This window comes from Caretta caretta, chromosome 13 (assembly GCF_965140235.1).
Source record: "Caretta caretta isolate rCarCar2 chromosome 13, rCarCar1.hap1, whole genome shotgun sequence".
NCBI lineage: Eukaryota > Metazoa > Chordata > Testudines > Cheloniidae > Caretta > Caretta caretta.
In genome coordinates this window covers 8,946,691-10,100,123 of record NC_134218.1, presented here as the reverse complement: position 1 = coordinate 10,100,123, position 1,153,433 = coordinate 8,946,691, and the positions used below count along the sequence as shown (strand labels likewise).

At 41.5% G+C, this 1,153,433-nt stretch overlaps 1 protein-coding gene across 6 annotated transcripts; it reads left to right on the top strand.

Moving 5' to 3' along the window:
• Positions 1–443,404: 443,404 nt before the first annotated feature.
• On the top strand, positions 443,405–1,115,126 carry CDH4 (cadherin 4). 6 transcript variants are annotated; one of them, XM_075118731.1, is made up of 17 exons: positions 443,405–443,590; positions 447,008–447,119; positions 694,214–694,273; positions 867,328–867,551; positions 882,995–883,171; positions 966,593–966,748; positions 976,789–976,933; positions 993,952–994,124; positions 1,041,721–1,041,858; positions 1,065,716–1,065,901; positions 1,076,609–1,076,862; positions 1,081,135–1,081,277; positions 1,091,139–1,091,372; positions 1,092,885–1,093,118; positions 1,101,632–1,101,771; positions 1,107,406–1,107,570; positions 1,109,206–1,115,126. In XM_075118731.1, the coding sequence occupies exons 1-17, from the start codon at positions 443,531–443,533 to the stop codon at positions 1,109,410–1,109,412; spliced, it is 2,808 nt and encodes a 935-aa protein (XP_074974832.1). In that variant the 5' UTR covers positions 443,405–443,530; the 3' UTR covers positions 1,109,413–1,115,126. The 6 variants fall into 6 exon arrangements, with proteins under 6 accessions (XP_074974832.1, XP_074974833.1, XP_074974834.1 ...); XM_075118733.1 differs by lacking the exon at positions 694,214–694,273 and adding an exon at positions 602,390–602,435 and having other exon boundaries at positions 443,407–443,590; XM_075118730.1 differs by lacking the exons at positions 443,405–443,590; positions 694,214–694,273 and adding exons at positions 444,489–444,673; positions 602,390–602,435.
• The last annotated feature ends 38,307 nt before the right edge of the window (positions 1,115,127–1,153,433 follow it).

The window sequence follows — 1,153,433 nt, the reverse complement described above, 5'->3', positions numbered from 1 at the left end:
CACTCAAAGTCACAGTACATTTAACTAACAGTTTCATTCCAGCCAGAGATCTAAAGGACCTAACATATTTATTAAAGATTTTTGATCCTTTGGAGACAGATTAATAAGAAGCTGGTGACAGTTCTGCATGATAAAATGAGTCAATAAACAGAAATGTGTGCTGACATTAGATATACTGATCCACAAATAATACAATACATATTTGGGTTGTCACAAAGAAAAATCACTTGAAAAAGCCATTGCCATGATTAAATACTTTCTGCTATCTCAGGGGTTTTATAGTATATGTAAGTATTCCTTGCAAATTCCCTTGACTAATAAACAATAAAACAAGGTTCCCTTTTTATATAAGCAATGTGCTGCTTTGTATGATACTTTTATGGTATAATGAGTCATCATAATACACCATAAAAAGGTCTTAAATATTTTATAGATTATCCTTTTGTAAAAACAGAGCATACATTGCCAAAAATGTTCAGTGTTTCCTCAAAGAAACAAATGTGCAGATTAGTCTACCTAGACATGGTTATTTTTATTATTTATTTATTTGTATATGTCAAAGCCTAGGGACTTCAACTGCGATGCACCGCCCATTGTGCTAGACACCATACAAACAGAATAAGAGACGCGGTCCTAAAGATTGTACAATCTAAATTCTTAATTACCTCTCCAGAATCATCCGTGAGAAGACTGGCTAACCTGGTCCTCTCTTGTGTTGAGGTAATTTCTCATGATACAGAACCATTGGGGAGAGGACTTCAAGCAATAAACTTATAACTAGGACTGACTGGAAAACACAAGAAATTCATTTTGCAATAAAAATTGAGGTTTTGGAATTTGTTTTCATTCCAAAGTATAATGAAAATAAGACCTGTGAAAATTCTTCACAGGAAAGTGTGAGAGAGAACCACCATAGAAGAGCCCATCCGGAAGAACAGAGACTTGAACAGGGGTCTCCCACCTTCCAGGGAGTGCCTGAATGACCAGGCTATTGGCTTGTACAGAGTAGGGCTCTCCATCTGTTTCTCTCAACAGAATTTCGATCTTGGACCCAAGAAACCTTATGTTTCCACAGAATATTTCCATTTCCACTTAATGGCGTTTTCGACGGAAAAGAAGGTCTGCTGAAAATTTTTCAAACCGATTTACTTATAACACGAGTTGTCATTTCAGCAACAAATTCATGGCACCATTGATTCAGGGATCTCAACACACTTTATAAACATTAATGAACTCAGCCTCAGTACTACTGGGAAGGAGGTCAGTATTATCCCTATTTTACAGATGGGGAAACTCAAGCACAGGGAAGTTGAGCTAGAAAGACAGTCTTACCCCATGTGACACAGCCAGGGGCAGATTGCAAACTTCTCCTGCTGATGACCAGTGCCCTATGCCTGTGACAGTACCAGGACCAGAAGTCTGATGTCCTGATTCTCTCTGGCCCTGCTCTAGCCAGTCCTTGATTCATATTAGGTAAATGGGGTCCCTATGGTGATACACGGTGGCATATACACAGTTCCAGTAGGAAACAAAGAACAATGGGCCCGATTGTTCTCTCACTTATACATTTACACCATTGTTGCTCCATTGATGTCAGCAGAGTTACACATGATTTATACTGATGTGAGTGGGAGGAAAATTAGGCCCAGAGAGTCCGATCCTCAGCTGGTATAAATGAGCATAGCTCCATTATACTCAATAAATCAGCCCCAATTTACACCCATTGTGGCTCTACCCCCATATATTCATTTTTCTAATGAACCTTTTATCTTCATTAGAACAATGTCAGAACATTGCCTATCAGTGACAGAAAGTTTACAGTAGTGGTCTCGCCATTCCAACTACTGTACATTAAACCTAATGTAGTGTACTACATTAATACACTAATACTTAAAATAACGGCTCCCGAGGTTCTTGTTATAATGACCCTGATCTAAATGAGAAAGTATCTTTCCTTGTTACAGTTTTTCTTCAGTCATTATCTCTCATTTTGTCTTTAAATCTCCCCCCACTACACAAAAAATGCATATAATCTTGGGGTGGGGGGCTTTGGAATGGGGTCATAGCCTAGAAGTTGCTGATCATTTCAGGTGCTCATCATTTCAGACACATAATTTCTTCCTCTGGTCCTGCTGTAGAAGAAGTCATTGCTCCAGCTAGTATAGCTAACTGGCTAAGTAACTAACAGAAAGGATCCTTTGTCAGATCACAAAGCAACCAACAGTAAACACATAACAAATTAAACTGTAAGAAAGGTGTAAGAAAGTTAAACTCCAATAGACACAAATACTTTCAGTTAAACCAAATCAACATTCAGTTATGCTCATTAACCAACAGCCTGTGGGAAAGGAAGGGTAGTTCAGTGATTAGGGTGCTAGTTTGGGACTTAGCAAACCTGGATTTGATTCTTGGCTTCCTGTGTGACTTTGGGCAAGCCGCTTACTCTCTCTGTGCCTCAGTTGCTCATCTGTAAACCGGACTAATAGAATCTCCCTTTCTCACACAAGGGTGTTGGGAGCATGACAGTATTGTTTCCCTGAAATACTGTTACTGAAATGACAGCTCACTGTGTTGCAGTTGTTCTTGAAAGTCTCTTCACTGATGATACTGTATCATAGGACACTACACTAATGGGAGCCAAATAAGTACTTTTGATGGACTTGATGCATCTTTTTCATTTCCAGCTTATTTGATAAGAAACAAAATATGTCAACTAAAACTGAATGTTTACTTGGCTACTAGTCCATTCTACGGTTGGGATCAGAGGCTGGTGCCTAACCATGCCCCTTATATGAGGGTTTTGGGATGATGGATTAAGCTTCAGTGTGGATACAATAGTTCCTCTTTTGGCCCATCCCCTAAAGTCCCTTCCAGCCCCTCTCAGCAGCACCTGGAAGGTGTGCTGGTCTAAACACTAAGGGTTTCAGTAGTGTCAAAGACCATGCACAGGACTGCCATACTCATGTGTGAATATTACCATACAGAAAATATACATATTGAAACTCATACAGACCCAACAGCTTGAAATAAATAAAATGAGCAAGTACTTCTTAGAAATCCCAGGATTGTTTTATCCTAACAATACATGCAGGAAACACTAAGGGAAGGATAAAAGGAAAGCTAAGTAACCATCAGTTTAAATGCTTAGGAACAAATGTTCAATCCAGTTCTAAGATTTCATAGGGAAGTTTGGGGTAAGTGTTCATGCAGGGTGAAATTTCCCCTTTGAAAGGGCCAACAAAAGCTCTAGGTACCATTTAAGCCATACAGGTGCTTGGAATGGAGGCCTAGACACTTCTTAAGTGCCTCTAGGGCTTCAAGTGGGACATAAGTAGTGCCAAGGACTTTGCTGTCACCCTGCACAGATGGGAATTCCACTCTTGCTGGGTCAGATTTCACTTGAGCACTTTACAAACTTCCCCTTTGGACCAGTGCAAAAAATACACAGGAAATACAGAAACACAGGGAATGGAAGCCAGGAGGTGGAACAATGCTGGGTGATCTGTATCTGGGATGTGCTATGGTGACTTTTAATACTAGACAAGGTAATTTTGGTTTAAAAGACAGATAGGAAACTAGATCAAAGAATGGCTTGGCCAAGGGCTTTGGATAATTCCTGAATGCTCACAAACATCATTTGTGCAATGAGCTATACACACCCCTCCTAGCTGATCTCTCACATTTACTGACTAGGACTGTCACACCCAGCGTTCGCTACTTGGTTTCTTAGGCCAACATGGAATGGTGAATTTTATATCAATGTAAAGAACTATTGTTCTTCCTTTCACAAAATGAGAAATTAGTGAACTATAACTTACTGTGATGCCATTTCAAATCATGCTGAGAATGGACTTCTATACTGGGAGCAAATACTCCCTTTTGTAGCAAAAATAGAAGCGGTAAGTTCCATAGCAGTTATGATAAAAAGTAAGACACGTAAGTCAATGCATATTGTGCCACCCACTGCTGAAAAATATTTGTAGTAACCAGCTGGATGTTTGGCTAACAAAACCCTTTGAGAGGACAAAAAAAGCTGTCGATACCATGTTAAGAATGCATAGCACTAATGCACAAGATGGGACAGCATCTAGAGCTGGAATTTCCAAGGCATGCAGTAAGGTTTTCAGAGCCCCTTGCAGTACAACATGATGGCAACACAAACCCGAATTGTTTGCGTATGGCCCCTGTGTGCTCAAACTGCCACTGAAACATTTCTGGCGTGACAATCCACAGCACAGATTTCTGCTGATAGTAGATTGTTGCTGATGGTACCAATGTCATGACTGCCGACCAAGTAGGAAGCTAAGATGTAGAATTCAGAGGCAGGATTGCTGGTAACTTGATAAACATGGGCCCACTTCTGAAAGCTCTTCTCAAAACCATATTGCCAATCACAATCATTCAAACCATGAGTCCCGCCTAAAACCACAATCATGCAATTATTAAAATAATATGCTTTGGGTTCCTTTTCTTTGCCTTTTGGTTTCAGAATCTTTAGAGTACACAGAGGTCCAGTTTTCCAACTTTTCTCTGTGCTATGAAGGCTAGAAATTTACCCTCTTTTAAATTAAAACTGAATTTCTCATATAATCACTTAGCTCCATGAGGTGGGACTGTAAGAAAACCACCATTGTGAGACTTTCAATAAAATCACGAGAGTTGGCAACACTGAAAATCTGCATTGATGATAATGTGAATTTTGCCTGCGGAGTACAGCTGGGCAGGTTTTACCTTCTCTACTGTTTTCCCAGTGCTGTGGGCAGGAAGTGAGGCTCTCCATATCCACATGTGTCCTAAGATCTTCAAGGTGATCCTGTGATCCATGGTATATGGGATGTGGCCATTATCATGGAAGGCCACTGCCTTCCAGACAGCTGCAGTAAAGATGTGCTTGCATAAATTCCCTTCCCATGATTAATCTGCGGAAATTATTCTTCATTTTCTGAGAAAGATTTACATTCTCTCTTAATCCTTTCATTTCAGCTAACTGAAATATTTTGATCCATTTCAAGGCTCACCAATGATGACGCGTAAAATTAGGATTAGAGTTTTGTGAGTGCTTTGGGAAGGGCTTTCATGTTGACTAGGAGGCTGTGAAATTGTTACTCTCAAAGTTAATTAGGCAAACAGGACAAAATAGTGTTAATCCATCTTTCCCTCTCTAGATACTTATATGGTTCTCATAGCTGTAATATCTCAGCGCTACACAGTATTTATGAATTTACTTTCTCAATATCCCGGCACAGTCGGAAGCATGATCTCCATATAGATGAGGAACAGACAGATAAGTGCATTGAATTTACTGGAAAGAATCCCACTGACTTTACTTGGGGTCCCATGGGTTAGATTTCCAAGTGCTCTGTACCCACGAATAGCACCAGACGGGTGCTGAAGATATAGTCTTAAATGACTTGCCAACAATCATACAGTGAGTCTAGGACTGAGCTGAGAATTAAACTCAGATCTCCTGAAATGCAGTCTGGCCCCGTAACTGCAAAACCACCCTCCTGTTATGACTTGGACATGGGCTGTCTGACCTAGTGGTCATAACAGGAGTCAGGAGCCAGGCTGGGTCAGATACCAGGAGACCAAACACTGAGACAGGCTAGAGGGCAAACTGAGAGTCAGGTGTCAGGAGGCAGGCAGGATTAGGTTACCAGAGCAGGGCCAGATTTAGGAGCAGGTGACCCAGGCGACCACTGGGCTTTGGGTGCTGGTTTTATTTCACAACTTTGATGCATGATTTGCATGCATGATTGATTTATCCTTGTCATATAAGATAATAAATTTGCATGCAAATCATGCATCAAAGTTGTGAAATTACTGTAAATGCAATAAAAAATAAGGTATTCAAAAGTTGAACAAATGTGGGAGAGAGTAGGGTGACCAGACAGCAAATGTGAAAAATCAGGACAGGGGGTGGGGGGTAATAGAAGCCTATATAAGAAAAAGACCCAAAAATCGGGACAGTCCCTATAAAATTGGGACATCTGGTCACACGAGGGGAGAGGGAGCTGGGGACGATGCTCCTCACCTGGAGTGCTATTTGATCTAGGGTTGGCCCGACCAGAATATCAGACTCAGACAGTATAAGCCAGTAGTGCAATCGAAGCAGTCCTAAGCAGGGAAAACCCAGTTACATGGAGAACTTCTTGTGCCTGTGCTCAGTTTAAATACAACCAGGGAACCTATTAGGACCCTCAGAGTTCTGCCAATCAGATCCCAGGACTGGAGTCCTCAGTGGGACTCAGATTCTAGTTCTGCCAGCTATTATGAGGACACTGTGGTCCCTGATACCTTCAGAATTTGGAATCAAGGGGCTTTTTGAAAGAAATACTTGCAAGAACGACACCTCAGGAGGAAAAACCCTCATCCATTCCACTGACTTTTTAATTCAATTTCAGGTCAAATACAAAACCAAAGCTCTTTTTTTCTGTTGTGTTAATTAAGGATTTTTATTTATACCTTTAGGCAAAATGCTAACCTCTAAATGATATTCAAACTATAGCACAAACACAACTGAAACTTACAGCAAAATTAAAGTTTGTAAATCCTAGCTACGCTGGAGCTTTCCAACTGTAAGTCCCCCACCTCCTTGTTCTGTAATTAATGACCCAGAATGACAAGACCTTGAGATACAGGCATGTGTACGAAACTCAGAGCTCCTTGGGTAACTGGGAAGCAACACGCTTTACCATACCTATGGAAATAACACATCACTGCACATCTGTCCTTCATATGAGACCACCTACCTAGCACTCCTGATGCTCCTTTTCTGAATAATCTTAAAAGGATCCCGTAGGAATTCAGTTTTTGAAGGGAAAATGCACTGGCCTTCTGTCTTTCAAGTTTCTCATCTAGTCCAATTTCTAATCTAAATTCAAATTATAGCTTTGCTTTGGGTTCCAAACTCAATGGAATAGGTTATAAATGTTCATGTGCAAGTGTAGTACAGACCCAGGGAGCAACAAATTCTTTTGTACCTGGTCCTTTAAAAAAGTTCACTTAACTGTGTTCTATGAACACATGATACAGGAAGGCCCCCTGTCAAGGTTCCTCCCCCACTCTGAACTCTAGGGTACAGATGTGGAGACCTGCATGAAAAACCTCCTAAGCTTATCTTTACCAGCTTAGGTCAAAACTTCCCCAAGGTACAAAATATTCCACCCGTTGTCCTTGGATTGGCCGCTACCACCACCAAACTAATACTGGTTACTGGGGAAGAGCTATTTGGACACGTCTTTCCCCCCAAAATACTTCCCAAAACCTTGCACCCCACTTCCTGGACAAGGTTTGGTAAAAAGCCTCACTAATTTGCCTAGGTGACTACAGACCCAGACCCTTGGATCTTAAGAACAATGAACAATCCTCCCAACACTTGCACCCCCCCTTTCCTGGGAAATGTTGGATAAAAAGCCTCACCAATTTGCATAGGTGACCACAGACCCAAACCCTTGGATCTGAGAACAATGAAAAAGCATTCAGTTTTCTTACAAGAAGACTTTTAATAAAAATAGAAGTAAATAGAAATAAAGAAATCCCCCCTGTAAAATCAGGATGGTAGATACCTCACAGGGTAATTAGATTCAAAAACATAGAGAACCCCTCTAGGCAAAACCTTAAGTTACAAGAAAGATACACAGACAGAAATAATTATTCTATTCAGCACAGTTCTTTTCTCAGCCATTTAAAGAAATCATAATCTAACGCATACCTAGCTAGATTACTTACTAAAAGACTGCATTCCTGGTCTATCCCCGACAAAGACAGACTATAGACAGACACACAGACCCTTTGTTTCTCTCCCTCCTCTCAGCTTTTGAAAGTATCTTGTCTCCTCATTGGTCATTTTGGTCAGGTGCCAGCGAGGTTACCTTTAGCTTCTTAACCCTTTACAGGTGAGAGGAGCTTTCCCCTGGCCAGGAGGGATTTCAAAGGGGTTTACCCTTCCCTTTATATTTATGACACCCCCATACAAGTATTACAGGCCCCACATCACGTGGTGCACAGAAACAGGTATAAAGAGCCTGTAATTATGTGCTTTGGACAGGCACTCTCTGGGGACTGAACCCAGGGCCTTTACATCAAAAAACATGAGCTTCTCTTGCTTGAGCTAAAAGACTAGGTCCACTAGCTTGCAGGAGATTGCAGACCCATAGACCTCCTTATGTGGGCCAGCCACTAGTGGGAAACAAAGACCTACATTCTGGCAGTTTGGGTTACAGACCCCTCCACAAACAAAACACTCAGGAAAGAAAGCAATGGTCTTGTGGGTGAGGAACTGCATTTGGAACGAGAAGACATGTTCAAATCATAGCATCTATAAAGAATTTCTTGGGCAAATCATTTTAAGCTCTCTGAGCCTCAATTTTTTGATTTGTAAAATGGAGATTTTAATAGGGATGCTGTGAAACAGAATACCTTAATATTTCAGACTTACTCAGACGCTATGGTAGCAAAGACCATAGGAAAGCCTATAACAAAGGCACATATCTGGAGCCTCATTCTCACTTTACAACGTTGAAGATCAGGACAACCACACTGAAATCCAGAATAACTGCAAATATGCCAGTGTGTAAATGTGTGCACAGATCCTATGGAAGAGTTGCAGCATGTTCCAACACGCAAGACAAACACAGCTAGAGATGAAGGCAATGGACCAGTTCCACTCCTGTGGGCCAATGGTCAACAGCTTGGTGAACAGCCTTACTGATGCAGCTCTGGATTCACTGACACCAGTTGGCACTACACAAGTGTAACTGAGACGAGAATTTGGTTTAGAGAGAAGAATCATCTGTGTGGAGGCTGTATGCAGACACCATTGCCAGGTCACAGAATATACATGCAAACACAATTGACCATGCCACTGAACTAAAGGCCTTACCCAGGAATGCCACTCTACACGGAATTGTCATGGAAAGGCTAATGGAGTAGCACCTTTGCAGTATTTCAGAGGGACTAGAATAGCTGTGGCTAATCTCATCCTCATGCTCCTATTGCTGGCCATGTTCTTTTCTGACTTGTATGACACATCTGACTGTTCTGTGCTTAAATGTAGCACCCACCAGAATTTCATTCACAGCCTTTAACTCTCATTTATAAAATAAGTGTCTGTGGGCAAAACTTTTTGCTGTTACATCATTACCCAGAGCAGTATAATCAAATCCAAGAATTAAAAAAACCATGAGCCCAGCCACAACAAATCATGAAATTGGCTTAAGAATCATGAATTTTTTTATAAAAATATTTTTCTTTGCCTTCTGGTTAGAGCTTTTAGGGTATCTTCAGGACATGGTTCCAGGATTTTCTCCACAACCTTGAGGGCTAGAAACTACCCTTTTTAAAGGAAACAGAGATTCTCACATAATCACAAGACTCCAGGAGCTGGGGCTTTAAGAAAAATATGGAATATGGTAAGAATTGGCAACAACAAATAGGGCCTACAGTCCAGCAGAGATTTGCAGATAATGGGGGGAAATGAAGAATGCAGAAGTGCAAAATAAAAATCAAACTTTCCTCTTTTATTTTGTTTTTCTCTCTCCATTGCATGGGCCAGCTGTAAAGTCAAACAGAAAGGTTATGGAAGAGCACCCAAAGGGAGAATGGAGGCAAGTGGTTCCTTTGGGGAGCTTTATGCTTACAAGTTAGAAAAGTAAGTGAAACAGCTTATTATCAGATGGAATATGTGAGAGAAGTGGGTCATTCTTATACCCAAAAGATCGCTAGCTTGCTTCCATAATTCAGGCATTTATCCTATTTTTATCATCACGGTGGATATTAATTCATTGTATCTCTATGAAAACAAATTTCCTTAAATGGCCCTCTCTTTGCTATCTCTAATTGTGAATGGATTATAATAGAAAACAGATCAAAGTACATCTTGTTGTTGATGTGACTGCAATATTAACAAAAGAATAGAAAATCCTACCCAGATTCAGGGAAGATACTGTACTAGAAACACATATGCCTTTTTTTTAAGCAAAGATACATTTCCAGAGAGGGTGGCATTATACAAGCTCCTTTTTCAAACCTGTCAATATGCCATTCAGATTTACGGGAACAACGAGAAAAGCTGGCATATTCATTCCCTATGTGCAGGTGAAGCAGAGCTCTATCCGACTACTATATTCTGAGAGGCATCTACAGTTCAGATTTTATCATCTGTCAGGGACTGTGAAATAAGTTCTGAATAAATGAGAAAATTTTAAAAATATTAATACAGCCTTCATTGCACAAGGCTTTGATTTTACAAAACTGGCTCTTGGTAACACTTCTTCCTTAGGAAACCACCCCGGACCCAGACTAGTTATCTCAGCATAACCTGTCATCGGTTTTGTAAAACAAAGTGCTGCTTAGACGACATTTAGAGGAAACAAGCGTGGTGCCCATCTGATACAATTCCTGCATCTCACCCATGTGAGAGTTAATTACAGTGGAACAAATTGTGAGTCACTTCCCCAAGTAAACAAGATTATTTAAAAAGGACAGTGAGATTCCTAATATCACAGATTTTTTTTAAATGGCTACAATAATGGATATGCACTTTCAGATCAAATATTGAGAAGTTGTGTCGTCTAGTGTCCTGATCTAATGCCTATCAAAGCCTATGGAAAGACTTCAGTTGATTTTAGCGGGCATTGTGTCAGGCTGCAGATGAGGGATTTGGAGGTTCTATTCCCAGCTCTTAGACTCATTTGTTGTGGCACCCTGAGAAATTCACTTCAGAGATTCCAAGGTCAGAACGGACCATTTTGGTCATCGAGTCTTTAATCCCACTTGGCCCCAGTTTAACCATCTGTCAAGTGGGAGTATTAATATATGTCTCACAAGACTATTGGTGAGAGATTTAATGAATTGATGTTTGTAAAGTACTTGGAGAACCTCTAATGAAAGATATTGTAAGTGCAGAGTGCATTATTTTTTACCTGTATGACATAATAGTATCACTGTGTAATTAGAACCGATCATTCATGAATTCAACGTTTTAGCTGACCGAAGCACTCTTGTGGGCAGCAAGACTGAACATTTTACTTAAGTCCTGGGTCTTCACTCCTCTTGTATCAGTCTGCGTTGTTGCTACTAATTTTACAGTTTCCAGTATTTAAACAATGACAAGATTCTATATTTATGGAACTTACAATGCATTACAAATGTGAATAGATTTGTAATTCAGTGGAAAAAGGAAAATTACAGAAAGTGAGCCCCATTTATACAACAGTGTGTGGGAGTTGAGACTAGGGCCCATTGAATGAATCTCAGAAACTTGTATGGCCCCCATCAGCATAATATCTGAGTGCCTGTGAGATAGACCAGTGTTATTATCCCCATTTTACAGATAGGAACTGTCAAGGTTCCTTCCCCACTCTGAACGCTAGGGTACAGATGTGGGGACCTGCATGAAAAACCTCCTAAGCTTATCTTTACCAGCTTAGGTCAAAACTTCCCCAAGGTACGAAATATTCCACCCGTTGTCCTTGGACTGGCCGCTACCACCACCAAACTAATACTGGTTACTGGGGAAGAGCTGTTTGGAAACATCTTTCCCCCCAAAATACTTCCCAAAACCTTGCACCCCACTTCCTGGACAAGGTTTGGTAAAAAGCCTCACCAATTTGCCTAGGTGACTACAGACCCAGACCCTTGGATCTTAAGAACAATGAACAATCCTCCCAACACTTGCACGCCCCCTTTCCTGGGAAATGTTGGATAAAAAGCCTCACCAATTTGCATAGGTGACCACAGACCCAAACCCTTGGATCTGAGAACAATGAAAAAGCATTCAGTTTTCTTACAAGAAGACTTTTAATAGAAATAGAAGTAAATAGAAGTAAAGAAATCACCTCTGTAAAATCAGGATGGTAGATACCTTACAGGGTAATTAGATTCAAAACATAGAGAATCCCTCTAGGCAAAAACTTAAGTTACAAAAAAGATACACAGACAGAAATAGTTATTCTATTCAGCACAATTCTTTTCTCAGCCATTTAAAGAAATCATAATCTAACGCATACCTAGCTAGATTACTTACTAGAAGTTCTAAAAAAGAAAAGGAGTACTTGTGGCATCTTAGAGACTAACTAATTTATTTGAGCATGAGCTTTCGTGAGCTACAGCTCACTTCATCAGATGCATACCGTGGAAACTGCAGCAGACTTTATATATACACAGAGAATATGAAACAATACCTCCTCCCACCCCACTGTCCTGCTGGTAATAGCTTATCTAAAGTGATCATCAGGTGGGCCATTTCCAGCACAAATCCAGGTTCTCACCCTCCACCCCCCCACACAAATTCACTCTCCTGCTGGTGCTAGCCCATCCAAAGTGACAACTCTTTACATAATCAAGTCAGGCTATTTCCTGCATAAATCCAGGTTTTCTCACATCCCCCCCACCCCCATACACACAAACTCACTCTCCTGCTGGTAATAGCTCATCTAAACTGACCACTCTCCAAGTTTAAATCCAAGTTAAACCAGAACATCTGGGGGGGGGGCGGTTAGGAAAAAACAAGAGGAAACAGGCTACCTTGCATAATGACTTAGCCACTCCCAGTCTCTATTTAAGCCTAAATTAATAGTATCCAATTTGCAAATGAATTCCAATTCAGCAGTTTCTCGCTGGAGTCTGGATTTGAAGTTTTTTTGTTTTAAGATAGCGACCTTCATGTCTGTGATTGCGTGACCAGAGAGATTGAAGTGTTCTCCGACTGGTTTATGAATGTTATAATTCTTGACATCTGATTTGTGTCCATTTATTCTTTTACGTAGAGACTGTCCAGTTTGACCAATGTACATGGCAGAGGGGCATTGCTGGCACATGATGGCATCTATCACATTGGTGGATGTGCAGGTGAACGAGCCTCTGATAGTGTGGCTGATGTTATTAGGCCCTGTGATGGTGTCCCCTGAATAGATATGTGGGCACAATTGGCAACAGGCTTTGTTGCAAGGATAAGTTCCTGGGTTAGTGGTTCTGTTGTGTGGTATGTGGTTGTTGGTGAGTATTTGCTTCAGGTTGCGGGGCTGTCTGTAGGCAAGGACTGGCCTGTCTCGCAAGACTTGTGAGAGTGTTGGGTCATCCTTTAGGATAGGTTGTAGATCCTTAATAATGCGTTGGAGGGGTTTTAGTTGGGGGCTGAAGGTGACGGCTAGTGGCGTTCTGTTATTTTCTTTGTTAGGCCTGTCCTGTAGTAGGTAACTTCTGGGAACTCTTCTGGCTCTATCAATCTGTTTCTTTACTTCTGCAGGTGGGTATTGTAGTTGTAAGAAAGCTTGACAGAGATCTTGTAGGTGTTTGTCTCTGTCTGAGGGGTTGGAGCAAATGCGGTTGTATCGCAGAGCTTGGCTGTAGACAATGGATGGTGTGGTGTGGGCAGGGTGAAAGCTGGAGGCATGCAGGTAGGAATAGTGGTCAGTAGGTTTCCGGTATAGGGTGGTGTTTATGTGGCCATTGTTTATTAGCACTGTAGTGTCCAGGAAGTGGATCTCTTGTGTGGACTGGACCAGGCTGAGGTTGGTGGTGGGATGGAAATTGTTGAAATCATGGTGGAATTCCTCAAGGGCTTCTTTTCCATGGGTCCAGATGATGAAGATGTCATCAATATAGCGCAAGTAGAGTAGGGGCTTTAGGGGACGAGAGCTGAGGAAGCGTTGTTCTAAATCAGCCATAAAAATGTTGGCATACTGTGGGGCCATGCGGGTACCCATAGCAGTGCTGCTGATCTGAAGGTATACATTGTCCCCAAATGTGAAATAGTTATGGTTAAGGACAAAGTCACAAAGTTCAGCCACCAGGTTAGCCGTGACATTATCGGGGATAGTGTTCTTGACGGCTTGTAGTCCATCTTTGTGTGGAATGTTGGTGTAGAGGGCTTCTACATCCATAGTAGCCAGGATGGTGTTATCAGGAAGATCACCGATGGATTGAAGTTTCCTCAGGAAGTCAGTGGTGTCTCAAAGGTAGCTGGGAGTGCTGGTAGCGTAGGGCCTGAGGAGGGAGTCTACATAGCCAGACAATCCTGCTGTCAGGGTGCCAATGCCTGAGATGATGGGGCGCCCAGGATTTCCAGGTTTATGGATCTTGGGTAGTAGATAGAATATCCCAGGTCGGGGTTCCAGGGGTGTGTCTGTGCGGATTTGATCTTGTGCTTTTTCAGGAAGTTTCTTGAGCAAATGCTGTAGTTGCTTTTGGTAACTCTCAGTGGGATCATAGGGTAATGGCTTGTAGAAACTCGTGTTGGAGAGCTGCCGAGCAGCCTCTTGTTCATATTCCGACCTATTCATGATGACAACAGCACCTCCTTTGTCAGCCTTTTTGATTATGATGTCAGAGTTGTTTCTGAGGCTGTGGATGGCATTGCGTTCCGCATGGCTGAGGTTATGGGGCAAGTGATGCTGCTTTTCCACAATTTCAGCCCGTGCACGTCGGCGGAAGCACTCTATGTAGAAGTCCAGTCTGCTGTTTCGACCTTCAGGAGGAGTCCATCTAGAATCCCTCTTTCTGTAGTGTTGGTAGGGAGACCTCTGTGGATTAGTATGTTGTTCAGAGGTATTTTGGAAATATTCCTTGAGTCGGAGATGTCGAAAATAGGATTCTAGGTCACCACAGAACTGTATCATGTTCGTGGGGGTGGAGGGGCAGAAGGAGAGGCCCCGAGATAGAACAGCTGCTTCTGCTGGGCTGAGAGTATAGTTGGATAGGTTAACAATATTGCTAGGTGGGTTGAGGGAACCATTGCTGTGGCCCCTTGTAGCATGTAGTAGTTTAGAAAGTTTAGTGTCCTTTTTCTTTTGTAGAGAAGCAAAGTGTGCGTTGTAAATGGCTTGTCTAGTTTTAGTAAAATCCAGCCACGAGGAAGTTTGTGTGGAAGGTTGGTTCTTTATGAGAGTATCCATTTTTGAGAGCTCATTCTTAATCTTTCCCTGTTTGCTGTAGAGGATCTTGATCAGGTGATTCCGCAGTTTCTTTGAGAGCGTGTGGCACAAGCTGTCAGCATAGTCTGTGTGGTATGTAGATTGTAATGGATTTTTTACCTTCAGTCCTTTTGGTACGATGTCCATCTGTTTGCATTTGGAAAGGAAGATGATGTCTGTCTGTATCTGTACAAGTTTTTTCATGCAGTTGATAGATTTCCACTCCATACGGCTAAATGCAGTGCCTTGCATAATGACAGGTTTCAGAGTAACAGCCATGTTAGTCTGTATTCGCAAAAAGAAAAGGAGTACTTGTGGCACCTTAGAGACTAACCAATTTATTTGAGCATGAGCTTTCGTGAGCTACAGCTCACTTCATCAGATGCATACCGTGGAAACTGCAGCAGACTTTATATACACACAGAGAATATGAAACAATACCTCCTCCCACCCCACTGTCCTGCTGGTAATAGCTTATCTAAAGTGATCATCAGGTGGGCCATTTCCAGCACAAATCCAGGTTTTCTCACCCTCCACCCCCCCACACAAATTCACTCTCCTGCTGGTGCTAGCCCATCCAAAGTGACAACTCTTTACATAATCAAGTCGGGCTATTTCCTGCATAAATCCAGGTTTTCTCACATCCCCCCCACCCCCATATACACACAAACTCACTCTCCTGCTGGTAATAGCTCATCTAAACTGACCACTCTCCAAGTTTAAATCCAAGTTAAACCAGAACATCTGGGGGGAGGGGTAGGAAAAAACAAGAGGAAACAGGCTACCTTGCATAATGACTTAGCCACTCCCAGTCTCTATTTAAGCCTAAATTAATAGTATCCAATTTGCAAATGAATTCCAGTTCAGCAGTTTCTCGCTGGAGTCTGGATTTGAAGTTTTTTTGTTTTAAGATAGCGACCTTCATGTCTGTGATTGCGTGACCAGAGAGATTGAAGTGTTCTCCGACTGGTTTATCTAAAAACTCCATTCCTGGTCTATCCCCAGCAGAAACCAGCATATAGACAGAGAGAGACCCTTTGTTTCTCTCCCTCCTCCCAGCTTTTGAAAGTATCTTGTCTCCTCATTGGTCATTTTCGTCAGGTGCCAGAGAGGTTACCTTTAGCTTCTTAACCCTTTACAGGTGAGAGGAGCTTTCCCCTGGCCAGGAGGGATTTCAAAGGGGTTTATCCTTCCCTTTATATTTATGACAGGAACTGAAGCAGAGAATTAAGTAACTTGCTTAGGCCCATACAGGAAGTCTATGGAAGATCAGATCATTCAACCCGGGTCTCCCAAGTCCTAGACTAGACCCCTAACCACTGGATCATCTTCCTGTCTAAACCCAATGGAGCTGATTTTCCATGGTCTTACATCTTTACATCTGTGCAGTGTGATTGCTACAGTATAAATGATTGCACAATACAAGGTGCTTCACAATGGGTAATCAAGCCTGGTATATGATCATTTTAGTATAGCATAAACTGTAAGTTTACACAGGCCAGAAAAATACCTTAAAAGAAATGCAGTTTTAAATATGAATCCAAACCCAAAGCCACCAACTTAGTGATCTGATGATGCACTGTGACACTTTCAGATCCCCGGCTAAATGACATTTGTCACACTCAAGTAGAAACAATTATTAATAATTTTCATTTCATTAGGAGCACTACAATGAAATGTCAACAACTTCAAAAGTGCAGCAGAAGTGTCCAAATTAATTTTGATATTCTGAAGTATAATTATTTTTGTAAGTACCAGACTGAGTAATCGCTTTTGACACTATTACTTGTGCAATCAATTATACTTAGATGTACTTATCTGTTTTCAAACATGGATTTCCTTAGGTCACCTGCTGATGTTTTTGATGTTTCCTTGGAAGAAGGCTAGGAATCATTTTCCAAATGTTCAGTAACCCAATGGACTCATTTAAAAACTGTTCTACTTCTGCAACCAGCTATTTTATCTTGCTATTAATGCTATAGTGTCTTATATATGGTATTAGAAAAAGAAGCTAAAGATACATTCTTCTAGTCATTGTTTTCCTTGCAAATCCATGGTCGTGCATCAAGTGGCAACATTATCACCATTTCATGCATGTGCTTACACATCTCCTGGGGCTCATTCTGCTTTTCAAAAGCAAAAGTCAATACCACTGTGGAATTAATTGTAATCCCTTGAGCTAAGCAGTCAAGACAGATTTGGCCACAGCCTAGCCAGATGAACTGTAGATAAATCATCCAGAGAGAGACATAGCTCCCACAGGCTTGTCTAGCTACTGCTAAGCCAGTCCTCATGTGCAAATGTTTGTGATAGCCCATGGGCCTATAATGTTTGAAATCAGAAAAGCCATAGGAAGACACCTCTCCAATGGCTTTCCTTAATAGCCATACATCCAGCTCTTGGCTTAGATCCCATGTATAGTCAGCTAACAGGAAAGCCACATTTGCCTTGTCACATGAGGAGTCTATATCACATGATAATGCCTCTGTTTTTTTCATGGGTGTATGGGCCCAATCCACTAATGTTCATGCTGCTTTTCTGCTTTGGTGTCTCCAATGAAGTGTCATCCATGATCATGTTCAGACTTGAAATCTCCAAAAAGAGATCAACCAGTTTAAGGTACAAAGAAAAGGAGCACTTGTGGCACCTTAGAGACTAACCAATTTATTTGAGCATAAGCTTTCGTGAGCTACAGCTCACTTCATCGGATGCATACTGTGGAAAGTGTAGAAGATCTTTTTATACACACAAAGCATGTGTGTAGAATGTCACGGCTAACCTGGTGGCTGAACTTTGTCCTTACCCATAACTATTTTACATTGGGGACAATGTATACCTTCAAATCAGCGGCACTGCTATGGGTAACCGCATGGCCCCACAGTATGCCAACATTTTTATGGCTGACTTAGAATAACACTTCCTCAGCTCTCGTCCCCTAACGCCCCTACTCTACTTGCGCTATATTGATGACATCTTCATCATCTGGACCCATGGAAAAGAAGCCCTTGAGGAATTCCACCATGATTTCAACAACTTCCATCCCACCATCAACCTCAGCCTGGTCCAGTCCACACAAGAGATCCACTTCCTGGACACTACAGTGCTAATAAATGATGGTCACATAAACACCACCCTATACCGGAAACCTACTGACCGCTGTTCCTACCTACATGCCTCCAGTTTTCACCCTGCCCACACCACACCATCCATTGTCTACAGCCAAGCTCTGCCATACAACCGCATTTGCTCCAACCCCTCAGACAGAGACAAACACCTACAAGATCTCTATCAAGCATTCTTACAACTACAATACCCACCTGCGGAAGTGAAGAAACAGATTGATAGAGCCAGAAGAGTTCCCAGAAGTCACCTACTACATGACAGGCCTAACAAAGAAAATAACAGAACGCCACTAGCGGTCACCTTCAGCCCCCAACTAAAACCCTTCCAACGCATTATTAAGGATCTACAACCTATCCTGAAGGATGACCCAACACTCTCACAAATCTTGGGAGACAGGCCAGTCCTTGCTTACAGACAGCCTCCCAACCTGAAGCGAATACTCCCCAGCAACCACATACCACACAACAGAACCACTAACCCAGGAACCTATCCTTGCAACAAAGCCCGTTGCCAACTGTGCCCACATATCTATTCAGGGGACACCATCACAGGGCCTAATAACATCAGCCACACTATCAGAGGCTCGTTCACCTGCACATCCACCAATGTGATAGATGCCATCATGTGCCAGCAATGCCCCTCTGCCATGTGCATTGGTCAAACTGGACAGTCTCTACGTAAAAGAATAAATGGACACAAATCAGATGTCAAGAATTATAACATTCATAAACCAGTCGGAGAACACTTCAATCTCTCTGGTCATGCGATTACAGACATGAAAGTTGCGATATTATAACAGAAAAACTTCAAATCCAGACTCCAGCGAGAGACTGCTGAATTGGAATTCATCTGCAAATTGGATACAATTAACTTAGGCTTGAATAGAGACTGGGAGTGGCTAAGTCATTATGCAAGGTAATCTATTTCCCCTTTTTTTTTCCTACCTCCCCCTCCTCAGACGTTCTTGTTAAACCCTGGATTTGTGCTGGAAATGGCCCACCTTGATTATCATACACATTGTAAAGAGAGTGGTCACTTTAGATAAGCTATTACCAACAGGAGAGTGGGTTTGTGTGTGTGTGTGTGTGTGTGTGTGTGTGCGGGGGGTGGGGGCAGGGGAGAGAAAACCTGGGTTTGTGCTGGAAATGGCCCAACTTGATTATCATGCACATTGTAAGGAGAGTGATCACTTTAGAGAAGCTATTACCAGCAGGAGAGTGGGGTGGGGGGAGGTATTTTTTCATGCTTTGTGTGTATAAAAAGATCTTCTACACTTTCCACAGTATGCACCCGATGAAGTGAGCTGTAGCTCACGAAAGCTTATGCTCAAATAAATTGGTTAGTCTCTAAGGTGCCACAAGTCCTCCTTTTCTTTTTGCGAATACAGACTAACACGGCTGTTACTTTGAAACCAGTTTAAAGTACATCACATTCTCATCCTCTGGTGTCCTCAGTGACCTCTGCAAATGACTGGTGGAGCATGTTCTAATTATACCCAATGCTTTGGATGGTACTTGGTGTTGAAGACACTGTGGCCCAGATCCTCAGAGATATTTAGACTCCTAACTTCCATTGGTTTCAGTGACTTCCATTGTCCCTGTGGTCGCACCACCTGAAATGATCCCCAGGCCAGTATGCATATCATCAAGCAACTTGGTCTTTGTGCATACATCAGCTGTGATGGTGGATTCAGAACTACAGTGTTTTCCTTTAGTTCTCCTAACCATAGCAGAAGATCACAGTTCACTTTCCTGAGCCTGTCACATTGTCACTATCTATCATCTTCACCTGGCTTAATATCTGTGCAGTAGCTGGATTTGTCAACAACATCTGCACTTGCACATAAGCAGGTATTTAATTTTGTGTAATTTGCGACAGTATGATTCACCAAAGCACACACAATCCTCCTGTCTCTTTGTCCCATGGTATAGCCAAAAGGACTGTTTTGCAGCAAAGCAAGTACATGAAGTCCACAGAGTACTTCATAGTCAAAAAAGATCTTTGCAGTACTGTATGTCAATTATACTGTATCTTTGACCTGAAGTTTCTTTCTTTGGCATGCTTCATCTTACTACCTCATTTCATTTATTGATATTCATCTGTCTGCTTCCTGGAATCTTTGCAGCAAGCCCCACGTACAAATCAGGTTGTTAGAGGTGTACGGTGCATACTCAGAGTTGGACTGTCTTTCAATTCCGCAGGTGCTAAAATGCAGCAGAGATTTTGTGAGCACAGCTTGTATTTGCCCTTCTATAATATACTGCACAGTATGCAAGAAAACCCTTGAAGTGAAAAATTGGCTCAGGTAATGATAAAAAAAGAATTATGAATTTAAATGCTGGAATGGTTAAAACTACTGGACAAAAACAGCCACATACATGCTGTCTTCACACTGTTTACTAGGCTTACTCATTTAGTTTTCAGAAAGGTAGAGGGATGCATAGAGATTGTGGCTCTGAATCTTTCGCCAAAGTCCAAACTGAGGTTTTACTTGAAAGGGGTTTGATTATCTTAAACCATTCATCTATCCTTTGTACCTATAAATGGTCCAGTAGTTCATTCTTGGAAAAGAGACTGAGGGCAGAGGCCCTGGTTCTGCCTCTACTCCAGATGCATTGGGCCACTTCACTGGTGGAAGGTGGCCCTAAACTGATCACCAAAATATCTCCAGTTCAGGCTTGAGCTCTGAGATCAGGGAAGCACAAATGGCACCTTTGCCTCTCTTCTGCACCAAATGGTCCTCTGACAGAGCAGAAGATCCACCCTGTGTTCTCCAGTCAGTGCATATGGATTGCATGGAGGTAACTGTATATATACCCTTAGTCATCTAGCTATACCTTCAACCTTGATTAAGCACAACTGAATTTTATGAATTATTAGTAGCAGAAAACACACACTGCAGTCTATGGGCCACAACCTGCTCATCACCTCATCTAAGAAATCTCACTGACATTGGTTGTGTGAATGAAGCAAGCAGGATTAGATTCCATTGTAGCATGTAATGAATGATAACAAAGGTGGACGGATTCTGCCTCAATGACTGCCACAGAGTCCCACTGATTTATTATCTCTGTGGGATTGCATGGGTATAAATGAGGGCAGAATTTATGACTGGATAGCTGGGAGACCACAGAGACCTGTGCAGATATGTGTCTCATACTGGCCAACTAAAAAAATTCTAAACTATCAGGGATGCACATTATCCTGGTACCATCTCCTAGTTCAGAAACTAGACAACAAACAGTTAACGATATATCAACCAGAGCTGTGTGGGCCTTTAGTCTCAAATCCCAAAAACTATGTGCAACTCATCTGCTTTCAGGCTTCATTTCAAGCTTGAAACTTAGCCCAGCTTCATTGACTAGTTGGCTGAGGTTAATAGACCTAGGCTGAATTCTGAGTGAATCCTCATCTACCTTGGGGTTGCCAGTTGGGATTTACACTTTTGTTTGAAACCATATTAAACTTGGTGGTTTTGGCAGAGTTTCACTTAACATTTTTGGATGCATCCTAATGCAGAGCGTGTGAATGCAGACAAAAAAAAAAATCACACTCCCCCCACACTGTTGAAAATATTCACTGAATCCCCTATACCGCGCACATGACTGTGTTTTAAACACACAAGAGTAGCATTAACTATAACGCTCCTTTCGGTCAGAGCTGGATTAAGGCACAGGCACTATAGGTCCATACCTAGGCCCCAACTCCTGGAGTCATGTAATTAGTTACATAAAGAATGGGGAGTTGTTTAGTACTTCTATTGACCTCACAACTCTGCTAATTACAGGGATGCTCCATTGTTTAGGCTTTTTTGTGGTTTGCCAAGTATGTAATTACTTGGTTAGGGGTTTCTTTTTATTATTATCGTAACCCTTTTCTAAAGGAAATTATGCAAAATTTATTAATTCTAAAATTGAACACATTTATCTGCTGGTATTTACGTTCAAGCTTCAGCTGTCACTTAACAGTCTCCCACCGCCTGTCTCTTGCACCTGTTCATCAGTGATTTTTAAAAATGTGTTTGTACTAATTTGCCATTATCCAGCAGTAAGTCAAACACTAAAACAGTCACAAAAAGGCACATCCCAGATTTAAAAGAAACTCACAAGTGCCAATGACCAGCTCCATAAGGAGGTGAAAGCAAGACCTGGAAAAGCAAGTGGAGCTTTTTTTGCGACTCACAAATATTTGGAAAAATAAGGAAATTCACAAGAGAACCAAGGTAAGTTACGTAGTTATTGCGATACCCACACTGTGACTTGCTTCTGAAACTTGGCGAATGCTAGCAGCCCACATCAGGAACTTAACAGATACCATCAGAAATGTGTGCGGAGAATATGTGGTGTCTGCTGGTGGGATAAAGTAACGAATTCTGACGTGTTACAAAGGACTTTCCAACAGGCTGTAGAGACAAGGGGGATTGAGAAAGAAGATTGAAGTGGTTTGGGCCTGTTGTACAGATGTAACTCCCCCACCCCAATATTCCTAGACAAGCCCTTGACTGGATACCATTTGGTGGAAGATGGAAGAAAGGGGGATAACAGATGACATATAAGGAAACCATTAAGAAAGATGTTGTTGTCATGGAAAGAGACTACAAGGGAGTGACATACTCCAGCCCTTTAAGAAGCTTCCCATGAGAAAGGAAAATGTACCCAGAGTAGAGCCGTTCAATACTAATCATGGAGAAACACATGACTGATTTTTCTATTTGCTAGAAATTTGTAATTATACCATTTAGGCTGACCAACCAGATAAAACATCCTTCTAGGAAGAGACAGAGTTTTGGGAAATGCACATCTCTGAGCATTCCACTTTGCAGCATTCCTTGATTAAACATGGCTCTGAGATATTTTGTTCTGGTTATATCAATTAACACTCCCAGTCAGACTTGCTACTGCAATCCTCACTACTGTAACATTGTCTATGCCAACCCTCATTTGCTAGATTTTCACTCAATGCACAACTGCTTCTTAGACATATTCTTTCTGCTGTTAAGCTAGCATACCATTAACCATGACATACTTGTGTTCTCACTGTAAAACCTTCAACTGTTTTTCATAATGTAGATAATTTTTTCCTCATTATGGGTGGTCATCAAACAAGGAACACTTGGACAAACAGCTTCATTACTTGGATGTTCATGGGAAACTATGCCAATCCATCAGACTTCTACATACATGGCTATACCAATAACTTGCTTGGAGTACTATTCTGTAGCTAACTGGAGTCTAAGAGTTACCACACTATTCTGTACAGGTTCTAATATACACTCATCACTGCAGTACTGAGTGTCTTCCAGCAGTGCATTAAGCAGTGTGACTAATATGTGTTAGCTGTTTGCTCTCTCATCCTCTCTGAATAGAAGTGTGTGCAGTGGAGTATTTTGTTTTGGAATTTGTATACACACACACACACACACACACACAGAGCTATTTTTATGTTGCAGAAGGTTAAATCAAAGGAATGCATCTTGCACTTAGAGTGGAAGGTGGGGAGGTTTGTGATGGTCCTTAGTTCCTCAGGTAGTTCACATCAGAGTCTCAAACTGGCTCCCACGCAAGCTCTGACTCCTTCACAGATAAGCATTACCCTTACAGTAGAAAGTTCCATTGCACCAGATGATGTGCGTCCATTCTACTGCGCATCTTTCTCTCTGACATACTCTAGTTTTCCATAGTTTAACATACAAGTACCAGAAAAACAGTTGGCCTCTGTAAGGTTCCTCCCCCACTCTGAACGCTAGGGTACAGATGTGGGGACCTGCATGAAAACCTCCTAAGCTTACTTTTACCAGCTTAGGTTAAAACTTCCCCAAGGTACAAATTAATTTTATCCTTTGTCCTTGGAATATCCACTGCCACCACCAAACTCTAACTGGGTTTACTGGGAAACGTAGTTTGGACACGTCTTTCCCCCTAAAATCCTCCCAACCCTTGCACCCCACTTCCTGGGAAAGGTTTGGTAAAAATCCTCACCAATTTGCGTAGGTGACCACAGACCCAAACCCTTGGATCTGAGAACAATGAAAAAGCATTCAGTTTTCTTACAAGAAGACTTTTAATAGAAATAGAAGTAAATAGAAGTAAAGAAATCACCTCTGTAAAATCAGGATGGTACATACCTTACAGGGTAATTAGATTCAAAACATAGAGAATCCCTCTAGGCAAAACCTTAAGTTACAAAAAAGATACACAGACAGAAATAGTTATTCTATTCAGCACAATTCTTTTCTCAGCTATTTAAAGAAATCATAATCTAACGCATACCTAGCTAGATTACTTACTAGAAGTTCTAAGACTCCATTCCTGTTCTGTCCCCGGCCAAAGCATCACACAGACAGACAAAGACCCTTTGTTTCTCTCCCTCCTCCCAGCTTTTAAAAGTATCTTGTCTCCTCACTGGTCATTTTGGTCAGGTGCCAGCGAGGTTACCTTTAGCTTCTTAATCCTTTACAGGTGAGAGGATTTTTCCTCTGGCCAGGAGGGATTTTAAAGGGGTTTACCCTTCCCTTTATATTTATGACAGCCTCTCTTTAATTTTACCATTTTCGTTTACTTTTAACACAGCTTGGCAGGGTGATAATCTCTCCTGTGAATGTGTACTCTCCTCAATCCTGTGTAATTCTCTGCTCATCTTCGCCCTATAATTTTGACCATATTGAAAACAAGTATTAAGCTTTCATTTCTTTTCTTTTGGATCAGTTCCGAAACATCATCATAGCAATAAAAGATCTCATGCAATGAACTTGGGGCTCAAAGATTTGGGAATAAGGGATTCAAACAGCCCTCGGTTGAAACATATATTTATGGCCATATAACTTATCAGGTCCTAGATACAAGTCACATAATGCACAGTGTCCTCGTGTGCCTGTTTTCTAATACCAAATTTATGAAACAGAATATTTAGTAGTTATAGAAGCAGGAATAATTGACTGTTGACAATATGCCTGCTGCTCTACTGAACATAAAGTCACTGTACCTACCCTATGGAGTTTCTTATCTGAAAAAGTAAGTGACAGTTTAAAATAAAGTATCCCAAGAGGGTACAATCCTGGTTCCACTTCAAGCCAGTCAGAAATTTAACTTTCAGTCTTTGACCAAACATTACTCTGCATCTTGCATTATTAGATTATCATTCCAATGTCTGATGCTGAGATGCTTCCTTAGTTTCTCCAGAAAGCCTGAACGACACAGAAAACAGTTCCTTCTGTCTCCGGGCTCATGTACTTCAAAGAAATGAACAGTGAACCCAAGCATAAAAGCAATTTTTGAAATACATAACAAAAACATTGATTTGCATTCAGTTGAGAATGGAATGTTTATAGGATTTAAAAAGCTACACTTAAAAATAATGTATGTTAAAGTCATGTTGGGGCCAAATATAAACTGTAAAACAAAAATATTTAGAGATAAGAGTCAAAATGCATTGAAGTGCCTTTCTTCTCCAGTCTAGGCTTTTCAGCTTCTTTATATATTAAAAGCCAAATATCATCATGATGTCCTTTTTCAAACCCCAGTGAGGGGTAGGGCTGACTTCTTGCTGTTTCTTGGCTTAGGGAAGTACTTAGACTGCCAACCACCGCAAGTCTAGAAAGTCTAATATTGGGGGTGGCATATTTGGTATGGATGACCTTGATGCTAAGGCATTAAACGAAGACATCAGAGTTGTGGGTTTGTGTCAAGGTTCCTCCCCCACTCTGAACGCTAGGGTACAGATGTGGGGACCTGCATGAAAACCTCCTAAGCTTATCTTTACCAGCTTAGGTCAAAACTTCCCCAAGGTACAAAATATTCCACCCTTTGCCCTTGGATTGGCCGCTACCACCACCAAACAAATACTGGTTACTGGGGAAGAGCTGTCTGGAAACGTCTTTCCCCCCAAAATACTTCCCAAAACCTTGCACCCCACTTCCTGGACAAGGTTTGGTAAAAAGCCTCACCAATTTGCCTAGGTGACTACAGACCCAGGCCCTTGGATCTTAAGAACAATGAACAATTCTCCCAACACTTGCACCCCCCCTTTCCTGGGAAATGTTGGATAAAAAGCCTCACCAATTTGCATAGGTGACCACAGACCCAAACCCTTGGATCTGAGAACAATGAAAAAGCATTCAGTTTTCTTACAAGAAGACTTTTAATAGAAATAGGAGTAAATAGAAATAAAGAAATCCCCCCTGTAAAATCAGGATGGTAGATACCTCACAGGGTAATTAGATTCAAAAACATAGAGAACCCCTCTAGGCAAAACCTTAAGTTACAAAAAAGATACACAGACAGAAATAATTATTCTATTCAGCACAGTTCTTTTCTCAGCCATTTAAAGAAATCATAATCTAACACGTACCTAGCTAGATTACTTACTAAAAGTTCTAAGACTCCATTCCTGGTCTATCCCCAGGATAGACATATAGACAGACACACAGACCCTTTGTTTCTCTCCCTCCTCCCAGCTTTTGAAAGTATCTTGTCTCCTCATTGGTCATTTTGGTCAGGTGCCAGCGAGGTTACCTTTAGCTTCTTAACCCTTTACAGGTGAAAGGAGCTTTCCCCTGGCCAGGAGGGATTTCAAAGGGGTTTACCCTTCCCTATATATTTATGACAGCATTGTACAAAGATATAGCAAGAGATAATTCCAGATCCAGAGAATTTACAATATAAATGGACAAGAGAGGTAAAGGGTGGGAGAAAGGAAACATTATTAACTGGATTTTAAAGATGAGGTATTGAGACTTAAGCCTGGGAGCAATGCCACTGACTTCAATGGGAAGGTCACTCACAAAATCTGTGACAGAACTGGGAACCAAACTGTCATAAATATAAAGGGAAGGGTAAACCCCTTTAAAATCCCTCCTGACCAGAGGAAAACTCCTCTCACCTGTAAAGGGTTAAGAAGCTAAAGGTAACCTCGCTGGCACCTGACCAAAATGACCAATGAGGAGACAAGATACTTTCAAAAGCTGGGAGGAGGGAGAGAAACTTTTTACCAAACCTTGTCCAGGAAGTGGGGTGCAAGGTTTTGGGAAGTATTTTGGGGGGAAAGACGTGTCCAAACAGCTCTTCCCCAGTAACCAGTATTAGTTTGGTGGTGGTAGCGGCCAATCCAAGGACAAAGGGTGGAATATTTTGTACCTTGGGGAAGTTTTGACCTAAGCTGGTAAAGATAAGTTTAGGAGGTTTTTCATGCAGGTCCCCACATCTATACCCTAGCGTTCAGAGTGGGGGAGGAGCCTTGACAAATGCCTACAATTGGGCCCTCTTCTTGTGATATGCACTAAATACTGACCTATTTCACTGTTGAAGACTAGTACAAGCTATAAATCAAGGAATAAGAACAGAGTTGTGTGCACCGCTGTGGGATTATATTATTTTTTTTGAGTGCAAATAAATACACATCCACACCAAATGGTATGGCTGCACCAGGGTAGAAGCCAATTTGAAGCTGCTTTCGCTAAGTGTCATCAAAACACACACCCCACTGTGCATTAAAGGATTTGAAAACCTGGTGCACAACGTGTTTTATCCCAAGTTTTGAGCCCTGAATTCATTCCCTCAGATTCCAGTGCCAACATGGTTTACTTAAAGGACGGTGGCTACAGACAGGCACACACAGAGTGCTTCACGTAAAGGTGATGCTTGCATATCAATGCCTTTCTGTGTCAGAACCTTGCTACTGAAAGCACTTTAGAGTTGGCACATAAGATTTCGTAACACCTTGTCTATTCCAGACTGGCCAGAAAAAAATTGATCCAGCTCCAGGAAGAGAACTTGCCAAAACATCAGCTTGAGCAAGAGGCGCCAACTGGCTCAAACAGTGTGCCATATGCTTGAGAGACTGCTGGACTAACCTATCTGTGTATGCCTACACTCACCAGCCTAAGATCAGGAAGGCAAGTACTGTCCTCTTTTCTCTATAGTGGACTGCGGTTGCCAGTTTAGTTAACATCCTCTATTCAGCTCAGCTGGTTACTCAGGAATATAGCAGTGATCATTTGAGTCAGAGTTTAAACGGCTGCTCACTGTGTGTGGTATTAACATTTGTTAATGAGAAGAGTAGTGCCAAACATATTTGAAACTAATGCAACTACCGCTATGGTCACACCAAGGTACCATGCGCTTTCTAGAGGACAATAACAGTGTTTTAATGGGAAAGATGTGTGCTTTGAATATGGTTTAGTTCTATCTCAAAGACAGGCTCAATACTATGCCTCCATACCATGGGCTGACAGACCACAGGAAGGATGTACTCACAAGCCAAATACTGCAAGTTCCATGTCATCATTTCTCTTGTATCCTCCCATATCTCTCAGCCCAGATACACCTTAGGAAAATGAGTGAAGACTTTTAAAAACTAGAAATGACTGACTTATACAACTAGAACCAGCAGCCAAGACCATTAGAACCATTAGAACTACCATTTCTAGTGACTGCACATAAAGAGTGGTTTGTGGGGTACAGCAAGGGGCTGGAAGTCAGAACTCATCTGCTGCATTTGTGGCTCTGTCACTATCTTGTGTTGTGACACCCTATGTCCCTCAACCTGTCTACGATTCATAGATACTAAGGTCAGAAGGGACCATTATGATCATCTAGTCCGACTTCCTGCACAATGCAGGCCACAGAATCTCACCCACCCACTCCTGAGAAAACCTCTCACCTATGTCTGAGCTATTGAAGTCCTCAAATCCTTAGGACTTAAAGACTTAAAGACTTCAAGGAGCAGAGAATCCTCCAGCAAGTGGCCCGTGCCCCATGCTACAGAGGAAGGCGAAAAACCTCCAGGGTGTCTTCCAATTTTCCCTTGAGGAAAATTCCTTCCCAATCCCAAATATGGCGATCAGCTAAACCCTGAGCATATGGGCAAGATTCACCAGCCAGATACTCCAGAAAATTCTTTCCTGGGTAACTCAGATCCCACCCCATCTAACATCCCATCACAGGCCATTGGGCCTATTTACCATGAATATTTAAAGATCAATTAATTACCAAAATCATGTTATCCCATCATACCATCTCCTCCATAAACTTATTGAGTTTAATCTTAAAGCCAGATAGATCTTTTGCCCCCACTGCTTCCCTTGGAAGGCTATTCCAAAACTTCACTCCTCTGATGGTTAGAAACCTTCGTCTAATTTCAAGTCTAAACTTCCCAATGACCAGTTTATATCCATTTGTTCTTGTGTCCACATTGGTACTGAGCTTAAATAATTCCTCTCCCTCTCTGGTATTTATCCCTCTGATATATTTATAGAGAGCAATCATATCTCCCCTCAACCTTCTTTTCTAACTGTTGAAGTGAGAACTGATTGGCAGACAGCCCTACAAAGACAGGCATTGAATGACTGCAACAATTATAAAATGATTGTCAATATTTTCATCAAAAGAATTAAACAGAGGTTACAAAACGGCCAGCTCTATGCACAGCTTGGAAAGAGAACTGATATTTTAAGTTCATCAGTAGGTGTGGTTCTGATGATCTCAGCGCTACAGTCACAAGTCTCAGTATATATTCATGTCTCTGTATGTTTATTTAAAGTACCATATTTTTCTTGGGGCAACCATCACACCATGATCAGGTCCCATGTGATGCTTTCCCATATGATGCTTTATTCAAACCCAACAATAGAGCCTCATCCAGCACTAAGAAGACGCATGCGTAGATTATCATTCTGGGGCAAAAGGGTGAAATTCTATGGCCTGTGTTATACAGGAGGTCAGACTAGACGATCTAATGGTCCCTTGTGGCCTTAAAAAAAACTATGATTCTAGAAAATTACTGCTGTAGAAGATATAGTTGGCCCTATCTTCATTCCCCCAGACTAGAGCAGGACTATGGTAGTGAATAGGAAAATTCTACCTACGTCTATGTCATTGTAAGAACATTTTCAAAATTAAAAGGCAGATACGCATTTATACAAAGACCATTTTACATTGGTACCTGGCACTGGCCGCTGTCGTAAAACAGGATACTGGGCTGGTCAGACCAATGGCCGTTCTTATGTTCTTATTGCTTTGGCAGTATAGGCTGTAGTGTAAACAAGAATCTGACCCAAAGAGTTTACAGGTGAAACCCTAGCTCTATTGAAGCCAATGGGAATTTTGTCATTGGCTTCACTGAGGTTAGCATTTCGTCCTACAGAGAAAATAATTAACTATAGTGTGTGTCGGGGGTGAGGGGGTGTGTGTCTTAGAATTATCTGTAGTCAGCTCTAACAAAGATTACTCTTTTCTAGTTGACTTGTACACCAATCAGGAATGGCACAGTAACTTCACTGAGGCTGTTGGCATTCTTGCAAATGGGAAATCACTGAGTTGAATTACTACCAAATACATTATCCTTAGAGGGTTTGATCCCACAGTGTGCTGAGTGCCTTGAAATCAGTGGAAACAAACATGCTCAGCACTTTCAATGGGATACTGAGCTCCTCTGTGGGTTTGGTCTTAAAATTAATCTAGAGAAAATGGTTTGATGGCTCCATAGTAGTAATGGAGATATCTATTTGAAGAACTATAATTAAAGTCCTGGATGCTGCCTCTTGCTTTATAGATAAATGTCTTTATGACAAGAGGGCATCTAATATAATAGGTGTAAACTCCCAGTGAGGAAAGAGTTTGCTTTTGGCATGTAATTCTTTGACCTATGCTGGCTAATCACATTTGGCCAGCTCCCAATAGCCTTACTCATTCTGAGTACTAACTTTATGAGAAGTCCAAAGGAAATCAATGATGCTGTTCATTGAGTAAGATATTTCTCAATGTGAGTAAGGGTATCAGCATCTGGCCCACTTATAGTTTTCTAGGAAGTCTCTTCCATCCCTTCTGCTGCCTTTTACAGCTTTCTTAAATACCCCAAAGATTAATAATACATTGACTTACTGTATCTTCAGCAAACTATTTTATGTTGCATCTAAGAGAAACCACTGAGACATATTTTTGGTTTTGCACCTTCTGCTTCCAAATGAAAACATTGGCTTCAAAGCCAGGCCTATAAACAGCCTCCAGCATAAACAATACAAATGTATTGACATTTCCTCTGATTAGTAAAATAACTATTAATATTTAAGAGGTAAAACAAGGAAAGTGTCTTCTTTAAACCCTGGCACAAAGAATGTCTGAAAACACACCAAAGGAATTTGGTGTCATGCTCAACTCATCAAGCTACAGAATGGGTTGACACTTATTGCTAAATGTTAAAAACAAACAATGCTTTAGCCACTCAAAGCAACATGTGAATTTAGCACAGCAGTAGGCAACGTATTTCTTGCATTGAGATTTATTTATTTATATATTTATGGGCTGAATAAGCCAAAATCCAGGGCAACATTAACCTAGAGAGATAAAAGAAGCAGCATACATAACTTTTCCTTACAGTACTTCTATTTTCCTTATAAATTTGACTCTACTGTGTATCTCATTATGGCCCATATGTATAAACTACTATCTCTTGCAAACTGTGGATAATTAACTAGTTCTGTGTGTGCATGGTTGCCTAATTTGCATGTGTATTCGCGGTAACCACATGAACAATTTAGGCTGAAAATGGCTGTAGGGCCGATGCATTCCCACTACTACTATTTGGAGATGTATAATTCTGCTTTGTAGAGGATTTCAATATTTCAAAAATTGGTTTTGTTCCAATTGAAACAAAAAAACACAAACCCACTTTTAAATTCTCTGTGAAAGAGATAGGAGCCAGAGCTTTGGTAGGCTTCCTTGGAAGTAGTAATTCTGGAAGTCTTAGGGTCCCCACCCTGAGGCAGTCTGGCAGATAGGTTGCTGAGGAGACAGGTGGGTGAGCTGGAAGAAGACAGGCAGGTTTGCCAAATAGATTGGGCAACAAAAAGGGTTATTTTGTCATTGGCTTAGGTATGCTTTCTATTGCAAGGCACATAATGCTCAATGGCCCACCAGGGATATAAGTGTCTCCCACCTCCTGTTGGAAGAAGTTTCTTTCAAGGCAGGCTACCTTTGAGTGACCTGCCTTTAACTACAAGGCCCAGAGAATATAGTTTTCTGCATATATACATAACTCCTTACATGTTTTTCATACGTACATCTCACAATGATTATGATGAACAGTGTGACTCAAGCTTTCAGTAGAGACCTTAATGACCCCTTCTGGTGAACCCAGGGGATCCCTCTGCTCTCGGCCAGAGGTTCTTTTGTCACAGGCAGTACACACTGTGAATAAGATGGATGACATCCATCTATCTTTGGGTTCTATACGCCTGTCCATCACTGCATTCTCTAAGAACTTTCCATGTAAAAATTGCTTTCAATAGCAGCATTCCTACTGGACTTCATGGAGTCTCTGGCTATTATTTCTTTTGGGTTAAATAATGTGATCCTTAACTTTTAATTAGAGAAGACCAAGCCAGTTAGAATAAAATACAAACAATCCCAATACCTTTCCTCTGATTTAACTAGCCGCTTCTTAAAAACAAATACAAAACTTTTTTGTTGTTTGGAAATGTCTAGATAATATTTGCATTCAGTGTTGTGCACCTTTGCACTTTTGGGTTGATGGATGTATCCAGAATCAGATGCACCATGAAATTGCAAAAGCAACTGGTCTCATGTTATTTCCACTTAGGGACTGAAGCAAAAAGTGCCATTCATCTTATCCAGGATACCATTCTCATGACATTTCCAACCTCATTTTTCCACCTCATGGGGTCTGGATAAATCTGACAAGCCTAACTATGAACCTTTTGAGGTTGACTTACCACTCTACAAAAATGAATTTGAATTTTTATTTCACAAGTAAAGCAACTAAAAGATTTTCTGAAAGGAAAATGCCCTCCCAAAGGTTAATAGCTTCAGTCGAACAACAGAATACTTAAACAGTTCAGTTCTATGATCTTCTCTATTAAGCGCTGTCAGAAGATGCAGAACATATGTTTCTCTTATGCTAAATGTAGTATTTGCTCTTTCCTGATGATTAATTGGGGCAAAATATAAAATGAAGAGAGGCACATATAAATTTCTAATTTCAAATCAACCTGGGAGGATATCTTGGGCTTGGCAAATCTCATTTTAATATCCATTTGTTAAAACAGCATACTCTGAGAGCTGTAATCTAGTTCCTTAATTTTTGACATTAGGACTGAAATGTTTATAGTGTAACATATCATGCTGCTTATCAAACTCAAACTGCTCTAATATATTCCTAACTCTGGAGATTTCTGTTCTTTAGTTAGCTGGATTTCCAAAAGTGGATGATAAGGGCTGAATTCTTAAGGCCTAGCACCTTGGGATTTTATGTGTTTAATTCGCCTCTTTTAGGAGGATCTTGAATTTTGGAAAGTTTAACACTTTGAACTTCACTTTAAAAAGAGAGAGCAGGAACAAAAGCATGTTGCAACCCATTATTTAGGGCCTTATTTTTGGCAGGATTTCCACCAGGTATTTTTTACCTACATGTCAACTCACTTTCGCAGCCTGTCACTTACACATGGTTATCACCAGCCAATACTGGTGTTATTGATGAAAAAGTCTTCCTCACAATTGTAGGGCAGGTAGTGATGGCTAATAATCTGTCTGTAAATGTCTCTCACATCAGAGTATTGAGCTGAGTATTGTACCTGAAAGTCATTTGTGTTCTCCTCAGCAGGGAGTGGTACCTGTCCCTTGTGGATAGATGCTGTGAACTTCTCACCAGCTCATCTGATTCATTACCTCAGGATTTGTTCACTCTACAAGGAAAAGGCCTCAGCTAGAGCTACGCAAATAGGGTGACCAGATGTCCTGATTTTATAGGGATAGTCCCGATTTTGGGGGCTTTTTCTTATATAGGTACCTATTACCTCCCACCCCCATCCCGATTTTTCACACTTGCCCTCTGGTCACCCTATATGCAAATAACTGATTCTTTGCATTGCTGACCACACCAGAAAGTAAAACCAAACCACCCCTCCCTTCAACATTTTGCATTGAACAAAATATTTTGTTTGTCCTGGAATAGAAGGTTTTGTTATGACTGATTTTTTTTAGGGCTTAAAAAAGAGAAAGTGATGTAAAAGTAGAAACAAAGTCATTTCAAATCAAAAAGTTCCATTGAAGAAAATCTCACACATTTTTTTAACTGAAACAATGTGGTGAATTTTATCTGAATTTGCTAGATGGTTCGGTTGATCCAAAGCTGCATTTTGATATGAAAAAAAGTTTTGACCAAAAATTTTACTCAGTGGTATCATCATTTGTGATCATAATTTAAAAATAAGTATTGAGGGAGTTTTAATTTTGCTATTGAGAGAAGCTTCTTTCCCCAGAGCTTCCATAAATTACCACCAGAGCAAGTTACCAGCAGTTAACTGGCTCTATCTATTTTATCAGCATACAATTTTTGTAGGGTAGGGTATATAGTAGGTGGATCTATGCTTTCTTTATAAAATACTTATTGCTTGTGCCTACCTTTGTATGTATATTTTCCTTATGCAGTAACCTTAACAGTTGCCTGCAGATGGTTGTGCTACTTATGAGCTTTCACTGAAGTATATCTCAATTTCTGACATCAAAACACAGTCCAATGATGTAGTAATTATCGGTGTGTAAACATTGGAGCAGATAACAGACTATGTGACCTGTCTATCTACAAACAACCAGGCCACACTGAAGGAGCCATCCAAACCTTGAAAGTGGTATTCAATATCTGGGAAAAAACTGTGGTTATGTGGCCACTGTGACATGTCATAAAATGCCCCCCAAAAATATGTTAAATTGCTTGACTCTTTGTTTCCACTCAGAATATGAAATATAAAAGGCATGATGAGCAAGTCAAAAATGGAGAAAAAAAAATGAAGCTGACCTTGTCAGCTGCAATTACATTTTCCAGAACTAGTAGCTGAAAGATAATATAATTCAATGTCTCTGTTAGCATTCAGCATTGTTAATTCATGGGCAGGTCATTTAGATGAATGCTTGATGCGAAATTGAATTTGAGGTGACTCAGCAGGAAAATCTGTGCAATCTCTTTTTGAATGGAAAATAGTTACACGTTATCACAGGCATTGTGTTTGATATAGCAAGCATTTGTATTGTGTGTACTGAGGAAGGACTTGCCAGTTTGACAAATATTACATTTATTTCAGATAATGATGCACAGTAAAATGCGGAGCAATTAAGCAGTGAAAGACATTTCATGACCCAAGCCCAGTGGAAAATCTCCCATTTGGACAGGGGATGGCACAAGTAACATTCTGTGGGCATGGGATCCCGCATTAGTAACCAGCATGGGTTGAAGTGGTGGAAGAAATATTTTGAAACTTTTCCCCCCGTTTCCTTCTCATGAGAAGAGTCTTCATTCACTGAAATAACTCCTGCTGAATGTGCTGGTCTCCATTATGAGACCAGCTACAGCATTTCACCTGTTTCTAATACAGCACAGAGGGTGACCTTTAAAGATGATGCAGGCTGCATCCCCTTAAGTAGCTGGCAAGGTCTTTGTATGGTGGTGGTAGGGGTATGGCCCATGTCCTCACTGACCCCTTTGAGGCAATTTGCATTCTTGGAGGCATACTGAGGCAATAGTCTATGTGCTGCTCTGTAAGGACTATTCCCATGAGTAAAGTTTTGCAAGTTCATACCATATATTTCCCAGCCTACTCAGAGTTTGGGGACAGAACAGACTGGAAACTCTTACAAGAAAACTAATAGAAAGGCTTCTGATGAGGTGATTTATTCAGACATTTTGGTGAGCCAGTGAGGAGCAAGGACCGCTCAGGTCCCCCAGTGGGAGTGGACAGTCTAGACTGAATCATAGACAAAGGGACTAGTTTTAATTTCAGAGAGAAGCAGAACAACTCAGGGGAATCTCTGATCCACTCCCACCCCACAAAGGGAGACTTTGAACTGCTGTGGAAAACCGTGCATGGGTCAGGCAGTTCCAGTCCTGCAGAGGCCAGCACCAAGGAGGCAGAGAACCAACCTGGCACCAGCTTTTATTAGTTGACCCTCATCCTTTTCCTTCCCTAGACCCTTTGTTTCCTGTCCCCAGTAAAGTCCCTCTTTTTTATATTGTTGTTTTGGGGTGTGGCATTTCATTTGTTAGCGTTTTTATTATTGTTTTTCTGGTGTATTGCATTATATTCATCGTTCGGAGGAGTAGCATTGCTCATTTTCCAAAGGGACACCGACCCTTGTGTTGTGGGCTCAGTGAGGAGTCACCTTAGGTGGAGGCGCCACCTTAGGTGGAGGCGCCAGGGGTTGCAACAAAGAACCCAGGACCTAACCCATGCAGCAAGGGGGCTGGGAGAAGCCACTCCAATTAACAAGCACCAGGGAGGAGGCGTGAGCCACACCTCAGGGGAGATGCTACATGTTAATAAGGACACTCTATTCTTGCAGGACAGTGGGATTTTAAAGATTAATACTTGTGACACTCTGGGAATCACGCAGACCAGTCAGGGGTTCTGCCACTGCCTTACTTTATGCTTGTGGGGTAGCACTAGCTACTGGTGCCAGGGCTTTGAGCCAAAGCAGCACAATATGAAAGCCACACCCTGGCTTCCAGCCGCCTAGTTACACCTTGCAGGCTTCCACTTCACAGGACATAGAGCCCAGAGCTCCAGACTGAGCCAAAACTTCTACACCGGAGTTAAACCCCCCCTTTAACCCAAGCCCTCCAAGCCTGGCACAGGCCAGCCATGGCTGTCTAATTGCAGTGTAGAGATACCCTAAATTCAGTTTGCCCACATTGTTACAAAGAAAAATCTCTGAGATTCATTAAGCCCTAATCAAAATCCTGTTCTCACTGCATTTGGACCCCATTATTTTTCTGGTCAAATACATGTAGCACAAAGTGCTACTTTCCCCTGTCCTTCCTCTCCAGTCAAACTGAAATTTGAGAATTAAACTTGGTATACATTTTTTTTGATCATAGTGGAGAGGAAAAAAAGAAAGATAAAACCAGAAATAAAGCGGCCCCTTTTAGAATAGCCGAGCTGGCTACTTTAAGGGTCTTCCCCCTCCCCTAACTTAGAGAGATAAAGTATTCTGCTTTAAGCAACTAAAAATGATGATTTTACTTTCCTGGGCAACATTTTTTAATCCTATTGCCATTGTGCTGACCTGTGCTAAAAAAGGATAGTCATAACTTAAAAGCAAAACTGAATAAGTTTAAACTCTCGTTACATTCCTATAACACAGCCATGACAGTCAGGTGTTTTTTTGTAAAAACAGCTTTTCTCCTCAGGGATATTAAATTGAATAGCCAAAGCAGAAGAGAGGGTCTCTCTGATCCCAGCCTCATGCAGAATTCCCACAGTGCCCCCTACACTTAAGCCCTTTAAATGTCTTACTCCTTCCGAAGGCTTGTGTTGCTGACAGCAGTGCTTCTGTAGTGTCTACAACTTACTGTGTCTTGGTCTAAGGACCTACAATGTTCCTAGAATGCTTTTAAAAGAGAACTTCTGGGAGGTGTTTTCCCTCTATTTTGTCCGTGCCCTGTCCTATGAATATTTTTCTCGGACTGCTTATTTGAACAAAGGCTACCTCTTAAGTTCCTATTTCAGTACAGTGCATTGGTAGAATACCGTCTTGTACACATACAGGGGATATTTGTGGAGGAGGCAACATGCTCTCATCAGAGAAGCCTGCACGCTGTATGCAACAGACTTTCTTACTTTCTTTTTTTGTTTCTTTGTTTAGGAGAGGGCTTGAATCTTTTTGCCATCACAGCCCGTGCAGTTCAGGCAAGGCACAGACACACTTGTCCCAGGTATCTATATGGAGTCGGATCCTAAAAGGTTTGCAGGAGGTTACGTTAAGACAATGTATCTTCCCTCTCGTGGCTTTCCCTGCAGCTTTTAATAAGACAGTTTAGGGTACATAATGCCACTATCAAAAGGAGAATGAGACAGATGGAATGGAATTGGAATGAAACCTTTTTGATGATCACAGGTGGCTCACTACAATCCAGCGAGCCACTTTTTGAACTTCACAGCTGTGTAAACACCTTTGAATTTCCTATTTGGAAATGAAGTCTACATGAGACCGCTAAAGGGGCAGTTTGGTACATAGCTGCTATCGACAGCAACAGAATGCCACCACTACTGTGCACTGCTTAGGGAAGTAGCGGTTTGCTAGCAGTCATTAAGCCTTGAATCCGGAGAGCTGCCATATCTCCTACTACTGCTCTGAACTGCATTGGTAAGCAGCGCTTTGCTTTGCAGCCACTGAAGCCTTCATACATAATGCCTGAGCGACTCTGATCTGCATTGCTTTCCCCAGCTGGAAAGTACATTCTGAATGACAGTGTTTCACTACCAGGCATATGCAGAGCAAAGGCAATGTACTACTTGCACTTTCAATAAGTGGGACACACATCGATTCTCTGAGTGATGGAGGGTATTCATAAGCCAACTGCATATTCAAAAGATGAAACCAAATATGTAAGGATTAAATACTTCACTGAAACAGAAATTACAATTATGACACTTTTGTTTTTAATAGGAGTGAACAGGTGGTGCTTTAAATCTAACCAAGATTAACCCATATTCAATAACTTAAGCACTCAGATTGACTCTAACAAACACTGGTTAATTATGCATTCTTGGGAGGATGTACTTTACGTTGGGTTTTCAAATTAGAATTTGGAGCCAGCTAAAGTTATCTTCCCACTGCAGTTTTAGTATATAATAAAGTAGAGGATCCAGGGTATAAAGAGTATTCAGAATAATTTCACTTTGAATCCAGCTGTAGTTGTCTACACAGTGTAATTGTCGTATTTTCCAAGAGTGGCAATTAAAAATCTATCTACAGTTTCTTTAAAGCGCTTTTCGTGTCAAGACAGAGCATCCTCACTCTGAAGAGATAACAGTACAGCACTTCATTAAATCTGTAGCTTGTCTCAGGAGAACCAGAAATGCTGGAGCTGCTGCATGTTGTTTTAAATGTAAAAAACAGGATACATATACTGGTCAATTACCTTAAAGCCTATCTACTATCTCACTCTGAAGTAAAAAGAAAAAATGGAATTGTCTAAAAGATAGTTAGCTTAGCTGTCTGAGAGGTTGCAGTAACACCTATATTGACTTATGTGTCTATTATTTTTCTGTTTGCACAATGAGGGAATCCACTGCATTTATGTAAATTGTCATCAGATTTCAATGATGACATACTTTTAAAACAAAACACTGAGTTTTCTTTACTGCATATAACACGATTCAATTATTTAATGCTTGTATTTTTTACATGGTAGTGTCAGTTTGCATTTTGGGTGATTTTTGTTACAGTTTAGCTATAAATATTTCCTTTCACATTTTCCTAATGAAATGCTTCTTGATTTAGCTCATACTCTGTTCTTCTTAATAATTCTCGTAGAATTCAGTGCAAGCAGGTTCTGAAGTGAATAGAAACAGAATTTACATTTCCCCTCCAGCTGTGTTTGTTTTGTTTTTAAAACAACCCCTCTGCTAAATCATCTTGTGATAGCAGAAAAAAAATGTATACAGGCTTGTTCCTGAGAATGTGCCACAGTATAATCGGAGACCAGCTACCTTCCTTACTGATTTTTACACTTGGAAAAACTTTCACATGCAACCATTAATCAAAGGTTGTATTTCTAACTAAGGCCAAGATTATCCCCTCCAGCATGTGAGGAGGGTTGAAGGGACGAAATCTGTTCATATATCTCCTAGAATAGATCTCACAGACTTTAAGGCCACAAGGGACCATCTTGATCATCTAGTCCAGGGGTAGGCAACCTATGGCACGTGTGCCAAAGGTGGCAAGCGAGCTGATTTTCAGTGGCACTCACACTGCCTGGGTCCTGGCCACCGGTCCAGGGGGCTCTGCGTTTTAATTTAATTTTAAATGAAGCTTCTTAAACATTTTAAAAACCTTATTTACTTTACATACAACAATACTTTAGTTATAAATTAAAGACTTATAGAAAGAGACCTTCTAAAAAACTTCAAATGTATTACTGGCACGTGAAAAATTACATTAGAGTGAATAAATGAAGACTCAGCACACCAAGGTTGCAGACCCCTGATCTAGTCTGACCTAGGGTTGCCAACTTTCTAATGGTTGAAAACCGAGCACCCTTGCCCTGCCCCCCGCCTCACCTCTTCTGCTGAGGCCCCACCTCTGCCCCACTCACTCCTCTCCCTCCGTCACTCGCTCTCCACCCCCCTCTCCGAGGACTCACCTGCTGCCTACAGAGCCAGTCTGGGAGGAGCTGATGCGGAGCCTGCCCACCTGCCCAGTTGGGGTTCAGTGGGGTCGAGGCGGGGAGGTCGGTTCCCGTAGTGAAGGGCCAGGACTTGAGCAATTGGGCCACAGCACAGCAGAAGGGTGGGGCAGGGTGACCAGGATCCCCCTGGAGCCTGGTCCAGAAGCCAGCCACTGCTCTCTGTCAGGCATCAGCAACTGCGTACAGAGCAGCTCCCCAATGTGGCTCCCCCCCCCCCACACACACACAAGTGGCGGGAGCCAGTTATTGCAGCCAACTGGACTTTTACAGACCTGGTGCTGCCAGGTTCTCTTTTCGACTGGACTCTGACCTCCTGCACATCACAGGCCACAGAACCTCACGCACTCACTCCTGTAATAGACCCATAATCTCTGGCTGAGTTACTGAAGTCAGAGAATCCACCATTTATTCTAGTTTAAACCGGCAAAAGACCCGTGGCCTATGCTTCGGGTTGCCAACTTTCTAATCGCACAAAACCGAACACTCCTTCCCTGCCCCTTCTCCGATGCCCCACCCCCCGCTCACTCCATCCCCCCCTCCCTCAGTCGCTCGCTCGCTCTCCCCCACCCTCACTCACTTTCATCAGGCTGGGGCAGGGGGTTCGGTGCAGGAGGGGGATGAGGGCTCTGCCTGTGGGTTGGGGTGTGGGTGGGTATGGGCTCTGGGCTGTGGATGTGTGCTCCTGATGGAGCCAGAAATGAGGGGTTCAGGATGAGGGAGAGGGCTCTGGGCTGGGGAAAAGGATTGGGGTATGGTGGGGTGAGGGCTCTGGACTGGGGCCAGGGGTTTGAGTGTGGGAGGCGGTGTGAGCTCTGGGGTGGGACTGGGGATGAGAGGTTTGGGGTTCAGGAGTGGGCTTCCAGCTGGGGCAGGAGGTTGGGATGTGGTGGGTGGGAGGGTGAGGGCTCTGGCTGGAGGTGTGGGCTCTGGGATAGGGCTGGAGTTGAGGGGTTTGGGGTGCTGGAGGGGGCTCAGAGCTGGGGCAGGGGGTTGGAGTATATGTGGGGATGCAGGCTCCAGGAGGGAGTTTGGGTGTGGGAGGGGACTCCGGGCTGGGGCAGGGGGTTAAGGTGCGGGAGAGGGTGTTGGGTGCGGGGTCCCAGCGGCGCTTACCGTGGCTCCCAGGAAGCAATCACCAGGTCCCTGAGGCCCCTAGGTGCATGGGTCGCAGTTCTCAGCCAATGGGAGCTGCGGAGCTGGCACTAGGGGCAAGGGCAGCATGTGGCACCTCCCTGGCTGCCCATGTGCCTCGGGGCTGCAGGAACCTCATGGCTGCTTCCAGGAGCTGCACAGAGCCAGGGCAGGCAGGGAGCCTACCTTAGCCCCGAGCCCCCGCTGCACCACTGACTGGACTTTTAATGGTCCAGTTGATGGTGCTGACTGTCCCTTTTGGACTGTGCGTTCCGGTCCAAAACCGGATGCCTGGCAATCCTACATATGCTACAGAGGCAGGTGAAAAACTCCCAGCTTCTCCGCCAATCTGAGGTGGGGGACAATTCCTTTTATATATAAACTTCTGTTCAATGCAAAAATCTTTTGCAGGTATGGACCAGTTATGCAGCATATATTTATTGTAACTCCACTGCCGGGCATTGCTAAAGGTATTAGCAACATTGCAGTTCTTCCACGCTTTTTACTATTAGAGGTTTATGTGTCAAAATTTATCTTCATTATATCCAGGCAATACCACTGTATAGATGTAGGATGAGAGCAAATTTGACCTTCTGAAATTTTAATTCTTAACTTAAAAAGTCTTCCACCTTTGGTGAAGAATTGTGGCCTATCAACATCATGGCAAATCCGAAAGTGAAACGGCCTTCTTACAGATTGACCACCACCCAGATCAATGTTGCCCATGGTGTTTAAGGTGGTCTGACTGTATATTCAATCTACATTCCTCACTGGTAATCTTGTACCACTGAAGCTTTTGGTGCCCATATGATAGCTGGCCATGTAGCAGCATTTCTTCATACACACACTTCAGAATTGGGTGGTCTTCCATTCCATCTAGTTGTGGCCTATGGGTCTCATGTAAAAATGGATTATACAGTCTAAACAAAATGCTTCCACCACCAGCCATGACAACTCTGGTCTATTCTACTTAGAATAACTTAATGGTAACAAAGGTGGGGAGAGTGAGGTACAGTATTTTCCCGATTACATTAACAGAAAGATACTGCTGTAATGCAGTACCACTAGGCCCAATCTTGCAAACTTTAAAACATGCACACACCTTTGTGCACTGGATACTTCAAGGGCACTACTCATGTGAATACATTTGGGCATCTGCTTAAGTGTTTACAGGATTGGGTTAAAATGCACAGATTAAAAGTCCCAGTTCTGCAATTAGATCCACTGGGGTCTACAGAAATATTTGTTAATATGAATTTATACAGAAATTGAATGACCAGCAACGTCACTAAAGCAGCTGCCCAGTGAAGTCACTAAAGCAGAATTAGGTAATACGGATATCATTGATTGTTTTCATACGCATCATGGAATAGGCTTGCTTTCATTGCAGAATAAAGGAAAAATACAGGATGATCCAAACTGAACTGAGACAAAAATACTATGGTAGTTGCTATTGATGTAGTCTTATGTTGCCTGAGACTAATTTTTACTGGCTATATAAGTAAAGCAAAGCTTACGCTTTAATTCTCTTTAGGTTTTTTCATTCAGTATACTACTCTCAGCCAGCACTGTGTGAAATTTACAATTTTTGTTCCAGAAGGGTATTCTGGCATTTTTGTCCCCCCCCCCCCAATTTCACACCTCACTCTAGTGTTATTTTATTAATACTTTTGACTAAATATATTGCTTTAAAAACAGGCAATAAAAATATTTTCACAGTTTCAATGAGGAAATCATTCTCACTTGGAGAATGGCTGATTTCACTGGAAGGTGGCCTTTTCTTACTCTAAATATCCACATACCTTTGCAAAATGTTTTGAGAAAACGGGCGCCTGCTCTTAGTGTTGGAGTTATTTACGTTTCTAAGTATAAGGAAAGCGTCAAGTGCTGAGGCAGGAAAGTTGACCATTGTTAAAATTACTGTACTTTAGGCGGCTAAAATTTAAAACAAAGGGGGTGGGTGGGACAGACCGTGCTTGAAATGAAGCATCCTGAGCCAATGTACAGATCCAATGGAGATGTGAGAAAGTGGGATGCAGACCCAAGCCCATTACACCATCCAGTTGCAAATACTCCTGAACTCTTAAGACATTCAACATTTAGCTCCAGATTCAGATATTGTGACTTAATTAAGGGTTGCTCTTAACCAGAGGGATCCCCAGAACTCATCTGAGTGTTTTATAGATCAAAAAGGACAGATATTGTCAATTCAAAAATTTTTTGCTGAGCCTAATTCGTTTGAAAGAGACAAAATGGTTGCATGGGAAACAGCAGAGGTAAGAGGTTGTGCATTATTTTCATTATGAAGCTCCACAAGGGAGAAAAAATGGAGAAGGAAGCGGGGAAGGGGGAAAATCAGCCGGTATAGTAATGAGAGTTCTAAATGAGAGAGAGAACGCGTGGATGAGCCTGGAATTTGTCCACTTCTCTTCATGTTATCTTTATCACACAAGATAACTATTAAGAAATAGAGACATGTCATAAGGTTCTCTCACAGTGGCAAAGAGGAGTCTAACAATTGATGGAAGTGTAATTATTGCTCACAATGCAGTCCAGCTGGGAAAAGAATTGACAGAACACAAGGATAAGACCAGCAGCTTTAACTATCTTTAAAGCGATGTTCAACCAATTAGTATGATCAATAGAACCTAGCCAGGAGCTAGAATTGCATTTTGGGTCTTGATATAGGTGGTTTTTTTTTTTTTTTTTTTTTTTTAAACGTGGAAGTTGTTTCTAAATATAAAAGTGGGAGAAAGGTCCTTCTGGCAGGGCAAGGCTGAGACAATGAAAATGTAAATGGTACCTTGCAAAACCAGTTCCCAATTGCGAAAGGAAAGAGTAAAGCAGAAATATGACAGGAATTGGAAATAAAAGGGTTTGGCACCTCCTCAGCCCATGGGTTCAGCATCCTTACACTACCGAGCTTTGCCTTAAGTTCTTTTTAAGAGACAGTTTTCTTCTTCTGGGAAACTAAACTAAACCCCATGCATTACAGCTACCTACAAACTGTAGTTCTATTAGTCCCTCTATTAGGGCCTCCTATTGGGCCTGATTCTCTGATGCCTAGTAACTCCATTGTATGTGCCAGGGGCTACTAAGGGATCTCAGGGAAGGCCTGAGGCCTGCCCTCAGACCACTGAATAGCACTAGGCCATCTGATAGTCACAGGGCTGACAGAAGAGGGCAGAGACATTCGCAGAAAGGCAGCAGAGCTATGACTGGACCACAGGACAAAGGGGAGGAAGGAGATGGCCATGGCCACGTGCAGCAGTGTTCTGGGGCCACTGCAGAATGGGCACGAGTTAGGAATGCCCTCAGGAAAGCCTGGAAGGCAGGGCACAAGCCACCTATCATTTGTTCCTGTACTGGACTCTCTCCAGTGGAGGGCAGGATTTGTCCCCATTATTTTTCAACAGAAGAAATCTTACACTGGCCTTCATTTCATTTTAGGGTTGCCAACTTTCTTATTGCACAAAACCGAACACCCTAGCCCCACCCCTTCCCTGAGTTCCGCCCCCCATTCACTACATTCCCCCTCCCTCGGTGGCTCGCTCTCCCCAACCCACACTCACTTTTACTGGGCTGGGGCACGGGGTTGGGGTGTGGGAGGGGGTGAGGGCTTTGGGCTGGTGCAGGCTCTGGGCTGGGGGTGAGGGGTTTGGGGTGCAGGAGGGGACTCCAGGCTGGGGCCAAGGGATTTGGGGCGGGAGCTCTGGCCTGGGGCAGGGGGTTGGAGTGCAGCGGGGGGGGGGGGGGTTAGGGCTCCAGCTGTGGGAGTGGACTCTGGGCTGGGCCTGGGGATGAGGGGTTTGGGGTGAAGAAGGGGGCTCCGTGTTGGGGGGTTCAGGGCTGGGGCAGGGGGTTGGGGCTCAGGCTTACCTTCCTGCCTGTCCTGACTCCGTGCTGTACCCCAGAAGTGGCCAGCAGGTCCATCTCCTAGGCGGGGGGTGCGGGGGGGACCAGGAGGCTCTGCGCGCCGCTCTCACCCACAGGCATTGCCCCCTCAGCTCCTATTGGCCAGGAACCACAGCCAATGGGAGTGCGGAGCTGGTGCTTGGGGTGGGGACAGTGTGCGGAGCCCCATGGCTCCCTGCCTAGGAGCTGGACCTGCTGGCCACTTCCGGGGTGCAGCGCGGTGCCAGGACAGGTAGGGACTAGCCTGCCTTAGACCCGCAGCACCGCCAACAAGATTCTAACGGCCCAGTCAGCGAAAACCGAACACCTGGCAACCCTATTACATTTTCCAGCTGTACTAATATTCCTATATTCTGTGCTAAATCTTGACATTCTTCAGTTGTTTGGTCTCTTGGTTGCTTACATCTAGTACAGTCCTTAAATAACATACATAATAATGGAAAGTTAAGGTTAATTTCCCCTTATTCCTAAATTGTATCATCATGAGGAGTGTGATTAGTATGAGTAATATAGTTGTATGATTGTCCCTGGACAGGATCATCACAGTTGCATTCCAGGAAATTCTGTTTGAAATCCAATAAGGGAAGAAGCCTGTCATGTGGGCTTCGGATTTAGACTAGTTGAAAGCTGACTCAGAGACAAATGGGCGAGAGCTATGAGCGCTTAGAATGAAAACTTCTCGTTTGGTTGAGAATGCATAGACAAATTTGCTGAAAGGTAAGGTTTGAGATAAAGGCAGTTTCTCCTGTGGTTACAAAGATGTCATCACCAGTAACTACAGGACGCTTCCACTACATACAACGTCCGCATTCACCAGCAGCCAGTCAGCACCACCAGCAGCCAGTCAAGAGTCCTTCCTATTCTAACCATAATGAAACACTGCAATATCTCAGACCCCCCTCTTTGGCAGCTGTTAGCAAATGCTGACTTTGTCCCTTAGTGACAACAGACTGCATGCGCTGCACTGTAGATCACATCTCTCAGTATATATCAAAAAGCAATTATAGAACCAATGCACAAACAATGGGCCAAACCCTGAGATTCTTACACATGGAAAATTCCCACTGAGGTCAAAATGAGTTGCAATAAATACAATACACCTGAACAGATCTGTGTGAATAATGGATTTTTTTGATTGTCTGGCAATTCCAAAAAAAAAAAAAAAAAAAAAAAAGGAATTTTGGGTTGAATTAAAATGTTTTGTTCAAGCTGAAGCAAGACATTTTGTTTCAGTATTTAACCTACTTTAAAAAATTAATAATTAGGGGAAATTTCCAAACAAAAAGTCATTTCAAAACAAAAAGTCAAAATATTTCATTTAAAATATTTCAGTGTTTTATCTTTTATTGGACCAACTTCTGTTGGTAAAAAAGACAAGCTTTCAAGCTACACAGAGTTCTTCTTCAGGGCTGGGAGAGTGTCAAAGTGAAATACAACGCAGAAAAAGATTGTTTAGCATAAGTCAGGGATCATAGAATATCAGGGTTGGAAGCGACCTCAGAAGGTCATCTAGTCCAACCCCCTGCTCAAAGCAGGACCAATCCCCAATTAAATCAGGTTCGGTCAATCACAGCTTCCATTGACCGCGGTTCACCGTTCCAGGCCAATGGGGGCTGCAGGAAGTGGCGGCCAGCATATCCCTCGGCCCATGCTGCTTCCCACAGCCCCCATTGGCCTGGAATGGCGAACCGCGGACAGTGGGAGCTGCTATCAGCTGAACCTGCGGACGCTGTAGGTAAATAAACCATCCCGGACCGCCAGCAGATTTCCCTGATGGGCCACGGGCCAAAGGTTGCCGATCCGGTTGCAGGGAGAACTGGAGGTCCTGGTGATGTCAAGGAACTATGACGTGATTGGAATAACAGAGACTTGGTGGGATAACTCACATGACTGGAGTACTGTCATGGATGGTTATAAACTGTTCAGGAAGGACAGGCAGGGCTGAAAAGGTGGGGGAGTAGCACTGTATGTAAGGGAGCAGTATGACTGCTCAGAGCTCCGGTACGAAACTGTAGAAAAACCTGAGTGTCTCTGGATTAAGTTTAGAGGTGTGTGCAACAAGAGTGATGTAGTGGTGGGAGTCTGCTATAGACCACCGGACCAGGGGGATGAGGTAGATGAGGCTTTCTTCCGGCAGCTCACGGAAGCTACTAGATCTCATGCCCTGATTCTCATGGGTGACTTTAATTTTCCTGATATCTGCTGGGAGAGCAATACAGCAGTGCATAGACAATCCAGGAAGTTTTTGGAAAGCGTAGGGGACAATTTCCTGGCGCAAGTGCTAGAGGAGCCAACTAGGGAGGCGCTTTTCTTGACCTGCTGCTCACAAACCGGGTAGAATTAGTGGGGGAAGCAAGTGTGGATGGGAATCTGGGAGGCAGTGACCATGAGTTGGTTGAGTTCAGGATCCTGACACAGGGAAGAAAGGTAAGCAGCAGGATACGGACCCTGGACTTCAGGAAAGCAGACTTCGACTCCCACAGGGAATGGACGGCCAGGATCCCCTGGGGGACTAACATGAAGGGGAAAGGAGTCCAGGAGAGCTGGCTGTATTTCAAGGAATCCCTGTTGAGGTTACAGGGACAAACCATCCCGATGAGTCGAAAGAATAGTAAATATGGCAGGCGACCAGCTTGGCTTAATGGTGAAATCCTAGCGGATCTTAAACATAAAAAAGAAGCTTACAAGAAGTGGAAGGTTGGACATATGACCAGGGAAGAGCATAAAAATATTGCTTGGGCATGTAGGAATGATATCAGGAGGGCCAAATTGCACCTGGAGCTGCAGCTAGCAAGAGATGTCAAGAGTAACAAGAAGGGTTTCTTCAGGTATGTTGGCAACAAGAAGAAAGCCAAGGAAAGTGTGGGCCCCTTACTGAATGAGGGAGGCAACCTAGTGACAGAGGATGTGGAAAAAGCTAATGTACTCAATGCTTTTTTTGCCTCTGTCTTCACTAACAAGGTCAGCTCCCAGACTGCTGCGCTGGGCATCGCAAAATGGAGAAGAGATGGCCAGCCCTCTGTGGAGATAGAGGTGGTTAGGGACTATTTAGAAAAGCTGGACGTGCACAAGTCCAAGGGGCCGGACGAGTTGCATCCGAGAGTGCTGAAGGAATTGGCGGCTGTGATTGCAGAGCCATTGGCCATTATCTTTGAAAACTCGTGGCGAACGGGGGAAGTCCCGGATGACTGGAAAAAGGCTAATGTAGTGCCAATCTTTAAAAAAGGGAAGAAGGAGGATCCTGGGAACTACAGGCCAGTCAGCCTCACCTCAGTCCCTGGAAAAATCATGGAGCAGGTCCTCAAAGAATCAATCCTGAAGCACTTGCATGAGAGGAAAGTGATCAGGAACAGCCAGCATGGATTCACCAAGGGAAGGTCATGCCTGACTAATCTAATCGCCTTTTATGATGAGATTACTGATTCTGTGGATGAAGGGAAAGCAGTGGATGTATTGTTTCTTGACTTTAGCAAAGCTTTTGACACGGTCTCCCACAGTATTCTTGTCAGCAAGTTAAGGAAGTATGGGCTGGATGAATGCACTATAAGGTGGGTAGAAAGCTGGCTAGATTGTCGGGCTCAACAGGTAGTGATCAATGGCTCCATGTCTAGTTGGCAGCCGGTGTCAAGTGGAGTGCCCCAGGGGTCGGTCCTGGGGCCGGTTTTGTTCAATATCTTCATAAATGATCTGGAGGATGGTGTAGATTGCACTCTCAGCAAATTTGCGGATGATACTAAACTGGGAGGAGTGGTAGATATGCTGGAGGGGAGGGATAGGATACAGAAGGACCTAGACAAATTGGAGGATTGGGCCAAAAGAAATCTGATGAGGTTCAATAAGGATAAGTGCAGGGTCCTGCACTTAGGACGGATGAATCCAATGCACCGCTACAGACTAGGGGCCGAATGGCTAGGCAGCAGTTCTGCGGAAAAGGACCTAAGGGTGACAGTGGATGAGAAGCTGGATATGAGTCAGCAGTGTGCCCTTGTTGCCAAGAAGGCCAATGGCATTTTGGGATGTGTAAGTAGGGGCATAGCGAGCAGATCGAGGGACGTGATCATTCCCCTCTATTCGATATTGGTGAGGCCTCATCTGGAGTACTGTGTCCAGTTTTGGGCCCCACGCTACAAGAAGGATGTGGATAAATTGGAGAGAGTCCAGCGAAGGGCAACAAAAATGATTAGGGGTCTAGAACACATGACTTATGAGGAGAGGCTGAGGGAGCTGGGATTGTTCAGTCTGCAGAAGAAAAGAATGAGGGGGGTTTGATAGCTGCTTTCAACTACCTGAAAGGGGGTTCCAAAGAGGATGGCTCTAGACTGTTCTCAATGGTAGCAGATGACAGAACGAGGAGTAATGGTCTCAAGTTGCAGTGGGGGAGGTTTAGATTGGATATTAGGAAAAACTTTTTCACTATGAGGGTGGTGAAACACTAGAATGCGTTACCTAGGGAGGTGGTAGAATCTCCTTCCTTAGAGGTTTTTAAGGTCAGGCTTGACAAAGCCCTGGCTGGGATGATTTAACTGGGAATTGGTCCTGCTTCGAGCAGGGGGTTGGACTAGATGACCTTCTGGGGTCCCTTCCAACCCTGATATGCTATGATTCTATGATCCCTGGCAAGTAGTTAACACATATTATAAGGGACCATTCAAGATGAGCGGTTTCAGAGTAACAGCCGTGTTAGTCTGCATTCGCAAAAAGAAAAGGAGTACTTGTGGCACCTTAGAGACTAACCAATTTATTTGAGCATGAGCTTTCGTGAGCTACAGCTCACTTCATCGGATTGGTTAGTCTCTAAGGTGCCACAAGTACTCCTTTTCTTTTTTCATTCAAGATGAAGTTGCTCATTAACACCTCTGTAGTCTTAGGTCAAAAAAGTAGGGTTAGTGGGTTATAGATTGCTGTAATAAGTCATAAAACCAGTATCTTCACTAAGATCATTATTTTAGTGTCAAGCAAAATTATGAATTTAAGCTCCCAAGTTTGTCTTTTGAAAGTGTTGTACATATGTCCTTTGAACACAAGGACAGAGGTCAAATAAGGTGGATCATTTTGTGAGAAGGGTTCTCCCAGACACGATATGATGTTTTTGTCTTTTATCACTTTTTCCCTATGAGAGTTGATTTGACAGCATAGTGATTGTCTGGTTTCACCCACACAGTTATTGGGGCATTTAGTGCACTGGATAAGGTACACCACGGATTGTGATAGACATTTGTAGGATCCATAAATCTTGAAAGGTATTTTGGGGATACTGATCACCGTTGCAGTGGAAATGTGTCTGCAGGTTTTGCATCTGTTATGGCAGGGTCTGGTGCCACTTTGAGTTGGTGAGTCTTGGTTTGTGAGGAGCTTGCTTCTGATCTTGATGAAATTGCTGGAGGCCAGAAGAGGGGGCTCGGGAAAGATTTCTTTCAGGATGTGGTCCCCATTGAGTATGGGGTATAATTGTTTAATGACACACTTTATAGGTTTCAATGTGGTATGGTAGGTGATAAGAAGGGATGTGTGGTTGAAGGGTTTTTTCCTCCCAGTATTGAATCAGGTTCTCTCAGGGTATTTAGGTGACCTATTCCATGATGCAATCTACTTCTCTGGTGGAGCGTGTACACCCCGGACTTTCTCTTCAGAGCAGATTCAGTGGGTGTCTGCGTACCTGCAGACTACATATTTGTGTGTGTGTTTAGGATGGTTACTAGATCTGTGAAAGCAAATATAGTTGTGAAATGCCCCAGGGTACAACCTGGACTGTGAAACTGCTGTGCCCCTTTTAACTCTCCTGCCCTTTAACTGTCTCCTAGACTAGTGAACAGCAAATGCCTCCAGGCTCTGTCAACTGAGCCATGAGCCTGCAGAGGCACACCCAGCAAAAATTACATGAAGGCTCTCACAGCCACTCGAACTATATCGAGGGAGACATTTGGAAATTCCCACGGCTCCCGCCTTGCACCCCAGAAATATGTATCTTACACTGCTAAAGACGCCCTTGATCAGAGTAAGCTCATTAATTTGTCATACCATCAAAGGGTATGAATATGCACCAGCCTTTGTAACCTGAATAGATTCCCCAAACTCTTCCTTATTTTATTCGCTCCCCAGGTGCTGCAAAGATCCTTGATGTGTCATGGGGGCTAAGTAGCCCCATTGTGTACATGCTCCAGTGACTGTCTTTCACGTGAATTGTGAATATCTTGTTTACAACTCCCCTGCTGGTGAATGGCCAGGGATGGTCACTTGACACCTTACTGGGTGTTGCTCACTCCGTTGTTGCTACTGAAGAGTTAATCTTTGGGCATTTCCTAGAGTCACAGCATGTTTCAATAACAAATATATAGTAAAATCTTATAAATTCATGTACACTGATGATACACATTTAAACAGAATAATGAGGTTCATCAAATTAAGACTTTTCAAATGATACTTCACAAGGCATACTTTGTATAAAACGTATCATAATTATATTACAGTGGTGACTATGTTGAGGAGGTTACAGGAGGTAACATAGTTTATCACAATGATGATCTGTAGGTTTCTTGTATATAGTTGTTTGTATGGTTCCATTGTTGAAGCGGATAATGGTGTCCAGGAAGCTAATGATGATACAGGAATGTTCTAGAAAGAGTCTGATGGATGGGTAATGGTTGTTGAAATGGTGGTGAAAATCTATGCAGGATTACAAATCAATAATTACCTGAGATACGATCAATGATATTGTCATCCTCTGGACAGATGACCTAAACTCCATCATGGTAGGTGACTACATAGTCGTCAGTTAGTCTCCTTAACTTTTCTTTTCTTTTTTTAAACAAAGTAGGCTATTTTTGGTTTCAGACTCTCCTTATATTAATTTAAAATTATGTCTCTGGAAGCACTATAGTAAATCAGCATTTAACTATCACAGGAAAACCTGACAAAGAAAAAAACACTTAAAACCACCACACTAGGTCCATGTTTCAGTTTCTAGTATAAAAGGATACATTGGAGAGATAATCCTTAGTACAGTGAATAGTTCAATAGAAGTACAGTACTGTACTCCATTTAAGCATGCAAAATAAAATTCAAATAATAATAGCTTGCATACAGGACCAATTATATCAAACTAAAAAACTGTTTGAGATTTCGCTGCCAGTTAGCATTTACTAAGTTTTCTTCCTGTAGTAACTGGAGGGAGGGGGAGAGAGCGTGCGCATGCACACCAAGCGGAAAAAAATAAGAGAAACCTTTTGAAACATATTAACAACCAAAGTTTTTCCCTCCCTTTCCTCCACTCTACTCAAAACATCTTGTCTATGGTAAGCACAGTTCATATTAAGTTCATTTTGTAGAGCACTCGGAACTCTCTCAGTGTATGCTGTTAATTATCAGCCAGAATGAATCACTAAAGTCATAACCTGACTCTAATGAGTTTCCCATAAATCTCTTCTATTCATTAGAGGTCAAACTGATAACCACCATGAATTAATCTCAGCGCTGTATATAGCTGTGTACAGAATATCATAACTCAAAAAAAATCTTCCCTCCACAAATATTTTAAGTCAATAATTCTAAAAAAAATAAACCAACAACTCTTAAAAAACAGATTGGGACGTATCATCTCTATGTAATTTGACAGTAGTTTGATTAATATAGAATATTAGTGTAGTTTATCATCAAAGCTATTAGTGATACAAGCAGAGTAAACCAGTATTGTCAGTGAATTCTTAATTCACTGAGCTAGTCTCAAAGTAGTGAACTATAAGTTTGTCTTTCAGTCTATTATTTGGTAAAAAGCCCAGCAAAATATTACAAAAATGAGACTTTCACCATCTACTGTTAATTTCTATGGAGTGGAGATCTAATGCTTAAAGCTAAATTATTAAAAGCTTAAATATTTATGGCCAAGTGTTTCTATAAGTCCATTATTGTAGACAGTAGTACGGAAAAATTCCATGCAGGGTAGACAATAGAATGAATCAATATAAACATCCAGGCATTATATGAAGAACTGTTCAGTCAAATATCCTTTAGAACACAAACAGAAAGAAGTCCAACTTTTTTTCTTCCAATCTTCAACAGTTCAATAATTAGAGATAATAGTTTCTCCCCTTCCCCCCACCCCTTTTTTTGCATGCTGCTGGGTAGTGGGGAAAAATATTGACAAAAAGATTGAGAACAATAAAAGTTTAGAAGTGATCCCACCTAAATGATCTCATCAGTTGGTATAGATTTATTCTCCGCAAAGATAAGACACTATGTGTAGCTGTGAGGCATACCCATGTTTCACTACAGTCATAACAGACTAAAGCTTGGCCTTTCTTCATGTCTTTGTTAGTGTATCCTAAATTAGACAAGCTCTTCTGTACACACAGTTCGGTCACAGCTAAATGAGGGGAGGGAGGGGGGAAGGTGGAAAAAAAAGTCAAGTTTTAAGCTATAAATGCAAATCATACAGTATATAAATAAAATCACAGCATCATTTGGGGAAGTTGAACACTGGAACTTTACAGGTGCAGTTTTAATTTATAACTAATTGTGATACAAAAAAATTAGCAGGTTTCAGAGTAACAGCCGTGTTAGTCTGTATTCGCAAAAAGAAAAGGAGTACTTGTGGCACCTTAGAGACTAACCAATTTATTTGAGCATGAGCTTTCGTGAGCTACAGCTCACTTCACGAAAGCTCATGCTCAAATAAATTGGTTAGTCTCTAAGGTGCCACAAGTACTCCTTTTCTTTTTGAAAAAAATTAGCATGAACATATAAACTATCTTTGGAAGAACACTGAATGAGTCACACAGTTAGAGCTCCATGATTTGCTTCTGCCCCTTCCTTTCAACATTATAGAATCAAAGAATCATAGAACTGGAAGGGACCTCGAGACGTCATCTAGTCCAGTCTGTCAAGGTTCCCTCCCCACCCTGAACTCTAGGGTACAGATGTGGGGACCCATGTGAAAGACCCCCTGAGCTTATTTCTAGCAGCTTAGGTTAAAAACTTCCCCAAGGCACAAATTCTTCCTTGTCCTTGGACGGTATCTCTGCCACCACAAAGTGAGTTAGACAAAGATACAAGGAAAAGAACCACTTGGAGTTCCTGTTCCCCAAAATAACCCCCCAAGTCCCTTCACCCCCTTTCCTGGGGAGTCTTAAGAATAATATACCAACCAAATAGGTTAACAAGGTGAGCACAGACCAGCCCCTTGGGTTTTTAGTGTCCTAAAAACCAATCAGATTCTTAAAAGCAGAACTTTATAATAAAGTAAAAGAAGCACCTCTGTAAAATCAGGATGGAAGGTAATTTTACAAAGTAATCAGATTCAAAACACAGAGGATTCCCCTCTAGGCAAAACTTTAAAGTTACAAAAAAACCAAACAAACCACGAATAAACCTCCCTCTTAGCCTAGGGAAAATTCACAAGCTAAAACAAAAGATAATCTAACGCATTTCCTTCCTATTACTTACAATTTGTAACCTTAGATGCTTAGTTCAGGTATGGCTTTAGGAGATTTATTTTCCCTGCCCTGGTTCCTCGCTGTCCTGGAGAGAACACAAAGAAGCACAAAACAAAAACCTTCCCCCTCAGATTTGAAAGTATCTTCTCCCCTTATTGGTCCTTTTAGTCAGGTGCCAACCAGGTTATCTGAGCTTCTTAACCCTTTCCAGGTAAAGGAGGGATTTTATGCTACCCTTAGCTGTATGTTTATGACAAGTCCCCTGCACTTGTGGCAGGACAAATTATCTAGACCATTCCTGACAGGTGTTTGTCTAACCTGCTCTTAAAAATTTCCAATGATGGAGATTCCACAACCTCCCTAGACAATTAATTCCATTGCTTAACCACCCTGACAGTTAGGAAGTTTTTCCCTAATGTACAAACTAAATCTCCCTTGCTGCAATTTTAGCTCACTTCTTCTTGTCCTAGCCTCAGAGTTTAAGAAAAACAATTTTTCCTCTCTTCTCCTTGTAATAACCTTTTGCATACTTGAAAACTGTTACCATGCCCCATCTCAGTCTTCTCTTTTCCAGACTAAAGAGACCCAATTTTTTTTTTCCAATCTTCCCTCATAGGTCATGTTTTCTAGACATTTTTTGTTGTTGCGCTTCTCTGAACTCTCTCCAATCTGTCCACATCCTTCCTGAAACATGGCATCATCTGCAAACTTTATAAGTGTACTCTGTATGCCATTATCTAAACCATTGATGAAGATATTAAACAGAACCGGACCCGGAACTTATCCCTGCAGGACCCCACTCATTATGCCCTTCCAGCATGACTCTGAACCACCGATAACTACTCTGGGAACAGTTTTCCAACCAGTTTTGCACCAACCTTACAGTAGCTCCATCTAGGTTGCATTTCCCTAGTTTATGAGACGGTCATGCGGGACAGTATAAAAAGCTTTACTAAAATCAAGATATACCACGCCTACTGCTTCCCCCCTATCTACAAGGCGTGTTACCCTGTCAAAGAAAGCTATCAGGTTGGTTTGACACGATTTGTTTTTGACAAATCCATGCTGATGATTATATATCACCTTATTATCTTCTAGATGTTTGCAAATTGATTGCTTAATTATTAGCTTTCTGGGTACAGAAGTTAAGCTGACTGGTCTTTAATTCCATGGGTTGTCCTTACTTCCCTTTATAGATGTAAAGATTCCCTTTTTTATTCCCTTTTCCTGTCTTCTGAAATCTCTTATCTTCCATGACTTCTCAAAGTCAATCGCTAATGGCTCAGATATCTCCTCAGCCAGCTTCTTGAGTATTCTAGAATGCATTTAATCAGGCCCTAGTGACTTGAAGACATCTAATTTGCCTAAGTAATTTTTAACTTGTTCTTTCCCTATTAAGCCTCTTCTGAGCCTGCCTCATTTTCACTGGCATTCACTACATTAGACGTCCAATCACCATCAACCTTCTTGGTGAAAACTGAAACAAAGAAGGTATTAAGCACCTCTGCTATTTCCACATTTTTTGTTATTATTTTTCTCCCTCATTGAGTAATGGGCCTACCCGGTCTTTGGTCTTCCTCTTGCTTCTAAAGTATTTGTAGAATATTTTCTTGTTACCCTTTATGTCTCTAGCTAGTTTGAGCTTGTTTTGTTCCTTGGCCTTTCTAATTTTGTCCCCACATACTTGTGTTATTTGTTTATATTCATCCTTTGTAATTTGACCTAGTTTCCACTTCTTTAGTGCCTGCATATACTTACTAATCCTCATTTGCTGTATCTGGTTTCATGCATCTTTAAGTCTCTAGTACAATACATTCCTTAACAGAATAACACAAAAGTGCTACATGCAATTCCGTAAAATGTCAAGGCTGGTGGTTATGCATACATACATTGTTCTTTGCTTTTATTTATTTTTCTGTCTTTTAAACCTTTACTGAACAGTTTTGCGGAGATATGAACTTTGAAGATGTTACCTTTGTAGGTTCACCAAAAAACAAAATCCAAACCCAAATCTGAGTTGACAATTTCTTTTTATTTTAATGAGAATGTTTTCTAGTACATAATCCTCACATGATGTAAAGCTCTGTAGCTCAACTGCAGTAAAACATTCTGATAAAGACAGGATTAAGTCACTCAAGGGAGCTGTGCCGGTTTACCTTAATTAGGGATCTGGCCTACAATGCTTTCCAAATTGCCAATTGACTTATGAGTAGGCAGAATTTTGTATGGAGAAGTTTAGGGATGGAATCCTATGTTAGAGTTCACTTAGCTCATGCTTAATTTGCCATGTGCTGGGCCTACACTAAGAAAAATGGTCACATTTAATATAAGGATCAGAGGTGCTGGGACAATTTGTATAGTGGGGGTGCTGAGAGCCACTGAACCAAACTGTAAACCAGATATAGAATGGGAATCACTCCAAGCCTGGGGATGCGGCGCACCTGTGTTAAGGATCCAGTTATAAAATAGTTCCATCTCTGAGGCTGTGGGATGAGATTAGAGGCCTTGTCTGAAGCAGCAAGGGAAAGAAAACTCTGGGCCAATTGAAGAATTACCCCTCCCTTTTCCTCCCTTCCTTGTGGGCACTCAGCTTTCTCATGGACTTGAGGGGGGCTCCTTGGTTGATTGGAGGGTGAAGCTCCTTGGCTCTTGCATACTTGGGGGAAGTGCTTATAAACCCTTTCCCCTGCCTAGGCACCATTCTGCACCCAAGAGCTCCAGTTTACACCCCCAGGGGATTAGCTAAGGATTGTAATTTGGAGGCCTGCTGTGAGCATCATGCTAGTGCCTTTTGAGGGTTTGGAAGGAATTCATCCCTCAATGCCAAACTGGCATGGGCAGGGAGGATTTTTTTAAACATCTTCCTCAGCAGCTCAGGGACCCAGTGGGCAGATTATGTCAATGTGTTCATGTTGGGGCAGCTTGGCAGGTGTCCAGTGCAGATACTCATTTAGTGGGGGGTCTGGTGCCCTAATGAACCAGGAGTGGAAGCTGAATTGAGGGGCATATCTCCTAAAGAAGATGGGGAACACACTCATAATTAGGGTTGCCAACTTTCTACTTGCACAAAAATGAACACCCTTGCCCCAGCCCCTGCCCTGCCCCTCCTCTGAGGCCCCACCAATGCCCCACCCCTTCTGAGGTCCCACCCTCGCTGACTCCATCCCCCCTCCCTCTGTTGCTCGCTCTTTCCACTTTCACTCACTTGCTCATTTTCATCGGGCTGGCTCAAGGGGTTGGGGGGGTTGGTGAGGGGTTCAGAGTATGGGAGGGGGTTCTGGGCTGAGACAGGGGGTTGGGGTGTGGGACAGGGTACAGGCTCTGGCCTGGGGGTGCAGGTTACAGGGTGGGGCCAGAAATGAGGGGTTCAGGGTGTGGGAGGGGGCTGTAGAAGGTGGTTGGGGGGAGAGGGAGTGAGGGCTCCGGCTGGAGGTGCAGGCGGGTGTGCCAGGCTCGGATCGAGGTGTTCAGAGGGCAGGAGGAGGCTCCAGGCTTTGGTAGGGGTGCAGGGGGGGTGCGGTCTCTGGCTTGGGGTGCAGGCTCTGGGGTGGGGCCAGGGATGAGGGGTTTCGGATGCACGAGGGAGCTCTGGGTTTGTGGCGAGGCTCAGGGCTGTGGCAGGGGCTTACTTCAGGCAGCTCCTGGTCAGCAGTGTAGCAGGGCTAAGGCAGGCTCCCTGTGTCTCCTGGCTCTGTGCTGCGCCCCAGAAGCGGCCGGCAGGTATGACTTGTAGGCGGGAACGTGGGGGACAGGAGGCTCTGCGTGCTGCTCTCGCCCACAGGCACTGCCCCGCCAGCTCCCATTGGAGGAGCCGGTGCATGTGCCCCCCTCCCCGCCTAGGAGCAGAACCTGCTGGCTGCTTCCGGGGTGCAGTGTGGTGCCAAGACAGGTAGGGACTAGCCTGCCTTAGCCTCGCTGCACCACCGACTGGACTTTTAATGTCCTGGTCAGCAGTGCTGACTGGAGCTGCCAGGGTCCCTTTTCGACTGGGCGTTACGTTCAAAAACTGAACACCTGGCAACCCTACTCATAATGTCCAGCACAATGAGGCCATTCCTTTTTTCCCCACACTCAGTCCTCAAAAGAAGGGGAGAATGGTGGATCACAGAAGCAGCGCTAGGGCCAGATTAAATGTGTGGAGTGGGGTGGCCCTATCATCATGAACACTAATGATGTTGAATCTCCTCTCCCCACCCCCTTGCAAATGGCTTCTGAGTGGCACAAATGTTTCCTTAGTATGCAAAGATTTCAATAGTGGTCATCTTTGATTCCTTGACATTTACACATATAAAAGACTCATTACCTTCAATGAATCCTTTCCCTAGAAAGTTCAAGATCAAGCTTATAGAAGCTCTGGTGAAAGGAAACAGGAAAGGTTATGATGACATGATGTTACTAGCAATAGAAGATTTTGTTAAGATACGTAATTGTGGTTGTCAGTCATAGTAATTACATATGATTGCATTCAATGTCATGAGTTAGAATGCCAGTAGATTAGCATGTTGAGCATCCTGAACTATTGACCACGAGATTGAAGCTAGAGGTTGAGATTCAGATATAAGAGAGAAGAAATGTTTCCATAGCTTTGGTTTACCTAACTGCAGTCCTCCTTTCCCAACTTCACAGGAGCCACACCCTCCATCCCCGAAAATCACAGAAATTATCCTGTTTCAGTGACTGAAAGAAGCAGTGCAGGTTGGTGAAATTGAAGGAAAGGACAATGTATGGAACAGATGTATGGCTGTGAGACTCAGAAAATGAAACACAGGAACAAATCAAGGAAACCGGAGGTAGAAAGGCTACAAACAAAGTTACAAATTATGAGCATGCTTACAACTGATATGTTGGACAAGGGCAGAAATACCAGTGATCTGCTGTTGCCAACAAGAGTTATTCTATCTATTAACTTTTAAACTAAGTGCTGTATCAAATGCTTACTAGTAGAAATTTTTGTAGATGGTTTTCTTCTTTTGATCTGAAAGAAGCATAGATAAGGTTTTGGAGAGGAGACCAGATTGTATTTTTGTCCAAAATCTTCATCTGCTGGACTAATTTGACCCCCCTTTCTAGAATGGAACTAGTTCTGCTGATGGGCCATGTAGGTGAATTGTTGGCAACTCTTTACTGGGTAGTTTTATTGACAACATAAAAAGGGAGACATAGGCTAGCTGTGAATCCCTATCATATGCCCACATGCCGTTATCCAAAACCCATTAAAACCAATGGAAAGACACTGACTTATGGGTTTTTGGATCATGCACATGAATGTCTAAAATTTACTTTTCATCTTCTCAGCCTGAGGACCCATATGAAGTCTTTGGTCTTAAGGGTAACCTTGGGCTGAAGGTGTGTTTGGAGAGTTCTTTGTATCTTTAAAAGTAGACACTTCTATTGAAGCTCAGTGTAGCTTGAAAAGCTTGTTTCTCTCAAAACAGAAGTTGGTCCAGTGAAAGATATTACCTCCCCCACCTTGTCTCTCTAATTTCAATTTGAAAACATTTAGATTACATTTTTACACCTTCCAGTGCCAGAGTTTCAGAAAAGAAGGGCTGTTCTTCAGAAGCGTGCTGCATAAATTACAAGAGCAGGTACTACTCACATTATTTTCTACTGAGTTAGAAATATCATGGGAACAGGTAGGTGTTAACCTGAGTACTTCCATTTCTGTTTCCATTAAAGAACAGCAGCACATAAAAATGTGAAGGAGTTGAGGGAAGACACCCAGGTGAATTTGAAGCTGAATTAGTTAGGTTTGAGTCCTGGGTAAAGGCTCTAATCAAGCTGTATATTTTCCTAATTAGTGTACCCATCCTTAATGATCTTGAGATAACAGGGCTATTCAATAATACAGGACTCTCTTGTATCGAGACTAGTACCTCACATTTTTCCATCAGCCACTAAAATACTTATTGCTATTGTTGTCCTTGACAGTTTATCCCATATATTAAATTATGCCAAGTTTAATAAAATTAGCTCAAGTACATTTATTTAAGTGGCCAGTCCTCCCTTCAGCTCAAGGGCTATGAACTTAAGCTGATGTCAAATGTAAGAACAAATATGTTTTGCATCCCTATCTTGTCACTTCTACCTTCAGACTATTAAGCACAAAACCTTTCAGATTCTCCTCTTTTCCAAAGAGCACATTCCTGAGAGGTTGGCAGCAATGCAGGAGCAGGCATAGCATTTTGAAGGGGCCTGTTGTAGCAGTTAAATCCTGGTCATGCTCTTGGATTTTCCGTCATTGAGAAATAAGCACCCACAGAAGTTTAAGGAATCGGGGAATTCTGTTTGAATGCACGGACTATTCAACTGGAAAACAAGGGTTTTGCGAGACAGTGTAGCTTTGTGGATGGAGCCCTAGACTGGGACTCTGGAGCCCTGGGTTCTAGGTCTGTCTCTACCACTGGCCTGCTGGGTGACCTTGCGCAAATCACTTCACCTCTTTGCATATCAATTTCCCCATCTGCAAAGTGGGGAATAATGACACTGACCACCTTTGTAAAGCACTTCGAGTTCTACTGATGAAAAGTGTGATATATAAATGCTAGGTATTATATCTATCTTTGTATGAAGGAAGTTCTAAGTGGCAACCAGCAGCTGGTATGAGATTTCATACTTCCTACCAACCTTGTAGGAACTGCAGATGTCAAACTTAAAATCCTGGCATGCTTAAAAGCAGCGTACTTTTTTATTGTTTGTTGTAATCAGTGATGCACAAACAAACAGATAAAGACAAAGGACTAGGACCTACAGTTATTGGCTACACACACACATACTTCTTTGCACCATTGTACTGTGTTGGCTTCAGCAGTGAAATGGGTTTGTCCTAGTCCAACAGCTCTGATCCCTAACTCGGGCATCCTATACTCTTTAGCTTGTCAGAGAAACAGTAAGAATCATCTCTGACTTGTCTTGAGGCCCTGCTCAGGGTTATAAAAGCCCAGCTGAAGACTCCTAAACCCCATAATAGCTATAGCCTTTCACCCTCATGTAGAGTGATCACTCTCCTTACAATGTGTATGATAATCAAGGTGAGCCATTTCCAGCACAAATCCAGGTCCCCCTGCCCCCCTCACCTGCACATCTACTAATGTGATATATGCCATCATGTGCCAGCAATGCCCCTCTGCCATGTACATTGGTCAAACTGGACAGTCTCTATGTAAAAGAATAAATGGACACAAATCAGATGTCAAGAATTGTAACATTCATAAACCAGTCGGAGAACACTTCAATCTCTCTGGTCACGTGATTACGGACATGAAAGTTGAGATATTACAACAGAAAAACTTCAAATCCAGACTCCAGCGAGAGACTGCTGAATTAGAATTCATCTGCAAATTGGATACAATTAACTTAGGCTTGAATAGAGACTGGGAGTGGCTAAGTCATTATGCAAGGTAACCTATTTCCCCTTGTTTTTTCCTACCCCCCTCCTCAGACTTTCTTGTTAAACCCTGGATTTGTGCTGGAAATGGCCCACCTTGATCATCATACATATTGTAAGGAGAGTGATCACTTTAGATAAGCTATTACCAGCAGAAGAGTAGGGTGGGGGAAGAGAAAACCTTTTGTAGTGATAATCACCCATTTTTTCATGGTTTGTGTGTATAAAAACATCTTCTGTACTTTCCACAGTATGCATCCGATGAAGTGAGCTGTAGCTCACGAAAGCTTATGCTCAAATAAACTGGTTAGTCGCTAAGGTGCCACAAGTCCTCCTTTTCTTTTCTTTTATGTAAGTTTCTAGCCCTCATGAATTCAGAGAAAAGCATGAAAAAGTGTCTCTCTTTTTTTTTAAAAAAGTTAAAGTTCTCATGATTTTTAGCCACTCAGGATTTTTAGAGCTCAGCCTCAATTTGATAGTATGGGTTGTCAATAATATATGCTTGTACCTGTGCAAAATGCACACAGTGATTTGGAACCTTAGGAAGTGCAGTCATCAGCTAGGAATTTGCTTATTTTCAGAGGATCTTGCCATAAGAGATGGGATATCATGCTGGGTATTCAAAAGAGTTAGTGGGGATTGGAAGCCTAGGAGGAGTAATACTTGCCATCATTTGCTCCAAACCTGGCTAAAACAAACATCTGTTTTGTAGTGGTCACTCATCTGCTTCAGGGCTTGTCTACACCAATTTAGGGTGTGCATGCCTGTGAGTAGATCTACAGCACACCAGCTTACCGCACTCTAAATGCCCATGTGGACCCTGGTACCATACACTGAAAACTGCATAGTATGCTTTGATATATTACCATTTGAAACAGCAGTACGCCAAAGAGCACTATGGAACTTTTGTCCACATAGGGCATTACTGCAGGGCAAGCTGGTGCATTGTAGATTTTCGCATTGGCTTGCCATGTGCTAAGTCTCCATGAAGACAGGCCTTAAGTCAGACAATTTTAAAAACTGTCTACCTCCATCAGTAAATTGCTCTAGCAGGCTTTCAGAGACCTTATTGTCTCCTTCGCTAACATCTTGTTCTTTACGTACTTGAAAAAAATTACTCGTTTTTATCTAAGCCTCAAATGCATTCTTTTCACTTTTTACCTTTGCATTTCTTATCATAGTTATTCTCTGAAGGTCAGTTTAGGATTTATCTGCTCCTCAACAGAGCCAGATTTTTTCCGCATTTCAATTATTTCTATTCTTCTGACACACTTATCATTGCCCCTTCATGTTTGTTCTTACAAACATAACCCAGAGAGCATCCATGACCCTTGGGAATACCTTGTATAGAAGTGTTTTCTTTCTTGGGAAGGACATGATTAAAAAACCCCAGCATGATAAACATCTAAATAGCACTGTTCTCACATAGCATCTTGCAACAAAGAAAGAATAAAAAACAGAAGAGTCCAGAGACAAAACATTAGCTAAACACCTAGATAAAAAGATAGACTACTGAGCTAGTCTTAAACCAGAAATATTCTAGATTGCTGAATTGGGTGCCTATAATTGTTGAATTTAGCAAAGCACTTACACCCAGAAGGTCAATGGGATTTAAGCACATACTTCTGTGCTTTAACTAACTAGCCATAATGAGTAAGCAGCAGCATTTTCAAGACCTCTTTTGGGTGCTTTGCAAAAGATTTGAGTGTCTAGTTTGGGGGACTCCAAAAAGCAATGGAATTCTCAAAGCAGAGAAGAGTGGTACTGTTCTTCGAAAATTTGCTCAGTTCTAGAAGCCCAGGCTGTCAAGGTCTCAGCCAGGTTTATCCCCCTGAAATTTTCAAAACCTCATTACTATATGCCACCATGCTCTCCAGGGACAGCTCTCTGCAGTGCAAGATTACTCAAGACACTTCCGCATTCTCTCATGGTTTCCTGTGGACAACTGGGAGAAAGCAATGCTCTCACAAGCCCCTTACTGAAAGAAGAGTCTAAAAAATTAAATGAGGGTGCAGCTAGTTAATCATTGCATTATATAAGCAAAGTAAAAACAAGGTTTCCCATTCTGTGCTTGAGAGAGTTGCAGATGTGGAATGGGAAGCAGATTAGGGCAGCTAGTTCACACACTACAGATCAAATTTGCAAAAGCTATTGGTAAGCACAACTAACCATTTGGACTCCAATCTAAGGGCTGAAGTGGGAGCTGGGCACACGGGTCATTTTCACTCAAGTCACCGAGTATCTAGTGATCTGTATCATTTTCAGAGGCACCCTTGGGAATTTCTTACACGCTATGGGCTAAATAGATATGCCCACCTGGTACTCTGTATGGTGGAAGTTAGGAGCTGGATTTCATATATATTAAGGCTGCTTTACCTCACTAGCAGTGTGAAAAGTGGCTAAGATGGATTGTAACCCTGCACAGCAGAGATGGGCAACTGGTAGCTTGGGGGCCACAACTGGCCTACCAGATCATTTTATTTGGCCTGCCAACAATTAAGCAGGGCAGACACAGTGGCAGTGGGGTTGGAGCCATGGGGGTGGGGGAACTGATTGACCTGGGTTGCTGAGGGGTGCAGACTTTTAGTACAACTGCTTCTGCCTCATACTGCTCCCTTCTCCCATCAAGACAGGCTCCAACTCCACCCCAAGCCACCTAGCTCCAGTTACTGTTTCTCCATTGGCTGACTGGCTCTCAGCTCCTGAACAGTCCGATTCTGGCCTAGCCTCTTCCAGCAGTGGGTACAGGCAAGGCACACCTTTGCTAATGGGGAGGCAATACCCAAAGCTTATGGAGCCAGAGCCTGTGCTGATGGGAAATGTGGAGCCCAGGACTGGGAGTAGGTGCTTATGTACTGGTTCTGACCTCTCATTGGCACAGCTACCTCTGTCATTCATGCAGGAGAGGGGCTTCACCCGATAACAGCTCTGGTGACTGCCTCCCCACTGGCAAAGGTGCACCCTAGCCTGCCCACAGTGGTGTGTGGGGTTTTTTTTTTTTGGAGGGGGGGAGGGTTGGCCACAATCAGATTCCCATAGCCATTGGGAGTAAATCTGATTGTGGCCAGCACCCCTTCACCCCCCAGGGGTGGGTCAGGGCACATTTCTGCCAGCAGGGAGGCAGTAACAAGAGCTGCATGTCATAATGGCAGAGCACCTTCCCTGCTGGCATAACAGAGGGGTGGCTGGGCCAAATTGGAGTGGGGTTGTCCCCGGTGCATGGGATCCTGCTGCTCTCAGTGTCTGCCTCCACTTGGCTCCCCCATGGACACAGGCTTTGCCATGAGGGGAAGAGCCCGGGAATGGGCACAGAAGCCCATGCACTGGGTTGCAATGCCACTTAAATTTGTCCCAGCCTCCCCTGTCTTGCCGGAAAGAAATGGGCTCTGCCGTTATGCAACCCAGCGTCTCTTTCTTGAGGTATAGTTTCACGAGGAGTTTCAGACATGTTTGATCATGTGGAAGAAAAATTAAAGGAAATTATGCAAGATGGTTCTTACTTTTCTTCAGCACGAGAAAACAGTGCAGATGTAAAACAGTTACTGATATACATATGGATAGTTGACAGAAATTTTAAAATGAAGGAAGAACTTATGAAGTCAGCCTCATAACATGGAAGAAAGAGTCCAGAGATTTTTGGTGGGTTTCGGGAGCCTGTTGCAGGTATTGGAGGTTTTGAAAGTTGTCAGCTGTGATTAACAATGGAGCACCTGCTATGCATGGATCAAAGGTGGGGTTTGCAGATTTATAGAAGCACACTAGGGTGGCCTAACACTGCACTGCATTATTCATCAAGAATTGCGGTGAGGAAAACTGCTGGACTTTGATCATTTCATGAATGTGATCATGAAAGTTCAACATGATCTGAGGAGGCAACAGATCACTGAGTCATCACAGGTATGTGGCTTTTCTCTAAAGCGAATGCAGAGAACAGCGATTCGGAGCAATATACTGAAGTGTGATGGATGAATCATGGTAAATGCCTTGAGAGATTCTTTGCATTTTGAAAGGAGAGGGTTTCCTTACTGAAAGACACTGAGTTCTGACACGAGGGAGTTTCAGAAAAAACTGAAAGATTCGGTGTCTTTACAAGAAGGCATTTTTGACCGATACAATTCAGCATCTAAATTGTTTGACTCTGTAATTGCACGGCAGAGCCCAGACTGCCTCAGACCTCGCTGCTTACCCAGATGGTTCCAAATCAAGCTCACACTTTTTAAGACTCACCTGTTGCTTTTGGATTTTGCCCCTATGGCTGCTGCAGTTCTGACTCAAGTACAAGAATGCAAGTCCGAATTTAGCAGGCGCACTATCGATTTTGAAAATTCTTGAAATAGGTTTATTGAAATTAAGCAGCAGCATTTCAAAATCTGACTGCAACTAATCCTTTTTAATGAGCCAGTTGCAGCTGTTGTCAGTGGCCAGGCTTCTCAACTGCTACCAGAACTGTGCAAACTGCAGACTAATCCTTTCTTTGCTTCAAAGAAGAATGAAAGGGGCATTTTGTTTTAGAAACTGCTTCCTCAGGTCTGTTCCCAAATCCGAGAAGGTGGTCTCTGAAATTGTGTGCTGGGTTTGGAGCACGTACATGTGGGAAAGTAACTTCTCTACAATGAATCATTCAAAAGTCAAAAGGAAGGAATCGACTGACAGATGAAAACTCTTCCATCTTATGCAGCTTGGATGCATTAAAATTAATACAGATGTGCCCATCTCAGTGCACATGCAGGCTCACCGTTGAGTTTCACACTAGCCAGCAAGCAACACTGAAAAAGCATTGAGAGGTTTTATTTTGTTATTTTCATTTATTAATCCCCTGAAAAAGGGTTAGTGAAAGACTGATGTTTAAGCTGTTTTTTTTTTTTTAAAAAAGGTTTTGCTATAAGGGACTTCTATATTTAAGACCACTTTGGATTTACACTGTTACATGATTAATTGTATGTCAATATGCTGTACTGTGGCAAATATTTCAGCATTATGCAATGTGTAGCCTCTTAAAAAAAGTATGACCAAAACACAGGTTTTGAGTGGATTTCAAAAGTTGCTCATCCTTGCTGTAGATCGTAACATTTTAGTTAACCCTCTAGGCATGCTGGACCTGCTAATGCATTGCCTTGTGGTGAGTTTCATATAGCATATGTTAGGTCACATATAGGATGTGTGACCAGCATAGAACAAACAACGTGCATTAGGTTGAAAAGCTAAAAGGAAGAATCTCTTCCAAATGAAAAAATAGTGGATGAAAAAAAAATCTGAAAAGTGACCTAGCTCTCATCTACAAAGCAGATTGAAAGCTTTCTTCTCTACCAAAAGATCCTCAAGGATTTGGGGGGAGGGGCAGGAAGAGAGGGAAATCTGTGTGTGTAAAACTAATAGCTGTTTATTTGCAAAGAGGATATTAAGTTATTTTCTAACAGCAAAAGCAGCATCTAAACACCAGGGGAGTAATTGTTTAATAATTAGGAAATATCTTGAATGTAGATAGCTAAACTCATTTTAATAATGTGTGCATTGAGTCGCGTGTGTGTTTTAACCAGAGACAATTCAAATAAGTACTTTAGTAGTAGAAAAACTGAACTTAATTTATATATTCATTAATTGTACAATTAAACAGAATACCAATTTGACTGTAGAATGATAGCTATATGGAACACTGCACCAGAGTAATTAGTTCTACTTCTGTTTTTCATGATGAACATAATTTTTGGTCGTCTTGCCCTACCCAATTAGGGTTTGTTTGGTTTTATTGATACATAAATCATTCCAGCATGAAGATTTACTCTTGCAAAATATGGCTGTATCATTCTGCTCTTGCTGAAGATGGGTTATCAGTTGAAGGATATCCCATTTCAGGAATTGAATAGCTGAAGATTTTGTAGTCATGCCATTTTCAATAAATGATATTCTACCGACTCAGTAGCTGGTGTCAGTTCAGACACCAGAGTCACCACTTATTCTAGTGTGGTCAGGAACAGCCAGTCATCCCCCTGGGCTGGATCTATCTTATAGACAGAAAAGGCCCAGGGCAGAAAAACATGCAACTGCTGTATGTTTGTGTAGATGACCTTAGACTCATAAGGAAAGGGAAGCGACCATGCTGGTTTGCTTCTGGTAGCACAGTCAGCTGTTTATTCTTATGAAGCTATAAGTTAAAACATAAAGATACACACAAAGGTGTTTTAGCCCTTCAATTCTTGGGTTATAAATCTTATAAATCTGAAGATACCATGTTGTTTTTCAGGTGAATTTGGTGTAAGTGAAAAATGAGTGACCACCGGAGATGGCTAGAATAATTGTCTTATTAGTTACTAAAGATTAACTTAGCAGGTTAGAACATCACTTACAAAACTTGCCTACCATACACCTCAATGAAACTGCAAACCACTACTTTTAATTGTTCACTGCTTGGCAAACTAAATTTTCTTATTTTTGCAAGTCCTTTTGAATATTAAAGTCACATACTGGTATAACAGCCGTAAATGGTATACTGTAATTGTCATACAACTGGGGGTGGGAAATGAAAGCACTTAGTCTTTTGAAAACTGTTTTTCACATTAAAATATATAGAATAGATAAGTCTGGAAGGGATCACTGATCATATGCTCTGATCTCCTGTATAGCACATGCTGTTTATCCACAGGTGATGTGATTCAACATAGATCTATTGAAATCAGTGTAGATACATCATTTCACACCAGCCAAGGACCTGATCCATAGGATTTTCCACAGCAGTTAGGACCCTTAGGCCATCAATCCAAATCTTCTCACTCTGGATGTGAGCTATTTCAGAAGCGTCAAAAAAGGTACCACATTACACCTTAAATTGTACAGTTCTGCAGATCAGGAGGGAGAAAACTGGATACCTACTATGATCAGTTCACATGTTAAAGTATTAGACTTTATTACCCCCTTCTTAGCATTAATATATAATTACAAGTGTTATTGCTAGTTAAAGTTATCCAGAATATTTTCCCAAAGTTAACACGATAGCTGTATAAGAGACAATACAGCCTGTGTTCACACCTAGAGTAATCTGATATGTACAAACGGGGAGAACTGTGTCATACTATAAACATTTCATCTCTCTGAACAGCAGCTCTGGATCGGAGGAGATTTTTAGCCAAGATGGCAGTGTATAAACAAGGAAAATGCTACAGTTGATCTCAATAAAATAGCACCTTTATAATAAACTGTTCCCGTGTTATTAGATGAGTAGGACAAAAAAGTCCCTCCCTCCTTTCAGAAAATGTCCATGAAAACAAGAAGTTTGATAAAATTTTGATGGGGGAAAAAAAAGTAGATTTTTGGAAAAAATTCAAACAACCAAATTCAAAATATTTTGATGTGCAAATGCAGCCGCTATGCCCCATGGAGTTAAAGATTTTCCAGAAAGTTGTCCTCTGTCCTAGATCAAAGCTCAATTTTCAGAGCTAGAGGCACACATTTAATACACAAAGATGACCCAAGGAATGGCTTGAGAAAAGACAGAAAGGAGGATAAGCCTGACACAGAACTGGATGGTGTTCTCTTCTCCCAGTCTTTAGGAAAGTTTCAATCTGGTTCCAGACCTCAATTTGGACCTATGGGCCAAGTTAAGAAGTTAGTGTAACTCTTGCTCCATTGCACTCCATTGGACTCTCCTAGACTTGTATTCCTTTATGCATAGTTACAATGGGTGTGAGTTTGTGTAACTTACACATCAAGGAGCCAGAAGGTATCATCTTGAGTGGAGTAGTGCACATACTTTTACTTCTGAAATTACATTAAGTGTGTAACAGAGTAGGCTTAATCTCTCTAACTCTTCAACAGCCTCTCAACTTCTGCAATGAGAGAAATTTACTCCCTATCTTGTTCCATAATTGCCCAGGTTTAACAATTAGAGCATGCTGCAAAACCCATGAGTTTTGGCAGGTGTTTGGAGAAGGCAGAGATTTGGGGGAGGGGAACAGTTATGGAGTGGGGGGTTTTCTTTGGGCAAATCAGAGTTTTGTGGAAGTTGAGGTGGGGAAGTTCAGGTTTTACAGACTGGTCTGCGTTGAACTGAGAATCGGCATTTCTTTGCTATCGCTTTCTCTTGGATTTTATTTTACATGATATTCCTGTTTGTTCATATATCAGTCTTCGAGTACACACAGTGGTGGAGGGAACAGTTTATCTAGTCATGTATTCTAATCTTTTGTGATGATCACTGACGATAACTACCTGACAGCTCTTGGGAAATGCACATTTCATGTTACCTTGTGGAGTTCCCGCATCACCAACAATATTCAGTGTTCATTTCATCCCCATCTTGTACCAGATATCTTTAGCCATTCAGCACTGAAATTCCTATCACAGCTAACTGATCTTATAACTGGAATGTACAGGGCCAAAAGAGGATTAAAGACTAGTAAGGCTTCTTTGTAAGCACCTTAAAGGTTAAGGCACATTTAGAGGGAAGTTACCCAGAATGTCATCATCCACAAGTAGGCTTATGCTAAAGAGCTCCTGATGTGACTGACAACAACTAGATCATTTTTATAATTACCACTGTATTTATAGCACACTAGGCATGATACTTAATAATATAATTATGGAGCAGACAGTGCATTTTGCTAGAGCTAAACAAATATTATATTAAAGACAGTAGAAAAATTTGGGCAGAAAATAATTTCTCCAGCAGACAAGGAAAAACTGCCTGGCGATTCAAACACAGGAGTTTACCTAGAAGTGGGGTTTCAACAACTGTTTAAGATTTATACGAGTGTTTATTTGTATGCTATGGGACAGATTGTAGGTTTACATGCAACTGCTGCACTAGGGGGTGAGGAAGAGGGTCACTGCGTGCATGAAAGTTCAGAGGAAGAGAGAGGATGAAGGCAGGCACAACACTTGCTGAGCGCACAAAGGAACGGCAACTGCTACACCCTTTAATGTGTGCAGCGTGCACTCCCTCTAGGCCCCAACCCCAGCCACAAGCTAGTGCAGAAAGCTATACTCAAGCCCTGCCTACCCATTCCCCCTTTGGTAGCACCATGACTCACCCATGTCAGAGAGTAAGTCAGATAGTAAGTATCTGTTTGCTCCCTTCACAGAGGTACAGAGCTTTTGGGCGGCTATATGTCTAATTGTGATGATCAATCTGGGGATCTATTCACTTGAATAAGAGACCCTCAGACATATGAACCAGATAGCCTTACTGTATTTTTTAATACTTTGTTCTTTTGGGAAAAAGCATATGACAAGGGCTCAAAATTTACAAGTGGAGACATTTGGAGACCCGTTTAAAGATGCTCAGGGAAATTAAAGGACAAGTACAGGAGTATGATATTGATATCGCTAGATTTTCACATCATTGATTTAAAAAAAATGATTTCACAAGAATAAAGGGAAACATATGCTTCTTAACTATGCTAAGGTAACATACATTGCATTAGAATAATATAAAAATCTACAGTTTGTCACAAAATTGCATGAATTGAAATAAAATATTGTGTGTGCCAAGTTTTCCTTTATTCACAAATTTGATGAAATTCCCCTCAACCCCAATCTCCCCCAATCAAAAGTGTGTTTTCCCTATGTTTCCTAAGCTGTCTTTGCTTGGAAAAATTGGCCAGTTTAGCTCAAATGGTGCACTAATGCCTTAAAACTAGTACATTTTATTTGAAAACATACTCGCTTTTGTCAAAACACATGGACCATTAAAACAAATCCGTGTGAAAATGAATATGTTTTGATTTTATAACCAAATGTGAACATTGTTTTACAGTGCAGTACTGAGAGGCTAGAAAAGCTTCCTTTGCGGGTTTGGACAGAAACCTCTCTCCCAGCTAAGACATTACCAACAAACTAGAATATTTTCTCTTTGTTAAAGGCTGGTTCTGAAAGTGTGGATGGAGAAAGGTCTGTAAAAGGACTCTGGCTACTGCATGTTACACCTCACTGAACAGAGATAAGCTGCCCTAGAATGAGAAAACATCATGGTGAAGGGGAGCAGGCTGTGTCCCCCACACTGATCCCACAGCATCAGGACACATACACAAAATAGGGGGTTCTCCAAACACTCCCTTCCTATTTTTAAGTAAAGAATCTGAGACCTAGAGTAGAACAACTCTTATAAAGTGAAAGAGCCATTCTCCGCCAGACTTTGTGCCTTCCGGCAACTCCCTCTTCGTCACCAAGACGGAGCCAAAGAGAGCCGTCGCTCAGATTGCCAGGTGAGTCAGCAGCCCAATCCAGCAAGGCGATGGGAGCATTCAACTCGCGCTGGCTTCAATGGGAGGCAAAAATCAGAGAGGGCTTTTCGCTCTATACCCAATTTTAACACTCCTAAGAATAGCATATCAGTAATAGTTAAGAAGTCTCCCTTCATTGCTGCTCTACAATAAGGAGTTCTATTTCATACATAATTTACAGTTCACGGTCATGGCTCTACCAAGGCAATGTGAGGCTATCACAAAAAAATTAAAAATAAGTCGAATTATTATTATTATATTTAAAAAAAAAGCAGAGTTCCTTAGTGTCATTGCCTAAAGAGATTTTATTTCACGATAGGGCCACACGCAACTTTAGTTATTGCACTTTCTCCCGACCAAACTAAAGCTATTCCAAACCACAGGTCATCAGCAATACCTCCTCATTCCTTTTTCGTTCGTGTGTGTGTGTTCTAAGCTTGGTACAATCTTATTTCTGCAACCCACTGCCACAGGCTAAGTGTTTCTGACTCAGCTCAGATGGCAGAAGGTCAAGGGTTATAGAAAAAGACAAATGTAAGAGACCAAGCTAGCCATAGCTAATCTATAGGCTCTACTACTCTCACATGATCTTCTATCTAGCTTGTTGTATTTCCAACCCCCCCCCCCACAAAACCCAACAAAAAACCCCCACACACAAACCTCAGACATTATAGATACACTCACATTACAGAGAGACGATAAATAGAATCAAAGTGAATTATGTTTAGCACTCAAAGATGTTACTTCATGATTTATTTTCAAAATAGCATATCTTCAAAAAAAATTAAGAGTCACAAGGATCCAATTAGCTCAATGGAAGACTAATTTATGTGGCATGAAGTAGTCACAGAAAGGAAGCTGAAGGTATGTTTAGGAAAGCTAAATTGGTGAAGTCTTGCTGAGTCACAGCTTGATATCCATCTGAATGACATAGATGTCATTAAACATCATCAACGTAAAACTGCTCAGATGATGAGTAACACCAATATGAACTTCACAGTGCAATAGAAGTTCTTAGCCACCTATTCTAAATAGAGCTCAGAAGGGACATTCTCTACTCCGTATAATGTAGGTTTCCAGCATAATGAGTACTGTGGTAAATAAGGTTTTACATAGCAGAGGAGAGCTTTTACCCAACACCCCTAAACATATCCCTGGTGGAACAGTTGATAAAGTGAAAGCCATTGCATTAGCTCACTATAGCTACACTATACAGTATAGTGAGAATCTTAGCTGCACACTTGCATTGATTTTTTTTTAAAACGAAGAGAGATCAATAACTGTCTGCCACTGAAAACTTCAGATATTTGTTGAAGAATTGGATAGTCATGTTTGTGTTGTCAGAGACATTGCCCAGAGCTCAAAATTACCTGATTAAATAACATCTGCTTTAGTGGTTATTGATAGCTGATGGATCAGCTCAGGAGATTGTGTTTACCATGATTAATCTAAACATGACTAACCCATATGGACCCATCCTTTTGCCACACATTTAAGTGGAGAGAATTTGCCGTTTACAATTTTAAGAGCATTTCTTTAGCTCTAAGGAGCTCTGTAGGCTGGCTGAATTTCTGGACTTTTTAAGCAACGCAGCTCTCCTACAAAAAGGATCAGGTTTATCTTCATTAAGAACATTGCAAGGCAAGAATGGCATTTCTAAATTCTGCTCTGGCGCAAACACTTTCAGAAGGAAAGGCAAATAATACAAAGCCAGGAAACACCAAAAACACCTGCTCTGGCAGAACACCCAATTTTTAAAAAAGTTGGGAATTCAACTCCATGTGTAAACTGGGAAAGCAAAGCTCCTGCAAAATGCAGCAATCCTGCTATGAGCTCAGCACATCAGTGCTTGATCAACGGCAATGGCTGCTCATTGATTTTTGGGTGGAATTTAAGTTTGTGCTTTTGATCTAAAAATCCTACTTGTGGACTTGTCTCTTCCACTGTGATACAGTTGCACTCAAGGGAGCCATTCAACCTGGAGCCCTCTCCTTTTAAACGGAAGATACCTGCTGGCTGGGTATTCTTTATGAAAACCCCTTGACTTTGGAGTTCATTCACTCTACCTTGGCCCAAAATAAGAAAGTGTGTTGACTTTCAGGCCATGCTGCAAAACCCATTGATTTTTGGGCAGAGGGAAGATGCATCACTGTTCATTTTGGGGAAATGGAGTATTTCAGATTTTAAACCTTATTTCTAGCTGGTTACAGTGTGCAGTATCGTCAACCCCAAGCATTCAAAAATTATGAGTCAGGCTCCTGAAAGTAATTCGATTTTCATGAATAATAAATATTGGGTCCCTTTTACTTGCTTTTTGGTTTCTGAGCCTCTGGAGTACTGTACACTGGCTTCACATATTTAAGATTCTTTCCAACCACAAGGGCTAAAAAACATACTTTCTAAATTATGAAATCAGAGATTCTCATGCAATTTAATGAGTACGCTAACTGGAACTTAAATCTCCCCCCTCCCCCCCCCAAAAAAAAAACACAAACCAAAACAAAAACACCTAACAAATACTGTGATCAGACTCCTGAAAAAGATTCATGAATTAGCAACACTGCATGAACCTAAACTGTTGGATCTACTACTTTTGCATGTCTTATGTTTTAAAGTTTGTCAAAAGCACCCACAGCTTGGAGTAGGCACTTTTATTTACATCAGTGTAAATGTAAATACAAGTTAGAGCAATTGTACATTTAAGACATCATATTTAGCCATTTGCATATAAAATTACTGGATTTGTATGCATGTGTTAGCATAGTAACTATGTAAACAGCTGAGATGAACATTTTCATGAACATTTTGCACATGCAGTTGCATGCCAAGTAGTTTTAAACTGCAGGATCCATTTCTCGGAATGCTCTACAGAGAGTCAGTTGCTCACTAGAGAGAAAAGTTTTAAGGCAAGATTTAAAAAATGCATGTGGCTGAGTGACTCAGAGGGAAGCGAGAGGAAAGAGTTCCAATTAGAAGAGGCAGCAGGGATTGTATCAACATTGAAGGAATGATGTGAATAGTAGGAACATGTGACTAGGACATGGAGAGTTTTTCTAAACCAGGAGGACAATTAGAATTGGATTTGGAGATACAAAGTCAGTGAAAAGTCACAGTGGATGGGGCGATATGGGAAAGTAATCTAACATCATATGTCTTTAACGCCCTGATATCTAGAGAGCAGGGATTTAGGAAGACCATAAAGAAGAATGAATTGCAGTTGTTGAAGCATGAATAAAGAATGTAGCAAGCCAGGATCGGAGTCAAGACAATTCTGGCAGTGTTTCCAGAGATGGTGACAGGCAAGTCTACAGATAAGCAAAGTGTGAGAAAAGAGACAGATTGCATGACTAATTGTTCAACACAACATATTTGCCTTATGGAGTAACCGGATATATTTTACATAACCTGCTCTTGCATAAGTCTGCTCTGTTGATTTCATGGAGTTGTATGCTTCCACATATAGAACCAAATCATCAACTGGATTCAACCTACAATCCAATTCATGCTCAAAAGGGGTGTGTGCCTTCATACCATCTGCCATATATGCCTATGCAATGATGGCACTGGGGGGCCTGGATCAGCATTCCCCATCAGTACCGGCCCAAGGCTAATGATCCAACCAGCAGCCCAAATTCGGTTGTGCATCCTCGTCACATGCTGCCTGAGGCATGTTGTTCATATGCTAAGAAGAAGAAGAACGATCGCATTGGTGCATGCAAGCAAATATTTGCTCATACAGACAAAGCAATTGCATGTGCACAATGACACCACCTCTTGTAACTGTGGGTATTAGGCAGCATCTTTTCTACCCCCAGAAGTCGTGACTGAGTTTAATCTTTCCATTTAGACTCTTGGGTTGTTTTAACAGTTGGACTATTTGATTCCAACTAGATATGGGCAAAGCCAGTGGTAGTTTTGTTTTTCCAAAACCTATGGTCATGCTTTTGCTCCGTCAGTTAAAGTAAGGTGTGGTCCAGAGACCAGTATCATTTTTACTAAGTCCCTGAAGTAGAGGAGACAAATGAATATATTATTTGGATCAATTTCCAATTTCAATCCTAATAAAAAAACCTGACTTCTTTATTAATGAGCTATTATCATTTAGCATTTGGCAGACCCAGCAGTGCTTCAGGAATCACATCTTGAAAGAAGGATTTCATACTTTCTTATCCCCGATGTACTCAGTACACTGAAATAAAAACTGGTCAGGGCCTTTGACAAAATTTCATTTAATCAAAGCCAAAAAACACTTCATAGAGATGTATCAGTTTTGACTAAATTTTCAGCAGGAATGTTTTTGGGGGGATCCAGGTCTCCCATGGGAGGTGTGTGCGGGAGGGGTTGGGACTTGGGAGACCTAGTTTCAACCCTCTTCTACATGATTCAAAGCAGAGTCTTCCATCCCAGCTCACTCTGAATCAGACAGAGCAGAGAGAAAGCCAGGTCTTCCATAGCTCAGGCTAGTCCCCTAACCATAAGACTACAGACTGTGATGAGAAGCACTCTTGTGCCATCAAGCCCCAGGTCCCCAAAAACCTTCTTGAATCAAAATTTGTTACAAAGAATAAGTGTACCCATTGGGGTCTATTTTTGATTAGTCTCACGTGCTCTGTATAATAAGAACCTCTCACCAAAGCTGCTCACCCAAAACCACTGTAAGCCGGTGCCCAGATTCAGTAGTCAGGGAAGGAACAACAGGAGTCCAAAATGTTAGGCACTCCATTGAAGGATCTGTACAGAAGAACCAATTTGCAGGATACAAACAACAAATGGTAATGATCCTACATAACCCTGAAATTATGTTCCATATTCTTGAGCATCATCTACTTGCAATTTCTTAGCTATTTACATGTATGCTGATATAATATAGCACTTCAACACCTATAGCCAGTCGCATCACACCCCCTTCCTTATGGGGTTCTTTACTGTCAAAAAACAAGATCCAAACTAGAGCAAGTCAGCTCAAACTACTGGGTAACTACTACCCAACAGCTCTTCAGCTTCAGCAAGCTGGGAGAACTGAGGACACAGCCTTCTCCGAGAGCAATTTTCTTTGCTTCAACTCCCCCCCAGATCATCCATGTGACAAACAGGAATCTGGTAACCCCTTAAATGTCAGACTCATTGTACATGTATCACAAACACTAATAAAAACATCTAAGGAATTGGCTTTATTGATATCAATTAATGAAGGATAGGCCATCTTTTAAATATAAAAGTATATACTTCAAAGTAAAGTTAGAAAACTATGGTACTATCTCAGTGATATTCAGCTATAGAAGGCATCTATGATCCTTTGAAATGAATTAATTTAATAACTAGATATTTATATTAAAACATTTGAAATGGGCTATATCTGTAAAATCTGATTCAACAGTATGTATGTATTTTTAAAACAACCACTTTGCTTTTTTGCCTCTATGCAGCATCTTCTAGGCACAGATTGTAATTCTAGATTGCATATGTTCTGTTGTGGATTCACCTTGTGCCAATATTGAACTAGCTCTGCTGTTTTAGAGCCTAGAGGGACAAAGGCGTTTGCCGATTCTTCAAGCTGTTTTGAATATGTCAGCACATTTCTACAGTTGATCTATTCTGGTACAATTTTGAAAGGTATTAACCACAGAAAGATTAAGGATCTAATGACCTACACTATTGCTGGCCACATTTTTACTTGGATTATTTGTTTCACATGCCACTCCTCATGTCATTGACAAAGGACATGTATCAATAATTTAGGACTCCACCTTTACATCATATGAAAGTCTGCTTGCTCTTGTCTATGCTGGTGCTAAAAACACCAGATGGCCCCAGATCATAGTATTCAGATCACAGCAGAGCTGTACCAAACGCTTCACCTTTCTCACATGTGAGATAAGAGAAAGAGAAATAGGGAACCACAAAACAACCACCCAGGAGACAAGTATGTATAGCATAGAGTGCATGCTGCTTTCCGATTAGAATTGTTTAAGAAGGGTAATGATTTAATTTTAGAGGGCCCATATAAAATTTCACAGGTAAAACATTTTAATTTGCAATTGGCCAAGACACTCCCTAGCTTTTTAGGCAGGAGTCCTGACTGAGATCAGTGGGCAGCTCTGCCCAAACAGAAGCAGCATAATCTGGCCCATGGTAACACTTTTGATCATTGGTCTAGTGCTAGGATGTTTACATAGCAGTTACACCATTACTAAGGGCTCTTACCTAGTGAGCAACTGTTTAAGTGTTGGAGGTGCCAGGCCAGATCCTGAGCTGATACATGGCAGCCAAGCTCCATTGACTTCCAAGAGAACTGCACTGGTTTATACCAGCTGAGGAGCTAGCCCACAGACTCCTTCTCGAATGACTACCACATACAAAATGCCTAAAGAGTCGATCTTCAAGGCTTAAGCCAAACTTTTATCATCATGGTTAGGAGGAAGCTCTCTCAGGGGAAGGTTACATCCTAACTATCCACTGCAGTGAGTTTTGGACCTTCTCCAGAAGCGTCTATGACTAGCTGTCTGACAGGATAGTGGACTGAATCAGACCAGCAGTCAGCCGAGTATGGCAATCCCTATGAAATACAAAGGCATATTCTATTGCTTTGTGACAAGAAAGTTAATCCTTTGCTATGTAAAGGATAAGAAAGGACATTTCACCTCTTCTCATGATGCCAAGCCCTTTACTTCTGCCAAAGTGTTCCACATTACAAAAAAAAAAAAAAAATCCCGCTCATAAAGGTGTTTGCATATTAACTGAGAGCAATAATGAAATAGAGCTCAGATCGCGTAACCATTATCCCATGTCCCTAGTGTTGCGCAAGGGCAAAATTGTACAAGGTGGGATTCACTAAACAAAATTGAGACACACAATGCACAGGTCGCGGTTTCATCAGCCCTCTCTTTGTGCACACATCTATCTGTGCACACTAAGCTCACTTTTGCGCCTGCACATCACGTAAAAGTCCACTGGCCCATGCAATTTGCATTCACAACCTGCCCTCTGCCCTCTTTATGGGGTAAGTTTTCAAAAGGGCGAGAGTCCAGACAGCTTTTGTGCAGGAAAATTTTGCAGCTGGGTTTTTGAGTACACAGAGTTAATTACAAGTTTTATTTACATTCATGTGCTTTTAAATAGTCAATTCACACTTCAAATCAAATGGAGGCAAAATTAGTCAAACTTTTGTGAGCACAATTCAATTGGAAATTTAAAAATTCAGGCACAAAATGGCTTGGGGTAGGGTCTGCCTCTGCAGCATCCCCTTGTGGTCCCTCATAACACTACTCACCTTGCCTCAGTTTTCCTCTGGATCGTCTATGGTCAGCAGCTGCCTCCAACATGGTCTGGTGCTTTGGTAACAACCTTCTAGCTAAGTCACACCAAAGAGCCACCCATTCTGGGGTATCCAAGTTTCAAAAAGTGACTAGAACAAAGTCAGAACTCTCTGAGCTTAGCAAGTCTCCCAGGGATCCTCAGTCATCATTAAATCAGGGTTTCCTGCCAGCACTTCCCTGTGCCTGGTGGCTCCTTACTACTGCTGGCTAGGGTTAAGACCCCAGACAGTTCTAGTCCCAGCAGAGAACAGTCTGCTACAGCCCTTGGCTTGCCACTGCCCTTCTAGTTAGGCCGTGTCTTGTAGAGTTCAGAAACTTAAACAATAGTCTAAAGGAAACAAAATAGAAGTATCTTCTGCCTCTCCTGGGCTAATCCTGCATTCCACACTCTTGCAGACTGCTGACCCACTAGGCTTTTGGGCTGGGGGCCCAGCTCTTAGCCCTGAGCATCAGTGGTGTGGGTTTCTTCCTGGAGTCCTCCGCACAGTCACCTCGGAAGAAAGTCTTAGTCCCAGTCTTTCTTCCAGGCTTGCTACAGGAGCCTCCTTCTCTACCTCTCTAGAGCTACTTTCCTCTTGCAGCTCTCTAACCAAGCTCTCCCCTCCCTTTAGGGAAATCCCCAGGGCTTCTTCCAGTTGGGTCTGGTCATTAGCCTTAGGCCATCAGATGAGCTATTTTAAAAAATCTGAGCCCAACTCCCCTGAAAGGACCAGCCAGCCTAGGACAGAGCCTGGCCTTGTGACAAATTGGGTCATTGTAGTGGGGTAACTGCCCCACTCCAGCAGAACAGGGGTTAAAAGCAGCCCTGGAGAGGGCTGTGGCTGGGATAAAAGGAGTGAGAGCAGCTGAGGGAGTAGCTGACCACAGGTGTGGCCAGCTCAATCAGGGCCCAGCTGGCCCTGATAAGAGGGCTGGGGGGCCAAGAGCTGAAGAAGTCTTACTCTAGCCCTGGAGTGGGAAGGGCTAGCTGCTTGGGAGTAAGGTACCTGAAGTGGAGCCAGTGCTGGGGAAGGGCAAAGGGAGCTGGGGAGCTCCAGCCTGGTAAACCCCTTAGGCTGAAGGCCTATGAAAGGTACTGGGACTGTAGAGGGGCAGCCCGGAGATCAGTAAAGGCAATAGGTCCTACCCCCTTGCCAATGCTGAATGGCTATTATAGACTGCAGTCTGCCCAAGGGAAAGGGGACTAGATGATGACTGGCAGTAGCCACTGAGGCAAGGTGGGCTTAGAGAGTTGGGGTCCCCTGGGAGGGGAGACCCAGAGTGTGGGGGCACTGCAATAGGGCAGCACCCTGAGGTAAAGGGCACCAGGGTTCAGGAGGGACACTGGCCAGCAGGAGGTGCTTTGAAGCTGGAAAAGAGCTAATTTTGTGGACTGACCAGTAAGAGGTGCTGTGGTGGTGAGTCTGAGATCTGATCAGTCAAATATAGATTGTTTGCTCATAAAAAAAACCAACAACAAAGTTTAGGGGCACAGTGAAAATTCAGCCCAATAAATTCAGAGGTGAGAGTAATGATATACTACCATTCTACTACGTCATGAGAAGTAGTGTGATCTAGTGGATAGAGCAGTGGACTGGGACACAGGATATCTGGGTTCTTTTCTTGGCTCTGCCACTGGCCTGCTAGGTAACACTGGGCCAATCACAACTCTGTTCTGTGCCACAGTTTCCCCATCTGTAAAACGAGGATAATAATACTTGCCTCCTTTGTAAAGTGTTTTGAGACCTGCAGGCAAAAAGTGCTATATAAGAACTAGGTTATTATCATTACTATTACATCCTAATTCTGAGTCTGATTCTTGCATAGCATTGAGCATGCTCAACTCCCATTGAAATCAATGGCACTCAACACTCACGAACCGATCAGCACTTACGGTGTTATAACATATGTAAAAGTGGGGCCAAGTGGAAAAACTCAGACTTCAAGGCCAGAAGGGACCATTGTGAGCATCTAGTCTGAGGTTCTGTAGAACACAGGCCATAGAACAACTCTCTCTTCCCTCTGCCCCCCCCCCCCCAAATAATTTTTTTTTCTAGAGAATATCTTTTGGAAAAAAAATCCAATCTTGATTTTAAAATCTCCAGTGATTGGAGAATCCACCACAATCCTTGGCAAATTGTTCCAATAGTAAAGTACTCTCACTGTTAAAAATGTACTCCTTATTTTCAGACTATATTTGCTTAGCTTCAACTTCCAGCCATGTTGATTTAATTACCATTTACAAGATCATTTTGATTGTATTTACCAAGACTTTTTTCCAACTTGTTTAAAACCTACTCCAGTCCACTTCATTTTACATCTGTTTAGTTAGAAACCTTTCTGGGGCTGTTGGGAGAGTTCTGTTACTAAATCAAAGGCAGAGAGTCCATACTTTTTAAAAGACTATTTTGAAAGGCAGTTAGCCCAAATTCTAATCACCCTTTCTTGGCACAAGTGGTCTAAAATTTTACCTTTACAAAAATCCTCGATATAGGAAATGTCTGTCCATTTTTATGACTGATCATGATCACAGAGTTTGCAATGAGACTCCTTCAGCTGATTGATTCAGGCTTGATCTTTCTTTTTAGTTCTGTCTGTACTGCCACTAGCTTTAGAAACATTTGATCATGATGATGTGCTGTTACCTGTCTCAAACAGCTGAGGGTTTGCTGGAATCCTAGTTACCATCCTTGCTATCTCCAGACTACCACTCTAGCAAAATGCCTCTCTGACCTTGTTCCTATTGATTCATTTATTATTCTATGCCTGGAGCACTAGAAAGAACACCTTTACAAAGATGAATAAAAATAACTGTTTAGGGTCCTTGAGATTAATTTTATTTCATCCCGAATCTAGGCATCACTCAATGCGGTAAGAATTGTACTTCCAGGAAGAATCCATGTCGGGACATTTCCACCAGCATCCCAGACTACTAGTGCAGATACACACCCTCTACCAAAAGGTTCCATAAGAGCAAAAGGGCATCATTATGGAGGCTTGCAGCTACTGTAAAGCTTCTTTTACTCTCACCCTTTCAATTAATGAGACAACTTTTGAAGCAGAGTTTTAGTCAGTCTGAGGAAAGGGTGGCAAAATTTTGCCCTTCAAGTTATAATCTCCCAGGTAAAATTTTAACCTAGAGATGTTACTGCTCTCTCATGTATCCTAATACATTATTTATTTTATCGTTTGAGAAATTCGGTCCCCAAGTTGCCAATTTGTTTAAAGAGTGGTGATTTTTTTATTCCTATAAATGACTATGATTCTGTAAATGACTATAGTTCAGGAGTGCTGACTGGATGCTGATGAACTGGCATGGGGGAGTTAGGAACATGTGGGGACTTTCCCCAAATCTTTAATTGTACCTTTTTCTAACTGATTACACATGCAGGAAATGTTTTAAATAAAAACCCACTCCCTGAAATGCTGGATTACAGCAAGGAAAGGAAGTGGAAATACTACAACCTGGGAAAAGAACCCAGGTCTCCTGACTGGTAGACTTCTGCACAACCCTCTAGATCATGTGGGAGAACAAAGGAGCTTCTCTGCATTCTCAACACCAGGGCTAGGAACAACTGGGGATGCTGCACTGAGGGAAGCACAAGAACATTTCACTCCATATACTTCATAGCAAAAACCACCTAAGAAGGGACAGGAAGGAGGTGGGGCCAAAGCCCCTTTTCTGCCCTGGCCTGTGGAGTTGGCAGGCATGAAAGGGGGGCAGGTTTTGCCATCCAAAGGCAAAATGATGAAGTGTGCCCATTCTCCCAGCTTCCCAGGGATTTTCCACAAGCCTTCCCTCTATTTCTCCTGGAGAAATGCAGCTCCAAACTTCCATCTTTGGACGTTATTTTAATAGTACAATCTGCCTGCAAGGCTGCTAATGTAAAATTATAAAAGGAAAAGTGAATCTAACACGAGTCACAATTCTGAACCTCTCCGTCGCTTTAAATTAGGACTCATGTCTCTATTAGATTGACCATGAAAATATTTGGAAATTTAGCTGCCTGATACTGTTAGTGTCTGATCGCTATCTTCCAATGCATCATTGCTCTTTCTTCAGGATTTCATGTTGTACCAAATTTTAACTTTTACTGGAACTTTTACATTCAAAATGTAAGAAGAGACTTCATTTACAGGTTTCTGGGGAATTTTATTTGTAATACTATTTTCCTCAGGGCCAGTCTTACACTTTTTATTGACAAAGGACCAGGAGGTGTTTTTTAGATACAATGCACTCTTGCATTTCAAGAATCATCTATTTTTCATCCCCATAAAGAGAATCCATCTGTTCTTTGCTCAAGTGGACCAATAGGATACTTTGCTATACACTCCAAAGGCATATCCATTGATGGCATAGGGACCAATTTTAAGTTTGTTGTTTTTTATTTCTGCACTGAAGCTGCAATAGACTGCAGCCTGTTTATGAACCTGACAGGCCAAAAGAAATAGTGCAAATCCCAGGACAACATTTTCTGGCACTCCATATGATTAGTTAAAGGAAGATGTTGAGAGAGATGCAGAAGCTTCATCCCAAACGGCATAGGCATCACAAGCTATTTGACAGTTTTCCCCATAGAACATAAGAAGTACTGGATATCTATTTTTAATAAGAAATGCGTCTTAGCGATACAACATATATGCATCACAACTTTCTTAGCGACAGGTACATTTCAGCATCAGCTCCCCAAATCCCTGCATTTTTGGTGTGCCAAGCCAAGTCTGGACCACAACAATACATATGAGTAATCACCCCCACCCCTACTCCCACAAAAGCACCTATTTTTGAAAGTCCCGACACCAGTGCACCAGCCCACTTGGAAGAGGTGATAATGAAAAGCTGTGAAGGAGAAGTAGTAATTTCCAATAAAGTTAATGTGTATATACAAACCCATCTGAAGACTGCAGGACCCATCTTTACTGTAGAATGAATGTAAGGGTTGTCTCAATCCATGTATAAAGAGTGCGGTAGTTTTCATGCCACTCTAAGTTCAATAGGCAAGTACATAGATTTCTTTGGTTAACACGCTGTGACAATTACATTTGGTGGTTTTTTTTTTTGTTCTTGTAATCAAGATAAATTCTCTAAATGGAAGAATTGATCTGGATCTCATTTTCCTTTTTGTGCTGTTTCTGCCTTACTTGGGCCCTGTTTGTTAATGCAGAAGCTTTTGATGAGCCCAGCAGTGTGGCAAATTAAGTCTTCCAGTACAGGTAAATCGGAAATTCTGGAAGAATCAGATTTTCTAACAATTCCCATAATCATTAAGTAAACTTGTTTTCCCATTCAGAAGGCAATGCCAGCTGTAGGGATCACCAGCAACAAAAACTAAAAATAGACTATATCATGTGTTTTTATTCATTCTTTAACTACCACCATTAATCTTCCTTTATTAGAAAGAAATGAATAGAAGGCAAGAGCTACATTTTATTACTATTATGTGGGGATTTTTATTAGTGAATCTGAAAGAGCTTTGCAAAAGACATTAATACTCATCCCTTTTTTTATATATCCTGTTTACAGTTAGGTGATGGATTGCTCTTTCTCCAAGCAGCAGACACTTGGTTCACTCGCAGAAGACCAGTCTTGTCAGACCAAAAAACACAACCCTGAGAAAAGTTTCTTCTAATGTAGCATCTGAGCAAATAAGTAAATACTGTGTTGAAAGATGCTGTGAAGCAACAGAGAAAATATTCATATATCTCTAGGAGTAAACTAAATGGATATGTTTCAGTTAGGGCAATACAATCAAGAAAAAGTCAAGGTGCACCTAGGATATTGTTCCAATGACAGAGCTATTGGTCTAAAGGACAATAACTAGTAGTTCAACCTACACATTTGACCCAAGGAGACTTTATGATGTTATAATCTGTTGAACTCCATGTCCTTGGGAGTCTAAATGACTTTAATAAGTAAGTCTCCACTCAGTAAGCAGTATAGAGAAAATACCATTTAATGTTAAAGTTTCTTATAATTTTGCTTGGAGAAATCATAAGTCATCAGTGAAATCCTTTTACTGCAACTTTGCTGATTTAATTAATGACTTCACTGATGATGCTTTTGATCTTTTACTGATTTATTTGCCTACTAGCTGTGTTCCAAAAGGCACAGAAGAGGGGCCAATGATAGGAGTGTGCTATGGGGAAGGAATGTTTTTACCAAGCTTCTAAGAGGACCAGAATTAGAGAGTCCTTCTGGGTGCCCTCATAGAACTGGAACTGTCACTGCTCTACCTGTGATCTTCCTTAAAAAAGCAAAAAAGGAGCTTAAACCACCAAAGCAAGGCAAGAAATCTTTTTGTGTGTAAAAAGGATCAAAAATGTATAATCCCAGTTCATAGAAAAACACAGAACAAGCCATCAGCTCACTTTCTCTTCCCAGACCATTCTTCTGCACAATTTAGGATCTCACACTCCATACCTATTAGATTTCAATGTTGCATAAAAACAATTTTGGGGGGTTAACTTCCCCTACTGTTGGGGCTGGAGTGTTCATATCTAGTATTAGACCAATCAGGGGGTTCTGCTGATGTAGGACTCTGTCCTTTTCCTTGTAAGGAGAGACTGATATGCCTCAGATTGTTAACTTCAAAGAGAATCCTATTTCCTTTCAGTCTCTGACTTAACTCCCCTCCACCCCGCTTCTAGAGCTTCACATGTTCAAGAACAGTGAAGGTGTTAAAGCCTTTCTAGACATACTATACGCCATTGGAGGGGTACATTCAAAACTTTCAACCTGTCCTTTCTTAACATTCCAAAATCCAAAGCTTGAACTCTACGACAGTGACACACCCTTCTTTTGCAGTGTCTGCCTACCCCCTTCCTGAAGTACTAAAAAGTATTTTAAGTGAATTTAGGGCTGGTGAAAAAGAACCAGTTTTTCTGACAGCTGGGATTTATGGGTAGAGCCTACACAAGGGACAAAAGAGCTCCCCTGATGTTAGGGTGGGGGCCACAGAACCTAGCAATCAACCGGTCATTGGGGCACAAAAAATGAAAATGAGGGATGGGGTGTGGGGTCACAGGGTCAAAATGAGCACTCCAGAAGGGGACTCTTCGTAGAGAACTCCAGACAATGCCCACTGTTTACAGAAGTCTGAACAGTCAGTGGACGCCACCCAGAGGAACTGACATCTCTGTAGAGTAGTATTCTTCTTCTGTTCACTAGGTAGCAGCTGTGAAACATTCCTTGGTGTAGGGAGCCAGGGTGGCTCCCTCTGAACCAGAGGGTAAAGAGCCAACCTCTGAGCCTGAGTGGGTGGGGCCAGGCCAAGCTTCCGCCAATCCCCAGAAGGGGAAGGGTGGGACAGGAAGTACAAAGGGCGGGGCCCTGCCCAGTGAAGAGACCACCAGGGAGGGAGACAGACACAGGCTGCTCCTTCGCGATCTTGCTGCTGACCAAGGAGGAGCCCTGACCAAAGGGAAGGCCTGTGGCAACTAGGGCTGCCGGCCGCTGAATACCCAGAGGACCTGGAGGGGCCTGACTGCAGCCCGGGCCAGCGTGAGCCCGATACCGAGGGGGAGCGGGAGTGGCCCGCCGCGGAATACTCGGACGAGATGGAGGGACCGGAGCTGCCCGCAGCGGAATACCCGGAGGAGATGGAGGGACCGGAGTGACCCGCCTGAGAGACCAGGTAGGAAGTAGCCCAGGGGCCAAACTACACCTTGGGGTGGGTGTGTTTGGGCAGTGGGCGCAGACTGCCCCGCTGACCCAGCGGCGGGACCTTCGCCTCCCGCCACTGTCAGGGCCCTGGGCTGGAACGCAGTGGAGTTGGGTGGGCCTGCGTTCCCCTACCCCGGCGCTCCCCTGCCCGAGGGGCGCGCTACTGACTCTTGCCGGCACACCCTCCCGCTAATTCCCCAACGCCTGGAAGGTGTGGCTGAGGCCTGCCACGGAGACCATAGCTCTCCATCGCCCCTAGGGGCTTGGAGGACCGACCGACACCTGTCACACCTGGTAATACACTCCAACAGGGGGGGACCAAGGTGCTTGCCAAGTTGTGCATATTCTGTATGGCTATTGAGTCCCTCCTCAGAGTGTGAACAAAGATGCCTATTACAGCCTAGAGTAGGGTTATGTTTTTCTTTTTAATGCAAATACTAGTCTTTTAGGACTTGGTCTGTGAGGATGGATGAATAGATAGGTAGCCATACAGGTTCAGAGCTGTGTTCAGGAATTCTAGTATCTGGAAAATAAATGTCTGTTGTTCTGCCTCCCAAATCTGCTTCCCAAATCTGCCTCCCAAATCACAAACATCAACCCATCCTGGGTGCTGTTCTGTCTTCCCCCAGTGCAAGCTGTTCCTCTCACCAGAAGAGGGGAAGGGAAGCCAGTGCCTTGTCTGAGCGCCTCTGCGCCAGTTTGGGATGGACACGTTGCAAGTGTCAAATATTTACTGTAGTTGGCACACCTGAGAATTTCTCAGCTTGGTTTGCACAACCCTCCTGAGTAGACACTGCCACCTCGCCTCACAAAGGCCAAACAGCCATCAGCCACTAACCACATTAACTCTCTCTCTCAGCAAGCTACCATGGAAAGTCTCAATACTCCATTGCCTGTTTCTCCAGCCATCCAAGCTACCATCACACATGCAAATTAACGTGTTGATGATATTTTTCTGTGGGTCTGAGTCCTTCAGGATTAAGTCAAGTTTAAACTTCACTTTACATTCAGGATTGAATATTAAACTAAAGAATAAAGGGAGTCACCTCTAATCATTTCCTTAACCCCCAATTTAGTAAATGTTGCCTCTTCGTGCCCTTTCGTTCTACTTATTTCTATTAAACAAATGTATCTATTCTCACCTAGAATTGCCAGTGAAACTTCCACCTTTGGCTAAGACAATCTTCCCGGAGCTCAGGAGAACAATGTTAATAGGTGGCAGAGTGAAAATGATATTTTAATTCCCTTACTCAATTACATTAAATTATGCATGATCTCACTCTAGTGTGCACTCTCTCTCTATGCATCCTTTAAATTAGAAACTTTAAACAGAGAATGATTCTGTTTTTCATTTCTAATTTCCTGATCATTGGGAATCTCCTCATCTCTCTTCTATAAACCTTGAGAAAGCCCATGCTCGGTTCTGACTGCAGGCCCCATTTCTGTAGCAACACTCAGCAGAACATCCAGCCCTCCATCAGTTGTTGTAGGTATTGTTTTGTGTTGTAAAGTGCCGGTTTAAGTGCTCCCAGCCTTTCTCCTCTATAGGCAGAGCCGGCTCTAGGTTTTTTGCCGCCCGCAAGCTCAGGTGGGGCTGTGGCTCGCAGACGGTGCTGGAAGCAGAGGGAGTGATGTCACCTTCTCCCAGCGCCTGCAGGAGCTTTACCCCCTGTCCCGCCCGGCCGCGTAGAGAAGACCCGATATAAGGGATGGCACAAGGCAGCGCAGCAGCCAGTGCACAGATGAGCTGGCAGGACTCACCCTCTCCTCCCCAGGTAGCGGCTGGGCCCTGGCAGCTCAGCATCCCGGGGCTGGGGCTTCCCCTTCCTGCTGCGGCCGGGGGCGCGGCGCCCTCGCTCTGTCTAAGTGGTGCAGCTCCGAGAGCGCAACTGCCCCGAAAAAAAGGGGTGGCCGAAATGCCGCCCCTGGAAATGTGCCACCCCAAGCAAGTGCCTACTTTGCTGGTGCCTAGAGCCGGTTCTGTCAGTAGGTAGAGCAGCAACAGTACTTGACAGGAGAAGTAGAAGCATCCTACCTGGGAGCCCCTAGCTACTTCCTCTAAGGGGAAATATATCCCCTTGATGGGCCAGCGGCTTGAGCAACCGCCCATGTTTCCATTAAAATAGAAGTTTCAAGGGAAAATCTTTGACCATCCCTATTTAAAACTGAGTCAACTGGTCAAATGCTGTAATGAAAAGTGGATCTGTTTTGAAATTTATTTAAAAAGTAAATAGAAAATTTAAACACTTTTCATAGGGTCAGATTTCTCTCAGCCATGGCTGACCTTCTTTCCCATCGTCATCATCTGCAATGTGGGAGCACCTAGAGGCTGCAACCAGGGGGCAGGACTACCCTTTCTCTATGCGTGGGTACAGTGAAATGAGGCCCCATTCTAAAGAGTTTACAGACAACTGCTGGATAGAAACAAACAGATGAGATGAATATAGGTAACAACGAGAAGAATACAATAAGTATAACAAGCAGTGAGCACAGCTTCTCTGCTATGCATATGGGTTGTAAGTATTTTTGTCATTATAATTATTATTGCCACACTCAAAACTTCTATGGCAAGCTCTCTCCTGCCGGACATTGTCATCCTGCTTCTAGCACATACACTCAGATTTTTCACTTACTGCTTATAGACCGAATTTAGAAATGTGTGATTTGAGGTAGGCTCTGACCTGATTTTCACAGCTCAGTATCCAAGGAAGTGATTTAAATAGAATTCCTACCTTTGGCTTCACCCCAATTGTCTCTGCTCTTCCTGTCTCCTCAGTCCCTAGTGCAAGTACAAGAGGTTAAGAACATCTGAAGGGCTCAGGATCTACTTGTTTTTTAACTGTGCCCCTGGATTTTATTAAACCAAAATTGATCTGATCTCTAAGACACTTTAATGTTCAGAATATTTCATGCAATAGAATAAAAGAATCATATGTCCTTAACACCATTAAATGAGGCAAAAAAGTGACAAACATCCATCCAGGTAGTATAATTAATGTCTAGCACTTCTGCAGTGCCCTGAGCCAGGCATTTTTCTTTTATACTTATTGCTACAACCCTCCATTTGAAAGAATAACATTATCTACACCTACACCCACCCTGGGAACATAATCAAATTACACATGTTCTTTCTACCTCAAATTTAATAGAGGACAACATCTGTCTGCCAGAGATGGGACCGAGGCTGGTCAGGGGTATTGGGTTACCTCTATGCACTGGAGTTTTCTGAGGCTGATGGGAAAAATGATTATTTTTCAACTTCCTGCACATCTTGAATGAGTTACAGAATCACCAACCCCAAAGCCTCCAAGGCAGGAGTGACAAAAGACATGACAATTCTTTCCAGTTCTCCCTCTCAGGTACTTCAATAGCCAGGGACAAGAGGGTCAAACCCTTAAAGCCATCCAGGAAAAAATAAAATAAGGTTTGAATACAGGGTTAGCCAGATGAGGACCATGTAGATGGGCAGTTACATTTAATCCTTAACTCACTGAAGAGATTTAAAGAGGAGAGAGAGAGAAAGTTCTCTGAAGCCTAAGCTACAACTCCTTCCATGGGGAAGAGGGGGAAAGGCAAAGTGTGTTTGCCCAGAAAACAAAGGGAAAGATATAGCAATACTTGTTCATCTCTGTCAAGAATGCAGGCAAATATTACACTTAGACAACATGACTTTCCATCTGTGCTGTCCTAACCAGCTGCCTGAATTTTAAAAACAAAACAAAACATGAGATGAACCGTATGGAACATGTGCTTCTTACTCTGGCTAGTGGTCCTGGAAAATGAGGATACTGTTTTATGCTGATCATCTCATAGACTCACTGAGGGCAAGCAATCATAAAGAGGCTCACACATACAGTATTGGAGTATCCCTAATCCCAAAGAGGCCTTTGTAGAAGAGTGGTTAGCTGTTCTTACTACCACCCAACACATCAAAGCAGAAGTTCAGCATCATGCATAACCAAAAGCTCATGCTCAGTCTTGAGTCTGGGAATAGTATTTTTCATGCTGCAGCAAAACTTGGGAGCAGGATGTCTTGAGGGCATTAGCAAGAACTTAATAAGAACAATACTTTGCACTTATATTATACCTGCCATCTGAGTATCGCAAAGCTCTTTACTAGTTGATTAAGCCCTACTTAGATTTCTTCCTTTGGCTGAGCTCATTTGTCTGTGTATGAATTAGATTAAGCTCCTTGGGGAAGGAAACATCACTGTATTTGTTCGTATGTGCAGGGGTTTGGCTTGTCAAGATGCACCGCTGTGTGTCACTTTACCTCCACTGGATATAGCCTTCCTCCTGCTGGTGGGAGGACTTTGTGCTTTGACTCTCCAGCCAAAACAAACGTGGCAGTCACCTTACCAGCATGTAGAGACATCCCAAACAACAACAAAACAAAAACATCCTTTAACCTCCTGAGGCTACCATACTTCACCCTCAGTACAGGTGTTCAATGGTCCTTTGCTCTCAACCAACTGCAGACTTCCCTTCTCAATGCAGCTTGTGTCCTTGCAAGGCTAACCAATTTTTCACCCTCCTAGGTCCATGGGCTTAGTGATCTCTCACTATTCTGTGCAGGGGCTTCCACACTACCTTCCCCAGGTAGCACTATAGCAGGGCCCATGCCCTCCTTGTGCAAGCAGCTCCTGTCCAGGGGATAGTTGCCCTTATTCTAAAACCACCCTGCTTCATTGTTTCCCAAGCCACATCCTGCAATAGTGGATCTTTTAAGACCTTCTCAGGTTTCCTTAGTACAGTCCTGGCAGTTTCTTTTCATGCATTCTTCTGCATTATCCGCCTGGATGCCTCTATCAGTTCTCTTTCTGTAGAGAACTACCACAGGTCTCCTTTAGACCCCAGTCATTAAGCACTGCCTATACCAGCTACTGTCACCCCCCCCCCCCCATTCCCCTCCCCCAAGCAGAAAGGACCCTTATATAAGCCTCACCCAGAGGCCCTCCTGTAATCACTTGATCTGAAAGAAAAGCCAGGCACAGGTGGGAGCTACAGCCTGAGCTCTGATTAAATCCTGACCCATGTGAGCATGGTACAGATCATGCTAATGACATTTACAATAGTAACATTATATATAGGGATTAAGACATCTATTAAATAATGTACAATGTTTTAGGATATGAAAGATAGAAGACCATTTTGATATAGTGCGTGGAGCTCAGCAGTGAGTTTTTGTTATAGCAAGTCCTCCTGCTGTGTCTGGGCTACAGAGATGATAAGTCTCTTGCAGCCCTGGTTAAACAGTGGTTCTTTAACTCTAGCTGTAACCACTCATGCTTTATGGCTTGGAGAGCCATAGTTCAATTCCCAGTGTGTTGGCTAATAGACCTTTCCCCACAAACACCTCCTTTCCCCTCCCCAGCGTAGACTAGCCTTCTTATAGAAACTTCTTCCCAGCATGCATTTTTGGGCACGAACAAGACGTTGAAATTTGGAAAGACATACCACTGCAGCTTTAAAGAGGCCATTTGCAGCTAGTTGTTCCTTGTGTTAGTTCTCACTATCACAGCTGGTAAGTGCTCTTAATTTCTGTTGTGTTTTCTGTTTTTTATTCCTGGGGCAGTAACATGTTCTTACAAATATCATACCTAAGATAAATTGCAGGGGGGAGTTTCAGTATGAAGAATGTAATTATCCAAGCTATCACGGAGGCATGGCATGCCAGCTGTGTCCTTTCCTTTGCAAAAAAAAAAGCTGCTGTGGGATCTTTGCTGACATGTTGTCAGTGTTTCAAGATTAATTCCAAAAATGGGCCCTCCAGCAGTATAGGCCTGCTAATATCATGGTGGACCATTGGTTCAAAACTGATTTAGAACCTATCAAATTAAAATGTACATTGGAATGACTCACTGAGCAAGACAGCACAAAGGCACAAAAAGTGTTCCTTTCACTGTGCTTCAAAAAGTCACAGAACTGAAAAAAAGCCTTTTGTTTCTTCATAAGTGCACATGGACTATAGGCAAAGGAGTTTATAGTTTAAAGCTCAGATTTTTCACTCACTGCCAGTCTGAACACCCTTTGAATTTTTCTCAGTTTTATTTGCTACCAGAAACACTCCAGAAGCTGAGTGGTTTGGGGCTTCCCCCTTACCCCCTCTTCCCCCACCTTCTTTCGCTAAGTGTTCAGCTTTGAACAGTTTAGCTTCTATTCTTCCACTACACCTCCTGGGTATTGGTAATAAGGGTCAGAACTTTCACAGGTGCACTCTTCCCCTGTCAAAATACCATGAGACAGCACTTTATTTCTTTCTAGTAGAAGCTCTGTAGTCTAGAAGCCAGAAGAGCAAAACACAAGGCGGATCAGGCAGAAGACAGATGAAACCACATGAGGCGATATCAGTGTCAGGATGTGTTTTGAGATGAAGACCAGAATCTTTTTTATTCTTCTTTCAATCAAATAGATATTGATAGTAGAAGGTGTTCAAGCCTCAAACCAAACGTTGAGCCAATGATCTGAAATTAACATATCCCTGATCAAACTTAACCATCCAGTCTGGCCATTTTGTTTACATCTGGCAAACATTCCAGTTCAGAAGTGCAGCATCCCTCTGACAATGTAGACTCCCCAGCCATGGTAAAGGAATGAATTTTCAGCCAAGTTGTCAGAACTTTGTCCTTAATTCTACAAAGACTTACACGTGGTTTCCTAATTGTTAAAGCTGATGCTCCATTAGAGTCATTAGGGTGCCCTTAAAATGAATGGAAATTAGGTGTCCAACTCCCTTGGGTGGCTTTGAAAATCTCAGCCTAATGTTGTTTGCATATGCGTGAGATTGTCATTTGGTTGTGTCAATATAAGTAGTGGTGTGTGTGTATATATACAATTAAATCAATAACTCGACTTCTAACTACTATGATCTCGTGATGCTAATAAAGGCTGAGCAGGTACACTCATTTCTTTGCCAACCATATTGTTGGTTGTATTAGAAACCTGCTATTGATGTATCTATACAGGAGATCTGTTTTGCTTGTCACCCAGTAACATTATGCTGAGGCCTTTATTGTAGGCCTTGACCACATGATGTAATAAAAGTATCCATGAGTCACTTTTGTATATGGGTATGTGCCTGCAGATCTTTGTTTATCGTGTCCCTTCCTTTCACCCCCCCAACCCCACTTCCCACAGTGAACAGGTTAATCCGTCAAAGAGCTCACAAAACCTACAGTGAATCAATACCGTGCTTTGTTCTCAGTCTTTCTGGTCTCTGATGTCCTCAGAAGCAGTGTTCCTATACATCAGGTCACAAATCTCCGTCCACACCTCTATTTCCTTATCCTTTGTCACTGCTGTCTATCTGATCTTTGCTGCACTTCCTGCCTGAAATTCTTTCAATACCTTTTACCAGATCCTTTTGCTCTTCTCAGTTCTTATGATTGATAGATTTTTCTAGTTTTCATGCTGTCTTCACTCTGTAATATCGTGTTCACTTTTAAAACTCAGAGTTAAACCAACCAATCAGAACTTTCCAACATCAGTAAAACTCCAGGACAGAAATAGTATATAAGCATTTTTGTTTTGTTCTGTAGCTGATGGTCATTTAAACACCAGGCATTTATTTTAAAATTACAAAGAAATAAAATGCGTTTTTTTCTTCTAATATCGAATACTAATTATACTAACTGAGGGCAACATCATGCAAACCCTTACTCCTTTGGGTAGTTCTTACTCGCATGAATATTGCCACTGAAGATTTCAAAATATCACTCAGTTTACATAGACTGGGGGCTTGTCAACTTGGGGACATACAGGAAAGTTAATCTGAATTAACTAAAGGCGTGAATTTGAAGTGGATTAATTAAATCACATTAAGCAAAGGAGTACTTGTGGCACCTTGGAGACTAACAAATTTATTTGAAATTAACAAATTTATCACAAAAGCTTATGCTCAGATAAATTTGTTAGTCTCTAAGGTGCCACAAGTACTCCTTTTCTTTTTGCAGATACAGACTAACACGGCTGCTACTCTGAAACTTGTAATTAAATCACATTAAATCCCTGTTTGAATACCCTTGTTCAGAATTAAAGTGGCCTTAATTCAGTTTAATTCACTTCCAAGTACTTTTTCACAAAACACGCAGCTAATCTGTGGAGCTCATTGCCATGGGATATTGTGGTGGCCAAAAATATAACTGAATATAACTATATCCTCTATCTAACAAAAAAGAGTACACTGTATTCCCTATTTTTTCTCTGTGGCTGCTTGAGCCCCTGAGCACCCAGGGAGTCGATGCCTATGAATGCAGTAGATCTCGCGTGTTTGTAAATATGTTCAATAATAAATAAGGTTACTTTTTCCTTCTTTCCCTCCCAACTTTGCTTTTGTGTTTAGCTGGTGGAACCTGATGTTACATTATATTTGTGTACACCAGCTGGTAAGGATCTGGACTCAAAGAATAAGGTCCCATATGAAGGACTGGGTCATACCCAGTAATGATCCTGTATATAGGAGGCAAACGTACAATGTACTCAGATTTATCTTCTGCCTATCTCTGTTTTCCTGCAGTCATGGAATGTACAGTTCTTTGAGCATTATTGAAGAACACCATGGTAATGCCATTGTTCTTGCAAATCAAATCTGACAAACTGTCTATTACCTTGGATGTTAAATGATGGGCAGACCTGGGATTTGCCTAGCACAAATTAATCATAAATCCTCAGCACTGCACCAAGCTGGAGTAAACGAGCATGGTGTAGGGTGTGTCCTATGGCAACTGTGAGAGGGGAGAACTGTCTACCCCTCGGCTGCGTAGCAGCAGCTGATCCATTCTCTGGCTGTGATAGTGATCACAACTAGTATAAATGACCCTTTGGTTGGACACAGTCACAGGTTTAGTAGGTGAATCCATGCCATGATGAGAGGTGTGCAGGAAACACTTTTCCCGTCCTGCAAAACTTCTAGAGGTTACCAAAAAAAAAAATTTCCTGTTCGGCATCTGGATGAATCTGCAATCTTTTGAAGTGTTTCATGGAAAATGGGAGAGCCCATCCTAAAGTAGCCCACACACTAGTGGTTAGGGCACTCACTGGGGAAGTGGGAAACTAAAGTTAAAGACCACATCTCAGGTAAGAGCCACAGCCACTGGGTAATGCAGTGAATTTCTCTCTCTCTCAACCAATACATAGTTAATGCCTTATACAAAGTGGGTAGCTTCACCAGGATAAATTGCGAGAGACCCATCCGCCAATGGCTGAGTGGTTAGGGCACTCATGTGGGGTGTGAGACCCCAACGTTCAAGTCCCTGTTCTAGCTGATTAAAATCAGGCCCTTGAACTGTGACCTCCCACATGAGTCCCATAACCATTGGATTGTTGGCTATTCTGGGGTGATCGCTGTCCCATTTCCCCCCTCCCCGAAAATGTCATCCTGGAGGTAGGGGTGAAAGTGAGCCGGTACCCAGCCGACGTTAAAGTGCTGCCACGGCAGCACTTTAATGTCGCTACCCCTCCATGTCGGCCTCGCCTTTTAAATTGCTGGAGCCCCTGGAGGCATAGGCCAGGCAACTTGGATGGGCTGGCTGGGGGAGGCTGACCCCCAGCCTTGCTCCTTCTGCCCGAGGCCCCGTCCCTTCTGAGGGAACGGAGCTGGCCCCCGTACCGGTAAGAAATTAATATTACTTTCACCCCTGCCTGGAGGTGAGGAAAGCGTTGTCAAAACTGATACATGCCCATGAAAAATTTTGGTTTCAACCAATCAGCATTTTCCAACCAAAACATTTCACTGAAAATTTTCTGAACAACTCCAGTCCTAATGGGCCCGCTAGCCTTGCCTCCTACACTCCACCAGTATTCCTTTCTTGCCTTTAAACTCCTTTCTGCACTTGCTCTGTGTCCTTTCAGGCCCTAAGAACCTATGGAAAATTACATATACACAATGCCCTGTATAGGGAGTGCACTACACTACCTTAAGACTACATTGGCAACCAAAACATATTTGGACTGAGAGCAAGATTCCAACTCCACTTCCATTATCCTGACAAGTCCATTTACTCAGATTTGGTGCAGGATGAAAGACTTGTCTCTAACAGCTGATTCCCAGTTTAAAAGGTAAGCTTTGACTTTTTAGATGCGACAAACTTTCAGACCTTTTAAGTCCGCTAAAGGTCAGAGAGCTATGTTAGCTACCCAGCTGGAAGTATGTTTGGGTCATGGAACTTTTGTGGATGAGGTCTCTGAGTGCCTCCAACAGAGAGTACAGGATAGGCACTTATGCTTTATCAGGGGAACTAAGCCCTCCTTTATCATTTTCCTATTATTTAACAGACATGTTAATTTCTTTTCTAGCAGTCCCCCTAAAGTTGGTCAGTGAAGGGCTGGCTGTTAATCAGCTATCGAGAATCATGTCCTCTTTTATAACAGTGGGGGACTCATGAGGGATTCTCATCAGAGAGTTCTAAAGACATCTTCCTAGTGTCCAGTGGGACATCTTATAAAACATACTGGTAAGAACTGTGGGGAAAGGGTATGTCCAGACATTTCTCATCAAGCAATCAGTGTTGCAGAACCTCAGAGTCTGAGTTCCAAGTCTACAAATTATTTAGCTCTTGAATCTAGTTTAGTCTCTGCCAGGGTTATTTTTGCAGCTGACATTGTGGCATCTAGAAATTCTGTAAAAGTGGTCAGGAAAAGCCAAAGCTTCAACTACTATAATTGTATATTGCACATAACAATGGCAGTTTTAAAATAAACTGATTTTAAAGCACCAATATTTGGGGCGGGGGGATATTTACAGTCAGGCTTACAGAAATTGTAACTGTGCAATTTTTGTGCCTAATTTTGGCCCAGAATTGAAGTCAAAATATAATTATAGGCACAGTGATATAGACTACTCCCTGTATGGCTTTCATCTTGCTAGATCATATCACGACCAAATAAGGCAATTCTAATATAATCCAAACTATCATGAATTGCAAGGTGTACTCTTCAGGTCTGGGTCTTGTCAATATAAAGAGTAATGGTTGGTTGAAAATTTTTCATTAAAACTTTTTTATACAAAATGGCTTTTCAGGAAATAGATATTTTTCAGGAAAAACAAACCCTTCTATTTTCATTTTAAAAAAATGAGATTTTCACTTAAAACCTGAAAAATGAATAAAAAGGGCAACAAACTGGGTTTGTTTGTTTTTTTTTCAGTTTTAGGCTACCTAAAAAGATTAGTTTTCTATTTTTAAATGTTACTCTTGTTTACATTGGAGTAATGCTCTGGAAACACATACAGTGATACCAGTGTAACTGAAACAGTCAGACCATTTATGTGTACACTAGAAGCTTGCAAAATAGAATTATAATGTAGATAGCTGCCATATTCAACATATGAACTTTGAAAAAAGCTAAGTATGTTTCATGATTTTTTTTTTTTAAATGAAGATTTATTGGTTTGTTTGAAATTTTCCATATTTCATTTCGACAGTATTATTTGAAAACTTTCCATTTTGTTTGGGGAAAAAAATCCCATTTTCTATTATTTAAAAAAATGTTTCCCTTTCTTTGACTGGAAAATTTTTTATAAAAAGAAAGACAAAGAGAGACAAAGATTGGGGCTTTTGCCACAATTTTAAAACAAAAATATATAAGGGAAAACTGAAAAACTTTGTTTTTTTAAAAACAAAAATGACTTTTTTCCATGAAGAATGTCATTGTTGTCAAAATCCAGTTTTTTTGGAAATTGTTGTTGAAAAAATTTCATCAGTCAGCTCTAATGTGGACATCATTCCTGGAATTTTTCAAAGAAGTCCTAGACATTTTGGGAGTTAGTTCAATTCCTAAGAAGTACTTTAGGAGCTGAGGGCCAGATTTTTAGAGGTGACAATGTACAGATATATGGTTAGCCCCTTTTGAAAACTCCACTAAGCACCTATCTGCATCTTTAGGTACCTAAACACCTTGCACAATTTTTGGAGTGCCTAATTCACTTAGGATGTGATTTTCAAAAGAGTCTGTTTGGCTGTATTCCCTCCAACAGTCCACTGTGCTTTGGATAATACTAACCATCCTTCTTTAATGTCCTAAGAAGAATTTTTTAAAAGTTGAATAATTTTTCGTGTTATGAAAGATTCAGTTTAAGCCACTGCTTGTTTCGCTCTTGTTAACAAAGGAGAGAAGATGGAGAGAAATGAGGAAAAGTAACTGCATCTATGGAAGTTTGATTTATGTACATGATTACATGGACAGTTAACTTTTTCAGTGCAATTATTTAACTTTCAAAATTATTTACCTCCCAATGTCTTCATGAACTGGTTTTAGCTGAGACTCCTGTTAACCTTGAAAAGGGCATTATAACCCATGCTGGCACATAAAATAAATTATTCAGAATTTACTAGTACAGCATTTTGTCTGACACAAGTGTTCTGGCAAACAGAGAATGACAGTCTTCACAAGGCTTGTTTAGAAAGTATTTTTTTCAAAGGATGATTTACAGAAAAAGACCTGTTTAGTGCCAAATTATTGCAGTAACTAGAAAAATGCAATGTAGATTTGCTGCAGAGTGTCACTGGCAAAAACTTTAAAATAGATATTCTGGAACCATTTTATAATGTTGAGATTAAAGATATGAAAAAAAATAAAATTAATAATGAATGTGAATCAAGAACCTCTCCTTTGGCAGGAAATCCTCTAGGTGGCTCTCTTCACAGATAATTCCAGTGTATATGGTTTATTACTAGTATTGTTGTGATAATTGCATTGAAAGTCCATGAGACTTAGGCTCCAAAGTCACTTAGGTTATTTTGAAAACTTTGCCTTACAACCTTTGTTCTCCTCTGAAGCCCAATGCTCTCCAGGGGTGAAATCCTGGCACTACTGAAATCAATAGTTGTTTTGCTATTGGCTTCAACAGGCCTGTGTATATCTACCATCACCCACAGGAGGATAGCATTAACTTTGAGGACTCCTTTGGAGCTTTGCCAAAAGAGGCTGAAATGGACTATGCTGGATTGTGTGCTTTGGGGGCTGAGTTGGTTCCTCACAGGTGTCTTGTGCCACTGCGGCCCACCCCAGTAGATACCCCCCGGGAGCCTTACACTTTTTCTCTGACAGAAACCCAGCCTACTTTCTCACCAGGGGGGCAGTTTTAACACCGTAGATTAGCAAAAGGTAGTGCGACCCTAGAGAAACAATGACTGGTCTTTCTAGACTGTAGGTCTTGAGTCTGATACCTTTATCATAATTTAACCTACAGCCATGTCACTGAGATGTTTATAATAACAGGATTGTTCGTTTTAATTATTGTGACGGGGTAAGAGAGAGAAGAAGAGAAGTATATTCCAAGCAAAACCTCCTCTAATAGGGAAGGGAGAAGTGCAGAAGACTCCTAGGGTCCAGTAGCAATTTACCTGGTGAGGCCTTTGGTACTGTAATCCATAGCCTGTAAATCCAGAAGAGAACATTATGATGATCTAGTCTGACCTCCTGTGTAACACAGGTCATAAAAATTTACCCACAAATTCCTGCATTAAGGCCACAACTTCTCTTTATCTTTTATAAAGATATTCAGTCTTTATTAAAAAAATAAACAAAAAGTGATGGTGAGTCCATTGCACGTCTAGGTAACCCTGTTGCAATGGTTACTGATAAAAATTTGTGCCTTATATCTCGTTTGATGGAGTAATTGTGTTGGCTGGGCAAGTATGTGTTTCTTTGCATGCTAACCCAAAGAGCTTTCAAAGCCTGTTACTCAACCTGAATTGCGTGGACCTCAGCTCAGGAATCAATAAGAGGAACAAGTTCAGGAGTGTGCCTTCTTAATGTTTCCCTTCTCTCTCTGAGAGTGTGAGCCTGAATGTAACACCAAACACAAGCAGCCAAGGGTGAGCTATCTGTGTCCTTCCAGCAATAAAAGAACTGGCTTCCTGGTTAAATGAACCTGTGCTTGCTGTCATTTTTCTTGGGATTATACCTTTCTGACCTATCCCCCCACAGAGTCAGACCACTATACTAGAGGGGATAGACACTATAGCAAACCCTAAAATAGAATGATAGAAATTATATAGCCTTATTGTAATCCATAACTATTTCTTCCTCAACTGTGCTGTGTTCCCTTATTGTGTATATTTGATAAATTCTCTATTGCTGCTTGTGTAAAGCAACTGCAATCTGTTTTATCTCTTAAGAAGACAATGCATTATTTTGCCATCCATGCCCTGTCTCTGGCTGTGTTTAGATGCCTCAAGTTAAGAAAGCAACCATCCAGCAAAAATGTGTATTGCCGAGATTAAAACTTAGTTTTCCTCCAAATGCAGGAAAAGTCCCAGGAAAATCTAGCCAATCAAAGCAGCCTACGCAGTTGCAGACACCTCCAGCTGTGTGTAGGCAGTCTGCTGTCAGCTCTGTAGTGGGTTAAGCTGGGGGCAGGCATGCTTAACCCATGTTTGCTGTTAGTCAGTCATCTGTAGATGACTTGCCATCAAATGTGTTATTACCTAGAGTTATGCAAGCTATTAAAGCTCCAGGAGACCATATTGATGCTAAGCTAGTGCCATGTATTTACAAACTGGATTGGGAAAATACAAAATTTCTGTTGCAGAAAAGATTTTTCAGGCAGTGAATGGAACATCTCAGGATTAACATGAGAAACTGGGTGCCTAGCAGCTTTCCACTGCCCATAGGAGAGAGAATGATTTTTTGGGAAATTACTTAAAAAGTAATAGCCATAGGCAACCAGGGCCTGATCCAAAGCCTGCTGAAGTCATTGAAAGTCTTTCTCGGGGAGAGTCTGGTCTTTAGGGCCAGAATGTGACTGACCCTTGAGCAGGTGGGCCTACAGGAGAATGGCTCAAGAGTCGCCCAGCTGTTGTCTCTGCTCCCTCTGTGTGCCTCCTGGGATACAAAGTTTGAGGATGAGGTGGTGCTTGGTCCTTCCAGTCTGGGGCAATGTGGCTCTGCACATTCTCTACATTGGCACAACCTTGCCCTTCACTCACTACTGACATAGATCCCCACTTTTTATCCTACCCTCAGCAAATAGCAGTTTATCCCTCAGCCGTTTCAGAGCTCTGATGTGAAGGTTAACAAGCCTTGTAAAGAATATAGAAAGTTCTTTGAGGTTTGTGGTCTTGATCCTCTGCAAATGGAAGATTTATCTGGGCATCATGTTGTATGAAAGCATTTTATTAACTCAGGTAGGACATATCTAGGACAGGAGCAAGTGTGTTAGGGAAGGAAGAGAGCAATGAGGAGGTGGTTGAAGGAGAGAGAGGGAGCTGGCTCTCATTGGCACCAGTCTTGCATACCATAGGCAAAACACCCACTGAGTTCAACCTAGGGACTGGAATGGTGGCTGCTACACCTCTGTGTCCTGGCAATTCCCAGGCCAGGGAAGATCCAGTGCAGCTCTAGTGGCTCCTCCCTAGGCCTGTGCTCACAGACTTCTCTCAACATCCCTCTACATGCTGGCTTATTTGGAACTGACTTCCATAGCATGCAAGGAGTTCAGAGAGAGCCTGGAATATTCAATGCTCACACACAGAGAGCTGCCTTACAGGGTTAGTGGCATGCAAAGACTCACACGAACCCTTGGTGAAAGGAGTAGATCCCTCTGCTAGTTACTATGAGAATGCGATGTTACCTGCCTGCTTATTGCACGTGTGACTGCATGGCTAATTATCTTTCTGATGATATCATGTTCCCCGTCGTGCCCTTGTTAATGTGTTGATTCTATACCTGCTGAAGCATAAGTGATAGCACAGTACTAGGGGAGAATCATTGCTGGTGCTGTGTTGGTAATAGAAGATGTTCTTTAAGTTGGAAAGAGATGGGATTTTACCTTCAAAAGAGTATACTTTTGTGTTCTTGTGAGTAGTAGATATTTAAATATCTCACACATTGCGCTAAAGTGACTGTCACTGCATCTTTTGCCATCTCTTCTCAGGCTATTAAGAAGAGACCAGGCTAAAAATGGGAGTGGTTGTATCTCTATGGGAAGTCTCTTTTATATTATTTTGGGTAACTATTGATTTCCTATAGGATAGGTCTCCAGTCCCTATTTCAGCAAAGCATTTAAACACATGCTTAAGTCCATTCCTGTTCAGCAGAACTCTTAAGCCCATGTTTAGGTCCCACTGAAGTACATCATACTTAAGCATTGTGACAAAGCTCTGTCCTTGCCTCTGTGGGTCCTGCATTTCCTGGTGGATTTCGCTAGCCTCAGAGGCTCACTGTGACCCTCCACGTAATCTTTCTCTCTCTAGAGACCAGGGTCACAGTCTACTGAGCCATTTTCATCATAAGCCAGCAAGGGAGGTCAAGAGAAGCTATCCTTCCTTGCACAGCTCTGTTGTCTCCTAGTCTCAGTGATTAATCGGGGGCAAAGGTGGGGAGGGAGCCTGGGCCCACCCTCTACTCCAGGCTCCAGCCCAGGGACCCTAATAGTATCAGCTATGGTAGCTGACCTTTTAGAAACATAACATGTACAATTCCCTGGGCTACTTCCTCAAGCTCCACTTCACCCTTACCTCAGGGCCTCCTTCCTTGTGCCTGATATGGTGTGTACTACTCAGCCTCTCCAACAGCACAACTTCCTCCCACAGCTCCTGACATGCACACCACCTGACTAACTGGGAGGCTTTTAACTAGTTTCAGCCAGCCCCTGATTGGCTTCAGATGTCCCAATCAACCTAGCCTTCTCCCTGCCTTCTGGAAAGTTCTTAATTGGTCCCAGGTGTCTTAATTGACCTGGAGCAGCTGCCATTTCACTTATCCTGGTACCAGGGATTTGTTTAGTCTGGAGCTAATATATCTATCTCCCATTACTTTTCCGTAGCCATCTGGCCTTGCCCCGTCACAGTGTGTTGAAGGCTTTGCTGAAGAGAGATGGATTGCTCAGTTGGGGCTCCAGGATGGCTCACAATGGTGATATTTTATAAACTCGAACTAATAATTAAAAATAATAAATGAAAAAAAGAGAAGCAAGCGGAGGGCATGGTATAAGAAGGTGTGACATATATTTCTCAGGTGCCTGGGAGTTATATGTCAGCAGAAAAGAAAATCCCTGAAAAAATGCAAATAATTTAGTATATAATTAAACCGAACATTCAGACAACTTATTTCACCTCTTTAGATTTGACGCAAATGAGCTGTTAAAATCTATTTGAATTTGACAACGCCATTAATGGAAAAGTTAACATCTTGTTAGCAGTCGCCTGATAGTAGTGGATATTTTCATTTCTTACTCAACCTTGGTACGAAATTCAAGAAATTATGATTTATGGACTAAGAAAGAAATCACACAGTAAGCTTTTCTGATCAGAGAATTCCCTGAGCTTACCTCTTAACTCTGCTATGCTGCACAACCAAGGATATTGATGAATAGTTTTATGACTCATTTGGTAAGATCTATGAAGGCAATTACTTCATAAGGTGGCATTTTATCACATTTGCTTTCGACCTGCTGCAGTTGACTCATTGATTGGAGTTAGTCAGGGAAAGCAAATGTTATAGACTTAGTGCATGAAACTGCTGATATTTATATCTTGATTTTAGACTCAGTTTCTGACAATGTGCTGGTTATTACTTCATGTGTGCTTAATTATTCTGTCATTAGATAAGGTTTTGTAATTCGGTTTGGACTGGCAGAGTCGGAGCAGACGCTATTTTGCCATGTATTTTACCACGCCTAGTTTGGCAGTGCATTCTGAATTTTTGATAGAAGAAATCGAACTTTGAATCTATGCACATTCATGCACCATTTAGTCAGTTTGGAGAATTCAATTCAATTAAAACCTGGTGGTAAGGGTGAAAAAAAATCTATCCACATTAGCATTTTCCCCACTTTAAAAACAACAGAATCCATTTTTAAATGTAATTTTTAGATGGATTTCAGAGTGATTAGAAAGATGAGCAATTTATACAAAGCAGTATATTCACTTTGAAAATCATGCCTCATTAAAAATGAAATCCAAATAAAATAATACATTGCACATTAAAGGACTTTTTTGATCATGGTAACTTTGCATTCTTTAAAACAGTAATGTGTAATTGATACAATGATGCAATGTACTTAAAATACCAGACTTCCAACTCTGCTCTGCTCCCCAAATACATCAAGGTCTTTGTACGGTGGAAGACTGATCATTACATTTTGAAATAAACTTTCAGTATATTGCTTATTATAATTCAGTGATGTCTGGGGGTTTCCAGGTATCATGTGTCAATCGTGTTTTACCAACATGCCTAATGTACGGTACAATGATAATGTAGACTGGTTCATCAAACTGACATCTATGGTTTCCTTGGGGGCAGTCTTCCATTGGATCATAATTTGAGTTTTTAGTTTACGTGTTTACTACCTGTTTGCATCCTGCTAAATACTACAGTGATGAGTGCAGTATAGAATTCTATATAGCAGTGTTTCCCAAACTTGGGACGCTGTTTGTTCAGAGAAAGCCCCTGGCGAGCACGGCCAGTTTGTTTACCTGCCGCGTCCGCAGGTTCGGCCGATCGCGGCTCCCACTGGCTGTGGTTCGCCGCCACAGGCCAATGGGGGCTGCGGGAAGTGGCAGCCGGTACATCTCTCAGCCCGTGCTGCTTCCCACAGCCCCCATGGCCCTGCAGCAGCAAGCCTGCAGTGGACAGTGGGAGCTGCGATCGGCCGAACCTGTGGACGCGGCAGGTAAACAAACTGGCCGTGCCCGCCAGGGGCTTTCTCTGAACAAGCAGCATCCCAAGTTTGGGAAACACTGCTATATAGAATAGAATTTAACCAGCTCATTCTAAAAATCTAATGGATGTGATTTCCTACTAGACAACAAAATAGGTGGATTATTTCCCTCCCCATGCTCTCCATGTGATGTTCCCTATCCTTGATTGTATCCCATGTCACACATCATGTGAGTTGCTTTAGCTTCCTCTGCTTTCCCTGGGGCCACTTTAAAGTGCTGCCATCATTTGTTATTCTTCATTGACTTTGATTAAAGGGGGTTTTTGTTTTCTGAAGAGAGCAGCTCACCTTTTATCAAGTTCTTCCCTTTTCAGCTCATGACCTGGAGTAGCAGAAGCTTGTTTTTGACTGTAAGTTTAAACCACTTGAAAAAGACTTTGAATCTGACCCTGAATTATTTTCATTCTGGGTCTGATCCAAAACCCACTGATGTCAATGGGAATCTTTCCACTGATGTCAATGGGCTTTGAATCAGAGCCTCTTTCAGGGTAGGCCTACTCTGCATAGTAAATCTGGGTCTACTGTACTTGTGCCTGCAGACCTAGTCATTTCAAACTCACGCTTGAATGTCCATGCTGCATTGCTGCTTGAGCCTCATGCCCACGGGTCCATTGTATGCTACTAGAAGCAGTTAGAAGATTCCTTACTGCAGCCCATCCCCTCATACTGGACACATAATCCTAACATGATTTCACAGATTTGCAAGAAGAGAATGGCTGGTAGGGGCACATTGGAGATGGTATTAGATAATATAGCCTCATAACAAGAGCTAAGTGTGATACCTAAAGTAAAGATATACGGATAGCAAAAAAGTAGGTACTTATTAGTGTGCTACGTTTGGTCTGAGAGCCTCATAAAAGGAACTATTTAGGCTTTTCCTCCTTTTATTTAATAAATGAATGGATTGCCCAGGGGCATCTTATTTTCTGATACTTGATTTAATGTCCTGTCTCGTTTTGCGTAAAAATGATACACATTCCTCTGCACCGAGTTCTTATCACAGAAGAAATCTGTCCCACTGCTCTTAAGGCTTTAATTTATCAGCATATATAGGCTCTGATCCTGTGACGAAATCCATGTGGGCAGACCCTTATGGAGTCCCATTGACTTTGAGAGGGCTCAGGGTGGGCAGAAAGGTCTGTCCATGTGGATAGCATGCTATTTTCAGGATCTTAGACAGGTAATCTTCATTTAGAAATGTAACCGTTCATATTCCCACTGCTTATGCATATTTGATTTGTTCTAATTAAGATGCTGAGTTGTGTATTTCCCCACTTTGTCCTTGTCCTAAACATCATCGTGTAGCTTAAGTGCACATGCACGGACCTACCTGCACACAAAAGCCAGGGACATCCCAGTTCATTGTAAGTTGGTACTGTAAGTATTTGATAAAAGAACCAATTTGTCCTTTTCCCCACTAGGTTTAGATCTGAGTTAACAAAAAGCTACAACAGAAGTGGTTGGTCATACATCAAAGAGTTTAGATCTAATAGGCCTTTGAATAGATAGTGTAAACATGTGGGAATGGAGGTTGAAAGCAGTACTGCTTTTATGAAAAAAGGCTGCCTTTTATTATTCTGGACAGGGTTTAAATTTTAAACTGTTAATAAATGAATACTTTCAACATGCTCTTCTGTATTTGTTTGCCCTTAATTAAGCAGCAGATATGCCTAGTGATCTCATATTGTATTATTATTGGTTATATTATATATACTGTCATAGGGCTGAACAATCTCATGTGGATAAAATAAAACTCCACGCCCACTTCCTACTGACCTTTTGGTCAAAATTTAAGGGTCTAAACCTTTACTTTTCCACTATCAAGAGTAATGATTTAGTTGGTATTGGTCCTGCTTTGAGCAGGGGATTGGACTAGATGACCTCCTGAGGTCTCTTCCAGCCCTAATATTCTATGATTATGATTCTATGTGGTCTAGTAGCTAGAGCAGCAGCCTAGGAGTCAGGATCTGGAGGGAAGTTTCTCTGAGTTTCCCCACTTACTGGGGCCCAGATTCTAATATTCTTACTCAAAATAACCAGTACCTCATCCTGTAGGTAGACCCATTGGTTTCAACGGGACTCTGCAAGGAGTAAGGTTACTACTTACTTGCGCAAGGGTATCGGAATCTGGTTCTATGTGACTTTGGACAAATCACTGAACTTATCTGTGTCTGTCTTCTCTGCATCCTGTCAGCACACAAATAAAATAGGACTGCCAGTCCCATGGAGGCAAGAGACACAACAGGACTGAAACTTTTTCATGGAACAAACTACTCAAAGCAGGAAAGGAAGGACTGGGAATAGGGTACAATCCAGCAACAACCAGGTGTCTCTGCCATTTCCTTCTTGCAATTCTCTGCCCCATCACCAAGTTAATTTGTCTTATCCTGTCTCAACGATGAATGACTCCCTTTTCCCAATCTTCTTCACCGCCTCTTATACTCCCCAGCTGCTGGCAATTAAGCTAATCTGTAATTAATCAAATTAACACAACTCTACATGTAGGGGACCCTATGTTTACAATTCCATAATCACAGAGCATAATATATTCAACCAGGGAGACCAAATGTCTGAAAAACTGCATTTTTAAAAAGGATATACAAAGCAGCCTGTTCCCCTCTTCCTAACAAAAAATATGCAGTAACTCACATTGCAGAAGATGGGAATAAAATTATCCATGAAAATGCAGTGCAAAGCACCATATCAGGATGTGCTGGCCATCTGGCCAGGTATTGTAGCTAGGCTATTCACTCAGTGAATAAAATGGAGTCCTTCATTACAAGGATGCTCTATCAGGATGTGGGAGACCTAGGTTCAGTTTCCTGCTCCATCACGGACTTCTTGTGTGACTTGGCCCTAGATTCCCAAAGGGACTCATGTGCTGCAATGTTGCCTTTTGCAATGCCTAACCTTTAGGCACCCAGAAAATCACTGGAACAACAACGGGATCCACAAAGCCTGAGTTAGGGGCCGAGCGCCCATATACAATAAATAAGGAGAGACAGGCACCTTAGAATGGGATCCACAAAAGCCAGCATGTTAGGCAGGTTGCTGCTTAAGGTAACCAATGGGAAATGCTGACGAGGGGTGTGTCCTGAGCCCCGTCCTCGTACAGAGTTAGCTGCCTAAATCCAGGCTGCAAGGAGGCACCTATCTCTGCTTGTGATCCACAGACAAGAACCCCTGTCCTGGAGTCAAGTGGCTTAGCTGCTTCTTGCAAGAATGAGCTAGGCCTCTGCCTTACTTCACACAAAATGTGAGAAATTCCTCAGTCTCTCCTGATGAAGCTACTCCACTGTGTATAAATACTTGAAAAGTCCCCTGGGCAGAGAAAGAGAGCAAGAGTGACACAGTAGCTTGCTGGTTAGGGCACCTGCCCAGCAGATGGCAGACCAAGTGTCCAGCCCCCTGATCCAATTCCTTTCAAAATTATGTGGATCTGGGCCTTAGTTTCCCATCTGTAAAAGGAGGATGATAACACTCACCATGTTAGACAGGGGAGCAACTACCACTTAATCCAGTCAAACATGACCCTGAGAAGATGTGGTCTATTGGCTTGGGGGCATGACCGAGCCTATCACTTCTCCTCCTCCTCTGCTGAGATTATATTGTGTGCTAAAGGGTAGTGCAATCTAGTCTTCTATGGAGCAACAATCAGGCACTCTTTAGTGTATGCCTTCCAGGCCCCTTGAGCCATTCTGCCTTGTGCTGGCAGCCACCTCTACTCCTTCCCTACTATGTTCCACCAGCACCCCTAAATATACGAAGAGCAGGACTTTGCCCCAGTGTGGTCACACTGGAACATGAAATCCACCTGCAACCAGGCAAATGTAGCTTGTCTGAGGTCTTAATACATTAACCACTGGAGGTATTAATTTGAGGAGGAAAGCTTTAACTGTGGGTAGCCTGAGTTATGATTTCACCTCCTTTTTTACCAGAACCTCAGTCAACGTTGCTGGCTGCTTGTTTTTAAACCAAAGTTGAACTAAGCTAAGAAACAATTATGCCAGACAATTGAGTTTCATAACCAACGTGAAGCAGAGTGGATACGAGCATTTTTAGTAAGGTTATTTTGTTGTTGTTGATTACAGTAGGGAAAGATTTCAGCAGCAGTATCTGGTGGCAGAAGGTTACATTAAAAACAATGTTCTCTTCTACAAGGCCATCAAACTATAGGCTCCAGGGAACGCAAAGCTGAGTTCTCCAAATTACATACTCCCAACCTCAGATCCACTTGACTGAGCCTTGCGTTCACGATTTGATGCATTTGTAAGCCTCGGCCCATGTTGCAGTCAGGAAGTCAGTCAGCCCCCTTCCCTGCATCCACCTCCCTGCAACCTCAGAACCAGCTTTCCCACCATTCTGCTAAAGAAACTGGACTCTGTCTTCCAAAATGCAGGTATAGTGGGATGGAGGCAGGGGGGTTTCCCGGTCTCTATGAGCTAATCTGCAGGGCTCTGTGTGCAAACCCCTTTGTTAACACTGTAGCCCTAGCACTTCACTATGGCAAAAAGGCAATCTGCATTCTTGATTTTAGGCAGATCTCACGAGAGAAGCCTGAGCAATTTGTTACTGAGACTAAATGCAAATGGTTCTAATGAAGGGTTATTGGTCCTGATTGGATTATATATCAAAACTGTTGGTCAAATCAGCTGAAATTGAATAATTTTAAACAGAAAAGAAACCCCTGCTTGGAGGTTGGGAGAAGTGATCACTTAATCATAGTTCCATGTATACAATGTATACTAGAGATAACTCCAGGAATCAATACATTTGTGTTCTTTTCCCCCATAAAATATTGTACCATTGATCCAATGTGACATCTTTAGATTTGTGTATAAATCAGATTCAGCCTTCTCTTTAAAATCTGATGTTTAATAGTTCTACTGTAACCATATGATTTTTCTATGGAAGGATGGTCCAGTGGTTAGGGAACTAGCCTATGACTTGGGAAACCATGGTTTAATTCTCTGCTCTGCCACAGACTTCCTGTCTGACCCTGGACAAGTCACTTGGCCTCTCTGTGCCTCATATCCCTGTGACTAACACTAACACTGAATGAACTTGAAACCACAAGTAAACCCCTTGGTGTAAATGTTATTGTGAAACTGTATACAACTCCTCTCGGAATCGACTAATGCAATCGTGGGTATTAGGAACTTCTGAAGCTTTTTGGACCAATACATGTAAAGTGGATTTCCTAAGAAATACCTGGGTTAACAGTAATAAATGACAGGTTTCAGAGTAGCAGCCGTGTTAGTCTATATCTGCGAAAGGAACAGGAGTACTTGTGGCACCTTAGAGACTAACAAATTTATTAGAGCATAAGCTTTCATGGGCTACAGCCCACTTCACTGGATGCACTGAATGGAACATATAGTAAGAAGAGAGAGAGAGATATACATACATACATACAGATAAGTTGGAAGTGGCCATACAAACTGTGAGAGGCTAATTAGTTAAGATGAGCTATTATTAGCAGGAGAAAATAACTTGTGTAGTGATAAACAAGATGGCCATTTAGACAGTTGACAAGAAGGTGGGAGGATACTTAACTTAGGGAAATAGATTCAATATGTGTAATGACCCAGCCACTCCCAGTCTCTATTCAAACCCAAGTTAATGGTATCTAGTTTGCATATTAATTTAAGCCCAGCAGTTTCTCATTGGAGTCTGTTTTTGAAGCTTTTCTGTTGCAAAATTGCCACCCTTAAATCTTTTACTGAGTGGCCAGAGAGGTTGAAGTGTTCTCCTACCGGTTTTTGAATGTTATGATTCCTGATGTCAGATTTGTGTCCATTTATTCTTTTGTGTAGAGACTGTCCGGTTTGGCCAATGTACGTGGCAGAGGGGCATCGCTGGCACATGATGGCATATATCACATTGGTAGATGTGCAGGTGAACGAGCCCCTGATGGCACGGCTAATGTGATTAGGTCCTATGATGGTGTCACTTGAATACATATGTGGACAGAGTTGGCAACGGGCTTTGTTGCAAGGATAGGTTCCTGGGTTAGTGGTTTTGTTGTGTGGTTGCTGGAGAGTATTTGCTTCAGGTTGGGGGGGCTGTCTGTAAGCGAGGTCTGGTCTGTCTCCCAAGATCTGTGAGAGTGAGGGATCATTTTTCAGGATAGGTTGTAAATCTTTGATGATGCACTGGAGAGGTTTTAGTTGGGGGCTGAAGGTGACAGCTAGTGGCGTTCTGTTATTTTCTTTGTTGGGCCTGTCCTGTAGTAGGTGACTTCTGGGTACTCTTCTGGCTCTGTCAATCTGTTTTTTCACTTCAGCAGGTGGATATGGTAGTTTTAAGAATGCTTGATAAAGATCTTGTTGGTGTTTGTCTCTGTCTGAGGGATTGGAGCAAATGCGGTTGTATCTTAGAGCTTGGCTGTAGACAATGGATCATGTGGTATGTCCTGGATGGAAGCTGGAGGCATGTAGGTAATTATAGTGGTCAGTAGGTTTCCGTTATAGGGTGGTGTTTATGTGACCGTCGCTTATTAGCATCGTAGTGTCCAAGAAATGGACCGCGTGTGTGGATTGGTCTTGGCTGAGGTTGGTGGTGAGATGGAAATCATTGAAATCATGGTGGAATTCCTCAAGGGCTTCTTTTCAAGATGATGAAGAGGTCATCAATGTAGCGCAAGTAGAATAGGGGCATTAGAGGACGAGAGCTAAGGAAGAGTTGTTCTAAGAGTTGTTCTGGATGCTCTGGGGCTCAAGCCCCCACCGAGCCACAGCCATAGGTGGAGAGTGACTCTTGCATTTGGGGAGGCTGGGTGGGAACGCCAGAAGCTCCCTAGAAGTAAGGGGTAGGGGGCACCAGTGCACAGACAGTGGTTGAAAGGCTAATATTTCCAAAGGACCTGAAGACTGTTAGGTGCCCAATTCCGCCTGAAAGTCATTATATGACAGTGGGTAGTAATTGCAGTGTTCTCATGGCAACACTAATTTCCTATTTGTAAAGTTTCTTTTCCCTCAGAGATGACTATTTTGGGACAGTTTGGTAAAACTCCATTTGTATATTTTAAATCTAATATCCTAAATATGTGTCTTAATTACAAATACTTTTGGTAAAGTGCTTCCAACAGAACACTGGAAAAGTCGCTCCTGTATCTATAATAAGCAATACCTGGAACTTTGGCATATTGTAATGTAGAAGATTTGATGCTGATATTATGGAACCTTCAAATTGTCCCTGTCATTTCAGACAATGTATTTAGATTTTTTTGAGCAAAGTGCATAATTAACTTCAAGTACAGAGCCCATTTCCAGTCTATAATTCCAATGACTTAAAATATTATGTTTCACGCCCCTTTCCACCTCGTTTCTCAACTAGTTCACACCTCCGATTCAAACACTCTTTTTTCAGTGACTAATCATTTGTGAACCACAGTATGAAATCTGGAGAGTCATATGGTATGGAAATGAGCCTTGCAGAATGCAATAGACAATAGATGAGTATTAGTAAAAGAGAAAGAAAAACATAAAGGTTGAAGTCTGATGGGATAACACCCAGTTGTTCGTTTTCTTATCCAGATTAATGCAAACTTTAGTTTTCTACAAAATTCACTTGGAAATCGCACCTAAAAAGACTTTCTCATGGCATTTCCATGGTGGTTGGAAACCAGAAGTGGAGAGTTGTACAAGGGGAAAAAAAAGTATAGGGACTGTTTCTTCCTGTATGTTTGTGCAATGCCTAGCACATTTTGAGTGTGACTATAATATTAATAAATAATTAACACAGCCTTACCAACATTAAGAGTTCATTTTTGCTCCCATGGAATTCAATGGGAATTTTACTGTTGCTTTCATTGGGAGCAGGATCAAACATTAAGGGCCAAATTTTCTCTCGGTTGCACAAGTGTAAATCTAGAGTAACTACAGTAAGTCAGTGGAGTTCCAACAGTGAGACCATAAGCAGAGCTTTGATCTAAAGAATTTACCCGTCTATATATTTTCAAGATGGTGAAAATGAGACACAGATAAGTTCAGTGATTTGTCGAAAGTCACATAGAACCAGATTCCGATACCCTTGCTCAAGTAAGTAGTAACCTTACTCCTTGCATAGTCCCATTGAAACCTTTACTTCCTGGGATCCTTTGCTTCCTGGAGAATTTTGTTCACACTACAAAACCAGCTTTTCACTTTCAGGCAAATGCCTGGAGAGAAAGGAGAATTCCTGATCCGGTGTAGAATGTGGAAGCTTGCACTCGCTTGCTTTGGTCAATCTGCCTTGAGCACTCCACACAGCCAAAGTTTTGAAGGCAAAAAACAAAGGTCTTCAAATATTTTCATAAGAGCAAGAAAGGTGAGAGGTTATTTCAGTGTTTGCCGGATAAAGTAACCAAAGATTTCTCCAACAGCTGTTCTTACATTGGAGCTGGTTTTAAAACCAATGTTCAGGTAAAAGATGAAAGAACTAACAAAGTTAGTTTATGCCCTTGTCCCCCACAGTGGTAAAAAAGCATGCTTCATTCTCAGGAATTCTTGCTCTTGGCGCCAGCTAGACTGTTACTATTATTTGTATTGCCATAAAACACACAAAGGCCTCCATTGTGTTAGGTGCTGTACAAACACATGTATAAAGCACAGAGGGAAACACCTCTGACCAAATCCTTGTTCTCTTTTTCTTTCCCCCTGCTCTTTGCCCTTGTGCTGACAAGTGGGAAGATACATTATGCTCTGATTTCGCAACACCTTCTTGTCCTTACTGGTCACTTGATGTGTCAGTGATCATTATTTATTAGAGCTCTTGAAAAGGAAGGAAAGCAATCCAAAACCCTGAGAGAAGAAAGTGAGTCAGTCTCCAGCCAAAAGAAAAGCCATGCAAGCATGCTTGGTTGCTGACAATCCTTGCGACTGTTTCTGCCAAAATGTGCTTCCAGTGCACAATATAAGTTTGTCGGCTAACAGAACCAGCAGCAGATGTAATTTTGCCTTATGTTTGTTTTTTAATAGTGGAAGGCTTGGAATTTTACAAAGCCATCCAGTATACTCTTCCAATGGTATCTTTGATTAATTACTCTCAACCTGAAGAGGAAGAGGTGACATTGTTCGTCTTTTTTTATTTAAACATGAAAGTTTATTTTTATTTATTATTTAAACATGAAACTTGGAAATAATAGACCCTGATCATAGAGTTGTCAAAGAATGAGAGGAAAAGAAACTGCTATGTAACTGGAAGTCCTCTGGTCTGAAACTTCAGTGGGAGGAAGAGCTCTCTGGTCTCTTGATTGGTGAAAAGGAAAAAGTGCTGCCTCAGAGCTGCATTTACATAGACTACCCACCCACAATTCCTCTAGTGACATTTGTGGGGTCACCATAACTGAAAATGAACTTGAATTTTTGGGGGAACAGTTCCCAGAGTAGGGAAAGTTCTCATTTCTAAGCAGTCTGCAGCAGGATCCTAAGCCTATTTTAGGAGGATATTGCAGTGAGAGGTAATGTAGAGGATAACAGCAGAGATGAGTGGATTCAGGTGAGGTTCCACTTACCAACCATCTTAATAAAGCTAAATCACTAAGCTAGGTTAGATAATGGTTTCTCCAGGTGGGACTAAGTAAGTATCTCCCTTGAGACCGGAGACAGACCTGCAAAGAGACACTTGAACAACAGCTACTTAGTGATCCAAACCATGAGTGGGGTTGGTGGATGAGTGAGGTGCTGCATTTAAGGGACTATTATCTATGGGACATTCTCATTCTCATGGGCAAGTGGGAACAGAGTTGGATGGGCTGATGCCCATGTTATCAGTGTGTGTGTGCGGGGGAGGGAAAGATTTGACTCTTTATTTCCAGGTACATTCTGTTGCTGTATTTGTCCAAGTTTGGTGGTGGTCCCTTTGTTCCAGTAAAGATTTCCTTGCTTGTACATAGGCTCAGATTGCTTTTGAGTGGGGAAGTTCTGCCTGTGAAGGGTACACAGGAAGGGTGTGTCTAGTGGTCCCAGGTTTATGGCTCAGGGCTTGAGCCAGTTTAGTTATTTGTCAAAGGGGACCCAAGATATATTGAACCCAGCTCTTACTGCTGGCATTAACCACGTGGTAGAAAGGTTACATAACTAATCCTGATATTAAAACTATGCTGTGGTCAGGTCCATTTCTCTTATCATCAAGGTGTATTTGAAGATATGGCTGGACAGGAATGGGGAATGTCTCTTAAGACTAAACTATCATAGATGGCAGAAAGGTTTAGATTCAGCTACAATGTATGTTTTAGAGGTAATTTAGTTAATGACTCATTACTGATTGCCTCCATGTGCTTGTTATAGGCCTGGGGCCTTAAAATTCCCCCTGCCCAGCAGATTAGTTTCACTGAGTAACATAAAAAGGCACCACTTTACTGCAGTCCAGGAGGAAATTTAAGGCTCGAAGGCTGCAGCTTTACTAACCATTTGTACAAGAAGTCATTCTGCAGGTAAATTAAATGTGGTGCTGAATGCACAGAATCCTGCCATTTGGTTCTCATAACCCCAGCTCAAGTAAAGTAGATACCATCCATGCATATTTACTAGTGTGTATAAATAGGTATATAGTTAATGGACTATACATCTGCCCATGATGACCATTTGGTATCATTTCTAGAGGTAATTATTTGAAGCACTGAAAGGTTTCTTTGTCACAAAGTGCGATTTCTGGGCACAAAATACATATTTGAACGTTTACAAGTGGGAATAAGGCAGTCTAATGGCTTTAAAGACTGGCCGGTTATTCCTGTGTCCAGACATCCACCCCATAGGCAATACTTGCTTCAGAAACACAGAGCCTTCCACACACTCTTGTGATTAATCCAACGTATTTGCCTTATTAACCAAGTAAGTGAGACCAAGCACTATTTAATTTTAGAGATCAAAGCAACAGCATGCAGGAGGATGGACTTCTCAGATGTAGCTTCACCAACTTTCTCCTCTCTGCTCTTTCTCTGCTAACTTTTTTGTCCCATATTTTTCTATTCTGCTTTCCTTTTGCTCTTTTCACATTTACTTTCTTCTCTTTACCCCACTTTTCTTTCCTTCAGTTCCCTTAAGCTATTCCCCCATTATTCATATTCACAGTTCTCTCTTCCACTTTTATTTTTCCTCACCTCTCTCTCACTTTTCCATTGCAACCTCGGATGCTCCTTTGCAGCAAGGCACTTAAACGCAAGTTTATAGTTAAGGATGTTCTCAAGTGCTATCTGGAATTGGGCCAAAGTTTTGTTGTATCACTGAAGCCTGGGTTCTCTTCTCTTGCCTTTCATTACCAACTAGGATCTTTGGATTCATTTTCAATCCCTTACAGATGTCAGATGCTTTCTGGGTTCTGTTTAATTGCCATCTTCTCTGCCACTGTGCCTGTCACAGAAGGGACTGTTTGCGATACAGAAAGTTAGTGCTGGAAGTGTCAGCTGGGACTGGTATTTATTCTCTCCAAACAATGTTTAACAGGAATTTAAATCAGCAGCTGGGAAGGTGCAGAGAGTATGGGAAATTTCTCACCAACCAAAATTCTGGCATGATTTCTGATTTATTTACCAGCTGGCTGAGATTACCCATGACTGCCATTACTGCAGGTGCCAACTTCAGCCCTGCTGGCTGTACATCTATTTATTTACCTATTTTAAGGTTCAGTTGCTTTAATCTGTCTCTTCTTAGGATATGCTAATTATACAGAGCACACAGGACCTGATCTAAAGCCAGTTGAAGTCCACAGAAAGACTTGTACTGATTTCAATAGGCTTTGGGTCAGGCCCATAGAACTATTAGCACCACTGTTTCCTGCTGCACTTCCTAGATTAGCTGACTGAAAGGGTCACAATAATCTAATTCTTTTTTCTTTATTTAAAAATGAGAGAAAATCTCTCTCGCGCACACACACACACGTTTTTTATCAACTCTGTTCATACTTCTAACACTCATGCCGTGTAACTCCAGAATGCCACAAACTGATCATGTTTGAAATGAAAACCTCTGTAATTTGTAAACTGTCAGGTTTAATACCAGATTGCCGTGTTAGTAGGATTTCATTGACTTCTAGCACCAGTGGAAGAAAAGGTGATAGAGTGCCATGAATGAAATGAAGATACAATACTTATTTTACTTTTTCAGAGTCATATAAATTTGATTATTGAATCTCTCATATTCCAACTCATTGGCCGGTGCTTTTTTTTTTTTTGGTGGGGGGAGGGGGCGTGGGGAGGAGGGAGATGGAGGAGAGGGTGGTGGGGGGGAAATCTCTGGAACTGCTAATTCATTTGCAGAGCTATAAAATCAGCAGATCCTGAAGAGCTGTGAAAACAGATTAAAAGTTTGGTGTCCAGTTACTGGGAGAACATTGGAATATACTGTACCTCTCCCCCCACCCCACCCCCCACTGTCCAAACCAGCTCTACTCCTGTTTCTGCTCTTTCTTCACTATTTCCTCCCATTTGCTGCTACATTTGTACAGCTATTTTTGGAATGCTATTAATATATTTAACACAGTAGAATGAGCCAACACAGAGCTCATGAACATTAAGGAAGAGGCAGTATGTGGGCTCCGCTACACTTGCAAATTAGTTCTTCCACCTCCCCTAAAGAAACAAATTCAGATATGCTTAGGGTTTTAAAGTTGTTTGTATAACTGGAATTAAGAACAAGCTCCCACTCTGCTGCAGATTAGGAAGCAAGATCAGCCATCTAAGCTCCACCATGCTACCTGTCAATCGTCTCTTTGATTTTTAAAGGATAGGTTGTGAATTCAAAGACCGTGTCAATCTTTTTCTCTCTTGTAAATGGGGGTGTGTATGTGCGGGGGGTGGGGGAGGATAAAGAAAAATTCCAAGAACACTACCCCTTCCTCCTGAATTAGTTATACATTTTAATGCCTGTAGCAAAGCCATAGCTGCATACTCACAAACATCACATCAGCCAACTAAACAGCGCACACGGGAAACAACAGAGCACAAAACCATCCTGCCAAGGTAATAATTCTAAGACACTGGAAATCTAAGATCTCTCCAGTGGAAAGGGAATGGATAATATTACTTACAGAAGCAGGCTTTATGAGAAGGCAGTTTATAGGCTTCAGGGCAATGAAGACAATTTGACAATGACTGGAATCCAGTTCCAGTTACATTAGCTATTTGGTGTAGTGTTTCCTTTTGCTTCGTCTCTCCTTTTTCCTTGCTTTCTCCATTTTGTCCTTTTGATGTACTCCTATTGGCCTCTATTTGGTAAAACACTTAAATGTAAAGCCAGGTTCAGCTCCCTTTGCACACGTGAGTAGTCCCACTGACGTCAGTGAGACTACTCCTGAGAGTAAACTGAGCAGGATTTGACCTTTCATTGCTTGCTTCTTTAAGACAGGATCAATAATATGACGTTGACTTTTGATACCTTTCCTTCAGATTATTTAATCTAGGGGTACCTGAATCTTTGACAATTGATATAAAAAGGTTATTAAAAACTAAGGTATTTTTCACCAAAAATACAGGCTTCTAACACCTGAGGTAAAGAAAACCATTGTTGACTTAATTAACTATATTAAGGCTTTCTACTCTGTTATCTTGCTGCTAGTAAACAACTTAATAGTTGAGCAGGTCTGAAGTCTAGAAAGACTTACTTTATTATGAAGCCTGATAATAGCCAATCAGAGAAAAGCTTATGATGATTCACTCTAGTCTATACTGGTGAGGATTCAAATAGTCATTTTTTTCATCTACCTGTAGGCACCTCATGTAGTTTTCAGAAGCTAGGGAACACTAAATAACATAACTGCCATTGTTTTTGCCCATAGCCTTTCTCTTTGTAAGAATGATGTCCCACTCAGTTATCAGCTGTCAATGCAGTGACTAAGGATGCTTGAAATATTCCCAATGAAACTTGAAAACTCTGAAATCTTGGAGGCCTTCATGTATTCTTTGGATTTTGTAAAATGTTTCCATTTTCATTAGAAGAACATCAACACTTTACAATATTTCCCCCTCAAAATGAGATCAGTGGAAAAAATACCAACTTTCACTCAGAAATAAGATCCTATTGATATTTGTGAGTAGAGCTGGTAAGAAAATGGCCTTTTTTCCTACAGAATATTTCAGGTTTGCAGCAAAAAATCAGAAACTCAAATATTTTGGTCAAAACTGAAATATTTTGATTTTGAAATGAATCATAGAATATCAGGGTTGGACGGGACCTCGGGAGGTCATCTAGTCCAACCCCCTTCTCAAAGCAGGATTAAATCATCCCAGCCAGGGCTTTGTCAAGCCTGACCTTAAAAACTTCTAAGGAAGGAGATTCCACCCCCTCCCTAGGTAACCCCTTCCAGTGCTTCACCACCTTCCTAGTGAAAAAGTTTTTCCTAATATCCAACCTAAACCTCCCCCACTGCAACTTGAGACCATTACTCCTTGTTCTGTCATCCGCTACCACTGAGAACAGTCTAGATCCATCCTCTTTGGAACCTCCTTTCAGGTTGTTGAAAGCAGCTATCGAATCCCCCCTCATTCTTCTCTTCCGCAGACTAAACAATCCCAGTTCCCTCAGCCTCTCCTCATAAGTCATGTGTTCCAGTCCCCTAATCATTTTTGTTGCCCTCCACTGGACGTTTTCCAATTTTTCCACATCCTTCTTGTAGTGTGGAGCCCAAAACTGGACACAGTACTTCAGATGAGGCCTCACCAATGTCAAATAGAGGGGAACGATCACTTCCCTCGATCTGCTGGTAATGCCCCTACTTATACATCCCAAAATGCCATTGGCCTTCTTGGCAACAAGGGCACACTGTTGACTCATATCCAGCTTCTCGTCCACTGTAAGCCCTAGGTCCTATTTTGCAGAACTGCTGCCGAGCCATTCGGCCCCTAATCTGTAGCGGTGCATGGGGTTCTTCGGTCCTAAGTGCAGGACTCTGCACTTGTCCTTGTTGAACCTCATCAGATTTCTTTTGGCCCAATCCTCTAATTTGTCTAGGTCCCTCTATATCCTATCCCTACCCTCCAGCGTATCTACCTCTCCTCCCAGTTTAGTGTCATCTGCAAACTTGCTGAGGGTGCAATCCACACCATCCTCCAGATCATTAATGAAGATATTGAACAAAACCGGCCCCAGGACTGACCCTTGGGGCACTCCACTTGATACCGACTGCCAACTAGACATGGAACAATTGATCACTACCCGTTGAGCCCGACAATCTAGCCAGCTTTCTATCCACCTTATCATCCATTCATCCAGCCCATACTTCTTTAACTTACTGGCAAGAATACTGTGGGAGACCGTGTCAAAAGCTTTGCTAAAGTCAAGGAACAACACGTCCACTGCTTTCCCCTCATCCACAGAGCCAGTTATCTCATCATAGAAGGCAATTAGATTAGTCAGGCATGACTTGCCCTTGTTGAATCCATGCTGACTGTTCCTGATCACTTTCTCTCCTCTAAGTGCTTCAGAATTGATTCCTTGAGGACCTGCTCCATGATTTTTCCGGGGACTGAGGTGAAGCTGACTGACCTGTGGTTCCCAGGATCCTCCTTCTTCCCTTTTTTAAAGACAGGCACTACATTAGCCTTTTTTCAGTCATCCGGGACCTCCCCCGATCTCCATGAGTTTTCAAAGATAACGGCCCATGGCTCTGCAATCACATCTGCCAACTCCTTTAGCACTCTCGGATGCAGCGCATCCAGCCCCATGGACTTGTGCTCGTCCAGTTTTTCTAAATAGTCCCGAACCACTTCTTTCTTCACAGAGCGCTGGTTACCTCCTCCCCATGCTGTGCTGCCCAGTGCAGCAGTCTGGGAGCTGACCTTGTTCGTGAAGACAGAGGCAAAAAAAGCATTGAGTATATTAGCTTTTTCCACATCCTCTGTCACTAGGTTGCCTCCTTCATTCAGTAAGGGGCCCACACTTTCTTTGACTTCCTTCTTGTTGCTAACATACCTGAAGAAACCCTTCTTGTTACTCTTACCATCTCTTGCTAGCTGCACCTCCCAGGTGTGATTTTTACCTTCCTGATTTCACTCCTGCATGCCCGAGCAATATTTTTATACTCTTTCCTGATCATTTGTCCAATCTTCCACTTCTTGTAAGCTTCTTTTTTGTGTTTAAGATCAGCAAGGATTTCACTGTTAAGCCAAGCTGGTCGCCTGCCATATTTACTATTCTTTCTACACATTCTTGGAACACCATCCTATGGTCAAAGAATCCAAAGCCTTCTCTCCGACACCACCTGTGTAGCCATTCATTGACTTCCACGATTCAACGGTCTCTATCCAGGCTGCTGTGATGCTTCGTGGGAGCTATAGTTTAAGTGCCTCATGGTCCCATTCTGCTCTATAGATTGGGCTTCCTGCTCATACTATGTTTCCCGTGATGCACTACTGTCTTCCCCCGTAGTGAAGGGAGACACTGCATCATGGCAGTTCTTTGGCCTCAGTAAATCATGGGAGATGAAGTCTGGCTGGTGAGCTGAGCTCACAGTGGAGAATGGGAGCATGAGACACCCAATTTACAAATACCATGAGACATTGTGCTGACATTTCAGATTAGAAATATTCTGGTGTTCAGTTAAAATATTTGTTTTCGGGCATTAGCTATGTCAATGAAAAATTGAGATTTTTCCATAGAAAGCAGGCACTTTTTGTGAAAAATCAATACCAAGTTTTGATGGAAAAGTTTCAGCCAGCTGTAGTTCAGTCTACACAAGAAGTAATGTCAGAAGAGGAGGTACTTTTGTGGAGATAATTTGTGAAGTGGTATCCTTGGAACTGGCAGCATATATCCTGAAAATAAATGACCCATTAGCTGATCTCCAGGCACTACTTGGGTGTTGCTAACTCTTGCACTTTCACCATGAGTTTTGCAAGATGTGCTGTGTTTTCTTAAACCCCTAGCTCCTGGAGTCATGTGATCATGAGAAGCTCAGCTTTCTTTGCTTGAAAATGTAAACTCTAAAGGTTCTTAGACCTTGTTTTTGCAAATAAGTGAACGTATTTCCCATGCAGGTACTGGCACCTGCATCCATGAACAGCTTTCAGGATGGGAGCTTTTGACATTTGGCTGTATGCTTTCCTTCCCCACATCTACACACCTCTCAGCTCATCCTACTGTAGAGCTGTCTGATCTGCAAAACTTGCTATCTGATCCTTGAGAATAAATTGATTTGTGAGGGTGGGATGCGCTATTAGAAAGGTGTCTGCGTGTGTATATATAGGTTTGTAGCTCTATTAGAAAAAGTTTAGGATTAATCTGTTAGAAAATACACAACATGATCCAGAGATGTGTAGTGGCTCTTCTTCAATGTCTTATTCTTTATTGACTAAGTTATTTCACCAGCTTTGTGATTGTGAGGAACTTAAAAAAAGAGAGCGCAATCAATTTGTCAAGCGGATTTTTCCCAAGTTCTACTAATAATTTCCCATATTTATGAAATTTCCACAAGTGATCTCCAATCCCAGTGAAAGAAAATGTATGCTCCATAATTCATTAAACCCCAAAGGCTTTTTACATACATTACCATTCAAAAACTATGTTAATGCTCAGGGCAAATGACTTTTAGTATAATTAAGGAAATTAATTGTGACACCATAACTGCAAGACCTGAATAACCAAACCACTTTCTGATGTTCTTTTATCTTATTGTTTAGGGTTTTTTTAAACTTGAAGTTTTGTAGTGAGGTACAAGGCAGTAAAATGAGCATTTCCAGGGTGTTAATCATCTTGCAGTCTGTGTCATGTGTTCTTTAAGTCAAAGTAATTAGAGAACATTCTTATTTTCCACTTGAAATTAAACCACGAAAAGTAAATATAGCAGTTAAGTAACATTGCAGTAAGTAAATACAGATGTAAGATGGGATATATGAAACTCTCAATCCATGTCTCACTAGGCTTTTCTGTTTGTAAAGTAAAAGAAGGTATAAAGACCATCTACTAGGTAACAAACTTTGTTTATGAAAATGCATGTATACTTTTCATTGTGTTAAAATTGCCTAACTCATTGACTAAGAGACAAAATCTGGAAAGACCCTCTGCAGATATTTTGAAACCACAAGTGATAAAACAGCTGTAGTCAATGGTGAAATTCAATTATTCTCAGATTTATAGCCCTATAGCTGAACTGTCCTGTGGGATTGTGATGCTTATGATGCTTAAAGCTGCTGCCATTGGAAGAAGAACTTTAGTTTAAGGTCTCTAGGAATTTTGAAAAATTTTGTGTAGGGATCCAATATATTCTCTTTCCAATGGGCAACTGGGCCTCGAGTACCACATTTCCAAGCATGTACACCTGAGGTATGTCTGCAAAATCTGCACATACAGAATCTGCATTTAAGCATGTAAATATTTCTGTTACAGTTGCACCCAAAATAGGTCAGGTCAAACTGTATTGTAGCCTGCTACTGTAATGGTAGTAAATAGTACCACCAGGAAGTGCCAATGGCTTCAGATGGGTGAGTGCCTGGGGAGGGGAGTGGAACCCTCGATGGAGGACATGCCATTGAAAGGTGGAAAAGAGAAATAACAATGTAACCAATGGCAGCTACAAACTGGAGTGAAGGCAATAGAAAACTGCCCTCTATTGTTTCCCATGAGAACTATTACGGCAGAACAAATGCAATGCAATCTATGACGAGACCTCCAGACCCGATGGGAGAGGAGGTGCTGGCCATTAAGAGAACCAGTTGTGGTTTTGATGGTGCTGTACCAAATCCTTAGGAGGTATCGTTCCTGATGTTTGCATGAAGGAAGAGAATGACCTGAACCTTTGTACACAAATCATCAGACTAGGCACGTAGAATGTAGGAATATGTATGAAGAGAAGTTGTTTTGACCAAAGAATTGGAAAGTGGTAAGATTATATATATAATATGGAATCTCAGAGCCGGGATGCAGTGGTAAGGGTCACTTCATGACAATGGATGAGTGTGTGGTATACTAAGCATCTGAGAAAGTGAGAGAAAATGGGGTTGAATTATCTTATCCAAGGAAACATTAAAGCGTGTGCTTGGATGTAACCCAATCTGCAACAGGATTGTTACAATTTACCTTTGAACGAAGCCAGTTATTGTGTTTATCATACAGACTTATACTCCTATGACAGCAGCTGGTGCCGACAGAAGTGATGAGTTCTACAAATGGTTTGAGGAGACACTCATTAAATCACCAAGCAAAGATATCACCCTTGTAATTGGTGATCTGAATGTGAAAGTTGGAGCTGCAAGCTCTCATAAAGAAATAATGGGGAAAAATAAGTTTACAAAATGAGAAATGAAGGTGTTTAGTCAAATTCTAGTGCTCTAATCATCTAGTCATTATGAACACCGTCTTCACCCTACATTGCAGACATTCGTATACGTGTATACTTGAAAGCATGACAATGAACCTGTTCAACTATGTAATGATGCAAGAACACTGGAGATTGAGCATCCAGTGGACAAAGACTTTCCTGAGTGCAGACTAAGGGTCAGACTATCCACTGTTAGTCTCAATCATAAAATTACAATTTACAAAAATAAGACCTTCAGCATCTGGATTTCTCCAAAAGTCCAACATCTGGACTTCTCACCAAAAATTACATTATTTCTGTCTAGGATGGGTGTAAGGAATGATCACTGGTGAAAGAGGAGGCCAACTCAAATGAACTTTGGAATAAAATGAATATTATCATGCCTGAAGGCAGCCAAAGCTCACATTTCAAATAGTCAGCATTGGACCACACCACAGTTAATGGAGAAGGTGTTTGAGCTAGCAAAAAAACAATGTAGAGTGAAAGAGTGGCTTGGAGACTGAAGAATGTAGGAGAGAAGACAAAGAATTGAGCAGACCGATTCAAAGGCAGACTAGATAAGACAGGAATGAATATATCAGGGCAAAATGCAAGGAACTTGAGAATTATCAAGAGTAATACAAAAGCCAGACTTCTTACTAAAAAGTTTTTTCCCATGACTGAGTACAATAAAAAAACATTGATGGCAGAGTTCTTACTGAAGGTGATGATATCAAAAGCAGGTTGAGAGATTATTGTGACAATCTGTATGCCTCATGAGAACCACTTACAATACTGGACACCAGAAGCATATGTGATCAAATCACTAATAGCCCATAATATCATTGAAAAATGCGGGGATTAAAATTATCCATTGGCTACTCTGGAGCATTTGATCTTGTCTGACATGACTATCTCTGGAAGGTAGAGAGACAAGGTAATATCTTTTATTGGACCAATTTCTGTTGGTCAGAGAGACAAGCTTTCAAACTTACACAGAGCTCTCCTTCCAGAGGATACTGGCAGACATGAGAATTCTAAAGTATCTCACTGAACTCATCCCAAGTCTCTACTGTCAACAGACTGCAGTGCGAACAGTAGCAGGCAACAGTGACTGGTTTTTCCCTGTGCAGGGTGTGATACAAGGGTGGATACTATCCCCAAGTCTTTTCAAAATGAACACAGAATTTGAGACAAATCCTGGAAGGTTTTGACAAAGTGGAAGGAGCAGGGTATTCCTTTGGTGGACACCTCTTAACCGACCTTAGATATGCTGATGATATAACACTCTCTTTGCTGCAACCACTGATGCAATGCAACAAATGTTGAGTCTGTAGAACGTTAGTGCAGACGATGGATTATCCCTTAAATGTGGCAAAAATTAAATGCATGTACACTGACATGATCAGTAATAAGATGCATTTAACTGTGAAGCTGTAGACACGGTAGACTAATGTAATTAACTGGGATCATACATATCTAACCAAGGAGGCGGTTCTAAAAAAATCTGAAAAAGATTAGGAATGGCTCATTCAACCATGGTCTCTTTTACAAAGTGTGGAAAAATCGTGACATCTTTAAATATACGAAGGTTTGACTAGTGAAGAGTTTAATTTTTTCCATTAAAACTTATGGAGGTGAATCCTGGGAAACTAATGCTGTAGACAGGAGGAAAATTTAAGGCTTTGCCATGTGGAAGCTCGTGAAGACTCTTGCTTATCTGCTGGACAGAAAAGAAGACCGACACATATGTTAGAAATATTATTAGAAAGAAGTAAATTCTGCTCTCGGTAATCAACAGGTGCAAATGTATGTACTTTGGACACAGGAGGTGTAGAGATGGCAATAACCGTGAGAAGGTTATCATGGAAGGAATGGGGGCAGGTCACTGTAGCAGGGGGACGACGGGCACAGAGATGGATAGATGGTGTGCACAGGTCATTGGGAGGTCAGCTGCTGAGTGTGAAAAGTTAGCAATTGACCAAGAAGGCGTCTGAAAATTCTGCTATGATGTCACCGGTGTTCAGACCAGAATAAATGGACTTGACTTAGCACCCAAAATCTTCTAGACGTTTTTCTGAACACCAAGGAACATGCACAAATACCCATTTTATATGTACAGGTGCTTATATGGACATTGTACAGAATTATGAAATACCCCACTAGAGAAAATACCCCAATTTATTTTTCTTATTTCGTGATGTTCGGCCAGAAATACTTATGGTTGTTATTACAGCTACTGTTTCTACGTGAGCCTTGAATGACCACGAAGAAGTAGTTGCTATTTTAGCACACTAGAGGGAGTGCAGGAAGTTGTTAACCATGCTCAGTAGCTGTTTTGAAGCTGGTCTGGAAGGCTTTATTAAAGGCAGACATTTGTGCATGTAGACACCTGCCCCCCTTAATTAGAAGCTCCTCATCAATCAACAGTGAGTTCTATCAGGGGTACAAAACTGGCAGCCAGTTTGAGCATCAGTCAGATCCAGTCCAGCCCTGCAGGGAGAAGACAGAGCTGCCAGGGGTAACCCAGACTGACCTGTGGGCTTGATCTCAAGGCAGTTTCCTGTAATTTTACAGAAGTCAGTGAGATTGAGACTGGGGAAACACCATAAAGAAGCAATCACAGACTGGATGCCAAATGTCTTCAGAAGGTGTCCTACATCACTGAACCAGAAACAGTGTCTGAACTTAACAGCTACAGTCCTTGTCAAGGATTTTTTTTCTTATTTGAAGTTCTGTACATGCTCAGCAGTGTGGCTGATGAAACAACAGATTATGTGCTACAACTGAACATTGTATTTCATTGTCAATTCCCAGGGTGAGCCTACGTGAAAGTAGAAGACCCAATCCCTGTATTGATTTCATAAGGTGTATGTGTGTATACAATACACAAACTGGGTGCAGGGATGGGGGGTTAAGGCTCCATGTTATAGCCTTAATTTTAAAGGAAAATAGCAAAATTCTAATTTGTGATGTTAGTCTAGTTAAAGTGCATTGTAACTGCTGTGGTGTAACAGTTTTATTTTTTGAGTGTTATTCATAAAAAGGAATTTGAAATTAAGTGTGTGTGTGTGTAACTGTTTTATGGTAAAGATTGTTCCTGGATTCCTCAGGAAAGAAAGACAGTGAATCTTCTTATAGTTTCTAATTTTAGTATTTAGAGGATTCCTGTTGAAAATCCAGCTGTAGTTTCTTGCAAGGATAGGAATTCATGGTCTGTGCAAATAGTTTTGTGTGAGGAATTCTGTAGCTGTCTGAGGAATACTGTAGCACTGAATCGGTATGTAAATTGACTCCCTTCTACACAGATTACACACATATGAATGGTCACAGGTGACTGGTGGAAAAGGGTCATGTGAGAACAGAAACCTCTACATGCACAATCTTATCTGCTTGTCATTGTGGTTATGCTACAAGACAGATGTGTGCCTAAACTAAATTTTTCCATTTTTTAGCTGCCATGGTTGTTTTGAAAACTGAATATCAGCTCAACTTTCTGAAGAACAAAAGCTGTCTTGTATCTCAACCTGTAGTCCAGCACCCATTGTATAAGTCTATAATGTATTTGTTAGAGAGCTGAACATTAACATGCATAACAAATTTGTTTAACCCACTCACTGGTCAGTGTGTCATGTGGGAAATGGATTTCCCATCCTGTGAGAATTTACAAAATTAAAAAATAATTGTTTCCTGTTCTTCCTTCTCCCCATCCCATTATAGACCTGAGACAATGAAAATATTATCAGAACAGAACCTTTCCTGTGAAAAGTATTTTGTTTTTGACAAATTGGTATTTTCTGACCAGCCCCTCTCCACCCCTCCCAGTTTCATTGAAAATTTTCCTACCAGCTCCAGTTATTTTTCTTCCACAGAGGATGGACCTGTGACAGTTTCCCAGCTTGAGATCCTGCCTCTTTAGCTCAAGTTGCAGAGACTCTTGCTTTAAACTCTGCCAGTCATTCATTCTGTCCCTGCTGTGTCAGCCAAGATGGGAGCCACTACTCTTACAGGTTTCAGAGTAACAGCCGTGTTAGTCTGTATTCTCAAAAAGAAAAGGAGTACTTGTGGCACCTTAGAGACTAACCAATTTATTTGAGCATGAGCTTTCGTGAGCTACAGCTCACTTCATCGGATGCATACCGTGGAAACTACAGCAGACATTATATACACACAGAGATCATGAAACAATACCTCCTCCCACCCCACTGTCCTGCTGGTAATAGCTTATCTAAAGTGATCATCAAGTTGGGCCATTTCCAGCACAAATCCAGGTTCTCTCACCCCCCTCCAAAAACCACACACACAAACTCACTCTCCTGCTGGTAATAGCTTATCCAAAGTGACCACTCTCCCTACAATGTGCATGATAATCAAGGTGGGCCATTTCCAGCACAAATCCAGGTTTTCTCACCGCCCTCCAAAAACCACACACACAAACTATTACCAGCAGGAGAGTGAGTTTGTTGGGGGGGTGGAGGGTGAGAAAACCTGGATTTGTGCTGGAAATGGCCCAACTTGATGATCACTTTAGATAAGCTATTACCAGCAGGACAGTGGGGTGGGAGGAGGTATTGTTTCATGATCTCTGTGTGTATATAATGTCTGCTGCAGTTTCCACGGTATGCATCCGATGAAGTGAGCTGTAGCTCACGAAAGCTCATGCTCAAATAAATTGGTTAGTCTCTAAGGTGCCCATATACTCCTTTTCTTTTCACTCTTACAGGGTTTGAGACAATAGGAAATCCTTATTTAAAAAAAAAAATCAACTTCCCTCCTCTTTATCTAACTGAGCACAGGATTGTGCTGTTATTCTCTGTTTGGCGGCAGAGCTGCACCCTAAACAATAACAATTAATACAATTTTGGTTCACATAGCCTGGAACACCAGCAGAAACATGACCGTGTTTTGTTCTGGTTTTTATTTGACATAGTATTGCCTGCAGGTACTGTCACATCCCTCAAAATAAGTCCGAGGTTGTGAATCATGTTTATAAATATCCAAACACTGTCTTGGGTTTATCTAACAGGGGTGTGCCCCACCATATGAGAATGCCTGACTTGTAGAAGAGCTGGTAAGCTTCAACATGACACGTTTTTGAATTTACAGAATGCTTTGTTACTCAGGTTGAGGCCTTAAAGTCACAACATTGAATGATTTAAATGCAAATTGTACATGAATAGTACATGGATTATAAAAGCCAGTCCATTCACCTCTTCTCTAGACCACGGTAACATTCAAACGGGCAGCAGAGTGTAAATATTGGACTCAAAATATGGACAGAACATTAGCCAGGTCACCCATCTATGGAAAGGTCAGCTGGATTTTTTTGGTCAGGTTCCATTTAAGTCATGAAGTTCATACACAGTAAGTATGTTACTGCTTAGAACTGGGAGAATTATTCATACTGTAACAATCCTGGAGAAGATGGGCTGCATTTAAGCACCCATCTTGTTAGAATTGGTCACTTTTACATAAAAAGGGCATGCAGTACAGATAGATACAGATAAAAGGAATGCTTTGTCACACTTTCCCTATCGCAAATGCTATCATATTAGCAGAGTATACGACATTACTCACTCAGCTTGTAAACGGAGGGCTGGACTAGATGACCTCTTGAGGTCCTTTCCAGCCCTATGTTTCTATGATTGTATGAGCTATAATATATCATTGTGATCTTAATATATATAGTCTACCCGTTTTTTTACATGATTTGATTTTTAACATGCATCCAAAATCGATAAGCAATGTTAAACTGAGGCTGAGAGGCTGCATGGTCATCAAGAAAAGATCAGTGAGGTAGATAAAAACATCCCCTTTCTTGGGATGGTCCTCTCAATTAAAACAATAAAACTAAATAACATCACAACATTTAAAAATAAAAAAAGGGGGGGGGAATTGTAGCCAGACAATGGTGAGTACGTGTACCACATGAGCTGCTGTTGTGAGTCAACCCTTTCTAAAGGGTGGACTGGCCCATTTAATATATCCCCCCGTGACTGGAGCACAGCACAAGGAATCCAAAGAGCTGAATTCCAGTCTTGGCTCTGTCACAAGCCTGGAGGAAATTATACACATTCTGTTTTTAAAAACAGCCCCATCAGAGAACTATTTCCTCCCGAAATGGAGATTACTCCCTCCTCCCAATGTTCTTTTCACTGAATGAATCCCAAGACAGGCTGTGTGCAGCCTTGCATCAGTGGCAGATTTAAAGTCTGATGTCCTGTGACTCCTGAGAGCTAGAAATGGGAGTTTTAAACCAGTAGAAGGGGGAGGTTCCCATCTTTCTAATGAGAGACATAACACTTGTTTGTAGCAACGTAAAATGCCATGCCATCAGGCTTTAAAACTGTGACTCTTTTATGCATTGAAAAGTTGCTGAAATAATTGTACAACTTTCCAAGATTTTTGGTTTATAATTTTCTTCTCCTGCAAGACCTGTACAGCTGGATACATAGGGCTGGAATCTCTGCACAGATCCCCTCAAAGCTATACTTAAGTTGCTCCATTGGTAACCGGAGGTTTGTCTATTCAGAATGAATGGTGGGACACACTCACAAATCATGCAGATCTCAGGGGTGGCCTATGAGAAAGTTCTGATCTCTCAATAACTCATTCCTTGATAGCTCGTCCCTGGCAGAAAGAGGCTTCTTTGGACCCTCTCTATCAAAGAGATCCATATCCAGGGTTGCTCTGGGAAGCCCTCTCTGCTATGGAGGATGGTTCTTGGGAAAGGCAATGTAGCCCCAGGCTGAATTATTGCTTCTGAGTAAATTCTTCAGGGATTAAGGTGGGACATTGTGTATCCTCTTCCCCCAGCACCCATGCTCTCCCCTGCACAGATCCCTGAACCAGCAGAGAGCCCTCTACAGTGTAAAATGGAAGAGAGGAATGATACCTTGGAGGCAACCAGGCACGCATCCTTATGGGAGTGTGAACAAGGATCCCACCTCCTGCACGGTAACTAAGGCAACCTGAAGATGTATAATAGCCCTAATCATTTTTAGCTCCCTAAGACATTTCTAAAATACCTTTCCTGATGTATATGTGGCCACTACAGAGTATATGGTGATGTGCGGTGGTATAAATGTTACCTTGCTACTCATGACCCGAATAAGACATTCGTAGCATCACCACTCATAAGAAAAGCAGCCATTCCAAATTCACAGTGTCAAAACCTTTGTTCCACTCTACACCATCACGGACTGACTATAAACTGCAATATCTTCCAGGGAAAATGTTTTCCTTGCTATTACTCTCAGCGGCTGGCTCAAAAGCTTCAAGTTTTCTCTCTCTCTCTCTCTTTCTAAGGCAACCGAGAGCTGTAGCACAAAAAGAGTTATTCTACCTTTTAAAAAATCTGTAGCTCATTAAAAGTCCTTAATCTACAAAGCCGAGGGCTAAGTACTTTCACTTACCTCAGGTTTTCACCCAATGTGAATGTGATGCCCTGGCTCCCTCCTTCAAACAGAGCAAACTCAGCTCTCTCCTTTATAGCATATTTCTTCCAAATTACCAAAGGGGGGAGGGTCCGAGGAAGTAGGAAAGGGGATGAAAGTGGCACAAAAGAGTAAAGTTATATGCATTCCTATGCCTGAATTTTTTTTTGACATCTCAGGAAATGCAGGTGCATCTGTTAATGCAACCGTCCCTTAGCCGGCATTAAGTTTCCTTGCCAGCGCTTATTCAACAGATCACACTGGGTCTTGCTGACTTTGGCAGCATCACGGGGTCATATTTTCACATGGATGAATTTCTATTCTCAAAACACTTCTCTGTTGTATTAGTCACAAACTGAATGTTTCCAAAGCAAACCTTTGCACCCCTCCCTTTCCACCTATTTCCTCCATCTCCCCCCCCCCCCCCCCCCCGACCCTAGTAAACATGATGTTGCCGTGGCAAGGAAAATCTCATTCTCTGTTTGTCTGGATCCCCCTGTGTAACAATTACAGTACTTCAGGGTATTGCCAGGCTGGATGATCTGTTCCATTCTCCTGTCTATTATATGAGAAGGGTCCTTTTCAAACCCCCAGGGCCATAAAGCAATTGTTAGGGTTTGTGCATTTCTCATTCACCGGCTCCTTCTTCGGAAGAGCTGAAGTTGTTCAGTCTGCTCTTGGCATATGGAAACCCAGAATTTAACGCACGTGCCCTGTCCTTCAAGCATGCACGTGATGTTTATGAGCACAATGAAGTACTTATTAAAGCATGATCCTGAGAGCTGCTGAGCACCCACAGCTCCCATTGACATCAGTGAAAGTCTGCACCTCTTGGAGTCTGGCCCATTCCCCGTGGAATGGGTATTGGTTATTGACTCTGCTGAGTAGCATTGTCAAGGTAAACTTGCTGTCAGTCCTAGGGAAAGCTGTGTAACGCACTGGGAAGACAGAAGCTCTAGTGAGTATTGTTGGCTTAAGTTCTGTTTGAATTGCTTTAGGTCTTCTCGTTAGGTGCATGGAATGGGTCCTTATTGTTCTAATGTTACTTATGCACACTGAGCAGCTCTAATATGATTCATTATCATGCCACATTATTATTATTTATTTATATTGCTGTGGCACCCAGAGGCCCCATCACAGATCAGCGCCTCATTGTGCAAGATGCTGTGCAAACACATAAGAAATAGACGGTCCCTGCTCCCAAAGAATTTGCAGAGTAAGCATAAATTGAAGTAAAATCTTACAGTGTAAGATTTTACAACTACCTAGTAGGAGGGGAAGGCTGGATTGTGAACATCCAGGAAGCAATGACCTATGTCAGTGGGGATTAATCCATATCTTCTTATTTGAGCTGGTTTGGTGAATTTCCCTGCACTAGACATTTGCTTCAACGTAAAGAAGATTCAAGAAACTGTGCTGTGAGGTTTTTGTTTCAGACACTAAGTCTAGAGAGCAAGTGTACCCAATTCTTCAAATACATGCACGTCCAGTAGCTCCTATGTATGTCACTTGTATATGGAGAGGAGAAGAGACAATGTCGTTTAAGGTTAGCTATGTTTTCTTTTGGTGGTCCAACTTTTTGTTACTCTAAGGAAGAAGCAGGACTATTTTAAAGCACAGATGTACTGACCTCTCGTTATGTGATAACACCTGAATTGGAACGATGCATTGCTCCAAAAATTAATAAACCAAATAAGTGAATACTGTTTTAAGGAGCACACAATTTGAATCTGAAATGGACTGTGGATGGCTCTTGTGGTATTGGGAACAGTGCCTTTAAGTGGTTTAGCTTCCAATACACAGGAAATCTGGGGGAGGTGCATGACAGCAGCCAGTGTTTTGTTAAGCAGGGGCAGACAGAACTGTGTCACTGAATAAAGGCCCCAGAGTGATTACTAAACAACAGAGCTGTGGGGTTGTTGGGGTATTTTAATGAATACCTTTTGCTTAGTCTATGCTGCCCTCATCTCAAACTGTGCGTATGTGTGGTCATTGTGCTCACAGGGAAAAGGATTTTGAAAATGCTATTACATGGTCTATGAATATCCCTCCCTCCCTCTTTCATTTGGTCTCTTCTACCAATACGGTGCCCAGCCTCATAGTCTCTCTCAGACAAAAAAAAATGATATTCAGAATAATGCTTATAATTCAGCGATATTCCCAATTAAACATGACTTGCTGCCGTAGCTGAGTCCATTGGAGCAATTTGAAGGTAGTGCTGGCTCAGAAACTTGATTTTTGCATGCTGATTTCTTGTATCTTTTCTTCTCTCCTTCATCAGAAGGGGAGGAGGAGGGAGGTTGGTGGAGAGAAAGCTCACTCTACCTAATGGTGGTGTTCAGAATCTCGTTCAAGAGGGCCTATTCAAGAGCATATAGGCAACCTTGAAAGCACTGACATGCTTCTTCACCAAAAATAGTTGTTCTGTCATGCGGTACTCACTGCTATACAAAGAACACTTTTTATTTGTTATTTTACTGCACTGCTCTTTGGTTGCAAACTTCAAAAGGTTGATAAGTCAAGTCTGAATAAGAATCGAAAGCTTTGAACGCTATGAAAAGCAAATTCACACTTATCTAAATATCTTTGCTGTAGATACGGAGTAGGCAACATTTCAAGATCAGATGAAGGTTTTTTGTGAGATTTCAAGTACTTTCTGTGTTTATTTTTAACTATAATTTGATCATTACAATTCAACCCAAGTCAGTTAATGACCACACTTGCGAATTTTAAAAATAATCTATTAACTCACCTTTTTCAAACCTCAAGGACTTGTGTTCTGTTAAAGGCTAGGCAGAAGTTTGAGGTCAGTGGCGGTTTCATCTGAACAAATATCAGTCCCTACTTTTCACCCATAGATCCATATGGAATTTTGTAGATTTGGTTTGCACCACTAGGTTTTACTTGGACTGTTGAGTTTCAAATCAGACTGAAACACAAGGCAAAACTCAGTGGACACCTCCATGCTTTTCCAAAACTAAGTTTTGAATGGCTTCCTTGTTAGCCAAGATTCAACTATAGATTATGCCAGGTCCAAGGATTTTCACTCACCTCTTCTGTTTTCTTTTTCAGCTGTGAGACAACAGGCCAAAGAGAATTAAAAGCCTTTGCTTTACATTTTTGGGATAGTGTCACACAGTACATTTTTTGTAACATAACATTAATTTTCTGCTCGCACACCTAATTCAGTGTTTGGTGGATAATTAATTCCAAATAATACAAAATTCACATTTCAAATTTTTACTGCTAATTAATGGTGATAGCAACTTTGTGGGTATGTAAGTATAGCATATATTTTATCTACACCTGTGTGCATTATACCTAGAACTGGTTGAATTATTCATCACAAACAATATTCATTGCATATTCAGCCCTTATTCTCCTGTGCAAATCCTTTACCTAATGATCTTGATTTCTGCTGATGGACTTGTTTGTGTTTGCCAAATAATTTGGAAGAAAAATGGTCAGCCTGTGGCTTGCTTAAAAACTCTACACTGTTGGCTTTTTGGGCTTTATGATGTATGCTTAATCGACTCAAGGTATGTCTAAATTTTGAGCTGGAGGTATAATTCCCAGATCAAGTACACATCCCCACACTAGCTCTGATCGAGCTAACAGACCAAAAATAGAGCGCAGCTGCTGTGATGTGAGCATCAGGAGGGGTTAGCCATTTGATATGCTAGGCGTGTACACGGGGCAGCTTGTCACTCGCACTGCCATAGATCCAATCTGTTTTTAGTGTGCTAGCTGGATCAGAGCTAACATGCTTATGCCTCCTCAAACTGGAAATTACAACCCCAGCTTGCAGCGTCAACATACCCTATGTTGTGATTTTTGTCTCTGCTTCCCGAATGGATGATTGGTTATTGTCCAGTTCTAAAGAGTTTCAATGACAAATAATGAATGGCATGCAACAAACAGGCACTTTCCAGCTGTAATTATTAGAAGAATATTCCTTTTGTGCTAAAATTTGTGAAGGTTTGGGGGTTTTCAGTTAATTTCATGGGTATCTCATGCCTGCCCAAATAGTCATGTATAACAAACAACATGATCCAAGAACAATATTGAATCAAACTCAGTACTTTTATTCATGAACATAGTCACAAATGTTTTAATATTTGACCAGCTGTAATTGTCCAGGTCTTTTTTTCAGGTCATGCAGCCTGACAGGTTTGTGTGAAGATACTCTGGATAAGCATAGGCACCGTTTTGTTTTCACTGAGGTGTCTGAGTTCGGTTAGGATTAAAATAAAATGAGGCAATTCAAGAGGATATTCCGTAGGACTCAAGGAACAAGCTTTCTGAGCTTAATGGAACAAATTATGCTGTCTGTTTTGGATATCACTTTCTGCTACATTGGGGCTAGATAAAAGATAAATGGTGCTCATAAATAGAGAAACAACCCTTGAGGCAAAAGAGGGAAGTCAGCTCTGTGATCAACTAATCCATATGTAACTGCTTTCCTAGCACTCCATCTCGGCAACAGCTACTCACCAAAGGTTAGAGTTTACAGCCAACTGGGGCAGCCTTCCCTCTCTCCTTTACACTACTTGATGCATATTTTAGAAATTCATGTCATTAACATGATTGAGGATCGTTTCCTAGCGCTTTTCATCTCTGCCTAACATGGTGCACAGCTCTCGGCATTTTCCTGTCCTTAGTGAACTTCATTACATGCACCAACCCCAACCCATTCTATCCCATCCCATCATTTAACTTTTTTATTGGATTATTTATTGTGACATTGTGGCATTAAGCTGTCTATCAAATAATGACGTGACATGCAAAATAACATACTCTATTTCCCCTGTGTGTCCTCTTCCCCTTTCCGTTTTTTCTCTAGTAGACTCTAGGAAAGAGGGGTCTGACTAAGATGAGTGGAAGAAAAAGAAGTAGTTCTCCAGAGGTGAGAGCAGTAAAGTTAGGGAAGCTGCAGACCTTGACTGCTTGGTAAAGGGCCCTGGACTGGAACCCAAAGAAGAGGGCAGGCCTGGATTTCCCCTGCCAACCACTGCAGAGTAGTATCACTAAGGACAGCGAATAGGAAGATTGCTAGGATCACTGCAGGAGTGAAATAGTCCGGGCAGCAGGTGTGAGGACTGCCTGACGCTGCTTGTGGAAAGAGACTTTGAAAGACTACCCCAGAAGGGGAAACTGCTTATTGACCAGGCTGGAGGACCAAGTCATGAACAGGAAGCTGCTTCTCCTGGAGCGAGAGGGGGACTGCAGACAGAGTGTGACTTAGTCCAACCGCAGGAAAGGGCATCGGCCTGACTGAGCTAATCCCCAGAACAGCCAGGAGAAGGTGCCACTCAGTGGTGACTAGAGCACTCCATCACAGTGCGCTAGGTAACATTTTCAGCTCTGATCTCTGATTTTACAAATGCCACCTTATCCACAAAGAATTTCTCCAGAAGCCAAAGCTGCAGCGTCGGTTTCTTATGTAAATTGCTCCACACCTACATATAAAACTACAAACCCATAGAAAAAGTGATATGATTTTCAATGGTGGCTTAAATTTTACCATCTCTACTTTTTTATTTTCTTCAAAAAAGTGGGAGGAGGGAGAAAGGAAAAAAAGAAACAGAATGACTCATGCATAGCCTCAGTAAAATCCCATATGCTCTTCTCCAAGAGTAAATTAATTTACTACTGATAGGCCTTATTCAACCATATATGGCTCTCGTTAAATAAAATAAATAAAAAAAACCATCCTGTTGACTGTGGAGATCACTATTGTTTATCCTTGAGATATTTAAACACCAAAATTAATATTGTTGATCTGGTTTCTTTTTGGGATGCCTCTCCAGTTTGATTCTTCCCATGTACAAGAAATAGATTAATAGGAACCCAAGACGGTTTAATTTATTTTGACAGCAAATACTTATCTCTAATCTTCTGCAGCATCCTGACAGTCATCTCACCTTGCAGATCTCAGGTGTTTTCCTCTTCCTCCTTAGATTACAGAAGCAAGAAGGCCACTGTTAAGAAGGCAGGCTGCTGATGTGTGTGCAATTCTGAATCAGTATTTTTCCACTAGAAAACACAGCAAAATGTTAGGCCATACATACATTTTGCTGCACTCCAGTTTTTCTGTGTAACAAAGGTAGCTTTCCAGGAATCACAGGCCAACTGCATGAAAAATAAAGGATAAACCTTTATTTTTAAGGGACAGCACCCTCACTACTTTAAATGGGGCAGAAAAATATATACTCACGTAAGAATGTAGGATTGTATAGAACGTTATTTGAAAACATAGGGTGAAATCTTTTCCCACTGAAGTCCATGGGAGTTTTGCCTTTGACTTTAGTGGGATCAGGACTTTTTTTATCTGAGCGGATGCTACTTATTGGATATAGGGTGCAGGACATAAGGGACAAATTAAGGGTGCCCATATGTGGGGCACAACTATGGATAGACCGAACCTGGAATAAATCTATCCATAGCTGTGAGCCTCAAAACATGTATTCCTACCAATTCTCTCCAAAAATCTCTATTTCTGGCTTGAGCTATCTGTCAGAGGCACCAGTCCGGTAACCTGACACTTAGGAACACACATTTGTGACCACCATTCACTTTGTGTGTCTCAAAAGACAGTCACAAATTTTGAGTGTTGAATAGTGCTAAGAAGAAAGGGAGTCTGGGAGTCAGTCCTTTTGAGAGTGTAGCGTTCAATGTTTCTGTCTCTGTTTTCCCATCACAAAATAGAGATGATAATGCTTGTGTAGGCCCCAATCCTGCAAAAACAAAACAAATCAAAAACATCAATGCATATTCTGTACTTTAGTAGCCTCATTTGGGTTCCAATGGAGCTGTTCATGTGAGTAAAGTTTAGGACATATGCAAATGTTTCATAGGACTGGAGCCATACCTACCTAATAGGTATATTGTGAGAATTAAGGATTTGGCCAGGAGTTAGTATACTGTATCAACCCCATCTGACCAAAGACAATGAGTACAATTTTCAAAACCGCCTAATATATGTAGGCTTCTAAGTTCCACTAACTTTCAATGGGCTGTAGGATCCTAAGTTATGTGAGTCCATTTGAAAGTCAGTGAAACTTAGAAGCCTACGTTAATCAGGTGCTTCTGAAAATTCTTCCCAATTATATATTTTTTTCTTTTTGAAATTTTCTCCCAGCTGCCTACAATCACAGCAGTATGGCAGATTTTGAGCCTTGAATGTGTCGGCCATGATTTTTTCCTGTAGTTCAAAATGGCCAACTTTTGAGAAATAAAACAACTTGTATAAACATGGGAATTTAATGAGAAATCAGTTATGCTTGCAGGAAAACTGTGAGCTTTGACATGTCTGTGCATCTTTGATTGCTAGATGATATATTTTTGCAGACATGGGTCTGAAGACTAGAAGTAGTTTGAACATTGAACTATTCATTGAGGCAGATCAAGCTGATTTCTTTTGACTTTTCACTAAGGTGTCACTGAAATATGATTACTAAGCTGTCACTTTTGTTGTTTCTGGCAGACATTTCCAAACATCTTATAAGGGTCTGAATTAATTTTATAATAATGAGGTCACATCAAACTACCTATCTGAACAGTTAGGTAATGCTACCCAAACATTTTTGGTCATGCGGTCAATTTTTCACTGGATATAATCACATATTAGCGAGATCACAATGTCAATACATTTTAATGGAAACAAGATTCACTCTGTAGATCTGCTAGCTTAGAATAATTTTCTTCTCAATGGGATATTGGGGCATGACTTTGATTCCAAAACAAGTAAGAAAATTGAAAGCTATTTTGCTGCTGCTTATTTTTTTTTTCTCTTCCTTGTGGAAAAACTGATTAAATCTCTTCTTTCTAACCATTTCTCTCCAGAGGTCTCATTTACTACTAAAAAAAATTAACATTGGCTTTGAACTGCAGGAAATGGCAACACAAGCAAGATTTTAATGATTACCTGGTTATATTTAACATCCATAAAAAGTCTTGTTTTAGAAGCTCAAAATAATTGAAAATATATTGTTTTTAAATTATGCATGCTGTGTAGAATTGGAGCACAATCAGAATAAATGCTTTCAGTAAAACCAGCTTTCTCTGAAATGGAATTCTTGTATTTCATAGTTATCGAGCACAAATCTTTAAAAATTCATCTCCTTTGCGCACGTGCACACACACACAGATACGCACACACAAGGCTGATTTCTGTACACCTCAAACCCAGCTGCTTCAGAAGCCAGCATGATTCATATGAATCCTCTCTGTGGAAAAAGCATTTATTTGTCTTTGTCTTCTGACAGGATAACAACAAAGAACAACTTAACTCCATTAATACTATTAAATGCCCAATTGCTTGGAGGGTTCTTCCTGTCCCTCCTGTGGGTAAACTGTTTTGTATACACATCTGGTCTGCACTGCATAGCTACTGTGCATCACCTGATCAGGAATGACCTGAAAACAATACATCAGAGCTTCATTTTATTTCTTTTTTGCTTGTCTTGGTTCATCATATTGTAAAAAAGTCAAGTTTTATATATGTAATTGTGCACATATACACTGATGCATGATATTAAACTTTATCACCAGAATATGATACAGTCCATAATCATGATCTATCACTTTAAAGCATGTAGCATGTAAGGCTCAACTTCATGACACAATGTGATGAGAATCAAAGCACTCAGAGATGTTCTGACTCCTGGACCACAGAAATGGTTGGTTAGCAGTCTGTCCTCTCTCTTTGGCCTCATTTATATTAGCCATGTTTCAGTAACTGTCTGCAATGATGAATGATATAAGCAACGAAGTGCTAGTGTAGACAAGACATGGGCAAAAATGTGACCTAGCAAAATCTTGGTCTGATAAGGCAATGTCAGGGCTTTCCCTAAATATAATAGTGTCCAGAGCTTTTGCGTGCCCCTTAGAAGTCCCTCTCTACTTCCTGAAGCCAAATTCCTTTATCAATCCCAATACGCCTTGCTAAAGGGTAAGAATGTTCTATTTAAATATTTTATAAGGGCAAACATAAAAAATTTAAACCAAAATAACAAAATGTGAGTGCTCCTAATGCCATTTCAGCATCAACTGCTGCTTCTCACCATAAAAATCACTCGGCAAATCCACCTCAGAACAGCTTCTTCCTGCTGACTGGAGAATGGGTTTGTCCAGGCCATTGTGCTGGATGATGTCCGAATGAGTGACAGATGTCCCTATTGACTGGGGGCTAAGACTGCTCATGTTTTGTTTATAGGGCGGTCACTGTTAATAGATTCAGTTTGAATTATTTATGTTTGTCTTAAAAAAAAATTAAATATTTATGCATAAGGTTGACTAAGTTTTAAGAAATTCAAGATTTTTAAACCTACTTTAATTGTCTTATCAAACCCTGCAACAAGTCAACATTCCTTTCATAAAGGGCTGGATCCTATGTTTACTTAAGTCAGTGACAACACTCCCATTGACTTCAATGGTGTGAGATCAGGACTATAGTGTATTGACTGCATAGATATGTGTTATATCTAACCCCTAAAAACTATTCATAACAATGCAAAGAAAAACAGTAGGAGTCTTACTCCAGATTTGTTATGCAGGCAAAACTCCAACAAAGTAAATAGGAATTTTACCTCTGATGAGACTAAAAAGACTGGGCCTTTGAGGGATAGCTCAGTGGTTTGAGCATTTGCCTGCTAAACCCAGGGTTGCGAGCTCAATCCTTGAGGGGGCCATTTAGAGAGCTGGGGCAAAAATTGGGGATTAGTCCTGCTTTGAGCAGGGGGTTGGACTAGATGACCTCCTGAGGTCCGTTCCAACCCTGATATTCTATAATGGAATATCAGATCTAAAATTCATTTGTAAATAGTGTGCACACTGTTTTATTTTTCTATAGACCATCTCTTTTAAAGACCTGGTGCATTAACTGTTGAAGTGAATGGGAAGTTTCCTTTTGACATCACTCAGCATTAGATTGGCCCCCACATGCATTATTTCAAATTTTACACATTTACTACTTCAGCTCATTCGAAAATTTGACTCACTCTGCTCTAGTATATTTTTGAATTCCAAATTATCCCTTTTAGCGTTTCACTAAATCAGATGATATAAATGTATCTGCATGCTATGTTCTATTTCTATCACACCCATTTTTAATGAAGATAACTGAATCTTTGATTTCCTCTTGGTGGCTAAAAGCATTGGATGCGTAACTCTTAAGAAATGGCTCAAGTTGGTTTAATATTTCCTTATTAAACCACACAAATCCCACTTGCTTTCACAAAAAGTTAATGGTTTGGCAAATCCACAGAGAATACTGAAAATCGAGATGTAAGGGTTAACCTCAGTTCAGTCCCAATTTGTTATGCCCAAGAATTTGCAAAATTTGGGGCCATACTCATCCCTAGCATGACTACATTGTCCTTGATTCTCTTCTCACTTAGTGCAGTTCAACGGCAGTGAAATTCCAGTGGCTCCTATGCTCCAGCAATGCAGAACCCTAAAGCAGGCAGATCTGGCTCCAGGAGGATCTACACCAGCATACGAGGAACTATGCGTGGCCATGGCAGTTCCTTTGCCACCCCGTACATCTCCACCCACTGGCATAGGGGCCATGGAGCAGGAGCAGGAACAGGGGATACGGCAAGGTTGTTTCTGCAGGGCCACTGGCAAAATTGCCACATGACAGATCTGCCACGACAGACAATAACTGAATAGTTATTCGCAAAAAGAAAAGGAGTACTTGTGGCACCTTAGAGACTAACCAATTTATTTGAGCATGAGCTTTCGTGAGCTACAGCTCACTTCATCACGAAAGCTCATGCTCAAATAAATTGGTTAGTCTCTAAGGTGCCACAAGTACTCCTTTTCTTTTTGCGAATACAGACTAACACGGCTGTTCCTCTGAAACCTGAATAGTTATTGTAGCTTTAAAGGATAATCAAGCCTATTAATGGTGATCTTACATTAGGGATAATCAAAGCTGAATAATATTTTTGCAAGCTTTATCTTTATTTTTACAATCACTTCCATTTTCTTTGCCTACAGAAATAATTCCGGACATCTCAAGTCTACAATTGTTCAATATTTTGAGGAAATCCAGGGGTACTTGTTAAAAAAGTAGATTCAGAATACAGACTAACAAAATATTTTTCTTAGCTTTGATATTTTTTCTTGTTGAGGGAGATGGTTAAGGAGAGAAATACTACCTTGATCTACAAATCTGTATCTTGAACTCTCAATGCTTTGTTGGCAATTTTTCAACTCATCTGCTAAACTAGGGGGAAAGAACACAACAAAATCATCTGAGATACAATATGGGAGACACAGCTGGCTAACTCTGTAGTTTGTTCAAAAACTGAATCTTTTATATAATGTCTTGTGATTGTTTGTTTTGTCTTTCAGATTGCATAGTTGCTTAGTGGTTTAGTGGGATTGGGAATGAATAGAACTGTTCGCTTGGATTGTTCTTAGACTATCCTAAATACTTGGTTTAAGTCATGAATTTCTATGAAAACACCAGTTGCCTGCGTATATACATAACTAAAAGGGGCAACACATTTCTTTTTATTTTAGATTATTTTAGTGATTTTTAGAAAAGAAAAATAATCTTTTCTGGCCATTAGAGAAGTGTGTTTGTACATTCCACAAAGTCACTTTGGAGATCATACAACACAACGTGAAATTCACCTCACTACAATGTACTATTTAAGCCTCATATGGAGGGATTAATAGGTGTGTATGGTCTTGCACAGGTTCTGAACACTGGGGTGAATTTCAACCCGTATGACGGAAACAGGATGGGAATTGTTTCATAGCTAGCTGAGGTTCTGCAAACCTTTGAACTTTGCCATTGATTTGTTCATCTCCATCAGTGATGTGAAGTAGACAAAGATGTCACCTTCCCTATATCTGTTTTGATTACTTGTAACTGTGTGTGGTGGTTACATTGGTGCCTTGTTCACTTTCTTTCTTCTATGTTCTGCATGCCTTTCTTCTTGTATAACTGAAATGAACATCCATTGACTTCTCTAGAATGAATTTATCTGATCTCCGGGTGTTTCTTTGTCACTTTGAGATACTGTAACTCATTTACCTTCCAACTTTTCAGTTCTTCCTTGACTGGATTAGATTTGTGAGCATGGCAAGCTATCCCCCATGCTCTCCTATCTTGTAGCAAATACCCTAGGAACATCACAGTTAGGAATGTTCAGTTTGGCAGCTGAATTGGGCACCATTATTATTATGTTGATTTAAATAGAAGTTTCTCTGTTCTGATGTCAAGGAACCTTCCGGAACTCTTCAGGCACAGCTTAACTCACCATAGATAAAGTCAGGACAAACTGACAGAGACAGCCTATTCCTGAGGAAAGGTAAATATCTGGCTAACTAATTTATGTGATACCTAAGGGGAAGCTGCAGCAAAGAGAGGAGTAGTATGAGATACTGGGTTTGCCTGCTCTATCGCTGATAGAAACGGACAGTGACTTATGTACTGTCTGATACAATATATATTTATTTTTAGCATGGCACTGTTCTGATGCAAATGGGATTTTTTTCTTATATATGTTTTGTTTTTCCTTGTGCTTTGGGACAACAATCACCTGTTAGAACTTTGTATTTGAATGGCATCTTCAAAATATTACGTGTTCCTTTATGAAAAGAATTGGTAGCAGAGCCCATAGGCATGGGTTTAAAGAGATGGACATAATTAGTTCACATTTTGGGGCCATATTCTTCAATCTTTTCTCAATCTAAGTTCCCATTGAGTCAGGTCTCTAGAATTCACCCATTTTATTATGGAAAATCATTATGGTCATAAAATTTCCAAAATGCAATTAACAATAGTGGGATCTTAAAGTGTTGCTCAACTGTAATATATGAATGAATGCATTGTAATTCATTTATATTCTGATGCACTTTACTCTTAAGTTTGGGGAAAGGGCCCATTGACTTCAATGGTATTTGGGTAGGGCCCTTATTGCACTGCTGATTAATAAATACAGTGGGCTAAATATTGGCTCATAGTTATATTACGTAAGTAAAGGATATGCTTAATACCTAACTGAATTACTGAGGTGGTGGTGTTTATTTGTCACAAGTGGACAAAGATGCCACCTCCCTTATATCTGTTTCGATTACTCATAACAGTATGTGGTGGTTATATATCGTCGCAACTTCTGGCCATTTTCCAGTATGGCTAAGAGAATAAAATGAATGGTTCCTAGAGATAAAAGACCTGGGATTTTGGTGATAGGTCTTGGGTTTATGTGATAGAGTGAGACCTTGTGGCCTTCACAGCCCAAGGTTAGCCCTTGTGGTCTTCTTGGGCCAACGTCTCCACCCTGTTGCACACTCTGTCCCACTTAGGGGGTGTGTGAATGCACTAGGACACAGAGAAAGCTCAGTACTGGAGTGGGGGGAGGGTAGGCTGAGGGAGCCACCCTGCATATGGTAAGGACCCTGTAACCCTGGTGCCAGTTAATAGGTTATATGGTAGTGAGCCCTGGACACCTCACAATAGAATCAGTTAAACACCTGGCATAGGAGAGTCTGGGTGATGGGCAGGTAGCACTCCTCCCCGTGTTAAAGTATAATAAAAGTTCTAGCCTGCCATTTAATTCCATGTGTGTGTCTGACCTTGCAACTGTATCCACATCAATCTGCATTCTGTTCTTACCCCCTACTTGTGCATAGCTACATCTCATAGGTATTTAATTCTGCGTGAAAGGAAACCCTTTTTTCCACAGCTTTTTGCCATCAAAAATATTCAAGTCACTCCATTTGCTAGCTCTTTATTCCTTTCACATTTGCTCATACAAATGCTGTCACTAAAGCAAACACATATATCAGACTTGTACCTCCTTTTTCTTTTTTCTTCATGTTCTCTTAAATTAAATGTGAACTAATGACAAGGGGCAAGCATCTCCTACTCTGGGGACTTTGAACTAGGGTCATTTCCATTAGACCTAAATGAGACCCTAAAGGGAAATTGAATTCATATCCCAAAACACTACAGTGTTCTGAGTCCTCGCTGAACCTGGCAGTCTGGTTGAGCAGGAAGCAATAAGAGAAATGGTTTGAAAATAATCTACCTTTTAAAGTTTTTTTTCTCTCCCCTTTGAGATGCAACATGAGTCTTAACCTGTGGGTTTATCGGAAAAAAATATGGTTTGGGGTGTGTGTGGGGTTTGGTTTTATTTTGTTTGTCAGATCCAACCGAGGAGAAAAAGAAACCTATTAATTGTGTAGGTGTTTCAGAAAATCATTTAAATTAAATGTTCTCTTATGAGAGCTGTGAGCTGGCAGACAAGAGAGCACATGGGGCAGGAGCTATTTGGCTCAGAATACTATCTGTCATCTCCATGAATAGTTAACTAAAGGCTGCTATGGAATGTTTTTAATGGAATTCTGTAAGGGGAACTTGACTAAAATGCTGTTTGCTAAACTTATTTTGTTACCAAATGTAGACATTTCCCACTTTGGTGTCTCAGTTGGGGAAAAAAAGAGGGGGGGGGGGGAAGCATATAAAATTGTTTGGAGAACTGTGTAGTAATTTGCATGAATATATCAACATATTTTGTCTGTACAAATACTTTTCCCACAGGGCATATGCTGTTTGTCCATAAATTGTTGTTGAAATGTATAGGAAATGTTGGATACAATGGGAGATATTTTACCCTTTCATTGTTTGGAAAAACAAAAGTCTTCTTTAATTTAAAAAAAAGAGAGAGAGAGAGAGAAAATAGAGCAGGCCAAAAAACAACAACCCAATAACATATTCTTACCCTAAACTGGTAACGGGCAGAATAAGCAATTGGTTGCTTTGGGATATGCAGAGCAATTCAGAATTAGACCTGGCAAAATAGGAAGGTCAAAGCATAAACTGACTTGCAAGCTGTATTCCCAAAGCATACTTTCTATACATTGCCAATGAATTTTTATTTATATTTACTGAGGGCCTAATCTCCAAAAACTGTGTGATTTCTAAATTAGTGATAGAGAAAGGGCCTGGATTGATAGCACTGGAAATAGCACTTTGCTATTTACCCACAAAACAAATGAGGCAAAGGCCATGGCCAGGGTGACGTCCACAAGTTTGATGGGAATCACTATGCAGGATGCAGGGAGATGCAGACTTTAGTTCTGGACACTACACGTCTGCACACCAGGGGCCATTATAGCACCCTATGGGAAGTTAAGCAGTATTTGCAAGTGTTACCAACTCTCCTAATTGTATCATGGATTTGGTGATAGCGGGTGATTTACTTAACACCCCAGCTCCTGCAGTCATATGATTATGGGAGGCATGCAATTTTCATTTTAAAAATACTATGGTTACATCTATACAGCAAAAAAAAAACCCCAAACTCTACAACAGTGAGTCTCTGAGCCCAGGTCAGTTGAATCAGGCTTGGGCTGCAGGGCAAAAATAGCAGTGTAGATGTTTGTGCTGTGGCTGAACCTTGGGCTCGGAGACCTCCACGATGGGGTTTCAGAGCCTGGGCTCCAGCCTGAGTCTGAACGCCCACACGGCTATTTTTAGCCCCAGCACCTGAGCCCGGCAAGTCGGAGTCAGCTGATCCAGGCTCTAAGATTCGCTGCCATGGGTCTTTTTTGCAGTGTCGTCACACCCTCAGTTTCTAGCCTTCCTGGTTACAGAGAAAAGTTTGAAATATGAGCCCCTAAACACTCAATACCCAGAAGACAAATAAAAAGATAAATAAAATGTGTAATTTTTTAAAAAGATGTCATGGTTGTTGGGACCTGGCTAATGGTTTCAGAATGCTCAAGGTTGCTATTTTGCCACTGCTCTCCTCAGGTTTTGTGTCAGAGGATGGCAACTTTACATTGCAGGTGGGCCAGTGGAGGCTGCAGCTAGGATCTGCTGAATCAGAATCATGCTTGTTTAATCCATGTGCCTCGGGTTTCAGTGTCCATGGTGAAATGCTCTATTTTATCCCTGCAGTCTTTAGGGTCAGGTCCTGGAAATACATATGCTTCCTAGCAGGTCAAAAGTGTTACATTTCTTATCACTTCTGTTTTCCTATTTAATGCAAATATCTGTAGCTGTGCACATTACATGAAACAATGGACACATCTGAACATAGCATCCGTCACACCCGGGCCAACCTTTGCAAACCCAACCTAATTCGGAGCGGGGGGAAGGAAGGAGGGCAATCCTTCAAGGGAGAGAGAAATCTCTCCACCCACAGAAGAATTAAAGTTGTTCCTGAGAGATCAATGACCTAGTCCTCTGGTGGCATCAAATACTTGTCAAATCCTCTCAGGTCTGAAAACTAGACTGGAAATCTTATGAAAATTAAGTCTTGACTAATTTTTCAGGATTCAGTTTGTTCTGTTTTCAGGGGCTGGTAATAGACCTGTCCTGACATGTTTGCTTGGCTGCTGGGGAAGATTCTTGCTTCTGTTCAAAGCTTTCAATGCAGTGGGCTTTCTTCACCTCTGAGTGAAATCCTGGCCCCGCTGAATGGGATTTCCGCCATTGACTTCAATGGCGTCTACCGCTTCTGCATTTCAAGTGGACCAGAAATACTTTCAGAAGTGACTGCCTTTGTCGCAGTGTTTCTTCACTTCTGCTTCTACATGAGATCAAAAAAGTGCAGAAACACACAAATAAACGAGAAGTTTGCTGAACTTTTTTGAATCTCCAAAGAGAGAAAATTTGACTCACATCAGGTTTTGACAGGCAGATTCACACATCCCTAAAGAGTGCTAAACAGCAGGATGGCTGGGTTATAGTAAAAATACAGCTGAAAATGGTCTTACCAATGCTACTATAAAGTATAAAATATTCAATTAAAAGAAAAAATAATGAAGACTTTATTAAATAAGAGTACTACCACTGCATATTACTAACCCCCAAGGACGAGAGTGACTCTTGTACCAACAATAATGCAGGTTTTGTGCATATATTATGGATAATATTCTCTTTTCAATGCACATGCATTAGCATTAATAGGCATGGAAAAGAGGATAGATTCATTTACAGTGTCACCCAATATAAGCAACAAAGTTATTTTAAATTCATTCATTCTATGATGCTTTTGATTCCTTCTGGACTAAAACGACATATTCATGATGCAAGGACTTCAGGGGAAAAATTCTTATAGAATGTCCACAAAAGATCAGAATTATTTCATTTGGCATTTGAATTTGCTCAGCAAAGTTGGGGGATTGTTTTATTTTAATCTTGTTGATAAGTGAACAGTTTGCTGCAATACTTGATATTTAGATGTAGGAACACACATACTACAATGATGAGTGTGGTATAAGAACCTATATAGAATAGAATTCAAATGCTGTGTCGTTACGATTGGTCACATAATATTGTTTTCTTTCTCTGATTGGACAAGCAGATTGGTTACAATCAGAAATAAGGCTTATATGGCTTATTGCGCTGCCAGGGTTCTGGCAAGGGGCTTTGGAAACCCTTTCCCTATTCTGCATCCTGTAGTATCTCATCTTGTATAAAATATACCAAATACTATTTAGAGGTTTGTAACTTCCTGTCATCTCCACAGTCATTGACATAAATTAATGTCATGTACTCGGTCCTAGTGTCAGGGGTGTAGTTAAATACTTATCTTAATCGTATAATTGCCTATGTGCTCAAAGATCTGGCAAGGGAGTTCCTGGAGTCCTATCCCCTTGCTGTGCCAAGCAGTGGCGCTTCCCATGTAAAATATGCCACTTCTGCGTGCGTGCAGGCAAGCTTAAAATTCACTTCTAGCAAAGCTTTATGTGAGTAAAAATCAATTACTTGTGTTAAGAGTTGGACTCAGGAAGCAATTTGCTGTGCATAACCACAACGGTGTAGAACCTAACTTATAAACAATGCTTCGTATTCTTAAATCCCAGCACATGTATACGGATATCTCTCTTTTATGCAGCACTCTCATAACAGCCTAAATGCTACAGGAAGTGAATACAAGAGGAGGGAAGAACAGTCATAATTCATTTTAAAATGTGTGCCTTTTCTCATTGAAAATGGTGAGGTTTGGCCTGCTCTGTATGGATGTGAGGAGAGAATTTTGTCCGTAATACTATAATGATATTAAAAATATCAAGAAATATTTGTAGAGATTATAGAGACCCAAAACACCATGGATGGAGTGAACACACAACTGTCTCTATTTCCTGTTTACACCAACTCATGCGCACATGTTCTATGCCCCCTATTGGCCACTCTGAATAGTGGTTCTAAACGTTCACAACTAACACCACAACATCATTTTAAAAATCACCTTTTGTGCTTTACCGCTTTGTCTGGGCATGTAACTGCTGTTCAAGTCAATGGGAATCTTGCTTGTGTAATTGCCGGAAGCTCAAATCCAAATTGTTTTTCCATGATAGAAGATCCCTCAAACTGAAATTCTTCCTAATTATTATTAGAAGATAGAAGTGAGATTATTCATAGTTATCTACTTGAAGCAGTGTTAGAGCAGCTAGAGGTTAAGAGGCAGAACAGAATATTCTAATTAGGAAGTAAAATTTCTACTTGTCTGAAGAGTGAGTAACCAGAGAATTAATTAAAAGTGCTAATAATAATAATTATACACGATAACATTATTTCAAATGTAAAAGATAATGAATTTAAAATATGGAGTGTTGTGAAAATACCAAGCTATCACCATTGCTATTAATTTTGGGTCCCCTGACATCCCTTTCTGTATATACCTCAGCTGCAGTGTTCCAGCCCCTTCCCTCAGTCCTCATTGCTCCCACACACAGAAGAGAGCAGGCAGGGAGTGGGCTGGTAAGAACATGCAAAGGGGAGATGAGGCTGGGCCTGCAGAACTGAGGGTGGAAAAGTAACATGGCTGAAGGCTTCTCTGCTGTCCTTCTTCCTGTGGGGATTCTCCAGTAAGGGGGAGTTTTAGGGGAAGCTGCAGCCAAGGGAGTCCCTGTGAGTTTGGATCTATTGGTGGTTCCTTGCCTAGAGCTGCTATGAAGTTTGGTGGATCCCAGGAGATAGCTGCAGATCTTGCCCATCTATGGCTTTTTTTTCAGCAGGGCCAATGTCCTGCTCTGGGAGAGGGGAAAATCCATCCCCTCAGCAATTGAAGAATTGTATAGGAACCACCCTTCCCTGACAATGGAATGATTAGGGAGAAATATGTCCAAAGAGAATCTGGATGAGATTTCTTCTCCTTTACCCACAGATTTTCCATTGGGTAGGTCTTCACATAGCCTTGAGAAGTGCACCACACTGTATCCTATCCAGTCAGCCATATATTCTAATCACACTCGCTACAGCCATCCCCTGGTACCCAGTACCAGTCCCTGCAACATTAGCTTCAGCAATCGTCCTCTGCTCATCTGACCCATATGTCCTATTAACTCAATTTCTTGATGATATCAGATATCTCTCTGGTTATGCTGTGACTCCTGCTGTTACCCTGGCAAAAAATCTGCCATAAAACCACCAGCATAACCAAGAGCAGTATATGACCCTAAAACTTTGGCATAATTGTGTTTTTTTCTCCCACCCCATTGTTTTTCATATTTCTAACCCTTATGTTCCTGCTTCTATCTGGTCACCATGTATGGTAAAGTTATTGAGAGAAATGGGACAGGGATAAACATCCAGGCCCATTGGCCATACACAGAAGCCATGTAGATGTGATTCAGGATACCTTCTCATCTCTCCATGGGCTAAGTGTAAGGACTTATGGTTTGATTCTACCCTCCCTTTACTCATACCAAGTTGCATTGACTCATATGAGTACTTGCTCACTGAATTCCAAACACAGAATAGTCCTTACATAAATATTCCCATTGAACCCAATGAGAGTGCTTCTGTGAGGACTATTCAATGTGAATAAAAGTAGCAGAACTGAGACCTCCAGGATTTTGTTCAATAATACTAAGCAATATTCTCTGCTATATTGTTACACCTCTTAATCCTTGAGAGTGGAGGTCTGTCACTCTCTCAGCTGTATGTGAAAACAGGCGGCTATATTATGAGGTGCTTTATTAAAGTGGCATTTTCTTTTCACCAGTATAAATCCATCTTTGCAGAATGCCAGTATCTCTGTGCCTGCTCTTTGCAGGAGGCACTATTTATTTTTAACTTTGCAAACAAACAATTACGTTTTTTAAAAGCCCTTAAAAATTTTATCCTAGATATAAATGGGTTGCACTTTGCCTCTTGGCTGATCAGAGTGTCACCTAATTAATCAGCTTTGTGTTACTGCCATAGGCTTGGAAAGAAATGAAATAAACAAATAACCAAACAATCTTATTTCCATAAACTGTTTGACTTTGGTGCATTAATGTTTCAGCGATTTCAAGAAAGAAGTTATCACTCTCTGTATCTCTGTAGAAGCTGAGGAGATGTTGAATTTGTGGAACTCTTAATTCTGCAGCAGTAGCAAAGTGCTTCCGTAGCACCGTGCGAGGGAGTGCTGAGTTTCTGGACAGTGGGTAAGGTGTAAAGCTGACATCCTGACCATTTGCTTATGGCATTTTTCATAACCGACTGACAGGTCACACAGGCATTCAGCTCAAATGTCAGCTCAAGTAATGATGTTTTGCTGAACCTCAGTTCCCATTGCTGCAGATCTGTACTGCTCCTCTCTTTGATAAATATCCGTTATCTACCATACAGATCTGTTCTGAAGCTTAATTAGTTAATGGACCTCCCAGGATAGAAAGTCCATCTGGAGAATGATGATTATGGTTTAATCAACATCCTCTTTGCCAGAGGACCCCACAATCAAGCAGTGGAAGCCCCCAAAATGATGTGCTGGCAAGAGAGAAAAAGTGCATTCAGCACAGCTAAGAGATGCACTGGCTCAGCACCTTCCCTCAACTTGTGGGTATCCCATGAAGTCCTTGGCAGAGATCAAAGTATCCCTCCCAACAGAAACCCACCGGGAGTGTAGGTGGCAGTCTCATGACCCACCCTTGCATGCAGCAAGCGAGGCTGGCAAGAAACCTCCTTACCCCAGCAAGAGTGGATGCGTATAAAGTGCTCTGGGTTACTCAGATGAAAGAATCTAATGAAATTCAAGTTATTATTTTGTTTGTTAATCCTCTGATGTCTGACACTGACAGGGACAGATCTGCAGCTAGTGCAAAGCAACACCATTCCATTGACGTACATCGATTTACACCAACCGACTATCTGGACTACAGATTTTTACACCAGAGTTCATGTAAATGCACATCATCAGCAAAGCACAGCATTCATAACTTGGATCACTAAAACAACAGTGAGTGTCAGACTTTCAGATATGCATATTTTCCTTTTCCCTTCAGGTCTCTGTACGCTATGCATGTGCATCTTAAAGATTCATAAAATCAGTTATGTTCAGTTTATGGAATTTCTTTTTTTAACTTTGTTCTGAAGAAGAGTGAAAATGCAGTAAATGATCAAATTCTATGGCTTTCTTATTCAATAAATCTTCTTCATATGTGTGAAAATCTCTCTCTTTCTCTCTCCTTCTTTCACAATGCCCTGGAGGAACTTGCAAGTTTAAAGGAAGATAAAACATGTACCAAAAGAGACATCTAGGGTATTTTTAAAAAAGGTAAATCCTGTCCTAAAAAAAAGAAACAAACAAACAAATATACAGAGTCTGTTGCATAAATTTTACATAACTAATGACCATAGTTAATCAGTTAAATAACATAACATGGCAAATCTGCATTACAAGGAGGGATGAAATATTTGTAGTGTTGTTTGCATGGGGATAATTTCCATTTTCTTCCTGTGATATGATTGCTTGAAAATGTTCCCTTGTCACATTGCGTATAGTAAATCTAGCCCTAAATTTAGAAATGTTGGTAACTATATTTTGATGTCGATATTGTTTGGCAACTCTGCATTTGAATCGCACTCAAAAGGAGGAGCTGATTGTGCTGGATGATCAGGGAGATAAAATTGTGGTAAAAGAAGATTTTTTAAAAAATATGCAATCTTAGGAATGCAAAAAGTATAAAGGAATTAAGGGAATCCTATCCTCTCCATTTTTCAGCTAGAAGCCATTGTCTTATTTCTAAGGAATTTTAATATTTTTCATTTATTCATGGTCCAACATCAGGTAAGGGATTTCCTCTCCCAAATAATTGCTTGCTTCCAGGAATTGCAAGAAATTCAGTCCACATCATGTGTGCTTTCTTTCAATTATAGTGAACTGCCGGGAAAGTAGGTAAGAGGACATGTAAAATCTTGGATGGAGCTGATACGGTCAATGGAATGCAATGGAATTACACTGGTGTGGGGTCAGAATCAGGCCCAAGTCATCTGTATTTTCACAATTGCATTTGGCACCTTGAAAACCTGTAATGTGTACATTCCCCTTTCCTACTCCTTACAGACGGCTATGTTCTCTATTCCCCTACACCATGTAGCACCAGGGACTGCACAATGTACAGAGCAATAGAGAATGTGGCCCAGAGATTTTGGGAATGGGTGCATTAAGGACCTGTTTGAAAGCCTGCTGAAGTCAATGCAAGTCTTTCTATGGATTTCAGTTGGTTTTGGATCAGGTCCTTAACACATTAAATAAATGCAAGTAAAAGAAACTGTTTAATAATGCCACCTTTACATTTTCCTTTATAATTTCTACCAAGAAAAGGCCTTGTGATTGAAATGCCTTAGCTAGAGATGTGAAAAATATTTGCAAGTGAAATGGAAAATAATCAACACGGCAGGGGTTTGCATTTCAGTCTGGACACCTTGTGGGAAACCTAACACAAGTACTTCACGTGAGCGAAACTGGCTAGGACAGAGAGAATGTGAGGAAAAAATAAGAAGGGTGGGGTTACTCACAGATCTCTTGTATAACTCCCTAGGGCTTGCTTCCTATTTAACCCCCTCACCCCCCCCCCGCCCGCCCCCAGGGGTAGACCTAAGGAAATGTTCTTAAGCATAGATAGCCCATCAAATAAGCATTTCCAAAAGCAATACCTGCAAAAATTTAAATATTTTATAAAATTTAAATGTTTTGTCAGGAGTGTTTTTTCAGGGACGAGTCCATTTTTGAAATAAGAACCTGCTGGCTTAGGCCTGCATTAAGTGCCAACAAATTATGCACAATTCATACATCATACTTATTGAATACTTTCTTCCATTCAATACAAAATTACACTGTTACTATGATAACCTGGAAATCACATGAAACATGTAGAGCTTTTCAGACAGAGGTCAAATTCAGACCTGGACCGGAGCCTCCACTTGGGTGAAGCCACTTTGCCTTACCAGTAGTTCAAGTAGGGCAGTGCCCTCCAGTACGCAGTACCGGCAAGAGATATTTAGTGAGTACAGGGTACTGGAAAGACTTGGGGCTAGCCCTCCACCCCCGCCTGTGGGAGGTGGGGCTACCCTCTAAAGGAGCAGAATGTGGGTAGGGAGGGCATTTATATGGCTTTAACAGCACAATACATATGCTAACACACTTAAACAAAGGGTTTGTTTATGTGTGTTCACATATGTATTGTGCTGTTAAGTTGGTCAGGAGTCCTGGGGCGGGGGGGTGGACGGGGGTGGACGGAAGGTGTTTAAACAGTGTCTTTGATTCTGTTTCTCCCCGTTGGTCTGAATTATTCCATACCGCATCACATCAAGTCTGAATCATTAGAGGAATGCATCTGTTTGCATTGATCAGAGGTTGTTTGGATTCCGGTGTCAGCCCAGTTTTGCAGCCTAACAGAAATGAGGTGGTGTCCCCAGTGTACATAGAATTCTTCTTTGCAGCCAAACTAATCTAACATGCATTTTGTTAACTGGAACTGGAGCAGCAAAACAAAGAAAACAAATGCCTCATTTTTTCGCTTTGTGGGTGAGAGAACTGTAAGTGAAGCCTACAATGCTGGACGCTGATGGCCTTAAACCAGCTGCCTCAGGAATCTGCCAAGAACTTTGTTGAAAATATCTTCCTCATCTTAGCAACGGAGCTAAGACTTATCACATATCTGCCCCCCTTTATTTGAATGAAGCTCCTTCTGATCTGACAGCTCAGGCATTGTCAGTTTCATCCAGAACCATTTACAAACTTGGAACCTAATCCTGTAAACCCTTAATCATTTGATCAATTCCATTGAAAGCAATAGGACTATTTGTATGATTGTGGACCATTTTTGTGGTAAGAGTTTCCGGAGTTTGTTCTGTTCCTATAAAGCAAGTTGAATCTCCCCTTGAAATGCAATGTTTGGGTACAATACCATAATGCAGTTTAGGGTACAGTTCTAATTAAAATGTGTCTGTTAATAAGTCATACATATACTGAAATGGCTCCTCACCCAACTCCCATATTCCATATAAACAAACTGAAATACTACATATTTGGGGGAAAGTGAGTAGTTAAGCATGTTGATGTTTGTATATACATCATTGTTCCAGTACAGTGTTTCATCCCTGTACTGGAAAATATAGTTGAACTTAAACTTTCTTCAAATTCCATAGAAAATTAACAGCCCCAATTGTTTTCTATATTAATCAGTGGGTACCTGGAAAAAGTCCATGCCTTCTAAGAGAAAAGAATTAGTCCACACTTACTGGAAAAAAAATTCCTTCTAACTGGCGTTCAGATGAGTGCTGCAAGACACACACATAACCTCATGAGCAGAGGGTGGAGAGGAGACCCTCCCACATTATGATCAGCAAATAAATAAATAAAATAAATAATAAAATCTCAAAGAGGCAGAGGTTCACAGATTTGCAAACCTGAAAACCTGTGTTATGCTTAAACCACCTCAGCACATACCAGGTTTATGAATGTTAAAAAGTTAGGTGTAAAGGAACACTGAAGCCCATTAACCAGAATGTGTGCCAGCCAGTATGCCCTTACTGACTAAGGGCTCAGTCACACCTGAACAGCTAATAATTAACCTTGCCCTTTTAGGCTAATCAGAGTCATGTCACTGACTCCATCACTTTTGTTACATAACAGCTAACAAAACTCCAGTGCTGACATATAGGGTCTCAGATACATGGTGTGATTTTTTTCAGAATCTCTTTTGGGAATAGTCATGTATGTGAAATAGCTGGTACTTACATGCATAGAAATAGCATAATCATATCATCTTGGTATCTGAAGTTATGAATATTAGCTATGTTTACTACATTTGCTCCTGTGGTATGCCCACAAGGGATTTAGCCAGCACATGAAGGGACAAGTCAAGCTGAATGGCCCATTAAGGAACACTTAGCTCACAATGGACCCTGGAAAATGCTTCTCTACACTTTTCCTGTGAACATTCTAACTAGAATATGGGTGGGGGTGATGGACATGTAGCTTGCCCATGTGACTCCAAACACCATCTTTCACAGTGAGAAGAGATTTCCCTTCACTTGGCAGAAGGAGGGGTCCGGGGCAGGGAGGAGTCACATAGAGCGTCATGTGGGGAGGTCATGTGCCCCCCTCCCTTCCCCCTGTCCATCCCAGGAGTGCAGTACCAGCAAGAAATTATTTCTACTTGCACCACTGTGCCTCACTCTATCATAGTGGGAATGTTTGGATTTGGATCATAGCCAGGGAAAAAGTCACATAGCCTAGCCCAGTGCTTTGGTGCCCACTGCCTATTATATCAGCCAATGGTTCCCTGGGGTAGCTGGCACAAGTTAGAACACTTTAGGCTATAATGTGCTCTGCATCTTCAGAGCGCTGTGCATGTAAAAACAGTCTGTTACTAATCCACACATTTAGCACTGTACATAAGAATTAGCTTTATTTTGTGGATGGGGAAACTAAGACATTGACTTGTCCAAACCCACGTGATGCAGTAGCAGTCCTGGGACGTAGGACTAAGTCTAAAAAGTTTGTGGCATCTAGTCCCATGCTTAACAAAATAATTACACCCTCTTGAGAGAATTACAGGTTTATAGTCACTGTGGCCCCATCTATTATCCTCCTCTCCATCTAAGTAAGTCTGCTAGCTTCTCCCGCATTTGCAATCTGAGAAAAAGAGCATGGAGCAAGGAAGGGTGCTCACCGTGCACCTCCCTATTATTGGAGACATTAAATGATTCACATTCCCAATTTATTGTTCGGAAAGGGAGCACTAAAATCAGTTACTAAGAAATTAAGAAGACTATCCTTCCCTAAAGATGTGTTTTATTAAGCAAACAAAACATAAAACCTTCACACTGTCTGTGATTGATTAATGACCTTTTTCAAAGACCCTAATAACAGGAACAATTGAAGAATATTGGAACAATTAAGGAGTTTCTGCACAGGCAGTTCACTTATCAAAATGACTTGGACAGGCATTCAGCTGGATCATTGCACCTTATACCTTAACTACTGTCAAATCAAGTATAACAGCCCACCCATGAAGACTATTTTAAGCACATCAGCAAAATGCCACCCTGAACTTTTAGCAGCAATTATAGGTATAAAAGATATTGGCCTTGAATGATTTAAGATGAACTCTACAACAGCATCTGTCCAGACACTAATCTCTTACCATTTACTATTTTACCTTGTCTTACAGGTATTAGCAGTTAAGTTATATTAGCATTTTTCCAGATAAAACCCAGACTTTTGAAAGAGTAAAAGCTAAACTAATCAGAGTGCCACAGAGCTTTTCTGTGGAAAGTCTCGCTTTGAAATACCAATTACTAATGTAGGTAATCTGAGGGAGTGTAAAAGCAATTTAGGCCAGATGGCTGCAAAATGAAGAATTCTACTGGCAACTAATCTATGCTGTCCTAAAAATATATTTTTAACATCATAAAGTAATGATGATTTGTTATTATTTGATCAAAATAGCTTTGCCACCTCCCTGTTTTTTCCATCACTTTTGTGCACCGGAGCAAAGTAGCATTTTAAACACATCCTGCTGCTGGTTGACTTCAAGTTCCACTCTTGCTGAATTCACTCACCACTTACAGACTCCTCATGAGAACAGCAGATTTTGCTGCTACTCTTCTTTTTTTTGTCATTGTGAAGAGGTCAGCAGAACCTTTTATGGTCCATTTCTTTTCTCTCCCTTTGGATACAGTTGTGTTTTAAATAGGTTAAAATATGGAAGGGCATATTTCCAGCTAACATCTGATTTCAGTAAGCCCAATTTTGCAGGGAAAGCAGCTGCATGGTATCTTTCATGCCTGGAATTAGTTGTGCATGCAAAGTGGGTTTGCAAAATTAAAGGCTATAATATGGCCAGATCTTCATCTGGTGTAAATCGGCATGGCACCATTGAAGTTAATGGGGTACCTTTTAACACCAGCTGAGTATCTGGCCCTAGGGCTGAAATTCTGGCCTTGAATTTTTTAAATATGCTTATTTTACAACTTTTTCTTAATCAACAGAACAACAAGGAAGTGTGTGTAGCTGCAAAAATCAAAGTCATTCTGAACCCTTGAACAAGACATGTATAAATACAAGCAAGTTAAAGAAGTATGGGCTGTATGAATGGACTATAAGGTGGATAGAAAGCTGGCTAGATTGTCGAGCTCAACGGGTAGTGATCAATGGCTCCATGTCTAGCTGGCAGCCAGTATCAAGTGGAATGCCCCAAGGGTTGGTCCTCTGGCCGGTTTTGTTCAATATCTTCATAAATGATCTGGAGGATGGTGTGGATTGCACCCTCAGCAAGTTTGCAGATGACACTAAACTGGGAGGAGAGGTAGATATGCTGGAGGGTAGGGATAGGATACAGAGGGCCCTAGACAAATTAGAGGATTGGGCCAAAAGAAATCTGATGAGGTTCAACAAGGACAAGTGCAGAGTCCTGCACTTAGGACGGAAGAATCCCATGCACCGCCACAGACTAGGGACCGAATGGCTCGGAAGCAGTTCGGCAGAAAAGGATCTAGGGGTTACAGTGGACGAGAAGCTGGATATGAGTCAACAGTGTGCCCTTTTGCCAAGAAGGCATTTTGGGCTGTATAAGTAGGGGCATTGCCAGCAGATCGAGGGACGTGATCATTCCCCTCTATTTGACATTGGTGAGGCCTCATCTGGAGTACTGTGTCCAGTTTTGGGCCCCACACTACAAGAAGGATGTGGAAAAATTGGAAAGAGTGCAGCGGAGGGAACAAAAATGATTAGGGGACTGGAACACATGACTTATGAGGAGAGGCTGAGGGAACTGGGATTGTTTAGTCTGCGGAAGAGAAGAATGAGGGGGGATTTGACAGCTGCTTTCAACTACCTGAAAGGAGGTTCCAAAGAGGATGGATCTAGACTGTTCTCAGTGGTAGCTGATGACAGAACGAGGAGTAATGGTCTCAAGTTGCAGTGGGGGAGGTTTAGGTTGGATATTAGGAAAAACTTTTTCACTAGGAAGGTGGTGAAGCACTGGAAGGGGTTACCTAGGGAGGGGGTGGAATCTCCTTCCTTAGAAGTTTTTAAGGTCAGGCTTGACAAAGCCCTGGCTGGGATGATTTAGTTGGGGATTGGTCCTGCTTTGAGCAGGGGTTTGGACTAGATGACCTCCTGAGGTCCCTTCCAACCCTGATATTCTATGATTCTATGAAATACAGAATGAAAAGGAGAGTTAATCACATTAGTCTGGCTTTATTAACCAGACCACATTTCCTTAAACTCCTGGTTCCCCTGTTTAACAGATGTAGCTTTTGTAAATCACTCAGAAGCCTGAGTAAGAATCACCAATGTTAATTTTGTTTGCTGATTTCCTATTTTTATTCAATAATTTACATTAGTTTTTAAATTTCTGACGTTGATAGCGAAAATATTGAAGTTTAATGAAAGAGAAAATCAAGATGAGAACATGTCGACAAGCTATGAAGCGTCCAGCTTCAAAGGCATAAGACCTTGCTTGAGAAGGATTCTGTTAATGCTGCTCACAGCATGAGTATACTACAAGACACTGAACATTGCATGTCTGGGGGTATTTTAAAGTTGCCTTTTCTAGAATAGCTCATAAAAAATTGTCACCTTTTTTGGTGAAATATCTATATATCTATATCATCTATCTCTCTCTCTCTCTCTCTCTCTCTCTCTCTCTCTCTCTCTCTCTCTCTATATATATATATATATATATATATATATATATATATGACTAAGTGAATATGTTCATAAAAACATTCTCTTTTCATCTAATTTTGGTCGGATTTGTGTAAAAAATGAAACTCCAAAAATAAAAAAAAAATGTTTTTCGAAAATCAAATACTGAAACACTTGCTTTCAAGTGTAAAGTCTGTTGACAAAAATCTGAAGAAATCTACTTTTTTTTCTCTCTTTCTTTTCCAAAATAAACAGTTTTGATTTCTTTGAAAATGTTACTGGAAAGATAAATATTTTTTTTCAAAATCTCTCATACTTAGCTTTACATTTTAAAGATCTAATTCTATATTCCTCCCATGCTCAAAACTCCTGTTGATTTCAGCAGAATCTGAGTGCACAAGAAAAACAAGAAAGGATGCTGGATTAACAGGACTGGAGAAAAATACAATGGGTGAAACAATAGGTGATGGAACTACAGGTGCTGCGGGTACATCAGCACCCTCTGGCTTGAAGTGGTTTCCATCATTTCCAGTTTGGTTCAATGGCTCTCAGCATCCCGACTCTACAAAGTGTTCCAGCACCTCTCGGTGAGACCCTGGCTCCCCTGAAGTCAATCAGAGTTTTGCCACTGAATTCAATGGGGCTAAATCCCTTAAAATGTGATGATTATTCATCGGACAGGTCAGCAAGATCCATCCCTGTAACCGTGATGTATAGAAGCTGAAATTAAGTGGGATCAGGACTATCACTTAGCATATGTTTGTTACAGCACCTAGCACAATGAGCCCTAATCTGGTAGTGGCCTTTCCATGCTACTGCAATATAAACATTAAGCAATAGCCAGTATAATATCAAACTTTATCTGTGAATATAAGGGTTCAGAATTTCTGAGTGGAGGTTACAAATTATATACGTTACTAAATATAAATAATGACTAAGTCTGAGCTGAACCCTGCAGCGCTCAGCCACTATGGGGATGGATGGCAGTATAAAACCCTCAAATAGTGTGAGGGTTTGCACATCTCTTAAACTTTTTTTTTTTGAGGAGGAGGTTAGCAAAATGTCTTCTAGATTCTAAATCCTCCTTCTGCCCCTATACATAGTCTAAGCCCGTATTCTTTAAACAGGGATTAATTTCAAGGAAACACAGTGTTTCCAACTAATGGGAAGTCTGTGCTATGTATAAGGGAGTTAGGATCCTTCCAGAGGATATGCAATATGGTATATTTTTTCTCTTGCTCCACTCCTCTGTGCTCTCCTTTCTTTTTACATTATAGTAATGTTTTCTCTGATGAACTTAAATAATGATTCACAGTATCTGAGTGATTTTTTCTTTTTAAAGCAGCAAAATGATCAATCCATTTTCCATCCAGAGGCCAGTCATATGATGAATTTCAATCTCTTTGTCAATCCTGAAATCCACTTTCTCAGTGAAAACTCCCACTGGAGTAAATGGAAGAATAGTCTCTGAGCGAGGACTGCAGGACTGAGCCCTAAGTTGATGAGAAACAGGCAAGAAAGTACATAAACTGCTGTCTGGTCAGGTAATGTAAAAAGATCTTAGCTAGCAACTATATTACCAGATTAAGGAGCTAATTATGGCTCACTTTGGCTCTGGAAACAATAGAGAGGATGCAGTTAGACAGAGGATCATCTCTCTGAAAGAATGACCCACTATGGGCTTGATCCATTGCTCAATGAAGTCAATAGAAAGAAGATAGACAAGCAACAAATAGCACTTGCCATTGGCTATGTAGTGACTCTTGAGGGGCTACTGCTATTTCTTCACTTTCTTTAATTTATGGTACCACCAGCTAATGTTAACAGGATTATCGCTACTCCATATGCTGTCAACCAGATGGCATGCACGTTATTGCATGATGCGTATTTTATTTATTGCCAACCTATTCTTTTTGTGATGCTCTGTTCTTTCTGCAAAGGGCTACAGCTACAATTTTAATTTGGTTGATGTTGACCTTGTAGTCAACTCTCTAGCTAGGTTGAAGGTAAACATATCTTGCTCTATCGACTAAATTAGGGGAGCTTTTTGTCCACAAGGGACACTGGGTTGCTTTGCTGTGTGCATGCAATATAAATCAAAGGAGGAGGCATTATTAATAAATAAGGCATTGGTTAGACTTTGTCTGGAAATCTTGTTTAAAGCACTGATAACTATCCAATAGCTTTTATATATATATAATTGCCTTTGGGGATTGCAATGCACCATAACTAGAGCACAGAAAGTGAAAACATGAGTAGAACTGCGGTGAACTTTTTGCAACAAGCAATTTATTCATAGAACATGGGCCCTTTTTTTCTCTTCTTGATTTGTTAGTGAACATTCCATGTTTTCAATTAATTGTTTCATCATACATAATTATTTAGTGCCTGTTTTCTGTGAATGTATTTCAGCCTATGGGTTGTTCATATTGGCTGTCAGGATTGCATTGGCACAAGCCATTTGAAACTCAAGCTGCCACATAGCAGTGTTTCTGTTCCTTCACTGGATGAGCAAAACTCAGATATTCACTGATATGAATAGTTGGGGAAACCAGGAAGATGGTGGGCTAGGTTGTCAGATGGTATAAACTTTATAGCTATGCTGATGGAGCTGTGGGTTGAGCTTCATTGGAACTATGCTAGTTTATGGTATTTGACAACCTGGCCTTGTAGTCTTCCCATGAATATCCTGGAACGTGTTGTTTGGATGAACATTCCTGCCAGTTATCTCACTGGGCCAGATCTTCAGCTGATGCAAAATGATGTGGCTCTCTTGAAGGTGGTGGAGCTGTATGGATTTCCACTTGCTGAGGATTTGGCCCATTCACTAGAATATTCATGGACTTTGAACACAGTGGGGCAGAAATGCAGCTAAATCAAAAATATTTTTAAAAATTGAACAAGTGATCATAAGTAATTGGTTGCATTCTTTCTCCTATTGCAATCCAGATTTTAGACACAGTGAATTATCTATAAAATGTCTTTCAGTGTTTCTACATGGTCTCCTATTTCTAGATCTGCACAACGCAAGGATATGAAAATGTATCCTCTAAATGACCAAAAGTTGGAATTTTAGTGGATCCTGAGCATAGTTATTTCATGTGACAGAACAACAAATTACTTTGGGATAATTTACCAATCTGAACAGTTGTTGAGTCAAGGAGCACCAGTGCATTCAGGAGAGAATTGGATGGGTTTTTGAACAAAGAATGGAGAGGGGACTCTGTAGAGAAAATAGGAAAATGGAAATGTGGGAAATGGAAAATCTGACCATGCTTACCCATTCTAAGTGTGTTTCTGCATTTGCTATTTATAATGAAGGGGAAGCATGGAGAAGAAAAGTGTGTTTTTAAACTCTGTTGCATCAAATCATAATGGCACTTTTGGGTTATGTCATTGCAAAGACAGCAGATACTGGATCCTCATTCAGATGCAGATAAAAAGCAAAGAAATATCCATTCTGCCCATTGACTAGAAAACAATCCTTGGTTACTGCTGTCCTGATCACTGACTGATCAGTATATCCATTAAATAGAACTGTCAAATCTCTTGGAAAGCAATGATTCGGATTTTTTTTAACAGTGATTTGTTTTGCAGTGTTTTCATCATTTTCTTAGTGCACATATTAGTCATTGAGTAGGTTCTTATTCTCAAAGAATGAGGAGTGCAATCACCATTCCTGAAGTGCAAGATCATCCTACCTTCAAGACACTCATTAAAACCGAACATCTAGAATTGATGCTATTAAGCCTGGCATGCAAAATATGGTTATGCTGGCATGGGTGAGGAGTAAAAAAGAGGATTTGACCTGTATGTCTAACATAAGGTCAGATGGTCTGGGTAGTAGCATAGAGGGAAGGGATGGCAGGATCTTGTATGTGGTCAAACCCCCATTTTATGCATGTATCCTTCACCTTCCTGTCGGAGAAGGAAACCAGCCATCTGCAGCCTCCCAAGCACTCCCTTGCTCCATTCCTGGATCCTGCAAAACCCCTGCTTGATTGAGGATCTATAGCTGTCGGGGGCACAGGCTAGTGGCAAGAGCGGGAGGGCCAAGAAGGTGGCTTTTGCATTCTCTCTCCCAAATTTACAGGTACAACATCTGTATACTCCTCTGGGCTGGGAAAATACTCCTCAGTAGGGGCTGTGAGGAAGCCCTGGTGCTACAGCTCCAAGGGAGCCTGGCTGTCTGGGAACCAAAGTGGGGACAAAAGGGTTCCAGAGAAGGCAGGGAAGAAATCTGTAAGTTCCAGAAATCTGCTGCTCATATCTATGCAAGGGGATGGATAATTCAGCCCATACCCCTTATATGGATTAATCTACCACATCATTACAAAGAACACTGGGAATTGTAGTATCCAGCTAGCAATAGGTATTTGTCATTCCTCTATAGTACACTCACCAGCCTGGGTAACAGAGAATAGAGTGGTAAAGAAAAGCAAACCGCTAACTATGGGGTTGGGATGGGGGAGTATTGTGCAGTTTTAGAATGATATTGTACTCTGTTTATATCATTAACCTAAGAATTACCATGAAGTACATTAAGGTCCCTGGTTTTAACAAAAGTCTCTAATTAAGGACCTCATAGGCATCATAATCTATTGGTTTAGTGGCTTATAGACTAACTATTTTAATATGCTGGCCCTCTGGCAAATTCTCCAACTACAAATCTTTCAGCAGGGTGCACTTGTGTTCTGAATCTCATCTTATCTTAGAAGCATGAACGTTGCAATTAGAAATTCAGAACTCTTTACATCTTAGTAACCATGCATAAAAATTAATTCAAGCAAAATGTAATTTAGAATAATAATAACATGGTTTTCCTAATGTTTCCTACATTAATCATGGTTAAGACAGTTACTATAGCAGCACACTGGATTTTATTGAAAATAAAGTAATTCAGTGTGGTACAAGCTCTCTTCAGAGAGCACTGATGTTTATTTAAGAGAGAGGAGAAGCAGTATGGGACGGGAGAGAGAGACAGAACGGTCTGTTTTTCTTTCAATGAATGTAATGCTTAATAACATATTGATACAAAAGCAGTAGAGCACTATTTATTTTCAGGGAAAGGTTCTGATCTTTGCTATTTGTCATTGGATATTTTTAAAATTTACAGACAGAAACAAAAAATAAAAAGAGAGAAAAGCGTGCAGACTAACTTTTCCACCAGAATAAACATTAAACCCATGACAAACACCTCACCCAGGTTATTAACTGTGGGAAAATAAGCCCATAAAATTTTTCAAGCTTTCCGATGTTTACTCAAGTCTTTTCTTTTTGTCCTGAGGTGAATGTGCCTACCAGACTCCCACTTAAGACCTTCTGAGGATCCCGTTAGAGGAGTCAACTTTAATGATAGGCATAGGAGCCAGTGGGCCAGGTTCTTTAGAGAATGGTGTAGAGGGGTCATAACCTGGCCACAAATGCACAGCAATGGGTTCTGGTGTAGGGGGACTCTCTGCTTGGTGCAAATAGGCTGCTTTGTTCTATTGCATCCTGCCCAGCAGAAAGGGCAGGGTGGGGATGGCGTGGAGTTCCTGTATGCCAATCCTCCTCTGGTGGAGGGCCCACAAAGGACCCTTCAGCACCTGCCTGGCAGCTCAGCTGACCTTTGGAGTCAGAGAGCTAGCCTTCAGAACCAGGGAGCCGTGTCTGCCTAATACCTGACATGCTCTTTCTCTGGTGCTCTGGTGCAGGAGGGAATCTTACCTAGTAAATTGCTTGACACTAGGGGAACATTCAAAATGTCTTGATTGTGCCCTAGGTTCCTATAAGTGTTAATACACAAACCGACTAATTCAGTAGTTTTTGATTCTTGCACCCTCTTGGTAGCTTCTCTCTGCCAGCTTTTCCCTGCCTTAAAAGTGTAAATTAAACGCAACTTGGTCCCCCTCTGAATGCCAATTCAGTGCACCTGTTTTTCTACTCCCGGTCATCATTTAATTTATAGCACTATTTCTATTATTGCGTAATTAAGTTCCTTGAGACTTTTGTGGGAACTGACCCTACTTACACCCGGCTTGTATTTGGTCCTAAAACTTTATAGGTAGAGGGCCAGATCCTGAGCTCTGTTTTGCCCCTTTATGCTTGAAAGGTGGTGTTATTGGCCAGCTGGTGAGTCCCCCATGTGGGGGAATCTCTAAATGATGTTGGGCCAATTCCAGGCATACGTGCTTTTTGGTGAAATGTCCTAGTGCTGCTATGCTCCAGCAATCACTAGCTTGTATAATGGCCTTTGGGGGCTCTTAGCAGCCAGTGCAAGTCAGGAGTACTCTAATTTTGCACTGGAGGCCAAATCGTTCTCAGGATCAGGATGGGCATAAATCTGTGCTCTTCCCCCTCACCTTGTTATTTCCCCTCATGTCCTCACTGAGTACAGCCTGGGACCAGAGCATGAGAGAGACACCTTATATTACCATCCCAAGAAAAATCGAGATTTTGGGACAAACTTACCCATCACCACACGGATTCAGGAGTAGAGCAGCTCAAAAAAATGTAATTTATTTTGTGCAAAATTTTTGAAAAAAAATATTTTTTTCGTTTTCTTGGAATCTTTCAGGTTATTGTTAAACTCTTTTTAATTTTTTTTTTTGAAAAATGAACTTTTAATTTTAACCCAAATCATTTTAATGAAAATAGAAAGCTTCAAAAGAAAAATTCTGTTTTGTCAACACAAAAACAATCATTTTTTGTTGTAAAAGAAGCTGTGATGAAATAGTTTTACAAGCTCTACTCAAGAGGAAATCAGTAGTGCTTTGGTGGTGTGGCTAAAGATTCCACAAACATTTTCAGTGCTATGACCAGAGAAATATGGTTGCTCCACTGAGCTATCCTGTTCCATTGATCTTCCAGTAACAGTAGTGCATTATTTTTGAAAACATTGGTGTTTTTTCTTAATAATGGAACAATTCCTTGCAATCTGCTGGCTTTATGATGTTTGTGCTTTTTGAGATATCTGCTATTTTGGGATGAAGTAAGGGATCATTTTTAAAAAAAAAAAAAATCTTAATTCCAGGTTAATAAAATCTTTTGCCTGGGATTGTGATGTAAACTGGTGATATAGTAAAACATCTCAACATTTTATACTCAGGGCTACACAGGCTTTTGTAACAGAATGCATTTTTTCATTGGATTTAGTACTCATTAGAGGAGGTGGGAGAGGTGATATTCCTATTCCGCAAACCTAAGTGGACTTTTAGCACCTAAATTGTTCATGGGATCACTGCTAAACTGTTATCTCAACCATAGGTGTTAATTAATCACTAAAAAAAAAAGTACTTTATTTTCCATTAAATGTGAAGGAAAATAGATTTTTCTCTTTAAATAGCATGTGCATGTTTTCTACAAAAGATATGGAAGTTGGACTTCAGAACCATTTCATTTGTTCCCTTTAATCAGTTTTTTGTGTGTGGCCAATTTCTATTTTAATTTATATGCTGGTCATCCCTACTGAAAATGAGAGCAGAAGTTGGCCTGTAACGTTAACTGAAACCCAACCCAACCCTTTTAAAAAAATGAAAATCCATAAATTAGGACAGGTTGATTCTTTTGCCTCTTCTGATTAAGGAAAAGTTCGATATCAATTTGAGAACTCCTGAAATGAGGGAGAGATGATGCTATATCATAGAATCATAGAATATCAGGGTTGGAAGGGACCTCAGGAGGTCATCTAGTCCAACCCCTGCTCAAAGCAGGACCAATCCCCAATTAAATCGTCCCAGCCAGGGCTTTGTCAAGCCTGACCTTAAAAACTTCTAAGGAAGGAGATTCTACCACCTCCCTAGGTAACGCATTCCAGTGTTTCACCACCCTCCTAGTGAAAAAGTTTTTCCTAATATCCAACCTGAACCTCCCCCACTGCAACTTGAGACCATTACTCCTTGTTCTGTCCTCTTCTACCATTGAGAATAGTCTAGAACCATCCTCTCTGGAACCACCTCTCAGGTAGCTGAAAGCAGCTATCAAATCCCCCCTCATTCTTCTCTTCTGCAGACTAAACAATCCCAGTTCCCTCAGCCTCTCCTCATAAGTCATGTGTTCCAGACCCCTAATCATTTTTGTTGCCCTTCGCTGGACTCTCTCCAATTTATCCACATCCTTCTTGTAGTGTGGGGCCCAAAACTGGACACAGTACTCCAGATGAGGCCTCACCAATGTCGTCACGATCACGTCCCTCGATCTGCTCGCTATGCCCCTACTTATAATGCCATTGGCCTTCTTGGCAACAAGGGCACACTGCTGACTCATATCCAGCTTCTCGTCCACTGTAACCCCTAGGTCCTTTTCTGCAGAACTGCTGCCTAGCCATTCGGTCCCTAGTCTGTAGCTGTGCATTGGGTTCTTCCATCCTAAGTGCAGGACCCTGCACTTATCCTTATTGAACCTCATCAGATTTCTTTTGGCCCAATCCTCCAATTTGTCTAGGGCCCTCTGTATCCTATCCCTGCCCTCCAGCATATCTACCACTCCTCCCAGTTTAGTATCATCCGCAAATTTGCTGAGAGTGCAATCCACACCATCCTGCAGGTCATTTATGAAGATATTGAACAAAACCGGCCCTAGGACCGACCCCTGGGGCACTCCACTTGACACCGGCTGCCAACTAGACATGGAGCCATTGATCACTACCCGTTGAGCCCGACAATCTAGCCAACTTTCTACCCACCTTATAGTGCATTCATCCAGCCCATATTTCTTTAACTTGCTGACAAGAATACTGTGGGAGACCATGTCAAAAGCTTTGCTAAAGTCAAGAAACAATACATCCACTGCTTTCCCTTCATCCACAGAACCAGTAATCTCATATAGTTTACTGCTGCAGAATACTCTTCATAGAAATGTCTCACCATGGCTGTGAACCAGATTTTCAAAATTGCTCAGCATCCCACATTTCTCATTTAGGCACACAAAGTCTGACTGGGAGGGACTGCAAGCTCTTTGAAGGACAGGATTAGAATTCAAAATGACCTTGGCAAACTGGAGAATTGGTCTGAAATCAACAGGATGAAATTCAGTAAAGACAAGTGCTATGTCTCTTCGGAAGGAAAAATCAAATGCACAAACACAAAAAGGGGAATAACTGGAGGTTACAGTGGATCAGAGATTAAATATGAGTCAACAATGTGATGTAGCTGATAAAAAGTCTAATATCATTCAAGGATGAAATAATGGGAGTGTCATATGTAAGATACAGTATGTAACTGTTTCACTCTACTCAGCACTGGTGAGGCCTCAGCTGGAGTACTGTGTCCAGGTCTGGGCACCACACTTTAAGAAGATGTGGACAAATTGAAAAGAGTCCAGAAGAGAGCTACAAACATGCTAAAAGGTTTAGAAAATCTGACCTATGGGGAAAGATTTAAAAAACTAGTCTTGAGAGAAGAAGACTAAGGGGAAACCTGATAGTCTTCAAATGTGTTAAGGACTGTGGGATGAGGTATACAAACCTCACACTGGGGCCGAAGGGGTTAAAAGATTATATTGGCCCCGGGTAGCCCCACCTCTCCAAGCCTGTCAAGGATGCTCCAGCTGGAGAAGCCGGTTAAATGGAGTTGAGAAGCCTAGATAAAGGGTGGTGGACAGACTGCGGGAGAGAGGACTCCTTCTCCAGCAAGACAGGCAGATGATTGACCCTGAGAGGGGACTACAGAGCAGGTAAGACCCACAGGCCGTACCTTCTCCAACCACCAGCCACTTTGAGAAACAGCTGGTCCTGCAGGGCCCTGCTCACTTGGACCTGTTGTTGTTGAAAAACTATTTGGATTATAGGGGCCATGTCCCAAACTGAAGAGACATATTGGTAGGAAATAGCCCAAGGAAGCAGACTTTCAGTCCTCTGTTGTTGCTTCTTACAGAACTCTGGGCTGGGACCCAATGGAGAGTGAAGGCCCAAGTTCCCATTCTGTACCCCATAAGGGCTGAGGCCCAGATATGAGTGGGAAGCCAAAGATTCCCAGTTTACAGTCAGGAACAGATATTTCTACTGCCCTGACAGAGGGAAAAGGAGCCAGAAGTTGGGTGTGTTGACCACCTCTCCAAGCCCCTCTATCAGAGGCTGTTATAAAGTGGTAGGTGATCAATTGTTCTCCATGTCCACTGAAGGTAGGAGAAGTAGTAATGGGAGCAGCAAGGGAGACTGAGATTAAACATTACAAAAAACTTTCTAACTGTAAGGATAGTTAAGCACCAGAATAGGCTTCCAAGGGAAGTTGTGGAATCCCGGTCACTGGAGGTTTTTAAGATGAGGGTTGGACAAATACCTATCAGGGATAGTCGAGGTGCACCTGGTCCTGCTGGATCGCAGGGGGATAGACTAGATGATGTCTTGATGTCCCTTCCATCCCTATATTTCTATAATTCTATGACTCAAAGCCCAGTGAAGTCAATGGAAAGAATCCTGTGAAGTCAATGGGCTGTGGGTTAGGCCCCTAATAATTAAGTTAGGTCTTCTCTACACACAAATGTTGCGCTGCTTTAACTAGCTAGAGCAATACGTTGCTCCCCGTTATACCAGCATAGCTTATTCCTGGATGGGAAGGGAAGGGAAATAAGCTATATCAGTATAAGACACTGATATAGGTGTGTTCACACTAAGGGTTGTACCAGTGTAACTATATCAGTTAATTGAAATAGCTATACTGGTACAAGATCTGTGTATAGATCAGGCCTAAGCATGTGCGCACAAAGCCTTATGGTCTTACAACTACACTGTCAGGGAGCCAGCTGCAGCAGGATCAGTCCCCTAGCAACACACTGGACACAGCTGACCTTGGGAGGCATCGCCTGATTGATTGAGCTTTCTGAGTGGTGGAGGAATGAAGCTAGCTACTACTTGACCCAGCAGTAGCCAGAGCTCACTGGCTGCTCAATGCAGTCCATGCCTGCAACTGTGCTCGGTCCTGCTTCTTCTGTCTGTTCCTGTGCCTTCTTCAGGGCCTGGACTTCTCCATCCTCGACACCCTGGCTCTGCATCCTGGCTACATCTTCAGATCACCCATTGGCTCTAACCATTGGGCCTGACCACCCACATCCCAGTCAAATCCCTCTCTCACTCCCTGCACTCTCCCGACTGCATTTTGCTAGCTATCTAGAGCTCTCAAAAGAGGTTGTGAGTGGACAGCAATAGGGCCATGGCACTGTGCCCATATGTCTACCAACCAGCCAGAATCGCCTTACAGGATCTGACAGTGGGTGGGCTCCATCTGCTTCACTATAACACTGGGCTCCAAAAGGCACTGTGGTCCCCTGTGCTCTTGCTAGTGTAGTCTGGCACCATGCTGACAGTGCCCCTTTAAAAAGACCCATTTTCTTCTCTAAGCATTTCATATTCTTTTGTATTCACAGAGCTTTTATTTTCCTTCCGACCACAATCAAAGGAGAAACTTTTCTTTGAAACAATTTTTGTAACACTGCAATTCACATCTGAATGAAATAGCTCTTAAGGCTCATGTGACACACAAGAGGTAATAGCAGATAAAAGGGAAAATGGATAGACTGTAAAACAGCACCCAGAAGAAAAGTCATTTTCTGCAATTCCTAAATAAATTGCTCTCTAATTCACAAATAATGCAGTACATATTTAGGTTTGTCATAAAGAATGATTACTGAACGCAGAGTCTGGAATTCATAATAAAAGGAGAGCATATAAGGAATTGCTGGGAAAAGCTGAGCTATAAAAATATGGGACTTGTAATCTTTAATGACTTTCTTTCATAAATCATGTGCCGATAAATGCAAAGCAAAGCAATGGAGAGTCAGCAGTAAAATAGATGCTTTAAGGAAAATAAAGATTCAAAATATTTTTTTCACAAATTTTATTGCCTAAAGAATGGCTATAATGTTCCTGTTTTACCTGTGGTTTTTGTTTTTTTTTAAATCCTGTGTGTACCACTTCTCTGTAAAGAACTTTGGTTTCAACTATTGTTAATCCAATGCGGGGTGGGAAGGGTTTATAGGTCCCTCCACATGCTCTGGAGGTTCCTTAGCCAGTGCTGTCTGTTGTTCCTTATTTCACCTATATCAATTAATTTACATGAATGTACATATTTCTTTTTAAAAGAAAAGCAAGGAAGTGTTTTCAGGCCTAATCCTGCTATCGTTTACGTTAATAGCAAAACCCTTATTGAGTGCAACAGAAACAGGATTGAACCCTGAAATGCTACTAGCCATAGCCCCTACTGGGATATGCTGGAGCTGCAGGCTCAGCACTCCTATGCTTGGCTCCTAGAGCATTTCAAGGGCATAGATCACACACCAGTCTTGCCCATCAATACGCTTAAACCTGGCCAAAATGTGTTGTGCTCGTGCTGCCTGGAAAATCCCAATTGCATGAAGAAGCAGTGGTCTGCTGCAGGCAGATCCCATACTACAGCCCTGTTTTAACCCTGTTAAAGCAAAGGCTTGGAAAATTGGCTTGGTCTGAAAATTGCCATGTTTACGCTAAAGACGAAAGGAGACTGATTCTGCAAAGTTTGAAGAGAACTTTTTAAAAGGTAATTAAAGTCAACTTTAGGTGTCTGAGTTTGCTCAATAAAAGCTTTGCTGATGACTTAAATGGGAGCAGAAGCAGGCCCTAAATTTGTACCCCTGCTTTCATACATATAGTGGGTAGAAAGTAAAAGGGTAAGCAAAAAATATACAGTAAAATCTGTGTTATCCCGCACTTTACCAAACAGAAAGCTCTCGAAACCGGCATTTCTGATATCCATTCAAAGTCCGGTTGGCGCAGGGCTGGCAGGCTCCCTACCTGGCTCTGCGTGGCTCCCTGGAAGCAGCAACATGTCCCTGCTGCTCGTAGGTGGAGGAATGGCCATGGAGTCTCCATGTGCTGCCCCTGCCCCGCCCCAAGTGCTGGTTCTGCAACTCCCATTGGCTGGGAACCACGGCCAATGGGAGCTGTGGGGGTGGCGCCTGCAGGCGGAGGCAGTGCGCAGAGCCACCTGGCCTCACCACTGCCTAGGAGCAGCAGTGACATGTCGCCGCTTCCAGGGAGCCGCCTGAGGTGAGCACCGCCCAGATCCGGCACCCTGAAACCCCTCCCATCCCCTAACCCTGAGCCCCTTTCCACACCCAAACTTCCTCCATCGGTACATATAATTCTGAGTTAACTGGAATTTTTGACTTACCGGCACCCCCCATTTCCCCAACAAGCCAGATAACAAAGTTTTTACTGTATATATTTCCAAGCTTTTAGTAAGCAATGGCAAAAATAAATGGGGCAGAGGGGTTGTGAAGAAGAAGAAATTGTCTAATATGTGACGTGATTATATGGTTCCACCTCGTACCATTGTGATGCTTTGAAAGTTACTTGGTTGATTATCATATTTATTAACCCCTTATTTCAGATTATGGTGGGGCACGCTCATTGTTGTTTCATGATCTACTTGAAAATCTGCTTGTACCAGTGATACCGGGTGCCTGGACACAGCTGAGACTGAATTTCTTTGAATTGGCTCAAAGGAAAGGTAGAGAGGCTGGGAGGACCCTGGGAAGTAGGAGTATTCTCCATTCTGTTTTGATAGATCAGTTCATTTAATTGCTGATGATTCTTGACATAATCCTTCAGTCCTTTCTCAAGCTAAATTCCCATTGGTCTCAATGGCAGTGGTACTGAGCTCAGGACTGAAGAATGAAGCCCTCTGTTAGCAATCCCAGGCTGCTGTTGGCTCACTGAGCTTGCTGTGTCCTATTAATCTTTTGTCGTATGGAAGCACATACCCCTAATCATGTTTGTTACCCTTTTCTATACCTTTTCCAATACCAATATATCTTTTTGAGATGGGGTGACCAGATTTGCACGCAGTATTCAAGATGTGGACGAACCATGGATTTATATAGAGGCAACATGATATTTTCTGTCCCTTTCCTAATGATTCCCAACATTCTGTTCGCTTTTTTGACGGCCGCTACACTTTGAGTGGGTGTTTTCAGAGAACTATACACAATGACTCCAAGATCTTTTTCTTGAGTGGTAACAGTTAATTTAGACCCCATCCTTTTACATGCATAGTTGGGATTATGTTTTCCAGTGTGTATTACTTTGCATTTAAATGCCATTTTGTTTCCCAGTCACCCCGTTTCGTGAGATCTCTTTGTAACTCTTAGTTACGTCCAAAGCAGAGTACAATCTTGAGTAGTTTTGTATCCTCTGCAAATTTTGCCACCTCATTGTTTGCCCCTTTTTCCAGGTCATTTATGAATATGTTGAACAGTCCTGGTTCCAGTACAGACTCCTATTTACCTCTCTCCATTCTGAAAACTGACCATTTTTTCCTAACCCTTTGTTTCCTATCTTTTAACCAGTTACTGATCCATGTGAGTTATAGCATTCAAGCCTTTTAGCTGGAAAACATGTAGTTACTCCTAGAGAGTTCTACTAGTTCACAGAGATACGCACACTGGGGGCTGGTCCTGTTATTACTGACTCCCCTGTCCGTTAAAGTCTGGATTTTCAAATCTTTATTTTTTATGTAAGATCCCTTGCGAGTTGTGACATCTTCCCTGCATGAGCTACATTTTTAATCAGTGGCAAAGCTGCACAATGCAAGCTGGCTGCTCCTTGCCTCCTCTAAAACAAAAGGGGATGAGGGGGTGGGAGGAAGCACTACATTAAAAACCCAGCGCCTCCCATTCCAGCTCTCAAAATCGTGGTCAGCATGATCTACAGGAAAAAATAACAGGTTTCAGAGTAGCAGCCGTGTTAGTCTGTAGCCACAAAAAGAAAAGGAGTACTTGTGGCTGCATCTTTCCATCAGTATCAAGTGGATGTCACACCTTTTCTCTCTCCTCTCTGAAAAAATCATTATCATACCATAATGTTCCTAATCAGTTGAGATGCAGTGGTTATTGAAAGCTTCCTGCTAACTTCATTTTGCAAGCGGGTGGCAGTTACAATAGCTTGAGCCCCATGCAGCATTTCATGAGAAATTAGAAAAGGAAACTGGATTAAAGTAAATAAAAAGGGGAGGTTTTATAATTGCGAGTCCCACACAAGCTTGTTGTCTGAATGATCTTTTTTAAGATCAACTGTCAGGTTTAGTCTCCAGAGTTTCTGTTTCTGGCAAACAGCCAGCTGCAGCTGTAATTTTTTAAGCATGGATTATTCTCAAATATGCAGCTTAGTAGAGCCAAATATATAAAATACTGTGGTCAAGTGAATAGTTCATTTATTAGAATGATTTGTAGTAAAGGGGTGCTTAAATCCTAAGTTCAAGGACCCATTATGCCATACACTGTCCAAACACGTAGTACTAGAGAGTTCTTGTGTATGAGAGGATGATCCATGGGTAGGGTATTAACCTAGGACTTGGGAGACCTGCATTCAAGTCCCTGCTCTTGCACAGACTTCCTGTGTGACCTTGGGTAAGTCATTTAGGACTGGGCGAGATGGCAAGTTAGCATGCAGCAAGCTGGGCTGCAAGTCTACAGTTCCTGAGTGTATCATGCACTAACTGTCCATATGGACCTTGGTACTGCACACTAAAAGTTCCATAGTGTGCTTTAATCTACTCTTGATCTGAAACAGCAGTAGGTCAATGCACACTTGGGAACTTTAGTGCATAGTAGCATGGTCCACATGAACAGTTAGTGCATGATACACATGTGTACTTTTAGATTTACATATACAGCTTGTTGCACACTATGGCCTTGTCTACACTACCGGGGTAAGTCAATCTAAATTACACTACTCCAGCTACGTACATAACGTAGCTGGAGTCAACATAGCTAAGGTCGCCTTACTGCGTTGACGGGAGACACTCTCCCTTTGACTTACCTTACTTCTCTCGTTCCAGTGGAGTACCGGAGTCAACCAGAGAGTGCTCTGTGGTCGATTTAGCAGGTCTTCACTTGACCCGCTAAATCAACCCCCGCTGCATCGATCACAGCAGCGTCGATCCCCATAAGTGTAGACATAGCCTAAGTGTCCATCTAGACAAGCCCTTTTAAGTGTCTCTGTCTCAGTTCCCCATCTGTTAACCTGGGATAACAGCACTTCCCTATCTCAAAAGGGTGATGTGAAGATAAATATATTAATGATTGCGAGGTGCTCAGATACTGTGGTACCTTAGATAGAAGAGATTACAGTCTAAACAGACAAGACAAAGAAAAGGTGAGAGAAAGGAAGTATAACCATCCCCATTTTGCAGAAACACAGAGAGATGTACAGCAAAGAGTTCAGCACATTGGTGTCCTGAGCAGACCAGGCTCAGTTGTGGGAGCTCTTGAAGATCTGGCCCTTTTAAATAACTTGCTCAAAGTCACATAGGAAGTCCAAGGCAGAGGGAGGAATTGAACCAAGATTTCCTGACTCCAAGTCCAGTGTTTTAACTGTAAGATCCTATTCCAGCTATATAATAGTGCCTTCTTTAATGTTTTGTAACTAAAGACATTGAAAATATCCATCTTGGATATTCATTGGCACAGTGAAAGAAAATGTTTTGTTTTTGTTGGTGTTTGATCCTCTTTCACCCCAAATACCTGCCTTCTGGATATATGATGAACCACGTGAGATACTATACAACATTAGGATGATATGCAGCTATTTTAAAAATATTATCTACTAAATCCTTTTCTTATTGACACAACTGTCGCCATCCCTCAAAACCGATAAGAAGTGGACATTTTTAGATGATTCAATCAACTGCAAACCTCTCATTCCCTACTATATGTAGGCAAAAAAAAAATGAAAAGACCCTTCTTAGATATGGATGTCTAAATCAGCAAGTGCCTTTCACTTCATACTTTTAGCTCAGGGGGATAATTTTTTTATGTCAGAAGTTTTGAACATAAGCTCTCAACCTTACTTTAAAGTTCACAGTCGTATCCTGTAACCCTGTGTGCACGAGTATTGGCATTAAATGTGCCTGTTTAGAAACCTTTAAGAGAATAGAATGTGCTTTTGACCCAAATTTACTTGAACATGGTAATGAAAGTAATGCTAAGCACATATGAAATCTGTAGAAAATTGTATCTAAGAGAAGCACATGGCAGGAGAGTAGGTGATACTTCCTTTGGATATTAATAACTGTTGGTCCAATCCACCAAGGTACTAGGTGCCTCCCAGAAGATGCTCCTGATAAATCTGATATAGACCCAAGAATTTCTGTTATTACAGGACATGATCCCATGATGTGACGAGTGCTTTCAACTGCTACTCACTTGAGGACAGTCAGCATTGCTCAGGTGTTGTTATGCACCTCACAGGACAAGGACTATATGAGCAAGAGAAAGAAGCTCATAAGTTTTTGTGGTGCCATGACAGCACCAAGATGGTTACAATTTTTAAACATGCTGTAAATTTTGATATTACATAAATGTGACAGCTTGAAATATCCACCACAGGAAGTATTACTAATATCCTTTTGCGAAGAAATGCAATATGATTTTCAAGTTCAGAAGGCACTTAGAAAAAGCTTCCAAAATGGTAGCCATCTTGGCATTCCTTCTCAAAAGAAGAAAGTCTCCACAGATATCTCTGAACATTTTAAAACTTGGATTGAGGATGGGCTTTTTCTCCATTAAAATGTCAAGTTTTCAAAGTTTTGAAAACATCTGTGGTAACTTCTGCTTCTGCCCAAGGAAAGTAACCAGAATGAGCAAAGCAGGTAAAATTTTCTTAAGATGTTAAGGCTTGTTTTCAGTAGGAAAAGCCTATTTGAGCATAAACATTTTACAGTATGTAATGAAATGAATAATGTAATCCCTGTGGAAGATGGACTTTTTAGCTGCATCTTCCACAGAAGGTAAAGAGAATCATTAAAAATACATTTGCCACTGATAGGTTGAATTCATTTTAGCTGGCATAAATAGGACAGATGAGCTATTCAAATGTCTGATGAGTACCATATAATGAAATATTTATCACCTTCTCATGGTCACTGCATGAGAGGCCAATAATTTGTTTTCTCTCAGCATTAGTATTTGTGGCACTTATAATAAATTATACATTGCAAGCTCACAGACTTCACCCCTTTTCTATTTACCTGTCTAGTCTGAGATCTCATTCATCAAAATTTAGCTAATTCTGGGACAAAAGTGAAGCTTTAAATTTATGTATTTTAAAGAATCATGGATTTTATAATGCATGACTATACTAGAGCACCATGGACTACGAGTAGTGCACATGTGCCCTCCAGAGCTGTACTATGGAGAAAGGAAGAATGTGTGTTTGATAGAGATATAAATATGTGTGTGACAGAGATCTGCCTGAGTCATGAAGTCAGTATCAGATACTGATTTAGAATCAAATCTCTGGAGAGTTCCAAGTCTGTTCAGGTTTTGCCTCTGATAGACACAAATGCCATGAAATTTGGGTGTGATTATGACCCTTAAGTGCCCCAAATTTCCATTGTAGGTAGAGTTCAAATTCTGGTTCAGAAATGTAAATCCTATTTATACACAGTACATTACTTTGCAACAGTGCCAAGGGCTATAGCAAGAAACTTTGGGATGAAATAAAGAAAAGTATTCAGGAGAAAACTGAGAAAACATTCAGCTGATGTCGTGTGTGTGTGTGTGCATATATATATATATATATTATAGATAATCCTGCCCTCACCAGGCAGGTGACTTACTAGATGACCTGATAGATCTTTTTTTTATTTCTGAGATTGTACAATCCCTTTTTTTGCTATATATCTTTATGAATGTATAGGAGAGTAACTCACAGGTGAAAAGAAAAGGAGTACTTGTGGCATCTTAGAGTCTAACCAATTTATTTGAGCATGAGCTTTCGTGAGCTACAGCTCACTTCATCCGATGCATACTGTGAAAAGTGTAGAAGATCTTATTATATACACACAAAAAGCATGAAAAAATATCTCCTCCCACCCCACTCTCCTGCTGGTAATAGCTTATCTAAAGTGATCACTCTCCTTACAATGTGTATGATAATCAAGTTGGGCCATTTCCAACACAAATCCAGGTTTTCTCACCCCCCCCCCACCCACAAACTCACTCTCCTGCTGGTAATAGCTTATCCAAAGTGACCACTCTCCTTACAATGTGTATGATAATCAAGGTGGGCCATTTCCAGCACAAATCCAGGTTTTCTCACACACCCCCCGCCCCACCCCCCACCCCCAAACTCACTCTCCTGCTGATAATAGCTTATCCAAAGTGACCACTCTCCTTACAATGTGTATGATAATCAAGGTGGGCCATTTCCAGCACAAATCCAGGGTTTAACAAGAACGTCTGGGGGGGAGGTAGGAAAAAACAAGGGGAAATAGGCTACCTTGCATAATGACTAAGCCACTCCCAGTCTCTATTCAAGCCTAAGTTAATTGTATCCAATTTGCAAATGAATTCCAATTCAGCAGTTTCTCGCTGGAGTCTGGATTTGAAGTTTTTTTGTTGTAAAATAGCGACTTTCATGTCTGTAATCGCGTGACCAGAGAGATTGAAGTGTTTGCCGACTGGTTTATGAATGTTATAATTCTTGACATCTGATTTGTGTCCATTTACTCTTTTACGTAGAGACTGTCCAGTTTGACCAATGTACCTGGCAGAGGGACATTGCTGGCACATAATGGCATATATCACATTGGTGGATGTGCAGGTGAACAAGCCTCTGATAGTGTGGCTGATGTTATTAGGCCTGTGATGATGTCCCCTGAATAGATATGTGGGCACAGTTGGCAATGGGCTTTGTTGCAAGGATAGGTTCCTGGGTTAGTGGTTCTGTTGTGTGGTATGTGGTTGCTGGTGAGTATTTGCTTCAGGTTGGAGGGCTGTCTGTAGGCAAGGACTGGCCTGTCTCCCAAGATTTGTGAGAGTGTTGGGTCATCCTTCAGGATAGGTTGTAGATCCTTAATAATGCGTTGGAGGGGTTTTAGTTGGGGGCTGAAGGTGACGGCTAGTGGCGTTCTGTTATTTTCTTTGTTAGGCCTGTCCTGTAGTAGGTGACTTCTGGGAACTCTTCTGGCTCTATCAATCTGTTTCTTCACTTCCGCAGGTGGGTACTGTAGTTGTAAGAATGCTTGATAGAGATCTTGTAGGTGTCTGTCTCTGTCTGAGGGGTTGGAGCAAATGCGGTTGTATGGCAGAGCTTGGCTGTAGACGATGGATCGTGTGGTTTGGTCAGGGTGAAAGCTGGAGGCATGTAGGTAGGAATAGCGATCAGTAGGTTTCCGGTATAGGGTGGTGTTTATGTGACCATCGTTTATTAGCACTGTAGTGTCCAGGAAGTGGATCTCTTGTGTGGACTGGACCAGGCTGAGGTTGATGGTGGGATGGAAGTTGTTGAAATCATGGTGGAATTCCTCAAGGGCTTCTTTTCCATGGGTCCAGATGATGAAGATGTCATCAATATAGCGCAAGTAGAGTAGGGGCGTTAGGGGACGAGAGCTGAGGAAGTGTTGTTCTAAATCAGCCATAAAAATGTTGGCATACTGTGGGGCCATGCGGGTACCCATAGCAGTGCTGCTGATCTGAAGGTATACATTGTCCCCAAATGTAAAATAGTTATGGGTAAGGACAAAGTCACAAAGTTCAGCCACCAGGTTAGCCGTGACATTATCGGGGATAGTGTTCTTGACGGCTTGTAGTCCATCTTTGTGTGGAATGTTGGTGTAGAGGGCTTCGACATCCATAGTGGCCAGGATGCTGTTATCAGAAAGATCACCAATGGATTGTAGTTTCCTCAGGAAGTCAGTGGTGTCTTGATTGTGTGTATAAAATAAGATCTTCTACACTTTCCACAGTATGCATCCGATGAAGTAAGCTGTAGCTCATGAAAGCTTATGCTCAAATAAATTGGTTAGTCTCTAAGGTGCCACAAGTACTCCTTTTCTATTTGCGAATACAGACTAACACGGCTGTTACTCTGAAACCTGTCACAGGTGAAAGTGAGAGTAGTCAGAATTCACCTGACTTACTTGAAACTAATAGGAGTTGATATTGCTCACCTTTTTGCAGAAAGTTCTGAGTACCTCACAGGTAAGGACTTAGATATTTATCTCCTTTCTATGCAGAGTGGAATATACTAGTCCTTGCAGCAGTTAAATATGCTCAGATGAGGGTCCTTGCAGTACTTAGATATAAACTTAGGCACTGGATTGCAGTTCTAAACAGAAGAGCGTATGTTTCAAAGACTATAGTAAGCTATGTTCTGGGGACGGCTAGAAAATGGAGGAAAACATCATTACTTTAGATCTCCAATGCATTCTTCTTTTTTCATTCTAGGATCTGGGTGAATGAGAGGGAAAATATTTTCTTTCAGTTGCCAAGAGCAGGGTCAACCAATGTTTTCATTAATTCTGAAGACTGTTAGTGAAACTCCCACATGAATATCTATCCCCTTTGAACTAAACCTCAGCATCTCCACATGCGTAAGTAAATGGAAAGTAGCAGTCCTCAAAGTCCTTTACTGTTGTGAATTGGATGTTCCATGATTCAATTCAAAGTTTTTTGTTTTACTTTCTGCAGACGTTATCGGTGCTCAGTGATGAGATAAGACCATCACTTGCCTCAGTTACTCAGGAAACTGTAAATCGTTCAGAGTGTTCAGGAGGCTGACAAAGTTCATTATTCTCTGCCCAAAAAGTCTTTAGGGATCTATCATCTCTGCATAAGCCTGTAAATTAATTTCCCATGACAAAATTATTCAAGATGGACAGCTTGAAGGATTTTAAAATGACTTTCTGCTTGGGAGATACCAAGAAAATAAACCTAATGCCTTTCTCAACCACCCCAGTGTGAAATATCATCTATCTTTCAACCCTATGATCAAACAGAAAGGTTGGATTTGTGGGTTTTCTCTTGCCCCAAAGATGTGTAATTTATGGTTAGCACTATATCTGCCGAGAAACTCCGTTGTCAGGGTTCTATTACATGCGGAACATAGTGTTTCAGTTATTGGTCAGTTTTCTATATCAGTTGAGTTGCATATGTTTTTGGCATGCCATATTTCAGTCTCTCTCATAAAACCCCAAAATAGGGAAATCCATCATTTTTTTGTTTGTTTGATGCCCTCTTGGGGCTATATTCCAAAGAATTTTTATGCATTACTAAAAAGGTAATTTTGAAGGTCATATTTTTCAAAGCATCCTCTAAAGTTGCACCAACAGATGTCTAAAATTATGTTAGTAATGAATCCTTACAAAGAGAGAAGAATATGGCCTCCATGAATAACAGTGGATTGAGTTGGCCAAATATATTCATCAACATATTTATGAATCACTTTTTGTATTATGTAAACAGATCTAGGTTTGAATTTGTACTTCTCGAAGAATATGAATTAACATTTCAATACATATTTTTAAATGTCAATAAACATTTAAAAAGTATCAGTTATACCATAGGAAAACACTTAGCTTTTCTCAAACTGCAATCGTCTACCGCATTCTACAAAGACAATACAATGAAACATATTTTTGATATTATAAATAGGTATTTCTTTTTCTCTTCATTTAGATAACAAAAACATCATTGTTACATAAAAGTGGGTATTCAACCTCCTGCCATAGTCACGACATCAAAAGATTTTATAAACTTTTTGAGACACAAAATGAGAGCTAAAAGCCTCTTAACTGATTTTAAAACTTGGCAGAGGTAACAGAGCATAAAGAATATATTATTAGAATTGAACAAACAGAGTCCACTGTTTATATGTTGAAAGATACCTACGTACAACAAAAGCTGCTTCTTCCCACAGAGATTATTCAAGAACTGAACCCCAAATGAATCTAGATCATTTGCTATATGAATTGTATATTAACCCAGGAGAATGCACAAATAATTTCCATGTTGAAGGCAGCACACTTACATAAATCACCTGTCTTAGCTTCCCACAATAAAGTAGGTTCCTGAATTTAGCTATCCACTCATCTGTGCCACTGTTGCCTTGTATTGTGGTCCTTTTTACAAATATATATATATTTCCTATAAAACTAGCCAGATAAAATATAACACTGATTCTCCCCCTTACATAAATTAATCTTCATAATTATATTCCTCCTAGTTTTAGTAAGAATTCCCTATGACCAATTTATTTGGCAATTGTCCATTGATACCTTTCTCCAACGCATCTGGTAGTGAATATGGCGGAGTCTCTGTCTCTTGAAGTCTTTAAATCAAGACTGAACCCCCTCTGGAAGATGTGCGTTAGTCACACACAAGTTCCTGGGCTCCATACAAGGATGATGGGGTGAAATTCTATGGCCCGTGTTATGCAGGAGGTCAGATTAGATCATTGAATGACTTTAACCTGTGACTCTACTGAGCAGTAACAGAGGCAGAATGCTGAACTAGATGGACCTGTGGTCTGATTCAGGATGGCAATAATGTTTCCATACTCTCACTCCTCTCCAAATGGGTTAAAAACATGTTGCTATTCTGTACGAAAGAATTATTGTATGATCTAAGCACTACATAGTGCTTCTTTGGCCTGTTTTAAATTTGTTAGAAGAGTTGAAGAGAATAGCAAAATGATTCACTTTAAGTCTAGGTTAAGCTATAAAATACAGTGACTGGAAGTAATTGCACAGTAATTGCAATGTAACTCTGGTCACTCGATAATAAAGTGTAACCTCTGCAGTACGGCACTTGAAGTGGATGTAGCATACGGTCTTTTCCATGAGGGGCCAGATTGACCGGGAGGTAATAAGACAATGGCAGCAGCAATAGACTTGCTGAGTCCTTGAGTCTCTTGTGCAGTTGTGCTAGGAGTCTGTGTAGGGGCACAAAGGAGATGGCTACCTGAGCTTCCTTATCCACACTGACCAAAGTCCTCACCCCTCTGAGGATGTGTGTAGGGTCAGACAAAACCAAGCTCTTTGTCTTCTATACATACACATAAACTTTGAGAGGCTGGTCTCCCTATTGTGTGATCTCCTTAATCTCATGCGCACACTGGTTCCTACATTTTGCAGATGCAATCACCTGTGTACAGATTGTAAATACCCGTATATATGCTTTCCAAAATTTAATATCTGCATGTGTAAGAATTTACACCTGCAAAACCTGTTGTCATCTGTGGGTCTTGTGAATGCAGTTTCTAATACTTGTGCATGTGCAAATGTTAGAGTACATGAAGTAAGCATCCTATACATTAGAAATGTTAGAACACATGGTGGTGCTTTCACCATCAAAGCTGAAGTGCAAATATACACATGAGCGTATAGAAGAACATGCTATTGGAAATAGAAAGGAAGTCGGCCTTTCAAAATACAGGCCTCTCTGTCTGTATAGTTTGCATGTATAATTAGAGAGATTACTCTCGTGATTTGACCCTATGTGTTGCTATATGCTCAGCAATTACCCCTACTGGAAAAATTAGTGCCACAGCCAAGCTGAAACAAATGTATTCTTACAAAATAGAATGCAAGAAGCATGTTAAAGAATCCACACTTTGAAAGGGTTCATCTCTTGCACTTTGGTAATGCAGGTGTTTAAATTCCAAGCCCCATTATTTGGAAGCTGTTGCAAAGTACTGGACAGAACCAGGCAAAAGCAAAGTACCATTTACCCTCTCATTATTCATTATTACATTGATTATCTCATTATTACATCTCTGTTTTGGAAATGCAGACAAGAGAATATAGTAAAATGTGAGTCCACAGCTTTGGTTCTGTCTATTCTCTATGCTGAACAAGTAGAGAATGGTTTAAAATAGGAAATGTATGTACATGTGTTAATTTAACATATCTTGTTTCCACACAAAGTATTTTTAATTGAAAACTGTCTTCTTGACTTTCTGAGAAAAGTGAGTATCATTACAATACAGATAGTATTAAAATTATTCTGGTTATAAATGATTACTTCTATTCTGCAGTTTAAAAATTGCCTGAATCCATTTTCTTTTTTATCTATTTTTTTAATGTCCTCTACTAGCAGGTATATGCAGGAGCAATCTGTATATCTACGAATGCTAAAATATTACATTTGAATGAACCCATCTAGTAAGCCATTTTCAGGAGCAGTTATTATCATGTCGTTTGTAGTGAAAACATATTAAAACTTAAATTGTTCAAAAGCATAAACAAGTAAAGAATGTTATGGCACTGTTTACCAACAGATTTATAATTACAAAATAAATTAACCATGAAATGAAACACTTTAGTGTGCTGCAATAATGCTATGAAATATTTGATATTTCTTTACATATTATTCTGGAAAAGCTTTGAAAGGAAAGGTTGTTATGATGCTTCTGCAAAATCAGGCTATATCTCTTTTGTACACAAATGTCAGTGTCCTTATAGTTGCTTAGAACACTGCGAGGAGGAAGGGCAGTGATAGTCCAGTACATGGACCTGTAATCAAGAGATTTAAAATAATGGATTTCATCAGACATGCAGAATGCAAGTCCTCTCTCTCTCTCACACTCACACACACAAATATTTTATTGACTTTCAAGCTATGATAAAAACTATATATGCAAAATCCATAACTGTTCCCAGTTACAAACTCTTCCACTGTGACACAAACCCACTCCTTCAGTTGTGCCAGGAAATTTCATAAATGCTGGAGCCGATGCTCATTCAGTGGACTCTGGCCCAGTGCCAGGAGCACATCGAGCCCTTGAGGGTCCTGTACAGGAAGGCCAAAGACTCAAACAGAGACTCCAGGAGGGCTCATCATACATGCCCCTTCTACAAGGAGCTTGACTAGGCTCTGTCCAGGACTCCCAGTACTGAACCTTAAGTGGCTCATGATTCCCTGTCCCTGTCCCTGGGCTCATTGTCTGATGAGGGCTGGGGAGAAGGCAACATGGACCACAGAGGATGCTGCAGGAGATCCAGAGGACAAGGAGCATGTGAATCTTCACCTTCACCCAAAGAAGCTGGTTGAGGAAGCCCCGTGCAATGAACCCACAGAGAACCCCGAAACACAGCAGGAACCAGAACCCAAGGCTGGTAAGTTACAATGCCCCCCCCACACACACACACACGCTCTCCACTAATCTTCCCTCTTCCCCTGGTGGTACATTCATGATTTTAAGATCAGCTGCATTTGTAGGTATGTGCACTGACTTCTCCTCCCTGGATAACAGGCCATGCATTGCTCTGTGTGCATATGTTTGTTTGAACTATAATGGTGAAGCCACGGCATTGTCATACCCTATCCCCTTATCAAAATCCTCAAACTTTCCTTTCTCCATCTGGCCCCAGCTCTGCTATGCTCCAGAAGGGTCCCCAACCAAGACATGATTCTAAATTAGTGATTTTACTAGTTTTTGATGAACCACCATTATGCATTTGGCTAAAGCTATTTCTTAAAAGAGATCATTATGGACAAATCATTGTGCCCCTGTGTCTGTGCATTTCTTGGCCAGTAGTCAGTCAGCAATGATCCCGGGGCCATGCAGACTGGGGGAGAAGAGAGAGAGTTGGTAAGATCCCAGCTGTGAAAGGGAAAGTTGTAGAAAACATATAGTTTGTTGTCTAAAGTTATTGTTGCTGTCCAAGGTTTCATTTGATCAATGAGAGTTCTGCCTGTGTAAGCATCTTTGGGTTTTGCCTCTACAATGGATGGAAATGAGCAAACCAGTAATTTGCCTTCTACAATTGGCCAGGGATAACAGCCTCTATTGCCCTCCTGTTCAACTTTCCAATCTGCATCACTGCCCCTCATGATTAGAACGATCTCTCCAAAAACATCCACAAAGATCCTTCAAGTTCTCCTTAAAACCCTTACATAAAACACTCCTTTGCTATGATGTCTACAAGAAAAATTGACAATGGCTAGGTTGCTCTGTCCTGAGACCAGTGCCTATCTTGTTGACCAATATTGTCTCGTTGCTTCCTTTTACTACACCGTCTATCTGTCTGTATACATCTGTTGTCTCTTGTCTTATACTTAGACTATAAGCTTTTGGGGCAGAAACTATCTTTTTGTTCTGTGTTTGTACAGCGCACCAGCACAGTGGGGTCCTGTCCCATAACTGGGGTTCTTAGGTGGTATGCTAATACAAATAATAAATATTAATAAAACAAGGTGTGTTAAATGCCCATCATATGAGTTCTGGCTCTATTTTCTCACTTGGAAGTTGTGGGATTCCCGGTACTTTGTTGTCATAGTTACTTAAGTTGTCTTGGTCAGTCTTTTTGAGCTTTGTAACTTTTCATGTGTTAAAAAAGTAGATTTACCATGAGGATTCATTCCCATATACTGTCTCCCCTGGTGATAGGGGAGAACAGAAGGCTGTAAATCAAGCAGATTTTAAGGTAAATTATTCAGAGTTTCTCCTCTTCAGTTGTGTAAGATTTCCTGCAGAGTATAACCATCCATTGAGCATCTCCTGAATTTTTCTTGAGTTCCAAAACTTTATGCAGGTTTATATATAATATCCCTTTAACAATGATCAGAATGTGAGAATGGCATTCTGGGTCAGACTGGTGGTCCATCTAATCCAGTATCCTCTCTTCCGACAGTGGCCAGTGCCAGATGCTTCAAAGGGAATGAACAGAACAGGGCAGTTATCAAGTGATCCATTGGCTGACATTCAGTCCCAGTATCTGGCAGTCAGCGGCTTTGGGACACCCAGAGCCTGGGGCTCCATCCCAGACACAATCCTTTCTCTACAATTGTGTCATTTGCCCTAGACTGTGTCTCTTCTCAATAAAAGAATGAAAGGTACAGGTATAAATGCAATGAATTCTGAGCTTGCGTTACTCAAACGATCATCAGAAAAGCATTCCCAAACTCAACCAAACAGAGCTGGTGTTAAGAAGACAATGTTTTTTACAACGTAAGCTTGTAATACATACAACTGAATGGTTCTGAGTCACTGAGAAGTTTTGCATGTGTGTAAAATCAAACTAAAACTTTTTATCTAAGATTTATTTGGGTGGAAAATGCTCTTTTAACCTGAGACTTATGAGCACAGTAGGTGAAGTATTGATTATATTCAGGCTACTTGTGTAAGGAAAAGCTGCTTCTGTGAGTAAGGGTTTGCAGGATCAGGGTCTGACAATAAAACAGTGAAGATAATGTACTTTATGCTAATACCCTGCTTTCCAGAGCAGAATGACAAGGCCTACAATCAGGAGGCAGCCACAAATGGGTCAGTATTGCAGCCATTGTTTTCTAGCTAGAAGAAAACACAATGTAAGGAAAAATCTGATTGCCTTTCTGCCTAATGCACTTTAAAAGGCAACTGAGTGCACTAAAAATGATCCAAATACAAGCTTTTGAGAGGATTACAAGCGTGAATATATAATATAATTATAAAGCTTGCACTGTACTATAATGGATGTGACTAAAATTTTCTGAATTCAAAGCTATGGAGTTTCAAATGATATTTAAAACTATCTCATCTCCTTTTTTAAATCAGGAGAAAAATTACATCCAGCCCTTTAATAATAATAATTCAGGCAGAAAAGATTATTGAGATATACAGCCTCCTATAGCTACTTCAGTTTGTAGTTATGACCATGAGATTTGAAGCTGGATAATCAGCAATGCAGCTTTGAATGAAAACAGTGACATTTACTCTAAGAGCTATCTCAAAGAATTATCTGTGTGGGATTTTTGACTACTGAGTCAAATATCAGTATGCCAGGCTGCGAGGTGTGATCTGAGAGGTGGCAATTATGCATTCCGTAGCAGATTTAAAAAGTAAGATCTGAACAATATAAGAGCTGACAGTTACAGATTTTGACAATTACTGTTACATACAGTACTATGTTCCCCATTTTTAATAACATTGGGCAATTTTTCAACTTCTACTCGATTTATCTAAAAATGAAACTCTAGGCCACAGTGATTGTGGGGGGAGGTGGCTTATATACTCCAGGAGTCAGTTACACAAAATCTCTGCCTCATGCTCCACTCAAGCCTTGACTTAAAGTCAGCTGCCTGGGTTTGCACTGGAGTCCAGTTATGGAGTGTTTTCTGGGGAGGAGGATTATGTTGCATCTGGCCCTTTTGATTTCTAAAGCACCAGTGACTGTTTGAGCATCCTTTACTTACATTGTGCTGAGTACCTGCACACGAGTAGCTCCATTGACCGTGATGAGACTCCTTGTCTGAGTAAGTGCTGGTCAATCTGAGTAAAGGTTGCAGTAACAGACCCAGTATATGGTTATCTATCCTGTCCAGGCAAATGAAGAGCTGCAGAATCCACAGTCTGAACCACAAATATTCAAACAGCATATGTAAAGGAGAAGCACCTGAACAGCGGTCAACCCTGGGAGTTAGGGAGTTCCCTAGCAACAAACAGCCTGGATGCAGGGAGAGGCCCAGCTGGGCCATTCATCTCTTCCCACCTTCCCCATGGGCCCAGACAAGAACATGAACTCCTTCTTTGGGGATAAGCAAGTCCTAAGCATCTCTCCTCTTGTTCCACACCTTCCCTTTCCTCACACCGAGCCCCATGGATAGGAACAGAGAGATCCCAGAATGGACTCTGTCCCCAGGAGCTGCAGAGATGTCCCCAGTAACCGAGTGAGCACCAGCTGTGGGTCATAGGAAGAGGCCTAGCTGGAAGTAGCAGTGACAGGAGGTGAGGTTCAGCCAGAAGCAGTAGTGGGGCAGAGTTGAAGCATATGAAGAACCCATTGCCATCAATGATGTCAGCAGATCGCTGTGTACAAAGTAATTTCCGGACATTCTTTTTGCTTGCTCCAAGTTCCATCTCCCTGCATATCCTTCCTTCATTGTCCCTCTGCTGCCAGCCTCAGTCTTTCTACCCTCCATGCTGCACTCCACCATTTGCTCCCTCAGTCCTTCTCCTTCTCTCCCCGTCTTCATCTTACTATGTGTTTGCCCGTTGCCTAGCAAAACGGGGCCTGCTCTTGACACAATACCCCAGACAAAATAAAAACTGACACTATCGTAACAGCAATAACTAACTGATCATTGTATTGAGTAGTTGGGCTTCTCTGGCCCATTGCAGACTGACAATATTCTGGCTGTGGTTGTGTATGATAGATTGCGGGGGGGGAAGTGCCACAGGAAAGAAAAAAGTAAATTTTTTAAAACTTGCAACCCATTAAAAATAGACGCTGAGGATGTCGTATCATGAATGATCTATTTCTGTGGTTTGGTGCATGTAACCGTTTCACCCGAGGTGCTGCCTGTTACCCTGCAGGAAAAACAGAAGATTGAGTTGACAGCCTAAATATTGAATCCACTAAGGAAATCTAAGCTGAACGTTCCATCTGTCACTTGAAATGGTTAGGAAAAGGTCATAATAGAAATCATGTTTAGATATGCAAGCCCCTGACTTACTGGGGGCAGCTTTTAGTAGGCTCTGGACCTAATTCCTGAGTAGGAAGCTTGTTGCCTGCCAATTGGCTGTCCCCTCTCTTCCCCTGCCCACTTTTGAAAGGGAATATAGAGGCTGGCATGAGCAGGGGCAGGATACTTGTCACTGAAGAAAAAATCTGGCATTCCCTCACAGCACCTGCCCTCATGGCCATGGCTTTGGTTCAGCTCTGTTGGCATTAAGGTTTTTGGCAAGATCTGAGCTACTCCTTGCCACTACCTCTTGTGGTCAGGAAGGTATTTTTCCTTCACAGCTGATCAGGTCTGTCAGAGAAGAATTTCACCTTTCCTTAAGCATCTGGTAGATGCAATTAGGGGGTAGATCAGAGTTGTCTAGCGTGGATGCTTCTGTTGATGTTGCAATTTTCAGGGTCTATAGGCAGCACTTAAGTATTTGTCAGAATGAGAGGAGTCCTCTGTAGTGATGGGGCATGGTGCCGCCATAGTTTATCTCAAATCTGTGTACAGAGCTGGCCATGGGTAAGTCACAGGATGCAGGGAATGGTAGGATAGGGGGAGGACCTTTCAACCTGAGCACAGATTAGAGGTGCCCTTTGGTTTTGAGGAAAGGACTGGCTGGATGATTTTGGTCTTGAGCCATATCTCATTGGTTGGGGCCCAACTTGGGCCCTGATTCTGCTTAGCTTACAACAGGACCATAACAGGCCTAACAGCACTGGGCTAGTGACTGTTGGAGTTTCTTGTCCTCCTACTGGATAATGGAAACTGTGGCCAGTTAGTGTCTGGTATGCTGGTGTGTTACGGAGTCACACCCTGACTTGCCAGACACAAACTCGTCATGTAGACAAGCCCAGAGACCATTTAGAAATCCGGTGTCTCTTTTCTTTTCTCCATCCTATCACTTACTAATTTTAATCCAAAAAATCATTTCTTCCAATCACCACTGAGACTAAAATCTGATGGCTGGGCCTTGTACTGGGCGGTCATGCAGGAGGCAAGTAATCATAGAATATCAGGGTTGGAAGGGACCTCAGGAGGTCATCTAGTCCAACCCCCTGCTCAAAGCAGGACCAATCCCCAACTAAATCATCCCAGCCAGGGCTTTGTCAAGCCTGACCTTAAAAATTTCTAAGGAAGGAGATTCCACCACCTCCCTAGGTAACGCATTCCAGTGTTTCACCACCCTCCTAGTGAAAAAGTTTGTCCTAATATCCAACCTAAACCTCCCCCACTGCAACTTGAGACCATTACTGCATACTCCATCATATGCCCTAGTATAGAAACTGCCTCCGCAGCTTTCTGCAGAGGCTACTCCAGGCCAATGGTCCAAGCATCTTACTTTGGATGTTTATACAGTGGGGGGCTGGGTGGGAGGATTCATCCCATGGCTAGTCCACTTACGTCCCATCCCCTCCCGTAGGTGGCACAGTGTGCTGCACAGGAGATGTGGATTTCCATTATGCCCCACTACTCCTTTGAACCACATAGGTTTTGCTGCCTGGGTCATTTATACAGGGTGCAGTTTGGGGGAGGCGATGGGAGGGTTTTTTACCTAAATTTAGAAATCTGACTCAAATTAAGGAAGAGAAATTACTAAATGAGAATTTTAGGCATTCTAATATTTAAACCTGCAGGAGAAAACTGTATCATAAGCACCAACCACATAGCAAATAAAATATATATTTTTTGTATTTCCTTCTCCTGGAGCACTCATGGCTTTATCAGAAATGGGAAGCACACATGATATGTTACTGCTTGGCAGTTCATTCTCCAGGTTGGTTCGTTGTAACTATTAAGATAAATGGTGTGTTTACAAGTTACATTATACCTTCAATTCATGTTTCCAGTGGGGCACTCCAAGTCATTTTCTAACAACTACTTTCGAACTACCTGCCAGAAGGTGGGGAAAAGAGAAAGGTGCTTTGTTTGAAAAATGAAACTTTACTTCTCATTTTAAAAATAAAAAAGCAGAAGGAAAACAGTCATTGAAAAGTATACAAGTAAGCACTTGATTGAGTTAGATCCAAATGTTTTCAATAAACATTTATTCTTTTAAATTATTTATTTCTGATTTTAGCACAGATGTATGCTTTTGGGGATAGAGTGTTGAGCTAAATCATTTTAAACCTGATTGCAAAGAAAGTAACTGAATGTTTCCTTAATGAATGCATGTATGGTGTTATTGCTATGATTGTAGGAATGGCATGACTGGAATTTAAATTACTACTACTCCCAAGACCTGCATCCTCAGCTTACTCCCTGTTATATTCAAGCCACCTGTTCTTCCTTTTAAGGATGCAAAATATTAGCTGAAGTCATTGAAATCATAAATGGAACTGCATGGATGTCTGAAAAACAGCCACCTAGGATGGCTTTCAGCAATTCTGCAGCACTTACTAAATTCTCCTTCACATCATTTCAGAGTATTGATGGCATAATCTAAAGTAACAGAAAGGAAGGGACATGCCCTTTAATGTCATGACATGAATTGTCACAGAAAAGGAGAGGTGAGTGTCTGAGTTTAATTCAGCCAAGCAAGTTTCCAGCAAGTCTCAATACATAATAAACCTGGTCATTTTCAGGTTTATGCACCATTCACTGAGACATCACAGATCAAGCTCTGTTTTTTCTTTTACACAAGACAATCTTGTATTAGCTAACTATTGCTCTGACTTTGATCTCCAAATTACATTATAACAAATAAATATGGCATCAGTTATATTTCCCTAAATGCTAATGTTATAAATCAACCATGGATCAACTGGCTAGAGACAATGTTTTCCTCCTCTCTTGTTTCAAATCCCATTTGATTCATGTATTTTATGTAACAAAACTGCAGATCAAAAGTTAACTTCAGGATTTCTTTAAATTGTAGCAGAGAAAAGGATCAAATTGTTTTGTTTTGATTATTTTAACATTGCACTTAGGGCCAAAATCTATTCTTAGCTTCACAGACCTTGGCCCCTAACATGTTCTTAGCTTCACAGATCAGAACTTGGCCCCCTAACATGGTATGTGATTAGCGTGAGAAGATTTGAGCAAGAAATGACATTGACTTATATATCATATGCAATCATAATATATTTGTTTTTCTATTGAGCACTTACCTAGCACCTTTCATCGACAGATCTCATCATGAGTTGCAAACTGGGTTATGCTATTTTATAGATGAGGAAGAAGTTGAGGCACGGAAAGGGTAAGGCCAAAAATTTCAAAATTTTTCGAGTCGATGGATGTCGACTTTCCATCGTTGCTAATACCTAAGGCCAGCAGAAAGTCAGTGGCAGAACTGGGAATAAACCCAGGTTTCTTCGTCCTCCAATTCATCAGATCATGCTGTATCATGAAGGTCTGCTGGTCATGATAAAAATGTATTCGTTCAACTTTAAAATATATGATTCCATTTGACCCTATTTGTACCACAAAGTGCATGTGTATTATGTTAATTTCAATTAGATTAGTTTATTTCAAGCTAGTAGGACACCAGGCCTACTAATGGCCTCTCCACCCTTTATCTCTTCCATGGTGTAAGGCAAGTAAGTCAGTAAGGCAAGACTTGTGTCCTACTTTGTGCCAGAAGAATGGCTCTAAGCATTCCTAGATTGTCTACTGGGTACAACTCCCCCAAGAAGTAATGGGGTATGTGCATTGCTTACATTTCCATAAACAAGAAGATATATTGGTTCAACAGGAGTTTTTCCTTCTTTGATCAAATAGTTGAGTTTTGTTGATATTGCCAATTTTGAAGCTGGAAAAGCATCAAAATTTCTGGAGCTATTTGTCATGTGGTTTGCTGTCACCAATCTAGGGTATCAGTTGTGTTGTTAACCCACCTTTGAGTCCAATGGACTGAGGGATGCAGAAGAAGTACTCAGAGAGGCCAGAAATGTGGTATGGTGTCAGAGGGGTCCTTGAACCTGCCTGAGTCAGCCAAGTACGTTTGGTGGCCAGAAATCTCTGTGTTAAATTATTAATTAGTGGCCATATTCCAACCTTATTTGGTAATAAATTGAGTCTTGTTGCTGTTTAACATAACCAGAGCAGAACCTAGGATTGCATCAAATCAAAATGGGAATGTGACAATTTCTGTGGATGCAATGCCAGCGCAGTGCATTTAGTGGTGGAAAATACAGACATGGGGAAGCATCCCTTATCTGAGCTGAAGGAATGGGGATACAGACTGCAATTTAATTTTACATGGACCCTCGTTTACTAAAATAGTAATAGCTACTTTTCTGAACAGTGTTCCCACAGGAGCAATAACGTGAGGACACGGAAGCAACCTGCCAAATGTAATTTTTCACCAGTTTTCTGTTCCATAGAAATATTTGTTAATAATAAATTTCCAAGTATCCCTGCATACACGTGCAGTTATGAGAGAGAGCGTGAATGATTTAAGACAAAGGAAACAGAAAGAGAATTTTTTTTTAAAAGGACATTGCTTGCTTATGGTATTGGGAAAAATTAGTTTCTTTTTTTTTAAAGTGTATATATAAATCTGCTGTTAGCAACTATAATGACCAATGGATAGATGAGTGAATTATAGAACAGAGAATAAAAATTGGACAATAAATCCTGTCAAAAATCATAGTGTCAAAAGACAAAACCATAGTTTTAAACACAGAGAAGCTTTTCCCAAATGATTACTTAAGGACGAGGATAAAATTCTGGATCTTGGTCAAAGAGGCTGAACTCAGCTCTAAAGCATTTTGCTTCAAGGGTGACCAAAAGATGCTGTTGATTGAAAATAAGAAGAACTAGAATAGCTGGCACATGGAGTTTCAGTTCTGCAATGATTTCAAAGGACGCTTTAGTGATAAGACAGTTTTGTAGGTTTGGAGCTTGGTTCCCAGCAGGGACTCTTGCAGAAGGTGGCTGAACCTCTTGCTCTTGTGGATAGGCTACTAGTTCTACTAGTTGGGCTCCTAAATAATGTGCTGCACTGGAGTTAACTCTAACTTCTAAAGCACAGTACAAGACCATAAAGCGGATTCATGGTTTTGTTTTCCTTCAGTCACAAAGCAAGATCTATTTTGTTTCCATTGTATATGGCCATTATAGCAAAAGATATGCCACTGGAATAACATGTGGTTCTATCCAGTTGACCTTGAGTAAGGTAGCAGGGAAGGAGCCGATTGTGATTGTGATTCTGAGAGTAATAACTGTGCTCCATTGGGAAAGTCAGCTGTGCCACCAATTGTCCTGGAGCAGCTTAGGTCCCCTCCCACTCCAGCTGAGCTTGAGTTGGGTGGGGCTTTGCCTTTGTTTTCCAACTGCATGAGGTGGGAAGAATACTAGCATGACCGAAACTGCTTTCCCCACAGTGCAGGGTCTGGGAATTCAAGTACTCCCCCCACCCCAGGAAGTAAGATTTTGCAGAGTCATAACCATAACCTCAATCATCCCTCACTTAGCCCTACCCACAGAGTATTAAAGATATGTTTCAATTTCTTGCATCTAACTTGCCACATAAAATCCAGACGTCATATAGCAAATATGGCAGACGACCGACTAGCTTGTCTTAACAGAGAAATCTTAGGTGAGCTTAGACACAAAAAGGAAGCTTACAAGAAGTGGAAACTTGGACAGATGACTAGGGAGGAGTATAAAAATATTGCTTGAGCATGCAGAGGTGTAATCAGGAAGGCCAAAGCACACCTGGAGTTGCAGGTAGCAAGGGATGTGAAGGGTAACAAGAAGGGTTTCTACAGATATGTTAGCACAAGAAGAAGGGTAGGGAAAGTGTGGCACCCTTACTGAATGAGGGAGGCAAGCTAGTGACAGATGATGTGGAAAAAGCTGAAGTACTCAATCTTTTTTTGCCTCAGTCTTCATAGACCAGATCAGCTCCCAGACTGCTTCACTGGGCAGCACTTTACCTGAAGGGGGATTCCAAAGAGGTTGGAGGGTTCCAAAGAGGATGGAGGCTGTTCTCAGTGGTGGCAGATGACAGAACAAGGAACAATTGTCTGAAATTGCAGTGCAGGAGATCTAGGTTGGATATTAGGAAAAACTATTTCACTAGGAGGGTGGTGAAGCACTGGAATGGGTTACCTAGGGAGGTGGTGGAATCTCCATCCTTAGAGGTTTTTAAGGCCCAGCTTGACAAAGCCCTGGGCTGGGATGATTTAGTTGGGGGTGGCCCTGCTTTGAGCAGGGAGTTGGACTAGCTGACCTCCTGAGTTATCTTCTAACTCTAATCTTCTATCCATCCTGCCCTTTACTAACTGTAGCCTTGTCAATTGTCACAATTCAAAGAAAGCAACCTGCTCAGCATCCCAATGAAGTTACAATTTTAACCCTCCGTTCAAAGGAGAAATATTCCCTATTTTGTAGTATACAGACCCCACATTGGGAAACACAAGGTTAAGGTTGATGAGCTAATGTAGGTTCAGGAGGCTTCACCCCATCAGACCTTTGAGAAATATTAGATTTTGGGGGAGGAGTTTAACAGGGAGAAACCCAGCTCAATTGATGGCAGACCAGGGAGGAAAGCAGATCTTCAATCCTCAGCTTCTGGAGGGAGGGCTGAGTGAAGGCAAAAGCTGTCCAGATGGCTGCTCCCTGATGGCCAAAGAGGACCAACTGCCGACTAACCTTGAGCAGGAACCATTCCCCTCTATAACTTGTAAACTCAGATTGGGCCCAGAGCCTGATGATCACCCTGTGAAGGAAGACAGTCTTAATCCAGCTTTGTGATTCATTTGTGTTAATTCCCCTTGTTTCTGTTCATTGACTACCCTGGAAAGGGAGAGACTTTAAAGTTAGAGGTCCAAGTCACAGGAAGAGACAGGCGACCAAAATGCCAGCAGGAGGTACCTGATGGGGAGACGCCACACTACGCTCAGCCACAAGGAGGCTCTAGTTGTGAGTCAACTGTTCATACCCCTTAAACATTTTGCACACTCCATATACATGATTCATTCCTAGGTTTGGTGTTACAAACTCCCCACTCTCTCTGCCGAATTAAAAAAAAAAAAGGAGAGAGAAAAACAGGCAAAGTTTTTCAAACCCATGCTTCCTGCAATAGAAAAAGCATTCACTGCATAAAAAACCTGAGATTTCCTTATCCTATTCAATGGGCCAATTTAGCCATCAATGGAGTGCCATCATAGTCTCTTATTTTAATATGCTCCACCATTTTCTTAAAATGACTGTGGCTTGTGGCGGATAGTATCTTATCAGATTGCTTTTTTTCTAATTACACAAGCACATTCAAGAGAGGAGTAAATTACTAACTTAAATATGGGCTAGTTTGTGTGACACTTGACTAAGGCTGGATGCTGTTAGGATTTCTATATCATCTATTTAAGAACAGTGCCAAGAGCTAATGACTGTGATTTGATCCCACATTTGCAGGGCTCTTGTTATTGAAAGGATTCATCATGCATAGAAATTATTTGTGCTCTAGCTGGAGGCCATGTTCTATGCTCTCAGTATTTGACATGGAACATGCTGTCTTCATTTCGACTCACTTACCCATGAAACAAATGACAGAGGAGCTGGGATAAATGCAGCCTACTTGTCAGTTTTCCTCTGTTTTTTTTTCCAAATCAATAGAAGAATGAATGTAATAAAGAACAATTCCATCAAATACACAAGGAAAGGGAAAAAAACAGCTGTAAACTGAAGCGACATTACGGGCTTGGTTTGGTTTCGTGTTTCAAAAAAGAAAAAAAAAGTTCAACATCAGACAATTTTCCAAAACCGTTGTGCACCTGCTCGCAATTAATGTTAGACATGGAATCATAGCCCTGCTTTCTGATGGCTGGAAAGGCCTGTATAAAAGTGTCAATGGCCCAGATCCTCAACAGTATTTAAGCTCCTAAATACCTTTTGAGGATCTGGACCAATAAACTCACATTGATTACTCCTTGTGGCATTACTATCTGAAGTGGACTAAATCCTCCACTGAGCACTTCTTGAGGGGTACTGAATTCCTTCAACTCCTACTGATGTGCCCTACCCTGACCCTACTGAAGTTAAAAGCAAATCTCCCATTGATGTCTATGGGAGCAGAAACTCCCAGCAGTGGGAGTTGTGTGTAAACTGGGCTCTTCAGAAAGCACACCGCATCTAACAGGGCTCAAGCCCTTAGAAGCAGAAAGATACAATAGATGAGGGAAATGTAGGCATGGGTTGAGTCTCTAGTTACGTATAAAACTGTATTTCCCGTGGACCTGAGAAAGAAAATTCTGTCATCCACTCCCAGAAAGGGAGATATAGGAATGCTTTAATATGTATTTAAGTTCAAACACCTAGGGAAACAATGTATTGTGTATAGTATCTACATTGGTGGGTATTAATTCTAAGCTTACTTTTTATAATATGCCTTACAGAAGGAGATGTGCACCTAACTAAACACTAGAAATCATTGAAAATTTAACAAAAATTGATTTAATTGAGTTAGATTAAGTTACTATGCCCATTTCAATGGGTGGCTGAGGCTAGACCAATACATCGAATGAAAGGGGAGCTTAAGCAAAGAATCTCACTTATTACTTGTACATTGTCCATGGATGGTATGTCCCATTGCCTTATTAAGTCACCCCATAATTGATGATTCTCCTGAGTCTCTCCATTGTGCTGCTATTGTAATATGTGCTACTAGAAGCAAAAATCCTAAGAGGTCTGAAAGGACTATCATTTTTCTCTTTCTCTAAATTAACCCCCAATAGGGCAATAGTCATAGCAAATTTTGTATTAATCCTAGTAATAAAATATATATGCTAACATACGGAGGCCAGCTGAGCATTAAAGCGGTCTCATTTAATATACTTAAAATTACATGTGCTAAGCAATACTGAAAAGGCTTGAGATGTTGGGGCCTGGAGTGGGAAATGAGGAGGAGTCCTTATCAAAAACACTCCTGAAGGTCAAAACAACTTACTTTTGAGTTATATCAGTTTGTTAAAGTTTGTGGTCTGGTTTATTTTAATTGAACTCAATCATTTATCCATAAACATTAACAGCTTTGCTATAATCCCTGCAACATTTATTAGAAAGGAAGAGGTTTAATCCACTGTGTGTGTCATGGGTTAAATAGACTCTAGATACATTTTTTTATATTGTTTCTCGAACAACTTATTGCCATAAATTTTCTTCTGGCTCAAATTCTCCCTTAGTCCAATTACTTCCATACATTGAATTTTGAAAATCTTTCCCCTAAGCAAGCACATATTTGGGCTTATTACTTTTCCTTGCTTTCAGTAACTGCATTTATTGCTGAAGTAAGCCCTTGCTCACATCCCCTAACATGAATAATTGGTTCTATCCAACTTAGTCCCTTTACCACTTTGTCACCATTAATTCTTTTTTTCTAAAAGCATTTAGGTTAATGTTTTCCCCTTGCTCAAGAGCCACACCTCTCTAGAGAGCTCTATGAGATCTCTATTAGAGAGCCACATGTTAGATTGTCTCTGGATGCCGCAGCATCCTACAGGAGTCTCTGAATGCTGGGCACTGAGGGAGAGGTAGGAGTAGATCTTTAATATAATGAAAATGTTTAAATGGGTGTTTGACACTATAAGGATGGACTATGTTCTAAACAAATGAATTAGGGGAAGTATGGAGGTGGTATGAATTGTAGAAAATTGAGGGATTCCAGGCTTAGATGTTTTGGGCATGTGAAAAGAATAGAAGACTATGTAAGAATGGAAGACTATATAGGAAACAGGGAGTTAAACTTAGAAATGGAAGGTAAGAGAAGGATGGGGAGACCCAAAACTAAATGGTTGGAAGTCATCACGAACAAGGTCAGCTCCCAGACTACTGCACTGGGCAGCACAGCATGGGAGGAGGTGACTAGCCCTCTGTGGAGAAAGAAGTGGTTCGGGACTATTTAGAAAAGATGAATGAGAACAAGTCCATGGGGCCAGATGCGCTGCATCCGAGAGTACTAAAGGAGTTGGCGGATGTGATTGCAGAGCCATTGGCCATTATCTTTGAAAACTCACGGCGATCGGGAGAGGTCCTGGACGACTGGAAAAAGGCTAATGTAGTGTCCATCTTTTAAAAAGGGAAGGAGGAGGATCCGGGGAACTACAGGCCAGTCAGCCTTACCTCAGTCCCTGGAAAAATCATTGAGCAGGTCCTCAGGGAATCAGTTCTGAAGCACTTAGAGGAGAGAAAGTGATCAGGAACAGTCAGCATGGATTCACCAAGGGCAAGTCATGCCTGACTAATCCAATTGCCTTCTATGACGAGATAACTGGCTCTGTGGATGAGGGGAAAGCAGTGGACATGTTATTCCTTGACTTTAGCAAAGCTTTTGATACGGTCTCCCACAGTATTCTTGCCAGCAAGTTAAAGAAGTATGGGCTGGATGAATGGACTATAAGGTGGATAGAAAGCTGGGTAGTTCATCAAGCTCAAAGGGTAGTGATCAATGGCTCCATGTCTAGTTGGCAGCCGGTATCAGAAGGAGTGCCCCAAGGGTCGGTCCTGGGGCCAGTTTTGTTCAATATTTTCATTGATGATCTGGAGGATGGCATGGACTGCACCCTCAGCAAGTTTGCAGATGACACTAAACTGGGAGGAGTGGTAGATATGCCAGAGGGTAGGGATAGGATACAGAAGGACCTAGAGAAATTAGAGGATTGGGCCAAAAGAAATCTGATGAGGTTCAACAAGGACAAGTGCAGAGTCCTGCACTTAGGATGGAAGAATCCCATGCACCACTACAGACTAGGGACTGAATGGCTAGGCAGCAGTTCTGCAGAAAAGGACCTAGGAGTGGACTAGAAGCTGGATATGTGTCAACAGTGTGCCCTTGTTGCCGAGAAGGCTAACGGCATTTTGGGCTGTATAAGTAGGGGCATTGCCAGCAGATCGAGGGACGTGATCGTTCCCCTCTATTTGACATTGGTGAGGCCCCATCTGAAGTACTGTGTCCAGTTTTGGGCCCCACACTACAAGAAGGATGTGGAAAAATTGGAAAACGTCCAGTGGAGGGCAACAAAAATGATTAGGGGACTGGAACACATGACTTATGAGGAGAGGCTGAGGGAACTGGGATTGTTTAGTCTGCGGAAGAGAAGAATGAGGGGGGATTTGATAGCTGCTTTCAACTGCCTGAAAGGGGGTTCCAAAGAGGATGGATCGAGACTGTTCTCAGTGGTAGTGGATGACAGAACGAGGAGGAATGGTCTCAAGTTGCAGTGGGGGAGGTTTAGGTTGGATATTAGGACAAACTTTTTCACTAGGAGGGTGGTGAAACACTGGAATGCGTTACCTAGAGAGGTGGTGGAATCTCCTTCCTTAGAAGTTTTTAAGGTCACGCTTGACAAAGCCCTGGCTGGGATGATTTAGTTGGGGATTGGTCCTGCTTTGAGCAGGGGGTTGGACTAAATGACCTCCTGAGGTCCCTTCCAACCCTGATATTCTATGATTAGCTGTGGTGTTTCTGAGGAACTGCTTCAAGACAGACTGGAATGGAGAAGAAGGACTTGAAGAGTATGCCTACACTGCAGTTAAACACCTATGGCTGGCCCAGGTCAGCTGACTTGGGCTTATGGAGCTTGGGCGAGGGGGCTGTTTAATTGCAGTGTAGACATTGGGGCTTGCAGGGTCCCAGAGCCTGGGCTCCAGCCCGAATGTCTACACTGCAATAAATAAGCCCATAGTCTGAGCCTTGCAAACCCCAGTCAGTTCACCTGGGCCAGCCATGGGTGTTTAATTGCAGCGTGGACATACCTGAAGAGTCAACCCCGTAATAGCTATCCTGTATGAGTGAGAAAAAAAGGAAATAACTATGGCATAATAGATATAACAGTGTGATAAAATCTGGTGAAGGCTGAGTTTTTAATGTTGACATTTGGTATCTATTTTAATCAAATGAAAGACATTTTACTCTTATAAGATGTAAGTCACTTCATACAGCTCAAATACTCCGTGAAATATGCCCACAAAATAGGGTCCAAGTCTGAGGGGAAAAAAACTTTCTCGCACTCCCTCTGTACATATGCACACAACTGCTGTTCTAGCCTATGGGCTAGCATGGGCCTCCCACAGTATTTACATATAATGTTAGGGCTACTGGATCCATGTAGTCACAGACCTCATCATGGCCCCTCCTCTGGCTGCACCAGACCCTCCAGCCAATGCTACCCTCTCCATTGGCGTACATAGGACTGGCACTGAGACCCTCAGAACCTTGTAGGAGGTACAAAGTTCCCTCAGCATATCTGTTCTGTTGGCAACTTAGACATGGTCAAATTTTTTTCACTCTGAATGATTTTTTTTTTAAAGAAGAAACTTGTGCTTCCAATTTTCAGATATTTTTAAAAATAAAACTGGAATGTTCAAATTTCCAATATTTTGAAATTTAGGGTTTTTTCCTTCTTTCCCACCCCATCCTCCCTTCCCTTGACTCCTATTTGCTACTGAATGTGAGAGACTACATGATATCCAGGTTTTGGACATTCCTCCCGTCAACCTTTTCACTTTTCTTTCTGTTTCTTCATTATTCCTTTTGCCATGCTGGAACTTTTCCAAAGTTGAGAAAGTTTTGAAAAGAAACATATGGGGGGAGAATGAAAAACAAAGAAGTTAGAAAAGAAATCTGAACATAATATGTTTTATGGCATTTGGTCCCAAAAAAGAGTAGAAGAGGGGGGGGAAGCTAATTTTTTAAAAAATGAAAAATTTATTGCAAAAAATGAAAAAAAATCCCACTTCAGAATGAAAGTTATTTTAAAATAGGAAGCTTTAAAAATCTGCATTTATTTTTTTCAGCCAACTCTTTACTCCATACATACTCTACCCACTCTAGAAGTGACTCAGTTCATAGACTGGATGCCACCAGAAGGAAGATTTCAAGGTTATGATCCTTGATTTACGCAAAGCAGAAATACTTGTCTGCCCCTGAAAGCACAGCCCCAAGAATTTACATTTATTCTGTTGGATGTTAAGCTGGGAGATATTTTGCTGAAGTGGTTTTAAGACATTGATTCTTTTCAGAAGCAGCAGAAGGACATTATAATCAGTATGTTTGTTGTACCTCGTGAAAATGAAACATGCAGCACAGCAGGGAGGGGAGGGGGACTGATGTTCAAAGCATAAATTCTATTTAGTGTGACATTTTCACAAGCTAAATCTGCAGGTATTATCACTCAGACTCAGCCTGGGGTCGTGTGGAGATGGAGGCAGCTTGACCAGTGCTAGAAGAAAACAATGTCAGGAGAAGTGCTTGATAATTGGTAAAATGTCCCTGTTTCTGATGCAGCTGTTCCTCTTCTTACCTTTGATGAGAAAATAGAAGGAAAATGAACCCATATTTCAGTGTTATCCTTCTTATTTTCCACAAAGGGTGAATCAGAGGCTGTGACTGTCAGTGAGTCTGATAATACAATGGAGGAAAAATGTAAGGGAGGAAGAGGGATGAAAGAAGAGGGAAAAATCTAGGCATTTCACTAGCATGTCACAATCTCGCTAACTGGCTATGAAACACAGATTAAAAATATCTAGGTTATTTACTCATAAACTCTTCAAGACAGAGATTGTCTCACTGCATATTTGTACAGCACCTGACACGATGGGGACTCGGGTTCTTTTGGGGCCTCTATCTCACTACAAATAGTAAAGAATAACAATGCTATTTGAACATACGTTATGTGTTCACTTCTGTTACAAGATTTCAAAATGATTGAAGGTTATGGGAGAGGTCTCTTTGTATTTTTGCTCACCGCAAAAAAAATAATACCATTGAACAGAACCAGCATCTATATCAAAATGTTTGACTGTCCAATGATGGGCAATGATCAGTGCTAACCAGAGTAGCAAAACTGATGTAATTACTCCAATGTCCTCTTCTAAAGCAATTGCAGACAGGGGTGGCTCCAGAGTCGGTTACCAATCATGATGTTCCTGGTGCTAGGCCAGGTATCTAATAAAGCTACAGAAGTGACGAGGGTCAGGAATTAAGAGGCTCTTCCTCCCCGTGAGAAACATCCACCGGTTGTAAGGCATTAACATGTTTAAAATTGATAATGAATTTATAGGAACTTTTATTGGGTCTCAGGAAGAATGATAGTGGTGGTGCTTGGAGCAGATTGAGTAGCACAGAACCACAAAGCTCACTGTTCTGCAAGCTGTTGCTCATCGTATAATTATTTAGGAGACCGCAGAAAACTTTTGCCATTCTCTAGCATGTCACTTCACAACTATGGCAATGATAGGAACACTGAGCTACATTATGACCCAGTCCATGTTACTTTATGCCATCATGAAAATAATGTCCCTATGGAGATTTATCAACAATAATATGCTATGAAATGCTAGAGTTTTACATCAATTGCTGTACTGAACAATGTTTATTTATTATTTATATTGCAATAGCATCATACAGGCTCCAATCAGGGGCTAGGCCTTCATTGTGCTTGGCACTTTACACACCATATTGCAAAAAGTGATCCTTTCCCCCAAGAAACTTACAAACTAAGGAGAATAGAAGCTTACAATATGCAGATAACATTCTCAAATCTACTAGGATATTATTATTCAGGATATCTACTACAGATATTCAAGGAAATGCATCTCCCCAAATGTGCTAGTCAGCCAACTCTTTCTTCAGGTTGAGGGCTAGTCTACACTAGAAGCGCTACACTGGTGCAGTTGCACCCTCTTGCACATCTGGTGAAGATGCTCTATGCTGGCGGGAGCAAGCTCTCCCATCAGCATAATAAAACCACCTCTGTGAGCGGCGGTGTCGGCAGGAGAAGCTTTCCCACTGACATAGCACTGTCCACATCAGCACTTAGGTCGGTGTAACTTACGTCGTTCAGGGGGTGACTTATTCACACCCAGGAGTGACATAAGTTATACTGATAGAAGTGGTAGTGTGCACAAGCCCTCAGAGTCCTTGTATGTCCATCTCAGGTTTAAAATTCAGAACTGACCATATTAATGTCATCTTCTCTTCCTGGCAAATACTGCAAGTTCTCAAAAGATACATCTACAGTTCTGAACATGCCAGAGTTCTGGTGTTTCAAAGTGAGTAATTGATAAGCAAACAATCAATATGCACCAAAACGTTATTAGACCATAGAACCATAAGGTGACTGGGAATTTAACCTGAGTATGGACCAAGTTGCTGATGCTGCAAACACTATGTGGCATCGTGTATCATCAGCTCCTTAGTGAATGAGCAAATTGCACAGTAAATGGAACTACCGACCGTAGTAAGCTGTGTGTTCAATAGTGTTTGAGGGATCAGAGCACAAGTTTGGATCCACACAACAAGTAAAATTATCAGGCCAGATGCTTAGCTGGTATAAATCAACATAGCTCCACTGAAGTCAGCTGAGGAGCTACATCAATTATAGACTAGTTGAAGATCTGAATTTCTATCAGTTCTACATACAAAGCAGTGGGCACAAACTTAGAGGCTAATTTGAAAATCTGGTCTTTTTAGGTCTCCAACACGTATTACAAAACCAGCAGCACCCTCTCCTTGCAAATCCTGGTGAAATTCTGGTTCAGATTTGGGAGCTAGAGATACTGAAATTTGGGAGTGCCAGTGACAAAATTATTACAACAAAGCAAAGAGAATGTGGATGAAAATATGAAGCCTCCTTAATAGGTAAAACAGGTAGAATAGAGTTGTGCCAAGTCACTGTCTGGAAATGTACAAATACCTGCTGATGGGTCATTGACAGATAGTATCAGCCTCCTCCGCATGCTCCTGTCTCAACAGAGCTACCCTGCAGTAGGCACATGGTTATCACAGGAGTCGTCATGAGACTTATCATGAAATCTCATGATATTTCACATTCGCTTCATTTTTACACAGTGAAAAAGATGTCACTCCCGGCAGATTGCACAGGGCAAGCGAACACATGCTCAACAATCCTGTACTGGTAGGGCGATAGAAAAGTGGTTTCGATAGCATTTTACACTCGCTTTGAACGGATGTAAACTACTTTGCAAGGTGCAGAGCAATGGAGAATCAGGTCCTTAATTTCCATGCATTCACTGAACTGTTTGGAACACTCTGAATGGCAACCTCAATTCCTCAGAAGGTTAGTAGATCTTACAGCCCTCTGCACCATGCAGGAGGTATTCAGCAATTTCACTGATAGGAACACCCTGTGTCATCAATGAATTTTCACCTCTTTACACACCAAGCAGTTTAAAGATGTGTCAGATATAATAGGTATCATGCTTATATATAAAGTTGATGTGTTTAAACGACTGCCTTTTTTCAAATTCTTATTTTATTGACTTGGAAAAATGATACAGTATGTCATAACAATAAGATAGCCACATGTCACTCAATCATTTGATTATACTATAAAAGTGGCATCAGGGTGTGTTTTTTTAACTGTCATTTTGAAATGTCTAAGCTCTCAGCTAGATCATTTGTGTAACACAGAGAAGTTACCAAGCCTGGAGTATTACAGCAATGACACTAAAAAATGGAGAATTTTTTTAGAAATACTGATTTTTTTTTAAAAAGGCAAAATAGGCTTTATAAAAATCCCCTTTCCTCCTTACATTAAACTGCTAAAAACATTGTGAATTTTGTTTTTTGCATGTTTCTTACATATACCAGCATTACATTGTCTGTACACTATCTGAGTAATGAGTCATGTTGTCCACTCTTACACGGCGTGCTGTGCCATTGAACTGGGCTGAATCTGACCCTGTATTTTCCAAATTCATACTTTGATTTTACTGGGGCTAATATTACTGTTTACTGGAAGACTGATAAGGATTTTCGCATGGAGCTCCAAAGTAAGACATTGTTTCTATAAAAGCTCTGTGTCTCAGTTTCCCAGCCTTTTACATGGTGCATTGCTCACCATTGTATAATGCTTTGAATCCTACAGTTGAAAAACCTTATATAAATGCTATGGATTATGTCTAACTATTTAGTGGGTATTATTTAGGGTTATCAATCTACTCAATTTGTCTGATTGTATAACAGTTTAGGGAGAGAGACTCAGAGGCACAAATATAAGTTAGATGCCCACAATCTCATTACCTTTCAATGGGAGCTGGGGAGCCTAACTTAAATGTGTGCCTTTGACTTTGTCTTTCGGTGGGAGTTGGACCTGGAAGCACCTGGTAGGCAAGTGAAAATCTCCCCTTCTTTTGTCTGAGCAGAATGTTTATGAAATGGTCCAATGTCCCTTTCAGCTAAATGGCTGAATCCATTTTTAAACAGAACTCTCACCCATACAGAAGAGAATGGATGGTCCAGTGGTGATGTGACCTTGAGCAAGTCATTTAGCTCCTTGGGGCCCCAGTACTCCAGGTGTAAAATGGGGGTAAACCAGACCTCACAGGGATGTTGTAAGGAGAAATAAATTAAAGTGTAAGGTGCACAGACACTATGGTAGTGGGGGGCATATAAATACCACAGATAAATATATGCCTCATAATGATATTTTTCCCTCACAGATAAGGTAGCTCGCTCATCCTTTACATAATCACCATGGTAAAAATCACCCTAGTGAATTGTTTGTTTGCTGTGCCGAGAACTGTATGTCATGTAAGAAATCTCTACCTAAATAAAAATGCTCTGGAGACACTAAGATACAAATAAAAAAATGGTTATATCAATGTCTGTGTATCTTTTAAGCAAGAGAAATGTTACTTTTTACATTGCCTCAGTCTTTCTTTTAGTTGATTTAGCTGCCAGAATGCCCTCTGATCAGAACACTGCTGTTGTATGGTTTGATCTGCTGTGTTGATTGTAAGTGGTGCAATATATTTTAAGGTGGAATGAGCTGTGAACATTTTAAATGAGGTTATGTTCTTTAAGGTACCAGTTGCTGCTCTGAGGCACATTAGAGTAATGAAATGAAAAGTGACTTAATGGTTACAATAAAAAGAAATAAAATAGTGAGGTTTGGCCAGACAATTCCAGTTTGTTTTCAAGTTTCTTTTTTTTTTTAATGGAACATGATCACAGAAAGTAACACTAGGCTAGGACCATAATGCTTTTTTACATCATGAAAATGTTGGTATTTGCTTTAAGTAACAAAAAAAATTCTTGAAGGGAATTATTTTTAGAGACATTTATATTCAGCATTGGAAATAATTTTCATAACGTGCTCTTCAGTAAGGAAGCTGGGCCACATTTGCACGTGAGATAGTTTTGTCAATAATAATATTAAAATAATATAGACATTGGTGTAGACATGGAAATATTTCGGTGAATTATAGAATGTCTGGAATCTGCAGGTTGTATCCAGAGGGGTTTACAGAAACTGGTCTGGGGAACAAGCTAACCCAGAATTCTCTTCTACAGCTGGTCAGAAAACAGTTTCCCCAATGGTTAGGGCACTCACGTGGGAAGTGGGATAAAGAGGTTCAAGTCTGATTCAGAGTAGGAAGCTGCATCATCCAGATGAGTGCCATGATTACCAGCCTGTAGAATTAGTCTTTTGCTCTGTGCCCCAATGAATATTACAAAGTGGGACAGCTCCAACAGGAGCCATTGAGAGGGACCCACGCCAGAATAGCCAATGGCCTGGTAGTTAGGGTGCTAATTGTCAGACTCCCATAGACTTGCAATGGGAGTTGCGTGCCTAACCTCACTTTTTACCTTGGAGAATCTCCCTTATAAATAATGACAACACTATACTCAGTTAAAGACTATTCCTGCTCTCACTAAAGTCACTGGCAAAACTCCCACTGGCTTCTATGGGAGAAGGCTTGGCCCCATCTCTTGCACTATATGTTTGGCTTTTATGATGTAATATTTTTGTATGAATTTCTCAGTCATGACAAATAATAATATATTCAATTCATACATTAAATCTTGGAATTAATTTCAGACTTGGATTAGGGTTATAACTAGCTCTGGACAGACCTTAGATTATCTCTACAGTCATGGAATAAACGTCAATAGCTATGGTGATTCAAAAAGGCAGCTGTCTTGTGTGATAGAAACACCTTTCATTGGAAGAGGACCATGTGGATATGGACTTGAAAGAGAACTCGAGCCATGTTGCTTAGCACAGCAGTCTGAAAGCTCTCACTGAGCAAGAGACCTTTTCACAATTCACAATGTGCAAAACAATATATTTTAAAATAAAGTTTCTAATTAAAATTGGCATTTCTGAGCCTTTTGCTAGCAGCAACAGCCCTGGAAAGAACCATTATTTGTAATGTCAGTTCACTGTGGGTCAAATTTATCATCCTTGCGCCTGTTTTAGATCAATCAAAATGACAGGTAGGCATTTTGAGCCACTTCATGACCTGTTAGACATTTGCATAGGATTGCCACTGGAGAACAGCTAAAAATAAAATGTATGGGCAGCATTAAAGATGAGTCAAAATGAGGCCAGGTGACTGGAGCCCTGGACTCCCATTAAAGAGACCTGCATTCTATTCCCAGCTCTGCTGGGTGACCTTGGGCAAGTCAAGTCACTTCTCTGTGCCTCAGTTTCTCCATCTGTAACATGGGAATAATGCAACTGACCCTATTCTGTAAAGTGTTTTGAAATATATTGATAAAAAGTGCTATATAAGAACTAAGTTTTATTATGTATATTATTGTAGCACCTAGCAATCAGGGATAATCAGGGATGTGGACCCCATTGTGCTAGGTACTGTACAAACAAAATATATATATAAATATAAGACAAGACACAGCAGATGGATACAGACAGATTGACAGGTGGAGTACAAGGAAGCAATGAGATGATACTGGGTAGCATGACAGTCATTGGTCTCAGCACAATATGGTAGTGTCTATTCCATACATGGCTATTATATACATTTTAGTGTGGTATCCAAAGAGAAATGTAGACAATGAGTGGAGCACCGTGGCTATGAACTTTGCCCACAGTTCAAAAAAATCACTTAAGCATCTGTCTTGCACAACTAAGGCTAAAAAACTGGCTTAATTTGGATCCATCTAACTGTATTGCTAGTAGCTTTGATAGAGAGTTATTCTGTATGTAGATGTGTTTAGGCATCTGACAGTGTTTTCAACAGGCTCTTATATTACAGTGGAAACATATAAATATGATGATGTACCTGGGGCTATGTCTAGGGCTACACTAAGATAATCAAATCAGAAACTTTGAAATGCAGATTCCTTATGGGAGTCTTAAAGTAAAAAGCCATAAATTGGTCTCCACTTAGTAAAATTCCTTGCCATATGCAAAGAGTTACGCATATAGCACCTTCTACATTTAGAAAAGGAGATGGGCCAACACTCCATATTGAAACACCCCTACAGTTGGGGGGCAGTTTGAGTCCAGATCAAAATTTGCAGCTGGTCCTCAATTCTGAACTTGGCCACTGAAGTAAGTGAGAGGTCTGCCATTGATTCCACTGGGAACAAGATCAGCCCCCTAAATCACAAATAAATCAATTCAAAATGTAAATATTTTGTTCTTCTGAACAATAGCTTGTTTATTTCAAGTAACAATATAATTCTCCCTGGGCTTAAGCCTAAACGTGTTGAAGTCAATGGGAGTCTTTCCATTGACTTCAGTGGAAAGGCCCAGTCTAAAGAGCCATGGTGATTTTGTTTGTTTTCTTCAATTAAGAACAAAACTGAGCTAGAATTGTCCGTAGGCAAGGTTGAGGAACTAGACCTCCTGTTGAATCTACTTGTCTTTTTCTGAAGTCTGAACAACCATAAATGAAAATGTGAGTCATGATGGCATATTAAATATTAAAATCAGTTTAAGATTTAATCCCAATTTATAGTGCAGCTTTGTCTAATTTACTGCATATTACACAATTTCCTTTACAGATAACTTTTAGTATGCTATATAAATAATAAATCAGCTCTCATGATTCTCAATTGTTCTGCTATGGTTTTATATTAAACTTACATTTGTGATCATTTAAATATTGCTTCACCAATTTTTTTCTCTTCATCATCTTGCACATTTAATTATCTTAATGTTATAGGGTTCTGTCTGTGAAACTGTAGATATCATAAAATATTAAAGGGTTTGGGGTTTTTTTTAGCAAGACAGGTATGACCTTATACTTTCAGGAATGAGAAATAATAAACACAGGTACAGTAGGTTATGGAAGTTCATTCCTAATGAGTGAAAACATTTCCTATGTCCTGAGTTCTCTCTACACAATGTAGTGAAGATTTAGAATATTAGACTCCAATTCTGCAAACAAATATGCAGGTGTTTCACTTTAAATCCTTGTGAAAGCATTTGCAGAATTGGGGCCTTGCTTTGCCTTACTTTCAGTGCTCCAGAGATTATGGGTAGGGTTTTCAAAAGCACCTAAATCCCACTGAAAGATGATGGGACTTAGGCTCCTAAATCACTCAGGTTTTTTTGAAAATTTTACTCTTTCTGGTAATGTACCTCTATGCCTTGTGGGGCACTAGAAGCAACTTGAAATCTGTCACCATTTTAAAGCTCATGACCCCCCTCTGACCTGTTTTCCCCCATCTGTTGAAACTGCTGTGGTTCTGATTTGTCTAGGGACTTCTGCCGTGCAATAGGGAGACAGGATCACTACAGTGTTGTACTGATAGCATGGAATGGTAGCAAAAGGGGACGACAGATTAGCAGAGAAGTCAGAAAAAGATGCTGGGGGGACACACATTAAAAACATTAGCAAATATCATAGAAATATAGGGCTGGAAGGGACCTCAGAAGGTCATATGGTCCATTCCCCAGTGCTGAGTCAGGGCCAAGTAAACCCTGACAAGTGTTTGTCCAACCCGTTCTTAAAAACCTCCAGTGATGGATATTCCACAACCTTCCTTGGAAGCCTATTTCAGATTTTATCTATCCCCATAGTTAGAAAGTTTTTCCTAATCTCTAACCTAAATCTCCTTTGCTGCAGATTAAGCCCATTATTTCTTGTCCTACCTTGAGTGGACATGGAGAACAATTGATCACCATCCTCTTTATAACAGCCCTTAACATAGTTGAAGATTATCCTCTCCCCTTCAGTCTTCTTTTCTCAAGACTAAACATTCCCAATTTTTTAAAATCTTTCATCTTGGTTTAGAAAACATAACCTCGTTATCATTTTTTTCTGGACACACTAGAGTAGAGAATACTACACAGAGAATGCATATTGTCATTCTCCATCTCCCAAATCTCATCGATTTAAGCACCAGATTCTGATTTCAGTTATGATGGGAAAAATCTGGAGTAACTCAGGGGTCCACTCATGCAGATGCAATTGCAGGACTGGGGCCTAAATCAAAATTGTTTTATTTGTTGGACTTTCTCACACCTCATTAACCTCATTTTACTTTTCCTGTTCACCAGAATGAATCAAGTCAGCTGTGAGAAATGCATGATGGGTAAGACTGAGTCCTCTGACAGGCCCCTACTTCAATATTTTTCAATATAAAATACAGATATGCATCCCTTAGTGTACATATGTGAAAATACTAGATGTGAAGGAAATATTTTTTTCTGGAGGACATTTGACAATCAGCAGTAAGTTTTCTTTGGTCAGTGTTGTCAGATGTTGGCTTTGTGTGTGTGTGTGTGTTATCTCTGTGTGCCATCCCAGCTCTGCATAGGTAGCTGGCACAGCAGATCTTGAGCGAACCACCCAATGACCACAAGATCTGTTAAGGTACAAAGGCACTTGATTAGATTTATTGTCGATGATATTGGTGCCTTTTGCTTGCCACAAGTAAACTCAGTGCATGTATGCTTGTGACAATGGACACAGCTCAATTAGTGGCAGGACTTTCCATTATCCCCGCAACTGTCCAAAGACACTCCCTCTGAGATACCTCTTTATACACTGATACAAGTTACATATTACCCCTCTGAGGTATCTAGGTGCCAGCCTCTAATGTATCTGGGTGCCTTGTACATTACCTTCTACCTGTTGGTTCGATCAAAACATCTCTATCCATCATGCTGTCATCCTGACCTTATCTTTAGGATGGATCAGGGTATTCCTGTTGTCTTTGGGGAATGTGTTGGTATCGAGGTGTTCTGGTACCACCCTTCTGGAATGTGTTTGGTGTGTATTCTTGTGCCTAGAACTACTTGGGAATGTGTGTTTCTGCAATATCAGCCCTGTTCTTGCCAGATTCTGGGATCAGGCCCTGCCTCGAATTGACAGCCTGTGTTTGGTTTATATTAGCAAAGCTTTGACCACTACTTTAGCTCAGGCCTCATACCAGGCCTCTGACACAAGGCCTTATGTCTCAGGCTCTCTTTCTACAGTCTGGTCTACACTGGTGGGGGGGGGGATCGATCTAAGATACGCAACTTCAGCTATGAGAATAGCGTAGCTGAAGTCGATGTATCTTAGATCGACTTAGAATCACTTACTTCGTGTCCTCGCAGCACGGGATCGATGGATGCCGCTCCCCCATCGATTCCACTTCCGCCTCTCACCCTGGTGGAGTTCTGGAGTCGACAGCAGAGCGATCGGGGATCGATTTATTGTTTCTACACTAGACGTGATAAATCGATCCCTGATAGATCGATCACTACCCGCCAATCCGGCGGGTAGTGTAGACGTGGCCTACTATAGTCAGGTGCTACCTTCAAACAGTTTTTCCAATCATGAAAATAACCTCACCTCTGAAGCTTATTTTACAGAGGACAAGAATCCAAATTCTACCATTTAATTCTTCATTTTTCTGAGTCTTATGGATTAATGGATGAGGAAGAGACCAGGGAAGATTCAACTAATCTCAATCCCAGCATGAAATGGACTAGGGAAAAGAAATGAGGAGAAAAGGCACATACAAGAGAGAGGTTGCAACTTGAAAACAGTTAATTGAATATAGAAAGAAAAATGATTGTCTTTAGGGCAGAGAAAAAAAATCCTTAAAAACTTGCTTTTCTCCCAAATCAACTGAAGAACCTGAAAGCAAGCAGAAAAAAAGTAGGATATTTAACAAAAAGGCTACAGCCTCTGGGTGTCCTATAGAACATAAACTTGAGACATAAAAGAAGCCAACAAAGGATGATGATGTGTTTAAGGCTCAACAGCTTGATATTTTCATTTTCTACTATTCTCCACTGAGCATATTCCTCTGACACTATGCACATTAATATTTTATTTGAAGTACTGGTGCAACATAAATGTAAATTTGGGGGAGATGCTAAATATGAAATACTGTCTGTCCTGGTAAATTTCCCTTGTTCTAAGAAACTGAGCTTCCATTAACCTGTGTAAAATGCATAGCCCTTGTGCTGTGATCCTGCAAGCTGGAGCCCCGGCCAAAATCCTGATCGACATACAGGATCAGGACCTTAGGTGCTGATCTTTTTTACTGAGCTCTGTGCAGTCACAGCCATAGAGTCACATAGAATTTAGCACGGTAGGCAGAATGGGCTGGTGGGGTGCTTAACTCATCTGAAAATCCAGCCCTTATTTAAGATGCCAACATAGGAGTCGAACTTTTTGAATATTTGGCCCTTAAGCACAGCTCACTGGTTCTTTGCAGAACCAACATTCTGTGTCTGTTTCATGTAGGGGCTTGGTGGAGCATAGCTGTGTGTGCACATGTGGTGGCAGGTTCAAATCCTGCTTAATTTGTCACAGAAGTGGTGAAAATTCTTTTTCACTTATGGGCTTGATGCAGAGACTACTTGATGAGGTTCTTTGGCCGGTGTTATACAGGAGTAGGCAATGGAGTTGGTCCCAGGATATTAGAGAGACAAGGTGTGTGTGTTTGCTCTCTGTGCTGTCCCAGCTCTGCGCTGACAGTTGGCACAGCAGACCTTGATCAAACTGCCCAATAACCACAGACTCGGTTCGTAACAAAGGCACTTGCTCAGGTTTATTGTCAACAAAGCACAGTCCTAATGTCCTTGCTCAGGTACACTAACACATGTATGCCCTTTGTAATGGACTAGCTCAGTTAATGGCAGGACTTTCCACTATCCCGTAGGCCAGCGAAAAATACTCCCTCTGAGATACCTCTTTATACACCGATATAAACAAGTTACATATTGCCCTTGATGTGGCTAGATGTCACCCTCTGACATAGCTAACCACCACCCATTACCTTGTATCTGTTGGTTTGATCAAAGCATCTCTATCCATCATGCTGTCTTTCTGACCTTATCTTTTAGGATGGGTCAGAGGGGTTCTGTCATCTTTGGGGAATGTGTTGTTATCAAGTTGCTCTGGTACCACCCTTCTGGAATGTGTTTCTTTGTGTATTTTTGTGTGCCTAGAACTACTTTGAAATGTGTGTTTCTGCAATATCATCCATGTTCTTGCCAGATTCTGTGAGCGGGCCCGGCCTCTAATTCACAGCCTGTATTTGCTTTATATTAGCAAAGCTTTGACCACTACTTTAGCCCAGGCCTCAGACCTCATACTATCCCTCTGATTCAAGGGCTTATGTCTCAGGATCTCTTCCTACTACAGAGGTAATATATTTTATTGGACCAGCTTCTGTTGGTGAGCGAGACAAGCTTTTGAGCTTAACCAGAGCTCTCCTCCTATATGGGAGGACAGAGTAGATGATAATAATGATCCCATCTGACATTACAAAGTATGAATCTTATCTACAGCTCTGCTTCTCTATTCTATAAAATGTGAGTAGTTTATAGCCTTAAAAGAATGTGCTGAGTTCCCCAAACTCATTACATCTAGGATGCAATACTACTTCCATTGACAATTAATTTTCTTATCTATCAGCTGGAATTTAACCAAGATATAAACAATACCAACACCACCGCTGTGAGTTAGTAACCCAATGAACCATCTACCTCTTTCAAAGGAATTACATGTTGGGAAATATTCTTGGATGAAAACACTAAAAGAAAAAGTGTTACAATTGAAAGGGAATTACATTCTCTCTTGATATTTGGTTTGTAGCAAAATTGCTTACCCCTCAAAGGCCCAAGCAAAGAAGAAAATTAATCCTTCAGCAGTGATGAAGCACAGCAGCAGTCTGGGGTGGTAGATGGAAGGAAATTAAACTTAAACAGGAATTTCCTACAGTGCACCACAAAACCAATGAGATGCCTGAGACACATTGATTGTCCCTGGGATACACAACTTGACACACTTAAAATCACCTTCACCAAACAAGGACAGTCCACCAGAGTAATTGATCATGGAGCGGGCCACCCAAATACCCCAAGAGAACCTGCTTCAATATGGGGAAAAAAATCTTCCCAGTGCATAAACCTAGTTGTCACCAACCACTCCATACTGAAACTCATATGAGGTGTCGTTAAACAATTATAACGCAGACTTGATGGGGACCCCCATCCTGAAAGAAATCTTTCCTGAACCTGCTCTTCTGGCCTTCCAACAACCCCCCAACCTCTTCAAACTCATCATCAGAAGCAAGCTTCCCACAGACCAGGACCCACAAGCTTAAAGTGGCACCAGACTCTGCCATAACAACAGAGGCAAAACCTACACACATATTTCCACTGCTACGATGATCAATATCCTCCAAAACACAGCTTTCAAGATCCTTAGGTCCTACACATGCCAATCACAACATGTGGTTTACCTCATCCAGTGCACTAAATGCCCCAATAACAAATTACGTGGGTGAAACAAGACAATCCCTGTGCTTGTTAATAAACTCACCCCCCCCGCTAAGATTTAGTTAGGGCTATTTATAGTACAAGTCACAGACATGTTACAGGCCCTGAATTTTTGTTTATTGCCCGTGACCTGTCCATGACTTTTACTAAAAATACCCATGACTAATCATAGCCTTAACAATGTGTCATGGAAACACTGAATGCAACCACAAACCTCAGGGATTATCGATGAGCTATTGTTTCTGTTGCAAACTTTGCTTTTGAATAGTTATCTTATTTCTTGCACATTTTACATTACATTAGAATGGAAATTGTGAATGTTTCCTGTTATTTTGTGCTACCTCACCTGCAGGGAGAGAGAGGAAGTCTTTCACCCATCTTGACTGTTCTGCCCCTCTGCACAAAGGGCAAGTGGAATTGCAGACTCTGGGCTGTTGAGGAATGCATAGTCTCCTCATCTTTCTGGCACTCCTGTAGGTGCAAGATAACACTGGGGTGGGGAGAAGTCAGGGGCCTGTCACATCATACAGGGAAGAGAGAGTATGTTAGTCGTCTTACAAGATGGTGCACTAGTTGTAATCCATTCATTGTGGAACTCAGCCATGACTGTACTACATATGGAGGTTGTTGAGCCTGTTAAAACCATCATTTCTAGAGCTGGGTCTCTCAGCTAAAGGCATAGCAATGTATGCTTTTAAAGTGAGAGGTCCTAGGTTCAATCCTCTTTGCTGACAGTGTACACTTTTAGACAGGTGAGTATCCGTGCGGCAGTTTAGGTGTGGCTAAATCATAAAATCTGATTTCTAGAGTCTTCTTATGTTTAATGCAAGGGTCCCAAAGGAATTACTATACTGGATCACAGCAGCAGCCCACCAATCACATAGCAGCCAGGACCTGCTGTGTCAGAGGAAGGTGTAAGAAGCCCAGGATTCTGAACCGTACATCAAAAAATTTTAAAGGCACTAGGTTTGTTACGCAGGCAAGCAGAGGTTGGTACATAATAATGCTGCATCCAGATTTCTTTAACCTTACATGTGTGTAGAATTTTATTGGAAATTATTGCTGTTGAGCAAATGATAATTACATTTAACATTAACATATGTGCTCCTATGGGTTCTACATCCAATTGCTTTAACCACTCTGAGAGAAGTACAAATAACCAGGGTGAACCCAAATCCTCCTTTTTGCAGAAACCTAGTTTTGCCAAAGGGCCAAAGCTCAGTGTAAAGGACTTTGGTTTTGCTCCCTAATTAGCATAACCCCTACTGTGGGTGGAGACTAATCTGTAAATACACTGGCCTCCATTTTGAATTCTCTCCTACAAACAAACACTGTTCATGCTGTAGAAGAAGCCAGAAGGAGGTTAGTGTATCCAAAGAAAAGACAAAGGGAACAGACAAAGAAAGAACAAATAGAGGGCAAGTAAGACATGGTGAGTGGTAATAGACAGTGTGCATTCTTTATCCAATCATTCTCAAAGTGGAAAGGAATAAAAGGGAAAACAAACAAAAATTCTATACCTTAGAGCTCTCTGGTGAATTAGGGATTGCAGGAGCCTCTGTCATAATCTTATTCATGTGCATTTCTATGATATGGCAGTATGTCTTAGAATATCTGTAAAGACTTTTGTCAACAGTGATATAATATTAGATATTTCAGCGACTCATCACAGGACTCCAATGACTGCCCTGTAAGAACTGAATAGAAAGTTGGCCTTTTGATCTATGAAATGTATATAATTTCTAAGGGATTCTCATAGGGATTCTCTTTCTAAGGGATTTCCCTTTACAGGGATTTTGTTACTCACATGCATTGTGGTAATTACATTTAAGGGCATATTTTCAGCCAGACTGAGAGACAGCCTCCTTTTTTGTGGGCACAAATCTTAGTACTTTTGTTCCATGTAAACTGATTTGTACCCATAATTAGATAGTACTGGACTCAGTTCAGCGGCATCTATGCCACTCTCTGAAGTGCTGCTAAATTTGCATGTTTGTAGTGATAAATTGGTTAGTCTCTAAGGTGCCACAAGTACTCCTTTTCTTTTTACTGGATCCTACTACACCAGAACTAGGAAGTAGGCTAGGCTGGAGGAACTGGGTTGTCTAGCCATACTCTAATGAATGAGACAGGACATTGGAAGAAAGCTGCTGGGATTGACCCCAACAAAACAATAGGATAAAAGTATGGCTCTAGGACAGGGAATGTAATGATTCAGATAATTCAAATACATTTCCAGAGTTCTGGGTGGTTATCCAAAGCAGGTGAGGTCAATCATCTCTGGTCTCCAGATTAATTTTCAAAGCATACCAGCATGGGACTAATGATAAAATGATTAGAATGATTGGGGGTGTTGTCTAGGGTCATTTGGGAGACTAAGAAGTCCATTCCCCATTTCATAAGGGTCATGCTTCAGCAAGTGCAAAAGTCTTCAAAATAATCAAAAGCTGACTATGCCTCTTCTGCAGAGAGCTGGGTATGTAAGTGAAATGGAGATCTTGATTACAAAGGAAAACAGAGGAGAGATGGAAAAGGCAGACATATATAACCCTGACTGGAAGCAAGAATTTCAGTTTCTAATCCTAACTTATTGATTGTTCAACCAATAAATAGTTCTTTAAATTAGATACATATAAGTGTTTGGAATCCCTGTGGTACAATATCTAAAGCAAGATGATTTAACTAAGTATTGATTATTTGGTGGTTATTACTGCACAATTGGAATATAATTGTGACCTATATCGAGGTTTACAGTATGGAATGCATGTTAGTATTTCCATTTGTCAGTATAGTTATTTTGTTACTAATCTGGATCTACACAAAAGTGAGTGTTTTATTCGTGTGATTTATTGGAATGAACTGGCTCAGCCTTATTGGAAACCTTGATTCATGGGTAATTGAGGCAGACTTGTACATAAATATACTAGGTAATCTACACATTCAGAAATAGCAAGGCCACCTCAGTCACTTTCTATACTACCCAGGCTGTGGTCTTCACAGGCCTGACAAGCTGCCATGATTATGATTCCTCCTGGTTAGTATTTTGATATGAGGTAGCTAAGACCAGCTCAGATACTTCAGGAATAAGTGCTGTCGTATGAGTCATTTCTGAACAAATACCACCATATGGTGTCGGGGGGTATAAAAGTAGCCCCCGAGTTTGTGGATCTATGTAAAAAGGGCATAAGCTTTTGTAGCCATGACCCATGGTATGTCACTAGGATCAGGTAATAAAGTTCAATCTCTTCTCACGACTTCTCTGTGACACAGCTTTATTATGGGGGCACAATGAGGCTGGAAGTGCCAGCTTTAGGATGTGAATTATAAAACCAAAGGCTTGACCACCTGTGTCCATTAACATCCCCATTGAACTTTTTTTGTAACAGAAGTGGTTGCCTTTGCTCTACTGTAGAGGTGACTGCCATTTCTATGACAGGTGAGTGAGTCCTTAGGAAAAATGGAACTAAATAAACATAAAGTGTGCTCCTTGTCATTCTTTCTTCTATCCATCTGTCACAGGGTTCCATATGCCCCCCATCACCATAGTATCTGAGCACCTTCCATGTAAAATTGATACCAAAAGCAAAGTCTACAGTGGACTTCATGGAGTCTGTGGCATATCTACATAATTGAAGTCAAAACTTGGCTTGGGGCAGGGTTTTGGGGGGGTTGTTTGTTTGGGGTTTTTTGCTTTAAAGGTATTAATTTCCTTGTTGTTGTTTTTTGTTGTTGGGGTTTAGTAAACAGAATGGGGTTTCAGTGTTAGTGAGCCATTGTCATGGTGGAAAGGGATTTGGTTGCTTAAACCAATGCCAGTTTGGGGTATAACCCTCCCTACCACCCCATGAACAACTTAAATCAACTCATACACATATATGATGTTTTAAAGATTATTTCCTTGTCACAAAAATGGAATTATTTCTTTACATAATCAATCAGTGCTACAACTAATCACTATTTTTCTTTGTGAAAAGCTTTCCCACTTGGGAAAGCAGTATCTATAGCAACATAACATTAAACATAACAATATTTAAACACATACAGAGCCCAAATAAAACATGTACTGACACTTATTATGTAGACGTGGTCTTTCCATAGCTTCTGAACAGAATACAGACGTATTCTATAGTCTGTGAGTTGAACAAATATTTTAACTATTTGAATAAATTTTCATACAAGGCCCTTGAAGTTTGTATAACGACATTTCCATTCAGAATTAATCTGCGTGAAACACTTTGAGCTCACCAAATGGAAGATGGTATTTAAGTATTAAATGTTGCCTGTCTTTCTATGCATTTCTAATGTGCTCATGGGAATATTTTTATTTCCAATATGTATTTCCCCCTGAATCTTCCTGTGTGTCTGGGAAAGAACTCTCAAAATTGGTCAATGGTTTTTAAAGGCAGTGTAATAGGAGTGAAATGGGAAATTGCAGCAATCTCACAGAACTAAATTCTGCCCTCAAATAAGAATGCCCAATTCCCACTGAAGTCAGTAAGAGATGAGTACACTTATGAGCACTTCAGTCAAAATGTGACCGCTCGTAGTATCTTTGGAGCGGTGGCAGAGGAACGTACTGCTGCATGACCAACGAGGTTTGAGAGTGAATGCAAGTGCACGCAGTCTACTCAGTCCTTCGGAGGACTCATTTCACTCCCAAAGGAGTCCATCCAGCCAAACCATGAAATGCACAGAGAGTCTCCAGAGAGGGTTGTATCCAAGCCCAGATCTGCAGAAGCAATAGCCAGCACAATGAAGGGTCTTTGGATGGAAAAAAGCGATACATTAAAAGTGGATAAATTATTCAGTTATAAGAGAAGTGGGTAAGTCTGCTTTTGTCTGCTTCATAGTGTTCATATAAATTATGGCACCATACGTCTTACGGAGTTCTATAAGCCAACCTCTGCTGATTTGATAGCATTTATACCTATTTTGTACATGTGCAAATGACTAAGCAAGGTGTGATGCAGTGGAAAATGAGGCCTAGTTATCTCTCATAATAAAACAAGCAAACCTGTCTGAAAATTCAGTATAAGTTTTCTTATTAGTATCGGTCAAAATTTGGGCTGTCAAGCGATTAAAAAAATAATTGCAATTAACCACACTGTTAAACAATAGAATACCATTTTTTTAAATATTTTTGGATGTTTTCTACATTTTTAAATATATTGATTTCAATTACAACACAGAAAACAAAGTGTGCAGTGCTCACTTTATATTTTTATTACAAATATTTGCACTGTAAAAAACAAAAGAACTTGTATATTTCAATTCACCTAATACAAGTACAGTAGTGCAATCTCTTTATAATGAAAAAAGAAAAGGAGTACTTGTGGCACCTTAGAGACTAACCAATTTATTTGAGCATGAGCTTTCGTGAGCTACAGCTCACTTCATCGGATGCATACCGTGGAAACTGCAGCAGACTTTATATACACACAGAGAATATGAAACAATACCTCCTCCCACCCCACTGTCCTGCTGGTAATAGCTTATCTAAAGTGATCATCAGGTTGGGCCATTTCCAGCACAAATCCAGGTTTTCTCACCCTCCACCCCCCCACACAAATTCACTCTCCTGCTGGTGATAGCCCATCCAAAGTGACAACTCTTTACACAATGTGCATGATAATCAAGTTGGGCCATTTCCTGCACAAATCCAGGTTCTCTCACCCCCTCACCCCCCTCCCAAAAACCACACACACAAACTCTCTATCCTGCTGGTAATAGCTCATCCAAAGTGACCACTCTCCCTACAATGTGCATGATAATCAAGGTGGGCCATTTCCAGCACAAATCCAGGTTTTCTCACACCCCCCCCACCCCCATACACACACAAACTCAGAGTGAGTTTGTGTGTGTATGGGGGTGGGGGGGGTGTGAGAAAATCAAGGTGGGCCATTTCCAGCACAAATCCAGGTTTTCTCACACACACCCCCACCCCCATACACACACAAACTCACTCTGAGTTTGTGTGTGTATGGGGGTGGGGGGGGTGTGAGAAAACCTGGATTTGTGCTGGAAATGGCCCACCTTGATTATCATGCACATTGTAGGGAGAGTGGTCACTTTGGATGAGCTATTACCAGCAGGATAGAGAGTTTGTGTGTGTGGTTTTTGGGAGGGGGGTGAGGGGGTGAGAGAACCTGGATTTGTGCAGGAAATGGCCCAACTTGATTATCATGCACATTGTGTAAAGAGTTGTCACTTTGGATGGGCTATCACCAGCAGGAGAGTGAATTTGTGTGGGGGGGTGGAGGGTGAGAAAACCTGGATTTGTGCTGGAAATGGCCCAACCTGATGATCACTTTAGATAAGCTATTACCAGCAGGACAGTGGGGTGGGAGGAGGTATTGTTTCATATTCTCTGTGTGTATATAAAGTCTGCTGCAGTTTCCACGGTATGCATCCGATGAAGTGAGCTGTAGCTCACGAAAGCTCATGCTCAAATAAATTGATTAGTCTCTAAGGTGCCACAAGTACTCCTTTTCTTTTTGCGAATACAGACTAACACGGCTGTTACTCTGAAACCTTTATAATGAAAGTTGAACTTACAAATGTAGAATTATGTACAAAAAATAACTGCATTCAAAAATAAAACAATGTAAAACTTTAGAACCTACAAGTCCACTCAGTCCTACTTCAGCCAATCGCTAAGACAAACAAGTTTGGTTACAATTTGCAAGAGATAATGCTGCCCACGTCTTGTTTACAATGTCACCCAAAAGTGAGAACAGGCGTTTGCATGGCACTGTTGTAGCCGGCATCACAAGATATTTATGTGCCAGATGCACTAAAGATTCATATGTCCCTACATGCTTCAACCACCATTCCAGAAGACATGCATCCATGCTAATGACTGGTTCTGCTCAATAAGAATCCAAAGCAGAGCGGACTGACACATATTCATTTTCATCATCTGAGTCAGATGCCAGCAGAAGGCTGATTTGCTTTTTTGGTGGTTTGGGTTCTGTAGTTTCTGCATCGGAGTGTTGCTCTTTTAAGACATCTGAAAGCATGCTCCATACCTTATCTCTCTCAGATTTTGGAAGGCACTTCAGATTCTTAAACCTTGGGTCAAGTGCTGTAGCTATCCTTAGAAATCTCACATTGGTACCTTTTTGCGTTTTGTCAAATCTGCTGTGAAAGAGTTCTTAAGACCAACATGTGCTTGGTCATCATCCGAGACTGCTATAACATGAAATATATGAGAAAATGTGGGTAAAACAGAACAGGAGACATACAATTCTCCCCCAAAGAGTTCAGTCACAAATTTAATTAATGCGTTATTTTTTTGTAAAAAGCATCATTAGCATGGAAACGTGTTCTCTGGAATGGTGGCCGAAGCATAAAGGGGCATATGAACGTTTAGCATATCTGGCATATAAATACAAAAGTGCCATGCAAATGCCTGTCCTCGCTTTCAGGTGACGTAAATAAGAAGCAGTCAGCAGTATCCTCCTGTAAATATAAACAAATTTGTTTATCTTAGTGATTGGCTGAACAAGAAGTAGGACTGAGTAGACTTGTAGACTCTAAAGTTTTACATTGTTTTGTTTTTGAGTGCAGTTATGTAACAAAAAAAATCTACAGCTGTAAATTACACTTTCACGATAAAGAGATTACACTACAGAACTTCTTTGAGGTGAATAGAAAAATACTGCTTCTTTTGTTTATCATTTTACAGTGGAAATATTTGTAATAAAAATAATATAAAGTGAGCACTGTACAAGTATTCTGCGTTGTAACTGAAATCAATATATTTTAAAATGTAGAGAAACATCCAAAAATATTTAATAAATTTCAATTGGTATTCTATTGTGTAACGGTGTGATTAATCGCAATACATTTTTTTAATCGCCGTTAATTTTTTGGGGGTTAGTCACATGAGTTAACTGCAATTAATCAACAGCCCTAGTCAAAATGTGTATATATAATACATACACATGAAGAATAATATATATCTATATATATGTACATGGCCATAAACACTCACATGTACATATAACATAATCCAGGAGCGGCCAAACTTACTGACCCTCTGAGTCACATACGACAATCTTCAGACGTTTGAGAGTCGGGGTGTGCCTGCCAGAGCTTGGGTCTTCAGCTCTGCTCCTGGTGAAACCCCAAGCCCTGGCAGGCCGCCCCATGGGGCTGAAGCCCCTACACCACCACCCCACTGCAAGGCAGAAGTCCTAAGCTCCCCACCCAGTCTGGTAGGTGGAGAGTAGGGGGGACATGAGAAGCTCCACAAGCCCCACTTTAACTGTAAAAGAGCCACATGCGGCTCGCAAGCCACAGTTTGGCCACCGCTGACATACTTTATAGATTTTAACGTACGGTCACCTAATGCATACTGTGAATTTCTAATGACTTCATATACAGATGGACCAGGTGTAAACACATACAAACTCTGGGAGCTCAAAATCAGGACTGGATCTGCAGTCATGCAATGGGCACACACTAGAGATGTTAATTTCTCTCTTTCAGTTGTATACTCTGTGTACTATATTTTAATTCCCACAAATAAAACCTCTGGCAAATGATATTCCAGCGTCAATGAGGAAGTTAACCTGCTCTTCCTGGATGAATCATGGCAAAGATTTCAAACAGCTTTATCCACAGCCAGCAAACCTCTCTAAATTACCAGGTTTTCATGTGTTGATCATATTATCTTTGTTTCATAGTTACACAATTGGACTAATTTTTAAAAGAAACTCTCTGCTGAAAGGGAATTTAAAAAAACCCAAAATAATATTCAAGCCATGAAAAACTTAGTATGAACTCACTTGTGAAAACTTTCAAGCTGCAACCCACCATGTGATTGCTTCTCATGATTCTGAAAGAAACTTTCTCCAAGATTTTTTTAAAGACCAATATTGATTGAATGTAATATTTATAATGCAGAACAAGTGTGTTTGCAACTCAATGCCCCAAGAAAATTAGATCATTTTTAAATGTATTTAGTGAATTATTTTTGGCTCTAAAAAATACACACAGGTTTAAGGATTGTAATGTGGACAAACCCCCGATTGTTGAAAATTCTTGGGCTCCTGTGGACATTTTGTTCATGCCACTCCGTGGATAAACTGAAAATTAAAAACAAAACGTCATCGGGGGACAACATTCCTCGACAAGTCCAGCCACACAGAAAATTACCAGAGCTCAAATACTGTGTAGTGTCTTCATTACGGCTTCCCTTCTCTTTTATTCAAATTGTTTCTGTAGTATATATGGTACACCATGTATGCACTGACCACATCCACTTATTTAGTTTCTTATCCTGAGTCTTTCAGAAATATCTCAACAATAATGATTAAAGTATCACATTGTAAGGGTATAAACAGTGTAAAGCAATAATAAACAATGAATTTATGATGGTGTTCCCGAGGATCTTCTATTGACTCCTTGGATCAACATTTTTCATATGCTTCCCATCCACCCCCAGAGTTTGGGGATATTTGTATGCAGGGTTTGGTTTCAAACCAAGATCAACACAATGTAATTTTTTTTTTATGTGAGGACTGTGAATTGTTTGTTTTCTGCACTCAATAGTGCAAATTAGGTAAGTTAAATTATCTGTGATTTGCCCATTTAAGAAATACAGGGCTAAAAATAGGCAAACTCGGTAGGGAAATAATTTCTGATAGTAGACAGCTTTCTAATTTAGCAGACAAAACCTTGTCACTGTCCAGTGACTGGAAGCTTAAAATAGACAAACTCTGACTGGAAATAAGGTTTTTAACAGTGAGGGTAATTAACATTTGGAACAATTTACCTAGAGACGTTGTGCATTCTCTATTGCATGGAATCCTTAAATCAAGACTACGTGTCTTTCTAAAAGATATAGCGGTAGGTCAACCAGAAAACATGGGCTTGATGCAGGAATCACTTGATGAAATTATATTGCCTGTGTTATCCAGAAGATAAGATTAGATTATTAAAATGGTTCCTTTTGGTCTTAAATCTATTAATCTAAGTTGCCATTTTACATTTGTAGATTTTGTTTAACTTGATCTGTATGACGTTAGGTTTGCAGATAGTTTAGATGTACAGTTGTGTTTACCTATTCACTTGCACCTGTTTTGTGCACTCATTGAATATTTGCCCATAATGTCTTCAAACCACAGGGTTTCACATGATTTCTGCTTTGGTCAGGTTTGTGCCAAATTAGTTTAGTGATAGTTCACCTAGTTTTAACTATTGTTATGAAAGTTCTGTTGAGCTTGACCGATCATACAATTTTCTGAAACATGCCGAAAGTGATATGAGGGAAATTACTGGAAACCATCAAGCTAGGATGATTGGCTAAAGAAAACAGTGCACTGTTGTTATTAGATGTAAGAAAAAGCTCATACAGTCAGAGATTCATTTTGATGTCTGCTACTCATTCCTAGCATATCTGAAGCAAAAGAACTTAATCTAAAAACAGAAAAAAATGGCTGTCAATCCTACTTAGAAAACAGATCTGAAAAAGTGAGGTGTTTATCATGTTCCTTATTAATGCAGACATGAACACAATGAGAAACACAACTCAGAGTATAGGTAAATGCAGAGACGGACACTTTATTAGACTATCACCCACTAGGGAACCCCTCCCCGAACTACTTGGCAGAGCTGTTCTAATGCAGAATTCACCTGGGCACCAATGGCCCTGGGTTCTACAAACCTGAACATGGATACAAGGACAGTGCCTCTTCTACACACCAGGCCTGTCTGGGGACCTTGGCTGGAAGCTGTCCCAAGCCATTCCCTTCCTCCACACCAGAAGTAGGAGAGATGAGCTGTGGGGGAGTCCAGTGCAGCCTACAACATGGAGGAATGACCCCTTCACAGTGCAATGTCATATTTGGAGCCCACTGGGTTACCAGGACCTCACATTGGACTCTTTTTAACTTATCAATCACACTAGACCCCACCAAAGTTGTGGTAAATGTAATATAACCCTCCCCCTCCTCCCTCCCCCCCCCGCATCCGGACCTCCAGCATGCTGGATGGAAGGTGAAATAACCCACATAGACGTTTGCCAATTTTGCCATATGTGAAAAATCTTTCACAACCCCAAATAAAATTTAGCAAAGGAAGCCAAAATGGTTACAAGCCAGCAGCAAGTGAACCCAACTCTTCCTAGCTCCCCTCAGCAGGCAAGAGCCAGGTAGCTTGTTTGTCATGACCCTAGCTATCCAATTGCAGCTGGAGTGGACAGGACAGACCCAGTGCTCTGTGTTGTGGGAGATAGGCTGCCCTCCGCTCTCAGCAGGGGAAAAGTGAGAGGAGAGATGGGAATGAGATGAGATGAAAGCAGCGCCTCTCCGTCTTCTCCCACACCACCAAGATTGCAGGCCATTAGGAGAAAAGGGGAAGAGACGACCAGAGGGAGCTCAGTTCCCCTCCTCTTCTATTCTCACACCCAAACCAAGGGGAAGAAGTGGTGGAACATGTATCCCCACCGCTTTTGGACTCCCCAGTTACATTCCCCATTTAGCAAGGTGAGCCTGATGATGACAAACGATCACTTATTGGCATGTAAGTGTATATGATTGTTGTGACAAGTGTGGAATGTTACAAGTGAACACCTCTGGGAAAAACACAGGTAAAAGCACACAGGTTCTGCCCTAAAAATCACACCGTCCTTTAAAACTACTGCCTACGTTTTCGGCAAAAGCAGTTAGTGCAAATGAAGTAATTCTGCATGCAAATTGCCATAATTAGTCAGTTGTTTAATAGTCTGTTTTTGGCACTGTCTCAGTGAGTCCTTGGGCAAGACACTTAATTGTTCTGAACTTCAGTTTCACTATCTATAAATGGAGATAGTGACATTTGCTTACTTGTAACTAAATAATGGGCTGTTGCAGAGGTGGGGTGGGAAAAGGCGACTCTAGACTGCCTTTGTGACTCACCAATGCAACTTCAGCCCCCGGTGCAATTTAGAACAACTTTAGGGATGCTTTAAATGGTGCCAGGAGCCACGACCAAAGGGCCGTTCTAGTAGTTAGGGATAGTCAGAGTGCATCAACACACCAACCACATCCCTGAAAACGCCCCTTGCCCTAGAGGCCATGAGAGGAGTTGTCACGGAACCAGCATAGCTGGTTCTCCACCACCCAGAAACATCCTCCATGATAAGAGAATCCTAAGTCTGGTGGCGCAAAGGGGTGTGCCCAATATTTGTGGAACTGGTATCAGTGTGAAATAATATTAATGCCTATCACCTGGAAAAGGGGGAACAGAGTTTGGGATTTTCTGACTCCCAGACACATTCTAAATCCACTGGCATGGCTGAATGCATTTGAACATAATTATTAAAATAAAAATCACTTCACTCCAAAGAAAGTTCTGCTCCTGTTGCAATGCTTGCAGCGTCCTAGAGATGTCCCTCCAGATTCCTGACCAGGATTTGGAACAATCCAACAAGAGGATCCTGTAGGATTTCCACTGAGCCCAGCACATGTTGGGACTGGATTTCTGGAAGCATACTTGGAGTGTGTGTGAATGCATATGTAGTGAATTCATAAAGCTCGTAATTTAGATATCTCACTGTACAGTCTCAACCGCATGATTTAAGGAGTTCCATGTAACAATGGACATAATAGTCTCAACACATGATCATGAGTCCTACCCATGGAGGCAATAATGGGCCACATCCCCTGCCAACCACTGTCTGATACGAGATATAAAGCAGACGGGGGCCAGAAAGGCATAAGGCAGAAAATCAGTTGAATATTTTTCCAACTTACTGCCTCCGAGACCACTCTAGAGACTTGAAACTTTTCTTCTTTGTTATAGAGCTAATAATTTCTAGAGCATTGCTTCACTGTGAACAGGAGGACAAAAAGAGAGGCAGAATTGCTTTATATTAATCAACCTCACACATTTTTCTTATCAAGTATTCACACTTTCCCTTGAGTGAAGAATTGTATGATAAATTCATTTTTGTTTTCTTTTCCTTATAACATATCACTTGCCCTGCAGTGAGAATCCGCATCCCTGGATCACTGTTAGCTGCAAGTGCTTTCATCTGAATTTTACCATCGATCCATTCTGTCCTCTGACTCTCTTTGGTAGTGTTTAATTTCTAGCATGCTACTATACACCCCGTGTGCTTCTCTTTCATCCCTTTCTAATGAGTGAGTGCAGCATAAAACACTGCCTGGGTAGATCAATATTCTAAGTAGCAATTTTGTAAGCAAACAAAATGGCATGTTTCTGAAGGATGAACCGATTAAATGCTAGTTAGAAGAGATACACAGAATGAAATTCCATTTGCTGTGAACTAAAGGATATGGCCCAATATACTGTACTACTTTAATGAAATATAGATCGGTACGAATAGATAAAGGCCTGAAGCATTTGACATACAGCCATTCCTTATTGTACAGATAAAGGCATGGAACTGAGGCCCAGAACTCTACTCAAAAGTTGAAATTGCAAGAATAATTTTAACACTTTTCCTCCCTAAAACATTTGACCTATATTGTGAACAGCCCTGCATAGGAGGCAGTGTGGAGATGTACTTCCCAGGAACGGGGTGTGGAGAACAATCAATGTATGGTCTGCCCTTGTGTGGGTGCATAGTTGTGTGTGTATATGTGTGACTGAATGCACCATACATTCACACCCTACATACCACTGTAATCATCTTTGTACAAAATATGCTTTGTGAGATATCATCTGAAAACGAATAAACCAAGCAGACTCACAGGGCAGTGGCTGGCTGGGCTAGGTTTGTTGGGAGTTTGCCTGAAGGGATGTCCGAATGACAAGGCGGGTGAGGTAACATCTTTTATTGGACACACTTCTGTGGGTGACAGCGACAAGGTCCACATTCAGCAATTTGCTTTTTAACTGGAGTCACCCAAACAGTTCAGTTTAAATGCAACACTATATTAGTTTAGGTTTAAAAATAAAACAAGCTCTTCCTCAGGTCTGGGAAAGGTGCTCAGAGTGTCACAGATAAATACAGGCCAAACAGATAGTTCCACATAAGTAGTTAGCACATATTCTGAGGGACCATTCAAGGTAAAGTGATCCATTAACACCCCTGTTGCCACAGGACAAAAAGAGGGATGAGTGTGTTGTCCAAATGGTTGTTAGAGCCCAGCTGTAAAGAGCCCGCTAGGTACCATGGAGCTGCAGTCCCTCCTTAGGCTGATCTGGGGGAGGAGCAAAGGGCCATTCAGGCTCTCTTCCAGCTGTAGCAAAGTTTTCCCTCCAACCCACCCAGGCATAGGTGCCCGCTCCATGGATGCTCCAGGGCTGGAGCACCCATTGGAAAAAAATAGAGGGTGCTCAGCACCCACCGGCAGCCCCACTGAACAGCTCCTCCCTCTTCCCCCCGCAGCATCTCCCGCGTGCTGGGGGCCCTGGAGATCAGTGCCTCTCCTTTCCTCCCAGCACCTCCTGCCTGCTGCGATCAGCAGTTCAGCAGCATGCAGGAGGCGCTGGGGAGAGGGGGAGGAGCAAGAGTAGGGTGCGGTCTGGGTAGGGGCTGAATGGGGGTCGGAAGAGAGGGCAGGGTGGGACCTTGGGGAAAGGGGTGGAGTGGGGGCAGGGCCTGGGGGCGGAGTGCGGATTGAGCACCACCCGGGGAAGAGGAATGTGGGCTGCAGGGGCAGAGTTTAGGGCAAGGGGTGGTTCTAATCCTTGGCAGGCTGCATTAGTCTATAACTGCTAGATGTATGCTGCGAGGACGACTAAACACTGAAGGTTTTTTGGCTGATCAGGCCAAGCTATAATTGCATGTTGGTTTCCACATGTTCCACTACGTTATGTTGCAACTTTGGCCACATTTTGCACTTTGAGGGTGTGACTCTCAGCTTGTGTAGACATACACAAGCTAGTTTTCGTTCAACTAGAGTGCTAAAAATAGCAGCATAGCCATGGTAGAATGGGCAGTAATGACACGCGCTAGACATCCCAAGTACAAACGCACCTGGGCCTGGTGGGTGTGTATTTAGGGCAATTAACCCATGCCATCGTTTGCCACTGACTGCTACCACAACTACACTACTATTTTTAGCATAATAGCTTGTTGAGAGCTAGAATGAAAATGTCTGTCACACCCCTAGCTCTAAGCGTATGCGTAGCCTTTGAGGCAGATGTCGTTTTCACAGGAGTGTCAATGTGTTCTGTTCATTGGGCTGAAATGGTAAGGAGGGAGGGGTGTATATCTCCTAGAGCTGTGTGATTCATGTGAAGCTGAGCCTGAAAAACTCACCGGTGGCAAGTGTCTGGCATCTATCCCAGTGATTGGTCTAAGCCCCTTTTGGGGGGTGAAGCACTGGTTAGTTCACATGTAGGTCTGCATGAGCTGAATGATATCTCTGGCAGACCCTTAAGTCAAGTGGCTATTCAAACGATGGCTCATGCTTGATGTAAGTGCCTTGTTGCAGAGACTACCTTCTTTTCTCTGCGGCATTTGTTTACATTCTTGTTGGTTGTGTGTTGTAATACAGTTGCGGTGTTGGTGACATAAACTGTCACAAGCTTGTGAGGTGTCTTTGTGGGGATCCCCTAGTCAATCAAGCCCAATTGCTAGTTACAGTATTTCCTTTTTTTCGCTTATCTGATTTAGCTTTCAGAAAATCACCACAACTAGAGCTGGGTCAGGAATGCTTGACAACGATTTTCATTGGAAAATGTCAATTAATCAAACCATAACTTTTCACAGAAATGATTTGATGTCAGCTAATCTTTCATCAGGAAGGTTTATCAAGTTTATGATGTACATATGAGACACAGAGAGATTCCACGCTAGCCCAGATGTTAAGGCACTCCCCTGGGATATAGAAGATCCACGCTCAAGTCCTTGCTCTTCCTGATTCAGGTCTTCCACATCCCCTCTGAGTGCTGTAACTACTAGGATACTGGCTGTTCTGAGGTGGGTGTTTCTGTTGTTTTTTTCACACACATTTGGAAAGGTTTCATTTTTGTTCTGATGTGGAATGAAAACAAATTTTGAAATCTCAGTTTTTCTTGAAACTAAATTCTTATTTTTCAGCCAACACCACCCACAATTCTCTTTTGCTGTAGCAAAAGAATTAGAAAACATGCCCAGCAATCATATAGTATTCACTAAAGAATTTGGCCTGACCCCTCATTAGTGTGTTTTCTAAAAGAACATTATGTTCTTTTGCAGGGCACAGGTGTTGTTTTTCTTCATGTATCCTGCTTGGAGGCTAAACTCAGAAAGATGATTTTTGTTAAGGATTTTTTTTAGCTGGTTTTGTAACTGACTCATAAATGCAACTGAATAATAGAGACTTAGTTAATCTTACTGAGAAACAAATATAAATACTGTACAAAGAGAGATGTGTTGCATTAGAAGAGGATGTGTAAGACTATAAGCACGTCATGTAGTTGTTTCATTTATTCCAACTCCTTTTCAGCCTGTGAACAGCTGTCCTTTTATTTCTAAAGCTATTTTAATGTGGCAGGGGTGTTTTTAGTTTAATCTGCTACAATACTCTCTTTGTCTCCTTGTCATATTTTCTGCTTTAAAATATTAATCCAAGTTAACAAAGGGAATTTTTGATGTAGTCTAAAATCCTGAATGCAATGTATAATTTAAAGATAAAAACACTTCATTAGGGTATGCTCATATTCAGATCCAGCTATGTTCAACCTCAGTTAGGCTTCTAATTTGAAACATTTTGTGGGAATAAATATTTATTGTGCATTGACAGCCTGCCTGATGCTATGCAAATATAACCCATTGGTCAGTGTGCTTTGTGTCCACTTTCTGTGCCCAGTTTATAAAGCATATGAGTCTGTTACAGTCTTTGCTTCTAATTTTATCTGTTACCTCAAACTATAGAGTCTTGTGCTTTAACTCTGGAGGTCCCTGTTTCAATCCCTGGTCAGGACCAAAATGCAGTTGTCATGCAAGCATGCAGGAAAGTACAAATCCAGCCCAAGAAGCTTGTGTTCCGTCCTAAAAACAGATACAAGCCAAATGTTGCACTGTATACAGCTAGTCAAATAGTAAAAACACTGATCCATAAATATTTTTGTGCTGAGTTGGGTGCACACTGGTTACTATTCACCAGTATTTGGATAATCACTGGGTAGGTGTGGAAACATTGGTGAATCCCAAAAGTTTCACAATTTCTGATCAGGTTATTTGTCCTAAAATGTGTAGCCATAAGTGCATTATTCATCCATGTGTGTTGGTTTCACCAATCACACACCAGGACTAACACATAGTGAACAAATATTTTAAACAAATAGCCTCTAAAGAACCCATAGGCTGAAAATTACTAATCGAAACCAGCTGGTGAACACACAACACACTTTTAGAGCTAGGTGGTAAATGACTGGCTAGGAAAAAAGAAAAGTTGCTAAAATTTGCAATGAGCATTATTCATAATAAATAGTTTGCAATATTTCCAATGCCAAAAATTAAGATGGGTTTAAAAATTGAGATCTTAAAGATCAATAAATTTTGGGTTCCTTTTGCTTGCCTTCTTGTTTTGAGCCTTTTAGGTACAGTTAGGTTACATTTTTGAGCTATTCTCCATAATGAGGGCTAAAAACATTGTTTTTAAAATGAAAAGCTGAGATTCTCACAATCACCTGACTCCAGGATTAGGGCTTTAAGCAAGACACCAAGTATTGTAAGATATGTGATCAAATTGTGAGAGTTGGCATCACTGAGTTTGGATAGCTGTAGTGTTGTATACGACACACAAAAAAGGCTCAGTCATCTTTCAGTATCCTGTCCTTGTGGTATAATCTGAGAGTTGGCTCATATGATATGTTTGTAACTTGGTTGGCTGTCAGGGTTTCCTATGCTTCTTAAAAAAAAAAAAAAACAAAGGCTGAATTGGACATAACTGTTCAATTGCCCTGCATATGTAATGTGTATTCTTCAGAAAAAACCCTTGTCTAATTTCTCTCCAGACTCTTAATTAGTATTGTTTCAATGGTGAATTGTCAGTCACAATTTGTATTGCCATTGTCTTATATGTGCAGCTTGGCCACAGTCAACACACTATGAGGAAAGAAGTGCTGTGGTATTTTGTTCTATTAAAAGTATTGATCTCGCTGGTCTGTGTCATTTTGTGGAGGAATGGGTAAAGAGAGGGGCTGAGATTACATGTTGGTGTCATTTATCACCATTTCTGCAAATGGCTAGTCTGAGTGGAAGTGGAAAGGTGCACAAGTCTAAAATAGTCTAAGAAGGAAGGAAATGGAATGTGACCAAAAAAGAATGTAGGTTGGAAATCAGATCTACCATGCATGGTAACGGTAGAGTTTCAGAAACTAGCAACCTCATGGTGTCAGCACTTTGCTAAAACAGAACTATTCATTATGGTAGCCATTGTATGTAGCACAACATTGTTTTATAACCATGAAACACATTTTTCTATTTTCAACTGTTTTTTTTAAAATTAAAACAGAGTTTCTGTGGCCATCACAAAGAGCTCCAATTCTGCCATGGTCACAAGGGTCCGAGTTAGACTGAAGGGGCTAATACTGAAATATAAACTGTTTTCAGTGTTTAAACCAGAGAGAAGTGCAGAAGGTCTCTGTTTCGAAGGCTCAGCTGTGTCCCTTACTCCCTGGGCCAGATCCTGCCCCAGTGTAAATTGGCATAGCTTCATTGACTTCCACAGAGGTGGGATTTGGCATCTTTTGTTTTACATTGCCTTTAGTTTCAGAGCGGTAGCCGTGTTAGTCTGTATCAGCATAAACAACGAGGAGTCCTTGTGGCACCTTAGAGACTAACGAATTTATTTGGGCATAAGCTTTCATGGGCCAAAACCCACTTAATCAGATGCATGGAGTTGGGGGGCTGTAGATCAACCTATCCTGAAGGACGATCCCTTACTCTCACAGACCTTGGGAGACAGGCCAGTCCTCGCTTGCAGACAGCTCCCCAACCTGAAACAAATACGCACCAGCAACTACAGATCACACAACAAAAACACTAACCCAGGAACCAAGCCCTGCAACAAACCCTGGTACCAGCTCTGTCCGCATATCTATTCAAGGGACACCATCATAGGACCTAACCACATCAGCCACACCATCAGGGGATCGTTCACCTACACATCTACCAATGTGATATATGCCATCATGTGCCAGCAATGCCCCTCTGCCACGTACATTGGCCAAACCAGACAGTTTGCAAAAGAATAAATGGACACAAATCTGACATCAGGAATTACAACATTCAAAAAACAGTAGGAGAACATTTCAACCTCCCTGGTCACTCAATAACAGACTTAAAAGTGGCCATTCTTCAAAAAAAAAAAAAACCCTTCAGAAACAGACTCCAACATGAAACTGCAGAACTGGAATTAATTTGCAAACTGGACACCATCAAATTAGGCCTGAATAAAGACTGGGAGTGGATGAGTCATTACAAAACCTAATTTTCCCCTACTGTTACTCACACCTTCTTGTCAACTGTCTGAAATGGGCCACTCTCATTACCACTACAAAAGTGATTTTTCCTCCCTTGGTATTCTACTGATGATTAAATTGTCTCACTAGACTGACCCCCCACCTGGTAAGGCAATTCCCATCTTTTCATGTACTATGTGTAAATATACCTGCTACTGTATTTTCCACTCCACGCATCTGATGAAGTGGATTTTAGCCCACGAAAGCTTATGCCCAAATAAATTTGTTAGTCTCTAAGGTGCCAAAAAGGACTCCTCATAGTTATTGCCTTAAGTGTCACAATGAAAGCACAAGTACCAGTTTTACCCCTATGTTTCTGTGGGACTCCTGCCAATGAATGAGCTCCCCCTGACTATAAAACCTCTTTGAAACGCTTTTTTGTTTACAACTGTATTTTACTATATTTTATCATTTGTAACCATCATCATGTCATTTTGTAGTTACAGAGCTTTTCATCCAAAATTAGCAAAGCTCTTTACAGGGTGGGTGAATGCTGGTATCCCCAGAGATGGAGAAACTCAGGAAGACAGACAGAATGATTTGCCCAAGATCATGTGCCGAGGCAGACACAGAATCATGAACAGTACACAAGTATCTGCCGCCTAGCCCCATGCCCAGTCCATTATTCCACAGCTGCCCTTTCAGTTCTGCAATAGATCAGTTTGAGGGGAATTGAGATTGCATTTCATCTTCTTGGCATATGAATGATGCCCCTTGAGTATTTCCTTGAGGGTGTGTAAATGCTCTGAAGAGCAAGAGACACTGTAAATCTATCTATGCTGTATGTTCTGCCATTACTTTGCTACCGAGGTTGGGCCAATGGTGTGGCTAGGGTCTGATTTTGCTTATAAAGTTATTAAAGACATTTTTAAAGTTTTAATAATGTGACACCCAACTCATGCTGCAGACACAAATTTAACATGAATCCTTTTTCCAAAAGGTTCTTAAGGCACCAAAAAAAAAAATATGTAAGCCAGAGGAGGCCTAAATGTGCAATTGCATGAAAATTAGAATGCACTCAGGCTGCTCTCACACATCCTCTGATCCTAGTTATGATGTAGTGACAGAGGACAGCTTGAGGAACTGAAGCTACAGACAGACTTAATGCCTTTCTGGTTGCTGTAAACATGTTGTGATAGAGGCCAGCGAACTAGTGTTGTTGTTGAGATTTTTCTGGCCCAATGGCTATGGTTTAGAGGCGTATGGTCAGATTCACACTTACACAGTCAAAAGCATTTTTCTGTATCCGTACATGGTTCCCAGGCTTAAGTAAACAACTAACCGAACACCTTCCAGATGTTTGTGTTTCTGCCTGTCATGGATGTAAACACTGGCCAGTGCAGAAAAGGTTACACCTCGAGGATCTCCAAAAATGATGCATCCATATAAATCAAACGATGAGAGAAAAAGCCTTGCATTACATGTTACCTACAAAGGTAACATTAGCCAGTTATAACAAATCACAAAATCTTTGTAGGGGAAGGTATGAGGATATTCTAAAAGGATATTTGCCTGGTAGGGGGATGGACTGACGAGGAAGTAGTCACCACAGGAGATGCTGAATGAGAAGTTTGTACAGGAGCAGAATGAGATGGGTATCCATTTTGGCAAAGTTTTTGCTGTTATAGATCTGACACACCTTTCCTTGGATTCATGATTACAGTGAGAACAAGAGCTCCCCTTCGTTTGGTGGCGTTTGACCTCTGGCTTCCTGCCTCGTGCACCTGATATATGTAAGGGGACTGTTGCCCCCTTACTAACATTCAGTGGGGGTGTTTTAGTTGCTAGCTCCCAGTACTAAAAAGGGGGAAGGGTCAATGGGGAATCATGACCCTGAGACTGACAGCCCCCAGGAACAATGGGGAGAGGCCAATGCTCCAGGTCAGCCTGAATGACAGGGTGGGCAGGCTAATCAGGGAGTCAGGAGGCCAGGGAAGTCCTGTCCTCCATGTGAGCTGGACTTGCCTGGGTCAGACAGAGTGGGGCTGAGCTAAGGAGAAAGCAGAGGCCCAAGCTGAGCTGGGGAGCAGAGCTGTGCCAGATCCAGAGAGAGCAGACCCTGTCCTGGGAGCAGAGCTGCAGCCCCAAAGCCAGAGGCACAGCCCAGAGAGAGCAGATTTGCCCTGGGAGCAGAGCTGCAGCAACCAGAGCCAGAGGGGCCAGAAAAGCAGCCCACGAAGCAGGTCAGTGCTGGGAGCAGAGTCACAGAAGCAGCCTGCAGAGCAGACCTGTCCTGGGAGCAGAGCTGCAGCAACCAGAGCCAGAGGGGCAAGAAGCAGCCCAGGGAGCTGGAGGCAGAGCAGCAGCAGTAGTGCTGAGACCGAGTGGTGGAGCTGGGGCTGGAGCAGTCCGGAGCTGAGTGCGGTGAGCAGCTGGGGAGAGCGAGGGGGACCCTGGGCAGCGAGCCCAGCACAGGGAGACGCCTCAGCCAAGAGAAGGGTCCTACCACTTAGAGCCTGAGAGCGTGTGGCCACCACCAGAGCAAGTGTCCAACCCACAGCATCCCTGCAGCACAGCCAGGGCCTGAGAAGAAGGCCTGGGATTTACAAGGAACAGACTGTGAACTGCCCCGACATTCCAGAGACACCGTTTGTGATGTTCCCTGCCACAGAGCGGGTTGATGTGTTTCCTTTCACCTTTCCCATTTTTCCTTATTCTTTTTAAAATTAATTGATTAAATAACTTGCATGTAATGGTCAGTGGGTCAGAGAAGTGCCCAGTGCAGAGAGAGTACCCCGGAGTGGGGACACCCTAGCCCCTGTCCTAGGTTCCCACAGCAGGGTTGGGGGTCGAGCCCCCCAGGAATCCTGGTCCCAGTCTTGTTGGGGTTACGAGGACTCTGCCAGACAGGAGAGTGGAAGGGGAGTCCTCAAGGGCAGGGAGATCACTGGGTAAAGGAAGTGGGAGCGAGGACTCAGATCCTTTCGCTAGCCCACTTCACCGGGGTAGTGCAGAAGCCAGGAAAGTTCCCCACAATAGCGGGACTATTTCCCCGCTTACATAATCATGGTTTTTGGTTTTGCAACAACTACTTAATCTGTTATGTGATGATTCTTACTGAGAGCATCCACTAACAGCTTAGTTCTCTGTAAGCTAGAGGTGTTTCTGACATCCCTTTCTGGTTTTATGACACTATCCAGCAGTGTCAGTGTGATACGTATCATAAACAGAGGTAATTGTTGTTGTGCACTTTGACTATTTCACGCTTTCTGTGTGATTTGAGCAGCTACATATTTCATAATGAGTCTCCTGCATGTGAACCTAAAGCCCTTAAATAGGCTGAAGGCAGCAGAGAAATCAAGCCGCTTCCTCCTAATTTAAAGTTAAGTGTGCAATTGTAGTGGACACACATACACATAGCAAAATGAGGAGAAGGAGGAGAAGAATAGGGACAGTTTACTAAAACATCATCTGAAGCAGGACTTTCCAGCTCATTGAAACTCTATTTGCTGCAAGCTCAGGAGAGTCCTGGAACAACACAAAGTGCTGCATGAGTGTATAAGAAAGAAAAACACAGCTGTTGTACTGACTTAAACTAAATGAGACCTGATTGCTAGCTTGGTTGCCCTTCTCCTGATATTTAGAATGACCATCTGGGAAGTCAGTAACAAGTAGATATTGTTTAGCCAGACAGTGCCAGACTTGCAAATAAGCTGAGGCTTAGTGTAAAACAAGGGAAATTTTGTTCTAGCACAGAATGTATGTTTCCCCAAACATGGGAGAATATTTCTGGTCGGAGAGAACCTACAGCATTTCATTTATGAATTAAGGAAACCAGCTTTGGCTCTTCCCTTTACACTTCCTCCCCCCTCTATATCTGCCTAGTGGAACTGGTGCACTTCTGCTGCGTGGGGGAAGCGGGTGGCCGAATTTGTAAAACAGGAACACTGGGTATGCCCTGCAGGAATGTTTCATGGAGATTCCCTGCTTATATGCACGTATTGGTGCTTGGAGTGGGTGGCAAGTGTGGGTTGGAGCAATGGATCTACTGTTATCTGGATCCACTGGCCTTTTCCCTCCCTTGGTCAGAAAGATCCACAGTAGCCCCCACAATGTAGCTACTGCCACCGTGGAATTTTATGGCCTAAAGGCTCCCAATGAGCCTCTCTCTGCAAAGCTAGGCTGCTTGGATTTGGGCCTGTCTTTATCTCCTTCAGAAGAAGGCATATTAACTATGTCACTAAAGCACTGTCTCTTCTGGCTAGCCTTAAATCTATGTAGTGGACACTAAATCCCACAGCTTTGCTCCTCTCTCACAATGCCAAAGCTTTTTGCATCCAGCCCTAATAAAATTGTTTGCTTTTGTAATGAAAAAAATTAACAGATCTGCAAAGAAATTGCTCAGAAATGTTACCATGCAGACATCTGAAGCATTGGGACCCACCTTCCTCAGCTCTAGACGTTAAATTAAATCAACCAATAACCCATTGGACCCACTATTTGCATGTCTTTCTTGTTTTGAGTTCTTTGGAGTACTCATTGGTTTTGTTTCGTTCTTCTCCATTTAGATTTGTGGTTTTAAATGACTTTTATTTTGCTTGTCATCCGGTTTCAGTTGCCTCTGTGTTTATTTTGATTTTCATGTCATTTTGATTGGTTACGCTCCACTTTTTTGTGAGTATGAAGTGCACAGCTTGGGTTCATTTTCACATCTTTTCCCTTTCTTCTCCCAGTTCTATTTCTGTTGCTATCATTCTATTTATTATCATATCCTATTCATGTTATTTTCAAATCCCTATCTCTCACCTATGTCCTGTTCTACATTATGGACCTTTTGCTTCAGCTTGTTCTCTGCCTTTTGACTCCTAGTTGCTGGTTCTTTTCCTGATGTTCTTGTGCTTGTTCTTTTCCTTTAATTAATCTCATTTTTAGAATATTTGTCAGTTCAGTTTCTTTCTCCTTCACAGAATTAGAAATTCAGAAATATACATGCAATTAAGGATGAGACTTTCAAAAATGCTAAGCATCAACAGCCTAATTGGTGATCTGCATGCACAGTTGTGTCTGATTAGCCACTTGAACGAATAGTTTTCAGAGTGATACATGCAATTGTAACAATTGCACACACTGACATTAATTTCAATACTGCAAGATTAAACCCTAATATTCCAATTTGTCCTATGCCCGGTGGAAAGTGTTAACTTTATTAGCATCAAATCATTCATTTTGAAATATATTTTACTATTAACTCTTCCATAGTCTTCATAGCAACATTTAGCAGAGAGAATAGTGTATTGAACAGACACACTCTTATTGCCAGTCGGTCTACACTGCAGTTATTTAGAAGATACCCTTTATATAGAGCAAATTAATTTTAGTATTAAAGTGGAGTTGATCTACATTAGAATTAGGGGTTAACTGGTGTGAATTGTAAACTTTCCTTAGAGAGAATCTTAAAATTGATCACCTACATAACTGTGTGAAACATTTCACAATGTCTAGATTTAGGGGAGTTTTCTACCTTTCTGATGGAGCTCTGAGAACCTTATTATTTGTATTCCAGACTTCTGCTTTTCAGTTTTAAGCAAGAAACACCAATAACTCTCACTCCCCCCCCACAATAGTACAACAATAAAAATGAAATCAGTGTTTCTCCAAGAAACACGAGGAAAGCACCAGAAATGGTTACTTTTATCTGAGCATTTGGCTACATGAAGCACTAATGTAGACTTCAGGAGTGTGATTTCTAAAGTGCATTGACATGTTGGGGCTTTAATTGGTCCTCGTAGACTCTGGTAGTGTGCACTAAAAGTTCTCTAGTGCACTTTAACATAGTGTCATCTGAAACAGTACTGAGTTAAAGCACAAAGAGATGACTCATTACAGTGCATACTGCTTGTCTATAGCATACATTGTCTATAACATACATTACTCTTTAGAGTATATACCAGCAGTCGGCAATCTTTGGCACGCAGCTCATCAGGGTAATCCGCTGGCGGGCCATGAGAGATTTTGTTTATGTTGACCATCCACAGGCACGGCCCCCCGCAATTCCCAGTGGCTGCGGTTTACCGTTCCTGGCCAGTGGAAGCTGCGGGAAGCGGAGGCCAGCAGATTACCCTGATGGGCTGCGTGCTGAAGGTTGCTGATCCCTGGTATATACAAAGAGAGTCTTGGAAACCACCCTGCCCCCCAGTTTTAGAGCATCTACATAAACTCAAACTGCTAAAAATAAATCCTGTAAAATGAAATTAATATTCCCTGGGAAACAGAAGCCCTGTTTACATTACAGTAGCACCTGGAGGCTGTGACCTACGTTAAGACTTTGTAGGTATGTCTACACAGCCTGTGGTAGTCAGCCTCCTAGCTCGGGTCACCAGACTCAGGATAGTAGGGTTCCCTCTATAGACAGCCCTTTGAAGTTGCAATGTGGGCTGGAGCTTGGGCACTAAAGCCCATCTCAGTCCGTACTCTTCAGAGTTCAAGCTGCATTTTGAGCCATAACTTTAAAGCGCTCTCTGACAGCTATTTTTAAAGCATTAGTGCAAGTCCCACTAGCCGGAGTCGGTCAACCTGTGCTGGGAGGATTGCTGCCACAGGCAGGGCTAGGTTGGGCTAGGTGTTTTACGGACATAGAGTAAGAGACAGGCCCTGTAGAATAGTTTATGCTCTGAACAAGCTAGATAAAAGTATGCAACATTCAAGCAGCAAACTCAGAGCTGAGGTATGGAGAATCTTGCCCAAGGTCACACAGGAAATATATGGCTATGTTGAGAACTGAACACGGGACTCCTGCAGCTAAGTCTGGTACCTTAACCACACAACTATCCTCTCTCAGAAATTGTGCGACTTTTCCCTTGCTTTCCACTAAGTCCTAGCTTTGCACAGCACCTCCTTCTGGTTGAATATTCATTAAGAAATCCATCATTCTAGAATAACGGCTTATATCTCTTCCAAGCTTTTGTTGTTGTTTTTTAATAATGTGATGTCTTTGTTTTAAATTATATCTGTATGAAATATGACTGCATGGGAGTGAGGTAGGGGAAAATCCCACGATCTCTGCTTTGAGCAATGTTCACCATCATGCTTTATGGACAAAGTAAATTTGCCTTTACTATTGTCTTGACCTGGGCATTGGGGCAATAAGTGTTTTTAGATTCATATGATGATTTATCTTAAAAAAATTGTTCCACGTGCTTGAATAGATTCACCTGAATCAATGGCAAGAGTTAAAAAAAAAAAAAGAAAGAAATACAATTCAGGTTTGAAGAACATAAGGAAAATGAAGTGACTAAAGTGTTCATGGGGAAAAACACATTTTTAATGTATAAAGCAAGTTTCAAGGTTAGTCAAGTATGCCAGTTCATTTATTCTAAAGCTCTTATTGCTCAGATTTTAATAATCATCATGCATTGTGATAGATTATTGTTAATAAGAAATGTATTGGATAAAATGAATAGTTAATGGTGTCACTTCAAGTGATGTTGAATGCAGTCTTAGAAACAGAATTAAATCATCAAAACCTTGTGTAATGCCGACAAACCCCGGTCGTCATCTGCCAGGATTAAACCTGGGACCTCTGGAGCTTAAGGCATGAGCTAAAATGCATGTGTCCTTTAGCTAAGATTGTAGCAAACTCATAAATCTCTAGCTGGTCTAGATGCTACTAGGTGGGGACAGAGTGCCACACGAAGCAGGCATGGGTTACACTTGCACCAAACTTTTCTCTTCATGAGAGGGCCAAGTGGTTACGAGCAAAAGAAAGGATGAGATATATTGAAATGTTTCTTGCCTCCCCCTAAAACTGAGCATTTCACGACATGGAACCTTATTGATCAAGGTCAAGGGTTCAGCCATACCTTCATCAGTAAAAACAAGAGAGATCTGGATGAAATACAAAGGCTTTAGTACAAAGCATTTATGGATTTCAGTCTAACTTAAGTAGGTGACCAGATGTCCTGATTTTATAGGGACAGTCTCGATATTTGGGGCTTTTTTTTTATATGAGCTCCTATTACCCCCCAACCCCTGTCCCAATTTTTCACACTTGCTATCTGGTCACACTAAACTTAATTAAGTCTATTCATTACTCAAACCTTTACTGTTTCTTCTTACAAAAAATGGAAAATACATCCTATCACAACTCAGCAATATCACAGGCTATTATACAAAATTGCCTCTCTCCTATATTGTAACCTGCTCTTCTCCTAAACAATTTTTTCCCGAAAATTGGTGTAAAAGTAATTTATTTTATTACTTGTAATGGGTTATTTTTATAAATTCCAACATGAATATATATCTCACAGAGGAGCCGTAGGCATAATTCATGGGCCAAATCCCGATTCAATTGAGGTCAATTGGATTTTTGACTCAACATTTATAAATAGGTTTAGAAGGATTTGATTTTTATTGGTAAATGTTGGTTAATGTTGATTTCACTCTATATAGACAAACTGATGAAAAATATCTCTATCAATAATTAAAATGTACAGTTAAGCAAAGTTGGAAATGCTGCTTGAGATCTTATTGGAAATGGATTTAAGCATATTTACTTAGTATATATTGACATATGATGTTGACAGTTTGTGTTCTTGGTGATTATAAAGTTTTAACTTTTTACATCTGTCTGCTATCACTGAGTAATTATTGTCTGACTCCCTCTATTGTCTGATGCCCCACACAATTTCCAGAAATTTTTAACATTTAAATGGAAAAAAATCTAAAGAAATGATTTAAACCCATAATTTTGTACAACTTGAAAACTGAAATTGATAATAATCAAAGAAAGTTCTTAAAAATAAACATCAGTATTTGTTCAAATTATAAAAAAAATTCAAATTGAATTCTGCCAAGCCTATTTATAAAGTACTTTGGGCCAGATTTTTAAGGTATTTGGGTACTTAAAGTTACAGGTATGCACCCCATGGGATTTTCAAAAGTCCAGAGGGAATTAGATGGATAGGTCGTTTTGAAAATCCCACCAGGTGCCTATTTGTGTCTTTTGGTGCCTAAATATATTGCAAATTTTGGCCATTTGCCTTTCACGTGAAACTGTCTGTACAGAGAATGCAAACCACGGGTGGGCTTTGAGAGAAACCTGGACTCTTCTCTACATACATAAAACAAATTCAAGGTCATAAACCTCTAGTTTCCTGTAATTTGGATTCATTTTTTAATGTGAAACTTGTTTCTCTCTTAACTGAATATTTATTGTGCTAAAAAGAAATCTGTGACAACACGTTGCTGGAAGGATAGAAGAACCCCCCAGAATTAAGTTGGCATGAGAGAGTAGCTTGTTTACGATACATAGGGCCAGATCCTCAGCTGGGGTACACTGGTGCCACTCCGTTGACTTTAATGGAGTCACATTGATTTACACCAGCTGCAAATCTGTCCCATAGTCAGTACTGTTTTTCTCCCTCCTTCTCATACTTCTTTTCTCAGTCTCTCCTGCACTGAGCAATAATAATCTAATTGACTTCTGAGTCATAGCTGAACTCAAATATACGTGATTTTCCATTGGGTTCAAAATTAGACAAAATGAGTTCCATGATGGCTGTTTTCCATATTGCAAAGTATTTATTAGTATTTATACTGTGTACTAGCACCGTAGTTTTAAAGGACACCATTCTCTTTCCTGTGTGCAAACCTCGTTGACATTATTTGTTTTCACTATTCAATATTTTTGCCAGATCCTTTCTGAAGGGTTCTCAGCATCTCAACAACTGTCCCACTATGCAGATAAAGGCTGTAGAGAAGATGAGTCTGATATCACTTGCCCTGATCTATCAAAGCACTTAAGCTTGTATCTCATATGAAACCATGGGAGCCTTTCCCATGAGTTCATTGGGATTACTCCCATGCTTAAAATTAAGCATGTGCCTACGGTCTTTAATGGATTAGGGCCATTGGGAAAGAGATCATATAGGAGATACACAGCCATATGACTTCAATGCAACCACTTACGTAACTAAAACTAAGCATGTGCTTAAGGGCTTTGCTGGATCAGGGCCATATAATGAGAACTGCATATCAGATCAGAGAGCAGCATTTGTCTGAGAGCTAGTACTATACTTTCCATTGTATACTCCAAAAAAAGTGTAAAACATTTAAAATAAGGGAAAAGATTGTCTCCTGGTTTAGTTAAGAGAATACCTGAGCTGTGACTGCCATTGCAGATGTGGCATTAAAGTAATTTATCTGTGTTGTCTTTTACATTTTCAATTTCCTTGAAGAATAAATGATTTAGGCATACAAAGTAGTATTTTGTTAAAGAAGTTGAATGGTGATTTCCCATATGTTCTCCTGTCCTGGAACGCATTCTGTTTGCTGTCTATTACTAATTGTTTTCTGTTTTCCTTGAGATACTCCCTCTTTAAGGGAGAGTGAAACTTTGAGCAGAAAGTGTTTCTGTGGGAGTTATGCTCTCGCTGGCGGTATAACGTGCGACAAGGTGTTTCACTTCTATAAGCAGCAGAGGACAATGCAGTTCATCAAGTTTTATATCAAGTTATTGTTCCAGTAGTTCACGTATTGACGGATTTGATACGACATATTATCCTGCTGTCCCAATACAGTATCTAATTTTTCACTGCAAAATTAAACATTTAATTTATGGAGGGAGAGGGACTCCCTGATAAATCTGTTTTGTCTCCAATGTGTGTTACAAAGCTATTTTTAATGGCAATTAAAGCTACATGAGAGCTTTACCTCTAAATCAAAATGATTGCCAAGTAACTTTAAAGAGAGAGAATACCCCAGAGTTAGCTGTCATGTGGACCTTCCACAAACATACATGTCCTGCCACTGCAAGCATCTTCACGCTTCTCCAAGGTGGGTAGAAAGCTGGCTAGATTGTCGGGCTCAACGGGTAGTGATCAATGGCTCCATGTCTAGTTGGCAGCCGGTATCAAGTGGAGTGCCCCAAGGGTCGGTCCTGGGGCCGGTTTTGTTCAATATCTTCATAAATGATCTGGAGGATGGTGTGGATTGCACTCTCAGCAAATTTGCGGATGATACTAAACTGGGAGGAGTGGTAGATACACTGGAGGGGAGGGATAGGATACAGAAGGACCTAGACAAATTGGAGGATTGGGCCAAAAGAAATCTGATGAGGTTCAATAAGGATAAGTGCAGGGTCCTGCACTTAGGACGGAAGAACCCAATGCACAGCTACAGACTAGGGACCGAATGGCTAGGCAGCAGTTCTGCGGAAAAGGACCTAGGGGTGACAGTAGACGAGAAGCTGGATATGAGTCAGCAGTGTGCCCTTGTTGCCAAGAAGGCCAATGGCATTTTGGGATGTATAAGTAGGGGCATAGCGAGCAGATCGAGGGACGTGATCGTTCCCCTCTATTCGACATTGGTGAGGCCTCATCTGGAGTACTGTGTCCAGTTTTGGGCCCCACACTTCAAGAAGGATGTGGATAAATTGGAGAGAGTCCAGCGAAGGGCAACAAAAATGATTAGGGGTCTGGAACATATGAGTTATGAGGAGAGGCTGAGGGAGCTGGGATTGTTTAGCCTGCAGAAGAGAAGAATGAGGGGGGATTTGATAGCTGTTTTCAACTACCTGAAAGGGGGTTCCAAAGAGGATGGCTCTAGACTGTTCTCAATGGTATCAGATGACAGAACGAGGCGTAATGGTCTCAAGTTACAGTGGGGGAGGTTTAGATTGGATATTAGGAAAAACTTTTTCACTATGAGGGTGGTGAAACACTGGAATGCGTTACCTAGGGAGGTGGTAGAATCTCCTTCCTTAGAGGTTTTTAAGGTCAGGCTTGACAAAGCCCTGGCTGGGATGATTTAACTGGGAATTGGTCCTGCTTTGAGCAGGGGGTTGGACTAGATGACCTTCTGGGGTCCCTTCCAACCCTTATATTCTATGATTCTATGATTCTATGATTCATTAACTTTCCCTGTGTCCAGAAATCCCTTTTGGTCAGAGAATCATGGAAATCCAATCATCTACATGGGAGAATCATATGTTTTGTTCGTTTTCTCTGAATTCATTCCATTTGTGAATCCCATTGTGGTACTGATATAAGTAGGAGTCCACCTCCGAAAGGATAAACGTCCTCATGGATAGGCTGGCTATCAAATCTGATTCTGAATCTGAATCCTTCCCAAACTGTTGCTTAGGGAACGAACAAGGCTCTGTCTATCATGTGTTTGTCAGAATTGGTACCTAGTAGTTTCTATAATTTTTTTCCAGGTTGTTGGCCTTTCACTCAACCTCCAGTCTGGAGGACCTGGAAATTCAGCTGATCCCTATCCTTTGACCTGTCTGGCTTGGGTGGCCCTACCAGGAGTTAAAACTCCTGCTAACCTAGCTTTCAGATTCATTGGAATATAGAAGCCTTCCCCCATCAAGGTGCAGTCTCCAAAGGGGGGATCAAATCTGGTTGTCCAACCACTAAACAGCTTTCCCCATTTTTCTTTTTCCTAGCTGCACATTAAGCATGTGCTGTCTTTCAGGAGTGATGCCTGGGGCACAGAAAGAATTTAATGACATGGGCTAATCGGAAAAAATTGATTGTTTATTCTGCCATTTGTGGTGTTTCAAGGTAGGAGGCCATATTTCATGTTTAGTCTCTGGTCTTACTAGTCTGTTAATGTGTACACAGAAGGACAGGTTTTCAAAATTGCTCAGCACCCACAGTTAGGGCAGATTTCGAAAAAAACTTCCTACGATTTAGTTACATACATGAAATGGCCAGATTTTCAAGAGCTCATCATCCAATTGCTGCCATTGATTTAAATGGGAACTAGTGGGTGTTTAGCTCTTTTTGAAAATCTCTTTAACTGGTTAAAAAACAGGAGCATTTTTCAACCAGCTCTACTGGCCACTTATTCAGCTGCCTAAATAGGAGCTGTTGGGTATAGAGCAATTTTTAAAATCTGGCCCAGAATCTTTAAGTGCAGGTCAATAGTATGTTTAGCTCAGAATCTGGGTTGTCCTCAGTTGGCAGACAATAGGATTTCTTCTAGACAACCTCAATGTATCTGTACATGAAAGTTCATCGGTGTCATATAGTGAGAGATCATCAGCTCACTGCTCCCTAATGTGAGGTCTCTGTATATGCCACCCAAAGTAGAGTTAGGAGTTGTTCAGCAAATAGAATGAAAAGCTAGTATCTCTTTTGCTGTTCACTATTATCCCAGGTTCCCATTTGGCCATGCTGCATTCTTAGTATTTCCGCTGTTACTTTTTTTCTCTTCCAAACGATGTTCAGTATTACCACTTAATGGAAAGGAAGGGAATGCATGCAACACACACACACTGGAAATGGAAAGCACACCTAGCCTCATGCATGTACAGATATGGTTTTTCCCTTTTAAATTTAATGCAAGAGACCCACAGTAACTGCATTTGTAACAGGAGAGGCTATCTGAACTGTTCCTTGGAGCCAAGATGGCATATCAGACTGCAGTTCCAGCTGCCTTCTCTTCTCCTTAAATGCTACTTTTTGCAATCTACTCGCATAGAACCAGGGATTAAAATCTGGCTTCACTGAAGTCAATGGCAAAGCTCCCATTGATTTAAATGTGGCTAATATTGCAGCCCAGGAGAGGGGACTCATCCCAGGAGTATGTCATCCTTCAGGGCCAGACTGGTCCAGTTACAGAGATTAGGTAAGAGAGGGGTAGCCCCTTGAAACATGGAAAAAGGGGCCATTCCACACCAGCCTCTATTGGAAATGTCCTTGCAGTGTTTTTTAATTTTATCGAAGAATTGTACTGTGCCTGCTATAAGGTTCAATTCTTTCATATCTGTTAAATTGCTTTGCATGAAAGTATAGTTCTCAGATGCCATGGCAACCATGTTTTCTAATATGATTTTAAATTTTTACTGTGTGCAACATAAAATATTGCTACATTTTCTAGTTTCTTGATTTATAGGTGGAAGAGAAGTTGGGGATAGTAATTTAAAAGGTATACAATTTTTTATAAGAATTAACAGTCTGTACAATGCTTTCTTTGCTGGAAGGTATGTAACTAGTAGTTTCTAATCCTTAACAAAAAACAGTATGAGTGTAGATGTGTAGATTCTGACTAGGGCTTCTTGCATGTTGATAATTAGTATCCAGAAATACTATACTCTGTCAGGGCATTTACTACTCCTGAATCCAATTAGCTTACAGAAAATACCACAGCGTCCTATGTATCCAACTACCATAAATGGCTAAGTATATTGAGGCAAATTCCAACTTTCACAGAAAGTCTTATAGGGTCTTCAGTATTCACACAGCACAGAGAGACGTTGTTGTTTTAAGAACTTTGCTGAAAGACCTACATGCTAAAATACCTTGAATTTAATTTGTCTTGGGAGAATGGTGAACAGTATAAATGACAGGCCATGAACCTCTGACTTTCAAGGTAGTACAAGTTCTTCAACTTCTATTGTGCTTAGACCATTTTCTTGGTATATTATATGAATTGTTGTGTTTCCAAAAAGCTGAGTTTACAGTGGCATAAAGCTATATGAAGAAAACCCCACTATTGCTTAAATGATTGTACATGTGGAATCTGCAGTGGTTCACATTAAGCATCCATTAGCAATTGAATTAGCTTTGCCAAGAGCACATTCTGCAATTCAGATGTGCAAGAAAGTCTCTGGGAAGTGTCAAACACAGTTCAGCTCATTACATCTACTTGCAACAGAATGACAACCCATGCTGATGAACAAACTTTGAATTTTGCATCAGTTGATACTTCTCACTGCAGAACTTGTGTGAGTGGGTGGTGGTGGGGAGCGCGAAGGGAAGTTTGACACTGACTCTTCTTAATTTAGTGAGAGAGTAAAGAACAGAATTTTTTAAGCTATAATATAATGAAATTCTTAAACTAGTTGTCAGTGCATTAAATGATAATGAGTTGCAGTAGCCCTCTTGTGAAACGTGCTCCTGTAGCTGCGTGATGATCACTGAACTTGTAGCAGTATGACTCAGTAGCAGAAAACGATAAAAATATGAATGCAAACTTACTGTTTTAAAAATTGGAGTCAGAGAGTATCCTGGTGCTCCAACAGGGCCTAGAAAAAGCTACGTCTGTGTTTGGGATATGGAATGCTTGGGATTTCCAGGTAGCCCTCAGTAGAGATTGGTGCATGTTGAACCTCCATTGACAGGAGGTATCTGAGGTGACCCTTGATCTGAATCTGCCCACTGAGAGAAATGATCTTTAATCAAATTCAAATCCAACAGGATCTAATTTCTTGTGTGAGGGGGATTCTGAGATGGAGTAGATGTGAAGTAACTGCTAGGTTTGATCTTTCTCCCATTGAAATGACTTGGATAATGAAGTGGAGAGTATACCTATAAAATTTGAAGATGACACTAAAGCTGGGAGGGTTGCAAGCCCTTTATAGGATTAGAATTCAAAACAACCTTGACAAATTGGAGAATTTATCTGACAACCACAAAATGAAATTCAGTAACAATAGGTACAAAATACTTTACGTAGGAAGGAAAAATCAAATGAACAGCTACAAAATAGGGAACTAGGTTGTAGTACTGTTGAAAAGAATTGGGGGGGTTACAGTGGATCACAAATTGAATATGAGTCAACAGTGTGAAGCAGTTGTGAAAAAGGCAAATATAATTCTGGGGTGTATTAACAGGCCTGTCATATGTAAGACACGGAAGATAATTGTCCTGCTCTACTCATCACTGGTGAAGCCTCAGCTAGAGTGCTGTGCCCAGTTCTGTGTGCCACACTTTAGGAAAGATGGGGACAAATTGAAGACAGTCCAGAGGAGAGCAACAAAAAAGGTCATGTTTTCTAAACCTTTTATCAATGAGGAAAGGTTTAAAAAAAAAACTGGGCATGTTTAATCTTGAGAAAAGAAAACTAAAGGGGATCTGATAATAGTCATCAAGTATGTTAAGGGCAGTTACAAAGAGGACAGCGATCAATTGTTCTCCTGAAGGTGCTTAATCTGCAGCAAGAGAGATTTAGGTTAGATATTTGGGAAAAAACTTTCTACCTATAGGGTAGAGAAGCTCTGGAATAGGCTTCCAGGGGAAGTTGTGAAATCCCCATCATTGGAGGGGTTTAAGAACAGGTTGGACAAACACCTGTCAGGCATGGACTTGGTTTACTCAGTCCTGCCTAACCCCAGGGGGCTGGATTTGATGACTTCTTGAAGTCACTTCCAGCCCAACATTTCTGTGAAATAAACTGTCGTCGCCTTCAGTGTGTGCAAGGGCAGGTGGTGCGTTGGTAGAGTACAGATATGTTTACTCTGCCTAAGTTTTGTACCACAATACTATGCATTTCGTTACCCTACACAGTGCAAAAATGAAATTCCCAGCAGTCTCTGCTGTATCTGCAAAGTGTATGATTTGCAAACACTTTACCTGTACACCTTTTTTTTTTTTTTACAGGTAGTGAATTATTGTTCTTTAAAGTACGTTTGTTTAAACTACAGTGGTGTCAAAGCAATTTGTTTTTAATGTTTTTAGCAGATATGTGTTGTGCAAAGTTACTTCCAATAGTAAAGGAGTACTTGTGGCACCTTAGAGACTAACCAGTTTATTTGAGCATAAGCTTTCGTGAGCTACAACATCTACAAAAAGTCCTTGAGCGCATAAGGGAGGCAGGACTAACTGTTAAGGCTAAGAAGTGTCAAATAGGCCTAAACAGAGTGACTTACCTTGGACACCAGGTGGGTCAAGGAACTATCAGCCCCCTACAGGCCAAAGTGGATGCTATCCAAAAGTGGCCTGTCCCAAAGTCAAAGAAACAGGTTCAATCCTTCTTAGGCTTGGCCGGTTATTACAGACGATTTGTACCGCAATACAGCCAAATCACCGCCCCACTGACAGACCTAACCAAAAAGAAACAGCCAAATGCTGTTCAGTGGACCGAAAAGTGTCAGAAGGCCTGTAACAAGCTTAAAGCGACACTCATGTCTGACCCTGTACTAAGGGCCCCAGACTTTGACAAACCGTTCTTAGTAACCACAGATGCGTCCGAGCGTGGTGTGGGAGCAGTTTTAATGCAGAAAGGACCTGATCAAGAATTCCACCCTGTAGTGTTTCTCAGCAAAAAACTGTCTGAGAGGGAAAGCAACTGGTCAGTCACTGAAAAAGAATGTTACGCCATTGTCTACGCTCTGGAAAAGCTACACCCATATGTTTGGGGACGGCGTTTCCACCTGCAAACCGACCATGCTGCACTGAAGTGGCTTCACACCGTCAAAGAAACTAACACAAAACTTCTTCGGTGGAGTTTAGCTCTCCAAGATTTTGATTTCGACATCCAACACATCTCAGGAGCTTCTAAGGAAGTGGCTGATGCACTCTCCCGTGAAAGTTTCCCAGAATCAACTGGTTAAAATCGTCCTTGAGATATGGAAAATATTGTTAGTCTTTATGTACTTGGTAGTATATTTAGAGATGCATGTGTCTTATTAACTCTATTTTTCTAGACCTCCAGGAAGAAATCCCAGCCAGTATTTCACCCTAGCTGAGATTTGGGGGGGCGTGTCATAAATATAAAAGGAAGGGTAAACCCCTTTGAAATCCCTCCTGGCCAGGGGAAAACTCCTCTCACCTGTAAAGGGTTAAGAAGCTAAAGGTAACCTCGCTGGCACCTGACCAAAATGACCAATGAGGAGACAAGATACTTTCAAAAGCTGGGAGGAGGGAGAGAAACAAAGGGTCTCTCTGTCTGTTGGTATGCTGTTTCTGCCGGGGATAGACCAGGAATGGAGTCTTAGAACTTTTAGTAAGTAATCTAGCTAGGTACGTGTTAGATTATGATTTCTTTAAATGGCTGAGAAAAGAATTGTGCTGAATAGAATAACTATTTCTGTCTGTGTATCTTTTTTGTAACTTAAGGTTTTGCCTGGAGGGATTCTCTATGTTTTGAATCTAATTACCCTGTAAGGTATCTACTATCCTGATTTTACAGAGGGGATTTCTTTACTTCTATTTACTCCTATTTCTATTAAAAGTCTTCTTGTAAGAAAACTGAATGCTTTTTCATTGTTCTCAGATCCAAGGGTTTGGGTCTGTAGTCACCTAGGCAAATTGGTGAAGCTTTTTACCAAACCTTGTCCAGGAAGTGGGGTGCAAGGTTTTGGGAAGTATTTGGGGGGAAAGACGTTTCCAAACAGCTCTTCCCCAGTAACCAGTATTTGTTTGGTGGTGGTAGCGGCCAATCCAAGGACAAAGGGTGGAATATTTTGTACCTTGGGGAACTTTTTGACCTAAGCTGGTAAAGATAAGCTTAGGAGGTTTTCATGCAGGTCCCCACATCTGTACCCTAGCGTTCAGAGTGGGGGAGGAACCTTGACGAAAGCTTATGCTCAAATAAATTGGTTAGTCTCTAAGGTGCCACAAGTACTCCTTTTCTTTTTGCGAATACAGACTAACATGGCTGTTACTCTGAAACTTCCAATAGTGTCACTCCTGGTGAATTGTTATATAATGAAACATGACTTATGCAACCTGACATCACATGCCAAAATGTGAGTCTTCATCTTAAATTTTGAGCTAATTTGTTGTTCTCTAAAGAAAACTCAAGTTGTAAGAAACTACTACTCAAAGAGGAAAGCTGCTTTCAATTAGTTATATGAAAAACTCACATTGCTGAGAGAGAAAATAAGCCATTATTCACTGCATGTCCCTGGTCTTCGGGGGGAATTGATTCTGATCTCTCAGTTGCAAACCAAGAGTAACTCTATTGAAATGAATGGATTTACACCAGTTAAAACAGTTTCTTGGTAGAAAAGATTAAAATCCATGTCTTTCAATTTCAGAGCAACCTTAACTCGATTTTGCAGAAATCTTAAAGCATTTCCTTAAAGTATATGAAGCTGAAATTGTTCGCTGAGTAGTGGTATAATAGGCACGCTGTAATAGTCTTTGTACTTCAAAATAGGTTTTAACATGAACATCAGAGAAAGTAGACAGCTTGATAAAATGTCTAGCCACTATGACACTATTAAAGTGGGTATGATGGAGCAAAACAGAATTTCACATCAAATCAAATTACCCTGCATCACAAACTTCATCATGAATGTTACTGAACATCTTAGCTCTGGAAGTGACAAACCTCCTTGTGCATTTATAATAGATATATACTCTATTTCATCAACTACATATCCACCACTGAACAATGTGACTCGGGCATCCACCAAAAGTGGTGACTGTCGTGAAGTTGAGCATAGTGGGATTTGTGTATTCAGATATGTTTTGTCTTTCTCTGAAGAAAGACAAGTCTTATGTCAGAGGAGAAAGAGCACTCTGCAAAAGTTGTTTTTGCCAACCTAAGGACCACATTTCAAAGGTTAGAGGAGGGTAATATGTTTGCACTCAGAAGTCCCTACGTATGTGCATGCAAAAGCACTGTGCAGGTCTAATGTCTCGGTGCATTTATGGTCTGATGCAAAGCCCACTGAAGTCAATGGGAATCTTTCCATTAACATAATCGGGCTTTGGATGAGGGCCATAGTTGTCTGAGTTTGAAAAGGACAAAATTTCATGGGTAGGCACAATCATAAATGCTGTATCATTGTCTTGATGGAATGTTTGTCATTTGTTCATAGAAAATTTTGCAACCCCTAAGCTTGTGCCAGTGAAACAGGCTTTTCTTCCAGTCATGTAAAAGTTTGGTAATTGGAGACAATTCAACCACAACACACATTTTTCTTTTTCTGCTTTTGTAGTTGAGAACATGTATATGCTGTTGCAAAATGCATAGATGTACTGGCTTATTAGTCAATAGAAAATGAAGAGGAAACATTTCACCATTTGGGAAAACACAGTAGATACAGCTGTTGGGCAGAGAGTTCATTTGTTTTTAACAGGCTGCCCAAATGGTGGATTTTTGTAGGAAAACATCGCTTCTGCTAAAGTCGCAACAAACAATGTTGATGAAAGCTCTGCATGAGCTTGCTTTAGGTTATATTCTTGGTTAGCCTTTGAATAGGGAGAATGCCACTGGGTTTTGAATCCTATTTCTTTCATATTGATACAACTTGGACACAATGACATCTGAAACCACGACAAATCAGATGCCTGAATGAATTAATTTAAGAAAAAGTATATTCTACAAATCCCATGGATCTTTCATGATGCAAAATATAAAAGGAAAAGTCAGATTGCTTGAACTTGGTAGAAAAAAGGAAACTGAGTTGCTGGTTGTGTGGGAAGCATGGTATAACAGGAAGGACTTATTTAGTTTATCCATTTCTTCAGCTCTTGTTGTCCTCATACTGCAAATGATTCGAATGGATTAGCCACCATCTGTTAAAATTGTTTGGTTGTGTCCTTATGGAATGTGTCAGGATTAAAAGTTTTTAATGTACATTTCTCAGGCTCCACTGAGATGTGGGAACTGGAGATTCACAGGGTAAACATAAACCTGTTAAAGGTATTTTCTCGACACAGGTCTCCCATATTTCTGGTGTCATCGAATTTGATCCTCTTTCATATGTACCACAGATCCAGCATTTCTAAATTTGTGCCCTGATCCTTCAAACAGTAGTACATGTGAACCGCCCCCATTTAAAGGGCACTCATGTTCATAAGTGCATGGAGAGTTGGCGCTGTAGGATAACTCCCCTTGATTTTAATGAGCTTTGGAGCAGGCCGTTTCAGTGTTAAGCCTGGATTGTCAGTAGGCTTGGGAAGAATTGGCCTTTTATTAGTAAATGTTGAGTTCACTGTACACACACAAACTGACAAAATAATATTTTTATTGATGATGATGATGATGATAGAAATTTACAGAAAAGCAAAGAAAGGAAAATGCTGCTTGAGAATTTATTGGAGTTTGATTTGAGGCTATTTACTTCGTATATTTAATGTTCATAATTTGTGTTTTAATGGCAATAAAACTTTAACTTTTTGAAGCTCAACATCTGCTGTTATTAAATAATTACTGTCTGCCCCCCCCATCTACTTCATTTGTGAAAACGTAAATTGATAGCAATTGAAAAGAAGTTTAAAGCCCATTATTTTGCACAACTGTGAAAATTTAAATTGATAAAAATAGAAAAAGCGTGCTTAAAAATAGCTATCCATTAAATTGTATAAAAAATAAAAAGTATACCAAGCCTAATTATCAGCCAAGAGAAGCAACCCATTTTAAGGACTGCACAGTTGTTCATTCACATAAAAAGAATAGAAATAGCCTTACTACAGAGCTAAGAGGACAGAATTTCTGACTTACAAAAAGCAAAAATAATGAAAGCTCTGCAGGGGAGGTGTATGTTTAGAAAAAAAAAAAAAAAGCAAACTTCATTGCAGTATGAATCCGATGCCTGCTCTGACAGTATTCTCTTGCCCAGCCACATTTTCAGCCATAACCATTTGCTTGCCCTGAAAATGAGGTTTCAGGGAATTTATTTACATTCCATTAATGTTCACAACCAGATCACAAGACCAAGAGCTCGGCCCTTTAATCCTCACAGACATGCCTATCCCACAGACTTATCGTTTTCTGTCATCCCATACATGCTGCCAAATTTTCATGCTCCACAAAACCCAGAAGTTTTACCCCACTCTAATATGGAAATACCTGAAACTACTAAGTGAACATGTAACCCACTGGTGAGTGTGTTACAGGTCCCCCAGTGTGCTCGATCCACACAGGATATGAGTCTGTTACAGCCACTCCTACTGAGCTTTAGCTCCAGCTGTAAGAGCTCACACTTTTAGCTTTCAGAGTAGCAGCCGTGTTAGTCTGTATTCGCAAAAAGTAAAGGAGTACTTGTGGCACCTTAGAGACTAACCAATTTATTTGAGCATGAGCTTTCGTGAGCTACAGCTCACTTCATCAGATGCATCCGATGAAGTGAGCTGTAGCTCACGAAAGCTTATGCTCAAATAAATTGGTTAGTCTCTAAGGTGCCACAAGTCCTCCTTTTCTTTTAGCTTTGGCGGTCCCCGATGCAATCCGCAGGGTGTCAGGCAAGATGATGGTTGTTACAAATACACTGAGTATAGGATCAAATACCAGTTATCATGTCTGATAATAGTCGTGTGTCAGAGGTTTGAAGAAGTTCAGATAGTCAGTAAAGCAGAAAATGTAACTGAACATATTTCCAATTTTTTTCCTATACTGCAGATTTTATGCTAGGGTTGATTTTCCTTCCCACCCCTTTGCCTCAGTCAGTTGAAAAAGAAACCGAAGTTCAGCTGATTACTGACAGTGAATCTTCCAGTGCTATTAGATTGTGCCCACTTGAGTCCCCCTTCATGGGCAAAGCTTTTTCTTTGCCCTGCATTTCCACTCTGAAGACCTATCACTAAAATTGCTGCTTCAACTATATCCTCAGGGAAATCAATAACAAATCAAGCCGCTATTCACTCAGATTTACTGGTGTAACCAGGTGAGACTGCCAAAATCTCCAAGAGTAGGTTGTTGATTATCAGGGAGTCCGTGGACAGCAAGTCGTGGCTGGATTTCAAGCTGATCTGATAAATTCACCTGTGCCATCTGATAGTCCAAGTGCTAATTCAAATGGATAGTTCCTCAAAATGCAGTGGCATCTTTCATTCCGCTTACTGCATGGATATAGCTAATCGTACTTAATGTAATGCAGGCCAAGAATATGGAACACTATATGGAGATATGTATTCCTCTTGAGTTTCCTATAGTCAAAAAATGTTTACTGAGTTCTTTGAAAGTGGGCGTGGGTGAACTGGATCAAATTAAATAAAATCCTTTTTCTTCCTGTTGGTCCACCACAAAAATGCTTGGTAGCCTGTAGTGGATTGGATTGCTGGTCTCAATTCAGTTCATAGTAGACACGTGTCTGCATCACAAAATGCAACAACATGAATGATGCCAGTCTCAGCAGAGAGGCCAAGGACTAAATAGAGAGAAATAATAAACGACACTCATATAGAGGGTCTCTTAGGTCAGCATCGAAGCATGTTGGCAGGGAGGTGGAAGGAAATTTACACTGTCCATGCCAGATATGTTCCCATTCTGTACAAATGGAAGACTGAAGTCTCAAAAGATTCTCTTTGGTACCTTTCACTAGGCAGTAACATTCACTTTAAGGTTGCTTTTTCTTTTTCCAGTTTATAGGGCCAGATCATCAGATAGTGTATTTTGGCATAGCCCCAATGATGCCAAAGGAACTAGTCCAATTTTTACACCACCCGAGAATTCAGCCTATATTATCCAAATAAAGATTCTTAGGTAGAAACATGCAGATGATTTAGTTCCTAGTTTGCTTTGTGTTACTAGAGATTTTCTCAAACCCAAACAGATCGAAAGAACTGGAATCTGAATCCAAATCTGTACCCAAACTTCATGGCCAGCTCCAATCTCACTAACTGGCTGAAATGAAAAGCCAATGCCAACAATTCCAAACACTGGGGAAATTCAGATCCAGTTCTAGTCTTTGTGACTCAGCTCATTTCTAGTTGCTACAATATAATGAGAGCAATTTATTTTTGGTTCTGATTGTGTCACTCTTACCTTGATAAATACCGTGACTCATCTGAAAGTTTACCAGGATGAGTAAGGGATGCACAATATAGCCCATTAGGGATGTTTTCCCCTCCTACAGGTTACAGCAAACACAAATCATTGGTATTTACTTAAAATCACCATATGATAGTTGAAAATCCATCCTGCCTCCTTCTCCCAATGAAAATGGATGAATTTCACTGTCCTTTATTTATAACTTCCTTCATTTGTTTTAAAACGGGGGAAATTACCAATGCATGTCAGGCTTAATGCATAGAGTTTGGGAAGTGATGAAAAATGTTCACTGGGTCTTATCTGTAGAAGGAGTGAATCAGAATGTACAGTCACATTTCACGAGTTAATTGCCAAATTGTTTCAGAGCAGAAAGAAAGGTACATTGTTCTTGATTCTGAGTAGCGCAATAGGAAATAACTTCTGAAACTTGCTTCTGGCAGTGCTGGTACATATATTAGACACACGGAGGAATTTAATACTTGGAGAATTGAATCTGATTTTTTTTTACCAGTTGGCAATGCTGCACATACAATTCAGCTTAGGAATAATTGGGTGTGATTTCCCATTGATGTCCATAGGATTTGTTGTTAACTACAGCTAGGCTCAATTTGAACTGGTACCTTTAAAAAGAGACCACACCAATATTTGCTTAAATGAGGGCTATGCATTTCTATAACTGATGAATATCTAGAGATAAGAAATATGATTCTTTGATTATTAGGATGTGCAGCAAGTAGCTATAAAATGAACTTTGAATTAGAAAATATCCCAAATAAAATACATTCAATGATGCTTAATAATGAATTTTAATAACATATTTCTAAGAAAATAACCAAAAGTCATTGTGAAGACTTTTTTATGGCAAAATCTTCTATCCAGAAGAATGTATTAATTTAAGCCAAAGCTGATTGTATAACTGTATAGTATTTATCCACATAGATATCGTCCTTACTTGCAATATATTGATCATAGCTGTATACCTGAGTTGAACAAAGTGAAACATACAAAAGAAGTGAGGGTTGAGCACAAGGAACTTGTTTGTTCTCATCTCTGGTCTGGACTCCCTTTGGCTTTGGGAGATTCACTCAGTCTCTTTGCCTTATCTTATGGGAATTATAGTAATCGGGAGCATTGTGAGGATTAATTGGTTAATGTCTGAAAATGCTTTGGAGATTAAAAGTGCTATAAATTTTGATTATAATAAATTGTCCACATCTTCAGATACCTAGGAGAACATCAGATGAGGACAGTTCAACACAACAATTGAACTTCAACTTTGAAAATTGAAGTTCAACACAGTAGGATTCAATTCAATTCATAAATGCTACTATAATACAAAGAGTTTTCTAAAAAGATCACCTTTGAGTTGCTCATTTCCCAGTGAAGCAACATGATCTCTTATGTAGATCTTTCATTGTGCATTTATGACACATCAGGATCAGTAGGAATGAGTTTTGGGGGATTAAATGCAATTCTGCAACTGAGAACATCTGAAAGGTGATATAGACTTATGAAGTGTGTTGGGTAACACAGCAAAAGAGAAAATTCCTGAGATCCTCAGATTTCAACACACTCCCCTTTCTTTCCATCCATCACTGTGGTAAGTGAGCAACACTAATGATATCATGAAGGACTCAAATGATCTCAATTACTATTAAGGCATGGCTGCCCATGCCTCTGGATGCTAAAACAAAAATGAAATAATCACACAAAGGGAAGAGTCAGGATTCCTTAGTAAGTTCATATGGGGTTCTTTCTGTTCCTATACTAATATTTATGCCTCCCTTACTCTTGCAATCTAGTATAGGACTGCCATTCTTAATCAACTTGTTAAAACCAAAAAGGAAGCCACAAATTATATGTGAAACCCCTAAACGATACAAGAGATAGAAAGCAATGACAATGGGATACACCTATGTCCAGCTGAAGAGGTTGCCAGTTCAATAATTGGCTTTATTGCATTGTTAGAGTGTTAAACATCTGTGAAAGCTATTTACCGTAATGGTGCCTTTTTGGTTTTAGTTGTTTGTTTTATTGGCAGGCTTCTAATTTCTTAATTGAAAAACTGTCACCAGATTGTTAATCTAATAATTAAAAAAAATAACTTCATATGTTGTTGGCATAAATGCGCTTAATAATTCTATCTTTCAGCAGTATAATTGGAAAAGGATTTCTAGAAGCTGGGAATGGGTGACAGAATGGATCCCTTGATGATTACCTGTTTTGTTCATTCCCTCTGAAGCACCTGGCACTGGTCACCGTCTTAAAACAGGATACTTGGCTAGATGGACCTTTGGTCTGACCCAGTATGGCCGTTCTTATGTGTTTTCTTATGTTCTTATTGTCCCAATGTCCAATGCTGTCGTTTCACAGGAAAGGCCAGTGCTGTGATAGGCGCTGATGAATGCATTCTGTGCTTCAGGTTAGCAGTAAGGAGTCTGACTATCCAAACTAGATGGTCTTGCTGACCAACTTCTTTGGGATATTAAGCCATGCCTTGTCCTCGTGCCGTTCCTGGATAACCTCATGTGGAAGATTTGAAGAGCATGACTTTGGCAACAGTCTAAGTAAAATGCTGTGAAAACATGCAAATCCTGCTGCAAGAACATTTTCTATTTACAAAAAAATCAAACCCCCAAATCTCCCTAAATTTGCACTCTTCTCTCTACCTTTTCTGTGTGCACACAACTCTCAGCCACTTGTTGACTTTCTGCTACTAGAGTGAACTGCCCTGTATTCCTCTCTTCAATGACACAGGTACTGAGACACCATGTACTTCTTCCCTCACTTCCTGTTGTTTCTGTCCAACCGGCTTGACTTTTGCATATGTTTAACTGTATGTTCCATCCTCTCCATTGCCTCAGGACATGCTGATGGCCCCATGTTCAACTCTCTCTTCTGTGAGAGGCTGAAAGTTGTCTTTCTGTCAAGCATAGTTGTTAGTCTCATAGGTTCATGCAGTTCTGGGCTTGGATTTTATTGCTTAAAAGTATTTGGTCTTCAAAGGCGGGTGAGAGCTTGAATTCCAGTTGTGCAGTAATAGCAACTTTCCCCTAACAATAGTCAAGCATTCTGCAAAACCAAGACTTTGTGATCCCTAATATTGGAAGAGACTGAGAATTGGAATACCTGGGTTCTGTTCTCTGCTTCACTGCCTCTCTTTGGGCAATTCACTTAGCCATTCTCTGACCCAGTTTATCTAGCAAGTAAATACAAATAATTTGACTACATCTCACAAAGGGTCTATTTCATTATTGATAAAGTTCTATGAGATCTTGGGATGAAGGATGAATTGGAAGTGCAAAGCACTATTATCATAAGGTGCAAAAGATGAAGCTGTCAACAGATTTTAAAAAATCAACACTACAAATCATTCATAAGAGAATGACATTACAGTCCAGGGCAGTTGGAATGGAAAGTGCTGACGTTTCTGAATCTGTATCCTCTGAATCTAATTTCTCCTCTACTGGAAATCAGTGCCAAAGTATTGCTGATGACATTTACATGTGCCAAACCTTGATGATTTGCACCTGAAAATAAACTGTCCCCTGCCATTGGGCTAGCCTCCTAGAGTCAAAGATTACAGATATTAGTTGTTTCTGTCAGAAGTTATTAAAGGGCAAAGTTTCATCCTGGCTGAGACCCAACCTCACTGGATTTTTGCTGCCCTCAAATGAATTGTGGGAGCAGATCTCAGCACTTGGCTGGTTAGCCACTGGATTTGTGGGCATAAGTCAGGATATTTTCCATTCAAATCAGAGATGTTGCCCATAGGCTTACAGCACACATGTTCAACTTTGACATTCACTCTTTCAGGACAATGTGTTCATATTATAAAAGCAAATATCTAACTATTTTTCAAAGGCTTCATATTAACATGGGGGAAACATAGGCTAGCCATTAACACTGGGGACGGGATGTCAGAACCCTTGGATTCTCTTCCAAACTCTGCAACCGATTTGAACCCTGCTTCCACAACTGAATCTGTGCGGACAGACTTTTGGGCCAATGTGAAGCCCCATTGACTTGGATGGGGCTTAGGGGGTCCAGCCATGCTGACTGGGCTACAGGACCAGAAGCTTATTTGGTAACCGTGGGCAAGTCACTTATTCACTCTGTGCCTCCGTTTACCAAATTGTGGTAATGATTCTGCCTGCCTCACAAAGTGTTGTGAGCTTAATTGGTATGTGTAAATCTCTTTAAGATTTATCAGTAGGTGAATGGTGCTATCAAAGTACAAAATATAATCATATGTCCTGTATTTATACTTATAAATGAAACTGCTTTCATTGATATTTTCTATAATGATGCTGCTATTATTTGCTGAGTACTGACAGCACGCCCAGCATAGTTCAATACATAGGAAACGCTGTCCTTGCTCCAGAGGGCTTTGTCTGTATAAGACAGATAACATGCACAAAGTACTAAAAAATCAGATAAGTACCAGTACAAAACATTGTGGCATTCACACACATATAAATATACAGAAAATATAGACCTTGCTTTGTTTATCTTTTGAAAAGCTTCATGGAAGAAATATGTTTTGCAAAAGGGACCTGAATACAAAGAAGATGGTTGATGGAGTATATTTATCTTCATGCTACTGTGGTTGCAACTAAAGTTTCTTCTGATTTTTTAAAGATTCTGCCAGTTTCTTGTATCTTCCCTACAATTTAGATGGACAGAGAGAGTCAGTAATCTCTCTCAAACTGGTACACTCACTGTATGTAGTGGGCTGATTACAGTAATTTTAAAAATACATGATAGCTATTTGCATATGGCAAATGGGCAACATACATATAATTGTCAAGTAAAACCCAAATAATCGCTTAAATTTTCTTTTCTCTATGGTTTAAGAATTGTAAACCACATTGTTAGTGGATGTTTCTAATCTAAAATATATATACCAACAATTGGAAGGTCAGGTGGGGAATTTGTTTCCACCTGTTCCAATATCAACAAGAATGTGTTTTCATCCTGGGATGCATTAAGACCTTGATTCTGCAATGTACTGAGTGACACTAGTGGGAGTTGAGGGCTTTCTGTACCTCTCAGGAGAAGCTCAGTCCCTTGCTTCCTCTGTATCAGGCTCTAGATTTTTTAGACTTTTCCTAGTCCCCTGTACATCCCTTTTTTTGAAGACTGCTCTTAATAATTTTCAGTATCTGGCCCAAGTTTTTAGCTGCTGAGTAGAAAGCTTTAGAGACCAGGAGAGGATGCTTAAAATCCACCTATTTTACAGGAACCACATCCTTTTAGGTATGAGATAAATGGCAATCTCAGTGCAATCTTCACAAAAGCTGCAACATAATGGAAGTCCATAAGGCAGAGCTGCTTACTATATAAAACCTTTCAAGGAGAAGGTGCATATAGTCTTCATAACTGCCATGATATCAGCCTGACTCTAGAAGATTAAAAAATACCCCAAATCTGTCTACAAGCTTTCGAAGACTCCAAAAGTAAGAAGGCCAACATGCTGACAGGAAAAATATAACGTATAGCTGGTTTTCTTCACAAACCCCATTCTGTTAATATAACTTTGCAAGGAACTCATGAGAAAACCAGCCACACAGCACTTTGTGAAAATTGTTATTGCACTCTGCAAATGCCTTTGGCTTGGGTCTTTGTCTTTTCAGTTAAATAGAGAATCTAAGCTAATGTGACCTAACAGGCTTGACCTACGCAACTTGAAGTTGCTCGCAACATGTGTAGTCTAAAACACAGGTTTGTTTTCTTGGTTGTATGGAGGAGAAATAATAGCCACTTGAGGCGACGTGGTTTAGTAACTACAGCAAAAGGCTCATCAGAGAAGCTGATAGGTATTTTTTCTGCCTTGAGTCATTCTAGTTCTGAAAATGGGCTAAAAAATCAGCACAAGGACTTCCTATATTAAGACTTCTACTATGTATGTTTACAAACAGTAGCAGTCTGAATCATGCAACTCGCCTAGCTACTGAATGATTAGCAAGTGCCATGATACATAATATTGTAAGGCTATAAATAAATGTGTTTGGGTGTTTTTGGAATTATCACTTGCAGCAAAAACTGTTTGGGAGCCATCATCTGGATGGCTTAAAGATGGCTGTAAAAATAGTTGAGACTTGCTTATTTTACCTAGGAAACCTATCAAATATAGATGATGGTTCCAAAGATGACCAAAAAAAAAAAAAAAAGAAAGAAAGCTTACTGAGCTTCCTTCATGGCAAAGAAGTTTCAATGAGATATAAATCGTTGTGTACTCTAAAGTTAGTGATTTGAGCATGGGACTCAAAGAACTTGCTGAAACAGAATATCTACTTTGCAAATTACGACATGGTTTAAAATTTTTCACTTCACCAACTTTCTGGAATCAAATAAATTCATAAGTAAATGTGTTTGTTGCTCTTATTAAGCAACATTACCTCCTTTCCCTTCCTGTTTTCTTGGGCCATGATTCTCAGAAGTGACTAGTGATTTTGGGTGTCTCCATTTTTTTTGGTGCCCCATATGCAACATCTTAAAGGGGACTGATTTTCAGACAAGATTGGGACCCTCTCAAAACGATGTCCTTTTAAAGTGTCCAAATTGGGCACCCAAAATCACTACTGTATGTGGAAACTCTTGGCCCAAGACAACAGGGAGGGAAAGGAAGTAACTGCTTAATAAGAGTAAGAAATATATTCATTTCTATATGACTGTGTGTTTTAATATGTTGAAATATATTTTAAAATAATGGGGGGAAGAGCTATAAAGCAACGCTTTTCATGATGCCTCTGTCTTCTGATGTCCCATCTGATGGTCAAAGCGCATATTCAGAGTGGGTATGTTCTCTTAGACTTAGTTACTGGACAATGAGTTTTCCCCATCCTATTCTTGCTGCTGATATTGCCCTGTTGTTTTAATGATCACTTGTTGGCTCCCTTCTGTCACTTTGTTATACCACTTCCAAATTCAGATACTTTGACTTCACCTCTGAGTTATCAAAGCAAGTAAACAGAAGAGTCCCTCACCAGCTATATCTTTTATGAGTACTTAGTGATTTGTGTCTTCTTCTAGGTACAGGGACCTCATTTGAGAGATGACCTTGAAGCACATCTGCCTTTAAATATTTTACAGCACTGACAGAAGCCCCAGCGTCTCTCTCCAGAGAGGTTTGCAAGGCTGTCAAACCACAGCTCTCAGTCAGGAGAAGTTCTTTAAGAGTTTTTATCCTAAGATATATGTTTAGCCATCTGGGGTTGTTTAATAGTTGCTAGGCAGGGCAGAATGGCACTCCAATAGTCAGACCTAGGAGGCATTGTATTTCACGTTGCAACATTTTAAATGCACATTTGTGATCTCTGGTAGGCAGTCACCTCAGTTTCATAAGGATGTCAACTGTTGGGGTCATCTCTTACAGAAACATTCCAGCTGCTCTTTTAATCCTCCTAGCTACTGTTCTGTTGCTGAAAACTAATACAATACAAAAGGCAGCTGTAGATCTTATTCAATGGATTCCAACAACCTCTCTGAGTTAATCCTGCTTTTGAGTTGAGCTCTAGGAATAAAAACTCAATAATCTCCACTTTAACCTCTTTTCTTGCAGGTTAGCAAGAGGGTAAACTGTCAATTTGTCTCTATGCACTGTTGTGCTGATAACACTTTGCCATGGGGCCCCCACAAAAGTGTTCCCCTTTAGCCTGTAATAAATCCTGTGTCCCCAGGGCGAATGGGCTTTCAGGGAAAGTGAGAGAGGGTCTGGGGAATATTTTCACTCTGCCCACCACCCTCCACACACAAACACAATTAAACAAAAACGTAAAAATGTTTCCCAAGATAAAAACCAAACCGGGAGACAAAAACACATAGATGTACTTGGCTGACATATTTGTACTTTTTTAGAAAAATATACTTATGTTTGGAAGGGTTACTTTTATCAGTAAATGTCAGTTTCACCCTATTCACAGAAACCGGCAAAAAATATTTCTATCGATAGTCAAAATTTACAGATAGTCAAAGTAAGAAAAATGCTGCTTGAGAAATTATTAGAGTTTGATTTAAGGATATTTACTTTGTATATCTTAACATATGTTGACAATTTGTGTTTTACCAGTTAGAAGGGTTTAATTTTCTGAATCTCAATGTCTACTGTTATTAAATTGTCTGACCCCCTCCAGAATTTTCCACAACTCTAAAAATTAGCTTTAAACCCATAATTTCACACAACCATAAAAATTAAATGATACAAATAGGATAAATGCTTAAAAATAAACATCAATATTTGTCAAAATTATGACAAAATAAAAATCAAATTCTGCCTAACTACACAGGGGGAGGGATTTCAAAATTGCTCAGTGCTAGCCTAACTCCCACTAAATCAATTGGAGTTTTATCATTGACTTCAATGAGAGTTAAATCAATCCCTTTTGAAAATCCCACTGATAGCAGATGGATAATGTAGCATCATGTGAGCTGGCAGTTCTGAAGACCTCATAGAATCTGGAGTTAGTCTCCCCCAGGATATTTTTTTTAAAATATCTGCCATTTAGAGCTATCAATTCAATTCCAAAGGTAAAAAAAATACTCTTAAGTATATAAACCAGCTCAGCATTGCCATTTGTGGAAAGGATTAATAAGCAGAAGCTAGAGAGCGGGTAAACTCCATCAAAAGCAGTAAAATCACCCCACATTTCCCTTTAGTTTGGCAACCGGAGCTGCCTCCTGCTTGTCACAAATTTTGAAAACTTTCCATGAAAAAATCTCTAAAAGTTTTAAGGCACAGAAATGCATTAGCCTTGTGTTAGTGGGACATGCATGACAGTAGTTTGCCATGTTGTTAGAGCTGTGTGGGTGCCAGGATATTAGGGAGGAGAGATGGGAACCTCACCACCATGCATGATAATAGTTCAGCTGAGTTCAGGAACCAGTCAGATCTTTGCTTGGGATTTACATTACTGAATGACATAAAAGTTTAGAGGGTGTTTAGGAACAGATTGTTTGTGCTTGTTTTAAGGCGTGTGTTCTGCTTATAAATCAGGTGGATGACTGAAAGCATAGATTTTAGGTCTAGATTCCCACTGTATATATGGTGTTATAACCAGTAGTGCTATGCAAAAGGACGCTAACCTAAGATTAAATTTATGGGTAAAGTTGTATTTTACACATCCAGGAGTATTCCTGGCTGGAAGTGAAATGGTGCCTCCTTTGCATGCAGACCTAAATAAAATATCAACATGAATTTTCAGGTAAAAACAATCAAATAAAGGTAATCTGTTTCAATGAGTCTTTAAACAATACTGCATAGTAAACTAAAATAATCTGCGTAGCAAATAGTATGTATTACTTATTTCAAACATTGCATAGCTATAGCATAATCCTAAATATTATCTATTTATATTACATAATGACATTAAGGCCCCATTGTGCTGGAGCTGTACAAATGCATACCAATGTGTCCCTGCCACAAAGAGATTACAATCTAAATAGACAGGGCAGACAAAAGATGGGATTGGAACACAATGGCATGGACAGGTGAGACAATCTTTACCCAAAATTCACACAGCAGGTCAATGGCAGAGCTGAGAACAGAGCACAGGTCTCCTGAGGCCCAGTCCAGTGCCCTTCTCTTTGAACCATGCTGTGTTTCAGATCCCATTGAAGTCAATGGAACCTGCTTGAAAATCAGGGCACTTACTGAGGAGCGCAATTTAAAAGCCTACCTTAAGGCTCCTATTGTTTGGAAAATCTTCGCCTCACCAACATTTCCTAGTGTCACTTAGCAGGACGCTGGAAGATCCACAAAGAGAACTCAGGTCTCCTGACTGCCAGTCTGCTGGGCCATTCTGCAAAATGTATTTTCCATTTTAGGGTCCAATCCTGCAAGATCCTGAGAGGTTCTGAGTGCACCCTTCACCCGAACTGAAGACAATAGAGGGGAGAGTGCTGAGCACCTTGTACAATCTAACTTCAAGTGGCTGACCAAACTTGTTGGAGCCATCGATGTACATTGAAGGATGGGGAAGTTCACAGTTGATATGATTAAGATTGTCCAGCCAAGAAGTGAAGATGACAGTTGAAAGATGTCTTTGTAGGAATGATGCACATTTTCAATATGTTCACCTCTTTGTTAGGTAAGCGATAAAAGAAAGAGCATCATTCTGCTAACCCTCTGCCTTGTCATATTTCTATTGCCCCCACTGATTTAAGCTGTTTATTTGTAGAGCATCACGCATATGCATGATACTTTAAAGCATAAAAGTAAGATAAAGTCCCTGGCCAATGAAACTTACAACATCAGTTAATCAGCCTTTATAATGGCAAGAGAGGAGGAGACAGCAAATCATAAGGGGGGGATGGTGAGGAGATAGGGCAAGGGGGGAAGAAGGTTAAAGTGGTAGGGAAAGGTAGCTGTTTTGGGAGTGTGCATATTTCACACACAATAGTCACATAATAGCATAAGGGTGAGAGGGCACAGTTTCAGCTTGACTGTTAATATCTGCATCATCCGCAGTGAATTACTCCTTACTATAGACCCTGAAGAACAGCAGGGTTTCCTTTTAGCTGCCGATTACAATGGGACTTATTTTTAAGAGGCCATCACTTTGAAAAAGATGCACACTTCAGCTGAAATATTGAAATAATAGGGAAAAGCTCCTTCGTGGATTCATGCTATGTACCAGTACATCTGAGTTTAACCCAGCAGACTCTGGGATTAGATGCAGACATACAACTTTCTCCTAAAAGGATTTTAAAAGTTCCCAGCAATTCTGGTCTGCTTATCTTTAGATATCTTTATTTACAGGTGAACTTTCAAGCACTTTCTATCTGTTTCATTTTTTCTTTGTTTAGCCTTCCCCTCTTCATTCTGCTATTGCCTCCTGACCAAATCCCATAACAAAAAATTGCATCAATATTTCATCTCTTCATCTGCACTTAAGTGCTTTTGATCTGTTGCCTTATAAGGGTTATTTATTTCCTTCTACTCCAGATGGGGGAGAAAAAATTCAGGAACAGAACAGCTGAGATTTCGTTCTTTCATAGAAAGCTCACACTGTGATACATTTAATTTTTTTCAGTTTCCTTTGTACCTCCAGATGTTACTTAATTTGCTGTAAACCCTAGCAACTTTTAAAATATTATCCTTGTGACAATGAGGATTTGGTAATTTTCATTGCATGAATGTGTGCTGTTTTCTTTGTGAAAACATTCCATAGGTCACTAACGGTACATTGAAAAACATTACATCACAGAAAATGTCTTGATATTGATTTTCCTTACTGAGGCCCCAATCCTGCAGTGTGGCCCTTATGTGCTGATCCCTAAAGAGCCCTGCCTCCCTTCCCACAAGCCATGAAGAAGTAAGCAAAAACTCCAGTGAATTCTAATGAAGTTTATTCAGGATCAGGGCCTTTGCTTCATTTCGACTTCTGGCAAAGTGGAAGGATGCTATCATAGTCTGTGGTGAACAAGGGTTTACTCCAGTGGTGGGCAACCTGCGGCCCATCAGGGTAATCCTCTGGCGAGCTGCGAGACAGTTTGTTTACATCGATCGTCCACAGGCACAGCCACCTGCAGCTTTCAGTGGCCGCGGTTCGCTGTCCCTGGCAATGGGAGCTGCGGGAGCAATGGGTGGCCCACCACTGGTTTACCCCATCTCTGCTTCCCTCTTCCTTTGCACTTACGTAAGGGGAGAGGCTGGAAGAATGGTTTCTTGGGACATAGATAGTGGGTAGTGTTTTTTAGGGAAAGTCAGGTGTTACCCACACAATCTAGGGCACCCCACCTATACCCTACCGAGGGCATGATCAGGTCAATTTAGGCACCCGCATCCTTTTCCTACTGAGGGCTCAGGCTGTAAGTCACCCACCCTTTCCCACGGGGCTCAGGGAGAAAGCTGGTCAATTTAAGTCCCCACCCTTTCCCAGGGGCTCCAGGCTATATGAGTCTGCATCACCTTTTCCCAGTGAAAGAGCCTTACACTGTTGTGCTCTAAACATCTATTTATTAGCAACAAACACAGAATACATATACCAAGCAAATATATCTTATGCTCACCACTCCTAATGTACAGACAAATTTCACCCAATGGCCAGTCCAAGGATCCACTCATCTCAGGGTTTCCGGCGATGCCTCTGCATATCACGGTTGTGCAGAGGGGTAAGAGTTCCAGCAGCTTGATGTTGAACTGCAGTCCGGAAATGGCTCTCAAAGAGCATTGTTTTTCATTTACATTCTACAGGTGAAACTAACTACCTCCTTCAAGTGTATTGAATCTATCTCATTATCCACACTCGTAAATAACAAACATTTTAATCAATTACACACTGGCCCCTATGTGTCCTCTTTCCTGCACAAGTTTTTTTTTTTACATTTTATCTCTCATGCCCAAATTGTAACTTAGTTGTGACCTTCTCTGTTTATGCAAATGGTCAACATAAAAACGCTGGTCAGACCTTATCTTACCATTAATTGAGTCTCTTTCTACAGCCCCACTGCTAATTTTCCAGTGCCTGGGGGGTGTGTGCAATCTTGGTGGCTATAACTCTCGTTAGGGACATTCCTGAGGTAGGGGTGCTTTATCAGCAGCAGAATTTTCTTTTTCTCAGTGTTACTGGTGAACTCCCTGAGTTTCACTGAAGGCTTGTTTAATACTGGGGGTAGGGGGATTGATTAGGTCTCAGGCCTACACGGGCTGCACACGGCGAAGTCATGGGACAGGGATGGAGCCCAGCCTAAAGAAGATTTCTGCTTCCTTTCTTATTACATGAATGGATTCACTCCCCTGTTATAAAGAGTAACCCTAAAGAAAGGATCTTGCTGATGGCAACTGTTTTTCTTCTGAAACATTACTTTGAGGATAATAGCCAGAAGATTATTTATGTGGTTTGAGGGCTGTTTTGCAAAGGTCAAATCATCTCAAGTATTTCCAGAAGTGTATCTTTTCATACAAATTAATCCTTATTTAAGATACTTCACGGAATGAAAGAGCCAATGGATGCAAAAATTATAACCAAAGAGAGACAACCTCACCAAACAGGCTCAGAATTACCTTTGAGCTAAAACAAAGATCCTTGAAACCCAGAAGTCAAGCAGTAGCATCATGTTATATTTAGAAAAGCTGGACATGCACAAGTCTATGGGGCTGGATGCGCTGCATCCGAGGGTGCTGAGGGAGTTGGCTGATGTGATTGCAGAGCCATTAGCCATTATCTTTGAAAACTCGTGGCAATCGGTGGAGATCCCAGATGATTGGAAAAAAGGCAAATATAGTGTCCATCTTTAAAAAGGGAAGAAAGAGAATCTGGGAAACTACAGACCGGTCAGCCTCACCTCTGTCCCCAGAAAAATCATGGAGCAGGGCCTCAGGGAATCCATTTTGAAGCACTTGGAGGAGAGGAAGGTGATCAGGAACAGCCAACATGAATTCACCAAGGGCAGTCATGCCTGACCAACCTGATTGCCTTCTATGATGAGATAACTGGCTCTGTGGATATGGGGAAAGCACTGGATGTGATATACCTTGACTTTAGCAAAGCTTTTGATATGATCTCCCACAGTATACTTGCCAGCAAGTTAAAGTAGTATGGATTGGATGAATGGACAATAAGGTGGATAGAAAGCTGGCTAGATTGTCAGGCTCAACAAGTAGTGATCAACAGCTCGATGTCTAGTTGGCAGCTGGTATCAAGCGGAGTGCCCCAGGGCACTGGGGCCAGTTTTGTTCAACATCTTCATGAATGATCTGGATGATGGGATGGATTGCACCCTCAGCAAGTTTGCGAATGACACAAAGCTGGGGGAAGAGATAGATATGCTGGAGGGTAGGGATAGGGTCCAGAGTGACCTATCCCAGTTTGGAGGATTGGGCCAAAAGAAATTTGATGAGATTCAACAAGGACAGTGCAGAGGCCTTCACTTAGGGTGGAAGAATCACATGCACTGCTACAGGCTGGGGACCGACTGGCTAAGTGGCAATTCTGCAGAAAAGGACTTGGGGATTACAGTGGATGAGAAGCTGGATATGAGTCAGCAGTGTGTCCTTGTTGCCAAGAAGGCTACCAGCATATTCAGCTGCATTTGTAGGAGCATTGCCAGCAGATTGAGGGAAGTGATGATTCCCCTCTATTTGGCACTGGTGAGGTCACATCTGAAGTATTGCATCCAGTTTTGCCCCCCCCCCCACCCCCCCACTACAGAAATGATGTGGAAAAATTGGAGAGAGTCCAGTGGAGGACAACGGGAATGGTTAGGGGGCAGGGTCACATAACTTATGAGGAGAGGCTGAGGGAACTGGGCTTATTTAGTCTGCAGAAGAGAAGAGTGAGGGGGGATTTGATAGCATCCTTCAACTACCTGAAGCGGGGGTTTCAAAGAGGATGGAGCTAGGCTGTTCTCAGTGGTGGCAGATGACAGAACAAGGAGTAATAGTCTCAAGTTGCAGTGCGGGAGATCTAGGTTGTATATTAGGAAAAACTAGTTCATTAGGAGGGTGGTGAAGCACTAGAACGGGTTACCTAGGGAGGTGGTGGAATCTCCATCCTTAGAGGTTTTTGAGGCCCAGCTTGACAAGCCCTGGCTGGGATGATTTAGTTGAGGTTTGTCCTGCTTTGAGCAGGGGGTTGGACTAGATGACCTTCTGAGGTCTCTTCCAACCCTAATCTTCTATGATTCTATGATTAGAAGGCAAAAATATCAAGAATGTAGAACAGTCCACCTACCAAGGTGTAGCCAGAGCTCTTTCTTGAGTCAACGTAGACCCCAAGAGGGAAATGACATCATGGATAAGAAAGGCGTCCACAGCATTTTACTAATTTCAACAACATATGGAAATCAAAGTAATACAGCACCAGAACAAAACTGGGAATTTTCAGTTCTAATATCATGTCAGTGCTAACATACAACTGCGACAGCTGGAGATCCACTAAAACATTAGACAGAAAACTAGACGCCTTTGCAAATAGATGCCTATGAAAGATTATGGATGTTGGTTGGAAAAACTTCACCACCAATGAAGAGATCTGAGAAATCACTCACCAGCAGTTCATTTCCACTAGAATTGGGGCATGTATTCTGGATGTCAACACATAGACTCACCCAGGAAGCTGTCAAGTGGAAAACAACTGGTGTCAGCAAATGAGGGCACCCAACAGAAGAACCATTAACAGGTAGGGGAGAATAGTCTATCTCACTGCTATAGAGCAAATGAAAACAGCAACAGATGACAGAAAAAAATGGAAGAGACTGGTTTTCTCGCTAATCACCAGCATTGGTGCAGGAAGGATGTAATAATAATATGGTACTATTTTCATTTTTACAATAGTACGACAGCATATTATGCTCCTAACAATGATCTTTGCACAAACGTGTGTGCTTTCCCAATAAAATAACTGAGGCACTAGAGTAGATCTTTGTCTTTGGAAAAGCAAGAAGAACATGGCATGTAGCTGAGCATTTAATGAGAGATACACTCAGTGTCCTGAGAGTGGTAGGGTGGAGCATCAGTGATACCATGCACTGAGTATATTTTAGATATTAAAATTAGAGATGGGCCAGAACCAGAACATCTGGTTCAACCTTTCTGAAGTGACGGGGTGGGAAAGTTCAGATCTGGTTGCTGATCCATATTTTGCTGTTCAGGTCCCCTCTAATTAAAATTTTATCTCCCATAACTGAGGCTGACAGAGTTAGTCTAGTTTGACTTCTCAGAGCAGTGGTTCCTTGTCACATTGAACACTCCAAGTAGATTCCACTTAGTTATTCAGAAAACACTCTCTGAGTTACAAATTGTGCACCTTTGTAGCAGCTACATTGTATGAAGGAGAGAAGGGAGCTGCAGAGCCAAACTCCCTACACATTGCAGACCTGCACCCTTGTAGGCAACCACAGATCTGGCAGTTTGGAGAGGGCTAGAATGAGCAGTGGCATGGCAATTGGTATGTACCATTATGTGCAAGGAGGAATATGCAAGGGTTGCAGCCAGCCTCTCTACCAACCTGAAATTTATAACCCAGTATCCTGGTGTAGCTCCCCACACAAAGCTTTCTTACTCCAGCTTTGTGATGGATGGGGTGAGAGTGCAGGAGAGGTGAATTTCACCTTTAAAGAGGCCAACAGGTATTTTCTGATGTGTCTTGACTAAATACACAATAGATGTCTCTGCACTCTACTGCATGTTCATTTTAATTACTCTTGCTGTGGGTTTTAATTATCCACTGGCCTACCTGTAGATAAAAACAACGAGGAGTCCGGTGGCACTTTAAAGACTAACAGATTTGTTTGGGCCTATGTTAGTCTGTAAGGTGCCACCAGACTCCTCATTGTTTTTGTGGATACAGACTAACACGGCTACCCCGATATCTGTAGATCGTGTCTTTACAATGCAGAAAGAAATTGATACTTTATTAATGACCCTGAATGTCTTTAATAAATGCTGCATCAACTGGCATACAATAGAAAGGTTTATAGTAGTGTTATTCCTTCCAAATTATAAAATGAATGATACATATACCTCTCTCTAGACTTGAGTGGACTAGTGATTAAATGAGAATATTTTCTATGAGTGATTTGTTATATTAAAGAGCACCAAAATTACTTATACCAATAAGTATATTATAGTTCAACTCTATATATTATTTAAACGGTTTGGTTACTGCTAGCATGATTTATAAATTCAATATAAAAAAACCTCAGATTTTTCACTAGTTATATTATTAGTCTCTTGATATAAATTCCTTGCTTTTCCTCCATCTCAAGAGAACTTAATTTAAATATCAATAATGAAAACACTTCCAGAAATTTAAACTAATCGTGCCTTTTAAGGTGCAAAAAAACCCAACCTTGGATTGAATTTTCAAGTTATCATAAAAGGAATGAAATGTTAGTAAAATTATGTCTTATAGCTTGGCACGGAATAAAGTGCTGTATATATTTAGCACTGCATCCATGTTATGAATGTTAAATGTTGAGCTCAACAGAAATGTGTTTATAAAGACACTAGTAATTGCTAATTAGTAAAGAAACATATCTTGGCAAACCTCTGCCACCAAAAAAGCAAACTTACATATGGTTTCTTCCAGTAACACTTCATGAAAATGAAGAGAAGGTGCACTTATCATCCAAACAAGAATCAAGATGTTCTGATGAAGGGGATTGGCTCAGGCACAGATCTGTGAGGAAGCGGGGAGAACTGGATATCAAAAGGGGAACTGAAGTGCATTGAAAAGTTATGATAGCTTTAAACAGAGTCAAACACTCAGGTCTAATTTGGCAAAAGGCCCATTGTCTAAAATGGGAATTTTGCCTGAGTAAAAACTTCTGGATTTGACCCCAGAGATGTTATCAGCACCTATTAACACTTGCAGCTTTAGGTTAAAATATAAAACAGGCCACTGCAACTTGCCATTGCTGTACCCAGCCTTGCCAGCTCTCACAACTTTTATTGGAAGTCGTCTGATACTTTGTATTTTTTTCCCCTGCACCTGGAGTTATTTGATTATATGAGAACATGAGCTTTCATTTGAAAAAGAGTTTGCAGCTCTCATGGTTCCAGAGAAAGGCTGGGAGATGTAACGTGAATATATGACCCCAAGCTCAAAAACTGGGACACAAAAGGAAAGGAACCCAAAATGTTTTTACCAATCTCATGGGGGTTTTTTATGCCTGATTCATGGTTTTTGAATGCTTGGTACTGGCAATACTGGGTCTGTGACACTGTTGATTTTGGCCCTTCTGAATGAATGAATCCTTCGGAGTTTTGTTGTGTTGTTCAGTGAAGCCTTGTTGCTGCATTATAGAAAAGATCATACATTTTATTCTCGTTTTTCTTATTAAATGTGTAGCTCTTCCTGTCTTAACTAAACTATAGCTATGGTTACCGTTAAGAGTGGAACCTTAACTTTTGCCTCTCCTGATTTTTTTTTTTTTTTTTTTGCATTTAATAGTGTATTTGTTACGTCTTCTAGCAGTACAACTTTGGATATACAGATTCTTTCTCCTGACAAGGATATATATTAAGACCACATTGATTGTTTTCCTGTTGTTTTATTTATCTGACAAATAATATAGGCAGTTAGAAGCGTAATTTGTGCTTATAAGAGTGGCAGAACTTGGACAACCATAGAATCATAGGACTGGAAGGGACCTTGAGAGGTCATCTAGTCCAGTCCCATGTACTCATGGCAGGACTAAGTATTATCAAGACTGTTCCTGGCAGGTGTTTGTCTAATCTGCTCTTAAAAATCTGCAAGGATGGAGGTTCCACAACCTCCCTAGGCTATTTATTCCAGTGCTTAACCACCCTGACAGGAAGTTTTTCCTAATGTCCAACCTAAACTGCCTTTTCTGCAATTTAAGCCCATTGCTTCTTGTCCTATCCTCAGAGGTTAAGGAGAACATTTTTTCTCCCTCTTCCTTGTAACAACCTTTTATGTACTTGCAAACTGTTATAATGTCCCCTCTCAGTCTCGTCTTCTCCGGCCTAAATAAACCTATTGCTAATAATGTTTTAAAACAGGTAGAAGAAAATACCCAGTGGATTGATTAGCTGAGAGCTCAACAGTAGGATCCAAATTAGGCTTAGCCAGTGGGAAAAAAAAAATGAGGTTTTTATCAAAGGAGAATTTGGACTTCAAATCTCTCTAAGTTTCAACCAGGTTGACAGAGTGCAGACAAACAGGTGCTTTTCGAATAATTAGAAAGGTCACAGACCCTGTCTGTTTTCACTCTAGTATCTCACTGCGTTCAAAGAACCGTAGTCGTTTTCTGGGTTTATGACCAATTAAATTAATCCTCTCCAATATGTGTAGCATATGAACTGTGCCTCCCTGCAGTACCACACAGATATTTCCTCTGAAGCCCTGCTATCTAGGAACAGGGCCTGACCTCACCAATATTACTGGTGGATCCAGTGACAGAGTTTGTCTAGTGAGAATAATGCATGCTTTCCTGAGGATGCATGTGGGTTTGGCACACATCTGTTACACAATTACAGAAGCTGCCTAGATAATGCCAGTTCTGTGCAATATACCCCTTCAGTACGATTTACCTGCATATTTCTAATGACGTAGCTGCTACTACAGCAGTATCAGTCCTAGCTCAGGGTTGAAAGTTTGATATCCTCCCTATCCTTTCTTGTTTTGCTTTCATTTTCCTATTTCAAAAAGACATGGAATTTGTACAGGGGATGCCTGATAAATGAAAATTAGCAATCAGTATTAATGAGCCTACTGTATATGCAAATTCAAAAATTACAGCATATCCTCCAGAACAATTAACTAACACCATTTGTGCTACTATAGATAAGCTGGTGTCAGTGATTCTTATATACAGTAAACTTTTTCTGAGAAGCTTATAACTCAGAAAAAATAAATCAATTCATGCCGAAGCTCTATGTGTATATTCACAGCCAAGGACTGAATACTTTATATAATTTGGTTCAAAACCAGTTCAGCTATTTTTCATTAGAAGAAAGCAAAAGAATGTTATGCTTGCCAATTTCGCATGCTGTTTTAGTTTCTCTAAAAAAAATCTGCATATTTAAAAAATGAATTATTTGGCCATTATTTGATAACAACTATTGGTATATTCCAAAAAACTAAAAAATTACATTGAGACATTACATTTTGACTGTTAGCTATTGTGCATATGCAGAATATTTCATGACCTTTCTCCTATTCATAGCTTCTTAAATGTTTATCTATATTGTACCAGATCCATATATTATGCTGATATAATACATTGACATGGCTTCATCAGAATCAGTGATCATATCATTGATCTACTGCTTATGAGTAATATTATTTAGAAATTAACCAATGGATTATTAAACCCACACTATTTATTAGCATCTCATATTATTTCATCATAGAATCATAGAAGATTAGGGTTGGAAGAGACCTCAGGAGTGTTCAAAACAGGATCAACCCAACTAAATCATCTCAGCCAGGGATTTGTCAAGCCAAGCCTTAAAAACCTCTAAGGATGGAAATTCCAACACCTCCCTAGGTAACCCATTCTAGTGCTTCACCACCCTCCTAGTGAAATAGTGTTTCCTAATATCCTAGACCTCCCCCACTACAACTTGAGACCATTGCCCCTTGTTCTGTCATCTGCTACCACTGAGAATGGTCAGGCTCCATTCTCTTTGGAACCCCCTTCAGGTGGTTGAAGACTGCTATCAAATCCCCCCTCGCACTTCTCTTCTGCAGACTAAATAAGCCCAGTTCCCTCTGCCTCTCCTCATAAGTCATGTGCCCCAGCTCTCTAAACATTTCTATTGTCCTCCGCTGGATTCTCTCCAATTTTTCCACATCTTTTCTGTAATGGGGGGGCCCAAAACTGGATGCAATATTCCAGATGTGGCCTCACCAGTGCCAAATAGAGGGGAATAATCACTTCCCTCCATCTGCTGGCAATGGTCCTACTAATGCAGCCCAATATGCCGTGAGCCTTCTTGTAAACAAGGGCAGACTGTTGACACATATCCAGCTTCTTGTCCACTGTAATCCCCAGGTCCTTTTCTGCAGATCTGCCGCTTAGCCAGTCAGCCCCCAACCCATAGCAGTACATGGGATTCTTCCATCCTAAGTGCAGGACTTTGCACTTGTCCTTGTTGAACCTCATCAGATTTCTTTTGGCCAATCCTCTAATTTGTCTAGGGCCCTCTGTGTCCTATCCCTACCCTCCAGCGTATCTACCTCTCCCTACAGCTTAGTTTCATTCGCAAACTTGCTGAGGGTGCAGTCCATCCCATCATCCAGATCATTAATGAAAATGTTGAACAAAACCAGCCCCAGGACTGACGCCTGGGGCACGCCGCTTGATACCGGCTGTGAATTAGACATCAAGCTATTGATCACTACCCGTTGCGCTTGATGAACTAGCCAGCTTTCTATCCACCTTATGGTCCATTCATCCAGCCCATACTTCTTTAACTTGCTGGCAAGAATACTGTGGGAGACGGTATCAAAAGCTTTGCTAAAGTCAAGGAATAACACGCCCACTGCTTTCCCCTCATCCACAGAGCCAGTTATCTTGTCATAGAAGTCAATTAGATTAGTCAGGCATGACTTGCCCTTGGTAAATCCATGTTGACTGTTCCTGATCATCTTCCTCTCCTCCAAGTGCTTCAGAATGGATTCCTTGAGGCCCTGCTCCATGATTTTTCCAGGGACAGAGGTGAGGCTGTAGTTCCCCGGATTTTCCTTCTTCCCTTTTTTAAAGATGGGTGCTATGTTTGCCTTTTTCCAATTGTCCAGGATCTCCCCCGATTGCCACAAGTTTCCAAAGATAATGGTCAATGGCTCTGCAATCACATCAGCCAACTTCCTCAGCATCCTCAGATGCATTGCATCCGGCCTCATGGACTTGTCCATGTCCAGCTTTTATAAATAGTCCTTAACCTGTTTTTCACCACTGAGGGCTGCTCACCTCCTCCGCATACTGTACTTCCAGTGTAGCAGTCTGGGAGCTGACCCCATCTGTGAAGACCGAGGCAAAAAAAGCATTGAGTACTTCAGATTTATGCACATCATCTGTCACTAGGTTGCCTCCCTCAAAGTCCCATACTTTCCCTGACCACCTTCTTGTTGCTAACATGCCTGTTACAAGGCATGTTAGAAGAAACTCTTCTTGTTTCATGACAATGATGGGTATATTAATGTAATTTACTTTTTCCCATTAGTGGGATTTAGTCATCTTTTGAGTATAATTTAAGCATTCTTCCCCATCCTCATCCACTAACATCGAGATTTGTGTGCACACAAAAAAGTAGAATTTGCCACAATGTATATAATGTCCCAGGTTTCCAGCCGTCTCCAAACAGACACTAGCGTGGACATTCCACGGTAAGGCGCCTACTCTACAATCTTAAATCACACTGTTGAGGCTAAATATTGTACCATATAAAGGGTTGAAATCCTTATTCAAAAGAACTATTGATATCAATGGGAGTTTTGTGCAGTAAACACCAGATAAAGACTTTGTTATTTGGGCTACAGGTTAGTGCTACTTTGATATAGGCAGAACCTAGTTGTCTGTCCCACTAAAACTAAAAAGAAAAGGAGGACTTGTGGCACCTTAGAGACTAGCCAATTTATTTGAGCATAAGCTTTCGTGAGCTACAGCTCACTTCATCGGATGCATTCAGTGGAAAATGCAGTGAGGATGTTTTATACACACAGACCATGAAAAAATGGGTGTTTATCACTTCAAAAGGTTTTCTCTCCCCCCACCCCACTCTCCAGCTGGTAATAGCTTATCTAAAGTGATCACTCTCCTTACAATGTGTATGATAATCAAGGTGGGCCATTTTTTCATGATCTGTGTGTATAAAACATCCTCACTGCATTTTCCACTTTATGCATCCGATGAAGTGAGCTGTAGCTCACGAAAGCTTATGCTCAAATAAATTGGTTAGTCTCTAAGGTGCCACAAGTCCTCCTTTTCTTTTTGCGAATACAAACTAACACAGCTGCTACTCTGAAACCTGTCACTAAGACTAAAATATCCTTGGGGAATACTGGCTTCTTCCAGATGAAAGGAGAGTATATGCTTTGCAAGGGCAGGTTAGCCACAGAGAGCCGGGGCAAAGGAAGGGGATCCTGTTCACTGTTTTATGGCCACTGTCTAGAGTGTGCCAGGGAAGCTGAGAAAAGCAATGGTATATCACAGAGAATGGAATCCTTGGGTGATCACACACTTCTGAAAGAAAATATGAGATGTAACTGGTGATGGAAGAACTTTAATAAATCTAGTGATTCAGTTCACATAAGTGTACAAGAGTTCAGAGATCTGAGATTATCTCAACCTTTTTCTTCTAAAAAAATATTTTCACCCGTTTTTTCCTTCTCCCTACCTTTTTTTGAAAGAATACTTTCCCATGGTTTTCAGCTGAGTCTTCCTTACTTGCATCTCAGATAGCTTTTTAGATGAAGTTACCCAGAGGGTAAATTCTCTGTAAATCAGTGAAACCCCTAAATTGTGTCCCACTCCCAGATTCCTTGAGTCATTAAAGTCTGGCCCTCTCAATAACTGGATATTTCAGTAGAGCCCACCTCCGCTTCCTTTCTCAGTCTGTGAAGTGAGGCTGTCACACCAGAACATGCATGAGGATAGTGACAAACAGTTAGTCACCTTTCAATGAGTTCACCGTGTCTCCTATTGCATTCACCCACACGTGCACACACACACAAATGCTTCTCTCAGCCTTCAAAATACAACCCACATTGTAGCTTTCTCCAAGCAATAGTTACACTTTTTCAGCTGACGTGTCACACTGAAAAGATGCTGTTTCAGACATGGCTAAACAAAGGAGTCAAACATGCTACAGCAGATTAAGCTTGAGTCAATCTTTGGGGATTTGTTGAGTGAAAGCGAAGGAGAGTTTTTCAATCTGTCAGTGATTTTGTGTGTCTGAGCACTGCTTTTCAGCCATTCCCATTAATTGTTTTGTGCATTTGTGGTCCTTCTTCTTTTTAAAACTTGTTACAGTTGCAAAGTAATGTAGCAAATAGGCTGTATTAGTGCTTGAGTAGTGGAACTAAATAACCATATGTTTGTGAGCAGTCCGTTGGCTACTTGCCATATCCAAATTATTGCAAACAACCAATATTTTTCAGGCAACCACATGGCCCCTTCTTATAATATGCCCTAGATTAATTGGCTCATTCCAGGAAGAGAGAATTCCACTGTGTGATTTAACAAACACAGGGAAAAAAGATTTTTAGAATATAATAAAGGTCAATTCCCACTTGCCTTATTTATGGGGAGAAAACTATTGACTTCAAGGCAAGCAAGATTTGGCCCTAAATATTTATGTGGGCTAGAGAAACTCAACAGACAGCAAAAGGTGAAACAAAAGAAAACGAGAGCTGGGGAAAAACAGCCAAATTCTCCTTTCCATAAAATCCATGCTGCCCCATTGACTTCAGAGAAAAGAGCTGGATTTGGTCCGTATTTGGTTCGTTATGTTATATTCTTTCTCTCTAATGGATTCCCCTCCTCCTTGTCCATCTGATATTTTCTGCTAATGGATCAGCAGTGAGATACGTACATGGGAACACAGCTGGCACACAGGAGTTTAATTGTGGCTTAAATTTGGGATCTGGAGTCATCACCTAACAGTGCAATCAGGGGTTGCCCGTAGCTGAAAACAAACAGCATAAGCAAACTTCTAAACCTGGTGCATTTCCCCATAGAATGTGGTTAGACTCTCTGACCCAAGTGCCCTGAGCCAGATAGAGTTCTTTATGAAGGAAAATAGGCCAGGTCACCAACTCTCAGAGCAATATAGATCTGCAAGAAGTCCTCAAGCATATGTGATTGCAGGGCTCCAACAACAGTCTATTTGTTCTGATTTCACAGGGCTCCTGGCTAAATTTTCAAAAAGAAAATTTATTTGGTTCCTTGACCAAAAGAGAGAGAGAGAGAGAGATCACTGCATTAGCATTTATTTTCTCCTTATTGTCTGGCTTAACTTTTCCACTAAAATGAACCCTGAATATGGAAAAGGTGAAAACAATTTACATCATCTGCATCTATTTGGTTTAATCCCTGAATTATATAAGTGTATAACAAGTGCATAACAAGACAACCCCTGATATCTCTGAATTCAGGCATTTCCTGTGAAGCATATCATAGAGTTTCATATGGGAAGGAGGACTTTTCATATTCTAAAAAGAATATGTGTCCTTAGTGAAGCATATACAATCTGCTTCATGCCATCTAACAACCTTTCATTTATGAATATACAAAGATTAGAGATGTTCCAGGGCTGGGAAGGCACTCTAGACCATAAACACTAACAAAACAGTATTTTGTTATCACACTCATTTTTTAACTCACCGAGTCTGGTTTTAGAAAGAAACAGTACTTATGGGTCCACTGCTAATTTGCCGATGCAATATTGCATATGCATTTTGGAGATGTCCCTTATCTAACTATATGTGTGCTCTTGCAACTGCATATACATTGTACAAGAGGTACAAAGGAAGTATCATTTCCATTTTAAAAATGGGCAAACTGAGGCACAGGGTGATTAAGTAATTTATCCAAGACACCCTGACAGAGCTAGGAACTGAGCCCAGATGTCCTAAGCAGAGCTGGTCAGGAATTTTTTGATGGATTTGGGGGGGGGGCGGCAAATGCAGCTAAGTTTTTGTAGGACTATATCAGTTTCAATTAAGCTTCCATTGGGAAAGATTTCTCAGGTCCAGGATATGAGAGAGGCTGCCTTTGAGTACAGACTTGAACCTGGGTTTCCCCTATCTCAATGAGGGCCCCCACAACCAGGCAATTGGCTATTCTAGGGTGGGTTTCTCTTCATCTCTCCTGTTGGGGCTGTTCCATTTTGTATAAATAATTAAAGGTTCACTAGACCAGAATGAGACTGACTCTATAGTCCAAGGGTTAGGGTAGTCCCCTGGAACATGGCTGATACAGGGACTTAAACCTGGGTCTCCCACATCCTAGGAGGCTTCCCTAACCACTGGCCTATTCAGGGGTGGGTGTTGGGCTTGATTTTCATTCAAACTTTTGAAAGGTTTCAGTTTCATCTTAATGTTGAATAAGAAAATGTTTTGATATCTCAGAAATGTCCATTCTATTTCCTATTCAGTCATTGCCCACTCAGCTCTCTTCAAGAGTCCCACTCCAACGCTTTAACCAAACAACCATCCTTCTTTCCCCACTGCAGCTTGAAAATGTGGGCCATTTTGAGCATCCATGCTAGGCAAAAGTTTATGACCTCCACTGGAGGCAGTAATTTCAGACCTGATGATACAGTGTGATATCAGGGTAATAGAGGGTACCTATAATCACTATGTAACCAAGTACTGTTGCTTCTTGTCTGCAGAGTGAAGGGTGTTCTTCAGACTGAATAGAGTAGTAATGTGAAACACGATTTTTTTTTTAGTTACCTCCCCCATCCAGTCACAAAGGATATGGCCTAAAAAGGGTATTTTCTTTATTTGTTCTTGAGATGAATGGAAACAATAAGAGATCTGCAGGTCTCTCTCTTTCAGTCTTAAGTATATATCCTGAGGTGATCAAAAGTATTTAATGTGTACAGCAGGGGTTCCCAAACTGTGAGTCAGGACCCCATTTTAATGGGGTCACCAAGGCTGGTTTTAGACTTGCTGTGGCTTAGGGCTGAGGCCAGAGCCCAAACCTCACTGCCCAGGGCCAAAGCCCCTGGGAAGGGGGGCTAAGGTTACAGGCCTGCAGACCTTGGGCTTCAGCTTTGCCCCCCTCACCCAGCGCAGGGTGGCAGGGCTGAGGTGGGCTCAGGCTTAGGTCCCCCCCTCCTGGGGTCGTATAGTAAATTTTGTTGTCAGAATGGGGGGTCACAGTGCAATGAAATTTGAGAACCACTGGTGTACAGCAAACTTAGAGACACGTTAGGAAAAGAAGGAAAGGTCAAGGATACAAACACAGAATATCTACAAAGAAAAGGAGTTCTTGTGGCACCTTAGAGACTAACCAATTTATTTGAGCATGAGCTTTCGTGAGCTACAGCTCACTTCATCGGATGCAGACCGTGGAGTGAGCTGTAGCTCATGAAAGCTCATGCTCAAATAAATTTGTTAGTCTCTAAGGTGCCACAAGTCCTCCTTTTCTTTTTGCGAATACAGACTAACACGGCTGTTACTCTGAAACCTATCTACAAAGAGCAGCTGGTTAAAAATAAAAAGTGTGGAGAGCTTAAAGAGCCAGTTTCAACAAAACATTTTAAGGGCTTCTTGCCACCTCTATATTTAGCATAATAAAAGGTTATAACTAGGAGTCCTGGGTTTGTATGAAGAGTGAAAAAGTTTGAGGAAAGCTTTCTGTCAGCCAGATGTATTGCCCTGGGGATTGGTGGAATTCACAGGAATCAGTGAAAGCCCAATCATTTTGGACACTAAAGGGAAGACTTAGATTATTAAATATACAATGGAGGTGCAATTCCTCAATAGATCTGTCCCATCTCTAGATTCATGGGCCAAGCTGACCAAAGTGGGAGTTTGAATTACACTGATTGGTCAGTCTGATTTCCTTGTGCCCCAGAGGGATTCACTGCCCCAGAGAGCAGGCAGTTTTGCTTCTGATGCCATTCCTTGGAATTTTGTGTTGAGTGAAGCAGCTCTGATTTACACCTGGAGTGACTCTGGAGCCACACCATTTGAGACTGCTGATGGGATGTGCTGAAGTAGTGCAAACGGTAGCTGCCTTCTCAGTTCCCTTTCAGGCCAACATCGCCCACTTTTTAGGGAGTATGGGACACTTCTGTCCTCCCCTTACTGTGGAGTAAGGTGAGGGGGAGATGCAACACATTTACACAAATTTCTTCCCCCTGCAGGAGTTATGCTAGCCAGAAGTTAGGCTGGTCCTATGATGTAAGAACTTCTAAATCCCAGGGATATCGCACATTATCCTGAATCATATCTTGTTTCACATGATTGTTTCAGTGTTGTGGCTCCTAATGGGGCATATAGTGAGGAAAAAAACGTTAGGGCAGAAGTGCTGTGTAACTTTCAGCAAAGTATTTGCATCAGTCTAGGGAGGACCTGATTCAGATAATTGGCACCTTCTTTCTTTCAAACTGCATTTTGAAACACTTTTGAGGGAAAATAACTTGTGGAGATGCCGATATTTGTTCAGATCCTCATCCTTTTGTAATCCAGTTGAACACAGGTATAGGTTTTTGTCCCTGTCTAGTGGCTGGCCCACCTGAGCAATCTACTGTTCCCACCAAATAGATGCAGCCCTTTAGCTCAAGCTTATCGTGTGGGATCAAGAGGTCTCCAATTTCAGTCTCCCCTCTCAACCTGCCAACGGGGTCATGACACTTTCAGTGCAACTGATAAACTGGCAGCCTCAGTTAAAACGTGTCGGCAGAGAAAATCCTTGGAAGCTGACTTATTTCAGTCTTGAATGTGGCCCAGTCTTGCATCCCTTACGCATGCCTAAATTACATGTATGAAAGTTGGCAAGATCCAAGCTCCCTGAGTATAGATTGTGCTGAGTGACTAGCTGTTTACTGAGTATGAAGAGGGAGATAATCTTAGGTTTCCTAGATCTGTCTGAGTGATGTCTGGCTGCATTCCCCTCTACTAAGAGAAGGCTCATTTTTACTGAATGGCTTGCTCAGTTCCACTCCCCATTAGAGGAGCTCACAGAATAATAGCACATTTGACTATGAGTGACATCTGAAATTGTATAGTAATGTTTGCTTTTTTCAGCAGAGCAACTTTTCCAAAACGGCTCTGATCCTTTTCTTGTACCTAGAGACTTTGAGGAGTTACTGCCTGTGAGGTACTTCAAAGTATAACCTGAGTGATATTAAAGCTTAATAAATATATAGTTTCCATTTTCTCAGCCATTGACATAATATTCTTTTTAGGTTTCCTTTATCTAACTTTTAGTATGCCTATCAGCACTGAAGTGGCCTCTAGTTGCTCCCATAACAAGGGAATTTGTTCTCCTAATTCTAGCCACATGGTGTCTCAGGCATCAATTCATCACTTAAATTTGTCGTAAGCGCATTAAATAGAACATTGAAATTGTTCTTGTCAAATAATCTCCAAGAAGTATAGAGCCAGACTCTGCTACATCCACAGGATTCTGCTCTGACATTTTGCACTGTCAAAATAAAGCAGACATTTTTCCTCCTTTAAAAACTCTTTAAGCTATTAAATCACATTATCATTTATACATATTTTTATCTGCTGTATTTGCATGGCTATAGTTGTGGATCTGTCAGTGTTTTCAGTTTAAACCCCTATTTCCAGGGATTTAGACAGTAACTCAGCCTTAATAATTTGCTCCAGGCTAAAACTTAAAATGCAAAGTCTCAGCCTGCGATAGTACTTCTTTTTTCTCCGTTTTGAAAAGCAAATCATTTTGCTCACTCTGAAGGGTGAGATACATGAGCAAGACCAAAAAATGATCACTTCGTCCTCTTTTGCATTCATTTAGTTCACAAAGAACTGCAGTTAAATGGGGCCTGGGAAGCCACCAGGAGCCCAGGATTTCTCCCACTCTTTGTGCTGCTGTGTCAGGAGTAGGAGAGAGAGTGGACAGGTGTCAAGTGCAAGAAGGGTAGAAAGTCCATCAATCAGTTGGGGAGTTTATGTTCAGATGTCCCTATAGTCCAGGGCTGTGAAGGTGCTGCCAAGTCCTGCCTACCTCACCCATAATTGATTACCCCCCCTTTCCTACCCTTAAGAAACAATCTCCCAACCCCATCAGAACAGCTCATCGAGTCCAGAGCTCCTGACGTTATCAAGGCACCTGAGACTAAAAAGCCCCTGCTGGTTTTGGGCGTGGAGAGCTTGTACTGGATCTGTGCCTCTTATGTCCTGGCACCATGGGAGAAGTGAGAAAGCAGAGGGATTGGCTGGCCCTCAGCCCACAGTGCTGCTAGCAGCTGCTGCTCCTCAGGTTTTCCTTCCTGGAGGACAGATGGCCATTTTCACTGGGAATTTCTATAGAGGGCTTGAGCATTTTTCCGGAATCTTTTATAATCGCGACTCAGAATATTGCTGGCCAACATTGTTGATTGCACACACGCCAAAGTCGTCTGCAACTTGTTCTTGGGAAGAATACTGCGAACAAAACTGAAAGCTGGCTTTGGTCAGTGGAATGACTCGCACAGGAGGTAGACGTGTTGGGTTAGAAAGTGCCACTTTTCCATGTTAGGCCTCACCCACGCATATAGTGAGCTGAAAACCCATCCACTAGGAGTGAAAGTGCATATGCAATTGGTTTTAGCACAGTTGAGCAAGAACCTGCAGTTGTGCCAGGAAGGGCAGGCCTGTGGTGGCAGGTGTTATTTTTAGATAGATGGAGGGGGTGCATATTATACCTTGTCCTAGTCATTGGCTGGAGCCCTGAAACAGAGGACTGTTTTCTGGGTCACTGCTCCTCCTCCTGGAATCCTGGTGCTGGTTCAGAGAAGGCAAGGGAAGCATTTTCCTGTCTCTCATGGGAACTAAGAGCAAGTCAGCAGAGGGCCTCCCAAACTGCAGTCCGCAACCATGGTAACTTAATATTGCCAATTTCAAGCATTCAGAAATGATCAGTCAGGCGCCCAGAATGATGAGACTGGCTTACAGCTCATGAGATTTAAAAAAACTATATATTTTGTGGTCTCTTTATTTGACTTCTTGTGTCTGAGCCTTTAGCCTGTACTCGGGTCACATTTTCCAGTTTTCTCTGCAACCATGAGGGTGAGAAACTTGCTTTTTTATTTTTAAATGAAAGCTGTGATTCTAACCGGATCAGAAGTTTCCAGGAGCTGGGGCTTGAAGAAAAACACCAAAAATGTTATAAAGCACGTGATAACATCCTGAAAGCTTGCAACACTGGTAACTCAAACACAGTTTAATACCTCTCACAGGCTTCCTCTCGTCTCCCCTCACCCCATCCCCCTCCAAAATAGGCTCCATAGAAACAATGATCCAGACTCTGGGGTATCATCAAAGGAATCAGCTGGAGGAGAAATAGGTTGATTATAAAGGAGAAAGCTTCTATTTGCCCAGTAATTTCTGGTAATCAGCAATAATGAAAACAGAAATAGAGAAAGTGCTTGATAATTACACGATTTTTTGTGTGCAACATGTTAATGTCTGCATGAGTGAGGCGGCAGCTATTCAGGGCAAGAAAAGATTGTGGTTCCTTAAACAGTTTGCTGCTGGTGGCTATTGTTTCAAAGGACTCATTGCTCCTGTATCTGTCTCATATTAATTATTTTAAAAGAATTAAATCCTGAAATGCAGAAGTTTCTGGAAACAAAATTGTTTTCTGCTTCAACAAAACCGTTTCTTCTGTGAAATTTAAAAATGGGGAGGAAGGTAATGAAATTTCTGTGAGAAATAAGGAAATAAGATTAGAATGGACCTTGCGGCTATGAGGACTTCTCCCGGCTCTTCAGGGGGCAAAAATCAAACATGTTAACCTTGTTCACTTGCTTCCACTGCCTGCCGAAGGCCTCTTGGCACACACATCACTTCTAATCTATTTCTATTTCTTCTTGTACCTATCATATTAACCTCAGTTTGCATTTGGCTTGTTTTTAATTTAAAAAAAAATGTTCAAGGGGTTGATCCCCTCCGTTTGCCAGTCGATAGTGATTTGGATCTTAATTGTCTCCAAAGAATAATTTGATTGGAGGGTAGTTCAAGTAGCTTCCAGGTTAACTTGAAATTGTTTTGAAAACGTACCGCAGGCATCTATACTTCGACAACACAGCTTGATAGCAATCCACAGCTAAGCGGAAGAGAGTGAGATCATAGATCTCCTCCAAATGCTGGGGCGACATACCTGCAAGCAGTTGATATGAATTTGCTTCCAGGTTATCTTTGTGGTATCTGTGGTATGCCACGCTGTGTGAATGTGCAGCGCAAAAGTAGGGAATCTCATCACAACGTTGAGTCTTCCCAACACATAATCCCTGATCTGAATACCCTGAAGCTTGGAGAATGCACAGCTCTGGATCTGTCCTTTGTGGCTTCAGCGCTAGCTGAAGGAGGATGCAACAGAGCAGCTGTTCAGGAAGTTGATGAGTGTGCTGTTAATTCTGGAGGCATCACTTATTTTTCCGTTCATCTAGTCTCTACAGTTAATGCTGATATTGAATGCCATTATTCTTCAGTAATTTTGCATCATTTACTTTAGAGAAAAAGTAAAAGTATGTGACTGATGTTCTAGAATTTAGTAGCTATTGAAGGCTGTCAGACTGCTTGATGTTATACAACACAAGAGGAGGAAACGCACCTTCCTCAGGAAGACTTACCTTTTGAATGCTGGCAAAGAACATTTTCACACAGCAAGGAATAGTGATCAGACAAGAGAACACAAAGCTGATAGTACCAAGGGCCATAATTTATCCTTATTCATGCCAATAAGTGCAAAAAGGTCTGAGAAGCACAAAAATATTAGAGATGGGCCCAAACCAAAATCCAAACCCAGACATGTATCCTGCTTTTGATTATTAGCCAGAATAAAAACCAGCTCAGAACACCAACTAATGTCATGGTTTGGACTGATCTGTAAGCTCATCAGGGCCCAGACCAGCTTTTTGTTCTGTGTCTGTACAGTGCCTAGCACAATGGTTTCCTGGACCGCAACTGGGACTTCTAGGTGCTACAATAATGCAAATAATAAACACTAATAACAACAACACACATGTGCCATCTGGAGTCTGGAAATTAATCTTGAGCATGTTCTTCACCAACACTATCGCAGGCTGCTAGAAGAAGCAGGAAACATGGCCATTTAAACCTAATGACCGAAGGATAACCATGCAGATGTGCTGCAGGAGTAGCGTACTGGCTATGTCCCCAGCCTTACAAGGGGATTTGTGCAACCCCAGTGTTGTCCATGCTCGTAATTCTGTTGCAAGTCTCATGATATTTGGTGTGTTGTCTTAAAACTCCTGCAGTCATGTGACTATGGGAGACTCTCAGCTTTCATAAAAAAAAAATTAAAAAAAAAAGAAAGTTTCCTATTGCTCATAGTTCCAGAGGAATGCATGAGTGCACCCTAACAGCTCAGAAACTAGAAGACAATTAAAACAAGAACTCAAAAAAAAAGAATTTCAGGCACCGTGATTTTTAAGCCAATCTCATGATTTTGGGGGGCTTGACTCATGGGGTTTGACTGCTTGGATGTCCTTTGCGTTCCTGTGATGCTTTCATCCCTGTGATGCTCTACTGAAGTCAGTTGGTCTCCTTATAGGCATGATGCCACACCCTAGCAAATTGCTCTTGCATTTTGGGCCCAGAGAGGAATATATGACTGGATTACAGATCCAAGCAACTGCATGATCCCGAGAGTAATGTGCATGGGCCACAGACCACACATGGGACTACCAGCAAATGGAGGAATCCTCCTTGAGCTAAAGTGGTAGAGGCATCTGGTTTGGGGGCTGAAGGACCAGAGTTCTGGTCCCAACTGCTTTCTATTTGGACCCAGGTTGAGATATAGAAAGAAATGCCTTGGCTCTTGAAAAAGGCGTAATATTTTTTTAAAAAGATAAAAGCATTCTAAAAACCTAGAATTAAACAGAGGAGCCAACAAAGTACTTATGGTGGGAATTCTTTAGCACACTGAGTCTTAGTCTAGGGTGAAAAATTGGATTGTATTAAACTTGTGATGGAGAAGCCAGATGTCTTTTCTGCTGTATATGTTTATATATATATATAAAAAGCTATGAAAACTGTCATCTTCACTATTTATTTCCTTTTCTGTGTAATCAGTGAGCTATTAAATAAAAAATTTAAAGCTAGAAAAATATCCAAACCAGCCCTACTTCATGAGCTATTTAGAGAGTAATTATACAGTGAGCTTTCCTTACCATAGTATGGATAGAAAGCTGCTAATACTGAGGCTTGGAGCGCTTTAGATGAGGGATGCAAGGTTTTAAGTGCCTAGGTGAGGCCTGATTTTTGCGACTGTTGAGTGCAACAGCTGCCGTTGTGGTCAGGAATTTTACACTCCTTTTACAGATGGGAAAACTGAGAGCCCGAAGGCTCAATTTTCATAGGTGCTGACATGCAGTGTTTTAGAGTACTTCTGTCCACTTTGCATATTGATTAGCTGCTCAATTTTTGACATCAAAGCTTCTTTTCCCCAGATATTTGTTGCAGAGAATCCATGTCTTTCTATTTAGAATGAGAAGCATTAAGCCCACACTTCATGGCTCACATTGCTTCTTAATTATAGGAAAGGCACAACCAAGAGCAAGCTGCTGAGCAATGTTTTTTACACCACTCAACAATTGCTGTTAAGTAAAAAAAATCCAGCTTTTGAGTTACTGATTGCTTCACCCATGTTCCTCCAAAACTGCTCCCCAGGATTCTTCTTAAAGGGCAATTTAAAATGAAATCAAATAATGATTTAATGCATTTTACATTAAAGTTTTTAGTAGAAGACCTCTTTTTTTTCCCCTTTAAATTCTGCTATGTGGCTCTCCATCCCAAGAGATCTTTGGTAATTTAAAGAGGCAATTGCTTCTTGAGCTTGTCCTGCGAAATTAAAGAAATAGAGCTATAGACTCCATTGTTAAAACTCCAGGGAACTGGATGCAGTCCAAGAAAGACTTATTCTGGGTAACATCAATATTTGTCCCATTAAAAAGCACACTATAAAAATCAGTAACATTGTTGAGAATATTGCTTGGGTCCTTGTGGGCTAATTCCTCATTATAAAACTCAGCCACTAGCTGACCGGCAAATCTGTACATGAAACAGCCACATAAGCTGGGTAATGTACGTGGCAAATTCCCTTCCAGTCTTTTGCTCGTATTTCAGAGATGACAACATATAATATTGGAACCATTTTAATTGTACTAAAGGCAGCAGAATATATCCTTTTTCTACTCCAAATTGCCAACTCAGCTTCAAATATAAAACTGAATAATGCCCTTTTTATTTCTTTCCCTTATATCTACTTCTCTTTCAAACCTAAGCTATTTCTTTGAGTTTCTTCCTTCACAAGGCAGAGCCGTCTCTTTGTATAAGAACTCAATGGATTTGAAATCATCTCAAAAGAATGCTATTTACCTATACCTTTAAAGGGATTGGATATTTATATGGAGATCAAGAATATCAAGAGTTATCATAATTAATGACAATAATAATTTTGGAAGAGTTATTAAACCTTGTGCTTTATGGTTTAAGCCAATCTTTATTACAGATCAGGATAAGACATGGGGGGGGGCAGATTATCTCACTTCTGCTTATTGAGCAGTTCTTATATCTTCCGCTGAAGCAGCTCAAGCTGCAGGTAAGATACTAAACTACAAGGACCTGGGCTGATCCAAATGGCAGTTCCTATGTTTCTGTACAACCCTACAATAATCTTTTAAGGGCACTTAACGCATAGCACGTTGGTATTTTCCAGACTGCCATGTAAAAAGGCATGAGACTATATATACTGTGGGACAAATTTTCATTTAGAGAGGCCTAAGTTCCATATTTAACACTGCTACAATATTGCACCTCATATTTATCAAGGTATCTTCACTGTGTATTCATACAGCTATTTAAGCACCCAGCTAGTCATTTCTTCATGCAGTCACCTATTTGCATGCAGTCACAATAATTGTTCAGCAAATGCATGTATGTGATAGCACTTACGTTTCTGCCTTTGACCCTCAGGCCTCACTGAATGAAAGTTTGGCTCCATAGTCTGCAGAATTCAGACTTAAAATGCAACTGGAGCTGATCCTTCCCTCGGGGGCACAGGGAATTCAGATTTGAGCCCTCAACACAGGGTAGTGACTTTTTTTAAAATAATTGCTTTACTTTATAAATGTAACCTACAGATCAATAGCAGCCTATTGTCAACGGCTCTTGCTCTTAATACAATTCAGATGGTCAGCTATAAAATGGAAGAGCCGATTTTCTTTTTCTTTTCCCTTTTTAAATAACTTTCCTGAGAAACTCTCCCAGGAGGAATAGAAATCCTTTCTTCAGACAGAGATGGCTGCATGCATGTGCTACACCTTTTTTTGTAGCCAGCCTTTTCTTTCCACTTGGGGCCAGAAGCCCCATGTCTTTCTTCTCCTTCCTTCAGTGCCTTTGCACAGGTGCAGAATTCCTGAGTTTGGGTAAGATATATTGCAATGTGTGCACGTGTTTCTGAGTACAGGATGGGAATTTTAAGTATTTTTTGTCAGTCAATATATATGATTTGCCTCTCATGGAGGAAACATCACTGGTGATTTACATATTTGCATATGTAGATGTAATTCATGTGTGGACTACTAGTAGTAAATGGTCAAAAGAATACAATGCCCTAATTTGTACTTTGGCAGAATTTCAGTTGTCTTATGAGTGTATAATAACATAAGACTATATTGAATTTAATTGGTAATTAGGAGGTAGCAATTGTATATAGGAACCTCTTCCAGCTACTGAGCAGAAATAAACTGTAACCAGTAGTGCAAGTGATTTCATGGTAGATCGAAAGTAATGGAATAGGAAATATATGGAGGATGAACTTTGAATAATTTGAAACAATCCAGTCTCCCCCCGCTGCCCTTCCAGCACCTTTATTTCATGTAACACCTTTTTTAAAAAGGAAAAACTAAAGATGCACCACTTACTGTTTACTACTAAAAGAAAAGAGTGAGGTTTGATCATAAAATACACTTCTGCATCAAGACACCTGACACAAGAAATCAATAAAAAAGGAATTGCTTGTCTTGGTTTTTTTTCCAAAATGAATACTCAAGGAAAATATGATAACACATCTTGAAGGCAGGTCAGGAAGGGCAAGTTTAACTGAACAGAAGCATAGCATGAACAAAGTGTGTGACTAATCCATATATTCCTTTATTGTCTGGGCACCATCTTTCCTGCTCAATTGGATCAGATTCAAGCAAAACAGATTTTAAGATTACATTTTGTTTACTCAGCTTTTTCAGCAGCAGGTGTTTATCGCCATTATGTTAGCAAGGTTTCATTGGTCTGCAGAAATGCTGCAGGTTAGAAATGCTTATTTCTTCTCTTGTACTCCCATTCACATGCTGGTGTTCATGTATTCTAACTTGCGAAACCTCCTTCATCAAGTGCATACAAATTTGGGGCACTGGTCAGCCATCTCCAACCTCCCATAGCACAAAAGACTGCAGACGGTTGCTGTTCTGCTCTGGACTAAATTATTTTTCCTTCAGATCAGAGCATGCCTTCTATGGAGAGCCAAAAGGGATGGGAGCTTATGATACAGAGCTTCCCCGGTCATCAACGAGGGTGCAAGTGCAGAGCTTGGGGGTGATACAGTGTAGTGAAGATTAGAGTCTATGTGAGCAGAAATTAGGTTGCGTGTGAGGTAAGAGAGGGAGGGAGAGGAGAGGATTTGGAGGGTGTCAGAAGCTGAGCTCAGGAGCTGTAATATCAGTATAAATTCCTGAGGCAGTTTTGTGTTTAGATGACTTTGGGAAGAAAGGGCTCAATAGCTAAGAACAACTCCGGTGATGCAGAGGCAGCAAGATATGAACGGAGGAGGGAGGAGTAGAAAAGAAATAGAAAGCTACAGTATGCGGGACAAATTCGAACAACTGATAATACATCACCCCTGCACTGTAAATAAAACAACAGCATAAAATAAATCAGTTTCAGTTTGTTCTTGTAGGCCCCAGTCCAGTCCAGTCCAGCAAAGCAGTTATGCATGTGCTTAACTTTAAACACGAGTAGCTCCTCTGAAATCAGTATTTCTTCATGGCTGCATTGAAGTCAATGAGATTCTTCATCTCCTTGAAGTTAAGCATGTGCTTAAATGCTTTCCTGAAATGGGCTTTAAACAGTGTGCTGGCCCTGCATAGCTCCTGTGCAGGAAGAATTCGGCCTAAAGATGTTGTACATATATGTTGTATATCCATATACACCACAACCAACTTGCAGACGGCACTAATGTAATCTTCTGGATCATACTAAACATGGTGATAGAAGCAATCTTTTTTTGTGCCAGGTAGGGAATGAGTTTCAGTGTTTCCAGGACATAATAACTCAATAAATAATGGTGATCTTAGGACCTCATTTTCAGAGGTGCAAAGAATCTGAATTTCTTGTTGATTTCAGTAAAAGTTGCAAGAGCTCAGCGGATAATTAGACATTTGGAATGTTGATATAGGTATGACAAGAAATGATCTCTCTAATATCTTGCTCAGATATTTCAAGGCATATCTGAAAACACTACATGTGTCCTATTTCTACCAAGTAAGGCTGAATAGCACTAAGTCAAATGAAATGATAATGCTCCCTTGCTAGTGAATTTCCCATGTGGGGAATGAGTGATATTGGTAGGCTAGACATAGAAGTATTTTATGAATTTGATTCCTATATAAGGAATGTATGTGGAAGCTGAAGTAGGGAGATGTCTCTGTGTGCTAACTGAAGTACTCGGAAGGATTATAAAGGATATCTTTGAAGCTGGAGTTGAGCACTACGTTATATTCTGGCCAGACCCTCCAAACAAGATGTAAACAATAATCAGCAATGACAATATCCAACTATATTGAAGAACATGTTGATGAAATTCAAGAAACCCACTGAGAGCTTGAAAGCTGCTTTCTCACACAGTTCTATGTTGCAAACACTGATTGAAGGAAATAGGAAGGTCAGCAGTCACTTCCAGGCTAACATAACTCCAGCCATTTTGGTAACTGTTAATCTCATCGTAACACAGTCTTTGGTGGTAGTCCAGTGATCCTAACCGTGCTATCTAGGGTCTTGATCCTGCAAACCTTTCCTTATGCAAGTTAATCTTTGCAAGCTCATTTTTGTAGCACTATATTCATGAGTAAGGGAGTGCAGGATCTATTCATTGCAGATTAAATAGTTAAAGGGGCTGCAAATATATGCATTTATGGCTGAGATTAAGGACTACAAGAAGAATATGTGCTCCAAAGGCATGGACAACTTTACCTATGCAACATTCTTTGTTTGGTTCATGTTGAATAGTTTAATACTTAATCATTGTATTCACAAATGTGATCCTAGGTTGTATTAGGTAAGGCATTTCCAGTAGAGAGAGAAAAGTATTGATGCCATTGTACAAGGCATTGGTAAGGCCTCATTTGGAATACTGTGTACATTCTGGTCATGTACAACAAAGATGATTTTAAACTGGAACAAGTCCAGAGACTAGCTACTAGGATGATCAAGGGACCAAGAGTTGCCTCTCTTATGAGAGGAGACTGGAAGAGCTTGGCTTGTTTAGTCTCGCAAAAAGAAGGCTGAGAGGGGTATGATTGCTCTCTATAAATACATTAGGGGGGTAAATATGAGGGACAGTGAAGAGCTATTTAAGATAAAGGACAGTGTTGGCATAAGAACAAATGGATATAAACTGGCTATCAACAAATTCAGTCTGGAAATTAGAAGGTTCTTAACCATCAGATGGGGTGAGGTTCTGGAACAACCTCCCAACAATTTAATTCATTTTGAGAGAGAGCTGGTCAAATTCATTAGTTCCAGTGTATAATGGAGTTGCTTGTGATGGTGAGAGGCAGGGCTCAGCAGCCCGAGACCTCACTTCTGGTCTCTCTCTCATGTTCCTAAAACTCATGCTTCAGGATTTCAGCCAGCCACCTGTAGGAATCAGGAAGGGATTTTTTGTTCCCCCAACATACTCTGGGAGGGATTTTTATTTCCTTTTATCTTCAGCAGGAAGGGCCACTGCTGAAGATGGGACACTGAGTGGGTGGGCCAAGACTCTGACATGTCTCAGGTGTTTGGCTGGCTGGTTCTTGCTCACATGCTCAGGGTCTCATTTACTTTGGTCTCATTTCCATTGTTGGGTTTAGTGTGTGGCTGCTGGTGGTGGCCTGTGGTGTACAGGAGGTCAGACTAGAGGATCTAGTGGCCCCTTCTGGCTTTAACTCAGTGACTCTATTGTCATCTTAAAGAGAGGAGACTGGATTTCCTTTGGAGAACTGTGCATGATCCAGTGCTGTCATCACTGTAATTCTGTTAGTGGAAAGGATGGAACATGAAAAAACCCCAACAATTGTCTTTTGACATGCTTTGCTGGCTCATTGTTTGAATTTGGTGGAGATCTGTAGGTAAAAAGAAGCATCAAGGGATTTTTTCCCCCTTTTGTAGAGTCATTGTGTATTTTCTTTTCAACTTCTGTGGTTCATACGCTGTTCATACCAGAGGAGAAAGAGAAACATCTTGAGGAGCAAGCTGTAAAAATGTAAAAGTGCTCCTGTTCTATGTTGGGCATTCTAATCCACTCCTATTCGCTGCCTTTGTGTCACTACAGTTTCCATTATCCTTTCTCAAGAAACAATTGCTTCCTCCCATGGACACAGATGTAGCTGTGCAAGCCTGGGGCTCTTTGCAGCCTGTGAAGTTTGAAGTTTAACTTAAACTGGGGATATTTGAAAAGTTGTGAAAGAAAACGTATTGGCTTTTTCTACATTAAGTTTATGTAATGACTTTTACTGAGCCCAAAGATTCATCTTAGAGATGGCAGCACAAAAGCAGCTGGGGAAGCAGCACTAGTCAGATGGCAAAGGTGCTTGATGATAAGGATAAAGTTAACATATCAGTAGGCAGGATTCAATTGCCCAAGACAGTGCACAACTGTTCAGTTTCTTCAATGCTCCTTTAATGTAGAGAGCTCCAGCCCAATTGTGCAAGGTGCTGAGTTCCCTATGTAGCTATTTAGCTACATAACAGGTTAAGCTTTTTATTCTGTGTACTGCACCTTCAGATCGCTAAGAACTTTGCTGTCTGTGTATCTCTTGTGTTCAGTTCAGTGCAGACTGTCAGAGGAGACACACATGTGCTGCGCTTTCCCACAGAGACTTCACTTTATTTTGTTGTACCTCTTACTTGGTCAGAATGAATTTCATTTCAGATTGCCTCTTTAACTGGGAAAAAAATACCCTCCTTGAGCCTCAGCAGATTAGAGTTCAGGTCCAAGGTCTGCCACATACTTCCTCTGTGACTTTGAACAGTTCTCTCTGTGCCTCAGGTCCCCATCTATCAAAAGGGGACAATAGCCTGTTGACACCCTGTGGAGGCCCACACCTGGGTTTACTGCGGAGTTCTCACCTAATCTGCTGAGGCCTACCTTGGTGGTTTAACGAGAAGACTATCTTTCTGCTAGCAGAGAGGTGCAAACCCTTCTAATCAGAGTCTCGGGATGGCCTCAAGAACACAGAGCTAATCACAATGTTTCGTAAGGGTGGTAAAGGGTCTCTCAGTCAGGATTAGGCTCCATGCTGAGCTATGGAAACCGGTTGTGCTTTAAATACTCAGAGCTGGCAAAACTTAATTTTTTGCTGAAGGAACCTTTCCATGATTTACTACGTCCATCTCTGAGACTGACACACCAGTCTCAGACAGCAAGTCATTTAGTTAAAAAATAATCTTACTATACAACGTTGCAAAGTTTTAGCAAACCTGCAGTGAGCTTTAATGGAATTCCATGGAAACACAGCACCTGTCCTACAATTAGCTAAAACATTCAGTAATTGACCTGTTAAACCCAAATGAAAGAATTCAGACAGTCTTGGATTTTATGGAGCTACTGGAAAAATAAACAAGGACATACTCAGAGAGATGAAAGAAATACTGGAATGGTTTATTGTCATTGCTGCGAGATGTGAGTGGTTGTGGTGGATTCCTCTGCCTTGCTTAAACTCTCCCAGACTAGGAATGGTCTGTATCCCAGATTCATCTCTTCATTCCCAGGGGGCCACCCCAACCCACTAAGTATTCGGCTCACTGGGACTGCTCTAGGATACTCCCTTGGTATCCTGCTGTTAATTGATTTATCTCGTTAGACTGACCTCACACTTGGTAAAGCAACCCTCCATCCTTTTGTGTATTTATAGCTTTCACTCCATGCATCCGATGAAGTGGGTTCTAGCCCACGAAAGCTTATGCCCAAATAAATTTGTTAGTCTCCAAAGTGCCACAAGGACTCCTCGTTGTTCTTGCAACTATAGGAAGCCATGACCCAACCCTGCACAGAATGGCCCATAGTAGGTGCTCACTGCCTCTTCTGCAGATTAGTCTGCTCTGTACTGGCAAAAGGAATAGAAATCTCATAGGAACACAACACACTGCTTTCCTTTGCAATAAAAAGGACATCCACTTTTGCAGCAACATACAATGTCTGGTTTCAGAGTAGCAGCCATGTTAGTCTGTATCCGCAAAAAGAACAGGAGGACTTGTGGCACCTTAGAGACTAACCCATTTATTTGAGCATAAGCTTTCGTGAGCTACAGCTCACTTCATCGGATGCTTATGCTCAAATAAATGGGTTAGTCTCGAAGGTGCCACAAGTCCTCCTTTTCTTTATACAATGTCTGTGTCATAGACACATGATGATTCTCAAGTTCATAATGTCACAGATGATCGCAATATCATTCTCATTAAGCATGAGTGGAAGCTCAATTGATGGCATAATCAGAAAAGATTCAGGTTCAGGCTTTAAATATTGTATGTTTGCATGTTTGAAAATCTTGGGCCTCAGTTTTCAGAAATCAAACAAAAGCAAAGGAACCCCCTTTTTGAAAGAAAAATATCTGACCTAACTGTTCAGATTATTTTACAAGAAATAATCTTTTATATCGGGATTCTGAAAAGAAAATCTCCATTATAGGACTATGCAGTTTAAACAACAAGAATATACTAGAGAGTACAGGACATATTTCTCATATCTAAAGACTAGAAGACAATTTAAAATTTCCCAAGAGTCCAAATGCCGCATGCCAGTATATTCTAAATCTCTGAAAACTGGGGGTGAATTTGTGGGCATTAAATCATGGACCAAGGATTTGTCAAGATTAAGAGGACTATAAAGTACCCAAATATGACTGCAGAGAATGTTCACTGGTTTAAAAACTCAAACAAAGGCGAGCAAAGTTTCAAAGAAACACCAGCTTCAGGACCAGTGATAAGAAGTGCATAGAAATGACAGCATTTGGGCTACTTGTTCCCATTATCTGTGATAGAGATGCACTGGATTGTGCATTACACCCGCTGCTATCCGAAAGTAAAGAAAAGAAAGTAATGAAAAATAATTCTTCATACTGACTAGTGAGCGAGAGTTCATTTGTAAAACACTTTTTTATGGACTAACAGTGGGTTAATATCCTGTTTTTTAAAAAAATCCATTAGATTAGATGCCCTCTCAGCGCTAGATTATCGCTTGGATTATATATGTAAGAAACTCCCCATAAACTCCTGTTCAGGGCCGGCTACCTAAACCCTGTGTACAGGAGTAAGCAGGTGCTGTGTGCTTGCTAACTCCTCCCCCAAGGATAGTTGGTCTGGGAAGGGTAAAGCCTTAGCTCTGCCCCTCCCTTTCACTGGCGAGTATAGCTAAACCAGCAGCAGTGTGTATCATAATTCCCTGCTGGTATAGGGCAGGAGAAAATTACCCCTTCCCAAAATAAGGAGAAAGTGGGGGAGGAATTGTCACTCAGGGGTGAACCTCTGAGGTACAATGGGTGGTGTAATTTTGCAGCATACCTTCCTGAGGCCGTGTCTCAAGTCACATTCTAACCCCACATTTGCAGTTAGTTCAGGTCCAATTCTTAGCATGTTTTCAATGTATCATTCTCGTTCTTTATATTTATGTTTTCTACGAAGTTCCAGTGGTCATGGCAACATACTAATAGGGCCAAACCCATCTCTCCCTACCTCCTGATTTACAGTTATTAAAATCTGACTGCAGAATGGATTTAAAATCAGTTACAAAGAAATTGCACCAACCCTCACTGGAAAGTCATAGGAAATATATATACTTAGATCATAAACTGTTTCAAATAAATCACTATTTCCAGGGTTCATATAGGAGTATATGCACATGCACACAGACAGAGCATGCTGAGCTCTTCCTTCTGGAACCATCAAAGACACCATCAAGCAAGTGAATAAACAAAACAAAAAGGTCATGTTTAACAAGCTCCAAGAGTAATAAAATCAGTATTTTCCCATTTAAAGTGGGTGAGAAATTTGTATTTTCAAAATTCTAAGTGGACATTAGAAAAGTACAAGGTAAACCAAATATATCTTCGATGCCAGAGCGTGAAGTGTGGCCCTCAAGTCACTGGGAGCTTTTCCATGGACTTCTATGGAACCCATATAGGGTATCATTAAGCAATTACGACCCATTCTTACATCCCAAAAGAAATATTTTCCTGCCCTTCCCTTCTGGCCTTCAAACAACCCCCCAACCCCACCAAACTCATCATTAGAAGCAAGCTCACAGACCAGAATACACCAACTCAAAATGGCACCCACCCTGCCATAACAATAGAGGAAAAACCTGCAGACATGAACAACACCCCCTACAACAAACCTTTCAAGATCTGCAGGTCCTACACACTCCAAAAACAGTATGTGGTGTACCTTATCCAGTGCACTAAATGCCCCAATAACAATTATGTGGGTGAAATGAGACAGTCATTGTGCTCTTGGATGAACACACACAGAAAAAATGATAAAAGACAAAAACACCATATTGCCCAGGGGTGAAGCACTTTTCACAGAATAATCACTCCACACCCGACCTCTCCCTGCTCATTCTCAAAGGAAACCTGCACAACACCTTCAAAAAATGAGCATAGGAATTTAAATTCATAACTTCGCTAGACACCAAAAACAATGGACTTAATAAAGACATTGGCAATATGGCTCAGGACAGCAATCTGTAATTTACACACCCTCCTTTATCCTACAACTGTAGAGGTGTTAACTGCCCCGTTTACCTGAATGGTTTCTTGCAGGATGTGTTAACTCCTTATCTGTTCCATCTTGTATTTAGCTGTGACACTCTGATTACCTTTCCCAGACCTGAAGAAGAGCTCTCTGTAAGCGAGAAAGCTGGTCTCTCTCACCAACAGAAGTTGGTTCAATAAAAGATGTTACTTTACCCACCTTGTCTCTCTAATATCCTGGGGCCAACACAGCTACAACACTGCAAACAACAGTGGAAGATACTGAATTTATTTTACATTAATAACCCAAAATACTTATGGATGTAAAAAGTTGACGATTTTGTTTGCCAGAAAGTGCATCTTCCCAAGGGGGACCTGTCCTGATTCAGGGGACAACTAGGTCTGCTCCTGAAATGCACTCTGCCCTTCTCTCTGAATCGACCCCCACCACTTTTAGCTCTGCTCTCAGGAGCTGCATGGCGGAAGGTCATGCATGATGACATCAGGTGGATTCCATCATGCATGCCTTGATGTTTTACTCAAGGGGGGAATCTCTCCAGTGCTAAATGACAGCAAGCCAGCTGTCATATAGGCTCACCTTAAAAAAGCCTGTGGATTGAGGATATTTATAAGTAGATGTAAACCAAATGCACATTCTCATCAGAGTGCATATGTTCATCAAAGAGCAAATGACAAGTCTCACTGAAGCCTCCTATTGACACCTCGTTTCCTTATTCTCTTTCCCTTAGTTTAGGGGGACCAGATGTCCCGTTTTTAAAGGGACAGTGCCATATTAAAGTCCTGCAGGTGTCCCAACTTTTTCTTAAAAACAGGCAAATTGCCTTGTATTTCCTGTTTCAGAGTAACAGCCGTGTTAGTCTGTATTCGCAAAAAGAAAAGGAGGACTTGTGGCACCTTAGAGACTAACCAATTTATTTGAGCATAAGCTTTCGTGAGCTGTATTTCCTGTCTCCCCCGCCCATCAGTAAGGTGGGTCCTGCTACTGGCTGGATCTCTACTTGCCAGCTGTCCAGTGGTGAGTGGGAGCGGGGGGGCGGGGGACCGGGGGACCAGTGGCCGATGATGGGGGTGGGTGTGAAAGGCTGGGGGCGGGGTGAAGATGCAGCATGCAGGACTAGCCACTCCCACTGCTGGCCCATTAGCACAGCCCCCGCTGCGTGCCAGCTCTCGACCAGCAAGGTCCCACTCCCCCCATCCTGTTTCTGGCTGGTGCTGGTTGCACGCTGTAAGTTGGAGTGGCGGATCGGGGCAGGCAAGCGCCAGGTGGTGGCCAGTTACGTGTCCCCTCTGCTGCCCACCCATCCGTCCTTTGTGTTCCTCCTCTTGCTGTCCTCTCCCTGTTTTTCCCCTTCGTCCCTCCCAGCCCCACTGCTCCTCCATATTTCTCCCGGCAGGGCACGTTCCTCTCCCAGTGCTGTGCAGAGAACCAGCCCCTGGTCAGAGCATTCAGCTTGCCAACAGCCTGGCTGGCAGGCTCCTTCCTTCCCCCACTGCCGCTGGTTGGGCTGGCACTCCAGGAAAGCCCAAGACCCTCCAGCCCGGGGTGCTAGCCAGGAGGAGCCAAGCCCTGCATGTGCTGAAGCCCCACACAGCACTGGTATGGGGAAGCCTCTCCGCCCCTCAGCTAAGCTCTGGAATGGCGTGGGGGTGGGGGCGGGAGAAGCGATTTCCGGCCTGTTCATACCCTGAACCTGCAGGTTCCACAGCAGCCCCCATGGCGGTGACTTAGCGCCTTCTTCACGCCACCCCACACCCGCCCTGGGTCTTGCCTCCAGGGAGCGCTGGGCTGCTCCGTCCCCGAGGCCAGTGGTCTCCAAAGTTTTTGGATTGCGCCAAAAACCACCCTGTGTTTGAGAGGTGTATGGGAGTGTGGAAATTGTGTGTGTGTGTGTCACCACTCCCCGTGTGTGTGTGTTGGTGGGGTAAGGGGGTATGTGTCAACCCTCCCCGTGTGAACCCTAAAGCCAATGATAGGAAGGTAAGTAAAAAGAATCCAGCCATACAGCATTTCTTTTTAACAGGGCCTCAGTCAACTTGATGTTAATTTGAACATTTGTACTACATAGTTCTGACTGACTGCCATTGAACTTGCCTGAATACAAGTAATTTTACCAGGTGTCCCATATTCAGCAAAGGGAAATATGGTCACTCTTCCTTAGTTCCATCTCCTGTTCAAACTCCCATTTGTTCCAGATCCTCTCCACTCTCCACACACCCTCATCTCTCAGTCCCTCTTCGTCCTGTTCTCCATTCTCTTTCCTCCCTATTCTACCCAGTTCCTCCTTCAGTCCTTCGTCTCCCTCTGTGCCCCACCCCTCACCACCACCTTTCCAGACACACACACGCTTGAAGATGAAGAAAGTGACAGGTGCAAAGGACAGCTGAAGTTTCTCTGACATGACAGTTCTGCCCCATGCCAAAGATGTTGCTGCAGTAATGCAGCCAAATCCAAAACACAGTAAAGGTGCTTTCCTGAAAGATGGCCCACATAAATTCCAGTCCTTGGATGAGCAAAAAGATGCCCATATCAAATTTTATTGTTTGCTCCATGAACACACAATCTATACATTGTTCTTTTTTATAAACTGGCCATCCTCAAGTCTCCAGTCTTCTACATAATAATTTTGTAAGTTGCATGAAATTCACAGGTAAACTAGTTTTTAATGATTGGATACTATTCTGCATTGGATAAGATGACTCGTAATATTGGCCATATATGTATCAGGCACAAATTATCGATATTTACTCTAACCAGAAAAAAAGTACATAATTATATCAACTGCATAGGAAGTGTTTCATTTGCCCCACCACCAAATACAAAGTGAGATCTAATATTTAGAGGATGGTACTAGAAGATGAGATGACTGAGGGCTTGACTCTACACTTGCTGTGTTACTTTGGCCATATCATTTCGCCCTTATGTGTCTCATCTATAAAATGCCCATCTATAAAATGTGTATCATAATTTCTGTCTTACCAGGGTATTGTGAAAATTAATGTTTTAGCAAGTGTTTTGAGATCCTTGAATAAAAAATATCCTGTAAGTCCAGCGTGTGTGTATGTGTATAATTCCTGTCACGTATCATTGAGACCAAGAGTTTAATGTGATTTCAGAAAGAATTAGATTATTATATACGTAAAATGAAAACATCCACAGTTACATTAGACAGAATTTTAAAATTACAAGGAATATAAATGTATATGCTTCAGGGCATAAGCCAATTATCTTCCTGGAGTTAGGCAGAAACTTACCCTTTGGGTAACTTATCCCATATTTGTACATTATGGTGTTTATTGCTCCTTTCTCTGAAGCATCTGGTAGTGGACACTGGTGGTGCCTACAAATAGACCTTTGGTCCATTGTGGTATGATAATTCCTATGTTCCTAATACATAAAACAAATTGGGTCAAATTATTTTCCCAATTACAGTCATGTCAATCAGACATAACACTGGTGTTGTCAGTGGAATTACTTTGGATTTTCACCAGTGCAACAAGATTAGAATCTAGTCACACAGCCAAAGATGTGGGGATGTATCCCAAATCCACATACCATGCAGAATTTTCTGCTTGACAGAGAAAATGAATTTAACAATTACTCAGGCCACATTTTGTATTCTTACTTCCTGACGCAACCTGAAATATCCTGGGTCTGTCATGACTGATCTAAATTAACAACTAAAATACTAGAGCTTGATTGCCAGAATAGCATTTCTGTTTCCAGAATGATAAGGACATTATGACATGTATTGATCTACTAAGATGGTAGTAGTCATTGAAAGATGGATCTCCCCATTTTCTTTTTGTCCTTTCTCTATTATAATATTTATCGAGAACATGTCAGAATTGTTGGCACTAAAGTCTGGGATGTTGATAAACTGATAAATAGCGCATATATGTGAAGCAATGATTGATCAATGTATATTAACTAAGGTTATTTAGACAGGGAAATGTAATACTTTCTCCACTTAGAACAAAATTTAATAGTCTATCTCCCTTCCCATGTGTTTCCTAGTAATCGCCTTCAGTTATTTCCCGCCTCCCACCCCTCCCAGTTAATTACAGTCATTTAGATGATGAACATGGTTTCTCTCATGGGTACACCTATTCTGAATACCTCTTGGAAAAAAAATCTTCTTCAAACAATGAAGCCTTACATGCAGATTATTTCTAAGCAGATTTTTTACCTATGTCATACCCATTTTAAATGTACATTTGGAGAATCCAAAATGAATTGCAAGCTGGTTTAACATCTAAATTAAAACCCGATAAGAAAAAAGATTTCATCCAGTTTACCAATGTAAGCTCCTAGCTAAGCAGCAATGATTCCCTTAGTTTCTGTGGGATTTTCTGTTCTTTGCATAAATTCAGAGAGAAGAAAAGTGCTTGCAGTTTTTTGTTTTATTCTTTTCTGAAGCAAGATAAAAACAGGTACATGTGTTCCTCCCCCCCTTGACATTCAGCCACAGAGTGTGTTTGGTTAACACACAATGGTGAAAACATCATCAGCTGCAAAAGGTTTTAATTTTAGTCATCTAACACAATGATAAACCTAAACCCTTCCACATGAATTAAGTTATAGCAGAGGAGATAGCTGAAGAAGAATAATGAAGCAAACTGAAAATATTTGCTGGAGGGGAAACTTGGAGACTGGCCAGGTTGCTAATTTCTGCAGTGCTCACTGTTTCCTCAAGGCATGTACCAGCCATCCCCCAGATACACTCAACAGCTGGGATTAACAACTCCAGAGGTGGTACAAAGCAGGATAACTTTAAAGCATCAGCTCTCTATGCTCCTCATGCTTCAACACCATTGCAGGAAGAATCACCTGGAGGGACAACAAGGCATCCACATCAGGGTAGCTTCCCATGAAAATAGACACACACACACCCCAGTGGGGGGGGAGAGGGCACATGGTCTACAAGTAGCATATGTTGCGTGCAAGTATTCTGATTTGAAATGATGACATACATAGAGATGATCCTTGGAAAAGAAGTGGTGCTGAATGTGGGAAGCTCATCTCCTCAGCAATACAAACTACCATGTGCACGTCACCCCCATGGTGCTGCTCACTCCACTAGCTTCCATGGGGCACATTTCAATCCTTATTTCCAAAAACCCATCAGCTGGACCATGAATGTCTAAATGACTGCCTCAGTCTGTGGTGCCTTGACCACACTCGAGAGTGCTGCACTTCAGCAATAATGGAACTTTGATCATCAGAAGTAAAGCTGACATGGGCAGGGAACAAGGCTCAAGCTTCAGAGAGACTAATCGTATGCTTGACATTTGGCATATGCTTAACTACCTGGGTGAACCAGGACTATGGAATTCATTCCTGGAGGAAATAAGATTGACCACAAACCTCACCAGGTCCAGGTCCAAGTTCAAAACTCCCACCTGCAACTTTACTTTCCCACAAAGAAATTTCTTAACCTGTTAGCATTTGCACGAGGATAAAAACTAACTATATATTTCATAGGCTTCTCATGGTTGGGAGTGGAAAGTTGAATATGCTGAGATACTACAGTAATGGGGTGTTGTGTTAGATCCTGAAGAAAATAGAATAGCCTTTTCAAATGACAATGTGATGTCTTTAGTTCTTTCCTGTTCCTAGGCTTACATACAACAAAGGAGCTTTCCATACTACATTCCTTTACTTCTTCCAAACCTCCTTCTTGGGAATGAGTAATGATGTTTGATTTAGTTTTAGTTTTATAAAATAAGGCTAATCTGCTTTCTCCTTTTAACATAATAATTAAAATATTTTCTTTCTCCCTCTACCTGTTGAGTAATTGAGCATTGCCTTTATTAAAAGCCATGTATATTATTTTCCTGCATTATATTGCACCGATCTTTGTATATGCTGGCGCTTCTGCTTTTTCTGTATTTTGTGGTACTCTGATGCCTCCTTCCTTTTTTCCTCCTTAAAGACAGGTTTCAGAGTAGCAGCCGTGTTAGTCTGTATTCGCAAAAAGAAACGGAGTACTTGTGGCACCTTAGAGACTAACAAATTTATTTGAACATAAGCTTTTGTGAGCTACAGCTCACTTCATCAGATGCGTCTCTTAAAGACGCACTTCCTTGAAGAACAGAAGAAACGCTGACATTTTGAAAAGAAGGATGGTCTAGTGGTTAAGGCATTAGCTTGGGACTCAGGAGAACATGATTCAGTTCCCTGCTCTGCAACAAGCTTTTTGTGTCACCTTGGACAAGTCACTCAGTCTCTCTGGGTACGTCGACACTGCAAGTAAACACCCACGGCTGGCCTGTGTCAGCTAGCCTAGTCGACAGGACTGTTTAATTGAAGTGAAGATATTTGGCCTCAGGATGGAGCCCAGGCTCTCCCGGATCCTGGGCTCCACCCCAAGTCCAAACATCTACACCACAATTAAACAGCCCTGTAGACCGAGCCCCACAAGCCCACACTAGCTGACACAGGCCAACAACAGATGTTTAATTGCAGTGTAGACATAGCCACAATGCCTTAGTACACCATCTGTAAAATGGGGATAATAGCACTGCCCAACCTCACATGGGTGTTGTGAGGATGAATACAGTAAAGATTATGAAGTGCTCAAATACTGTAGTAAGGGAGGGTGCATATAAGGATCTATTTGAAAATCTTGTATTTTCTATGGAGACGGGGTTGTTTCCTTCCATTGTTTGGGTGTGATGGATATTTGGATAGGAGGAGACTTTTGTTTCTCAAGGGTTCTTCTGCTTTTAGTGTTTGTGGTCCAGCTGAGTCATAGGCTTCCTCATACTTGTAGATAAATTTACACATGTCCCACTGATGTCAACATACTTCTTTACCACTCAATCTCCACCGTACTTACTGCAGAATAACAATAGGAAGAATTGTCTCTTAATAAAAATCAATTACCAGATTATATTTTTTAAGAAAGTGACAAAAAGGACCTGATTTTTCAACTCCTCCCCATCATCTGCAAATATCCACCTATTTTGTGCCTGCATGTCCAGTTGTGTGCGTGCAACTCCCCAATCTGTGCCCACATGTGACTAATGCTCACCTAACTAACTGTGTATAAAGAAATAGGAATTTGCACACAGGTATCTTGGTGTGTACATTCATGGGAGCAAATTTGCATCTACCTGGGGCCTGAAAATTAAACTCAGTTGTATGAGCATCATTGGCATGGCTAACCACTACTTGCTCTTTAGAAGAGTAAAGGGATTTTGCCTCATGGTCATGATTTAACATACAATGATTATTCCTTTCCTGTTGCTGACTCATTGTTAATAACTTATAGTCATTCTACATTCAGCATAAGTGTACACGATATCAATATATTCCACTGGGAAATGAACTAAGATTATGTATGTAAGGTGTCCGCTTCAGAGTGGAAGTGAATGAGCAGTAGATGACATGGTCTTTCTTAGTTTCCTTACAAAATCTTCTTTCCGGTGACTTTCTTCTGGTTATTAAGGATACTTGGTTTCATTTTTCCTTTTTGAGTTACATTCAGGCCATTCAGTTTTCCAGTCATTTGAATACTAACAAACTGGCTGATTTTGACAGTCAGAGCATGACACTCTAGTATAAGTCTTTTCACTGAATTGTTGGTCTGTCATGTTATTTCTCCTGGTAATGGTATAAGTTTGATAACAATTCTAATACCTAAAAATAGATGTATAGAATAGGTCTGCAAATTTGTAACTGGAAGCTGGTGTTTTATCATCTTGGCTCATTCTGCCATTACATGCTGTAATGTGATAACTTAAAATAACTAAGTGCCAGTTGTGTGCCAGAAATATAAAGCGTCATTCAACATTACAATATCTTTTTCTCCAGGAAGCTCCTTTCACTTTCTATAGTAGAAATAATTCAAAAGAATGCCACAAATTGAATGCTTGCAGGGACCAAATTCATCCAACTATTATTATTCTCAGTGTGGACAGAAGATATAGGAGATTGGTCCATTTCTGTTTAATATGGGAATTAATCTTTATCTCTGTCCTAGTTTTCACTTGCTATGGAGTTTATGCATGATATGCATTCTGATATTGCCCTGACAACAGTGTCTTCTTTGTTTTCCACCATGAAGTTGATGTTTGCTCCTGTAAAATACCTGATATCTTGAAGTACTGATTTAAGGATGCATCATTGGGGCCAGTTTCCCAAGAGACGATTTTGAAAAGACACTCTCCAGTTGCAGTGAATGGAAGTACAAAATCTGTTTTATATTTGCCTGTATAGTCATGCACTAATTTTTGTTGTTCCAAGAGCTGTTCATGCATATAATGAATATACAGTAGTTTCAATGAGCTGGAACCTTCTGCTTCAGATGGTGCTTCAGCAAGTTATTTCCTTGCTGTAATCCAGACAAAATGTTTCCTTGTTTTGACAAATGTGTGTCGTGACCATGCATTTAACATACTTCTCCTGAAAAATATATCATGTGGTGGGTTTATTTCATTGGAAGCTGATGACAGGCAGCTTTGAACAAGCTGCCATACGTTGGACTATATGTTCACATTGCTACCACTTTATTTTATGTATTTGTACTAGCATCTCGGCAAAACTCAGTCTATGATGACACTTATCTCCCATTTACACAATGATGATTTCAATACAGTATTTTTAATCTATTTATCGAAGACATTGCCAACTTTTATCAGTTGGATAAGGACCAGCTAAGGGAGCTAGAGGTGCAAAAACAAACCAATTTAAAAGCCAAACCAATTTAGCTATTACAACCCTCATTGAAAGTGAAGAAAATAAATATTTTAAAGTGTTTAGATTCTTCTTCTTCTACCTGAAAGGGGATTCCAAAGAGAATGGATCTAGGCTGTTCTCAGATGACAGAAAAAGGAGTAATGGTCTCAAATTGCAGTGGGGGAGGTTTAGGCTGGATATTAGGAAAAACTTTTTCACTAGGAGGGTGGTGAAGCAAGCACTGGAATGGGTTACCTAGGGAGGTGGTGGAATCTCCTTCCTTAGAGGTTTTTGAGGTCAGGCTTGACAAAGCCTTGGTTGGGATGATTTAGCTGGGGATTGGTCCTGCTTTGAGCAGGAGGTTGGACTAGATGACCTCCTGAGGTCCCTACCAACCCTGATATTCTATGATTCTGCAGTCAGCTGCTATCAGAAAGGAATTTGTTACTACTTCTAAGGGGCCAGATGGTGGTGTTGATTGTTCTTTGAGGGGAGAAAGGATATTCTTAAGCTTCTATCTTTCTTGAAACCACATGTTGCAATTTACAGCAGGTTAACACTGCATTAAAGTATGCCATACACTGGTTGGCACTGGTACATGGGATCTTGCCACGCCAGCTAGGGTGGATTAGAGGGTGATATCCAAAACTGACCATTGCCGTTGGGCACTAATTTGTATGGGTGTGACTGGACCACAATAAGACCCTCCATGACACACGATTGAGCAATGTGGCACAGTGCCTAAGCCATCTTGGAATGTGGCACAGTCCATCAATGGCAATTTTTAAAACATTGGGTATTTTCCTAAAAGCTCTGCTCTAGGAATTATTTGGGGAAGTTCTCTGGCCTGTGTCATACAGGAGGTCAAACTAGAAGATCACAGTGAACGCTTCTGACCTTGGAATCTATGAATCTAAGTTTTGTAAAGGATGTTCTGGCAGCGATTGTGCAGTGTCTATCACATGCTGCTGCAGCAGACACTTCGGGAGTGCTAATGCCCATGTGTATTGCTGAAACTGACTTCACGTTACAGCAGGAATATGATTTTGTTGAGCTCCCTTCACACTGATATACGTAGTCCTGTGCCCTGTCATTTCAGGGCTATCCCTGTCACCGAAGGGCTCCTTGTTAGACAATAAGTAAGGATATGATTCCATCTCAGAGGTCCCAGATTCCATGCACTGAAGCAGTGGCTGGGGTTGGGTCAGTACCCCTGGGGCTGGAGCAGTGGTTGGGGTTGGATCAGCTGCAGGGAGTCAACCCCAGGGCTGCCAGAGCAGGAGCAGCAACTCCCAGGCCACCGGAACAGCGGCTGGTGGCCAGCCCCGGGGCTTGCCAGAACAGCTAACCGGCGGTCAGCCCTGGGGCTGATGGAGCAGTGGCCCCGAGGCCACCAGAAGAGCAGCCAGCCCTGGAGCTGCCAGAGTAGCAGCTCCTGGGCCTGACGGAGAAGTGGCCAGGGTTGGGTCAGCACTCCTGAGGCCGGAGCAGCAGTGGTCAGACCCTGCCACAGGAGCAGCGGGGCTGGAGCAGCTGCAAGCCCCCAGCAGCACTCTATTTGTCTTCCTCTCCTCCCACTCCCCCGGCCCCCAGGGTATTTTTAGTATGAGTCAGGGACAGGTCGTGGGCTTCTGTGCACTTCTGTTTATTGCCCGTGACCTGTCCCTGACTTTTATTAAAAATACCCATGACAGAATCTTAACCTTAACAATAAGGCATTTTCCAGCACTATGCTCCTGCTCCTTTTTCTTCCAATAGCTTCCACGAATGGCTTTAAGGTAGTTCTGCTCCCTGACTTCATTCTTACCATGCATGAAACACTGTTACTAGCTACTCCAAATGCAGTCTCTGCAGTGAAGGCGGTGGTAAAAGGAGATGTAATTGTTGCCGCTTTATTGTGGTAAATTTGTTGCACACATCTCTTATCCGTGTGCACATTTTTTGTGTGTTAAAGGGTGTCATCAGGCCCTGGGTATGTTAAGTTTATAGGTAGCCACTAGTAGTAAAGATTTTGTTGTTTGTCTAGACAATGTTTTCTCTTGGGAATATGGTGATGTCTCTTGTATCTCAGAATAATTTTAGTTTTTGAGGATGGTGGGGGCAGGCAGCGGCTAACTGAGAATTGTATCGTATGTATTTTATCATGAGATGCAATTAGTGGGTAAGAATGGCCAGGCTGTCAAAAAAAAAATGTTCTCCTATCTTAAAGTAAAATGAATTGCTGGATGATAGGAAAAAACAGTTTTTACAGGGCTTTTTGGCTTGAGTGTTTCTGTTCCTTTCACGTCAGTTGGTTTTGCAAAGTCAAGGTGTCTTGCTTCATCTTTTTTCCCCTCATTTAAATTGTTTTGGAAGTGCCAAGAGTATCTTGTTTGATTTAATAAACTCTTTGTCAGTCATAGGCAGATTGGTTGAAGAGCTGCAGTTCTCTCAGGTATCTGTTTATGAAGCATATAAGCCTGTTAGTGGTGATTTTCCTTCATATCCTCTTGTGTTTGTTTTTTATGACCAGAATAGAAAGGTTCTGTTGTGATAAAGTCGAAAGGTGGTTGACTTATTTTTCCCCCAGTTGCAATTTTATATTTTTTCCCTCTTGTGCAAATGTTTGTTTGAGATTGTGCTGCCATGCAGTTATTTCCCAGACCCTCTTCAATACTTTGCGATATTGACACAGACATATGGAGCTTGATTTGCGGTGAAGTTGCATTAAACTCTACCCTAGGCTGCAGCTTTGGATGTTAAAAGTGGTTAAAAGGTGTCAGGGTAGTCATTTTAGCCTATAAAAATATGTGAAATTGATGGAAGAAAGTTCAGAACAGAATCAATAAATGATTTGTCAGGGATAGACAAACTGGTGTATAAAACATAAACAAACAAACAAACCAGTTTAGAGACATGATTCTATAAATTGCTGACCATTCTGGCCCAATCCAGCAAAACACTTAACAATGTGCTTAACTTTATGCATGTTAGTAGTCGCCTTGTCTTCACTGGGACTACTTATTTACATAAAGCAAAGCACACACTTTGCAGGATCGAGCTCTAAAACCTCTTCTGTACTCAGATTTATGCCCCAGCCATTTTTCAGAGATAGATTGGGTTATGACTTCTCATTGGATCTGATCCTCTGAGGTATGATTAACCTCTCCAAGGGTATATTTACACTACCTGCTGGATCGGCGGGCAGCGATTGATCCAGTGGGGGTCGATTTATCACGTCTAGTCTAGACACGATAAATCAATCCCGAGCGCTCTCCCATCAACTCCTGTACTCCACCGCCGAGAGGCGCAGGCAGAATCCACGGGGGAGCAGCAGCAGTCGACTCACCACAGTGAAGACACCATGGTAAGTCGATCTAAGTACGTCGACTTCAGCTACATTATTCATATAGCTGAAGTTGCTTAACTTAGATCAATCCTCCCCCCCCCCCCCAGTGTAGACCAGGGCCAAGAAGCTGAGATCCCTCAATTTACATAGACCTCAGTGAATGTGAGGTTTTAGGAGACACATAGCATCTCCAGAATTAAGCGCATGAATTCCAAAATGACAGCAATATTCCCCTTTCTTCTACAGTAAATCAGTGCTCTGTTCTCCCCATGCAACAGGTCTCAGCTTCCCATTGTTAATCAAACAATAGCAGGAGACTGGTCATTCAGGAGAAAGCTGTGGTTGACAGGCACAGACTTTGATAATTCGCTGAGGTCTGATTGGCAAAGACATACATAAAAAGTTCTTCACAATAAGATGGGTTTAAGAGAATTTTTGAAAGACCTTAGGGCCCAATTCTAATTCAAGAATGACACAAAGTGGTCAGAAAATAAGGCTTCTGCTGTAGGAATTCCTACCATAGTCAAAGACTAGCATCAGCAAAGATGCTTAATTATCCACTGCATAGAATAATTCCTTTGTGGAGACTGCTGCATGTACGATAAGTGTAAAGGGCATTGAAGTCAGAATTACTCTGAAAGTCATTAGTCCGAAAAGCAAGGCCAGTAGAAGATGATGCAGTAATGGAAACAGTTCAAAACAGTTATATCTTTTCAGCCACTTCTTCTTTAGGCATTCTGCAAACAGCAAGCAGAAAAAAAAAATAAAAACTGAGGGATGGATTCTCCTATCCCTTATACTATTTTAACTTTATTGATTTCAGCTGTGTTACTTCTGATTTCCACCAAAGGCAGTTAGAGTGAAAATTAGGCAGCATCTCAAGTTGTCCAGCAAAGTCCCCTACAATACTTTGAAAATGGTTGGGGCAAAGCAATCTCTTACTAACATAATACAATGCATGAACTTTGATCTCAATCAAGGCAATCTACTTGGAAATATGGATGTCAAAGCTCTTTTGAAGGCTAGAACATAGGCTTCAAAACGTGGGCTTCAAAAAGTTATCCAACATCATAGCGAAATAATTCTACTGAACTACGGGACTGGCCCTTATGTGGTATATATTTTCTAAGGAACAAACTATTGATATATATCCATCTATAACTTTATGGGTCTGATTTTCAGAGGTGCTGCCAAGTAGCTATGGTTCCAATTGATTTTAGCTGGAGTTGTTAGTGCTCAGCACCTCTGAAAATCAGGCCGTATTTTCATTCATACAAGTGAACAAAGAGATACTGTGTATGAGAGAGAGAGAACTATTGTAGAGCCACGGTTGTGACTCACTTTGTTATAGACATGATTTAAACTCCTTGTAGCTCCTATTTTAAAAACACTCCTTTTAGCGTAAAATGTATCATCATGACTAGTCTTCCACGTCTTTTCACCATTTTCTGCCCATTTATAATGAAAAGTCTGTGCAGTGTAGAGAGTGTTCATAAGTTGCCTCTCAGAAGTAGGTTTATTAGGTAAGTCTCCATGCTCTAGAGCATCAGTGCACCATTGCATCAGTGCACCAGCTGCAAGGCAGAACTGAAAGAAGACATATATTCCTCTTGAGGCCAATCTAGGAGATGATAGTTGAAAGCAGCAGGGGATAATTAGTCTAGTACCAATCATAAGCAATGTGGTAAGATATAAGATATGTTCCTGATGGGGGGTATCCTGTTGGAACTACAGTGAGATAGCTTCCTTGACAAACCAGATATACCGAGGGCTTGTTTGTACTAGGTCACTTGAGATTCACTGATATGAGTAGAAAAAGTATTGTGTGTAACTTACTGTCCTCTAACTCCCTTCATCTTAGCTCAGCCACAGTCCACATTCCCAGTACTGACAAAATAACCTCTTTAACAATAAATGAATGCCTGGCCTTTTATGCGGTCAGATGAGTTAGAAATGTTAAGTACCAATATTCATGTTCAGAGGATTCTTTGAGGCTTTGTAGCCTCTGATCCTTCACTGATATTACACACCACTCCTCACCATCACTATCGGGCCATGTTGTGGTTCCCATTGTGGTAGCAAGAGCCTCATATGCTCTAGTTGAGAAGTCTTCATGTCAATCATTGTTGAATTCTCAGGACTCAGAACTTGCTCGTTGCCTGGTAACAATTTTTCACAGCTGCACTAAAATGTATGTTCTGAAAGGAGGATAGCTTAAATCCTGACAGCAATTATAGGAGAGGCAGACCGCTGCTTTCATTTTAGAAACCAAATATACAAATGGGCCTTCCTGTTCTGTTAGCATTACATTATGATTTAAATAGGCTTCCCACTGTACAAGAGGCTGAGTGTTAAGGTAATAGACCTTTGATGCTGAGTTTTTATGTCAACAGCAGTCCCATACTTCTCTTAGCTGTGAGTCAGTTCAGAAAAGAAGAGATTATGGAAATAGTTGAAAGAATAGAATATGTTTGGATTTGACTGGTCACTCTTATTCTTCTGGGGCCAAATCTTGAGGTCTTCACTCAATTTTTACTCAGACTATCTTCTACTTTGCCTGAGTGAGAACCTCAAATTTTGACCTCTAAATTTCACGTTGTGTTTATTTGTGTCATCAAATAATTAATTATTTAGGGCAAAATATTCAAGAGTGCATAAAATACAGGGATTATATCTGCATTTGTGCGTGAAATGGCCTAGACATCTGCCTGTTAAACATACTTTCTGAAGAACATATTTCTATACTTTTTATAGCTGGCTGAACATTTTCAAAAGTTTTCACTGGAAAACAGGGACACCATTTTTGTTAAAATGTTCATGGAATGTTTTTCTATTTTATAACCAGCTCTAGTTACCACGGGTCTAAGGCACTCTATTGAAGTGGAGGTTTTAGCAACCTGACTGAATCTTGCTTTAGTGAAGTCCCCTTTTTTAATGAAAATATATGTAATATCCAAGCTATAATAATAATTTGATTTATATTTGTGAATTTAAAGAATAATGAGTGTGACATGTATGATATTAGGGAATGCTATTGTCTGTGATGCAAATCTTGTCATTAAGAACTGCACTTGAAAAATATACGATGTGTGGAAACTGAATGTTATAATGATGTGAGAGACAATTTTCCAAAGCACATATTTTCAGTGTTGAAAAGTTGGGTTAAATAACACACAGGATAAACTTCAAGAGAGTTTTCTTTAGTATAATAGAATGAATTTAGTAATATAGAGAAAGTGCGTATGAAAGAGAAGGTAAAATCAAAACACTTTTCTCAAATTATCCCTGATTATTGTGCATGTTAGTTCTTGACAGAAGTCCCCAAATTTCTAACTTCTACAGATCTCTATCTATTAGGGAAAGGAGACATTGAAACTGATGATGTGGTGGTAGAAAATTATAAGCAGAGAGAGAAAGAGAGAAATGTTGTGCATATTTCAGAGGAAAATCACATTTCTTCATTCCAATCTCTTTGATTACTGAATGACTTTTAATTTTATGAGATAAAATTCCCTCCCCTCCTGGAATATACTGTTTGACAATATTACACAATGGCTTTCCTTCGCCTGCCTTCCCTGAAGCCCCCAGAGCTCTCTGACACTGACTTCCCTCCTTTTTTCTCTCTGCACCTGGTCTTTCAGTGACATCCTCTCACATGGCTTTACCTTCTGGTTCCCATTCTATAGGAATGACTGATGGACGTCCCTTTTTACTTATCTCAGGGAAGCATTTACAAGGGACTAGATAACAATGGACAAAATAGGACAACAAGAGATGAGGTAAAGAAGAGGTTGTGCATGGACAGTTCATGGACAGAACATGCTGTACAGGGGTTTGTTCCTACAAAATAACCAAGCCAATCCCAAATGTAATATATAGTAATCCAATGTGTGTGTGTAAATGTGTATAAAGGAAGAGGTTTTTTTGTGTAACTTTGGATTTGTGGTGTACTGGACATCTACCCCTTGCATTTCTGATCAACTCAGCAAAGCTTTTGCCAAATAAAAATACCCGGGTGACAAAATCTGGAGTCAAACTAAGTTCTTGGGACACCAAGTGGAAAGAGGTCTCAGGGGGGAATCGCAACAACACAGTGCATCCACTAACATCCTGATCCATCAATGAGACCATATCTCCCTTTTCTCTGATTCCCTCCATTGCCCGCCACTCCTTCTCTCTACCGCATCACTTTTTGTGAACACCCTCAAGGCTGTACTCAACTCTGCCCTTCTTTACCCATCCATCTTAATCTTACTGTTTTTCCCCCAACTCCCCCACTCCACCAATGATGCCCACCTCAACTTTGTCCACTTCTCCCACAACCATCTCCTATCCATTTTCAACAGTTCCTTCCTAAATAGGTTCACAAGTCCACCCACTTCAAGACTCACCTCAACTTTTTCTACACTGGGAAAATGAGTTATGTTAGAAAACATGTCAGCTATCACTGTTCAGTTAACGTGCTGTTAGACACCTGTTAAACACCACTTAGCACCCAGTGGCAAGACAGTGGTGATTGAAAATGTGCTAGTTAGTCATGGTTAATCCTAAAAGGCAACTAATGTGAAAGTTCATATGTCACAGTTGCAGGGTTAACTGCCCTTCTGTCCCCTTTCTGGTATCTCTAAGTGCACCATCTCAGACCTCAGTCCTATCCCTATCTCAGAGTCGAATCATATGATTTTCTCTGTGTATCAACTGTGCTTACCTGTAGGCCCAACTGGGTTTGTGTCTTTGGGACTCTGTGTTCAGTAGTGTATATAATGACCAGACAGTCTTCTGAAAAGAAAAGTATTGTTTATTCTGCCTCTTCCTGTCTTGGCATTGTCTGTCAACAACCCCCAAGTGTTTTAGCGGAGAAGCAGTTTACCTCGATCCAGTTTGTTTTCTTCCTTCTTGTTTTTCCTTACAGCCTGTAGCCATGGTAGCTTGGGCAGCGGCATGGTTTAGCCATGCCGATTATGCACCCACGGGATTCAGGAGGTTTGTACTCAGGATGGTAAGCCAATGCTCAGATGAGAGCTAGCATGAGTTTATGTATGTGAGCTGGGAATTACACCCCTAGCTCGTAGTTTAGATGTAGCCCTAAGGTAACACCTGTAAGAATTTAGCCAGGTAACAATGGCTTAATAGAGGGACAGTTGGGAAATAATAAAATAAAATAATAATTAATAATACATAGAATTATCAAGGTCCTTCCAACCATCACTTTGATCTCTTTGCTTGTAACCTCTACCACAGTCCTCCTCGCTTTGACAATACTAGTTTGTCTTTTCAGGTTGTAAACTCTTTGCAGCAGTGTGATGGGGTTTATTTACACACTCCCCATCTGTGGCACCACAAAGTCGCGGGATCTCCTGGTTAACCTCCTCCTAGCCCTAGCTAAAACAGCCATCTATAAAACCAGAGAGGGGAGGCTGGCCAATGAAGCGTCCTGCGACTGTAGGGCCGTTTTCCGATCCTCAGTACATTCACGTATCCGGGCGGAGTTCCTCTGGGTGGTGTCCACCGACTCCCTTGACACTTTCGAGGAGCGGTGGGCGTTGTCCGGGGTTCTCTGCTCGGTGACCCCGTCCGGTTCCCTCCGTCTGACCCTTTGATTGAGGGGAAGATTGAGAGACCCCAGCCCCAGCCGTTGCCGCTGTGGATACTATCATTACTGTCACCTAGGAGGGGTCCTATCACACGTGGGTGTACGTCCCCCCCCCTCCCCCAAACCGCCCACCCCGCAGCCGTGCCCATCTTGTCGGGCACTCTCAGGAGAGGAATAATCGGTGACACTGGGCGTGGCACTAGGTAACTCGAGGGGGTGGAAGACCATGAGTGTTGAGGAAGCCCCCCCGCTCTAGGCCACCAGGTAACTCAGGAGGGTGGAAGACCACAAGTGTTGAGGAAGCCCCCCAGCTCTGGGCCCAGGCTAGCCTGAACACTTCTCCCTCCTGAAGGCTGCTGTGTTATACCTTGCGTTTGCTTTTGTTTGTTGCATAGTTTTGCTTTATCCTTTTTGGTGATTCTTTGTAAGTGTTATACAAATAAAACTCTTTTCTGCTTCAAAAAAAAAAAAAAGCAGTGTGATGGGGCGTTCATCCCACACTAGCCCTGAAAGGGTTAATAGAATCACAAGAGGCCAATTAGCCATATGCTGCACCTGGAGGGGAGCTAGGATGCAATGAGGCTTAATTGAGGAGGAAGCTCACCTGGGCAGAAACAAGCAGGGCTTCTGTAAAGCCAGGGAGCTGTTAACAGAGACCCCCAGTCACACTCTCTGATACAAGGGGGAGAGGGGCAGGAGTAGGATAATCAATGAGAAGAGCTGAAGCAAACTGTTCAGACAAGCTGTCATAAATATAAAGGGAAGGGTAAACCCCTTTGAAATCCCTCCTGGCCAGGGGAAAGCTCCTCTCACCTGTAAAGGGTTAAGAAGCTAAAGGTAACCTCGCTGGCACCTGATCAAAATGACCAATGAGGAGACAAGATACTTTCAAAAGCTGGGAGGAGGGAGAGAAACAAAGGGTCTGTGTGTCTGTCTATATGCTGGTTTCTGCCAGGGATAGACCAGGAATGGAGTCTTAGAACTTTTAGTAAGTAATCTAGCTAGGTACGTGTTGGATTATGATTTCTTTAAATGGCTGAGAAAAGAATTGTGCTGAATAGAATAACTATTTCTGTCTGTGTATCTTTTTTGTAACTTAAGGTTTTGCCTAGAGGGGTTCTCTATGTTTTTGAATCTAATTACCCTGTAAGATATCTACCATCCTGATTTTACAGGGGAGATTTCTTTATTTCTATTTACTTCTATTTTTATTAAAAGTCTTCTTGTAAGAAACTGAATGCTTTTTCATTGTTCTCAGATCCAAGGGTTTGGGTCTGTGGTCACCTATGCAAATTGGTGAGGCTTTTTATCCAACATTTCCCAGGAAAGGGGGGGTGCAAGTGTTGGGAGGATTGTTCATTGTTCTTAAGATCCAAGGGTCTGGGTCTGTCGTCACCTAGGCAAATTGGTGAGGCTTTTTACCAAACCTTGTCCAGGAAGTGGGGTGCAAGGTTTTGGGAAGTATTTTGGGGGGAAAGACGCGTCCAAACAGCTCTTCCCCAGTAACCAGTATTAGTTTGGTGGTGGTAGCGGCCAATCCAAGGACGACGGGTGGAATATTTTGTACCTTGGGGAAGTTTTGACCTAAGCTGGTAAAGATCAGCTTAGGAGGTTTTTCATGCAGGTCCCCACATCTGTACCCTAGAGTTCAGAGTGGGGGAGGAACCTTGACACAAGCCATAGACTGAAAACTGGTCCTAAAAATTATCTGGCCAATATTTCAAATAAAAAAATACATTCTTGGAAATCAGGATTGGTTTGCAAATAACTTTCAAATGCAGGGGGGGACCTTAAATTTGCAAAACATATAATTTGCCATGAATAATTTGACTAGCTCCCTCTAATTGCTACATACCCTCTGCAGCAATAACGATCACTTTGGGCACCACTGAAATTGTACCACTCCGTCAGTATCTGCATAGAAGGAGCTTTCCTGGTGTCCTTTTGAAATTGCCACTTAGCAATTGAGAGTTAGTTCTGTTTGGTGGTAAGTTCCCTCTACTTACATTAACTTCAGTGGGAGTTGAAGAAGCTCCAGGCTTTTTAGGAGCAAGCAATATAGGAGAATTACTTCCTGAGTTGTGTGTATGTGTTTTTTCTTCAGATAAATATTCTGCTCAGAAAATAAACCTTAGCTTCCTATATGTGTGTTAACTGCAGCTTGCTAATACTGGGTTTCCATTTCTTATCTAAAACCACAAACAGAGAATAATCTCTTCAGTGAAATAGACCTAATAAGTTGTTTATTCACACTTCATTAAGCAATTGAAGGGAGGAAAAATCCGCTTTCAGTGACCTTTTTGTTTTGCACATAATTAAAGACACTGGGATCTTTTATTAAGATTAGCTCAGAGGTTCTACTGATTGCTCCATCCTTCCATGTCATCTTAAGTGATTATAGTGATTTTGTGCCATTGACAGCTGTCTCATTATCTTTACACGGCACTCTCTGGACTTGTTTACCAATGCACTAAGGTTAAATGTGGATGTCAAGGCTTAACTATAACTTGGTTGCCCTTAATGTTTATCAGTGTTCTTTGCATTTAAAACCAAGTTAGGAAAGATTGCAAGAGACATTAACTGTGCTGATCATGTCTTTTGTCAGCATATTCAATGCAACATAATTAGCAGGGTCAGACTTCACATATTTCATATCATTTTGTCATAAAGCTGTAATGGCTTTTATTGGTCTACAGCAGAGTTGCAGCAAAGTGAGTGCCCTGCCAGCAAGCTTAGGTGAATCCAAACTCATGTGCTCCAAGGCCATTTAACTGAAAAGCTTGTTCTGTGGTGTAAGTTTGGCTGCTTTTGTGCACTGAGGAATCACAAAGTACCCACATGAGCTCTATATGAGAAATTGTAACATCTGGAATGCCAGCTCCTTTCAGCCACCCCAAGTGCTTACATGTTGACTGAATCAAACACCGCTTTGATGTTGATATATGTCACATGAAGTAGTTGGTTAAATTCTCAGTGCAACTCAGCCAGAAGCTGGGAGGTAAGGACAGAATCCATAGTCATCTGCTCACCAGTGAAACCTGATTGCAATGGATGATGATGTCTGTTAAGGAAAGGCTATATCCTACCAAGCAGAACATGAGCAAAGAACCTTGCCAAGGACTGATGATAATGAGATCAACCTGCAGTTCCTACACTAGTTGCAAGATCCTTTGTGCTTGTACAATATGATATTGTCTTTCCATTCTGATGGTACTTTGCTTGATGCCCACACTTTTAAGAACAGTTGATACAGGCCATTGCTCACTGGTTACAAGGCACCTCTGAGTAGCTTGGGTGGAATACCATCAGGTCCAGCAGCATATCAATTCCATAACTTTTGGATGGCCTTTCATACTTCCTTGAGTGATGGAGGATCAGTGTTTGTCTCTGAGTCTGCAGCCACGCAGTTTGCCTGGTCACGTAGCTCTGGACAGTCATCAGCAGGTGTATGGTTCAGCACACTTTCATAATGTATTTTCAATCACACAATGTCAAAGGACAAGTGTTGGTGTCATTTGGAGTACTTCAACTAAAGGAACCTATCACAGTTTTATTTCCAGTTTGATTGCAGCTAGTCACGGCATTGAAATCTCCGAACATGCGCAGTGTGTCATGTAGTGGAGTTGGCTCAATCATTGTTGTTAGTTGATGGTAGAATGTATCCTTTTCTGCATCTTCTATTGCATCTTTTGTTGGCACGTTGGCCACAATGACAGATGTGTCCATGATAATTTTGGCACTGAACATAGTTCCATGTGGTGAAAATCTGTGCTAGAGGTTGTCCAATAATCCAAATGCCACACTTTAAGTTCAGTGTGGATAACTGGGATGGAGAGAGGCTGCTCCTTCACAGGTGGGCCTCTATTATACAAAGGATTACAAACCTGTGACAGGTGAATTCTTAGATAAGAGCTGTCTTGTACCCAGTGTCCCTGAGTGTTAACGCATTTTATGTGATGACATGGAATGCACCTCTATGGTCTGGTTTGGACTTCCAGGAAGTTGCAGTCATTGGGGTTGTGTCTTCCCTAAGTTGGGTTTGGGTCATGCCCACCCACCGAACATGCCTGTCCTCCTGGAGTCAGTAATAGTGGACTTGAACCCTGGTGGTGGTGTTCCAGTGTGTCATGGTTGGTTGCCCCTTCATTTCATTCTGCCTCCTTGGGACTGGGGAGGCACAAAAGGGTTTTATTTTGGGGGACAGCATCCCCCTTCCCAGGAACTTTCCTGCCACATGCCATTGGTTCCTGAGAGCATGAATGATCATTATGAAGATCTAGCTCTTCTTCTGCCCTATGCAGCCTGTGACAGGGTGTATAAACCCTACACTAGAACTGAAAGTTGATAAGGAGCAACTCTGGGCCCAGGCAACCCTGCCCAGCTGCACCTGCAGAGAGTCCTCCAGCTGGACGTGGAGGTTAGGAGGGAGCCAAGACAGCTCAGAAGGGGCCTGACAAGGCAGGGAAAGGGACCTACCCTGAGAGCTCCTGAGAATGGGTGATGCAGATACCTTCTGCTGGAGAGGAAGAGCCTGTCTGTTGACCCTGGAGGGGCTGAAGGTTAAACTAGCACATTTCCTCTTACTACTTTGAGACAGACTGCAAGACTTTGACAAGAAAGTGGTGGTAGGAAGTGGCCCAGGGAGGCAGCATTAAGGATCTGCTGGGATCTGGACATCTGGTTGCCCTTACAGGGCTCTGGGCCAGAGCCCGGTGGAGTTGGGAGGGCCAGGGTTCCTCTAAAAACCTCACCCCCAATAAGAAGGGGATGAAATGCTTCACCTTTTATACTCCCCTGCTGGATGAAGGAGGGAGAGGGTAAATGACTTTTGAACCCCCTGTCAGCCACTGGACATTCATGGGGGGTGAATAGTTGAACCCCATATCTTCCTAAGAACCTGTCACACCGGGTACAGAAAAGACAGAGGGGTAATCTGACTGTAGGGTCGAATCAAACCATTTTAAAAGACAGACCTCCAGTAGGCATGAAGGTGTCCCAAGTTAAAGAGTAGAGATGTGGTGAACAGAGGCCTAACCCCCTAGCCACTAGGTAGCGCCACCAGCAAACGCTGTCCATCAAACAGTCACTGCATCCACAGTCATGGCTTATCAACCTTCACCACTGTTAGGAGAACTTGGCCGTTATCTGCTGGGTCCATTGTTGCCCTTTGCTTAGTACCCTGAAGAGGGGCCCTTATCAGATACTACCAACTGTGGCTAGATGGACCCAAGGCTCATGAGGGCAGGGACAACCACACTCTGACGTAGAGCAGTTTACGCTGCTATTACCTGCTACCTAAAGATGAATGATGTGTTCTTTATATCCCAAAGGAAAGGACCAATTTATACTATTATAGCTATCTCACCTTTACAGTGATAGATGTAGACACACGCACACTAATTTACTGTAGTTAGTCCCCCATTTATGGCAATAATTGGCATTTTTTGCATTTCCAATTTGTGGAGTATATCTCTCCTCTAATGAAATATTCCACTGAGATCTAGCCATCAAAGATCCTGTGCTAATCTGAAAGCCCTACAAAATGGGATACTTTCCTTTATATCAGCACCATGAAATATCACCAGATAAGAGGACTTCAGAGCGCTAAGTAAATCTTGAGTTGTTGAATTGATGGTGAGGCAATAAGAAGAAGAAGAATGAAATCCAATTGTTGTGCCATAGTTTCCTGTTGACACTGCTGTTTTTAGGGTGCAGAATGGGCAGCGGGCTGGAGACCAACTGAGAACCTAAGCGAGAAAGAAAGAATGAATGTACCATCTGTTCTAATCAATCAATGAATTCAGCACTCTGAAGTATTGCCTCTTGGTTCAAGCAGTTTAGCCAATATTTGGGGCCTTGCTGGGTTGTTAGGAGGAGAAATTGATGATAGGAGTCGGGTATTTCTTTGGTTCAACAATGTTTATTTTGATAGTATGCTTACAAAGTCCTGTTTCTCTGAAAACATTAAGAACAAAAAGCAGGAGGCAGTTTCCTACTTCAGAAATCCAAACTTGCTGTCCTGTGTCCCAAGGAGCTCTGTCTCTACACCCTCCCAGGATTACACAGCCAGTGCTTCTCCAGTTTTCTTCTGGCTTACTCATTGCTTTTTGCTTCTGTCACATACAGCTCCACCAATCAATGACCCCGTGCCTTTGTTTTCACTCAGGGAAATCCCTCATTCTCCCTGATGAGTTAGTTCTTCCTCAGTACTTGACATTCAGTACAGTGTCTTGGCTGGTGGCTTCTTAATGTTTCCAACTGTGTTACTCCATAAAGCAGTTTAATTGGCTTTTCCATTTAGCCAGAATGTAGGGTGGCTAGCCTGGCTCTTAGCGGGTCTTTGATTGCTTTTAGATCAAAGACACACTTGCAGCTATAGTTTCATTGGCTGTAGCTTAACTTGATGTAGGGTTGTGAACGTGGTATACAGAGCATTTGGATCACTGTAGTAAAAAAATAAAATAGAAGTCAGTAGGATGATTTGTCCCATTTCTCCCTGCTCTAGCCTACCAATGTCAAAGATTTACTATGCTAGTCATTTATTGTACTGTGGTAGCCTCTAAAAGCCCCAACTGATTTCGGGGGCCCATTGTGCTAGGCATTGTACAGGCACATAGTGAGAGATTGTCCCTGCTTAAAATCACAATAGACAAGAAAGAAAAATTATGGGCAGGGAAACAGAGGCATAGAGAAGCAAAGTGACTTGCCAGGGTCCCACGGCAGGTGCTTGGAATAGAATCCAACTTTCCTGATGCCTAGGCTATTGACCATGTACTGGACTATGCAGCCTCTCTGAAGATTTCTTCAGGAGGCACCCCGAAGGTCGCTGAATTTGTCAGACCCAGAAAAAAGTGCTTCTTCCATCAACTTCACTTTCTCATGGTGCTGGAGGTAGATGCAATATTTAAACTCCACCGCACAAAACTGTCATTCTTTTCTGCTTTGAATTCAAGCACAGTCTAATCTCCTAATGCTTTCCCAGTGCCAAGCAGTACTTAAACCATCTATCTTTTCGTTTGGTAGCACTTTCTCTGTTTGAGAGAATTAATTGTCTGGGATTGCCAGAAATAACTACAATTCACACAGCAGTTACCCCTAGCCATTAGTCTGAAAGTGGCTACAATCACCTTCTCCTGAATTATTCAGCTAAGAGGTCATGAGTAGCAAATGCGATGAAAAGCCATTTGCTTTAGCGCCATTAGCACACTTTGGAGATAATTATATAATTTTTCAAGTATTCCTAGGGATTTACTTCAGCAGTATAATCATGTGTGTGAACTTCAGCAGTGGGAAATTATAGATAATTTCTGTTTGTTTTGCTTCTGTTTCTATAGTAATAAGAGAAATTATTAAAAAACAGAGCACTTTGTTCTGATAAGTCATGTTAACACAGTCCCTGAAATGAACAACACTGCTAAAAGAATGGAGTCACCCCCTAAAAGTAACCCAGTAAAGTTTTCTATATGTCAACAAACACTCTTCACTTGATTAAATCCACCAACAGACAAAGACTTACAAGGCTCCGATTCTCAACTGATGTAAAAGTCAACATAGCTCCATTGCCTTCAGTGGACCTACATCAGTTTATACCATGTGAACATTTGGACCCTAGTGTTCATCACTGGTATATCACCAGTACTCCAGAGATTAATTTGACCCAGTGACTTCTTCTCCCTTTTCTTATAATCCACTGACAGCTAGATACTGAGTTAAATTAATAAAGTTGCAGCCTCATTAAACCACATCCCTCACATCTTGGGTTGCTTCTGGCACAACGACACTTTCATTGCTCAACAGTCCTGCTTCCTGCGTGTATTCAGTCATATTTGCACAGTTTTCTGTGCGAAACAAGTTTGTACTATGTCTTACTCCTGTTAGTACTTTAGAGACTACTATGCGAGGGGAGCTTGCTTTGATTTTGGGTCAGACGTACTTAATAGAAGTGTTAATTTAGTTCTGATTTACAAAATCATTGCTAGTTGCTGTCAGAACCAGCAAGGCCTCTACTTGACTTTCAGTTCACATGTTTTGTTCGCAGAGCTGGTAGATAAGAAGATCTTTGGACTTGGAAGCTAAGTATTTTTATGTGAAATCATTGACATAAACATAAACTCTATGTGCCAGATTGTCAGTTGATGTAAACGATAGTTCCACTGAAATCAGTGGAGCTATGCCAATTTCAACAGCTGAGATTCGGGCCCTCTGAGTCCATTTTTAGATTCAGTAAGTCTAACTGTGATTTGAAACACAAAACAGAGAAGGTGAAACAGGAAGTGTCTCTTTTTTTTTTTTTTTCATGTAAAGGATCCCAGTATAATTGAAGCAGATGGGGGAAAAACATTTCAAGTACTAAAGAAGTTTCCAAAATTACGGTTCTACAGAAATGAGTGAGGTGAATGTTTCAAATGTTAAAAAGATTGATGAATTGGATGAGGTAAAACGGCATACATGGAAGAAAAAAATAAACTGGGCACGATAGCTTTAGATACTCACAAATGTACATGCAATTGAGTCATTTGCGTGCACAAGTAAATCTGACTCCCCATTTGTATGCTCAGCTGCCCAATTGGGAAAAATTGTGATAAACACATGCAAATTACAGGTGCAGTTTTGTGTGTGTTCTGCACATGAAATTGTATGCCTAAACTGTGTGAAAATTGAAAATCTTTCTGGCTAACAGAAAAAAATAAGCTGACTTTGAAAGATATATGGTAATCTTTCTTGGATATATATGATTATGAATATAATGTCTAACAATTTAAGCAGTTGCACTTGTTATGAATAATTCATCAAGATATACATATATATATATATTATTTAATAATACTAATATTAATTATTTCTATAGTGCCGGACAAGATAAGAAGGCAGTGATGCATCGGAGGTCGATATGATCAGCTTCTGGTGAAAAAGACAATTAGCAGCAGGGAATTTGGACAGATTAGAAGGGGCGATGTGAGGTGTGGCGAAGAACAGCGATTTAGAAGTCATGAGGCAACAGAGAGCAAAGACGTGATAAACAAGGGTTTTAACAGCGGTGATAGAGCAAAAAGGACATTTTTTGGTAGGTATCCTTTCCATTGCCACTATGCTAGCATTTCCTTGTTGCTCACTCTGAACCCCAAATGCTCAAAGGCCTATTTTTGAGCACATTTCAGTGTGTACCTGCCTTAGACGCATAAAACCCATGATGTGTGCATAAAACCCAATTTATGCACATACGTCGGAAGAAAGGGCAGTACGTCTGGGTCAGGTTCTCCATTTTGTAGGTTTGAGCCACCCAGAAAGGACAAGGCTTGAAAAGTCATCACTGAATGGTCTTCAGTTCTGCAGCCAGGACATGCTGAGCCTAGCTGAATGAGTCCCATAAGTGTGGCTGCACTGAAGCTTTAAGAAAGCTTTCTTTAATACTCTGAATCTGAGCTATGTACCAGACTTAAAACCCACAGTATCCTGCTTTTGTCACCTCCCTGTGAGAGTTTAGGGTAAAGTATTGAATATTAGAGTTTTGTCACCTCCCTATTACAGTTTATGGTAGAGTATTGTAAAGAAAGTGATGTAAGTTGCTATAAAGAAAGACATTTGAGTGGTGTTTAGTTTTGTTTTAGCTCAGATAAAGTCTCTGCTTTTCCTAGATGCTCTGAATAAAGCTTTAATTACAATTAATCTCCAAAGAAATACTTAAAGTAGATGTTTCTGAGCTTAGAAAAATAAGCTTTCCCCCCCACCCAAGAGATAACTTAGTGCTGATGAAAATGAATGGTAAGTCACTCTCACATCTTTCACCACACCTTTTAATGATAATGCTTGCAACTAGTTGGTTTTTGTTTTTGTTTTATTTTATTTTATTTTTCAAAAATTGGGCAAGAAAAATTGGCAAAATATTTTTTGGACTTTTTTTCTTTTCTTTTTTTTTTCTATTTTTAACCAGCTCTATTAATGTAAGTTCTGTAGTCACAGAATGTCCTTAGGCAAAGTAACGAGAGTAACAAAAATACTGCTAAATTCAGGGAACAGTGTAAACACTGCTTCAACTTTGTCTAGTCAAAAAGACAACACTGCCAAGTGTCTAAAGCACAACCCATAGCATGACCTGCAGCTTGAAAGAGCTTCTGCACAAGGCATCAGCTCTGACCTGAGTGAGACCTCCTGTAGAGTGAGAATGTAGTTCAGTCTCCATGGCTCATTCGTTCCTTGGCTTCTCTTTCAACAGAGGGGCTCCTCATGTTGGCATTTAGTGAGCTGTATGAACACTGTTTGCTAGAAACTGTATTTGAGACCTAGCCAATTCACATATGGCCCAATTCTGCCACTCCTAATCATGCTAAGTAGCTCTTTACCGCATTTACACTTACTCCTCGAGTAGCCCCATTGTGGACCTGCTTGTGGAGTAAGTACTCTGTCTTTAATGATAGAAGGTCAGAGTGATGATTCTCATACTTAAAAACAAAATAGTGGTTCAATCCCTTGTCTGCTCCAATGTTCATAAAGAGATTGCCAGTCTGGCCTTAGTTTCTTTCCTGTTTCTATGACACCTTCTTTAAAAAAACATTCTATTGGGAGTCAAGTCAGTAGCCGAACTACCGTTCTCTGGAAAGTCCTGTTTTGAGTAGCTCAATGCAGCATTCAGAAAAATTAAATTTAAAATTCCAGATTTTGCAACAAATATAACTGTATCTTTGAACTATTATTCTTTAGCTTTGCCCTGTGTGGTAAATGTGTTGTTCAGGCTCAAATGTGAGAAAGTTCCAAGTGTAATATGGCTGAATATTTACAAGTAGCAAGAAACATCAGAATTTGTCAATAGGGCAAATGATAGTCAGGCTTCTCAGTTGTCTAGGTGTTGTAACCATCTCCAGCAAATCATACCTCAGAAACCATTTTCTAGTGGGAGATATAATAAAAGTGAAAAGCATTTTTACAGCATGCAGGAAGCTATAAATTGTTGGAGGCATTTTTTATTATTATTTCTGTGCGGTAAATAACATTCTGGGGTATGTCATAAAAGGTTTGGAAACTTGAGACTCTTTTGTAATTATTCAAATGAGATTGACTCATTTCTACTTAAATTCAGACAACAAAAGAAATGCAGAGTGTGTGTGTGTGTGTGAGAGAGAGAGAGAAAGGAGAGAGAGAGAAATGTGTTTACTAGCTCTGTAGCTCTGTTGTTTCCTACAGACATAGGCGAAGGACTGATAGTTATAAAATTGTAGAAGTATGAAGCATTTTTTGGTGTTTGAGTGTGCACAAACAATTACAGTATTAGGCTCAAAGTGAAGGTTGATGGACTTCCTGGTGAAAATGAATGCATTGTAAGGCATCCACCTTTTGTTCCATTTACAAACACTGCAGATATTTTGATGTTAGCCATTACCCCTGTAGAACATTGACACATCTGATTTTTTTAAAGTATTTTCTCCTTCAAACACAAAGTTTTTAATGTTTTATTTCCATGTCCTTTCTTAATATATTTTGTATCACACAAATATTACACAGTGCCATAGCTCAACTGCAAATATATGTAGCCTCATTCTAGCTCGGGTGTGGGGAGTGGGAAGTAAAATGTACAGAGCTTTTTTTTTAATACAAGCAACAGAATGTGACATCTCTGAAGGAGCCAAAAGAACTGCAGATGAGAAATCTGTCTATGCACTGTATCTGCCAGGGGATGTTGCCTATATCAAAGGTTGCACCCTGCTTAATTGTCAGTTAATGCATGTTTTGCTGTTAGCTGGGAGCGCTATCTGGGGATGCATATTGCTGCTGCTAAGTGCACCAAATGTGTGGAACTCTAGTCTGCCTGTTTGTATCATGCATAGGCTGCATGTTTACTTCCCATCACTGGTTTAGTTAGGGGTTGGCTCGAGAATGTCTACGTTATTCATTGTTGGGTCATTGTACATGTCGTCCAAAAGCGCTTTAGAATTATGTGCATTGCCACTAGAGCTGGTCAAATGATTTATTGCAAATAATTTATCTGTGTGAATTTGGGTATTTTCTTTGAGAAATTTTTCATTTGACCCAGTACTAAGTGCTGCATTAGTGAAGTGTGTGGTTGCAATTATAAAGGCCTGCATGTATTTTAGGAACCATTAGTAGCACTGGTGTGACATAGACCAGTATGACTTAGCAATTTCAGTGAGTGTTTCTTACAGGGAACACTGGCTGATGGTTACCATGGAATGGCATGCAAAGTTTTATTGGGTCCTAATGCAGTTATTGTGTCCTCATGCACGTCACCTCCCCTGTAGCTATGTTGGTCCCAGAAAGGTAGAGCAAGGTGGATGAGGGAATATCTTTTATTGGACCAACTTCTGCTGGTGACCAAGAGAAGCTTTCGAGCTTACACAGAGTTCTTCTTCAGGTCTGGGAAGTGTACCCAGTGTGTCACAGCTAAATACAAGGTGGAACAGATTGTTTAGCATTTCCCCTGTAACACATTGTCTACAAATAGCTGTTGACATCGGATTTCATTCAATCCTCGGGTTTTTGTTTTGTCTCTTGAATTCTGTTGTTTGCAAGCTTCAGCTTCCTGTCCTGAGATATGGGACCTCAGTAACAATGAGGGTTTGATGTCAGCCAGTAGTGACTAGTTGCACTTTGGATGACAATAACGTACTGAATGTGAGGGACATGGATAAGATGGGAAACAAAATGTGGAAGTTGTAATTTTAAAATCATACTAAAATTTAAGAACTTGCACATATTTCTTGGAAATTCTTCCTTATCAACATGTCTTGTGGAAAATAGGTCACAAATCCGATGTTTGTAAAAGGCAGCTTATAAAGTGTTTTCAGAACCCTCATACTTCACCATCTGCATTGTGTCATTTCAAAACTTTCCCTTTTCTTCAACAAACCAGATTCTCAAATCATTGTGATAACACTTCCAAACACTTGAAAGTCTGTCACAGAGATTCTAAGTCCATTTGAAGAAGAGGATAAGAAGCTGCTATGCTTTACACATCAGGATCGCTGTCTTAATACATAATGAGCCGCTCTGTTCCTCAGTAGTAGAGCTTCAGGAGATTAGGAAACTCCTTCTCTTTGAAAATAAGGGCATTAGCCCTGGGGGTGGAGAAAAGTGAACTCATCCTCTAACATTTTGGTTAACGTATATTGATTCAAAAGCAAGCAACCATTGAGAACTTCAATGCTGCTTCCCCTGTAGACCAGGGACAGTGCTGAGCAAAACTTTAAGAAGCTAGGCTTCTTCCTCCTTCAATATTAAAAAAAATAGAAAGAAAGAGAGGAGAATCTTTGTTTACCTTATGTCCTGGCCCCATCATGTCTCAGAGCTGACTAGACAATCCCAAACAGCCAAGCATTCTGATCAGAATGTTAGTATCTTTTAGCTGAATTTACCAACAGGTAAATTATGGTCTGATGGAGTGGGAGAAAATAATAAGAATCATTGTAAAACAAGAGAAAATATTGTGGTAAATAAAATCCCACCACAAAATAAAAGACAGATTATCAGATTATGTAAATTGGCACATCTTTATTATAGTAAATGGTGTGGCATCAATTTACATTAGCTGAAGACTTGGCCCTACATCTTTGAAGATAAATTTTCCTTTGCGGCATGTAAAATTGTGATTGGATTTATAATGGCTTAGGAAAAGGAACCTGGAAAAATATAACTCTTGTTTGGAAAGCCCTTCCAGAATCACTTAAAACCCATTTATAAAAATAATTAGCTAACTCATGCTTATTTAGCCATGCTATGAATAATGTAATGCAGTAGGAGCCAATGTGTTAAGGGAAAGCAGAGAGAATTTCAGGGCCAAACAAGTAGGTGACAAATTCTAAAGTTGAAAAATTCATCCAAGGTGATCAAGAGCATTTAAGTGAATGTTACAAGCCTGCTTGTATATGTGCTGCAGTGTATGTTCATGAAATCATGCTAATCCAATGACTAAACATGAACAGTCTTAACAGGTTTAGTACTCAGGTTTACAAGGTGAAAGCTGCAAGGGTGTTCATTTCATAATCTGGGACCATAAATCATTATTTCCAGTGGAAATTTTTACTGACTGGAGCATTAATTTGTAAACTCAAGCAGCTATTTCCATCACAAAAATCTCTTTTCATATCTCAAATAAATCCTTGAGCAGTTTAATCAACTTTTTTACACTGTAGCATATGGAAAACCACAATGTCCTTAAAATTGTAGGGTGGGTTGTTTGTTTTGTTATTAAACATGCATTGCAAATATTTGAACTATAAATCAAAGAAAGCAAGGATAGAATGATACTTTTCCTAATGGCTATGCCTGGGGTGTTTTGGTTTTTTTGGGGGGGGGGGAAGGGGTCGGGGGGGTTGTTTTTTTTCTGTAACAAGTTATCTGCACACATCTGTATAGCTGAATAGTTATTGTGCAAAAAGCTATCATTATATGTAATTGAACATCAAGCAACTACTTCATTAATGGGCCCATTATCAGACAGTACAGTGACATTAAAATAGCTGCATGGTGTTACCATAGATACCTGAGTTCTCTATCACACTTCACACACACACACTGCATGCTATTCCAAGCATTTTGTATAGCTGCTAATGTACTTTGATAGACATAATTACCCCAGGTATGCTAGACAATCTTTATTTGAATGCTTTGAATCCGATGAAAGTGTTGTAAATGCAAATGCTCAAGAAAATAACTTTGTAATTCATAATTCATCTAATCCGAACAGGAGATGTTTTAACTAAAGAACTTTAAACTTGTCTGGTACGTTGTGTTTTACAAATCTGTGGAAGAAGCACACTTATTTAAAACCTTTTATTAAGACAAAGCTACAATAAAATGCAAACATACTATATTGTGCATTGCATATTACTATTCAGGATCAGGTTAATATTCAAAGAACCTGGCTAAAGATTCTGGCTTGCTGGTGGGGGTGCCCTCGTATGATTTCGCTAAAAAGAGTGATCGATTTTCTAAATACCTATCACTATTTTGTCTGCATGAGAGATGGATGGAGGGCTGACAGCATGTGTTCAAAGGGACTTGATTGTCTTCAATGGACACACACTTGGCTGAGCAGTGCTGGGTTATGAAAAGTAGGAACAGTAATGTTTACTCTTAGTAGGAGTGCTCATATAGTACACGTTCAAAGACCTTTACAATCCTTAATTTGTCCTCACAACCCCATGAGGTAGGTATATGGGTGAGTAGTACTATCCCCATTTTCAATAGGGAAGCTAAATCAGAGCGATTAAATTGACTTGCCCAGAATCACATAGCAAGGCAGTGGTAGATGTAGGACTAGAAGTAGTCTTCTAACTCATAGTCCTGTGCTTTAACAACTAGCCTATGCTGCCTATTGGAACAGGAGGCAAGAAATGAAAATAGTAAAATAGAACATTCCCAGAAAACAGTTGTATCACTCGCCTTGCTGTCACAACCTCCAGAATGAGACCCAGTATAAGACTATCAGCTAAAAGCCTGCACAAATGCATGTACTTGTCTCTGGCAAGAATTCAATTGCTACATTCTACCATTGATTTGTATGCAGAATGCTCCATTGATTTAAGTAGGGAGATTTGCCTGTGGATCAATGGTAGGATAAATACTACAGGATGATCGGTCAAGAAAACAGCTTTTTCTAAAGGGTTTGAATTTTAAGGTACCATGATACCATATGATCTTAATACAATGATAAAATATAAAAGCCAAGGAAGACACAATTCATTCGCAGAGTATTGCACCATTTTTTCCCTGATGATATTATTTCTTGTTTCTAATATGTGGGAACTGAAGGAAGTGAAACAGGGTTTAGAATCCCATTGTACCAGGCATTGTACAAATAAAACAAAGAGGGTCCCTGTCCAAGAGCTCTCAGTACAATATGCAATATATGAAGTCTGCCGAAGAATATAGTTTGCCAATTTGCTCAGCAGAAAATCTATTGGGCAATTTTGCTCTGGGCATTTCCATTGGGGCTCATTCAGAGAAACCAGTGCTCTCTCCATCTATATTTCCTGTGTGTCCTTTTCTCTATCTCCCACTAGACTTTGGGAGCCAGATCTCAGAGGGGCTGAGAACCCACGTTCCCTAAACTTGCTCCCGTTCACTAAACTTGGATTTATGGTTGTCCAGAACTTCTAAAAATCAGGCTCTTGGTTTTCCTTTTTCTCCTGGGTCTTTTGGATTTTTCATGAGTAGGTTTTCTTTTATAGTCCAAGTGTAATACCGACAGACCCCCATCATCAGCAGCCAGGATCAAACCTGGGACCTCTGGAGCTTAGCACATGAGCTAAAAGATACATGTCTCTTAGCCAGGGCTGTAGCAGACTCATCAATCTCTAGTTGGTCTAGCTACCACTAGAGGGGGACAGAGTGCCACACCAGGCAGGCATGGTTACACAAACATAGATGGAAGTCATTTTTAGTTATTTCTGGGATGGAACTGTGTTTGTAAGTAAAAACAAATTGTAATTAGTACAAAATAATGACAGATGTATTGAACCAATTCTACTGTCACGTACATGACTACAAACCCACTGATTTTGATGCAGTTGCATGAGTGTAAGAGACAGCAGAATTTGACCTCTGGCTAATGAATCAAACAACATAATCTAAATTGCTTATGACTGAATATGTGTGTTAAATTCTCAGTTTCATTTCTTTGGACTTTATATTTTATTTATTTGGTAGCTCTGCCTATAATGGCTTTTTTCTGCATTTCTAAAAATGACTATGAAAGTGTTGGGCCAGATTCTCAGCACAACAGGAGAATGGAGTGTGCAAAGGAAGCTTGAAGTTTGGATTGACCTAGTCTGGTTCAGTGATGCTAGGTAGAGCAGCCTTATCATGTGGAATGCTGAGCACAGTTCCCTTCACTTCATTGGAGTCAGCACCTTGCAGGATTAGCCCTTCCGTGAATTTACCTGTGAAAGTCCCTCTCTGTAACTGAAAGCGCAAGTGTAAGGGCCTAAAAGATAGTTGAAAAAGCTGTTGTTCTATATTAATTGTAGGCAGTCCTCAAGGAATTAACTAATTCTTCCCTGCTGAGTCCCTAGAGGGAAAGTACAATGAGAAATTCTGAAATCACGTCAAAGCAAGTCATTTCTCTTGAGTGCAGACTGTCAATTGTGATGAATTATGTGTGGTAGTTTTGTGATGTGGGCAGTGGCCTCCTAGGAATATAGATGATGCTAACAAGTTTACTATGTAGCAACCTCTTGTCAGAAGTAAAGCAAGATCACCAAAATTACAAGCAACAATAAGTCTGATTTCAGGTCTCATTAAAGTGTACTTTAAGCCAAAGCTATACGGCAAAGAGGCTCAACCCTTCATCCCATTCATTTTCATAGAAAATATAAAGAAACAATGTCTGAACAGCTTTACTTTTTTTCTAAAGCATTATGTTTAAAGGTAATTCTAATATTTTCCCTGTGATGAATTCTTCTTCCACATTCTGTGGCATTGCAGAAATACAGAAACCTGGAAAAGAAAAGAGATGTGAAATTACTTCAATGGGACTGTGACTCAAGTTTAAGTCAAGTGGCTTTCTTCCTACTACTCACCTGTGCTCTTTTCAAAGTGCACAGTTTCACACAGAATTGGGTTCTCTTTGGATTAATACATTTGAAAATTAAGTTGATCTATAACCAGTTTTCTCCTCATTTAAACAGTGACCTGCAAGTGTTACTCCAGGGACCAAAACGAAATCAGAGAAATTATGTGGTGTTCAAGTTGCTCGCCGAAGCAAAATCACTCACAAACACGTACATATGGTGCTAGGTGCTTTAGGGATCAAACCAATGTTTACTTTGTTGTACATTCTTCTCATTTTGAAGTTACACTTTCTCCTTACTTGACATTCAACAAAAAACATACTAATTAGATCATTACAACAATATATCCCTTCACATTTTCTATTCCAAGATTTAACATGCCACATCAAAAGCTTGCATACAGCGCTAACGCTGAATGCATCTGTTTGCATGTGCTGGTTAGCTGCTTTATGTGCAATTGCCAGTTCCACACCTCGACATCAGATGAAACTGGGCATCAAAATTATCCTCCCTAAAGCTTTCAAATGACGGAATTAGTTCTTCTCTCTATAGTCAGTGTTGAAATGCAGGATATATTTAGAGTGGCTAGCCAGATGCCATCCATGTATGTATAAAAAAATGCAGCGTGATTCCCTAGAGAAACATTACATCTTTTATCTTGCGGGAACTGTTTATAGCCATCGCTGTGGCTTCGCATAAAAAAATAAATAAAGGCTGTCAGAAACTTCTTATGTTCGCAGTGAGTCAGTTTATGTCTGTGGCTGTGTACATCAATGTCACTCATTTTGGAGTCATTTCTAGAAACCCAGAAGAAGTTTAACAAAAGACATACTTGCACAGTATTATAGCTCTGTCTGCAATGGTTGTTTTTAAGTGTGGCTGTCCTTTGGACACACTTCTGCGGTCCCCCATAATTTATCCTAGGCTACACTGCAAAGGGCTACAGATATTGATATTTTTTTTGAAATGGTTATCTACTTGGTTTTAATGGCCTTCCCATTTCTATTACTAGCTATGTCCACATTCACCGGCTGGTTCAATAAGTCTCTCCAAGTCAACCTGAAAAAGGATTTCTCTCAGTGTTGTTTAACTGGCATAAGTACCACATATAGCATGGATTCCTTGGATGGCTTACTTTGTATAACCACAGCAGGAAATTCACTGCTACTTGCTGCCTGAAGTGATAATGCGTGCCCAAAAGAATGAGCTTAATGAAAATGTTTAGGATATCAAATTCAACATCGGGGATCCTTACAAAAACACTTTACCCATAGAGTATGTTGCCATAGAAAAAAGTCCACATTTAGAAGAATTTTCCCCAAAGAGTATCATGAAACGCAAATGCTTATGAAAAAGCAAAACACAAGCATGGGGAAATTACACTGATTATTGCTGATTCAAAAGCTTTTAGAAGTTTGTCTTTCGTTACTGAATAGCTGGTCTAATAAACCAGATGGAACAGTATCCATAAATTGCCAAGTTGCTGCACTGATTTTTGACAGCAGCACGAGTGATCAAAAATTGTTTATAAAGTAATGTATTTTTTCAGTTTTCTTGGAGGTTTTTATTTAAATATTTATACTGTGATCAGAGGAGGGGAGCTTTAGTGGACTTAAACTTTCCTGAATATGTAGGGCCAGATTTTCAAAAGAGCTCAGCTCCGATTTAGGCACCAAAATGTTAATGGGAGCTGCAGATATGGCACCTCCAAAAAATCAGGCCATTTATTTAGGTGCCTAAATACGGTTTTAGGTGCTTAAATTTAGGTACTCAAGGTTGAACAATTTTCATAAATGCTCAACCTTGGCCTTGAAGTCAATGGATACAGAGTTAAGCCATCACTACACACTCTTGAAACAACTATCCTTTGGCCCCATATTTGAACATTGTGTCCGATATATTTTATGATATGGTAGAGTCTTGACTGTAGCACCCTAGTTAAAATGGGATGTGGGCATCTTAAGAAACCCACGGTTGAAAATTGGTCCTTCTTTTACCCTCAGTCATGTACCATTTAATATGTAGAAAAATGAAGTAATTTCCCAAACAGAGTAACTACCTTTTTGGACTAAAAATCCCTATCCTGTTTATACCTATTAGCTCAAAACAACTAGGTAATACTCCCAGTCCAAATATCCAGAGTGAAAAAGTGAAGGGTCAGTCAACAATATCCACACGAGGAAACGAATGCCTCTCGGCTCTGGAGTAACTGTAGTATTATGAGCAACATCTCTCCTGAAGAGGGTGCATTGTATTTTAATTTACAAGGAAAACAATGACAAAAGGTCAAATCCATGACCTGCGATCCAGATTTAGTAAAAGATTTTTGTTCCAGTGCATACAACATTTTTTGTACATTCTTAGATGTTTTCACATACTCTGTGAGACCTCTGAAACTAACAGACTTCTTATTATCCTGTTATTGATTGTAATGGATAAATAAATGCATTAATAAGGTTCCGGTCTATGAGTGATGGTAGACTTAAGTTCTGTGTTCTCTCCCACGGAGCAATAAAGGGCTCATCCAAAGCCCATTGAAGTCAATAGGAGTCTTTCTACTTTCTTCAGTGGGATATGGATTAGTTCTGTGTAGAATATAGTTGCTCCATCCATTTAATGTTTTCAACAGTTTGAAATTTTCTCCTTTCTTGAATTGGGACAAAAAGTCAAAATCTTAAATTTTTATTAACTGAAAAACCAAAACAATTTTTGGTCCAGTTAAATCAAAGTGTTTTATTTTGATTTTTATATGTGTTCTTAGTTAACCTTCTTTAGTCTTATTAGTTTAAATTTTGAAATAAAAAGTAATTTTGAATTGGAAAAATGATTTTTTTTTCATTTTGAAATGTCAATGTTTTGACAGATTTGAAAAAAAATCTATTTTTTTAAATGGGAGATTCATCAAAACAAACCCTGATTCACAATGATTTTGGTTTTGAAGAATTAGCATTTTTCAATTGAAAGAAAAAGTTTAATTAAAAAATTCCTGACTAGTATCAAACAAACATTAAAGAAGGCATCTTTAAGGTAATGTGTAAAATCTGAGCCAAAAAAACCTAATGTGATGGCCCTTTAACAGGGGAGAGAATAGATGGTTGGAGTCATAGGGCCTGATTTTCCAAAGCCTTGCACCTTGTGGAATCAATTGCACCTGTACAAGCTGTGAATGCAAAATATTACCATTCTGATAAAGTAGCATTTTATTCCCACTTTACAAAGGTGTAAATGACTCTACGAGGTGTAAGACTGTGGAGAATTGGGTCCATAAGGTCCGTGGGCATTGGGAATGACACTAGTGTGTTGTAATTATGCTGGGTTAGAACCATGGAAATGTAGGGCTGGAAGGGACTTTGATAAGTGATCAAATCCAGCCCCCTGCACAGAGGCAGGACCAGTAAACACAAACAATGCCTGACAGGTGTTTGTCCAGCCTGTTCTTAAAAAAACTCCAATGATGGAGATTCTGCAATCTCACTTGGAAGTCTATTCCAGAGTTTAACTATCCTTATAGTTAGAAAGTTTTTCCTAATATCTAACCTAAATCTCTCTTCCTGAAAATTAAGCCCATTACTACTTGTCCTTCCTTTGGTGACATGGAGAACAGCTGATCACCATCCTCTTAACATAGTTGAAGACTGTGATCAGGTCTCCCCTCAATCTTCTTTTCTCAGGAATAACCAATTTTTTAAAAAAATTTCCTTTGAGGTCAGGTTTTCGAAACCCTTTTATCATTTGTGTTACTGTCCTCTGGCCATTCTCCAATTTGCCCACATTTCCAAAAGTGTGGTGTCTGGACTAGGACACAGTACTCCAGCTGAGGCCTCCGTGCCAAGTAGAGATGGACAATTAATTACATACGACAATCCTCTTACTGCACCCCAGAACATCAGCCTTTTCCATAAGTGCATCACATTGGTTTTGCACATTGTGATGAGCTATAACTCTCAAGTCCTTGTCAGCAGTGCTGCCACCTAGCCAGCTATTCCCTATTTCGTAGCTCTGCTTTTGATTTTTCCTTTCAAAGTGAAGACTTTACCCTTGTCTTTATTGAATTTCATCTTGTTGATTTGAGACCCATTATCCAATTTGTCAAGGTTGTTTTTATTCTAATTCTGTCCTCCAAAGTGCTTGTAACCCCTCCCTGCTTGGTGTCAACCACAGATTTTATAAGCATATTCTTCACTCTATTATCCAAGTCATTCATGAAATTATCGAATAGTACCAGACCCAGGACTGATCTCGGCATGACCCCACTAGATATGTCCTTCACTTTGATAATTAATCTTTGAGTACTGTCTTTCAACCAATTATGCACCCACAGTATAGTTATTTCATCTTGACCACATTTCCCTAGTTTGTTTATGAGAATGTTATGTGGGATTGTGTCAAAAGCCTTATTAAAATCATGAGATCTCACATCTCTGCTTCCCCACATCCACTAAGCCAGTAACCCTGTCAAAGAAGCTGAGAGGGAAAAGAAAATATAAATCTATGATATGTAAGAAAACTTTGGAAATAACAAGGGTGAAAAGTGTCTAGGGTTAGGTTTAGAGTTCAAGCTAAACACGTAAGCCTGGATGAGGAAGCTCATTAGGTTTTGAATAGGTCATCTCCTGCTTTTTGAAATGAGAACAATGATGCTCCCTGGTGCATCAGTGGAAGAAAGGAGCTGGAAAGAAAAGAGTAGACCATGAAATGATAGTAAGAAAGCAGGCCTAGCTACCAAGCAGTGTTTCCGAATTTGGGAAACTTCTCTTACTAAGGTCAGGAGCGAAGAAAAGGACTCAAAAGCCAAGAAATGTGAAAGATTTATTTTGGGGCTCAAGCTGTGATCTCACTTTCCCTGGCATTTATATTGGTTTTTAAATGTACAGAATTTTAAACTGCTGGTTTATTAGGTCTGGTGCTTCTTTTCTTCAAATCCCTTCTCACTATACTGATGTGGAGTATTGTATACTCACCCAACACCCATGCATCCAAAGGGAAAAACTGTCTTAGGGCACAATTATGTCTCCTTGGAAGCACTGGGGAAGCAGTAGGGGCAGCCCTGAACAGCCTGGGGAGGTATTTTATCTCTGCTAGCAGTGGGGGGGAGTGCAGTGCGACGTATAACACAAATAATAAATTAATAATAGGCCCCATCTGGAGCCACTAGCAATGGCAGAAATGGTAGCAACCCCAATGTCCTGTGCAGTTTGAGTCCTGGCTGCCAAAGCATAGCTTCCCCCCTCTCCCTTTAAAAGCAAAGAAAATCAGTGCTTATTTATTTGTGTGCACTTGGATTTACTTAGGAAATTGATTACATTTTAATTAATGAAGAGTACATAGGTTTACAGGGAGAACATCCACAGAGACCATAAACAGTTTCTCAGGAAGGACCATATTCTGGACTCCCAGACACTGCCACAATAAACAGGCTGTGTGCACAGGCATTCTTCAGAGATTTTTTAGAGATTGGAGGGGTCAGATCTTCTGCTGTGCAGCTCCATCAGAGCCAGAAGAGCTCGCTGCTTTACATCAGCACAGGACCTGGTCCAGGAAAGTGAAATTAGAAATTCTGGAACTTCTCCAACTGTTGAATGGGGTTTAGAATAAATTCATTTTTATTCCCTGACCCTCGCCCACACCCCCAAAAATGTTAAAATGAATGAACAAATAGATAAATAAACTGAACCATTTCATCTTTCATACACTATCATAGAAACCTATGTTATGTATTTGACTGATACAAATACATCCTACAGGCCATTTTTCTTGTACAGATGTGATTTAATAGATCATAAATCAATCACCACTTTTGGAATGTAAGTTAACAGATGTTGTCTTTAGAGATTTTAGTATAAACACTGTTAACCCACAAATTATTTCTGAAAAAATGCCAGTTGTGTATAAGAATGCCAATTGATATGACTGTTACTTGAACATTTGACTTATTAATAGATCTTTTCCCCAGTGAAAACTGTTTTTTTAATAGAAAAGGCATGCCTGCTTTATTTCTCCATTAGAGTCCCAGCCTGCAATACTGTATCTGCTTGCTTGCAGTGATGTCATTAGCTAGAAAATAGATGCACTCAAGAGCATCAGAAATCAATCATTGGTGTTGGCACTTTAATAAACAGCTGCTTTCTTAAATGGTTTGGAATAAACACATCTCTTGTTGAAGAAAGATCACTAGGTTATAAAACTGTTGATTAGAAATGAAAGCCCCTTGAAATTATAACTCAATCAGAGTTTTAAAACTATTCAGTTTATTTTAAACTTTGTAAAATTACTTACAACAGAAACATGCTGGCTGCCCCATGGAATTGCTATCATGTGGCCACTACAATGATATTTTCAGAAATGATAGATAAACACTCTCTCTCTCTCTCAAAACAAGATTTACGATAAGGCCCAATTGTGCCATTAAGGCCCACACTGGGCACAGCACAGTGTCTCACTGTCCCAGGGGGACTTAAGGAGGGATCTGTTTGAAGGAGGCAAATCCTTCCTCAACTCCTTGATGCACAATATAAGCATATATTTCCTTTCCTCTCCTGCTTCCATGCAGGAGAATTATGCTCCATTCACAGGGCCTTTGTGTGAGCCTTGCTTGGCCATTATTGGGCCTTAATGGAACAGCCGTAACTTACAGTAAGTGCACAGAAAGCTGTAACCAAATATCAAATAGTGGTGCAAAAAAATACCCCATCTCAGTTCTCAGATTAGCTTCAACTCTACCTTGCTAAGTAGCTTATGAACCACAGAGATGTAAGAATAATTCCACAGCAAATGCTTCATATGGCTTAGTGACAAAAAATGTGAAATGTTACAATGTATCCAGCTGGTGTTGGTAATCTGCTTGTTCTCGCTTCTGCTGCTGATGGATATGCTGCTGCTTATCCTGTTCATATGAAGGTGTTGCCTACACATGCTCTGGCTTCTGCTGCTGGTGCCTATGCTATATTGCACAATCTGGTCATAATCTGAGCCTTTTTATGGTGTCACTAGAATGCCTTTGTTTAATTCCAAATGCTTCTACAAAACGTTCAGTATGTTCACATCATTCTTGTCATAGTACAGTGGAAGTGTCTGTAAAACCCTATCCATGTTTATAGAGTTAGGAAAATAATAGCATATATCAGAAACTTTCTTAGTTTGTAAGTTCTTTGATTCAGGGTTAGTTTATTTTGTTTCTGAGTATATAGTATCTAGCACAATGGGGCCCGGGTCCATGACTGGGTCTCCTAGGAGCTACCGCAAGACGTAGTACTTCAGATTAATTTCCAAAAACCATTATTTAGGCAGTGAAATTCAACTGCCTTGATTTTTCAGAAGTGCTACACAGCCCCAGTTACACCTTTGAAAATCAGGTTAGTTCTGTCTAAGTATCTGAAAAATGTTGTTTTTTACAATTAATCCATTCCAAAGCAACATTGTTTACCAAACAAGAAGGTACAATCTCATGAACACTATTCTCCCTGTCGTCCACTAAAAATTACTTCCTCCTTTTCTACTGTTGAAAATATCAAATATTGGTTGGCAACTTGTGTTGATGTCCTGCTGTTCTTCCATAAAATCACCACAACATAGCATCAAACATTGGCAAAACTCTCTGGGCTGATTTCATGTACCATCTATATCTGAAAAGTAGCATTGTGTTGCTGTGATAATAATATGCAGTCATACATGCTGTGCTGTTTATATGCCCCGAAAAACATACTGTAACTAATGCTCATTGATTTCCATTCATCAAAACAAATGCTATATTACAGTAAAAAAGCTCTACATTAAAGCAACATTAAAGTTGCAAAGTCAAGCACTCAAAAGTTAGGAAATTCTGGAATGAAAGTTACCCATATAACCTCAATTTGCCCCCCTTGTGCATATGCAGTATGATAAAGTCTTTAAGTATATGATTGCTAATTTAAAAAAAACTGAAGAAACAATTCCGTCATGGAATCATATTGACCCCCAGCTTGAGTCATTAGAAGGGTTTGGACCTTTAGTTCCACAGCACAGTACTCTATCACATGGGCTAACAGAGTAACAGATAACAGTAGTAGGTTGTTACCCTCGGCAGCAGATGGAGATTAGACTCAAATTTTGCCAGTAGATTTTGTAGCTATTTGCTGTCATCAGAGTAATGTAGAGACTTGGGACTCAGGTTCTGATGGGGGAGTGTGAACTAGTGCTTATAGACCCTGCTACCTCTTTCCTCTCTGCTCCCATTCACATCCCTCCCCACTCCCTCTCTGCACCTATATACCACCACAGTCCCAGATACATACACACCCATGCTGCTACCCTCCTTCCCACACCAGCTCTTGTCCCTCTCCTCTTCTGTTCCTATTGTCACTAGGGTTGTCACCTGTCCAGGTTTTCCTAGGATCATCCCTGTTTTGAGGCAGCTGTCCCAGGAAATCTGTAAGGGTGCTCAGTACCCACTGCCTATTTTATTGGCTCAGGATCTTTCCGGATGTCTTGGATTTTTGTACCTCAAAGGTGGCAGTCCTAATTCTGACCCTGTTCTTCTCACCCCTCTGTATTCCTCTCAGGTTGCTTCCTCCTCTTATTCATGCTGCCGGGCTCCAGAAAATGTTTCCCCATAATGAGACCAGCGATGTGCACATTAGCCCTTTCTAGCTGATCCTGTGAGGTGCTGAGAGCCCACAATTCCCACTGGTGTCATGGACGGATGTGGTCACTCAACACCACACCAAATCATTCCTTCATTAATTACTGTATATTTCACTATGTTAAACCCAGCTTCACCTGTTATGAACACTTTGTCTTTCAAGTTCCATCTCTATCAAGGGAATAATTTTGATGGATTGCTATGATTTCTGTTTTTGCCAATTGGGAGAGGTGTTGTCATTGTGGTTGACTGTCACATGCCTCATTACTCTCCAAGAACTTTTCACTATGCTTCAGAAATCTACTTAAAACTATGATATATAGTTTCTAGGTTTCATTAGCCACAATACAAAAGAAGTCTATGATCCTTTTTTTGTTACTAGTTGGACATTCATACAAACAAAAAGAAGCTCTCCAGGAAATGAACAGTGTAGGGAGCTCACACTGAATTCTGTTATTAACACAGCTGTGCAATGTCATGAAAGGTATAATTCAGTGCTGCCTCAGATGAAAAATAATTTCAAAGGGGAGTTTCTCTTGCTGACTTCTTTGAATCAGCTTGTAAAAATCTGAACTCTGAATTTAAGCCTGTTCTGAAAAACAGCAGATTAATGAACTAGCCTTTTACCTAAAGACTTGGCCCTGAACTCAGGTTACCAGACAAATCAGCATGATGACCTGTTTTAGTTTGTCTTGACTTGGTTTCTTAGGAAATTAAATCCTTTATTGTGATATTGGACGCTATATCCTTGATTAATATGTTCTATGTTGCATTTTTAATATAAACTTAGATATAAATCCCTCCTTGTTTCTCCTGTTCTTCTCTTTTTTTCTGAAATCAAAGACCCCAAATTTAATACCCAACTGCACAGGGTGCATATACACTGCAACTCAGCATCCATACTAACGAGAGTGTGTATTATATTTTGTGGAGTTTGAAAAGAGTTTCTGGGAAGTACGGAATGAGATACTGGTAGTTCAGTCAATTGTGCATTCGGCAATCACTCACACTCCCCTTTGGACATTAACATGTTTTAAAGAGAAAGATCATATTGGCCAGAGAGGGGTTATCAGTTGAATTGTGCATAATACAGTAGTCATTTTTTCTCAGTCCACTTGTCCAGCCACACCATCATTCAGATCGCCTCCCCATTTGCCTTGGAGACTTTCTTTTAAAGAAAGACCTGAAACCAAACTTTCCAAAAAATCTGTATGCCCCTCCAAATGTCTTCATTCTCCTCAGTCTCTTTAATGAGTTGGTCCAACCCTTGTGCCTTTTTGGAAAGTTCAGTTCTGAATCTGATTTTTGTGGCTGAAGCATTAAAGTGGGAAGGTGGCAAGAATGTGACCCCTGGAAAAGCTGTACTAGCTGTTTAACCCAGTGCTGATCTCTGTCACTGCACAGCTTTTCATGAGGTTCTCACAAGCATACAAATCAAGGTAGGGAAAGCGTTCTATCCACTTACCTGGGCCCTGATCCAGAACAAGGGACCAGGGTCTTCAGATTTCTTAGGTTTTTCCTCTAATGCTGAATCCACAGTCAGTGCCTGATGGGTAATATAATTTTAGGAGTTGGAAAAGATTTATTGACAATTAGAGGCTGCAGAAGTTGAAAAGGGGGCAAATCATATTTCTATCTCTCTCCTGATTTCCAGCAACCTGATAGGGTACTCTAGTCGTGCAGGAGGACTTGAAGAAGCATATAAAGATTAATGAGCGAGTTCCCTCTTTACACATTTAAGAGCCTAGGAATCCAAATCATAGTGCACATACTTATGCTGTATTCACAGTGGGTAGCAAATAGGTAGGTGGCTAATGGATATCAAATATGAGTGGTTGGTGGGTACCAAATCTCAGTAACTCTCCAATTGCTGCACTTTTAGGTGACCTCCTTTAGCTATATGATTCATGGTGTGTTTGTTTTTCTTTTGTATAACTTTCCAACATCCACATCCTGAAACTCAGTGCCGCAAATTAAGTAATCACTCCAAGTGGCATATACTCTTTTGTAGGTAAACAGAAAAAAATTATGCAAAGCAGGCATAGAATATTGCATTTTACATTAGATTTTTATTTGTTAGTTTTCTTTTCAGTTAGTCCTAAATTAAAACATTTTCATGCCAGTGCTCCTTAACTTTTATTTAAATGTAAATATACTGTGAATACTGCACAAGTGCATTTATTGGGTTCCATTTTTATTATTTTGCACAGTGAGTTTCATATACAACTGGCAATATGCATAAAAGTAGGTAAGAACCCTGTTTTGCATGTGCAGCTGTTCATATGCTGGGAAGCCAGGCATCCACTGTCTGGTTTGCACATGCAACTTGGATGAAACCAAAATGATATAGATTATAAGGGAACATATTTCATATGAGGCAAGAACAAATAGACATTTGGCTGAGAACTTCACACTTTAAATATAGCAGATGCAGTAGCAAAAGCCAAGGTCATAAAGTGTTCAGTAAGAACATAATTCTAAGCTCCTAACTACAGTGTTGGATATCTGTTGCCATAGCAGGTGTACGTTTTTGCAATGAAAAGAGAATGAGGTTAAAAGGTGGAGCTAGTATGCAAACAAGCAACATAATGCAAATGAGTGTTGCGCAAATAGGCTGCATCTTTATTAAAGTGGTTTGCATAATATGTAACGGCTTACACAAGCAATCTTTGAGACCCTGGCTGTCCTGTAAAGTGGCCTGTTGTGTTTTCTATCCATTTGTTAGAATCATGGGTCATACCATGATAAACAAACATCAGGTTAGTACAATTTAGAGAAATTAACTTAACAGTGTTTACCACTGTAAATTTTCATTTAACATACACATTCTTGAAACATTCTGCAATATCTCTTTGTAAAGCAGTTTCGATTCTTGAATTTTCATGGTACTTTAAGTTATGTGTTGAATTAGACCACATTCTGATCTTGCATATGTACCTTCAGCTCCCAGTAGTTTCACAGAGAATCCATTGAGCATGCATAAGACATAATTGGACCAGAACTCCAGCTCTAAACATCACCAGAGTTTGAGAAAGTTCAGCTCCAGATTTGTATCCAAACTTGTGTTTTGCTTCTTCGTGTACAATGAGGTGAATACAATGCTGGATCAAAATATCCCACAAGAACTAGGTCTGAAGTTTGTGACTCTGGCCTCGCTCCAGTAACCTTCATTTGCATCCACCACCAGGGAGTTAGATGTGTGACTGGTTAGATGTGTACTGCAGGCACAAAAGATGTAGGAGCATGTTTTTTACAGGCACCAATTATGCCTACAAAAGGGAGGTCAGGCAGTGAAAAGTTATTCTAAATCGTCCCTTTCTGAGCTTGTATTGTTTGGGTGCAAGAGGAATAATGATCTGTTAAGAGTTGTCTATTTAGATTGAACTGGCTCTGTGATGGGTGCTGCAGAATCCTCAGGACCTAGATGTGGGCCTTCTTGGTCTTGGTACTGCCTAACAAAATGAGATAACATCTGGCAGAGATGGAGAAGCTTGTACCCAAAGGAATCCTTTCAAGAGCTCAAAGGAAGAGGACAAGGCAGCCCAAGGAACTGAGGGCTTTAAAAAAGGGACTTTACCTCTGTAGTGGCTCATAAAATAAAATACCAAGATTCTGGCCCAAAAGGGGTAAGGTTTTGGTACCAAATAAGTGTCTTCCATGGAATTCAGATCTGCCAGACTCTTCCTATTGAGCCTCCAAAATAGAGACCCCTAAATTAATCAAGCCATTTTTAAAATCAGGTTTTGCTCCTAATATTCTTAAAGGAATTTTTAAAAAATATCCAGTCTATATATTTCCCACACTGTGTTACACTGACTTGTTTGAGTCAAGTCAACCCAACTTACTCCTAGAATTTCTGGGCCTGAATCAGAATCATTCTACCACTCTGTAATTTGCCAGGAGGAACAAAAATAATTATAGAGAGTTTTATCATTAGGCTGCAAAACTCAACCCTTAAAATCAGAATTAAGATCTTCAGAACTTTGACTTTGCTCATTCTTGACATATAAGGAAGTGGCACGTTTGACATCAAAAGCAAGCAGAACACTTTAAACTTAGTAGGGCGCCTTTATTTGATCATTGTTCTTTTCCGTAAGACTGTCCCTTCAAAGTTCTAGTAACACTGTTTCATTTATTTTTCCTTTTGCTTTCCCCTCCACTCCCCCCTTCACTCAAACTTTCTGACTCTTCTAGTACCCAGTACGGTTCATTGTGAATCCAGCCCACCACTTTGGGGATGCACAAACACTAAACTACCAGGTGTCCAGTATCAAAGTGAATAGGTTCTCTCACAACACACTATGATCCTTCTGTTTGCAGTGCCAGGTGATTTGGAAGATACAAGCACACAGTCTTGGGCTCTGGATTACATGTTCAAAGTCACATCAGTTGTTCCCAGTGCCTTTTTCAGAATTTCTCTCAAAATAGCAAATATAATTCTTCATAAATAATTTCCATAGTTGACTGAGTATACTGAATGTGTGAAAATCCTCTTGCAGATGGAAAGCGGGGTTGGGTTTGTTTCCTGCAAACTTAGGGCCTAATCCTGGTCCATGGTGTTTCTGAAATGAACTTTGCTCCCCGGGGCCAGCAGCTGCTGTGTCAAGTTGACATTTTTTGAGGTAAATGAGGAGGAATGTTAGTGTTTATATTCACAAAGGAGAACAATCTGTTAATTGCAGGGTCATATCCTCAGCTGGTGTAAACCAGCATATTTCTAATAAAGTCAATAGAGCTATGTTGATTTACATGAGATAAGGATCTGTCCCACAGTGTGTTTCTCCTTAGGCAGTTTCAGGAATACAGTTATGTATATAGCAATAATATTAGGTTCAGTGACAACCATCCAAATTTAAAAGACTCAGACCTCGCCATAAGAAATGCCACTTTGTGTTAGGGCATGTGCCAAAGAGAAATCTCTCCTTACCAGAGCCTATGAATAGGGCCCTACCAAATTCACAGCCATGAAAAATGCATCCTGGACCGTGAAATCTGATCTCCCCCCCGTGAAATCTATTCTTTTGTGTGCTTTTACCCTATACCATACCGATTTCCTGGGGGAGACCAGAGTTTCTCAAATTGGGGGTCCTGACCCAAAAGGGAGTCGCGGGGGGGGGGTCACAAGGTTATCTTAGGTGGCGTCGCGGTATTGCCACCCTTACTTCTGCACTGCTGCCTTCAGAGCTGGGCAGCCGGAGAGCGGCAGCTGTTGGCCGGGTGCCCGACTCTGAAGGCAGCGCCCGCCAGCAGCAGCGCAGAAGTAAGGGTGGCAAGACCGGACCCTGCCACGCCACCCTTCCGTCTGTGCTGCTGCCTTCGGAGCTGGGTGGCCGGAGAGTGGCGGCTGCTGACTGAGGGCCCAGCTCTGCAGGGAGCAGTGCGGAAGTAAGGGTGGGGATACCGTCCCGTGCCATCCTTATTTCTGCGCTGCTGCTGGTCGTGGCTCTGCCTCCAGAGCTGGGCTCCCGGCCAGCAGCTGCCACCCCCTGCAGCAGCACAGAAATAAGGGTAGCAGTACCATACAATAACCCCCCCTACAATAACCTTGTGACCCCCCCTACACACACACACACAACTCCTTTTGGGGTCAGGACTCCTACAATTACAACACCATGAAATTTCAAATTTTAAATAGCTGAAATCATGACATTTACGATTTATAAAATCCTGTGACCGTGAAATTGACCAAAACGGACCGTGAATTTGGTAGGGCCCTACTTAGGAAACTTTCACCACAAGTCCAGAAAGTAGGAAAAACTCATTGCTAGAAGTGGTTAAAAACTGTTTATTTCCCCACAAAAACAACAAATTTGAGTTTTCACTGGAAATACAAATATTGAACTATTTAGGCTGAAAGTCAAAATACTTAGATTTGGAAATGTTGTTGCAGTGCCTCATGGGACTTGTAGTTCCAGTGCTATGCTTTCTTTCTCTTCTCCAAGCCATGCTCCCTCATTGGACTACACCTCCCATGATGCATCACTGTCTCCCCTCCTGGAGAGTGGAGGCAGTGCATCATGGGAGTCCCTGGGCATGGTGCACCCCATAAGATGGTCGTCCTTGTCTGGGAAGAATGGGAACATAAGGCACATGAACTACAAGTCCCATGAGGCACTGCAGCAGCATTTTCAAATATACACTTTTGGCTGAAATATTTTGAGTTTTGAATCTTTGTTTTCTGATGAAAAATCAATCTTTCCTATGGAAAGCAAACCTCTGGGAAACAGTTTGAAAGGAAGATTTTTGAACAGTCTACTCATTGCAAGTCTGTAACTTAGGCTAGGACTTGGTCAAAGGTTCTTGAGACTCGGCTTAGTTTTGAGAAATCCCGTGTTTGAGACATAGACCACAGAGTCACATGGTGGCTTCATATAAATCTGAGTAGACTCATTCAGTCTGATTTTCCCCCACACCAATCACATTAAGATGAATTTTCAAAGGTGCCTAAGGGAGCTCCCTCTGAAATTCACTTACCTCCCTTAGGCTCCTTTGAAAATTCCTTCCTAAACTCATAAGTCTTCCCACGTGTTCTCTCATCAGGTCAAATCAATGATTAAACTGACCCAGCTGATTATGAACATTATATTACACCTTCACACCTGCAGCTGATTTTCTTTTATGAGCCGCTCATAAAGAATGTAATTACAAGTAACTTTTTCTATTATTTTCCTATGGTTAAGGGATTCCACATACGCAAGAAATTCTATATATCGAGAGAGAGAGAGATGCCTAAGCACAGAGAAGGTTTTAATTATAAATGCTACCTGTAAGTACATCTAAACAGCAGGTAGCAAAGTCATGAACTATTTCTAATAATCATCATTCTGTTTTTTCTTCCTCAGGTAACTTGGCTCATTAATTACTTGAACAGTCAAGTCTGGTGTTCATTCCTCTTGTGCAGTATACATTTTAATTTACTCCGATACTCCAATAAAAGTATTGTGGAATTATTTATATTAATTGCAGTCGCTACATGCAAATATTGATGAGCTAATATCTATAAATAAATTAGATGCCCTGGTCCATATTCATTGATTTGTCAGTTTCAACTGCTTATGCCAAGTTTACATTTGCCCTATCCAGCAAATATTGTCAATTGCTTCCTTTAAATTTGCATATATATATCCATTTGTATGATAAAAACCCTCAACTGAGCATACAAGCCAGTATTTATATTTAGAGATTGAGTAATTGCACACTTCACTACCCAATGTGACAGGTTTCAGAGTAACAGCTGTGTTAGTCTATATTTGCAAAAAGAAAAGGAGTACTTGTGGCACCTTAGAGACTAACTAATTTATTTGAGCATAAGCTTTCGTGAGCTACAGCTCACTTCAGTGCACATATGTGGATTCTGCATGCACAAATCATTCCTTGTGCAAAATCTGTGTCTGTAGATCTATAAACCCACTGAATATTTGGCCCTGTGATCTAGGAAGACTGTTTCAGGAGTAGAAGAAGGACCAAGACCCGAATGGAGTGGCAGAGAGGAATATGACAGGTTTCAGAGTAGCAGCCATGTTAGTCTGTATCCGCAAAAAGAAAAGGAGGACTTGTAGCACAGTCTCTAAGGTGCCACAAGTCCTCCTTTTCTTTTTTAGAGAGGAATATGACACTTGAAGGAGCATAGTGGAAGGGAATGGAGAGTAAGAATTGAACAGGGCAAATCATTGAGTCTATAAGGGAGATTTTGTATTTATTTCTACCATGGACATTCTCAGAGAAGCTTCATGTTCTGAAGATGGATGTTATGTCTTCTAATTTCCCCTTATGGCTTAGTGGGCAAACCACCATCCATGCAAAGATCAAAGAGTTGGGATATATGGAAATCATAACGAAGGGGCAGAAAGAGCAATCAGGAAATCCCTGAATCCCTGTAATCCTCAGTTAGGGAGACAAGTAAGGAGTCCAGTAGTGATTTGATGTTGAAGAAATGAAAATAGTGAATGGGATTCTGTGCTGCAATTTCAGGTGGTGCAGTGCAGAACTCACAGCCCCAGGGGACCTGGAGCAAAGGCAGTTTTAATCCATCTTTGTGTCTTTCCGATTCTGGGCTGCTGTGGGTGCTGAAACAGCCTGAGAGTTTCTCAGAGCTTCAGAAGCCTTAGCTGGCCTACACGTGGGCAGCTCCAGAACCAAGAGCTTCCCTGAATGACCACAGCTCTTTATGCTACCAACAAACCCCTCCTATTCCTAGCCCCACCCTTGGCCTGCTCCCTGTGCTGAGGCTTATGAAGGGGGCTTGCATCTGTGTTCCTACATGGGGCCCCCTACATCCATCCCATGCAGAGTCTGGGGAAAATCTCTGTCAGCTGGCTACGGGACTGTCATGCCTGGGAGAATCCATTCCAGCATGTCTTTCTCAAGAACTAAATCTGTGGATGAAAATGATTATTACCAGTAGACGGTAAGAGCAACTCACTGTATGACCTTGGACAAATCCCTTAACTTGTCTGTGCATCAACAACTTACCCTTTCTGTTGAAATGGGAACCACTATATCTGTTATGCCTGTAATCGTGCCCAGGATTAGGAATAGACCATCTGCTCTGTGTGCAACTAAGATGGTTGATTTTAACATGTCTAACGTTATTGAGTGTATGTAATCAGTTTACTATTTGTATTAAAAAAGGGAATAGTGCCGTGTTCCATCCAGAGCAAATCACCTTCATTTAGGGGAGATTCGTGTGTCAGATTTATGATAAATAATACACTTAGTGTATTGATAACACTAAAATGCTGCTCAAGGCAATAAACACAATACAGCAATATCAGTCCTTTGCTTTCCAATAATTTGTTGGATTCTGATGTCAAAGGTAGTCAAATAGAAGGCGCTCCAGGTCAGGAATAAGATTAGCCCTAGATTTACTTCACGTTTTTTGCGCAGGAGGGAGGATTTGGGCATTTTGGAAATGGTTCACAAAGCTTTACAGTAAGATAATGAATATATAACTGTGTTTTATATTCAGTTTCATAATTAGTGATCAGTGATAGCACAGAATACCACTTATCTTTGTAGTAAATCCATGATGTGCAGGTTGTTACATGATTCTTCAGTTCTTTAAATGATATTTTCAGGCGGGCCGATCTCTGTTGCTGGCACAATTTACATGCTAAAACTTGTACCGGCCTGGACTCAGCTTGGCTGAAAATATACCCTCTAAATGTCTGCTTGCTTTGACTCATTTATTTTACATGGCTTGAACCAAAATCCACTGACGCAAATGGAAAAACTCCTACTGATCACAATGGGCATTATACCAGGCCCTGGACCATAGTGTTTCTGTAAGGGCCTGGTCCAATATTATTTTAATATAGATATAGATAGATATATATTTTCTGAAGTTTTTTGTCAGCCGGGAAATTATTTGGTTCTACAGCAATCATTGGATTAGGTATAACTTTTAATTATTTCTAGTCCCCAAGCATATTTCACTCCCCTCAGCTGCCAGGGCCCATTCTAGGGCTGGGCAAAGGCAGTTGTCCTGGACAACAGCTTGGTATCTTTTTTTGTCTCACTCACTGATTAGCCGACTATTTTTGCTCTGGATTGGCCAGCCTGCCCCCTTTTCCCCCCATTTTTGATGGGGGCTTACAATATGATGGAGGCTAATTTAGCCACAACTGATCAGGAGAAAGATCTTGGAGTCATCATGGATAGTTCTCTGAAGACATCCACACAGTGTGCAGCGGCAGTGTAGAAAGCAAACGGGATGTTAGGAATCATTAAAAAAGGGATAGAGACTAAGACCGGGAATATCTTATTGCCCTTATATAAATCCATGGTACGCCCACATCCTGAATACTCCGTACAGGTGTGGTCCCCTCATCTCAAAAATGATATACTGGCATTAGAAAAGGTTCAGAAAAGAGCAACTAAAATGATTAGGGGTTTGGAATGGGACCCATATGAGGAGAGATTAAAGGGGCTGGGACTTTTCAGCTTGGAAAAGGGGAGACTAAGGGGGGATATGAAGGAGGTATATAAAATCATGAGTGGTGTGGAGAAAGTGAATAAGGAAAAGTTATTTACTTGTTCCCATGATATAAGAACTAGGGGCCACCAAATGAAATTAATGGGTAGCAGGTTTAAAACAAATAAAAGGAAGTTCTTCTTCACTCAGCGCACAGTCAACCTGTGGAACTCCTTGCCTGAGGAGGTTGTGAAAGCTAGGACTATAACAGGGTTTAAAAGAGAACTGGATAAATTCATGGAAGTTAAGTCCACTCATGGCTATTAGCCAGGATGGGTAAGGAGTGGTGTCCCTAGCCTCTGTTTGTCAGAGAGTGGAGATGGATGGCAGGAGAGAGATCACTAGATCATTACCTGTTAGGTTCACTCCCTCTGGGGCACCTGGCATTGGTCACTGTCAGTAGACAGGATACTGGGCTGGATGGACCTTTGGTCTGACCCAGTATGGCCATTCTTATGTTCTTATGTTTTGTTTTTGTTTTTGCTTAGCCGTTCCACCTAAAACATTTTCTGCCCTGGCAAGCAAAAAGCCTTGGGCTGCTCTTTTCAGCTGCTTTAAACTAACTATAGTTACATCCTTAACAAACAAAAACAAAATAATATGACGAAATACACTAATTCCTCCTCCATATTTGACATTTTTGCAGATATTGGCCGTATAAGGCATTGGTGTGTGTTCCATATCTCCAGCATGCTATCTGTGTATTCCCATGTGTTTTGGCTACTTTGCTACCTCATCTATGCAAGAGTTATTTTACAATAGGCAACATCACTTCACCCTGAAACTTCTCTGTCAGCTCATTTGTCTGGTGGAATGAGTTTTGTTAACCAAATTTCTCTGCAGTGGTTATTGGATAATATTAATCTATCTACTTTACAGGCCACACTGCTCCTTCCTGTCTCTCTATAAGAGTCAATGGGCTTATTTGTAGTTGCAGTTTACTGATTCATTACCAGGTGCTAGAAATTCCCTTCTGCACTGGAGCTTTGAGGCTCCTTTCAAATCACTTATTTGGTGGGTTCCCCTGTCTTTTCAGAGAGGGGCTGTGTTTTGGTCTCAGAGGTAAGAACCATTGTTTGTTGTGGTTGGGTGGGGAGGAATCTAGAGATGCAAAGGAACCAAAAATTCCTAGGGTAATGATGTTCTGTCTCATCATTTTACTGGGCTGAGATTTGTGTTATATCTTCAGTTTGGTCTTCATGTAAATGTGCTATCTGCTTGTCTATTCAATGCGCCCATTGTCTATAAAGGAAGCGTCTTTGCTATCTAGTTGCATATGTTCAGGACACTATGCACCTTCTGGCACATTATTTCAAGTTCATTTTGCCCTTAGTTCCAAGAAGAAAACTAAATATGAAAGGTCACTCTAGTTTCAGTGGCTACATCAAAATAATTTTGTGCTACTTTTTCTTGGAGGGGAAAGCCCCACACACACACACACATACTTCATGCATTTTTTTCTACAGCTTTAGAAATGCTAACATGCTAGCTTGTTTAACAATAATGTATTTTTCTCTTTCAAATGACCATCATGTTCTGAACAGAGTTTTCATTAGACAGCATTAACTGTTAGAATTCTATCACTAACGTGGGATTGGGGAAAAGAGTGAGGATTAAAAGAGGTTCTGGGCTGCAAAGTGCCATCATGTTAAATCAAAATGATACAGTGTCTGATTCTATGACAAGTGAAGTCAATGGAAAGACTCCCATTGACTTCAGTGGGCATTGGATCAGGCTCATTATGCATGGCCTCATCTCAGTGGTATGTGAGTTTATTAAGTTATTTCCAAACCTCAATATATTTTTGAATTGTGTACAGATGATGTATGGTGAGCAAATCTGAAAATCTAGATGTCTAAATGAGAACTAAGTTTGTTGGAATTTCTGCCCCCATTTGTGGCTACTAAGCCCTCTTGAAAATCTGTCCTAGTACGTGCAAAACTCAATAGTTGAAATATGGCTGAAAACTAAGTGACTAAAATGCTTAAATGGGAGGCTTTAAAGATGTCTCACTTTTGCGAGCTTTATTCCTTTGCCCTATAGGTTTAAAGCTTAAAACACGTCACTGTACTATCAGAGACCATTCGCTGACCACATGGTTAACCTATTATATTCAATTTTAGCTGGCATTTCTATTTCCAGGAAATCCAAAGTAACTGGAGATGGAATTCAAGCTCTTGAACAAACCAGGAAGAGAATTATGACTGAAGCTGAAATTTAGGGAAAATTCCCATAGCTAGGGTGAGCAAGAAGTTCTGAGCTATTTGCTATTTTCAAGTAATCAAAGCAAGTTTGTATGGTGGATGTGATTATTATTGCAGACTTTTTCTGGTACATCATGTATAATAGATGAGGATCCTCTATCGTAGTGGAGACATCAGAATTTATCTATTTTATTTTGTATTCCTATTCCGCTCGCTGTTTTTTTTCCCAGCATTTCAGTTGCTAAAGATGTCAGAGTCTGTTAACATGTTGTGTAATATGTACAAATTCCTTTCTATGTAAGTCTGAAATAGAAGCTTTTTTATATTTTTATTTTTCATTTTTTTGATTCAACTAAATTATTCTTGAAATGCTGAACAAATGGAGTCTTTGGAATAAGAGGAAGTAGTTTGAGAGGCATGTAAGTGTGCTGTTTATTATTATAGCAAGAGACCAGGTATAACTGTGACAGCTAATCCTTGACATTCTCACTCTGACTCATCTGGAAATTAAATAACTGATGAGTATTTGGATTCACATTTGAAAAGCACCAACATTACTAAGTTCCCTCTCTCCTATGCAAACAACACATTGGACATATTTAAAATATAGCTATTAAAGCACGTCTCTTAACAGTGAAATGGAATTACACTATAAGAAATTGTCCAGTCTCTTTGTGCATCACCACTATTGACTGGAGGAAATCAGAACTGTACAACTGAGTGTCACAGGTCTTATGCTCCTGAAAGCTAAGGGAGATTCTGCTTGAATTGGAGTGCTAGAAGCCTGTGATTTTTAGGGTAGGATATTGTGGATCTGGGTTCTATTTCAGCTGATGCCATAAAGTGTCATAAAGTGAAATCCTTACTCCTCTGAAGTCAATGGGAGTTTTGCCTGTGTGGCCTAAAAGACTAGCGTTTGATGACAATCTTATTTTCTAGTTTTATGCAGACTTGAAATAGTTCATGCCTCACAGTCTTACACTGATAAGGAATGAAGGGTCTAAAAAGATATGTAACAGGTGAGCCCTTAGTAGTAATCAAATTATTCTGCCACTTTAATTTGCATTGGATGTGATTTTTGCGTCTGTAAGGACTGCATTTTAAAATTCAAAAATTAATCTAATTATTAAAATGATTACCTGAATCTAGATGCTGCCATTAAGACAACCAGAATTTTTAGTGAGATTGGGTTGAACATTCAGTCACCATAATGTAATTATATAATTGTGAGCAGAAATATTTATCTTAATATATTCTAACTAAACATTTCTGGCTTTATAGATGAGTAGATAATCCAGACTTGTTTCTTGTCTTTAAAAGAAAAGAAAAAATGTCAACAGACACCATTTTCTAAAAGAATGTGCCAGGTCAGTTAATGTTTATCTGCAGTATGTGCTCCTCTGATGTCTTCATGCAGGGAATGATTTGTTTAAAGTAGAAAGCAAAAAATACCAAGGTACATACTGATGTGAACAGATGAATCATTTTATTGATGTGTCAGACTTTTTTTTTTACAAAAGTTTATATCTAACAGGATACCCTCCAAGGGACACTCGCTCCCAGCCATGAATGCAAGGGTTACATCTGGCTTGTTAGCCATGCATGTGTTACATCTAATGTTCCCTTGAACACACTTAGATGCAATGACTTCCCTGAGTGAATTGTTCTGTTGCCTGATTGACCACAGGGAAATAAGTATAGAATTGTTTTTCTGATAGTGTATCTGACTTTTCCCTTTTCTGATTTAAAATTAAGGGCCAGACTGTGTCTTGCACTTCCTGTCCACCCAGGGGAGTATTACAGTCCTGTGTCTTACGTTTAGGCATGTAAGAGTAAGTAGGTGCTGCACACGCACTCAATCTCTGTGTGGAGCAGGTAGACGGATTGGGGGGGGGGAATGGTGGAAACTTAGCTCCACCTCCCTCCTGCCCCCATATTCATTAACCAGTGCAGCTGAGCCAATGTGACAGGCCCAGGGGGGTGTCATCATTTCCTCCTGGTAAAGGCCAGCAGCAAATTACTGCTCCCCTCCCTCCAAAGTAACAAGGTGGGGAGGAATTGTGATTTGGAGGTAAGGAGGTCTGTGAGTCACTCTACCTCCTGCAACTAGCTTAGGTAGTATCCCTTACTCACAGCTGTGCAAAAGGTTACAGTCTAGCCCTAAGGAATCTATATCTTACCTCCTTTAAATACCCTACTCTCTCCCTTGGGTGTCAGTTACTAACCTTCAGTTATTGATAGTTATCTTATCCCCTCTTTGTCTCTGCTTTTCTATAGTTACATAGATATGTGCATATCCATTTCCTTTCAGCCTGACTTGCTAGGACATGCAAGGTATCCACTTTATCATTTTCATTGCCCTTTTTCGAACGGTCTCTAGTTTCTCGATGCTCCTTCTACAATGAAGAGCCCTAACACAAAGATACTATGTCAACTCTGGCCTAAGTTTGCGTAAGTAAGAATTATCACCTCTAGGGTCTTACAAACACTAGTCCCAAGGCTTTACGATGTTGACCACAACCCCCAGATTAGCATTATGCCACAGGTTCACACTCTGCGTTCATGTTTAATTTGCTGCTGATATTCCCATTCTCTCATTTGAACTTTCTGTTTGGAAGGATTTTCCCTTCATGCGTATTCTCCGTATTAGAAAGGCCTAACTCTTCATTGCATTGGCTTTTGTCCATTGTTTTAAATTCTTGTGGCCCATGTACACTTCAACTCTATTCTCTACACTGTTTACAGTGGCTTCTAGTTTGTATTATATTTACAGCAGGTCAAATTATTCACTGCAGATAAATACTGATTTGGCCAGGACATCACAGTGAATGAGACATCACACAGAGAAATATGTCTGTAACTTTTATCAGGTGTTTAATGGACAGAACTGAGGGAGAAATCCCAAACAGCTCTGGCCCACTAACATCTCAGCACGTTAAGTCCAGTGTGGTTCACCAACACAAAGACCAAGCCTAGTGCTGAAGAAGAAAAGAAACTCTTAGCTCACTCCTGCCAATTTAACCTAGAGCTCAGGATCGAAACAGTCCTGAGCTCTTTCACCCTCTCCTCAAATGAGGGGTAGGGATTGAGATGATCATTTATTTATTTGTATTGTGGTAGGACCTTAGGGTGACCAGACTTCCCGATAAAATTGGGACTATCCTGATATTTAGCTGTTTGTCCTGCGTCCCAACTGATGTACAATCGGGATGTTATTTGTCCCAATATTTGGCACAGAGCTGGACTGGTCACCCTAGCTGGCAGGCTCCCTACCTGGCTCCGCACAGCTCCCGGGAAGCAGCCAGCAGGATCCTGCAGTCCTTAGGCAGAGAGTCAGCCAGGGTGGTGCTGCCACGAGCACCGGCTCCACAGCTCCCATTGGCTGGGAACCGTGGCCAATGGGAGCTGCAGGGGTGGCGCTTGTGGCGGGCACAGCATGCGGAGACCCTCCTGGCTTCCCAGGAGTTGCCCCAGGTAAACGGTGCCTGGACCCTGACCCCGCACCTCCTCCCCCTGCCCCAGCCCTCAGATGAGGAGGTGAGTGGAGGGTGGGGTGGGGGCAGCCAGGGGCAATGGGGCATGCATGGCATGGCCAGATGCACATTGGTCCTCCTGGCCCTGTGCTACCAGCATGCCCCTTCCTGTTGGGGGTGGGCCCATGCCATGCCACACAGCTCCCCCGCCCAGCACCCCCCAGACCCGCTATGTCCAGCACCCCTCAAAAGCCCCCCACCATAAATGCACAGTGCCCTGCACACCACCATCCCTGCCCAGTGCCCCCCCCACACAGCCCCACCGCAACTGCCCAGCACCCCACACAGAAGCCCCCAGTCCCTAGTTCCCCAAAACACACAGATCTCCCCTTCCCCCACTACCCAGTGCCCTTCCCCACAGCCCCACCACTACAACTACACGGCGCCCCACACAGACCCCCCCCCACTGCCCAGTGCCCCAACACACACAGATCTCACCCATTGCCCAGCACCCCCCAATAGTCCCTCCACTGCCTAGCACCCCAAAACACAAAAACCCCCACTGCCCAGCGCTCTCCACCCCCTCAGAGCCCAGAATGCCACACATACACCCACACAGACCTCCCAGACATTCATTCCCCCACGCCCTGCCCCCCCCCGACCGCACTCACTGGCCTTGCTGGGAGGTGAAGTGTCAGCTGGGTTGAGCCAGCAGCGTGGCCAGGGCTGGAACTGGGGCCATGAGCCCCTACCCTGTGGCTTGCGGCGGGAGCTGTAGCAGGGACGTACACCCACTCGCAGCTTCCTAGGGCTGTGCGCTCCCCTCCCCCATGGCTCCGGTCAGGGTTGTGTGGCTGCCCACGCCCATGTGTCTTGATATTTGACTCTTGTGATCTGGTCACCCTATGGGACCTAGAAGTCTCAGTGATGGACCAGGACTCCACTGTGCTAGGCACTTTACATACACAAAACAAAGAGCTCTTACCTTAAGAGTTTGCAATCTAAATATAAAACAAGAGACAATAGGTGGATACAGAGAGAAACCGGGGAGTGTAAGGAAACAGGAAGACAACACTGGCCACATAATAGGCAGTGGCTAACCAAAAAAACGTGACAATGGAGGCCTCAAGGCAAAGGAGGATTTGTAAGATGGGATATGAAGGCAGATAATGAAGTAGCTTTGTGGATTTTTACAAGGAGCTCCTCCCAAGCATGAGGGGCAACATGGGAGAAAGTACAAAAGTGCTTGTTCGAAAAATGTACACGTGGACCATGAAGTCTGGCATCATTGGCCTACTGGAGGTCAACATCTCATTGCTGAATGAGAGATGATAGGCAGCATGGAAGTAGGTCATGAGGGGGCTAGAAGTGATGAGAGGTAGCTAATGCTTGATGTGATGGAGAAAGGGGAACCCATGGAGAGTTCACACAGTCCAGTCAATCTGCGAGGGAAAAAATGCCCTATCCTCAAATCCTAAGATGTTTGGCAGGGTCCCATCGCTAGAAGTCACCTGTCCAGTGCTTGGGACTGCAACAAATTCTGGCCAACCAATTAATGCACACTGGATATAAACATACAGGTTAGGAATCTCGGTAAAGTAATGTTGTCAGAGACCACGCTTCCCCATTAAATACCTCACAAGGCTGAATGGCATATGATGCTGTCTCCTCAGCCATCTCAACAACCTCATCCTTCAGCTGCCTTCTCCCCAGATACACAAGCCAGTTATCATGGAGGCCCATTGTCAAGTTTTTGCAAAGTCTGAAGAAGGGGCACTTTCCTCTCTCTCATATTTTTAATGGGCTGAACCAAAACTCTGAGTTGAAAAGCCCTGAATTTTCAAGTGTTTGACATCTGGATCTCAAATTTGTATCTTGGGCACATCTCTAGTGCATTTGTGACCTATTTTCATAAACTGAGGCTCAAGGTTCTGTCTCACATGTGAAAATACAGCAATAATTATGCATGCAAATTAGATATTTGCACATGCAAATAGTTCTTAATATCCATTTGTGAGCACACATATGCCTCATTTGTGCATCCAGTTGTGGGTTTTGCATATGCAGACAGATGCACAGAAATGTGCATGGACCACTGGCTTCAACTTAATAAAATAAGAGTCTACTGTATAAGTTTTTTAACCCTGTTGTCCGGGATAGGGTATATCTGGAACCCAAAAGCTGATACACAAGTTTTCCTGCTCTTCAATAAATAAATAAATAAAAAGAGTTCCAGCCCAGAAGCCAGAGGAGGACAACACAGGAGGGAGGGAGGGACAAATGGAGTCCCAGAGAGCCTTGAAATAGTGTGGAGCAATGTCTCACGGAGTCGGAATGCTTGTGCTGTAACAGTGCATTAGCAAGATGACATTGAACAATAAAAGTGTGAAGGTGGCATTGTAATGTCAGAAGGACCTCACATAATAGTGACTTTGTGGCTCTTTGCAACTCCCCTTCAAAACTGAGTGGCTTTCTGTTCTGCAAAGCTGAGGACAACTGAATTGGATAAAAGAACAGGAGTACTTGTGTCACCTTAGAGACTAACAAATTTATTTGAGCATAAGCTTTCGTGGGCTTACAAAAGCTTATGCTCTAATAAATTTGTTAGTCTCTAAGGTGCCACAAGTACTCCTGTTCTTTTTGCGGATACAGACTAACACGGCTGCTACACTGAAACCTGAATTGGATAGTTTACCTGTATGAACAAGAGGGTTTGTGTAGTTGCTTTTCTTTTCATATTTCACATCTAGTGTGTGAATAAATAATAGCTTAGGCCTTGAGCCAATGAATGCAAAGACGGGCTGGATTGGGCTCTTACCCAGCTATTCCAACTCATGTCATTAAATGAGATGATTGTAAAAGTAAGTAATACACCATGAAGTTTCTCTAGTTCTTGTACATTGCAGATATACTCCTCTGCACCTAAGTATAGTTCTGAAATGGGAGAGGTGTCAGAATGCTATCAGCAAACGATTCATAATATTAAATGCTAGCCTTGTATTACAAAGCAGCATCTCTTCTAAACTGTTTTTTCCTATTAGTAGGATTAACATGAATTGTAAGCAGAATTCCAGAGTCAGTGTGTCAAGGTTCCTCCCCCACTCTGAACTCTAGGGTACAGATGTGGGGACCTGCATGAAAAAACCTCCTAAGCTTATCCTTACCAGCTTAGGTCAAAACTTCCCCAAGGTACAAAATATTCCCCCCCTGTTGTCCTTGGACTGGCCGCTACCACCACCAAACTAATACTGGTTACTGGGGAAGAGCTGTTTGGACGCGTCTTTCCCCCCAAAATACTTCCCAAAACCTTGCACCCCACTTCCTGGACAAGGTTTGGTAAAAAGCCTCACCAATTTGCCTAGGTGACTACAGACCCAGACCCTTGGATCTTAAGAACAATGAACAATCCTCCCAACACTTGCACCCCCCCTTTCCTGGGAAATGTTGGATAAAAAGCCTCACCAATTTGCATAGGTGACCACAGACCCAAACCCTTGGATCTGAGAACAATGAAAAAGCATTCAGTTTTTTACAAGAAGACTTTTAATAAAAAATAGAAGTAAATAGAAATAAAGAAATCCCCCCTGTAAAATCAGGATGGTAGATATCTTACAGGGTAATTAGATTCAAAAACATAGAGAACCCCTCTAGGCAAAACCTTAAGTTACAAAAAAGATACACAGACAGAAATAGTTATTCTATTCAGCACAATGCTTTTCTCAGCCATTTAAAGAAATCATAATCTAACACATACCTAGCTAGATTACTTACTAAAAGTTCTAAGACTCCATTCCTGGTCTATCCCCGGCCAAAACGACTACAGACAGACACAGACCCTTTGTTTCTCTCCCTCCACCCAGCTTTTGAAAGTATCTTGTCTCCTCATTGGTCATTTTGGTCAGGTGCCAGCGAGGTTACCTTTAGCTTCTTAACCCTTTACAGGTGAGAGGAGCTTTCCCCTGGCCAGGAGGGATTTCAAAGGGGTTTACCCTTCCCTTTATATTTATGACACAGTGCCAGGCATGCAATGGTTTTTATAGAATATTAGGTCCATCTCATAATTAAATGCTCTATCTTTTTTCTTGTAAACAATAAGTACATAAAAAGATAATAGGAAAAAAATGGCCTGAGCATAATTGTTTATACAAATATAGCAAAAGGAGCTCCGCATTATAAGTCAGCAGTGCTAGAAATGTCAGGTCTTTTGCTTTGTCCTTAACCTTATGGTGTAAAGCCACAGTCAGCTATGGGCCTTTGAATGTAGCAGACTATCTCTTCATAGCTTTTGAACATTGTAAGGCTAGGACTCCCCCAGTTAATGAAAGCAAGAATGCATTTCTCTCAATACAAAGGTAGTTCAAAAAGGGAGGGGTATCATAGAATCATAGAACCATAGAATATCAGGGTTGGAAGGGACCTCAGGAAGTCATCTAGTCCAACCCCCTGCTCAAAAGCAGGACCCATCCCCAATTAAATCATCCCAGCCAGGGCTTTGTCAAGCCTGACCTTAAAAACTTCTAAGGAAGGAGATTCCACCACCTCCCTAGGCAATGCATTCTAGTGTTTCACCACCCTCCTAGTGAAAAAGTTTTTCCTAATGTCCAACCTAAACCTCCCCCACTGCAACTTGAGACCATTACTCCTTGTCCTGTCCTCTTCCACCACTGAGAATAGTCTAGAACCATCCTCTCTGGAACCACCTCTCAGGTAGTTGAAAGCAGCTATCAAATCCCCCCTCATTCTTCTCTTCCGCAGACTAAACAATCCCAGTTCCCTCAGCCTCTCCTCATAAGTCATGTGTTCCAGACCCCTAATCATTTTTGTTGCCCTTCTCTGGACTCTCTCCAATTTATCCACATCCTTCTTGTAGTGTGGGGCCCAAAACTGGACACAGTACTCCAGATGAGGCCTCACCAATGTCGAATAGAGGGGGACGATCACGTCCCTCGATCTGCTCGCTATGCCCCTACTTATACATCCCAAAATGTCATTGGCCTTCTTGGCAACAAGGGCACACTGCTGACTCATATCCAGCTTCTCGTCCACTGTCACCCCTAGGTCCTTTTCCGCAGAACTGCTGCCTAGCCATTCGGTCCCTAGTCTGTAGCTGTGCATTGGGTTCTTCCGTCCTAAGTGCAGGACCCTGCACTTATCCTAATTGAACCTCATCAGATTTCTTTTGGCCCAATCCTCCAATTTATCTAGGTCCCTCTGTATCCTATCCCTGCCCTCCAGGTTTTTTGTAATCAATTTTAACGCTACACCTGAATGAGTATTAGATTTTTTCCTTATGCTTAATTAAGTCTAATGAAACAATGTATACTTCTTCCTGTCACCTGTCGTGTGATTATGTTAAATATTTAATTCTTGTGAAGAATTAAGATACACATCTAATCTAGCAATCTGTTCTCTCTCTGGAGTATTTTTTATTTAGTTCTGCTTTTGTATAATGAGTTTCATTTCAAAGGAAATTGTTAAATATGTTGGCAGGAAGGGGAACATGTCACACTGTACTGTTTGGGGAAGAGAATACTGCTAACTAGGCATGCAACGTGTAAGCTTCACTGCATCGGCAAGATGGTGCAGCATAGATGCTTCATTCTGCCTTTCCACAAGGATAAAATGACTCTCACACACAAAAGACACTAAATCCAAACTCTGTGTGTGTTTTAGGATCTTCAGTAGAAGATCTTCCTGCACAGCACAGCCAAATGATTAAGGACTTTGAAAATAAGAACACAGGGTTCACATTGAAAATATCCCTCGCACCATGCACACATTTCAAGGTTGCACATTTCTTAGACTTGTTTTCCCAAGGCGCTGTCAACTGTGTAATAGAAAAATGTATTTGTACACCTCTTCCCCCACCACCCCACGCTGCTCTGAAACAGAACGATGCATTTCTACGTATCCAGTCAACCCTAGGGAAGAAATCACTTTAAAGGAAAGGCCAGGGACATGTTTATGGAAGCAATCCCTTTATAATATGGATGTTTTCAACTGGTCTTAATGATTTCCTCTGATAACAAGTAACAGGGGAAAAAACTATACTTAAAATATTTATTACAAATGGACTAAATATAGTATTAGCTGTCCTATTAAAAACAATGTGAAAATAGTTCACTGGGGCTTTATTTGCATTAGCCATTATTTGCATCTAAGGACAAAAGACAAATTTGCAAAATTATTTTCCAACTGGATGGGTCTGTGTGTGTGTAATCATTTTTTCATAGTATATAAAACCCTTTCTCAATAGACCGTAGCAGTAATAGCTACTTCTTATTTACAACTCAGGAAGAAGACCCAGCAACCAGATCTTATTATGCAGAGTGAACTTTTTAAATTAAATTATGAGGACTAATGTGCTGGCTCATAGTAAATTAATTAGTTCTCAGACTCTTGGAAGAGATGATATCAACTGTTTTAGATTTCATAGCATCTCTCTTCAAAAAATTTCAGGCAAAGGTTTACTGTTGTATGTTAGTTAAGCAAACACCTGCTTTATGAAAATCTGCATTCTCCTAAGGCAACAATGCTAAGGTAACAACATAAGAGGCAGCAGAAAAAGAGGAAAGAACCCTCCAGTTCTAATAGAAAACCCAAGTAAACAGGAACTTTTCATTTGCTACAATTTTAAGTAATTTCAACATTGTGATCTGCATTTAAACCCACATGTTTTGATCTGCAAAAACAGTATAACATTCCGAGAGGGCTTTATTAAATGGAGCTCAGTAGGGTAACTTCAGTCAAACAATAATACTCAAACAAATGAACACACCCACAGGGGAGTCAGGGAGGTTGGGGGGGTTACTGCAAGAATGTCTTCCTGGCATCTGTTAGGCTAGAACATGTATATTAAACAGCCTAACTAGCTTTTCAAAAGTAACTTTGCACTTATGTAAAATTAATAGGGCTTTCATTATAAAATCCATGCAGCATCTTATTAAATGTGCTCTGTCATTGAAAGTAGAAGGTGGAGGCTTTTTAAGCTAGGGTTTTGTTGCCCTCTAGTGAATGAGGTCAGCATTATGCATGTGAAATTATTTTGATCACTGCATAATTAATGTGCAGTGAATCGGTACAAAAATGCAGTCGAATTGCATCCCTTTCCAGCATGAATTAGTTAACACATAGAAACCCTTTTTAATTGTTTTCATACTCTCCCCCACCCCCCACTTCCTCAGTGAAAATGCACAATTGTGTGGCTGTCATGATAAAGAAAGCTCGCCAAAGACAAGGAGTAAATCAACAAATCAACAAAGCAGATCTGCAGTACAGTAACTTTAATACACTGGTATATACTTACCATGTCTCCTCAAAAGAATGCCTAATGACACTGTCATGCTACAAAATGCATTTTCAACTGTGATAAATTATGCCATCATTTACTTTCAGGAAGCACACTGAGATTTATGAAAGATTACTGCAAAATTATCATGCCCGGCTGAAAAAAAAAAAAAGAAAAGCCAAATGTAGTCATTGGCACCAGGGAAAAAATAAACCAGTAGTAAAACAAGGGGAATTTGTAAAATATTACACAGGATGAAAATGTGCAGTCTTGGGGTCACATTCGGTTTCACACGCCCTCCCCTGTGTGCATCTGCTAAATGACATGAATATCAATGGTGTTGCTACAATGCTTGTAAAAGGATGACTGCCCCAGCCCTGATTGCTGAGAAAACCCATTGGGCCTAAAGTTCTCCACTGCCTTGCACCTCGTGTTTTCATTTATTACTGAGTGTGAAATTGGTATACAATGCTTCCAAATCATACAGAGGTAGCATTTTTTAATTGTTCTTCTTAATCTCTGAGGCTAGGACAAGAAGCAATGGGCTTAAATTGCAGCAAGGGTGGTTTAGGTTGGACATTAGGAAAAACTTCCTAACTGTCAGGGTGGTTAAGCACTGGAATAAATTGCCTAGGGAGGTTGTGGAATCTCCATCATTGGAGATTTTAAAGATCAGGTTAGACAAACACCTGCCAGGGATGGTCTAGATAATACTTAGTCCTGCCACTAGTGCAGGGGACTGGACTAGATGACCACTCAAGGTCCCTTCCAGGTCTATGGTTCTATGATTTTAGACTCGCTTTGTACAGGTGTAAATGACTATCCAAGATTCAAGGCAGTTAGAGGTTCAGGCCTGTGAAGAGATCTCTCTGTAGGCACTTCGGGCTGAGAGGCACTGTTGAGGGTCTGCCAAGGAGTCATGGTCCACAACTTTGTAATATTCACATTCTCCTTGACCTGAAAATGGTTGGCCTCCCACAGCCCCTTAGACAGAATATTTCTACTCTGTTCATGGGCTGCCCACATCCAGAATGTGGGCACACATTAATGCTGCTATTATTGCACATCCATGCCTGTTCTTTTATTTGGTTGGCTTTGGCATAAATTGTGAGTCCAGAGGTTTGCCAGTATTTTGACCCATAGTCCTCATTTCTGCCAAGACTTTTCTTTTTAAAAGTAATTTTTCAAGGCTTAACCATGTTTTGTGGTTGTCAATCAAAGCTGCTGTTTGCATAACTCATATGAAATCACCTCATGGTTTATTTGTAATTGTGGAGAATGCGCCACCATTATGAACCCAATCCAGTGCCATTATGGGCCCTATCCTTCAACCATTCCTGCAGCATTTTCGCCTTAGAAATGTGGAACAACTGAACGACTGAGTGTGTACAACTTGATGTTGCCATGGCATAAACAGTCCTGAATGTAATCAAATAAAAATTTTCACTTCCTTCTGCAAACCGTCATAGATATGCTCTAAAGCATATGCCCAAATGGGCAGGAAAATCAACACTTCCCCTTCCCCACCCAGAGGGAGGGAGCTCTTTGTAGGCCTGAGCAAAGCCCACTGAAGTCAATGGGAATTTTCCCATTGACTTCAATGGGCTTTAGATCAAGCCCCATATTCCTGAGCAATTCTCTATCTGGTGAGAGAATACAGTATTGAAGCTGTCACTGTCAAGGACAGGGATAGTCCAGAGTGGTTTGGGGCTAGGACAGCCAGAGGATTATAGCTTGGGTTATGGAGCACAAAATGACAACAGAGCCCTTTACTGAATAGTCTAGAAGATAAAGAGAAATGCAGGACCAAGGAGATAAATGAAAAAGGAGCAGTGTTCACTGTGCACCATGAGAAACACAGAGAAGAAAAGATGAATATTCTCCACATAGAACAGGACCAAGCTAAGGGGTGAAATGTGGTTCTTCAGGCCACTGAGAGGATGTTACAAATAGTAGGCCAAATCCCAAATACTCCACCTAGGCTAGACTCTCCTCTCAGATAATTGGTGCATGTGTGAAGGGTTGCCACTGAACGCAACGGAGTTACTTCAGGTTTACATATATATGCACAAGTAAGGGTAGAATTTTGCTCAGAGGCTTCAATGAGAGTTTTGACTCAGACAGGATTTTGGCAAGATATCCATAAATAAATGTCTAAAATAACTGACCGTGTTCCTCTCATGAATGCATGTGCATGTGTGCGCACGCAAGGAATATAACAATAATGTTGTTTTTTATGTTGGTTTCACTGAAGTTCTATAATACTCTGAGGAGGCTGGCAGTGGGTGTGGTGGGAGGAACCTTTGATCAAAAGTTATTTATTATAGGTCAGATTCTGACTCAGTTCCTCTAAGCAGTACCTTATTCCACAAAGGTTTCACTGATTCCCGGGGAAGCACCCCAGGGGGAAAGGTACTATTCAACATAAGGGTGGTTTAATTCATTCTCTGTAAGTAACAGTCCGTTCACCAAAGAGATTTCTCACTTACATCCTCCCAAAATTAAAGTACATCTGTATTCTGTAAGCATGTGAAGCAGTTGTTACATGTGCCAGGGCTAACCGAGACTTGTTCCATCCACCTTTCAATAAAAAGTTGCCTTCCTTGTCTGCTGCACCATTGGGAAAATTCCAGAAATGTCACAGCAGTCCCATTCTAATTTCCCACCTATTGTTTTTATTTGCTCAGCTATTCATTGTAACAGCATTTCCACTATTGCCACACAATAATAGCCTTTATTATGATATATTGTATACAGTGTAGAGCCAGTAATGTTGGTATATGAATTTCTTTTATAGAACCTATGATCTAAACCAGAAAAGAGAAAGGAAAAATAAAATGTTACATCTAGTATTGACTTAATTAAATGTTAAACCGTAGGGCAAATCCTGATCTTAGTTATACTATTATAAATGTGAACACTTCAGGGCTGTTAAGTGACAATGGCAAAGACTCGGCCTCAATCTCCTGCTGACCCTATAGGTCTGGTTTTGTTCAGAAAGGCCAAGGCCCAGGAACACAGAAGAAACAAAGACTATATCAGTTTTAAAAGGGACAGTCTCTCAAGAGAAGGGTAGTAGTTGTTGGGGAGAACCAGACTGAGACACAGCACCCAAAGGGGGGCGTCTGAAGAAGGTAGGCCTGCCTCACTTACCTTCGGGGTGTTAAGCCATTAGGGAAGATCTGTGCTTAATTTGTAATGAAAGAGGTGCCGGGGCTCAAGCAATTTTTTTTTTAACTTTCATAACTTACACGGCACACCCAGAGGTGCCAGGACTATGAACTGTCAAATCTAGAGGTGCTGGGGCTCAGCCCTGGCAAAGCCTGGCACAAATTAAGCACTGGGGGAAGATAGACATGCATGTAAACTGTTGCTATTTTTAAATCCTTTTTCTCTAAATGCTTTGTTCTTACTGTAAAAATAACCAGTACTTTGCTTACAGAAGGTTGTCTGATCACTGTATACCACTGCTCACAGACTCCTGAAGGAAAGAACTGCAGGTACCTGAAATCAGTTGGTCCTGCTGAGTAAGAACAATCAGTACACAGGGATCTGAAGTGCAGGGCTCAGTCTAAGACTGGGAGAACTGCAAAATTCCACCCCGGGATAGGTCAAAATGTAAGCCTAGACACCAACGGGAGTACATTCTGAGAGGAAGGGGAGATAGGCCCTATAACTGTCACACTACTCATGAGTAAAGCTTTTAAAAGTAGGGCCTGAAATAGCAGGCTAGAGTGAAGTGTAGTGCAATTCTTAGTGCTCTCTAAGCATTTCTTAAAATACAGCTGAATCCTGGCTTGCTATATTTTCTTGGACAGAAGCTGCTGATTTTGTGCAATGTTATCTACATACTGCAGTGTGTCTTGCCTAGGTGTGGCACAGTTTCCTCAAACTGCCCTGGTAACAAATCTGGATCTCCGGATACACAGAGGTGAGACGATTACTCATTTCTCCATGTCCTTTTGCTCCTGAGCCATGCTAGCCAGGGGCTGCTATTTACCATCAATTGACACCCACTAAGCTATTACTGCAAGATTTGAAGAGAGGGCTGGAAAAAGAAGCTTAACACACGTCTACAGTTTTTACACTGCTGCATTTTTAAGGCTCTAAGCTCAAGTCAAAGCCATGCCTTTGCTGCCTTCAGGAGGCACATCCTGATTATCCCATGGGAACTGTTCAGCGTCTCCACCTGGTTTTTGAAGCATCAGCAGAAATTGGGTGCTCAGACCCCAGCCTGCTAGTAATGTTTATCATGCACATTCGTGTTCTTCAGCTGATGGAAGCCATTTCCCACTGCACTGTTTCAAAGAGTGTTTTTAAAATTAGATTGCTAGGCCGCTGATGCGGGCCCACTGCCAAGCGACAGCATTTGAGCATGGGTCAGCTCATCAAAGGAGGCTGGCTGAAGTTTCAATACCAGTCTGGATAATGTATGAAGCCAACATTTTGTGGCGATAGCAGTGTTATTATGATTACAGACAACCAACATAAAAAAAGTAATGAGCTTTACTGACCTTGTTTGAGATGTACAATGTACTATCATAACCTATGATACCTAGCAATAACTTGCCTATCCCATCCTAGCAGCTGCAAGACATTTGCTTGAAATCTAACATGATCTGGAGTATGCTTTCACTATTCTATTTAAGCTAACAGCACAAAAGCCCGATTTTCAAACGGGTTTAACCTTATCTCTATATTTTCCTAGGTATCATTATTATTTATTGTTAAAATACAATCTTCTCAGAATGATTTTTTCCGTTGTTAGTGGTATGTATTCTTAGCCTTAGCATCACCTTAACAAAGTATCAGCGCTCAGTACACTGCAGGAATGGAAATATATTCATTGCTTTTATGCTATGGATTTATCCCATGACATTTTTTTCTCCCCATGGTGAAAATTTTATAAATTTTACTGGCTGAGTTTATACACGCTGTGGAAATTAATCTGAATAAAGTGAGCACCCTTAAACTTTTTTTTACCTTGTTTATGGTATTTGATATATTCCTTTTATTTAGAATGAAGAAGTATTGCAAATATTGCAAAGAAGGATTAAAGGATTTTCTAGGTAAATGGCAACTTTGAATGGCTTTGTTGTCATCATTATTGGCATGCAAATGCAAAGTTAAACAGAGCTACAGTAACTCTTGGCTTTCTCCGGTAGCCGCTCATTAAATACACTGCCAATTTTTGCTTTGTTTTCATTTCATTTTGCATTAGTTCATAAGTCTCTGTGTGTTATTTAGGCATGTGGCGAACTGAGATACTTTCTAATCTTTTACAATTTTCTTGTCTTGAATCTGATCATTAGATGGCCTCCTATTACTTTTATTTCTTCAGAATGGAGACTTGATTTCCTCCCCACCCCAATGTGGAAATAAAGCCACTTAAAAATTGAAAGCCATTGATAAAACTGGCTGACTTCTAATGGCAAGATGTGTTTTCAAATTTGGAAAAAATTTTCCTGTACTCAGCAGTCCACAATGAATGACTGAGCCAAATTTCAGGATTCTAGCTCAACAGGAACATGGAAATTAATTATCTCAAGCAGTCAGCACATCACACCATTAAGAGCATCTGTATGTTCTTAGATAATAGCAAGTTTGTGACTGCGATATTAGAACAGATTGTTACCTTGTGTATTTTTAATATTTCTGGACAATTACTGCCATGAAACATAAAGCAACACTGAATGCTCCCACATCCACTAATCTTCACATTCAAATCATGTATTTGAGTATGAATTTTCCTTTTCTTGCAATCTAATATACACATTATACCAAACAAATTAACCCCCAAATGATTGTTTATTGGTTAATCTCAAAGTCCAGAAGGAGGGAGATATGACAATTGTGGTCATATGAACTGGCCTCATTTACAAAGCACATGAATTATTAATCAGTTAAAAAATGCATGTTTTTGTTGCTGAATGGACTTAGAACAGGATATTACAAACTAAAGAGACATTTTTATGTACTTTCATTTTAATTCCAATAAACCATCAGCATGGGAGCATGTTTTAGCATGGTCCTTGTCAACGCACTGTCAACCTGTGGAACTCCTTGCCAGAGGATGTTGTGAAGGCCAAAACTATAACAGGGTTCAAAAAAGAACTAGATAAGTTCACGAAGGATATTAGCCAGAATGGGCAGGGATGATGTCTCTAGCCTCTGTTTGCCAGAAGCTGGGAATGGGTGACAGGGGATGGATCACTTGATGATTACCTGTTCTGTTCATTCCCTCTGGGGCACCTGGCATTGGCCACTGTCGGAAAGCAGGACACTGGGGCTAGATGGACCTTTGGTCTGACCCAATATGGCTGTTCTTATGTTCCTTCTGACACCTGTATAGCAATGGCTTTCAAAACTGGCCCCACTCTCAGTTCCCTATAAAAACTGTGATATGAGGATTTTTGAAGATGCATCTTGCACAGGGAATACGTGAGCTAAAATAAGTGTTTTCCATTGCTGATTTCTGTGATCTAAGGATAAATGAACAGAATGGTTGGGGGAGCTAGAGTTGCTGAGTCCACTCAAATATCAAGGGCCTGATTAACTACTATGTTATTCCAATTGTATCTCAGTGTAGCAAATTTGAAATTGCACAAGTGTAAAACTGGAATAACACAGTGTTGTATCAGACTGAGACTGATACACCAGAATGAAATTTATCTGACTATGACAGTCCTGAGTCTCCTCTTACACTGGTATATGTAAGTCAGGAGTAACTCCCTTGGAGTTGAGTGGTTAAGAGGGAGGAGATTCAGGCCCAAGATGTGGTTTTGAAAAGAGTGAAGCCGAAATCCTGGATCTAAACCATAGTTGTGAAGTTTCTGAGACAAGTTCTTCTCTCTTGCTCTGGTGTCATGCCACTGTAGTTTAAGGGCAGAATTTGGCCTAATGACTTCCTTTCAGACTACATGGCTGAAAATTCTCAGAGAAGCACTTTACTGAACATTTAGAAAGATTTCTAATAAAACTCCATTCAATCTCATCAGAATTACTGTGAAATTCCATATAGTTACAGAATATTTAAGACAGCTTTTGCATTACATTTCTTGAAAGCTTGAGAAAAAATCTACTTCACTGCCACTTCTTTCTAGAAAGATTTTTTTCTCCATTTTAATCAGAAGCAAGCTTCAGTGGTCAGGGACCAGACTTGAAGGAAGTACACCTGGGTTCTATTCCTGGGTCTCCCGCTTAGCCGCTTTACAACCTTGGTGAAGTCACCTCTCTGTGCCTCTATTTCTCCTCTCACACTTTGTCTACCTAGCCTATTTAGACTGTGTGTAATTCCGGGGAGGACTGTCTTTTACTATGTGTTTCTTATAGCTGGTCAAAAATCTTCTCTTTCAATGAGAAAATGGCTTTTCGATTAAACAGGAATTTTCTCCCCCAGAAATCTCCATTCCATATATGTTTGCACTTTCATTAAGAAAAAATTGAAAATCAAAAAATAATTTATTTTGTAATGCCAAAACGAGAAACATTTTCTTTGCTAAACAGTGAATAATTTGAGCATTTCATTTTTTTACAAAAACCTGAAATTTTTGAAGGGGAAAAAAATCAGTCCCTTACCAGCTCTAGTGTTGGTACAGTTCCGAGCACACTAGGTCTCTGATCTCAGTTGGGATCTTTAGACACTAAAGTAGTACAAATAAATAATAATAAATGATTGTGCCATCTCTTAAAATCACTACTGTTAACTTCATTAAACTCCATGAGAAATTTTCCATGAAGTTTCATATTAAGTTCTTTCTCTTTTTCCAATATTTTTCAGCCCTCTTGTGCCAATTATTTATCTATCTTACCTAGGACTCGGAGGATTGTTTGATCTTGATCTACATTGGTATTTTTTATTATAAATCTAGGGCAAAATATTGCTCCCAGCTACACTGGTGACAATCCAGATTGAGTCTAATGAAGTCACTGAGCTTAATTCAGTTATGCACTTCTGTAACTGAGATTTGAATCTAGTTTTTCATTTACCATTTTAACTAAATTCTAGAGCTGGTCAGAAATCTTCCAATGGAAAAACATTTTTCTGTAAAAAACAAAAACAAAAAAGTGGATTCATCAAAAGTGAAGCATGTCAATTCAGACAAAATTTTCTCATGACAAAAATATCAGAATGGAGCATTATTAAAATGTAAAAAAAATCAAAATCAGGATGAAATATTTCAATTTTATCAAAACAAGACATTTCCATCAATACAAACAGGACTTTTTTCTTCTTCATTTCTTGAAAATAATGCTTTTTTTGTTCTTTTTCAGTATAGAAAAAATTCAGAATTGTGGAAAAAGCCATACAATGGAAAATCCAGTTCCTGCCCATGTATACTGATTTCCAACTCCCCTGTTAATTAGTGTAACAGTCTTTAACTGCTAGAAAAAGATTAGGACTTAAAACAAGACACTGTCTCCATGGTAAGATGCAGCTAAACCTCATATTTTTCAACAATTAATAAGAGAATTGCTTCATTTTTGCATTACTGCTTTCCAGCTTTGACAGTGAGCGCTCTACCTTCTTCATCCCCACCACCCGTCAAAACCACACGGCCTGCATTTTTTAAAAAATTCAGACTTTTGTGTGACTGATTTAATGATTCCCCATGATGGAAATTGTATAAATTCTTGCATACACTAGATGCACAAGTACACCCCCAATTTTCTTTTAAAATCAAAGCCTCGTTTTTATCTGACCCCACCCTAGCACATGCCAACTCCATTTTTTACAATGTAGAGTTGGATATTTACCATGATAACAATTAAACTGTATTCTCTCAAGGAAGTAGCATGTAGGTCTGTGTCTTACCTGACAGGTAATGGTTTCATTGATTAAAACAGGATATTCAAAAACAGCATACTTTGACAGGAAAGATTCCATAAACAATGCATGTCAGCCTTCAGTGTCTGTGGCAGTACAAATGCGTATCCTTCCATGATTTACTCCAACTCACTTCATATGTGCTCAGATACTACGGTGATGAGAGCAATATATATAGAATAGAATTCAATCAAGGAGTGTAAAGTGATGAATACATTCTAGTCACACACACACACACATATATATATAAAATGTTTGTATGTACATAGAATCATAGGAATAGAGGGCTGGAATGGACCTCGAGAGACCATCTAGTCCATCCCCCAGTGCTGAGGTAGGACTGAGTAAACATTGACCATCCCTGACAGGTGTTTATCTAACCTGTTCTTAAAACCCTCCAATGATGGGGATTCTCCTGCCTTCTTTGGTAGCCTTTTCCAGTATTTAACTATCCTTACAGTAAGAAAGGGGTTCCTAACATCTAACCTAAATCTCCCTTGCTAGAGATTAAGTCAATCACTACTTATTTATCAACGTATAATCCTCAAAGAGCTTGCAATTTTTTTATTCTTTGGTTCCAGTATCTTTCCAGGTATCGACATTAGGCTGCACGATCTATAATCCACCAGGTCCTTTTTGTTCCCCTTTTTAAAGACAAGTACTATGTTTGCCCTTCTCCAACCCTGTGGGACCTCACCGGTTCTCCATGAGCATGGGTGGTGGGTATAATAATCCAGGGGAGGCTCAGCCTCCCCAATGAGGCTGCCGGACCCCTGTTTGCGGGTTTGTCAGGGGAAGTTTCTGCTTTATTATGCCCCATGTGAGTTCCTGGGCAGCTGAGGTAGCAGTATTTGGACTGGACTCCAGAGAGATTACTGATGAACCCAGGAAGCTGAGTAGCAAATACCGCCTCCTCAGCTGTCCCAGAACCTGCACGTGCTTCTTCGGGACGAGAGTGAGACTCTTTTCCCTGGGGTGGCTTGGGGTCTGGGGAGGGGAGGTGCAGCGCGGCTGCGGCTGGCCCGGGGCTCCTCCAGCCGAGGCGGGAGCTGCTCAGCGCTCCTCCGAGTGGGGGGAAGCTCATGGCTCTGGCCTCTGAGGGGGGTGGGCAGAAGGGGTGGCGCTGCGGGCTAGCCTCCCTGAAGGGGGGCTCCACCGGCCGCCCATGCCCATCAATTGTTGAAGACAATCACTGACAGCTCTAAGATTGCTTCAGGTAATTCTTTAAGAACTCTAGAGTGAATTTCATCGGGCTTTGCCTATTTGAATATATCTAACTTATCTAAATAACCTTTAACCTGTTCTTTTCCTATTCAGACTTGTGTTCCTTCCCCCTTGTTCATATTGTGTTAAGCATCTGACCACAATTAACTTTTCTAGTGAAGATAGAAGCAAAATAGGCATTAAACCTCTCAGCCTTCTTGGCATCATGTTATTACTCTCCTTTCCCACTAAGTAGAGGACCTACACTACCCTTCATCTTTCTCTTGCTTTTAATGTATTTATAGAACCTCTTCTTTTGGCCTTTGCTAGCTGTAACTCAGTTTGTGCCTTAGCTTTTTCTGATTTTTTTGTCCCTTCATGCTTGTTAGTACATATATTATTATCGCCATTTATCGTGGAGTGCAACTGAGGCTGTAGTTCAGTGTGTGCATGTGTGTGTGTGTGTGTTTGTGTGTGTGAGTGTGTATAAAATAACCCTACCATGTAACCATCAAAACATGATTCAGCCTTCAAAGTTATTGCATTCTTATATTGCCTTCACTCTCATTGTCATTCTCCCCTACTGCATGTTCTCTCCCTTTATTGGGGGGATGCACTCAGCTTTTGTCTTGTAAATCGCCATGCAAATTCATACTGCTATATGAGTGACACTGGTAAATTGCTGTGGCCCATGTATTGTGAGCAACGTGGCAACATTTCATTGTTGAAGCACCAACAACAAAAAAGTAAAGAATGTGCAGTATCATTTGGGAACTTGCACATAGCAATTATATCATTCCACATCAATGGGGAGTGCAAGGCCCGCACCCATATGTCACTTGTGAAAAAGAAACGAGAGCATTCGGGCCCACTCTTCTGGAACTAGTACTCAAGATTTGCCATCAAACAAGAACAAAAGAAAGAAACTAGGAAGGGAGGGCTTCTCAGAGTATAGAGTGGTTAGAGCCAGTCCTGGGCACTTTGTAATTTTGCTACATAAGATACAATAATAGAGGTGTGTGTCCTATAACACAATAAATGCCAGGTTGGAAGCACTCTCAAATCACAATTAATTACTCTTTTTAACCAAGTTTTCTGGAAGTAGCATTTGTAGACCAGTGTTTGGAAAGGAAGACTTGATGAGTGACTTAAGTGCTGTGACCCTGCCTATTGATCCATGGCCCAAGAATGATTGTTATTGACAAAGTTGCAGATAGATGATTAATGAGCTTTTTCTTTCTTCTTCATTCAGAACCAGGGACTTGGCCGCTTGAGAGCTCTTTTATCCACCGTTTCCCGAAAGGAGACCTTCCTTCCTTTAATATGCATCAGATCCTCAGATCTATCCATGATGCACTCAGAATAATTCAGAGAGGCGAGGCAAGTGACTTTAACATTTTCTAGAGGCATCTGCCTCTGTTGTGCCTCTATTTAAAGAAAATCCAGATGGAGCTCTAGACAATTTAAACATGTTTTTTCCTGTCAAATTATACATGATTATATCCAAGAAATGTACACCATATTTTTGTGTTTTGAGGGCAAACCATTTCTTAAAACATGCATTTTAAAACACACTTGACTGGAAGGTACACAAGATATATAGAGATGTAAATATAGATATATTTTGTCAGATCAGATAAATAGGGTCAGCTCCCATTTAGGCAACAAACTAAGTCGCCAAATTTTCAAAAGAGCTGAGCACAGTGAGTCCTGAGATCTTTTTGAAAAGTTGGCTACAGCTGACACAGGTGCCTAAGCTCTTTTGCAACATGGCCCACCTTTCAGTGCCTAAATGGGAACTGAGCTCTTTTGAAAACCTGGTCCCAGTTAGGGTGCTGAATACTTGGATATCTGCTCTGTAGCTCTGGAAAATTCAGCCCTTACTCCAGACTCTTTTTTATGACCATAGTAAGAGAGGAGAAGCAGCTTACCATAGCTGGATTTGACCTCAGACCAGACTATCCAGCAGTCTCTAGTTGGCAAAATGATGCATGAGAGGCCAGGACATTTTTATTTCTTATGCAGATAGAAATGAAGAAACCCATCTTTGCACTGATTCCTAGCCTCATGCTTTTCCTGAAGATAGTTTATGTTGTTACTGATAATTAATATTGCTGCCTGACCTGCTTTAATAATCCATGCCATTAATCAATGCTGCTCACCTTCAGCTATGTGCTTGTATCTCTGTCGGCCATCCATGCTCATAAATATCACCGCTGTGTATCACCATACAAACCCCTGTAAATCAATGCTGCCAGTCCATCAGTTCTGAGAGAGGTTTGCTCTGAAATCCAGCACTCGATGTGGATTCCAAAGGGCAAGTTCAGGTTAAAGCAGAATAAACACACAAATTTACTAACTGGAATAGCTGTGAGTTTCACTGTTACAATAACTACAGCATTCTTTAAGGAAGAAAACCCAAAACTGGATCCAGAGCCCATTGAAGTCAATGAGAGTTTTTCCATTGATTAAATGGTCTTTGGATTAGGTTCCTGGAAAGCTATCCATTGTGGGTGCTGTGATCTTGAAAATTTGGTGCCAAGGTTGCTGTTGGGTGCTGAGCACTTTTGAAGCTCTGGCCTCGGTTTTGGGCGCTGGGTACTTAAAAATCTGACCCTATATACATAGAAAGGGAGACAGAACTAATCTATGCTATCCTAGTTTTGAACCAGTTCCTGTATATTGAAAACTGTGCATCACTTTAAGTTAAAGGGATTCCTGGTCCTTCTTGCAGGCTCTGGGTCTTCAGCAGTCAGTCTGCAAAGAGCCAGCCCAGAGCAAGGTGGATTGAGAGTGCCTTTTTGCCTAAGGGAGCAGCCTGCTTTGCCTCTCTCTGTTTTTTGGTTCTTGTGCATTATGGTTCTGGACAATTAAGTATGGTTACATTGCAACCTTCCAGAAAGATAATATTATGGTTTTATTCAACTTCTCTGTGTGTATGCCATGAACATAACACCAGTATTTCTAATAAATACTTGAAAGATAGTGAGGTGCTCAGAAAGTGTGGTAATAGGGACCATATAATTACTTAAGATAGGTACATTGCACAGGTTTCCTTTCTAATGCAGTGGGTTTTGTTGTTGTTCTTCATCTTCTTTTTAATGGAAACGGGGAGTTAAGTGATTCACCTTTGGGGAAAGAAAAAAAAGATTGATGTTTTGCAAACTTCTGAAATGGTATATTGGGTTTGTCAATGACAACAAACTCCATGAAGTTGAACCATCCGCAGAAAAAAGTAAGAAGCAACTCATGACAGACCATGCATGAGTGACTGTGGTGTTAAATAAAGTCATACTGAAACCTATCACAGATTGCCTAGTAAGCCTTTGGAAGAATACCTGACAAGCCACATTGACAGAGATTACTACATGTTGATTGTTTTTAATTCCATGAATATAAAAGGGCTATTATTTGTAATGTTATTGTTGCAAGAAACTCTGTATTGTGGTCACGACGTCCTGGGTTTGGAAAGATGCTGAGCTCTTTTATTTTCATATTAATTTACAATGTCCCTTTTCTATGGGGAGATGGTTTTATTTCGACAAAGTACAGTAACACTCAAGAACTCCTAATATCTAATGTATAGAGAAGGTCATGAATTCACATCCAAGCAGGTGTGAATATTATAGTGTATATACCAGAGATGGATGGCACTTACTTGTGGTTATGCTACACTGCTAAGGAAGACACTAAATCATAAAATGTTACTTCTCACCTTGCTGAAATTGTAAAATGGATGTAACATTTCTTTCCACTGAAAGATCCAATTAGGGATGTGGAAGGGCAGGCTATACAAAGCTAGGCTTCCCAAAAGCTAGAATAGCTTCTCCAGAGGAAGAAAATGTAGCACTTGAGACTTGGAGAACAAATAATATTTGCAAAGAAATTAATAAAATGTGGAGGCTCTCCGTCACCCTCTCTTTGTGTTGTCACAATGTGCGTTCCCCTGGATGCCAGATTAAAAAATGAGCATTTACACTGAAGCTGCTGCTAATGCATCATATCACATTGCTCCTATTGTAAATCAGGCCCACAGTGTAGATGCTGGCTTTAGGATTCTAGAGAATCACAAGTGTGGTTTTTCTTGGGGGACCCATTGGTTTTTTCCATCTCCCGCTCATTACCTCAGTCTGCTCAAAGGGTGTACACAAGCAGCCTACATTGTTTGTGTTTCTCCCACACTTGCCTCTCATCCAAACCTTTACAAACAACAGGGAATTAAGTCTCCTCAAAATCCTGGGAAGTAGCAGCTGGAAAGGCAGGTGAGTAGGGCTGAAAATGAGAGTGATACGTGATATTCAGTGGGAGGTGGGTCAAGGGGTAGGAAGTCACTGCCACCCCAGCCAAAGGCCAAGATATTTTGTCTTTTATCACTCCCTTGCCGTAAATTGTGGATTAGATAGGCCAATTGAAACATACTAAACAAAGGGGTTTTTTTAAAATAAACATGATTATTTCTCTGTTCTCCCTTTCTCTCCTTCTACTCTTTCTTCCTCATGCAACTTCTTTCTCTTTTTCTTTAAAACCTCTCTCTCTCTGTCCTATATTCATTCCCCACCTCCTTTCCCTCTCTCATCTCTTTCTCACCCTCATTTGTCTTTTCCTCCTACTGTGCTCTCTTGGAACTCTCTTTCCCCAGAATACATCCAGCCTGCCTCCTCTCCTGTAGTGTGTAGGAATTGTGTGAAATCCCTTTAAATCATTAGTGGTGTGTTCAAACTATTTAAAGGCATGCTACCATATTACTATACACTACAGCTCCCCTATATTATTTTCCTCTGTGCAGTGAGGAGGAGGTGAAGCAGCAAGGGAGAGCAAAGGTTTGCTGCTGAGCTCTCTCCCCTTTCAAGTGAGGGGATGTGCTATACCTGACTTACTGAAATGCAAGGTCGGGGGAACTTGAGATAATTAACTTCTGTGGGAGAAAGGCTGTTCCTTAGCTAGCTATCAGTTAAAGGGTTGTCCCGCCCCCTTTGTTTACATACATGGTGGGGAGAAGGGAGGAGTTGTCAGAGAAACAATGTGGCCCACTGCTTAGAGCAGGGGACTGGGAGCCAGGAGTCCTGGGCACTCTTCTCAGCTGTGCTACTGAGATTAAGAGCTTCTCTCTTCGTGCCTCATTTTCCCCACCTGCAAAATGGGGATAGCAAGAGCTGCCCAACATTATAAAGCTCTTTGCACTTATGCCTTTCATCAGAGGATCTCAAAGTGTCAACATTACTATTTCATTTGCTGACCTGATGATGAAGTGAGTTCAGGAAGCAGTTTAGCAATCATTGCTTTTGTGGGATGTCAGACCTTTAACATTATCTTAATATAGTTATGTGGTTTCGGTGAAAGTAAAATATTTCAGATTAACAAAATCACTGTGGCATCCATGCACTATGACTGGTTAGCACATTAATATTATGAATACCTTGGCTAAGGGGGAAAAAGACCTCAAGCATGTTCTATCTAGGTCAGATTGCATTAATTTCCTTTGACTTCTTTCAACATATACACCCTTTGTTTCCTTTTTGCTTAAGGTTGCAGGGTATTCACTTTGTGTTTAGAATGTACGGAGCTTTAATAGAATGATCAATTTTTTCTCCCTTCAATCAGCTCTCTCCGGCATCCAAAATACTGAAGGAGCCTGGAAATAAAATTGCTTGCAATGCACAAATTTTAGGCATCTGATTTTATATTGCAGCCTCTATTTGCTGAAACAAATAGGCACAAAAAGAAGCTACTGCCACAGGCAATTTATGTCACCAGTTTCATTCCATATCTTCATGGATAATTTATAAGGAAATTCTTTAAAATTGTCTGCATAGTGCCTACATTTGGGTATGTACTTTATATAACTTGATGCTATTTGAAAAATAACAGACCCCATACCTGTATAATACTTACCTTTTGGTGAATGAATCAAATGAACTCACTTGTGGGATTAGACTAGAAAAGAAAGGCAAAGAATATTAGTCAGCAGGAAAAGTGAGCAGCTTTCTGGGAAACAGGATAGGTGTTTGTCTTGTGGTTGGTGCAAGTGTACATCATCTGGCAGTGAAATGCAAAGTAGCTGCAATATTCATTGATTGGGCAATTAATATTTGTGACTCAGAGAATTTAACAAAGAAAATAAATGGAATTTATAGTGGAGTTCAAGGCAAACAATTGCATTTTAGACTGATTGATTGAATAAGATGTCAAGTAATATTCACATCAAACCCACAGTGCATGCCAAACAAGGACATGAAAGCATTATACTTTTTAGGGTATGCCTATGCAGCCTGCAGCAGCGAGCCTCGCAGCCTGAGTCAACAGACTTGGGCACGTGGGATTCACGGGAATACTCCAAAAACAGCTGTGCAAACAGCACTCTGAAGTGGCAGCTCAGGCTTGGAGGCCCACCCACCTCCCGAGGCTTCTTGAGCTCCAGCCCAGGCCACAACTTCCAAGTGCTGCCTATACAGATCCCTTTCAAGCACCAGTGCAAGCCCCTCTAACCCAAGTCTGTTGACCCTAGCTGGGAGGCTCACTGATGTGCGCTGTGTAGACGTACCCCTAGAGTCGTAATGTTTGGTCCTGAAATAAACAAGCCTCTGTCAAGTAATGGCGTGTCTACGTGGGGCAAATTTACGGAGATAACTATAGTAGGATAATTATACCTTTCAAAGTGACACTGGAAAAAGGTATTCCTTTTCTGGAATACGAGTGAATCGCGGGGAGTTAGGCCCGTATAATGTTAGTGGTATAATTATGCCCACTAATTTTCCTCTCTAGACAAAGTACTGGTTCTCTGTCTACTACTTGGGCCTGCTCCTGCTCCCATTGGATGGGCTATATCGTTTAGGAACATATCTGTGCTGGGGATAAGGCACAGCTGCATCACTCAAAGGAAGGACTGGCAGCATTCCGCCACTGGACACTCCAGGAGTTTCCTGGTGTGTGGCCAAACATACATACCCTTACACCCTTTAAAGAGATGCAATGTACTTCAGTGAGCTGGCATGTGAGGAGACAGGAACATGGCTCTGCCTACTGTCTCACACCCCCCCCCACCCCGAGGATTGCAGTTCTGTCCGGATCTCACATGTCCTGCAGAAGGTGAAGGTAGGCTCCTTACTTCTTCCGCCATCACTATGCACCTGCATGAGAACCATCCAAAATCTTGTCCTGTGTGATCAGTGGCAAAATTGCCATGGACTTTATTGATGCGGGATTTAAGTCCTAGGAATGAGCAAACCTCAAAAGATTCCCAGTTTGGGTAAGGATTAGAAAGCTTGAATGTTTATCTGAACCATCCAAATCTGCATATGTAAAATATGACAGTTTACGTACATTTGCCTTGCCATGGTACCAGAGGCAAAGTCACTATATTGGAGAAGTCGGTCGCTCCTAGGCAGGGGCGTTGGAACAATTTGTAGAGTGGGGGTGCTGAGAGCAATTGATCCAAACTGCAAACCCTGTATGTGATGGAAACCACATCAAGCCAGGGGGTGCAGCAGCACACCTAGTTCCACCACTTATGCTCGCAGGCATTTTTAGTGTTTGGATTTCTTTGAGGAATGTGCATTTCTTGGACCTGTTGTGAAATGCCATAAAAAAAGCATTTTCATTTCCCACTGCAGACAATGAACAAACACGAAAACCTTATCTATATCTGCTATAACTTCTTCAGTTAGGTGTACGTTTTTTTTTTAAAACTGGAATAGTTTTATTGCCACAACATTAGTGTGGGTGCATGTATATCAGTATATTCTTATATACCACTATAGCTTATTTCCTCTTCTCTTACCGGAAGAAGCTATACCGGTATAGCGGCATCCACCCCATAGGGTTGTCCTGCTTTAATTAAACCAGGACTATTTTTGCGTGTAGACAAAGCCTCAGCAGATGATTCAGAACTTTAAAAAACGTTAGGTTCCAAACCCTAACCTGAGGTTCTTGTTTTATCTGAACCGGTTTTTCCATCCGCACTGCTTCCACGTCTCAGGTTACTTGTAAGATACACCTGAAGCAAACCTAAAAAAGGAATAATTTAAGCAGCATTAGGTAAAGATTCAGTGTCAAATCGTGAAGCAGATTGTTACTTCAGGTGCTTCATCAAAAGCAGCCAACTTCACAACAAGAAGCGCGCTAAATGTTAATAAAAAAGCGCAAATATGTAATATGCAAAATCTAGTGCTACCCTCACCATATTTTTTCCAAAGCAATTAAACTGGCAAGTTGGGGGGTTGGGGGGAGGGGCGGAAAGGCTGTTATATTGTTTCCACTTGGTTAAGCCGATAAACAATAGCTGGTTGTTTTTGGATAAAATGCTTAAGAAACAATATAGCCCGTAACCACAATTTTCAGAAATGACTTTGATTTTGTGTTTGAGTTTTGGGTGCCTCACTTGAGACAGCTTAAAGGGGCCTGATTTTCAGAGGGTGAGCTCTCAGCACTTCCTGAAAATCCGTGTCCTTTAAGATATCTCATGTTGGGCACCCAACATCATTAGCCACTTCTGAAATCTTGACAAACATTGGATGCGAGACAGAGTGCTAGCAGCAACAGCACCCTGATTACTGATGTTGCTGCCCTTCTGAGAAGGCTGCAGGCTGATCTGGAAGCAGTTAACCCCTTTCTGTTGGTGGATTACAAGCACCTGGGTGGTAATTACTAGGCTATTGCTACAACTGGCAGTAATTGGGAAGACAGAAGTGGGAAGAACAGGAAGTATGGGGGAGGAGCTCAGAGGGTGAGCAGTGTGAAGAAGAGACACTGTATCGAAAACTCTTTCTGGAATATGGCTGTATCATGTTCTGTTTGAAAAAGAACTGTGGCATAAAAGGTACATGTGGTGAAGAGAAAACAGCCTGGGGATGTTTATGAGTGGGTGGTGGTGGTAGAAACAGACAGGGTAGAATACCACACTGGGCAGTGGAGGGGGCACCCTTTGAAGAGGGTGCTAAATTTTCAATGAGAATACAAAAATAGTTTATTTGCATACTGGTTGCCCTGTGTTTCTGTGTGTGAGCAGGCACATGTAGGTATACGAAATGTCCTTTATGCATAAACCAGTGCCTGATTTGTACATGCAAATGAGTGTGTTTTGTCTCTGCACACGCAAAAGCAACAGCTGTATTTTAGAGAGGCCTGTGGAAAATTTGGCCCATAGAATTTTTATGGTTTTGACATGTTTATGTACTATGACCTTTTTTATATTATTGTAAATGTATAAAGATCATAGGTGTTTGTGTACACTATCCTTTACAAGGAGAAAATCAATTTTTCATTCCTCTGGAACCACTTGCAATACAACTGGAATATTACCTGAACCAAGTAAACAAAATTATCTTCCAACCTGAATAAGAAAAATGTAGCAGAAAGTCTTTGTCTTCCTATTTTCAACTTTCTTATTATCTAAGTTTGACTGGGATTTAAAAGAAAGAAGGAAAAAAGGAATCCCAACCAAACAGAGCATTGTTAGGAGGAAAGCTAAAACGAGCCCTGTAAAAGACCTAGTTTAAAATTTAGAATGGGAATGTTTTTTTGATTTAAATTACCAGTGCAGGGTTGGAGTGCAGCAGCCGGGAGGCTGTCATGAAAATTGTGCTCCCTCATTTGTACGTTCTTCCTGTGGTTCAGGCTAATAAATGCACCTTTTCTAAAGTACTTAAGTGCCTCTCCCCATATACCTGTCACGGCAGTTTCTGGTCCCCTTGCATATTAATGAGTTTATCTTCACAACCTCCCTGTGAGACCAGGAATTCTTGTTCTCCCATTTTACAGATGGGGAACTGGAACACAGAGAGTGCGTTTACCCAGTCAGTGGCAGTGAGCATCATGCTACCACGCTATCTCCCTCTGTGGAGATAGAGGTGGTTAGGGACTATTTAGAAAAGCTGGACGTGCACAAGTCCATGGGGCCGGACGAATTGCATCCGAGAGTGCTGAAGGAATTGGCGGCTGTGATTGCAGAGCCATTGGCCATTATCTTTGAAAACTCGTGGCGAACCAGGGAAGTCCCGGATGACTGGAAAAAGGCTAATGTAGTGCCAATCTTTAAAAAAGGGAAGAAGGAGGATCCTGGGAACTACAGGCCAGTCAGCCTCACCTCAGTCCCTGGAAAAATCATGGAGCAGGCCCTCAAAGAATCAATCCTGAAGCACTTGCATGAGAGGAAAGTGATCAGGAACAGCCAGCATGGATTCACCAAGGGAAGGTCATGCCTGACTAATCTAATCGCCTTTTATGATGAGATTACTGGTTCTGTGGATGAAGGGAAAGCAGTGGATGTATTGTTTCTTGACTTTAGCAAAGCTTTTGACACGGTCTCCCACAGTATTCTTGTCAGCAAGTTAAGGAAGTATGGGCTGGAAGAATGCACTATAAGGTGGGTAGAAAGCTGGCTAGATTGTCGGGCTCAACGGGTAGTTATCAATGGTTCCATGTCTAGTTGGCAGCCAGTATCAAGTGGAGTGCCCCAAGGGTCGGTCCTGGGGCCGGTTTTGTTCAATATCTTCATAAATGATCTGGAGGATGGTGTGGATTGCACTCTCAGCAAATTTGCGGATGATACTAAACTGGGAGGAGTGGTAGATACGCTGGAGGGGAGGGATAGGATACAGAAGGACCTAGACAAATTGGAGGATTGGGCCAAAAGAAATCTGATGAGGTTCAATAAGGATAAGTGCAGGGTCCTGCACTTAGGACGGAAGAACCCAATGCACAGCTACAGACTAGGGACCGAATGGCTAGGCAGCAGTTCTGCGGAAAAGGACCTAGGGGTGACAGTGGATGAGAAGCTGGATATGAGTCAGCAGTGTGCCCTTGTTGCCAAGAAGGCCAATGGCATTTTGGGATGTACAAGTAGGGGCATAGCGAGCAGATTGAGGGACGTGATCGTTCCCCTCTATTCGACATTGGTGAGGCCTCATCTGGAGTACTGTGTCCAGTTTTGGGCCCCACACTTCAAGAAGGATGTGGATAAATTGGAGAGAGTCCAGCGAAGGGCAACAAAAATGATTAGGGGACTGGAACACATGAATTATGAGGAGAGGCTGAGGGAGCTGGGATTGTTTAGCCTGCAGAAGAGAAGAATGAGGGGGGATTTGATAGCTGCTTTCAACTACCTGAAAGGGGGTTCCAAAGAGGATGGCACTAGACTGTTCTCAATGGTAGCAGATGACAGAACGAGGAGTAATGGTCTCAAGTTGCAGTGGGGGAGGTTTAGATTGGATATTAGGAAAAACTTTTTCACTAAGAGGGTGGTGAAACACTGGAATGCGTTACCTAGGGAGGTGGTAGAATCTCCTTCCTTAGAGGTTTTTAAGGTCAGGCTTGACAAAGCCCTGGCTGGGATGATTTAACTGGGATTTGGTCCTGCTTCGAGCAGGGGGTTAGACTAGATGACCTTCTGGGGTCCCTTCCAACCCTTATATTCTATGATTCTATGAAAGAAGCTATGCTAGTGTCATGGCTTGGGCTGGAGCTCGGGCTCTGTGGCCTAGCAAGGCTGGTGGACTTCAGAGTCCAGGCTCCAGCCCGAGCTGCAATCTCAAAGCACTGTCTACGCAGCTGTTTTTAACACGATAGCGTGAGCCCCTCCACCTGTGCTGGAAGGCGGGCTGCTGCAGGCGATGTCGATGTACCCACAGACTGTGACTTGCCCCAGGGTCATGCAGGGAGTCTGTGGCTGAAGCAGGAATTGAATCTAGCTCTCCTGAGTCCCTATCCAGGACCTTAATCCCAGGCCCATACCTCCTCTATACGTTTTTTTGTAACTTGTTAGCCTAGAAAGGCTCAGCTCAGTGGTAGCACCTAATGTTCAGAGTGTTGTCTTAATCTGACCATTTAAGTGCCTCAGGTCCACACAAGTCCCATGATTAATTCAGAAGTCCACATGATGAATCAATGGTTCCATTAACCAGCCTTCTGCTTAGGGATGTTCTGGGTTCATGTCCAAATAGATCTCAAAAGAGGGGCTTTTCTCTGGCATTTTCCGAATCAAACATAAAAATAATTTGAAATCTGCCCCTAAAGCAGCCTGGAAACTGTTGGCCCTTCTGGGAAGATACACTCTAGGAATGGAAAAAGCCAGAAGCCAAAGACCTCAATGACTGCTCCTCTTTTGTTTCTTAAAGACTCCTTCAAAGAACTCTTTAGCTGAAGTTTCAGAAGCCCTGTGGGTGCTGAAAACACTATAGCAGAAGAAGTCCTCCCTTCTGATGTCTTGGGGTGGTTTCCAGTCCTGGACTCCAAAAGCTATTGTGACCAGGCTTCACAGTGCATGAGGCTGGGTAGAAGCGGTGATGCCCAAAAGCAAAATATATTTGTTTATACAATTTGAATGAAAAATATATAGTAGGAATAATAACAAGGAGTACTTATGGCACCTTAGAGACTAACAAATTTATTTGAGCATAAGCTTTCGTGGGCTAAAACCCACTTCATCAGATGCATGCAGTGGAAAATACAATAGGAAGATATATCTATACACAGAGAACATGAAAAAATGGGTATTGCCATAGCCACTATAACAAGAGCGATCAGTTAAGATAAGCTATTATCAGCAGGAGAAAAAAAAACTTTTGTCGTGATAATCAGGATGGCCCATTTCCAACAGTTGACAAGAAGGTGTGAGTAACAGTAGGGGAAAAATAAGCAGGGGAAATTAGTTTTACTTTGTGTAATGACCCATCCACTCCCAGTCTTTATTCAAGCCTGTATTTTCCACTGCATGCACCCGATGAAGTGGGTTTTAGCCCACGAAAGCTTATGCTCAAATAAATTTGTTCATCTCTAAGGTGCCACAAGTACTCCTTTTCTTTTTGCTGCTACAGACTAACATGGCTACCACTCTGAAACCTGTCACCATAGTAGGAATAGTGTGCAGCAACATCATCTCAGATCTGGATCCTGCTGGTTTGCACAAACTCCTTTTTTGGGGCTTGGGTCTGATCAGTACTTTTTGAGAAGCCTTCAGGAAATACCAGGGTGTTGTGGATTCAGTAGGTGGCAGTCTTCCTTCTTTGACAAAATTGCCCCAGTATAACATGTGCAGGTGTATCCCGCTGGTTAGTGTGTATATGTGTCCTCCTCTCTGTGCCTGATCCACAGAGGAGGATGGATGTGTTACAAATGTCAGACTTGGCTCTTTAGCTCAAGTTGTAGAGACACTCATGTGTTCATCTCTGCAGGTTGACCCAGATGGTGCCATCAGATAGGCACTGTGCTGGTAGAAGTGCCAGCATTCAGATCAGCAGATCAGAAAAAAAAACACACACTTTTTTGCCTTTATAGATCAGCCTGAAGAATTAACTATGGCAAGAGGTTATGGAGTCAAAATTTGATAATGTCACAAACAAGTCATCCTTTCGGTTTCCTTCACCACTGAAATTTAGTTACTACCATTCCAAAACATTTAGGGCAGGAAGCGAAGAGTAGCGAATACCACTGAAAATGAGGCCTTGATGGCTTCTGAACATGCAAAACCCCTACCACGTTTTTCTAGGAGAGGGGTTTTAGCTGTATTTGGTCAGTAGTATATTTGTCTCATTAAATTCCCCTCTATACTTTCAGTGGTATTCGCTACTCTTTGCTTCCTGCCCTAAATGTTTTGGAATGGTAGTAACTAAATTTCAGTGGTGAAGGAAACCAAAAGGATGACTTGTTTGTGACATTATCAAATTTTGATGTTAGGACTATAGGGCCAAATTCTTGGTGTCAGCTGGTACATTTCCATTGACATGAATAGAACTGCACCAGTTTATACCAGGCATATCTGCTCATGGAATTGTATGACAAATACCATGTCAATGCCTCATGCTCCAGAGGAAAATTCCTCCCTTACAATAATGCACCTGTCCATAAGATGCAGAGTTCCTGCTGTGATCAGATACACCTCAAAACATTACATGCGATTACCCCTACCCTGCCATGTGTGACTCCATAACCTCTTGCCATAGTTAATTCTTCAGGCTGATCTATAAAGGCAAAAAAATTTGTGGTTATTTTGTTGTTCTTAAATTATACATGGGAACTGTCATTCTGGTCACTCTGTATGTCAGACAGTTTCTAAGCACGAATTGTGCATAATAAGGTCTATGAGCAAGACTTGTGGTGATAATACATAACGTTCAGCAATTATCCTGGTATTTCTGCACCTCAGTTAACCCTATAGACAAAGAATAAATACTAATTAACATGCATCTTAGCTATCTAAAATTGAATCTCTTAATGCTTTGAAATTACGTGTTTTATCCATCCACATTTGTTTTGACTTAAACGTTTCAGTACAGAATTCGTTTTTCTATCCTGTGTTTCCACATGATGGTTTCACCCCCATGAGCTTTTGTTTAGTGTTTTGTCTTGGAGGTGCTTTTGGATTGATGTGAAGAGGATGATGGTTATAAAAATAATTTAATTGAACTGCAGGCTATTTCCTAGACATATTTTTAAGTAATTATTTTTACACCAGAATAATATATTCCACTAGTGAGCAAAAGTTTGAATTTATTGGTTACCACCGTTCTTTTGTGGAAACTGTACAGCATCTGCCTCCTTGCCCTGTGTTTTGTTTAAAACAAACAAACAAAAAAAACCCACCATCTGCTTCTCGACACTCCAAAGGGGACATCACTGTCCAGTGGGATTTTTATCATATGTTTGCCTTTTTTGTGAACATCTAAATAGTTAGATAATAGCCAAGTGCATCTATTTTTGTCCTTAAACTAATGCCTTCATTTATACATTTTAAAAAAAATCTTTGGGTTACTAAGTGGTGGTTATGAAGTTTTCTGACAATTTTATCCTTTCATATTTAAGGCCGGGTACTCGTATTCTAATCTGAAGTCAAGATTTTCAAAGGAGACTAGTGATTTTAGGTGCCTAACCTGAGATACCTCAAACTAACCCAATTATCAGCATGTGAGCACTCAGCACTCTCTGAAAATCAGTTCCTTTAAGGAAATCAAGTTAGGCACTCAAAAATAGTAACCACTTTTGAAAATATTGGTCTAAAGCATTATTTCCCTTTTTAATCTACTACAGTTTGTTCCTTAGCAAAACTGAATGTCTCTTGTCTTTTTAAAAGTGTTTCCATACTATTTAATATTTCTTTCAGTACCACCAATATCATCCAGATTGTTTTCAAAATGCAGTTGTACTCAACTGCGCATTTTGAGACTGATTCTGCAACCTTTATTCACATAAATATCCATTACTCTCACTGATTTCAAAGGGACTTCTTATGTAAAGAGTATTTGTGCAGGGGAGAGCGGGGCAATATTATTCAGCTGAAATTTTTTCCCATCAATAAATGCAGATTTGGTGATCCACAAATTTGCAAGATAATTTGGGGGGGGATCTGATTAAAAAGCAGAAAAGATCTAACCATTTCATGTATGCATTTTGGAAATATTTTAATATTTCAATTCAAAATGACTCTTTATTTGAATATTTTAAAAAAAGCTTGAAAACCAAATGTTTCATTATGGGTCAATCTGTCGCTAATTTTTTGTTCAATTTTCAGAAATGCCAGGAACCAAACCTAATGATTCTTGAAGCTGTAGCCCGAGGAAGAGTTTGAAGGATCAAGTTCTTATATTGTCATCTTGTTGTTAGTTGGGTCCCAATCCTGCAAACACTTAGGCCCGGGCATAACATTCCTCACATAAGTAATCCCCCTGTAGTCAGGCTTCGTTTCAGCATCTCATTCATATTCAATGGAGAATTTAAGCATGTGCTTAAGATCTTGCTGGATTGGAGCTTTGGAGACTAATTGGACTGAATAAAGTTATATATGTGCTTAAGGTCTGCCAGGATCTGGTCTTTGGAGATAATCAGCACTGCTTTCAGGAAAGAGTAAAAAGTAAAACTGAGGGACCTGATGTAATTCTGTGCTCCAGATACATAAATAAGAAATATGACTTGCTGCTTTTTAAAAATGAAACTTGTATTTGCAGTGGCAGATTAATGCATGTGCCCAGGGGCCCCAGCCAATTTGGGCATCCCTGGCAGGAGCACTGGAATCTTGCCCTCCTCCCCAATGTCTACCACAAGGCCCCACCCCTGTCTGTGGACCCACCCTCCTCTTTCTCCTCCCCCCCCACCCGAGGCCCTGCCCCCGGCCATGCTCAAAGCGGTGAGTGGTGAGAACCACCCAGGCTGCTGTGGGGAGCCCCAGACCCTTCATCTACCCTGGGTGGGTAGGGTGCCTGAGAGGGGCCCCCGGTCCATGTCTCCACAGGGGCCTGGGCTCCCTGGGCAGCTCTTACTACTGCCTGGCTCCAGCTTTCAGCCTGGCCAGGGGGCAGTGCCTCGGCGGGAAGAGGAAGGCAGGGCCACAGAGAAGAAGTGGGCTTCCTGATCAGGGAGATCTAAGGCCCCTCTCAGCTCCTCCACCGCAAAGCACGGACCCTGCCAGCGCTACTCTGGACCTACCTAGGGCTTGCAGTTTGGGGGAGCAATGTGGCCTCCTGCCCCCCAGTGTGTGTGCATGGGTTTTTAATGAGGTGCGGGGGCCCCAAATGTTCTTTGTGCCCAGGACCCCAATAAATCTTAATCCCCCTCGGTATATTTGCATTGTATGCGGTCTGCTACTATAATTACTACTTTAATACCATATTTTATTGCAGAAGTATTGCAGCAATGGGTAAGGTAACTGAGTGCTGGCCAGCTCTTTAATAGAGGTCATAAATCTACCAGAACGCTCGCTTCGTCGGATGGCCCAATACTGCCACTTTGTTTTCCTGCATATTTAACATATGCCAGATAACATCTCTAAATTGTTGTCCTTTTTTAAAAGACACAGCCTAGTTACAGCCAGGTAAATGCCCTTATGGGTGGAATTTTGTTGATTAATAGTGACATCTTGTGCTCAATGAGGTGAATACATGTTCCTCTCGGATCATCAAGGGAAAATACCCACAATCTGCTCTCTTCAAAGAGGTTGTATGAAAAATAGTGAAGCTATTTATTTTGTGAATCTCACTCATACACTCCTACATTGTCAACATACAATGTTTTAGACATGTGACCTGCTTATGTATGTGTATATTGTATGTGTATATATATATATATACATATAAATATTGTATAAACACACACACTCATACCAGCACCAAACCGAAACAGAGAACAAACTGCTTGAAGTCCCATGAAATCTCACTATCATTAAAAAACAAAGTACCAGAGAAACAAGTTACTGTATAGTACTTAATTCTTCCTTGTTATTTAAAATACAATTATGTTTGAGCACCTGACTCAGATCTGACTGTAATACAGTGAATGTTAGGGGATTATTCATATTAAGGTATGACTTCACCACATAATGTCAATAAACCTATGTGGTCCTTATTTTTACTACAGGTGTTAAGCAGGTGATTAAGAAGTTAAGTAGGATATACACCAGTTTAGTGACATTCTGTCAACAAGTGCTATAGAATCCGGATGGCTCAGATGAATACTGTTCCTTTTAACTTTTCAGGTCATGCCATTCCTGTCTGTCAGACAAATACAATAGGAATTACTCAATTTAATGCCGTTTCATTTCTAATTGAATTCCATTTGGTAAATCCTGAATAAATACATTATAACTGCTGCTTCGGTCAAACAGAGAGAAATAGCCATCTTTTAATGACTCCCCTGTGGATTTAATGCCTATTCCATCTGGTAGAATAATGATTCCTACATCACTGGAATATATTTAAAGGATAATAGTTATTTAAACATGCCAAGTCTTTTTAAAGCAGATAAGTATTTTTAATTTGCATTTATGAAATCAAAAAGAGGGCTAGAATAACCAGTTGCACTGATATTGGGGATTTCTTTTCCCTTTGATAGCCATAAGCCCAAACACTTGTGTGGCATCACACAAGTGTAAATCAGAAGTCATTTCACTATAATTAGTGGACTTTCACTGGTGAATGTGGAAGCGGATTCATTTTCACTGTGGTTAGTTCCCCGGACAAAGAGTGTTTCCTATTATCTGTTTTTGGCTGTGCCATTGACTCTGACTTGTGTCCAATCACTTAATCTCTAAGAGTCCAGGAATTGGGGCCTGCTGTAAAGCCCAACTCTGGGCAACCTTATGTGCACAGCTGGCCTGTAGTACACCAGCTGCCTGATTTCCCACCACTCAGGTAGTGTAACCAGAGTCAGCTGATTAGTTCTTAAACTCAGCAGCAGCAGTTCACTGGTTTAGGGTGACCAGATGTCCCGATTTTATAGGGACAGTCCCGATTTTGGGGGCATTTTCTTATATAGGCACCTATTACCCCCCACCCCCGTCCCAATTTTTCACACTTGCTATCTGGTCATCCTACACCGGCTGCTCAAAGCTTTTGTCCATGACTGTTAGATCCTGCCCCTGCTTGTCCCCATCTGTCAAGGTTCCTCCCCCACTCTGAACTCTAGGGTACAGATGTGGGGACCTGCATGAAAAACCTCCTAAGCTTATCTTTACCAATTTAGGTCAAAACTTCCCCAAGGTACAAAATATTACACCCGTTATCCTTGGAATGGCCGCTACCACCACCAAACTAATACTGGTTACTGGGGAAGAGCTGTTTGGAAGCGTCCTTCCCCCCAAAATACTTCCCAAAACCTTGCACCCCACTTCCTGGACAAGGTTTGGTAAAAAGCCTCACCAATTTGCCTAGGTGACTACAGACCCAGACCCTTGGATCTTAAGGGCAATGAACAATCCTCCCAACACTTGCACCCCCCCTTTCCTGGGAAATGTTGGATAAAAAGCCTCACCAATTTGCATAGGTGACCACAGACCCAAACCCTTGGATCTGAGAACAATGAAAAAGCATTCAGTTTTTTACAAGAAGACTTTTAATAAAAAATAGAAGTAAATAGAAATAAAGAAATCCCCCCTGTAAAATCAGGATGGTAGATATCTTACAGGGTAATTAGATTCAAAAACATAGAGAACCCCTCTAGGCAAAACCTTAAGTTACAAAAAAGATACACAGACAGAAATAGTTATTCTATTCAGCACAATGCTTTTCTCAGCCATTTAAAGAAATCATAATCTAACACATACCTAGCTAGATTACTTACTAAAAGTTCTAAGACTCCATTCCTGTTCTGTCCCTGGCAAGAAGCAGCATACAGACAGACACAGACCCTTTGTTTCTCTCCCTCCTCCCAGCTTTTGAAAGTATCTTGTCTCCTCATTGGTCATTTTGCTCAGGTGCCAGCGAGGTTACCTTTAGCTTCTTAATCCTTTACAGGTGAGAGGAGCTTTCCCCTGGCCAGGAGGGATTTCAAAGGGGTTTACCCTTCCCTTTATATTTATGACACCATCCTTGCTCCCGCCTTGGTCCAGCCCTGCTCCTGTCTTCCGTGCCTCACTCCAGGTAACCCGTCTCTGAGCCTTGGCTCCAATTCTTAACTTCTGACTTTGACTCTGACCCTTGGCTTTGGCATCTGACCTCTGACCTTGGGCTCCTATTTCTGGCTATCGACTCCTGCTCCAACCACTAGGCTTGACTCCTGCTTCTACCACTAGGCACATCTGCCCATGTCCTGGTTTCTGACCAGTTTATGCCTCCCCCCTTCTCACAAGGACCTTTTATTTTGCAAGTAGTCCCACTGACTTTAATAGATTTCTCATGAGATAAGGGACTGCTCAGTGCGAGTAAGGATAATAGAATGGGGCCAACTGTCTTGTTTTCACCATCTGTAAAATGGTTATAAATCCACCTGCCTCCCAGTGGTGGTGTAGATCCTCATTAGAGCTAGTTGAAAAAAATTCCTGACAGGACAGTATTTTTTCCATTGGAAAATGCTTGATTTGAGTAAATCAAAACATTTCATGGGAACTTATCAATTTCATCAAAATTTTCAGTGAGAAATTATTGAAGTGCTTTTTGTTTCAACTTTGATATTATGTAATAATTTATATTAGTCATATTAGATGTCAAAATGATAAAGATAAAATGGTTTGATAAAGTTGTTTTGATATTTCTGAAACATTTTTATTATTTATTTCAGAAATTTCTTCTCATGGGCAATTTGGATAGTTTGGTCCAATTTGGTACAGAAGGAAATTTTCAAAATGTTGGACTTGCCCATGGAACAGAAGTTTTGAATTTTGATCAGCTCTAGCCTTCATTAATTAACATTTCCAAGTGTCTGGGTGAAAGATGCTAAGTGCAAGTGTTATTAAGGGATTACAGACCTTGTGTGGGTGTTAATCCATGCCATCAGCATAAGGGAACAGCAATTACAGGCGTCTTACAAATATCTGTGAGCGTGTAAGAAAAGCATGGGATAAAAGTAGATTGCAACCCTTTGCAGTGAAACATTGCCCTATTTAGGAGGAGGGGGTTGGGGAGTAGATTGCTGTCAGATGGTGGTGCAGGCATGAGCAGGGAGCACAGAGAGGCACTGCAGACCACACTTTTACAATGTGGTCCCAATCAACTGCGAGCCTGTGTAGATTGCAAAGACCAGTATGCAATGTATTATGTAGATTGCATATTTTCATTGCTAATTCTAAATAAACTGTAAATAAAATAAATATAATGAAGTGTTAATGTAGGGTTCCAAAGGGTACATCTATGTAGCAAAAAAAAAATCCTGCAGGAGCAAGTCTCAGAACCCAGGTCAACTGACTCAGGCTCCTGCTGCGACGCTAAAAATAGCAGTGTCAAGATTCCACCTTGGGCTGGAGCCTGGGTTCCGAAACGCAGCGAGGAGGGAGGGTCTCAGAGCCTGGGCTCTAGCCAGAAGCCAAATGTCTCCATTGCTGCTATTAGCCCTGTAGCAGGAGCCCGAGTCAGTTGACCTGGGCTCTCAGACTTGCTCTTGCAGGATTTTTTTTTTTTTTTTTTTTTTTTGCTTCATAGATGTACCCTTCGGAATCCTACATTAACACTTCATTATATTTATTTGTTTGTGGGGTTGTGGGGTTGGGGGGCTTTGTTTGCTGCGTAGGCATACCTAAAGTGGTCTCAAGATGTATTGATGCCATATGCTTATTCACCTTGGGTGAAATTCATTTCTGGGCCAGTATGAGGCCTGTGCATCAGTTAAATCTCACTGAAGTCTTTGTTTGAGGAGAGAAAGGAATATAGTTCTTGGCTGTGTGACTTTGGGCAAATAACATAAGTCTCTTCTTGCCTCAGTTTCCATCTGTAAAATGAGACTAATGGTACTTTTCTACCTCCAGAAGGGACTGTGAGGAGAAATTCCCTATGAGGGCCACAGAAACTTATCTACTGTTTTCACAACACTCCCTCACCCAAATTAGCCAATTTGTGGTCTTTGCATTTTGCTTTGTAATGTTCTTCATAATGAGTCTCTTTGCTCATTCTGCTGTAATAAAAAACCGCTCTCAGTAATGGAGAATCAAAGAATGATGGTAGATTTGTTCTCAAAATGTTGCTTCAAAGTTAACTGCCTACAGAGTGAACTGTAAAACTGTGTATGACACTTACCAACCAAAACAAAGACAGTGAAGCTACATCCAAACTCCTTTCACAAAACCTCCAGATATTCCTTTTTCTTTCTTCACCCCGCCTTTTGTTTACTACTTTCTGAACATTTAACAACTCCTTTGAATTTTTTTTTGCCCCCAAGGGTTTTAATTTTTTACTTACATTCTAAGAGCAGCTCACAAGGAGGAAATAATCTCTCTAGGAATTAGCTACACTTATAACTATGGTAAAAAATATTGTGTACCAGAAAATACTACTTATGAAAAAAAAAAGACTTTTGATTGATTGTGATTCATTCCATTTTGGAGTCCCTGCTCAGTCCTTTGGAGATAAAGGTTTAAATGTGTCTAGGTGGCAAAACAGCTCATGCTTTCTCTGCCCATATAAATCTTCACTAGCCAAAGGGAGGGGATAATTGTTTTAAAAATACATCTATAGTAGCCTGACATATTTTCATCATAGCTTTCAGAAAACAGTCATATTTTTAATCTACAAGTTTGAACCATGCTGGTGGTTCTGCTCCATTGCCAGTTGTACACATGGGGACATACTGAGATAATCAGGCATGTGTTGTTGAAATGACAAATTAAGCTAATCAGTCTTAAAAAGTGACGGATTCCAGCAAGTGGTTTTTATATTTGTTTTTACATGTTGAGCTGATGCACTGGGGAGGATACTTCTGACATACAGGATCCTGACCCTACTCCCATTGAAGCCAATTGGTACTTTTCACTGACTCTGGTGAGACCAGATTCAGATCTGGTATGTTGAAAATAAACCAGTTTTCCCCACCTACTGATACCTGGGCCTTCAGGGCACACTTGGTAATTGTTTCCATATCTCCTGTCTTCAGGGGTTGGCCAGGGAGAGTCTTCTGAATCAGAAGCCAGAAAAGTGCCTGACCTACCCATCCCTCAGGGTTCCCTAGCAACCATCGGCTACTAAGGGAAGCCTCATAATTGTAGCACGTAGTTGCTAGGGAACTCCTAAGGGTCCCCTAGCGACCACACTAGATCTTAGTACCTGCCTGCAGTATCAGTGGGAGAGGGAGGGTTTTCTCTGGCTGCTGTGGCCTCCTCATTAACCATATTAGGAGATCTGCCTGATAAACCTCCTCGAAGTAGGAAGCTGTCATAAATATAAAGGCAAGGGTAACCACCTTTCTGTATACAGTGCTATAAAATCCCTCCTGGCCAGAGGCAACATCCTTTTTCCTGTAAAGGGTTAAGAAGCTCAGCTAACCTGGCTGGCACCTGACCCAAAGGATCAATAAGGGGACAAGATACTTTTAAATCGGGGCGGAGCGGGGGGAGAAGGCTTTTGTTTGTGCTCTTTGTTTATGTGATTGTTCTCTCTTGGGGCTGAGAGAGGCCAGACAGAAATCCATCTTCTCCAACCCATCCTAATCCAAGTCTCCAATATTGCAACCAGTATAGGTAAACCAGGCAAGCCTGATTAGTTTTATTTTAGTCTAGTTTAGATTAGTCTTTTGTTTTATGTGAATTTTTCCTGTGTTAAGAGGGAGGTTTATTCCTGTTTTCTGTAACTTTAAGGTTTTGCCCAGAGGGGGATCCTCTCTGTTTTGAATCTGAATACCCTGTAAAGTATTTTCCAACCTGATTTTACAGAGATGTTTTTTACCTTTCTTTTTTTTAAATAAAATCCTTCTTTTAAGAATCTGAATGATTTTTCCATTGTTCCAAGATCCAGGGGTTTGGGTCTTTGATTTTGTAACCAAATGGTTAGGATATTATTCTCAAGCCTCCCCAGGAAAGGGGGTTTGTAGGGCTTGGGGGTATATTTTGGGGAAAGACGTCTCCAAGTGGTCTCTTTCCCTGTTCTTTGTTTAACACGCTTGGTGGTAGCGGCATACTGTTCAAGGACAAGGCAAAGTTTGTACCTTGGGGAAGTTTTTAACCTAAACTGGTAAGAATAAGCTTAGGGGGTCTTTCATGCGGGTCCCCACATCGGTATTCTCGAGTTCAGAGTGGGGAAGGAACCCAGACAGAAGCCATGAGCTGCAGGTCCCCCCCCGCCCCCCGGATTCGGTAGAAGGTGATAGGAAACTACCAGGTCCGGCTGAAGATGACACTGATGCGTGAGTTGGTCACAGAGCCTGGTGAATGGCAAGGAGGGAGGGAGAGGTGGAGAACTTAAACCTCCAGTGGCAAATTCAGAGCTTGGTTCATGACCATCCCCTTGTGAACTGAACGGTTGAGCTCCACCCATGGACACCATAGCATAACAAAGCAAACACTGCCAGATTTGCACCGTGCTGCTTGTCCTGCCAATGCCTGTGGAGCATTCTGAGGGCTTGTCTACACTGGCCTGGAGTTCTGACCACAGGGGCACGGACAGCAATGCACACTAAAGTTCTGTGCTGTAACTCCCCCATGTGGACGCTGCATGTGTGAATTAAAAGGTTCCTATTTCACATTAATAGAATCTCCTTCAAGCATCCTCCGAACTGCGGGACAGTGCAGATCTAGCTCTAAGCAGTGAAGGAAAAATCGTATATCTAAGCTGCTCTCATTGCCCACAGGTGTTTCCAGTGTGGCTTGGAGCTGGAGTGCTGTAAGCAGGGCCGGCTCCAGGCACCAGCGTTCCAAGCAGGTGCTCAGGGCTGCAGTTAGAAAGGGGCGTCAGTGTTTCTGGGGGGGGAGGGAGGGAGGCGGCAACTCGGCAGCAGTTTCTCCCTTTTGCCGTCTGCAGTGGCAGTTTTTTTCACTGCTTGGGGCGGCAAAAACTGTAGCGCCGGCCCTGGCTGTAAGTCATAGTTACCAAAGATTCTTCTCTTATTAAGTGCTGCAGTATTTAGGACCACCTGACTCCCACCTGTCCCTGAAATCCCCTAATAAAATGGTGGCAGCAAGTGTGGGTTTTTTTTGTTTTTTTGTAAGGAAGGCCTTGTGAATAGCAGCCTATTAGTTTACATAGTTTGGATTGTGTGTCTCACTCCCAGAGTTTAAAAACCACTGATACAAAGAGGTATTGATGTGCAATGACTATTGCTTCTGTTAAAAGGTAGTTGATGTTTACTGAGGGCTGTGGGGGAGTATTCTTTTTTTTTTTTTTTCCCAGGGTGACCTTAAACAGTTATGGAGAATTCTAATCTATGTAGATAAAAAAAAATCTTGAAGCTAATGAAACTGTGAGAGAAACCCTCCTAGACTTGTGGCATGGAATACGTTATGTGCTTATGAACTGAAATGCCTTGGCAGCAGCCCAAAAGTGTCTTCGAAGATAGAAGCAATTATTGATCAAGACCTTTTGTACTAGGAGCCAAAGTTAATAACATTTTATATCAAAATCAACTGAATCCGGAGGGCTGGAGATGTATTCTGAAAATGTTCACCACAATATTGTTCATAGCAAAGGGTGAGTAAAGCGGTTCAAATTCACTAGCTTGGGAAGGTACACATCAACAGAAATTGGAAGAGTGTACAGTATACACTAGCAAAAAGTGCTTGACCAGTCATTTGATTTTTCTAACTTATTGTGGCAACATGTAACTAGTTCTCCAACTATATTGTTTGTTTTGAATTTGATACACAGAACAACTTTCACAAGAAAGAACAGAGAAATCTTTCTATGAAGAGGGCCAGTTCCTTCCCTCGCGTGTTGACATCAAGGGTATCACCACGAATTGTAGTGGGATTGCTCCAGATTTGCACCATGGTAAATGAGAAGAGAATCAAGAACTTTGCGTGTATTTGCTCACAGAAATCATCTGAAAATCAGGCCTTGCCCGTACTCACTAACAGAAGATGCATGTGTTTAATGCCCAAATAACTTGTCTGTGCTTCTAGATTTTGTGATTCTCTAGAACATCCAACTTCCTGTCCCCAGTATTATTGCCCATAATGGCTGAAAAACTTGCATGGATTTATTTTCCATTTCAAACCGTTCCTCTTGGCTACTCACTGTCTGAAGACTGTCATCTCAAATTAAACGAGCTTGCACCTTTCTAGAATTTTAAATCCTTCAATGGGATATTGCTCCTATAAAGTCCCAGGTGTAATGCAATGTTTCTGGATGGATAAATGTGACAGGATTTTTCCTTAATTAATTAATTTTTAAAAAGCCTTGCCCTCAGCCAGAAGTGAATTCTTCTTTTTATTTTAAATTGTGTGAAGAATATTCAGAATCTTTTCCTCTGCTTATTTATGTGACCTTTGCTAATTGCACTGCAGGATCAATCTTAGTCTTCTCTATGTTCAGTAGGTTTGTGCCATTTATACTGAATACTTAATGTAGGATTACCTTTAGGAGAAGTTTGTAGCAAAAGGAATTGCTATTCTCCCTACAACCCACAAGGCTAAGGGTTTGTTTTGTTTGAACATTCCTCAAAAGAATTTTTGCCTTCCTATAAAAGAATAGCATTTCTTTGAAAGAAGAATGGCATCTAAGGTCTCTCTGGTAGTTTTTGGAAGTTCTCCCAGATACTTGAAAAATATTGTTTCTTTCAGAAGAATGAACTACAGAAAATTGATCACTTTTTGTGATCTTCATGTTGGAGAACTCTGAGCAGAATGGGCTTTGGGTAAATCAAAAGCACCTGAGACATAGGACTCTAATTCCCATTAAAAATCAATGGGATTTGAGGTCCTAAGTCACTTAGGTGCTTTGGAAAAATGTGCCCTTTATCTCATCTCCTTCCCCCATTTCATCAATCCTTTAATTGTACTGCCCATTTCCTCAAAAGGCTGTTTTTATAATAGACAAATATGGGGAGGAGGGTTTCATATTTTTCACCTATCATTGAGTGTATAACACTCCATGAGTGTCACAAGGCATCTTCCAAGTGCCAAGAGTCCCCCAAAAGAGGAGAATATTCATCCTTCCAAATGAGTCCAAGAGCAGAGAGACAACCGTGTTCCTTTAGCCCTCAGGTATGTTCAGTTTCTTAGAAGTCTCCCACTAAGAGAACCATATGTTTTGCCGCTGAGCTCATTTTGAACCTAATTAACATCTCAGCTTGTTAGAAGATGCTTCTCAAGGCTGTTTCACTAGTTCATTTGCTCAAGTCCGTGCACAGATATGGATCAGTTTGGGATACTGCTTTGCCCCATAAATCTTTCTGCTTCTCTGAGCCCTCATTAAAACTCATAACAATTTCATATTAAAATAGGCATGTTTTTGCCAAGTCAGAAACCAAATTGCAAAGATGTAACTTTCAGTCATTAGAAGTGTTAACAGAAAATCTGTTCACAATAGGCTTTTCTTACCTTGAGACTTAATTTGAAATCTGCCCCAACTTCTTCTGAATATGAAGATCCACACACAACACACTTGATCACTTGGTAAGGTAGAGAAGGGATGAAAGCTGAGATTCTGGAATGTTTCTAGGACTAGTTATTGACTTGGATATTTGGAAAGCTGAATTTTGATCATTGCTTATGATGACTAGGTAGGATTGCCCCCTACCAAACACACAGATAGGAATGCTCCATCCCTCCCACACACACTCCCAGCACACACACTCCCTGCTGGATTCTGTGCAGAAGAGGCTCCATAGATTTGAGGAAGAGGCCAGAAGGGTACACCAAAGAAGCTGACAGCCTTTCTGGGGCACCATCCCCGGCTCAGCTTCAGGAGACAACTAATAGTTGCAGGGCTCCCGCAGGAGCTTTTACTGTCTGGAGGGCGTGGGGCGAAGCTGGATGGCTCCTATGTCCATGGATCTGGGGGTGGAGTTTCTGCGTTCTTCGGCCTGGCTACTTGCCAACTTAATGGACTGTGGAGCCTGTTGAAAGGCTGCGTGTTGGAAAACTCTGAGATGAAATTCAGTCATCTGACTTTCTGCTCCCCTCTCCCAAGTTTTTACACAGGCTTATGGCCCAAATGTTCAGAAAAGTGTGTACACATCTGTGCGCTTCATTTGCACAGGCATTTCTAAACATCTGGGCCAATGTGCGTAAGAGCAACATGCTGCTTCCAGGTCCTGTGCTGCTTTATAGTCTGTAGTGCTGAAAGAAACCCGAAGTTCCTCTTGATTCCACAACATGCCATTGGGCATCACAGAGCAATTGTCTCAAAAGCCAAGCAGAAACACCTTGTGCATGATATTCAAGAAAGAAAACAGAGCGAATGTTAGCTATTACCTCATCATAAATGATTATTTTAAAGCACATTTCAGCAATGGCAACAAATATTTGAGGTGAAGCGGGGGTTATTATTAAAACTATTTCACATGACGTCTGCTGAGTCTTGCCCCCTCAAACTCAAATCACATTTGGCTTTGGGTAATTCACTTTATGTACTTGAAAATCAGTCTGTTTCCCAATGAGACTCAAAAAAAAATGTTTTTTTGTGGCTGTCAGATTTTCTTCTCCCTCCAAAAACATCTCCTTCCTTAGAAGTTTTTAAGGTCAGGCTTGACAAAGCCCTGGCTGGGATGATTTAATTGGGGATTGGTCCTGCTTTTGAGCACGGGGTTGGACTAGATGACCTCCTGAGGTCCCTTCCAACCCTGATATTCTATGATTCTATGATCTGCTTATAAATAAAAAATCACATTGATCTAAAGAGAAACTTGTAAATACTATTTTATGTTTGTATTTTATAGGATTATTTCTGGGAGTGGATAAGAATTTTTGTCTGATGTTCTTAACTGTGCCTATAAGATTTTTTTCAAGTGTGTGCTTTATGTGCACATTTGGTCTTGCCCCCAGTTTCCTGAGTGGAAAAATAGGTTTTGTGCACAGATAATGAAAACGCTCTCAATTCTGCAGGTGCAGTAAGGGTGTGTGCTGAAAATCTGAACCTCTGTATTCATCGGGGTAGCATACAAGAAGCATCACTAATTATTTCATTGTAACTCACATTAAAAGACTTGAAGCAATACTCACACGGTCGATTTCTGGAATATGGAGCTTTTAATATTGACCATTGTAAAAAGAAACTTTAAACACAGCGTATATATCTGGCAAACATACTGAAAACCTTTAGCGGCATAAACATACCATCAAATGAGTGATAAATCCTTATTCTAGCTTTTAAAATGACATTTGACTCAGTCAATAGCATGCAGTGTTGTAGCTGTGTCGGTCCCAGGATATTGGAGACACAAGGTGGGTGAGGTAATATCTTTTATTGGACCAACTTCTGTTGGTGAGAGACAAGCTTTCGCACTATACAGAGCTCATAAAGCTCAAAAACTTGTCTCTCTCACCAACAAAAGCTAGTCCTCACCCACCTTGTGTCTCAATCAATAGTAGGCTTTTAAAAAGATAACTTCTGTAATAGGTTTGTCACATGATACAGTTACGGTGTAAATGAAATGCTGCACAGTAGCATATAGAACAATTACATTTGAGTTGTGAGGGACCGGAGGCTCTGATTCTTCTCCTCATTACAGCCCACTTGGTGCCATTCCAACTAACCCAGAGTCAGGAAAGCTTTAAGTCACCTTCACAGGCACACCTGCTCAGCTGCACTGATAATTCTTAATGTTTCCATGATTGTTTACAAATGGATTTAATACACTCGTTGTGGCAAAATTCTGAAAGCTGCAGATAGTCCTTGATGATGTACTGCAGAGAGACACCGTCAGGCCCAATGCACCTCCCATTAAAGTTAATGAAAGATCTCCCACTGATTTCAATGAGCATTGAATTAGGAGAGCCCCTCCGCCCCATGTTAAAATGGATGCCTCTTGCCACCTTTCAGATTCATTGTTTTGCTTTTTTATGCCTCAGGAAAATAAAAATAAAATATTTAACAGGACACAATGACAGCGCCTTGGTGAAACGATCATGAAAAATTCTAAATAGGTAAATTAGCCTGTGACCTGAACAGACCTGTGTATAATTAATATTGAAATTTGGTATATGCATTATTTAAGAAAAATATGTATTCATTGCAAAAGTTCTCAGGCTGATCTGCAAATGGCTCACCATTTTCTGACTTCAATCAGAAATGTAATTTCTTCACTTAATAAAATACTCAACTCAAAAATCCTTAAACACTTGGTCTTTAGAAATGACACCTCCTGCTGCGTGTGTGTGTGTGTGTGTGTGTGTATGTGTGTGTGAGAGAGAGAGAGAAAGAGAGAGAGAGAGAGAAACAGTGGGGGGAAATCTTAAAGCTTCAACTGGCAAAACAGATCCTTGCACAGCCAGATAGACTGACAAGCTGTTCAGGAGCATGAGGATTTTTAGTGAATAGAATTCAGTTTTTCGGTATCTTTTTGGTAGATTGTGATCCATACATACTCTGCTGGGTGTGAGTAACAGATACATAATGAGCATCCATAAAATAAACTACATCTTAGATGACAGGTGAAGATTAATGGTCAAAGCCACAAGTGAGCTGAGAGTGGCGGTTCATATCACATGGCAGGTCATTATACCAAAGGGAAACAAAAGTAAAAGTTAATTCTTTATATTTCACATTAAATGCTACAGATTCAATTAAATTCAAGTGATTTGTTATGAAATCTGACACCACTGTTCTCATCCTGGTCCTTGTTTTAAATAAAGAACCTGAATAATGACAGTGCAGTTAACAAACAAATTAACATTCTACAACTTGCATTTCTTTGGAGCTGAAGTTTTGGATCCAAGTTATAATTTTCATCATGATGAATAATCATAAAACCAGTTCCTAAGCAGGAGGCATTGAATTTTCACCTCAACTGTAACCATCAAGAGATGGGTTTCCTGTTAACCTACCTAACCTTCTCTATCTGCCGCTTCAATTCTGACCTTTGTAATCTACACATTGCACTACTTGTGGTGTTTTGCCAGAAACTTAAGCGGAGCTGAATGAAGTTATTCGGTGAATACAGTCTCTTCCTATTCAGAAATTATTCATAAGTAGACTTCGTTTCTTTACATATTCCTTTCTTTTTAAAAATCACCACTTGGAGACGCATGTGTGACAAAAATATCAAAATATAAGAGACTGGATTGTACGTTGGTTCTGATGTGCAATCTATTCTGTATTTTCATTCTTCAATATGTTGTGGAAGTGGTTGCATGATAGACTATTGGGTGCCTGGATGTTGAGCAATCATTATTTGGGGCTGTGATCTCATTGGCTAAGCAAAATTTGATTTGAATAATACTTGACTGAAAGATCTTCAGGGGAAAACCCAGATAGCTGTGAGATATGGGGAGGTTGATTTTTTTTTTTGGTCATCCAGTTATGACAAAGTGACACAGCACACACAGCGCCACTTGGGCTAGCTGTGGTGTTGCAGGGTTTTTCCTTTGTAGGCCTGCCAACCAGGTCTGCTAGTGATATCCTTTTGCCTGGTGGACTCAGCTCTCTCGCCAGTTCACCTTTGGTCTCACCCCTTTTGGGGTAAAGCAGGATTTTCACTCAGTAGTTGCAGGGTCTCACATCAGGCCCAATAGTCCTGGCCCCTTGTGTCTGGCATCTTCCCACTAGCCTTCACAGCGATGCTGTAGGGGAACCCAGTCCCTGCCTTTTACCAGCCCAGGGACCCTTGGAACAAGTACCTAACTTCTCTCTGGTCAGTCCTTTTGTGTCTTCATTGGGCTACTTCCTATGTTGGCCCATCTCTTGAGGGTTACAGTTGAGGTGAAAATTCAGTGCTTCCTGCAGACCTTCTGCAGACCAGGGAGCAGACCTCCTTGCTGAAAATACAAATCCACCTTGGTGAAACGATCACTCAGCAGAGTACGTATGGACTTCTAGCTATCACAATCTACCAAAAAGATACTGAAAAACTGAATTCTATTCACTAAAAATCCTCATGCTCCTGAACAGCTTGTCAGTCTATCTGGCTGTGCAAGAATCTGTTTCACCAGTTGAAGCTTTAAGATTTCCCCCCACTGTTTCTCTCCCTCTCTCTCTTTCTCTCTCTCTCACACACACATACACACACACACACACAGAGCAGGAGGTGTCATTTCTAAAGACCAAGTGTTTAAAGATTTTTGAGTTGAGTATTTTATTAAGTGAAGAAATTACATTTCTGATTGAAGTCAGAAAATGGTGAGCCATTTGCAGATCAGCCTGAGAACTTTTGCAATGAATACATATTTTTTCTTAAATAATGCATACACCAAATTTCAATATTAATTATACACAGGTCTGTTCAGGTCACAGACTAATTTACCTATTTAGTATTTTCAGCAGGAGGTCTGCTCCCTGGTGTCAAGCCCCTAGTCCCAGTTCTCAAGTCAACAAAGGAAAGGAAACTAATTCATGAAAATAAAAAGCAGCACCACTTTCTGTCTTACCAAGATCATCCAGCCCTCTATCCTACCAGGCTGTGCTCACAGATAACCGAAGGTAGCATGGCTCTCGTTCTGAGAGGTCTTCCCACCTCCCCACACTGGGGCCTTCTGAACTGAGCTTCTCCCTCCAAGTATGGCATGCCTCTGAGGTTAGGCGGGTCAGGGCTTCCTGAGCCCAAATCTGCTCTTTAACGCCTCCTTGCCTGTTGTAGGGCTTATACACTCCATTGCACCAAAATCTGGTACTCATTGCTTCAGTAGTGAGTATTGACTTGTAGTGATTATTGTGAACATTGTACCTGTGTGGTGGTGCAAGGGCCATTACCAGATGTGTCATCTTGTGGATGAGATGTAAAACTGAGGTGCGTGCACACACACACACACACACCAGTTTTCATTAAAGAGCCCACTTCGGTTTTCATAAAAGTAAGGTTATTGATCCTAGTGTTCCATCTGGCCAAATTCCAAATGATTGATTTAATTTTCTGCAATTTGGAATGCCTCTGGTATTTTTTTCTTTCCTGTCCGAAACTGTTGTGTAATACTGTCGTGCAATTAAAAATGGTGATATTCCTGAACTGGACTTGAAGCAATCATTTCTGGAGGGCTTTCATTCTGCCTCCTTAATATCTGAGGGTGTATTGTGTTTTTTAAACTATCGCAGCCACTGCATACTAGGCATGGTACACATAAGGAGGTATGGTTCTGGTCCCAAAGAGCTTACAACCATAAGTCACCCAAAGGCTATGAGGAAAGGATAGTCACAAGAATTCAGTGGATCTGGTATTTCTTCTTGGGCACATGCTGGCTGCTGTTCTTACATCATGTGCCCCCCTTGGATTCTCTGTGTGAGTCTTCCTATGAAATTCGGAAAGTCATAGCTCTCCCTAACATTTATGTTATATGTTTCATGTGGTTTATGTTATTAACAAAAGTGCGATATGATGAAGACCCATTTTTAGTGATGACTGCAAGAATTTAGCTGTCTAATAAATGGCAGGGCTGAGGAGCCACTGGGGATAGTCTTGTACCCAATTGAATTAATAAAAATGTTTGTCGCTGTTTTGTAACTTACTTTTTTACAAAAATTTGACCCTTCCTTCCATTATTGAAGAATTTTGAACAGCTGTATTACTGGTGATATTTTTTGGGGGGGATGGGGGAGTATCTCTGGAAAAAAAAATCCAAATTTTTGACAAACTGAATCAAAATTGAAACCTGGAAAATTTTGACCAGGTTGAATATATAATAAAAATCACTTTCAAGATAAGTTCAATCATTTTGACCACTTCTCTGGAATATTTAGGCAATGGCATCACAAATAAGGTGCTCAGTACCCTTGTCCAGGACCAAACAGAACTGGTCTATAAATTCTTTCATTTCATACCTCCAACTTCAACACTGCCTGTTTTCACTGCGGTCTTTGGCCCTCTGACCACCACGTCCAGGCTAACTGTTGCTCCTTGCCTCCCTTTCTGTGCTGATCATTGAGATGCTGATTTAGCTTTGAGCTGAAATGATAGTAGGGCCTGGGTCAAAGCCCACTGAAATCAGTGGGAATCTTTACATCAACTATAGTGGACTCTGGATTACGCACATAGTAATAAACTTCCACCTTAAGCAAATTGCCAGGTTTTATTTGTTTATGGGGTTTTTTGTATTCCAAAATGTTGTGGCTACGGCAGTTCATTTTTAAAAAAAAATGCTGCTAGAAACTTGCTGCGAAATTTGCTGTGAAGGTGAAAAGCACAGCGGCATGGTAATTCTGTTCACCTGCCTTTTACAAACCATAAAAATACTCAACTGATTCTTCTATCCAGCTGTATTGTTAAATATTAAGCTCTAAACAAGGATGTCTGTCAAGAAACATTGCTGCAATTTGGTACTTTGGACTTGTCAAAAATTGAACATTATTTTTTTAAGATACTGCAAGCTACTAGTTGTACACACAATAATATTTCCAATGGTAAAATTGCCAGTTACGTGCAGTAATTCATTCACTGCCTGTCAGGCATGTCATGTAGCAGAAAGCTAGGTCAGTTGAATAGGTTATTAATGGATCCGTTCAAAAATAAGCCTTTAGAATCTAGAATTTGCTTCAACAGTAAAGAACTGCATCATTTGCCTATGGGAAACTAGCAATGTTTTTATTCCTTTTAACCAATTTATATTTTATGATCTCTATAACAGTGACTTAATTTAAAGTTCATGCAATTATTTGTAAATTTCTCACTTTTTGAGAGAGTGATTAAAATTGCAGTTGGCCATAGCAGGACAGAGCCATGCATCATTGAAGAAGTTAGTAATTTACGATGCAGTTGCAACTCAACATTAACATTCTAGGCTGTAATGAATTTCACATCAAACAAATTCAGGAGCAATTTTACGATTAAATACTTTGAAAATGCTATAAAAAGTTTGCACTGCTCTCCAGATTTTCAGCATAGTTATTTTATTTCGTGGTGCTTCATTAATCAAACCCACATAAGCATTGTTGGGTCATGTTCTTTCCAGTGCCTATCTATCTCAATGTGTATACACTGAGCACTCTATGCAGAAATTATAAAGTCATGCATGGAAGGTTTTGCTTGCTTAATTTCTAGACGATTGGGTGCAAATTCTGTCCTATTGTACAATGATAAAGTAGTCAATTTTCTGAGTAAATTTAGGCTGACCAAAACCCATGCAGAATTGAAAAATGTAAGAGCTGAGATCTGCTTTTATTCTTCACTGTAATGTACTGCTGTCCAAACCACTGACAATTTGTGTAACACTGTACTTCAAATATCTTGAAAAATACATGTTCAGGAATTAGACTGTAAAGTAACACTAAAGCCTTTTGAGGGATAAAATAGACAGACATTATGGAATCACTCTATTTGCCAAACAAAATTCTCAGCCTTTGAAAATACAATCTTCACAACTCTTGGTGTTTAAACCATGGCAAATGAAACTCACAACACCTTGGGTGTAACTTGAGGAATATGTAATCCAAAGTACAAAGTCTGAATGTCACCACACAATTCTGCTTATTTTGCACAGCAATGAACATGTATACAATAATGTTAGCTACAGAAGAAATTAGAAATGACTCATAGACAACAGCAGCTAGTCTTCTCAATAGTAGTAGAGAAGCTGAATTCAATAAAAACCTAAACTACACCAGAAGGGCATCAGGAAGTAGGAAAAAAGAGGTGAGGAGGGATAAGCAAGATAAACTCTGTTTTATGTGACTAAAGATATTTATCCATACTACCTGGTATCAACTAAAGGAAAAGGGGAAGTGCATGAAAATAACCTACATGCCTCCACCGGATTTATCATGATATTAGCATCATGAAAAAAACATCATTAAGGCCCTATACTTTCCCTTTATCACCTACTTGTCAGTGAATTCAGTGCCTGATTCTGTCATTGATTTCAAGGGGTGCAGGATAAAACCCTGACTGCATGAGAAGGTGAAGGACTAATACCACCACTATCTTGAGTCAAGGAAGGTTGATGGACTAGATGACCTCTGGGGTCTCTTCCAACCCTAATCTTCTATGATTCCCCTCAGAATTTGTCAATACAACTCTGTCATTCGCAGCAGCATGCCTGCTTTTTGATTCATAGTTTAAGGCCATTAGGTCATCTAGTCTGGGATATACAGAATGTCAGATCCTTGAATTTCACCCAGTTACCCTAGTATTAAGTCCAATAACATCTGTTTGGCTAAAGCTTTTCTTCCAGAAAGGCATCCAGTCTTGAAGTGAAGACTCCAAGAGATGGAGAATCCACCACTACTTTGGTAGCTGGTTCCATTGGTTAATCTCCCTCATTGTAGAAGTTAGGCACAATTTTTTAACTTTGAATTTGATCGACTTCAGCAGCAACCCAGTGATTCTTATGTCTTTCTCTGTTTAATTAGTCCTTTCGTCCTTCGTGTTCTCTCAGTGGGGGTACTTATACACTGAAATCAAGTCATTGCTCAGTCTTCTTTTTGATAAGCTAAGCAGATGGAGCTCTTTAAGGGTTCATCTACATTGCAATTAGCCCCCCACAGCTGGCCCATGTCAGCTGACTCAGGCTCTCAGGGCTTGAGCTTAAGGGGCTGTTTAATTGCAGTGTAGACATTCAGGCTCGGGCTGGAGCCTGGGCTGTAGAACCTTGCAAAGCGGGAATGTCCCAGAGCTTGGACTGCAGCCTGAGCCTGAATGTCTCCACCGCAACTAAACAGCCCCTTAGCCTAAGTCTGAGTCAATTGTCATGGGTTAGCCGTGGTGTATAAACGCAATGTAGACAAAACCTCAGTCTCTCACTGTAAGGCATTTTCTCCAGCCCACAAATAATTGTTTGTTTGGCTCTTCTGGACCCATTCTATTTCTCCACATCCTTTTAAAAATGTGGACACCAGAACTGTACACAGTATTCCAGTATCAGTCTCACCAATGCTCTACACAACCTTCTTACTCCTACTCCCTAGTCCCCTGTTTATATATCCAAGGATGCACATTAGCCCTTTTTGCCACAGCCTTGCATCAGGAGTTCATGTTGCGCTTCTATTCTACCATAACCCCTAAATCTTTTTCAGAGTCACTGCTTTCCAGGATACAGTCTCCCATTTGGTAGGTATGGCCTGCCTTTCTTATTGCTAGAGGTATAACTTTGCATTTGGTTATATTCAAAGACATTTTCTTTTAATAGCACCACGCACTCTGTATGCCTCTGTCTTCCATCATTCTGCCAAGCTGTGTCTCCTCTGCCGTGATTTTTGTATTTACTTCCAGACCATGATGAAAATGTTGACTAATGTCAGTCCCAGTGTGGAACCCACTAGAAACAACTCCATTTGATGATGATTCCCCATTGATAATTACTTTTTGAGATCAGTCCATTAACCAGTTCTTAATCCGTTTAATTTGTGACTTCTTTCTTTTTTTTTCTGAGCAGAGCATGCCAATAGCACTTAACTCTAAGAAAAAATGTTGTGTTAAAAAGGGGGTATCTTTTTTAAAGGGTGACTGGCCTCCCTTTTGCAGAACAGTTTAAACCCACAATCTTTGTTCCTGCAAAATGAAAGCAAATTACCCCCCGCTGGAGGAGGAGAGTAGAAGGAGCACACCATACTCTCTCTTGGATAACAAAGTAAGACAGACCATATAAATAGATGGAACTGATTACAGAAGATCTATCTCTTGAAACTAGAAGTCATAGAGGTCACAAACAACTTCAGGAAATCACTGAGCCCATGACTTCAATGACCCCTGTGACAAACTTCCTACCTTAGCTGTGGTTTATCTCTGATATTGTTAGCACTGTGGGTAGTTCCTGTTGCTATGACGATAATGCTAAGATGAAGCATTGCAATTATCTACCTTAAGGATTTAGTTATATGGCCTACAGTGATTATAACTCATTGCTCTAACTAGGAGGAGTGGAAGCGGAAGTGGAACCTTTTTTTTTTTTTTTTTTTTTTGCACAGCAAACAGGGAATTAGGTGTGCAGCAACCATTAACAATAATGAAAGTCTCCTCCTATTTTTCAGTATCATTTTTTTTATTTGGTTTATTAAATAATACTGCACTGTTAAGTAAGTAATGGTAACATAAGCAGGCTGCATCTTCAATAAATAATTTCCTTAATTATAAAGCTAGATAACTAGTATATTTGACAAGTGCTGTTTATCAGCTGTGATGTAATTGTTTCAGACATTTAAGAGCTATATGATTAATAATGAACAAGGTCAAAAATATATACTTTTTATTAATTTAGCATTCCTTAGAATGTTATACCCTTCCCACCCACCCAATTTTTGAAAAGAGGAACCAGGAAATCTAGGAAAGAGAAGAAGGATCCTTAGGAAGATTATGATAATCTCACAACACTAGCCAAACAGAAATGTGTCATGCTGTTTGTGAATTCAGTATGGGATTTGTGGGCACTAGGAAGCAAACCTTTATTACACAGACCAAGTGCTCTACATGTGGCACTCCCAGTGTCCTTCGATGTATGTACAGTGTTTTGAAAAGGTAAAGTGCAAAATTATTCTGCCTAAAGTTTGTGGAGCGGAAGTCATCATGCATGGCGTTTTGGCTCAAGAACTGTTGGCCCTGAGAAGGAGATTATATGTGGCCAGTTCTGGTATCTTGTGGCCAGGTATGTTTTATGTTCAGGCCATCGCACTATAAAATACAAGACATGATTTAAAAAGCAATACCGGGTACCCCCATCTTCTTTATGCATGTATTGTATTCTTCCATGCTCCCTCACCAAATTTTGAAGGCACAGAGCCTAAATATCTCTGAAGTACTTATATAGCCCTCATTACCATAGGGTCTGAATGCCTCACTCTAATTTATTTATCCATGCAACATCCCTGTGAGGTAGAGAAGTGCTATTATCCCCATTTTATAGACGGGGAACGGAGTCAGAGACTAGGTAACTTGAGTAAGATCACAAAGCAAGTCTATGTGGCAGAACAGATAGTTGACCCCAAGTCTCTGAATTACAAGGCTGGCACCCTAACCAATGGTCCATCCTTTCTCCTCATTAAATAAATGATTTGTACAAAGTATGGAATACATATATGAACAAGTAAATGCACCTGTAAATGTTAGATAGGAACACACATGTATTATGTAAATACATTTTTGTGCAATTAGTTACTGGATTTACATATTTAAATATGGGTTTTCAGGTCACAGGTCCTTGGGCAGGATTTGTGCCCACAATTTAGGTATCAGTCTTTGAAAACCTGGCCCATTTAAAAATTAATGCTCAATGTACTTTAAATGCAGTAGAGCTACTGAGATCATTTGGCTCGCTGGCTGCAAACCCCATTAATATCCACATTCCCAGTATGGAGAGGTATGAAACTGAATTCCTCCTTCAAAAATCCTCGTCATCCTGCTATTTATTCCTGATTTCTCAGCTTCTCCTCAGCTATAGCACATATCAATTTGAATTATGCGTACTTCTAAATAATAGAACAGGAGTGAAGTCATCCAGTAAAAAGGTCATGGAGGTTTCACAACATGGATTTTGATTAATTTCAGATGATAATTGTAGTACTAAATGAAGTGTGTGTGTGTATAGGTTCATAAACCATTTCCTTTTGCAGTAACTCTTAAACCTTGATCCTGTGGGATCCAGTAGGAATTTTACCATTGACGTCAGTGATACAGGATTGGGCCATTAGAGAACAGAAGGGAAAAGTGAAATAGCTTGACTATCTGGTACTCTGAATCTGTTTCTTCTATTGCTTGCTTGAAGTCTGCAATCCTCTTCTTTAAAAAATGTCATTGTAGTCAATGGGGAAAGCAAAGGACCAGTCCTGAAATGGTCACTGAAGATATCAGTGAGTGAATAGTATGGCTGAAGTCAATAGCAGTACTTCTGTGAATAAGGACTGGAAGATTGAACCCAAAAATATGATGACACTAACTCCACAGGGAGCCTGTCAGTAAAAAGGATATTCCAAGCTAATGTTTTTGTGCCCCACTTTAACATTCACAGGAGTGATTCCTGCCCACAGCATAGGGAGCATGTCAGAGAAAGAAAGTCTATGGCTAGAGAGTGCAGTAAGACTGGGCCAACAGAATGTCCAGGAGATTCTGAATGGTTTCAGGCACTGCGAATGGAAGTAGCCTTGAGGCTGCTCTAACTTACACCAAGAACCAAATGGGCTGCCTCAGGACCATGAGAAAGTAAAGATGATATAAAGCACCAGACATAGCTCAGCTGGTGGACCTGAGGATATGGTCCTAGAATTACGGATTTTGGCTGCGTTTTTCAAAGTTTTGACCCTTATAGTAAGAAATGCACATTTTACATGGTCTCTTTGGGATGTTATCTGATGGGCCTTCCTGGATATATGATAGTTGATGATGCATTATCCAGCTCGCCACTTTCATAAATCAGTGCAAAATATTTCATCTTCATGATATCACAAACTCACTCCAAACTCAAAATTCTTAATTTGGGTTTATTTCCTAGGTCATCAGTTGTCTGATGACCAGACACACAGCTAAGTTAGCCTATTAGTAGAGACCCTACAGCATGAAGCACCTTTTCAGCTCTAGCCAATAGAGAAAACGTTCCCATTTATATTACTAGGAGCCCTGTATAATTTTGGGCTGGAAGTTTCTCTTGTACATATTGTTTCACTTTCTAAACTACCTGAGTCTTTGGTGTTACAGTAACATTATCTCCATTGTTCATAAAGCCAGATACATGAAAGGGATATTGGATAGCTATTGTTTGATATTTGACATGAGTGACATTGTTTATATAGTATCTTCCAAATGTTAATCAATTTTTCGTGCAATATCTTGCTGTATGGTACAGAGATGAATATGCATATAAAATATATAAATTCTACAAAGGAAAAATATCCCTCCATGTCCTGTTCATAATTCAAACTCTTTATCTCTGTTTTTCTTACTTTAAGCTTCTTGCAATTTTAAACTAAAGCTTTCAAGTTTTTTATCCATTTCAGTCACTGTAGCAGGAATTATGTCGACTGTTTAAATAAGTTTTAGTAAGTGAGACTAGCATTGTTTGATAAGTAATATCCGAGTCTCTTAGTAGTGTAAAATCATGTAGGTCTTTAGCTTCCTGGGATCTTCTCTAGATTCCTCCTTAAATATAGGTAGTTGCATTTGCCTTTCTCTGATTCATTACTAAAGGTTAAACAAACTATGAAAGTTGGTTTCTGGAACATTAGAACAATGGCTGCCAAAACAAAAGCCACACAGGTGATGACAGAAATGGAAGAATCTAATGTCGAAATTTGTGGAGTAAATGTATGTCAATGGTGACAAGCTAATGAAAAGCAATTAAACATTGAAAATAAAGTCATAATATATTCACAGAAGCAAAATGGTTACCACTCGGAGGAAGTAAAATTAATTATTTCCAAAGCAGAAAAATTGCTTGTAGACTGGTAGCCAATTAACAGCTGGTTGCTCCGAGCTAGGTTTCAAACACAATACATGATGATAAGAATTATACGTTTTGCGCCAAAAGATAACTATAATGATGAACAAAAAGGTCAGTTCTACAGTTGCCTGCAAATTCTGACAATGTGTAAGTGTGACATCTGCTTTGCAATGGTGGACTTCAGTGCCTGGTTTGGGGATAACAGCCGAGTGGGGAGAACAAGTGGCAAGCATGGCCCTGGTTCCCAAAATCAAAATGATGGAAAGACTGATAGAACTGGACCTAGTATTATGGCTCGTATTTGGTGAAATACTATTCCACACAAATATATCCATAGAGTACCTTGGAATCCCACAGATGGAGTCACCAGAAACCAGACTGACCATCCATGGATTGTAAGGAAGCTTAGATCAACTCACCAGGATGTCAGAGCAAAAGAGGAGCAAAGTTGGAAGTGACCACAATATGTGTGGCAAGACAGAAGAATCAAACTTAAAAAAGAAAAATTCCAAAAGCACTGTGAAAAATTAATAGCAGGCTAACAGACAAGACGTTACACCAGCGATTTTCAAGTGAACTGAACAGATACCAGGTGCTACAATGCTTTAGTTTCACCACAAGACATCCATGTTGACATGTCATGGCCCTTTCTGCTGACAGTATCATAGATGCTACAATAACTGTAGCTGGTTTCCAGACAAGCAAACTTAAATACTGGATAAGTGAGGAAATATGGAACTGTGTGAAAGAAAGCAAACAAGCCAAAGGAAACCTCAACCGCTCGGACAACTTTTAGAGAAAGAATTAAAAAGATATTTATAAAATAAGGACAAAGTAGTACAAAGCAGCATGAGAAGAGAAACTAGATAGATAACATGGCCAAAAGAAACTGACACTACTGCTCAAAGCGGTGATAGTAAAAACGTTATTAGCTCACCAAGGTTGTAACTGGCAAGCTTACATCAGCCAGAGAACCTGTTAGGGTCTTTCCTTGTGTGCCCTTAACAACACAAAAAACAGAGTGATGGGCAGTGCATTTTCATAAGGTGCTAAGCAGACCAACATCACAAGAAACTACAGTATAATTCCCATTATCTGAATTCCCTTCATCTGAAAATCCTAGCTGTCCAAATTCACAGTGAGTCCCCCTATATTAGTGAAGCCCTATGTTAGTGAACAGCAGTGCTGTGCATCCAAACACTTGTTATCCAAATTGGTGTGTGCTGTATTGACGTTGACAAAGAAACAAAGAACCCAGAACTAAATATCATAACATCCCACATCACAGAGAAGTGAAAGGTGCAACAAAAAATATTTAAAACCTGTGAGGACTACAGATGAAGACCAAGTCACCACAGAAATGTTGAAAGCTTCTGATGATGAGACCAGTAATTTAAAATCACCACATTTTTCAGCTAAGTATGGGACCAAGGAAGCCTCCAGAGAGAAATGACATTAGAGTCAAAACTGTTACTTCCCTTCCAGTTATAGTCAATTCTTCTGCAGTACCACCTCAAGCAGAATAAAGGAAATGCTATGAGGCAAGGCTAAAAGGAGGGCAACCTGGAAGATCATGTGTTGACTAGATTTTCATCCTCAGAATAATCATCAGAGAGAGCACTAAATGGCAAGAGCCACTCCAAACTTCATAGATTTATGAAAGCATTTGTCTACCCCCATGTGACTCACTCTGGAACATCCTGAGTATTACAGTATGCCAACAAAAATAATGATCAAGATGCAGCTTTCACAGTTAAAGTGAATTAGTCTTGAGTGAATGGTTCACCATGGACACTGGTGTCAAACAAGGATGCATTCTCTGATTGGCATTGCAATTGATTCATTATGAGAAAAAAGTAGAGACAAATGAGCCATGCAATCACTGTGTTATAAGAGCACACTAGAAGACCTCGATTTTGCTGACCGTATAGCTCTTCTGAGTGACAGCTCAACCAACATGCAAATAAAAACCAAAAGGTTGTCCAGCATAACCAGTAAGATGGGGTTAATCAGTTACGCCCCCCCCCCAAAAAAAACCCCACAACCCTCTGAGAATCCTAGCAACTCCCAACTCAGACATTACATTAAAGGCAAAGGAGGAGAATAGGTGGGTCAATACACATACCTTGGCCGTAACATGCAAGCCAATGAGCATGTCCAGAAGGAAATAATGTCACTAGCTGGCTTGGTGGCAGCTTCATTCACCAGCATAAACAAGATTTGGTCATCAGAAATCTACTATGTAAAGACCAAACTACTAAACTTGAACTCAAATATTGCCACATAAAAATATGAATGTGAAGGTTGGAAATCCACCAAAGGTACAGATAGACATGCCTTCCCAGCCAAATGCCTTAGGAAAGAATAGTAGGTATTTAATGGAATTCATTTATAACTAATTGAGATTCCCCAGAGTTCAACACCCTATACCTCTAAAGTTATCCAAAAAAGAAGATGAAGATATCTGGGACAAGTGTTATGGGTGAAGCCAGAGCATCTACCATGGCATGCATGCTATTGGGCAGCTGGAGGAACACATAAAAAGGTCCAACAAAGAATCCTTCCATTGACCAGTACTTAAAGAAGGAAAACTTACTGGACGTGACAGCAGAGGATATGCAAAGAGTGGCATAGACAGGGATGGTGGAGCCTTGTTCATGATGTAAGTGACATTTCATGGATTCAGATTCACTTCATTGGCACCTCCCGAGTTATTGTCCAAGAGGGTTTAATTGAACTCTGTAAGGTAATGCTCTCTAGTGGATAGGACACTGAACTGGGGGTCAGAGCTGCATTCTATTCCTAGCTCTGCCACGGACCTGCTTTGTGACCTTGAGCAAGTCACTTCACCTTTGCCTCTGTTTCCCTGACCATGCTTTGCCTATTTTAAACAGCAAGCTTGGAAAAGGTACAGTCTCCTACAAGTGTTTGTGGCCTACTCTGTCCCATCTTCGTGTACAAACACTGAAAGAAATATTAGTTTTGTGGTTTATATATTTTATCATTGTTTGTCTATAAATCATCCCTCTATTCTCAAAAAAGAATCTGAAACCTCTGCCTGTTAATATCATTTCAAGAATGGAATTAACACACAGCACTAAAAATAATCACATGGAATGAAAATGCAAAATAAAGAGGAACTACTGTTGTGGCTTAACACAGCCCTCCTTTCTAGAGAACTACCAAACAATCAACGAAGAGTCAGTTTGTTTCGGTAAAATGTACTGTAGTAATCCACTCTTATACAGCAGGAAAACAAATACCCATTCAGCTTTCAACTCCTGATCTAAATTTATGACAGGGGAAAATTGTGCCTAAATATCAGTGTATTACGCATGCAGTCCATAGAAAAGCCTGCTGCTCTGTCCAGAAGGTCTACCTCTTTCTGAAAGTTATCTGGTTCAGAAGACAGACCAACACTGATGCATATGCAATCAGTGCTGGAACCTGCACCTAGGAAGCACCAAATCAAGCATCACTCCCCCCCATCCCCTTTCCTTGTTGAAGAAATGTTCTACAGGGAGTGAGAAATCTGTGAGCCCCATCAGTTCTTCCCCTTCATCACACCATTGGGCTACATTGTCACAGCCCTTACCCAGGTGTGTATGAGGACTAAGGGGGAGTCAGGCCTTCTTTTCTTGTCTTGCCCTTGCTCAGATTGCAACTGCAGCCATGGTTGGGAGAGTAGGGACTACTCTCCCAATGCTCCTCGGAGCAAGCAATTAGTAGGGGAGGGGGAGGGAAGAGTAGGCACTAGTGGACAGAATGGCTGGTAGGGCACACAGTGCAGAGTAAGATGCTTCACAAAAAAAGGAGTGAAATAACTTCTCTCCTAGAGTAAGAGAGAAATAGGGAGGACTTGTGACATAGTCCATTCACTATTCTGCTTCTGGGGCAGCACAGTTACATGCTGCCCTTACTCAGGGCATACTGCAAAGTGCTGACGACACTGAGCAAGGCTGCAGAGAATCTCTTGACTAAAACCTACTGGTCATCACACAAAGGATCGACATCTCCTTTAGTATCCCTAATGACCCTGAAAACAAACCCTGGATTATTCGAAAATCTTCCTGACACTTCTTAAACCATTACTTTTAAAAACCATTTTGCTAAGGAAAGTATTTTGACTACCTTTCCTTGTTTATTACAGCTAAGCTGTTAGCCCTTGTGAAGGCAATCTATGCTATACAATACACATGGAAAATAGGTTTCAGAGTAACAGCCGTGTTAGTCTGTATTCGCAAAAAGAAAAGGAGTACTTGTGGCACCTTAGAGACTAACCAATTTATTTGCTCATGCTGAAATAAATTGGTTAGTCTCTAAGGTGCCACAAGTACTCCTTTTCTTTTTACATGGAAAATAAACATTGTTCTCCAATAGCAACCAACTCTAGATTGTCAGGTAACAGGAATTTAAACTTCCAGAGGAAGATGTTACAGCACATTAGCAAATGGCATAAGAATTCTATATCCAGCTGCCTTTCCCTTATGGACTTGACATCCTCAACAGAGGGAGAAACAAGGCCAGATTTACATAAGAATGCACTCATGCAAAGAAATTGTCACACTCCTCATCATGGTGCTAAGAACTTACTTCTGGGATCAAATGTGTTGTAGGGTAATCCAAGCAATGTTTAACACACGTAGAAGTTACTAAAGCTCTAGTCCAAAATCCTAAAGGGATGTATCCACTGAAACAAATAACAAGTTCATCAGAGCAAAATTTTCTAATGAGAGTCGGTAGTATCTGCATAAATGTGTAATTATATAAACAGCCTGCAAAAAACTAATACCACTAAAATAGCTTTGGACTGGGGCAATGTTATATGTAGACTAAAATAACTAAATTGCTTTTAACTGACACATTTAGTTGTGTTGGTGCAAGTCTGTGTATACACTCTTCCAAATAAGTGTCCTTTCTTTAACTGGATTTTATTTATTTATTTATTTATTTATTTATTTATTTTTGCCAACTTAAATTACCAATTTCAACTTTTGCTTTTTTAAAAATGAGATTTTTTGACTGACTTAGACATAACAAAGGGGGATTAAAATGTAATTATTTCAGTGCGATTTGGTGTGTGGACGAGGCCTTAAAAACATTTAGACTTGAAACAATGGAAAAAGCAAAATAGGATTAACCAAGACAGGTTTTTCTTTAAAAAAAAAATGCTTTAAAGCAATTTTCTGCAGTTCTCTGCCTCTGATGTTAAATGCTATGCCCCAATCTTTGCATTTCTTTATTCATCTGGATTCTGTTTTTCCTCCTGATTTATCCAGTACCACAGAGAGACTAAATCAGTATAATGGACACTTGTTAAGTGCCTGCATCAGCCTAATCAGCCTGACAATGCTCTGTTTTTCTTCTCAGTTGTGGTATCATAAAGATGCTGTACTGTATACAGCACCACTTAGTGGCAGAAAGCCTATTTCAAATCCTTCTTTCTGGAATCTAGTCTAGCAAAGTTTAAGTTTAAAAAAACAACTAGTTTTTCACACTGAGATTAATGCCGCAAAACGTGTGAAAGGGAGACTCACAGTAGCGGAACCAATATGGGTCTTTGAGCAACATATAGCATATTTTCAGCCCCGATCTCTAATGTTGCATGTCTGCTTTTGTGAACACAATATTGTTCCCTCAAAGCACCATTTTTGCCGCACAAATTTGTGACCCAAACATTTGGTTGTGCCATTCTGTGTCTTGCACACACTACAGGAACACTAGCCTCGTTGCCAGTATGGGCAATTGCACATACAACAAAGAGCAGAAAATTGGAAGCCAGCTTAATGCAGGCCCAACATTCTGTCCCATAGCCACAAAATATAGAAGAAAAGACCTTAAATAAACAAACGTGATAAGATACATTTTAATTGCAGGATATTGACACTGTTCAGGGACAGAACTCAAATGATTTAACGTCCAAACCGTGAAAGAATTTCCTTGTATTACACTGTTGCATTTTTAAATATTTTATGGAATAAGCTTGCGATCTGTTAGGAACAGAGTGAACTAACCATGGTTATCGGCCAGGGAAGAGGCGTGAATTTCAATCGTTGAAATGTTAAAGAAGACACACCCCCATTTTCTCCTGAGCCTTCCAAAGGGGAGATGTTCTTGTTGCTATACAAAGACTGGGAAGTAAAGAGAAAAAAGGTACTTTTTTTTTTAAATGTGGGAAAGATGCTGGATGTAACAGCCCTTGTAAGATAAGTTCCCTCGTTATCTGCCGCACAGACAACAGCAGTTCATGCTTCCCCACAATGCCCTGCCTAATGTGTCTTCAGCCTGAGCCTGGGGAACACCTCCGGGGGAAAGGGTAATTTAATCTCTATCTAGTCAAATCCTTGAGGTGGGCTAGCATGACACTGCTGCCCTGGATAGGCTAGGTCTACACTGCATACTGCTGGTGGCGGCATGTAGGGGGTGGTAACTACAGGCCGCATCCGCACCGCCGTATATAGTTACATGTGTCAGTGAAAGGCTCTGGCAGCGGGAAAGGGCTCAGCAGCAGGGAGCTTGCTGGACCTTTTCCCGACTTCTGTCCCCCACCTTCCTCAGCCGGGGACTATCCTTACTAGTCTACTCTTTCCTTGAGGTGGGGAAAAGCTCTTGCAGTGAGAAGCTAACACAACCTTTCCCCAGTGCCTTCCACAACTACCTGAGTCTTTCCTCACTGCTGCAGTCTTTTCCTGGGGCAGGGAAAAACTCCCAGCAGTGTGGAGGGGGGCACTGCTTGGGATAGTAGGGTACATATCCAGGTCTGTACCCACAGGGTTCAGGCTGTCCTTGCTCTCCTCACCTAAGGAGTGGAGTGCCTCGCCATCTACACTGCTATTTGTACCCATGCTAGCAGGGGGCGTGCATGGTCTGTGCTCTACACACTGCCAAAAGGAGTGGGCCATGTAGACGTAGCTTTAGTCAAGTCCAAGTGCACGTGTACAAGCACTCCATTTCCTTCCAATCTTCATGTTGCCTCTGCTGGAACCAAAAGGGTTCCCAGTGGTGGTGGTGGTGTGATGTGACGTGGACTTTTTGTCCACTAGGAAATGAACAAAGGGCGCCAAATATCCATCAAGTGGTAATTTATTTCAGCAACTACCAAACTGGAACCAGATGCTGCAAACACTTAGGCATGTGGGGCTAGATCCACCAAAGGACTTTGGCACCTAACTGCTACTCTAGGTGCCATTGAGATCCTCAAAACCCCTGCTCAGCTGCTGCCTAACTCTGTAGGCACCTGAAGACCCGAAGTACCTAAACTTCCACCATTACAGTCCCCTAGACACCAAGTTTTCTGTCATTGAGCATGTGCACAGCTGCCTCAGTCTAGGCGCTTGGGTGCCTATCTCACTCCTAAGCTCCCGTGGGATCCTATCTCGCCTACAGCTCTGTGCAGGTTGGTGTTCTCAGGGCATGCCTATCTCCATACACAATGATCAGAGTGTCCCATTCCTTTTCCCTTCCAGGAGAGTGCTCTAACCCACTGAGCTATGCGCTATTCCTTTGGAGGGATGGAACACCCAAGTTCAAATCTCTTCTCTACATCAGGCATACGGAGTATCTCCCACATTCAGGTGAATGCTCTAACCAGTAAGCTAAAAGTTATAAGGGAATATGGGGAGGGGGGTCCTAACTCTCCCCATGTATTGCATAGGGAGCCTAGGCAGATAACTCAGGGCTGTGGATTCCAGTGGGTAGCAAGGTGCCTAAAATTTAGGTGTTGCAATACCTAACTTCCTTTGTAGATCTAGCCCTTAAAATCCTACTGAGTTGAATGGAACTACCGCTTGTGGTGACCTTCTGCATAGGTCTGAATTTTACCCTTTACACAAAAGTCCTATGCACCACTTAAGTCCCATTTGCACCCTATTTTGAAGTTAGGTGGTGCATAGGTGCAGAAAGGTGAATGTCATCCTTTATTCACGTGAACAGTGAGTCCCCTGGGCAGGAAGTGAATCATCCTGGAAGTGAAATGCTGTATAGCCCATTCTCAATGACCTTGGCTATCCGGTCCCCATGAACTACATTTGAAATTAGAATTGGCCCTTTTGAACTTCCTGCTGACAGCAGCCAACTTCTTGACAAACTGCATCATTTATAGCTTTAACAACAAGGGAGCCACGGGGGGGGGGGCCCTTTGGGAAACATGGCAAACATGTCCCAGCATTTTTTACAACTAGTTTTACAATCAGGAGAGAACTTTAATGCCTGAAAATGGAAATATAAGTAAAATTTATTTTTATATAGCACAAAACAAATCTCTTTTTAAAAAATGAGCCCAAGCAATATCAAAATTGTTTTGCAATCTGATGTAAAGCTTCACTTTTCAGGCACATCAATGTCACCAGCTAAAGGATAAGAACCATTGATTTAAATGAAAATCATTGTCAGGTTCAGAGATGTATAGATTTTAAGGCCAGGAGGAATCATTCTGATCATCTCATCTGACCTCAAGTATAATATAGGCCATAGGATTTCGCCACATAAGTTCCAGTTGCTGTAGCACACATCTTTAGAAAAATCTGTGATCTTGATTTAAAGACTTGATGGAAAATATACCACATTCCTTGGCACAATGTTTCACTTGTAAATTACCCACACAGTTAAAATTTTAAAATGTACATTATTTCCAAATTGCTAATTTTCCAATTTCAACTTTCATCCATTGGATCTTTTTATGCCTTGCTCTGCTATTTTTTGTTCAGGTTTTCTAAGGAGGAGAAAACAGTTTTGGAGTCATTTTAAGCCAGTTTTAAAATAGCCTTCTCTGATAAAGTGTCTCTCTGACATTTAAATTCTCATTCATTTAAACTTTGCAGCTCAAAGCCCTGTTTTCCCCCCAGTTTCTGCTTAGTGAAAAATGCTTCTTGCCATGTGAGCTTTCAGTTTGCTGTGCTGAGTAATAAGTAAAATATTTGCTTCTGCACCACTTGAAAAAAAAGGGCTCATTACATCCAGACATTTTTCCCTTTAGTGATGGCACTATCTGTTCATCACTTCAATAGATCACATTATGCTTGTAAATAAATTGGAAAAACAATAGTAGAAGATACTGTAAATCCCAGTCTTGTTGTACAGCTCATAGTCTTTTAATAATTCCTATCAACATACTGCATTTCCAGTCCTGTGCTATGGATCAATTGTTCCTACATAGCAATAAGCTTACAGAGCCAATGTTTTTAATTAGTTAATGAACAAAATGCAAATGCAATTGCACACAGATTTGTGTGTACAATTACTCAGATTCCATGCATGCACTAGGTAAATTCTCACACAAATCAACTAATTAGTCATTTGTACATGAACCTTCCTATCTGCATGCATATTCATGACAATTCTGCATGCAAATTAAATAGCTAATATATATTAAACCCCTCTCTCTTTTAACAAATAAAGACTGTGACACATTTGGAATAAAACAATGTTGTTGTCTAAGAATATACAGTGGCTTGCATATGGATCATTCCCATGTCAGCAACCTGCAATTGTTTTCAGAACAAGATTTAGGCTCTACCTATTGCAAGAGAGTTCAGAATAAATTGCTAAAATGAAATGTCGTCAAAATCCCCAAATGACTAATAGATGGATTCCAGGATCTAGCCTTTGCCTTGAACCAAACAAAATTTCAGATCATTGTTAAGGCAAAGAATATAATTTTCTCATCTAAAATAATATCCATTCTCAAAAGCTAAAGTGCTGTAAAATAGTTTTGTGTCCCTATGGTCTCCTTATTGGTTGGTTAGCACAGCCAAGCAGAGTCCTCAGAATACTGACAGTGGCCTGAGCTCCATGCAACAGAACCACCTGTATTTATTACAGTAAGAGGGTACAGAGGCAGCTCCCCTTATGTTGCTGGTACAAAGAGTTTCCCCCTCTCTCTTTGATCTTGCAAACACACATTTTGAATTTCCTCTCAGAGATACTTCTTGAGACAGGGGTCCTTCCCATCTCTTGGGAGTCCCAACTTTCTAGTGGATCTCTTACAAAGGCATATTATCTACATTTTATTTTCAGTTGTGCCCTTCAAACCCTTAGGCTTGTAAGTTCCTTCCTGTGAAGTACCTCGTCTTCCATATTGTTTTAGGCCAATGATTTTGACAGCTTCAGAAAATTACTTCAGATCAAACCAGATAATGGTAGCTTCCTATGTGCAGCTCTTAACATCAGCTCTTCACAATAAATACATTTAAAAGCCTGCCCAGGTGCTAAATTGATTGATGTTCACAGAGGGGAAGATGTTAAGGCTTAAAAGCCAGTTAGTTACTGGACACCTAACTCCCATGTGTGGCTTTGAAAATCTCCCTGAGAAACCATGTAATTTTCAGAGAAGAAAAAAAAACCCCATATTTGTCATTGATATTCTAGATCTGGTCTACACTTACAATTTGATATCAGTTAGTGTTGTGATTCTTTGCCAATACAGCTGTATTTTTAAAAGCCCTAGTCTAGACAGTTATACTGGTATAAAAGTGCCTTATACAAGTATATCTTATTTCAGTTCCCAAACTGGAATAAATTATACCAATATGAGAACTCTTATGTGGTAAACGATGTCCACACTAGATAGGAGCTTTACCACTTCAACTATACCAGCAGAGTTAAAGAAGCAAAACTTTTAAGTATATACTGGTCCTTATTCTCCTAGCTCAGTGTTTCCCAAATGCCGCTTGTTCAGGATAAGCCCCTGGAGGGCCGGGCTGGTTTGTTTATCGGCTGCGTCCGCAGGTTCGGCCGATCACAGCTCCCACTGGCCACGGTTCGCTGCAGCAGGGCAATGGGGGCTGCAGGAAGCAGCGCGGGCTGCGGGATGTGCTGGCCACCGCTTCCCACAGCCCCCATTGGCCTGGAGCAGTGAACCGTGGCCAGTGGGAGCCGCGATCGGCCGAACCTGTGGATGCGGCAGGTAAACAAACAGGCCCAGCCCACCAGGGGCTTTCCCTGAACAAGCGGTGTCCCAAGTTTGGGAAACACTGTCCTAGCTGAATCTATTATATGTTCAGGACATGAGACATGCATGATTTTTGGAAGAATCTTTGATACAAACTGGGAGCGGTAACAAGGTCCTATAAGAATACCGCTTCTCTGCTAGTACCTGTAAATAGGCTTAGAGCTGGGCATAGCAGAGAAAGCATAACCAATCTAGACTGCTGTGTGGATGGGGAAACTGAGGCACACTGCCTTGGCATTGGTGGCTAAATGCCAAGACACCTACACTTAATGCAGATATCAATGTCTTTTAAGTTCTCAATGCTACACACCAAAATGTTTTCAGGCAACCTGGGAACAAAAACCCAGGACTTTGCAAAAGCACCTATGGATAACATTACAGTGTTTGGTACACTTAAAGGTTGTATAACGCAAGCCAAAAAGGGATTTTAGGCATACTGCCTCCACATTGGTCAGTGACCAATCCTCTGGCAGTATGACGTTCCTCTCCATATTCTTTATGAAAATATACTTAAGATATGAATATGACAGAACTGAGATGTACTTTATGCACTATGGGTCTCATAAGATATCATTGGAAAGGTTATAATTTACTGAATGTGATTATCCAGTTTGTATGCCTGTATCATTTCTGTATCTGAAGTTAGGAATATTGACTATGTATCTGTATTTCAACTATGATACTTTGGGTGACGCCCCCTGCTAGCACTTCAGGAACAACAGTAGAAAAGCCAGACAGGGCTGATGACCCATCAGCGAGGACAATGGACTGTGAAAAGGCTTGGCCTTCCTGGGGACACTCCATATTGACAGGTTTCAGAGTAACAGTCGTGTTAGTCTGTATTCGCAAAAAGAAAAGGAGTACTTGTGGCACCTTAGAGACTAACCAATTTATTTGAGCATAAGCTTTCGTGATGCATCCGATGAAGTGAGCTGTAGCTCACGAAAGCTTGTGCTCAAATAAATTGGTTAGTCTCTAAGGTGCCACAAGTACTCCTTTTCTTTTTCCATATTGACACTGACTCAGGGGCACTGTGATATTACAGAATCAGATGGTCTTGTCACCTAATACTAAACATTACCTGGGACTTCTTGTAACTTTCCACTGGAAGGGAAGGGGGGGGTCACGTTTGGGAAACAAAGGATTCTTGCCTTATTTAAATCCTATTTAAGGGTAGAGAGGAAGGCAAATGGAACTCCTCCTCTCCATGGCCTGTCTACCGAAGAAGAAAGACTGCAAAAGCCACCTAAAGGGAAGGCAGGGTGGGGAGTCCAGACTGAGACGGGGGTCCAGTCTGCAAAGAAATATAACTGGAACTCTGAACTACAGAAACTTTGCAACCTGCCTAAAATAACATTTAGGGTAAAAAATTACATTTTGTAACCTGTTTCTTAAGTATATTGAGCTTAGCTTGCGTACTTTGATTTATTTGCTCAGTAATCTGCTTTGTTCTGTCTTATCTCTTATATTCACTTAAAATTCACCTTTTGTGGTTAATAAACTTATTTCTTGTTTATAATATAACCCAGTTTATATAGTTTCTAACTGGGGGGAGCAAGAAGTTGTGCCTATCTCCCTCCAGATTGAGGGAGGGAGCAAATTTCATAAAACCTTTGGGTTTGTACCCCTTAAAGGGAGTGGGCACCAGAGTGTTGGGGCAAGCCCCTAACGCTGAATCTTTCCAGAGCGGATCTCTGTTTCTCTCTGCAGCTGGGTGTGGCCCTGTCTCTGTGCTTGGCTGGAAGAGGCTAACCCAGCAAGGCCAGGTAAAGGGGACCCAGGAGGGCAGAATAGACTGACTCAGTGGCATCCTAGCACATCAGGTGACACCCCAAAGGGTCCAAACCCATCACAATGTCCTTCTCTTTTCTCAAAAAGAAAAGGAGTACTTGTGGCACCTTAGAGACTAACCAATTTATTTGAGCATGAGCTTTCGTGAGCCACAGCTCACGAAAGCTCATGCTCAAATAAATTGGTTAGTCTCTAAGGTGCCACAAGTACTCCTTTTCTTTTTGCGAATACAGACTAACACGGCTGTTCCTCTGAAAACTTCTCTTTTCTGTTGCTAATTTTCATTGAAACTGTCAGTTTGACCATAACTCAGGGCAGGGGAAGACTGTAATTTCCCATGATGGTGATGGAAGAGGCTGGTTGACAGCCATCTCTGCATACTGGGCTTGATCCCCAAATTCCTTCTCGCTGAGGGGAAAAAAAAAACAATTAAACAATTATATGTTATCTTGGTAAATTCCTCTCCCGACTCAGGCTATTGTTACAACATTAAGGCTACCTTGGATTTCCAGAGTTTTAGGCCTATGTGGTGATTAGCTATTCTTATGCAGCTTTGTCTCTGAGGTGATGGCACAAACAATTCCTTCCTGCAGCCTACTTGAAAACACTTTTTCTATCAAGCACAGTTTATGATGAATCAGTTTTTTGTGATACTGTATTTGAGATAATCAAGACATCTCTTTAAAATAAATTCAGGGAAATTATTCTGTTTTAGTGGCTAAGCATCTTAATTGTTGCCCTGAGTAAAGGGAAGAGAAGAGCATCACTGAGCAGCCCAGGAAGCAGGTTGTAACCTGTTGCGTGGTGTATACCTGTAACAATATATTTCTTCCAGTCTGCTGGTATAGCTATATTAGGCAGCATTTGGGGCCTGGGGAGCGGAGTCAAAGCTCCAACCATTCCCTCCCCCATCCTGCCCATTCACACAAGGAGTGCAGAACATAGCAAACATGGTGGAGTGACTCCAGGTAGCTGGCGTGGAAGGGTGCCTTACTCCCCTTTATTCCCTTGCACAGTGGCACAAGCCCAGCCATAATGTAGCTCTTAGCCAACAAGACCATGTGCACTAACACAAATTAAAATTACTTACGTGGCCATTTTGTTTGTAGTCATTTATATCAACTTCTGGCTGTGGTAAGCATATTCAGGTTTGCCTGGGTGTCTTGCAGAGGAATCTTTTCCAAAACTTTTATTTCATCCCCAGTGCTAGAGGGACATGGTGATAAAAATAGCCTAACAACTTACCTTCGGAGAACAAAACAAATAGAATAGCTGGCTTGTAAAAGTATCACTGCTTTAAACTATAATCTATCATAAAGTTACAGACCTGAAACGAGTACTGTTTTGTCTGCCTTTGGCTTATTACTTTTTTGGGGGGAGGGTGTCAGAGAAGGAGAAGGGGAAGAGTGTAGGGTGACACCTCATTTGCAAAAATAATGTAAGTAGAAAAAACAAGATCAGAAATTTTACACTTTTGTGAGCATCATACTTTAATTCTACATTATGTCCATATTAAGTATGTTGGTGTCTTACTTTGCCTAAGGTGAAAATGAGCTGGAAATAGGGTTTTTTAATTGTCTCTAATATAACCAGTGTTGGAACACGCCAGGCAATGCCTGTACTCAGGGCCGGATTAACACAGGGGCTTTAGGGGCTGCAGCCCAGGGCCTCGGGCTAAGGAGGACCCCTCAAAAATAAATCCATAATTATATACAATTCAGTGGTCACCAAGCCGTCAATCGCGATCAACTGGTCGATCCTGGAGCTTCTGCCAGTCGATCACGATCTCCGGGCCGCTAAAAGTCCAGCGGCGCAGCAGGGCTCAGGCAGGCTGCCTGCCATAGTGCCACACTGTTCCTGGAAGCGGCGAGCTGCTAAGCACGTCTCTGCAGCCCCTGGCGGGGGTACAGCGTGTCTCCGTGTGCTGCCCCCACCTCCAGCACCGTTCCTGCAGCTCCCATTGGCCAGGAACCAGCCAATGGGAGCTGCCGGGATGGCGCTTGCAAGTGCGGGCAGAGCACGGAGACACACCGTCCCCCTCCTGCTAGGGGCACGCAGAGAAGTGCCAGCAGCCAGCCACTTCTGGGAATGGCGTGGGGCTATGGCAGGCAGGCAGGCAGGCAGCCTGCCTGAGCCCTGCTGCACCGCCAGCCAGGAGCAGCCTATGGTAAGTGCCTCCTGTCCAGAGCCTGCACCTTGCACCCCCTCCTACACCCCAACCCCCTGTCTCAGGTCAGAATCCCCTCCTGCAACAACCTCCCTCCCAGAGCCCAAACCCCTTCCTCTATCCTGCACCCCAACACTCTGCCCCAGCCTGGAGCCCCCTGCTGCACCCAAACTTCCTCCCAGAAAGAAACTAATATAACAGCTGTTCTGAGGTAAGAAGTAGGCTATTTTGAATTAACTATATTCTACATGTTTTAAGACTGAAATGTAACCACAGAATGGCTTTATGTTAATTAAAAGGCAAGTTTAGTATAGTGTTAATAGCCTCGATGCCATAATTATGATCATTATGTTTTAAATTAGGAACAAGACTTGTATACGGGGGCCCCACAAAATCTAATAGCCCTGGGCCCACAGGAGAGTTAATCCAGCCCTGCCTGCACTGTTCAGTAAGAAGATCACAGTGCCACTCCGAACGGAAGGCCACCATCAGTCCTTGGCATGGTTGTTTCTCTGGATCTCCAAACTCCTCCTCCCTTTGTTATTGCTTTTGACATGGACCAAGATGAGTACTAATGCCTCTCCAGATCACATCAGGAGTCAGCTACCTGTCTCCTACTTTCAGAACCTGAAAATATCAAGTTTATATGAGATCCAAGGTCATGATTGCACATTGTATTAATTTCATTTCTCTCTGTATGTCACTTTCTTTTTAGTATAGGTTATTTTCCCGCTAGCATCTGGCCGGAACTTCTTATTCAAGGAAACCTCTCAGTGAACTCAACCTTCCATGGAAGTAAACTAATTAATTGAGAGGAAGTCTTTCCTGAGTAAGGAATTCAGAGCTGGGTGCCTGGGTTGGGACAGCATATGCCTCTTGGCTTTGTTTTCCCTCCTCCTGTACATTTAATTTGTTGTTCCCATGCTTTCACATGTTTGATGCCTGCTTGACAATTTTATTGTGCACTGTGCTGTCCCTCCTCAGTGATCTTACCTTCAAGAATCTCATTTTCTGCCCTCAGTAACGCAGCTTACATCTGATACTCATCTCCTTTACTAAAGGTTCTATTGTCCCCTTGATATGCATGTGTGACTCCCATTGCTGTCAATAGGAATTACACGTGGGCATCAAGGGGAGACAGATCCCCTGTGTACTCCATTCTCCTCATTATCTTGGCACAGTCAGTTCTGTAAATGTCTCATCTATGAGCCTTTTATTCTCTTGAGTGTTGTGTAGTGTAGCAAGCTGGCTCTCAGGATCAGCAGTCTTGCTCCTGAGGTGTTTAGCAAGTTAATTTAATGTGCACGTGTACATTCTTGAATACCTTCATCCAGCCAAAACCATGTCTTGTAGTGTTCGCACATCAGATGATAGATTTTTCTATTTCCTTCTTATGCAGGAGTCTTCGTAACTAGTTCCCTGCAAAAGACTGAAAGTGAGCATGGAAGGGAGAAAAAGGAGGATGAAACAAAATATAGTTAGTAAAGCTGAGAACAGCCCCCTGAGATTGCACACTATCAATCTCCTCTCTAACCCATAGATTCAAATAATTGATGGCAGTTCAATAGATATAAACAACTTAACCAGATGATTCCATTTTCCTAAAGATCTGAAGGATCACCTTTTTATGGACACTTTAAAATTAAATAACTCTTAACAGAGAGGAATGGAGATAAAAGCAGTTAATCTGGTTCCAAAACTTACTGAAGAAATCTGAGGTAGGGAAATGGGCTGGGGGAGGGGACCCCGACACTATCTGCTTGCATTGTCTATAATATTCTAGGTCTGTATTCTCCTTCCCTGATCACTTGATCCCTCTGAAAACACTAAATATGGCCCTGAGAGCCAGGGTAAAGAATAGATCACACAAGTCAGAGTTATAGATCTCTAAATGGAAACTATTCCAAACAGATTGTTGGGTGAGTTAATGAAAAATTCCAGTCACAGGAATTCCAGTCACTGTCTCTATTCCCCAAGTATAGAGACAGTGGCCACTGCTTAGAAATGAAGGTTGGCAAACATGAATTAAATGGGATATGAAAAGAGGCCAGGCTTTGCAAGCGGTGTAATAGTGCACAAATTGAAACAGTGGGGCATTGCATTCTTCCAGATCCAAAATGCAAGGAGGTTAGAGAAATATTTTCTCAAGTCATTGGAAAGAGAAAAAGACGCTTTGTTAAAAGCAAAGAAGAAAAACTACCTGTTACTTTAGGGAATAAATACATTTAAAGAACCAGCAGTAGATTTTAAAAAATGTAATATTCCATCAGATTAGAAATCTTCTCCAACCATACTGGGGAAAAAAAATCTGCTCTGCTTTTCTTCATGATGAGTTGTGGTGTTAGACTTATTTTGATAATACTGTGGAACTTGAAATGTTAATAATATCACTGGCAGGAAGGAATATGGACACAGCAGTAGCTGTAGTCCAGTTAGAGACAACAGTATGTAGATGTTCACAAGAGAATACTCACATTTTAGCCATACAAATCCACTTTCTTAAAATCTTAGAAGTAAAAACAACCTTGTTCGCAGGGCTCTTTAAACTTTATGTCGCAGCAACAACAACAGCTGCCCTTAAATCCACGACAACAGCCCATGACAAACTTTGGAGCTCAGGGTGAAATTATGGAAGGGCAAATTTAGACTACATAGGTTAGGTGAGATTTTATTTTTTTTCCTACCATGGGGTCATGTGATTATGGAATATTCTGCCAAAAGTAGTAATAGCAAATATGAATTTAAAGTAGCAGTGGATATTTACTTGATGTTACATAATATATTCAGATTATCTGCTTAAAGCAGGGTAAAGGTTGTAACCTACTAAACTGGGAGGAAGGGACTATTTTTCATTATATATGTATACAGAGGTTAACCCAACCAGGCCCTGGTCTTTGATTGACATGATACTAATAAACCTACCGAATAGCAAAGGATGCAGTAAGTGGACATGTGGGTCTCATTCTTATCTGGATACCTAGTGGAACTATTTAAGGACCAGTCTTTCAGCCCTGCATTTTGCACAAACAGCAATTGGTATGCACCTGTATGTGCAAATCAGGAGGTCGGGTGTCCAGGTATCCAATTTGATCTTGCAAAGACCGGTCATATATTCACAAAATGTGTGTCTGATAAATTTTTTATGTGCAGTTGAACTGCATGCACAAAAAAGAATGACCACAATTGGATACCTGGTTCAAGCTGGCTGAAAATAATAAATTATAGTGCTTATCATTGCTTTACATTTTCAAAATGCTGTACAAAGTTTCCCTCATTTGAGGGAGGCTCCCAGGGCCTGATTAAATTCTAGTTTTACAGCAAGGTAACTCCACTACATTAGCCTTTTTCCCGGATGACTGGAAAAAGGCTAATGTAGTGCCAATCTTTAAAAAAGGGAAGAAGGAGGATCCTGGGAACTACAGGCCAGTCAGCCTCACTTCAGTCCCTGGAAAAATCATGGAGCAGGTCCTCAAAGAATCAATCCTGAAGCACTTGCATGAGAGGAAAGTGATCAGGAACAGCCAGCATGGATTCACCAAGGGAAGGTCATGCCTGACTAATCTAATCGCCTTCTATGATGAGATTACTGGTTCTGTGGATGAAGGGAAAGCAGTGGATGTATTGTTCCTTGACTTTAGCAAAGCTTTTGACACGGTCTCCCACAGTATTCTTGTCAGCAAGTTAAGGAAGTATGGGCTGGATGAATGCACTACAAGGTGGGTAGAAAGCTGGCTAGATTGTCGGGCTCAACGGGTAGTGATCAATGGCTCCATGTCTAGTTGGCAGCCGGTATCAAGTGGAGTGCCCCAAGGGTCGGTCCTGGGGCCGGTTTTGTTCAATATCTTCATAAATGATCTGGAGGATGGTGTGGATTGCACTCTCAGCAAATTTGCGGATGATACTAAACTGGGAGGAGTGGTAGATACGCTGGAGGGGAGGGATAGGATACAGAAGGACCTAGACAAATTGGAGGATTGGGCCAAAAGAAATCTGATGAGGTTCAATAAGGATAAGTGCAGGGTCCTGCACTTAGGACGGAAGAACCCAATGCACAGCTACAGACTAGGGACCGAATGGCTAGGCAGCAGTTCTGCGGAAAAGGACCTAGGGGTGACAGTGGACGAGAAGCTGGATATGAGTCAGCAGTGTGCCCTTGTTGCCAAGAAGGCCAATGGCATTTTGGGATGTATAAGTAGGGGCATAGCGAGCAGATCGAGGGACGTGATCGTTCCCCTCTATTCGACATTGGTGAGGCCTCATCTGGAGTACTGTGTCCAGTTTTGGGCCCCACACTTCAAGAAGGATGTGGATAAATTGGGGTGAGTCCAGCGAAGGGCAACAAAAATGATTAGGGGTCTGGAACATATGAGTTATGAGGAGAGGCTGAGGGAGCTGGGATTGTTTAGCCTGCAGAAGAGAAGAATGAGGGGGGATTTGATAGCTGTTTTCAACTACCTGAAAGGGGGTTCCAAAGAGGATGGCTCTAGACTGTTCTCAATGGTATCAGATGACAGAACGAGGAGTAATGGTCTCAAGCTGCAGTGGGGGAGGTTTAGATTGGATATTAGGAAAAACTTTTTCACTATGAGGGTGGTGAAACACTGGAATGCGTTACCTAGGGAGGTGGTAGAATCTCCTTCCTTAGAGGTTTTTAAGGTCAGGCTTGACAAAGCCCTGGCTGGGATGATTTAACTGGGAATTGGTTTTGCTTTGAGCAGGGGGTTGGACTAGATGACCTTCTGGGGTCCCTTCCAACCCTTATATTCTATGATTCTATGATTCTATGATTCACTGAATTAGTGGAGTAAATGCTAATTTACACTGCTGTGAGATCTGAATTTGACCAAATGTATCCGTTTCCCTTAAAATTAAGTAAATAAATAAGGGACTTGTTTGGAGTTGGGCCCACTCAGACCAGCTGAGGATCTGGCTCAAGGCTTATTTCTTTAAATACCTGTTTTTAGAACTGGCTTTCACACAAATTACTTTGATCAGAGGAATACACATGCCTATTTTATTCAACCCTCCCCTCTCTACCATAAATGCAATTAGAACAAACATAGGACCTATGCTACCTCTAGACCTGGGTCTCCAGCCAAACCAAAGAATGAAACCTCAAAATACCTGAGTCAAGAGCAATGTGTTTATCCCTTTGTTAAAACTGAACACGGACAAACTTCCACTCATTTGTAAACTCAGCCTTTCTTTTTCATGAAGTCTCTTTTCTTTTGGAAAATATGGCCATTACCACATTATCTAAGTGTACCTATATAACAATTTTTCCACTCTCAGAATATCTTTCAGTGTAAGCATCCACTCTCCCAACTTTGCAAGAAGGGAAGCTATTCCAAACTGGTAGTTGTACTGTGATTTTTGGGTCTGTTGGTTTTTCTTCTCGAGAACATTACAGTGTGGTGCATAAACATGAAGGAGGGCAGGTTAACCTAATCCTTTCTCAGATGCAAGCTGGACTTCTGTGAACAGAACTGTGTGGTTTTTTGTTTTCTCTCCTTTACACAGTGCAGATGCTTTTAAAGTGGTCCTAGACTTTTGTAACAGCCCAGACAGGAGTACATTGTACTTCCGTTTAGGATACTGCCTAACTTCAAACTCGACTTGTGTTGAAGGTATTCATCTCTACCAGACCAAAGGCACTTGTGCCCAAGTACACTGAATAAAACTTAGGAACACTAGCTCCATCCTTTAAATGCCAGTGGTTTCATAATGCCAAGTGACTGTGTGATAGCCAGTCAGATAATGAAGTCCTTTGGGGCTCCTGCTTGGAGGCTGGCGCCCCCATGGTGATCACGTCGTCTCTTTATTCCTCCTACCTTCACTTACCTAAAGGATCCTGGTGAGACACAGCAAGCCCTCTATCTAGTGCAATGCACCCGTGGAACAGGGGTACCTCCTGCAGGGGTCAGCCTGGATCTCGGTGCAGGTATCAAGCTGCCGGCGGCTACCCTCGCCTGTGTCAGCAGCAGAAGGGGGCTGTGAAGCGCGCTCCTGCCTCTTCGCTTCTGCCGCACGTCAGAGCGAGGAGCAGACGGAGGCGGCCCCTTTAAGGCTGCCTGTCACTCCGAGCCGGGCGGGCCGGGCTTGGGAGGCGGGGACTCGCCAGAGCCGCACCGCCAGCGCTTCACCTGCAGTTCAGAGCGGGCGAGCGGAAGGGGGGGACCGGGAGCCAGCGAGCGGCTGTCGGGGGCGGGGGAGCGAAGCAGGGGCGCTGGGACTGCCCAGGCAGGCTGGAGGGAGGCAGCCCGGGCGCTGGGCGAGCGGCGAGGAGCGGGGCCAGCCCGGAGTCCGAGCGCAGCCGGGGAAATGACGATTGGCTCAGGAATGCTACTTCTGCTGCTGCTTCCCTGCTGTGGCTCGGCCAGGGTAAGTGGGGTGCCCGGCTCCCGCGCCGCCGAGTGGCCCAGAGGGTGCAGCGGGGAAGCGGGGGCTCGCCGCGGGGTGGGCTCGCCGCCTTCGGCCGTGGGGGGCGTGGGTCGCCTGTTGGAACACGGATCCCCGCGCGCGCACACGGACGGACACACGGACACGGACACGGACACGGACCTATCTGCATACAGCTGGGGAGATGCGCCTTTGGCTACCCAGGCACAGAGCTGCCTGCAGCCAGAGAATCCCACACGTCTCTGTGTGTGTCTGTGTGTGTGAGAGAGTGATTGTGTGTGTGTGTGAGAGAGTGATTGTGTGTGTGAGAGAGAGAGTGATTGTGTGTGTGTGTGTGTGTGTGTGAGAGAGAGAGTGATTGTGTGTGTGAGAGAGAGAGAGTGATTGTGTGTGTGTGTGAGAGAGTGATTGTGTGTGTGTGTGAGAGAGTGATTGTGTGTGTGTGTGTGAGAGAGAGAGTGATTGTGTGTGTGTGTGTTTCATCTCTTGTCTGGAGAAAGTGGCAGCACGCGCGTTATTGCCTGGCTTGTTGCGGGGAGTGTGTGCAACAATGCCAGGTCTGTGTGTATCTCACGCTGGAGCGAACACACACACACACACACACACACACACACACACACACACACACACACACACACACACACACACACACACACACACACGGCTGTCTCCCGAGCCATTCATAGGCACTGGCAGACTAAACCTCCTGTACGGAGAGACGACATGGAAACCGTGGGGGGTGGGGGCTGTCTCGCAAAGGCAGAGCGGTGCGTGTAACACGGCACCCCTCGGCCGGCCGAGACGAAGGTCCCGATCCGTTCCAGCTCGGTGCAGTCCAATTCTTCTCCTGCGGGGTATTGTTTTCTTTTTGCAATAACGTTAAGGCTCTGTTCTAATGCGACCAAATGCAGGAACTTCAGAGCTGAGGCTCAAACTGGGACTTGAACCCCAGCATTTCACCCTCATGGTGTGTGCCTCGGTGTTGCAGCCACTCCCGAGAGAGTCAAAGCCATGCAGTGATCAGCGGCAGAGAGAGGACCAGGCACGGCAGGGTGGGCTAAACGTGTATGGAGCATCCTTTAACTTCTGAGTTCCGTAGCTTTGGTAGATTTATCTCCGCTCCCTTATAGAATTTGCTGTGTGCCGTTTTTATGGCGTACTTCGCTTAGTTTCACATCTAACATTTGATGTCATTAAAGGGATCCTGTCAGTGCAGCGCGCGGGGCGGGGGGGGGGGGGGGGTTGACAGAACTTGTGCATGATTCTCAATATGCATTTCCCACGATAAACTTTAATGGCTTGTGTATGCGTTGCTACGCTGATCTTCGCTGTATTGTGAAACAGTCTTCATTCTGTACTCCGGATCTGCAAGACAGAGCTCATTTATCGGTGTATTTTTAATGCACATTCGCAGGAGACTCTGTAATGGAGTCTTCCGAATTGAATGTTGTGGCTCCATAGTGCTGAATGTGGAGTACAAATCCTCACAAGTAGTTCCTTTGCCTGCACGGTCGCTATTTTTATAACCTCCGTATTTCCGCTACATAATTTACGGTATATTTTAACTGGGCCTGGTGGGTCCAACGGGCTAATGGCTTGAAAAGTTTGTTTTCAGTTTCTCAATGCAATCCCATCAAAGAGTCAGACAAAACAAATGACCCCCCCCCAATTATATAATGTATAAACGATCTATCCGTCACGTAGATGCGTTCTTAGAATGTTGCCTGGACAATGTTGTTGTTGTGTCGGGCTTGTTCTATAAACCAGTGGCATTATTGATTTTTCAGGCTGAGCCCCTGTGTGCCAAGTTTAATCTGTGGGAAAGGTCCATCATGTCCCAGTTATCAGCCCTGGAAGGGGGAGGGGCGGTAAAACAGTGGCATATCCCCCCCCCCCCCTCCCCAGCGGCACTAGCGAGCACAGTTCTAAGAACTGGGCGATTTTAAATTCAAAAGCTATTCTCTTCACTTCAAAAGCTATTCTTCTTTGAAATGTTTCCTAATTGCAACATCTTGCCGGAGACAGTCAAGAGTCCACAGAGCTGCTGCTTTCTTGCACTTCCCATAGAAGAGCTGGCATCTGTCTCCCAAGTGTGATTTTCTAGCAGAGATTACATTGGCTTTTCTTTCTGCTTAGTAAGCTCATCTGAAAGGGCAAGCCGGGTGGGTTTTTCTTTTTGCTTTTGAAATGCAGCTTTCTCTCAGTTCATAATTATTTTAAAATCCACCTGAGTGGAGCTGATCTCATTTCCTGGCTTGAGGGGCTCTGTCTGCGTGGGAGTATGTGTCTGTATCTTTCGCCCTGATCAGTGAGATCCTAGAGCCCCCTGGGTTGTTTCCATGTGAAATCTCTATCCATTAGCGACTGCTCGGGAGAGATCTTCTCTTTGCCCCCAGGGCTTCAGCCCATCCCTTGCCGCCAGCCTTTAGTTGTAGACAAGGAGCTTTATGGGGGAAGGTGTCCCGGCCGGTGCTTGGTACTTTGGCCGGAGCTGAGCAGGGGTCCGAGAGCATCACATCGCCCCCGGCCCCACCCTGGGTTCGGGGTCACGCGGGGAGCATCGCATCCGGAGCCCAGTCCTTGGCGCATCCGTCTCTGCAAAGAGAAAGTTGCTTGCCAGCAGCCAAGTTTTCCGGCGACGCTTTCCCTTTAAGGCCGGCAGGTTTTTGGCTGGGCAATGCTAATAGGCTGCCTTGGCTCGAGGCAGCAGGTGTGGGGTCATCCTTAGGGGGTCTGTTCTCTATTAACCTTCGGGTGCATGTTCTTGTGTTTCAGGCTTGCGTGCACCCTCGCTCCCTGCCAGGTGGTTATTGCTCAGCAATTCTGCCCTGATTTGCTAGGCGAGGTGCCCGGTGCTTAACGTCTCAAATGTAGAGCAGCCCCGCACTGCAGCTTAACTGGGACTTCAAGAGACATTCGGGGGATGGGGTGGAGTTGGTGGTGAGGGTAATTGTCAAATTCAGACACGGGTGCTCCTCTTTCCAGTTCTCTCTGAATTATTTTTAATCACACTCCAGTCCCACAGTGTGGGGCTGGATCTTCCTTAAGGATTGCAAAACTTCCACTGATTTTAAGGTTGCAAGATCAGGGCACAGGATGCCTGTAATATAGGAACATTGTTGTCATTGATGAATTGCTGATCCTCCTCCCCACCCCTTTAATCATACCCAGTAAACCAGGCTTCCTATGAATAACGGTTCCTTATTGTATTTCATGCCACTATTTTCTGTCCAGTTTAATTTTTCTAATATGGCCTGGATCCACTCCTACAGACTCTTTGTCATCTTTTATTGCACACTGCTTTGTTGTTCAGGTTCCCCTGCTCCTCAACATCTGAACAAGAATATCCTTACAAACAAAAGTCAAAGTTGTTTGTTTCCCTTTGGTTGTTCTCTGCAGGCACACAATGGGGATTTTACTGTCAGACCCACTTGCAAGCCTGGCTTTTCAGAAGAAGATTACACAGCTTTGGTTTCGCAAAATATCATGGAAGGGCAGAAGTTACTCAAAGGTAAGTGGAATGAAATGATTCCTAGAAGCTGCAGTGAAAATCTTTCATGCTCATTCTTTTTTTTTTCCTTGTGGGGGAGAGAAGCTTAGAGATCTGAGAGGCAAAAGGCCAGAATTCTCTGGTTTTGCTGGTGAAATTATCCATCAAATAATGTTTGTAGGAGGATGAAGCATGAAGTGATTTACCTGAGAGTAGTAGTTTTGTGAATTAGATGAATCATTCCATGGCCACATATTGTCTGACTCAAGTGAATTATTGGAATATAGTACATGACGTCATCCATTTCACCTCTGATCTCCCACTCCCCACCCTGTCGCAGGAGCTTTAGATTTGATTTTTACAGAGTATTTTTATGTATGAAATTCAAAAGTCCTTAAATTATCCCTGCTTTGAAATGCATGATAAAGCAGACGTTGTTGTTGGAAATGTGGTAAACAAGCCTACAGACATTCTGTTCACAAATGTGGCATTCATTTTCATTACTGCCCCACTGACAACATGAAAACACAAGCAGGAAGGCATTACCGATTAGCTGTATAGTAATTGCAGGATTATAACCACTTTTGTGATTGTAAACTCTAAGACATCTTCATAATCCAAATGGCAATAGATAATCTTATGTATTGATCTGTTTCCCTTTCAAGTTAAAAATAATTAAACTTTTATATTTGCATGATACAGGAAATGTATCCTTGTTTTCCTGCTGGCCAATTTTGTAAGACAAAATATGACACCTCTGTACACTGGTAATCTCCAACAGATGCTATATAGGAGTTTTGAAAAGGGCTAAGCAGGACACCGGTGTTCAATGTTGTATATTGAATGGATTGTAAACTTTCTCACAAGTTTATTTTCTCACTTTTTGTGGTCTTTTCCCAGTATGGTGGGAATTATGCCCTCTTCTATCCCCCCCGCTCAATAGCTGACACTAGTTCTACCTCTTGGATTCCTTAGAGATACAGGATTGCTGTGGTTCTCTTTCTGGCTTCATCATCTGGAACTGAGCATTTTTGCTTCAGTTATATAGCCCTTTTATCTCTCCGTGGTCTGGCAATCAGTTTGTTTTTTCAGCCTAGTTGTCTTAGTTCCAGTGTGCAAGAATTCACCTGGCTGACCCTGGCATCAATTAGCAGATTTTTTAAACTTTATTATTTTTAATTTGAAGGATAACTATACAGAAACGTCACATAGACAAATCCAGGAATACCATAAGGCATAAAGTAATACAGAAATGCTACCAGGTATTTACATAGTTAAAGTTCTCCCCCCGCTACCAAAACTGTAGGATTTTGCTGATCAGTCTGTGAGCCGAGCATTTAGATTCTGACCCTTTGGCTATGGGAACTCATTTTGATTTACAGCGTTTTCCAAATATTTCTCTCTCCTTTTCATCTTACTAAATAATAACGTCATTAGTCTGCCACTTCGGAGGAGTATTTATGACAATTTGCTGTTGATAAATTGTGCTGCATATTGTGTAGGTGGACAACAGGGCTGGAGCAGAGGGTCTGTTTAGAAGAGTTCAAAGTTATTGCCAGCTAAGCCAATGGAGTAGCTGTTATTTCATTTCAATAACAGATGTCCTCTTTAAATAATATGAAATTATATTTATACAGTCAGTCTAGTTGAGTTGAATAAAAACATGTATATAATGAACCCTGATTGAGCTCCCATTGCAGTCATGACAAAACTTTCACTGACATGGAGGAGAAATGGCCCTCAATATGTTGTTTAAATATATAAACATCTATACACATCGTATGTGAAATGTGTGCCATGTAACATTGCCAGGTGTTATGTCAGTTGCAGAGCATTTTGTCAACTGTAGGAGAGAGAAAAAAGTGCAAATGTTGTGTTTGCCAACAATGTTGTGTTTGCCAGTTAAAGTGTCTTCTTTACACCTTTGGAATTGTACTCTCCAATACATGCTGCTGTTTATCATAGAGAAAGAAATATAGCTAATTAATTTGTATAATTGGGGAAAAAAATCTGCCACACAAAATTCCACTTTGTGCTTATGTTGTTCTTTATATATATATATATATATATATATATATATATATATATATATATACACTCAAGCATGCAAAATTGGTAGTTTTCCAGTTTTCGTTTAATTTTACTTCCTAACACACTGTGTCTGCAACATAAAATGTTTACCTCTTTCTTTCCATCTGGGTGAAGTATTCAACAATAGTTCAGCCCCAAAATGGGTTCATGTTGTTTATATTAATGTGTTTGATGGATTGGCATATGTTTCACACTATCTAGCCAAGCAAAGCTTTTCTGCCAGTTACTAACATCTTGTCAACAGTATTCGGCAATTCCTCTTCAGGCTCAGTGGGGCTGTTTGTGTGAGAAAGTCATGTAGGTTTTGGCCTGCCAAGATTTTTGGGGATTCGAGGCGGAGGGGAGAGGGGGGGAGTTTTTTCTTTTCAAGTGACTCTCAAAAGATGAAATGTACCTCTGTGACGACCAACACAAATTCCACTTAGCCCCAGGGGGTAGATTATCAACTGGTGTAGTTTGCAGTTGACTTCCCTGGAGCTCTGACAGTTTACACCAGCTGAGGATTTACCCCAAAGGATCTATGTGGTCCAGTCGGCCTTGTGCTGGACCTCAGGACTGGAATGAATTTCAGCCAACGTTAATAAGATTCAGTGTTAATAAATGAAGCCTATTCCAGGCTGCTTAAAAACAGTGAGATGATAAATACAGCATTTACATGCTAAGCTTTGTAATACGTGGCTCACAAATATATATGTTATGAATACACGTATCGAAATAAAAGTGCTCCTAGCATTCTTGGTTTGAATAAAGTTAAACAGATAATGACTACTTATAATTGAGTTATTCCAATGGAAATAGCTTAGCCTTAATTTGACAATAAAAGCTTTAACGTTGTCCTTGTTTTATTATCAGTATGTCATAAGCTATTAACTGCTACTTTGTGGCTCATCTTATTTGCCTGAGTCAGCTCTCTAACTTCCTCAAAACACATAGATTCCAGAAGGAATTATTTGTTACACAGTAATTAACATGTTTATGATAAATGGATGGAACAAATGTCATGGCATTTTGTTTTATGTCTAAATGAAAAGCATTTGCATTCTAAAAATTTCATGCTAATTAGGCTTTAAATAGCTTTCCCCAATAGGGCTGCATATACTGTATATGGCACCTCATTGCAAATACCGTGGCTTAATATGGAGTATTAGCTGATGTGGTCTGGAGAGCCAGTGGTTCCCTTAGAAATGCTGCCCTTTCCTCTTTTATTACGAGTTGTTTGGATGTAATCATATATATTTTTCTCTGTTTTTGTTTTCAGGATAATAAACTTACAGTCATGATCACTGATGCATAGTAATGTCTAAAATAGGATGGTTAAAGTATTTTTCCTTAGGCTAAAACTGAACCATCTCAAAGCTGCAGTGTAGCAGAGGACAGTTACTGTGCTGGTATCTTTTTCTCTGCTTTGTTAATAATTAATATTAACTTAAACTGGTGAGAACATCTATCCTGAGGGGTTGGTGGCACTGAGATGTACTGCTACCCTGGAGACTGAGTTCAGGAGCAACCATAGGGGTTTGATCACTGGATTAGTGGGGTTCAGGTGTATTGGGGCAATGACTTTTTTGTCTCAGAGGGCAGGAGGAGTAGGTAGCGAGTAGGCTGCTGGTAATAGTGGGCTGTGTCATTTAAAGGTGACTTGCAAAAGTATATAAACAAATTGGTCTGGTGCCCTTTTTTATGATTCTTTATAAAGTCTGAAAGGTTGAATTGTGCTTCTTCTTTTTTAAACATCTGGGTTTTTACATTAAAAATTCAGATATTGTCTGCACTGTGAAGACTCTATGATGCCTGGGGAACTAGTGGAATGATATCACAATTCTAGTCTATATAGGTTCTTACACAGCCTGTAGCATCTGAACACCTCCCAGAAGAGCACTAGGTTTCATGACTATTGTCTGTCATGTGTGGCTTGCACAAAAGTCAAGAGACTGAAAGCGGAGCAATTGAGAAGGAACAGGATTTTTAGTGAAACTGTTTAAAACTCCCTTTTGTTTGTTGCTGTTCACATCTCATTAACTTCACTGACTTATGTCCTGTCCACACACCAAAGTGGCAGTGCTTTACCTATTTTGGTATAGTTAAAGTGGTATAAATCCCCTAGTGTAGACACACTTACATTGGCTTAAAAAAAAAAAGTGCTTAGACTATGTCTACACTACAGCTTATGTCAGCATAATTTATGTTGCTCAGCAGTGTGAATAAACCACCCCTGCGTGAGCTGCATAAGGTACCTCAACATAAGTGCTCGTGTACATAGTGCTAGGTCGGCGGGAGAGCTTCTCTCCCCAGACACAGCTGCTGCCACTGACGGAGGTGCTCTTTTTATGTTCTCTCCCGGTGGCGTAGAGCGTCTTCACCAGACACGCTGCAGCGCTATACATGTAGACATGGCCTTATACTGGTTTTGCTTATATCCATGTGGGAAGAGGGATAAGCTACAGCACTACAAGACGCTTATTCACCAGTCTAACTGGATCCACATTAGGGCTTTGACTGGTATAACTATTTTGATTTTTTTAAAAACCACACTCCTAACTGAAATAATTAAACCAATACAAAATCTGTATGCAGGCCTGGCCTAATTAAAATTTTGGATAAAGTATGTTTTTCTTAAAGGCTCACACTCCTCACATATTCATTTAAGGTGTAAGAGCTCCTAATAAACATCTCTAAGACCCCGCCAAGAGTCTTCTGCAAACCCAGGGAAGATCAGAATCCACATTCCTGATATTTTCAAGGTGTAAAACAAGAGAAAAAACATAACAAACCCTTTATGCAACAGTAAAAAGCAAAAATGAGCAAATTCCCAATTAAAAAAAAATGTCCAGGTCACATTTCAGACCAGCCTCTAATGTGCTTGCTCCAAATGCCTGTGTATATGAAAGCGGAGGAATAGTCCCGCTATTGTGGGGAACTTTCCTGGCTTCTGTACTACCCCGGTGAAGTGGGCTAGCGAAAGGATCTGAGTCCTCGCTCCCACTTCCTTTACCCAGTGGTCTCCCAGCCCTTGAGGACTCCCTTTCCACTCTCCTGTCTGGCAGAGTCCTCGTAACCCCAAAGAGGCTGGGACCAGGATTCCTGGGGGGCTCGACCCCCAACCCTGCTGTGGTCACCTAGGACAGGGGCTAGGGTGTCCTGACTCCGGGGTACTCTCTTTGCACTGGGCACTTCTCTGACCCCCTGACCATTACTTACAATTTAAAGCACATGCAAGTTATTTAATCAACAATTAATTTTTAAAAAAATAAGGAAAAATGGGAAAGGTTAAAGGAAACACATCACCCCACCCTGTGGCAGGGAACATCACAAACAGTGTCTCTGGAATGTCGGGGCAGTTCACAGTCTGTTCCTTGTAAGTCCCAGGCCCCTTCTCAGGCCCTGGCTGTGCTGCAGGGATGCTCTGGGTTGGACACTTGCTCTGGTGGTGGCCTCACGCTCTCAGGCTCTAAGTGGTAGGACCCTTTTTCCCAGTGTCGCCCCCGCCCTGCTGGGATTACGATCTAAGCCTGGCCTGCAGAGCTTCTTGGCTGAGGCGTCTCCCTGTGCTGGGCCCGCTGCCCAGGGTCCCCCTCGCTCTTCCCAGCTGCTCACCGCACCCAGCTCCGGACTGCTCCAGCCCCAGCTCCACCACTCGGTCTCAGCACTACTGCTGCTGCTCTGCCTCCAGCTCCCTGGGCTGCTTCTTGGCCCCTCTGCCTCTGGTTGCTGCAGCTCTGCTCCCAGGACAGGTCTGCTCTGCAGGCTGCTTCTGTGACTCTGCTCCCAGCACTGACCTGCTTCGTGGGCTGCTTTTCTGGCCCCTCTGGCTCTGGTTGCTGCAGCTCTGCTCCCAGGGCAAGTCTGCTCTCTCTGGGCTGTGCCTCTGGCTTTGGGGCTGCAGCTCTGCTCCCAGGACAGGGTCTACTCTCTCTGGGCTGCTTTTCTGGTCCCTCTGGATCTGGCCCAGCTCTGCTCCCCAGCTCAGCTCGGGCCCAGTCTGTCTGACCCAGGCAAATCCAGCTCACACAGAGGACGGGACCTCCCCGGCCTCCTAACTCTCTGATTAGGCTGCCCGCCCTGTCATTCAGGCTGACCTGGAGCATTGGCCTCTCCCCATTGTACCTGGGGGCTGTCAGTCTCAGGGTCCTGATTCCCGATCGACCCTTCCCCCTTTTAGTACTGGGAGCTAGCAACTAAAACACCCCCACTGAATGTTAGTAAGCGGGCAACAGTCCCCTTACATATATAATAGATGTGGGGAAGAGAAGGTGGGTACTCTAGTACTTATACACAAAACAAAATCCTACCAAAACAAAACACTACTAGGACTGGTTGAGAATTTTTTGGCACACAATGCCAGTTTGTCAAAGCCAAAACACTTCTGTGACAATGAAACAAATTTCAGTTAGCCTATTATCAGGGCAAAACATGTGGGTAGTCAGGGAACTCATGTGCGAAGTGAATGATCCAGGTTCAAGACCCGGCTCTGCCTGATTTAGGGCAGGGAACATGCATCGTCCACATCCCAGGGGATTCCCCTAATTATCAGGCTTTTGTCTATTCTGGGATGGTGGTCTCATAATCCATTGGTTAGATCACTCACTTGGCGTGTGAGAGATGCAAGGATTTAAAGCTGAGACTCCAGCTTCCCAGGTGAGCATTCTAACCACCAGCTATTAGCTGTTCTAGGGTTTGTCTGTCTGTCTTTCTGTGTGTGTGTCTCTCTCTCATTTTTCATAAAAAATGTTGACGAAATTTTTCCCATTGTGGAATGGGGAATAATTTTGAACTCTTGAAAATTTTCTCTGGATGGGAAAACCACTTCTCACCCAGCTGCATAGGGCAGAGCACACACATTTCTCCTCTGCGGGGAGAAGGTATGAGGGAGGAAAAAAAACAGCCTCACACAGCAAATGTTAGTCATGTTTCTAAATGCGCCACTGGAAGGAGCTAAGATACTGTGGTGATAGTATAAGAACCTGAATGGAACAGAACAGTATTCTTGGGGTGAAATATATAGCAACGAGTGTATACCTAAGGATTTACTGGGCATAGGGAGAGGGAGTGTGTGTTTAAATGTCTGGTGGGCTTCATTGCATGAAAAACATTGATGAAGACATTCTTGTCAAAACTCAATCATTTCCGCTCCATTGTCTTAGGGTAGGGCTAAACAGGAGCTAGAGATGGAGTTTGGAGCTTGGGTAGACATACCCACATTTGCTCTGACTGATGGTAGCAGGAGGGGCTATCCTGTCTGTGACCCTAGGAAAGTACTCAGGCAGCAAGCCCTTTCTGCCACTTGCATTGCCGTGGCTATGCTTCTACTTTTGCATGTCTGCTTGAGCTTGAAATTACCCTCCAGTCCAATGTACTGTAGACAGACTCTTAGACTTTACAAGGCTTTTATAATTGTATGCTCTGAATGTGAATAGGTGACACACCTATCTTTCCTATTACTCCAAATTTAATTTAGTTCACTGAAGTCCATCCCACTGTCAATCAAATAATGGATTTCAGTCACTTTAGTCGAGTCTGAATTCAATATATATTCATTCCCAGTGCCCATTTGCCTGGTTTAGAAATTAGTGAGCCAGTCAGTCTGGCTGAAATCTAAAGTTGGGTTTAGAATGGATCCCTGCCCCTAAATTTCCAGTTCAACTGGATAAGCCAAGGCCAAAATGGGGGGTTGGGGGAGTACATTCAGATATCACAGGGCTAGCTTGGAGTCCGGGACACGATCCTTCTGTTTACTTAACAGCGCTGGCTTTTCAGTTCTCAAAGGACAGTTGTCACTGGGTCACAACACTCCCTAACTCTGCTTTAGGATTTTCTGGGTTGGCTGGGGTTGCTGTATTTTTGCCTAAGTCCTTTTGATTAGTTCTTTCTTTAAAAAACAAAACCCCGCACCCAACTCTTTCGTTTGCTATCAGTCGCATGTAGCTGCTGCTGGAGAAATAATAGCGATAAGGATTTCAGCTGTAATATTCCATAGCCCCTGAAATGTTTAACATTTAAAGGACTTTGCTTCATAGTGCGTCCCCAGGCCATAACCTCCTGTTCTGAGGGGCTCAGATTAATTACTTTTTATCGCAGGCAATTTTATGAATCTGCCCATTGATGAAAGGAAACTACAAACATGGCATGCTGGAGGCATTTAAACCAGTGGTTTCTTCCGTGTCTCTTTAGGGGGGGAAAAAGAGAGAGAGACTAATTTGACCAATGTTTTTAAAAAATAGAAACATTTGTTTAGCTGAGGCTTTTAGACTTGTCGTGAATGCTTTGTACTCAAAAAAATAAAACCCTGTGAATGCAGCATCTCCAAAACGACGCCTGGGATTTGAAGTTGTTCATGTGCATTATGGCCTCCTTGGTGACTTTTGGCTTCTAAAGCTTAGTGGGGAAGAGGGAGTCCTGGCCCGCTGTCAGTCCCTGGAGACGTTCTGCCCGTGATGCTGAAGGCAGGTAGAATGCCTTTAGTGCCGCTGAGAGTGTGTCATTGGAGGCAACTTCCACACCACCCTCTGGAAGTGCGGCGTGCATGCCTCTTTTCCTCTCCAGGCCATCAGTTCATACAGAAGGGTGCACAGCCATCACCCCATCTTCTGACATGTCGTCGTATTATGTCCCCTTGATGTGTCTGGTGCTAGAATTTCCAGGAAGCAAAGGGAGGGTTACTTGGTCCCCTGTTCAGTACTAGCCACAGTCTGTTCAGTGGGGAATGCCACTACTGCCTTTTCTAACTATTTCTGATACCCCGCTGGTTTACTGTGACCTTACCTTTCTAGTGGACTATGCTGCATGCTCCCCACTTGGAGTGTATTTGAACAGAAAAGAATCCGCGTGTGAGTGGGAATTATTGAAGAAGATCATACGCTGTCCTAATACATTTTACAAGGTTTTATATTAAAACCCTGAAACCAGGTGAATGCTCAGTGGGCCCCAGGACTCTTCCCTACATGTTGATCAGTCTTCTGCCTTTACATTTTGGGAAAGGAACTGTTTGTTCATCCCCTCTTTCTTGGTCTAACTGTTGGGCAGCTTGGCTGGCCTCTTCTCCTCTTGCAATCTTCAAAGCACATCCCAGCAGGTTTGTCCTCTCCTCCTTCCAGCCCAAGGTTTTCCAGGAAAAGTTTCCTCTGCACCTATCCTATCCAGGAAATGCTTTTCTAGCCCCATAGCTGCCTCTTTAAAGGTACTTATCTTCCCCGGGGCTTGTTGTAAGTCAGAATGCACCACGTTTCTTGGGAATTCAAGGGAAGACCCCAGGCTGGGACCAATACATTGACTCTCTGAACATTTCAGGATGGAGGCTGCTATTGCATTTTATCCATATTGCGCATTATCCTTCAGATCACAGTCCTAATATAAAAATTGTATATCAATTGAATGGGACCAGATTATTTAATAAGAGCCTGCAAATTAAGTCTCTTGTATTGTTAAAAGAATGTTACTTTCCAGATCAGAGTCTCAAACCTAAGTAAAATCAATTTTGCTCAAATTCCAGGGAAGACACTGAGCTTTATCTGAATGACTTGGCTTTTTCAACAGCAGACTCTGCTTTTCCTCTTTTTCTGTAATTTGACTATTCAGGAATGGCACTGCTTCAAAGTAGCCACCCCGGGCTAGGTGATATTTAGGAGAAGAATGAAATGAAACCTCAAATTCTAGTGAAGAAAATTCTGTTTGCAGCATATATTTTTTTCCTGGTATGATGAGATGGGGCTTGGTTATATCTGGGACAATATTGTTTTCAATATTGGGACAAAATTGGGATTTGATGTTAACCTTTATAATGTTTTTTTGATGTCCATGCCACTGACATCAACATCTTCTAGTCTCAAGAAGACATGGTTACCATAAAGCCACATCTGTATTAGCAAAGTGACCTGTTGCTGGCCATGGTACTAAGCAGAACTGCTGCTGACAGTGTAGAATCTCTAGAATGCTTTCTGTGTGCAGTTCTGGTCTCCCATGTTTAAGAAGGATGAATTCAAACTGGAACAGGTACAGAGAAGGGCTACTAGGATGATCCGAGGAATGGAAAACCTGTCTTATGAAAGGAGACACAGGGAGCTTGCCTTGTTTAGCCTAACTAAAAGAAGGTTGAGAGGAGATATGATTGCTCTCTATAAATATATCAGAGGGATAAATACTGGAGAGGGAGAGGAATTATTTAAGCTCAGTACCAATGTGGACTCAAGAACAAATGGGTATAAACTGGTCATTGGGAAGTTCAGACTTGAAATTAGAGGAAGGTTTCTAACCGTCAGAGGAGTGAAGTTTTGGAATAGCCTTCCAAGGAAAGCAGTGGGAGCAAAAGACCTATCTGGCTTTAAGATTAAACTAGAGAAGTTTATGGAGGAGATGGTATGATGGGATAACATGATTTTGGTAATTAATTGATCTTTAAATATTCATGGTAAATAGGCCCAAATGGCCTGTGATGGGATGTTAGATGGGGTGGGATCTGAGTTACTACAGAAAATTCTTTCCTGGGTATCTGGCTGGTGAATCTTGCCCATATGCTCAGGGTTTAGCTGATTGCCATATTTGGGGTCGGGAAGGAATTTTCCTCCAGGGCAGATAGGAAGAGGCCCTGGAGGTTTTTCGCCTTCCTCTGTAGCATGGGTCACTTGCTGGAGGATTCTCTGCTCCTTGAAGTCTTTAAACCACGATTTGAGGACTTCAATAGCTCAGACATAGGTGAGACGTTTTTCGCAGGAGTGGGTGGGTGAGATTCTGTGGCCTGCGTTGTGCAGGAGGTTGGACTAGATTATCATAATGGTCCCTTCTGACCTTAGTATCTGTGAAAATAGTGTTTAAAATGTTTAATCTACCCACACTAATGGGTAAATTCTTTCTCCTCCCCCCCCCACCAGTTCACATGGACCCATTGCTGATTCCTGTTGTCTCCTCCACAGACATCCTGTGTGTCTTGGGCAAGTTGCTTAGTCTCTTGGTGCCTCAGTTCCCCATCTGCACACTGGAGTTAATAGCACAGACCTGACTCAGAGAAGTGTTATGAAGATAAATGCATTAAAAATTGTGAGGCACTTGAATGCTGTGACAATGGGGGCCATATAAGTACCTTAGATAGATAGTCACCAGTGGGTCAATTTACTAGTGTAGATGGGGCTTAAAAGTCTGATTCAGAAGGAGTATTGATGATGGGGTTTTCTAAGGAAGCCTCAATCATTTTATTTTTTCCATAGACCCAGAATTTAATAATATAGAGGAAGAGGGGTACATAAATTTAGTTTAGTTTATGGATACTGGTAACACATTGAAGTACTATGCCTAGAACTAAGCGTTTACAGCATTGTGTCCCGTACATGCTGTGGATAGAATTTGTAAAACTCCAATTTTTCAATGGCCCGATGAGTTATCCTTTATAAGGACTCCTTATCAATGACTAGAAATGAAGTTCTTTATGGGCCTGATCCTGAACAGTTGAAGTCCTCACACTGATTCAGAGGCAGAAGCATCTATCTCTGTGTATTTTTTCGACATGAAACCGTATTTTGTAGTTGCAAAAACTCCGTGGTTAACTTTTTGATTGTATCTAGATACTTCCATGGCCCACATCACCCTTGTATCATGCAATGTCAGTTTTTTCCTGATACAATGAGACATTTTAAATTATTTTTTTGAAATTGGCAGACGGGCTTTGTGTCGATCAAATAGCTTTAAATAGAAATATTGGAACAGCCTGCAAAGATGGATGCTAGCAGGCGAATGGTACTTGTCTAGCTTCTAGCAAGGGTAACTTTTAACGAGGTAATAATTTAAACACAAGGGACCAAAATTCTGCTGTGCATCACCACTAAAGTCCAGGCGTAACTGTGGGCATGATTTGTCTCCTAGAATAAAGGAAACATCAGACTTAAGAGCATGCAGCATAAAGATTTTGTTTTGAACTGAATTGAAAGGAAAACATCTGTTTTTCTCAAAATATTTGTCAGTAATACTGGCTGCTTTATTTCCTTCAGCAGAATCATTCCCAAGTGAATTTCTGTGAAATGCATAAAGTTGTTAGTTGAGTAAAATTCCTTTCTGCTGCAGTCTTTAATGTTGTTGTTGCTGATATTTGTCTGAAATAGAACTGCATTCATGGCCTCTTAGTGTTGTTTGTTTATTTATTTATTTTAAATTGCAAGTGCACAGAGGGAGAGAGGAGAAACAAATGTTTTGGCATCTGGACCATACAGTCATTAGAAGCTAAGATTTTCAGCTACTACTGCTGCTGTCCCTTCCCAACACATCACATAACTCCAGGACACTGACTCTTTGCATGCCAGCCCTGTCTCTTACTTATCCGCTGTTCCCATCTGGTGCAAATGCTCAGTTATTTCTGCTTTACCATCACTTGTCTCCTGCTTTACCATCTCCTGTCTGCTCCTATTTGCCACTCTTTGGTAACACCGAGAGCCAATAACAGGGACTAGTTCAATGCTCCATTGGCTATGTTGGGGCTAGCTGCTATGCTGAGGGTCAGGTACACCACAGCCTGTTAAAATTTCTTCTGTTGTAGCAGTCATTTTATGGAAGGCTCAGTTGAAGGGCTGGAAGTACTCACGTAGGGCCTGAGAGTCCATTTGTGTCACCCATGCAGCAGAAAAATAAAAATATAAATCCTTTCCATTTAAATCAAGAGCCAATCTGGGTGTTACATTGGTATTCAGAAGCATTGCTATCATTAAGGCTTTTGCCGTTTCCTTTATAAACCACAATTTTGTAGCTGTTTATAGATTAGGCATAAAAATGAGTTCCAGCCTAAAACTTTGCTATCCTGAGTGTGTCTAGTAGCAATCACCCCTTTTATTTTTCCTTTGAAATAATTACAAACATAGCAATTAGTCAAAGATAAACAGCCAGGACTACAAAAATTGTCATTTACAAAGCTGTTACACCAGTCAAGCAATTCCTGCTATGTGAAGTCCACAGAAAGACACCACAGACAGGGGCGGCTCTACCAATTTTGCAGCCCCAAGCAGTTGCCGCCAAATTGCCGCTGCCGCCGAATTGCCACCGTGCCTGGCCCAAAAGCCGCCGCGGCGGGAAGAGCAGCGGAGCTGCCGCCGAATTGCTGCCGTGGGACACGGACTGCCGCCCCATTCTCCATGCCGCCCCAAGCACCTGCTTGGAAAGCTGGTGCCTGGAGCCGGCTGTGACCACAGAGGCATGTCAAAGAAGCAGATGAAACTGTTTCTTGTCTTAGAGAGCAATGTAATTTGGGATTCTTGGCATGCAGAGCAAAACCACCAAGAAATATAGTAGCAAGTGCTTTAATTAAATACAAAATCAGGGTTTAGCAATTCTGTGTTTGTATAAATGTGAAAACCCAAACACTTGACTAAGTGGTTGCACTTGAATAAGTCCAAATCAGTACTGATTTAAGGCATAAAAAGTAACAAGCTATTTATCCAGGATCAACTTATTCGGAAATTAAATAAATAAAGTAGCTGTGATATAAATCAACCCTAAGTGCTTGCTCCTACATACACTTGCTGGTGTGGCCAGTCCTACTGTGAGAAGTTCCTTTGATTTCAGAGAGACGATTCATGTGCCGAATCAGGCTCTTAGTATGACAGCAAGTTGTCACCATCTGGTGGCTCTTCTTTGCCTTGTGGAATGCTGGGCTGGTTTGGATAATGCTGCCAAACATGCCGCCATATGGTGGCCCATCCCACTGCGGACAGGCTGAAATGTTCAGGTGGTGTTTGTCTTGTGCTCCGGTGCTACGTGATATGGGATGGGAGCTGCTCCTCGTTAACTGAGCTTTGGCTTGTTCAACAGCTTGGATCAAGACCACTTTCCTCTTTATTGTTGCCCTCGCATATTCCTATCCGCCTCCCTCTTTAACAGGAAGCCTCCATCAACTAGTTCTCTAGCTTCCTTCGTAAACACATTTGCCAGTTCCAGACACCCTCCTTATTGCATCACACCCCTGTCCCCAGACACACAAGTAGGACTAATTCCCCACCTGCTTATTTGGCATGACAGAGAAGTTTGGTAATGGGGGAATGGGGAATTTTTCACAATGAATATTGGGCCGTATATGTCATGGTGGGAGGGGAGGTGTCTGATCATAGTGGGCAATTTAACAGATTCTCCCTATCTTCCCCTAGATGCCACTAAATCCAAATTTGTGTGGTCTAAGGCTGCACCCCCTAATGACCAGTGCTTGTCCCAGAGTATGTCAGATTTGAATTGAGCAGAGACTGGCTTTCAGGATTTCTGGGCTCTGCCACAGATTCTTTAGTGGGAAGTTGGAGCCATATGTCTAGTCTGGGAAAGGTATAAAAATGTTTGTTTATCTGACTGGGGGGAGGTGGGGGGGAATGATTTGGTTTGGGGATAGCTGTTTATCAAGTTAATTCAGCTCCCCCATCTCTGAGTAGTTATCTCATTTCTAGTAAATTGTCCTGTTAAGTAGGAAATTAATGAGAATGTGTGTTACCATACATCTATAAATCCCCTGCACAATTATGGGTGAACAGATCACTCTCTGCACTTCCATTTAGGAGCCACCAAACAATTCTGAGCTAACTTAAAGAATGCAAGCAAGAGTGTATGAAGAAGCTGATATTAAAATAAAGAACCCAAATCTGAGCTATTTGTGCAGGGAAAACATCAGCTGACTCCAAGTCAGAGAGCCCACCATCAGGCCAAACATTAGGTGTTAGATCTAAACTGTGAAATCAGGAAATTCAGAGTTCAAGAAAAAAATCCATCCAAAGCATGCCCTTTTTTACCGCCTCTGAGAAGCCACAGTAATTGCTGTATGGCTTTTTTTTTTTTTTTTTAAAGCCTGCATTCTTGGGACCCATCAATATCTTGGCGTTGCTGGGTTGGTAAAGACTGGGGTTTAATCCTCCGAATTTTATGTTTGGTCAATTTCAACTAGACCATGTTGCTTTTAACGTGCGTTAGTATTTATCTGTACCAACTCATAGTACCTTGGTGTACCAACTTATGCCTGGATTTAGGTAGACTTAAGGTAAGCTTTTGAGAGAGAAAAATTGTAGAAAGTGGGAAATGCAACCTCACTTAGATAAGAACAGTGCAGATCCTTAACTAGAACGTGTGCTAGGGCTGTGTATATGGGCTCCACATGAACTGAAAGAAATCCAAATGTCAAGTTGCATTTATCTTTGCTTTTCATGGCTTTCATAGGACCAGAGTGACACAAAATGGGATCTTCTCATTGAAATTTTACCATCTAGAAACACACATCCATGAGAGGGCCCAGATTGTCATTTCAGCTGCATGAATTGCACTCTCAGCCTTTAAAATGCCTGTCGAAAACCTAAAAACAGATACAAATATTTGCAATGTAAGTACACCCTCCTAATGTGCACATTACTTTATTCATGAAGACCTACATAAAACACTTAACTGTGAGGGTAATATTGTGAGCATTTTTCTATTAATAAAGAATCAATGTACTTGCAGTTTCATCATACTGAGATTGTAAATGAATAGAGAAGACACACTAGGATGGTGTTGTACTGCTGGTACAAATGTATACGATCCCTGGGAGCATCTGTTTTATGATACAGTTGGTGTCTTAAGTGGAGCTCAGGTGAGAAGAGTGGAACAAAGCGAAGCTTTTCCTTTCTATCCAAACTGCAAATGAGACATTCGGGTGGCAGTGTATGTGGCATTTTGTATTACAAAGAATGGCATAAAACAATTCCACTGACATGAAGGCGTGCAGACAACATTTGTTCTCACCCGACGATCCCCTTCAGTCAAAGGGGAACAACAGAATTAAGTTGTGCCTTCTAGACATGGCCCCTCAGTGGGGTGCAACGCCACGGCTGGAATTCTGGGAGCCATTGTGCCCCCTAACCCTAGCTGCCAGGTGTGCAGAGGAAGCCATCCCACTGCTATATGGACAATATATTTTCACAGCACATAGCACGAGGGGGCCCCAGCTGGTTAGCCTCTAGGCGCTACTGCAATTGTAACCCCTTGGGGTTTAGAGATCATGGCCCCTTTAAATCTTTTTCCTAAGGGGGGAGGGGGAGCAGTAAAAAAAAAAAAAGAGGAAAACTCCAGGCGGGGCTCGAGAGAGAGGGAGAAGGGCTGCAGCAAGGAGGCCCTCGCAAAGTGAAGCATCAAAAAACATGCCTGAAGCTTGGGAAGGACACGGTGGCCAACCAGGAACACCCCAGGACAGGAGGCAGGGAGAACCGGTCCCAAAAACCCAGGCCAGAGCTAAACCCAGTATCACGGCTGCCCAGAGCTGCATGGGGTTGTGAGTACTGTGGCTTGTGACTCTGCATTGAGAATAAGGAGGGAGGCTGCTAGCTAGTTAAGTGGGGAGGTAGGTGGTTGCTCTGTGTGGCTTTGCAGAGAGCGGCAGAAGAGGGTGCTGGAGGGGTTTGTTGGGGAAAGTTTACTGGCACCGAAGACGACCAGAAGCACCCAAAATTCACAGCTGAATTGAAACTTTGCTCAGGCCTCCTAAACTCTGTGTGCAGACACATTGCTCAGTGTCTGCCCTTTCAAACTGTGCTACCGCTGGGCCTGTGGGGCCTTGGTTTGAACGCAACCCTGTTTTACTGCTCACCCTATATTTCCCCTTGTTGTTTTTTCTCCTCTCATCCCTCTGTAAATAAATATCTCCCTTTTCGTATATCCATTGTACTTTTCCGGTGGGGGTTTGAAACAGGTGCCCCTGGGGTGAAAGGGATTTTTTCCTGCTGCGTTCCTGCGCGCACCTTCTCTTGACCCAGAGCTGCCTGCAGAGCAGACTCCATCTTGACCACGAGGGAGCTAAAGTTACACAATATCTGTTAAATAGTAGTAATATTTCTAAAAGAGGTGCAACTCTCAGCTGATTCCGAGGGCTATGGTAGCTGTGGTCATGCCTGCTCCACACCTTATTTTCCCATGAGCAAGGAGCAGTCCGTGCACTTAGGGGCGATGGGAGACTGGAATTGTGTGCTTGGGGGAGGAAGTGTGCATAAGGAAGGCTGCTTTGAGCCTTTGCTCACCATACTGGGGCATACTGAGGATTAGAGCTGAAATAATCCTGTACAAATATATGGAGATAATTAGCTAATCACAGGGCCCAGCCTGTTCCCTGGGATTGGGCTTTGGCTGAGCCAGCAGGGGAAGAAGCCTCTCTCTGTGTCCTTATTGGGCCTAGGGAAGGGCTGCCCTTTGCTCTCCGTTCTCTTCCCCCTCTGCCTTAGGCTGTATGTTGAGCTTTCTCTCTTTTTGGTGGGAAGGGAAGAGCAGTCCCACTCTGTGTCCTGATTGGTGAGTTTGGATGCTGCAGGGATCCACTGATTGTTTCTCTGGCCCTATGAGAGCATAAGAACAGCTGTTCTGGCATCAGGCACCATTCTGACCAGTTCCAATCGCCTCCTATCAACCTTCGCCTCTGATGGGTGTGGTTTCTGGATGGTTGTCCAGGCTGTCCTACCTCACTGCCTAGTTTCTTTAAGTGCTCTGGTTTAGCGGAGTGCCAGTTTGGCATTGTGAAGGCCTTTTCCCAGTCTGGGTTTTTCACTTTCCCCAAATCAGAATCAAAGCCTAATCAGGGGGAGGATATTTGGATTGAAGGATCCATCATTGATCTCAACATCCACTGACAGCCATGGGGTTAAATCAAAGCCAGGTCCCATTGTAGTGTGCGGGCTGGGAGCGTGCACACCTCTATATACGAACAGTGGAAGGTAGCCTTTGGAGGAATGAAGGGCACAGCAATGAGAAATGGGGGGCTGAGGACTTTGACGTTTGCCAATAATATAGAATATTGAGCCTCAGAGAAACATATATGTAATGTAGTGTCTTGATGCCAAGGTGTTTGCTGTGCACAGGACCAGTTAGCTGCTGCATTGCTTGTTCTCAGCATAACATCATATTCTGTAAGCTGAATAACATTCTAGCCATGTTTCACCATTATTGCTGATTTGTGCCCATGTCTCGTTCACCTGTTGTGAGTGCGTTCTAGAGACTGATTGTTGTTGTTTTTTTTAGCAGAAGCTCACTGCTCTGTTTGTTAGAGGGAAAAACTCCCCCTGCCGATGAGATCTAGAGCCGCTCATTTGAAGAGAAAAGAGTAGGGAGAGTGGTTTTCCAGATGGAAAATTATTTATAGAATTTTCCCTCTCCCATTAAAAGGACTCTCCTAGGGGAATGAGAGAAGGCAACATTTCAGGTCCTGAAAGTATTACTACTTGTCTTTCAAGAGCCTAATTTTTGCTGGCTGGTTGCTTCGCTCCCCTGAAAACAGAAGGTTTATACAATTACATGTAAAAGGCAACTGTTACGCTTGTCTCCAGAAGGCGTAATGTTTTGTTCCTACATTACAGGGGTGAATTATTCTTTTATTTCTCCTACCATGGGACTCTAAACATTTTTCTTTTTTGGTTGACTCCACGTCCCTTTTGGCATGTGACCCTCCCAGAAGGATAGAGGAATGTGGGTAAATGACATAAAAAGAATATCTCATTTTTGTTTGAGTTTGGGTTTTGTTTTGTTTTTTGTTTGAGGCTGAAGGAAGATGTAGTGAAGAGTTGCTAAAATAATGATGAGTGTAAAGATCAGGGTTGGGTTGAATGTAGTGATGAAATCCTTCCTTGAAAGAAGGTTGCCACTGAAAATTGTCAGAATGCACCAAAACATTTCTTGATGGAACAGCCAGACTACAGCAAGAGACTAAACTGGAGAGCTTTTAGTGTTTATCTCAGTAAAGTGAATTGTGGGACTTTCCAAATGACTCATTCAAATGAGTTGTAAAAAAGCTACATAACAGACTGATGCTATATACCATGAAAGATAGCACATTCCCTTCTCAGTAACCGCCTAAATAGTTGAGTGTTTTGGGTAGGGACCTCAGTAGGGGTTCAGAGGTTGTGGACTGCATCCTAACTCTCTTGTGGCTGCTTCTCCACTATTCTACACTGGAATAGAGGTCACTATCTTTGTGAATCCACAAGGGGGGTGGAAATTTCCATATAGATAGATAGATGCAGAGCCCTTTCCTTAGTTCCATCCCAAGCAGATTCCTCCTGACTGGTTTAGGTGTGGTCTGGTACAGAGGGCCCCTGCCAGGCTATCAGCTTGCAAAATACAAACACCAGCCCCTGAATGAGGCCAGCTCAGGCTTGAATCTTCTCCTGTTTTGGAAGCTATGCACTTGACAAACCAAGGAAAACCACGTGAAAGTGATTCAGTAAGTGGTGCTCATGGCTCTGACTCAGTACTGAACCAGCATTCTAATATAGAGGTAGGGGTCAGTGTTCTGTGAGAAATGCTGCCTCTGTGGTGAGACATATAACGGGGTCCTGATCACATATGGTCATTTAAGAGCCCACTACAATTTTACAGCCGCATGGATATTAACGCCAATGTCCCGGCAGAACCCCATGGCAGATAATGGCATTTTATCTCTCTGAATTGTCCCTCCATTTTCAATAGGATGTGGTATTCTTTTCAATTCCTGCCCTAAACCCCTACACAATGCTGCTGTGTGCTGTTAAAAAGCTGCTATATTCCAGCCCAGAGTACAGCACTGGTGGAGGTGCCTGCTTCATCTTTGTGGCGGGGTAGCAAGTTCCATTGCTCCGAGTTCTTCTCCCAGTACGTCTGAATGTTTTATGACTTAGAGTAGTCATTCACTGTTAGGGTTGCCAACTTTCTACTGTCACAAAACCAAACACGCTTGCCCTGCCCTTCCTCTGAGGCCCCGCCCATGTCCCGCCCCTCCTCCGAGGCCCTGCCCCTGCTCACTCTATCCTCCCCCCCATCACTTGCTCTTCTCACCCTCACTCACTTGCTTATTTTCACAGGGCTGGCTCAGGGGGCTGGGGTGCGGGAGGAAGTGAGGGCTCCAGCTGGGGGTGCAGGCTCTCGGGTGGGGTCAGGGATGAGGGGTTTGGGGTGAAGGACTGGGCTTCGGGCTGGGGGATGGAGCTGAGGTTTGGAGTACGGGAGGGGGCTCCAGGCTGAGGCAGGGGGTTGGGGTGTGAGAGGATGTAGAGGCTCTGGGCTGGGGGTGCGGGTTCCAGGGTGGTGCCAGAAATGAGGATTTCATGGTGCGGGAGTGGGCTCTGGGCTGGGGCAGTGGACATGCTGGCTGCTTCCCGGGAGCTGCGTGGAGCGGAGGCTAGCAGGGAGCCTGAGCTAATGTGGTTCAAATATATTTTAAAGAGCTTCCTTTTATGCATCCTTTTCTCATAATCTTCAAAATTATCTCATCCAACAAACTGTCAAAATTACAAATGGCTCATTTCCCTTCCCTTTGCACTCCAAAACTCATCCAAGATCCCTCCCAAACCTTGGTTTCCTGAAACATCCCAATGCTAGATCGCTCTATTAATTTAAAACAAAAATAAAAATATGAAATTATAAGGCCAGATTCTCAGGTGATATAAATCAGTGTAGTTTCTGATGTCAGTGGAATTAAGTCACTTTACACGCACTGAAAATTTGGACCATAATATTGCTGCTGGTTTTTGTCCCAATATTTGCTCTATGTTAAGTTGGCTTTACTAACAGTTCTTCCTCCTAGTATCTGATAGAAGGCAGCATGGTTACCAGCATTGCTGATTCAATACAGCAAAGGCCATTTTTCTGATTTCTGTGTGTGCTGGATTAAATTACTCTGCAGGCTGGATTGGAGCCAAGGGCTATAGTTTTACCGTCTTGTAATATAGTATTCTAGCCCATGGCGTCTAAGCGCATTTCTCTACTTGTTTAAAAGCTTTATTTTATTGCACATAACCTTTAGAATTTGTGTGTCGGTCTCATTATAAACATAAAGCTTAGAAGTATTAAAAATAGTTTGATTGTCCAGTGAATACTTGATAAAATGATCTATTAATTGAACAAGGGACTGTAATAGGTTTGTGGTTAACACGAGAACGCCATTGGGATTTGGTTCTCGTGATAGCCTTGTCTTTAGATTTCCTTTTTGGAAATTATAAGATAATAAAGAATGCAGAGAGTTAATGAAAGCTACTTGGTGTTATGCTGTTTCATATGTGAAGTGCAACATCACTACTGATGAGCTACTCCTCTGGCATATTTGATAGCCATTGTATGTTTGATGTTGGAACCATTGTCTAAAATTAATGGGAAATGGACTTCCAAATCTCCTATGTGGCTTTGAAAATCTCAGTGGTAATTTCTTGTCCACTCAGGCTAGATTCGTCATCAAACCAACATTAATAAAACACTGGGGCAAATTTTGCTATAAATTACAGTGGTTCAGTACAGTATCTAGGGAATAAGGGTTAGTGGGGTTTGCCATTTGGGTAAGGCCACATTCTTTTGTGCACTGGCAGGAGTGCTGGCCCACTTATTTTAGGATGTACCAAGCCCCACTGCCAAGACATGAGATGTCATTCTAAGATTGGCTAGGCTTCTGAAGTCAGCGGGCAAGGCTCCACTGGTGATGGTTCATAATCAGCACTAATTATATAGTATCGTGGGATATCTCACAAATAACAGATGACTTCTGGGACCTCAGAAGCATGCTGAAGAAGAAGTATGTCCAAGTGCTCTTCTCTGAGAGCTAGAAGACAGAAGATTCTGGAAGAGACCTGCTGGCTAAGTAAGTGCTGTAGAGTTTTAGTTTTGTGAAACTTTGGTCCACCTGCCATAGGTAGAGGGGACTGTATAATCTGGGTGGCCTCCTCCTCAGTAGAAGAGGAGCAAATCTCCTCAGGAACAGGCCAGCTAGGGTAGTCAGAAGGATGTTAAACGAATAATAAAAGGGGAGGGTAAAAAGAGAGTAGATATGAGCACTCATTTAGCGCAGAATCAAGATGTTGAGAACAAAGTTAGTCAAGGAACCAAAGGACATGAAGAGAAGAAATGCTTTAATTGCTTATACACCAATGCTAGGAGTTTGGGTAACAAAAGAGGAATTGGAATTGCTCATTTATGAGCATAAATTTGACTTTTTGGGGGGATGAGATTACAAGTTTGGTGGATAAAAGTAATAGTGTTAATGTAATATACTCAGACTTCTGTAAGACATTTGACTTGGTAATACATTACATTTTGATTAAAAACTAGATCAATATAAAATTAACTTGGGACATATTAAATGGATTAAAAACTGGCTAACTGATAGATCTCCAAATGTAACTGTAAACAGGGAATTATCATTGAGCCTCTGTCTTTCTAGTGGAGTGCTGCAGGGATTGTTCTTGGCCCGTACTATTTAACATTTTTATCACTGACGTGGAAGAAAACATAAAACCATTACTGATAAAGTTTACAGAAAACATAGGAATTGAGGGAGTGGTTTATAATAAAGAGTTCTCATCACTGATGCAGAGTGATCTGGATTACTTTGGAAACTGAGCAACAGTACGTGTTTTAATGTGGCTGAATATAAATTATACGTCTAGGAACAAAGAATGTAGGCCACACTTACTGGATGGGGGACTCTAACCTGGGAAGCAGTGACTCTGAAAAAGATTTGAGGATAATGACTGATAATCCTCTGAACATGAGCTCCCAGTGCAATGCTGTGGCCAAAAGGGTGAATGTAGCCTTGGATGAGTAAACAGGAGAATCTCAAGTAGAAGTAGAGAGGTTATTTTACCTCTGTCTTTGGCAGTAGTGCAATCGCTGCTGGAATATTGCATCCAGTTCTGATGTCCACAGTTCAAGAAGAATGTTGATATGTTGGAGAGGGTTCAGAGAAGAGCCACCAGAAAGTTGAAAGGATTAGAAAACCTGCCTTATGGTGATACTCAAGGAGCCCAATCTATTTAGTTTAATAAAGAGAAGGTCAAGGGGTGACTTGATCACAGTTTGTAAGTACTTACATGGGGAACAAATATTTTGTAATGGGTTCTTCAGTGTTTCAGAGAAAGGTATAACATGATTCAGTGGATGGAAGGTGAAGCTAGACAAATTCAGACTAGAAATAAGGCGTACCTTTTTTTACAGTGTGGGTAATTAACCACTGGAACAATTTACCAAGGGTTGTGGTGGATTCTCCATCACTAGCAATTTCTAAATCAAGGTTGGATGTTTTTCTAAAAGATCTGCTCTGGAAATTGTTTTGGGGCAGTTCTATGGTCTGTTGTACAGGAGATCAGACTAGATGATCACAATGGTGCCCTTTAGTCTTGGAATCTATGGACTTATAACAAAATTTGGCGCACTCTCATTAGCTGGGCATGGATGCTGCTGTGACCTACTTGCCTGTTACCTAGGTTCCCCACCGGTCTGAAAAAAACCCCAACCTGGTGAACGAGGAGAGAAACACTGTTAGTGAAAACACACAAACCGTGGCTAGAGGCATTAGTAATGATAGTGAAAACTGGGCTTCTCCAGCCTGAAGGTGAATCTAAGTAGGTGCTGCTTAATCCACATATTCAAAGGAAATGGAAACCAGGTTTAAGGAATTTTCACAGATGGAGTGAAACTGCTAACTGTATCTTTCTCCCCCGGCACAAGTATCTAATCACATTGTTTTCTCACTTTAAAGGACTTGTATTATATCAGAAAGACAGCCCGTACTTGTGGTTATCTTGGAGTTCCCTTATTGCTTTTCAGCTTTATCGGTGTCATGAAAAAAACATTTTTCCTCCCAGCTTAAGTACAAAGCTGACCAAAATTTTACAATTAAAAAGTGTTATCAAGTCAGAATATTTTCATTGTGATAATCCCTCATGCGATATAGAAATGTGCTTCTTTTGATGGTTTCGATTATAAAACAAAAGTGGACAGATGGGGGGGAAAATGCTTTTTAACAATTCCCTCTGTTTTCTGAGCCTTAGTTCTAGTCTCACAATATCAGCTAGTGTTTCAGTGCAAAAGGTTTATCTATTTATTTATGGTGTTATTCTAAAATGCTTTCTCCCAGTGGAATCTCTATTCGGGAAGCTCTAACCTTCCCCCAGCAAGTTATTTGATTTCTGAAGTTTTTTTTTTTTTAAGTGACTGATCTGTTTGTAGTTTGGTAAGTTTGATCTTCTGCTTTCTTCATCCTGGTTTGTTGTGGATGAGTGGTGCAGAACGGTGATATAGGACATGTGATGATCACTGCAGTTTTGCTATTTAAATGTAACTTTAATGTTTTACAATGCTAAAATGAAAACTATTTAGGGGAAAGTTGTAAAACCAATCTCTGTCACATAAAAAGCCAAACATGTTAGAACAGCTTGGATTGTATCATATAAATCTGTTTTGTTTTTTGTTTTTTCAACAGAAAAAAACATCATGCTTATGTTTTAACCATTAAGCTAGAATTTTATGCCAATAATGTAGCTATATGTGTTTCCTTGTGTAAAGCTTTGGCAAATGGGGAAAAAATACCATGCATCAATTCTATAGGCTTTGCGCATTTTAAAAATAATCTTAAAATATTTGTAAACTAAACCTTTAAGAACAGATTTACTAGGAGGTAGAGGGAGAATAAGTAGCTTGATCTTGGTTTTAGTGAAATTTTGTTAGCAACATGATCCTTGATTAATTGGAATTGAGTGTAAGAGTACGAGTTATTGCACTACAGCAAATACTCATAGCAAATGCCTTTTGTCTTTTAATGGCTGTGGGATCAGCTGTTATCATAGCCTCTTGGGAGCAGTGCAGGGTGCTGACTAGCAGAAGAAAATAGATGAGAGATAATTGGATGAAAATGGGGACAAAATGAAAAAGCAGAAATATTTTTAACCTTGCACAGGTGTTGGGGCTCACTTCTCCTCCTCCCATTAAAATCTATTGGAGATTTGCCTTTGACTTCAGTCAGAGCAGGATTGGGTCCTTAATAGGATTATACTCATTTATTAAGCCATTATCAAATTAAATCAAGGAAAGTGGATTTGTATCTAAAATGAGCTTCCTTGTGAACATTACCTGCCTCTAGAGTACTGTAGTTGGTTAGCAATGACAATGATTTCTTCCTGTGTTTGGAGGTATATTTGATGTTTTATTTATCCAGGAAATGCAACTCTTTGGAGATGTGTGATTAACCGTAGGCATTATTATATTACATGCCCAGATGAGAAGCTGGAAATTAAGGGTATGCATGAAGAATTACATGCATATATGATGGAATATTAGATTAACTTTAGAGTTCGTCTATGTCAGTATTATTTTGTTTTTCTTAAATCCTTGTAAGAGGGCCAAGCTCTGTTTGCCTGACTCACTAGCATTTTCCCCTTTTCTTATGATTTGCTTGAGTAAAGTGGGCAGAAACTTACCCTTATTATAAGTCTCATCTTTACATGCAGTGAGAGGTCAAATCCAAACCTTGCTTGCTTTACTCACCTAAATCTCCTGTTGAAGTTGAGGGTGGGGGAAATAAATCATTCAGGATTAGTCCTAGTGAACCTTTTCAGAATAACTTAATTTACCAAAACTGTGTTTCTGAACCAAAATAGAAAAAAAATAGTATTCTGTTTTTTCCCTTCCCCCATGTAGAAATAAGTGCTTTAGACTATCTGAAACATCCACCAGTATCATTTCACTGCTGAGAACTGGGTAACTGTGTAAAATTATATTGACCAGAGGGGATTGAGATATAGAAGTGGCCATGCGCTTAACTGTGCAAGAATCAAACTGTTTTACTGATAACATTTTATTGATTCATCTCCTCTCTCTGTTACAAGTAGCCTGAAGCCTCTCAAAATGAGCTGGCAATGTTTTTGTATTGTGGACATTGCAGCATTGCAGTTCCTCATAGGTACTGAAATTTTATATATGGGCTCGCAAACTCACATAATTATCATGATTTGTAATGACTGAAACTGCAGATGGGGCTTCCCAAGGTTTCAGTTCAAGCTAGATAGCTGGTAATTCCTCTTTTCTGTTTAAGAATCTATTGTCCCTCCTTTACTCTGCAGCTGTTGAGTTTTTTTGCTGTGAAAAGTGGAATCTTATCCCTGACTTTTTTAATGAAGATGGGTAACATGGTTGAAATCAACTTAACAAGGCAGCATTCTATTCACAGTACCAAAGAAAAATGTTTTCACATGGAAATGTTTTGAGATGTTTGCATGGTCTACAAGGGATACTTTGTCTTTTTCTAAAAAGAATTGTGGTGTTTTACTAGCATTTTTTTGAAAAAAATCCTTTTTATGGCACATCTTTAGGAAAATGAACGGCTTTGCAAAATAACAATGGCATATTGTGAGTTTAACCTGCATGTATTGACTAATTAAATTCTTCTGAAGGAGCTAATTTGGTGTATTTTATTTAATGAAGGCTTACTTAAAATTTTAATGATGTGTGGGTCTTTTCTTTTCTCTACAATGCCATATTGACTCATGACATATTTTTACACAGGCTTCATTGTACCATGAACAACAGTAGTTGAAAGTGTGAGCACTTGATGAAGTATCATTAAATTAGCTTATTGTAGCTGCAGATGTTCTGTTATACTAGTTTACTGTGGTATGAATTGATCATGTCATACTCAATAGTTTTTAAATATACACTATTCTTATTGATTATGCTGCTTTATCTCAGGTGTTTTATCAGCCTGCTGGCAAACCTGTGTCTTATGCAGCTCTATGGCGTCACCCACTTTGTTTTTGTTGGTTTTTTAGGTTGTAAACTCCTTGAGAAAGGGACTGTTTGTACAGCGCCTAGTGCAACAGGGCATGGATCCTTTGGGACTACTGCAATAGAAATGATAAATAATAATGCAAACAGATGTAAGGTACTTTTGAACATGATGATGCCCTCCACAAACTGACTCCCACACAAACCTATTACTACTGATAGCTCTAGTACTTCAGCTGAAGTACTACAGGCCGGCACTTGTGGGGCAGAAGGAACAGGGTTCATATTGAGCTTGTTTGATACAATTGTCCATCTCCAGTAGCACACAGAGTTCTGATACCATGAGTGACCATAGGGAGTGACAGAGGGACATGGTGAGCGACTATTCCTCAGGCAGGCAAAACTTTCAGAGCATTCTTCCTGTAGTGAGGCGGTGTGGTTCCCTGCTGCCCCGGAGAAAGACGAGCCCCTCCGGACACCAGAGCGGGCGGAGCCAGGGAGCTCTGACCCCGCTCCACAGTGGGTCAGGCATGGCCCTGGAAGTATAAAGGCCCGACCTTAGGGCTCGCTGGGGAGGCCAGATGCCTCCGGCCTAGCTCGCGATTGGGAAAGCCCAGCGGGCGGCCTGTCGAAAACCCGAGAACTGGCCTGACCTGCCCCGCGCCAGCTACCCGGAGGACGTGCCAAGCCAGCCCCGCGCCAGCTACCCGGAGGACTTGCCGAGTCTACCCCTGGCCAGCTGTCCCGAGGAACCCATAGTGCTGGACTTGACTCACCAGTGCCCCGCCCTGACCTAGGGCCTGGGCTTACCATTCAATACTGTTATTGCTCAGCCCCTGCCTGAGGGCCTGAGCACCTGACTCACCAGTGCCCCACCCTGACCCAGGGCCTGGGCTCATTGTATTTATTTGTACCTTCACTAAGGCCATAGAGGAAGACTCCTGCAGCCAGACTTATTCCCTGCAAGAGCCCAAAGGTAGCAAGGGGTGTGGTTCCCTGCCGCCCCAGAGAGAGACGAGCCCCGGCTAGCCTCTCTACACTTCCCATTAACTCCAGTGGCAGATTTGCTGTGTTAGGGCCAGAGGGTCTAGACTTATGTAAATACTGAATCTGTTATGAAAAGGACACAGGACTAATACATCTAATTAAACCACTGCACTAGTGTTGGAGGTGCCATGTTCCAAATGAGACATAAAATGAATGTTCTTGCCACCAGTGTTTATTGAAAAAACATGGGTCTTTAATGAGCATTAATTTAAAAAGGAATCCCATGGCTATATTTACAAGTATAGAGTGGTTACACTTTCTTACCCTAATTTGATTTACTAGTAGGGGGGCAGAGATTGGGAAATCTGGTCTGGGAGCAAGGGGAGCCCAGAGAGCTCTTGGCATGGGGGGAAGGGGAAAATGGGAGGCACACAGAGCTACTGGCATTGGGGGAAGAACAGGGATCCCTGATATAGGGGGGGAGGGGAGTTGCAAGGAATCCATGAAATAGAGAGGGAGCTTGCAAGAGGGATGGAGGAATGCAAGAGGCCCCGATGCATGCAGCGAGCTTGGCCAACGCAAACTATGAAATGTGCAACCCCCCCAGTTGGCATTTTTCAATAAGCTCTCCCTTTGTTACAACACATACTAGTGAAAAGCAGAGGTCTTAACTTTCTGTTAAAAAAACCAAACAAACAGTGTCTGCCACATCATGGTAAATTGCAGTGGTATGTGAGGAAGAATCCATGAAATCCAGTTAGTACTTGTGTGTAATTATTAATATTAACATTAAATATGTGAGACAAAGATTTAACCTGTGGGGGCTGGCTTTACATGTTCTGACATTTTTTAAAAAATGAAATGTGATCCTAGAATCCGAGTCATGGTGTTTAACTGTCTGTATAATTCTTAGTATTTGAAAAAAATTGTGATGTGCTGTAAATTTATATCGTGCTTTCCAGAATGTGGATAAGACATATTCCCTCTCATGAATAGTGTGTGGCCTAAACAAGAGAAGAAAAACATAACACGCAAAAAGACACACACAAGACAGAAGACATCAGAAGAGGGAGGACCTGGAAGTTCCTTGAAACGCCACACCTTGGGAGCAGGTGTTGCATCTTCTGGGAAAGAGTTATAAAAGTTTTGCTGTTGCACACAGGCCAAGTGCCTTGTAACCTCAGAGAGAGTTGGGAATGGCTCTCTTGAGAGGATTTAAAGTGTGAACTGAGTAGGTTTGAAGGAGGAAACCTAGGAAAACCAGGACCTGGGGAGACGGCTTGATTTGAATTTGATCTTATTGTTAATTTCTTCATTATCATGAAGGGTATGTGTGTGATAGACAAGACACAAAATATCATAATGCCATTATATAAATCCATGGTACGCCCACAACTCGAATACTGCATGCAGTTCTGGTTGCCCCATGTCAAAAAAAGATATATTAGAACTGGAATTTAGTACAAAGGGCAAACAAATGATTAGAGGTATGAAACAGCTTCCATATGAGGGAGAAATTAAAAAGACAGACTGTTCAGCTTAGAAAAGTGATGGTTAAGGGGGGATATACTAGTGGGCTATAAAATCACGACTGGTGTGGAGAAAATGAATAAGGAAGTGTTATTTATGCTTTCACATGACTCACAAACCAGGGGTCACCTGATGACATTAATAGGCAGCAGGTTTAAAACAACCAGAAGGAAGTCTTTCTTCACACCACACACAGCCTGTGGAACTCCTTGCTGGGGGATGTTGTGAAGATCCAAAGTATAACTGGATTCAAAAAAGAATTAGATACGTTTATGAAGGATCGGTCCATCAATGGTTATTAGCCAAGATAATCAGGGACACAACCCAGTGCGCTGGGTGTCTGTAAACCTCTGACTGCCAGGAGCAGGGACTGGACAACAGGGGATGGATCACTTGATTGCCCTGTTCTGTTCATTTCCTCTGATGCATCTAGCACTGGCCATTGTCAGAAAACAGGTTACTGGGCTAGATGGACCATTGTTCTGACCCAGTATGGCCGTTCTTATTTTCTTATGTTTGACATTTTTAGTGTCCATTGGGAAAGGCACCTCTCCACAGGGGAGGCAGGTTTATATAATTTTTGGTGCTGCCCTGAACAGGGCTCTGGGCTGGGGCAGGGGGTTGGGGTGCAGGAGGGGGTGCAGGTGGAGGGCTCTGGGAGGGAGTTGGGGTGCAGGGTGCTGGCTCTGGGCTGGGGCAGGTGTTTGGGGTGTGGGGGACGGGCTCTGGGAGGGAGTTAGGGTGCAGAATGCAGGCTCTGGGCTGGGAAAGGGGGTTGAAGTGCAGGAGCATGTGCGGGGGCGGGTTCTGAGAGGCAGTTTGGGTGTGGGGTCTAGGCTGAGGCAGGGGGTTGGGGTGCAGGTGAAGGGGGCGGGCTCTGGGAGGGGTTTGGGTGTGGGGTGTGGGATCTGGGCTGGGGCAGGGGGTTGGGGTGTGGAAGAAGGTGTGGGGGTGGCCTCTGGGAGGGAGTTGGGGTGCAGGCTCTGGGCTGGGTCAGGCGGGTGGGCTGGGAGGGGATGTGGGCTCTGGGAGGGAGTTTGGGTGTGGCTGACTGGAGCCTCCAGGGTTCCTTTTCAACTGGGTGTTCTGGTTGAAAACCGGACATCTGTCAGTGCTAGGTGGGTGGGCACGGGGAGCACAGAGATATATGCTGGGCTTTTGCGAATAAGGATGAGGAGCTTGAATTAATGTGTTAAGACATAGGAAGCCTGACACAGGTGAAGCAGTAGCAGTGAGAGATGACTTTAGTAGTCACATTTTGGAGACATGAGCACGCCATGGCCAAGGGCAGGGAAGGCAGACCAGAGGAAGTTGCAGTAGTCAAGGCAGGAGATCATTAGCAAACAAAGTTAAACAAAGTAAGAGCTCACATGTTATCGGTCTCTGATGTACATCTTACTCAGTCCTGTTTAATGATTTTGTAACTGAAAATCTTCAGTTAGAAATGAGCTGGTTTTTCTATTCCTTTTCTCTCTGCTCTTTCTAGATAAGGAAATGAAAGGATTACTTCATAGACATGTAATCCAAATGTCAATGTTCTGGCTCATTAGAGAAACCAGCACACAGTTTGTACTTTTTAGTAGACTATCAGAGTGATACCATTCTGATCACCTGCTTAGTCGTAAGCATCCTTAGTCTGAAGGGAAATAGGATTTCCAGAGATTTGAAAGCCTCACCTGAATCTGAGGCCTCTGGACTGTATTCAAAACAAAATCAGCCACAGGCAAGACATTTCTGGGCTGATTACTTTGCATTAGGTTTCAGAGTAACAGCCGTGTTAGTCTGTATTCGCAAAAAGAAAAGGAGTACTTGTGGCACCTTAGAGACTAACCAATTTATTTGAGCATGAGCTTTCGTGAGCTACAGCTCACTTCATCGGATGCATACTTATCATACTGGGGGATGTGGGCTCTGGGGGGGGGTGAGAAGGCCTGGATTTGTGCTGGGAGTGGCCCACCTTGATTATCATGCGCATTGTGGGGAGAGTGGTCACTTTGGATGAGCTATTGCCAGCGGGATAGTGAGTTTGTGTGTGTGGTTTTTGGGAGGGGGGTGGGGGGGTGAGAAAACCTGGATTTGTGCAGGAAATGGCCCAACTTGATTGTCATGCACATTGTGTGGAGAGTTGTCACTTTGGATGGGCTATCACCAGCAGGAGAGTGAATTTGTGTGGGGGGGTGGAGGGCGAGAAAACCTGGATTTGTGCTGGAAATGGCCCAACTGGATGATCACTTTAGATAAGCTATTACCAGCAGGACAGTGGGGTGGGCGGAGGTATTGTTTCATATTCTCTGTGTGTATATAAAGTCTGCTGCAGTTTCCACGGTATGCATCCGATGAAGTGAGCTGTAGCTCACGAAAGCTCATGCTCAAATAAATTGGTTAGTCTCTAAGGTGCCACAAGTACTCCTTTTCTTTTTGCATTAGGTGTTAGTTTATATCTTGCTGACCATTTCCATTAGCATGGCAGTGACTGGTTGTGGGTGTGTGTGCTTCATAGCAAGGTGTTTGCAATCAGTCAGAACAATGGGAAATGGATTAATTGTGGTAAATGTCATTTAGTAAGTGCCTAATCTTAAAGTGTAGGTTGAAAATCTGATCGAAAATTGGGCACTCTAAAGTGTATTGGATTGACCCAAATGTGATTTTTTTGGAACCTTTATTTGGAATTGCTTTTTATTGAAAGCTTTCGCTGGAAGTCATTCAGATTTGTGGGTTGTCTCCTGCCCCCTTGACCCCCCTTTTTGTTTTTGTTTTTGCTCTGTTAGATCAATATGTAGCAGTAAGTGTCTGTTCTTCTCTGCAAAGCCAGACATGACTCTAGAGGCACTTAAAAAAAACGTATCTAGAAGAGCTGAGTTAAATGTGTTTCTTGCATTTGAGAGCTGGTTTAATTGCTGATACAGACTCCTTTTCTGCAAACCCATTGATGTGACCTTAAAGAAAACTTTTAGGGTAGCTGATCTCAGTTTCTCAGAAAATAAACATGTGTTGTGTGTGCCCATTTTACAGTGAGAGGTGGCTTCTGTTGAGTTCAAAGGCTAAGAGCAGTGGCTAATGCCTTTATTTAAGGGCAAGAGTTCTGAGATGGCACTTCTGTTTAGTAAGTTGCTGAAAACAAACATATGACGGTGTAAAAGCTTTTTAACAGCACTGCGCATTGGCTTGGTTCGGAAGACATTAAAACCTGTAACAAAAAAACAATGAAAAAAAGGATTTGTCTGCCAGATTGCATGCAAGTATCCCTAATAGCTGATGGGTTCATTTTTTACTTGTTTATGGGAAAATTACAGAGGTGCATCTGTTCCTCATCCATATAGAGTCAAGCATCTCTAGTTTTTAAGACACTCTTTGACGTTCTTTGAAGATTTAATGCCGAGCAGAAGATTGGTTACAATTACAGATACCCTAAACTTTCAGTGAAATGTTCCTGACTGAAGACTGTTTTACTTTTGCTCCCAATTTTAATGAGGCACAGTATAAACATCATAATAACTGAAACAACACACATATACAAAGCACCTTAACACATCTTTAATATGAAACAATCTTTGTTATTAATGAAGACTCATTTGTACTATATTTATTTTGCTTACATGCTCAAGATTTTGTGTCCTTATGGGAACCATAAAACAGTGGGAGCATTACAGTATACTGATGAGTAGCACATGAAACAGAACAAGGACATTTTGGCTGGCCACAAGGTTATTCTTTTTAAAAGTTAGGCGTACAATGGCATATGCTGTTATCGCACATGCAGGTACAAACTAGGCAATTGCAATCAAAGAAGGACCAGTTGCTACTTGTGTAGTTTTGTGCCTGCAGTTAATAGTGAGCACAAATACTAGCCTTTAGATATCAGACAGCCCAGTTTGCATGTGCAGTCGGGCAGCTAGATATCCTCCAGCTGACAAAAATAGAGGCTGGTCTTAAAAATCACACTCTAAATGTGAATAACTTTAATGCTATCACACTGATTTTTCTAAGTTCAGTCATATAGTCCAGGAAATACATAAACACCTCTGAAACTGCAGCCGGAGGAAGCTGACAGTGGCCATCAGTTAGTGGATTTTGTTTAGTAATTGCTTCATCTATTCAATACTATTGAAAACACCCTAGAGCAGAATATAGCTGCAGGGGAACAACACTCTAAAGCAGCCACCTAATTAATGAATCTCATTGCCACTTAGGGAGCATTATACAATTTGCCTTGCTTGTCAGAAGAGATCTGTTCTTACAGGTTATGTACTTGTTGTCCAGAAAAGTAATATTATTGTTTGAAGAATTAGTGAAGTGGATTTGAGCAACTGGTATGTTAAAGCTCTACAAATGAAGCAACTTGTATCTTCAGCTTGTGTTTACATTGTATCTTTGACTTGTGTTGACATTACAGGTAGCTGAAATAATATACAGCTCTACTACACAACAATTGAAAATATAAGGTATCTCAGCTTTATCTGTATTGCAGTGTCCAAAGTTATTCATTGTATTGAGATGAAGGGAAAACAAAGCCATCTCAACCAGTGACTGCAGGCAGGTAAACTGTTTTCTTATGTAAGAAGGGGAAAGGAAAATAATGCATTTGAGACAGAAGAGCAAAAGGAAAGCTCCTTCGGATTTTAAGATTTCCACCTCAGCTATTTAAAAAAAAAAAGAAAAGAAAAGAAAAAAAGAGCGGTCAGATTAGGGATTGTATCCAGGTGTCGTCATTGCGTACGGCAGAACGAGTGAGGCAGTAGTCTTGCAGTGAATGAGTTGCTTACCTGTCCCTGTCTGAAGAGGGTTTAAAAAAAAAAAGAAGTCTAATGAAAATAGTGAGGTCTATAGCCAACTGTCTGTTAACCTCTAGCATTAAGACAATCAAAGTCATGCTTAAAATATCAGTGCCTGAAATTGCCCTCTCAGCAAAAATTTAAATCTTGCCATAAGGCAGAGCTAATATTTTTAATTGCATTAAAAAGTGATGTAACTTGGAAAAACAGATACAGTCAGATTCATTTCTTGATCAATACATGCAAAGGCATTTTATAGGTATCAGATTTTTTTCCCTCATGTAAATTAATGACTATAATAAAACATCAGACATGTAAAGTTCTTGATCGCACTGGGCACTGTCCCTAGCGCACATCTTCAGGTCCATGAGGGCACATGGTACAGTCTCTGCTGCATATGGGAACCTGTACAAAAGGCCCAATACCCTCTGCAGTTGGAAGGATTGCACATCCCTTCAAGTTTATGATGACTTTGACACTTGTCTCCCTGGTTCTCTGTGGAGCTTCACTGAAGTCATGGGAGCTCTGCACAGGCTGAAGAGACCCACCCATGTAGATCTCATTGCAGGAGAAAAGTTCATGAGCTCTTCTGACAGGGAGTTTGCTCTTTATCCTGGCCTGGACTCTGGCCACTTTATTCTGTTCCAAAAGTGGCCCTAAACTTTGTAGACTTTGCCCCTGGAGTATCTCTCCTGCCTTGGGCAGCTAACATAGTGCTCCTCTGCTACTCCACTGTCTCTCTACCCTAGCAATCCCCAGATGCTGTATGAGCCATTTGGGAATGACCAGGCTGACGTAAATTGGCCCCAGGAACAGGAGGATCAAGAAGGACCCTTTGATTCTTTCCTTCCAGCTGTGCCTAGCACTCCTTGTCTATAGCTGAGAATCGGGCCCCTTATCTTTTTACATCAAGGCACCTAACACACTTTTCATCGTCATTAGAATAAAAAATAATAATAATAAAGGTTTTTAAATGCTGATACGTTAGATTACATGCTGCAGAATCACAGCTATGTTAAGTAAAGCATTTTAATGCACTACTAATTATTACTTTATTCTAGTGTGCATATTTCTGTGATAACTACAACAGTAGTTTATGTTATAATCTTTATTGGGCTTTTCCCAATGTTTTGGTGGGTTTCAAAAGCTAACTAATATGTGCACTTGGCTGAACTTTGCATTTATCTGTAGGGAAAACAGAGTGCATATATTAAAGCAGATGTGATCTGAATAATTAGAAAGTATTAATCTGGGGCTCCAGAGACTCCTCTACTGTCAGTAAATTCCTAGTTCATTTATTTAGCTCTACTCTGGGTTACAGATGAAATACAAGAGGCAATACAATATTATTCTGCTTTGTAGCTTCAGTGTTGGCATATAATGTTGCACATATATGAAATTCTAGTAAGAATTTTAACATCAGAAAGTGGTACTTGTACAAGTAATTCCAATAACTCAATGAAGCATCCTTTGCCTATGATTCAAAGTAATAAAAGAAATATAATTTAACATCTGTGGTAATATATTAGGAAATGATGTTTTCCCCCTGTATTCAGTCACTATATTTCTGTGGACATGAGCACAATAGCTTTTAGCATCGGGCAACCTTTCTCAAGCCAACTAGTGTCTGGGTTGGTTATTAGCTGGCAGAGAGACCAATTTGTGTGTGTTGCAAGGGTCAGATTAAGGTACATAGACTTGAATGATCAGTTGTCTTGTACAATTAACATTCCCCACCCGCTCCCCAGAAGTTCCTCCCCCCCCCCCCCTTGGTTATTTCACGCATATCTTGAGTCTGGCCTGCAGTGATTATAATTTACTGTGTTTCAGAATTCTAAAATTTGATAGGACAACAAGCTAATATCAATAACTAATAAACCATTGCAAAGTACCATTATAGTTATTATGCTGTGCAGTACAAAAGAGCCATTATTTTTATTTGTCTTAAAATGATTATTATGCTTCTAATTATAAGGCTCACTAGTCCATTTAACAGTACTCCAAATAATTAGAATCTCTTTGTAGTTCTTTTCCCCTCTGTGTATTTTCCTACAATAATATAAATATTTTGTTGAATGATTGATTGTGTGTGTGTGTGTGTGTGTGAACTGAATTTCATTGTACTTGAAATGTTTCCATTTTTTTAACTTTGGTTCAAACACTACATTGGTAGTTTTTTTGGGTGACAGTGAAATTGGTTTATGTGTACCAGATAAAATACCTTGCATAAAGACAGATGTGGATGAAATCCTGGCACCACTAAAGTCAATAGCAAAGCTCCTGTTGACTTCAACAGGGTCAGGATTTATTTTGTATGATGCATTTTGCAAGAGTGGTTCATGGTAGTCTCAGCACTAGAACCAATATGGTGGCTTCTGCTAGTATCTTCCTCATACGTGATGGTCAAAATTTTCAGAAGTGGCTTTTGCCTATGGTTGCCTAATTTGAGACCTTCAAGAAGCCTGATTTTGAGATAGATCAGAGCACCTGTCCCCTGAGAATCAAGCCCTTCGAAGGTGTCTCTTATTGGGCACCCAAAAAATGAGGTGCTCACAGTGAGGAGACACTTTTTTGAAAATCTTGGCTGATGTCCGTGAAAGCACAAAAAATGCAGGGGGTGAAAAAGCTGTAATTAAGGCTTTAAGAAATTGAATGAGAACAGTGATTGCCCTTTGTTTTATATAGTAACAAAAGAAAGTAGAGTTGTGAGCATCTGAATCAATAGGTAAGTTTGCTTAAGTTCAGATATTGAAAATGCTTGAAAAGATTGAGCAGAATGTCAGCATCTGAAACTTTGAGATAATTTCTGAAAATAACAGGTCTGTCAGAATGTCAGTACTTTCAGATAGAAAAAAATTGCTTAGACCCACTTATGGCATCTTTCTTTCAAGAATCACACAGCTAGATGAGCCAATCATCATCCCTTGAAGGTAGGTAAAGGTTAATAATCACTTCATTCACCCCAAGTGCAGCCAGCTCTGTGGTGGAGCATAACTGTGCGGCAGCAGACATCATTACAGCACAAAAGCTCAAGACATGAAGTGAAGGAGAATGATGTATTCAGCTGAAACTGTAGGAGAAAGCTTGGGAGGCAGAATGTACTGAAATGCAATTAATTAGGTCTGGATACCGCCACTCTTATGAAAAATTCTATAGGATGGATTCCCCTTCTCCGGACAGCCATGGGTTAATAGTACTTTGGCATTTTTGTTGAAGTCTGAGTTTGATTAGTTGCCCCAAAGAGTGTATCTAAAGCCCTAAAGCCAGGTGGCTGTGTTATCCACTTGTAATTTTCTCCTGTAAACCACATACAATTGCCTTAAAGTTGGCAGTTCCTAAACCAGTCTGGAAAATCACTAGTGTGTTTGACAATGAAGACAAAATTAACTAAAGTGCTTCATGGTTCTGGGTGATGGAATCAGTGGGCCTTGTTCTTTTCTCATCCATTCTTTACACCAGTGTTACATGGAGGAACTACGCATTTACATCAGCATGAGGAAAAAAAGCACAATGCATGCAACTGAGTAAGCACAATATGAATTTATGGTGATATAAAGATTTACATCTATAACGGTACTGCTGTGATGACAAAGTAATGTGATTTTGCAGTGTTGTTGTAGCCGTGGTGGTCCCACCATATAAGACAGACAAGGTGGGTGAGGTAATATCTTTTATTGGACCAACTTCTGTTGATGAAAGAGACAAGCTTTCGAGCTGCACAGATCTGAAGAAGAGCTCTTTGCAGCTCAAAAGCTTGTCTCTTTCACCAACAGAAGTTGGTCCAATAAAAGATATTACCTCACCCACCTTGTGTCTCTAAAGTACTGCGAGACTAGTGTTGACAATTCTGCAAACATAGATCTTTGCCCCACAGGCTTTATGGTCTAAGGCCTGAATCCTGAAAATGGGCCCTTGTGGGGAGGATCTGTTGCAGGATCAGGTTCTAAGTTAGAAAAGAGAGACGAAACACTCGGGAAAGCAGTGCACAAAGATCAGGTAAGGGGACAGGCAGTAAGCAGAGTATTCCCTCTGATTGCTAGAAAATGTTTTCAAGGAAAATATATTATTTGCTCACCCTGATGTACAATATCGTAACATTTAAGTATGGTAACCACATTTATACATCACTCCTTGAACCTCAGGAATGAGGAAGTCTTCTAATGCCCTGTTAGAGAATACGAGCAGATGAACCTCCAAATATTGAATTCAGTACTGTTTTTCCACTTGGTGCCAGACGGCTCTCTATAGATCTCAATGCAGCTCCAACAGTTTATGCTGTTTAATAAATCTAATCTGCAAAACAGGTCACGTAAAACCTAAAAACTTTTCTTCTAATTACAGTAAGATTTTATTGAATGCACATTATACATATAGATCATAATACTTATTAAAAAAGACTATTAAGATTTTACAGTTCAAGATTTTACAGGCAGTGGGAACAGTGGAAGTCTAATGCTTTCTGAGAATCATATCTGCATTAGCAAGATAAAGGACAATTTAGGAAGATTACAAAAGCAATGATTTAGAGTACAACATAAAAATCTGCTGAGAACTAATTCGTAATGCCAGCTGCTGCTAAGCTTCTTAATCTTTATCTAGTTCAATTAAAATCTGAATGTTTGGGATTTCATTAACAACTAGGGACTTGGAAATTACATGCACTTTTACACTGTATTCAACTGCTTATGCACATTATTGGAAGTTTCCCAAAATGTCTTCAGGTAGACTGAGATATAATTAAAACTTAAGTACTTAAAGGATAATGCAGAAGTAAAAGAGGATTATTTTAATTTTCTCTGTCAGATCCAATTGACAAAAAAAATCTTGTGCAAGTAGAAATGAGTTGTGGACCAATAAATATCACCATGTAAGTGATATTTGTCAATGATGTGCAATATCTGTGCAGAAGGAGATAGGATTCCACTGGAAAGCTAGGAAAAGTTTTGGAATATCCTAATTGCTGCCTGTGCTCTGTGCATTTTCTTTTTCTTTGGTGACAGAACTTCACACCGACTGTTTGCTTCAGTAGCCATGTAATCACGTTGCTATTAATTAATTATGCATTTATGCATCAAAGGATCTGCAAGTAGGCCTTTCTAAAATTAAGCAAAGTGATGAACAAGCTTTTAATCACTTAATGCTGTGTATAAAAAAAGTTAATTTCCATTAATTCCTCAAGAATACGTCTTTAAAAAAATTCAGATTTAAAAAGAACCTCCATTTTTATTCTCTTCACTACCCCCTTTTTTTTTTTTTTTTTTCTGTTTTCTGCAACAGAGGTTTTACGCGCTTTGGCACCCACTATTTCACCTCGAAATGTGTTCTCATTGCACGCTGACTTTGGCTCAGGCCCTAAACTGTCCCAGTGTGCAACAGGAGCCTGATCTAAAGCCCAATGAGGTCAGTGTGGGCAGGAATGGAAGTTCTTTCCAAGCACAACTATGAGTTCTATGCTTTCTTCTTCATTCCCTCCCCTTGCACCCATTCTGCAGAGGGCAGGATCTAGCTTTACTGATGCAGTCAGTATGAAGAAATATTCTTCTAGAAGAGCTGTGTAATCTTATCCTACTTCTATAAAATCTATCCATCTCTCTTGGGAGTTTATACTGCTGCCCATCACCATAGCTTCTGATCGCCTTCCATGAAAAAAAGATGTAGCAATGGTGAATTCTCTAGTGGGAAGCTCTCTACCCTTTTTGGGGTAAAAATTCAGTATGGGGTATTTTTCTTTGGCTTGGTTGATTTTGTTTGTTACAAGTTTGGGTTTTAGTTTAAAATATTTTTAGGGAGGAGAAGGGGGGTGTAGATGAGGCTGTTGGATATGAAATAGTATCATATTAAACATGATTTTATTTCCAGTGCTGGTGCTTTGCTATTTTGAAAGCTCTGAAAACAGTTGGTTGTTTTTAACTTGCCTCTATCAGTGGCAGGAGTTTTTTGTTTGGTTCGTTTGGAAATAAGATGCTATGTATTCAAACAGGCATGAGATCTTCTACTAGTCCATTTTGTGACGTTATACAGAGGTTTCCATCCCACTTCCCTTCCTTAATACCGCCAGCAGAACCCCAAGTTTCTCTTCACTGTGTGTGTGTGTGTGTGTGTGTGTGTGTGTGTGTGAGAGAGAGAGAGAGTGTTGCACATCAGCTATTACTTTTTGCATAGAGATTTTTGAGAATTATCAAAATTTCGTACTGAATATTTAAAATGAGACAGTCAACTTGAATTCTAATTTACAAAAAAAAAAAAGTCACAAGCCCCGAGTCCTCCTGCCAACTGTTGTGGTTTCACAGATAAATTTTCTTATGCCTGGACTACACTAGGAATTTACATCAGTATAGCTATCTTCCAGGGGTGTGAAAAATCCATACCCCTCAGAGACGAAGTGATACCAATCTAACCCCCTGGTGTAGACAGTGCTAGGTCAATAGAAGATTTCTTCTGTCGACTGAGTTGCTGCCTCTCAGGGAGATGGATTACCTATACTGATGAGAGAATCCCTCCCGTCAGCACAGGTAGTGTCTAACCTGAAGCGCTACAGGGTTTTAAGTGTGGACAAGTCCTTGGATTTTAAAACACTTTCTCCTCCTCTGTTGCTGGTTGAAAGCCCCAAACAAACAACAGGGGGAAGTGAAAATGACTATGCACAAGTGCTCTCAAATGCATCAAGTATACAAACTGAAAATAGAGAACAATATTTTCTCTCTCAACTCCTCAGTTCCACTGTTCTGTGGTGTTACTTGCAACAAGTGGAGAGAAAATATTTTCAGAAACAAGAGTGATGTTTATGTGGATGATGTTCCTGTCTGAAATATTTAACAAGATCAACAACAGGAGAGAATTTGTGTAAGGCTCAGAGGTGCACTGGACATACATGATATGTTCTGCCCTTGATGAGTTTTAGGACAGTATGTCAAAATGACTGAAAAATAAATTAACTTTTTCTTAATGCATTAGTTGTAGTTATACCAGTTCTTGGATGTTTAAAAGATAACATTCCTAGCACTGGGTAATCAAGATTTTGTTTGCTCTCTCTTTGCTTGAGCTTTTGGCCCACGTTTGTGAGAGCATAGGGGAACATTCAAGAACCAAGGCAATTGTGCGGTTTGACTGCAGAACACAATTCTGTTCAAGTGAATGCAAGTCATTCTCTGTCCCTTCCTCCATCATTTGTCTTAGTGGAAACAAGAGATGACAGGATCACTCAAAAGACACTCAAGAAAGAAACAGTATTTTTATTCAAAACAAAGTGTACGCAGAGTTCTGTTACCTGGGGCACCTAGACTAGAATTTTAGCTATTGACGTGGGACACTGGGCAGAAATGCATGATACTTTGCTATTCAGTAAACATTTGTAGGTAGCACCGGGGTCCTGCATTCCATGAAATATGGACTTCCTCTGAGATAGTCCTTTTCTAAGAAAACAGATACCATTAAGTAATGTGTTCTCGTATGTGCTACGGTGAGGACAAAAGTTTGTAAACTTATTTATTTTTTCATACATGTTGGGGTTTTGCTGTGTGAATAGTGACACCTATAATCTTATTAGGGCACCAGCTAGTTTTCGCTGTGGATCAGAGCCAATGTTTTCAAAATTAAAGTTAGCCACCTACATCCACGGGCACCAGTGTAATAGTGGTTTGATTTTCAGAACTGCTGAAGCCTCACAGCATAGAATCATAGAATTGTAGGACTCGAGAGGTCATCCGATCCAGTCCTCTGCACTCATGGCAGGACTAAGTATTAACTAGACCGGGGATCGGCAACCTTTGGCCCGTGGCCCATTGGGGAAATCTGCTGGCGGGCCAGGCCTGTTTCTTTACCTGCAGTGTTTGCAGGCTCGGCCGATCGCAGCTCCCACTGGCTGCGGTTCACTGTTCCAGGCCAATGGGGGCTGCAGGAAGCGGCGGCCAGCACATCCCTCGGCTTGCGCCACTGCCCGCAGCCCCCATTGACCTGGAACAGCGAACCGCGGCCAGTGGGAGCTGCGATTGGCCGAACCTGCGGACGCTGCAGGTAAAGAAACAGGCCCGGCCCACCAGCGGATTTCCCTGACAGGCTGCAGACATACTTGGCCAAGACATACTCTCCCTCCTTCTGTTTGTATAGTTCCCTACGATCCTGTCCTTATCTGATGACTGCAGTTAACTAGTATTTTACAATTATATAGGGATTTCATACAAGGGATGCTTTAAAAATGACAAGCTCAGTTACAGCTGCTAGACCTACAGCCACAGTAAGGGTAGGGGAAAGACAGTGTGCAAGCAGCAGTGGCTGGAGGCAGTACCCCTGTATATGGGAGATTTGAAACACAATGTTTGTATTTGCACAGAGGAAACACTTGCTGCTGGCTACTCCCTTTGGAAAAGGTACATTGTGCTTCCCCTGTGCCACCTTCCAGAGACAGGCTGGTGTGGGGCAAGCCTTGGACATACCCCAATCAAAGCATGACCACTTGTGGGGCACTGTGAGCTGTCAGCAGTGCTATTGCCCATAGACATTGCACAGCGGGAGTTCAGGTAGCCATATAATGGGTGTTTCCTGCATGGAAGCACCAGTGGGAGAAAGACTTTCCTGTATACCCTCTCTCCCCCAGCAATCCAGCACACCCACATTGGGGACCATTTTGGCTGAGACCCCCCAATGCAAACCCTAACAAAAAGCACCATGGCATCTTCAGTGTTCACACAGAACAGATGCAACATTGGTATAGAATATCTCGCCATAAAGACCTATGTACAATGGACTGCATGGAGTGGAATGTATCTGCATTGCAGTGATGCAGCGAGCAGTCATTTCTGTCTGGATTTGACAGTGTGGTTCAAGGAAGTTGCGATAATACTTCTGGCTCACTCTGTTTGTCATATATAGATGCTTCAGCTGCATGAAGTATTTTTATTTAGCTTTCATCACTGCTTTATACCCCTTATCCTTTACATTCTTGCTTAGATTGCTTCACACTCAAAGCACAGAGGGAAATGGTATCATGTTCCCATACTGCTCAGTTGTCTTTTGAATATAGGCTGTGAAGGGAGAAGGTAGGCCGCAGTTTCCTTTTAATTGGCCGGTGACCAGTGAATAGATCATGTAAGATTTCTGAGCACATCTTTAAATATAAGCTTTTATTCTCCGATTTCACAGAAGGCTTTTGAGTAGCTACTGTGACAGTCTGGATATCCCTTTTGACTATTCGGGTTTGCCCCTTTCAGAAATCTAGGTGCCGTATCAAAGATTTAAATAAGCCGTTGTGAATTTTCCTTTTTGTAAAGAGAAGACAGAAATAAATAAAATGAAGGATCCTGATACATCACAAATGGATACAGTAAATGGGTCACTAGGGAGATGTGTGGGAGTTCAGTGCTGGAGATAACTACAAATATGGTAAGTATCTGTAATTTGATTTCAAATATAAAAATCTGTGCTACAGATTGATCCTATAGGAGTAATAAATACATATTATCAGTAATTATATTCAAACTTCATAAACCTTGCCTTAATAACATTCATTGCACAAATTTTTTCTTAGATATTTTATTTTCATTACACTATCAGGCATTTTAATTTTAATTTAAAGAAAACTGCTCCAGCTGTTAAGAATTTTGTTTTAGCTGTTGTTTCTGTCAGGAATGCATGGTAAGCTGGTCCCACTCCTATTCTCGCTACATTAAGTCTATCATTTTCTTACATTGGCTTTGGAGAGTTTTGGAGGCAGTTTGGAAGGATTTTTATTTCTGAGCCACAGTTGAATGAATTATTTTGGAAGATTGCAAGCTAAGAATTTTCAGCCTCTTTTTTTAAAAGTACAATTTTGGAAGCTCCATCCATTTTTGGGTAAAGCAGACACTTTATACCAAAAGAAGAGCTACGTTTACACTAGCATAAACATTGACTTTTGAGTGCAACGTTACCTCTAGGTCATGGACTTACTTCTGTAACAGAATTTTAGGAGGACTCCCAGGCCTAAAATTAGCATCCTATTCGGCTCCATTCTGATCTCACTTGTACCATGTAAGTTAGACGTAATATCAGTGGAGTTACACCTTTGGGGAAAACGGTTTAAGGAGATAAGAATGGGATGTAGTTTTGTTTGTGAGTTGCAGGGAGGCTGTTTTAGTATGTTACATAGTAAGAAAACTAAATTTAAAATGTTTGTTTACCCATATATGTTACAAAATGTATTTTAATGTAGTCTTTATGCTAGGGTTTTTTAAAAAAAAATACATAAACCTGTGATCATCAAATATCTGTTGTGAAATAAAGTAATCATCATGTTTGGATGTGTTGGACAGTAAGCATCCCTTGTTGATGTGGGACAATAGAGCAGATGCATCAGCTTTCAGCATTTCCATGACGACAGAATGATCAGGTGTCAGCCGGACATTGCAATTGTTACTGGCTTTTTTCTTTGCTGAAGTGAGCTCACGTGTGATGTCCCAAGGTTTTAGGCAGACAAGAATTGATATTAGCAGGGATGACAGTCTTCTGAAGCATGGTACTCAAATGCAGACCCCAAGACGCATCTCTTATATCTGTTCATGTACTGACCGCATGGTTTGCTCTAGGAAGGTACTCGGATCTTGGTACAGTAAATATTAGAGCACATTTTCTGTACTTCCTCAACAGAAACAAAATACTTGCCTGAAAGAGAAGTGCAACGTACGCTGTTGCATTGTCCACTCTTCATACTTCTCTCTTTCCCATAAGTATAATTCATCACCTATTCTTCCCTTACAGAACAAGCTGTGATAAAGGGGCTGGAAGAGGGGAACAGCAACTCAGGTGCAGGGACAGGAGAACCCCAACATATGGTCCATTGAATCACAACACCTGGAAAAGGGGCACTAATACTAAGACAAATATTGTAATTTAGGTAAAGCACTGCAGATTTTAATACTTCACAAACCTTACAGCCAGATTGCATACGAGTGTAATGTGGTAGTTTATCTGACTTCAGTGGAGCTGGGCCAATTTATATGACCACAGAATTGTAGTCCCTATTCTTAAATAGGGCTAAAAAACAACCGTAAACAAAGAAAAGCAAAAATAATTTTGATTCAGGGACAAATCCTGCAGCCCTATGCAACTAAAACTTTCATACTGCACAGAAGGTCAGAATTTCCTCCTCCTCTGCCTCTATTTATAACATTACTTTTAGATGTCCTTGGTTTATTAATTTATCCTAGGATTATTAATATTTATATTTAATTTCATTAAATATGGTTAACTTTAACAAAAATATAGTTTTTATCTTTGTCAGTTTTTAAAAGCCAGCTGATAGGAAGAATGAGAGTTGACAATATCGCCAATAGAAAATTGTGCCAATTAGCCCTGTCGATTAATCACAGTTAACTCACGCGATTAACTCAAAGAAATTAATTGCGATTTAAAAAAATTAATCACGATTAATGACAGTTTTGATCGCACTGTTAAACAATAGAATACCAATTGAAATGCATTAACTATTTTGGGATGTTTTTCTACATTTTCAAATATATTGATTTAAATTACAACACAGAATACAAAGTGTATAGTGCTCACTTTATATTATTATTTTTATTACAAATATTTGCACTGTAAAAATGATAAAAGGAACAGTATTTTTCACTTCGCCTCAGACAAGTACCATAATGCAACCTCTTTATCGCAAAAGTGCAACTTACAAATGTAGATTTTTTTTGTTACATAACTGCACTCAAAAACAAAACAATGTAGAACTTTAGAGCCTACAAGTCTACTCAGTCCTACTTCTTGTTCAACCAATCCCTAAGACAAACAAGTTTGTTTACATTTACAGGAGATAATGCTGCCCTCTTCTTATTTACAATGTTACCTGAAAGTGAGAACAGGGGTTTGCATGCTGCTTTTGTAATTGGCATTGCAAGGTATTTATGTGCCAGATATGCTAAACATTCGTTTACCCCTTCATGCTTTGGCCACCATTCCAGAGGATATGCTTCCATGCTGATGATGTTCGTTTAAAAAAAATAATGCGTTAATTAAATTTTGGCTGAACTCCTTGGGGGAGAATAGTATGTCTGCTGCTCTGTTTTACCAGCATTCTGACATGTATTTCATATTATAGCCATCTCAGATGATGACCCAGCACATGTTGTTCATTTTAAGAAACCTTACACTGCAGATCTACAAAATGCAAAGAAGGTACCAATGTGAGATTTCTAAAGATAGCTACAGCACTCGACCCAAGATTTAAGAATCTGAAGTACCTTCCAAAATCTGAGATGGACGAAGTGTGGAAATCTTTAAATTTCAGAAATCTTTAAAAGAGCAACACTCTGATGCGGAAACTACAGAATCTGAACCCTCAAAAAAGAAAATCAACCTTCTGCTGGTGGCATCTGACTCAGATGATGAAAATGAACATGCGTCAGTCTGCACTGCTTTGGATCATTATTGAGCAGAACCCATCAGCATGGATGCATGTCCTCTGGAATGATGGTTGAAGCATGAAGGGACTTATGAATCGTTAGCGCATCTGGCACATAAATATCTTGCAATGCCAGTTAAAACAGTGCCATGCGAACGTCTTTTCTCACTTTCAGGTGACAAGAAGCAGGCAGCATTATCTCCTGCAAATGTAAATAAACTTGTTTGAGTGACTGGCTGAACAAGAAGTAGGCCTGAGTGGACTTGTAGGCTCTAAAGTTTTGCATTGTTTTATTTTTGAATGCAGTTATTTTTTGTACATAATTCTACATTTGTAAGTTCAACCTTCATGATAAAGAGATTGCACTACAGTACTTGTATGAGGTGAATTGAAAAATGCTATTTTTTTTACAGCACAAATATTTGTAATAAAAAATAAATATAAAGTGAGCACTGTACACTTCGTATTCTGTGTTGTAATTGAAATCAATATATTTGAAAATGTAGAAAAGATCCAAAAATATTTAAATAAATGGTATTCTATTATTGTTTAACAGTGTGATTAATCATGATTATTTTTTTTAATTGCTTGACAGCCCTAGTTCCAATAAATAATAGTGTTGTAAACAGCACCAGTCTACTTGTATTTTTTTCCCTTATGAGTCATGCCAGAAAATATTTAGTTTGAGAAAAGTGGTCTGTATCTCGGGGGTAAAAGCATAAGTAGCGTGTGGTTTGGTACTTGTTATTGTACTATAATTACTCCAGCTTTATAGAATTGTAAAGTAAATAGTCACGTCAAACCTGTGCAACTTGCTGATGCATTAACTAAAGCTGCCCTTGGGCTGCATTAACATACACATGCTATCCTTGTTTATTCCCCTTCTACTATTTTTATTGTAGTTGGGGATTTGCTGCATTTTATATTAGTGCATATCTAATCTACCTTACCCTCAATCTCCGATTTAGCTATTTTGCTTGTATACATAAGAGAAGTTGATTTGCAAACAGACAAAAAGCATATTGTGCATTTAAATCACAATGTGAATTCTGCATCCTTTGTAGGTCAACTTCATGAAGTAAAAAGAAAAGGAGTACTTGTGGCACCTTAGAGATTAACCAATTTATTTGAGCATAAGCTTTCATGAGCTACAGCTCACTTCATCGGATGCATGAAGCTTATGCTCAAATAAATTTGTTAGTCTCTAAGGTGCCACAAGTACTCCTTTTCTTTTTGCAGATACAGACTAATCCGGCTGCTACTCTGAAACCTGCATGAAGTAAGTTAAATATATTTATATAGCTCCTTAGCTGACAGACATTGGCATTGCTCCATTGACGTCAATGGAGCTATGCTGATTTGCACCCACTGACGATTTGGCCCATTGTATTATTATTGTTTTGGTTTGTTTGTTTCGTCCAGGGTGTGTTCTTGGCATATCAAGACAGTTGGTTTTCTACCATTCATTCACATGTGCCTCTGTATTTCCTTACCCCTGCAGTGTACATGTGGATGCATGTGCTTCCGTCTATAAGTAGGAAAATGGAAGATCAGCTATGGCATGAGGCCAGTGTTAATGATGCACCATGAATCTATAACCCGATGCAAAGGTGAGGGCAAAGGGAGAAAGGTAGGAGGGAGAACATGCAATTGTCTCTTTCCAGCAGACTGAGAGCTAAGAGATACAATGACCTCTGCAAGCCTTAGATTAATCTTAATGTTACTCCTAAAGTAAAGTCTATTGTGTGTTCGGTGCATAAGCAGTCTAAGCCAATCCATTAAACCATCTTGCTATTATTTCTTTTCCATCATTAAAGAAAGCATTTGTCTCAGATTTTCACCCATCGTTAGATAAATATTGGCTTTCTCAATTTTTCAATGCACAGAGATCCTCTTGGGAGTCGAGCACTCATTCCTTACCCTGTATAAATTCTTCACTAAATAAACGAGCAAAATAGCGAAAGCTGTTAATATGATGTGTGAATTGACAATAAAACGCAATCATATGATTGGCAAGATTAAAGCTCTGAGTAAATGCCATGGAAGCCAGATTTTATTATGGGTAATTTTATTAGCTTCAATAATTTTTTCTCATTGTGAGCGGTCAGTCCGCTTCCAATTAGAGTACAAACTGCAGTAAATCTCACTGTTGTGGTGGTGGTGGTGAATCGCAGATTGATTGGCTTAAAACATGGAAGACAAGTCCTCGTTCTTAAGGGATGAGCTATTTTTTAGTGTAGCACTTATAGTATTCCAGTTTCCTCTATGGAGTGTAGACGTCTCATTGCTCTTAAGAAGTGCAAGGTGCCCAGGATGGCCTATAATACCTTTCAGCATCATTGGTCTTATTTACTGTAGACTGAAAATTGCCTAATTTACATGAATTAGCAGAGGGCTATGTCTAAAGCATCTAACTTGCAAGGTTGCCCAGAAGTACTGTCAAAATACCCTTGGGGAATTATTTAGGGCTCAGTTGTGCATCTGAAGGGTCAGTGCGTGGAAATGATGCCTCAGCAGCAATGCAGGGAATAAATCCTGTTTTATGCAGCCATGAGTCCTTCTCTGCTTCCCACTCTTGCTCCAAGGGATAGTCCTGACTGACAGCAGTCTTTGTTCTGTGGTGTTGGAGTGCCTAGAACAGTGCAGTCCTGGTTCATAACTGGGGCTCCTAGGTGCTACAATCATACAAATAAATAGTGTATATAATATGAATGTCACGCTGAAGCCTAAAGTGTCTATACGGTAAATGTTTAGTGATGGAAACAGCTACAATCGTGGCTGAGAGTTCTTTTCATTCACTTTATCACAAGGTTTAATCACCACTGGGTTTTGCAGTCTTTTACTATCCAGGTTTTAAGTTCTCAGCCATTTCTGGCTTTTTTACAGCCATGATTTTACTGATTACACCTGTGTGACAGCCTAGGCTTTCAATTACTAGTAATCATAACAGCCTCGGACTTGGGAGATACGGGTTCAGTTCCCTGCTCTGCCACAGATTTCCTAGGTGTCCTTCGGCAAGTCACTTAGTCTTGGACTTGGTCTTTCTGTACACCTGTTTCCCCTCCCCCCCGAAAAATGGGGATAATAGCATTTCCTTTCCTCAGAGGGGTGTTATGAGGATAAATACATTAAAGATTGTGAGGCACTCAGATACTGTGGCCGTACAAGTACCTTGGATAGAGGAAAATTCTTCCATTCTTATGCAGGGTGAGTAGCATATTACTCCATGAGTAAGTCCCAGTGATATCTGCATGAGCTAAGATGTCACAAGGTCTTAAAAAGGCATCATGCAGGTCATTCTTCCTCTGTGATTTCTGTGGATGTTGAGATTAGATAATACAGGCCAAGCTCCAGGCCAAGCCCACTCAAGCATAAACCCACAAGTGAAATATTAAATTAATAATTCCCTCTTTACTTTATGAAAGGATATTTTTTACAGATTATGACTGCTATTATCTGGGTTGCCCCCCAAAATCATCCTCTGAAGGGGGGAAAATGTCTTGTATATTGGAGGAAGGAAAGAGAGAGAGAGTGTGAAATCAAAAGCTGACCTTTATGGCTAAAAATTAACAAAGTTTACAACTCAACACAATTGTGGAGTGTTACAAAGAAAGGCAGTTGGTCCTCCTAAATCAAGTCTGTGGTGACTAAACAAATTTGTTTCAAGTGAGACTGAATACATCTTTGGCTGGGGGAAAAGGAGGAGTACAAACTCATCAGTCTCTGAGCTATTAGGTTTTTGCAAGATTACCCTTTTTCATCTAATATATGCTGCCTCTTGTGAGAAACTGAATTGCTTTTCCTGTTACAGGAAGAGCACGTTGTCTCTGGCTATGGTAATTCAGAAGGCCAGGAATGTTGCCGACTGATGGCACTGGTATTTGGTTGAAACAGACTTGTTCATAAGTAAAATTAAATGCTAAACTACAACATTAGAGTGGGGCAATGCAGCAGCATGTGCTTTTTCCTTGTTGAAGAAATTAGTGAAAACAATGAGACAGGCCTAATCCAAAGCCTATTGAAGTCAACAGAAGTTTCTCAGTTCACTCCAGTGGACTTTGGATCAGGCCCAAAACTCTATGCAGGATTTTGCTTGAGTTTTTCATTAGATCATGGAAATTATGTGGCTGATTATATGGTTGGGTTAACTGAGAGAGAATAATTTCTATAAACATTCTGTAAACATTTGTCAAAGACTGGGGGAGGGAGAGAGTTAAAGGCAAAGCATGAGTTCAAGCACCCTACCTCAGCCAAGCAAAAAAAAAGTACTCTCAAATACCAATGCCATATTTTCTGATCATCCCATCAAATGAATGGAAATGTAGCACCCATGGCAGAGAGATGTGGCTAGGAATCTAGCACAAATCTTGTAGGTTGCCAGCAACTTGTTTCTTGATGTGCTCTCTGGGCATACCTCTTGGTTCTGACATCACCGCTGACTCCCATGCTCTGTTCTCCACCACGGCTGCACATGGCCACCCCCAAGGCTGCTAATGTGGAGGGAGAGTTGTTGCGTGTCCTAGAAGCATGAATGTTCGCAGACTTTCAGACCTTTCCCAAGGGTTCATATTGTATAGAGGAGCTAACCTCAGCTTGGATCCCACTCCACCATCCATTGCCTATGGAACGTCCAGTGCACAGGATTGGAAGAGTGGGCAGGTTTGGGACAGTTTGGTGAACTTACTCAGCGGCTGCATCTCCCCTCCAGATGGGTCTGTCCAGCCCAGTGCTTTGCCCTCCACTGACGTAAGGGGAGCGGAGCACTGGACACTTGAAGACATAGATCATTTTAGAGTTATTGAGGAGTATACGCAAATTATTCCTGTGGTGACTGAACCAAGCTGTAGCAGGGCCACTTCTGAGGCTTGATTTTGAGGGCAGGGAAGAGCACGTAGCACACATCTTAACTAAAAGAGACTATATCCTTGTGAGCTGCAGGAATGACTCAGCAGAAAAACAACACATACAGTTGCAGTCAGCAAGGACTCTCTCTCCTAGGAATGCTTTTAATGAGAAATCCATGCACGTTAACCTAAGGAGCGAGGATGGCTTTGTGGCTAAGGCACTGGTCTGGATTCAGAAGACCTGGGTCTATGTTTCCAGCTCTGCAACAAATTTGCAGTGTGACCTCGGGGAAGTTCTTTCTATGCATCAGTTCTGTCTGTAAAATAGGGAGGAAACATTTCATGCATGCCTGTGAGATGCTCAGATACTACCATAGAAGAACCTAGTTGCTGCTGCTGCTTTTATTGTTATAGTAAACAAACCCTGGCTATTCCCCATGTTGGGGTTCAAGCCAGTCACATGACCCTGGGGTTGCAGTCCTGCCTTCCTAAAGGCATTCTCCCAAGTAGCCTCTCCTGCAGCTCTTCCCTTGAATACTTGAGCTAGGGAGGAGGGAAGCCGAGTTTAAATTAACCTCTTGCTCCCTGGGGCTAGAATCCTTACACCTTGTCACACCACCTAATCCATCCTTCCTCCCTTTTCTGTTAAATTATGAAAGCTGAATAAAATATGGTATGTGTTCTGGCAAGTCTCTAGGCTCCCTTATCCTAAATTCTTTCAAACAATACTTGGACTGCAATGTCTATTAGCAAGCTGAGATCATGGGTTCTGATCTCAAAGTTGAGGGCAACATACCAGAACAATGCATTGTATGGCAGGGTTGACCTCATTAGCTGTAGTTTCTCTCCATTGCTGTCTCAAGGGTTTCACCATGGGGAGTGTATTTCTGTGTGCCAGAATCTGTCAGTGCAGTCAAAGAGATTATATTGCAAACTTCTGAAAGAATGTGTCCAACAACAGTCTTAATTGCTGATAACCTAATGAGCACAAAATGTTTCTGTGCACATTCTGGTTCTGGACAATACAATGCTTCAGAACTATGAAACTGTTTGTTTTTTTCCTGTGTGCATAATACTGGGAAGACTAAGAGATTTAACTATGGATGATCCACTCAACCACAGGCTGTGATGTGTGCGTGTGTGCATGTGGGTGCATGTGACTGAAAAGCCGGGTGTGACTGAAAAGCTAGTAAATGCTAATGAAATGCATTTGGTGGCATTGGTGAAATGGCTAACCATCAAAAGAGCAAATATCAAGACTGATATTTATGGAGACGTAGTACTGAGAAATAGAAAACTCTGTGTCAGAGAACACTTTCCTTTCTGTGTCTGTTAGGACTTATTTTAGGTTGCTGCGTTGCCGAAAGACACACACCTGAATAATGGCACCATAGGTTTTTTCTTTGATAGGAAAAGGCACAGCTTTATAAAGGTGAGATTCACACAAACGAACAACGTGCATATACAACCAGCTTATCCTGTCCCTTAAAAAACTGAGCCTGACACTTACATGCTATTCAGAAAGCCATAGACCATGCTCTACAAGACCCCTGTATCCTGGGTGAGTTCTGCTCTGAACAAGATCCTATCCCCTAGAGTAAATCCTCTCAATTAACTTGCCTTTATCTAAATCTAAATCTATGGCAGGTGAGATTTCCACCTCAGTATATCCACACGCAGGATTCAAGCTGCTGGGTTTGCATTTCTATAGCCATCCCTTACCCCCATCCTGAAGAACATGGGGCCGCTTCCTCACTGCAAATTAAAAAAAGCTTCCTGTCCCTACCAATTAGTTGGCCTGGCTTCTGTACTCCTGCAGAAGATCAGCATTGATGAAAGATGTGATGTGAAGAGTTTCTGACACCCAGGTTTATTGCTTTAAAAATTTGCATGTGGTGCAGCCTTTTCTTAAGTGCAGGAAGATGGTGGCATGGACTGGTGGTAATACTGTGAGGTGGGTATTGCGATTGTGTAAGTGGGGAAGTCGAGGCACAGTGGTGAAATGACTTCCTTTGGTCTCTCTGTGAATCTGCAGCAAAGCGGTGTAGACCAAGCCCAGATCTCATGATTCATAATCCTGTGCTTTTATCACAATAAGCATCAGCTTTGACAGCACTGCTGTAGTTTGGATAAATATCATGACTACTGCATGCTGCAAATCTGTCACTGTTGTCATCAGATATAGGTGCAGACCATCCAAAATGGGTCAGTCTCATTCTGTAACGTGGGCTGACTGCTCACCTGTTTACTTCTAATCCCCTAAATTGGTCTGTTGTCGCATTTTCCTCCAGTTTCCAGAAGCAGGGCACATAGTCTCCTGAGAGGCTGCCGTCGGTTCCACTCCATGTATTAGACTGTAGGGGTTGCTGTAAGAGCAGAACAGTGAGCATATTGCATCCTCTGTGGAAGCCGAAAACATTGCCACTTTGACATGCCAAGTCCCTAAAGTCCCTGGGAATGACTGTTCCTAGGTCACTTGTATACAACAACTTCAGAAGCTCAACTTGCTGCTACCTGCGTCAGGTCAGCAATATAATGGCCCAGGATTTTGAAAATATAGCACAACACAACTCTCTTCAAGGATGGCTCATTAGCTACATAAATGAGGTCAGACAATACTTTTGTGTCACTACCGTTACAAATGAGATGCGTGCATAGTTTAAAAAAAATTAAAAGGCTAAACATGGGTCACAGCTTTGTTCAAAGCATCCAGACTAGGGGGAAAGAAAAAATAATTAAGGTGACACTGTCACAGACAAGAAGGATCATAAAATCTGTTGTCCAACAGGTAAATATGGTTGCTTCCACTTCTTGTAGCCCAAGGAGCTGTATTTTAAGCTGCATTGTACGTAAGTCATCTTCGTCTGTAAAGACCTATATTTTTATTGTTATTTAGCTGATCACTATGCTTGTCCTTTTTCATTTCCTAATACTTAACACTGTAAATCTTAGATTCGTGAACATGTGTTTCATAGTGAAAGGTCTGCTAGCTATCAGAAAGGGTTCATTTCACTACAACAGTGCTATATGTGTCTTTGGTGACTTCCTTCACTTAGGGCTTGTGGAGAAATTTTTCCTCCACCATTTTTTTTATTCCCAGGATCAATGTGTGCTGTGATGGGCTTGGGTCCTTTGGGGTGTCACCTGATGTGTTGGGCATCCCCTGCTCAATCACCCTATTCTGCCAGACTGGGTCCCCTTTACCTGGCCTAATTGAGTTAGGCTCTCCAGCCTCTTACAGCCAAGCACACAGGTAGGGCCACACCCCGCTGCAGACATAGACTGAAGTCAGCTCTGTGTGAGAGGGCTCCCCCAGCACTCACGTGCCCATTCCCTTTAAGGGGTACACACCCAAAGATTTTATGAAATTTGCCCCCTCCCTCAATGTGGAGGGAGATATGCACAATTTCTTGCCCTCTCCCCCGCAGTTAGAAAGTACATAAACTGAGTTATATTATAAACAAACAATAAGTTTATTAACTACAAAAGATGAATTTTAAGTGAATATAAGAGATAATGGATAGAACAAAGCAGATTACTGACCAAGTAAAGCAAAATATGCAACCTAAGCTCAATATACTTAAGAAACAGGTTACAAAACGTAATTTCTTACCCTAAATGTTATTTTAGGCAGGTTGCAAAGTTTCTGTGGTTCAGACTTCCAGTTATATTCCTTTTCAGACTGGATTGAAGTTGTCTATTTATCCACAGAGCAGATGAAACACAGACCAGGGCAGTGTGAGCGTCCCCTCAAATATGTCACAACATTGTCTTGGAGGGACCACCTCTCAGAGTGAGCTGGCTTGTTCAGTTTCCATTGCCCAGTCAGTCTTTGATTCGTCTGCCAAGACTTCTAACAAAAGTGGCATTTAGTGCCAGATGTGGCAGGATCTTTTCTGATGACTGCTTGATGGATGCAGTGTCAAGTGGGACCTGGGTTAAAGGGATTTAGGCTCCTAAGTCACTTAAGGACTTTTGAAAATTTGACACTACAACAATTTTGGGTTCCTTCCAACTTGGTCTGGAATTCAACAAGTATCCTAAGTGTGAAAGGGGGTGTGTGTCAGTACTGATGACCTATGCCATTCATGCTCCATGTATGACATGGCTGTGTGGGGAGGCTTCACCCAGAGAATGAGCAGTATGAGGAGGAGAAGGAGGGGAGGGGGAAGTTAAGACTGAAACTACTGTGAAGGCAAGAGAATGGAGGTCCATGTTAGGATGAGCAAAATCTAAAAACTCCACCTGATGCTTGGGCAGAAGAAAGTTGCTTGTCTAATTTGTTTGTCGCTTATTTCCCTGGAGGGACAGTCTTTTGTTCTGATATTTCCTGGGTGCATTGATTGCCATGTCTGATCTGATACCGAAAGTAACATGTGGCCTCTCACATGAGTTTGTGGCACATATCACAGTAGTAGTTGTGGTACTGAGTTTCCTGAAGAGGACATATATAATTAGCTATGTGCACTGGCTGAGTGGAACCATCGAGGCGTTCAGCAAAGTAGGCCAGGAAGATGACTTACCCATTCCTTCAATCATGTTTGCAAAGAAATGGAGGCAGGAGACCAAATTCCATTTTAAGGTTCTGGTCAGATGCACAAGTCACTTGGTGCACCCAGCATTTTACAGTGCAGGTCAGAAGTTTGGCCAGTAGGAGGTAACAAAATTTCACTTATCTAGACTGGAGTTCTGGATAATCTACAATATTGAACAATAGCTTTATACCAACTCATTCTAGTATTATGCGTAAATAGAACAGTGTCGTGATTTTTCTAACAAGGCTTGCAGACCAAGGACTAGGTTCTGCAGCCTTTTAAATGTGCTTTGCATTATGCTAGTGGTACAAAGCAAACTTAAAACTGGTTTAAAGGAATATAGAAGGGACTATTCTGGTGGCATAGGGTTCGTGTAACAGCTCATATGTCACCCCTAAGGTCCATGCTCAGGAACAGTCCCTGCTGACAGCTGACATAAATAGAGCGGCCTGTAGGTGACTTAATGCCACTTTTGCCCTCTCCCCATCCCAGATATGCCCAGTCACAATTCAGCTAGTCTGAAGGATCCGTTCATGAAACTATATTAGGATAACGTTGTACTCTTGGTAGTTCTGTATGCTTCAGTTACTTTGTATATTTTGAAAAACACACTGAAGATAATGGTAAGTGTCTGCTTACTAAAATGGATCATTTGTAATGTATTCTGTCCATTGTAAATATTTTTTATATTTTCTGCTCTGAATATTTACTTTTAGGGTCTGACTATTCCTTTAATACTGAAGAAGAAATTCAGCAATTGTAATGATAGCTTAAAGCAATGAACTGCTGTACTCAGTCTGTGTGTGGTATCTAAAGAGGGCCATAAGATCACAATCATCACATTGGAAGAAGAAAATAAACTTGTATGCTTTGACTCGCTGACCATGCGTACATTTTCTGACAATTTATACATGCTAGAGACAGGAGAGAATAAAAATAACCAACAAATTAAATAACAAAACGTTGAAAATGTCCAATTAATACATTTTTACAGCCATCTTTCACAGAACGGATGAGTCATTAAAATTCTGATTATATGTTCTCATGAGAATGATTGTAATGAGAACAGGAACCATCACATTATAAATCCATTCTCCTGGTGATAATTGTAACTAGAACAGTAACTGGTACAAATGTAATTCATTAATTCATTCTTATGACAATTTAAAGACTGCAATTTTGGTTGTTATTGCGTGCCCCTTTGATGCAATATCTAGGACATTTCTTGTGTTTATGAAGTTGAAGTATTGAAATTGAAATAGATTGTAACACAAACAGATGTAAACTTCTCAGGGTTCCGTCTTATCACAGTCACCTTTCTTTGTAAGTTTCTTCTTGCAATTAAGATCAGATTGAAATAATGTAAAATATTAGTCTTGATTTGTGGTGCTTAGGACAGATAGCTAGTTTAGCTAGTCTGATCTCAATTTTCTACTGGACTACATCCAGGGATCCTTGTTAGTCTCATGTCTTGATTCAGTATTTCTTGAAAACATCTGATATGAGTAGCACATGTAATTAAAAGACCATTTCAAACTGAAAATATCTAGTAGAAAGGGTGAGATTTTAGTCAGTAAAATTTGCAGAGAGTTAGTTACACTGATGAGTTTTTGTAGAGCTAACAGTAATAACTGATACTATGTACAGTGATATTTTTTCCTGCTGTTTTCAAATGCTTTATAAAAAGTAGATACATGCCTGCTGGTCACAAAATTTATTGCGATTAGTTTAGCAAAATTGCAAAGAGAGGCATTATCAGATTTTAGGAGGTAAAAGTGTCTAATATTTGGGGCTATCATTCTTGATGTTGTCTGCTGTTATCCTTCAAGTGCCTGATCCCCTTCATTAACTGAAGATCCACACTATTTCACATAAGACGAGTGTAATTTTGATAGCCAGCATTGGATATGGCTTCATTGTATTATATTTTTGACTGTAACAACAAAATACCTTATTTCTCTCTTATTGGTGGGTCAAAATGGCAATATAAAACAGATGCAATTACAAGTTTTCCTTGGGATGCTACGCAGTATGACTGGAGCAAAGGGAGTGTACATCAAGTAGTTATGACCTGACCTGTTCCCTTTCAGTATGTAGAGTGGGAAAAACTTGCAAACCTTTGTATGACTCTTCAGTACCAATATAGATGTAAGAGTGAAATCCTAGCTCCGTTGAAATCAATGGCAAAACTCCCATTGCCTTCAATGGGACCAGGAAATGTAAAAAGAAATTTACCAAAAAATGTAAAAAGTGTGTGTAAACAGAAGGTCCATGTTTCTTAACCAGCTCCCTTATTTAGAATCACAAGACTTTTGCCAAATTGCGTACGCTACATGGAATTCTTCCCATACTCTTGATTCACTTCTGCAGCTGATAAATTCCATCTCCTGTATTAGTTGATGCTTTACTGCAACCAGCTTTCTCTGCATTTTCAACATGGGAAATGTATCGTGTACCTTGTCCTCATAAACTCCTCCGTGAGTACAGAAGATGTTGTAGATACAGATTTTGAATTTGACTCTGAGCTGTGGTGCAGTAAATCCTTCCTGCCACCAAATATCTCTCTAAAGATCATTAGTATTTTTCTATAAGTAGCACTGATATTTTTATAATCATCAGACTAATCGGAGGAGGGATTAGAGAAGTTCAAAGTTTAGATAGCACCAAAAAAGACATGAACATGCTACCAGGAAATATTTGAAGAGACCTGGATATTTCCTTAAAGATGTATTTATTGGAACTTTATTGGCACTACTGTTCTGAATTATAGTGTTCAGACATTAATTGGCATTGTTATTAAAAATTAATGCATTACCATGAAATGCCTATTTGTTTTTACCTTCCTAAAATCAAGCATTCTTCATGATGATTAGCAATATATTGAGATGTCAATAACTTGAATAAAAGACTCTATCTGGAATACAGAAGTTTATTGCTCTTAAAACTAAACAAAACCCTCTCAAGCTGGAGAAATTCTCTTCATGGCTTTATAGGTTTTCCATTTTTAAGTATTTTTAATACTGATTTTTTTCAAAGAAAACATTGCAATAGATGAAGCTACAGTTGTGACAATACCTGGATGCTGCTATTAAAATTCCAAGAGTACAAGCAATAAATTGGTACCCATGAGCCATAGTTTAATGGAACACTAATACTAAGCTATTCTACAAAAAAGGTCATTGAGTAATTAGGAAACGCTTAGTGCAATGTCAAAATGCAGTTTAGGTTTTTAAAATGAGGTGATAAATGCTCCTGTTGCAGTGCAATCATTGAAAAATAATTTTATGCACAGACTTGCCCCTGTGGCTAGTTTACTCTGGCAATGTATGCTAGTTGATGCAGAATTGGGAGTTAAAGGTGCTGAATTGTTAAACTAGAAAAATGGAAGCAGCTGCTATGTACCGTGCTTGGATAGCACATCAAAGTGCAGCGGAAACAAAGTGCTACCCATGATTCTGCCCAGGTCGATATTTCAGTGGAAATGTATAATATTATGAAGTTTATAGTTCCTGTATCAAAGTGAGTAAAAATTAAACTCTGGGCTGTTGTGGAAGCCTGGTGTGAAAGTATTACTGCATATGACTAAAATGCCACCATTTATACTGTAACCCATTGGGTGTGTGCTTGTTCAGGTCTCCCCCTGTGCCTATTCTACAGAACATATGACTCTGTTACAACCCTAGCTAGCGAACCGTGGCTCTTTAGCCCATGCTGTAGCAGCTCATGCATTTAGCTTTGCAGGTGTGCACTGCACACAAAATTGATACTGAACTCAATCAATCCTGTAGGATCATCAGAGGGACTTTGAAACTGTCTCCCACACTGCCATTATACTGCCTGGTGCGGACTGCACCATCATCAGTGAGGTGGGAGGCCTTTAGTAAAATGGAGAGACAGAAACAGGTGCATAATCCAGGACATCCACTACATGGACATATTTGCTACCTAAGAGGCTGAAGTTCAAAAACAGCTTTGCCTCTGAAAATCCCTTAACCCCAAAATACCGCTGTAGAAGGCTACAAAGTAAGACCCCACTGCGCCCGGGTTCCCCTGCCACGGGCTCCGGGCTTAACAAAGTGGCAGGAAATCCCATTGACCTCGGACAACCTATTTTCTTCAGAACAACTCCCTCAGACGCAGACCTCACACGAAAACATTGGTATATTCTAAACTGAACGAGAGGTTGGGTGGCAAAGTTGGGAGACAATATGATCAAGTTGAAACTGAGGAATGACCCCTAATGTGAATGTGGAGAGAGTAAGCAAGTGCTTGAACGTTGCCTGATGTAGTACGCTCTTTCAACTTCCTGTACCCCCGAGGAACTATTCAAGATGAAAGACACCACCACGTCTTGACTGTGGTTTTGGAGTGATAAGTTATGAAGATGAGCGCTGTAGGTCTTCAGTTCAGTCGCCAGTGTGTCAGTCAAGATAGAGGCCATCACATTACCTGAGGTGTGCACATGTATTAGGTGAAATTAATTAATATAACAATGACATGGTAGTTGAGGGCATTAAATTAGCTGAGTGAACCCAGTGCATGATTGCCAGTTGCTCAGTGCATACATGCAGCACTTCAGAATATTAGGAAATCTAATCAGTGTTTTTAAGGAATATCTTCCTTGGATGCCTGGAATTAGATACGGTTGCTCTTGCAATACAGAATTGTATTTGTCTTGAGATTTTAAAAAATGCAGTACCCTTTTGTCCAGCATGGTCTATATGCAACTTTCCTAGCGGCACAAGCTGTGGGTAGCTGTAGATTCTGCCTCTGTAGGAAACTGACCTATTCAGAACAAAGGCTGAGTTCTGAAATGCAGAAAAACATATTTACAAGATAGTCCCCATAACAAGGTGCTGTGGAACAACCCAAAAGAAAAGGCTTTCAGTTACTTATTCTCTGTTACACTGTGGGCCATATCCTCAGCTGGTGTTGGGTGACTAGATCGCAAATGTGAAAAACCGGGACAGGGGGTGCGGGGTAATCGGTGCCTATATAAGAAAAAGCCCTAAATATCGGGACTGTCCCTATAAAATTGGGACATCTGGTCATCCTAAGCTGGTGTAAGTCAACATAGCTCCACTGAAGTTTATATTTTCCTGATGGAACCAGAGGGAAATAGCTTAATGGTTGGTTTGGGAATATCTGGATTCTGAGAATCATCAGGTCCAAATTCCTGCAAGCTCTGCTGAGTTCTTTTGAACTGGCAAGGACTCAACCAACAAGTCAGGAGCATAGGAATTGCTAATACCAGAACAATGCAGTGATTCATCTTATCTAATCTATTGTGATTGTTTTTATGAGGCTATAGTAGAACCCTTGTTTTACAAACTAATTGAGGTGTTCATAAAATCAAAAATATCATAAAAGTGAACATCTCAAAATTAAAGTAGGCATGGTGCATGGCATTGCTTTCTTCTTGTCCTTCATGCCACTGCAAAGCAATTTCCAACACACTGAAGGCATCAGAATGAGAAGGGATGTCCATTTGCTCTTCGGCAACGTCACTTGGGTTACATGGGTTTTTTCTGCCCTGGTTTGGAAAAACGGTTCATATAATGGGTCATTCGTAAGATTGGTATTCATAAAATTGAGGTTCCACTGTATTAAAATAGCAGATCTTCACTGCATACTATTTTGATGCCTTTGAATATGAAGGATTGTTACTGCCAGATGCAGAAAAGATGCAGGAAGTGCCTGAGTTTTGATGTAACATTAACCCCAAAGACTTAGCATCTGGGGTGAAAGGTCCAAATGCTGCAAATTTTACCAAGGCAAATCTCTTATGGACTTCAAGGGTACACACAAATGGTCCCTGTGCTAATAAACCCGATGATTGATACTAAAAGCTAATGAGATAAAGAGATTTTGTCGCTTAATGTTATGATGTTGTATTATTCACCATAATAAATATATATTGGAAAGTCAGCAACACTAGACAAATATGACTGTTGAGAAATGTCAGTGTATTTATGTGGTTTGATATTTATATATGTACTATGTAATGTTTTAGACAATTTGTTAATGGGTAACTATCAAGAAAATGGCCAGTACAATAACTACAAGATTAGGTTTTATTATATAATTAATATATTGAATAAAAGGCTACAGTTTACTTAGTTACAGCAAACCAGACTTATATATATTTTTTAATTTAGGTGTGGTTTTAGGATTAACCCACAAATTCAGCATGGCAAGGTTGGCAAAATCTTGTTTTGTTTTGATGATAAATAGCACCTTTTATATGAACACATGAAATGTGATTATTGGTATCCTGAGAAAATCACACCTCTGAGAGATTATCAGGCATGGGGAACACTTCTGATCTTCCACAGGTGTGGTTGTCTGTGAATAACAGTGTGTAATAATACAGTTATTGGTTTTTTTTTATTATACAAAGGAATTAAATAAAACACTGATTGTTCAAAAACCAGCAGTTGAAAAATTGTCCTCAAGAAATTTACCAAAAGTTAACCATGTACAAATGAATACCTGGGACAGAAAACTCAAATTTCTTTGCTTAGGCATCTATAGAAGCTGTTTTAGTGTGGGGTGCTCTGTTTTATTTTCCTCACATTGACAAAGGCTTAGGGTTAATTAAGGACTGGTCTACCCAAGTTAAAAAAATGTTGAGAGTGAGAATGTTGCATCAGTTTCACCTAAAGTGTGAAATTAAACCAGTTTACTTAAATTGATGCAAAACCCTGTATGGACACTTTTATTTTGGTTTAATAGTGGTGTTTTAGGTTTGCTTAAGTCATTTGGGAACAGGTTTAAGCTAAACCAAAATAAGCCACTCCTAAACTGAATTAAGAGTGCACACATGGGGTTTGCATTGGTTTAATTAAATTGGTTTTAAAGCAGGTAAATTAGCTGCTACAACTTTCCTATGCAGACAAGGCCAAACTTCCGCAGCTGCCATTCTTAGTGTAGTGCAAGTGAAAGTCTCTTTACAAATGTTCCCTTCTATTTAGTATTTAGCCAGCATAGGTGTGCGGTTCTTAGCCAAGTCCATCTCACCACTGACTTCACATCTATGATAAGATCCTGCTAGGAGTGTGGTCTATGTGGGCATCATGCAGAAGTTACCTGAGGTAGAGTATAAATCCATATTTTTCTAAACTATAAACCTGGTCCGTACTTGGTAACCATCAAATTTCTCTTTCTTAAAACATCTTGTCAATTATTCCTCTTCGTTGTGGCTTCTTCCTTTGAATTAGTTTCTTCTTGGTAAAGTTAAATGTCCAGAACACTTCCAACACAGTGATTTGAAAATAGATCTTTCTGATATGAGTCTATTAAGAATGCTTGTGCAGACCTCAGTGCCCAAAACTGTATCCTCTGTTCATTTGTAATTACACTGCATTACATTGTTTATGTTGAAGAAAACATTTCTCTGGGTGCCAATTATAGAATATCAAGCTTTTATTGCGTTGACACATGGTACAATGGAGCAAAAATTACTATTTTCAATCAAGCATTCTGCTCCCTGTTGACTGGAAAGCCCTGATGTCACATTGCATACTGCAGACTCCAGAAACGTTGCAGAGGGATATTTTTGTCTGTTCAACTACTTGCTAGAGTTTTTCTGTATTTTGTGTTCTTATCTGTCAGCTGTTTCGATATGTTAGTATATTTTCAACTTCAGCTTGTGCTACTTTATCCTGTAATCCTAATGTATTTCACAGCGTAAGTGGTGTTGGTCCAGGTCTGTACTTTGATGGGACATTTCCAGGGAACACCTAGACCAAAAGAAATTATTGAGACAATAGATAGACCTCTTCCTTCTGTCTGTGCTCCAATATGGGGTTATATCCATGCAGCTAGAGGCACTGATTGAGATGTTCAAAGTGGACTATGGGACTTAGCCAAACCATTCTCAATGAAATTAATGTCTTTTATTACTGAACCCTGAAACCAAACTCTTGACCAATTATGACCATTACAGATCCTATAGCACTTTTTGCAAGAGGGGAATGGTTCAAGAACCAGCCAGCCAAACACCTAGAGAGGGAACCACCATATAGCCCTGTCCCACCCTATCCAATGTCCGATCTCTTTGGCCATCCCTGATGCTTCAGAGGAAGGAGAGTAACAAAAAACTCTCTTAGAATACATTGGGGAGATCCTGATCCTTGCCAGTTGCCAGCTGAAACCCTGACGCATGAGCTTTAGGAACATCTGACATAAACCAGCAGTGAGCCCCAGGCCTGTTGAGCTCTGCCCCCCACCATCACAAGAAACCCTCTCATACAATTGCACTCGTAAATTTGTCTAACTGTCTCTTAAAACTAATTAAGTTGTTTGCCCTCACAATTCCTATTGGGAGGCTGTTCCAGAAGTCACCCTCTGATAGCTAGAAGCCACTTTCTAATTTCCAACCTGAATTTATTCATGCCACTTTATATCCATTTATTCTTGTACCACCTTTGTCCTTTAACTAAAATAGTTCTGGTATTTACCCCCTAGTGTATTTATAGAGAGCTAACTTATCCCCTCTCATCCTTTTTGGTAAACTAAACTCAAGCTCTTCCAGTCTTCTCTCATAAAATAGGCTTGCCATTCCATTGATCATTTTAGTAGCTCTTCTCTGCACCTGTTCTAAATTCGTCTTTTTTTTAACTTGGGTGACCAGAATTGTACACAATATTCCAAATGAGGTCTTACCACTGATTTGTACAATGAGATTAATACTTTTTAATCTCTACTGGAAATGCCTCATCTAATACATCCTAAGATTGCAGTTGTTTGTTTCATAGCTGCATCACATTGGTGGCTCATAGTCATCCTATGGTTGACCTACACACTGAGGTGTCTCTCCTATTCTGTCTCTTCTAACTGAGTCCCCATCTTCTAGCAGAAATTCTTATTAGACCCTAAGTGCGTGATTTTGCACTTTATACTGTTGAATTTCATTCTGTTTCTGTCAATCTAGTCATCAAGGTCATCCAGATTTTTATATATAATGTTCTGATCCTCCTCTGTATTTATGATGCCTCCCAATTTTGGATCATCAACAAATTTTATTTGCAGACTCCTACTTTTTGTGCCAAGGTAATTAATAAAAATAATGAATAAGGTAGGTCCCAAAACTGATCCTTGAGGAACTCCACTAGCAACCACCCTTCAGTCTGATAATTCACTTTTCAGCACAACCCATTGCCTTCCCCCCTTTAACCAATATCTTATCCACCTTACAATGCTTGTACTGATCCCCATCTTCCCAAATATAACTAATAATTTCCTATGTGGCACCGTGTCAAATGCTTTTATGTCATCTTAAAACTTCTCACTGAGAAGATATCTTAGAAGCTGTCTCAGCAATTTTTTTCTCATGTAATTGTCAGGAAATTATGAGGATTTCTGTTGCCATTTTTATTTCATTGTTTTAGTTTCCTAATGTGGAAATACAACAATATAAATCCCTATTATACTAGTTATTTCTAAAAACATCTGATAAAATAATTTCAGATATATTTTACATTTCCTTTACTGAAATGCTGTATATAGTCACTGAATAACTTTTCTTGCATTCAGTACAGTAAGTTTAGGATATTTAAGATAGGTTTCAGAGTAACAGCCGTGTTAGTCTGTATTCGCAAAAAGAAAAGGAGTACTTGTGTCACCTTAGAGACGAACCAATTTATTTGAGCATAAGCTTTCGTGAGCTACAGCTCACTTCATCGGATGCATACTGTGGAACAGTATGCACAGTATTCCACAGTATGCATCCGATGAAGTGAGCTGTAGCTCACGAAAGCTTATGCTCAAATAATTGGTTAGTCTCTAAGGTGCCACAAGTCCTCCTTTTCTTATATTTAAGATGACATTTATTGCTTTCATTTTTGTAAGGAAGTATGGCTGCTATTAATAGAGTAAAAATTATAGTCATTGTTTGAGGACTTCTGAGGAAAAAATTTATTTTAGCAGGTAGATGTGTCAGAATATAGAGAACACAGGAATGTTCAATTGTATTTCCTCCTCTTACCAAGTGTACACACTATCATTAGGGATAACTAGTTGGTAACTGCTTTTTGGGATGTTATATTATCGAATTTAAAGGTCATGACCGTTTATCGTTAAATATTTTGACTTTTTCTTTAAGAGATTTATAATAATCCTGCATTGGCAGAGGGGTGGGCTATTTTATATAATAGCTCTTTCTAATCTTTAATTTCTCTGGTTTTATGATAACTGGGGTATTTAAACTCTTAATGGGCTAGAACTTTACATGCCAGCTGCTAGACTACTCTTAAATTCTGTTCTGGGACCAATAGTTCTCTCTCATCTTACATTTTATTCATATACTATTTTTATTCTATCATGTTCTTATTTTTTTAATGTTTCCCATTTCTTGCTTTCCAAATTAATGTGCTGAATAATGTGTAACTTGGAGTCATTATTGGGCCACCCAGATGAGAGGAGTACAGAAGTTCACCTTCAGTGTTTTAATAATAATAATAATAAATACATAATTTGTCACTTCCTAGTTTTGAAATTATTATTATTATTTATTAATAATAATAATTTATATTGCAGTAGTGCCCAGGAGCCACAGTCATGGACCAGTACCCCATTGTGCTAGGCTCTGTACAAACACAGATAAAAAGATGGTCCCTGCCCCAAAGACCTTTCAATCTAAGTGTAAGACAAGAGACAACAGACAGATGATGGTACGCAAGAGGAGAAAATGAGACAATATTGGAATATATGAGTTTCTGTGCTGTTGGGTTCTATTGTTCAAGTGACAGGGGGATAATTGTTATCCTCTGGGAAGCTGCTCAAAGCCTCAGACTCTTCAGTAGAGGCTTATCCTTAGGAGGATGGGAAGGCACTTAAGAAGCCCAATGATGATTTGTAATTTCAGGTTTCCTAATACATTCATGTTTTCCTTCATTCACACTGAGCCACCTCTGGAAGAGTTGGAAAAAGAACGTGGAGCTGGAGAGAGAGGGCTTTTGTCTAGAGTTGCAGGCAAGCAATAGAAATTGATTATAGTGACTTGTAATCCACTGATACACTGGAAGACTTAATCAATGGTTACATAAAATTGCTTTTTTCAAGACATTTTATTACAATGTAATAAATCACCCTCAGTTGGATTGCGGGGGGAGGGGGAGAGACTTTCATGGATCTCACTTACAGATTCCACACCTGGCTCCCGAAATCTATATACCGTTCGTGCACTTTTTCTAGGTTGCCTGTGTGATTGAAATCCATTGACAATGTCTGCATTCTTTAACAATCTGGGGGGATATTTGTGGATATACAGCTTTCCCTGTGTAGTACTTAAACCAATTTTGATCAGTTGTGGAAGCAGAAAGATCTTTTTTGTCTGTTGGTTTGTGTAAGAAACAATCAATCTCTTTCAAATATCAGCTCTATACACATGCCTGCATTAGTTAGTATTTCTGAGTGTCAATAAATTGTATTGGCTTCCTTAAAGTAATTACCCTAATCACAATGAATGGTTTGCTGTTGTGAAATCTTAAACGGAATCTTAAATGAGTGCAACACGTTGGACGTTCTGTGTCTCATATTTTTTCGGGTGATAAATGGGACTGGAGAAAGAGGGTCAGGTTTCAGGAGGTACCTAGTTTGATGTGATACCAGGAGCTCAAGGATAATAGCTGATAGCCTGGCTGCCACTGAACAAACCCAGGCCTTTTAGCATGGAACACTAGCTTCCCAGCTGTTCAATAAAGATCTTCCCTACAGTTCTGCCTGTTGCAGCAATTATTGTGACAACTAAATGGATATGGCCTTATCTACTCAGGTATTTCTGAGCTTCTCCCACCATTCCTGTGGAACAGCTCAGCCAGGTCTAGTAATTGCAGGAGTATTTGGGTGGACTGACTTCTAGCATTTTTACCTCAGTATAGTGTAAATGTATAGGTATTCTGCACCTGGTCTAGGGTGCTATGCCAGGCAGAGAGGGAGACACACATGATACTGCACAGCCCACATAGTACTCTCAATGAATGCTGTGTGTGGATGCGGTGTACCCAAAATGGGATGAATAGTGTAAACTCTCTATACCATTGCTAATTGCACTGACTCAGTCAGAGTGATATTTTGCTAGTGTAGATACAGACTAGCTGCTTCCTAAAGGCTTCAGATCCAGTTACGGCTCTAACCCAGCCCTGCTTAGTTTTGTGTGTTCATCAGTATGGCTGCAAGCTATGGTTTTTTAATATGGTCGTTTAGTAGCAAGACAGACAAAAAGAATTCAAGCCTCTACATACCATTTTAAACAAAAATTCTATAACTGGGAAAACACCTGATGCTATATTGGTATTCTGTTTTTCAGTAAACTCTTACAGGAAAAAACTTAGCACACAGTTTAAATGGAGAAATCCTTCCAGAACACAGTTCCTTGTGAGATGTTTCTGAAACAGAGGCTGTGGCTAGCTCTGTACTTCCCTCATTCGGGATTATAGCAGTGACTCTCCTTAAAAGCAGTGTTTGGGTTTTTTTGTTTTTTTTTATAGAGTTTTGTGTAGCGGGAATCCTGATTAGGCTGCTGCATGCTTGCCTTTTCTCATAGCTTCTCGGTTTCCTGACTCTGAGATTGCGGGGCTGCCTAAGCAGTCCCATGCCTCCAAAGTCTTTGGAAATAACCAAGGAATTGTGCAGTCTCGCTAAGTGGAACTGCTAAATTATGGCATTTTCTTCATGTGTTTACAGGCAAATAAAAGATGAGCTGTTTTATATTTTTATTAAGCTGTGGAATGGGTTTGGTAAATACTGCAAACTGACAACTGCGGAATTGACACGCTCTGTCTTTCTCCATGACTGTAAATATCTTTTTGCTGCTTAATTCTACAGTGCTGTTAATAGGAGACTAGTAAATAGAAATAACAAACAATATGTGTGCTAGACTCATCAGCTTGTCTCATTTTTTTTTTTGACTGTTGGCAGCAAAAACAAAACAAAACACAAGTTAGTGACAAGGGTAAAGAACAGTTAACAGTAATGGATCTGAAGCTGAGAGCTCTTAGCTTATAACATTCAAAGCCCTTGAATTGGAGAATTTCAGGATAAGAAGACTTGACTTAAGGGCTAAGGGGTTTTTTTTTGGTTTGTTTTTTGTGCCCACAGCATCAGATGGCAGGGTGCTTGCCAAAGTGAAGATATTTAATCCTGGAGTCTTGAGCTCATAAAACATTTAAAAAATGCAAAGGCAGCACTCAGTGGATGCCCTTTGGCACCAACAACATTGTGTCAGGATTATGGATTGCTGCCAGTCGTGCATTTCAGTCTGAAAAATTGTTAGTTGTAACTTTCTGGGAGCACATCGATTGTAAGGTCAGTCTGTATCACTTATACGACTTATATCGGTGTTGTGAAAAAAGGCACCGTAGGCTCCCTAATTCTGATTAACTACACTCTGCAGTTACCGTTTTCAGCATAACTCTCAAATGATTTAATAAAAGAAGGAATAAAAATAAAATCGTAGTCCCCAAATGAATGTATATGCAAAAGAGCATGTCCACAGTTGCTTACATCCAATGGTTTTCATGTTTATTGTTCCCTCAGACTCACAAGTAGGCATTTTACGAGGCCAAGTGAAGATTATCACTTAAGGCAGAAAGAATCCTAATAAGTCAGAAGATGCATTCATAGAATCATAGAATCATAGAATATAAGGGTTGGAAGGGACCCCAGAAGGTCATCTAGTCCAACCCCCTGCTCGAAGCAGGACCAAATCCCAGTTAAATCATCCCAGCCAGGGCTTTGTCAAGCCTGACCTTAAAAACCTCTAAGGAAGGAGATTCTACCACCTCCCTAGGTAACGCATTCCAGTGTTTCACCACCCTCTTAGTGAAAAAGTTTTTCCTAATATCCAATCTAAACCTCCCCCACTGCAACTTGAGACCATTACTCCTCGTTCTGTCATCTGCTACCATTGAGAACAGTCTAGAGCCATCCTCTTTGGAACCCCCTTTCAGGTAGTTGAAAGCAGCTATCAAATCCCCCCTCATTCTTCTCTTCTGCAGGCTAAACAATCCCAGCTCCCTCAGCCTCTCCTCATAACTCATGTGTTCTAGACCCCTAATTCCTTACCCCTTGACTTTGAAACCTATATTTAGCAAGGAAAATAAAAGGTATTAATTGATAGGAAAATGCAGGCAGATTAGGGGGCAGAAGTGACCTTTGAAATAGCGTCTTAGACCTTTAAAATAATCAGTCTTGTAGCCCTGGTAGGAAAGAATAGCAGTTTTACACTCCCAGTTTTACACTTTAAGTCAGTAAAGAAAGCTTTGCCTGAGTTAAGGTGTCAGGATCTCACTGGATAAGGGGGAAGGGAGAAATGAAAATAGGTGGAGCCATGGCTCTGCTTCTCCCTCTGTTGCTGCTCAGCTCTTCATACCAGCCACATGGAGGGAGAAGGAATAGGATGATCCTTTAAAAGGATATCACAAATTATTTCCTCCCCACACATGTTGGGAATGCCAAGAGGCATTGTGCTTTATTCTTGGCTGTGCCTGACAGGCACAATATAGCCCATAATCTTTTTGAAATGGAAGACTACAGCTAACCTATATGTTTGAGGGAAGGTTTAAGAATATGTTGTTTCTTTAAAATGTACCTGACATCTCTTCCAATCCACATGTCTAATAGAGAGGGAAAAATGTAACATAGGATGTGGACTACCACGATTCATCTCTGTGCTGAATAAATATAAATATCTACAGCAACTTGCACAAGGATGCTTTAATGGCAGCTGTCAGAAATGTTTAAAATGGATTAGACCTTTTCAAGTTTCCCTCTAATAATGAATATTTAGAGAGAATTTTAAAGCTGTTAGCTATTAATTATAGTACCTAAAAATATGATCATGTTCAGTCAAGGAGGAATCAGCACACATCTGTATGCAGAAACACGTTCTGTATCCAGCTCTTGTGACATATTTTTTATTTTCGTTTGAAATAAAATAGAAGAATTTATTTTAATAACACCAACAGGTAGTAGAGCAGCATTACCCTTAAATGGCATAGCCATCCTGAGACTATTCACAGCTTGGAGATAAAATAACAGGCCAAGACATTTGTCTATTAAAGTTACATTTAGTAAAACTGAAGGATCACAAATTTAATTCCACTGTAGACGTTCAAATTTCTGCCCACAAACCAATATTCGTGTGGAAATATAAGCTTAGTCTTTAGATCACTAACAGTGTAGTCCATAGTCTTTTTATTATTATTATTTTATTTATTATTCTTTGTGCAGATAAGAAAAATTCTCTCTCTCAGTTCCGTTATACCACTGACGGTTACTTTCACACACTGGAAATAAATAGGGTTATATTTCTACAGTTAAAATAAATGTTGCTCCTGTGGAAATAAATGACTTATTCCAACAAAAGAAAGCTGATTATACTCTTGATAAAGAGGCTGTCAGTCAAGTAATTCTCATTTATATATTCAAAAATCTCAAGTAATAGCAGTGCAATAAAAAAAAGGCAGTAGCTCTATTAAATCTTGCTCTTCGGGATAATTTTTTTTTAACTCTCTGCTGGAAATAATCTTCTCTCTGTATCTTGTAGTTACTCCCCTGAATAAGTAGTTTCCGTAGATGGAGGGTATTTCCCTCTACCACCACCATCATAAATACTTTTGGCACATCTGGCAAAATGACATAAGGCAGGGGTGGCCAACCTGGGGCTCCGGAGCCACACGCGTCTCTTCAGAGGTTAACATGCGGCTCCTTGTACAGGCACCGATTCCGGGGCTGGAGCTACAGGGGCCAACTTTCCAGTGTGCCGGGGGTGCTCGCTGCTCAACCTCTGGCTCTGCCACAGGCCCTGCCCCCACTCCCCCCCTTCCCATGCCCTCCCCTGAGCCTGCCGTGCCCTCGCTCCTCTTCCTCTCCCCCGAGCCTTCTGCACGCCACGAAACAGCTGATCAGGAGATATGGGGAGGGAGGGGGAGGTGCTGATTGGCGGGGCTGCCGGTGGGCGGGAGGCGCTGGGAGCAGGGGGCGGGGAGCTAATGAGGGGCTGCTGACATATTACTGTGGCTCTTTGGCAATGTACATTGGTAAATTCTGGCTCCTTCTCAGGCTCAAGTTGGTCACCCCTGACGCATGGTGTCTGCTCAAATCCAGCTGACCCATTGTTTGTGCAAGGAGTTATGTCCTCCGAAGACATGTCTCATATTGTACCTTTGGTGTATGTCTACACTGCAATTAAAACCCTGCAGCTGGCCTGTGCCAGCTGACTTGGGCTCATGGGACTCAGGCTATGGGGTTGTTCAGTTGCAATGGAGATGTTTGGGCTCAGGCTGGAGCCTGGGCTGTAGAACCTTGGGAGATGGGAGGGTCCCAGAGCTTGCGCTGCAGCCTATGCCAGAACTTCTGCACCTCTATTAAACATCCTCTTGTACTAGGAAGGGAGCCTAAAACAAAAACACACACATGCAGCCAAACATTTTACCACACCTCTGAGCCTGAGCCCTGCGAGCCCGAATCAGCTGGCACGGGCCAGCTATGGATGTCTAATTGCAGTGTAGACATACACCCTGTTGAGGCATAGCCCCATTCAATGCTCTTGCTGCAAAGTGTAGCCATTGACACTGGATCTGCCTCTATCTAAGATACTTAAATGACCCCCATTACTAAAGTATCTGAGCCCCTCACAAACTTTAATGTATATATCCTCATAATATTCCTGGGCGGTAGGGAAGTGTTGCCGAATAGATAGCATGCTGGACTGGGACTATGGAGACCTGGGTTCTCTTCGGGGCTTGGCCAGAGGCCTGCTGGGTGACTTTGCACCACTCACCTCGCTTCTCTGTGCCTCAGTTTCCCCATCTGGGAAATGGGGATAATGATACTGACTTCCTTTATTAAGCACTTTGAGATCTACTGATGAAAAGCGCAGTATAAGAACTAGGTATTATTATTACCCCCATTTTGCAGATGGGGAACTGAGGCACAAAGAGGCTAGTTCAAGGTCGCATGGGGAGTCTGTGACAGAGCAGGAAATTGAGCTCTGGTTTCCCAAGTCATAGGCTAATGCCTTAACCATTGACCAACTTTCCTTTCTTTGACTGAGCACAGTATATGGCTGTTAAACCACCCAGTCTCACAAGAGGAACATGGTCAAACAAGTCATGACTCCGGTTTTCCTGCTGCCTACCCACCGACTTCCGTGTGCCCCACATACACACTGGATAATCCCCAGCCTTTCAGCCTAACAACTGAGACATCTGCTAATCAGGCTGTTTGGGGAAAGGCAAAAAGCTGGGCAGGTAGCAGAAATTCCTTCTCAACTCCAGATATGGCAGTCACGGTTACTGGTGAGAGTAGTAGAGATGGGAACCCTGAAAACAAATGCGGGACTAGGCTGTTATGCTGGTCCTTCAATGAAGCACATCCTAATAGTCTTGTCAGGGCCATACCAGCATCATAAAGGGAGGGAAAGGGGATGGAAGAGACCTCCAGCTTGCCCCCTACGGATCTGAAAATGCTCCCCTTGTCGCCCTGGCTCTAGGAAGTAGGAGAAACTAAGAGCAGAGGCACAGAGGAGTGGTGGAGAGGCAATATTATGTCACAGTCCCACTTACACTTATTTATTATTTTTCCTTTAGATTTGACATTAATAAAAGAATTCCCATCCTATAACTCAGCCTGACCTGATCATTACACTTATAATAGCCATCCGGCAACAGCAATACTAATGCACAATATATTAACTCCACCAGCCCGCAGCCTTAAATAATCAAAGGGATCAACCGTTTACTTCGGCCAGCAGTCAGTAAAAACTCCCCAAAAGCCTCTCTTCTCTGCGTCCTAGTCGGCAACCTGCCTGCAGCTCCCACTGAAGACAGTGAGTGTTGTGTGACTGCAGGGTTGGCTGAGTGGCTGCTCTAGATCCGAATGGGTTGATTTTTGTCCAGAAGGCTTTTTGAGAATCAAACAATTAATGCTTCTTTTCCTTGAACATGTTACCCCTTCATTCAAGGCACTGGGTTTTGTTACTCCTCTGTAATAGTAAGCTATTGTTATTATGCAAGTACCACACAATTAAATTTAAAAACAGCCCACACAAAAGAAATAAGTCACGATGTTTCATGTATAAACTAAATATGCTTCAGGAAGACTAAACCTGGAATTAAGAAAATGTGCATGTTAAAAAGACATTACTGTTGGGAAAAGAGTAAAAACAGTAACATGCTGACTTTGCCAAAAGATCCTACCCGTTTAGCTGGCTGGAGGAAGCTCTGCAGACATATCAGTTGAGGATCTGGCTCATAATTCCAAAATTAAAACAAAGCCCCAAAAGTTTTTAATTTTAATAATTTTGCAGTTTTGTAACTTCCCAAAGGAAACCTTCCACTGCCTACTTTCATAGAGTCATATTCAAGAAATGAAGTCAACATAGCTGCTAAAAAAGAAACCTTGAGGTGCTGAAATGGCAAATAAGAGATTGTGCTCAAATAAAGACCTGTGACCTGTCTGGCTTTGTGGACTCTCTCCTCAGGCCCTACGCTACCATCAGTCCCAACTGTCTTCGAGACACCACTGACTTCCTGAGGAAACTACAATCCATAAGTGATCTTCCAGAAAACACCATCCTGGCCATTATGGATGTAGAAGCTCTCTACACCAACATTCCACACAAAGATGGACTTCAAGCCGTCAGGAACGGTATCCCCGATCGTGTCACGGCAAACCTAGTGGCTGAACTTTGTGACTTTGTCCTCACCCACAACTATTTCACATTTGGGAACAATATATACCTTCAAGTCAGTGGCACTGCTATGGGTATCTGCATGGCCCCACAGTATGCCAACATTTTTATGGCTGACTTAGAACAACGCTTCCTTAGCTCTCGTCCCCTAACGTCCCTACTCTACTTGCGCTACATTGATGACATCTTTATCATCTGGACCCATGGAAAAGAAGCCCTTGAGGAATTCCACCATGATTTCAATAATTTCCATCCCACCATCAACCTCAGCCTAGACCAATCCACATAAGCGGTCCATTTCCTGGACACTACTGTGCTAATAAGCGATGGTCACATAAACACCACCCTATACTGGAAATCTACTGAGCACTATGCTTACCTACATGCTCCCAGCCTCTATCCAGGACATACCACATGATCCATTGTCTACAGCCAAGCTCTAAGATACAACCGCATTTGCTCCAACCCCTCAGACAGAGACAAACACCTACAAGATCTCTATCAAGCATTCTTAAAACTGCAATACCCACCTGCTGAGGTGAAAAAACAGATTGACAGAGCCAGAAGAGTACCCAGAAGTCACCTACTACAGGACAGGCCCAACAAAGAAAATAACAGAATGCCACTAGCTGTCACCTTCAGTCCCCAACTAAAACCTCTCCAGCGCATCATCAAAGATTTACAACCTATCCTGAAAAATGATCCCTCACTCTCACAGATCTTGGGAGACGGACCAGTCCTTGCTTACAGACAGCCCCCCAACCTGAAGCAAATACTCGCCAACAACCACACACCACACAACAAAACCACTAACCCAGGAACCTATCCTTGCAACAAAGCCCGATGCCAACTTTGTCCACATATTTATTCAAATGACACCATCATAGGACCTAATCACATTAGCCGTGCCATCAGGGGCTCGTTCACCTGCACATCTACCACTGTGATATATGCCATCATGTGCCAGCAATGCCCCTCTGCCATGTACACGGCCAAACCGGACAGTCTCTACGCAAAAGAATAAATGGACACAAATCTGACATCAGGAATCATAACATTCGAAAACCAGTAGGAGAACACTTCAACCTCTCTGGCCACTCAGTAAAAGATTTAAGGGTGGCAATTTTGCAACAGAAAAGCTTCAAAAACAGACTCCAACGAGAAACTGCTGAGCTTGAATTAATATGCAAACTAGATACCATTAACTTGGGTTTGAATAGAGACTGGGAGTGGCTGGGTCATTACACATATTGAATCTATTTCCCTATGTTAAGTATCCTCACACCTTCTTGTCAACTGTCTAAAGGGGCCATCTTGATTATCACTACAAACTTTTTTTCTCCTGCTGATTATAGCTCATCTTAATTAATTAGCCTCTTACAGTTTGTATGGCCACTTCCACCTTCTGTGTGTGTGTGTGTATATATATATATATATATATATATCTTCTTACTATATGTTCCATTCTATGCATCTGATGAAGTGGGCTGTAGCCCACGAAAGCTTATGCTCTAATAAATTTGTTAGTCTCTAAGGTGGCACAAGTACTCCTGTTCTTTTTGCGGATACAGACTAACACGGCTGCTACTCTGAAACCTGTAACAGGTGTGAGGGACTGTATATGTGACGTACTTTTACTTCGCATCATAGACTGGGGGGAACCTTGCTGAGCGCTAATTAATTGTTGGGGTTTTTCCTAAAGAATTCCTACCTTCAAATGGCTTTCAACAGAGATTTCCTACATCTTTCAGTGACGGCAAGTTGGTATGCAAATAAAACTAAATAAAACAATGTCTAATTCCATGGTTTGAGCCCTGGAAAACTGCAGGTTTTGGCTTTAAATGATATAGTGGGAAAAGTCTGATTTGATTTTAAATGAATCCTATCTGTTTTGATTTATTAATTGTACTATACAGTGTATTATATTATGTTAATAAATTTCTAAGAAAACATTTTCTGGTGAAGTGAAACTTTATTTAAATATATGTTAGTATGGTTGGAAAATGTGCATCAAAGATTTTTGACAAAAAGATGAGCAAAAATATATTCATGCTGTTCTTCTTAATGGTTAATATCCCAAATCAGCGACAGAGCATGGGCCAGGCTTCCAAAGAGTTGTAACTTGTGCCCAATGCTACTTTGCTGAAGTGCACCATTGGGGAATCGCAGAATGAGCAAATGACCACAACCAGCTGTCTGTGGTTGGAGTTACTCCATTTGTGAATACAGCCATGATACTTGCCCACACAAATCAAATAGCATTGCATGTACACTTTACATATATCTCTACCAGGCTTCTAGGCATAGTCACGGAATCAAAAATATAATCAACAACAATTTTGATTAAAGAATTATTTAGAAATTCACAACACCATCACTGAGAAAGTGAAAATGCAATGTACTCACAGAGTTAACATTTATTGTAGGACTTACACAAAATTGTTTGTTGCGCCTGTGCTCCCTCTGTTGGCCTTAAAATATAGTCATGTAATTACCTATTGTTTTACATGTAGTACTTTATGCAACATCTAAATGTTGCATAAAACCGAAGAGTACAAGAGCCCACAACTAAGAGGTACTTTTCCTATTTCTGCTTTTCTAAGCATGGGAGCCTGTGTGTGTGTGTGAGTGAGTGCCAGGCTCAGTCCAATCCTCCGCAAGCAGCTCCCTATTCTGGGTTGTACCACCAGGAATACTCTGTTCTCAGTTCCTGACAGCCAGACCTTGGCTGCATTGTATCATCTGGAATTGTGGAGGGGCTCTGAGGTATGTTATGTTCTAGACCTTCGTGGTTTAGGATCAGACCTTTGAAACCTGCTCTGAAGCAAATGGAGAGTCAGCAGAGTTTGTAAAACACACATGTGGTGTGTCTACATCGTCTTTTGCCACTAATGAGGTTTGCTATTATGTGGTATGCCAGCTTCAGCTTTTCTAGCTGAGTTGTGGCCTGAGATGTAGAATGACTTACAATCCTTTAACCTGGAAGCAATGTTGGACTGGATCCCTGTGGCTAAGTTCTCAACCCAGAAGGGTGGGTGCAGCCTGCAAGCCAAGTGAAGAAGAAATAAGGTGAATATATTATAAGGCCAAAAGGGACTATTGGGTCATCTAGACCAGTGGTTCTCAAAGCTGGTCCGCTGCTTGTTCAGGGAAAGCCCCCGGCGGGCCGGACCGGTTTGTTTACCTGCCGCGTCCGCAGGTTCAGCTGATTGCGGCTCTCCCTGGCTGCGGTTCGCCGCTGCAGGCCAATGGGGGCTGCGGGAAGTGGCGCGGGCCAAGGGATGTGCTGGCCGCCCTTCCCGCAGCCCCCATTGACCTGGAGCAGCGAACCGCGGCCAGTGGGAGCTGCGATCGGCCGAACCTGAGGACATGGCAGGTAAACAAACCGGTCCGGCCCGCCAGGGGCTTTCCCTGAACAAGCGGTGGACCGGCTTTGAGAACCACTGATCTAGAGTGATCTCCTGCATAACACAAGCCACAGAATTTCACCAGTTACTCCTGTGTTGAGACTAATAACTTGTGTTTGATTAAAGAAAAAAAAAAAGATATTGTGACAATCTTCGTGTCCAAGGTAGAGCTGGTTGAAAAATCCAGTTCTATTTCCACAAAATTTTGAACAGAACAATTTCATTCAACATTTTTGTCAGCAAATGTTGACTTTTTGATGGAAAAAAATTTAAACAAAAAGAAAATTTAACTTCAAAAGGAAAAAAAAATTAAATTCAACACAATGACATTTTCCTTTTTTTTTTTTTTTGTTTAGAACCTCTTTCATCGAGAATTAAAATTTTACCAAAACTGAACAACATTTGCAAAATATTTTTATTTCAAGAACAACAAAATTTTGGTCCAGAAATTTTGACCAACTCTAGCTGAGGGTTATTGAGGAGTCCAGCAAAACCAAGAAGCTCCACACCATCTTGACTCTGTGTGGTCTGTCTGATTCCCTTGATGACCTGTGGACACACATTGGCATGTTTCTTAGAATATTTCCCCCTTCCTCCCCACATCACGGCTGACTCTCCTGGGCTGAACTTCTGTCAGATGCATTTCATCCAACTGCTGGATTTTTTTCCAGGCATTGGTAGATAGATGGACATATTATCAGAAACATAAAAGAGTCCTTACTTTGAGTATTTGTAAACTATACAAGAAGAGATGGCAGGCAAGCCACTTTTAGAGTTTCACCTTTAAATGGATTTATATTGATTTAAATAATGCAGTGTATAATAGAAAACAGACTAGACTGGCACCATAAATATGTTCTGTGTCAATTTAGTTTATGACTAAGATTATCAAAGCCAGCTATGGGATTTGAATGCCCATGTGTCTAATTCTTGAATGGTTGTCTGAAAATCTCAGTCCAGCTTTGGAGTACTCTCCTGTGTTGAAGACCACATGGAAGTTTAGACGATAACCCCTAGGCCCAGGACAGCATTTTATCTTTCAGTAAAACCAACTGCAGAAACAGATTTCCAGAAGTGTGAATGTCTTTTTGCACATGTGCAGTACCTGTTGCTCACACACAAAACTGGGATGTTGAAATTGCCATGTTTTGGTCATCAGTGGCCGACTGTCTTCCGAATTTGAAAACGTTAGCTTTCAGATAGATAAACGCTGTAACAAACACAGCTGATACTGAATGCACCAACTCGCTGCATAATCTTGTCCTTCCGGTCAGAGTTGTTCTCTTTTGGAAGACAAACTGAAAGAGCTGGTGTTCCTCTATATCAATCTTTGAATTTAAAAAGATTTTATGGTTACAAAAAATCCATTGGTTTAGTCTTATTGATGCTTTATTTTGTTTTATTTTTACTGACTGTGCTAGTATTTTGATAAGCGGTATGAGAGAAGAACCCAATATAGCTGCACAATAATTTTGTTACATTGCACAGCACTTGAGATTGTACAAGAACTCAATGCGTTCATTTGTTTGTTGTTTTGCATATGGACTTTAAAAAGATGTGAGCATCTAATTTACTGCATAAAAATTTTCATTTTGCTGAAAATTGTAAAAACTAATCTCAATTTAACAAGTCCTTTATTTAACAACTTTATTTTGTTTTCAAAATCACACCTGCTGGGTCACTTTTTTTTGTTCAAGGAATGATAAAATATGACCGATTTTGTGATAAAATGGGCTAGATGTGCTATATAAATACAAAATACCTGCATATATTTCTAAAGAAGGTTCAAGTAGTGCTATAATTTATTAATAATAATAAAAGGATTTAATTTTGCATAATTTTGATTTTTTTTCCCCTTGCATAATTCACTGGGGTGTAGTTTAGGCACTGACGAATGTAATCTGCAAAAGCCAGCCAGCAAGCTGAGTGGGGAGCTACCTAAACTAGCCAATGGGAAATACCAACAAAAGGGGTGTGTCCTAAACCCTATCACTCAAGAGATTTGGGCATCTGTCTCCACTTGGGATTCACAGCCATGAACCTTTGTTGGAGTTAAGTGCCTGTGACAGGGCAGCCTGCCTTTAAGGGCCAAGAGGCCTTGGGCCAGTCAGCTCTGTTCAGTAGCCCCCCATCGTCCATTGTATGTGTGCAGGGTCTAGGTCTTAAAAGGTGGAAAGTGAAGCAGTTGAGTGCTGGCTTTGGAGGAGAGTGGACAGGCTGCACTGAGGTGAGGCAAGAAGCTGGGATTGAGCTAGGAACTCGCTGAGGCTGTGGCTTGCCAGAGGTTCTGGGTAGGAGAGTAGACCTGACCTGGGTGGCTGGGAGGATTAGAGCCCAGGAGGAACTGGCAGTCAGACAGGCTGTTGCTTTGGAGAGCTCACCTGTAAGGAAGGGGGCTGAATGCTGAGCTCAGTGGGGGGCCTAAGTTTTGTTGTTGTTTTGATGTTGTACTGGACTTGGACTAAGGGAGCCTATTACCCCAGAAGGGGTTGAATGCTTTAAAGTGGCTTGGCTGGAGGGTCAGGTCACCTCTACGGCAGGAGTGGGCTGAAGATGGTTGTGGGGAAATTGAGGTGGAAGTGCCATGAGTCTTGCTGCAAGAGGGTGCTCCTGGATGGTGAGTAACACCCTTTCTTCGGGGGGGAGGAGCCTGCAATGGAGGAGGAGAAGGAAGTCTTATAACCGTTAGCCCAATGATGAGAGCCCTCTCCAACATGTTGGAGATCTGAACCTAGATTTAGACCCTGGCCTCCTGCCCCTTATGTGAGTGCTCTGACTACTGGATATGGGATATTCTTGGGTGGATGGGTCTCTGTCTCTCCTGTTGAAGCCATTCTGCTTTGTATAACTATTTATTTACACAAAGGGCCAAGGAAAGAGAGCAAGGGAGAGAATGACTCTGTCGCCCAGTGGTTAGGGCACTCACCTGAGGTGTCGGAGACTCAAGTTGAGTCCTTGCTCCAATGATTTTTAGGCATCTAGGGAATTTTATCAGTAGAAGCATGGGCACCTGCAGGGTTAGGTGGCAACTGAGCAGGGGTAATGAGGGTCTAAATTTTGGACTTAGGTGCCTGAAGTGGCCGTGATGTGCCTATATCTCTTTGCAGATCTAGTCCTTGTACAATCCTGGCTTAATGCATGCACAACAGGTACGGTGCTCTGAATGTTTGGCTGAATGCATAATGGCTGCGTAGGTACTTCCACCCTATTATCTAACTCATTCCCTTTAAATTATGGAAGGGGTAGGACATAAAAAAAAATGTCCTAGAAATCGTAATTAGATTCTATTACATGGATTTACTATTTATACTTGTTTAAAACATAATTTGCACTGTGTTGTATATTTTAATTCAGGATAATTAATTTGCCTTGAAGAACAAAAACAATTTTAATAGAAAGCTTGTCTTTGTGGGTCTGGAAGCACAATAGTTCATTTCATGAAAGTTTTTTGGTGAAATGGATAAAATGTTTATATGATAAAGTTAGTTTTGAATTTAATTAAAACAAATCTGATTTTGCACATGCTGGTTTTGAAGTAAGAATTTTAATATTTACAAAAGTGAAATGTAATTATTTGTCATTTGTTTCAATTCCATATTTAATTTGATCTCCTTTCTAATGAAATACCATGGTTATAAAGAAAAATGTTTTGCTGCTTAAACAAAGCCATTTTTGTTTCCAGGGCTGAATTCTGGGCCCTATTGAAGTTAATGGGAGAGATGCCATGGAGTTTGATAGCACTAGAATTTCACCCCAAATTCTTGGGTGACCTTATCTGTCTCTGCACGTGCGTTCCTGCTAGATGCCTGAAATAAATACTTACAAATAAACTGACAATGCAAAAGGCTGAAAAGAATTGGAACAATTTGCAGTGAATCAGGCTCACAGAAAGCATAGATAACTTGATCAGGGGAAAAGAGGCAACATAGGGTTTTAATTTTTTTGTTGTAGTAGTTTTTGTTTGATTCCATGGTACTGTCACTACCATGGTATTGTCAGCCCTTCTGCCATGCACGAGGCCTGCATTTAGTTTGCCAGCACCTATAGTTTCAATTCTCCTGAATCTTCTTTGTATCTAGTGGATGTAGCTAACTTACCGGCACCTTGACACAATGACTTTGTTTCAGCAGATCCGCCCAAAGCACAGCAGTCTAAATAAACTCATTGTCAGATGATCACCGTTATAGATCCATTAGACACACGTTCAGCCTAACCTTTATAAGAGTAAAGCAAGCAATGTGTATGCTGGAAGCGGAGGTGGATTCCTTGACTTGGGTTTATAACAAGCACAGGGCAAAAAGACACCAGCTTTAGACAAAGCTTACCCACCCATGCAAAAAAAAAAAAAAAAAAAAAGAGTTCATGAACCAAATCTTGTATAGTCAGCTATCTTGGGAGTGGGAGATAACTCAGATTTGGCCCTGACTAAAAATTTCAGTGTTTTAGAGATGAAAAGTAAATTTAGAATTTGCATTATGGTCTATTTACTTCTCTTAACATCTGGACTACTGCTTTCTCTAGAGAGAAATGCAGTATCTTCAACTCAGAAATAGTGTGATCAAATGATCTTCGAAGAAAATTATTGTGCAACATTGGAATAAAGCCCGCTGAGGTTACTACCTGTGAATTATGGGGAGTGCCATTTAAAATCAAAGTGTGTGTGTCACAGGCTGGCTGGCCCTTTAAGGAGAGCTGGGCCCAGCCTTACCTGTGAGGGATCAGCTACTTGCCAGCTGAGACTGATCAGCTAGGGAGCAAAGGATTATAAAAGCAGCAAGTATCTCAGGTGGGGTAGAGAGCAACTGGGAGGTATATCAGCTCAAGTAGACGTACGCACGCTAGCTCTGTACAAGCTAGCGCCTAGAGTAGCAGAGTGGTTATGGCACCATGGATGATGGCTTAGGCCTGCTGCTCATGTACAATCCTGCCTGATGCCTAGATACATACTCTGGGGGCTAGCCCAAGCCACCACCTGTGCTGCCGTGGTCACGCTGCTATTGTTAAGCACTAGCTCAAGCAGAGCTAGCATGTTTGCCTATTTGAGCTGGAAATCACATTTCCCAGCTACCATGCAGGCATACCCTCATCCAAGGGCTGATAGGGTGGGTACACATGTAGGGAATAGATAGACCCTGACTTAGGGGATCAGGGACAATTGATGTGCTGAATTTGTAGTGTATAGAGGAAATAAAGCTGAATCCCTGAGAAAAAGAGCCTGCAGCAGACTTTTTAGCTGTGATCCCAGTCCTTCCTGGGCTGAGGAGATGGGCCAGCAGTCCACAATGTGACTAAAAGAAGTGACTTTGTTGCATACCTGTGTTTTCCCAATACATCATTATAGGCATGCATTGCTGATCCAAAATTGGACGCTACCAGCCTCCAGAACATAATTCTATTCTGAATACACGCAAAACAGTTAGCTTTTATCAGTTGAGTGCAATAGAAAATTTCTATAGTCATGGCGTTGAAAACTACATGAGTGAAATCCTGGTGGAAGTAAGTCAATGAGAGTTTTGCCATTGTCTGCAGTTGAGCCAGGAATTTAACCCATATATACTTAATGTATGTCTTTGGGCAATGCATGGGCTGAGAGCAAGGGGGGCAGGCCTGAGGGCCTGGCTCAGGACTCCTCCCAAGTTACTACCTGAAATTAGTCTGGCTCCAGTTTGGCCTGGATTTCTTGATTGGCTTAAGTTTGGTGGATTTGGTTCAAATAGTTGTTTTTAATAAAACAGCAGTCAGTTTGACCTCGTGTTACATGTGCCTTCATTTGCAGGCTGGCAGTCTGCAAAGAGCCAATGATCCAATAATTCAAACTCCTCCTAAAGGAAAAAATTTCTGCAACTACCACTTTGCTTTTCTTTTTTAAAGTATGGCATGAGTACTGAAGTGCAGTGTTTTGTTGAGTGTCCTGTCGTGCTACCAAAAATGATCTCAGTGTTAATTAGAATTGGAGAGGAAGGATTGTTCAGTGGTTAGGGTGCTGGCATCAGTCTTGGAGATCCCAGTTCAGCCATCTGCTCTGGCACAGACTTCCTGCATAGCCTTGGACAAGTCATGTAGGCCCAAATCTTCGAAGGTGCCAAACACTGAGAGAATCTCTCTGTGCCTCAGTTCCCCATCTGTAAAATGGGGATAATAGTGCTTCCCTACTTCACATAGTGTTGTAAGGATAAATACCTTAAAGAGTGTGATGGGCTCAGGCACCAGGGTAATGGGAGCTCAGACACTAGGATAATGGAGTCCTTAAGTACCTAAGTATCTCTTGAAAAATATTGAGACCTTGCTGCATTGATGAAGGGATTTCTAAGCTGTTAATATTTATATTTGGAAATCTGATTGTTCATTGTGAGAGCAAGTCCTTTCAGCAGAGAAGGAGAGAGAAAGAGGTGCTGACTTTCAACCCTGAAGAAGATTAGTACAAAGGGTTGAGCATTCTCAACTCCCATTGACATCTCACAGCAGGGTGAACTTACAGGAATGGGCCCAGGATGTACAATAGGTGGATTGGTGTCTGCTTTAGAGATATATCTAGCTTTGAGGAAAGAAAGGAAAAAAGGAAAAGAAATAATAGGTGTACTTGCACAAAAGGCTGTTCTCCCCCCCAAGTTCTCCTAGCTCACCTTGGAATCATGAAACTGATCAGAGAGACAGACAACCATGTGTAGTTTGTTATAGCTTAAATGGAAAAACTTGCCAATATTTCTACCTTTTAAATTTTTAGTGTTGTTTGTAGTCCCTTGCAGAAAATCTCTCTCTCTCTCTTTTGTTTCCCTCAACAACTCTTTTAAGAGCACTCGTTTGATCTGTTGTCTATCTAAGCTTATTATGGCTAATTACTCAATGAGGAACTTTTTTTTCCAAGGTCTTTTTCCTTTTAAGCATAATTTCACAGGGGTGAAATTTCTTCCTCTTTTGATTTCACTCCATCACAGCCTAGCTTTCATCAAGATATGCGTCAGAATCTGATGGGAACAGTTAGTGCAAAACAAAGCCGTATTTTTTCCCCCTTGCTTGATAAAGTTGAAAGATGAAGCATGTGGGAAAGAAAATGATAGCTTTAAATCCCTCACCTCCATAAGGAAAGGCACTAAGGGCCTGGCCAATGCAGGAGAAATTTGAGCTGCATGCTTCATTTACTACTTTGTGTAGATGCAACAAAGAATTTAGTTCAGGCCCCCTTGGTGTCCTCACAACCCATTGTGCTGTAGGCAGAGTGAAAGCAAGGAGCCTAGTGTTTACACTAGAGCAGTGAACTGGGAATTAAGGTGGTTTAAAGACAAATGCTTGTAGAGGAATTGTGCAATATGGGCCCAGATTTGTTCGGTTTCAGGTATCCTATTTCTGGCAAATGGGGCTCTGAATAGAATGTGAATAAATAAATCTCCTTGAGTTAGCTTGGAAAAAGGAAAACAAAAAACAAAACCCCAGAAACACAACAATTGCGTGAACTGTAGTTTTTCTGGATGGATGCTTACAAAAGACACACATTTAGTTATTCAGTATCTTTAAAAAAATGTCCTGTCCATCACGGTGGACGATTTAAGATATTTTTTGTTAATGAGATGAAAAGATTGAGAGTAGAAAGTCACTGACCTGAAGTCTGGTTTCACTTGGAATTAATGAACTAGCACTATTATAAAATGAAAATATTGGCATGTTGCTTAGCTTAAACTAAACTTCTGAATTCAATTTTTTCTTTACATGTATTTATCTGATTCTTGGAGAGAGGAAAAAAATGGAATATGAAAACTGAAAAAATAAGGTAATGAAAGGACCCTGAAGCATTATGTGTAGGTGGGTGAGTAGGAGGGAAGACTGCAATGTCCCAAGCTGCATGGTCTTTGTACCTCAGAATTCTGAAATCCACAATTTGGTTCATCCCAGTCATTTACTTAGCAGGCTGTTGTGTCAAAATAAATACATACATAAACAATGGCAATATAATTAAAGTAATGGGACGGGAGGAAAAGTCTGATTTAAAAGCAAAATCTTCTATTTGTACATATCTGTTTACAGTGACCAGAAGAAAAAATACTGAAGAAGCCCTGGAGTGTTTAACTGAGTTTATGAGAAATGCCCAGTTACACTTATTCGCACCTAATCTGGGTATGCAATTTCAGTAACTGTACTTGCTCATTAGGTGTGTACTTGGGCTTCTGTCCATTTGGAAAAAAAAAATCAGATGTTTGATGTTTCTTATTTGATGTTACACTCTCTTGTTGTTTTGGTTTAGAATATAAGTAAGTGATAGAAACGTGTTCTTCCGTACCCCACTGAGAGGAAATACTGGTATAAGCAGATGTTTAATACCATAAGAGTTAGAGTGGATTCAGGCCCCCCCCCACCACCTTCTGTACTAAAACAAGGTGCCATAGCATGTAGGCTAAATAATCTTAAACAAAGGGATGGGCGGGGAATTCATGGTAAATTAACAGACAGAAGGAGAAGCCCTACGAATGCAATGGAAATGTCAAAAATAAGTTGCTTAAAAACTAATGTTCAAACTATATTCCCTAGTTCATAAACAATCACTGTGCAGCATACCAAAGTTCAGGCTTAATTTTCTTTGGGCTGCATCATAGCTTTTAGCTGGAGCTCTGAGCAAGGTGGTGGTTCAGTGGGAGTTAAGGAGGTAGAGGGAGCGGAGTAAGCCCACTATTATATGTCAGCATGTGTAACAAACGCTCCCCGGGCAGAAGGGTGGAGCCATTCCCCACATCCTTTCTAGTGGCTAGTGTCCCAGAGGCAGCTATAGTGGATTGCAGTTGGAGGAGGGAGGTACTACAGAAAGAGAGGCTTCTTCAGCTCTGCCTGTTCTTTGCACGCATGCACTGCCTCAGTCTAGCACTTGGTCTTCTGCTCCTTCAACAAAAATGAAACAATTTTCCTCACATATTAAAAATAATATTTTGGTATTCGATGTGTAGATGCTGCAAAGAAAAATATGAGAACACTAAACTTTCTACGCTGGATATTGTCAGAGCAATGTTATATATTCCTTACCACTTGAATTCCCATAGGGCTACACTGTCCTCTCATAATGGCCGTGCTCTTTTTCTCATTTATATAAAATTATCCCATAACTCATGTTGCCCAATCTTTACATTATGTATTAATGATATTGATTACTTAGGAATCCCCAGTTATCACTTTGAGGGTTGACAGGTTCTTGCCCCAAGATCAGGCTTGGTCATATTCAAATTAAGATATAGTTGCAAACCCTGATGTACACAGTTGCAACACTCGCACTATAGGAACTTTCTTATATTTACTAATATAGTTTATTGATACATTTAGCGCAGTCACAACCCCCGCAACTCAGTAGGTAGAGATACTACAGAATTTTCAGCCGCACATCCATATACTCACACCATCTCTTGTAGAACAACCTAAAATGTTAGCCATCATCTTCTTCATCACTATCATTTTCCCTGGTTATTTTGGTTCTTTCCAAGTTCCAGTGTACCTGTTAAGTTAAAAAGGTGTGAATTTAGGAAGCCCCCTATGCCAGCCTACTTCAACGCATCCTCTATGTTAAAGGTCACAGCCATATATGGACCTTATCGTTCAGCTCATCATCATCATCTATCTAGGTGAAAGGTCCCAAAAATATGTATGCTAACTTTTATATTAGCTCAACATACAGGATGTGGCCTGTAGGTCCCTTGCATTACAACAAAAATATACTGTAATCAGAAATGCCAAACCCACGGAAAAAACACAGAAATTGGGCTTTTTTTTGGCTTCATTGGCTTGTGAGTTGCTTATTGCCTAGTTTTTGGCTTGTAGCTTTTTGCTGGTTGTATCTTGTTGCTTCTTTTTTTTTTTTGACTAGCTCCTGGCAAGCAGGGGCAAGAGGTGGGAGAGTGTCAGGGGTGCACAGCGGGCCCACCACAGTCCCAGACTGCACGCTGGGGGGATCTAGTCACATAGAGTGTTGGGGTTCTTAGGGATTGGCTTGTTTTGGCCTTGTTTTGAAATGGGATTAGCTTGATTTTTGGCTTATTGTGAAAGTTGGGGTGCTTATTTACTATGTGAAAGTTGGCAACTGTGACTGTAATGTAAACCTATTATAATAAAACAAATAAGCAAACCCATAAGAAAATTAGAAAAGATATATAAGAAAGCAGGCTAGTCTTAGATGTATCTCATGTACCTGTTATGTGTGTCAGTTCATTGCCAGGACACTTCTGTGGTTGATAGTGTCACCAGATGTCCCAATGTTATAGGGACAGTCCTGATTTTTGGGTCTTTTTCTTATAGAGGTTCCTATTACCCTCCCACTGCTGTCCCGATTTTTCACATTTGCTGTCTGGTCACCCTAGTGGTTGACTCATGTACCTGTGGTCAGAAATTCCCCTTAAACTCTATTTTCAGCTCCCCAAATACTTGGGGTTTTCCGTTGGGCCATTTATCTGTGCGGAGTTTATCTGTTTAAAGTTCGTAGGCCTCAAGCCTTATGCTAACTTGCTGAAGCTAATATCTTACAGGATACAGGCCTGTCGGTTTCTTGCATTACTGCTGAATATAATGCAAAGCAGTGAATATAATAAAGGCAGGCTAGCCCACTGGTCTACAGTAGCAGTGAATATAATAAAGGCAAGCTAGCCCACTGGGCTACACTATTTACAACATAGGATCACATGATTCATACTGCACCCTTTAATAAGACCTTCTACATTGTTGTCTGCATCGCCTTAACTGCCATCACTTAACTTGGTCCTCAACAGAATGTTATTGCTAAGATGTCTTGCGAAATATCCTTCCCCGAGCCTTTGCGGTTATGCAGGACTGTTCTGATCCCTTTTTGAGGAAACTGTGTTGTCTCAGGGGCTATGTGTCTACTCGAGTCCATGGTAAAGCTGATTCTGATTAGGCTAATTGCTCATGTAATCTCGTTTATGGTAGTTTTGTGTGTCTGGAAATTAGTTTAATTATGTGTTGCTCATTTTCTTTAGAAATTGTGATGAGTGGAACTGCTGGTGAAAGAGGGTCGGGCTCCAGAAGGGGACTAATATGACGTGACACCAGGGATGCTGGACTACCAGAAAAACACAGGCCTCTCAGCGTGTTGCACAAGCCTCCATGCTTGTAGGATCACTTATTGCTAATGAAACATCTCTAAGTGAATATTGGTTCTTGTGACGGAAAACGAAGTCTAAATTCTGAACTCAACCAATATAGAAAGTGTCAAAATTTCAGACTAGCCTCTGAAAAAGAGTCTCTCTCCAACTACCCCCATTTTTGTGTAAGGGGACTGTTGCCCCCTTACTAACATTCAGTGGGGGTGTTTTAGTTGCTAGCTCCCAGTACTAAAAGGGGGAAGGGTCTATGGGAAACCAGGACCCTGAGACTGACAGTCCCCAAGAACAATGGGGAGAGGCCAATGCTCCAGGTCAGCCTGAATGACAGGGTGGGCAGGCTAATCAGGGAGTCAGGAGGCCAAGGAGGTCCCGTGGTCCGTGTGAGCTGGATTTGCCTGGGTCAGACAGAGTGGGGCTGAGCTAAGGAGAAAGCAGGGGAGCAGAGCTGGGGAGCAGAGCGGGGCCAGAAAAGCAGCCCAGAGAGAGCAGACCCTGTCCTGGGAGCAGAGCTGCAGCCCCAAAGCCAGAGGCACAGCCCAGAGAGAGCAGACTTGCCCTGGGAGCAGAGCTGCAGCAACCAGAGCCAGAGGGGCCAGAAAAGCAGCCCACGAAGCAGGTCAGTGCTGGGAGCAGAGTCACAGAAGCAGCCTGCAGAGCAGACCTGTCCTGGGAGCAGAGCTGCAGCAACCAGAGGCAGAGGGGCAAGAAGCAGCCCAGGGAGCTGGAGGCAGAGCAGCAGCAGCAGCGCTGAGACCGAGTGGTGGAGCTGGGGCTGGAGCAGTCCGGAGCTGGGTGCGGTGAGCAGCTGGGGAGAGCGAGGGGGACCCTGGGCAGCGGGCCCAGCACAGGGAGACGCCTCACCCAAGAGGCTCTGCAGGCCAGGCTTGGATCGTAACCCCGACAGGGCGGGGGTGACACCGGGAAGAAGGGTCCTACCACTGAGTGCCTGAGAGCGTGAGGCCACCACCAGAGCAAGTGTCCAACCCACAGCATCCCTGCAGCACAGCCAGGGCCTGCGAAGGGGCCTGGGACTTACAAGGAACAGACTGTGAACTGCCCCGACATTCCAGAGACACTGTTTGTGATGTTCCCTGCCACAGAGCGGGGTGATGTGTTTCCTTTAACCTTTCCCATTTTTCCTTATTCTTTTTAAAATTAATTGTTGATTAAATAAGTTGCATGTAATGGTCAGTGGATCAGAGAACTGCCCAGTGCAGAGAGAGTACCCCGGAGTGGGGACACCCTAGCCCCTGTCCTAGGTTCCCACAGCAGGGTTGGGGGTCGAGCCCCACAGGAATCCTGGTCCCAGCCTTGTTGGGGTTACGAGGACTCTGCCAGACAGGAGAGTGGAAAGGGAGTCCTCAAGGGCAGGGAGATCACTGGGTAAAGGAAGTGGGAGCGAGGACTCAGATCCTTTCGCTAGTGCACTTCACCGGGGTAGTGCAGAAGCCAGGAAAATTCCCCACAGTGGCGGGACTATTCCCCCTGCTTACATTTGGCAGGTAAAATCTGCTTTTGCATTTGCGTGTTCAAACAAGGCCAAAGAGCAATCCATTACTATCTTGTGAATAAGATCACATGCAAAACATATGCAAATTTTGTTACTGTATTTTTAAAATTAGGCACTCAAATTGGTATGCTTTAAAAGCGTGTGTGTGTATGTGTGTATGAGAGAGAGAGAGAGATTATTTTCTAGCTTTGTGTAACTCTTATGTATCAAAAGGTTCAGAGCACCCATTAAGATATAGTCCCCAAGCATCAAGAAAGCCAAATAGTCAGTGTCATATGTTTAATTTTGTATTTAACTGTGATTCAAGCACCTCTTGATGTCAACTGGCAGAGAACATGAGTACATAGGGGGACTGGGATCGCTTAGGTTCACCAAAAGGGGTCTTGCAAGGTCACTGCTGAAAGCTGGTGTAAACCTAATCGTTGCAAGATGTACATATGGAAAATATGTGAAGAATGTTGTGTATATATACTAAAAATTATGTTTTCTAGATCTGTAGTTAAAAGCAGGTCACTCAGAGGTAGCATGTCTTGAGACAAACTTCTCAACAGTGGATGGGAGACACTTGTCTCCATGGTGGACCATTGTGTATTATATGTCATATAATAAGAGTCTATTAGCATTCTGAGTCAAATGCTAATGAATAGCAGGCAAAAATTTCAGAAGGAAATTAACAGGAAAAGGTAAACATTGGGGGATTCTATTTTGAGGTGAACATCAAAGGTTTGTTCTTGTATATTTGGGGGTGCGGAGAGACTCCTTAGCATCCTTTATCGAGGAAGCTGACAGCAGGTTTGCTTCAAGAAAAAGGGATCTCAGCCAGGCTTGGTTGAAAATGCTTTAGAGAGGAGGATAAACTTGTTAATTACATTTAGGCTCAAGAATACGTGTTATGATTTTGTTTTAATATATAACCATTTGTTCCCATTTCTCACACTGGGTTTTATTTCAGGTTTCAGAGTAACAGCTGTGTTAGTCTGTATTCGCAAAAAGAAAAGGAGTACTTGTGGCACCTTAGAGACTAACCAATTTATTTAAGCATAAGTTTTCGTGAGCTACAGCTCACTTCATCGGATGCATACTGTGGAAAGTGTAGAAGATCTTTTATACACACAAAGCATGAAAAAATACCTTCCCCCACCCCACTCTCCTGCTGGCAATAGCTTATCTAAAGTGATCACTCTCCTTACAATGTGTATGATAATCAAGTTGGGCCATTTCCAGCACAAATCCAGGTTTTCTCACCCCCCTCTCCCCCCACACACAACCCCACTCTCCTGCTGGTAATAGCTTATCTGAAGTGACCACTCTCCTTACAATGTGTATGATAATCAAGGTGGGCCATTTCCAGCACAAATCCAGGGTTTAACAAGAACGTCTGGGGGGGAGGAGGGGGGTTTCCTCAGACGTTCTTGCCAAACCCCGGATCCGTGCTGGAAATGGCCCACCCTGACCACCACACACACTGCAAGGAGAGCAGTCACCCCAGACAAGCCACCACCAGCAGGAGAGTGGGTCCGCGCGTGTGTGTGTGTGGGGGGGGGGGGAGAAAACCCGGACCTGCGTTAAGCTATTGCCAGCAGGAGAGTGGGGTGGGGGGAGGTATTTTTTCATGCTTTGTGTGTATAAAAGATCTACACTTTCCACAGTATGCATCCGATGAAGTGAGCTGTAGCTAACGAAAGCTTATGCTCAAATAAATTGGTTAGTCTCTAAGGTGCCACAAGTACTCCTTTTCTTTTTGGTTTTTATTTGAATCTGTATTATTTCTTAGATGAATTGTCTGTTTTATAATTGAACTCAAGTGCTGTGCGGAATACCGGAGCAAAGGTCTAGGGTAAAACAGGTACGCTCGTCCTTGAAAACAGAGGACCTGGGATTGTTATGTGTATCCAGTGATCAGGGGCTGGATACCACAGGGGGACTCTTTGGAGAGACTTCGGGGGGGACGGACTAGGATGCATCTATTGTTGATCTGCAAGGCAAAGACAAGGCTGGTGTAGCACAGAGAGTGCTTGAGCAGCTGACAGGCTGGTTGTGTTGGTGAGCTGACACCCAGCTTGCACAGGCAACACTCCCTGGTGCGGGAGGCAGGCGGTAATAAGGTGATCACAGCCCTGGGTCACAGTAACTAGAAGGGTTGCGGACCATGGATACTTGTGAGCACTCAAATCTCACTCCATCCACTGTAAACACACACACATTGTCAGATGCCTCTGGCAGTCTTTAGCCTTGGGAATTCATTTCTGACCACCCTAGAGTAGTCTTTTCTACCTCTCTTAATGTTTTCTTAACATTACAGATTGACTATATGAAAGATACACAAGAAACTGAGATACAACCATGGCATCAAGATTGCAGAGCAAATGCGAGAAACCATTGAACCTCCAAAGAAGAACAATAAAAATATTATTTGTTTACTCCTGTTCTTGAGAAAAAGGCTACATTTTGGTTATTTCCTCCCAAAATGAGAACTTGCAACAGAAAAGGTTTATTTTGATTTAATGTCTTAACACGTGTCCAAGGATCTGCCATATACTGTGTGTGTGTGACTAAAGTAACAGCAGATATGGTCTGAGAGCTTCTTAGTAAAGCTGTTATGGAAGGAAAGCCACCATGTCAGCTGTACAAGAATTCTGATTATATCCTGCAGTTTTTGTTTTGACTGTAGTATGCAAGCCAGCATATACACTATTCTGCATGATTGTTAGCTGCAGGAAGCTGGTATTTTCATTTATCTGCATGCTTCCAAGTTTTTCTCACACATTCCACACCTGCTCTAGCTTGTTCAGTAACTGCAGGTTAGTTAAAGCCAGTTTTTGGCCTTATTACACTCGGAACTTTCCCTCTAGGGTTCTTGGGCGAGTGGTTATGAGAGAGTCCAAAAGCCAAAGATCTGCAGGTTACATCCTTACATGGAAATTTGAGGCGTTATCAGGTATTTTCTAAGTGGAAATGATTTGATTTGATGGAGAACACTGTGGGGCCAATATTTAAATAGGGGTGCATTAATAGGATTCTATCCTTGAATGCTTACATCAGCATTTTAAAAAGGACTTTCAAAAGCACTAGACTGAGGTGCACAAGTCCTGCTGACTTTAATGGATCTTGTGCTCCTAGCTCACTTGGACATTAATTCCACTTTTAGTGCACAGATGCCCATTTTGTCCACCTGTGCCTGCTGGAATTCTTTCATACATTTGTACATTCCAAGGCCAGAAGGGACCACTGTGATCATCTAGTTCGACCTCCTGTATATCACAAGCCATAGAACTTCCCCAAAATAATTTTTAGAGCAGATCTTTTATGTGACTTCTTCTCTGAATAGCTCTAAAGGCCCAAGCTGGTTGACTGGACAAACCAATATTTCTCTCCGTAAATTGCCTCTACCCCCTTTTGACAGAAGAAAACAGGGGGATTTTGTTAATGAATGTCATTGATTCATCAGTAATTTATTGTCTGTGCAATAATTAAGTAAATACAAATGACATTTTCTCCCCAAAAGGGGAGTCAGTGAAATTGTTCATACTGTGGGATCCTTTATAATGACTCCTAACTACCTGACTGCTCTCTGGAAGGTGCTACTTTAGACATTGTGGAGTTAAGGTATTGACTCAGCAATATAGTTTTTCCAAAATGACGTTTTTCCCCCCAGCGTTTAAAATGATTTTAGTTTGAAATCACTGAGATTGAATGGTGGGGTCATGATTACAAGTAAGGTGCAAAATACCAATTGCGTCAGTTATTTAGAGCATAATTCAATGCTGCGTTTTAACAATATTGTTTTATCAGGAATATAATGAGAGTATTTTTTTTTACTAGACATTAAACCCCTTAATGAGAGGACAAAATGTAATTACTACATAAAACCTAGTGTAAAACAAGCTGTGCTGGAATTAATACTACATTAAACTAGTAAGTTTTTCATTAAACAGATTAACTGCCTCCTCATCAGAGCTGTGGAAGGAGGTTATTGCAAATTTCTTTGTTTTATATGTATCCCTGGATCTTAGCTTAGTCAGTTTATGACCCTGTTGGCTTTAACCCAACATGTGCCACTGGGGAGAAAAAAGGTCAACAGGCATTCTTACTTTACAATATGCACACCTTTTAATTGCCTTAGTTGTTAAGGAATTAGTTTGTATTGAATTAAAAAAACAAAAAACAGGATGGCGGCTGAAGCATATAATCTGTTTTCTGATGTATTCTTGGAACAAGAGTGCAACGCTGTGTAGTCCAACAGTTATTGGATTGGCCCTGTGTTTCACACGCTTCTTTAAAGAGAATATAAAGGCAGAAGAAAGCAAAGATGTTTGTCAACTTGCTTCACTTGTTGCATTGTACTAAGGTCAGGGTGGTGTTGCTATTACTGTATCATTATTGTTGAGCAGGCTCTTCCATTGTGTGCTCTGCCTTTGAATGCATGTGTGTACCAGTCAGATTGGAAATGGGCATAAATAAGGTAAGAATCAAACTCTGTGTTCTGATCTCCAATGGCTCAGACATTCTTCCAAAACTTACCTTTTGGGCTGAAATTTCTAATGCTAAGCCTCCTTCCAGAAGTGACTTTTTTTTTTTTTAGTTTGAAGAAAACCCATTAAAGCTGCATTTGACTTATGACAAGCATGGAAAATACTTTCTTTCCATGCTTTCATTAAATTGTTCAGATGCTTTTTTGTATTCAGAAATTGCTTGGAAGGAGAACTGGATAGCTCAAGGGATAGAGAAATGTTCTCTTCTAGGTCAGGGTTTCTCAACCAAGGGTTCGGGGGTCCTTGGGGGGGGGGTGGTGCAAGCAGATTTCAGAAGGTCGGCCAAGCAAGGCTGGCATTAGACTCACTGAGGCCCAAGGCAGAAAGCTGAAGCCCAGTGCTCTGCGCTGAAGCCGAAGCCTGAGCAACTTAGCTTCATGGGGAATTGCCCTGCTTGCTACTTCCTAATGCTGGCCCTGGCTTTTATATGCAGAAAAACAGTTGTTGTGGAACAGATGGGCTGTGGAGTTTTTATAGCATGTTGTGGGAGGAGGGGTGCCTCAGAAAGAAAAAGGGTGAGAACCCCTGCTCTAGGTAACTGCTTTAAATCCAGTGCAGGCTAGGAATGACTGTATGTTAGTGCCATTTGATAGCTGGTAGTCTATGTTAAATGAGTTTAGTGGCCTCTGTCTGTTCTCAGTAAACATGTACTCACGTCACAGTTAAAACTAATTGGTAACCTTGTTGGCATTCTCAGCAGTATTTCCTATACTTAACCACGGTATTTGCTGTGCTTCCCTTTCTAAGTGAATGACTGCACGTGGTAAATGTCCATTGTTAATGGTGCTTACTGTAACTGAATTTCATTTGTGGAATATCCAGTGATCAAACTACTGCTACAAGCCTTTCCAACAAATAACTAAGAATGAGTTGTAACTAGGGCTGTCGATTAATCGCAGTTACTTCACGCGATTCACTCAGAAAAATTAATTGTGATTTAAAAAATTAATCATGGTTTTAATTGCACTATTAAACAATAGAATACAAATTGAAATTTATTAAATATGTTGGATGTTTCTCTACACTTTCATATATATTTTATTCTGTGTTGTAACTGAAATCAAAGTGTATGTTATTTTTTATTACAAATATTTGCACTGTAAAAATGATAAACAAAAGAAATAGCATTTTTCAGTTCACCTCACACAAGTATTGTAGTGCAATCTCTTTGTCGTGAAAGTGCAATTTACAAATGTAGATTTTTGTTGTTGTTACATAACTGCACTCAAAAACAAAACATTGTAAAACTTCAGAGCCTACAGGTCCACACCGTCCTACTTCTTGTTCAGACAATCACTAAGACAAACAAGTTTGTTTACATTTACAGGAGATAATGCTGTCCTCTTCTTGTTTACAGTGTCACCTGATAGTGAGATCAGGAATTTGCATGGCACTTTTGACAGGTTTCAGAGTAACAGCTGTGTTAGTCTGTATTCGCAAAAAGAAAAGGAGTACTTGTGGCACCTTAGAGACTCATGCTCAAATAAATTGGTTAGTCTCTAAGGTGCCACAAGTACTCCTTTTCTCATGGCACTTTTGTAGCTGACATTGCAAGGTATTTACTTGCCAGATATGCTAAACATTTGTATGCCCCTTCATGCTTTGTCCACCATTCCGGAGGACATGCTTCCATGCTGATGATGCTCGTTAAAAAAATAATGTGTTAATTAAATTTGTGACTGAACTCGTTGGGGGAGAATTGTATGTCCCCTGCTCTGTTTTACCTGCATTCTGCCATATATTTCATGTTATAGCAGTCTCAGATGATGACCCAGCACATGTTTGTTTTAAGAACACTTTCACTGCAGATATGACAAAACGCAAAGAAGGTACCAATTTAAGATGTCTAAAAATAGTTACAGCACTTGACCCAAGGTTTAAGAATCTTAAGTGCCTTCCAAAATCTGAGCAGGACAAGGAGTGGATCACGGTTTCAGAAGCCTTAAAAGAGCAACACTACAGAACCCGAACCACCAAAAAAGAAAAACAACCTTCTGCTGGTGGCATCTGACTCAGATAAGGAAAATGAACATGCATCGGTCCACACTGCTTTGGATTGTTATCAAGCAGAACCCATCATCAGCATGGACGCATGTCCTCTGGAATGGTGGTTGAAGCAGGAAGGGGCATATGAATCTTTGGCACATTTGGCACGTAAATATCTTGCAATGCCGGCTACAACAGTGCCTTGCAAACAGCTGTTTTGACTTTCAGGTGACATTGTAAACAAGAAGTGACAGCATTATCTCCTGCAAATGTAAACAGACTTTTTGTCTGAGCAACTGGCTGAACAAGAATTGGGACTGAGTGGCCTTGCAGGCTCTAAAATTTTACATTATTTTATTTTTGAATGCGGGGTTGTTTTTTTTAACATAATTCTACATTTTTAACTTCAACTTTCATGATAAAGAGATTGCACTGCAGTACTTGTATTAGGAGAATTGAAAGATACTATTTCTTTTGTTTATTTACAGTGCAAATACTTGTAATCAAAAATAAATATAAAGTGAGCACCACACACTTTGTATTCTGTGTTGTAATTGAAATCAATATTTGAAAATGTAGAAAACATCCAAAAATATTTATATAAATGGTATTCTATTGTTTAACAGTGCGATTAATCGCGATTAATTTTTTTAATCATTTGACAGTCCTAGTTGTAACAGATTAGTGTATATATAAAAAAGGATGCTATGAAATCCAAAAGAAGAGCAAAAATCCAGAAGAGCAAACAGAGGCAGCTGGGAAGGGTTACTGATGCAATTTGCAGGCCATTTTATAGCTGCTGAATAGGTACCTACAATAAAACTTTACACATTGCATTCTAAATTTGTAAAAATACCAGGTTCTGTGGGACACTGTGGGGAATATACACTTGGTTTATCTTTATTTCATTCCTTTTTTGCATTGAATATGTAGTACTTCTGAGAGCCAGTGTTCAAAGCAATCAGCTTACTCCATTTGATTCCGTACAACAACCTGGCTCTGTGGCTGTCTGCGGTTTCTGCCCTCTGCACTTTCATTTTCAGAACTTATGTGTCTCTTGGCTTTCTAGCTGAGTGCTCCTCTGGGTCAGTTTTCCCACCACCTCCAAAATCCATGTGTGTATCCCCCATGCACCTTGGAAGATAGCTCTGTGTGGGGAATCCCACTGCAGGGAGGTTATTGGGTGTAGGGAAGACATAGGGTTGCCAGGTATCTGGTTTTTGACTAGAATGCCCGGTTGAAAAGGGACCCTGGCAGCTCCAGTCAGCACCCCTGACAGGGCCGTTAAAAGTCATGTTGGTGGTGCTGCAGGGCTAAGGCAAGCTAGTCCCTACCTGTCCTGGCTCCGCGCTGCGCCCCGGAAGTGTCCAGTAGGTCCTGCTCCAAGGTGGGGTGGGGGTGACGGGGCTCCGTGTGCTGGCCCTGACCCGAGCACTGGCTCCGCACTCCCATTGGCCGGGAACCGCGGCCAATGGGAGCTGCCGGGGAGGGGTGGTGCCTGCAGGCAAAAGCAGTGCATGGAGCCTCCTGGTCCTCCTGTCCCCTGCCTAGGAGCCGGACCTGCTGGCTGCTTCTGGGGCACAGTGTGGATCCAGGACAGATATGGACTAGCCTGCCTTAGCCCTGCTGCGCCACTGACTGGGAGCCACCCGACGTAAGCCCGCGTCCCAACTCCGAATCCCAACCTTCTGCCCGAGCCCTGAGCCACCCCCAAAACATGAAGCCCCCTTCTGCATCCCAAACCCCTCATCCCCGGCCCCACCACAGAGCCCACACCCCCAGCCGGAGCCCGCACCCCCTTCTGCACCCCAACTTCCTGCCTCAACCCGCAATTTCCTCCCACACTCTGAATCTCTCGGCCCCACCCCCTAGCCTGGAGCCCCCTCCTGCACCTCAAACCCCTCATCCCCAGTACCACCCCAGAGCCCGTGCCCTGAGCCGGAGCCCTCAACCCCTCCTGCACCCCAACTCACTGCCCCAGCCCAGAGCCCCCTCCCGCACCTGAACCCCTCATTTTTGTCCCCACCCCGGAGTCTGCACCCCCAGTTAGAGCCCTCACCCCCTTCCACACTCTAACCCCTGCCCCAGCCTAATTAAAGTGGGTGAGGAAGAGTGAGCCACGGAGGGAGGGGATTCAGTCTGTTTGGGGAGGAAGGATGTCTTGTGGTTATGGTTAAGGTGCTGGATGGTGCCTCGAGACCTGGGTTCAATTCCCAGCTGCACAACTGACTTCATGTGTAACCTTAGGCAAGTCACTTAGGGCTGGGTCATGATATCCTTACTCATGCGGAAAAATACTCCTACTCCACAAATAGTCATACACCGCATCCATGTAACTGATCAACCCTCGAGATAAAGGGTTCACAACCTAGCCCTTAAACATGTTATGCCTCAGTTTCCATCAGTAAAATGGAGTTAGTACTTCCCTCCCACACAGGGGTGTTTTGTGGCTAAATCCATTAATGTTTGAAAGAGAAAAATAAATTATTATTAATAAAATCCTGTCCAAAACAATGTATGATATATCTTTGATATATTTTAAAATAATCGTAAAATCCTCCTTTTAATACCAGGCAATATATATTCACTTGCTCCATTTCAAAAAGTTAAGATCAATTAAGATTTTTAATGTTTTCACTTCACACCCCTTGCATTCTTCTGATTTCTGCTTTTCAAGCACTTATAAAAGTTTGAGAAAAAAAGACTAGAAAAATAACAACAAATGCATTTTCCATCTCTGAAAAATTTCTTGATTGTTTAATTATATATGGTGTGTGTGTGCGCGTTGAATTGGATGAATGTGCATATTGCCACTGCAGATCCCACCTGGAGTTAAATGGCTGCTGTTCTTTGCAGAGCACTAGAAGCTCTCTATTTTCCAATTACAAATTGGAGAATCCACAGGGTGATATTGGATTAATTGACAGCCAGCCATGCATGAGTGATCCTGCACTTCCAAATGTAAATCACAAGTGCTTCGGAACAGTTAGAATAAACATTTTTATATTTATTGAAATTAATCCAAAAATTCAAAACCACGTCTGTGCACAGGGAAGAAACAGACGATTGTTAAACAAAATTCAAGGCTCCATGTATGCTACAGAGAACTTCTGTGCTCTCCTTTTTTAAAATCATTGGTAGAGTAATTGGTAGAGTAACTGCTTTAGCATATATCTGCTTTAACTTCACTGTCTAAAATGGGAAGAAAAATGTGCCTTAAGTGTTTTTACTTAACTAATTACATGGTTAGATGCCTAATTTAAATAAAATGGCTTGATTTGTTAATAAATTATTTAAATGAATAGGAAAAAAAATGCTCCAACAGTTCTTTTAATACCCTTTCAGTTTAACATAGTATATTAAATACCTGCTGTTGAACATACACACACCATGTTTAATTTGAGAGCTGACCTTTTGGAAGTAAAATGCCAACAAAGATTTTAATAATAATAAAAAAAAAAAGCTTGGTTAGAAGCATTTCTCTGCAACACTAGAATAAATCAGTTGAAAAAAATCACACTATAATCTTATATATATTTTAGATAGACTTTTTATTGTGCAGACTAATTTGATATTGTTCTAGAAAGATGTATATTTGAATATTTAACAATAGCAACAATACAAGTGCATAGATTATACAAAATACTTTTAATGTAATTTGTGTTCATTGATGCTGATAGCATGCTTCATTTCATCAACCGCTTATACAGAGACTGCTAGATGTTTCAAATCTCATTAAGTCATTTCTTCATTGTAATGAATGATTTTAATGTACTGCATTAGGGTTATGCCATGCTGCACTGTTCAAAAATCCATCTTACTATACATATTTTAATGTTTGCAGCCAAATTAATACCTTTATTACTGCCTCAATGGTTGAGTGGACACTGTTTGTACATTAATCATAGTTGTCTTAGCTTCACCCACTCATTCTGTGCTAAAGTTTGTATTGCTGCATTTTGTGATAGAGATGTAATAATCTAGCTGTCTTGGCTTTTGCATGTAAGGCAAACTTTCTGAAGCCAGTAATTGTGTGTCATTCAGGTGTCACCAGATCCACAAAAGATATGGCATTTCACTGCACCTTACAAAAAAGTGCAACTGTTTCTTAAGGGAAATCTGCAGTCCTTTTTCCTCCACCCAAATCCTTTAAAATGTTGTCTGCACATAATATCTCATTGTGGAATATTACGCAGTTCAAATAAAATTCTGTCATTCATAAATCCAATCTGATTAGCAAATTTATATGCATTTTTTAAAATAATATAAACTGTTAAATGTCAAAGTCTGGGTGCCTGGCATGGGTATTGTACCATATTAATTGTTAACATGGCAAAAAAGGGCAGATGTCAGCTGGTGTTATTGTACTGGTGCGAAAAAAAGTGTTCAGTTAATACAATTTTAATAACTAATGTCTTTTGATTGTCACTTCCTTCCTTGGAGTTTAAGACTGGTTCTCTTTCACCCACTCAGAACAGCACTGGAAATACTGTAACTATATAAGAGGTGATAAGAAATAGTTCAGATGAAGATTTAAAAATAAAAGAGAGACAGAGAGATAGGTAAAACACTATTTGATTGAAACATCAGAGTGCACAATTTTACTACTATAATGTTCTCAGCCTCATTAATGCTACATTTTTGCATTTAATAATTGTTCACTTAATGACTGTGAATAACTCCTTCTATGTAGCACATAGCGTTTATAAAAATAAGGGCATTTTTCCTTTAAAAATGTATTTTAACTCAGTAAAAGTAACAATGTAGAAATGTAGGCAGGAAATTCCTCATATTTAACAGCAATCTGAGAAACAGGATGCTGCTTTCATTTATAAGAAAATGATTGTGAAAACATTTATTAAATATTCTGCAAAAAGGTGTGGGTTAACCATTTGAGAGGATAGTCAAACTCACTTTCCTTAATCATGAATACACTCATATTTTATGTATGGTCTCATGACTATAGTACCTGAGTGCCACATAATCATGAATGGATTTTGTCCTCACCACATGCTTGTAAGATAGGGAAGTGCTATTCCCATTTTACAGATATGGAAATGGAGGCACGCGGTAGATTATGACTTGCCCGAGGTCACCCAGAAAGTCTGTGGTTGAACCAGAATTAAACCCAGGTCTCTTAACCTCATTCCAACATTTTAACCACTTGGACTGTTCTTCATACCCTAATTGTGTGTTTCAGAATTTCACTCCATTGAATATTGTTAGGGTTTTTCTGTTTAGGAGAGATGGTGAGAAAGGAGCAGAAGACGGGCGAAGGGGGAAAAACAGTTTTAGGTATTTCTAAAATACTTGTTATCTTGGTAAACAAGTGGCAGATTAGCCACTGGGCCAATGGGGCTGGGGCCCAGGGGCCCCAGCCAATTAGAGGGCCCCAAGAAAAATGGGTGCCCTCACCCGCTCCTGTGGAGAGCGGGGGAAGCCCCTGCGACCCAACCCCGTTTCCCCAGCAGAAATACCAGGCACGTGGAGCAGGTCGGGGCAGGATTGAGGCAGAAGCAATGGGGAGGGGCCCTCACTTGCTCTGGCCCAGGGCCCCACAAACCCCTAATCCACCTCGCTTGGTAACACCCCATCAGATCAGTTACTCTGAATTTACACCAATGTCAGTGAGAGCAGAATTAAGCCCACTAGATTGTTTGCTTTGTGTAGGACTCCAGTCTGTATCAACTCAACTTTTTGGAGGCTTTTTCTCTTCCTAATACCTCAGAGGTCCTCCTGTATCTAGAAAAGCTCTTAAAATCAAATCATTTTTTTTTCCAGGGATGGGGAGATGTAACAAACATGGGTTTAAATTACATGCTGACAAAAATCTCTCGAACTCCAGCTATCTTTTGAACTTTGAAGCCCTAACCCTTCCAAAATAGCTTGATACTCATAAAAGCTCAAATTTACCTCCAACCCTAGCCTGTCAACTAGGATGTCAATACGATGTCCTATCAGAGTTTAGACTAAAAAGTCCATGAACCCTCAGCACTTTCCAAATGAAGTGTGAGCCTCTCCTCCCCCTTTGTCCTAGTCTTCTTTCAGTAATGCCACCAAATAGTGTAAGAAAATCCCTCCCATCAGGAAGGGAAGATGAATCTTCTGTTCTCCTTAGTGTATTTGTAAGGTGTACAGATACACTGATGATGGACCCAGTGTAAAAATCTAGAGAGAGGGTGAGGTAAGTTAGAAGCATTGTTATTTATTAAAGGCCAAATACAGCCAAAATTAGCCTCTGCACTCCTGCTAGGCTACTCCTGACATAAAAGGAATTCTGTAAAGTTCCATTAATGGGGTTTTAGGATTCTCAGCACCTTGCAGGATCAGGCTTTCAGAGGGGGAATTTATAGAGGAAAACTGCATGTAGCATTGGCATTCCACTGAGCACGGTCAGGAAATTCCCAGCAATCCTATCACTGGGGCAAGTTCTTCCCTAGGTGACAGAATGTCAGTGAGCCAGGGAAGAAATGTAAAGGGGGTAGCGTCTGAAAATACGGTCCTCTTCCAAACTGACAGCTTTGTTCAGAGGTCAGCTAAGAAGAGCAAGAAAGAGGTTATGTGGCCTGAAGATGGAGTGACAGATAAGATTTCTTTTTGCTTTATTGAATTATAATGTCAATTTTTGTGTCCCATTAATCTTATGAGACTGGAAACCTGCATATGAAATGGGAAGAAAAGTTTTAAATGGGAAGGGCCAAAATTTGTGCTCACATTCATCCTGTGCAGCTCCATTAACTACATTTGGGTTGCACTGATTATAAGTCAGTGCACAATTTGGCCCTAAGTGATTTAAGAAAAAATAGCTCACCACACTGCGTAGAAGCTACACGAATTCAAGAGCTGAGAATACAAGTCATTCGTTTTCCCCAGAGATGAATCTATTCACCAACTAATGCTGCAGTCCACAAACAAAGGAGTTTGTTTAGCTCAGCAGGAGGTACAGAGATTTCTGCTGCAGCAGTTTGCCAACAAAATGCGGGGTGTATTTTCTGCTGAGATTGGGTCCTGTGTTTGAAAGAAAATCAGAAATACAGGCTTTATGCATGCATTTTCAAAAGGGTTGCATGACTGTAATTATTATGGAATGGATTTTTAGGTCTCATGTTTTCTATGTGATTAGTCTCATTTAGGCTCTTTGCTACATTTGCAGCAAAAAGGTTAGCTTGCCTCTTTGTGACCTACAGTAGATGGTACACCGACAATTTGGCTATCTTGTATCACCAGTTACAATCAGAAACCTTACCTATGTAATTAAAGAGAAGAAAGTCCTTTAGAAAACTGCACCAACTGTACACAATTATTGTTGGTGTGCATCGCGTTAAACAGAAATAATTGGCTTTTTTTGAAAACATGTCAGCTATGTGAGAATGTTCGCATTTTAGGTCTGGAGGGGAAAGGCATTTAAAACAGTATCTACATTTTGCTATCTGAGGTGATATTTAGTGGCTTGATAATGGGATCTGAGAGATGGGAACACCTGTGGGCACACCTGAGTTCAAATGATGGCTCTGATACTAATTTCTACTGTGGCCTTGGGCCAGTTATAATTGTTCTTCCTCAATCTGCCCCGTCTGTCAAACTGGGGTGATACTTTCAAAGCTGACTGGGGTAGTGTGAGGGATAATAAGATATTATCTAAGGGCCAAATCCTACCACCTTTGCTCATGCTAAGTAGTACCTTGCTCCACAAATAGTCCCATTGCAAAGGACTGTACATGAAGTAAGGGACTATTCAACGCAAAGATAGCAGGATCTGACCCTAATTGTTTTGAACATGAAAGTCCTATGTATGTTTATTAGCAGTTATTATGATTTGCTCTGGATTAGCTGAGGTAAAGGCAGGCTAATTGTTTACTACCTATATTGGAACAATCTGCCAGAATTAATACTACATAGATGCACAGTATGTTGAACCTCTTGAAAGACCCATTTTCAACATTTGAGCTGGATATCCATTAAAACAGCAATGAAAAGGGGGGCGAGTTTAATTAGCAAAGTGGATATTACAGGTAAATGGTAAGAATAAAAAATTATGAATTGAAAAAAAAATCAAAACCTTAGTTCTTTAAAATCTTGGGGGATTGGGGATGTGTAGTGCTAAACAGATAAATAGGAGCAGGTCTGAGAACCTGTTTTAATTGAGTAATTAAAGCCAACTTTAGATGGGTGGTAATATCTTTCTAAAGGGCTATGTCTACACTGGCAACAGAATGACAAAACTTTTATCTTTCAGAGATGTTAAAAAAAACCACCACCACCTCCGAAAGACCAGTTTTGCCGACGACAAGCGCCAGTCTGAACAGCTCTTTCTCGGCAGGAGCGCTCTCCTGCCGGCAGCGCTAACGCCTCTTGTTGGGGGGTGGAAGTTTTTAGTTGCCAGGAGAGCTGACAAACAGCGGCTACACTGTGAAGCGTTTAGCGACACAGCCCTGTCACTAAAGGATGCGTAGTGTAGACATAGCCTAGTACTAGTTAGCTGATTTCCTTAAAGTTCCACCTGTTGTGTCCCTGGACTTGATCCTGAACTCCTTGACATCAGTGATTTGAATAGGAAATTTGGGGGCACAAGATATGCAGGTTTGGGTTACTTTCCTCTGCAGCATGGGGCATGTCACTTGCTGTTTTAAACTAGAGTAAATGGTGGATTCTCTGTAACTTGACGTCTTTTAATCATGTTTTGAGGACTTCAGTAACTCAGCCAGAGGTTATGGACCTATTACAGGAGCGAGTGGATGAGGTTCTATGGCTTGTGATGTGCTGGACTAGATGATCAAGTCTAGATCGGACTAGATGATCAAGATGGTCCCTTCTGGCCTTACAATCCATGAGTCGATGTGAGATTGTTTAATTTGTTAAATGGTGTACGTCTTCAGACACTTTTTAAAAAAAAAATTATTTGAAAATTTCAAGCCAGATTGTTACCAGGTAACCAGGCTCCCATGCCGGGAAGCAAGAGAACTTTTAGCTCCCATTTGCTGCCCTGTGTTGGCTACCTAGATCAAAAATAGCCTTTTGGAGCTGCTACTGCCCATCTTGTGTAGGTGGGTGGGGAGTAGGAAAAGCCTTGGCTCCATCCTCTTCCCTTTTCCCATCCACCGTGTAGCTCAGCTGCTGTGCTTGGGGAACTAATCTGCACCAGGCAAAGACTGGCATAGATTACCCTATTATAGAACAAGCGGGGAACCAGGAATTGGATTGTGACTCTGAATCACAAATTGGTCCCTGGTCTGCTCCTGGAGCGGTGCAACATGTGCTGCCCTTCCAGGGCTTGTGGCAAATCTACAGGTCAGTCCCTAATGTGGAAGTCAGAAAATTAAATATAAAGGAAAAAATGTACAGGAGAAGTACATATTCTGTTGATAAAAGGTACAAAAACCTGCAGTCAAAGAATCAGAAAATAACCAGCTTCAGCACTAGTCTGGAAAGAACTAAAATTATTTTTGGCAACCTTTTTTCTAATTAAACGTCCTGTGATTTTTTTTTTTTGTTTATTCATTTATTTTATGAAAATTAGTTTATTTCTGCAACCTAAACCAGTAACAGAGAGGTAAAAAATATGCCATCCCACTTTTATTTCTTTCCTCACTTTCAAATGGAGAGCCTTGCATTTTTGCAAATAGTTTTCATGGCTACTTCATGCTGCTCCTGTGCCCCATAGATGTGGATGCTACTCCTGATGCTCAAGTGGGAAATCTTCTGCTCACACAGGGACTGCATCATGGGGAATTTAAGCCATCATCTTCTCCACAGCAAAAAGTCTGGGCCAAATTCAGCTCATTTGCACTAGTGCAAGGCCACTGAAGTCAGTGGAGTCCCTCTTGATTTAGACCAGAATAAATGAAAGCAGAAAGTAGAACACTCATTCAGATCAATGTCTCTTGCGGGTAATGCTGGAACTTGGAGAATCTGTGACAGATGATCATGCAGTGAATTGGTGGGTGCTCGGTTCTTTCAAAAGTTTTTTTTAACATCAATCATCCAGACAATAGCTTTCAAGCAGCCCTAGTTTTAAGTGGCCAATAAGGCCATGAACCATCCTCCCTTTCCAAGGGTGCATTCATAACTATTGGGCACAGGCCGACTGAAGACTGTTCAGAGTCAAACAGTAGGTGTGCTTCAGTGGGGCCCATGCCTATTGCTACATGGGTACTCCCATTTATGACTGCCCCAGCTTTGCTGCCTGGTGAGATAGGGTCTCAAGGCCATAGCCCACTTCCTCCCTGCCCCTGCTTTTGGAGTGGTTCGCTGTCCTCTGTCACTAGCAGGGGATAGGGTTGCCAACTTTCTATTTGCACAAAACCAAATACCTGTGCCCGCCCCTTCCCCGCGGCCCGACCCTTGCCCCACCCCTTCTATGAGGCCCTGCCCCCACTTACCCCAGGCTCCTCCATCTGTCGCTTGCTTTCCCTCACCCTGACTCACTTTCAGTGGGCTGGGGCAGAGGGTTGGGGTGTGGGAGGGGGTGAGGGCTCCAGCTGGGGGTGCAGGCTCTGGGGTGGGGTCAGAAATGAGGAGTTCAGGGTACGGGAGGGGGTGAGAGCTCCAGGCTGGGGTAGGGGTTTGGGGTGCAGGAGGGGGTGAGAGCTCCGGCGTGGGGTACAAGCTCTGGGGTGGGGCTGGGGATGAGGGGTTTGGGGTTCAGAAGGGGGCTCCAGGCTGGGACCAAGGGGTTTGGCGTGTGGGAGGGGGCTCAGGGCTGGGGCAGGGGGTTGGGGTGCGAGAGGGAGTGTGGACTCCAGCTGGGTGTGTGGGCTCTGGGATGAGGCTGGGGATGAGAAGTTTGGGGTGCAGGAGGGGGCTGAGGGCTGGGGCTGCGGCGGGGGTTGACATGCGGGATGTGGTGTGGGTTGCAGGCTCCGTGAGGGGGCTCAGGGCTGGGGCAGGGGTTTGGGGTGCGGGAGGAGGTGTTGGCTCTGGGAGGGAGTTAGGGTGCGGGAGGGGGTTCTGACCAGGGGTAGGAGGTCCAGCGTGCGGGCTCTGGCCGAACAGCACTTATCTCAGGTGACTCCTGGTTGGCAGTGCAGCAGGGCTAAGGCAGGCTCCCTGCCTACCTTGGCACCATGCCGCTGCTGGAAGCGTCCGGCGTGTCCGGCCCCTAGGCTGAGCCGTGGCCAGGCTGCTCTGCACAGTGCACACTGCCAGCACTTGCAGGCTGCTGCCCCCGCAGCTTCTATTGGCTGCGGTTCCCGGCCACTGGGAGCTGCGGAGAGGGTGCTCACGGCGGCGGGAGCGCACGGAGCTTCCCTGGCTGCCCATGCACCTCGGGGTTGCAGGGCCATGCCAGCTGCTTTTGGCAGCTGCACGGAGCCAGGGCAGGTAGGCAGCATGCCTTAGCTTCACTGCGCCGCCGATCAGACTTTTAATGGCCCTGACCGGAGCCGCCGGGGTCCCTTTTCAACTGGGCAGTCCGGTCAAAAACTGGACACCTGGCAACCCTATCAGGGGGCAGTCCTTCCAGTTAGATAAGGACAAAGACTGCAATTGTTCCTGGACCCTGCATGTAGGAGAGGGTATATAAGGAGGGAAGGCTCCTTCCTTGCAGCTTTCTCCTCCTTTCGGAGGCCAGCTACAGTCTGACCCCAAGTCACTGAGCAATGATCCATGTCATTTAAAACTTAAATCAATGACCAAACTCCCACTGACTTCAGCAGGAGTAGGATTATCCCAGCCTGAGTCTACCTGCTGCAGGCAGGATCTGTGACCTTGGGCTCGATTCGTTCTGTTCTCACTTAAGATGGTGAAAATCAAGTATAACTCCACTGAAGTAAATGGAGTTTACTCCTGACTTCCACTAGCATAAAATCAGCCTCTGACTGCTTGGGTAGGAGGGAGAGGGACTGCAGATATTTTCTATTGGAATGAGGTCTTTTGAGCCAGCCTTAAATGCTACTTTCAGTCTGGCAGCAGGGAAAGTATTTACTTTTTTATGGTCACAGAAGAGTCCCAGTTAAATATTTTGCTGGGTTGATGTCAGCACATTGTCGTTTTAAAGCTAACTTGACTATTTCATAGTTTTATATCTAAAGATCGGCAAAAACCCCATGTGATCCAACACAAACCAGAACACCCAAAAGAGGCATCTAGTTACTCTACTAACTTGGCAATTTGCAGCCTAAGTGTATCTGGTAAAACAGTTCATCCAAATAGAACCAACATCATTTAGAGTCCCCGGGGGAAGGTGCAGAGTACGTTTATTAAAGGAAAATGGAAACTATCAGTGCTTTGCTTGAGTACCTGCAGAACTCATTAAATCTGACAACTGCAGCTGATAAAGAAGGCCCAGGTGCAAGCATGTGGCCCCACTGGATTGTTGACTGAACCCTGCTGGGAATAACAACAGTTTTCAGTGGTGACTGATTAGGTACGGCACTTCTGTCACGTCCTGTAATGGACCAGAATGACAGCCTCCTGTGTCCCATAAAAATAGTTAAACGTTTTTATCAGACTGAGAAAAATTTAGGAAGCAATGAAATGAGTTCTCTGAAACCTTGGATGCTGTTCATATAACCTTTCAGGACAAATTACCCGTTTGGCACTGGAGACTCACTAGCAGTCTGTGGCAGAGCTCCTTTTCCTTCTTGAAGACAAAAGAAGTATATATGACGGAGTTTTTAAAATGGTTTATGTGTTTGTGTCTGGTGGGTCTGAGTGGTCAGTGCAACTTAGTGTGTGCTCCAAAGGGAAAATAGGAGAAGTGCCTTCTCTATGTAAAACGTAACAAGATTTGCACAATACTGTATAAGGAATTATTCAGTGTCTCGGCATATCAGACTATAACAAGGAGGATGGTGATTGTCCAACACACATCTGGCTTGCTATTTTAAACTAATAGGTGCGTTTTACTGAGACATGCTCCTAGGAGTGCAAAGAAATGTGGCATGGAAGAGGTAAAATCAATATACAGATTTTTTCAGAAATCTATTTCAAGAAGAATTGCCGCAGTTGGTTTCCTCCCCCTTCCCCCCCCCCCCCCCATTTTCTAGGAAGGTAATGGAAAATAAATGGAAAAACTACTTAACACTTCAGGTATGATAACTCAGAGGACATATGCACACATTTAGGGTAGGTTCTGAAAGCATTTAGGGATAAGCATACCCAAAATCGTGGGGAACATAAGGGACACTATGTAAATTTATATATCAGTACATTCATGGATGTGCCTAATATTTGCTAAAAGCTAAGGCCTCTTTATGTGCATTGTAGTAAACATTTTGGGGGTTAATCTAGTAACCACTGAGAATTCCGTTTCTCATGGGACTCTTCTGTCACTGTCGTAAGACAAAGAATCAATCCTGAAGCACTTGCATGAGAGGAAAGTGATCAGGAACAGCCAGCATGGATTCACCAAGGGAAGGTCATGCCTGACTAATCTAATCACCTTTTATGATGAGATTACTGGTTCTGTGGATGAAGGGAAAGCAGTGGATGTATTGTTTCTTGACTTTAGCAAAGCTTTTGACACGGTCTCCCACAGTATTCTTGTCAGCAAGTTAAGGAAGTATGGGCTGGATGAATGCACTACAAGGTGGGTAGAAAGCTGGCTAGATTGTCGGGCTCAACGGGTAGTGATCAATGGCTCCATATCCAGTTGGCAGCCGGTATCAAGTGGAGTACCCCAAGGGTCGGTCCTGGGGCCGGTTTTGTTCAATATCTTCATAAATGATCTGGAGGATGGTGTGGATTGCACTCTCAGCAAATTTGCGGATGATACTAAACTGGGAGGAGTGGTAGATACACTGGAGGGGAGGGATAGGATACAGAAAGACCTAGACAAATTGGAGGATTGGGCCAAAAGAAATCTGATGAGGTTCAATAAGGATAAGTGCAGGGTCCTGCACTTAGGACGGAAGAACCCAATGCACAGCTACAGACTAGGGACCGAATGGCTAGGCAGCAGTTCTGCGGAAAAGGACCTAGGGGTGAAAGTGGACGAGAAGCTGGATATGAGTCAGCAGTGTGCCCTTGTTGCCAAGAAGGCCAATGGCATTTTGGGATGTATAAGTAGGGGCATAGCGAGCAGATCGAGGGACGTGATCGTTCCCCTCTATTCGACATTGGTGAGGCCTCATCTGGAGTACTGTGTCCAGTTTTGGGCCCCACACTTCAAGAAGGATGTGGATAAATTGGAGAGAGTCCAGCGAAGGGCAACAAAAATGATTAGGGGACTGGAACACATGAGTTATGAGGAGAGGCTGAGGGAGCTGGGCTTGTTTAGCCTGCAGAAGAGAAGAATGAGGGGGGATTTGATAGCTGCTTTCAACTACCTGAAAGGGGGTTCCAAAGAGGATGGCTCTAGACTGTTCTCAATGGTAGCAGATGACAGAACGAGGAGTAATGGTCTCAAGTTGCAGTGGGGGAGGTTTAGATTGGATATTAGGAAAAACTTTTTCACTAAGAGGGTGGTGAAACACTGGAATGCGTTACCTAGGGAGGTGGTAGAATCTCCTTCCTTAGAAGTTTTTAAGGTCAGGCTTGACAAAGCCCTGGCTGGGATGATTTAACTGGGAATTGGTCCTGCTTTGAGCAGGGGGTTGGACTAGATGACCTTCTGGGGTCCCTTCCAACCCTGATATTCTATGATTCTATGATTCTAAGACCTAAGTCCCTGTTGTTTTGTCTCCCTGTCCCATGTCTCCTCCCCATACCAAGAGGAGAAATGCACAGACTACTGTAACTTGTTACTGGCAGACTGGTAAAAGATTCCCCGTTGTGACCCTGATACTATTTTGAAATTAGAAAATTAAATCTGTATGTCTTTAATATTGGTAATTGCCAACATAGACATTTACAACCTTAATTCTGGTGGTATGTCCTAACTTCCAAGTGCTTGATTTTTGCAATCTTATTATTCTTTTCTTGCACAGTCCTTCGAAGCAGTGTCTATCGTTGAGTGATAATCCTATGGCACAGTTAAGCATTCTTTTATCAGCACACAGTGGATGGCCAAGTGTGGGCCTATTCTAATCAGTGGCAAGATGAAAAGGGATATAGGGCAAAATCCTGGCTCCATTAACGTCAATGGCAAAACTGACTTTAGTGTGGGTAGGATTTCACAGAGTGAAACTGTGAAGAGTTTAGTTGATCAATAGCATGCAAATAGCTTGCAATTAATACTCATAAAATCATGTTAGAACAAATTATTACTGTTAGAGCAAATCAGAAAATTTTAGTTAAAAACATACATTATAGGTGGGGCAAGAAGTTCTGCCTATTATTAAGATTGCTTGACATCTCATTAATAAGACCCTGTTTTCAGTTATGACTTTGTCAAACTTTTACTTTTTGGGCTGAAGCTTTCCATGTTTGGGGGTAGGAAAATCTAAACCAATAGTTCTCAAAGCCAGTCCGCCGCTTGTTCAGAGAAAGCCCGTGGTGGGCCGGACCAGTTTGTTTACCTGCTGCGTCCGCAGGTTCGGCCGATCACGGCTCCCACTGGCTGCGGTTTGCCGCTCCAGGCCAATGGGGGCTGCGGAAAGGGCGGCCAGCTCGTTTCTTGGCCCATGCTGCTTCCCGCAGCCCTCATTGGCCTGGAGCAGCGAACTGCAGCCAGTGGGAGCCGCAATCGGCCGAACCTGCCGACGCGGCAGGTAAACAAACCGGTCCGGTCCACCAGGGGCTTTCCCTGAACAAGTGGCGGACTGGCTTTGAGAACCACTGATCTAAACGATTTGTTTAAGTATTTCTGAAATGGAACATTTGGACACTGTGTTTTGTAAAGATGTTTTGTTCTGGAATTTTTATTTATTTATTTATTTTTAATAAAATGGAGGGAAAGTTTTTGTTTTTGTTTTTTTAAAAAAGCTCTCAAACAAAATGTTTCATTTCAGGTTTAAAAAGAAAAAAAAAATGTTGAAAACACCCCCCCCCCCACACACACAATTTTTTCGTTTTTGGACCTGCACCTGAACCAAATATTCAGTTATTCAGGTAGCCCTATTTGCATTTTGCTGTCCCCATGAAAATCCATCCACATTTATCCAAGTTATAAGCCTTTGAAAAATTCCAGTTTGCACGTGCTTACTAGAGACGTCTTAGATTGTGGTAGCTAAGTTCCCTCAAGATTCCATTCCCACTAAGCATGCTCCAGAATATTCTGTTTTAATCACGAGACAGTCCTTTCTCTTCCCACAATCCCCTGCGTCATTCACTACAGGCCTTGTAATTTCTGCAAGAAAGGAGACAGAGATTCTGTAGCCAACAGCTTCTTGTACTACAAAATCCTGATTCCATCTTGTGCACTGAATGAAGCAGGTTTCTGTGGAAAAAATACATGAACATGTGATTGCAGACTGTATCATAATGCATACACATAATGAATTATGATTGCATAGACAATCTAAATTCTGACCTTTCCTAACTTTCCTGTGCTTGACTTTGCAACCTTAAACATGTTCTTTTAACATAGTTTATGTTTGTCTTATATAGTATGGTGGGAAAACAGTGAATTTTTTCCAGTGACACTTTATATAGATAACTTTTTTCCCCCTGATTGCTGACTGGAAAATTCTGAGAAACATTTTTTCCAGTAAAAATTTGGCAGAAAGAAAATATCAGATTTTAAACCAGTATTCAATATTCACATGCCAGAACCACTGCAGTCATGGCAATCCTGTCAGATGAATTGAGTTTTTCTAGTCACAGTTTTGGCTTTGATTCTATATATTTAATTGATGTAGGGTCTTATATTGTACATGTCTCTAGAATCTGATCACTTAGTCTTTTAATTTAATCCTAGTACTCAGATCATCTGTGTACACCTTTTTTTTCCCCACCGAGGAGCGTGAATATACAATTAGTATGGTGTTCTTCATCTGAAGGATCATCACAAATTCTTCTCTTGTGTGAATTTTATTCATTTAGCTACTTCCCAAAATCTTAACCTCCTGTGTGATTAAAGAAAGCCTTCCAGAGAGCTAGAACCATTTTATAGATAGGGCTATTTCTACAAAGCCCCATTAATAGCCTAGAAAGAAGGGATCACAATGTATTTTTATTAAAAATTGCATTGTACTTAATGAAAACCAATCATCGTGATGTGAATTTAGAAAATCTGACACCTTACTTTATAGGAAATGAAGTCCCCATGAATATTAAAATTATAATTTTTCATAACAAAAAGTGATATAGTCCATTGAAGTAGAGCTGAATTTATCTTATGATTGTACTTGTCATGGCCTTGAGTATTTATTGAGTAGTTTTAAAAGTTCATTAAACTCAAGAGATTAAATATTGCTCTGAGCAGTGCTCCATAAAAGAAAAAATATAGGGCTATTACTTGGTAAAATGTTGTGCTATGTTGTTAATTTAACTCCCCTGAGTTCTCATCTTCTGATTCAAAAGACATTTCCTCGTGCTGTTAAATTTGACATTTTCAAAGAATCTCGGACTGTTTCTCACAGCATTCACCAGAAATTCAATATGGCACATTCATTTCAGAACAGGGAAAAATGCCACTTCAGCCAGTGGTTCTTCTGAAATGTCAAGTGCATTAATCTCCTCCATTTATCCAGCTACCATTTTACCATGTCACTTTATTTACTGAAAACTAGTTGTCCAGCAGAAAAGCTTTCCCTATTGTCGGCGTAGGGAGAATTCTGAGAAGTGAATATAAAACTGGTACCAAAAATTGAGCCTTCTTGAACCAAGAACATTTTTCATTCTGTTGAAGGATTAATAAAATAGAATAGACGAATAAAAAAAAACCCAGTTTACGTTTTCCAGCATGATTAGGCTATGATGTTTGCCATTTATTTTACTTATAGTTTCCCACAGAGCACATTTGAATCTCCCTTGGAAAGTCTTCTTTATCAGCTCATTTAATGAGGTGGGGGACATTCATTTCATTCACATTGCTCATTCTTTGTGACAACCACAATGTTAGAATGTTGTTTACCTGCAGGTTTTGGAAATGCATTCAGGCCTTGTATGTTACAGTAAGGGACTGCCTGTATTTCAGTCTGGGGGAAAACAACTTTTTGATCACTGGTCCACAAGTATCTTAGACTTCAGATTTGGTTGTCCAGCACAAAATCTGACCTGTCCAAATCTTCCAGCTGTGCTCTCATTCTCTCAAATTGAGTAATACGAAATATTATTCTACTGTGATTGTCTTAAAGGCATTTCTCTGCATTTCTCTTCTTGTAGACTCTTGTATGCCAGGGTTTCTCCTTTTTATTCTCTTGTTGTCAGTGTGTCTGATCTCTCTTGGTTTTGCATATTTAAAGTTGTTCTCACTTTATTATAAGACTGAGACTGGGAATCAGAACTGAGACTGTGATATGATTTCGAATTCAAGTAAAAATTTGAATCCCCAAAGAATAGTTTGGGTAATGCCCCCATGATTTGTAATCTCAATCTGGTCACAGAGAGTAATTCTAACCTGATCCTCCACTAGTGTTGTCTGATGTTGCTGTTGCGCATTCCCTGAGGATGTGTCCGTAGACATTCCTGGTTCTTCTACAAACTAACAGAGCATGGTCTGATGGGGCTGGGGAACACTCTTATCTTCAGTAAATCTTAGAACATTCTTTTTTCATAGGCTTATTTTAATGAAGTTCATGGTGGATCCACTATCTATCCCAGCAGTGCTACAGGGTCATTGAGAAGATATCCAGAGGTATCTATCCTGAAATATAGGTGGCCTGGTGGTTAAAGGCTTTGTTGGATATGCATGCATGCTGTCACTTATTGTGGTTTTTATTTTTATTTGAGGCAATTTTACAGGCAGCCACTGGAATATGGTTCTTTTCTTTTTGTCCTCACTTAGTAAATACCTGTGTAAAGTGGTCTACCAGATAATCAATAGTTCATTGTCAGGAAGGGCCAATTCCTTTTTTTTTAATCACTTCATCATTGTTTAAAGCTGAAGCTCTGGACCCGTATGAATGCATTACTGAAAACTGGTGAATCTGGCACTGGAGTCTATAGATTTGCACGTATAGATCTAATTTTTCTGCAGCTTTGCCTGTAGACCTGGAAATGTTTCCGACTTCCAATTTGCCATCCCCAGAGGTAAGTTTTCAGACACAGAGACTAGGTTTGTCTTCTATTGGTGTGACTTCTGGCATAGCACTTCTAGCTTTTGCACAGCCTCAAACAAACGATCATCTTCTGAAAAAGTAAGGAAGACTTCAGTCACAGTGAAGCTTCATTCTTTGCGAATACAATGTAATTTCATTAAACTTCTATATCTTGATCTTCTTAAGAATTCCACTAGCTCAGGGTACTTCACCCCCTGCCTCAATATTTTCAGTATGTTACAAATGGGTGGTACTCACAATTCTGAGCATTACCTCTGGCCCGAGAAACAACTCACATACGTGGTGGACACCTAACTCAAAGCTGACTTTGTGGCATCAGAAAGTTGGCATAATCTTTTGGGACTTGGATATTAGACTTTGAAAATATGTTTTAAATTAGATTCAACTTTTAAAAGTAGGGATGATCTTGTGTTTTGGGAGCCTGAATACCAACCTCAAGACTGTATTCACAGTAATATTTTGGCCACTTAAACAACCATTGTTGGTTGCTGCATCATCCAAATACAAGCCAACCAGCTAAGATGAGTTTCTGCCTTTATTCTCATTCCTTAAGTGGCCTTTATTCCTTATGTGGTACCACCAGCTATGCCATATTTTGAGTCTATTGTGTGAATAAAGAGGGTACATTTCCCATCTTGCACAAAACTGATGTACGCAGATCTTGCTCATCTCCAGATCTCTCCGTAGATCTCTCAGCAAGCACAGTAAAAAAAACCTGAGACACTCCCCCAAGACTCTGCAATTGTCTCTATAGTTTGAGCCAATATAAAGGTTATTTCAAAACTTTTAAAACTAAAATTGTGTTCCATGACCATGTAAGTAATTTTAAATTAAGTGACAAATTTTTTGATCTCTTCATCATGTGTTTTACAGAGCACACTTGTAAGCATATTTTCTTATGGACAAAATTACACATTTTCTGCTTTTATGCATTTCACATGAGCATCAGAGCAGTCATGTACATGTAAGGAATCAGTTCCAGTTACAAAAGACTGCCATTAGGGGAAAGCTGCTCATGGTTTCTGGAAATTATACAAAACGTTTCATCTTTTTGACATGAAACCCATGGATATTTAGCTTTCCACAAGTTTTGGAATGTATGTTTACATCTAAATTTTTAATATTCATTAGTATACATTTTCTGTGCCATGTTCTTTACTTTTACTTAGCCCAGACTTTCAATATTACCCTCTCTTTATTCAAGTTGATGGAGGTGGTTTCTTTTTCTTTACCCTAAGATCCAACTGGGTGGTTTGAAGTGCATTCCAGAAACTTTTCAAATATATATTTGTTTATCAACCAAGACTGGGTGTATATAGCTTTTATACCAATGTATGTAAAATTAGTAATGTGTAAATCAAGGATTGATTTGAAAATTAAATTGTGAGGCCCTGGCAGAAACAGCTAAGTGTGCAATTCCAAGACTATAACAAAGAATTAGAGAAAGGCCCTTCCTCTAAAATCAAATGAAATTGTGTTTTGCAGCAAGTAATCAAATTGTAGTTTATTTCACTACAAAATCTACTCTGGCTTGGCTGGCAAATTAAATGATCATTTGTCTTGCAAAAATAACTGCCTTTGAACTATTGACTGAGGCTTTTTAGTTGGCCTTATTTTCCCTCTTCTGTTATCAAACAGTGTTTTGCAGTAGCAGCTGCTGCTGAGTTTGCAGGCTCTCAAATTTGCTACACAGCCTACTCTGGCTTGGCTAGAAAATTTAAACTGTTGCTGGGTTTTCTGCCTTTCCAACTGCCTGACTATAACTGACAAGTCCAGACTCATACCCAGTTGTATAGTAGGAAGAGATCCTATTAGGTTGGTTTGTGATAGCCTCATCAAAATATGGAGTTTGTTCTGGATAGAAAAATAGTGCTTTTTAAAGCAATTAAAATAAAGATGAAAACTGTTGTCAAAGATGTGTAGCTATGCCTTTGCGTTAGATTGTATGCATCCATTCTCCAAAGTTACTGCTTAAGTGAAGGAGGATTTCTCCTTTAAATGAATAGCTGCCCCAAGCTGAAAACTACTATAAAAATATTTAATTGGGAACCCAGGAATAATCTACTCGTTATGAAAACTAGAACAAAATGAATTGCAAATATCATGACATGTTCCCATTTGAGATTCTACTGTGTATTGTTAGCAGTTATGTTTCTTATATGCTTTACTTACTTGCACTTCACTGAACGGAGGGTTCTAGTTTGTAAATATAAATTATTTTGAACGTTTGAATATACATCTCCCTTGGAAATTTCATGTATTAATCAGGTGTTACATTTTTTGTGACAAAAGCACTGTGTGGCCTTTTAAATTGTTTCAATATTGTGACTGTAAACATTCATATCTCCTCCTTAGTTCATTGGGTAAGATGTTGGGCACTATGTAAGACACCAAAGTGATTCTGAAGGTTTTGTTGTGTGACGTTTAGTTGCTATTCTTATTTCTTAAACATTCAAGTGCTGTCACTTCAGAATACCATTGTTACAGTGGCCCAATCCTGTAAGGTGCTGTATTCCTCTGGGCTTGATCCAGTTGTCAATGAGTTCTTTGATTTCAGTGAGTGTGGGATCAGGCTCTCAGCACCTACCAGGATTGGACCGTTAATGCATATGTCTTTATTGCTCTTCCTGATTTTATAAGGGTTCTGTGGGATTCAGTTGGTTGACAACGGGGCTTACAAGAATGGTTTGCCCTTCAATTTGGCATCAGCTAATGGTGTTTACACTTGTAGAAGAGCTGCCATTGGCCAGCGGCACATGCCCCTTGTGAGTGGCTCACATTGGTCAATCTTGTAGCTGGCCACATTGGATAAAAGTGCTTCTCGCTCTGTGACATCCAGTTGCATGTTCCTACGAACTTTCTGCATATAGGGTTAATTGACCTGTATTTTCAAGGCTATTTCTAGTTGTCCATGATGTCATACTGTCATATGCTTGTGAATGTGGATGACGCTGTTTTATTATGTAATTTTTCATTTTTACCAGTGCTCGCTATTGACTGTGAGATGTTGGGGAGAATGGGTACAAACATGTTTTTCCTTTCTGTAATATACGTATCATAATGTTTTGCATTTTGGTAGCATGGGAGCAATTTCCCCATCTTTCTTTGTCACTCCTGTAGCTACTGTGTGTGAAATGTAAAATGACAGGTTGCACTTCTTATGTTTGTGCAATTCCACACACCCCGTCAAATCTTGCTTTATTTGCCATTTTAGTAAGTGATCATTTTTACTTTGGAAAGTAAAGTGCACATATTTTCATGTTTTAAATGCAGAATCACATGGAAATTACTTCAGTGGTGACACACATGGTTTGTGTGGAGGCCGCCATTGCAATTCTGTACACAGGTTTGGGGCCTTAAACAATACAGTAAAAAGAACAGGAGTACTCGTGGCACCTTAGAGACTAACGAATTTATTAGAGCATAAGCTTTCGATTTCCATCCAAGAAGCTGTTTGATTTATTGCTCAAGGGGATTCTGAAGGCTGTTCTTGTTTCAATCAATGGGCATTTTGCCATTATTCAGTCGGAGCAATTAAGCCAACAATGAACACTCCTGAAAATCCCACTCAGTGCTCTACCATGCAGAGAAACTGCTGGGAACTTCCCACTTCAGATAGGGATGGGATCTGGGAGGCATGAGTGAAGATTACAAAAACCCAGGAATAGTTGATGTGGGGGAAAAAAGGCACTTCCTCCTTTCGTAAGTATTAGGACTGTTTAATTCACCGTAATTGCTTCCACTTCTGACATTCCAAATAAACTAATACAGTTATCCATTAGACCTGCCTTCAACTTAAAAAAAAATTGGGGGGAGAGGGGAGATGAGGGTGTTTATATTATTTTACATGTAGTTTTTCAGCATTCCTTTCAGCTAATAGATTTGCTTCAGATGAACTACACATGAGGCTGTGAGGTTTGCCAGAGTGCTGGCTTAGGAACATTATCATTTTAAATTCTATTTGATGAGAATTTAGTGTATCTAATAGAGAGGATTGGTATGTGAACTTAGTCTCGTTTCACTCCAATGTAATGATGCGTTTCATCAAGGAAATCACATCAAATTTGATTTACAGCTATTTCCCCTGCCCCCCAGAAAAAAGATTAAAGCTTGCTTTAGAAATTTGAACTTTGCCCATTGTACAGGAGAGAAAAAATAATTGTCCAGTTCATCAATTGCTATTATATCCATTTAATGCCTTTTGCGAAGAGTAAAATGTATTTAGTAATTAAATTTGATGCTATACATAAATCTTTTATCAACCAATTGCCCTTTCCTTGGTAATAATGCATTTCTGAACCTCTAATATGTTTCTCAGTTGTGGGGAAATGTATCTGTCTGTACAAATAAATATGAGTGTTAGCCTTTAGCAAGATATTTCAAGAGGAGGATGAATATATGTTGAAACTTACTGATCATGCAGAAAATGGCAGAACAAAACTGGACAACGGTGTACTACTGGTTTTGTATGTGTTTGAGAGACATAGTTCTTTAGTAGCTGCTGGTGAGGATGGATGCTGTTTAACTATGGAAGAGCATGTAATGTATTGGCTGTGTGTGTGTGAATGAATGGTGATGCCCTGTAGTCTAGGGCAGTGGTTTTGAAACTTTTTTCCTAGTGACCCAGTTGAAGAAAATTGTTGATGCCCATGACCCAATGCAGCTGGGGATGAGGGGTTTGCACTGTGGGAGGGGTTCAGGGCTCGGGCAGAGGGTTCGGGTGAGGGCTGCAGGGTAGGGCCAGGAATGAGGGGTTCAGAGTGTGGCAGGGGGCTCAGGGCTCTGGGCTGGGGGTGCAGGCTCTAGGGTGGGGCCAGGGATGAGGGGTTTGGGGTGCAGGAAGGGGCTCCGAGTTTGGGGGATCTCAGGGCTCGGGGCAGGGGATTGGGGGTGGACTTACCTCGGGCGGCTCCTGGTCAGCGGCACGGGTGGGGCGCTAAGGCAGGCTTTCCTGCCTGTTCTGGCGCCGCAGACTGTGCTGCGCCCCGGTAGCAGCGAGCAGCAGGTCCTGCCCCTAGGTGGAGGCATGCAAGCAGCACCGCGTGGCTCTCGCCCGCAGGCACCCCCCACAACTCCCATTGGCTCAGAACCGGCCAATGGGAGTGCAGAGCGGACGTTCGGGGTGGGGGCAGCGCGCAGAGCCCCGTGGCCTCCAGACCTAGGAGCCAGACCTGCTGCTGGCGCGCAGCACGGTGTCAGAACAAGTAGGAACTAGCCTGCCTTAGCCCGGCAGCACTGCCAACGGAACTTTTAATGGCCCAGTCAGCGGCGCTGATCGGAGTCGGCGGTGCTGACCAGAGCCGCCGCCACCCAGTGCCTTCCATTCTGCGACCACAGTTTGAAAACCACTGTTCTAGGGGGTGTCTCTTAGAGAGGATATGAGACCTGCAAGTAATTTCAGATTACAGGAGTCATTGTTCAGCTCAAGAGGCGGAGGGCTTATCATTCTGTAGTTGAAGGTCAGAGGTGCTAATTCCAGCTCCTTAGGGGCCAGATTGTGAACCACCTACTCACACTGGTTAATAAGTATGGCCACTAGAAACAGTGGGACTACCTGCGTGAGGTGGGAGCTCACCAGAATGAGCAAGGGCTTCATTATCCTCCCTGATTTTGTGTGTGTGTGGCTCATGTGTACTTGTATGTCTGGAGCACATGGGTTTGTTACAAAACACATTTACCCTTATTCCATAAAAAACTGACTGGCAAACTGTTGCTGCTTTAGGCACCAATCCTGCACAGATTTATGTATGTGCTTAGCATTAAGCTTGTGGGTAGACTGACTAGACGCTTAATGATCAGCACTTGCCTAAATTGTTGTAGGATTGAAGCTTTTGTTGTCTGTTGTGCTGTCTGCCTTTATGGTGCAAAGCAGTTTTAGACAGGGGGTTGTGACATTTTGCAAGCATGGTAACTGTAGCATAGGGTAGACACTAGATATGTTTCCAATCAGCCAGGCCTCAATCCTGCACCTATAACCACATTGGAAGTACTTCAATGATGACCCACATGGGTTGTGTGGAGTTCACCAGAATGATTCCCTATGAAGTTTTGGGGCTTTAGACAATACAGTGTTGTTTTCCCTGAGAAGTTGTTGGATTTATTGTTCAAAGGGATTCTTTGGATTCTTTAATTTTACTGTGTTTTCTACAATTCAAATATTTTTTATTCCTGGTTCTTTGAAATAAAAATAGGACTCACCAGAAAGGTTCACGTTACATGGACATTGAGGTTTTGCCAATAAATTTGGGGTTTTCTTGAATTAGCCATTTGATTTTGCTAGAAGATTGTGGGCGTGAATTAAAGAGACATTTTCAAAAAAGGGCATCGATCCATCCACATGCAGGATGGTTGGATAGATATAGCTGTAATGTAGAGCTGGTTGAAAATGTTCCATCAGAACAGTTTTTTCTATTGGAAAACGCAAATATGATTAAATCCAAAACATTATGTGGAAGCATATGTATTTTGTCAAAATTTTTACAGCAAATTATTGAAATATTTACTTGGACCGTATCAAAATATTTTGATAAGGTTGAACGTAAATGAGGTCAAAATGTTTTATTTCGGTAAGGTCTATATTTTTTGCTTTGGACTTTTATCTTTTTGAGTTTTCTGTTACATTATATTATGAAATGTAATACAACAAAGCCAAAATGGTAAAGTGGAAGCTATATGTTTTGACCCTATAAAAACAAAATGTTTCAATAAGGTTGAAACAAAACATTTTTGGAATATTTCATTTCTTGTAAAATTCCAACACATCAGCTTTTCATCCCAATTTAAGAGGAATCCAAATTTCAAAATATTGTAAATTTCCATTGGATGGAAATTGTATGTTTTTACCAGCTCTAATAGATTGGCCAAGCTATTTACATTGAATTTCTTTAGCCTGTGGCACCCAGTTGCAAACCTTCCAACTCAGGATTCAGAGTATCTTGTCAAAGATCTAGAAATAGCAGTTGTACATACATATAGTGAAAGTTCTAGTTTAAAATTCAGAGCGCGAAACTGTAGAGTCAGATTGCATCATTTCAATTTTCCAGGGTCACGTCTTTGTGCTTCAGGTATAGTACCATACAGAAATGCAGCTTATTCAGATCTAATTTAAATGCATTTATACATTTTCCTACCTCAAAATTAATTTTCATATTAGATGTTTTGCACGCAGTGTGTTTGTACAGGTAAACTGTAAATTAAAACAAACTTTTGTACATCTAAAACATAATGAAAAACTTTTACTATTAGGGAGTTATTAATTTTGTTTATCCAGAAAATGTTTACTGTACAATACCTCTTAATAGTTTTAGTAATAATTAAATATGTTAGGAAGGATTTAAAAAAAAATCAGTGAAATCTGGAAATTACTGTGTGCAGTCTTCAGTTAATGTAAATATCTCCACATGTTATTTTTAATTAATTAAATTTTATTGATGCAATTAGGTGACTGACAACCACGGTTAAACTGAAGTAATAAGGACATGGTGATTTCACTTATTATTGACCAGAGTGCCTGCAAAGTTGTGATGTATACCAGGACCTCATAAATCTACAGGTTCAAAAATCAGAAGCACATTATTTATAAGCTCACTAGATTTATTCTTGTCCCCTGATTTGTCCATTCTTCCATTTTCTACATGGTACTAACAATAAGACACTGTTTTTTCCCTTTCAGAGTCACTTTTTATTTTAATAGCTAAAAAAACAATGCTGACAGCTGACATCCCTTTTGAAGATTGGGTTAATTCATTTAATTTTCACACCCATCACTCTCTGTTACAATGGTGGTTTGCTTTTGCTTCAAAGCATCAGATAAATTTCACACTTCTTAACATTTCAGAAATGACCAGTGGCATTAAAACAGTGCATGCCACCTGGTTTTGAGCTCATTCTTTGAGACTTGATTGTAATTATGAGGGTTGCAAAAAAAAAGAGATTATTCTTGACAGTGGTTACAGAGAGAAATCGCAATGCTGTCAGGTATGGGATGGATTGGTGGAGAATGTTGCTTTGCCTTCATCTGGTTTCTTGGAATCACTAAGATTTCTCCATGCCCTAGGTGTGAGTGCTGTTTCACAGGTCAACAAAGAAGAGGCATTGCTTAGTTGAGTTTATAATCAAAGTTCCCAGTCCTGCAAAAACCACGTAGTGTTTAACATTTCACATATGGAGAGTCCCTCCAAAGGAATAATGCATATAGAACATTTTCACAGGACTGAGGTTTTAGGCCCCAATCTTGCAATGAGGCTCCAAGTACATGGATCCCTGCACCCATGCAGAGACCCATTAAAGTCAACGAGACCCTGCTTGGAAGTCATTTCAGAAAGTTCCTACGGGTGGGAATCGTCTCTCTTGTTCTGTTTGTACAGCACTTAGCACAATGGCCCTGGTCCATGACTCTACCACAGTAAAATAACAAGTAGCAAATCCCCTCATCTTGTTCACTGAGACTTCAGTGGAACCACATTGGTGGGTAAAGCCAGTCGAGTTTGAACCCATGTTAGAGCGGGGCAAAGGAGAGAGACAGCAAGTGGAGAGGACATGGATTATGGTAGTGAAGGACTGTGAAGTTTTCTTCTTGGATCTTCTTGTGTCCCCTGTCTTCTGTCAATATATTATGCTGAAAGGGGCTAATGGCTGCCATCAAGAGGCAGGGGCATAGCCACGTGTGGGCGGCCCACTTAGCATCCAGGCCCAAATCTGAGCAGGGGTGTAGTGCTGCCACAGGAACCCAGCGCGTCACTTGGGCACCTGAAATCCAGGGCGGAGCTCTGCGCCTGCCCTTCAGAAAGCTACATTTTCTCAGCCGCTCCATGCGCGTGCCCAGCTCGGCAGATGAAGCCCTGTGTCTGGAGGTGCCAGGGCTAGGAAGAGAGCATGGTGTCAGGGGAGAAGCTGAACTAACACAGTCTGTCATCGCCCGTCCACCCGAAAGTCGGGGCCCACCCAAATTTCCAATTCTAACTATGCCACTGTCAAGAGACACTTTGATTGGAAGATAATCGCAGATCTTATTTAATGCAATGGGTGCCAAGCATTCTCTTTCAGACTCTGTGGAAGAAGCAATTAAGTCCTTTTTATGTAGTGAAACAGCTGCGAACAATGGGAACCCTTGCCCGAGGCACTGGTTTGCATGGCAGGTCAGGACTGAGGGGTTTCCCTGGTTGGAAATGCAGGGGCTTGGAAGTTGGTTTGCATGCCTGTGTGTTAGAAGCCAAAAGCCAGCAGAAGTAGTTGTGAACATGACCTGAGAGGAAATAGATAGACAAAGCTTCTTGGGCACATAACTCGGTGGAGCGGCAGTCTTTGGGATTTCTGAGTAAGGAAACTTCCTTCTTGTTTGTTTCTTATGCGTTCAGGGGAACAGGACTTTACATTTTCTGTAAACCAACAAGATTACATCCAAGAATATTCCTGACTCACATCATCGATTTCTCATCCCACTGGAAACAAAACTCTGAATATTGGCTGACTGCTCAGGCCAAAAGGGCAGCAATAGACAGAGCAAAATCAGCCAAAAGAGCATATTGCTGGAGAGGTTATCATTGGTAGGCTAATCAAAAGAAAAGGGGTTTGAAGGAGGAGAGTGCGTTTTCTTGGCACCCAGTATCAGTGAGGGTATTTCAGCTGTAGCAGGGAGCATGGAAAAAGAGGCACCAAATCACGTCTGGGGAAAATCTAGGAAACCAAGAGTCTCGAGTTCACAGGGTGGAGGAGACAAGCAGGGAAGTGATAGAAAACAAGAGAAAAGATGTATGCAGGGCGGAGCTGTGGGAAACCTAGAAGGTGAAGTTGGGGGTAGAATTTGTTGCAGCAGATCTGATGTGATCAGAGCAGTGGGCAAGAGTTGACTCTAGGAGCAGCATAGCATGTTAGGTGAATTGGTACAAATTGAGTATCAGGCCTGGTCTACATGGGGTGGGGGGGTGAGCAAAGTCGGTCTAAGTTACACAACTTCAGCTACGAAAATAGCGTAGCTGAAGTCGATGTACTTAGAGCTACTTACCACAGTGTCGACGGGAGAGCGCTTGGCGGTTGATTTATTGCGTCTTCACTAGATCGCTCCGGAGATAAGTGTAGACATGCCCTCAGAGATGCAAGAGTGACTGCAGTAGTTAAGGTGGGAGCAGGCCAGGATATGTGGTGAGGCTCTCATGGAATTACTCAGTGTAGTAACCTGTGTGTAAAGTTAAATACATGTGTAACTCTTTGCAAGATTAGGACCCAACTTTTTAGAAGAAGGGATACATTTCAGCAGTATTATGTAGCAAGAAGCATCAGGATTTGGCAGCACCATTCCCACTGCAAAACTGTTAAGCAAATGTCTGTTATAGAAGTAAACCTATGAAAAATAAAGCCATTTTTTTTGTACTTCACTGAGCCAATTAAAAAAAAACAAAGAGAAAAAGCAGGGAACCCTTCCTACATGTATTAGAAATCTGTTTTAAAATCTGTTAACTTCCTTCAACAAAAAATATATACTTATGTTGCCGTAATGTTTTCTCATTCGTTTCATCTGAAATATGTGAAACCTGCTGTTTCCTAAATAAGTAAAAGCAGATGGGGCAGACTTAAGTGCTAGGTTTTGCTGATCGCTTCAGTTCTGTTAATTCAGTTCTCACCTACTTTAATGCCATTATGTTTGAGATCTGCTTGAAAGTCTCAATTTGGCAGGCCTCACAGCTGCAGCATAGACTGGGAGAGTTGATAAAATAGTTTTTAAAATAAATTTTGAGAAGTAGGAAAAGTTTTATTTCATCTTATTGATCTTTGTTCTATTTTGCTTTATTTTGTTTTTGACCAGAAACTTAATTCTGACATGACAAAAAACACACCCCTATAATGTATATTCCAGGATTGCCAACCTCAAGATTTCAAAAATCATGAGATTAGTTTAAAGATTCTTTTTACAATAATGAATTTGGAGTGATTCTTATTTGTTTCCTGGTTTCTGAGTCTTCAGGGTGTGCTCATTTTGTGTCCTAAAGCTTTTCTTCACAATTCAGAAGGCCTAGAAATGTACTTTAATAAAAAAAAAAAGGAATGAATGAAAGAAAGGTAAGATTCTCATGCAATCTGTCACGTCCATGAGCTGTCATGACACTCACTACAGGAGAGTTGACAATACTGATATTCACTAAGACTAACAGAATTCTCTGGAATTCAGATCTTTAAATGGTTTTCTGAACCAAACCCTTCAGCTGTATTTGCAGGACTTGGAGACAAACTAGTCCTTTCAGCTTTCATTGGATAGCTGAGTGTGTAACAAGGACCTTTTTTTTTTTTTTAAAGAGATGTCTTTGGAGAGGGATTGTCCTGAGATGTGTTGGAAAGGAGTGGACAGTGGTCTGTGGATGGAGAAAGGCTAGCTGCAAGAAGGGAGTGTGACTGGTTTCCCAATTGTAAGAACAATCCCATATCTAATCTTTCACGAACACAGATATATTTAACCTCAGATCCAAGAGTGAAATCCTGGCCATAGGGAAGTCGGTGGCCAAACTCCCATTGACTTCAGTAGGGCCAGGATTTTACCCTAATGCTCCATTAGAATGGATTTGATCTTTGATGCAAATATCTTGTACAGGGTAACATTGATTCAGGGACCTTGTGTGTGTGTGTGCGGGGAGGAGTGTCACATTCCTCTTTAGCATGGAGTATGGATCTCCTGCTAGGATCATTTGGGCATCTCTCACTTAATCAATTTCCCACCAAGGCAGGGGCCTTGGGCATTGGTGGTACTTTGATCTCGTCTGTTCTGCCTATGGCAACACAACAGTTTTATCTCCTGAGTAATGAAATCCTTAACTCAAATTATTGGGTTCAATATAGGAGTTTCTGGGTGAAACTTAATGACCTGTGATATACAGGATGTCAGACCTAGATGATAAAATGGTCCCTTTTGGCCGTAAACTCTGGGAAAATGTGATGGCATTGTGATGGATATGACAATATCCTACAATATCCTGGGACAAACCTTATGGAATTAAAGTAAAGCTCACTGAATTAAGTTTAAGTATTTTAGGAATTGTATTAAAAATGCAGTTGTTTATTTACTGTTGTGGGATTGCATATAACTCCTTTAGGAGGAAGGACGGAATTAGTGCAATCTCTGGAAAGTATTAGGCGCTTCAGTGGACTTCTGGGGACAATATATCTGAAATGGATTTCCTGGGAAATACTTCAGGTGAGGTGAATGCAAATTACCGGTGAGGTGAATGCAAATTCCCCACTTCTGGCAGTGGAGTCCTTTTAGAATCTGTGCTTTGAGCAGACACCCATTGTCTGACTCATTGCCTATTCATGGTCTCATCAAGGACCCAAACTGGATAAGTGAGTGACTTGGAGTCATGAGTGTTCTTGTTCTGAGCAAAGGATGTTATGAAATTGAAACAACAGAAAAACCATGTTGGAGTTTGAAGGACTGCTCACCTGCCAGAGCCCACGTTGGATTTGGGGTGATCCCTGGCAAGTTTATTAGCATGCATGTAGATTTATTTATTGTTTTAGTATGTTTTCTCTCTAGTGCTGTTACCTTAAGAATAAAATGTGCTTGCTTAGAAAGAGCTGTGTGGTAGATTAACTATGGTCTTTACAGTCTCTGATGAGACAGTAAGAGAAGCCTGCTTAGGCAGCCTGTCTGTTGCTGGGGTTATCACAGTATAGATAGGGGACTGTGTGGAATACCCTGGTCAGAAAGGAGAGAGAGAGAGATGTGTGTCTCTGCTCAAGAGACACAATAGCTGGGGAGCCATAAGATGAGAGTGAGTGCCCATGCGGGCATCATAGAGGGGGAACATAGGTCCAGTTGCCATCAACTGTGAATTAAATGAATATCTATACTTTTTATAGAGTAACATTTTTTGCTATATAAGCCTTCCTCTGTCTTTATATACAGTAGATGAAATAAATTTCCAAATTATTTTGTGCTGGGAAAATCACATTAGAGTTAAACTATTACTTTACCATTCTCTATATTCTTTTATCATATGTGTGTATTGAAAATACTTCAGCCTTAAAATTTATCTTCCTTGAGGAATTAGTTTTGCCATCTGGTAGTCATGGGTGAAACTAAGACAAACTTCTCATTCCTGCTGAGTGAACTGTGAGGGTTCTTTCCCCCACGCCCCCTCATGTGTTGTTTCAATCCAACAGTTTTAGTGAGAAAAGCAACAAATAGCCAAGATGGGACTGGGCTTCCATTAGCAGGACCCTGAATTTATCTAAAGATGTGTGATGAGAACAGCAGGGGTGGATAGCTCTGAAGTTCTCCCTTCATTGCACTTGCTGTATCTGTTCAGTTTCATTTATGTGCACAATGCCCATGGAACTAATACATTTTAAATAGTGGAGCAACTTGCGTTTTCTTAATGGGACTCATGATAGTCAACAGTGCAGGTCTTTTGAAAGTGTTAGTGTAATGAAAGCTCTTTATGATTGGCATTACATCTTCTTGGTTGCCTTAAAGGTTCTCTGCCAGATGGACTACATGGAAAACAGTTTTAAAAGGGACATGGGTTCAAAATAACTAGCTATTTGATTGCTCTCTTTCAAAACCGTTGTGAATCCGGAAAGCTCATCACTAGTTAGCATTGCATTTAGAGTTCTAAAGTAGTTCATTATAAAAAATTAGTTGAGAGCCTTCATCTGAAGGGATCAGGCTTGAACATTTTCAGGATATTGTAAGCTGCAAGGCACAACATTTAGTTGGGATTTGATGCAAGGTAGTAACTGCTTTGCAATTAATTTAAATTTATTCCAATTGCAGTTAGTTTTCAACTTGTCACTGTTAGAGAGACTTATCTGGCATGGGACAAAATATTTTAGGATGCAGATATTTTCCACTACAGAATGAGTCAGATTTTCCATTGATGTAAATCAGCTGAGCTCCATTGATTTCAATAGAGCTGTTTACATCACCTCATCCTGTATTCTTTAGCAGCTTCACATGTGGAACTCAGTGGGATTATTACACATAGAGTGGCTGCAAAATCAAGCCCTTAGTTATGGGTACAACAAATTAGTCACATCTCTATCCAAACAGACTGCAGTTTAGAATAATTCTGAACATCAGATTTGTTACTGTGTTTCTTTTCAAAGGAACTAAAATGTGGTCTCTTACTGATAAATATAAATGAGTAGGCCAGTGAATTTGTGTGAAATCATACCTTTTTAAAGATGCAAATTGAAAATTAAGCCTCAAAACAATAGAATTCTCTTGGGTCTTTCAGAAAGCATTGTACATTGCTCATCAGACTCTGGTGCCCGGTTGGAAAAAAATTATTTCTCAATGAGCTCCATGAGAAAGCTTCTGGAGCTAGTTTCTATTCTGGGTACAGGATACTCGTTGAAAATATTGATTCAAAATATTCAAAATCTGGAAAAGCCATTTAGAAAAAAATACCTTTATGGGGAAGCACAGTACTGTAAAGAGTTGAATTGATGCCACTTGGTCTGGGGCTATACATTAAAATCCAAACACTGGCTGTGGATTCATAATAAGAGAGAACCTAATTCTGATCTCTATTTGCCCCCAGTCGTCTCTCAAACCTAATGGCAAATTGGTTTTTGTCTTTCCCCGATGAGAACAACTTCCCTCCTTCCCCCCTCCTTCTATGCTTTGGATGAGGATTTACTGAGCTCCTCTGTGGCATCATCTAACTGCTATCTCTGTGTTTTGAGAGCATCTCCTCAAATAAATTAGAGAAAAGGAGGAATCTGATTTGGAGCTACCCCATTACCCTCCAACTCGCCAAAAAAGAGAGGATTTTAATTAAACTGAAGCAGTTCCCCAAGTGACAAGCCCCAAGTGGAAGAGAGACTGATATAAATATATGAGAAATAGCCTCTTTACGGAATTATGGTAGCATAGGCAAAGGGGGGAAATCCTTTAAGCTGTTTTATTCTCCTGGAAATACAGTTTGTATTCACGAGGCTCCTATGAAGTAGCTTACTGCTGTGGCATCCTGTTTCTTCCATTGACTGCCACTCTTCAAGTGCTCTACAAATGTGGGAGTGCCGATAACAATGGATTTAAAAATGTAAGTCCTACAGGTAAGCCCGAAGTGTCTTACAAGCGTCCAGTTGGCCATTGGATATGTTTGAAATGAATCTCAGTGTTGGATTTTAAAATATTCTCAGTGTTTGATCTTTATAGCACATTGCCATTAAAATAAGATATTTAGAGGCAATGTATTTTGCTTTTGTGCAATATAAAAATTCATGTTTAGTTGCGCATGGCAACTGCTGATCACAGAAAGCAACTTAGCTATGAGAAAAGAAGAGCTGAGTGTAATTTTGATTGTAGGTGAAAGATTCCCATTACCTGCCATGTCATATTCATGGGATTTTTGTGCTTGTGGATAACTGCAGTTTGTCACAGATTAAATTTAAATATGCAGTTTGCCCTGGACAATCTTGGAAAGAAGTCAATAGTTAATGCTGCAAAGACTCACTGCAAAACCATTCAGCACATCTCTAATTCACCTTGTTATAAATTCCATTCATTGACAGTTTGTTAATAAAAATGACCCTCTAATAGATAACTTCAATTCAGACACCAGGTAAAGTAATTTCTCTTTGTGCAGTTGAAATATTAATAACCCTAAAGTGTTATAAATACATCAGTATGTTATTATATAGTGCTAGTAGCAAAGAAGATGACTGGTTTAGTAAATGTGGCCTTCCTGCTTGTTTTTCACTGTAACAGAAACTTACTTTTAACTTGCAAATTCAAAAGTCAGTTCCAGGTCAAATACAGGGTATTCTTACAAAATGGAAGATAAAGGGATGCAGATCTCATTTATATACTGTTGTTTTCTTCAGTAAAATGAGTGCTTCAATCCATCTTTGAAACACACGTGTCTTTTTCTGCAGATCAATGTTTAGCTTAGGAGCCTATCACGACCCATCATCACATCAATAAGATATCTGCATGTGAAAGTGAAACACATCTGTGTGAAACACAATATGCTGCAGCCTTCTCTTCTCTGTAACCTATCCCTGAGCACTAGGTCAAACAACTGATTGACTCCTGGGTGCGTTCAATCAATCACAGCAGATTCCCGTGGTTGAGACAGACAGGGATGGGGCATAATGCAGCTTCCCTTGAATCAATTTCAGAAAGACTGTTTAACTTTTTAAATACTCCAATTTAAAGTGTTTAGTTCTAATGAAGTTAATATATTTTGCTTAGAATTTAATTGATGGAGCATATGAGATGGAGCCTGCTCCCAACTCCTGGCTCGACCCTCAAATGTGGTTTCAAATGATTAGGAATCTATAGTTTTAAGTAAATGAAACATAGTAACTCTCTAATTCCAAATGATATGTATGCCCAAAAATTTTAAAAGTATGGTAATAGTTCACCAGCTTTTGAGAAATATATTAAAGAATTATACATTTTTAAGGCCAGAAGGGTGTGTTTAGATCAGGGGTTCTCAATCTTTTTCTTTCTGAGCCCCCCTGCCAACATGCTATAAAAACTCCATGGCCCACCTGTGCCACAACAACTGGTTTTCTGCATATAAAAGCCAGGGCCGGTGTTGGCAAGCAATGCAATTGCCTGAGGCCGCATGCCACAAGGGCTCCTGCGAAGCTAAATTGAGAACCACTGTGTTAGATTACATAGTCTGACCTCCAGCATAACACAGGTGATAGAAACTCACTGAATAATTTCTGCCTCAAACCCACATATATAAGAAAACAGTTTTGATAAAAAAGTGATCATTATGCATTTTTAAAGCATCATTATCGTTCTAGGCTCGAGTTTAATTTACTCAGGTATTAAACCAAACCCATGGCTTGTTTGATCCATCAATACCCCAATTTTGATGCCAACGTATATAGTCCGTTTGCTCCATCATTAATAGTCATAGCTAGAACAGGAGTTTCCAGATGTGGGGAAGTCGTTGGCTGCTGTTTATTTTCTTGTGTGTGTATTTAGTCTTAAAAGGAAAGATTAGTTGAGCATTTGGAATTACTCAGTATTGTTAAACTTGTACATATCTGAACACCTAAGTGTGTTACTGGTTTATGGCAGTATACAGTATCACAATGTCTGGAGACTGTCTATGAGGAACAAAAGCAAAATTTAATTTTAGGAAATCCACCCATTTACTGCATTAGAAATCATGTTCTTTGAAATAAACAAATTAATCATCAGCTTCTTAATACACCAGGCAAGTGTTCATCCAAAAGTCAACTCCTTTATTACCCTCAATCTGTATTCAGTGTGGTTTCTTAGTCTGACTTGCTCCTGACACCATTTCTCTCTCTCTCTCTCTCTCTCTCTTTTTTGTTTTTTGCCCCGTTCTTCCTAGCACACAAATGCACCCTTAGCAAATTTGGGAATATGATAGTTCTTTTTAAAACTGAAGTTTACAGAAGGATGGTACACATAGTTTTTACACATAGATCATTTGCAGTTAGCTCTTAGTAAGGAAGATATAAATTGCCCAGTATACAAAACACTGAAAATGTGTGTGAATCAATATTTTTATGAGCATTACTGTAAGCGACAGGTGAGCAGAATGAGATGCTATTTAACTTTGTTACAAAACATATGTTTAAACAGGAGATCCTTCTGCATTAATTTTCATTTTCATCTGTCAACACATACCAATCTTCACTGTCTGTCAGAATTCACATCAATATCTAACACAGCAGCAAAGGAGCACCCAATGGGCTTGGGAGCTAGAATAAAAGAGTTAAATGATGGTATTATTATCATTATCATTATTGTTATTTATTAATATTTTATGTTCACTTCTTGAAATGTTAGCTTCTCTGGAATTGTACTAATTACATGTGCTTAGTTAGTGACATCATATGGTGTACAAAAATGCTGGAGATATACTATGTTATGAATACACTCTACAAGGTTAACTTCTATACAGGATAGTAGTGAGAGAGAAAGCATGTCAGATTTTGAATTTCACATGCCCTACTATTACATAAAGTGCTCTTTATGTGCTATCAATGGTATTCTAGTGGCTCAGATAGGTTTGTATGATGATAAAAGCTTTCAGTAGTGCATGGTGTCAGCTGGGTCAGGGTAATAGGATGCAGAAGTAACTTGATTTTCATCTCTACAAGTTGTGGTCTGGAGAAGCAATAACTACAGCTTGGTTGCATGTGATGCACTATATCTAAGCTCTCAAAGAATTCTAATAGATTAGAGACGACACCATTTTCCTTTACAGAACCTGGGCTCCTTTGTCCCTAACCTGTTATATTCATAGAGGAGCCATTAACACATCATTGCACCAAGTCTGGCAATTCTGGACTGTTTCTCTGTCTCAAATTTTATGTTATGTTTGTCGTTGCTGTCCAAAACTGTGGAATATGCCTCACAAAATATGTTGCAGGTAGATTTTTGAAATCTCACATTCAACTACCATGGTGCTACTCGCTGAAAACACTTACTGACATGAATAATAACCACAATTCATAATTTAACTGAAAATATTGATAGTTTCTTAGAGAAAGAAATGACCATGGTTACATTGCACCCAGTATTTCATAGTCTTCAAAAAGGCTTTTCTGAGTTTTTGGCTTTTCATAGGTTCTAAAAGTGAAAGAACAGTTCTGGTTTTCCAGCTGAATGACATTAACTCAACCAGTATCCACAATTAAAACCACTGACAGTGGAAATTCTTATAGTAGAATTTTTGCTGTTGCAATATCTCAACGCAACTCATTATGAACCATCCTGCAGCAGAGGAGGGATGGTTTAGAGGTGATAGATTTTAAATAGAGACATGCCCACTTAAATTCCAACCACATTGCTGCAGCAGTGTTTCATGATACTATTTTAGGACATTTTCAGAGCTCAACACTGTTCCTCTTTAGTCAGCTATCCAGAGGCTTCCCTTAAACGTACCTCTCAGAGCTGATACCTGTGAATTATGATTTAAGTTTCCTCTGCAGTGCTGTGCCATTATGCAGGATCAAACCCAGGAAGGCAGGGTTCTGAATTGGTTTAATTCACTTATAGCGTGTGACCACTGATTAGCAAACTCCACAATACCATGCAAACTTTTGCAAGGGGATTTTATAACAAACATTTCACAAGATGATTTCTGACTCTTTCTGGTTTGGCAGCCATTTGCAAGTGGGCTTCATGTAGGATCAGTGGCTTAGCTGCTATTTCCCTTCTCTCTTGTCAGACAGTCTGCTTTTGCCCACCTACGTTCTTCTTCTTACTTTTTCACTGCTGCTGCTAAAGTCTCTTTGTCACTGCTGAACTTGTTTCTGCTACTGCTAATCTAAATCTGACCAAGATTTGGGTTTCCATTAGGGATATCTGTTTCCTCTTCCTCCCCTACATTTTTATTTTCTTTCTCAACGGTACATGCCCTTTATGTCTGCAGGTTGGTAATACATCTGTGGTTGATGTTCTCTGTATTTGACAGTTTTCTTATGGTATTTAACTTGATGGAAATATTTGTCACAGTATCTGTATTTGTGTGTCAGCTATGTTTGTCATAGGAGTGTTCTTTCTCGGTATGTATCTCACTGCTTGTAATATTTTTATTTCCTCAAATGGTTTTTTTCCCAGAATTAGTCTCATTTTAGTCTTATCCTTAGGTTTATTTTATATCTCTTATTGCTCTTCTTAAATTGGCTAACTGCACACTGCTTATTCCCTTGAGGCTGGATTGTCACACAGCCGTTCCTTGGCTTCTAAGATTTCCTACTTACCTCCTGCTCAGGTTGCATGCAACTCTTGCTGTTTGTGTACATGTTGTGGGGAGAGATGAGGTTGCTTTCCCATTATTTCCCCCTGCAAGCAAGTGGGTAGAAGGAGGCAAAAAATAGGAGGAACCCTGGCTTTGTTCCACTTACTCACCAGCCAGAGTAGCAGGTTGGTTGCACAGGAAGGAATAAACTGCTCCACCAAAAGTGTTGAAGTAATTTATTCTCCCAAGCCAGGAGCAGGGAAGGAATGGGGACTCTCGGGGTATGTCTACATTGCAATAAAACACCGATGGCTGGCCCATGTCACCTCACTTGGGCTTGCAGGGCTCGGGCTGAGGGGCCATAAAACTGCAATGTGCCCAAGGGTTCCAGAACCCGGGCTCCAGCCTGAGCCCAGATGTCTACACTGCAATTTTATAGCCCCATAGCCCAAGTCCCCCAGACCAAAGTCAGCTGACACGAGCCAACTGTGGGTGTTTCATTGCAAAGTAGACAAACCCTCTGTGTCTGAGATTGTTCTGCTATGTGCTGCTCTCCATTCAGGGTAGATTGTAAAATTACAACCTCGTCCAAGAAGCTCTGTCAATAGGCTTGTGGCTTAGGGTCACTTCTTATGGCTTGAGAAATTTGGAATGTTAGTGTTCAGCAGCCCGGTGACAAACTCCGGCTCCTGGTCTGCTAGTTCCCAGGTGTACTGCACTGCTTTGCATTTCATTTACTGCACTTGTGAGAGCCACAGAATAACGCTCTCTTGCTTAATGTGTCTGTATTGCCCTGCTGCAAAAAGTCAGTACATCTTGGCTTGCTCTGTGTCTGCTAGTTTTTATGTTGCCCCCTCTCCCCCTCAGCCTTTTTCTCTTTTCTCCTTTCTCTTTGTTGGTCTACATATCTCTTTGGGGCAGGGGCCACGCCTTCCTCTGTATATGTGTAACCTACTAGTCAGCATGTGCTACCTGTCCTCATCTGTAACGAGTCCGCAGAGAATGCGAGTCTGTTACCGTTCTTAGCTAGAGAGAGCCTGGCTCTTTAGCTCCAGCTGCAGAGACTTCTGCTTTGAGCTCTGGAGGAGCCCTGGTTAATGAAGCTGGTGGCCGTTACATATGTAGAGTATTGAGCACACTTCGGTGCTATTTAAAGAAAATATATTAATTCAGAGGTCCAGCTGATTTGGGCACATTGCGTTCCATGGGATTCTTCCGTTTGATGGTTGCACACCATGTAATGGCATTCATGATGTGCACCTGCTTTCTGGCCTAGTGTGGCGCTCGTTTCCCCCTGTTATGCGCTTTTCGGCTCACGTTGGGAGGACCGGGGCCACACTGCATTGGAAAGAACATGCTCAGTTGTTTTTTCTGGAAGTTGAAGAACTCTTTATCAACGATGGGATTTTATTCTGGAGTAACAGTTGGGAGTTACAGCAAATGTAACAATGCCACCGAGAGAAGGTGCCAAGAAAGAAGGAAATAATCATTTCATTATGAACAGTGTGTGGTTAATTCTGTTCGAATTAGAGCAAGGAGCAATGCTAGATTTAAAACAAAAAATCTGCCAACGAGTTAGGAGTAGATTCAAGAGGTTTTTTTTTTTTTTCAAAAACATCCTCTTGTGGGATGAATGCTGTAGATGTCCAAGTTAGCAGTGGTGGCAGCAAATGTGAGAAGAACACACAAGTAGGTTCAAGAAATCTAGTATTTACCTCCTTCCTGCCTTTGAATATTTACAGATCGCAAAGAGGGGGGGCCCATCTTGCTGATTTTCAAAGGCACCTGATTTAATTTGGTGCTTAATTCCCTTCGGCATATTTGAAAATTCTCACCCAATCAGCCAGGGTTGGCTGGGAGCAGAGAAGTCACAGTCTAGTGTGGGAGGGGAGATCTGTGCATGGAGCGGCTGAAGCCATGTTCTCTGTGCCCCCATTTTCCCTGCCCCAATCACTTCCAGCAAATGGGGTCTGCTACTTCATTCTCCGCCCTTCCTCCTTCGTGCTGCATGGTTGCGGAGGGGAAACAGAAGAGGGAGTCACATGCTGCATGTGGGCTCAGGCTCTGGGCCTTGTATTGCCAGCTGCTGCTGTCAGTGAGAGATGAGGTGCTGGAAGACATTCAGGGCTGGGTGATTGGCTCCCCTCTAGTGGAAGCAGAGGAAGGAGAGGGGGGGGACATGTGTATCACACAGCATGCAGGCCAGGTAGTCATTTCAGGCACCTTCTCTCAGCCCCACCTTTCCTACACTTGAGCTAGTAGCTGGATCTCCTGTGATGCCCGTGGTTTGGCTGATCAACTCTTTGGGGCTCTGGAAGGGATTTTTCCATATGAGACATTTGGCGAACTGCTGTGTGGGGTTTTTCACCTTCCATTTGGTATCTAGGAGGTCTGTGTGTGTGCTTGTGTGTATTAAGTTGCAATTGTCACAGCTTTGGTGGTTTCCAGTATGTTTGGGCTAGAGAGGGTCCAGTTGAGCCCTAAAACCCAGAGGTAGGGCACTGGTCCTGAGCAGTCACATGGCATGGTGTAGGGGGTGGGGAATGCCTTGCCCCCTATCTCTGGCACTGCTTGGGCCTCCTTTTCTCTCATCTCTCTTACCTCCAGCATTGAGGAGGAGAGTGGGTCAGCATTTTGGCCACTAGTTAGGGTCTCTTGCCAGGTCTGATGGTGAAGAGGGGGCATAGACTTCACACTAAGCCTTGGTTTATAGTGCACTGGACCCATTGGTGCCCATAGAGATCCACCCTGGGACAACTTGGCTAAGTAGTTTTGGGGAGCTTACCAGTGAGTTCAGTATTAGTTGTTACATAAAGTTATGGGCCTCTGCATTTGTTCATATTATGGTATCTATGTCTTGTTTTCATGTCCACATCAAAACCAAAGCCTCACAGTCTCTTCAGCTGATTTTCCTGATCAGTCTAGAATTTCAAGAAAACTCATTTTAAAAAAACTGGGATATGTAAAGATGTAATACTGTAAACAGAATTCCAAAGCAAATAGTGGCTCACTCTTACCCCATACATGACTTTTTTCTCCTCTTAGAGGCAACTCCAGTTGAGGTTGATATAAAACTGCCTGTTAATTGGAGTACCTGGAGAAAATGATAGGATTAGTCTCTAAGTAAACTCTTAAAAGCTCTGGAAAAAGGGTGTTTGTATGGGTTGATTTTTTTTTAAAAAAATCTCTCCCCAAAACCTGAGTTTGCACTCTGCTTTGAAGATAGGCTCATCAGTGTGCGAAGCAGACTTCTGCCTTGAGGCCATTCATAGTGCCGAAGCTTGTGAAGCTAAAACAGTTTGATGTGTAATTGCAGGAGGAAATGGAAAACCTGCTGAGCATGGCAGGATGTAGTGCCTTATCACCCTTTATGTGCATCCAGTGCTTGCTGAAATTGCCAGCGGATCCGCAACATCGACAGAACGGTGACATTTTTCATGGGCCGCCGTGTTCTGAATCAACACTGCAACAGTGCGATTAGAGTAGGTAAAGGAGGGGAAACAATCCAAGAGTTGCATGTGACAGATCAGTTTTTAGTCATTCCCCATTCCTTATTGCCTGCTGTCTTGTGTGATATGCAAAACAGCTTCTCCAGACACATTACACCTTCACATTACCTGAAAATTGAATTTTATTTGGTGGCCTGCATATAATTTATAGCACTCTTCCAAAGCACTTCAGTTCTCATTTAGCTAAAAGTGTGTTCTTTATTTGCTTCTTGCAGGGAAACAGAGAAATAAAACTGAACATTCGGCACCACTTACAGTATATAAGAACCAGGCTATTGAAGTTTTAAGCTGCTTGAATACGTTATTGACAAGAACTGTCCATTCTAGAGTAAGCACATGATGTATTTGAGTATCATCTCTCCATAGTAATTAATGCACTGAATCTGAAAACTGAGGCTTAAAGATACAGGCTACTTTTTGTACACAAAGAGAATGAATGGCTATCGAGCATTTCATGTAAAGCAGAGAGAGAGCGCAAACTAAGGAATTTTGGTAACAGATGAAAAACAGTTAGTAACGGATGAGAAACCAGTTAAGCTAGAGTCCACCTTCCACTGAGCATTTCATTTTTATGAAAAAAGACCACTGTAAATAACTTACTGTTTATAATGTTCTGTATCTAGAAATTTAATTGTTGGAACCATGAACCATGTGTTTAAAAAATGAATGTACTTAGAAAATACCTTAGCCGTGGAAATTTCTGTATATCCTAATCTGCTGTTCCCTGTCCAACATTGTTTTGCTTCTGATCAACCAGCATAGTTATCTGAATTATATTTCTCCCTTAAATGCACCAATATGTCCAAAAATGCAAAATTAAAATGCATAATGAACCACACAACCATCTGGTTCCAATAAGGATACTCATGCAACAGGGAGTTGTTGCAAGTATTTTGTAATTTAAACTTCCGTAATTGGAAGTGCAAGTGTTTTTTTAGAATTTAAATTATATGTATCAAAAGTATTCAGGATCAAAATTTTGTCTCTGTTACACCTGTGCAATCCCATGAGATAAAACCTAATCTAGAAAGGAAAGTGTTAATGTAGGTACATACCAGGTATCATAGGAGAGCTAGCCAAGGCACCCAAGAAGTTATCAGAAGTATGGAAAAAAATTATCAGGCAGAACTAGGAAGCACCTGGCTGCCAGAAAGGAGGAACATGGAGAGAAAGTGATGGGAATGTGTCAGCAATGGCCCCAGAAGACCCACGTTGCCACGTCCTTGGGATGGAACATACTTGGCGTTCTGAGAGACATAACAAATTTCCAACTCACATTGGGAATCTACAGATACACTTAAAATTAAGTAGACTGCATGAAGGTCATTGGCTGATCAGGGTTTAGGAGAACTAATTAGATCAACTTCTGAACTCAATTACTGCAGCGTGAATATGGCTTCACTGAAGTTATTTTGGAGTAAATCTGGAATTAGCAGTGATTTTATACTAGAGTATCTGTGATCAGAATTTGGCCCATGGACTCTAAGTGTTAGGTTGTATTTTTCCTGGGCCATTTGGAGACGAATTTTCAAAGAAACCCAAGTTGAACCCACAAAATTTGTCTGCATTTTTACACCTGCAATTCAGTTGTATATATGGTGAGAATGGTCGGGCTGGGAGGGTCACTTTGCAATTCAAAATAATTTTTACCATCACAAAATTTGTGAGAGACCTAGGTGAATAATGAAAATAATAATAAATGCCATGAGTATTCATTTGTATCTTTCAAATAAACTTGATTCAGTTTTGTTGTTCTTCTAAGAATACTTTATTCTAGTGAATAGGTTTTATAATTATGAATACATTCAAAAAGCAAAGGTTAATCTTGAATATTCACCATAAACAATTTTTTCATTGCATAACTCACCCAACAGCCCTGTGAATTTCATCTTTAAATTGAGAATGTTACCATCAATTATGCAATTAATACAATTTGTAACTTAAGTTCCTAACAATGATATCTTTTACCCATGAGAATTACAGAAACATTGAATCCAATAAAAAGAACGAGGAGTACTTATGGCACCTTAGAGACTAACAAATTTATTTGAGCATAAGCTTTCATGGGCTAAAACCCACTTCATCGGATGCATGCAGTGGAAAATACAGTCTTTACCCAGGGAGAAATTTTCAAAAGTGCTTAAGTCCCATTTTCAAAAGTGAGTAAGGCACTTAAGAGTCTGAATCTCATCAAAAGCCAAAGTCACTTTTGAAAATGGGACTTAGGAACTTACGTCACTCAAGCACTTTTTAAAATTTATTGCCAAATCTGATCTCTTCCCTTCTTGTGTGTGTCCTTCCCAGGCTCGGGACCACATGAACCTGTGTTACAGACCTATCTTTTGTTCCTTGTTTATGTCTATCTCCATCCCTACCAAAGAACTGCACAAAACCCTTCACTCTCAATAGTGCTTCACCATTCTGGTGTGGGATATGCACTCAGAATTTTATTTGCAAAGAAGGCATCCTGTATGCATCCGATGAAGTGAGCTGTAGCTCACGAAAGCTTATGCTCAAATAAATTGGTTAGTCTCTAAGGTGCCACAAGTACTCCTTTTCTTCCTGTAAAGAAGGAATCTTCATAGAGCAATCAGGCTTCTAGTGTTGTGTTTAAATTAATTCCTCTGTGCTGTGTGGAGGTTCCAAAAGAGCCAGCTTCTACTTTATCTCAAAGACTCAAAGGTTTCTGCTCTTGGCAGAATTTTCCAAATATTTATTTATTTATTTATTGTTCAGAAAACCTGTTGCTTCAGCCAATACAAGATAATGCGCTTTTGCAGTCTTAGGCTTAGCTCTCAAGCAACGCTGCTGACTGATTTACTCTTTACTTGCAGTTTTTCATTATTAGGCTTGATAAGAAGCGTTCACTTTTACCAGCTGGGAAGCAAAGAAGTCGATCGTTAGCTCTACAGCCTGGAGCGGAGGCAGCACAGGTTCCAAAGGACATCAGCAGGAGTCTCAGTGGTGTCAGGCCTTCCCCAAACATCCACCCCTACAGAGCAGGGTACTTACTGTCTCAGGAAAGGCACAACTGGCAGCAGATTGTCACAATCTGCTAATAGCATGTCTTGAAATTATCAGTTCCCCACTGGGTGTAGGTAGTTTAGGGTTTTGCAGACTTCTTTCCCATCCTGCATTGGCCATAAATTCTTGTATCCAAAAAGACATCAGAGGGCAGGAGATCAGGAAGTACATAGATCTAAATGTCTTGTTAAAATCCATACCCAAGCAGCAAATGTGGGAATGCACACTAAGTTCTACATTGTTAACAGAGCCAAAAGTCATGCATTAGCCAGCTTGAATCTCTGTGGTGACAGCTAAATTCCTCCCACCAAAGTAATAATTGGGCATTTTATATTTAAAGTGGTGCTGCAGCTGGTCTTTATAACTTATCTACATAAAGACTTTGGTCCAGAGGTATGTCCCTGTCATAAATATAAAGGGAAGGGTAAACACCTTTCAATCCCTCCTGGCCAGAGGAAAAACCCTTTCACCTGTAAAGGGTTAAGAAGCTAAGATAACCTCACTGACACCTGACCGAAATGACCAATGAGGAGACAAGATACTTTCAAAGCTGGGGAGGGGGGGGACAAAGGGTTCTCTCTGTCTGTGTGATGCTTTTGCCGGGACCAGAGCAGGAATGTAGGCCAGAACTCCTGTAAAAAGTCAGTAAGCAATCTAGTTAGATATGCGTTAGATTCTGTTTTGTTTAAATGTCTGATAAAATAAGTTGTGCTGATTGGAATGTATATTCCTGTTTTTGTGTCTTTTTGTAACTTAAGGTTTAGCCTAGAGGGATTCTCTATGTTCTAAATCTGATTACCCTGTAAGGTATTTACCATCCTGATTTTACAGAGGTGATTCTTTTATTTTTTCTTCTATTAAAATTCTTCTTTTAAGAACCTGATGGCTTTTTCATTTTTCTTAAGATCCAAGGGTTTGGGTCTGTGTTCACCTATGCAAATTGGTGAGGATTTTTATCAAGCCTTCCCCAGGAAAGGGGGTGTAGGGTTTGGGGGGATTTTTGGCGGGAAAGACGTTTACAAGTGGGCTCTTTCCCTGTTATTTTTGTTAGACGCTTGGTGGTGGCAGCAATAAGGTCCAGGGACAAAAGGTAAAATAATTTGTACCTTGGGGAAGTTTTAACCTAAGCTGGTAAAAATAAGCTTAGGGGGTTTTTCATGCAGGTCCCCACATCTGTACCCTAGAGTTCAGAGTGGGGAAGGAACCGTGACAGTCCCTTTTTCATCACAGTTTTCACTTGAAGATACAATAGTAGCGTATTATCTACTCAGTCTGTCTGCAACAAAGTAAGAATATATAAAAAAGCTCTGGGGTGTTCTATTTTTTTTTTGTACACAAATCCTTTGCAATTTTGCACTGATTTGCTAAACAAGTTTAACAGGTTCTACTTTTCTTATCATAAGGGCAATTGTAATCACATTATAGATCTCAAAAACGCAATGCGGATCAGGTCTTTCCATGCTAGACGGGGTATTTTTTGCAGTTTTCTACCATTATAAACTTGGCTTTGATCAATAACAAGAACATGAAAAGATTTATTTTCTCTTCCCAAATGTTGGTAATTTCTTTGCATTCGTATTTTGACCTAACAGTACCAGTGGATGATAATATACTTAAATAGAAATTAATGTCCAGAAGAACAGCATGGACATTGTTCCATGGATGTTCAAATTTAATTTATATTCCTGGCTAACTATAATTTTGAACAACTTCTATTTTTTGTGGAAAATCAAATTCATGCTATTGAACATAGAAGCTAGTTTCCCCAGACATCTATTTTTAGGTTTTAGATCCTAATCTCTAATACTTTATGAAATGTATTTTAGCAGGTTGCATTTCCTTAATGAATAAAACTTATCTTAAATTATGCCTGGCATTAGAAGTATTGATTCCTTTGAAGATGATGGTTCCATTTTGTCTTTTGTTTCTTTTTATGGTGGTGTGAACACTAGTGGAAAAATATGTCTTCTGCAAAGAAGTCCCATTAGAAATTTTGGAAATCTCATGATATTTGTGTAGTGTTTTCTTTAAAGATGCTAGTCAGACTTTCTGTGAAACTTTAGTTTTATAGGTTAGGTTTTGTTCTTATTGAAAGTACATAATAAACCATTAGGACACACTTTATTGTAAAAGAAAATTATTTTATTTGTGAAGTACTGTCTGGAAGACTTTTATTGGGCACTTGCAAAGTTGCAAAATGGCATGCTTATGGTAATAGCTTGCTATCAATGCTGCCTTGTATTACTGTATATCATTTCTTGTGGAAACTTCATTGTTGAGCCTGGTATTTATATTTAAAATTACACATCCTGAAAATATGCTTTCTGGAGGGAATTGTCCTATGCTGCAAGTTAAGCCTCATACTTGGCTGGGGGTAGGTCAGATAAATTTGGAAAATCAGAGGTATTGACTTGTATTGGGCCTAGGATTTTACTCTGTATTTTATTTATCAGCATTGTGGGGTAGTCAGGCTGCTAATGTAATACCAATATTTAACTCAAATGCCTGTCCCCAGATCTTGTGAGAGAGTAAAGGAGATTTTGTGACAGAAGCCTCAGTATGCAGTGAGTGCTATTGCAAGCCACATGTTGGGAATGCTAGAGTAAACTGGAATTATATCATTACTGATCTTTTGATTTTATTTGCGTTCGTAAGAGAAGAATAGAAAACAGAATTGTGGGGAGGGGTTGAATATGTCTTTCATTACTTAATGTATCTCAATGTGCTTAAAGACCTATTTACATATATCTTTGGCACAGTAGCTTTGCTCTTATACATTTTCTGTGTGTATTCACCCTGTGGACTAAAGAGATCTTAGTTGTTATGAACAGGTTCCCATTGACCTGAGTGGGCGTTTTGAGTGCAGAATTTAGCATTCTATGTGTGTTGCCCACAGTGCCTTACATATCAAAGTATTTTACAGGCATTAACTGATTAACTAATCCTTTATAGGTATATCTCTCTCTAGTCACGTGTGTGCGCGCACATACACACAAATATTACGGTCTAGGACAAACTCATCTCTAGGTGGGATTCAGTGGAATTTCACATTCCTAGAGATACACGTAGGGATGCCAACTTTCTAATCGCACAAAACTGAACACCCTTTCCCCACCCTTTCCCTGCCCCTTCTCTGAGGCCCCCAGCCCCTGCTCACTCCATCCCCACGTCTTTCCGTCGCTCGCTCTCCCCCACCCTCACTCTCTTTCACCAGGCTGAGGCAGGGGGTTGGGGTGTAGAAGGGGGTGAGGGCTCCGTCTGGGGGGGGGGGGTAGGCTCTGGGGTGGGGCCTGGGATGAAGGGTTTGGGGGGCTGGAGGGGACTCTGGGCTGGAGCCAAGGGGTACGGAGTGTGGAGGAGGGATCAGGGCTGGGGCAGGTGATTGGGGTGCAGGCAGGGGTGTGGGCTCCGGCTGGGGGGTGTGGGCTCTGGGGTGGGGCCAGGGAGGAGGGGTTTGGAGTGAAGAAGGGGGCTCCCACCTGGGGCAGGGGGTTGGGTGTGGGAGGGGGTCGGGTGCAGGCTCTGGGTGGTATTTACCTCAGGCAGCTCCCGGAAGTGGCCAGCATAACTGGTTCCAAGGCGGAGGGGTCAGGGGGCTCAGCATGCTGCCCCCACCTGCAAGCGCTGCCTGCACAGCTCCCACTGGCCGCGGTTACAAGCCAATGGGAGCTACAGAGCTGGTGCTCGGGATGGGGGCAGCGCATGGAGCCCCTGTGGCTGCCCCTGTGCCTAGGAGCTGGACGTACAGGCCACTTCTGGGAGCTGTGCGGAGCCACGGCAGGCAGGGAGCCTGCTTTAGCCCAGCTGCGCTGCTGACCAGACTTTTAATGTACCGCCAGGGTCCCTTTTCAGATAGGGATTGCCTTGAGACATCTGGGCTGTATTTAGCTCACTGGCTACAGACTACCATTCAGTCCTACTTGTGCTCTTATTACATTCTGTGGCAGAACTCCTATTGATTTCCATGGAAAAACATTTAGGCTCATACTGTATGTGATTTCAATGACTTTATCGATTATTAACTTCTAAGAATCACATGAAATGAGTCTAAAAGCAGTGTGGTTTAAAGAATTTTTCATGGGGGGTATGGGAGAGGCAGGAGTTCCTAAGCTATAATCTGGCTTTTGCAACAAAACTTTGGGCAAAGCATCCATGGCCATGCTCATACCCAATGTAAAACCATTGACTTAATAATTGTTACACCAGGAATGAGTATGGCACTTAGAGTGACTATTCTGGACCCATTGAAGTTACTGGGATCAGCATTTTACCTTTTATATTTCCCATCTGTAAAATGAAGGACCCAACTTTTGAACCTAGATCGCAGATCCCAAGATCTATCCTTTCTCTGTATTTTTTGTAGAAAGACGGATGACCCCATAAGAAAGAATAGTTAGCTACTTTTGAACATATATGACAGAAAACTGCAGATTTGTTACGTGTCAGATAAATGAGTTATTCAGCTGCGTTTATGTTAGTTGCATTACACACGTTTGTTACATGAAGAAATAATTTCATGGGAACTATAGACTATTTACAGTTTACAAAGCTCAAATTAAAAAATGAATAATAAGCTATTACTGTCTAGGGTTTTTCCAACAGGGCTGTAGAAATACTAGTGCACTTACTAGTTAATTAAAAGTGAATTTGCTGCTTTTTTAATTGACTATTGTGTGTTCTACCATGGAAGACTCTCAGTTTAGTAAGAAAAAAAAGTTTTTTTTTTTTTCGTTCTTTGAAAAATGATGTGTATGCATTGAGGGGAAAAGAAATAAATGATTGAGAGATGCTTCGAAAATTAAAACATCTATTGAAGTCAAAATCAAAGCCCATGAAAAAGATTACAATTCCTTTTTTTCCGCCTTATTTTGCTATGATTTATTTCAGACACCCATAAATCTATTGAATCAGAATGTGTTTGTGTAAAAAACTTACAGGAATGTTAACACAATGTTTGTAAAATCATAAAATCTAAAATGGGGGAACCCCAAAATTGTTTTTAACTAGTGGTTAAAGCCAATTAAATAATGTTGGAACACTTCATTCTGTTTGACAGGAGCGACACATTGCCTTTCTGACATGAAGATCAATCTCATTCTTTGAATACTTGACCTTGTGAATGTGCATTTATAGACGTCAGCTGTATTAAAAATTTCTGTTGTGCTCTTCTGTTGTGAAATGATGCAAGGTGGAAAAAACCCCAAAATGCTTGGAGCTGGAGCCACAACTCTTATGACACACATGGCTGTTGAAATGAAATTAACGTTTCTATCTTCAGCCTTATTGATTCCCATTTTTCTGACTTTTAAGTGGTGGTAGTATATGGAAGGACCAGACCTTACCTGCATTCGGTAAGTCCTTGCCAAGAGCTGTCTACACCTTCAAGAGATGGTGTGTAAGCGATTGCTCTTACTGCCATAGTGCCCCTGGTTTCAAGTTGTGGTGTTAGACGGAACTTCACCTCTTGTGCCACCTTCTGACCACTTCCTCAGCCCTGTGATGGCCTGTGTCTCTTGGTCTTCTGTGATCTGAATGCTTTGCCCTTTCAACCCATCTTTCTATTCCGAGCCTCCCACAGGACAAACAGTCTTTCCATGGCTCCCCCCAGGCAGACACCATTCTTTCTTCCTGAGGTCACTTTTTCACAGCCAAACATAGAACCTCAGTCTCTCCGCTACTCCCCCAGCTCTTTTCCCTGGAGTTTCCCAAGACTCTCTTCCTGGGACTGTAGTCTCTAAACTGTCAGGCTGTTCTTTGAGGGCTTACCACACTACCTGTCTCAGGAGCTCAGCCAACTCTCCAGCTGGTTCTGGCTGTCCCCAGCAGCTCTCCCCTGTGGCGTGAGCTGTAGCTCACGAAAGCTTATGCTCAAATAAAGTGGTTAGTCTCTAAGGTGCCACAAGTCCTCCTGTTCTTTTTGCGAATACAGACTGACACGGCTGCTCCTCTGAAACCATTCTTCCAAGTTCTGACTTTTGTTTATATAGCCCTTCCTGATTCCTCCCCAGAGCTGGGGTTAGTTACTGTAATTAAACCTCCCTAACCTTCAGCTGGGGTCACTAAGGGCACCTCTACATGGGGAGCAGCAGTCTGTGGCACCAAGTCTCAGAGCCTGGGTCGACAGACTTATGCTTGTGGTGCTCAGGCTACTGTGCAAATAATAGTGTGTAGATGATGTACCTCAGGTGCAGAAGCTGCGGGGGTGGGGGCGGCATAGCGCAGCTTGAGAGCCTGAGCTGCAATGTCTGCAGAGCTCTTTTTAGCACCGTAGTCCCAGTCGGCCCAGGAGAGACTCAGTTTGAGACTCACTGCCATTCACTGTGTAGACGTACCTTGATTATCACTGCGGTGCTAGGTCACAGACAAGGCTGGGCCCAACTTGCCTTAAGGGGTTAGCCAGCCTGTGACAGAACAATCAGATAGAAATAACGTCATCTTCCTCTCCTCTGAAACAGGTGCACATCTCTTTGTGGCTTTGGAGCCAGTAGTTTAAATATAAAGATGGTGATTTATACTGGAGTAAGGGAAGAGGCCTTTAGAGGAATGGCTGCTGTGTGTATTGTCGTCCTTATCTGCTCTGTTGTCTTGGGACTGGGGTCTTGTTTCCTCTGTGTTGTCCGGTGGAGCTGTTTGATAAGTTATTTCTGTCTTCCCTTCCCCCCCAAAAATGGAGATTAAAACAACACAAAAATCATTCTTAGAGAAAAGTCTCAGATAGAGAACAGAGGTTATTTTTGGTTTTTAACACTTTCATCAAAAATATTTGTGAAACTAGGTCAAATTTTTCAATGAAGAAACTTTCGGTCACTTTTGGTTTTTTTTTTGCCCAGCTCTAGAGCCAAGTTCTCTGCCACTGCTCACCAGATGATGAATAATAGTTTACATGCCATAAAGTAAGTGGAATGGACTCATTTAATCCCTACATTTCTGCCTGAGAATATATATATATTCTGGCACAAGTTTTCCTGTGAAAACATCACATTGAAGATACATGTTTTCTATTGAAAAATGCTACGTAATTAAGAAGAGAGACAATTCAGTACTTTGCAAGCTCAGACCTCTCCTATGATCTAGTATTATGGTTGCAACCATATGTAGATATTAGATCCAACATTTCAGCAGATGTAAAGTAAGCTCCTGGATGTGTCATTTTGTGTCTTGTGCACACTGAAGGCCCACCCTTGCACATGTGAGTTGGGTAGTTACAGGTATGATTCCTCAGTTGGGCACTCACAGCTAAAAATTTGGTCCTTTGACATCCATTGTAGGTTATAATCACCTGAATAGTCAGGCTGGCTCTGATTTTCAAAAGTGGACTTCAAACTGGTGCCTCAGTTTTTAGAATTAGAGACAATTTTTGCTCATTTGGGCCTATTGATGCCTATGAAACTATTCAGAAGAGGAAGGATTCCGGATTGGGCCCTAAAGTGGAAGGACTCTTTCTGCATTTTGTCCTTCAACCCTCCAATTTTTATTCAAAATCAACTGAATTTTTTTATTGATTTTAAAACTGATTTTATTCCAAAGAGAATAGCCAATAAGCAATATTTTCTAAATGCACTGAGAAAAGGTATGTTGGAATTGCCAGACCCATGATCCCTCTAGTCCAGTCTTCAGCCCCTGACAGTGGCCACCACCGAATGCTTCAGAGGAAGGGCCCAGAACCCGCACACAATCCATTCCCCATGCAGTGTCATTCTAACCCCTAAAAGTCAGACATTGGCTTAAACCCTGAGTACACTGTGATAATCTAACCGTGTGCCTTGCTATCTTCATTTTGCCAGAAATTTATAAATATAGTGTACCAACTGATTCATCAGTGTTCCCTTAAATAACTATACATACTGCTTCTGAGAGAAAGAAGAATTACACTGTGATTGCTGACTGGGAAATTTATTAAATCGCTGAAAATTTACTTTGGTTAATTAGGTCAACTGATGAGGAGGCATTCATCATTGCAGTCCACTGGTTATTTTCAGAGACACACCTAGAGCCTGCTAATTACTCAGAGACACATGAAAGGCCACACTTCAGACAAGAGAATTAAACAAAAAAATATGATACGCACTTGCCACACTTGTCATATTAGTTGCATTTCCAAAGATGCTTTGTCTCTAGAGTCAATATTTCAAAAGGTTCCCTTGAAAACTCCATTCATTTGATACATCAGCTTTGAAACTTCACTGCTATTTTAAAGATCCTCAGACATAATCTACTCTTTAGTGTTGAAACCCGAACTACTGTTATTTAACAGTGATTAATAAATGGCAGGCTGTCAGTACTGGTTGTGAAGTTGCATCAAGCAGCCATTGTTCTTTCAAATTAAAACATTTAAACATTTAAATCCAAGGCTAGGTCTGCAGGCTCATTTTAATTATTCTTTTTGTCTTTTGGAAATACCTTTCTTCTAATGATCACACAGCTGTCATATACATTACCTTTAGTCAGAATACATGACAGTGCTTTCCTATTAGCTGTCATTATTTTACAAGGAAAACTGAAATGACTAGAGCAGATATATTAATTTCAAAAGAAGACACTGCTGGAAAAGTTATTAAAATAAAAATATTTGAAGACTCAAATTCATTTGATTTATAGCAAAGAGTGGCTGTGGTATCTCTTGGCAGTTCAGGTGGCTGATTTTATTTATTTATTTATCATCTCCTGAAAACCTTTCTGATATACCCCAAGTTCTGCCTATCTAATTCCACTGCATCAACTCAGGAGAACAAGGTTCTTTTACAGCCTTCAAAATATTCCATGGTGTATTGAATTGCTCTTTCTTTTTTTAAAAAAGTATTTTTCCCATTGAGAGATATATATCATAGTGCTAAGTGGTAATGAAATAACAAACTTCCCCACCCCCAGTCTTGAATGTGTGCTAACTGCATTGGGTATAAAATCAACATCCTTCCCTTTTTGTTGGGCTTTAGCATTTCCCCATCAATTACTCTCATTCACAGGAGCACCAAGACTGTATGGGTGCCCTGAAATGGCCTTTTGTGCCTATTGTGCCTGATACAAGGGGCTTTAGATGTAAACACATTTGCTTCTCCTTTATTTTCTCCTCTCTGAGACTGAGCATCTCATTTTCATTGGCATCCTGGGACAAGAGAGATAATAGGTTACAACTTATGAGACACGGCGATATGGCTGAAACAATAAAGGAATCCTGAAAATCCTATTCTGATGCACTTTGGTGCAGACAACCAGACAACACATGACCCTTGCAGGGCACTGGGCACCTTCTTCTCCCATTGATTTTCATGGGAACCAAGAACTTTTGGCATATCCCGGGAAGCTGTCAGCACCTTCCAGACCAGGCACATACCGAGGGAGAATGACAGAAATGAAAGATGACAAGCAGACTTCATTAGCTTGCTTCTCAAGGCCCTAATGTGGCAAACCATTCCTATTCAGCAAGAAGCATGTTCTTAAGTCCCATTGACTTTAATGGCACTTAGCCAAATACTTATATGCTTTGCTCAGTGGGGATGGATTTAAGCACATGCTTAAGTATTTTGATGAACTGAGGCCTAGTGATATTTAGTGTCTAAAGACTGGTTATCTGTGGGAGAGATTGTATCATTTCTACAACTGAAAAAGAATGAGGAATGTATCTTATTCCACGATACACACAACTGCTTTCCTAATATTGGCCTTTGCTTCCTTTCTAGGGTTGCCTACTCTGACTGAAGCTATTTTGGGAGATCTTTTTTTCCAACATGATGTAATGCCATTTTCTTTAAATACCCTATTAAAGTCTCTCAGATTTCTTTAAATAGCCACTGGGAGATTGATGCCAGTTCCAGGAGACTCCAGGCCAGTCCTGGAGGGTTGGCAACCCTATTCCTTCCTTCACCCACTTCTTTAAATTTCTGCCTCTCCTCCTCTGAAAAACGATAACTCTGAATTAACTTGATTTTTTTTTCTTTCTTTTTACTTTTTTCTGTGTATTCTTGAACGCTTTCCAGGGAACCATGATTTTGCTGTCAAAGCAGTTTAAGTGGCTTTGGCATCCTTTGTCAATGCCAACATGGCTGATTCCCCTGGGTAAACGAATGAGTTTTGTGGTTTAAGTTAAAGTAATGGTTCTTAAAATGGATTGCTTTGGGGAAATTTTTGTTAGGATTATTTTTGGCTATGTGTGCATTTAACTCATTGCTGTTAAGCCACAGACTAAACAAAAGTTTACTTTTAAATCTTCCAAACCCATAAAGTGCTGTGGCTGACTCCAATCCAATGCATTTTATTTTTCTGTTGCATAATTTAAATAGGGTTTTTTTTATTGTTTCCCTAAGATGTTTCAGTAAGCAATGCTGGGTGCTCTTCCGCAGCAGAAATGTGGTATATATTTCCCGTGACTATGTTTTATGAGCAGAGCACACAAAATAACAACAATTCAAAAGAACTAAACACAAAGACAGCATGGAGTTACTTGTGGTTATTGTCCAGCTAGATCTGGTTCATCATACATGCCTTTTTGTCCTTTCTAATCTCCTCTAGTGTGTATAAATTTATTTTATTTACATTTATACTTGCATAGTTTGTGTGGATACAAACATCCATTATGTTCTCTGGAAAGTCTGTTCGTATTTTAAAAGGGACAAAGCAATTTATTTGATTTAATCAAAGATAAAGTTTTAAAGCTCCCTCCCCCCCACCCCCTGAGCTCACCCCTTTGTTAACAGAATGTACCATATTTCCAATGCCAACAAAATATTTTCATTTCTACATTTTTACATTTATTCTGGGAGAATTTTCCTGTTAGAGAGTGAACTCTAGGATCAAAAAGCTATAAGAAGAAGATTGCAGTATGGGGGTAGCTTGTATAAGAGTATTTCAGTGGCTGAAATTAATTTCTTACTCCATAGTATGAGTGATAAAAATGATCTGAAAATGGAGTGTGGGGAGAAGAGAGAGCGATTTACCAACCCAGAATAGCCGAAAACCTGATGGTTTGGGCTTTGGATTGGGTGATGGGAGACACAGGTTCAAGTCCCTGATTTGTAAAACAGTAATTATTGTTTTCTAGCTAGTCCTACTATGAGGAAAACTGTACAAAGTTAGGGGTCTACGCAGTCTGCTCGACTGCTATGCTGCAGTCTTCTACTGGTTCCACAGAATAATATGCCAAGCTTAAAACAACGTAACAATGAGTTCAGCCTAATGCTAGCCTGGCTAGGATCTGCTGCAAAAGTAGTAAGCTCCTCAGAAGGTTTCAAACTCAGGAGCAGACACAAGGTCTGTGCAGGAGAAAGGACGGATTTAACAGAGGTCACTTTAGATTGCTACAGGTGGTTGCCATCAGGCTGAGAGGAGATGAAACAATTAAAACTCTTAATAATCATGTTCTAGAACGCTCTCATTTTCCAAGTTCTTTGACAAGGACCATTTTCTGCTTCCCTTATTTTTCCCCATTACATTAACAGAACATGCACATGACCAACTCTTTAAATAAAGATCGCACTGTTAATCATAGTTGGTGTACCCTAATTTCCAGCTTTCTCTCTAATACAGTAAACCACTTTTTTTTCCTCTAAAGAACAATTTTTGAAACAATTTATTGTGTTTATTACACTGTGATGTTCTGTTATGGGAGCAAAGCCAAGCCCCATTGTAAGCACAGGGTATATAATTTATTTAGAATCATAGGGTTAGAAGGGACCGCAAGGGTCATCTAGTGTAACCCCCTGCCAAGATGCAGGATTTGTTGTGTCTAAACAATCCAAGACAGATGGCTTTCCAGCCCCTTTTGAAAATCTTCTGTGAAGTTGTTCCCTACCCCACGCTTCCTGCCATGGTGTTCAGGACACTGTACAACGTAATCAAAATGAATAAATGGTGGGATTTTCAAAATTGTTTGGCGTTGGCCTAATTCAGTTCCTATTGAAGTTAATGGTGAAATCCTATTGATTTCAGTGGATGCAAAGTTGCACGGTCACCAAGCAGTTTTGAAAATCCTACTTTCAACAACAATTGGAAATGACCCTCCTTAAAGACATATATTCAAAATGGCTGAAGCATAGGTGCATCCCACTGGTCAGTGTACATTACAGGTACTTCTCTGTCCCCAGTCCATAGAGAATATTAATCTGTTACACAGTACCTAGAGAGATTTAGCTCAAGATGTTTTAGCTCTGCAGGTCCCCAGTTCAGTCCCCATTGTGTTGGCCCACATGGCTGCTGTTCCACAGACTTCCATGCAATGGAGCACATTTACTTTGCATGTTCAAGTATTTCAGTGTGTTTGTGAATCAGATACTTGCATATATTTAGACTCCCTGAACATGCAAAATACCTGAAGGCATAGCAGAGGAAATTAATAAGTATTGGACCAATACTCTTATTGTTGAGCATTCCGTTATGCCAGAGGTGCGAAGTTGTTGACCACAGTCTTCGTCCTGGGGCTTTAATGTTCTTTTAGGTGTTCTGGCCCCAGGCCTTGGTTGTGGAACTCCCTAGGGTTGCCAACTTTGTAATATTTTAGAACCGGACGCTCCAGCAGAAGTGCCAAAACCTCCGCTTCTCCACCCTGGCCCTGTCTCTTCCCCCCAAGGCCTGCCCCTGTTTGCTCCTCTTCCGTCCTCCTCCAATCACTTGCTGCTCTTCCCTCTCTTCCCGCACCCCCACCCCCCGTCGGGAAGGACTCACCATGGATGACCAGACATCCCAATAAAATCGGGACTGTCACGATATTTAACTCTTTACCCCACATACCAACACGCTGCCCCTGCCACGAGCGCCGCTTAGGACCCAGAGAAAGATGCTGCTGCTTCCGGGGAGCCGCCCCAACCCATACCCCTGCCTCAGCCCAGAGCCCCCTCCTGCACCCAAACTTCCTCCCAGAGCCTGCACCCCAAACCCCCTCCTATGCCCCAACCTCCTGCCCCAGCCCTCCTTGCTCCCGGATCCAGCACCCCCTTCCATAACCCAACCCCCAGCCCTGAGCCCCTCCCACACCCAAACTCCCTCCTGGAGCCAGGACCCTGAACCCTCTCCCACGCCCCAACCCCCAGCCCTGAGCCCCCTCCTTGCAGTGGAGTCTGGAGCTGGGGCCGGCCCGGGGTTCCTTTGGCAGCAGGGCCTGGTGCGGCAGGGGCTGGACCACGGGACTAGCCTCCCTGAAAGGGGGGTCCACCCACCGCCCATGCCCCGCCCCCATGTGTCCTGATATTTTATTTCTTGTGATCTGGTCACTCTAGACTCGCCTGTGGAGCTGGGGCTGGGAGCTGCAGATGCCTGACGCAGGTAAGAGGCGGTCCCAACTGAGTAGGGGCTAGGGCGGGTTATGACCCAGCTTCCCCCATCCGCAGTAACCAGACTTTTGAGTCGGGTCAGCAGATCTGACCAGACACTGTTGGGTCCCCTTTTCGACTAGACTTTCCTGTTGAAAACCGGGCACCTGGCCACCCTAAACTCCACAGATGAGAGGCTTACTCCTGGCGGTGCAGTTTCCTATCACTACTCTTTGGGTGCATCACTCCAGGAAGGAATCAGACCATTTTAGTACATTACTGTGGACTTCTGCCATCTCTCCCAGCCGAGACATCAGTGTCTCATGACCAACAGCATCAAACACTGCAGAGAGGTTCAGGAGCATGAGAATGTCCTCTATCCATTGACAGACCGCTCTCCACTGAACACGCATTCTTTCACACACAGATTTCAGGAGCAAAACACGTGCATACACATAGTAAAAATGGCTAATGCTGTGTGAACTTTTAATTGTTTAATACCTGCACAAATGTCATGGTGCGAACAAATTCAACATTGCATAGATGTTAAACTATTTAAAGCTTACTATCCGTTGTTTTGTTTTCCTCACTTGCACAATTGTGCCTGCACTTTGTTGCATTAACACTTGCATTTATTGTGTGCAAGTTCTGTTATCTCCACGTGGGAGCGAATATACATGCATGTGTACATTTATAAAATTGCCTATGCCCGAGTGGAGACTGGACTCTGAAAATAAAGCTCTTGATCTTTCATTTCAAAATTTTTTTGAAATGAAACTTTTCTAATAGGTCACATGAAGACATCTCTGTAAAAAAGATTTTATTAAGAAAGCAAATCAAAATGAGAAAATGAAGTTTTCAGAGAACTAACCACGTCATCTTATAATAAACCACTTAATGCCAAAAGGAAATTGAAAAATATAGTCCTCTCAGCTAAAAATCTAATTGAGGATATTATAATACACTAAGCAATTTATATGTCACTTTAATATCAGAGAAAATTAGTTATTTATCTTTATAAAGCTAGGACCAGATTCTGATCTCCGTTATACCAGTGTAAATCCAGAGTAACTCAACTGGTTTCCTATCTTTCAGTGGAACAGTTTTTTTTTTCATTTTTAGCTCTGGTAATCATCTCTTAACATAAAGAAGGTGGGAATCGTAACTACATGATAGTTTTTCTTGTTAAATATTGGATGCATTTGTTAAGTGTATATGTATAATATTAGACTAATCAGTTTGGCTACAGTTATAATTTTGCCCATGTAGCTTGGGAAAAGCACCTCCCTTGAGAATTATAGTCTTCCTGGTATTCCATTGCTGAAAATTTCTTCTTAGAACTGTGTGGTGGCTTTGTGATGTGCACAAACTCACTCAGAACCAAGGTAGATCTTTGACTCTCTGGTCCTTAGAGAATTCTTTTATATTTAGAATAAATACAGTGGCTTTTCCATTAAATAACCATGCCTACCGATTGGTAGAAAATGGGCTTACCTTGTTAGTACATGCCATTGGGGTGCAATATATTTTAAAAATATCCAACAGTAGTTTATTATCCTTGAGTATTATGGTGGTCTTTAAAAAGTTTTAATATGTAAGTATACATAGACTCTCCCCCTGAGAGAACTCCTTGAGTTACAAGCGTGACAATTGTCCCCTTCCTAGTATAAGACGCTATGCAGTTGTGCGTTCTTCACTCTGTCAGAAGGCAATAACTGTAAGGTACTTTCCCGCTAAAACAATAATATCAATATCACAGACCCCAATCCTGCAAAGATTTATGCACATGCTTAACTTTACTCACTGCACTAGTGCCATGATCTCAGTGGAAGTACTCGCAGTGCATAAAGTTAAGCATGTGCATAACTCAGTTTCTGATCATGTCCTATGGCTGAGGTAGTTTTGTATCTACACATTTTTTGTACCTGAAAAATTTATGCCTGTGTTTTCTGCAACCCCAAAACAACCTTTGAATGCAAATCTGATTACTTTTGATTCTAGCTACCTGATTTGCATTCACAGGCAGGTAGTTAGACCTACATACACTCAGATATGTGCCTGCAATTCAGTTATGACTGCAAATATTGCAGACACAGGTTGGATCCACAAAATAGCTGATTTGTGTGAAAGCTGGGCCCTTTATGTGGCTGGTGGTAAGGGTTGAGAGAAATAATTTTTAAAACGCAGGTGAGAATCTCCTGGGCAGCTTTGAACAGTTACGTGACTGACATTTCACAATGAGAACTCCTGTCTTCTGCAGTAGCAATGAGTGAAAAGTTTAAAACCTAATTAACAGAGTAAAATTAAAAATAAAACTGCTTTAATAATAGTGGTAATGATACTTAGATTTTTTTATATAGCACTTTTCATCTGTAAAGCTGAAAGCATGTTACAAAGGAGGTCACTTTCGTTGTATCTTAATTTTATTGATGGGGAAACTGAGGCACAGAGCATTGAAGTGACTTGCCCTGGGTCACTCAGCAGGCCAGTAGCAGAGCAAGGTCTAAAACCCAGGTCTCTTGAGTCCCAGTCCACTGCTCTAGCCACTCGGACACATTACCTCAGTTCATCAGTAGATTTTTAACTGGCAAGATACAGGTGCAGTGTTTTTGAGATGGGACTCTTCTTAAACATGTGTTTAGGGTCTGTTCTGATCTCAGTTACTCCAGTGTGAACTCTGTTCAAGTCAGAATCTGGCCTTCATCTGAACCTGAGTATCTTGAAGACAATAAAGATGAATATGAATTTCCTGAAATGAGAGTCCATTTTCAAATAACCTCAGGGAATCTTTTTCTAAACAATTAGTCTTCACTGTCATCTGCTTCTCTGTGTGTCCTCAGCTGGGCTTCTCACATCCTTCAGAGGTTAACAATGTCTTCAATTAATTTCTATTGTTCCCACCAGGGTATAAGTCACAGTGAGCAGTCTCTAGGGACAGTAGGGCATCTTTTATTCAAGTAATCAAGCAACGTTACAAAACATGAAAGCCAGGCCTTGTGTGGCTGGGGTTTTTCACTAATGACTGCTACATAATAGAGCCACCTGGTGATTTCCGTGTTGCATTGCTCTGTAGGAAACCCGAGTTCAGGAACTATCTTAGGACTCTCTGATAGGATGCATACTAAACGTGGTTGAGCAGCTCATTTGCTTTATCTCTAAGTAAGACCATGCTGACCAGACATCACTTTAAGTGTCCCCTAGCCCCTGACTGATGGAACAGCAAGGAAGGAGAGTCTCAGAGGAGGAGAGCACAGTGGTGAGATGCAGAATGTTGGGAAGTATGTAATGGAAATAAGCAGCCAGAAGAATGACAGGGAGCGTAATTTTTGTTCCTTAAGCAAAGGGGAAAGGGGAAAAATCCATTTTATATTGTTTGTTAAATTGCTGAACAGTTTATACCATGCCTCCCTCGTATCTTCTCGTACAATGAGAGAGTACGGTAATGAGTGGCAATGCCTTTGAATAAATCCATTTAAATTAACTTCTCTTTTCTTCATTTAGAGAGTGCATTTTGATAACTATTGATCTTTGCACAGCTCATCCCAGAGTTCAGGACACCAAATACGAGTTTTAATTTCTCCACTCACCTCTTGATGACAATTAAATGCTTGTCCTTTTTCTTTCTATAGAGATATATATGAATGCCATACCTTACTGCTGATAGGGTTTTCAACAGAAAGAGAAGCAAAGATACATAGGAGCAATGTGACAATGCCAGTTTACCTCAGATGAGAATATGACCCAATATACGTCTATCTGAGCTGGGAGTTACAGTCCCAGCTGCTGTGTAGACATACCCTTAATCTCTCGGTGCCTCAATTCTCTATTTGTAAAATAGGGATAATAACACTTCCCTACTTTAGAAGGGTGTTGTGAGGATAAATACATTAAATTGGGAGGTGCTCAGATACTGTCATAATGGGGGTCAAGGAAGTACCTAAATTAGATAGAAAGGCACAGGGAGTTCCCCACTGCTTGTAGATCTGGAAGGGCACAGTCCCCATGTGACTAAGTCCTTCAGGATTTAGCTAATTCAGAGTAACATTACAGAAAAATCTCTAAAAATTAGGGTATTTTTTCCAACCTTTTCATTGCAACCAGAGGCCAAAAATAGTAAGAGTATGTAAAATTCACCACAGCTGAACTAACAGGAGAAGAGGGTGTTATATTTAAGCTATTCATTTTTTTGTAATTAAATGGGTTTCAGAGAGAGGATGTTGCTTCTCAACGAGAGAATCTCTTAATTGGCAGTTATGCAGGGTTAATGAACTACATTAGTTAAAAAAATAACATATCGAGTGTCAGAACTTGACAAATCAGTCGTCAGCGAAAGCTTCTTTAGAATATCTTCTACCAGAAATGAAAAGTGACTTTCATTCCTCTGAAAAGAGTAAACCTCAACAAGCTCTGAGATAAGGGGTCTTCTGAAATGAATGCTAGAGAAGAATGGAAATGCTATGTAAGAAAACAGTTTGACTAGAGAATGGAAATGCTACGTAAGAAAACAGTTTGACTAGGGGGTGTATGGCTGTGGGGCAGTTGGTTGTATAAAAGAGTCAATACAATGCCAAAAAGTAAATAAAAAGGAGGGGCAGGTCATAATTGGGAGAGGGCAGGTTTGATTATGCTCTTCTTTAACGCGCTGCTGTGAGGAAATTGGAACAATCACGGTTTGTGTTATTTCAGCATTTGTGAGGTTGTTCACTTAACCTGTGCAATGACCTGTAATACCCAACACCACTGAGACAGAAACAGTAACTGAGAGACTTGTGATTTTGTGGAAGGATTTACTTTACACTTCACTAGTAATTGATAAGGGAGGAATTATTCAGCAGGCTTTCATATCCCAAGCCTTGAGAGGTGGGGTAAATTTTGAGGGCGCAGAGCTCTGTACCCTCAGTCATAAAAGTAGAATCTGTTTTAAAATGAAGATCATAAATGTTCTTTTTAATAGATGCTCTTTCAGCTTCCCCACTGCTCCTGTGAACTTAAAGTTTTTAGACTATGGTAATGTTTTTTGACAAGACAGTTGGACAAGAACAGAATACTAAACTGATTAAGTGAAGAAATTTGAAATTTACTTAGAAATTCAGAGAACAGTGGTTTTGGAAAAATACATAAACACTAGTTAGGATGTGTCAGTCTGATTAGACCCTGTTTTTTTCCCCTCTCTCTCTATGGGCAGATATTGCTTTTTTTCAGTTTACAGGTTTATTAGGGATTTTGGTCTGTCCTTCTGACTCCTTCAGGCTTCACAGCAACCCAAAGAAAAAAGTACATGTCATGTAGGATTCACCTTTTCCCTTAATATTAGCTGTGCCTGTGTGGTCAGCTGGAAACTTGATTTTATTTTCTTTAGGAAGCTGAATGGATTGTTGCATCTTAGAAATTCAACTTTAAAGCTGACTTAAAACAAATGAAAAACCCAGAATGTCGTAAATAAATTATCCTAGCCACTTTTATCATTAGAAGGTATCAGATTTAAAATATGAGCATTGGCCTGAAAAAACGTTAAAGCGAGGAAGGGTCACTGTCTGTCACCTATGTAGTGCATATTTTTTGCACACACAAACATCCCTAGAACTGTATATCTTTGCCTAGTTATAGCTACTATATATGATGTATCTAGATGCATAAAGAGGAGTGATACTCAGACTGAGGCTTGGGAGCTGCAAGTGCCTCTTTAATGTGTCTCCTGTGGTGCTTTGCACCACATGATATTAAAACATTGTGTGATTTAATTATTAACCAATCAGGATGCTTTTACTATGTTATTATCCAACTGTAGAATACTTGATCAGTCATTTTGCTGTGAGATATTAAAAAATAGGAGATGAAACAATGAATTCACCCTGCTATGGATCTGTTGGGTAATGTTGATAGCAAATTTGGCTCCTGAACTACTGAGGTCTGGGTATCACTGGTATAGAGTATTTGGTGGATTTCTATTTATCATCAATATACATGGGCGGTGAGTATCAAAGGCTGAGCCTCCCCAAACAGCCAGGCATTGCCCTGCCCACACTCCGCCCCCAGGCGCCCTCCTGCTTTCCGCTCTGTGGCTCTTCCTCCCCCTTGCCATGCGTGTGGCCCGGGTTGGGGCTGGCAGTGGGGCCATGGCTCACGCCACCTACCTGCCTGGTGCTCCAGGGCTGGGGCCACGCTGCCTGCCTGCTTGGTGCTTCAAGGCTGGGGCCACTGGCTGGGGCCACGCATACGGAGGCCACAGTGCAGGACTCTGGTGGGGAGCAGAAGGGGCAGGGTCTCGGGCAAATGGGGCAGGTCTGGGGGCTAGCCTCCCAGAATGGGTGGTTCGTTCACGTGCTGCCCATGTCTGTATATGTATAATATTACCATTGCACTTAAAATCAGTTTGATTTGATGTTTTCCATATATAACTTAAACATGCATACATTTCTTCGCCACTCAGAAGTAGGGTTGAAAGAACAACTGAAATATCATAGAAAAAGTTAACAAAATAGCTTTAAAGGAATGCAACAAGGCTGGCAAGACCCCAATCTTAGTCTCAGCCCCTTACAAAAATAAAATAGTAATAAAACCCACTATTCTTTAAGAAGGTAGATTTTTAAAAGGGCCAAGACCAAATCCCCCCCTCCTCCCAGGTTTTTTCTTTTTTTGAAGATGCAAATCTGACTTCTGCCTCTGGTTTTCTTTCTCGGTGTGTGCAGACTTATGCAGACTTCACTTTACTGGTTGCACTCTGATGCGCCACTGAAAAGTGGGCTTGGTCAGCAAGCTTTATTGAGATGGCCCACACATATTACATCTACAGTTGTGATAGCTATAAATTCCATTCATCATGCACCTTTTACCTCATCTCTTGCACTTGCAAGGAGTTATTCTAATGTTTGATGCCCTTGAGTATCTTTAAACAAATTAGATTTTTTTTAAACAGCCAAAAATATGTACTCTTTTCCTGCAAAACTGGAAGACAGAGAATATTCATAGTGTGGTATAAAGGTTTCACCCTAACTCATTTGGATATTAGGCATAAATGAGCTTTGCCACTTCTGAGCAGCGTGGTCACCTCATACTGATGCCAATAAAACTTTTCTACCAGACATCATGTGTTCTCCCAACATAGATAAACATATTCAAGCTTTGTGTAGGGCTAATAATTGTTTCTTCTGATGCTGGAGGCCAAAAATGGGGAATATATACAAATATGAATGTCATCCATTCTTGAGCACTGCACACCATCCTCTACATCATGTTGTGCAAGACCAAAGAATATGCAAAGAAATGGCCCGAAATTTTGTTATTCGTTTTTTAAAAGACAAAATATTCCATGGAGTATAGCTACCCGTGGGGTTTTATAAGTGTCCCTCCTTGACACTGACCTAGATGAGTCTCACAAGTTGCCCCTTCCACTTAAAAATATATGGGTCTTATCTGCCGAGGAAGCAGCTGTCATATAAGATGCTGGCTCTAGGGTTTAGTACCGCTTTTCTTTTTTTCTTGTGGGAAATCAAATGTGAACACTAGAAAGCAGTACAGAGAAGCATGGTAACATGCTGGGACTCAAAATATATCGGTTTGTAATTACCTTTGAGGAACTACTCTTATTGTTAGTTAAACTGTACTTTAAAATGTTGTATTATACTTTGTTCTCTGAAGTGAATAATGCTGCCAAGAGCTAATTGGTTTGGGTAAAGCTAGAAACTAAAGTCCTTGATGTATATACTACTACTGAATGCATCCGATGAAGTGAGCTGTAGCTCACAAAAGCTTATGCTCAAATAAATTTGTTAGTCTCTAAGGTGCCACAAGTACTCCTTTTCTTTCTACTAGTTTGAGTTAGCATAGAGAGCTGCACTGTGGGATGTTTGTGTCCAGCCTTGTTAAAGATATAATACCTAATTTAGGTCATTTACCATCCTAAGGGGTCAGGAATATATTTGGTCCTACCTCAGGTTGGGGGGCGGGGGGTGGACTAGATGACCTTCTGAGGTTCCTTCCAGCTCTCCATTTCTATGATTCTGCCTCTATGCAAGCTTAGTCAGGAACCTCTTGAGCTGAACTGGACAGTCTTGCCAACTTGTGTTGGATAGTTTTTTAATGTAGCTTGGCTTCCACTGGGCCTGAGCTGCTACCACACATATTTTGCTCAGGACAAAGATACTGACATCAAAAACTTAGGAATTAATCAGCAAAGAAGAGTGGTTCTTTTATCCCAGTCATGCATTTTACATTTTCCCCTATTTAATAAGCTTAAAGCTTGGAGGTATAGAATTTGAGTCTCCTATTAGGCAAGTTTTCAGAGTTCATGGAGGTCTCCAAAAATGTATTTTTTTATACCTTCAAATCTAAAAAAATGTGCTTCCAAATCCCCATTGAGCCTCAAGAGGAACGTTGATTTTAGGCCTTGAAAGTAAACAAGAACTTTGGTTTAGAGACAACATTAGGGCTTTTCTTCTGGAACACAAAGTTGAATGCCCAGCAAGAATGCTGGGGAAGCAGGTACTTTATTGTTTTGTTTTTAAGTGGGGGAAAAAGCTGCATGCTGTCATCCTGAATTTAAATCCCTTTAGAGAGAAAAATGTATATTTATGAGAGACTACATCAGGGAAATCTCACGTACACTCTTGCAAGGCATGACTGATCTCAAAGTACCGGCAGAGATACTATGGTCTGTCAAAACAGTAAGGATCTATCTATGCTGCAATGTAAGCCCGGAGTTGGTAGAACTTGAGTTAGCAGGCCCTGTGTTTGTTAACCTGGAGCTTACGTGTCTACACTCATTTGTAACCCCAGGTTAAGAATTGTTGAACTCTGGGTCCCCAGCAGGGGTGTGCACAAGGGGGGACAAACAGGGGCATGCTCCCACCCAATAATTATCTCCACCACTGACTCCAGCTTCTGCCCTGGTTCCCCATCCTGGGATTCCCTCCCCCATTTCTGCCAGGGTGGGAGTTGGGCTGAGTGCGGCTGAAGGGACATGCCTGGGAAAGGCACTGCAGCTGGTGATCCCACTGAGCCCCACTAGATGCCCCCCGGAGCAGGGAAGCCAGGCTGGCAGCACAGCTCTGCCAGTGGGGGCACAGGGAAGCCAGCTGAGTCCTGTCCCTTCCTCGCTCGCAGCCTCCAGTAAGTGTTGGAAGCCCGGAACAGGGGAGGACAGGGGGCCATGGCCCCATCACTTTTAAAAATGTGAAGGCTATATCCTCCCACTTTTTACTGACCTTAAGGGTGAGAGATGCGGGGGCATAGAGGAGCAAGTGGGCAGGTCCTTGAGGGAAGGGACAGTGTGGGTGGTGCGGGGCCACAGTTCGGGTACTGGTAGCCCCTCCGCTTTAGGGAGCTTCCACCACGCCTGCCTGGGGTGCGCAGGAGGGAGGTTGGGACAATGGGAGGGGAGGCAGCGAGACCCTGGAAGGATGGAGGAGAGGCGGTGGGGGGTGGGGAGGGTAACTAGTGGGGAGGGGAGGAAGCTGGTGTTTAAAGTGCCCCTTCAAAAGTAGTAACACCAAACCTGACTGTCCAGGTGGGAACTTCCACCCCTGTGGCTTCCTGGGATCTAGGAACAGAGCCCTGGGCTGGCACAGTTTGTGTTTAGATGGGAAGGGAGTTAGCCTTGAGTCTTAATATGAGCCCTGAGCTCTCGTTGTAGTGTAGACATATCCTAAACTATCAAAATAACTGAAAAAACTTGCTTTCACTGTAAGCATTTGGCGTTATAGTTAAAATAAATAATTAAATGAGCACTTCATCCAGAGTGACGCAGCTGACCACAAAAAACTGAAGACATTTCATAATCTAAGAAAACACAGCAGGGGCGGGGAGGGGAAGATAGAGTAATAATTAAGAAGGGGACTCTTAGGATATGTCAGCACTGAGATTTTAAAAAACCCACAGGACTGAGTCTCAGAGCCCAGGTCTGCTAACTGAGGCTCATGGAGCTCAGACAGCGGGGGAGCTAAAAATTGCAGTGTAGATGTTTGGGCTTAGGGACTTTCCTCCTGCCCGGGGTCTTTTATCGCAGTGTAAATATAACCGTAAGAGGTCCCTCTTTACTCCCCACTTTTTAAAAAAAAAATTATCAAGTGTATTCAGCTGTTCATGGCCAGCTACGTTATTCTGGACTGAAGGGGGTTTGGGTTTTTTTTTTTTTGCTTTTTTTTACTATAATGCTTAACACATACAGTGAAAGGCAGGTGTTTTTTAAGCTATTTTGATAGCTGGTTGACTCTTCCTAAATAGAAGGCTTCATGCTTCTAATTGCTAACCTGGATAGTTTCAGATTAGATTTCTGAATGTGGAAAGGAATTGGGGTAATGGATTCTTGAGTGTGGGACCACAAACATCAATACATATGCAATTTTGGGAAAGGCTTCAGGTTTCTTTTATATCTCATAGGCTGTCCAGGATAAACAGGTCTGTACCCAGGATAGCTGGTTTATCTTTCCAAAAAGGAGTTTTGCAAATGCGTTTAGATTACCATGTTCATGCTCCCTGAGATTCGGTCTTCCCAAATACTAGTGCAAACAGGTTTTTGATTGTGTGAGTATGTGGGGACTGGCTGTTGTTTGGAAAGATATTTTTACTCCTGCCAGCAAAGGTATTCATTCATGAATGAGCAAGAGCATTAGGTCAGGAATGCTGAGCATAATCCACAGTGTTCAGTTGGGTTGTGAGACTCATAAGAATAGAGCCCAGGATTTCCTATTTTGGTCAGGCATCAGTGCTGCCATTGAAAATAAGTTATCCAAGTGTGACCATTCTTGGTCCAACCTTAGTCCTGTTTGAATGAAACAGGAAAGATGACGTCTTAGAGTATACTTAGTGAATTCCTCAGTATAATCCCAGAATTACAACCTATGATCACTGCCATGTAACTTTTAGTTTTCTTTTTACTATGAAGAACGATGTCCTTTTAATCAAGGAATGCTATGAACCATGAATCAATCTTTCTTCCCTGGGTGGAATGTCTATTGTCTGTGACTCTCACACAAAAGCTACCTGCTCCAAATGGTGCCATGCATGTTAGTAGTCGTACACTGTCTGCAGAGTCACATGTACAGGCCTGTGCAGGCTGTATATTTAAAGTGAAAAAGATTTTACTGAATGGGGCCAGATGTGCTAACCATGGGAATGACTTTATTAGTTTCCCCATCCTGATGCCATCGTTACAATCTAGTGCTCTTCCTTCATAAATGAGAAGGGTAGCCTTGTCTCTGACCTCCATTAATGTGTATCATAAAGTCTCCCTTTTTAATACACTCCTCAGTAGGACTTCATTCTCCTGTGAACCATTTTTTGGTGACAGTTCAGGTGAAAGTCAAAGATTCCCATGAAACTTGTCAAATGTAGGTGATAACCCCAATGTCTGAGGCTGTGCCAGCTATTGTTAAGAACATACTAGCTACTCCATTCATTGCTATATAAAGCCCTTTAAAATAACACTTGTATGAAAGTAGCTGGATAAAATTAAACATTATTGTATCCTTTTATAACATGCAAAGCACGAGGCTGTCAAAATTAGTTCTATGGGAAGGAAACTCTGTACATGAGGGACATAGGATCAAGCTGTTTGTCCATCTTTTCTTGTATCTTGCATCTGATATTGGTCAATATTTAATGCTTGTGAGAAGAGGGAAAAATATAATGAACAATGCTGTATGCATAGGGAAGAGCATTTCTTCAGGATTGACCTTTACCACTCCAAGATGCAAGAAACGATTGATCAACATTGACTCTATATATGCACTGTATGGAGGATTAGAGCCAGTATTAAATGTAAAAAGAAAAGGAGTACTTGGGGCACCTTAAAGACTAACCAATTTATTTGAGCATAAGCTTTCGTGAGCTACAGCTCACTTCATCGGATCCGATGAAGTGAGCTGTAGCTCACGAAAGCTTATGCTCAAATAAATTGGTTAGTCTCTAAGGTGCCCCAAGTACTCCTTTTCTTTTTGCGAATACAGACTAACACGGCTGTTACTCTGAAATCTGTTATTAAATGTAAGATTGTTCATTGTATTCACAAGTACTTTGTGGTGAATATGTACCCTATGGTGTTGGCAATGATGCAGAACAAAACCCTGAATGTAGAGTGTTCCTTTTGTTTACTACGCGTACCTACAAGTGATATATTAAACAAGCCTGAGAGGAGCACCTGCATCTTTCTTCACATGTCTAGCTGGTGCTAACTCTTTAATTCCTTATTTTTACAAGTAGTTCTAGACTAGTTGTGTTTGATGGTCTGGACTGTCAAAACGAAGTATCAAGACATTTGTACTAGTAACTCTTTCACTAAGCTCTGTATTTCTTGAAGAAGGTTTTCCATTATGACAGAAGCGCTGGGCATGGCAAATCCTCCTTCTGTAAGTGAGAATGAAGTTCCTGTGGAGTAAATCTTATTTAATGCCTCAAAACATAAGAGCACATTCCTAGATTGATAAATAGGGATGAGAAATCAGGTCTCATTTCCAAGGGTAGAAAAGTATAACAAGAAACGATATGAATACCTAGTGCATATAGATTTAAGTGTTTGTCTTCTGAAGAGCCATGCTTTATCTTCCCCTATAATATAATGGCTTTACCCACAATTTTATTTTAGTTCTTATTCCCTGATGCTGCAGAGGAACTAGCAAGATACCTTCTTTACCCCACCACTCATTTGCTTGTTTTCTTACATCCCTTCCCCTATGCTTCATGTGCTTCTTTAATGGTTAGACTGTAAAAACTGTGGGGCAAGGACCTTATCTCCTTATAGCTGTAAATCACCAGATACACCTTTTAGACTTATTTATATAGCAGTGATGGAAGCATCGTCCTCTATTTAGCTGTGCCAAAGTATATGCTGATGGACTTGCTTCTTTATAAGGCTCCCAAAGTAATAAGCTACCCTTCGCAGCAGACTCCTGCAGTCTATCTCAGTACTCTGCTGAAACCCTCTTTGCAACACACACCTCTCTGTGACAAAGAAAAGGTTTCACTCCCCTTCCAAAACAATTAGATTGAAACTTGCTCTCTGCAAGGGATCAGTATAAGGCCTATGGACTACGTTAATTGATCCGTATTGTCTAAATATTTCCTTGTATACCCCCTTTACTGAAGACAAGCTGTGGGTGCCCAATTAACCAGCAACACTTCCTCCAGGCTGTGTTTTTGGTTTGGCTGCTAAAACTTATACCTGCGCATGTTATCTCAGGCAGGGAGAATCAAAGAGGCTTCCTACTGGATGTCAGACAAAAACTGTTACTTTGTACTCATCTGTAGTCGCTTGCCTTGTATGTAGATTGTAAGCTTTGTGGGGCAGGGACCATCTGTTTTTTTTCTGTTTTTGTACAGCACCCAGCACAAAAGAGTCTCCTGGCCCATAATGAGGGTTCCTAGGTGCAATGGTAATACAAATAATAATTTAAGTCTTTATGTTCAGGATATAAATTGTGCTTTTGATGGTCTTCTGCACAGCAATGAATTTCACACTAATGGCCAGGAAGCAAGGTACATATTTAACTGTAACAATATACATAAAGTGGGATTCTCAGAAACGCTGAGCTGTTGGCCTAACTTCTCTTCTGTTGAAGTCAGTGGAAAAACTCCCATTCACTTGAATAGGAACAGAGTTAGGCCAACTCTGAATGCTTTTGAAAATCCCACCCATGGCACATAAAGATACAAAATATTCAACAATGGAACTGGATAATTTAAAATGTCATTCATATATGCCATTATCATGGTCACCAAGTGCATTGTGATACTGTGTCTTCTGGGGGTATGTGTGCAGCCTCATCTGCTATGCTTTGTATAATTAATACACAATATTAACAATAAATTATAAACAGTTAAATCACGTGCTGTGGGAATGGTCCCTCTGTCCCTGTGCCTAATTAATTATTGTAAGAATGTTTGTTAATGTGCACTCCTTATGGAGTGGTTCGTGGGAATGAACACCTGGCAGGTCCAAGGCAGAGACGACACAAAGCATGTGTGCAGGTAATCTCAGTGGGTTGGTCTACACTTCAATTAAACACCCGCAGTTGGCCCATGTCGGCTGACTTGTGCTCACAGGGCTTGGGCTGCAGGGCTGTAAAAGTGCAGTGGAGGCATTTGGACTTAGGCTGAAGCACGGACTATGGGTAGCATGGGCAGCAGCAGCTGAGACATGGCTGAGCTGCTGCCCATTGTTTCCAGGTGGGTTTGTACTTGGCACACTCCAGCCTTATCTTCACTGCAGCTGCCCATCCTACTGTGACTACACTACTATTTATACTTGCACTAGCTCTGATTGAGCTACCATGAGTATGTTTACATGAGCAGAAGAATCACACCCTGGGAAGTCTATGAGGTTATGAGACCAGATGCCCCCTGCTTCCCTTTTCTGTGGGCCACCTAATCCCATTCAGCTTCTCAAAGAATTACTTTTATCCATCACATCACACTGCAAACCTATGTTGGCTTTTGTTCATTAATTTTTTTAAGCCATTCTATTTATTTAGCTTGGGTCAAAATGCTTTTTTAATTTTAGACTGTAAAGCTTTCCACTAATTCGTCAAATAAACTCAGTTACAGGTCTTGCTAATTCGCTTCCAGTCCACATTTTTATCTTATTTTTTATATTCTGTACTATAAACTACTGAGAACATTAGATCATTCTAACTGGTTGAAAAAGAGCATCATGGAATCATAGATACTAGGCTTTAACTTTCTTTACTCTCTTGGTCTTGGAAAATGTTCACTTTTCTGAGATGTTCTTTTATAATGGAATAGTACATTATTGGTGTTCCTTGATACAAAAGAAATTTAATACCTCCAGGGTTATAAATATCATTGATTCACACAGACTAGAGAAAGATACTGCAATATTTTTTAGATTATTAAGACGTTTCCATTTACTGTAAGATGGGAAGAGTTATGAATTTTGCAATCATTATGCCCTAGGTGACTCAGGTTAAGCAATCAAAATCTCTCTTTAAAACATAATTATGATTGCCTCCAACATTTCATTCACTTTTTTCCTCCCTGAAAATATTCTTTTGACTGCCTTGAGTATTTTTTATATCTGCTGTTAACAAAACTTCTATGACCAATGCTGCAAGAGTGCAAAGTCTTGGTAGCTGTATGGCAGATTTTTATTATATTTTTTTCTCTGCAAAGCTTTAATGAAATTATTAAGCACTTCAAGATATCACAGCAGAAATTCAAGCCAGCAGGAAATGTATAGATTTTTCTCCCCGAGTAAATGTGTAGGGCAAAGAACACGAAACTTTTCAGTATTTGTTTCTGGTACCTAGAACATAAGTTAAAAATGTTCATGACCAGCAGCCAAAAAAATTAAAGCATCTTTGCAGCTGTTTAAATGCAGTAGGCTGCCTACTCTAAAATTTGATAGATGTTTTAATAAATGGTGTAAAAGAACTACAGACACAAATCAGATGGGGAACTTATGTGTTTGTATTTATATTTATACCTTTGGGTTTTTAATATCATTTAAAATATTAAGATCCTGAATTTCAAGAGTACCTAATTTTGGCTTCTGACTATGCACCCACAAATACTGGTGGGCACAGGTGTTTGCCCCACAAATCTGCTCCTCTCCCACTGCTGGAGGGGGATCCTTCAAGGCACTTAGTCTGTGGATAAAATCCTGATCCTACTGAAGTCAACTGCAAAATTCCCATTGAAGTCAATGGAACCAGGACACAAAGAGGCCTCCTCTAAGCTCATGGCTCCAAGCATTCTTCCTTCCTCCGCCATTGTCCCAAGAGATGATAAAGTCAGGTGAGTGGATCATGTGCCATTATTACATACCTGCGGAGTAAATTAAGGACTTGTGAAGGGCAGGGAGCTAATAGCTCTTGTTGCAGAAACTGACTTTCCACTGAGGACTAGATTCTTATATCCTTACTCATGACAAATTGCATCTTACTCTGTGCACGCTCCCACTGAGTAGTTGTAATTGACTTCAGTGAGGGCTGCTCCTCTGAGTAAGTGCTTACCAGTGGGAGTAAGGGATTTACAGTCTGGCCTGGGTATTTGGAATGGAAGCTTCCTCATCCCTGTCCTGCAAATGGGCCTCCACCCTGACCAGAGGATGAGAGCAGGAGTTCCATCTCTGTGACTCCTTCAGTCCTTGGTCTGTCTTTTCAGGTTGCCCCCAAGAATGCCGTTCGTGGCAATGGCTTTTATGATCTGTGGAGACGGGAGCCAGGTAGACAAAGGGATACCTGAAGCTGAGGCAACATAGCAGGTAGCATCACAGGAGGGAAAGCTAGTGGCCCTATTGTGAGGGTAAGGAAGGAGCCATTTTGTTGGGCTGGAACCCACTTTTTCTCACCCCCAGTTCATTATTTCATTATTCAACATTATTTCAAATCCAAAATAAAATTCAAGAAATAAAGAAAACCTAAATCTAAACACATGAAGCTAAACTTAATAACAAAGAAACCTAAAGCTGAGATATATGAAAAGATAAAGCAAAGATAGCACCAGGGAAACCCACACAACTAAAACTTTGTTCCTAATGTTTGCATTCCCTTCAAACAGGAGTAGGCCTTTCTTTTATTGTCCCTCATGCTTGTCAGTCATTTAATTAACCTTTCAAATGTCTCTTCAGTCCCACTCTGAAAGGGCAAAGTCCTGTGGCCTGTTTTAATATTTAAAATGAAAAACTGATGTTCATCAATGATGCTTCATTTCCTGTAGAGCCATGTGCCTCAGAGCCCTGTTATCTGCAGGACTTGATATGCATGAGTATGCTTCTGTTATATTAATATCCACTTTTTGACAATCCTGTACGCAGTTTAGGCTGATCAGGTTAAAAGGAGATCATCCAGAGTGTGGTGGTGATTCAACATTTTCACAGCAGGAGAACTGAAAAAAAAACCCAGAGAAATATCCTGCTCTGTTACTAACAGGTTTAGGAATGCTTAGTAGGGCTTGTATGTGCAATTTCCCTAGCATAGACATTTAAAACAGAGTACTCTTCACTTTCCATGCAATTAATTGTCTGCCTGATTTGCTCATATTGTGAAAACGACATATACAGGCACAGAGGATCAGATTTTGAGAAAATGTATTATCATTAAGAAAATAGGCTTAACATTTTTAATTCCTAACGATACACTTTTAAATAATGATTAATGCTCTGAAAAATATTTTTATAGAAACTGATGTTTCTTCCTCAGATTATACCTGAAAATAGTGAATCTGCAGAATTTAACAGTATGAAATGAGATTTTTCAAAGCAATTGGGGGGCTTAGACACACCTTCGATTCAACCCAATAATAGAAATATGTGTCTAAATCCCCCAGGCTCTGTTTCAAATCTCAACAGAATGTTTAAATTTCAAAATGTAAGTTCAGTATAATATCACTTTAACTGTTTGTTCCTGATGTATAATAAAAATGTCCTCTGTGTGGTTCTTAATTAACTCAGCAAAAAATACGATCATTAGATGTATTACATGACGCTTTGTAAAACTCAAGACCCTATTAAAATGGGGCTTCCACATGAAATTTGGAGATGTGACACTAAACTAATTTGGTGTCACATTTAAAAGTAACAGCAGCTTGGAATTCAGAGTTAATAATAACTGACATCTGGAAAAAATAGCTATTTTTCAAAGATCTTTAAGTGTCCGACGATGTGATTTCCAAATAGGATCAAATTCTTCATTCATTTGTGACTCTCCTATTAATGTCAGTAGAATTTCCACTCATGGCTAACAAATACAGGAGTAGGGTCCTATAGGAATAACTTCACTTAGGCTAAAATGCAGTCACCTCAGGGATAGAGGGTTGAAGTCACTGATAACAGCACAGAACATTACATGACAGTTCAGGAAAGAAAATGTAAACTTTATCCAGTTAAAACTGCAGGGATAACTTTATGTACTCTAGGCAGAATGGACTGGATGCATAAAGGGAGTTAGGCATCTAAACTCTGTTTAGGCATTTAAGTCCCAGTTTTGGCTCCACTGCAATGCACAACCTCCCGCCGCTGCCTAACTCTGCTTAAACTCACTAGGCGCTTGAATTTTCACAGTGAAAATTCAGTAGGCACCTACGTTTCTGTTAGTGGGCATGAACACTGCTGCTTCCCTCTTGGCATATGGATGCCTTTCTCCCCCTCCTCAGCTCCAGAGCTGTTGACGCCTGCTGAAGCTCTTCCGCGGTGGGTAATGAGTCATTGGAGCTGGGGGACTCAATCCTGGGTCTCCAACATCCTGAGTGTACTCTCACCACCAGGCTATAGAGTCATTCTCATGCTTGTGTGTGTGTTCTCTCTCTCTCTGCCCCAAATGACCCTTTAATTATGTACCTAGTGGAACAGGTTCAGCAAAGAGATCAAGGGAATATTCTGTAGCCCAATGGTCAGAGTACTCATCTAAGAGGTGGCAGATTCCTCTTCAAATCACTCTTCCCCCTCAGCTGGAGGGGAGTTTGAACCAGGGGTTTCCCATGTCACAGGTCTGTACCTTAAACACAGGGCTAAAAGTTTTATGAGTGAGGTGGTTAGAGCTGCCAGTATGCATCTCATATGAAAGACTATACCGACAGTGGCCTCCATTAAGAACTTCACATTTTTGCTTTTTACTTAATCAACGTACCCTGAGACAGTACAGGTTAAAATGAAACCAAAATTATCATTAGAACTGGAACCATAAGATTGACTGTGAGGAAATAGTATCCAGTATCTCCAGTTAATTTTGTCCTCTTCGTTCCTGCTTCACTCTACCGTATCTCAACATACACACACACTTGGTGAACCATGCTGCATTAAAAGTTATCAGGCATTTTCAGACTCTTCCTTCTCCTCTTCTTCCTCTTGAAGGAGGCGAGATTTTTTTTGGAGCTTCTCTGTGGGAGGGAAATCTCCATAGAGTGCGTTATTTTCAACAGAGGATGGCAGGGCTCTACACTAAAGCTGCTGTATCTGCTGTAAAGCTGCTGTATCTGAGAATGGCCGCAGTAGATCTCTCTAGTTATAGCTCTTTTATTCCAGAGAGCAGCTCAGTTATACAGAATAAACTGGCAATTTGTTCTTCAGCAGTGAAGTGATCACCTGTGGACACATAAGCTATATGTGGAAGTTACATGAGTCAAAAGATTTGGTCTCTTAAAAACGCTTATTTTCAATTTAATTTTAATAATTAGGCCTGCTTGGGAAAATCATCCAGGCTATGGTCTTCCTCTCTGTTTTCTTTCTTGTCTCCACTTATGGATTGTTGTTGACTGCCTCCACGGGTATGTGCTTTTTAGCTAAAGAAATTGTGTACTGCAACATTATTGCAATCTCAGATGTTCACAGATACATTTATAGGTGATGGTTATCAAATATAGATCTTACTTGTCTAAATAGCAGTACAATTTTCAAAATGAATTGGCGTGTCCTTTATAGGACTTTATTGTTGATGTGCGTGACAGTTGCTGATGCTGTGATGCCTGAGATACCAAGTTCTGCTCTGTAATTTTTTCTTGTCTCAGCAAATGGGACAAACGCCAGCTTCCTGTCTACTTCCAGACCTTTTTTATGCCCCACAACTGATTGCTGTAGCAAACACTTAATTGCTCGCTTTCCTAGATGATGTGTTCTTATCCGATACTGTCTGAATTAGGAGGAGTCTTGCATAAGGGTCTCCACAAATGCTCACTAAAAATTATTAGTGTGAGATAAGATCTGTTCTTTTCCCTCACCAATGCGGTCCGATGCAAATAATCAAAATCTTAACCCAAATCGTGAACCAGAGAGTTTCAAAGATTGGGAGAGCCATGGGAGACACACGGCAAGTCAGCTATTCAGTAAAGAAACTTTTTTTTATTTAGAGACCAAAACTAACTTTAGCTGGCCCACTCTCCCTGCCCTGATACCAGTACTTCCGAGTTGGGGACGATGTGTCTCAGCTTTTTAGAAAACCTGTTTTATACAGAAAGTTAATTTTAATAGAAGTGACGGCGTCTGGTCAAGTAGGAAATAAAAAATGGGATTTGATCTGAAAAAGAGGACCAGCAACCTGTGTGTAGCACAATAAAACCAAATTTCTTTAAGATACTGTTTCAGTGGTACCTCACAGCCGTCAGGTTAAAAAATAGATGTAGACTGAATGGAGATAAATGTTAGAGAATTTATGGTGATGATGCAATTTATGGTGATGATGCCCAGTCAGTAGAGAGTATTGGTATGCAATCTGTAACCAACTATCACAAATGTTGGGATGTTTATTACCAAATGATCCTTTCATAATCCTTCTGGGGCTTCCTGGTGGAAGTGGTCACACAAAAGGAAACAAAAAATTAATCTCTCATCTGCTAGTAACTGCTCTGTTATTGGTAGCCTCTCACTGGAAAAGAAAAATATCCCAACCATGCTTCAAAGAATATGGGAGGCTGTGGTTATGGAAAAATTAACACCAATTACGTACCCAGCAAAATGGACAGATAGATAATTAGATATTTGATTTCTTTTTATTCATTACTCAAAGTACATTCACCTCCAAAATTACCAGCATACCAGTCCAACTTTTTAATACTACCATTTGATCGACATACCTGGTCTGTTAAATATGTGGATACAGAGATTTCACTCAATTTAATGAAATCACTGGAAACAACACATTTGTTGTAATGATGATCTCTCTGTCACATGGCAACACTCTGTTAAATAGAAAGATCTATTCATGTATAATGTGTCTTTAAACAAAAGCTAACTGTTGTAATGATTATTTTGTTTCTGATATATACATGGCAAGGATTTGTAATCTTGTTAAAACTTCCTACATAAATAAAAAATATATATTAGTGTATGTACACTTTAGGGACCAGATTTTCAAAGGTCCCCGGAGGTATTTGGAAATGCAGATCAAGTAATTGTGATCTTAAGCAGCCAGTTGAATATGCCTTTACTGATTTGGGTGCAAAGTTGTATTGCTTTTGATTATGCCACTTTTATTAGGGAAGGTTTGTCCCTAATAAAAGTGGACCAGTATTGAAATACCTAAGCCACATAATGCTCCCCAAAGCATAAGTCTGAGACCAAACCTAAAAGCTCATTGACACACCCGACAAGGACCATGCACCAGCTTGGACTAAGTGGTGCGCAGATATTGTGTGAATTCACCCCCTAGCGAAATGTTCCCTTTTCCCTTTAATAAAAGAGATCCACTGATGGGGAAAGATTAAATAGTACATATGTCTATCTTGGCTAAGGAGCAGCTGAGGGGAGACATGATACCATTTAGATATGTTTGAGTGATCCAAACACTGAGAAAGTTGAATGGAACAGTAAAGGGGAAATAAGCAGGATTAATGGGATGAAACTAAAAAATGAAACATTTAAGATAAAGAGCAGAAAAAACTTTCAGAGAGTCAGATCTTTTGAAATAGTCTCTCAAGTAGAGTGGTGAAAACCCTATTTGTTTGGTACATTTAAGATTAGATTGGACAGAAGTACAAGTATACTAGGGAAAAATCATGCTTTGGCAGGGAGATGGACTAATTGACCTATCAGTTCTATAGCACCTGAATTCACTGATACTATGAAAAAAGTCATTAAAACCCCCTGATTATCTGGCTCTGAAAAGGGGCATTTGTGATGCTGGATTTTAAAAGAGAAGTAAATTCCCCACCAATCACTGAACTCCCTTTAGCTGTCTACTGTAGAGATTGTAGTGTACAGAGAATTAAAGGAAAATGATATGAAGACTGCCAAAATAGCCCTTTGGTTTGTTAATTTGTACGGTCCCCACAACTGTCAGCCAAGAGTAAGACACTGACCGCAGGAATAATATGCATTGAAGCTCTAATATATGTACCCTGCAGCTGCCAGAGTTTCCCTTTTAGAACCCATCAATATGCCAGTTTGCTATGTAGTTGGTTTGCTCTTTTAAATGACATTTTATGGTCTCCAAAATATAATTTGTATATTCGTGTAGGGATTCTTGTAGTTATGGTTTTAATGTAATTGAGTGGCTTTAGTGTGCGTGTGTGTTTGATCCTACAAAGTTTGAGAGAAGAAATAATTCTCTATACACTGTGCTGCTCATATTTCCTAAAGATCTCACCAGGTTTTCAATTTTTAGCCTTTATAGACCTAACCTGCGCAAACAGGCAAAGAAAGAGGAAGATGATAGGAGAATGAAGGATAATAATTGGTTTTTGTGTGAACATATATCCACATTTCTTTTGCAAGGAAAAAGTTAAACTTGTTTTTATGCAGAGATTGGTCTTTGTTGGTAGATGCATACTACAGGTTGTTGAATCTTAGTAAAGATTACTTAATTACAAATATCTAAGGGCTTGTCTTCACTGCAGTGCTAAATCGGTGCCGCTACGATCGATGCAGCTGCATCAATTTAGTGGGTCTGGTGAAACTGCGATAAGTTGAGGGGAGAGTGCTCTCCCATTGACTTAATTAATCCACCTCAATAAGAGGCGGAAGCTATGTAGACGGGAGAGTGTCTCCCTTCAACACAGCGCGGTGTAGGCACCATGTTAAGTCGATGTAAGTTACGTGGCTCAGGGAGTGGTTTTTTACACCTGTGTGATGTAACGTACATGACTTAAGCAGTAGACAAGGCCTAAGTCTTCCAGTTTCTTTGGTCCATTCTGGGCAGCTGAGAATTTTTCTCTTGTACACAAATCCCCTGATAGCATAAAGCTGCACTGTTGGCTCTATGCCATCCAGTCTCCCATCCCTCAGCTATATGGGTTAATTCTGAACTTGGCTGACGACATGACAGTGATTGAGTGTATGCGCTGTGGGGCAAGTGGCAAGGACAGTGCTAGATCCATAGGATGGTCTCTAGGGAGCCAATCTATCTAGAATATCTTAAACTAGCCATCAGTTTTTAGTTACTCCAGGAGCCAGTCCAGTTTCTTGTTGGCCCAGTGCAGTAGAATGGTAGCTGCTTTCTGTGTCTTTCACTTACTAATCGTGATGCTATACACTGCACTGCACTTCTCTCCAGTCGTGCGTCTTACAAAGCAGCTTCTGAAGTAGAAGCCAGTGTACAGTGACTGAACTGAGTAGCATGGCTTATGTCCTTTCTTTATTCCTCGCTATGAGTCACCTTCTTGATGCTAACACTTTTTATAACTGCAACAAACATCCTAAATGGCAGGCATGGGGATGTCTTGTGCAAACGTCGAATAACTTACCAAAGAAAGTCCATAATTTTGTCTGCCTTTGTAGGAATGGAGATGTGTCCTACTTAATACTGTCCACTGTCCTTTTAGGAAGGGCTAAGGAAACTAACATGTTATCTTTTCTTTTAAAAAAATTAAATACTTAAATACAAGCTATTATTCTCTTTTCATCTCCCTGTGAAATGCCTCAGGGCAAGGTTACAATAATTGTATGTTATGTTACCCAGCTACACAAAGCTCCATTATAATCTGGCTCATTTTTGTAATGTGCATCTCATAGGGAATCTGAGTAGCTATGGTAGAATGTAAATGTATTAAATGTTTCATTACAAAGGGTTCTGTTATGCTGGCTTTCCGTTTTAAGGAATGCGAGTTCATTTTAAGGATCTTTTCTTAAGTACAGTACTAAAAGCTGCTATGGTTTTGTAATTCTGGTAATTTTAACAGATGGTAAGTGTAAGGTGTTGTGTTTTTTTCTTAATGGAAAGTTAACATTTCTAGGTAACAAAAAGCGTTGTATTTGTGGTATAATATTTTGTTCCAATATCCTCCAATATCATTCAATACTCAGTTCTAAAAGACAGGGCCACTTCTAGGTTTTTTGCCTCCCCAAGCGGAATGCCGCCGAAGCAAAAAAAAAAAAAAAAAAAAAAAAACCGGAATGCCTTGAAAAGTGCCTCCCGAAGAACGGGCTTGGTTTGCTGGTGCCTACAGCCGGCCCTGCTAAAAGAGCACGTGGCTACATTTTACTGATCCCACCTGATGCTACTAAGTTTGTTACTCATCCAGGTTTCTACCACTTCAGTTACTCTTCTCTGCTTCTTCCCAGCTGCTAATCGTGCTCAACCTTTGCCTGTATTTGACCTTAAATCTATATCTAACACAGGTACAGTGGGCACGGCTTTTAAACTTAAAACGTCAGCACAAGGAAAGCAGAGTAATGTAGCAGGACCCATGTATAATGTTCCTTTAGAGAAAGAAAATACATTGCTGTTGGAATAAAGTCTTTTTAGAGACCTTGCCCTTTATAGATAAAAATAAACATGTCACATTGGGAATGAAGATCTTCCAGGGCAGAGACATATCCAAATAAGATTTTTTTTTCTTAGTAGCAAAATCCCCCATCATTAGGAAAAACAAATTTAAAGAATTAGAATAAAGGATTGCTTTAAGTCTCATGGATTTGTTTCTTCAGGCTTTGCAGCTTCAGAGAATGGGTTAGTCCCTGCTTTGTTTCCTGGCTGGAGTTTTTTTTTCCATATAACACACGCACCTCTGTGTGTTTCCATCTTTTAAACTTTGCTCAGCATTGTTTCAGAGCCAGTGGAGGTTAACATAAATCATTCCTCTTCATCCTGGCCAGACTTGGGTTCCCGTCAGTTCATGTTGTGCTAGATGATTCCCTTTTGGCTGATGGTAGGACTACTGAAGGCTTTGCTTTCCCCTGATGCTTTAGTCGCTATCTCAGATGCTAGAACACCTTCAAAGCTGCGAGACACAGTGTTCTCGGATCCATCTCTGATCTGTGTACTTTAACTTGAGAACTGCCTTACAAATATAGCGCCCAAACCTGCAGTCCTCAGCCAGTGCTACCTTTGATTTCCGTGAGAGATAGTCTCCTCACGCTCTGCTCTTCTGCCTGTTTGTAGGCTCTGGGACAAAACATCAGGAGCTCCAAAGCACGCAGTAGCACCAAAGCTCAGTTCATTACCATTCTATTAAAAAGGAGATTATGCGGTTCAATGTAGTTGAAGACCGAGGGAGGCTGGCTTTACAGCAGAAACTGTGTTTTAGCTGGAATAGGAAATTCTATAAACGTGGGATTATTTAGATATTTTAAGTGTAATTAGTATTTTTTTTATGCTGCAGGCTGCATAGCGCTGTAACTTGATTCTTTAAAAGGGTGTTTTATGTACCTTAGATTTGCTATACGTGCTTTGACTCTAAAAGGTTTCCAATCATTGCCTGTTCAGCTTTGCTGTGGTGCTGTAACTATCCATCCAAAACCCTAAGCATTTCTGTGATTTTGAGGATAATCTTGGATGCTGCACACAGATCCTTATGCAAGTTTTCAGTTTGACAAGCTTGAGTGAGGCTGGATATAGCCCAGACAGGAGATGTTCAGCACCATTTGGATTGCCATTGCACTGTAAACAGCTCTGATATTTATCACTTACATTTTTAGGCTGAGTTAGTTGTGTTCCACACAGCTTCTTTTCCCTGTGGGGTTTGTCTCAATAAAACTTCATGCATAGCAGCGTCTCTATGGACAGGATGTGTCTGTGTTTTCACTTCTGAGCCTGTGGTCAAGCTCTTATGAAGAGGAAAAACTTGAATACTACACCTGACTCCACTTTATACAGAAGAAAGAAAAACAAAAAGGTTTGTTCAGGATAGAGCAGTGAAAACTTGCAACAAAATACAACTCAGTGTACTTTTCATTTTGAAGATGTTAGTCTTTAAACATTTCCATGTTATCACTTGTCCAGCCTTGCAAGGTGTTTGATAAGGCACCTACCTTTGTCTTTGGCGGACAGTGCATCCGTGCAGACTTAATGGTGGAATATCCCTCAGTGTTCATAATTCTTCAGGAGGTGATGCAAACTCCATTTATGGCATTGGGCAGCTGAAACATCTCTACCTGTTTGCATTCTTGCATGTGAACATGATCCTCCATTTCCACAGACTGGGTGAAGAGGAGCCCCTTTGAGGTGCCCTCCATTAGATGTTAGCAGTGTGCTCATGGGGGCAAAGCCAAGTGTAGTGACCATGTTGTGGGAGAGGAGTTGCTCCATGGATAGGGCATTAGGAAGACCAGGGTTCAGTTCCCTGCTCCACCTCAGTTCAGTTCCCTGCTTCCTGTGTGACCTTGGGTTGGTTGGTTAGAATCTGTGGGTACAACGAGAGTGATTCTATGACTGTGATTCTCAGCTCAAGGAGATATACTCATAGCTGTCATCGAGCTTGTGTGCTAAAAATTGAGTGTAGCTGTGGCAGAGAGGGGAGGGGCTGGTCACACCGATTACCTGTTAAGGGTCTTGGATTGGTACACACACACACACAAGGGTCTTGGATGGGTACACAGGTCTTACTTTCACTCTACTTTTAGCCTGCTAGCTTGATGGGAGCTACTGCAAGTATGTCTCCTTGAGGTAGGGATCACACCCCCAGCTCAAAGTATAGACATAGCCCATGTGTATCAGTTATCCATCTCTAAAATGGGGATAATAGTACCACAGGGGTACATACATGGAAAAAATTGTGAGGGGCTCGCATACGATGGTAATAGCAGCCATATAAATATCTAATCTAAATGTAGACACTGCATTGCGGAGAAGGGAATTCTTCTGTGGCCCCAAGTAGGCTGGAGAATGCATGGAGTAGCTGCTAGTGTTATGTAAATATGAGATGTGACTAGGGTTGCCAATTTTGGTTGGGCATATTCCTGGAGGTTTCATCACATGACATAGTCTTTAATTAAAGATTAATCTTTAATTCCTGGGGACTCCCAGGAGGGTTGGCAACCCTAGGGATGACTGGAGAAACCACAGGTCCCTCCACACTGGGAGGTGTGATCCAAGGGTCTTTTGATATCCACTGGCAGACGTCATAGGGATCTCCTGAGTTCACCAAAAGGGGCCACGTAAGATCTCTGCTGAAAACATGAATGTCTCTGGTCATCATAATCATTGTGAGATGTATGTGCAGATAATGTGTCAGGAGTTATGTATGTATAGTGAAAATTATGTTCTTAATTCCTTGCAGTTAAAGGCAGGTCACTCAGAGGTCGCATGCCTTGAGACAGACTTCTCCAGACAGGATGTAGGACACAGTTATCTCCCTGGTTGACCATGGTGTATCTTGCAGTGGAAGACTGCCTGCATATTGAGTCAAAAGTTAATGTATAGATTGCAAGTGATGCAGGGAGAAAACAAAAACAGCAGGGCTTATCCTGCCTGTGAGTAAAGACAATGAACTTTTCGTGATGTACCAGGCATGCTTCAGTCTGGGAAGAAAAGCTTTTGTTGGGCTTGATCTCAGGAGGATCTCAGCTCTCCTGGTTGAACACAATGGGAAAAGAACTTGGGGCAAGCTATCCTGTAGAAGACGGGGAATATCTCATTAATTAAGTTTGGCCTCTGGAAAGCATGTTATGATTTTGTTTTACATGTAACAATTTGTTTCCGATATTCTCTCTTTCTGTTGTTCAAATTTCGGTTCTTTGCTAATAAACTAATTCTTGTTTTTTCTATGAATATATCTAAGTGCTGTGTGTTAAGTAGAGTGGGGACCCTGAGCTGAATCTAGCTTGCTGGTGTGTGCTATGCCTTTGGAGGATCTGGGAGTTCTGTGAGTGTTCAGCGGAACAGGTGCTGAGCACTCCACAGGGTTGCTCAGAGGGTTCAGGAGTCGGTGTGGGCTTCTCACAGCCCTATACTGCGAGAGTGAGGCCTGCAGAGGCCTGGAAGGCAGTGCTTGTGTTGCTAGAGGCTGGCAGAGTCAGGTTGCTAATCCACAGCTGGCACAGACAAGATTTCCTCATGCTAAGGCAGGCGGTGCCCTGGGAAGCATCACAGAATGGCGCTGGGCTGCAGGGAGGGTGCAGCCGGCACTGGGCTTTGCTTGGTGGTGTGTTCCAGTGATGTAATGCTTAAATAGAAATAATGTGCAAGGCTCAAGCCCCCTCCCTGGCATGTGCTATTGCTTCTCCTCCCTCCTTGCATGGGCTGGGTCCTGGTTTCTTTTTCTGACACCCGGCGCTTCCACCCGCGGTGACCTCTGAGCTGGGACAGAAGAGGTGCTGTCCCTGGGGATGCTGAACGATGCTGCTAATGGGCAAGGAGTTTAAAACCCAGTACACAAGAAATAACAAAGTACATCAACACAAACCCCTGCAAAAGAATGACACACCCAAATTAACAGTTTAACAAAAGGGCCTTTGTTGGGAGCAGAAACATAGGTACCTGGGGAAGGAAAGAGTTAGGGATAACTATTAGGTTAGGATTAGGGTTAGGGATAACTAGTAGGTACTGAGCATCAACAAATTCCCCACCTCCCAGCATCCGCAACTCTTTCCAGCTCCCAGCTTTCTTCCCGCACCCTCTAGCTTTCTCTTCCACCCCCGTCTGGCACCTTCCCAGGCAGATGGGAGGCTGGAGATGAGTGCTGTAGCACAGCACAGCGAATGGCTTAAGCAAAAAGGGTGCCTCTTACTGTGTGTCCGACTCTGATGGGGCAGGGTTCCCTCCTGGTTTCCTGGCCTGGCGTCCTATGTTGGGTCTCGTCTGGCTCTCTGGGTTGGTTCTCTGCCACTCTGATGCTGGTCTCTCCTGGGCTGGGAGCTGCCTGACCGATATACTGGATCCCACAAAGACCCCCTTTGTGCAAGGGGCCAGGGGGAGTCAACCAGAGACCCCCCTGAGCTGCTCTGCTTCTCAGAGCTCCCAAACTCAGAAAACTTCATAAAACTAGTCTCTTTGTCCCCAAGTGAGACTGTCCCTTCTCCCTGAGCAGGTGAGATGGCCTGGCTCATCACTGGCCCAGCAAACTGCTTGTCCAGAGCACCCCATGCGGAAGCCTCCCAGTTGGCCTCAGCAGGAGTTTCTAGTCCATTCTGCCGTCACCTCTGACCCCAAGCTTGCTGGGAAACTGTGTCAAAAGGCTCTGGTAGCCGTTATTGTTACAGTCCATCGTGTACGAACCCCTAGAGGCTCAGCCTTGGTCTACACTACAGCCTTATGTCAGTATAACTATGTTGCTTGGGGTATGGAAAATCCACACCCCTGAATGACGCAGTCATACTGGTCTAACCCCCTGTGCATACAGCTCTTTGTCGATGGAAGGGCTTTTCCCGTCAACATAGCTACCACCTTTCGGGGAGATGGAGTACCTCCGTCAAAAGGAGAAGCTCTCCTGTCAGTGTAGGTAGTGTCTTCACTAAGCCTACAGCAGGGCAGCTGCAGCACTCTGTGTGTAGACAAGCCCTCGGTCCAGAGTTCCAGGAGCCGGCAAATTCCAAGTGCAGGGTACGGATATGCAAGCTCTCTGTGCCTTAATAAGGAGAATAATACAACATAGAGGGTGCTGCTGTGTGCAAGCCTAGGCATTGATCACTGGATCACTACAAGAGCTGGTCAAAAAATAGCAATTTTTTTGTGTGTGAAAGTTTTTGGGAAAAAAAAGTCCTTTTTCATCAAATAAAATAAAAATGGAATTTGCATGTTCTGACTGGCTCTGACCTTCACTTCAGCTGACTATATGTCTCAAAACTCCTGTATATGATATGAGTAGTAGCTTCAGGTGGCCTAATGAACTGGTCAGGTGAATTTGAGTCCCTGTTTAGTCTCACTTACTCTGGTTTTGTGCAGGGTGGGAGCAGCGGTGAATTTCCCTCACTGTGCATTGGATTCGATAAAATCTGTACCACATTTGGAGTATCAAAGCCTGAGATAAATCTTGCACCCAAATCCTTATGGCTTTTTGACAAATGCATCATTATTCATCTTCACTTTTAAGAGTGTCCCTTTCTGTATGAAATTCAGAATAACCAGCTTCTAAGTGAGTTCCAAATGGAGGCTTTCATTTTCTGCTGAGGACATAATGAGTTGCTGTGGTAACAGATGTGTATACAGGAAGCAAATCTCTTTTTTATGAATGTAGTATTTTAGCAGTAAATTGCAAAATTATACAAAAAATAAGGAAATATTTTGCAAACAAAACCAGTTCAGTAAAATATTTAAACAATTTTTAAAATTTTATATTTAGGATAGATTTTAACATTTTCTATTATTGATTTCAGTATGATACAAGCTAACGCTGGGTCTGATTCAGAGCCTATTAAAATGAATCAAAAGACTCACCTTTATTCAGTGAGCTTTAGATCAGGCCCATCGTGCTGTGACTTGAATGCCAGAAAGCTTTATCCTGGTGTAAGTCAAATAGTTAATAAATATTAATGCTACAGTCCTTTATATTAGTTCTCAGTTATCTACTGCTTTTGTGCTAAACTCTGTCCGTCTTCCACTTGGACAGAAGCAGGGAGAAAATAAACCGCAGATTGTCTGTTGTCTATAGCAGTTTCACTCAGATTTATATAAACTACACATGAGAGTACAAAGGTCTTATGAAAGAGCTGCAGAGGCAAAATTGCTAACGGTGTTGTATAATAATTCCCGCTTTTGCACCACCTTTTGTTCAGGGGTCTCCAAGCTATTAAACCTCACATAACCCCTGTGAGATAAGTAAATATTATTGCTATTACTTACTCTAATTCATTTTATTGAATTATTTTACCTATTTCACAAAAGGTAAGTGGAGAACCAATGGAAGTTAGGGCCAAAATTTCCCAAATCGCTCACTGATTTTGAGTGTCTCAGTTCTGGAACCCAAACTGAGACATCTTGGGCCTCGTTGCCGGAATGGTTTGAGCACCCACAACTCCAGCTGACATCAGTGGAAGCTGAGGGTGCTCAGGATGGACACCCAATAATTGATGCACTCGAAATCAGAGGGTGCTTTTGAAATTTGGGCCTTAAATGGTTTATCTGGATGCACCTTTCTTTGAAAATCCAGGCTATTGTTTAAACTTATGGGTGAAATTCATCTCCACCTCCTTGTAGAAAAGCCCAGAATAACAGCCTTTGTGTAGGAAACTTCTCAGGTGCTTGGGGTGACAAGTCTTCTACGCTCCAGAGCTTTGACAATAATTGGAGAAGTAACTCTGCAGATGGGGGTGCATTGTGAACACTTTATCTCCATAATTAGAAGCCCACTGGCCATACCTTGAAGCCACCCTCACCACCCCATCACTAGTCTATGAAGTCCTAAGCCATCTGTGTCATTCACAGGAGGTGTAGGCTCCCCAATTGTCCCCATTATCAACTTCACACCACGGTGGTTTTCATTGGAGGTCTTTCATATTCCTTGCATCAGTGAATGAATTTCACTGTCCTAGAATAAAGGATGATATGTATCTATTGGAAATTTCTGAACGATCATAAGGAGGCTTGAATGCTAAACCAAAATAATAAACACAAACCCAACAATGCCATTCTGTGTGTGCCCCTCAGTAATTTGTTTACATTACTGTTTTTATTTGCCAAAACAATGAAAATATTACTGGCCTAGTTTGAGAATGGAAATTAAATTTTAATAGGATATGCAGTATTAATAAAGAAAAAGAGTGCACAAACAAGGGTTCTTCTATGATAATTAAAAATTACAGTGTCATTACTCAGGCTTGCTTTCTGAATTGCTGAGTGAATTAAACTGCTTGTTTCAGTCCTTACAGCAAAGTCCTTACAGCATTCTCTCATTAAAATTCTACATTGTCAAAATGCGTAAAAATGCATCTACAATGACTAATTTTGTTTAAACCTTGTCTTTACTGTGGGTTTTATCTCATTCCACAACACAGCTCACCTCGAAGAGACTTAATATATATTTGCTGAGCTGGGAGGGCCGAGGAAAGAAGTGACCACTTTTTGCAATCTGTGTTCTTTTCTATTTAGATATTGAGAAGGGGATACTGGTACTGTGGGATACTAAAGCTCTTGTACCATAAAATGATATTATAATGAAAAGTATTACTTTTTATGGCATCTCTATAGTATTAGGGAGAGGTATTTTTCCATAAATGTTATCTTTAATCTTTATAGATTGCATTTTGTGGGAATAACTGGTCTGTAAAAGACTTGTCTGAAATCTTAGAGGGATAAAAATATAATAGAGTTGGTGCCACAGAGTAGTTTATGGGGAAATATTATGAACTTGTTTAAGAAATATATATATTTAAAATATGCCATGGGAAATAGATATAAAAACTGGGGTTGTCAATTAATTGCAGTTAACTCACGCGATTAACTCAAAAAAATTAATCATGATTAAAAAAATTAATCGCAGTATTAATTGTCCTGTTAAACAATAGAATACCAATTGAAATGTATTAAATATTTTGGATGTTTTTCTACATTTTCAAATATATTAATTTCAGTTACAACACAGAATACAAAGTGAACAGTGCTCACTGCATATTATTTGTATTACAAATATTTGCACTGTAAAATGATAAATAAAAGAAATAGTATTTTTCAATTCAATTTTTCAATTCAATTCAATTCAGACAAGTACTCTTGTGCAATCTCTTTATCGTGAAAGTGCAGCTTACAAATGTAAGTTATTATTACATAATAATTATTATATATATGTATATTATATATATGTAATAGTTATTACATAACTGCACTCAAAAACAAAACAATGTAAAACTTTAGAGCCTACAAGTCCACTCACTCCTACTTCTTATTCAGCCAATCCCTAAGACAAACAAGTTTGTTTACATTTACAGGAGATAATGCTGCCCGCTTCTTATTTACAATGTCACCTGAAAATGAAAACAGGCTTTCACATGGCACTTTTGTAGCTGGCATTGCAAGGTATTTACATGCCAGATATGCTAAACATTCGTTTACCCCTTCATGCTTTGGCCACCATTCCAGAGGACATGCTTCCATGCTGATGATGCTCATTAAAAAAATGTGTTAATTACATTTGTGACTGAACTCCTTGGGGGAGAATTCTATGTCTCCTGCTCTGTGTTTTACCCATTTTCTGCCATATATCTCATGTTATAGCAGTCTCGGATGGTGACCCAGAACATGTTGTTCATTTTAAGAAACCTTACACTACAGATCTGACAAAATACAAAGAAGGTACCAATATGAGATTTCCAAAGATAACTACAGCACTCAACCCAAGGTTTTAGAATCTGAAGTGACAAGGTATGAAGCACGCTTTCAGAAGTCTTAAAAGAGCAATACTCCAATGCAGAAACTACAGAACCCGAACCATCAAAAAAGAAAATCAACCTTCTGCTGGTGGCATCTGACTTAGATGATGAAAATGAACATACGTTGGTCCGCTCTGTTTTGGACCGTTATCGAGCAAAACCCATCATCAGCATGGACACATGTCCTCTGGAATGGTGGTTGAAGCATTAAGGGAATATGAATCTTCAGCGATCTGGCACATAAATATCTTGCAACACCAGCTACAACAGTGCCGTGTAAACTCCTGTTCTCACTTTCAGGTGAGATTGTAAACAAGAAGCGGGCAGCATTATCTCCTGCACATGTAAACAAACTTGTTTGTCTGAACAATTGGCTGAACAAGAAGTAGGACTGAGTGGACTTGCAGGCTCTAAAGTTTGACATTGTTTTGTTTTTGAATGAAGTTATTTTTTAGTGAATAATTAATTCTACATTAGTAAGTTCAACTTTCATTATAAAGAGATTTTATTACAGTACTTGTATTAAGTGAATTGAAAAATACTATTTATTTTATTTTTACAGTACAAATATTTATAATCAAAAATAAATATAAAGTGAGCACTGTACACTTTGTATTCTGTGTTGAAATTGAAATCAATTTATTTGAAAATGTGGAAAACATTCAAAAATATATAAATAAATGGTATTCTATTATTGTTTAACAGCACGATTAATCACATTTTTTAAATCACTTAACAGCCCTAACAGAAACACTTTGCCCCCAATTTTGGGAAGCACTGCTATTTTGGATATCACTGAAGCAGGTACTTAAGTGCTCTGCTGAACAGGGGGCTTTGTGAACGGAAGCCAAAAATGTTGTATTCATTTTTAATGTTCTGCAAGCCATAATCCCAAAATACAAAACTTGGGCCTGATCATGCAACCCATATCCACATGTGCCACTGAGCTTGATGGGAGTATTCATGAAAGTAAGGTCTCTTCGCATGAGCAAACACTTCAGATTTGGGCCCTGAACTCTGTTTTCATTAAAATAAATAATCAGAAGTATAATCCAAATATTGTTTTGTGTCTTGTGTTTTTTGCCTTGGCTTTTCCTCCCCATTAGTCTCTCAACTTTTTATGTGATATGCAAATGCAGGCCTCAGTTCAGGAAAGTCAACAACATGATTAAGTCTGCTATTGCCAAGTCTTGTCCTAAAGGTGGAAGTTTAAGTAAATGCTTAAACTTAAGCACCTTTTAAAGTGTTGCCGTGAATAGGGTTGCTTCCTGAATCTCAGCCTTATCTATTAATGAAGCTCCCCCCTTTTTGTATATTGCTTTAGTGTATATGGCTTCGCACCAGTTAAGAAGGGTCTGGTCACTGACATTAAGGCTCCATTTACAAATGACGCATAAAGATTAATAAAACTTATAAATATTATAAGTATACCACACACAAGTAATGATGGTTATACGCCAGAGTTATAAGCAGCCTACTGATTTTCTGGGCTTCAGAACAATATAAAAATTGATTAAGGACTCATTAGAACAACCACTAAGAATTTATTAACTCTATATAAATCATTTACAAATGCAATATTAATATAATGCGTATAAAGTATTTATAATATATAATTATAAAGTATAATATAAAGTTTGACCAAAGTTTCTTTGTCATTTTAAAAAGCAAAATTGAACAAAAAATGTAGCTCTGCTTAATGTGCGCTCTTCTTTATTTCTAGGTAAGTGTCTCAGGTCTTAAAGAGTATGGAAGTTTCCTTAAGTACGGTAAATCAAAAGATATAAGAACATACTTCACTGTTCCAGTTCTCTAAGCACTGAAAGGTTGGATACCCTTTGGAGAAGTAAGGCCTGTATTATACTCCGTTTTGATTCTTTTATTATGATTTTTCAGTATTTTCTGAGTTTGTGACCACATTTTCATCTCCAATTTTGTGCACAGGCAAAAAGCTTGTATGTTTTGTATGCTCCATACAGACCCTTTTTGAGGGAATAGTTTGTGCAAAGTGGACATGTAAATTCAGAGCCCAGCTTGAGGCTGGCTGAAAATAGAGCTTCTAATTAGAACGGAATAAACTTTGGAATTTGTTTTCATCCCAAAACAGGATGAAAAGTTGAAATTTCAAAAAAATTGAACAAAAATTCTGAAAAATTTTGCTTTGATTGGAAATGTGTTGATGTTTCTGAATCAAAACATTTTGCTATTCTGGATATTGATATTTTTCACTTTGTTGAATTGACCTGAAAGGCTTTCTTTTGAGTCAAGTCAGCATTAAACAGGAACCTGACGTATAAGAGAGAGTGGGGGCATCAGGCTCTCTGACTGGGTCTCCTATGATGCACCACACAGATTGGTGAACTGGGTCCACATTTGCATATTGGGAGATGTTCTTCAGGGAGCCTGGTCTCGAGGAGACGATGTGGGCTTCAACTACAACTCCCATAAGGCAATACATTAGGAAAATGCAACTTAATTCTTTTTGGAACTGATTTGAAACATTTCCGGTCCAATTAATAAAACAAAATTCCAGTATGAGTTGAATATGCCTGAAACAACATATTTCGTTTTGATTTTCCTGACAGAAAAATTGAAGATGTTCAGCAAAAATCAAAATTTTCCTATGAGAATGTTTGCTTTTGTGGAAACTGCATTTTCCATCAGAAAAATCCCGACTGGCTCTACCTCTAATGTTAGAGGGAGGAGGTGGGAGGGATGAGTATACATGTGTTCTGGTGTTTAATCCTACTAGTGGGCAAGGGGTAATGAATGCTACCATATGGATGGAACCCACAGCAGTGCTGAACACACACCGGACCCCCTGATGCAGATCCCCAGTTCCACCATTTGGAAAGCTACGCATTCTGCTGCCATATAGCAGAGGCCCATGTTGTCCCCACTCAGCAAGCTGGAGAAGTGACCCCAGACAGAATCCCCCACCCTGCACTGTTGCAGAGCCATGAGCTCCTCTGTGTTGCATACATCACCTGTCCCCTGTTGCATGGGTGGGCTTTGGTTCATGTGCTGCTCTATCAGACGCTCACCACAGCCTTGCAGGGCTCTGCAAACTCAGTGGTGCTCTGAGATCCATGCAGCAAGAATCAAGCCATGGTGAGTGAAAGATAATGCTTCTGTATTCTCCTTGGTTAAAGCAAAGTGGAGTAGAAAGATGGTCAGTGAACAAGAAAAAGCAATTGATGTTGACTGTCCTATCTTAGAAACAGTCAAAGCAAGCTATTAGCACTATGTTATCAATATCTATAATAATCTCTGGGGGAACTTCTATCTAGTGTTTATTTTTCCCATAACGTATCACATATTTGTTATTGCAAGGTGACTCGCCTGAGTTGGGCAGCTAGCATGAGGGTTTTCTGTTAGACAACTACTGAAATATTATGACATGTTTCGGAGTAGCAGCCGTGTTAGTCTGTATTCGCAAAAAGAAAAGGAGGACTTGGGGCACCTTAGGGACTAACAAATTTGTTTGAGCACAAGCTTTCGTGAGCTACGGCTGTAGCTCACGAAAGCTTGTGCTCAAATAAATTTGAAATATTATGTTCACTATTATCATTTTCACTCATGGCAATTCATTGTGATAGAGGCATACAAAGTTTTTGCATGCGGCCTGTGAGTATTTTTCAGTGCTGAGATGTACTGTTTGTTCCAGGGTAGATTAACTGGAGGAGTTCATCCCCCAAAATTTAATTTCAGGATTTTGTAGGTTGCCATGTGGTGCCATCTCAGATTGTTGGTTTTTGTTTCCAGAGAAAGAGTGCGTTCACATTCTCTTTTGTTCACACTGTGAGGGCTTGCCTCCACGGCACTGTTAGCCCAAAGTATAACTCAGCTGTTGCCTCTGACCCAATTTATGTGCACCAACAAAAGGTTCTATCTTAAATTAAGTGATGCTTTAAATTCGAGCTAGCTGTCCCAGCAGGTGGTGGGAGCTGAAGGTCAAGTGCTGCTGATGCTGGAGCTAGGAATGTAGTGGGGACTCAGCTACTGTGTTCTGCTGATACAAACACCCTCACTCAAGCTAGGCTAACTTGAGTGTAGATAACTCCATCTATCACTGCAATGAAGAATGTCGCTTATGAGATTGAATGTTAGTCCTTCCATCTTCCACCATGCTTGGGCCAAAGACAATGTGTTCACTCAAATACCAGCAGCCCAGCTGCCATACCAAAACAGTGATGATATTTATTGTATTGGTGATGAAAAAGCAGGGGCTGAACTGGTCTGGTAAACAGTGGCTCAATGAGATGGTACTTTTCTGTGGAGGTTGCCACCTGGTGCTACTACACCTGAGCTTTCATGTAGGAGTGTGAGTCTTTAGCCCTTATGGTTGCAAAAATAGCCACCAACTGTGAACTGAGTATAAGTGATACAATGATGTCTATCTTAGTCTGCAGTTGGCCTGAAACAATATCTCTGAGAGGTGTGCATGGTTCTGAATCCTCTGTGTGGGTCATTAACAATGCAGCCTAATTATTACAATTTAAGTGCCAACACTTCCAATTGTTTTACTGCTGACTGAAGCATACAGTAAAACCAGAGGATGAATGTATTATTAATATCTGCACAATCTACTCGTTCTGGTGTCACAAGTGGCAGAGGCTGGTTTGTGAGTAGAGCTGGGCAACAATACCATCCTCTCACATGCGCCTGCTCCCAAAATTCAGCCTCTCCACAAAATATTACTAACCAATAATGTGGGGAGGGGAAGGGGGGAAGCCAGTGCTCTTAAATTCACGGCAGCATGATTGATCTAACAGGGGTTGTTCCAAGGATGGAGCATTTCCTTCCTTCACCCTGAGACTCAGTTCATGGTTGCTGTAGTACTTTGGAAGATTAAAGACCAGACGCTCTCCATTTACTTTTGAAGCCAGATTTCTGAGATGGGTCATCAGGCTGTATAACCGCTCCGGGCGCAGTACTGAACCTTTTTATTTTGCAGCTAAAATCAGGTGGCTGTAATTTAAAATGGGGTTTGGGGGTATTATTTTCTACAAAGAAAGAGTTAAGAGATAAATACGCTAGTTCGGCTCAGATGTAAATTGTAATTGTGGCTTTACAGTGTATGTATTAGAATATTGACCTGAATTGACACTACAAATATAATTACATTGATTCTTTACTGATGGCTATGAACAGTGACATTTCCCTTGATCTCTGAACAGAGTTAGTTATAAAACACATGCTCCACTTTTATATTCACGCATTGCATTCTCATCACTTTTGTCTCTTACTCCCCGAGGGCTTGATTTAAAAGAAGTGTCTGATTTAATGGGGGGGGGGGGAAAGAGATGAGACAACAAAGACAGCAGTTCAGAGCATTCTTAATGTAAAAGAAGGTGTTTCTTTTTTATTATGCTGCTCAGAATTCATTGTTTTATAGTTTAATATTTTGCTTAAGAAATATGACCTTGGGCTATTTTCATTGTTGAAGTTATTTTTAAATGTATATCTGTTTTCATTCTGTCTTGGAGGGACTATTATTGACGCATATTGAACTGATTTGATTTAACATATCACGCTTTAAAGTTCCCATCAGGTTAGCAAACTGAAAAGAGCTTCTCTAAGGAAGGGTAGAAATTGGACATGGGAACTTTGGAAATTGCAATTTTACTACTGGCAAATCTGAGTCATAAAAATCAGAACTAATCATGAGTACAACATAGCTGTTTTCAGAATTACTGCTCTCAACCTACCCTGGTAGCTTGGCCTTTCATGGTAAATTCTGTGGGCAGACTAAAAAGAATGTAAAATTTGTAGGTAGATCTGCACAAAGAGTAGATTGTGCAGATATCAAAGTGCATGCAAATCTCACATTCTCGGTTGCCTTTGTTTTAGTGACACATAAGATCTAGTTAACATAATAGCTGAGGGGGACTGAGAGTCTACTTTCTAACAGTGCAAAAATACTAATATAATTGACTGCTGAAATGTATCTGCTGTAATGGGAAAGGTACTGTTTTATGTGATAGGTTTCAGAGTAACAGCCGTGTTAGTCTGTATTCGCAAAAAGAAAAGGAGGACTTGTGGCACCTTAAAGACTAACCAATTTATTTGAGCATGAGCTTTCATGAGCTACGGCTCACTTCATCGGATGCATACTGTGGAAACTGCAGCAGACTTTATATACACACAGAGAATATGAAACAATACCTCCTCCCACCCCACTGTCCTGCTGGTAATAGCTTATCTAAAGTGATCATCAGGTTGGGCCATTTCCAGCACAAATCCAGGTTTTCTCACCCTCCACCCCCCCACACAAATTCACTCTCCTGCTGGTGCTAGCCCATCCAAAGTGACAACTCTTTACATAATCAATTATGTAGTTAAGAGTTATGATTATGTAAAGAGTTGTCACTTTGGATGGGATAGCACCAGCAGGAGAGTGAATTTGTGTGGGGGGGTGGAGGGTGAGAAAACCTGGATTTGTGCTGGAAATGGCCCACCTGATGATCACTTTAGATAAGCTATTACCAGCAGGACAGTGGGGTGGGAGGAGGTATTGTTTCATATTCTCTGTGTATATATAAAGTCTGCTGCAGTTTCCACGGTATGCATCCGATGAAGTGAGCTGTAGCTCACGAAAGCTCATGCTCAAATAAATTGGTTAGTCTCTAAGGTGCCACAAGTACTCCTTTTCTTTTTGCGAATACAGACTAACACGGCTGTTACTCTGAAACCTAATATTGGACAAATTACTAAATACAGGATACTTCTAATTTCTATACCCTAGGATATGAAATGTGATTGTCACAGTTTATTTTCATCCCCATTCAATAATTAATTGAAAAATAGAAATGACAGCTGTCCACTTTGGAGATATCAACTTTGCAAGCTCTCCTCTCTTCCCCACTCATCTTCACCCCAGAAGTAAAAACCCTAATTACAAAACTCTAGAGATATTCCTGCACCTGTTGCGGTCCTGTTTACTAGTAGAGAGGATTGGGGTGGAGAGATAACTGTCACTAAAACTCTCTCTCCTCAGCCAATCTAGAAGATAGAGCTTGATAAATGGAACTTGAACTTCAAAGTAGATTTTTTTCCCACTAGGAAATTCTGCAGAACACATTCCTGCTATTGGCAATAGTTAAATAACATTCTTCCTGGTAGATAGCAACAACAGAAACCCTTGAAAATATTAGATTAAAAACTGTGGAGGTTGTTGAACATTTTGTTCCTTTTCTCCTTTTTCCAGTCTGTGCTGCTGATTTGCAGTGATGTTTCCAGCAACAATTTCTCCGACTTCTTTATAACATTGTCAGAATCATCCTTCTTGAGTATATGTGCAACAAGACCAAAATAATTTGTAACTCAGCATGCTAAATATACTGTCAGTTCTAAGATTATAAGAGTGATCATTCTAGCAGAATGCTATAATCAAGCCACCATGTTGTTTAGCCTTATTTAAAGATGTTTTTAAATTTGTTTTTTAATCTTATTTTAGCAAACTGCCAAAGGAGTCTTTGTCAAACTAGGTTAGAAGTTTACCAAACACTGATAGTGTCTTTTGTGATGAGACAAATGCCTCAAACTGCTTTAACACAGGTGTACTGTAAATCAGTCAGCCTTTAATCACAATAACAACAGTCGCTGACAATACATTAAAGCATTTGTAAATATCACCCACTTCAGGAGCCAGCCTGCTTATACTTTTAGAAGCACAACTTATAAAGCTCCTGGTTGTGTGAGCTCTTGTGCTGTCTGGTTATATTTATTTTTTTAAAAGAATTGCAGATGTGAAAACAAGTAAAGGTAATTTTTGTACAGAAATTGGAATAGCATTTGCCAGTGCATCTCATTAGAAAGATTGTAGAGCAAAGCAGAGTTGTCTTGATTATAATACCTATCTTTCAGATAATGCAGCACTATATTAGCACTTTAAAATTCTGTTTTGTAAGTAGATTTATTTATATTTTTATTTTATTTTTAGTTCTTCACTGAAGCCAAAAATCGAAATGAAAATGGTCTGTGCTTTTGACCATGACAAAGAAACCTGCTGCTGTTTCTCTCTGTTCGAATGGCTGCCTCTAGTACAAAGTTTGTGATGCTGTTGCGGGGAAGCCATCAGTACTTGACACAGTAGACACTGACATGGAAAATGTAGCCAAGGAGACCTTTTATCTCCAGAAAGATGGGCAAATAAATCTTTCTATAGCAACTATAATGGCAGATGGGGATAGAACATTCCCTGACCTTTCTGTAAATACTTATTAGTGCTGTAGAGTATTCAGCATGTACAGATACCTTTGGCAGCAATTTCCTTCATTGTCATTTAGCTGGGGCTCAGATGGTATGTGCCTGATATCTGAGCAGTTGTAAGTGATCAAAACATGGAGACCTGGGAGAACGGTCGGAATTGGGGGGGAGCATGGGCTGTTATAGCAGGGATAAGGGAAAGACAAGACGAAACTGAGGTGGGGGGAGGGAGCAAATCAGTATCTTAGATGTCTGTGTACTAATGCGAGAAGTATGGGAAATAAGCAGGAAGAACTTGAATGCTACTAAATAAACACAACTATGACATAGTTGGCATCACAGAGACTTGGTGGGATAATACGCATGACTGAAATATTGGCATAGAAGGGTACAGCTTGCTCAGGAAGGACAGGCAGGGAAAAAAGGGAGGAGGTGTTGCCTTATATTACATATTAAAAATGTATAAACTTGGACTGAGGTTGAGATGGAAATAGGAGACAGACTTGTTGAAAGTCTCTAGGTAAGGATAAAAAGGGTAAAAAACAAGGGTGATGTCATGGTAGGGGTCTACTACTACACACCACCTAACCAGGAAGTAGTACTGGATGCGGCTTTTTTTAAACAACTAACAGGATCATACAAAGCACAGGACTTTGTGGTGATGGGGGACTCCAGCTACTCAGACATCTGTTGGGAAAACTACACAGCAGGGCACAGATTATCCAACAAGTTCTTGGAATGCATTGGAGACCATTTTTAATTTTGGGTGGAGAAGGCTACTAGGGGAGAGAGGCTGTTCTAGATTTCATTTTGACAAATAGGGAGGTTGAGAATTTGAAAGTGGAAGGCAGCTTGGGTGAAAGTGATCACGCAATGATAGAGTTCATGATTCTAAGGAATGGTAGGAGGGAGAACAGAAAAATAAAGACAATGATTTCAAGAAGGCAGACTTTTGCAAACTCAGGGAGTTGGTAAGTAAGATCCCATGGGAAGCAAGTCTTAGCGGAAAAACAATTGAAGACAGTTGGCAGTTTTTCAGAGACATTATTAAGGGCACAAGAGCAAACTATCCCTCTGCATGGGAAAGATAGGAAGTATGGCAAGAGACCACCCTGGTTTACCCAGGAGATCTTCAATGATCTAAAACTCAAAAAAGAGTCCGACAAAAAGTGGATACTAGGTCAAACTACAAAGGATGAATATAAACAAATAGCGCAAATACATAGGGACAAATTTAGAAAGGCCAAAGCAAAAAAGGAGATCAAACTAGCTAGAGATATAAAAGGGTAACAAGAATAGAGTCTACAAATACATTAGAAGTAAGAGGAAGACCAAGGACAGGGTAGGCCCATTACTCAATGAAGGGGGAAAAACAGTAACAGAAAATGTGGAAATGACAGAGGTGCTTAATGACTTCTTGGTTTCGGTTTTCACCAAGAAAGTTGGTGGCGACTGGATGTCTAAGATAATGAATGCCAGTGAAAATGAGGTAGGATCAGAGGCTGAAATAGGGAAAGAACAAGTTAAAAATTACTTAGACAAGTTAGATGTTTTCAGGTCACCAGGGCCTGATGAAATACATCCTAGAATACTCAAGGAGCTGACTGAGGAGATATCTGAGCCATTAGCGATTATCTTTGAAAAGTCATGGAAGATGGGAGAGATTCCAGAAGATTGGAAAAGGGCAAATATAGTGCCAATCTATAAAAAGGGAAATAAGGACAACCCGGGGAATTACAGACCAGTCAGCTTTACTTCGGAACCCAGAAAGATAATGGAGCAAATAATTAAGCAATCAGTTTGCAAACATCTAGAAGATAATAAGGTGATAAGTAACAGCATGGATTTTTTTGAACAAACCACATCAAACCAACCTGATAGCTTTCTTTGACAGGGTAACAAGCCTTGTGGATAGTGAAGAAATGGTAGACATGGTATATCTTGACTTTAGTAAAGCTTTTGATACTGTCTCACATGACCTTGTCATAAACAAACTAGGGAAATGCAACCTAGATGGAGCTACTATAAGGTGGGTGCTTAACTGGTTGAAAAACCGTTCCCAGAGAGTAGTTATCAGTGATTCACAGTCATGCTGGAAAGGCATAACTAGTGGGGTCCTGCAGGGATCAGTTCTGGGTCCGGTTCTGTTAAATATCTTCATCAATGATTTAGATAATGGCATAGAGAGTACACTTGTAAAGTTTGTGGTTGATACCAAACTGGAAAGGATTGCAAGTGCTTTGGAGGATAGAATTATAATTCAAAATGATCTGGACAAACTGGAGAAATGGTCTGAAGTAAGTAGGATGAAATTCAATAAAGTCAAATGCAAAATATTCCACTTAGGAAGGAACAATCAGTTGCACCCATACAAAATGGGAAATGACTGCCTACGAAGGAGTACTGCGGAAAGGCATCTGGGGGTCATAGTGGACCACAAGCTAAATAAGAGTCAACAGTATAACACGGTTGCAAAAAAAGCGAACATCATTTTGTGATGTATTAGCAGGAGTGTTGTAAGCAAGACACGAGAAGTAATTATTCTGTTTCACTCTGCGCTGATTAGGCCTCCACTGGAGTACTGTGTCCGGTTCTGGGTGCCATGTTTCAGGAAAGATGTGGACAAATTGGAGAAAGTCCAGAGAAGAGCAACAAAAATGATTAAAGGTCTAGAAAACATAACCTGTCAGGGAAGATTGAAAAAATTTGTTTTGTTTAGTCTGGAAAAGAGAAGACTGAGAGGGGACATGATAACAGTTTTCAAATACATAAAAGATTGTTACAAGGGGGAGAGAGAAAAAATATTGTTCTTAACCTCTAAGGATAGAACAAGAAGCAGTGGTCTTAAATAGCAGCAAGGGAGGTTAGGTTGGACATTAGGAAGAACTTCCTAACTGTCAGAGTGGTTAAGCACTGGAATAAATTGACTAGGGAGGTTGTGGAATCTCCATCATTTGGGATTTTTAAGAGCAGGTTAGACATACACCTGTCAGGGGTGGTCTAGATAATACTTTGTCCTGCCATGAGTGCAGGGGACTGGACTAAATGACCTTTCGAGGTCCCTTCCAGTCCTATGATTCTATGAAAGTTATTCAGTTTCATAAGGCTTTTTTGTGGCCAGTTTCAGAGGAGTTCTAAGCCATGGTCCATTCTTTCTTGGAACTCTGGGAGACGTTTCAAATTTGTGCACATTTTCTCTGCTTGATTTTGGTGTGGGCTCTCCTGGTACTAATATATATAATTTCTGAAGTATTACTGGGACACAGTTCACTATTAGTTAAATATTGCTTTCTTACATTCGATGGTGGAACACAGCCATTCACCACTGCATCATTGGTTTAAATGCAGTGTGGGTCAATGAGTGAAATTTGTCTACTGCTAGTTCTTCAGTGATAACATAACTGGCAGTCTTAGCAGAGACCAGGAATTGAATGGGATGAAATTTAGCTGGCTGTTCACCTCTAAAGGCAGGAAGAGCCTATCTAGGTGGTGGTTTGTGGTGGGCGAGGCTGACACTTGACATGCCCACCATCCATGCTGTGTTTTTTCCTGTGGATAAAAAGAGGATTTCATTCTTTTGGGTTCACTGTACAGTTGATTCGACAAGCACTCGTTCATTTAGGCCTCGATCCTGCCCAGTCACTGAGTGTTCTCATCATGATCTGCTAAACCACGTGCTTAAACTTAAGCACTGGGAAGTCCCATTGAAGACGATAAAACTTTTCATGTGCTAAAAGATAAGCACATGGTTAAGTACTTTGCTGGATTGGGTCCTGAGTGCTTAGCACCTTACAAAATATGCTCTTAAATGCTGGGAGAAAAAAGTACAGGGTGGTTTCCATTTAAGACTTAGCACTGCCTTTCTATATTGCTTGCAGTACAGCAAAATGCTGCAGTTACCTCAAAAACCCCGGAACAGTCAGTCGTCGCTGAATTTTTAATAGTATCCGCTGTATTACTTCACTATGATTAGCCTAGTGACATATTCCATAGCCTTCAGGCAATCTCTTTGAAATAGATTTCCATTTTAAAAATATAATACCATGACCATACTAAGGGGTGAATTACCAAATTCAGAAGTCAGGAATATCTTCACTGGCATGTCTTGTATATATAACTTTGCACAGGCAAGTTTTTGCAAAATCTAATTCAGGCATAAAGCATTTTAGTGTAAAATACTATTTGTATCAAATTGACCCCGTCTGTGGTGTCTACATGTTATCAGAAGTACTGTATATGTATTTGTGTGCATTCAAGGCAGCTTTACATGTCTAGAGGAATTTGATCAGCTGATCAGAAAATCTACTATTGTACAGGAGTATTTGGAGCCTTGCATCAGAATAAATCATGAGCCAAATTCTATTCTCAGTCAGCCCTGTAAACTGGGTACCCAGGATTTACCCCGATGTAACTGTTAGAAGATTCTAGCCCTGTAGGGATACATCATCCAATCTGTGTCTCTCCTTCCCCGCCTCCAGTTGCACCCAGCCATGTTCCCCATTCCCACTGACTCCCAGGCCCAGTGTTGCTCCCCAGGCCCTTTGTCCAGTCTCAATGACCCGTGCCTCCAAGCACTTTATCCCTGTTAGGGTGACCAGATAGCAAGTGTGAAAAATTGGGACAGGGGGTGGGGGGATAATAGGCGCCTGTATAAGACAAAGTCCAGAATATTGGGACTGTCCCTATAAAATCGGGACATCTGGTCACCCTAGTCCCTGTGTCTTTGCTCAGCCATTCCTAGTCACCCCCCACCCCATCAACTCCCAGTCTCAGTTTCCCTCTTGTCCCATCACCTGCCTCCAGTTCAAGTCTTCCCGCTATACTTCTTGTCCCAATCTACTTTGTCCTTTTTTCCCCCCGGTCATTCTCGTGTCCCCTGTGCATTTGAATTAAGCAGCTTCCTTCTGTGCACTGTCTGGGTGCCAGCCTGAGGGTATTTAGAGCACAGGACAGAGATTCTCCCTTTTTACAGTTCCAGTGCTTGGCTCTGGCATGGCCCACAGCAGCCCAGATAGCAATTTCAGGAAAAGTCCCATTTAGCCCCAGGCTGGAGCATGCTCAGTGCAAATAGAATCTTCAGGGTTTGTAGTTTAAACTCTAGGAAGAGCAGGCTGAGATTTTACAAAGGTTCATAACTTGACCAAATTTGAGCAGATATTCACAGGAACAGCAAAAAGCACCCCCAGCTAAATTTCAAGTCCTGTTCCAAACTATTCAGACACTAGAAGGTTTCAAAGAAATATTCGCCAGAATTTTTTTAATGTGGGCAAAACCTATTTCTCGCTAACCTCATTCAAGGAAACAGCTGAACCATTTTGGCTGAAATTTTGCAATTAAAAAAAAATTCATCTGAAGCAGGCAATCAGCATGGAAAATTTCAGCCCAAGCAGTTGAGTGTTGGTAAAGTTATTTGCAATTGAATAGCGTTTTATAATGGTGTTGGGCCACCTCGTTAGGGAGTGCTACAAGCCACATTTACAGTACTTACACGCAGGCCTAAAGTGTATAAGATTCATTATGAAAGGTACAATATGCATGAAATATGGACTAGACTGTTTGCAACTTTTAAATTTTTTTGTTTAAATGAGTTATGTTGCGTAAAAAATCAAACTGATAAAAACCTGACTTCGCTGAACTATGACAGCAGATGTTCAGTGCACATTAGTGTGCAATGAAAGTTAAATTTGGCAAGGTCTTTGCTTTCTTACATCTATGAAAAGAATTGATTGGTGTATTTATTATTCTAATTACACAATTTGTCGGATTGGGTGTAGGCTGTAGCTGATGAAGAGTTATGACTCTATCCTGAAATACAGTCCAGCATAAAGTGCCAGCTTCTATTTCCGTTTCCAATGCAAAACATGCTTTCTTTCCCACACCCAGGTTGGTTTTCTTTAATAATAATGAGGCAGTCACACCTGTAGGAGATTAGAATTGATTGCGTGTGATTCATATTTTGCTGTCCCCTTCTGTGGCATTGTTATGTCATGAATTTCTCTACATTATCCGTCATGCGTTATCCCTGGGTTTTGCAACACCTGTAGCATTAGTTTTTCCTACATGCCTGGCAATATGAGGCTTTTTAGAATTTGCATGGCTAAAATTGACCAAAAAAGTAGATTTAAAAAGTACATCTTCGTATAAACGTATTTGGTTAACCAAAGATAAGAAGGGAAGGCTGCAGTGTGGATGTTGTTCCATGGGAAAAAATATACATTTTTTAAGCTGTTAAACAGATTGGGAGACCATCACAGATTCTATGAGTTTTTAATTCTGTCTCTTTAAAAAAAAATGCTTTTTTGTGAATCTAGAGCACATGAAAGTAGCTATATTAGCCTGTTTGGTGTTTAAAAGGCCCTGACCCGAAGCCCATTGGTGTGAATTACAGAGACTGCCATTAAATTCAGTGGGCTTTGCATCGGTCCCTAAAACTGTGTTGTAATTCAGAGATAAAATAAAATCGGGAGCAGTTCTATTTTTAATGTTGTACCCAGAAATACTGCTCTGTGATATGATCTTGGAGAATGTAGTTTAAGGAATAATGACAAGTTAAGTTGATTGTATTTGCTGGCTCATTGATAAATCTGTGTGGCAAAGTAGCTGTGCGTGAGTTTGGATGTACTTGATGTAAAATTGAATTTGATCACCTGGGGGTAAGTAACAGCTCCTTTGTCTTCTTTATGCAATTGAAACCCCTGATAACCAGTGGAAGTGGTGTGGTTCTTCTGTGTAAGGGAAATATAGTGTGTGGAGAGTCCATAGAGCTGTGCGCCTTGATGTCTCCACTAGAGCGTCCATGGACAGGGATTTGTAGGATGGTTAAGGAAGGAGATCTGGTGGTCTCAGAATAAGGCTAGAAATCAGAAATAACTGGGTGTTAATCCCAGCTTTGACACCAACTTCTCCTGCAGCGTCGTAAAAACCTCATAGGCTCAAATATTCAAATATCCATGTACGTGTCTATTTTGTGCAAACAGGCAGATGCATGCATGTGCTTCAAGATGGGATTGCACATTTCCATGCCTATGTGCTGAGAAAAGTACACTTCCTAAGGCCTGGACTTTAACACCTCTGCCTCAGGTTCCTTCTCTGTTTTTGAAAGAGGATAATTATAGTTAAAATACTGTACCTCCCTAGCATAATGTGAGGCTTTGTTAACTAATGTTTAAAGATGAAAGGCATCCCAGATCCATCATCTATATTGTTGTTGTTATTAAATAATAAAATTACAAATGCATTTTTGGAACAATGAAAGCCAAACCTGTGATGCATGAAAATTTGGAGAGTATATTAAGTTTTAGAGCTAATTAACTTATAAGCATATCCTTTAAATTTAAATAGCATATACCAACTTATTAACTTATGAATGTGTGACTGGTTGGACTTCTTGGGATGCTACCTGATATGCTGAGGTACCACTGAGTCTACCTGTTCTTTCAGCATGGGCCCCCTTTAACCTGTCTTGATGAGCCAGGCTCTTAAAACCTCCTCTAACATACACACAGGCAGGGCCACACCCAGCTGCAGATAAGCTCTGGGAAGACTCAGTTTAAGGCACTTGCTCCAGCACTCAGATGTCCACCTCCCTTAGAGTGCAGACTCAAAGATATATTCTGAAATTCGCCCCCTCCCTCAATGTGGAGAGAGGTGTGCATACTTCTCCTTCCCCCCCCCCCCGTTAGAAATTACAGAAACTGGGTTTAATAATAAACAAAACTAATTTTATTAACTATAAAAGGCACATTTTAAGTGGTAAAAGAGGTAACAAAAAGAACAAAACAGATTACTAAGCAAATGAAATCAAACACGCAAACTAAGCTAGTTTCACTAAAGAAATTGGTTACAAATAGTACTTCTCACCCTAGATATTGTTGCAGGCAGGTTGCAAAGCTTCTGTGGTTCAGCGTTCATTATATTCCTTTTCAGACTGGACCCTGTCTCAGTCTGGACTCCCACCCCCTTGCCTTCAGTTTTTCTTCTTGGGCAGACGGGCCATGAAGAGGAGAAGTCCTGTTTGCCTTCCTCCCCACCCTTAAATAGGATTTATATAAGGCGGGAATCCTTTGTTTCTCAAACTTGACCCCCCCCCCCCCCCGCTCCTTCCCTTACAGAGGAAAGTTACAAAAAGTCCCAAGTAATGTTTAGTATCAGGTGACAAGACCACCTGACTCTGTAGGATCACAGCGTCCATAAGCCAGAGGCAGTATGGAGTGTCCGCAGGAAGGTCAAGCCCTCACTGATGGGCCATCTGCCCTGTCTAGTTTTTCCATTGTTATAGCAGTGGGCGTCACCCAAAGTTGAAGAGTTGGAATACAACTACATAGTCAATATTCCTAACTTCAGATACAGGAATGATACAGACATACAAATTGGATAATCCCATTCAGTAAATGATAACCTTTCCAAACATATCTCACATGAGCCATCTGGCATAAAGTATATCTCAGTTATGTCATATTCATATCATAAGCATATTTTCATAAAGAATATGGAATGACACGTCACAGAATGCTTTCAATAATACTCCATGAATGAAAATTAGTGTAAAGACCCCGTCAAGTGAATTTCACTCCAGTGCAGAATAAGGATGTATGCAAAACTTCAGCCCACTTACAGCATTAATCAGAACCTTAAATGGAGAGAGGGCTCTAATTGTACATATGCCTTGTATTGACCCTCCATATTTGGGGTGAATTTCACCCATAATGAATGAATTTCCATCAGAGAGTAAATTTAAGCAGCTACTGAATAACAGCCAGTATCTTTCTACCTACCCTGTCTGAGTTAATTGGGGGATATATCACTTGGAAAAAAATCTACAGCAGAATCATATGCTGATGCTCTTAATAGTACTCACAAAGACCAAATCTATAATCTCAGGTCATTGATATTACAATACATTGGAAAGAACTATTTTCACTTTTCTTATGCATATCATATATAATGAATATCTGGAATGTTTCTACACTGCTGATAAGCCGCCTGTAGCAAAGTAGATATACTTCATTTTATCTTGATTTCAGAGCTGTAAGACTTGTCTTCTGGGACTTCAAAACTTAACAGTAAACCAAACAACACCTTCGCAGGCACTGAATTTCCTTTACTTCATATTCATACCAAAGTTTGACAAAGCTGCGTTCTCTGCACTGACATAACTTTCCTGGGGAAACTGCCAGTTGTAGTGGTGACTGTCATGAAGATTAATCAGTCCTCAAATTACAAAAAGGCAAAACTTAAAGTTGACCATTTTAGAAGACAATTCCAGTATGGTTGCAGATTATGTTCTGGAATTATTTATTTCTTAATAAATTAATTCTCACCATTCCCAACAGGCAATAACTATTAAGGACCTGGTGAGTGAGTGAGTGAGTGTGTGTGTGTGTGTGTGTGTGTGTGAGAGAGAGAGAGACTTTAAGAAAAAGAACTGTCTGATGATTCCTTAGATGGTTTTGATACAATGAATACAAAAGACTAAGACTTTGTAAAAATGAGATTCAATCAATTCAATTGACCGTATGTTCATCCAAGCAGTGCATGTCCAATTCATGTAATAGGCTTCATTTTGTCTAGGGCACACAAGAATGAGAGGTTAAATAATAGGGTCGACTAAAATGCACATTACTACAGTGTGACTTATGTTATGATCCAGTTCTGCTCTTGTGAGTCTTATGAAAGACAAAAGTAGGCGTTCAGCTGGAGACAGGTTGGGTGAAGTAATAATGAATGTGTTCGTAGTCATTTTAAGATTTCTTATGTTGGCAGAAGATTAATTAAATGGACTTAAGCAGTTTTCAAAAGGACCTTTTTAATAGTAAATCTCAGTTAAAAAGATAAATGAAGAAATACATCATGCAGCTTATTATAGAAGTATGTCTTGAAAGAAATTACTTGTATTTGCTTCTTTGAGCAACATGGTAGTGTAGAGGGTTGAGCTGGGCCCTGCATTCTATTATTGGCTCTGTCAATGACTCGCTCTTTGGCTCCAAGCAGTTACTTCATTGCTTTGTGCCTCATTTTCCCCAACTATGCAATGGTGATAACAAACGTGACTCTTTGGGATGATCTGAGGTTGGTTAATTGGTTAATGTTTGGACAGTGCTTTGAACATGCAAAGCTCTTTATAAGTGCAAAATATTACCACGTGGAAGAGAAATACTGTAGAAAAAGATGAAGAATTTGTTCTTTGTTACTCATCTTCTACAAACTGGCTATTATTTAAAAGTGTATCATATGCACAATTCTCCTAAAATCATTCAGGCATGATCTCTGATGCTCTTAGTCCTGTTGAATAGCACTATACTCCACAAGGGTGGCAGAATCTGGCCCTTACTGTCTTTAATAGAAAATTTTGATTAAGTCTCTAGTCTTACTCAGCTAAGAAGAAATTGCCTAGAAGAGCCAGGAAGCAGAGGGGCTGTGCAGGGGCTCACTGTAACCCCTGCATGCCCTGCTGCCAAATTCCACAGTGACCCAGTGAGCAGGCACATATATCATAGGAAAGACTGTTTGCTTAGGTTGAGGGAGTTGTATTGTTTAGGCCGCTAGATCTGAGATCCGTATTCACCCACTCAGCACACATTCCACAGAAGGAGTGGGCTAGACGGTTTGTGTGGGATGTCGGAATTTCACTTCTAAAGAATATGTTCATATTTAGGCTATTTTATATTATTCAAAATACATTTTTCATTTTCATTTTAAAATAACTCAAAGCCCATGGGATTGTTCATGTCCTGCATGTGATTAAAATTTTTGTAACTCCACATGTGTAATTCCACACACAAAATGCATGCTATTTCATTCCCCTGTATATGCATAATTACTGCACACGCCATACTTACGTGTCATAGTTAGTGTGTGTACAAACAATTGGTTTAATATTCAGTAGGTTTTGTGTGCACAGATCCTGGCTGGGGGCATGCAGTCATCATAACTGTGTGGGCCAACTAGGCTTGAAGCAGTTTATCAAGTCAGAGGCAGATACCTATAATACAAATCCAACTCTGTGAATCTGAATGCAGTAAATCTGGTCGAATGTCACAGCGGCAGAGTTTCTAATGAATTGCTTTAAGCCATTTATCACATCAGTGATGAAACAAGCCAATCAGATCCCCAGAGACGACACAATTCCCATTGCTTTCCGTGGGATCACTAGTGATTCAGTTTGTGAAGTCCGAGGGCCAAATTCTGTCCTCAAATTTATACGTGCAAAATCCTGTTGGTTACAATCGGAGCTGTGTATTCATATTGCAAGGCAGGATTTGACACAGGGGGTGTGTCTGCACTGCAGTCAGGAAGCGCAGGTTAGCCCCCCAAGTTCAATCCCACCCAGGACCTAGTTATGTATCTGGGTAGAGAGCCTGTCCCACCATGGCTGTGCTGCTATTTTTAGTGAGCTAGTTCAGTCAAAGGTAGCTCAAGTATGTCTACACATGCTACCATTGTGTCTCCTGGTTGCAGTGTAGCCGCACCTCTAACGATGGTGTAAAAGATCAGTGGAACAAAATGCCACTGGGCTATTTTTTGTGCTATTGATCTTAGTCGTCCCGCCCCCCCCCAATTTGGATTAAATTTTGCCAAAGAATAATGCTGTACCCACATTTCTTTTTTAAGTCACTGTAAATTTGCTCGTAAATCTTCACTTAAAGTTTTGCCATCAGACTTTACATTGCAGTCACAGAACGAGCCATTGGCAGCAATGGTAACGGTGTAATTCAGGATGATCCTACATCATTCTCTCAATATGCTGTAAATGATGCCTGTGTATTCTAGAACATTCTGAACTACAAAGTGTTTCTTGAAATATAGAATGTGAAATTGAAATCGTAGTCGATTGACTGGGGGGTGGTTTTTTCCCACCAGCAAAACAAATGAGCAAAAATGTAAACAACCTCACAATATATTGAGGAATGGTGATTTGCTGTAAGTTCCACATTTCGTCCCTCCCGCATTTGTCTGCAAATACCAGGCAATTGTAAGTAATATTTTTGTCAGTTCGAGGTATCCTTCATGCAGATATAATTGAGCTTTATGTTTTAGGTAGAGATGTCAGTGGCACTGAAATTTCATGAACACTTCTACATCATTCCATCTGATTCACAAGCAAGTTACAGTGCCCACCTGATACAGGTCATGGAATTCCCCTTTTCCGTCAGCAGTGGGAAAAATAAAAGCGCTACTTGCAAAAATAAATAAATGAATCAAAATGGCATTTGACTTTTTGTTTCCTGGAAAGGAAGGTAATAGTGGCCTATTTTTTTGCAAGCAGTTTTGCCCTAGTATATACCCTTCCAAAAGATATTCCATTCACACCTGGGTAATGTTGTATCCAGTGGGACGGAGGCAGATGGGCAACTGAAGACTGATCCCAATCTGGATCAAGGTCATGGGGGAGGGGGGGGAGATGGGCAGGAGAACATGTGAGAAGCATATATAGGTAGAAAAATTCACTTCCTTGAGGCTGTGAAGTTTGCACCATCCCATACTATTGGGGGTGGTAGAATTTGATCACCCATATAATGGGTATTTTATGTGCCAATGTAGCACATAACATTTGCATACACTGGGAGATATGTAAGTACTTAGTGCCTGGTTTATGCATAAAGATTCCTTTTTCTATTAGTAAATTTGCATTTGTATCTGTAATTACCTATTGAAATAAAGTGATCCTGTATATTCTGGGCAAATTTGGGAAGCAGTTTGTAACGTGCCCCTAAAGTGTGCAAAGGAGCAGACCATCCTCTGCTTATCGTCCTGGGTCTTATTCCATTGACTACCCGTGGTTAAAAGGTAAACCCATGCCTCCAGCATTGGTCCAAAACTGTTGCTTTTTTCCATTTTTCCTCTCATGCTGTAAATGCTAATAAAAATTAAATTGGTGGATTTCTCACCCCGTTCAGTAATCAAACATCCCATTGCACTTCTTGCTGGAGGCAGGGTTGGTGGTAGACCTGGGTGAATAGTGCAAAAAAAAAAAAAAAAGTTCAACAAGTATTCATTTCAATTTTTAAAAGAATTCACTTTGGCCATAATTGCATCCCTTTGGTGTTTGCTTTCTACAAATGTTGGAGCAATCAAGTTTTACTGATGCAGAGCAAAGCCAAGATGCCTTCCTGCTAAACCCAGGATTGTGAGTTCAATCCTTGAGGGGGCCACTTAGAGATCTGAGGCAAAAATTGGAGATTGGTCCTGCTTTGAGCAGGGGGTTGGACTAGATGACCTCCTGAGGTCCCTTCCAACCCTGATACGCTATGATTCTACGCTATGATTCTATGAAAACTGTACAAGCCTTAGAGAAAGAGAGCGAGAATTTTAGGAACCTCTACAAATGATCAGAAATAGCACTTCCACAGAAATCAGTGCCCTGATACTGCAGTGAGCTCTGCATGAAGTCAATGGGGCTCTGAAGAGTTCCGCACTGAGCACATTGCAGAATTGAAGCCTAACATTGTAATTTTAAGACCTGCTACCTCCGGCCCTTCAGCAGAAATGAGCAAAGTGTCATGTATCCTGTTAGAAAGTTTGGAATCTCCAGTTGGGTATAAAGCTGCAGGGGATGGGAGGGAGATCTGCAAAGGGGAGCTAGGCTCCCAGTTACTATTGAAAGTCACTGGGTGTTGAAAGCCTATCTCTTCTTTGTGCTTTTGAAAAATCTCCCTCTCAGTCTGTTTCCAGCCCTATGAGATCTCAAATTGTTTACTGCCTTGAATTGATCCTAGACTCACACTTGTTCACTATGCTCCTCAGAAACTCAGACCACTGTAATGTTAGGGAGAGAAGATTGTAGGTGGTTTGGTGCTGATTTTATTGTATTTCATTTTTTTCAAAAGGTGATCTACATGGATTCCTGGCAACCACATTCCTTGTCCCTAGAATTTGCTTGCTGATTTGTTTTTGCTCAAAAAAAGAATACAGTGCACATATGTATGTATTTATATATATGTAAATAAGCTGAAAGTAACAATAGTTTGCCATCAAATAATAACCAAAAGCTTTCTACCCCATGCAGCTAAATTTACAGCATCCACTGTTGTTAACGTTAAACTGTTTTCCCCAGGTAGTGATCATGCAATAAGGAATCTCACTGTTTTCTACATCTCTATGACTTTTCTACCAATAAAAGTCGTATTGTTCTGGTTAAATGAAAGATGTCAAGATGGCTTCGTAGTGTTTAAGCAACAAGCTTCTTTGATGTTTTTCTGTTTTCATCACATATATATTATTAAGGCCCAACTTCAGGTTTGCAGCATATTATTCTGCGGAAATACAGTATTTCCCTTATTTAGCAACCTGTGCTCTGATTTTGGAATGTCACCTAAAATGCTCCAGAGTGATTGTTAGCTTGTGTGCACCATTTTCAATGTTAAAAAAATGTGGCAGTAATGGTACTTCGTTTTCTCCAAAGAGGCCGATCAACTTTTTAACAAGCTGCAGTTCAGGCAGAATTAAAGTATATGCTTTACAGTATAAAATGTCAAAAGGGAAAGCACAGTTTCTGACACCTACTATAGTATTCATTAAAGTTTAATTTGATCTTTTTTAATATCATGTTAAAGTGTTTCCATCTTGGAATGACGTGATTACAGTTAGCATAAATCTGCCATGTACATCGCTGCTTCATTTTTATTAGCTTTTATTTAACATGGTAAAAGGTAATTTATTTGTATTAATGGAATCATTTCCCCCCCTCAGTCTGTAACGGAGCCTCGCTTGAATATCTCACTTGTGTAAAATTGTTCCGCTGAAAGCCATGAGCTTTCTGCACTTTTCACCTTTTTCCTCGCTACTGTCTGCAGTAGTTGTTTTAATTGACTGTCTTGGTGCCTCTGTGCCCTTATAATCCGCTTCATTGCACCCCTTCCCAGATTCTCTGTATCAGAGAAGATACAGGAGATAAACAGGTAACATCTAACCTGCTGTATGCTGATCCTGTCCAAACACTGACATAGTTTAAAGCCAATATTGAGGCCAGCTCTTGTTGGTGTGGGCTCTGGGGATCCACAGCTGCAAGAATTCACCTGCCATTACATGTCATGGACTGTGGACATGTAATGTTCCTGTAAGCTTCAAGACAGAGTATTTCATGCTTTATTCAGCTGGTTATATATGAATTATGTCCTGATATATGGTACGCATATTGAACAGGAAGTGATACAAGTCTACAAAATAACCTGTGACAAATTTCAGAATACTTTCTAGTACTGGACTGCAACCATTGTTAGCTAATTTTTGGATGGCAACCTTTCAGATTGCCCAGTGCCTGAGCTAGGCTAGTGTGAACTGTTCAGGAGTGACTGTTACAACTGATGGGTTTTTAGGGTAGTCAAAGTTTCTGCAAGAGAATGAGAAGATTTGCATTCTAATTGGTTTACTTTCTTGTTGGGAGAGAAAATGCATCGATACTGATACAGAATGCTTTACCTTATTCTGATTTATTCTCAATGTGGACATGTATGAGCCCAAATATTAGGTAGCAAAAGCAGGCCAAGTATTATACTCTCCATTTTGCAGAAGGAGAAACTGAGGAAATCCAATTCATAAGTGATGTGTAAGGTGATGCAACTAGATTCTCTTTCATCTACTTGCACCTTCTTACCAGTGTGTGACTGGGTGCTGACCCAAGTTAGACTCCCTTACACTCTCACTCAGTGGTCCAAATTATAAGTGAAGGGTAAGGGGAGGGGAAATTACATACTGTAAGTGGGTCTGAGTCTAATTTTCTGCAATGTACAGATTTGTGGCACAAGAAGGAGGTGGACAGTGGCCATCCTTTAGTATTTACCAAGTTTGCATTAGATAAGGTTACCTCTGAAGTGAGTTTTGTATAGGGAATACTTATAATGATACAAATACTGAGGTAATATATCTAGTCAAAGCAACTGAAATGTTTGAAGCATGACCCCTGTGTTAGACTGCCTCTCAACTCATTTAGACTCACCTCTGAATTTGGCCCACAGGGAGAAAGCCTGTGCCAGAGCTGGGAATTGAACAGAGTTCCTCTGACTCCCAAGCCTCTGTTATAGCTACAAGATCATTCTTTTTCTCCTTAATTCTTATCCTCCCCAGAGTCTACTACCCAGGCTGTGATGTTTGCCTTGATTCCTGATGAACAAGGTAATGTTAGCAACTAGTATTGCACACAGTCTCACAGACTTGGAAACTAATACCCTGCAGCTTAGGGGGGGAAATAAAGACAGGGAATTAGTGTAACTTTTCAGTACCATGCTAGTAATTGCTGCTGGATCAATGCCTTGCAATAGCAAGACTCCGCTATGAGGAAAGTTGCAGAAACAGTACAGAATAGGCACTTTTACTGAGAATTGACACAGTCATAGATGTAGGAGAACTTAGCGGTAACATAGAAAAAGGATTACATACCTTTTAATTATAAACCATTGATTATACTTGCAGAAACAGTGTCAAAAATGAATATAATATCTTAACCTCAAAATATTCTCATATTTCTATTAAAACAATGGTACTGTTTGTTGTTGTTATAATTACTAGTATTAGTTGTATTTTTATTATGGTAGCATCTAGAGGCACCAACTGAGATCAGGGTTCCATTGTGTGAGGGATTATGCAAACACATAGGAACAGATTTAAAACCCTAAAGAGCATATACAAATAGACAATTGGTGTAACAGTATATTGTAAAAGATTGCCAGACTTAGCCTAGAATCTGGGATGGGTTCCTTTTGTAATGGCAGCAGTATAAATCAAAATAAATAAATACATATTGCGGTTGGATTTAGAGCTCTGCAGGGAATATTTAAATGAAAAAGAAAATTGGTTTTGTTGATTTTTTTTTCTGCTTTGACAAATTTCAGAGGGGCCTCAACCTGACCTTTAAATTTGGACGGGCAAAGGTAAAACTACGAGATCAAAGTTGGAGGCTGTTTTTAAAAATTTGACACATTAGTATTGAGGAACCAAAAGAACTACATTTAAGGCATAAAGACGTTGGCAGTGTCCTTTCAGAATTTGTGCAAACGGTGTTAAAATGGTTTAGTAGGTTCATATAATAGTTTGTTGTCATTGATTATTTTTCTACATTCAGTTTTATCATTTCATTCATATTTTATATTTTCAATTAGCACCAAAGAGAATGACTTTCTGCATCTCACCCTAGTCCCGATTTGATCCCAGCCCATAGTCACCATATAATAGGTCACAATTGTCAACTTACACAAGACTGAAATAATAAGGGTGCGTTAGTTCAGGATTGACATACTGTAGTAGACATCTGTGGAGCTTTCATTTTCATTAATACTGTTCTTATCTACATATTTTGCAGAATTAAATTATAAAAATTGCGAAGTGCAGGTAGTGTTTTGAAAAAAACATGTTACACCTAATATAGGAAATACTGGAATGCACATGAGGGAAAAACAGAGTAGAATCCACTTTTATTGCATATTAGACATTTTTAAATAGTGTATTGTTTCCAAACTTCCTAAAAATTACTTTTCACCAAACTGCACAACTGTACCAAGATGACTAGTTTTCTGTGAAATTGAAATTACTTTTACATGTCCATTTCACTGACTAACTTCAAAATTATCAAATGATGTGTTTTAATCCAATTACATTCTCAGTAGAGTGAAACTTGCCTTAGACTTAGCATGTATACAGCTAAAGCTTTGGTCCCTGGCATGAATTTTTTATTAAAAACTCAACAGTGTTCAAAGGCCTGTCAAGTTATCAGTTATTACTTTTTTGTGGTCTCAAAGAGAGTCTTCAAAACAGAATTGGGTGGACTTTACAATGTGTTTAGCTATAGGAAATTATGAAATATCAAAATGTATTTTATATAATTGTGCTAATCATCTTAATTTTTGTAGCATATGTACAGAAATACTTGGGAGTTTTGTGTAGCCAGAAAGAAAGTTAATAGTGGAACTAACTAATTTCCTTACATGAAACCATTTTATTGAGAAGCTTTTGCATGGATTGTAAATTTGGCAGGGAGGTTGGCCTGATAACAGGATGTGCCTTTTCCCATCTCCAGGGAAACTGTCCCAAACTGGGGCAAACTGTGAGCCTCTGAAAAAAGTCTGAGTTCACACATGCTCAGTAAAGATTTGTTAGAGTTTGGCTGCTAAATTCTCCAAAGATTCCATCTGTACTAAGAATGCTGCATTCCCTCAGAGCTCCAGCATGTGACCAGATTGTGCATGTGACATCCACACAGCAATTAAGCATGCTCCATCCTGGAGCTGTGTCAGTTGAGTAGGCTTTCACTGAAGTTTCTCCTCCTGTCAGACGGGCCACTGTGGCAACCTTAATTCTGGCATTTCCAAATTTTTGCTTGCTCAATTTTGCAATCTTAACATTCTTTTAATATAATTTCTTTGGATGTAATATAAAAGTATACTTCTTTTTGACTTTTCTATTTTTAGGTTATGTGAAACTGTTTTTGCTAGTGTTATATTTAACCTTTGCCATTTCTGTGTTTTTAAATAGAAAGGATGGTTTTTCACAATTCCACACCCCCCCCCCCGCATTTAGTGAAAAAAGAGCACTTCATTTGCTGGTATTTTTTGTGTAATACTTTCGTAGATCCAAAAATATAAACTTTTGAGATATTCAGACACTTTGGATAATGTACAAAGGTTGTTTTAGCACAGATATATACAGTTTCTAATATTTTTACACTGTGTCACTTACATCATAAGTTTTAAATATCTGAAAGAATAATAATGAACAGGAGCTAATTAAGAAATAGGTATTAAAACGATTATTCAGGTGCTGCTGTTTTATTACCATCTCGTTATGATTAAATAATTCCTGTTAAAGTCTGGATCAAAGAGAAATATCCCACAGGAGAGTTTACAGAGTACTTTAACAGATTCTATTTATTGTATGATCCCAGGGTGAATATTGGCTTTTATCCTGTCATATTAACTTATTGTGTCAATGCTACGCATTGTATCTATAAGAAATCCGGAGGACTTTTTTATGTTGCTGTCCAACAGACTATAGAATAAATAGATAGAATTGTTTCATCCCCCAGCTTATCTATTTTTAAAATAAACAAAATAATATGGCAATATCTTAAGGCTCTGCTAAGAAGTAATTCTGTGTAACCTTTTGCATCATTTAAGCTTATGGTTGCAAGGAGAGAGCTGTGGGTGTTTACCCACCGAGAGGATTGGGAATAATTGACATTTAAAAATAAAAAAAAGTCCGACAGATCTTTCCACTAGTATTTCATATGCTTTTCGAGCCCTCGGCACTCTTATTCCTGTAATTTTGAGGATCTGTCATTATTTTGCCGAGCAGCTTATGAAATCTACCTCTCACAGATTTGTGCATTCAAAAATTCACACTGTGAAGTAGCATGGCAGATCAGGAAGCAATGGCAAACGGATATTGCGCTGACGGGTGCTAGGGAGATGCCTATGAATAAAATTAAAGAGTTAAAATATCGACAGAGACAAACCCACACTCACAAACACACACCCGGTCAGGTACAGATGGAAGCTGTCAAGCACATGTGCACCCTGGTGTGCCTTGAGAATCCCCATCATTTTTCAGCCAGTTCAGTGGGCCACGCTGAGACACAGCAACAAGGAGGAGTTTTCCCACAAAGTGGGAGTAGGCCGAGGCCCAGATGAATGAAGTCTCCTTTGTTTTGAGGCTGCTGTCACTCAACATGGGTGGAGCACTGAGTACTGTGAGTGGGTCTTGAATGACCAGGAAGTTTTGCTACTCATCAAAGGCAGAGGCCTATCCAAGCACTGCACAGCCAATGATGCAGTTGACTGAATATCCATGGAAACTGAGGCACAGGATGTGGGTATTTTCTCTCCTGCATCATCATGAATAGTTTCTCCTCTGGTCCTGTTTGCTCCATCTGCCCTACAGTACCTGGGAATCCAGCAGTCACCCAAAAGGTGGCCGCTGAGGAGTCATGTGACTTTAAATGATAATTTTAGGCAACTGAAGTGAGGGAAGCAGGTCTGAGGCTGTGTGTTGTATGTCTGTTATTGCTGGTGTTGTTCTTATGGTAATTCGTTGGTAGGCCAGTCTGTTTTCCACTGGGGTCTCACAGCATAGCAAATGCTAACTCATTCCGGTGACCTTAGAATAAAATAAAAGCCATGCGAAACACAGCAATCACGTGGCCAAACAGGGCCACTGTAAATAGAAGTGTAGGCAAACAGTAAAGCTAGTGACAGAAGAACTTCAAAAAGGCTATGTGGAGGCTTATCTAAGCCATGTGTAGAAGACCCCACTAGGCTGCACTGCAGTTTGTCCTTAGACAATCCCCCTTGCCCTTCCTTTGTGTTGTCTTTGTAAGGAACAACTGGTGGTCTGCTCCCTTCCTCTGTCATCTTTGGTTGATAAACTGGCCCGTACACCAAGTAGCCACCAGTTAGAACCATTATCGCTCTGAAAACATGGCAGGTTAAGGTGAAAAGTGCCCCCCCATCACCATTCTGCCACTTCCACTGATGTTGACATGAACTAGTTCCACGTCACCCCCTGCTGCCATTTTGTTTCTGAGCCCTCACAAATAGTAAGTCTTCTGCTTACTCTGACAATCAAAGAACCATCAGGTTGCTAACTCTTATGATTTTATCATGAGTCTCACAATATTTGGTGTTTTCTCTTAAAGACCCAGCTTTTGGAGTGATGTGATTAACTCAGTTTTCATTTGTTTTAAATGTAAGTTACTTATCTCTGTGGTTATTGAGAAAAATTGAAACCAGAAGGCAAATAAAAAGACCCCCAGTTTTTTTTAATCTCATTTTTTGGCCTGTCTAATGGTTTCTGGGAGGGAAGGGGAGGAAGCTGACTCGTGATATTTGATTACTTGGGGCTGGCAACACTGCAGTACTGATACCTTGTCCCCAGCTTTAAATACAGACGAGCAAGGCAGAGTCATCCTGATTGCAGGGAAATGTTTGCACAAAGTTTTAATGTAGAATTTCAGATTTCATACACTAGGAAACAGACATATTTTGATGGGGAAAAAACTTTCATTATGAATTAATTTTCCCATCCTACCAATCTGCTTGGTAATATAACTCTCCACATCACTTACAACTCCAGTAATTTACTCTCTCTGTAGATCGAGGACCCATTATTCCCAAAGGAGGAAAGGAATTAACCGTTTCTTTTCTTTTTGTTTTCTAATTGAGTATTACAGTATATAAAATAATTGTATGCTATACTCCCTAGCATCAAGTGTATTTCAAACCCTGCATTACAACTACATGCTGCAGTAATTTCTTTATGGGCCAGACTTAATGGCAAAGTTAGGTGAGAAAGTACGCCCCAAATTTATATGCACAATCATTGTGGCTCCAAGTGCAATTTAGGGTTGTTCTGTGGACAAATACACCCAATTAGCCATGTTTATAGATGCAGTTACCTTGACTGTTACCTGCGATTACTTTGATTTCACAAATTAGGTACACAGTTTTAAAATATAGCTGTACATGTGGTGTAGGAAGTATTATAGTTCCATGCTGGATTTGATGAGAAGTCCTATATTGCTCTTGGATTGGCTTCTTCAGAGCAGAGCCAATTGATGTACGACCTTGTGGCTCACAGTTAACCTCCCAAACAGGACAGAAAATAAAAACTGAAACCAGGCAGTGTTTCCACAATGAAAACATTTTCAAGCTGTGACTGTAGGCCAACTACCATACTTTGAGTGAATGTATTTAGCAGCTACACAGTGAAGGCTGCTGCAGGTCAATACATGTCTCTGCAGTGTAGGTAGGGTTAATATAATCACATTTACAGCTCTCCTGAGATGACGTCAGAGAAGAGGTCATGGGCGACCCAATGCCTGCATGGAGGTGCCTGACTCTCCTCCTTGAAGACCCACTTTCTGCAGTATGCTGCCTAAGAGTGTTTCCATGCATTGCTCTAAAGGTTTAATAGAAAAGTTAGGCGTGGAAGGATATGTCACATCACTGCAAATAAACACTTGTGGCAGTGAGTCTTAAAGCCAGGTTTACAGACTTGGGCTTGCTCTAATATGCTAATAATAGCACTGTAGACATTCCCGCTTGGGCTCTGAAACCCAGCAAGCGGGGCTAGGTCTCAGAACCTGAGTGGTAATGTCTGCACTGCCATTTTTAGTGCCACATGAGCCTGAGTCTGCAGACCCGGGGTCTGAGACTTGATGCCGCAAGTTGGTTGTTTTTGTTTTGCTGCAACATAGACATGCCCCAAGCGTGCCCTAGATTAGCATGCACCATCATTGTGGCTGCATATGCAAATTCAGGTAATTCTGCACACAAAATATACCTAATTAGTCATATTAGCATATGCTACTACCTGGCTTGTGCATGCATTGACTTTCTTAAATTTGATTTAGGGTCCCTTTTGAAAAGCACACTTAGATCCCGTTCCTAGCAGAGGAAAGAGATGGTCCAGTGCTAAGGGTGCTCCCCTAGGACTCAGGAGATGGAGGGTCACATCCCTACTTTGCTTCAGACTTCCTGTGTAACCTTGGGCAAGTTACTTGCTCTCTTTGTCTTGGTTACCCATCTGTATAATGGGGATAACAGCACTTCCCTATCTCCTGAGGATGTTGTGAGGATAAATGCATTAAACATTGTGATGCATTCAGACACTATGGCATAGGGCCATAGAAGTTCCTGAAATAGATAGCATCATCATTGGCCAATGGGAGTTCAGGTTACCCAGCTCTTCTCGGGATGGGGCCTGGAGTGCATTGAAGCTGGAATTCTAAGAGGGATCAAGAGAAGGCTTCATAGCTGCTGAGGTAGAGGAGTCCATTGAGCTTCATGACTTGGCAGCCTACTTGCTGAATAGAGTCTGTAAATTGGTCAGTATCTTTCTTCCACTCGCATGAGACAGGGAAGCACAATTTTTAGGGAAGGATTTAGATAAAATTGCTTATTAGTAAACTAAGGATTTCTGGGATTTTAAAGTTTGTTCTAATCCGTAGTGTTGCTCAAGCATGGAAACTTGAGGATGTTTCAGTCCTTCATCATGGATCTTCACCTGTAAAAAGCCGCAGACGGCTTCATTGGAGTGAAACTTGCTTTCAGCTGAGGGCTTTTACAACTACAGCAGAAGATGCAAGTTTTCAAAACAAAACCCCCCCACCCCCTACAGTGTAGACATACACCACATGGCTATGTGAGTGCTAAAGAGTAGTGGTGGTGGTGTTTCCCATCCGGGCATCAGGAACACTCCCCCATGTAGAAATATGAACAAATGAACATGGACTGAAGTCAGTGGGCCTTCATCCCAGACCTATGTGCGTTTCACAGCTGTTAATTTATCAGGATAACACTTCCAAAGGAAGTGTCCAGGCAAGGCAGCTTTTCGAGTCCTACACACTGTATAGACTGTAAACTCTCCGCTATGAGGCTTCCACACACCTGGAACACTTCCAGATGGGAACCTGCAACTGGATTAATTGAACATTCAAGCAGCAAGAGGGACGCTGTCTGAAGAGCCCTTAACTCATGAGCATAGTATGCCATAGAAGAGTTAATATTCCCCATCATAAAATTCAGCTGAGATCCCCCATTGCTCCCAACATATTCAGATCCATGTCTCCCACCTGGCATGAAACGGTAGGCGTCAGTAGTGCTCTATAAAAAGATACTGTGATGTAGAGAGTGGTATTATTTTAGCCATGGCAGCAAAGCCGGCTGAAAAGTTAGAAAGGGACCTGCTGGGAAGAGGGAGAACACGATTGGGGTGGTCTTAAAGCTGCAGCTTTTACTTCTACAGCTGCTGTAGCAATACAAGACATTTGTTATTGCTACACCCAGACTGTCTTCTGCCTAGAGGGAAGAGCATGTTGTATTACAATCCTGTAACTCATCCTTCTTGCATAAAACCCTTCTTGCTTCCCACCTCCCCCCACTTCTGCTTCTTGTCTCGCTTTCTTTCTTTAAGATGACTATACTTTGGTGGCGAAACTGTTACCATCTCTCCTCTGATGTTCGCTACATTCCATACATGCATAATTTCTGTCTCCTTCTCTTACATTATTGAATAGCATCACATAGGGCTAGAAAAAGATCTCTGTTTTTCAAGGTGGAAAATAGGGTGAATTTCTTTCTTTTACATTGCATACCCTAACAACGTGAATATTATGCGGCTAACATCAAGATTTTTTTTCCCGCTCTCTATATTCAATGTATGCTGTGCTTAAAATTGGAATTTTCGGAAGCATGAATTCAGCTTCTATTGCAAGAGACAGAGGGTTGGGATTTTGTTTTGTAATTTGCCATACATTGGGGTTGAGTTAAATTAAGTTCATTAGCATGTTCAACTTTAGGAATGCATGAAATAATGCAAGTTATTGTTTTTTCTAAAAAATAAAATAAAATGGCTTTAGCTAGTGTTTGAACATAAGTGCTCTGTTTGTACTTCCAGCTGGACACGCTGGATTTTTTGAAGACGTGAGTGTTACACATTAGATGTAAATGTATTTGCACTGTGGCAGTGCAGTGTTACTGTGCGGATTAGAAATATCATTGAGATTGGTGTTCAAGCAAATGGTGAATAAGAAGAACAAATGTGAAACTGTCTATGTGGCTGAATTAGCAGAGATCTAAGAAGAATACTGCAGCAGGAATGAAAAGCAAAAATGCAGATGTTGAGTATGAGATAGTACAGGCAAAGATGGAGGAGAATGCACCTAGAATAAGGCTCTGCTCACTGTGAGCAGGGCTGGAAGAACGTGGCCTTCAATTACTACAAGTAACAATGTATATCAGACTGTTTTGATAGCACAAATAAGTCTGAAGTGAAAGAAATTTTCAAATTTTGCAAAGAGCAGATTCTGACTTGAGAGACAGGCTAGTTGCTAATGGCATGATTTTTATTTTCTTGTAAAATGTGAAACTTTCCCTTTACATTCCTTTTCTGCCCTGGAAGTCCATCACTAAATATAAAGCATTCAGAAACTGTGGTGCCATCTTCAAATGACCTCCTGTATTTTATCATACCGGTGAAGTTGGTATGTTACAAGCATCCACATCTCCTTCACTAGTAAGAGGAACATGCCTAGAAACTGATTATGGTCTTGAAGTACAACATCCTTTTATGCCTAGTATTTTGGTCCTTACAGTAATTGATAGTGGCCTTTCATTGCCCTGCTTCATGTTTACCTTTCACACCCAGATCTGACTGTTCAAGGCCACAATTCTGCAAAGCACTTAAACACATGCTTAATTTTAAGCACAGTCTTAAATCAGTCCTTGTTCAGCGAAACATACTGGCACAAGCTTACATCCAGTTGATGTCTACAGAATGTAGGCACATTCTTGTAAGTCAAACATGCTTAAATCCTCTAGTGAACAGCAGTAGGGCTACAGAATGTCCACACACATTCATCGGGCACAGAATAAAGGAAACACTGGAACAATTTGTTGTTGCCATGGAGCAGCTTCACGGCAGTAGAGTGGGTACTTCAGCTCCTGTGAAGGGGAATAGAGGCTGGGATCTATGCTTGACCGTTGCTCTCCAAACTTGCTGATGATTTTGTCTATTTCCTTTACCCCTCACTTTTTCTGCTTTACCTGGGTTCCATTAGACATGTGTTGGTGGTTCTCATTCTGTTGTAGTGTGTATTGCTTTTTAGCACCAGAGCATAAAAAATGAAATTGTTGGCAAGTAAAAATTGTAACAACTGAAAGAAAATGTGGGAAGCCAACTCGTGGAATTCATGACCACAGGTCTTCATTTGAATGAAAGGCCCAGATTCTTGGCCCCAGTGTGGTGCTCTGTTGGCAAAAATGGGCCATAAAGCTTGCTTAACCAGCCTCTTGAGGTTTCCCTTGGTGGCAGCCTCTGGTGTAGGGGGGATGTTGGTGGTGAAGCTGGGGTGAGGGTTGTGGATCCCACTCTACTCCAGCTATCCCCATTTGTTGAAATGGCCCTTTGATTGTACCTTCCCACAGGTTCTACACAAAGCAAGCTGAATGATTTTAGGCCAAGATAAGAGAAATCAAATCTAATGAGTCAAGACATAAATTTGATTATCAAAAAAGGCCTCAATTTCCTCCTACCCCCTCATTTTTTCAGTTATTTAGGTCCTTATGTGGGGGGTTTGTTTGTTTTGTTTTTGGCTTTCCTGTGAAGCCAGGGACGGGACGCTGATAGAGGCAGTACATCAGACTGGAAGGGTCAATTGTCTGACCACCATGACACAGCCAGTAGGCAATGTCCTGCAGCATAGCTTTTGCTGAACCTTCAAAATACAAAGCAGTAAATAAAAGTATTCCCCTGGGTGAGGGTTGTCCCCTATCTTTCATATTCCTCAGGAGGCAATGGTTGTTATGGCAACACCTCATTTATTTTATTTTTTTTATAATTATATTAAGCACAGTGTAAAGCCTGCTTGCTGGTGCATATTTGTATTGCTGCCCTGGAACTGCAGCACACTCTGCATCCACAGTTTTTAAAATATAATCCATTATTTTTGGCAGCAGACTGGCTTCTTATGCTGCCCGGTCTCCCCACTTCTTTCTTCGAAGGGACCTGCTGGTCATGTAGCCCTGTGCAATATTAAACTATAAAACGAATGTGTGTGTTTAAGATTTTTGTTTGTCATGTGGCCATTCCCCACCACTATTCTCCAGCCCCGACCTGTTACTGTTTTATGCTCAGTCTAAAAATAGAAAGACTTTATTTCTAAATCCTAAGTAATTCCTCATGTTCCCTCATACACCTGCTTATTTGTCCCATGCCTGCTGCCTTGTTAAATCCAAGGCATCTTTCATTATTAAAGATTTGTAGGGCTTACTTAATTATATCTGCACGGGCATCCGTTTAAATGCTTGCCAAAACTTGCATTGGTCTGGGTGTATAGGCAGAATAATTCCAAATATTGAAGCCAGAATGTGTAATGCAGTGCTCTTCCCTATTTGAACATGATGTAACTGTTTTATGTGCTTGCATACCCATTTGTGCAGGTTTTTGCATGCATGCACAAATGGATGTACTTACAAATACCGTGGGCTCATTGGGGGAGACCTCTGAAAGTGTCACAGTATTTTGGGGATCTTCTGTGTGTGATTGTACCCCACTTGATGTTATTGTTCTGGGATGATCTACTAATCTCATATAGTTTCAGATGCTGTGTGTTGCTATCCATCTATCTTAGTTTGTGGACTAAAAGGGCCTGATTCTCATGATGCATAAATTATGTTTGCTCTCCTTTTAAGGCCTCCTTTCGCTGCTGTTGTGGGGTAAAGTGACCTTTGTGTAAATGAGAAGCAGAGCCAGAAAGAGTGAGTGCTAAGAAAAGAACCTTGATACGTTCAAAGAGGAGCCAAAGCAGAGATCAGAAGAATTTTAGCAATATTACAAGAAAGGATTCAGGCTGGGAAATTTGATGGCAGGGTATAACTTTCCATATCCCCATCAGAGCAGAACAGAACAACAGATTGAGACGGTAAGGATGAATAAACCCATAAGCAATTTTAAACCAATGCTATTGAAAGGAATGAAAATTGGTTTGGAATTGTCAGAATTTGGCTGTTTAAACAAACCCATTTTGCCCACCTTTAAATTAAATACTTGCTAGGATCTTATCTGTCTTAGTGCTTTCTACATTTCACAGAGGATTCTGTTCTCCACCCATCCCATCTTCTAGGAAACTGTGTGGGGCATATGGGCAACATTTTTAAAGTATTGTTTGTGTTTGTCTATTCTGTTTTTTTCTTTTGTTTTGTTTTTTAAATATTCTAGCTATGTTGAAAGGGTCTTGAAGCATGTTCTAAATGCTATTTCAGCATCTAAGGCCACATCGACACAACCCGCCAGATCGGTGGGTAGTGATCGATCTATCGGGGATCGATTTATCACGTCTAGTGTAGACGCGATAAATTGATCCCCAATCGCTCTGCCATCGACTCTGGAACTCCACCACGGCGAGAGGCGGAAGCGGAGCCGACGGAGGAGCGGCGGCTGTCGATCCCGTGCCGCGAGGATGCGAAGTAAGTGATTCTAAGTCGATCTAAGATACGTTGACTTCAGCTACGCTATTCTCGTAGCTGAAGTTGCATATCTTAGATCGATTCCCCCCCCCAGTGTATACCAGGCCTTAATCTTCACTGTAGTGCTGAAGTCTCCTTAGAGACTTAGAACATTTTATCTCCAGCTCTCCAGGGCTTTTCCTTAGTTTAGCTGCATTGTCCGAGGACATAGGCTGCGGAGCCAGAGGGTCTTTTTGGCTGGGTTAGACCTAAGTGGTGCTATGACCCTGGGCACCAGGCTACAACACCACTCGTTCAAATTTAGCCCAGCTGCCACTAACTCAGACTTGAGTGAGTGGTGTTGCAATCTGATGTGTGGGGTTGCAGCATTGCTCAGGTTTGGCCCAGCCACACCTCCATCATGACGGAGGGTTGTCTGAGCCGAATCCGAGTGAGACCTGTTGTGACCTCATACGCAGGGTAGCAGAGTGGTGCTGCGATCCTGTGTGCCGGGTTGTAATGCCACACACTGAGACTTGGAGGAGTTGAGTGCAGGGGCTCATGGGACTTGAGGGTCAGTCTGTTGGTGGCGGTGAGGTGCCTAAGAAGGGAAGAGGAAGGTCAGGCAAGTCCCCCTAATTTAAATGGTGCTCCACAGCCCCTGTCCCAGTGGAGTGCAGCTGTCTTGATGGAGATGTCCTTGCTGTTATAACCAGGTCCTGGCCGACTAACAGGTTTTGAAGATTAGGACTCAGGCTTGGGATGAGCAATGGAAGCTATTGAGAGCCAGTGGAATGTGTGATCTGCTATTTTCTGCACAAGCTGAAGCTTCTGTACCAATTCCATCCGCAGCCCCAGATTTAGTGAATTACAGTCTGGAGGTGGTGAACTTCTGAGCCACTGTAGTCTGAGGCTTGCCAGAGAGGAAGAGGCAAAGTCTCCTAACTAGAGGTTGGTCTACACAACAGAGTTAGGTCGGCTTAACTACATTGCTCGAGGGCTATGAAAAATTTCATGTGTAATGTAATTAAACTGACCTAAGCCCCACTGTACATGGGAGAATTCTTCTGTCGACCTAGCAACCGCTTCTTGGAGAAGTGGATTTACTAGAGCAATGGAAGAACCCCTCCCACTGCTGCAGTAAGTGTCTACACTACAGCAGCGCAGCTGTGCCTCTGTAGCATTTCTAGAGAAGAAATATCCTAGATGAATGTGGAAGACGACCTTTCTTGCCACTGATACCACCTAGGTGCCCAGTTAGTGATGAGTCCAGCAGGACCCAAGACTTCACACCATTTTCACAAATGGGTTTGTGACTGCAGTTTTTGTCTTCCAAACAAAAGCTATCTACTCTCAGCAGATGTTCTAGCAGCTAATTTAAAATATGTTGTTTGGATATTATTCCCTCAATTGTGTGAACCCATAAGAACAATGTGACTGGGTGCAGGATTATTTTATATGTTTTCAGTGCCAGCGGCTAAATCAGTAATCTTAATTGGTTTGGCAGCTCCCCATTAGTACTAGAATTAAGTGGCTTCCAAATGATTACATTGACTTTGTTGCACTATTATAGTAATAATCAAACAAACAGGCCATTCCATTAAAAGCTTTTTTCGAGGCTCTTGTAACCCATTACATCTCTGAATTTCTTATGCAATGAGTTACATCAAGGGGCCTGTCAAAAAGCAACTGAGAGTGGGAGGAAGGGAGGGGAATTTGATCGTTTTCTGTTGTATGAAGTTAATTGCTGTATATTCAGGTACTTTCAAAGTTTAAAAGGGTTGTTGTCAAATTGAAAAAGTATCAAGAAAAAGTGGAAAAAATTTAAGTGACATGCTCATCTAGATTTCTTTGATATTTACTGTAATTATAATAATCTGGACACATTCATCTGGGTTAATATAGAATTGCTGAGTAGTTCCATAGGCATTCCAGGGAGATAGAACAATAAATAACTGGAGAATATTTTAAAGTTTGATTTTTTTACATTACCACGTTAACTGAAAAGAGCCAGTTTTCATATTTTAGTGTTGAGCTGAAGATATTCAAATTAAATGACATGCATTTGCAATGATTAGAAAAGTAATTATATTCTGTTTTCAAATAGCAAATGCAGTTATGTGAGTGTCAATAGTTCAATATAATAAATGAAATGTGGAACTTCCTTCTAGTGGTAAAGTTTGTAGCAATAAACTACTTCTAGTGGGTGGGAAAAAATGCTAATTTTCCTCTGTGTCACTTCCCTCTGTTAATTTCAAAGCCCTAATATACAAAAAGAAAAGGAGTACTTTTGGCACCTTAGAGACTAACCAATTTATTTGAGCATAAGCTTTCGTGAGCTACAGCTCACTTCATCGGATGCATACTGTGGAAAATACAGAAGATGTTCTTATACACACAGACCATGAAAAAATGGGTGTTTATCACTACAAAAGGTTTTCTCTCCCCCCACCCCACTCTCCTGCTGGTAATAGCTTATGTAAAGTGATCACTCTCCTTACAATGTGTATGATAATCAAGGTGGGCCATTTCCAGCACAAATCCAGGTTTTCTCCCCCGCCCCGCTCCCCAACCCCACTCTCCTGTTGGTAATAGCTTATCTAAAGTGATCACTCTCCTTACAATGTGTATGATAATCAAGGTGGGCCATTTCCAGCACAAATCCAGGTTTTCTCCCCACCACCTCAACCCCACTCTCCTGTTGGTAATAGCTTATCTAAAGTGATCACTCTCCTTACAATGTGTATGATAATCAAGGTGGGCCAATTCCAGCACAGATCCAGGGTTTAACAAGAACATCTGAGGAACAGTGGGCGGGGGGGGGGGGGAAGGAATAAACAAGGGGAAATAGGTTACTTTTTATAATGAATCAACCATTCCCAGTCTCTATTCAAGCTATTCTCTGTTTAACTTTAGTGATAAAAATAAATCTAAAAGGTAGATCACAGCACATCTGTATTTGTTGGTGTTAAGAAAAACAGCTAAGAAATACATTTTAAATAACTAAGTAAAATGGCATCTTTACAGCTATACGGCAAAATAACACTAACCTCACAAATTATTTCCTTAAAATGCTGCTTTCCTTAACATTGTGTGATTACAAGTAATCTTGGAAGTGTAAATTGGCCTTATGTAATGTTTATTTCAGTTGAACTACAGAAATGGTACTTTCTTTTACCCTAATGCTGTTATATTAAAAAGACAAACAAACCCATTTGTCATGGCTTGCTGTGCTAATTTTTCACAACTACTTGAATTATACTCAGTGTTCCTATGCATCTGGAGAAACTTCAGCACGGGCTTTTGACCTCACTTCCTTTCCGTGATCAGCCAAGTTAAAATTAAAATATCAACCAAATCAATTTCTGTAGCAAAATTGCAAAAGTTAATATAGTTGAATCTGTATTTGCATTCATGTTCCCGATAAGTCAGTTCTATTAACATTATATTTGTGAAGCACAAAAAATAAAATAAGCCACTACTCTTTTGGTATTCTTTGATGTAGCAGATAAAAGAAAATGGCAAAGTTTTAAATTAAATATCCTGTATGCATATTTAATTTGCATTCAGTGCAGTAGATATTGTATGTTAATTAAATGCGAGACTATCATTAAAATAGATTTACTGAGGCTTACCAGCTTCACGTTTGTCAGGGGTGACCTGGCATATTTTGATGTGATCGGAGCCAAATTCTGTGCTGACTCCACTAAGCTAAATTTAGTGGCTATGGGCCTGATTCTGCCCCCTATTTTCATGCTGATTAATATCATACCCGGGAGTAATCCCAATGACCCCCAAAGGACTGCTTGCACACTCAAGGACAGCTCAACATGGGTGAGGGTATCACAATGCCTCCACTACTTACATATATGGACTTGCTGAAATGCATGTTACTCAGTGCTTGGATTTGCCCTATATAGCAACACTCCAACAAAATGTTTATAGATGTGGGGTGATCCATGTACATATTGGGGTAGAGCCATTTGGTTTTGACGGTAGTCCATGTAGTATACTATGTGGCCAGTTGTGAAATTATGGAAAGTAGGTGGCTTTGTATAGTAAAGCAGAATGGGTTTGAGATTGAAAATAATGTCATGAGCTGAGTAAAACTTTGTTATGGGTTGAGTTAGAACCTCATTCAAACTGATGTGTGAACATGCCCATCATACAGACAGTGAAGAGGTCACACTTAAAACAAGGCCTAAAAGAGTCTGTCCATATCGTGACCACGTTTGTGTGTGGTAGGGTTGCCAGGTGTCTGGTTTTCAACCGGAACGCCTGCTCGAAAAGGGACCCTGGCGGCTCCAGTCAGCACTGCTGACCAGGCTGTTAAAAGTCTAGTCGGTGGCGCAGTGGGGCTAAGGCAGGGTCCGTGCCTGCCATGGCTCCACACGGCTCCCGGAAGCAGCAGCATGTCCCCCCTCCGGCTCCTAGGTGTAGGGGCAGCCCAGACCCCCCCTCCCCCCCCCCCCCCACACACTTGAACCTCTCATTTCTGGTCTCACTCCAGAGTCCACACCCCCAACCAGAGCACTCACCCGCTCCTGTACCCCAAGCCCCTGAGCAAGCCCAGTGAAAAAGAACGGGGAGAGTGAGCGACAGAGAGAGGGGGAATGGAGTGAGTGAGGAGTGGGGCCTCAGAGAAGGGGCAGGGCAGGGGGCAGGGCAAGGGTGTTCTGTTTTGTGCTAGTAGAAAGTTGGCAACCCTAGTGTGTGGGTATGAGAATGCACAGAAATGGGAACAGACAAGAAAAGAGAGATTATTGTTGTAGCTGTGTCAGTCGCAGGATGTTAGAGTCACAAGGAGGATGAAGTCATGTCTTTTATATAGAAGTGGGCCAATAAAAATATTACCTCACCCTCTTTGTCTATCTAAGAGCAGAGGGGGGCAGAGAAAAATAAGCAAGAAAGCCAAGCAGTAGCCTGTGAGTACAGTTTGACCCTGGGGAAAGCCAGAGAGCGAGCTTTTGGGTCTGTTGGCTAAAGAGGCTTGGGGCTGTAAACCAAGAAACTGCTCCTTTTATTTTTGGTTTCTCCTGCATTCGGAGAGGCAGGACTTTATACATTCCCTGTAGATAACCAAGATTGCATCAAAGAAAATACCAGACTCCATCAATTTCTACTTCCAACTGGAACATCCCCAGGGCCCTGAAATTTGACTAGCCACTCAGGTCAAAAAGGGGGAACAATAATATTCAATCTCGATTTCTGAGCTGAAATGATTCTAAACTGCCACATATTAAACTGCCACTGATTGTTTCAATAGGAAATCCAAGGGAAAGCAAATTTGAAAAGGGGCTGGTAATCTGATAATAGATATTTTTTTAAAGATATATATACACTGTGGCAAATTATACTTGTCACAATCTGGATCAATACTTGCAGCAAACCATAGAAATGGCACTTATGGCTACTTAGGGAGCATAATTAGTATTCACTAAACCAGTGTTAAAATGAATGCTATGCTTTACACTGTCCTGACTATATTAGTGTTTAAATACCTTATTATGCACTATCCTATTTCTTCTCATATTATAAAACTGTATTCTCCAGAGTTCACAATGATTAATTTATTTTAGAATATGTACAATGCAAGGATTTAATAATTTATTGTGTTTAATAATTACTTAGGAGCCAGGCTTTTTATTTCATATCAGTACTTGGGTACTGGGTTATCCAATATTAGGTCAATCATTCTGTTAGTGCAGTAGAGCTTCCCTCCTCGCCCCCTCTCTCCATTCACAGTTTCTTGCCAAAAAGGACTAGAAGCGTTTCCATCACACAAGTCCTGTACAAATTCATTTCACATGTCATCCTATATTTTTTAGCCATTGGAACAATTGACAACTGGATCAGGTGCGTGACATGCCTTTTGACAAATCTGCACTTGGCATTTGCAGTCAAGAGTACAATTCTGTCCTGCAGACAAAAGCTTTTCTCAGCAAACTGACTTCTGTTTTTCTTTCTCTCCTTTTTTAAGAACAGACACTCCTTTCTGTTCACTTGCAAGACACATCAGACATCACCAGCATAATTTAAACTCAGCCTCTGAATTTAGCCTGCAGAAAATGTTACAGTAGAACCTCAGAGTTATGAACACCTCGGGCATGGAGGTTGTTCGTAATTCTGAACAAAACATTATGGTGATTCTTTCAAAAGTTTACAATTGAACATTAACTTAATACAGCTTTGAAACTTTTCCAATAAGAAGAAAAATGCGGCTTTTAACCATCTTAATTTATATTAAACAAGCACAGAAACAGTTTCCTTGCCTTGTCAAATCTTTTTTTAAACTTTCCTTTTTTAGTAGTTTATCTTTAACACAGTACTGTACTGTATTTGTTTTTTTGTTTTTGTTTTGTCTCTGCTGTTGCCTGAGTGCATACTTCCAATTCCTAATGAGGTGTGTGGTTGACTGGTAAGTTTGTAACTCTGGTGTTCATAACTCTGAGGTCCTACTGTATAAAGACCTCACACAGTTGATCAGAGCATAGGCGCCGACTCTGTGGGTGCTCCAGGGCTAGAGCACCCATGGAAAAAAATTAGCGGGTGCTTAGCACCTGCTGGCAGCCAGCTTCCCCCCCTCCTCCCCAGTGTCTACTGCCCACCAATCAAATCCTCTCCCTCCCTCCCAGTGCCTACCGCCCACTGCAGTTAGCTGTTTCGCGGTGTGCAGGAGCCTCTGGGAGGAAGGGGGATGAACGGGTACAGAGCGCACTCAGGGTAGGGGGTGGAACTAGGTGGGAAGAGGCAGGGCGGGGTGGGACTTGAGAGAAGGGGTGGAGTGGGAGCGGGACCTTGGGCAGGAAGAGGCTGGATGGGGATGAGGGCTTGAGGAAGGGTGGAGGTGGAGCGGGGGGGTTATGTTTATGTAAAGTCCTGTATAACTCTAGGAAATAATGGTAAGTCCCCTTCTCCTCCCCCTTCCCCCCCCGCCAATATAATCTAACTCCCCCCCCCCTACAACTGTGACTAAGTTATTAAATACATGGCAGCTGAGCTGGTAAAATGATTTTATCCTGCTTCCAGGCCCAGCCTTGAATATGATAAATTTGCCTATCTAAAATATTGAGCAAAAAAGGAAAATTCTCCAAAAAGCTATAGGGCAACTTTTCTGTTAGCTGGCTGTTGAGAAAATCTGGTAGTAAAAAATGTATGTTGAGTTTGGCTTCCACGGTGTCTTTGGAAGAAGCAACCTACTTTGCAATCTCAGTCTGTTTTTTCTGAAGTAGAGGCAAAAACAGTTACAGCTTGTACTTCCATCCCAAGCCTTGCGTTTCCATCCGTGTTAGCTTGGTGATTTCCAAATGAGCACCTATCTGAGCATCTCACAATATTTATTGTGCAGGAGGTGTTGGGCAAGGCTGTTGTCCCCATTTTATACATGGAAAACTGAGATACAGAAAGACTAAGCCCCAGATTTTTAAAGATATTTAAGCATTGCTTCACTCAGTGTTGCAATACCTAACTGACTTAGGAGCCTCAGTGTCATTTTCAAAAGCAATTTAGGTTCTTAAGTCAGTTAGGCATTGCAACGTTGAGTAGAAAATCTGGGCCAAGTGACTAGACCAAGGTCACACAGGAAGTATGTGGCAGAGCAGGGAATTTGAACCCAGGTCTCCCAAGTCCCAGGACACCAACCTAACTATTGGATCAGTTCTTCTCCTTTCACAGACTATAGGGTCAGATTGTAGTGTTGCCAACTTTCATGAATTTATTGAGAGTCTCACAAAATATGATGTTTTACCTCAAAGCCACAGCTCCTGGAGTCCTTTGATTATGTGATAATCTCAGCTTTCCTTAAGAAAGGCGAGACACTTGCCCTCATGATTTTGGAGAAAGCTTGAAAATGTGGCTCAAGTGCTCAAAAACTAGAAGGCAAATAAAAAGAGGCACATATTTATTATTTTGTATTCATTATTTTTAAGCCAGCCTCATGAGTTTTAGAAGCTGACTCCCGGGTTTTTAACTCTTGGTGTTGGCAATACTAAGCCACTCAGAGAAGAGGCATTTCTCTTTTCATAGAAGAGGAGACTCTGTTCCTTGTATCTGAGATATCTGCTATTTTTTTTAAAGGAGGACTTGTGGCACCTTAGAGACTAACAAATTTATTTGAGCATGAGCTTTCGTGAGCTACAGCTCACTTCATCGGATGCTATTTTTAAGGTAGTGTTTTAGAAAGGAGCGTGCATTCCTAGCAGTGCTGTGGATAGGAAGTTAGTGTGTAAGGGAACTGGTAATGTTGGTGAGAACAGAAATAAAGGAGACTGTTATCATCTCTTCTCCTGAAGATCTATTTGTTTGTTTTTTTAAAAAACCTTGGCACTACTTGTCATTTCAGTACGTTGTTCCTAGTGCCAAGCAGTGAGGTTCCAGACTTTGGGCATACTGGCATTTATTCCTGTGAGGTAAGGGTAGGAAAATGGTCCATTTGCCTGAAAAGGCAGAAATGTCAGCTGGAGCTACGCAGAGCCTTTTGGCAAGGGAGATGCAGATTATCAGCATTGCCCTTTTCATAAAATACATGAAAGAGAGAGAAGAGTGGAGCAGAAAACTCTTCACTCTTGCAATCTAAGATCAAATGTTTTAATTTTATGCTAGCCAATCTAGCTGTGAGTCTAAAGAAATAATGAAATAAAGTAATCTCTCTTTTTCTTTGTTTTCCACAGTTTAGCCTAGTAAAGGAATTTCAGAGACAGGAATACACTCTCTCATTATTGTAACTATTAGCGGCAGAAAAAAAGAGTTCTGATAGGAAAAGATTTAGCTCAGTTCCTTAACTATACACAGTTAGTAATTCTGACTAATGGTTTCCAGACTCGTGCAATTTACCGTTTATCAGAATGCTAGTTTTCCTTTCTTTGCTGTTTCTCAGAATTTATCTTGCAATCAGATGGGCAAAGGCAAAGTAAGAGATTTACAGTGTGGGATGGTAGTTGTGTTAAAATTAACTTCATGGCCTCTCGGTAACGTTTTGTGCATGGACTAAGAAAATGCATGCTCCCTAGCCTCTGTCACCATACACTGCACAGGGATTGGGAGAGAGCCTGCTGGCTGCTTACGGTGTATTGGCAAGCACTAAAGAAGCCATCTGTACTCTTCCATATTGAGAGGGATTGTGGCTCTAAAATGGGCAGTAACAATGGGGGAGTATTTTATTTAAAGTAGGGTTTTTTTAGTTGTAAGATCCTAAGCCTTATGGAAAAAATATTTATGGTCATTGAAATATTGAGAAAAACACAGGTTCCAATCCTCACAGGTTTTGTAGACCGGGATCTCTGTTCTGTATCTTATGCAGACATATTTGACTTCAACTCTATGTTTAAAAAGAAAAAAAAATCACTTTTTGCCCCCTAGAAAACACACCACTAATCTGAATTTTTTTAATGAGGGTTTCAAATACTGCTACTAACGATGAAGCGCATTTCACAATAGTAGTACGTTAATTGGGGCATTACAGTGGATTTCCTGTGGAAGTGTATATTACGTTCTCAGTAATACCCCATTAGCACACCATAATTAGTATTAGTACAGTGAATTCCAAATGAATTAATGCCATCTTGCAGCTTATTTTAATGTCTCACCCCAAACTCATTTGCACCTCTTGCATGAAACTTGCACAATAGTCCACAATGCTTAAGGATGTATTTTCATTGAGATTATAGCAACTATTAGCTCAGGATCATAGCTCAAATGAAAGCTACCCTGATCCTTTTTAAAAAGAAAAGCTTATTCTGTCCTATCCATGGTCCATTTAGCTGTGATGAGTGTACCAATACGAGTGTTCATTAGAGCCAGTTATGGTGATGAATTTCTTAATGTACTGAGACCACTGTCAGAAAGTAACCTCTTGTGGTCATGACTGGCTTAGCTAGCATCTGAACTACTGACCTAAAGTTGAAAAAGGCTTTGTATCTCATTTTCAATTCCATGAACCATGCAGTGCCAATGTCGGTAAAACCAGATTACCCACTGCCTGCATATCCAAAAGGAATGATGGGAAAAGGGAAAACGACACAGCAGGAAAACACTAAACAATCCAGAAGTGGTTTCCCCTGTTGGGCTGGGTCTTCAGTTCGTGGCACCAATGGATCTATACCGATTTACACCAGCTAAGATATGACCCATTATTTGTGTTTTAAGTAGCATATCTGATCCATCAGAATAGGAGAGGGAAATTCTTGTTTAAAGCATCAGGAACAATCTTGTTTGTTCTTTCCTGGATTAAATATAAAGTGTATATCAATATAAAATTTGGAAGGCGGCAAACAGGATAAGAGAACTTTATATCTCCCTCCCGCTCATGAGATGTTTTTATCGTTCCAGGTGTTCTTTCCCCGTATCTTGCTTTTCAGGACCCAGCAATTTACTTATTGCAACATGCAGTCCCTCTGTCACCTCCCCATTCCCTCTCCACATTTTTATTTAGGAATTCATATTTAAAGTTTAAAGACAGGTGAGTGGACGCTCAGCAAATAGAGTGTATTCTTTTAAAATGACCCGTATTTTAAGTTCCTTGGAAGTGAGAAGTACATAGTCTGCCGACTACATACCTCAACTTAGGAAACTTTTTAAAGACCAAATGTCAGCGAGCCATATGATACCAGATAAATAATTGCTATTTGGGGCATTATCATTTAACAAGTTGATCAGTATGGCTTATTTGTACTAATGAATGAGAATGGTTATAGAATGAGGTATTTCAGAGAACAGAAGAGATTAATCTTCTTCAAATTTACAAATGGATCCAATTTTTCTATGGGAAGAGATGGCATCAGACTGGATCAGTAAAATGGCTGGCTAGACTTAGACCTGCAGAAGTTTCATATGCAAGCACACAGGGTGGATTAAAATCAATGATTTTTAAAAAATAAATTTAAAAAATTGGATTTTTTTTAATTTAAATCGGATTTTTTTGATAAAATGCTTTTTGAGGAAAAAAGCTATCTAAAGATAGTTTTAATTAAGATACATTATAGCTCAAAAATATCTCATCATGGAATAGGGATTATAAATTCTAATTCTATAGTATGAGACAATATAGTCATGTAATGTTTAAGAAAAGTTTTGTAAATGAGTTCCAACAGTCCAATTGATAGGATGACCAGATGTCCCATTTTTAAAGGGACAGTGCCGTTTTGGGGATTTTTCCTTATATAGGCACCTATTACCACCTACCCCCATCCCGTTTTTTCACAGTTGCTATCTGGTCACCCTGTTCATGGATTATGAACCCAATTTTATGGGGTTCCAGGGGCTTCTTTATAGATTATTTAGGTTAATCTTTCTATCTACCCAATGGGACTTAGTGCTCAGTCTAGAAGATGCCATCAGAGATGCTTAGTTTTGCAGTTCTCAAACTGGATTTGTTTCCAGAGATAACATGCTTGTTAACAGCAAAAATGTTTTTAAATAATAAATAATAGATAGAGGTGAGAAATAACAGACCTCAACCCTATTGTGTCTCTGCAAATTTGTGTACAGAGTCAATCCCTCACCTCTCTCTAAAAGTGCAAAGTTTCAAAAAGTTCAATGAATAGAAGATTGGTGGGGGCGGAATAGATGTGGACAAGGAGAAGAAGTCTGGAGGTAAATGTGAGAAGGGAGAGAGAGGCAGTAGAAACAAAAGTGAAACTGTTTGAGCAGTATATTCCAAAATGCACTTTTATGTAGAAATCCATGATTAAATTGAGTCGTCCTGACTAGTGATTTAAATCATGATTTAAATCAATTTGATTTAAATCAAATCCACCCTGCAAGTACATCAAATCAGAAGCAATTTTGAGGAATTGTGGAAAAAGGTATATGTCATTAAAGAGTGGACTATGGGAACCGAATATGTACTCTGTGAGGCAACAAATGGGATCACTTTATATGTTGTTCTCCCATTTTATGATGCGATAAAGTGTTTTAAAATTTTGTTCATTGTTGCTGAAGAAAATGTTGATTAGAAACAATTGAATCCATCTTATTTCTGTTCAGAAAAGAAAGATCATTTAAAACTGTATGGTTGCAAAATTCTGTACTAGAAATTGTTAAGGAAAATTATTTGAAAGCAATCAGTAAAATGTCAAATTGGGGTGTTTAAGCTTTAAGATTAGTTTTGTAATAAGGAATACCAGGTCCATGTTCTCAACAGATGGCAAATGTTTTCCTCTACTTTGTTCCTAAGTAAATGATATCCTGGTTAAAAAAAAATCTCGAAACTAATTCTTGATACTACTTGTACCAAATTGTTTTGGACTCCAAACAGTGATTATTTCATTTGTTTATTTTCATTTTTGTTTTCATTTGATTGCAAACATTGTCTTAAGGAGTGTGTCTCTGTGTCTGTTTGAATATTGGACTGTCATCTTAATAAATACTGCATCTTGAAGTATATTTACAATATATGACAAGATTGGAAAGTGAGGTTTAATGCACGTTATGGTCTTTCTCATACAATGAAACAGCCCCCCACCATATGCAGTTATGTTTGAAACAGTAAGTGTCCTGAGTGGGTAAAAAACTCATACAATTTTCTTTGTCTTCTAAAATGAATCATCAAAAGTCAAATGTAAACTTATGGTACATTAAATACTGAGAGAAAAATGTAAAGGGTACTTTTTGTGATATAAAACTGTTGAAAGGTTTATTGCAATAGAAACTATATTTCCTTTTGCAGAAGCACATTCTGTCTAATAAGTGATGATCAAACAGACTCTGTGATTGGTCACATATAAAGCTACAAGTGCAGAATACTTGATAAAATTCAGCAAACTGCACCATTCTAGCTGATTAGTATACCAAGGAGGAAACTGGTGAATTAATAATTTCTGTATTTTCTCTTTATGAAAATGACTTTTTTACTGTAACTTTTCTCCAGCCTATTGAGAGCACAAATATGTCTGTGTTGTGGATTTTTTCTTCTTTTTTGTAAATTTCAAAAGTTGAGAGAGAACTGCAGAGAGTTTAAATGGTGCACAGATTTTATGTACCCCCAGATTTGCTAAGCAGTGCAAGGGATTTTAAATCCTAAAATTTCTCTGGATTTTAATGGAAGCAATGGCTAAATCCCCTCACCTACTGCTTAGAAAATTTAGGCGTACACTAGGTGACTATTTTTTCAGCTTCCTGTTTGATTCATGACAGCAAAAATCATTCCTGGATGAATGTTTTAAATATTAAATATAAATCCAGCTCACTGCTGAAAGGGCTCCAGATGGTCATCGTGAGAACCTTCTCTTTTCATTCATGTTTCTTCACAGAGAGCCTGGTCCCTTTGAAAGTCAAGGGAGCCTTTCCATTGAATACCATGAGCTTTGTATCAGGCCCAGTGTCCACCTTGAGTTGGGCACTGTTTTTCTTCTCTGGGATTATGATGTACACTGGGTCGTTGTGGCACAGAGTAAAACAGAGGCAACAGATGACTAAAATATAACATTTATTTAAAAAATTGCACATAAGTAATAGATATAATGGTGTTTTTCACAAATTAAGATTGATAAATGAGTTATGGCATTTTTAGTATGGTAGAAAGCATTTTGTCCCATATTAAGTGTATTTATATTGCATGAAATGTATACTTTTAAAAACAGTTTATATAAATCTTAAGGAATAGTCAGCGTTGATTTGGAATGAAGAGTGGCATAATCTTGTTTTTTAAGGGGATTCACATAATTTGCAATTGTATGACACAACTTGATGCTATTATGCCTTCCCTGCAGCGACAGGTCGTAAAGATTGATTATACATTTAGAGTGCTATTAAAAGAAGATAGCACATAGATATTTGTATGTCTTTTCTTGCTCCTTGTAGCTACATTTTTGCTTTCTCCCTTTCAAAAATACAAGCAGTCATCATGAATATTCCATTGGGCTCACATGCAGTAGATACCAGTCATAATAATGCTTAGCACTTATATATAGCTTTCCATCTTTGGAGTGCTGTACAAACACGAATGAATCAACTCTCAGAACAGCTTTGAGAGCATAGTTGTGTAAATATTGCACCTAACAAAAAATATTCAGCAACAATCATATTTGTAACCCTCGTTTATTTACCTTCAGGAACATTTGTTCAAACAAGTTGCTTATAAGATAATTCCTACACAAGAAAGTGTTGCAAATATACTTTTGCCTGAGTATTTGCATCAGAAGTGTTTAGTCACTGTAATATCTCTTTCTGGGGTTAGGGGGTTATCCAATGGGGGAGCAGAAACAATACCACATGACATTAGGTGGCCAGCTACATAGCTCCAAATATAAACAAGACCTACTCAAAAGTAATAGTTCTAGCAAATAGTTTGCTATATTGGTCACACTGGGCCATTCACAGTGATTCAATGAGCTGGTACTTTTTTCTTCACGTACTAAAGCTTGTGCTGTGAGGCGTGGTGGCCACATGGTGCAAGTGCTCAGCAGCAATTCTGGCCGTTGAGTCTTATTTCATCTCACACAGCGAGGCTGCCTCCAGTCAAACCAGCTGCAAATGGGTACTTGATACATCAGATTCGGAGAATCAAAGGAGGCCAGATGTTTGAGCTAGCCACATTGCATCCTTGTGCACAGTTGGCTATAGAAACTGATGTGCCTGATTCACGTGAGCCCAATAAGCCAAATGGAGCTTGGGGTGGACTTTTAAAAATTTTAAAAAGTTACTAGTTATTTTCATTGCAAAGTTAACCTTCAAAATGTGAACCAAATGTCACCAGTGGTGTATTTCATAAATTACAGCCAAATTACAGAAAAGTATTTCTTTTCTTTTCATTTGGGATTTAATTCTGAAGACTAATGATGGGAATTGAAGTGTCAACATTGTTTACTATTTCACTACTGTTCTAATCACACAAGAAACAGGTGGCACAAGAATATTATGAAGATCTGCGGAATATGCTTTGAGTGACTTTTGTATGTACAAAAGCCACTTTTGTGCACGTAAGTCATTCTTATATATATATGCCATCATGTGCCAGCAATGCCCCTCTGCCATGTACATTGGTCAAACTGGACAGTCTCTACGTAAAAGAATAAATGGACACAAATCAGATGTCAAGAATTATAACGTTCATAAACCAGTCGGAGAACACTTCAATCTCTCTGGTCACGCAATCACAGACATGAAGGTCGCTATCTTAAAACAAAAAAACTTCAAATCCAGACTCCAGCGAGAAACTGCTGAATTGGAATTCATTTGCAAATTGGATACTATTAATTTAGGCTTAAATAGAGACTGGGAGTGGCTAAGTCATTATGCAAGGTAGCCTATTTCCTCTTGTTTTTTCCTACCCCCCCCCCCAGATGTTCTGGTTTAACTTGGATTTAAACTTGGAGAGTGGTCAGTTTGGATGAGCTATTACCAGCAGGAGAGTGAGTTTGTGTGTGTATGGGGGTGGGGGGGATGTGAGAAAACCTGGATTTGTGCTGGAAATGGCCCACCTTAATTATGCACATTGTAGGGAGAATGGTCACTTTGGATGAGCTATTACCAGCAGGATAGTGAGTTTGTGTGTGTGGTTTTTGGGAGCGGGGTGAGGGGGTGAGAGAACCTGGATTTATGCAGGAAATGGCCCAACTTTATTATCATGCACATTGTGTAAAGAGTTGTCACTTTGGATGGGCTATCACCAGCAGGAGAGTGAATTTGTGTGGGGGGGTGGAGGGTGAGAAAACCTGGATTTGTGCTGGAAATGGCCCACCTGATGATCACTTTAGATAAGCTATTACCAGCAGGACAGTGGGGTGGGAGGAGGTATTTTTTCATATTCTCTGTGTATAAATAAAGTCTGCTGCAGTTTCCACGGCATGCATCCGATGAAGTGAGCTGTAGCTCACGAAAGCTCATGCTCAAATAAATTGGTTAGTCACACACACACACAGAATCACACAGAATATCAGAGTTGGAAGGGACCTCAGGAGGTCATCTAGTCCAACCCCCTGCTCAAAGCAGGACCAAACCACAATTTTTGCTCCAGATCCCTAAATGGCCCCCTCAAGGATTGAACTCACAACCCTGGGTTTAGCAGGCCAATGCTCAAACCACTGTGGTCTCTAAGGTGCCACAAGTACTCCTTTTCTTTTTGCGAATGCAGACTAACACGGCTGTTACTCTGAAACTTGTAGACTCTGTAACCCACTGTGCACAACGAGGTGCTGATTTAGTGCATGACATTTTCTGTGTGTACATACGGGCACTGTTTAGAGCTAGAGTTTGGAAAATCTTCCCCATATTATCTGGAGAATGGCAATTAGTTTCTTAAGTGCTCTATGAACTTGTAATTGAAGTAGCCCCTGTCTGGTCCAGTGAGCACGCTATGACAACAGAAGCAAATAGTTCATTTATTGGGAGATCATGCATTAGAATTAGTGCAAGTTATTGTGTAATTAGTGTGTTATAACATGTTGCTACCTCCTGCCAAGTAACACAACAGCTGGTGTGGGTCAGCTGGCAGGTAGAAAAAGAATTTACTCGGGACTCATAGTTCAGACGTTAAAGGATGCATGGTTTATTTAAGAACTGACTGCAAAAGGAAAAATCTTCTTGAAGTCAAGCCCCAAAAGTAAATGGGGAAGGATTCACGTAGTTCAAAGGTTGAAGGAAAGAAAGAGATTGTGCAGCCAAAGCCTAATGTGGGAAGGTACCAGGGAGTTCTGCCTGTTCTCCGGACTTCAAAGTACCTGCGTGTTTTCTGTACTACTACTGCATGTTACCTATTAAAGTTCATCAACTTTCTCCCAAAAAGCTCCTGCTGAGCAGTGACCATAGGCTTTGCTATACAGTAGTTTAAAGCCACAGAATTAGCTAACTCAATGCCCCTGGATTCTTAGCAGTGTTTGCAGGGCTATCTTTAGAGGACAGGGTTTTAACACTCTGTTTGCTGGACAGTGTGGAAACCATTCAACCGGTCACATGCGACATTCTGTTTTTCTGGTCCAGTGTTTAGACACAGATGCAGTAAGTTTTACTGTGAATTTGTAAGAATCCAGATCAAGCAGAATTATAGAAATGGAGTAAGGTGCAAAATGTGTATATATTTATTTGTGCTATATGACTCATCGCATTTTTCAGTTTGTCCTGATTAAATGCTGATTGCAGTGTTGTTGTAGCCGTGTTGGTCCCAGGATATTAGAAAAGGTGGGTGAGGTAATATCTTTTACTGGACCAAGCTCTCTATAGCTCAAAAGCTTGTCTCTTTCACCAACAAAAGTAGGTCCAATAAAAGATATTACCCACCCACCTTGTCTGTCTCGTATATGCTTAGGCATTTTTACCAGATTCCTTTAGTGTTAAATTAGTCCTCAGTGGTCATCTTCGTTTATTCTTCTTTCCCCCCCCCCATTTATGCAAAATGTGAAAAAGTGCCTATCTTGACATCTAAACACCTTTAGAACGCAGGATTTGGGATCCATGCACAGTACTGCGTTAACGCGGGGAGCGCGTTAAAATGAATTCCAATTAAAGTAATTAACTTTGGGATCCATGGCCGCAACCGTGTTATATGCGAATTCGCGCTATATAGACACGCGTTCAAGCAAGGGTCCGGTGTACTTGAAATACAAGCCAACCGAAATACAAGCAAAAACACGTTCAGCAGCCTCCCCACCCAAGCCAAGGGGGTTGGGTGAGAACCCTCGAATCTCAACACTTTCCCAAGAATACATTATGCATGTGAGTAATCCCATTGACCTCAGCTTCATGCTCATGAGTAGTTCCTGATGTGCATGTTTTCAGGATCAAGGTTTTACTGTGCAAGTATCTACATTTTAATGATTGTTGTTTCACAATTGTATTGCAGTAGCACCTAACGCTCCAGCTAAGTTGGATCTCCTTGTGCTAGGCTCTGAACAAACATGTGATGTGGAGATTAACTCCAACTACAGCTTCCTGATAGGGATCATTACTGATTTTAATAATGTGATAAGGTAGGATTGAGATTTAGAAATCGGGCCTTAGAGATATAATAGCCATGTAAAACCACTCTTGCTAAATGAATGGCTATATTATCACCGAGGTAATTCAAAACAAATTTCAAGATGTGACCATAAAATTGTTCTTGTAGTAGGTTAGACATGATTTTTTAAATTGGCTGGTTTGAAATGAGGGTGACCAGACATTTCTATTTGAGAAGTCTGGTGCATTAATATTTCATTTTATTAAAATCCTGAAGAATGTTACCTTTTAACATAAAATAATATATTTATTTTGAAATAAATGCATGAATGTCAAAATTCTACAGTGACAGAATATTGAAGAATAATAGAAATGATTCAGGAGGAAAATCTCAGAATAAAATAGAAAAATGAATTAGATGCTGATCAGTTAAGTTTCAACATGTGAGTGGTGCTGCTAAGTTCAGTGAGACTACGCGTGTATAAAGCTAGGCAGACATGTAAGTGTTTGCAGGATCAGGACCTAAATCATTAACATATCATGAGAAATATGCAATTCAATGCACACAGAAATTAAAACACAAGAAAGTGGAATAAAAAACTATACCGTTAACTATCCCAATATGCTCTGTTGTTTAATCCTGAATTTGAAATAGCAGACCTAGTTCTTTGATACAGTAGACATAGTGTCCCTGTGTTAGAGGATTTAATGAGAGTAAACAAGGTATCTCATTTGAAAGCCTCAAAAGAATTATATATATTCTCTCCTATTTCAGTTACCTGCAACTGAGTATGGCAAACCCATTACATAACAAGTTATTGCTAATGCGGCATGGTCTGATTGATAGGATATTGGACTGGGATTCAGGAGACCTGACCTGGGTTGTATTCCTGGCTCTGACACTGACTTGTCATGTGACCTGGGGCAAGTCACTTCCTCTCTCTGTTTCCCCTTCCACCTTTTGTCTCTCTTGTTTAGGTAGAGACAGATACTGCCTCTCACTATCCGTTTGTACAGTTTCTAGAACAATGAGACCCCAATCTCAGTCTGAGTCTGTAGGCCCTTGGGCAATATAAATAATAAGAAGAAATTGCCGCAGTGTTGCAGTGGCAGTGACTTTCAACCTACCTCTTCCACTAGCTGAGTAAACAAGCTCCATTCCTCCCCCCCCCTCGGCATCTTTAGCAACAAAAAATGTTTTCAGGCATGATTTTATCACAGCACAGTGATCAGGGTACAATGCTGGATATCTGAGCCCCCCAGTGTGTTGCTGGAAATAAACAACATTCAGAAAGTAAGGTCCAAACTGGAAGGGTATTTAAAATAGAAAACTAATGTCTATGTGTTGTGGTGGGGAGTGGTTGATTTTTTCCCCCTTTTCTTGCTGAAAGAATAATAAATGAAACCAGTGAAGAGACATGCTGATCGGAAGTTTTGAAAAGCACGAGGAGGCTTTGATGGGATTGTGAGGGATTATGGTCCTACGTAGCTAGAGGATGGTTACACAACTGGTTGAAAGACCATACTCAAAGAATAGTTATCAATGGTTTGCTGACACAGTGGGCCAGGGTATATCTAGAGGTGTCCTGAAGGGGTCTATTCTGGGTCTGGTACTATTCAATATTTTCCTTAATGACTTAGATAATGCAATGTAGTGTATGTTTATAAAATTTGGGGTGTGTCACCAGGCTGGAAGGGGTTGCAATCCCTTTGTTGGAGGACAGGAGTAGAATTCAAAATGACTTTGAAAATTAGAGAATTGGTCCAAAATAAACAAGATGAAATTCAATAACGACAAATGAAAAGTACTATGCATATGAAGGAAAAAAATGCACAACGACTCCAAAATGGAGAATAACTGGGTAGCTGGTAGTACTGCTTGAAAGGATCTGAGGAGTCATAGTGGATTACAAATTGAATATGAGTCAGGAGTGTGATCCAGTTGTGGAAAAGGCTAACATTATTTTGGGGTGCATTAACAGGAGTGTTGCATGTAAGGCACAGGAGGTAATTGTCCCACTCTTTTCGTCACTGGTGAGGCTTCAGCTCGAGTGCTGTGTCCTATTCTGGGCTCCACACTTTAGGAAAGATGTTGACAAATTGGATAGAATATAGAGGAAAGCAACAAAAGTGATAAAAGGTGTAGAAACCTGACTCTGGAGGAAAGGTTTTAAAAAATTGGGCACGTTTAATATTGAGAAAAGAAGACTGAGGGAGGACCTGAAAACAGTCTTCAACTATATTAAGGGCTGATATAAAGTGGATGGTGATCAATTGTTCTCAATGTCCATGGAAATTAGAACAAAAATAATGGGCTTAATTTGCACCAGGTAAGATTTAGGTAAGGATATTAGGAAAAAATTACTAATTATAAGGGTAATTGAGTTCTGGAACAGGCTTCCAAGGGAAGGTGTGGAATCCCCATCACTGGAGGTTTTTTAAGAACAGGTTGGACAAACATCTGTCAGGGACAGTCTAAGTTAACTTGTCCTGCCTCAGCACAGGGGCTGGGCTTGACAACCTCTCAAGGCCCCTTCCAGCCCTATGTTTATGATTCCATGAAGAATGACTAAAAAACATCATACCATTTTCTTTCTCTCCTACCTTTGCCCTCCCTCCCTCCCTTCAAAAGTCTATATTGAGTGACCTGGAGCCAAAAGTGATATTGTAGCACCAGTCACTGAAATCACAGGGCTATAAATTATGTATCAAGTGTGCTTTGGTTGTACATAGAGAGATCTGAACATGAACAATAACATTGCCTAGCGAGTCACCTGTCTATAGCAGTCAGCAAACTGCTGTCCCAGAGGTGACCGAAATAGACAGGCTTCAGATGAGTTTTTTTGGCAGCCAGCTGACCCCGGACTCTGGTACTAATATCTGATCAGTAACCGTCTGTTCAATGCAACTCTAATGACTAAGCACTTTTCTAACTGTCAGGAATGACCTGGAGAAACTCAGCAGGGAAATAAAACCATCAGTCACTGATTGGAATACTGATGGTCATCATTTAGTAAGGTGTAGCAGGAAACCATTATTATGTCTGCATTCCCTGGCTTGCTCCTCAGGGATATTGTCAATTTGATGTTAAAGCTTCTTGATCAATATGGAGTCAATTCTTCCACCCTTTGTTATATGGAGCAGTACTTACTATTAGTAGCTGTCTCATGGAGTTCAGTGGTACATATCACTGAGTATAGGAAAAGGTAGTCAAATCTGTAAATGATGAGGCATTTAAAAATAGCTGATATATTCTCTTACAGTCATTACACTTGTGCAAATCTGGAGTAACTTCCTTGAAATCAATGGTGTCTCCAGATTTGTAGTGGTGGAAATGAGTTTAGAAAATCTGGGCCATTGAAACTAATTGTGTGTAATGGACCGGTTCTGTCTTTGATTTGTCCAGTTCTTCTTTCATTTATATAAAGGCAAAGCACTGCCCTCTGTAGTGGAAAGCCAGTTTACTCATTTCCAGACAAAACACAGACTTTCAGCAGCAGCACATCATAAGCCATAGAAGCTAACATTTTAAAATATGGATCCTTTGTCAGTCACCATCAATTTATGAACACAGTTTCCTAAACATCTGTTCAGCCATTACCATATTAAATCTAAGTTACCACAAATGTCCGCATATTAAATAGATATATACATTTTAAATACTCTAATTGAGTTTAAACGTTACTTCATTACCCAAGTCATGGGATACAAACATAAGGGAAATAATTGTTTGTGCAAATTGTGAGCCAAATCCTGCAGTCTTTCCTCAGTGCTTATTAGGGTCAAACTCCCACTAGAGTTTTACTTGAGTAAGTTCTGAGTAAAAACTTCAATATTTGGTCCCCTGTGACTGAAGTGCAGCAATAGCAACAGGCATGTATTCCATGGTCTTTCTGACACAGGAGCTTTCTGAACCAAAGCAATCTCATTTTTGTAGATCAGTCATGGATATGGATGTATTTCTGGTCATGTTTGATTTTTGGAAAACATAAATGGATTTGTCGTAATGAAAGATCAGAAAGACCAATGGGACTGTAGTTTTTTTAAAAAAAAAACACATTAAAGATAAGTCACTTATACAGCTCTATGTTGGAACCTCATACCTTTTTTATTGTCTAGTTCTAGATCCAGATTTTTTAAACAAAGTTTATTCATGGTTTTAGGGGGTAATTTATAACTGCTCCATTTTGCTGTGTCTTCACTGCCTTCCTTGGTAATGTAGAGATGATAGATGGCATGTAAAATAGCCTTTTCTTTCCGGTAAACAAAGAAGTTGTCCTTGCAACTTATGCAATCACTTGTATGTTTGCTTCATTTATTCCAAGATGCATTTGTATATCTGTTTATATATCTGGGTATCTTTAATTCTAAATAGCTTTATAAATATTTAAAGCCATTAACATCTATTTCAACAGGACCATAACTGGTGAAAAGCTAAAGAAGGATTATATTTTTGTTGAAGATTCAATGACCATTAGAGTATTCGGTTCCATCTGCACTGTACATGCTGATTTGTAGGATATATGTAGCTACAGGCCACAGTGAAAAGCAACCTGTCTCCACATTGTGGTGTGCAGCTACACGCATCAGAGAAAGTCTGCCTCCCCACTGCTAGAATCTTCCCCCATGGCAGGAAAAGGCTCAGCAGCAACCTGTGGCAGGAGAAAGCTCCAGCAGTGGGAGCTGCCAGAGACAGCAGGAATAAAATGTTATCCCAACACCTTGTACTACTCGTGTATTTTCAGGATCAGCTTGTTGGTCACACAGGGTAGTTGGTCATTCATGTGCTACCTGTAAAGCCTGTTGGTATGGTGTGGAATGGAGTGCAGTGTATGCATGCTATTTCAAATCCTTCTCTGCAGCATTCCATTCGTGTCATTTCAGGCCAGCCATGGGGCAGTTCGTTACATGCACGTTCCCCAGTGGTTTGCAAGGGGAGGTCAGGTATGTCTATATGCTCAGTGATGCTGACACAAACATCAACCTTGCCCAAAGAAGTGGATATTTTTCAGAGATGTTCCATGCTAAAGAAGCAACTTCCCGCCGTTAAAAGGTCATGTAGTGCTTTGCCCATTAAATTTCGACTCATTCAAACCTGTATGCCAGCTGGTCCTGCTTGGTTGCACCGGGGACAGTGCGGGGAGCCTTTCCCAACTTCACCACACACACAGGGGAGTCAAGCAGAACTTCTCTGGTATCCCTTCTGACCACCGAGATTAGCACAGTTAGGGCTCCGAGATCCCCAAAAAGGCATGACCGGCCAACCTAGTGCCTAGAAACAGACAGAGGATCAGGAGAAATGTATGCTGCACCTTTCTGATGCAGATGTTAGCAGCACTACCCAGTGTCGTCTTCTGTGCTCTCTGGTTACAGCCTACATGGCAAGCAGCGACCCATGGCAGCAAGTCTTAAAGCCCAGGTCCACAGACTTGGGCTCATGCTACAGTGCTAAAAAAATAGCTGTTTGGGCTTGGGCTCTGAAGCCCACCCTCCCATGCTGCCAGGCTTCAGAGCCCAAGCTCTCATGTGAGCCCGAAAGTCTACACATCCATCCAGTCTCTCTAATATCCTGGGACCGACACAGCTAAAACAACAGGGCATCTAGCTAGATATTTCCTTTCAGAAAATACGTTGTTAGTCAGTTCTCATGCCATCCACAGGTTATGAGCTGTGGAATATAGATCCTGCTTAGCGACAGGTGAAGCGATTGAGGCTATGTCTACACTACCGACCTTACAGTGGCACAGCTGTAAGATCTCTTGTGTAGCTGCTCTATACCAACGAGAGAGAGCTCTCCTGCTGGCATAATTAAACCACCCCCAACGAGTGGCGGTAGCTATGTTGGTGGGAGAGCGTCTCCTACAGACATAGCACATTCCACACTGGCACTTTTGTCAGTGAAACTTTTGTTGGCCAGCGGTGTGTTTTATTCACTCCCCTGGCCGACAGAAGTTTTACCGACAAAAGCGCTAGTGTAGACAGAGCCTCAGATAAATGATAAATCCTGGCTAAAGTTTCCCATCAAACTGCAACTTCAGTGCAGTTTAATTAAAATGTTTGTCTCCTCCATTTTTAATGTTGTGCATCTCTGCGCTTCCAGCTTACCACAACATGAAATGTCAAAAGCAAGAGACTGTTCTTGCAGGATTTCCAGCCCAACTGGAAGCAGGAAGTGCCAGAAATGTTAAGAGAAAGCCTGTTCTCAGCAGACTGCCAGTCTAATTTTGCAGAACCAAGTGGTTCAGGTAGGTTGAATAAGCTTTGGATGAGTATCCAGACTTCTAGGCACTTATCTGAACTGAACAGCCAAACTGTTTAAAGTGTGCCCATCACTGCTCGAGACCAGATGTAAACCCATATTGTGCTTGCTTAGATAGTAGGAGGTTTGGCATGCTTGTATCTTCTTACTTAACAGTTAGCAGCATATTCATTCCAATCACCTAGAAAATAATCTACCATTTGAAAGCAAACTAAATAATGGTATTTTCAGTTAAGAGTAAAACATATCACTTATCTTCAAATATCCCACCTTAAATTAATTTTTTATCAGAGCTGAGTGAATAGTTCATAACAAATATTTTGTTTGATCAATTTCCTGTTTTATTTCCTCATGGAAGAATTGACCTTGAGCAAATAGTAAAATTCCAACGGTTGGTCAGTGTTCAAAATTATTTGCAAATTTCGTTAGTGCATAATTCTGGGTTTTCACATTATTTGTGGATTGTGAATATTGCCAATTTGTGTATTGTTGGTTCATTGTGCAAATCACATACTGTTGTTGTTTTTATGGGATTAGATATTTATATAATTAACCAGTACAGAGCAAACTGTGGAATTTACAATCAAATATATAATTTTAATTTTGTGTAGGCGCAAAATTTGCTTTTTTGGTGAGCATTAGCTATAAATCATGAGCATTTAAATGTTTGTGGAAAGCAAATAACTGTCATGAATATTTGTTTTCAAATTTAAATAACATTTTTTGCTCTCTTTCTCCAGCTATTATTTTGATTGTGTCTTAAGTGTATATGTATAGTATCGGAGTACATTAGTTTCAGCTATATCTGTAAATTTAGTTGCATTTACCTTACTATACTTTTCTGCAGTGAAATTCTTTTAAAGACATGCTTTTTAACAATATACGGCTATGTTGAGCCCTGCTGAGCTGTAGTGTGTGACAACATTTCAGAGCAGAGAGAGAGAGATAGAAGGAGATAAGGGTTATGCTGTCCTTCAGCTGTTTCCTGCTTTCTATCCAAAAGGGCTCTCTTGCCATGTAATCTCAGTTTGTAATAACACAGCCACGTCAGGGGAGCCGATGAAACTTCCTTTCTTAAATAAATAAATAAAATTCTGTAGGTGGAAGGAAATACAATATGAAGTAGAATGAAATTCAAACCTTAGGTATGCTTTTGGCAATTCCAGAGCCTAGAACTCCTCTATACTGGGTGAACTCTAGGGAAACTGTTGTCAGTCGTTTGGCATAATGGAATACTTGGATTGAAGTTTACAGGATCCAAACACATCTTGCACCTGGTACTTTCTAATCAGCGAGCAGTGCCATTTCTTGTTCTGCAAAATACAAAAAACAAAAACAAAAAAACCCCTCTTAAAAGTGTCAATTAAAAAGTGTGAATGGCATTTATATCGCTTTGTTCTCTTACAGGCCAATAAAGAATTTAAAAATAAAAATTCACTCTGTGTACTAAACACACTTTAGTATGCGACGGTTGGCTTTGATTTATAGATTTTAATTAAAGGTTTTTAATGTTGAATTAAAAAGTTAAATGTTACTGTCTTTGTATTTAAAAAAATAGATTTTGTAGTTAGTTCAGTTCTATAACACAAAATACAGTCTAATGCCTATTTTCTGGTCTAAGGTTGTAACAACAGAATATCACAACAGAATATCCTAAATTCCCATAGTGTGGGTAGACTGTCAAAAATAGTAGGTGCTCAACATTGTGCACACATTTGCACGCCTCATTTGCTTGATCAGTCATTGCTGTTACCTGATTTGAATGTTTTATACCATCACTTACTTAGGCAAAGTAGGCATGCATTGTATATTTTTGCACATGCAGTTGCATAGTCACATTTTTAAAAAATCTGGCCATACTGTGCGTTTGTAGTATACAAGAGCATATTCTAACTATCCCATATAATGTAATACAAGGAATTATCTGGGTAGTACTGAAGTTTTAGCTGCTATACTGCCAGGAAGGATTTTCAGCTCCTTAAACTGTGAACGTATCTGATTAAATTACATTATTCTAAAGTGAAAGTTCTCCGTATAACGTATTTTTATACCAAGACTAAAGGCCAGAATTTCAAAGGTTGGGGACCCAACGTCCTGTACCCTCTTTTTTCTCTCCTCCTTAATGTCCAAGGAAGATAAAATAAATAAAAGATGACAGTATATAAATATAAATAAATGAACAGACGTTTGTTTGATTTTTTTACTATTTTTGCAGCATAAGTTGTTGTCTGATACCAGACTCTGGAACATCTAGATGCATAACAGCTATTTGTCTTCTCAAAGAAAAATACATTTTGCAAATCCACCTATACTTAGGTGATGTAATGAATGGAGGCTTACCCTGTTCAAGGTATCTACAAACTATCTCTCAGGTTGTCTCTGCTTGCCTGCCAAAAAATGTTGGAACAGCAAGAAAAATTGCTGATCCTGAACTACCGACTCTGTCCTTGTCACTTTTCTCCTTCATTTCCCTGAACTGGGCACTGTGCCATCTTGCTGATTCTCAGTTTTTCTCTTGGTAAATTGTGCAATTCCATCATCAGTACAAATTTTTGGTATTCATTAGATGATGTCATGATTTCCAGGAGCTGCATATGTTGTATTGCTAGGTGGCGTTTCTTAATGTCTGGATCCCCATCTGCTACCTCCATTTGGAACTTTAAACTCTAAAATGTTATGACATTGTTTCCTTTGCTTCTGGGTGCCAGGTGGATGAAAGCCTTTCCTTGAAGGATGTGCATGTGCCGGGGAAGAGAATAAATAATTTAGAATGGGCACAAGTCCTTATTGCTAAGGATTGGATGTGTCATTGTTTGGTTACTGAACACCATCCATATGCCAGCTACTTGCAAGAGTATTACTAGAGGGTGGTGCTAATTATTTATGGAAAGATGATAACTATTTGGATACTGTTGATTGTTGAATATGATAATCTGTGTTTATTCTGGTAAATTGCACACATTCCTTACGTTGTGTAACTGGTGCTTTTCCATTACTGCCTCTTAGTCCATCACATAGATGCATGTTTGTATTATCTAAGCAAATTTGCCAATATGTATTTTTAATTTTGTCCATGTGAATCGTATTTTCAGTGTACATTGTGTTATGTATATACAGCCAGCATTAGGCACCCACTTTCACTTCTCTTATTTGAATGGGCCCTTTGTCATGTCAGTAGCTTGTTTGGTAAATAAAGTACTAAAGCAGTTTTTCTTTTCTTCCCTCAGATCATCATAATCATCTCCCTCTTCTTAGAGCCCTTTCTTTATCTGACTCTCTCTTTCTCTGTACCTTGTCAAGTATGGTGACCAGATGTCCCGGTTTTATAGGGACAGTCCTGATTTGGGTTTTTTTTTCTTATGTAGGCACCTATTATCCCCATCCCCTCTCCTGATTTTTCACACTTGTCCTCTGGTCACCCTATTGTCAAGCCCTGTATTGTCTCTTCAGCTGGAACCAGCTCTCTTCCCTCTCACACCCCACCCTGCTAGCCTGCTTTCTGCTCTCACAGAGAACATGTCTTCACAACCAACCTTGACCTCATTCATTTGTTCCTGTTTCTTGGCTATGCTCTCGCCCACTCCTGTGGTGGAATCACTTATTTTGGAGATGCGTTTCCCGATGGACTCGTTGTAATGCAGTGATCGTCTGTATCAGCACCAGTGCACGTTAAACACAATGAGCTAGATCCTTGACCCGTCTACACGTGCTTTATTTAATCCATCTTAACCAGTCCTCTTCTGTAAGGGGACTCCCCGGGAAGCACAGAGGCAACTATATTCCAGCTTCCTTTCCCAGTGAAGAGTGCTCATCTGGGACAAAGGAACACCCCTACATCACAGGGATTCCTAGTATAAAACAAAAGTCAAAATGTTTTGACTTTTATATTTTATATAATATAATAATAGAAATGATAAAGTTGAAATAAAGAGTTTTGACCTTATTAAAACTAAACATTTCAATAATAGTGTGTGCGAGTAGAGACTTTGTATGAAACATTTTGATTTAGTCGAATCAGGATTTTCCAATGGAAAACTGTTACGTCGGAAAAGTTTTAAGCCAGGTCTATCCAAAATCATTTCCCCCCCCAGTGGCCCAAATCCTGTTCAGTCACATGGGGTGCAACGCCCCCGGACTTACTGCCCAGTGACAGGGGACAGATTTTAGCCCACATTTTGCTTTTCATGCTCGTGCCAAAAAATAGTTTTCAAAAGGGTGGTGAACTGGAAAAGCTGATGATCTATGGGTTGCAGAAAGCGCGAACATTTCAGCGCTGACCCATTTCCAACACATCATTTTTAGTGTGTGACATTTCACATCACTTTGCTTTGAGATCTAATGTGACACGACTCGTCAATTTAAATAAATGAAAGAGCCCAGCATTTTCCCACGGTGACGACTTCTTATACGCCTTCTGTATGGGAGCATCCTGTAAGGCCTAAGAGCGGGGGTAACATGCGTTACTCTTAGGCCCTGATGTTTCCTATATGATACTCATATAAGTGTATGAACGGTTCCTATAACAAAACATCTCTAAATCATTTTATAATTTAGCAGTCACTGCTGAGAAGCCCAAGGGATTTAAGCACAAAGAACAGTTGAATAAGGTCGATTCCTATTAATGGAAAGAGCAATAGTGCTGGAAAACTGAATGTTGGGGTTTTTTTATGAGTCTTTAGGTTTGTGTTAGTCTCACACACATCTCTTGGACGGCAAGCTGATCACTCTGACCCAGGGGGGCCCAGTATTAATAAACTCAGGACTATTTGTACCAACCAGAAAGAAGTTTAAGAGAGGATTGGATATTTGCAATCAGACAGTACTGGTGAAATGCTTATTAATGAATGCATCTTCACAGTATATCACTATAGGGCCAAATTGTCAGTAAGGACTGAAGACTGCAGGATTTTGCCCACAGGTTGATACTGTGCTAATAAAACACCATATCACACAGCCAACCAAGCAACCAACCAAACATCTCCCTTCCCCGGACTTGCACTTAGTGTGTTGTGAAGATATTTGTATTTTAGGGCTAGATCCTGTAGCTAGATCCATCCATTGACTTCAGTGGGGCTTCATGTGAGCACAGCAGTGCACCTACAAACAGCAAATTGCATGATCTAGGCCATTCAGGGCAGGGATTATCTTTTACCTGCACCCATTATGTTGAAGTCAGTGAGGCTACACACAGTGCATAGAGTTAAGCATTTGCAAGACTGGGATCTAACTTTGTACGGAATCCAGCACAATGGGGCCCCAGTCCCAAATAGAATCTTTGGGAGCCGTCATCCTATAAATGTTTACTAGTATTAATAATAATTTGAGGGTCCTGAAGGCCTCTTAACAGGTGAAAGCAAAAGAAAGCACAGGCTTGTTTTTTCATCTACAAGGTTCTATAGGCCTTGCAGAAGTGAATTTTAACTGAAGCTAATTGAACAAAACAGCTTTCCTCACTGAGCATTTTTAAAGAACTAAAAAAAAAAAAAAAAAAGGCAGAGGATTATCTGTGTGTATGTAATGGGCAAATGGAAAGTGACAATATTTGCCACTTGAAGTTGCCAAGGTGAGAGTGAAATGAAGTGGGGCTGCAAAAGTAAATCAGTGAGTGGTAATACCAAAAGAAAAAAAATACTGATCTTTTTATGGAAACCATTAAAGAGCTGATCCAAACCTTAGTGAAATTAATAGGAGTCTTTGCAAGATATTTCAGTGGGCTTTGGATCAGGCCCTTAATGAAAAGCAGGTGGTCTGTGCCAGTCCCAATGCAGGTCAAACAGCTTAAGCCAGATCCTTGGGCCCATTGGGTTTGCTTTAATCCACCTTAACCCAGTCCCATTCTGTAAGGGGAACCTCCACATGGCATAGAGGCAGCTATATTCCATTAAAAGCAGAACTGGTTTGTAAATGTCTGCGGATCCTCCGTCCTGATCATTTGTTTTGTGGATGCCAACATGAAAAAAAGAAATAAAAAAACAAACACACACCCATCCCCCAATCTTATGTGGTGATGACAATGCTTTGCAATGATATGGTGTCTTTTATCCAGTGATTTCAAGCAATTTACTAAAGTGGGAATTATTAGCCCTCTTTTATAGATGAGAAAACAGAGGCATAAAGAAGAGAGGTGAAATGCTATGGTCACACAGTGAGTCGGTGGCAGAGTTGGGAATAAAACACAAGTGTACTAATGCCCCAGTTCGCTGCTCTAACCATGAGACAGTTCTGCCTTAAGTAATAACCTTCACTTCTTGAACTTTCACGTTTTAAACAAAGTTTTAACTGCTAATAACCGATGACTGACATAAACATAAAAACTGGAAGTCTTCTGAAGCCTCCAAATCTTAAAACTCACTTCTGTAAGCTCTTAAAAAACTGATAAAAGTGAACTGTGCACATATTTTCTTAGCAGAATTGATGAGGTGAGCCAAGGTGCTGCTGTGCCAATAGAATGATCAGTAAACTGTCTACATATTGCATTGAGCTGCTCAAGATGTAAAAGTGTGATGATGTGCTGGAAAGGTTTTAGTTGGGGGCTGAAGGTGACAGCTAGTGGCGTGTTGGGGGCTAGTGGTGATAGCACATCATCAAAGATCTACAACCTATCCTGAAAAATGATCCCTCATTCTCACAGATCTTGGGAGAGGGACCAGTCCTCGCTTACAGACAGCCCCCAACCTGAAGCAAATACTCTCCAGCAACCACACACCACACAACAAAAACACTAACCCAGGAACCTATCCTTGCAACAAAGCCCGATGCCAACTCTGTCTGCATATTTATTCAAGTGACACCATCATAGGAACTAATCACACTAGCCACGCCATCAGGGGCTCGTTCACCTGCAGATCTACCAATGTGATATATGCCATCATGTGCCAGCAATGCCCCTCTGCCATGTACATTGGCCAAACTGGACAATCTCTACGCAAAAGAATAAATGGACACAAATCTGACATCAGGAATCATAGCATTCAAAAACCGGCAGGAGAACACTTCAACCTCTCCAGCCACTCAGTAACAGATTTAAAGGTGGCAATTTTGCAACAGAAAAGCTTCAAAAACAGACTCCAATAAGAAACTGCTGAGCTTGAATTAATATGCAAACTAGATACCATTAACTTGGGTGTGGATAGGGACTGGGAGTAGCTGGGTCATTACACATACTGAATTTGTTTCCCTAAGTTAAGTATCCTCACACCTTCTTGTCAACTGTCTAAATGGGCCATCTTGATGATCACTACTTTTTTTCTCCTGCTGATAATAGTTCATCTTAATTAATTAGCCTTTTACTGCACCTTTTCATGTTCTCTGTAGGTATATATATATATCTTCTTACTATATGTTCCATTCCATGCATCCAGTGAAGTGGGCTATAGCCCATGAAAGCTTATTCTCAAATAAATTTGTTAGTCTCTAAGGTGCCACAAGTCCTCCCGTTCTTTTTGTACAAAGAGAGAGTAAAGGAGGGGGAGGGGAACAACAACTGGAGGTACATACTGTCATACTGAATTTTGTTGAAATGTGGCTCTATGGCAGGGTGTGCATGGTTTGTAAATTTCAAGTTCAGCTACACAAGACGTTATTCAATTATTTTTACGCGTTGGTGGACTTTTCAGTATTTGATCTCGTTTCCTCAGAGCCCGGAACCCAAGGAAAGTCACTCCCTGTCTTTTAACTGGTGGTTGAAATGTAAAACTCAAAAATCAGAATGTGCATTTTCATTAGCCTTGAAATTTGGTTTTGTACTTTTTCCAAAGTTTGTCTTATACCGTTGTTAACTCTGCGAAGGAACTTCAAGGGAGCCCAGAAATCTGACTCTGAAAGAATTCTCCTTTTAATAAGACTGCTTGGTTCATAGTCATTACACCATTAAACCAGAGCGTTCTACTCAGTGGGAGCTGCCACAAAAACAGAGCATGAATGCCTAATTGAATTGGAAAACTTACTACTTTGGGCAAGAGTTGAATTGTTTCCATCTTGTTCTGTTTTAATGCTAATTACTTTCTTCTTGTGGTCGTGTAAGGGGGAAGTTGTGTATACTTTTTAAAGTGCTCCAAAACTTGACATGTACAGGTTAAGAGGTTTGACGTAATTTTACAGGAAAACACCATTCTGAACTCTAGGGTACAGATGTGGGGACCTGCATGAAAACCCCCTAAGCTTATTTTTACCAGCTTAGGTTAAAACTTCCCCAAGGTACAAACTATTTTACCTTTTGCCCTTGAACTTTATTGCTGCCACCACCAAGCGTCTAACAAATATATAACAGGGAAAGAGCCCGCTTGGAAACGTCTTTCCCCCCAAAATCCTCCCCAAACCCTACACCCCCTTTCCTGGGGAAGGCTTGATAAAAATCCTCACCAATTTGCAAAGGTGAACACAGACCCAAACCCTTGGATCTTAAGAACAATGAAAAAACAATCGGGTTCTTAAAAGAAGAAATTTAATTGAAGAAAAAGTAAAAGAATCACCTCTGTAAAAAGCAGGATGGTAATACCTTACAGGGTAATCAGATTCAAAACATAGAGAATCCCTCTAGGCAAAACCTTAAGTTACAAAAAGACACAAAAACAGGAATATACATTCCATTCAGCACAGCTTATTTAATCAGCCATTTAAACAAAACAGAATCTAACACATATCTAGCTAGATTACTTCCGAAGTTCTAAGACTCCATTCCTTTTCTGTTCCCGGCAAAAGCATCACACAGATAGAGAGAACCTTTGTTTCTCTCCCACCCCCCACAGCTTTGAAAGTATCTTGTCTCCTCATTGGTCATTTTGGTCAGGTGCCAGCGAGGTTATCCTAGCTTCTTAACCCTTTACAGGTGAAAGGGTTTTTCCTCTGGCTAGGAGGGATTTTAAAGGTGTTTACCCTTCCCTTTATATTGATGACACGTAATTTTACAGGAAAACATCTTATTCTCTCTAGTTAAAATGCAAAGGCAAAACAGCATTTCATTGTTGGAAAATGTATTGTGTTAGCTTCAGAGGAGGCAAATAAACCCAGCCAAATCCATGTATTTATACAACCTTTGCATTTTAAGCGCAGAATATCAATTGCTGTATCCCTAGATTTTTTTTAATGTTTTATTGCTTGGTTATATAAATAACATAGAAATAATAATAATAGTAATAACATAACATATAAATAACATGCCTTGGCTGTCCAAAGCCATTCCTGTTCTTTCACGTCCTAAATTTATTATTTGATTGTTTGGTTATATTTTTGGTGGGTTGACTGGTAACACATTTGCACAGAGGTGTCTCTTTGCTTTATGTGTAACAGAGAAAACATAAAAATGCACAATCAGGAAGATTTATAGTTGTCCAGAGGAATGACCAGCTTGAAATATGACTTACTGGTTGCTGAGCTCATTGCCCAAGGAAGACACGCTACTATCCTACAAGCGATTAAATCACATAGTTTTTAAAAAGTATCTGAAATTGAGAGATTATATTGGAGCATAACTGAGTTATTGGTTACGGTTTTTTAGTTTGATATCCATTTTAAGTAGTTTGTTACTTTTTAACTAGACCTCTGAAAAATGCACAGCAGTATTTATACCTCTGAGTTTCTCTTTCTCTGCTAATACTTTTCTTCCCTGACTATTTAGCTACTTTAGATTTACCTCTGAACTGTGTTTAAAAGGGCAGCTTTTGTCTGGAGGCAATAACATCCTGACATCATTGAATCAGTCCTATTTGTGTTTTGTATCTACAGTGCATTTAGCAGCCATTGTGCCAAATTCAGTCCTGTTGTAAACTCCAGTGGAGTGTCACCCCACATACACCCGGACTGATGTTGGCCCATTGTTTGTCATTTAGTGAGGTACAATAAGCAAAGTAAGTTCTTGCAAGAAGGATCACAAGGCACTGGGCTTGAATGGGCTCAGCTTGTACCAAGAGGTGGTGCAGAGTCACATCAGCGCCAGTAGAGCGGAGAGCCTTTCAAAGCTCCAAATACATGGAGGTCCATTACCTAGAGGAGATGAAGTTTGCTCTCTTCCTCTTCCTGCATGACTCTATTGGATAGTCCATGAAGGAGGAGGGGAGCAGGGCTTTGGAGCTGTGCTCCGGTTCCACTCCAGCTCCAGGCAAAAACCTGAAGCTCCACTACTCCGGAGCTGCTCCGCAGGCTCTCCTCCAAAGCCCTGGAGGGGAGGATGGCTTCTCTTCCTCCCTGACCCGCCCCTTCCACGTGCCATGGTGCAGGGAGCTGGGAAGGAGCAGCCACTGTGTTTCACAGACACAGTTGAAGTTGCATGTGTCTCTGCAGTTCTCTGCAGGTCACACATAGGGGAGGGAAGTAGCCCCTTATCCGTCCTCCCTCCTTTGCACAGCCAAACAAAATTTGTCCTACCATGAGAAGACTAACTAGACATTGATTTCCCACCAGAGAATGTATATTTCCCCTATGTCTTTTCTGTGCTTTACAATGTCATCTCTTAAATATATCATCATATGCTGTTTATTCCGAGATCTTTCCTTTTGGATTACCTTCCTGTAGCACTTTGATATCCATTTGGCGATTTATTAGTCAATGTCCTGTGGGCACAGGCATTATTTTCAGTTTTAGGTCAAGAAAGTATTGTTCCATTAAACTGGGAATCAGTGAATTCTTTTAAAATGATCGGCCAGGTGCTCAGCTGCTGCAAACCACAGTGGAACTGTATCTGCTTATATCTGTATGAATCGAGTTGTTCTAATGGATAATTGCAATCTAAATGGCTATATTAATTTACCAAAATGTCTTAGGTAAAATGAAACACTAGATAGAAGGAACAGGGTTGTCTGTAGTGATATAACCTCTTATGCACTATGAGAAGCCTGAAGTCACCTCTCCTAGTTCAGATCTTCTTAAATTCATTCACTTCCTACCTTTAAGCAAGCAGGGTTGTTTTTTAATTACAGCTGCCTATGGGTCAGATGTAGCTTGGGCTTGAGATTGATTGTGTCCTCCAGAGGGAGCCAAACTGAACAGAGGAAAGTCAGCAGGAGTAAACTCAGGCCAATTAGTTCCGACTCCTATCGGCAATGCTACAGAATATCCATTTTTTATCAGTCAGACTGCAGCTTGCATGAATAGGTCTCATTGACATATAAGATCATTGACATATAAAATCTTCTGATATATTTGGAATATTTTTCCTCTTAGCCTATTGCATGTGCTAAATTTGAGAGGACTGGTTGTAGCAGTGCCCAGGCTAACATTTTTATTCAGAATATTGTGTTAAGTGTTTCACCTGAAACAGTAAATGCATTTTTATGGCATGTTTCACTGTCATGTGAGTGCATACAAGAATCAGCAAATGCTCCAACTAGCAGTCCTATATATTTTCCTGATTTAACGAAGTAAATGATCAAGTTTTCTAAGGATGAATTGAAAGTTTTGTCATGTATCTAAAAGACCATCTAAACCTTCAGGATGAAGACCCTGGTCAACAACTATGCTCCTCTGGCACAATGGAACTCTCAACGATCAGAATAACGCAGATGTGATGGAGTATCCGCATCACACAAGCTCTGAGCAGCTTAACGTAGGCCAGAAGGAGACAATTAACCTTAATGCTGCACCTGCAGGGAAGCCAGGGATTGATGAGCACTAGTAGCAGATGAAGCCCAGCTGGAGGAGGAGCTGGGACAGGAGTATAAAGCCAGGAAGTGAGAGCAGGAAGAGACTGCTGGGAGGAGGTCTGCAGTCACTCTCAAGGGGGACAAGAAGGAGATCCAGGGGGAGCATAAGCCCTGGGGTCCTGCCCTGGACTAGGAAAATTTACAAGAGGCTGAAGTAGCCACATGATGCAGAAGATGCTCCGGTGGTAAACCCAGGGATGGAGAGGCAGGGTAGGAAGGAGCCCAGGGAAACAGCAACCAGGACTGAGCCTGAGAAGACCTAGGTTGCGAGTCATAGGGTCCCTGAGCTGGAACCCAGAGTTGTAGGTAGGCCCAGGTTCCCCTACCATCCACTGGCAAAGTGGCACAGACCTGGAGCTGGAACAGAAGACTGAGACAGCATACAGACAGCTTGTCCAGTGGGACATAGTCCCTCCCTTCTGGGGTAACAATCTAGTGACCTGGCTGGAAGGCCAGGTCACAAAGAGGGAGCATTCCAAGTCATGGAAAGAGGGGCCACAGCGTGAGCAACCAATGGAAGGGGGCACCAGATGAGGAAAAAGCTAATTCCCAGACCACAGTGGGAGACACAACTTTCTCCGGGGGTGATCTGAGACTGTGGAATGAACTCCCCCAAGGACCATCACAAATCTCACCACTTTTCACTCCAAATACATGGCACATTTCTTTGCCCCTGCCTTCTCTAAAATAAAAACATAACAGGTATATTTATATATTTAAAAATAAACCTATCAAACAAGACACTCCACTGCACACGTTTCTCCTTCTGGGAAGAGAAGGAGAGAACAAACGACATGTGACAGATGTTTAGTCACGTTGCTTAATGCACTACTGAAAGGCGCTCAGATACTACGGTGATGAGTGTGGTTTAAAAACCTTTTACAGAATAGAATGTATTACGCTCCTTTAGAAGGCATTAAAGCTTAGTAAATCAAGACGGTTGATTAAATTCAGTCCGAAATTACTATTCGAATACTGAATACAGCTCATGATGTTTTTGTGGGAGAGAAATGTGTTGTTGGTTTCTTAAATTAAAAGGCACTGTGCTGCATAAGAAGCATGTGCTGGATTCACCCATGACAGAAAGTGCATTTGCCAAATGGTGGGCAGAAATCCAGCCATTGGCAGGAGCCGGTGAGGGCCAAAACTGGCTGCTGAATTTGTGCATATAAACCCATGCAATGCAATTTGTATGCCTAAGGCTGCATCTCTGCAGGGAAACAGGCCATGGTTCTGCATCCATTTCCAACAACTGATCTTGAGAATGGTATCAGGTAACACAGCGCTGCTAGCAGGTGCCAGCCAGGATGTACAGTGCTTTGTATTTGACAGAAGGTTGTTGAAAACTCACCTCAAGACAAGCTGACCAGGCATCCTGACCACGCTGCTTGAAGCTGTTTTCAAGACTGGTTCTGGAAAACTGTTTCAGAACATGGCAAGTTTGTAGTGGGCACAGTGTTTAATGCACATTTGAGCAAACAGTTCAGGCCCCAGTTTTGATCATCTGACCCTTTATGTATTATCTGTGCACCACCTCAACTGAAATTGAAAATCAGGGCCTTCAGCTCTGCCAAATGAGCTAACGGAAATCCTCCATCTGACTTTACCAGCAGGAGCTGCAGAATGCTCTGCTTTTCTCAGCTGGAAGTCACTCTTACACAGCATATATGAGAGCAGATATGGCATCATTAATGCACCTCAGAGAAATGTATTCCTGTTCCTGTGGATTCACAGTACAGAGAATTACTTGTCTGTTTTAAGAACATAAGAATTTCAATAAAAGGGTTATTTGCCCCCCCACACACACACCCCTACGCTCTGAAAGAAAAATGTGTAACAGTTTACAGAACATCCCATCTCAGATGGCCTTGGCATCTTACAATAAAGTACTTTGTTTTCATTGCTGTTTTTGAGAGCTTTGCCCACCAGGCTTTTTGAAAGTGGAGGAAGTAAGTGTGAATTGATGCTTAGCCTCATTAAGCAATGAGAACCCTGTGGCTGGCTTGCGGGTGCTGGAGATTGAGAGCCTCAGTTTATCCAGAAAGCTTGTACCCCTTGGAAAGCACTAGTGCAAGTTTCCTTACCCTGTTCATGTGTCTGATCAGAACGCTGGAGAGAGTACACGTGCACCCACACAGCATAGCTGTTGCTCTGCCAATCACAATCAAGACATTAAAATATATTATGAAATATATTTAATGTCTTAACAGTAATGAAGGGACACTGACCTGAATAAGAAGCTTGAGAAGAAGCTTGTAGTTAAGGTGCTGCCTGGGGATCAGTTCCCGGCTCAGCCACGCATTCTGCATGTGACGTGCAGCAAACCACTTACCAGAGCAGGTCAACAGATGGGAAAGATTTTCACCAAAATTTCTATCATTTTTCTCATTGGGAAATTTTGAAAAATCAGATTTTTTTCCACCAGCTCTACCGATTGCTGCCTTTGCTTCAGTTGGAACTGTTTCTTTCCTTGGCTTGCCTATTTCGTTTGCAAGGACTATATGGCTGTACGGTGCCCTGTTCAGCGAGGACCTGATCTCAGTTGGAGCACTGCTGTAATGCAAATAATAATAGTACTGAGTATCATACTCAGATTTTTTTAAGCAGTATGCTTGTGTGTCATCAAAGTTATGTACATTATAGAGAGAGAAAGATGGTTATTTGAAGTGAAAAAGGTCTTTATCCCCATTATCAACCACTGTCAATTATAGCTAAGCCACATTTTCTGTCTGTCTGCTCACAAGAGCAAACAGACGAGGACTGGACTTTGTTGGGTGTGTAGATCAGGCACTTTTTGCATTAGGATATCCTTTTTTTAAAAAGCGCTTCTTGCTCATTTTCAAGATGCTCTCCAATGTAATGATTTTGCCTCAGGTTACATGAATTAGGTTTTTAATGCAATCATATTATGGCACTGAGTGCTAATAATACTGCATTCCCAATGGAATTCTGCAGCCAGGGGACATGTATCCCAGCATAATTAGTGTTTTTGATCATTATGTGATATAATTATATTTTCTACAGACCACTGGTATATAAATAAACCCATAAAATCTCACCCCCAAATTAATTTTTATCCCTGCTAGATAAATCTAGAATTTCAGCCAATAGGAATGACCCTGTGAATTAAGATCAGATATATTATTTTAACTATGCAGAAGATCTATAGCTAATTTACAATTTAATGCTTTGCTTTTATCAAAAACAGGGATGTGAAAATATTGAATAAAATATGCACCAAAGTCAGTTCATTTGTTTGAATTGAGATGGTTTTCCTTGTTGATGTATGTGTTGTGCTTAGAGGGGGTGATGGCTTGTTTTAATCCATTGGGCATGATATTTCCCCCTCTGCAGAGACCCTGCCCAAAGCTGGTGTGTCTCTTAAATCTTACTTAAACTTTATTTTGAGTTTAAATGGGACTTAAGCATTGTCCAGGCCATGTGCAAGTTCTTTGCACACAGGAGAAAGTTTTTATCTTAGTGATCTATAAAACCAGTTGGCTTGGGTGCACTGGAGACAAAAAGTTTCTGTTTATCCAGACATCTTGGGTGAAATCCAGGCCCCAGTGAAGTCAGTGGGAGTTTTGACATTGAACTGAAGGATTTCACCTCTTCTGGATATTTACCAGAGAACAGCTCTAGCTGCAAGAAGATATATTAGTCTTCATGCCTATTTTATCCCTGCCTCTTTGCTGAGATTGGTAAGTAGCACCATCAAAAAGCACATGGGACTTTTGTTTTGAAGACTCTTCTGGGCCAGGAATGGGATCTGAGACCATTTACTCATTTAACATAGGGCTACTCAAAAGTATCAATTTTTGGTTACTGTTTGTTCTTAGCTAGATTTAAGCCCGTGGCCTGGAAGTTAATGGCTTGATATCCTACCACCAATTGCCATGCATAACTAGATTAGATTTGCTTCGGGCAGTGGCGGATTAGCCACTGGGCACTGGCCAATTGGGGCACCCTGAAAAATGGGTGCCCCCATGCCCCAACCCACTCTGCCCACCCTTGTGCTCCTGCCAGGGAGTGGGGTCAGGGTGTGGGGGCTTGCCCCGCTCCCCACATCTGCCCGGCAGGAGGGCCAGGACGTGGAAGTTTGCCCTGCTCTGCCTGCCCAGTGCTTCCCCATGCCCTGACCCCACTTCCCAGCAGAAGCACCAGATGGGCAGAGCGGGGCAAGCCCTCGCACCCTGACCCAGCTCCCTGGCAGGTAGGGTCGGGGGAGGGGGGGAGGGGCTTCAGATGGAAGGGGTGGGGAGGGGCCCCCACCTGCTCTGGCCCAGGGCCCCACAAACCCATAATCCACCTCTGCCTTCAGTTGAAATGTCTGCGAAAATGAAGTGCAATGCTCATGTTGAACACACTTTATTCCCCACTCATACTAATACCCCTCCTCCCACATTTAGAGGCTTCTGGTGCCAAAAAGTATTTTTATAAATAAAATGGCTAATTAGATCACAAACTTTCAGAATGTAAAAATTAAATTGTAAATTAAACAGCTGTGCACTTGAGGTTCATCCAACCCTTTCTGCACAAGTCGCATCTTGACCAGGACAAGAATTCCAGTTCACTGCTCTTCACCCTTTCCATCCCCGATCCAGTCCAGTTAAAATGCTTCAGAGACTCATGCCTTGCTTAAAAAATAAGCAAAGAATTGGTAGGAAACTGGGGAGGGAGAAGATTTTCCCTTAGACACTTCCAGTAAAAATGTATTTTTGCGCCATGTTTAGTAACATTTTCTTTTAATTAAACCTGTTAAGCTATAATGCAATGTACCCTCTTAAAGGAGGGTCTAAACAATTCCTTTCAACACTGGTGGGGCAAGCTTTGTCCCCCTCTCCCATTCTCTCTTCCTTCCCCTTGTTAAGAGCATCCAGATGAAGCTATTTAGGGTGCACAATAAGGTTTGGGGAGGTTTTTTTGGTCCTACAAAACCGCAACATGTTCTTGAGCACTATCTATTGTAACTAACTATCTTGTAGCTAGCTATTTACATATGTACAAAGAGAGCACTCCTGTAACACCCCTGTCACTTACTATCTCTGTGTGGATCACTCACTCTGGGCCAAGAAGAGTGGGGTCAGTGTCACAGGGGCTGCTGACTCTACATGCGGAATCTACCTGGTGTAGAATCCAAGGGTCCCAGTCTAGTCCTAAAAGTTCAGTTTAGTCCAAACTGATATCACATTTTCAGTACTTGAGGGCCAGATTCCTGAGGAAATAGGTTAGCCAGCAGGGTTGATTATAGCCTAGGCTGAGCGTGTCTCCTGCTTTTTTCTTCTTGAAGTTGCTAAGCAGCTTTAGAGCTATGATAACTCCTGCTTCCTGTGTCACTTAAGCAGAAGGGATAGGGAGAGACCAGGAACAAAGTGTACACATGCCTAAGCCCTCCTATGCAGTCAGTGAAGTCTCCCCTATATGCATGTTGGGTCTTTTGTGTAGCCAGCATAGGTTCCTTCGTGGGGCTTAGGTTCTCCAGAAAGCCATTTAAAATGTCTTGAGCTAGATAGGGTTCAGCTTGAGCTTAACACCATGTCTCTTGTATACTGTACACTCACGTCTTGTCCTGATGCAGAATACTCTTTATCCTTATTATGTATTATCATCATCATAGATATTATTTTATGAAACCAGTTTTTAAAAAAACCCAACCAAACCAAGCAAAAATTGTTCTGGTTAATACTGCACATTACAAGAGAATCTGGAAGACCCAATGATCAGTGTCAAGTTTGGGGGTTGTTTTTTGTTTTAATTGAAGCTGCTAAAATTACAAGTGTATGTGTCAGCAATGATTAGACAAGTCTTAAATTCACACTGCAATCAGCAAGTCACTCACTTGTGGTCTTTCTTCCTAATTTAAAATGTGGGTTTAAAAGGAGGAAGTCACATTTATATATGAATATAGTCCTATGTGCACATGTGTATTTTGTTGTTTTTTCTGTTTAATTCCTGTTGTTTGTAATATAGGATAGGAAACTTAAATAACTTTTTCTTCATTGGTTTTATCCTTTAGCATTGCAGGTAAATGTTGATTGTTCCCCCATTACAGAATATTTCCAACACACTTTACAAGTTTTATTTTCCAATGTATACTTATTTGTTTGTCCATTGATGATGTGCTACTCTGATTATCAACATCATTGATAATGCTAATTGTAGATCTAGGCATGGAGACTTCCCAAAAGCACTCTGTGAATAGAAATTCCATTGAAATCAATGGGAGAATCAAGACAGAATACTTACAGGACTGGGCTTCTGATGCTTATAGGTAAGCTTTCACTGTGGAAAGGATAACGACAGCTCAAACATTTCTGAAGCTCCTACTCAAATGTGTTGTTTTATTTATGAAACTAATACATAAACCCCAACATATTAATTTCAGATAGACAATGAATATTATCATCATTGTTTCACAGTTGGCAAAACAGAGGCAGAATTGTGATTTGCCCAAGACAAGAGGGCATCGCACCAGCTGTGATTAAAACTCAGGTATTTGGGATTCCCAGTCTTGTGCTCAGACCGCTAGTGCATGACCTTTTACTGTACTTAATTTATAAAACTGCAGGAAAACAATATGCACGAGGTTAAGTTCTGTCCCTGTCGTCATGCAATTCCTGGTGATCTCAATGGAAGTTGCAGGTGTAGGCAAGAACACAATTGACCCATTGATATAGGTGCTTTGGAGAAATGCAGGTTTTTTCCAGAAAACTCCTGGGCCTATCTTTGGTTAAAAGCCATGGAGGTGCATTAGAAATATAAGGAAAGGGCTAGCCTGATGACACAAAAAATGGTGGCATGATGTATTGATTTGTCAAGATTCTCACACCCCAGGAAGTGTCACCTCCAGACTTCCTAGGGTAGTAGTGATAGCAGCTCTGCTCCTGCTGATGGATTGCTGGAATTGAATTAACAGCCCCAGTGGAGCAGCAGAATTTGTCCTACATGCTGATAGGGATGTGCTGCGCAGAAATGAATGCAACAGTTGGATATGTTGGTTATGGAAGAAAAGATTGGTGCTGACACCCAAGGGAAGGGCAGTCCTCTTCTGTTCTTGATTCTTTGGTGGCCCTGCTGTCAAACAACAGTTCAGGGAAAAATACCAGACTCTTGTTGGAAAACTAAGAGTGAGAAACAGAAGCTGATTTTCCAAAGATTTTGCACTGACACAGACTCAAATGGTATGTATTTCTCTGTGTGTTAGGCCTAATAAGTGCATTTAGTTATTTATACAGAAGAGCTGAGAGTGGTTCATAAAGAAGAATAAGCATTAAATTACCACAATTCTTCCTTTTTTCTTTACAAGAAAATGTGGAAAGGAGCTCGAGGAGCACATGCGGAAGAACCAAGCAAATGAGAGTGAGGATTCCCCACCCCCCTTTCATTGCCAAAGCCAAGATTTCAGAAAAAATGTGATTTAATATTTCAGTCTTGGAAAGCATTCTGCTGCCACCATGAGTGGTGCTCGGCTTTTAGTATAAAAATGTTGGCCGTAGATTGTGAGATGCTTTTTCTTTCTTTTGGGGGGCATAATTTTAGGGCCAAATTCTGCAGATACTAATGGGAGTTTTGCTTGAGCAACAGGAATAAGAGCTGCAAGATTTAGCTTCACCTGGAGAGCTGATGGCATTATTTCAGAGCTCTCCTATTTAATTTTTCATTTCAATCCCATATTTTACTTCTCTCTCAAAATATAGTATGGTCAATGGGATTTGTAAGTGCATGGCCCCTCTTGAGATCAGGCTGTGTATTTATTTGTTTTGGTGGGTCTGCCTGTGTACAGATATATCTGAATTATCTATTTAAAGAGCTGACCCAATTCCTACTGAACTCAGTGGGAAGTTTCCTTCATCTATCTGTAAAACTTATACAATGCCTTAGAAGAATGTAAGGCGTAAGAATGACTGGGAACAGAGTGGGAACCTACCTTATGAACACTGTTTTAGTAGCTCCCTAGTGAAACAGGACGTAATGGAATCTAAGCCATGTTAACTACTTGTATACAACCTGATGTTGCAGTTCAAGAGGTCATAGAGGTGGATGAACGGACTTGGGTTCGGAATGTAACTGAACAGAAGTTTCCATGTGAATGGACCATGGTTGCCATTCTCCAAGTGAGATTCTGAATAATCTTTTCACTGGTTGGAGGAAGGGGAAAACAAGGGAATAATATATTGTACTTTACTGAACATTGTAAATAAAAAGGAACTCTTTAGTAACTGGTTCAAGCTTATTATGCAGTAAAAAAGCTACTACCGTCTGACTGACTGCCAACCATTCCTGCTAATATTAAATATCATGTGTTCAAAGTGGGAGAAATACATGATATGAAAGCAACTTAAAGAAGAAAACATATACAATAATTCATTCTGCTCTGTGTTTGTACAGCGTCTAGCATAATGGGGTCCCTGCTCCATGAGTGGGGCTCCTTGTTACTACCACACTATAAATACTACTACCAAAAAATGCAAAACAGAAAGAATTAAGATGGAATAATTGAGCCTATTGCAAAAAATTTCATGTTTTCACTATTTTTCTAAATGTATGATAAACTCCAGGTATTTATTTCTGAGCCTTTTAATCACAAGGGATTGTCAAGACAACCAGAGTAGAATGTATCTTTGATGAGTGCCTTTATTTGTGGCAAAAGAAATTTCAAGAAACACTCTTTCCTTTGGGAGGACAAACCATAGTAACAGAAGAGGGGTTAAAATACTTTTTTTCAAAATGATTTTTTTTCAGTGTTTAAAAAGCATTTGATAGGGTCCTTCAGCACTGTGTAGGTTTCGAGAGAGCAAGAGTAATGGGAACTCATTTAAATTCCAAATGCATCCCCATCTGTGTAACCAGCTTGTTGTTATTGTACTCTGCAGAATTGTTGGGCATGGATTAATTTTGCTGACTGAATTCAGAAAGTGCATTGTGGAAAAGATTGAACTTTGGATTTCCCCTGTTCTTTGAAAGGAGGGCAATAAATGCAGAACAGCCCTGAAAATGTTTTCACATAAAAATTCAGTGTCTATTGGCTGAGGGCAGAGAAAGGCGCAATTTGCTGTAAGTGATGTTGCTACACTTAGCTCATGGAGGAGTGAGTGGCTGGGAAACTCCACATGGTGTTCAAGCTCCATCTTTTTATTTAAAAATAAAGACGGAGTCTGTCCATGCACGGTAGCCGAGATGGAACGTTAATGAATGCAACACAGAAATCACTAGGACCAAAAATGAAATGAATCCCTTAAATATGCTATTTTTGTTCTGGGATGCTAGTCTCTGTTCCCACTTGTGTGTGTGTGTTTCTCTGTTTCACATAAAACAACTGGAGTTAATGTACTGTATAAGTATTGGCAGCGTTAAGACTTCCTTTCGCTCCTGAGTCTTGGGGGAAAACAGCAGTGAGCTTGTGAGATTTTCCAAGTGAGCTTGAAAAGAGCCTGTTCACCAGAGTTCATATTCTGGTTAGTAGCTATTTACAGGTAGCCCGAGGAAGCTACGATTGAGCTACATGTACTAGCTAGGAAGGCAGAATGTCAAGTCCAAAAATGACAGGTTTCAGAGTAACAGCCGTGTTAGTCTGTATTCGCAAAAAGAAAAGGAGTACTTGTGGCACCTTAGAGACTAACCAATTTATTTGAGCATAAGCTTTCGTGAGCTAAGTGAGCTGTAGCTCACGAAAGCTTATGCTCAAATAAATTGGTTAGTCTCTAGGGTGCCACAAATACTCCTTTTCTTTTTAAGTCCAAAAATGTGCTTTAAAACTTGGCTGTTCGAACGACTTGGTAATTCGGTGTGGAGCAACAATGCTGTGCAAAGGGGAGGGGAGTCTATGCAACCAAGATGTATGTAGACCTCCAAAAAAATAGCTTCAGTAAATCTTTTAGGTGGAATTTAAGAACACGTTGCCTCGATATTAGCTAATTATTTTAATTCCATGTTTCTAACTACAGCCAGCTCATTTAGGAGGAGGATAATGAATGCTTGACACATATAATGTATTATTTCCCCTGGGTTGTGAATAAGGGGATATTCAGGTAGCCCAAAGGAAATTATTTTCTACAGTGCATAATTAGCCTGTGGAACGCACTGACACAATATGTCACTAGCAAGATTCCAAAAGCTATTGGCCATTTTAAATGGACAATAAGAACATCCAGAGCTAGAACAGAAAGTATCAAAAAATAAAACATCCTTCCCCTCCCCCGCCACTGGAGTTTTTGAAGGGATGTAAATCCTCATACTTCAGTCCATAAGCCAAACTTTAATTAATACGGGTTAGGAAGAAACTTTCCCTGTTGACAGATTATTCCATAAGTGCCTACTACAGGGTTTATGGCATCTTCTGGAATATCTAGTTCTGGCCATTGTGGGAGACAGGTTAGTGGACCCTGGATTTGATCCAGTCCGGCAATTCCTACTGCCTGCTTTTAAAAATATATTTTCAGTCACTGGGAACAGTGGCAAGAAAAACAATGAAAGCCACAGGAAGCTGAAATATTGGTACGTAAGAGAGCAGGTCATCTCCTGAGTGCCCCCTTGTGGCCAGAGGTCACTCTGCAGTACCCTGCCTCTGTTTCCTCCCTTAAGAACTGCATGCAGTCTTCTCTCTGGCCTGGGGCTAGTTTAACAACAGAAACAGTTGAAAATAATCCTCAGGATCCCAAAATAAAGTCCATCACCACAACACAAAGTTCATACTGGGCTCTGGCATTTATCACAACCGGAGCTCTTCCTGTGACCAAGTCTGTTCCCATAGCCAATCCTCCCAGCTCTTCCTAGCTAGAGCTCAGCCTTTAGGCTCTGGCCCCTAGGCCCAAACCCAGTCAGGGCTTCCCACAGGATAGGTTTGCCAGGTGTCTGGTTTTCTACCGGAACACCTGGTCGTGGCAGCTCCAGTCAGCACCACCAACTGGGCCGTTAAAAGTCTGGTCGGCAGCGATGCGGGTCTAAGGCAGGCTAGTCCCTACCAGTCTTGGCACTATGCTGTGCCCCAGAAGTGGCCAGCAGGTCCAGCTCCTAAGTGAGGGGGCCACAGGGCTCCGCGCACTGTCCCCACCCCGAGCACCGGCTCCGCATTCACGTTGGCCGGGAATTGTGGCCAATGGGAGCTGGGCAGGACGGTGCTTGCGGGCGAGAGCAGCACGCAGAGCCTCCTGGCCCCCCCCACCTAGGAGCTGGCTGCTGGCTGCTTCCAGGGCACAGCAAGGAGCCCAGACAGGCAGGGAGCCTGCCTTAGCCCCGCTGCGCTGCTGACCGGGAGCTGCCCGAGATAAGCCCAGGCCCCAGGCCCACACCAGAGCCTGCACCCCCAGCCAGAGCCCGCGCCCCCTCCTGCACCTCAACCCCCCACCCCAGCCCTGATCCCCCTCCCATCCTCCAAACCCCTCGATCCCAGCCCAGAGCACCCTCCTGCACCCCAAACCTCTACCCCAGCCTGGATCCCCCTTCTGCCCTCCGAACCCCTCGATCTCAGTCCAAAGAACTCTCCTGCACCACAAACAACTCATTCCCAGACCCACCCCAGAGTGTGCACCCCAGCTGGAGCCCTCACCCCCCCGCACCCCAGCCCAGAGCCCCCTCCCACACCCTGAACCCTATATCCCCGTCCCCAGCTCAGAACCCATATCCCCTCCTGCACCCCAACCCCCTGCCTCAACCTGCAGTCTCCTCCCGCACTCCGAATGCCCCAGCATGGACCCCCATCCTGCACTCCAGAGCCTGCACCCCCAACGAGAGCCCTCACCCCCTCCCACATCCCAGCTCCCTTCCCCAGACCAGTGAAAGTGAGTGAGAGTGGGGGAGAGCAAGCCACCGAGGGGAGGGAATGTAGTGAGTGGGGGGCGGGGCCTTGGGGAAGGAGCGGGACTAGAGTATTCGGTTTTGTGCTATTAGAAAGTTGGCAACCCTGCCACAGAGCCTCTTGCTCACTGGGCTCTGGCCTCCAAACTCCCCCAATGTAAGGGTCTTTCTTGCAGGAGCCATTCTCACTCCCTCCAGTTTTCTGGCTCTGTCTCAGCCATGTCTGTTCCCTTCCAGTTCTGTCCTCACTGAAACTCCCTCTGACCCCTTATAGCCCAGGTGCAGACCTGGCCCCTTAACTGGCCCAAATGGGAACCTACTTTAGTCATAGAGGCCAGCCAAGCTGTGACATGGGATGTTTGCAGTTTTATCTACTATGAAAAGCCTTCTTTAAGATACACTTATAGCTCTCTTCTTAAAAAGGAAAAAATGTAATTGAGCTTCTTAGTCCTTCAGACTGTTGTTCAAAATGCTAGTTGGTGTTGGCCTGTTGTTTCATTGTTCCTGCTGTGCTCCTTTGAGCGAGTCATTCGGCTCCTTTGTGATCTGTTGGTAGAGAGAATTGTGATTTAATCTGGTAAAATGCAAGGAAAATGAGTCAGTCTGTCGTTTTTATGGTGCTTGGCTGTTGGTGTTGGGACCCTAAGAAATTAATTGTTTTTCTGGTGCAACCCAGGTCAAAGCTGACTCTCTCTTTCGTTCCTCAGCTCCCTCCTCCCATACTTCTTTTCTTCTCCTGCTGTAAATTACGGAGCTTGTTTTGTGGTTACTAACCTCTTTCCACACTCCCAGTGATATTGTCTAGATGTCCGGATATAAGTGAAGGCTTTGGGTACTTGTGATTAAAAGGCAGGTTCACACAGCATGATGTCTTTTGGGTTGTTGGCTACTTCCAAGAGCCACAGCCCCTCCAGCCCTCTGAAATGTGGTGCCCTACGTTGGTGCCTGTCCAGCCATTGCCTCTGCTTTTTCCGGGAAGGGCAGGAGGCAGCAATGGCAACTCTTCCTCCTAAACTCCCTCCCGTCCCCCACGCGTTCTCTGCTCTCTGTCACTGCTGCTCACCCAAGCTTTTCTCCCTCAGTCATGATCCTTGCCAAAATGGAATCCTGTCTTGTCGCCAGGCCATCCGGCAAAGTGGAGAAAACTAGACAACTAACAGTGTCCAGGGTGGAAAGATAAGGAGACCGAGCTACTGGTCACAGAATGCGCTCTTTCAGACAGATTTGATCATGCCTAGAAATAACGTGGCGCACACGGTTTTAATGAATGAAAAATGTGGAACAGGTTTTATAATAATTTTCAATTTGCTTTTGAGTTGTACAAGCTGCATAACTATCCAAAGACATTTCTCTCTGTCAAGAGATGAATGCCCTCGGAATTGTTAAGGGCAACATTTTGCGAGAGGAGAGATGTTAGCCCTGGGCATTTTGGCAAAAGTGCAATTTGAATAATTACATTTTCCCGACCTAAAATCCCCCTATCGTTTCAGCTGGATGCAGTACTCTTCTCTGATTTCTGCCCTAAACTACCGTATAGTCGTACACTCTGAAACAGCTGCTGGCCATAAGTAGATGAAGCACTTGGGGATCCCCTGGGGTGAAAGGCACTGTATCCATGTAAAATGATACCACTGTCATGTTTGCAGCGAAATTTAATATAAACAGATGATTGCTTCAGTAGATGGCACTCAGCAGAGTTGCAGTAGTCAGGGGGCTCTGGGGAAGAAGCATAGTGTCAGCAACCCCTCTTCCCTCATGCACACCCCAACACTTTCACTTTGCAGTATCCATGAGGTTTTAGAGGAGGGAGTACAGATGGAAAGCTCTTTCTCCCTTCCAGATGATAGAAGGACGGTGCTTCAGATGTATCAGAAACAAGCTAGCCAGAAGCAGCTATCATACGCAAAGCCCTCAAATGAGGTTCAGAGAGAGTACCCTGGTACAAATCCCAGCCCTTTCCTTGTCCCCAGCATGGCAGTGGCAGCAGTGACAGGGCATTGCTCCTAGGCCTCAGTGATGGTGTCCATAATTCTCTTCTCTTCTCCCAGTGGTGCATCTGGCTAGCAGGTTCTCTCCTCCAGTGCAGGGGTCTGGTATATATTTCAAGCTCTCATTTAGCCAACAGGAAGGTGTGATTCCTGTGGATCCTATCACAGGTCCGTTCTCAGCGTTGCTGATGAGGTACTGCAGAGCAGCACAGTGAGGGCAGCGGTAATGAGCAGGCAGTTAGCTTTCAGACACTGATCTCTTATTTCTTGCAATGCCTCTCCCCATGAAAGTTGAAAATGTCACTCACTTTACACTAATGAGGAAAATTTGTATTGTAATTTATGGAGAGGGATTTGCTTTTTAGAGACAGTCATTTACAGTGGACAAAAACAGACTCTCCAAACAAAACATGCATTTCAATAAATTCACTGCAACAGGTGTCCTTAAAAAATGTGTCATTTACTGCCATGACTGATTGTTTGTGATGTTTGTTTGTTTGTAATAATTCTCCATTCCAAGCGTAAGGAATACTGCAAATACCACAAATAGTGGTAAATGGTAAAAGGGAAGCCCCCTGTAATTTGTACTGCATCTATAATAGGTACTTTCTGGGCACTACTGGGAAAGGAGCAAATGGCAAGTCTCCAGATAAGACGGTGGAGATGGATACAGGGGGTGGATTACCTGGGCTACAACCAGGTTCTCTCCTCTGCAGCTGTGGAGGGCCCTAAGTGTAGGGGCACAGCTGCAGTTCTGCTCCACAGGGGCAGGATTTTTTTGTAGCCTGTACAGGGGATCTGCAACCTGCTAAAGCCCTGGAGCCCAGCTCTGCAAGCTGCTCATCATGACATAATAAGATGTCGACTTGATGCAGAGGCATGTCAGAGGAGGAGCAGGGTCTGAGCTAGTGAAGCCATGGTGAAACAGGGAGGATCCTACTGAAGTTCCATAGGTCTAACAGCGACCATGTTGCTCTGAAAGGAGTAACATTTCTCTGTATTTGAACTTGGTGTGGGTTCAAACTTCAGGATCTGGCTGCTAAAAGTTTACTAAAAATATTTGATCTAAACAAATTCAGTATTTTTAAAAAAAAAGTTTACATTTTCAGTGGAAGATCTTTGGTTAAAACATCCTCTCTTGTCACTGATAATAGCCAAGAAAGAGTTGCCAGATTTACAATTTTACTCCGTCAGCAGGAAACTTTCTTAACAAATAGTAGTGATAACCATTGCTGTGTAAATGTGGATGCAATAATTGAATTAATGTATAAAGCAAATTAAAAACTGTTGTGAGAAAGGAATCAAATGAAAGTATTTTTAGTGGGGCAATTTTAAATACTAGGTGAGTTTTGTCTAGCTAGTTAATAGTTTGAGTAAAGAGATACAGATCAGATTTATTTTCAAATAGAAACTCAAAGTTATTTTTCTTCACAGTATATTTTTCATACAAGAAAATGGAATCTGGTAGATTTTATGAATTATTATCAAATGCAAAGGTGAAACTGGTGAGGTGTCCTTAAAAAAAAAAAAAAGCAATAAATACTTAAGACTGCTCATTATGCTGGTCTGTCAAAGATTTGCACTTAATATAAATCTTGTTACAATTGGCCACCTTATCCAACAAGCACATTTGATTTCTGTGTAGGGAAGTACAATTTATGTTTAAGCTATGAACAAGTTGGCAGGGTGTTCCTTAATCTTGTTTTGGAAATGCTAGCAATAAATTTAGCAAGTGGCTTGAATCAAATCAAGGTTTTATGGAAGTTACATCTGTCATTTTTAGAAAGAATGGAGAAGTTTGAGAATGAGGCAGAAGTATCAATTAAGTAATAGTTGAAACTAGGAAAAATGTTCTATGGGTTTAGAGTACGCTGCTCTGACTCCTGAAGATAAAATCCAGATGCATCTGATGAAGTGAACTGTAGCTCACGAAAGCTTATGCTCAAATAAATTGGTTAGTCTCTAAGGTGCCACTAGTACTCCTTTTTCTTTTCTTTTTATTGATTTAAGAAAACTTCTAGCCACTATTTTAAAACCTTTTTGGCTATACCTACTTCATTTAAGTAATTTGTTCCTTATGCTCCCCCCCGTCCAACAACTCGAAACATGATGAAATGCATGCAGGACTTCCCCTATTGGTACTTTTGTTCCATCTATTTGAAATGAGGATTTAAATCTGGAGTTGACCAGATGATGACAAATTCCATGTCATGTCAACTTTTAAGGTTTCAGAATTTTTTTTTTGTTCCAAAACCTTTTGAACATTTTTGCAAAAACAGAGTTGTATCTTTTCCAACTGAAGCCTGAATTTTCCAGTTTGGGAAGATGTGTGGATAGGTGTCCTGGTGGTTAGGACTTTGGCCTGGGATGTGCTCTGTGTGTGTGTGTGTGTGTGTGTGTGTGTGTGTGTGTGTGTGTGCGGTCTTTCTCTCCCCCTCCTCCCCCCAGTCTCAAACAGAAACTTTGTCAAAACTGATACATCTCCATGAAAGAGCATAATTTGGTGAAACTTCATTTCACTGAAAATGTTCCGACTGGTTCCATTCAAGTCTTCTGCTGGCAGCAAATCTCAAGTCCAGTGGTTCCCAAACTAGGGGCACTGCTTGTTCAGAGAAAGCACCTGGCGGGCCAAGCCGGTTTGTGTACCTGCCGTATCCGCAGGTTCGGCCGATGGCAGCTCCCAGTGGCCGTGGTTTGCCGTTCTCGGCCAATGGGGGCTGCAGAAAGCGGTGCGGACTGAGGGACATGCTGGCCGCCCTTCCCCCAGCCCCCATTGGCTGAGAATGGCGAACCGCGGCCACTGGGAGCTGCAATCAGCCGAACCTGCGGATGCGGCAGGTAAACAAACTGGCCTGGCCCGCCAGGGGCTTTCCCTGAACAAGCGGCGGCCCTAGTTTGGGAACCACTGCTCTAGTCTATATTTACCTCCTGTATTATGAGAGTGTAAAATTTTTGGTACACTCTTGTGTACCCAATGGTGCAGGAAATACCAGACTCCGGACTTTCACCAAGCCTTCCGTCTGTGGAATGTGAGTAAAGTAGAGAAAGTAATAGGAAAACTCATGAAACAGTCAGACTAAAAGCAGCAGCTGACTCATTGCTTTCGCAGTGTATATATGAGGCCTTCTTGAGAATTTCTATGGACTTTAGGGAACCCAGTCATGCCTCTAATCTAGCTATCTGGTGACAGTTACCCCAATAACCCTTTTACCTCTACTTCGCTGCAAGCAGGGCTTTTTCCCATCTCTCAATAGTGTCCATCTTAGCAACCTGAGAGTTGCTCCAGTAACTATTTCCATTAACTTCTATCGTAATATATTGTTCAGAAAAACCAAGCTATTCATTCCGGGGTTAAGAGGGAATATCTGACCACAAATACTGATATACTGCTGGGTGTATGAACCCAGGTAACAAAAGTAATTGACCTGCTCGGTCAAGAAGCCATCTGTCCATTTTCCCCTGTTTTATGACCAGGTCTTGACAGACAAAGAGATTCTAGCTAACTGCAGTATTAATACCATGTTCGCAGGCCTATCTGAATTCCAGGATGCAGGATCTTTTTTCTGTCAGCAGGACCGGCTCTAGGCACCAGCAAAGCAAGCACGTTCTTGGGACGGCACAATTCCAGGGGCGGCATTCCGGCCCCCCCTTTTTTTTTCACTTGTGGAGTTGCGCTCTCGGAGCTTGGGGTGGCAAATTTTTTGCTTGGGGCGGCAAAAAACCTAGAGCCAGCCCTGTCTGTCAGCCACATGTGTTTGCAATTGGAAAATCATCCTGATCTTAGCACAAAATGAGCTTAAGCTTTCTGCTAGTGAAGCTCTGTACTATTTCTGCACACAGCTGTGTTCTCTCTCCTCCATGGAGCTTTTTGCTGAAACATACCCCTTTAAACAGAGCAAGTCCCTCACTGAGTCCTGAATGTTGATGGGTGGGCGGGGAGATGCCCTCCAGGGCCATTGCTTGATCCTCTAGTTGCTTCCTAATATGACTGCTTTTTCATGCTTGTTACATTAGCTGTCCTGTTTGTCTCTGCTGTTTGAGCAGTTGGGGATCACTGCAGTCCAGCAACACACGTGACACTCCCTCTTTCTCCAGCCATGCCCAGTATGCTAGGAGAAAGGCAACATGGGGCCACCGTGTCTACTCAGCACCATCTGTGGGATTCTATTCAACTGGGCAGAACCACCAGGGAGCTGGTTTAGCCAGCTTGCAGGCTGCCTTTCAATGATGATAGTGAAGGATCTGGAGCAATGTCATTACATTGTCAAGATTCGTCAGTACTAAATTTGCAGAGATAGTGAAAAATGCAAAGGAATGCACAAACATATTGTAAGTGCCATTTTGAATGCTCATTGAAAATATCACATGATTTTATTTTGAGTGTGATTATTTAGACCCCAATCCTGCATCAGGAGAAACCAGTGTGGAGTCAGTGGGACTCTGCATGGACATAGGAGTTCATGCTACAGATCATGAGACAGGCTCAGGGAACAAAAGATCATTGGGGATTTGGCGGGGGGTTAAAAATTAAGTTTATAAACTTGGCCAAGTTTTTAAGAAATGATGAATCCTATGTGAAATCTATAATTCTAGGTTTTGGCAAAATAAGGTGAAAGGTCATTTAATTATATTTAATCCAGACTTTACTAAGGTGAGCAAATGTTTTAAGAAAAGGAGTACTTGTGGCACCTTAGAGACTAACCAATTTATTTGAGCATGATAGCTCACGAAAGCTCATGCTCAAATAAATTGGTTAGTCTCTAAGGTGCCACAAGTACTCCTTTTCTTTTTGCGAATACAGACTAACACGGCTGTTACTCTGAAACCTGTCAAGTGTTTTAAACCAGCTTTCCAAAATGGGTGTCGGTGAAGATTCATGTGAACACTGTCCAAGGGCCTGATGCAGTGACCCATAAAGTATATGGAAGTCTTTCCATTGACTTCATTGGGCATTGGATCATGTCCCAGGAGTCTAAGAAATATTCAGAATTTGTATTTGGCTTAAATAAGGTTTTAGCAGGTTGTTAAATTTTAGTAGTTTAATAGGAATAGAACAGAATTTATTAGGCATAAGGTACCTGACCTCTGTTCCTTGCTCAGGCAAAGTTACTGCTAATTCTACTGGGTGGACAGAAGCATTGTGTGAAACTACCTGGAATTAATTGGTGTGAACAAGTTCATACAAACTTCTGTGAAACAGAAATTGCAAAATTTGCATAATTCTATCCAGAGTTTGATGGCACAAATTGGGAACATGCATAAGTTTGTCACTTATAACCAACTTGCTCCTTACATAAAATTTGATAAGTAAGTATGCTGCTTGTCTTGCTCACGATAATGGTCTACCTAATTACGATGCTACCAGCGGCTATTGGTATGGGCATAACTTCTGGAAGAACAGAAATAAGATGCACATGTCAATTCAGTAAGACCACTGACATAAAAACTTTATTAAATGATTTATATCCAAGCCAAAAGCTGCCTTGATTATATCCCAAGCACTGAAAGATTGCAGCTGACAGAGTACAGTGAAGTAAAATTCAAATTCTGCCCTCAGTTAAACCAGTGCAAGCAGAGTGCAGTTACATATCGGGGCAAAATGTGACTCAATTACTTTGATGTTAACAAAGACCACTGTGCTATGGAGTTGTCTGTGTTATAAGTTAATAAATGGTTGTCCCCAACCTATTTCCTTTAAGTCAATGGAAGTATTGCACATCACACGTAGGAACAGCAGTATGCTCATTATAGGGTTAAATATCAGAAGCTTTGCAGTACTTTTACGTTCTAAGATTCGTTAGTCTTCCAAATGCCTCCTTTAAACGTCAGCGATTATTATAAACTAACCAGACAGTTAATATTTAAAAAAAAAGAAAAGGAGTACTTGTGGCACCTTAGAGACTAACCAATTTATTTGAGCATAAGCTTTCGTGAGCTACAGCTCACTTCGTCGGATGCATACTGTGGAAAATACAGAGGATGTTTTTATACACACAAACCATGAAAAAAATGGGTGTTTATCACTACAAAAGGTTTTCTCTCCCCCCACTCCACTTTCCTGCTGGTAATAGCTTATGTAAAGTGATCACTCTCCTTACAGTATGTATGATAATCAAGGTGGGCCATTTCCAGCACAAATCCAGGTTTTCTCCCCACCCACCCACCCACCCCTAACAAACCCACTCTCCTGTTGGTAATAGCTTATCTAAAGTGATCACTCTCCTTACAATGTGTATGATAATCAAGGTGGGACATTTCCAGCACAAATCTTTAATATTTTAAAGATTTTAAGATTTCTGCAAGGGTTTTAGATCAAGTTATTACAAAGTACATGAGTTAACACCTTGCTTTGGTATTAAAATGTAGCATTTCCAATCCATGTTTGACATGCTTGGGGCTATTCTGAGTCCTGATCATCAGAGGGAACAAACTACAACATTAGGCTTTAATATTTTATTATGAAAGAGTCAAGTTGTTTACAAGCTGTGTAGCAAAAGTGTATGCTATTTTGTCACAGTGCAGTGTTTCCCCCAAGATTAAGTACAAGGCTGTACCTAATGGAATGGAGAATTTAACTCCTCCCTAACAAAGACAAAATAACACAACTGAGGAAAAAATGCATGTTCTGTAACTTGAATAAAAGTGCACTGGAAATATTTCCATTGGACACATCCTATTTTAAAGTGGCAAAGAGTCCTGTGGCACCTTATAGACTAACAGACGTATTGGAGCATAAGCTTTCGTGGGTGAATACCCACTTCATCAGACGTATGTAGTGGAAATTTCCAGAGGAAGGTATAAATATGCAAGCAAGAATCAGGCTAGGGATAACGAGGTTAGTTCAATCAGGGAGAATGAGGCCCCCTTCTAGCAGTTGAGCCGTGAACGCTAAGGAAGGAGAAACTGCTTTTGTAGTTGGCGAGCCATTCACAGTCTTTGTTTAATCCTGAGCTGATGGCATCAAATTTGCAAATGAACTGAAGCTCAGCAGTTTCTCTTTGAAGTCTGGTCCTGAAGTTTTTTTGCTGCAGGATGGCTACCTTTAAATCTGCTATTGTGTGTCCAGGGAGATTGAAGTGTTCTCCTACAGGTTTTTGTATATTGCCATTCCTAATATCTGATTTGTGTCCATTTATCCTTTTATGTAGGGACTGTCCAGTTTGGCTGATGTACATAGCAGAGGGGCATTGCTGGCACATGATGGCGTATATTAAATTGGTGAATGTGCAGGTGAATGAACCGGTGATGGTATGGCTGATCTGGTTAGGTCCTGTGATGGTGTCACTGGTGTAGATATGTGGGCAAAGTTGGCATTGAGGTTTGTTGCATGGATTGGTTCCTGAGTTCGAGTTACTATGGTGCGGTTTGTCGTTGCTGGTGAGAATATGCTTCAGGTTGGCGGGTTGTCTGTGGCGAGGACTGGCCTCCCTCCCAAGGCCTGTGAAAGTGAGGGATCGTTGTCCAGGATAGGTTGTAGATCACTGATGGTGCATTGGAGAGGTTTTAACTGAGGACTGTATGTGATGGCCAGTGGAGTTCTGTTGGTTTCTTTCTTGGGCTTGTCTTGCAGCAGGAGGCTTCTGGGTACATGTCTGGCTCTGTTGATCTGTTTCCTTATTTTCTTGTGCGGGTATCGTAGTTTTGAGAATGCTTAGTGAAGATCTTGTAAGTGTTTGTCTCTGTCTGAGGGGTTGGAGCAAATGCGGTCGTACCTCAGTGCTTGGTTGTAGACAATGGATCGTGTGGTGTGTCCGGGATGGAAGCTGGAGGCATGAAGGTAGGCATAGCGGTCAGTGGGTTTTTGGATGGTGTTAACGTTACCATCACTTATTTGCACCGTGGTGTCTAGGAAGTGGACCTCCCATGTAGATTGGTCCAGGCTGAGGTTGATGGTGGGGTGGAAGCTGTTGAAATCATGGTGGAATTCTTCCAGGGTTTCCTTTCCATAGGTCCAGATGATGAAGATGTCATCAATGTAGCGTAGGCAGAGAAGGGGTGTGAGTGGACAAGAGTTGAGGAAGCGTTGTTCCAGGTCAGCCATAAAAATGTTGGCATATTGTGGGGCCATGCAGGTGTCCATAGCGGTGCCACTGATCTGGAGGTATATATTGTCACCAAATTTGAAATAATTGTGCATAAGGATAAAGTCACAGAGCTCGGCAACCAGTTGTGCTGTGGCATCATCAGGGATACTGTTCCTGACAGCTTGTATTCCATCTGTGTGTGGGATGTTTGTGTAGAGAGCCTCTACATCCATGGTGGCTAGGATGGTGTTTTCTGGAAGATCACCAATGTATTGTAGTTTTCTCAAGAAATCAGTGGTGTCACGGATATAGCTGGGAGTGCTGGTGGCGTAGGGTCTGAGTAGAGAGTCCACATATCAGGACAGTCCTTCAGTGAGAGTGCCAATGCCCGAAATGATGGAGCGTCCAGGATTTCGGGGTTTGTGGATCTTGGGTAGTAGATACCCTTAGAGCCCCAACCGGGGCTATTCTATGTTGATTTGTTCCTGTGTTAGTGTAGGGAGTGTCCTGAGTAGATGGTGCAGTTTCTTAGTGTATTCCACAGGATCTGAGGAAAGTGGCCTGTAGAATTTGATATTGAAGAGTTGTCTGGCAGCCTCCTTTTGGTAGTCAGACCTGTTCATGATGACAACAGCACTTCCTTTATCAGCCTCTTTGATTTATTTCCAAGATAGCACATTTTAAAAAATGTATCCATGTAGAGTGGTGATACGCTAGTTCTCTCTTCCTCCATTTCAGTGCACAGGATTGTTATGCTTTAATTGGGTTTTCTATTTAATAGTTTCTTAGGACTCAGAAAGTGATTACTGCAATTTTAAGGTTGGATTGTTAACATCATCTCCAATAACTTCCTTAGAAATGTCACCACTTGATATTTTTTTCCCATGGAAATAAAGGGTGACCATTAAAAACTGGGCAATGTTAGTGATTGCAGCACTGTGATTATATACGTTATGAATTACAGTAAGTAAATGTATAATGTATTACAATTTCAGATTTAATAAAGGTTTAGCTTGGATCCCTCTGGATTACAAAGGTGTTAAATGATTTTCTTTCTGTGATTTTTCTCATATTTCAAATTTCATAGTAGCATGCTGTCAAGATCTATTTGACATTCTATAACGCTTTCTCACACACAGACTGTCTCTCCTCCTGACAGAGAGCATGCTTTGAATGAAAGTTCATTAGTCTATTGAAACATTTCAGTTAATTGCTAAGCTCGTACCCAGAATTGTGAAGTTCATATTTCCATCTGTGCACAAGCATAGCAGTAAAGAATATTTTGGACAGGTTAATTTGCCTAAAATACCATGTAGTCAATCAGAGTAACAAAGTTGTTGATGAGAGCATCTGTCAAACTGTAGCTTTCATCAGAGCTGTCCCTCTCTGGTAAACTAACATCTCTGGCTTCCACAAGTTGGCAGAAATACAGCAAACAATAACAGCAGCTGCACTAGAATAATGTTATTCTGATGCTAAACACCAAACAGCTGGGTTTTGCATTGGTAAGAATGGTTTTATGGTTCAGCCTCTTATGAAAATAAAATTCACTCATTCAGCTATGGTATTGTTTTAATATTTAATTGAGGTTGTTTATATTATTTACATTTTGTTAATTTTATGGTTCATATAATTTGCTGGAAAATAGCACCCTCTTTGAAATTTGTGTGTGCATATAAAGTTTTCTTTCTTTCTTTCTTTCTTTCTTTCTTTCTTTCTTTCTTTCTTTCTTTCTTTCTTTCTTTCTTTCTTTCTAAACAAATTAAATGTATAAACCAAATTTATTAAAACGAGCTTTGTGTAAAAGCTTGGAACTTTCATCCATTTTTCAAAGACATGAACTACACAGCCCATAGTGTGCCATTAATTTTATGACAATCAAAAACATCATTTAACAATTAGGTTCCAATCTTCTGCTCCATTTCTCTCAGGTAGCAGTGCATATGGTGACTAAAGCCAATATTTGTTATATGTCAGAAATACATCAAGTGATAATAGAGACAAGAGTAGAATAACTTTATTTTGATACACATAGGGCTATGTTATGCCCATGTCACTAGTGTAAAACTGAAGTGAATCCGCTAAGTCAGTGCACTTACCTTAGATTTACTGTACATTGCGGTGAGTCAGAGCAGAATTTGACCTATCATAGTCACAACTGTAGAACTTAAAGTTGAAGGAGAGTGATTGGGCTGGCAGAATCCTTAATTAAGAACCTGTCTGTGTATTTTTCACCTGTGTTAAGAATTACTGAGCTAGATTTTTAACGAAGACTTTGAAATGTTTCCAGCAAAATTTATGTTTGTGTTGTTTTTGCACATGTATCTGTGTTTTTACATGCACATGCACAATATGCAGTTGTGCACACAATTGCTCTTCTATATGCATATATACTAGTATTTTGCATGTACAAATTTGTGGATGCAACCTAGAATGTTCCTTTGAAAAATTGGCCTATGATTTTCAAGTGATTACACTGCCAGAATAAATGCTAATGCTGCTGCTTAATATATATATATATATTATGTCACCATTTAGTATACACAAAAAGAAAAGGAGTACTTGTGGCACCTTAGAGACTAACAGCTGTAGCTCACAAAAGCTTATGCTCAGATAAATTTGTTAGTCTCTAAGGTGCCACAAGTACTCCTTTTCTTTTGCGAATACAGACTAACACGGCTGCTACTCTGAAACCTGTCATTTAGTATACAGTTTGCTACTCCTGGGGGAATTCTGCGCAATGCAGAATTTTGCAGAAATGAACGTGCACTCAGAATTTCCTTTCCCCCACAGAAATGGGCTGCAGTGATGCTGATCACCCTTAGGGGCCACAGGACCCAGCAGAGCCCAGCTCACACATAGAAGACACTGCCACAGGGAGGAGGGAGTCAGAGGGTTCCTGGCAGCTGCAGTTCCCAGAATGTCCTGAGGGAAGAAGAGGGCAGGACACAGGAAACTCCATGCCTGGGATCAAGCATCAGGCTGTTTCTCCCTCTGGATCCCTGGGCTCTGGGGGAAGGAGGGTGGGTATCTGGCCCATGGGGGCCCCGCAGCTGTGCTCTGGGGGGAGAGGGTTTGGGTGTACTGGCTGTGGGGACACACCACTGCTGGGCTATATGCGGGGAGGGGTTGTCAGATGTCTGGTCCCACAGTTGGGCTCTGGAAGGGGGCAAGGGGCAGAGAAACAGGAACTGGGTTGTCATGTCGCTCCCAAGAGAAGGAGGCGGGTGGTGGTGGTAGGGGACTCTCTCCTCAGGGGGACTGAGTCATCTATCTGCCACCCTGACCGGGAAAACCGAGAGGTCTGCTGCTTGCCAGGAGCTAGGATTCACAATGTGATGGAGAGACTGCTGAGACTCATCAAGCCCTTGGATCACTACCCCTTCCTGCTTCTCCACGTGGGCACCAATGATACTGCCAAGAATAACCTTGAGCAGATCACTGCAGACTATGTGGCTCTGTGAAGAAGGATAAAGGAGTTTGAGGTGCAAGGGGTGTTCTCGTCCATCCTCCCCGTGGAAGGAAAAGGCCTGGGTAGAGACCATCGAATCGTGAAAGTCAACGAATGGCTACGCAGGTGGTGTCGGAGAGAAGGCTTTGGATTCTTTGACCATGGGATGGTGTTCCAAGAAGGAGGAGTGCTAGGCAGAGACGGGCTCCACCTAATGAAGAGAGGGAAGAGCATCTTCGGAAGCAGGCTGGCTAACCAAGGGAGGAGGGCTTTAAACTAGATTCACCGGGGGAAGGAGACCAAAGCCCTGAGGTAAGTGGGGAAGTGGGATACTGGGAGGAAGCACGAGCAGGAGTGCGCGAGAGGGCAGGGCTCCTGCCTCATACTGAGAAAGAGGGACGATCAGTGAGTTATCTCAAGTGCCTATACACAAATGCAAGAAGCCTGGGAAACAAGCAGGGAGAACTGAAAGTCCTGGCACAGTCAAGGAATCATGATGTGATTGGAATAACAGAGACTTGGTGGGATAACTCACATGACTGGAGTACTGTCATGGATGGATATAAACTGTTCAGGAAGGACAGGCAGGGCAGAAAAGGTGGGGGAGTTGCATTGTATGTAAGGGAGCAGTATGACTGCTCAGAGCTCAAGTATGAAACTGCAGAAAAACCTGAGAGTCTCTGGATTAAGTTTAGAAGTGTGAGCAACAAGGGTGATGTCGTGGTGGGAGTCTGCTATAGACCACTGGACCAGGGGGATGAGGTGGGCGAGGCTTTCTTCCGGCAACTCACGGAAGTTACTAGATTGCAGGCCCTGGTTCTCATGGGAGACTTCAGTCACCCTGATATCTGCTGGGAGAGCAATACAGCGGTGCACAGACAATCCAAGAAGGTTTTGGAAAGCGTAGGGGAAAGGAGAGCAGCAGAATATGGACCCTGGACTTCAGAAAAGCAGACTTTGACTCCCTCAGGGAACTGATGGGCAGGATCCCCTGGGAGAATAACATGAGGGGGAAAGGAGTCCAGGAGGGCTAGGTGTACTTTAAAGAATCCTTATTGAGGTTACAGGGACAAACCATCCTGACGTCTAGAAAGAATAGTAAATATGGCAGGTGACCAGCTTGGCTTAACAGTGAAATCCTTGCTGATCTTAAACACAAAAAGGAAGCTTACAAGAAGTGGAAGATTGGACAAATGACCAGGGAAGATTATAAAAATATTGCTCGGGCATGCAGGAGTGAAATCAGGAAGGCCAAATCACACCTGGAGTTGCAACTAGCAAGAGACGTTAAGAATAACAAGAAGGGTTTCTTCAGGTATGTTAGCAACAAGAAGAAAGTCAAGGAAAGTGTGGGCCCCTTACTGAATGAGGGAGGCAACCTAGTGACAGAGGATGTGGAAAAAGCTAATGTACTCAATGCTTTTTTTGCCTCTGTCTTCACGAACAAGGTCAGCTTCCAGACTACTGCACTGGGCAGCACAGCATGGGGAGGAGATGACCAGCCCTCTGTGGAGAAAGAAGTGGTTCAGGACTATTTAGAAAAGCTGGACGAGCACAAGTCCATGGAGCCGGATGCGCTGCATCCGAGAGTGCTAAAGGAGTTGGCGGATGTGATTGCAGAGCCGTTGGCCATTACCTTTGAAAACTCATGGCGATCGGGGGAAGTCCCGGACGACTGGAAAAAGGCTAATGTAGTGCTTATCTTTAAAAAAGGGAAGAAGGAGGATCCTGGGAACTACAGGCCAGTCAGCCATACCTCAGTCCCGGGAAAATCATGGAGCAGGTCCTCAAGGAATCAATTCTGAAGCACTTAGAGGAGAGGAAAGTGATCAGGAACAGTCAGCATGGATTCACCAAGGGCAAGTCATGCCTGACTAATCTAATTGCCTTCTATGACGACATAACTGGCTCTGTGGACGAGGGGAAAGCAGTGGACGTGTTGTTCCTTGACTTTATCAAGTGGAGTGCCCCAAGGGTCGGTCCTGGGGCCGGTTTTGTTCAATATCTTCATAAATGATCTGGAGGATGGTATGGGTTGCACCCTCCGCAAGTTTGCAGATGACACTAAACTGGGAGAAGAGGTAGATACACTGGAGGGTAGGGATAGGATACAGAGGGACCTAGACAAATTAGAGGATTGGGCCAAAAGAAATCTGATGAGGTTCAGCAAGGACAAGTGCAGAGTCCTGCACTTAGGACGGAAGAATCCCATGCACCACTAAAGACTAGGGACCGAATGGCTCGGCAGTAGTTCTTCAGAAAAGGACCTAGGGGTTACAGTGGACGAGAAGCTGGATATGAGTCAACAGTGTGCTGTTGTTGCCAAGAAGGCCAATGGCATTTTGGGCTGTATAAGTAGGGGCATTGCCAGCAGATCGAGGGACGTGATCGTTCCCCTCTATTCAACATTGGTGAGGCCTCATCTGGAGTACTGTGTCCAGTTTTGGGCCCCACACTACAAGAAGGATGTGGAAAAATTGGAAAGAGTCCAGTGGAGGGTAACAAAAATGATTAGGGACTGGAACACATGATTTATGAGGAGAGGCTGAGGGACCTGGGATTGTTTAGTCTGCGGAAGAGAAGAATGAGGGGGGATTTGATAGCTGCTTTCAACTGCCTGAAAGGGGTTCCAAAGAGGATGGATCTAGACTGTTCTCAGTAGTAGCAGATGACAGAACAAGGAGTAATGGTCTCAAGTTGCAGTGGGGGAGGTTTAGGTTGGATATTAGGAAAAACTTTTTCACTAGGAGGGTGGTGAAACACTGGAATGCGTTACCTAGGGAGGTGGTGGAATCTCCTTCCTTAGAAGTTTTTAAGGTCAGGCTTGACAAAGCCCTGGCTGGGATGATTTAGTTGGGGATTGGTCCTGCTTTGAGCAGGGGGTTGGACTAGATGACCTCCTGAGGTCCCTTCCAACCCTGATATTCTATGAGTCTATGATAGGGATTTCTTTAACTCTCTACTGCTGGGGGAAATTTTGTGTGTGTCTGTACTGTTACAGACGTACATGCTGACAGGTATTTTGAAATAAATTACCAAAATAATTGAAACTGGAGTGATTATGTAGCGTTATTTTGACAAATAAAATTTGGAGAATTTTGCTGAATTTTTAATTTTTTGGTGCATAATTTTTAATTTTCTGGTGCAGAATGCCCCCATGTACTACTACTTAGACCAGATGTCAAAGTAAAGATAATGAGTCCATATTGAAATAGGTTCATAAATTAATTGAACATTGTAGTTCATGAGAGAGACAAGGTATGTGAGGTAATATCTTCTATTATGCCGACTTCTGGTGGTATAAGCTTTCAAGCTTCAAAGAGCTCTTCTTCAGGTCTGGAGAAGATGGTTAGACTGTCTGAGCTAAATACAAGTTGAGACAGATTGTTCAGAGCGTAAGGAGTTAACACCTGTTGTGGGAGACCACTTTAAGTGGGGGATTGAGGGCTAGATTGTTAAGCATAAGAGTTTACACATGCTGTAGGAGACCACTTAAAATGAAGTGGGCACTTAAGGGTTAGCAGACAGTGCGGTGTGTTAGATTGTCATAATGAGCCATTAAACCAGTTTCTGTAATGAGTGCATGGTTTTTAGCGTCTAGCAGAATTATGAATTTGAGTTTCCAGACTACAGTAACACTGCAAGCAACATTGTAATTCATGGATATATGATGGGCTAAGGTAAAGCTGAGTTCCACTGACTTTTACTTTTTTGTCATTACGAAATAGTTTTATTTTCTTGTAAAGAAATTCTACATTTCTCTTTTTCCATTGCTCGTTCAGGGAGGAGCCCCTGTGATCATTCTCGTACAATATGAATGTATAATTTTATTTTGCACTTAATGCTTTTAATACTGCAATTCTGGGCAGGTAATAAGGAGGCTGATATATTACCAGACATATCTTCATTGTTCACCTTTTCTCAAGGATCTCAAAATATCATTACACTAAAACAAATCTTAATGGATACAAACTGAACTACTAAAAATGTGATTACATTGTTAAAGCATACAAAAAGAGATGAATGCTAAACTAATGGAAAGCGATATTATGTGTGATTGTTTTCAGTTGATACAGTGCATTAAGGTACATTTTAGATATCCTGTGGTAAGGCAGAGTACTGATTTGCACAGGTTTAGTACAGCTACTTGGCCAGCTTTTAGTAATATGAACAAATAACATGGGCAGCTTAGAGAGAACATGACAAGTTGATTAAACCTGGGGCCTCCACTAGAAATCAATCTCTGTGTTTGGGAGAACTTGTGAACATCTAGTTGAGATTCACTAGCTATATGATTGTACAGTACCTAGGACAATGGGACCTTCCAGCTCTACATCATACGAGTAATAATTAATAAGAAGGGCCCGTGCTCTGAGATGAGGCATTAGTTACTGGAAGAAGCAGAGCTAAAAGTACGGGGGGAAGGGAAACCTCTCTTTTGCTAAAAGCAGAGGAAAATTCCCTCTCCACTCCTTGGCTCGGAGTAGCAGCATTTCTCCACAGCTCCCCTCCTCCTTGTATGAAGCAGTGAGCGCTCCCTATCGGTTTCCATCTACTTTAAGCACTAGTCAGCCAGGTAACGAGGTGGCAAGTAGTAAAGGAGAGCTGTTTGAGGGGACAAAAGACCTCTCAGACTCTTGCTGAGTAAAGGTTACGGTGTATTTTTTAAAGGAATATACTCCACAGTCTCCAGGAGACATTAGGGTGTATGGCCTAGTGGATAGAGCACCAGACTGGAACCATACAAAATAGGCACAATACTACTTGGCTAACCGAGATGGGTCTTGTGAGGCTTAATTTGTTTGCAAAGCACTTCAAGAACCTTGGCCAAATGACACTGTATATGTTCCAAGCTTTATTACTGTTATAGTCCCTCTGGACACACATCTTCCCTCCAGCTTTGCCCAGCCACTTTTACGTTATGGCTGGGTTCTCTGGCATTCTCTGCAGTGAAGACAAACTTGTTTGCGTGTCGGAGAGAGGTGTGATACTCTATAACCCCTCCCTCCCCAGGATTCTATATGCCTGGTCACTGCCACGTCCTAATTTATTGAGAGGAGAAAACAATTAAAGGCAGATTCATAGGGCTGCACAATCAATATGCCATGCGTTGTCCTGCTTATCTCCATACTTCATAGGAGAGGGGAGAGAAAACATTTGGCAGGGGAAGATTTCACCACCGCACCATAAGAAAAGGCCACCATTCAGGAGGAATAACGTCCCAACAGCTACTCACTATTCTATAAGGTAGAATGCTGGAGGAGTCACTTAATGTGTGTTTTTTTTAATAATGACAAAACCACTCACTAGTACTAAAAAAAGGCTACAATGACTATAAGAAGATCAGGAAAAATAAGAGGTCAGGACGGGAGAAAAGTGGTCCAACTCTTATGCGTACTTCCCTACAAATGCACTGAGTTTAGGTCTCGTTCTTTCCTATGATGAAGTGTGTGTTCTTAGCAAAGTCCATGGCGGATTGTAGAAGGCTTCTTTGTAGTTTCAGAGTAACAGCCGTGTTAGTCTGTATTCGCAAAAAGAAAAGGAATACTTGTGGCACCTTAGAGACTAACCAATTTATTTGAGCATAAGCTTTTGTGAGCTACAGCTCACTTCATTGGATGCATCCGATGAAGTGAGCTGTAGCTCACGAAAGCTTATGCTCAAATAAATTGGTTAGTCTTTAAGGTGCCACAAGTACTCCTTTTCTTTGTAGTTGTAACTTTCCAGGAAATGTGAATTTCACCCTCAGAATGAGCCTTGAAGTCTCCAATTAGAGAAGAGAGACATAGGCCCCCCCACGCCTTGTCAGTCCCAGCTCTCATATATCTCCCAAAGTGCTGAGTGCACTCAGTGGGAGTGACAAGGTTCCCATAACTCACAGGACTGGGCCTACCAGAAGAGAACCATGTCATTTCACCCATTTTCTCAGGATAATCCGGGAAACAAACATGTGGAAGTGGTGACGTTGCTGTCTTGCAGCAGCCATTTTATGTCTGTATTACAAGCATCTGCTGCTTCATAACATAGGGCCAAAGCTTTACAAAGCTTCTGACAATGTTGCCAACAAAATATATTTTTGCGTTCATTAACACATGCAGTTACCAAGTTTGTGTGCGCAAAGGCAGAGTTTTGCAGACATAGTGAATGACTGTGCATTTTTGCAGGTCTGTTGCACCATGCTTGAAGAAATTAGACAGCAGCATTTTCCCAAGTTAAAAAATGAATAGTATTCAAAGCCAATTTGTGGTCTTACCTTATCTCTATGCTGGGGTGCAATTTTTTCCCTTCACTTACACCTTACACCTGTGTAAGTCCATTTACTTCAGTGCACTGTTTTCTGATTTTCTGGTGTAACAGAGAGTAGATTCAGTATCCTGAGCATAGAGTTGACTTGATCTTTCCTTTTTAAGTGAAAAATGAATTGGAGACAGCTATCAATTTTTAAGGCTTATCTACTGCTTTGATTACTTAAATTGAGTTTCATTTATTCCCTTTAACTTAAAAGTAGAATAATTGACCAGTTGTTGATGACTAACTAGAAAAGACAGGGCTTGATCCCTATTTCTGCTTCTCACTCGGGGGAGGACAGCTTCTTGTAGAACCTAGATAATACGTTGCTATTGCATATTTTGTCTAACCCTCCCTTTGGCCTCCTGGGTACTATTAAGATATAGGGTCATGCACTGCCCTCAGTCCACGTATGCCATTCCTGTTGTTTAACCTCAGGGGCTTCGTGCAGGGATTTTGGCTACTGTGTGACAAAAGCAGTGTCAAGAGTTAGAGGTTTGAATAGGTAAAGCCTTATGGAACTGACCTTACTAAAATCAATACTACAGCTGTCAAAGAGATGCTGAAAAAACACCAGTTCACCCAGGACTGAACTCACAAGGGCTCCAGAAATAAATACTTCACAGCGACTCACTGAGCTAACACAGTCCAGGTATCAAACCCATGGATCTCTGTTCAATACTGGTGCATTAACTTGCTCAGATGTGATCATTTAGCGCCTATTGCAGCGGCCAGAAAGAAGAGAGCTTCAGCCATGCCCATTTCACTGGGAGCAGGAGAGAGGGGATGGCATAGGAGCTGGAAGATATAATGGTTCTACACTAGTGGAGGATTCGTTTACATTTGGGCAATCCTACTGTCGCTAAGCTATGTCGTTGTTAAGATCTTGTGCCAGCAACTGTACTGTAGAATCTGGGCTGGTTTCTTTAAGGCAGTGGTCCTCAAACTTTTTACCGCAGCCCCTCCCCCATAGCCTGGAGCAGAGCTGCGGCTCCAGGAGGGGGGACACAGGCGGGGTAAGGAGGTCAAGGCTGGAGCCACAGCTAGAGGTGAGGGTAGGAGCAGAGCCACGGCTGGAGGCTGAGGCTAGCCGCCAGAGCCCTGGGCGGATGGCCGGTGTTAAGGGGCTTATTCCTTCACCCGCTTACTTCCCTGGTCCTTCTCGCATGAACAGAGAGCAACAATACCCGAAGTCCAAAGGTGCAAACAATTCAGTGTTTATTGGGGTGAACTTCCACCAAGCTTCAGAGTAACAGCCGTGTTAGTCTGTATTCGCAAAAAGAAAAGGAGTACTTGTGGCACCTTAGAGACTAACCAATTTATTTGAGCATAAGCTTTAGTGAGCAACATCCGATGAAGTGAGCTGTAGCTCACAAAAGCTCATGCTCAAATAAATTGGTTAGTCTCTAAGGTGCCACAAGTACTCCTTTTCTTCCAGCAAGCATAATTCCAGTTTTCTTCCTCAGTGTCCCCCTTCCCAGCTCTGACATCACAGAGCCTTGCCTGTGTCCTTGTTCCCATTCCTCCCCTTTAGCAAAACATAATTCCAATTCCCCTGTTCCCATCCCCCCCCCCCCCCCCCACTTCCTGATTGACTGCAGACTATATAGTAAAACTTGAGTTCTGTTTAGCCATACCTTAATCAGGGCCGGCTCTAGGTTTTTTGCCACCCCAAGCTCTGAGAACGCAACTGCCCAAGCAAAGAAAAAAAAAAAGGGGGGGGGGGGGGCGCAAAGCTGCCCCTGGAATTGTGCCACCCCAAGCACGTGCTTGCTTTGCTGTTGCCTAGAGCCGGTCCTGACCTTAACCAATCATTTTACTGAAATGTAACTAACCAATCCTAACATATTGTAACATGATTATTTAGCCAATTATATCCCACCACCTTAATTAGTTTACACCCAGCAAAATTAATTATACAGCAGACAGAAACAATCACAGAACCAGACAGAGATTATACAGACAAACAATAGGGAACTGGGGACTACAGTGATAGAACACAAAGAAATGAGGATTTCACATCCCAGCTATTGATAAGTGAGTTCTTGCCAGACAGGATGCTATCAAACTAAGTTTCCTTTTACATCTTCTAGGCTCTTCCCTTTCTCTGGAGGTGATAGGCATTATCAGGACAGGATTGTATTCCGAACAGCCCAATAGCACCTTATTTCAATGTGACTAGTTTGGAATGTGAGGAGGTGACCGGTCGCTTCCCAGCTTATGGCTGCTCCTGCTGCTTATCCAAAGGCTTAGCCTAAGAACAGGGCCTCAGACTGTCACAGTAAGAAAAGGCCCTATAAACAGGCAGACAGTGATTCTGATTCTTTCTTTTATACCTCTATAACTAGCTAAGTGGTAAGAATACACCTACATTCTTAAAGTATAGGCCTTTGCAGACAGACCTGAATATCTATATCCTAACAGCCTGCAGGGAGTGGGACCCCAGGGATGGGGTCCACAGCGAGGGCCGGAGCTAGGAGCAGAGCTGGGTGGCACTCCCTCCCCACTCCCCGTGGGGGCTGGGCCAGGCCACACCTGCACCTCCCTGAACTTTCCTCTGCTCCCCCTAGGGGAGGATGTCCCACAGTTTGGGGACCTCTGCTCTAAGGAGCCCAGTTGAGCTAATATATTTATAGATTTTAAGGCTGGAAGGGACTATTCAATCATGTAGTCTGACCTCCTGTATAACACAGACCATACAATTTCACCCCGGTACCCCTGTATGGAGCCCCATAACTTGTGTGAGACTAAAGCACAAATTTCAGCAAAGCATCCTGTCTGGATTTGAGACATGAAGAGCTGGAGAATCCACCACTTCCCTTGGTAGTTTGTTCTCATGGTTAATCAAAGGTTCCACAGGCTAGCAAGTGAGGGTGTGGAATCCCCATCATTGGAGATTTTTAAGAACAAGTTAAAAAAACACGTCAGGGATGGTCTGGGTTTACTTGGTCCTGCTTCAGCACAGGGGGATGGTCCCTTCCAACCCTTCATTTCTATGATTCTACACTCATCTTCACTGTTAAAAATGTGTGCCTTATTTCTCATTTGAATGTGTCTGGTTTTCACTTCTTGCTGTGCCTTTGTCTGCTAGGTTAAAGAGCCCATTAGTACCTGGTATATTTTCCCTATGAAGATACATGTACATTAAAGTGAAATTGGTTATGAAAGCTTGAATTGTGTCTCATTCTAAACCAAAATGTTCCTGGTGTACTTATACATTTTGTACTACATTAGCACACACACTTTATAGATACATAGGTTTTTGCTGCCCTGTTTTAGCCATAGCTTGTTTACCTTGAGACAATATAGATTATGTTAGAGAAGAGTGACAGCTTTACTTGCGTTTACTGTCCATTGTGGAAGCATTACAGGTTTGATTCTAAATTAATCTTTATTGTGTTCTTAAATTTCTTCTGATTCCTTGACGTATCCTGCCATCTCAAACTTAGCTTTGTTGGCTACAATCAGTTTATTATTCATAAATTCTCTGTTTTGACAGCAGTAGACTGGATTCATTTACTACCGAAAGGCCCAGTCATACCAGGCTACGTTGATAGAAAATGAATTGTTCAGTGATGTGATCTGTCTTAGTGAACATTAAGTGCTTCTTTGGTAATTATATATACATGTGTACACAACAAAAAAGAATCCCCCATTTTCCCCCCTGAAAGATGGTGAACACAGGTGGAAAAATCAACAGATTACTGTTAACAGTGGTGTCCTATAAAGGCACCTAAAACCTACTGCTATTGCCATGCTGACATACTCCTGCAGCTTGAGCACAAACAGCAGCAGTGGACTGCAATAATACAAATACTTGTAGAAAAAGTTATTCCCTTCCTTCAGATTTATATGTAGCATTTTTCAGATAGTGATCTGTAAGATAAACAGGCTTAAAATACGTCCTCAGCATCACAGAGCGCCATGGAGACCCAGAGACCGCACATTTCCAAATGGTGCAGTCTTACCTTTGTTTTTATTATTTTTATGTTTAAAAAGGAAGGGAGTAGCTTTGAACCAATGTAGGTTACTTTTCAGTCTGACAGACAAGAATCGACTGTGGGAATTTTGAAGGCTGCACAGGGTGTCTGTCAGAGTAATAGCAAGTTCTGCTGACAGCCTCAAATTTTCACACATGCCTGGACTCTCATACATCCTGTCCGCCAAGGAAAAGACTAAATATTAGACTTCTTCATCAAACTAGATTCCATTTCAGGATAAAACCCTTTCTAGTCAGAGCAGAAATAAGGGGGGGGCTATGTGGTACAGACACTAAGCAAGGGCATAAGGTTTGCTGCTCGCTTCTGTAGAATGTATAGGTAAACGTCCTACTTTTCTCTAGTGTCTTTGTTTAATTTTTTGTAATTAATGTTTGTCTTAATATTGTCTTCACTGCTTCTCCCTCTCAGAATTACGCGTTCCCGGTAGCACTGCTTTTGACAAGGCAGCTAATGAAATCTTTACAGTCCTTACAAAGCAAAGTATTTCACTCCGTGGTCTTGCCTTCTACTACTGTGATTTCTGGAGAAGACAAACATTTTACTTTGGAACTCTGTTCTTGTAACATGATCCAGAGGTTATTGTTTTTAAGCATAACTCCTTGCTTAGGTTTCACATAGGAGTTACCGGGCAGAGTAGAGTGGCAGAAAGGGAACTGAAGTTCTAATTAGGCTTGCTGAGGGTGAACAGGAAATGTTATAAAAATCGTTAAAGGAGGCAGAGGATGGCTTTTGAGAAGATAGAGGTCCATGCTCATTTGTCGCACAGCTGGGTTTCTCTCCAAACTAGGGGGTGTTTTTCCTTTTTTAAATATAAAGACATGTTGCTCCATGTTTTCAAAAGTGTTCAACAGCCACAATTGGCAGCGGATTTTCAGAAGAAGCTCAACTCCTGTTTAGGCTCCTAAAAGAAATTACCAAGTTTTCAAAAGTGTTCTCACTGAGAATGATGGGAACTGCTGCAAGCTTGTTTGAAAATCCAACACTTATTAGTTGCCTAAATTGGCAGCTGTTGGGTGTTGAGCTCTTTTGAAATTCTGGCCCAACATTTTTCAAGCAACACTCTCAAGAATAAAACTTTCATGAGAAAAACTGACTTCTACTTCCTATTGCTGAGCCAATTGGTTCATTTCGCCGGTTTACAGTGGATGGTTCAGAGACCAATAATAGTATGGGGCTGTTTTCATAAATAGATCTCAAAACACTTTAGCAAGGATGTCAGTATCATGATCAATGTTTTACAGAAGGGAAAACAGAGGCACAGAGATGCAAGTGTCCTGCCCAAGGTCACCCACGAGCCTTGTGACAAGAGTGGAACCCAGGTCTCCTAAGTCCCAGTCCAGTGCTCAGGAGAGAAGTCTGAAGGGTTCATTATTCATATTCTGTGTTATTTATTAACATGCTAGGAATAGCAGCCATACTATTAAAAATAAATCATTAGGACCAACTTTTTGTAATTCTTTGTGAATTTTTCCTTCGTGTCTGTATCCCAGACCTTTCTAAACCCATCACTGTCGGTTGCATGAGCTTTATTTTTCTGGTGTTTGATCCAGGAGCACTTTACATGAACCAGAAGATTAACAATTCACCTGGCATTCTTAGCTGGATATATTTCTGGAATTTTTCTTCCTCTATTAATATTTTTATTACTAGTAGAGACAAGCCAAATTGGTACCACGTGCTCACTTACTTTCCCTCTGTCATACATGCGTGCGCACGCACACACACACACACAGACACACACACACACACTTTAAACCACACAGCTTAATCTCATCTCTGATTTCAATGGATGTCTGCAAAAGAGCAATATTTGTATTTCCTAAGAGTTCAACTATTCCTGCTGCACTTGCCTCACTAAATCATCATTCTCCTTTTTGTGACGTACTCGTTGGCTGCTGTGACAACAGCTCTTACGATGTCTCAGATAGAGGTATGAGAACATTCTGTGTGGCATATGCTGCAAGACCATATGAACTCTTTGGTCCTTGCTGCTACTGGGATCAGAACCAGGCTAGCTGCCATCATGTGTGAATATACTTCTTGCTAGTAGGTTTTTAGCTTGTCTTTTGTGATCAGCGTGAATAGGGATATATCTGTTTGTGACCTGTGTTTGAGCTATAGCCTTCCAGATTACTAAATAACGGATGACATTTTGAATTCAAAAACATATTTAAGCCCTAAAATATTATTCAGGAAATAAGGAATTCAACTAATATTAGTCAACGAGCTCTAGTTAGAATTGTATGATAAAACCTTGCTACCTAGACTACCTGGAGGCAACCTAAGGGCTGGTGACGATGCAAATGTTTTTCATGATGAAAAGAAAGGATATAAAAAGATGAAAAAGAAATGTAGAGACAATGAATACAGCATGTGTTGCTTTCATTGCCATTCTTTAGACTTCCCTACCCCCAGCTCTCTGTGGTAGCTTGTCTCCAATATAAATAGGGTCTTCCAGCCCTTCATTTTGTGGTAACCTGGTCTAATGGATATTACAAATTCTCTATGCATAGTTTGGCCTCTGCCGCCTTCTCTTTGTTTTAAACTGATTATCCTTTACTTCGCATGATGAGTTTTCTAGCTAATAAAAGGGCTCCTGGAGATGGAAAAATGGAATGTGAGGGGACTCACGTTCTGCCAGCCAAAAATATTTTCTTCCATCAGCCAGGCCAGCACTGATAAAGCTGTAGGAAAGGGGTAACTGCTCAATAGACTGAGGAACAGGACATCCTGACTATTCATCATATACCAAGTTGAGCTAAAGTGAGTCTTTCGGAGTAACAGCCGTGTTAGTCTGTCTTTGCAAAAAGAAAAGGAGTACTTGTGGCACCTTAGAGACTAACCAATTTATTTGAGCATGAGCTTTCGTGAGCACGAAAGCTCATGCTCAAATAAATTGGTTAGTCTCTAAGGTGCCACAAGTACTCCTTTTCTTTTTGTAAACTTAGTCTTATTTGCCACTGAATAATCCAGTTTGATGAACCACTGAGTCACAGGACACAAAGAGATCTTGTTTCCCCAGAAAAAGCCTGAGAAGGATCCTTAAGTCCCATTTTCCACTCTCTAGGGACAAATGCTCCAGCTAAAAGGGGAGAAAAAGGGGGAAATCTTCCCTTAAATTTCCTAAGAAATTCAGAAGGAAGGTGCATATTTCCATTTTCGGTCCCTCTGAGTCCAACCAGGAACCTCAAACACAGTCACACAAACACATAAACACAGATGATTTAAGGAATTCATCCTTTGATTCATCATCCCTGGAGGCCCCAACTAAACACAGCAGGTCACAATTGATAAGGGAAGCAAAGGGACACAAGGAGAATTCTGTGGCCAGCAGAGTTAAGGACAAGAAGCAGTTTTTAAAATATATTAGGAACAAATGGAATCCTGACAATGGTATTGGATGGAAATATTAAAATTATCAATAACAATGTAGAAAAGGCGGAAGTATTCATTCACTATCTGTTCTGTATTTAGGGAAAAGCCAGATGATCCAGTCACTTCATATCATGATGATCACACTCTTTTCTTTCCACTAACATCTCTGGAGGATGTTAAAAAGAAGTTATAATGGGAGACATTTTTAAATCACCAGGCCCAGATAACTTGCATCTCAGAGTTTTAAAAAAGGCTGGCTGAGGAGCATGCCGGACTGCTAATGTTAATATTCAATAAATGTTGAAGCATTGGGGAAGTTCCAGAAGAAAGGTAATCTTGGGCCAGTATTTAACCAGGGTATATCAGATGACTCAAGTAATGATAGGTCTGGGCAAGAGAAGGGAGTGGCTGATACAGGACAATTAATAAAGAATTAAAGGAGGGTAATGAAATTAAGGCAAATTAACTTGGGTTTATAGCAAATAAATCCTGACAAACTAACTAGATTTTTAAATGAGATTACAAATTTGGTTGATAAAGGTAATAGTGTTGACATAACATACTTAGGCTTCTGTAAGGCATTTGAGTTGGTATACATGACTTTTTGTTTAAAAACTAGAATTATACAAAATTCACACGGCACACATTAAATGGATTAAAAACTGGCTAACTGATCCTGGGATGCATAAAAAGGGGAATCTTGAGTAGTAGTACAGAGGTTAATTTTACCTCTGTGTTTGCCACTGGCGTGACCACTGCTAGAATACTTGACAGGTTTCAGAGTAGCAGCCGTGTTAGTCACAAATCAGACGTCAAGAATTATAACATTCAAAAACCATTCGGAGAACACTTCAGTCTCTCTGGTCACTCGATTACAGACCTAAAAGTGGCAATTCTTCAACAAAAAAACTTCAAAAACAGACTCCAACGAGAGACTGCTGAATTGGAATTAATTTGCAAACTGGATACAATTAATTTAGGCTTGAATAAGGACGGGGAGTGGATGGGTCATTACACAAAGTAAAACTATTTCCCCATGTGTATTCCTCCCCCCCCCCCCCCCCACTACTGTTCCTCAGACATTCTTGTCAACTGCTGGAAATGGCCCACCTTGATTATCACTACAAAAGGTTCTCCCCCACCCCCGTCCCCGCTCTCCTGCTGGTAATCCCTCACCTTACCTGATCACTCTTGTTACAGTGTGTATGGTAACACCCATTGTTTCATGTTCTCTGTGTATATAAAATCTCCCCACTGTATTTTCCACTGCGTGCATCCGATGAAGTGAGCTGTAGCTCACGAAAGCTTATGCTCAAATAAATTTGTTAGTCTCTAAGCTGCCACAAGTACTCCTTTTCTTTTTGCTGGAATACTGTGTCCATTTCTGATACCTACAATTCAAGAAGAATGTTGATAAATTGGAGAGGGTTCAGAGAAAATCCACTAGAATGATTAAAGCATTAGGAAGCATGCCTTATAGTGATAGACTCAAAGAGCTTGATCTATTTATCTTAACAAAGAGAAGGTTATGGGGTTTATAAGTACCTACATTGGGAACAAATATTTGATAACCTCTTCAATCTGTAGAGATAGGTATAACACAATCCAATGGCTGGAAGCTGAAACAAGAAAAATTCAGACTGGAAATAAGGTGTACATTTTTAACAGTGAGAGTAATTAACCATTGCAACAATTTACCAAGAGTCATGATGGATTTTCCATCGCTGACCAATTTTATATCAAGATGCTTTTCTAAAAAATCTGCTCTGGGAGTTATTTTGGGGAAGTTCTATGTCCTGTGTTATACAGGAGTTCAAACTAGATGGTTGCAGTGGGCCCTTCTCGCCTGGGAACCTATGCAACTATGAACAACACAGTCCGCTGAGAAGAGGCATAGCTGTAGCAGGGCAACATAGCTGAAGGGAATTTGCATACTCCTGGAAGGAGAGCTAGCTGTCAGGGTCTGAGACCACATACCGAGAGAACAAGCACAGGATGGATTCAGAGAACTATGAGGCTGTGCTCCAGAGAGCCATGGCATCCCATGAACTTGCCAGAATGGGAGAGTTCAGAGGAACAGGACTGTAAAGGGAGTGAAACATCCAGGAAGTAAAAAGAAAAGGAGTACTTGTGGTACCTTAAAGACTAACAAATTTATTTGAGCATAAGCTTTCGTGAGCTACAGCTCACTTCATCGGATGCATTCAGTGGAAAATACAGTGGGGAGATTTATATACATAGAGAACATGAAACAATGGGTGTTACCATACACACTGTAACGAGAGTGATTACTTAAGGTGAGCTATTACCAGCAGGAGAGCGGGGGAAAAAAATCTTTTGTAGTGATAATCAAGGTGGGCCATTTCCAGCAGTTGACAAGAATGTCTGAGGAACAGTGAGGGGTGGAGGGGGAGAATAAACATGGGGAAATAGTTTACTTTGTGTAATGACCCATCCACTCCCAGTCTCTATTCAAGCCTTAGCTAATTGTTTGCAAATTAATTCCAATTCAGCAGTCTCTCGTTGGAGTTTTTTTGAAGTTTTTGAAGTTGAAGTTTGAAGTTTTTTTGTTGAAGAATTGCAACTTTTAGGTCTGTAATCGAGTGACCAAAGAGATTGAAGTATTCTCAAACTGGTTTTTGAATTTTATAATTCTTGACGTCTGATTTGTGTCCATTTATTCTTTTACGTAGAGACTGTCCAGGTTGGCCAATGTACATGGCAGAGGGGCATTGCTGGCACATGATGGCATATATCACATTGGTAGATATGCAGGTGAACGAGCCTCTGATAGTGTGGCTGATGTGATTAGGCCCTATGATGATGTCCCCTGAATAGGTATGTGGACACAGTTGGCAACAGGCTTTGTTGCAAGGATAGGTTCCTGGGTTGTGTGGTTGGTTGCTGGTGAGTATTTGCTTCAGGTTGGGGGACTGTCTGAAAGCAAGGACTGGCCTGTCTCCCAAGATCTGTGAGAGTGATGGGTCGTCCTTCAGGATAGGTTGTAAATCCTTGACGATGCGTTGGAGAGGTTTTAGTTGGGGGCTGAAGGTGATGGCTTGTAGCGTTCTGTTATTTTCTTTGTTGGGCCTGTCCTGTAGTAGGTGACTTCTGGGTACTCTTCTGGCTCTGTCAGTCTGTTTCTTTACTTCAGCATGTGGGTATTGTAGTTGTAAGAATGCTTGATAGAGATCTTATAGGTGTTTGTCTCTGTCTGAGGGGTTGGAGCAAATGCGGTTGTATCATAGAGCTTGGCTGCAGACAATGGATCATGTGGTGTGGTCTGGATGAAAGCTGGAGGCGTGTAGGTAGGAATAGCAGTCAGTAGGTTTCCGGTATAGGGTGGTGTTTGTGTGACCATCGCTTATTAGCACCATAGTGTCCAGGAAGTGGATCTCTTGTGTGGACTGGTCCAGGCTGAGGTTGATGGTGGGATGGAAATTGTTGAAATCATGGTGGAATTCCTCAAAGGCTTCTTTTCCATGGGTCCAGATGATGATGATGTCATCAATGTAGCGCAAGTAGAGTAGGGGCATTAGGGCATGCAAGCTGAGGAAGCGTTGTTCTAAGTCAGCCATAAAAATGTTTGCATACTGTGGGGCCATGCGGGTACCCATTAGCAGTGCCGCTGATTTGAAGGTATACATTGTCCCCAAATGTGAAATAGTTGTGGGTGAGGACAAAGTCACAAAGTTCAGCCACCAGGTTTGCCGTGACATTATCGGGGATACTGTTCCTGACGGCTTGTAGTCCATCTTTGTGTGGAATGATGGTGTAGAGGGCTTCTACATCCATAGTGGCCAGGATGGTGTTTTCAGGAAGATCACCAATGGATTGTAGTTTCCTCAGGAAGTCAGTGGTGTCTCGAAGATAGCTGGGAGTGCTGGTAGCGTAGGGCCTGAGGAGGGAGTCTATATAGCCAGACAATCCTGCTGTCAGGGTGCCAATGCCTGAGATGATGGGGCATCCAGGATTTCCAGGTTTATGGATCTTGGGTGGCAGATAGAATACCCCAGGTCGGGGTTCCAGGGATGTGTCTGTGCGGATTTGTTCTTGTGCTTTTTCAGGACGTTTCTTGAGCAAATGCTGTAGTTTCTTTTGGTAACCCTCAGTGGGATCAGAGGGTAATGGCTTGTAGAAAGTGGTGTTGGAGAGCTGCCTAGCAGCCTCTTGTTCATATTCCGACCTATTCATGATGACGACAGCACCTCCTTTGTCAGCCCTTTTGATTATGATGTCAGAGTTGTTTCTGAGGCTGTGGATGGCATTGTGTTCTGCACGGCTGAGGTTATGGGGCAAGTGATGCTGCTTTTCCACAATTTCAGCCCGTGCACATCGGCGGAAGCACTCTATGTAGAAATTCAGTCTGTTGTTTCGATCTTCCGGAGGAGTCCACCCAGAATCCTTCTTTTTGTAGTCTTGGTAGGAAGGTCTCTGTGGGTTAGTATGTTGTTCAGAGGTGTGTTGGAAATATTCCTTGAGTCGGAGACGTCAAAAATAGGATTCTAAGTCATCACAGAACTGTATCATGTTCCTGGGGGTGGAGGGGCAGAAGGAGAGGCCCCGAGATAGGACAGATTCTTCTGCTGGGCTAAGAGTATAGTTGGATAGATTAACAGTATTGCTGGGTGGGTTAAGGGAACCACTGTTGTGGCCCCTTGTGGCATGTAGTAGTTTAGATAGTTTAGTATCCTTTTTCTTTTGAGGAGAAGCAAAGTATGTGTTGTAAATGGCTTGTCTAGTTTTTGTAAAGTCCAGCCACGAGGAAGTTTGTATGGAAGGTTGGTTTTTACGAGAGTATCCAGTTTCGAGAGCTCATTCTTAATCTTTCCCTGTTTGCTGTAGAGGTTGCCCAGGTGGTTCCGCAGTTTCTTTGAGAGCATGTGGCACAAGCTGTCAGCATAGTTTGTGTGGTATGTAGATTGTAATGGATTTTTTAGCTTCAGTCCTTTTGGTATGATGCCCATCTGTTTGCATTTGGAAGTACTTCCCTTCCAGTTCCAAGCTACTGCCATGTATCCCACTTCATGCTGCACTGGAGGAGGCTTTCAACCACGTTACTGATTAACCCAGAAGGAATGGGAATGGGAAGGGGAAGGGCATGTGTCCATGATATTTTCAGTAGGACTTCTATAAAGATTTTAATTTTTATATTCTGATTTATGGGACCTGTGATCATAGCTATACGCATCAATCACTTGTAGTGGCCACTGTCTCCAAATGGTCTTCAGTCTCATAAGTACAGCTAGGAAAAAACTGTCCCTCTTTTTTGCCTCTTAATTTCCAGTTCTTCAGCTGACTAGGATATACTACTCTCCCTTCCACAGTTGCCACTTTCTTCTGTATACTCTAATGTAATCCAAATGTCACTCTGGGTTTGGTCACCCACTTTACTAGATACTGAAGCAATTCCTTAGATTTTCGGATATGGAAATCAGCATCAGCATAAAGTGGATTGCAGGGCCTGCTTTCCCCTGTAACGTCAATGACACCATCATGTCTGACTCCACTGATAGAAAAGAAGAAAAAAGGCCTGCTTCTTGTCATGTGTTTGAAAGTTAAGCCACCCATTGCTTAAGAATGGATTATGGATATAGAATGTTGTTACTATCAGAACAAATTATAGACTCACAGCACATTTCTAAGTAGATTTACTACCTTCTATAAAGTTTGGCAACTGTTCATGGAGTTCATCAGAAGCAGTGAATTGAATATGCTAGATCAACATTAATTTATAATACAGCTAGCTGACCCCTACCACACTTGGGGTAATCAATACAGTTATGATCCAGACTGTAAAGTGTCTAAAATATGCATTCTGTGCCATCCTAATCTAACTGTAGCATAGGCAGTTACTCAACAGGCTATTGATAATAACCAGTGGCATTATCTACTGGTGTGGTAATTTAACATCATATGTCTCCCTGAATTAATTGATTTCTCGCTATGGCTGTATATAATTTTCTGTGTTTTATTATTTTCTTTATGTCCTGGTGGGATACTTAGAGCCTTGCAGTTTCCACTGTACTGTAGTAAAAGAAAAATCACTGTTAATTGAAATGTGAAAACTCTTGAAAAAAGGAATGAATGGTATTTTATAATATAATAGCCTTTACTACACTAATAATGTGATTCACTTCTGAAGCAACTCTCATTTGAGATCTCAGAGCTCAAATCTGGGTGTCCGGACTCCCAGCCCGCAACTCTGTCTTTAATATGTATTGCAAAATATGGGCCAGACGTCAGCCACATGTCTGAGGATGTACAGTGCTCACAATTCAGCAGAGATGCTGCATAGCACAGGTGTCTTCCGCTCCTGTATCCTGCAGAGGTGCTGTTCCACTGCAGCTTTCTCCATGGGATGATTGAAGGGGAATTGCCAGCTAACGAAATGGCAGGGTGAATATCTGCTACATCTCTGATGCATGGTAATAGTGAACATTGCCTGGCTGAACATGAATGTGCCTGTTCCTGCTCTCCATTTGTTGGGTGAAAATTCTCCACCCTTCACACACACAGGCCATGCCCATGTAATACCTAAGTGCAAAGTTTTTTCAACAGTCTTCAAACAGTACTGTATTAACACATGCCTGTGAACTTCTAGTGTTCTCCAGCAGGTTCTATATGGGCCAGTTAGATCATGACATGCTAGCGCATACTAGAATTTTCACTCCTCTGATGTGGATTAACACATGGTGTAGATGAGTCCTTTGTGTGGAGAAACCAGGGTTTGTTAATTGACTTTTTAGAAAAATTGTGGTTTTGAAAAATTCCAAACCTGTAATATAATGTTTTTCTTCTTCAAAGCACTTTACAAACATTAACCAATAAATAATATGTTACAGTTAATATATCAAAGTGAAACAAAGCTGGTGGGCAGTTCATTTGCATCACATGAAAGGAGCTGTGTTCCTGGCCTGGTCTGCTCTTGCCTATTTATTTTGCCAAGCTAAAGGAAAGAATCTTGCAGTGAATATTCAAAGAGATATAAGTTCTTTTTTTCTCTCTCAGTAACTTGGGGTTGTTTTTAAAATATCAGAATCAGGTTGTGGTTTAGGGTTGCCATCCATTTGGTTTTCACCCGGACACTCTGGGTTTCAGCTTGTATGTCTGGATGCCATTTGACAAGCCCTGATGTCTGGTTTTTTTTTATCAGTGGGGAAGAGGCGAAACAGATGCGGGGCCTTGGGAAGGAGAGCTGGGGTGGGAGGCAAGGCTTTGAAGGAGAGGCAGAGCAGGGGCGGGGCCTCAGGAATCCAGTTTTCAGCCATGAGAAAATGTCATCCCTACTGTGGTTGGAAAGGTCTACACTTATCCAGCATAATTTTTGTACTGTTTCAGCTGTTAGGTCAGTAACTTTACCCAAGCAAACTTAAATCTATTCTGAAGTCGGTATCTTCCTAAAGGAATACAGGATGTGTTATCATGTTGGATGGAAAACTTTGGGAGAGCTGGTGGGAAAAGAGAGCTATGTATCTCAATTTCACATAAAAACCGTTTTGGCCTCCTCGGATATTTACTGGTTGCTGAACATTGTTGAAACCCTTGTACCTTATACACAAAAATTAGGGAATGGTAAGATCTCTAAGTAATCACAGGGAATCAATGGATCTCAGAGGCCAGCATTATTTGTTCTTAACTTTGCAGAACTATTCAGTCCCATTAGACATTTCTCAGGGGTACTTGGTGATGAAAGCCACCTTTTCAAACATAGTCCCTGAAAAAAATAACATACAGCAATTAGCTTGCTAAACTGGCTTGCTTCCCAAAACATATTAATTCATTTCTGACTTACTTAAAGGACTTATATATTTTTCTTTATAAAGCTAGAGATTTATTGGAACACTGACTCTGTGTTCCCAAACTCTGAATTTCCAAACCAAAAATGTAGACTTAAGGTGGTTATAGACAACTACTTACTCACTGCAGTTACGTACAACTTGAACAATCTGAGAATTTTTAGTAGCCTTGCTCTCTTCCGTAGCCCACAAAAATTTACAAAGTACCCCACCTCACACCTCTACTTTAATCTGATTTACATTAGAAGTGTTGGTGGGATTGAAAGTAAAAGCTTTACTAGCTTTTCATCTATAATAATTGTTCTTAAAAATAATCTTCTAAACTGCCACCTTTATAGTCTTTAATAATATTCCAATATTACGGCACATTTAGTCTGAATGAAATTCCTTAACAGTTTCCATAAACCTTCCTGTATCTTCTAGTTAAGAAAATAAAGGATATTACTACACCGAGTTACAACTATAAGCATAAAGCTGACATAAGAGAGAGCTTGAGGACAAATCCCTAGAAAACAAATGAGGTCGATACTAAAAGCTCAGTTCTCAAAAAGTCAGTTTATGATGATATATTAACTTCCTAAGTCTTAACAGAAGATGCTTCTGGGTCCTTTGGGAAACATTAGCACTGATAGCTGAAGGAGATGTCCTTTCTCTCCCAGCATGTACCCTAGTTGTGCTAGCTACTACCACTTTTGTGGTGTTTTGGAAAATACATCCCTGTACTAAAGGATGTTAGAGGAGTTGGGGAGCAAGGTGTCTTATCATGGAGACACCTTTGCTTCTCTTCCTTACATATATCACTCTTAGCACATGATGTTCTTTCCTTTCTCTCTCTGTCAAATAGCTCTGTGGTGGTTTTTATTTTTGTGTTACACTAAAGACTTCATCTTTGAGAAGAGCAGCTAGCAGCTGGGAGCCCAGTTGCTGTTACACTGAGTAGCACTTACTCATGCAAACAAACCTGTTAAAGTCAATGCAGCGACTCACGTGAGTAGGTGGTACTCAACAGAGCTGAACTTAGCCCTCCTGTTGCAGGGAGAGGGAGAAGACCTTAAAATAGCTGATAGACTCCTGAGATTAAACTTTACTTTGCTCAGCCAGAGAAATGTTTATTTCATGGCATATAGACATGGTTTTTTTAAATAAACTCCATGGGTTGGCACTTTAATTGCAAATATTCAATAATTTTAGAACTGAGTACTCTTTTGAGAAGGTAAGATTTGGTTGAGTAAAAATTGTAATTTTTATTAATCAGTGCTGATATGGTTAGAGCACATCCACAAGTGTATCCAAATAAATCAACTATTGCCAGCACAGGCAGGTGGCTTTTCTACAGGAAGAGTTTGTGTTATTTCTTACCAGCTGGAGAAAAGATGCTTTTCCTTTCCCTTTGAAAAAAAAAGCAACTCAAAACACATACTATAAAGAAGAGGCATCCATTATCACGTCTAAGTCAGTGGGAGAGACTCTTTAGAGAAGTCTGGTAGTTGGGTTTTCATGTTCAGATATTTTCCTATTCACAGAAATTCTTTCATCACCAAGTGAACTTGGTGCTAATTAATTAATATGAACCATTAATTAATGTATGAAGAGCAGTGAAAGCTGTGGCTAAAGGATTGGTCTATTTTCAGAGACTCTCAGTTCTATATTTTAAATAATAACTTCTTAATATTTTATAGTTCAGCTCTGAATTAGCAGAAATCAACAACCATTTTAAGGAGGATGAAAAGCAACCTCAGCCAGCTGCAGTAACTGGGCACTTGTGCATGATTGTCGGGGAGCTATACTGCTGTAAAGATAGAAACTGTGGAAATCAGAAATAAAGTAAAGGGAAGGCAAGATAGCACAGTGGAATAATAACTTAGCTTATGACTTAGGTTCCAAGTACAATTAATTACTTTCAGAGCATGGTGAACAATATTAGCTAAATTATTATGGGGCAGTGTGACATTCTGGGGACTGTGTCATCACTTGTCCTGTAACCTGGGGTGCCCTGTAATGACTTGCTGCAGTAGCTCCCAACCTGGATCCCTCAAAAACAGCCTCCACCATGCAGGTGCCCCTGAGTGTCTGTATGTGACTGCAGCCTGCCAGCCACATTTGGCTTATAGCCTTACACACTTGCTTTTACCAGCCTCAGTTACTTCTTCAGGGTGACCCCAACATACTCTCAGTCCCTGATTTGCCCCCAAAATGTATGTTCTGTACTATCCAGCCCTCTCCTGGTCAATCCAGAGATATTAGGTCTGTTGTCCCTTTAAGGGGACAATACACAACAACTTGCTACCCAGACAATTTAATTTAAACACACTGGATTTGTTGCAATTAAAGAATAAAACAAGTTTATTTAACTACAAAGAGAGAGATTTTAAGTGAATACAAGTAATGAGGCATAAAAGTTAGAAATGGTTACCAGAGAAATAATAAAATGCTTCCTACTGCCTAACTTAACCAACTATACTTAATACAAAGTAAAAGTCCTTACCACATCCTTCTGACAGCAGTACCGACCAAACTTTTCAGGTCAGGACCCCTCGCCGAAAATCCCATGGCTGTTTCTTTTGTCATCTTAGGTGCAAAGAGGGAGATGGATGGAGGAGAGACAACTTGGGGTGTTTTTGTCCCTCACTCTTATAATTCAGTCACCCTTTGAAACGCATCTTCCTGAGAGCGGCCCCTAGATAAAGTTCTTTCCAGCTGAGAGCAAGGAGCCATTGAGTCTGGTGGGAGGAGGTTTGTTAAGTTGTTTGCCAAGATGCAGACCTGTTTGTTCCTGACCCTTTTCCTTGCCAAAAAATGGCTACTGGATAGGTGGTGGCCCATCAACTTTGATGACATCTGGTCAAGCGTCAACTTGTCCTTTGTCTTTGAGAAACAGACCTGTAAATACACTTCTGTCATGATTTCAGCTTATGTTCATAACATTACATATAATGTTAATGCATACATTTTGCCATGATATTATTGACCAGTGAGTTGTTAGTTTTCAAATGATACCTCACAAGGCATATCTTGTACAAAGGTTATTACAATAGTGTGTAGAGTGTGAATATAGGGGTGCATTTGGTCCCAGACAGTTGGTATTATCGCACCGTGTTGGAATTCCCATCGGGCTACTGGCACAAAGTAAGAAAGGCCACTCAGAGCCAGATCCCATTCCCACTGAATTCAGAGGAAGTTAATCCTTTTGATGTCAATGAGAACTGGATCGGGCCCATTCAGCCTTCTGTTATGTTCCTCAGTGAGAATGCAGGAAAAATGAGAACTCATAAAGATGATGAGGAAGGGAGTGGGTAAGAGACCCACCACCAAAACAGCCTCTTTTTTATCAGCTGCTGACATCACACAAATCCCGGGTTCGTTCCCCTGATTTCACTTCTGTGTGAAAATATAACCCTGAAAGCAGGTTGATTGAATTGCCTCAACATGCCAGTGGCATTTGAGGTCTTTCATATATACCTGGGAGGAAAGGTGAGAAGTGGGACATGAGGACAGTTTGCTCACAGACCCTAAAAATTGGGATAATGGAGAGCAATCCTCCCTGCTTATCTTTTAAGCAATGGAATTCTTTAAATGGAAAGCTAAACTTGGACAGAGGGGGCATATATTAGCAAGGCCAGCACATGAATGGAAAATGTGAAATCTGCTAGGAGAACCTAAACAACATCAATCATATATTTCATTATCAGATATGGTCTTATTTGCTGATTTATAAAGTGCCATTCAGATACATCAAAGTACTGTACAATCTGAGCAGCAAACATCATTACAAAACCTCTAAAGGTGGGTCAAGCATATATGTTGCAAGGGTAAAATGGATTATTGTGAGCTTGGATGGCCACTTAAGGGCACAAGCACTGGGTTTTTGCATTCAAGTGCAGGCTTGTAGAAGGGGTGTGCCTGTTGCACTGTATTTAGAAAAAGTAGTTTCTAAAAATGAGTAAAATCACTGATATGGAGATCACAAAGAATGGAATTCCGCCAGCAGAGTGTTTTGTCTAAATAAGGACTTCAGAATTTGGCCCAGTGTAAAGAATGAGAGGGACTCTCATTTTCGAACTGACGGAAAGAAATTGTGCACTTAAAAATAATAGTAAAAGAATATATGTCAGTTCAAAACATATCCCAGGAATAATAATGAAGCCGTCTTTTATTTTTTTCACTGAAATGATCCACACATCCATTGGCTCATGAGTTAAAGCTAGACAAATATAGAAAGCAATGCCATGAAGCCTGTATCAAATTCAATCTGCTGCATGACCAGTTACCAACAGGGCTGTCAAAACTTAACATTACATTTCGAGCAAGAAAATTTTGCATTATGGTGTTAGTGCAGTGGGCTAAAGTGAAAGCCAGGAACTACTAGCAAGGAGATCTCTGTTCAAACTCCAGGTGTGTTCTCTCTGTACCTAAGATGATATGATCCAAGAACATTAGAGAGGTGGTGCAATTAGCTTGAAGGGGGAGATTTAGCTTTGTGTTGTTTTATAATGGTACTTCTAGACCACTTCTAGAATCAGGAGATCCACAAGAAAATATAATTAATTACATCTGCACAGAGGGGGACAAGAGGTTACATCTGGCTGTATGGGGTACTTTTATATCCCAATGAAAGATGAGCCTGTGAGTACAGAAGTATAGTTCTTGAACTGAAGCAGTATGTTGAGTTACTGGAAAAAATAAAATAGCATTGCAAGAAAGTGCAGACAGGAGGATTCATAAATTAAGCTCCCAAATGAACTAAGCACATAGGGCCTATGTGCTTAGATAGAGTTTAGACCCAAAACCCATTGAAATCAAAGGGTAGTTAGTGATTTTACTAAACATAGAGAGAGGAAAAAATGAGTCTTAACAAATCAGTCTGAGCAACACGTGACAGTCAGTGGTGATTGAGTATTGGATAATAATGTACTTTGTGTATACTTTAAAAACAACAACAACCCACAATCCTCAATAATATGTGACCTTTTGCAGAATTCTCTTGTTCTAACGTATTAACATATTTTTCAGTTGTTTATAGCTCACTGTTTAGCAAAAGTCTCTTCCTTTTTTAATGGTTTTTTGTAATGTGGTAGACCCAGGCCAGTTGGGTACAGCCGAGTAGCCTTATTGGGATCCAGGAAGTGCTGGGATCCACTGCTAAAGGATCCCCCCCAGGCTAAGGGCGGGGGGGTCCACAGGACCTCGGAAACCAAGTAATTACGGCGGACAACTAATGAACAACAGGGACAGGAGTGCAGTCAAAGGGTCAAACGAAGGGAACCGGACGGGGACACCGAGCAGAGGACCCTGGTCAGCGCCCACCGCTCCTCAAAGGCGTCAAGGGAGTCAGTGGACGCCGCCCAGAGGAACTCTGCCTGGAGACGTGAAAGGACAGAGGATCGGAAATAGGCCCCACAGTCGCAGGAGATTCCATCGGCCAACCTCCCCACCCTGGTTTTATAGAGGGCCACTTTAGCCAGGGCCAGGAGGAGGTTGACTAGAGGTCCCGCGACTTAGTGGGGCCACGGACAGGGAGTGCGTAAATAAGGAGGTGAGGGGAAAAGTGCAACCAAAACCTTAACAAAATATTCGTGAGGAGCCGGAATAGGGGCTGCAACCTGGCGCACTCCAGGTAGACGTGCGCCAGGGTTTCCCTCACGCCGCAAAAGGGGCAGATGTCCGGGATTGGGGTGAACCGCGCCAAGTACACGCCCGTGCTCACGGCCCCGTGAAGGAGCCACCAACTAATATCCCCGGCGGGCCTCGGGACTAAGGTGGAATAGAGGCTGGCCCACCAGGGCTCCTCACCCTCTAGAGGTGGCAGGACGTCCCACCACTTTGTGTCAGGGTGGGACACGAGGGTGAGGACATGAAGGGTGTGGAGCATGAGCATGTAGAGATTTTTTTTGGCGTGGTCTGGAACCGGACCGGCTGCAGCTCGCGTAGCCGGCTCACGGTGAAGGGGCAAGGGGGTCGGTCGGGTCCACGGGGCAGGGGCCCGATGAAAAGGTCCGGAGGGCCTGGAGTGGAGGGTGGACGGGGCGCGCCCTCTCGCAGGACCCGGTTGAGGTAAACCCGAGCAGCGGGCGGCAAAGCGGCCTCACCTCCTGAAGTACGCACAGGGGAGTACGAGGTCTGGAGAGCCCCATGCGCTGAGCGAGCGTCAGGGGATCCAGCCAGTCTCCCCGGTCGTAGTCCAGGAGGTCTCCGACTCTGGTGACTTCCGCCAGGACCAACCTCTGGCGCACCGAGGGGGACTCCGCCTGCACCTGGAGTTGGGGGTTGTGTAGCAGGGGCTCCGCGAGGAGATATTCCCCCACGGAGGCTGCCACGGACCTGGTCGCTGCGAACAGTTTCCAGGTCCGGAGGAGGTCCTGGTAGAAGACCGGCAGCCCGGAGAGGTCTCGCGGAAGACCCCTCGGGTGGAGATAAAGGAGCTGCAGGTCATATTGGAGCCCTCGGAAACAGCGCAGGAAGGCATGCGCCAATACGCTCCATGCCGGACTACCTGCACCATAAAGGAGCCTCTGCAGGGCCTGGAGGCGGAAGACATGGACCTGAGTGCGGAGACACTTCAGGCCCTGCCCTCCCTCCTCCAGGGGTAGATGGAGAACCCCTGCAGATACCCAGTGCAGTCCTGACCAGAAGGACTCCAGAATCAACTTCCGGAGGTTGGCCAGGAAATCCGGGTCCGGAACCAGGGTGTTGAGCCGGTACCAGAGTATGGACAGGACTAGTTGATTGAGCACCAGTGCCCGCCCTCGAAGGGACAGACACCGGAGTAGTCCTGTCCATCTCCGGAGCCGCTCTACCACCCTGCCCTCTAAACCGTGCCAGTTCTCCGGTGAAGACGGATGCGTGGCAGAAAGGTAAACGCCGAGATAAAGCAGCGGACCCGCGCTCCACCGGATGGCTTGAAGCGCAGGTGGGAGGGAGCTCGCCAGCCGCCAGTCCCCTACCACCAAGCCAGAGCTTTTGACCCAGTTGACCCGGGCGGAGGAGGCTGCCGAGTAAATGGCCTGGCAAGCCTCCACCCGCGCCAAGTCGCCTGGGTCCTGGACCACGAGAAGCACATCATCGGCATATGCCAACAGGACCAGCCACATCTCCGGCTCCCGTAGCGCCAACCCTGTCAACCTCCTGCGGAGGAGACAGAGGAAGGGCTTGATCGCCAGAGCGTACAGCTGGCCCGAGAGGGGGCACCCCTGCCGTACTCCTCGCCCAAAGCTGACCGGTTTGGTCAGGGTCCAGGTGAGCCTGACCAGACACTCTGTGGAGGTGTACAGCACCTGAAGAAAACCCACAAACTGGGGTCCGAAGCCAAATGCTCACAGAGTGCTCAGGAGATACCCGTGATCCACCCTGTCGAGCGCCTTCTCCTGATCCAGGGACAGGAGGGCGAATGACAGACCGTCCCTACACCCGAGTTCCAAGAGGTCCCAGACCAGATACAGGTTGTCAAAGATGGTGCGGCCCAGGACGGTGTAGGTCTGGTCTGGGTGGATCACGCAGCAGAGTAGCAGAAGGCAGATATACTGGCCACTGGATTAACAGTTTTCTGTTCCCTGACTGACCAGAGCAGAGGCTGCTCCAGGCTAATGAGAACACCTGACTCCAATTAACCTGCAAAGAGTCAGGTGAGGCCATTAAGCTAATGTGACAGCTGGCTCTAATTAAGGCCCCTCTGATAATATAAAAGGGCTCACTCAAGTCAGGTTGAGAAGAGCCAGGGGAAGTGTGGCTGAAGGGCTGATTAATGAAGATACCCTCAAGTCATTGGTAAGGGAGCCCTAAGGTAAGGGTGAAGAAGGGAGAAGCAGGAGAGCTGTGGGGAAGTGGCCCAGGGAAATGTAGGAACTCCGGCAGTAAAAGGTTGGCTGCTAACAGCTGCTACAATTAGGGTCCCTGGGCCGGAACCCTGAGTAGAGGGCAGGCCTGGGTTCCCTCCAACCCGATGCTACAGAAACACCTCCTGGGAGGGGAAAACAGGCTTCTGTCAGGACAGGAGGCTAAACTGTTTTGGCATGAGGCCGTAAGAGCAACAGAGACTGTGGGAACTCTCTCACCAACCTCCATTGCTGGCTTATGATGAAAAGGGCTCAGTAGACTGTATCCCTGGCCCTAGAGAGAGAAGGGCTACGTGGAGGGTTGCAGTGAGCCTCTGAAGCTAGCATAAACCGCCTGGAAGTGCGGGACCCACGGGGACAAGGTCGGAGCTCTGCCACAGTAATAACATTTATAAGAAAATAAATTAACAGTTAAACAGAAAATGCTGAAAAAAATGTTCATGCCTGCTGGACAGATTCCAATTTGTGTTATTATATTCTGCACTCTGTTATCTAAATTCTTCCTGTAGTTTCAGCTCAGTGGAATCTTCTTCTTTAGTTGCTGGCCTAAACTTATTTTTAAAAAATGTATTTTAGTTTGCACTGCATTGTTATACAGCTGCTACATTTTAATCACAGAGGTGGCTGCATTTCAGTTGTATGAGCAGTGATCCATTTTTTTATTTTGTGTATACATAAAATGTTTTTGAATACCAAGTGCTTTGGGATCCTTCCATTTGAAAGGCTATTTAAATGTAATATAATAAACTTAGTATTGATCCCTATGCTGATGTTGTAGAATATATTAAAAAGTTAGATAAACTTTGGAAAATAGAGACAGCTGGACCCGTGGTCAATGTATGGGACTGGAACTCAGGAAATCAGGGTTAAGTTCCAAGCTCTTTCACAAGCTTCCCATGTGACCTTTGGCAAATCACATAATCTCTCTGTGACTCATTTTCCCATTTGTAAAATAAAATTCCTTTCTCCCACCTTTTGTCTATTTAGATTGTAAAATTTTCAGGTCAGGGACTGTTTCTTAGTATGTTGGAGTATAGTATTTAGCACAGTGGGGCTCTGATCTCAATTTTGGGGCCTTCAGGTGCTACTGTTATAGAAATCATAAATAAGAAAGTGGGCTGGTGGATACATTGTGGCTACGCTTTATATCTGATTCAGGGGTGCTTTTTTGTTCCACCCTTCTGTCACTGCCCTTTGCAAATGAAAGCGAAGGGTTGGCTAAATCAGAAACTATGAAGTATCATTGCAAGTGATCAAACACAAGGGCAGTTTTCTCCACGTTAATTTTCTGCTGTGCAATGTGAGCATCTAAACTCTATCTGCTGCCAATTCCTTATCCTTCTGCACCCCTTATCTATTTTTTTTAACTGAGGACTGCAATATGCAATGCATGTATATAAAATATATACAGCCAGTTCCCGTACAATACAGCTATTCCTCATGACTATCCTTCATAGAATCATAGAATATCAGGGTTGGAAGGGACCTCAGGAGATCATCTAGTCCAACCCCCTGCTCAAAGCAGGACCAATCCCCAATTTTTGGCCCAGATCCTTAAATGGCCCCCTCAAGGATTGAACTCACAACCCTGGGTTTAGCAGGCCAATGCTCAAACCACTGAGCTATCCCTCCCCCTCAATTTTCAGTTTAAGGAATTTTCAGTTTAAGTGATGTCCTTCACGTTATTCCCAAATTAACCTCTATTGTAAGTTAAACCTGATGTGTTCTCTCTTTTACTGGTGTGAATTATTTACATTAGAACTGTTGATTCATCAAACTGAGAAACTCTTATTTATGCTAAGAGATTAATCCCAGATCCTGTAAGTCTTAGTCTTCTGTTCCTCATTTTGGGTCTCTGAATCAAATTTAATCACCCCACTTCTAGCCTTTGCAGATTGCGAGGCATGAATGTAAAATACAGTAATAGGTTTGCATATTATAAGAATTAATTCTTGGGAGAGTGACCTGAGTCAGAGAACTACCACAGAATTCCTGGTTTGTGGATAGTCAGTTGATCTAGAGATGGTCCTAGCCGCAAAATTTTGATTTGCATCAGGATCCAAAGATCATATGTTTGTATCCAGGGGTATATATAGATATACACACAATAGACTGAGCCTTATCCCTGGATACACACATGGTATAAGCCCTGAGGTTCTGTTATGGAACTGTATTTTTCCAAAATGTGGGATTTTTCATACAGAATTGTCAGTCGCTCAGCTGTAAGCAAGACACATGCCCCCTACTAATTTAAATGTGGCAGCTTGAGGCTTTATATGTTGTAAACCAGGGGTCGGCAACCTTTCAGAAGTGGTGTGCGGAGTCTTCATTTGTTCACTCTAATTTAAGGTTTCGCGTGCCAGAAATACATTTTAACGTTTTCAGATGGTCTCTTTCTAAAGTCTGTAATATATAACTAAACTATTGTTATATGTAAAGTAAATAACGTTTTTAAAATGTTTAAGAAGCTTCATTTAAAATTTAAATTAAAATGCAGAGCCCCCCGGACCGGTGGCCAGGACCCGGGCAGCGTGAGTGCTACTGAAAATCCACTTGTGCGCTGCCTTTGGCACGTGTGCCATAGGTTGCCTACCCCTGCTGTAGACCTTTCGTTCAGAAGTTCCTGCCTGATTGTGTTTGCCTGAAGAATCATGGATGCCCTGGTTAAGCCCTTTGTAAAACATGACTGGTAGAGCAAGTCCTCAGCCTTAATAGCACTCACACCATTCACCCCATTACCAGAAATGAAAACGTGGGGGGGAGAGGAATGATATTGCAGGCTACCTATCAATCTTACCAGTGAGCTTCTCTGGCACATTCACTGCAGTGTGGAATTTTCCATCCTAGACTTGCAGAACACTGCTTGCTGACAGACACAGCTTAGTGGGCATGAAATTTGCCTGTCCGAGGGGAGAGAGAATCCCCCTGTGCACACAGTGGTTGTGCCATTCCCGAGGGTGTCTGTCTCTAAACAACTCCTTGTTTCTCTTTCCCTCTCTTGCCTACAGTATAACACTATGGGGGAGTGGGTACAGATGGCAGATTTTTTTTTTCAGTTTTAATTGTTATACATACATTTTATAATTATTTTACATGTAGCTTCTCAGAGCAGGTACTCCCCAGCCTGCCTCATTTTTGCATAATCTACACAAGAAGAACACTCACATGTTGCTGCCCTTTTCAGCTGGAAAGACCATCCCACAAGTACGAGGATGAGTTTTCTATCCACACTGGAGCAAAGGGGTTGGAAAGCTGCCCTAAATAGGCAACTTGAGGATTCACCTGGGGTGGGAGGATCTCTGTCTGGCCTAGACCCAACATAAGTGGCTCTGTGCTACACCTGCCACCAGAAAGGATATACTAGGGGCATGCCAAAGGGAAGAGGTGTGGCCAGAGCACAATGAATCCCAAAGATTTCCAGCTGGCATAATGGCCCTTTGTAGGAGGCTATTCTTACATACAGTAAGTTAGAGCAGCATTGAGGCTGCTATCATAGAATCATAGAATATCAGGGTTAGAAGGGACCTGAGGAGGTCATCTAGTCCAACCCCCGCTCAAAGAGGGATCAATCCCCAACTAAATCATCCCAGCCAGGGCTCTGTCAAGCCTGACGTTAAAAATATCTAAGGAAGGAGATTCCACCACCTCCCTAGGTAACGCATTCCAAGGTTTCACCACCGTCCTAGTGAAAAAGTTTTTCCTAATATCCGACCTAAACCTCCCCCACTGCAACTTGAGACCATTACTCCTTGTTCTGTCATCTGCTACCACTGAGAACAGTCTAGATCCATCCTCTTTGGAACCCCCTTTCAGGTAGTTGAAAGCAGCTATCAAATCCCACCTCATTCTTCTCTTCCGCAGACTAAACAATCCCAGGTCCCTCAGCATCTCCTCATAAGTCATGTATTCCAGTCCCCTAATCATTTTTGTTGCCCTCCGCTGGACTTTTTCCAATTTTTCCACACCTTTCTTGTAGTGTGGGGCCCAAAACTGGACACAGTACTCTAGATGAGGCCTCACCAGTGTCGAATAGAAGGGAACGATCACATCTCTCGATCTGCTGGCAATGCCCCTACGTATACATCCCAAAATGCCATTGGCCTTCTTGGCAACAAGGGCACACTGTTGACTCATATCCAGCTTCTCGTCCACTGTAACCCCTAGGTCCTTTTCTGCAGAACTGCTGCCAAGCCATTCGGTCCCTAGTCTGTAGCGGTGCATGGGATTCTTCCGTCCTAAGTGCAGGACTCTGCACTTGTCCTTGTTGAACCTCATCAGATTTCTTTTGGCCCAATCCTCTAATTTGTTATAATTAAGTTGGGTTCCAAACTGCCTTTCCACCTGGTAGACCTGAGGATTGCGGAAGTCCAAATGTGATATACAGTCATTTTTGCCCCCTTATTGGTTCCCTCACCAAGCAGCATTCAACCAGGACCAGGGATCAGGTCCATAATGTCTCTGTCCCAATTAGGGAAAGAAGAGTAATTAAAAATAAATAAATGAAAATATATTCACAGAAAGAGGTAAAGTTGAAACACACATAGGGAGTTGTTTTCTTAGTAGAGCAGGAAGACCATTATCACACCCTGCTCTGTATCACACATGCTCTGTTTTTCCTCATTGAAGTTCTTGGATTGGGTCCGCTTGAAGGCCAGATCCCGCAAAGCTTCAGTGTACAGAACTAGCCCTGGGGTTCTGTATTCACAGGGCCTGCTTGTTGAAGCACTGAGTTTGGTTTCATGGAATCATTAGCACTGCTTGCAGATTCTTCCCCGGGGCCTTTTACCCTTCGTGACCCTTCCCCCACTGATACTTTAGAGCAGGGATCGGCAACCTTTGGCACACGGCCTATCAAGGAAATCCGCTGGCTGGCTGGGACAGTTTGTTTACCTGCAGTGTCCGCAGGTTCGGCCAATTGCAGCTCCCACTGTCTGCGGTTCACCGTTCCAGGCCGATGGGGGCTGCGGGAAGCGGTGGCCAGCACATCCCTCAGCCTAGGCCATTTCCCGCAGCCATCATTGGCATGGCCTGGTGAACCGCAGCTAGTGGGAGCTGTGATCAGCCGAACCTGTGGACGCTGCAAGTAAACAAACCGTTCTGGCCTGTCAGCGTATTTCCCTGATGGGCTGCATGCCAAAGGTTGCTGATCCCTGCTTTTTGTTCCTCCTGTGTCCTCCTGTAATCAAAACCCACGCATCATTCCCACCCTCAGTCTGGCTCAGCACCTCTCTTTGAACTGTGTGTGCAATGGTGGTGTTGTATCTTGTTTTCCTCTGCACTCATACGCTGAAGACACAGTTGCTGAGAAACAGAAATATTTAATCATTTGAGGAGAGCCTAAGCCAAACCCCAAGATACAGCCACCCCTGAAATTCAAGGATGTCCAAATTTTGCAGCTCTAGTTCCACTCTAGCCTTAGTCTACATTGTGGTAAAATATATGTAAGCATAGAAGAACTCTGCCAAGAACTCTGACTTTGCATTTCATATATATCCAGGGTGGAAAACATATTCTAGCTATTGAAGTACATGCACATCCAAAGTCAGAATGATGCCTTTTGTGATATATACAGACACCCAGTCCCTGGAGCTCTGTTTCTTTTCATTCTTGCCACAGACAAGACAGTGGTGCTAGGCAATTGTTGATATCCTGCAATGGAAAAACAAAACAAGGGCCAGCTGATAAAGTGCACCCTATTTAAAACCATTTTTAACAATTTAAAGAGGGAAGAATGTCACACAGAAAAATTTTCTGCAACACTTTCCTCGGATTGATGTGCTAGAGGCAAGTCCTCAGTCTTTAACTTGTTGTCCTCTATGCAGTGATACATGGCAGAGCTCTGCCTTATTTCCACGTATTTACCAGTGTTTAGTAGTGACGTATGGCACTGTCATTGTGATATTTTCCCTAATGTTAAAGAAAATACTTCTGAGATAATTAAAAATGATTATGCAGATTGTTCAGACATTCAGATATGTTCTTTCAAGTGACTTTTGTCCAACTATCCCTAACATTATGCAGTACTAATAATGGATGGCTCATTTGTTATTGATGAGGTAGGCTGCTTTAATTGAAGTTTAGGTTTGTTTGTTTTTTGGGGTTTTTTTTTAATAGAGATCCAGGATCTAGTTTGTTTGCTCTCCAACATGCAAATGAGAATTATACTTAACATATATAATGCTTTACATATTTAAAACACCATGGAAACATTTACATTAATCCTTGCAACATCCTTGGGGAGTAGGTAAATACTGTAATTATTATTATTTAACCTCATTTTGCAGATGGAGAAAATGAGCTACAGTATTGCCAACTTCCAAGCATTCAGAAGTCATAAGTCTAGTCCCCCGAAATCATGAGGTTGGCTTAGAAGTATTGATTTTAAAAATAATAAATTTGGGGTTCTTTTTATTGGTCTTCCAGCTTTTGAGCCTTTGAGTCACATTTTTAAGCTTTTTCTACACAACCCAAGAGTCAAGGGTGCCGAACCAGGGGGGCCATAGCCCTCCCACTTTTCAAAAGTGGACAGGCCTGGTCCATCCGCTTTTTGCCATCCCCTGCCCCCCCCCCCATGAGGAGCCACCCCCCTGGCTAGGCCAGCATGGAGCCCAGCCAGGGAGGCCAGGCAGTTGTGGGAACTGCATGGACCCTCCACCTGCCCATGGTGCAAAAAGGCTGAGAGCAGCCCCCAGCCTGTGTCCCCGTCTGGCCCAGGAAGGTGGAAGTGGAGGGTCTGTGACTTCATGCTGGCTCCATACAGCTGCCCACGTAGCTCTCCCCGACCTGGCTCCAGCCGGAGGAGGGGGCTCGGAGCCACAGCCCAGCCATGGTAAGAACCACACCATGGGTAGCTGTGGACCCTCCACCTACCCTGGGCTGGGGGCTGCTCTTGGCAGGCTCCCTGCACTGTGGGCAAGTGGAGGATCCCCCACAGCTCCCCATAGCTGCCTGTGTGGCTCTTATCATGTCTGGGAAGCCCCCCTATCCCTTGGACAGAGCCAGCTTCAGGAGAGCTCTGCGGGCAGCTGTGAGGAGCCTGGGTCCCTCCATCTGCTCTGGGTGAGTGGCCCCTGGCAGGGACATAGGCAGGGGGCTGCTTTTGCCCCCCACACACACACCCCGGTTGGGGTTGGGAAGGCCGGGATTCCCAGCTCTGCTCTGGCTTCCAGCTTAGCAGGGAGTGGGGCCTCGGGATAAGAGGAGAGGGTGGGGGTCCCCATCCCCTCACTTTTTGGAAGGTTCCAAGGCCTTTGCCAAGAGTGCTAGAAATCTACTTTTTTTTTTTTTTTTTTTTAAATCCCTTGACTCCTGGAGCTGGGGCCCTAAGAAGAACACCAAATATCATAAATCTTGTGAAAAGAGGCTTCATCTTGCACATATTGAAGTTGGTGGAAAGATTGTTAACCTCAGTGGGCTCTGGATAAGGCTCTGATTTAGCAGTGGCAGAGCTGAGATTAGCCTTCAGGAAACCCTGGATCCCAATGCCATGCACGCAGTTAATTCGCCCTCTAAATCAAATACATTTAAACCCTGGTCATGTATCTCTGAAATCAGAGGGATATTTGCCAGTGTCTTTAATAGGTGCAGGGTCATGACCTGAATGACGGCTATTTATGTAGCATTTCAATATTTTGATGCTTTGGCCACACTTTTAATAAAATGTATCGCGTGCGTGTGTGTGTGTGTGTGTGTATATATATATGTATATATATATATATACACACACACATAACACTCCACATAAACAGAAAACTCAAAAACAAATGATAAACTGTAAGAACTGGTTACACATCAAGCGCTATTGTTTTCATTTTGAATTCTTTACATTATCATTATTATTTGGAAGACCAAAAAAAGTCAGAATCTTTAAATTAAAAAATAAACAGTAATAGTCTATTGTTGATTTCCCCTTCAGATTCCAGCTCTTTGATAAGACCTTATTCAGGCCACTATATGTGTGCTAAAAATGGCAGGCAGGCTAATGAGTAGAAGCCAATGCCTTTTAAAAAATAAACATAAAATCTAGTAAATTTCAGATATTGACAGAGGCTTCTCTGTAAATTGGTTTACAGATAGCACGGATGATGTGGTCCTCTTTATTTAATATCGTTTTATAAATAGATCCCTATGTAAATTATGGGCAGAGTTGACAAATTTCACGGTTGGTCATGGTAAAAATATCCGATTCCATGGTTTGTCAGAGATTAATAGAAAAATTGTATTAATACTGTGCAAATTATTTATATAACTTTATAATTATTGAAGATTATATGAGTTCTGTGAAGGAAAAAATAGAAATGGATATCAACCTGCCCATTACTATGTTAATTTTTTTTCACTACAGGAGTTTGCATCCTTCCCACTGACCTCCCCTATATAAATATGCACGTGGGTGGCATTGGTTGCAATACAATGGCCATTGATGCTTTACACTGGTGCAGCCAGTATAGCTTTACCATATAGATTATGGATTGCATTGGAATTAAAATCCCAGTAGCGTGGGAATGATGTTTTAAAATGTGCAATACATACATGGTCGGGTACTTGTGTGCCTAAGGGAAGGCGACTGTTACTGTTTTGCATTGTGCTGCTTGGGCAAATCTATACCTGTTTTCCCCATTTGTAAACCGGGCACGATAATATCCATCTTTGTAAATTCTTTTGAGATGCTCGGATGAAAAGTTTGTAAATACAAAATATTATTGATAATTACCTGACATTTGGGGCGTTGTTCCAATTTACCTGAGTTCATACCCCTTACAAAACTCTCTGGCAACGTGGAGTAGATTTGGTCATATGCACGCACACACACACACTTGTGAGGATGTGATTTAGAGAAGATGATAGTAAAAGACAGTAAAGCTCCCTAAGTAGTTGTGTTTATTAGACACACACACAAAGCTTGATTTTTCTGTCACTTACACAGGTGTAAATCTGAACTAACTCCACTCAAGTAAATATATATAAAATTGGTGTGAGATCATAAGTCTGAGGATTTTTAAGGGGTTAACTTTCAAAACCGGTTTTAAGGATATAGCCACATGTTCCTCCAGAAGATTAGTGAGAGTCATGCAGCTAAATTCCTACATACACTACATGAAAGAGGTATATCTGGAAAAAAGGTGTCTGAATACTCTGTAATCTCTCTGTCATTCAGGACTGAAGGCAGCTGAAAAGAACAGTAAGTGGAACAACAATTAGAGAAAGTGGAATTGATGGATTCATATAGCATTGTGTGTAAGTGGCTGCAAAAGAAATCAGAGAACAATGATATCTTATCTGTGATGCACTGGAACACTTTATAAAATAAAACATCAACGGGAGAGGCTTCCAGTCATGGAGTTATCACATTGTATCTACATAGATTTGAACTCATTTGTCCAATCGCAGTATTGATATTCATGAGGCTATTCAGAGTCATAAAAAAACTTTTCCAGTCCGCTAGAATCCCGACACTGCTATGAGCAGCTTTTGTTTCAAGCTAGAGATGATTATATGGCCCACATTACTGCAGTATCATGAGGTAGGGAAGTACTGTACTGTCATCCTCATCTGATAGATGGGAAAGTGGGACACAGAGAGAAGAATTGACTTGCTCATGCAGGAAGTCTTTGGGGGAGCAGGGAACTGAATTCAGGTGTTCATACCCTCTTGCAAGTAACCTAACCACTGGACCATCCTTTCTCTCCAGTGATATCTACTTGACACTATTTACAGACAGATGGACAGTCAGTCTCTGACTCACACTCTCACCCAGACACACTTTGAGGTTGTTAGTTATTTTGAGTTTTTGAATTCAAAAATTATTCCTGAATTCTGAATAATCATTTATTTTCCTTCATTAAGCCCATTGTATAATGGGAATTTGGAGAGCCCTACCAAGAAGAAGTAGCTTGTTTAATTTTCCGATGTTTAACGTATTATTTATTTAATAAATATTTAGCTTTAAGTGGAAGGCTCTGGGAGGCTTAGTTCATCCACCATGACAATTAAAAGAAACACTCTCTCTTGTTTTACACCATAAGGTACTTTCTGGACCAGTTCTGTCTTCAGTGCCGAGCATAATTGGGCCCAGATTCTTGACTGGGGTCTCTCAATGCACTTAAAATGTAAATACTGAATATCATCATATAGACCAGTGTTTCCCAAACTTGGGACACCCCTTGTTCAGGGGAAGCCCCTAGCAGGCTGGGCTGGTTTGTTTACCTGCCGTGTCTGCAGGTTTGGCCAATCGCAGCTGCCGCTGGCCACGTTTGCCGCTGCAGGCCAGTGGGGGCTGCGGAAAGCGGCGCGGGCCGAGGGACGTACCGGCTGCCACTTCCCGCAGCCCCCATTGGCCTGGAGCAGTGAATTACAGCCAGTGGGAGCCGCGAAGTGGCAGCCGGTACGTCCCTCGGCCCGCGCCGCTTTCCGCAGCCCCGATTGGCCTGCAGCAGCGAACCGCGGCCAGTGGGAGCTGCGATTGGCCAAACCTGCAGACACGGCAGGTAAACAAACCAGCCCGCCCCACCAGGGGCTTCCCCTGAACAAGGGGCATCCCAAGTTTGGGAAACACTGCTATAGACCGTACCTAAGTTGCCAATAAATAGTAACTGAATAATTTCTGTTCCCTAGATTCCCCTGTGCTCCTAACACATCACATGTACACTTAGTAGGGGCCAAATGTACCCATTTCCTGGGGCTTCTTTTATGGTAACATAAGTAACCACAAACATCCATGTGTGATTGGCTATATTTAGAGTGTTTCACCTTGCAGAAGCCTCCATTCCCTGCTCCTAGTATGTTGCCTTAGACAGACTGCCAACCACTTATATTCTTGGGTTGGGAACTAATCAGACACATCTGGTCTTACTAACAAAGTGAGTCAGGAGAATCGTCATACAAGGTCCTATAACCTGCTATCCTTGCAGACATTTACTCTTGTGCCTAGTCCTGGTTCCTTCATACAATGAACAGTACTCCAACACTGCTCATTCTCCTCTTCACTTTCAAATTTTAAAAAAAGCAATTATCTGTAAGAGCACAAAAAATTTAAAAGCCAACCAATCCACAAATTAATGTGTCCCTATTTCTTAACCTGCAAGTTGTTCTTTATATTCTTACTGAAGAGAGAATTTTATGGAAAGAGTCCTTCAGTGATAAAATAAATTAGAAAGCAAACAAAGAGCATAAAGATGGTATTTTGTCTACTAATATCAACATTCAAAATAACACAGGGAATGTAAGAATTCCAGCTGTCTAGCCAATATGCGAAAGAATATGCAGTCAGTTACTTTAAAAAAAAATAATAAAAAATCATGCAAACCAAAACACTGATGTTGCATGCTGTGTGAAATGTGTGTGTCTGTGAGTATTTGAATTATGTGTTCATCATACATTACAGAGAGAGAATTCAAGGTAAATCAAAACTCCTTATTGATTTCTGGGGGAGGGGAGAAGATGTAAACATGGCAGAAGGTTATTTCAATCATTTTGTTTTATGATCCTCTTAACCAGTGGAAAATTAAAGTGAATAATGTGAAGAGTTCTATTGACTGACACAGACTAGTTGCTTTATTTCAGAATAGACTCGCTCCTAAAAATATGTTGATATTCCCTTGACGCTATTTTATGTTGCTACATTCTTTCACTATTTTTCTCACTTAGCAACTTTGTAGGTTTAAAATGTCCTTTGAGTTCAAGAATGCCATCCTTCAGCTCATCACACATAGACCACTGTCCCATATAGGGGACAAATCTGCTCCCATTTTATTTCACTGGGAGCAGGACCATGCTCATATTGTATACGATAACAGAAACCAAATTTTGCTATTAAGGTAAATTCCAAAACTGCTAATCCAGTGATCATGCTGTATATGAAGAGAAGAGAGGGGTTTTTTTTGTTTTGGGGGTAGGGTTTGGGAAGTGGGATAAACTAAATGAAAGACAGCCTCTAGTGCAAATTTCTGCTAGCATTCCCATGGGGCAGACATCTAATATGGTACAGTCAGTGGTGTGAAGCAGCAGGACATTCTCAGTAGCTGTCAGGGCCCATAGAAGAAGTGGTGGAAAGGATATGACATAGTAGGCACTGTAAGCCCCATCATATACCCGATGTATCAGGAGACTAATATCTTTGCTAGTGGGAAATAAAGACAGAATAGCATGAAGGAAGATGGTGGATTTCAGAGGGGACAAACTCCCAGTTCCCAAGACACAGGCAGATAAAATGTGACAGGGCTGAGGAAGATGGTCAAAGCCTACTACTGGCCTTCCACACTCTCAAAGAATAACCTATCCTGGCCTGGATGAAAAAAGCCTGAAGGGAGTGTAAGGCAGCAATAACAGGAAAATAAAATGAAGGAACACACAAACCTCAAGACTTCTTGCTGCATAGTGAAGCTGTGAGAGCAGAAAGAGAGGAGGAGAGAGCACACTGTGGTAATCAAACGCTGGAAGAAGAAACAGAGTCTCGGTAGCAGCAACAGCTCTTCCCCACTGAGAGAGCTTCTAGGCTTGAAGAAAAAAATGACAGAGACATGTAGCTAAATTCATACTGTAGGAATGAATGAAAAGAGAGTCTTACATGAACCAATAACAGGACTGGCATAAACGCAGTGAGCTGAAGAAAGACCCAGAGCTAGGCAAGTGTTAGCAACTCCTTAAGAGAAATAATTTTGCAATCAGCCATGACACATCCCATTTTTTTTAACTTACTGGGGGAAGACGATACTGGGCCAGTTCGTCACGTCCTTACTTGGGTAAAGCTCCCACTGGGTCAAATCCTGAACCTCCTCACTCAGGTTTTTACTCAGTTTCTTCCAGCTGCTTTCTCAGATAAGCTATTTAAGTCTGTGAAAATTTGCTTTAGTAAGGACACAGTAAAAACTGAATAAACAACTCCATGTTTATCCCAGTGATTTTAATTAGTGTTTTGCTTGAGAGAGAATTCAGTAAAGACTTTTTGGGTTTGAGACTATAAAGAGCCAGTTCCTGAAGTCCTGATTCCATTTTTACTTGATCCTTTTTCAGGAAAAACTCCCATTGACTTCAGCAAGAATTTGCCTGTGTAAGGCCTGAGTCAGGACCTGCACTCTCGGTCCACTGAGGATAATCAGTGTCTTTATCTTTTAATCTGGTCGCTCCAACTGTTTTGAAACTTCAGAGAAGAGGCATAATTGTTAATGATGTTGACAGTTTTTATAGACGCTTTTATTTGCCTTTGAGTTCTGCTTGGAACAAATGCATTTTCTTCCCCTAAAGTGTGTATATTATGTGTGCAGTCAGTATGTACATTGAATCGGGCCAAAGCACACAGAGCAACCTCCCATGAGTCCAAGAGAGAGAACAATAACACAAACACCTAATTTGCATGTAATGGATCGATTTTGCAACATGCTTTCCTTTGATAAGGCTGTTGAGACTAAAGGTCCGCAACAGGCCACAACTTCATGGGCTGTATCTTTGGCTACCCACGTTATATGAGCATGTGCTCTTCATTTACAGGCAGAAATCAAGTGTGTTTTCCTATGGCTCCCAGAGTAATTTTTTTCTTTTCTTCCCCCAATTTATTTTCTTTTGTCATACATATATGCCTATGTATTTGAGAGTGTCCTTAATGTGACTTAGAAACAGCAGATGTCCAACTGAGACTGGAGAGGTAGTGTTTGTGCAATCTTAAGTTGTCACACAGACACACAATTTTGTTGATGATGATGATTGATTTTTTACAACCAAAACTCTTTCCCTTTTTTACTTGTTTTAAGTAGCAAAAAATGAGTGCTTTCCACTAGGGACCAGAAAAATTTTGTTTAAAAACATGAATCTTATTTTTGAGTTATAAAAGCAAAAATGTCCCTTAAACATTTTAAATCAATTTTCTTTTCCCTCTTATAATTCAAAACCCACAAAATGGATTTCTTTCAAGTTTTCTTGTATGCCAAGTTTCAGCCCAGAGGGACTTTTTATGGCTGAAAATGGGATTTTGTAATGGAATGCCTGACAGATCCTTTACTATATTGTCACTAGGCACAATGCTTTAATATATAGTATGAGATTAACTCGTATTTTAAAAAAGCATCTTGAACAGAACAAAGGGAGCATTTTTAAACTATTAGCCGGAAGTTAAGAATATTCATCTTTTCTTTGTTTTGTTTTGTTTTTCGTGTTGAAGCCAACTTTGCAGTAATTGTTTTGAGCTTCTGCTCAACAAAAGAGCGATGCCTTTGTCTGCCTTCCAAAGCATTAAATATTTCAGAACTGGGCCTCCTACAAAAACTTACTACTTGTGGAAGCTGTAGTTCTTCTACAACCTTCTAGGATTCATACAGTTTCATCTATATGTCATTCAGAAGGCTTTGCAAGCAGAAAGGAACTCTATTTTAGATCCTACTTACGTGAGATTTTGGAGGACACCGGAAGAATGGAGTTTGACTTTAAAAGGAAGTGTTTAATGGCTAGTTAAGCTAATACAACAATTTCTAAAGTCACCAAACTTTGTTTTCACGTGGAATGAATATGCAGTTAAAGAATGTCTAAGGGAATGGAATTTTGTATAGACTATCACCTCTTACAGCTGGAGAATCATTCTCTCTTTGAATGGAGTCATAAAGAGCAATGATACAACCACAACATGTTACAATGTCGTGATGATGCAGTGTATTGTGTTGGTGCCTCCTCATGACAAGTTTAGGAGTGAGCAGGGCACTAATTGGAATCCAGACCTGCAGGCAGAGAAAGTGATCTTTAGAACCACTTCTTTAAATGTAATGAGTCAAAAGAGTCAGCTGTTGTGAATGAAAAATCTGTAAATATAGGTCTTCACACCTGGTTTGAACCTTTGGCGGAGTGCAGTATATATTTAAAGGGACATGTAGTTGCTCCTTTTCTGAACATGTGCTGAATTACTATGGCACTTGAAATTGCTCTTTGTGGAACACCTTTGTTTATACACCCGCCTCTGAAGTATGTGGTCCTGGCCCCTGTCAGGAACTGGCCACTGGACTATATCGACATCTGGCCTGGTCCAGTCTGGAAATTCCTATCTTATAAAAAGCTTAGTCAGGTTCAGAAAGGAACTCGATATTTATATGGATAACGAGAACATGCAAAGTTACAATAGTCAAGATTTTTTTAAAAAAGAGTTTTTAAAATAAATCCTCATGTTCAGATCAACCTTTAATTAAAGAGGGGGCTAGGAAACAACATTCCCTAGTAGGCAGATTATTTCGTATCTGACTACTGAAAGCCGCTTTCTTACCCTTTCTCTGAAGCAGCTGGTATGGGCTACTGTTGGAAATAAGATTCTGAGCTAGATGGACCACTGGTCTAATCTGGTATAGCAATTCCTATTTGGTACATCCTGATCTGAGATAAACTAATGTGTAAATCTGGAATAAACTGAGAGTTAATCCAGATTTACAAGTGTATCTGAGACCAAAGTCTGGTCCAATATCAGAAGAACATGAGATTAAAAATCCTGCATACAAAATACCACACCAATACCAAAAGGTGTTACTTTGTGGGATACGTATTTTTTTTGTCCATTACATACTGAAGTGATTCAGCAATTTTTTAAATTAATTCAGCACTATACATATAGTACGTTGTTTGTGACTTGTTTCTGTTGGAGACAGTAGTGGGCAAAATAAGTGTGATACATTTTGCACATCTGCAGTGACCTACACTTAGTGGTTCAAAGTGGAATCCATACTATTATGCAAGCTTGTCCTGAAGGCAAGTATTAGCTAAACTAAATAGATATAATCTACCTCAAAATTTCTATATTTCTCATTTTTGTAGAAGCTGTTCTTTTTAAAGGGTTCCTTAAAATAAGCACTAATTTAAATTTTGCAGTTAGCTCACAGTGAAATGGCTAGTAGTTAACTTGACCTGTGGTTTTTCTTTGCAGTGCACTGTTGATTTACTGAAGTTGTACAAAGTAATTCCCATCAGCAGGTGACTGAGAATGTCCAGGTTTTGCTTTTCAATTAATTATGAAACAATCTGTTGTCAGCATTCCCAGCAGATAGTGAGACTTTGCCATTCAGTATGAATGCGGATGAACAAAGACTCCTGGGAAGAAAGGGCTGTAATGAAATTCAAACTGAACTGAATTGGAGAAAAGGGCAGAGAGGAAAAAAAAGAATGAACATATTCAGATCCTGGACAAATAGAGAGGGGCCGATGAATCGTTTAATTCAAGCAGGCAGCATGGCTACTGAACTCAGAGGGATTTGGTGTGAGAGAGGGAAGAATGTGACATCTCTCAGTGTACAAAGTACATGCAGGCTCCATAAATTAAATGACTTGGAGATGAGGGGTGGGGGGAACAGAGTAGGTCCATAAGGAAGGCCACCACTTTCTAGAAATTGTCCCCAGGAGAAATGTATATCTATGTATGTATAATATGCAGATGTGTGTATATGTATTGAGTGTGTGTGTGCGGTAAATACATACTAGAACTGGTTGAAATTTTTCAAAATTTCAATTTTTTAGTCAAAAAGACCCCATTATTTGACCAAGTCTAATTCATACATATTGATGAACTGTTATAAATAATACATCTTCAAAGTGCTTTTGCAAGCACTTAACTAATAGAGTTTCTACTCTGAAAAGATCAGACACACAAATGTACAGGGTAAAATTTTCAGAACTGTCTAAGGGCCAGATTTTTAGAGGTATTTAGGCATGATGCAGATAGTTGCCTAGTGGGATTTTCAGAAGCACCTAGGCACCTAACTCCCATTGATTTTCTGTTAGATTTAGGATCCCAAGTGCCACAGTCACTTTTGAAAATAAGACTTGCTTTCCTAAGTCACTTAGGCCTTATAATGTTGAGCAAAGCAATGCCTAAATACCTTTAAAAATCTTAGATGGTTTTGCAAAATGAACGCACACTGTGTAAGATAAATAGAGCATTATTTGCTTTTAGCTGAAGTTTTCTTCTCCATAACTTTAGAAGTCATTTTCATCCTTTATTTTCCTATGCCAGAGAGTTTGTGCCTGCTGAGAAATTATCAGAAACCCATGAATTGCATCTATTGCTGTTTTTTAGCACTGTATATTGAAATCCATAATTAAGACTAATCTTTTAAATGTGCGTGTAAAAGAGGGACACAGCAAGCACAGAATGGACTTCTTATTAAAATTAACAAAAGAAATCAAATTTGAACAAAAAAAGTAACTGCTAAACAAAGGCTTGGTAATCAAAATTACTTTTGTAAGCCTGTTCATTTTGGTATTGAATAAATAAAATTGCTAATTGCCCATAGATCAAAACTGCTGTTCACAACAACCATTTATAATTTTGAATAAACAATTCTCCCATAATAAATGTTGAAATGCAATGGAATATTGCTAGGTCGTAAAACAACAACAACAACCATCCACCATTAGTGTTTTTTTGATCCCATGTATCTGTTTGGGTATCTGAGAAGGTAAATCTATTGTCAAATAAATGTTGGTCAAAAATCTTTCAAGATGATAGTCATGGTGGTGATGTTGTTTTTAAGGGCCACAATTCAAGGGAACATGAAGCACAAACTTAAATCCGTCCAGATTTGCAACAGCACTTAAGAAGCAAGCACTTAATTTTAAGCACATGCTTAAAGTGTTGTCCTGAATAGGGATACTGATCTATATCAGGGCCAGTGACAATGGTAATATTTATGGTTATCCTAGGGGTGATGCTATTAATAGTCATCACTTTTCTGAACTTCTCCAATTTAGTAAATTAAAGTCCAGCATTTCATCACCAATAAAACTGCTTTTGGTTCTTATTGATATTGCTTTTTGCCAGATCATATTTTCTGGAACAGATCGAGAATTTATTTTAATCACTGTAATGTGTGTGTGTGTGTGGCTTTAGTTAAAAGTCAACTCTGATTTTAATCTTTATAAAAAGACATGCATGCTCAGAAGTAGAATTGGGCTATTTCTCTTCTAGGTGGTACAGCTGATTGTTCTGCAGATTCTCACTTCCCTCTGTTAAACAGTACCAGTAGCTACCTCAGAGAAGGAATATCCCAGATGTATCCTCTTATCAAATGATGAATGCCTTTTATAAAATGTCCTTTTCAGGGGCTTAGGCAGTCTGGAGAGATTCACAATAATACCTCAAGATTACATTGAGGGTATGTAAGAGCTAGCAGACAAGCTTATGTTTATTCATCTTTTATGAGGCATGTGTGTAGCCAAAGAGAGCAAGGTTGTCTTATGATCCACTGGGGTCACATAACATCAGATGTGTCCATGACTTTTGAGTGTGTAATGTGAAGGCTGCACTATTCCTATGTTCAAAGATTATTCGATTAACTGACATTGGCTGCAATCATTTTTCTCCCCCCCCCCTTTTTTTTTGAATCCTCTAAGATTACATTGGCCGACAATGAGCATTACTTTTGAACAAAAGGAGTAATGATGTGGGGCAGCTACAGAGGGAAGAGATTGATCCAGGCAATCATATTAGGGTAGTGGGCATGACAGAAAAGTGATTTTAACTAGGGCTATCAAGCAATTAAAAAAATTAATCATGATTAAAAATATTAATTGTGATTAATCTCACTGTTAAACAATTATAGAATAGCATTTAATTTTTTTTGTTTTTTTCTACATTTTCAAACATTGATTTCAATTAAAATACAGAATACAAAGTGTACAGTGTTCACTTTATATTTATTTTTGATTACAAGTATTTGCACTGTAAATAAGCAAAAGAAATAGTATTTTTCAATTCACCTACAAGTACTGTAGTGCAATCTCTTTATCATAAAAGTTGAACTTACAAATTATGTCCAAATGAACTGCATTCAAAAATAAAACAATGTAAAATTTTAGAGCCTGCAAGTCCACTCAGTCCTACCTCTTGTTCAGCCAATCACTCAGACAGACAAGTTTGTTTACATTTGTAAGAGACAATGCTGCCCACTTCTTGTTTACAATGTCACCTGAAAGTGAGAACAGGTATTCTCCTGGCACTGCTGTAGCTGGCGTTGCAAGATATTTACGTGCCAGATGCTCTAAAGATACATATGTCCCTTCATGTTTCAGCCACCATTCCAGGGGACATGTGTGCATGCTGATGACTGGTTCTGCTCGATAACCATCCAAAACAGTGCGCACCGATGCATGTTGGGTGGGATCTGAGTTACCCAGGAAAGAATTTTCTGTGGTATCTGGCTGATGAATCTTGCCCATATGCTCAGGGTTTAGCTGATCGCCATATTTGGGGTCTGGAAGGAATTTTCCTCCAGGGCAGATTGGAAGAGGCCCTGGAGGTTTTTTGCCTTCCCTGTAGCATGGGGCACAGGTCACTTGCTGGAGGATTCTCTGCTCCTTGAAGTCTTTAAACCACGATTTGAGGACTTCAATAGCACAGACATAGGTGAGAGGTTTTTTTGCAGGAGTGGTGGGTGAAATTCTGTAGCCTGCGTTTGGCAGAAGGTCAGACTAGATGATCATAATGGTCCCTTCTGACCTAAATCTCTATGAATCTATGTTCATTTTCATGATCCGAGTCAGATGCCACCAGCAGAAGGTTGATTTTCTTTTTTGGTGGTTTGGGCTCTGTAGTTTCCACATTGGAGTGTTGCTCTTTTAAGGTTTCCGAAAGCATGTTCTACACCTCATCCCTCTCAGATTTTGGAAGGCACTTCAGATTCTTAAAGCTTGGGATGAGTGCTGTAGCTGTCTTTAGAAATCTCACACTGGTACCTTCTTTGCGTTATGTGAAATCTGCAGTGAAAGTGTTCTTAAAATGAATGACGTGCTGGGTCATCATCCGAGACTGCTATAACATGAAATACATGACAGAATGCAGGTAAAACAGAGCAGGGGACATACAATTCTCCCCCAAGTAATTCAGTCACAAATTTAATTAACACATCAGCATGGAAGCATATCCTCTGGAATGGTGGCCAAAGCATGAAGGGGCATATGAATGTTTAGCGTATTTGGCACATAAGTACCTTGCAATTCCAGCTACAAAAGTACCATGCAAATGCCTGTTCTCACTTTCTGGTGACATTGTAAATAGAAAGAGGGCAGCATTGTAAATGTAAACAAACTTGTTTATCTTAGCGATTAGGTGAGCAAGAAGTAGGACTGAGTGGACTAGTAGGCTCTGAAGTTTTACATTGTTTTGTTTTTCAGTGCAGTTTTGTAACAAAAAAAATCTACAGTTGTAAGTTGCACTTTCATGACAAAGAGATTGCACTACAGTACTTGTTTTAGGTGAGCTGAAAAATACTATTTCTTTACAAATATTTGTACTGTAAAAATTAAAATAATATACACTTTGGTTTCAATTACAACACAGAACACACACACACACATATATAAATGTAGAAAAAATCCAAAAATATTTCATAAATTTCAATTGATATTCTGTTCTTTAACAGTGTTAAAACTGTGATTAATCGCGATTCATATTTTTGAGTTAATCGCATTTGTTAACTGCGATTAATCGACAGTCCTAATTTTAACCCCAAAATAAGTGTGGTGGAGCTGGAACCTTGGAAATTGCTCTCTTGAGATCTTTCAAATAAGAGAATGTCATCTAATGTTGCATCACTCTCTGTCACTGATTGCACCACTCTGGAAACTGTGCGCGCCCGCAAGGCATTGAGCACTAGTCTTATCCAGCAAAGCATTTCAGCACGTGCATAACTTTCAGCCCATTCAGGAAAGCACTTAAATACATGCTTGACTTTAAGCATGTGTTTAAATCCCATTGAAATCAATAAGAGTTAAGCATGTGCTTAACTTTAAACATACACTTAAGTGTTTGCCATGAATCACCCCGTTGATTTAAAATCTCATTTGATTAAAGTCAACACATGCTTACATGCTTTGCTGGATCAGGTCGCGGTGCTCAGCAACTCCACACAGACCCCCATGGCTAAATGCTACAGTCTGGATATATATTAGAAAGCTGCAAATTGTGGGATATCTCATGTCTTTCTCCAATGACATTTTGAGCAGGGAACCCGTCTTTTAACTGAGATAAAACTACAGGGTTCTGGAAAGTTACAATTATTTCTTCAGAACTTTTGTAACCTCTTGAACAATAAATAAAGGTGCTAGCAATTTCCATGTAGCCATCTCTTTTATTTTCACGGAGTTTGCATCTACCATAGAATTTAGTTGTCCTGCTATGTCGTCTAGAAAGTTGTTGTTTTTTCATGTGCATTCTCAGTATTATTATTTTTTTTTTTTTAAACAATCAGGACTATCAGTCCCCTCCCTAACCCCAGTTATGGAAAGTTTTTAATGAAAAATTTTGGCAGCTGCGTTTGAGTGACCAATATGGAATGGAATGTGACATCTTTGCATAAACAAAATTTATAAATATATGCACGGCCCAATACTACAACTGAAATAAAATATCCAGATGCCTCTTCATTTTGACACATTGCATTGTAAGGTCACAAACTTAGCTGAAGATAGAACTTGAAGTATGAAAATATCTAGGTTGATGTAAACTGTTTTTTAACCCCCTGAGTACCTCAGGACAAATAGCATTGACTTGGAGAAAGCACTTTGTCACTGTCAATGTATTCTGCCTGTAAAGGGACTGCTTTTAATGATGTGGCCCTGGGCTACCCCCAATTTGGCAGATAGAACTCCATCAATGTCACCTTTATCTTGATGACTGTCTTTTTAAAATAACCAGAAATGTGGGTGAATATTGTAACTAGCAGCTTTCTTTTTTAGCTAACTTTCCATTGTATTCATTTCAAACCTCTTCAGTGACATGCAACATGTTGAGATCATGATCACTGGTGTGAAAACAGTAAGTTTTTTATAGTTTTGCTTCTTGTACCTGGCAAGAAAAGACGTCATTAAGAAGACTGGCAATTTTCACCTCAAATGAAATGTCAGATCTAATATTTCACATGAGCATCTACATCTTTGTTAAGGTCTCATTATCTAGAGAGCATGTGGACTGAGTCCAAAAGAATTATATTTTAAATATTTGTCTATCAGTTTTACATCCTCTCTGCTTCTTCTGGGGTTGAGGCAGGGAGGGTTTGTTAGTATGGAGGTTACTTCATTAGTTTGATTCAGCATGTCTTGGATTCATAGTGCTTTCAAGAGACATGGTATAAATTCAGAATGTGTTAGGAGGATGCCCACAGAGCAAATAACATGGGCAAATTATCTGACTGCTAAGGGGAAAATAAAAATTCCATGTCTCCTGCAGACAATATGACAAAATAGGGTAGTGTGGGGGGAGGGGAATATCCTGTAAATATTGCACACTAATGCACAATTCAGATTTTGAATTAAAGCAGCAGAATCCATTAAAATTATGCTTTTTTTAAGTGTAGGTTTAAAGAAAAAAACTAAAGAGCTAAACACTGTGGAAACACATTGACGTCTTTAAAAACGAATGCTTCCTAAGACCGTGAACTTCTAATGTATTTTGCTTGTTCATTTATAATTCTCTTCTGAACTCCAGCAAACTCCATATTGGTGAACTTGTTAATATATTGTACTATTTATGTTTCTAAGTGTTATCCATTTGAGAGCTGGAGGGTTTTAAGTAAGAATGTACCTCTGTGAATGTTGCTATGTCTAATTAATTTGAAAATTATCCCCATGCACCGTAGTTTTGTCTTTGAAGCTTTACCCAGTGTGGTTACTATTTATGTAGATAGGTTTTGATTTAGATGCAGAGGTTCCCATACCCTATTGGTTCATGTATCATCTTATTGAAATAATTGTTGTGAAGTAAATGGATAGAACATCAAGCTCATGTACCTCCAGAGATACATTGATCACAGTTTGGGAGCCCCCTGGTTAAAGAAATGTACAGTAAGCTTCAGGTCTGGAGGTTATATGTTCTGTAGTGGCCAGGATGTACAACGTTTTATGACGGGTCAAGCACTGTCTATTGTAGAGAATGGAGTGAAGAAATATGCGGTCAACCAAATATGGCCTGATTGTACACCTACACCTGGAAGCATGTTTGGGCCCATTGAGGCTTATCTCAAAGTGATCTCTATGGCTATCTCATTTACAGACATGTAGAACATTTACACCCCAAGGCATACTTCTTACTAGATGCTACATATCTCTGATTTGTAGTCAAGTGTTGGGCATTTTGTTGCTCTCATTTGTTTATATTACATCTCATCTATTTTCCGCCATCCAAAAAAATGCTTGTGTCTTGGGCCAAAATAAACGTATGATATGTCAGGATACAGAGGGAGCATCCAACAAAGACAGTGGCGGTTGCCTTGATAGAATTCAGCCTGTCCATTTAAACCAATTATACACATTATCTTCTGCCTCAGCTCAAACATTCGAGGAGTCTGGAATCCAGATTTGTGAGGGCCCTTATTAATTATATATGAGTATACATACAATTCTAGCTGAAACATATGTCCATTCCTATGCTGAGAGTGCACATTGTGATTCAAATAGACTCCAGACCAAAGTAGGACATAATTATCTATATCAGGGTTGTCTCTTCCCATTGTGTACATTAAGCAGCCATATAGTAGAAATATTTCTTTTAACATTCAATTAAGACTAGACATCATTGTACCATGTGTAAGTTTAAAATTGAGATCTTGGAAAATGCTTAACTGCATGTAAAAGGATGATGTTTTGGGAAAAATTTTCATATATGATCTCTGTGGCCTCAATCCTGCTATGAGGCCTGTGCAGATGCAAGCAGATACAAGATTTTAGAAGGTATTTAGGGACCTAAAGGGATTTTCAAAAGCAGCTAGACACCTAAAGCCCATTGAAATACCTTTTAAAAACTGGCCCATAAAGTTTACTGCAGGATTGGGGTCTCATACTAGATATAAATAACTTATTGTGTGCAAAAATCTTGAGGGGGGGGAAATCAGACACCAAAAGACATCTGCCAGTTGAGAGAGCTCTTTGGAGAATTGGTTCTTTCGGATTAGGATGTTGAAACAAAACACTCATTAATGTAGGGATATACATGTACTATAATTACATATTTGATTTATGTTTGATGAAGACAGTGTATGGGACATTTAGGACCAAATTCAAGACAAGTGATGTTCCTATTTGCACCTAAGGCAATTTAGTTGAATTCCACTGTCATAGGAAAGGGTCATCCTGACAAATGTTTCCCTTCTCCTTCACCCTGCCAGTGAATATAGGACCTCTCTGAAGCTCCTGCTAGAGCAGCGGCAGGGGAAGTAGCTGTAATTCCTCACCTGGGAATATTGCAACACAGTAAGGAGACATGGATTCTTTCTCACACCTTCCTCCATTGGACAATGGCAAGTCTCATTGCCTCCTCTGTTTAGTCAAGGGGAGAGGGAGGAGATGGTAATCCCCTTGGAATGTAGCCAGTGACGCCTGTCTGCTACAATAAGAAAAGGAGTACTTGTGGCACCTTAGAGACTAACCAATTTATTTGAGCATGAGCTTTCGTGAGCTACAGCTCACTTCATCAGATGTAGCTCACGAAAGCTCATGCTCAAATAAATTGGTTAGTCTCTAAGGTGCCACAAGTACTCCTTTTCTTTTTGCGAATACAGACTAACACGGCTGTTCCTCTGAAACCTGTCATGTCTGCTACAATAGATCATCCTGATTTAAAGCAGGGGGACTACCACACTGGGCACAAATATAGTGGGATGAAAATGCACTATAAATAGAAGGAAATTTCAGTAGAAGAGAAGTGAAAGCCCACTGAAATGTGCTGAAGCAATTCAGGGCTTTCCTTCCACTATATTAGAAGGGTGAGAAGGTGGGTGAGGTAATATCTTTTATTGGACCAACTTCTGTTGGTCAGGGAGACAAGCTTTTGAGCTACACCGTGTTGCTCTTCCTGGGGTCTGGGAAAGGTACTCAGAGCATCACCACTAAATACAAGGTTGAGCATAAGTAGTTAACACATTTTCTAAGGGATCATTCAAGGTGAAGTGGCCCATTAACACCCTTTAGTCGTAGGTCAAAAAAGGGGGGTTAGTGGGTTACAGATTGTTCTAATAAGCTATCCATCCAGTGTCTTTATTAAGACCACGATTTTTAATGTATGACAAAGTTATGAATTTAAGCTCACAGGAGCAGTTTTTGAAAGTGTTGTGCAGGTTTCCTTTGAAGATGAGGACTGATAGGTCAGATACAGAGTGATCACAGGTGACAGGGTGTTTTTGTCTTTGATCATTTTCCTGTGAGAGTTCACTCAAGACTGTAGTGATTGTCTAATTTCACCCACATAGTTGTTGGAGCATTTAGTGCACTGGATGAGGTACACCAGGCATTGTGATAGGCTTGTGCAGGACCCGTGGATCTTGAAAGGTGTATTGTGGTGAAAGGGTGCTGATCAGTTTGCCACTGCTAATGTGTCTGCAGGTTTTGCATCTGTTGTCCTGTCAGGGTCTGGTGCAGCTTTGAGTTGATGTGTCCTAGCCTGTGGGGAGCTTGCTTCTGATGATGAGCTTGGAGAGGTTGGGGATTGTGTGAAGGCCAGAAGGAGGGAATTCTGGAAATATTTTTCGGGATGTGGTCCCCACTGAGTATGGGTTGTAGTTGTTTGATACCTAGTCTGGGTTCCAGTGTAGGGTGGTAGGTGACCAATAGGGATCTGCAGATGGACAGAGGTTTATCTCTGTACTAAAGCAGGTTCTCTCAGCGTATGGGTGGCCTGTTCCATGATGTGATCTACTTCGCTGGTGGAGTGTCCTTGTTTGGTGAAGGTGGTTTTTAGTATGCTAAGGTGTATATTGCAGACTTTCTCCTCAGAGCATATTCTGTAGTACCTAATGCCTGCCTGTAGATAACCGATATCTTGGTGTGTTAGGGTGGTTACAGGATCTGTGAAGGTATGTGTGATGATCCATGGGTTTCCTGTATATAGTTGTCTGTAGGGTTCCATTGTTTAAGTTGATCATGATGTCCAGGAAGTTGATGCTGGTGTGGCAGTGTTCTAGAGAGAGTTTAATGGATGGGTGGTGGTTGTGGAAGTTGTGGTGGAAATCTGTGAGGGAGTTTTGTCATCTGTCCAGAGGAAGAAAATATCATTGATGTATCTCAGGTATATCACTGGTTTCATGGTGTATTTGTCCAGAACTACTTCATGGTGGCCCATCAAGAGGTTACCATACTCAATGGGGACCCATCCTGAAAGAAATCATTTCTGAACCCCCTCCAAACAAACACCCAGATTCTCCAAGCTCATCAGCAGACACCGGATTTATGGCTTATTACAACTGTGTGTAACCCACTAACCCCCATTTTTGACCTATGACTAAAGGGGTGTTAACGGTCCACTTCACCTTGAATGGTTCATTAGAATATGTACTAACTACCTATGCTAACCTATCTGTTTGACCTTTTATTTAACTGTGACCCTCTGACTACCTTTCCTAGACCTAAGGAAGAACTCTGTGTAGCTCCAAAGCTTGTCTCTCTCTCTCTCTTTCACCAACAAAGTTGGTCCAATAAAAGATACTGTGTCACCCACTTTCTCTCTTTAATAGCCTGAGACCAACATGGCTACAAAAACACTGCATATACTAAAAAAGGACATTCACTGCAACTGAGTTTCTTGTAAGTAGGTTTTACTGTATATATTTTTTTTCTGAACAAAGGGACTCCTTTACATTTCTGCCTATGAAACCCTGCTTGGAGAGAATTAACTTAGGACAGGTTGTTCATGAGGCAGTGTTTCTTTTCTGCATATAAGGGCAAAAAGAATCTTAGCCTGGAACTGAACATTGACCTAAGGGCGAAATGTTCCCCTACCCAGCCTCCATGTGTGTGCTGAAAATTACACATGCACAAACCTGTGCCAGCACTTCGCAGATGCAAACACTTGCTAATATTTAACACTTGGGTGCACCCTTTTAAATAGTTTAACACCTACATGTGGGAAAGTCTTCATGTGGATTAGTAAAACGCATTAATGTTGCAAGTGGTAATGCTGACACCTGGACTCTTTAAAGGGCTTGCACAAATGTTAGTGAACATGTGAAGTGCAGATGCAGGTATGTGCAAACTGAGACTGAAGATCCATCCTTCTTTACGGATAAACCAGATGCTTCCTAAAGACCGCTCTTGAATTTGTTATTAAAATGAGTAGGACTTCAAACCTCTCCTAGCAGCCAGTATGTAATCACTCACTTTGCTGCCTTACTATTGGGAGGGAGATATACCAAACAATATACATAATATTATCCCTTTTTGACCTGAGTGGCTAGTCAAAATTTAGGGCCCTGAGGATGTTCCAGTTGGGAGTAGAAATTGATGATGGAATCTGGTATTTTCTCTGAAGCAATCTTGTTTATTTACAAGAGAAGTACAAAGTCCTGCTTCTCAGAATGCAGGAGGAATGAAAGGCAAAAAGAGTAGTTTCTTAGTTTACTGACCCAAGCTTCTTTTCAGCCAACACCACCAATCTAGAAACCTCTCTTTCGGTTTCTCTCAGGGTCACACCAAGCTTATAGGCTTCCGCTTGGCTTTCTTGCTGCCTTCTTGAGTCTCTCTTGTTCTGTGTTCTCTCTCCACCATCCCCCCTTCAATCACCACGCCACACACACACACACACCAGTAATCAGCACAACTACATTCAAAACTCCTGGGAAGGCTAACATAACTCTTTTTTGTTTTAGGTGGGAGGTTGTGATTATTTTACCCCTACAGTTATATTAACTGAAGGGACCATTCACACGAATCAATCTCAACGAGGTTTTAACTCAACCCATAACAAGGTTTTGGCCAACAGTAACAATAGGTGTGCGGTGAAGAAGGTCCTCTGACACTGACATCCTTACACTCACGTACTAGTAAAAAAGGATCAGAATAGTGCGCTAATTTTACACTGTGGAATGAGAACTTTTTTCAAAATCTTAGGCCAACTATAGACATAATATTAGCATCTGAAGCCAAGTCTCAATCTTATTGTAGTCAGTGGCAAAACACCCTTAAGTGCGACCAAGATTTGACCCTTTATTAGTATGTTCATTTCACCAGAAGTCATATGTGGAAAGAGCGTGCATTATTATTCTCTATGAAAAAGTAATATTGTCATGCTTCCAGGCATACTTTTTGTTCTGTGTACAATTTGATGTGATTCAATGTGATGTGAATTACCTACAAATTGTGTACAGTGCAACTAAGTAGCTCTTTTCAATGCTCAGTTGGAATTTTCTCCTTTTGACAAACCATACAGCATGTTCTCTCTGAATTTTTAAGATTTACTCTGTCGCATAAGAATAAGATTAAGTTACTATGAGGATGACAAAATGTGTTAGACAATTCCTGAATTTTCATAAATGATGTGTGTGTATACATGCACATTATATAAAATAAATGAATCATTTATTTGGAAAACGCTTGTCCTTCGGCAGGGGATGGGGAGGAATAATATCAATGTTGTCTACCAAAATCAAAAATGTCTCTAGTACAGGGAAAAAGTTATACATCACTCTCAGGTCAGTAATGCTATATTAGTGCATTATTTTTAAAGACAAAAGGCCAGATTTTTAAAGGTATTTAGGCACTTAGTGGTATTTTCAAAAGCACCTAAGCACATGAATACCTTCTAAAATTTCTCCCCTAGGAGCCTAAGTCACTTTTGAAAATGGAAGTTAGGATTTATGCTCCTAAGTCACTTTGGTGCTTTGGACAATTTTACCTGAAGTCTTACCCTTTTGATACACTTGTGGATATAATACTCGACCTTGGGAAAGCAGTTATGCTTGCACATGAATATGCAATTGCTGACTTCACAAGATACAACGTGATACATGTTTGCAGGCAGAACTGAATCCATTACAATGGAGACAATAGTTACTTTTTAAAAATGTAGTAGTTCTTTTATTAAATCACATGGTAAATTTGTAAACATTGGGAAGCTAGGGAAAAAATGCATTTTAACGTAATCAGATTTGTCATTTTTGTCCCTATTGCTATATGAAAGAATTATTGGAGTTGAAAGTGTTCTTGCCATAGGTATACAGCAGCTGTGATCCAGCTTTAGTGCAGCTTGTTCTCTCCTGAATACATTCTGTAAATGACTGATGTACTCAGAACTGCAGCTAACCCTTGACTCAGATCTTAAGAGTGTGATGAGTTCTAATGGTCTGATCACAGGACAAGGATTCACTCCTGAGCTGTGATCTCATTTCCACTGTGTAACAGAATACACCCCTGTGTTCACACCCTACATACTACTTTAATAATGTGTGTACAAGGTGTGCCTTGCAAGGTATCATTTAAAAACTCATAACTTCCTGATCAATAATGTCATGGCAAAAGGCATGTAGCAACAATATATATATATAAAGTTATGAACACAAGTTGAGATCTTGACTAAAAGTATATTCCCAGGTAAATCTGCAGAGTGCAAAACCAGTTCCTCAGAGCCAAAGGACAAGCTGATGCCTAAGCCAGGTGTAAATAAGACTGAGGAACCATTACCTGCCAAGTGGCTATTCTTTGGCAGCAATGGGGCTCGGAGCAAAAATCTACATTTTACCAAAGAAACAGCTTGGAGTGTCTTTCCACAAACTCTTTGGCTCCTGGTTCCCAGGTGGAAATGTTTTGAAGAGGGCAACTGAAATTATAAAAAAGAGGGACAAACACCACAAAGTCAGTCAGTCAGTCAGTCTCTCTCTCTCTCTCTCTCTGCCCATCACATCCTCTGCCCTGAAAAGACAAAGGAAGCAGCTGTTAGACACTGGGGAAGGGCTCCTGACCTGAGAGTTTGGTCAGTAACCTGCTAAAACATGTGATGAGAGAACTTTGCTTTGAATCTGTGATAAATGAAGGGGAGATAGCTCCCTTTTATGGACACCCAGACAACCAGTAGCTATAAAATCCATCTTAGTAGTTGTTCTCTAATTGCTCTACCTGTAAAGGGTTAAAAAGTCTCACTGATACGCATAGGTAAAAGGAAGTGAGTGGACACCTGGCCAAAAGAGCCAATGAGAAGGCTAGAACTTTTTAAATAAAAAAAAAGACTCCCCCTTTGTCTATCTGTTCTCCCGGGGAGAGGTGGACAGAGCATCAGCTATGCTGTAAGAAGCTTGGGCCAGGTGTGAAAAAATCATCAGTATCATACCTAGAAATTATTCATTTAAAACCCCAGAAATGTAAGTAGATCAGGAAATGTCTAGGAAGACGCAATTCGGTTTATCCCTTTTATTTCGTTATGGCTTGTGGATTCCTCTGTGCTAACCTCAGGTGCTTTTGTTTTGCTTGTAACCTTTAAGCTGAACTTCAAGAAAGCTATTCTTGGTGGTTATTCCTTGGAGTTGCTTTTTTAAAATCCAGTGATAGCCTGAGTTTCCAGGTGTATTTTATTTTCTTTTTTTTATTAATAAAATTTTCCTTTTTTAAGAACAGAATTGGATTTTTGTGTCTTAAGATGTTTGTGCACATATTGTTTAATTAGCTGTGGCAACTGCTGGTTTCCTTTTTTTTTTTTTTTCTTTCTCAGCTCTTCCCCGGAGGGGGGAGTGAAAGGGTTGAGGGTACCCCACAGGAAGGAATTCCCAAGTGCGCCTTTCTGGGCTCTCAAAGGGGTTCTGCACTTGGGTGGCGGCAGTATCTACCAATCCAAGGTCAGAGAAAAGTGGTAACCTTGGGAGTTTAATACAAACCTGGAGTGGCCAGTATTAATTTTTAGAATCCTTGTGGGCCCCCACCTTCTGCACTCGAAGTGCCAGAGTGGGGAATTAGCCTTGACATGATGGTAGCAATATAGTTTGTTAGGCACCAGTAAGCATCTTTTTGTTTTTTTCTTGTAACCATTTTTGACTTTTATGCCTCATTAATTGTGCTCACTTATTATCTATCTCTTTGTAGTTAGTATACTTGTTTTATTGTTTAACTAATCCAGGGTGTTTAAGTTGAAGTGTCTGGGTAACTCCATTTGGAGGTAACAAGTTGTGTGACTATTATCCCCTTAAAGGAATAATAGACTTACTGTGTTTGTGCTGTCCAGGGCTTACATTTATGGGGGGAAATCTGGGACTGGGAATGTGCTGGGGTCAGCCTGCATTAATCTTTAAGGCTGGTAGGACCCAAGGTGTGGCTGACTGGCTGTAACACACACAGACCTAGCTTGGAATGACTTACATGCTGGAGGCTGGTTTTGAGCAGTCCAGGTTGGAGGCTACAGCAGCAAGGCATTGTGAAGGGCACCCCAGTTTATAGGGCAGGGGCGAAACAGCTACTTATTGGTCTGGATTGTACCCTGATATGTTGCATATTGCATATTGGGGCCGGACGAGTTGCATCCGAGAGTGCTGAAGGAATTTGCGGCTGTGATTGCAGAGCCATTGGCCATTATCTTTGAAAACTCGTGGCGAACCAGGGAAGTCCCGGATGACTGGAAAAAGGCTAATGTAGTGCCAATCTTTAAAAAAGGGAAGGAGGATCCTGGGAACTACAGGCCAGTCAGCCTCACCTCAGTCCCTGGAAAAATCATGGAGCAGGTCCTCAAAGAATCAATCCTGATGCACTTGCATGAGAGGAAAGTGATCAGGAACAGCCAGCATGGATTCACCAAGGGAAGGTCATGCCTGACTAATCTAATCACCTTTTATGAGGAGATTACTGGTTCTGTGGATGAAGGGAAAGCAGTGGATGTATTGTTTCTTGACTTTAGCAAAGCTTTTGACACGGTCTCCCACAGTATTCTTGTCAGCAAGTTAAGGAAGTATGGGCTGGATGAATGCACTATAAGGTGGGTAGAAAGCTGGCTAGATTGTCGGGCTCAACGGGTAGTGATCAATGGCTCCATATCTAGTTGGCAGCCGGTATCAAGTGGAGTACCCAAGGGTCGGTCCTGGGGCCGGTTTTGTTCAATATCTTCATAAATGATCTGGAGGATGGTGTGGATTGCACTCTCAGCAAATTTGCGGATGATACTAAACTGGGAGGAGTGGTAGATACGCTGGAGGGGAGGGATAGGATACAGAAGGACCTAGACAAATTGGAGGATTGGGCCAAAAGAAATCTGATGAGGTTCAATAAGGATAAGTGCAGGGTCCTGCACTTAGGATGGAAGAATCCAATGCACCGCTACAGACTAGGGACGGAATGGCTAGGCAGCAGTTCTGCGGAAAAGGACCTAGGGGTGACAGTGGACGAGAAGCTGGATATGAGTCAGCAGTGTGCCCTTGTTGCCAAGAAGGCCAATGGCATTTTGGGATGTATAAGTAGGGGCACAGCGAGCAGATCGAGGGACGTGATCATTCCCCTCTATTCGACATTGGTGAGGCCTCATCTGGAGTACTGTGTCCAGTTTTGGGCCCCACACTACAAGAAGGATGTGGATAAATTGGAGAGAGTCCAGCAAAGGGCAACAAAAATGATTAGGGGTCTAGAACACATGAGTTATGAGGAGAGGCTGAGGGAGCTGGGATTGTTTAGCCTGCAGAAGAGAAGAATGAGGGGGGATTTGATAGCTGCTTTCAACTACCTGAAAGGGGGTTCCAAAGAGGATGGCTCTAGACTGTTCTCAATGGTAGCAGATGACAGAACGAGGAGTAATGGTCTCAAGTTGCAGTGGGGGAGGTTTAGATTGGATATTAGGAAAAACTTTTTCACTAAGAGGGTGGTGAAACACTGGAATGCGTTACCTAGGGAGGTGGTAGAATCTCCTTCCTTAGAGGTTTTTAAGGTCAGGCTTGACAAAGCCCTGGCTGGGATGATTTAACTGGGAATTGGTCCTGCTTCGAGCAGGGGGTTGGACTAGATGACCTTCAGGGGTCCCTTCCAACCCTGATATTCTATGATTCTATGATCCTGAATCCCATGTAATCAAACAAGTCCTTTGTGTTTTCTTTGCCTCTGTTCCCCCCCATTTGTGCAATGGTAGTGGTAATACTTACCTCACAGGCTCTATGCTGAAATAGGTCAGGTTTGTGGCATTGCCTAGCACGCACGCTTTGTAATGTGAAGCCAGGACTTGGAAGGGGTACAACTGAGGACAGAATTGGCATGAGTCAAAGTCTTGGTGTAGTCACATGACCAGTAAAAAACTCCCCTCTGAAACACTGGGGAGGACAATATTAGCAAACTGGCTCCTAGGAATCACATTGCAAGTCCACTTAGTGCGCTTCCATAATAAATAGAATTGTGAGAACATTCCATTTCAAGATTCAATACCCACTGAAACTCAAGTTTTCTCAGCTTTCATTACAAATATAAAGCCTATCCCAGGATTGCTGAAAGGTTCATGAGCCCACGCTGAGTTTCGAGTGATTACTTGCCTCTCCATAGGTTGTCAGAAGGGATTTATGCCACACTTGGCAGTTTTGGCTGAGTTTTGCTTTTGGGCTTGTCCCAAACTCAGAAGGTGCAAAACTATTTGTAACAATTTCCTCTCCTAGCAAATAAAATTGAACCCTCTGTGAATGAAACAGCTGTACTTTGTAATATCACTGTATGCATACTGAAGTAGGGAGAACCACTGCTATACACTTGGCTACTGGTACTTAAGGCATTTGTTACTGTAGGTTTGTGATATCCTACTTTAATGATGAGCCTGAAATTGTGTTACCACTCCCGACTTCCCATTCAGTTGTACATGCTGCAACCTGCAATGGAGATTCATTCGCTCCAAATCCCACCTCTGGCTTTGGAGCAGACCAGCCTCTAGTATTTGTTAGAGTGCACACAAGTGAAAGGGAGGTAGTAGGAAAGAAGCTAGTGCAGGTGTAAGGTTTTAGTCTGGCCGACTGAGAATGTTGTGTCTCAATAATTTCCTCTCTCATTCGCCTCTACAAGCAACTGTATTCATTGCAGAACTATGTCATCACAGTTCTATGTTAGAATCGTAGAATCATAGAATATCAGGGTTGGAAGGGACCCCAGAAGGTCATCTAGTCCAACCCCCTGCTCAAAGCAGGACCAATTCCCAGTTAAATCATCCCAGCCAGGGCTTTGTCAAGCCTGACCTTAAAAACCTCTAAGGAAGGAGATTCTACCACCTCCCTAGGTAACGCATTCCAGTATTTCACCACCCTCTTAGTGAAAAAGTTTTTCCTAATATCCAATCTAAACCTCCCCCACTGCAACTTGAGACCATTACTCCTCGTTCTGTCATCTGCTACCATTGAGAACAGTCTAGAGCCATCCTCTTTGGAACCCCCTTTCAGGTAGTTGAAAGCAGCTATCAAATCCCCCCTCATTCTTCTCTTCTGCAGGCTAAACAATCCCAGCTCCCTCAGCCTCTCCTCATAACTCATGTGTTCCAGTCCCCTAATCATTTTTGTTGCCCTTCGCTGGACTCACCCCAATTTATCCACATCCTTCTTGAAGTGTGGGGCCCAAAACTGGACACAGTACTCCAGATGAGGCCTCACCAATGTCGAATAGAGGGGAACGATCACGTCCCTCGATCTGCTCGCTATGCCCCTACTTATACATCCCAAAATGCCATTGGCCTTCTTGGCAACAAGGGCACACTGCTGACTCATATCCAGCTTCTCGTCCACTGTCACCCCTAGGTCCTTTTCCGCAGAACTGCTGCCTAGCCATTCCGTCCCTAGTCTGTAGCTGTGCATTGGGTTCTTCCGTCCTAAGTGCAGGACCCTGCACTTATCCTTATTGAACCTCATCAGATTTCTTTTGGCCCAATCCTCCAATTTGTCTAGGTCCTTCTGTATCCTATCCCTCCCCTCCAGCGTATCTACCACTCCTCCCAGTTTAGTATCATCCGCAAATTTGCTGAGAGTGCAATCCACACCATCCTCCAGATCATTTATGAAGATATTGAACAAAACCGGCCCCAGGACCGACCCTTGGGGTACTCCACTTGATACCGGCTGCCAACTAGATATGGAGCCATTGATCACTACCCGTTGAGCCCGACAATCTAGCCAGCTTTCTACCCACCTTGTAGTGCATTCATCCAGCCCATACTTCCTTAACTTGCTGACAAGAATACTGTGGGAGACCGTGTCAAAAGCTTTGCTAAAGTCAAGAAACAATACATCCACTGCTTTCCCTTCATCCACAGAACCAGTAATCTCATCATAAAAGGCAATTAGATTAGTCAGGCATGACCTTCCCTTGGTGAATCCATGCTGGCTGTTCCTGATCACTTTCCTCTCATGCAAGTGCTTCAGGATTGATTCTTTGAGGACCTGCTCCATGATTTTTCCAGGGACTGAAGTGAGGCTGACTGGCCTGTAGTTCCCAGGATCCTCCTTCTTCCCTTTTTTAAAGATTGGCACTACATTAGCCTTTTTCCAGTCATCCGGGACTTCCCCGGTTCGCCACGAGTTTTCAAAGATAATGGCCAATGGCTCTGCAATCACAGCCGCCAATTCCTTCAGCACTCTCGGATGCAACTCGTCCGGCCCCATGGACTTGTGCACGTCCAGCTTTTCTAAATAGTCCCTAACCACCTCTATCTCCACAGAGGGCTGGCCATCTCTTCCCCATTTTGTGATGCCCAGCGTAGCAGTCTGGGAGCTGACCTTGTTAGTGAAAACAGAGGCAAAAAAAGCATTGAGTACATTAGCTTTTTCCACATCCTCTGTCACTAGGTTGCCTCCCTCATTCAGTAAGGGGCCCACACATTCCTTGGCTTTCTTCTTGTTGCCAACATACCTGAAGAAACCCTTCTTGTTACTCTTGACATCTCTGGCTAGCTGCAGCTCCAGGTGCGATTTGGCCCTCCTGATAACATTCCTACATGCCCGAGCAATATTTTTATACTCTTCCCTGGTCATATGTCCAACCTTCCACTTCTTGTAAGCTTCTTTTTTATGTTTAAGATCCGTTATGTTAAGATTGTTTATGTTCATTTATTTGTAACCATTATCTACAAAAAACGATATTAAAAGAAAGTTAGTTAGTTTACAAAGTTTAGCACTCTTTCTCACCACCTCCTAGACATACTCTCTGCTTCGAGGTTTCCCCCTGCATTACGCTTCTACTTTGGGAGTGGCCCAGCACTTTCGAAGGTTCCTGTAAAGTTGTTGTTTTGGCATTTACCAAATTTTTGCTGATAATGTAATAGAAAGGAAATGGCAATTTTTACATGCTCATAGCTCAGCCAAATGAGAAAGAAATGGGGGTAGAGTGGCAATCTTAAGCCTGAGCTTCCTTACCTTTGTCATACTAAGTCCCCTGGTGGTGGTGATAACATTAGTTGTAGTAATCTAATGATGACGACAAATAGTTAACAAATCATACAAAAATAACCTGTACTAATCCTGGAAGGCCTCAGTTCCCAGATCTATGGTGGGTCAACCTATTCAGGAAGTCACCTTACAGCTACTCCACAAACCCCTTCAACTGTGTTAGCAAGTTGTTGAGCCTCCTGGGAGGATGGCACATGTAAATGAGCTCCCTGCCTTTGTGTACTGCTGCTCCTAATTGTAAGGATCTTTCATTTGTGAAGACAGTGGGAGTTAATTCAACCCTACTACAATAATAATTTATAGGCATGGCTCTAATGATGATTATGCTCAAGGCTGCCTTCCAATTGTCTCCCTGCTTTATTGTCTTCACCAATTTAAGCCTTTGCAATGCCTGGAATGTACAGGAGAAGCAAAGAATTCTGCATTTAGGATTTAACTGGAAAAGGACAGAGCTGAGTATCCTGTGTTTTAAATGTACTTGGATTTGGATTTTCAAACCAACCTCAGCAATTGCACCAGTCTCTGTGTGTCTGCTAATTGTGCCTGTACATTGGGTATACAACGGTGCAGTTTAGCTTGACTGATTAATACAAGGAAATGCCCAGTTGGACACTGGTTAACAGGCACATTTACAAAACAATGCCGGATAAATTGGTAGGCTATATCTGAAAATTTGCCCCTTTATAATTTTATACATATAGGGTCAAGTGTTCAGAATGGTTTCAACCCAGCCTTTAAATTTGTAAGTACACATTTCCTGTGTTCATCTGATTTGTGTAAACAAAATGCATAAATGCATGTGAAAAACTGAGCATTTAAAGTCTGCCTGTCCAGTGTTTGGACTAAAATTAGGGTTTTTTCCCCAATGCATTTAATCATAAAGACCATTTTAGATGATGATTTTTAAATTCCTGGTGTCCATAGATTTAAAAAAAAATTAGGATAATTGTTTTTAATAAGAAGAAGCTTTGCTATTTTTCATGGCTAGTTAAAATCAGTTTGCATCATATTTCACATTGTCCAGAGTATTCAATGTATTGCAGAATTCATTTCCCAGTTTCAAACATCAGTTATCCTTCCCAACAGTAGAGAAATTTAAGTCAGAGATTTAAGAACAGCAAGTGAAAATGATCTGATCCAACAGCATTAGGAGTGGGGTTTTGTTTTGTTTTGCGGGTGGAGAAGACGAGGGAGGTTTTCCAGGTGGAAGTAGACTAGTGTGGTCTCAGACTGTAATTTTATGCATTTTCTGCTGAGATGCAGGAGAGCTTGCCAGTTTTTATTAAAAGAATAAGAATTTTCACAAAACTCCTGTAGATCTGCAAACTGTTCATAAATTTATTGACAGTTGGCAACCCTGCTGTGCGTGCTGTAGTGCTATATATCTGCCTTCTTCACATCTGCTTTGCTGAGGTCTGAGACATCAAGTGAAAGTAGCTTAAGGTTTCAAGGAGACTTACAAATGTCTGTAAATAAAATGAAAAAACTGCCTTATTTTCCCCCCTTATAGAGATTTTTCTTCTCACATAAAAGAATTTTAATCAAATCTTTAAGTCCATGGACTGCAGTGTAAAGTAGGGGGTCTATTCCTTCTCACTGAACGTCATTCCCATTGACATTAACATGGACGACATGCATAGACATGGGGGAACATACGCCAAATGCTACAGTATCTATCAGGAGAGCCATTCTCCTACTCTGTTAACTTCTGATTAACCCAGCCATACTAGAAGTAGGATTTCTTTTAAGGAATGAGTCCATCGCATTAACTGCTATTATTTATGCATAAGTAGAGCCTTGAAAACATTATTTTTGATTCTGAATAGAAAGTCTATCGATCATTTGCAATGGCAGGATGCAAACCAGAAAATCGGTGTATCTCCAAATGTTTCCCGTTAAAAGAAAATGGGCAGCTTTACTTTCCCTCTTGTAAAATTTGTCCTATCAGCCAACAAGCTCAATGAGGTTCCTGCATTTGCTATGCTGCGATGCATTGTGCCATGGGTTCTGCTGTCCACAGTAGATAAGTTGCACCCCTCCCTCTTAGTCCAGGGAGGTCACATTTAACTGGTAAAATTGAAATACAGTGTCTGGGATTTAGTGAAGCAAGGCAAATCCTTTCTGTAAGCTGTAGAGGTGACCTTTGAAACCACCTCCCACACCAAACTTCCTGCTTTTATTTCTGACACCTGATATAAGCCAGTGGAAGCGTTGGAGAGAGGGCTCTTACATTTTCGCACTGTACTCAACTCTTTAAATAGAATTTTAAGCCCAACTAGGAATCTTTCCTGTCTGTGATTTGACACACTTAGAGGGGCTTCAGTGCCCGTGAAAAATTACAGTATTAGCGCAACACTCTAACTCAGGTGAACAGAGCCATTGGCAAGATTTCTTCCTACTTCCTTAGCCAGTGGATAAATAGTGAGCTACCAAGTTGCTGATTCAAGAAATAGTTTAATCATCCATTTTATTTTAATTTTGCAAAATGAGCCTAACAAATATTTGTAGGGAAGGTTTAAAGTACAAAGGAGAACTTCATTTAAAAAAGATTTTGACTATGTAAAATAGGTTAGTGCTACCTTTGAGGCAAACAAACAACCCACTTAAGAATTAAAAATTTCCAAGCAAATGATTTGGAAACCCTTCCCTCTTGAAGCATGCTCACAGTAAAATCTTGACAGGTAGCATTTATCACAGGTAGTACCTTCTGCTCAGTAGGTACCCAATGAAGCAAAAGAAAAAAAATTAAAACAGTGGTTCATAGGTACATGACGAACTATTGTATTTAGAGCATAAAAAGGACACTTTAGAGAAAGAACTCAATTTGTATTGAAGCTCCAACTTGCAGTGTTTTGAAATGCTCAAGTTGTTGTTATACAACTGAATTTCAATTACCCAGAATTGTAAAAATTAGAGATGGAAAAGCACCATGAGGTTATGTTGTCCATCCTGTCTTCCAGTGCAGGATTGATTGGTCGCTATGGTTTATTTGCTAGTGCCTTGACCAGTCTAATTTTAAATGTCCCATGTGATTGGGCTTCCATCATTGCTTTTGGGAGACCATTCCACAGTCTAATGCCCTCATCCAGCAAAGCACTTAAGCAAGTGTTTAACTTTAAGCCTGTGAACAGTCCGGTTGAAGTCAATGGGAATTACTTAAAGATTTAGGAGAAAATTTTCAAAGGTGCAAAGGATAGATAGGCATCCAACTCTCTTGGAAAATCAATAGAAGTTGGACACCAAACTCCCATTTGTGCCTTTGTAAATCTCCTGCTAAAGTTAACCACTTGCTTTAGTGCCTTGTTGATTAGGGGCTAATAGAGCTGCATTGCTAGGAAGCTTTTTCCTACATTTCCCTTAATTTATTTCATCCCATGACTCTTAGGTATAGCAGCTTATGGGTGCCCCCCAATATATTCAGTTTTTTGTTTTGTTTTGTTTTTTTTAAATACCCCTGTGGTCTCAGGTGTTGACTCAATGCTCAATATTAGCTCTGCTCTCAGATCAATATTTTTTCACATTGTTATTTTTTGAAAGTATAAGGGCTAGTCTACACAAGAACACACTAATCCGAATGAACCTTTGCAGTGGATAAATTAAACTACATTAAACCCCATGGTGGATGCCCTTATTCGGAATTAAAGAATTAAGGCCATCTCATTTCTGAATAAGAGCATCCCACACATGGGATATAATGCAGTTTAAATGAAAGTTAATTCAGATTTAATTTTCTTGAGCGTCCCTGTGTAGGGAAGCCTTAAAAATTGAGGTAACCTGACTCTTTGATAGCTGGAGCATATAAACTGAAGTAAGATGATGTGGAATTAGAAGAGCCTCTGTTGTTTTTTAAAACATTTATGAATTGATAGCTTGCTTAGAACGCTCACCCTATTTTCCTTAAAAAAAAAAAAAAAAAAAAAAAGTTGTTGTAGAGGCAGATTCTGATTTCAATTACAGTGCAGTAAATCTGGAGTAAATCTGTGTTGAATTCAGTGCAATTACTCTGGATTCATAGCCGCATAACTGGTCTCAGAATTTCACCCCCTGACTTAAGCCTTTTATAGTAGATTAATGGTGTGCCGCTAATCATGACCCTCTGGATCAACAGTATGTGAGTTTGAGAAAAGCACTGTTAAAACTTTGTGGGTATTGTGAATGGTTATAAAGTATAGGTGCAGTATATGGAAGGTGTCCAAAAATCCCTAGTTCAATTTATCAGATCCACCAATCTTGACTAATGGGCATTCCTCTCCACGGATGAAGGACAGGGTCTCAGAACAAAGTATGCTTATTATATTTTCCCTGCCGAGAAGAGATTTTTCTCCACATTTCACTGAACAGCCTAGTCTTAAAATAAATAGGATAAGTTGAACAAAAGGTTTATTGACCATATCTGACACTACAAACCCACCCATAATGCAGTTATAATGCGCACTCTAGGTGGGCACCATGCTAGTGTATCTGACTTGTGAAAATTCTATTTAGAGCAGGAAAATTTCCCTTTCTGCTCCACTGTTCAGAACAGATAGTCTCCAACAGGCAGTTCTCTCTTTCTCTACTTCTCCCCTCACCCTTCACAAATCCTCTCAAATATAGGAAAGAGCTGTCTGCTGTTTGAATTCTATGGGACTCTGCAGTGTGGAAACCATGATGTCCTGCATACATTACTCTGGACACCTATGCCCATGACTGATGTTAAAGATTTAAAATGGTTAGGGAGGTGTGGTTGTAAATTGCATATATGAGCATCATCGTTGCAATGCTTTTAACATTTTTGCTATAGGTTGCAAGACTTCATTCTTTAGAAGAGTGAGTCTAGACTAGTAGCTGCACTCAAGTACTCCAGAATGCATTTGCAATGAAAAATGAAGCTTTTGGGTCAGCTTTTTCTTTTGCAGATGTAGGTACCTAAATAAAAGTCACCTGATCATCCAAGGTGCTGAGCATCCACAGCTCCCATTAATCACTATGAGAGCTGCAGGGATTCAGCATCTTTAGAAATCGTGCCACTAGTATTTAGGTGCCGAACTTTAGGCAATGAAGTTTGATCATTTTGCCGTAATATTCAGTTGAATTGATTTGCTTTTCTGATGAGCCAATCCAACAAATTTGCCATCGACTTGTGAGCTAAGCGATGCATGAGATCTTTGCAGAGTATTTCATGAGATGCTGCACTCTTCAAATGAGGGCACTGCCCTGGTTTATTCTTTTAATATAACTTTGTATTCTTTGCTTCAACTGCTGTCTTCGGCATTTTACTCCACATGTTGTCTGCTCCTCTCTGCGAGTGGTATTCTGCTCCCATTTAAGTCTGTGGTGGTTTTACCACTGCTTTCAATAGAAGTAAAACGGGACTGTGTGTAAAGAGATTCCTTTTAAAACTCTTTGGAAAAGAATAGGATTGTACTGCAGCTGGCCACTTCTACTCCTCTCCATTTCTAAAGAAAGTATTTTATTATCAACTTGCCAGCACAAATATTCACAATGTGACTTTACTTGCGCTTTCTCCAATGTTATAATCACTTCAGTTGAACCGGATTTGATACCTATATTTATATATCCTGTAATTTTCTTCGCTTTAATGTTCTCCAGGTCTGTGCCAGAAGGTTTCAAGTTTCTTATTAAACCTGGATACTTCCCCTTCCCAGTGCTTTTTAGTATATGCCCATTAAAATCCTTTTCTTGGCTTTATTCCTATAGTCTAATAACTTTACATATCTTGAGACTGATAAGGCATTTATCTGTTCAAAATCATTCTTCATCTGTGTAATTCTCGATTTATTGTCCTCTTTCTTTAGGTATTCTCTGTTACCATCAGCAAACTACTGCTCCACACAGCTCATTTCTTCTTTCAGATTTTACCCAGAAGGCCAGATTCTCCTCTTTGACATGCATGTAAATCTGGAGTAATTTCAGTGGGGGCAGGATTGAGCCAATAGACATCAGAGTGGACAAACTGGGGATATACATGAATACATGGCATATGTCCACCTCTCTGGAGCTGGTATATTGTGCTCCAGAATGTAAGACTTTTTTTTGTTTTAAAGAAGTCTCTAGCCCTTATGTTTTTTGAAGGAAACCTTCAGAATACGAATCAAGTGTCACTGTTGCAGTGACGTCTGCATGAGTCTGTAGAAAGCCCAAAACAACAGCTCTCAGAGATGAGAAATGCCCTCATTCATCTTAATGAGTGTCAGTTCAGATGCCCAGCAATGACCATTTTAAATACCAGCATTGCTAACTATTTCCTTGCTAACAAAGCTTGTAGAAAAGGAGAGGAACGAACATGTTAAGAAGATCTTCCCAATTTATTTTAAGTGCTTTCTCCTCTTGATCACATTACTGGGTGGTATTGAGTGCACTTACTTTATTTCCCCTCAGTCAAGGAGCCTGGTAGAGCCCAGCAGTGAATAAAAAGGGAGCCCAAGCTTGGAGCAGGCCCAAGGAGCCCAGCTGGGCTTCTGAATGCAACTGAAGATAGTCAAGCCCGAGTCATCCAGTAGAATTCACCTGTGAACTTCCGCACAGTCTCACATGAGCGGAGGCCTGATATGAACATGTCAAATGGGTGAAGCCTGGTTCATGGGTATATCCTGTAATGAGAGTGATGGTAACACCCATTGTTTCATGTTCTCTATGTATATAAATCTCCCCACTGTATTTTTGCACTGAATGCATCCGATGAAGTGAGCTGTAGCTCACGAAAGCTTATGCTCAAATAAATTTGTTAGTCTCTAAGGTACCACAAGTGCTCCCTTTCTTTATACTGAACTCGGAAACTTCTGAGGCCATGCTTTATAGACTTCAGAGGCCTAGTCCATTCAAGGAGTGGAGAGGAGGGCAAATTTGCAAATTTTCTGTTTAGTATGACAGTAATTGCAATGACTTATAAAGTTGTCTATATTGTACTTAACGGTTAGCTAAAAGGGCCAAGACTCCTGGGTTCTATTCTCAACCTTGTTACTGACCGTTTTTATTTGTTCACACAGTCTATAAAACTCCCAAGTTAACTGCATCTGTGATCCCTCCTGGCTTCTACTGCAAGGATTTTTCTTGTACAGTACCTTCTTTCGTAGCATCTGGTATTGGCCACTGTAGGAGACAGGATCCCGGACTAGACTGAGCACAAGTCTGATCCAGTGTGGTGATTTCTGTGTTCCTACTTACTGTGTCCCTTGGGTCAGTCACCTCTCTATGCCAGCTTCCCAGTTTGTAAAATGGAAACGGTAATGATTACCTGCATCCCACAGATTCTGTAATACTTAATTGATTGAATTTACACAGAAATCACTAGACAAAAATACTCTGAGACCAGAGTAGTATTAGTATTTTTAAAGTACTGTCAAATCTGCTATTTCTCCTTCATTAAACATATTACTCCCTTAGATCCAGACAAACTGGGAAGAAACGTACCTGAAAATGGAGGGAAATGAATAATACTGAGCCCTTATATCGCACTTTTCATCCATATATATCAAAACACATTGCAAAGGAGAGTTACAATATTCCCATTTTACAGATAAGGAAACTGAGACAAAGAAAGGTAAGAGAATTTGCCTAATGTCACAGAGCAGGCTTTTTGGCATAGTTGTCTCAGTGCCCCAGCCACTGGATTAACCTGCCTCTGAATGCTGAAGAAAAACATGGGAAGAATACAAATGCTGAAAATAGACTTTTTTTTCATGCCCACAGACATTGCAATCTATTTCAATATGTGTCCACCAGTCCTACGTCTTAAATTCCCATGGAGCCTGGTGCCTCCAGGATACTATCGCACCCAGTAGAGTTACACCAGAAATGAATTTGCCTTGAGAAGCCTGCTGCTCTCCAACATGTGTGTTCATCTTTCATTAACATGTATTGGCTTGGTACAAATAGCTGTGATACAGATAAATCAGGGAAGAACTGGACCTTGTATTAGAGTTGGTGGAAACTCCAGAATTCGTGTTCCACAGAAAATTCTGATATTTTAAAATTTTCTTTCATCCCAAATCTGAATGAAATGTCAATTTCCTGCAAAACTAAATTTCTGAAATATTTCATTGTGGAATCATCAAAACCTTCATAAAATGGTTCATTTCAATAAGATCAAAGCACTTTCTTTCAACTTTATCTATTATGTGATCTGATCTGATATTAAACTGTGCTGTCAGAAAATTTTTGACCTTCTCTACTTAATATATTAATATGAAAACCTCATCACTGAAATAAACATAACAGAATCTTCTGTATATTAAGGCATTTAGCTGGAGCGCAGCACCTAGGTGTTTTATATTGTTGAAAGTTGGCAGAGAATTGTGCACAGGTCTTGCAGTGAATATTCCAACACTTGTAACTTCATGATTGAAAAATTAACTTTTTTGAATATGTCAAAGGCACCTGAATACATTAAGAACCAAATCAGGGGACAGTGTGAAGTTTAAAAAAAATTAATTGTGAGTTAACCAAGCAAATTAACGTTGGATGAATATGATCAGGTAGCTTTAAACATAACCATATAAGTTATAACACATTTCCAAACCTGCCAATAGCACTCACCTTTGGGCTGAGATTAAACCCAAAGGGTAATGTTTTCATAAAGCTATAACTGCTTTTAACATAGGCTTAGAAATGAAAGTCTCTCCTCACCCTGTAACTGCAACATCACTGGCTATAGCCATAATGTGCTACTGGTGATGAGCAGTATGAACAGTAAACCTCTGACAGTCTCTGCATTTCCAAAGACACATGTAGCATGCCAGGGCTAGGCACACAAAGTCAATCAAATCCCAAATGAAACAAGGTCTCCCTGTGATTGCCAGTCAGAGCTGTTGAGAAATGTCCTTAATTCCCAGCCCCGGTTAGAGTGACTGGAACACAGGTTGAAAATAACATTATAGAGTGTGTATTTCACGGTGCTTTAAAGTGAGAAGTCTGGAGTAGCTGGCCACATAAGCAGCTTTCACATAAACACTTCAGTTCTGCTTCACTGAAAATGGCTTAGGTGCTGATAAGTGAAGCTACACGCTTTGACATGGCAGAGAGTGCTATTCATTTTGTGTCTTACAATTAAATTGTCCCAGGCAAGTTAGGCCCACCAAGTATGCATCTTTCACACTGGGGTTTTTTCCTAATGCCCCAAAATGACCTTCCTCTATACCCTCCCTGAGAAAGCAGGTTAAGGAGAAAACCTATTTTGTAATCTCATAAATCAGACCCTTCTCTGGGTGGGACTAGAGCTAGCTGTGTGCTGTGGGCAGACTATTATCTGCTGTAAAATGTAGGCCCTGATTTTCAAAAGGGGGTGTGTGCATTTGCATGTAAAAATCCATGCAAAAGTGCTTGCACTTACTGTGATTTTGTGCTCAATGTGGTATCTTCTTGCGAGAGGCAATTCCATAAGTACTGTAGAGACCTCCTCTCTCCACACAGCAGCTGAGATACTTGAGCTGAAACTCCTCCTGAATGGGGGGGCAAGGCATTTGCAGTGAAGGACCCTTGAATCTGGAACTTGCTTCCAGCATCCCTTAGGTGCAACAGACTGAATCAGCTGACCTTCAGGGCCTGCTGCAAGCTCTATTTGTCAGTCTTTCCAAATGAGGTGGGTTGAGGAGGGTGTACATGGGGGCAGATGGATAGTAATAGTTAATGCTAAGAGGTTGGGGTGAGAAAAAGTCATTATTGAGATGGATACATTTCCCTCTATATGTTTTTGTATTGTACATGTATATGAAGTTTAGGGCAGGTGCCTTACACAAATTGAAATAAATACATGAAATAAACATACAGAGAATGTTGCAGAGATGGAAATTCTGGCATAAATACAAGTGTAGAGTGAAATGCTGTCTGCGTGCTTCCATTTCACCCCCATGAATGTGTGTCTCAGGAACTTTCGAGGGCAGATTCTCTGGTATGGAACAGCGCAAAGATGCACAAAACAGTTGCATCTCCCCTGCTGGGGATTCTCCCAGTGTAGCAAAGCCCCCTGCAAGCACAGACCTGGCATAGCAGATCCAAAGCCACCTTCCTGCAACCCCCAGATTAGGTAGCATGTTGAGGTGAGAGGGTGCATGGCCAGAAGCATGCTACACTGCAGCTGTTCCTTGGTAGTCGATCGCCCCTTTAGGGGCACAGATAGATGGCATAGACTAGTGCAATCTTTGGGCTGTTCTAATCTATGCCGGGGCTGCTGGCAGCATAGAATTGACTCCAGAAGTAGGAGCCATGACTGGCTACTCCATCAGGCAGAAGCTGGGAACAGCTAAGCATCTGGTCCTATAAGTTGTTCTTATACAAGAATATTCTGCCTGTCTGCTGGAACGAGAGGCTTTCATCTCCTTTACTCTGGTTTGCTTTGCAGGTAGTTATGTTGGTTTTGCCCTGCACATCCTGCTGCTGTGTGAGGTGGGATAAATGATGTGCACTGACTGTGAAGATTAGTAGACACAAAATAGTGGCATCTAAATTATTTTGACATGGATGCTGTTCAGAGTGTAAATTCCTCCTACGGGACAGTGCCTGTTTTTTAAAATAACTTTAGCTTTTTAATCCTAATTGAATGTTATATCCAAAACACAGGTTTGGTTTCACTGCAGAAGGCAGCATTTCGAGTCTTTATGAACTATTTAGTGTGGCCTTCTGTTGTTGTGCCAGGTCCTACAAAAGGAATGCGCTTACAAACAGAAAACGGTAAGATAAGACACAGATATAGGGAATCGCCACCAGAAGGGGTTAGTGGCCTCTTTTCATGAGTAATTTCATATCTCAAAGTTTCATGTTCAAAGATTTTATTCTTAGGGAAATAGGGGGGGGTCTAATTAAATACATTATTCAATTTCATTTTCTTGTTTTCGTGTGACTCTTTAAACATGACTGACTTGATACAAGAAGAATCTGTTGTGCTCAGCTTATCTATAGTGAAGCTGAGGACGGGGATATGAACCACCATCATGGGGCATCGCCGGGACTGAACTCAAGACTAGGTCTGGATGAAAATTTGTCGTCAGAATTGTTTTTTGGAATATTGGTTCTTTGACCAAATAAATGTTTAACAGAAAGTGTCTGCTTTCTGTGGGAAATATGGTGTTTTGTCAGAAGACCAAATGCCCCCAAACTGAAATATTTCAGTATTTGAATTTCAACTGAAAAATCAATTTTCTGTGGAAAATTTAGAGGAAAAGCATTTTTAATTATTAATTCTGTCCAAAATTTCCAGGTTAAAAAATGTTTTTACTAGCTCTTGCACTTAAACCTCTAGCACCTAGACTCCAGGACCTTGAGCACTTAGAAGCATTAGCTTCTACAACTTGAGCCAAAGGATTAATTCCATTATCTGTTAGCTGTAGTAGACTCATAACCCATATGAACCAGCCACATAGAAGTATTTTTACTGCTCTTGTAAACTACTATTCAATCTTTCCAAAGTGATATGTGACATGGAATTTCACTCCTCAGTATTAGACATTTTATCTTATGCAATTCACTATGGCAGTCATTAGCAGGTGTTATTTGCATGGCTAAGTCTATGTGATACCAAGATCAATAGGAGGGGAGGAAAAAAGTGTAGCTACAATAAAAAAAAACTTGTAAATGACTGTTGGTTGCTTTTTGAAGCTACAACATAAAGTTTCACTTCATCACTGGCTAAGAAATACAGTGTGGATGCATCTTGTATATTTATTATATTTTGGAAACATCTCAGATTCACTTAAAGTGTTTAGCCACCCCCCTTCTCAATTCTTTTTAAAAAAAAAAAGAAAAAAAAGATTAACAAGCACTTTATCCAGTGCATATGAACAGCCTGTCGAGAATATTTTCAGCAGTGTACCAGTGATACACTGCAGATAGTGCTGACAGAAGCTAAAGTGAAATGTCATACTTTCAGATCCGAGGCACTGTAGAGTTGGAATAAGGCCTGTACTGCCTTCAGAGACTGACAGCTAAATCCTTCATTCTTTCAGCTTCCAACATATGGCATGAAGTAGGGTGTGAAAGATAAATTTCTTTGGATAGGCGCAGAAAATCTGTGCAACATTTTTACTGCTTGGCTGCATAACAAGATCAAAACAGCCATGTTTTCTGAGACCAGAAATTTAATGCTTTGAAGTCATACATCCAGATTGGTAATGTTAATGATAACACAGCTGATACCTGCTGAGTCCTTAGCAGTTTACTCTGCCAGCCTAGCCATGGCCACATGGGGGAAGAGGGTCAAATCAGCCATTAGACGTCCCCACCCCCTTTCAGTTGTCAGAAGTTTCTCATTTTTCTTGTACCACAATGATTTTCTCATTATATAGGAGAAAAGTTCCAGCTACGATGCAAACATCCTTTCCAGAGTTTGGAACTGTCCGTGGTACCAGTATAATCTTTTCTTGTTAGCAGCCTTGGGCATAGCTATTTCAGGATATTAACATTGACCTGCTTGCTTCAGAATGAAACCAAAGTGATAGAACCCATTACACATTTTAATATATGTTTAATATTGTTTTATTTAAAGACTGCACACAGGTAGGACTGCAGTCCAGGTAGCAGATGAAGGAATTACCTTGATTGGCTCAAGATCAGCTGATGCTCTGTAATGCCAATATTACTAGAAACATTATAGGTCAAGTGTGCATTTGGCTGGCTAGGGTTTATTTTGAAGTGAGCTAGATACTGTGCTTTTGCAGACACAATAGCCATGCAAGCATGGGTGATGTTTCAGTACATGACGGAGAAAGAACATGAACAGCAGATGCAGAAAGCAAAATAAACACAGGAAAAGCAACAGTACAGCTGAAATATTACAATGAAAAAGAAATCAAAACAGCACAAAATATAATTTCACATCTATATTTTATAATGTCCATTTCATAGGACAGGTATAGTGGTATTTATAATGGGCTGAATCACAGTGAGGTTTCCTGCAATAGCCTTCAACATGTTATGTTATCAAAAATAAGCCCTGACTGTTGACCGGACTAGCTCTCACTCTCATTAGGACATGTCTGTGCCAGCATCTTCTGCTGTGTAAATTATATGTTAACCTCACTCTAGGTGCTGTACATCTGTTGATCAGATATAAAATAGATTATTTCTACTTTGCTCCTTTAAAGTGTTTTTATGGGCCATAAATGTCTCTCTCTAAAAATGGGAATTTAACCTGAAAAACATATGTGAGTCTGAATAATGGGCACAACACAGGTAGATATAAGGGCGAGTACTCTGATTTAGGCCCATGATTAATTTTAATGATTAGGCTGCTGGAGTGTGTTGAGACAACTGCTTCAGTGTTTCCATGTGCTCCCATGTCTGACTGTATCTATATATTTTGTCTTGTTTATATTTAAACGTTAAGCTCTTTGGGATGGGGCTGTCTGTTCTGTCTTTTTACAGCACCTTACACAATGGGGGTCCTGATCCTTGACTAGATCTCCTAGGCACTATAATAATAATAATTAATAATTTTTGTAGCATACACAAAATATTGTGACTCAAATTGTGTAAGTGTCTCAGACCTTTAAAACATTTGCACCCCAAAATGTTTACAAGCTTGTGCACGCACACACAGACACACGCACAACCGTTTGTGCATGCAAAACCTTCACTTACACCTGCAAATTCATAGAATCATAGAATATCAGGGTTGGAAGGGACCCCAGAAGGTCATCTAGTCCAACCCCCTGCTTGAAGCAGGACCAATTCCCAGTTAAATCATCCCAGCCAGGGCTTTGTCAAGCCTGACCTTAAAAACCTCTAAGGAAGGAGAGGAAGGAAATTGGTCATACCAAACTTGTATTTGCAAAAGTTGAAATGCAAATAGGTTTATGTTCCAATTCAGTGTGCACAAATCAGATACTTTTGAAAATATGGCGCTGATACTATTTTTTACTATTTACTATTTTATAGTACTCTAGCAGGGCCATGAAATAACAGATTTCACAAAATATTGTGAAGAGGATAAAATTTGTGCCACTCTTTTAGTTATCTTTGCCATGAGAAAGGACATATTTAGTGCTGTTATGTGTTCTCATTACAATTTCTGTCATGAGAATAATTTATTAGAATTTTAGTGTGAAATATGGTAGCATAGGCTGAACTTTGACCTTCTCAGTATTCTGTACTTTAATTGGCTGACCATTCCTTTCTTCCATAAAGGTTACAGAGGTTGTAAACAGAGAAGTGGACTGGCTAACCAAACAAATTACAGAATGTGGATAAGGTCAAAGCAGAGCAGCCCATTTCAATAACTCAGAAAATATATGGACCAGTCAAAGTCTGGTGTCTTAATCTTGTAATACATATTGCAATAAAAACAAATTAATTGTTGTGACATGGAATGTAAAAAGAATGGGAAAAGGTACAAAGTCATTACAGCTTTAATATTGATTCTGCACAATTCCTGTTCAAATCCGATAGGAACTTTGATGCTGAATATTCTAACAAACTGTTTACACAGTAAAATAATTTTCAGATTTGTTAAGATAATTTCAGTAGGATGGCACCTAGGTTACAGACTAGTAATAATAATAGACATGTATATATTGATTGATCTTCAGCTTGAAAGATCCCAAAGCACTTCACCGGTGATTGGTGTTACCATATTACCATATTTCTGGTACAAAAATATAGATTGAGTGTCATCAAACTGGCTGCTCAGAAATACCAGTTTTAGGGGCCAGTCCTTGCTTTCCTCCCCTTCCCTCCCCGGGCTGAGTATCGGCTGCCAAGAGCCCATTCAATGTGTCACGGAGCCCTGTGTGTTATGGAACTGTGTTCTGCAAAGTCTTCTGGTATGTGCCATGTGTTGAGACAAGGCTGATAGCTCTCTGTTTGTAATCCATTCCTCTCTGTAGAGGAGGCGGTATCTGTAGAGGTTGAGGCTACTGCAGACCTGAGTATAATATGCAAACAGGGAGGGCATAATTCTGTTTTCACTTATCTGGTTTAAATCAGGGATAATACCAGTGAAGTCAATGGAAATACACAGGTACAAAACCAGTATAAGTGAGAGTAGAATCACGCTCAAAATATACCAGTGAATATGTACACTGACTAGTCATACTGGTGACAAAAGGGGCATATGCCTTTCACTGTAGGCGTCTTTATTTCTCCTGGTTTTGGTTACAAAGCTGCCGGTACCCCACTCCTTTCATCATTTATTATTATTTCCATTTCTACCACATCCTGTGAAAATGCAAATGTCACTGAAATAAGAGAAAAAAAGAGTTTGTATCCCTTAAGAAGAAGAAGGTAAGGCACAAACACCTTTGGATATTTTAAAGGCAGTAGAAGTGGCATGAATCTTTCTTACAATTATGGGGCGGGAGAGATATGGGTTTCCTAACCTCAGCGTAAAGGGAAAGGAGTTTGTCACATCCAGTTGTGATCTAAACAATCTCTGCCATCAGACTGGTATTTCACTTCTTTCCTCAGTTATTTTTTTTTCTTTTATCACTTTGTGCACTTCTTGCTGGGGAAAGGTGCCAGATTGACAGCTCTGGGGAAAGGAAGTAGGTGTTCTAACCAAAGAATGAGGCCATCACAGGTACCAGTGATTAAAGCGTCCTCATGATGCCATAGCAATGTACTTCCATGTTCTGCAGAGATCACTGTGAGGGTGGTTACAGAGGTGGTAAACAGAGAAGTGGACTGGCTAACCAAACAAATTACAGAATGAGCCTGGGGAAAGGAAGTAGGTGTTCTAACCACAGAATGAGGCCATCACAAGTAGCAGTGATTAAAGCTTCCTCATGATGCCATAGCAATGTACTTCCATGTTCTGCTGAGATCACTGTGAGGGTAGTTACAGAGGTTACAGAGGTTGTAAACAGAGAAGTGGACTGGCTAACCAAACAAATTACAGAATGAGCCTGGGGAAAGGAAGTAGGTGTTCTAACCACAGAATGAGGCCATCACAGGTAGCAGTGATTAAAGCTTCCTCATGATGCCATAGCAATGTACTTCCATGTTCTGCAGAGATCACTGTGAGGGTAGTTCACTCTCCAGGCCCTTTCTACTGAAGCCACCCTGAAGGTTGGTGATTAGTGCCAACTGTAGTATGAAAATCTGTCCACTGGGAAATGGCTGACATCCAACTAATTTCCCATAAATGGTCGTCATGCTGAATAGGGATAAGATGTTACCAGCTTTCTGTCCCAGACTGGATCTGACCTGGAAAATGAGATATGAAGGACTTTTTTTTATCCCATTTCCAGTCCTTTGACTGATACAATCCCCAAAGCCCCAACCCTGCCCTTCATTTTTAATTCAGCAAAGAGAAATTATTGCTTAGAGAATTATCTGCCCCATTTTAAATCTAGCCACAGTGTGTTAACGTTGCGACTTTTAGGAAGGTTGAAAATGGAGCCACAACAGAGCCTGTTGCTAGATGCAATGGCAACGTATGCAAAGAGATAGTGCAGATAATTGATTTCTGCAGCTGGGGTATTTGTCATTGAACGGTAGCAAGGCACCATTGCAGAGCACATATTGTTTAAAACAATCAGTGTTTTCAGTGTAAAAGAAACCACAGTGGCAGCAATAAAACCATAAAGGGGATAATTTAGCATCCCTGAGAAAAAGACAAGGAACGAATGCTGCTATTGGCGCTTTGGTGTGCACCTAATAAAACCAGTCTTAATAATTCAGGTATGGATGCCCGTGTGATGGTTGCCCCCCTTACATAAGCCACCCTGATGGGCTGAGATACAACTGAGCCAGCCTGTTATGCCAATTTGGGCACTCTTTTTACCTGTCTTGCTGAGCCAGGCTATTAAGCCTCCTCCAACACACACACAGGCAGGGCCACACCCAACTGCAGAATGATACAGACGCTGAGATCAGCTCTGGAAAGGCTCAACTTAAGGGACTTGCCCCTGTGCCCAGGTGTCCACTTCCCTTGGAGTGCGGACCCAAAGGTATGTTAGTAAATCCACCTCCTCCCTCAGTGTGGAGGAAGGTATGCACAACTTCTTCCCCTGCCCCAGTTAGAAATTACAGAAACAGGGTTTAATAATAAACAAAACAAATTGTATTAACTATAAAAGGCAGATTTTAAGTGGTTAAAGGGGTAGCAACCCCAACCAAACATGCAAACTAAGCTTGTTTCACTAAAGACATTGGTTACAAGTCGTAATTTCTCACCCTAGATATTGTTGCAGGCAGATTACAGAAAGTCTTGAAAGGCAGATGCACTGGTCTCTATCTTAAGACCTCAGGTATTATTACTCAAAAGCTGGACGCCCTTCCAGCTTGAGCTCAACCCTTCTCCCCTCAGTTCAGTTCTTGCTTCCAGGTGTTTTTCAGTGTCTCTTCAGGTGGGGAGGCAGAGGAGAACCATGATGATGTCACTCCCCTGCCTAAAATAGCTCTTGTGTAAGGTGGGAACCCTTTGTCTTCTAGTGGAAAACCACTGGCATTCCAAAAGGGGAGGAGAAGTGTCCAGTACCAGGTGACTCAGACCCATCTCTCTGTCATTGCTTGTAGGCTGTTTCCAGTGCCCACAGGAAGACTAAGCTTTTTCGCAGTCCATTGTCTCCGCTAATGGCCCATTTTTTCCATTGTTGTACCTGAAGTGCTGGTTGGGGGTGACACCCAAAGTAACGCATTTGAAATACAGATACATAGTTAATATTCTTAACTTCAGATACATAAATGATACAGGCATACTAACTGGATAATCACATTCAGTAAATCAGAACCTTTCCAATGATATCTCACATGAGCCATCTTGCATAAAGTATATCTGTTATGTCATATTCATAGCATAAGCATATTTTCATACAGAATATGGAGTGAAACATCACAGCCCGCTGATTGCATTATGCTAGACATCTCCTTGTCTAGGTGTTGTGTCTTACCCTGCCCGCATAAGGAAGGATTCTGAGGACTGTTATCTCTGTCTTGATAAGTTCTCCAAGTGGTATCCAGCTGGGTTTTTTCAGTCATGGTAGTATGAAGTCCCATAAAGACAAATATACGCCAAGGTTAATCTGTCCTAATATGTGAAAACTCAGAACATCTCCCAGTTATAGTTCCGAAAGAATGAAAGAAAGATGGCCTGGTTATCTGGTCAGGGATGCATTTTGTGTGGATTGGACAAGAAGTAGGCTGACAGCTAACTCTCATTTCCACACACACTGTGCTACAAATATGCTCCAGAGAACTGAAAATGTATTAGAGATGGTACCCAAATATTTAGCGAAATATATCCACATCCTTAGTAGAAGATTCAGTTGACTTATACAGTATAAACAGGCCTCCATGACCATGTGTCTGATCTAGTTAGGCTGTAAAGGTCTAGTCATATAGTAGCTCTGCAGTGGTAGAACTGTCAAGTGTAATAAACGAAGTGGGAAAACATGTGCTGTTATAATTTAGTATGGGTTTAAATAAGGGATTTGTTTTTGTTGGTAGAAACAGTTCACTTACAAAAATGCCTGCATGTCTGAGAGGTTGGATAATACCTCTGTTTGCCAGCTGCTCAAATTTAAATCCGGAGTCTTAGGTTAACTTCACTGCATCAGGCCATTATATTGATTGAATGTAATGACACGACTGGCATGTGGCTTTCCATAAAATGTGTCTTGTCGTAACCTAGGTGTCAAAGGCCAAAGCCAAAAAGCAGCTGTAAGACTGATTCAGCTGGTCTGCTTGCCATATGCAGAGACCATTGTGACCCCATCTTAAATATGGGATACGCAATTTATATTCCATTTTTTCTTACATATAACTTTGAGAAATAATTTAATCTGACAGATAATTAATGCTGGGATTTTGAAAGGGGTTAAGTCATGTAGTCACCCAAATCCCAATGAATTTCAATGGGAATTGGGTGCCTAACTCCCTTATGTTCCTTTGAAAATCTGAGCCTAGAAGATTGAGTCAAGCACATTTTGCAGTATAAAATTTTAAAAGATAGTGGCAGGCAATTTATTTTGGATAGTTGTTCATTTATTTCTCTTTAAGAAGATGCTTCTGAAAATCTCTAGTTGGGGGCAGGGCCTGAAGAAAATGGTAGAGATTTCTTTGCAGCAATATGAATAATACAGGAATAAGTTAGGTTTACTCTCTCTAAAAAAATTCTGGGTGCAATTCTGTTCTCTAAGAGGTGTAGCACAGAACATGCAGCTAAATGATAGGGGAAGGGGTAGGCATTGTGGCTTTAAGCCACCCTTGATCCTTATTGATCCTGGGAAGCTCTGGGGTCTGGAGAGGCCCTCAGTGTAACTTAGGTAAGTCTTGAATTTAGACAAAGGTTTCTAACCCTCAGAGGAGTGACATTCTGGAACAATCTTCCGGGGGGGGAACAGTGGGGGAAAAACTCTAACTGGTTTCAAGACTGAGCTTGATAAATATATGGAAGAGATACTATGATTTCCTACAATGGCATGTGGCCCATCCGTGTCTGCTAGTAGAAAATATCTCCAACTGCCAGAGATGGGACACTAGATGGGGAGGGCTCTGAGTTAGCACAGTGAAGTCTTTACCAAGTGTCTGGCTGATGGGTATTGCCAACATGCTCAGGGTCTAATAGATCCACTGTACATGGGGTCGGGAGGGAATTTTCCCCCCGGTCAGATTGGCAGAGACCTTTAGAGCCTGGGGCACAGGTTACGTACTGGTTGAAAGTAGAGTAAATGGTGGATTCTCTGTAACCTGAAGTCTTTAAATCGTGATTTGAGGACTTCAGTAACTCAGCCAGAAGGTATGGGTCTATTACAGAAGTGGGCGGGGAGGTTCTGTGGCCTGCGATGTGCAGAAGGTCAGAGTAGATGATCATGATGGTCCCTTCTGGCCTTAAAATCTATGAGGTAGTCCTGTCTGTCTAAGTTACAGCAGTCCACCCAGGCTGTCATATGGACCACAATGTTGCCTAGTATCTGCTGGTTGGCATCCCCAGGCCAGAGAGCCAGGGGCAGAGGGCTGAATAGGGCTGAAGGCAAGAGGAGGAGCAGAATAAGATGCCTGCTGGGCCTAAGATGGAGAGCCAGAGTCAAGGACTGGAGAGGGCTGAAGGAAGGGGCGGCAGCAGAGACCAGGACCGTGAGGGAACCTGGGGTAGTGAGGGATGCTCCCAGCACAGAGGCTGTGGGAGTTCCAGCTGTGAAGAGTGGGGTTGCGCCCCAGAAGGAAGGGCTGGGGTGGTTGTCTTGGCAGGGGGATGGAGGTGTGGCAGAAGACAGCTGGGTATGGTAAGAACAAGGCCGGGTTTTGAGGATTCCATGCACTGGGAGTAATATGGACTATGTTTGGGGACTTTTTTTAGGGACTCTCTGCACTATGTTTTGAAAATGAACTAAGTTAATGGGCTAGAGGATAAGCTGGCATGGGGACCCAAGAGGGAAACTGTGGCCGGGGGACACTTGCAGGTTATGAGGGGGTACCTGGCAGGAGGCCACTTGTTCATATTGCCCTTTGTATTTTCCTGTAGCAGGGAGAGCTATGTCTGAAACATAATTTCTCAAAACAGAGTTTTAATTATTATGATTCACACTTTTTTAAAATTAAACATCCAAGTACCGATAATAATACAAAAAGGAAGTGGTCCGGCTAATTCTAAAATAATTCAGCTATTGAACAGATTAGTGTCTTATTTCTGCAAGAGTGGCAAATATTTTCCATAGAACAATAGAAGCTGAACATTGTCACTGCCCGTTGTATGTGTGTGGGTTTTTTTAATGTTGTGACTTCTAGTTTCATGATCATATATAATTAAATACAAAAGCACGAAAGCATATGGATGCAGACATGGGATATATATATATTAAACCATAAGTCTCCTGCTTTAGGTCTGGAACACAGAATCTGGGTATTTTACAGTACCTGATTCCCATCTAAGTGTTCTGATGGGGTAAAATGTCTTTTATCTCTATAATAGAGAAGTACAGTAGTGATTGGGTCTTGGGTCTGATACTACACCCATTGAAGTCAATACCAGCACTCCCATTGACTCCAGGTGAGTGGCACGACTCTCACAAGTAAGGTGAGCAGGGTTCAGTGAATTTCCTTTTTTTAAAAAAAAAAAGCCTTCCAAAAATTCCCCCACAAAAAAGTTCTGCAGAATTTGACATTTCCCAGAAGTTCCCATGATCCTAGGAATTATCTGTTTTAGCTCTGACCCTGCAATCAGATCCATGCAGGTGCACTTGCGCATCTATGTAGACTTCCACTGAAGTCAACCAGGCTCTGTGTAAACACAGGGGGTCTTTTCCCATAGATTGTATTGCAGGACTGGGGCCTTTGTTTACACCTGTTTGTAATTAGAAAACAGATTTTTGAGAATTTGTCTAAGCTGTATGCAAAAATTCAAAGTAGAATCCAGTTGCATCGCTCCTTTTAAATGAGAAGGCATGCCCATCCCTATCCTGAGACTGCGGGCAGAACTACTTAATCCCCTGTTTATGAATATTTTCCCATTTTGTATTTTATTGCTTAACCTTGTAGGCATTCTGATTTTGCAATTAATTATTCCACTGTATGTGAAAGTCTTACATAGCCTTGATTTAGTACTGTTGAAATTAAACAGGGAGGCAAAACAACTGTTGATGATGACACAAATTTCATATATCTGTGTATGCATCTTAAAACAACAAAAACTCTTTGTTTGGACTGGTGCCTCAGATTTGCTAGTGTTCAGTAACTCTAATTATAGGCTATGGAAATTTGGAAAAGTCCCATAATGCTTATTTACAGTTTACCATTTTTTCCCCCAAAAAAAGTACTTTGAAGGATTTTGCAATTAATCTTCAGTTTCATTTCATGGGAATTTAGAATTCTTGATCTACATCTCTCACTTGTTACATAAAGCAAATATACAGTACAGCATTTAGCATAACATGTCCTTTATGTACTCTGCTACATACGTTATTCTTACGAATAAAGGTATTTCTAGTATAAGTTTCAATCAAGAATAGAATCAAAGAAATGCAGCACTCTTAATTCCAGGTAGATCTTTAGTGGTACAGGAATTGTTGATGTGTTTAAGATAACAAGGGAACAAGACTATCCAATTAAATGAACATTTTAAAAAAATCAGTTTTCTATGGCATAAACAATTGTGTTAATGTTGTAAGACATAGCTAGAACCCATTGAATCCTGTGTCACTTCAGACAATTTTGTACAGAAGACATTTTTCATCTAAAGCTCCAGTAAAATCTTACCTATACGTATGCCCAATTAGTCTGTCAGTCCTCGTTGTCAGTCTTTCCACAAGCTGTTGTTGCCAACATTGGCAATAAACGTTGGTTCTAAAGCTACTTGTTGGAAGACAGAAGCTTGCAATAAGGACATCCTTTCCTAAACAAATCAGCTTTTCGTGTCCTGTGTCTTCTACACTACCTGTCCTGCAAGGTGTTGTATGTGTCCTGTGTGGGAGGGGGAATTGAGGGCATGAAGCTGAGGGCTCACTCTGCAGAATTGGGCCCTTACTATCAAGATCTGTGTAGGAGAGCTGTATTCCTTCTTGCGGTCTGCCTAGCATCAGTCATTGACTTATACTTAACAGGGCTTCATTTTCTATGATTAGGCTTGATAAGAACAAATCCCAATAACTTCAAGTTTAATACACTCCTGATCCTGATGCTTACTTTTCTCTTTAACTTTCATGTTTTTATCTTCTCCTTTGACACTGGGATTTTCATGGTTTCCTCTGATACTGGGAGCTTTATCTTGCTCCCATTGAAGACAATTGTCAAATTCCGTGACATTCCTTTCCTGTATTAGAAAAGGGGATGGAGGAAAGCCACCATGTCAGCTCCCAAACACTAGGCGCTGCTGAGAGCTGCTTGCTCTAGGTTACAACAGCTAACTACAGCCCCCAGTGAGCCGCTGCACTGCCAAGAAAAGTTGGAGTGCAGTCTGCCAACTCACCCCTTTCCTTCCCATCCTCGTCCAGCACACTCTGTACCACTGGAATACTCCTCATTCCTGGGAAGAATCCAGCCAGTGCCATTCCAGTGGTATAAGTGCTGCCATAAGCAGAGTCTGGCCTGTTGGCTTCAGTGGAAGGCATATTGTGAGTCCTCCTTCTCTGCCTCGCACTAGATGAGCGCCCAGCTCCTGTGAAATTTGAATGAAGTTAAGGGCCAGTCCATACTGTGATTGCAACTTTCTGTTCCCATAACATCAAGAATACAAAGACAAATCAAAGGATAATACAATAGGAAAGCTTCTTTCTGAATTTGGTTCCAAGGATTACATTTGCTGCTTGCACAGGTAATTCCTGGGCTGACCTTCTCCATTGGAGCACATTGTGAGTAAGGTGCTTGTAAAATGATCCCTACTGTGTCTTTATAAATCTTAGCAATACATGACAGACAGCAGTTTGCTGAAACAGCAGGCAGCGAATGCCTCTGGGACACTTAAAACAGGACACTTTGACATGCTGTCCATCAGAAAAGGGCTGCTTTTGTATCATTGCAGGGGAGAACAAGGAGGTGCGCTAAATAAAGGTTGGATTTAATCATAGTCTGACTTCATATCACTCTCACCTTACCCTCTGGATTGCAACTTCCCAGTGAAGAGCTAGTTAGTTTTAATGATAGAAGCTTAGAAACTTATTGAAATTTAAATTAGGCTAATGACTAGTGATATGGCTAAAGGGTATAATTTACAAAATACAAATCTGTTATGCAGAAGTGTATGTGTTCAGTACCACACATGAAAATGCCATAATTTTGTTTTCATTCATTTGAAGCCCCAAATCAAACACTAAAATCTTGTTAACATTTCCAAGGCTGAAAAACACACCATTAAGCCTATGTCGGCTTTGTCTGGCAGAAACTGTCTTGGAAGAATGAACTCCCATCTTCAAACATACCAGACACTAGCTTTAAAGCTCTTTTTCTTCCTCTTTTGGTTTAGGGTCAGGATTTTCAGAAGGGACTCAACATTCACAACCAGGGCTACATTTACAGAAGGGCTCGGTGCCCACAGTTGGGGGCCAGATTTTCAAAGCACTCCACTCCCATTCAGGCACCTAATTTAGTGGCCAAGTTTTTCACAAGAACTCAGGACACTGGGGACTGAGCTCTTTTGAACAACTGGCCACATACGTCACACCGGAACACTGAACACTTCTGAAAATCTGACCCTCACTTGAGTGCCGGAAATGCCACAACAGGATCTGCTGGAGGCTGGTGTCTTTTGAAAATCTGGCCCCAAGTGTCTGCAACAGGCCTATACTGTACTGGCAAAGACCAGGAGATTTGGAAATCATGTGAGATAAACCCTGTTGTTTTGATAAGGGTATTCAGCTTAAAAGACATTGGGAAGCACTGAAGTTTTAATTCATATACACAAAAAATACCTTGTGACTGAGTGAAGGATGCCACAGATACAACATGCCTGACATTAAGCCACAAAAGGAATAAAAGTTGCGTCACCGGCAATCAACACCATTTACTTCTCTTCCCACAGTCAGACACTTTACCATACCAAAATTACTACACACCCCATGAACTTTTCTTTCTCTTTTTGACATGCATCCCCTCATAGGCGCCGACTCCGTGGGTGCTCCAGGGATGGAGAACCCACGGAAAAAAAACTAGTGGGTGCTCAGCACCCACCGGGCACAGCTGTTCAGTGGCACTGCCGATCAGCAGTTTGGAGGCACCACCAAACAGCTGTTTGACAGCTCGGGGAGGGGCTTGGGGAAGGGCAGTGAGCGGTGGGTGGGCAGGGGCATCAGGGAGGGGTGGAGTGGGGGCAGAAAGAGGCAGAGAGGGCAGGGCCTTGGGGGAGGGGGTGGAGCAAGGGTGGGAAGAGGTGGGCTGAAGGTGGGGGCCTTGAGGGAAGAGGCGGATTGGGGGCGGAGCCTCATGGCAGAGCAGGGCTGGAGCACCCCCGGGTAAAAGTAAAAAAGTGCCTATGTCTCTCCCCACTTCCTTGGTTGGCTTTCCACCTGTTCCTTCATTCAGTAAAAGGCTATACAGACAGTCCTCAGACTGACGACACAATTGGTTCCTGAAAATTGCATCGTAAGTTGAAATGTTGTAACTCAGAACTGCAGTCCACTCCATTGTGGGACAGAGTGTCGTAAATTCGAAACCAATGGTCATAAGTCAAATCAGGGTGTCTGTTCAGGAATGTCGTAAGGGCTCTTTGTCTTAAGTCGAACGTCGTAAAGTCGAGGACTGCTTATATGCTATCCGGGGTGGGGGAGCCTGCGGCATGTCTGGATCAACTGCTCCTGTGACCAGTGGTGTTGGGAGGCCCCACCGCAGAAGCAATGCAGGAAGGTAGGTTACAGGAATCTGCCAAATGCTCTAGCCATGGAAGCCCATTTTCAGAGAGATGTTGGAGGGGATCCAGGCTTCCGCAGCTCTCCCAACCCCTTCTGCCGCTCGTCTCTGCTCCACAGCCTAGATGAGACCAACTCTCTGACCATTACTTGGTAGGAGACGCTAATGGTTAAGCTCCACTAAAGTATCTAAAGCTAGAAGAGGAGGGTGTAACTATGCTGGCAAATGAACTTTTGAGCTTCTACTGCCAAAAAACTGAACTAAAATGAAAATTGCCTACGCCTGCCAGTATTAAGAGGCAGGAAGCCTTTACGTGCTATGTTTTTGAATAACGCATGAATTGCTCCGTCTCTCTGACATTTAAAACAACACAGAAACTAAAATCTCTTTTATGCCCAGTCCTTGTAGTTCAGTGTGTACAGCAATTCAGACTTCCATGAAAACATCACTCAGGTTGGATACTAATGGCCAGTCCAATTCTGAAGTGAACATCATTTTCCCATTAGAATCAAATGTTTCTTGGTATCTCTACGAGCTAAAGTGTGCATGCAATCAAAACCACTGGTGTTTATGAGGTTCTTTAACATATAGCAGCAAGCATCTGACTTTTAGTCTTTTAATTTCATATGGGCATTTAAGTGTATGGTACATTAGGTGACATACTTGAACTGAAAAGTGTTACATTAGAGCACCATATTGAACATCCTGTAATTTGTATTACAGAACTCTTTCCTTTTTCATGACTTCCTATTTTAAGATGATGATGCTGTGAGTCAATTTGCCTTCTTGAGTGCACTTAGAAGATTACAGTATGTATGAGCTTTACCAGGTCATCTTATACTAATGCTAAGCCAGTTAACACCTAACAAGCATATTTTTAAAAAAGATTAAATAGTAATAAATTAAAGATCGGCTCACCCGGGTACTCAAGATGCTGTGCAGTAAAATAAAATACAATACTGTACATTGGCCTGGAGTAGCGAACCGTGGGCAGTGGGAGCTGCGATTGGCCGAACCTGCGGATGCTGCAGGTAAACAAACCGGCCCAGCCCGACAGCGGCTTTCCCTGATGGGCCGCATGCCAAAGGTTGCTGATCCCTGGCCTAGACCATACCTGACAGGTGTTTGTTCAACCTGCTCTTAAAAATCCCCAATGATGGCGATTCCACAACCGCTAGGCAATTTATTCCAGTGCTTAACCATCCTGACAATTAGGAAGTTTTTCGTAATGTCCAACCTAAACCACCCTTTCTGCAATTTAAGACCATTGCTTTTTGTCCTATCCTCGGAGGTTAAGAAAAACAATTTTTCTCCCTCCTCTTTGTAACAGCATTTATCACCAGCTTATCACATTGCCTTGTACTGTATGTAGCCACGCTCCCATATCAAAGAGCAGAGGAGTAAAATATCCCCATGTGCAGGGACAAAATATAAATTAGTACAAAATCCCATGCATGAAAGCATTATTGTGTCCTCGGATAGTATTAGCTGCTGATACATCCCACCACTGTCAGTTACTGATAGATGTGCTAGAGGACTTGGTCACTCATGAACACTGATCACCAGCAAATTGACAATTGGATAAAACTGGTGGTTCAGCCAAGTAAGTTCCAAAGTGCTTTACAATCTGCAAAATTAATCAGTGGCTTGTCAGACAGCTACAGACTTATCACTTTTTAACGGCATTTTTTATTACTTGCTAATTATAAGGTGAAAAGGCGTGAGATGCAGCTAGTATTATAGTTCCTTAAGTAAATTAGAGCAGGTCACTATAAATTGAAAAGTTATTAACTGCGAACTTTGCTGGAGATATAAAACTTATCATTATAAAACAGAAATACAGATACTCTCCTTTTTTTAATGTCCACAGATGGCACAAGCTAATTATTCTCATTTGTATAGCACCTTACACCTCTGTAGATTTTTTTTTTCCAGAATATTGAAAAACAGATGATCACGTCTGTTTTTGTAGCTGTGTGAGAGTTTTTTCATTAACGAGATCAGGCAGGACCATCTGTGTGTTCTAGTAAAAAGTTTACCACCAACAGTGAATTCCAAACTTTCAAACAATGGATGAATGCATAATTTGTCATGTGTAAATACAGTGCATTTGTTCATTGTCCATGTAGCTAACTCACATATTTCCAAAGACACTTCTGTCTTGAAAGGAAAAATACACTCTAAATTATCTTCCTCATATAAGCCCCAATTCAGCAAGGTATTTAGGCATGTGCCTAACTTTTTAGGTGTGTGTGTGTGTGTGAGGGATCCAGGGGTGAAAGTAAGTCTAGGGACTTACTGGTGCAGGGCTGGGCTGGGGCCGGCTCCAGGTGGGACCTCAGGCAGAAGGGGCGGGGTTGGGAGAGGTCAGAGCCAGCCCCGGCCCAACCTGTACCGGCAAGTGCCTCCTTCCCCCTCCCCGGGGTAACAGCAGCAGCCGGGGGCTCTGGCGGCGGTTTCAAGGGGCCTGGGCAGTAGCGGCGGCCAGAGCCCTGGGCCCTTTAAATCGTCCCCGGAGCCCCGCCGCTGCCGCTTCCCCAGGGCTCCGGCAGCAGGGCTCCAGGGACGGGGCTCCGGCCGCCACTACCACCCCAGGCCCTTTAAATCATCCCCAGAGCCTGCCAGAGCCCTAGGGATGCGGTGGCGGGGCTCCGGGGACGATTTAAAGGGCCCAGGGCTTGGCCACTGCTACCGCCCCGGGCCCTTTAAATCGCCGCCCCAGCCCCGCCACCACTACCCCAGGGCTCCGGCAGCGGGGCTCTGGCAGCAATTTAAAGGGCTGGGGGCTCCAGCCACTGCTGGGAGCTGCAGGCCCTTTAAATTGAGCCTGGGGAAGCCGATCCACCCTGGTATGGCACACTGGCTTACTTTCACCTCTGGAGGGATCCCAGTGAACCTACATCTGCTTAAAGTTAGCCATGTGCTTAAGTACCTTGCTGAATTGGGATCATCATGACTTAATTTAGGTTTAGTAAAACAATTATATGTTAACTTTGAATTCACCTGACAATGAAATCAATAATTAGCTCTTTCTCTTTCCTACCAGTAGAGACTACTTCAAGGAAGCAAAGCGATTAAGTGCTTAGTAAGTGTGATTCTTCAAGATTGTTGCCCCTGTACTGCCCTTTCATTTTCACACTACTCAGCCACTTCCCCCACTTCCTCGGATCTTGTCTTTCACTGCTTTGAGGGGAAAAAATGGTTTCTTGTTTTGTTTTTTTTACCTCAGGGTAACTACGCTATTTCCAGGTAAAAACACAGTGAGGACAGGCATTTTGGTTTTACCCTGCAGTAAATTAGGTGAGGTCAACCCCAGATGGGGGTATGGTGCTAACCTTGCCTAGTTTACCTTGCGGTAAAACTGAATTGCCTTGTTTTCACTGTGTTTTACTATGGGATACTTTATGTGCACTAGTTACGCTGAGGTAAAAAATGAACCTTTTTTAGCAGTGAAGACAAGGCTTCAGAGTTCTATTCTCAAAAGACTCTTGGCCCTGGTCTCCCCTACAGTTAGGTTGGCATAAAGCAGTTAACATCGATGTAACTCTGTAAGCATCTGCACGAAAATGTAGCTACCTCCCGTGTAACTTGCTCACTACACCGACTTAATAATTTCACCTCCGTGAGAAGCATAGTGCTTAGGTCGATATAGTTAGGTCGACGCAGTGTCAGTGTAGACACTGTGTGGCTTACATCCACTGTTGCTGCCTTTCAGAAGCTGTCCCTCAATTCCCCACACTGACAGTTAAATCGGTGCATGGGCTCCTGGTGAGGACACACACCGCTGACAGAAGGAACGCAGTGTGGACATGCAAAAGTGATGTAATTACTGTGATGGCTGCATGTTGATGTAACTTAGGTTGACTTAATTTTATAGCATATGGTATGTCTACACTGGCACTTGTCAGCAAAACTTTTGTCCTTCAGGGATGTTAAAAAAACACACACCCCAAATGACAAAAATTTTACTGATGAAAAGTGTTGGTGTGAACAGTGCTTTGTCGGCAGAAGCACTTTCCTGGCAACAAAGCCGCTGCTGCTCGTGGGGGGGTGGAAGTTTTTTGTGTCTCCTGCCAACAAACAGCAGCTACACTGCATGCCTTTTAGCAGCATGGCTGCACAACCGTGTTGCTAAAAGCTGCGTAGTGTAGCCATAGACTTGCACTTACATTTAGTGGAGGGAACTAAAGCACATGGGGCCATCTCAAAAGTGGTTAAATGCACTCTCAAAGACCAGAAGAAGAGCTCTGTGTAAGCCCAAAAGCTTGTCTCTTTCACCACCAGACATTGGTCCAAAGAAAGATATTCCCTCACCCATCTTGTCTCTCAAAGAAGCACAATTGCTGTTATAACTTTCCCTATCATTCACTTGGCCTCAAGCTTTCTCCAAGGAGAAGGGAGAATGAATGGATGCTGGAGTATACTGGGATGGGAAATGTTGTTGGGAATTGTGAAGTCGGTTTGTAATAATCAAACGTGGGACTAGCCTAATGTAGGCTAGCTGGCATGAGTGTCTGTGTATTGTTTGATTATTCATTTGGGCTTTCAGGGTTTTGTTGAAAGCATGGAGCACTGGTTGGGCACTTTTGAAATACATGGTAGACAATAAATTTATAGTTGTCTGGTTACTGACTACATTTTTATTATTTTCTGGGCCTGTGTATCTCACTTGTGATATTGTTGATGTGCAGTCAGAGAAGACTTTATGCATGTCTCCAAACAGAGTGAAAAGAAAAGGAGTACTTGTGGCACCTTAGAGACTAACCAATTTATTTGAGCATGAGCTTTCGTGAGCTACAGCTCACTTCATCAGATGTATACCGTGGAAACTGCAGCAGACTTTATATACACACAGAGAATATGAAACAATACCTCCTCCCACCCCACTGTCCTGCTGGTAATAGCTTATCTAAAGTGATCAACAGGTGGGCCATTTCCAGCACAAATCCAGGTTTTCTCACCCTCCACCCCCCCCCCACAAATTCACTCTCCTGCTGGTGCTAGCCCATCCAAAGTGACAACTCTTTACATAATCAAGTCGGGCTATTTCCTGCATAGATCCTGGTTTTCTCACATCCCCCCCACCCCCATACACACACAAACTCACTCTCCTGCTGGTAATAGCCCATCTAAACTGACCACTCTCCAAGTTTTTTTGGATGTAGAAGCCCTCTACACCAACATTCCACACAAAGATGGACTACAAGCCGTCAAGAACACTATCCCCGATAATGTCACGGCTAACCTGGTGGCTGAACTTTGTGACTTTGTCCTTACCCATAACTATTTCACATTTGGGGACAATGTATACCTTCAGATCAGCGGCACTGCTATGGGTACCCGCATGGCCCCACAGTATGCCAACATTTTTATGGCTGATTTAGAACAACGCTTCCTCAGCTCTCGTCCCCTAAAGCCCCTACTCTACTTGCGCTATATTGATGACATCTTCATCATCTGGACCCATGGAAAAGAAGCCCTTGAGGAATTCCACCATGATTTCAACAATTTCCATCCCACCACCAACCTCAGCCTGGTCCAGTCCACACAAGAGATCCACTTCCTGGACACTACAGTGCTAATAAACGATGGCCACATAAACACCACCCTATACCGGAAACCTACTGACCGCTATTCCTACCTGCATGCCTCCAGCTTTCACCCTGACCACACCACACGATCCATCGTCTACAGCCAAGCTCTGCGATACAACCGCATTTGCTCCAACCCCTCAGACAGAGACAAACACCTACAAGATCTCTGTCAAGCTTTCTTACAACTACAATACTCACCTGCAGAAGTAAAGAAACAGATTGATAGAGCCAGAAGAGTTCCCAGAAGTTACCTACTACAGGACAGGCCTAACAAAGAAAATAACAGAACGCCACTAGCGGTCACCTTCAGCCCCCAACTAAAACCCCTCCAACGCATTATTAAGGATCTACAACCTATCCTAAAGGATGACCCAACACTCTCACAAGTCTTGGGAGACAGGCCAGTCCTTGCCTACAGACAGCCCCGCAACCTGAAGCAAATACTCACCAACAACCACATACCACACAACAGAACCACTAACCCAGGAACTTATCCTTGCAACAAAGCCCGTTGCCAATTGTGCCCACATATCTATTCAGGGGACACCATCACAGGGCCTAATAACATCAGCCACACTATCAGAGGCTCGTTCACCTGCACATCCACCAATGTGATATATGCCATCATGTGCCAGCAATGCCCCTCTGCCATGTACATTGGTCAAACTGGACAGTCTCTACGTAAAAGAATAAATGGACACAAATCAGATGTCAAGAATTATAACATTCATAAACCAGTCGGAGAACACTTCAATCTCTCTGGTCACGCAATCACAGACATGAAGGTCGCTATCTTAAAACAAAAAAACTTCAAATCCAGACTCCAGCGAGAAACTGCTGAATTGGAATTCATTTGCAAATTGGATACTATTAATTTAGGCTTAAATAGAGACTGGGAGTGGCTAAGTCATTATGCAAGGTAGCCTGTTTCCTCTTGTTTTTTCCTACCCCCCCCCCCCCGATGTTCTGGTTTAACTTGGATTTAAACTTGGAGAGTGGTCAGTTTAAATGGGCTATTACCAGCAGGAGAGTGAGTTTGTGTGTGTATGGGGGTGGGGGGGATGTGAGAAAACCTGGATCTATGCAGGAAATAGCCCGACTTGATTATGTAAAGAGTTGTCACTTTGGATGGGCTAGCACCAGCAGGAGAGTGAATTTGTGGGGGGGGGGGTGGAGGGTGAGAAAACCTGGATTTGTGCTGGAAATGGCCCACCTGTTGATCACTTTAGATAAGCTATTACCAGCAGGACAGTGGGGTGGGAGGAGGTATTGTTTCATATTCTCTGTGTGTATATAAAGTCTGCTGCAGTTTCCACGGTATACATCTGATGAAGTGAGCTGTAGCTCACGAAAGCTCATGCTCAAATAAATTGGTTAGTCTCTAAGGTGCCACAAGTACTCCTTTTCTTTTTGCGAATACAGACTAACACGGCTGTTCCTCTGAATCCAAACAGAGTGTACACCTATCTCTTTCTTTTCAAGGCATGCTTCTGCCTTTCTATTCTATAGGCTTTGGGGTTCATTTGAGTGTCTGCTCATATTCTAGTGATGGATCATTGATCTCACACACCATGGTTTAGATACTCTGCTGGTGTCAATTTCAGTAGAGCTATGTCAGTTTACCCTAGCAAGAGATTTGGCCCTATATGTTAGAGCAGCGGTTCTCAAACTTTAGCAACCCGAGGACCCCCATTTTGATTAACAATTTTTTGGGGATCCCCAAGGCGCTCAGCCACAGACTCCACTCCCACTCCACCCCTTCCCCCAAGGCCTCACCTTCACCCCATCTCTTCCTGCCCCCTGCTCACTCCCCCTCCCTCTCCCACCCTCACTCACTTTCACCAGGCTGGGGCACGGGGTGGGGGTGCAGGAGGGGGTGCGGGCTCTGGGAGTGGGTTTGGGTGCAGGAGGGGATGAGGGGTGTGGGCTCTGGGCTGGGGCAGGGTATTGGGGTGCGGGAGAGGGTGAGGGGTGTGGGCTCAGGCCAGGCGGCACTTACCTCGAGTGGCTCCCAAAAGTGACTGGCACATCCCTCTGGCAGTGGCTCCTAGGTGGGGGGGCCAGGGTGTCTCCGCACTCTGCCCCTCCCTGCAGGCACCGCCCCCACAGCTCCCATTGGTCGCAGTTCCTGGCCAATGGGAGCTGCAGAATCCGCACTCGGGGTGGGGTCAGTGTACAGAGACCCCCCTGCTCCCCACCCCTCAGGGGCCGCAAGGATGTGCCGGCGACTTCAGATGTGGTGCAGAGCCTAAAATCTCCCAGTTTGGCTTCAGTAGCTTCCGGGAGATAGAGCCTGATTCTGGGAGGAGGCGCTGTGAGGGGGGGGACAGGAGTTGAGGGAGGAAGGGGCAGGAGTTGATGAGCAGGGCCTGCGGACCCCCTGGAATACCCTTAGGGACCCCCAGGGGTGTGCAGACCCCAGTTTGAGAAACGCTGTTGTACAGTATGGCTCCTCAATCAGAAAATATCCTTGTGGTCTACAGTGTCCATGCATTTTGGAGAGTCATTTAAGGTGGGCTCCCACTGAAGTTAATGAGAGACTTACCACTGACTTAAATAGGAGTAGAGTTAGGCCAACACAGAAAGCTTTTGAGAATCACGCCCTAGTGGTTAGAACAGAAGTCTTGGATTCAGGACTGCTGGGTAGTATTCTCAGCTCTGCCACTGCGTAGTAATTTGACTTTGGGGGAATCACTTAACGTCTCTGTACCTCAGTTTCTCCATTTTGCAGATGGGAATGATCATGCTTACCTATTCCGAGGGGGCTTGTGTGAGGTTTATTTGATAATTGCCAAGTGTTCTGAGAATTTAGGATGAATGTGCAAAAGTAGTACTTTTGTAATCCCTGCATTGTGAAATCCATTGCTTTTACAAAGGAATATGAAGAATTTCTTCACATATACCTGCTGGTCATTTAGATAGTGGTAGTATTCTTCATCTTCCTTGTTCATCTGCCAGGAATTAATTATAAATTGTACCCTTTGGAAACAAAAATTCTGGGGAGAGTCCCTCAGACCTCACAGTATACTTATTCTGTGGAGTTTTGTTGTTACTGTATTTTATTTGTATCCTAGTGGCACCTAGGAACCCTTCTCGTGGCTAGGACCCCTATGTGCTGGATGCTTAAATCATTAGGTACCAGTCTTCTCCTGTGAGGGAGAAGACCATTTTCAGGATCCACCACATTTGCAAAAATTGGGTTCAGCAAGAAATACAGGTGCCTCCGACATTTTTATTGTTTCGGTTCAACACTCAGATGTGCTTTGCAGCACAGACACAGCACTTGCTACATTCCTTTACCTTACCCTTGCGACTGTGGTTTTTAATGATAGGCATGCTTCCAAGTAATGCTCAACTTTTTGCTTTCTCATTAAATGCACAGGCTAGAGAAAGATTGAATGTTTTCGCGCCATAAGCTATCACAGGAAACCCACACACAATGCTTATTCTACCCTTTTATGACTTGAAAGACATCAACAGCCCAAAGATCATTCCTGTCTTTTTCCAAACACATAATTGCAAATCTTTTGCAGAGTAACCTCTCTAAACTAAGAAAACAAAAGTTTTCATCTGTGTACTTGTCCATAACACAAAAATAGGAACCCTGGTTACTTTTCAAGAAAGACTCCCTGCCTAATAGTTGTGTTGTAGGAAGATCAATAGCCCAGTAATGAGCTAGCTTTCTGCCTCTATATAAGCTGCAGAATATTGCTATGAGTTTGATTACTTTAACTCGGTATTGTGAAATGATAAACTACCTTTTAATAGAACATTAACATTCATCTAAACAAGATTAGTGGTGCAAAGCATTGTATGAATAAGTTTGCTCTATTAAAACAGATGGTCTTCCGTGCTGAATTCTGTTATGTTAATACATCCCCATTCTCCCCTGCCCCACGCACTGTAGCTGCAGCACTCATTTTATCATCTTTTATTCTGTGAGCTTTTCAGAATTCCATATTTATCAAATTATTTCTGAATGATTAACAAAAGATTTGTACATTTTCTTCTAATTATACGTGTGTCATTAATCTTCACTATTTCTTTTGCCCCAAGCATTTTAGAGAAGGTGGAGAGTGATATGATTCAGCAATTAGAATTGGCTTTAAGCATCATTAAGGCTGACTAAAACTGGGGGGAGAAGAAAACATCTAAGGCTGCAGCAGCATTAATGTGTAGTGTTAGCGCAAATTAATGATCAAACTTTGCATCCTAGCATCTTAATATTGTCTCAAGCAAAATGGCTTTACATTTGGAAGCAATACGCGGTTGAAATCTAATCACTAGATTTCCCCCTCAGACAAGCTTTTACTGTTCATTAATAGAAGAAACACAGTTTTGTTGCTTCAGATATGAAGATGGTTTGTTTTTTTCCCTGGGCAAAAACACAGCAATGTTCTCAAAGCCTTAAAGCTTTTCGGAATTTTTTAACTTCTTGTTTCTGAAAAAATCGATAGGACAAACTCATCCCAGATATAATTCTCTTGACACTAGTGATCCTAATAAGCCAAATTCAGGCTTGGTGTAAGCAGACACAATTTGACCTCACCCCAACCTTCATGTTGAGACAGGGAATGGAATGTACCGAAATGTGAGGGGAATTGGAAGTGGAAACATGCAACAATTTTAGAAGGATTTCTGCTTCCTTTTCTGGCCATCCTGAAATCTTCTTGTAGCCTTTGGGCCAGCTCTTGACCCCCACCTATGCCTTTGGCCACACCAGCAGTGTTGGAAAGCTGCCTTAATCAGAAGGCTGAGGATTCCCCTGGCATGGGAATATACCCAGGTGCAGCAGAACCAGTGTTGCTGGTTAAGGATTGGTCTGTAGCTGCAAAATACCCTCGTGGGGTTTATTATTAGCTGGTGTAGACTAGCCCTGAGGCTGGTCTAAATTGTACTGGCTGCTGGATTGGCTCCTGTCTGCACCCAGGATGAAGTGGGAAGAGTTTGGAAAAGTGATGTGACAGAACTTGTTTCACTCTCTTCATGCTCTGCACCGAGCAGAACTTGACCAGAGGATGGGGCATTTTTCTTCCCTCTTCCATACCTCCTCCCACTAATATAATTTCAGTTTGAAATCGAGAGAGGTGTGTACAATTATGAATGCAATGGTAACAGAGAGATATTTGAAACCAGACTCATCTTTAAGACTCCCAGGAATACCAAGTGTCTCCAGAATGCAGGGTTTTGCCTGTGCAATAGGCACCTGGTCACTGGTTCATCTATTGCCTGGGATACGAAAAATTTGGTCCCACTATTTTGAATATATGTTAATAATAATGCAGTCAGTCCCCTGCCATCCTTTGGATATTTGGCCCTTTATGTTATGTATATTTTTGTTGCTGTGTAATCTGGATTTGAAGAAAAAAAAAAAGCTTGCTTTTAAGTTTAAAAGATCAAATTACTTGTCTTCTGAGTCCTATGTTCATAAATAAAGAACTGAATCATAATGGCCTGGTTGGTACTGTATTCAACATTAAGAAAACAAGCACAAATTATAATTTTTCATATTTGAAAAGGTTTCCATTGTGCAATTTGTGGTGGAGGTGTGACTCATTTTCTGGGCCAGACATCCTCCGAGATCTGTATGCACAGCTCATGTTAGCATCAATGGGAACTATACATCTGAATCTGTCTGGATCTCAGAAATAGGATTATGTGGTGAGGGACAGCTGTTAATTAATGACTCTCATTGAAGAAGTGGTGATAGAAGCCAGGAGCATCACTCATTCCTCTCTGATTTAAATAATATTAATTTTAAATGAAGTTTTAGTGAACAGTTTCGGATGATGCAGTCCTTCATCTGTGAGCTAAGAATTGCTAATGGGCCAGTGGGAGCGTTGGCTTTTCATTGTTAGTGTTTCCTCAGCTTTATTATAAAGGATTTGAAATTACTTTAGTGCATACAGAACTCAGAAATATTAGCCATCCACCAAAGATAAGCAACCAGGAAATGACTGAAAAATGGAGAAGATGTTTTATGTGGAGAAAACTTGAAACTCAAGAAAACTTCACCTGAAGAATAAGCTTTCTTTCCACAAAGTCCACACTAGGTTTTGTGAACTTGAGGGTAAGCTCGCCGAAAATATCCATTCAGATTTACAGCAATACAGAATCCAGGAGACCCGATGCAAATCCTCAGTTAATGATGTCAAGAACAAATAATCACCTCATGTGAGAACTCCATTTGGGCAACATGAAGCATGTGGGGTAGTAGGGAGAAAGCCTAGTGACCTCTCTTCTAATAACGGAGCACAGATGAAAGAGGATGTTTGGTCACTTCCTGCTTAAGCAATCAGACACAACAGGGAATAGTGACAACATCTAATATCACCACTTCACAGGTGCATTATGCAGCACAAATACGCTGGAAGGAGGACAGCGTAAACACTTGACAGCAGTCATGAGCAAGACAGCCTATGTTTTTCTTTTCAGAAATCAGTAGGTGAGGGGGAATCTTCCCATGTTACTTGTGTTCTTCCCTTTTTATTTATTTTTTTTTATTATTTCAAGTAGCTTTGTTGCTCATGAAAATGAGGAAATAAATGCACCAACCCAGGCACACTCCAAGCCAGTAGGGTGCACTCATCCTGAATGAGTCCCTCACAAAGACGGCATCTCAGCATTGTGGGTCCGTCCGCTGTTCTCAAATGACCAGAGCATCCCTTCTACCTGCAAAGTGTGAAGTTCTCAGCTGGTGTAAATGGGCAAAGCAGAGGATATAATCCACTGTATTTTGGGGTACATCTGTTCTGGGAAGGTCGTGGTAGGTACCAGGATTTGCAACTATCAGCTAGACTCACCACTGAGACTTTGTGATGGATAAGGAGTACTTGTGGCACCTGAGAGACTAACCAATTTATTTGAGCATAAGCTTTCGTGAGCTACAGCTCACTTCATCGGATGCATACTGTGGAAACTGCAGAAGACATTATATACACAGAGACCATGAAACAATACCTCCTCCCACCCCACTCTCCTGCTGGTAATAGCTTATCTAAAGTGATCACTCTCCTTACAATTTGTATGATAATCAAGTTGGGCCATTTCCAGCACAAATCCAGGTTTTCTCACCCTCCGCCCCCTCCCCCCCCCCACAAACTCACTCTCCTGCTGGTAATAGCCCATCCAAAGTGACCACTCTCTTTACAATGTGTATGATAATCAAGGTGGGCCATTGCCAGCACAAATCCAGGTTTTCTCACCCTCCCCACCACCTTTTCCAAAAATCACACACACAAACTCACTCTCCTGCTGGTAATAGCTTATCCAAAGTGACCATTGTAGGGAGAGTGGTCACTTTGGATAAGCTATTACCAGCAGGAGAGTGAGTTTGTGTGCGTGTGGTTTTTTTTGGGGGGAGGGGTGAGAAAACCTGGATTTGTGCTGGAAATGGCCCACCTTGATTTTTATACACATTGTAAGGAGAGTGGTCACTTTGGATAAGCTATTACCAGCAAGAGAGTGAGTTTGTGTGTGTGGTTTTTGGAAAAGGGAGGGGGGGGTGAGAAAACCTGGATTTGTGCTGGAAATGGCCCACCTTGATTATCATACACATTGTAAAGAGAGTGGTCACTTTGGATGGGCTATTACCAGCAGGAGAGTGAGTTTGTGTGTGGGGGGGTGGAGGGTGAGAAAACCTGGATTTGTGCTGGAAATGGCCCAACTTGATTATCATACACATTGTAAGGAGAGTGATCACTTTAGATAAGCTATTACCAGCAGGAGAGTGGGGTGGGAGGAGGTATTGTTTCATGGTCTCTTTGTATATAATGTCTTCTGCAGTTTCCACAGTATGCATCCGATGAAGTGAGCTGTAGCTCACGAAAGCTTATGCTCAAATAAATTGGTTAGTCTTTAAGGTGCCACAAGTACTCCTTTTCTTTTTGCGAATACAGACTAACACGGCTGTTACTCTGAAATTTGTGATGGATGTTAGCAAAAACAGTGTGCACCAGGTGTGAGCTAGAGGGAAGGCAGGATGGGTGAAGACAAGGGCTAGAGGAGGAAATGAGGCAACAGAGGGAACAATGTCAGGCAATAAAACATGGATACAGATCAAGAGTTTATTCTCGGAGGAAAGGAAGGTTCAGTTCATGGGAGCTTCTCAGGGTAGAACAGCATTATTCTTAACCCACTTCTGTAAACCAGCTCTGAATAGCTTTACCTATCAGATTAGTCCACCACTTTCTGACCAGCATCTGCTTGCCAGAGGAGATACGTGAAAGGAAGGATGGGGGTGATAGTTGGAAGGATGTATATGTGACAAGGTGCCGGGATTCAAGATGCCAATTGAACAGCTATTATTTTTAAATGGTTTGCTTTTATAAAGGTTAGCAAAGCCTTTAATTAGCCACACAGATCTGCACCTTCAAAATTCCTTGAGGTTTTGGCCAACATCAGAGCTGGTTATGGCTAATCAGTGTCGATTTGCCGATTCCTTTTTTAAAGGCCTGATATTCAGACAAGTTAGGCATACCAATCGCATTCGAAAATCAGGTGATAGCAACAAATGGCTAACAGATTCATTTGTAGTGTAATTATCTGATTTGTGCATATAATCCTGATGAGAGTGCATGATATTAGGCACATAAATATCAAGCCCTGAATCTTTAAAATGTTGTGATAGGATATATCCATAAATGCACAGTACCAAGGCATGGCATGAAGTCAGGATACAATTGTGATGTCAGTGAGGACTAATCTGAATAGTTGGATGAAGATCTTGGCTGCTTTTGACTATCTGTCAGTAACTCATTACTTCAAGCTACAGACTGTGGGCTATTGCAATCATTTACACGTGCCCAAAAGAAAAAGATTGTTTCAGTACCCCCAGTTAGAGAAATAACATACATGCACTGCAAGCCTTCTTATCTGAAATGTTTCTGTGACAATTGGGTAATCAAAGGACAACTGCATGCGTAATTCACACTGGGGGACATAATCATGAGTCAGACAAGAGGGTGTTTTACTTAAATGAAGATTGAATCAATGGTTTGTGCTGCATTTTTTTTTCAAAGTGGGAATTTTGTTATGTCAGAAACCAGCAAAAGCTGGAGAAGATACCGATGGCTTTTCATTTGTGTCCTTTTCTGGCAATCATCCAAATCCTTCTGCTCTTCTTTTTTACTCTTTTATTTATTCAGTAATCTATTTTAATTCTTTTGACCTTTTGGAGTTTTAATTTACATTCAGGAGTAAAATATCAATAAAATTCTACAACATTTTACGGAGTGGGTGATAGTGTGCCTGCTTCTTTGTGAAATCTTCAGTGAGAGTTTTATGTCAAAAAATTTCGAGAGGATAATTACCTTGAAATAAACATTTCATTTGTGTTTTTAAAGAAATAAAACCATGCATAGCATCTTCCACTAGAAAAGACATTGTTAGCTACGTTACCATTTCCTGCAGCTGGAAGTGTGGAACATGAGGCAAATACTTGGAAGGTTTAAAATTTTTGGTGAAAGTTCCTCATGAGACATGTATTGATTCCATCAGCATAAACTCTGCCAACTGATTAGTTCACTCATAATCCTGTAATTAAAAAAATAAATCCCAGATTGGCTCAGTCCTGCCATCCTTACTCACCCACGCAGTTCTTACACACACAAGCACAGTTCACTGAGTCTACTCACGCAACTAAGGGTTGCAGAATCAAGGTCCTGCTTTTTCTACAAAGGAAACCAAGATGGTTTTTCCCCACCATTCTACTCTAGAAAAACAGTGTGATTAATGAAAAACTTGAATTAATTGGGGAGCACAGTGATGTAAACCCCAGTGGAAAGAAACTCTCCATTCTTCCTTATCTTTGCATAGTAGTGTAAACTGAGAACTGGTCCAAAATGAATAATTTAATATAAAAATCAGAATAAAGTAAATAAGACTACAGCATAAATACATGTGTACATGTCCTGTATAAAAAAAAATATGTTTAGTAGTGAGAGTATGCCGTACAGTCTATATCCATGTTGTTAGAAACACAGTGGTTCCACTGAACAGTCGAGATTTACCAGGATATATACACAGCACTAATATCTGATATATCTCTTTGGTGCCCTGATCCTGCAAACACTAATATGTTGAATGCTAAGCAGGTGAGTCATCTCATTGACTTCAAAGCGTAAAGTTAAGCACCTAAATTAATGCTGAAGTGTTTACAGGATTGTGGCCTTAATTCTCTGTATTTGGAACAGAAAATAGGAGTAAGATTCAGTGCCCATTGAAGTCAGTGCCAAATATTCCATTGCTTTCAGTGAGAGCAAGGTGAGCATTCAGCTGAGGTATCTTAGATATCATGGTGTGGTAACTGGTGGTAAATTGGGACAGTTGTATATTCATATTAGAGATGACTTCATATCTCACATCAGACATGGAACCAAGAGGGAGGTACATAAAGACATTGCTGAAAAATAATTTTCTTTTATATGGCAACATGCACAGCACCATTAAAGGTCGCCATCCAAATTTGTCATCCACTCTGTGGCTTCTGATGAGGTAGAGTGAATCAGGGCTGTCCCTTCAAGGGCAGTGGTTCACTAGATGTTCCATGGTATGAATGTCTTCTCCACATTCACATATCAGGTGAACCTTCATTTTCCTTTTTTGTAATAGGCAGTTCCAATGCCTATGTGAGGTTCTGATGCAGTTTGCTATAATCCATATCTTACTAGCATGGTGAAGCCCAGTGATTGGTCTGTAGAATATGTGATCAGGTCTTGATAGTTGCCCCCGCCATTTTCCCACAGCTACTTCCCACAGCCTCTGCTACTTGTCTTTTGTTGACAGACCCAAGGTTTTAAGAACTTTGGCTGCTAACCAGAAGGTGGTATCTTGGGGTAGAGAGGTTGGAGATCTTCATAGGTGGGCGAGTCCGGGTTTGTTATCACACAGTCATATTCTTGTATTATTGTTGCTTCAGTTTGGAGGGATGGTGGTAAGGCATGTGCTAGGACAGCAAGCCAAACTGTTGGTGTTAATTTAGCTTTCCTCTGACAATTCTCATAGCAGTGTTCAAATGCCTGTTGACAAAATTCGTATGTATTGCCCATTTTGGCACACAATATTCAGCTTCTGAGAAGACAAAGGCCAAGGTTGCTGACTGTAAGGTGGGAGCATCTGCTCACCAACTGGTCCCAGTTAGTTTGTGGATTACATTGCTTGTAGCCATTATCTTGGCAGCAGTCTTTATCAGATGTTGGCGGTATGTGAGGCTACAATCCAGAACCACTCCGAGATATTTCAGGAAATCCTCATGCCTGAGCTTGATATTGCAGAAGGTGACACTAAGGCATTTCTTTGCATGTTTTGTTGCTCAGGTGGAACATGGAGACAGCTGTTTTTTGAGGTTTTGGTTATAGTTACCATAACCAATAAACGGGCTGTCCCGTTAAGACAAGCTGAGCTCAGCCTTGGTTGTGACTTAGCAGCTGTGCCTCAGCCTGGCCCATAATCTAGCAATTTAGGGGTAATTAGTAATCATAAGTGGCTGTGATGGAGCTTAATTAGAATGACTGACCCCAGCTGCGGAGGACTACTTAAATGGAACTGAACTCGGTCAGAGGGAGGAGACCCAGGTGAGAGGAACAAGGACGGTGTCCTTTCTGGAAAAGGCCTGGGGAAGTCAGACTGGAAGAGAGCCACAGGGTGCATATTAGGCTCCTGTGGGAGAAATCCTGAGTCAGGGTTTGTAAGTGACAGGGAGATCCCTGAGGTAAACTGCCAGAGTCCCTGGGTAAGGAAGGAGCAAAGTTGGAAATGCTGCTTGTGAAGAAGCTGCCTAGAAGGAGCTCTGCAGGGCCCAGGAATAGAGGCAAGGCAGAAGATGTTATCACTTGAAAGATATAAGTGGACTTTTCATTACTTAGGAAGAGGTTTGAACTTTTCTGTGACTTGGCCAGGGGTCCAGGCCACAGAGCAACCAGATAGAGACTCAAGAGAAAAGACAGGTGAGAAAAGGCCATGGCAGGGCCAAGGAAGTGGCCAGCAGGGGCATTAGAGACAAGGTCCCCCTGCACTGGAACAACTAGAGACAAGGGTGCTCTTGAGGTGAGGATCCACCATAACCGTAGTCCTCCAGTTTTTTCATATCGTCTCTGAGGATGCATTCCACATCGGTAAAAGTGCTCACTTGATGGCAAGCCTGAGATAATCCACATATCCAAATGTCCATGACTGGGCTATGGCATGCCACTGATATAAATATTCAAGAGTAATGGTGCCAAGACAGAACCCTGTGGGAGCCTGCAGCTCAGTGAACGAGGTTTGCTGATCTGTTCCATTAGATGAAATTTGTGGTTGGCAAGCATGACTGTCAGTAAGGCGCAGTGTTGTTCTGCTTTGTGCTATTTTTGACACTGCTGGAAGCAGGCAGTCCTGACAAACCATGTCATATGTCAAGGACAGTCCACAAAGGCCACTGCATTGATAGCCAGCTTTGATATAGCTTGTTCGTGCAATTACCCATTGCATGTGCTTCATCTCAGTCTAAACCTAGATTGCTTTTTAGGACTGTAGTCTTCAAAGATGAGTGTAATTCTCTGGAGTAGCATCCTTACCAAGAGCTTGTGCATTATGCATTTTAATGATTTTGGCTGGTAGTTTTTCAGATCATCAGCTGCTCTCCATAGTTTCAGGGAGGCAGTGACCTTTGCCTGTTGCCATTTTTTGGGCAAAGTAGTAAGACTTGATAACACTGTCCCCGGTATTGTGCATTGCATGTATTTAACCTTTAAAATAAATCAACAAATCAGAACCAACCAACCAACAGGGAAAAAACCGTACCCCAAGCCAAGATTTTACCCCCAAAAGTGAGAGGAGACAGACTCCATGACGTCTACTAGAGACTTCTCTATTGCAACTGATTTTACATGAAAGATGCTCAGATACTATGGTGACGGGTGACATCACAAAACCCTAAGATAGATTCTGTGTTTTTCTCTGCAAATCTTTCAGGTTTTTAGGAAATAGCTTTAAAATATTGCTGGATGGATAGAAACTTTAGTAAGATGGTAATTACAAACTCTAGAGATAATTGGAATCTAAGGAGGAAAAAAATAAATGTGTAATAAATAAATATGGCCTACGTGTTGTGTATTTAGTGCGTTTGTATGTGAGCCTTACAGATAATGCCAGCCCTTTATGGATGATGTTTTTATGGACGTTTTGCCAACAGCAGTTATTTGACTCTTTGTCCAGTGCCAAAATGTGTACTCCCACCGCTGTGTAATGCGTTGTCTGCTGCTCTCCACCGACAGCCTTTCAGTGCTTCTGTATTTTGTGTAGTTTATGGAACTCAAATGGTGTACAATGTTGTGGTTTCATCAGGTTAGAATGGTGGAGAACAGAATGCACGGTTTTTATAAGAGGCCATGCACTGCAAGGTGGGATATTGCTGAATGATGGCTGAGTGTTACGAAGAACAGACAAGGTGGGGGAGGTAATATCTTTTATTGGACCAACTTCTGTTAGAGAGAGAGAGAGATACGCTTTTGAGCCACACAGAGCTCCTCTTCAGTCATGAAGAACTGCATTCATCCTACCAAGTAGAAATTTATGAATGTGTGTTATGTTTGTTGTTAAAAAGAATCAGTAATTCATTTTTAAAGGAAAAGAGAGAATCTGCCTGGTTTATGGTGACTTATTGCTCTCTCAGGAGTTTCCTGGCCCTGTCTCTCTATTTATATGTCTGACTTTACTCAACCTGAAGTCACCTACCTAAAAATAAGAGTTGAACAGGAGACTACGCACTAAGGTTATCCATAGTGGTCTTTGCCATTAAACCTGTGAATGATATGCTGCAGCTTGTCTCATCTAGTATGCCCGAATGAGCCTACTGCTAATTGTTATATTATTGGCTGAACACACAGCCTGATGGGGAAAATTTGCAAACACCACAGCCTGGAAAACCGGGATTGGAAGTGGTATATGACTACAGCCGCGGCTCAGTAATGGACCCAATCCAGCAGTTTTTTGCACCCAGAACTCCTGCTGAATTCCCGTTTGGAGCATGCAAAGAATGCAGGATGAGGCAGGATATAACCAGGCTGCACAATGCAATATGTGGTAGACACTACCAGTAGGTGTTTACATGCATTATTGAGAGAAAACAATGTTTTCCTTTTGGATTCTGGGTTTGTGTACTTTTGGAAAGCACTTGGCAGCCACAGCAAATATGTTTACAAAAAGAGCAGAACTGGTAAAGTTCAAGTTCCTGTTTGGATTCAACCCCAGCAAACTGAAGTTGAAACTGTGCCAGACGTTTGAAGCTGCCAGACGACAGTTCATCTCAAACAGAAAACTGAAGAGGGAGAAAGAAATTTGTCAAATAAATTCCATGTAGAATTTCAGGCAGTTTAATTTGATTCACTACACTCATAAATGCCTTGGATTTTCCTATTGTTTCTTTACTTAATACCTTCTGTGATCTCACTGCTTTGTGCCACATTTATCACATCCTCTAATTCACTGGCTTTGGCACCCCCTTGGTGTAGCTGACGATGTTATATTCAGTTCTGCAACATCCAACAAGTGAGTTTAAGGCCAGTAGGCTGAATCCTGACTCATGATTTGGTCCCGAAATAGTAAGTTTTGGACTGCTGTCAATATGACAGACCTTTTATAGATAAATGCAGCTTCTTCTGTACAATCTGAAATCTATGAACTAGTCTCTGACAGAGTGGTAAGGCAAAGCTGGCCTTTGTTATGCTCTGGGTTGCTGATTGAGTGCTTGAAATTGAACCCAACTGGGTCAGAAATAAATCTGCAAACTCTTTAGGCCTGGTTGTCTTGAATGTCAAAATAGCTAAATCCAGTGGATGCTGAGCACTGCTTTATTCAGTGCAATATTAATTTCCACTGAAACCTGCAGATTTTGTATGTGCTTTACAGTGAATGTCAAAGAATACTATTACTTGCTGTGCGCATAGTCAAGTTGAACAGCATGGCAAATGTAGGCACTCTATCCTGATTCATTTGATAAAGCAGTTTGCAAAGGCTAGTATTCTTGCTTACACCAAATTAGTCGACATTCCCTTTTCAGTAGGGAACACAAGGCCTGATTCTCTTCTAGCTTTTTCTGATTTAAACAAGTGTAACTCCGTTGCTTTGAATTAAGTTATTCCCGAGTCAGACTAGTGTAGGTAGAAGAGCATCAGGCCCATTGTTCTCAGAGTTTATTTGTGGAACAAGTCTACTGGGAATTCAGTTTCTTTACTTGGATCTCTATTTTTTCTTCCGTGACTTTTTTTCTTCTGCATCCTCTACTTCCGTGTGTGTGTGTGTTTGTTTTGAAGAGGATTCGGAGAGGAAAGTAGGAAGCTAGCTGACTTGGATACCTTTTCAGGACCATATTTTCACTCTCCCTTTCTCTGAACTCCTATACTGGAAATGGGTCTATATCAAACCTCCCTTTCTGAAAAGTTCCTACAGCTCTCTGTTGCTTTGTATTATATACTAACCAGGTGGGAAAGGTGTACATCTGTGGTACCCAAGATAAATCTCCATGATGTTAGCAAATGATGTCTCAGACAAGTCAGGATCTAGAAATAGTGATGTTAGTGCTACAATGACTTTCTTTGTGTAACATCCCCCAGGGTACAAGCTGGATTTCTGAACAGCAATGTCCCCTTAATTCTCCAGAGCAGGGTGTCTTTTACACTGCTCTGCTAGTGAAAAGCAGCCTCTCCAGGCTGCGCTCACTTAGCCATAAGCATGTAAAGGTACACCAGCAAAGTTACATGAATGCTCTGCCAGCCATTCATGAACAGATACAGGGCAAAACCCGCATATCTCCGAGTCCCAGTCTTGCACCCCGGAAATGTGAGTCTTACAATGCTCAAGACCCCCTTGATCAGTATAAGCTCAATGATCAGTCCACCAGGCCATCAAAGGGTAATGGGTATACACCAGCCTTTGTTAACCTGAGTAGAGATTCCCCAAACACATTTCAGTCAAAACACACTGGTTTAGATAAAATACTAAAACAAGTTTATTAACTAGAGAAAGATAGATTTTAAATGATTATAAGTGATGAAGGCATAAAAGTCAGAATTGGTTACAAAAGAAAATAAAAGGATAAAATCACAATCCAGTTCCTAAACTTTACCAAGGCTTATAATTTTAAAAGCAAAACAGTTTGTCTCACCACAGGCTGCAATACATTTCACAGGCTGCCTCTTTTCAGCATGGAACTGCTTCTCCCATGGTTCAATGATGCTTCTCTTTGTCTTCCAAATGATCTTGCTTTTACGTATTGAGATGGGGGAGCAGAGGGAACCAAAGCCCTTTTTATACCCCAACTCCTTGTGCTGGAAAAATCCTTGCTGGGCCCTGGGGTCACTGCCTACATGCTCTGCAAACCATCCTTCGGTGACTTGCAAATTCTCGTTTACACTTTCCGTGTATGTGCAGTTTGTGCTGTCTTGGAGGTGACATGTAAAACCTTTGTTTGCAGTTAGCAGACTGTGGACAGTCCTTTGTGTCTCTGAGGGGCTAGTTTGTGAGCATTCCCCAGACTCTCAGTATGTTTCAGTAACAAACATAGAGCAAAATCTCATAACTCCATATACAATGCTGATGCATACATTTTAGCAGGACTATGATGTTCAGTAGATTGTGAGTTTTCAAATGATACCTTGCAAGGCATGCTTTGCACAAAATATATCATAACCATACAAAAGTGGTGAACATGGGGTACAGATGGGGTACGGGAGTCACACTTTGCATGGGATGTTTGTAGTTAAATACGTTTTGTTTACCCACAGAGTATTGAAATTATTATTTCCCAAGCATGCATCTCCATACTGTCTGAGTTTCTCACCCTGAAACGTCTATTGATGTTTATAACATTCCCCTGCATAGATAGCTTGACAAACCAAGTGTTATGAAAATCAGTAGTGCTAAGAAGTAGAAGCTCAAGTCTTTTCTTACAAATTAAGTGCACTGGGATTTATTTACTCTGTGCTGTAGTAATAATAATTAAAACATATGTCACTGCAGGTAGCTCTCACATCTTGCCCTTTGCTCTGAAGCGGAGAAAATTCATTGATTGATCCATGAGGTCAATCAGTCCATCTTATCTGGAGAGTTAATCATAGAGAGTTCCTGCAACAAGGCCAAAAGCAATGTGGGTTCATTTACTGCTGCTTAATCGAAGAACCCAAACTCTGCTGTACAGCAGACAGAGATTTGTTTCTTCTTAGCAAAATGATCTCATTAGTGCCATAGTAAATTTCAATACTATAGCATGAAGGTGTGGAATTTTAAGAAGAGCCAGGTTCATACAGTGATTGCCCATAAAGTTTCAGTGTGTGCCAATAACTAGCACAGAGTTTCCAAGATCTTTCCTATTCTAAGGATCAAATCAAACCAGGCAAGAGGGGAAAATGTGTTACATGGTACCATTATGTGGTAACTGTTAGGCACATGTTGGTTCTTTGATGGTGCCCACCATATTTGCTGATCCTGATTCACTTTTGTTACTTCAACTTTATGGCAATGGAACTCCCATGGACTATGGTGAACTTACACCTGCATAAAATGAGATCTGTGCAGTGGTAAATCAGGCCCTTGTGTGTCATTTATGGCTCATTGGACCATGACATGAACTGTGACTTGATGCATCTTTCTTTAGAGAAACTGAGCTATTTTTCCCAAACACTTCATCTGCAGGAGTTCATCTGATCAAGCTATAACCAGAAAGAATATTTCTGGGTATATTATTGTTATTGTTTGGTTAGTTACTATTTATTTATTTCTCTTGGTAGCCACATGGCCCATTTGTGCTAGATGCTATTATAATTATTGGATCTAAACATTTACCCTAAGTTCAATTGTAAATAATATGTGAAAGTTCATAAAAAGTTACAATAACTTTTAATAACCTATAACAACAAATGTTAATAAAAATAGGCCAAGTTTTTTCCAATAACGAATGTTATAAACAAGTGCAAAAAAACTAGACAAAAACCCCTATATTAGTCCAAACAAAAGGGCCTATTAATATGGTTCAAGGACTATTAAAATCATGCTTGGTAAAAACAAAGTATAAAGCCGGAAATCAATAAATCAAAATGGGTGCATCAAATATTAGGCCAAATTGGTAGACAAAATAATGAGGGGGATGAACTATGCCGTCCATTCTTTTCCCTTTTGGGGGTTCCTAAAAAGAGACTTTTTAAAAACAAAATCTCCTTGCTCTCTCATCCCTACTCGGGTCAGCTCAACGCATCCAGCTCAGCATTGCATTCCAGCTCACCTCATCTCTTCTTCCCCAACCCCAAGTCACAAGAAGCAAGCAAGCCCAAAGGACTTTGTTCCTGAGGAGAAGGCCAGCAAGCCTCACTCTTGTTTAAGGAACTTTGTTTTTCACCTGTGAGTCCCAAAAGCCATATCATGATGACATCCGGTCTACAGCCCATCAATGGGGATACCTAGCTGCCAGCACTGCAGAGGCAAGTAAAATCCTGCTCTGTCTCCCTTCCCTGCTGTATTACTTTCTGCCCCTTCTTTCCTCTTCTCCTGGACTTCACTCATTTGGCTGTTAAAATCAGTATAACAGTGCTCTGTAAACACAGAACAACAAGACAGACCCTAACCAAACGAGATTACGGTCCAAGGCTATAGCTACACTAGAGAGCTTACACCGGCACACAGAAGCTCCCTAAAAGTGGGGGGGGGGGCACCAGCACCCGAATCATGGCCCCAACGCCCCTTTGCTGCCATTCCCCCCAATGCCCTGCCCCCACCTCACTGCCCCTTTTCCCTGAGGCCCTGTCCTCATGCCACCCATTCCCCCGGTGGCCCGGCCATCACACCCTCCCTCCCCGGAGGCTCCACCCCATGCCAACTGTTGCCCCAAGACCCCGCCCACTGCTCGTTCCTCTCCCCCCCCTCCCCCCATCGCTTGCCCTTACGGATGGTAAAAATGATGAGCCATGGCCCCCTGCCCCTCCTGCCCCGATTCCGGCACATCTGATGGCCAGCAGTGTTCCCTTTAATTTTCCCACCCATGTGAGGAATGAATTTTATTGTGTGCACCAATATGGAAGTGACATGTGACACATGACCTTCATACTAGTGCACGTAACAAAATTAATGAGGTGGATGTGGGGCCTAGGGGTTCAGAGTGTGGGAGGGAGCTCAGGGCTTTGGCAGAGAGTTCGGTGCAGGGGATGAGGGCTCCGGTTGGGATTGCAGGTTCTGGGGTGGGGATGAAGAGCTTGGGGTGCAGGACGATGCTCCGGGGCTACGGCGGGGAGAGAGGCACCTCTCTCCACCGCAGCAGCTCTGGCTGGGGTCACAGGATAGGCACCTTCCCCCCAGCAGGTCCGGGCCGTGGCTGGGTTCGGGTCAGGCTGGGCCAGGCTGCCCTGGCCATGGCTGGGTCGGGGCCAGGGTAGGGGCATCCCAGTCGAGGCAGGTTGGGGGCTGGGCTAAGTTGGGGCCAGGAGAGGGGCACCCCGGCCACAGCAGGTCCCTGGGCAGGTTCCCTGAGTGCCTGCACGGTACTAAGAAGGCTGCTGCATGGCCACGCAGCCTACAGGGAACTTAGGTGACCACCTGCACCAATGGAGCTCCACCGTTATAAGCTGTCCAGTGTAGCCACTCTAAGTTGACAGGAGAGAGGCTCCCGTCAATGTAATTAATCCAACCCTAAAGAGTAGCAGCAGCTACATTGGCAAGATAAGCTCTCCCACCAGCTTAGCTCAGTCCACACCAGCATTTAGGTTGGTGTAACTAATGTCGCTCAGGAGGTGGCTTATTCACGCCCCTGAGCACCATAAGTAGGTCGGGAAGGAATTTTCCTCCAGGGCAGATTGGAAGAGGCCCTGTAGGTTTTTCGCCTTCCTCTGTAGCATGGGGCCTGGGTCACTTGCTGGAGGATTCTCTGCTCCTTGAAGTCTTTAAACCACGATTTGAGGACTTCAATAGCTCAGACATAGGTGAGAGTTTTTTCGCAAGAGTGGGTGGGTGAAATGCTGTGGCCTGGGTTGTGCAGGAGGTCAGACTAGATGATCATAATCATCCCTTCTGACCTTAGTATCTATGAATAAGTAGACATAGTGTAAGACAAGAGACAGCAGGTGGTTGCAAACAGAGATATGGGGCAGTACAAGGAAACACTGAGACAGTATTGGTCAGCATGGTAGGCAATGGCCTCAATAATATAAGAGACACATTCTGAGCTGCTCCACTGAAAATGTCAAGCATGTGTGTGACAATCAGGGTCCCATGTGTGGACAATCAGGGTCCAAAGAGTAAGCAATTGAATCAACTGGTTGTATCTGATGGGACTGAGTTTAAAACCTTGCCAAGTAAGGTCTTTTTGTGAAGCTTGTAATATTTTGAACTTTATAGTCACTAAGAGATAAGTATACAGACAATGGTTGTAAATCTGTGTATTTATGTATATAGAAAAGTATGTTCATGACCAGTACTACAATTTCAAATACACTTGACAGCAGGGAGGGGCTCCTCCCAAGCCCGATGTTTACATGAACCTAACTTCAAGTACCCATCCATTGTCCAGCTAGGAAAAGACCATGGTGAACCATTCAAGTTAATGGGAAAACACTGAAAACTCCAAAGTGAAAACAAAATCCCGGTCCTGAAAAACTAAGAGTTGGAAATTTCCACCACCATAAATCACCATAGTCTGAGGGAAAGAAAAAACCTGCAAACCCTGCAAGACAAGAGGTTTGACATGAAGGACAGCCAGAAACTGAGGGCCACCATCGAGGAGGAGCGCTGTCCACAAAACACTGGATCCCCTCTATGACGGGGTACGCTGGGAAACTGTTCAGGGCAATAGGTAACGCCCGTTAGAAAAGGGAATTTCTCTAATATAGAAGTATAAAGCCTGAGGTTGCGTATTTGTTTATTTTCTGTGTAAGTTGTATATGTTTGCATTTCCTAACTAGTTCATCTTTGAATCTGTGATTTTTCTGTTAAGTAACCTTTTTTTTAAACCCCAAGAAGTACTCTGGTGTACAACCTGTGTGGAGTGTGTATCACAAAGTGAACTGATAACGGAGTAGGTTTCACTCCTGCGTGGGTGATAAGCCAGAGGAGTAAAGTCCGAGTGCTAGTAGTTAAGAACTTGGGGTAGAAGGATTTGGGGAGACTCAGGACTGGAAGGGCTGTTGGGGTCACGCTGCAAGGAATAACTAGGCTGATGGAAGCCAGGGTGGGACCTTCATGCTTGTAGGCTGGCAGCTGGCATCAAGGATCTGAGCACTGCATTAAGGCACCCCAAAGTTACAAGGCAGGGGGTAACAGAATCCCTTACTGGTCTGTCACCAGCACAATGTTACCTATTGCCCCTGAACACTTTCCCAGCACAATGTGTTAGTGACCCTTTGATTTAAAATTCTACTACACGGATGTCCTCTGAGTTAGGCTTTTTATCCCCCTTGGTTTCAATGCTCCACAGGTTGGAACTGAAGCACAGGTCTAGATGAATCCTAACTACCAGTGGGTGAGTGCGGACCTTGGGGAAATATTGTCTTTGCCAGTGCTCAGTTCTAATCCCGTAAAAATAAGTGATACTGTTGAAAGCATCCCCATACCGACTACTAGAACATGTCTATTTTTAAACAGAAATTCTTCTGCTGTTCTTTTCTGAGCTAGCTCCAAAGCCGACAGCATATGTTTTGCACTGCAGTGAGGTAGATTGATTGATCCTAAATAGAAAAGCCTTTGGGGTCTACAGCTGATACTTTAGCTCTGGAAAAAAACTGAATAAAGCATGTTAATGTACAGCAAGGAGCCTGATATAACTGGACCAACTCCTGGCTTACTGAAAATTAGTTAGAGGATGTCTGGGTGCTGCTAGTGTGATTCATCTTTTCCTTTATGTACTATAGTCATTCTCTCCAGGGGGCCTTTATTCCCCTCCAATTCCAAAACCCAAATTGAAATATACATTTCCTTCATTAAAAACATTTATTTCAGTTGAATTGTCTTAGAATAAATGGAAAATGGCACAGGTGAGAATGTGAGGCAGGTGGGCAGCATCTGGGAATTGATTTTTGTTTACTATAAGGCTGGCTTGGTTTTGTTTGAGTGGGAATTAGATCTGAAACTATATCCACTGTTTTTTAAATGCACTCCCAGCTCTTCATCGCTGTTGGCTTACTACAAGAGCAACAGGATGGTTCAGTTTCCTTTCCAAATCCAAATTGCAATGTGATAAAGTGTGTTGTGCCTGTTCTTTGCATCTGGTCACAGTATTCCGGTGGGAACTGAAATCCTGTATAAGCAAGAGCTGTCCAAAGTAGTTATAAAGCTAGAGAAGGTGTTGTAGGGATTTAGGCAACTATGGAAATGTAGAGGCAAATTTTTCAGTGGGGCCTCTATCCAGCTGTCACAACTCCTTTATTTATATTTTAACACCTGTGCATAAGCAGGGGTTACAACTTGTGTCCATAAAACCTATTAGAGGCATTGGTTTTTGTGGGTGCAAAATAAACTTTATCAGATGTAAAATTGCACACAATGTTCTTAGATATTTTATAGGGAGTGCATCCGTGTTTGCACCTGCAATGTGAGTGCACAAATTTGTGTGCTTAAAACAGAGGATGATCTTTGAAATTTTAAATCTAATTTTTTTGTAATTCTCTATAATCAGAAAAAAGTGATTTTTTTTTACCAGCCATGTCAAATGGAATAAGTTTTGCCTTTACTTGTTGCTTGTTTACTGTTTCAGTAGTGTAGCCCACTGGTTCTCAACCTTTCCAGACTACTGTCCCCCTTTCAGCATGAAGCCCCTCAGCTCCCTGTGGCCGCGGTTCACCATACCCAGCCAACAGGCGCTGCGGGGCTCCATGCCTGCAGACGCTCCAGGTAAACAAAATGTCCCAACCCACCAGCGGCTTACCCTGACAGGCCGGGAGCCAAAGTTTGCTGACCCATTTATTGATGTCAATACTGCAGCCTTTTAAAGTTGCAAAGGCTTTGTTTAGTGGACTAGATTGGCTTGAAAGGAATACTAAAAGAGCAGTGCTGCAGATCTGCATGACATTTGACCCATGCATTTCACAAAGTGCTCTGCCTTACCAGCCAATCAGAAAAATACAATGAACGATAGTACTATAGCAATGGTGTCAGTCCGCTACTGTGTAATTTGATCTCTTCATGCATTTCTACCTGTGGACCTCATAAGTCTCGAGCCAATATGCAACTATAACGTGCAGAATCGATGGAATCTCTAATAAAATTGAAATAGCCTGTTATCCCCACAGACATGCCAATCTACAGGGCTGCTTTGAAATAACAAAAAACAATAATAATTTGACAGTGATAAAGCAGGTGACATTCCTAAATAAAGTCCTACAAAATCTATAACTACAGTAATAATCTATTTTCATACTAGTATTTAAAATGAACAACGGTGAAATCAAAAGAAAAAGGTCTGCTTATCATGCAGCGTTCAAACTTAAAGTTGTTGAATATGCAGAAGCAAACAGGAATTGCACCGCTGCTCATGAATTCTCGATCAATGAGAAGCAAGTAAGAGAATGGCAAAAAAATAAAACAACACTAAAAGACATGCCAAGAAGCAAGAAAAAATCTCCAACGAGGTGCGCTTTATTTCCTGAGCTGGAGAAAGATCTCAATAATTGGGTTGCTGAATGTCGACAAAATGGGTACATTGTCACTAGAACTGGAATTCGTCTGCGTGCTCTGCAAATGTCAAAAGATGACAAATACAAGTCAGTAAAGCCATCAATGTTTGTCGCATCAGCGGGTTGGTGTACGCGCTTCATGAACCGTCACAGTCTTTGTCTTCGTCAGCTAACAAAGATAGCGCAAAAGCTGCCGAGAGATCAGGAAGAAAAAAATTGAATCTTTCCAAAGGTTTATTATAAAATATTGAAAGGAATATTCATTTGAACTGTCACAAATAAGAAATATGGACGAAACACCGATGACGTTCGATCTCCCGAGCAACAGAACGGTAACCGGTGTTGGTGAAAAAACAGTTTTAATTAAAACCACTGGCCACAAAAAAATCCATTTTACGGTGGTATTATTGTGTTTGGCAAATGGATCAAAGCTCCCTCCTGTTGTTATTTTTAAAAGAAAAACCTTGCCTAAAAACATGAAATTTCCTGCTGATGTCATCATACATGCACACGAAAAGGGGTGTATGGAAGAAAGTGAGACGATTGAATGGCCTTGGAAAAGTGTGGAATAAGAGACCAGGAGAACTTTTCAAGAAACCTGCTATGATCTTTTGGGACATGTTCTACAGCCGCTTGATGTCTGCCTGAACAAACCCTTTAAAGACAGGCTACGCAAAATGTGATCTGAATGGATGTGCTCAGGCATGGTGGAGTTGACGAAAGGCGGGAATCTTATGAAGCCCGAAATCAATCTGGTCACCCAGTGGATCAAGGACGCGTGGGTGTCCAGTCCCTCAGAAACTATAGAAAAATCATGTAGGAAATGCTCTATCATTAAGAAGAAAAGGAGTACTTGTGGCACCTTAGAGACTAACCAATTTATTTGAGCATAAGCTTTCGTGAGCTACAGCTCACTTCATCAGATGCATACTGTGGAAAACAGTAAGGTGCCACAAGTACTCCTTTTCTTTTTGCAAATACAGACTAACACAGCTGTTACTCTGAAATCTATCAGTAAGGCACTCGATGGGTCAGAAGATGATGCCATATTTGATGATGACACAATAGAGGCTGATGATGAGAAGGAATCTGAGTCTGAAGACGACACTGCCAACATCTACGATGACAATGCAGGTGCAGCTGTGACTGAAGCCGGGTTTAATGAACTGTTTGGTGAATCAGAGACTGATTCAGACTTTGAAAGATTTTAAGACTTTTTAAAGTGTCATATTGTTCTAAGTTACTTGTTTTAAATATCCATTTACTGATTTTAACTATTGACTGTAATTTTGAAGGTGAATACATATTTGTTCAGTTATTATTATAACAACAACAGGTTTTTCATTAGATTACATTAAAATAATTCTCGCAAAACTTTTGAGTGTTTCTTGCGATGACAGCTTTTAAAATATAGCAGGGGTTGGAAAACTTTGGCTCCCGGCCCATCAGGGTAGGCCGCTGGCAGGTCGGGACGTTTTGTTTACTTGGAGCGTTTGCAGGCACGGAGCCCCTCAGCTCCCAGGGCCGCGGTTTGCCATTCCCAGCCAACGGGAGCTGTGGGAAGTGGCGCCACTTCCCGCAGCTCCCATTGGCTGGGAACGGCAAACCACGGCCACTGAGAGCTGAGGGGCTCCGTGCCTGTGAACGCTCCAGGTTAACAAAATGTCTCGACCCGCCAGAGGCTTACCCTGAGGGAGCAGGAGCCAAAGTGTGCCAACCCCTGAAATATAGGGTCGGCTTATGAAAGGGTCATACAGTTTTTACTATTTTTACCTATCCATCTTGGGGGTTGGCTTATAAACAAATGGGCTAATGAACGAGTAGATACGGTACTTGCTTACAAAATCAGACATAAAAATACAAGAGTGGCACAGCACACTATTGCTACTTACTTTGTCCCTTTTCCAATATAATTATAAAATAAATTGATTGGAATATAAATATTGTACTTACATTTCACTGTGATACTTGAGCATATTTTTCACTTGTGAGCCTTGTCTGAAGCCTGATGCCTGGGGCTGAAGCATGTAACTTAGCTTCACTGGTCTCCCTGTGCTGTGGGGCCTCAGGCAATTGCCTCTCTTGCCACGCACTAATGCTGGCCCTGCACTTGCAACCCCCCTAAACCCATCCCACAACCCCCCTGGGGGTTACCACCCACAGGTTGAGAAACACTGATCGAGATAAGTTGAGTAACCCCTAGAAGAGCCCTGTGTGCCCTGAGGGATACACGTATTTCTGGTTGAGAAACATTGGTGGAGCCAATTGAGAAGTGGGTTAAATCACTTTAACCAAGTATACTATATGTTACAAATGTGATTCAATTTGTGCTATTGTACATACTGTATATGTGGATTCATTATAACTGAAGACTACAAGAACATAAATTAGAGAGTGTTTAGTACAAGGTCATACACTGAAGTGTAAAGGAGGTTTAATATGACTCCAGAGCAATGTTCCCTCTAATTTTTGACAGGCCGTGTGCTTAAAAAATTTCTTCTGTGCAAATTTTTGTGCGCGTGGTGTTTTGCCGTGTGCTTTAGGATCTGTGTGCACACGCAAACGTGCACAGCTTAGAGGGAACAGTGCTCCAGACTGGCAAATATTTGTGACCATAAGCACAAAGATTGCATATAATCTACTGGGACGGTATGTGTAATGTCCACAATTAACTGCCAAAATGAAGACACAACAAGGTGCGTATTGCCATGTTTTGCAATTTGCTGTCTGACCATTTATATGTCAGGTAAGCATTATTCATTGTGACAGCTGCTAGTATGCAATATTTCAAGCATATATTGACATATATGAAAGAGATTGTCAAGAGACAGAGAAAGAAAGATTGATCAAGGAGATTAGTTTAAAATTGCCCCAGGTTACAGTATTATTGACTCCCAAGGAGCAAAGAGTAGGCATTTCCTGGCTTATCACACAAATGTTTTCTTCAAATCATACACTGGGGGTTATGCATTTTTTATCACTTTTTTTTTAAATCAGTTGACTATCTGTGGAAAGTTCTAGATTGACAGCTGGAGAGGATGATCCACAGAATAGGAGCAGCGTGTAGACTGCAGCAGTGGAAGGGTCCTCGACCTGCCAGGGAATGTGCCTCAACAATGACTTTCGACTTGTCTAGGTTACAGCTTATGTCAGTATAACTTATGTTGCTCAGGGGTGCGAATAAGCCACCCCCGAGAGACGTAACTTACACCAGCCTACGCGCCGGTGCCAACAGAGCTATGTCGGCAGGAGAGCTTCTCCCACCGACATAGCAACCGCCTCTGGGGTAGGGGTTTTATTGTGCCAAAGGGAGAGCTTTCTCCCATCCGTGGAGAGCGTCTTCATCAGACGTGCTTCAGCAGTACAGTAGACTTGCCCTTAGAGCAACCATCCTTCGGGTCAGAGGATAGATTGAGCTGTATAACTAAGTCCTTCACTTCCCAGCTGGGGTTCCCACCACAGGTTTGTGTGTGTGGAAGCATTTCTCCATTTGGAAAGTGGCGTTTTTCATATAGGCCTCCCGTAGATAGGGACAGCTTTTAGATACTGCTGGACCTACAAGTGGAAAGCATGAGCCCGTATTTTCTTCTAACAGGTAACAAAAATATTTGACTTAAAACCTCTCAGGAAGAAAAATTAGAAGAAAAAAACCCCAGATTCAGCATCTGTTGCAGTTGATCAATTTCAGTGACTGTACTGGGCATTGGATTGGGCCCATGAAGAGCAAATCATTAGGAAGTATCCACGTTCTCCCTGTAAATGATGGAGCCATTTCAGATGGGCCTCTCTGATCAGGATCTGGAATTCTCGCCTGTCACATTAGTTGTTAGAGTGGTGGGTTGTGGAGGTGGTGACTGGGGCTCCGTAAACAGTCACCCAAATTAAGATGCACCGCTTTTTGATTTTGGGTGCAGTGGAGGGTTCATTTGGATGGGAAAATAGTGAGTTTTTCTAATAAGAGTTATACACTTCAAATAGAAATACAATTTCAGAAGGAGACCGATTATAGCTATAGCCTTCCATAAACTACTCTTCTTCCCTACCCACTGATATTTCGTTCATGTTTTTTAAACTCAGGACAGTTAATAATCCAAACTCTTTCTTGCGTGCACACACACACACATTTTATTTGTCATATCAAAATGTTTTCTTAAACTGCATGCTGTCAAACCTGATCACCAGGGATATGACCATTACATACACTTACCATCAATGTTGTTTGAATTGCTGCTTTTCCTTTTACCAGGAGACTTTGTTTTGCCCACAGTGCTATAAATATTATATAAAGACGCTCAGATTTTATTAGTGCAATATTTTAATGGGGACATTCTTGAAAACGTAATGCATAAAATTAGTAACATCAGGTTGATATCTTGCAAAAAAAACCCAACAAAACATTGTTTTTATCAGGTTTTAGTGCTACCATTTTTTTCTATTTATGCATGATTTGTCTTCTACAAAGCAAGGAGGGCTTTGAGTATTTCATTGTCTGTGTGAGAGAGAAATCCAGTTATGATATGAGATTATAGCATTAGACTCATTACAAACAATCCAGGGAGGAAGAGGTTTTTTTATTTTGTTTTTACATTGCAGCTGCTGTAAATGGAATGGCATTGCTGAGTATTTGTATTTGTTTTAAAAACCTAATATTACCAGTCAGATCTCTGAATGCTATAAAGAAGACTGTCCCACCTGTATAGAGTACATTTTAGAAATAATAAAAATTGCATAGAGCTAAATGCATTCTCTCAGGCTAAAGAAAAACAGAATCTCATTCCAAAGTTCTCATTTTCTCTTCAACCTGGCACCATTAGCTTTTGTAATTTACACCAAACAATCCCAGAAGGGGTCCATAAAACTAAACTTCTCGTATTTATCCACAAGATTTCTTAACAATAGGGTGGGTAAAACAACATATATTTGGTGCTTGATCATTTCCCGTTTTTCCTAGGCTAAGTTAGGAATGTGTTTTTCAGGGAGAGGGATCGGTGTGCCAAAATCTGCTCCCCTTGCTTTGTGGCATGCAGGGGGAAGTCACTTAACATGTTTTCAGTCCAAACTTTCATCTCCTATGTTTGGTATAATCATAAAGGGGTTAATGAGGCCATGTGATCTACCAAGTTGAACAGGAAACTGGGAGTCAGAATTTCAGGGTTCTGTTCCTAGCTTTGCCATAGGCTCACAACTGGGCCTTGGGGAATTCACTTGACCTCAGTTTGTTCATATTTAAGATGGGTGTAATACTACTTAGTCATATAGGTATGCCATTGCAGGAACACCATTAAAGGTCTGATCAAACAACCTGGGAAAATTTTGGCCCAAAAATTTATTACACACTCATTGTTTTCAAACAAATAAAACTTTATAGTGAGACATACTCCAAATTTTTTAACATTACTGATCAATGAACATTGCTAGATTGTAAGAACACCACCCATGAATACAACGTACTTACTTACAAGATACTTAAGAATATTTGCTAGCTAGATTGCCTGTTTCACTGAATGGTCTCACACCTTTTTTCAGAAGATTAATGCTGTCTGGGGCAATAAATTGCCCACCAATACCTATAAGGTGAGATTAAAATTGTTATGTATGGTGACCTCTTTTCTGATTACGGAGTCTTAGTGTTCTTAGTTTCGTCTCCTCCAAATGGCTTATGTGATGACATTGTAATATGAAAAACAAAGGCTGTTAATGTATATCCTAAAGACTCAGTTCTGCCATCTTTCCTTGTGCAAAGATTCACTGAAGTCAACAGGAGGTTTGAATGCAGATGCATTGTAGCATAGGGCCGCATTGTAGCAAGAGGGCAAGTGATTTGCTAAAAAGCTCACAAAGAATGACTATGAAAAGAGACATCTTTACACTATAAAGTGTCTGATGCACCTTGTACTGGGTAATAATGTGAGAGCACTCCATGCCTGTAAAACTAAACTGGCTTCTATTAAAAGAACTTCATTACAGAGGTGCTGCAACGTCAGCTAGCATTCAAGCCTTGTGCAAACAGTCTGGTTTGCTGGTCTCCAAATTTTTCCCTCCTTGAAACTGTGCTCCTCCCTACAAGTTCCATGCAGATTGCCATCTATGTAGTGTTAGATAAAGGCACCGTTTGTACAGAGGTGAACTTGCCAATTATATCTTCTGGCTTCTAAGCCCTGTCTTCTGAAAAGAAAAGGCGGCAAATACAATTAAATGGTTAATGGACTGTTCCATTGTCACTGTTAGGGAAAGTGGGGTGTTTGGGGGGCAGTTAATGGATCCAAGTTTGATTCCTAATGCAGAGTGTACTTTTGCATATTAGTGGAGGTAAGAGAATTTGTAAGATGACTCTTTCAAGTCCAGGAGAAAGGAGACTGCTTTACATTATCATTTTTCAGCCTTTTGGCTAAAACCAAGGGAACTGTTTACACTGATAATATGGTTGCCTTTATGGGGTGGTATGGTGGAAAATAGTGCTCCCTGGGGGACAATGCCCTGAACTGCAGGATGCTGTCATGCCATGATCCAACTCTTGGCAAAGGAGCAGAGTTATTCCTGGACATGTGGCACTGTGTGGCTTATCAAAAAGTGGCTGTTGTTAATTAAATAGGATTAAATGAGAAAAAAATGTATCCTGTTCTGAACTCAGAAGGATAAGTCTTAAAGCTAATTTTTTGATGAATAGTGTCCATGGCCAAATTAAATGCAATCAGACCTTTCCCCATAAAACTAATTATGAGGCATTTTGGTGACCAACAAGTTCAATGTGTAGACAGAAAATCTTTCATGTTCAGTATGTGATCATTTGAGCCTGTCCTGTTAGCCTAACAAGCTAAATAATAATAAAAGGACAATTCATAAACTTGTTGCATTTTTACACCATTTCCTGTTTGAAGGAAGATACAGCTTTTTTCTTCCTTAGATGCCAGGAAGTCTGCTGCAGACTGCTGCAACTTCTCTGCCTGGCATTCAGTACCTATTTTGCCATATCAGATTTGTCATACTGCCTCCTTTCATAGAGCAAGCAATTAAAAATGATGAGGGTAAAGGGTTAAACCTAAAAGCCTGCTAATGAGGATGCCTTACTGGTTTTCTTTTCATCCAGCATTTGATGGTGTTTTCAGCATAAGCTTTCGATAAGCATCACTGAACATTTATCCACAGTATATTAAAAAAAATTTCCATCCTGTAAAAATGATAGATGTGGGGCTCTGCTGTTTATCCGAAATCCTAATTACTGATGCCACTGCATCTGAATGTTAGATTCATGCAGTGTTCCTTAGACTTCAAACTGGTCAAAGAAAGATAGATTCAAGTCGACAGAGATCGGAGCTTGGTAAACATAGCCAGTGGTTTTTTGTTTGTTTTTTTTAATACAAGATTTGCATCAACTGCAAATGACATAAATGTAGAGCTATTTACAGAAAAAAGATCAACGTTATTGGGCATCATGTAAATTTTAAAGTTTAATTCTGTATCAATTAAAGCAAAATGGGGAGGGAGGAATTTAAAAAAATGGATTGGCGTCACATTTATTACTATAGAGTAATGTGCTTTTTTCCCCCAAGATAAATGCTGTAGAAATTCTGTAAAAGCATGCTCTTTGTGCAGCGAGGAGTGTGGGTGTGTGTAATGATAATAAGGTTTCAGAGGAGAGTGCTGGCAATTCTGCTATACCACATGGAAGCATATTTGCATTTTAGTGTGACTTGTGCTACAGTGTGACTGGAGCGCCTACGGTGAAGGACACTTAAGCATTTCCATTGTAGTCTCCAGCTTTCAGCCACCGATGACCGTGTGAAACATTTCCCCCTGGCTCCCTGAAACTTCCTACAAACGAGATCTTCTCCTTCTGCTGTAAACTCTGTGAAAATTGGGCATGGGGAGGAAATATCCAAAAGAATCTACTCCCGGAGATTCCCCCACAGCATTTTATTGGTGGCTGAAGGTTGCTGTCCTGCAGAAAAATGATATCCACCCACAAACTATGTAAATCCTAGGGAACTGTGTGGATTCTGTGGAACCCTGCTGCATTCATTTGTGAGTAACGTGAACTTTGAATGGAGCAGTGCATTGTAGCATTCACTGCCTGTCTCCTAAAGTGCACCCTGAATGAGGCAGTGTTCCATAGGAGTATCATGTAAAGTGCATGTGATAAGGTGCATGCTGTATTTTTTATTTGAAATATAATATTATTTCATACAGTATATACAGATGTCCTGATTCAGGAAAGCAATCAAACCAGTGCTTAACTTTAATGGAGTGTAATTTGTAAAATTATAATATATATATATATATATGTATGTATGTATGTATGTATGTATGAAAACAAGGAGTCCTTGTGGCACAAAATATGCAAAATGCATTGTTAAAGTCCCTGAAACTACGCAAAAACTCTGAGACATTCTTATCCATCCCTCATGCAAGTTCATCTCCTCAGCAACCATAAAACATTAATACCTTACTTTCAATCTTAATGAGTCTGTGTGATGGGCTTCTCCATTAAAGACATTTGGATTTAATTGTTGTGAGATAAATTTTCAAAGTGCCTCTACCTGGATTTAGTTGTACAACTCTCATTAAAGTTTGACTTGTCAGGCTGAATCCCTCTACACCCCTTTGAAGAGTACCTGAGAGTCCACAGTGGAGATTAGCCAGCAATTGTGATCTAAATAGCGGATAAAACAATCCAATAGAGGATTTTTTCCCAGCAATGTTGTTTGTGCTTTCCATAATTTACTGAAGCAGTTTTTGTAATGTACAATTGTAACATGCCCCAAGGTACTATCTGGACTGTGGAATTGCTGTGCCCCTTAACTATCTTGCTCAGAGTACCCCTCTCACTGCTCTGCTAGTGGCAAGCAGCCCCCTCAGGTTTTGCTCTCACACAGCCATTCGTATGTGAAGGCACACCCGAAGTTATATACAGGCTCTCTCAGCCACTCTCAAACTGTATACAGGGAGACACCTGCAAATTCCCCCAACCCCAGCCTTGCACCCCAGAAATGTGCTTCTTACACTGCTCAAGACCCCCTTGATTAGAATAAGCTCGTTAATTAGTTCGTCATACCATCAAAGGGTACAAATATGCACTCGCCTTTGTAACCTGAGTAGATTCCCCAAACTTCAATCAAAAGCACACTGGCTTAGATAAAACATTAAAATAAGTTTATTAACTACAGAAATATAGATTTTAAGCAATTATAAGTGGTATAAGCATAGACATTCAGAACTGGTTACAAAAGGAAATAAAAGATAAAAAACTGCAAGCTATTTCCTAAACTTTATCAGGTTAAGTAAAATTTGAAGCAACAAGGCTTCTCTTACCTAAAAGCCTACAGCAGTCTGTGCTAACTGGAAAGCTTTTCCAGTTTGGACCGCTCTCCCCAATTCAAATGTTTTTGTCTTCCAAACAATCTTGTTGCCTTCAGTATAGGTGAGGGGGGAGAGGTGAAGTGGTGATGTCACTGTCACTTATTCATATTCTCCTCCTGGCATTTAGGAATATCCCCTCGCTGGGGTGCAGACACTCAGTCTGTGGCATATGTGAGATTTGTAGCATCTCTCTCAGGTGAATTGCAAATCTTTTGCCAACACCTTTTGTCTATGTGAGGCTTGACATGTGCGATTTTTGTTCACTGTTTGTTACCTCTCAGGGGCTGGTCTATGTGCATTCCTCAGACTCACAAGATGTTTCGGTAACAAACATAGAGCAAAATTTCATAACTTCAAATACAAAGATGATACACACATTTTAGCAGGATAGTGATGCTCAACAGATTATAACTTTTCCAGTGATACCTCACAAGGCATACTTTGCACAAGATTCAGGGTTTAAATTCAGCCAGAGTCCACCAGAGTGGACCTCCAGGAAATATTTTCAAACCTGTGGGAGGCGCCTGCCTTTGGGGCTTCATCCCCTCTGGCCCGCACCGCAGGAGCTGAAGTCCTGAGCCCTGGCACCTCCCCTTCCCCCCATGGGGCTAAAGCCTGGAGCTCCGAATTGAGGGGAGGAAGGGGAGTCTCTGGGAAAAAATCATTGAGAATTTAAGCCTTGACAAGATTTATCATAATTTTGTAAAAGTGGTGACCATAATAGTGTAGATTGTCACAACAATCATCATGTGTCATCAGATTTAGGGCATAAATACATTGGTATGTATCAGAGGTCAGGATTCATAGGTGAGCCATGAAAGGGCTACCAAAAGCGTTCATGTACTGAGTCACTCAGGGCCTGATCCTGAAAGGGGCTGAGCAGCTTACCCCCTCATTGAAGTCAGTGTTCTTGGCATCTCTCAGATCAACCCTAGATCAGCCCTTTAGGGCATATGTAAGTAGTCATAAGAGAGACCCAAATAGGCCAGATGGTGACCCCCTGACATTGGTAAACAGGTACCCCCATAGGCCCAATAGAGTCAGTAACTGCTCACCAGCCTGAGTGAAGGATTCACAATATAGTCCTCACAATAAGCTAACTGCACCCTAGTGTCTCTCCTTTGAAGCTAATAACCTGATACTAAGGATGAACTTGGCCTAATATACTTAGTTATTACTGAGGCTGCCTTGCTGGGCTGAGGTCCACATACTCTCCTTGAAGTCTTCTGTCTTTTTGCCCATCTAAGATCTCAGTAGGGGAGGACTTCCTTGTTTTTAATAAATCTCTGTGTATTTGTCTACCTGTTGTATCTGAGAGGAACAAAGTGGAGCAGAGAGGTTGCTTGTTTAAAAAATTAGTCTTAATTTCTCTCAGGATTCTCTCTGTCTAGTCGAGTTTGTTTTAAACTAATGGAAGCAATTAGTGAATCACAGAGGGACTTTGTCTAAGAGGTAGCCATTTTCAGATAATGGAGCATAAAAGTCGGCACAGTGACATATGACACTAGAGCAGCGTATTGGAACAGTGCGCTGTGTCTTAAACAGATGTTTAAGTATTTTGAATATTGAATCAATATGTACATATAGGAAGGGATTTTTCACATTGTACATTGTGGTTTTTTTTAATTTAAATGAAATCAAACTAAGTGTTGAATTGATTATAAAAGGCAACCACTATAGCTTGCTTAATTCTTTCTTTCTTTCTTTCTTTCTTTCTTTCTTTCTTTCTTTCTTTCTTTCTTTCTTTCTTTCTTATATATCAGTTTTATCACTGTGCCTGTTTGGGTTTTAGAGTTTACAGTTCCATTACATAAATCAGGGGCTAATAATGCTCCCAGATTTTGTTTGTACAATACATAGAGTGCTGGGTGGGAGCAGTATCAAAATAAATAAATGGCAACCAAACAGCTATGGTACACTCAGGGCTTGCCTACACAAACATTTAGGCCATGTCTACACTGCTGCTTATGTCAGCAAAACTTATGTCGCTCAGGGGTGTGAAAAAACACCCCCGTGAGCAACATAAGTTCCGCCGGCATAAACGGAAGTATGCTCAGCGCTGTGTCGGTGGGAGAGCTTCTTCCACCAACATAGCTACTGCCACTCGTTGGGATGGTTTAATAATGTTGATGGGAGAGCTCTCTCCCATCAGCGTAGAGCAGCTACATGAGAGATCTTACAGCAGCGGAGCTGCATCGCTTCAGCTGTGCTGCTGTAAACTCTCTAGTGTGGACATAGCCTTAGTTTGCAGCAAATTGGGGTACAAATCTACCCCATACTAGCCTGCCACTCACTAAATGCCCATGTGGACCCAGCTGTGCACTAGTAGTGCTTTGAAACAGGAGTAGATTAAAGTGCACTAAGGAACTGTTAGTGCATGTCCACAAAGTCTACACAGACACTTAGTGAGGGGTACAATCACACCCCAGTGTGTTGCAAACTAAATATATAGACAACCCTGAGTGTGTTCTTACATATTTACCATGGCTGAGAGTTGCGGGAAGATTGTCAAAAGCTCCTAATGGATTTAGGACCAAGAGTCCCATTGAAAGTCAGTCTCCAAATCCCATAGTGGCATTGAAATCTCCCCCTAAAATGCTAAATACTTAATGGTTTTCTGGTAATAACATAGCTTGGGTTGTGAGCGATGCCATACAAACCTTACATGTTCATACTTATTCAGACTTTAGTGTATTCCTCATTATGGGCCTAGTCTAAAGCCGGTGGACAGACTCTTCTTGATTTCAGTGGGTTTGGCTCAGTCTCTATATGTCTATGCAAAAAAAAAAAAGAAGGACTTGTGGCACCTTATAGACTAACAAATTTATCTGAGCATAAGCTTTCTTGAGCTACAGTTCACTTCATTGGATGCTCCTTTTCTTTTTGCGGATACAGACTAACACGGCTGCTACTCTGAAACCTGTCTATGCCGTAACTCAAAGTGATCCCAGGATTTTAACAAGAAGTAATGGGCCTGAATTAGAACTCTCACTCCAAAGAGCCACAGACGTTGAGAACATTGTGGTTCAGTTCCACATCAGAACTTTGTGGCTGGAGACAACCTCCAAATTTGTTGACATCACGTAAAGCCTAATTCTGTAGTCGTTCCTCATCCCTTACCCCAGCAAAACTCCTGTTTGTCTCAACAGAAGTTTTGCCTTAGTAAGAACTGAGCTTCAAGCTACTGCACATCCTCCATTTTCTATGATATCCGTGGCTGGACCTGAGACGACCAAAAACTTCACAGAGCTGGGGCCGCAGAAAATCCCTGTATTTGGTTCCTGTGTCAGTGTCCTTCAGTGTCCGTTTGATGCAGACTGTGAACTCTTAAAGGCAGGGATTGTGCCTCCCTTTCCAAACCTCTGTAGAGAGCTGTTCGAAGTTACGTACCCATAATAACCAAAATAAAGATGATAATAATGCGATACTCTATTTCTTAGACAAACCAAGTAATTATTTTTGTTTGAACTTCTAGCAATGCAGAAGGTGGCCGTTCCTATTATGTGAAAAAATATTTAGTGTCACGGGGGAGGGAGGCACAGATAACTGGGGAGAGGTTTGAATTGAAATATTCCAGATGAGACCGGCGTAAAAGTTATGTACTGCAAACCAAGCAACAATGAAATGTGAAGTCACAGAATAACACACTTTATAAAACAAAACAGTGAAGAGCTTTTTCCCTCTGGGTTTTGGAATAAACAGTAATTAAATCATGCAAAAGGTGACAGTGAAATTGCTTTAAAAAAATCCTCCCACTATAATTGCTTTGATACCCACATTTTTTTAAATACTAGGTAACTTTTTCCAGTGTTTTTGTCAGCAAAATGTGACACTTGCTCTTGGTGCCTCATAATTTATGGCAGCATTAGCTGACAGTTCCAACAGCATATAGATTTAAAAATATACTAAAATGGTTTAAATAAATATATAATCTGGAAAGCCTTTGTAAGCAGCACAGTTATGAAATGATCTCGATACTAAACTCATTTAGAGATGCACTGTGCATAATGCAGCAGAAGGATGGTCCAGTGGTTGGGGTGCTAGTCTAAGACTCAGGAGACCTGGATTCAGTTCATTGCTCCATCACTTTGTGTGTGACCTTGGGCAAATCACTTAGGGCTTGTCTACACAGGGACACTCAGGAAAATTAATCTGAATTAACAAAAGTCTGAATTTAAAGTGGATTAGTTAAAGCCCATGTTTGAATGCTCTTGTTCAGAATTAAAGAGTCCTCAATTTGGTTTAGTTTAATTCACTTCCAAAATGAATTAAGCTATCGTGAATTAAAGCCAATTTAATTCTGAATGAGAGTATCCACACAGGGGTTTAATGCCGCTGAGCTAATCCACTTAAATTCATACCTTTTAGTTAATTTGGATTAATTTTCCTGAGCGTCCCTGCCTAGACAAAACCCTAAGGGTATGTCTACACAGCAAAGAAAAAGCTGCAGCTGGCCCATGCCAGCTGACTCACCAGGACCCTCCCACAAGGGATCTAGAGCCCAGGCTCCAGCCTGAGCCCGGAAGTCTACGCAACAATGAGTCCCAGGAGCATTGGTTTTTCTTTGCTATGAAGACATATCGTAAGTGTCTCTCTGTCTCTATTCCCTGTGTAAAAAGGGGTTATAATAGCACTGTCCTACCTCTTGGGAGGTATTAAGAGGATAGATACATAAAAGACTGTGAGGTGCTTGCATACAACAGTGATGGGAGCCATATAAGTACCTAAGACAGATAGCTGTATATCCATTCGCAATCACTGGAAATGTTTTCGCTGCTGTAATGTGTTTCTTTTGATAGGGTGTATGTTTTTTTTCTGGTGGCTTGTTGGAGCAGTCAAAAATATTGTGCTTTGCCGGTTCAAATCTTATCTAATCAGTCGATTGTGTTGCTTAATTAATATGGGGTGATTTGTTTTGTTTTTAACCTAACGTTTGTGATATTCAGCTTGGCATGCATAAAAGTGCTTCTCAATCACATCTTTAAATTAATTCTACTTAAAAATACACAAAGATTTATAAGTAAGAGAACTTTGATCTGATTATATATAGAGAGAGAGAGACAGACAGACAGACTGTACATTGCAGTTTGTAGGTTGTTTCAGAGTTCCAACTCTTTCACTTGACTGTAGTATGCCAAACAGTCAGATCAGCGAGAGATTACAGTTCTCTCTGTGTATCCGACTCCAGCAGAGGGATATATTTAAAATTTTTCTTTGTGTAAAAAATATGTTTTTATTATTCTGATAATGGAATTGTTACAGGTGTTTAAATTTTAGTTAAGCATCAATACATATCTGTCTCATAGGTAAATTGTTGAAGGGTTGGGCAGAAAAAATACATTTTGTCTAAAGAATACCCACAGTGGGGTAATAGACTCTAGTTGAATTTAAAAGATAACAGTGACAAGGGAGAAATCCACTTGTAGAAATGGGGAACAGCTGTGTTTTAGATCGAATGAAACTGTATCAAATACTTTAAAAATGGCCCACAGCTTCTTCCCTGGGGATAGAGATAAAGCACAAGAGCATTCCTGAAAGGGCAAAGAAACGGTTAAATCATTTCCTTGATGGTTATTAGAGAGAGAGAGAGAGAGACAGCATGCGTCTGAAAATTAAATGTCTGAAACTTGTGTTCAATGGCTTTTTTTTTATCTGATGTGCATGTTCTTTGTCTCTTGCCTCCTATTCTAGTGAAATTTAGTGCCTGTCCCGGGAAGAACGGAATTCGGTACGAAACCAACAACTTGGACTTCAAAGTGAGGACAGATGGGACCATATATGCTGCCCACCAGGTGCAAATCCCCTTGAAACAGACAATGTTTATGGTAACTGCGTGGGACCACCAGACCCTAGAGAGATGGGAAACAATGGTCAGATTACTGGTTGGGGAGAAATCACAGCACAATGGACACAAGGTAAAGACCTTTAAGGCTGTCTTTCCTTGATTAAAATTGCCTCTTGTGGTGTTTCATAGAATCAAAGAAACGTAGAACTGGAAGGGACCTCAAGAGGTCACCTAGGCCATCTCCATGTATTGAGGCAGGATTAAGTATACCTAGACCTATTTCCCATTACGTTTACTATTTCTTAAAGAAGTTGCACATAATATGAATGTGAACTTCATGTATTGTACAACTGTATTTAAAGGGCGGGTTTTCAAATAGGAAGTGCCACAAGCTATGGCCAACATCTTGTGAACAATTCTTTAGCAGTATATTCTCCTGCTGACACATGTGCTTTCACTTAGTGTTACTAGAGAGGAGAATAAACTCCTCAGTTCATACTTTTATAGTCTTAAGTGATCAGCTGGTTCTGATCTATATCGTGAAGCTTTTTAGTCTATAGAATTTTTCCTACTAGAATTTCTTTGCTGTTTACAGTTAATATTGTCCCTCCACTCGAAATACGGCCTTCGAATGAATGAATAGCAATAAGACCCTGTGCCCGACTGCCTTCCAGAATTTAATTGCAACCTTTTCTCAAAACACCCAGGGTCACAATTTGCTCTGTAGCAGTAATGTAAATCTGGACTAACACCACTGACTCTGTTTCCACTGGTGCAGCTGAGAGGGGAATTTGACCCAGGAAGTTTTCTGCAGTGATTTTATAATAATAAGTTTCTTGCAACGAGCAATCTGTCTGTCTGTCTCCACAGTGAGGATCAAGAGAGGAGATTTTAGCTTGTTTTCTTCCAAGACAACAAGGGCTGGAGCATTGTTTCTGCTCATTAGCAACACTGTCTAGTGCCCTCAGTGGCCAAAAGGGCAACCAGGCACAACATGGCACTGTTGTGACAGGCATTCAGTCTGCTGAGCATCAACATCCCTCCTCCCTGGAGTTAAATAACCCAGGCCAATTCCAAAGCCTTAGAAAAGCCACCAATACATACTTAAGGGAATTTCATGAGACATCGCATCTCAGGTGTATTCATTATTATATATTTAACATCATAGATGTGCATGGTGACTAAAAAAGAAAGAACAGTCCCTGCCCTGCAGCCTGAGGACTACGTCATGCAATTTAGGCTACTTCTACACTATGAGTGAGGGTGATTCCCCTGGCTAGTGTGAGTATAAAGAGCAGGGTAGCCGCAGGCACAGAGGCATGGCTGAGCCGTATTGAAAACTACCAGTTCCATGCATGGCCTCCACTGCCATTACCAGCCCTACCGCAGTGACACTGCTATTTATGCCTGCGCTAACTCAGTGAGAGCTAGTGCGAGTAAGTGTACATGAGCAAGGGACTCACAACCCTAGCTTGTAGCAAAGATGACAATGGTACAGAGCCACCCCACCACAGGGGCAGCTCAGAGAGGCGACAATCCTTCTTCGTGCTTTATGACGGTGCTTCTGACTCCCCAAGTACACCTTGTCCTCTCTGGGCAGTCACGGTCCTGCTTCCTTCCTATCCTTTCCGGGACAGTTTTTTCACCTGCTGGGAAATATGGTGGAAAGCACTTAGATGGAGTTGTTTTCTGTAGCCACCCAATGTTTTCACCCCAGAACTTTCACAAGGTTTTGAGCCATGTACATATACCACCTCCTCAGTCTTCCGTAGCATTGCTCTGTCTTGTACAAGACATAACTACGCCCTGTACGTTATATCAGCTGTATCTGCCACTTAGTAACAAAAGAATCCAGCTGGGCAAACTTTTTCAGAGAAAAATGCAGATACACCTCAATGTTCCGCAAATTTGTGCTGGTTTCACTGAATTGTTTCAGTTGAAAAAAAAATAATCCTAAGAAATCAAACTGTTTCATTTTGACATTTTTCCAAATGACACATTTTAAATGTTTTGGTTCAAAATGACTTTTTCTTTCAAAAATGTCCTCTAATTTTATTTTAGAAAATCCAAACGAAAATACATAAAACTCTTGAAATCAAACCAAAATATTTCATTTTGAGGTTGCACAAATTTTGTTTTACTTTTTGATTTGCTAAAAGTTTTGGAAAATTTCATATTGTGTTTGAGCTTAAAAGCGATTTTAAAAAATGCAGAGTTGCCTAGGAATTGAAGAAAAAAAGTCTATTCATCACAAAGCTGCGCAAAAGAAAGCCCATTTTCTCTAACAGTGATTAAATATTGGGGAACAAAGTAATGCAGCTTCTGTACTCCAGTTTCTTCTCACTCTGGGAAAGCCCAGAGAATGCACATTTCTGCTTTAGTAAAATATCTGACTGGAAATTCCTCTAATGTTAAAATAAACTGAACTGTGGTTCAAGATAGAACGAACAACAGCTTTTTAAAATTCATATCATTCCTTTCTAAAAGCCTTATTAGTGTATAGTTTGATGCTGAAAAATTGTGGAATACAAGACTAATGACAAGGTCACAGACAGTTTTATTGCACCACATCTCAGGCATCTGACTTGTATTTTATTTAAACCCTCATGCTTTCTGCAAGCAAAATAAGACTTGTTTACCAAAGAAAGGAGCAACATCATGGGATTATTTTCAAAGATAACAATGTGGTGCTAAAAACCAACAGTATCCAGTTTCAGGCCATGACCCTAATATACAGCATTTCATGGCTGTTACGGGAAAAGATTTGAAATGTATTGTTACAAGGTCTAATACGACTCAATCAAAAATGCTTTTATAAAAACTGTTTTAGGGTCTTTTCTGATTCACCTGCAAGACTTCAAATAAATATATATAATGTTTCTTGAGAACAACAAACCATTACGTGTGATCTGTGTTGCAGTGCAGACCAGTGTTTCTCAACCTCTTTAATACCAGGGACCGACTTGCTGCCTTGAGAAACACTGGTGTAGACAATCAAAATAATCCATTTTACTTTGTAAATCTATGAGTGATTTTGTGTAGGTGATCTGTAGCTCCTGGATACTTAAAAATTGCTGGTGTTAAGAGGTCAGAGTTTACTCGTGTTTATCCCTCACACAGACCTCCCTTTGGGGCTAATTAGCACTGACCTGTAATTCCTCATGCTCCTTGGGGATTGCAGACCAACTGTGGCTAATTCTTGCAGAGGTATACTGGGCAAAAGAGAAGTGTCATATTCCTCTGCTTCTCCGCCCCTTCCCATTCCCACCCACATCCCACCCACTTGCATATTCATTGAAGGGGGAAACAAAATTTGGTTCAGAATTATCAATGAATTAAAATTCCATAAGGAAATGATTGGCCTACCTGGAGTGGGCACCATTCAAAAGTTAGCTTGTCCTAATGGTTACTACAGTGCAACCTTTACAGAGAGGAAGGTTGATCTAGTAGTTAGTGCACTAGCCTGGAACTGAGGAGACATAGGATCAGATTCCTGCTCTGCCATGCGCTCTCTGGGTGTGGGCTCTTGGGCAAGTCACTTTGTCTCTCAGTACCTCAGCTCCCTATCTTAAAATTGAGATAATCGCATGGCCCTACCTCTATAGTTTTGTCAGGATGCATTCATTAAAGACTCGGGGGCTCTCAGATACTGTGATGGCAGGGGCCATAGATGGAGCTGAGACAGAAACATCATGGTATTTGAGAAGCCTTCACAATGGACAGCATGCAGGTAGACAGCTGCTCTGCAGTGAGGCTGCCATTGAATTCAGAAGGGCTCTGTGCTGCTGCAGCAGTCTACCTGCAAGCTGTTCACTGTATTTTCCACTGCATGCATCCGATGAAGTGAGCCGTAGCTCAGGAAAGCTTGTGCTCAAATACGTTGGTTAGTCTCTAAGGTGCCACAAGTCCTCCTGTTCTTTTTGCAGATACAGATGAACACTGCTGCTCCTCTGAAACCAGAGATTTTGTTCTTATCCGTGTATCTCAGTAACAGCAGCACGGTTACTTTTGGTGAAAACTGATGTTTTGAAAGCTGAGCAACAGTTACACTATGGCTCTGTTTCCTCTCTTTTGTTTTACACCCTTAAAATTTGCTAATTATCTTGGAGATAACATAACCTCATTCTTGAAGGATCAATAAGGAATTCTACATAAATGTGAGGTAGCAGCTATTTATCCTAGGCATCGCTGGCCCAACAAATTTTCCGTGTTCACCTCTGTAATATAAGGATTTTAACTACAGAATCTAAGTTTCATTAGATTGTGATAAAACTGGGGGTAAGTATAAAACCCATTTTATGAGCCATAAAGAATTTTTTTTCTCTTAGCAACTGCTTGAAGGTAAACTTTTTTCTGGTGAGTGCAAGTGGTGTTAGTAACTGTAGGAACTTCTTTTTGTTCAGTCTTGCAGGAAACCTGATAGCAATTCAATTAGAAAATGCAAATGAGGTCACATATTTCCCACTGGAGTGCTGAATTACCCCAGAGAAAACTGAGCGATATTCTAGCATAACAGTAAATACTAAGATAAAGTTTTTCACACTGTTCTCATTTGACTGGCTGTTGTTGCAATTGAAAGTGTCAATGGGACCTGTGGGTATAGTTTGCAAACAAGAAATTGTTGTTTATGGAACTAATATTAGTCCCTTATAGCTCACGTCAGCATTTATGAAAAGATAAACTTGAGTAGGATAATATTCTAGAAGAAAATAAAATCAGCTTGCTGGCTTTGCTTATCTGGAATTAGCTATGCATTGTTGGCTTTGCTAAGAACATGTACTATGTTTTTCTATCAAATGCATATTCAATTAACCAACTGCAAAAGACGAAAACTATATGCTTGTAAACCGTGATAGAGCAGAAGATGTCAGTCTTCAGAATACGCTAAGTTTCATATGTGCACACCCTGAAATCTTCCTAAGAAGTATGGATGATTCTGTATCCATCTACTTCCTAGCCTTCCACACCTCCCCTTCCAGTCTATACAAAGTGCAGTTACTGAGATCCTCATCGCTGTCTATCATGCCAGTCCTCTCCACCCACTTCTTTGAATCCCTTGAAGTCAGTTGACCTATGTTGGATTTTCACCAGCTGAGGATTTGGCCCATAAAGGGCAAGCTGAACTTTTTTTCCCCTTATACATATGTGCTGAAACATATGAACTCAGTTGTGACAGATTGTTTTCTCTTCATTACTGTATTTAATTTTTCTGTAATTATCACTCTATACCTTAATATTGATAACACGGCAACAGAGAAGAGAGTTCACAACAGAAGGGGTTGGGGATACAAGCAGCCCTTGTTGCTGTCAGTAACTTATCCAAGGAGAAATCTGTTTTTACTTCAATTATTCTCTTTGTAAATCCTACTGTCTTCCTGCCCTGTCCTTCCAAATTCTCATAACTGAAGAGGGATTTTGTGAAGTCAATGGAAATTGTGCAACTAAAACCTTGCAAATACATGCATATGCACCAGCACAAGCAAAAAAGTAGAGATGTCTGTCTCTAAAAAACCAATACTCACATAAGCCCTGCCTAGGTTGTGCTACGTCCCATCTCATTTTGGCGTTCTTTCCAGAACCAGATGTAGAATCAGCTGCTACACACCGTGAACATGAAAATCTTGTGGAATCAGTGCCAATTGACTGTTAAGGCTATTTTCCCGAGACACAGCCCTTACGTTATCATCTGTGGAGTTTTATCTTGCTAACAGTCTAAAGCATTTTCCACCCCCTGGATCACATATGTAAAAGATTGAAATACCTCAACAGTTAAAAAGAGACTTGTTCAGAATAGGGCTTGTTTATGCCATCGCCAGCCAGGGTGTGCCTTTGATGAGTCCGGGGGCAGTGAAACACACCTTTCTCTGGATGGGGTGGGGAAGATCCCAAGCAGGAGAAGCTGGGGTAGAGCTGTACACACTGCTGTATTTTCCCCTCCCGCTCCTGCTGGGGCGCAGAATGTGTGGGGGAAATGCAGCTTCATTCTCTTTCCCTCTCTCCCACACCAGTCTCTTCCCCCATGCATGGGGGATGGACTAACTCACATGGGAACAAGGTAATAAAACTTGTCCTGCCCACTGCTGCCGTTGGATGGGGGTAGGTTTGAATCATGGAGACTGGCTGATGGGCATTCTGCCTACCTCAAAATTCTCACTTGTGCTTTCAGATGGATCTGATATTCTTCTTACTTTTCTTTCCTAAACTGGTTTACAGGTGTGAAGAAGCTTTTGTAGTTCTCCACAAAGCTGATTGTGTTTGAGTTATTAGTTAGATGGAACCAAATTTTCAAAAGCCTACCCAACCAGCCAGAGGCATAATATGCACACACGCTTATTGTGACTGCAGAATCCTACATTTGCATGCATACACCATTTTTCAGTACGAATAGCATGTGCATACAGCCGGTAGCACAGTTTGGTCACATAAACGCACCAGTTTCCTCACGCCAGTGTTGGATTTGGCATGCATAATACATGTGTGCACATTTTGCAAAGCACAGTCTCCTTTAGGGGAGATGGCTCTGTTAGAATCTCACTCAAACTTTTTCCTGTCTGTCAGCTGATGTGTTCTACAAGTCTGTGTGGCTTGCCAAATCTGACAATTTTTCTTACTAATTGACTGTAATGTGATCTATTCTATACAGCCACACTGTTACTTGATAAAAAAAAGTAAGTAATGAATTTTTGCATAACTAGCTGATTTAATTAAAAATGTTTTATACTGTAATTGTACGATTTCTATAAATGGAGAGATAATTTTGTTTAATGAGTTTCTAACCAAACATAACATTCTTGACTGTGTGTAGCCAGATTTGATAAAGGTCACAAATACTAAGATTCCACTGTTTGCTTTTGTAAATAGCAATGATCAAACAGCTTGATTTGGCACTTGAAATATCCGGGCGGAATTGGTTCCCCCTATTCCTGTTTGCACCACAAATTATTAATATAGTTTTAGGAGCAGAGGGGGATCTTCGCTGTATCTGAATGCTGTTCATTATCTTTAAAGTGGAAATACACTGCCAAAATCACGTCTTATTGTCAATTAGTGGCTTCTCTGCAAACACATTAATTTAATGCCCCTGCTGAAGTACTGTGCACATTGGAACATCTTGCTGCTAAAATGCCAGTTTTCAGAGCACTTTGACACAAAAATCATTCATGAATAGCAATTTATGCTTTGATGCTAATGGGATGTGACGTGAATCTATCTTTGATTAAATTTGCCACCGAGCTTACAACTATTTGTAAATATGGCTGATAAGTAGCCATAATAGACTTTCCAATAGGAAAACAACCGAGAAAAACAGATTTTGGATTCCTCACCTGCACAGTTCCAACACAACAGCTTAAACTAAACTGACTGTAGTAGAAGGAGGTCTAAAAAAGAAGGGCCATCCGTCTACTACATTTCCCATCCTGCCTTCAACTTTGGCAAATTCAACAATGACCTAAATACAAAAGAATCAATTACCCTAAAATAAATTCTCCTTTTGTTCTGAAAACCGTTCATTAGGCTGCGTGAAAACACAAAATGAAATCACTCTCATCGCTAAAAGATCAAAAGGTAAAAAAAAACGGTATTTTGGAGAAAAGGGCCTGATTCTTCCTCTGCTACCATCATTGATGTCAACAAAAATGTTGTCGTCTCAGAACATAATTCATGCAAATGTTTATTCAGCACCATTCTCATTTTCTCCTTGTTAAAGAACTTAGATATATTTTCATTGTTTTATTTTGTGGTTTGGTAAATAGCATTTTCTGCTGTCATTCCCATAGCTACCATGGAAACCAGCTACAATGCTTCAGAATAAATACTTTTAAATAAATATGCTGCAAGGAAGGAAATGGTGCCACCTTTCAGAATGTGAATTGGTGTGCAGGAAGAAGAGAGATATGTTGGAGGATTGGATTGAAGATTGTTCTACAGAGACTTGTCATTTATTTAAAAAAAAATCTAACCTCAGTAGAATATTGGGTTTGACAATAAAAACAAAACAAAAACCAGATTATTTATCTTCTGAAATGTGTATGACCCAAAGCTATAAAGAGGCAATGAAAATAATAAGACTAACAAATCAGAAAAACACAAGTAAATCATAAATAATATTGATATTTTGGAAAGGAAACACTTTCCCCTCTCCTCCCACCACAGTTATTGTTTATTCACGAAGCAAGAGTAATATATTTCAGCATTGAATGGGAAATGTTTCATTTCCAGGGCTGATCGCTATAAAGTTAATAATCTTTAAAGAATACACCTTAAAGCACAATATTATTTATATGCAGAGAATGGCGGCTTATTTACCCAAATGTTAGTGCGATCCAAAATGTTCAGCTAAGCAGGAACACAAACTATATTATATTATGTAAATGGGATTGTGATACGCTCTGCTGGATAATAACTTCCAGATGTCTCTGTAGCCAGAGGCTGACAGATATCAAAGACAGGTTGGCTGGAAGGGGAGAGGTGCCAGCTGGCTGGACTGGTTACTGCTAAGTGTAGCGGAAGGTGAAAGCTGGTGTTACTTCATGCACACTGATTTTATTTGTGGACTAGTGAAAAGATTGTGGCACAGCTTTCTCTTTGCTATCTGAGATGGTAATTGTGGTTATTGGAATCCCTAGTGCCGTTCATCTTCTGGGAGTTATTTCCTTCTTAGGTCTGTTTTGTAAAGGGGCATTGAGCTTAGCACAACAGGCCACCCATTAAAGTTTGACAAGCCACAGACTAACAACAGCAAGCATTTAAACAGCCATCAGCCCCTCGTGGGTGCTCCTGGCCTTTGCAGCCAATGCAAAATGAAAATGAGGAATCTCTGAGTTCAAGTCAAGAGATAAACAGGCAGAAGCCCAGTAAAGCCAGAGGCTCCAAGGAACCTCTGGTTTTTTAAGAAGCTTCATCTAAACTTGCTTAGGCTTTGTCTACATTAGCACTTTTGTCAGTCAGGGATGTGAAAAAACATACCCCTGACCAACAAAACTTTCACTGGCAAAAGCTGGCCAGCGCTATGTCAGCAGGAGATGCTCTGCTACTGATGTAGCTACCGCCGCTCGTTAGGGGTGGTTTAATTATGCCAGCAGGAGAGCTCTCTCCCACCAGCATAGAGCGGCCACACAGGAGATCTTACAGCGGCGCAGCTGCAGCTGTACAGCTGTGCCACTGGAAGGTCCGTAGTGTAGACAAATTAGTTTTAAACTCCGAAGTCACCTAGAGTCTCATCTACACTAGCATTAAATACCAGTGTTCAGAAGAATACCTGGTGTAGACAAGGCTATACATCTGCACTCATTTAAGTTCAAGGTGAGAATGAACCAGGAAACATGGGACCCAGACTTACTCCCATTGAAGTCAGTAACAAAGCTCCAGTTATGGACTTCAATGAGACCAGGTGCTGACACATGGATTGTCCTGGGAACAAAAGGAGTTTGTCTAATATTAAAGATGGAAGGCAGGGACACTGCCTTCTGTATCCCATTCAGTTCTGAGCACCCTGTTAGCACATAGGGCTTCACCCAGTATCCATTGACATCAATCGAAGGACACACATTGACTTCAATGGGCTTTGGATCAAGCCCTTAACAAGTAATAGTATATTTTAAAAGTGAAAATATTGTGGGATAATTTATAAACCTATTAACAATAAATATGCTGAAAGGAAAAAACAGAATTAGAAAGGGCATTTCCCCTTGTTACAAATGTAGGGCCAGATTCTGCCACCTTTATGCACTATCACAGGCTGGCTGGCCCTTTAAGGGTTTAGCCTGCAATGGATCAACTATCTCCCCCACCCACACATGCACACATCTGCTGGAGATCAGGTGGCTCAACTTAGTTATCAGACCCAGGAGGGGGAGTGCTAGGGGATTTCCATAAAGAGCTGGGTGAGCCCAGTTGGAAGTGGGGAGTTCTTATTCCAGGGGCAGCCTGGAAGAAGGCTGAACTTCAGAAAGGGGAGAAGAGCAGAATGAGCTGGCTACTCCCAGAATGAACTGGGTCTGACTGGAGGCAGGAACCCTGATGAGCGGCACCCGCCTGAACTGCTTAGAAAGGGGAGAAGTATGCTAGCCCCTGGGTAGTGGGGATGTTCCAGGCATAGGAGGCATGGAAAGACCACAGCATTTGAGGTGTGTCTGTGAGGAAGAGGTGGCTTGGCTGAAGGTTTGGTTGTTTTCATAGTTTTGGATGGAGTTTAGTAACAGGCTCTGAGGCCCAAGAAGGGGCTGGACACTGTAAAGTGATCTGGTTGGGGGGCCAGGCCACTCCTACAAGTGAAGTAGTACAAAGCACTGCGGGGGAAACTGAGGCAAAAGTTGCTGCAGCGCTACATGTGGACACAAGGGGGTGGGCTGGGATGGCAACTTTGCTACACACACACACTGATTTTACTAGGACTGCTTGAAAAGTTAGGGGGCTACTCAGCCTAAGGGTGTGGGACTCTGGCCCTCCCTGATCAAGCTGTGGAAGAGAAGGGAACCATTGCTCCATTTTAAAATAACGGGAGCGCACAGTGAATACTGAAAATGTGATTGATTGATTTATTGTATTTGGCTTTACATAGGAAGAAATGTTACTTTATTAACAAAAAATTCACCGGTATGATTATTTGTAGTGCAGTAGCTCCTAGGAGCTCCAGTCATGGGCCAGGACCCCTTTGTACAAACACAGAACAAAAAGATGGTTTCTGCCCAAAAGAACTTACTATCTAAACAATACAGATAACACTGCTAGCTTCACAGTCCTTTCAGGAGCAGTTCTTAATAAATCTGCCCTGATACCTTTGTACTAACTACACGTATGTACAGTTATTCCTGAAACGTGAATATTAAGACACCAAATCACACTAATTCTGAATTCGTAACAAATTTGCTTTCCAGCTTAGTCTGCCCTGCAACAGGTTTCCCTTGGCCCCATACTTTGTCTTCAGTCTCCTTTCTTTGACTCAATGGCTTTGGTCCAACTCCAAGATTTTCTTCCGACCTACTTCTCTGATGCGTCAGTGTCCCAAGGAAAGAGGTGCCGTTACTGAATTACGGAGCCTCCTTTATAGCTTCAGTGTACAGCACTGGACCACAGCACTAAACTTTTTAAATGCCACCTCATAACATCCAGGATGGAAAGAAACCACTGTCAGAAAGTAGAATTAGGTTCCTGGTTTGGCATGTGTTTTCCTTCCTGTTGCAGAATGAGGTGCAGTGTCAATATAGTCCAGAGGACTTTGTTTTCATTCCTCATGTGGTCAAGATACAGGGAATTCCCCTAAATCTGTCTGAAATACACCATGGAGTATCCCACTCATGCCAACCTGTTAGGGGCCCTATAAACAGCTAGCATAGATCCAGTGATTACAGAGTAATGATCTGCAAAGGACAAAATGTCACAGTAAGTTTGTATCCACTAAGTGTGTAGAGAATCAGCAGGAGAAAAGATGATACTATTGCAAATGGAGGCCCCAAAGTAAGTGGCAAATTGTTCCTGTCCCTTATTCAATTGCATGGGGGTAGGGAGAGCACAAGGTGACCATCTGCCTATATGCATCCCAAGCACAAAGGTTAGGGACATGCGTAAGTCGCTGCTTTTGGGGGAATACAGGGATTGCACCACAAAGGCATACATCGCTCCATCAAGGTTAGGGACATGCGTAAGTCGCTGCTTTTGGGGGAATACAGGGATTGCACCACAAAGGCATACATCGCTTCATCATCAAGGATGATAAAGTGGGGTACTGCCCCCTGCACATCCCATCCTCGCTGAACCACAAAGCTGGTTGGTTGTAGGAGAGGACAGCACGCTGAGGAGGCAGCATCTCTCCCTGTGTTTATAGCTGTGCAACATAATTTGGCCCTACATAAATAAAAGACATGAGGGCCCAAATCTGCATTCCATTCTGGCCCTTTATCCGCTCCAGGGAATGTAGCTAGGGGAGGGAGTGTGGGTGAAATGCTGTTGCCTTCCATCGGCTCCTGGTGTAGAGTAGCATAAATTCTGCTGAGGGTTGGCTGATAGTACAAATAGCCACTTTGCAGCCACCGTCAACCTTCCCCTCTTCCTGCAACAAACACAGCTCAGGTAGCACAGAGAGCCAGGCTCAGAAAATGGCCTGAAAGAAAATGAGGTGGTGGAGAGATTAAAATGGAACTCTCAGTATTGAGAGAGTAGAAAGGAAGGGTGGTCCAGTGGCTAGGCCATAAGCTTCAGCCTTTGGAGACCTGTGTTCAAGTCTCGCCTCTGGTGCAGGCTCCCCCCGTGACGTCAGGCATGTCTCTCCATCCCTTCATTCTCCATGTGTGAAACGGGAGTAATAGTATCTCACATGGATGTTGTGAGGATAAATACACTTCAGATTGTGAGGTGCTCCAATACCATGGCAATGAGGCCCGTGTAAGAATCTAGATAGATAGATCTCATATAGCTCTGAGCCCAAGGGTTTAGCTAAGCGAAAAGTGTTTCACAGCAAAAAAAATGAAATTGGGAGCTGTATTACCAATTAGTATAACTAAGCTTCCATATTTACATTCCACATTTGAGTTGGGCATGAGATCCTTGCACGTTCAAAATAACATGGTAGATTACTGGTGTTTATAATTGATTGTTGGTGCTATTCCTGAGACATTCTTAGATATTTCAGTCAGAAGAATGAACAGGTCTGGCATTCATTCTCACCAGACTTTGTTACAATGTTTGTCTCTCAGTTTTTGAAACAGCAGAAAAACATGTTCAACTTATTTAAACAACACAAGAGAAATTAAGGCCGTTAGAACACATCATCAACAAATGAAGATGAAAAAGAGTTGTTGGGTTTTTATAAATAAGATTGTTGCTGTGAGGCCCTTTTTGAAATTCTGCATTCCAAATTCAGAGACATGTCGACAGTTTATTCTAGTGTAGGAAAACATCATCAGGGCAACAAGGAAGCTAGTCACTGTCTAGTCACCTGCCAGCAAAGACTAAAAAGGCTGGTACTGCCTTGCCGAGCTGACACTAATTATTTCAGTATACACAGAGCTTTGGGATTCGTGTTAATTCTCAAGTCTGTCTTTAGCTCAGACGCATTCCACTGTGTGAACTCAGCAGAGCACAATTATTTGTCCATTCCCTCATAATCTGTCCCCACACTCACATGCCAATTATGTAAACTGATCCAAATACCTGCTCCTCAGAGGAACCCCTCTTGGAAACTGCAAACCAATTACAAATTTAAAAAAAAAAATGTATATACTTCCCGATAGCTAGCATCTGCTAGGCCTATTCTAAAGACACATATTTCTGAGTATTTTCTTTATTTAATACTGCGTCCTGTCATTGGTTGAAGGAAAAGCATCTCTGGTGTTAAAGTAGAAGGGACCCTATTGGAAATATTGTCCTTTATGAATGGTTTACTAAGGGTAACTTCAACAGCACCTACTTTATCCTAAAAAGAAAAGGAGTACTTGTGGCACCTTAGAGACTAACCAATTTATTTGAGCATAAGCTTTTGTGAGCTACAGCATCCGATGAAGTGAGCTGTAGCTCACAAAAGTTTATGCTCAGATAAATTGGTGAGTCTCTAAGGTGCCACAAGTACTCCTTTTCTTTTTGCAAATACAGACTAACACGGCTGCTACTCTGAAACCTGTACTTTATCCTAAAACATACTGGAAGTGCATCCAAGAACCACACTATGATGCTGTTTCCCTATTCATCACTTGCTAGAGTTAGTGCTCTTGCAAATGTATCCCAGTAGTGATCGGCAAAGTACTGATGCTACAGTAGTGGTGGTGTTTTTGAGTAAAGGCTTACAAAACCATGACCATGTCAAGTCCTAAAGCTGATCACTGTAGTTACCTGGATCAGTGTTAGCATTGGTTCAAAATTTTCTCACTTTGAATTTTTTTGATCCGAAATGGGCTAAATATTTTGAAAAATTAGCTCATCTCTAAGGTTTGTACTAAACATTTTGTCCAAATTTCTCTCAAATACGTCAAACATCATTGAGGTCAGTGGGCATTTTGGGTGCACAAGGAATACAGCATCACAACCAAGCTCAGTATCCACCCAGCATTAAGACCCAGATTTTAAAAGGGTAAACTATTTTTAGGCACTATTTGCATCATCCAGATTTGCACTCGTATTTTTTGTGCCAGCAGTGACTTTCAGGTGCAAATCCAACTCACTGTGCACCTGTAAATCAAGTAGTGTGATGTCTAAATAATTTAATTTGCCCCCCACAATTAATTATAATCTTTCCCTATATATCTTATTCCATGCAGCATCCCACAGTGGGGAATATTAAGTAAACCGATCAATGTAACTTTTCTGGCATGAGTAAAATTATTGTGCTACTCATCAATAATGTGTAAATATATTCTGTGGCCCCAGTCCAACAAGGCACTTAAGCATTTGCTTAACTTTTTGCATGTAATTAGTCCCACTGAAGTCAGTGAGGCTGCTTATGTGCTTAAAGTTAAGCCTTCTTAAGAAGGCCTGATATACACATTATAGAATATAGCCGGATGCACAAGATAACAAAGCTCTTTGCTTTGTTCTCAGAACTCGCACACTTTCCAGGCTCTGATAATTTTTCTACAACTTGATTTTTTGCAGTGAGGATGGCAAAAAGATTGAGAGTCTGGGGAAACTATCATTTTTGTCTCCACAAACATCCACATATGGCCCCTCTGAGATTTTAATGAGAATTTGTAAAGCTCAGGTATGATTCCACCTACTTCACCAATGGCAATGGCATTTTCTGTTTTTTAAAAACAAAAAAAAGGCCAATGTTTGCCGGGAGGAAAATCAGTAATTTTCCTAAATTGGCCAAATGCAAAATTCTTCAGTCTTTATCTCAGCTACCTTTTGTCTTTACAAAAACCTGCAATAAAACAAAATACCCCCGCACAAAACCTTGAGAACTGCCACACGCACTGAAAAAGAAAATGGTTTACAGGCTGCAAAATATTACATACACATGCACCTTCACTGAAGGCATATGTGTAATTCAAAATCAAGTTCTGTTTAAAAAATGTTATTTTATGTACAGAATGAAGGATCTGTGATAGTGAACCCTTTCAACACCAGAGCAGAAGAATTGTCTAGGTAGTCAGGACAGCCAGCTTACTTCCACAAAACCAGATACTAAAAGTTATTGGTACTCTCTTAAAGCTAATGAGCAGGTTAACATGGTACAGTGGAGTTAAAACACCCCTGAGGAGTTTTGTTATTTTTTTTTGTTTTCCCAGTAGATTATATTTACTCAAAAATTGCAGATTTCTTTATCCAAGATGCTCATAAAGCTTTCTGCAATTGGTATAATGAAGACAATACATTCTGGACAGCAGTTTGATTTGGTAATGACAGTTCCATACATTATTGAAAATGAAGTGGCAGCAAAGATGCCAATAAAGTCTATTATGCTTCTGTGATGCAGAAATGTTTACTTCATTTTAACAACAATAATTTTTACAGCGATGCATGAACGTTCCACGCAAGCAAGAGTCACTGTGGCAATAGTCCCAAGAGGTGATTCATTTTTTTCCTTTTTTTCCCACTTGGAAAAAACTAACTGCATTTTGCTTTCTTTTTCCTCAAAAACAGCAAAAAGGGAAGAAAAATTCATCTACAGATCTTGCACCGCAACCGAGTGACACTTTAATACCATGGCGCCAGCCCCAGAATTCTAATGGGCTGAGAAGGCAAAAGAGAGACTGGGTCATCCCACCAATCAATGTGCCAGAAAACTCAAGAGGGCCCTTCCCTCAGCAGTTGGTTAGGGTAAGTGCAACTATTGAAATAATAATAATAATAAATAATGTGGTTGTTCTGGTGCAATAACAGGGTGCACTCCAAGTCTGTAGCATGGGAGATCGGGCATCAAACACAGCGTCATTTCTCTCTCTTCCTGAGCCAATGTCTGTCCTGGAGGTAAAGCACTTACGATACAAGTCTTCCCTCCCCTCAAATCCAACTCAGATGGAGTTTAATCACCTCCTTCTAGCTAATCCTGGGGGGAGATGTTGGCTTCACTCTCCAAAATGGCAGGTTGCCAACCCTCTCAACTGGATGATGACTGCAGGTGTGAAGCCAGGAATGGTGACTCCTAAGTATGAAAGGGTGTTACATCCTGAGCATCCTTTCTCAACTATCAGTCAGAGTCAGGATCCAGATGTACGTTTGCATGCCTGAGAAGGGTATTGATGTACAAAGCTATATGAAATCCTTCATTAACTAGCTCCTACACTGCATGTTGCTCATTTCTTCCCTTACTATGGTGTTCGTAGAGATCAGCTAGCCCCATGGGACATTATGCTGACATTTGGATGACAAAAATATGGACTACAGGATGCATTTGATTGCTGTTGATAAATGTAGCAAAATTATAAATACATGTGACTGTTTGTTTTATGAGCCATGATTTTGGTTTCCGGAAAGGAAAAATACTAGCTGTCAAAAAAAAATGTAAATAAAATGAAGACTCACTGACTGATATTTTATAATTCTTCCTTTAGAAGAAAATTGTGACATAATTGCAGAATTTAAGAACTAATTTTGAAAAAGCAGTGGTGTGTAATTTACATCCCTTGTCAGGAAATTCATCCCGCTCTTCTTGAAACAATGCTTGCCGAGCCCTTTCCTGGATTAAAATGAATTGCTGTCATTACCTGTTCCACACTGATTAGCTGAGACTTTGCATGATAGTTGGGAAGAAAGAGTAGTTTGCTGAATCTCACAGGAGTATCAGGAAACTTGATAAGTCATACAATGTCGGAAACAAGCGCATTTACAACCCACCAAATACCAGGTGCTGCAATTGTGGTGTTGACACAATATCTCTGCAAGGAGCACAGAGGTGATTTGGGACAGAATATTATCGACAGTCAGATACTTTAATGCCTGATTTTGTTTTCAAAAAAGAGGCTTGAATTTCATTCACTTTGTTGCACACTTATGCAGATACTGTCACACTGCAGTTATTGTGATGTGGGATGAAAAATAATACTCAAGGATTGGATTTATGTAGCCATACGTATGTGCAATTGTATTTATTTCACATGTGACGGTAGGTGCAGACTGCATTTAGAGCATAGGCCTCTCTTTGTGCAAATCAGGTCCATGATGTACAACACAGTATTGTGGACCAAACTGTGCCTGTCAACTGCTGAGGGGCATGAATGGGGGAAGGGTGCAAGAAGCCTTCCCTGGCATTCAGAATCTGGGCACACTCTGGCCTTTTAATATGTTGTCATATTGATTGTAATTTGAGTTGCCCAAATGAATTAAAGGGAGAATAACTCAAAAACCTCACTAAGCAAAATGGATAGTTTGGGTTACTTCTGAATGCCTGTCAGTATTTAAGTGCTACACAGCAAGCAGGCTAATTGCAATAAGAGGTCCCCCCACATTGACTTCTTTATGAGTTTTGGCTGAAGAGTGACAAGAGACTTTGGCTCCAGCTTATTAAACCTTAGCATATGTTAGTGTTATCAGGTTACCTACTGCAGATGTGTAGGTTAATGGCTAATATCTCCCACATACTTTTGTCATGGTCTGGAGATAAGATTGTAGAACTCAGAATGTGAAGTCATGTTTACAAATAGGGAAGGCAATTGTTATCTTTTATATAAGTATGGAGGAGTAAATATTCACACCTTAAAGAAACACTAGCTTTGGGGAAAAACAGCTAGACACAGCAAACATGTTCTTAAATTGTTAAAGAAAGAAACCCCCTCATGGCTTCAAGATCTGCTGTGCAGACAGTAGTACAAAAATAAAAATAAAATAAAATAAATGAAATCAAAATTTGGACATGGAGGGGAGGAAATGATTTAAAATACTGTGATTTTTTTTCTGCCTCGTGAAGTGCAGAAGGAATTATAATGGGGGGGAAAGTCACAGCCTTGCACAAATAACAGCTTGATTGAACATGAGACTGCCTGATGTTTCTGGTTTTTGTGTTTGATATTTGATGGTGTTTGGTCTCATCTGCGGCATCCAGTCCCTCGACCCATTTGATAGCCCCGATAAGTGGGGGTTGAGTGAAGTGAATGGTAGCATGTGTTAAAGGTTCACCAGTTAGACTCTGCCCTTTAACTGGTGAGAATAGGACAACCCCATGTTTTCAAAGACCAGAACTGTGTGCTTATTTCAATCCACATAATCTTCAGATTGCCCTAAGGCATTCTGCTGTCTAATAGAGCTAGGTGAACAGTTCTGGTCTGATTTCAAACACTCCTGCTGATTGGGTGTTGGGTTTTTCTGTTCCCATCTGTTCACACAGTAGAGCAGAAAGAGCACATGAAGAAATACAGCATTGAGCTAACATGTGGAAAAAAAGTGCGTGTCAGAGAATGCGATCAGTTTTGTAAAGCTTTCAAAACTAGCAGTAGTTCCTAGACCCTGCACTTCCCTTTGGTCTAGAGAGTGCTGTCTGAGCTTACATTTTAGATGCAAGTATAGCTAATGAAAAGTTGTCCATCCATTATGATATCTATGAGTAGTCTTGTATATCCAAGATGAGGTGTTGAATAATATGAAAACCTGAACATTAAGACCCAACCTACTAGATGTACGTTTTATCCCACTGCTTGCTGGATTCTGTTTGCATTTTTATAGGTTAGACTAATTTGAAATGCATAGGCAAATCTTTCGTGTTCCCTCCTAATCCTGCTTGCTATTGTGAAGGGGAAAATTCCATTTTATGGAAGTTGATTAGTTACTTGTCACTATTTTTAGCAAGGCTGTGCCTGAATGAAGTTTAAATCATAGCAAGGTGAATACAGCTTGATGGGAGCCATGTAAGGCTGCATTACGAGCTATCTGGTTCAGTTGGTATCAGCTGTAATTCTCTACTCGTTAAAGTATTTCATTCTGGCAAAATGAAAAAATAAAATAAAAAAGAACCGTACCCCCCCAAACTTCTACAATGTTATTCCTGGGGAGGGCTGGAGGAGGGAATAGAATTCTTTCTGGTAACTACAGGGTTTGGTTTTGTTTCTTTCAAAGGAACATCAAGTCTGTTCATATGTGTCAACTGCTAGAAGTTTGATTGTGTTTAGGTCGAGAGGAATACAATAAAAGAGAGAACAAATGTCTGTTTGGGTTTGGCTGCTTAGAAAACATTAGCAGTACAGAAGCAAATTGTAAGCTAGATCTTTAGCTGGTGTAAATCCATATAGTTCATTGATCTGATCCTGTGTGAATAAAATTTGCAGATGTTAAGGCCAGAATAGACCACCAGGACTAATGCATCATAGCCCATAGAATTTCAACTGGTCCTTCCTGCAATGAAGGGAATCATCCTTCCATTCTATGTAAGCGAACACTATTGAACCCAATAACGGGGGCTGGAAGTAGAGCATATCTGTTTGAAAGCATCCAGTCTCAATTTAACAACTCCAGATGATGATGAATTTACCACATCTCTTGGTAATCTGTTCCAGTTGTTAAATACAATCACTGTTTAAGCTGGATCTTATTTCCAATTTGATTGTTTCTAATTTCAGCTTCTAGCCATTGCATCTTACTATCTAGTTTGTCACCCTAAAGAACCCCCATAATATTAACTACTTCTTTTTGTGTAGGTACTTGCAGACCACAATTCATTCAAAATTCTAGCCCATGTCATTCACTGTTTGCGCACTGCAATAACATGCAAGAAAACTGAATACAGTTCCTAGTTACGGTCTTTTGTGCATTGGTCAACAAGGAGTGAGTAAACCCTAGTACTAGGAGAGTACAGTCGTGGAATATGAATATTCCTCCTATTGTACAGGAAGGGACTGTCATTTGACAGAATTTGAACTTATTGGTATCACATGAGATTGATGAAGTACTCTCTAGCCCACATTACTAACCAAAGATTATATTAAATAACTTCTACTAGGGATAAAGATTTTTAAATCAGCAAACCCAGATAACTTGCACCCAAGAGTTCTAAAAGAGCTGGCTAAGGGAGATTTGTGGACCACTGATGTTCATTTTTAATAAACCTTGGAATACCAAGGAAATTACAGAAGAATGGAAGAGTGCTAATGTTGTGCCAAAATTCAAAATGGGCAAGTGGGACGACCCAGGCAGCTATAGACTGGTTAGTCTAACAACAGTATTGGACAGAATAATGGAAAAGCTGATATGAGATTCAATTAATAGAGAATTAATTATATTCCGATCCTTTAATATTGGTCAACATGGTTTTATGAAAAATAGCTCTTGTCAAACAAACGGGATTTGATTCTTTGATTAGATGACAAATTAAAGGTAACTGCATAGATGTAATATGGACATTTAGCTTAGTATTGCACAACATTCTGATTAAAAAATTAGCGCAATACAATATCAATAAAGGAACCTATTAAATGGATTAAGAACTGGCTAGCTGACAGAACTCAATAAAGTAGTTGTCAACAGGGAAACATAATAGAATGGTGGTGTTTCTAGTGGGGTTCTGCAGGGAATGTTAGTAGGCCTGACAATATTCAACATTTTCATCAATGATCTGAAAATCATTGAGCGGGAAAGAATCCCCTAATTATCCTTCATGTGGGAACAAATGATACGGCTAGATTCTCGCTGGAAAGTATTAAGGGAGACTATGCTAGGCTGGGGAGGACGCTTAAGGAAATTGAGGCTCAGGTGATCTTTAGTGGGATTCTGCCTGTTCCTAGAGAAGGGCAACAAAGGTGTGACAAGATTATGACTATCAATAGATGGCTTAGGCAGTGGTGCTATAAGGAGGGCTTTGGGATGTATGGTCATTGGGAGGCATTCATGGATAGAGGACAGTTCTCTCGGGATGGACTTCATCTGAGTAGGGAAGGAAATAGACTTCTAGGATGGAGGCTGGCACAACTGATTAAGAGAGCTTTAAACTAGGAATTTGGGGGAGATGGTTGGGAGATGTCCAGGTAATCTCCACGCCAGAACTTAGCATAGAGTGGAAAGAAAATGAAGTAAGAATGGATACAGTTGTAGGTAGGAGGAAGGGCAGTGTAGATACAAGTCTAATAGGTTATACTGGTAGTAAAATAACCGTGCCTAATAGGGTACAGAATGTGAGTGAGGCCAAACAGCAAAAATTAAGATGTTTGTACACTAATGCAAGGAGCCTAGGTAATAAAATGGAGGAACTAGAGTTACTGGTGCAGGAAGTGAAACCAGATATTATAGGTATAACAGAGACCTGGTGGAATAGTAGTCATGACTGGGCTACAGGTATTGAAGGATATGTGCTGTTTAGGAAAGACCGAAATAAAGGTAAAGGTGGTGGAGTAGCACTGTATATCAATGATGAGATAGAATGTAAAGAAATAAGAAGCGATGAAATGGATATGACTGAGTCTGTCTGGGCAACAATTAAATTGGGGAAGAAAACTATTAGAGCCTCCCCTGGGATAGTGCTTGGGGTGTGCTATAGACCACCGGGATCTAATTTGGATATGGATAGAGCCCTTTTTAATGTTTTTAATAAAGTAAATACTAATGGAAACTGTGTGATCATGGGAGACTTTAACTTCCCAGATATAGACTGGAGGACGAGTGCTAGTAATAATAATAGGGCTCAGATTTTCCTAGATGCGATAGCTGATGGATTCCTTCAGCAAGTAGTTGCTGAACCGACTAGAGGAGATGCCATTTTAGATTTGGTCTTGGTGAGTAATGAGGACCTCATAGAGGAAATGTTTGTAGGGGATAATCTTGGCTCAAGTGATCATGAGCTAATTCAGTTCAAACTGAATGGAAGGATTAACAAAAATAAATCTGCAACTAGGGTTTTTGATTTCAAAAGGGCTGACTTTCAAAAATTAAGGAAATTAGTTAGGGAAGTGGATTGGACTGAAGAATTTATGGATTTAAAGGTAGAGGAGGCCTGGGATTATTTTAAATTAAAGCTGCAGAAGCTATCGGAAGCCTGCATCCCAAGAAAAGGGAAAAAATTCATAGGCAGGAGTTGTAGACCAAGCTGGATGAGCAAGCATCTTAGAGAGGTAATTAAGAAAAAGCAGAAAGCATATAGGGAGTGGAAGAAGGGAGGGATCAGTAAGGAAAGCTACCTTATTGAGGTCAGAATATGTAGGGATAAAGTGAGACAGGCTAAAAGTCAAGTAGAGTTGGACCTTGCAAAGGGAATTAAAACCAATAGTAAAAGGTTCTATAGTCATATAAATAGGAAGAAAACAAAGAAAGAAGAAGTGGGACCGCTAAAAACTGAGGATGGAGTGGAGGTCAAGGATAATCTAGGCATGGCCCAATATCTAAACAAATACTTTGCCTCAGTCTTTAATAAGACTAAAGAGGATCTTAGGGATAATGGTAGCATGACAAATGGGAATGAGGATATGGAGGTAGACATCACCATATCTGAGGTAGAAGCGAAACTCAAACAGCTTAATGGGACTAAATCGGGGGGCCCAGATAATCTTCATCCAAGAATATTAAAAGAATTGGCACAAGAAATTGCAAGCCCCTTAGCAAGAATTTTTAATGAATCTGTAAACTCAGGGGTTGTACCGTATGATTGGAGAATTGCTAACATAGTTCCTATTTTTAAGAAAGGGAAAAAAAGTGATCCAAGTAATTATAGGCCTGTTAGTTTGACATCTGTAGTATGCAAGGTCTTGGAAAAAATTTTGAAGGAGAAGGTAGTTAAGGACATTGAAGTCAATGGTAAATGGGACAAAATACAACATGGTTTTACAAAAGGTAGATCGTGCCAAACCAACCTGATCTCCTTCTTTGAGAGAGTAACAGATTTTTTAGATAAAGGAAATGCAGTGGATCTAATTTACTTAGATTTTAGTAAGGCGTTTGATACTGTGCCACATGGGGAATTATTAGTTAAATTGGATAAGATGAGCATCAATAGGAAAATTGAAAGGTGGATAGGGAATTGGTTAAAGGGGAGACTACAACGGGTCCTACTGAAAGGTGAACTGTCAAGTTGGAGGGAGGTTACCAGTGGAGTTCCTCAAGGATCAGTTTTGGGACCAATCTTATTTAATCTTTTTATTACTGACCTGGGCACAAAAAGTGGGAGTGTGCTAATAAAGTTTGCAGATGATACAAAGCTGGGAGGTATTGCTAATTTAGAGAAGGACAGGGATACCCTACAGGAGGATCTGGATGACCTTGTAAACTGGAGTAATAGGAATAGGATGAAATTTAATAGTGAGAAGTGTAAGGTCATGCATTTAGGGATTAATAACAAGAATTTTAGTTATAAGCTAGGGACACATCAACTAGAAGTAACGGAGGAGGAAAAGGACCTTGGAGTATTGGTTGATCATAGGATGACTATGAGCTGCCAATGTGATATGGCTGTGAAAAAAGCTAATGTCATCTTGGGATGCATCAGGAGAGGTATTTCCAGTAGGGATAAGGAGGTTTTAGTACCGTTATATAAGGCACTGGTGAGACCTCACCTGGAATACTGTGTGCAGTTCTGGTCTCCCATGTTTAAGAAGGATGAATTCAAACTGGAACAGGTACAGAGAAGGGCTACTGGGATGATCCGAGGAATGGAAAACTTGTCTTATGAAAGGAGACTCAGGGAGCTTGGCTTGTTTAGCCTAACTAAAAGAAGGTTGAGGGGAGATATGATTGCTCTCTATAAATATATCAGAGGGATAAATACCAGAGAGGGAGAGGAATTATTTAAACTCAGTACCAATGTGGACACAAGAACAAATGGATATAAACTGGCCACTAGGAAATTTAGATTAGAAATTAGACAAAGGTTTCTAACCATCAGAGGAGTGAAGTTTTGGAATAGCCTTCCGAGGGAAGTAGTGGGGGCAAAAGATCTATCTTGCTTTAAGATTAAACTCGATAAGTTTATGGAGGAGATGGTATGATGGGATAACATGGTTTTGGTAATTAAATGTTCATGGTAAATAGGCCCAATGGCCTGTGATGGGTTTTTAGATGGGGTAAGATCCAAGTTACCCGGGAAAGAATTTTCTGTAGTATCTGGCTGATGAATCTTGCCCATATGCTCAGGGTTTAGCTGATCGCCATATTTGGGGTCGGGAAGGAATTTTCCTCCAGGGCAGATTGGAAGGCCCTGGAGGTTTTTCGCCTTCCTCTGTAGCATGGGGCACGGGTCACTTGCTGGAGGATTCTCTGCTCCTTGAGGTCTTCAAACTACAATTTGAGGACTTCAATAGCACAGATATAGGTGTGAGGTCTTTTTTAGGAGTGGTGGGTGAAATTCTGTGGCCTGCATTGTGCAGGAGGTCAGACTAGATGATCATAATGGTCCCTTCTGGCCTAAATATCTATGAATCTATGAATCTATGAAAATCACTGCCGATGAAATTTGCAGGTGACACAAAGATTAGTGGAATGGTAAATAATTATGAGGACATGGTACAGAGTAGCAGCCGTGTTAGTCTGTATCCGCAAAAAGGAAAGGAGTACTTGTGGCACCTTAGAGACTAACAAATTTATTTGAGCACTTATTTATATGCTCAAATAAATTTGTTAGTCTCTAAGGTGCCACAAGTACTCCTTTTCTTTTTGAGGACAGGGTAGTTATACAGAGCAATCTGGATCAATTGGTAAGCTGAGTCCACTCAAACCAAATGCATTGCAAGTCAGCCAAATGCAAAGTTATACATCTTGGAACAAGGAATGCAGATAGTACGCACAGAATGGGGCGTGGGTGGGGGGCTGTATCCTAGAAACTAATGACTCTGAAAAGGCTCTAAGGGTCATTGTGGACAAGCAGCTCAGCATGCACAATGTGGTGCTGTGGCAAAAAGAGCTAATGTGATCCTTGGCCATATAAACAGGAGAGAAGGGCGTAGGAGTAGGGAGATGGTTTTACCGCTGTATATGGCATGAGTGAAACTGATACTGGAGTACTGCGTGCAGTTCTGGTGTACACATTTTTTTTAAAAAAGTTGAAAATTGTAGTGTGCGCAGAAAAAAGCCAGAAACATTATTTGAGGGCTGGAGAAATGCCTTACAAGGAGAGATGTAAAGAGCTCATTCTGTTTCATTTATCAAAAAGAAGATTGAGAGGTGGCTAGATATGTGTGTATACCTTCATGGGGAGGAAACACTGGGTATTAGAGGGCTCTTTAATGCAGCAGAGAAAGGCATAACAAGAACCAGTGACTGGAAGCTGAAGTTCAAATTAGAAACAAGGTACACATAAGAGTGCATCATAAAGAAAGCAGAACTCCTCCAGAGCCCTCCAAATCCACAATCATTTTTATACAGAGCCCTGTATCTTTCCCTTATTAGAACCCTGCCCACGGTTAACTCTGCATTAAAGAGCCCTTTAATATCCAGTGTTTCAAGATCCAGGCTGTATTCACTGCATATGTTGGATAAAGAATGAGGCAGTGCTGCATAGTGAAGTGGCCTGCAGACCAAGGCGCCCTTTCCTCATATGCTTCAGTTTTTGCATGCTCAAATAAATTTGTTAGTCTCTAAGTGCCGCAAGTACTTCTGTTCTTTTTGCGGATACAGACTAACATGGCTGCTGCTCTGAAACCAGTTTTTGCATGGTGTGTCATGAAACAGGTTGGCCTTTGTAGCACCAAACCTCATTTCCTGTAGAGTGTCTGGTGTATAGTGAGCAAGGCTGGGGGTTTCTAGAAGATGATTGATGTACTGAACGGAGACCCATGAGATTTGGGTTGTACTCCTGCCTCTGACGCACGCTTCCTGCATGACCTACCACAAGTCACCAAAGCTTGTTTAGGGGCCTGAATATGGATTTAGGAGCACATTTAAAAATAAACATGTATCGGTATTAACATTATTAATGTACATCAGCTTTCCATAGACGTATTATTAACTCTTATTCATAAGCTGGACAGTTACCTTTACAAGACCCATTTGTGTCTGGGCAGCCTCTAATCATTGGTGCATTTATTTTGTAGATGCCTATTTATGAAAATCTTGGCTTTCCTCTCCATGCTTTGCTTCCCCCTCTGTCATAGGGATCATTCTTCCCTCTCTCGCAGGGATGCTGTGAGGATAAATTCTTTAGTGTTTGTGAGGGGCTTGGATGCTATGGCAATGGGAGCAGTAGCAAAACCTGTAAAGAAAAGAACTCTCTATTCTGAACAGTCTGTGGATGATGTGCAGTAAATGAGGCATGGGGCCACACGCTGAACAATGAGGAGAAAGTATTAAACAGTTGCCACGTTCCCTGAGTGCTCTCTCTCTCTTGTGCCCTGAATGAGGCCTATGGAAAAAAATAGTTATTGTGTAATAAAAGACTGTCTTATGCTGTATGTGCACAAGGGGGTAGAATTAAGATGCCCGTTTCTGGGGTTCAATTGAACTACATACACTGTAGATATATTAAAGCTCACCTTTGTGCTCCCTTGATCCTGTTGCTCCTGTTTGACAGCCCAGTCCCCTTGTTTCAGGGGAAACATCTGCTGCAAAGAGCCCAACAGACCACAAACGCACCTGGGGACTGGTGTGGCACAGAGGTCTCCTGACGTCACCCTCATTTATCCGCTACACCCGCAGCAGAGCGGGTGGTGTTAGAGCTTGTGTGTCATGTCCATGCCACCTCAGCAACTGCCTGTATTGGGGTGATCCTCCAGAGTGTAAAATCCTGATTTTAGGCTTTAAATTAACTCTAACTCCAGATTCCACCAGTATTTGTGGTGGAAAGTAGTTGTACCACACCCAAGAATCTGCCCTAGTTTGGGCAGACAACATTAACATTGTCATTTCCCCTGCCTTCGCTTCACTTTACACCCTACACCTTCTTGTGAAGAAGTTTCTTTATTGTACAGAATTCCTAATAGAATTCCTAATAGACCCTGTATTAGCTAGGTTTCTTACCACTGTGAAATTGACTATTCGGAATCCATTAACTTCTAGCTGTAAGACGGAGACACAAGACCTAGCATTTGTCTGCAGTCAAGAGAAGGTTTTTTTGAACAGAGGCCTAGGAAGGGCTTCCCAAAGGGAGGGTATTGATGGTCTCAGTCAAGACCCAGTACTTTCTTGCTACTATTTGCCAGCCATGAAGAAACATGGATCCACCTCTCAGGTTGCAGCCAGGAACTACCCCCAGCACTTCTGTAACCTCAGCGAGTGTCACCAGCTGAAACTCATGCCTTTGGCCACTCCAGTCTCTGTTGTGGAGTCTACAGGCAGCCAGCTCAGTCCAGACCTGATAGACCTTCTCATGAAAATTCCTTAGAGTGAGAAGAACTTGACTTCATCACTGACTTATGACAGACTGACTGGGTGAGGAGGAGGCCAGGGCCATTTTCACACCACGCCTACACACAGTCTGGCCGGAGATGGAGGGAAGCATGTGCTGCACCTTCCTAAAGCATAGTGCAATAGAGTTTATTCCTAAGGAGCTCCAGCAGGCATCTTCCTGTGTTGCAATGTCTCTCCTGCTGCTGTAATAGCGGTGGTGCAGAGCCTAACCGTCTGCTGCTCGGGGCTCAGGCTTCCTGGCACCAGCCAGCCCAAAGTATACAGAAAAAGATTAACAGCAGCAGGATTTCAGGTTTGTTAAGCACAGGCAGCCATAGACTCGAGCTGTGGTGTGGGATTGTACCATGCACGTTTTGTTAGCAGCCTAGGACCCTCCATACCCTGACTGAATGAAGAGAGGAACGATTCAACATACTGCTCTTCTTTTGACATGTCCATTCAAAACTCCTGTAACTCCTTGGGGTTTAGCGAGCATGGCCCCTTTAAATCTTTTTCCTATTGGGGAGGGGGAGCAGTGAGAAAAAGGAGGGAAACTTGGGGGTGTGTCTCTGGAGCTGGGGGAGAGAAGGGCTGCAGCAGGGAGGCCCTGGACAAAGTGAAGGAGAGGGAACCTGCCTGAAGCCTGGGATGGCCGATCGGGGATACCCCAGGACAGGAGCCAGAAGGAGCACTGTGCCAGGGAGGAATTGTCCGAGAAGGACAGGCCGGAGCTGGACCCAGTATCGCTGCTGCCCAGAGCTGCATGGGGCTTGTGACTCTGCAATGGGAATAAGGAGGGAGGCTGCTAGCTAGTTAAGTGGGGAGGTGGTCGCTCTATGTGGCTTTACAGAGAACGGCAGAAGAGGGCACCAGAGGGGTTGTTGGGGAAAGTTCACTGGCGCTGAAGACGACCAGGAGCACCCAAGACTCAGCACTGGACTGGAACTTTGCTCAGTACCCCTGAACTCTGTGTGCTGACACATTGCTCAGTGTCTGCCCTTTCAGACTGTGCTACCGCTGGGCCTGTGGGGCCTTGGTTTGAATGCAACCCTGTTCTACTGCTCCCCCTACATTTCCCCTTGTTATTCTTTCTCCTCTCATCCCTCTATAAATAAATATCTCCCTTTGTTATATCCATTGTACTTTTCCTGTGGGTAGGTGTGTTCACTCTGGGGGGGTTTGGAACAGGTGCCCCTGGGGTGGAAGGAATTTTTCCTGCTGCATTCCTGAGCGTGCCATCTCTTGGCCAGAGCTGCCTGCAGAGCAGACTCCATCTTGGCCACGAGGGCACTAAAGTTACACTCCTTATAAAAAACCAAAAAGACCAAAAAAACCCAAAAAGAGAGTAGGTTCCTAAATATGCACCATAATATATATTCATAAAACTACAATATGTTCCTCCATTTGCATTCTCCCCAGAGTACAAAGACTAGATGTCATTTTAAATTTCCCATCATTTCACAGATCAGCTGGTGCAACACAGCATAGCTCCATTTAAATTGATGGAGCTACACCGATTTACACCACATGGGAATTGGAATCTGGGCCGAAGAAAGCAGAAGCCCAGTGTTCGGGTGGGCATTACATGTACATATGTGCAGTGGTAGAGATTGAAAAGTGCAACTACAGCATAAATGCTCCATTTGAAATTTTCTTAGAACAGCATTCAAGCCTATACTGTAATTATATATATTGTATTTCCTTGTATTCAGACCTTTGGGGAATTTATATTGTCCTTGCTAACGCCAGAGGAACTGGAAGAAAGCAGTCATTTAATGATTCAGCTGTCTTGGGCTCTATGATTTAATCAATCATATGAAAGAAATTTTTAGACCCTTTGTGTTTAGAGTTCTCTAGTCTGAGCAGAGAATGTTCCCTTTTTGAATTGCTTTAATAGCTGTATTTATGCAGCTGAAAGTTCCTTAAGAAATGAAAGTAAAATCAAATTGCTGAGAATGCCTAGATAATTTATTGGAGAATATTCAATTAGAATATATTAATATTTTAGATTTCCATCATTAATTTAATATTCAGAGATTTAATTTAGTCGTTGAATTGCTGTGGTGCCATGCGGGGGTGAGTTGTTAGGCTGAGTGCTTAAAACACCTGCCACAAATGGGTGACTCTCAGTTTGATTCCCAAGAGTACAAATGCTTTTCCACTGACACAAGTCTTGCGGCAGAAACCTAGTCACTAAATCTTTCTGGGGCCCTGAATTTTCCATAATTGCAGAATGGAATAATATCTTCAAGGAGAAATACATGCACTATCTTATTTATTTGTGGATCAAAGTTTAGTCTGGGGAAAAGATAAATGAGGTGAGGTTCCAAATTTGACTATGTATGACTGCAGAATTTTATTTTTCCTTTTCTAATTAATATTAAGGTAGCATCTAGGAACCCTGCTCTCAGATCAGGGCTCTGATGTGCTAGGCATTGTACAGACAAATTGGGAAATAAGACAGTCATTACCCAAGAGAGCTTACATTGGTGTCCCAACAAAATTTAACCTACATCATTTTTGTGTCTGCAAATGACTTGTTGGCACATATATATCCATTTGCATGACTAACAACCAGCTTGTTGGTGCAAATCCAGTAATACGCCATGCAAGGACCAATATATGTGCCTGAAACTCATTGCCAAGGCAAACTATGGGCCTAAATGTTGCAAGCGCAAATAATGCCATGCAGGAAAGGGGCAGGGCACTGAAAATGTGGGCTTCATTTACAAAGTGCTTTATAACCCACTAATGATCCTCAGAGAAACTGAGGTTGGGGGGTATAGACTGGTATGCCATCCCCACACCGCGCACTCTTGCTGGCTGAAAATTATCCTAAAGAGTTGGACATTGGAGCCGTACTTTTTGTCTGTTTTATTGGGGGTGGAGATCCACTCCAGGGGCAGATCTTCCCCCCGTCTCCATAAATAACAACTGTTATCCTTGTTTTGTAGATGAGGAAACTGAGGCAGAAAGATTGAATGATTTGTTCAAGGCCACAGACACAGTGATTGTCAAGGCCAGGATGAGAACTCTTGAGTATTGGCTCCCAGTTCTATGCTCAGCTTCCTAGATCACATCCATCTCATGATGGCTTTGTTTATTGTTAAGCACTCTGAGACCTTTGGATAAGAGTAACCCTATATTCTGGGTTTATAATTAGTATATCCAGCTATTTATCTCATTCTGTTTTGAAGTTGACTGCTAGATCTGTCTATCTGCTCCTCTAATGCAGAAGGGTGGCATTCACTGAGAGGTCAAAGCTATCCATTCAGCATGATCAATGACTAAGTGCCCAGTGCTCATTCCTTGATTATTCTGAACTGATTCATACACTCCCACCCTGCCTGCTAGATCCAGTTCCAGATGAGTTCACCCTGAAAAATGGAAAAGTGGGAAGAGCTGAAAGATAAATACTCCTCCCTCAAGAAAATCATATCAGGCTTATTGTAAAGAGTTTATCAATCACTCTGAGAAGCAATTGGATGTAGTAGTCCATAGCACATATTGCAACATATCATTATATTCCCCATCTTTTTAAGAAAGCGAGACAAGTCTAATAATCATTCAGTACAGCTGTCATTATCTGTAGAGACAAAGACAGGAAGGCATAGTCAGTGCTAATGTGCATTGCTCATAAAAGCTATTCAAACTGTATAAAGTCAAAGTGTAGAGAGGGAGGGTAGGTTAATTCGATAAGACAAAGGATTTTGTTTTGCTGATGTGTTGCCAAATAATAAATAAATAAAAAGGCCGAGACACAAGATGAGGCAAAGAACTCTCAATCTGTCCCTTTGTTGGAATAATTCATTTCTTGACACCGCTCACCCACTTTGGTAGCAGGTTGCTGTGGAATTAGATTTCTTTGCTGACTTGAAATGTATTCTTAAAGAAATGGTGGAATCTGAAAGAAGGTGCAGTTATAACCTCGACGGCAAGACTGTTTCTGAAATGTGCTGTTTTGTGTCTGTATAGCTTAGGGAAAGCAGAAGAGACCACCCACCCTTTTTCTATTACATCTTTTTCTTCTTTCTAATCTGTATTGCTGACGAATTTCAGATGTCAGCTTTTAGGATTCAAAGAATTTACTCTTGGGTTAATTTTAAGCCTTTGCTTCTGTAGTTAATTGTTTTATTTTTAGCAGTTGAGATCTTCAGTTGTGAAAGTGTAAATCCTTTTGCAGCCTTTCCTAATACAGGCTGGTTGAGGTTTGTAAGCCATGTGGTTAGATGATGGGCCACTGAAGTGTGGCTGTCTAGCATTTGCCATGGTTTGATTAAAAACTCTGGCTTGGTCTACACTAGCAACTTATGTAAGTAGAACTCTGTCACTCACAGATACGGAAAATCCTAACCCGGTGTAGACAGGGCAATGTCAAGGGGAAGGCTTCTCCCGATGACGTAGCTACCACCTCTCGGTAGGTATTGCCTTCACAAGTGCTACAGTGTCATTGTAGACAAGCCCTCACTCTTTTTGCAATTTGTTCTTGATGAAAGTTCCCGTGGGACAGCTGATCACCTTTTTGATTAAATTTGGTATTTGGTCATGTCATCTACTTGAGACACTTTACACGCACACACTGAATAATCAGGCAACTGATTATATTAAGGGACACATTTGTGGCCAACCTCAAGGCAACTGGGGCATGATCCTGCACAGTGCTAAACATGCTGGTCATGAGTCAGCAACGCATTTAAACACCTGCTTAACTTTCATCCCCTACGAAGTCCCATTGACTCCTCCAGGACAACTCCGGGGCTGAAAGTTAACCATGTTAAATGCTTTGCTTGATCAAGCCAATGTGGTCAGCACTATGGCAGGATTGAGCTCTTCACAAGCACATTCTAATAACTTGCCCATGTATTTTAAGGATTTAGGGACCATGTTGCCAAATTTACACATGCAAAGGGATGTTTGCGTACACAATGTAAACGTGCACTCGCTTTAGGAAGTGCCTTTAGTTTCATTTCCAAAAAATGGACACACAAAATCAGAAGCCAGCAATGAAAATTTGGCCCTAAGGCTGTGACTTTTGCCCCTAAAGTTAGGAAAAGCTAAGTTTAGAATGTTGCCATTAACCTATAGAAGCTTGTGCTTGGTTTGTGTATGTTTATCAGCATGTTGATGGAATCCCCATTTCTGGAGATCCTTGTAATACTGTCACAGGGTGAGCTGGCCCTTTAAGAAGGTTGGGGTTCAGACTCAGCTGTGTCAGGTTTAGCCCACCTCCACAGGTGTAGGGGATGAAAATACAAGGTTCATGTCATCAGGAGCATGCGACTAAGAACCAGACCTGCGGGGGGATAAAAGGGCAGCCTGTGGTCATTCAGGAGAAAGACTCCATGAAAAGCAAACTGGAGAATGTGTCCATGCTTCATTATAGTGTGGAAAGACTAATGAGGAGGCCTATGTTGTGTAACTCTTCATAGCTCCTAGCTAGAAGTCCTGGGGGGAACCTAGCTAGGAATCTAGCTAGAAGGCCTATAGGGAGCAAGAACCAACTAGGAAGGCTGGAAGGGAGTGAGAAGAAATTCCTGTCCCTACTGAGACTAAGAACCCTCCGTGAAGGATGTTGAGCCTGCTCGGAGGTTGGGTGGAAGATTTTGTGATGTTGTGAACTCTCGTAATAAACGAGACTCCTGAACAGAGAAGTTAATAAGGACGCACCCTCCCATTAGAATTTGATTAACTGGGAAAAAAGACAAAACTAAGGCAGCGACCAAAGCCAGAGTGGTTAAGCCCTGCTACAAATACCTAAAATCAGCTCTGTCCAGAGTCACTGCAGACAACAACTGCCACACTCAGCCAAACTCTAATGATATATTTTACATAACATTGCATTTTAGCAAACTTTCACTTAACTATCATGTGGAGCTTATTCCCTCCCCCAACCCCTTTGTTTCCTAAAGCTTTGTGTGTAAGTCTGTGATCTATAGTGATGATGTGATGAGACCTTGTATCCCAAATTTCAGCCTGCAGTAAGTTTTTGTGGATGAGTTATGAACCCCTGAAACTGAAGGGTTATGATGGAAATACTGACAGACTTTAACTACAGTGATGCCAGCAGGCATCACTGTAATAATTCCAATCCCGTAGTTCTTTAGCTGTCTATAAAAGGGAATCTGTTTTTTAGTCTTGATATCCATTTTTTTAAATCAAAACGTTTAATCCCCTTAAGATGCATTTGAATCTGCATTCAGTTCTATAATGCTTTCAGGCTTTTTTGCAATTCACTTATTTGTATGATTTGGGCTTCAAGGCTTCATAAACTGTAACATTTATTTAAACAAAAAAGCTAATTTTATTTTCAGAATGTGTGGGGTGATTAAAAATAATAAAGCAGGAAGAAATGCGTGGTCTCATTGTTTGCCCCTGAGAAATACAGTCAGGCATTGCATCTCTGAAAAGATTTGATTGCAGGGCAAGATTATGCCTTTTGCCCATAGGGAATAGTTTCTTATTCTCTTAGTAGTTCCAATGAGCCACTCACAAAGTAAGGTACTACTTGATTTGAGTAAGGTGGCACAATCTTCTGGCTCATACAAAACCAAATGGATCTTCATTTGGCATTCACAGTCACAGTAGTCTTAGAGCTAAAAATGCAGCTCACCTAGATGTCCATCCTCAGAATGTGACGTATCTGTGAATACTTAGGGTCATACCTGCAAGAATATGGTCCGGTTGCTGTATTTGCAAATCACTCCTGAAAGTTCAGCAGGTAAAAGCCACTACTTCTGGTTACATCACTGCCTATCCCGAATTGACAATCATTCTCATAATTTTATTGGTAAAAGAGCTCATAGGTGAGTGAGTACAAGAATTTAAGAGAAGCTATGATGCTTACCAGACTGGGGTAAAGTAGATGGACAAAGTAATTGCTTCACCCACATGTCCCCATACAATCCTACTTGGAAGTTCCTGTAGTTGGGAAAAAATCTGTTCGGCTATCTTATATTTGAAGCATGGTGATTTATGGTGAAAGGATGATACAATTTACTTATTGGTAATAGCATTCACCAGTGTCTAACAAAAAAAATTATTTCCAGGGTAGAAGACTCAGACAACATCAGAACATAAATCATTTACTGCAGGCTATAATAGTTTTTTACGCATTTGACAGCAAAGAATTGAGAAGTAAGGTGCCTGCTTTCTTTCAGTGATGGAAAATATATTCTAATGTCTCTGTGAAAAAATATTGCAAGAAAACATTCAGATTCAGCTTGATGGCAAAAAGCGCTATTGGGTAGCATCTGTTTTTGCAGAAAAGCTCCCATTAGAGAGGAACTTAAACATCAGAGCAAACGTTACAACAACTGTCTAGGTTTACCAAATATTTTGCACCCACCATTATGTTTGTGGTGCAGTTTTCTGTACATTAAAGAAAAGGGCAATTTGGAATTTATGAAACAGCTGCTGGGCCTTTGGAGCATACAGGGGACAGAATGACACTGTATATATTTCTGAAGTTATTAAAGGGAAATAATTTCTCCATTATTCCCTTTGAATTGCATCTCATACAGTATCTGCAAGCATTAGAGAGAATATTTTCTTTTCACTTTTTGATTAGACATGAATTCAAAATTTAACATTAGGAGATAGCATGCTATTAGGAAATCAGCCACGTCCTTCTCCCTCTCTATCCATCCAGTTGTTAAACGGCACCCCCTTTTTACCTCTTGTTCCTAATGAGACTTCCTCCTTCTCCCCATGATTCTTTATTTAAGCAAACTTGCTCTTGATTAATCAGTAATTAGAGAAGGAGTCACACTGATTTTGAGCCTCTAGTATCCCACTTTTCAAGTGAAATTCAAAACTAAAATCTAAAGGCAAGACAGGTTATCAATATTACACCATCTCTAAGCATATGATTGTGCCATCACGGCCGAGTCAGATCAGGCAATATATAGGCTCAAATCTAACTCATCTAATGTGATATTATACCATATAACACTCATAATTCTCCCACAGCCTCTCTTGTTTTCACTGCTGCCTTGTTCTCTACCAATAAGCATTCAATATTTCTGTTGGTGTCTTAGTGCATCCTTACCCTGGCTGACTAAAAGAACAGGTACTGTTTCACTTCACTGTGTGTATGCTGAGCCATTAGGACCTGATCCAAAGCCAATGAGCTTCCACCAGTTTCAGCTTTGGGTCAGACCCTTGTATTCTAACGTTATTATAATGTCAGATAATTATGGACTTACTGTGCAGTGGTGTGAGGGAAAAAGTCAGTGCAGGTGTTCAGCTTAATGCGGTATTCATGGGATAGTGGGTATTCATAAGTACAGAGCACAGAGTGAGTATGTTGATGAGGGGAAAGAACAAATGTTGAGTGCTATAATAGGAAACTGAAGTCAGGGAAACTTTATTTTCCTGGCACAAATACACTCGAGGATCTCGAGGAGTTAATCAAGATCTGAGTGTGTTTTCTGGGCCAGGTTAATGAGTGTTCTCACTTACAATTCATCATCTTCTCCACTGTGATCCTTCACTGAAGTTCTGCTTGTGCTGGCACCTTCAAATCACTTCTCAGGCAGCGAACTGTTCTCATAAAGGTGGTAATGCTGGAACAGGTTCATCAAAGGGAGCTGCTAATTGCCCACAACAGATTTTTCATTTCACTTTTTTTTCCCCTGAGATAAGAGACTTGACAGATTATTTAAAATATGCACAAATACTATAATGACTGGATTTCTGATGCTGGTAAACTGACCTACTGAAGACTCCCAGGCATGGAGGCTATTCAGGTCAACCATTTAGTTGTATGGACTGCTCGTAATACTAGCTTGAGGTTATGTCATGGGAAAGCCCATACCCAGACACCTCAGAACAGCCAGTGTAAAACACTTACTTCTGCTGTCCTGTTTCTCCTCTCTGTCTAAATAAAAATCATTTCATCTTCTTGAAGCTATTCATTATCTTGAAGATACTATGAATGAGGGATTTTGGGGCAAGATGGGACATGTGAGAAGAAGGATGGACCCATGGTTAGGGCACTAGCCTGAGGCTCGAGAGACATGGGTTTATGTCCCTGCTGCACCGCAGATTTCCTGTGTGCGACCTTGGGCAAGACACTTAGCCTCTCTGTGTCTCACTTCCCCATGTCTAACAATGAGGATAGTAATGCTGTCCTCCCTCACAGGGGTGTTGGGAGGAAAAATACAAAAAAGATGGTGAGAAGCCTAGATACTGTGGTAATGGAGACCACATCCGTACCTTAGCTAGCCAGAACACCAGGGGGAAAGGGACATTGCTTAGTCCTGATCTTTAGCCAGCATAGATTTCCTTATGATCTCTGGGCTAGAGTTTTAAAGGCATTTACCCATCTAAAGGTGCAGATAGATGCCAAGTGGGTGCTGTTCAAAATCCCATTAGGCACTGAAATACTTTGAAAGGTCCAGCCCTATGTGGCTTCGGGTCATCTTTCCCACCTGCTCTCCTTATGTGAGAGGAGAGGAAATTGGCCCTTAGCATTTAAAATGAAATCCAGGACCAGCTTTTCTTGACATTTTTGTTGTCAGATTTTAAAATTTCAGAAGGTCTTTTAAAAAAAAAAAAAAGAAAGAAAGAAAATATATCACATCCAGACACAAAGCAAGAGTGAATCCTGGCCTAAAGACTCCCTCCCCCCTACCCTGGATCATACTTCCTGAGGATACTTCCCCATCATTTGTCATGGAGCTAGTGTCTATTCTCCCAATCCATCCTGAAATATTGAATACGAAAGGAGAAGGATTCAAACACAAACCTCTCAAAAGTAATAATGGTCGCACACAAGAAAACGCCACGCGGCATCCGCACATTGGTTTCCTTTGCTACCCCCCATCCTTCGGTCCTGACACAGAGAACAAAATCAGTATGTAAAACCTGCCAAGTGGCAAGTCCATAGAGCGTGGGAGGAGTAAGGGGAATGCAAGAATGTCAGTACGGTTATGATGGGTTCATGCAGCTAGAGTTGAAAGCAAGACAGTGCTGTCAATGCTCCCAAGCTAAGCATCTAGGGGGTGGGCAGAACTTCATGCCGTTGCAAAACCAATTGCTTTCTACTTTAAACAAAAGGCTTGTGACTCTCTTATTCCACTGACACCAGGTTCTGTCTTTTCTCCAGCAAGGGGTTTTACATTGATTTTCCACCCCACCTCTACCCCTCTGTAACTTAGTATCTACATGACAGTGATGTGTCTAGCTGCAGCTTTCCTTTTGTTCACTGTTAATGGGCATGCATCACTGGGAAAAGATCTATTTTCACTTCAGTTGTTTCATCCAGGGAGTGGGACTGATTTATTTTATTTATTTATTTTAGGCTGTCTCCATATGTTCCAGTTGTTTCAAGAGCTCTCCCTTGCCTCCAGTAAAACTACAGGCATAACAATTTCTCTCTTTCTCCCATGAGTGAGGGCTCTTTTCCACTCATTCCTGAGATAAGTTTCCTGTATTAGTTCCTTTTTATTCATGTTGTTTTTAAAATACAGGAGAAATCATATATATTTGGAGGGTTGCAGGGAGAGTTTGTAGAAGTCAGTCTTTGCGTAAAACTATTTGGGGCCTGATCTAATGCCTGTTGGAGTCAATGGAAAATTGTCCCCTTGTCGAGGACAGAATATGTCCCTTTGGCTCTAGTTACGTTACAAAACGAGCTATGATCTGAATCAGGTTTGAAGAACCGTTCTTGCAATACTGGTCTCCAGTTTATCCAGGCCTTCAAGACGGCTCCTTGAAAATGAATTCAGGATCCTGTCTATTTGGATGCATAAACAAGGCTTGAATGTATGCGCCAGCAAAGATTAGAAAACCTTGCTGGGCTATCTGGCTCAGCGCTGATCTCTCAGCTCTTCAATTGATTCAGCATGCGGCTGCTAAAAATAATAATTCTCTTCAGTCATTTTGACCTGCTCACTTCTGCAGTGTTCTTCCACATCAATCTCTCCCATAACACTGCTTCTGCTTACATCTTTGCCCTCTTCTGTTCTTACCCCTACCCCTGTCCTCCTTCAATTCCCTATGGTCATTCCAGGTTTGGCTCCTGTCTCTTCCCTCATTTAGTATTCTTATCCATTTCCATCTCCAAACTTCCATTCCTGTTACCTATATGTCTAGGACAAGCTCCCCACTAATATATGTCTAATTCTCTCCATCTCCTCCCTGGAATGGAATGGTATGAATATTGCCAACCCCAATCATTCAAAAACATGAATCAGGCCCCTCACCAAAGTCATGAGATTTGCTTAAAAATAATTTCTCTTCTTTTCTCCTCTGCCATGAAGGCTAGAAACTTTACTTATTTTAAAAATAAAGGGCTGAGATTCTCATGTATTCACCTGACTCCAGGAGCTGGGTTTTTTTAGAAATGCACCATTGTGAAACTTGGGGTAAAATATGAGAGCTGGCAACACCTCAGTATAGGCCGTAAAGACTTCCCTTCTCAGTCTTAATGGGCGAGTATACCACATTCAAATGTCTCAGCAGTCCATGACTTTGGGGCAAATGCATTACAAGTGAACATATTGCTTCTAAGGGGTGTTGGAATGTGAGTCTGTGAGACTTGACAATGCCCCTTTAATTCTTTTATTCAGATATATATGAATGTGATTGAGGAAGATATTTATACCATTCAGATTGCTGATGAAGGATCAAGGCGCTCCTACGGGCAAGATGCTTTTAGCAGCCTTTCAGCCCCGTTGCTACTAGCATCCATTTGTACTGATGTCAAGAGCTAGAAAATGGAATGCGAATCAGAGAAAACATGGGGAATAATAGGAGGAAAATGCAGAAACCATTTTCAGTGAGTTATACTAAAGCCAAAGATCTTCCACTTCATGGAGAGATTATTTAAGTTTCATGCAGCTTTCCAGATTATGACAAGCTGAACAACTTGTTCTGGCTTGGTGCTCAAGTGCCATATGGGACTACTTCAGCAGTTTGATGCAATATTATGAATAAGAGTGCATGAGCAGTGAAATTGTTTTGTTTCTTTGAACCATATTGCAGTACTACTTTCTGCAGTAGATACTCTAAATTGAATTCATTTTTAATAAGGGGGGGGGGGAATAGACCAGCAGGTTTCAACAGCATCCTTGCAGCAAATTGAAGGGAGGGTGGAATTCTGAATTGCCAGTCTGGTAGTTGGGAACCCATTTGATAGCAGAGTCCTTAGGACCTGTTCATATCCTAGAGGTCATGTCCTCTTTTTGGGTGCTCATTACTGTGACGCAAGTGTCAACTCGAAAGAGGAACTATTCACAGACTTCTCTTTAAGCCTTCCTAACTAGAGGCTTGCAACTGATAATGTCCATAAGAGTGGATTTTAACAGTCAAGACTGAAAAAGAAGATATTTGGTTCAGTGTGTAATCCCAGCTAAACAAACAGGTATATGAAAATACTGCAATGGGTAGGTGCATAGCTGTAAATGCACAATGTGCAAATCCAGCTAGGTAACATCACTCTTTTTAAGTTATACCTTTCTACTAGAAATGGTAAGTTTTCTCATAAACCGATGTAATTTCCCCAAAACTGCTAATGTGCAGCAGTGAGAATGTTTGCAGTATTTTACAGGATAATATAACAGACAAAAATATCTCTAGGATCACTTGATTTATAAGCCATACTGCATTTACTCCACAGTTAAATTGTGAAATATGGATGTGTGATGCAGTTTATGCATTGATTCCCCATGTGTTTTTGGTAATGCTATAAACTTTGTTTGCAGATATCCAGCAAATGGATAATGGATGAGACTTTAATAATACTTTTTACTCTTATCATGTCTGTCTTTCGTGATCTCAAAGCACTTCTCATACATTAAATAATCCTCACAAACCCTCCTGAGGAATGCTAAAGAGGAGTGAAATTATTCGGTTAATCTTTATATTTTATATTAGTATTTATTATTGTTTACTTGCATTTATACAATAAACGTTTTCATTCATATATCTCAAAGCGCTGTCCAAAGAACTACTATTCCCATTCAATCTCTGGATAAACTGAGGTTCAGATGTGTTACATGGCTTATTTAGGGTCACACAAGTCAGTGGCAGAACCAGGAATAGAATGGTAATTTATAGAAAACACTCCCTTTGTGTATGTTAAATACGAGCTACTTATTCAAAATATTTTCATTGAGGGTTGATTTATAGTAAATTATGTACACAAGTTAAAAAAATTAGTGTCTAAATGTTTGTTATGTGCAGATGTTGAGGCTAAAAACTGTCTGTTATTCATTAGATGCTTTCATTTGTATGAATCATATTTGACACAGGAGGGTATTACTGAGCAATGGGGAAATATCATTACTGTACAATGAAGACTGGAACTGAGGAGGGGATGCGCCTTCCACCAACACTTCAAAGATATACATACTCTCTGCTTTGCCCCCCATCCACCAAAAGACCCCTTTAGTGCCAACAAACTTTGTTCTGATTAGACTTTATGTGCCAAAAAAAGGAATTGTTGATGAAAAAGGCTTTAAAATTTTGTAGCGGTCATAAGAGGAATACTGAAAAGATAACTGCAGTCCTAGGGAGTCCCCCAGTAAATTTGGTCTATAATTGGCTGTTTTATCAAGAAAGGAGACAAAGCTTTATGCATTTGCCCCACAACAAGCTTTTTGTCAAGATGCACAAACCAACCTTCCTGGCTAGTATGGTAATGAGTACATTGATAATGGCAACCGCTGAGCATCCCGAGAGTATAACTGACAGTCCTGCAGAACCAAGGGGAGAGACCAAATGATTTGCTGGCATCAGGGGACTGGAGCTTGGATAGGCTGAAATGTTGACATACAGAATCCTTGAGAGGTGGGCAACTGAAACGTTTGTTTTCTCTCCTGTGGCTAAAAGGGTCTTGGCTTTCTGAGGTGGGTCTGGGTGCAGGCTGAGGCCTTGGGTTTTGTAGGTTTATTTGGACTGCTTGATTTGATCTTCTCTTTGCTTTTGAATATATTTTATTTAAGGAACTTAGATATCTCTGGCCTATCCAAAGCAGACACCTCTGAGGAGAGACTGGTTTCAGAGTAACAGCCGTGTTAGTCTGTATTCGCAGAAAGAAAAGGAGTACTTGTGGCACCTTAGAGACTAACCAATTTATTTGAGCATAAGCTTTCGTGAGCTACAGCTCACTTCATCGGATGCAGTGGATGCATACTGACGGTCAGTCACACTCAAGTGCTGACTAAAAAGGATGAGCCTGGAGTTCTTGGTATTGTTCTCATTGTACTTGGCCTGAAGCATTGGAAAGGTCTAATGAACTCAGACAAGAGATGAGTTTGAGGCAGGGAGGAATGGCAAAGGGGCTCTAACAGATGACTGTCACATATTTATTGAGGTCTCAGCACCAAGCCCAATGGAACGAGAGGGACTTGTTCCCTGGGCACTGGAAGTATCTTTCCCAAGTGTGGACTGTCAGGAGACAGATTCCACAGCTGCTTCTGCAGCCTCAGGCCACAGTGGCTGCTGTGCCCCTCTATCATGGATGGGGAGATTGCCTGGTAGACCTGAATAGTTGTGGATTCATTGACCCCGGCTTTCACCCTCTTAATCTCCATTTCTCCTATGGCAAGAGGGAGCCCCAACTGAGCACCTATCTGTTACACACAGGAGGGTGGACCACCAGCACTCTAAATCCTGCCCTGACCCATTCAGAGGAATTGCATTGGTTCTTTTGCACTGGGGCCTAAGAAGCTCATGGAGGGGACAGAATATTTCCCTTTACAATTTTTGCAGTTACCTGCCATACTATTACTAAATTTCAGTCAGTATATTTAAAATGTACAACTGAGTCCAGTGGAATGAGGGCCAGATTTTCAGTAATTGGTGCATGCAAATGCATGTCAAAATTGTGTCTGCATCTTTGACCGAATTTTGCATGTGCACTCACTGAAAGTGATGATGAAATCATGGTCATTGCACATACAGGTGGGCAGTCAGATGTGCAGCTGGTTACTTGTGTGAGCATTTGGCATGATTGGGTGTATAATCATAATAAATGCACATATAATGGCATGAATTGAAAATCTGGACCTATGTTACTTACCAATTAAAATGCATATCTGGGGAACTTTAATGCAATATCATTTCTTTGACATAGACATTTTATATAGAAAATATCTGATTTTTCGGACAATAGTTGTTGGGTTTGGCATATCCAGATGGTTCGCTGTATTAGATTTCCAATCCCTAAATGACTGGCTTTTGGGCCAGAATGGTGCTTTAATTTACAGCGTGCAAGGTACCTTGATGCCACAGTTCCAATTGATTTTCACTTGCTGTTTTTGCATTGGCTTTTTACTCCGAGGTTTCCTTTTCTGTTGCTGTTTCTCATTCTTAATATATTCCCAGTTGGAATCTAGTTTGTGAAAGATCTCTGTGCTGATTTGGTGTTTTCTTAACAGTCGTCGTATCCTTTTATGCATCATTCACGCACAGTAAGAACATTTTAACCTTTTCTTAATGATTAACATTTCCATTCCCACTGTTCATTAATTTATACTGGGAAAGGACCATGATGTGTCACCTTGGGAGACTGCTCTTTTAGCCATTATGTTCCTGCTCTGTGGAATTCCCTGCCCACAGAGATTTTAGTGGGACATCTACTGTTTCCCTTTTGAAGTCTGAACTTAAAACTGATTTATTTATTTTGTAATAGATAGCTTAGCTTGCCATCCCAGGGAGTTATTTCTTTTTGTTAAGCTCTTTGAAGCACTAGATGTGCTAAAATGTTATATAAATCCAAGTAGCTGTTGCTGTTCTTGAGTTGTAAACGGTACGTAGCACATTCATAATACAAGTACACAAAACCAATTGCAACGGAATTATGTCTGACACCTGGGAAAATATAAAATGAGGAATTAATAGAAATTCAGCTGTAAATTTTCCAACATGTTTGAGGTCCATCCTCCCTTTGTAACTGCAAATTTCACTTGCTGCTTGAGCTGTGGAGTTAAACGTGAATACTTGGGGCTCTGGCAATCTGACTTTTGGCCTTGGCTATCTAAGGTGATAGGTACTGCAGGGCCAAAAATTTCCATGAGCCAGACTAAACCTATATTGTCCAAGATTTCCAAAAGCAACTAGTGATTCTGAATGCCTGCTTTTTGGATGCCCAACTTGAGACCCCTTAAAGCAGGGGTGGGCAAACTTTGTGGCCTGAGGGCCACATCGGGGGATAGAAATTGTATGGTGGGCCGTGAATGCTCACAAAATTGGGGTTGGGGTGTGGGATGGGGGTGCAGGTTCTGGGGTGGGGCTGGTGATGAGGAGTTTGGGGTGTAGGAGGGTGCTCTGAGCTGGGACCGAGGGGTTCAGAGGATGGGAGGGGGATCAGGGCTGAGGCAGTGGTACAGGAAGGGGAGCAGGTTGCAGCTGGAGGTACAGGCTCTGGGGTGGGGCTGGGGATGAGAGGTGTGGGGTGCAGGAGGGTGCTCTGGGCAGGGATTGAGGGGTTTAGAGAGTGGGATGGGGATCAGGGCTGAGGTAGGGGGTTGGAGTGTGGGGAGAGGCTCAGGGGTGCAGGCTCCGAGTGGCACTTACCTCAAGTGGCTCCTGGAAACAGTGGCATGTCCCTTCTCTGGCTCCTACACGGAGGCACAGCCAGGCAGTTTTGCACGCTGCCCCATCTGCAGGCTCCGCCCCTGCAGCTCCCATTGGAGCGCTTAGGAGCCGGAGAGGGGCCATGCTGCGGCTTCCGGGAGCCACGTGGTGCGGCCCCTGACCCAGCGCCACGGCCAGAGTGCCAGAGCGGGGCTGAGCCCTGTGGTGCAGTCCCCGACCCAGTGCCCCAGCTGGAGCGCTGGAGTGGGGCAAGCCCCAGATCCCACTCCCCAGCGGGAGCTTGCGGGCCGGCTTAAAATGGCTCGTGGGCCGGATTCGGCCCACGGGCCATAGTTTGCCCACCCCTGCCTTAAAGGGATCTGATTTTCAGAAAATGCCAAGCACTCATTCTCCAAAAGTCAGACTCCTTTAAGATGCCTCACGTTGGGCACCCAAAAATGGAGGCACACAAAATCACTAGCCGTCCTTGAAAATGTGGGCACCGTTCCCCCACTTAAACGGAGCACAGGAGTGTTCTATTTGGAATGGAGCATGGGACTCGGCCTACTCATGTGTCAGCTCTTCTCCAATATCTGTAGGTTTTATATACACAGCTGCCCTCTGCTGTACTTTGATGTGCTAGTTCACTGGTATGTCTTCTATTGGCTTTCCAGGTGAAGTTGTTTCTTTAGTTTAGCTATTAGAGACATATAGCTTCCAAGTCAGAAGTCCTGAGTTAGAATTCTATCTTATATACTTCTATAGCCCCTCACCATATTATCTGAGCATTTCACAGTCTTCAACATATTTGACCTCACAACCCCGCTGTCAGGTAGGGTGGTGCTATAACCCCATTTTACGGGTGGAACACAGAGGGCCTAAGGGCTTGTCTACAAATAATTGGACTCTGGCCAGTTAGGGTGTGCATGTACCCCATTAACTATCCTTGGGCATCCTGCTGATGTGCATTAACAGTTCATTAGTGTGTTTTGAGCTAGTCCTGTTTCAAAGAGGACTAGATCAGCGTGCTCAAACAAATGCTAATGCATGTCAGCAGGATGCACATGACCAGTTAGACTGAAACAGGCTAGTGCAGGATAGATTCACATCCCCAGCTTGCTGTGGTCTAATTGTTCATGTAGACAAGCCCCGTGTGACTTGCCCAAAGTCACACAGAAGTCTGTGGCAGACGCAGGTTTCCCAAGTTCTAGGCTAGTGCCCGAACCACCGGGTCCAATATTTGATTTTTGGGCATTGAGGCATGGATAAATAATAGGTCTCTTGAGTAGAGCTGCTTGAAAGTTTTCTGTTAAAACTGGTTGAGAGTCCCTTTATTCTAAACATTCTGAATTAAAAAAATAATTTTATCTTTCTCTGATCATAGCAGATCATGGAGTGAAATTGTGAATGGGATTTTCAAAAAAGTTCTGTGTTGGGCTAATTCTGCTCCAGTTGAAGCTGATGGTAAAACTTTCATTGACTTCAGTAGGAGCAGAGTTAGGCCCATGCTGAGCACTTTTAAAAATCCTGCCCAAAAATTGGAGAAGACCACTTCAGAGCCACAGAACATGTCACACAAAAGGCGAGGCAGCCTGGAGTCTTCTTTAAGGGATAGTCACTGTCAGGGGGTGTAAGGATTTTTAAAATTCTCAGCCACTGTCAGTTTGTTCATTTGGGTTCACGTTTTTATTTTCCATGACGATATGAAGATTTCAGTGTGCTCTTATGTCTTTGTCCTGATACTGCATGCACAGCTAATTTCCTTCAGATTTATCTACAGGCAGACCTGTGTTTGAACAGGTTGCTGCATTCATGGCTTCACTATGTTTTGAATATATGTTTGCCGTGTTGGGATGGCAGAAGGTTATGAGGGGATAGCACAACTCAGATACATACTCTCTGCAGTGAGGCATTGTTTGACCTTCAGCTCTTTGATTTCATACCTAATGTACAATCCTATGGTGCATCTATAAAGCTATCAGTTATATACCACTAAAAGAAAGTTATTTTTAGAAGTTTTTTTAATTGGGTAACAGAAGGAAAAAAATCTGACTACTTCAACACCTAGTTTCTTTATTTTAATTAATTAAATATCTATTTATTTAATGAAGTGTGAGAGAGTCTTTATCAACACCTTTGTATAGGGAATGACACAGAGTTTTCTTGTCATTTTCCAGAACAGATTTGAAGCCTTTTTTAGAAATGCTGTCTGACCATAAAGTTTCAGGGTGCATTGTGTGATTCGTTAAAGCTAGCAATTAATAGTGGCTCTATAGGAGGATACAGGCAGTGTGAGATCTCTATGATGTCATTTCCAGATGCTTTGATATTTGAAATTAAAAAAAAAAACTTTTATACGTGCAATACTAAAATTTAACTTGAGCTCCCAAATGAGACACTTTAATTCTGTTGCTCAGCTTTACTTGGAAATATGAAACTCTAATTTGATTACAAGTAAAAGTAGCTTGGAATTATGGGTAATGTATACAAGACTCTGTCCTGGCTGGAGGTACTAATGTGCAAACCTGGTGGGTCTGGTTTGGTGTCAATTTGTATAAAGCTGATACCAACTGAGATGTACTTTCAGCACTGCCAAGATGGTGGATAAAGGGTGCAGGAAATGGTATTTGCTGGCATGAATATCCCTCATCACCTAAAAACCCTTTGAGCACCAAAGAGCAAAAAGATAAGGATTGGGTAGCCAGTGAAAGAGAGAGAAACAAAAAGAATAGAGGGCAAGCACAAAAACCATTCAAGTGAGATCTTCAAAATTTTCTCCCAAGCAACATAGTCAAGAAACTATTGAAGAAAAGAAGGGTGAGTTTAGTATCTTTAAAAAAAGAAAAGGAGTACTTGTGGCACCGTAGAGACTAACCAATTTATTTGAGCATAAGCATAAACTGTAGCTCACGAAAGCTTATGCTCAAATAAATTGGATAGTCTCTAAGGTGCCACAAGTACTCCTTTTCTTTTTGCGAATACAGACTAACACGGCTGCTACTCTGAAACCTTTAGTATCTTTGTTTGCTACCTTATACTCTCTGCAAGTATATGCAAAAACATGCTTATATAACTCTTACCTCAACTTCCTTCTCCCTGGCCTCATCTATGTGTTTATTTCATCCAGCTATTGCATCTTGTCATTGTCCTAAGCCCTTGTCTATCTATATCCAAAGTTGCACTGATGCAAAATCCAGTGTGGATGCTCTTAAATCAATTTAACCTAATTCAGTTCCTAACTAAATTATGATAAATGGATATATGCCAGGTTTAAATCTGTTATAAGTGTCTCCATGCTGGGTTTTGCGCCAGTTTAATTAAATGGATTATAAAGCACATCTTTCGTTAATCCCATGCAATTTCAAATATAAACAAGGACGTAGACTGTAACATTTGAGGTCTTTTTAATCTATATACACACAATGTCTAGCATAATAAAGCCCTGGTCCTTGATTGCAGCATCTAGGTGCTACTGTATTATTTATTCCCAAACCAATAACCTGGAAGCGAATTTTGCTCTTCAGGTTGGTCTCTAATACTAAGCAGTGAGATACTTGCAGTTACCAAATGTACCTGAGCAGCAAAAATGCATCCTCTTCTAGCAGGTCACCCAACATTCTGAGATTATTCTAGACGGCAAGATTTGGTGGTGTTATTGCCTATGAACAGAATATGATTTTGACAAACTTTTCAGACAGGAAATCAGCTGCAATTACCTTATTGGGGGGTGTTCAGTTATTGATTGTGGTGATAAGTTCCATAAGTACGTAAGTATTAGGAATTGCTTCCATGCTTATGATTCCATTTTCTGGAACATACTAGGGATGTGCTGTCAAGCAGTATTTAGGTTTAATTTTTCCTCTGTTTCAGGCTCCATGCTTCTTTGGGGGACTAAAAGCCAGTGGATGATGGTGCTTAAAACGTATTCTTTTCTGGAAGAACTGTTCTGAAGGGCGGGGGGGATACTTAGTATTCAGTCCCGTTCTACTGGAAACTCATTTTATTTACACTATTCTAGATAGACTTTTGAAAGGCATAGGAAAGGGAGTTTGCAGTTCCCCATTGGATTGAATTGGTAGCCTTTGGTTTTAAGGGGTTTATCCATAGTCCATCCCTCAGGATGGTTTAAATGTAGGAACTCCACTTGGTCTCTAAGTGAGGATAAAGGCAAGCTCCTCTTAAAGTGCATTTCAGAGTGGCTCATTAGGGGGGAAAAAGGAGAATTTTGCATTCACAACTAACCAAAATTCATTTTGTAAAGACTTAAATGCAATGAGAAATAGAAGCTTGTGTGTAGTGTGTAAATCAGCTCAACTGCTAACATTCTGCAGAGGGACATCCTTTGGGCAAAGCTAAAAATGTCAGAGGCTAGAAACAAGAGACAAATGTACAGTGAAATGCTGAGACTTTCCCTTAAAAATACAACAAGTGGTTTCTCTATCAAAATCCCTGGTTTTAGAACATTCAGGTTCATGACTAGTTGAACCCTTGATTAAAAAAATGAAAAGGTGGTGTGAAATGGACAGAGTAAACAACTTGAAAATGCATTGTAAATATGAGGATGGAAAACCTACCTTGGGTAGCCAGCTGTGCATGGGAGTGTCATGATAGCCTCTAGCCACACACACACACTCTCTCTCTCCTTTTCTCCACCCCAGCCTATTGAGAAAGCTGCACCATCCTAGATGTGTTCAGAGCTGTCCCATCTCCCCAGTGCATCTGGTATTCTCCTTGCCCCTTGTGGCCCACTTTAGGGCTCACAGATGAAGCAGTACCTGAATCTACTGCGTGCATTTCTCCCTAGCCATCATGCAAGGTCTACAAGAAGGAGAGACTGATTCCCCCACCTCCCCACATAGGCCATTCACAGTCTGGTCCTAAAACCATGTTTCCTGGTAGAAATGGAGCTTTCTTATTTTTCCTGGGAGGATAGATGTGCAGGAAACAAAGAATATCAAGCCAAACACTTCAGCTCTGTGAGGATTTAATATACTATTAAATTAGGGTGACCAGACAGCAAGTGTGAAAAATCGGGACGAGGGTGGGGGGGTAATAGGAGCCTATTTAAGAAAAAATAGTCCCAAAAATCGGGACTGTCCCTATAAAATCAGGGCATCTGGTCACCCTATATTAAAACAACTTCCCATAGAACAAGTCAGACACATTGGTGCGCCCCCGGGAAAATAAAAATCCTGATCCGAACCAGCTAAAGCCCTGAACTTCCTTAAATTTCGGGCATGTTTTGTAAGTGCCTTGCTGAACAGGGACAACGTCTCTCTAGCTGGAATGCACAAGACAACATTCTCCCACCTTTATAAAGGACCTCTGAGTTTGCTGTTTCAGAGAAGCACAGCTGCTTAGTCTGGGAACACCCAGAGCATTTGAAAAAACCATAGGCAGTCGTCATATCCAGCCATTCAAATCTCAAAACTGATTCTTTGCATAATGGCTTTCATAAATGTTATATCCATTTTAATTTCATAGGTATTTCATTTACAAGGCGATTATGTGTTTGCAGAACATCCAGTGCATTTCATTTAGCAGTTACATGCACTAAGGGATGCATTGAATTAAATAGCCTGTGTATAGAATTAAAGTAATCATCTATCTGATTTGATGTATATTGTATCTGATTCAACAGGTGATGTAACTGCTGTAACCCAATTCTCCATGCAGTGTAATTTTTTCCACTGTGTGATCCCATGAATTTTATTAGTGTTATTTGTTAATGTATTCATTTTAGCATGATTTAAATAATATAGAGAATTATTCGGCCACAGGAACTGATCATGCTGTGAAATTAGGTTTTGATGGCAAGGTTTAAAGATGACTGTGGGATACTGTAATGGACCGATTCACTTTGTTAGAGAACGGGTGCTCCTGAGGCATATTTATCAGCATTGCGTCTGCGGTGGCTGCTTGCAGTTCTAGGGAAACCCTCCTGCTCGATGGTACAGTAGTAGTGACAAGTGTAGTAATAGCAGTAATAGTAATACCCACACACATACACACATCTATACCTGCAAAGAAAGAACATGCATTATAGGGCAAACCCTTCCTCCACCCATGGACATGGGTGGGAGTTGGGGAGGACACAACACACAAGGATGCAAACTCTTATTTCACCATGAAGCCCAGCTGTGCAAGAGCTCTTGTGCACGGAGCTGGTGGTTGGGAGGCAGAGCAGGAGCAGGGGGTTCCATTCCTCCCTCCATGCCAGGCACGGGTTTGTGTGGAGGATGTGTGCGTACAGGAGCTGTGAGGGTTAGTGCCACTTGGAGGAGGAGGAGGAGGAATTTTTTTTCATCTCCCACAAAGCCCCTAAGCCAGAGGTGGGCAAACTGTGGCCCGCAGGCCACATCCGGCCAATGGGACCGTCCTGCCCGGCTCTGGAGCTCCCAGCCGGGGAGGCTAGCCCCCGGCCCCTCCCCTTCTGTCCCCCCTCCCCCACAGCCATAAGGGCAGTGTGACTGGCTCCGGCTGGGCGATGAGGCTGCAAGCTCCTGCTGCTCTGAGTGGCATGGTAAGGGGCGGGGGGTTGGATAAGGGGCAGGGGGTACCGGGGGGCAGTCGGGGGACAGAAAGCAGGGGGCGGTTGGATGAGTCGGGGGTTCTGAGGGGGGCAGTGAGGGAGTGGGAGGGGGTGGGGGCCAGGCTGTTTGGGGAGGCACAGCCTTCCCTACCCAGCCCTCCATACAGTTTTGCACCCCGATGTGGCTCTTGGGCCAAAAAGTTTGCCCACCCCTGCCTTAAGCCACAGCCCTGCTCTGGCACTATACATGTTTGCTGTAACTGTAGTATTGATAGTATCTCAGCATTTGGGGTGAACCAGTGAGGGGTCAGCTAGCTGGGTGCTTTCCTTTTTTTATGTGTTATCTTGGTGAGGAGTGTCAAGGAAAGAAAATACCAGTATTCAACTTCCATGCTACATGAGTCACTGTTATGAGTCAAATAAAGACATGAAAAAAGTATCCTGGTGTTCTGATGTCACGCTCAAATATCATGCTGGGGAAAGAGTCCACAAGAACTCTCAAGTACCTCCAGGCACAGTTTCTAAGCAATGAAAGTGTCAGGGCTGCGTTGTTTGATACATCGTCCAACAGAATAAAATATTTCCAGTTCATGTTAAAATCATGTCTTGCTCTAACCAGCTAGTACCAAGAGGCCAGCAGCCAGCGCAGATGAGACAGGCTGCATCCAAAACCGGTTCAATTTTAAATTTACCTTTTGGAGGGACTCCTGGAAATTGCAGTGCCTTTCACTTTCCACCTCCTATGCTAGCTGCAGCAAAGGAGGAGAGGGAAGTTAGGTGGAAAAGAAAGCTCAAATCACCAGTCCTCCTACTGTGTGTGTAAAACAGAAAACACAGTGCTGCCTTGTTGGCATGATATTGGTATTCTATCTAGGACATTGTTCTCTCCTTCCAAAATTCAGATAATAGCATGAAAGAATAGAGATGGGCCAGACTGGGAGTCTCAGGTCTGAGCAACTCTGAGTGTTGGTGTAGGGGGGTGAGATCAGAATCCATAGATCTGAACAGCTGTTCTCCTCCTCCTCCTCCCCTGGTTTTGGTCCAACATTTGGTCCCTGGAGCAACTTCTGGTATTGGTTTGGATGAGCCTGAAGACTTGCTAAGCATGATAGATTTCCACATTTTGGGAGGAATTCTTATGGGGACTGCTAGTGAGATTTCAGTGTCAACAAATTGAAATCCACCCCTCATCCTCAGTTCATTCTTGAATTATTTCTATAGTCAAAAAACTTACCTAGATACAAATACCATCTCCTCATCCCATTTCTAATAAATACTACAATTTCCCCCTCAAAAGCATCTTTCTGCAGCTGTTTTTCAACATTATATTATCAGGTTCCTGGATACAGTAATTTTAAAAAATAAAAAATCCCTCTGCAAAGCAAACTGTAGCTCTGATTTCAAGCCATGCAAATCATTGTTTGAATAGCAGTGGATCAGCTTAAGCAAATGATACTTTTCACATCCTTGTAGCACACTTTCTATTGCTACATGAATGAGTCTGAGAAACTGCAGCAGGTGTTAGGCAAGTTGCCTCCAGATTGTTAGTTGTTTTGTAAGCCAGTTGTGTGTGTGTGTGTGTGTGTGTGTGTGTTTGCGCATGTAAACGTGTTTAGCTCACTCAAAGGAAGGCTGACCCCAGTGAAGTTGTAGGAGCTGTATCTCAGGATAATTATGCTAATTATGTTTGGAAGGATTTCTCATTAACTTCCTTCCATGTATTTAAATGGAGTAAAACTTGGAATTTTTCTCCTTTTGTTCCCTCCCACCACTCCTTTTTTGTACAACATTGCTTATCTAATCAACCCCTAGTGTTTTCTCTTTGACAGGCTCACAGCTGTAATGACACTTCTCATTTCACTTGCATGAAACAAGTAAATGGCTTTCATTCATGCTACCTTTTGTCTGATCAAATAGGTAATTACTATGTGAAATTAAAGACTTCTTTAACAAAAAGGTTCCATATTGTTCATGACTGGCAGAGGTAATACAAAAAAGAAAGTACCGTGATTGGAATGCCATGCTGAAACAAGCCCCATCTCTGAAAGCAATCAAAAGTGTTATTTATACACATTCCACTCATTTGAGTGAAAATACAAACTAGGCTGAGCCAGACTGACAATCTACCTTTAATCTACATTCCCTCCATACTTTTTTTAACAGAACATCAATTTATGCAAATAGAAAATATGACAGCAAAGTACTTATGCGTGATATGCATTAGTAGGACAAGTAAAATTCTGACCATCGGCAGCATCTTTGAATCTGCAAGGTATTCTCTCTGATTGACAAATGCTAACAGGTTAATTCATGCTATAGCTTTTGGTACTATAGGTACTGTATTTCTTGAAGCAGAAAACAAAACAAAACATCTCTTAGAATGTGAAAAATTCTCATTTGCCATTCATGCCTTCTGCTTCCCACTGTAGTGTTCCCACTGCATAGGATTGAGTTTGAAGTTGTATCGGATCCAGGGCTGTTCATGAAAGATCAAACAGTAGCAGCTGTAGCCAAAACCAGGCATTTTTCATCTGTCTCCGGCTAAGAGCAGGCAACCTTTTCTCTCTGATACAGCCTGTGCATTAGGACTACTCAAGCGCTCAAACTAGAATGCAGCTGTCCAGATGATGAGCAATGCCAACAGGTTAATTCATGCTGTAGCTTTTGGTACCATAGGTACTGTATTTCTTGAAGCAGAAAACAAAACAAAGCGTCTCTTAGAATGTGAAAAATTCCAACATTTATCCAGGAGCATCTTCTTAAAGACAACATTTCATCTTCCCCTCTCTGTCCTTCAATCACTTGCTCTGTCTGCAGGTAAGCATCATTCCCACTCTTTGTATTTTATCTCTGGGAGAGGTAAGCTTACAACCAAAGTGTCTTCAGTCCCTCTTTCGGGCAGGTATATCATTCATACCTGATGACAGAAAATGGAATGGACCTTTTTGTTTCTTCTCTCCTCCCTCCCCCATGTGTCTCTTTAATGAATGCCAAAAGGTTACTGCATTCAGGAAAACTAATTGGGGCCTAGTTCCAGCAGCATGAGCCCCTGGAATAGAGGTAAAGAGAAGGGTAAACAACGTAAATATGTATAACTGTTTGTCTTTTCGTTATTAACAGCACATGCCTGCCAAAGATCAAGTCAAGGTCCTATTTGAGCAGTTTTTCATAACCTAGAATTTTGAAACAATATTTTTGCCCCAAGCTTTTTAGCATGGTTGGTCACCTCCCAAATGGGGAAACTTTAAAAATAATCTGTTTTCTTCAGGTTCAACTCTAAATGTGGAAGTTTGGGTTTTATGGGGATCAATTGAGTTCTTAGGAGAGAGGTTGCAGGACAGTAGGATCAATACTAAAATATATAATGGACACAGTTTGTGCATATGCTGGGTATACACTCAACCTACGTATACAGTATGGGCCAGTTTCTGAAACCCTGACTTACACTGTCATATCTTCATCATCAGGTTAGTTCCATTGACTTCAGTTGGACTAAACATGGAGTTATATACTACTCTCCATGAGTAAATGTATCAGAATCTGGTCCTATATGACTATGTAATAGATCGTTTCTAATATTGAGAGTACGGTATAAATTATAAGCAGTATGACTGTGTAGTGGATATAGTGTGTACTTGTGCTGGATACAGTATACTGGACAGTAATCATGCCTCTCACCTCTGGAGTGCCTCCTAGTGTTCAAGTGGAGTGTTGCCAAGGTTTGCTCCATCTAACATCCCCTTTTGGTGTTCTGGTACCACAACAGTCTGTTGTCCTACGTGGCCGAACCGTCTGGCTGGGTCACAGAAGATAGGAAACTCAAAATCTAATGGCCTTCAAGCCCATCTCTTGGCCTTTATGTGGTCTTTGCCATTCTCACCTTCTTTTATTCAATCCTTCCACCATTTTCCCTGGGCTGCTTCTATATTTACCTCGCTCATCAGCATCTTCACAAGATGTGCAGACAATGCTGCCTGCACCTTGATTCTGAGGTTCCTTGCAGCTTCTCCGGGGGCCAGCTATGGAGGGGTTTCCTAAAAGCCAGTCTCAGCTCTTCAGTGCAGCCGCTGGATTGTCCTGATGGTGGCTTTCCCTGCCCCTTGCTTTAAGACAGTCAGTATCTCTCTGGTTGAAACAGGAGTTCCCTCTCTGCCCTTTTTCTGGGGTTCATGTCTCAGGCCTTTTGCCTTAGGTTAGTCAGCTGCAAAGCTTTTGCCAAAACCTTCCAACTGAGCCCCCTTCCCAATTAGCTTGCCAGTCTGGAGGGCTGAGCAGGCCAGCCTTCTCCAGGTAGTGTCTCCCCTGTTGGGAGGAAGGAGGAGGCAGTTTTTATGCTGTTCCACATCCCTCACTACTCTGTAATTGGCTGAGTGAGAGGGAGCCTTGCCCTGCCCATTCCGAAAGGCTCTGGGCCCTTAAAGTACAGTAACAGTATTCCTTCTCCAAGCATTACTCATTCTTGGGCTTGCTTCCTCCCTATCCCTATCTCCTTTAGGTCTCTCTGTATCTTCCTATTGGATCTCTCAAAGAAACATGCCAGGTGGTGGGGTGGGTTGACCACTAGGCAGTACTGCCCTAGATGGCAGACTACCCAATCACACTGATATATACAGTAGGTGCTGTTCACCTGGGGTACAGTTCTGCAAAAGAGCTCACAGCACAAGCAGAGAAGCTTCTCAGTCATATATTCAATGGGGCTAAAAAAGCATCTTCAACCTGCAGAAGCCAGCCAGCTGGTCCAATAGCATATGGGCAGGAAATACTGGCCACGAACCACTGTACATGGGACTGTGGGTCATGAATCCACGTAGTTCATGGACTCATTTGCCATTCTTCTGGCCATGCCTTCTGCTCCCCACTGCGTAGGATTGAGTTTGGAGTTGTATCAGATCCAGGGCTGCTCATGAAAGATCAAACAGTAGCAGCTGTAGCCAAAACCAGGCATTTTTCATCTGTCTCTGGCTGAGAGCAGGCAACCTTTTCTCTCCGTTACAGCCTGTGCATTAGGACTACTCAAGCGCTCAAACTAGAATGCAGCTGTCCAGATGATGAGCAGTGCATTGTGTGGAGAGTAGATAACACCATGGTTCCCACAGCTGTGCTGGATTCCAGTGGAGTTGAAAGGGCTGATTTTAACCTATAAAGCACTAAATGGTTTGGGACCCCAATCACCTGAAGGGCAGTCTCCCTTCCCGTACCATGCTGCCAAGACTGAAATCAACAAAGCCTGGAGCCCAATGTATTTAAATGAGAATGCGCTGCTGGCTGGACATTCTGCGAGCATACATCCTCCTCTTTGGAATATGTTTCCTTCCTTAGTGTGACAGAGCCAAATGTGTTAACCTTCCAGGCCTGCTGAAAACCCATCCTTTCTTGTAGGCTGTTGGTAAGGTTAGGGGTTCATAAGTGGAGGGGCTGGAGAGTACAAAGGGATCTCATGATATGGTTAGGTAGTGTATCTTGAGCTTTTGTGGGAGTCTGTTAATTGCAATAATAGGAATTCATACAAAGTATTATGCTTGTCTCTCCAATTCTTGGGAGGTGCCAGAGAAGTTTATAAAATAAATACATTGTCTGGCTGTATTGGGTGGGGTGTCCCCCAGGCTTGGTGGGCCAATGATTTGATCCACTATGGCAGATCTGATATTCCTATATATAAACTGAAGCTATTGTTACTGCTTGATAAAAACCACTGGGTGGCTTTCAGGTCTATTTGAAAAGTTAGTCATTTTTAACTTATGGTTTTCCCTACAAGCCTTCTGAGTAGGTATTAGAAATAATGTTGAGAAATATACAATATGAAAAACTATAACAAAAAATATTGTGTGATAGTATCCATTTAATGATAGTTTGGGAATGGAATGAATGCATAAAAAGGCAATAGGGAATAAAGAGAGCAATACACTTCACTTAATATAGCAGTAGAGATTCTGTTTGCTATAGCTTCTAGTATTACGGCGTAGCTCCGTTACCAGAAAATCTGCACTTTAGCAGTAGAAAGTTTGATTTCTAACCTTAAAGATACAATCTGTTTTCTTGGATTTGTTTCAGACTTTGCAATGCCAGCTGCATAAAATACCACTAAGCTCTTGCACAAAGAGACATTTGTAATCATTTTACCCTGTAGCAGAAAAAAAATCTTCATTTAGACACTCATTTTGAGTTCATAGGCACATTAAGGACAAACTTTAGATCTTAATGAGGTGTAGGTGTGTGTTTCCCCCCCTCCTGCTTCGTTCTGTTTTCTGCCCTCCTATAGATTGTACTATATTTCAGAGCATTAGGAGAAGAAATGCTGAATCTTTAATGTGACATGAAACAAAAGAAAATCTCTGCACTGCAACAGAGATGAACTTCAGAATTGTGACCTCTCTTTAAGGCCTAATCTAACTCTCATTGAGGTCAGTGGAAAAGCTGAAAAAGGCCATAAAAGAAAAAGTGGGTTATGTTGGATTTTGTCCTCCTTTTTAATATAACAACTTGCACTGCTAAGTATGGGTTTTGATTTATAGATATGAGGGAATGATTTCCCTACAGCACTTTGCATTATATCAGGGCCTGATATAATGGTTGGGACTAGAGGCAGCTGGAGGATAACAATTCCGTTTTGTGACTGTCTCAGTTATAAGGCTAACAGCACTTCTGACCTCTTTGAGTGCACTCCCCTCAGGTCTTGGGCTCCTAGCCACCACCTCTCTTGGGATAGAATCATGCAGTGCTCCCACTCACAGACCAGCCCTTGGGCTGCAGTCTCCAGGTACTGATCATGATTATCTCAGCGGGTCTGACTTCAGCTCCGACTCCACAGTTGTGTTCTCGTCAGGAGCAATGACAGTGGGAACCAGTGACCCGACAGCCTCCTTAAAGCAATGTGTTATTTATTTCGAACCAAAGCATTTTAGAGAAAACATCTTAAAACAACAAACCAATCTCTACACGTCTGCCTTGCCCTGAAGGGGATCTGGGGGAATGTCCAGCTTCTTCTCCCTCCCTCCGTAGAACGCTCTTTGTCAGCCTGTCACCCTGGATAGCCCCTGAAAATTGAACTTCCCCCCTCTTCCTCTCCTGAGAAGGCTTTTTAACTGGCTGTGTAGGCTCCCTGCATGGTAACACTGCTGTGTCTCTTTGGTGCAGGCGTAAACCATTGCCCTATAACTGCTCCTCAGTATTTGTGGGAGGCTTGCTTATCTACAGCAAGTGTTGCTTTCCTGCTTGTTTTTATCCCATAGCTCCCTGTTAAGCTAGATCACTAGATTCATGCAGGAAAGTCTTATAGCCCCTTATTCAGTCACATCTCCTCGCTGAGCAGATCCCATAACGTGTTCATAAAAATGGCTACATGTCCATATTCTCGGCTTATTACACTGCAGCTCCATGTCTGGCACAGCAAAAACTTCTGAGGTTTCAACATTTGTTTTTGTTACAAGTTTGGAATGAAAACAAAGCCCGTCAAACACTTTTATGAAATGGATTTGTGTCCAAACGTACATTTTTGGATCAAAGAAGTCAGGTATTTGATTCCCCCCCTCCACCCCCCTCTCTGATCAGAAGTGACCAGACAGCGCTAGATCTCAGAAACCCTCCCATCAAAAATGTCATTGAAATTGATATGCCTCTGAAAACATTTCAGCTTCAGCAAAACAGCAGATTTTGACAAAAATCCATTTAATCTGCAATGTTCTGACTGGCTCTAGTATGCAAACAAATAGTTACAGCAGTCAAAAGTAGAACATATCTGTTAAATCGGTAATACATTTTCCCAAGTGCAGTTAGCTTAAATACTTGAATTCATGCATCGCAGCACATTTCAGGCAGGGGGTATATTCAGTATAACTGCAAAACTTATCATGTTGTTGCAATCATTTGATCACTTGGGCCAGATTCTGATCCTTGCTATGCTGATTTAACTGAGGGCAGAGCCCATGTGTACAGATACAGAGAATCCTTCCTTATTTTACTATCATAGCAGCAGTAGCTGGGGACTCTTCCATATAATTATTTAGGGCCAGGTTATACCTTTCAGGCACAACCCTGCAATGGAAATTGCACTTCTAGCTGGCTTATTTCCCCTCCTGAACTGTATCTTTGCATAAGGGCCAGTTGTAATCTGGTCCCTGCTAATGAATACAGTTTTAATGCTGAAGAAATGAGTGCTGTAAATGAGTGCTGTAGCCTGCACAAAGATAAAGCCTTACAAGAATATATTTCACTAAACAAACTGCTTCGTATGCTACCTGATAAAATGAACATCAAAACCTCATTGTAGCAGTGGGAATCTGGCCAATGAAAATAGAAATGTTAGGATCACACATATAAAAGTTAACCAAGGGTTCAGTATAAATCAATATTTACCAGTCAGCCTAAGTCCGCTTTGGCAGAGTTTTATAACTAGATACCAAAGGCTCTGCATTTTCCCCCAGAACTGTGATCACAGTCTTTAGAACTGTTAGAAGCTTTCCTTGATTATGTTAAAAAAAAACAGAAACGCACACAACATTACTTGCATCAGAACAATATTGTTTGTTTGGCTGCCCGGCTTTTGATTCACTTCAGATGTTCGCAAAGAGGAGGAGAACGAAGAACATGAATAAAAGGCTTTTAAGCCTATATCCTACTGAAAAGCATCAGGGAGGTCATGGCCCTAAACTTAAAACTAGGCCCACATGTTTAAAGGTATTTAGGCACTGGTGTGCACAGCGATGTGGTGCCTAACCAATTTAGGAACCTAAGTCTCATTTTCAAAAGGAGTTTAGGCACTTTGAGCTAAATCCGATCAACTGTCAGTGGGATTTTGACTCCTAAATTCCTACCATTCTTTTGGAAATGAAATTGAGGCTACGTGCACACTACAGCTTATGTCGGTACAAGTTGTATTGCTCAGGAGTGTGAATACGCCACCCCCCCGGGCGATGTAAGTTACAATGACCTAAGTGGTGGTGTGGACAGTGCTAGTTCAGTGGGAGAGCTTCTACCACTGACATAGCTACCGCCACTTGCAGGGGCTGGAGTAATGAAGTCGACAGGAGAGCTCTCTCCCATCTGCTTAGAGTGTCTGCACTAACACCAGTGTCCTCACTGAAGCCATTGTCACCAGCATAGAAGCAATGATCCTCATACACCAACTCCACTGGGCTGGACATTGTGTGTGGATGCCAGACTCTCACCTCCCAAAACAAGACCTTTATTCTCCGCTCTCCCATGGTCAGAGATCCTGGCGTGGTCAGAGGAAACACTACAAAGACACACTGAAAGCCTATCTTAAGAAAACTGATGTGGACATTGCAAGCTGGGAGGAGCAAGCCATCAACCGACCTCAGTGGTGCCGCATCCTCCATCAGGCAGTGGCCCACTTTGAGGAGAAGCGCCTTGCCCTCAAAGCTGAAAAGAGAGAGGAAGATGGAAAAAAGAAAGAACTTTCTCCCAGCAGGCAGGTGATCCGCCAGGAAATGTCGGTACCTACTGCGGGTGGATCTGTGGTTCCAGGATCGGATTCCTGAGTCATCCAAGGACCCATATGTAAATCCATGGTAGAGATCATCCTTGAATCAAAGAATCGCCGATGATGATAGCGGCGGCCCACTGCTGTAAACTCTGTAGTGTAGCCATACCCTTAGACTCTTACATCAGTTAGGCCTTGAAATGCTGAGTGCAGCAAGACCTAAATACCTTTAAAAATCTGGGACCTGATGGCTTAGCCTTTATGTGCACTACCTTTTATGTCTGCAGATCTTCTCAATAGCCAATGTCAATTGCTCTGGAGTGTCAACAACACTATAGATTGAGGTCACCACATCGGTTGAAATCCCAGTACTGCCTGAGTACACTGGTAGCTGAACAGTGACTCTGAGAAGTGGTGTCACTTTTGTATCTGGTCCTAGTGAAACACTTTTTCTATCAAAAAAAGACGTGTTATCTCCTGGGAAGGAAGGAGGAAATTAGAGCCAGATGGTTTTTTGTTTGTTTGTGGATGTATGTTGGCCACAAAGTTAAAGTGGCTGGCACATGCATTAAAAACTAGGTTTTGGCAGGTTTGAGGCATAGTAATGTTTAAAGCTAAATTAACCCATGTATCCCCAGAAGTGATCTCCTGTCTGACAGCTCATCCAAATGAGAAAGGGCTAAATTAAATAAGGATTTTTCTCATATGAAATTAGATTTTTTTTTCATTTGTTTTTCTTTTGTCTTGAGGTGCAGAAGAAGGAGCTGGGAAGGGATCTGTTTCTGTCCCTGTTTGGCAATCTCAGAATAAAAAATGAGTATTGTGTTTGCAAAGCAGACCAAAGACAAAGCTCCCATATTTCTAGAACATTTGCTATAAGCACTCAAATCATGTTTAGAAATGACATAAAGAATATTTTCCCTAAAATGTTTACAGCATTGAAGCTATTTGTAATTACTATCTTTATGAATTTATGATTCGGTATTATTCCGAAAACTGAATAGCTCCTACTTTTGAGTGATGAGGATTTGATAAAATAGTATTTAAATCGTCCATGATCAGAAATGTTATACTGAATAGAGAAGAAACCTTCAAATATTGCCTTATTTTCACAATCTATGGCATTAGGTGAGTAGGGCTATTTTAATCCCGTATTTTCCATGCTTTGATATTTTTAATAGAAGGCTAATGTTCACTCTTCATTTTACAGTTTTAATGCTTTATTTCTCCCTCTAGTACATAGCAGTGGCTTTTGCTAGCACAACTAGCTGGCACTGCTTTACCTCATCGCTTTGTACAATTCCTTCCTCTGTTCTACAGTAGGAACTGCAGTACATGGCCATTGGGAATAAGGTTAGCTTTGATTCTACTTGAAAAAGGTTTCTTCTTGTAGTATCCCAGCTCACATTTGAATGTCCCTTATATCTTCATCTGCTCCAGATCAAGTAGTCTTGTGTTTGTCATAGACCAGACTCACTTAACACTTAGTACCTCAGGGCTCAGTTCTGCCTGGGGGCAGAAAATGGTGCATTAGCGGGTAGGCTCATTTAATACAATTTAGCATCCAGGGAGGTTATTGAGGGAACAACAGAGCACTGCCTTATCTATGTCTCCTAGCAGACACATCCTTCCATTCTCCAAGGTAATGGCAGTTGAGTACCTATTTGCATTCTGACAGGTTTCAGAGTGGTAGCCGTGTTAGTCTGTATCAGCAAAAATAACGAGGCGTCCTTAAAAAGAACAGGAGTACTTGTGGCACCTTAAAGACCAACAAATTTATTAGAGCTTAAGCTTTCGTGAGCTACAGCTCACTTCATCGGATGCATTATTTGGTAGTCTCCAAGGTGCCACAAGGACTCCTCGTTATATTTGCATACCGTGTGTATGGGCTTAGAACCACTGCAAGAGAAGCATCCAGTGTGTCTGTGTGTCCCCTTACATGCCTCCTTTTGTGTGTTGCAGACCCCTATGAACAGGTAGTGGGTGCAGATGCTGGCACATCCTTCCAAGCACAGTGCAACTTTAACTGCACTGTGCAGCTGTTGCCAGCACATCTGTATGCATCTCCCCTCCACAAGGTTCTGCGCATTGCAGGATTGTATTTGCAGCTCTCTCTACAGCTCTTCTCATGAAAATAACCTGTTTTTTATGCAAAGGCCTGTTCCCAGGGCAGATGGGAGGATGGTAAGACATGCAAAGATTTCCAGAGGAAAATGCAAAAGAGATTTGCCCCAGGATTTAGGACTAGACAGTAGCTGGTCAATAAATCACTCTCTAGCTTAGATGGAAAGAATGTAAGGAAGTACCAGATGTATGCCACTACCAACCTAATGCAAATTCACCCCTGTTTTGTCACTTCACTTCCTCTAATCTTTTTACTGGCTGTAGGGCTCAAACCGGCAAACACTCACTACCAAGCATAGTACCTACTCTGAGTAATCCCATTGATGGTGAGCACTATACTTTTTAGTGCCAGTGTTCACAGAATCTGGTCCATTGATTTGTAAGCGCCTGAGGATAGGGAACTTTTCTTAGTGCATTTGCCTTTAAAGAATCCTGCACATCTGTGGCACAATAGTAAGAAAAATCAGCAACTAACCTAAAATTTCCCAGCCAAAGATTAGCATGATTAATTAGCTTAATTTTTGCTTTATATTGATTACATTAGCAAAATGATATATTAAATGTGTATTTACCAATATCTTAGAGTTACATGTTATTTTATATTGATTCTTAGAGATTTTGTTTCTATATTCTGGTAGTTTCTGAACCAAAGATTGCATACCTGTAAGTCACTGACTGGTGCATTACATGAGTGCTTGTCAATCATATTGCTAAATTCCTGACCAAGAGTTGACCCAATCTCTCATATCCCAGGAGACTGCAGTGATGCGGTATTAAAACGTAATCGTGTTAGTGGATCTGAAGAGGGATGAACTCCTGTAATATTAAACCCCTCCTTGTTGTACAATAGCTTAAGTATCTCTAAGTAAAATATTTTGAAACATGGTGAGGCCACAAATAATTCTAATCCTTTATTTTTTATTTTTCAGCAAGGAAAAAAAATGCAGGGCCTCAAAGATCACTCAGTGATACTCCACTCAGTGATGGTTTCTGCCACAGCTGGCAAATGTTCAAAGGCATTGGACCAGATTCATTCCAGAATTAAATTTAAGCTGAAGCAACTTATTTCTTCTGGGGTTTGATTCTCAAAGCTACTAGTCCCCATCAGAAAACATGCAAAAAATAGACATAAAGAGATCAGGCTGTCCAAGCTTTCAAACGGAAAGTCAAGTCAAACCTGCTGACCGTGCCCCCTTCACTTGCTGTAAATGGAGCTTCACAATTACATTATGATCTATTATAATTTTGTTTGTTTACCCAAACCTTTAATTTCTCTCCATTTACAAAAGAAGTTTTAAAGAAGCTGTTTTCTTTGGCCATTGCACAAAGCAATCTTAAAATAGAAAAAACTGTGCAAGAACACCCCACAAATCAATTCTTTGGGCAAGCTAGAACATTTTTGAATGCTTCCTCACATCTGGTTGTTGTAAGCGGTGTTTAATGTAGCATGCATGCCAAGCGCTGGAGCCATCGCACAAAACTAGAGTTTAAGGCAGGAGTTGAAAGCTAGGAGTTTGTGGTTAGTTAATGAACTCCAGACAATTATAATCGTAAAGAAGCAAGTACAAATAAGAGGAGGAAGGAAGAGACACAAATAGCAACAGGGATTAAAGAGCTAGACTTTTTTTTTTCTCAAACTGGCATTGCAATAATTGGTCTGGCTTGACTTTCATCATCTCCTCACTGATAAATAGAGAAGTATCATTCAGATGCTATACTGTATCCAGGCAAGAAAATCAAATGGACTTTATATAACATGCCTTAACTTGATCACTGAAGAATAGCCATCTTTACAAGCTAGAAAACAAAAACTAAGCTAGTGTGCAACATCATGAGGTATTTTAGAGGTACAAAATATAGAAAATCAAATGTATGTTTTTAAACAACCATAACACAGCCAATGCAGTATTACCATGAAGGCTATTTAAGAGTTGTTTTACTCTGTAGCAGCAGCAGCAGAAAAGGATATTGAATTCTTCCGTGCAATGCATTGGCTTTGCCATGGTACATTCTTTTAAGCTGCCCCAGTGTTGTGTATCATTGCTTGTAATGCAGATCTAAATTCCTTACCATATAACATGGATCCAGTTTGCAAAAACAGACTCCTGAATTGCTAATGCAGGGTGCGTGCATGGGTGCAAACTGACAATGGCATATACAAAATACTAGTTTCCTCTGTCCACATTAGAGCTACTATCTCTAATTATTATTTTATTTGCATTGAGTAGTGCCTAAGAGCTCAGGTCATGGATCTGGATCCCATTGTGCTAGGCACAAACACAGAACAAAAAGATAGCCCCTGTCCCAACAAGTCACAGTCTCAATATTAGTTGTGTCTATCCACAGTAACTTCCAGGCGATCACCATTAAAATATGTACAGTTATTGATGTCTTTGGGCTAGTTAGTATTACCACAGTATTCATGGAATTGTGCAATAATAAATAGCAACAGACATACTGCTGCCAGAAGTGAGATTTTCATGGTTACCATTGTAGGATAGTATACATCTAAAAGTTCAGGCATTTCACTAAATGGTTTTATGTCGTATATGCAACTTTGCTGGTGGTAATAAAGCTTGATGGTAATATAATAGAAGCCACAAATAACATTTTATGGCCATCTTTTCTGTACCCCACTGATCTACAGGGTTCCTCTCACAAGCCCAACAGAAGGTATTTTTTTAATGGTATCTTAAAATCTGATGAGCAGCAGTTGTAAGATGCACCCACCCTGACAGACTTTTGGGGTTCGCTCAAGAATGGCTATGGCACTTGTGCCTGGAAAGATTATCCTACGTTTTCCCTTGAAGTCCCTCATCCTAAGGCACCAGAACTTGCAGTTTCCTAACAAAACATTTGTTATGCTGATTCCCCTGGCAAGTATGGCAGGAGCTCCCAAACCATCAGAGTCAAAAAAAGAATCCCATCCAACTTGTCCTCAGGACTGGTTAGACTGGATTTGACAAAATAGTGCTCTTATCTCATAGAATCATAGGGTTAGAGGGGACCAAAAGGGTCATCTAGTCTAACCCCTTCAAACCAGAAGCCACTGAACTGTGGTGTTTAACCACATGATTTGACACAAAAAAGTCTGTGCACTACTCATTACAATACACCATTCATTTCTTCAAAGGAAAATTTCCAAATATATTCATATTCCACAAACCTCGTTTAACTCAGTGATTTATCATGTCTTCTCAAAATACATCATTAAGTTGATCATATGCATTTACAGAGGCAGCAAAGCTGAAGCTAGAAACTCATTTTATGATATTTTAGTTCCTGTTTTCTAAGGCACTGTTTTGCCATGATTTAGTACTTGTGTACATCAGTTATAAGAAAGTGTCACATTTGATGTCCTCATTTTTTCTCCTTTCATTGCTGATTGGTATAATTTGTATGAATGCCTTAAACCCCCCACTGTGTGTAGACTACTTGGAATGCACATATAATTACAAACCCTTTTCCCCAGCTTTGTATGGAAAAACTTTTTTAAAAGCTATATTTAGTTTTATATATTCATTTTTTGGGTGCTCGGGTATTTAGTCATTATTACACAGTGTGTCTCTCCTGATAAGCATTCTCAAGGAGTTGGGAAAGCCAAAGTAATACAAAGTGAATAAAGAGCATAAAGATTACAATACTGCAAAGCACAATGTATAAAACGGGAAGAGTTTATTGCTATGCTGGCTGCATGACTCACAGGGTTTATGTTGCTGGAGTTGAAACGTGGTTTCCCAAGCCAGGTTCCCATGGTTTAATCATGCTGGAAGAGATCGATATCCATGGTGATGAGCAGGTTGCTGTGCCTAGGAGAGAAGAAAAAAGTGTCGTTTAGTTAACATTAGCTCTGTGTCCCACAGCTTTGCAGCATGTTAGTTCTTAAGGGGGAGCATGGCTGCAGCCGTCTGTAAAAGTGCAGCTCATTGGCATATTAAGGAAACAATTCCATTGTCCACAATGTTCAAAAACAAGGATCGAGAAAATAAATAAAATATTAAGGCCTTAATTTTCAGCAAGGCCTGAACTCAGCCTTTGATTTCTCTCCTGCGAATAATTGTGGGTTCATTTTTCAACATTCATGTAGATGTTCAAGTTACCTTTCCCAATCCTACCAGGTTATGCATGTTTAACTTTTCATTTGCGAGTTCTCCCACTTAAAGCTAGCCATGTGCTTAAGACCTCACTATGTAAAAGGCCTTCGGGCCAGATCCAAAAGTTTATCAAAGTCAATGGAAAGGCTCCCATTGATGTCAATAGGCTTTGGATCAGGTCCATAATTTGTAAGTACAAATCAGGTACTTGGATGTCCATGTGTGACAAACTGCAGGTTCAAAACTCTGAGTGTCTTTTCAAATATCAAATCCTAAAGGATATAATTCCTTCACCCCCCCACAAAAAATGTTGAAATAAAGAATGGATGTCCAAACAAAATCTGCATGCCCATGCTAACTTACAAAGGGATCAGCATACAAACTTAGAATCTGTAGTTATTTGTTTCAAAACTACTGATTTTTCAGCTGGCAGTTCACGAGCGCCTAAACACCACAAATGGCCCATACTGTTGCATCAACTTCCAGCTAGTATGTACTTGAAAAGTAGCAATCACAAGAGTTGAAAACCAAGACCAGGCATAAAGCTCTGTCATCCTGTGAGTTCTGTAGGGCACACCTGAGGCCAATAAAACAGCTCATTTCATTGGCAGCGCAGATTCTGGAGTTTCCAAGAAGCACCCCGTTTCAAAGGACATGTTCTGCCACCTGCACATCTTCATTGGCCGTAGAGAATCTCCAGAAGAGCGAGTAATCTGGTCCAAAAGGGGTGTTCTTAACCAATTGGCCCACAAATGCACATCCTGCTCTTCCTTTTTTTTAAACCACAGCCTTTGCATGCAGAAAACCCTCGTCCCTTGTAGCATAGATAAACTGTTGTTCCACAGCATCTGCGTGCATGGAGGCACAAGGCAAATGAATAGCCACGTCTGTCCTATGGCTGTACCAGTGTTCAAGTTACAAAGCAAAGTTAGCCATCAAGCCCATCATGTTGCCTGAGGACTCTCCCTAGGGAATATGCCCTCTAAGACCCTATGAAATTAGTTTGGCAGCTTGTGAAATAAGTAGTGTAGCTTCCATATGTCTCCCTTCCCAACTACAGGGAAAATTCCACGTTCCTTACACCTTCAAAGGTATATCTGGCCACAGGTGAGAATACCTTCCCACTATCACTGAAATCTTCACCACATAGCAAGGAGTCAGGTGGCTTCAGTGGCATGTGAACTATTGTTGATCGTAATGACAAATATAAATCATAAGTTGCTGCATTCAGGGGTCTGAGGCATATTGCATGTTATTGAATTGTTCTCAGCTAGACACTGTGTACGAGTAAAGGCTTGGTTCTTGTTCAGTGCTCGATTTTATGACAAGGACATAATGTTTAAGAGCTGAATGGCATGTTTTTCTTTTCTGATGTGATCCTTCCTTTTCTTTGAATAATGTAGACTTCTTATATCGGTGTTGTGTGTAGTCTTTTATAACATTAGACTTCAGTCATCTGTGCAATGACCTGGGACTTCTTAGACACATATATTTGAATACACTTTTTTGACCCTATTATTCATTAGCCACATACACAGAGTAACTGTGCCCCAGGTCTTTATATGAGGTATGAAAATCATTGTGAATTCAGCTGGGTTAGGGGAGGGAGGAGAATAAAATACGAGCTCAGTGTTTGCCAGTCAAAGCATATTTGTTTGTATTACATGCTTGTAAACTGCTTTGAAGATGTAAGACACTATATATGTGCTAAATATTATTTGCAAGCAATACTCCCACATAAACCTATCCTCACAGGTCAAGGTTAAGCAATTGGTTGAGCAATGACCATGGATAGCAAGGCACTGCAGAAAAGTGAACACCCCCTCTATAGCCCTCTCACGGATAAATCAGCAACAACTATGTCTGGCTGGCAGAAACTGGAGGATTTGGCAAGCAATGGCATTATTTGTCTCCGTTTTCTTTCTGCCAGGGAAGAAGCCAATATGTCTCTGCTTTGATTCCTTCCTTTCTAGTGTGCAAACATCTCTAATAATGTCGGCACCATTTTGGGCATAGGGTTTGTTAGTCAGTTTGATTCCCCTCCCCCCCACCACCTCTTTTTGCAGCAGTGACACAATCCAGGAGGATGCTGATCACCAACAACTTCCATGTATTTCAGTAAGAAACGATCAGAGCCTATATTACAAGGCATTGCAAAGACTATATGAACAGTACCCGGTACCTTTCTTATGGAGTGTTTATTAACTTAAGAACAACAAAGCGATGAAGTGCAAAGTAGATTCTCTGGACATTAGCAATATTTAGTTACAATAGGTAAGATTTGGGACTTGAATTCTTGAGGACATCATTGTAATAACTTACTTGTTTGCAACAACTGTTTTCCAAAACCACATGATTGTTCCCTAACGTGTTAGTGAATAATGTGTTTATTATTCTTGTCCGCAGTACAGGGCATCTCAGTGCCTGGAAAACCACTCGTGTAATAAAACCATTGCCGGTTTATCATTTTAATAGAATAACAGTTTTGTATAATGTTCAGGATATTACTCTCCAGTATATGACAGTGGCAATAACGTGAGAAGATAGGCATTTTTATGGCTCAAATTATTACCATGTTTGGATTTTCAGATAACAGATTTTACTTTTCCATTATAATGAAAACAAAATGAAGACTGATAAACCAAGTAAGAGCCCAATCCAACCACATGCCCTGGAAAGTTGGCTGCTGGTGCCAGGACAAGCCAGCCTTTCAGAAGGAAGCCGTCGATGGGAAGCTAAGTTAAGAGATCACCAACTGAGTCTACTCCTAGTTCTCAGCCCTTCAAACTTCCTATCTGAGGCTATACAGAAATCCATCTCTAGACAGTGTCTTCTTTGTGCCACCATAGATGGGGAAGCTGATGGGCTCTCAGGACTCTTTGAGGTGGGGTTCTCTGTTTATTTTTTAAAGCACAGTGATGGAAGTAGGGGAGTACAGGGGAAGACTTATACCCCATCCTGTTGGCTCTTCTGGTGGGAGGAGAAAAGGGCCCATGCTTTCTTCTTAACTGTTCTTTTTATTTAATTCAAATTCCAAATGCATTTAGGATCCGATCCAATCCTCGCTGATTTCAATGAACATTGGATCAGCCTGTTAGAAAGCCACTAGCTATAATGCGCCAGGAATCACTTGGGTTGCAGGAGAGCCTATAAGCTGCACTGTCAGCATAGTGTGGAAGCTGCGGTGACTCTTCCAAAGTGGCTGACAGGTTTAGTGGGGCTGTCGCCCAGCTCCCTCATCCTCAGCCAAAACTAAGACATGACAAGTGGGAGCTCTGCCAAGTGAATAAAAGGAAAAGCTGCAGTCTGTTTGGTTGAACTCAAACTTGTGAATGCTCCTTGAGGGTCATATCGTATTAAAGTATTACTTGCAGTCCAAGAGAAGTAAAACACCTCTTATTACCTTATTCTCCTACTGCACTTACTATGAAAATACAGCATTTCCCTGTCTTTGATAACCTTCAACCCTTTCTGTCTGCCTTTGATACTTCCTATTAGATTGATCTGATGTTCACTAATGACTTTTCCACTGGTTAGCAGACTTTCATTTGTATTGCATCCTTCAGAAATAGTGCTGCTCCAAATCATTCCTTTTCCCTCTCTTCCTCTATTTTTTCTTTCCTTATCTCTTATTTTTCCCTGCCACCATATAGCAGGAAGTTTGATGATTTAATAAGGGTTACACTACTCTTCACATTTATTATTATTATGTATACATATTACATTACACTAACCCAATAAGGGTTATATTACGCTTTCCTCAACGGACTTACCCTGTTTTTATACCAAAATTATATATATACAAGGGGTCAGATTGTATGACTCTTACTCAGCCTGCGGAGCACTTACTTAGGGGGAATAGTCCCACTAAGTCACTGAAACTACTCCCCTGAGTAAGTCCCCACTAACTTGAGTAAGAGTGGCCCAATCAGCCCCATATTGTTCCTGTTCAGCCTATTCAGTCTATATTGCTGGGAAATCTCTGCACATTTGAAAATCAATGGAATAATTTTCTCTTTCTCTCTTTTTTTTTTTAAGTAGGGCTCACTCATACTGAGTTCCTGAACCCAATTAAGCGGGGTAATTCAGGACAAGAGCACCTTACGTTCTTTGTGTCTGTTGCATATGGGAGCCAAGTCCCTAGCCACACAGTGGGATCTCGCACACCACCACCAAGAACATCTCTATAGCAGGTTTCAGCAATTCTCAATGGGATCTAGAACATGGGAGCCAGTGGGTCTGTGCTTAGCACAGAACCAGTAGACCACTAAGGTCCAGGAGGGCCTGCTACTTAGCCCCATAAGGTGTGCTGTTAGTTTTGGCCCTAACTGTGAGTATAACCAGTCCATCTATTTGTTATCCCTGGATAAAATCACCAAGCCCTTACCTGATTGCCACAGGCAAAGCCTTTTACTGAGGCATTGCTTGTGGGATCAGTACTTAGGTCCTCTTTGATATGCCAGACATACGTGACATATGTCCTGGAAATATAAAAATAATGCTATTTCCTTAGGACAGGGATGATTCCCTCCGTGTTTAGAGGAGCATCCTCAGCTTACATCTCCCCTTGGCATGTTGAGCATTTGCATTCATCATTCCCATTAGCATAACCAGGGCTGTGTTGGAATAACAAACCTCCTCCTAAATTGGGATTTATTAAGGGTTGTTCCCCCTACTCCAAACAGCAGAATAGGTGAATATATTTTACTGAAGAGCATTAGCAAATTCAGGGTAAACTCTTCCTGAAGTGGAATATGATATTCTGTGATAAGTAAATGTGGCACTTTGCACAGCGTGACTCAATCAGTGCAGACTAAGCTCTTTGCAAGCATGGGAGAGAACTGCACACACACACAATGACTACCCAGGGTCAATGAAACAGAAATTAGCCCAATTCACTTCAGGGTCTACACTGGCAGAAGTTAGTTAATGTGGACGCTGCTGCAGAGTGCCATCATTGCCATGTTACTGAGCGTCATAGTGGCACGACCTGCCCTCTGCTGGGGAACCCACAGGAGGCCAGCATGCAAATTGGTAGCGTGGGCACAGGAGGGGGCATAGCCAAGGCAGTCAGGCAGTGAAACCTAAGAACATTTAAGCTACCATTGCCTAGCATAACTTGTTCTCTTAACAGTAAGTGGTGCAGAGGGCAGGCAGAGTTAAGAGAAAGAGATTGTTATTGAGCACACATTGAGGCCAGTGTTACATGCTGAGAGTCCTGGGCTTGTCTGGTAGCAGCCTGGCCCAGTTCACACTTGTACCTTCAGTGTCTTGCCAAACTAGGTCCCTCCTGAAACCTGACATGCTTTGTCCATTTCCCCTCATCACAGTGCATGTTCCCTGAGGGAAGATGATGAGTCAGCCTTTGCCTGCCCTGCCCCAGGGATTACTCCTTAAGAGTATAGTGTCCCTGCTGGCACAAAGAGATAAAATTTGCAACTCCCTGGACGAGCAAGGATGGCTGGGTCTGGCCCAGCATGTTTGCCTCTCATTTCCACCCTCTCTTTGTTGCTTTTCTCTGTTAATTCTTTAAATGACATATTTTTCACATGAAAGATTTCCTTCTAACTTCCATCCAACTTTGTCATCTTCTTTAGGGCAGAGGGCAAAATTCAGAGCCTGTGTAAGTGAGTTCCACAGAGGTGAGCAGAAATGCACCCACTTACACCAGCCCTGAATTTAGTCCACCATATTCCCATTGTGACATCAGATGCACTAGTGATATGAAAAGCTTTGTATGGGTCTGAACAGAATGACCGTACTATAGAATCAGAGCATCTCCAGGGCCGCTAGCATGTGGGTAATTGGTACATTTTTAAAAGAGAAAATGGTTCATGATCCTTGTAAAGGAAAATAAAATAAAATAATGTCATTCCCTACTGGCATTTGTTCAGTGAATTGATACTGTTTGAAAAGGCAGGTATTAAATCTGGAGCAGCATGATGAGTGTTATAAAGTAGCTAGTGGTTTTATCCTAATATTATAAAATTCCTGTCATTCAGCTCCCACTTATCTAGAAGTCACACATGTTTATTTTAGATGGTAGTCATTAATTTATTTGGAATTACCCAGCATGAGGACGTGGAAGGAAGTCACTTGATGTGAAGTGACAAGATGATGTCAAAGAAAGAGATCTTGATAAATGTAATCCAGTAGCAGGTGAATGTGCAAAGCATGTTCTTTCACTCAACCATAATGTTCATTTGTAACATCACTTCCTACTATTTTCCTGCTATTGGTAGTAGGAAAAGTTCTGAATTAGGTAAACACATAGGAGGCTGATAGAGCAATAGGTTAAAGCATTTCCTGAGGTCTGGGTTCAGATCCTAACTGGATTAATTAGGGGCAGGCTGTGAAGCACTTACCCACCCTGGTAAGAATTTAGCAGTGTTTCCTAGTGGATAGAGCACTGGGCCAGGACTTAAGAGATCTGTGTCCTATTCCTGGCTCTGCCTGCTGAGTGACCTTCACATGTTATTTCACCTCTTGGTGCCTCAGTTTCCTCATCTGTAAGATGGGGATGATGATACTGATCTCCTTTGTAAAGGACTTTGAGACCCACTGATAAAAATGTGAGCTAGGGATTCTTATTATTCATTTGTGAGTAGACCCATTTAAATCCTTGGGACTACTCACACGAGTAAATGCTCACCAACAGGAGGTAGGGTTTCCCTTAATGTCCATTCAGTAGTATGAAGATATACAGAGCTTCCTAAATGCTAAGTAACGTTACTTAGAAACTATTATTAAGAGAGCCCTGGGACTAAAATAGTTTGGGTATTAAAAGCCAGGACCATAGTTCATGAATGTGGAAGCTTGGACAGTTGTCTTCCCACCCTTCTGCCTATGTTAGTGAAAGCTATAATGGTCCTGGCTTTCGTGATCACTAAAAAGTCACCAAATTGATCCATAATTTAAATGAATTCTAAATAAAGAAGCGCAAGTTGCAACCAGGGGGGAAAACATCCACAAAGGTTTGGAGTAATCTGAAAACTCTGCCAATATATTAGGAGATGACCACATGTTCTAGTGAATCTGAGACAATCTGGATTTCCTTTAACTGTCCTGGTGTCCTGACATTATGTCTGAGCACTGAAATGTCCTGGTTTTTGCTGCTTCTGAGCTGTCTCCTTCCACTACTCTGCCAAATGATTTTGGAACCCTGACCCTTTTCACATGTGTGACACCTACATCATCAAACATCCAGGCTGTCAAAACCAGCTGTTGGCCTAAGGAAAGGGCAGCCCAGTGTAAGGAGAAAAACAAAAACAAACTCCTGAAGTGTTCACAGATCTTATGATGATGATGCAAGATGTTCTCAGGGACTTCTGACCCTAAAATCTCCCAGGACTGCAGATTTGGTCAGCTTAATATATCGTTCAATAATTATAAGGCCGTTGGTGTTTCCGTATTCCAAGTCAAAAGAACACAGTAAAGTCATTGCAGACTTGTTACTCTGCATAGTAGGAAGTTGGAAGAGGTTACTGATGTGTTTACCTTCTCTCCCTAGAGAGGTAAGAAAGGGCAATGCTGGGATTCTTTTGGTTGGCTTAATGTTATAGTCTGCATCTGTCGCCGATGAGCAGTGGTAACTCTGAAGTGCTGACCAGCTCTTTTCACAACTCTCTAAATAATCAGAAAGACACACGAAGTAATAAAAAGAGAAAAGGGGAAGAGAATCCATATTAAAGACATTAGTAACGTGAATGGAAGTCTATTTAAATAATGCTTTGGAACATACTGTCAAGTATTCGTTTAACATACAGATTATTTCCATGTTGACTAAATGCTAGCACCTTCTGGGGGATTCATGAGCCAGCCTTTGATCTCTGCAGATTTAGGGACCACAATCTGCTCTGAGTTACACCAGTGCCGCTTCTGTACTTCTTTACCTGAAGTAAAAAATGAACACGACGTTCGTACTTCTAGTTTAGGTTCTAATCCTGTAGGTCTTGTCCATTTGATTCATCCTGTCTGGAAGAAAGCAGCAAAAACGATGTGATGTTCCTAAGAGCAAGATGCCTAGGATTTGGTCTCTAGTATGTAGTGGACATATGGGGGTTTTTTCCCACAAAATTACTATATAATTTTTTTCATATGGGTCTGATCCTGCAAAGTGCCAAATGTCAATGTAAGTTGAGATGCTTTGCATGGGTGGTGTGTATAATAGGCATGGGGAAACAAAAAACGCTGGCCATGCAGGGGGCAAATGCCAGATGGGGCGTGGGTCACCTTCCTCTGGAGGCTCGCCGGTCCACCGGTTCTGCGCCGGCCAGAAGCGTCACAAGCTCCCTAGAAATGCGGGGGAGAGGGACAGGCAGTGACCCCTGGACCATGGCCCTGGCCACACTCTGCCCCAAGGCCCTGCCCCTGCTTGGTCTCTTCCCATAAGGCCTTGCCCCCACTCCGCCTCTTCCCCCCTGCCTGCCCCCAGCATGGCACTCCGGCTTTGCCTGCCCGCAGGCATCTCCAGGTAGTCCATGGTGCTGCACTCGGCCAGGTGGGGAGCCCAGGGCCGGACACCGGCGGGGCAGCGTCAGCACGGCTGCAAGTGCAGCCTAGGGGCCCGCGTCCAGCTTCCCTCGGCGCTTCCCTAGCTCAATGGGAGCCCTTGGGGGTAGGGCAGCAATGAACCCTGGAGAGGGGGCAGTAAGGGCCCCGGGGGCAGGTAGGGCGGGAAGGAGCCTTGGGTGGGTGGGAAGGAACAGTAAGGAGCCCTAGGAGTGGAGGGGGAAGAGAGGAGCCCATTGGGGGGTGGGGAGGAACAATAAGGAGCCCAAGGGGGCAGTGAGGAGCTCTGCAGCAGAGCGTAAGGCCAGGGCTGGGCAGCGGAGCGAGGGGGGAAGAGGTGGAATGGGTGCAAGGCCTCAGAGGACAAATCTGAGTGCGGGCGGGGCCATGGTCCATGCGCCGATACCCCCTTCCCCCCCACTTCTAGGGAGCTTCCGGTGCTCCATAGCCTCCCAAAGGAAAGACTCACATGCCACCTATGATGCTCGGTATTCGTCTAACCACAGAAGCCCTTGTGTATTGGCCACTTTCTACCTTCTACATGCTGATGCTATGAACCTGCAAATTACTTTTTCTTGAAAACTAAAACACACGTGCGCAATGCTACTTCTCAAAGAGAGAAAATGAACATTTCTGTGGGCTCCTGCCACTCCTTATTTTCACACTTTCACATATTGTACCAACAGGGAATGTTGCAGCTCAGAATTACGACAGTTTTCCCCTTTCTTTCCTTCATAGAATAGCACCAGTTCATTTCAAGGCACACCAATAGCATTCCTGCTCACCAAGATTATAGCTCAGCTGGAAAACAAGTCATTCAAGTATCCTGGCATAAACATTTTGGAGCATTTTTACATTACAGGGGAAGGGGAATCTCTGGTCTCAGACGCTATTTTTGTATGCAAATGAAAAGTGGCTGTTTTTCTATTTTTACACCGAACTTTTTTTTTTTTTACTGCTTCAGCAATCACTACTTTTCATCAGAAATTTCATAAGCGTTTTTAGTGTGCAGTTATTCCAGAAGCATCCACAGATTATAAACTCCCTAAGTATCTATTGACACAATAGTCCAGTGGAGCCATTTAGAACCGTTACAATCAACACTGTCAATGATCCATAGATAATAGGTCATTAAGAGATGTTTGAACTGTATTTTTCAATCCCAGTTGTAACAATTCCAAGCTGCGTGATGCTTGTGCACACCCCGTCACTTTCACTGAGATGTAATCTCTCCGGAGAGAGAGGCACAAAGAAAACTAACAGACAGCAAATACATTTGTAAGACATCCAGATTTTAAATGGCAGAATGGCTGGCATCACTGTTGTCCACAATAATAGTACTTCGTAGTTATGTAGCACTTTTCATCTATGCATGTCAAAGTGCTTTACAAAAGAGGATGGGCATCCTGGTCACCATTTGACAGATGAAGACACTGCGGCAGGGAGGAGTCGGTGGACAGGAGCAGAGTGGAGAGAAGGCTGAGGGGTAAATAGCTGTGGGGGGGGGGTAATTGAGGGGTATACAGATACAAAGAGAAGGGGGTTGTGGGGTATATAGCTGCAGATGGGTGCTGAAGAGTGTATAGTCACAGAGAGGGAGAGGAGCAAGAGGCGGGGAATAGACAGGTAAATAAGAGCAGAAAGGGAGGGGCAGAAGCCCTGAAAGTTGCATTAGAAAGAGGCGGGGTGGGGAGGGCAGGAGCCAGAGAGTGGGAAGTGGATTGGAGGATAAGTGACTTGCTCAAAGGTCACGCAGCAAGTCCATGGCAGAGCCAAGAGTAGAAGCCTCACTCCCAATCTTGTGTCCTATCTTATTAACAGTTGAGGGGCGTGGTGAGTTATAGCTCAGTCTTGATCCATTTTTAGAATGTTATTTAAAATTTAGCTTGTCTCTGTTCCCCCTGCTCTAATTCCTGGGTCCCACCCACCCACCCTCATTTTAATTCAAGGTAGAAACTCCAGTCTCCCCTAGAAGTTGTCCCCTCTTTGTCCTCGACAGGGAGGGACCCCATGGGGAAGTTCAAATACCTTGACCAGGAACGTCAGGAAGCTGGGGACCCTGGTTTTACAATACTATACAACATTTCCTTCTAACCCTTATGGCTGATGAGATATGGACCTTAAACTGTGCTGCCAGCCTTTTGGTGCTTTCCTTGCCTATTTCAAAAATCAGCAACTTCTCTTTCTCTTCCACAACCACAAGGTCTGACCCCTGCTGATAACCTAAAAATCAACTGCCACAGAGGAGTGGGAGGTAGAGGTGGTCATGGCTGCTGTCTACCAGTGGGAAGAAGGGGAGAAATTAGGAGACCCAAATCAAATTAACATGTAAACAAACATTTCCAAATAAGAGACACCAAGACAGGTCTAATACTCATATTTATCATTTTAAAATATATTTATACATATGTGCGCATGCACACACATGCACATTCAACTAGCAGAATTGTGTTTGCTTGTACAAATTATCTATGCAGTCACCTATTCCTCATGCTTGTGTAATATCCTGACCTAATACTGGTATATGGTATGCTTGACCTGGTGTGTGGGAGCCACTAAAAGAAAGAGGATAATCCCAGCAACTAAACAACCTACTACAGTGGTGGAAATGTTAGGTCCCCTTCAGTGCATGTGGCAGAGGCTTGTGCTTTGGGTTCTGAAGCCCATGGTTCAGTCCCACTCGCAAACAGGCTATGTGTCTGCATATCGCAGTGCATTACATTAGTGCAATTTTGGACCTAACTAGTTTAATACTTGGGCTCTATGTGTCAGGCTCATTTGTCAGCCTGTGGCATGCAGGCCTTTCAGGGCTATGAGATGACAATTTAAAAGTTTTAGCTTGAAATCTTGAATGAGCACCATTCCGTCCCATTGTGCTCTGAGAGATCTTGTGGTAGATTCTCTGATAACTAGATATGTAATTTATATCTATATCTGCTAATGTCCTTTGAATTAGATGGTATTGCAAGAATTTTTCATCAGTTAGCTTAAAAAATACTAAAGGCCAGATTTTTATAGCCTCCCTCTGATTGGATCACACCTTCCTGTGTAAAAAGTCCCATTGAAATCACTGGTTATATTCAACATGGGTAAAGCTAGCAGAATCTAAACCCAAAATACTTGTTTTCAAGTTGTGCCTTAATTTTCTTCCACACTAGCATGAGGAAGAATGCCAGTGCAGCCTCCACCATCATTCCAGGGTAACACAAGAGACTTCAAGTGGGATTTATCTGTTTACCTGCTAAACCTCTTGAATGAATGAAGGCTCAAGGAGTGTGATTCTGGAGCTGAGAACAATAAGGCCCACCTAGTCCCCACCAGCTATTTAAAGAGCTCACTAAGTTCAGCCTCTGTAATGGGAAATAAACTTTTCTTTCACAGACTCAGTATTTAATTACAAAAAGAAAAGGAGTACTTGTGGCACCTTAGAGACTAACCAATTTATTTGAGCATAAGCTTTCGTGAGCTACAGCTCACTTCATCGGATGCATACTGTGGAAAGTGTAGAAGATCTTTTTATATACACACAAAGCATGAAAAAATACCTCCTCCCACCCCACTCTCCTGCTGCTAATAGCTTATCTAAAGTGATCACTCTCCTTACAATGTGTATGATAATCAAGTTGGGCATCTTGACATCTGATTTCCCAGAAGTCTCCTACTACAGGACAGGCCTAACAAAGAAAATAACAGAACGCCACTAGCCATCACCTTCAACCCCCAACTAAAACCCCTCCAACGCATTATTAAGGATCTACAACCTATCCTGAAGGATGACCCAACACTCTCACAAACCTTGGGAGACAGGCCAGTCCTTGCCTACAGACAGCCCCCCAACCTGAAGCAAAGACTCACCAGCAACCACATACCACACAACAGAACCACTAACCCAGGAACCTATCCTTGCAACAAAGCCCGTTGCCAACTGTGCCCACATATCTATTCAGGGGACAACATCACAGGGCCTAATAACATCAGCCACACTATCAGAGGCTCGTTCACCTGCACATCCACAATGTGATATATGCCATCATGTGCCAGAAATGCCCCTCTGCCATGTACATTGGTCAAACTGGACAGTCTCTATGTAAAAGAATAAATGGACACAAATCAGATGTCAAGAATTATAACATTCATAAAGCAGTCGGAGAACACTTCAATCTCTCTGGTCACGCGATTACAGACATGAAAGTTGTGATATTACAACAAAAAAACTTCAAATCCAGACTCCAGCGAGAAACTGTGGAATTGGAATTCATTTGCAAATTGGATACAATTAACTTAAGCTTGAATAGAGACTGGGAGTGGCTAAGTCATTATGCAAGGTAACCTATTTCCCCTTGTTTTTTCCTCCCCTCCCCCAGATGTTCTTGTTAAACCCTGGATTTGTGCTGGAAATGGCCCACCTTGATTATCATACACATTGTAAGGAGAGTGGTCACTTTAGATAAGCTATTACCAGCAGGAGAGTGGGTTTGTGTGGGGGGAGGCGGGGGTGAGAAAACCTGGATTTGTGCTGGAAATGGCCCAACTTGATTATCATACACATTGTAAGGAGAGTGATCACTTTAGATAAGCTATTAGCAGCAGGAGAGTGGGGTGGGAGGAGGTATTTTTTCATGCTTTGTGTGTATATAAAAAGATCTTCTACACTTTCCACAGTATGCATCTGATGAAGTGAGCTGTAGCTCACGAAAACTTATGCTCAAATAAATTGGTTAGTCTCTAAGGTGCCACAAGTACTCCTTTTCTTTTTGCGAATACAGACTAACATGGCTGTTACTCTGAAACCTACTTAATTACACCAACTCTGTGAAGCCTCTAATAATGTGAAGGGCAGTAAAGACACACCCCAACACTCTTCAGGTTTGAGTTTTCCCACATAAACTTTAAGAGAAGAAATCTTCTTTTTACTAACTCACCAGTCTGTGGGATTTTTTTTAATGGAATATCTGGGCTTCCATATCAATGCATAGCTTTAAATAAAACCAATCATTATAAGATGTGTGAAGCATGTGTTAAAGATCTGCTTTGATTCATTAATTTATATTCATATATCTCAAAAGATTATTAGGTTCTGTTGGGATAGATGATAAATGTTATATTTTAGTATTAAACGGGAGTATTTTGCTAGATAACAAATCTGTAATTCTATTTACATTTTGCTTACATTTCTATTGTTTCTTGGAGAAATGGGAAGTATGGGTGGAAAATGGAAAACAAATAATTGTGTGTAGGTGCATGTCTGTCTATCCACATGAACATAATTAGTGACATATGGCTTCACTGAAAACAACGGGAATTTTGCCATCAACACTCAGTGGAGCTAGGATTTTACCTAATACGTTTATTGTAGGGAGAGCTATTAGTGGCAACTTTACTTAAGTTCTCCCAGCACTTCCTATTATAAGACTCTATTTTCAGCTGCTTATAACTTTGCTAAACTTTAACCATTCAGTCTGAACTTTTCCATGCCTGGTGTCTTTTTTTTTTTTAATGTTTCTGCCAAAAAAGTTCAGTTGTTTCTGCGAAAGAGATTCTGAAACCTACATTGTTTTGCCCGTGTTGATACATGGAGATCTGTATAATAATTTCTATCAAATTATCAAATTTCCTAAACAACAATAAAACCCTATCAAAACCCATCTGGTGATCTTTCATGCAATATGAGATCCTCTCGAAAGACCGGATTTTGATTTTAGTTTCTCGACTGTAAAGGCCTGGTCCAAAGCCCATTGAAATCAATGAAAACCTTTCCATTGATGTCAGTGGATTTTAAACGGGCCCTTAATTGGGTGTAATTCCATTGTATTTAATGAAGTTACTCTGAATTTACAGCATAGAAACTGAAATGGTTGTTGTTTAGGCTGTGGTGGCCCCCACACTTTGCTATGTAATGACTAAACACATAGAACACCACCTACATTTTCTCCTGCACTTATTCCACTGGGCAATTTTTAAACCTGGACCTCTGTCTTGTCAGGGTGTTGCACTTTGCTGTGAGGCCGAATAATATGCCTTCAGAGGAGTTTTTTCTGCAATATACATAAGCTTGAGCTCTTATCTCTTCTATATCCTATAATACAAAGATCCAGGGGTTACTCAGGGTGTCACTACTTATAGCTAAATCCTCCCTCCTAGTGCTATAGGGGGATCCAGGAACACTGCTCCTTGCCTGCTCTGTTCCTCCAGTCCTGGTTACCATGGAGGATTGCAAAGAGTTGGCTGACAGGATGCGCATTTGGAAAAGGAGCGACCTTCAACATTGGCTAATGCTTGCAATAGATGGCATGCCCAACAGTGTCTGGCTTAATATATTCCTTTAAGTCCTGTTGTGCCATCCAGCCCAGTACCCAGCCTCCTCCTTGGTGCTCTTTGGACCATTTGGTAGTAATTCTGCCTATTGCATTGCAGGAGCATAGAGGCTTCCTAGGACCTTTCTTCACTAGCTCACCCATGAAGTACAAAACAAAATTTAGCCATCAGTAGACCAGTTAAAACCACCAGCCAGTAAACTTGACCAACTGGACACAGATTAAAGAGATGTAACCAGCTTCTTTGATTTTATTTTTGCATCAGATGGGAACTGATCGTTTTCATTAGGTGGATGGCTTGCCCATGAGTTGTTTGGTTTGCCATTGTGCTAAATCCTTCGGTTCTGGTTGGTTGTGTATTTGGTCTGCTAGCTTCTTTACTTTCATTTTACTGTATGTTATCTGATGTTTACAGTTATGTACCCATATGCCTTATGAATTATATTTTACTAAATTAATAAGTTAAAAGGCATGTTTTAGCTGAAATGAGTCTGTGAGGTTTGGATCTGAACTTCCCCATGCTCAGGGGTGTTTGGATCTGGGGTTGTAGTCCAGGCTTATCTGATTTTCAGAAACAGGGGGAGAAGTCTGGGCATTGTAGTGTGGGTTCTACACATACACTCTCTCTCTGTCTCTTTTCTTCCTCTTTCTCCACTCCTTCTGAGTGCCCAGAGTACTGAAAAGAAGCAGCAGCAAACTCTCCCCAAAGGGAGCACTTTTTAAACCATATTCTTATTTTGTATTACAGCTCCTCTCCATTAAATCCCTATATACTCCTGAAGCCAAGACAGAGTCTATTACTGTAGCTGCTACCTGCTTCTCGATTCGCACGCTGTGGCATAATGTGCAGAAAAGGCCAGAATACATGGTTCTGAAAACTGTGAAATAGAAAGGCAGCCATGTAGCGGAGCCAGTACACTGCACCACTGTGGGGAAGGCAAATTCAGGAGTTCCTGTGGACTCCGAATTTCTTGGCCAGCAGAAGATCAAATAGGTCACCCAGATGACAAGTTTAGTCTACTGCAGTACACTCCCTGCTAGGAGATATACGGTTCAGTGTGAGCAGCTGTGTATGCCATTCTCTTAATTAGAGGGAAAATAGTATCCCAGAGCCATAGTCTCTAAGCAATAGGGATGATCAAAGGGGGATGGCATCCTCAGTATAAAGAGGTGGCCAAAAGCTCAAAAGACTGGGAATGGGGCCATAAAAAAGAATCAAAGCAACACTTTTTTTTGTCTGATTAAAAAAAAAAACAACAACTGCAACCATTATGCTCAACACAGCATTTTAAAAGTTCCCATGCTTACTAACATCCCGCTATGCATAAACTGTGATTCATTTGGGACGTTGTTAATTAATATTGGCATTGCTTAGCCTCCCGCTGCTGGCCAGCTTCTTGCTCAAGAACTGTTTCATAATAATAATTTTAAAAAAGCAACATTTCATGTTGAAACAGTAAAGCTCTTCTTCAAAAGTTTGACAAGTCTATTAAGGCAGAAAGGTGGGGGGAGCAGGATGTCGAGTTTTTCCCCCCATTGGTTACACTGAGTTCCCTTACAGTTGGCAACGCAAACAACCTAACTCTTTAGCAAGCTGATGTCCACCAGTAGCAGATTCAGGGGTGTCAGCTTTTTGTTACCCTGATTTTTAAGTACAATTCCCAATGGGAAGAAGCTGCCATACGCCATTGCAACTCGGAATGTTGCATCAGCCAACAGAGTTGCAGCTTTTTCATTTTAATTTCCTTGTGTAAACTAATGGACATGGAGTCTTTATTTCAAAAATAAACAAAACTCCTTTTTACTAAAGCTCTGCATATGGCTGTTTAGCAACTATGCACTAAATCCATGGAACAGAGGAAGAGTTCAGCAGTAGTGGATTAATATATAAATGGATTGTTTTCCCCCCCTCTCTAAAGCCTCCTTAAGTGCTGACTGACAAAATAAAACCTGAAAACTTTGTGTGCTAATTGTGTTCCTTGGCTTCCAGCCCATTAGCTGTCTATCTTCCTCTGCATTTTAAAGAGTTTCATGTAAGAGCTTTTTTCTTCTGTTTACAGGCATACCGGGTAGCTTATTCAAAACCACGGATAGGTCTTAAGGTCAGAAAAGTGTTCCCCTCCCCCCATCCCTTATTTAAGAAAAAACAAGAGTGCTTGAAAACATCATCCCCAAATAGCAGCACACCACATACAACAGATCGAAGACACGAGGGCTGTCTTTGTGTTTTTCCTAGAAATAAACATGAAGGGACAGCCAACACTAAGCACCACAAAATTACCGGGCTAGTTCCTCATCTGTTGTCAATTGATGTAGCTCTGCTGAAGTCAGTGAAGCCACGCTGATTTACCACAGCCGAGGATCAGTCCCATTGTGGAGCTTATTAAATGTCCTCATGAGGATTCTAGCATGTGTCAGACCATCATCTCTGAACTTGTATCTCAGGAGAAGTGTGATTAAAAAAAAATCTGTTTCTTGTTAGTATGCTCTGGGGAGTGTATGTGAGAACAAGTGATTGATGCACCTGCATGATTTCAGTCCCACATAATATTCCAGTTCAAATGATATAACTAAACATATAACTAGAGATGTTTCTGGAGACATCTGCAAAAGAAATGCTCGCGCACCCTTTTTATAGCGTGACCTGAATTTAAACACACACACACACACACACACAACCACTACTGCATTCCTGTAAAGAAAGAATCTCTAAGAGGTTTTCCTGTCCCTCACGGATGTTTTTAAGGGTTGTTGGGTTTTTTTGCAGGAGAGAGTAGGTGCGCCCAAGAACAACAACAAAACATTTGGTCAAGCCTCATTTCCCCTCCCCTTCCACTTCAGTTTCAATTTCACAATTGCAGTTACTAGTAAGCAGTCTCTTACAGTGCCTGGAAAAAACCCAGAGCTGTGCATGAGTGATTTCGTCTTGCTAGTACCTGAGACTGGGAAGTGTAAGTGATCATCAACAAATCATGAAATGGGCTTTGCGCTAAGGGCCAGATTTTCAAGAGAACGGAGCACCATTTATTTATTTATTCATTTGTATTTTGGAACATATGGCTAATGTGCAAAAAGCTTACAACATAAGTATAAGATGATAGCCAGCAGGTGGATGTGGCAGACAAACAGACGGGGGGGGGGGGAACACAAGGAAGCAATCAGACAATAAGAGCTCAGCTTCCATTTAAGCACCAAAATAAGTAGCCAGATTATAAAAAGAGCTCAGTATGTTTGGGGGTGGGGATCTCTTGAAAGTCTGGCCATAAATCTCTCAATGGAAATTGCTGAGAAATGAGCACTTCTGAAAATCTGACCTGTGTTCAGACACCTAAGTGGGAACTGAGCTTTTTTGAAAATATGAACCCCTGGGTTGTTTCGGAAATCTGGGCCCGCATGCTATCAAATGCACAAAAAAAGATTCCTATGGTCTCTTTCACTTATAGTAATATAACGTTCAGTTGTAAACAGTAATAGAAAACAATTCTGATGGAAATGTGATTTCCAAGTCAAAGTGTCTACAACATGTAGACATTCTATTGCCATACCTTCCAAGGTTGTTTTCAGCGTTACACCTTTGTTCACAACATTTCCAAAGATACCACTATTACATACTTTCAAAACAATTGGAAGGTTGGACTGGTGGTTGCTACATGAATATACCTGCAGTCTCTCTCTTTATACCTCTTCTAGCTGAGGTTAGAAGATCTAACTGTGGATCAAACATTCCTAAAACAATTAACGATTGTCCCTTAGAATACTAGTTAACATGTGACTATGAGTTGGAAGGGAAGTTTAGCAGCAGAACTTTGAGTTAAAGTTTGTGTAATAGAAAGATCTGTAATGCTTAGTTATGTGCGTAACTGTTATCCAAGAGTAGTCCCATTGAACTCAATAGAACTAGTCCCATACTTAAGTCTTTGTAGGATTGTTGCCTAAGAACTAGAATTAGTCCCTGACAGCTGCATTTACTGTATTTTGCTAATCCATTCTTACAGACATCACAAATAGCACATTTCATTGTGCTCCTTTATTGATCGGGGGAAAGATTCAATTTGACAGCAGTTTCAGAAAAACCTTCATGCTGTCCAAGATGTGGTAGAGTCATTAACTATTCTAAGCTGACATATGGAAATTTAGCATTTAATGTTTGCCCTGACACACTAAAGCAGCATCATGCCAAGTTACCAGCTGATGCCCAAGAATTTAAATAAGTACAAAAATAATATCTGAAATATTTTCTGGTGCCACTTTTTGGATTTTAAAATTCATGCTTTGATTATTTTTGTTACACTTAAACTCCCTTTGGCAGGGAAAAAGGGGGTTGAAATTCCATTGCATTGCCCACTGCAGTTGGAATAAATTAATAGGATTTTGCAGCTTTTTGCAGTTGTATTTGTACAACTTCATCTTGAAATAATTTTAATTTCAGTGACTAGGCTTATAATTTTTTCAAGCATGTTATACAGTTGGCTGTACATAATTATGTTTTACAGCCTTAAGCACTTGCAATCTGCTTACCTAAACTATTCTGCTCTAAACATGGCATTTAAGTGATGGTGAAGGAACTGTCTGTAATTTACCGGTTCTGAAATTAAATGATTGGTTAATATGTCAAAAATACTTCAAAAAAATGAACAAGGATAGTCAACATGTCTGTCAGACAGAGTACAATTATCTGGAATTATAAAGACAATGCGTTAGGATCTTGAATCTTACTGGACTGTATGGTCTCTACATGTACAAAACAATCAAATATCTGATTTGCATGGAAAATCAAGAGCAAGCTTTTTGCTTCTAGCAGTCATAATTTTTGGAATGCCCTTTCCCTGGAAGTGTTCTGAGAAGTAGGTGGTGTAAGTAGATTACTGTATATCCTTTTTCAATATATTATTAATAGTAACACTTCCCACTTTAAAGCATCTTTCTTTCAATGATCTCAAGGCATCTTTGAAACATTAACTAAAGGCTTGTCTACATGGTGAGATAATGTGTTCTATAAGGGGGTGATTTCTAAATCGTACTATCATGTTGCACATTAATTGGTCCATGTAGACCCTTCTGGCGTGCACTAAAGTTTCCCTAGTGAATTTTAACATAGTACTGTTTCAAACAGCACTCCATTAAAGCACACCAGTAGAGTCTACACAGACCAATTAATACATAGCATGTCAGTGCACGTTAGAAATCACACCCTGTAGAACGTATTACCCTGTGGTGTAGACAAGCCCTACACTTCAAAACACCATGCTGTAGGTAAGGGTTATCACTGCCTGTTAGTGAAACACAGCTGCATGTGCGAACACATGCCTAATTTGCAAGTGCATTTCTTGTAACTGCATGTACAATTTGGGTACTTGCATGAAATAATACTTGTTCATGAACAAATACTTGTCTAAATGACCATCTGTTTGTCCAGCTACCTGATTTGCTCCTACAGTAGTGGGAAGTGCATGTACTAATTAGGCACACAGTTAGGCTTTTTTTGCACACGGTCCTTGGCTTCTGATGTTTTCCAAAGCTGTCTCTCTAAGTTTGAAAAGGAAATGTTGAGATTCTCTCAAAAAGGAAGCGATACGCAGGGTTGTATAGACACTCTAAAAGCTGTAGGCTTACGGTGTTTTTAAAAGGAGAGGGCTGTATGCTGCAGTATGGTACAGCAGTCCTGTGTCACATATTAAAGGCAGATGGGTGGGGACCATAACAGTAAGTATTGCTGGAGATGAACTAATCTAACACACAGATAATTCAGGTTAGAGCAAACTGGATCATCAGCTCTGGGGGAAAAAAATACAGAAACTTAGTTAATGAAACAGAAAAACTTGCCAAAGATTCAGTCATATGAATACATTTCAAATCAGTGAAGTTCAGCTAAGTTTGAAATTTACTTTTTGGCAATCTCCCATCCCTAATTAATGAAGCAGTTCTGCAGACAGGAGCAGAGGCTGATGGAGTCTGAGGACATCTGTATAAGGGGGATTGGTTGGGTAAAGATATCTTTGACAAGTAGACCGTGAATGTAAGAATTGCAGCTGGGTGAGTGTGACCCAGGGATCCCTTGGGGACAACTGGCAGAGGGCACAGGGGCTACACGGGGGCTTTCGGGATCCCCTGCGTCAGATATATGCACAATAGCTCACCAAAGAGTGGGATATGAGGTCTCTGCCAAGAGCCCATTGATCATCATAATTACTGTGAAATGTATGTGTGGATAGTATTTAAGAAGTTATGTATCTATGCTAAAAATTATGTTTGTAAGGTCTTGGAGTTAAGGCAGGTCACCAGGAGGTTATATACCTTGGAAATGTTTCTTTCAGACAGGAAATGATACTTATCTGGTCTTTGGTGCATTCTGTGCCTCACAATACCTGCCTATCCACATATTGAACAAGGGGCAGAAGGAAAGATTGTGAAATGTCCCAAAGAGGAAATTTACAGGGTGAAACAAACAGCAGGGGTGCAAGGAATATCTTGGGGTGCAAGGAAACACACGGGATCCTCCACCTAGGAGGTAACTGACACTGTGCTTGTCTCATGAAAGGAGAATCACAGCCAACCTGGCTGAAAAGCTCTGCAAGGATTTTGGGTGAGCAATACTCTACCAGGCACGAGAGTATTTTATTAATAAATCTAGGCTCTAGAATGCATGTTATGGCTTTACTTTCCATATAACCCTTTGTTGCCAATACTTCTACTTACTACCACTGAAATCTCTGTCTGGGCTTTGTTAAACACAGAGCTGGTTTCTCTATAAATATTTCTAAGTGCTGTGGTATTAAACAGAGCAGTGATCTGACGTGGAACAGGTAAGCTGGGATGTCTTGTTTCTTTGGAAGCAGCAGATCTATAAACACTGTGAGTGTCCAGTGGACCAGGGGCTGGACACTCTAAGGAGATACTTAGAGGGTTGCAGTGTGCCAATTGCTAAGCTGTAGGGTGGCAGCAGGACCTACAAAGCCTAAAGGGGAGTGCTTGCGTTGCCATGGCCAGTGGAGTTGGGTAGCTGACCGATGATACGCACAGACTTTCCCATGCTAAGGGCCAGGGGTGGCAAAGTGTCTCACAGCCCTGGGTATCCCCTGGAAGCATTGCAGCGAGTGGAAGGTAGCTGGAGAAATTGTCTTTGACAAAGAGGGATAACTGCAATAGGAATCAAAAGGGTCTCTGAAGATGAAGAAGGAAGAGGGTTTTGCAGAGAATTGTTGTCCTTAGATTGTTGAAGTGGAATAGTACTAGAAAGGATCATAGGGGAGAGAGGAATAAGAGGTAGAGATCAGCAAGGGGAAATTATTTTAGGAAAATGTAAATCACAGATGGGTGGAAGGGATTAGGCTAGATTCAGCAACAGTTGCCTTCAGAGGAGAGCAGGAGTTGATAGCTGGAAGTGAGGGGGATGGAGAGCGGAGATACAAATTCCCTTTGTTTACCCACACCTGTAAATATTTCTGTAATCAGGTCGGGCCCCTTTGCAACACTCAGTTGTTATAAAGGAGCTGTAATCTGGATGCAAACACTTATAAAGTTTGCAGACATGATACCAAGTTAGGAGGGGTTGTAATTGCTTTGGAGAACAGGATTAAAATTCAAAATGATCTGGACAAACTGGAGAAATGATCTGAAATAAATAGGAGGAAATTCAATAAGGAAAAATGCAAAAGTACTTCACTTAGGAAGGAACAGTCAATTGCACAAATGCAAAATGGGAAATGACTCCCTAGGAAGGAGTACTGAGGAAGTGGATCTGGGGGTTATAGTGTATCACAAGCTAAATATGACTCAACAGCACACCACTGCATTGTTGAAAGAAAAAAAAAAGCTAACATTCTAGGACGTATTAGCAGGAATGTTGTAGGCAAGACATGAGAAGTAATTCTTCTGCACTACTCCACACTGATAAGACCTCACCTGGAGTATTGTGTCCACTTCTGGGTGCCACATTACAGGAAAGATGTGGACAAATTGGATAAATCCAGAGAAGAGCAACAAAAATGATTAAAGGTCTAGAAAACATAACCTGTGAGGAAAGATTGAAAAAAATGGGTTAGTTTAGTCTGGAGAAGAGAAGACTGAGTGGGGACATAACAGTTTTCAAGTACATAAAAGGTTTTTACAAGGAGGAGGATGAGAATTTGTTCTTGTTAACCTCTGCGGATAGGACAAGAAGCAATGGGCTTAAGTTGCAGTTAGGGCGGTTTAGTTTGGACATTAGGAAACACTTCCTAACTGTCAGGGTAGTTAAGCACAGGAACAAATTGCGTAGGGAGGTTTTGGAATCTCTGTCAGTGGAGGATTTAAGAACATGTTAGACAGACACCTGTCAGGCATGGTCTCGTTATTATGTGGTCCTCCCTTGAGTGCAGGGGACTAGACTAGATGACCTCTCAAGGTCCCTTCCAGTCCTATACTTCTGTGATTCAGAAACAGCTCTAAATAGCTTTTTAATGCTCCCCACCCCTTCCATGGTTAGAACTCTGGTGCAAGAGAGAGTCTGGCCCAATGTTTGAAGATGTGTGGAGAGTGATATTCCCAAAATGGTTTGCCTGTCCCAGACAGCTAAGAGGCACTCTACCCCTATACAAGAGGTCATACTGAAAATTGGTTTTATTATATACCTCAGAGTATGCCTTATGGTGTACCTGAAATCAGTTTTATTTGCAATGTATTTGGAGAGCTTGTGATGCATACAGCATGTGTTCTTGTGGTATATATGGTGTGCATACATGTGCACACTCATGTGTGTGTGGGGTGCATACGGCATGTGTATATTAGTGAACACTGTGCATACCATGTTTACAAGTGTGGTATGTGTGAGATGCGGACAGTGTGTCTGTATGTTTTTGCACAGGGCATGCAGTATGTGTGTGCATGTGTTTATGCACCATACATACCGTGTGCGTGTATGGTACATATGACCTGTATGGATGTGTGTTTGTAGACTTGTGTCTGACTGTAGTGGGGCGATTGCCCCTCTCCTGGGCGGGGGTGGGGAGGAGAAAGGGTTAAAAGCAGCCCGGGAGAGGGTGGCTACTGCTGGGGAAAAGCTGATTGGCCAAACAGCCTCAGCTAGCACCATGCCCCAATCAGGGCCCAGCTGGCTCTTATAAGAGGGCAGTGGGCCAGGAGCAAACAGTCTCCTCTAGCTGTAGAGAGAGATGGGCCTGGCTGCTGGGGAGTGTAACACAGTATGCCGGGCAGGGGAGCTCTGGCCTGGAAACCCCCCAGGCTGCAGGCCTAGTAGAAGGCCAAATAGGTATTGGGGTTGCAGAGGGTAGCCCAAAGAGTAGGTAGAGGCAGCAGGTCCAAACCTCCCTTGCCTATGATGATTGGTTTATATACTGCAGTCTGTCCCAGTGTGCGGGGGCTCAATGGTGATTAGCAGTAGCCAAAGACTGAAGTGAGGTGGGTGTTCCCCAGGGAGGGGAGACCCAGAGACTGTGGGAGTACTCCCAGGGGGCAGCACCCCACCTAAAGGGGCACCGTGGTTCGGGAGGGACATATGGGGGGGGGGGCAAGCGGGACACCGGCCTACGGAGGGTGCTCCAGAGGCTGGAAGAGCTAATTCCCGAGGATGACCAGCAGGAGGTGCCACAGGGGTGAGGGCCACCATGTTACACTGACTTTTGCTCACTTGTCAATACTCTATACATGTTGCTCTCAGAGTTATTGGAGTCCCAACACTCTTCCAGCAGTATAATCTAAGGAAGAAGTGCTGCTCTTGGATGTCAGTGTTCAGCGGCCTTTGTCCTTAGTACAAAGGAGCACACGTTCATCCAAGGGCAGAATTTGGCCCTAAGAGATATGGTATGAAAAAATTTCATCTGAGAAGTTGTATAGCATCTCCATAAAAGGACACTGGGATCACAGCCATCTCTCAGAAACTACACCAATGAAAAATAAAAGAGGGAGGATTTAAACATGCATTAATGCCTGTAGCAGATTGCTGACTCACCACCGCAGCACCTCCTGCTGGTTGCCTCAGGAATTAGCTTTTTTCCAGCCCCAGAGCACCTCCTGCTGACTGGTGTTGCTCCTGCCTCAGGCCCCCCCCATGTCCCTCCTGGGCCCCTGTGCCCTTTACCTTGGGGTTCTGCCCACTGCAGTCCACCCAACACTTCCATGGGGAACCCCCTGCCCCTATGCCCACCTTCCCTCAGTGGCTACTGCCAATAGTCATCTAGCCCCCTTTCTCTTGGGCAAACTGCAGTCTGTAATGGCCACTCATCATTGGTAAGGAGGTTGGACCAGCTGCCTCTGCCTAACTCTGGGCTGCACCTCCTCAGCCCCACCACCTCTTTAGGCCTTAAACATGGTCTCAGCCAGGGGAGTTGCCAGGCTGGAGCACCTCTTGCCTTTCCCCAGCACAGCTCTGTGTCAGGTATCCTCCATTCCCAGGCAGCTAAGTCCTTCCCGCTCCAAGGCTGGAGTGGGTCTCTTTCTAAAGCTAGAGAGAGACTGTTCACCTTCTTGCCCAGCAGCTCTTTTATCAGCCCAGCCTGGCCCTGATTGGCTGCCTCCCAGCCTTTTCCTATTGGCTCTCAGCCCCAGTCCTCTCCCAAGGCTGGCTTTTAACCCTTTCAGGGCCAGAGCGGAGTGACTGCCTCGCTACAATGCCCTTTAATATTGTCCTTATGATAGATATTTTCTTTTAAGGAGAATTACACTTTCAGCCATTTCAAGTTTAGCTCATCCCTTTGCTGATGAATGAAAGCACTTTTCCATATATTCTACACAATGTAATATATGCTATAGGAGGAAAGTATCTTGTTATATAGCTGGGATCATTAGAGACTTAATACAATGTTCAGTGTAAAAGATCACTTAGGGATGAGGGTACCGATACAGTGACAAAATTCTTAATCCCTGCCCTTCCAACATCCACAAAGTAATATCCCAAAAATTAATCTAGGCAGATTTTGAAGCCCAAAACTTAGAAATTTAGAGTTTTATTATTGTTTCTAGTGTTATACATTGTTAGCTGCTTGTAAACAGGTTTAAAGGTTTCATTTAAGGCTGAGGGTAGTGTCTCTAATCCCACTATGTGTGACCAGTAATATCTGTAGGCATACTACAGCGTGAATTGAAATGCACTGCTATTTAAGGTCAGGAGAGCTAGGCAACGGGGAAAAGATATAGCTTATTATGAAAGTAAAGGTCACACCAAGACAAATTATATCCCATGAGAGTGGAAAAAACTTCCCTTCATGAAGATACAGCAGTGTCGGTTTCTTAATGTTTACCTTTTCGCTGCCCCCACACTGTGATATGAAGAGGAATGCTACTTGAGTTGAAATGCCTGTATGCTGGTTGTACAAAGACTGTTCTTTCCTCGCTGATGTGATATGCCGTTAGATTTTATTTTTTTAAAGTGCTTGGACCAGATCCTCAGCTGGAGTGAATTGATGTAATTCCGTGGAAGCTAACGGAACTATACTGATTTACTTTAGCTGAGGACTGGCCTTGTTAGTTACAGTGATATAGTTAACCTTGTTAAGGTTGATATTTGCTAATTCTTCTAACCTCCTGTAACAAGTGCTCTTATTCTTCACATAGTACCACACCCAGGAGAGTGCTGGTCTCTCTCTTTCCTACATTGGCTTTGTGATGGAAGCTAATGGAAGGCTTGTGGATGGACCCACAAGGGTACACTTTGAAAAGACTTCAGGCAAAATCCCAATATTCTTGCTTGGTTTTTACTTAGTCCTCACTCATGCATAGCTGTCACTGACTAGCTGCTTGAGGAAGGGCTGCAGGACTGAATTATTAAGAAGGATGTCAGATTGCAGTCCTTTATTAATAGATTAAGGAAAATGTCCTCCTGTAGCATGCAGACCAGTGACTTTCCCATCATGACAGTTACTAGCGCTCTTTCTTGAGCTACCAGAGCAATTTCATTTTGTTTGAAATTCCTTCATGCAAGATGGCACTAATTAAAAGGATGGAGTCTCCAGGCCCCCATCATTTAGTAAGGAGCCCTGGGATCTTGCATGAAGGGAACCCAAACTAAATGGAATAGCCCCAGTAGCTTAAGAAAGGGCCAAGTTCTCTGCACCTGGAAATGGCTGTTCCTCCATTGGAGGTGCCCCAATTACATCACCAGGGACTATGTGCCCTAGTAACTCTCACGATGAGAGCTCAGACTAGTAAAGGTGGGATTGGCAGGTTTGGGTATCTAAATTCTTGCTGTGGTAAAAAAATATTGGTAACATGCAACTATATGTTCTAGATCTTTCAGTAATGTTCGTTTTTCTATCCATTTGCCCTCCCTCCAACCCTCTGTATTTTTTAGTTTCCACAATGTGGTACAGGTTTTCAATTTGAAAACTAAATCTATTGCAAAAGAACTGGAGACCATTCATAGTGTTTTAGAAACTACTCCTCTGTATCAATTAAGATTACATGTAGAAGACCCATTAGCTTTGGCCACTTCCTGTTACAGATGCATTAGCTTTTTGACCTTCATAATAACAAGTAATGAAGGTCGCTTAATTAGCTAATCATGAAGACCATGCAGCAAATTACAGTATATTGAATCTTCACCAGTAAAGAAAAAGAGACCTGATGGCAATAGCATCAACTGTCAGCCATTGCAGGTCCCTGTCTCCACTCTAAACTCTGGCACCAGAGTACCAGAGTACCAGAGTAGATAAGAGTACAGCAAGCTTAGATGCTATATGAGTTCAACAGTCACTTAGTCCTGCAGCATCCAGACTGCTAACTCATGCTAAAACACAAGTGCTCTACAGTTGCAAACGGTATTACAGCAAAAGTTAAACTGCAGCTGATAGCCAGTGCAATTAGTATTGCCACTTTGCAAAGTCTCGTGGCCTTGAAATATCTCTCATGATTGTATTGGAAAAGCAGATTTTCAATAACACATTAAGGTCACTTTATTAAGCCTAGTTTAGATGCTCCCTTTTCCCTTCTGCTTGGTGTTGCATCTTCCCCTATATCACACACAGGGCAGAAAGACAAAACCTAAATAAACAATCCAGAAAAACCTGGAGGGAAAGACATAGATAAAAAGAATAATCAGGAGGGGTGGAAATCAAGGGACGTACATCCACACAGGCTCTTGCTCATGATCAGAAACTGGCCTGCTGGGAGGCTGAGTTGACGAAATATTGGCAGAAGCCAAAGAACCTGAAAACATTAGAAGCTCAGATGCAATTCCAAAATTTAGTAAATTTTCTTTGCCACCCTATCCAGAGGGTCAGTGCGGAGGAAACGGACTTCTACTGGTAAGTGTCAGCTTGGAGGCCAAGCAGATTTATGATTAGATTGCTGGCACTTACAGAGAGTACCTGTAGTTGCTTGAAAGCCACCATGAGGTTTACTACTTTGTATTTTAGTGTTTTCACATATACAGATCATATGAGTCAGATGTAAAAGCAGAGGTTTTAATGCAGGCAAAAGAGGTTCTTAACCCCCAAAGGCCTCCAGTATAATATTTTTACTCTCCTTTGCATTGAACTAAATCAATTTAAAAAAATCTTACAGGCAAGAGTTTCCAGAGGATTCAACCTCACATGAGAGGCATCAGGCCACTAGGACTAAGGGAACACCAGGCTAATGGACAAGACCTCCACAGTTAGGTTTTTGTGGGGGGGGGGGTAAGTGTTTTGAGCTCTTCCTTAGAAATGTTGACAGTAGCTACATAGAGAGACAGAAGAAATCAATAACTCAACTCTATTTGGTATTTCCAACCTTTCTCTGTTTGTCAGCCCAATTGAAAGGGGTAAAGGTCCCCTCCCAATCAGCTTGTTTGTAGACTGTCATTACAGGAAGCTGGGAACACACTACATATGATAATAGTTTTATGTTCTAGAGACTGAAGGCCTGAGTGCTACCTCTAAAACTACTTCTGCAGTAGTTAGTGGGAATTCTCCTTTAGCTCAGGTATGGTAGCACTTTTTCTTTCAGATCTGAAGGTCCTTTTTTCAAGTCCCAGCAAAGACAAATTCCTCAGAAGACAACTGCAGTTTTTTTTCTTTCTTTCCAGTGTCTCCCTCCCTGCCTGGGTGGCAGTTTGAGGTCACTGGAAGATGTACGAATAGAGGACAGAAGTTTTATAAATATTATTTTAACCCAATGGTTCTCCACATATCTCTCACATAGTTATTCTCTGTCCATTTTACTTTTGACCATGCTTCCCGAAATCAAATATGATTAAAAGTCAACAGGCAATAATATGATTGGAGAGGCAGTGTTAGAAATCTGCTGTTTTACTGATTTGTAAATAGATATTGAAATTATAGCTGAGAATGTTTACATGAATAATTCTTAAACATACTGCAAATTCAGTTTAATAAAAAAAAACCTTAGTAGGAGTCTCAATGAGCAATAAGATGTAGCCGAATTAAAATATTGCCACTAAATTTAATGAGCCAAACTTAGAATGCTTAAATTTACTCTTAAGTGTGCTAATTTAAAGGATTTGAATATGTTTGCATTTCTTGGCTTCCATGCAACACTTGGAATACAGGAGAGAATATAGCCTTCAATTATTTTCCATTTGGTCCTTTTAATGGGCAAAATAGCCAAGAGCTTAAAAATGAAAGAGATTTGTTTAGCATTGACACTGTTCTACATGGCCATTAATAATTATGGAGTGCAGTGTAAAACAGAAAATCAGATTCAACTATCCGGGAGTTATGCAAATATTATTGTTACAGTTTCATTTTTTACATTGAGTTTTGTGGGATGATCTATCATATTTTTCAGTTTGTTAGTAGAAACTGAAACAGAGGATAACTTGGTCATTTTGCTTTGCCCAAATACATCCCGAGCTGGGTACACCTTCCCTGTGACCTGTAAATGACTCATTTTGTATCCAGTAGCAAATATTATACAATGACAAAATAAGTCCACATTAACTTCATATCATTTCGTGATATCATATATTTCACAGCAGCTCTGCTGAGTGAAATACAGTTGTGTGTCGTTACATGGTATCTTGGATTATACATGATTGGGTAATTCACTAGCTATTGGGGTCCCCTGAATTGCCAACTATACAGTTCTCAACAGCCCCCTGTTCCTTTTCTCTCCTGTCAGAGAGCAGCACTGTGTCACCCTGTAAGGTGAGAAGGTTAGTAACTGCAAGACCCAGGACAGGAATTAGGAATATTAAGACTACAAGGATATGTTCAGTAGAAACAAAACAGATGTATAAAGTCTGTTACCTTGAACAAGCTCTTAAATTGAAATCTCACCCAGTAGTAAAACTTATTGGAACAATATAGCTGGATATTAAATCTTGATGGAGGTTTATGTCCCTTAAGATTTTTGCCTAAAAAATGTGACATGAAGGATACTTAGCATGTGAAAGTCCATTAAAATTCAGCAATGCTAGAAACCATAAAATCAGATCTGATGACAGAACTACGTGAATTTTATATCAAGGTTTACATCATACATGTATTTTGGCCATTATGTCAGAATCTTTAAAGGGGAAAGAGTTATTTCTGTTTTTACTGACATTGGTTTTACATCTGTGTCATTCCTTTGATCTGCAGTTATTCCAGATTTATTATAGTGTAAATGGGAGAGCAGAATCAGACTCAAACTCTTTCCAGTTATGATTTGGGAATTAATTTAAATTATTGGACATTATTTTGGTTGGCTCAGCAGAGCTTGAACCTACAACATGCTGCAGCTTACTGAATGACACGTCTCATTAAGCCAACAGGGAGGTCTGGTTGGGACTCAGGAACTGAACCAGGTCTCCTGACTCTGTCACGGGCTTCCTTTATGGCCTTGATCATGTCACTCAATCTCTCTGGGCCTCAGTTCCTCATCTGTAAAATGTAGATAATATTTCTGTACCTCACTGGGATGGTATGAGGAAAACTCCACTCGTGTTTGTGAGGCGCTCAGGATAAGCTGAGGAGAGCCATGTCAGAACCTAGATATACAGAATTATAATGTTTGTCCTGATTCTGAATCCAATGAACTCCCCATTGAAAGTGCATTTCTTCATGTGGTTAACAATCCCAAAGGCTAAATTCCTTCCCATGTGTTTGTGGAGAGTGAAAACCCTTTTATAAAGAATGAATCCATTACAACAATCACCAAACATCAGAAGTTAATTTAATGCACACGTCACTTTAACCAGGTCTTCATACATACTGATACAGTGCCTAGCACTGTTGAAAGTTGAGGATCCTGGGAACCTCTGGGTGCTACAGTAATAACATTTTAAATATGTTAATAAATTTAACCTTTCACCATCTGTCCTGTAAATAAAAAACAGCATAATTCTCATCATCATTATAAATGTAAGATAAATGAATGGCATGCATGTGTGTAGTCTTCACTCATAGTATTATCATAAGCATGTGTTGCGTTTTTCTCATTTACCAGATATAAATAAGATATAAAGCTGCTCTTTCCTCATCTAGGAAGTTCCCTGAAACGGTGATTCTTTTTTTAATATGGTAAACTGGTTCAGTAACTATTCTGACAAGCAAAGCTTATATTGTATTCACATAAGTCTTAATAGATCAAAAAGATTTACTAGATTACACGCTGGGAATGGTCAGAATATTCCAGATAGGAAGTATTCTCTTTTTTAAAGTATTCTTTTTTTAAAAATCTCATTAAATGTTAAAATTACATGTTCTGATACAAAATTAATGTGCTTTTGTACAAGGAATACCTCAGTAGTGGCAAGCCATACTATGTATGTCTCATTGTCCTCAGTCTTTGTGACCACTTCCCCATAGATAATTTCTCTCGAAAACCAAGTATTTTTTGTTTTCTTACTGGAAAGTAAGTTCAGGTAAGTGATTCACCACAACTTTTGAGTGATTTCCAAATGTTTGCAAGATGTAACAAAGTGTATTTGTTTTGCTCAATGTAGTATAATTATCTCCTAGATTTCCTTAGTGCAGCTGGATAACTCCTATGTATCTCGTGGTGTATTTCATTTCCTGGATCTGCAGTGACTTACTTACAGAAAGTTTAACTCTCTTTAATGCAAAGGAAAGAAATCCATGGGAAGAAGTACATGCATCTATATTGGTCATGTATGGAGGGTTTCAAAATAGTAGCCCCCTCCTCCCAATTTCCTCAATCTGATAAACAAACCCTCATCTCCCCTTCAGAAACTACCTTTGCTCACCTAGAATGGAACTTCTTTTAATTCAGTTATTTGTGCCTCCTGCATGCACCGTAGTATTCCAGAGTGTGCAGACCTTTCAGAAAATGCTCTGCCATATCTGAGATACTAATGTACACTCCTCTATAAAAATGGATTTATATGATGTTCCCATTAATTTATTGCATTCATAAACCTGGCTGGAAAAAAAACCCCTGTTTTTCACGTTGACGCATGTAAGACAGTTTTTCACAGTGTGGGGGGTGGTAGTTTGTTTATTTGTACCTTGCATTTTCCTTCAGAAATAGCCCTGACATTACAAGAACTTCTTTTAAATGGCTGATCTAGAAATTACCTTCAGATTTAAAGCAATACAATCAAGGTTGCTAGGGTAACATCTTAGCCTGCCTTTTTATTTCCTTTTATCTGTTTCCAAAGTTCATGTCATTCTTCATGCCATATTTGATTTTTTTTGTTTGTTTCTCAAGGTGGGAAGGAGGCTGGGAGGAATGGGCTTTAAAAGCAATGCTGTAATGCTTTTTTCCCTAAGAAGACGTTCAAATGTAAAGCTAGCAGTCCATCAGGCATTAGTAACCCCGCATTAACAAGCCAACAAGCTTGTATTAGGAATGAAATAAAGGCTTCTGTTTTTAGAATAACATATGTGTGTTTACATACACATTTAGACTGGTTGAAAATGCAGTCCTGGTGATTGCAGAGAATTGTCAAAAGTGATTAGTGGGTGTCTAGTGATTAACAGATGCCCAGCTCCAAACACCTAAAAGGGGCTGGATTTTTAGAGGGCAAGCATTTGGCACTTTGTGAAAGTCAAGCCCCCTTTGAGGTGTCTCAGTTTAGATGCCCCCAAATTAAGGTACCTATAATCACTAGTTGCTTTTGAAAACTTAGGGTCTGTATGCCCAGTCAGCCTGTTAAAATTCTAGGCTAAGATTTTTCAAGGAAACCTGAGGGAATTAGGTGCCCAACTCCATTAGACTCCTTTAAAAAAAAAATCCCAGCCCTAATTATTTGCATGCATAATTTAATTGCAGTTGCATAAATTGTGCATGCAAATGGATGCACTTCTGAGAATCAGGGCCAGAATGTCAGAGGGTTCTGCTTTCTGAGTTCCAAAGGATCATTGTAAACAAAAGTGAAAAAAAATGAGTTGAAAGTTTATGAAAGATCTTTTTTTCTGCAGCCTAGTTCCAGGCCTTAGCATGCAGATCACCTATCAGAGTTAACAACGTTGCATATAGAAGGCTTGCAAGATTGGGCCTTAATGTCCTCCTAACTATATAGCAGGTAAAGGTATTTGAATATCAATGTCACCAACCCATTGTCCATAGCTTACTGATTGTTATCTTTAATTATTTATACAGATTCGTTCTGATAAGGACAGTGAGATCCATATCAGATACAGCATCACTGGAGTAGGAGCTGACCAGCCACCTATGGAAGTCTTCAGCATTGATCCCGTGTCTGGCAGAATGTATGTGACACGTCCAATGGACAGAGAAGAAAGAGCTTCCTACCATGTAAGTATGAAAATATCTTTTTTCTTCTTCTTTATGCATTGTACATGTATCCCCCTAATCCACAGCTCCTCTGCACTAGAATAGTGCAAAAGGACTTTGTGGCTACAATAGACACACAGATTTGGGTCCTTCCCTGAGTTTGGGGTCTGAACTCACAAAGTCAAAGTAAAACACTCAAAACTGCTAGATTTCAGCAGGTTTCACCTCATCACTGAATGTTTTGTGCAATTTAGATGTAGAACTGTGGACCCAACTTGTCTTCTCAGAAGTAGGGCCAGGTTTGCATTTCCAGTTTATGAGGAAATGAGAAAGCATGCGAGTGTTGCCCAGCTCAGGGTTTATTGATCACATATTTTACACAGATCAACTCTTTTCCCTGTGACTGAGAAAAGGACTAAGGCATTGTTTTCATAACAGATTTGCATGGTTTTCACTAAAGGTGCGATTCTGCATTGATTTAGTTAAATAGGTACATTTTGTATATGTCTACATGGGAGCTAGAAGGTGTAAGTTCAAGGAGCCAGACCTGCACTAGCTGTGATCAAACTAGCATGCTAAAATTAGAAACGTTGCTGTAGTGGCGTGAGGGTTTAACTTCCCCAAGTACATGCCTAGCATCTTGGATAGCATCATTCTTAAAGCAGCGATCTCCTCACACCACTAGCCACCGCTACACTTCAGTTTTTAGCACATGGGTTTGACTGACATGGATATGTCTCCTTGAGCTAGAATTTACACCTTCCAGCTCTAGAGTAGACATATCCTTTATGTGTAGACTCTCCATGTTGTTTTAAATGTGCTTACATTGGTTGGCCCTTGTTAAATAGGCAGCATAGCTATTGCCACAGTAGCATGGTAGTGTAGACACAGACTACAGCAACGGACGGGTTTTTCCCATCACTGTAGGAACTCCACCTCCCCGAGTGATGGTAGCTAGGTCAAAGCATTCTTCCATCAATCTAGCTGTGTCTACACCAGGTGGTAGGTCAGCATAGCTATGGCGTACAGGTGTGGATTTTTCACACCCTGGAGCTACCTAGTTACATTGACCTAAGTTCTAAGTGTACACCAGGGTTAAGTTTAGCCAATGTAAGGGCTGGTCCGGGGCGGCAAGTTGTATGGGCCTGTGGTGCCCGGACTCCAGGAATATTCAGGGCTCAGGGTCCGGCTCCACCAATGTTTGGAGCTGGGTCTCTTCCCTGGCCCCTGACTCACCCCCCCCCCCCGCACACCTCGCCCCGGAGCATCCTCCCCCCAGCCCTGGAGCATCCCTGCCTGAATGAAAGCGGCGCGGCTCTCCCTCGCCTGCCTGCACTGCCGGCACCAGCAGCAACTGCTGCCTAAGGCTACAGCACAGCACAAGAGCAGCGCTGGCAGCAGGCTGAGGCAGCTGGCTGCACCTCAGGAGGAGAGGGAGGAGGCACACGCATGCTTGGCAGCCCTCACCTCCCCCTGCACCCACCAGGAGGAGACGCCAAGGGGGCTTCCGGCAGGTGCCAACTGGTGTGGACCTCGCTCACCTGAGCAGCTGCTGGGGCTTTGGTGAGTGTTTGACCCTGTGATCCGCATCCCCTGCAGCCACCAATCCTGCCCAACGCTGGGCATGGGGCAGCCCCATCCCCAACCCCCAGTGAGGCTATGGTGAGGGGCAGCCCCTCCCCGTATGTGCCGCACCCCACTCCACCCCCTCCCGGAGCCTACACCCCAGCCCTTTCCCACACACCCCCTCCAACCCCCAAACTCCATCCCAAAGCCTGCACCCCTTTCCCCCTCCTGCACACCCACCCCTGCCCCAGCCTGGAGCCTGCACCCAAACTCCGTCCCAGAGCCCAACCTCTTAACCATCCTACACCCCAATCCCCTGCCCCAGCCCAGGGCCTGTAACTCAGACCTCCTCCCCTGATCCAAACTCCCTTGCAGAGCCTTAGGCGGGTAGGGAGTGAAGTTTGGGGGGGGGGGCCTCTGGGCATTCTGGGCACCACCAAAATTTCTACAAACCTGCCACCCCTGGGCTGGTCTACACTAAAAAGTTAAGTCAGCTGAAGTACATCGCCTGGGGCTGTGAAAACTTTCATGCTGTTTGTGATGTGGTAAAACCAACCTAAGCCCCATTGTAAACATCTTCTGTCAATCTAGTTACCTCCGCTCTGAAGAATCCCTTGTATGTCTGCAGCGTACAGCCCTGCCGCCAGGTCACTATAGCGTTTCTAGTGAAGACATAACCTGAGCCTGCTTTAAACTGATGTAGTGTCCACACACAACGTTACACTGATTTAGGGCATATCTTCATGAGAAAACTACTGTGGCACAGCTGTAGGACAGACCCTACAGCAAGAGAAGGTTTTCTATCACTGCAGTAAATCTATCTCTCCAAGAGGCACTAGCTAAGTCAACAGAAGAATTCTTCCCTCGACCTAGTGATATCCACACTGGGGCTTAGGTCAGTTTAACTGCATCACACAGGTGTGAAATTTTTTCACAGTCCTGAGTGATGTAGTTTAGCCAGTTTAACTTGATAGTGTAGCAGTGGTTTAACTGAGAGCTGGTCAAGTTTGTATATAGACCAGGCCTGAAAGAATGTGAGAAACCAATATCAACATTAGGGTGTCAGAGGAAGTTACCGAGTCATCACTCGTTACTGAAGTTGGACATGCAGTAACAATTAGTCATTTTTCATTGTAAATCGTCTGGAGGTGTTCAGACACAGACAGTACAGTGAGGAGATCATAGAAGATCTTAAGTAGGTAGATAGACTAATAGTAAATACAAGGGAATTAATAAATATTAGTAACACCAAGAGATGCTTCCGTAGACTCTACTGGCTCACAAAATGTTCTGTGTGCAGTGTAATTGGTCTCTGTATTATATTCTACAGCACAATTACAGTCACAAAGTAGAAGCAAATAATAAATACAGTCACACAAACTGATAAAAAAATTATATTACTCTTTGCACGCCAGCTGCACAAAACTTCAGTACTTCCTGCATCTGTCCATTCGCTCTTTTCTACAGTGGCTACAAAAGGTTGTTTCATAGATTGCTTTGTATCAACATTGAACACATTCTTTGGTATCATAATAGTCATTGCTGGAGATGCCATACTGACAATGCAATGGTATGGACTACTTCCACCACTATCCTATTCCTAACTGCTCTGTCAGAGACGCACACTTTGTTAGCTTTATCAGGTGTCCAGTTAACCAGAGTGACAATGCTTCTGTGCAAGAGTAGAGGGATAAAGAAAATAGATTACCGCTTAAGTTGGATGGAAAGAGAAATTTTCCCTGGGCAAAAAAGAATCCTAAGCAAAATTATTTTATCCTCTGTGAACAACAATTATTTTGCCTGCTGTGCCCATGAAAATATGAAGAGGATTATTTTGAAAAAGGCTCTATGTCGCTCCAGTGTTCGATATTTTTTCAGAGCTGCTGGGTCATTATAACAGTTCAGCTGTTATAATTCACAAACTAACCCCTTTGATGGAGCCATTATGATGTCAAGTACAAGACGCTCTGAGCCCAAAAAAAAATGACTTAGTTTCCCATAATAATGATTTATGTGACCCAAATGTATCCTATAAGTATATTTAGACCAGAAATTTCAGGAAAGCTTGGAAAAGGCTGCTGTGTGGTGGCTGGTATCACTTCCCAAAAAACAACTTCAATTTCTAACACCTGGAATCAATGAGAACTTTTAATCTCATTCATGGGAGTCTCTTTTCTGGAAGACAAGAGACATAGGCATAAACAAACAGCTACAGCCAAATAAAGGGTTAATAAATGATTAATAGATATAATAAGCCCATTACAGGCGGCAGTAGTATATGACACAACAAATCCTGCATGGGGTAGACTCGATGAAATTTGGTCCCTTCTAATCCCATGGTTCTATGATTCTATGTTTTAAATGGCTGTAAGCACATCAGTAGAAGGTGTTTATAGATAATTACAAGCCATGGTTACAAACAAACTTTTGACTGATTGGACTTTATAAATGTCCCTTTATATAAAGTGGTAACCCAAAACACTGTGGGGAGGCCAATGTTCCAGAGTTATAGGAAGAAAGAAAGGGCACCAGGTGCTTATGTGCAAGACTTCCCTATATGGGACATAACTAGATAGAGGTCCGATCTTTAGCTGGTGTTAATCAGTATAGCTCCATTATTTATTTATTTATTTTTGTAGTTCCTAGGAGCCCCAGTCATGAGCCAGGACTCCACTGTGCTTGGTGCAGTGCGCAGTTCTGGGACCAAGGAGATGCTGGGGGTGGAGTGATGCTGGCTGTGCCCCATTTTTCCTCCTCCCCTACAATACAGCAGTCCCTGCTTTGGTTCCTTTTGCCCCTCCTGGCATCAATGGCTGGCTTCTCGTTGGGTCCAATGAAGTTGATTGAGCTTATGCCAATTTACCATAGCTGAGGGTCCTGCCAATAAGCACCAATATTACTAGAAACAGGCCTGACCTCAGATCCAGACATGTGAACTTTGGGAAAATTTGGATCCAGATTCAGGTTTGGATCTGAATTTTATATCTCCGTTCATCTCTAGGTATTAATACCTAATGAAGATTCTTCTTAGCTCACCTAATAGAGTCCTGGGGCCAGATTTTCAGCTGGTATAAATCCACTTGAGATAAGTGGAACTACACCAGGTAAAGATCTGGCCCCTGCGTTTTTAGCATGTAACCTACTGAGTCATCTTCTGTGTGCTACAGGCTAGCAGTTCAGCTGTGATGCCTAAGTATGATCTACGCAGCTCCATTTCTTTACAGCCCCACACAGACCTAAATCTTTTTGGCATCTCTGTTGGTATCACATGCTGTCCATGTTTATTTTATTTCTAAATAACCTAAAAGCCAATACAAAAAATCTTCCTGAGAATTAGGGAGGACACATGCCAGAGTTCTGTTTCATTAACTCGCACGTTTTCCATGTATACTTTCTTTTGTATAATTCTGATTGCATCAAGATTGCTCTTCCTAAAGCACTCCTCTTTTAATTCTCCACATTAGGAAGCATTTGCCTGATGAAGCCCACCTTTTTTCTGAGAGGAATCATATCAATTTTTAATTATTTTGGTAGTTCTGAAGCAGAACTCGCTTGTCAGCTTTTAATATTTCTCTTGAGCATCAGAGGGATGGATTTTCCAAGGCTCTGACTCATTGTAGCAGTACTTTCTCTGTTACACAGATGTCTCTGTGTCTCAGTTTTTAAACAGTGCCAACTAACTTTCAGCAGATATCAGTGTTTAACATGGATCACTTCCCTCGCCCTTATCAGCCTGAGTTCCCATGAGCTCTCGGTGTTGTAGGTGATGACTCTCTGCTTACACTCATGGACAAATCAGTGCCTCCTGGTGCTTTTCTGATTATTTCAGGTGCCAGAACTTCCTATCAAGCTGCAGTCTGGTTGGTCTCTCATATATCTTCAAGCTTTGTTAACAAAACACCATCACCATAAAATCTAATATTTAGCCGTCAGGCAACGATATTCAATTAACATGCTTCATTTATATGCCTGTTTTTAAATACAGATATAGCTTGGAATAGTCCCAACCAGCACTTTGCTTCCATTAACACTTTTATTAAATATCAGTCAGAGGTGTCTGGACAAGGGGAGATTGGTTACAGGCTGAGATGGGAATCGTTTAGACTGTGGGGGAGACAAAAATTATTTGCGGTGTTGTAGTCCTATTGGTCCCAGGATATTAGAGAGACAAGGATGAGAGAATATCTTTTATTGGACCAACTTCTATTGGTGAAAAAAACAAACTTGCAAACTTACACAGAGCTCTTCTTTGGGTCTGTGTAGCTCCAAAGCTTGTCTCCTTGCACCAACAGAAGTTGGTCTAATAAAAGATATTACCTCACCCACCTGTCTCTGGTAGACAAAGACAATTAGAAACAAGGAATTTGACCCAGAGAAACTAGTACTAATTGCAATAATATTTTGAACCACGTTTACAAAAGCTTATGTGTAATTCTGGTCATTTGTGCCATAATAACTTGATTTACATGTTTAATCATGATAAAGTGTGTGCAAATTAGGCACAGAATTGTATGCCCAATTTTTTAAAAAGATCTGTCACTTACAATTAATATACATATGTATTCTCAGTATTAGTGCAGAAGTAGTATTTATATTTAACACATTTCACTGTTGACTTTGACTAACTACCTTCAGATAGCACCAGCCTCCTGTGTCATCAATAATCATGATGCTGAAGCATTTGTATGCCAACAGCTACATTTGCTCTAGAAATTGTCTGTAGAAAAAACACAGAAACCAGTGGTAGCTGCTGCCTAAGTATGTTAATGAAGACTGTCCTACTTTTAAAAATATTTGTTCAAGGGGCCTGGCCGGCTCTTTGGCTGGTACAAAATGGAACTATAACTACTTCCACCAGCAGAGGATCTGGACCACTAGCTAGACTTTATTTACATTTATGAATCCTATACAATGGTTGTTGGATTCCAACATTTTCCATTGATCCTATTTATTCTTTCTCTAACCTGCAGCCAAGATCATGCTCTCTACTTTGCGACAACTTTAATGTTTTAAAGTCAGCTTTATTAAACAGTTACTAAATACCTCTCCAAGCACCCAATTTAAATTCCATCTGATGGTCTCCCATTTAAATGTGTTTGTGTGTTCTGACTTCTCTTCTACCCAAGGCTGTGGTAACTGGCCTTTCAAACAGTGGTTTCTCCAGTTCCAGAAGACTTTAGTCCTTTCCTCAATATGAGCATGCTCCTTTCCAGTTGTCAGAAGTAAACATGACAGTTGTTTTGTCATCTTCTATGCCCTGCCCCCCGTGAACAGCTCACATACCATGAAAAAGCACTTAAGTGTATCAACTTCTAATCCCATCCGTTGTCTTATCACAACATCCATCGTGTAGCAGATGGAACTTGATTGCTGCCCTGCCTGCTGAGCACTGTGTGAGACTAAATCATGCATACTGAATAAATAAGTCACAGTCATATATACTTGTGGAGCAAGAAAATATAAAATGTGCTGGGCTTCATGATGATGTGGTATATCTGGTTTTTTTCCCAGTTTGAGAGCTCCACACTAGTTCAAGGGTGGAGGGTGGGAGGGATTGCAGGACAGAAGAGAAGGTTGAAGAGGGAAAGGAAAGCTCCTGAATATCTGCTCCACCCTGTCCTTCCTTTAAACATGCCTCAAAGCCGCAGGTGACCCCTTGAAAGCCACCTGCCTTCCCTCCCTGCTCCTGCAAAGAACTCTAATGTAGCCAGCCCCAGGAGTGACTCTTGTTGTGCATTGTTATAGACTCAGACAGCAGCCCATGGAGTTCATGTCAACTGTAGTTGACACTAGCAGATGGTCCTGACCCCCAGGTAAGGAGCATACAGCATACAAAAGAGCGAGAGGATATGGAGGAAGGTCATTGCCAGATGAGAACAACCAAAAGAGCACTGAAAGAATAAATAAAATATACAAGAAAGGACAAGGAAAACAGACAAAAGGGAGGGGGAGAGAGAAGGAAAAATGGTCAGAAAGGAGGCAGTAACACCATAGAAGGGGAGCTGTGAGGGCACCCAGTCACCCATGCAAACCGGAGGGCTGCAGCGGGGGATCAGCATTGAGACTGCAGTGCTCTGTGTTTGGATTGTATGTTAAATCAAAGGGTGCGTCTCACCCAATTCAATCCATGGTGGGGGGTGGGGGGGCAAGCCTTAGCTCAGCTGTCCATACTCTCAAGTACTGTTCTCACCTTCAGAATTCAGGTTTGAGGCTGTAATGCTGATGTTACCATGGAGCAGGGGAGCCTCATGTGTGTGTATCTCTGCAGGTTTAGTGAGATAACTACCGTCTTGCTTATTGAATTTTTTTCTTGAGTGAATCAGTAACGTATGCATATGTTCACGGGCATATGTGTGTGACAAGCAGATAGACGTGCAGTGCTGAGAAATGACTTATTCCTGGAGATTTCAAACAAGAGCTATCAAATGTAATTAAAATTTGGTGGGGATGGGGAGCCAGATCTGAAAGAGAAAGATATCGGCTTTGCACTCTGCTTTATCTCTGAATAGAGCCATTTCCGCTCCTGAAAATGCAGCAAGAAGGAGTCCAGTGAGGCTTCAGTTTGAAGATGATAACTTTAATTTTAGCTCAGAATTACTTTTTTTCAAAGACAATCTGACCTTTGACTTGTAAAAGTTATTGAATTGCTACATCTGACATAATGAAGGATAGCTCTGCTGATACAAGTCAGAGCAGTTTAGACGTAGGCATGAAATGCAAATATTAAGAGCACTAAGAATCAGGAAACACAAATGAGAGAGTCTGTATTAAAAATGAAGTCATCCTTTTTAATATTTAAAAAAATGTGATTTCTTTTAACCTTTTTTTTTCTTTTTTTTTTTTAATGTCCGCCCTCAGTCTGTGTGGCAGTTTGCTCTCTTCCCTGGATTAAATCTCAGTCCAGCCTATCAAATATAGCGTGATTATATTTGTTAAACCTTCTTGGAAAACCTACACAAAGGAGTAAAATCCCATCAATCATAGTCTCGGCAAAAGCAAAAGACTGAAATCAATATTAATACAATTAGCACCCTTACATGCTATGTATCAGAGCCGCATACGTTCTTTGACACAATGGGCCTGAATTTTAGAGCAATTGCCACTTCAATTGAAGTGAATGGGACCTGGAGATACCAGCACATCTGAAAAATCTAGGCCATTATACATTAGGAATCTGGTAGGGAAAAGCATCATAGCAGGTGGTATAATAGGAGGAATTCACTAAGGGCCCATTGGGCAAGCCTACTTGAGTATCGGTCTTAAAGTGACAGTCCTGTTTCTCTAGACAGCAGTTTCACCAAACTCCTTTTATGTGGCGTTTTCATTCTTCATTCATCAATATTTCAGAATCTGCCCCTGAACACTGTCCCTGATTTTTATGTCAGTGCAGGGATTCAACAGTGCTCACTGGTACTGAAATGAGGGAAAGTGACAAAATTAAAGCTGCAATGCTCTCCCAGAGCCAGATGTCTCCCCATTGGCCAACTTAAGTCAGGCACAATACAAGACTTTCATATCCAGTCCTCCTCCCGAGCCAGCTTCGATAAATACCTTCAGCACACGACCCATGTAGTGCAGCCATCTGTTCCATATAATGAAGGAGCTATCCATTTTTTCTCACCTGATTACTGATTGTTCCAGACTATTGTTGATTGCGTTGTTTTATTAATTACTCATTTTGACATGCTGTATCTGTCCCTTTTATTCTGAAAACAGATGGTCTCGATTTCCAGCATTATTATCAATAGTTATTCCTAATAAGATGGAGTCCCAGTGCCATTTTAACTGAGAACTCAGCGGTACAGTGCTGGCTATTATAATGTTGCATCACTGATGCGGTAGCTAATGTTGAGACAGGTTTCCCATTCTTAACTATACATGGGTCTCCCCTTTGGAGAAATTGAATAAACATTGGGCAGGGACCATCTTTTTGTTCTGAGTTTGTATGGCGCCTAGGACAATGGTTGCTCTACATGACTAGTGCTCTTAGGTGCTACAGAATACAAATAATAATAACAATAGTATCAACAATTATGAGATCTCTTCACTTACTAATTACCACATGTCATTGTGACCACAAAGCAATGTGAGATTCCATGGTACATTGCTGAAGTTCTTGTGACTAGTGCAAAATAAACTCGTGGCATTAATAAAAGTAAGCAAACTTAGTCTTTGGAGATTGCCAAGTAACAATTACTACTTTACTTTAATGTAGTGATTTGTTAGCCGTGGAGAAAATGTTTCTTTTAGCTGATAAAATTATTTGTGTTTCTATTTACTATTATTATTTTAAAATGATTTTTAATATTGGGCCCTGTTGTGAAACGTTATGTATCCTGCAGCACCTAGATGAAAACCAGATATCTGGTTTCTACTGGAAAACTGACATTCCTATAGTTTAATTTTTGGAAAGAATATAAATGCTGAAGTCAACTCCATCTTTCATCCAGCGAATTCTGTCACTGACATCATGCTTCCATTGTGTTTATTTCCAGCTGAGGGCTCATGCAGTGGATATGAATGGAAACAAGGTGGAAAACCCTATTGACCTCTACATCTATGTGATTGATATGAATGACAACAGGCCTGAGTTTATAAACCAAGTCTATAATGGATCTGTTGATGAAGGATCTAAACCAGGTAGAGTTGGAAGAGCTCTTATGATAAGCCTAAGGCTTCAAATATAAAGCACAAGTTGGTTTGATCACATGTTCCATGACTCCTCTTGATGCTCAGAGATTGTTATTTTTTGTAAAAGATTGGTGAAAACTTGAAAAGTTTAGCTGAACTACCATAAACGTTGAAGGGGAGTAGGTGTAGACTTGGATAAAATGGGAGCTGCATCCAAATCACACTACTTGGAAGTTTTGTTTGCAAAAGCAACTGCTGAAGCTTTGTAAAATCAAACCAGGTGTTGCCTGTCTCGAATGTTTGTTACATGTATAGAGTTCTACAGCAACATGTAATCAGTACAGTAATAATGACAGACTCCTAATAAGAAAAGCAAACCCTGCAATGATCTTGACTTTTACCTGACTGTATGTTTGAAATACTGTATATCTATCTGACTGAAAAGTAATCCAGTCATTTTTAAGATCAGTATTTTCCATCCACTCAGAGTCCAGTAAAGTCTGTGTCCCAAGTTGTGGAAAAACAACTTACTCATATGGGACCTGATCCAAAAATTATTGTAGTAAATTACAAGGTTCCCACTGACTTCATGGTGTCTGATCTCGTGCTATGGTTTTTCTGCCTATCATGAATTACGCAGAGATCTGAGACCAGGTTTTCAAAAAGTTAAGTGTGCAAATTCTCATGCAAAATCAGTGAGTGCCTAATTTGTGCATACAGTTGAGATAATGGTGCGAGCATAAGCACATTTTAAAAGTCTTTGGAAAGATTTAGCCTTTTTTAACATTTCTCTTCCAAATATACTATTAATTCATTATTGGGGGTAAAGCATAAATTGGCAGTTTAGAATATGGTAAATGGTTTGCTTTAGCTTATTGCTGAATATAACTAATATGAATGCATTCATTATCTAATGAAGAAGTGGAGATTGTGTTGTGAAAACTATTGCCACTAGTTTTAGGTAAACTGCTATAAAATACAAAGCTCCTAAAGCCTTAATGAGATTCCCCCCCCCCGCCCCCTGAATAAATTTATTTTCAGTTGTTTACAGGTAGAAGGGTTAAACATCACATGGCTTTTGGTTTGTGTCAGCAAACATTTATCATTACTTCTCTGCTGCCTGAGGGAGTTGTCATAGAGAAGTCTCCTGAGGCCACTATTTTTAACAAGGTGAATTGTAATCCTGATTGATTGTCTTTCAGCAGTGTGAAGAATGGCTCTTGTGGTGACATGTAGTGGGGACAAAGTGTGACATTATTTCTTGAGGAAAGAACATTACATAGCTTCCCGCTTGGTATGTTTGAGGTAGAGATGCACCAAAGCTTCAAAGTTCTCATCCAGATTCTGATCCTCAGAGTTGGGCTGTAAAGAAACTGAACCGATCATTCTAATGACTCTTTCACAGAGGTTTTTTTCCCCCTTTACACTAAGGCTACATTGGGGCTTCCACGTACAAGTTATCAAGATCTGAAATGCTGATTGAAATAAGCCATGATGCTCATGACATTTCCATAACAGATCAGACTTCCCACATCTTATTCTAAAACAAATCAATATTGAAAGTGTTCCCAAATGTTCAACTTGCTCTGCTCATTAGGATGATGAAAGGAGTAAATTGCAGTCCTTTCTTGTTTGAAATCCAGATAAGCCTATAAGCCATTAAATCAGAATAGGACTACAAAATACTTGTGCCTCTGGTTATACCACTGATTTTTGGTATTCTGCATCCCAGACCAGTGTGCCTGCCTTTAAGGCAGGTAAATGGGAAGCAATCTGTTTTATTCAAAAGCAATTACATTTGCCTTTGATGTATTTGTTTCCCCTCCTTTCTTGTTTAATCAGTATTCTTTTAAAGGTTTATAATCATTGAATTTCTGTTCCTTGCCTCTGTAAACCCGTCTGGGGACTTGGGTGTCTGATGCCCTCTTTCTGCGAAACGTGTCAATAATTGTGAGGTTATGTCTTTGCAATAATAACGGAGAGGTCGTAGAGTTAGGTTGTGCAACCTGTGCACTCCTCACCCATTTCAAACCAGGGCATCACTGGTTTTTTTGGCGACATATATAACTAAGGTTTCAGAGGAACAGCCGTGTTAGTCTGTATTCGCAAAAAGAAAAGGAGTACTTGTGGCACCTTAGAGACTAAGTCTCTAAGGTGCCACAAGTACTCCTTTTCTTTTTATATATAACTAAAATGACATACACAGCATATTTAGCTAAACATGACGCTCCCAGAGACTTGGAAACATCCTTTTTCACTCAAGTTATTTCAGGAAATTATAGTAATAAGAGGGTACTACACTAGGTCTCCGTACAATGGAAAAAAACTTGAAGCCAGGATTCCTAATTATTCATCACAACAATCGACAAATGAAAGATATAACAAATATTCCTACAGAAAACAAAAGGCAAAATATGTTCACTATTGATTCAGCAGTGCATTATATGTATAGACACACACACAGTTCTGCTTCAAGCAAGCTGAAAAAAAGTCCTCTGTGATATAGCAGATCAGCATTCATTGCCATAAAAGGCACATTTCACTCCTATTGAACTCTTTCTTGGGACTTTGACTATTCATCTCTGACTAGCCCCTTGATTACTCTTTCTGACACTTGCTATGTGTCCATGTACAGTGGTCAATATTGAAAAGACTATATTTTTTTCAGTTACCATATTATAGAGGAATGCCACAGGTATGTTCATGTATTTTAACTTAGGAAAGTAACTGTAGTACCCTCGATAAACATTGACTTTAATAGCAACCACTACCAGGGGCCAAAGTCCTGTTGAACTTAGTGGAAATTTTGCCCAAATGAAAATTTGTAAAGAGCTCAAGATCTGACCCATGGAAATCTCCCAGAGATCATCAAATATATGCAGCTGAGCAGAGCACAATGACCTTGAGATACAAGGGAAAGCCCCTGTGAGGCTGATTAACAGGATCACTAGAGCGGATCAGCTCTGAAGTGAAAAACAAGGAACTCAGTTGTGCTGTTACAGCACATCTCTGGGTAAGGGGCAGAGTGGACCTGCCCCAGCTCAGGAGGAGCTGCAGAAGGGATTGTGCCTCAAGAAGATGCTGCAGCATGCTCTCTTCTTAGCAGCCAGCAAAGCTCCAGTGAGCAGAGTGAAGAGGAGCAAGTATTTTGCTTACTCCCTGTCACCTTTGGGGGGGGCTACTGCCCCTGGGGAGACAGCAGAAGGGAAGATTCCTGATGGTCAGGAGAGCCCAGGAACTGCAAACTGTGCCTGGCCTTTGCTGTGAGTGGTGGGGGTCCAGTCAAAAGATGGCCTAAAGAGTTCGGTGCCAAGGATCCAAAAGAAGGTGTTGAGCTTCAAGATGATGGGAATGCAGATGAGTGGGTGAGCTACAAGTGTGCGATGTGGCTAGTTCACTCTGTCTACCTAGCTTCCCAGTGTGTCACCCCAGGTTTAATATGGATTCACTTCCTTCAAACATAGAAATAGCCTTCCTTGGCCATCTAGACCGACCGAGAGGCAGGAGAAGGCTGGTAGAAGGATGGAGAGATTTAGTCAAAGAGGGTCCGAACTCCTTTTTGGTAAATGGGCCTTAATGGAATGCCTGGCATTCAGAATCCAACAGACTGCCCAGGTTTCCAGAGAATGTATTGTCTGAGGGGTGCAAGCCACCACTGAAATCAGACCTGGACAGGAATGCTGACCTGAGCTCATGTATTATTAATCTATTATTATTCTTGAGTAAGATTGTGCTCTCCTTAAATTGAATAGTACCATATGCCAGGAGTAGTCCCTTTGAAATTAATGGGATTACCCCTTGCAGAGTAAGGTACTACTCAGTATGAATAGGGGTGTCACTCTCTGGTCCTTGTACAATCCCCAAATGTGTGCTAAATGCTGTATTGAAATGTATCTCTTTCCCCTCCTTTGATACTCTGAAATAAATTCTTCCTTGCTGTTTCTAGTTTATTTAGTATAAGGGTATGCAGATGAACCCTTTAGTTTTTCAAATGCAGGGCCTTCCAAACCAACACAACATGAATAGTTAGTTGTGTGACATTTTTCCCCACAGAATCAGCTCCCCCCCACCACACACAGACACTCAAGTTGGTTTTGATTTAATGCACCACTGTTTGAAAGTGTATCTTAAAAGTCCATGTTTTACTCACATTGAGTAATGTTCTGCTTCTTTGAACTTTGCCTCTGTATGAAGAACACAGCTAAGTTTAAAAAATGCTGCTGAAAGCTAGCGCTGAAATTCCCCTGGCCCCTCCGGCAGCCTTAATCAGCAAAGTTCTAGTTCCCTCATAACTGTAGAACTTTCCTTTCAAGAGCTGATAAAGCTGTATGGATTGCATAGCTGCTTTTCTGAATGTAGTACGTGCTGCAAGAATTCTCTTGTACCTTGAAAGCTTATTTCTGTGAACCAGGGCAAACTAGCTTATTGGGTAATAGCCAGGGGAAAAAATTCTTTTTCTTCTACTTCTTGCCATGCTTCGCAGAATCCTCTTGCAAATATTTTTACCAGTTACAGCCTGACACAAACTGTAGCTACTAGAGTTTTACAGCAGTGCTTGTACAGGATTGAGGGATCCCAGGAATATTTTGTGAGTAATGTTGGCTGCGAATTGGATTTTCCATTTCATGGGAAATTCTGTGATTTTGAATTTCCCCCCCCCCTCCCCAAAAGAGAATGAAAACAAAACAAAAAATTGAAATTTCCCATGAAATGGAATTGTGGCAAAAGTTTAATTTCAGTGTGATCAGAATGTTGTGTTTTGACAAAATCTAAATGTTACATTCCAATAATGACTTTACATATTATATTATATAATATGTATTTAAAAATTGAAATGAAAAGATGTTTTGAAATGGGAAATCAAAACATTCTGCTCTAGAAAGGTCAAACAAGTATCAGCCTTATCAGAATGCTTCACTCCAGCAGCTTTTTGTTTTTGTTTTTTCAAAATGAAATTTTGTCAAAATTTTGAAAAAAACGTTTCACTTTTGACAAACTGGCATTTTCCTCTGGAAGAACCTTCAGTTGGAAGATTTCCAACCAGCTCTGTGTGGGAGGCATTTTAATATTAACCCATCCACTATCTCCCCCCTACCTATGGCCTACGTGAAATACTGGACCCTTTGAAGCCCATAGCAAAACTCCTGTTGACTTCCATGATGCCAGAATTTCACCTCCCCCTGTTTTTTATTTGATTCTTTAGCGCATAGTTAAACTGAAGGGCAGAGCTGATGCCAGTTTCTTACTCCTGAATGAACTGGAAGAAGCTCTAAGCATCATGGGTAAACCTCCAAAGGAATGGAACATTATAATTGTTACTCCTTAAGTGAAAAATGTTGTAATTAAAATTCACTGCCTCCCCCTAACTCCATGCAATTCTGATAGTGTGATTCTTGATATTGATGTCACCTAAAAAATTAAATAGTTGGGAGCAAAATCTACATGTAGCAAATTGAGTCAAAGAAATCTCATAAAAATAAATATTCTATATAATATCAGGGCTTTTTTTAAAGCAGTTTATGCTATTAGTGTCCCAGTTGTTTGTTTATTTATTTTATTTCTATGCTAGCAGAGATTCCCTTGAGAGATTAACACCATGGACTAATGCACAGATGGGGCCAGATACTTGAAAGTCATCTGAATATTAAGAATTTAAATCTTTAGCCTCAGCGATTTGAATAGAAAAAGCCAATTATGGGGCTGAATTAGTTTTCAAATTAAACTGCAATTTAAGGCTTGTGAAATTAATCCTTTAAGGCACAGAGTTGCATTTATACATACACTTGTATGAAGCACTGAGGTTCTGAATTCCTGGCTCTTTCCTCTCATTCACCTGATAGTACAGTTAGCAGAGAGATGCTCATCATCCTGAAGGTTGTATTTCCACTTAAATTACAAGGGGGGGAAGTGCCGTAGGTGGTAAAATTGTTGTGAGAGAGGAAATGAAAATGGCAAAGGTAAAGTTCCAGAGTCAGTGGCAATAAGAGCCATCATTTTTAACTGCTGGCAACAGACAGTAAGTGAAAAATACTTCCTTCCCATTCAAATTTGAATCAATCCAAAAACACTAAGATGCCGCTAATAATCTCAATTTGAATACAGTCAGTCTTGTTTTACAAGCTTGGAGGCAAATCATTTTCATTATTCTTTATTTAAGGCCTTGATTCAGCAAGGCACTTAAACGAGTGCTTAACTCTCTCTTAAGCCAATCGGACTTCGATACATGCTTAAGCAATTTGCTGAATGAGGATGATCTTAAATATGTGCTTAACTTTAAGCACGTCTACAAGTGCTTTGTCCTGTCAGGGCCTTAGTAAATGAGGACTATTCAGAAAAATCCATAGCCAGACTTTTATACCACTATTAAGTGCCCAGTGGAATGGGCAAGTCAAAGACATCATAACATACTCATGAACTGGAAACAGTGGGTTACCACTTACCACATCCCAACATCAGTGTGTATACATGAATATATAGGGCCAGGTCTTCATCATATGTAAATTGATATAGCTATATTGATTTCAGTGGAACTACAGTGATTGACACAGCTGAGGAACTGATCCACCGGGAAAGAGAGACTTATACTTGAAACTGTGTGTCACAGCATGTGTGTGTGGTGGGTGGGTGTAGACCCAGAAATATGATGAAAGTGTCTCAAGTGTCTTTGACTCTTGAAATTGTGAAATATTATTCACGTTAGTTTTGGACAAAATTAATGATACCCGTACCCTTAAAAATCTAAGGTTCTTTACAAAATGAAAAGAAAGACCTAAAATGTATGCAACTTAAGTGTGACACAGCAAGAGAAGAATCTGCCTCTCTCAACATGACCCAGATTTACTCACTTCGGTCATTATTACCATTCACGATCAAATTCCACATTACTATGTATACAGTGAAATCTTGTGGGGGATCCTACCCTGCATGAGAGTGTGTTTTTCTAATTGCATTTTCTTCCTAATCATCCCTAGAACTAGGAAAGCATAGAAATAGCAAGAGTATCATCGTCCTTAAAGGGATAACACTTAAAAACTCGTCTGATTGCCTTATTAACAGAATATGATTCAGCAGTTTTCTCAGTCTTACCAGATGCATTATCACTATGTTCATCATACAGTCCATTTAAACATCTTAATGCTGCCTCAGTCTGTTTGGATAGAGGCTATTTTCATCCTTGCATTTTGTAAATTATTAAAAATGGCTTCATCCGACCCACCCTCTTCTCTCTCTGACACGTTGGGCATAAATTTAGGAAAGACAATATCCTCTTTCAAGGCTTTTGCTCAGTCAAGCACCATTCTGTGATAAGAAAGTGCTCATACGCAACCACATTTTACTGCTTTCCATTTTGTGTCAAAACTGGGTAGTTATGGAATACTTTGCTTAGTTAGTTTTTTAGTATAGAAACAGCCAGTCCCAACAGCAATGCAGTGAATTATTGGGCTCAAGAAGAAAAAAATCCACATCCAAAAACTCTGATGCTTTTCTCTTCAAAGAAAATGGCCAAGTTGATGTAAAGCAAAATTGGCTGAAATAATCTTCTGAGACGAGTCTGGAAATAAATTATAGCAATACAGTAGCCCAACCACTGCAATGTTTTTACCAAACAACCACAAATAATGTACCATATACCTATGGGAAAACATAATCAAGACACATTATTTAAAAGAATAGAAATGAATAAGTTGATAGCAATGAGGAGTTGTGAAGCATCATGCTAACCAGGCGGTAACTACGCTTCCAGGGGTCCTCCAGCAAGTAGTGAATAGTCAAAAACAATCAAGAAGCTGGTACTCTGTTGAATCTGCCATGGGGGTGTGTGTGTGTAACATATTGTGTAAGAAAACTACGCAGTCCACACAGTTTCCCCTTGTAGACTAAAGGACACATTTTCTGCTGACCTAACTGCATTGAAGTCAGTGAACTTTAGCCCTCCCTGTTCACTTAGCATCACCAAGTCTTATCAGATTACATCAAATGAAAATATCTAAATATGCTTGAAAGGATGGAAAGCAAATCTTACATCTTTTCTGGAGACATCCTGTGCAGCTGCTGTGACAGAGCCAGCAATTTCCTTTAATATCCTTAAAAAAACCTTATTGTCTTAAGTTTGTCTCTTTGGGTCCATTGTACTAAATGCAAAGGTTATATATTATTGTGGCCCAGGATTGTATGTAACTGCTCTAGGGGAGAGATGTGATGACAAGCCTGAATGGACCAAGGACTATATTGAACAATGTGCCAGACAAGAATGGTCTTTTGAGACAATACATGTGTTCCTAGAAAATACCTAAGGAGAGGTTAATACAAATCCCTCACCACTGGTTATGCAAAAACCCAGTCTTTTGAAGCTATGCCCTGAGGAGACTGTTTTTGTCTGCATATCACCTATTACATGAGACCAATGACATATGCCTAAGCTGTATAAAGGAAAGACTATTTGTTCACGGGTGTGCTAGTTCTGAGCTAAAGCTGTGAAAGCTTGTAACCACAGAAAACTCCTTTGTGTGGTTTGAAGGACTGACTCCTACCAGAGCCCTTGTTGGAACTGCGAGGTGATCTCTAGTAAGCTTATTAGCATGTTTGTAGGGTTTTTTTAAATACATTTTCTCTGTAATGCTTTCACTTTAAGAATAAATGTGCTTGCTTATAAAGAGCTGTATGGCGACCTTTGGTTGATGGCAATTACAGCTGTTCATAGCCTTTGGAGAGAAAGTAAAGCATACACACTGGCCTGTTTAGGCAGTCTGGCTTGCTGAGAATATCACAGTGTAGGTATTGAAGAGTGCAGGTTGGGAAAAACTCCATTCAGGAGCAAGAGATACATGGGTCTCTGCTCAAGAGAGTCGACAACTGAGGATCTGGGACCCTAGAGTGGGAGCTCTTGCTGGACCACAGGGGAAAAACATTGTTGCAGTTGCCCTAATACATTCTTCCAGTTCTCAATCTGTTGAATGTTAAGTACCATCCATTGTATATTTTGTTTCTTTAGTTGCATTAATGGCCTCTCTCATAGCTCAACTCTACAAAGAAATGTTGATAGATTTTTCTGCTGTGCACTTTAATTTCCACTCTGTCATGAAAAAAGCCTAACACTTTTTTTATTCTATTTTGGAAATTATGAAACTACATTATAATTGTATAGACTGCTTTCTCAGTGAAAATTCAAGATGCACAATGGTATTGTACAGTGTATGTGGAGGCCCAGATTTTGTAGAAAAATGTCTGCAAAATTTCACTATTTGCATATGCATTTGCCATCGGACATCTGTCTTTCTGTCTGCATGCACAGTTATAGCTGTGCAATGTGTGTGTGTGTGTGTGTGTGCAAATTAGGCACATTCATTCATGCTTTTATGCAAATTGTGTTTGTTGCTCACACTTTTGAATATTTTGTCCTAAATCTCTCTTATTCCACTTTTTGAGTTTACTGCGAGAAGCAAGTGGTTCCATTTACTAAACTGCCTCATGAGCAGAGGAGGTTCATCCATTTGGACAGAAGTCTGTTTGCCTCTCTTGGAGTTTTACTTCACATAACTTCTCTGTGGTGCTTTCAGTCTCACCAGGCTCCAGACTACATTCCCAAATCATACAAGAGTTCACCTCAAATCTGGCTAAACTCTGTGTGATTTGTACTCAGTGCATGCATTAGTTTTCTTTCCCAAGATGTTTATTTTGTTCTTCAGTTCCAGATGACAGCACCCTTTCTGATTTTTTTCAATCATCTCTCTAGACCCATTTGTTCTCTTTATTCACATTAGCTTGTCTCTTCGTGCCTTGTTTGAGGTTGAGAATCTGATGTCTCCAGTAATTAGGGAGTGACATCCTCTGTGAATTAGGTTAATTGCTTGAAAGGTCAAAATATGCCATTGATTACAAAAAAAAAATGGTAAAAGAGCATGCCAGGAGCTCTCAGCTGCTCCCCAGGGAGCGGCATCTGAAAGGAAAATGCTGCTTCTACTTTACTTTTCTGTCTGTGTGATGCAGGGTACAGTTTAGATTAGACATATTTGCAATTTATTAAATCTGCAACAGAATTTCAAGCATCTGTCTCATCTCCATGCCTTATACTTGTTTATTTAATTGGCACTATTTATTTATTTTGATGACACTGCTGCATAAATTTGGAGGGTCTGATTCTCATTTTGCATTTGGGGTGATGAGAGTGGTAAAAATGGCTTTTTACCATCTATTTAATCCATTTTTTGTGCACTGGTGAGCTTTAGTCGTAGATACTACAGCAGTTGTCTCTATGCTGGCCTCAAGTTCATATCTTCTAAATTGCCTCTTCTATCATCTTCACTGCTTCTTTACATTTAGTAGTGACAACTCTCCCTATTATTCATTCATTACATTGATTATCCAGACAATACTTCATTGATTTGAAAATAGTTATTCTGGCATTTCAGTGGCTTCGAACTCTTGCCTCTCCTTATTTGACTGAAATAGTATGTTTATTTTATTTCCTTCTCACTCTCATAGGCTATGGCTTTGCACTTGTGTCTGTCTTCCTTTCCTACATTTAAAACTTTGAACGATCCTGGTTTTAGTTTTTGCCCCCCTTGTCCTTGGCTGACAAAATACAAGGAATGAAATGCTGGCCGCATTGGCGTCCATGATAAGACTCCTGTTCCTTCACCCAAGAAAGTTTAGAACTCCATGATGGTCTCTAGATCAAAATATAGTGCTTAGTTTAGTCAGGGCTAGTCTGATTCCGATTTGATTTTATCATATGTTATTAACTACTGAGGTAGTGTGACCTAGTGGAGAAAGTATTGGACTGGGACTCAGGAGATCTGGGTTCTATTCCCAGCTCTTCTTCTAGATGACTTTGGGTACGTTGCTTCCCCTCTCTGTGCCTCAGTTTCCCCATCTGTAAAATGGAGATATGGTCAGTGGTCTCCCTTGTAAAACACTTTGAGATCTTCTGATTTAAAACTGCTGTATAAGAGGTATTATTATTATTGTTGTTTCATATTCATATCTATGGGGTTGTTCTCAGGTTCTGCAGTGCTTCATGAAGGACCTGCATTTTGGTGTATCAAACACAGCTGGTCACAGCCGTAAGGCACCCCATTTACAGACAAGTGTAACTCTTGCACTTACTTCAGTTGTAAAGGATCATGGTTAAAAGTGGCAAGGCCCAAAATGTCCTACCATCACACAAGCATGTTTTCTACTTTCAACTAGTCCCTTGATAGTTTAAAAGAATATCAGCCCCCCAAAACAAGAGCTTCAGTGGACCTAAAATGCCAATGCCAGATTCTCCAGTGGTGTGAATTGTTGTGGCTCCATTGATGCCTTTTGTTTACATTAAGAATCTGTCTCAGCGTGGCGGCTGGATGAAAATCATGTTCTGGTCCTGCAAACTGGCAAAAGATTGAACTTGAAGTTGCTTCTCAGAACAAGAGTCTTGTCCATTTTGATTTTTGCTGGAATCACAACAATGAAATCATCAAGGAGAGGAGAACAAAGGCAAAGTGCAATTTTCATACACAAGTCCAAGATGGACAATGGACTGATTCAACCGGGAACCTAAGATTTTCAGATGATTGCTGCCTTCAACACTGAACAAATATTTAAAAGTTATTATTGTAAGTGGAGAAGTATTCGTATAACTGTAGCACCCGGAGAACCTACTCAGGTTTGGGATCCCATTTTGTACAAATATAGGGCCAGATTTTGCTATCCTTATTCTCTGAGCCATACCTTATTCTGCAAGAGGTTTCTTTGGAATGAATGGTATTGCTTGAAGAGTAAGGTACTTTTCAACATGAGTAAGGGTCTGAGAATCTGACCCAGGGAGTATAAGACAGCAATTATCAGGATGCTTTTAAATTAGAAATTGACAGTTTTAGGAAAGTATTACAAATTTTGTGCTACTTTTAAACCATGAACTTTCCATCAGTGATCGCTTTATTCTTCTACCAAAATTGGTATGTAGAGCATTCACTACATGAGCTTTGCAATTTGGGGGGGGGGGGGGCAGTGGGAGGGCGGGGGAAAAAAGGAGGAAGGGGAGGATTCCATCAGTTCAAAGCCATTATTAACTTGGGTTAAAGAAGATCTAATGTAATATGGTCATCACTACATGTCTGCACATAATGATTCATTCCTTTTCTATGGGGAGATGATTAAATTAAGTATCTTGTAAAACCAAATTAGACTGAGAAGGTTAACCAACCTTTAATGATTCTGTAACATTTACCAGCCGTTTAAAAACATAAACTGTAAGACACAGCTCAATAAAGAATTAAAGTTATCACTGAAAACTGCATGAAATTTTAGCCTGTCTGTTTCTACACACGAACAGATGAGGGTGGGGGTTATTTTATGTATTTATTTATTGCATTGGTATGAGGCGTAAAGGACAGAGTGGAAGGCTTTTAGTTTTTTGATAAATACCCCATTAGCTCTGCATTAAGTCTAACTAATAAACATCAGTCTTGTTTTTACCCACCTTAGAATAGTGGTAATTATGATGCAATTGTAACACGAAAACATTACAGGCCATCTTTTCAAAGAGGTGTGAGTGCAACTGTTCTCAGATTTTGTTTGCACAATTGTACATCTTAACACTGTGAAAACCCAATCTTTACTGCACAGAAATGAGGTTGCACAGATGTGAGAGAGATCAGAGGTTGAAGACAAAGGGAAAGCGAGGGCAGCAATTAGTCTGCAGTTCTTTATTATTAACATCTGAGCCAGAAAGAACCACTCAGGTCCCAGGATGACTTTGCAGAGCTAAACATTTGAGTGCATGCATCTGTGCATGTATAGAGAGATACAAATATTATCTTTTTTTTACTTATCAAATGGGTATGTATGGTATGATCTTGAATCACTGAGATACAAGGAACCCCACAAAGCCATTTTTACATAGTAACTTTTCCATGCAGAACTGCACTTCAGTAATCATTTCCAAACTGAACAAGAATCAATCTTAGGGCTCGGGGAAGTGAGTGCCAAGTCGCTAGGATGTGAATATGAAGCACAAAAGCCATTCCGCACTAACTCCCTGTGTAGAAACTCTCATTCTGCACTAAGTGGATTAACCATCTTTATCAGCCCCCGCTCCTCCAGCCATAATATATTCTGTAAGGCTCTGTCTTGCACTTAATGGTTTCTTTATCACTTTCTCTAATCATGTGCACATCCCACAGAAAGTCCAATCAATCTGAAGGGGACGTTTTCACACAGTGACACTCATAGGGTATGTCTAGACAGGGGCTGGAGATGTAATTTTTTGCTCAGGAAAATATACCCATGCTTGCTCTGATCAGTCAGTGTAGTCGCCGCAGCACTAGCAATGGGATGGGCTAGCTGCCGTGAGTACATGCCCAGGGTTTCAGATGAGATCATACTTGGGCAGCTAGCTTGCACCTGCTGCTTGCGCTACCATGGCTGCATTGCTATTTTTAGCATGCTAGCTCAAATCAGAGCTAGTGTGGGTATGTCTACCTGAGCTGGAATTACCCCCATCAGGTCTAGCGTACGCATACCCTCTGTCTCAGGCAGGCAGGAGATCAGGGCAACGGATGCCTTGCTATTTCATATATTCAACTGTCATCTTGTTGAAATAAATTTGCATTACTTGACAAAGTAATGTCCAGAAGGCTGCATTCGTTGTAAAACGGAAGACATGCACTGTCAAGTGCAGATTCTTGGTGTCTTCTTTTTAATGATATGATATGCCAAGTCATATGTTAACTTTGACTCAGTTGAGAAATGAACTTGGCACATTAGTTAATGAAGAGCTAATGTACAGTGCTCTTGTCAGCACTCTCTGTGCATGATAATTCAATCAGTTGCTTAGGAGGGTTGTTCAACAGGTGTAACAAACTTGATTTAATATTGACATGATTTACTAGAAGGTGTATTTTATTTAATCTATGTTGTACCTGATGTGATAAGAAATGTTTCTATTTCAACAGGTTCTCTACTGATATTCGTAGATCATGTATCTGTTTTAGTGAAATTATATCAGAGACCTCTTTCAGATGATATGTTTCAGAATGTGATACACGACCTGGGTTTGATCAATGTTCTGTGCTTCATCAGTTCATGTGTTCTCTCTCTTAATGAGGTCTAGGTTGTTCAGTGTGTGAGTGCATGAGCTCTTCAGATCAGAAACGCACTAAATTCATGCTTATACAGTGCTTGCAGAACTAACGGGCTGAGTATTAATTATCAGAAACCCATGACTGCTTCAAATCCTGTCTCGGGTTACGAGGGAAAATAGGTTTGGTCATCTCATTCTAGCCCCCACATCTTAAAAACCACGTTGTAATTCATCACTGTTGGCAGTGGCTGACCCAGAAGTGGAACAGTAAGGCAGTAGACACTTTAGCAAGGCTCTTTGGAACAGCTTTCGCAGTGTCAGTCCATGATATCGGATGGAAAAGACCTGTGGGATGATAATGGCCGTTTCTTTGCATGCACAGTGGCACACAGCCAGCACTGTTAGCCTGTTACTTTAATTTCTGCTAAATTCAAACACACACACTATGTGGGCTAGATTGGGCTGTCCTTACATTGGTGAACCCTTACTCATACGAGTAGCCCAATTAACGTCAGTAGGAATCCTCACTTGAGTAAGGGCTGTACAGTCTAGCCCTATATGTGTGCCTAGATACTACAATGATGAGTACTGTAAAAATAGATATAATTTATTTCAATTAAAAATATAGAAACAAGTATCCCTGTGCAAACTATTTAGATGCGCTAACAGTAGTTAAATTTGCAGTCACAAAGATGCCCAATACCACAGCAGCTTATGCCCATCCCACTCCACCTAGATATATACAGAATATGTGGATGTATGTTTATGGTATTCACTTCAGCAGGCCATATTTTAACAATCTACCTTTTTTTCACTGAACACTACAATACCCTGAGAAAGTGTCCAGCAAGAGCAGTGTCTTGGTTAAGATGGAGTAAATATGTATAATACTGAATACAGAATACACACAATAATGGTAGGATTGTCACCTGCCCTTAAGACAGGTTTCAGAGTAGCAGCCATGTTAGTCTGTATTCGCAAAAAGAAAAGGAGGACTTGTGGCACCTTAGAGACTAACAAATTATTTGAGCATAAGCTTTCGTGAGCTACAGCTCACTTCATCGGATGCTGTAGCTCACGAAAGCTTATGCTCAAATAAATTGGTTAGTCTCTAAGGTGCCACAAGTCCTCCTTTTCTTTTTGCGAATACAGACTAACACGGCTGCTACTCTGAAACCTGTTCAGAGATTATTATCTCTATGGAATGCATTAAGATAACACACATTTCAAATCAAACATCTTGTGCAACATATTTTCTACTGAAATTTCTCCTATAAAGCATTTATCTAAGGATGGATTCTTTGTTTGTATCAGTTTTCACATCATTTACAGGAGAAAAAAGGAAATGCTACAAGAGAAAGGAGAACAAATCATAACTCATGCAATCTTGTTCCAAGTCAATGTTCCTTTTCTCAGCTCAAGTTTATTGATCAGAAAAATGTTAAGGTTGTTGAATACTTTGTTCTCATTTCACAAATGAGGACCAGGGTTATTGTAGAAAAATAGGACTTGCATGTATCACAGGAATTTGCCTTACACGTCTTTTAAAAAGCTAAAACAGCAAAATTCACAGGGATCTGCAGTACCATAGAGAACAAAGACAGTTTGGTTGTGCAAGCTGGAAAGAGTCCAGTGGGACTATGTGCACCTGCACAAGGATGTGATCCTGTTGGGGAGCTTCCTGCTAGCACCCCCAAAGGTGGTAGCTATCTAGAAGTGGGGCAGAGCAGTGATTACTGCGATGGCTATTATAGCTGGCGGAGTTCAGAAGGGCATGTGTGCTGCCACCATTGAAAGAGTGTCCATTTAGGGTGAGCTAGAATCCCTGCTGAGACTCCTTTGCGCCTCCTCCAGTGTGGGCCATGGATTGCCAGCCATAATCTGTCCCTCACTATGCATGACTCTCAAATGAGCAGCGTAATAACGATGCCCTCCATTTTTCTATTGATTCTTGTTTGTTTCTGTAGCCAGTAAACTTGGTCCAGCCCTGCTTTCCCCTTTCTCTTGTTTGGGTACCCTTATCATCAGTTACATATATTATTGCAGATCATTATTTGTAAGCTGTGTGTGCCCATCTTTTAAGTCATTCTTTCCACCCAATAATAACAAATGTTAGGCTGTCGTGCATCAGCTATTGGGGGGGGTGGGGGTCATAAGACCATGCAGCTGCAGGAGTCCATCCAATCAAGCAACATCCTCTACCATCATAATGATAATTTCCCACTTTAACAGAACACCCTGCTGCCAAACTCCAGTGATAATAAGCCTGTCATTGTGCTCCTAGCAATATCTGGAAAATAGGCTTTTTGCAAGGCAAATGAAGAAGCTGATGATTAGCAAGAAACAAACCAACGATTCAATACGTTGCTGGCCACACATACCAAACCATTGATTTCCCTCCCTGCTGGGCAACAGCTGTTTGGTTTGCTCTGCGGATAAGCTTTGTTTCTGCACTGAAAGGGTGCTGGCACCGCGGTGATGGACTTTGTTACTACAGGATTTGGAGGCATGGGGCAAGCTATGCTGCAGTGGTGCATGTTGGTGGGTCCTCCTGAAGTTGCTGAGAACCCCAGGAGACCTTGTACTGCTAAATTCTAGAAATATTCTCATAGCAAGGTAACTGGGCTGATTTTTGGAAGGAGAAATCTATACCTCTGGGAGGAGGCACAGGAAGCTGTAGAGGGCCAATGTTGCCTTAAAACATGCAATCCCTTGAAAAAACTATAAGGCTGGCGTTGATCATGAAACAGAGGAAGCTTGGTTATATATTATCATTATCCTTCCAGAGTATCCAATCCAAACAGGGATAGTATTTTCACAATATGCTTCTTGGATAATTAGGTAGATTTCAAATGCAATGCTCTTGCCTATTACATTTCTGAATGACACGCAGGTTTCCAGCTCACCAACCACGCATTACTGCTAAATGAAAAGATATTGATATTTTCTTTTCTCTTATTTCAAGGGACCTATGTGATGACGGTGACTGCAAATGATGCCGATGATAGCACTACAGCCAATGGGATGGTGAGATACCGGATTGTGACCCAGACCCCACAGAGTCCATCACAAAATATGTTTACCATTAATAGTGAAACAGGAGACATTGTCACAGTGGCTGCTGGACTTGACAGAGAGGTGAGATTCAAGGAAAAAATATAGATGTTTCTGGTTGTCACTGATTTACTGAACTGTAAAATCCAGATTTGGATTTACATCCAAATGTTCTAAAGCTTGGAGCCATTTGTATTCAGGATTCTGTTTCAGAGTGAAGCCATGAGGTTCAGATCTGGATGTGACTTGCACAAAGTTCAGAGGTGGGGATCTTCGGGTTCTGGTTTGGACCTTTCGTCCTCATCTTCCTCAGTCTATGAAACTGTGGGATAGTCTTAAAAGTTTTAAAAGCCTTATCCCTGGATAACTTAAACAAAGCCGTGGAAAATAAACTGTAGAGAACAGTTCTTCACCAGCAGGGCTCTGGACAAAGGTCTTTCCCATCTCTAACTTCTACAGGTCTTTAAATTTTATCTTTGGAAACAATTAGAGCACCATTGTGAACATTTTCTTAATTTCTTAATACATGTAATGATTAAACGTAATGCTAGATCCCAAACACTGCTTCATTATCGGGCATTAAAAAATTCACCCACTAGTGTTAGCGAATCAGCAAGGTCCACACTTAATAGTGATTATGTTGACAACACTAGGAAAACGTCTATTGCTGTTAAGGCATATTAAGGCACATGTGCTTTTGTTTTGAGAAGCACTCTTCTCTAAATAGATCTTCTTGCTGTCATTATAGAATATGCAAATGTTCCAAATGGAAAAAAGACTCTGTTATGTCATAAAAACTACACTCCACCAGCACAGATTAGCTAAAATGAGTCTCACAAGCCCCCTCCTCCCCCACCCTTCTTTGGAAATGCGCTTCTTATTAGATAAAGTCAGGCTAAATCCAGTGGTAGGCTTTCCAACCTCTCGCAGAAAAAATGACCAGATTATCATAAATGCTAGGATTTCCTGTCCCCAGAACCAGTCACAGAACCAGGAACAGAAAAGAAAGTGGAATGTCTTGTCCCTAAATTAAAACCAACTGGGTTAGCCCAGGCAGTGGAGATTCCTGTCCTCAAAATCCATTCTGATTAGCTGATGGTGGAGGAAGAATTTATGCCATGTCTTTTTCTCCATCATCCAACGATTGGTTGGGTTACCATCTTTCAAATGTTGAACATGGCGATCTTATTTTCTGAACTATATAAAAGTGATCGGTAGTGCTAATTGTTTACTGTACTGTGATCTCCCACTGATAATATGATGAACACTCTTTAAAAAAACCTCAACAGGCTCCACACCCTGCTATAGTTAAATTTACCGAGGTGTTTGTGGTTTTCTCCATTTTAAATCTAGGTGGCAATACCACAGAGGTAACTGTTGCAGCACAAGTCCAGTGCCCAGTGTACCATGTTTTTAATGGATGCCTTCCAAAAATTAGTTAAAATGATCATCTTTTTCCTCCCTTAACTATGCAACCCCTTTCTCTCTCTGGATAGAGACTAAATGGGTAAGAGGTCCCATTCAAAGGACTGGCGAACTGATTGGTTCTCTGAGATGCCAAAATTGTAGGAGTGGGAGGATGCTGAAATTTTCTGTCACTGTTTCTCCATTCATTCAGTCACTACAAGTTGCCTTCACTATGCGTCAAGGCATCTAGGTTCCAAAGCACTCTGTTGAGAGTTGGCTGCTGAACACTTTACTGTCAGTGTTTCTATCTGTTTCATTCAAATACCTCAGGCTGCCTTTTGCTTCAAGGCTACACTGAGGTTTCAGGATTCCATGTGGCTTCCATGCATCTCAATTCAGCCTGGGAGCCGAAATCCTAAACACAGCCTCAGAGCAAGGGAAGGTGGTCACTGGTGAACACAGAGAACTGGATAGAAACATTGACAGCAAGTCAGCAGCAGCTGGCAGAAGAGGGCCCCTGTGGCAGTCAGAAAGATTTGGAATAGAAACAAGGGGTGCTGGATGGAGCTGGCACAGAATTGGGGCTCACCCAAGGAGCAATGTTAGCTAGTGCTGACCCGGAGGGAGAAGGCTCAATGAAACTGCTGTCTGTGGAGCTGGTCAGATGAAAGAAGAACTTTCAAGAGATTGGATGTGAAGACAGGAAACAGAGCCGAGGAAAAAATATAACACTCCGGTTTGCCTCTTCCACAGTCTGATCTAGGCGACTTTGCAAACATGACAACAGGCATTTCCACATTCTCTCTCTTTACAAAATCAGAAACTTAACTGAATCGTAAGCAGATGCTGGAGCCTGTTGCAGACTTGTGGTAGAAGAGAGGTTATAGGCAGCACAGGAATCACTAATAGCCCTCCTAGAAATGACAGGACAGCAACCAAGTACCCAAAGCTGGATCCTAAATCCTAAGGGTGGAATCCTGTGGAAATCAATGGCAAAACTTCAGTTGTCCTACTGACTTTTAGGTCTTAGAGAGGTCCTAGTCTTTTTTAGTAATTTCAGTGGCTTAGGGCCAGGGGTGCAAGGCAAACGAAGAGCAAATCAACTTAAAAACTCACTGGCCAAAACAATCACACACAAAAACCAAGGCAGAATCTTTGGTTCCCACCTCCCACCTTTATCAGTTAGCATGTGAAATGTTTTTAAGGCCATATCTATGCTACAGAGCCAGCTGTGCTGGGATAGCCCCCTGTATAGGCACTGCATATGCTGATAGAAGTTCTTTTGCCAGCATAGTAAATCCACCTCCCCTAACAACGTTGGCTATTCCAAGAGAATCGCTCTTCTGTCAGTTTAGTTTTGCATCTATACTGCGGGTTCTGCTGGCATAGCTATGTCCCCTGGAAGTGTCAATTTTTCACACTCCTAGCCAGCATAGGTGTGCTGGCACAACTTTGTCGTGTAGACCAGGTCTAAGGCTCTCAGAAGAAGCTTGCATTTTGGGCCATCTTCCCTGTGACTTTATTCCTAGGAAATTGAGGCATGGTAGCAGTAAGCAGTTGGAATAAGGATATCGCTGGGTCCCATAGCTGGGTACAAGGTTGGACAAAAGACAGTGAATCCAAACCTCCCAGGTCCAGACATAATCCTTGGTGCTCCCTAAAGCAATACGATGTGTTTATTCCCAGTGTTTTTGTTGCTTTTCAGGTGGCACCAAGATAATACTTGGAATTGGAGTGAAGAATTTATATTTTATCAACCTAAAATCTTTTTTTTCTCAAATCTAAATAGAAACCTGTATCTGGGAACTTTACTAACCAGACCAAAAATGTGTGCTGAATTCTTGAAAGAATGGGGACTAAAGTAGATTTTTGTTGTCTGTCCATTGTTAGGAGCAGGAGCCAAATGGGAGCAGGATGTTGAGATCTGGATTATAATGTGAAAAAGTCTGATCCATGTGGTGAAGTTCCTATAAGATAAATTCTATGGGCTGAGGCCAAAATCATAATTTTCTCAGATGTTTATGTACATATCATACTGTCTGTGACATTGGACTGTTAGATGGTATTCATTAATGATCTGGAGGATGACATGGACTGCACCCACAGCAAGTTTGCAGATGATACTAAACTGGGAGGAGTGGTAGATACGCTGGAGGGTAGGGATAGGATACAGAGGGACCTAGACAAATTAGAAGATTGAAAAGAAATCTGATGAGGTTCAATAAGGATAAGTGCAGGGTCCTGCACTTAGGACGGAAGAATCCCATGCACCACTACGGACTAGGGACCAAATGGCTAGGCAGCAGTTCTGCAGAAAAGGACCTAGGGGTTACAGTGGATGAGAAGCTGGATATGAGTCAACAGTGTACCCTTGTTGCCAAGAAGGCTAACGGCATTTTGGCCTTTATAAGTAGGGGCATTGCCAGCAGATTGAGGGACGTGATCGTTCCCCTCTATTCGACATTGGTGAGGCCTCATCTGGAGTACTGTGTCCAGTTTTGGGCCCCACACTAAAAGAAGGATGTGGAAAAATTGGAAAGCATCCAGCAGAGGGCAACAAAACTGATTAGGGGACTGGAACACATGACTTATGAGGGAGAGGCTGAGGGAACTGGGATTGTTTAGTCTGCAAAAGAGAAGAATGAGGGGGGATTTGATAGCTGCTTTCAACTACCTGAAAGGAGGTTCCAAAGAGGATGGATCTAGACTGTTCTCAGTGATAGCAGATGACAGAACAAGGAGTAATGGTCTCAAGTTGCAGTGGGGGAGGTTTAGGTTGGATATTAGGAAAAACTTTTTCACTAGGAGGGTGGTGAAACACTGGAATGTGTTACCTAGGGAGGTGGTTGAATCTCCTTCCTTTGAGGTTTTTAAGGTCATGCTTGACAAAGCCCTGGCTGAGATGATTTAGTTGGGGATTGGTCCTGCTTTGAGCAGGAAGTTGGACTAGATGACCTCCTGAGGTCTCTCCCACCCTGATATTCTATTATTCTATTGATATAGAACCTTATTTTCAGTTTAGAGTAAGACCCTTTTACACAGCTCTATAAATATAACTATCTGAGCCTTAGTGTAAATGAGAATCAGGCTCATATTCGAGGTCTACCAACAACACCTTGCATTGGATAAAATAGTTAAACATGAGTGGTAAAGGTGAGATGGAGAAGACATTTTAGCTCATCTAGTTCAGCATTTCTATTGCCTGAATGTTCCCTACATTATATTTTTAGTGCTCTCTCTCAGAGTCTTCATTTAAATATTAATATTGATAAATACTGGTTTCTTGGAAATATGTAGATAAATAGATTATATTTGTTACAGTCACCAGTAAATGATCAGCTTTGCAACTCAGTTTGTCATGTGCAGTCTTTCAGCTGACTATCAAGATGGAAGACCTGCAAGAAGTCTATTTTGAGGCAAATTTTGGTAATTTAAAGCCACATATAAACTCTGATTTCTGACAAACTGAGGAGGAAATTAAAAACTCAGCCTCCAAATGTGTCTGACATTGAAGATAGCAAAATGAAAAGCAAAGGTATTAAAATATTGATGGCTTTAAAGTTATCTTACCTGGTTCCCATTAATCTGGATGTAAATATGGTTACAAAGCTCTGTGTCCATTCATTCATTATGACTATGCTTAATTGAATGGATCCCCAAGGAAGATAAAGAAAATTGGACTGCACTTCATAAAAATTATTAGAGGACTTTTTAGCAACTGTCTGATTTAAACTCCTGCCTGCAAAAAGGGTAAGAAATGCCAAAGGTGGAACAAAAGAGCATCTATCCCATTGAACTAATAGGAGAAAATGATGGGGTTTTAGAATGTAAAGAGCCATAGATTCAAAGGTACACTGAAACACCGAGGCTAACAGCAGCAGATTAAGATCAAACACTTGCTCTAAAACCGGCCAAAGTGAAGCAGATGTAAATGGCTGTTGGAGAACGTATTAAGACAAGGGAAAATCAGGCAGTGACTAGAGCGTGGAATATTTGGATTTGCAAGACAGGATATAACTAAACTATAGGGGAAAAGCCACGCTCTTTTATTTGGTTTATATCAAGCTGCTGGCCAATTGTTAATCATTTTATCTGCTTAATTTTAGCAGTATGTCCGGACTCCAGTCCTCGTTGTTCTCTCCTTGTCTGCACCACCCAGGTGCATGCTGGAGATAAATGGGCCAAGTGCATCCTTATCACATGGCATGGGAGTGTGCCACAAACTCGCATCTGTTTCCTATTCTAACAAGTAGCATTTCTCCCTGCACCCATGGGATAGTGACCAGGACCACACTGAGTGTTTATTCCACACTCTCACTGAAGCTCAAAATTGTCCCACCAGCCTGGGATCAAACTCAGACTGTCGCTCTGAAGGCCGGTATGCCAGCCACTGAGCTCTTGATGCAGTAATTCAACTCCACCAGCTACACTGATTTATCTTGTGGCAGAATATCTGTCTCAGCAGCTCAATAACCTTCATCAGGTCTACTGCATAGGCAATATCATCCTCTGAAGAGCTCCCGCTACATATTTTATGAATGAGGCCTTTGAGCATGTGAAAAAAAAAATACCAAAAAGAGAAAAGGAATTGGCTGATTCCACACACTGCTGGCAGGCCAATAATTGTCGAGACATCTCAAATGTCACCCGGGCTTATTTGAGATAATAAGTATTTCAGCTCTGCCGTGATTGTAGTGAAATGGTGCTAACTTTTTGAGATCTCCTTTTGAAAGTGGTCTTTTTCCAGTGTATTCTTCTCCTCTTAAAAATAAGTAAAGAAGAGAGTTAAGCTGCTTCTTCAGAATTTTCTGCATGCTTATAATTCTTTTTTAAATGATTGGAGCAGTGCTTCTGAAAATCCTTTTAAAAATATATGACAACCAGTTCTGTGATTACCACCCTTGGCTTTCTGAGAATGTGATGTTGCTAGTTTCTTTCTCAACCCAGTGAAAGATAAAAGGGAGTGCCTGCCAGCAACTGAGCTTGTGGCTTATTTTATTTATGAATGAAACAGCAGGATTTTTGGGGGTGTGAGAGGAAAGGTTCCTCTCGCTGGTTGGAAGATGTGGCTGGCCTCTTCTCCAATATGTCTTTGTTGAAACTAGAACTTTTTGGGAGAACAGAATTTTGAAAGGGTGCATTTAAAAAACAATGTCCTTGCTTTCTTCATGTATTTCAGCTAGGCCAATGTCAGGATTCATTTGTGTCCTGCATGGTAACTATTCTGAGTATGTAGGTGAATGAGAACAGTTGTCTTCTGGTAATTGCAGGAGCCATTTTGTTAGAAACCCATTGGTAACTTTATTGGAGAATTATTGGGCTGGATGCTCATGTGCACCAGAGTTTTGCTCAGTGCCTGGAAGAAGAAGGAGGAGGCAGAAAGGACATTATATCTCCAGTCCTGGGGACAGCTGGGGGCTAGTTCAGCCTCTGTGGCAAGTTAGAGCAGCCACAGAGTTGCTCTAATTTACACCCTCTGGAATGGTGCTCTGGGCACTATTCCACTGATCTAAGCTTGCTGAAATACAGTGCATTCCAGCATGCTCCTTTTCTCTCCTGGCCAGTCCTTTACACTAGGCACAAGATGTAGATAACCTAGACTGGCTTCACTGGCTTTATGACACTAGGGAATCCACTGTGACAGGACAATCTGGAGCAGAGCCTTATTGGCAGCTTTAATCCCCCTTTATGCCACTGGAACAGCACAAAAGGGATTTAGCCTACGGTTAGGATCTGTGTTTTTTATTTCTCGCCCTGCTTATCAGTGTGCTGCTATCCAAGCCTACTCCTTCCTCTCTGAATAAGACTATAATAACATCTGCTGCAACGTGATACTGAAGGATCTTGACATGATACAAGGTATACCTTGGCAAATCTATGCAGATCAGATGGGTAAGGGTGTATGGGGGCGGGGACAATGAATGAGAGGAAAATAGCATCTAACGAGCTTGTCTGTGTTATATGAATTTGTTTCATATTTTCCTCACCAAAATTAGCCATCTCGAAGGAGCAGCAATGGCTGACAGAAAGTTGGTAAGGGCTTGTCACTTTATGGCAAGCACCCTTAAAGATGAGCTGTATTTTCCATGTACTATCTGAGTCTTTTGCCTTAAATAAAGAGATATTGCTGTGTAATAGTTCCTTTTTTTATTTCTCCATTGTTTTCTTTTTCAACAAGACGGAAAACAACTAGGCTCTGTCTGATTTTCATGGGCCTAAAGCATGTTAATCAAAAATGGAGCCCTGAGGTCAGTGCATTAAAAACACATGCAGAAAAATACTCCAGCAGTTGCATGCACAAGTGTGGAAATTTGCAAATATGTTGCTTGGTACACTCTTGCACATGCACACATGTATTTCTGTGTGTTCAGATCTTGAGTCTCTGTATTTGAACATGTGGCCTTAAGGTTTCCAGGACACTTTATCTCAGAGTGCTGTGACTAACCACTGGAACAAACTATCAAGGGAAGAAGTGGATGCTCCATCTCTTGCTGTCTTCAGATCAAGACTGGATGCCTCTCTGGAAGATCAGCTTTACTTAAACGCAGGTTATTGCACTCAAAACAGGGGTAAAGAGGTGAAATTCTATGGCCAGTGTTAGGAAGGAAATGAGACTGAATGACCTAATGATCCCTTCTGGCCGTAAAATCTGTGAACTTATGAAAGAAGAAAAGTTTGTCTACAATATTAAAATATAAGTTCTCCCCAATGTAGTCATGTGGTGAGCTGTGTGTCAATTGTCTGTCATGCTCCATCCCAGGGATTTTTGTGAAGCACAGAGAAGCCCTGTGTGATGAAAGCCACTCTATAAATGTCATTTATCACCAAATACTCCAGATACATTTTAATTCTGCAGGTCCATGTAACAAAAATGTAAATACTGAGGCTTTATATGTTAATATGTCTGAATATCATTACTTAAAAGATAAAATGGGTTAAATTATTCACTTATGAAATTATCCCACTTCCACAGCAGCATTATCTGTCAAAGGAAGAGCTGATTAGCTGTAAACTGAATTTAGCCAGTAAATGTATAGTAGATTCGAGCTTATATTTCTACATTGTATGCAGGGCTGATTTGAACTTGTTCCACAAGTCCAGCACGCATTTCATTTTCTCATTAGGGATCAGAATGACCTTCTGTCAGTAAATTATTGTGAGGAGTGCTACTACTCCTCATGAAGAGGGGTCAGTTTATTAACCCCATTTAGTGCCTTTGGAAACATAGCATACACCCAGTGTAGAGCCGCTCGTAGTAAGCTGTAGATGTCAAGCATTAGGAACCCACTCCAAATACTCTCCATTCAGCATTGCTCCACAGAACCAAACCCACTGAAGTTGGAGTTCCAATATTTGGAAGATGTATAAGGAGGCTCCGGAAGGAATGCAGTTTGCCCCTATTAACGAGGGGGTATGTCACTGAAGTTTGCAGTCCTGGATTCACAGTGCCCAGAAATGTTATTTTCCACCATCTGTGTTTGCCCAAGTGGTTGTGAACTTTTTTTTCTGATGCAGCCCTTTCCAATCATCCTAGTGCCCCCTGAACTAGATTACTGCAAGGCATTCTATATGAGACTATCCTTGAAGATGGTTTAGAAGCTTCAGCAAGGGTAGAAGACTCCTGCCAGCTTACTTAGCAATATTATAAAGATTATATAGCTGTCCTGGCTTCGTGTTTGCCTCTGGTGAAGTTCAAGGTGAGGATTTTGATTGCAGAGTGGTTTTGATTGCAGACTACCTTATGGAGAGACTGCATCTTTCCTATGAACCATCATAGTTGTTGCTGAGACACTTCTGCTAGTCTTCCCTATATTTTAAATCTAGAGGTTAGATTTGGGGCATACCAATCCTCAGATCTGGATTTGTTGGTTGTGTTGGTTGAAATTAAAGAAATCACATAAGAATTATCTATGTATTTAGACTTTTGCGTGATGAGGGAGATGATGTGCTGAGATGGTGTTGGAGCAGAGAGTTTAGTTGACATTAGTCAATATGTTATCTTCTTTGTTATGTTTCTGATGGATGCATTTTACACATTATTAAATAAGACCAATTTAAAATGGCCCCTTAAAGATCAGGTGAGGGAGCAAGATGGAGGATAAGTGACTATCCACTCACCAAGCCAGCCACTGGATGAATCAAGTAAAGAGGAGGAAAGTAAGGGAGGCGGTGACAGAAACATCGTTCTAAAGTATCTGACAAGGTGTGTGTCTGGTCTGGAAATATTAGAATAAGTGGTAGGGGTAGGAGTGCTGGCCATGACTCATAGAGTTAAAGGTAGCCCTAGAAAACCCCGGTCTGTCACTTACCATGGTGAAGTTTCACAGGTACTACAATGATAGCTGTTGTATCAGTGACTTAAAGAGAGACTGGAGGAGCTTTAAGCCATGGAAGTAGTCAGAAAGAGAGAGAGAACTGGAGCATGAGCACAAGTGTCCCTAGGAAAGAGATTTGATGACCATAGGAGAAGCAGATCATTCAGCTGAAGCAGAATGGAAGGATAGAGAAAAGGAGATTTAAAAGCTGTGTCAGCCCTATGAACAGAGAGAGAAAGGTACCACAGAAATTAGTTAGGCTCCTTCTGCACAAAAAAGAAACATTCCAAGGACTTCCCCTGACTTCTCTTCCTGCTTAGAAGGGGGGTCACACTAGCACATTCAATTCTAATATCAATAGTTATCATTTCACAAAATCAAGTGAAGGAAGAAGATGAGCTGGACACAAACCTAATAGGCCAAAGAACAGTTAGTCATATAAGCTACAAAGCCCTGATGGCAGTTTGAATTTCAGGCAGATAGCTCACCACAGCCCTAGTTCCATTCACTAAGTGTACTACCTGTGTTTAAACGCACATGCTGGTAATATCATGACAGGTTTTAGGAAGTAAATAATATTGACAAACACAGATAAACACTAATAAAGACAAAGTAAAACAGAGCAAAGCACACACATTCAATCACTTACTCGGGACACACTGAGAGAGCAAATCACTTAGATGCCAGCCTGTATCTTTGGGAGCAGTTCTAGATCAATAGGTCCATGTGACATTTTAATCCTTGACTTCCTGTAGTCATGCTGATGAAAAGGAGGTGCAGGGCTGCACACTTTGGACATGGTGAATCAGCAGTACATCTGTTTAGCTAGAAGAGCTGCTTTCAGGTTTATGTGACCTGCGCTGGGTGATCCATAATCTGGTGGCTTCCATGGTGGATTATCACATGCATTCTTGCTATTTCAGTCATGCGCTCTGCCTGCAACTTGCTGAAGTGACACAACATTGGTACAACACTCACCAGCCAGACAGCAAATCAAAAGTGTCTATGCAAAATCTCCAGCCCACAGTGCATTTTATGTGTTCATCTGTAACTTTTTTTAAAATTTTGAACTTTTCTTCAATAATTCCTTGCCACATTCAGTCTATCTTGGTAGGTATTTATACAATCAATGTGGTACATGAGCACTTTACACGTGTCAAGGTGAACACACACTGTTCTCAGGGTCTCTCTTTCATTCTGCCGTCAGTGGGAATTCTCCTTGTTATTTAGGCGTGGGAGGAGGGTAGAATTGTCAATTTTATGGAAAGATAGCTAGGTCAAAGAAGTGCATGCCAATCCCTTTGAGAAGTTAGTTGTGGACCAGTTGCCAAGAAAGCTGTGTCTCCTCCAATCAGGCATTTCACTCTTGAGGGTATTCCAGTGACATGCAGCTGCCATGGGAGCTAATGGGTAATCTGCCTCCTGGTCACGCTGCTTTCCCTAAAACAGAGATTGTCCCATGCCACTGTCTGCCTTACCCTTGGTCCTGCTTTTCCCCCTCCTCTCCCTCCATCAATGATGTCTTCATTAAGAGTAAAAAGCAGAGGCAATGCTGTTGCTCACATGGTGATGGTGAGTCTGATTGTCCTATAGAAAAGTTTTCAGCTCAGGTTCTTGAGCCATTGTAAGTCATTTCTGATGATGAGCAGAGGAGGATGGTGACATCTGAAAATGGACAGAAAATCTGGCATTTAAAGGTATCTTGAGAGCCAGTTTACATCCACCCTGAGTAATCTCCACCTTAATCTTCTTAGTACTTGGCTCAAATGGAGGGAATTTTCTTCCCAATCACATAGTGAGTCTAAAGCCAGTTGCTGGCTAACGGAGTTGTTTTCCCCAGTTTTTTTCACTTCTTTCTCTTTGAGTTTGACTCTCTTCCACTGCACCTGGTCTCATTTAGGTATTGCTGGCATGAAGATATTGCATCCTTTGTCTCTGTGCATGCTCTTGCATGTTGAACTGTAATGACATCTTTAGAGTCATTAATTTCTCATGAAAACTCATATTCAGGCACCTTACAGTTTCCTTTGCCAGACATAAAGTACTTTGAGCTACTGAGTCAAAATACACCTTTGAGTCTAATTGGATTCCAATTAGCAAGTTCTGAATGAGAATTCAGATAGCCTATTCAGTTCTCATTCCATTTCTTCTCTGCTGGAAGATTTCAGATAGCTCTAAGTTCTGGTACAAGTCTGGTTGCACTTGTTTCGGGTTGCTCATGAAATCCCACCACCAATTAAAGTGGGTTGGTTCATGCCTTATTCAGTAGTAAGATCCCAGCAGACTATGGGGCGGGGAGGGTTAAGTATCAGAGTAGGAAGCACACCAGGTCCTTAGCATAATCTCTGTGGTTCAGACCTGCATTTCTTTTTCCATTTGAGCTTGTTTTATGTGGAGAATAGTGTATCATTCGAGTTTTAGTCAGAAGAGTCCCTACTCAGATTTAAAGTTTTTCCTCTGGTACATCACATAGTTTCCGACAGCCCCCTTCCCCTCTCGAAAGGGATTATTGTATAAATCTGCAGCAGGTCAAGTGAAATAATTAAACACAAGCTGGCTCTGCTAATTAACTTATCCACAAACCATTGTCTGTTATTAGCATTTTAAAGAGCGGCTAAGTTAACTCTTTACTTTCTAGAGCTATGTACATTCATTTTTAATAGTAAAGCTCTTTAAAATGTGGCCGACGGCTATATTTAAGAATACAGAGGCACAATATTTAAAATGTACCCTTTGGCTACCTTGTTTACAGAGGTCTTATCTTTGCAGCTCTGTCTGTGGCACAGGAATAAATTTACAGTCCATGTCAGCATTCAGCAGACATTTTTCTCAGCCTAATGCAGAGGAAAGGCAGCTTAAGCGCAAAGAAGAGCAATTGCAACTCCACAATGTCTGGGGAGTTTGAGCTTCCAAATGGAATTTTTTTATCCTATTTACAGAAATGAAATATACAGTTGTGGAGGACATGATGGTTGTGAATTGACAAACATAATTCTGTCACTCTTTACTCAGACTGGGTAGTACCTTACTCCTTGAGTAGTGCCACTAATTTTGAAAAATAACATACTATACAACATGGGAAAGAGTGGCAGAATCTGGCCCTTTGAAGGAGGGAAGGGACTATTCACACTGGACAATTTAGGCACTATTAGAGTGTAAGTAATTAACACTAATCTTTAACTTTAGGCACCAGGGATTGAAAATTGTGTCCATAGATAATAGGTTTAAAATGGATAATCTATACTAGGCTTTTGCTGTAAGCATGAAGGCGCTTATACTTCTTTTTCCATAAACACATGTAATCTTTCCTTAGAGATCTAGGAATTGGAGTAATTATAGTAGCAGTTAGACAGTCCGTTCTGTTGTCCATTTGACCTTACAGTCAATTTTCCCCAATATCTGAGATAAATCTGTTCGTTTCCATCATCATCCTATTACTCCTGTTTTTAAAACCAGTGTTCAGTGTGAAGGTAATGCAAGAAATCATGGGTATGTATGCCATAGCACTTGGCACAGTGAGTTGGTATTTCCAAATTGGTCATTTATTCACACTTGATAACATTTTATATTTCCAGTGCCACATCTGTAGTTTTCAGTTTAAATAACTATATTACGCAGGTGCTGACCCTAAATCTGACAGCCAAACTCCAATGGCAGGATGTTTGAAATTCAGTGACAAGTGGTCTCTTCTGGCGTTAAATTCTGTGGATCTATGAAAAATAAATCAAGCAGACTGATCTGTTGCTGGATTGCAATGTCACACGTATATGAATATGGAACGCCTGTCCATTAGCAGGAACAGTAAACAATTTTAAATGTTTAAAAAAGAGGAGAGGAGCCAATTCCTCTACTGTTGTAATTCAGCAGATCTGATTTACGCCAACTGATGATCTGGCACAGGGTCTGTAAATTAATAGTTTGTAAGTCTTGTGTCATAGCTAATAGCTTTTCTGGTAAATTTCTGCCTTTTGAAAAAGAAGATCTAGTATTGCATAAGAAAACATGTACCAAAGACAAACTCTTATTTGAAAAGCATTGTCTTCCTGTCTATCATAAGTGATCTTTATAAGGATGAAGTGAACATTAGGACATGCTTCTCATGTTGCGTTGTGTGCCATCCACATCACCAGGAGAATGATTACTTTGCATTGCAGTGGTATTGATGTCGCTGTAGTGATCTGTTATGTTTGAAGTATCTGAATTTATTTGTTTAACTGCCATGGGAGCTTAATGCCAAGGTGAAGAAGTAGTTAGGAGGACTCTCTACACAATACTCATTCTCCGAGTGGTTTGTTTTGGAGATACGTATTTTTCTAATTCTTTTAGCCCCTAAATCCTAGCCTTAGAAGTGCTTTGATCTTGGCTGATTCCATCTTTTTTTGTGGCCATTGCATTGCTGAGAAGCATGATGGGACTTGGAAATTTTTGTAATTTTCTATAATAAATGAACTTGAAGAAGCTTCAACCTATTCACCCAAGGTCATAAGAAATAATAGGAGTACTTGTGGCACCTTAGAGACTAACCAATTTATTTGAGCATAAGCTTTCGCTCACGAAAGCTTATGCTCAAATAAATTGGTTAGTCTCTAAGGTGCCACAAGTACTCCTTTTCTTTTGCGAATACAGACTAACACGGCAGTTACTCTGAAATAGGAAATAATGTATATACTTCTGTGAATTGATGCAACTGGATTATTTGGGTGAAATCCTGGCCCCATTGAAATCAATGGCACAACTCCCATTGATTTGAATGGGGCCAAGATTTCACACTTTGTGTCTAATCTTCCCCCTTTTTCACGTTTTCAGGCCCCCCCTTACATTTACAGATTAATCAGTTAATGTTTATACAGCCTGTAACCCACTGGATTTCCTACCTTGGCCTGAACCTTAACTATTTCTGGGTTTTCCCTTAGAATGCCCCTCTGCCTCAAAGAGCTGCTCAAATGCTTCCATATCTGGCTGGAACCAATAGGGCCATCTTGATCTGACCTCAGAAAGAATCAGCAAACATGACTGCAGCTCTATGAAGGTTTCATCCATCTTACATCAAAAAGTCCTACATTTCTCTAAAATCTGTCATCCTGTTAGGCAGCCCATTGAAAATGTTCTGGGCTACATGTGAGCCAGATATTATTATTACACGCCTTTGTATTCTGATAGTTTGACAGGAAGACTGAAATCTTGATCCTACAGCCTCGCCATCTTTCATTGTCCCATAAAGGTGTGCTAACAGGGAACTGCCCCAGCCTGAGAGGGATCGAGGTTCCTTGCACTCTCTCTCCCATTTCTGGGCAAGGCACAGTCTGGACATTAATATATAATTTATTGTTTGCATGGTCACATCAGGCCATTTCATGTCTAAGCAGCCATTTGTGTGTTGAATGGCTTGAATCATTGCATAAACACAGATTCCCCCTTTTCCCCCGAATATGTACAGTTTATGTTTATTCTGAATATAGGCTAGGCAAAGGAGATTAAGGGAATTAGGCACCCAACATGCAGTGAATTTCAATTAGAGTTGGACATCCTTGTGCATCTTTGAAAATTCCCATCCTTAATATTTTGTGCTTCCAGATATTATGTTGATGGGTACCTTAAAAGCACATCCAGTAAACAAAACAAACGGTACATTTCAGCTTAAGACATGTGAACGTAAGCAGAAAAGTCAGAGGAGGTGATTACATTTCATTTAACATTCTTCACCCCCTTCCAGTGCAGTGAACTAATGTCTAGAGTATGCTGGCTTTACTGTACATGCATTTTTGCTCACAGACGTTCCAGCAGCAGACTGGCTTGCTGCTTATTTTGAAAGCTAGATTATTTCTGTTCAAGGGGAGTGCTGTGTCATGATCAGCGGTGATAATATTGAAAGCCTACTTTTAGTGCATGATCATCTAACAGGATGCAATTACCTGATAAATTGTGACACTTTCTATAGCTGGGCATTGGTTATATTCCACTGGGAGTCCAGTTCACAAAGTATAATCCACTGTTCAAAAGTTCCTTATGCACCAATGAAATATGCTCTAGTGGTTCCCTGGGTTTTATAAATAAAAAAATAAAGCAAGTGATTCAAGGCACAGGCTGCTTGTCTCTGTGACTTCTCTCTTCTCTGCTCCAAGCCAAAATAAAACATGAAAGAACAATCTGAAGGATCTTGTGGCATTTATTGAAGGAATAATCACAGAGGCACTTATCAAAATCAGAGACTCTGTTTTGTACTTTGTTTCTTTGTAAATAAGAATGAAATTGGTTTTGGGGTGGAAATCTGGTTTTAAGCGCACTTTGCAACACATTGTGAGCGAAGCATAATGGATGAATGAATAAATATTGCATGTCTCTGCCATTAACTGATTTTTGTTCAGCTGCAGCAAGGCCTTCTCATATTCCTCCTCTTCTTACCTGCAATGACTAAATACTAGAGAGACACGGTAAGGTGGGTGAGGTCATATCTTTTATTGGACCAACTTCTGGTGGTGAACAAGACAAGCTTTTGATCTTGCTGAGAGACTAAAGAAGAGCTTTTTGTAAGCTTGCAAGCTTGCCTCTTTCACCAATGGAAGTTAATCCAATATTAAGATATTACCTCATTCACCTTGTCTCTCTAATATCCTGGGAAGAAACAACTACAACACGCTGCAAATGGATAAATATGTCACTTCAAAAGCGTAGTCTGTCCATTTGTTAGATTATTGATAACTGGGTACAACTTCAGAGACAGCTTTTGGGATGTTCAACCATGTGGGGGCTGGATTCCCGGGAGTCTTTAATTTGAAGGCAAGTCAGGAATGTAATGTAAAGGTGTGGAGTTCCCTTCTGCCATTGTATTCTGTTTAGGCAGAGTTCACAGATCAGAATAAGATCATAAGAATGGCCATACTGGGTCAGACCAGTGATCCATCTATCCCAGTATCCTGTCTTGCAACAGTGGCCAGTGACAGATGCTTCAGAGAGAATGGATCAGACGAGGCAATTTATCGACTGATTCATCCCCTCATCCAGTTCCAGCTTCTGGCAGTCAGAGGTGTAGGGACACCTGGAGCATGGGGTTGCATCCCTAACCATCTTGGCTAATAGCCATTGATGGACCTATCCTCCATGAACTTATCTAATTCCTTTTTTAACCCAGTTATACTTAGGCCTTCACAAGGTTCCCCAGGCAACCAGTTCCACAGGTTGACTGTATGTTGTGTAAAGTACCTCCTTATGTTTGTATTAAACCTGCTGCCTATTAATTTCTTTGGGTGACCCCTGGCTCATGTATTATTTGAAGGGGTAAATAAGTCTTCCTTATTCATTTTCTCAATACCTATTCATGATTTTATAGATCTCTACCATATCCTAAGTTCCCTCTAAACTGCACAGCCGCACAACTGTCTATTAAGGGCCGCGCAGGCACTCAGGGCTGTGGTGGGGAGAGATGCCTCTCCCCAAGCCCCTGGCCTGTTGTGGTGCGCCTCCCCGGCCAGAATCCAGCCCAGTCCCGAATCTGCAGTGGCTGGAGGAGAGGCACCCCTCCACCAGCCCTGACCCAGCCCGGCCTGGACCTGGAAATTGAACTTCCCTCTTGTCCCATTCTTCCTACTTTTCTTAAGGTGAGGGACCTTGTCAAAGGCTTTCTGAAAGTCCAAGTACACTATATTCACTGAATCACCCTTGTCCACATACTTTTCGACACTCTCAAAACATTGTATTAGATTTGTGAGGCATTCTTCCCCAGCATAGCATGTTCATCTATGTGTGTGATTATTCTGTTCTTTACTGTAGTTTCAACCAATTTGCCAGATAGTGAAGTTAGGCTCACCAACTTGTAATTGCCAGGATCATGTCTGGACCCTTTTTTAAAAACCGGGGTCACATTAGCTATCCCCCAGTCATCTGGTACAGAGGCTGATTTGAGCAGTAGGTTACATACTGCAATTAGTAGTCTTGCAGTTTCATATTTGAGTTCCTTCAGAACTCTTGGTGAATACCGTCTGGTCCTGGTGCCTTATTAGATTTTAATTTATCAGTTCCTCTATTGACAGAGGCCAATCTGGGACAGGTCTTCAGATTTATCCCCCAAACAGAATGGCTCCTATGTGGGAATCTCCCTCACATCCTCGGCAAAGAATTCATTTAGCTTTTCCACAACAGCCTTGTCTTCTTTGGGTGCTCTATTAATACCTTCATCATCCAGGGGCCCCACCAATTATTTGGCAGGCTTCCTGCTTCTGATGTACTTAAAATACGTGATACGTGAACGGTGCTGACTCAGAATGGTGGTTACAGTATAGGACATCCTGGGTAGAAGGAAGAGTTAAAGCAGTGATAGTTTACAGTATCCTCAGGGTCCCATCCGAAATGTGAAGGGTGCCCTATGTTTGGAAGAAAGGAAGTTGAGTAAAGACTAGTCAAGTTAACACTATACAGTAGCTGAGAACAGAATTTGGTCCACACTTTGTCCTAGATACTACCGAGTTAAAGCTTTTGCCCCTCCTTACATTCCTCGTGAATTATATCAAAGGATGTGACCTCTGTGTTTAAAGGAATATAGAAATTGCTATTCTAGATCAGATGAATGGTCCATATAGTCTGGTATCTGTCTCTGACATTGCCAAGTACCAGAGCTTCAGAGGAAGGTATGAAACCTCCATAATGGACAACTGTGCAGAGATATATTTTGGGGTGGACATTTCTTACCCCAAGGAGTCAGAAGTTGACTTAAGCAAAGTCTCATACTAATTCAAGAGACAAAATGATTTTCATGCTGTCTTGACTGGGTTTATGTGTCTAAGCAACAGATGCTGCAGAAGTTCCTCCCCTGAATCAAGATAAAAGTTCTGATGATGGTAGAGATCTTGTTAGCATGAGCTTCCTGCTAATTTTATGCTGTCTGAAATGGACACCCACAGTTATGAAGAAGAGTTCTGATTAGTTTATCACTGATTATCTAATCTGGAGGTGGTTTGGAAGCCAATGGACGTTCTGTGGTTTCCCAGTGGAGATTTTAATTATTTCCTAAATGCATGTTCCAACTCCATCAGGGTCATCCTGATAATTTTACAGTGTGAAATTTATAGCAAATAAGGCATATTAATGGTAAGCTAGTTTATGTAACAGCAACCCTCTCCCAAATCATTAAATCTATGTGACATTTTTAATGGCTGCTACAGCACAGTGTTTGATATTATGTTCATTTTTTTTTCATCCTTTTAAACCCGTAGAATGTTTCTGAAGTGGTACTGGTAAAGGTTCAATATTGCCTTAAGTGTCACCCCATCACAGACACTCTAATCATGGTTATAATCCCATTGGGTAATGAAATGAAGAGAAGCTGTGTCTGAACAGAGGATTGTGTGTGTGTGTGTGTGCGAATATGCACATAACTAAAATAATCCAATTGAACTATGTAGTTATTCTGAATTATATCTATTTGAAAAGACGGGATATCATAAAGACTGCTAATATGGTGGAAAATTATATTAAGCTGAGACAAGACAAAGTTGATTATGTGCTAGTCTAGTGCTGATGTGCCTGGTGCTAGTCATTTCTACATATTGATTGATCTTAAATATAAAAGAGCCAGATGAAGGAGGTTGCGGGGTGAATAGTTATTGACTTCATCTTCAGCTGTTTGGTGTGCCATCCTGAGATTTTGGATCCAGCTGTCTTGATTTACAAGGCTACAGATTAAAAACTTTGATAAAAAAGTAAATGATAGGTAAATGTTCCATTCAAAGAGAAAGCAACCTACATTCATTGTTAGAAGTTGATTGTTGCATTTTTTGAACTCTAATATTAAAAAAAATATTGGATTTTGATATTAATTCTTCATTTAAAGTCTGATCAAAAGCCTATTGAAAGGCTTCCATTGAGATTCAATGGCTTTTGGATCAGGCCCTTAGTTTGTCAGATATGTACTGGGGTCCAAGCTTTCATTTACACAACATGTGAGAATACCAGTTCATTGGAACAATGTGCTTTTCTGCAGTTTGGTAAGAAGGAATTATTTTATGTTCCATTAATTATCATGGGTTTTTTAATTGACTAATTTTTTACCAGCACAAACCTCAGCCTGAACTTCATTTTGGTTCATCCTCCCTCCCGTGTTCCACAGCTCTTAACCTATGAGCAAGAGGTTTCTGATAACATTCTTCCTTGCATGGCTTTATTAAAGTGGTGTCTGTGCTTTAGGGTCACTTACCTTTGGCACCATAAAGCCTTGCTTTTCAGAGCATTATAATTCAGCTGGTGTCATTCGCATGGGGCCAAACTGTGGCATGCAAGTTGTCAGTTAGGATGTTTTTCTTATAAACAAAGCATTTTGAGGAGGCAAGGATTAGATCTTGAAGTGACAATAAAATGGATTTTTGGTGGTTTGGCAGAGGAATTTTTTACGGCCCAGATCGCGTACGTTCATACATGTGGATGGACATCTTCACAGACCCCTGCCTCTGAAGATGTCCCATTGGACTCCATTGGAGCTCCATACCATTATAAGCAATCTGCTTAGATGCATGAGTTTGCAGGATCAAGGTCTAATCCTGAAAGTTGACATTTGGAATGTGTTTTGTCTTTAGTGAAGATTATATATTTTGGTGTTCTTACAAGATAAGGTAAGAGTGCCTACCTATGCATGGTTCTAGGAACCCTTGATGATATATAGAAATACCCCTGTTGTAATACACACTCCCTTAATTTATCTAACTCCTCTCTCAATACAGCCAACAATTGTCATACAGAAAATGCGCAGTGTTTGCTCCACCGCTCCCCACCTCTCCAAAAGCCAGGGAGAGTAAACAAACTTTGCAGCATCCCTAGCGCATCAACACATTCAGGCTATTTCAGAACAGGGAGAGGAGTAGAAGTAGTAAAGTCAAAGGGCCCTCATGGAGAAAGCCCTACCAGTCTGCTCATGGTGAGCTTTCAGGGTGCTCAGCATATCACAGAAGAGGGCCCAATCGGTTTGATCGTGTGGGATGCTGTGCAATCCTGCAAGGTGCTTCCATTCCAACTGACTTCAATGGGAGCTTAGAGCACACACCATATTGTGGGAACTTTTCTGAGTTACATCAACAGTTCTTTGTGACTCCTTTATCAGGAACCAATGGGGTGCAATCTAAAGACAGTGGGACCGTATTAATTGGCCACTCAGGTCTTCACTGGACACTAATACTCAATTGCACAGAATGGGTGAAAAAATAGCTTTCTGACAGTAGCTTATCTGCTTCAAATGATTTGTAAAATCAGCAGTCAGTGCCACAAAAAGTTTGTTAGGAAACTGAAGCTTCCCTATTGTGTTAGTGTTCCTGTTCATGGTTATAGACCTTCATAGCACTACCAGATCCCAATCCTTCAAGCACTTGTGTACGTGATTAACTTCAGGCATGGGAGGAGTGCCATTGAAGTCAGTGGGACAATTCACACGTGTAAGTCTTGGCAGGTTCAATGCCTAACTTAATGCCTACTCTTGAAGTGCTGATAACCACCAGACATGTTGAGTTGTGCTATCAAAGCTCATTTTAAATTGAGTTCATCCTAGTGGTTGATTCTGAAAATTTGTCAGCGTGGAACTGATTCTGAAATTGGATCGGTGACATCCAGGTCTTGTGTAGGATCTAAACAACTTGGATTTTAAAATGTAAATTGAAAATTGAAAAAAGTTTTTAAAAAATTGTACACGTCATTTTTTTTCTGCTGCAGATTCTTTTCAATTCCCATGCCCTCTTTTGACTGTGTAAGTCATACTTGGGGAGAAAAAAAGCCCACAAACATAACTGCAACCATGTCTAATTAGGCAGAGCTATGTAAATGTAGCATTTCTACATGATTATAAATGTCAGGAGAGTGTTAGATAAGACATGACAGTTTAGAGTATTTCTTGTGTACCTAGTCTACAATGTTCTTATTGCTAATCCTATTCATCTGGAGTTGCTTCCTAATTAGAATATTTATGGACTAATAAGGAGGTGAACAAGACACTCCAGTTCTGCTCCAAAGGTAAGAGAAGGGATTCATTAGACTCAAAGTCTCTGTTTTGATTGCTGTACAATGTAATTAATGTTGTCCTAGACAGTCTTTTTAGATTTACCTTAAATATTTAAGAAAGTGTCTGTGTTTACTCTCTGTCTTTCGAGTGATTTCTGGTTCAACTCAAGTCAAGAGGACTTTTGCCATCAACTTCCACTAGGAACAGGATTTGGATTTTCGAGACAGATTTTCAACATCCAGCTACCCCTTATGGCACTTGGGGAAAACAGGAGACTTTGGCCAAGGTGTGAACTCTAATGGGCACTGAGCGTTCCAGGGGTTAAAACAGATTGAAAGAGGAGAGGGAGTTCTCACCACAGGAACGCTGCTTGTCAAAGCCCAGAGGAACAGAGGGAATGCACCTCAGATTTTTTCAGAGGAAAGTTAGCTGAGCTGATGGTCCCCACTCCACCACGCCATCTCCTCTTACTTTGACCTCTGATTGCATCTGCAAACCACGGAAGGGTTCTGTCTGCAAAGCCATGTCTATAATTTTTTCCTAAACTCTGGGCAAATATTTTTTGTCCCAGCTGTGACAGGCCCCCAAATCAGCTCTTCTTAAACTGTACCTTCTTGCAACAAAATCCGATTGCCTAGAACTCCCCTCCTGCATGGAACCCCTTCCCTCTAGATCTTCAGCAGAGGATGCCTGTGAAAACAACATTCTGTTGCTTTAAGGGTTTTCAGGAAATTTGTTAAAATGGCAAGTTCACATTACTTCAAGTCTTCTCTGTATAAATTATAATTAGGCATGAGGCTCTCATAGATAAAGATAAATATAGCCTCATTCCACTGCTGATGGAAATCATTATCAGCCATTATCAACTTTAATTAATATATTCGCATTATTCAAATACAGGTAGAAAATGTTCTTTGGTGTCAAAACTAGAAAGGTACTGTACCTTGCTTCTGTGTGATATGAAAAGCAGCTGACACCTCTCAGAAAACTTTGCAGAAAACATTCTGTTTAGAAAGTATCAGGGGGTAGCCGTGTTAATCTGTATCCACAAAAACAATAAGTAGTCCGGTGGCACCTTAAAGACTAACACATCTGAAGAAGTGGGTTTTTTACCCACTAAAGCTTATGCCCAAATAAATCTGTTAGTCTTTAAGGTGCCACCGGACTCCTCATTGTTTTTCTGTTTAGAAAGAGTGTCCTGCATAATAGATGCCATGCTTATATTTTCTTCTCTGTTCTCCCATATAAGATTTGTAAAGTGGAGGTGGACCTTTGTTGCTGAAGAACATATCTTCTCCCGACGTACTCCTTCTCCACTTGAAGATGTAAACTGTTGTTTGTGGCATCAGTCATCTCCACAGCAACCAGTTTTGAGGCCACAGAGGGTACAATTCAAGGTGCTGGGAGTGAACAAGGGTAGTAAATGTCCTATGGTAGCTATGAAAAAGGGTAGCTCTGAAAAATGATGGAAAGGAAATGCAAAAAATATGGGCTAAAGAAACCTTCACTGGTTCTAAATGGACATTTTCCATTAGACAGCATCAGCTTTTAAAGAAATACCAAATATATCACAATCCAGCTGAAAGCATCCATTGGTCAATTTTGTTGGATTGTTTCTTTTTATGAAAAAATCAGGGCCCAATTCTGCAGGCTGCTAAGCAGAAATCAGCAGGAACTGGGTGTGCTCTTGGGACAGGGTTGAGTTTTTAGTACTCCACTGTACTTGAAAAGGGAGCTGATGAATGACATCAGGCCAGATCCTCAGCCCCTGCATACCACTGTGAGCAATGCAGAGGGACCTTAAATCTGCCCTAAAAGGAAGGAGGAGAATTCCTCTTGTTTTGGGGGCTGACCACCAATGCAGGGAGCCAAGACAAGGGGTCGTGACACAGCTCAGAGAGGACAGGGCTCTCTGAAACTCTGCCAATGTCCAGCCAGTGGAACAGTACCAAACCTGCACATATTAGAGCTACCATGTGGCTCCTGTCGCTTGAACCAGGAGTTTGTTTGATCTTCAGTGGCCCCCAGGATAGGGAGAGGCATAAAAATTGTTTAGAACCAGGTGTGCTGGAACAATTTTTGTAGTGGGGTTGCTGATGATGGAAACCATGTATTTGTTATTACTACTTCAAGCTAGGGGTGCAGCAGCACCCGCAGCTTCCCTAGGTCCCGCACCACTGCTTAGAACCACCTTTGCCCATATCTATCAGCTGTGCTAAACATGATCCTAACACAGTGGAGGATCGTGCCCAGCATTTAGAAGTATTTCAATAAAACATTTTAAAAAACCAAAACACTATCTCAATTAATTTAGATGGAATAGAGGGACCCGAAGATATTAACAGAACCCAGTCACTGTCCAACATTCAACAATGTTCAGAAAGGTTGGGGTTTGGTGTTTGGAGACATCCGCCTGCTTAGCACAGTGGTAAACACACAATTAAAAATCCTTTTAGATGTCTATTAAAATGCAGAAAGAAAGAAAGAAAACACCATCAAAGCATTTGAAATGCAAAGTATTAAATAAGGCGTTCGTTTTAACAACATCCCTTGTTCCCTTTCCCAAATGCCAGAGAGAGTTTTTAGAAGAAAACAAAAAGCTTGTTTGATGGTCTTTTAGATGTATCATAGATGATAATAACTGTCCTTTTTGGGGAAATAAGAGAAGAAGTTAGTTATGATGGGCTGGAGCTGACGTTCTATTATTGTTAGTCTGATCCTGTTTCCTAGAAGACAAAACAAGACAAACACGCAAGGGAAGAGAAAAGAAAAGCAAAGTTAGAAAATGCAGCTTCTGTCTCTGGTGTTGACTTTCATTTGCAGCCTCACGATGGAGGAAAACAGGCACAGCACACAGTCATATCAGCCACTCTGGGATTTGGCAACCTTGTACCAGCATCAAGTTGTTTAGGGCATTGCTTTTAGTTGTGTCTTTCTGGTCACAGGCTTACAGCAGTGTTGCAAAATACAGAGTCTTTGCCGGCTAAGTCAGATTTGTATTAAGCAGAAGGAAAAAGGAGAGGGATAGGAAAGGGAAGAAATAAGGTGGGGAAGGAAAAGGACACAGGGTGGGGAAGGGAAGACAAAGTCTCACATCTCAGGTGGTGTTCAGGATTCAGCTGGAGCTAGTGGACCTGGTGGTGTCATCTGGCTCCTTTTCTCTGGACCAATATGGTCAGGACATCTCTTAGGATTCAGGAAGCAGAAGGTCTGGGGTCACAGGCGATGGTAGGGATGGCAGCAATGATTGTGACACTCGCTTCAGTAGCCAATTTTTCTCCCCAAAGTCTCTTTCTTAAGAAGCCCAAAAGGGAGTGATGGGTGAATGGTGCGTCTCCTCATTATTTTGTCCACTAATTAGTTCTAACATCCAACATACCAATTTTGGTGTATTAACTTTCAGACCTCAGTTCCTCTTGTTTACCAGGCATAATCTTAACGCTTATATCAGGGTGCCTTTTTGTTTGGACTAATTCTGTCTCTGTCTCCCTTTCGTACCTTTTCCCATCAGCATTTGTTATTAGAGGTTATTGTGATATTTTATGAACTTTCACTTATTTTTTACAGTGGATCTCTCAATCAGGGTAAATTTGTAGGCACCATGATTAGAGCAACACCCTCAACTGCCAAAGACTCCAACCTCATAGGAGGGTCTTCGCGCCTCACAGGAGCAGGCTGAGTTTTGTAATTTCCAAAGCAAACTAAAATAATTCTTGAGTGGTAGTACTGCCATCTGTTCCTTGTTTTGTGTTTTCCTCCATTGATAGGCATCGGTAAAACTTTAGTTGTATGATAGACTCCCCTGCTGAATGTTGAAAATAGGATCATATTTACATGTATTGCATTTTCCCTTGTCCTTCCTGAAAGTGACAGAACTTTATGTGGTATGAGTTTTATCATCTAAATCAATGACTCCTTGGGCCAATAGTTTAGTTAGAGACCCCAAGGACTCAAACTAGGGACCTGTTACGGCTGATTTAAGTTAGCACTTTGTTTCTTCTGTCACATAATAAATTTCAAAACCTGGATTGTACTGACATTTGCTACTAGAAAGGAGAAATAAAAAATATCTATATAGCTTCCATAAACTCTGAACTGAAGCAACCAGTACGATTGGTGGGACCGAGTGGCTGCAAAGATAAAACCTTTTCACCTCTGAGATACAAAAGTGACTGCAACTCATGATAAAATTAAATACATTTCATGGTTGCACCTTATTCCCTGCAGGGAGCTAATCTGCCTCGCAAAAACCTTGAACCATAGTTTATCACAGCCTGCAGCTTCTACTTAGGAGAGACCCATGCCCAAGATCCAAATCCCCTCACATCCTACCCAAAGAGTGTGGTCCTACCAGGTCAGAATAGCGCATAGTTGCTTTTGGCCTGCTGTAAAGCTTCTGTTCTCTGTACTTTCACAAAATAGTTTTGTACAAGAAATGGAGGAAATATAGCATGCACCTAACTCGCATGGGTGTTATAAAGTATAATTACTATATTGTTTGTAAAACTCTTTGAGAACCTCAGATGAAAAGCTCTATAGAAGATTAAAGTATTATGATTATTATTATTTATTTTCCTCTCAAAAAGTGTCAATGGCATATCAGTATAAATTGCTTGCAGGCATTTGTATGGTTACAATGGTGACCTAATACTCCTCTTACACCTGTGCATCTCAGGAGTAACCTCATTAAAGTGAATGGAGTTACATTATTGTAAAATGAGTGTGAGAAGAGAATTAATCCTAATTAGTTCAGGTAACTCCCTCCAAAATTGCTGATGGGATAGGAAACAAAAAGAGATCCTAAAGAAAATAACAATGTGGTTTTTGAGACTTCTGATTTCAAGGTTATGATTATTTAACCCCTTGGCATGCTGGGAGTTGAGATTTCAGAACATGAGATATATTTGGAGGGTGACCATGCCACACTGGCATTCTCCAGGGTGAAGATCATTTCTTTCACAGTTTCACCTCCAGACCAATGGGAAAATATTCAGGACTTAAAGGATATGTCTATACTGCAATTAGACACCCACAGCTGGCCCATGCCAGCTAATTCAGGCTCGCAGGGTTCAGGCTACAGGGCTGTTTAAGTGCAGTCTAGACCTCCGAGCTCATATGGAGCCTGGGCGCTCGGACCCTGAGAGGTGGGAGGGTCTCAGAGCTCAGGCTGCTGCGCGAGCCAGAATGTCGACACTGTAATTAAACATTCTTTAAGACATCTAGTCTCCATATCACCATTTACATTTGCCTCAAACTTTCCAGGAAAATTCAACCATCGAATAAGACTGTTTCCAGCACCTCTGAAAATCGGGCCTGGGTGTCTCAAACTGGGCTCCCCAAATGAGTGGATACTTTCAAAAATATGGTCCTGAATCTCTCTGTGTCTCAGGTCTCCATCTGAAAAATGAGCATGATATCACTTCCCTACCTCACAGAAGTATCATGATGATGAAATTGTTAATGCTTGTATCTATAAATAAATAAAATAAAATACACCACCATTATGTATGTCATTTTAATAAGCATTCAGTGAAGCATTGAATATGATCAGGTCCCGAGTTAACCTCAATTAATTATTTTGTCAAAATTATATTTTGCAATTTTTTTTTCAGTTTAGGCTTGTTACGTCTGACTATCTCAGACTATATGCTGCTAAATTCAACTTTGAAATTCAGGGTCATTTTGCTTCCATATGAAATTCAGATCTTCCATAGCCTAATTTTTTTTTTTTAATAAAGGTAGCTAAAACTGCAGAAAGCTTAGCTACAGAAACTCCCCCTTGCAGCTACTGAACAGGACACGTCAGTGTTTCTCCAGTCTTATATCCACATGAATTACATTTCATCATGTAAATATGATTGGCAAGTTCCTCTCTGGTACCTTGTGGCAATGTGAAATTAATTCCATATTACGAGACTCTGGGATCATGTCAATGGATGTCCACAGTTGTGATTCTTTTATGAAATTTGCCCTGCTAAAATGGAACCTGCTTACTGGTCACTTAAAAGCCTTTGACACTTGCAAAGATCCTATGCATCCTTGGATGACAAAAATTAAATACTGCCTGATTAAGGGTCTGATCTGAGAAAATTAAATCCTGCTTTCAATTATTGAAATGGCTTGTGGCTACTGCTTGATTCTTTATACCTATAAAAAGGGCCCAATTTATGCTGCCAAAAGTCTCCCTTTACGTTTGGAACATTTTAGAATTAAAGGAAACCGATCTAAATCTACTTCTTCCTTTTAAATTAATAAATATACCCTTGCCTCCAATACTTTATACCTCAAAACACGGAGTGAGTACTTTTTAAAAAATTATTCACACTAAGTTCTTTTCTTGCAGTTGACGTGGTCAGTTTGTTTCATGTATGGTAATAATTGCTCTCATTGAATTGCTCTTACCTGTCTGTAGGGGTGATTCTAGAGAGGAGGACATCATTAAAGTTGATGGGCCAATATTGGAGAAAAAAGAAGTCCCGTTCATCATGAAGAAATCTCTCAGTTGCAACATGACTCTGATGAGCAGAATGAACCCCACGTCACCCCAAAAAGGGTTAAAATGAGCCTGAAACTTCTATTGACCTTACCTGTTACACCTGGGAAAGGCATGGTTAAGTTGAAGGAGAACTTAAAAGTAAGAGTGCAGCACAGTCAGTGAGAGAGGAAGTGTTCTCCTTGGAGGACAGACTGGATGCGGACCTGATCAATGGGGAAAGAAAAGGGGAATGGCTACAGAACGAGGACTAGCTCCTGTAGTGAGCCCTGCAAAAGTGCAGGACTCAAGGGAAGCATCCCTGTGAGTCAGTGTTCTGAGAAAAGGATGGAGTATCAGTGTGAAGTAAAGGAAAGGCTGAAACCTCAAACTCAGTAGCGGGGAGAGAGGCCCAGCAGTTGAGACTCTCAATTTTGCTGGAGAGCCTGGGACTGAAGAGAAATCCCAGAAGCGCTGAGAACTTTTTGGGGTTTCCTCCTCATCATCATCATCATCACTCCCATAACTGCATTGGTCGTTGGGGCACCATCACTGATGAGCAATCAACCAATTTTTTCCACCCCTGACGATTGTGCGTCAGTGCTTGAGTTTCTGCGAAGTCCATTCCTGTCCACTGTTTTATGTTGTCAATCCATCTCTTCTGTCTACCTCTTCTTCTCTTCCCCTGTTCTGTTCCTGGGACGATGATCTTGGGTAGGCCAGATGATCTTGTTACATGGCCGTACCACTTCAGATTGCACTTCTTCACAGTCATCAGGAGATCTTCAGATGACCCAGCGCGTTGGGTGGTGATGTTACAGACCTCTTCATTAGTAATGTGGTCGAAGTAGGAGATGCCCAGGATTTTACAGAAGTATCTCATCTCTACTACCTGTATTTTCCATTCAAGTTCTGCCGTAAGGGTCCATGTCGCACATGCATACACAAAAATGGAGATGACCAATGCCTGCAGCAGTTTCGGTTTGGATTCCAGGGAGATGTGCTCGTTCCTCCAAACTGGCTTTAGCTTTGCCACTGTTGCTGTTGTTTGTGCAATTCTTGCCAGAATTTCTGCCTTTGATCCTTCATCAGTGATGATTGCCCCCAAATACTTGAACTGTTTCACTGTCTCCAGCTCTTGTCCACTGATCAGCTCACAGTTATGTGAGCTGATCCTGTCACATTTCTTTGTCATCAGCTTGGTTTTCTCTGAACTGATTTCCATGCCGTATTGTGCGGAGGTTTCATCCAATCATTTCCCAAGGTTGGTATGTTCATCTTCGCTACCTGCCAGGTCATCAATGTCATCAGCAAACCAAAGATTTGAGATTGTTCACTCCCCAGTGCTGACTGTGAATATGTGATCTTCTAAGGCATCAGTCATTATGCGCTTCAAGTAAATGTTGAACAGTTGAAAGAAAGCAGCCTTGCTGGACTCCAACAGTGGTGTGAAACCACTCTCCTATTGTTCCATTGAACGAGAATTGCACTGCTGGCCTTGGCATACAGTTGTTTAATGGTAAGAATAAGCTTATGACCAACATTGTACTTCTTTATGGTTGCCCAGAGAGCTTCATGCTATACTCGGTCAAACGCCTTCTTGAAGTCAACAAAGACATGGTAGATGTCCTGCTGGTGTTGTAAGTACTTCTCAAACAGAACATGAAGATTGAAAATCTGTTCTGTGGTACTTCTTCCAGCATGAAAGCCAGCCTGTTCTTCAGTGATGGTATTCTCCACTTGTAGCTTCAATCTGTTCAATATGACTTTCAACATCACTTTGCTGGGATGGCTAATTAAGCTTATGATCCAGTAATTCTGACACAATTACAGGTTGCCTTTCTTTGGCAGAGTGATGATTAGTGACTGTGTCCACATGGTCACCGGTCTGCCAGATCATATTGCAGATCTTGGTGAGTACATCTATTACTATTTCTCCTCCGAATTTCATCATTTCGGCTGGGATATTGTCAATATCTGTAGCATTTCCATTCTTGAGTGATTTACAGCTGTCTCCACTTCTTCACACAGTATTGAAAAGTCATCCTGACTCTGTTGAATCTGGGCTGTCTAGGACACTAGGATCTCCATTTGTCCGGTGGTTGTATAGATCAGAGCAGTAATTTGTCTACCTATTGATGATGTCCTTTTCTTCTGTAAGACTGTTCCCTTCTTTGTCTTGAATTGCATTAGCTTTAGTATATCTTTCCTTCTTCAGATCTTTTATAATCCGGAAGGCTCATTTGCTATTTTTATTATTGATACACTCTTCAATTTTGAAGCATTGTTTTTCAATCCATATCTCCTTGGCCACTTTCATTTCTTTCTTGATCTTTCTACCAATAGCTCTGTATTTATCAGCTCCCTCAGTGCTGTTCTTGTCTCTCTTGAGTTCTCTTCTAATGTCACACATTTGTAGTATTTCATTTGTGACCCAGGGTTTTGTCTTCTTATGGTGTTTCCCAAGAATTCCATTGCTGCCTCATTCATTACAGTGTTACGTCTTCCTCTAGAGCAAGCAGTGGAGCAAATTTTCCGCCGATCATTGCTTGAAATGACTCTGCAATGCTTCAGTCTCTAAGTCTTTCTAACTCAAACTTGATCCTACTCAACTTTGGCCTGACGATTTTCTTTAGCCACAACCAAAAGTTTAGCATCGCAAGGTCTGATCACTTCCAGTATCACCGGGAAGCTCCTTGTTTTAGCTCTGCTGATCCCAGAACAAAATCGGTTTTGCACCATGATGTGTTTTCTACATTTGCTTTAATGCTGCTGGAGGATATGATTTGGAATTTGATGGACATTTATTGCCCCAGGAGCTGTGGGATTTTAGAAGAATCTGGCTGGAGGGCTAGATCCCAAGTGCAGGAGGCTGTTGGAAAAAGCCACAAGGGCAGTAAGGTTGCTATAGAGACAAACATCTCAGCTTTTCAGTTGACTTGGTCTACCAGCATCATAAAGTGACTCATGCAAGTTTTGCCATTCTTTCGCTGCCATCTTCATCCTTCTGAGTAGGCAATGTATTAAAATGTACAAGCCCCCTCTCTGAGAGCACATGCACACATCCTGGAGCTGTGAGAAAACAGCCATGAAACTCACAGGTTTCATGACAAACTCAGATTTCACCCCAGATTTCTCAAAAAATGATAGGTGCTTTCAAGCAAACCAGGAGTTAGTTTATGGTTTCATCACAAAAGCCAATGGTGGGTTCCCCTGATTTGTGTTGCTGTGAGCTTTTGGGCTTAATTGAACCTCAAACTCAAGAGCTACAACCAGTTCAAATTAAAACCAGAAAGGAAGTTCACACTAGTTCTGTAAACTGACACCAGTGAGCGTACCACCTCACCATTTTATACAGGTGTCGTAAACCTAAGCAAAGCTGCAAGGTGTGATGATCTGACTGCCAGCTAGGATACAGGATCTTCTGGATTACACAGATGGATGTTCAGATGTTATCATTAGCATGAGTTATAATATGATTTCCATTGTTTCCAATGGAGCTCTTGTGCAGTTACCATATACTTACCTGCCATTAGCATTCATTATTTCATGCTAACTATATAATGATTTCACACCACTCATACTCTCCATACTTTCTCTTAGCTAAAGTTTCTTCTCCTTGTTTCCCTGTCCAGTACTCTTCCGAAGAGCCAAATGTTACCTACTGGTATCAACTTTTTCCCTTTTGGAACGTTGTACTCAAGCAAAGTGAGCTCCCATTTTAAGATCCCTTTTCCAAAGTGTACTGAGCACATCAGCAAATTCCTTTTGAGTCTCTAGGACATTCATACTGCCCTCTGCAGAAATGTTTTCATTTTGGTAACCTCCTTTTAATAAGAGTATGAGTAATATTCCACATGTGACCCCACACAATTCCCTTAATGCAATACTTACCAAAAAATATCATCTCATTTATATCCAGTACATCTATTTATAAACCTTAGGCGCTTCGTTAGCTTCTAGAAAACTCCTGAGAAACCTTGTACCAAAAATTGCAGAATTGTATTGTCCATTCGTTGTAGAACATGTTCCTGCTGAGAGAGTGATCTGTAGCATTTGTCCCTCACTTTGTTACCTTACTTTTCCCTGCCCAGAAATGAATGCTCTGCGCCCATACTCCTAGTCTACCAAAGTCATTCAGAATTATATTGCTTCCTTCTTTTATGTGTTTACTCCCCACCAAGTTTTGTATCATCAGCATTTTTCTCAGTGTCCTGCATGTTACTTCTTTCAGGTTATTTATACATATAGTGAACATACGTTCCCGCCTCAGACTGATCTTTGCTGCATGTCACTAGTCACCTCCATCCCTCTGAAAGTGGTTCTACTCACAATAAATTTATCCTTATTTTCAGAAACGTTTTGAGGGTGTGGCAGAATGGATGGCATAAATGGTTAAATGTATGGTAGTTTCCTGTAGGTTTCCCTTTGCGCTCATTTTCACATAGAAATCTACTCTTTCAGAATAGCATGGACTTGCAGGCCAGCTCAAATATCATCCAGGTAACATCTAGTCCAAGGGCCATGTTTCTGACATCCTTATGCTCTCTCATGTTTTTAGTGTAGTGCAAGTTATATCCATCACAGTCATCAAATAAACCCAGGAAATGAGATACAGTGATGGGGAAGAAACGCATGAAAAGCAGCAGCTTTAACTCAGAAAGCAGATCACAAGAGAATTACTTACCATTTAGACAAACAAATACACTTTCTGGAACATCCCTAACCCTTTAATTAACAGAAACACAGTTCTCTTCAGGGCCTCTGTGCAGGGTATTTTTTGTTCATTTAAAGAATTCTTACATTTTTGTATGTCACCGTGGCTCAGGTCCCAAGTGGAATAGCTTCACTGGGTGCTGGAGACATGTGCCGTAAGTGTGGAGGTATCATTTCCCAGACCATGGAGTTGCTCTATGGCCACTACTTCAGCCTAATGGAGTGGAGTGTATTCCACTGGCTTGGTATCCCCACTCCATAGGGGAAGAGGACCAGAGGAGGCACACGGAGGAGGATGCTCCTGCATAACCAGACACAGAGATCCCCTTTGGAGCTGTACTCTACACAACACAGGTGGTGCACACAGCTTCCCAGAGTCTCCCCCACCCTGTAAAACAAAGCTGCAGTGAGCTGGGGTCAGGATTTGTCCCTGAATGGCTCACTCAGTCCATGGCACCAATCCAGTCAGGGCCAACAGGTTCCGCTAACCACACTGGACCAAATTTGTCACTGGTGTAATTCCGATGCTCTCAGGGGGGTGCTGACACACCCACCACCGCCGCCCCTTTTCAATGGAAGCCTTTCCACTAAATCAAATTGGATCTGGACCTTACTCCGGTGACTCCCTACTGACGTCAATGGTGTTTCCCTAGAAGAATTTGGAAGAGAATTTGGCTCATGAAGGCTACGCTCCCCTCAACGGGCAGAGAAATGGTCACTTGTCTTCAGAGCTCTCCTTTCACAGAAGCTCCTCTTAGTCCTTTCTGACTTTTAGTCTCTTTTCCAATAATAACGTCAATCACAGTCTCTCTCAGCAAATCGACCCAGGGAGCCAACGTGGGCCTGCCAATACTGTATAAAACAAATCATAGGGGAAATAGAGTAGGGAGAACCTCACATTAAGGTCTGTTCAGTTATTTTACTACTTCCCACTAACATTTCGTTTTGCTGAATTGAATTCAGTCAGTTGCTTTCTCCAATGTAATTTGTTCCTTCTTTCTTTGGATGCCCCCCTGCATTCGTTAAAAGGTATAAGCAAATGTGATATGCCATTAGCAAAAAGCAAGCAAAGCTATTTAATCAAAGTGAAATAATTTATTAAATATTGGATGACATCAGATTTGCAGCAGAATAGTTTGTTCATTCCATACAGAGTCAATGCTCCTTAGCTTCCCAAGGCTTGTGGTTCGCTCCAAAGTGCCATAATCTTTCGGATCCAAAATCCTAGACCCTTCCGGTGCTTTGTTAGGAACAAGATAGATAGACTATCTATATATAAACATATAGCAAATACCTTTAATGAAATGGATTGGAAATATTTTAGTGGTTTTTTTTAGGATGGGTGCATTAACGCGAGACTGTACGGATTTAAAACTTATGATTCTGCTGCATTTTTTCAGCTACCCATGAAAAGTGGCACCTTGATCATGGCAGCTCTGGTCTCCCTACAAAAATGAGGGGGACGATATTATCAACATGCATGGACCTAGATTTATCTTATTCTTCTTGACTATCTTTTTCAAGCAGCCCTGTCAACACCGTTGGAGAAAGGAGGCAATTTTCCCAAAAATTGAACCGTGTGGGGTTTTGTTTTGTTTTTCTCCTTTTTAATCAAACCAGATACACCCGAAAACAAATCAGGCTGATAAAAACAGAAGTCAGATTTGCGAAGAAAACAGCTGTAGCAGCTAAATGGCTTAAAGCAGAGAAAATAGGGAAACAGCATGTGGGACTAATGATGGGTGGTTTTCAGGTTTCAGAATCCATTAAGGCATTCTCCCTGTTTATTAAATTGCTCTGGCAGCATTTGACAGCAAAGGTTTTGCAGATTATGAAAGTGCAAGGGACATAACTAGGATTTTTTAAAATTAAAGCATGGCCTTCGGGTAATCACCAAGAAGTTACATACTGCAGAGAAGGATTTGTTTTCCAGAACTCCAGAGTAGGGCTTTTTTTTTTTTAATATCGTCATTCCCTTTACCTTCTTCATGGCACCTGATTAGGTTTTCTCTAACACTCACTGCCATTGTCATAACAAGGCAAACGCAAACTATCGACAGCATGAATGCAACTCTGACATATTTACTGAAGGGCATCTGCTGACAATGACAGTTACTGGGTGGCCACCTAGATATTAAACTTTTGTTGAGTATTTTTCTGCCCTGGAAAAGCTGGAAATAATACAGTAATTTCGCAAAAATTGCCACAGCCAGAATCTTGTTCCTCAGTCCTATTTTCAAGTGATTTCTAAAATGAAAATGGAATCTTCTGAGCATAAAGCGTACAAAATATTGACATCAGTCGAAAGTGGCATCTCTTAGATTTAAGTTGCTCTTTGCTTTCTGCTGAGGTAAGAAGGTCACAAAATATAGTTGACCATCATTTAAGCCTCTTGCACTATTACTGTTCATGTCCCTTATTTTGAGTCTCCAGCCCATTTGTAGACCACAGCAGGTTGGGATGCACAGTGCACTTTTCTAAAGCACAATATTTTCTAATACGCTAATTTGGGAATTTTGGAAAGTCGTGAACCAGATGGCTGGGCTCTCCGGTCGGAAACAGTTCCAGGGAAGAAATTCCAGCACTTGCAAAGTCTGACAACTTTGACATTTTCTAAACTAGTCGGGTGCCTGGACTAGTTTAGGTCCAGATCTTGCAATCTATTGTGCCTGGACAAATTGATTTGACTGTACAGAGACTCCGATTGACTTCGAGAGGGCTCTGTGCAGGTGTGGCGAACCATCTTTAGGGTTGGGGCCTTAATTTTTAAAAGGATACAAAAACGCACCTGAAAACACTGGTTTCTTCTCTCTCTGTCCCGCCTCTCCTCCCCGAACACACACACAGACACACACAGACACACACCTGATCATTTGAAAACAGCGCAACCTTTTATTTTCCGTTTGCTCCATGCTTGCTGTGCCTTTTGCCAAGGTTTAGTCAATGAACAAAGTGTATGGCCTTGTTATAAAACCCCTGAAAATAGAAAACGCTGACACAAACTTGACTATAGAGGCACAGTTTAGAAAATAGGTGCTTGTGTCAACTTTGAAGAATGAGGTGAATTTAAAGGTGCTATTTAGCGATGAAAAAATTCTTTGGGTTTACCAGCTTCTGTTTTTCAACACAGTATACTGTTTTGCAGGCAGCCATGTGCAAGTAATGGTATTCTCCTAAACCAAACAAATAGAATAAAAAATGATGTGGCCTCTAACCTCACCCATTGCAACTCATAATCTAGAGCTAGTATCAGGTAAAAACAGAACATGCTTCGCTATTAACCTTAGATACAGAGCATTTTTGAAACATGTTTTCACCATCTATGGTTCCTGCCCAAGGTCAGAGCGTGATAGATATCTTGGAGGGTGTGTGGGAACTGACTGATTACTCTGACTGTGGTATTTTTCAACAGGCCCCTTTCCTCGCACAGAAGTGCCTTTTTTATATATATTACTTGCATGTTCCACAGGAACAGGATGTGTCTGCTGACTTTGGGGTTTGCTTTCCAAAACCTTGATCACACTAGTCTATTGTCTGGTATCCCAGGGGAAAAATTCAACCCACTTGTAAGAAGCATACCGATTGGGAATAGCTGGAGTACATCACCCTCCAGCCACTTCCCTTCCCCAGGGGATGGACCCTCAGGATTGTCAACCCCAAGAGTAGAAATCATGAGCCAGGCCCCCCCCCCCCAAAATCATGTGATGGGGTTAAAAACCGTGCCATTTTATAATAAATAAATACATAAATACATGAAATAAATGTGGGATTCTTTTTATTTGCCTTCTTGTTTTCCAGCCTTTAGTGAGCATGTTTCTGAGCTTTCTCCACACCCACAGGGGCTAGAAACTTACTTTTTTGAGGTGAGATTTTTCACATGCTCACATGATTCCCGGAACCAGGTCTTCAAGAAAAATACCAAATCCAATAAATCTCCTGATAAAATGATGAGATTTGGCAACGTTGTGCCTCTGATATGCCAGGTGTACTAGGGACTTCAGGAGGGGAGGCATAGCAGCCCTCAAAGCTGTCTCCAAGCCTGCCCGGGACTCTCCTCTACCAGCTGGGTACTAAAAAGAGGTTGCCATTCCCACACCAGCTGAGCAGCACAAAGGGAACAAACAGGGGCAGAGAATCTGCGCCATTGTGTCCAAACCTGCTGAGAAGCCAGAGAACAGAACCCAATGAGGGTTTTGCTCTGTTATTAACTTTAAGATCTCTGTAGTGAAAAAGATTAATATTATTTCCACTTTCCTTCAGATAACTCTTAAAACACTTCCTCATGCAAAAGCACTGGAGTTAACATAACATTATCGAGATGATATAAACTCCAGCAGAATGAAGAACTGTGCTTTCAGGAGTAACCACACAAGAAATCCTTAATGTTAAATCACATGGATTAAGCTGGATTCACATTTATATTTAAGCTTTTGACACCTATTCCCAGAAAACCTGAAGCAGGAAAGAAATGATCAAGTATTTGTCAATTTAGAAGGTGTTTTCTAAAACAAGAAAATATTTGCATATCACAGCATTTTAAAAGACAAAGGGTAATAGCTTAGGAAACAAACAGAGATGTAAAATATAAGATGTGAGAGTGTTTTACATGTTTAAAGCACTGAGGGAGAGTGAGTTGTCTTTTTAAAAAAGCAGAATTTGTGATTATTAGTCACACTGCTAGATTAAACCTATTTACTGAAGATCAGCTCTCAAAAACTTTGCAGTGTTAAAATGAAAATTCTGGACTAGGTTGTGACCTCTGGAATTCTACCTGCTTCAAAAAACCCTGACATACAATGTTTTCAATGGTTTCAGAGTAGCAGCCATGTTAGTCTGTATTCGCAAAAAGAAAAGGAGTACTTGTGGCACCTTAGAGACTAACAAATTTATTTGAGCATAAGCTTTCGTGAGCTACAGCTCACTTCCCAAGATTTATGGAGCATTTTTTCTGACTGACATGATTTTGTGGGCAAAACCCTCCTGCGCTTTGGCCCGTGAATCACAGTGAACATTAGGATTGCTCATGTGAATTATTTCTCAGTAAATATTTTGTGTCTCTAATCTCTTTTGAGTCACAGTAAAAATCAGCATTTAAATGTGGAAATTCACCACTGTGCAGAGGGCTAGCACAGGGAGGCATTTTCCCCCCTAAGTCCCATTTACGTCCTCAAAGAAAAGTTTAGGTGGGCGTTCAGTGGCGATTAGGCTCTGGGCTGGTCCTGTGAGCAGGAGTGAATTCAGCCTGTGCGTGAATAGCAGAGAAAGTTTCCCATTTAAAGTTAATCTGTTTATGCCAGCTTTTCGCATGTACTTCCTGTAAGTGAAACATTACCTGTTTGAACAACACTGTAATTGAATTGAATTGAGTAACAAAGCAAAGTAAATCAGCCTGATTTGGTTTTCACTTACAAAAGTGGCGCATGGGAGGCAAGAGAATACGTGGCAGTGTATGTGGAAATTGGATTTAGGCAGTCCATAGGTATTATACTGGCCCCTTTCATAGGGGTGAATTTTATCCTGTGGGAGTAGAAATTTTAGGGAATAAAAAATAACATTATTACCGTAAGTCACTGATACCTAGTGTGACACTCTGTAGCCCTCTTGTAGTGTGGAACTTGAAGGGAGGAGCACAGGTTGCAGGAGGGAAGAGTTTGAAGGGGGCACCAGGAAGTCAGTCTGTTTGCACATGGCTTTAAGGGTAGCTGCAGTGGCAGCATCTCTGTAAATAGTTTCCTTAATAAAGACCCAATTTAGTTTTAGAAACATGGAGTCTCTCATGTTATTACCCTGCACATGGTAAATGAAACACACCTCTAGAGGGGCTGGGCCACATACAGAGGCTGATGAGCCTGCTCGTGACTTGGCGAACCTGGCTGTATCTTTTAGCTCAGGCACTAAAGACTCGTGCTTTAAGAGCAAGTAGTCCCAGGTTTGATCCCCGCTGCCAACAACCCACCCAAAGACACAACCTGTCACTGTAGTGAAAAAGAAAAAGGCCAGATTTTCAAAAGGGCTCAGCACCCACAACCAGGGGCAGATTTCAAAAAGAACTAACTTCCCATTTAGGCACCTAAACGAAGGGATCAGAGTTTGAAACACACAACACCTACCCATTCATTGACAGAACAGTGAGAGCTGCTGGATGCTGTGAGCATTTTTGGAAATCTGCCTGCTTCCTTTAGCTTAATGGGAGTTAAGCAATTTGGAAATCTGGCCATATATTGAGGTGTATCTAAGTGGGAGCTGTTGTGTGCTAAACTCTTTTAATCTGTCCTCCTGAGCTTTATTTAAGTGATTGATAATTAGCTCTCTCTGCAAAAACTATTTTCTGTACAGACAAACAATTTTTTAAAAAATCTGACTTTCCTGATTAGGTACAATATTTATTACTTTACAAGGCCATTGGATAACATGAGAGATCTTATACCTGAAAAGCAAATACCAAGTTATTATTGGCCCAAAAATAAATTAGCCAAGGAGGATTACACTAAGTTTACTTTCATTGGCATTCAGCATTACTACAGTAGCATGAAGCAGATGAAAAAACACATAAATATCAGAAGGGAAGATGTAAGGGTAGATGTGAGAAGAAATAGGACATTTCAACACCTATAGATTTTCTCAAAAAGAAAAGGAGGACTTGTGGCACCTTAGAGACTAACAAATTTATTTGAGCATAAGCTTTCGTGAGCTACAGCTCACTTCATCGGATGCATAGATTTTCTCTTTCTCTCTCCAATAATTCTCCACTCAGAAGCAACATCCCTGAAACCTTATATTGCTTTAACAAACAAGATGGTAAATTTAACCAGACACCCACTCCTAGGAAAATGGTAATTAATTGGAAAATATTTGAACTGTGCTTTGAAAATGTAGATCTGAATTTTGCAAACTCTGTGTCCACTAATATGGATTAATTTAATCACATAATTACTGTATTTCTGGACTTTGACATACAGTTGCCAATTTGCACGCATTACAGGTGTATATTGGGAACACAGTTGTGTGCAAAAAAAACCCAACTGTGCATGCACTTTTGAAAATTTGGACCACAAATCACATATAGGTTTTATTTATTGTTGCTATTTGCCTCAAAAATACCCAATTCCTTTAGATCCTCTTTGTAAATATATTCTACTCTTGTTTATAAACTCTCACAACAATAACTTGTGCTGCTAGGTTCTTGGAAAAGGTATCTGTCATGCCAGTCTGGGTCTTGATGGAGATAGCCACATGTAATAACTGTAATTTTGTTCAGGTCATAGATTCCTTTGTTTTTGGCCAAGTAACTTGCCAGCTCAGTGATATTGATTTGTGTTAAGAAAAGGGGTCATAAAATAGAAAACCTCACTACTTAAATCCTTGTTGCAAAAACATGTAGTGATTTTTGGACAGAAATTTTTTTTTTTTTCAGAATTGTTTGTACATAGAGCATGCCAGGAGATCTAATTTCTGCTATCCCCTTACTTTACAAGTAACTTCTATATGATCCAAAAAGACTCTGTTTTTTTATATTTGTAATCTTTTTCATCATTTATAAAAATAATACATAAGATCTGTGATATTTTTCCCAGGATGGAAATATAAAGTTTGCTTGCAGTTTGTTGTAGCCATGTTGGTCCCAAGTTATGAGAGAGACACAGTAGATGAAGTAATATCTTTTACTGGACCAACTTCTTTTGGTGGAAGGTACATGCTTTTGAGCTCCACGGGGCCCTTCTTCAGATCTGCAGAAGGTAACCAGAGTGTCTGAGGTAAACACAAGTTGGGACAGATTGTTAAGTTTAAGGAGTAATGCAGATTGTAGGTGGCCACTTGAAGTGAAGTGGGAAATTGAGGGTTAGATTGTTATTGAGGGTTTGAAGTAGGCAATTAAAAGTACCAGGCAGTGTGTTGTGTTACAAATTATTGTAATGATCCATAAAGCCATGTCCCTGTTGTGTCACTGAAACCCCTATGGGGTATCATCAAACAGATCCCATATTTGATGGGGGCCACATACTGAAAGAAATCTTTTCCATACCCCCTATTCTAGCCTTCACACAACACCTCAGTCTTGCCAAGCTCATCATCAGAAGCCAGCTCCCCATAGACCAGGACACACCAACTCAAAGTTGTACCAGACCCTGCCAGAACATCAGATGCAAAACCTACAGACATATCTCCACTGCTACGATGATCAATATCCCCCACAAGATACCTTTCAAGATTCATGGGTCCTACACATGCCTATCACAACATGTGGAGTATGTTATCCCATGCACCAAATGCCCCATAACAACTGTGTGGATTAAACCAGGCAATCAATACTCTTTCAAATGAGCTCGCACAGAAAAATAATAATCAACAAAAACACTCTGTCACCCATGGATGAAAGCTTTTCACAAAGTGATCACTCCATATCTGATCTTTCAATACTCATGCTTAGAGGAAATCTGCTCAACACCTCAAAAGGTGAGCCTGTGAATTTAAATTCATAACTCTGCTAGACACCAAAACCCTGAACCATAGATTTCCTTCCCCAGACCTGAAGAAGAGCTCTGTGTAGCTTGAAAGCTTGTACCTTTCACCAACAGAATATAAAGTGAGTCATATTAAGCCTAAGAAAGCATCCAGAATCAGTATAATAAGCAGTATGAAACATTTCACATTTTCAGAATGAAGCTGATGCGTAGTAATAGTTTATCCTATTACTGATGCAAATGGTCTCAGACGACCAAGCTATGCACCACCTAAATCCTACCCAAACCCTCAAAATAGGGTTTACAATGGGAATTCAATGATATAATAGGCCTTGCGCTGGCCCTCTGCACACCAGAGAAATTCAGATATAGCCAAATCACTTAGGCGTGTGCTTAACTTTAAGCATGTTAGTAGTCCCATTGAAGCCAGTGGAAATGGATCCAAACCTAATGCCTCAGGTTTTACAAACCACAGACTCCTGTATTTTGTCTGTCTGTAGATTTAATACAACTCAAAGTCCAACCATAGTGCTGGAGCATTTTCCATTTGTCAGAAACTTTCTTTAGTAGTTCAGACAAACGTGTTTCCTTATCAACTCTAGACGCAGTGGGCTAGATCCTCAGCTGGTGGAAATCAGTGTCTCCCGATTGTTTTTCAGCAGAGCTTTATACAAGCAGTTTGCTTCTCACCCTGCGTCCCTGACTGACAGCTACATCCAAGATAGGCCTTTTTTAATTCCCTAGGTCCCTCACTATCTGCCATTAGGACATGCTTCAAACATCATTTACTTTAGCTGCTGTATTGTGTTTTTGTATCCCCTTATTTTTGTATCCATTGCACTTTTGTTTTCTCTATTCCTCTTCCTAGCTTGAGAATAATCTCTCCGTGGGCAGGGTTGTTTGACTACGCACTGTTGAGTTTGTTTTGCTTGTGCTACGGTTTTTTCATTGCCCGGCTTTGTATTGTATTTCATTGGCTTGTTCCCTGTTTTTATTTTTCCTTCCTTTAATATTCTGTGTTTGGGCTTTGTTTGTGTGTTTGTTTTATACTATGGGAAGATGTTTCACAAGAGGCACCTTATTAAATAAATAAACTGTCCTATCAGTCCGATGTTATCAAGAGAGGGTCTTTTGGTATCTCAAATGAATGGCAGGTTCTGAGATCTATATTACAAAAAGAAAAGCAAGATAATGAAGTAACAACATTTTTGAAAATGAGACTTTCTGGTCCCTTATCTAGTATTCTGTCAGATGGTTTTTCTCAAGAAATGTTCTTCAAAGCAACTTTTGCTTTAATAAATAAATAAGCAAACCAAGAATTAAAGGTAATGGGAGTTTTTCAGGTTTAGGCCCAATGTGAATTACTACCATCTAGATTTTCAGCCTAGCATGGAGCCTAGTGTGACCTTATCCAAGGTCTGCAGTTCATTCTTGGAGTTCAGAGTAAAGTTTGCATTAACAGTGTCATGAGTTTCTGAATTGCTTTTGACACAGAAACCAAACTGCCTTTGTAGTGCCCTAGCTGGAGGCAAGACAGAAAGACAAGAGCAGTGAGCGGCTCTGACAGTCCCAGGTTGTTCCAATGGATAAACCTGTAAGTGGTAGCCTCTAAGCCCAACAGCTATTGAAAGGGTCAGGTTGCAAACAAGGTAAAATAGAAAACTGCAACTTAAAAAAAGAAAGAGACAGAGAACCCACGGATGAGGAATGTTTTATCGCCCTGTTCTTTCATGGAAAGTAAGGAACATTTTTCTTCTGCTATGTTACGGAGGCACTGAAGCCTTTATAATAATGTGCAACAGCTATGCCATCAAATAAAAAATGCTTTAAATTGCTTGCTTCACATCTCGCTGCAGTGATGAACATTGGAAGGGGTGTCACCATTTTATATGCAGACATTGTTGAACTGTTGTCTTTAATATAGACTGATTTTTCTAAGTTTTGTGAAATCTGATGATTTTTAAATCTCCCTCCCCCAAATCCTCCTCCTCTCCCCACTCCCTCCATTGCTTAAACCTCATTAAAAAGATAATTCAGCACAGGGCCATAGCCACGGGTGAGTCTGGGTGGGCTGCGGCCCACTCACTTAGCATCCAGGCCCACCCAAATCTGAGAGGGGTGTCGTGCTGCCCCAGCAGCCTGGAGTATCACTCGGGCACCTGAAATCCAGGATGGAGCTCTGCACCCGCCCTTCAGAAAGCTACGCTCTGGCAGCTTTCCCCCGCCGTTTTCTCAGCCGCCCCATGCCTGTGCCCAGCTCGGCAGGTGAAGCCCTGTGTCTGGAGGCACCAGGGCTAGGAAGAGAGCATGGCGTTAGGGGAGAAGGTGAACTAACACAGTCTGTCATTGCCCATCCACCCGAAAGTCGGGGCCCACCCAAATTTCCACTCCGAGCTATGCCACTGAGTCAGCACATGAGCACTGGGTTGTATATAAACACTAATATCGGTCATGTAAATTCTCTCTCTTGAGAGAGAGAGAGAGAGAGCACATTCATTAATAATGACACTGTACTTCTATTCTACAGCACCTGAGGATCTCAAAGCGTTTTACAAACATTAATGGACTATGCCTGGGAGGACGGCACTATTATCCCTGTAGATGGGAAACCTTAGGGTTAACCACAGTTTCCTGGCACACAGTCCTGTGCCTTGACCAATTCCTCCCCGGTATTTTATTATACAAAAACAGGAGGCCTCATCCCAGGCAGTGTGAATTAACATGGCCCCACTTCTGCCTGCAACATGGGTTTCAACTACAGTGAGCCAGTGAAAGCTGGTATGTGATGTCAGGTGTTGTTACACCAGTCAAAGAGTTAACACCTGTCACTGAAAGCCCACAGAGTGAGGGTAGGGCTGAAATTTGGGCCTCCATTTTACACCAGCAAGGAAGAAACGGACAGGGAAGTTCCATTATTGCAACAATATCTGAACAATGAAAAGGAAACCAAATTGACCAAAACCAAATCCTCACTAGAAACTCTTTCAGTTTTCTTAGGTTGAAATAACTACACAGAACATCAGCGGATGGAAACAAAACAGGGTTTCAGCTCATTTTCACCAGAAAAACATCATACCTACATGCACTTTAACATGCCAGCTGCTCTAGCAATGGCCGTCTCCCCATTCAGTTCTCTTTATTGGCTTCCCTCACCTTCCTTGTCCTGGCCATCTAAGCCTTTGCACATACTAGTTCCTGTGTAACACTCTGCCTCTATCTCCTTTCACTCACCTCAGTCTCCACTTTACTTCCCCCAAGTTACTCAGTTAGTTGCCTTGTGTCTTGGTTTTCTTCCATGTAGCTTCATATGCCTTGAGCCCACTGATTACAGTTCAGCATGCCTCCACCTTTTCCTTCTTGTCATCCCTCCTCAAAAGCACCTTTCCCAAATTACATACAAATTCCAGTATCTTTCCCACCGCAGTACAGACGTGTGAACCAAAGAATGGCAGCGTGACACGCTTAGCGATTGTGACTTAATGCTTAGCTTCACCTTTCAGTCACACTAATTTTGATTGGATCACTTCCTCATTTTTTTCACATCATTTAGACTGCCCATGCTTCAGGCCAGGGAACTGGTTTTCATACATATTTCTAACCTGCTTTGCATACTGTTATTACTGTGTTGATCAATAATAACAGTACATCGTGCAGTCCCAAATGGAGAGTTATCACTGGATGCAACTCTAAAGGTTAGGAGTTTTGTCTTGGTTCAACTGAGTATTCAGAAGTGTAGATGATTCCTGTGGCGTTTTGTACACATACAAGGTGAGGGCCAATTTCTGTGCTAGTCAATATAGATTCTTATACCAACCTCATCACCACAGAGTATGCGTGCCTTCCAGTAGTTCGTTAAGCGATTAACATCTGATATGTACAGTTTGTTCTTTAAAGGTGGTTTTTCAAATTAACCAATCTGTTTGGTAAACACCCAAAAAGTTTAGGTTTGGTTTAACTGGAGTTTGCGGCGAACACTGAATTGGTTCTTTTTTATTTATTAATGTTAATTTACTCCTCCCTGATCACCCATGGCTGTTGTGAGTATTAATAAAGGAAACAGATCAGCGCTTGGTGGCAATTCAGTTCTAAATGATTCCCAGTAAGGATGGGACTGAAAGCACATTGCTAATGAAAAATAGCACAGGTAAAACAATAACCAATAAGTGATTTGTTGCATTACACTTTCTGTCCTTGTTAAAATCCCCCTTACCAGGAATGTTAGCTTTTCTCTAATTGCTTTTTCATATGTAGCATGCTTTTCCCACTGACCTTGCTGAGTTGGCTAAGCACAAATTTGTCATTTGTCTGGCAAAATTTTTGCATCCTATATCTTTTTTTTCCCTAGTGCTTTAATACTGCCCTTCTCTTGATTAAGAAGAAATAGGCATCTTAGGTTGACATTAATTCTACCATCAAAAGGGTAAATAAAAAAGCTCCTTTTTCTAGGCTGCTTTATATAAATGTCACTATACATTTTTAAATACGCTCTGGGTTCCCATGCTCCAGTCTTTTGAAATGAAAACCAAGTCAAACATCCTTATGCTGCAGTTCAATGATAATGGGTCACTTACAGAGACTGAACTGGAGAAAACAGATATACACAGAACAAAAAGAAAAGGAGTACTTGTGGCACCTTAGAGACTAACCAATTCATTTGAGCATGAGCTTTCGTGAGCTACAGCTCACTTCATCGGATGCATACCGTGGAAACTGCAGCAGACTTTACTCAGCAGACTCAGTTTCCATGGTATGCATCCGATGAAGTGAGCTGTAGCTCACGAAAGCTCATGCTCAAATAAATTGGTTAGTCTCTAAGGTGCCACAAGTACTCCTTTTCTTTTTGCGAATACAGACTAACACGGCTGTTACTCTGATACACAGAACAGTTGTGTGTGGAAAACCCTCTGCTACTCACGTAGATTGTGAAATGCTTTTGCTTTATTGTAGGGAAAACGTTGGATTAAGAATAACACATTTTAACTTCTTTCCTCATGTCACTATCAGTTCAGTAGGGGTCCAATTCTGAAATCCTTACTTAGTTTGGCCTGAATAGAGGATAAGTGAGAACTTAGTAAGAATGCCAAGGTTTGACTAGAGGAGGAAAATGATTCACCCATGAGCCACACATAGAGGTGACCCTCTCTGACTGTATCTTCCCCTTTGCATGTGGGTCTGAGGACTGCATATACAGAGCGGGTAGGAAGATGAAGGTCTGGGCCACAGCTGGGGGACATGCATCATCTCTTTTCCAACTGCATGAAGACTGCATTAAAAGTTAATGCAGCCTGCATCTGTACAACTCTTCCCCTCTCCTCCATTTTGTGAAAACCCAATCTAAAGGGGAAGTCCCAGGAGCGGTGACAAGCAGGGAAAGCTGCATTGTCCAGGAACCAAAGGGCCAGCAAAGACACTAGAACTAGCTCAGAAGGGCTCCACTGAATCTCCAAGATCTGTGCAGATTTCATGGGATCTCTAAGGCTGAAATCCTTTGCTGTTTCTACATGGCAAGTCCTATTCTCCAATGGGACTGAGGACAATTCCATGAGGGAAAGTTGTCATTTCTCTTTCAGCTTATCCCATGGTTGTCCATGAGAGAGGTCAGTTCCCCCTTCCAGGTTATCAAAACTGAAGTGATTATAAAAATATTATTTACTCTTCCATGTTTATGCTATGTGTTTCCTTTTTATTTTTTATTTTTCATTTGTGTTGGACAATGAAAACAGAGTAGTTGTTTGCAGTTTTATTTATAGTCATTTCATTTTCTGCTTCTCATGAAATAGCATGTGGTGGCAACATTTAGTTTTCAAACCCTGCAGAAGAATGATTGACTCCCAAAAACCGATTGTGATGAGTTTTATTTCTGTTCAAGTGTGTAATGAAAATATTTCTTCTAATCCTAGGTTTTATACAACCAGTTTATCAGAGCGAGTTGGAAGAGGTTCCCTGTAGAAAATGTCAACAAACATTAAAAATGTTTCATTTTCAGCAAAACTTGCAGTGGAAACATTTCACCTTTCTGTCAAAAACTGAAAAAATGTCAGTTTTCAGTCACCAAAAACTGCTAAAAACTGAAGAAAATATTCTGTTTTCAGCCAAAAAAGGCACTTTCTGACAAAATGAAAATGTTAAAAAGCAGACACTTGCAAAACATTTTTGTTTAGTCAACTACCAAATTTTTCATCAAAAAAAATTTTTGAAGGTAAATTTTGCCCAACCCTGTTACTGACATTTTGAGTCCAAATAACTCTTGGTATTCCTTTAAGCTACAGATGTGTGGGGTGGAATAGCTCAAGACATATTAAATGGTATTTTTTGTCTCTTTTTTTGTCTCTTCCAGAAAGTTCAGCAGTACACAGTCATCGTTCAGGCTACAGATATGGAAGGAAATCTTAACTATGGTCTCTCAAACACAGCAACTGCAATCATTACGGTGACAGATGTGAATGACAACCCACCAGAATTCACTGCCAGCACTGTGAGTATCAATACATCAGCACAATGATGCATGCACACACAATGTGTTAGTAACTCATGGACATTTGATGTCACTCGTCTCTGTTTGCTGGCTTGGCAGACAGAAAAAAACTTGATAAATAACTGTGTAACAAAGACTTTCAGAGGGGAAGAGAGAGAGAGAGGGAGAGAGAGAGAGAGAGAGAGAGATTCCTGAACTAGCAACACTGTTTGGCTACCAGTTTCACTGAGATACTGAAGAAACTAAAAGAATGTGGCAAAGATAGTGTCTACTTTCATTAAGGAGGATGCAGTGGGGTCACAGCAAGTGGGTGTAGACACATCAGAGTCATTACTTATGAGCTAAACACTGAACTATATTTTGTAGGTTGGATTAAAGTTCAAAAGAAGAAATAAATAGTCTGAATGGTAGCAGTTAGTCACCCATACGTATTTCACTGATAACTGTAACAGATGTCTTTGTTGTGCAGGCAGTAAATGCATTAAACCACAGTGCATCTGTTTTTAATTAGCTCAAAATCTTTCATATACTAGTGCAATATGTGTTTATTCTGCTCCAAGACCGTTGGTCTGACTTCTTCGACTGGGAAAAATAAAGAGATTGCAATGGACAGGGTAATGTAAGGAACGGGGGGGGGGGGGACGGGTTGGAGGGGAGGGAGATAAAAAGGTAATAAAAGAATTTAATTGATCTCTTTACCAAAAATAAATGCAGGAATTAATGATATATCAGGAACTCTGAGAAGTGCAGTATTCTGAATGTGTGTAATGATGTCATGCTGAAATAATAATGAGAGATAATACATTTATTCGCTTTGAGATATTTACATTTCTAATAAGGTCAGCTATTAAGAAAAGCAAAGTTTCAGACGTAAAGGGAACATACTTCTCAAAATGCAACCAAAGCTCAAAGTAGCATCTTTGAGCATCCTACTTGAATATCACTGTAGTTATGGGAATACAGAGTCCAGAGAGATGGAACTGTGCCTTTTCTTCAGCACCACTTAAAGCCAAAAGTGTACTGCGTATCATGTCACTGAGTGCTCTTGTAGGTATATGGAGTGGGTTCATACTACTTGTGTATGATACTGAATGATAGTATTCTAAAGGTTTCAGAGTAGCAGCCGTGTTAGTCTGTATTCGCAAAAAGAAAAGGAGGACTTGTGGCACCTTAGAGACTAACCAATTTATTTGAGCATAAGCTTTCGTGAGCTACAGCTCACTTCATCAGATGCATAAAGTGGAAAATGCAGTGAGGATGTTTTATACATACAGACCATGAAAAAATGGGTGTTTATCACTTCAAAAGGTTTTCTCTCCCCCAACCCCCCTCTCCTGCTGGTAATAGCTTATCTAAAGTGATCAATCTCCTTACAGTGTGTATGATAATCAAGGTGGGCCACTTCCAGCAGAAATCCAGGGTTTAACAAGAACGTCTGAGGAACAGTGGGGGGGGGGGGGTATTCTAAAGGGTACTATCAATATTTGTTAGCATAAAGCCAAACTCTGGCCTGTTACATCCATGAAACTCTGCTGAACTCACTGGGCTTCTACAGATGTAACTGAAAGTTCAGTTTGGCTCATGATTCCAGACCTGCAAGATGCTGAGTGTCTCAGAGAAGGTGCTGAGTTCCTTCATCTTTCACTGATGTTAGGGAAGAGAGCGTACCACAGGCACCCAGCGAAACTCAGCATTTGCCATGGAAGTAACTCAGCTTTCAGTATCTGAGGTTGTTAGCCCAGAGCATACAGAGTATGGCTCACCATAGGGTATGTGTGATGATGTCTGTCATAGTAATACATTTAATGGGGTATTTTCCATTTAGTATATTAAAGAATATATTTCAGCATATGACACATGCAGTTCTAGTACAACCGTATAACGCAGAGATGGATCTTGGGTTATCTAGTCCTTTCCTCTGCCAGTGTAGGATTGCTTCCTCCTGTACAATTTGTAGAGTCTTATCCAGTCTGGTTTTCAATATCCCAAGCAATGAGTCTTTCTACCATAAAAATATATGTGCCCCAGCATGCTAATACTTTGGGGGAACCTTATGCTGCCATGTAAATACTTCTTCCACCTTAATTTGAGTGAAAAAGTGCTGACATCTAGTGGCCAAGTTGTTTAAGCACAGATGTGAATTTCTTAAAGATATCCCAGGAAAACCGGTACTTGTCTCCAAATAAAGTTAATAGAGGAAATTTAAAGTGACTGGTAACTCCTTGGCACTAACATTAATCATGTTATGGGTGGCCATCTGGCTCTGTTACCATTTTCTGGAGGAAACCGTGTATTTATATTGTGGGACTTGTGAGATAAAAGAGCATATGTTAAAAATCTTACCAGGACTTTATTTATCCAGAACTGAATTTGACAGAGGGGAGTTCACGGAAAATTGCATTCAGGTAAATTCTGAGTATTTCAAGTCTCAGCATGCATCAGATCCAGAAGGGATAAAAGCTACTAAGACAATTATCCATAGAATCAGGTTAAATGGATCAGAAAATTCCACTCTTCCCCGAAGCAGAAATGATTTGGTCCATTCCTGGTCTATCCCCGGATGATTTGTACCATCATTTCAATCATTGGAGACAGAGTTTTGCAAGAGCAAAAAAGGGCCCTTTATACAGCACCAAGTGGGACTGTGCATAATTCAACCCTGAGGATATTTTACAGTGATATTACCTGATGATTCTCTAGTAAACATGATCTTTAATACTGTATCCTCCTGGGTATAGTAAAGATCCCATTTACCTGAGGATGCCACAGGTAAAATCATCAGTCTGATAATTCTCATTAAAACTGAAGTGAATTGCTTTGCTCCCCCCACCAACTCTGAAATGTATTCTTATGCCTCCCTGGTGCTTTAAACCAAAAAAAAGATTCCACTAAATCCACAGCTTCTTTAAGGGTAAAAAAGCGTTTACCATGCCTCTTAAAAGATATTTCTGCATTGAAATACAATCAAAAACAAAATAGGCTGAACAATTGAAATGGTGGTTTGCTCTTGGAAAGTTGCCAGATGAGAGGAAATCAAGGAGGATATTCAGCGCAGAAACATACAAAAGCACACCCTATAGTGTTCCTAAATTACCTGTCATTCAAATTGGGTGGTTTTAGACTTAATAGTTTCTGGCTGTAAATGTAGCCTAGCAGGATGGTGCAACATGCTGGTGTTACAGCTCATGTGTTCAGCAGCAGGAATTAAAGTTACTACGTAAAATTTAACAACTGGAAAGGAGGAGAAAACCAACCACAGTGGTGGTCAAAAATCAGGCAGATTGTCTGCTTGTAAGACTGATTTAACAATAAATATATATCAGATGAAGTTTTAGGCCCAAGTGACAGATTTATGCGTGTCAGCATTATACACCAAGGAACAAAAAAGCTTATATTATGATAAAAAAAGGTTTTGGTTAAAGAGCACCAAAAAAAAGGTCACAGCTGCACGGTGATAAAAGCTTTGTGCTAGATGTGGAATGAAAGAGAAGTAGTAAAGTCAGGCAAGAGCTGTTTAAAACTATAAAGCGAAAATGGTATGATAAAATCCAGAAACGGCTGGTTTCTAAGTTGATACTGGACCAAAGTATTGATTGTATCCCTTAATATATCACCTGGAAGAGAAAGGAGAGAGGGCCTGTAGAATGATGAGAAAAAAGAACCTTACCTTCTCTTGTAAAGGGTTCTGAAGCCATATGGGAGAGGGATTTGCCATCTACTGTTAGGGAGCGCCTACCCTACCTGCTTCTCTTGTATCTTATCTCGCATTGTGGCAGCAGAAAGCAGCTGGCAGTGGGGGAGCATCCTGTTGGATGTTTCTGAGTTTGGAACAGCCAGATCTACACTGAAACAATATGACACCTCATGAAACTTTTGAGATCTTCTTAGATAGTTACCCAGTAATTCCTGGGGTCAGTTCTAAGTGTTTAGTGCACTGAAGCTGTGCAGTGCCGTAAACTGCTGAAAACTCTTCTGACCAACCGATGGGTATTTGCAACCCATTCTTTTTTCGAAAATGTTTTTCATGTGAATTCTAGTGCTTGTGAAAGGTTAACAGAATTAGCCCGAGGGATTAAAGTTTTCTGTCTGCAAAAGATGTAAGGGAACAGCACTGGCGGTGGTAACTTTCTCCATGTTGCCTGAACAATGTGCATCGCCCAGTCCTGGATGGTTCTCCGCTAGGGATCAGAGCATTTTTTTAATCTTCTTGCTCAGTCAGTCTTTGCCCCTTCTGCTTGTAGTGCCAACAAAGGTAGCAATTAGACCCAATTCTAGTAAAGGTTTTTCTGATATGGATAGCTGTCTATTGGGAGCCATTGGTCAGATCCTCAGCTGGAATAAATTGTCTTAGCTTCACTGAAATCAACTGAACTAGACTGAAAAGGTCCAGTAGGGAGTTTTACCAGGACAATTGACACAAAGACAGTTGCAGTGAACTGAGATATTGCAATCAATGTACAGTCTGCTGCAGTTTCCACGCTATACATCTGATGAAGTGAGCTGTAGCTCACGAAAGCTCATGCTCAAATAAATTGGTTAGTCTCTAAGGTGCCATAAGTACTCCTTTTCTTTTTGAGAATACAGACTAACACGGCTGTTCCTCTGAAACCTGTCAGTATAAGCTCAGTTATCCAAACTTCTTGTTATCGAAAACAAGGTCATATTCCCTGAGATATTTTAATTATATGGAAAAATCCCTATATTATCCCAGACCTTTATTATCTGCACTTATCCAGTATCCTTCATGATCAGAAAAGTTACAGTTGTAGCGCATTTCCACAGAACCTTAACTATGCCTCTGGCCAGACTCTCATCTCAGATACGGGAGGCGCATCGAATCATGTCACACAAATTAGCATTGATTCTGGGAATGATACATTGATGAGTGCTGTGTTTCTGAACTGGGATTTGGGAGCACAATGTTGGCTAGTCCCAGACGATCCTTATGTATGCAAGTCACTGAAATGGTTGGATTTTCTAAGACAACATTATTTGCCCACTGAAAAACTGGATTTAATTACAATGCAAACTATAACTACATACGGGACAGGATGCCTTTCTACAGTTTTACCCATGATACAGTTAATAGCCATCCAAGGGTTTCCACTTTAAGTAAGTAAATGCTTAATCAGAGAGGAGGAGAAATAAAGGGAGTTCCATGCCCACACTTGACTCACATGAAGTCTATTTTTATCATATTCAATCAGGAACAATCAGGCACAAAGTGGAGATGCAGATGAATTTGCATGATCAGACTTCTGTGACTTAAACGTTAATTAAAAGTTATTTTAAATTTGCCTACTGTGCAGAACTTGTTTTTATAGTAGCCAATGGAAGGGAAATATTATTTAGCAAGGCTGAAGTGCTTGTGATTAGCAGAGCTGTGGATTCTTGGGAAAACTTGCCTTGCAATCAAGATGTCCTTTAGGAGGAAAAAAATAGAGAAAGACAGAAACTGGGCTACTCAAGTTCTCTAAGCTCCTGAGTCTTAGGAGGTATTATTTAAAGCTACTTTAAAATTTTCCCTTTGGCACTGCTTTAAGAATCTGCTATTCCAGTGCTAAAGTCAAAGCAGAAAGGAGCATATTTGAAGGGGATGCCTCTGGAACCATTTTCCTTTCAGTGCTCTCTCTAATCACAGTCCTGATTACAATTTGGGGGGGCTGTACTCACACCAGATCGGCCTGGCTCCTGCACAAGTGTGCAGAAAAGAAAAGGGAATGGACACAAAGAACTTCTCCCACTTTGCATGCCCAGCTTAGATACCATTCACAGTGGGAATCCTTATACTCAGGGAACACAAGGACTGTTATAAGGGCTTGTCTACACAAGCAAGTTATTCTGGAATAAGGTAGGATGTGAATTCAAAGCAGAAAGAGCTATTCTGGAATAACACCAACAAGCCCTCAGGTAAGTACGATGAACACTGCTATGCTCTACAAAGGGGGCAGGACAGAGAGGAGGGCATGACCCAGTCCCACTCTGCTTTGAGCAGAAGAGTTGGCTAGCTGTAGAAGGGAATGCATACACATTCATTACCAGTACACTGAAATATCTCATTGGAAAAAAGTAGTCTCTAGCAGTTCTGCCAAATTGACTGGATGATTTTTCACATGGATATTTAATTAATAGCTTCAGATTGGAATCATATCAGGCTGCTAAGTAACATTATGTTAGTAACCTGTTTTTCATACTTGGCTGAAGCAATCAGATCAAGCAAATGTCAAGTATGACTGATGGCAAAAAGAGACATCTGAATCGAAAAGGCAGCTATGTGGTCTGTTAGGGCAGAGAACGGTGAACCAGCAAACCCACCTTTTGTTTTTGGCTTTGCCACTGACTCACTGTGTGACCTTGGTCAAGTCGGTTATTGTGTGTGCCTGAGTTCCGCATTTGTAAAATAGGGATAATGACACTTACCTAACTCTGAAGTGATGGTTCAGGACACTGACCAGTGCGTCTCATCCTAAAGAGTAGTCTGCCCCAGATTGGGATGGTAGAAAACAGTTGTGTCCATACTTGGAAAAGATTTAGGGCCTAGATATTCAGAACAACTTGCCTAATTTGCCAATGCATATACAATGACTGCATGTGCAATGGTGGTGCAGCCCCTTTACGTGGCCATTTGCATATGCATTCACCATGATTGCATGTCAACTGTTCAGAAAATGTGGGACTAAATGTGGGGTTCGATTTAAAATAACAATAAATAATAATAATTTATATCACCAAAGTGGCACCAGCACAACTTGGAAACAGTGATCACAAGAGACAAAAATGAAGATAGAGGTGAACAGCACAGATCAAAGCTGACAAGGAAAAAGACCTCCTGTCATCATGAAGAAATCTACATTATTGCACTGATTGATAGATAAAAGCTAACCAGTGAGTTCTATAAGGTTCTGCAAATGAGATTTATTATTAAAAATCAATTGTGTTTTCATGGAAAATCCCAGCTGATTGTAGTCTTCTACTCATTTTTCACTCAAAATGAAGTTGGAACAAAGTACACTGTAAAGTATATGCAGTCACGGAGCTGTCATCTTATAACCTAAGTAAATCACTGTATTCAAGTGAACCCGTATGCCCAGGTGCTTAGGCTACTACCGGAACATATTCTTAATCTCCTGTGCATTTCAATTAAATATACAAACCATGAAGTCTAGAAACTGCAAATCAGGTTAGTTCTTCTGAATAATAATTCAGTGCTTTTAAATTGAACTGGTCTTTTTGCCCTTAATTATATTCCAGGTGCTCCTGAAAAACTTTGTCATAAATAATTAAGTAGAGCAAGGCTGTTGGTCCAGAAGTAACAGCAGCAAAAGGAGAGAGTGGACTTGCTGGTCAAACATGTGCTTTCTCTCTCCTCTTATATGACGTACAGCCTTGCCTGTGCAACTTTGGACTGATGCCGATCGGATATCTTTATTGTTGATTAAAAAGAAGTTTTAAGAAGTTATTTAAATCCAGGTCTGCACCACAGCTTTCATATTGGCCCACTGGCTTTTTTTGGACACTTAGAGATGGACCCAAACCCAAACCCAAAACCCCAGGTCTGAGTCTGACCAGCAAAGCTTTGGAAATCTGAAGCGTATACTGATCTGACCTGCACAGATATTCCCACCTTTTTACAGAATGAACAAAACTCCATAAATCAGTACAAACTTTGGAACTTGGGTCCACTTCCTCTGACACCCTTCGGAAAGCATTTAGTTTGTCCGAGCAATGCCTCACCCACCTCAGACTGTGGATGCTGAGCATAGGGTTCATGGGTAGGAACCCGGAGTAATGGGGGGGCCTGGGTTCCCCTACTGGCCATTGGAAAAATGGCACAGACTTGGAAATGGACCTGAAGAAGTGGTTTTTTACCCACAAAAGCTTATGCCCAAATAAATCTGTTAGTCTTTAAGGTGCCACCGGACTCCTTGTTGTTTTTGTGGATACAGAGTAACACGGCTACCCTCTGATACCAGACTGCAGATAGACAGTTTGTGCAGGGGGACTTTGAAATCCCGGAAAGGGAGGAATATAGTGACCTGGCCAGAGGGCTGAGTCACAAAGAGGAATCAGCCCAAGTTCAGAGAGAGAGACCATGGGGATGAGCAACTGAAGAAGGGGGTGTCAGACTGGGGCACAGCTAATCCCCAGATGTAGCCACAAGGTGGGGCCACAGCTGTGAGTGCCTCCAAACTAATTAAAGGGATATAAGTTAATGATCCCATTATACACACATCCACAAACATCTGGTCTCCCTGATATATTTTCCTTACAAATAAAATCCTTTAATTTAAATCTAAATTTAGTGCCTTTTGGCTTGGTTATTTGTTTTTAGTATTTTTACTGCCTAATTATTCCTAGATTAGATATCCAAGGTATTAAAAACTGGCTGCCATTTTGCTCCAATAGCACTGATTCCTCACCACTCTAGTGAGCTTGGGTTACTAAGAGACAGGTCAAGGCTCTATTTAGCCTGATTCTGCCCTGTATCTAATTAGAATCAGATAGACTGTTCCCTGTAAATGGGTCAGTCACACAGCAAAACCATCAAATGTAATTTTGAGATTGCGTGTGGGGTGGGGGGGCAAGATAATTTTATTTCTTTTCATTTATACCTGCTCTGTGGTTAAAAGAAGAATTAAAATGAGGTCATTAAACTTTCCTTGGAGACAAACCCCAGACCTCAGTGGTAATATGATTAATCAAATGTAAAAGTGAAGCTACCCTCAATGAATATAACTCATTTTTATAAAATATCTAATTACTGTAACGTAATCTGCTGCAGAAAAGAAAAGGGGAAAGAAATTAATTGCAATAACAATTCAGGAAGATAAAGTTTTTCTGAATTAGGTCTACGCAAGAAGCTAAATTGAGTTGATTAAGTAATTTTGGTTTCAGGAACACCCTTGATGGAAGTTAATAATGAATTTTTCAGACCTTAGAGTTGTAAATTGCCAAAAACCAGTGCATTTAAAATATGGAAATGACAAATTCATTACAGATTTCAATTCCCTGTTGCACCTCTCCCCTCCCTCCCTCCCCCCCGCAAAAAAAAGGCAGTAAAAAATGCTTGATTGATCTCTCTTAAATTGGACCCATGTATTTCTTGGTTTAAAATCAAGAATAATGCAACCATCTCTTTCTACACTAGAAAGCACAGTTTTGGCCAATTAGAGTTACAATGCCAGACAGGAGGTAGAGCCCATGGCACTATTCATTCCCTGCTTCACAACACATAAGTGGTTGAAATCCAAAAATTACAACATAACCCCAGTGAATGGATACATCATAAATACATGCTCAGCCTTAGTTTACAACACTAAGACCTCTTCTGTCCTCTCTGTGCCTGTATGTAATTCCCATTAATGGGAATGAACTGCGTGCACATACCCTTAGTAACACCCAATAATCTGTCGGGGATGTTGGATATTCTAGCATGATGTTTTTTGTTGGCTCATGCAGCATATTTAATATTATCAACCTGCTCACTAAAGCTGTATATTGAAGTGAGCGTACACATTCTATATCACCACATCCGCTCTCTCATTATCTTGTCATAGCCCATTTGTCATGAGCCATTTCATTTGCAACATCTGGCTGTGTTACATCTCCTACTGTGATAGCTCATTTAATAGTGTCTCATCACAATTTTCCTTCTCCATTTAATATATATATATGGGGTCTGGAGTAAGACACCATAAAACCATACCCTTGTAATATGCATTATGTAAAAATGTGGATGAAATGTCCAGAGTGTAAAAAAGATGCCAGTGCCAAAGTGCAATGAGATGTAACATTACCATTTGTTGCCGATAAAATGTCCACAATTAAATTAAATGATCTCCACTCTACCTACATTGAGTGGTAAGTCCTGAGGCAAAACACCAGTGCTCTCCATCCAACTGATGTGTATCTACTAGACACCACTACCACAACCCGTGGTGTCTTCTTAGTTCTTTCTATCAAAAAATAGCTTTTGAGAAAGTTTCATTGAAGATAGAAAGCCAATATTTCCTGCTGGGTCTCAGAACTCCAAATCATGGGGATTTTCAAAAATAGGTATTTAGACCCCTGTTCAGCAAAGCATTTATTCACATGCTTAACTTTAGGTATGTGCTTAAATCACATTAACTTCATTGGAATGTAAGCATGTTTTAAAGTACTTTGCTGAGTGGGAAGGAGTTATATGCTTAAAGTTAAGCATGTGCTTTAATGTTTTGGGTGTAAATTGGCATAGCTCCTCTAAAGCATTAGAAAGAAGTCAGTTTACACCAGCTGAGGATTTGGGCCTGAATCTGGACATGCAAAATACGTAGCTACATTCTGCTGTACATTCAATTATCCATTTTGCATATGTACACTTATATTTTGTGTTTGTGTAACTTAGACACCTGTTTTTAGAACTTTGACCCAAAGTGATGGTGTGGCCTGGAAATTTGGGTGACAAATTAGGATTCTTAAAAATCTTAATTTCTTGAATGCCATATTATATTATTCTTCAGTAAATTTTGGACGACATTTTCAGCTGGTCTCTGATTTTGTGCATTCAGTGTTGTATGTGCAAATGATGACTGCACAACTGGACACATTTTGAGAACACAAATAGTTGGGCCCTTAAATGCTCAAGTTGCTTATGCAAAACCTTTGTTTGCACACCAAAGAGATGCACAGGTTTTGTGCATATGTTCAACTGCATGTGTTAAGTTAGGCTCACCAAATCAAAAGACAGTTGTGAAACTTGCTCAATATATGCTACAACATTGATAGTTCATTAGACCGTCAGTGCAAGGGTGAGTAAGCTATTGACCTAAATACAAATGCCTCTGAATGTTAGCAGGCTTTGTCAGAGTTAGAGAATGATTTTCAAATGGGGTCAACAACGCAGCACTTAATTCAATACTCCTTGTACTTCCAACTGTCATCGTTTTTTAAATCTGGCTTTGCAGTTTAGAGCAGAGCAGCTGAGATTTCAGATGTTTTCTTTCTAAACTGTCTCATTTGATCAGTTTCAGGAGGACAGTATCAGCCTAATTTTCCTATTCAAAAATGCCATGCAGCCCTCACCTGGACCATTTTTTTAATCTACCTTCAGCATCAATCCATAATTAGGAATTTTGAAAAAGACTGTATCTCTTGTGGCTTTATGATGCATTGTTTTATATCCTTTATATTCCACCATGCCTGGCTCCTTTGTTTTGTAAACCAGGGCACCACACTAAAATGTGCTGTAGCATTATAGGGCTAGATTTGACACAACTGACAGAACAAATTCAGGGCAAATACCCATTTGTAATGGATTATTTTAGTAATTCTGATTTGAGTTTGAGAAATTTGGATGCATATAGTAAATCCATAGTCTTAAAGGGCTAAAAATGAATCTTTTCTTTCTGAAATATGCTAACTTCTTTGGCTGGGCTTTTTTAAAAAAAAAAAATCTTCAACATCCTGTTGACTTAGTATTAAAATCTAACTGGCCTAAAAACAGTTGCTTCCAAGGGTTGCCATTATAAGAGGCTATATAGTCAGAATTCTGTTAAGCACATTTCAGTTATAAACTCTTCAGTGACATACTTAAATAAAATAACTTAGCAGAGGATTTAGTAGTGCTGTGACTTTTCTCTTATCAAATATTTCTTACTGTCCAGGATGCCTTAACATTCCCCAGTTGCAGTGGAAAGGGTCAGAACAGGTTAGGGTTAGGAAGGATTAAAAATAGAAAGACTTTTTTAAGTATGCTAGAACTTTTCAAACTGTTCGGCTTTACGCAATAATAAAGTAATCTAACTGCAAAAGAAAAAGTACCATTCTCCTGGCACCAAGCATCAGATACATGTACGCATACATGCACCCCTGACACCGCAAACACAGCCTTCCTCTCTTCTCTTTCTTCCCCGTCTCTTCCCGTGTATCTGTGTGTGTGTCTCTCTCTCTTTCTCAGAAAAGACCCAGTCCTCCTCCTCCTTTTCTTTCTAGTCCTCTCTGTCTCTCTCATTCTCATTCCCCAAGGTCCATTCATTATTTGCCATTTATTTTATCTATTTAGTTATTCTTCACTATTCCACATTTCTCTAAGCAGCCAGGCCTTCATGTTTACTATTGTTTTTCCCACTCCATCATATTTGCCACTCCATCAAAACATTGACTTCATTTCCTTACGTTCACTTTATGTTTGCACTTTGCAGCTGGGCCTACATTTTTTTTCTGCTGCATGTTTTGTACTAAATTTTTTGTAGCAACAAGCAAATAGTGATAATCATCTTGGCACTGATTCAGGAAAAGGATGTGTTTAAGTCCCTTTAACATCAATGGGACCTAAGGACGTGCTTTACTTTTAGCTTGTGTTTAAGTGCCTTTCTTGAACAGTGATACTTTACTGAATTGGGGGCTCTATCTATAAACAGCAGATTTTATGGATTTTCCAGCCTAGTATTGCTGTACAGTTCCAATCATAAAAAAAAAATCCCGTATGTGAATTCTGAAACTAATCTGGAAACAGCAGAGTTTTCCATTGCAGTGCAGAATATGGTTGAGAAGAAATCACCATCCAGACTGATTGAGCCTTGCTACAGAGGAAACTTGTTATAAATCTCAATACTAGGATTATGGTGCAGATGAAAAATTCAGTTCTGGTACTCTTAAATGTCTTCCTTTCCCAAATAGCTGCCTTCAGATCCCAAAGGTACATGAATAGTTTTTATATGCCTTAAAATCTGAAAAAAAAATAAATTAAAAACTCATTATGAGAAGTGGGCAGTTAATAAGAAAATCCTAAACTAGATTTATCATCTTAAGGCCCTTCTTTATGAACCTTTATTAAACTTGCATGAATTAAAACAGCTTGTTCTATACAAATTTCACCAAGAAGTACTGAGTCAGATCTATGGGGTGCATTTCAGTGGCTTGTGGTTTGCACTGTATCACTGAATCTTTGTCTGTCACAGTGGGTTTATATTCTAAATGGGGAGGAAGGTTTTGTAAAATCTGAGTGAATGGAGCGTATTGATTTGCCACTTTAAGGTATAGGGAAGAAGAATAAGGTTTTGGGCCTGTTAATTATGCATTCCAACAAATTAGTAAAAAGAAAAGGAGTACTTGTGGCACCTTAGAGACTAACCAATTTATTTGAGCATGAGCTTTCGTGAGCTACAGCTCACTTCATCAGGCTGTAGCTCACGAAAGCTCATGCTCAAATAAATTGGTTAGTCTCTAAGGTGCCACAAGTATTCCTTTTCTTTTTGCAAATACAGACTAACACGGCTGTTCCTCTGAAACAAATTAGTAGGTTTCATCAGGTTTAAAATTGATTTAATGTAGTTAAAGGAGGATTTTCATGTTAGACTTGTGTAAAAAGAAAGTTTGCCTACAAATGACCAAAGCCCCAGTTCAGGAAAGTATTTTACCATGTGCTTACCTTTAAGGACAAGAATAGTTCTATCGACTTCAGTGGGATGGCTTATATGCCTAAAGTTAAGTGCCTTCCTGAATTTGGGGGCCAGGGTCTGATCTCAGTTACACCAAAGCAAAAGTTATTCAACTGAGTAACTAGAATGGGAATCTGGCCCCAAAACATTCCTCTTCAATAATTTCTTTCACCATGGTCCTAAGCACATGGGAAGCCAAGTCTCAGGAAGGTAAGTGCTTTATATAAATAATAATGGCAGAATATGGATCTAATGCTGTATTTTGAAGAGCTTTGCTTATACCATCTGTTGCAAGGTGAAAGTCACATTAGCACTGCTCCTGAGTCCAGGAGAGTAAGATCCTGCCACCACTACAGATGGAACTTTACAACCAGCTGTTACAGGGCTGGGTTATAACCCAGGCTGTTCTTAATTCTGTTGATTTTTTTTTCTAGGGATGTAAAACCATTTTGGTTTCTCTTCTTTGAAATCAATGCGTTGTGAAACTCTGAGGAGGAAATTGCTGACTGAAGTGTTGCTGAGCCAGCTGATCCTTAGCATTGGTTTACAGTGTTTAATGCAATTCATTTCCAGGCTTCATATCTTGTCTTTTGCTTCTCAACAGCTTGATGGCTATCAGAGAGCTATAAGGCAATGCATTGTGGTGACAGAGAGACTAACCTGGACTGACCTGAATGTGTTTGTAAAATATGTGCTTTAATTCCTGATGTTCTCAGGAGGCAGCTCTGGTCTAGGCAGCTGAGCAGAGGACCTGACTTCCAGTGCTGACATGACCATTATGTTCCTGTGTGACCTTGGGCAAGTCACAGCCTCTCTGTGCTTCAGTTCAATGCAGGCTGTAGTGTTTGCTACATTGCAAAGAAGTGTTATATCAGTGCAAAGAGTTATTGCTATTTTACTTTACTAGCAGAATTAAGCTTTGTAGGTTTCTGTAGCCAATTCTAGTATTTTTAGCATCTGTGCCCTTATTTAACAGAGAGCATTATTAATGAAACCTGACAAATATTAATCAGAAATGCACCCGTTTCTTTTTCATGCCATTTGTTCCTCAGGCAAGAAACAAAGGTGGGTTAGACAAGAAGCAAATGGACTGTTCAAGAGCTTCTCATCTAAACTTGAAAATAGAAGTCTCTGCTATCAGATCAGAATTTTAACATACACTGTTTCCATTGGATCTTGAGATAAGATCTTTTATTGTTGAGTACAACCGTTGTTAAAGGTCATTGCTGCAAAGGCTACGTCATTTAGACTGGATGAGATCCCATTTTGGATAAATTCACAATTTTTCTTCCTAACAAGGTGATTGTATCAGGATTTGAATGTACAAGAGTGCCAGGTTACAGATTAAAGGCTTTTGTGTTCAAGAAGCCATACTCTGCCAGACTTCATGAGTTTCAGTGAGACATGAAAGTCCCCAAAGTCAAATAGGTTGATTAAAGTAGTACTTTATAGCCTTTTAAATACCGATAACACACAACTTTCCTCCATGGGGTTAATGTAGAATTTTCTTTCCTTGGCAAGACTGTGCGCCCTTCCAAGGACATAATTTTAATCTCTTTTTAAACCTTTCATAGGAACATTGTTAAAAGCTCCTTTGTGTTGTAAAGCATTTTTATGAAATGTATAAATTTATATGTGGGCTTCATTTCATATGATATATTTATCCAGAAATGGTTATCTTGCAGCAAAGCAGTGTCTCAGTGTCATCATTTTCGAAGCATCTTTTCATACTGTAAAAAGAATGTAACATCTTAAGGATGAAAAAAATAACTTTTGTTATGAGAAATGCAAAGCTTCTTTTAAAAAAAAAGCCTTCCACCATTCTGTCCTCTTGTCTGTGAATCCTTGAGGAGTACTCTGGGAGTCATTGATGCAAGATTAAAACTAGACACAACTTGGCCCTCTTGAATGTAAGAGTCTGAGATTACATAGGTTCCATTTCTAGTGCTCAGAGCAAGGAGGATAGGATGTGCCATTCCTAAACGCACATTTCCTTCTTTCCAGGTTCTTAGTTTGAACTTGTTTCCTTATCCAAAGAGCAAACCATGTTGTTTCAGTTAAATCTAGTTGTTACTTGAGATTAAGGAAAACGACACTGGTAAAGAACAACAGTGAAGTCAACAGCTCTCAGCAAGTCTGAGATCAAAATGGTTGCTGTCTCTGCCCACAGTAAGGGGTGGGGTTTAGAAACAGAGAGGTGCTATACTCAGACAACAAAGTCATCCCCACAGTCCAAGCTGCAAACACAAGGCAGCGTCAAACAGAGAATGCACCTGAACAATTGGAAGAAATGCTTAGCCCATTGGTGCTAGGCATATCGACATTCTAGGATCCTGCCAGCAAGCCCACTGTCTGAGTGAAAGAGAAATAGAAAAGATACCCTAAACATCTGTAAGTAAACAAATAAACCAACCTCTAACCAGTTTGCTTCTTTCCTAGGCTTTTTTTTCTCTTTAAATTCTGTTATTCACTGTTCTCTTTATTAGCCTTAAATCAAGACACATTTGTAAATAAACAAGATGGTAGCATGCAAACATAATGCGTTTAATAGACCCTAGAACCTCACTCACAGGTTTCAGAGCTTTTCAGTCCGACAGGCATTTTAATAGCACCAAATGGTTAAGATACAGCTAGCACTTCCAGATCAGCCTTTAATAGTTGGTGAGCTACCAAATCCACATTCCTGAACATCATTAAAACAAGGCTGACTCCTGCAGATCATTAAAAAACAAGTGGAGAGTAAATGTATCCAACCCAAGCAATTCATTTCATAATGGGATATGTGACAGCTGGGCCTAGTGACAATGGAGCAAAACTGCAAGTTGGCAAGAATGGTATTGGACTTTTGCAGATTATGTATTGGAAGGCATTTGCCACATGGCATATAACTAGTCTGATGTGACATATGTACCCATGAAATGAATACTGAATTGATCCAAGTGAATACGCACAGAAGTGTAGTGCAATGTTGTTTGCGTGAGAGAGACTGTAAGAATGAACACAAAAAGGAAAGGGAGTTTGCTTATTGGTCACTTGATGATAGGATAGGCAGTAGGTATTCAGTGGGCTACTCTTCAGGAGAAGGGCTGTGGAGATAGGTAGCTAGAACACGATCAATGTTAAAAAAGAACATATGCCACTAAGAAGGCCTTTAAGAAAATCTGATTAACATTTTAAAATTGCAATATCCGCCAGATTTACACACACAAAAAATACGATTTACATTACTTACCAGACTTGATCATCTTGTTCAAAATTTGGAGATTTAGGGCCAGATTCTGATTATGGCTACACCAGTGTAAATTTAGAGTAAATTTTGAAGCCATTTTGAGAGTTGCTCCAGATTTACACGGGCACAGAAATTGAGATCCAAATCTGCATAGAGACCAGATTAGATAGGATAACTTGTGAACCTAGTGCAGTCATCCATACAGCAAATGATATTGAAAATTAAAGGTCAGAGAACTGATGGCGAGGCTTAAGAAAACAGCAATTAGGCTGCTAGGAAGAGAAGCAAAATTACTGGTAGTAGAAATAGAAAGAAAAAAATAGAGGATTATTGATCTAAATATCCCACTGTCAGATAAAGAATACAATTTGGAGTTGTTTTACTTCTCTGGGCTTTTCTGAGATGTAGAAGACTTATTTAATCCTGAAAGTAAAAATGTAGGCGTATAAACATGGTATAGGAGCAGTCAATTAGCATGGCATTTGCTTGTTTCAGTGCTGAAACTGGGCAAAGAACTGTCAATTAATGATTTATAGGATAATCTAACCCTTTTTCCTTTATACAAATTGTCAACAAACTGCCGTTTCTATCAATTTATTTAATATTCAAAATTCTTTGCTAAATAGTTTTGTGCAAACAAAGTTCCACTTCTGGACTGATCATAAACTGTTCCCTGCGAGCGTTCCTATGAGTATTAGGTACGTGTGATTAAATATTCAGGCTGTGTGGTTGGTCACCTACATCATAGGGCATTGTTTCTGTGTGGATAGCCTAACCCTTCTAAACTGCTTCTACCCACAACTAATTCTGTGTTGTAATTATGGTTAAAGATCAGAAATTCACTTTTTTACAAATATCTGTATGAACAAGTCTTTGCTATAGCAAATCTTCATGAAGGGCAAAGACAAAGAGGGGCTAACATGGAAGAAATGAAATTCCCTGTAGCAGTCTCCAAAATGAACCTGAATAATTTCTCTTCCTATTCCTCCATCTCACATCAGCACACACTAGGAGTGGCTGCAAGGAGCTGCTTGGTTTTACTCCACTATGGTTGGCTCTACAGTTCAGACTAGATTTAGGAGATGCTGCAAAGTCATAAAGTCATCCTGTGAACTTTTCATTTCCCGGCTTCTTTCCCTTTCCTCCTTTGAGTGATGCTTGTACATACATGCTGTCAAATACTGAGCAAGACAAAAATAAACTCTAGGGTTAAATGACTTCAGTATAATTTGATGCAGCCTGGAAATCAAAATGAATTATTACCTTTCCAACACCATATGACTTCAGACAGGCCAACTCTAGAGGCCAGTGAGAGGATCTTTCACAATCATACCAGTATGAAAAAAAAATGGAACCTACATAACTTCAGATGAATAGGGCAGGTTTAAGAAATAATGGTAAATTGGCAGAGCACATATTTATCTCATAAAGTATGTTCAGACTGAATAACAATCAATTCCAAAATAACTAGCAAGAGAGAGATTAAAAAAAGGACTAAGAAAATGAAAAGCTTCATAATGCAGCAACAGAAAATGAAGCAAAATAAATTACAGATGAATACAAGTAAATGTTACAATATTAGTGTAAGGTTACTGTTGCCCCCTTACTAACATTCAGTGGGGGTGTTTTAGTTGCTAGCTCCCAGTACAAAAAGGTGGAAGGGTCAATGGGGAATTAGGAACCCTGAGACTGCCAGTCCCCAGGAACAATGGGGAGAGGCCAATGCTCCAGGTCAGCCTGAATGACAGTGCGGGCAGGCTAATCAGGGAGTCAGGAGGTCAGTGAGGTCCCGTCCTCTGTGTGAGCTGGATTTGCCTGGGTCAGACAGAGTGGGGCTGAGCTAAGGAGAAAGCAGGGGCCCAAGCTGAGCTGGGGAGCAGAGCTGGGCCAGATCCAGAGGGGCCAGAAAAGCAGCCCAGAGAGAGCAGACCCTGTCCTGGGAGCAGAGCTGCAGCCCCAAAGCCAGAGGCACAGCCCAGAGAGAGCAGACTTGCCCTGGGAGCAGAGCTGCAGCAACCAGAGCCAGAGGGGCCAGAAAAGCAGCCCACGAAGCAGGTCAGTGCTGGGAGCAGAGTCACAGAAGCAGCCTGCAGAGCAGACCTGTCCTGGGAGCAGAGCTGCAGCAACCAGAGGCAGAGGGGCCAAGAAGCAGCCCAGGGAGCTGGAGGCAGAGCAGCAGCAGCGCTGAGACCGAGTGGTGGAGCTGGGGCTGGAGCAGTCCGGAGCTGGGTGTGGTGAGCAGCTGAGGAGAGCGAGGGGGACCCTGGGCAGCGGGCCCAGCACAGGGAGACGCCTCAGCCAAGAGGCTCTGCAGGCCAGGCTTGGATCGTAACCCCGACAGGGCGGGGGTGACACTGGGAAGAAGGGTCCTACCACTGAGAGCCTGAGAGCGTGAGGCCACCACCAGAGCAAGTGTCCAACCCACAGCATCCCTGCAGCACAGCCAGGGCCTGAGAAGGGGCCTGGGACTTACAAGGAACAGACTGTGAACTGCCCCGACATTCCAGAGACACTGTTTGTGATGTTCCCTGCCACAGAGCGGGGTGATGTGTTTCCTTTAACCTTTCCCATTTTTCCTTATTCTTTTCAAAATTAATTGTTGATTAAATAACTTGCATTTGCTTTAAATTGTATGTAATGGTCAGTGAGTCAGAGAAGTGCCCAGTGCAGAGAGAATACCCCGGAGTGGGGACACCCTAGCCCCTGTCCTAGGTGACCACAGCAGGGTTGGGGGTCGAGCCCCCCAGGAATCCTGGGCCCAGCCTTGTTGGAGTTACGAGGACTCTGCCAGACAAGAGAGTGAAAGGGGAGTCCTCAAGGGCAGGGATGCCACTGGGTAAAGGAAGTGGGAGCGAGGACTCAGATCCTTTCGCTAGCGCACTTCACCGGGGTAGTACAGAAGCCAGGAAAGTTCCCCACAATAGCGGGACTATTCCCCTGCTTACATTAGGATTAAGTGAAGATATAGATGATGGTAAAATATCTTTAGCAATTAATATTTTATATGATATATGATTCCTGTGTGATGCCTCCTCATAACTGACACGAGATTTATCTCAGACATGATGCTTCTGCAGAGCTGGGTGAAACTCTGCCGTTTTGCTTTGTAGGAGGCCATGTGCATCCTTTTCTTTGATTTCAGTGCATGTGGGTTTGCACCTCTTGAATTTCAGGCATAAACAATCTCAAAGTCAACCTCAGTCAAAATAGATGCGTGTCAATCTAGTTTCATGTTAAAACCGTAAATGAGTCCAGGGCCAATTCAAACTGTACCTAGGTTCATTTGAAAGGCTCCCAAACCTTAGCTTTCAACACACCTAAGCTGGGCATCAAGTTGGTCCTTACATCTAACATGTAGGTGTGTTTCATATGGTTTCAGGTTCTATAATGAAAGTTTTGAAGAGCTGTTTCATAACAATCAGCTCAAAAATAGTCTTACCTCATCCTCATACCTGCAAACAGAGATAATACAAACCCCAGAACAAGAAGCAGCAGGCACTGGGAATGAGGGCCTGTTTTGATTCCCACAAGCATCCTTCTGGCTGAAACCTTGCTTCCTTATCGAGAAATCTCCTTTTCTTTTTTGTTTGTAGTATGGTTCTTTCTGGTGGTGTTCTTCTGAAAGATGTATCTGTTAGTACACCAGGAAGGGAGTGGGGGAGGTCTGCAATTACATGGATCCAATGTGAATACATTGGTGTTGCAGAGACTGTTCTCATGCACACTGTTGATTCACATTACATTATAATGTCCTGCCTCTATTCTCTTTTGGGTTGCAGTCCTTAGAAGGAGGTAACTGCTTGTAGAAACTAGCCTGGAAGAGGAGACCAAAGTTTTGTTGCTAAGAAAAACCAATTCCCTTCATAGGTTAAATAACAGGATCTCTGTAACTTTCCCATCGTGGATAAGTCTGAGTTGACTCATTTTGCCTGTAGTCATAAAATGGCATTGGTGAGTGTATTTAGGGCCTGATCTTGCAAGTGCTGAGCTCTGTTGACTCCAATGTGTGCCAAACCATGCAGAGCACACCCCCGGATTATGAAGCTCATGAGACAAGGGTGTCTGTTTTCCGAAAACATTTGTCTGCTAATTTCTGTACTCCTTTTACCTGACATTATAAAAACCACACTCACGATAAAGCAGCAAGTATAGGGTAGGCACTACTTTTTTGTAGTTCTTGTTTATTCCAGCACTTCTCTCTGGACCCCTCATTATTTTACAATGTTTGAATAGAGATACTCCTCTCTCTATTTGAAAATCCCTTGGACTCTTCGTTAAAGAAAACTTACTGCCTGGGGAAAGCCCAGTAAAATATCGAACTGCTCATCATTCTCAGTTACTTCAGGATAGGGAGGAAATGACGTTAAATATGTTTGAGCCTCTCCAAACTCCCATCGGCCCGTTACCAGATGTAATTTAATTTCATTACTTAATTTTATTAAAGGCAAACAGAATTGTGCATACGTTACAGCACATGCTTACTTAAACAATGGAAGGCTGTCAGATAGACCGGAGGGCTGAGGCCATGGGTTACAATAAGTCCTGAGCCACAGCTGATAAAAAATTGATGTAAACTTCAAAGTGTTAAGTATCTTTCAGGATTCATTCCTCAGCTGGTGTAAGTTGGTATAGCTCTGTTGACTTCAGTGCAGCTACTCTGATCGACACGAGCTGGTCTGGCCCTGTATGCGTAATGACCAGTTTCCACTGAAACCCCTGGATCTTGTGAAGAGTTGATTGCTTCCTCAGATGCCGTCCACTCCCAATGGCCTGAATGGACCAAATTCTGAAAGATGCTTAATACTTGCTAAGCATTGTGACTCCCACCCTTATGAAAACAGTCTTAAAGAAAATAAAAACCTTCCTGGGGGCTTCTTTAAAAAAAAGAAAACCCTAAACACATCCTAGAGAATGGATCAAAATAACCCTGAGAGAGAATATTGTTCTCTCTTAAAGTCTAAGGACTTTTAGAGCTATTTCTATAAAATTATATTGGTTTCATCCCTATTAAATTCCATAGGATTTTTCCTTAAAGGACTGACTTTAGTGGAAGTCACAAAGGCTCAGCCCCTCTCAGGATGTAGCCCACTGGAAGTAAAGGATGTGCAGTATCTTGCAGGATTTGGTCCACTGTTATAGCAAAAAATTCTATCAATGATTTGTTCTGAATGAGTTCATCCTACTTGGTCCCACAAAGAGTTAAATGAATAGTAGACCGAATTCTGAAGTCCGCAGTTATTTCTTGTACAGTCTTTACGCAAGCAAAACTCTTTCTAAAGGCAATGGGATTTTAGCCTGAGTAAATAAAATTTGGGTGAGGGCTTTAAGTTTTGAGCGATAGGATAGTTTAAATCTTTAAATTTCTCTTAATTCATGTGACTCACATGGGCTCAAGACAGGAACTGGCAGTGACCTGGGATAGGTACATTACTTAATTTAACATGCTTAGTTCCCTTGGAAATACAGCAAATATGATGCCTTGATTTTAACACAGTGCAGACAACTGCCCAAGCAAACCAAAGGGCCATCAACTTGTCATTTCTGACTTGCAGTACAACATTAATCTAATCCAATGGGATATAACCATCACGGATTTAGCAAGAGATGATCCTGCCTAACTAATCTCCTTGAGTTCTTTTGAGCAGGTTTCAGACAAGAATGATAACAGAAGTGTGCACATGACATGATCTAATGGATTTTTCAAAAGGCTTTTGATAAATTTCGGTGTGATATTCCCCTGCTTAAACTGAATGCTGCAGAGATTCCAAATTGGGCATGAGAATACATAATGACCTGGCTACATAGTGGGAAACAAAGAGAAGTAGAGAAGCTATGATATATTTCGGAACTAGAATTAATAAGTGGCATCCCACTGTTTTCCTCCACTACCTAAAGGACGTAGGCAAAAATACCATCTGTATTTGCTAATGAAAACTTATTTAGGACAGGGGCATAAGTGAAAAGAAAGCAAAATGCCATTAAAGATATCACTAAAGGGCAAAACTACATTTAGATTGGCATATGGCAAATTAAAACTTTTTGCTGTCAGATGTGAAATGTTATATACTGGTGGTATGTATATATAAACAAAAATGTTGAATGGTGTCAAACTAGAACAATGTTACTTTAAAGGGAATCTTCAGCTAAATAACAAAATAATTATTTGTTGTAATTAGCACACTTCTGCATAAATACATATCAAGAGCCAGATTTTCGAAAGTGTTCTGAGCCCACAATTGGGGCCTGAGTTTCAACTTCAGAACTGGGGCCAGCAGCTCCATTGTTTGCCTGGTGTTTAATTTGCCGTATGCCCATCTAAGTGTTGATTCGCAATTGTTGTCAATAGAAGCTTCTGTCTGCTGGGCACGTTTGAAGATGTGGGCATTATTTAGGTGTCTAAGTGGAAGCTTTTGGGCCCTAAAGACAGGAAATATGAACTGTCAAGGATCCTTGACCAGATATATGTTAAATCAAGGGTTTGAAAGCAGAAAATTGAGAGGAAGGCAGATAATGCATCATAATATGCATAAACTGGCTGTGGTTCATGAAAACAAATAATAGAATTAACCTATAGGAAAGGCTGATGCAAAAAATCACTAGAAAAATAGCAAGCAAAATCAAATCAAAAGCAGAAAAAAGAAAAATTAGGTAAAATCAAGCTATAAGATTGCATCATTTGAAAACTGTGTATCTGAAAATGTTTTACATTAAAGGGACACAGTAAAAGAATTTTAAAATCGCTTTGGTCTGATGTTTCATCTCCTATTGTCACAATTAACAGCTCCGATTACTATAACTGAACATGATTACTAAGGTGGGAAAGTCTCTTTTTTTCCCCAATTTGCTTACTTTGCACATCTGACAACGCTTTGGCTGTTTCTTTTGGATAGTTAGTCAGTTTCACGCATTTGTTTGTGTAGGTCTTTCAGACAGCAATAGGGTGGAGAAAAACATTTAAAGAAAAGAAAATGGAATTTGTAAAATCACAAGTGCCAAAGGGACTCAGGGGCGCGTATAGTAACTGAGAATACTTTTAACTCTTATTTTACTACTAGTACCGTCTCTGAACACTGAGGTCCAGTTTCTCGGTTGATGTAAATGAACATAGCTCCAGTGACTTCAAGGATGCTATGCCAATTTAAACCAGCTGGGGATTTAGCCCTGCAGTCCTTAAGAACTCTTCATAACAGTTCCTGTTTTTTGACTGCAGTATTCCGGGGAGGTTCCTGAGAACAGAGTGGAAGTTGTGGTTGCAAATTTGACTGTGATGGACCGGGACCAGCCTCATTCCCCCAACTGGAACGCCGTGTACCGTATTATCAGTGGAGATCCTTCGGGTCATTTCACCATTCGGACGGATCCAGTTACCAATGAAGGCATGGTAACTGTGGTGAAGGTAGGTGACTTCAATGGGAGCCAAACTGAGTCAGTCTTTATGACCCTCTAAGCTAATTACTCCGAGGAGGATTCGCAGAAGTCTGCCATTATTTCATGTCTTCTGTGCCTGGGAATGTCAGTGCTTGAATCTCCCTCTCTCTCTGTAGCACGTGACATGCATACTGTACTACAATCCACTAATTCTTGGTTCACCACCCTCTCATTCTTTGGCTGCGCCACCACATGCCCTCACAAACTTTTACATGATGAACGTAGGTCACAGTCTCTGAGCTGCACTTCAAGATACTATTCCTCTTTGTCTTCCCATTTTCTGGCTCCTAGCTATAGTGGAGATTGGACTCTGTAGCCTTGCCCAGTCTGACGTATTCTAGAATTTGGAGTGCACCACGCTCCATCGATGGCTGGAGCACACCCATCTGCATGTGAGATGGGCAGCAGCACAAAACCTGGACACCTGATACCTTATGAAAGCAGTGGGGGAAGGAGGATTGTCATCACAAGGAGGGATGTGGTTGCTGGTGGCAAAGAGGAAAGGGGAAGAAGTCGTCAGTAGCTGGTGCAGAGAAGGTTTTAGTCTAGTGGAGTTGCCTGAAAAGTTTGGGAGCTATTGCTTTACCGATACCAAACCATCAACACACTTGATGGGCCAGATATGCAGCTGGTGTCAATGCAGCTGCTCTGAGTTACATTAATGGCTTTATACATATTTATACCAGCTGAGGATCTGACCCAAAGACTCCTTGAGAAACAGGTCCCCAGATATTCTTAACCTACAGTTCGTTGCTTTCAATATTGCGACAGAAGTAGGAAGTGAGCAATGTGAAGTTCAGAGCTCTGCCTGATCCACTGTCATCCAGTTTCTATAATGTCCTAAATGCTACAGCTTAGAACCTGGAACCCTAAGAGTATTTGGAATGGGTATCAAATTCCATTTCCCTTCATTCCCTACCCCTCCCAAGGGCATGAGTTCAGTCTTCATTTGAGGGTTTGCTTCACATTGACTTGCGTAAAACCAGCAACCCCAGACAGTGAATGCCTCTGCAGATATTAAATGCAGTCAGAACACAGCTACATTCATTCAACATTCAGTGAACCAGTTAGTAGATAAGATTCCTACGGATGTTCCCACTGACTCTCAAGAAAGCCAAAGAAGCATGAATAGACTGCTGTGATCTGAAGGAACTTGCCCTACATGTACCATGTGCGGCACCTGAAAAGATTTATTTATGCTGTCAAGAACAAAGCCTCTACCTTTTGAAAAGTGTGACCTTCTCTTAACAAAAAGTTTTAATAAATACACAGCAGCAGCAGCACTAAAGTGTAAAGAGCTGCACAATTAAAGAATGACTGTGGGTGAAAAAACACTCCCTCGTAGCTAACAAATTGCAGTCATTCTTAATACACACACTTCGACTATTAGGAAAAATGACATCAGTGAAATGCCATTCAGATTACCGTGGTAGGAATGTGCGAGCTTGTCCTGTTCTTTGCCCCTTAAGCTGTGTGTTTGTGTGTGTGTCTGCAAATGCCACTTTGCTGAAACTTTAAAGGAAGCATCATCTTACCTGCTAGATGGTATTTCAGCAGGGCTTTTTATTTACCTCTCTTATTACTCTCTAACGATGACTGACAGCCTTCTGTGCTGCAACATCAAAATACCTTTTCAGATTTGGTTGGGTTGGGGGTGGGGGGCTTTATTCTGCTTAAAAAACAAAAACTCAACATGGCAAAATGAAACAATTTAACTTTTTTCCACCTCAGCAGCTGATCTGAAGTAGAAATGCCAACATTCATCAAATTTTCACTAAAAGAAAAAAAGCCCTTTATTCCTAATCTAGCAAAGCACAAAGTGTCATGACTGTAGTTTTCGAGCTGTATCAAAGTGAAAACCAGGGGATTTACATGATCATCCTTGCGACACCAGGACTTTTGCATAATGAGCCATCCCTTATTCAGAAATTGCAGGCAAAAAGCAGGACAGATTTGTCAAGATGCCACTGATGCCAATGTTGATTTTCCATTGCTATATAACCAATAGTGATCACAATGCAACGAATCACACCGAAAATCCTGTCGTGTCACACTGAGCTCAAAGCCTGAAGTTCCATAGAATGTCTTTAGTAAATAACCTCACCTGCTCCTTCTGTATATCCTAAGCTTCTCAGTCTTCCAGTTTGATAAGAAAAGGAGGACTTGTGGCACCTTAGAGACTAACAAATTTATTTGAGCATAAGCTTTTGTGAGCTCACGAAAGCTTATGCTCAGATAAATTTGTTAATTTCTAAGGTGCCACAAGTCCTCCTTTTCTTTTTGCGGATACAGACTAACACGGTTGCTACTCTGAAACCTGTCAGTTTGATAAGAGTTTCTCAGTGCTCTTCAACAAGAGAGTGTGAGAGAAAACTGCCTCTGACTAAATGTTCCAGGTGGGAAAGGAAAGACTCTGGATTTCACCTTCTGCTTTGAAAACTGTTGAGCATTTTCAGTTAAGACAAAATATTTTACTGTTGGGGGATGGAGTGCAACCTGACCTCACACCCCTCAGTGATCACTGCTTGTGGCATCTGTTGAGCAGGGTCTTTCCCACCACCCAGAACACATAGGCCCACAGACAGACTCTTGAGCTGCAGAAGTATGTCTTTGATACGCTGCTTCACTGAGTGATCAGTCCACCAAAACAGGGCACAGCAAAGGATTAAATGCAAGCGCGCCCCCACATTGAGGTGCTTGCCTTACCTACACTGTTACGAAGCTATTCATTATAGATTGTATAAACACTTTTTTTCTGCCAAGCACTAAGATTAGTTCGTTAATGCAGTTGTTTACCTGATTGGATTGCTGGCTCATCTTTTTGTCTGGCTGTTCTCTTTCCTTGATAGACAAGCAGGCATCTTTTCACATGTCCCAAGACCTAAAATATACATTCTACATATTATATCCTATAGCATCCGAGTGGTCACCTAAGTCACATTACATTGTTTCTACTCCCTGGTTGGACCAGTGAAACTTTTTAAACAAGAGAATAACAAATAGAGCCAGGTAGTGAACCTTTTACTCACAATGGTGAATAGTTAACCACATGCCTGTCCCATTGAACCGAACAGGACTAATCACAGGTGCCAACTTTCTGATTTCCATAGGTGCTTGACCCCCGCTCCGCCCCAGTTCCTGCCCCCAATCCACCCCTTCCCCCCAATGCCCCACCCTGCTCTGCCTCTTCCCGCCCCCACTCTGCCCTTGTCCTGCCTCTTCCTGCTCCATTCCACCCCCTCCCCTGAATACACCCGGCTCTCGCTCCGCCTCTTCCTAACCCTGCGCCTCTCCCTTCCCTCCAGCGCCTCGTGCACTCTGCTAAACACCTGATCAGCAACGAGCAGGAGGCGCTGGGTGGGAAGGGAAGGAGCTGATCAGCGGGGCCTGCCGATCGGTGCTCCAGCCCCGGAACACCCATGGAGTCAGCGTCTATGGGACTAATTGTGTGAGTAAAAGAGTTCACATCCTGGCCTACAGGAAGTAGCAAATACAATGCAATAGGTGTATTCTTGCAAAGAACACTCGTCCTCCCCAAACATGTCTTTGTGCATGTTCACAAACCAAAAGGGGCATAAAGATGTTCGAACCAAACAGCCTGTCAGAACTCAAATGAATGTCCATGAAGGCTGTTTCTGCAGCATTTAACCAGCTCTCAGCAAAACCACCTGTGCCCTACCAGTCTGATCACCAAAGGATACAGTTTCATTTTTGCTTTTCATATCATTACTCTGAGGGTGCAAGGCCTTTCTCCCCACTGCAAGCCTTGTAAATGGGGAGAGAATAACTTCCCACTCAGTCGAGACACAGCAGAGTCTGAACACGATCTCCAAGAGCAGCCGTGGATGCCCCGTGGCAGCCAGCTCACTAATGCAGTATTAAGTACTCTGCATGGAGATGCTTCCATTAATGATCTCACTCTTGGCATAACAACAGCATAAAGCAAATTTGTTCCCTTCAGTTAAAAGTATGTTGAGAAGAGAAGGACACATTGTAAGCCCTGTTTTAACCAGCTGTGCCTAGGTAACTTGAGCCACTTAGTAACTTGAGATCAGGAGGCTGATCTGTGCATCCCAAGACAAGATATCAGAGCCATATTTTTGAACAGCCTCAAATTTTGTGCACACAGCGGATAGTGCCTGCAAAAGTGGGCGCACCTCTCATACATTGATCCCAACTGCCTGATTGGCACATTTAAATACTGGTGCAGACCCACTTTTGCGGTGGCAAGCAGTTGTCATGAAAATTAGAGGCTAAAACTGAAAATGATTTCTTGATTTAATACAACCAAAGTGGTGTGGCAAAATGAAGGAGAAGCATCCCAGGTAGCAGGTAACAGGGTAGCCCCATAAGTACCCCAGTCTGGCACACATAATAGTGTGTGTATGATCTCTCATTGGCATGTATGCTGATCTTCATTTGTGTTTTTCTGTGGGGTCAAAATGTAAGCATGCTTGCAAAAGTGCTCAGGCTGAACGCCCAAATCACAGGCAAGTCAGGTTTGTCTGTGCACATACATTTGTGCATGTTCAAATTCCTGATGTGACGCACTGCTCGTGGTGCATGTGCAGCTAACGTGCACACAAATTGCTTGTGCTTGGAGACATTTGGGCCTGGGTATCATAAATGTCATAGAGAGTTAAAAAATACTGCTTTCCTTTGCCCGTGGTTACATGGGTGCAACCGCAAACCGGGGCTGTTATATGTTCCACTGGAATAGAGAAGAACTGAATGCTGTTTAACCAAATGGGTGAGGGGTTGTAGGAGTCACTCTCACAAATTTGAGGTAAGTGTGGAAGTTCATAATCTAACTAATGAATGTCTGGGGACATAACCCAGTTTTGGATAAGAGAACTTCAGGGATAAAGGAGGTTCTAATGTGAATATCATTTATTATATTCATATGCTGTTAATTCTAGCTCACAAAGAGAAATGTAAATATATTATAGGCGGGACTGGTAGCAGTATCTATTATTAAGGATGCCCAATAGCTCCCATTAGAAGACCCTGTTTTCAGTTGCTTATAACTTTCCCAAGTCTGAGAGGCTGAAATTTTCCATGCTGGATGTCTGCCTCAGGCTAAATTTGTTTGGAAATTTTCAGCCAAAACAGTTCAGCCATTTCTGAGAATAAGGCTTGGGAAAAATACATTGTTTTGCCAATGTTAAAAATTTGGGGCGGGTGGGTTTTTTTGTGTTTTTTTTAAATAGTTGTAGCACCCCCATGCTTTGGAGAAGGGACTTGAAATTTGGCAGAGGACTGGCCTTTATGACAAGGATGTGCCTTTTGTCATCCCCCTGAAAATCTGTCCAAATTTGGCCACATTATAAACCTCTGAAAAATCACAGTTTGCACGTGCATAGAGACTTCTTGGCTATTAGAAGCTAAATTCCTTTCAGATTCCATCTGCACAGGGCATACGCCAGCCTGGGACTGAGCAGGACTTTCCCTGCAATGGCAGCTCTGGGCTGCTACGGTCTGTGCCCTGACAAGGTCCAGATACCTGAACTGAGAGTAGGAAGCCTGTCTCTCCTGTGCTCTCAGTAACCTGCAGCTGAGCCCAGGCAATGTGGAGGAGGATGCTATTTGCCTGAAATGCAGAGGGAACAAGAGCTGGACCTGGGAGGGGAAGCAGATTGGGACAGGGAGCCCAAAGGGCAGGAGGGCAGAAACTGGAAATGGGAGTTGGGGTGGGGTGGAAGATTGGGACTGGCTGGGCAAGGAGACTTGGTCTGAGAGCTGGAGGGAAGAGACAGATCAGATGAGAAGCTGGGAGGAAAGGAATTGGCACTAGCTGGGTGAGGTGAGGACATTCTGTGCGAGGAGATTGGGATGAAAAATTTGAGGAGTGGAGACTGAGACTGGCTAGGTGAGGAGATTGGGACTAGGATGAGAAACCAAGGGTGGAAAAGAGATGGGACAAGGACAGGTTGGAGAGGATGAGGTAGAAGGGGTTATGCTCAGGGGCGGAATTGGCAGAAGAGACTATGCCTGCTATAGCACACTCCCTTCCAGAACTCGGAATGGAACCGTGTATCCCAGACTCTCACTTTCCTCTGCTGTCAGCAAATATCCATGAAACTCATTGGCAAAGTGATGGAATTCTGAGATTTTTCAGTTTGCTTTTTTAAAAACCTAGGAAATTACACACAAAAACCTACATTAAAAATTATTAATGCGGCAAAGTCAAGCACTCAGAAGACGGGAAATGCCTGAATTAAAGTTGCCTGCACAACCTTACATCACACCCCTCCCCTGTGTGTATGTGTTGTGGTTGTTTTTTAATTACGTGATCACATACTATTTTCCCACAGGACCCTTGCCTCATTCACTGCACAAGATGGACCTGTTTGCTCTGTAAATTCATTAGGATTTTGTAAAGAAAATTGTCTCATGGTTAAGACAGTCGAATTCTACCCTGGAGAACTGGATTTTATCCCTATCTCAGCCACAGTGTTCCTATGTAATGCTGGGCAAGTCATCTAAACAAAACATTGCACCGGTGGTCGCTAATTGTGTATTATTCATTTTCTGGGCACTCAACTTGAGACCCTGATTTTTTTTTTGCAGAAGTATTGAGCACTCTCAGTGGCCGCTGAAGTCAATGGGACGTGTGCTTTAAACTTGTGAAATGCTATATAGTGCTCAGTACTCTTAAAAAACAGATTCTAGGCAGCTGAAATTGGGCACTCAAAATTGGTGAATACTTTTGACTTTACTCCCTCTTTGATTTAGTTCCCCATGTGCAAAATGTGGATAATAATAACCCCTCCTTTCACAAAGGGTGTTGTGAAAATAATTTCATTAATATTTGTGAAGTACTCAAGATATAGTGACAACTGCAAGAGAAAAGCCTCTGATGAAATTAATAATTCTGTCTTCAGAGTAAGGTTTGAACAAGGAGGGGGGAAAAATATTGAATAGCTGCTCATTAATTGAGCACTATCTGTCTTGTTCACTGACTGAGACGAGGTCTTGTGGTAAAATACTATGTGATCATGTAATTAAAGACTGTGATAATGCAGACACACAAGGGGACTGAATTAAGATTGCTCGGGCAACCTTAATTCTGGAATTTCCTGTCTTTTGAGTGTTTGATTTTGCAATCTTAAATAATGTTCTTTTATTGTGTTTGTGTGTGTGTGTAATATATTATATGACTACACATACATCTCTTTCTCACGCACACATATATATAATAAAAGAAATACATGAGGAATCAGATTCTGCCTGAGACATATTCTCATCCAAGATGTTACATATTTCCAGGCTATTGCTCCTGCTGTTGGGCTAATCGATATGTAGCATTTTCAGTGACATGAAGATGGAAAGTGTTAGCCCAGTGTGAAGAATTGAGAACTGGAGGAACAAACCACTACGAGGTTTGTCCCGTCACATCTGATTAATGCTCACCCATTGCATACCCATTTGCCATCCATACGCTCAGATAAACCATATGGTACCCCAGAGACATACAGAAATGAAATAAAGTTTGAGGTTAATATCAATAGTAGCGGATTATTCCGTTTGCACGCAGCTATTATACTGAAAACTGGATTGACCTCCGTTCAGGCAGGGACGTGCAGTTTGCATAGCTTGCCATCCTGGTGGGTGTGCAGTATGGATGCTGTCCAGGGAATGTGCTGTATTAAGTCTGTGTATGGCTGAATTGGCCTTGACTGCTACGGAATTCTTTAGCAATGGGAAGATTAGCACAAGCACTTCAGCAGATACAGAGCCCATAGTTCACCTTTTTTTTTTCCCTTTGGAATTTTCTCCACTTGCCTCAGTGTTGCTGTGGTTTGAATTTGGGCCTAGCATTCCCTTTGCTTACCTAAAACAAGCAAAGCCAGATTCTCTGCTAAGCCAGGAGACTGAGAGGGCTGTCAGGGAGCCGGTTGCAGCCCTCTGATTCTCTGACCAACCTCAGGTGCAGATTGGAGGCTGTTCTAACCTGATCCTCAAGGGACCATCTACCAGCTGGGGATTGCCAGAGTGCATCGCAGTCCAGCCACTCCCTGCTGCCCACCTCTCTCTGCCTCTGAACAACTCCCTCCCGCCCCAGTGCACCCCTCTGCTGGCATAAGAACCAGCTACACCAGTCTGCACCTGCTGAGGACTCCCTCGTTCCAGGGGAGGGTTAGGATTTGGCAGTCGGTCTCCACTCTCTTTGTGCAAAGGGTGCGGAACACAGCACAGAATCAGTAAATTCTCAGCACAGTGGAAGAAATATTAGCGAGAACTGAGAGTGGCCTCTAGTGTCAGCACTGATAGCGGATCAAGTTTGATCACTGTTACATTCTGAAGGCATCCTCTCCAGCCCAGGCCAAGGAAGTTTTGGCTACAATACTGGGCCTTGTAGGGAAGAAGGTTCTAAACGGGATGCTCAGGAATCCTTGGCAAGGGCCTGAAGGATGAGAGAGAACAGACAGATTTGAACTAGTTCCCCTGGAACCAAGAGCCAGGCCACAACTCTGAAGTCATTAACAAATCTCTGCTTCTCAAAGCATATCAATGTAGTGTCTTCTGCTTTATGGGCCCTGTCCCTCAACATATCGTCATCTGATGAACTACAGTCCACGGAACGGTGGGTTGAATGTGTATAAATAAATTTTTTTTTAGTTTGATATATGTAGCAAAAGGCAAGTGCAGAGGAAAATGAAGTATTAATGAATATGAATTAAGGAGACTAGATGGAGAGTTTGGAGCTGGAAACACATTAGCTGAACAATTCAAATAGCATTGAAGCAAGAAGTTTTAACGTGCCTCCTTTCTTGAAAGCAGCGTAAGTCCCTGCACCAGTGCTGGTGGGTGTTCTGGGTATCAGGCTGTGTGAGTTCCTTTTATTTATTAAGTAAGTGCTGGACCTGCCTGTCAAGAAATCATTTAATAATGGGAACATTGCACAAGCACTTCAGCCAAACACAGATTCCAATATTTGACCTTTTGCCATTTTTCCTCCATGGAATTTGTTTTTCCCTTGTGACCATTAGCCTCAGACCAGCCACTCCGTGGTTTGAATTAAGCCCTGGCATTCCTGTTTCTTACATGGAACATAGGGGACGGTGTCTCAGCTGGTGCAAATCAGTGTGTCTCTACTGAAGTCGTTAGAGTTTCGCCAGTTTTCACCCGCTGAGACCCTGGCACTCAGCCTCTAGAGCCAGTCAATAGTCATCACATTAGAAGACATATTAGAGGGAATTCATATACTTCTAAATTAATAAATTATGGCACAGCACGGTTTAACGGGCAGAGGTGTGATCCTGCATAACTCAAGCCTCCCTGGCATATGATTAGAAGCTACCCTCATAATAATTACAGGGATGGTATAGAGATTATTATTACACTGCAGTTCAATCAGTTATGCCAGGTAAAGCTTTTTTATTCCCTCTCACTTCTCCTTTTGTGTATGTTGAAATGAGAGCTACAGCCACCCACTGGCAAAACATACCTTTGGAAATACGTGAGTAACCGTAAAACATCATGTGAGACCAGCTTTCAAAGGCACCAGTGGGAGTCAGGATGATTTACCGAACCAGCTTTAGTACCTTGTGACTCAACCTTCACATGTAATCTTACTTGAGAGGAAACTAGGAGCACTACAGACTCAGGAGTCCACTGAATCTGACCCAGTTACTTAGCCAGCAGCTTTAAATGCTAATAACTCTGTTAAGTACCTGTCTAATTCCTTTTAACATGGCTACACTTATTGCTTTTATAGCTGCCCTTGGCGGGAGCAGTTGCTGAAATCTGAATGCTACAGTAGGCCAGGTCTATGCTACGAAAACCTAGTAGCATAGTTCTGTGGGACAGGGGTGGGATGAGGTGTGATCCCTGACCGACAGAGCTGTGCCCACAGAAGCCCCTAGTGTGGACACAGTTATACCAGCAAAACTGCACTTTTGCCTGAATAGATTATTTTGCTCGGGGGGACTAGAGTAAGCTATACTGACAAAAGCTGCATCCACGCTAGGAGCACCTTGCCAGTATAATATACTGGGCAGGAGCAGTGGAAGCACCTTAAAAGTGGGGGGGGGCAGAGGTGCCCAAACCATGCCCCACCCCTTCTTCCTCTCCCTGCCCTCATGCCACCCATTCCCCAGAGGCCCCGCCCCCACACCACTCCTCCCCAGGGCCCCACTTCCATGCTGCTTCTTCCCCCTAAGACTCTGCCCCCCACTCACTCCTTTCCGCCCTCTCCTCCCCGTCGCTTGCCCTTATCGCTGGTAAAAAAGGGGGGGGGATTGGCCCCATGGCCCCGTCTGTTCTGGAGCCCCTGATACTGGGACAGTTAAATACTGGCAAAGCACTCCTAATGTAGACGTGGCCCTAAAATCAGTCTCCTTCCCTTCTGGAAAATACTTAGCAACTGAACAAAACTTAGAGAAAATCCTTCCGGGTCTTTTTTATCCTGTTTTCTTATTTCCCAGAAATCTAAGGGTCAAATTCTGACCTCATTTATACAAGTGTGAATCTGGAGTAACTTTGTTTGCTGAAGTGATTATTACTTTGGATTTACACCTTTGCAACTGACCACAGAACCTGGATCCTACATCCAGAAATTAGATTACACAGTGACCTCTGGTATTGTCCCCATTCTAAATCTTCCAGCTTTCTACCAGCGGGTGGAATTTATTCTCCACATGGGGCTATCTTGTGTGCTTGTTTGTTGTAGGCTGTCGATTACGAAATGAACAGGGCTTTTATGCTGACCGTGATGGTGTCAAACCAAGCTCCACTTGCAAGCGGAATCCAGATGTCCTTCCAGTCTACAGCAGGAGTCACCATTTCAGTCACGGATATCAATGAGGCGCCCTATTTTCCAACGAACCACAAGTTAATCAGGCTGGAGGAAGGGGTGCCCCCGGGGACGGCATTGACAACATTTTCAGCTGTGGATCCTGATCGCTTCATGCAGCAAGCAGTAAGGTGGGAAACCAGGTAGACAAAGGAGGCAGTATAAAATCAAGAGCAAGAGTTAGGATATAGAAGGCTGGGGGCATGCACCAATCAGAGCAACCAAAGCAACAGTGTGCACCAATCAGAATCTACTGCATAAACTAGCCTATATAATGTAATTATAATGCTTGGCACTTCTCTAGCACCTTCCATCCAAAGCTCTCAACACACTTAGCAGCCTTTAATATTCAGGACCATACCAATGGGTGAGATTCTGAATGGGGCTATTTGTGGAGTAAGACACAGTCAGACCCAGTGTCACATAAGTGAATCTCAGAAAGGGTTTAATTCTGAGCAGTGCTGAGAGCCTTCACCCACCCCCCCACTGAAATCAATCAACATTCAGGGAGCTAAGTCCCCTTATCAGTATAAAACGTATTTATTATTCCCATTAAAGTAACTCTTAGGGTTCCTGACTCAGATCAAGGCCCCACTGTACTAGGTACATATGCATGATCATCACAGACAGTCCCTGCCCCAAAGAGCTTACAGTCTAAATAGACAAGACAGACAAAGGGTAGGAGGAAAGAAGTAATATTATTCCAATTTACAGGTGGCACAGAAGGATTAAGGGCTAGATTTTCAAAGGTATTTAGACCCTTAAACATGCAGATAGGCAGGATTTTCAAAAGCGCTTATCTGCATCTTTGGGTTCCTAATATACCTTTGAAAGTCCAGCCCTAAGTGACTTTCCCAATGTCACAAAGAAAACGTGGCAAAGCGGGGAACCGAATCAACTTTTCCAGAGTCCCATTCTAGTGAATGAATCACAAGACCATCCTTCATCCCCCTTTCAGGAGCACCTGGGCACCTTCCAGATGCATGTTCAAATTCCAGTGAACTTCATGGGCTTGACTTTTAAAATGGTTAGGCTTGCATCATGCAGCTACTGCTCTGCATAAACAAAATGGGCCAGTGGTGGGCAACCTGTGGCCCATCAGGGTAATCTGATTGCGGGCCGCGAGACATTTTGCTGATGTTGACCGTCCGCAGGCATCACCCTCAGCAGTTCCCAGTTGCCGCGGTACTCTGTTCCCGGCCAAAGGGAGCTGCGGGAAGCAGTGGCCAGCAGCTCCCATTGGCTGGGAACAGAGAACTACGGCCACTGGGAGCTGTGGGGGGGCGGTGCCTGCAGATGGTCCACGTCAGCAAAATGTCTCGCAACCTGCAATCAGATTACCCTGATGGGCCGCATGTGGCCCGCGGGCCGCAGGTTGCCCATCACTGCTTTGAAGGGTCTTTATTTCCCTTCCGTCCCCTCTAAAGCCAGTTTTGAAGTCCATAGAGGAGAACAGTTCCCATCAGCTCAGATACTCTCTCTGATCTGTGGATATTTGGATTGTACTCCAAAATGAAAATTACTAGTTGTAACTTCTCCTGTTTTGGGGAGAATGACCCACTGGGCTGAGCCGTTTTTCTGACTGCCTGGCAGATACATAGGACCTTGCATGATCTTCTCTAAATATCAACAGCAAGTTACTTGAGCTGTTCTTCATAGCACTCCCGGGACACACATTTCATTGAAAATTTGGATCCAATTACACTATTTTTAAATGTAAGCGTAGCTCTCTTACCTGGGTTTCATCATGGCAGAGTGACTCCATGGCTTTGCAAGAAGCTGCAAAATATTGTTAGGCTCAGTGGAGACTTTCCCCAGCAGTTTTTGTGAACAAAGCAAAGTGATGTTTTGGTTTGTTTTTGTCTTGTCTTCACAGCTGGCACTGCCGAGTTAGACACACAAAAAATGCTAGAGGGTAAATATTCAAAGCAGTGAAGTGAATGGGCGATACATATGTATACACTAATCTCCTGAACAGTTTTCAGTTAGCTGAGAACAGGATCCAGCCACTATATCTTTGCAAGCAGCTTTTATAGTCTTTTATTAAATACAGTTTTCCCAAATGAAAGATCTGGGCTTAAGAACATCCCCCAACAAGCCACAGCTATTGTTAGTGATCATAGCCTATGTCACAGCTCAAATTATCTTCTTTAGCCACAAATGAATCCATGAAGGCAGCTTTGCAGGCCGGATCACTGATCATTTTCAGCAATGAAAGGGCACAGTGACAACCATGATATTAAAAAACAATCACCTTAAAGAATATAGCTCCATGCAACATAACAGTTTTACTTGGCAGGGGCTTGTGCAGACAATTTATTGTTGTTTGAATCCAGACTGGACTCAGGCTGCTCACTTTTCACTTTGAGTTCCGGCTTCAAACAAACCAGCACCTGAAAGTGAAATTCAGCCAAAGCCATGGAGTTTCACTTGCTTACGTATCAGGGGACCTTGAATTTTGCAGGATGTTGATGCAAAAACCATCAACAAGCCCAAGTTGTCTCCAAAATAAGCCCAAGTGTGTTTGCTTATTTCAATAACATATAATATGGTGCTTTCTACTGCTCCTGGACACATGACAGATAGCAACAAAGATTCATTTTAACATAAACATTAGAAAAGTAAGCCCCTTAGAAATCATGAGCAATAAAGAGAGAATTTAAAAAAAAATTAAAGAGAGTGCCTCTGTTTAGAGCCATTTGGAAAAGGTTTGACTGGAATGTGCCAAGCTCTATAGAACCAACCAGGTAGAATGCTAACAACCTTGAGCTGTGGTAAATTGGCAAGGGGAGTATGTCGGTGCTGGGACTACAGGAGTGGAGTGTGCTGCAGAACCCTCTGGCTTGAAGTGGCCTCCATCATACACAGCGTTTACAGTTTGGTTCAACGGCTGTCAGCGCCCCCAACTGTAGAAATTGTTCCAGCCCCCATAAGGTAATAAATTCCACAGTTGGGGGCCCTCCAGCCGAGAATGCCCTGCCTCTGGTCCTAACAGAGCACCCCTGGGGATTGCCAGAAAATGTGCCTCGGGTGAAACTGTGCTGAACCACCTGGTCTGAATTTCAAGACTGCGATGCTGTCAGGACCCCTGCATGGCTCCTGGGTTTGCCGTGAATTTTCCAGCACTGTCCTAGTGAGAAAGAATGAATTTGTTTTAATGCTCTTCTCAGATCTAGTACGACTGCATTGTTTAGATAGATATCTTATGACCGATCATTTGCCCTTCTACTGGCAGGCAATTAAGTAAGCCTCATAATATCCCTGAGATACGTAGGGCAAACTGAGGCACAGAGAAATGATGTGACTTGCCGAAGGAGATGCAGTGTCTCAGAGCCAGAGCCAGGAATAGATTTTCCCTTTTCCAGTCTTGTGCACTAACTACCAAAATACACTCCCTTCTATATTACTCTTTGTTCTCAGGACTGTATTGACCCTATCAGCTTCCATAGGCTCTAAAAGCTTGTCCTGCATGCTACTAAGGTCACGGAATTTCAGCACTTCCATTGCAACTCTTTCTTCTCACAGAGCCGGCTCTGCAGTAGCTGTCATCCCAAATTCCCTGCCGGCCATTACACTGCTGCTCTACTCTCCACAGCCAGTGCACAGCTGCACCGGCTAACCATGTCTCACATACTGGCTAGACACTCTTCAGAGTCCACCTGACCCGTCCATCTCCCTGTCTGAGGTTCTTCCCCAACTTCCCAACACACACGCACACATACATACACCCCTCCCCGCAGCCACTCCAAAATGGCACACCTAAAATTGCTTCAGCCTGGCCTCATGGGCCTATTGGCAAATACAGCCGTGAGTTCCCATCATACACCACTGAGGTAATTGCGTCTGGTTCCAATGTAAAATATGTTGATTGGCCAGAATGATGTCAGTCTTAGGAGTCCCACCTTGTAGATGTGGTCCTTCCAGCACTAATTCCTTATGGTGTGTGGGGTGGACAGGGAGGTATATCCAGTATTTCGGAGCAATCTATATTGTAGGAGGGCTGGAGCAGGAAATGGGGAAATAATCTCTCCTTTAGTCTGAGCTCTTGAGGAACAAGCAAATGAATGTAGGGACCATTTCGTACTCTAACAAGGGCCCTTTTATCTTTATTAGCAACTTGCTGTAGAATAGGCTTGTTGCCTTTAGCAGGAAGCTGGAGCATAAGTGGCACTTAGCAGAAGGCAGAACCTTTAACGGGTAGGAAATGGAAAAATTGAATAATTGCAGAGGTCAAAAAAATGACCAGCAATAGACACTCAATTAGTGTTTTGTTTGTCAACAAAACCAGTGATCCAAAAGCTCCTTCAAAACAGGGGTCAGGAGTCCAAAAAAACCTTATTTCAAGCTGTATTAAGGACATGTCACTGAAAAGACTGCCATGTATTTATTTCCTTTCTCTGTAGATACTCCAAGCTGTCAGATCCTGCAAACTGGCTGAACATTAATGCCACAAACGGTCAGATCACTACTGCTGCTGTCCTTGATCGAGAGTCAGTCTACATTAAGAATAATGTCTATGAGGCCACATTCTTGGCGGCTGACAACGGTAGGCCCAAGCTTCCCATTGTTCATGCTTCAATAATACTCTAATGTGATGCATTAACAGGAATGATGCCCTGACAGAGTTGTCAGTATAAGTTATCTTTTTCCCAGGTTTTATGGTTAAAAATGCGAAAGTGGGACAGGAAATTGCTGGAGTAAATTAAATGTGCACTGCATTCAGAGAGTGTTCTTAAGGGAAAGTCAGGGCAAATGGAAAATTGATTTGGGAAGTTCTGTGTAGCAGTGTAGCCTATATCTAAGGAAATACCAAAGGGGTATGAGCTCCAGGTGCTGCAAAACACACCGATCTTCATTATCATACAAAACCCGCAGCTGAGAAATGTTCCATCAGGAAATCAGAAACAATTTGAAGGGACAGAGGGGATGGTATTAAAAAGAAACGGACCTGTTTTAATGTAAAGATGCTATAACTTTCTTAAAACTGTCTGTCTCGTCTAATCTGATCTCTATCTACATTTCTAAAGTGCCCAGCCATCACCACAGTAGCTAGGTACTAGTGTGCTTTAGTGTATCTGGATAGCTGTGACCAGTACAATGCTTCTTCCTGAGATTAGAGAGATAAGGTGGGGGAGGTAATATCTTTTATTGGACCAACTTCTGTTAATGCAAGAGACGAGCTTTCAAGCTTACACAGACCTTCTTCAGGTCTGGGAAAGGTACTCAGAGCGTGACTCACAGCTAAATACAATGTGGAACAGCTAAGGAGTTAGCACATGTTGCAAGAGACCATTCAAAATGACGTGGACAGTTAACACCTTTAGTCATCTTCTCGAGATGTCAGGCTGAGGTCCTGAACACTTGTGGTCATTAAAGATAGCACAGCACTTTTAATGAAGTTAGTGGTGTCAAGCCCAGTGTCCAGACCCAATGCAAACTCAAGCGATTAAATTCTGCTGATCTACATTTCTCCTAGTTCCAAGGAGAGGCCAGAGATAAGCGAAGGTGGCTATGTTTGGAACTACACCCAGCCACTGCCACATTATTATTTAATTTATTATTCCTTTAGATTTGGAGCAGCCTCTATGGATGCCCATTCCAGTGTCTGGGGGCTAGATTCACAAAAGTGTGGAGATGTTGCAAGGATGAGCCTCACTTTTAGGCACCTGGAAAACCACAGGAACACACTGTGATTCACAAAGCCTGATTCGGGCATCCAAGCACCCTGTAAATGAAGGGGGTGAGACGGGTGCCTTAGACTGTGATTCACAGAAGCCAGCACACTAGGCCGGGAGCCGCCTAAGATAGACAATGGGTGATGCTGACCAGGGGAGGTGTGCTAAGCCCACCCATCTCCCAAAACTCCAGTGGGGGAGATTTAGGTTGGATATTAGGAAAAACTTTTTCACTAGGAGGCTGGTGAAACACTGGAATGCGTTACCTAGGGAGGTGGTGGAATCCCCTTCCTTAGAAGTTTTTAAGGTCAGGCTTGACAAAGCCCTGGCTGGGATGATTTAGTTGGGATTGGTCCTGCTCTGGGCAGGGGGTTGGACTAGATGGCCTCCAGAGGTCCCTTCCAACTCTGTTATTCTATGATTCTATGAGTTAGGAGCCTAAGAGCACGAAGGAAGTTAGTTTAACAGAAATTAAAAGGTACAGTGCGAAAAGTAAAATCTCTGCAAGCTGCATGGAAACTTTTTAAACACACCATAATAGAGGCTCAACTTAAATGTATACCCCACATTAAAAAACATAGAGAACCAAAAAAGTGCCACCGTAGCTAAACAATAAAGAAAAGAAGCAGTGAGAGACAAAAAGTGTTAAAAAAGTGGAAAATTTAAGTATATCAGAAGCAGGAAGCCTGCTAAACAACCAGTGGGGCCACTGGATGATAGAGATGCTAAAGGAGCACTCAAGGACGATAAGGCCATTGCGGAGAAACTAAATGAATTCTTTGCATCGGTCTTCACGGCTGAGGATGTGAGGGAGATTCTCAAACCAGAGCCATTCTTTTTAGGTGACAAATCTGAGGTACTGTCCCAGATTGATGTGTCATTAGGGGAGGTTTTGGAGCAAACTGATAAACTAAATAATCATAAGTCACCAGGACCAGATGCTTTTCACCCAAGAGTTCTGAAGGAACTCAAATGTGAAATTGCAGAACTACTAATTGTAGTTTGTTACACATCATTAAATCAGCTTCTGTACCAAATGACTGGAGGATGGCTAATGTGACACCAATTTTTAAAAAGGGCTCCAGAGGTGATCCCGGCAATTACAGGCCAGTAAGCCTGACTTCAGTACTGGGCAAACTGGTTGAAACTACAGTCAGACATATAGATGAACATAATTTGTTGGGGAAAAGTCAACATGGTTTTGGTAAAGGCAAATCATGCCTCACCAATCTACTAGAATTCTTTGAGGGGTCAACAAGCATATGGACAAAAGGGATCCAGTAAATATAGTGTACTTAGATTTTCAGAAAGCCTTTGACAAGGTCCCTCACAAAAGGCTTATAAGAAAAGTAAGCTATCATGGGATAAGAGGAAAGGTCCTCTCATGGATTGTGGACTGGTTAAAAGATATGAAACAAAGGGTAGGAATAAATGGTCAGTTTTCAGAATGGAGAGAGGTAAATGGTGTCCCCCAGTGGTCTATACTGGGACCAGTCCTATTCAATATATTCATAAATTATCTAGAAGAAGGGGTAAACAGTGAGGTGGCAAAATTTGCAGATGATACAAAACTACTCAAGACAGTTAAGTCCCAAGCAGACTATGAAGAACTACAAAAGGATCTCACAAAACTGGGTGACAACAAAAGTCACTGGGTGACAACAAAATGGCAGATGAAATTCAATGTTGATAAATGCAAAGTAATGCACATTGGAAAACATAATCCCAACTATACATATAAAATGATGGGGTCTAAATTAGCTGTTACCACTCAAGAAAGAGATCTTGGAGTCATTGTGGATATTTATTTGAAAACATCCATGCAGAATTCAGCAGCAATCAAAAAAGCAAGCAGAATGTTGGCCATCATTAAGAAAGGGATAGCTAATAAGACAGAAAATATCATATTGCCTCTATATAAATTGATGGTACGCCCACATCTTGAATATTGCGTGCAGGTGTGGTCGCCCCATCTCAAAAAAGATATACTGGAATTGGAAAAGGTTCAGAAAAGGGTAACAAAAATTATTAGGGGTATGGAACGGCTGCCATATGAGGAGAGTTTAATAAGACTGGGACTTTTTATCTTGTAAAAGAGACAACTAAGGGGGGATATAATAGAGGTCTATAAAATCATGACTGGTGTGGAGAAAGTAAATAAGGAAGTGTTATTTACTCCTCATAACACAAGAACTAGGGGTCACCAAATGAAATTAATAGGCAGCAGATGTAAAACAAACAAAAGGAAGTATTTTTTCACACAATGCACAGTCAACCTGTGGAATTCCTTGCCAGAGGATGTTGTGAAGGCCAGGACTATTAACAGGGTTCAAAAAAGAACTAGATAAGTTCATGGAGGATAGGTTCATCAGTGGCTATTAGCCAAGATGGGCAGGGATGGTGTCCGTAGCCTCTGTTTGCCAGAAGCTGGGAAATGGTGACAGGGGATGGATCTCTTGATTACCTGTTCTGTTCATTCCCTCTGGGACCCCTGGCATTGTCCGCAGTCAGAAGACAGGATACTGGGCTAGATGGACCTTTGGTCTGACCCAGTATTACCCTTCTGATGTTCTGCTAGCCATGCTCAACTGTGAACCCTCTTTGGAGTTAGGCTTCTTTTTTCAAGAAGCCAGAGGGTTGGGAGTGGGGAAAGGGAAGGAGGAGCTCCTTTATAACTTTTAGCCCAATGGTTAGGGTACTCTCCTGGGTCTCCCACATCCTGGTTGATTGCCCTAATCACCAGGCTACAGGCATTTCTCTCTCTCTGCCACAGATGGTTCTGTAACCTGCTCCACTGTGGGTAACCACTTAGTTATTTGGGTGCAGGAAAGAGAGATAGCACAAGCATGAGCAGGACTCTGTAGCCTGGTGGTTAGAGCAACTCACCCAGGATGTGGGAGACCCCAGAACCAGTCCCTCTGCTTCATTGAGTTGTTAAGTGTCCAACAGGAAAGACGGATGGGGCCCCACCTTAGAATATCCCATAGCCCTATGGCTATGGTGCTCCTCTGAAAGATGGCAGATCCCTGTTCAAACCCCTTCTCTTCACCAGCTGGAGGGGAGACTTGAACTAGGGGTCACCAACCTTCCAGGTGCATACCCTGGGCTAAAAGTTATGAGGGAACCTCTACCTCTGTCAGTTTTGTGTGAACTTGCCTGGCCAGATCTAGCATGTGGCCTCTGACCATGCCTATCAGATTGGGCCCTGCACATGAGTTAGGTGATATATGCCTATCTTCCTTTGATTTGTGAATTGCTTTGGGCTTAGGCAGGGAGATAGGTGCCGGGATGCCTAGCGGAGTCAGAAACAGAGGTGCCTAGGGAACTTTTTACTGCAAAAACTTAGGTAGAACTTAAAACTGGGATGTAGGCATCTAAGTCTGGGATTTAGGTGCCTAAGTACTTTTGTATCAGAGGGTAACTGTGTTAGTCTGGATCTGTAAAAGCGGCAAAGAGTCCTGTGGCACCTTATAGACTAACAGACGTATTGGAGCATGAGCTTTCGTGGGTGAATACCCACTTCGTCAGATGCATGTAGTGGAAATTTCCAGAGGCAGGTATAAATAAGTACTTTTGTGAATCTGTGCCTGGGCACCCATCCCATGCTTTAAAATACCCAATACCAGGTTAGAATTTGTGGCTCTGATATCTCTCCGACCCCCATCAGCAGATTGGCTGGGCCTGCTGAGCCAAAATGATTTTGCCTTTCCTGCCCCCCCCCTTTAAAAGTTGACCGGGAGGGAGTTCTTCAGGCTTCCACTCCCCTCCTCATCTCCCTGAGGTCTTGGGAAGGGGATCAAGCTACTGTTCCCTCTAAGTGGTACCTTTGAGGGGAATGCCAGGTACGGCTGCCAATTCTCTAATCGCATGGGGTGTTGTGGGACCCAGTAATAGCTTCCCCACCTCTAACATACGCATGGCAGCAGCGCTCTCTGCTCCCTGCTGCAGCCTCTGCTTCACTCCAGCTGCACTACAAATCCTAGAACCCCTTGCATGATTCACCCTGTTCCCCGCAGAACGGGAGCCCATAGCCTGACATGACAGCCCCTTCTGAAGCTGACAGCGTAGGAAGCAGCCAGCCAGTGCCTCACAATACTCCCTGGAAGAGAGGGAAAAGGAGCAAATGTTCACCCTTTTTAGCCTAGGTCCCAACTTAAGCTGACACACACACATTGGCCTCAGTCTAGCAAAGCACTTAAGCATGTACTTAACTTTAAGCACGTGAGTAAGTAAATGGGACTGCTTATGTGCTATACTGAATCAGGGACATGGTCTGCATGTCAGCTTAGGTTTGCAATGCCTGTTGGGATCCTTCAGGCTGAAAGCCACTAGATAAAACATAAGTGCTTTCATACAGAGAGGCTCACTGTCCTGTAGAAACCCCCCCACTTATTGATTCTCAAGCTCTCCTCCAGGTAACGCCAGTTTGGGGCATAGCAAGGGGAGCAAGCAGAGCTGCTTTGACATTGGTAGTCAATGCACTAATGAGCAAATCCTGCCTCCCTCCTGCGGTTGCAAGAGAACCACCAGAGTTCCTCAGTGGGGCAGGATTTTGCGAGCCCACAGTTAACGTTCACCCCCTGCCTACTACAGAGTCTAGATCCATGGAGGGTTCCCTGTAGACTAGCATACAGGCAAGCAGGGAGCACCAGGTGACCTTTGTGCTCCACAGACGCTTGAGGCTAAAGTGGTGGCTATTATTTATTTATATTAACGCCCAACTGAGATCAGGGCCACATTGTGCTATGTCTGCTGTACATTCACACTGTAAACGTCCATGCCCCAAATCTAAGTAGACGAGACAGACAAAGGAAGGATCATTAGCCACAGAGAGATTAAGGGATTTGCCAAGGGTTACACAGAAAATCCATGGCAGAGATAGAAATTGAAGCCAGATCTCCTGAGTCCCATGCCTGTGCCTGAACCACAAGACCACCCTTCCTCACTATAGGAAGGAACATGATTCTTTCCTGCTGCCCCCACCAGGGTTCCCACCACCTGCCCAGCAATTCAGGTTGGACACTGGTGGAACATGATTAGGGGCTCTCTCATTTGCTGTCTGTAATACTGATAAAGAAAAGCTGCCCGTACAGCAGCACCTTCTCTTGAGCCATTATTCAGCAGCTCCGAGAGCTGAAATCTGGATGAATTCCTTTATTTTGAAAAATTAATCTGTTGCTGTTCTACTGCAGCCATCAAAATTCACAAAGAACACCCCGTTATTTAAAATGCTGTTTTGAGTGCTTAGGGTAATGGCTAAAGTTTGTCTAGGTTAACGGACTCCTTTCAGATTTCGTCCTAAGTTCCATGTGCTGTGTCATCACATACTTATCAAAGCAGGTTTGTGGGTTTTTTTCCTTCCTTGAAGGAAGAAACAACATTCTGTTTTGTTAAACCCTTTTGGATATTTTCTGAATGTGACTAGTAAGCTGTTCCACTCATTGGACATGATTGCTCCCTGAACTACAATAAGGAGCTGTTCACACAGGAGCAAAAAGTGCAGCTTCTGTTTAAAAAAATTATAATCAGTTTAATGTTTTTATTTCAAGTTGCTTCCCTTTTCAGCCTCCCCTCTGCTCCATCTAGTTTCATGTGCTTCTGTGGGGGGGTCCTCTTGGGTTGTCTGCCATTACACTGTGATAAAGAGGGGTGGATGGTTCCCCAGCACCAGGTCACATAAATTCAGTTTAATTTGTTTCCGCCAGTATTGGTCAGCTCAGTGTTACAGGCCCCAAGGAAACGTCCTTGTACATAGGAGGGCACTTTAAAGGCATTTGCCCTCTCTTGAATGGAGAAGACCCACCAGGCAGCAGATCTATGGGTGCTTTAGAAAATCCCTCCAAAGGTTCAATGGAATGATAATGGGGAAGCATCACATTTTTGATTCACTGCAGAAGCTGCTTCCTGTGTCAAGCAGGCTTTCCAATGCCTTGATGCTGTTAACTAGAGCAGGCCTTTCAGAGCACCCATTGCTATGAAAAAGGAAAAGACAGTGGTCATTCGCACTGTGGCTAGACATAGAGTTGTCACCTCTACTCTTGTGTTTAGAAGTACCAAATCTTTTCCATACCAGCTTCATTTCTATTTTAACTCTCAGATCAAGCCTGGCAGCCAGATTCTCCACTGAAGTCAAATGAGCTGTTTTGATTTATACCAGCTGAGGATTCAGCCCCATGATCCTTTTAGGACATCAACACCTCCCCACCCTTTCCCATAGAGTAGCTGAAACAATTTGAAACTATCTGTTTTTTGGTAAAGGGAATTTCTATAAATTGTTTTAAATCATTGTTATGATTGTTTTAATCTCTCCTGGGGTTGCTCCTGAATGCACTTCAGGGACATCAAGAACCTGCTAAATGAGTAAATGGGCACAGAGACACACACTTGCATACATAAATCAGCGTTTGTGCATGCACTTGCAAGTATCTGTTTTGCATGTGCAAATGCAGATTATTTCAGTCACGTCTGTATTACTGCCTCCTAGTATTGGAAGCTTATTTTAAAGACCCTTTAAAAACGTGAACCTAAAGATGCAGAAGCCCATGTAAAGTCTGTAGTCAGTCCTAAATTCTGGGCATCATGTAAACAGGAAAAATCACCTATGCTTTTCCACAGAAGATACTAACAACAACTCTGTTGCATGTACAGCCTTTGTAACCCCATGGGCTTTGCATCTCTCTGCAGCAAACTCCAGGGCTGATTAAGGATGTTTGTTCTAAAGGGAGGCCTATGCAGAGCTCCATGGGCGAAAGGATGGTGTCTGTGATAAAAGGTTGGGAGGGAGAATGAAGGAATCATGGGAGAGGGATTTTCAGGGCTCCACCAGGGTCTTTGAGACCCCACAGTCAGCAAAAACAAGCAAGGAGCACGTCCTTGTTTGATAGAAGAAGTCCTAAACTTGTTTGATAGAGAAGTCAGCTCATTTTCCATTTTGAGCAGCTTATTTGAGCTGATTTTTTGAGCAGCTATACTTGTTTGATAGAGAAGTCCTAAACAAACAGAAAGCATCGTGGAATGATGAGAAAAGTGGTGTTTTTTTAGTTTGTTTCATGCCAGCACTAGGAAGAAGGGACCATGAATTGAAAATATAAGCTTAAAAAAAATTACTGAGGCAGAGCTCTTTGAGGAAATAAGTAGTGTAGAGGCCTGGAACAAAACCGCCTGCAGTTCAGGGGTGGGGGGAAATGAAAAACACTGAACCATTTAAAAGAAAACTAGCTGTTTTTCTTGTTAGAGGGACGGTTATTGAAGCATGCAGGGCTAGGAAAGCAGAAGAACCAGACCTTTGCAGAGGATTTCACAGGACATGGTGATTAAGATTAAGCTTTTAATCTTAAAAAGTAAAACAAAAACTAAGAGCCTGATCCAGATAACTTTACATGACTTAGCCTTACTCAGGCAAACAGTTCAACTGAAGTCAATGGGACTACTCATCTGAGTAAGGATTGCAGGACTGAGACCTTTGTGTCAGGAAGATGCACAGCACCCCTGCTACTTGGAACAAGGTTTAGAATTGAAAAGGAGAAGGATATATTTAGTGGGACTATCTATTTTTGCATGGTTTGGGTAGAATCATAATGTGTTTTTGTGACAGAGACCATCTGGACCAACACACGGGGGATTGAACCAAGGACTTCAGACCTAAACACAGGTGTCTCTCCAGCTTGAACTAAAAACATAAGAATGGCCATATTGGGTCAGACCAGTAGCCCAGTATCCTGTCTCCCACCAGTGCCAGATGCTTCAAAGGGAGTGAACAGAACATGGCAATTATCAAGTGATCCATCCCCTGTTGTCCAGTCCCAGCATCTGGCAATCAGAGAGACTGCCTAAAAGCCATAATAAAACCATATCATCTGTGGATTGGACAGAGAGGGGGACACGTAGCACATCCTGACCAGTGAATTACACTTCTTTTCATCTTTGACCCCACATCTGTTTCTTCTTTCTTATCCCTGCCCCGTCCCCATCTTGCTTCAGCCCTCCCCCTCTTTCCTCCCAAACAGAAATTAGTAAAAATTATTCAACCCCACCCTCCTACCGGTTTGGGGGTTGAATAAAATGAGACCCAGATCCTGGGTATGGTTTAGCAAAACTGAAATCTAACCAACCAGGTTATGCAGAATGAAACCATTGCAGATTCAGCCCTTCTCTAGAGAACTGAGCCGAACCTGGAACCATTTATTTGACTGTCTCCCAAACTTCGGGGCTTTGGAGAAAATGAGACCTGGACCCTGAGTTTTGGCTTGCCCAATTCTGAATGTCTCTGTTCCCCTACCAACAAATCACTACGAATACCTATAATGTTAATACCAAATATCTTGCCTTAGGGACTCCTGCCTTCTTGTTAACTCTTCCTCCCTCTTACCGAATGACTTGCCTGCCCAGTATGATGGGGACACACTGTAACTACACAGTTAACATGGGAGTTGTGTAACATGGGGTCTAGTGTAAAATCATGGAACAGCTCCGTTTTACTCAATGGAACAAAACAGCATTTTTCATGAGAACTTGGAAGGTTTTAATGATACATCTTGTAAGATTTCACACAGGGACAAGGAAATCACTAGGAATCTAAGGGGGAAGCAACAAAAAAATCCTTCAGGCCTCCTCCACGCTTTAGTACGTGGAGCGGTAAGGTTTTCCAAGGGCGTGGGGGTCAGCGTCGTTGTGCATGCCACTTCGTGTGCTGTATTTGTCGTTACTCGTTTGAATCTGCCTCTCCCGTTCAGGTGTTCCCCCAGCAAGTGGCACTGGCTCTCTGCAGATCTATCTAATTGACATCAATGATAACGCGCCTGAGCTTCTGCCAAAGGAGGCGCAGATCTGTGAAAAGCCAAACCTGAATGTCATCAACATAACAGCCGCAGATGCTGACATCGATCCAAATGTTGGACCCTTTGTCTTTGAGCTGCCAAGTGTGCCATCTGCAGTCAGGAAGAACTGGACCATAACAAGGCTAAATGGTAAATGGGGCGGGCAATCCTGAGGACACTTGGAATCCTGTGCACTAATGAGGACCGCGTACAGTTGCAAACTTCCCTGCTTCTTTGTCTGATTTTTTTAAGCACATTATGTCAAGCATTATAGACAAGATAGCTAATCAGAAATGATTTGTATCAGACCTGTAGCATAATTCTAAGAGCTTTGGCACTTGGCTTTTTTAATGCAGTTCATAATTATGAACAGTTATCAGGACTGAACTGGGTATAAATCATCCGTGATGGCCAAGGGGAAAAAAAGCTATTATCAGTCTTCCTTATGTTCCAGTGTAATTGTCATGAGCCACAATCACGATCAATGTTCATTTCTCTGACCATAATTGCTTAAAGGCAGCCTTTTAATTTACCATGGAACCAGGCGGGCTAGGTAAGTGTGAAGATTACCAGTATGTGCAGGATTTTTAAATAGCGGCATGCAACCTCAGTTGGCTCTACTTGGCCCACTTACTGGCGGTTTCAGCGTTGAAGGAAAGGAATGGACGTGTCGTGGAAACCGAACTACCCTCTTGTCTTAAAAGCTGATCCCTTCAGGCCAGGTTTGAGACACTCTGCCAGGGTGGCATGAGAAAGCTGCTTGTTCAGTGGCTGAAAAGAGGGATTCAGACTTGGCCTACACTTAAAAGTTAGGGCGACATAGTTGGTCAGGGTGTGAGAAAACACACACACCTCCAGTGCCATAGCTCTGCTGGCCTAACCCCCAGTGTAGACACAGCTGTGTCAACAGAAGAATGCCTCTGTCTATGCAACCACTGTTGCTTGGGGATGTGCTGTTGCACAGTGACAGAAAAACCCCTTCCATGGGTGTAGGTTGTGTCTACACTATGGGTTACGCCGGCATAGCTACGGCACCATACCTATGCTGGTGTAGTCTCCATAGCGTAGACATCATCTCAGTCTCCTAACCTGCCAATCCAGCACCTCTCGCAGTCATTACATGTGTAGCAATAGGAAGGAAAGGCAGGAAGAAATAAAATGACTGGATAGGGCTGTGCAAAAATATTGGGGCAGGAGAATATATGAGCAGAGCCCGAGCATAGTGACCCTGTTACAGCCCAGAACTGGGGAGGTGCAAAGGCATTTTACCACTGATATCCCAAATCTGGCCAGCTAATTTTCAACATTATCATACGTGCTTCACTAGTTCCTTGCCATCAGTTTTTAAATTCAAGCAACTGACCACTGGTTTTCTAACGACATCAAGCTGGATTAATAGTATAGGGAACTGGCATTACTTTGAAATGAAGCATGCGTGACGCATCTTGTTCACCCTGTTAGTCTTGGCAGGCTGACCATTCAACAAGACTTCAGGAAAACAGTCTGGTGCTCAAGTGGTTCAGATGTGGAGTAGGGTGTTGTAGCCTGGTTAGACTTTTTTTCACTGAGCTAATCTGAGAGTGGAGTTTCCAATATATTAATACCGTTTTTAGCACCTCTGTCAGAGCTGCCGTCAGTTTTGTCTGTTTCTGTTGCCCCCAGGTGACTATGCCCAGCTCAGTTTGAGAATAATGTATCTGGAGGCTGGCGTGTATGATGTCCCAATTGTCGTGACGGATTCAGGGAACCCTCCCTTGTACAACACTTCCATCATTAAAGTGAAGGTGTGTCCATGTGACGAGAATGGAGACTGCACTACCATCGGGGCCGTCGCTGCCGCTGGACTGGGAACAGGTGCCATCATAGCGATCTTGATATGCATCATTATTTTACTAAGTAAGTGTTGCAGCAGGTAACACGTGTGCAGAAATCTTAAGCCAGAATCATTCTGATTGAAATGGAAGGTTTATGAGCAGATCCCCCCGGTAGATCACAGAGCAACCAAATTCCATTCTCTCCTAGAGATTTGACTGATTGACTGCACTGTAACAATTCAGCTGCGGCCAAGAAAATGGGCCATAAAGCCAGGACTGTCATTTAAGGTGGCATAGTCTCCTTTTAAGTTAGCAGCTGCATCATCAAACAATATGAGAAGCAACAGGTTGGAAGCAAACTCTTGTGCAAAATATTTACAGTGAATCATGGTCCAAGTGATGCTGTACTTTGGACTCCTTTATTATTTATTTATGTATTATAGAGAATTGGTACCTGAGCAAAACAGAAAATATTTGGTGCCGAGCAGCCCACTCAAAACACCTCTGTGTCCATCCTTCTGCCAGGTTACCCTTATGTGACATTGTTTCTGGAAATGCTGTTGGCAAAAGAGGTACACCTAGGAGTGATGTACAAGCGTTAGTGTTCCACTTCCCTTCCTGCCCGCCTCCTCCCTAGTCTCACTCTTATATGCTAATCTTTCAAGATGCATACCAGCTTCATACAAAGGGTGGAAGGTGCAGACCAGATTGCTGGTGATTCATTCTTTTGCATTCAAACCGCCATCACTAAAATGTAAGCAGAATGGACTGAATCACTAACACACAACATTTTGATCCAGATCCTTAATGATACTTAAGTCTCTGTCTGCCCCGTTAGGCGCCTACGTCCATCATTTAGGTGTCACTTATATTTTCAAAGCTGCTGTCACCTAATCCTGGAGGCACCTAAGACAGCTAGGTACATAACATTCCTCCAGTCATCATTCGCAAGCCACTGAAGTGCTGATGCCACTCCCCAGCTAATGAGTCTCTCGGAGCCCTGGTTCAAGATGAAGCCCCCTGGGCTCTGAAGTCAGATTCTCAAACCAGGCAGGGGAACATCTGTCTTGTCAGCCAGACCCAATCCTACAGGTGTGCACTCAGAGCACACCCAACACCCATTACTTGCCAGCATCAGCAGAGGCAGGCCACCAATAGTTGGAGAGTCCGCAGAGCACCTGCCCAAAAGATGCAGGCAGCAAAGAGAAATGTACGGTGAACATGAGAGAGCTATTCAGTGTGAGCAAGAGACAGAGAGAGGGAGTCGGATTAGACTACTTGGCCCAGAATTTTACAGGTATTTAGGTGTTGTGCTATTCAGTATTGCAACACCTAACTAATTTAGGAGACTAAATCTCATTTTTCAAAAGCTGAAGTCCCACTGTCTTTCAGTGAGGGGCTCCTAAGTGCCTAAATCACTTTTGAAAATGAGACTTAGGCACCTAACTCAGTTAGGCTGAATGAAGCAACACCTAAATACCTGTAGAAATCTTGATTTCTGTCTACTATCATTTACTTCTCATGCAAGCTAACCACCTTCATTCATTTGCAAAGTTATAGTTTTTATGGATGGTTCTAGGGATGGTAAAAATAGAGTTCTGTCATTGTGTTCTCTTCTAATTCAGGTTCTCGAACAGCCCTTACCATTGTAGTATCTGAGCACAGTTTCATACTGTCAGCAAGAAGCATTTGCTATTCACAGGCTTGCTGAAAGAGTTGAGAGAGGCTGTATCACAGTGGTTTAAGGGGAAGATGCCCTGTTTCTAGCAGCACCGTCATTCCTGGGCTTTCATGAGCACTAACATTAACTGAATGTATACACATTTAAAAATAAAAATGATATCATTATAACTTCAAGCAGGAGTTGGCACAGTAGGGACGGATAAAAAGAAGCACTGAAATGTACAATGAGGTAAATATTCATCAGGAAACGCAGGATGAAACTGTGGGACTCCCATTAAAGTTAATGGGAGTTCTGGTGCTAAATCACGCTTAATATTTACCCCCAATGTGTTTAAATGGAGAGCAGGCAGAGCAACTGATGCTGTGAATGCTGCCTAATATATATATGCTATGGTACATTAGGAGAGTGGGATACCATTGGCCATACACTCAACCCTCTAGGGCTTGAGTTTCAATGATGGGAGCACACAGTTGTATATATAATTTATACATGCAAATGCCAAGGTGGAGCATTAAAGCAGGGGATTTGCATCTGCACATGCCCAGCTATGCAGCTAACTGTCCATGTGGGCATGGGGAAAAGTCTCATGAAAGTGTGGTAGTTGTAGAATAAAATGTGATGCACATTTGTCACACTCATCTCTGAAAATCTGTGCCTTATTATTTACACAGGGTACAAAGGGTTATCTGGTCCCTACATCTACATTTTTAATGCTTTTTTATGGCCACCTCTTCCAACATAAACATAAGCTGCAAGTCCTGGGGGAGCTACCCCTGCATTTGCACATAGTGACAGGCAGTGGTGTGTCCAGGCACAGTGCGTGTCCAGGCACAGCGTGATTGTCCGTTGTAATAAGCAGGTGTGGTTTTTGCAGTTGCGTGATGTGTTGGCGTAGGCAGGCCCGATTTAAGCCCCATCAGATGAAATGTTGGCCTTTAGTGTTAGTCGCTAAGGTGCCACAAGTACTCCTTTTTATAAAAAAGAATGAGAGCATAGTAAAACTTTGTAAAACAGAAGTAACAGAAGCAACAGACCACAAGGCTTCCTTTTGCTGCCTCTTGTATAAATCCAGCTCGAAAGTGTGATTTAAACACTTGAAAATTCTATTGACTAAAATTAACTTCAGCTGACAGACTCTTGATTTAAGATATTCCTTTTTCATTGTCAGATACATTAGCCCATTTTAAATTATGGTTTTTATTACAAAAGCTTATTTTTACATTCATTGTCATTCTAATTGACTTCTTTAATGTTCAAGAGCTGCAAAGGCCTCTATCAAGGATGAAGAATGTAATTTGTGATGAGAAGAGCTTTTCAGTTACATTGTCCTACTGTCTCACCTTTTTATTTTTAAAGATATATTTTACACTGTGGCTTCTGAACGATGGTGTGGGAAAAGGCACATGTGATTTTTTTGCTCCGTAATTCCATTCTGGAGTCAGACAGGTCAGGCTTTATAAGGCAGACCAAGCAATAGGATACACTAGCTGCAGGAGCGGATTTACCATGAACAAAACTGTGCGGTGGCACAGGGCACCCAATGATGTGGGGGGGCCCCCAAAATACAGGACAAATATCCTGCATGCCATGGCCGGTGGTCCCACACTGCTCCCAGAAGCAGCCAGCTGCTGGCATGTCTCTGCACGCCCCTGGTGGGGGCGGGGCAGGAGGAGGAGGGAGGCGGCTCCATGCGCTGCCCCTGTCCCAGGCAGTGCATGGAGATCCGCTGCCCCCCTCCCTCCAAGGGGTGTACAGAGTTGTGCCAGCAGCAGGGCTAAGGCAGGTCCCTGCCCACTCTGCCTCCCTTCCTTCCTCAACGCCACTTCACTCCCGGAAGCGGCCAGCATGTTCCTGCGGACTCCACAGCTCCCATTGGCTGTGGGGGCAGCGGCACACAGAGACCGCCCCAGCCCACCCCGCCTAGGAGCCGCTGCCAGAGGAGCGTCTGTGCCCTTTGCTTTGGGAGTCAGGTCACCCGAGATAAGCACCGCCCCCCTGCCTCTCTCCCGTACCCCAACCCCCTGCCCCAGTCCAGAGCCTGCATTCTGCACCTAAACTTCCTCCCAGAGCCTGCCCTCCACACACCCCTCTAGTACCCCAACCCCCGCCCCAATCCAGATACCTCACTTTATTTTCATTTACTTCCCATTACTACAAGAGAATGTTCTTTTCTTGGCTGGGTCCCGAGGGGGTGGGGGCTGAAAATGAAGCTGCGCACAGGACCCCACTAACTCTAAATTCGCCACTGACTAGCTGAATAGGATACACTAGCTGTGGTTTCAAGTATCAGAGGGGTAGCCGTGCTAGTCTGGATCTGTAAAAGCGGCAAAGAGTCCTGTGGCCCCTTATAGACTAACAGACGTTTTGGAGCATGAGCTTTCGTGGGTGAATCCGATGAAGTGGGTATTCACCCACGAAAGCTTATGCTCCAATACGTCTGTTAGTCTATAAGGGGCCACAGGACTCGTTGTAGCTGTGGTTGCAAGTGGTAGAAAGTTTCTTTCTTTTACCTTGGTGCAATGTTTTTTTCCCTTCATACCTGACGTATTAGCTGCCAGGATAACACACCTGAGGAAAGAACTATGCAATAAAAAATTGTGAAGGGTGAAGACAATAGATTTCAAGAAAAACTACATGCAGAGTTAAAATGGATCTAGCAGCAGTAATACTGCTTCCCATTCTGTCGGGTGAATAAAAGGACTGAGAGAGAGAGAACGCACGACGTCTGCTATTGACACTTTGAGGTCTTTTTTTCAAGGTAGCTGTAAAGGCATTAATGGCACCGTTTTTCCAAAAACTCGATGGAAAAGTAGCATTAAAAAAAAAAAACCCTGCTACCATTATAATATTTTCTTTGCGTGCCAGGCAGGAAGCTTGTTGTGAGAGACTGGAAAAATGACTTGAGTCATCTGCTAAATAGTCAAGAGGTTTTACATGAGAGATAAGAGTTACCTTTTTTTTCAAATTTTTCTTTTACTCCAGAATAGATCTAGGATACGCTGTAAAGAAATGCAGAATGATCTGAAAACAGTTCTGTTAGCTAGCAGGCAGGGATGGCAGCCCGTTGGCACACAATGGCAGTAATTAGTTGTCCAGTCCTCTTCTATTCACTTCAGTGAATTCTTGTTCGGTATAAATACTGTAGCACTCAGAAGAAAAGAAAGAGGAAGAACTCCAAGCTTCCTAACCACTTTAGATGAAAGGACATCGGATATCTCACCTTGATTGCAAGTCCCTTGGAGTCTGCACAGCCCAAGTTTGTCTCATTTTCCCTCTTGTGTTCAGGGAAGTGATGCTGAGACACCATGAGGAGACAAGGAGCAAAAATGTTTTAAAAACCACAGCGAGACACAGCAAAATATGAAATGTTCATTCCCATTGTTCAGCTAAATACCCGGGGAGAGCTAGAGCCTCCAAACAGAATTTGAAAACCCTGCATTCTCCCTGCAGGTGTCTCTTCACTTGGAAAGAGATGTGTTCTTAAGGCGAGTTAGCTAATATGTAGGAAGAACATGAGGTAAAATCTTAGTGATGACAAGGTGATCTGTGATTTTAATATGAGTTAGCCGGGTGAGGCAAAGACTATAGGGACCCTAGGGTGTATCTGAGTCTGCTAACTCATGTTAAAACTACAAGCTGCCTTGTCTTCACTAGGATTTTACCGCATACTAGTTAGCACGTTAGCTATCACCAGTTAAAAACACATTTTTTCCTAGTGAAAATAATGCGACAGAGCCATAATCTGATTGTTCTTTTCTCAGCTGTATATCAGTTATTCAAGTAAAAACTAGAATAACGATGAAATTTTTTTAAAGCTAACAACAAGAGAGTTGCATTACCTAGTGTTAGTGGAGACCTGGGAGAGTCCTTACTGCTGCTAATGTGTCTCACTCTGTTAGCCTTTTTGGAAAGTTCAGCCCCTGGGAGATGGGGCTTTGAAGAACAAGGTTACAGAGCTTGGAAGCTAGCATCGTGTTTGTGTAACGCTGTTTAAGTGGCAAACATCTTCCTGTGATTTAAGAATGATTTACCTACCTATGTCACTGTAGCATCTGAACCAGGGAGATTAACTACAACCTGGCCAGGGCTGGCCTTACCATGAGGCAAACTGAGGCGGCCGCCTTAGGTGCCAGACTGTGGGGGGGACGCCACTAAGACCCGGAGTGTAGAAAATTGTGTCTGCTCCTGGTGCATGTATTCTCTCTGCTCTAGATGCACAGAAGTTGACTTCTTTAACCAGGTGCTAGATTGTGCAATACAGTCTGTTGAAGAACTTTTCATGCAACTCAAGGAACACAGCAGTATATTTGGGATGTTGTATGATATTTCCAAACTCCTCACTATATCTGAAGAAGACCTACACCAGCAATGCAGGGCACTAGAGACAGTGTTGACACATGATGACATGCGCGCTATTGATGCGAGTGATTTAGGTGATGAACTGAAAGCCCTTTCAAGATACATTTCAGCAGGATCAACTCCAAAGGCTGTTCTGGAATATACGTGCACAAATAAGATGACCACCCTCTTTCCAAATGCTTTTGTTTCTCTGCGCATACTTCTAACACTTCCTGTAACAGTTGCCAGTGGAGAAAGCAGCTTCTCCAACCTGAAGTTAATAAAATTACAGCTACGCTTCACAATGACACAGGAGAGGCTGGTCGGCCTTGCAACCATCTCAACGGCATGAGCTGGCCCAGACTGTGGACCTTCAGGAAGCAAATCTTTGCAACCAAGAAGGCATGGAAAGCACCACTTTGATTATTCAAACAGATAAAAATGCCAGTGTTAACTATGACAGGTTTCAGAGTAGCAGCCGTGTTAGTCTGTATTCGCAAAAAGAAAAGGAGGACTTGTGGCACCTTAGAGACTAACCACTTTATTTGAGCATAAGCTTTCGTGAGCTACAGCTCACTTCATTGGATGCATTCAGTGGAAAATACAGTGAGGAGATTTATATACACACAGAACATGAAAAAATGGGTGTTTACTATGCAGACAAGAAAAGTTACATTTGCTGTTCAGGCATTTGAAAGTTAAGTGTTACTTAAAATTTTTGAACAAGGCATTTTAATTTATTAGTTCTCCTTTAGGGTAGGTAGCAGAGCAGTACCATGAGAGGAGTAGAACAGGAAGAAGGCAGAATTGAGATCTTTCAATGTTTTGGCCCAAGTGAGGAGGCATGGGGGCGTCATTTGAGCTCCCCGCCTCAGGTGCCAAAACGTTGTGGGCCAGCCCTGAGCCTGGTATATAAAAACTGATGCCTCAAGGACTTAGCTCTGTGTTACCAGACTTGGTCTTGCACTCCCTTGTGCTGCGAAACCCAGCACCACTCCCTGAAAGGATTTGAAAGATCCTTAGAACCATTCTCCAAGCAGGCACCAAAAAGCATATCTGAATGCTTTAGTTAATGTGATTTTGGAAATATAGAAAGCCCCCTTCCCCCTCCACCCCCACATAAAAAGAGTGAGAATGAGTCCAAATTGAATTATGTGGACTAAAGTTATCCACCCCATTACATCCCTTCTGAGTAAATTGCAGATCATTAAGAGGGAAGAAAGATCACAGCAGTGTCGTCTTATAAACTCAAAGGGCATTATTGTTCTGCCACTGAAAATCACCCCCTCGTGAAAGTGCTCGGCATTAGACTGTGGCTTGGTTGCTTCTTAACATCTTGATGCCCCTTTCCTTGTTCCTTCATCCTTCAGTTCTTGCAGTCACTTGCATTTTAGAATAAATGCTTGGAGAACACTACTGTTCTCCCATTTTCTGTTCATTTTCTTTTGGATTATGCATGTGGCTCCTTTCAGCCTTGGCCTCAATCAACATGCTTAAAGGAATATGGGTAGCAAAGAGCTGTTGGGGGAATCTACACCTCCCCATCCCTTTTATATTCTTAACATGCAATAACAGGTAAGAATTGCATGAAGCTTACTAGTAGAATGTAAGTATTCTTCCTCAATCATATTGGGATTTGTAATCCATGCTAAAAGTTACTGCATTTGCAATTTATTCCAGGCTTGTTTGGTTAAAAATTACACCTTGAAACATTCAGAGGATTCTAGCAATTGAGGTATTGGGTGACATTTGTTGTGCTGATTTTGGCGGCTTGCTGAAGCTGTTCCATTTTGTATAAAATTCTTCAATGGTCATAGCGCCAGAGAAAGAGAATAAGAATGATGCTATCACACAGCGGTGAGGGCACTTATGGTGAGGGGAGTGGGGGAGACCCTGGGGCCAGTCCCTGCTCCTCTGGATATTTAATTACTTATACAAAGTGGAGCAGCTTCAACAGGACAGCCTGGAAGATATCCGTCTATAGCCTGTTTGGGGCACTCACCTGGGAAGGGAGAAACCTGAGTTCCAGCCCTTGTTCTAGAGTGGGCATCTGAAACTGACTGTCCCACATCTCAGGAGAAAGCCCTAGCCACTGGGCTATTGAGTAAAAGGGGTTTGCACCTTGTGAATTTAGCCCTTCATTTGCTTTGGTTTTATTTAAAATACCTGAAATGAATAATTTCATTCAACCAGGAATATAATTTTTCTGATATTTTTGATTAACAAAATATGCTCAAAAGTTTGGGTTTCCGTTCCGCCCATAATGATTTTTCTTTTCCGTTTTTTGGAACTACCAGTAAACCCAAAAGTCAGCCGTGCCCCCAGCTCTATTTACCACAGCATTAACCGCTAACACTGCTATAAATGTAGCCTTAACAAAATGGAACTAATAGCACAGAGATGGTACATACCTCTGCTGCTTCTGGGTGAATAAATCAGGATGTAGCTCTTTGTTAGGGAAGCGGGGGAGGGGAGAGGTTAGGGTGTTTTAACATGCTCCTTTCAACCGATGCAGTTTGTCCGTGTGCTATGTGAAATCTCACTACTCTGGCTCCTGTCATTCATTGTTGCAGCCATGGTCTTGCTGTTTGTGGTGTGGATGAAACGCAGGGAAAAGGAGAGGCATACGAAGCAACTTCTGATCGACCCTGAAGATGATGTGAGGGACAATATTCTGAAATACGATGAAGAGGGAGGTGGAGAGGAAGACCAGGTGAGGAGAGCTGAACACTCAGCCTGGGGTCACCCAGAGTTGTTTCTCTGCATCTTACAAACCTCACAATCTTCATTCTGCTCTCAAGTTTGATATTTTAGATAAGCAGTGGCTGCCAGGCTCATCCTGGCCAGCGTGTAGCCACGAGATTTACATTAGCTGATACAGAGGTGTACTAGAAGTTACAGTTTATTCTGGGGGTGGGGGGGTCATTGATTTATATGCACAGGTTCAAGTTCTTTCCTCATTTATGCCTGTGCAACTCTGTTGGCTTCAGTGGTGTTGCACGAGCATATATAAGAAGCAGCTTGGTCCATTGTATGTAGCTGGGACAATGCACCATGGATGGAACATTTCCAGGCATGTTGGACAGTGACGTGGGACAGGTGTAGCATTTATCCACATAAGCCTATCTGCTGGGGAAAATTTGATAAACCAACATATTGACACTAACATATAAACAATATTTCTGTTATTTTAATAATTAAAATTGTGTATTTTCCATTTAGATGCCTGCATAAAATCAGATAGCAGCTACCACCCTCCCCTGGGTCCCAGGGCCCCAGGGTTTGCTTGAGCCTTGGGCATTTTCTGTATTTCCTTAATAGTCTCTAATGTGCCTTTCATTTCTCTTAATTTCTGGCCTTCATTTGTAAGAAATGTCTAAATAGGTTCGTGGATTTTCTTTTCCATTGCAAAGCTGATAATGACAAAGCTTTGCTTCGCAGTTAAGCCATGTGTGTAAATGGGAATGGTGTGGTGTGTTCATAGAATCATAGAAGATTAGGGTTGGAAGAGACCTCAGGAGGTCATCTAGTCCAACCCCCTGCTCAAAGCAGGACCAACCCCAACTAAATCATGCCAGCCAGGGCTTTGTCAAGCTGGGCCTTAAAAACCTCAACGGATGGAGATAACCCATTCCAGTGTTTCACCACCCTCCTAATGAAATAGTTTTCCCTAATATCCAACCTAGACCTCCCCCATTGCAACTTAAGACCATTGCTCCTTGTTCGGTCATCTGCCACCACTGAGAACAGCCTAGCTCAGAGGTGGGCAAACTACAGCCCGCGGGCCACATCCGGCCCACAGGACCATCCTGCCCGGCCCCTGAGCTCCTGGCCCGGGAGGCTCACCCCGGGCCCCTCCCCTGCTGTTCCCCCTCCCCCTCAATCTTACCTCGCTGCTGGTGCAATGCTCTGGGCGGCGTGGCTGTGGAACCCGGCCTGACCCAGTGCTCTGTGCTCCGCGGTGCAGCTGCTTGTCCTGGTGCAGCCGCGCTGCAAGCCACCGGTGCTCCAGGCAGTGTGGTAAGGGGGCAGGGGACAGGAAGCAGGGGGGTTGGATAGAGGGCAGGGGAGTTCGGTGGGTGGTTAGGGGCTGGATAGGGGTTGGGGCAGTCAGAGGGCGAGGAACAGGGGGGTTGAATGGGGGCAGCGGTTCCAGGGGGGCAGTCAGGAAGGAGAGGAGGGGTCGGATGGGGCAGCGGGCAGCAGTTGGGGTGGGCGATCCGGGGGCGGTCAGGGGACTGAGAGCAGGGGGTGGATGGGGCAGGAGTCCCGGGGAGGCCATCAGGGGGCAAGAAGCAGGGGGGGACCAGATGGGGAGGGCCAGGCCATGCCTGACTGTTTGGGGAGGCCAAGCCTCCCCTAACCAGCCCTCCATACAATTTCAGAAACCCGATGCAGCCCTCAGGCCAAAAAGTTTGCCCACCCCTGGCCTAGCTCCATCCTCTTTGGAACCCCCCCTTCAGGTAGTTGAAGGCTGCTATCAAATCCCCCCTCACTCTTCTCTTCTGCAGACTAAATAAGCCCAGTTCCCTCAGCCTCTCCTCATAAGTCATGTGCTCCAGCCCCCTAATCATTTTAGTTGCCCTCTGCTGGACTCTCTCCAGTTTGTCCACATCCTTTCTGTAGTGGGGGGCCCAAAACTGGATGCAGTACTCCAGATATGGCCTCACCCGTGCCAAATAGAGGGGAATAATCACTTCCCTCCATCTGCTGGCAGTGCTCCTACTAATGCAGCCCAATTTGCCATTAGCCTTCTTAGCAACAAAGACATACTGTTGATTCATATCCAGCTTCTCATCCACTGTAATCTCCAGGTCCTTTTCTGCAGAACTGCTGCTTGGTCAGTCAGTCCCCCGCCTGTAGCAGTGCATGGGATTCTTCCGTCCTAAGTGCACTTGTCCTTGTTGAACCTCAGGACCGAACCCTGGGGCACTCTGCTTGATACCGGCTACCAACTAGACATCGAGCCGTTGATCACTACCTGTTGAGCCCAACAATCTAGCCAGCTTTCTATCCACCTTATAGTCCATTAATCAAATCCATACTTCTTTACTTGCTGGCAAGAATACTGTGGGAGACCGTATCAAAAGCTTTGCTAAAGTCAAGGTATATCATGTCCACCACTTTCCCCATATCCACAGGGCCAGTTATCTTGTCATAGAAGGCAATCAGGTTGGTCAGGCATGACTTGCCCTTGGTGAAACCATGTTGACTATTCCTGTTCACCTTCCTCTCCTCCAAGTATTTCAAAATGGTTTCCTTGAGGACCTGCTCCATGATTTTTCCAGGCACTGAGGTAAGGCTGACTGGTCCGAAGTAGTTCCCTGGATTCTCCTTCTTCCCTTCTTAAAATATGGGCACTATATTTGCCTTTTTCCAATTGTGCAGGACCTCCCCCAGTCACCACGAGTTTTCAGAGATAATGGCCAATGGCTCTACAATCACATCAGCCAACTCCCTCAGCACCCTCGGATGCATTGCATCCAGCCCCATGGTCTTGTGTATGTCCAGCTTTTCTAAACAGTCTTTAACCTGTTCTTTCATCACTGAGGGCTGCTCACGTCCTCCCCATACAGTGCTGCCCAGTGCAGCAGTCTGGGAGCTGACCTTATCTGTGAAGACTGAGGCAAAAAAAGGATTGAGTACTTCAGCCTTTTCCACATCATCTGTCACTAGGTTGCCTCCCGCATTCACTAAGGGTCCCATTCTTTCCCAGACCTTCTTCTTGTTGCTAACATACCTGTAGAAACCCTTCTTCTTACCCTTCACATCCCTTGCTAGCTGCAACTTCAATTGTGCTTTGGCCTTCCTGATTACACCCCTGCATGCTCAAGCAATATTCTTATACTCCTCCCTAGTCCTCTGTCGAAGTTTCCACTTCTTGTGAGCTTCCTTTTTGTGTTTAAGCTCACTGAAGATTTCTCTGTTAAGCCAAGTTGGTCACCTGCCATATTTGCTATTCTTTCTGCACATCGGGATGGTTTGTTCCTGTGCCCTCAATAAGGCTTCTTTAAAATATAGCCAGCTCTCCTGGACTCCTGTCCCCCTCATATTAGCCTCCCCAGGGATCCTGCCCATCAGTTGCCTGAGGGAGTCAAAGTCTGCCTTTCTGAAGTCCAGCAGGGTCCGTATTCTGCTGCTCTCATTTCCTCCTTTTGTCGGGATCCTGAACTCGACCATCTTATGGTCACTGCTGCCCAGCTTTCCACTCACTTCTACTTCCCCTACCAATTTTTCCCTATTTGTGAGCCTCAGATCAAGAGGAGCATGGACCCTGGTTGGTTCCTTCAGCACTTGCACCAGGAAGTTGTCCCCGTGCACTACTGTATTGTTCTCCCAGCAGATGTCAGGGTGATTGAACTCCCCCATGACAACCAGGGCCTCTGATCTGGAAATTTCTGTTCATTGTCCAAAGAAAGCCTCGTCTACCTCATCCTCCTGGTCTGGTAGTCTATAGCAGATGCCCAACATGACATCACCCTTGTTGCTCTCGCCTCTAAACTTAACCCAAAGACACTCAACAGGCTTTTCTCCAGTTTCAGTATTGTGTAAACGGGGAGGAGTTACAGATGAAAAGAAAATATTGATATATACTGTGTGTGGAATTTTCAATGTGTGTGTGTATAATATGATCATAGTACATAGATCATGCGTCTAATGTACAGCTGTAAATTGCTTATGCATTTGTTCCTGCCGATCTCAGATTATTTTAGGGACTTTTAGAAATGTATTAGTTTTCTTCTCTCCAGCCCCTGGACAGTTGCACTCACAACTAAGGTCCTGGCTTTTCAGGTGGAAGTATGCAAGAAATAGTACCATTAAAAACTCTCTAAACCATTTCTAAAATAGATCTTCTCTAAAATCTGTTGTCCATATAGAATACATAAAGCTGTGAGGTGGTATAAATGATTTATCAGCATTTGTTTGATGCGGGCTGCATAACACATTTGTGCCTTCATACATACAGATCCACAATGTCAAATTAACTGTTGGTGTGAATGGATTCAACTCTAACAAAGTCAATGGAACTGAGCTCATTTATTCCAGAAGTGAATATGGCCAGGCACCGTAATACAAAGGGCAAACAGAACTGCCCTAGAATCTCATTTTCCTTTAGGTATATCATTATTCTGACATCACTTTTATCGTAAAAGAAATTTTTATGGTTTCTATTATGGTAGTGCTTAAGATCCCCAGTCACGAACCAGGACCACATTGTGCTAGGTAATGTAAAAACACAGAATAAAAAGACAATCCTTGCCCCAAAGAATTTCCAATCTAAGTATAAGAGACAGGGGATTACAAGGAAACAGTAAGACAGTATTGGCATCAGTTCTGCACTAATGTCAAAACACTGGACTTATGAACTCAGTCATGCCTATTTAACTGAATCCAGAGTCAACTCCAGTAGTCTGCTCTCCCTGCTTTTACAGAACCCCCTCTGACATCCATGGGAAAGAAGCTTCTCATAGTCAAGATCTACCTAGATGATCTGAGTCGAGAACTTTGTCGAAGGCTTGTGAAGCTCTTATTCAATGCAAAAATCCCCATAATTAGCATTTCTTTCACTTCCTTCTTTCTTGTTTTTAATATCACAAATATATTATTTATAAATACTGCTCCTATAGATTTAAGCATCCCATATCCAAAGTAATAAATATTCAAACCAGCTGAAAAATCTGGTTTCAGACAACAGTAATGTGGTTTTAGGAAGAATTCTTTAAAAATAGCAGCAAAGAAAGTGCAGCAAAACACCATTACAGATACGATTTTGAAATATTACCTAGTGCTTGTTACATGGTAAAATCTTATTCTCATTTTTACAGTAATAGATCTATAGGAAAAGAACCTATTCATTACAAAAGATCTATATCCATACATGCTATTCAAGTTTGTTTTTAATCTTTTAAAATACAGAAACATTATTGCAATAATACAGCTACCAATATTGATTTTCTTACAGTAAATGAAATATTTGATCAAAATGTTGCACATATATCCACAGCCACACATGTACAATAAATCCAGGTTGTTATCACAAAGATATAGGGTACTGAAGTTAAATACGCAGTGGTTGAAATGTATTTGATTTAACTTAGGTGTTAAATTTGTTTTAAACGGGGCTAGTCTCATGGAGCACATATGGGTCAGTTTCATGAGTCATTTATAGATTAGATTAATACAACTAGAGATGCCATATATATGGTGGTGAAATTTTGCTATTGACTTCAGTTGAAACAGGATTGGGTCCATCAAGTTATTTGTATGCCAGTGTAGTTGTAGACTTCCTTGAAAAATCTCAGTGAAAAGCTCTAGTTTTCACTCTGTGCCTCTCCATTTGTTACAGGATTATGATTTAAGCCAACTTCAACAGCCGGAGACTATGGATCATGTACTGAACAAGGCACCCGGAGTCAGACGAGTGGATGAGAGACCCATTGGTGCTGAACCCCAGTATCCTATAAGACCAGTAATTCCCCATCCTGGGGACATTGGTGACTTTATTAATGAGGTATGTTCTTTTAGGCTTTCTCTGTCACTTCTCAAGGCTTGTTCAGTCAGCTAATGCCACTGATACAAAATGCTTGGAGTACAATTTACCAACACATTTTCAGTTCTCACCATGGGCCAAAATTCTGCTCCCATTACTCAGGCAAGTAATCAGACATAAGTCAATGGAAGTGATGGAAACAGGACTTGGCCCTGCCAAGGCTTTAAAATCAAAATGAGCCAAAATGCAACAATGAAGCTCAAGGTTTATTTTCTAATTTCACCCAGAATGCAATACTGAGCATGTAGCTTTTCATCTTCAAAGAACTGTGCCCTAATCCTGCTCCCATTTCAGTGCCTAGGACTTTCGCAGTTACCTGAAATGAAAGTAGCACCTGGTTCTACCCAAGAGAGGGTTTTTACAGCTGGAGAAGCTGTGGCAGAAGGGTTAGATGACTTGCTCACAGCCACAAAATCTATCAGGAGCTCCTGCCTCCCAGATCCCTATTGGTTTATATGCCCCTATCTCCAACAAGCTCTGTTTGACACCAAAACCTTTTCATAACAGAGAAATGCTTCTCATAACTGAGAAGAGCATGTTAGATTATTGCAATTTTACTGCACTTTTAATTCTTTTTAAATATTTAGCCAGTCATTTTTTAAATGAATGATTGTGTGTTTGCGAACCAATCAATGCGTTATTTCCCCTGAGACAAAACATGATTCATTGCATATGTCAAGAATATAAATGTGGCAGCACTTTAATTCTATCATTATACCCGTTTCTGCTGGGTTTTTTCTTATTCTTCTCATTAAATTCTTTCTCCCCTTCTTTTCACTGATGTTTACGCACCTCTGCATGCAGACACACTTCCACTATTATTCAGTCCAGTAAAACTAATTCCACCCACTCATACCTTGACTGAAGTTTCTGGAAATGATTAATAAAAAGGAATTTTTGCTGTAGATCAGGTACTTTCCATTATGTTATTTTTCCCTTATACTGGATTGGAATTAAATCTGTATCCATATCCCAGGACTTCTTCCCTAGCCTAGCCCCAACTGCAGCCATATAAAAGGGTCTGTGCAAAGTGAACCAGAACAGAGAGCTTTCCAAAATGTGCCAGAGACTCACCTTGTACAGGTGTAGCACAAAATCTGGTCCGAAGTGTTTTGCTGGATCAAGGCCACCACATGCAGAACTCCCGTTTAAATCTGTCTGTCTAGGTACTTACAGTCCTCATTATCACAGCCCCTGAAGAGTTCTGTTAAGTTTAACAGTGTGGTACAGTGAACAGTGTTAGAATTGCAAGGTATCACTTTAAGAATTTTGGGGAAGTGGTGTTCCTGGTCCTGCTTGCAGACTGAAGGGGCTCTGTAGTGAAGTGTGTGATCTGAGAGCAGCACTCAGTTCTGCAGACAGACAGCCTAGAGTAAGGTGGGGTGAGTTGTGTCTCTCAGTTTTTTATGGAGCAGCCTGCTTTGTCTCTCTCTGGTTTTGGGTTCTTGTGTGTTATCATTCTGAATTCTAAGAAATAAAGTAGGGTTACATTCCAATCATCCAGGAAGCATATTTATGTTTTTATCTAACTTCTCTCTGTGTATACCCTGAACATAACAAACAGCATCTATTACTACAGTTTCTTTGTAATCCCAGGGCTTGAGAGCAGCAGATAATGACCCTACAGCCCCTCCGTACGATTCCCTGCTGGTCTTCGACTACGAGGGGAGCGGATCTACTGCAGGCTCTGTCAGCTCCCTCAACTCCTCAAGCTCCGGCGATCAGGATTACGACTACCTTAACGACTGGGGGCCTAGGTTCAAGAAACTGGCAGACATGTATGGGGGAGGCGAGGAAGATTAAACTGACCTCATGTTCTTATTTAAAAAAAAGGAAGAACATTTTAAAAAAAGACGAAAACAGGAAAAAAAAGAGACAATGAAGAAGCAAGAACTGTACAGAAGTGGCAGCTTTTTTAATTAATATCCCCTGCTGACTGTATTATTTTTAGTAGTGATTTAGGAGGTTTTTCTTTTTTTTCTTTTTTTTCTTTTTGTTTTTTTAATGGGTTTGGTTGGGTTTTTTTAGAACATTGAGCTGTCTAGCATGAACACTGGTCTCTGCTGCATTTTTTTTTAAATGTCAGCTGGGATATCACTCATTTATCTGCTTTATGACTAAAGAGAGTGAAAGGCACTCTGTCTTAACTTGAATTTCTTAGAACAGAAGCACTGTTTTTAAAATATATATATATATATATTTGAAAGTGCCTTTTGGTACATGTATCAGATTCCCTTCAATCTCAGGAGTGATCAAAACAAACATACAAAAACAAATGTTTCAACCATCTTGAGCAGCACTCTCTATGACCCTAAGCCAGTTCTAGCTGGGAAGGAGTTAACAAAAGAAACTGTGGAGATTGTTTCTTTTTTGCCTTTTTTTTTTAAGTGGGTGACTCGTTTTGGGGTGGGGGAAAAAAATCTTAACAGCCATCTTTAAGCCTAAGCAGGTGGTGAATTAGTCATATTGTTGTATATAATTCAGTTTTATCAGATGCAAAATATTGACTGGGGTTTCTCCTGTAACCTGGTCACACTTGATGTAGCTGCATAGAACTATAGCATTGATAAGCCTTTGGTTATTGCAACAAAAAAATCTCAAACAGACCTTGCATAAACCCTACAGTAAATCATGAAATGACCAAAGGCCATTTGTTTGTTTTTTGCTATTGATGTGTTTTTGGCTCCACCAACCTTTTGAGTAGTGTAAATAAAAGCTGGGTTACATGTTGCTGTCATGCATCCATAATGATGCTTGTTACTATGAAAATCAATGCTGTTTTCTTAGCTTAACCATACACAGGGAGATAGCATAATCAGTAACCTCAAGACTAGGGCAGTGTTAATAACACGGACAGTTTATCAGTACAGTAGGTCTAGTACAATATTAATGCCTTTGAGCATCAGTAGCCAAAGCTCAACAGCATCATGTAACCCAACTAATGTGTGTCCTTTATATTTGATGGGTAGGCACTTCTATCTATATTAAATGTCTTTTGGAGAAGAAAAGCAACAAGGACCTAGTAAGTATTTTGTGGTAAACATGCTCAAACATTACCAATTAAGCAAGAGGTTTTGCAGCATCCAGACACAACGTCAGTATTATAAATGGTAGCATACTACCTAGTTTATATGTAGGGTCAGTTTAACCAATAACAAATAGTTATTAGCTTTTTTTTATTATTATTATTATTATTATTATTACATTTTTCCTTTACTGATTTGGACTAGTGGCTTTATGTCTAATGTTTGTAAAATGATTTAGACTGCATGGATGTGTAATATAAACCACATTTAATGGATTATGAGCCACTTAATTCATGTGCTATGAAATCTTGGATTACCTGTGTTTTATATTCTGCAGACAATTTTGCAGTGGGTTCACTAAAAAATTGTAGAAGTGCTTAGATATATTTTCATTTCAATCCAAGACTGTGCACAGTATCAGAAGGTGATTATCCAGGGGATGATCCTGCTTTTTTGATATGTAGATTGAATGCTGAGAGTTAAACGGGGGAAGCGGGAGAGAAAGTGTGTGCGTGATAATGAACAGACATTGTTTAAGAGGGACTACTAAGCTGCAGGATTGTGTCTATAGATTTTTAAAATGCTCCTAGTGCATTTTATATTTCATTGTATCATATTTTCTATAAAATGCAATTTCTGTAAATTAATGAGCATTTGAAATGTGTCTTGTCTGAAATGGAATGTGGTAAAAGTATGCTTGAGAGGACTCAATCTCTATCTTTTATATTATTAATTACCAAGTATGGGGGGAGGGGTTCGGTTGGCTTATCCTTTCACTATCCAGGAAAAAAACAAAACGGAAAGTGTACATATAAGTTTCTTGAGGAGAGAAAATTGTGGCAGGTAATACCTCAGGAAACAATGAGGAGTCCAGTGGCGACACATCGCTGTTGTTCAAAAGATTCTGTTTGTCAGCAGATGCCTCAACTGGGATGAAGTGCAGTGCATGACAAACCCAGTATCTGACGCCTTTCAGAAATATTTACTCCATAACTGGGAGCTCAGCCTTCTTCATCTTGCCACTTGCAGAGTATGTTCACTAGCATTAGTTCACTAGCACCACATACCGCACCCCTCCAGCCCAGCGTAACACACTGGCAAAAGTTTCTACACAGCATCTGGCAAGTCAAGTAGTTTGTACCTGCTCTGATACATGGGGAAATAACGGCGCTTGTGCAGCAGTTTGTTTTGAATTGCAGTCTCCTTGCAGAGATTTGGCCTATGATCTTTATCCATGTACTGTCTTGATCCTCTTTCTTTCCAGAAAAGCATTAGACTTGAATAGATTATAATCAGGATGGATGATGCACCTGCATAGAAACTGCCCAATCGCAACAAAATTAATGAATAAAAAACATGCACTTAGAGTTTCTCAATGATTAGTACATGTCAGTTGTTTGAAACCATTATTGTAACCTCCTTTTCATCAGAGGAGGAAGAAGGAAAAGGGGTGGAGGGAGTTATCCAGTATAGAGACGCAAGATGCAAGTAGTGCCCAGTTCTCTCTATCTAGCGTGTTTCTTTCCCTCTATGCAGACAGCCAGTCCCTGGAAAGCTTTATTCTAAGTGAATAGCCAACCAGGAGTCAAACCTGATGGTCCCCAGTTCTAAGTTATGCTATTCAAACTACTTGGTACTAGTTGGCTAATGCAAAGTCTAAACATCTATTCTGGATGGTTTGGTGTTACCTCTTGTGTCTTTGGTGGTGGTGGTGGTGGTGGATTTTCCAACATAAAAACAGTATGGTAGTATAGGTAAAAATGCTGAACTATGATAACAAGAAGCTGAGGTTAAGGAGATTTACAGTGTAACTATGTACAAGTTAATTTGATTAGCTCAATAAGTGGACCTACAATAGAGATGAACAAGACATTTATCCACCAACAGTCAAAGGGACAGTGCTAGGGTTAAGCATATTGCAACATTTAGTGTTCACCAATCCGAAGACTATCAGAAATCTTTCAGTGGTTTAAAATAAAATAAAGTAACCTATTTCCACTGGAAATTTTAAAAATAAACATTTTCCTGCAGCATTTGCCCCTCCAAATATTACAGCCCATATAGGTGCATATGAGCCCATTCATGAAACAAATTAATCTGTTGTCTTCTGACCAAATTCTACTCACACTTTTCCCATAAGACCCCAATGACGTCCATGGGGGTAATTGTGGATAGAATCTGACCCACTGTCCAAGCTGCGGGACAGGCACAAGGTAAGCAAGCAGCATAAATAGCAAAAATAAATTCACTTTTTACAATTTTTCACCTTTATTATGTTAGTTGGTGGTTGTAAGATAGGCAAGGAAATTTGCTTATATTTAAGATAACAGTGCTCCTTTAAAAAGATGTTTGTATCAAACAGACCTGATTGAGAATTTTTTTGACAAACTCTTTCTTTTGCCAAAAAGTTCTGATTTGTCAAAACCAAAACCATTCAGAAAACAGGGTTAGGTTCAACAAATCTTCTGACATGAAAAGTTTTTGGGGCAAAAAGTGCCAATTTTTGAACTGGAAAATTTCAAATTTTTTGAGTCAAAACCAACTTTTTGTTTCAAAATCTTGTTAAATTAAACTAATTTAAAAAAGAGGAAAATGTCAAAATAAAATATTCCTATTGACTTGAAACACACTCCCACCCTCCAAAAAATGTCAGATTTTTGGTTCGTGAAACTGTGAGTTTTGCCTTTTCTTTCTGATTCAGGACAAGAAAAAATGTGGATATGTGATCATTTCCCAGGGATGGGGAAAAACATTTCCCACCCAGCCTAGTACCAAACCATTCCTCTGAACCTTATGATGATGGGACATACCATTTTTTGTTAGAGGCACAGGATACCAGCTATCAAGACACACTTGTAAGTTGTTATTTTTTAACAGCTAATGTTGTTGGGGACAAAAAGTTTATTCTCTGAATAATCTACGTAATAGTAGTAGGCATAACAAGCTAATTAATGAAAGACGTGGAGTCCAGACATACGAGCATGGGTGCCTTCATCCTCCACTTCCCATGTGATGTGGGAGATGATTGAAAGAGCGTTGGCTTCAGGAAGAATGGAGAGTTACCCCCTCCTGGTATCATCATTCTGTGATTTCCATTTTCCCCACTATGCCTCTTACAATGGTCAATAAACACTGTAGCACCTCTCACCTCTGTCGAAGGGAAGAGGCCAGCAAGGGGCATGCTGAATGCAATGTAGAAGCCGCCTACCTCCCAGAGACCAGGGTTACATATAGTCTCTGAGCCAGAGAACATAAATATCTGAGGTCACTCCCACACCTGCGACTGCCTCATGACCGAACATGGCCAGTGACATAGCATTAGTAAAGATAACTGTCAGTATCCAATGTCTTTATTATGTAACTTGTAAATATTAAGCATCAGTCAAGGAAGTCATTTGCAACAAAACAAAACAAGAGCACCCTCAACGGGAGATTACAGGAAACTGACAGTGAATGGATAACCTTTGGTGCTATTAACTGTCCTTATGTACTACTCATATTTCTGTTTTTGGACCAGGAAAGCTGCCTTTGATCATTTTAAAGCAATGGGGTGAAATTCACTCATGGTCATAGGCCAGCACTAGGTCAATGTACCCTTTAAGGCCTGATTCAGTGATGCTCAGATCTGAATTCACCCCATAGGGTTTCAATGGGAATTAATTAATCCATAGTTCCCTCACACAGGGGTGAATCTCACCCATGCATAATTGCTATAGTCTGTGAAGGGTCTGTAGAACACGCATGCAGCAGTTGCATCTTTGATTGGCCTAAAAAAAATATTGAAGACAACTTATCTTGAAACTATGGGACCTTTATTTGTACTGTCTTTTGGAACTCTTCAGTGTAAATGTAAAAGTGTCAGGGGAAACAATGTATGTGTTAAAAGCATAGGTTTAAAAACAGCAATGAGCCAATGTAGTTTTCTCCCAGGCAAAAATCCTCTCAGTTTCACGTGGAAAGAAAAAGGTATCTCAAGTACACACAGAAACCACCGACAATTGCTCACGGCAATGTGTACATAATGTAGTTATTTGCTCAAAGCTACAAATGAAGTAGGGGAAGAAAAAAAAAACCATGTATAGTTGGAGCGCGTTTTTCTTTTCTTTTCTTTTCTTTTTGCATGTTTCCTTTTAAAATGGACAAACTGTGTAGCAGCCCGCATGATTGTGGTTGTTTTCGAGAAGACTTCTCGTGTTCTGATGTATTCATGCCGAAAGGCAAAAGCAAGTGCATCCGTTAAACAAGGTCAAAAACCCTTTTTTTGTAACCGTCAACAGCACAACTATTTTGTATTGTTGTTTGTACCATTTTTGTACCAAAAACAAAAGAGGGAAAAAAAAGGGAAGAGAGTAAATGTTTTCAATGTGTTTTTAGTGCCACTGCAATCTTGGTTCAAAACTGAGTAACAGCTTTGCTGATTTATTGTGTATCAAAGCTGAACTGGTGCATTAACGCCTAGCTCCAGTGTAATAAATAAAATCCCCCTTTTAATAGTCTCACTTGTTGTTTTTTTCATATACACAGCCCCTATTCATTTAGCAAAAGATACAGCAGCTACTAGAGTTCAAATCGTCTCTTGAAGCAAGAAGATCAGGGTAAGCAATAATGATCTTAACTGTGGACATGTCTTAGTACTTGGGCAGCTGCACTGAGCCGATAGTAAAGGTGGGGTCAACACGTCTTTTGCAAACCCCTTGTTTTCAGGATATTCCAAACGTGTTTGGTTGTTGTGACTTGGGTGCTCATTAAAGTAATTGTTTTACAGTGGGCTAGCACAAGGCGTAACGCGGGCAGGTGCTGTGTAACCTTTCCCACAGTGTTCTGGCAACAGTCTGTGACCTTCAAACCTGCCAGCCCACTCCTGGGCCTCTCACTGAGCATTAATTGGGCAGCCGCTTTTGCACTGCCAGCAAACACATCCTCACTTGGAATGGATGGAGGTCACCAGGTCACATAGCGTCTGGTGCCTTCACACGCACAGTCAATGCAGAACCTCAAACAGCCATTCGGCCAACCCCACACACACATGGCTGTGCATTTTGTCTGGTGTGTCAGTAACAGAGATCAGTGGAGAGAGAGTGCTAGGAGACATTCAGACACTCCTGTGCATGAACTCATACAAGTACAGCTACTATGGCATTAGGGGCTAGATCCACATAGCACTACATTGACATGCAACTGGGGAACCTTCAGTGCACACTCGCAGGGTCTACACAGACCAATTAATGCACAGCATGTTAGTGGGCTTTAGACATCACGCCCCTGTGGGGCACATTACTCCACTGTGTAGACAAGACTTTAGGTGGCAAAGTCCAGCATTTAGGGACTACTGAGCTCCTCAAAACTCCTGTCCAGCAGCCGCTTAGCCATGTAAAGTCCGTAGGCGCCTAAATCGCTGCCTGTGTGTGTGTGTGTGTGTGTGTGCGCACAAAGTTGCCAAAGTCCTGATGGCACCAAGCTCCTCAGCGACTAGCTCACACATAACCCCTGTGGGATTCTCAAGTTAGGTGGTTCCTTGCCTGCAGGACCTGACCCAGTTCACGTTCTCAGAGCATGCCTAACCCACACAAAAGACCCTGGAGGCGTTGTCACAAGGTGTAAACCAATTGTGATTCTGTCCAGTTGCAGGAATGTGCACAAGTGAAGCGCTGTTGCCCCAGTTGACAATATGTTGAAGTCAGTGGCTGTGCCAGTGATAAACTAGCCCAACTATAAAGTACAGTATGAAGGACCCAGGCTTGTAGATGAGCTCAGTAAAAATAGTAAATGTTACCCAAAGCTGCAGCCCCATTCAGCAAGGCAAAGTATCTTTTGTTCTTCCAGGTGCACACACGCACACTGCTGTAATTGTGCTACTAATGTGACCATAGGACCTGAAGTTGCGTTCTGTGTAAGCGCAAAAGCTTGTCTTGCTCTCTCAGACACACATACACACACACACACCCCGGCTGTTGGGCCAATAAAAGCTATTACCTCACCCACCTTGTGTTGCTAATCTCCTGTGATCAACACAGCTGCAACAGCATTACATGCCATAGGCTTTGTCAGACCTGTTTAGACCATTGCTCCAAGATCCTGAATGGCCTTCTTGGGCAGTGGCCAATACCTGCTTCAAATTAGCACTTAAAAATCACACATACACATTTACAAAACTCTGATCCAAATCAGGCCCTGAGCTCCTCCAGAGGCACATTTGCAGCTGGTCTCCAGTGCCAACGTTTGAATCCAACCGTTTGCATTTTTTAGCCAGGCCAACATGGCTAGATCCAAAATTTATCCAGGCCTATCGCCAGTATTTTCCAAACACACTATAAAGGCTCAAGGTGGGATACCGTTTGCCCACCAAAGCATGAGCTGATGTTACAGGGCCCCTTTGCCTAGTCTTGGCCCAGCTCTGCTGTCACACCAGTTTTACACCATTGATCAGTAGGCCAGTTTACTCTGTTGCCTTCAGGAGGACTAGGCACATGCCTGCAGTTGCATAAGTGCTTAAGAACCTTGTTGACTCAGCTCCTTGAGAAGAGAGCGCTTCCACCATGCTCAGGAGCTATTTCAGGCAAGTGTGTGGAACCCAGTTGGTTCTTTTTTTTTTTTAAGCAAACAAGCAAATTGAAAAATGCTATACATCCCAATCGGCTTTCCCTGCGTCAACTGCGTCTACTAGTTTCTCAAACTGCATGGTTCAGTTGCTTAGAATTATTTTTACCCAAAGAATTTATGCAACACAGTCGTACCACAAAAATCTAGTTCTTCACTGTCTCTAGGGACACGTGTGGGCTTCGTCACCATAATAAGAGCTTCTTCTCTGCTCCCGAAAGCCCTGGCCGTGCAATGATGTAGACATGTGCTTAACTTTAAGAGATGACTGAAGCTTAAAGTTAAGCATGTACATAAAATTCTGGAGTGGACCCTAAAACTTCAGCTTAGGCCAAAGGAAGATTTTTTAATTTTTTTTTTTTTTTTTGGTCTCAGTGTTCCGTATGTGGTGCGTTCAGCCATCATTAGCACTGACATTATTAGCAGGAGCAGAGCGACGATAACTGATTATTCTTTTGATTAAAGAAAAAAATCAGGACGTTTGAGTTCCTCCCTCCTCCCCCACAAGGCAAGCCTAGCATTGAAAAAAGAAATCAACTTTCTGAAGCCCCAAGTGGATGGAGAAATGAAATAATGAGACCAATGGAAAGGTCCCTTCAAGTGCAAGGCAGGTAATTGTGAGAAAGCCACAGTTTGATTACGCAGTCAAAACACTCATGTTTTTCAGTGGGAAAGTTGACAAATTAAAGGCTGTAGCTGGGATTTTCTACCAAGGAGAGAGCGAGAGAGAGGTGCCCATCTTCCATTTAAAGTTAGTGGGAAGTGGCTCCCTTTGCCCCCTGCCCCCTTTGACTTGCTCAGTCTTCAGCACATGGCCATCATTTCACTGGAGTGTGGGGGGTTTAAACCAAGTTGCCTCATATTCACATCAGCGTTTCTAGAAGCCAGCCCCTTGTCTTCAGCTACACCACTGTAAATTCACTGAGTGCTATCATGGACCTTGAGATTTACAGTGCTATCCTTGAGATCAGCCTCTGGCAACAGAGAGCCAGGGCCCATCCTTTAGAACAGCCGCTAGTGAAATGATCAGTTAGAGAAACGGCAGGGCTCCAGAGTGAAACGGAATGTACCTCTGCTGTAGATCTGTGGAGTCTAGGAATCATTTTACTGGAAATGTTCTCAGGAATGAAACTGAAACATACTGTCCAATCTCAGGAATGGAAGACAAACAGTTCTGCCATCACTGATCACATTTTAAACACAATAACAGGACCAAAGCTGAATTTCAGGCTGAATGATCCCGCCTGAGGATATGCTTGTTCATCGGGCTATTCAGATTTGTCTATAAGTGGTAGCTCAAACTGCAAATCGTGTAGGAAGTAACTCTTAAGTGCACTCTCTTCTGAGTCTTTAACAGAAAGGCTTTCAGTTGCTTAGTTTTTAATTCAGCGCATTTGCTGCGGGAATGGACGTGACAAGTTTCGTGCAACTTATTAGTGAGAGATGCAGCATCTCTCTTAATACCAATGTAGATTGAAAGGAAACAAAGACAAGTGAGGGTATTCCGAGGGGACTAAATTTGCAAGCTTCTTTTACGAGCTTTTGCATCTCTCCAGCTTATGGCTGTGATGCCTCAGCCTCGATTATTATTTATTACTGTCTCATCTCCTGATTGCTGTAGAGCTTGCACAGGGGGATAGAGTTAATGAGACATTAAAGATTTGTATTTTGAAGCAAAGTGTGTGTGTGTGGGGTGGGGAGGGTTTTACAGGAAGCTCACAGACATAGCATCCTAATAGGGAACGAGCCCTAGCCGTGAGTCTTTTTTTTTTTATTCTCCCCAGCCTCTCATTTTGGGGATTAAAACGTCCACAGAATGGGGCACCTACCTGGGTTGAACAGAAACGCCCCTTTCCCTATTGCACATGGCTGTTCGGTTGCTTCGATGTGTCTGCATTGTTTTATAACGCATGGTTTTCTTCTGATAGAGCTGTATGATCTTTCCCCCCTCCCTCACTGTGATTAATGCACAGCTTCACAGCATTCATCTCAGTTCCACAGCCCAATCTATCTAGCCTGCTTATAGGCCTTTCCTCCCGCACTCGCCCTTCTCCCTCCCCCTGGCCCTTTAATGAGAAAAATATTTTTATTTTTTGCTGTAATGCTTTTTTGGAAGCAGCAGCAGGGTGGTGGCTGTGAGTAACGACAGAAAGCCGCTTCCGGCGTTGGTCCATCATCTGTGGTGCACAGCTTTCAGCACATTAGCACCAGGCCCCATGCTGACCTACCTATGGAGGAAGCAGCCAGCCTGCAAGCGGTCTGTGATGTCCCTGCACTGCATCATTGAGAGAAGCCCCCCCCCCCCCCCCCCAGCTCACACAAATGACTCTTTCGGATGAAGGGAAATTCTCCAAAGTATCGGTTACTTCTGCTGAATCTCCAGTCAGGTGACTGCAATGAAGGGAAAGCAAAGGGTAGGGAAGGCATTCAGGCATAAAACATCAAACCTCCCACATCTGAACAGGCCGTCAGTGACGCGTGAGCTGGTTGGAGATCTCTTTATGAGGACCTTTTTAACCCAGCAGTAAACTGCAGGAAACTGCAGCAGACTTTATATACACACAGAAATCATGAAACAATACCTCCTCCCACCCCACTGTCCTGCTGGTAATAGCTTATCTAAAGTGATCAACAGGTGGGCCATTGGATTTGTGCTGGAAATGGCCCACCTGTTGATCACTTTAGATAAGCTATTACCAGCAGGACAGTGGGGTGGGAGGAGGTATTGTTTCATGATTTCTGTGTGTATATAAAGTCTGCTGCAGTTTCCACGGTAAACATCTGATGAAGTGAGCTGTAGCTCACGAAAGCTCATGCTCAAATAAATTGGTTAGTCTCTAAGGTGCCACAAGTCCTCCTTTTCTTTTTGTAATTGTAGTAGTTACTCACCCCAACTCCTTAAAGAGCAGCAAGCAGCCTGTGATGGGAAAAAGTTTGATAAAACATTCCATTTTAAAACAATTTTGCTTGTAGTGGTTCCATGCTTGGGGATTTGTCTGTCCTCAGCCTCTATTGCTAGGCATAGTTGCATGAAAAGTGGGTCTTCATTTCTTAAGAATTCATTTACTTCTGCTGCTGAGTGCTCACCCGATGTCGTAATCCGCTGTGGGGGCCATGCTTATCATTTCAATGAGCATGGTACCATGGCTGGCTTCATCCCACATGAGTCCCGGCTTTCATACATACATATTAATTCGCATCATGACCGTGAGGCTAACTTCAAGTTAGCCAATGCGTACACCTGTGTGATGGAATGCACACCTGTATTCACACCCTACACACTATTGTAATAATCTTTGTACAAGCTATGCCTTGTAAGGTATCATTTGAAAACTAACTCACTGGTCACAAATATCAGGGTGAAATGAATATAGCAACATTGTAGTATAAAGTTATGAAATCACCCCTGTATGCTGTTAAAGGCACATGTTTAAACTCACATACCACCCTCTCCCAATTAGGTAGAACTGGTCAAGCAAGCTTGTCTAACAAAGGGATGTGTGTTTACCTCAGTTTGCGTACAAGTTGTAAACAGCGTCCTCAGACAGCAAGAGGGAGGCTGAATGAAGACAAAGAAAATCTACATGTCAGCATACATAGGTGAAAAGAAACAGCATAACACTGCTTCCCCACAAGACTATGGGTCTGCTTGTTCTCAGCTGAAAAGAACTTTATCTGGGAGTTGGGGAGGTCACTATCAGGAAAATGCATTTCACAGGGTGTCTGAACTATGAAAGTAAGGGGCAGAACCATGGGCAGTGGGTATAATAGGGCAGGGAAGGCTGAGCCTTCCCTGGCTCAGTCACTACCGCTGGATGCTGGGTTGCGGGTTTTGGCGGTGTGCACCATCTGGGCTTCTGCCAGAGGACTTTTTTATTGTGCACCATGCAGGTTCCGGGGCAGCTGGGGCACGGGTATCTGCTAGAGATTCCCGGGTTCATCAGTAATCTCCCTGGACTCGAGGAGCATTACTGATGAACCCAGGAAGCTGAGTAGCAGATACCATCTCCTCAGCGTCCCAGGAACCTGCATAACATATAAAAGTTTAGCTGCACCTCCAGCCTTCTTGCCTCTGCCTGGCTGCTCCTCTCCTCCCCTCCCCATTACCCTGCCTCCCCAGCTGCTAGGCCCATCCCCCCCTCCCACAGGTTCATTGGCCTCTGTATACCATGGCCCCTTAAGGTGGAGAGAAGTTGACCATGACCAGGGGACGTGGAGCCCCCAAGGGGCAGCACAGTGAAATTGGTGCCTTGCTAAGACCCAGGAGGAGTTGTGAAGATACGATAAGTCAATGGCAGAGCGCTCTCCAGTTAACTTCTGTACTCTACCTTCCTGGGAGGCGGAAGCTAAGTCAGCAGAAGAGTGTCTCCCATTGACACAGCACAGTATAGACACCGCATTAGGTCGATGTAGGCTATGTTGCTCAAGGGGGTGATTTTTTTCACAATGTAATTTACATCAACTTAAGCAGTAGTCTAGACTGGGCCTTAAAAGGAGTAAGTTGTTGCATACTGTTCTCTTACAAGGACAACGGATCTAAAATATCTGACCTGTCCCGGAGAGAGCTGCACGGTAGAGAACACATATTTGGGAGGGAGGGAGGGAATGGGAGTGTGGTGGTGGGGGGGGGGTCACCCAACAAGTAATAACTAAGGCTGGTGGAAGCCAGAGCATGACTGGTGTTTGCTGACAAGTAAATGCACCCTCCTTCCCTGTGATTTGGGAGACCTGGGCTCAAGTCCCTATTTTGAATCAAGTAGAGTAGAGATTGGACCCAGGTTTAGCACATCCTAGGTGAGCACTCCTCTCAACTTGCTGGCTTCTATGAATGCCATTCTAAGGCAATTAGCATTTTCTAGCATTCTATAGGGAGCCTAGGTGCCTAACTCAGCACTGGGGAGTCCAGTGAGTGACAGGTGGCCTCACAATGCTGAACTTAAATCCCCTTTGTAGCTCTAACCTTGAATGACTTGCCAAAGATCACACAGGAAGTCTGTGGCAGGGCAGGTTGTTGAACCTGGATCTCCTGACTCCCAGGCTACTGCTCTAACCGCTAGATCATCCTTCGTCTCTTGAGAAGCTCAAAGAGGAGTAAAGGCCTGAGCCAGGAGTTAGTATCTGATCCTAAGTGCAGATGGCAAACTGTCTATTCCTGGTAAAGAAGTAGGAGAAAACAGAATAATACTTTGATTGTTCAGAGCCCTGGTGACGTTTATAAGACTACAGTGGGAAAAAATATCACCTTTGACTTGTCATCTGAGCCAATTTAATAGGTTTGCATGTCACCAGGAGAATAAATATGGAAACCCTCAATGTCTTTTTTTAGAGTCACTTTCACAGGTACCCTCCACACAAAATGTGATGGAGCACATTTTAAAATGCTGTGCTTATCCAGAACAAAAAGGAAAAGATCAGTAAGAAAATGTTTAAATGATATTGGTGAGCTGTTGTGATAGCTGCTCTGAGGAACATGGCAGTCTCTTCGGGTTAGATGCTGCTCTGCTTCACAACGATGGACACCAGTATGATTGATGCAGTACGGTTCAGACTGCCACTCTGGGAACTTGGTGTCAGATCCAAGACCAGAGAGTTATTTTTCTCTGAAGGCAATAAGTCAAATAACTCTAGGAAGCGTCATGCAAAAGAAAGGTTACAAAAGTGTCTGACTTTGAAGGGATGGATGAGGGCTGCCTAACTTGTTCATCATAGGGTCCAACTTCCAAGGAAACATTCATATATAGTGAGACATGCTCCAAGAAAGCTGCTAACTGCACTTTAACGAAGGATTGTTTCTCATCTTATTTCAAACATATCATATAGGCAGGATTTCAGAAATGAAAATTTCTGCTTACAGTTTAGTATTTGGATCTCATGCAAGAATTTAATTTAAAATTGATATTATTAGTTTTAAAAGTTTTTATTCATTAAATGACTTTGTATGATAGACTATCTCACGAGTACACTTTTTGAAGTCAGTACCTTTGACTTCCAATGGGCATTGGGCTCTTGATTGTTCTTTATTCCACTGAAAATCTCCCCTTAGTTCTTTCTAAATTCTTTTAAGAATCATAATCTAACACTAAATGAATATTAAATTTAGATACATCTACCATAGTTGCAATAATTTCCTATCTATAAAGCAAGCGCATTCTGTTAAATTGATTATTGATTGGTCATACTGCCTTACCTTGCCACCTGGTCAAAGAATCTCATAGGCATTATAGACATATGGAGTCAGTGAAACTCATTCCCCTCTGGGATGGGAGATGGAAATAAATGGGTAGGCAGCATGATACCCACCAGTGGTGAAAGGGAAAGAGTTGTTTAAAAGCACTACTGCAAACCTTCTACTCTCTAAAAAGCATCATGAGATCTCTACTGTCCATGCAGACAGCACAGGACTTCCATCTTTAAGATTTTTTTTCAGTAAAAATATGCAACTCAGTTTATCCACTTTGTGAGGATGATGAGCTGAGTTCACTATGTCTAGATTAGATTCATGTCATCTCAAGTAGCACAATGATTTCAAACCCAATGTTCAGACTATGAAGGCATCCCCTCTGGTTTATGATTGTGTGTGACTGGCTCAGTTGATGGCAAGTTAGCCTCAGACAGATTGTTGCAAGTAAAAATCCAAGGATTAACGCCCAAAGTGGAGGCAGTGATTGGCACCTTGAACAACACAGCCTATCTTCCACGGAAAGGTTAAAGTCCCTTTCTGTCCATCCCTGGAAGCTACCTTCATAGAAGATCAAGGTCTCATGTGATTCTTCAGAAAGACTAGAGAATTGTTGTGTCCCTGCCAATATTTCCATTCTCCTTAAAATGGGTTAATATCCAAGGCTGTATGAATGCTTTATAACTGAGTTCATAATGGCTACTCCATTAATCTCTAAGATGCTGTACTATCTATAACTCATTACTTGCTTAAGTACTCTGAGTTACCTTGAGCATGAAAGGTGCCATAACAAATTCCATATCGTGAAAGCCTTGTGTGCTAGCATTCAACCACTAGGTAAGAGCATTTACAACCTCAGTAACTGCTTTTATCAATCATGTGATTTATTTTTAACTTACAATATCCAGACTATTAAATGTAAACCAAGTTTGTAATTACTGAGATCAATGTACAGTGTTACCGAACTTCCTGCTCTCCAAACATCCCATGCTACTGTCAGAAGCAAAACACGCTGAATCGATACAGGCAAGGTCTGGCCAGGGCATGTCGTAGCATTCTTTAGTTAACCAAGGACGTGCTCATAAACCACTCCATGTAATTTCTTCACAAGACAGTCCACCAGCAAAAAATGGCCGTGTTGTATCTTTTCATTTTATGTGGGATATTATATCCTCATTACTACTGTACAGGTGGTTGTGGTTTAACCAATGCCGTATGGAGCGACATGCAATGACATGTCACACATATATTTGCGTGGTAAGATATAACTTCACCAGGTGCTACTGACAACTTCTTGTGCTGTAACAGGATGATATCATTACTACTTGCTTTGTTAAAGCAGGTACTGATACCTTAAAGGTGCTTGATATATTTTCTCTCTTTCAGACACTACAGCCCAGTTTTTCAGTATTACACACGCTCACTTGTGAGTGCGCTCACTCAGCCGCTTAACAGGTCATTTACCACCTTATTACTACAACTGTGCTAATTGTAAGTGCAAACTGGACACAAATATGTACGCATTTCAGTGTACATAATTTTTAAAAAATGTGGCCATGTGTCTTCTAGTTAGGACCTAAGCTGTCTAAGCTTTTAATATCCAAGATATAACCATACACCTCAGTGTTTCATCTCAGGAAGGTACACTACTGTAAATACCTTGCACTAATAGGGCACTCTTGATGCAAGGTCTTAAAGCACCTGATAACCGTTAAGTAACCAAGATTCACAACAACCCAGTGAGAATAGTAAAGTATTATTATCCCCATTTCATTGAGATAGAGAAAAATTAAGGGATTTGCCCAAGATCAGTAGCAGAGTTGGAAACAGAACCCAGACTTACAGGCCCTTGCCATAATCAGCAGACCTTACAAAATATAAAAGTACATCAGGCTGGAAATGCATTGAATAAATATAGCACAAAATAAAATATTTAACCTTGGAGAACATTATCAAAGTGGTTTCTTTAGAGATTACATTTGTGTCCTTGTAAAAGACATGCAGTCAGGAAAAAATATCCATCACAGAACAACCCCACATCATTTCAGCACAGTGGCAGCTTTGACTCAGGAGACCCAGGACAAGTCTCACATGAGGTCTGCCTGACCTCCCGTGCCTGAAGACCAGAAGGTCCCATAATCCTAGAGTGGAAGCTGGTGCTACAGTTGTGGCCAATGGGCGAATGATGCATGTACTGTTGCCGAACGCTGGCTAGGAGATATCTTAAAATACTCATGAACAAAATAATTTGATTTATAAGTATGTTGAAATTGTAGAACATGCTCATTCTGGTCTGTTCCAGCCATTTGACTCATTGAAAGCACTGCAACATTCTCTTTTCCTAATGAAAAATGGTGCAAACTGAGTGCAAGACTTTACTACCTATGTTTAGGTCTTTTCAGGAGGATAACTCCTCACTTCTGAACCCTATAATAAACTGTAGACAGGAGTGTTTTCCACACTGTGCCTAATGGAGGAGTTCTCCTACTCCAACCCAGTATCATGTCGCCTGGTTCTGCTATAAAAGGGGGTGTTTGTTTGGAGGAGGGGAGGTGTTTGGTTGGGGGTTTTTTTTGTTTGTTTTCTTTTCTCTTCTTCCTGAACACACTTGATATCATGCAATAAATGCTAGAAATGAAGAAAGCCTTGTCTTGATTGTCAGTAAATTACATAACGGCAGCCTAATTGATGACAGCAAGGTTAGGTGTGAACTGAAAGGAAGATGGAAACTGTGAGTTCAAATTAAAAAGTAGGGCTGGTTGGGGAAAGAGACAAGTTTTTCATGAGAATTTTACCTTTTCCACCCCCCATAAAAAAAATTCTAATTTTGCCATTCTTCAACCAGCTCTATTAAAAAGGAGTCTGGTAGAGATAAAAGATGGAATGAATTAGGCAGAGGAGACAAAGGTGAGGTAAGAAACTTGGAAGGGGAAGGGAGAAAATCAGTACAGCAGATCAAAAATTCAAAATTAATTTTCACCACAAGTTTCCAAAATTTCAAAGTCATTTGTATGCTGCAGGTTTCTAAACAGAAGCTAATTTTCATTTACCCAAATCTTATTTTGCTAAATAGTAGGGCTGTCAAAAATTTAAAAAATTAATCATGATTAATCACATGATTAATCGCTCTATTAAACAATAATAGAATATAATTTATTTTAATATTTTTGGATGTTTTCTACACTTTCAAATATGTTGATTTCAATTACAAGACAGAATACAAAATGTACAGTGCTCACTTTATATTTTTTATTACAAATATTTGCACTGTAAAAAAGAAAAAATAAATAGCATTTTTCAATTCACCTAATACAAGTACTGTAGTGCAATCTCTATCATGAAAGTTGAACTTATAAATGTAGAATTATGTACATAAAATAACTGCACTTAAAAATAAAACAATATAAAACTTTAGAGCCTACAAGTCCACTCAGTCCTACTTCTTGCTCAGCCAATCGCTCAGACAAACAAGTTTGTTTACATTTGCAGGAGATAACGCTGCCCGCTTCTTATTTACAATATCGCCTGAAAGTGAGAACAGGCATTCGCATGGCACTGTTGTAGCTGGCATCGCAATATATTTATGTGCCAGATGCGCAAAAGATTCATATGTCCCTTCATGCTCCCCCCACAATTCCAGAATACATGCTTCCATGCTAATGACGAGTTCTGCTCAATAACAATCCAAAGCAATGCAGACTAATGCACATTCATTTTCATCATCAGAGTCAGATGCCACCAACAAAAGGTTGATTTTCTTTTTTGGTGGGTCAGGTTCTGTAGTTTCCGCATCTGAGTGTTGTGCTTTTAAGACTTCTGAAAACATGCTCCACACCTCGTCCCTCTCAGATTTTGGAGCATGCTCCAGATTCTTAAACCTTGGGTCGAGTGCTGTAGCTATCTTTAGAAATCTCACATTCGTACCTTCTTTGCATTTTATCAAATCTGCAGTGAAAATGTTCTTAAATTGAACAACATGTGCTGGGTCATCATCCGAGACTGCCATAACACAAAATATACTGCAGAACGTGGGTAAAACAGAGCAAGAGATGTACAAGTCTCCCCCAAGGAGTTCAGTCACAAATTTAATTGATGCATTATTTTTTTAATAAGCATCAGTGGCATGGAAGCATGTCCTCTGGAATGGTGGCCAAAGCATGAAGGCACATACAAATGTTTAGCATATCTGGCACATAACTACCTAGCAATGCTGGCTACAAAAGTGCCATGCGAACACCTGTTCTCACTTTCAGGTGACATTGTAAACAAGAAGCGGGCAGCATTATCTCCCATAAATGTAAACAAACTTGTCTGTCTTAGTGATTGGCTGAACAAGAAGTAGGACTCATTGGACTTGTAGGCTCTAAAGTTTTACATTATTTTGTTTTTGAGTGCAGTTATGTAACACAAAAAATCCTACATTTGTAAGTTGCACTTTCATGGTAGAGATTGCACTATGTACTTGTCTGAGGTGAATTGAAAAATACTATTTCTTTCATCATTTTTACAGTGCAAATATTTGTAATAAAAATAATAATATATAGTGCGCACTATACACTTTGTATTCTGTGTTGTAATTGAAATCAAATATTTGAAAATATAGAAAAACATCCATAATATTTAATAAATTTCAATTGGTATTCTACCATTTAAGAGTGCGATTAAAACTGCAATTAATTTTTTTCATTGTGATTAATTTTTTTTTAGTTAATCGTGTGAGTTAACTGCACATTTTAGTTATTTTGTTTCTTTTTTTTTCTTTTTTTTTTTTTTTGCTCCCCTTTTCTCCACCCCTTCTTCCTTTTTCCTCTAAAAACAGGGTTTGGGGGGAAAGGACATAAATAATAAACAACTAAAAACTGAAAAGATAAAAAAACTGCTACATTTGTTGTTTTCCATTGTTTATAAAGAAACAGAAGGTTGTGAAACAATTTAAAAAATTTTGCAGAAATTAATGATTTTGAAAAAAATTATTTTCATTCAAAAATTTTCAACCAGCTCTAGTGAGCAACTGATAAGGTGAGATTTTGAAAAACATGAACAAAATGAAATTATCAGTGGGGATGTTGACACTCCATCCTAGATCAAAGCCCGTCAAGCCCCAGAATTCTTTGTCTGATGGTGGCAAATATCAGTTGTTTTAGAAAAAGGTATAAATCACCCAGAGTGCATCTAATTATACTATATTGATTTTATTCATTTCTACATCACCATAGGTGTACGTAGCACTTAGCAGCCATTCCTGGGGGAAACATTTCTTTATGTTTCCTCATAATCTTAATCTTAACATAATCTTCTTTATGTTTCCCTCATAATCTTCCCTAGCTTTGACTACCAGCTTCCTAAGCACTGGACTGTTCTGTTTGATGGATGGATCGACGGATGGATCAGGCAAAAGCTTAGTGCAGGGACCCAGGAAAGGAGACCCACATCAGAACTGGCCATTATTCCCCTCTAGGAATTATCCTATAATTGGTTATAACAGAGCTGCTACTTGTGGAATAGGAGGACTTTGGTTTAGGTCTCACTGGCAGTATTGCCAACCTCAAGAGATCAAAATTCAGGAGTCAGATCCTCAAAAGTCATGAGATTTTAAAAACCATTGAATCATTATTTTTAGTCTCTCCTTTGACGTTTTAACTCCCCTCTGTTCCTCTGCCAATGTGTGTGTGATAATTTCAGACAGTTAAGTCAACTTTCAATGTGCACAAAAATTCCTCTCCCTGGCTGCTCAGATGAAGACTCCACTTTCCCTCCCCTCACCCCTAAATAGGAAAACTCCCATCCAGTTCCTATTACTGTCTTGATTCTCTCCCCTCCTAGTTTATCCCCTTTGATAAAAGAAGGGCTGGATGGTAAATAGTTTGAGAACCACTGACCTAATTAACTCATCATGATTCACCCTTGTATCTAGAACTTATCTTACTCTTCAAGGTTGACGAGTTACAGATAAATATATTAAAGAACTGTAAACTTATATCAATCACTCATATAAGTCACATTATCACAGTAAAAACAACATAGGATTGATTCAGGCATTTGAAAGAACCAACACTACCCTGACTCCTCTCTCCCCGCAATTTCTCTGCCTGAAAGTGGGCAGCATGCGCACACACACCCACCCACCCAGCCCTTCCTCTCTGGGCCCCACTCCCAACCCCTGCACTGCCTCCCCCCTCAACTCCCCTCCTTATGCCCTACACCTCATTCCCCTGAAGCCCCTAAATCTGCCTCCTGATCCCCTCACTTCCTCCATCCCCCTTTCACAATGTCTCTGGCTGCTCCTCACAGCCCTTGCGTTCTCACAGCCCCCTGAACCACAGAGTAGCAGCCATTTTGCCTCTGGGCCTGGCTTGAATCTCATTGAAAACTGTGGGAGCTGGCCTCGAGTTTTATGAAGAGCAGCCTCACTTCCACATACAGATAGACTGTAGGGAAATGGCAGCCATCTTGGTGGCTTCAGCCTCATTGACAGTAAGAGGAGACAGTGGCCATTTGGAATAAAAGGAAATTATTGAGTTGGGAGCCTGTCATGTTTTCATCATGAGCCAGGTTAAAAAAAATCCCCAAAGCTGCAAGAAAATCACGAGTTGGCAATACGGCACTGGGGACAGAGGGGGGGGGATTATCAAAGCCACAAATAGGAGTCAGGCACCCAACTCCCACTGGCTTCCAAAGGGCACCGTACTACCCTTTCTGCCTTTGAAAGTCAGATGTATTGTTTATTATTATTTATTTGTATTGCGGTAGAGCCATGGACCAGGACCCCAGTGCTCAACAACAGCACAGCAAGAGAATCCCTGCCCCAAAGAGTTAACAATCTTCACTTCCCAATTTGTGATTTAAATTCCTCTTCCCTTCAATCACCCCACTTCCACAAAGGTGGCAAGTTGATTTTTTTTTAAATGTCATTCCTTCTTTAGGAAAATGGCCACAGACCCATAAATATTTATTTGCAGCCAATGTAATCTCTCTTCCCTTGAAATACTGTCTCCTGGCTCAGACAGTGACACTGAAGTAGGCTTGGTATTACCATGCTATCTAGAAGTGGATGCCTATCTTCAGTGTGTAGCAGTCCTGGCTAGTCTTAGACAGAAGCTGTTGCATTATAATTTAATCTATCCCTCAGTGGTTCTAGCTCTCAAGATTGCTGTTATTTTACACCTCAGCAGAAGTTCACAGTGAACAAAATGAGGTTGCAATCCTCTCAGGAAAGCTGGCAAGACTCAAAAATCCATCTTTGAGGAAAGAGATTTAAGTTTAGGTCCAAATAATTAGCTCTTTCCCCAGGCCTTAAAATAAGCAGACTGTGTATGTGTCTGCACTAGCTGCAGAAAAACCTTCCCAGAAAGACATATTATGCTTAGATTTCTTTTACACATTCTTTTATAAATGTAACCCTTCTGCCCGTCAGAATTGGCAGCAACAGAGGACCGGGATCAGTATCTAGGGGTTCCATTTCAATAACGCCATGCAAAATTGGCTCGAGCCCCCACCCAGTGACCTGGGACAATTACATATCACCCTCCTAGGTGCCTCTAAGAGGCAATACTTCCCCTCTTGCAAGCACAGAGTCTGAGTGTGGCAAAAGCCTTTTAATAAAGGAGGGAAACGAGGCTGCATTATGTTGGGGAAACACCACAAACAGGATTCATAACACCAACTAAAAGCAAAAGACCCATCCCCAAGTAAGTTTGGCAGTGTCCTTTTCCCCTCAGGGTCTTAAGTCCAGGAACCCAATAGTCACACACACACACACACACACACCCCAGTTTCTGTCCTTGGTCAGTGCAGCCCCCCAGAGTTCAGAAGTTCATCTGCCGAGTTTACCTCCCAGCCATGGGGTTCTGCTGCAGTCTTCACCACCAGCCACGCCTCTCCATCAGCTGCCCTGCTATCTGCTCCACTCTCCGCACCTCTCCGCCAGCTGCCCAGCTATCCTCTCTGCTCTCGCCATCCTGCTGTTCACTCACCAAACTGTCTTCAGGCCCCCCCACACACACACACTTAACACAGCTCTCAGCAACTTCAGCTCTTTAATGATTTCAGTGTTCATTTATTTTTAGCCGGTAATAGGGGGAGCCTTAGTGCTTATTCACCACTAGCCCAAAGTAGGGCTAATGCATAGACCTAGATGTCAGTGATTGCAGCTCTACTGCATGTGACAAGACTCCTCATAGAGCCAAAATTAGGTCTGTTATTACAAAATGGAGTCAAAGCAGCATTTTAGACCCTCAGGCAGGGACCCCATATAGATATATCTTCACTGGGTTTTGGAACCCATGTCCCTTGCCTAGCGAGTGCTATTTAGTTGAGGGCGAGTCCCTCCGTCATAAAATGCCAAGTACAGTTCTACTGTCCTTGATTCACATAACCAGGATAACAACCCTTTATTACTTCTACCCCAATAACAGAGAGTCTGGGGAACCCACAGCAGCCAAAGTGACCATTTGGGCAAGCAATCCATCATGCTAGGCAGGGTAGGTGTGCCCATGCAAACGAGATCAGCCCCTGAAGTCTTTTTCCACAGCTCACCACCAAATGTCAGGGTAGAGCTCATTTTGACTCTGCTTACATAAACAAGAACTTCAGAAGGGAGATGTCAGCTGGGATCATTCCACTCAGTGAGTTTGGAAATGACTCTTCATTATCTAGCAACCACAACACGATACATAAAGTGTGACCTGCACAAGGCTATGAACTCATTTTAATTTTACTGCCTCCAGTTTTCATGTATGTGCCGGGAAAGCACATGTAGATCATTTAACAGTAAAGTAATCAAACTGGTACAAACGCCAATTGCTTTTATGTTAGGCATCTGTCTTAACCGCAAAAAGGGAGAGAAAAAACACAAGGTTTATGCACTGGACTCCAGTAGTAGTCATCCACTTGCTCTAAACTGAAGGTCACCTTGGATTAGAAGTACTTCTACACCACATCTTCTTTATTCTGCCTGAAAATGTGTTGCAATAATATTAATAAGTCTCTTGTTGCTTTTGCTACTCTTTTCCTCCTCAGTGTGCCTTCAATTTATCAAAAATCCTACATAGAGAGGGAGACTACAAACTGAGAATTTACCATGGATGTGCTCTAGCTGATAATCCAACCTGACAGCACAAAGCAATGGCTCATGGGGCTTGATCTCTTTACTTCAGTAATAGCAACTGATCTCCATTTTAGGAAAATTGCTAATGAAATAATGATCTCTTGGCACTGCAGTTGTAAACAGAAAGGCAGTTAAGAAAACCACCTTGAGTTCTTCCCCGATAATTTGCTAGAGAATAGGATGAAAACTTCAGGAAACATGACATGGAGTGACTATTTTCCAATTATTTTTGTTCTGTCTTCAAACTTTTTTTGTATAATAGTCTCTTTATGGAAGATTTCATGAGTACTAAATAAGAATACAGCACCATAGCAAAGTGTAGGATTACTGGAAATTGGTAATAGGATGTAAACAGAGCCTTTGACTAGTGGGTGATAGGTTCAACTCTGGCCAAAGTCAGCAGTGAGTGAAAGATCTGAAGACTCTTTGGTGAATTCACCATAATATACATATAAAGTACTTAGGGTTTTTTTCTAAATTATTCTTATCCCTGGTGATGGTAGTTAAAGTTTTCTGGTAACATTTCTCAGCATACAGCAACAAAATGCTGCCAGATAAGGAAGGATGAAAGAAAGCATCTGCTAAAGGAAAGAAAAGAAAAGAAAAATGATCAGGAGGGAGAGCAGAAAGTTTAGTCATACAGAATTCAGGAAGTCATAGGGCAGGTTAAAGCTCAAACCCTCCCCCAGAAAAACAGATTAAAATAGTCCCATAACACCGAGCTACTTATTGCCCTTTGAAAGATACCCAAGTCTTATCTACCCTCCAGAAAATTGCTGTACTGGTGGGATTTAAAAGAATTCTTTTATGGCCTTATTCCATGATCATGTAGTATCAGATTTTGACTTGTGGGGCTTTTCCCCTGATCATGCATATCTCTCTCGCCCTGATCACTATGGTGCAAGTATCCCACTTGATGAAGCCTTTCCATGCCCTACAGGCAATTTCCACTATTCAAGAGCTTGTTAGTTTCCCCTTTCCCACCTCCTCCCCCAACCCCACAGTGAGAGAGGCACAGGCAGGAAAAACACCAGCAGAACAAAAAGATGTGCTTTCCATGGATACCACTTGCAAACTTTTGCCACTGGTGACTTGCTTTTTTAATGCCAGTTTGGGAATTGACTGTCACATCTGTACCCCAGGAGCACACCAGGGAACCAGCTGTGGCTCAATAACTGTTTTTCCCATAGTCCCCTGTGTTGCTCCGGGGGGGTGGGGAAAGTAACCTATTGCTAGTCTATACCAGAAGTAGATTGCTTCTCCCTCTGTGTCAGCTCAGCGGTGCTACTCAGCACATTGTGGGGGAAGGTGGGGGTGGAGCCAAAGCTCTGCCCCTACTGGCCCACTCATCCATCAGCCCTCACAGAGTGGAAGTAGTGGCTTCTCAAAGGCCGCTCTTGGCTCTTGCACTGTGACCTACAGTGAAGGATTTGTGCCCCCTGTGGAACACCTGTGCAGCATTACAAGGCCCTCCATCCTTTTGTTAGTCTTTGGTGCACATCTCAAAATCTTGTGATAATTCTTTCCCAGGTAACATTAAAAACAAACATTCAGGTATTGAGAGCAGCACCTCAGCTCCTTCAGAGCAGCATGAGAGCTGATATGATGAGCAGTTGAATGCCTCCCTTGTCCATAAGACAGTTCTCTTATTCGCTGCTTGAATTACTTGATTCCAAAACACACACACACTCACACACACAGTCACACATGTACGCGCGCCGTCCCACCCTCCTTGCCCTCGTTCCATTTATATTTTGTCACTGCTGATGGTGTTGATTCGGTCTGTCATGCTTTTTTATGTAGGAACATTTCTTATCAGATGTGGGACAGCACTTGTCAATGAGGCATCTCTTGAAAGACTCCAAGAGTATCCAGTTATATTATCATTTGTGTCTGTATTAACATTTTGATTGTCGGAGCCCTCTTCACTTAGTGTTTCCATGTTGCAAAGGTTGTTGAAGGGAGTTCTGGGCTGCTGGCTCATAACAAAATTACTAGTGTCCGCACCATTTCCGTCAGTGTCCGCAGAAGCTTTGCTGAGTGAAAAGGGTGGGAAATGAAGTTAGACCTGAGAAAAGGAGGCATTAAAGTGTGGGTCAACACTGGCAAGTGACTCTGTACAAATGACATCGGGGAGTTCCCTGCCACTTCGCCTCTAGATGGTTTCTATATCAAATCTGATCATTGTGCAAGTAAAAATATTGTTTTTCTCATTACCATCCCTGCAAACTCAGCTGGGGCTCAGAGTCCAGCTGGGTTCTTCCCTTACAATATTGCACCACCCGTCAGAAAGATTCCACAGGCTGCATTTCTAACTTAGACTGTAAGTTCTTTGGGTCAGGAACCATCTTTTTGTTCTGTGTTTGTACCGCACATAGCAAACTGGAGTCCTGGGGCTTTTGGGGCAGTCCCACAATATAAACAATACATTATAATAAATTAGACTCTTAGTAATGCCTGTGCAAACTCATTGACTGGTTAGATCTTGGTAAACAATCTTGTCGATGATGCACGAGAAAGAATGGAACACACTTTCCTCTCTCTCTCTCTGCAGCATTGGCTATGTGGTCAGATGTTGGCTGTGTGTGTGTTCATTTAGTGTACTGTCCCAGCTCTGCACAGATAGCAGACCTCAATTAAACTGCCCAGTAAATCCACAGACTTGGTTTTCAGCAAAGGCACCCGGCCAGGTTTATTGTCGACGAAGCACAGTAATAGCACCTCTTCAAGACTCTACAAGGATACTAAGACATGTATGCTCGTGAGAATGGATGCCGCTCAGTCAGTGGTGGGACTTTCCACTGCTCCCTAGGCTGGCCAAAGATACTCCTGAGATACATCTTTATACCCCAATACAAACAAGTTAGTAGTGCCCTTTTGCCATAGTTAGTTACTGTCCCCTGACGTCGCTAGTTATCACCCATCATTTTGTACATGTTGGTTCAATTAAAAAATCTCTATTACGTAAAATCTCATCCTGACCTTATCTTTTAGGAGGCACCAGTGTGTTCCTGTTATTCTTGGGGAATGTTTTTGTACCATTCTTGATATCGGGATGTGTTTGCATGTGCACTCTGTGACTAGCCCTGAAAGGTAACAGTACCAAAAACATATTTTTTGGTCACTACAGCAAGATGAGATTCTGAATACACAAGGCGCAAGTCTAAGCTGTTGCCATTTTTATATAGTCATTTTTCAGGCTGGAATTGAACCTTATAGACGCCATGGGGAAGTTATGGAAACCCTTCTCTTTGTGCAACTCAAAGTTTGGTTGAAAAAGGTACTGCAAAACATAATGTAGGAAATAATCCTGGATTGTTAAGGGAATGATTACCAAGGCCAGCTTTGCACAAGGCCTTTGACTTGTGCATGCTCACATTATGCAGTGCACCTGTTTATGCCTAAACCCAAGTGCCATTTGCATATGCAAATAGTAACTTGTACATATAGATGAGGTAACTTCCATGCCCTATAACTCAATATGGGTTTATAAACACAGAAGTTGATGAGCATTCAGGGTGTGCCTTCAAATTTTGCAGCAGCATTTGAGAGAGAGCTGCTGAAAATTGGGTCTTTTCAGCCTCTATGATTTCTATGATTTGATGAGGGCCACCATTCTCTTGGTACTATCACGACAAGGTCAGCTATTGGAATAATAGACACTCATACTTACGATATAACCAAATATTTCATAGAAACTCAGAGGAGCTAACTAGTCAGTTCCACAAACCCCTCCTGTGATGTTCCAAGTTGAAGCCCTGTCTGAGACATTAGAAAGTCCCTCCAAGCAGGTTCAGAAAATGACTGCTTTGTTCCAAATATAAGTTTAGATTAACTACACTTTAAGGGTGAAATTTATTCCCGAGCAGAGGATCAGCACAAACCTATGCACCACTTAAGTTCCATTAAACACTATTGAGGACTTAAGTAGTTCCTGGGGCTTGCATGGCGGGTGAATTTCACCCCTAATCATGCACAGAAACTATGGGCACAAACTAGGCACTCATTTGCACATTAATTCGTTAGAACAGGCCATCATGCCCATGCATCCCCATTTGGCAAATGACACATTCAATATTCTGAGAGCTACACACCATGCAGTAGAGTTTTCTTATGATCTTTCAAACAACACTCACACAGAGTTAAATAATACAATTAAATAGGAAAGTGGGGAAGAGGAACGAATGGAGCCAGAGAGAAAAAATATATATTTTCAGATGAGATTTGAAAAGCGCTAGGGAGTCAATGAGGCAAGGAGAGACGACACTGCTTTTCAGCAGTAGCCAGCCATCAGGAGCTCCACAAGCCGCCTCAAAGGTTACTGTATTTACCACCAACATTTCCATCAGACACTCATCGTTCTGTATTCTCCACTTTCCTGGGAATCTGTGTGACCATTTTTGTCTTAAATGCTTTTTTTGGCATCGTTATTTCCCAAATTAAATTAGCAGCAAGCAGAGGAGTTCACTTCGGATAACGGACCAGTTGTTTTCACATGTCCTTGATTTCGCTGGAGGGTTCCCTCAGCTCCCACAATGTACCTGTTGCTCCAAAAAAAGATCATTTGAATGAGCACATAAGATGCATCATGCTCTCATTGCTTCCATAGCTAAGCAATGTGCAAGTCATAAGGCCCTAGCAGTACAAATTTTACACAAATTGCTCAATTTTCCTAGCTTTGGATCTGGTGCAATGGTGTAAAGGACAAGAGCAGCTAGCCCTGCAATTTTTCAGTCTTGTTCAGAAACAAAGGTGTAAGGCAATGAGTTTTAGGAAGAGTGCATTCTGCCAGGAAACACCAGCCCTGTAACCAGGCACTCTCATTGTTATCACGTCCCTCACCCTTCTCAAAGAGAAAGGATTTTCCTATCGGAAGAATCAATCAAATCATTTATCCACACAAATTGTGTAGTGAAGGTTTGGTGTAATGACATGGGAATGTGATCCCCATGTACCCAAAAACTGAGATGTCCATTGGCCACTGAAGCTAGATTAGTCACATGGTGATGACCACATGTAGTTTTATTCCCATGGCTAGTCAGAGTATTGGTCTTTATTGCACATTCTGATAGAGCTATTTTTCCCACGCATCCATCAGGCAGCCTGCATATCGCAGGTCTGGCATTGTGTCAGAGGGACACAACGCTGAAGGGGAAGCGCCTGAAGCAAAGATCCAACCTGAAATCTACACGCATGGTTTCTTACAGATGCAAATGTTGACCCTTGCACAAAGACAATGGCTAGGGTTTTTTAAAAGCACACGACAGGCAGTAACACCTTCACAGCCCACACTCATGAATCTGTGCAGACACACATGGAAGGTGATCTTCCGAAAAAACCAAGTGCAATGCCTGGTCGGGGGGGGTAAATTTTCAAATGCACCTAACTGACTTAGGAGCCTAAGTCTTATTTTCAAAAATGACTGAGAACCTAAGTCTTATGGAATGGCAATTAGTGCCTAAAAGAGGGATCACCGAAGTGGTGTCTTTGGCCAAGGGGGAGTGGAAAGTCCTGCAGCTCACTGAGCTGCTCCATTGTCACGGGCGTACATGGGCTAGTATAACTGTAGACATTGATCCAGGGAGTCAGTGCCAAGCTTTATCAGCAATAAACCTCGCTCCGCGCTTTCGCCGCTGAACTGAGTCTGTGGTCTTCTTCGTCAGTTCGACCGGAATCGGCTGAATTGGCTACCTGGCCAGAGCCGGTACAGCACACAGAGAGAACATACACTCACGGCCAACAACTGACAGCACTTTATAGGTGTTAGCCACACTTTCAGCAATGGAGGGAACACAATGAATATTCCTAACTTGTTGGCAACCTGTAAAGTCAGTCAAGCCATAAAGCTAACTTTTTAAAAGGTCCTTTAATCAAATTAGGTTATTACAATAGCCCCTGCAGCAAACTGTAAACTTGCCAAGTCTTCTTTATTCAAGTGCAGCCTCCCATTTAACCTTAATCTCCTTCCCAAGTGTATAAGGCTGTCTTCCTTTTTGCTTAAAGCTGATTGAGTTGGAGTTTTCATCAATATCAGCGATGCAAAATTGGCCATAGGCTTACAGAACTGCTTAGGATGCAAGAGAGCTGATAAACTCCAATCAATTGCAAGGGGAAGGCGCTTCAGGTTTCATCACTCTCCTGAAGGGGGAGGAGGAGCTGCTGTGCTTGTGTGATACTTCAGCAGGTGTCAAGTCTACGCATGTCGAAACTATGAATAGTTTACAATATTGGCAAGTTCTAAACCAGATCTAAGACCCAACCCAAAGGCCTAACAATCTGAGCACTGCACCATCATGTAGGATGATTTTCTGTCCTGGTCTTAGACCCAGTCCCAGTCCCTACTACCTGACCCAGCAAGGAGTAGGAGTTTTATAGATGGCACACTCAGCTCCTGAAGAGAGAGAGCCTTATGTCACTCAAGAGCAACTCCTATGGCAGAATGGGACTTATTGATGAGCTCAAGGATAACTGGAAGGGTGATGGCTGCAGCCCAAGGGCTGTGTGGGTGAGGGGAGATGTAGTCCCTGGGAGTAAACAACCAACACCCAGAGGGGAACCACAGAGCTGTAGTGCAGATAAACTTGGCAATGCTGTAGAATGAATCCTCAAGGTTAATAAATCCCAGGATGCCCTCTCATCTCCACACTCCAACTAGCAACGGGTTACTTATTAAAAAAATGTGTGTGAATTTTGTGCTGGTAAAATGTGGCAGATTGGCAGTTTAGCAAACCGAAGCCTGTTGTTTGTGCCCAGTACAGGTGCAACATGGAGAGCAGCTGGGCAAGCTTCCCCAACGCTGCGCCTTCAGGCTGCCTCCATCCCGCCCCGAACACACAAGCGTCCTGCTTCTCTCTGCAGAGGTGCTGTAGTGTTGGATGATTTGCTGACAGGCTCACCTGTTCATTGGGAACTGGACTGAGCTTCCAAATTCTCCTTAAAAAGAAAAGGAGGACTTGTGGCACCTTAGAGACTAACCAATTTATTTGAGCATAAGCTTTCGTGAGCTACAGCTCACTTCATCGGATGCATACTGTGGAATTTTCCACAGGGCATCAAACTCCAGCTTCTCAAGTTCATGGTGACATGCACTCGACTGGGTCGTGCTGGTCTTTTGGGCACGCTCCCGGGCCAGCAAGTACTGTTCCTTTTTAACTGTACTCAGACGGAAACGCTAAGAGCTAGCTAACAGTGGGGGTGCACTGAACATAATTCTCCAATTGCTCTGATGCAGAGCCTGCCAAGAAGGCTATAAGGTAAATGCACTTCATTTTTGTTGTGTATCACAATAAGTCAGTCACAGACTGGTAAGCAATTGGCTTAGAGATATGGGGATCTGGGGGGGGGGGGGTCCTTCAGTTATGGCTTTAAAAAAAAAACATTGCTCCAAAATTACTTCCCCTAGTATTCCCCCTTCTCTCTATTCTGTGATTTAAAAAAACAAAAACAAAGGGGACTAATTTCTCCCTGTCTTTCCCTTCCCTAGCACACACTCAAAATCATCCCCTGACGCCCCACCTTTCACCAGACAGCCTTCCTTCTCAGGACTACTACCCACCACGTCTGCCCACATTCGCCTTCCTCTGGGGGAAACGTACCATCACACCAGTCGCTTTGAGACCTGTCCGAAAGGGCGGAATGTAAGTATTCCACATAACACATGCTTTAATTTCCACTACACAAGGGCGCTAAGGAATTATTGCATTTTAAGAGCATCAAACCAGCCTGCCATGTTGAAAACTTCATGATTGCCACAGTGCTGATGCTTGACTGGAGAGGTTAGCAAGGGGAATTGAACCACAATTCTGAAGCCGTCAGAACTACATACCAAGCTACCCTCGCCTCCTCCTACACAGATACTCACGCTCGCCCCCTCCCAAAGCAGACAGTCCAAGCTCATTCCATATTGTTAAGAAAAATAAGAAGTCTCTCTCTCTCTCTCTTTTTTTTTTTTTGTCCTAGGCAAGGAATCATAGCAGCAGCTCTGTGTTTCTCGGGCTGCTAGTGTACCATGGGGACGTATTATTCACACGGCTGCTGTTGAGAGGTTGAGTCTGCACATACTACACTGAGGTACAAGTAATTGCTCTGTCACTTTCTTCCGCCCTGCAAAGACTCTTGTTTTTACTTATTTATTTATTTTCTGCCTGGCACAGCTGTGTGTATCTGGCGGGGGGAGTTGCTTATGGATTTATTGGCTCATTTTTAATATCTGTGCACAAAGTTCTATAGCCCCTACCACCAGATTTTTCTTGTCACATGACTTATTGCCTTCTCATTCTCTCCTGCCGTCCCACCCCCCCAGCCCAACATTTCTCTCTTTGGTCATCTTCCACTTCCCCTGATTTCTTAGCCCTTTCTTAAGGAGGCAATCATGGTCTAGTTGGTACAGCAGGGGAGTAAGGGTCATAGGAGTTGGGAATCTATTGACACAGATGACACACCTTGTACCCGTTGTTTGGCCCAGATTTTTCAGAACCGTGTTCGTGTAACTGCATACACAAAAACATGGGCACTGCACACACAGATGAACAGTTAAGGCCTAGGACTGTATTTTCAGAATGCACCTAATTTCCACATCAATTACCACCGGAACTGCAAACAAAAAATGTCCTGTTAGACCTTTAGCTCATCAGTTATCTATACACTATTTACTGCAGTGCAACTACAGTCAATGAAAGCACAAATTAGGTGCACAAATGCATGTTCACACACCTATTTCTGAAAATCTGGCTCTTAACTGGCTATTTATACATGCAGTCATAATAACCATGCATGCAAGATTAGGTATGCATTACCTCCCACCCACCACTTGTAAATCTGAAAATTTGAGCCCTAATCTCTATGTAGCTGAAAATAAGGATAATGGTACTTACCTACTTTTGTGAAGCAATCTGAGTGCCTCAAAGAAAGGGACTATATTCAGGTAAGGGATTAGTATTTGTTAGGTATGATAGGAACATGGTGAGGACTCGGGTAGTTGCCTGCATTGAGGATGGACTTCTGCCCCAGTGAAAGTCTCTGTTACACAGAGACCAGCTAATAGTGGTAATGGCAGCAGTGAGATGTACTAGTCTATAAGGCTCAGATTTATAAGAGGAACTAAGGTGTCACTCCAGCCAGTGCTGCAAGGCCTAAGTGACTTAGAACACCACGTCCCATTTTCAAAAGTGACTTAGGCTCCTTTTGAAAATGGGAGTTAGTAGTCTAAGACACTTAGGCCCAGATCCTCGAAGCTATTTAGCTTCCTAACTTCTGTTGAAATAAATGCGAGTTAGGTGCGTAAATACCTTTGAGGATCCAGACGTTAGGCATTGCAATGCGGAGCAACTTTAAAAATCTGGGCCTTAATGCTTAGCTGATCAGGAATTCTTCTTGTCATCCCTAGAAGAAAATGACAAATACAAAGTGAAATTCCCTGACCCAGTAAGGTTAGACTCGCTGTAGCTCACCGGGAACCATATTTGTTCCTCCCAGTTTGACCGTTGAAGGTGGAGATATCACGGTTTTATTTTCAGTCGAGAAGAGAGCACCACGTGCTGCTTACCAATCTCCTCCACTGAATTTATTTTTGCATCTGCTCCTTTCAAGGCAGCGCCACTTCATTCTAAAGGACGTCCTCTGGCCTAGCTTCTAAATAACACTTAGCTAAAGAGAAATGGCACGGTTGTGATGTTTACCTTCTTACTAATCTTACAAAGCTCATGAAGGTCCTCACTGCTTCACTTTCTTCCCTAACGCTGCAGGTACAAGCCCACAGGAAGCAACTGAGATATCAGCGGAAGCACGGCAAGACCAACCAATTCTGCTGTACGATAAAGAGCAGAACTGAACTCCACAGAGAAACAGCTCAGCAGCAGACGGAGTGGATTATCAATCCCCAAACTAGCGCCAAAATGATACTGATCAAGTGTCAGTATAAAAGGGACAGATTCATTTGCACTTGAAAAGCTTCTGTCAAGTAGAGAGAGAATGAAAGGTCCCGTAACCCAGCAGAGTTGTGAAGAAGCCTATATAAAATCCTGGAATTAGCAAATCTGCTGCTTCAGCTGACTACTATGTTACACTGAAGTTTAATTATGAGGTCCCTGATTTAATTCCCATGACTTGGGACTTTGTTTCCAACACCACTTGGCTTATGGCTGTAATTAAACTTTATGGAGATGTCCGTGCATCAGGCTGGGATTTGGGCCTGTGGGAATGTTAGCCAGTGAAGTCACTGCCCCCAACAGACTGGAAGGGGAATCCCCTGCTTAGTTGAACTGAGGAGCATAACCTGAACATGGGCTTTCAATGCCCCACTGAATGGACTTTAAGTCAACGGGAGTGTTAGGAACCCAGTCTCTGTGGATGAAGTTTTCTCACGTTAGTCTTGCCATCTGCGGTATCCTTAAGGGCCTGATTCTGCCCAGCAACTATACAGGGCACAGGGGAGCCTCATTCTGTACCTCCCCCACCCCGCCCCAGGAACAGTCACAATGGTGATCCATACACTCAGGGAGCCCAAGGCCTCCTTGGGCTAGTGCAGCTGGCCCAGCTTGACCCTGGCAAAAGGACAGGACCATGATGCTAAACAGATTTTGCACCCTCTTCAAGGATGGTACTGTGGCTGCTGTCCCCGGAGCTACAGCAGGCACTTATTGCCTATACTCTGGCCCACTGCCTACTGGAGTTCCCAGGGACACAAAACATCTGCAACTTGGACACCAGCTTCATGCCACAATCCAGCCTTAAAGCTATAAAGTACTGGGTGCCCATCTACCGAGAGCACTGCGGGTACCGAGGACTGAAGCAGCCTATTCAGAAGGGTTAGAATATCTTCAGTCAAGCAGCAGAATGCTGATCACTCCTACTGTGATCTGTGTAGAGCACAGTGCGGGCACCCACAGTGCAGCAGCAGATAGGCCCAGTGTGATGAGGGGGCAGCTGTAGCCACCCTCCCCCGGGAATCGCTGTGGGCCCTAAGTCAATTAACTTCCGGTGTTAGTTGCTTTGATTCATCTAGGAGGATAAAAGTACAAACCAATATTGGGCCCAATGGGGATCTCATTCCCATGGAGTTACTCCCAAGTTACACCAATGTCAACAAGAGATTGATCAGGTGCAATGGACCCTTTGGACATATACATTAAGGTCCTTTACACCACTCTGGCAGCATAAAGCTGCCTTCAAGTGGGAATAGGTTACACCCACTTTGACCTTTATGCGGTCAGAGCAATGTAAAGGGCTTCAATGTAAATGAGAACCAGGCCCATCAAGTATGGACCAGGATCACTCTAAACTCATTTTGTTGTATGAACTTAGTTTTGACATGAAACACATATGGAGTGCCGTCTTCGGGCTTCTGGAAAGGCACTAATACAATGCTGGGTGTTACAAAGTTTGGTGCCCTCTGTTTTCTTGCATTTACATTTTATTTCTATGTCTAGCTACAGACCGGATTCATTAAAAACAACTGGCATGGTTATGTATAATATGCACTTCTGCACACTGGGAATCTGAGTATGTACACTTGCCACTTCCCCATCATTTGTAGGTATCATCTTGAGTCCCGGTATTCTACAGTGAGATGTCCAACCTCCTTTGTCAGCAACGCTAATCCCCTGCAGCCGTACATAAAGCATGTAAAAGAAGACAATTTATTCAAACTTCAACAAAGAAAGCACTATTTCCCCCATGGACAACAAGTGAGTTGGCATTCAAATAAATTCTTGAAACCTTTGACTTAGAAGCTGGTTTCCTGCAACAAATGGCAAATTGTACCCCAGAAACCACCTGTGAATGTTTAAGCTTGTCTGAAACAATATTTTCAAAAGGCAGGGGAGGGAGAGAGAAAATTCCCAGCTAGGAATCCTGTCACTACAAATATTAGCAATTCAGGAATCAGACGAAGGATTATGCACCGGCCATCACATAGAAGGAAGATAGATTTCAAGATAATAGGAATGGCACACATTGCTTTTTCCCTTTTTTTGCTGACATACAATTTAGCAGCCACTGCACAAGTTACTTCCCATTTAAAATTTCCATTTAATAACCATGAAACTCATGCTAATTCAGATTAGATTTTTGGCAAGCCCGTGAAGTTGGTGCACTTCTACAGGCTCTCTTAAGCCACTATGTCCCTGTCTGGACTAAGAAAATGAGACGTGTTTAACAAATCTTGTCAAACAGGTGTTACTTATCATGTTTCGCTGGGCACCTAGACAGACCCTGATGTGTAACAATGTGTTCGTTTGTTATGCGGTTAATTAGCATGTGCACCATTACTTCATTTCCTAAACACATGCAATTTTTCCCATCTAGGCAGGATGTATGGGATAATGTATACCTACCCGCCTATTCTCACCACCTTCTAATGGAAGTCAGTGAGGATCCATGCAGGGCCATCCTTTCTTATTGGACAAGGAGAGCTGGTGCCTGCCCCTGACTGCACAGGCTATAATATGACATATAATGTTCTATTTGCTGACCCATCTTACTCTCCCTGCCCCACCCAAAAAATCCTGAAATTATGCCACTGCCTGCATGGCTGCCGTTTCAGGAGTTGAGCCTAAATCCTTTCCTACCTTCTCGCCTCCTGTCCACTACCCCAGAAATCAAGGGACCTGAGCTCTTGCAACTCTAAATATTCACACCCTCCTGTAGCCCCAGGATATGGCAGCATCATTCCATCCTCTCAGCCTCTCCAAGGCGACGAGCTAAAGGCTGGACAAAGCACGCACAATATGTATGCTGAACACACTGAAGTATATATATTAACATGTCCGTATTGCCTGATACTGTGGCATGAGGTTTATTGGCTTGAGCAAACCACGTTCCCACTGGTGATTGGTGACATCCAAGGGAACAGACAAGCATTGCAGCATACCACAAAGAGTAACAAATGCAGACTGTATCAGGCAAAAGGGAGATGTAAGTTCCAGACCCACCTGCCCCCTCAAAGAGAACACCCTGCTGCTATTCCCCTCCCCACTTTTAAAACCAAGGGAGTTGTTTGCTCAAGCACCTCCCCTAATTGTGGGGGCGTCGCATGCAAAGAGAGGCAAGTCTCTCAGTAGCTGGCTCTCAAAGCATCTAGGACTTTGCTGGCCAAAAGTCTAAAGCCAGCTCCTGGAAACTAATGCTGATCTCCAAGCACCAGTATAATACACTGTCTGCCTGAAGCAGTAAGAGGGCAGGTACATTCTGCACCAGCTCAGGTGTTCAAGTGAATTCAAGGCACAGCCCCATTCTGGTGGGCTAGACGCAAGAGGAGAAAGATGTGTGTAATTGTAACCCAGCCGGCTGCACCTTTCTTGCCGAGTTCAGGGGGAAAGCAGTCTTGGCCATTGCTGCTAGTTAAGCAATTGCAGCTTTTTGTTAACATACACAAATAACTATAATACAATAGAGTATGTGGATTTTATCATGGCAGTACACTTACCCACAAAGTTAATTTCATACTCAGTTAAACAAACAGGAAAATTCAGTACAAAATTATCTCCTGCACATTAGAATGTGCACATATCCACATATCCTATAGAACAGAAACCCAGGGCATTGCTTAATTACAGATGGAGATGTGCAGGCTCCAGGAGTATAAATTTAGTATGCAAATCTCTAGGTTTTAAGCATACAGTCAGGATACATAAGGAGCATATTAATGTTTTGTGTATCAAGCCCCGCTGTTTAAACACTCTGGCTAGACCTCCTCTGAAGGAAGGAACACGAGCTCTGATTAGTTTGAAACTCTCTGCAATAGCTGAACTTCAATTGTTTCTTTCAATAAAGTGTCGTAAAAGCAAATCTCTGACCAAACGGGAACGTTATGATACCGATCCTCTGGTTCAGTGGCAGAAAACAAACAAACATTCATGGCTCCCTTTTTATACAGTATAATTCAGATGCCAAGAATTACAAATTGTTTATCTATATTCAAAAACTCCAGATCAGACACAGAAGCACAGCCTTTGGGCTTTTAAGGAAGTCTGAATTCCTTAATTACTTAACAAAAGCTCAATCACATCCTTACTCTGTTTTTTTTTTTTCAGCTGTTACCTTCAAAAACATGAATCCTGGCTACTTTCCATATTGCACACTGCTAAAAACCCTCATTAGCAATAATTTTGCCAAAGCAGTTTCCTATCAAATTTAGAAATAGGATGGCTAGTCAATTTCTGATTCTTAACGGTGCCATCGAGGATTAATGGAAAGTGTTGTAATGTGAGCACTAGTGCCTGATAAGTGTTTGGGCTGTATCATGAGCTCCCTTTGAAGCATACATCAAAGATAGAATCTCAGAAGGGTTTTCTGTGGGATGCACATGATATCCAAGCTTCACAGAGCAAACACTTTTAGCAATTACAAGTAGAAAATGAGTGAGCAGAACACTGGAAATTTATGGGATTACTCTCGCTATGCAGCATGCTCAACCCCGCAAAATCTGACTTGTTTCCACTAAGGATTGGACGGGGAGAAGGAACGCACCATCCATTATTAAAATTATCTGATAATGTGTACACATCCATGCACAGCTAGTTAGTGGAAAGCAGGACATCCATGGGGTAGTATTTAATAATATTCTTAAGGATTATTTGTTTTTCATCCAGAAAACCAACCTCCTTCACTGGGATAAAAAAATCACATTTTTAATAATAATTGTTAACAAAAAAAAAAGTTGCATTCCATTAAGAAAGCAGTAGTTGAGCGTGCAGAATATTTCCTGTCAATCTTTAAAAGCCTTCTGTCTAGGGTAAATAAGCCTAGCACACAGCCAGTTCAGTGTAAGCTGTCATTGTAGCTTATGCATCAGTCGGAAAAAACCCATAACATTGGCAGATCTCTGACTGCATAAATAAAACATGCTTACCACTTGCCATCCGCTAAAAATAAATAAATAAAAATAAAGCTGCCTTTTCTAACTTTTCTTTTTCTGATCTATACTTCTCGTGTTTGTAGGATAAATTTAGGTTAAGGACTCCATGTTTACAGAAATCAAACTTGGCTCTAAGGGAAGGATAGAAAGTAATCAAAATAAATCCAGAAAGTTTGAGGACATCTGGAAATGTCCTACTTAGTAAAGAGGAGTCCTATTCGAAATCCTGCATCTCAACACCCCCTGTAGTTAAAGGAAATTCACATCCATGCCCAAATATCATGGCTAGCCTACATCTGGATAGGCCAAGGTTTTTCTAGGTGACTAGTGATTCTGGGTGCCTCCATTCTGGGGTGCCCAACTTGAGACACCTTGACGGGGCCTGATTCTCAGAGCTTGGTTGTTCACCACTTGCTGAAAATCAGGCCCTTTGAGGTAGGCCCCAAGAATCGTTAGTCACTTCTGAAAGTCTTCCATCGACGGCCAAACTGGACTGTGATCTCCAAACAAACATGGTGACCCTACAGTGAGTTCCATGTAGCCAGTGCCCTGTGCAAATGTTGACTTCAGTGGGGAATCTAGTAGCTGCCTGCATAAAGTTGATTGCAGAATTGTGGGCAAAGCCTAGATCTGAGCTTGGTCACTCAGACCTATCCCTGCTTACAACCCAAGCCAATTAGAGAGTTACCCGTATGTTTATGCAGCTATTTCTACTCTTCATTTCTTTGGCAACAGCTTTCCAGGATTCATTAATGGAGATATGTTCAGCACCAAAGCTGGATGTATTTAGGGTGACCAGATGTCCCAATTTTATAGGGACAGTCCCGATATTCAGGGCTTCATCTTATATAGGTGCCTATTACCCCCCACTCCCTGTCTCAATTTTTCATACTTACTATCTGGTCACCCTAGATGCATTCAAAAAATCCACACTAGTTCAGAGGCAATGACAGCATTTTAAAAATGTGGTTTTTGTCAGTAAACTTAGCGTGTTAGCCTGGCAAGACACCATGGGCTAATATCAGATGTGGGTGCAATGGACGCACTCACAGAAATCAGGTTTCAGAAATGCGGACAAAATCCATTTATACCTACACACATACCTCCATCAATTATGCCCCACCAATCTGCATGCGCAGTTACCCATTTTGCATATGCAAATGCCTATGTGCACAAACAAAAGAAGTGCAAGAGGCAGATATGGGTTTTTAGCTGCATCCATTGGGCATCTGAACCACCACCCCCCTTTGGAAATGTGGTGCACAGAAATCAGATTCTTGCCTTTGGCAGTCATTCCGCTCCCTGCACCCCCATCCCCAGCCCAGAGTAAGCATCCATCTAGTCACCTCAGTGCAATGCAGACCTCAGTGTATCTATAACAAATCATTTCATCAATTTTCAATCAAATCCCTGGCAACTGAGAGTCTCAGACAAATGCAGTAAATTGGTTTGCCATAAATTACATTTACTATCTAAGCTGTAAATGTGTCAATACCTGCCCTTTTAACTTTAAATAATGCCAGAAACTCCCCTTTTTTAGAAGCCTCCACTACTGAAGATCCAGGGGAAGTATCAGAACCTCAGTAGTAAAGTAAATGCGTGTGTGGAAGTTACATTTACTAAAAAATCGGATTCAGATGACGTTTTGCCGCAGCCTGCAAAGCTGACTTCCTATCTGCCTCAGAGACATTCTTTCCTGCATTGTGTTTCATTTCATGAAACTGAAGCCAAGCCAGAAACAGAGGCAGCTGGCTGGACTGAGGTACCTGCTGAGTAATGGATAGTGCTCTGGCTTCACACTGGAGGGAGGTGCAGATGAAATTGCTATCCTCCCAGGTAAACCTCTAATCAGATCTCCCCTGAAGGATGAGATTGCTTTCCAGTGAGGTCAAAGAGGATATCACATATTAATTATATTATATCAGCCTTATTCTCCATTCAGTACACAGGGAATTTACACACACAGCTCCCATCAGGCTACCAGGAGGCACTCTTGTAAAACCCTTATGCAGCGGCAGACCTCCAAATGGGCGAAGTTGAGCTTAAAAATTGTGCAATAACACCGTGTGGTTGCATCATCCAGGAGACATGCTGGTGAATTTGTTTTGGGGAGGGAAGGAGGAGGCAGCAGGCAGGCTACCAACACTTCTCCTTTGTTACTGCACGGCTTGAATATTGTTGCTCATTATTTCCAGGGCTCCCCGAGGGCATGCTACACTCGCTCCTTCACTAACATAGAATTCAGCAGCTCTGTTTCTCACTGGATCCATCCCTCCCAACTCATTTTGAATCAGTTTGAATATTTGATTACATATAAAACAACCTTTCTTGGCGTAAGGCAGGATGGGTCAATGATTACTACACTAGCCTTGGACTTCAGAGAAGTGGGTCCTGCCACCAACTTCCCATGTAACCCTGGGAAAATCAGGGAACTGAGTCACAGATAGGCGATCTGTAAAATGGGGATAATAGCACTACCCCCCTCACAGGGGTGTTGTAAGGATAAATGCATTAAAGATTATGGGATGCCCCTACACAGTGATGGGGGCCATATAAGTACCTAAAATAGAAGAGAGAATGACATACTCCTGGGGGCATTCTGCAGCAAAAAACTAAAAATTCTGCACCAAAAAATTAAAAATTCTGCAAAATTCTCCAGATTTTAATTGTCAAAATAACACTACATAATCACGCCAGTTTCAATTATTTTGGTAAGTTATTTCAAAATACCTGTCAGCAAGTATGTTTGCAACAATACAGACACACATAAAAATTCCCCCAGGAGTAGAGAGTTAAAAAAAGCCCTATGATAAACCAGTTCCTGTTTCTCTGTCCCCTTCCCCCACCCCCAGAGCCCAGCCATGGGGCTAGACACCTGACAACCCCTTCCCTCCATAGCCCAGCCACGGTGCACCCCCAGCCAGTACATCCAAACCCTCTCCCCCTAGAGCCCAGATGTATGGCCTCCCTGGGCCAGATACTCACACCCCTTCCCCCACCCCAGAGCCCAGCCATGTGCCCTCCCCAACCCAGACACCCTCCCCCTCCAGAGCCCAGGAATCCAGAGGGAGGAACAGTCTGATGCTTGGTCCCAGGTTTGCATGGAGTTTCCTGCATGCTGCCCTCTCCTTGCCTCAGGGCATGCTGGGAACTGCAGCTGCCTGGAACCCTCTAACTCCCCTCCTTTCCCTGGCAGTGTCTTCTATATGCGAGCTGGGCTCTGACGGGTCCAGTGGCCTCGAGTGGCGGCCCACAGCACTGCACCCCTTTCTGTGGAGGAAAGGAAATTCTGCACGCACTACGTTAATTTTCACAAAATTCTGCATTGTGCAGTGGCGCAGATTTCCCCAGAAGTAATGAGGGTGCTACTTCAGAAAGAAGAATCAGAGGATTGTGGATATGCACACACATAGCCAGCCATTAAAGTCAGCATTACCAATGGTGACCACATATCATTAACCCAGACCCTGCACTTTGAGCCTATTCCAAAGCCCATGGAATTCAAACAGAAAAACTCCCTTTGATGTCAGGTCTTTATTTCCTATTCTAATTACAGGGAATGGTATAATGACTGTCTCCCACACACCATATACATTGTGAGGTTATTTTAATGCGACCGGGGGACAACTGCATGCCTCATTTGCTCATTTACTCACAATTGTGCATGAAAAATGGTGTAGCTGAGCAATGAAGACAGACAGTGCTAGTGGTTAATTCCAGAGAATAGCCCAAATAATCATCCCTCAGGATTGTTGCTGGTCAAAAGTTTTCTGGCAATGGTTTTTTTTCTGCCAAAAACAGTTTTCCACCAAAATGGAAATTTTTATTTTAAAACATCTGGTTTCTTTGAAACGTCAGGGTTTGTTAGAGTAGGCATACAGGCCGAATAGGTAACTTTTTCTCTCAAGTAGTAAGAGAGTCATTAAACACACCTTGCATGTAATTTTCTACTTTGTATAACATCTGGCAAGTCCAGAATACGTTTCTCTAAAATGTGGGCTACTGTGAACGCAAGGAAAAAACAGAACTACAGTAATTGACGTCAGAATTCCCTTTCTGTGACTGATCTGATGATATCAAATGAAATCACAGCATATGTCTCAGAGCAAGTCCTCACTGAGTAGCAATCTAAAATCCTCCCTTATTTGAGCAACTGCAGGGACCAGTTTTCATTCTTTTTTGCCACACTTATTAGTTTCTTCTAATGTGTCAGTTAGGGTGTAGACATTTATCTTGCTTGCTCTCTTTATTTTCCTCTTTCTATCTCATTCTTTTTTTTTCTCTCTCTCTCTCTCTCCCTCTCCTTTTTAGCTCTGCCTGGATCAAAGCTATCCATCAAACGCCATCTAGTTAATAATATACAATCATTTTGATTTTATGGAATTATATAAGCAAATCAGGCAGTGCAGCAAAGAGAACATCAGTTCTCCATTAGAGAGAGCCCTGCCTGTCATTAGCAATCTCCACTCCAGAAGTGACAAGCGCATGCCTGTGCTAATAGCACTGTCCCAGGCCCTTGGTGACTTGAGTGTTCCCCTGTGAGACTGGCATTGAAAGTTAGCCATCCCCGGAGTTGTCTTTTCCCCTGTAATTATCATCACAGGCTTGGCTACATATTCAACCTACCAAAGAAAGAGCGACGTGAGAATAACTTCAGGACTTTGGCTTGGAACAACAAAATCAAGCCCATTCAGTGTTCAGATAAAACAATCTAGGCTGAAGCCAGCTGTCAGAGGCATTCCTGGTCTGCAGCTGGATCGTTTTATCATTCTGGGTTTTTGTTTTCTCTTTCTTTCTTGTTTATCTTAACCCGCAATCAAAGCCCCCACAGACGGACACATCCTTGATAATGGAGCCCATGTTAGCATGTCTGATATTAATGATTCAGAAGTTTGAATAAGGGGTTATAGAGGCAGGAAGATCCAGAGAGCTGAGCTCAGAGGAGGGAGCCTTAACTTCCCAAGTTCTAATCACAGCCCTGCCGCTGACAGAACAATTCCGGCCTACAACTCATAGTGGAAAGAGCTGGGGCTTCCACCGGCTTCCCGACTGAGAAAATGGACGGTACATAGAGGAGTTCCCTTGGGACCAGGCACCCCCTTACAAGGGGTTACTTTCTATCCACTGACTATGCCAAAGACCCTCTCCTAAGAACTCAGCTGCATGCTACTTTAGGTAGAGCTCCAATGGAGCACATCTTCTCCACGGTCCCTAGGGTATGCAGCCCCCCCATCCCATGTATCAGCCTTCTAGACCTGGTTCCCTTCTCCCGCTCCTACTGGAACATGTGAACCAATCCTGCTGGGGAGGGCAGGATTTGTGCCACAAGCACAGCACAGAGAATACCACTCCATTTGTTCCCAGAGACGTTCTATGACATAAAGGAGAACTCTTGACGAGCAGACAAGCAAGGTCCGCAAACAGACTTGTGAGTAAAGATGCCTTTGCGGACATTTTATAAGGTAGATTGTATAATTTAAACAGTCTTCATTGTTCAGTTGCTTCCTTGGAGCCAAAGGCATCAATACGGGCATTTCAAAGCCTGTATTTTTAACTAAATGTTCTGAATGTCCATCTCAGAACAGTTCGTATCACGCTCATCCATGCACTAAGAACAATCCCATATTTTGAGTCCAAAATGGCTTCCGTTTCAGAGTCAGGGAAATAGCATATGTGAAGTCTCCATGAGAAAGCACAGAGGGGGTCCCTGCAGCATGTTGCATCAGCTTTGCCTCATCACCCAGTGGCAGCTGCCTCTATGGACAACTTAGACATTTTGAGGTGCAAGTCAGCAAACCCTAAGTTACAACCTGTCACAAAGCAAGCTACACACACCATAGTTACATGCTTATTGCTGCACAAAAGTATAATCACCTTAGCTCCACTTCAGTGAGCTCACCATGAGCTATCCAGTTCCAAAGGAATGGTTGGAAGACACCTAGCCACTACTGAGTTACTTACCTCTAGTTTATCGCCATGGAATTTCATCAATTCTCTCAGAGGACAAAATCTCTTGGAATCAAGACCTGGCTCCAAAGTTCTCAGCTTCAGAGATTTCTAAAT

What these genes read in the sequence shown, in the direction of transcription:
- CDH4 (XM_075118730.1), top strand. Translation starts at nt 444,504, where the DNA reads ATGCGACCAAATGCAGGAACTTCAGAGCTGAGGCTCAAACTGGGACTT. An exon ending in CTGCTGGACTTGACAGAGAG is followed by an intron (nt 994,125 to 1,041,720) that starts GTGAGATTCAAG and finishes TGTCTCTTCCAG; the next exon opens with AAAGTTCAGCAGTACACAGT. An exon ending in ATTCTTGGCGGCTGACAACG is followed by an intron (nt 1,081,278 to 1,091,138) that starts GTAGGCCCAAGC and finishes TCTCCCGTTCAG; the next exon opens with GTGTTCCCCCAGCAAGTGGC.